This window comes from Dendrobates tinctorius, unplaced genomic scaffold, assembly GCF_039654945.1.
Source record: "Dendrobates tinctorius isolate UK_male_01 unplaced genomic scaffold, ASM3965494v1 ptg000315l, whole genome shotgun sequence".
Lineage (NCBI taxonomy): Eukaryota > Metazoa > Chordata > Amphibia > Anura > Dendrobatidae > Dendrobates > Dendrobates tinctorius.
The window spans coordinates 4,904,463-5,890,359 of record NW_027361982.1 but is presented as its reverse complement, the minus strand read 5'-3'; the positions used below and the strand labels follow the sequence as shown (position 1 = coordinate 5,890,359).

The following is a 985,897-nucleotide window of genomic DNA, read 5'->3' as shown; positions in this document are numbered from 1 at the left end:
AGTATGTATGTAGCATGCATGTAGCATGCAGTATGTATGTAGCATGCATGTAGTATATATGTAGTATGTATGTAGCATGTAGTATGTATGTAGTATGTATGTGGTATGTATGTAGCATGTAGCATGCATGTAGTATGTATGTAGTATATATGTGGTATGTATGTAGCATGTAGTATGTATGTAGCATGCAGTATGTATGTAGCATGCAGTATGTATGTAGCATGCATGTAGTATATATGTAGTATGTATGTAGCATGTAGTATGTATGTAGCATGCAGTATGTATGTAGCATGCATGTAGTATATATGTAGCATATATGTAGTATGTACAGTATGTAGTATGTATGTAGCATGTATGTAGCATGTATGTAGTATGTATGTAGTATGTATGTAGTATATATGTGTTATGTATGTAGTATGTATGTAGTATATATGTGGTATGTATGTAGCATGCAGTATGTATGTAGCATGCATGTAGTATATATGTAGTATGTATGTAGCATGTAGTATGTATGTAGCATGCAGTATGTATGTAGCATGCATGTAGTATATATGTAGCATATATGTAGTATGTACAGTATGTAGCATGTATGTAGCATGTATGTAGCATGTATGTAGCATGTATGTAGTATGTATGTAGTATGTATGTAGTATATATGTGTTATGTATGTAGTATGTATGTAGTATATATGTAGTATGTATGTAGTATGTATGTAGCATGTAGTATGTATGTAGCATGCATGTAGTATGTATGTAGTATTTTTTTTTTTTTTTTAACATTTAACACATTAGCCGGATGATGGGACTACTACTGTCCCATCATTGGCTAATGTGTCAATCACTGTCATGGTAGCAGGCATCGCCAGATGGGACTTGTAGTCCCATCGGACGATGCTTGCACAGACCCCCGGACATCAGCACAGCCCCCCGGCAGGCCGGCACAGCCCCCCGGCAGGCCGGCACAGACCCCCACAGGGTGCACAGACCACCGGCAGGCCGGCACAGCCCCCCGGCAGGCCGGTACAGACCCCCACAGGGTGCACAGACCACCGGCAGGCCGGCACAGCCCCCCGGCAGGCCGGTACAGACCCCCACAGGGTGCACAGACCACCGGCAGGCCGGCACAGCCCCCCGGCAGGCCGGTACAGACCCCGGGCAGTCCACACAGCCCCCCGGCAGGCCGGCAGAGACCCCCGGAAGGCCCGAAATGACGGCGCATCATGATGCGCACACACCGCGCATCATGATGACGTCAGGCTGTCAATCAACTTTGAACTTCCGATTCCGATGCCGACTTCCGATATTGAAAAAATATCGGAAGTCGGTATCGGAATTCCGATACAGCAAGTATCGGCCGATACCCGATACTTGCGGTATCGGAATGCTCAACACTAGTTGCGTGGCAACAAAAGCGGTCTTCCTGCCAGAACGCTGATCAGGTACAAACTGCAAACACTGATAGGGGAGTGACAGGCCATGGCGTGAAGAGAAAGGGTGGCATAGTGAGTGACTCACCAAACCGGCGGGTGCACAGTGGAGCGTGTGACCAACAGAACATCGTAGCTCTGACATCCAGAGAGGCGCACGTTGGGCAGAGCATTGCAGTGAAGCTCTTCACGTGACGGCGGCTGCTCAAGGAGACATGCCCAGTGGAATCCTGCGGCAAGCTCTATTCTTTTCCTCTGCAGATATATGGACTAGGGGCTCAGGGGGCAAAACCAGAGACCGCCCGCTACCGCCAGAAGTAGGACTGTGTGCTAGGTGAGGACACCAGCAGACACCACACCGACCGCCGCCAGCATCCTGCCATCCACGGGACCTTCAGTGAGTGACAGGCTGCGGAGCCACGATAAGTGAACTGTTATCCAGACTGTTAGTTAAACAACGGTTGATTCAGTTTGGTTTTGTACCCTTTTACCCTGCTATGTTCCCTACTATTGATTAATTAAAAATAGTTAACCCCTGCTCAGCAGCATTTGGTTACTGCATCCCAGCAACTGCATATTACAGGGTTAGGGTTGGGGCTAGGGTTCGAGTTGTGGTGTTGGGGTTAGGTTGGTGTTGGCGTTAGAGTGGTGTTGGGGTTGTGATTAGGTTTATTGTTGGGAGTACGGCTAAGGTTGGGAATAGTGTTTAGGGGGTGTTAAGGTTAGAGTTGTGGTTAAGGTTATGGTTTGGGATTAGGGGTTTGTTGTGGTTAGGGTTATTGTTAGGATTGGGGTTAGGGGTGTGTTGGAGTTAGGGTTGTGGTTATGGTTAGGGTTGAAATTAGAATTGTGGGGGTTCCACCATTTAGGTACATCAGGGGGTCTCCAAACGCGACATGGTGCTGCCATTGATTCCAGTCAATTTTGCGTTCAAAAAGTCAAACGGTGCTCCTGCCTTCTGAACCCTGCCATGCGCCCAAACAGTGTCTTTCCCCCACATTTGGGGTATTGGTGTACTCAGGAGAAATTACACAACAAATTTTGTGGTCAATTTTCTCCTGATACCCTTGTGAAAATAAAAAAGTTTGGTTCCAAAGTAAATTTTATGTGAAAAGAAGTAAAATGTTCATTTTTTCCTTCCACATTGCTTTAGTTTTCATGAAGCATCTGAAGGGTTAATAAACTTCTTGAATGTGGTTTTGCGCACCTTGAGGGGTGCCATTTTTAAAATGGTATCATTTTTGGGTATTTTCTGTTATATTGACCCCCCCCCCCCCCAAACTCACTTCAAATGTGAGGTGGTCCCTAAAAAAAATGGTTTTGTAAATTTTGTCGGAAAAATGAGAAATCGCTGGTCAACTCGTAACCCTTATAACGTCCTAACAAAAAAAAATTATGTTACCAAAGTTGTGCTGATGTAAAGTAAACATGTGGGAAATGTTATTAACTATTTTGTATGATATGACTCTCTGATTTAAGGGTACAAAAATTAAAGTTTGAAAATTGCAAAATTTTCTAAATTTTTGCCAAATTTCCGTTTTTTCATGAATAAACGCAAGCTATATCGAAGAAATGTTACCACTAGCATGAAGTACAATATGGCACGAAAAAACTAACTCAGAATCAGTGGGATATGTTGATGCGTTCCAGAGCTATAATTTTATAAAGTGACAGTGGTCAGAATTGTAAAAATTGTCTTGGTCATTAAGTACCAAATTGGCTCTGTCACTAAGGGGTTAATCTTTGCTTGGTGTGCTGTGTTGTTCTCATCTTTATAGAGTAATAAAGGTGTATTTTGGTATGTTGGAGGTGCAGATTTGCTTTTTTGAAATGCTATCATTCAGTACGGCTGGAGCAGCTACCACTAGAGGGAGCTCAGGAGCTTACTGAAGACTGATTTATTACTAAGCTCAATGTAGGCACAGTCTGCAGTGAGCTCCTAAGTGCCCTCTGGTGGTGATTGCGTGACGCAAAGTAGTTTTGTTGATGCAGATTTAGTACATTGTATCAGAAAACTGGAGCTATAATATACCCTTATAAAAATATATTAATATTATTATAAGAGAGATTTAGACTTACCGGTATTTAGATTTTAAAAAAAGGAAACAAATATTGCATCCCAGAACTTCAAATAAAAGTGAAGATCTGATCTTATGTACCCTCTGTTCAGGGCGTGCCCTAATCTTTTGCAGATACAATACATATTTTATTTTATGTGATCGGCTGATATTTGTAGGTTCTTTGTAGTGTTATATGCTTTGATCAGTTGTCGCTTCTCCTCGGGCTACTCCAACTAACATGCCCCCACATTAGAAAAGACTTGAAAACTGCAGTAGGAATGAAATATCACTGTCACATTTATGTCAGCATTTACGCTGGATAGTTTAATAATTTTATGTAAGATTCATGATAAAACATATGGTGCGCAGAGTTCATTGGCCATATGCAGCTTCTGAGTCTTGACAATTTCCTGGATGATTCCTGTAGACAGAAAGAACAGGTTATTATGCTATGCAGTAACCGCGCCACCCGTCAGCACAGGTTGTGTCAGGTATTGCTGCTTAGTTTCACTGAAGTGCATGTAGACGCAGTACCAGACAAAGCCTCTGGACAGGTGTGGTGCTGTATCTATAGACAGTAGCTAAGTTTCTCTAAACAGGGACAATTCCTTTAAATTCTCCTTTAGAGCACCATAGTAAAATGACATTGCTTCAGTTCTCAATCCTCCAGGTCTCTTAATATTTTATATTAATGGACAAAACCTACATAAAGAAAGGTCAAAAATAAGATGCAACAAGCATGATATTTACTCTACGTGTCAGATTCAGGTGCGGCTCATCATTTTACATGGCTCACATGTGACAGCACACAGTATACAGCAAGTATGTCAATATTTGGGAAGGATTTAAATGGTTGAGCACCATGATTGTCTATGGGGCGGCTGTCAATAACCAAGGGCTGTTCTTGGCTATTAAGATCAATCCCATGAACAATGAATGCAGCCGTGGTACAAATAACCAACCAACACTGCATCCAGGCAAAAATCTGCAGAGCCCGCGCTCAGATCGATTACGTGGGACATCCAGCAACCAAAGTTATCATCTATCCCATAGATGGCTGATCACTTATTAACTTAGAACAACCCCGTTAATGTGCACCTGCCATTATAATTTATTCAGATTAATCAGAATTACTTCTATATCTACATATACTGTATCTTATTAAGAAAATAAATCTTTCACCTTCCATTCATCTGCAAAATCTATGTAACTGATAAGAAAACTCCCCTGTGACTGATAAAGTAGCACAATAACCATATATAGGGGATAGGAGAGAGAGGAGGGATACAGCAGTATTATAGTAGTCATATTCTTCTACATAGGAGCATTATTATAGTAGTCACATTCTTGTACATAGGAGGTAGTATCATAGTAGTTATATTCTTGTACATAGGGGCAGTATTATAGTAGTTATATTCTTGTACATGGCGCAGTATTATAGTAGTTATATTCTTGTACATAGGAGCAGTATTATAGTAGTTATATTCTTGTACATAGGAGCAGTATTATAGTAGTTATATTCTTGTACATAGGATCAGTATTATAGTAGTTATATTCATGCACATAGGAACAGTATTATAGTAGCTATATTCTTCAACATAGAGGCAGTATTATAGTAGTTATATTCTAGTACATATGGGCAGTATTATAGTAGTTATATTCTTGTACATAGGGGCAGTATTATAGTAGTTATATTCTTGTACATAGGGGCACTATTATAGTAGTTATATTCTTGTACATAAGGGCACTATTATAGTAGTTATATTCGTATACATAGGGGCAGTATTATAGTTATATTCTTGTACATAAGGGCACTATTATAGTAGTTATATTCGTATACATAGGGGCAGTATTATAGTAGTTATATTATTGTACATAGGATGCAGTATTATAGTAGTTATATTCTTAAACATAGAGGCAGTATTATAGTAGTTAGATTCTTGTACATGGAGGAAGTATTATAGTAGTTATATTATACATAATTTCCATTTAGTTTGTCAGACCATTAGCTTAATGGAGTTGAAAGCTATTAGTTTGTAGGAAAGGTTTCAATTATTTCTGCCCATGCCTCAACAGATCATAGAAAAGAAATTACTTAGTATCTGGCACAAATAAAAACATGTCTCCTCTCACCTTAGAGCTCTAGGTCTTCTTCTCCCTCCTCTTGCATCAGAAGCCAGTCTTTTAGTTCCCAGAGCATTGCTGCCCAGGGCACTATGTGGTACAGTTTGTAAAATACCTCACCCATTAGAATCAGGAAGAAGATGGCAAGAAATGTCAGAAATATTCTGTCGGCCACATGGACAATCTTCATCTTGGTACTGCGCTGGTCCCAGGGGATCGTGTCTGGAGACGGTGTCAGCCTTGCAATGATCTCAAAAGCATTTTCTTCATAATCATCATTGGATGGAGGGGGTGGGGGCAGGAGTGACGTGGAGTGGTCTTCAGAGTCACTGCTATTGCTGTCCATTGAATGTGTCCAGAGAGGATGGAGTAATAATATAGACAAATGGACAGAATTAAAAATGGCAAGCAGAAATGAAATCAGAAGGGAACTGAGCTATTGATAACTTTTATAGCAACAAATCTCAATAGTTGTAACAAGAATGTACAGCCCAAACATGTCAGAAAACGAGACAAGGAACTGGGAGAGAAATAAAGGTCAGGAGTAGATGGCAGGATAAAGAGCAAGATTTGGTCAAGAGTCTCTGAGAAAGAGAATGGAGGGAGGGTGGAAGACCCTGAGATGTCTAATCTGAGGACGAGAGATCCATAGTCAGCAGGCAGCAGATTAGCAGCTCACACTCCATATGTTTCCTATAATGCTTCAGGCCTTATTACTGCCTCATTTGCTGACTCACAAAATGTTATTACAGAGGTTCTAAAAACATTTCCCAAAGTATTTTTATACTAACAGTAAATATTGTCTGTCATTTGTTACTAGTAATTTGTAACCAACCTGACAGCTGTGGGGTCCCAGGTTTTGAATTTTTGCCAGTGTGGTTGCACCCAATATATAACAATGCTTTTACAGCATTCCCACTTTAGGCCTGTTTCACACTTCAGTTTTCTGGTGTCAGTCAAAATTCACCGTTTTGACAGAACGACGGATCCATCAAAAATAGTGAAAAACGGATGCAACTGATCAGTTATTTCGACGGAGTCATCTAGCGGATCTGCCGAAAAAACTGATCAGTTGCATCCATTTGCATCCGTTTTTTCATCCATGTCTTCCGTTTTTTTGATGGATCCGTTTTTTCAGAAGCCAGATGGGAGGCTCCCAAAATGTGACTGGCTACTGGAAATTACTGGAAACATATATCTTGATTGTTTTGACCAACCCATCTTTGAAAGGTTGTAGAGCAAGTGGCAGAGATGGAAGGAGTTCTGGTGAACATTGTGAGGATATATGCTGATTTTGCTTTTGAGGCCAATCGGTTGGCAGTGATTGTTCATGACAAGGAGGAAGCAAGAAAGCGCATCCTGCGGTGGCAGAGACGTCTTTGGATCCATCCGATCAATGCAAGGCGAATGACACGTGGGGTCTCTTCAAAGCTCTATATGGAGTTGAGGCAAAACCCTCAAAAGTTCTTCAAATATTTATGCATGAGACCGGAATACTTTGACATTTTATTGGAATGGGCTGGAGAACGAATCAAGAGAAAGGACACCTATTTGCGCTTTTCCATTTCACCGGCGGAGCATCTGATGGTGACTCTTCTGTAAGCCTTTTTTTTTTGTATTTTATGCTATCCCATTCAGCAGACTTCTAACTGTCATGTTGTTGCTGTTAGTTTTTATTAATTACTAGCTGAAGAGCCCGGCGTTGCCTGGGCATAGTAACCAACTGTCGTTAGTTATAACAAATTATAATGATTATATTGCACATAAAAACATTTCACATCATATATTCAGCACTACAGATTTGCAACACAAATTAACTAAACGATTACCCAAGTACTGATAATATTTTATTTTCAACTCATTCAAGAGCCTTTTGATAAACAACATTTTTGGTTTTTCCTTTCGGTGCAAAGATGAACAGATTTTTGGCAGTTCCAACTCTTGAACAGACCACATAAAGTTGACCATGAGAAAAGCATGGAGATTGCAAATCGATCCCGACTACTTTCAAGGACTGTCCCTGAGCATTGTTAATGCACATTGCAAATAGCAGTAGAACTGGAAACTGGAGGCGTTTAAAATAAAAAAACAAATCAGATGGAATGAGTGGAATTCTTGGAAAGAAAATGTGCTCTCCTTTGGCACATCCTGTTTCTGAGCTGTGTATCTAACCCTATCCTGTGTGATAATGTCTGCTGAGCTGTGTACCTAATCCTCTCCTGTGTGATACTTTCTGCTGAGCTGTGTATCTAATCCTATCCTGTGTGATACTGACTGCTCAGCCGTGTATCTAATCCTATCCTGTGTGATACCGTCTGCTGAGCCGTGTATCTAACCCTATCCTGTGTGATACTGACTGCTGAGCCGTGTACCTAATCCTGTCGTGTGTTACTGACTGCTCAGCCGTGTATCTAATCCTATCCTGTTTGATACTGACTGCTGAGCCGTGTATCTAATCCTATCCTGTGTGATACTGGGCTCCCCCTGCAGTCTGTGTCAGAGGGTGGTCTGGTTGGCACGGTAATAAATTGTGTTATTTCCAGCTTTACAGAAGGACGATAGCACCATAGAAATGATAAGAATAATAGGCAAAATTGTTTGGTGAATTGGAACACGCGGGGTAAAAATTTCACCTCACAACATAGCCTATGATGCTCTCGGGGTCCAGACGTGTGACTGCAAAATTTTGTGGCTGTAGCTGCGACGGTGCACATGCCAATCCCAGACATACACACACACACACACACACACACACACACACACATTCAGCTTTATATATTAGACTAGCTGAAGAGCCCGGCGCTGCCCGGGCATAGTAACTAACTGTGGTTAGTTATAGCAAATTATAATTATCCTCCATCCCATAGTCCCGTGCCCATATACCCATCATACATATCCACGATCCCATAGGCCCGTGCCCATATATACATCATACATATCCTCCATCCCATAGTCAAGTGCCCATATACCCATCACACATCCTCCATCCCATAGTCCCATGCCCATATACCCATCATACATATTCGCCATCCCATAGTCGAGTGCCCATATACCCATCACACATCCTTCATCTCATAGTCCCATGCCCATATACCCATCATACATATCCTCCATCCCATAGTCCCGTGCCCATATACCATCATACATATCCGCCATCCCATAGTCCCGTGCCCATATACCCGTCATACATATCCTCCATCCCATAGTCCAGTGCCCATATACCCATCACACATCCTCCATCCCATAGTCCAGTGCTCATATACCCATCACACATCCTACATCCCATAGTCAACCATTATGACATAGAATCATAGAATCGTAGAGTTGGAAGGGACCTCCTGGGCCATCTGGTCCAACCCCCTGCTCAAAGCAGGATTCGCTAAATCATCCCTGTCAGATGTCTGTCCAGCCTCTGTTTGAAGACTTCCATTGAAGGAGAACTCACCCCTTCTCGTGGCAGCCTGTTCCACTCATTGATCACTCTAACTGTCAAAAAGTTTTTTCTAATATCTAATCTGTGTCTCCTCCCATTCAGTTTCATCCCATTGCTTCTAGTCTTTCCTTGTGCAAATGAGAATAAAGTTGATCCTTCTACAATGTGACAGCCCTTTAGATATTTGTAGACAGCTATTAAGTCTCCTCTCAGTCTTCTCTTTTGCAAACTAAACATTCCCAAATCCTGCAACCTTTCCTCATAAGACAGGGTTTGCAGACCGGTCACCATTCTGGTCGCTCTTTTCTGAACTTGCTCCAGTTTGTTGATGTCTTTTTTAAAATTTGGTGCCCAAAACTGGACACAATATTCCAGATGAGGTCTGACCAAAGAGGAGTAGAGGGAAATAATGACTTCACGTGATCTAGACTGTATGCTTCTGTTAATACATCCTAGAATTGCATTTGCCTTTTTTGCTGCTGCATCACACTGTTGACTCATATTCAGTCTGTGATCTATTAGTATACCCAAGTCTTTTTCACATGTGCTGTCACTTAGCCCTATTCCTCCCATTCTATATATGCTTTTTTCATTTTTATTGCCCAGATGTAGTACTTTGCATTTCTCCCTGTTAAAAACCATTCTGTTAGTTGCTGCCCACTTCTCCAGTTTATTTAAATCTTTTTGAATCCTCTCTCTCTCTTCTCTAGTATTAGCTATCCCTCCTAGCTTTGTGTCATCAGCAAATTTAATCAGTTTACCCTCAATTCCTTCATCTAAATCGTTGATAAAGATGTTGAACAATACAGGGCCCAGGAATATCATCATCATCATCAATATCATCAATATCATAACATCATAATGAGCGGCGGGGCTTGCAACCTATGAGGACATCAGCGTCGGCATAGCAAACATTATGCCATCATAATGAGGGGCGGGGCTTGACACACACACACACTTTTTCCCCATTATGTAGATAGGGGCAAAATTGGTGAATTGGAACGTGCGGGGTTAAAATTTCACTTCACAACATAGCCTAGGACACTCTCGGGGTCCAGACGTACGACTGTGCCAAATTTTGTGGCTGTAGCTGCGACGGTGCGGATGCCAATCCCAGACATATACACACATACAATTCAGCTTTATATATTAGATTGTCTTTGCCTTTTTTAACAGATTCCTTGCAACTAGAGAATCCTTTTCCTCCCTCCATTATCAATTCCGGCTTGGAATTTCAACAATCTCAGGGATAGAAAAACAGACCTGCCGGGCATTGTGGGATTGTTTACAGGTGGAGTACATCCCACATCCAACACAGGAGAGGTGGCTGGAGATTGCCGATAATTTTCAAAAAATATGCCAGTTTCCAAATTGTTTGGGTGCAGTTGATGGGAAGCACATAAGGATTGTTAAACCTGCTGGATCGGGCTCAGAATATTTTAAGTATAAAAAGTATTTCTCAATTGTACTGATGGCCATTGCCGTTTATACGGAGACACATTTGAATTTCCACCTCCAAGACCACTCCCTGGAACCTCTGGGCCACCATTGCCATTTGTGTGTGTCGGAGATGAGGCCTTTCAACTTTCGCCACACCTGCTCAAGCCATATGGAAGTAGTGGATTGATGCAAAGGAAAAGGATATTTAACTATCGGTTAACCCGAGCACGAGAGTGGTTGAGTGTACCTTCGGGATTCTAACAGCAAAATGGTGTGTCCTGCTGACCGCTATCAAACTGAAAACTGAGACTGTGGATGAGGTGCTGAAGGCTTGTGTGGTCCTGCACAATTTTGTAATATCCAAGGAACAGGTATCCATGGGTGTGTCTGAAACCACCCGTGATTATGAAAATATAACTTTTCGGAGTGGTGTTGCAGTTTCAAGAATGAGGGACAAATTTGCTGACTACTGTATGTCACATGAAGGAAGAGTTGATTGGCAGGATGACATGGTATGATATTTTTGTTTTTTGAGATAATGTATGTTGTGAGTACCCAAGATATTGCTTAAGTGACATTTGTGATTATATATACCATGTGTTTTTTACCCAGTTTTTTAACATGCACACTTGTGATTATACCGTGTTTTTTGTACCCAGTTTTTTACCAGGCACACTTGTGATTATACCATGTGTTTTGTACCCAATTTTGTACCAGGCACACTTGTGATTATACCATGGGTTTTTACCCAGTTTTGTACCAGGCACACGTGATTATACCATGTTTTTTTATTAAACCAAGTTTTGTGCCTTCCCCAAAGTTGGTGGCATTTTTTGTAAACTCAATGTTTTTACCTATACAACTTATGTTGTATGTTTAGTACCTTGTTGTAAGTTAAATACAATTGACAGCCAATAAATCTTTTTTTTTAAAACTTGTTTTATTTAACAGAAATGATTAACAATTTACAAATCAGTAAACTGTTGGGTGGAGATAGTGTTGGACCACGTCGATAGGGGGGAAAAAAGCAATCGGGTTGGGGTTGATCATAAGTGGAAGGTGGGGAGAAAACATGAGGTTGCGCAGGGAGGACAGGTTGGGTGGGGGGTTGTTGTGTTGGGGTGGGTGAGAAACGATATGGTACAGGAAGGTTGGCCGGGGAAGGAATATGAAGCTGGGCCGGGGAAGGAAGATGTGACGGGGAAGGCATATGGTACTGGGACTGACTCTGGAATTGAGACGGATTCTGGAATTGGGAAGGATTTTGGTAACAGCAAGGAGTTGGGTACTGGGAAGGATTTGTGTACTGGGAAGAATTGGCAGGAGGGACAGTGGATGGGGGGGAAAGGTGTGGGAGGAACTAATGTGGTAGGTCTAGGGGATTGGGAGATGGCCTGCGCTAGAGCAGCCTGGCAGCCTTGCAATACATGCATCTGCAGGTCAGGAGTTAGATGTTCCATGCTCGCCAGTACCGACTGAAAATATAGGTGATTCAGCTGTCTACTTGCATCTGAATGCATCCTATCCATACGACTGCCGAGTTCAAGGATGCTGGTGTTCAACATGTTGAACCCAGCAGTCACTTGCTTGGCCAAAAGTTTGCGTTCTGGAAGGATGCATTCAGATGCAAGAACTCGGGAGCATAACTCCTTTCCTGACCCCTCAGGCGCCGCCAGCCAGAACTCAAAGGTGTTCTTGAGGTGGCGGCAGTGTCAGAGGGGTGGGGTAAAGGGAAAGCTAACTCGTCACCTGCAGCTTCGTGTAACAAAGTCTGCCCAGATGCTCCTGCGCTGGTAGATGGGGAAGAGGGACCAGAAGTGAGGGAAGAGGCAGACAAAGGGTCAGAGGGGTCGGGTTGCTCCACGTGACCCACAGTTGCGGACTCCTGTGGGATTGCTCCAGAGGGGTCAAACTCTGCTGCAGGCTCCCGAGTGCCACAAAAGGTGCTGTGAAAGGAAATAAAAAAATTATTAATATATTGATCTTGCATTGCCCTGGCTGAAACCCAAAAATAAGGTTAGACATGTAAACATTGTGACTTCATAAATGGGTTGGGGAATATTTGCCTTCTGCTCACCATCGTCGCCCGGAGGAACGACAGGGCTCTTGCATATTTGTATTTGCTACTGCGTCCTACAAATCCACTCGGGGCCCGCATCTCCTTGTTGAAGTCCCTCTTGAAGCGATCCCTAAGTGACCGCCACCGCGTGACTACCTGTGACGGACTCAGCTCCTGCTGAGCCCATTTTTTGAGTGGACCCTCTGGGTCGTGGCACCCACCCACCGAGGGCGAGCTGACCTTGTGAGAATCCACCCCCTATACAGGGAGTGTCAGGGGCAAGACCAAGGGGGTGAGCCACCACGACTGCTGGGACCAGACGGCCGGCTCAGGGGGGACACTATGGGAGTGTCTGACGACCAGGGACAAGCAGGAAGCAAGACAAGACAAAACATAAGTGCAAGGTATCTTCATTAAGATCTTCAGGATTACATTCAGTGCAAACGTGAAAACAAGCAAAACGTGCAAGGTGCGCGCGTGGGCACGCCAAGGTCCATAACATAGTATGTGCCAGGTGGCACGCCTAGGTACAGGTAAAGGCACAATGTCATCGGACTCCGGACAGCTGGCGACGAGCGACATGATCAAGGCATCAGGCTGCGGACATCAGCTCCGGACATCAGGCCGCAGTCATCCAGCTTACGATCTCTGGTAGCGATCGGCAGGTTCCGGGTATCCGGCAGGCAAACCAGGGTTTAGGCAAGGAGGCACGACAGATTAGCAAAAAAACATTAACTGCAAACCACTTCTAAAATTAAAACAAAAAAAAACTTACTCTAGGCTGACTGCCACAGCGATTGCCACGCCTACCCTGGGAGGTGCTGAGAGGACCTCGATGGCGATAGCCAGAATGTGCAGCAGACTAGAAAAAAAAATTATGTTGGATGTAGGCATATGTTTAGTGTGTAATGTGATGAACGAAGATCTGTTTTTAACGTGTTGGGTGCACTGTGATGTCTGTAGGAACTGTTTCAGAGAAACGTACACTCTGCGTGACCGCTGTGTCAGTCTCCTTCTGGGAGGCCCTCTGCTGCTTCAGCTTACTGTGAAAACATGATTAATGCATATAGTTTAACCAAACATTTTAACAATAACAAACCTAAAAAAAACAAAAACAAATGTCATTACCTCAATTCGCCTACGCTGTGAAGGAGGGCTCCCAGAAGAAGACATATTGGCCTGTTGTCTCAAAGTATCTGCAAGTATAAAGACACTTGTTATCTACTATACAAATATATGTAAAGCTTTATATCATTTAATACTTACATCAGGAGTTTACTGGCTGGCCTTGTCCCTGCTGGCTAGCTTTGTCCCTGTTGGCTGGCCTTGTCCCTGCTGACTGGCCTTGTCCCTGCTTGGATCTGCAAGTATAAAGACACTTGTTTAGCAACTATACGAATATATGTAAAGCTTTATGTCCTTTAATACTTACATCAGGAGTTTACTGGCTGGCCTTGTCCCTGCTGGCTAGCTTTGTCCCTGTTGGCTGGCCTTGTCCCTGCTGGCTGGCCTTGTCCCTGCTTGGATCTGCAAGTATAAAGACACTTGTTTAGCAACTATACGAATATATGTAAAGCTTTATGTCCTTTAATACTTACATCAGGAGTTTACTGGCTGGCCTTGTCCTTGCTGGCTGGCCTTGTCCCTGCTTGGATCTGCAAGTATAAAGACACTTGTTTAGCAAATATATGTAAAGCTTTATGTCCTTTAATACTTACATCAGGAGTTTACTGGCTGGCCTTGTCCCTGCTGGCTGGCCTGCGCCCTGCTTGGATCTGCAAGTATAAAGACACTTGTTAAGATTAAGTGTAGGCAGCTGAATTACAAAATAATTAGAAAATAAAAGGTGCTTAAGAGGTAGTAGGATTTAAAACCATTCCCCCATAAAATAATCTCCATATGATCACCACCCCAATTCTAAACCTCCCCGCTCAAATTTTAGATCAGAGCAACGTTCAAGGTAAACCATCACCCTTCTGCAACCCCCAAAAAAACTACCAAGGCCCACAAGTATGAACTTGGTATACTCCTTCCATAATATGCACACTGTGCAAGCTGCCAAACCCACCATCTCCTGTTACCCCCCTAAAAAAGTAACCTAGACCTTGCAACAATACACTCCTTCAAACCCCCCACTTGAAGTTCTAGTTACCACAGATGCTCTTGAAAAATACCCCTTTTAAAAATTACCCAAATTCATGCTCAGCATTGTTAAACACCTTTTATTTAAACAGACCTGCAACTAAGGCCTCTTTCACACATCCGTTGGCGGTGGTCAGCTGAAATCCGCCAAAGGTGAAAAAAACCTGATCCGTCGCCGATCAGTGATGAACGGATGACAGCGGACCATGGATCCGTGGAAGGTGGAAAGCGGCGTCAATTAAAGTGACCGCGGCCTTTATTATTGCGATCTCGCAGGCTACAAACAATCGCCGCGATATCGCGTGCTTCCATGAGATCTTTTCGTGAACGAGAGCGCCGCGATCTCGCGGGCATCCAAGCTCGCCGCGATGTTGCGGGTTTCCATGATTCCGATCGCCGTGACCTCGTGGGTTTACAAGATCGAGATCGCGGGCTTGTATGAGATTGGGCTTACATGATCGTTGCAGTGGAACCAGGTGAGGAGAGAGATATTTTTAGCGGCTCCTGGAACGGCATTTATGGGTTAAAATGCTTCTCGGAGATAAGATTCCGGGCATGCGCGGTTCAAAAAAGCGGCCTTGTCAAAGAATAAAAGCGATGCAGAGTCCGTCTCATCCGCCCAGGAGCCGCTAAAATCTTGGCGGATCTGTAAAAAAAACGGGTGGGACGGACGACCGTCAGTCAAAATCCGCCAATAATGTAAGTCTATGGGGGAAAAAAAAGATCCGCCCCGTTTTTGGAGGATCCGTTTTTTTTTAAATTTGGCGGATTTTGACTGAAGGGAAAAAACCGAAGTGTGAAACAGGCCTAACTCTGGATTGCATGTTTTGCTTTCCTGTTTCTCATAAACCACACTTTCAAAGTTACCTTGGTGAAATGATACTACAGACAGTTTTTGTGTAAATTTTTATTATTTTTTTTTTTTTTTTAACAAGTAGGAGTTACACAGCTCTTTATTTTAAATACGAGTACATGAACATTTTTTATGACCCCCCCCCTAAAAAACAAAAAAAAACAAAAAACAAAAACCAAAATCACACAGGCAAAACACACAAACACAACACGACACACAACGCAGAACTTTTACTTTGACATGCATGTACAGTAAAAACCTGGCTGGACACACACACACAAGCAGCACAAACACACACCACCATCATACACACATGCCACACAGACACACACCGCAGAACTTTTTTTGCAATACATGTACAGTATTAGAAAAATGAAACCTGGCTGGGCACACACACATGTAGCACACACACACCGCCATCATACACACACACCGCAGAACTTTCTTTACAATACATTTACAGTATTAGAAAAATCAAACCTGGCTGGACACACATCCATGCAGTACACACACACGCCCCACAGACACACACACACACACACACACACACCGCACTACTTTGTTGGAAATACATGTACAGTATAAAAAACAAAACAACCACGGCTAAACCCACACACACACACACACAAACTCTCACCACAAATCACGCTGGATGGCAGGACTCTTGGTGGCTGGCAGTCCTCTTGATGGCTGGCAGGTTGCTGGCAGGCTTCTGGCTGGCAGACAGGTTGCTGGCAGGCTTCTGGCTGGCAGGAGTGTGGATGGCAGACTTCTTCCTCTGGATGCTTGCTGGCACATTAGGAATGAAGCCACATGCCAGGTTTATATAGATTTGGGGCTGTCTGGACAATTGGCTACTAAATCCAGAATTGGAGCATGCTCAGTGTAAAAAGACGGAATCTGTCACCGCATTCCGTCATTTGACGGACAGCGATGGATCCGCCGCCCATAGGCTTCCATTCTAGCCAACAACGGACGCCGGCGGATCCGTCGCTGGCTGCCTTTTCAACGCAGGCAAAAAACGTTACAAAGTCCATCCACGCCAGACGGTGGATACACAAATTCTGACGGATCCGTCGCATGGCGGACGAAACGCAAGGCGATCCGTTGTAATCCGCCGCTAATGCAAGTCTATGGGAAAAAAGACGGATCCGCCAGGCAAATCCTTTGGATCCGTTGTTTTGTGAAAACAGTGGATTTTGACTGACGCCAGAAAACGGAAGTGTGAAACAGGCCTAAGCTGCAATCTTTCTTCTATCTCTGAGCGGTTTGCTTGCCCCGAATGCTGCTGCCATCCTGCACCTCCTCGGGCTGTAGACGACCTTCTTGAGCCACCGTTGCTCTCCTCAGCTTTCCTTTGTGCTAGCTTCCTGGTTTCTAGCTTATTGAAGGGCTAATAGTTCCATTCCACAAGGAAATCCCAATCATCTTCTCACCTGGTGCAAAATTCATAGCAACCCTGTGGGTCTTCATCATCTCAGAAAGAAAGTGAAAACTTAATCTACTCAGTCTAAAACTGCACCAAAATTTCCAAAGTGGTTTGATAAATTTGGAGCATCCTTCGACTGTCTAGTTTAGCTATTAAATTGCTTTCTTTATACCAATAATTTGCACCAAATTGTGCAAGATGTTGCATTTTAGGCCTTGTCCTTTCTATTTAAGCCACGCTTCATCAGTGTATCGCTGAGAAATGGTGTGGCCTACAATGCATCTAAAACAAGGCCTGCAAGACCTTTCTTATTTTGTAAATGAAGCCAGAATTCTTACGCATTTATCTTTGTACATCAGCCAAAATGTCACTCATGCGCCCTTGCTCAGGTACCTGCTATTGGTTTCTTCCCCTAGGGAGAATTAATTTTATGCAAATTCATGCACAGTAAAGGGTACTTCACACATAGCGAGATCGTTAGCGAGATCACAGGTTTTGTGACGCAACAGCGACCTCGCCAGCGATCTCATCTCGCTACGTATGACACATAGCGGCGACCGGCCCCCTGCTGCGATATCGCTGATCGTGCTTGAATGTCCTAGGCTATTTTTTGATTTTTGGTGTCCCGCTGGCCAGCATGCATCGCTGTGTTTGACGCCATAACAACGAGTGACCTCGTTGGTGACTCAGAACTCAGGGATGCAGGCGTGAGTCATCAGAATAGCTGCTGTGACAAGGTCCCAACGACCACCAAGGTCGTTATACGGATCACCATATCGTTGCTGCGTCATTGAGTAGATCTGTCTGTTTGACAGCTTACTAGCGACCATGTAGAGACGTACCAGCGATCCTTACCAGGTCGTATTGTTGTCGGGATCATTGGAGCGTCGCTATGTGTAACGAGACCCTTACTATGGTTATCCAGCAACCTCCTTTGAAATCATCACCCAAAGCTTTTTAAAGACGATTCAGACAGTTACGTGCTGTCTGAGTAAACATTAAGCCTTGCATTCAGTTACTGCTGGAGTTTACCTCCTTTTCTCTCAGCTGACAAATCATCTCTTCAGAAAACAGCTGCTTGCTCATCTACCTGCATTTACCTCCTGGCTAAGACATGCAGTTCTTCATTTGTCTGCTGTAAGCATAAGAAAGTCTGGTACTCTTCAGGCTAAGTGCACACGTACCAGAACTCTCGCGGAAATTACCGCGAGAATTCCGGAATTCCAGTCCGCGGGAAAATCGCATTTTAAATTCCCGCGATTTTCCAGCGGAAAAACTAGCATTTGGCAAGCGTATTTAGCTTGCAAAATGCTAGCGTTTTCCAAGCGATCTGTAGCCATCGCTTGGAGAACTGATTGACAGGTTGGTCACACTTGTCAAACATAGTGTTTGACAAGTGTGACCAACTTTTTACTACTGAGGCCGCCAATGCAGCATCAGTAGTAAAAGATAGAATGTAAAAAAAAAATAAAAAATGGTGTTATTCTTACCTTCCGACGTCCCGCGCAGCCGTTCCCAGTAATCCTTTGCGAAAATGCCCGCGATGACGTCCGTTCTCGCGGGATCGCGATGTCTCGCGGTAATTCGCGATGACGTCTCGCGAATGACCGCGAGACTTCGCGATCCCGCGAGAACGGACGCCATTGCGGGCATTTTCGCAAAGGACTACTGGGAACGAGAGCGTGGAGAGAGGCGGGAAGGCTGCGCGGGACATCGGAGGGTGAGAATAACAATATTTTTTATTTTTAAATTCTACTTTTTACAGGGATATGGTACCCACAGCCCCGAGGACAGTCTCCTCTCCTCCGGACCGTGGGTACCATCCGCAATTGTTCTGCTTACTTTCCGCATGGTGTGCACAGCCACATGCGGGAAGTAAGCGGAACAATGCATTCCTATGGGTGCGGGATCGCCGCGATTCCGCAAATTAATGAGCATGCTGCGGTTTTTACCGCGAAGCGATTCCGCAGCATTAGCACAGCATTGCGGAATCCCATAGGAATGCATGGGATGCTTATTTTTTGCGTTTTCGCGGCAAAATCACGCGGTTAAAACCGCCGCGGAAACGCGAAAAAAAGCCACGTGTGAACTCAGCCTCACACTACTAAACAGCTGCAAGCAAGTATCCAGTTTGCCTGTTCATCACTGCAGTCCTGCAGTTATCCATTTATCTGCTGATTGCACAAATCTTTGCTATTAATCATCTGTCTGTTTATATCAAGCAACTATTCCATTAGCTATTTGTTTGCTGCAGGTCCTAGATTGACCTCTTCAGTTTTTGAGTATATCTACACTTCTAGCTCTGCGTCTTTCACTACTTCCTGCACTGCTTGTCTGTCTCTTATTCTGCATACTCCACTGTGCTAATATAAGGAGGTCAACGAGATTGCGTGTACCTGCATGCCGGGTCTGGAACCAAAAAGGCTGCATCCTCTGTTCCTGGGGGGAAGCCTGAGTGGAGCGGACCTTCCCCTGCTGTCTGGGGGAAACCTGAGTGAGACGGAGCTTCCTGCTGTCCCAGGAGGGCGAGGAGAGCTGGAAAAGTGTGAGAAGCGTCGGAGGGATAAGAGGAAAAAGCGCGCAATGCACAGCAGTCTGGCGCCGGCACAGAGCAGTACAGAGGGCAGCGCAGAGAGCAGCATGTAGAGTGGTGAGTAGCGCGCTCTGCTTTCACCACCTGATTGGACTGACTTGGCGACGGGCCATATAGAAGGAGCCCCCGTTGCCTGCAGAGCAGAGCTGTGCCAGCTGCGCAGAGTTGAGCCAGCAGAGAGAGCTGTGCAGAGCTGAGCCGTGTCAGCAGAGCTGTGCCAGCAGAGAACTGTGCAGAGCGGAGTCATGCAGAGCAAAGTCGTGCAGAGCCGTGCATCCAGAGCGGAGCTGGTTGTCGCGGCAGTCACAGAGAGGAGTGCTCCAGCTGGGAATATCAGCGCCAAGCAGACCAGCATCGCCCTCTGACTACAGTGGGGACCGGGGACCAGGGAGAGCGGGATGTGCGGTGTGTGTCCAGTGACAGCCAGAGAGTACCAGGTGCCGTACACGACGTGACTGTACCGCACACGCTGCACAAAAGAGACCACATATAGGACTGACACTCGCACCCTGACATGGACACACAATAGTTGTCCTGAACCTTGTGACCTTACTACATCAGTTAAGACAGTTTATGAGCCACGTTGGGTTCCTACAGGTCTGTGGCCCGTGCCTTTAATAGCCACATCAGTATATTGACAAGGGGCAGTGGAAGATTCCAGAGACCAACCAATGCTGCCAGAAGACGGAACCAGCGACTACAGTACCATCCAGGAGCGGGCGCTGCGCCCACCATTGCCGGCGCTATTGAGTATGCAGCAGGAGCTGCAGTGTTAGAACTTCCGGATACTCTTGGACTTAATTGTTGTGATTTGAACTCTTGTATTGTACTGTGCCTTTAATACTGTTTAACTCTTTACCTCCCTGCGTGGAGTATTTCCCCTGTAAATAAACCTGTTAACCCTTGCTCTGCCTCCTGCGTGTTGCTACATCCCGCGTTCCTGCGATTTCTACATTATGGCCTAGAGAATCCATCTTACCAGGTGAGCCATTAACACCCAATGTATCTAATGAGGTCTCACACACTATGTATTGTTATGTAAAGGGAAGGACTTTGTTGATTTACTATTTTATTGGACCTTAAATTGTAGTTCTTCATTTTGTTTTGTGTTGTTTTTTTAAGAGGGGAGTGTTAATTTTACAAATTGTATACTATTCTATACAGAGGTTTTATCAATCATTTTATAATAGTGGGAGGAAGTGAGTTTTGATATCACTTATTGTAAATTATGGTTTCTTAAAAATCTACTGTATATAGAGGTGATAACAATACATGAAATGGAGCAAGTGAGCTGTGATAACATGATTCGGCAGTGACAATAATGATAGCAGACTTTTGTTTTCAGAATGGAAAACAACTTTAGGCTATGTGCCCATGTAGCGTTTTTCAAGCGTTTTTTTCCTGAGCAGAAACGCATGCCCTTGCCAGGGAAAATGCATGTGCTTTTTGACACGCGTTTTCGACATGCGTTTTCCTATGCGTTTTTGCAATTACAGTGTATGTATGCGGAATCGCATGCGATTCCGCACAATTAATGAGCATGCTGCGTTTTTTTCCGCTAAGTGTTTCCGCAGCGGAAAAAACGCACCATTAGCATAAAATGTGCGTTTTCCATTCTATTACATTAGATGCTTTTCTTAAGCTTTTCCACAGCAGAAACGCTTGTCTAAGGCTGTGTGCCCACGTTGTGTTTCTTAAGCGTTTCCGCAGCGCTTTTAGACGAGCGTCTCTGCTGCGGAAACGTTTATGAAAAGCATCTAATGTAATAGAATGGAAAACGCACATGTTGTGCTAATGGTGCATTTTTTTCTGCTGCGGAAACGCTTAGCAGAATAAAACGCAGCATGTTCATTAATTGTGCGGAATCGCATGCGATTCCGCATACATACACTTTAATTACAAAAACGCATAGGAAAATGCATGACAAAACGCTTGACAATCGCGTCAAAAGCGCGTGTTAAAAAGCGAATGCGTTTTCCCTGGCAAGGGCATGCGTTTCTGCTCAGGAAAAAAACGCTTGAAAAACGCTACGTTGGCACATAGCCTAAAAGCGCTGCGGAAACGCTTAAAAACGCAACGCGGACACACAGCCTTAATGGTCACAGATTTTTTTCAGCTGGAAGGTTAGGTAAAGTTCTGTAAAAAAATAAAAAAAACCCTTAAGCAGCTCTATGACATATATGTATTTTTTATTCCAAAACCTATAGTCTATGTGTAAATAATTTCTGAAATGTTATGCATACATTTGATTTGAAGACATAGTATATGACCTACAAAGGAAACTTACCTTCTAGGTAATACAATTAAAATCCTGTAGGGTAGTGTATGAATTCAAGCCATATCTGTACTAGAGTGTACCATGTGTTGTCTTTTCATGAACTACCCTGTTTTTTTTTTTAATTGTTATATGTAATAAAGATTTTTGTATTGTCATTTAAAAAAAGAGTTCTCCAGTTCTTGATACAATGAGTTAGTAATTAGATAGGAGACACCTTATACTTTTGGCCCAATTATTGGATATTTACTATTCCCATCAGCCTTCATCTGCTGTCACTGTTAATAGAGATGGCAGGAGACGCTGATGGGATACTTAGTTTCTCGTTAGCAGACGCCTGTGCTCAAACTTAAAAAAAAATAACATATAAAATAATTACATACATATTCAAATAAAAATAAAAAAATTACACTCATCTAACACCAAGTCCCTGATGACCTCGTCTCCTAGAAGAAATGTAAAATAAAAAAAACGTAATCCCGAGTGTTTCACAGCGATCTCACGTGTAGAACAGTCACGTTGGGAGATTTGACCGCTCTACCCGGCTGCAGGCGATGAACTGACAGGTGATCGCTCCTGCAGTGTATCACTGAGCTGCCGTGAGAGAGTTCACCAGAGTTCATCAGCTGATCAGCTCCAGTGATCTCAATTGCGGCACCACTGCTGCGTGAGAGAGCCCTCAGACAGGGAATAGCAGTTCACAGGCAGACATTGTGCACACGATGCTCAGTGTCTACTGGATGACAGGCTGCATGGTCGCATCATGCAACCATGCAGTCTGCCATCTAGATGTAGCAGAGCTAGACCCATCATGGGACAAATGGATTGGCAGCACCTCTGCGTAAAGGTGAGGAATATTGTTGATTGTTTTTTTTACCTCTTTTGCAGATGACGAGGGCATTGGGGGAATGGGTGAGATCGTAAGTATGGTTTAATTAAGAATATTAAAGGAATCTGTGTCTTTCTTTCAATTAAAGGACTTTTTTCTGAGTGTCTGTGTTTTCTTACAATATGACTATGGGGTTAGTAATGGGGGCGTCATCTTGACGCCTCTTCATTACTAACCTCAGGGATTGATGTCACCAGACAATACAAAGGTGACATCAAACCCAACTATCACCCCACTTTCCACCCCTAAAGGGCAAGTGAGAAAAGTGAGGCTAAGTGCCAGAATTGGCGCATCTTATGGATGTGCCTTTCCTGGGGTGGCTGTGAGCTGATGATTTTAGCCTGGGGGGGCAGTATCCATGGCCCCTTCCTAGTCTATTAATAGCAGCCTGCAGCTGTCTGCATAGCCTGTTATTATAGGGGGACTCCACATAATTTTTTGGGGGGGTCGGTCCCCCATTTTAATAGCCAGTAAAGGCTAATTATACAGCTGATGAAACCAAAAAAGGAGTGGAACAAAGAGCAATATGTAAAAATTGTATAATTTTATTATATATACCAAAAGATGAATAAAATACAAAATTTAATAATTCATTCAAAAAGTTGAATACAAAAGGGTATCAGCGACACTTAGTATCACCACATGAGCAAGGAAAGCTGAATAATTGGCAATATAGACAAATTGCATGTATAAATGAGCCTGATAGAATGCACAAAACTCAGAAAATTTAATAAAACGTGTATTACAGTCCACCAAAAAAGTGGGACAAATGCAAATAATGACCGTCTAATATAGAAGACACACAAATATCTATTTTAATCAAAAATAAAGTGCATAGTACTGAATTATCACTGTATGACAAAAAATAATTCCTCTTAGAGATCAGAAAAAGTGCAAAAATGCATACCAAATAAAGGTCTATAGAAAATATGTGTATCTGTTTTTCGTTATCTGATATGAATATATGACTGCTGTCACAGATAATGAAGTAATCAAACATGAACCACATATAAACTTCAAGTGAGGGGCCAAGATGTAACTACTGCCAGTAAAAGCAAATATAACCGTTAGTGGTTTGCAAAGAAAATCAGATAACCCAGAAAGAGCCACACATAACTCTCAAGTGTGGGGCCTGAGTATAACTGCTACCAGTGAGCACACTGAATTGTAAATACATGCTATTCAATTAATCCTGAAATTGAGCCAAAAATCAACCTTGCTAACATGTGGAGACTGGGACCCCAATGTGCGTTTCGCTCCTTAGCCTTCTTCGGGGGCGTATTGTCTAATCATAGCTGACAGGCTTTTATACATGGAAGGGCGGAAGTCACTCCAGCGGTGAGAGAGTGGTAAAGAATCGAAGCTTCCGGTCATGCGCGCTGGGTCAGTAGCCGAGAGTTCAGCGTCTGACGTCGCAGACACGCCCCCGCCAGCAGGACGTCACTGCCAGGCAGGGGCTGAGACCGCGACGCTGTGAGACGCGTAGTCACAGCAACGGAACACCAACAACCGGAAGCACTCCCCACATCATGTGATCATTCTGGGATCTGCAAATGCCGGTTTCAGATGTAAAATACACACAACTACCCTAGCGATACACAAATGATATAATGAATGAACTTATAAAAGGTGGACCTTCATGTGAAACATTTTAGAATGAACACCTATTCTTAATCACAGTAATTATAAAAGTCATTATATCAACAAAAAGGGAATAGAGTGAAAAAAATGAATTCTAAGATTCAAGGGTAAAATCTTTGATGCATAGAAATATATGCCCATAAGAATAAAAAAGAGGCCAAATAAATAAATAAAATAAAATAAAAAAGGACAAAAAAAATGCAAGAAAAGATTACAAGTGCAAATGTGAAAAATATAATAAGGAAAAAAATAAAAAAATGTACACACATATGTGCACAGAAACGGCCACATGTGCAGAAATACATACACTTGCACATACATACACATATACATATATACAAGCATGTGCACACATGAACCTAATCACAAGCACACATGCATGTACACACAAATAAAGAAAATTATAAAAAATACATTTTTATAGTGAAATTGTGCACAAAAATATATACACAAGAGTGCATCACATACATGTGACTGAATAATATGTGCATGTAATATGTATAATAAAATTGTGCACAAAAATATATACACAAAGTGTATCACATACATGTGACTGAATAATATGTGCATGTAAGCATAATATAGAGAAAAATACGTGAGTAAAAGTAATAAATTAACGCTTTCATGTAGAGACTTATAAGTGAAATAGATGATGTGAACAGATTCATTGATGAATGGTTCTTGAAGTGACGAAAGTCCTCTTGATTGTTGGCCATCATATAAAAACCAGAATACTAGAATAAAGAAAGTGAAAATTAAAATGCAAAGACAAACACAAAAAGTCACAGAAAAGAAACAAAACTAAGAACCTCATTGAGTCCCTTGGGGCGCACGCAATCTATTTTAACGATCCACAGTAATTCAAGCGATTGACATTTTGCAGCGTTTTGAATGTCTCTCACGTGTTCTCTTACTCTTACACGGAGTTGTAGTGAGGTAAGGCCGACATAAATGAGGCCGCATGGACACATTGCGTAATAAATCACTTTTCCGTAGAGCAAGTTATGTGATGTGTAATGAGGAATTCCTTACACCCATCACTAGATTTAAATGTAGTTGAGTGTTCCAAGTTTTTACAAGCCGCACAATTCATGCATGGAAAGAAACCCCATTTGGAACCTCGTAACCCAAATGGGCATACACGTTCTTGCCCTTTATAATAACTGTGACTCAAGAGGTCCTTAAGATTCTTATTCCTCCGAAAGGTCATAGAGGGTAGCAAACTGATACTTTCAGATAAAATTCAGTCTTGTCTAATCAATGGCCAATACTTCTCCAAAGCTTTTCTCACTGAAAAAGAATTACTGGAAAAAGTAGAGATGAATCTCGCCTCTTGTCTGGATTCTAGCTTGTTCCTACTTTTCAATAGATCTCTCTTAAGATTTTAAGCCCTGTTTCTGCAACCTCTGATGATACGTCTTGAGTAACCTCTTTCCTCAAAGCGCCTCTGAAGATCGTCCGCCTGTATATGGTAAGTATTTTCTTCTGAACATATGCGTTTTGCCCTTAGGAATTGGCCATAAGGTATATTCCTTTTCAGATGTCCAGGATGTGCAGAAGACGCATGGAGTATACTGTTGACCGAAGTCTCTTTTCGAAACAAGACAGTCTGCAGAAGGCCATCTTTACCTTTGAAAATACGTAAATCCAGGAAATCAATATTCACTTGGCTGTAATGGAAAGTAAGCTTGATGTTATAATCATTAGAATTGAGCAGTTCAACATACTTTAAAAGATCGCTTTCAGTGCCCTGCCAGATAGCAAAAACATCATCGATGTATCTAGTCCACATCAAGATGTTAGAGGCCAAGGGGTTGGGTTCCGCTACAAAGATTTTTCTCTCCCACAGCCCCAGGAACAGACACGCATAAGATGGCGCGAAGGCCGCCCCTATGGCTGTTCCCTGGAGCTGTAGGTAGAGTTCCCCTTTAAAAATGAAGTAATTATGTGAAAGTGCGAATTCCAGAATAGACAAAAGAAATCGGATGAATCGATCATCCATCTCAGACGTTTCAAGAAAAAAACTGGCAGCTTCAAGTCCATCAGCGTGCCTGATAGAGGTATAGAGAGACTCGATATCCAGCGTAAGTAACCACCTATCAGGTTCCATGCATATGTTGTTAATTTTGGAGAGTAAATTTCCCATATCCCTAAGACAGGAGGGAAGATCTTCAACTAATGGTTTCAAAAACAAATCCAGCATCTCACCTATGTTCTCAATGAGTCCTCCATTCCCCGAGATGATTGGCCGACCTGATGGACAATTGGGATTTTTATGGATTTTTGGCAAGAGGTATAGACCTGATGTTCTGGGAAATTCAGGTACCAAATTATCACGCTGATCTTTGGGTATAATTCCCTCAAGGAAGGCTTCTTCCAGCATATCAGTTACAGTGGGGCAAAAAAGTATTTAGTCAGTCAGCAATAGTGCAAGTTCCACCACTTAAAAAGATGAGAGGCGTCTGTAATTTATATCATAGGTAGACCTCAACTATGGGAGACAAACTGAGAAAAAAAAATCCAGAAAATCACATTGTCTGTTTTTTTCCTTTTATTTGCATATTATGGTAGAAAATAAGTATTTGGTCAGAAACAAGCAATCAAGATTTCTGGCTCTCACAGACCTGTAACTTCTTCTTTAAGAGTCTCCTCTTTCCTCCACTCATTACCTGTAGTAATGGCACCTGTTTAAACTTGTTATCAGTATAAAAAGACACCTGTGCACACCCTCAAACAGTCTGACTCCAAACTCCACTATGGTGAAAGACCAAAGAGCTGTCAAAGGACACCAGAAACAAAATTGTAGCCCTGCACCAGGCTAGGAAGACTGAATCTGCAATAGCCAACCAGCTTGGAGTGAAGAAATCAACTGTGGGAGCAATAATTAGAAAATGGAAGACATATAAGACCACTGATAATCTCCCACGATCTGGTGCTCCACGCAAAATCCCACCCTGTGGGGTCAGAATGATCACAAGAACGGTGAGCAAAAATCCCAGAACCACGCGGGGGGACCTAGTGAATGAACTGCAGAGAGCTGGGACCAATGTAACAAGGCCTACCATAAGTAACACACTACGCCACCATGGACTCAGATCCTGCAGTGCCAGACGTGTCCCACTGCTTAAGCCTGTACATGTCTGGGCCCGTCTGAAGTTTGCTAGAGAGCATTTGGATGATCCAGAGGAGTTTTGGGAGAATGTCCTATGGTCTGATGAAACCAAACTGGAACTGTTTGGTAGAAACACAACTTGTCGTGTTTGGAGGAAAAAGAATACTGAGTTGCATCCATCAAACACCATACCTACTGTAAAGCATGGTGGTGGAAACATCATGCTTTGGGGCTGTTTCTCTGCAAAGGGGCCAGGACGACTGATCCGGGTACATGAAAGAATGAATGGGGCCATGTATCGTGAGATTTTGAGTGCAAACCTCCTTCCATCAGCAAGGGCATTGATGATGAAACGTGACTGGGTCTTTCAACATGACAATGATCCAAAGCACACCACCAGGGCAACGAAGGAGTGGCTTCGTAAGAAGCATTTCAAGGTCCTGGAGTGGCCTAGCCAGTCTCCAGATCTCAACCCTATAGAAAACCTTTGGAGGGAGTTGAAAGTCCGTGTTGCCAAGCGAAAAGCCAAAAACATCACTGCTCTAGAGGAGATCTGCATGGAGGAATGGGCCAACATACCAACAACAGTGTGTGGCAACCTTGTGAAGACTTACAGAAAACGTTTGACCTCTGTCATTGCCAACAAAGGATATATCACAAAGTATTGAGATGAAATTTTGTTTCTGACCAAATACTTATTTTCCACCATAATATGCAAATAAAAGGAAAAAAAAACAGACAATGTGATTTTCTGGATTTTTTTTTCTCAGTTTGTCTCCCATAGTTGAGGTCTACCTATGATGTAAATTACAGACGCCTCTCATCTTTTTAAGTGGTGGAACTTGCACTATTGCTGACTGACTAAATACTTTTTTGCCCCACTGTAATTCAAACTGAAAAGCAGATGTTGGGTTAAACGTTAGTTTTTTACAATTATTAATATCTCTAAGCTGGCAGAATGCTTTTCATATAGTGTGGTAGGCCAAATCAACACATCCCCCTTTATCCGCGTTTTTTATAACCACATCTTTCATTTTTCGTAGTTCTGATAATGCATTCCTTTGTTTTTTTCGTTAAGTTGTCATGGTGTAAATATCTTGGAATTTTCTTAAATTCCTCAGTCACCATTTTGACAAAAAGCTCAATCTCTGGACTTAAAGATGGAAAGGTTTTCGATTTACCCACTGCAAACTTACCAGTCATAGAGGTGGGATCCGGAGTCATTTCCCCACATAATTCTTCCAGAATAGTTATTGCCTCACGCTCTTGAGCACTCCACTCCATTTGATCAAATGTTTTCTTATGATGCAGTTTTTTAAGAACCAACTTCCTTGCGAATAAATGAAGGACTTTTACTGCAGTAAAGAAATCAAAAGTGGAGGTTGGAGAAAAAAAGACCAAGACTGAGTACCTCAATTTGTACATCAGATAGAGCATGTTGAGATAGGTTTACTATCTTCAATTTATAGGTTACATGGTTCCCATCACTTGTGGATCTAGTGGAATTATTTTTATTACGAGTATAATAACCACTTCTCCGTTTAGTTTTCATTGACACAAAATACCTGTGGTTAGAAGCTGTACCATCATCAGCAGAGGCTATAGATGAAATCGAAGAAGATCGAGCCATCGGTTGTTTTTTATGCCATTTATACACAGAATTCGTTTTGAAATCCTGTACATCACGAGCAAATTTCTTGGCTTTAGTTTCTTGTATCTCTTTTTCCCAGATAGTAAATTGTTTATCCAGATCTTTATTGAAATTTTCCTTTATCAGAGATTCAATTAATTTCTTCTGTAGACCATCAATATCCCTTTCCATACTCTCAATACTTTTCTTGTTCATGCCAATTAAAAGTTCAATAAGCGAACGGGAACAAATATTACATGCTTCTTCCCACCTGGTCTTAAAGAATAAATCTTCAACAGGAAAAGATGGTAGAATTCTAACCCTCAGACATCTCGGAATCATGTTTTATGAAAGATATCCCTCTAAAGATGCCTTATTCCACCACACTCGCATACGTTTCTTGTGGAGAGTTTTTAGGGAATTCTTCATTTTAATAATTGTTCCATTTTCTGTTACACCACTAGGTGTCGCTTCACCCTTAAAAATAGCATCAACATGTGCTAGCCTGGATTGATCCTGATGCTTTTAAATCCATAGCCTATCAAAAAAGTGTTAAACACAAAAATCAGCAATAAACCAAAAGGAAGGCCAATAAAAGCTCATTCACCACAACAAATCATGAAACCAAAAAAGGAGTGGCCCCTTCCTAGTCTATTAATAGCAGCCTGCAGCTGTCTGCATAGCCTGTTATTATAGGGGGATGCCACATAATTTTTTTGGGGGGTCCTCCATTTTAATAGCCAGTGAAGGCTAATTATACAGCTGATGAAACCAAAAAAGGAGTGAAACAAAGAGCAATATGTAAAAATTGTATAATTTTATTATATATACTAAAAGATGAATAAAATACAAAATTTAATAATTCATTCAAAAAGTTGAATACAAAAGGGTATCAGTGACACTTAGTATCACCACATGAGCAAGGAAAGCTGAATAATTGGCAATATAGGCAAAATTGCATGTATAAATGAGCCTGATATCAGCTGTGAGGTGATATTAATAGCCTGGGAATTTCTCCATTCCCAGGCTATAATCATCGGCCCCAAGTGTCGGCTTTCTCGCTTCTGGTTATAAAAATTGCTCGGAAGCACACCCCATTTTCCCCCCAAAAGTAATGTTTTATTAAATACATGTACAGTAATTTGCACACACTGTACTAATTGTATTTGTCACTGACATCTATATATCTACCTATTCTATTTGTATTTACTGTATGTAATCCATCTCTACTGTCCTGTTGGCTCCTGCACTGATTTTACAGTACACGGCACATGAACTGCCGGCTTTTCTTGTATGTATTTATGCAGTATAAATACATATATACTGTATATGTGTGTGTCATTGACATCTATATGATAATACTAATCTTTATTTATATAGCGCCAACATATTCCGCAGCGCTTTACAGTTTGACAGTTTCAAAACACAAGTCATAAGTAACAACGTTAACAATACAATAATTAAAGCAAAATAAGACGACCCTGCTCGTGAGAGCTTACAATCTACAATGAGGTGAGGGAGATACAAAGTACAGGTGTGTATTTACAATTGTATATTTACAATGAGGGTCCAGCCTTCTTGAGGGAGTGAAGGATGGATGGAGATAGTGAATTGGGCTACACACGCACACTTACACAGAGAATGACTTTGTTTAGTGAACGTGATGGGCCGCTCTGAACAAGTGTGTTTTGAGGGAGCGCCTAAAACTATGCAAATTGTGGATAGTCCTAATTTCTTAGGGTAGAGCATTCCAGAGGATAGGAGCAGCACGGGAGAAGTCTTGGAGTTGGGAGTGGGAGGTACGGATTAGTGCAGAGGTTAGTCGAAAGTCGTTTGCAGAGCGCAGCGCTCGGCTAGGCCGATAGACAGAAATGAGGGAAGAGATGTAAGGGGGTGCCGCACTGTGGAGAGCTTTGTGGGTGAGAACAAGTACTTTGAATTGGATCCTATAATGAATGGGCAGCCAATGTAAGGACTGGCGAAGAGTGGACGCGTCCGAGTACCGATTAGCCAGATGGACGATCCTGGCTGCTGCATTAAGTATGGACTGGAGAGGGGATAGTCGAGTGACGGGGAGGCCAATTAATAGAGCGTTGCAGTAATCCAGGCGGGAGTGGATCAATACAACAGTCAGGGTTTTTGCTGTTTCCATAGTGAGAAAAGGGCGGATTCTAGAGATGTTCTTTAGGTGCAAGCGGCAAGAGCGGGCAAGAGATTGTATATGGGATGTGAAGGAGAGATTGGTGTCAAACATAACACCCAGACAGCGCGCCTGCTGCCGGGGTGTTATTGTGGTACCACCCACGGAGAGGGAAATGTCAGATTTAGGGAGGTTAGTAGACGGCGGGAGCAGAAGTTCAGTTTTAGAGAGGTTGAGTTTCAGATAGAGAGTGGACATGATATTGCAGACTGCGGACAAGACAGTCACTGACGTTCTGTAGTACAGCGGGGGTAAGGTCAGGGGAAGACGTGTATAGTTGTGTGTCATCAGCATAAAGATGGTACTGAAAGCCAAATCTGCTGATGGTCTGTCCAATTGGGGCCGTGTAGAGAGAGAAAAGAAGGGGGCCAAGGACTGAGCCCTGAGGTACCCCGACAGCAAGAGGAAGAGGAGATGACATGGAGCCAGAGAACAAAACACTGAAGGAGCGGTCAGAGAGATAGGAAGAGAACCAGGAGAGTGCAGTGTCCTTAATGCCTAGTGACGAGCCTAGAGAGTAGGAGATGGTGGTCAACAGTGTCGAAAGCTGCAGATAGGTCAAGAAGAATGAGCAGAGAGTGGTCACCGTTACGTATATCTATGTATTCTATGTGTATATATGAATTGCCGGCTTTTTAAAGGACACCGGTGTGTAAAAATTGGATAGCACTCGCATGGAGTGCTGTGCGATTTTTTTTTTTTTTCTTTCTTTTCTCAAACCCATAGGCTTGCATTGGAGAGTCTCGGACGATATACGCGTACAATCACATCATGCTGTGATTTTACAAGCACACTGACTACACCCGATAAAATAAACAGGGATGTGCCCTCCCCCATAGATTAACACTGAGCCCGTATTCTACGGTAGTGTGACTTCAGCCTAATCCTAGGGCTAGGTGTCAATGACACCAAGCTCTAATCCCATTACTCTGATGCATCACAATGAAAAAGCTGTTGTTGAACCAAGAAATTACAACAGAAAACTTTTTTTTTTAATATATTTAGCTAAAAAAAGCCTTCATTGCTGTACATGCAAAAAACGCATACAAAACCGCACCAAAAATCGCAGCAAAATGCACATTTTTGTAGCAACGTTTTTGCTGCCAAGAGATGCAGAAACCTTGAGGCCATGTGCACACGTAGTGAAAGGTGCTGCGGATTTTTCCGCATGGATTTGGAAAAATCCACAGGTCAAAAGCCCTGCGGTTTACCTGCGGATTAGCCTGCGGTTTGACACCTGGACAATGGAGCAGGTGTAAAACCTCTGCAGATTCTGCACAAAGAATTGACATGCTGTGGATTTGAAACCGCAGCAAATCCGCGCAGAAAAATCCGCAGCATGTGCACTACGTTTTTTAATTTCCATTGAAAACAATGGTACTGTACAACGCAGCTAAAACTGCTGTGGTTCCGCAGGGCCAAAAACGCTGCGGATACGCAGCAGAATCCGCAACGTGTGCACATGGCCTGAAGAAATTTCTGAAAGCAAATGCTCACTGTGCGCACGCAGCCTTAAAGAGCATTTTAGTATGTAATCATGGAGTCTGCATATGAGCTGTTCACACAAAATTAACAGATTTTCAATCAACACTAATTTCAAAGTTGGTGTCTTTTTATTTTTTGTTATGTCTTTATTAAACAATTTTCATGTTACTCTTCCAGGTGTCTGTTGGTCTGTTGGTTTATTCCAACGTTTAGGTCATGGACTTTAAGGCACGGGAACAATCCTGGCTTTCTAATGTTGATTCAATCTTCAAAGGAGAAGTTGCACCAGGTGGTGTTGTTGAAAGTGGGTCTATTTTGGAGCTCAAAAACTCTTATAAAATTTTACTCAGGAAAAGCCTACGTATTTGGTGGAACAAGGCGTCGCTTGAAAGTTACTTGGCGAAGAACATGATCCCCAGAGGTCTTCGGGTGAGGATTGTACCCTCCTTTCCGGTTGAGGACACTTTTTTTCGCAATAGATGGGAAGAAACGTGTAATACGTGCTCCCGGTCACTAACAGAATTGCTGATTGGGATAAATAAGAAAAGTCTGGAAACTGAAATTGAAATTGTTAAAAAAAAGCTTGTGGAAGATTTGTCTGCTTCCAACATGGATCAGTTCAAAAGTGAGGTGGAGAAACTGTTTCAAAATTGGGAGAAGGAGGTTCAGGAAGGAAAAGCTAAAAAATTCTCCAGAGATTTGTTGGATTATAAGAATAATACTGTTTACAGGTGGCATAAGACCACGGCTACGCATCGTGTATCCTCTATGTCCTCTCTTTCATCGACAGAAGACACCTCCACAAGTAATATACAACATACTTATCCCATTACCAGGGGCAGGTATAAGAGACATAACAACAAAAAGAACTCTGGGAATAAACGGACCCCAACGCAGGTATTAATCGATACTACACCTCAAGTCATTAATCTTTCTGATATTGTTTTGACTGATGCTCAAATTGAGGTTTTGGGGTTGGGTCTCTCTTTCTCTCCCTCATCATCATTTGATGTGTTCACAGCCGTAAAAGATTTTGAAGAAACTGCATGAGAAGAACACAGGTGATGAGTGGACCTCTAGAGAATTGGAAGCTATAAGGGAATTGGAGGATCTGGCTGATGAAAATATGGGGGAAGAGGATGGTTTGGCTCAAGGTAAGTTCACAGTTCCCAAGGTGAAAAAGTTTCCTCCTATTAATATGTATGCCAATATAGAACTATTTGTGAAATTGGTGTCGGAGGAATTCAAGAAAATTCCCACGAGATTAAAATATGATAACCTTACAGGGGCACAAAGACAAGCCCTGGAAGAATTGAGAGCACTTAAGGGAGTACTAATTAAACCAGCGGATAAGGGGGCAATGTGTTGGTATGGCCCACCACGTTGTATGAGAGAGAGGCAATGAGACAACTTAAGGATGGCACATGCTATCGGAGACTTTCCTTCAATCCCACATCTGCCGTTCAGGCGGAGTTGTGTGAAATCTTGGAAGATGCTTTTCAACTTGGTTTGATATCGAAGGAAGTGAAAGAAGGTTTGGTTCCAGCATCCCCACGAACTCCATGCCTCTACCTACTCCCGAAGGTCCATAAGGATTCGATATCTCCTCCTGGTCGTCCGATAGTGTCGGGAAACGGCGGTCTCAATGAAATGACAGGTAAATTTCTGGACTTCCATTTGAGACCAAGTGTTGAGAACCTACCATCATATTTAAAGGACACTGGAGATGTACTTAGAAAATTGGAACATGTAAATTTGGAGGATGACATGTGGCTTGTGACCCTGGATATAGAAGCACTGTATACTTCCATTAGGCATCATGACGGGTTGCAAGCAGTTAACACCTTCCTCTGTATGACAACTATGGATCATGGGTTCATTTCATTTTTATTGACCCTGTTGGAATTTTCACTGACCCATAATTTCTTCATCTTCAAAGATACCCTCTACCTACAGCTCCAGGGCACTGCTATGGGGGCGGCTTTTGCCCCATCATATGCTAATTTGTTCCTGGGGCTGTGGGAGAGGGATATCTTTTGTACCAACCCTACTTCTTTGAGCACTCAGATTATTTTTTGGGCTAGGTACATTGATGATGTTCTTGCCATTTAGCAGGGCAGTGAAGATCTGATATCCTTTGTGCAGGACTTGAATAACAATATCAATCTGAAACTCACGTACCATTATAGTCTTACAACGGTGGACTTCCTAGATGTGCGTATTTCCAAGGATGGGAAAGGAATGTTACACACCCTAGTATATAGGAAGGACACAGCAGTAAATTCTCTTTTGCATGCTTCCTCAGCACATCCCAGAGCTTTGAAGGATAGCATCCCGGTGGGACAATTTCTGCCAGAAGGGTGTGTTCTGATGAAGCATCTTTTACAACACAAGCACAAGATTTGGCGCTGCGCTTTGAGGAACGTGGTTACTCGGGACGTGTGATCCAACATGGCTGGCGGAAGGCATCACGCATGACACGCAAAGATCTTCTACACTCCAAGAAGGAGAGACCCGGCTCTACACAGGTGAGATTTATTTCTACCTTTAATGAGGAACATGCGCAGATGAGAAAGTCTTTGGAGAAATTTTGGCCCATACTTACCCATGACTCCATCTTGGCAAAGTATATGAAAGACTATCCATCTATTACTTACAGACGGGCCAAAAACCTCAAAGACCTACTTGTACATAGTTGCTATAGGAAACCAATTCCTGACAGTTTTGGTACAAGGGGTCCGAAGTGGGGGTTCTTTCCTTGCAGAGATTGCGCAGCATGCGCCAACCTGGAGCGTTGTTCATCTTTTCTCTCTGGCGATGGTTCGAGAGAATTCCAAATCACACAACATATTACCTGTGGCACCAAGGGTGTGATTTATCATGCATCCTGTCTACATTGGATTAACTTCGCGCCAGCTGCGTGTTCGAGTACGTGAACATGTCCGGGACATCATCAAGGCTGGTGATTATTGCGGACATGTCTACTTTGAAACCCATACCTCGGCACTTCAAGGGCATACATGCGTGTGATGCGAAACTCCTGCGAATTAAGGGTATTGATCGTGTTTTCATAGGCGGACGGGGGGGGTAGTTGGAAGAAAAATCTCTCCCAGTTAGAAGCCAAGTGGATAATGAGGGTGGATTGTGTACGACCCAAAGGCCTCAATGAGGTCTTAAGTTTTGCTCCGTTTTTATAGTTATGTTTTGTGTCTGATTTTAATTCTTTTATTTCTTTCTATTTAGATCTTTTTGGCCTAGTCCTCTTTGTTTTCTCTGGCCTCTGGTTATCTGCATAAAGCGATCTATTATGTCTCACATATAACACCATATTGAAGAAGATTGATCTACGACATATACATTGAACACCATCTGCTCAATTATGCATTGAATTTTATATATGTCTTGTCTTTCTCCATTGCTTTATGGGTACTGCCACTAGCGGGTCATATTTAGCTTGAATAGTGAGAAATGGTTATTGTTCTTTTTTATCACCTCCTGGAAAAATATATATGGATGTTGAATGTTTTATGTACACTCTATATTGATATGTTTTTTCTTAAAAACTTTTTGAATATGTCATTATTTCTTCATTGTGCTGTGGATTATGTTGATATATCCTATGTAGATCTCTATATACATTAAATGAGTTATAGTCTATCTTGAGGGGATATAATGGGGATGGTATTGATCTGGCAACTTGGTTTAATATATACCTCTCCATTATTTTGATCCATGTATAAAATGTATAAAATGATATATATGTTTATATCTTTAACTCTCCCTGACATAACGCTACAATGCGACGTATTAGATGCATGTATTGTCTGGGGTATTACTATGGATCTTCCATTTTGGACGCATGTTAGATGTACCTGTATATTCTTCAATTGATTCAGTGAGCATAATATATATGGATTGATAATTTACCATACTTATGCTATCACCTCTTTCATGATCACTTTTTGCGGGGTGCGACTCTGGATGCTCAGCCGTTTGCCTGTTGCCATGGACACACGTCACACAGGCGCCGCGGGTCCCGCCCCTCAGCTGATAAGTCGCTGTCGGGCGTGTTCCTGTGACGTGAGACTTCGAGTCCATGGCTTCCGGTCCGCGGCATGAGCGCCGGAGCCGCCGCTACACCTGCATCATGATGGGGCAGGTCATAGACTATTTAATGGCCATCTATCCTCCACTTTCTTATACCCCCCCAAGGAAGCTGACGCGAAACGCGCGTCGGGGTTGTCTTTTCACCACCAGGTATGCATCCAGCACTTTGCTGATATTTGTTTACATTAATCAGGTGTCTGCATGTTTAGTGGGTATTGTGCAATTTTTCCAGGCTGCTATTTTTCATGTGCCAGCATCTGGGCCACTATTATAACTATATTTGGAATCTTTGGATACACCCTTTGATTGATATATGGTCTGGTTGATTTATGGGCATTGATATAATAGGCGGCACCTCTAGTATGTGCCTACACATATATTTCCACATGGTTTATTAATACATTATGTTTACCTAGTCCCATTATCAGGCTCATAATCATTCCAACACTTTATCCAGCATAGGTTTATTTAACCATAGATACGCACATAGCACTTTATCCTCGTTTGTTTGCTTTGTAGCACTTTTTTTCAGCGCACATGAGCTTATGTGTCATTATTGTTGATGTGCTACATTGTATACATGTACCAATTTTTTACCATGCGACCCTCTTTTATGGATTGATGCATCACTGGTGTGGTGTTCACACCTGTCTGTTTCTTCTCTTGTCTTTATGCCATATGGGCATTAATAAAATTTATTTGCATTTACTCTTCTTGTGATGCGCCTTATTCTTCCATTCTTTTGGGATATCTTCCAGGTGTGTCTCATTATTGCTGTTTGTAAAAATTATCCAAAATTGACAAACTTTTGGGTTTGGTTTATATCCAACCTGTACATTTTTTTTTTTTTTTTTTTTAACTGGGACATGCCCTAATTTGCCTGGATGGTTTTCACACTTTTGGCAACTATGCAATTTTCATTGTGGTTTTCTCTCTTTTATTGTTGAGGGGTAAAATCAGCATAGAATTCTGCTGTAAAACCACTGCACAAGCAGATTTTGCCACATGTACTGTAGATTTGCATTGAAATCCACAGTAAAATTTACTGCAGATTTTTCCATCTATCGTGGATAAACCATAATTCTACTTGCATGAAGACTTAGAACACACAGAGATCTGAAAATGTTTTCATGCCGAATTGCAGATCTGCCCTGTCCCATAATATAACATTGGGACAACTGTTATCTGATAAAACATTGAGCAGCACTTGGCCGTGTTATACGCCAAGTGTGAGTGTAAGCAGGTTGCAGGATGCAGTGACGCAAGAAAGGCAGAGCAAGGGTTAATAATTTAATTTAACAGTCAAGATAGTCCTCGCAGGGAAATAAACAGTTAGAGTGTGTGCACACGTTGCGGATTCTGCTGTGGATTTTCTGCGCAGATTTGTCCAAATCCACAGGTTTATCTGCGGATTTAGTGCGGTTTTCCCCTGCGGTTTGACACCTGTCATGGAGCAGGTGCCAAACCGCTGCGGAATCCGCACAAAGAATTGACATGCTGCGGTTTTGAAACCGCAGCAAATCCACGCGGAAAAATCCTCAACGTGTGCACTGCGTTTTTCTTTTTACATAGACTAAAATGGTACTGTACTACGCAGCAGAAACTGCTGTGGATCTGCAGGGCCAAATCCGCTGCGGATCCGCAGCAGAATCAGCAACGTGTGCACACACCCTTAAAGGGGCAAATGATTGGAAAAAGATAACCACAATGCGACAACAGTCCACGCAATTAACTTATCGTGTTCAGATGATCCAATGAGGGCGGTAGTCCCAGCAACGGTCGGTGCAGTGTCCTCAGGGGAGATTCAACAGCTCACGGTATATCTTCTGGCGGCAACTGGCGGTCTCCGGTTTTTACCCGTTGAGCCAATTAGTCCACAAACTTGTGCAGCCAAAATCAAGGGGGCTGCGTACAGGCTATCAAAAAGGGTCGTCTGCGGTGTGCTGTCTGGCAAAGAGGGCCACAATGAAAAGTCCTGAACATGGTCCCCGTTCCTATGCCCGCGCATGGCACTAGACTTAATGGAGCCCACAGCTCTTCCTCTGCTGCTGGTCTCAGCGATGCACTCATGTACAGCCATCCGCGGTTCATTGCAGGTCTACTGCACATCAAGCGGAGCATGCTGTGGACCTTCCTGCCGTCTTCGTCGGCAGGAATCTGCCCGTCACTTAGCGTGCTTTTCTCTTTGCTGTGTCCCCTGCTTCCGGGTCACAAGGTCTGTTCGGTCCCCTATTCTTTCCCCCGGACACCCTGGGACACAACCTTGACAGTTCCGGACGCGGCACAGTACAGGTGCCCGCAGTCCGGTCTTCCTCCTTACTTGAGCATATGCTCAACCTAAGTTTCTACCATTTTGATGGAATTTTCCAGCAATGTGGTGGCTTTTATCCTTCTTTGAGTAATACAAAAATCTTATTTATGGTGTTCAGCAACTTTTGTGTTGTTGTTATTATTGCTCTGAAGATAATCCATTGGTAGTGAATTTGGTATTTTTAGAGCTGCACATTTGTATGCGTTAGTAAATGCACAGACCTATAGGGTGAGCTCATGACACATCACATGCATTTTACAAATCCTAGCTCTGCTATAATCCTTCCCATCATCTTCACTGTCATCACTTCCTCTTCCTCCGAGAATATCCACCCCCTCTACTATACTCTGAGTGCATTAGTGACAGGGCCTGGAGCATTTCACTGCAGATACAATACAGATCTCTGTCGATCACTGACCTTGCTGAATCTTCCTCTTTTGCAAAGGCTGGCATCTGCACTGCATTTACCTACAGTGATACACACTAGGTGGCGACATACAATCTATTACATTTCTGCGATTCTGAGAGATTTTTGGAGATTCTGGACAATTTATCAATAGTAGAGAAAAAAAATCCAGATCACTGTTTAAATGATTCCTTTGCAGTCCGGAGCACGGATGACGGCTCTTCCGTGAATAAGGAAGGACAGATCCAGCCCGACGGACATGCATCTTCTTTATTTAGGTAGCTACAAATCAGATGATATAAGATAAAGCTTTCATGTTAAAATTTGCATTAGCATCTATGCGTTTCAGGTGCTTATAACACCCTTAGGCTGGGGTCACACTTACCATATGAAAAATCGGTCCGAGTCTCCCTCCCGAGAGTGCCACCGGCACTCAGGACTGAAGCGCTCAGCTGCACAGAAATACATGCAGTCCCGAGTTCCGGCTGCAGTGCAGGGTATTGAGATGCGAGATTCGTGTGAGTTTCTCACAAGTGTGACCCCGGCCTTACATCCAAAAGCAGTGCGATTGCTATCCGATTTCCATGCTATTTTAATATGAGCTTTTACATACAGCAATTCTCTGTCATTTACACATTGTTTTCAAACAAAATACTCTTCAAAACACACACACATATACATATAGATAGATTAAAAGCCGGCAAATGATCTGCTGCGTACAGTATAATCACAGAGTGACAGGTTAGAATAGAATAGATATATACACATAGATATATAGATGTCCAGTGTCGGACTGGCCCACCGAAGAACCGAAGGATTCTCCGGTGGGCCCTGACTCTGACACCTGCTGGCATATTGGCCAGCAGCTGCCCAGGGCCCCCCAGCCAGTGGTGTGTCGCTAATAGCGGCACACCCATCTGCTATGGGGCTCCTGAGTCAAGGGGGGCCCTCCCGCTGCCAGGAGTAGCAGCTGGAGACATGCCCGTCCCCGCTGCTAAAGATAAATGAATATTCACGCCTTACCACGCCCCCATGGGCGTGGAGAGGCGTGAATACCATTTCTCTTTAACTGCCAGCAGTGTTAGCCATCAAGCTGCGGCTAACACTGCCCGCTGGTGCTGCTGAATCGGGGTCCCAGAGGTGGGCCCCCTAAAGGGGGGCGAACCCTAATTGCGATCCCTGCAGCTTTTGACCGGAGCGGAGCTGCAGGGATCCGATCATCCGAGTCATGATCTGACACTGTCCTCTTTCCTGCTGGCCTGCCCGGGACTTCCTGTCTGACTCAGCGAGGCTGGATGACGTCATCATTCAACCTGGCTGTTTCAGAGAGGAAGCTGCCAGGATGTGCTGCGGGGCACCTGCGGAGAGGTGTGTGTGTGGTGCAGTGTTGTGAGTGTGTGTGTGTATGTGTGCGGTGCTGTGTGTGTGTGGTGCTGTGTGTGTGGTGCGGTGCTGTGTGTGTGCGCAGTGCTGTGGGTGTGTGTGCGGTGGTGTGTGTGTTGCTGTGTGTGTGTTGCTGTGTGTGTGTGTGCGGTGTGGTGCTGTGCAATGCTGTGTGTGTGTGGTGTGGTGCTGTGTGTGCGGTGCTGTGTGTGTGGTGTGGTGCTGTGTGTGGTGCGATGCTTTGTGTGTGTGAGAGAGTGGTGCGGTGCTGTCTGTGAGGTGCTGTATGTGTGATGGTGTGGTGTGGGGGAGGCAATGATGATGGTGAGGAGGCGATGATGGTGGTGGGGGAGGCAGTGATGATGGTGAGGAGGCAATGATAATGGTGATGAGGAGGCGATGAAGGTGGTGGGGGGGAAGGCAATGATGATGGTGGTGAGGAGGCAATGGTAATGGTGGTGAGGAAGCGATGATGGTGGGGGAGGCAGTGATGATGGTGAGGAGGCAATGATAATGGTGTTGAGGAAGCGATGATGGTGGTGGGGGAAGGCAATGATGGTGGTGGGGGGAGGCAATGATGGTGGTGAGGAGGCGATGATGATGGTGGAGGGAAGGCAATGATGATGGTGGTGAGGAGGCGATGATGGTGGTGAGGGGAAGCAGTAATGATGGTGAGGAGGCAATGATAATGGTGGTGAGGAGGTGATGGTGGTGGTGGGGAGGCAGTGATTATGGTGAGGAGGCAATGATGATGGTGATGAGGGGAGGCAATGATGGAGGTGTTGGAATGGGCAATGATGGGGGTGTTGGGGGAGAAAGCAATGATGGTTGTGGTGTAAAGGACAATGATGGTAGTGGTGGAAAGGACAATGGTAGTGGGGGAGGAGGCAATGATGGAGGTGGTGATGAGGACAATGGTGGAGGGGTCCTGCATTATACCCATTGAGGGGGGGCTGCATTATACCCTATGAAGGGGGCTACATTATATTCTGTGGGGGGCTACATTATATTCTGTGGGGGCTGCATTATACTATATGAGGTGGGCTGCATTATGCCATATGAGGGTGCTACGTATATTCTATGGGGGGAGGCATTATAACTTATGAGGGGGTTGCATTATATTTTGTGGGGTGCTGAATTATACCCTATGAGGGGGGTGCATTATATTCTATGAGGGGGCTGCATTATATTCCATGAGGGAGGCTACATTATATTCTATGAGGGGGGCTACTTTATATTCTATGAGGGGGCTACCCCAAACCGTGCTACATAATTAAGACGTGTATTACTATATATTATACCCTGATATTAGCGTGTTTTACCACACAATTGGTGGTCTTGTATTTATTTCTATGTGGCTACATAGTGGTCCCCAAGAATGATTTTCTCTGGTGGGCCCAAGGTGCTCCAGTCCAAAGCTGTAGATGTCAGTGACACACACATACTGTATATAGATGTGTTTATATTGAATAGGGAGATAGAAGAAAACCTGGTAATTTACCTGCTAGGTTCTGTAAAATCACTGCAGGAGCCGACAGGATAGAAGAGATGGATTACATACAATAAATACAAATAGAATAGGTAGATATATCGATGTCAGTGATGAATACAATTAGTACAGTGTGTGTCCAGTTTACTGTACATGTATTTAATTAATAATAGATTATTGTTCGGAAAAAAATGGTGAAGGCTCTCACGCAATTTTCGTAACCAGCAGAGGGAAAGGCGATGACTGTGGGCAGATGTTTATAGCCTAGGAATGGGGTAATACCCATGGAACTTCCCAGGCTATTAATATCAGCTCACATCTGTATACTTAGCCTTTACTGGCTATTAAAATGGGGGACCCCAAAAAAATGATGTGGGGTCCCCCTATAATTAATAACCAGTAAAGGCTATGCAGACAGCTGTGGGCTGATATTAATAGCCTAGGAAGGGGCTATGGATACTGCCCCCGGCTAAAAACAAAAGCTCTCAGCCGCTCCAGAAAAGGCACATCTCTAAGATGCGCCAATTCTGGCACTTAGCCTCGCTCTTCCCACTTGCCCTGTATATACATTTATATACAGTGATGTTCACAAATGTTGGCACCCTTGAAATTGTTCCAGAAACTAAAGTATTTCTCCCAGAAAATTATTGCAATTACACGTTTTGTTATACACATGTTTATTTCCTTTGTGTGTATTGGAACAACAGAAAAAAATGATAAAAAAACCAAATAGGACATAATTTCACACCACATCCCCAAAATAGTCCAGATAAAATTGTTGACACCTTTCCAAAATTGTGGGTAAAAAAACTTTGTTTCAAGTATGTGATGCTCTTTCCAATTTACCTTGGGCAAGTAACAGGTGTGGAAAATATGAAAATGCCACCTGAAACCAGATACAAAGGGGAGAAGTTGACTCAGTTTGCATTGTGTGTTTGTGTGTGCCACAGAAAGAGGACAGCATAGAGAACAAAAAGAGGAGAAGAGAAATGTCTGAGGACTTAAGAACCAAAATTGTTGAACAATATGAAAATTATCAAGGTTACAAGTCCATCTCCAGAGATCTTGATGTTGCTTTGTGCACGGTGCACAACATAATGAAGAAGTTTACAACACATGGCACTGTAGCTAATTGTCCTGCAAGAAAAATTGATGAAAGGTTGCAATGCAGGATAATCCGGATGATGGATAAGCAGCCCCAATCAAGGTTCAAAAAAATTCAAGTTGTCCTGCAGGCTCAGAGTGCATCAGTGTCAAAGTGAACTATCCATCCACATGTGAATGAAATTAAACTCTACGGCAGGAGACCCAGGAGAACCCCACTGCTGACACAGACATAAAAAAGCTAGACTGCAGTTTGTGACAATATACGTGAGTTAGCCATAATCTTATGGACAGTTGAGTCTAAGATAAAGCTTTTTGGTAAAGCACATCATTCCACTGTTTACCGAAAATGGAATGAGGCCTACAAAGAAAAGAACACAGTACCTACAGTCAAATATGGTGGAGGTTCAAAGATCCTTTGGGGTTGTTTTGTTGCCTCTGGCACTGAGTGCCTTGTCTGTTTGCAAGACATCATAAAATCTGAAGATTACCCAAGGATTTTGGGTCGCAATGTAATGCCCAGTGTCAGAAAGCTGGGTTTGTGTCCTAAGTCATGGGTCTTCCAGCTGGACCATGACCCCAAACATACTTCAAGAAGCAGCCAGAAATGGATGGAAATAAAGCTCTGGAGAGTTCTGAAGTGGCAGCAATGAGTCATAGAATCATAGAATCGTAGAGTTGGAAGGGACCTCCTGGGCCATCTGGTCCAACCCCCTGCTCAAAGCAGGATTCGCTAAATCATCCCAGTCAGATGTCTGTCCAGCCTCTGTTTGAAGACTTCCATTGAAGGAGAACTCACCACTTCTCGTGGCAGCCTGTTCCACTCATTGATCACTCTAATTGTCAAAAAGTTTTTTCTAATATCTAATCCGTGTCTCCTCCCAATCAGTTTCATCCCATTGCTTCTAGTCTTTCCTTGTGCAAATGAGAATAAAGATGATCCTTCTACAATGTGACAGCCCTTTAGATATTTGTAGACAGCTATTAAGTCTCCTCTCAGTCTTCTCTTTTGCAAACTAAACATTCCCAAATCCTGCAACCTTTCCTCATAAGACAGGGTTTGCAGATCTAGATCCAATCTAGTCTGGATCTAAATCCAATTGAACACCCATGGAGAGATCTTAATATTGCTGTTGGGAGAAGATGCCTTCAAATATGAGAGACCCTGAGCAGTTTGCAAAAGAAGAGTGCTCCATTTTTGGGGTTTTGTGTGAAATTATGTCCAGTTTTCCTTTTTTTCTGTTTGTTTTTATTTAGTTGTTCCAATACACACAAAGGAAATAAATATGTGCATAATAAAATATTTCTAACTGCAATCATACTTCTTTTTCTGAAACAATTTCTCGGGTGCTAACACTTTTGGCCATTACTATACATATTCAAATCACTTCTTTTTCACAGTTTGAAAATAAAGAAATAAAAGTCTGGTATAAAGTGTAAAAGTAATTACTGTAACTCAAATGCTACGAGAAAAAAAAGCCAGAATTACAATTTTTTCAACTGTTAAATAATTTGGCCCAAATGGTATCAATAAAGACACCTCACCATAAAAAAAAATCTGTGGTCCTTATTCCTATCCACATTCCCCAGGCAAGGGCAGCTGTGTATTCTGCTTAAGCTTTTATAGTGGCTGAGTCATCAGTGACTTAACAGCTATAGTTACACCTGATTGGCTGTGAGCTGCCTGCAAGGCATTATAGGGTAGGTCATGTGATCCTTCTTTTTTGTTTTATATAAGATGGCAGTGGCCATTTTTGGCTATTCATCCAAAATGAATCAAGAATTATTTGGATGTGCAAATGTAGAGGATCTTCGAAAAGTTAGTGCAGAATCAGTTTGCTTATTTATACACCGAGCTTCATGACGTGGGGGTGACAAAAAATGTCGACAGGATTTTTTGACACTTTGGGTCTGATTGCTTGTGCATTTTTGCTTATTTTTTTGTCTAGTTTTTGCTTTTTTTAGTCAAATTCTGGTTGTGCCTATTTTCTACTTTTTCGTGTTTTTTTTCTCTCTCTTCACCAATGTGGGCACCTTTTTTTTGTAATCCAGGCGTTTGTGTCCGATTATTTGCAATTTTGTAAAAAGTCTCAAATCTTTTGCGCAAATGAACTTCAGTTTGTCTCCAGAAGTAATTTTTGAACGTCAACCTTTTTTCCTATGTAACATAGTAAGATAGTTTTGAAGGCTGAAGGAAGACCTTATGTCCATCTAGTTCAGCCTATTTTTAGTGCAGCTGTTCTGCATTGTTGATCCTGGGGAAGGCAAAAAACCCACAGAGTAGAAGCCAATTTTCTCCATAGGGAAAAAAATTCCTTCCCCTAAGCTGGGTCAACCATCTACCTATAATATTCTGTTATTCGTAACCTTCTATACTGTTACTCACAAGAAAAGCATCCATTCCTTTCTTAAATTCATTCAGTGAGTTGGCCATTACCACTTCCTCAGGAAGAGAATTCCAGAGCCTCACTGCTCTTACCGTGAAGAACCCTCTTCTATGCTGGTGCAGAAATTGTCTTTCCTCCAAACGAAGAGAATGCCCCCTTTCTTGTCACAGTCCTTGGTACAAACAGTTCATTGGAGAGATCTCTGTATTGCCCTCTGATATACTTGTACATATATATTAGGTCTCCCCTAAGTCTTCTCTTTTCTAGAGTAAATAGACCTAATTTTGATAACCTTTCTGGGTATTGTAGTGAACCAACTCCATTTATCATTTTAGTAGCCCGCCTTTGAACCCTTTCAAGATCAGTAATGTCTTTCTTGAGCACCGGCGTCCAAAATTGCACACAATACTCCAAGTGTGGTCTGACGAGTGATTTGTACAGAGGGAGAATTATGTTTTCATCTCGTGTCCCCAGACCTCTTCTAATGCATGCCATGACCCTATTTGCTTTGGTGGCAGCTGCCTGACACTGGGCACTCCAATTTAGCTTCTTATTGACTAAGATGCCTAAGTCTTTTTCCATGTCTGATTTCCCCAGCAGTTTCCCATTTAGTAAGTAATTGTAGCATCTGTTTCTCCTTCCCATGTGCATAACCTTACACTTATCTGTGTTAAACCTCATTTGCCATTTTTCAGCCCAATTCTCCAATTTTCTCAAATCTGTCTGTAGTTGCAAACTGCCCTCCTTTGTGTTAACTACCTTACATAGTTTTGTATCATCTGCAAATACTGATATTTTACTGTGTAAGCCATCCACTAGATTATTATTAAATATATTAAATAGTAGGGGGCCCAATACAGAACCCTGTGGTACCCCACTAGTAACCCTGGCCCAATCTGAGTATGCACCATTAATAACCACTCTTTGTTTTCTGTCACTAAGCCAGCTACCTACCCAGCTACACACATTTTCCCCTAGCCCAAGCTTTCTCATCTTACTTACCAATCTTTTATGTGGGACAGTGTCAAATGCTTTAGAGAAGTCGAGATAAATGAAATCCAATGATTCTCCTTGGTCCATTTGAGAGCTTACATCCTCATAGAAACTGATCAGGTTAGTTTGACAGGAGCGATCCTTCATAAATCCATGTTGATATGGAGTTAAACATTTATTAACATTGAGATATTCCATAATGGTATCCCTTAGAAACCCTTCAAAAATTTTACCCACAACAGATGTTAAGCTTACCGGCCTATAGTTTCCAGGTTCCCTTTTACACCCCTTTTTGAATATTGGTACCACATTTGCTTGCCGCCAATCAAAAGGAACAGACCCTGTTTCTATAGAGTCTTTAAATATAAGGAATAGAGGCCTGTCTATCACATTACTTAACTCCCTTAATACCTGAGGGTAAATGCCATCAGGGCCTGGTGATTTGTCAATTTTAATCTTACTAAGGTGGTTCTGCACTTCTTCCTGGGTTAGGCAGGTAATACTTAATGGGGAGTTTACATTATCAATCTGCATTTCCCCTGGCAAATTCTTTTCCTGTGTGAACACTGTTGAGATAAAAGTATTTAAAACATTTGCTTTTCCCACATAGCTCTCTATGATTTCACCCTCATTGTTCTTTGAAGGGCCGACACCATCAATTTTAACCCCTTACCTACAATTGACGTAATATTCCGTCCATGTGACCCTGGACCTAATTACCATGGCCGGAATATTACGTCACCACGATCAGCGGCGCCCACTTGGTGAGCGCCGCTGATCGCGGCCGAGTGTCAGCTAATTATCATAGCTGACACCCGGCACAATGTGTCAGGGGCGGTCACGGACCGCCCCCGACACGTTAACCCCTTGCACACCGCGATTAAACACGATCGCGGTGTACCGGGGGTTAAAGGGAAGCATCGGCAGGGAGGGGGCTTCCTCCTTCCTTCCCTGAGCCCCCCACGGCAGCGCAATGTGCAGCACTGCTGCGGGGGACTCCTTTCCTGCAGGTCCCCGGATCCAATATGGCGACGGGGACCTCCGGGGGCCTGCAGGAAGCTGGCTTCCTCAGTGCCTGCAAAGCGCAGGCATGAGGAAGCCTGTGCAGTGCCTGTGACAGATCGCTGATCTGTCACAGTGATCTGTGATGTGACAGATCAGCGATCTGTCACAGGACAGTTATGTCCCCCCTGGGACATTGTAATAAAGTAAAAAAAAAAAAAAGTGTAAGAAAAATTAAAAACAAATCGCTAAATAAATTAAAAAAAGAAAAAAAATATTCCCCAATAAATTCATTTTTTGAAAAAAAAAAAAAAACCACAATAAAAGTACACATATTTGGTATCGCCGCGTCCGTAACGACCCGCCCTATAAAACTGTCCGAATAGTTAACCCCTTAAGCAAACCCCTTAAAAAATAAAAATAAAAAACGAAGCAAAAAATAATGATTTATTATCATACCGCCGAACAAAAAGTGCAATAACCCGCGATCAAAAAGACGCATATAAATATCCATGGTACCGCTGAAAACGTCATCTTGTCCCGCAAAAAACGAGCCGCCATACAGCATCATCAGCGAAAAAATAAAAAAGTTATAGCTCGCAGAATAAAGTGATGCAAAAATAATTATTTTTTATATAAAATTGTTTTCATTGCATAAAAGCGCCAAAACATAAAAAAACTACCTAAATGAGGTATCGCTGTAACCGTACTGACCCAAAGAATAAAACCGCCTTATAAATTTTACCGCACCCGGAACGGCGTAAACGCACCACCCAAAAGAAATTCATGAAACGCTGGTTTTTGTAAATTCTGCGTCCCAAAAAACGAAATAAAAAGCGATCAAAAAATGTCACATGCCCGAACATGATACCAATAAAAGCGTCAACTCGTCCCGCAAAAAATAAGACCTCACATGACTTGGTGGGTCAAAATATGGAAAAATTATAGCTCTCAATATGTGGTGATGCAAAAACTATTTTTACAATAAAAAGCGTCTTTTAGCGTGAGACAGCCGCCAAACATAAAAACCGCCATAAATAGTAAATCAAACCCCCCCGTTATCACCCCCTTAGTTAGGGAAAAATAATAAAATTAAAAAAATGTATTTATTTCCATTTTCCCATTAGGGTTAGGGCTAGGGTTAGGGTTAGAATTGGGGGTTTCCACTATTTGCGCACATCAGGTGCTCTCCAAACGCAACATGGCGTCTGATCTCAATTCCAGCCAATTCTGCGTTGAAAAAGTCAAATGGTGCTCCTTCCCTTCAAAGCTCTGCCATGCACCCAAACAGTGTTTTACCCCCTCATGTGGGGTATCAGCCTACTCAGGACAATTTGCAAAACAACTTTTGGGGTCCTATTTCTCCTGTTGCCCTTAGGAAAATAAAAATTTGGGGGCAAAAATATCATTTTTGTGGAAAAAAAATATTTTTTTATTTTCACGCCTGGGCGTTATAAACTTCTGTGAAGCACTTGGGGGTTCAAAGTTCTCACCACACATCTAGATAAGTTCCTTAGGGGGTCTAGTTTCCAAAATGGTGTCATTTGTGGGAGGTTTCCACTGTTTTGGTACATCAGGGGTTTTCCAATCGCGACATGATGTCCGATCTCAATTCCAGCCAAAAACGTCAAATGGCGCTGCTTCCCTTCCGAGCTCTGCCATGCGCCCAAATAGTGGTTTACCCCCACATGTGGGGTATCAGCGTACTCAGGACAAATTGCACAATAACTTTTAGGGTCCTGTTACCCTTGGGAAAATAAAAATTGGGGTGAAAAGATCATTTTTGTGGAAAAAATATGATTTTTTAATTGTACCGCTGTACGTTATAAACTTCTGTAAAGCCCTTGTGGGTTCAAAGTTCTCACCATATATCTATATAAGTTCCTTGGGGGGTCTAGTTTCCAAAATGGGGTCACTTGTAGGGGGTTTCCACTGTTTAGGTACATCAGGGACTCTCCAAATATGACATGGCGTCCGATCTGAATTCCAGCCAATTTTGCATTGAAAAAGTCAAACGGCGCTCCTTCCATTCTGAGCTCTGCCATGCGCCGAAACAGTCGTCCCCCCCCACATATCAGGTATCAGCGTACTCAGAACAAATTGCACAATAACTTTTGCAGTCCAATTTCTCCTGTTACCCTTGGTAAAATAAAAAAAATTGAACTTGAAGTATTTTTTTTGTGAAAAAAAGTTAGATGTTCATTTTTTTTAAAATATTCAAAAAAATTCCTGTGACGCACCTAAAGGGTTAATAAATTTCTTGAATGTGGTTTTGAGCACCTTAAGGGGTGCAGTTTTTAGAATGGTGTCACTTTTGGGTATTTTCTATCAAATAGACCCCTCAAAGTGGCTTCAAATGTGATGTGGTCCTAAAAATAAAATGGTGTTGTAAAAATGAGAAATCGCTGGTCAACTTTTAACCCTTATAACTTCCTAACAAAAAAAATTTTGGTTCCAAAATTGTGCTGATGTAAAGTAAACATGTGGGAAATGTTAGTTATCAAGTTTTTTGTGTGCCGTATGTCTGTGATTTAAGGGCATAAAAATTCAAAGTTGGAAAATTGCGAAATTTTCAAAATTTTCGCCAAATTTCCGCTTTTCTCACAAATAAACGCAAGTCATTTGAATTAAATTTTACCACTAACATGAAGTACAATATGTCACGAGAAAACAATGTCAGAATCATCGGGATCCATGGAAGCGTTTCAGAGTTATTACCTCATAAAGGGACAGTGGTCAGAATTGTAAAAATTGGCCCGGGAGTTAACGTGCAAACCACCCTTGGTAGTGAAGGGGTTAATAATTTTACTGTTTATATAATGAAAGAATAGTATGGGGTTTGTTTTACTTTCCTTAGCAATGAGTCTCTCAGTTTCCACTTTTGCTAAATGTATTTGTTTTTTACACATTTTATTTTTTCTCTATAACTTTTTAATGTTTCTTCATTGCCTTCTTGTTTTAGCTTCTTAAATGCCTTGTTCTTGTTATTTATTGCCCTTTTTACATCCTTATTTAGCCACATTGGTGTTCTCCTGTTCCTAGCCCTTTTATTTCTGTACGGTATGGCTAGCTCACAGTGGGTGTGTAAAACGGATTTAAATATTTCCCATGTATTTTCTGTGCTCCTATTTTTAAGGACATTGTCCCAATCAATTCGGCGAAGGTCCTCTCTAAGCTGATCAAACTTTGCTTTCCTGAAATTCAGCGTTTTTGTAACCCCCTTCCAGGGCACCTTACTGAAGGACAAGTGGAATTGTATTATATTGTGGTCACTGTTCTCTAGGTGCCCATCGACTCGTACTTCTGTTATTCTATCTGGCCTGTTGCTTAAAATTAAGTCCAGAAGGGCTGTCCCTCTAGTTGGGCCCTGCACAAGTTGTGACAGATAATTATCCTTGGTCACTGACAGAAATTGGTTTCCTTTCTGAGATACGCAGTTTTCAGTTTCCCAGTCTATGTCGGGGTAGTTGAAGTCCCCCATAATAATCACCTCATTGTGATTTTCTGCTTTGTCTATTTGTTTCAATAATACATTTTCAGTGGTTTCTGTTATATTTGGTGGCTTATAACAAACCCCTATGAGGATTTTATTACTTTTCCCTCCTTGTATCTCCACCCATAGAGACTCCACCTCTTCATTTCCCTCTTGTATATCTTCTCTTAGTGTGGGCTTTAAAGTGGACTTTATATATAGACAGACTCCACCCCCTTTCCTTTTTTTACGATCCCTCCTAAACAAATCACATCCTTGCAAGTTAGCCGCCCAGTCATAGCTGTTGTCTAACCATGTCTCAGTTATTCCTACTATGTCGTATTTTTCCTCATACATTACCGACTCCAGATCTTCAATCTTATTGGTCAGGCTTCTTGCGTTGGTCAGCATGCAGGAAAGAAGTTTTGCTTCATTTTTCTTAGCTTCCTTCTGAGAGCCCTGTCTTGGGTCCTCTGTACCACATCTAGTATCCTTGATTAGTTTGTCCTTCTGCTGCATGTTCTTGTCTGCTGTTTTTCCTCCCATCCCCTCTGCTACTAGTTTAAAGCCCTCCTGATGAGTGTGGCAAGTGTGCCAATGTTAGAGTTGTATCTGACATTTTCTACGACTCAGGCAACTTTTTGAGGTAAAAAAGTGCACAAAAAAAAGGTAAATGACAAAAAAAGAGCTTTTTTAATTTTACAATAAAATTCATTAACCTTTATACTTCATTTTTAAGAAATCGGTGAAAAAAGGCAACAAATACCATAATAAGTTATTTAAAAAAACTCATCATGAATTGGCTTTTTTTTTTAGTGACAAATTTTTGTGTATTCTACAAGTGTTTTTCTTTTTTTTTTTTCTTGGTTAGTCATGATATTTTACACTCTGTTTTTAACCTATAGACAGGACTACGGTAAAAACGCACGTAAGTGCCACAGCTACGAATGGCGGCATTTGAACGAAAGACCCAGGACCCCCAAAATATCACAGAAAGTGCAAAACATGACAGAAATTGAAAGAAAAATGTCTGCATTTTTATAAAATGTTTTTTTCTTTGTGAAACCAGCATAAAACATTGAAGATTTTCTCACATTTATCTTACAGGGGTTGCGCCATTGTGATAAATTTGGTGCATTTACTGTCTGACTAGTACAGTTTTCTCTTACTTTTGTGACTCCTTTAATTAGTATTGTTTTTTGATAGGCTATTTCTGTCACGATAACAGATTTTCCTTTTTTTTAAAGCCAATTTGATTCATATTTCTATTCTCCCTCATGATGTCTCTGTCCCTCATAATGGCTTAAATGTGTAAAAAAAATCAAGGAAATTCTAGTTCTAAAAATCTGCTGTCCCCACGGTCACTTCTAATGAATCTTGTGACACCCTGTGTAAAAACACCCAAATCCTTAAAAAAAAGTAAGACATCTATAGTCTCACAAAAATATGTTTTCATTGAGAAATGCTAGTAAATATCTGATTGGCTGCTGATTTTCCCGCCTAGATCCCAAGCGACCCTCTATTTTGTTTCCCTGACGCCTAATTGGCTCTTCTTTACCTCAGGGTTTTCCCGCTTTCTACTCACGCTCGTTGATTGGCTGTCGCTGAACGTGACTGACGTTTACTAAGTTCCGCCCTCTTCTATAGGAAAATTTTGCAGACACCGAGATCTGCCTTTTCTTTTATCAAATGGTTCCGATTGGCTGGCTCCGGGGGTGGGTGTGGTGACGTCGCCGGGGTCGTTGCCTGGCTCCTCCTGCCTTTAGGCTGCTGCGTCACTCGGGCCGAGGTGCGGCCCGAGGATAAGAAGGAGGAGGACGCGCTCCTGCCCGGACCCCCCCGGGAGAGGCGGGGGAGGAAGACACCGAGCCACTGTGAGGGGAAGAAGAAGAGGAGGAGCCGGGGGAGGAATCTGGAAGGGACCCCGGGGTGAGGGGAGCACCGTGTGAGAGGAATAGCAGAGGCCAATTACCAGGACAGGGGGGCGGGAGCAGGAGAGGCCGCGGGAGAATAATTACCTCAGAAGGACGGTCCTGGGCTAATGATCCGCCGCTAATCTCCGCTCATGAATGAAGTCTAGGCGACCGTGAAGGGGTTAAGTCCGACGGGAGGACAGAAGTGACTGCAGCGCCGGCTGTGACAGGACGCTGCACTTTTCTGACAGGACAATATGCAAATGTAGGCAAATGAGGAGGCTATGCTAATTAGTGAGGCTGCTCAATCTGCAGGTAATGGACGGGGCTCACCGGATCCCTGCGGTGTCATGGAGCTGCAGCGTGATCTCTGCGGTACCGGAGGATGATAATACGTAGCGTTACCGTGTAAGGTATGGGGAGACCTATATTATCGCCATATATGGTATGTAAGGAGCCTATAGAATTACCATATATGGAAGGGAAGCTATAGCACTGCCATATACGGCGTGGAGGGAGCAAATTGTGTTCCCATATATGGCACAGAGAGGACCTATAGAATTACCATGTACGGTAGGGAGGGAACCTATAATATTACCATATATGGTTTGGAGAAGACAGCCTTACCATTTACGGTATGGACAGGACCTATAGAATTGACATATGGAGGGAACCCATATTACCATATATGGTATGGAGAAGACCTATATCATTACCATGTATGAGAGGGAACCTATAGCTTTACAATATATGGTATAGAGAAGACTTATAGAATTACCATATACGAGAGGGAACCTATAACTTTACAATATTTGGTATAGAGAAGACCTATAGAATTACCATATACGAGAGCTAGAACCTATAACTTTACAATATATGGTGTGGAGAGGAGCTGTAGAATTGATTTATATGAGAGGAACCTATAGTATTTTCATGTATGATATAGATAGAACCTATATTGTAATATATGGAATGGAGGGAGCATATACTGTCACCATATACAGTATGGAGGGAGCCTATAGTATTATCGTATGCAGTATTGGGAGTCTATAGTATTACCATATATGATACACAGGGAACTTATAGAATTGCTATACCGGTATGGAGGGATGATGTAGTAGTAGTATTATCATATACCGTATGTAAGGAACCTATAGAGTTATATATGGAAGAGTATCAATAGTATTACAATACACTGTATGGAGAGGACCTATAGCGTTACTATATAGGATATAAGAGAGTATATAGTATTACCATCTATGGAGGCAGCTTATAGCGCTGACATGCGGTCTGGAGAGAACCTATAGAAAAATAAAATCTGATGTAGCGTGACCCTATAGTATAATATAAATGGTATGTAGAGAAGTTATAGCATTACCATATATGCTGGAAAGTGCCAATAATTTTACCATATACAGTGTAGAGCGACTCCATGAAATAGAAGTTATCATCGGCCTCCTCTGTGCGTCCAATACGGCTGAGTGTCGTCATGGAATCATAAAGCTTCTCCTTTTCCATGGATCCTGACAGTAGTTCTCATGTGAGTCATCCTGGCCCTGGGGATCATGTTCATTTCTCTGTGCATCCTGTCACATTGTCGCCCATTATTTCTTGGCGCGGTCCAGCCTTTGTTGGTGTGGAGAGAATAATCTACAGTATTATCATGTGAAAGGAAGAAGGAATCTGTAGTGTTGGATAATGTAGAGCGAACCCCATGTATGTCATGGAGAGATTCCATAGATTAGCTATGCTGGGGAACAGGCACTTTAGTATGAACATGTATGTTATCAAGAGGACCTATAGCATTACCATGGCATTAATCTGTACAGTAGGGAGTAAGCCTATAGTGTTACCCTATACGGTATGGTGTTGGTTCCTATAGGGGCGTAGGTGCTAATATCTGTGTGAATTACTTTCTCTGTATTTTCCATCCAACCCATGCTGCTGTGATTACATGGCTAATATTTGTAACCACTTTTTATTTTCCCACCCCTGAGGGTAGGTGCCCACGATCAGGAATAACAGCGTTTTGGACAGCTCACCTGCGCTGCATCCAAAATGCTGCGTTCTACATTAGAAGCACAGTGGATGGGATTTATAGAAATCCAATGCCCACTGTGCTACTATTTAAGGCTGTGTAAACTCAACCACAGTGCGGGTTTACGAGCTGCAGCATGTCAATTTCTGTAGCGGAGACGCTGCATAGTGTCACCTATAGCCATTTATTACATGTGGTAAATCTGCATGGTTCTCTGAACACATGTGGATTTAACTGTGTGATTAGAACGCAGCAAAAATATGATGCTTCCAAAAGGCTGCTATTTCCTGATCATGGGGACATAGCCTTGGTGAAATTGGGAGTGTGGAGGTTAAGTTTTGAAGCATGTTGGCTGTACGGTGAAGAGGGAGGTCACACTATGCGGTTTCTAGCTAAGTGGACTTTTCAGCTGAAAGTCCCCCTCTCGGCTTATATTCGAGTCATATACACCGGGGGGTCGGAGGGGGCGGGGGTGTCAGGTCATACTTACCCGTCCTGACGCTGTCTCTTGAGCCCCCAGCTTCTCCGTGCTCTCTGTTCCTGCCTTCAGCGGTCACGTGGTACCGCTCATTAAAACTCATGAATATGCGCATATTCATGAGTTTTAATGAGCGGTATCACATGACCGCTGAACGCAGGAAGAGAGAGCGCGGAGAAGCTTGGGGCTCAAGCGACAGCGTCAGGACGGGTAAGTATAGCGATACTCACCTGTCCTGCGTCCATGGCTGATTGCTGCTGTCTGTCATCGGTCAGTGACTTGAGACAGCAGAGGGCGCGGTGACGTGATTAGTGCGGGCCGCGCCCCCTGCAGTCTGAACGTCACTGACTGATGACGTGGCAGATAGCGGTGAGCAGCCATGGACGCAGGACAGGTGAGAATCTGACACCCAGCGACGGAGAGGTGAGTATGTCATTTTTTTTATTTTTACATGCAGCAGCAGCGGCAGCACATGGGGGAACAATCTTTAGGAGCTTCTTATGGGGGCAGTATATGGGGGAACAATATGGAGCTTCTTCTGGGGACACCATATGGGGGAATAATCTATGGAGCATTTCCCACCCTAGGCTTAAACTCGAGTCAATAAGTTTTCCCAGTTTTTTTGTGGCAAAATTAGGGGGTCGGCTTATACTCGAGTATATACGGTATATAGCCAAGGAAGTATCATCCGCTCCAACAGGTATGATAACTGATAAAAACTGGGCATGTCACATCGCTCAGAAATATTTTTATTAGACAACAATATACAAGACCTATGACATTAATGATAGGACTATGAGGGGTTGACTGGAAGAATAATGACCAGCAGAAAGATCCACCTTAAGATGTTATTAAATGACAATTAGCCTTTATCATGACACCAAAAGCCAAACATCTGCTCAGTGACGCTCATGTACTTCAGGATGTAGCTCAATGGCTGCGATTTCCAATAACTTCGATGGACGTTGCTGCTGTAAATTTATGGCCGTGTCCGTGACTCGGGAGACAACGTTTAGCGATGACCTAGGAGGACAAGTAGACTTGGCACAAAATTTGGACAGAGACAGAAGCCTGGGGCCTGAGATCGCCACATTGACCAGGAGAAGTGCGGCCTCCGCTATTCCTCTCTTTGATGTATCACTGTTTTGTGACCTCACAAAATCTTATGATCATTGTGTCGTTTGTTTGTTCGTCTGACATTTTTGCATAAAGCTTTTTCATGTCGCCCCTTCAGACTCGACCTGGTGAAATATTAAAGGTGCAATCCTTGTTACGTGGCTGACCATCGATTCTGCTGTCCTGTAGGTCACACGTGGCCGTGGATTGTGGCTGATATGTGCCCTGCAGGTTACACCAAATAAATGCTTGTAATTTGTGGTGTGCTCTGCGTTTCTCTGTGAAGGATGGGTTGCACCTTTAATACCGCTTTCCATGATACGTGGCTGAGGACACATTCATCACTGCATGCGGCTCATTGCATTCTGCATATAGTCACAACATTTCGCTGCATTCAATCGTATATTTTCTGAATTGTAAGAACTGTATCATCTATGTATTGGAATTAGTCAAATCTCATTTGCTAATCGGAAAAAGAAGTCTGAAGTCAGAACACGTAGAAACAGGCAGAGTTTTCTGATCTTTTTGTATGATTTTATTGGGATACATCAGGTTTATCGAGTTACAGAAATGGAAAAATCTGCATCGAGCTACGTGGGGGTTGGCTGTGGATTTTCAACCTTTGTAATGGGTTAAATCAGTGATGCATATGTAACATGCACACCACAGGCCAATATCCACTACAGATTATTTTCCACAGCGTGTTTGAAGAGTAAATGTGACAAATATTATTCTGATAGGATGGAAAATTCGGTCCGTATCAAACCCATTGTTGACGTTCCCTCAGGGTGAATTCAGACACTGCAGATGTGTTGCAGAAATTTCTCTGATTGTCCAATTCATCTCAGTGGTGCTTGCAGAAATCCACGTACTGCATCTGAATCCAGCCCTGTCCAGATGACAGGAACAGATCTTTGGTCTCAGAAAATTTTCCACCTTGATGACTTATCGTGGGGAGCCATATATTTAACTCCTAAAAAACAATCCAATCAAAGCGTTTTCCTGCGAGATGGAATCTGATATGTACATAAGATATTATACTTAATTATTCTACATAATGAAAAGGCAGACACTGGTGGTATATCTAATGAGGTACGTCCATGCAGCGATTGCAAAATCCTCACCAAATGGTGCAGATTTCGCTGCTGAAGTGTTAAAAGCTATGTGCACACGTTGCGTATTTCGATGCTGAGCCGCAGCGTTTTTTGACGTCAGATTCGCAGTGTAGTGCGCAGCCATTGTTAGTCAATGGTAAATTAATAATTGCTGTGCACATGCTGCGAAAAAATCAGCACAGATCTGCAGCGGTTTTTTTTTCCGCAGTATGTCAATTCTTTTTGTGGATTCGCTCTATCTCTCCCCTCCAGAAAGTTCACAGACCAGATCCATTCCCAGTACCACCTAACAAATCCGCACAGCGAAAACGCATTAAAATCCGCAAGCGTTTTGCCCTGCGTTTTCTGCCAAGAGGTGCGGATTCTCTGCAGAAACCCATACCCTTACAGGTTCACCATTGATCTCACCTCATGCATTACAAAGGGTGAAATCTGCAGTGAAAATCTGGATCATAAATCAACAGACTCCAGGTCTCAATTCACACTGCAGATTTTCAGGATCAACTGGATCTAAAGGGCAACATGTGTCTTAAACAGGGATGGGCGGATCGTTGGAAGTTTGGGTTTTGGTACCTGACCAGAACTGTTTAGAAAGTTCAGTTCTGGTACCAGAACAGTACCTGAACTTCCACCAGAACCCGAACCTCATTGAAAATAATAGATAGGCGAACTGCTAAAGAAAACAAAAATGTTCTCTCCTCCACGCCACCACGGACTTACACCGAACACTGCATCGGAGTTCAGCACCAAGTCCGTGTTTTGCATTCAAACCTGAACAGTGACTGTCTAGAACGAACGCCCAGCATTTCTGTTTGGGTTCTCCCATCTCTAGTCCTAAACTTTTTTCACGTGTAAAATTACACCGAAAATGTACGTTTTCCAAAGATTTTATGTATTAACTACTGCAAAAGTGGCATAAAAAACACATGTAAATAGTCTGAACCGCCAACACAGATGTCGGAGGAGAGAAGGATCTGACCTGTTGGAATTTCAACAACGAACCCTCGAGAGAAAAGATACTGCTAGATGCTCCCGAGCTTTCTGTGTAAGGTGTAATTTGGACAGACAGCTGTTGGCCAAGTGATCGTCCATCCCACAGCTATCTAATGTGTATGGGGCATCATGAGTATTCTCTTGTAATGTGTTATGCAGCTTTGTAGGCAGGACATGTTCCAACTAGTGATGAGCAAACGTGCTCGGATAAGAATCTTATGTCTGAGAATCTTGGGCGTGCTCGAATAATATATTCAAGTCCCTGCGGCTGTTAGCCACAACACATGCAGGGAATTACCTGTTTGTTAGGCCGGTTTCACACGTCAGTGTCTCCGGTACATGTAGTGACAGTTGGCATCAATTGAATTGGTCTATGCAGATGTCAGCGGGTTTTCACAGGCCGTGTCCATGTGCAAAACACGGAGACATGTCCGTTTTAACATGGACACACGGCCCGCAACACGTGCTGCACACATGCACACGGAGAACTGTTCACACAGTCCTCTGCTCACGGATGGTCCGCCGGGAAGAAGCGGCTACTGTAAGTGGTGCTGACCGCCGTGTGGCAACTGTGTGCCGCATCAGGACCGCACGGACGGCGCCGGGAAGAAGCGCTACAGTAAGCGTTGTTCCTGGCGGCTGGTGCTGACCACGGCTGTGATTCTGCTCTGCAGGCAGGAGAGGAGAATGAATGAAAACACGACGTGGGGTTCCCCTCATTTTCATAACCAACCAGACGAAACTTACAGCTGGGGGCTGAATCCCTCAGCTGTCAGCCAGGTTGGTTGTGAAGAATAGAGGGGTCCCCACGCTGTTTTTTTAAATTATTTAAATAAATAATTTAAAAAAACGGGTTGCGGTTCCCCCTATTTTTGACAACCAACCTGACTAAAGCCGACAGCTGAGGGCTGATGCGCCTAATCTGGTGCTTTGCCTGGTTCTTCCCACTGCTCTGTAGCGGTGGCAAGTGAGGTAATAAGTAATTAATGGCACCTTTTGATTATAAGGTGCCATTAAGGCCGGATTAGTAATGGAGAGGTGCATCAGGACCGCACGGACGGCGCCGGGAAGAAGCGCTACAGTAAGCGCTGTTCCTGGCGGCTGGTGCTGACCGCGGCAGTGATTCTGCTCTGCCGGCAGGAGAGCAGAATGAATGAAAACCCGACGTGGGGTCCCCCTCATTTTCATAACCAACCAGATGAAACTTGCAGCTGGGGGCTGCATCCCTCCGCTGTCAGCTTCAGCCAAGATGGTTGTAAAGAATAGATGGGTCCCCACGCTGGTTTTTTAAATTATTTAAATAATTTTAAAAAACGGCGTGGGGTCCCCCCTATTTTTGACAACCAACCTGACTAAAGCCGACAGCTGAGGACTGATATTCTCAGGCTGGTAAGGGGCTATTGATCTTGTCCCCCTCAGCCTAAAAACAGCAGCCCCCAGCTGCCCAGAAAAGGCACATCTATTAGATGCGCCTAATCTGGAGCTTTGCCTGGTTCTTCCCACTGCCCTTTAGCGGTGGCAAGTGAGTTGCCGATTATAAGGTGCCATTAAGCCCGGATTAGTAATGGAGAGGTGTGAATAAGACACCGATCCATTACTAATCCTACAGTAAAGAAAGGGTTAAATAAACACTCACAATAAGAATAAATTATTTTAAGAAAAGAATACAACACACACATTTTTATATTTATTACACTGGTAATTCCTTAGCGAAGCCCTCGTTCTGAAAAAAAGTTGAAAATAATAAAACAAATCTATACATTACCTGTCCGGCGCTCTGTCACGTCCCACGGCGTAAATCCATCTCGGGGGTTAATATATTTACAGTTCGAGCGCTGCCAATACAGCCGCTCCCGACTATCTGACTGGGGAATGAATGGGAGCAGCCGGCGCCTGCTCAGTAACTAGCAGTGACGTCACCGCTCATCACTGAGTGCGCTCTGCTCCATTCATTCCCCAGTCAGTTACAGTCGGGAGCGGCTGTATTAGCAGCGCTTGAACTGTAAATATATTAACCCCCTGAGATGGATTTACGCCGTGGGACGTGACAGAGCGCCGAACAGGTAATGTATAGATTTGTTTTATTATTTTAAACTTTTTTTCAGAAGAACCAGGGCTTCGCTAAGGAATTACCAGTGTAATAAATATTATAAAAATGTGTGTTGTATTCTTTCATTAAAATAATTTATTCTTATTGTGAGTGTGTTTTTAACCCTTTCTTTACTGTAGGATTAGTAATGGATCGGTGTATTATTGACACCTCTCCATTACTAATCCGGGCTTAATGGCACCTTATAATCGGCACCTCACTTGCCACCGCTACAGGGCAGTGGGAAGAACCGGGTAAAGCTCCAGATTAGGCGCATCTAATAGATGCGCCTTTTCTGGGCAGCTGGGGGGCTGCTGTTTTTAGGCTGGGGGGGGGCAAGATCAATGGCCCCTTACCAGCTTGAGAATATCAGCTGTCGGCTTTAGTCAGGTTGGTTGTCGAAAATAGGGGGGACCCCACGCCGTTTTTTTAAATTATTTAAATGATTAAAAAAAAACTGGGGACCCCTCTATTCTTCACAACCAACCTGGCTGAAGCTGACAGCAGAGGGTTTCGTCTGGTTGGTTATGAAAATGAGGGGGACCCCACGCCGGGTTTTCATTCATTCTGCTCTCCTGCCGGCAGAGCAGGAGAGCAGAATCACAGCTGCGGTCAGCACCAGCCGCCAGGAACAGCGCTTACTGTAGCGCTTCTTCCCGGCGCCGTCCGTGCGGTCCTGATGTGGCACACGGAGGTACCACGTGTCCTCACGGACAACTCCGGTACCGTTTTTTCCCGGTACCGGAATTATATGGACGTGTGAAACCGCCCTTAGGCAATCTCATGTGTTGCGGCTGTCTACCAGTCACAAAACATGCAGCCACAGGGACTCGGACATATTATTCAAGCATGCCCAAGAAAATCGGATAGCACCCGAGCTCGCTCAGATAACACGTTATCTAAGCACATTCGCTCTTCACTAGTTTCAACATATGGATGTGAACAATAAATGTTTCCATTCACTGCAAGGAATTGTACCATAAAGTATATTATAAAGCCACAGAAAAAACATTGGCTTTCATGCTCCAAAGCCCAAAAAACTATGAAACAATTAACCTGGAAGTTTACGTGATAGTGTCAGCATCCTTTCCATTTATCAGTGCATATTTCATTGCTCCAACAAGTTTATTAATATTTCCCAGTAGATTTCATGAAGAGTAACGGTGCACATTCTGTTAGGTACAAGAACAAGGTAGCGAGTTTTGATATTGGTATTTGATATTAGGGTACATGCAGCTAACCCCCCCCAAATTCCCAAGTCTGATGGGAAAAGTGAATCATGTTAATTGACCTGCTATGGGGCCATTCTACGGTTCAGGTTTGTCCCTTCTTTTCTTTTGTCTAGAGGGAATGATCTACCTCCATGGAGCAGTGAGGGAAAAAGCTGACTCCGGGGACAGGGATCGGGCATTAAAGGGAAAGTAAATCAGACTTTACTGACTTAAGTGGAAAGTCTAGTGTTTGCAAGATCACAGCCAGGGCTGTGAGGTAGGTAAGCCAAACCACCCACTCTGACTCCGACTTCTCATTTTTCCCTGACTTCAGACTCCACAGAACTGGTCACTATTAAGCATGTACATAAAGTGCAGGACAGTCATTTCAACTAAAAGCTGAGATCCTCAGATCAGGAACAGAACAGACAGTTTATAACTTTACCAAGTTATTATGAAAACATTTACATCACATCCTGCACTGAACTACTGAACCCAATGTATTATAAATTTTAGGAGTCAGTCCATTTTATTTCGACCACCAAAATGGACGCAGACTCCACAACTATATAGCCCTGATTCACAGCAGTGATGGGATACTTTGTGGATTTTACCAGTTGGTGGTGTGCGCCCACACACTTTGGCCCTTCCCAGTCAGTGCAGGCAGTTAGATTGTGTCAGGGATTCGCCTCTAACAAGCAAAATGGTGCCCAGTCCGTTGTCGATTTATTAATAAATATTTGGGCCGAATAATATAGGAGCAGAACTATAACGGTACTTGCCCACGATCAGGAATAGCAGCATGTTGACCACTTTCTAGGTTAAAAGCACAGTGGATGGAATTTATAGGAATCTCCGGCCCTTGTGCTTCTATTTGATGCTGCGTAAACTCACCCACTGTGTGGGTTTATGAGCCACAGCCTGTCAATTTCTGTTGCGGAGCGTCTCCGCAACAGAAGTTTCCACAATAGATATGTATTGGATGCAGTAAATCCGCATTGTTCAGTGAACACGTGGATTTACCTGTGTGATTACAATGCTTCGCTTTGGACGCAGTGAAAATACATTGCGTCCAAAGCTCTGCTACTTCCCTTCTTTAGACTAGGGCTTCACTGCAATCTGTAATTACTTTCTTTGGTGTCGCATTGCGACCTCTTAACTCTGTGATACAGAGGTGCAAATATTTCCAATTGCGGGATTGTCTGTTGCAAGTTGCACATGACTCATATGCCATAGAATTTGATGCAAGTCACAAGCCACTGTGACTTACATGCCATTTCTTGGAGATTTGGCTGTTTTATTTATAGTGAAATTGAAGTTCTAAAATAGCTGCGAGACAGAAACTCGCACAGATATTTTAAGTCATACAACTTGCCTGAGAATTGCTTTTGTGTAACACATGTTGTCGTGTAGCCCCAACCTCCAAGCACCACTCTGTTTTTTTTCCTTGCTGGAATAGTGCTACTAATGTAAGGCCCTTGCACTTAGTCTTGTACTAACCAGCCGCTGTCTTCATCTTTTATCCATACCACTTTGGTCGTCTCCTGAAGATTGTAACTTGCTGGCTGGCTCCAGTGTTTGCTGGGCGAGCCGGCGGTCTCTTCTCAATGTAAGTCTATGATAGCCAGAACGAGGATCTCATGGACTTACATTGAGAGCTTGTGACTGTTACCTCTGACTTTCGGTCAGTCAGAAGCTGCCATCACAAGATGGTGGACCGGGACCGTAGTGGCGCCAGGAATAGCAGAAGAAGGCAGCTGATAAGTATATTACTAGGGACAGGGAATAGTTGTACAAAAAAATTTATAGCGTATGCAGATGAGGGATACTCGGCGTGTTTGGCTCCGTGCACCACTCCACCAACTCATTCAGCATGCTGCGCACCTTTTCTTTGCTTGATTGACAGCACTCTCTTCTCCAGAGTGAGTGCTGCCTGAATTAAATCCCTAGGACTGCTCTTCTGTGAGCATGTGCCACAGACAGGAGATGCCCGCGCTGACATGATGTGTGCACACTCACTCCGCTTCTGCAGTGTTAGTGCAGGCTTCCTCTCATCCCCCTCTCCTGTCTGCAGCACCTACTCGCTATAGACAGTTGGATATGATATGCACATCAATGTTACTGGGAAGCTGCCTAACACATGACTAGTCCGGATTAGGGGGACTCAGTGGTGCAGCTCTGACCACTGAGTGACTAAAGTTTATCTTCCTGACGAGAAGAGTGTTTGACAAGAAGCCTGCGGACAGATACTGAAGTATAATACATGGACCTGTGGACCAATACAAGGGTTTACTGATCTATAGAAACAACTAAAAGTGTGTACAGGAGTGAATTCTCGGCAGGATGTTCCCTGCTCCCTCCACATTCGCCCCATTCCCCACACACTGGGGTTACGGATGCTGGAGAAGTAATGAAATATTACATACAGTTTCACTATTTGACAGTAATTTACAATCATTTATATTGGTTTAATTGTGAAGTTTTCAGCAATCTTTAGACTATAGGGCTCTGAGGATAAAAGTTAAAACCCTTCAAAGAATCACAAAAAAAAACTTGCATCACCTTACCACAGCGATAATGTGACGTGGCAGCCACAAGACCCTCATATTAGTGACAGCCAAGGACCCCAATATATCCTTATATTAGTGATAGGCTCCAATATACTACTGTTTCTATGGGGCCTTCAGTAATTGCCTGGTGGAGGTCTATGACTATGGTCGGTGGTTTTTGGTCCTAAACCGCCAGCAAATTCTGGTTATTCTCCCATATGTAATAGGTTTCCAACCTGAGGTACTTCTATTTGTTTTTAAGGGTGTTTGGTTTAGCAAAAATAAAGAATGGAAGTTCAACAAATAAAAAGTCCCACACGTGGCGCCTGTCAGAATATAAAACTACTGGTGAGTGAAGTGGAACAACACTGGTGATAATGGCGCCTGTCAGGAGTGGGATACATTATTCAGTGAATGGACATTCTGTTTGTGATGAACAGGAAGATTAGGGATATCTGTGACGTAGGTAAGGGCCAAATTGTGAGGCCGAGCATCTCAGGAGTTTTAAGTCTTGTGGGGGGGTTCCCGGTTTACTGTAGTTAGGCCTGACCGTTACACAATGTGGTCCTAACCGGTGGCAGGATTGTGAGTGCCCACAACTCATAGATGCCTGATTTATGGGGGATCACTAAGGGTACCGTTACACTTAGCGATGCACCAGCGATCCCGACAACGATATGGATCGCTGGTGCATCGCTAAGTGGTCTCTAGTGAGCTGCCACACAGGCAGATCTCACTGGCGACAGAGCAGGGGTCGGCGGTCGCTACTTACCTGTCAGATCCTGACGTCCTCCTGCCCGCGTCCATGCTTCGCTCGTCGGCGCCACAGGAAGCGCCCGACGAGAAATGGTCCAGGACGTTCTCGCGCGACCAGCGATGAGCAGCGGGGGAGCCGGTCGGAGGTAAGTATCACATGTAGTGATATCGCTGCTACGTCAGAAAATTGGTGACGTTACAGCGATATTGCTAGCGATATCGCTATGTGTAACGGGCCCCTAAGGCTAATTTCACACTAGCGTTCGGCAGAGCTGCGGAGGGCTGTGTAGTTCCTCTGTGAAGCTCCACCCACTGCCGCACCTCCTCCGTTCAGCTCCGCCTATGTCTGCATGTGGCCTGGGTACCTATTTTTAACATTGGGTACACAGGCTGTGCGGATGCCTCAGCATGCGTCGTTTTGAGGTTGCGACGACAGCAACAAAATGCAAAATGTTTCGGTCGCCGCAGCGTGAAAACGACGCATGCGGAGGCATCCACATGCATCCGCACAGCCTGCATACCCAATGTTAAAGAGAGGTACACAGGCTGCATGCAGACGTAGGCGGAGCTGAACGGAGGAGGCAAGGTAGTGGGCGGAGCTTCACAGAGGAACTACGCAGCTCTGCCGAACGCAAATGTGAAGCCGGCCTTACAGGTATGAACCCACCCATACGATGAGTAGTGGCTCAAACATCAGTGATCCATCATACGTCAGGTGATTCATACGATTGATCCAATCATCATCATAGCAGAATAAATCAGCAGAAGGTAAAAATTAAATAACAGTGAAATTACAGATGATGGAAAAAAAATCCAGAATATATTGTCACAGTGGCCTATCGTCTGTTGTAATCGCAGGAGATGGTCAGAATCGGTCCTTTCTATCAGCTTATGTGCAGCTTCTGTGTCTCGTTTCCTGATATCTTGGTGCTGGGAACCACAGGTTTCGTGTCCAAACCTCAGTTGGTCGGAGCAGTTTTGGTGGCACAATATCAGATGGTTTCAGTGTCAGGGATGCAGATATCACATCCATATTTATGACATATTTATTCTTTGATGTGTTATGTTCTTTTCAGGATTTTTTTACGTGTCTTTGTAATTTCAGGTTCTTTTTAAAATGTGATGGAGGGGCGGGAGCCCTCGACACGACCCAGCCGTACGACACCTGTCAGCCCGAGAGTGACTCCTGCACTGGTGAAACGACCTCGCTTCCAGACTCTGGCGCGTTTCTGGGAGGGTCAGGATGTGTTAGCTCGCTGGACAGATGGACTCCTCTATCTAGGCATCATCAAAAAGGTAAATTTTAATTTTAAGGAGGCTTTAGACTCCCGGTAATGGCTCACGTTACTTTTGGGATGGCTCAGTATTAGTGCAGTAGCTACAGCTTGGTTGACCTAATGTTTAAAATGTACGCACTTGCAGATTGTGATAGCGAGCTCTGCACCCAGGTCTCCTGATGCCGCAGTCCCATGCTTGTGATCACAGCACATAGCCATAAGGAGGATTTGCACTTTCAGAAAAGTTGATATGACATAGAGACAGGTGGCCTCCACAATCACTAAAATGAAGAGGCAGAATCGAGCACAAAAGGTGGCCTTCAAAAGAGCTTTACATTTTCGGAAAAAAGATTAGGCAAGGAGAAGAAATGTGATAAAATAATAAAAGATGCAGTAGTTTCCTCCTCATTTCCAGCTCTGCAGCACTGGTGCACCCACCGTTGTATGCTTACTTTGCTGCTGCGAGTGCAGTCAATCATTGGTGTTGTGCCATACATCACTGAAGCCAGTGATTGACTGCAGTGGTCACATGTGTAGGCTGCACGTCATATCGCTGCAGCCAAGTAAACATAGAATGGCAGGTGCACCAGTGCTGCAGAGCTGGGTCGGCAGATGTAAGTACGGTATCTTTCATTATTTTATGCCCGTGAGGGATAAAACCTGTCACTTAATGTGGACCGGGCTCCACTGAACGGGTACCAGCCTAAATATGTATATCCGTCCTGGACTATCTTCCAAATACTCTATCGTTCCTGCCGTTCTCTTCTCTCTGGTTCATGAGCAGGTGGACAGCTCGCAGGAGACGTGCTTAGTTCGCTTTGAAGATAATTCCCAGTTCTCCGTGCTCTGGAAGGACATCTTCCCCCGTAAGAATCAAATTAATTTGTTCCTGAATGATTAATGAGTAATTGCCATGTATCCTGGCAGTTGAGGTAACCTGCTCTTCACTCCCTCAGCTGCTGTGCCTGGAAAGGAGCAGCTGTGCTGTGTGTGCAACTCGCAGGCGTGCACCCCCGACAATAGGCTGGTGCATTGTGGGAAGTGTAAGCACGGTACGTCAGGCCGCGGTGTTCGCCACATACATTTACACTGCTGTGACCCCGGTACTTAGCTCTGCTTATCTCGCAGCTTATCACCAGGAATGTCACGTGCCCAGCGTGCCATGCGATACAGATAGTGCAGGGAGCTCCTGGATGTGCAGACAATGCGTCTTCGCAGTGGCGACCAAGGTACGTGCCATCCCGTATATTCCTACGATTCTCACTATGGGATACCTCTTATAGCTCCTTCATGTGTCATTCTTGCAGAGAGGTGGCGCACTCAAGAAGGGCCCCTTCGCACGCTCCATGCTGCAGATGAAGCTGTCTTTGCCCTATCAGCTGAAGTCTTTAGAGTGGGATCCGCTGCACCTAACTAATAAGCAGCAGTGTTACTGCTACTGCGGGGGGCCTGGAGAGTAAGTATGGCGTAAGTAAAAATGATGGGGGGCGGTATCCATAGGGATAGGGTGGGCAGCTGGAGTGGGTGGGTAAAGCAGAGTAAGTATAAGACGTGTACACGGGGGCGGTGTCATCGGCGGGTACAGCAATATATACACATGGATCTCTGTCCCTACAGATGGAACATGAAGATGCTTCAGTGCTGCCGCTGTCTGCAGTGGTTTCATGAAGCTTGTACACAGTGTCTGAGCAAACCTCTGTTATATGGAGACAGGTGAGTGTGAAACGCCCGAGGGGTGGAAGGGACGGCACGAAGGAGTAGACGGGAGAAATCGTACACTTGTTTTACCTAAAAATAACCATTGCCCGTCAGCCGCTTCTTTGTCACCCTCTATGTCAGGATATCGCAGCACTTTTGGTATTTGGAGAACTGTGGTAAAAAAATAAAAACCTTTCTGGAGAAACCATTACCAATAAAAAAAACAGGTCACAGTAACGCACCAGTGCTGGTGTTATATGTAATTCAGACCCTAAACTGCCACATCATATCATTCTGTTCATTCTGATGCTACACCCACAAATTTATATCCCAGGGCAGACCCCTAACTTAATTCACACCCCTAAGCCAGTCGTCTTAATAAGTTCAGATCCCTAAATTAATCAGACCCCAAATCAATCCCCAAATCACAGGTATTTACCTCTCCTCATTCCGTCTTCTCTTCAGGGCTTGATCTTAGGTTCAGACATCACTCGGCTTTGGGACATCTGGATGCAGGGTGTCTGTCTGGAATCATTCATCGTTGTGCCAAACCCTTGTGGGGTCTCAGGCTGTGTGCACACGTTGCGGATTCTGCTGCGGAATTTTCCACTTGAATTTGTCTAAATACGCAGGTAAAACCGCAGGTCTAAAGACCTGCGGTTTATCTACAGATTTTCTGCGGTTTAAAAAAGAAAAAGAAAAAAAAAACAGCTCACCTTAATAGGCTGTGGAGCGAGGAAGCACGGAAGCCATGGATTCGTCATGGATAATGAAGAGAAAAAAGAAAGATTTTCCAGCTTCCAAAAAAATTCCAATTTATTGTAGATAAAACAACATGAAAAAATAGACAGCAGTTCACATGGTGTGAGATAAGTCTACGCGTTTCGAACAGAACACTGTTCTTTCTCAAAGCTTTGAGAAAGAACAATGTTCTGTTCGAAACACGTAGCCTTATCTCACACCATGTGAACTGCTGTCTATTTTTTCATGTTTTATCTACAATAAATTGGAATTACTCTGTCGCCTTATTGGGGGACACAGAACCGTGTTATGCTGCTGTCCACTAGGAGGCGACACTATGCATAATCTGAAAAAGATTAACTTTGGCTCCTCCTCTGCAGTATACACCCCTGGACGGCGTCAGCCTTCTCCAGTTTTTGCTTAGTGTCGCAAGGAGGCACACCTTTTTTTCTTTTTTTCCTTTCGTCGGAACAGATGAAGAAAAGTGGGTCTCCAGCGAGACTCCCGGCATGGCTCCTTCCTTGGCCCCCTTTTTAGGGGTGCCCAGTTGAAGTAGAGATGGCGGTCCCCCATGTCGCTCCTTCCCCAGTCCCTCGGGTACTGGTCCGAAGTTGAGACCCCCCCCTCCTTCCCCAACCCCCTTCAGGGTCTGGGTTGAGGTTGAGGCAAGGATGAAGACCCCCTGACGGTGACAGACCGCAGGGGGCATTAGGTTGAGACGCTGCAGGTAGGGTCGGAGTACAGACAGCATTCTGCACCAGGGACCCCAGCCCAGCTGTGGGATCCTGCTGGGGCCGGGGGAGGGTGCAGGCAGACGTGGCACAGCAGAGACAGGGCTTTCTGCGCCCCTGCCTCTGCAGCAGCAGTGGCTCCATGGCGCTCCAGGGACCCCCCACACAGGAACCGCTAGCACTGCTGCCCCCACCGCTAGCCAGTCGCCCATTCTGGGGGGGTCCGGTGCAAATCCGACCCCCTCCCGGACTACCGCGCCGCTCTGGAGCCCTCCTGGGCATCAGGCCTCTAATTTAGACCGCGGCTTCGGCCTAGCCGAAGCCGCCGCCTTTTCCCCGCCCCCCCGGCCCGCCCCTGGCACGCCCCCCCGGATGACAAAAATGACACTGCAGTGTCATAGAAGGGGCGGATCGAGGCAGGAAGGGCGCGCTTTTACATGGCCCAGCGCGCCCTTTTCCAGCTCTCCGCCCCCTTCCCTCTCCACCTCAGAATCCGGTGGCCATCTTGCTGCACCTGGAGGAAGGCAGCACAGAGTCTCCGGGGGGCACAGGACATGGGGCTTATCAGCGCTGGACCTAAGGGGAGCACCGGTGGGGTAAGATCACAGCTGGGTCCTTGGTACTCAGCTGTGAATTCCTATAACCTATAGCGCTCTCCTACTCCTTTTTCCTCTGCGTAGATACCCCTGTAGGGTCTCTATTAATCAGCCTAGGTACTATGTCGGGCTCAAAGAAAAGAACCAGGCAAGACTGCTTTTATGCAGTCTGCACAGCCTGCAAGGCCACTCTCCCCAGCGGCAGCACGTATCCGCACTGCCGGGACTGTACCCAAAAAAACGGAGCAGAACCCCAAGAAGTCCCTACCAACGCTTCTGCGACCGCTACTGCGCTGGAATGGGCAACTCAGATGTCGCAGTCTATGACACAGTCTATAGATAACCTGACCTCCACATTACTGCAGGGTCATGTCTCCGCTATGAACGTTACCCAGCAAAGGGACGTCCGGTCTCATGATCAGGGCGCTTCCGACAGTTCGAGGCGTAAGCGGACCCACAGGTCGCGTTCAGCTGTGTCCTCACATAGCAATAGGTCTTACCCCTCCAGGGAAAGACACAGTGGCCTCAGGTCACCGAGGCCGTCCCCTGATAGAGAAGGACAATGCGGATCTCCACAATGATCCCAGACTACGGGAAACCTCCGCTCTAGTTCGCCCGCTAGGGAGCTCCTTAGCGATGCGCAGGACTCAGAGGGCATAAGTGACTCCAATTCAGATAACGAAACAGAGAACGCTTTGCTCCCTAGTCCCCCTAGCAATACTGCGATAGTTGAGGATATCGTCTCTTCCACCTTCGAGTGCTGGACATTTCAGATCCAACCCCGGAAGCACCAGAACACAACATTTCCTTTGAAAGTGTTCAGAAACCATCGAAGGTCTTCCCTAATCACCCGGAATTCCAAAAAATCCTTTCTAAGCATTTTTCGCAGCCTGAGAAAAAATTCGCCAATCGCAAGTATTTGGAAGCAAAATACCCCTTTCCACAGAAAGACACCAAGGATTGGACAGATCCGCCTGAAGTGGACCCTCCAGTCTCTGGGCTGGCAGCACAAACGCTTCTCTTGCTGCCGGACAGATCAACCCTCAAGGACACGGCAGACAGACAAGTCGAACGCATGGCTCGTTCAATCTTTGAAGCGGCAGGTGCCTCTTTGGCTCCCGCATTTGCTTTAGTCTGGGCAGCCAAGGCCATCATGGCTTGGGCTGCTCTATTGCAAAAGGGCCTTCAAGCTTCAAATCCTCAGATGGCGGACCAGGCGGTGCAAATTGCAGTGGTGGAAGATTACATGGTCCTTGCAGCGTTGGACTCTGCAAGAGGAATAGCGGGAATAGCATCAAACGCCATTACAATCCGGCGTATTCTCTGGCTAAGAGAATGGAAAGCGGATGCGGCCTCAAAAAAGTCCCTAGCAAATCTCCCGTACTTCAGTGGCCGTCTTTTCGGTGAAAAGCTGGATACAATGATATCCAATGCTACCGGGGGCAAAAGTACTTCCCTCCCTCAACTAAGACCAAAACGCACGTTTAAAAGGCGTAATCAATCTCGTTTCCGATCGTTTCGGAATTCTTCGGGCTGGTCCGTCTCACGCCCAGCACAAAACCGTAATCGTTCCCCCCGCAGGGACAACACACGGCGGCACAGAGGCCGGACAGGAACTGGCAATCAAAGGCAAGCCAGGCAAAACCTAAAGGAGGAAAACCTCAGACTTTTCCCTCGTCCTGACTCATGCCCTCTCGAAGACACCCCACTTGTTGGCGGACGACTGCTACTCTTTCAGCAGGTCTGGCTGCCTATTACAGAAGACAAGTGGGTCAAGGAAATAGTGTCTTCAGGATACAAAATCGAGTTTACTACCAGCCCACCGCACAGGTTTTTTCCATCTGTCCCTCCAAAATCCCCACTCAAAGCTCAGGCCTTCCGTCAAGCGGTTTCTTCCCTCCTGCGAGCAGGAGTCATAGTGCCAGTCCCAGCAGAAGAGCGCTTCCGAGGGTTCTACTCCAACCTGTTCGTGGTGCCCAAGAAGGGAGGCAGCATCCGACCCATACTAGACCTTAAGCAACTCAACAAGTACGTTCGAGTTCGTCACTTCCGCATGGAATCCCTCCGGTCAATCGTTGCGTCTATGGAAAAAGGAGAATATCTTGCCTCCATAGACATACAGGACGCATACCTGCATATACCAATTGCTCCCGCCCATCAGAGGTTTCTCAGATTCGCAATCAACCAAGACCATTATCAGTTTGTGGCCCTCCCGTTCGGTCTGGCCACGGCCCCCAGAACATTTACAAAGGTCATGGCAGCTACCATGGATGTTCTGCACTCCAGAGGCATAGTAGTCGTTCCATACCTGGACGACCTTCTCATCAAGGCCTCCACCCTCAAGGACTGCGAGGTCAACGTCTCGATCACGATCGACACTCTGACGCGCCTGGGATGGTTAGTCAATTTACAGAAGTCCTCGACTACCCCGAGTCAGTCTCTGACCTTCCTGGGGATGCTATTCGACACCTCCAAGGGTCTGGTGATCCTCCCCAGGGACAAGGCACTGGCTCTCCGTCTGGGAGTTCACACACTCCTCCGCAAGTCCCCCAGATCTCTCCGGTATACCATGAGAGTACTTGGCAGGATGGCAGCAGCAATGGAGGCGGTACCATTTGCCCAGTTTCACCTCAGACCCCTTCAACTGGCCATCCTCAAGTCCTGGGACAGGAATCCGTTCTCCCTCGACAGGGAATTCCGGTTATCAGCAAACACCAGGAGGTCCCTGCACTGGTGGCTCAAGCCAACCTCGCTTGCAAGGGGAAAATCCTTTCCGGTCAATGGAAGGTTTTGACCACCGACGCAAGCCTTATGGGTTGGGGCGCGGTGCACCTACATCACAGAGCGCAAGGCAGGTGGTCACCAAGGGAATCGACCATGCCCATCAACATCCTGGAAATTCGGGCCATCTTCCTGGCGTTGCAAGCCTTCCATCACTTGCTGGCAGACTTTCATATCAGAGTACAGTCGGACAATGCCACGGCAGTGGCATACGTGAACCATCAAGGCGGCACCCGCAGCATCCAGGCGATGACCGAAGTAACGCGTATCCTACAGTGGGCGGAGGATGCAAGGTCGGTACTCTCCGCGGTCCACATTCCGGGCGTGGACAACTGGGAAGCCGACTATCTCAGCCGACAAGGAATGGACTCTGGGGAATGGTCTCTCCATCCCGAAGTCTTCGGTCAGATCTGTCATCGTTGGGGGACCCCGGACGTGGATCTGATGGCATCCCATCTCAATGCCAAGGTTCCCAATTTCATGGCCAGGACGCGCGATTCGCGATCGCTCGGAGAAGATGCCCTGGTTCAGGACTGGACCCAGTTCCAGCTTCTGTACATTTTTCCACCCCTCCCCCTGATCTCCAGAGTCCTGAGGAAGATCAAACAAGAGGGTGTTCCCACCATTCTGATCGCTCCAGACTGGCCCAGGCGTACATGGTACGCCGACGTCGTGCAACTCACAGCAGACGCTCCCTGGCGTCTCCCCACACGTCCCGACCTCCTGTCACAAGGCCCGTTCTTCCACCAGAACTCAGGGGCTCTCAATTTGACGGAGTGGCCATTGAGACCTGGGTTTTGACCCAAGCAGGTTTTTTTCACCGGACGTTGTTAAAACCATGATCAGGGCTCGAAAGCCAACTTCAGCCAGGATTTACTATCGTACCTGGAAGGTTTTTCTTCACATGGTGCGACTCTCGTGGGCAGATTCCACTTCCCTATTCTCTTCCAAAGGCCCTCGGGTTCCTTCAGTCAGGCCTGGACGCCGGGCTATCCCTGGGCTCGCTGAAGAGCCAGGTCTCAGCGCTTTCAGTGCTCTTTCAGAGGCGTATTGCTAACAAGCCGCAAGTGTAGACTTTTCTCCAAGGGGTTTCCCGATTGGTTCCCCCCTACAAACGTCCGTTGGAGACGTGGGACCTCAACCTGGTCTTGACAGCACTACAGTCACCTCCTTTTGAACCCCTTAGGGTGGTCTCACTCCGCTTTCTATCGCAGAAAGTGGTTTTCCTGGTGGCAATCACCTCGCTACGCAGGGTGTCTGAACTTTCAGCTCTTTCCTGCAGACAACCCTTCCTGGTTTTTCATCAGGACAAGGTGGTTCTCCGTACAGTACCATCCTTCCTTCCGAAGGTCGGGTCCAGCTTCCACCTCAATGAGGAAATATCACTACCGTCTCTTTGCCCGGCTCCCGTTCATAGGGTAGAGAAGGCTCTGCATACGCTTGACCTTGTCAGGGCATTGCGTGTTTACGTGTCTAGGACTGCTCCTTTCCGGAAGTCTGATTCACTTTTCCTTCTTCCAGAAGGCGTTCGCAAGGGCCTACCGGCTTCCAAAGCCACCCTTGCTAGGTGGATCAAGTCCACCATTCAAGAGGCTTACCGCCTCAACAATTCTCCTCTTCCGGCCGGTATCACGGCACACTCTACGCGGGCGGTAGGGGCCTCTTGGGCCATTCGGCATCAAGCCTCAGCACATCAAGTGTGTAAGGCAGCCACTTGGACTAACCTGCACACATTTACAAAACACTACAGAGTGCATACCCAGTCCTCAGCGGATGCGAGCCTGGGTAGACGGGTCCTGCAGGCGGCAGTACTCCAAGTCTAGGGGACTGTCGGCACAATATTTGTCCACTGCTTCCCACCCAGTGACTGCTTTAGGACGTCCCACGGTTCTGTGTCCCCCAATAAGGCGACAGAGTAAAGGAGATTTTTGTGTACTCACCGTAAAATCTCTTTCTCTTAGCCTTTAATTGGGGGACACAGCTCCCACCCTGTAGCCCTTGCGGACCGTTGTTACGGTTGGGTTCTCATATTGTTGTTTGAGCCTGTTTATAGTAGCCTTTTTTTTTTTTACAGGCATGGTTATGTTTCTGGTATATTCCTCCTAATGCTTTTGCACAAAACTGGAGAAGGCTGACGCCGTCCAGGGGTGTATACTGCAGAGGAGGAGCCAAAGTTAATCTTTTTCAGATTCTGCATAGTGTCGCCTCCTAGTGGACAGCAGCATAACACGGTTCTGTGTCCCTCAATTAAAGGCTAAGAGAAAGAGATTTTACGGTGAGTACACAAAAATCTCCTTTTTTTGGAAGCTGGAAAATCTTTTTTTTCTGCGGTTTAGCCTGCGGGTTTCCCCTGCGGTTTAACACCTGCCATGGAGCAGGTGCCAAACCGCAGCAGAATCCGCTTAATGAATTGGCATGCTGCGGATTTGAAACTGCAACAAATCATAGTAACATAGTAACATAGTTTTGAAGGCTGAAGGAAGACCTTATGTCCATCTAGTTCAGCCTATTTTTAGTGCAGCTGTTCTGCATTGTTGATCCTGGGGAAGGCAAAAAAACCCACAGATTAGAAGCCAATTTTCTCCATAGGGAAAAAAATTCCTTCCCCTAAGCTGGGTCAACCATCTACCTATAATATTATGTTATTCGTAACCTTCTATACTGTTACTCACAAGAAAAGCATCCATTCCTTTCTTAAATTCATTCAGTGAGTTGGCCATCACCACTTCCTCAGGAAGAGAATTCCAGAGCCTCACTGCTCTTACCGTGAAGAACCCTCTTCTATGCTGGTGCAGAAATTGTCTTTCCTCCAAACGAAGAGAATGCCCCCTTTCTTGTCACAGTCCTTGGTACAAACAGTTCATTGGAGAGATCTCTGTATTGTCCTCTGATATACTTGTACATATATATTAGGTCTCCCCTAAGTCTTCTCTTTTCTAGAGTAAATAGACCTAATTTTGATAACCTTTCTGGGTATTGTAGTGAACCAACTCCATTTATCATTTTACTAGCCCGCCTTTGAACCCTTTCAAGTTCAGTAATGTCTTTCTTGAGCACCGGCGTCCAAAATTGCACACAATACTCCAAGTGTGGTCTGACGAGTGATTTGTACAGAGGGAGAATTATGTTTTCATCTCGTGTCCCTAGACCTCTTCTAATGCATCCCATGACCCTATTTGCTTTGATGGCAGCTGCCTGACACTGGGCACTCCAATTTAGCTTCTTATTGACTAAGATGCCTAATGCCCCAGTTACACACAGCGAGATCGCTAGCGACGCACCAACGATCCGATCTGGCTAAGATCGTTTGTGCATCGCTAGTAAGCAGTCATACAGGCCGATCTTCATAACGACGCATCAGCGATGTTACTAACGACCACTGTGATCGTTGGGACCGTGTCACACTGTCAATAGTAAATGATACAGACTTTGAATAGGCGTCCTTCAGCGCTACCTTTTCCACGCCCATCCGCACCGATTGGTGGCCACAAACTGCGCTCGCATTAATCTCATTGGGCGATATATTTTGCAAAGACAGAGCAAAATCCAGAAAATCGGTGAAAATACATGGAAATTACGCAGTAGCATCACCGACGGGGTCGATGAGAGAAAAACGCAATTGTGACTCGCACGGCAACGCAACAGGTATACCAGCTCAACACAACGCTCAGGATCAATGGACAGGGAACGACGCTACAGAGTCTTTTATAATGTTGCGGCAACCAATTGGAGCTTTGGGGGCGTTGCAAAGACAAAGTTTAATCACGCCTACGTTGTAGAGTTCGGAGTCTCCAACGAGGTCGCCCGTCGTTGATAAAGGGCGTCAAACACAGCGATGCATGCTGGTCAGCGTGACGCCAGCGATCAAAAAATGATCCTGAACGTTCAAGCACGATCAGCGACATCGCAGCAGGGTGCAGGGCCTTGCCGCGTGTCACACTGAGTGAGATCGCTACCGATATCGCTGTTGCATCACAAAATCGTTGTCGCTTTAGCGATATCGCTAGCGATCTCGCTGTGTGTAACTGGGCCTTAAGTCTTTTTCCATGTCTGATTTCCCCAGCAGTTTCCCATTTAGTAAGTAATTGTAGCATCTGTTTCTCCTTCCCATGTGCATAACCTTACACTTATCTGTGTTAAACCTCATTTGCCATTTTTCAGCCCAATTCTCCAATTTACTCAAATCTGTCTGTAGTTGCAAACTGTCCTCCTTTGTGTTAACTACCTTACATAGTTTTGTATCATCTGCAAATACTGATATTTTACTGTGTAAGCCATCCACTAGATCATTAATAAATATATTAAATAGTAGGGGGCCCAATACAGAACCCTGTGGTACCCCACTAGTAACCGTGGCCCAATCTGAGTGTGCCCCATTAATAACCACTCTTTGTTTTCTATCAATAAGCCAGCTACCTACCCATCTACACACATTTTCCCCTAGCCCAAGCTTTCTCTTGTTACTTACCAATCTTTTATGTGGGACAGTGTCAAATGCTTTAGAGAAGTCGAGATAAATGACATCCAATGATTCTCCTTGGTCCATTTGAGAGCTTACATCCTCATAGAAGCTGATCAGGTTACTTTGACAGGAGCGATCCTTCATAAATCCATGTTGATATCGAGTTAAACATTTATTAACATTGAGATATTCCATAATGGTATCCCTTAGAAACCCTTCAAAAATTTTACCCACAACCGATGTTAAGCTTACCGGTCTATAGTTTCCAGGTTCCCTTTTACACCCCTTTTTGAATATTGGTACCACATTTGCTTGCCGCCAATCAAAAGGAACAGACCCTGTTTCTATAGAGTCTTTAAATATAAGGAATCACATTATTTAACTCCCTTAATATCCGAGGGTGAATGCCATCAGGGCCTGGTGACTTGTCAATTTTAATCTTACTAAGGCGGTTCTGCACTTCTTCCTGGGTTAGGCAGGTAATACTTAATGGGGAGTTTACATTATCACTCTGCATTTCCCCTGGCAAATCCTTTTCCTTTGTGAACACTGTTGAGAAAAAAGTATTTAAAACATTTGCTTTTCCCACATCGCGCTCTACGATTTCACCCTCATTGTTCTTTAAAGGGCCGACACCATCAATTTTAATCATTTTACTGATTATATAATTAAAGAATAGTTTGGGGTTTGTTTTACTTTCCTTAGCAATGAGTCTCTCAATTTCCACTTTTGCTAAATGTATTTGTTTTTTACACATTTTATTTTTTTCTCTAACTTTTTAATGCTTCCTCATTGCCTTCTTGTTTTAGCTTCTTAAATGCCTTGTTCTTGTTATTTATTGCCCTTTTTACATCCTTATTTAGCCACATTGGTGTTCTCCTGTTCCTAGCCCTTTTATTTCTGTACGGTATGGCTAGTTCGCAGTGGGTGTGTAAAACTGATTTAAATATTTCCCATTTATTTTCTGTGCTCCTATTTTTGAGGACATTGTCCCAATCAATTCGGTGAAGGTCCTCTCTAAGCTGATCAAACTTTGCTTTCCTGAAATTCAGCGTTTTTGTAACCCCCTTCCAGGGCACCTTACTGAAGGACAAGTGGAATTGTATTATATTGTGGTCACTGTTCCCTAGGTGCCCATCGACTCGTACTTCTGTTATTCTATCTGGCCTGTTGCTTAAAATTAAGTCCTGAAGGGCTGTCCCTCTAGTTGGGCCCTGCACAAGTTGTGACAGATAATTATCCTTGGTCACTGACAGAAATTGGTTTCCTTTCTGAGATACGCAGGTTTCAGTTTCCCAGTCTATGTCGGGGTAGTTGAAGTCCCCCATAATAATCACCTCATTGTGATTTGCTGCTTTGTCTATTTGTTTCAATAATACATTTTCAGTGGCTTCTGTTATATTTGGTGGCTTATAGCAAACCCCTATGAGGATTGTATTACTTTTCCCTCCTTGTATCTCCACCCATAGAGACTCCACCTCTTCGTTTCCCTCTTGTATATCTTCTCTTAGTGTGGGCTTTAAAGTGGACTTTATATATAGACAGACTCCACCCCCTTTCTTTTTTTTTATGATCCCTCCTAAACAAATCATATCCTTGCAAGTTAGCCGCTCAGTCATAGCTGTCGTCTAACCATGTCTCAGTTATTCCTACTATGTCGTATTTTTCCTCATACATTACCGACTCCAGATCTTCAATCTTATTGGTCAGGCTTCTTGCGTTGGTCAGCATGCAGGAAAGAAGTTTTGCTTCCTTTTTCTTAGCTTCCTTCTGAGTACCCTGTCTTGGGTCCTCTTTACCACATCTAGTATCCTTGATTAGTTTGTCCTTCTGCTGCATGTTCTTGTCTGCTGTTTTTCCTCCCATCCCCTCTTCTTCTAGTTTTTCTGCACAGAAAATTCTGCACCGTGTGCACTGCGGATTTAATTTCGCATAGACTTAGGCTATGTGCCCACGTAGCGTTTTTTAAACGCTCAGGAAACGGGTTCTCCTTCCCAGAAAACGCAAGTTTTTGCCGCGATTTTTTTGCTCGTTTTTTTTTGGCGAAAAAAACGCGCGGTTTTGATGCGTTTTTTTCAGTGCGTCTTTTGGACTATAGGAAATAGGCCAAAATGCATTAAAATGAATGGGATGCTTCTGTTAAGCGTTTTTGATGCGGTTTGACCCTGAAAAACGCATCAAAAACGCTTAAAAAAAACACTACGTGAGCACACAGACTAAAAGGGTACTGTACACCGCAGCAGAAACTGCAACCTGCAGCAGAATCCACAACGTGTGCCCACACCCTTATTAACCCCCAGCTGGCCAATACTGCTGTATGCACATTTATGGGGGATTTAGGGAATGCAGCTGTTGATCTGTACGATCTGTCACCAGCTGCTCCTGTACCCCTGCATTATCAGTCTGCTAGAGACAGGAACATTTAGTTTTCTACGGTTGGCAAATTTTTAATACATGACATGTTTTATATCGTCTCACACATTGGGAATAGTTCTCATGATGACTCTATGACTATAAAAATGGCAAATTGAGGTCTATAGATGGGATATTATAGATTTTGGACCATATCCAACTTCCAAATGATTGGTCTCTAACCTTCCAGAAGTTGTGTGGATCAACAGTCCAGAGCACATGACTCTAAATAATGAAAATGTCTTGTTAGATGCTGATTTCTACCTTTGAGATCAGTGAAATCATGAAGAGCTGTGGGAAGAGGGAGATGTGATGTGAGTGACCATGGAATATTTCACTTTCTGTTTGTCAGGTTTTATGTTTTTGAGTGCTCAGTCTGTACGAGAGGTCCAGAAAACGCCTGGAGACTTCCTCTGGGATGGTGAGTGTTGTGGGTTGTACTGATAACGGCATTAATCACACAGATAATAGTAACACACTCAGGATTTTGTACAGTCGCCGTCCCTCCCTTTTGGCCTGTGGTTGATACTCGGGTTCAGTATTCATGTGCATTGTTTGCATGAAAAGTCATTGCCATCTATTATTCCCTGTTATCATCCATTAGGAAGAATTTGATTGCACTGTACTTCAGTGTCCCCATAATCAGTACGTTACATCATACGGTTCCAGTGCTGACCGTCTCTAGAAATATTTGATGTAATTTTTATATTTTTACTTCTATTTTTATAGTTTTATTTTTAGCGACCTTTTTGTGACTTTTTACCTTTCCCTCTTTCATGGTAACAAATATTGCAATGTTTCTATCTATCTCTGGCAGGGTGGATGTGTCGCACCTCGTCCTCTATCACCTCAGTATTTGCTGTAAGAAGAAGTATTTTGATTTTGAGAGGGAAATCTTGTCGTTTGTGAATGAGAACTGGGAGAGTCTGCTACTGGGAGAAGTAAGTTATGTAATCTCCTAATGTGATCTTCATGTTTCTGGGGAGTCTAGTGGAACCGTATGAACGTGCAGCCTCCCAGACCTGTTATACCATTTGTGTAGCACTATGATAACATGATGGCTTGTATTATATAAAGACGCTCCCTGTTTATATGCTCTCTAGGCGGAAAAAAAATGGTGGGTCCCTTGTTTGAGATCTCTTACTGCCCAGATCGGAATCAAGCTGTCTTCTTACTACATGGATGGCCATTCATCTGAATACCCCCCCCATATAATACTACATTGCTGCAGGGGTAATCCCTGGCTGGATGTGTCTTCTCTTTATGCTAGGGGTGTCGAGAAAGGGACATGGCGAATATCACCTGATCAATCTGTAAGGGGTCGTCTCTGATGAAAACATCAACTTTTCCACATTAATGAGGGACACCTGCAATAGATTTCCAAAAATACTAGAAATTCAGTTTCATTATAAACTAATAAATCTGATTTTCCCATGTCCGTGTTTTTTACAGTTCCCCTTTTTATGATATTCCTCATAGTGCTGTAAATTGCAATGACTTTATTCTTGACCTGTGTACAGAGCAGATAATCTGACCATTCATGATCTTCAGCTTACAGATACCCCTCGCTCGGACAGGTACTCCCATCTGCTTCACGCCTTGACAGCTGAGAAAGACAGGTAAGAAGCTGCTGTCTGAGGTCAGTGTTCACACATGGTCGATGTGACGGGCCAATGACTGCGTGACAATATTCTACAAGTGATGTCTGCTAAAGGTACTGTCACACTTAGCGATGCACCAGCGATCCCGACCAGCGATATGACGCGGTCAGGATCGCTGGTGCATCGCTAAGTGGTCGCTAGTGAGCTGCCACACAGGCATATCTCACCAGCGACATAGCAGGGGTCGGGGGTCGCTACTTACCTGTCAGACGAGGCGATCCTGACGTCCTCCCACCCGTGTCCACGCGTCGCTCGTCAGCGCCACAGGAAGCCCGGCAGGAAGCTGACGACGAGAAATGGCCCAGGACGTTCTCGCGCAATCAGCGATAGCCAGCGGGGGAGCCAGTCGGGGGTAAGTATCAGACATAACAATATCGCTGCTACGTCACAAAACCAGTGACGTTACAGCGATATTGCTAGCGATATCGCTTAGTGTGACAAGCCCTTAACTGTCAGAGATCTTTGTATGTAACGAGCTTTGCTATTAGATAAAGTTTCCTTCTTGCTCGTAGATTTATCTCTGGAAAGGAGATTAAGAAGAAGAAGTGTCTTTTTGGACTGCAGAGTCGGGTCCCCCCTCCTGCCCCACAGACAACGGTGACGGAGCTGAGGCTACAGGAGGCAGACGTGAGAGGCTCCACTCCTTGTGTAAGGTGAGGGACCCCTTCCTGCCAGGCGATCTGGTGCTCCATATAATACTCCTATGAAACATTACTGTGTGTATATATATCATGCTGCATTCCGTGTCTTCCTTCACCTCCGCAGCGAGCGGATATAAAGATCTCTTGCAGTTCCCTTTTAGGGAGGATGGGGGTCCTGAGACGTCCCCCACACAAAACAAAAACACCAAACATAGAAAAACGGACTCGGAAGGAGAGGCAGAAGCTGCAGAGAGCTCTTACCCAGGTAATTTGGAGGGGTGTTAAGTGCTCGGCAGGTGGGAGATGCGCTGTGAAATCTACATGACGTCTGTCCTTGTTGTAGGATGTGGTACAAAACCCTTTTAGTTGTAACCAGGAGTACCTGGGATCTCGCAGTAGCGCCTACAACTTCCGCCGTACTGGAGCGCGCTGCCTGCAGAGGTAAGGGTGCATCCAATAAATAACTAAATAGTAAAATCATCTACTTGCATGTTGTCCAACACCATGGATGGACATTGCACCCTTTTAATGATCTTCTTCTTATTCCAGCCCTCCAATTAGGATGTTCGCCTCTTTCCATCCGTCAGCAAACACTTCTGGGACTGTGGCTGCTTCCCTCCAGTCCAGGTGCGTGTGCTCAGTTTCCAGTGACTGGACAGGGAGTTGACGGCTATATATGTAGGATTTCACATGTGACTTTTAAAGCGAGTTTACAATATTTTTTTTAAGTTACCAGAGAATAGGGATACAATAAAAGAAAGAAACACTCGCCCCTGGAATCTGATCTGTTTCCATTAGACCAGAGGTGATGACACCCAGCCACTCATCACTGGACCATACAGACATTCTGTGGCCTCAGCGGTCAGGTCACTTCTGGGCTGGTAGAGACTATCAGAGCGCCAAGTAAGTATAGTTGGTTTCTTTCTTTTATAAGGATCCCTATTCTTTGGTAACTTAAAAAAAAAAACACTTTAGTTACTGCTCATGCTGAGACTGGTCCGCACCAATTAAACATGACCTTTATTAAGAACTTTGGAAGATTTAGAATCTAAAATCAGTAATTTTTTGACTCAAGTTCCCTATGGCGAGGCGATCTCCGGTGAAATCTCAATTTTCTGTCTGCTAACCTTCAAAATAATCAGGGGAGATACTAAACAAAAGGCACCAAAAACTGTCCTGAATAATTCCATAATTCGGAGTACAGGCCATGCACATTGATTATTATACGTGGTATATACCTCACCCGATAGAAAAGGGGACATGGCAATGAAAAGTGGTAAAATGCACTAGATTGGCATGGACCTTTACACCACGGTGCGAACTATTGAAGTAAAATAAGACGTCCAAGAGGTGCCACGAAGAAAAGGGTAAAATAATCAGATATATCAAATCTATTACACAGCGTGCACTTCTGACACATTTGGCATAGATTCTGCAGTCTGAGCTCAGGGCAATGTCAATAAATCTCTCCGGGTTTGTAGGCGGATTCTCAGGTGACTTCTAAAGGACCTGACTAATTTATCTGTGAAATCCAGTGTGAAATTCGATGTTCTCCGTCTATTTCAGTGAGGTGTCTCCTGCAGTCTCAGAAGTGTCTCCGCTTCTCCCCGAGGTGCTGGAGCCACCAATCCCTGTTCCAGAGCCATCCTCTCCTCCCGCACCTCCATCCTCATCCTCCTCCGATGGCTGCGAGTGGTCCGGGTCACCAGAGCAGGGTACCAAGGTGCTCGCCCGGAGGGTCACTGCAGAGGGGGCTATTGAATATTTAGTGGAAAGGGAAGAAGGGGAAATCTTCTGATTCATGGAAATGCACACTGATCACGCGCTCTTCTCTACCATGTGCTACCTGCGAGGATCCCACGATCTTGGCTTATTGTACATACAGCTCTCCAAGGCTGATCCTGGACTTTCTGTACACGCGTGTACATAGCGCTGCTTGTGATTCTCGTCGTGTCACGTGTTTATACTGCGTCAGCTCGCGAGGCTGCATCACATCACACATGGACAGATTGATAATGACATGAAGGAAGTCTGAGCTTTTTATTTTGTATTTCATAATTTACTATGTGGGATTGAAGGTCCGATGTTCTGTCTGCTCTAGGCTCTGGTTTAAGATGGTGTCTGTTTGGTTCTTGTCTATTAGACTCTTCATGGAAAAAACACATACATGTCTGTCTGAGATTATTAAAAAAGAGACACAAGTTTTCCTTCTCTGTTGTAATCTATTGCTGGTTTCACCGTTCACAGGTTATTGGTTTTTCTACATAGTTGAAAAAAATACAGAGATCTATCAGGTCCAACATACAGTCCTAACATGTTGATCCAATGGAAGGTAGAAACCCCATGAGGCAGATGCTAAATCCTTTCCTTCTGGGAGCCACATGACTTCCCTGGTTCAATATCCTATCGTAGAATCTAGTAATAATAACCTGCAATACTACATTTATCAAGAAAAGCATTCAGGCCCTTATAGAAGTGTTCAACAAAGTGAACACCACAAAATTGTGTTCTTGAGGATTAAATAGTCTAACTGGTCTTACAATAAAGAATCCATAGTCTTGCTGCTCTTACAGTAAATAATCTATAGTCTCGCTGCTCTTACAGTAAAGAATCTATAGTCTCAGTGCTCTTACATTAAAGCATCCATAGTCTCACTGCTTGTACAGTAAAGAATCTATAGTCTCACTGCTCTTACAGTAAAGAATCCATAGTCTCACTGCTTGTACAGTAAAGAATTTATAGTCTCACTGCTCTTACATTAAAGAATCCATGGTGTCACTGCTCTTACAGTAAAGACAGTAAAGAATCTATAGTCTGATCTTATAGTAAAGAATCCATTCTCTGTTTAAACCTTAAAAAATCTATAGTTTCACTGCTCTTTTTTAATAAAGTATCTTTATTGAAGTTTTCCAACAATTTTTACACGAACATATTACCCACTTCGGGTAAACACAGAAAATTAAGAACAACTGGGAAGGGGGGGAAATGGGAGATGGAAAGGGAAATACCAAATTAAATTAAAAACAAAAATTCCCATTCTACAAAAAAAAGGGACAAAACATATAGGCATCACCACAGTAATGTCTAGAAAGAAAACATCTCCTTTTGGAGCTTCTAGTCATGTAATCATTATTATTACTCATGGGATAAACATGGATCATATCTCTCATAATCCTCTTTATTAGATCAAGTCCAATCTACACTCACTGGCCACTTTATTAGGTACACCATGCTAGTAAGGGGTTGGACCCCCTTTTGCCTTCAGAACTGCCTCAATTCTTCGTGGCAGAGATTCAACAAGGTGCTGGAAGCATTCCTCAGAGATTTTGGACCATATTGACATGATGGCATCACACAGTTGGCGCAGATTTGTCGGCTGCACATCCCTGATGCGAATCTCCCGTTCCACCTCATCCCAAAGATGCTCTATTGGATTGAGATCTGGTGACTGAGGAGGCCATTTGAGTACAGTAAACTCATTGTCATGTTCAAGAAACCAATCTGAGATGATTCGAGCTTTATGACATGGCGCATTATCCTGCTGAAAGTAGCCATCAGATGTTGGGTACATTGTGGTCATAAAGGGATGGACATGGTCAGCAACAATACTCAGGTAGGCTGTGGCGTTGCAACGATGCTCAATTGGTACCAAGGGGCCCAAAGAGTGCCCAGAAAAAATTCCCCACACCATGACATCACCACCACCAGCCTGAACCGTTGATACAAGGCAGGATGGATCCATGCTTTCATGTTGTTTACGCCAAATTCTGACCCTACCATCCGAATGTCGCAGCAGAAATCGAGACTCATCAGACCAGGCAACGTTTTTCCAATCTTCTACTGTCCAATTTCGATGAGCTTGTGCAAATTGTAGCCTCAGTTTCCTGTTCTTAGCTGAGAGGAGTGGTACCCAGTGTGGTCTTCTGCTGCTGTAGCCCATCTGCCTCAAAGTTCGACGCACTGTGCGTTCAGAGATGCTCTTCTGCCTACCTTGGTTGTAACGGGTGGCAATTTGAGTCACTGTTGCCTTTCTATCAGCTCGAACCAGTCTGCCCATTCTCCTCTGACCTCTGGCATCAACATGGCATTTCCGGCCACAGAACTGCCGCTCACTGGATTTTTTTTCTTTTTCGGACCATTCTCTGTAAACCCTAGAGATGGTTGTGCGTGAAAATCCCAGTAGATCAGCAGTTTCTGAAATTCTCAGACCAGCCCTTCTGGCACCAACAATCATGCCACGTTCAAAGGCACTCAAATCACCTTTCTTCCCCATACTGATGCTCGGTTTGAACTGCAGGAGATTGTCTTGACCATGTCTACATGCCTAAATGCACTGAGTTGCCGCCATGTGATTGGCTGATTAGAAATTAAGTCTTAACACACAGTTGGACAGGTGTACCTAATAAAGTGGCCAGTGAGTGTATATCTCACTAATTCCTTCAACGGGAGCCCTGGTTCGTCCATCTAGGCTTCTTCTTACAGCAAATACTGAGGTAATAGAGGACAAGGTGCGACACATCCACCCTGCCAGAGACCACTTCCAAATGTTCAGTTTGTCTGAATTTTCTCTTTATATGTATATTTTTGAGTAAAATGCAAATTGTTGTTTTAGGCTACAAATTTCTGAATGTCTCCGAATTTCCAAGCAATAAATTATGGGTTTTTTTTTTCTAAAAAGGAGAAATGGTCAAATTTAAAAAAAAAAACAAAACAGTGTTACGTTTCCTGGAATGGACCCACTGGGCCGTGATACCAACCCACCATGGGCGATCCGACCAGGAGAGCGCAGGGCGCGCACTGGGAAGCACGCTGGATACAGGGGAGTGCAGAGCGCGCACTGGGAAGCACGCTGGATACAGGGGAGCGCAGAGCGCGCACTGGGAAGCACACTGGATACAGGAGAGTGTAGAGCGCGCACTGGGAAGCACACTGGATACAGGAGAGCGCAGAATGTGCACTGGTGGGAAGCACACTGGATACAGGAGAGTGCAGAACGCACACTGGGAAGCACGCTGGATAGAGGAGAGCACTGGGAAGCCCGCTGGATACAGGGGAGCGCGGGACGCACACTGGGAAGCACGCTGGATACAGGAGAGTGCAGATCGCTCACTGGGAAGCATGCTGGATACAGGAAAGTGCAGAGTGTGCACTAGGAAGCACGCTGGATACAGGAGAGTGCAGAGCGCTCACTGGGAAGCACGCTGAAAGTAGGAGAGCAGAGTGCACTAGGATGCACACTGGGACCTGAATATATAGGAGCCACCCATGCTGGAACCAAGACTGATCCAGCACAGATGCAGAGGTAATAATCAGACACTTCCTAAAACAGGAAGCAGCCTGATATACCTGTTGCAGCTGCTCGGAGGAGAGTACTTCCGGGTCAGGCTGCATAAGAAGCAGAGGAGGTGCGTGGCCACGGCCTAAGCAGCCGGATGCGCGCTTCCAACGGATGAGACCCTCGACGCGCCTGCCAAGCTGGAAGCGGAGGAGAGTCCCCCAGAGGATCCCGGCCCGCAGCATGCCGAGGAGCTTGGTAAGTATCCTGGGGCTGGGAGGCAGATGGCGGCGTAACAGTACCTCCCCCTTACATTCCCTCCTCTTGAGGCTGGGAAAAACTTTTCTAAGATACAAGGTGCAGTGATGTTCTCCAGAGGTTCCCACGGCCTCTCCTCAGTGCCAAACCCCTTCCAATCAAAAAGAAGGTTTTCCCCGTCACCTTTTTCATGGCGAGTATATCTCTCACCTCAAAAATGTCCTCGTAACTAACAGGACCAGGAGTGCGACAGAGGAGTGATTAAACACCACGGGTTTGAGGAGGGAGACATGGAAGGTGTTGGGAATACAGAGCGAGGCAGGCAACTTCAACTTGTAGGCCACATCATTGATTCGTCCCAAGATCTCAAAAGGACCGATGTATCGAGGACCCAACTTGTAGGAGGGATTCTAAAGCCGGATATACTTGGATGAAAGCCATACTTTGTCACCGGGAAGATACAGAGGTGGGTCCAAACGTCTTTTGTCAGCATGTCTCTTCATCCTGTCACCTGCTTTGACAAGAGCTCCTTTGGTCTCCTCCCAAATCTTAGAGAACTCTAGTGACAAAGAGTCAGCTGCAGGTACATTCGAGACTGACAGAACCGGTATGGGCATATTAGAATGTTGTCTCGAAACAATGAAGAAAGTAGACTTGTTGGAAGCGTCACTAGTATGATTGTTATAGGCAAATTCGCCCCAAGGAAGAAGACAGGCCCAATTTTCCTGGTGAGCATTGGAAAAATGGCGAAGGTAAGATGTCAGGGTCTGGTTGGTACGTTCCACTTGACCGTTGGTCTGTGGGTGATAGGCCGAAGAAAAATCCAAAGCCATGTTCATAAGCTTGCAGAGAGCCCTCCAAAATCTGGAAGTAAACTGAACTCTGTCAGATACAATGCCTTGTGGAAATCCATGAATCCTGAAGATATGAGCATTAAAGGTCCTTGCCAATTCGGAGGCCGAAGGCAAACCTGGCAGAGGGATAAAGTGGGCCATCTTAGAGAAGCGATCCACGACAACCAAGATTACCATGCAACCAGAGGAGCGAGGAAGATTGGTGATGAAATCCATAGCTATATGTTGGCATGGGGCCGAAGGTACCGGGAAAGGCTGCAGCGTACCAGAGGGAAGTTGCCTTGGAATCTTGTTCTTGGCGCAGGAGGGACATGAAGCTATAAAATTCTCGATGTCTTGGCGTAGAGAGGACCACCAATAGTGGCGGGATATGAGAGAGTCTTTATCCCTGCATGACCAGCAAACTTGGATGAATGGCCCCAGAGTAACACCTTTCAGTCATCCTCGGCAAAAAACGTCCTCCCGGGGGTAAATTAGCCAAACCCAGGGGAGTCACAATGATAATCCCTGAGGGATCTATGATGTGGGAAGGATCCTCCTCGGCATCAGCTGGCTGAAAGGACCTGGACAGGGCATCAGCCTTGATGTTCTTATGGCCTGGTCTAAAGTGCAGTTCAAAATGGAAGCGGGCAAAAAACGGACCATCTGGCCTGCCGGGGATTAAGTCTTTGAGCCGACTGAATGTAGGACAGATTCTTGTAGTCGGAGAAAGCTATGAAAGGATGCACTGCCCCCTCAAGAAGGTACCGCCATTCCTCAAGAGCCAATTTGATGGCCAATAGCTCTCTGTCCCCAATGGAATAATTGCGCTCCGCAGAAGAAAACGCTTTGGAGAAAAAAACGCAGGTGACTAAGTGACCGGAAGAGGACTTTTGGAGAAGCACTGCTCCTGCTCCCGTGGAGGAAGCATCCACCTCTAGAATGAACAGCTTGTTAGTCTCAGGACAATGAAGCACAGGAGTGGCTGCAAAGGCTTGCTTCAGAGACAAAAAGGCATCTTTAGCCTCCAGAGACCAGACATGGGAGTTGGCTTCCTTACGGACAAGAGCCGAGATAGGCTTAGATAGCAAGAAAAAATGTGGGATGAACTGTCTGTAATTGTTCGCGAATCCAAGGAACCGTTGGATAGCTTTTACTCCGAGAGGCAGTGGCCAGTTAAGGATGGCTGATGCTTTCTCTGGATCCATCTTCAAGTCGAAGTCCGAGATAATGTATCCCAAAAATGTTAAAGAGGTTTGTTCAAATATGCATTTCTCAAACTTGGTATATAGTAACAGCACTTGGCGAACGTCCCGCCGATGAGAAGATCGGTCCGAAGAGAAGACGAATATTGACTATGTAAACTATAATGCAGGAATATAGGAGGTCTCGAAAAATGTCATTAACAAACTCCTGAAATACCGTGGGTGCGTTGCAGAGGCCGAAGGGCAAGACCAGGTACTCGTAATGTCCGTCCTGCGGATTAAACGCAGTCTTCCACTCGTCCCCGGCGCAGATGCGGATCAGGTTGTAGGCACCACGAAGGTCAAGTTTGGTGAAGATCCTTGCTCCCCTCAAACGATCAAAAAGCTCCGGAATTAGAGGTAGGGGATACCTGTTCTTGATTGTGATGTCATTCAAACCTCTATAGTCAATACAGGGTTGGAGGGAGCCGTCCTTTTTAACAAAGAAGAACCCCGTGCCTGCGGGAGAGGAGGACTTTCGGATATATTCTGACATGGCCGGGGTCTCTGCTGGAGAGAGCAGGTATATTCTATCCCTAGGAGGAGTCGAACCCGGAATGAGCTCAATCGGGCAATCATACGACCGATGCAGAGGAAGACTCTCTGCCTCCTTCTTGTAGAAAACATCCGTGAAAGACCAGTAGGCAGCGGGTAACCTAACAGGAACAGGTGGAGGCTGTGATGTTCCAACCGGTCGAACTGGCAGCAGGCACCTCTCCTGGCAATGCTGACCCCAACGAAGTATGTTACCAAAACGCCAGTCGAGGGTCGGCTCATGCGCCCTTAACCAGGGTAGACCAAGAAGGGCGTGGGACATGTCAGAGAGAACGTAGAAGGCAATCTTCTCCTGATGCAGAGCCCCAACTTGCAACTCCAGTTCTTCGGTAACCTTAGTGACTGCCTCCGGTAAAGGTCTCCGGTCCACAGAAGCAATCTACCGAGGATTTTCCAGGGTCTTAACTAGGATCTGGTACTTATCCACCTCTTCAAGCCTAATGAAGTTCCCTTCTGCGCCCGAATCCACGTATGCCACCTTGGTATAGCGTTTAAGACCTAAAGACAACTAGACAGTCAGGGTTAAGGGTAGAGAAGAATCACATACACCTAGGGAGGCCTCTCTTACCTGACCTAGGCGGAGGAGTTTCCCGGCCGCACTAGGCAGGAACGAAGCAAATGAGAAGCATCTACACAGTATAGGCATAGGCCTTAAGCAAGTCTCACGTCGACGTTTCGCCGCCATTTTGAGTCGATCCACTTGCATCGGTTCAGATGCTGCTGTGAAGAAGACACTACAGAACGTGGGCTAAGTGGCCTGTGGATGGTTGGAGATGGGCGAGTAGGTCTATCTCGAGCCACTTCATGATTACGCTCCTGGAATCGTAGGTCAATATGGATAGCGAGAGAAATCAAATCCTCGAGAGAGATTGGGGTATCTCAACCAGCGAGCTCATCCTTAATTCGACCTGACAACCCACGCCAGAAAGCACCGACCAACGCCTCAATATTCCACCCAACTCCGAGGCCAGAGTGCGAGAACGAACGGCATATTGCCCAACAGTAAGTGAACTTTAGTGGAAGTTAAAGAGGTTAAAGTATTACAGGCCAGGCGACCCGGTTTATCAAAAACTCTACGGAAGGTTTAAAAAAAATTTGCAACTGAGAGACTATGGGGTCATCACGTTCCCACAAAGAATTTACCCACGCCAATGCCTCACCCTCCAGATGTGAAACCACAAACATCACCTTAGCCCAATCAGTGGGATATTGCTGTGGCGACAACTCAAAATGTAGACGACACTGATTTAAAAAACCTCAGCAAAGTTTGGGATCACCATTATACCAAAGCGGTTTACCAAGGTGAGGTGGGGGATGAGGAGTAGAATCGAGAGCCCGGGAAGGCGCCGAGGCAGCAGACTGTAGGGAGAGCAGACGGTCATCCACTGAGACCATATAACTCAATATATCGGCCTGAGTGTCGTGCTGCTGATCAAACTACAGCTGGAGACTGGCATGCTGGGTAGCATTTCCCAGATCAACGGCCTGTAAGGCCGACAAACGAGAATCCATGGATTTCAAGAAGGACATAATGCGACTCTGAGTCTCCTGCAAATATACCAACTCTTTTTGAGCGGTGGCAGAGGCACCAGCGGGATCCATGGCCTGATTATTCTATTATGTCTCCTGGAGTGGACCCTCTGTGCCGTGATACCAACCCACCCTGGGCAAGCTGACCTAATTAGGACCACCCCCTATACAGGGAGCGTCAGGGGCAGACCCAGGGGGGTAAAGTACCACGAATGCTGGTACCAGGAGGCCGGCTCGAAGGAGACTAGGGAAGAAGGCACGCAAGAAACTAAAGTTAGCAGGGCGAGTACGGAGAAGCACACTGGGTTCTGAAGAAAGCACGCGGAGTACAGGAGCGTGCAAAGTGCATACGGGAGAGCGGGGAGCATGCACTAGGAAGCACACTGGATACAGGAGAGTGCAGAGCATGCACTGGGAAGCACGCTGGATACAGGAAAGTGCAGAGCATGCACTGGGAAGCACGCTGGATACAAGAGAATGCAGAGCGCTCACTGGGAGGCATGCTGGATACAGGAAAGTGCAGAGCCTGCACTGGGAAGCACACTGGATACAGGAGAGTGCAGAGCGCTCACTGGGAAGCACGCTGGATACAGGAAAGTGCAGAGCCTGCACTGGGAAGCATGCTGGATACAGGAGAGTGCAGAGCACGCACTGGGAAGCACGCTGAAAGTAGGAGAGCAAAATGCACAAGGATGCACACTGGGACCTGAATGCATAGGAGCACCCGTGCTGGAACCAAGACTGGTCCAGCACGGTTGCAGAGGAAATAATCAGGCACTTCCTAAAACAGGAAGCGGCCTGATATACCTGTTGCAGCCGCTCTTCGGAGAGTACTTCCGGGTCAGGCTGCATAAGAAGCAGAGGAGGCGCATGGCCGCAGCCTAAACAGCCGGGTGTGTGCGCCTGATGGATGGAACCCTCGGTGTGCCTGCCAAGCCGGAAGCGGAGAGACCCCCGGAGGAGCCCGACCTGCGGCACGACGAGGAGCGAGGTAAGTATCCCGGGGCTGGGGGGCAGATTGCGGGTAACACCCAGTGCTTTCAGACCAGAAATAATGCAAAGAAAGCAAATTCATAATCATTTACAAATAACAATACTAATGTTTTAACTCCGGAAGAGTTCAGAATTCAATATTTTGTGGAATAACCATTATTTTTAAAAAGAGCTTTCATGCGTTTTGGCATGCTTGCCACCAGTCTTTCACACTGCTTCTGGCGCAAAAATTTAAGCAGTTCTTCTTTGTTTGATGGTTTGTGACTATCCATCATCCTCTTGACCACATTCCAGAAGTTTTCAATGGGGTTCAGGTCTGGAGAATGGGCTGCCCATGAAAGGGTTTTGATGTGGTGGTCTCTTAATTTTTGCCAGAGCTGTATAAACCAGTTTTATTTTGTTGATATATTCCTTTTTTGTTGTGCTCTCAGTATCCAACCAGTGTTGTGCAATTAGTTTCCTTGCTAAATACAGCATTCGTGCTATAGCTATTTTACCTGGCTCAGTTGTCTGTAGATCTTCCACATACCCCAGCACACAAACTAAGGGCGTAGTTTCCAATATCACCTTAAACACTCGTCTAATTAATCCTAGTACTTTCCTCCAGTATCCCTCCAGTTTAGGACATGACCACATCATATGAAGTAGAGTAGCCGGCTCCACCCCACACCTAGGACAGCATGCGTCTGCTCTGGCCCCAATCTTACACATAAACTCCGGTACTCTGTACATACATCTTATGTATTAGATAAAGTTAAGAAAGTCTATGCGCTTCACTAAGAGAGTACCCTTTCCAATATATCCATTGACCCTCTTCTATTGGGCCAATCTCTGCCTCCCATCTCTTTACTATGAATTGGGTATTTGCTTAGCACTAATGGTAATAAAGATCTATATAGCCGCGATATTATCCCAGATGAACTATTTGATCTACTAATTAACTGTATAACAGTATTTGGTACATAGATTTTCAAGCCACTCTCCGTAAAGTCCGCATTGAACGCGTGACGTAGTTGGAGGTATTTATAAAAGTCCTATGGATTAAGATCAAACTCCTCCTGTAATTGTGCATCCATATCGGTGAATTGTGAAGAAGATACAGTAGCTGGGGCATCCATATCATTTTAATTAAGTTGGCTCTTCCCACAACTGATAAAGGAAGTTTAGACCACGCATCTCTTTTCCGTGTAAACTTAGTAAGGATTGGGGATAAATTTAGTTTTTCATAATCTAGCGGGCTAGGTGAGACCATCACTCCCAAATATTGATACCTATTGCAGTCCAGAGCTATGTGGTTTGACAACCTGATCCCCCCTCATCTAATGTCATCAGCACCGATTTAGACCATTTAACCCCTTTACCCCCAAGGGTGTTTTGCACGTTAATGACCGGGCCAATTTTTACAATTCTGACCACTGTCCCTTTATGAGGTCATAACTCTGGAACGTTTCCATGGATCCCGGTGATTCTGACATTGTTTTCTCATGACATATTGTACTTCATGTTAGTGGTAAAATTTCATTCATATAACTTGCGTTTATTTGTGAAAAAACGGAAATCTGGCGAAAATTTTGAAAATTTTGCAATTTTCCAACTTTGAATTTTTATGCCCTTAAATCACAGAGCTATGGCACCCAAAAAACTTTACAGATAACATTTCCCACATGTTTACTTTTCATCAACACAATTTGGGAACCAAAATTCTTTTGGGTTAGGAAGTTATAAGGGTTAAAAGTTGACCAGCGATTTCTGATTTTTACAACACCATTTTATTTTTAGGGACCACATCTCATTTGAAGTCACTTTGAGGGGTCTATATGTTAGAAAATACCTTAAAGTGACACCATGCTAAAAACTGCACCCCTCAAGGTGCTCAAAACCACATTCAAGAAGTTTATTAACCCTTCAGGTGCTTCACAGGAATTTTTTGAATGTTATAAAAAAAATGAAAATTTAACTTTTTTTCACAAAAAAATTAATTCAGGTCCAATTTTTTTTATTTTACCAAGGGTAACAGGAGAAGTTGGACTGCAAAAGTTATTGTGCAATTTGTCCTGAGTACGCTGATACCTGATATGTGGGGGGTAACCACTGTTTCAGCGCATGGCAGAGCTCAGAAGGGAAGGAGCGCTGTTTGACTTTTTCAACGCAAAATAGGCTGGAATTCAGATGAGACGCCATATCACGTTTGGAGAGCCCCTGATGTGCCTAAACAGTGGAAACCCCACATACTGTAAGTGACCCCATTTTGGAAACTAGACCCCCCAAGGAACTTATCTAGATATGTGGTGAGAACTTTGAACCCCCAAGGGCTTCACAGAAGTTTATAACGTACAGCCGTACAATTACAAAATCATATTTTTTCCACAAAAATGATCTTTTCACCCCCAACTTTTATTTTCCCAAGGGTAACAGGACCCTAAAAGTTATTGTGCAATTTGTCCTGAGTACGCTGATACCCCATATGTGGGGGTAAACGACTATTTGGGCGCATGGCAGAGCTCGGAAGGGAAGCAGCGCCATTTGACTTTTTTGGCTGAAATTGAGATTGGACGCCATGTCGCGTTTGGAAAGCCCCTGATGTGACAAAACAGTGGAAACCCCCCACAAATGACACCATTTTGGAAACTAGACCCCCAAGGAACTTATCTAGATATGTGATGAGAACGAAACGAGCATCGGTGGCGGGCGGCTCGGGTCCTGACATTACCGCTTATGGGTAAGCACATGGCATTTACAATTATGGCCGATTAATAGGTCTGTTCTGACCAGTTCCAAACTTTGGAGGATTGTTATATGATTATACTGGCAGACATTCTTGTACCCTATTTCCATGGCGGTAATTTTACTGTTTTTTGGCAATTTAGCACTTTATGTGTGATTTATCAGTGACCTAGTCTTCATTGCCTGATCCTTTATTGTAACATTGTATGTACTATTTGTATTGGCATATATGTTTAATAAATATATATAATAAATATACTTTTCATATACTATTTGGGCGCTATACACCTTGTAATTTCTAATGTTTTCAACCCCCCAAGGAACTTATCTAGATGTGTGGTGAGCACTTTGAACCCCCAAGTGCTTCACAGAAGTTTATAACGTAGAGCCATAAAAATAAAAAATCATATTTTTTTCCAAAAAATGATATTTTTGCCCCCAATTTTTTATTTTTCCAAGGGTAACAGGAGAAATTTGCCCCCATAATTTGTTGTGCAATTTGTCCTGAGTAGGCTGATACCCCATATGTGGGGGTAAACCGCTGTTTGGGCGCATGGCAGAGCTTGGAACGGAAGGAGCACCGTTTGACTTTTTGAACGCAGAATTGGCTGTAATTGAGATCAGACGCCATGTTGCGTTTGGAGAGCCCATGATGTGCCCAAACAGTGGAAACCCCCCAATTCTAACTTCAACCCTAACCCCAACACAAACCTAACCCTAATCTCAGCCCTAGCCCTAACCCTAAGGATGTGGGCACACGTGGAGTCTGCTGCGGATCCGCAACGGATTTGGCCCTGTGGATCCGCAGCAATTTCTGCTGCATTTTACAGTATCTTTATATCCAATGGCAAATGAAAAACGCAGTGCATATGCTGCGGATTTTTCCTCGCGGATTTTCTGCGGTTTTAAATCCGCAGCATGTCACTTCTTTGTGCGGAATTCGCAGCGGTTTGACACCTGCTCCATTACCAGGTGTCAAAACGCAGGGGAAAACCGCAGGCTAATCTGCACTAAATTCGCAGGTAAAACGCAGGTCATTTGACCTGCACATTTACCAGCGGATTTAGCCAAATCTGCGCAGAAAAATCCGCAGCAGAATCCGCATCGTGTGCACACAGCCTTACCCTAGCCCTAACTCTAACCCTAACCCTAGCCCTAACCCTATCTCTAACCCTAGCCCTAACCCTAAGCCTAATGGGAAAATGGAAATAAATACATTTTTTTTAATTTTATTATTTTTCCCTAACTTAGGGGGTGATAAAGGGGGGTTTGATTTACTATTTATGGCGGGTTTTTATGTTTGGCAGCTATCAGACCCTTTTTATTGTAAAAATAGTTTTGCATCACAACATTTTGAGAGCTATAATTTTTCCATATTTTAACCCACCGAGTCATGTGTGGTCTTATTTTTTGCTGGACCAGTTGATGTTTTTATTGGTACCATTTTCGGGCACATGACATTTTTTGATCGCTTTTTATTCCGATTTTTGGGACGCAGAATGAACAAAAACCAGCATCTCAAGAATTTCTTTTGGGGGGTGCATTTACATCGTTCCGCGTGTGGTAAAATTGATAAAGCGGTTTTATTCTTTGGGTCAGTACGATTATTGCGATACCTCATTTATGTCATTTTTTTATGTTTTGGCTCTTTAATACAATAAAAACAATTTTATATTATACTGCAGGATTTTATAAACATTTCTCTGCCTTATTAAGACCAATATTTCTCAATATGTGCAATTATATTTCATCAGGAGGTTCTTTTCCTCTACACTCCCTGGTTGCTCATATTACTGTTATTCCTAAACCTGGGAAAGACCCGTCTATGTGCAGCAGCTACCGACCAATCTCTCTGATAAACCTAGATATTAAACTACGCAAAAATGATTGCAAAGAGATTGTGTCCACTGTTGCCGAGCCTGATCAATCAGGACCAGGTGGGGTTCGTACCAGGACGAGAAGCCAGGGACAATACCATACAGATTATTTTTCTGCTAGATAGGGCCATTAGGGAGGGGAAACCCATGTGTATACTGTCGATTGACGCCGAAAAGACCTTCGACAGGCTGCACTGGGAGTTCATGTTCTAGACATTAGACTGGGTTTAAGGGAAACATGCTCCGTAGAATCTCTGCCCTGTATACATCTCCAAGTGCACAAGTCAAAGCTAATGGCGCATTGTCAAATATTTTCCCTATTCGGAACGGTACAAGGCAGGGCTGCCCCCTTTTGCCCTTACTCTACATACTAACAATGGAGCATTTAGCAGCCGCAATTAATAATAATCCAGCAATTAAAGGTCCAAAACTGCAGTCAGGTGAACACAAACTGGCACTTTTCGCAGATGATGTTCTCCTATATAGCTCATCCCCGATTACAAGCATTCTAAATATTACTCAACAGCTACATAGATTTGGTCGTCTAAGTAACTTTAAAATCAATTTCCATAAATCCGAGATCCTAAACATATCCCTGAAATCACCTATGATAGAGCAGCTGAGCGCCTCATTTCCTTTTCGCTAGCGCTTTGACTCTCTTACTTACTTGGCAGTCAAGAGCACAGCCAAGACATCGCAATTATATGATGCCAATTTCAGGGTTGCCTTAGACAAAGCTGAGTCAGACCTAGAAAGATGGCATAGATTACAGCTTTCTTGGTGGGGCCGGGTTAATGTTATAAAGATGGACTTATTGCCCTGTCTCCTGTACTATTTCCAAGCAATCCCTATGTACCTACCTACTTCCTTCTTCTCACGCCTTAAAAGAGCCATCACAAGATTCATATGGTCACATAAGGCCACTTTCACACTTCAGGCTTTTTGAATCAGCCGCCCTGCGGCGCCGTGCCGCATCGCCGGATCCGTCATAAAATGTGAAAACCGCATGTACCGGATGCAATAAGCCGGATCCAGCACATGTGGTTTCATCCGGTTTTCCATCCGTTTCGTCCGTTTTTTTACCGGATCCGGTTTTAGAAACGCCCCCAAAACGTTATTGGCTACTGGATAACTACAGGAAACCTATATATACATTGGTTTTACACCCCTTGCTTGATAGGTTGTTGGAGATTATTGGAGAGCAATAGGAAAAATGGAAGCTGTTATTGCAAACATCCTGCAGATATATGTGGATTTCACTTTTGAGGCCAATCGTTTGGCAATGATTGTCATGCAGAAGGAGCGAGAAAGACAGCGTGTCATGCGTCTTCGCCGACGTCGGATTTGGATTCACTCTATAACGGCACTGAGGATGACACGTGGGGTGTTTTCCACTTTATATCTTGAGTTGCGAGCAAATCCAGAGAAGTTTTCTAATTATGTGAGGATGAAAGTGGAAAGCTTTGACTTTCTGGTGGACTGGGTTGGAGAACTGATCCGGAGACATGATACCTACTGCCGCTTCTCCATCTCACCAGCAGAGCGTTTGATGGTGACTCTACGGTAAGCCATTTTCTTTTTTTTCTACTCATAGTAACATAGTTATTAAGGTTGAAGGGAGACTTTAAGTCCATCTAGTTCAACCTATATCCTACCCTAACTTGCCCTAACATGTTGATCCAGAGGAAGGCAAAAAAAACCCATGTGGCAAACAGTAAGCTTCACATTGGGGAAAAAAATTCCTTCCCGACTCCACATACGGCAATCAGACTTATAACTGTTATGTTTCTCCTCCTGTTAAAGCTATTGTTTCTCCTCCTAACTGTAATGTTGTTGCTGGTATTTTGTATTAATTATTGTTTTTGCATTTTTTCACAGATTCCTTGCAACTGGTGAATCCCTTTCCTCACAACATTACCAGTATAGGATTGGGATTTCAACCTTATCAGGTATCGTCAAGCACACCTGCCGCGCATTGTGGGACTGTCTACGGGAAGAGTTTATCCCACAGCCCACAACGGAGAGGTGGCTGGAAATAGCTGACCAATTTTAAAACATCTGTCAGTTTCCTAATTGCCTGGGTGCAGTTGACGGCAAGCAAATCAGGATCACAAAACCAGCTGGTTCGGGATCTGAATTTTTTAACTGTAAGAAATATTTTTCGATAGTCCTGATGGCCATTGCAGACGCCAAGTACAAATTCATTGCGGTAGATATTGGGGCCTATGGCCACTCCAATGACTCCCAAGTTTTGAAACTGTCAGCAATGGGACGTAATTTGTATGGAAACACATTCCAATTTCCACCTCCCAGACCGCTACCTCAAACTTCTGAGCCCACCACTGCCATTTGTATGCGCTGGGGATGAAGCTTTCCAACTGTCGGAACACTTGCTTAAGCCGTACGCAAGCAGAGACTTGACGCCAATCAAAAGAGTGTTCAATTATCGGTTGACACGAGCACGGAGGATGATAGAATGTACATTTGGAATTTTGACCACAAAATGGAGAGTACTGTTGACCGCAATTAACTTGAAAACTGACACTGTGGATGAGGTGGTCAAAGCATGTGTGGTACTACACAATTTTGTTATTACCAAGGAACCGATTGCCATTGAAGACAATGATGTAGAAACCACCTTGAATGATTATCGCACTTTTAATGTTCGAAGTACTGTTGCAGTGTCCAGAATGAGGGACAAATTTGCTGAGTATTTTTTTTTTTTTTTTTAAACACAAATTTTTATTTCAAATTTTCATAGACATTGCTTCATTTCACATAACAAGTCATATTTCCAATAAACAGACAATAACTTAGCCTATCATCCTCCCTTCCAACCCTCCCTTGAACAAACCCTCTTCCTCTTACATTTTCAGTGATCTCCCCTAGCAACTTCGCACACACGTTATGCCTAGACCACTTGTAAAACACAGATTGCAAGCATCACCCCTGTAAAATATCACCACACATTTTTTTTCTTTTTAACTCCTGTCCCAACCAGGACCTTACACCTCATCTTCATTAGCCACCTTCAGTTTCCCCAAATTGTTCTGGATGTCCTCCAATAGGTACCATTCTGTATATTTAAAGGGTCTTACTATTCTCCTTATTTCCTCTTCATCACACTGTATTACTATGAAATGCCTCCATTTTTTAAAAAATTTACCCGTCAAGCCCTCCTTGTTCCTTTCCGCCTCCAACTGTTCGATTCTGAGTAAAGATTTAATCTGTCCCATCACCTCTTCCTCCGATGGCACACTTCCCTCAAGCCATTTGGACAGTAGAGCCCTCTTGCCTATCATAGCCACCCCATGAAACAATTTTGGTAATTTGGGCCTCTGGTCCTCCCCTCCTATTACTACCTGTCCTTTGTTCCTATAATGAAAGATCCACAGCAATGGATCCATTTCAACTTCCACACTCCCCACTTTTTGCATAAATGTTTGCAGTCTCTTCCAGAATTTCTGGCTCTCTGGGCATTGCCAGATCCCATGGAATAGGTCTGTTTTTGGCAATTTACATTTGGGGCACTGGGTCACTCTGTTTATCTGTTGTATATTTGGGATGTTAAAACCATAGATTGCTCTATGCATCAACCTATATTGTGTATCCCTCCAACCTTCATTAATCACCTCCTTCCTCATCTTCATCCACCCCTGTAATATCTTATCCCCTGCTTCAGTGTCACCTAATTGTCTTGCCCATGCTCTCCAGACTTGTTCTGGGCATATTGGAATCAAAACCTCCCTCAAAGCTTTATATAATGCGGAGATAGAGTTCTCATGTCGGTCTTTCATAATAATTCTGTCCATGTCATTCGTCACCTGTTCCATTCTAACATCCCTCAGTTGTGACATTAGCCCCTTTTCTATCTGTTTGTATTGGAGGATTTGGAATGTGGATAGCCCATATTTTGTCACGATTTCCTGGTATGTCAGCCATCTATTCTCCGTCTCATGTATTAGATCCGTCACCCTTTTTATCCCCTTGTTCCTCCATTCTGAAAATAGTTTGTTGTCCCTTCCCGCTGGGAAATCTGGGAACCTCCATATATCAAGATGTTTGGCTATTCTCCAGGACAACTTGAATTTTTTCCTCACTGCTTTCCAGGCCATCACCGTATCTCTACATACCAGTGAGTGTTTAATGTTCCTTGGTATGTTGGCCAATGACGTGTGTAATAGTGCCCCTAAATCCCAGGGTTTACAGAACTCACTCTCTAAACGTATGTCAGAATGCCCATTTGTCTTCCTCAACCAGTCTATGGCGTGCCTCATCAGGCATGCCAAATTATACCCTCTAATATTTGGCAGTTTAATGCCTCCTTGTTCCAAAGATTGCATCAATTTTTCCGTTTTGATTCTCGGTCTTTTCCCCCTCCATAGGAATGTCGAGAATGCTTTATTCAATCTATTTATGTCTGTGTGCTTCAACAACATGGGGATGGTCTGCATTGGGTAGAGTAAGGCTGAGTTCACACGTGGCGTTTTTTTCGCGTTTCCGCGGCGGTTTTAACCGTGCGATTTTGCCGCGAAAACGCGAAAAATAAGCATCCCATGCATTCCTATGGGATTCCGCAATGCTGTGCTAATGCTGCGGTTTTTACCGCGGCGGAATCGCTTCGCGGTAAAAACCGCAGCATGCTCATTAATTTGCGGAATCGCGGCGATCCCGCACCCATAGGAATGCATTGTTCCGCTTATTTCCCGCATGTGGCTGTGCACACCATGCGGAAAGTAAGCAGAACAATTGCGGATGGTACCCACGGTCCGGAGGAGAGGAGACTGTCCTCCCGGCTTTGGGTACCATATCCCTGTAAAAAATAGAATTTTAAAATAAAAAATATTGTTATTCTCACCCTCCGACGTCCCGCGCAGTCTTTCCGCTTCTCTTCACGCTCCCGTTCCCAGTAGTCCTTTGCGAAAATGCCCGCGATGGCGTCCGTTCTCGCAGGATCGCGAGACGTCGCGATCCCGCGAGAACTGACGTCATCGTGGGCATTTTCGCAAAGGATTACTGGGAACGGATGCGCGGGACGTCGGAGGGTAAGAATAACACCATTTTTTATTTTTTTTTACATTCTATCTTTTACTACTGATGCTGCATAGGCGGCCTCAGTAGTAAAAAGTTGGTCACACTGGTCAAACACTATGTTTGACCAGTGTGACCAACCTGTCAATCAGTTCTCCAAGTGATGCTACAGATCGCTTGGAGAACGCTAGCATTCTGCAAGCAAATTACTCTTGCAAAATGCTAGTTTTTCCGCGGGAAAATCGCGGGAATTTAAAATGCGATTTTCCCGCGGACTGGAATTCCGGAATTCTCGCGGGAATTTCCGCGAGAATTCCGGTACGTGTGCACTTAGCCTAACTTTGGAAAGCACATCATTTTCAAGAGATGATTTCTACCTAGCAAAGATAACGGTAGCCCTTCCCACATCTTTAGTTCCCGTTCTATTTTCTGTATCAAAGGTTTGTAGTTCAATTCATATATCGACGCTGACGTACGTCCCATCTGTATTCCTAGATATTTAAGGTGTGACTTTGCTATTGGTATCCCACAGATGTCCACCCTTGTTCCATCTGCTACCATTAGTGGCATCTTTTGCCCATAGAGAAATAGTATTTCACACTTTGCTCTGTTCAGTTTAAAACCTGACAAGCTCCCGAACTCCTCTATCTGTTTTATCACTTTTGGTAGGTCACTCTGAGGGTTGTTCATGAATAATATGATATCATCCGCAAATAGGGCTGAGTGCAGTCGTTCCTTCCCGACACTAATACCTTCGAAACAATCTCCTTCATTTAACAGTCGAGACAATGGTTCAATGGCAAGATTAAACAGGAGGGGTGACAGTGGACATCCCTGTCTAGTCCCTTTGCTCAATGGGAAAGACCGCGACAGGAACCCGGGCGTCGCCACCCTCGCCTGAGGATTCGCATACAATACTCCTATGAATGTACGAAAAGCTCCCCTTATCCCCATATTATCTAGCACCGTCTCCAGCCATGTCCACCCCACGCTGTCGAACGCTTTTTCAGCATCAAGCGTGACCATGGCTGGACACTCCTCCTTTCGAAGATCCCTATGTCTAATGGCATAAATTACCAACATGGCCCTCCGCACATTTGTCACCGCTGCCCTCCCTTTAACAAACCCCGATTGTGCCGGTGAAATTAAATTTGGTATTATCTCCGCCAACCTATTGGCCATCAATTTGGCCAAGATTTTGAGATCCTGATTTATTAATGAAATTGGCCTATAATTTGCTGGATTGTCTAGATTCTTATCACCCTTGGGTATCAATTTTATGTACGCAGTGTTGAGATGTCCCGAAATTCCACACCCTCCCAGTATTTTATTGTACATTCTAGTCAGAACCGGTGCTATCTGCTCTCTCATTTCTTTATAAAATTCCCCATTGAACCCGTCAGGTCCCGGTGCCTTGTGTACGTTCAATTCCCCTATTACCGACTGTACTTCTATTGTTATTTCCGCGTTCAATCTAGACAGCTCTTCCGTATTTATTTGCGAGAGTTTTATTTTTTCCAACAGATCACTTCCCCTGTCAACCGTCTCTTCCCCCTTGCTATATAGTTTCGCATAATAATTCCCCAAAATCTCTGTAATCTCCTGTGGGCTTGAGGATTTGCTCCCGTCTTTTCTAGTCATATTAGTTATCAAGGTCATTGGTCGTCGTCCTTTCGCCAGATTGGCCAATAGTTTCCCCGCTTTATTGCCAAATTTGTGTAGGTCAACTTCCTGTTGTGATCGTATCAGATCCTCTCTTTTCCCCGCCCAAGAGTGAAATTCCTGTCTCGCTGCCTTCCACTCCTCTTTCGCACTTTGTGTCTTGTTTGCTAAGTACCACGTGTATTTCTCTCTGAGGGCCTCACTTGCGTCTTGGTATTGTTTGTGAGTATGTTTTCTAAGTTTAGCTACATGTCCCATCAATCTCCCTCTCAATACTGTTTTTGCTGTTTCCCAGAACAACATTACATCCGCCTCATGTTCACTATTAGTTCTGCTATAATCATCCCACCATTCGGTCAGAGTTTTGGCAAATTCCTTGTCTCTAAGCAAAAACGACGGAAACCTCCACAGATAATCCGCCCCCTCTGTATTATATCAGTGATGTCTAGAAGCACCGGGCTGTGATCCGATATCACCATATCTTCAATAACCACATCTCTAACCCTATGCATCAGAAATTGGTCAACCAAGACGTAGTCAATCCTGGACCACGCTTCATGGGGATGCGAATAGTGAGTGTACTCCCGGTCATTTGGATGATGCAATCTCCAGCTATCTTTCAGATTTGTGTCCTCCAAAAGCTTGGCCATTAAACCTTTTACCTCCCTATTTGGCCTACCATCATCCCTACTATATCTCTTGTCTTCCCCCCTTGAAACCACTGCATTAAAGTCCCCTCCAACTATCCTTTTGAGTTCTGTATCCTTTTCCAGTTCCTCAGTGATGAAGTTAAAAAAAGAAGTTTGTTCGTTGTTGGGGGCATATATGTTATGTATACCAAATTCTCCCTGTGGACTGGAAAGCTTGATGTGGATATACCTCCCTTCTTCGTCATTGGTCTGGGACACTATCGTGTGATTAAAATTTTTGTTGATTAGAATCATCACCCCTGCCTTGCGTCCCAAGGAGCCTGACCCAACTACTTTTCCCACCCATAATTTCTGCATACGAAAGAAATCCCCCTGGGGTAAGTGTGTCTCCTGTAGTAATGCTATATCCACTTTCAATCTTTTGAGTTGCCTCAATATCATCATACGTTTATGTGGTGACTTCAATCCCTTCACATTCCATGTGACTATTTTAACCATTATCCCAATTTCTCAAATATTTCAAGTCGCCATGAGGTCTTTCATATGTGTGGTGTTGTGTTTCCTCCAAGCGTTCGGTGCGCTTATGCCGTTGCTTTCCCTGAACCCATCTACCCTTCCTATATCTATTATCAACTAACAACCCCTCAACTAACCCCCCCTTTACAATCAAACGTCTCTTCACTCCCATTTTTTCTGTGATGCTCCTGGCTCCGCAATTCCCCCTCAGCCACCTAATTAAGAGTTATACATAGCCTATCCCTCGTTATTTTGTTACCCAACTCACCCAAGGCCTTCTTGGTCAATAGTCGTGCCAACATATAACACCCCCTCCCTCCTCTCCCATACATAGTATTTGTTACTTCTGAACCCAGAATCCCTCTTCTTCCCAACGGTGTGGACATCCCAACACCCAAACAGAGAAGTTTATCAAAAAATACAAATGAGAAAGAAGCCCGTTCCCCCCCAGATATTAGTACTCCCCTACCCCTCAGAGTAGGCAAGACCCCAAGATCAATAGAATCTGAAGAGACGAGGGGAACCGAAAAGAAGAGGCCAGAAAGGAAAGGAAAAAAAAAAAAAAACACCTTCGACCTCTACTATCCGCCAATCTCCCTCCCATAAGTCCCTCAGTTCAGTCAAAAAAAAAAAATTTTTTCTTTTTTTTTTTTTCTTTTCTCCCCTCAAATCCTCCCCCCAGAGTCTCTCTCAAGGCACTCCCCTGCCCTGGTTTCCAGACTTGTGTGGCGGCGATCTTCGTGCCTTGGGGTTCTCCATGTGAGGCTCCTTCCCTTCCTCTCTCCTCTCCCTCCATTCGTTCCAGCCCTCCTCCTGAACCTCCCCCTCCCTCTCCCCGTATCGACCACCCCTCCTTTCCGGAGATTCACTTGTCAGGTTTCTGTCCTCCATCTCCTCCATCCATCTCTCCGCCTCTCTCAAGTCCTTTGTCACAAAAAGAGATCCATCTTGTTTTGTCACTCTCAGAAGGGCAGGATAGAGTAGCTGAAACTTTATACCCTTGCGGTACAGTGTAGTGCATATCTTGCTGAAGGACTTCCTTTTCCGGGTGACCTCTGCCGAATAGCCCCCAAAGATCAATACTTTATGTCCTTGTAGAGACAGTGGGGTCCTCCGTCCTCTAAATGCTCGCAACAACTCTTCTTTGTCCTTGTATTCCAAATATTTTATTATGACTTGGCGCGGTCTGGCTGATCCAGTCACCCCTGCATTACCCTCCTTCCCGTTCGCTCCCCATGCGCCTGTGTTCTCTCTTACAGGGCCCACTCTGTGCGCTCTTTCCACTCTGCATTTGTGTGTCAGGCCCAGCACCTTGGGAAGCTCTGCTTCACAAATGCTATCCAGTTGCCGCATGCTTATTGTTTCCGGTAGCCCCACCAGCCTTAAGTTGCTTCTCCTGGAACGGTTTTCTAGATCTTCCAGTTTGTCTTTCATAGCCTGGGAACCCTCCTCCATCTCCTTCATCTTCCCCTTTAACGTTGTCACCTCATCCTCTGTGTTAGATAATCTTTGTTCCAGCTCTGCCACTCTGGCTCCCTGCTGTGTGACCTGTTCTTTAATAGGGGATAGCGCTACCCCCACCATGGCCTCCAGGGATTCCTTTATCTTGTCCGCCAGGTGTGCTGCCACTGCCCCTGCCAGGCGATCATAGTCTATGAGCACGTCCGTTAACTGACTGCTCTGCTGGGCTGCCGGCTGCTCATGCTGCCTCTTCCCCTCCTCCTCCACCAGGCTCTGCTCACCTCCTTGCAGACCGCTGTATCCCGCGTCTGCCGTGCCCGCCGCCATTTTGTGGTCTCGTGCTGTGTGATCTTCCCCAGCAGCTCCTGGCTTTAAGTGCTTGCCGCCGCTCCGGAGAAGGTACCGCTCCATATACCGGCGTCTCCTACTCCTTATCCCTCACTTCCCGCTGTCTCCCGCGGCCGTGGGGTGGTCTGTGTCGGTCTTTGTAGCTGAGGGGTGCGCGGAGCTCTGTCTCCTGCGTCCTCACATCACAGCGCCGGAACCGGAAGTGCTGAGTATTTTATGTCACCTGAAGGTAGAGTAGAATGGCAGGATTACATGGTTTGAGATTGTACTATCAAAGCTGTACCTTGTATGTAAGTATTGTACCTTTTTTATGTTGTGCCTTGTTGGATTTAGGTATTATACCTTGTTTTACCCTGTGTTAAACCAGTATATGCCTTGTTTTTTAAAAGTATTAAACCTTTTAACGAAGTATTTTGCTCCCTGTATTGTCCCGTTTTTAACCAACTCTTAAACCTTTATTTGACCATGTTTGGTTGGTATGTACCTTTTTTAAACCCAGTCATCCACATTTTACACATAATTTCACCTTCTACATTATGAAATAAATCAAATACACTGAAGCTGGTTCAATCAAAAAATAATTTATTTAACACAGTTTATAGAATCCAAAAAAACCTGTTGTTCAGGGCACCAATGCAAACCCATAAACGCAATCTTTATTGCAACCCATGTCCAAACATTTGTTTATTGCAACCCATCATAAATTTATGAAACTTGGGGTGGAAATAGTACTGGAGGGGCTCGCAGGGACCACTTCGACACTGGGATTTTGGAAGGTGGTTGGAATTGGGGAGGGTTCAGACACAAGAGGAGAAGGTACACTGGGCAAAGAAGGTGAAGGGGAGAAAGTATGTGTAGGGGTAGACAAAACAACAGACGGGGCGGAAACAAAACTCTGGGAAGTGGATTGGGAGACAAAAGAGGTGTTGGGGATGGAATTTTGGACTTGAGACATGGAGGTGGAAGTAGACTGTTGGTAGTGGGCAGGGAGTACAGGTTGGGCTGGGGTAGGGAAATGGTACTGGGTAGGAGGCTGGTAAGGAGCAGGAGGTTGGTACTGGGGATGAAACTGGTATGGTACAGTAGGGGAAGGAAGGACAGGTGCAAGTGCAGGAGGAAGTACTGGGGTGGGAGTAGGGGCCTGTGATGTTACCTGAGCTAGAGCAACCTGGCAGGCTTGCATTACATGCATCTGCTGGTCAGGAGATAGCGTGTCCATGCGCTCTACTACTGCTCGAAAAAAAGTATGATGAGGAGATTGTCTTGAATCTAAATGCATCCTATCCAGACGCCTGCTCAAATCGAGCATATCTTTACTAACAACAGTGAAGCCAGAACTAATTTGTTCTGACATAATTTTTAATGCGTTCTGGAATGATGCATTTAGATGGAAGAACTCCTGCGCAAACGTCTTTTTCTGACCCCTCTGACGCTGCCGCCTACAACGCACAGATGTCCTAGAGAAGGCAGCAGTGTCAGAGGGGTGGGGTAAAGGGAAAGCTACCTTGTAACCAGCAGCTTCATGTAACGAAGTCTGCAAAGATGCTCCAGCGCTGGTGGATGGGACTGAGGGATCACACACGAAGGAAGGCTGGGAAGGTGCAGACGGGTCGGTTGTGCCGAAGTGGTTCATGGTGGCGGTCTCCTGCGGAGTCGCTCCAGAAGGGTTCAATTCTTCAGGACCCCGAGTGCTGGTGAAGATGCTGTTGAAAAAAGGAAAACATTTTGGAATTAATATCATGCTAGAAGTTAGCCCTTGCTGAAAAAAAAAGGTTAGACATGTACACAGTTTTACTTAGTAATTGGTGGTCGGAAAATTTACCTTCTACACACCATTGTCGACTTGAGGAACGACAGGGCTCGTGCATATTTGTACTTGCTCCTGCGTCCTCCTGATCCACTCGGGGCCTGCGTCTCCTTATTGAACTCCTTCTTGAAGCGATCTCGGATGGACCGCCACCGCTTCTGAACTTTTTCCCCTGTAAAGTGAAAGCACAAATTGGTTAGTATACAACACATTACATCCTGAAACATAACTTACTGAACTGTGAATACTCACGTGCTAGACTCTGGCCTCGAGGATGGAGATCCTCCCAATTCACCACAACAGACTGGCAAACCTCCTCCCAGAGTTGTCGGGTTAGGCCGGGGTCACACTAACCGACGCAAAATACGGTCCGTAGTTTACATGCGTAATACGGATGAATGACCCCTAAATAGTGCTCCATATGTCATCTGTAAGCAAGGTGTGGTTGCGTATTTTGCGCATGTCAGCATCTGTATGGCATCCGTATGGCGAGATTTTCTCGCCGCCTTGCAAAATGGACATATAATGTAGCCCTATGACAGGGTTTCTAACAGAAACAAAATAATAGATATAGACACATAGAATGCATATATATATATATACTGTGTATATATATATATATATATATATATATATACACACAAGTCATTGAGATAAACATATATATATATATTTCACAGAGTTCTTCATAGCAGAATAGCCGCTAATTAAATTGCCGGCTTCTATCAAATCATTCCCCAACCTGACATGAAATGACACATGGTTTACATTCAGTAAACCATTTCATTTCATGTTTTTTTATATGTCCTTGACTAATAATTAGATGTGGGTTTGTGTGCAAAATTTGAGAGTTGTAGTTGATATTTTAAGGGGTTAATTCGTTGTTAAAAAATGCGTGGGCTTTCCATTGCCCTGTAGTGGTGGCGAATGGGTTAATCTAACAAAGGGTTAATGTCACCTTACAATCGAATGGTGACATTAACCCTTTGTTAGATTAACCCACTCGCCAACAATATAGGGCAATGGGAAGCCCACACATTTTTTAACAACAAATTAACCCCTTAAAATAACAACTACAACTCCCAAATTTTGCACACAAACCCTCATCTAATTATTAGTCAAGGACATATAAAAAAACTTGAAATGAAATGGTTTACTGAATGTAAACCATGTGTCATTTCATGTCGGGTTGGGGAATGATTTGATAGAAGCCGGCAATTTAATTAGCGGCTATTCTGCTATGAAAAACTCTGTGAAATATATATATATATGTTTGTCACAATGACATGTATGTATATATATATGTATTCTATGTGTATATATCTATTCTTTCTTTCTTTCTTTCTTAAACCTGTCAGTGTGAGTTTACTGTATAGCGCACTGAATTGCCGGCTTTTCTAAAAGACACCGGGTGCGTATTTTTCGCAAGTCACATGTGTGGTCTGTGTGTAATCTGTATTTTTTGCGCACCCATAGACTTGCATTGGCGTTTTACGGGCGTAGTACGCTGACAATCGCAGCATGCGATTGCCACGAACCGTAGGATATGCCCGAGAAATATACGGCTGTTGGGAGAAAACCCATAGAGAATTGTTATGAATGAGTCACCGAAGGAGGAAAAAACAAAAATACAAGCTAAGTCCAGAAAACCGAAGAGGTTGGTAGCTATCGGATTGCAGACCCCTGATCCTATCCAACAACTAACAGTAGCCGTGGGGGGTTCCTACGATGCCCTAGACCCCTCGAACACAGCCGGAGAACTAAATAGGCCTAAAGAAAGAAAGGGGAAATCTAAACTGCCCCAGAGCAGACCCCAAAGCAATAGGCAGCCCCCAACATATAATGACGGTGAAGCAAGATGAAAACACTAACACAGATAGAAAGATAGGTTGAGCAAACGATGGGGCCCAAGCTAACTAAAAAGGACAGGATAGAAAAGCTGCTGTCTGCAATCCGTAAAAAACCCTACCAAAAAATGTCCCAACCGTCTGATAGGAAAAACAGGCCCTGAAGTCGCTAGGACTTCAAAAAGGCTATATCAGCACTCAGGTAAATTCTGAAGACAGAGCAAGAGACAAACTGATCAGAGACAAAAATGGAACTCAGCACTCCCCCGACCGGGGATGGCTGAACTCCAAAAAGCAAGGTAAACAAAACAAAACTAATTAGTTCAATAGCAGAGCAAAAACTTATCTTTGGGAAGCAGGAATCAGACTGGTCTCCAAGAATCCAGCAGAGAAATCACCAGCGACTCAGAAGGGCGTCGGCTGCCTTATATCCAGTCAGAATTTCCTGTTACCCAGTCATCATCTACCAGATTAGGTGTTTGGTAATCAGCCTCACTACCTTCCTTCACCAGAAGAGGGAGTTCATCAGACATCGACGGTGAAGGGGAAAATGAACTCACAACAGAGAATAATTTGTCCGTGTGTAATGCGTGCTTTTAACGCCTCTCACTCATCCGTATTCCTCGCCAGTGTGACCCCGGCCTTACGATTAAATCTGCATGGTGGCGGCCACTCATGTTCCAGAGTGGTTCACGCTCTCTGACGTGGTGGATGAGGAGGTCTATATCTATTTCTGCCTCCTCACCATCAGAGTCAGGAGCATGGTGTTACCCCTGTTTTAAAAAAAAACAAAAAACATTAAAATCAAATCCTCACCATGAAATTTAAAACACAAAAAATGTGAGATCAATATCAAAACTTACTCTCTGTCGACCGCGGCCACGATTTCGCCGACAACTCTGGGAGGCCCTTTGAGGACCTGTGGGTCGAGCACCAGAAACGGAAACCTATAATGTAAAAACAAAAAGTAACAATATGTTATTGGTTGTTGGCATATGATTTCGGTGTACTGTGCGGTGTACGATGGTTTGTTTGTGAGATGCATGTAAAGATACTTACACTCTGAGAGCCCGCTTCAGGTATTTCTCCACCCCGTCCGTCTCCTTCTGGAAGCACCTCTTCTGCACCTTCCTGTTCAAACAAAATGCATATAGGGTTATGTTTGCCAAAAAATTAAAAACAAAGAAATAAAATTAAAAAATTTACCTCAATTAGCTGATGATGTGAAGGAGGGCTCCCAGAAGAAGACATCTCTGGCAAAGGATCTGTAAGTAAGAACACTTGCTCCTACCCAAAGCATAGTTAAAGCTTTCAGGCCTTCATACTTACATGATGGGTTGCACTGTCTGGCTCAGCACTCTATGTCCTGGTGTCAGCGGTGGCCCACGTAGCCTGGCAAACCAATCTGCAAGTAAGAACACTTGTTAGCTCCTACCCAAAGCATAGTTAAAGCTTTCAGGCCTTCATACTTACATGATGGGTTGCACTGTCTGGCTCAGCACTCTGTGTCCTGGTGTCAGCGGTGGCCCACGTAGCCTGGCAAACCAATCTGCAAGTAAGAACACTTGTTAGCTCCTACCCAAAGCATAGTTAAAGCTTTCAGGCCTTCATACTTACATGATGGGTTGCACTGTCTGGCTCAGCACTCTGTGTCCTGGTGTCCTAGTGTCAGCGGTGGCCCACGTAGCCTGGCAAACCAATCTGCAAGTAAGAACACTTGTCAGCTCCTACCCAAAGCATAGTTAAAGCTTTCAGGCCTTCATACTTATATTATGAGTTGCACTGTCTGTGTGTTAACAGTTTGTGTAGGTGGTAGTGGTGAACAGGTGGCATGGGCAACTTCATGCAAGAAATCAACAGGCATGAGTATATTTTTGGGGTGTGGGTACTTAGATTTCAACCCTTGCTTCCCCCCCCAAAAGAAATTACACTTATGCCACCCTACAAAATTTGGAGAACACCATTTCGATACTCCACCCCCTTCAATAATTCCTTCTCCCTACAGTATTTATCTCAACAATACCTTCTACCAACGAAATGGTACCTAAAATACCATCATACCCACTTTCAATCCCTACCCACACCAAAATATATATTGGTCACTGATGTTAATATTTAAAAAACACTTTGAAAATGTGCGAACACCAATGTGTGAATTCCCCATTTGGTAACAACATGGATTTTAAAAATTAAACCCCTATCTAGACCACAACACTAATCACCACTGGTGGTTTACGGCGACACACAACACAAATTATTAAAGTTACCTTGCTTAAAACATACAGTGAAAAAACACTACAGATACCAAGGTTTTTGGAAAATTTGTAATATAATTTTTTTTTAAGTATTTTTTTAAAATAAAAAAGGAGCTACACAGCTCTTTATTTAAAATACTATAACAATCTGAAAAACAAAAAAAAAAGGACATTGCATTGAGAAACTCACTCTGAGATTGGAAGGCTGGCAACTCCCGCTGAACGGCTGGCAGGATGGGTGGATGACAATTCCTGCTGGATGGCTGGCGACTGCTGCTGAATGGCTGGCAACTCCTGATGGATGGATGGCTGGCAAATCCAACTGGATAGCTGCGCAGGATGGCTGGCAACTCCCACTGGATAGCTGGCAGGATGGCTGGCAACTCCTGATGGATGGAAGGATGGATGGATTGATTGAAGTCTTGCTGGATGACTCCTCTGGTGTCTTGAAGGACAATTGATGAATGAAGCTCTACCTATCAGGTTTTTATACCTTTTCTGTGGGGTTTGGTTGCCAACTTTTTTGGATGAGTTGATACTTTGTTGAGCATGCTCAGACCAAAAAAACGGATCCGGCCACCGGATCCAGAAAAAAACGGAATACGCTGGATCCGGCGCCTATAGGCTTCCATTATAAAAAAAAAACGGATGATGCCGGATCTGGCATTATCCGGTTTTGCGACGCAAAAAACCTTACATGTAACGTTTTTTCCAGACACCGGAGCGGCAATTTTTGCCGGATCCAGCAAAAGCCGGACGCACCGCGTGCCCATGCGACATAATGCGGCACCAATGCAAGTCAATGGGGGAAATACCGGATCCGGTGATAAACAACGCCGAATCCGGTTTTAAGATTTTTCGCCGCAGGTCGCCGTATTACAAAAGCCTGAAGTGTGAAAGTGGCCTCGCATTTCCTGTTTTCTGTTAAGCCGGCCAAAAACGAGTGGGGGAGTGGGTCTGCCAGATTTTTCTTTATATAGTCACGCATCGACTGGAGCATGTATTTTGGACCTATACCATAGTAAAGGACATAAAAAGTGGGTAGGATTGGAAAATGACCTCAATGGCCGTGACTCCTAAATAATCATTTGGTCCCCAAGAAAGGATGGTGAGAGCAACATACTTCTACCCTTTCTTACCAGGAACACGGCGGCTTTTCTCAATCGAGGAGGCCGAACCCTAAAAATCTCTTCATCTCCTGGCCATTTAACTCCCATCTACGATAATCCGTACTTTCCGGCGGGACTATGTAGGAAAAATTTTTTAAATAAAGATAAAAGCTCTCACCCTATAGTCTATGACTATGTGACTTGATCAGGAATGAAGTCGTTACAGGATATTTTCTCAGATGAGGAACCACCAGCGGATACCTGGTTCTTTTTTGAACAATTGAGAAGTTTTATAATAAAACTGGCTAATCGGACTAATCTTTCTAGAGCATTAACACCCTTTGAGACCCTCTGCCTGTCTAAGAGCCCTCCGGATCATACCGTATCTCTGTTGTATAAACTCTTTCAGGAGGGACAAACCCTCCATGATTTTCCTCCATTCTTCTCTAAATGGGAGACTGACCTGGGAAGATCTTTATCGTCCGAAGACAGATTGAAGATCCTTCTCTTTATGTTTAGATCTTCACTATGTTCTACATCACAGGAGAGGAGCTGCAAGATTCTATAGATAATAATCTTTATTTTTATATAGCGCTAACATATTCCGCAGCGCTTTACAGTTTTGCACACATTTTCATCACTGTCCCCGATGGGGCTCACAATCTAAATTCCCTATCAGTATGTCTTTGGAGTGTGGGAGGAAACCGGAGTGCCCGGAGGAAACCCACGCAAACACGGGGAGAACATACAAACTCCTTGCAGATGTTGTCCTTGGTGGGATTCGACTCCAGCACTGCAAGGCTGCAGCGCTAACCACTGAGCCACCGTGATGCCCTTCAGCTGTCCACTCTATATTCCCGGTAGTCCCTGACACTTGGTGGAGATGCCTAAATGAGGTGGGCACATTTACTCATATATGGTGGCACTGTCCGCCCATCAAAAACTTGTGGTCAGCAATTTTTGACCTACACAATAGATTGTCTATTATCAATATTAGACCCACAATGGAAGCTGCATTATTGTCCTTGAGTGACATCTCAGTTTCCAAATTCAAAAAAGGTCTTCTTAGACATTTCCTTACAGCTGTCAGAAACTTGATCCCCAGATATTGGAAACAGGTAAAGTCACCTTCTCGTTCTGAGTTTGTCGCTGAGCTTAACGATATCTATAGAATGGAGCAAATGATAGGCCAAATAGTTGGCGACACAGACAGAGTCTATAACACTTGGGCTCCCTGGCTTGTTTTTAGAGAGACCCCTGGGTTGGAGGTATGAGTATTGGAACACTGATGATTCTCTTCAATACATGAACACCCCTTTGATTTGACTGGATGGTATTCGGGGCACCCTGGGTTCCTGGATGGTCTTCCTGGATCTTGACTCCCATCGGAGTGATCGGAGGATCTATGGCCTTCCGGGTCTAGGGAATGCCTCAATCCCATTTCTAATTTGTAATTTCTATTTTTTACGATCATTTAATCCCCTCCCCTCTCTTTTCTTTTTTCTTCTTTCCCTCCTTTTTCCTTTCTCCTTTCCTTGTTAAGGTTGTATAAATAACTTTCTTTCACAAACATTCTAAACATGTCAATATCCTTTTATTGACTCCTCTATAAACCCATCAATATATTGATTGTAGTCAGTTTAGCAAGTTTTATTACAATAGAAATGATACAGCTATCATTTATATCCTACAGTTGATAATCTCATGCTGATGTGGATTATATCGTTTCTTATATACCTTACAATAAGCCTGGATTCTGTATTGTATAATTATTTCAATAAACTTGATTTACACAAAAACAATTTTATGTAAAAAATAATTATTTTTGCATCGCTTTATTCTGCGAGCTATAACTTTTATATTTTTTCGCTGATGACGCTGTGTGGTGGCTCATTTTTTGCAGGACAAGATGATGTTTTCAGTGGTTCCATGTTTATTTAAATCTGTCTTTTTGATCACGTGTTATTGCACTTTTTGTTCGGCGGTATGATAATAAAGCTTTGTTTTTTGCTTCGTTTTTTGAAGGGGTTAACTAAAGGGGTTTACTAGTGGGACAGTTTTATAGGGTGGGTCGTTACAGACACGGCGATACTAAATATGTGCATTTTTATTGTTTTTTTTATTTACAAAAAAAAGAATTTATTGGGGAATTTTTTTAAATATATTTGGGGATTTTTTATAAATTATCTTTACACTTTTTTTTTTCTACTTTTGGCCACAACTGTAAACTGTTGCCTCCCCCGTATACTGAGGACTCCCGGCCGTTTCGTATGGTCTCCTGATGCATCTGCACTTACTAGCTCGGATAATGACATGACATCTGCCAGCAGTGACATCTCTGTGGACCGCGAGCAGAAAAGTGACTGAACAGTGACTGAACAGTGACTGAAGTGTTATATTCTCAGAAAATGGCATTTCATTTTCTACATGACTAGAGGCAGAAATCCCTGCCCGGGGCACCAGCTCGTAATCTTCCCTTCATGTCTGTGCCGTGGATGACCGATTTCTATATGCACAATTAGATGGATGGCATCTTGTCCTGCTACACTCAGGTATTTTCAGTACCAGCCTTTATGACACGATCATCTATTAATCTCAAGTCAATCCATGTAGTGTTCAGCTGTTTACCGGGGTGGCCCAACCCTGCAATGTACTGTATACAAAGAAAATACACTCCTTTAAGAACTATCTGTCATCAGATTTCATTAAATAAACTACAGATATTAATAGATTTCAGATCTGATGTGGCCAAAAGTATTGACACCCCTGCAATTCTGTCAGATAATACTCAGTTTCTTCCTGAAAATGATTGCAAACACAAATTCTTTGGTATTATTATCTTCATTTAATTTGTCTTAAATGAAAAAACACTAAAGAGAATGAAGCAAAAAGCAAAACATTGATCATTTCACACAAAACTCCAAAAATGGGCCAGACAAAAGTATTGGCACCCTCAGCCTAATACTTGGTTGCACAACCTTTAGCCAAAATAACTGCGACCAACCGCTTCCGGTAACCATCAATGAGTTTCTTACAATGCTCTGCTGGAATTTTAGACCATTCTTCTTTGGCAAACTGCTCCAGGTCCCTGATATTTGAAGGGTGCCTTCTCCAAACTGCCATTTTTCGATCTCTCCACAGGTGTTCTCTGGGATTCAGGTCTGGATTGCTGGCCACCTTAGAAGTCTCATTGCTGGCCACCTTAGAAGTCTCCAGTGCTTTCTCTCAAACCATTTACTAGTGCTTTTTGAAGTGTGTTTTGGGTCATTGTCCTGCAGGAAGACCGATGACCTCTGAGGGAGACCCAGCTTTCTCACACTGGGAAAACAAAAAACACAAATATCCTGAACTAAAAAGTAAAAAATATACTGCAAATAATGCATAAAGGTAATAATAATAATAAGGGTATTTAGTAAACATAATTTTGATCAAAATAATGTACAAGCCATCCCGCCACGTCACGGCAACCCTTGTGGGACAGTCCCTACTCTAGTATTTAAAACCTTTTCACTTGCCAAGTGGCGTGAATGTGAACAAGGGTCGAGCGGCTGAACCACTAGTAACAACTTAGGCCAGACTGGATGGCTTTCCCAGCTCAGAAAGAGGGCGGTCACACCCATATATGCACTGAATGCACAATGAAATGAATAAAAAACAAATCTGAACTGAGAAAAGTAAGTTAATGTGTATGCACAATGTAAGTGCATATTAACACATGACCATTAACCAGAGAAAACAAAAAACACAAATATCCTGAACTAAAAAGTAAAAAATATACTGCAAATAATGCATAAAGGTAATAATAATAATAAGGGTATTTAGTAAACATAATATTGATCAAAATAATGTACAAGCTATCCCGCCACGTCACGGCAACCCTTGTGGGACAGTCCCTACTCTAGTATTTAAAACCTTTTCACTTGCCAAGTGGCGTGAATGTGAACAAGGGTCGAGCGGCTGAACCACTAGTAACAGCTTAGGCCAGACTGGATGGCTTTCCAGCTCAGAAAGAGGGCGGTCACACCCATATATGCACAATGAAATGAATAAAAAACAAATCTGAACTGAGAAAAGTAAGTTAATGTGTATGCACAATGTAAGTGCATATTAACACATGACCATTAACCAGAGAAAACAAAAAACACAAAGCCATCCAGTCTGGCCTAAGCTGTTACTAGTAGTGTTGAGCATTCCGATACCGCAAGTATCGGGTATCGGCCGATACTTGCTGTATCGGAATTCCGATACCGACTTCCGATATTTTTTCAATATCGGAATTCGGCATCGGAATCGGAAGTTCAGTTGATTGACGGCCTGACGTCATCATGATGCGCGGTGTGTGCGCATCATGATGCGCCGTCATTTCGGGCCTTCCGGGGGTCTCTGCCGGCCTGCCGGGGGGCTGTGCCGGCCTGCCGGGGGGCTGTGTGGACTGCCCGGGGTCTGTACCGGCCTGCCGGGGGGCTGTGCCGGCCTGCCGGTGGTCTGTGCACCCTGTGGGGGTCTGTACCGGCCTGCCGGGGGGCTGTGCCGGCCTGCCGGGGGGCTGTGCTGATGTCCGGGGGTCTGTGCAAGCATCGTCCGATGTGACTACAAGTCCCATCGGGCGATGCCTGCTACCATGACAGTGATTGACACATTAGCCAATGATGGGACAGTAGTAGTCCCATCATCCGGCTAATGTGTTAAATGTTAAAAAAAAAAAAAATACTACATACATACTACATGCATGCTACATACATACTACATGCTACATACATACTACATACATACTACATACATACTACATGCATGCTACATACATACTACATGCTACATACATACTACATACATGCTACATACATACTACATGCATGCTACATACATACTACATGCTACATACATACTACATACATGCTACATACATACTACATACATACTACATGCATGCTACATACATACTACATGCTACATACATACTACATGCATGCTACATACATACTACATATATACTACATACATACTACATACATGCTACATACATACTGCATGCTACATACATACTACATACATACTACATACATACTACATGCATGCTACATACATACTACATACATACTACATGCATGCTACATACATACTACATGCTACATACATACTACATACATGCTACATACATACTACATACATGCTACATACATACTACATGCATGCTACATACATACTACATGCTACATACATACTACATGCATGCTACATACATACTACATATATACTACATACATACTACATACATGCTACATACATACTGCATGCTACATACATACTACATACATACTACATACATACTACATGCATGCTACATACATACTACATACATACTACATGCTACATACATACTACATATATACTACATACATACTACATACATGCTACATACATACTGCATGCTACATACATACTACATACATACTACATACATACTACATGCTACATACATACTACATATATACTACATGCATGCTACATACATACTACATGCTACATACATACCACATACATACTACATACATACTACATACATGCTACATACATACTGCATGCTACATACATACTACATACATACTACATACATACTACATGCATGCTACATACATACTACATACATACTACATGCTACATACATACTACATATATACTACATACATACTACATACATGCTACATACATACTGCATGCTACATACATACTACATACATACTACATACATACTACATACATACTACATGCTACATACATACTACATATATACTACATGCATGCTACATACATACTACATGCTACATACATACCACATACATACTACATACATACTACATACATACTACATGCTACATACATACTACATATATACTACATGCATGCTACATACATACTACATGCTACATACATACCACATACATACTACATACATGCTACATATATACTACATGCATGCTACATACATACTACATATATACTACATGCATGCTACATACATACTACATGCTACATGCATGCTACATACATACTACATACATACTACATGCTACATACATACCACATATATACTACATACATACAATACATTCATACAATACATACATAGACATACAGTACATATAACATAGAGTAACATACTTACCAATACTTGTCACATTGTTCCCCGAAGCCATTGTCTTTTCCGGAATAAATATTAACATAACAAACCGCAAAAATACTCACCCACGATCCGAAGCAGTCCACGAGTGTGTCCCACGACGATCTTGGGTAGAGAACTGCAGCATCAGATGATCCTGCCGTTCTCTACGGGCTGCAGGAATCCAATGACGGAAGGTAGGTATCCTTCCGCACTGTATTCCTCCGCCACTTAAAAAAAAAAAAGTCCCTAGTCTCACTTTATGCCATTGCTGTGTGGGAAATTCCATGTCTATGTATGTATTGTATGAATGTATTGTATGTATGTAGTATATATGTGGTATGTATGTAGCATGTAGTATGTATGTAGTATGTATGTAGCATGCATGTAGCATGCAGTATGTATGTAGCATGCATGTAGTATATATGTAGTATGTATGTGGTATGTATGTAGCATGTAGTATGTATGTAGCATGCATGTAGTATATATGTAGTATGTATGTAGCATGTAGTATGTAGCATGCATGTAGTATATATGTAGTATGTATGTAGCATGTAGTATGTATGTAGCATGCATGTAGTATATATGTGTTATGTATGTGGTATGTATGTAGCATGCATGTAGTATGTATGTAGTATATATGTAGTATGTATGTAGCATGTAGTATGTATGTAGTATGTATGTAGCATGCATGTAGCATGCAGTATGTATGTAGCATGCATGTAGTATATATGTAGTATGTATGTAGCATGTAGTATGTAGCATGCATGTAGTATATATGTAGTATGTAGCATGTAGTATGTATGTAGCATGCATGTAGTATATATGTGTTATGTATGTAGCATGTAGCATGCATGTAGCATGCATGTAGTATGTATGTAGTATATATGTGGTATGTATGTAGCATGCAGTATGTATGTAGCATGCATGTAGTATATATGTAGTATGTATGTTGCATGTAGTATTTATGTAGTATGAATGTAGCATGTATGTAGTATGTAGTATGAATGTAGCATGTATGTAGTATGCATGTTGTATGTATGTAGCATGTAATTTTTTTATTTTATTTTTTTTTACATTTAACACATTAGCCGGATGATGGGACTACTACTGTCCCATCATTGGCTAATGTGTCAATCACTGTCATGGTAGCAGGCATCGCCCGATGGGACTTGTAGTCCCATCGGACGATGCCTGCACAGACCCCCGGAGCCTGCACAGACCACCGGCAGGCCGGCACAGCCCCCCGGCAGGCCGGCACAGCCCCCCGGCAGGCCGGCACAGCCCCCCGGCAGGCCGGCACAGCCCCCCGGAGCCTGCACAGACCACCGGCAGGCCGGCACAGACCACCGGAGCCTGCACAGACCCCCTGGCAGGCCGGCACAGCCCCCCAAAAGGCCCGTACAGACCCCAGAGAGGCTGTACAAGGGCAGGAAAGGGTTTTTCTTATTCCGATACCGGAAGTCCCATACACTTGAATGGGACTTCCGGTATCGGAATCGGCGATACCGATACTTTTTTTAAAGATCGGCCGATACCATCCGATACGATACTTTGAAGTATCGGACGGTATCGCTCAACTCTAGTTACTAGTGGTTCAGCCGCTCGACCCTTGTTCACATTCACGCCACTTGGCAAGTGAAAAGGTTTTAAATACTAGAGTAGGGACTGTCCCACAAGGGTTGCCGTGACGTGGCGGGATGGCTTGTACATTATTTTGATCAAAATTATGTTTACTAAATACCCTTATTATTATTATTATTACCTTTATGCATTATTTGCAGTATATTTTTTACTTTTTAGTTCAGGATATTTGTGTTTTTTGTTTTCTCTGGTTAATGGTCATGTGTTAATATGCACTTACATTGTGCATACACATTAACTTACTTTTCTCAGTTCAGATTTGTTTTTTATTCATTTCATTGTGCATATATGGGTGTGACCGCCCTCTTTCTGAGCTGGGAAAGCGATCCAGTCTGGCCTAAGCTGTTACTAGTGGTTCAGCCGCTCGACCCTTGTTCACATTCATGCCTCTTGGCAAGTGAAAAGGTTTTAAATACTAGAGTAGGGACTGTCCCACAAGGGTTGCCGTGACGTGGCGGGATGGCTTGTACATTATTTTGATCAAAATTATGTTTACTAAATACCCTTATTATTATTATTACCTTTATGCATTATTTGCAGTATATTTTTTACTTTTTAGTTCAGGATATTTGTGTTTTTTGTTTTCTCTGGTTAATGGTCATGTGTTAATATGCACTTACATTGTGCATACACATTAACTTACTTTTCTCAGTTCAGATTTGTTTTTTATTCATTTCTCACACTGGGCCCTACATTATGCTGCAAAATTTGTTGGTAGTCTTCAGACTTCATAATGCCATGCACATGGTCAAGCAGTCCAGTGCCAGAGGCAGCAAAGCAACCCCAAAACATCAGGGAACCTCCGCCATGTTTGACTGTAGGGACCGTGTTCTTTTCTTTGAATGCCTTTTTTCTCCTGTAAACTCTATGTTGATGCCTTTGCCCAAAAAGCTCTACTTTTGTCTCATCTGACCAGAGAACATTCTTCCAAAACGTTTTAGGCTTTTTCAGGTAAGTTTTGGCAAACTCCAGCCTGGATTTTTTATGTCTCGGGGTAAGAAGTGGGGTTTTCCTGGGTCTCCTACCATACAGTCCCTTTTCATTCAGATGCCGACGGATAGTACGGGTTGACTTTGTTGTACCCTCGGACTGCTGGGCAGCTTGAACTTGTTTTGATGTTATTCGAGGTTCTTTAACCAACATCCGCACAATCTTGCGTTGCAATCTCTTGTCAATTTTTCTTTTCCGTCCACATCTAGAAAGCTTAGCCACAGTGCAATGGGCTTTAAACTTCTTGATGACACTGTGCACGGTAGACACAGGAACATTCTGGTCTTTGGAGATGGACTTGTAGCCTTGAGATTGCTCATGCTTCCTCACAATTTGGTTTCTCAAGTCCTCAGACAGTTCTTTGGTCTTCTTTCTTTTCTCCATGCTCAATGTGGTACACACAAAGACACAGGACAGAGGTTGAGTCAACTTTAATCAATGTCAACTGGCTGCAAGTGTGATTTAGTTATTGCCAACACCTGTTAGGTGCCACAGGTAAGTTACAGGTGCTGTTAATTACACAAATTAGAGAAGCATCACATGATTTTACAAACAGTGCCAATACTTTTGTCCACCCTCTTTTTTATGTTTGGTGTGGAATTATATCCAATTTGGCTTTAGGACAATTCTTTTTGTGTTTTTTCATTTAAGACAAATTAAATGAAGATAATAATACCAAAGAATTTGTGTTTGCAATCATTTTCAGGAAGAAACTGAGTATTATCTGACAGAATTGCAGGGGTGTCAATACTTTTGGCCACAACTATATATTGGAGAATGACTGACGATGACTTTATTAGCAGCTTTTAATCTGTTCATCTGCACAGCGCGCGTTTAGAGAGTGGAGCAGACTGCGTCCCATCCAGATGCCACCACAACAAATGTATCCCATGCGGTATAGGACTGTTTTACAATGGGCCATATAGTGCACAGACTCCTGGGCATTGATCCGGACTGTCGACATATACTCCCTGTGCGTGTGCCCCCAACAGTGGCCACAAATGCGGGTGTCCATATTCTAAGTCCTGCCATTGTATTTCCCAATACTTTTTATAACGCATGCAGTGTCTTTAGTGTTTTCTGTCTGTCGCTGCTACATGGTATTTGCTGCGAGTCACTAGAAAAATACATGTTTCTTTTAGCATTTTTTTATTCTAGCTTTTTTCAAACCTGCTGCATGCTCTAAACATGAGGATTTTATAATACTACTTTGTGTCTTTTCCCCATAGACATCCATTGATTTTTTTTTTATTTCTATGAGCAGAATTGACCATAAAATGGCCGAGACTAAAGATTTTATCAATAATGTATGCGCTCTTCAGTGAAGGCTGGGGTCTTGTTATCTGTGAATTATATATTTGGCGTTTTACCACACGCCATTCTGCACTTCTAGTGTTTTTTTTAGGTGCATTTTCCACCAGAGCAAACGTGCGGCTCACAGGTTCTTTGATTCCTTAGAAACATCATCGAGAAATACAAGACATGGTTTTTATAAAAAAATAAATAAATCGCAAAGTGGTAAAGAATAAAAAATGCACAAAAATTAGCCCCTTTTTGGTTTTCATGGCAGCGTGCACAGTGCTATATATATACGTCCGTTACTCCCGCAGCCGCCTACAATGAGCGACTGTGAGCACAATGCACATCATAGAATGCAGCAATAGCCTCTTAACAGGTCTCCATTAAATGGTGAAAATCATCGCTCTCTTGTTTCCGCCGTCACATTGGTTGTTGCTATGCAACTGCTTGCAGTTATTTTAAGTGCATATTCTTGTAAAATAATAATAATGCAGAAAAGGTAAATGTGTGATAAGAAAGAGGATGGTCGTGCGGATACAGAGTAGGCAGGAATGATTATCACGTGAAGGATATCAGCTGTCTGTAGCGATCATCCCGCCATAAATTTATGAGGTCCACAGCGCTTAAGAATGCAGCAACGTCATCGCTACAATCCTCTCTGCTCTCAATGAGGCAGCGATTGGTCGTGTGATTGACAGTCGTAAGATGCTGGTGCCAGGTCTCGCCAATCCTCACGCTAAGAGCAGATCTTTCCTTTGAGCATAAAAATAAAATAAAAATAAACCGTCCTAAAAAAAATTGCAGTTATGCCGCATGCTGCGACCCAATCGCCGTAAGGCTATGTGCACACGTTGAGGATTTTCTCTTGTAAAAATCTGCAGGGATTCTTCCTCTCTTCGCATAAAATGCAGTTGAAAATCCACGCATTTTTTATGCGGATTTGTCTGTGGATTTGCAAGCTTAATAAAGATATATTATTTGATAATAATGTGATGTAATTTCCTTGTCCATCCTCTTCTTTTACATTCTCCATTGAAGACCATAATATTATTACATACCATGTTCAAATATAATGTTTACACACACAAAACAAATTTAAGTGAATGTAATATATATATTGTGATGCAGTGACCCCTGTGACAGCCTTCCCAGGACATGCATGCAGGCGTTTCATTTATTGTGAAGGGGAAATGATGAGCGGCAGGGTTGTGAATGGCCGATATGTATCACAAGGGTGGGTGCCTTGTGGTGGAAGCTTGAATTGTGTGTTGATCAGCAGAGATACTGCTGAGGTTTTGTTACAGTGTATCAGGGAAAACTTCCAGGTGACTGGGTGAGATGGGTGGGACCAGACACCTACAAACCCACCCAGGGGCGTGTGTCTGAACGCCCAGGATAAAGCCTGTGTGTGGGTGGCTGTGTGAAATAGGATCTTTAGTGAGGTCATAACCACGTGATCCATACCTAACCGGTGGGTGTGGTTATGGACCATATAATGTGCCCGAGGTCTGGTCACATGGGGAGAGAGTGTGTACCTGAATGGTTCAGGGTGCAAGATCCTGGAGGGTCAGTGTTGAGATATTCTGGGAGAAGAATCGGATCCCTGGAGCACGTGCTGCGACCTTGGACCTGGTGAGGCGTGAGTGTTGGATGGTCTCAGGAGGAGACGGATGTCCTGAATAGCACCCGCTGAGGCCCTGGACCTGGTGGCCGGTATGTTGGGAGACCTGGGGAGTAGGGTCGGATCCCTGAATAGCACCCGGTGAGGCCTGTGTGTTTGCAAAGTCAGTGACGGCACTGCATTGGGGGAGCTACTGTTCGTCTGTGGATCTGGACTGTCAGGTGGCCTGGTGAGCAAGGCGTTATCCGGGACAGTGATCCCAGTTCGGCAGCTTCCCTGGGAAAGAGAGGACTGACAAAGAAACGGCATCTGGAGCCGGAGCTCCTGCGAGGTAACCCCGGACATGGGGTATAACTGACTTCAGCTCCTCCAGGTCCTGTTTGCCTGAAATGTCTGGCCGTGTCTGACCCCGGGCCCCTCTGCAGTGTGGGTGAGTCCTTGCTCAGCCGTGGCTGCACGCCATCCCCAACAGGACCGTGACATTATAACTGACCATTGTTTTTGGGTTTGTTTTTTTTCTCTGCTGAGAACTATGGATCCCATACAATCTCTGGCTGAACAGATGAATAATCTGAGTCAGATGTTTCAGGGTTTATCTCTGGAGCAGCAAGCTCTTGCTCGTTCTCAGCAGCAGGTTTCTGAGACGGTGCCGGGGGCTGTAGCTGCTGGGTCTCTGGGGCTGGGGCGAGTGACGTTGTTTTGTTGTCTCCAGGACCACCTGTTAAACTGCCTGACTTCTTTTCTGGGAACAAAAGGAGTTCAGGGTCTTCATGGAGGGGTGCAAACTCTTCTTTAGTTCGAGGCCACGTTTCTCTGGGGACGAAAGTCAGAAGGTAGGGGTCATTATGTCTTTATTAAGAGGGTCCCCACAAGCTTGGGCTTTCTCCCTTCCTCCCACTGCCCTTGAGAGAGTGTCTGTGAATGCATTTTTTGAGGCCCTCGGGCACATATATGATGAGCCGGACCGAGTGCGATTGGCAGAGGACATGGTGATGAGTGTCTGTCAGGGGAAACACTCGGCTGAGTGGTTTTATACTGAATTCCGCCACTGGGCCGCAGAAGTCTCTTGGGATGACGCCGCACTCTGAGGACTCTTTCGCAGAGGCTTGTCCGAGCAGCTGCAGGATGCCTTGGCACTACATCCCCCACCTAACTCACTCGAGGACACCATGACCCAGGCCGTCCGGATGGACCGCAGGTTGCGGGCCAGGGGGGTGATGCAGGTGGAAACTGCATTGTTCCCTAGTGGAAAATAGACTGTTTCTGTGCCCATGGACGTAGGGGCTCTCTCCCTGAAGGAAAAGGAGAGACAATGCCGGAGAGAAAAGCAGTTATGCTTCTACTGCGGTAAAATGGGACATTGGAAAAGGGAGTGTCCTGATTGTCCATCCTCGACTCAATTCTCGGGAAACGACTAGGTCTGGATAGTCAGCGGGGAGACTACTCAGACCCTCAGGTACCCTTTTCCTCGTTTTCTAAGGTGTTGCTTCATGTGGAACTGTTAGTGGTCGGTTGTTTTTTTCCCTCTACAGCCTTCGTGGACTGCGGATCATCCATCAATCTTATTGACTCCCAATTGGTCACACACTGTAAGATAGGGACAGTTAGATTCAAGGTTCCGATCAAGGTGGTGGCCATTGACTCCTCCCCCTCACTAAAGAGGGAATTCTCTTTATGTCTGACTTGCTTTCGCTCAGAGTGGGCGCCACCCATGTGGAAAACTTAAGTTGTTTGGTTCTGGACAATCTACCAGCAGGATTGGTGTTGGGCATGCCCTGGTTACAACGCCATAACCCAGTTATTAACTGGAAAACGGGGGAGATTGTTCAATGGGGGTTTAATGATTCAATGTTTTGTGATACATCTGCACTACTGGTTGAACCTATTAAATCTGTATCTGTGTCATCTGTCGAGCTGGAAGGTATTCCGGAGTACCTGAAAGAATTCGAAGATGTATTCTCTGAAAGCGAGGCCGAGACGTTGCCGCCACATAGACCCTTTGACTGCACTATCGAGTTAGTCCCAGGGGCTAAATTGCCTAAAGCCCGTCTGTTTAATTTATCTGGCCCTGAGCGCTTAGCCATGAAAGATTACATTGCTGAGAGTCTTCGCAAAGGACACATACATCCCTCAGTCTCACCTGTGACGGCAGGGTTTTTTTTTGTAAAGAAAAAAGATGGCGGTTTACGTCCCTGCCTTGATTTTCGTGAGCTCAATAAGAATACGGTACGGAATACGTACCCCCTTCCGTTGATTCCCGATTTGTGTAACCAACTTTCAGGGGCAAAATGGTTCTCCAAACTGCATCTTCAGGGGGCATATAATTTGATAAGGGTCCGGGAGGGGGATGAATGGAAAACCGCGTTCCTCACGATCGAGGGACTGTTTGAAAATTTAGTCATGCCGATGCCCCCGCCATATTTCAGAATTTCATCAACGTGGTATTCTCGGATCTCATTGGTCATTTTGTTGTCATTTACTTAGACGATATTCTGATATACTCTCCCGACAGACAGTCTCATCTGAATCATGTACGAACTGTTCTCCAAAGACTGAGGGAAAATCATCTGTATGCCAGATTGGAGAAATGTGTGTTTTTTGTTCAAGAATTGTCTTTTTTGGGATTAATTGTGTCCTGTGAGGGTTTTCGCATGGACCCCAAGAAGGTGCAGGCCGTTGCGGATTGGGTTCAACCCTGAGATCTTAAGGGTCTTCAGCGCTTCTTGGGGTTCACCAATTATTACCGCAAATTTATTCGGGGGTTTTCACAGGTGGTTAAACCACTCACAGATCTTACATGTAAAGGTGCGGATGTGAGAAATTGGTCCTCGCTCGCAAAAGAGGCCTTTGCGACCCTGAAAAGATGCTTTATGTCTGCTCCCGTGTTGGAACAGCCAGATCCAGCCAAACCATTCATTGTGGAAGTGGACGCCTCCGAGGTAGGGGTGGGGGCGGTGTTGTCCCAAGGGCCTGCCACGATAACCAACCTCAGGCCATGTGCTTTCTTTTCCGAGAAGTTCTCTGCTGCGGAAAGAAATTACGATGTGGGCAATAGAGAACTTCTGGCGGTCAAATTGGCGTTTTAAGAATGGAGGCACTTTTTGGAGGGGGCCAGTCACCCGGTTACTGTGATCACCGATCACAAAAATTTGTCATACATTGAGTCTGCTAAAAGACTAACGCCCAGACAGGCCCGTTGGTCACTTTTTTTTTCCCGTTTTCAGTTTACTATTACATTTCGTCCAGGTTCTAAGAATGTCAAGGCTGACGCCTTATCTCGCAGTTTTCAGCTAGTGTCTCCCCCTGAGCCACCGTCCTCCATTCTTCACCCTGGGGTTGTGTTAGCAGGGGTCTCGTCTGAATTGGAACGGGAGATTCAGGGGGCCCAGTCACTGGCTACGGCGGCCAAGCCGGGGGGGGTAAGTTGTTGGTCCCAGAGCAACTTCACCTGAAACTCTTGCAGGAGTTCCATGAATCCAAGCTGACTGCTCACCCTGGTATATCAGCCACGCGTCTGGCGGTGGCTAGGATCTTTTGGTGGCCTACCCTTAGTTAAAAATTAATTTCTGGTTGTGGGGTCTGCGCTCATTCTAAAAGCTCTCATAGCCGGCCGGCAGGGGAGCTGATGCCCTTGGCAGTGCCCGAAAGACCATGGACTCACTTATCCATGGATTTTGTGACCAATCTCCCTCCATCTATGGGTAATACGGTGGTATGGGTAGTGGTGGACAGATTTTCTAAGCAGGCTCATTTTGTAGCCCTGTCCACACTACCGTCAGCTGAGACTTTATCCAAATTGTTTGTGCAGCATGTGATCCGGTTGCATGGGATACCCCTGAATGTGGTGTCTGATTGTGGTGTGCAGTTTGTGGCTAAGTTTTGGCGTGCTTTCTGCAAAAAATTAGGGATGTCTCTGTCCTTTTCGTCTGCATACCATCCTGAGAGCCATGGTCAGATGGAACGCACTAATCAGTCCATGGAACAGATCCTCAGGTGTCTAACTTCTGCTAGACAGAATGACTGGTGCGATGCACTGCCGTTGGCTGAATTTGCCTTCAATAGTTGGGTGAGTCAATCCACGGGTATGACTCCTTTCTTGATCAATTATGGTTCAGTCCTCATTTTGGTGAGTTTTCTCGTCTGGACTCGGGGTGTCCCGGGGCTGAGGGCTCTATTCAGCGATTAAAGAATACGTGGGCGGAAGTCCAGCGGAATATATCAAGGTCTCAGGCAGGTATGTTTTTCGTGGACAGGAAACGAACACCAGGTCCCACGTTTCAGGTTGGAGAGAAGGTTTGTCTCTCCACGCGAAACATTAAGTTGAAGGTTCAGCCAAGTTGGGGCCCAAATTCATGGCCCATACAAGATTGTGGAAAAAATCAATCCAGTGGCGTATAGGCTGTTCTTTCCACCTTCTTTCAAGATCCCTAACGTCTTCCATAAATCTCTACTGAAACCTTTTGAAACAGTCCGGGGAGACTCCGAGTCCGCTGCTCCTCCTGTTTTGGTCGAGGGGCATGTGGAGTACGAGATTGGTCATATCATAGATTCCAGGTTGGTACGGCGGCTGGTACAGTACCTGGTTCATTGGAAGGGGTATGGACCAGAAGACAGGTCCTGGGTGCCGGCCCTTTTGATGCATGCGGATCGCCTGGTGCTGGCTTTCCATGCTAAGTACCCGGGCCAGCCTGGGGGTCGAGGCCCCCCCTGTTGAGAGGGGGGTACTGTCATGATCTCAGTGCAGGTTTGTCTCGTACACTTGGGGTTAATGTCTGGAACCAGTGCTGATGACTAGCACTTCTGGGGTTAAATGTTATGATCCCAGTGCAGGCTCTTACCTGCACACCTGGGGCCTATTATTGTGGCCTCTCCCTGGGTCTGGGAAAGCTTCTTATAGCCTCAGGAAGCTCCCATCCCCATCAGTTATACTTTCGCCCTTGGCAGAGTTGTCTTTGACCCCTGAGTGTGTTTGTGCTGTGTTCTTGTTTGCCTGATACTCAGTGTGTGACTCGGTCTGTTCTCTGGATACTGCTTGTTGGATTCTGCTTGGTACCTTCTATGTCTGTTTGGCTTTGACCACTGCCTGGCCCCGACTCTCCGTTCTGTCTCATCCTTGGTACTTTATTGCTATCTCTGTTTATGACCCAGTTTTGTCTGACTTTGAGTATTCCTGTATTAGTGTTCTGCCATCTCTGGCAGCAGGACGCTAAGCCCCGCCCCCTTGCAGTCAAATGACAGTAGGTCCTTCTCTGCTCATTGACTTCAGCTCCTCCAGGTCCTGTTTGCCTGAACTGTCTGGCCGTGTCTGACCCCGGGCCCCTCTGCAGTGTGGGTGAGTCCTTGCTCAGCGGTGGCTGCACGCCAACCCCAACAGGACCGTGACATCCACTCTTACTCCAGACTCTGGGACCTTGTTTTCCAAGGTCTAATGTGAAGTATCCACAATCAGTGATGGTTTGGGGAGCCAAGTCATCTGCTGGTGTAGGTCCACTGTGTTTTATCAAGACCAGATGTCAGCGCAGCCAATTACCAGGAAATTTTAGAGCACTTCATGCTTCCCTCTGCCAATCTTTTTGGAGATGGAAATTTAATTCTCCAGCAGGACTTGGCACCTGTTCACACTGCTAAAAGTACCAAGCAACCTGGGCTTCCATAACACCTCAGCAGTGCCACAGGCTGATCACCTCTATGCCATGCCACATTGATGCAGCAATTGATGCAAAAAGAGCCCCGACCAAGTATTGAGTGCATTTACTGAACATACATTTCAGTAGCACAGTGAAATTAGTTTAAATTGCCAGAATATACAAATTTTATTAAGCACAATTTGCTACACAAAATATCCTGACGAAGAAGCGAAACGCGCGTTGTGGCGACGGGGAAGCCAGCGTGATACACTAACAAATATGTAAGTGCCCTTTCCGGGAGTTTCCCGTTGTTATATACATTTAATTGGCTGCACTCTATTATACTACCGTCAGGTACAGTATATACAAATAGATAGGTGGCACATTTTTGAGAATAGAGTCTCTATGTATTTAAATTTAGGTTGTGCCTCCTTTAATTTGGGTGTTGTCTGTACCAACTAGTGGCATACTGATTAATTCTTATAATTGTATACAGGCTTAGCCTGCCTTGAATTATATAATCAGTGCATGCTATTTATGGGCAAACGTGCAATATGGCTCCTCGCTTGGAAAGCAGTATCCCTGTTTTATTATTTGTGAACAATTTGTAATGTTTGGATATTTTGTGTAGCAAATTGTGCTTAATAAAATTTGTATATTCTGGCAATTTAAACTAATTTTGCTGTGGTTCATGAATATTGCTTTGAGTTTTTGCCTAAATAATCATTTATTGGGTTTTTTGTATGTTATTATACATTTCAGTAGGCCAACATTTCAGATTTTAAAATAATTTTTCCAAGCTGGTATTAGAATACTTTTTAAGTTACTGAGATAATGACTTTTGGGTTTTCATTGGCTGTAAGCCATAATCATCAACATTAACAGACATAAACACGTGAAATAGATCACTCTGTGTGTAATGACTCTATATAATATATGAGTGTCACTTTTTGTATCGAAGAACTGAAATAAATTAACTTTTTGATGATGTTCTAATTTTGTGAGATGCACCTGTACCTTGAACGTGAAGAGGTTAAAATCACTCAGAAATCCATCATTAGCAGAAGTGAAAATTAAAGTAACTCCGCCATCTAGTGGTGAATACAGGAATGACTGAGTGTCCATTGTTTCCTGGCGCAGATCGTCAATGTCTCAACCTAGGAATGGCGTCATTGACCTTTTATAGCCCGGTGAACATTGTGATCCCTCCATGTCACCAACAGCTTCAGCCAAGTTTTCAGAAAGAAGTTTATTAAATGTGCTATATTCATCTTATTCAGAATTTCAGAATACAGTCATGGACGAAAGTGTTGGCACCTTTGAAATTGTTCCAGAAAACTAAGTATTTCTCCCAGAATATTATCACAATTACATATGTTTTGTTATACACAGTTTATTTCCATCATGTGTATTGGAATAACATGTTTTATCACTGAATAATCAATAATTAATTAAAGAAAAACGTACAAAATCACCGACTTAAGCACTATATACATATAGAATAGCTTGATTAAAACTTCACTTTTAATAAGAATACATTAAAAGATCAAATCACTAATATACAACCAGACAAACATTGAGCATAACAGGCCAACACATCACTGCTACATAGTAACATAGTATTTAAGGTTGAAGGGAGACTTTAAATCCATCTAGTTCAACCCATAACCTAACATGTTGATCCAGAGGAAGGCAAAAAAACCCATGCAGCAAACACCAAGCTCCAGATTGGGGAAAAAAATTCCTTCCTGACTCCACATACGGCAATCAGACTAGTTCCCTGGATCAACGCAATATCAAGGAAACTAGTGTATATAACCTATAATATTATACTTTTCAAGAAAGTCATCCAGTCCCTTCTTAAATTTTAGTAGGGAATCACTCATTACAACATCATATGGCAGAGAGTTCCATAGTCTCACTGCTCTTACAGTAAAGAATCCGCATCTGTGAGTATGCTTAAACCTTCTTTCCTCCAGACGTAGAGGATGCCCCCTTGTCTCCGTCACAGGTCTAAGAGTAAAAAGATCATTAGAAAGGTCTTTGAACTGTCCCCTCATATATTTATACTGTACATTGTAATTAGATCACCCCTAAGCCTTCGTTTTTCCAAACTAAATAACCCCAAGTGTAATAACCTATCTTGGTATTGCAGACCCCCAGTTCCCTAATAACCTTGGTCGCTCTTCTCTGCACCCTTTCTAGTTCAGCTATGTCTTTCTTATACACCGAAGACCAGAACTGTACACAGTAATCTAAATGTGGTCACACTAGTGACTTGTATAGAGGTAAAACTTGTATGTTCTCCTCATGAGCATCTATGCCTCTTTTAATGCATCCCATTATTTTATTTGCCTTTGCAGCAGCTGCCTGACACTGGCCACTAAATGTGAGTTTGTCGTCCACCCATACATCCAGGTCTTTTTCAGTCACAGTTTTGCCCAGTGTTTTACTATTAAGCGCATAATTATAAATCTTATTTCCTCTGCCCAAGTGCATGACTTTACTCTTGTTTAAAGCTCCATTGCCATTTATCAGCCCAAGCTTCTAGTTTACATAAATCATCCTGTAATATAAAATTGTCCTACTTTGTATTGATTACCCTGCAGAGTTTAGTGTCATCTGCAAATATTTAAATTCTACTCTGTATGCCTCCTGCAAGGTCATTAATAAATGTTAAAAAGAAGCGGGCCCAATACTGACCCCTGTGGTACCTCACTGCTAACCATGACCCTGTACGAGTGTGCTTCATTAATAACCACCTTTTGTTTCCTATCCCTGAGCCAGCTCTTAACCCACTTACACATATTTTCCCCTATCCCCATTCTCATTTTATGTATCAACCTTTTGTGTGGCACCGTATCAAAAGCTTTTGAAAAGTCCATATACACCACGTCCACTGCGTTTCCTTGGTCCAGTCCGGAACTTACCTCTTGATAGAAGCTTATCAGATTAGTCTGACAGGAACGGTCCCTCGTAAACCCATGTTGATATGTTGATATTGGGTCATGAGGTTATTCTTCTTCAGATACTCCAGTATAGTATCTCTTAGAAAACCCTCCAGGATTTTACCCACAGTTGAGGTTAAACTTACTGGCCTATAATTTCCAAGTTCACTTTTTGTCCCCTTTTTGAATATTGGCACCACATTTGCTATACGCCAATCCTGTGGTACAGACCCTGTTATTATGGAATCTTTAAAGATTAAAAATAATGGTCTATCTATGACTGTACTTAATTCCTGCAGTACTCGGGGGTGTATCCCATCGGGGCCCAGGGATTTGTCAATTTTAGTGATTTTAAGACGCCGCCGTACTTCCTGCTGGGTTAAGCATATGACATTTAATGGAGAATTGTTATCACTGATCATGTTATCTGTCATGGGATTTTCTTGTGCAAATACTGTTGAAAACACTATCATTTTTAGTTTCTTACTGTTTATGTAGTTAAAGAATATTATGGGATTATTTTTACTCTCTCTAGCAATGAGTCTCTGTCTCGTCTTTGCTGCCTTGATTTGCTTTTTACAGAATTTAATTTTCTGTATTTTTTTAATGCCTCATCACTACCTACTTGCTTTAATTCCCTAAATGCTTTCTTTTTGTCACTTATTGCGCCCCTTACAGCTCTATTTAGCCATAGTGGTTTCCTCCTATTTCTAGCATGTTTATTCCCATCGGGTATAAACTGTGCACAGGTCCTATTCAGGATGCTAATAAACGTCTCCCATTTTCTTTGTGCACTTTTATTTCTCAAAATATTATACCAGTTTATTGCACTAAGATTATCTCTCAACCGTTGGATATTTGCCTTCCTGAAGTTTAGTGCCCTTGCAACCCCTCTACTACACCTCCTATTAAGGTCTCTTTCACACATCCTGATATTTCCAGTACCGGAAAAACTAGTACCGGAAATATCTGTGTCCGTGTGTGTAATATGTGCGGCACATGTGTGTCAACCGTGTGCCGCATCAGTACCACACGAACGGCCGTCGGGGAAGAATCGCTACAAAAACAACGTGGGGAGACTCCTCTATTCTTGATAACCAACCTTGCTGAAGCTGACAGCTGAGGGATGCAGCCCCCAGCTGTGAGTTTTGCCTGGTTGGTTGAAGAAAATAGGGTGGAACCCATGTCGGGTTTTTCATTCATTTATTTGATTAGATCACAGTTGGTGGCTGAGGAAAACACCAATCATCTGCTCCTGCTGTCATTGTTATTAGCGGCAGCAAGTGTCGGATGATGGGAGTAATTGTCCCAAAAGCCCCCACCTGATGTCATCTTTCGGACTTTAAAATAACTCCCTTCATTCTCCTCTGCTCGCGTCATTCGCCGGCAGAGCAGGGGAGAATGATAGCCGTCTTCAGCACCTGCCACCGGGGAACAGCGCTTACTGTAGCGCTTCTTTCCCGGTGCCGATGCATGTCACATGGAGGGCATCAATGTGTACTCTCCGTGTGCACGTGTGCAGGATGTTTTGCCATATGTGCGGACAGTAAAAAATGGACATGTCAGCGTGTTTTGTCCTCAGGCACACGGTCCGTGGAAACACACTGACATATGCACAGACCTATTCATTTGAATGGGTCTAGATGTGTACATGTTTCCGGTATGTGTGACAACTGTCACCACTCGTACTGGAGACACCGACATGTGAAAGAGGCCTAAAGGATACATGAAAACTTATTATTTTGTGATCACTATTATCTAAATGACCCCCAACCTTTACATTTGATATGCGGTCTGGCCTGTTGGATAATATTAGGTCTAGCAGTGCCCCCCTCTTGTTGGGTCCTGAACCAGTTGTGAAAGGTAATTGTCTCTCATAGTAGTCAAAAACCTATTACCTTTGCTGGAACTTCAGGTTTCAGTTCTTTAATGTATTTTAGGGTAGTTGAAGTCCCCCATAATAATGACTTCTCCTTGAGTCGCTGCTTCATATATTTGCTTTACGAGGATATTCTCCATTGCTTCCATTATTTTTGGAGATTTATAACAAACCCCATCAGTAATTTATTATTTTTTCCCCCTCCTCTTATCTCAATCCACAGCGACTCTACATTTTCATTAGATTCACATACAGTCATATGTTAAAGTTTGGGCACCCCTATTAATGTTAACCTTTTTTCTTTATAACAATTTTGGTTTTTGCAACAGCTATTTCAGTTTCATATATCTAATAACTGATGGACTCAGTTATATTTCTGGATTCAAATGAGGTTTATTGTACTAACAGAAAATGTGCAATCTGCATTTAAACAAAATTTGATCGGTGCAAAAGTATGGGCACCTCAACATAAGTGTCTCTCACACAGACAGGCTCTCTGTGTCCTCAGGCTGAGACACTCACACAACCACCTGGCATCCTTTTATATCCGCCTCCCGTTATTCATTAGTAACCAGGTGAGACACTGACCAGACTAGGCCACATAGGAAAGGTATCTGGGTGAGATATACCTGCCCTCATCCACTAATCCCACATGATTCTCACAATATATATATATATATATATATATATATATATATATATATTATATTGTTAGGTCCATATATATTTGGATAGAGACAACATTTTTCTAATTTTGTTTCTAGACATTACCACAATGAATTTTAAACAAAACAATTCAGATGCAGTTGAAGTTCAGACTTTCAGCTTTCATTTGAGTGTATCCACATTAAAATTGGATGAAGGGTTTAGGAGTTTCAGCTCCTTAACATGTGCCACCCTGTTTTTAAAGGGACCAAAAGTAATTAGACAGATTAGATAATTGTAAATAAAATGTTCATTTCTAGTACTTGGTTGAAAACCCTTTGTTAGCAATGACTGCCTGAAGTCTTGAACTCAAGGAAATCACCAGACGCTGTGCTTCCTCCTTTTTGATGCTCTGCCAGGCCTTCACTGCGGTGGTTTTCAGTTGCGGTTTGTTTGTGGGCCTTTCTGTCTGAAGTTTAGTCTTTAACAAGTGAAATGCATGCTCAATTGGGTTGAGATCAGGTGACTGACTTGGCCATTCAATAATATTCCACTTCTTTGCTTTAATAAACTTCTGGGTTGCTTTGGCTTTATGTTTTGGGTCATTGTCCATCTGTAGTATGAAACGACGACCAATCAGTTTGGCTGCATTTGGCTGGATCTGAGCACACAGTATGGCTCTGAATACCTCAGAATTCATTCGGCTGCTTCTGTCCTGTGTCACATCATCAATAAACACTAGTGACCCAGTGCCACTGGCAGCCATGCATGCCCAAGCCATCACACTGCCTCCGCCGTGTTTTACAGATGATGTGGTATGCTTTGGATCATGAGCTGTACCACGCCTTCGCCATACTTTTCTCTTTCCATCATTCTGGTAGAGGTTGATCTTGGTTTCATCTGTCCAAAGAATGTTCTTCCAGAACTGTGCTAGCTTTTTTAGATTTTTTTTAGCAAAGTCCAGTCTAGCCTTTTGATTCTTGATGCTTATGAGTGGCTTGCACCGTGCAGTGAACCCTCTGTATTTACTTTCATGCAGTCTTCTTTTTATGGTAGATTTGGATATTGATACGCCTACCTCCTGGAGATTGTTGTTCACTTGGCTGGCTGTTGTGAAGGGGTTTCTCTTCACCATGGAAATTATTCTGCGATCATCCACCACTGTTGTCTTCCGTGGTGCCCAGGTCTTTTTGCATTGATGAGTTCACCGGTGCTTTCTTTCTTTCTCAGGATGTACCAAACTGTAGATTTTGCCACTCCTAATGTTGTAGCAATTTCTCGGATGGGTTTTTTCTGTTTTTGCAGCTTAAGGATGGCTTGTTTCACCTGCATGGAGAGCTCCTTTGACCGCGTGTTTCCTTCACAGCAAAACCTTCCAAATGCAAGCACCACACCTCAAATCAACTCCAGGCCTTTTATCTGCTTAATTGAGAATGACATAACGAAGGGATTGCCCACACCTGTCCATGAAATAGCCTTGGAGTCAATTGTCCAATTACTTTTGGTCCCTTTAAAAACAGGGTGGCACATGTTAAGGAGCTGAATCTCCTAAACCCTTCATCCAATTTTAATGTGGATACCCTCAAATGAAAGCTGAAAGGGTGGTTTGCACATTCATGACCGGGCCAATTTTTACAATTCTGACCACTGTCCCTTTATGAGGTAATAACTCTGAAACGCTTCCATGGATCCCGGTGATTCTGACATTGTTTTCTCGTGACATATTGTACTTCATGTGAGTGGTAAAATTTCCTTCAAATAACTTGCGTTTATTTGTGAAAAAAATGGAAATTTGGCGAAAATTTTGAAAATTTCTCAATTTTCCAACTTTGAATTTTTATGCCCTTAAATCACAGAGATATGGCACATAAAAAACTCGATAAGTAACATTTCCCACATGTTTAATTTACATCAGCATAATTTTGGAACCAAAATTTTTTTTTGTTAGGAGGTTATAAGGGTTAAAAATTTACCAGCGATTTCTCATTTTTGCAACACCATTTTATTTTTACGGACCACATCACATTTGAAGTCACTTTGCGGGGTATATATGATAGAAAATACCCAAAAGTGACACCATTCTAAAAACTGCACCCCTTAAGGTGCTCAAAACCATATTCAAGAAGTTTATTAACCCTTTAGGTGCGTCACAGGAATTTCTTGAATATTTAAAAAAAAAAAAAAAAAAATTAACATTTAACTTTTTTTCCACAAAAAAAATACTTCAGGTTCAATTTTTTTATTTTACCAAGGGTAACAGGAGAAATTGGACTGCAAAAGTTATTGTGCAATTTGTCCTGAGTACGCTGATACCTGAAATGTGGGGGGGAACCACTGTTTCGGCGCATGGCAGAGCTCAGAAGGGAAGGAGCGCCGTTTGACTTTTTCATTGCAAAATTGGCTGGAATTCAGATCGGACGCCATGTCGCGTTTGGAGAGCCCCTGATGTACCTATACAGTGGAAACCCCCCACAAGTGACCCTATTTTGGAAACTAGACCCCCCAAGGAACTTATCTAGATATGTGGTGAGAACTTTGAACCCACATGGGCTTCACAGAAGTTTATAACGTACAGCGGTACAATTAAAAAAATCATATTTTTTCCACAAAAATGATCTTTTCACCCCCAATTTTTATTTTCCCAAGGGTAACAGGACCCTAGAAGTTATTGTGAAATTTGTCCTGAGCACGCTGATACCCCACATGTGGGGGGTAAACCACTATTTGGGCGCATGGCAGAGCTCGGAAGGGAAGCAGCACCATTTGACGTTTTTGGCTGGAATTGAGATCGGACACCATGTCGCGTTTGGAAAGCCCCTGATGTACCAAAACAGTGGAAACCCCACAAATGACACCATTTTGGAAACTAGACCCCCAAGGAACTTATCTAGATGTGTGGTGAGCACTTTGAACCCCCCAGTGCTTCACAGAAGTTTATAATGCCTGGGCGTGAAAATAAAAAAATCACATTTTTTCCACAAACATGATCTTTTAGTCACCAATTTTTTTATTTTCCCAAGGGTACCAGGAGAAATTGGACCCCAAAAGTTGTTGTACAATTTGTCCTGAGTACGCTGATACCTCATATGTGGGAGAAAACTACTGTATGGGCACACGTCGGGGCTCGGAAGGGAAGTAGTGACGTTTTGGAATGCAGACTTTGATGGAATGGTCTGCGGGTGTCATGTTGCTTTTGGAGAGCCTCTGATGTGCCTAAACAGTGGAAACCCCCCACAAGTGACCCCATTTTGGAAACTAGACCCCCTAAGGAACTTATCTAGATGTGTGGTGAGCACTTTGAACCCCCAAGGGCTTCACAGAAGTTTATAATGCCCGGGCATGAAAATAAAAAAATCATATTTTTTCCACAAACATGATCAATTAGTCCCCAATTTTTTTATTTTCCCAAGGGTAACAAGAGAAATTGGACCCCAAAAGTTGTTGTCCAATTTGTCCTGAGCACGCTGATACCTCATATGTGGGAGAAAACTACTGTATGGGCACACGTCGGGGCTCGGAAGGGAAGTAGTGACGTTTTGGAATGCAGACTTTGATGGAATGGTCTGCGGGTGTCATGTTGCTTTTGGAGAGCCCCTGATGTACCTAAACAATGGAAACGCCCCACAAGTGACCCCATTTGGAAACTAGACCCCCTAAGGAACTTATCTAGATGTGTGGTAAGCACTTTGAACCCCCAAGGGGTTCATAGAAGTTTATAGTGCCCGGGCATGAAAATAAAAAAATCGTATTTTTTCCACAAACATGATCGATTAGTCCCCAATTCTTTATTTTCCCAAAGGTAACAGGAGAAATTGGACCCCAAAAGTTGTTGTCCAATTTGTCCTGAGTATGCTGATACCTCATATTTGGGAGAAAACTACTGTATGGGCACACGTCGGGGCTCGGAAGGGAAGTAGTGACGTTTTGGAATACAGACTTTGATAGAATGGTCTGCGGGTGTCATGTGCGTTTGGAGAGCCCCAGATGTACCTAAACTATTGAAACTCCCCACAAGTGACCCCATTTTGGAAACTAGACCCCCCAAGGAACTTCTCTAGATGTGTGGTAAGCACTTTGAACCCCAAAGTGATTCACAGAAGTTTATAACGCCCGGACGTGAAAATAAAAAAATCATTTTTTTCCACAAAAATGATATTTTTGCCCCCAATTTTTTATTTTCCTAAGGGTATCAGGAGATATTGGACCCCAAAAGTTGTTTTGCAATTTATCCTGAGTAGGCTGATACCCTATATGTGGGGGTAAAACACTGTTTGGGCACATGGCAGAGCTTGGAAGGGAAGGAACACCATTTGACTTTTTCAACGCAGAATTGGCTGGAATTGAGATCCGACGCCATGTTGCATTCGGAGAGCACCTGATGTGCCCAAACAGTGGAAACCCCCAATTCTAACTCAAACCCTAACCCCAACACACCCCTAACCCTAATCTCAGCCCTAAACCTAGCCCTAACCCTAATGGGAAAATGGAAATAAATACATTTTCTTTTAATTTTATTTTTCCCTAACTAAGGGGGTGATAACGGGGGGTTTGATTTACTATTTATAGCGGGTTTTTATGTTTGGCAGCTGTCACACGCTAAAAGACGCTTTTTATTGTAAAAATAATTTTTGCATCACCACATATTGAGAGCTAGAATTTTTCCATATTTTGACCCACCGAGCCATGTGAGGTCTTATTTTTTGCGGGACGAGTTGACATTTTTATTGGTATCATGTTCGGGCACGTGACATTTTTTGATCGCTTTTTATTCCGATTTTTGGGACGCAGAATGAACAAAAAACAGCGTTTCATGAATTTCTTTTGGGGGGTGCGTTTACACCGTTCCGCGTGCGGTAAAATTGATAAAGCGCTTTTATTCTTCGGGTCACTACGGTTACAGCGATACCTCATTTATGTTTTTTTTATGTTTTGGCGGTTTTATGCAATGAAAACTATTTTATATAAAAAATAATTATTTTTGCATCGCTTTATTCTGCGAGCTATAACTTTTTTATTTTTTTGCTGATGACGCTGTATGGCAGCTCGTTTTTTGCAGGACAAGATGACGTTTTCAGCGGTACCATTGATATTTATATGCGTCTTTTTGAGCGTGCGTTATTGCACTTTTTGTTCGGCGGTATGATAATAAAACATTATTTTTTTTGCTTCGTTTTTTATTTTTATTTTTTAAGGGGTTCGCTAAAGGGGTTATCTAATGGGACAGTTTTATAGGGTAGGTTGTTATGGACGCGGCGATACCAATTATGTGTACTTCTTTTGTTTTTTTTCTTTTTTTATTTCCAAAAAATGAATTTATTGGGGAATATTTTTTTTTTTTCTAATTTATTTAGCGATTTTTTAAAAATTATTTTTCCACTTTTTTTTTAACTTTATTAGGTTGTCCCAGGGGGGACATCACTGTCCTGTGACAGATCGCTGATCTGTCACATCACCGATCACTGTGACAGATCAGCGATCTGTCACAGGCATAGACGCAGACTTCCGCATGCCTGCGCTTTCCAGGCACTGAGGAAGTCAGCTCCCTACAAGCCCCCGAAGGTCCCCGTCGCCATCTTGGATCCGGGGACCTGTAGGGAAAGAGACTTCCGCAGCAACGCTGCACATTGCGCTGCTGTGGGGGGCTCAGGGAAGTACGGAGGGAGCCCCCTCCCTGCCGATGCTTCCCTTTAACCCCCGGTACACCGCGATCGTGTTTGATCGTGGTGTGCAAGGGGTTAACGTGTCGGGGGCGGTCCGTGACCACCCCTGACACATTGTGCTGGGTGTCAGCTGTGATAAGCTGACACCCGGCCGCGATTAGCGGCGCTCACCACGTGGGCGCCGCTGATCGCTGTGAAGTACTATCCCGTCCCTGGGAATTAAGTCCCAGGGCACATGGACGGGATAGTACGTCACATGGGATTAAGGGGTTAAAATTCATTGTGGTAATGTCTAGAACCAAAATTAGAAAAATGTTGTCTCTGTCCAAATATATATGTAAAAACGGCGTGGAAGTGCAATGAGGACTGCGCTTGCTTCTGGTGGAGTACAAAAGTTCTTTAGTCAGCCAACGCGTTTCCTGAGCCTACTGGCTCACTTCATGAAGCCAGTAGGCTCAGGAAATGCATTGGCTGAATAAAGAACTTTTGTACTCCACCAGAAGCAAGCGCAGTCCTCATTGCACTTCCACGCCGTTTTTACAAATTTGTCCTAGGACCCTGTGCAGACTTGCTGCTGCTTCTTATGCGTTTATGGGTGTTGTGACTTTCTCACAACCCCAATAGGTGAGCACCTTCCTTTTTCTCTGTTAATGTGTTTTTTGATACGGATTTCACACAGTGGATGCGCCCTGTATTTTTCCTTTCTTTCCAAATATATATGGACCTAACTGTGTGTGTATATATATATATTACAGCTCTGGCAAAAATTGAGACCACCACATCAAAACCCTGTCATGGGCAGCCCATTCTCCAGACCTGAACCCAATTGAAATCCTCTGGAATGGTGGCAAGCATGAAATTACGCATGAAAGCTGTTTTTAAAAATCATGGTTATTCCACAAAATATTGATTTCTGAACTCTTCCCGAGTTAAAACATTAGTATTGTTGTTTCTAAATTATTATGAACTTGTTTTCTTTGCATTATTTGAGGTATGAAAGCACTGTCTTTTTTTATTTTGACCATTTTTCCATTTCAGAAAAAAAAATAAAATTTATTGCTTGGAAATTCAGAGACATGTTGTCAGACGTTTGTAGACTAAAAGAACAATTTACATTTTACTCAAAAATATACCTATAAAGAGAAAAATCAGACAAACTGAACATTTGGAAGTGGTCTCTTAATTTTCCCAGAGCTGTATATGAGAAGCTGGAGAAATACCAGGGCCTCAAAGAAGAACTGGAAAAGATGTGGAAGGTGAAGGCAACAGTGATTCCAGTGGTGATAGGCGTCACTGCTCCAAGTGCTCCTAAGTTGGAAGAATGGCTACAACAGATCCCAGGAGCAACATCTGAGCTCTCTGTCCATAAAAGCAGAATACTGGGAACAACTAAGATCCTGCGCAGAACCCTCAAACTCCCAGGCCTCTGGTAGAGGACCCGAGAATAAGGACAACAAAGACCACCCCCAAATTTCCTGGTATACGGCTGCGCTGACTTTGTTCTTGATAAAACACAGTGGCCTTTTCTTAATAATTTCAAGGCTGCAGTTATCCCGGTTGCTTGTGCACTTTTGTAAGAATTCCGGATGTTACTTGGAGCCTGTATTGCCCTTGTCCAAGAAGGAGTCTGATACTTTGCCCTGTCCTGGAACTTCCTGTCTGTCCTGTTATTTAAGTCCGGGTCGGGAGATCCTCCTTGTCTGAGTATTTTTTTGCTGTTGACTCCTGAGCTTCTGCCTGTTTCTTCTGGACTCCTTGCTGCTTCTCATTACTCGGTGCTCTAACTCTCCACTCTCTGCTGCTTTCAGTCCTCTGGGCTGCTCCTTGATTCTGACCGAGATTACTTATTTTCTGTACTTCTGGTGTGGAGCTACTCACCTCTGCAACTGCCATGGTCAATAAGAAATTCTGACACCATTATTTCTTCCTGGACTGTGTCTGTTGGGCTGCAGTGCTGGACTTGAACGGGACTTTTTAGCCCAAAAGGTACATCTAGAAACCTCCTGCTAACGCTCCACCCGTGTATTGCTGGATTCCCACGTTTAAGTGCTGTGTGCATTCTCACTCATATTACTGCTGGACTTCCATGTTTAAGTACCGGGTGCATTCACACTCATATTATTGCTAGACTTCCATGTTTAAGTGCCGTGTGCACTCCTGCATCATATTACTGCTGGACTGGTTCGTATTAGCGGTCACACCCCGCTATTCAGTTTGTTGAACATTTCTATAATGTGCTGTGCTCTTCGTTACAATTGCAGGAAGATCTCTGTTTTTTTTGTTTCCACTTGTTACTTTGTTAAATACACTTGTTTGCCTCAGTTTTGGTCTCAGATTTGTTTTATCCCACGCAATCAGATTCCATAATACCCACATAATTGTTACAGGATACTCAGGCCCATAATGAATCTGCTGGGATGTCGACTGAGACAAAGTTAGACCAGTTGTTCTCAATGATCAACTCCTTACAAGGGGACATAGAAGCTCTGCAAAAGAAGGTCACTAACTGGGAGGCCCATTTTGGGCAGGCACTTCAAGATTTAAGTAATCAAATAACAGCCCGGGCGCCTTCACCCCCGGGGCAGCCACTGCCAACCAGCCCTTCTAAGTTACCACCGTTTAGGTTTAATGGAGACCGCTACAAATTTTGTCGGTTTATTAATCAGTGCATTTTGTATTTTGATGTACATGCTGCTTACTTCCATACTGATCGATCCATGGTCTTATATATTATCACTTTACTTACCTCCCGAGCTCTCGCATGGGCGAATCCGCTAATTGAGACTCGTGACCCTCGTTTGAATAACCTTGACGATTTTCTTGCTGCCAAGTCTATGATGTTTGATGGTCCTAGTCGTTGCACAACACCTGAAACCGCATTGTTATCATTACGTCAGGGTAAGCATTCTGTCGTTGAATACAATACTGAATTTACATGGCTGGCAGTGGATACGGTTTGGGACTGTTATGCTCAATTATACATTTTTAAGAGGGGACTTTCTAGTGTGATTAAAGACGAGTTAGCCCATGCAGATGCTCCGCAAGAGTTAGAAACATTCATACAGCATTGACATACAAATTACTGAGCGTAGACAGGAGAGATTTGCAGCCTCTAACCGTGTCACAAACTGTCCCCTTTCTCCTAAAAAACCTGCACGCAAATCCTCTTGGGAAGTTGAACCAGTTCCCATGCAAGTGGATGCCTTACAGCGGCAGGAGATTAACGAGTGCAGGGAGCACCGTTTTTGGGAAAGTTTGTGTTTTTACTGCCGTCAGTCAGATCATTTCCTTATCAACTGTCCCAAGTGGCCTCACAAGATACTAGCTGCTGTAGGGGAATATGAAAATCAGAATGTTGAATATGTTGCTTCTGAGTCCAGTTTTTCTGTGAATGCTGTTTATCATTCCCTATCAGTGACTGCCTCTCCTAAAATATGGAAGGATAAAGAGACACATTGTTCCCTTCCCATAAAGAACCAGTTGTCGGGACAATGGATCTCCTGTGCAGCTATGGTGGATTCAGGGGCAGGAGGTAGCTTTATGGACTTAACCTTTGCCAAGGAACATGGCATATAGACTCAGCAGAGAGCCACCCCAGTAACCATGGAAACTGTGGGTGGTTCCCCTCTAGTTTCAGGACCAGTGGATCAGGAAACAGTACCTCTGGAGGTTTTCATTGAACCCAATCATCAGGAAAGGCTATCCTTTATGTTAATTTCTTCACCACAATTCCCATTAATTTTAGGAATTCCCTGGATGCAGTCGCAGAATCCAATTTTCAACTGGGAGACCAAGGAGATCGTTTTTTCACCAAGGGAGACACCAGTAACAAGTCAGGCAAGTTCTCGGGATACGGAATGTACACTGCTCAAAAAAATAAAAGGAACACTTAAACAACAGAATATAACTCCAAGTAAATCAAACATCTGTGAAATCAAACTCTCCACTTAGGAAACAACACTAATTGACAATCAATTTCACATGCTGTTGTGCAAATGGAATAGACAACAGATGGAAATTATTGGCAATTATGAAGACACACTCAATAAAGCAGTGGTTCTGCAGGTGGGGACCACAGACCACAACTCAGTACCAATGCTTTCTGACTGATGTTTTGGTCACTTGAATGTTAGTTGTGCTTTCACACTCGTGGTAGCATGAGACGGACTCTACAACCCACACAAGTGTGTTGTGAGTTCATTTTCCGGTCCACCAGTTGTGAGTTCTCCTTCCAGGCTCCCTCTGGTGGTAACTGGAGGTAGTGAGGCTGATTTAATCAGTAGAAATCTGCCACCTGATAATGAGGATGACGATTGGACCTCAGGAATCTGACTGGATTTAAGACAGCCAACGCCCTAGTCTGGTGCTGGTGATTCCTTCTGGCTTGTCAGGTCTTGGTTTTCAGCTCTGTTCCAGTCATCTAAAGCTAAATTCTTCTGCTAATGTTCACACTTGATGTGGTTGGTCTATTCAGTTTTTTGCGTGGTCAGCCAGCCCCTGCTGGGGCTGCACTAAATTTCCACTCTTATTTATCTGTATTTGCCAATTTGCTTTTTGTCCCTTATTAGATTGGCTTCTTTTTGCTCTGTCTCAGAATATTTCAGAGTGCTGATATAGTGGAAGAAGTCTAGTGACTTCAGGGTTAATTTTGCTATCAGAAGTGTTGGACTTAATTTTTGTAGGGTTTTTTGCAGATTGCAGACAGTGTCTTTCCTTTCCTATCCTTTCTAGTTAGTTTGGGCCCAATCGTTTGCTCAGCCTATTTTCCTGCCTGTGTTTGTGCTTTCATCTTGTTTCACCATCAATACATGCGTGGGGGCTGTTGTTGTGAGTTCATTTTCCCCTTCACTACTGAGGCCCGAGGAACTCCCTCTTCTGGTGAAGAAAGGTAGTGAGCCTGATTGTCAAACACCTGGGGCTGATGATGATGACTGGCTGAGTGGAGTTAATGACTGGATATAAGGCTGCCGACGCCCTTCTGGCCTGTGGGTGATTTCTCTGTGGACTTCTAGGAAACCAGTCTGATTCCTGCTCATCTAAAGCTAAGATTTCTGCTTTGCCTTTTTGCATTAGTGTTTTGTTTTCCTTGCTTTTCTGGATTCTGCCATTCCCTGCTGGGGTGAGCTGAATCTCCTTTTGCCTGTTGCTCTGTCTTCAGAATAGTACTGACATAGCTTTTTTGAAGCCTAGCGTCTTCAGGGCCTTTTTACTGTCAGTTTGTTGGCTCTTATTTTCATAGGGTTTTTCACGGATTGCAGACAGCAGCCTTCCTGTCCTTTCCTATCTAAGCTAGCGTGGGCCCCATCTTTGCTCAGTCTATCTTTCTGTCTGTGTTTTGTTCTTTCTTCTTGCTTCACCGTCATTATATGTGGGGGGCTGCCTTTTGCTTTGGGGTCTGCTCTGGGGCAGTTTAGATTTCCCTTTCTGTCTTTAGGCTATGTAGTCCTCCGGCTGTGATCGAGGGGCCTAGGGCATCGTAGGAGCCCCCCACGGCTACTGCTAGTTGTGTTGATAGGTTCAGGGGTTTGCAATCCGATAGCTGCCAACTTCTCTGGTTTTCTGGACTTAGCTAGCATTTCTATTTTTGCCTGCTACGGTGACTCAATCATAACAGAATCACTAGCCATACCACAGATTCTAGGGTACTCAATAGCAGGAAAGAATTGTATAAAAAAAAAAAAAAAAAGTGTGTATATTTTTTCCTCTATATCTCTGAGGCCGTAGGGGGAATTTTTTTTTTTCTCTCAATGGAGATAAAGCAATTGTCTGATCGTGTGGAGCAGCTCGCTGCGGAAGTGCGGGGAATTTCCGCCTACCTTGTTCATTCACATGCTGCTGAACCAAAGATTCCTACACCTGATGTATTTTTTGGGGATCGGTCTAAATTTTTGAATTTCAAAAATAATTGTAAATTAATTTTTGCCTTGAAGCCTAACTCGTCAGGGAGCTCCGCGCTGCAGGTTAAAATTGTCATCTCTTTGCTGCGTGGCGATCCCCAGGATTGGGCGTTTTCTTTGAAACCAGATGATCCTATTCTGACTAATGTGAACGCATTTTTTCAGGCCTTGGGGTTGTTGTATGACGAACCTAATGCCATTGATCAGGCTGAAAAGACCCTGCTGGCATTGAACCAGGGTCGTGACTCTGCAGAATTGTACTGTCAAAAATTCCGAAAGTGGGCAGTACTTACTACCTGGAATGATAATGCCTTGGCTGCTCTCTTTCGGAAGGTGTTGTCAGAAGCCATAAAAGATACTATGGTGGGATTTCCTGTTCCCTCTGGTCTTGACGATTCTATGTCTTTAGCCATTCAGGTTGATCGGCGTTTACGCGAACGCAGAGCTGCACGAGAGGTGTTGCTACCTGTTGAACAGATGTCTGAACCTATGCAATGTGATAGAGTTTTTTCCAGAGAGCAGCGTCCGGAGTTCAGAAGGCGTAATAAGTTGTGTTTTTTCTGTGGAGATGCCTCGCATATTATTTCTGTCTGTCCTAAACGCGAGAAACGCTTTGCACACACGTTTTCTGTTGGTGGTGTTCAACCTAAGTTTCTTCTGGCTATTACTCTGATCTGCTCCCTGTCCACATTTTCCGCCAAGGCTTTTGTGGATTCGGGAGCAGCTCTAAACCTAATGGACTTGGATTTTGCTAAACGTTGTGGATTTCCGATGACACCTCTGCAGACGCCTATCCCTTTGAGGGGGATTGATGCTACTCCTTTGGCTAAAAATAAACCTCAGTTTTGGACCCAGGTGGTAATGCGGGTCGCCCCAGACCATCAAGAAAATTGCAGGTTTTTGGTGTTACATAATCTGCATGATACTATTGTTCTGGGGTTTCCCTGGTTACAAATTCATAATCCAGTTTTGGATTGGAAATCTGTGTCTGTGGTGAGTTGGGGTTGTCGGTGTGCCTTTAGTGAGGCTCCGGTGTTTTCCACCTCTCCTCAGTCGCATGATGTTCCTGATTATTTGGCGGACTTTTATGATGTATTTAGTGAGAATGAGTCTGCATCTCTGCCTCCTCATAGGAGTTATGACTGTGCTATTGAACTGAGCCCGGGGTGTAAATTTCCCAAGGGTCGGCTCTTCAATTTATCTGTACCCGAGCACGAGGCTATGCGATCCTATATTAAGGAGGCGTTGGAGAAGGGTCATATTAGACCATCCTCGTCACCCTTAGGTGCCGGGTTTTTTTTGTAGCCAAAAAGGATGGATCATTAAGACCTTGTATTGATTATCGTGCTCTCAACAAAATTACTGTTAAATATCAGTATCCGTTACCCCTGATTTCTGATCTATTCTCCAGAGTTAAAGGTGCTTGCTGGTTTGCCAAGCTTGACCTCAGGGGGGCGTATAATCTTATTCGCACTAAGCATGGGGATGAATGGAAGACGGCATTTAATACTCCGGAGGGACATTTTGAGTACCTGGTGATGCCTTTTGGGCTCACTAATGCCCCTTCTGTCTTCCAGTGCTTCATGAACGATATTTTCCGAGATTTTGTCGATAAATTTTTGATTATCTATCTGGATGATATTTTGATCTTCTCCAAGGATTGGGATTCTCATGTGGAACATATTCGGACTGTGTTCCGGATCTTGAGGGAGAATTCCCTGTATGTCAAAGGATCTAAATGCCTTTTTGGAGTACAGAGAATTTCTTTTTTGGGATTTATTTTGTCCCCGTCAACTATTGAAATGGACCCGGCCAAGGTACAGGCCATTTACGATTTGGTTCAGCCCACTTCTTTGAAGGCCCTCCAGAAGTTTTTGGGTTTTGCTAATTTTTATCGGAAATTTATAGCAAAATTTTCTAGTATTGCCAAGCCATTGACTGATTTGACTAAGAAGGGTGCTGATGTGTTAAATTGGTCTCCGGAGGCTGTTTCTTCCTTTCAGGAGCTGAAGCGAAGATTCACCTCCGCCCCGGTTTTGCGGCAACCTGATGTCTCACTTCCGTTCCAGGTAGAGGTGGATGCTTCTGAGATTGGTGCAGGAGCTGTTTTGTCCCAAAAGGATCCTGTAACATCTAAAATGAATCCCTGTGCTTTCTTTTCCCGAAAGTTCTCTCCATCTGAACGTAACTATGATGTGGGGAATCGGGAACTGTTAGCCATGAAATGGGCATTTGAGGAGTGGAGACATTGGTTGGAGGGAGCTAAGCATCAAGTCGTGGTCCTCACTGACCACAAGAATTTGATTTACCTAGAGTCGGCGAAGCGCTTGAACCCTAGACAGGCTAGGTGGGCCTTGTTTTTTACACGTTTTGATTTTGTGGTTTCTTTTCTTCCTGGAACTAAGAATGTCAAGGCTGACGCCCTCTCTAGGAGCTTCTTTGCTGATTCTCCTGTGGTGACCAAGCCTGCTACCATCTTAGGCGAAGGGGTAGTTCTTTCTGCCATCTCGCCCGATTTGAGACGTGCTCTGGAAGAGTTCCAGGAGGACAAACCTGAGCGTTGTCCCAGTGGAAAGTTGTATGTTCCTGACCAGTGGAAGAAGAGAGTGATGTCTGAAGTTCATTGCTCTGCTTTGGCTGGTCATCCAGGTATTTTTGGTACTAGAGATCTGGTGAGTCGGTCTTTTTGGTGGCCCTCCTTGTCTCGTGATGTCAGGAATTTTGTGCAGTCCTGTGGGACGTGCTCCCGGTCTAAATCGTGTTGTCGCTCTAGTGGGTTGTTGATGCCTTTGCCTGTCCCCAAGAGGCCATGGACCCATATTTCAATGGATTTCATCTCTGATATGCCTGTCTCTCAAAGGATGACTGTTATTTGGGTGATTTGTGATAGGTTCTCTAAGATGGTTCATCTTGTACCACTCCCTAAGTTGCCGTCTTCCTCTGAATTGGTGCCCCTGTTTTTACAACAGGTGGTTCGCTTGCACGGGATTCCTGAGAACATTGTATCTGACAGAGGAGTCCAGTTTGTGTCTAGATTTTGGAGAACTTTCTGTTCCAAGCTGGGAATTCAGTTGTCCTTCTCCTCTGCTTTTCACCCTCAGACCAATGGGCAGACAGAGAGAACAAACCAGACCTTGGAGTCATATTTGAGATGTTTTATTTCTGCTGATCAGGATGATTGGGTTTCATTTTTGCCCTTGGCCGAATTTGCTTTAAATAATAGAGCTAGTTCTGCCACTTTGATGTCTCCTTTTTTTTGTAACTTTGGGTTTCATCCTCGATTTTCTTCAGGGCAGGTGGAGCCCTCTGCCTGCCCAGGGGTTGACACTGTGGTGGAGAGAATGCACCAGATCTGGGACCAAGTGGTGGATAAGTTATCTCTCTCCCAGGAAAAGGCCCAGCGGTTTTCCAACCGACATAGGACCATTGGTCCCCAGTTTAAGGTTGGTGATATGGTGTGGTTATCATCAAAAAATATTGCTATGAAGGTGGCTTCTCCTAAGTTTAAGCCTAGATTTATTGGACCTTACAAGATTTTGGAGATTATTAATCCGGTCTCCTTTCGTTTGGCTCTTCCTGTCACATTTAAAATCCATAATGTGTTCCATAAATCTTTGTTGAAGAGGTTTGTTGAACCTGTTGTTCCGGGGGTTGCACCTCCAGACCCTGTATTGGTTGAAGGTAACATGGAATATGAGGTAGAGAAAGTACTGGATTCCCGTCTGGCTAGACGGAGACTCCAGTATTTGGTTAAGTGGAAGGGTTATGGTCAGGAGGATAATTCCTGGGTCTCTGCCTCTGATATTCATGCCAAAAGATTGGTGCGTGCCTTTCATCGGGCTCACCCTGATCGCCCTGGTGGCGTGGTTGAGAGTTCGGTGACCCCTCCTCAAGGGGGAGGTACTGTTGTGAGTTCATTTTCCCCTTCACTACTGAGGCCTGAGGAACTCCCTCTTCTGGTGAAGAAAGGTAGTGAGCCTGATTGTCAAACACCTGGGGCTGATGATGATGACTGGCTGAGTGGAGTTAATGACTGGATATAAGGCTGCCGACGCCCTTCTGGCCTGCGGGTGATTTCTCTGTGGACTTCTAGGAAACCAGTCTGATTCCTGCTCATCTAAAGCTAAGATTTCTGCTTTGCCTTTTTGCATTAGTGTTTTGTTTTCCTTGCTTTTCTGGATTCTGCCATTCCCTGCTGGGGTGAGCTGAATCTCCTTTTGCCTGTTGCTCTGTCTTCAGAATATTCCTTAGTACTGACATAGCTTTTTTGAAGCCTAGCGTCTTCAGGGCCTTTTTACTGTCAGTTTGTTGGCTCTTATTTTCATAGGGTTTTTCACGGATTGCAGACAGCAGACAGCAGCCTTCCTGTCCTTTCCTATCTAAGCTAGCGTGGGCCCCATCTTTGCTCAGTCTATCTTTCTGTCTGTGTTTTGTTCTTTCTTCTTGCTTCACCGTCATTATATGTGGGAGGCTGCCTTTTACTTTGGGGTCTGCTCTGGGGCAGTTTAGATTTCCCTTTCTGTCTTTAGGCTATGTAGTCCTCCGGCTGTGATCGAGGGGCCTAGGGCATCGTAGGAGCCCCCCACGGCTACTGCTAGTTGTGTTGATAGGTTCAGGGGTCTGCAATCCGATAGCTGCCAACTTCTCTGGTTTTCTGGACTTAGCTAGCATTTCTATTTTTGCCTCCTACGGTGACTCAATCATAACAGGCTGTCTTTCCTTTGGGGTCTGCGCTGGGGCAGTTAGTTTTCCCCTTTTCTTACTTCAGGCTTATTTAGCCCTCCGGCTGTGATGAAGCATCTAGGACCATCGTAGGTACGATCCACGGCTGCTGCTAGTTGTGTGGTTAGGATCAGGGATCTGCAATCTGCATAGTTACCAACCTCTCTGGTTTTCTGTGACTTAGCTTGTTTTGATTTTCTCCTCGGTGACCCATTCATAACAGAATCACTAGCCATACCGCAGATTCTAGGGTACTCAAAAGCAGGAAAAAGTTGTTAAAGAAAGAAAAAAATGTCAGAATTTTTTTTTTTTTAAATTTATTTCTTCCTCTTTTTCTTTCTGGGGCCGTAGGAGGATTTTTTTTTTCTCCTAATGGAGATTAAGCAATTGCTGCTGAAGTACAGGGAATTTCCACCTACCTCATTCAGTCACATGCTGCTGAACCTCAGATCCCTACTCCTGATGTGTTTTCTGGGGATCGGTCTAAATTTCTGAATTTTAAGAATAATTGTAAATTATTTCTTGCCTTGAAGCCTAACTCATTGAGGAGCTCTGTGCAGCAGGTTAAAATTGTCATCTCCTTGCTGCGCGGCGATCCCCAGGATTGGGCTTTTTCTCTGACACCTGAAAATCCTGTTCTGACTAATGTGGATGCATTTTTTCAGGCCTTGGGGTTGTTGTATGATGAACCTAATGCTGTTGATCAAGCTGAGAGAACCCTGTTGGCATTAAACCAGGGTCAGGATTCTGCAGAGTTATACTGTCAAAAATTCTGAAAGTGGGCGGTCCTTACTACATGCATTGGCAGCTCTCTTTCAGAAGGGTTTAAACAGAGTCAGCATGGGTTTGTAACTAATAAGTCATGTCAGACTAACTTAATTTCCTTCTATGATGGAATCACTGATTGGGTGGATCAAGGAAATGCTGTAGATATAGTATATCTTGACTTCAGCAAAGCATTTGACAAAGTATCTCATACAATCTTAACTGAAAAAATGACTAAGTATGGAATGGTCAAGGCAACTGTTAGGTGGATTCATAACTGGCTTAGTGATCGGACCCAAAGAGTGGTCGTAAATGGCTGCACATCCAGTTGGAAGAATGTCTCAAGTGGGGTACCACAGGGCTCTGTCCTGTGCCCTGTATTGTTCAACATCTTTATCAACAATTTAGATGAAGGAATTGAGGGTAAACTGATTAAATTTGCTCATGACACAAAGCTAGGAGGGATAGCTAATACTAGAGAAGAGAGAGAGAGAGGATTCAAAAAGATATAAATAAACTGGAGAAGTGGGCAGCAACTAACAGAATGGTTTTTAACAGGGAAAAATGCAAAGTACTACATCTGGGCAATAAAAATGAAAAAAGCATATACAGAATGGGAGGAATAGGGCTAAGCAACAGCACATGTGAAAAAGACTTGGGTATACTAATAGATCACAGACTGAATATGAGTCAACAGTGTGATGCAGCAGCAAAAAAAGCAAATGCAATTCTAGGATGTATTAACAGAAGCATACAGTCTAGATCACGTGAAGTCATTATTTCCCTCTACTCCTCTTTGGTCAGACCTCATCTGAAATATTGTGTCCAGTTTTGGGCACCACATTTTAAAAAAGACATCAACAAACTGGAGCAAGTTCAGAAAAGAGCAACCAGAATGGTGACCGGTCTGCAAACCCTGTCTTATGAGGAAAGGTTGCAGGATTTGGGATTGTTTAGTTTGCAAAAGAGAAGACTGAGAGGAGACTTAATAGCTGTCTACAAATATCTAAAGGGCTGTCACATTGTAGAAGGATCAACTTTATTCTCATTTGCACAAGGAAAGACTAGAAGCAATGGGATGAAACTGAATGGGAGGAGACAGATTAGATATTAGAAAAAACTTTTTGACAGAGTGATCAATGAGTGGAACAAGCTGCCACGAGAAGTGGTGAGTTCTCCTTCAATGGAAGTCTTCAAGCAGAGGCTGGACAGACATCTGACTGGGATGATTTAGCGAATCCTGCTTTGAGCAGGGGGTTGTACCAGATGGCCCAGGAGGTCCCTTCCAACTCTACGATTCTATGATTCTATGATCAGAGACCGTAAAAAATGTTATGGTGGGATTTCCTGTTCCCTCTGGTCTGGATGATTCTATGTCATTAGACATTCAAGTTGATCAGCGTTTACGTGAACGTAAAACTACACGGGAGGCGCTGCCACCTTTTGAACAAACGTCTGAACCTATGCAATGTGATGGGGTTTTGTCTAGGGCGCAACGTCAGGAGTTTAGAAGGCGTAATAAGCTGTGTTTTTTCTGTTGAGACGCCTCTCATACTATTTCTGTCTGCCCTAAATGAGAGAAACGTTTTGCACACACATTTGCTGTGGGCAGTGTACAACCTAAGTTCCTTTTGGCAATTACTCTGATCTGCTCCTTATCCACGTTTTCTACTAAGGCTTTCGTGGATTCAGGAGCAGCGCTGAATCTGATGGATTTGGACTTTGTTAAACGTTGTGGTTTTTCCATGACGCCTCGCTCTGCAGACGCTTATTCCTTTGAGGGGTATTGATGCTACTCCTTTGACGGAGAATAAACCTCAGTTTTGGACCCAGGTGATAATGCGAATTGCCCCAGACCACCAAGAAAATTGTAAATTTTTGGTGCTGCATAATTTGCATGATACTATTGTTCTGGGTTTTCCCTGGTTGCAAACTCATAATCCAGTTTTGGATTGGAAGTCTGTGTCTGTGGGGAGTTGGGGTTGTCAGTGTGTTCTTAGGGACGCTCCTGTTTTCTCCACCTTTCCTCAGTCTCATGATATTCCTGATTATCTAGCCAATTTTTCTGATGTATTTAGTGAGAGTAAGTCTGCATCTTTGCCTCCTCATTGTAGTTATGACTGTGCAATTGAGTTGATGCCTGGGTGTAAATTTCCCAAGGGTCGGCTTTTCAACTTGTCAGTACCCGAGCAAGATGCTATGCGGTCCTATATTAAGGAGTCGTTGGAGAAGGGTCATATTAGACCATCCTCGTCACCTTTAGGTGCTGTTTTTTTTTGTGGCCAAGAAAGATGGTTCATTAAGACCGTGTATTGATTATCGTTCCCTTAACAAGATGACGGTTAAATATCAGTACCCGTTACCTCTGATGTCTGATTTATTCTCCAGAGTTAAGAGTGCCTGCTGGTTTACTAAGCTTGACCTCAGGGGGGCGTATAATCTTATTCGCATCAAGCACGGGGATGAATGGAAGACGGCGTTTAATACTCCGGAGGGACATTTTGAGTACCTGGTGATGCCTTTTGGGCTCACTAATGCCCCTTCTGTCTTCCAGTCCTTTATGAATGATATTTTCCGTGACTTTGTGAATAAGTTTTTGATCATCTATCTGGATGATATTTTGATCTTTTCTAGTGATTGGGATTCTCATGTGGAACACGTCCGGACTGTGTTCCGGATTTTGAGGGAGAATTCCCTGTTTGTTAAGGGATCGAAATGCCTTTTTGGGGTACAGAGGATTTCATTTTTGGGATTTATCTTGTCTCCATCGACTATTGAAATGGACCCGGCCAAGGTACAGGCCATTTTTGATTGGGTTCAGCCTACTTCTATGAAGGCCCTCCAGAAGTTTTTGGGTTTTGCCAATTTCTATCGTAAATTTATTGGTAATGTCAAACCACTGACTGATCTGACCAAGAAGGGCGCTGATGTGCTGAATTGGTCTCCTGAGGCTGTCTCAGCATTTCAGGAGCTTAAGCGGAGATTTACTTCAGATCCAGTTTTACGGCAACCTGATGTCTCACTTCCATTTCAGGTGGAGGTAGATGCTTCTGAGATTGGTGCAGGAGCTGTTTTGTCCCAAAAAGACCCCGTGACTTCTAAGATGAATCCCTGTGCCTTCTTTTCTCGAAAGTTCTCCCCATCTGAACGCAACTATGACGTGGGGAATCGGGAATTGTTGGCCATGAAATGGGCATTTGAGGAGTGGAGACATTGGTTGAAGGGAGCTAGACATCAAGTTGTGGTCCTCACCGATCACAAAAATTTGATTTATCTGGAGTCGGCCAAATGCTTGAATCCTAGGCTAGATGGGCCTTGTTTTTCACGCGTTTTAATTTTGTGGCCTCTTTTCTTCCGGGCACTAAGAATGTTAAGGCAGATGCCCTTTCTAGGAGTTTCTTTGCCGATTCTCTTAATGTGACCGAGCCTACTACCATCCTAGGTGAGGAGGTAGTTCTTTCTGCCATTTCGCCCGATTTGAGACGCGCCCTGGAGGAATTTCAGGAGGATAAACCTGAGCGTTGCCCTATGGAAAAATTGTATGTTCCTGACCAGTGGAGAAAGAGAGTGATGTCTGAAATTCATTGCTTCGCATTGGCTGGTCATCGAGGTATTTTTGGTACCAGAGATTTGGTGAGTCGGTCTTTTTGGTGGCCTGCCTTATCTCGTGACGTTTTGTACAGTCCTGTAGGACTTGTTCTCGGTCTAAACCCTGTTCTAGTTCTAGTGAGTTGCTGATGCCCCTGCCGGTGCCCAAGTGGCCATGGACCCATATCTCAATGGATTTTATTGCTGATCTTCCTGTCTCTCAGAGAATGACTGTTATCTGGGTGATTTGTGATAGATTTTCGAAGATGGTCCATCTTGTACCACTCCCAAAATTGCCATCTTCCGCTGAGTTGGTGCCCTTGTTTTTACAACAGGTGGTTCAGTTACATGGGATTCCTGAGAACATTGTGTCCAACAGAGGAGTCCAGTTTATTTCCAGATTCTGGAAAGCCTTTTGTTCCAATCTGGGAATTCAGTTATCCTTCTCCTCCGCGTTTCATCCCCAGACCAATGGACAGACTGAGAGAACAAACCAGACCTTGGAGTCTTATTTGAGATGTTTTATATCTGCTGATCAGGATGATTGGGTCTCATTTTTGCCCTTGGCCGAATTCGCACTGAACAATAGAGCTAGTTCTGCCACTTTGATGTCACCCTTTTTCAGTAATTTTGGGTTTCATCCTCGATTCTCTTCAGGGCAAGTGGAATCTTCGTCTTGCCCAGGTGTGGACACTGTGGTTGAGAGAATGCAGCAGATATGGGACCAAGTGGTGGATAAGTTGTCACTCTCTCAGGAAAAGGCCCAGCGATTTTCCAACCGGCATAGGACTATTGGTCCCCGGTTTAAAGTGGGTGATATGGTTTGGTTGTCGTCTAAGAATATTCCTATGAAGGTTGCATCTCCAAAATTTAAGCCAAGATTTATTGGACCTTATAAGATTTTGGAGATTCTTAGTCCTGTTTCTTTTCGATTGGCTTTTCCAGTTACGTTCAAGATCCATAACGTATTTCACAAGTTTCTGTTGAAGAGGTTTGTTGAGCCAGTGGTTCCTATGGCAGCACCTCCTGACCCGGTGTTGGTTGAAGGCAATATGGAATATGAGGTAGAGAAAATTTTGGATTCTTGTTTGGTTAAATGGAGACTCCAGTATTTGGTCAAATGGAAGGGTTATGGCCAGGAGGATAATTCTTGGGTCTCTGCCTCTGATATTCATGCCAATAGATCGGTTCGTGCTTTTCACCGGGCCCATCCTGATCGGCCTGGTGGCGTGGCTGAGGGTTCGGTGACCCCTCCTCAAGGGTGGATACTGTTGTGAGTTCATTCTCTGGTTCACCAGTTGTGAGTTCTCCTTCCAGACTACCTCTGGTGGTAACAGGAGGTAGTGAGGCTGATTTGATCGGTGGAGATCTGCCACCTGAGAATGAGGATGACGATTGGACCTCAGGAGTCTCAGATTGGATTTAAGACAGCCTACGCCCTATTCAGTTGCTGGTGATTCCTTCTGGCTTGTCATCTCTTGGTTTTCAGCTCTGTTCCAGTCATCTAAAGCTAAGTTTTTCTGCTAATGTTCACACTTGATTTTGTTGGTCTATTCAGTTTTTTGTGTGGTCAGCCAGCCCCTGCTGGGGCTGCACTAAATTTCCACTCTTATTTATCTGTATTTGCCACTTTGCTTTTTGTCCCTTATTAGATTGGCCTCTTTTTGCTCTGTCTCAGAATATTTCAGAGTGCTGATATAGTGGGAGAAGTCTAGTGACTTCAGGGTTAATTTTGCTATCAGAAGTGTTGGACTTAATTTTTGTAGGGTTTTTTGCAGACTGCAGACAGTGTCTTTCCTTTCCTATCCTTTCTAGTTAGTTTGGGCCCCATCGTTTGCTCAGCCTATTTTCCTGCCTGTGTTTGTGCTTTCATCTTGTTTCACTGTGAATACATGTGTGGGGGCTGTCTTTCCTTCGGGGTCTGCTCTGGGGCAGTTAGTTTTCCCCTTTTCTTGCTTCAGGCTGTGACAAAGCGTCTAGGACCATCGTAGGTACGCTCCACGGCTGCTGCTAGTTGTGTGGTTAGGATCAGGGATCTGCAATCTGCATAGTTACCAACCTCTCTGGTTTTCTGTGACTTAGCTTGTTTTGTTTTTTTCTCCTCGGTGACCCATTCATAACACAAGTGGCTCAGGTAGTGCAGCTCATCCAGGATGGCACATCAATGCGAGCAGTGGCAAGGTTTGCTATGTCTGTCATCGTAATGTCCAGAGGCTGGATGTGCTACGAGGAGACAGGCCAGTACACCAGGAGATGTGGAGGGAGCCATAGGAGGACAGCAACCAAGCAGCAGGACCGCTACCTCAGCCTTTGTGCAAGGAGGAACAGGAGGAGCACTGCCAGAGCCCTGCAAAATGACCTCCAGCAGGCCACAAAAGTGCATGTGTCGGCACAAACAGTTAGAAACCGACTCCATGAGGCTGGTCTGAGGGCCCGACGTCCACAGATGGGGATGGTGCTTACAGCCCAACACCGTGCAGGATGCTTGGCATTTGCCACAGAACACCAGGATTGGCAAATTTGCCACTGGCCTCCATGTGATATTCATTTTGATTTACATTGATAATTGTTATGTTTTATTGTTCTGAACACAATCCACTATGCAATGAATAAAAGTTTGCAACTGGAATATTTCATTCAGAGATATCTAGGATGTGGTATTTAAGTGTTCCCTTTATTTTTTTGAGAAGTGTACCACTGAGGTATTTATGTTACCATCCATTTATAATGAATTCTCTGATATTTCTGAAAAGAAAATGGCAGATCAGCTTCCCCCACAAAGACCTTATGATTGACCTATTGAACTACTTCCGGGGGTGGCTATTCAATTAAAAAATGTCTACCCACTGGCAGCTCCGGAGCTGCAAGCCTTGAAGGAATACATTGAAGAGAATCTGGCTAAGGGTTTCATTCGCCCCTCCTCATCACTGGCTGGAGCACCCATCTTTTTTGAAAAAAAAGAAAGATGGAACTCTTAGACCTTGTATTGATTTTCGGTAGCTCAACAAAGTAACCATCCGGAACAGTTATCCTTTGCTGTTAATTCCTGAAATGTTGGAAAGAGTACGACATGCTAAGATTTTTTTCTAAGTTGGATCTTCCAGGAGCTTATATTGCAATCTGATTTTGGATCCACTCTGGGGATGAATGGAAGACTGCGTTTAAATGCCATTACGGGCGCTTAAAATACCTTGTGATGCCTTTTGGTCTCTGCAATGCTCCGGCAACCTTCCAACCCCTGCAAATGACATTTTTAGAGATCTGTTAGATCATTTTGTCGTAATCTATCTGGACGATATTTTGATTTTTTCTGATTCACTGCAGGAACATCAAGAGCCTGTTAAAACTGTTTTGAGACACCTGAAAGAGAAGCATCTCTACATCAAGCCTGAGAAATGTGAGTTCCATCGCACAGAGATTCAATTTCTAGGTTATGTCATCTTGCCACAGGGGCTTAACATGGAGGCAAGTAAAATCCAGGCCATTTTTGATTGGCCCGCACATAAAAATGTTAAAAGAGGTACAACGTTTCATCGGATTTGCAAACTTTTATAGACAGTTTACTCGTAATTTCTCTGAAATTGTTTGTCCCATTACGCAACTAACCAAGAAGGAAAAGACTTTCTTGTGGTCTACGCAGGCTCAAGAGGCTTTTGATTGTCTTAATATCCATTTTACTTCTGCACCTGTATTAATTCACCCTAACCCAGCACATCTTTTCATCATGGAACTGGACGCTTCGGATTGTGCTCTGGGGGCCATCCTCTCGCAGAGAACAGGAGAGAAGGGACGGTTACATCCATGTGCTTTTTTCTCTCATAGACATTCTGCTGCAGAGAATTATGATGTGGGTGACAAAGAGCTTCTAGCCATTATCGCTGCATTTAGGCTAAGTTCACACGTACCGGAACTCTCGCGGAAATTACAGCGAGAATTCTGGAATTTCATTCCGCGGGAAAATTGCATTTTAAATTCCCGCGATTTTCCCGCGGAAAAACTAGCATTTTGCAAGCGTATTTAGCTTGCAAAATGCTAGCGTTTTCCAAGCGATCTGTAGAATCGCTTGGAGAACTGATTGACAGGTTGGTCACACTCGTCAAACATAGTGTTTGACGAGTGTGACCAACTTTTTACTACTGAGGCCGCCTATGCAGCATCAGTAGTAAACGATAAAATGTAAAAAAAAAAATAAAAATGTTGTTATTCTTACCTTCCGACGTCCCGCGCAGCCGTTCCCAGTAATCCTTTGCGAAAATGCCCGACGTCTGTTCTCGCGGGATCGCGATGACGTCGCGTGAATGACCGCGAGAACGGACGCCATCGCGGGCATTTTCGCAAAGGATTACTGGGAACGAGAGCGTGGAGAGAGGCGGGAAGGCTGCGCGGGACGTCGGAAGGTAAGAATAACAATATTTTTTATTTTAAATTCTATTTTTTACAGGGATATGGTACCCAAAGCCCGGAGGACAGTCTCCTCTCCTCCGGACCGTGGGTACCATCCGCAAATGTTCTGCTTACTTTCCGCATGGTGTGCACAGCCACATGCGGGAAGCGGAACAATGCATTCCTATGGGTGCGGGATCGCCGCGATTCCGCAAAATTAATGAGCATGCTGCGGTTTTTACCGCAAAGCGATTCCGCCGCGGTAAAAACCGCAGCATTAGCACAGCATTGCGGAATCCCATAGGAATGCATGGGATGCTTATTTTTCGCGTTTTCGCGGCAAAATCGAGTGGTTAAAACCGCTGCGGAAACGCGAAAAAAACGCCACGTGTGAACTCAGCCTTAAGGAATGGAGTTTAAATTGGGGAGGCGGAGGGCACCATCATAACTATTATGTTAAATATAAGAGGGATCCACCTGCAGTATGTCTTCAATTGAACAAATAACAACAAAAAACAAAGAGGCATACAGAAAAGCAGGGATCACCATACAAAATGACAAATTTTATTTCATGGGTACACACAAAACCACAAAAAAGATTTTAAAAACATTTAAAATATACAAGTGGTTACAAAAGGTAACCTAAACATATAGGAGCAGTGGTTGGCCTAAAACCATCAATAAAGGGTACAGGAGATCCTCATGTTACCAAATCAGTGCATACACAAATTTATATATAAGAATATTAAAGTGCATAAATCATTTCATGCCTAAATAAAGATTGGCACCAAATACAAAGGGGCTAATGAGAATAAAGTGCAATTGTGTATCCTCAAAGAAATTCATGCTATTATTCATATCTCAATATAAGCACATGGATAGATGTGACTATAAGCCAAAAAGAGAGATAAGAGACAAGCCCCCCTACTTCATAGAGTGGGAAATCAGGTCAGATAAGACCTATCCAAGTTAACCCTAAGCACATTAGTCTATAAGATACATTACCAACCAAGGCTGTAGTTTAACCAGGCATGCTCACAGAACACAAATGCATATGATGCAATCATTAGGTGTAAGGCAAAAAGACCGGCTCCTATGAACGCAACGCGTATCGTCACTGCTGTGATTTCATCAGGGGCAGATTCATTTTATCCCATTCAATCAGATTCCATAGTACCCACATAATTGTTAGAACCTTTTTCTTCCACTCAACTTTACATTAATATGCTTGGATACAGCACTCTATGAAGTGCCAGATTCTTTAGCAATGATCTTTTCTGGCTTACCATCCTTGTGGAGTGTATCAATGACTGACTTCTGGACATCTGTCAAGTCAGCACTCTTCCCCATGATTGTGGAGCCTACTGAAACAGAATAAGGGACCCTTTTAAACGCTTAGCAAGCCTTTGCAGGTGTTTTTTGTTAATTAATCTTAATTTACTGAGATAATGACTTGTGGGTCTTCATTGGTTGTGTGGTGTGGATATAAAAATGGCTATTTTGAGTCCACATTGAAATATACAGAATGCATTTAGACCATTACAGAGCAGCATTTCTGGTCATACTTTTACAGACAGACAATGCTCATAGCAACACAATCTTGAGAACTGTTTATTTGTTGTCTGAAGCCCTTTCAGTTTATAAACGGTTCTATGTTTCTGTTTGTTATTGTAAAACATGAAGGTTTATTTAACCTCTGTGGTGGAGCCATCTAATCCTTGTGGCTTTTATATTCTAAGGCTTTATTGCTCATTGTCTGATGATTCCATGGTATCTCAGTTTCATTCGATCTTGAAAGCTGGCCACTGGAAAGGCAGGGTGAAACTAGAGTTACTACATAATGTAAATCACTATATAAGGCCAGAGAAACATGACTAAGACAGAAGCAAAAACTGGGGTACCTGCATTGTTGTGATACCTGCAGAATTGGGGATGCCCGTGCAGTGTTGTGAATTTCCAAGGGGTTCTCTGTCTTGGTGTTGCTTCTCATTCCAGACGGATGATGTTTTAAAAGCCTCTTGGTGATGGATGATGTGAGTATATGTACTTAATCATTAAATGTATTTAATCTTTATATGTACTTAATTATATGTACTTTAGCTTTGTATCTTAAAATATAGAAAAGTGAACACAATCATACTATTCAATTATACTATTCCTTTAATTTTGTACTTTAAAATAAAATTGTTATATCGCAAGTAGTAGCCTTCTTTAAAGCCGTATCCAAACCTTTGTGTTAAAAACTGGGCAATACAGGCTGTAAGCCATAATCATCAACATTAACAGAAATAAACACTTAAAATAGATCACTCTGTTTGTAATGACTCTATATAATATAGGAGTTTCACTTTTTGTACTGAAGAACTTAAATGAATTAACTTTTTAATGATATTCAAGTTTTGTGAGAAGCACCTGCAGATTTGGACTCATTGCTGCCTATTCTGCCACCGATGAACGTATGTGAGATGTGTCTGAGGGATGTGAGCACGGATCCTGGTGCAAGCAATGACAGATAATGTTACTTGCTAACCCTTTCCTCCTATGATTGACCAGCTGCATATGGCTAATCTGGGAAGGACGATGCAGTGATGAACTTTAACAGGTTTTATTCACAGTACCTTGACAAGACGAGGCAAGATCTCAGGAAAGATGGGATGAACTTGAGGTAAAATATGGAGGATATAGGCTAGAGGTAACAGAAGAAAGGATGTGAGGAAAAAAGACAGGAGAAGTTGCACAGAGAGAGAGAGAAGCATTGTGGGAATTACAGTTTTAGAACATGAAAGCATAAAAACAATGGCCAGTAGATGGCAATAAAGAACAACAAACATTGTAACCATAATATCTATGCTAGATAATGAAGTAAGACATAACATTAGGCAAATGTTCCTGTAATGGCTGAAAGCCTTTGCAGACAAATAGCACACTGCCACTTCAGAACTCTCCAGCACTTTGTTTACATCTATTCCTGGGTGCTTTTTGAAGTATGATTAGGGTCATTGTCCTGTTGGAAGACCCATGACCTAGGAAGCAAACACATCTTTCTGACACTGGGCACTACATTGCGACCCAAAATACTTTATGATGCCTTGCACACAGTCAAGGAACCACGTGCCAGAGGAAGCAAAACAACACTCAACAATATTTGACTGTAGGTACTGTGTTCTTTTCTTTGTGGTACTCATTGCATTTTCAGTAAACAGTGGAATGATGTGACATAGAACTTTTTGGTAAAGCACATCTGTCCACAAGACACTTTTTCAGGATTTTGTCTTAAATACATTTTGGCAAACTGCAGTCTATATTTTTTATGTCTGTGTCAGCAGTGGGTTTCTCCTGTGTCTCCTGCCATAGTGTTTAATTTCATTCATGTGTGGACGGATAGTTCGCGCTGACACGGATGCACCCTGAGCCTGCAGGACAGCTTGCATTTCTTTGGAACTTGATTGGGGATGCTTATCCACCATCTAGCCTATCCTGCGTTGCAACCTTTCATCAATTTTTCTCTGCTGTCCAGGGAGATTAGCTAGAGTGCCATGGGTTGTAAACTTCCTGATTATGGTGCGATTATGAATCTTTTCCTGGGCTCAAGCCTACATTTATAGGGGTAGGTAGGATCCAGCTGCAATTAAAACTGCCAGAGACTGATGGGTGGGGTCAGAGAGCCAATATATAAATAACAAAAGATTCACCGTCACTTCCAAACATAAAACAGGTATGCACCTGTACAAAACAGTTTTCTGTTTGGGAGTGACGGCCAGCCTTTTGATAGTTACACATAGGCTCTCTGACCGAGCACTCCACCCATCAGCCCATGGCGGTTTTAATTACAGAAGGATCCTACCTATCCATACATAGTTGTGCGAAAAAGTGCTTGCCCCTTCCAGATTTGCTATTCTTTTTCATTTTTGTCACACTTAAATGTTTTAGATTACCAAATGTAAATAATAGACAAAGATAACACAAGTAAAGACAAAATGCAGTTTTTAAATGAAGGTCTTTACTTGTTAGGGTTGCGGATCGCACTAAATATGAGAAAGTGCGATCGCAACCCGGGGTCCACCGTGCAGAGATGGTATACTGCTGCTAGGCAATGGTGGAGTACTAATTAAACACCGGCGGGTAACCGCTGACCCGATGTGTACGGGAGCGAACTCTGTTACTTCACAGAGCCGCAGTAACAGATGCCGGAGCCTGTTAACTCCACAGGACTCGGCAGAGAGAGCGCTAGTGTACAGTCTCAGGTCTCAGCCCCAAAGACGCTGGGTTAGAGTCCTTCTAGACCACTAGCACTCTGCGCTGCAACTGCGGTGCCAGGTAGAAACTTAAAGAAAGATATAGCGCACCTAGTGCGCAGAGCACCGCTCTGGCGGGAGCCACTAACCACCCAAACTTAGGGCTAGGAAAGCGCATGTTTTGCGCACGGCGCCGCACTGGCGGTTGCTGCTTGATGCAGTATAGTAGGGCCTTGTGCAGGATGGCACAAGACGCTAAGTGTGGTGCAGAGGAATGGATGCACCGTGGCACATAGACAATGCCACCTGTAGGCGCTGACTTATCTCCTATACACATGTAAAACCAGAGGGAGGGAGTATATGAGTCAGTCACCAGAACGCATACATCCATCCTCACACACACACAACTACAAAATACTGTCTATACTAGCGCATGGCCGAGCGGCCATGCAAACCTTTTATAGCAGCGTACTTCCGGGAACCTTCCTGATGGTTCAATCGGAACAGACACGAGACCTGAGCATGTGAGACCTGAGCATGTGACCCCTGAACTCCAATGGGAGGTTGAGCCATGGGCATGCTCAGTGGAGCGAAAAAGGGACAGTCCCAGGAGCTGCTCGCCGCTGGTTAGTGCAGGCTGCTATAGCTGAACCAGGGATGGCAGCAGCAACCAACCTGACAGCACTAGCCTGAGCAAGACGCCGGGAACAACGTCTTTGCTGAGCAGGCTCCTCTGTGGCCGGGACTGAATGTGACCGCAGAATATAAGGCTCGGGATTCCTCCTGTGCAGAGGGAGAAACCCGACGCCCAACATTCCCCCCCCTTCTAGGGCCCCTTCCCTCCTGCGCCTCGCTACGCTCAAAGGCCACAATGGGCAGATGAGCATGAATATTCTCCACAGGTTCCCAGGTCCTATCCTCTGGGCCATGACCCTTCCAGTCCACTAGGTAATACCTTTTGCCATGTACCACCTTACATCCCACTATGGCGTTCATCTCGTACTCATCCGAGGACAAGCCTGATGTCCCGGTGGATGACTTCAAAAACCGGGACAAGTTAACAGGCTTAAGGAGAGACACGTGAAAGGTGTCAGTGATACCCAGGTGTGGAGAAAGGCCAGAAGGTAGACCACAGGGTTAACCTGCTCAAGGACCTTGAAGGGAACTATAAATCAAGGCGCGAATTTAGTGGACTCAACCCGCAGCCTGATGTTACGAGCGGAGAGCCACACCAAGTCGCCGGGAGCAAAGGTGGGAGGGGGCACAGGTGTGCATCAACGGAGGACCTCATTCTCTCCTTGGAGGCCCGGATGGCATCCTGAGTGCGGTCCCAAATGTTAGGTGTCTCCACCGCCCCGTCTGCCACCTTAGAGGCGGTGGACGACACGGACATGGGCACAGGAACGTGTGGATGCTGGCCGTAATTAAGGAGGAATGGGGTCTGACTGGTGGAGTCGGCCACGGCGTTGTTCAAAGCGAACTCCGCCCACGGCAGCAAGGATGCCCAGTCATCCTGCCTGGCCGAGATAAAATGTCGTAGATATGTAACCAGGGTCTCTACCAACCCGTTCATCTCAGGATGTTAGGCTGAGGAGAGATTTAGCTCAATGCTGAGAAGGCTACAGAGCTCTCTCCAAAACCGAGATGCAAACTGGGGGTCCCGGTCGCTGACAATCTTGTCCGGCATGCTGTGCAGATGAAAAACATGCTTAACGAACAACGCTGCCAGGCCCCGTGCACAATATAACAGGGAGAGAGGTACCAGGTGCACCATTTTGGAGAAATGGTCAGTGACAACCCAAATGACCATGCTGCCACTGGACTTGGGCAGTCCCACCACAAAGTCCATACCGACCATCTCCCAGGGCCTGCCCGCTACCGGCAGGAGGTAAAGTAGCCCAGTGGACTGCTGCCGTGGGGGCCTATTCTGGGCGCAAGAGACGCACGCCCGAATATAGTCCCTGATGTCACGGGCCATATGCAGCCACCAGTACGTCCACGCCAGAAGCTCAGAGGTCTGTTTTGTCCCAAAATGTCCACCCACCCTGGACGAGTGAGCCCAAGAGAGGACCTCCGGTCGCAGACGGGCAGGGACAAATGTCTTGCCCGGAGGCACTGACTCAAGGGCGACCGGAGCCACGGTCCTCAGGCTCTCGGATGGGACGATCAGCCGAGGCTCCTCCGATGACACCACGGAGCGGGAGAGAGCATCCGCTCAGACGATCTTCTCACCGGAGAGAAAATGGAGGGTGAAGTGGAACCGGGAGAAGAACAAGGACCATCTGGCCTGGGGAGAATTTATCTTATGGGCCATCTGCAAATACACCAAGTTCTTGTGGTCGGTGAACACCTGGAAAGGGTGACAAGCCCCCTCCAGGAGGTGTCTCCACTCTGAGTAGGCCAACTTCATCTCTAGCAACTCCCTGTCCCTGATGTAATAATTCCTCTCCGCCAGTGTGAAGGTCTTGGAGAAAAAGAAGCATGGGTGCTTCCGGCCTTGCGTGTCCTTCTGGAACAGGACCGCTCCAGCACCGACGGAAGAGGCATGCACCTCCAGAATGAAGGGTTTATCTACATAGGGGCGATGTAGAATGGGAGCGCTAGCGAAATGAGACTTAATGGAGGTGAAGGCCTTGGAGACAGGTTCCGACCACAACTTGGGATTTGTGCCATTCTTGGTGAGGGCCACCAAGGGGGCTACCAAAGTCGAGAAGTGGGGGATGTATTGGCGATAATAATTTATAAACCCCATAAAGCACTGCACCGCTTTGAGAGAATGGGGCTCCTACCAATCCATCACCGCCTGTAGCTTGGTAGGATCCATGACCAATCCCTGGGCGGAGATGATATAGCCCAGGAAAGGCAAGGACTCCTGCTCAAACACACACTTCTCCAACTCGGCATACAGGGAGTTTGCCCGCAGAAGGTCAAAAACTTTGCAAACATCTCTCCGGTGGGAGTCGATATCTGGAGAGTAGATGAGAATATCATCCAGATAGACTACAACCGAGGTGGTAAGCATATCCCGGAAGATATCATTCACAAAGTCTTGGAAGATGGCCAGGGCATTACAGAGCCCGAAGGGCATCACTAGGTATTCATAGTGCCCACCCCTGGTGTTAAATGCTGTCTTCCATTCGTCCTTCTCACGGATGCGAATCAGGTTGTAAGCCCCCCCGGAGTTCGAGTTTGGTAAACACTCTTGCTCCATGTAGCCTATCAAACAGCTCCGATATCAGGGGCAGAGGGTACTTATTCTTAACGGTAATGGCGTCAAGACCCCTGTAATCGATGCAGGGACTCAGTTCTCTGTTCTTCTGGACAAAGAAGAATCCCGCCCCTGCTGGTGACACAGACTTCCTAATGAATCCCCTTGCCAGATTCTCCTTGATATACTGAGACATGGCCTCTGTCTCTGGAAGAGATAGGGGGTAGACTCGACCCCGAGGAGGCTCAGCACCAGGCAAGAGGTCAATAGGACAGTCGTAGGGGCAACGAAGTGGAAGAGTCTCCGCCGCCCACTTGGAGAACACGTCTGCATACTGTTGATATTGTGTGGGAGAGAGGAAAGATCTGCGAGGACTTAAGTGGAAGTAACTTCAAAGCACTCCCTCTGGCATCTACATGCACAGGCTTTACCCCAACTGAGAATCTTCGCAGCAGACCACTCTTTATGGGGAGAGTGGAACCGTAACCAGGGAACCCCTAAAAGGACCCGATCGATACCCTCGGGCATGACTAGGAGGGATATCATCTCCTGATGAGATGGAGACACCGAGATTATCAACGTGGCGGTCTGGTGGGTAATCTGTGAGGGTAGAGTTGCGACGTTCACCGCCCTGACGGTGATTGGCTTGGCCATCATAACCAGGGGTATTGCGTGCCGCTGAGCGAAGGCAGAAGACATGAAATTGTCCTCCGCTCCGGAGTCCACGCAAACCTCCACCGCCAGAGTGGATGAACCAACCTCAAGCGTTCCCTTAAAGATCAGCTTGGAGGAAAACGTCACTGATTCTAGTGAGCCCTCTCCTATGACCATTAGAGGCGAGTGTTTTACCGACCGCTGTGGGCACTGGTTGGCAAGGTGACTAGACTGCCAGCAAACATGACAGACCACAGGTGTTCGAGCGGACCGGGACCTGAATCCCACTCGAAGAGCCCCAAAGGCACCCTAAGGCTCGGACGCCCGAACGGGAGATTCCAGAGATTTAGTAAAACTAGGTGCCAACCTAAACCTCTCCCTACACTGGGCCCGCTCCAACCCTCGCTCGACGATGCGAAGGTCAATACGGGTAGAGACGGTAATAAGCTCCTCCAGTGTGACAGGAATCTCCCTGGTGGACAGGGCGTCGTTCACGTTGTCAGCCAGACCTCTACAGAACACTGGGATGAGGACCTTGTCTGGCCACTCCAGCTCAGAGACCAGGGTCTGGAACTGGATGGCATAATGGCTGACCAAGGACGAGCTCTGTGACAGTGCCAGCAGCTGGAGCACGGTATCATGGGTGACTCGCAGTCCCAGGAAGACTTGCCTCAGAGAAGCCAAGAACTGAGAGGCACTCTGCACCACATGATCACCACGCTCCCACAGCGGTGTGGCCCACTCCAAAGCCCTGCCTGACAAGAGCATGTCACTAACACTAGGGGTGCCCTATATCGCACTACTACCCGGGATACTTCTGAAGGTGAAGATGCCAGGGCCTCCACCCTTGCCTTATCTCCTGAGTTAGCACTCCGTCTGTTCTCTTCCCCCACCCAGGTGTCACGTGGACCCGTCCTGTGTGACGCGACCAGCAGGCCGGTAAATAAAACAACAAGACGCGGCATGTGATACTGTCCTGTGTGACACGGCTCGCAGGCCGGTAACTAAAACAACAAGACAAGGGGAAGGGAAACAGTTACAATGGTGGGCCCTGCGATAGGGACAGGGGACGTGGAGACCTCCTGCACCCTCCTCCTAACGTTCCCTATGCCGGTTCCGCACCGGGCGCCGATCAGGAACCTGTCACCCTAGCACACCCTACACCTATCCCTTGCTAGGGAGCTGGGTGGTGCAGGCACTGGCCCCACCGCTGTACTAATACACACTAAGGAAAAACACAAACGGGGAAACACAACTTAGCTTTACTCTGTTGCACTTGCTCCTGGCAACAGAGTCCACCACCAGAATGCAGCTTTCCTCCTGAATAGCTGTCACCAAGCTCTGCCAGAGCTGCAAGGAAATCCCCTCTGACTCCTTCCACTCCAGGGCTCTGACTGAGCTGCCAGGACCTCTCTCTAGATCCTTCCTCCACCAAGGATGGTTGAAATGAACACTAACCAACACTGATTGCAACACCTGTGACTTTCTTATAGCAGAGCCAGCAATCACACCTGCATTATAATCATGTGCACTTAACTAAAGAAACTAGAGTGCAATGACGCTCACCACCACCGGGGGCAAACTTAGAACAAAGAACACCACAGTACAATAATCCTAAAGTCCACCGGGGGCAAAAACCAACCTTAAGCACAGCTTAGGAAAAAAAAAAGGTTATCTGTGCTTTTTATATGTCCTGATCCAGCATGGATCATGACAGTACCCTCCCCTTAATGAGGGGTCTCCGGACCCTCAAGACCGCTCCCCATCAGGGAACCACCTACAGCGGGGACGCCCAGACCCAGAGTTCACCCCAGCAACTACCTGCATGTCAGGTTGATGAGAAACGAGCCCGCTGGTATTGGCAACGTATGTTCTGGAGGCAACACACATCTCCGAAGCGCTGACCTGGGGAACGGGTTGTGTATGTGTATGTTTGGTATGAGCTGGTAACACTCCACAACTCACTTCCACTGGATGTTTTTAGGTGGCCACCCATACACACTCGTTCACACACAGGTCCGGACCTGAACATTTATTGCCACTCGTTCGTTTGTCACCACTTGGAGAACTCTTTCTGGGATTGACAACAGAGGCGTCCCCGTGTCACCACACTCACACCCCGGCACCTCACCAAGGGGTACACCACCCTCCAACCCCTTCCACCACGAGGTCTGCGCCTCCCGGGGTTGACCAACGGCGAGGGTTGAGACTTGCCCCTACTCTCCTGCAGCACATCTGCTGCCCTCACCGGAGAGGAAGGGGTCTGTTGAAGAAAGACGGCAGAGACAGTGGTTCCTAGGCAGCAGCCCTCACACGAGTACCCCAGCTGACCACTTCCCTCGCCCGTCAATCTATTACCGGGTTGTGTCTCTTCAGCCAAGGGAGGCCTAAAACAATAGGCACTGGCATCCCCTCCAAGACGTAGCATGACAAGGACTCCTCATAATGTCCGATACGCAGATGGATATTCTCTACGACCTTGGTCGAGCTCCCCTGGCTCAGTGGAACAGAGTTTGCCCGGATGGCAAGGGACATGGCGGCCTCCAGCGACCTGGGGGCGGCGTACTGCTCCAGAGTATCCTGCAACTTTGGAGACAAACCTTGCACAAATTGACTCCTACAGTTGTGGCCAAAATTATTGACACCCCTGCAATTCTGTCAGATAATACTCAGTTTCTTCCTGAAAATGATTGCAAACACAAATTCTTTGGTATTATTATCTTCATTTAATTTGTCTTAAATGAAAAAACACAAAAAGAATTGTCCTAAAGCCAAATTGGATATAATTCCACACCAAACATAAAAAGAGGGTGGACAAAAGTATTGGCACTGTTCGAAAAATCATGTGATGCTTCTCTAATTTGTGTAATTAACAGCACCTGTATCTTAACTGTGGCACCTAACAGGTGTTGGCAATAACTAAATCACACTTGCAGCCAGTTGACATGGATTAAAGTTGACTCAACCTCTGTCCTGTGTCCTTGTGTGTACCACAATGAGCATGGAGAAAAGAAAGAAGGCCAAAGAACTGTCTGAGGACTTGAGAAACCAAATTGTGAGGAAGCATGAGCAATCTCAAGGCTACAAGTCCATCTCCAAAGACCAGAATGTTCCTGTGTCTACCGTGCGCAGTGTCATCAAGAAGTTTAAAGCCCATGGCACTGTGGCTAACCTCCCTAGATGTGGACGGAAAAGAAAAATTGACAAGAGATTTCAACGCAAGATTGTGCGGATGTTGGATAAAGAACCTCGACTAACATCCAAACAAGTTCAAGCTGCCCTGCAGTCCGAGGGTACAACAGTGTCAACCCGTACTATCTGTCAGCGTCTAAATGAAAAGGGACTGTATGGTAAGAGACCCAGGAAGACCCCACTTCTTACCCCGAGACATAAAAAGCCAGGCTGGAGTTTGCCAAAACTTACCTAAAAAAGCCTAAAACGTTTTGGAAGAATGTTCTCTGGTCAGATGAGACAAAAGTAGAGCTTTTTGGGCAAAGGCATCAACATAGAGTTTACAGGAGAAAAAAAGAGGCATTCAAAGAAAAGCACACGGTCCCTACAGTCAAACATGGCGGAGGTTCCCTGATGTTTTGGGGTTGCTTTGCTGCCTCTGGCACTGGACTGCTTGACCGTGTGCATGGCATTATGAAGTCTGAAGATTACCAACAAATTTTGCAGCATAATGTAGGGCCCAGTGTGAGAAAGCTGGGTCTCCCTCAGAGGTCATGGGTCTTCCAGCAGGACAATGACCCAAAACACACTTCAAAAAGCACTAGAAAATGGTTTGAGAGAAAGCACTGGAGACTTCTAAGGTGGCCAGCAATGAGTCCAGACCTGAATCCCATAGAACACCTGTGGAGAGATCTAAAAATGGCAGTTTGGAGAAGGCACCCTTTAAATATCAGGGACCTGGAGCAGTTTGCCAAAGAAGAATTGTCTAAAATTCCAGCAGAGCATTGTAAGAAACTCATTGATGGTTACCGGAAGCGGTTGGTCGCAGTTATTTTGGCTAAAGGTTGTGCAACCAAGTATTAGGCTGAGGGTGCCAATACTTTTGTCTGGCCCATTTTTGGAGTTTTGTGTGAAATGATCAATGTTTTGCTTTTTGCTTCATTCCCTTTTGTGTTTTTTCATTTAAGACAAATTAAATAAAGATAATAATACCAAAGAATTTGTGTTTGTAATCATTTTCAGGAAGAAACTGAGCATTATCTGACAGAATTGCAGGGGTGTCAATACTTTTGGCCACAACTGTAAGTGCAGGGTCATTCCACTGAGTATTAGTGGCCCATCTCCTAAACTCTGAGCAGTACTCCTCAGCGACCCGGGCTCCCTGCTTACACCTACGGATTTGAGATTCCGCCAGGGCGACGCCATCAGGATCCCCATACACAAGCGCCAAAGAACTCGTCCACGGACTCTAAAGATGGAGAATCGTCCGGTAGGGAGAAGGCCCAGGATTGGGGATCCCCTTTAAGAAGGGACATAAAGATTCCCACCCGTTGCTCTTCACTCCCTGATGAATGAGGGCGCAGCCTGAAATACAATTTACAGGCTTGTTGAAACTCCAAGAATTTATCTCTCCCTCCAGAAAATCTGTCAGGGAGGGATATCTTGTGTTCCGGCTGAGCCTGTCTCTGAACCAAGCCCCCAAAGCCCACCAACTGCTGCAGTTGCTGCACCAATTCACTGCGCAGCCCCCTAATCTCATCAGTAAGGGTCTGCAGCATTTGGGCAAAGGTCTGAACTGGGCCCATGGCTCAGCAGAAAAAAAAAAAAGTTGTCGTTGATGATAATGTCACTTGGACCCGTCCTGTGTGACGCAACCAGCAGGCCGGTAACTAAAACAAGACGCGGCACGTGATACAGTCCTGTGTGACACGGCTCGCAGGCCGGTAACTAAAACAGCAAAACAAGGGGAAGGGAAACAGTTACAATGGTGGGCCCTGCGATAGGGACAGGGGACGTGGAGACCTCCTGCACTGCCCTGAGTCAGTGTCCCTAACGCTCCTAATGCCGATTCCGCACCGGGCGCCGATCAGGAACCTGTCGTCCTAGCACACCCTACACCTATCCCTTGCTAGGGAGCTGGGTGGCGCAGGCCTGGCCCCACCGCTGTACTAATGCACACTAAGGAAAAACACAAACGGGGAAACACAACTTAGCTTTACTCTGTTGCACTTGCTCCTCCACCAGAATGCAGCTTTCCTCCTGAATAGCTGCCACCAAGCTCTGCCAGAGCTGCAAGGAAATTCCCTCTGACTCCTTCCACACCAGGGCTCTGATTGAGCTGCCAGGACCTCTCTCTAGATCCTTCCTCCACCAAGGATGGTTGAAATGAACACTATCACCAACACTGATTGCAAACACCTGTGACTCTTTTATAGCAGAGCCAGCAATTACACCTGCATTATAATCATGTGCACTTAACTAAAGAAACTAGAGTGCAATGACGATTCACCACCACCGGGGGGCAAACTTAGAACAAAGGACACCACAGTGCAATAATCCTAATGGCCACCGGGGGCAAAAACCAACCTTAAGCACAGCTTAGGAAAAAAAAAGGTTACCTGTTCTTTTTATATGTCCTGATCCAGCATGGATCATGACACCAGGGAAGAGGAGCGCTACTGTGCACGGTAGCACACCAACCCGACAAGGCAACACAAACAAAGGTTAACAGAAATCTCCAGGCATGCAAAATATTCACCCAAATATAAGAAAGGAATGCATCGGGGTGTGTAGATAGGGGAATAAACCAAAATAGAGGATACGGAATTACCAAACATATGTTTGGGGGCTGTCTATTCCTTTGGGGGATCTGCTTCAGGGCACTTTAGATTTCACCTTTCTGTCTTTAGGCTTAGTTAGTTCTCCGGCTGTGACGAAGCGTCTAGGGCATCATAGGAATGCTCCACGGCTACTGCTAGTTGTGTGGATAGGATCAGGTGTCTGCAATCCGCTTAGATACCAACCTCTCTGGTCTCCTGGTGGCTTAGCCTGTTCCTGCCATCCTCCACGGTGACCCATTCATAACAGAATCACCAGCCTAACCGCAGACTCTAGGGTACTCAAAGGAAGGAAAGAATTGTAAAAAAAAAAAAAAAAGTGTCAGAATTTTTTTTATATATTTTTTCCCCTTTTTCTCTGGGGCCGTAGGGGGATTTTTTCTTTAATGGAGACTAAGCAATTGTCCGATCGTGTTGAGCAGCTCGCTGCTGAAGTGCGGGGAATTTCTGCCTATCTCGCTCAATCATCTGCTGTAGAACCAAAGATCCCTACTCCTGATGTGTTTTCGGGGATTGGTCAAAATTTTTGAATTTCAAGAATAACTGTAAACTATTTCTTGCTTTGAAGCCTAATTCATCTGGGAGCTCCGTGCAGCAGGTTAAAATTGTCATCTTCCTGCTGCACGGCGATCCAGAGAATTGGGCTTTTTCTCTGACACCTGGAGATCTTATTCTGGCTAATGTGGATGCGTTTTTTCAGGCCCTGGGGTTGTTGTATGATTAACCTAATGCTATTGATCAAGCTGAGAAAACCTTATTGGCATTGAACCAGGGTCAGGTTGCTGCGGAGTTATACTGCCAGAAGTTCTGAAAGTGGGCGGTCCTTACTAAATGGAATGATGATGCCCTAGCAGCTCTCTTTCGGAAGGATCTAGCAGAAACCGTAAAAGATGTTATGGTGGGATTTCCTGTCCCCTCTGGTCTTAATGACTCCATGTCATTAGCCATTCAAATTGACTGACGTTTACGTGAACGTAAAAGTACGCGAGAGGCGGTGCTGCCTTTTGAACTAACTTCTGAACCCATGCAATGTGATAAGGTTTTGTCTAGGGCGCAACGTCAAGAGTTCAGAAGGCGTAATAAGTTATGCTTCTTTTGTGGGGACGCCTCATGTTATTTCTGTCTGCTCTAAACGAGAAAAATGTTTTGCTCACGCATTTGTGGTGGGCAGTGTACAGCCTAAGTTCCTGTTGGCAGTTCCCTTGATCTCCTCCTTGTCTACTTTTTCTGCTAAGGCCTTTGTTGATTCAGGAGCAGCTTTGAAACTGATGGATCTTGACTTTGCCAAGCGTTGTGGTTTCCCCATGGTGCCCCTGAGAACCCCCATTCCCTTGAGGGGGATTGATGCTACCCCTTTGGCGGAGAATAAACCCCAGTTTTGGACCCAGGTGGTAATGCGGGTCGCCCCGGACCATCAAGAGAATTGTAAATTTTTGGTGTTGCACAATTTACATGATACTATTGTACTGGGTTTTCCTTGGTTGCAAACCCATAATCCTGTTTTAGCTTGGAAATCTCTGTCTGTGGTGAGTTGTGGTTGTCAGTGTGTTCTTAGTGACACTCCTGTTTTCTCCACCTCTCCCCAGTCTCAAGACGTTGCTATTTGGCTGATTTTCTGATGCGTTTAGTGAGATTAAGTCTGCGTCTTTGCCTCCTCATAGGAGTTATGACTGCGCAATTGAGTTAATGCCCGGTTGTAAATTTCCCACGGGTCGGCTTTTCAACTTATCTGTACCTGAACATGATGCTATGCGATCTTATATCAAGAAATCATTGGAGAAGGGTTATATCAGACCATCCTCTTCGCCTTTGGGTGCTGTTTTTTTCTTTGTGGCCAAAAAAGATGGCTCATTAAGGCCATGTATTAACTATCGTTCCCTTAACAAAATCACTGTTAAATATCAGTACCCGTTACTCATGATTTCTGATTTATTTTCCAGAGTTAAAAGTGCTTGTTGGTTTACCAAACTTGACCTCAGAGGGGCTTATAATCTTATTCGCATCAAGCACGGGGATGAATAGAAGACGGTGTTTAATACTCCGGAGGGACATTTTGAGTACCTGGTGAGGCCTTTTGGGCTCACTAATGCCCCTTTCGTCTTCCAATCTTTTATGAACGATATTTTCCGGGACCTTGTGGATAAGTTTTTGATCATTTATCTGGATGATATTTTGAGTTTTTCCATTGATTGGGATTCTCATGTGGAACATGTCCGGACTGTGTTCCGGATTTTGAGGGTAAATACTCTGTATGTTAAGGGATCGAAATATCTTTTTGGTGTACAGAGGATTTCGTTTTTGGGATTCATTTTGTCCCCGTCTGCTATTGAAATGGACCCGGCCAAGGTACAGGCCATTTATGATTGGGTTCAGCCCACTTCTCTGAAGGCTTTTCAGTTTTTGGGTTTTGCTAATTTCTACCGTAAATTTCTAAGTAATTTTTCTGGTATTGTTAAACCTCTGACGGATTTGACCAAAAAGGTGCTGATGTGGTGAATTGGTCTCCAGAGGCAGTCTCGGCATTTCAGGAGCTTAAGCGGAGATTCACTTCTGCTCCGGTTCTACGGCAACCTGATGTTTCACTCCCATTTCAGGTGGAGATAGATGCTTCTGAGATTGGTGCAGGAGCCGTTTTGTCTCAAAGAGATCCGGTAACCTCTAAGATGAATCCCTGTGCCTTCTTTTCTAGAAAAATTTCTCCATCTAAACGTAACTGTGACGTTTTTAGGTACAAGCTACGTCAGAGAGTGGACCCTCTGGATCGCGGATCCGGAGCCCCTGGGCCGAGCACACCAGGTCAAGACCGACCCCTATACAGGGATCGTTTGGGGCAGGACCACAGAGGACGGAGGCGCGACAGCCGGGACCGAGAGGGACGGCTCAACGGACAAATAAGGACTAGGGAGAAGGAAGGCTCTGAAGAGGGCCAAGGACTGGAGGAGACTGGGGAAGTATGCACAGACAAGGCGTGAGAGAGACACGAAGGACGGCAAGGAACAGAGGCAGGACAGGCTGCGGACAGGGGGAATGTACAACACAGAGGACGGCAGGAGAGCTGAGCCTGGAGAGGCTGAAGACAAGAGAATGTACAACACGAAGGAAAGCAGGAACTACAGGGTATTGTAGCGGCCAGAAGGTGCAAGAGGACTACACGATCATCAGGCGCCCTCCTCATAGCGAGGGCGCCTGAAGTATCCAAGCACCCGGAAGTGCGTCCCCCTGCCCTGCCCCTCAGCGATGCCCACTGCTGGAGGGAGAGAACGGGAGGGAGCGCGCGCGTGACTGAGAGCGGATGCCTGGAGCCGCAGCGGGGAGCAACGCAGAGCGGGCGCGCGCAGGTGAGGAGACGCTGCGGCGTGCGCCGCCGCTGAAGGGGCATCAGCGGGCACAGCCGCCGATGTCACAGTAACTATGACGTGGGGAATCGGGAATTATTGGCCATGAAGTGGGCATTTGAAGAATGCAGACATTGGTTGGAGGGAGCTAAACATCAAGTTGTGGTCCTCAGCGATCACAAGAATTTGATTTATCTTGAATCAGCCAAGCACTTGAATCCTAGACAGGCTAGGTGGGCCTTGTTTTTCACGCGTTTTAATTTTGTGGTCTCCTTTCTTCCAGGCACTAAGAATGTTAAGGCGGACCAGTGGAGGAAAAGAGTAATGTCTGAAATTCATTGCTCCGTGTTGGCTGGTCATCCAGGTATCTTTGATACCAGAGATTTGGCGAATCGGTCTTTTTGGTGGCCTGCATTATCTCGTGATGTCAGGAATTTTGTGGAGTCCTGTGGGACTTGTTCTCGGTCTAGTGGTTTGTTTATGCCCCTGGTTTGTTTATGCCCAGGAGGCCATGGACTCATATCTCAATGGATTTTATCTCTGATCTCCCTGTCTCTCAGAGAATGACTTATCTGGGTGATCTGTGATAGATTTTCTAAGATGGTCCATCTTGTACCACTCCCAAAGTTGCCATCTTCTTCTGAGTTGGTGCCCTTGTTTTTACAACAAGTGATTCGTTTGCACGGGATTCCTGAGAACATTGTGTCGGATAGAGGGGTCCAGTTTGTTTTCAGATTTTGGAGGGCTTTTTGTTCCAAACTGGCAATTCAGTTGTCTTTCATCCTCAGACCAATGGGCAGAGAACAAACCAGACGTTGGAGTCCCATTTGAGATGTTTCATATCTGCTGATCAGGATGATTGGGTCTCATTTTTGCCCTTGGCCAAATTCGCGCTAAACAATAGGGCTAGCTCTGCCACTTTGATGTCTCCTTTCTTTTGTAACTTTGGGTTTCATCCTCGATTTTCTTCGGGGCAGGTAGAAGCTTCTGCCTGCTCAGGTGTGGATTCTGTGGTATAGAGAATGCAGCAGATTTGGGACCAAGCAGTGGATAAGTTGTCCCACTCTCAGGAAAAGGCCCAACGGTTTTCCAACCGGCATAGGACCATTGGTCCCCGGTTTAAAGTAGGTGATATTGTTTGGTTGTCCTCAAAAAATATTCCCATGAAGGTTGCATCTCCAAAACTCAAGCCAAGGTTTATTGGACCTTATAAGATTTTGGAAATCCTTAACCCCGTTTCTTTTCGTTTGGCTCTTCCAGTTATGTTTAAGATTCATAACGTCTTTCATAAATCTTTGTTGAAAAGGTTTGTGGAGCCAATCGTTCCCATGGCAGCGCCCCCTGACCCTGTACTGGTTAAGGGTAATTTGGAGTATGAGGTAGAAAAGATATTGGATTCTCGTCTGGCTAGACGGAGACTTCAGTACTTGGTCAAATGGAAGGGTTATGGCCAGGAGGATAATTCTTGGTTCTCTGCTTCTGACATCCATGCCAAGAGATTGATTCGTGCCTTTCACCAGGCCCATCCTGATCGGCCTGGTGGCGTGGATGAGGGTTCGGTGACCCCTCCTCAAGGGGGGGTACTGTTATGAATTCTCTTGCTTGGAGTTCTGAGCTGAAGCTCCCTCTGCTGGTTACTGAGAGTAGTGGAGCTGGCCAGGTGGATGGAAGTTCCCCACCTGACGATGATAATTGGGAACCTGGGATTACTGGCTGGGAGCATATAATTGAGCTGGCTGCTCTTGGAGGTTGCTGGTGATTTCCTCCTTGTGCATTTGGAGTTCTTTTGTCCCCTGCCTGATCTGCATTGTTCAGCTAAGTGATTCTTTTGCTAATCCTCTGCATCTATTCTGGCTTTGCCTTTTTTTTTGCTTTCTGCTTTGTTGCTAGGGTACAGCGTGCTCCCTGCTGGGCCCTGCTTCATATGTTGCAGCTTGTTCAGTCCCCTGTTATGTTAGTATCTTTTTGCTTTGCTTCCAGTTTATACCAGAGTGCTGATCTAGCGGGGGTGAGGTCGTGTGAGCTCAGGTTTTTTGTATATTAGAATTGTCGGACTTTTTTAGGGTTTTGTGCATGATTGCAGACAGTATCTTTTCTGTCCTGTCCTGTCTAGACAGCTTGGGCCCCACCGTTTGCTCAGTCTGTTCTCTGCTTGTGTTTGTGTCTCATCTTGTCTCACCGACAATATATGTTTGGGGGCTGTCTATTCCTTTGGGGATCTGCTCCAGGGCAGTTTAAATTTCACCTGTCTTTAGGCTTAGTTCTCCGGCTGTGACGAAGTGTCTAGGGCATCGTAGGAACGCTCCACGGCTACTGCTAGTTGTGTGGATAGGATCAGGGGTCTGCAATCCGCTTAGTTACCAACCTCTCTGGTCTTCTGGTGGCTTAGCCGGTTCCTGCCATCCTCCTCGGTGACCCATTCATAACACCCCACTCCCACCTCAGACGCATCGACCTCAAGGATAAAAGGCTGAGAAACGTCAGGCTGTATAAGGATCGTCTCAGAAGAAAAACACCTCTTCAACGCCTGGCAGGACTGGACCACTTGGAGAAGTCCGTCCCCTTCCTGGTCATATCCACACAGACTGGGTATCCACGCTAGCAAACCGGGTACCCAAGCAGTGTATTTGACAATACGCACTCCATTTTACTACTTCCTGAGTCTGACAATCTACTACAGGATTGTGCAGAGTGAGTCAAGGAAGTCCCAGTACCACATGTGAGGGCAGACCCTCTAGCACATAACAGTCTTCAGTGTGCATGGCCCCCCACCTGAAGCTATAAGTCTTGGACGACTTGAATAAAATGCCCGTCTCAAGGGGGTGGAGTCGATGGTGATTATGGGTATAGGTCTGGACAGAGTGCAGTGGGGAAAAAAGTATTTAGCCAGCCACCAATTGTGCAAGTTCTCCCACTTAAAAAGATGAGAGAGACCTGTAATTGACATCATAGATAGACCCCCAACTATTTGAGTCAAAATTAGAAAACAAATCCAGAAAATCACCTTGTCTGACTTCGCAAGATTTATTTTGCAAATGATGGTTGAAAATAAGTATTTGGTCATTAACAAAAGTTCATCTCAATATTTTGTTATATATCCTTTGTTGATAATGACAGAGGTCAAACATTTTCTGTAAGTCTTCACAAGGTTGGCACACACTGTTGGTGGTACATTGGCCCATTCCTCCATGCATGTCTACTCTAGAGCAGTGATGTTTTGGGCCTGTCGCTGGGCAACACAGACTTTCAAATCCATCCAAAGGTTTTCTCTGTGGTTGAGATCTGGAGACTGGCTAGGCCACTCCAGGACCTTCATATGTTTCTTACGAAGCCACTCATTCGTTGCCCTGGAAGTGTTTGGGATCATTATCATGCTGAAAGACCCATCCACGTTTCATCTTCAATGCCCTTGCTAATGGAAGGTTTGCACTCCAAATCTTATGATACATGGCCCCACTCATTCGTTCATGTACACGGATCAGTCGTCCTGGTCCCTAGGCAGAGAACCAGCCCCAAAAGCACGATGTTGCCACCCCCATGATTCACAGTAAATATGGTGTTCTTTGGATGCAACTAGCATTCTGTCTCCTCCAAACACGAAGAGTTTTTTTTTTTACCAAACAGTTCTACTTTGGTTTCATCAGACCATATGACATTCTCCCAATACTCTTGTGAATAATCCAAATGCTTTCTAGCTAACTTCAGATGGGCCCGGATATGTACTGGCTTAATCAGGGGGACACGTCTGGCACTGCAGGATCCGAGTCCGTGGCGGCATAGTGTTACTGATGATAGCCTTTGCTACGATGGTCCCAGCTTTATGCAGGTCATTCACTAGGTCCCTCCGTGTGGTTCTGGGATTTTTGCTCAACGTTCATGTGATCACTTTGACCCTACGGGGGTTGAGATCTTGCGTGGAGCCCCAGATCGAGGGAGATTATCATTGGTCTTGTATGTCTTCCATTTTCTTATTATTGCTCCCATAGTTGATTTAATCACATCAAGCTGCTTGCCTATTGCAGATTCAGTCTTCGCAGCCTGGTGCAGAGCTGCAATTTTTTTTCTGGTGTCCTTCGACAGCTCTTTGGTCTTCACCATAGTGGAGTTTGGAATGTGACTGTTTGAGGTTGTGGGCAGGTGTCTTTTATACTGATAAGTTCAAACAGGTGCCATTACTACAGGTAATGAGTGGAGGACAGAGGAGCCTATTAAAGAAGAAGTTACAGGTCTGTGAGAGCCAGAAATCTTGCATATTTTTAGGTGACCAAATACTTATTTTCCACCTTAATTTACAAATTACATCTTGCAAAATCAGACAAGGTGCTTTTCTGGATTTGTTTTCTCATTTTGATTCTCATAGTTGTGGTCTACCTATGATATCAATTACAGGCCTCTCTCATCTTTTTAAGTGGGTAAACTTGCACAATTGGTGGCTGACTAAATACTTTTTCCCCCACTGTATGCGGGGATGAGGCCTTGGACATGGACAAACCTAGCATCGATCAAATTAAACCCCACCCCACTGTCCAGAAATGCAGACATGTCCACCTTAATTTCACCCAGGTGGACTACAGCTGGTAAGAAAAATTGTGTCCTACCCATGGAGGTGATGAGGACACCCGGATTGCTATCCTCTCCGAAACCCTGACCATAGTTTTCCTGGCAGTTGTTTAATATGTGAAACACACACGCCCCTTACGCCAGACAAAAGGTAGTTTACCCAAGGGAGGTGCTGCCCCCACCTGCATGGGTTCTACAGTAGGCTCAGAGCTGACTTCCCTTGACCCCGGACCACCCGCACACAGAGGTGATTCCTTATATCTCTGGCGAAGATGGTGATCAGCCCGGATCACCAGCGACATGGCTGCCTCAAGGGAGTCAGGAGTCTCATACAGAGCTAAGGCATCCTTTACCCTTACTGCAAGCTCCTCCGCTGGCCGGTCTGCTTGCTGAAGTTGCTAAAGACATACTGATAGGTAATTTAGATTGTGAGCCACATCGGGGACAGCAATGATAATGTCTGTAAAGCGCTGCGGAATATGTTGGCGCTATATAGAGATTATTAAGTTGACGCAGTATGGACTCCGCTAAGGAGATGCGATTGGATCATCATATATAAGGCCCAGTGCCAGAAAAAAATCCCTCCACCCTCTGAAGCGACAGAGTCAATCGGGAGAGAAAATGCCCACGCTTGGGGGTCCCCCTGGAGGAGCGAGATTACTATCCCCACACGTTGCTCCTCTGTACCCGAGGAAACTGGACGTAATCTGATGTACAATTTACAGGCCTCCCAGAACACAGCAAACTTGTCATGTTCCCCCATAGACTCTGTCAGGCAAAGTGATTTTGGGCTCCACTAAGGTTTGCTGGGGAGATGGAAGTCCCACGTCAGATGTATCAGGGTGCTGCAAAACCATCATGTGTAAATCCGCCACCTCCAGACTGAGCTGACGCAGTTGCCCTGTTAGAGCAGCGATTGGATCCATAATGGATAAAAAAAAAATGGTTACGGTCAGAGCAAATGTGACGACACAGCTTTCGGGTGACCCGGGACCAGGGGCTCCTTCCCTGACCCTAACACAAGGCACTGGGGGGCGCACTACTTCCTGGGATACTTCTGAAGGCGAAGATGCCGGGGCCTCCAACCTTGCTTTATCTCCTAAGTTAGCCCTCCGTCTGTTCTCTTCCCCCACCCAGGGAAGAGGGGAGCTACTGTGCACCGTAGTACACCAACCCGACAAGCAAGGCGACACAAACAAGGGTTAAAAGAAATCTCCAGGCATACAAAATATTCACTCACATATAACAGAGGAATGTACCTGGGTGTGTAGTTAGTGGAATAAACCAAAATGGAGAACGATAGGGAATTACCAAACATACAAACCAAACAACAGTCACAGATAACTCCTCCAACTCTGCTTCTCATATGAACTCCTCTTCCTCCATTAGACATACAGCAAATGCTTGCTCTGACAAGGATTTGTAACAGAGCCCAGATTATAAAGGGGAAAGGAGTGGCTAACCGAGCTCAGCTGTGAACACAGGAATTTCCTACATGGCCGATTAACCTGCTTAACCAGAAGAAATAACAAATTTAAAATGAACTAGTGCTTCTTCTCAGCGCTGGAGTAGGTGCAATATTACGCTGCGGTCTTCTGGCTCCACACTGTCTCGGTAACCCCGTGACACTCCAGTACAACATCCAAAGAACTGCAGACCTCACTTCCCTCAGCTAAGGTCAGTGTTCATAACTCCAACATAAGAAAGAGACTGCGCAAAAATGGCCTGCATGGCATAATTCAAAGATGAAAATCACTGCTGAGCAATAACATAATAAAGGCTCATTTCAGTTTGCCAGAAAACATATTGATGATGGGCTGTTTTGCTGCTTCAGGACCTGGAAGATTTGCTGTGGTAAATGGAACCACGAACTCTGTGGTCTACGAAAAAATTCTGAAGGAGAATGTCTGGACATCTGTTTGTGACCTCAAGCTGAAGCACACTTGGGTTATGCAGCAGGGCAATGCAGCAAATCTGAATGGCTTAAGAAAAACAAATTAAGATTTTGGGGTGGCCAAGTCAAAGTCCTGACGTTAATCCAAATGAGATGCTGTGGCATGACCTTAAAAAGGCGGTTCATGCTTGGAAACCCTCCAATGTAGCAGAATTGCAACAATTCTGCAAAATTCCTCCAGAGCGTTATAAAAGACTCATTGCCAGTTGACTGCAGTTGTTGGTGCTGCTAAGGGTGGTCCAACCAGTTATTAGGTTTAGGGGGCAATCACTTTTTCACACAGGGCCCCATAGGTTTGGATTTCATTTTTCCTTAATAAAGACCTTCATCTAACAATTTAAGGACCAAGCCACTTTGTAGGTTAATGAACAGGCCTTAATTTTGAATTCTGACCACTGTCACTTTATATGGTTATAACTCTGGAACACTTCAACGTATCAGGATACAGCAAAAAAGCAGAGAGGTTTACCCGTCCAGGCCTCCAGACAAATGCAGGATGCAGTGGACCCATATACGGTAATTAAGATGGCAACACAGGTGCAAGAATACCGATGATCATCGGTATTCTTGCACCTGTGTTGCCATCTTAATTATATGGGTCCACTCCATCCTGATAGTGCATTTGTCTGGAGGCCTGGACAGGTAAACCTCTCTGCGTTTTTGCTTTTTTCTTGTATTATTGGAGAATTTTTAAGTCTTCTTTTTGTGCTATTTCAGAACACTTCAACGTATCCCACTGATTCTGAGGCTTTTTTTTCATGACATCTTGTACTTTGTGATAGTAGTAAAATTTCTTCAATATTTCTTGTGATTATTTGTGGAAAAAATGTAAATTTGGCAAAAATTTTGAAAATTTCACAATTTTCAAACTTTTAATTTTTATGCCCCTAAATCAGAGCGTTATGTCACACAAAATAGCTAATTAGGTTAATAAATAACATTTCCCACATGTCTACTTTACATCAGCACAATTATTGAGACAATTTTTTTGTTAGGAAGTTATAAGGGTTAACATTTTTCAACAAAATTTACAAAACCATTTTTTTTAGGGACCACCTCACATTTGAAGTCACTTTGGGGAGTCAATATGACAGAAAATACCCAAAAGTGAACCATTAGTATAACTGCACCCCTCAAGGAGCTCAAAACCGCATCAAAAAGTTTATTAACCCATGACGTGCTCCACAAGAATTGAAGCAATGTGGAAGGAAAAAATGAACATTTAACTTTTTTTCACAAAAATGTGGAGGAAGACCACTCTTTAGGCGCACGGCAGGGCTCGGAAGGGAAGGAGCACCATTTGAGGTTTTGAACGTAAAATTGGATGGAATTGAGAGCAGACGCCATGTCGTGTTTGGAGAGCCTCTGATGTACCTAAACAGTGGATACCCCTCACAATGACACCATTTTGGAAACTAGACCCCCCAAGGAGCTTATCAGGCTGTGTGGTGAGCACTTTGAACCCCCAAGTGCTTCACAAAAGTTAACAACATAGAGCCGTGAAAATAAAAAAAATCATATTTTTCCACAAAAATAATATTTTAGCCCCCAATTTTTTATTTTTGCAAGGGTAACAGGAAAAATTGGACCACAAAAGTTGTTGTGCAATTTGTCCTGAGTATGCGGATACCCAATATGTGAGGGTAAACCATTGTTTGGGTGCATGGCAGCGCTCGGAAGGGAAGGAGCGCCGATTTACTTTTTCAACGCAAAATTGGCTGGAATTGAGATCGGACCCCATGTTGCATTTGGAGAGTCACTGATGTGCCTAAACAGTGGAAACCTTCACAAGTGACAACATTTTGGAAACTAGATTCCCCTGAGGAACGTACCTAGATGTGTGGTGAGCACTTTGAACGCCCAAGTGCTTCACAAAAGTTTATAACGTAGAGCAGTGAAAATATAAATATTTTTTCCACAAAAATGATCTTTTTGCTCCCAATTTTTTATTTTTCCCAAAGGTAACAGGAGAAATTGGACCCCAAAAGTTGTTGTGCAATTTGTCCTGAGTCTGCCGATACCCCATATCTGTGGGTAAACCACTTTGATCGCCTTACTGCGATCTTTGGGAGGCAGAATGAACAAATCCACAAAAGGTGAAGAATTGGTTTTATTTTTTACGCCGTTCCTCGTTCAGTATAAGTGATTAGGTGACTTTATTCTTCGGGTCAGTGTGATTACAGCGACAAAGTTTACATCCTTTTTTTATATTTAGCTTCTGTCTCTCACTAAAAGACGCTTTTTTTTTTGCAAGAAGTTTTTGCATCGCCATATTTTGAGAGCTATAATTTTTCCACATTTCGGCTGACAGAGTCACGTGTGGGCTTGTTTCTTGTGGGACAAGCTGACTTTTTTATTGGTACCATTTTCGGGCACATGACATTTTTAATCGCTTTCTATTCCAATTTTTGTGGAGGCATAATGCACAAAAACCAGCAACTCAAGGTTTTTTTTTCTCTGTTTCGCATGTGGTAAAATTGGTAAGGCAGATTTATTCTTCGGGTCACTATTATTACAGCAATACCTCATTTATATTTTTTTTATGTTTTGGCATTTTTACACAAAAACTTTTACAGAAAAAATAATTATTTTAGCATTGCTTTATTATGAGAGCGATAACTTTTTTATTTTTCCGCTGCTGGAGCTGTATGGCGGCTTGTTTTTTGCGGGACAAGATGGTGTGTTCAGTGATACTATTTTTATTTACATCCGACTTTTTGCTCGTTTTATTCCACTTTTTCCAAGCAGTATGATGATAAAGCATAAACTTTTTTTGTTTTTTTTTTACGCCATTCACTTAAGGAGTTAACTAGTGTGACAGTTTTATAGATCGGATTTTTATGGACGTGGAGATATCATTCGAGTACTTTCTTTTTACATAAAATGTGTATTTATTAGTCGATTTTTTTATTATTTATTTTTTTTACATTTTTTTTTTTTTTTTTTAAAGTTTTCCTTTTTGGCTAGTCCCATTATGGGACTTTCACTTTTTTTTTACTTTGATTGCAGGTATAATACATTAAAATGCTCCAGCATTGAAGTGCATTATACCTATATTGAAAGCTTTTCTTTCACTTTGCTTCTCCATCAATAGATCTTAAAGGATACCTGGTACACACAGTGTCATGTCGGTACCGGTTTACTGAATAAAATGATACCCTTGGTTGATGAGTGCACTTATTCCCTTTTGCTTATTTAACTGAGCGAGGGGGGGGGGGGGGGGGAGTAACATTAATCCCAACCCTAACCCTAATCCCAATCGTAACCGTAATCCAAACCCTAATCCTGAATGGTAGGGGTGTGTTAGGGTTATGGATAGGGTTGGGATTAGGGTTAGGGGTGTGTTGGGATTATGGTTAGGGTTGGGATTAGGGCTGGAGTTAGAATTGGGGGGGGTTTCCACTGTTTAGGCACATCAGGGGCTCGCCAAACGCGACATGGCGTTGGATCTCAATTCCAGCCAATTCTGCATTGAAAAAATCAAACGGTGCTCCTTCCCTTCCAAGCTCTGCCGTACGCCCAAACAGTGGTTTACCCCCACATAAGGGGTATTGGCATACTCAGGACAAATTGGACAACAACTTTTGGGGTCCAATTTCTCCTTTTACCCTTGTGAAAAAAAAAAATTGGAGGCCAAAATATCATTTTTGTGGAAAAAAAATGATTTTTTTTTTTTACAGCTCTGCGTTATAAACTTTAGTGAAACACTTTGGGGTTCAAAGTACTCACCACACATTTAGATAAGTTCCTTGGGGGGGGGGTCTAGTGTCCAAAATGGTGTCACTTGTGGGGGTATCCACTGTTTAGGCACATCAGGGGCTCTCCAAACGCGACATGGCTTCCGATCTCAATTCCAGCCAATTCTGCATTGAAAAAGTCAAACGATGCCCCTTCCCTTCCGAGCTCTGCCGAGCACCCAAACAGTGGTTTACCCCCCATATATGGGCTATCGGCGTATTCAGTAGACATTGCACAACAAATTTTGTGGTTCATTTTACCTTTTTCACATTAGTGAAAATAAAACTGGTTCTGAAGTAAAATGTTTGTGAAAAAAAGTTTGTTCCTTTCACATTACTTCCGTTTCTGTGAAGCATGTAAAGGGTTAATTAACTTCTTGAATGTGGTTTTGAGCACCTTGAGGGGTGCAGTTTTTAAAATGGTGTCACTTTTGGGTATTTTCTGTCATGTACACCCTTCAAAGTGACTTCAAATGTGATGTGGTCCCTAAAAAAAATGGTTTTCTAAATTTTGCTGTAAAAATGAGAAATCGCTGGTCAACTTTTAACCCTTATAACTTTTGCTTCCAAAATTGTGCTGGTGTAAAGTAGACATGTGGGAAATGTTATTTATTAGCTATTTTGTGTAACATACAGTACAGACCAAAAGTTTGGACACACCTCATTCAAAGAGTTTTCTTTATTTTCATGACTATGAAAATTGTAGATTCACTCTGAAGGCATCAAAACTATGAATTAACACATGTGGAATTATATAAATAACAAAAAAGTGTGAAACAACTGAAAATATGTCTTATATTCTAGATTCTTCAAAGTAGCCACCTTTTGTTTTGATTACTGCTTTGTACACTCTTGGCATTCTCTTGATGAGCTTCAAGAGTTAGTCACCGGAAATGGTCTTCCTACAGTCTTGAAGGAGTTCCCAGAGATGCTTAGCACTTGTTGGCCCTTTTGCCTTCACTCTGCGGTCCAGCTCACCCCAAACCATCTCGATTGGGTTCAGGTCTGGTGACTGTGGAGGCCTGTCATCTGGCGTAGCACCCCATCACTCTGCTTCTTGGTCAAATAGCCCTTACACAGCCTGGAGGTGTGTTTAGGGTCATTGTCCTGTTGAAAAATAAATGATGGTCCAACTAAAGGCAAACCGGATGGAATAGCATGCCGCTGCAAGATACTGTGGTAGTCATGCTGGTTCAGTATGCCTTCAATTTTGAATAAATCCCCAACAGTGTCACCAGCAAAGCACTGCCACACCATCACACCTCCTCCTCGATGCTTCATGGTGGGAACCAGGCATGCACAGTCCATCCGTTCACCTTTTCTGCGTCGCACAAAGACACGGTGGTTGGAATCAAAAATCTCAAATTTGGACTCATCAGACCAAAGCCCAGATTTCCACTGGTCTACTGTCCATTCCTTGTGTTCTTTAGCCCAAACAAGTCTCTCCTGCTTGTTGCCTGTCCTTAGCAGTGGTTTCCTAGCAGCTATTTTACCATGAAGGCCTGCTGCACAAAGTCTCCTCTTAGAAGTTGTTGTAGAGATGTGGCTGTTGCTAGAACTCTTTGTGGCATTGACCCGGTCTCTAATCTGAGCTGCTGTTATCCTGCGATTTCTGAGGCTGGTGACTCGGATGAACTTATCCTCCGCAGCAGAGGTGACTCTTGGTCTTCCTTTTCTGGGGCGGTCCTCATGTGAGCCAGTTTATTTGTAGCGCTTGATGGTTTTTGCCACTGCACTTGGGGACACTTTCAAAGTTTTCCCAATTTTTCAAACTGACTGACCTTCATTTCTTAAAGTAATGATGGCCACTTGTTTTTCTTTACTTAGCTGCTTTTTTCTTGCCATAATACAAATTCTAACAGTCTATTCAGTAGGACTATCAGCTGTGTATCCACCAGACTTGTGCACAACACAACTGATGGTCCCAACCCCATTTATAAGGCAAGGAATCCCTCTTATTAAACCTGACAGGGCACACCTGTGAAGTGAAAACCATTTCTGGTGAGAACCTCTTGAAGCTCATCAAGAAAATGCCAAGAGTGTGCAAAGCAGTAATCAAAGCAAAAGGTGGCTACTTTGAAGAACATAGAATATAAGACATATTTTCAGCTGTTTCACACTTTTTTGTTAATTATATAATTCCACATGTGTTAATTCATAGTTTTGATGCCTTCAGAGTGAATCTACAATTTTCATAGTCATGAAAATAAAGAAAACTCTGAATGAGGTGTGTCCAAACTTTTGGTCTGTACTGTATCTCTCCGATTTAAGGGGATAAAAATTAAAAGTTTGAAAATTGTGAAATTTTAAAAATTTGCGCCATATCTCCGTTTTTTTCATAAATAAACTCAAGTTATATCAAAGAAATTTTACCACTAACATGATGCACAATATATCACGAAAAAACAATCTCAGAATCAGCGAGATTCGTCAAAGCGTTCCAGAGTTCTGACCACTGTCACTTTATGAGGTTAGAATTGTAAAAATTGGCCTGGTCATTAAGCTGCAAATTGGTTGTCACTAAGGGGTTAAAAAAGAAGCAAAAGATGGATTTCATCAACAAAGGATCATTTTAATTAGTATAGCGGTGCTGACCTGGCACTGTGTGTAGGTTGCTATGCATAATGCTGCTGACAGGTTCCCTTTAACAAGGAACTTGTCATGGGACTTGTGCTTGAACTATTGCAGCTGTGTTCATTTTCATAGTTTTAAGGTTGAAAGTAGACATAAGTCCATCAAGTTCTATAACCTAACATGTTGATCCAGAGGAGGCAAAAACCCCATGAGGCAGATGCTAATTGGCCCAGGTTAAAGGAAAAAATACTTCCCGACTCCACATACAACATTTAGACCCATCCCAGGCGGCCCGCTCCAGTTGACTGACAGGTGTTTCCTGATGTGCATACATGGGGAGAGACCTGTCAGACAACAATATTAGGGCAGGGAAAAGCCAACAACCACCTGATACCTGCCTTGGACTAATCAGCTAAGAAGTTTAATCTGAATGCCGCAGCATTTCAGAATTTAAAAAAAAACAACATGCAGCGGCTGCAGTGATGCAGCCAGTGGCTGATTCATGCTGCTCATGGTTCAGATGACATGCATCCTCTAAAAAAAAAAGTTGTAATCTGAATCTGATCCTTCAGTGACCTGCCAGCCCATCCGTCAGCTGGTCTTGAAAAGGATAGATTTTATTATTTTTGCGGAGTAAATGATGAATTACGGCGGTGGCAGAAGAGGCTCCTAAGTGGAGAGAGAAACTTTTTTTTTAATAAAAAAAAAAAAAAGAAGCTTTTCTAGCATGGAAAGACTGTTTTCATTGTTCTAGTTTTAGGGTACAAACTTTTTATTTCCTTTTATTTATTTTTGGGGAGATGGGATGAACAAAAGCAATTACTGCATTTTTTTAATGTTTTAATTTTGAACTTTTATTCTCATAGTAAGACCTCTTATCATAAAAATAGCAATTTTGGTGTTTTAGAAAAATTATCTGTAAACTCGCAGTGACATAGCTGTATCATTTGGGTGCCTGTGGTGATATAAAGCAGCGAGGAAAACACACAGCGGTCCCGAGGATTTACTGAGTAAAAGATGGAAAACACAAGGATTCAGCCAGAAAAAAAAGATTTATTTGTAATCTGAAATCTTTCCTCTGACCTCCCAGCCGCAGCAGTGTCTCATTCCGGAACGTTGTCTGTAATCCAGGACAGATAAGGAGGGTTCCCCTGCTCTATGGGGACGCTGATCACCTCGCAGACTTCATATGGATGCACGGATCTGAAGGAGTAAGAAAAAAAAAGGCCCAAAAGCAAGTCATGAAGAACAGCAGGAGGCTGAGTGGGGAAAAAATGAGATTTATGGGATTTAAAAAAAACAATATATCTGGCTAAATGAGATTGTAAGTACTGAGGTCCCAATGGTGAGACTCCTACCGATCCCGAAAAAGAAGCTCTGCAGAGTTTAGTATGGAGGGAGTGGAGGTTGTGCAGCACAATGCTCTGCTCCGTCCAGTAATCCCATAAACAATGGATGGAGCGGAGCTGCTCATGCTAGCCTTCATCCGGGGCTCTGCTGTATTGGGATCAGTATTGGGCCCAGCGGTCGGACCTCCAACAATCAGTAATTTGCAATCCTGGTACAAAGCTTGTCTTAGATTAGAAAAATAAATTGGTTTGTTTTCACCTAGCGCCACCTGTGAGTACAAGCTGTGTCTGGTACTGCAGCTCAGCCCCCTTTAGAGAAATATATTAACACTTAGCCTATTAATGTGGCTGGCGCAGTTTCTTGTGAAATCAAATCTTAGACAATCCCATTAACAATTAGGGTAGGAAAGACAGCCATGACTGTGCACAGTCTCATCCTGCCACTCGCTGTTGCAAGAGTGGAGTGTAAATTGGAAAAAGAGAAAAGACCAAGCAATAAATGGTTTGCACACCTGAATGAATATCAAATATATAAATCACAATTATTAGGGAAACACAAAAATGGGTCCACAGAACAATAGGGAACAGGGATGTGGCTCTCCCCACACCCCTGTTCCCTATTGTTTTATGGACCCTCAGCCCATTTCTACTTGCACTTAGCCTTTATTCAAACTGGCTTGGTAAATATCAGAGCTTTGGCCTTTCATTTGGTCCTTAGCCTCTTTTGATTAAGAGGCTCTTATATAGCAATCTCGTTTTTTGCTATAGGCATGGGTTATTCATCCCGGGTTTGGGCATTTATGGCTTTCTAATATACTGTTTTTTTTTAATCAGATCTTTTTTATTAAACATTCAGGAATCAATACAGAAAGAATATGACATCTTATATAGCTAGTAAAAATTACATTGAGAGCAGATATTATTTAAAGGGTAAAACTCTTCCTGTGTAAGAATAAATAAAAAGAAGAAATCTCAAAACACAGATATTTGCATAAAATTGAGCCTATAAACAACATGGCTCCACAAATAAACAAAAATCAAAATTATACATCAGTGCCTTATTTCAGCGGGAAAACCATCCCCGCCAGCCGCGTCACTCCGCATCATATTTCGCCCCCCCCCCGCCCCCCACGGATATCAGGTCCAATCCACCCCAGCCCCCTCCCACCGCGCCACTCAAAATCTACTTCGCCACAAAGGGCACTAGACTTTATTTTCACCCCCCAAGCATCCCCTCATCGCAAGCACAACAGCAACTGGTCCAACATCGCATCCCGTACCAGTGCGCCCGAGGGGAGACCCCGTGACTCCATCCATGGCTGCCAAATTTTGTAAAACTTTCTTAATGCATTTCTTTTTAAATAAGCCCCCCTTTCCAATCTGATGACATTATTTAGTTTATTTTTAAGCTCTGACAATGTTGGTGGCATAGGATCCAACCAATGATATGCAAGTATCTTTCTTGCCTGATACAGGATGCGTGCTATTCCCAGGGCCACTGCAGAGTCCGGGTCAACCCCCTCCTCCCACAAATTCAACAAACATAGACGAGGTGACGGTCGTATTGTGATATGGTATACTTGGGCTATGAGTCCCAGGGTCTGCCTCCAGAAATCCCCAATGTGCCCGCACTCCCACATAACATGCATCAAGTGGGCATCATCCTGCCCACACCTAACACATTGTGTATTGGGCCTAAGTCCCATTTTAAATAATAAGCTGGGTGTTTTATATACCCTGTGAATGAGATATATTTGCGAAAGCCGCTGGCACTCAGAAACCGCCATTTTAGGGACCTGTTCTAGAATATCGGACCACTGGTCCTCCGTCAGGGGGCCAACGTCCCGTTCCCACTTATTCTTAGCAGCAGTCAGTGGATATGTCTCCAGATGGGCAGGCAATAATCTTTTATATAATTCAGAGATAAGTCCCCTAGAAGACTCAGATGTAAGTAGCATATGTAGTGTTTGATTATGTGTCACTATCACCGGATTTGTCCTTCTCTGTTTTTCCAATGCATGTCTTAGCTGTAAGTACTGATAAAAGAAGACGTGCGGGAGGTGAAATTCTGTTCTCAATTGTTCAAAACTCTTAAGAGTATTATTTTGCAAAATTTGTGACACCAGATAAATCCCTTTATCTTCCCATCTTCCGAACCCCACCAGCTTTTTGATCTCTTGCAAATCTGGATTTCGCCACAATGGCCACAATTCCGTAGGCCCATTTATCTTCAAAAGAGACTTACCCCTATCCCACACCTTGAAAATCATAGCCAACGTGGGGTATCGTGCCCCATTTATCTGCCGTCTTCCCACCTCCAACCGGCACCCTGGATATTTCCATACCGATCCTTCCCTCACAATATCACCACCATTGTCACACGCCCCATCTCTACCCCAACCCTTAAGATGTTGCATCTGGGAGGCTATAAAGTATATGAATGGGTTTGGCACCGCCAATCCTCCCTCCTCCTTCCCTCGCTGCAGTATCTCCAAGCGAATCCTAGCCTGTTTTTTCTTCCAAATTAATTCCCGGAATAATGTATTTATTTTTGCAAAAAAGTCCCTACAGATCCACACCGGAGAATTATGTATCAAATATAATAATTGTGGCATCATTACCATTTTGATTAAGTTAGATCTACCAATATTCGACAACGGCAGGCGACACCAAGTATGTACTTTTGCTCTAAATCGCTGCAACAGGGGCTCCAGATTCAGAGCCCGAAAATCCTTCGGGGCAGGACTAACAATTATACCCAGACACTTAAACCTCCGAACTACAGGGACCGGTATCTGCAAATCTGAGAAATCCGCCGGGAGAGGGTCTATCGGCATTAAAGCTGATTTGGACCAATTAATCCGAAGACCAGACCTCAGCCCAAATTCTCGAATGACCTCCATTGCCGGCAAAATCGAGGAATGTACCTTATCTAAATATAGAAGTAAATCATCCGCGTACAATGATATCCTCAACTCCACAGTTCCACATCTGAATCCCATTATTTCTCTGGACTTCCGAATTGCAACTGCCAATGGCTCCACCGCAGTAGCAAATAGCAAGGGCGAGAGCGGGTACCCCTGTCTAGTACCTCTCCCAAGAGGAAAAGACTCAGAGACCCTGCCATTAGCCCCAACCTTCGCCACCGGCGAGCCATACAACAGCCTCACCCAATTTATAAATCTGTGTCCAAAGCCCATTTTCCGAAGTACCGCCCACAAAAAACCCCACTCCAAACTATCGAACGCCTTAGCGGCGTCTAAGGACAAAATTGCTCTTCCCCTCAACTCCCCAGAACTATGTTGAATCCCCAAGTATAGTTTCCTAAGGTTCATAGATGTGGCTCTGCCTGGGATAAATCCCGTCTGATCCTTCTGTATAACAGATGAGATAACTCGGGACATCCTATTGGCGAGTACCTTGGCCAATAATTTAACATCTGTTGATAATAGGGAAATCGGGCGATATGAATCCGGAACCTCTGGATCCTTTCCGGGCTTTAATATTAAAACTATCAAAGCTTCCCTCATAGATGGCGGGAGGACCCTCTGCCTTTCAGCCTCTTCAAATACCTTAAGTAGCTTAGGTAGCAGTAAGGGTGCATAGGTTTTGTAAAACTCGCCAGGCAGGCCATCCATTCCTGGAGCCTTTTCATTTTGCATCTGACCAAGCGCCTCCTCCAACTCCTCCAACAGGATGTCCCGATCCAATGAATCCCTATCGCTATCAGCCAATGCAGGGAGAGAGAGAGCATCCAGGTACTGCTCAATCTCAGTCTCCGTGAGACTGCAATCTGATGTGTATAGTCGCATATAATACCTCCTTATCTCACTCACTATGTCCGCACTGTCTGTCACAGGACCACCCGAGTCCGTTTTTAGCCTATTGATATATGAAGATCCGTCCTGTGCTCTAATGACCGTGGCCAATAAATGTCCTACTCCCTCCCCCTCTATAAAATATTTTTGTTTGAGGAAATAACGTTTATTTGCTGCCGCCGACATGAGGTTTTCCCTGAGCGACCCCTGTGCCTTCTCCAAAGCGTTTTTAGTTTCCTCTGTCGGGTTGAGTATCACCGCAGCCTCCGCAACAGACACCTCCTGGATCAGACTCTGGGTGTAGCGTCTATTTTGGCTTTTCCGTGTGCATATTTCTCTAATATATAAGCCCCTGACATAGGCTTTCATGGAATCCCAGACTATGTGTGATGATGCAGAGTACTCATTAAGTTGAAAATATTCTAGAATGGCATCATGCAAATATCCCCCTATAAGCTGGATCCAGAAGGGATTAAGCTTCCAGATAGGTCTAGATAGGGTGAGGGGGTGTCCCCATGAAAGTGTGACATGTAGCGGCGAGTGATCAGATACACTTCTAGGCAGGTAGGCCACCCCTCGTACATATGGGGACATGAGTGTATTCCCAATGGCCAGGTCTATCCGTGACATAGCGTGGTGGGAGCTAGAGTAGCATGAAAACTGTCTGGCTGTGGGGTTTTGGACACGCCAAAGATCTACCATACCCAGCTCCACTAACGTTCTAGCAAATGAGGTTGAGGCTGCATCTTCTGATATGTTTCCCGAATGCAACTTATCCAAATAGGGATGCAAATATGTATTAAAATCTCCTATTAGAAGAGTCGGCGCAGGGGGAAAGGAACCCAAAATAGACAAGATTCTTTTTACTGGTTCGACTGAATAGGGCGGGGGGATGTATATGGCAACCAAAATAAATTGTATACCGTATAACGTGCAAAGCAAACATACAAATCTGCCCCCAGGGTCAACCACTGATTTAGTACATGAGAAGGGGATGGACCTGTGCACCAGCACACTGACACCCCGCGCATGGGTCGAGTACGTGGAATGATATTCATGTGAAACCCATCCCTTTGTTATCCAATGAATATTATCTTTCACCATGTGGGTCTCAGACATACACAGGATAGCCGGGAGAAATTTCTGCATATTAGTAAATATAGCACATCTCTTATTTGCATCCCCGAGCCCCCTAACATTCCACGCTACAATATTAAGTGATATCGCCATAAGAGCAGACTAAAAAATGAGAAATCGGAACATACTCCACTCCCGAGGGAGAGAGGCAATCTCCACCATCCCTCAGTACAATGAATTGGGTGACATGGCTGACGCACATCACATCCCACAGAACAATTAGGGAATACAACAACAAACGAAAAAAACAAAGGAGGGAGAGGGAGCACTGCACACCAGTGCACAGCGCCCCTACCCCCAAACACAAGTGTAACTTGCACATTTCTCTCAAATAGAGAGAATCAGGGCTAGAAAACTCGCCCAGAGTCAACGCAGGGAGAAGGGTCCACAGCTTGTCACTGTAACGAGTGTCCACAGCAATCCGGTCAGCTCCCGCCCTGAATCCGAAATGGAATGAACAGTAGTAATTATACCAGCATAGCGTCCTAGACAAAAAGGAGTAACAACACCTGGTGGCGAAAAAAGGGAGAACTTCAAGTATTCTTCCTCCTCATGGACCTCTCATTAATATCCAGCCAGGACAGCGCCATTCCCGCCGTATCAAAAAAGTGCGTTTCTCCATTCACATCAATCCGCAGTCTAGCAGGGTACATCATGGAATATGTCACCTGTAAGTCACGTAGGCGTTTTTTAATCTCAATAAATTGCGCCCTTTTATAATATACTGTTTTCTACTCAGCTATATTTGGACATTTGTATACATGTGTATGCTTCCTTCTGTTTTGACTATCATAATTATTGCCTGTTTATTGAACGTGATATATACACATGATCTCATATACCAGTGCAATAGTTCAATAGGAGGTTGTATTATCATTACACATGTATATTGGGCCAGGGGTGTCGTGATTTCATTTTGTATGTGTTTTTAAATGGTTTTAAGATTTATTGTGTGGTTTCCCTAATAAACTGTGAATTATATATTTGATATTCATTCAGGTGTGCAAACCATTTATTGCTTGGTCTTTTCTCTTTTTCAAATATATGGTTCATTTTTCCCATGCATGGTTTTTGCACCCGCATTGACTAATATCTGCTTTTTGGTGCACCCTATAGTGCTTTGTGCAAGAGAGGAGTGCATGCAGCCTGCAGCACATACAAACGTCTGTGAACATCCGGGCCGCATTGCTGCAGACTGTATGTAGAGATCCCTCAGTGTGGGTCATGTCGGGTGTTCTTGAGGGATGTTTCTAATATACGGCAGGTTTTGTGGGGTGTTCTCGGTATATGGCGGGTCTTGTGGGATGTTCCCTGTATATGGCGGGTCTTGTGGAATGTTTCCAAAATACGGCAGGTTTTCTGGGATGTTCCCGGCATACGGCGGGTCTTGTGGGATGTTCCCTGTATATGGAGAGTCTTGTGGAATGTTTCCAATATAAGGCAGGTTTTGTGGGGAGTTCTCAGTATATGGCAGACTTGTGGAGTGTTCTCAGCACATGGTAGAGACAGATATAATATTCTACTAAGAAGAGTACAGTCCAGCCGCCTCCTGTCATGGCAGCTGAATTCCCTACAGGCGATGCCTTTTTCCTCAGGATAATGCCCCTAACACACTGCAAAATATGCACAGGAACATAACAAACGATTCACGGTAACACCTCATCGCAATATTCCTACGATCTCAATGCGATTGATCATCTGTGGGAGGATCTGGAAACGCCAATCCATGGAGGCCGCCCCAAACAGCGCACAGGACATATATGCCGGTCTCCTCTCCCGACATGATGGAACGGTGCCGCAGCATCTTTTCTTATAACTCTACATCGTGTCGTTCCTGTTTTCCTTCCTACAAATTAATAAATTGCCAACTCTATGTCACCATTCCGCTTTTCGAATAGGCGAGTTCGGCATTGGTGTCCGCACTGATTGGACGGCGTATGGGTAAATAGCGGCACACCTCAATTTACTAGGAGGAATAACAGAGGGACGGCACAACACACAGCTCTAAGAAAATATGATCCCCTCTAATGGATCTGCCGCTGTCGACACAAGGCACTCCAGTGGAGTCCAGACCGACACAATATTTGGCAGGTTTTTCAATGTATGAGGCATTATCTCCATGCCAAACAAGTCCAAGTTGTGACCACCTCATTACTTAAGAGTCACGCGCCACGGTCGCCATTCTCACCTGACATAATCTGTTACCGCAGGGACCTTCGAGGATCTGGTCTTAATCATCTGTAATAAGAAGGTAACAATGGCTATTATTATTGATCGGAAGAAGGTGTCACAAAAACAGTAACTGGAAGAACAAGGTGACGGACATGTCCGCTATAACCTGACAGCTAGCTAACAGTATCACTGCCAATAGCCAGGCCACAAATACAGAGTTATGTGTGATATTGAGCCCTCTTCATAAGACACGATTATTATTGGACTCAAAATCTTTAGTGACAAAAAAGAAAAAAAAACAACTATAAATTCTGCGCTAATATTAGTGGGCGCAGGTTGCACCTACTGATCTCCGGACCACCTTTTTCCCGGCCATTTTTCCTATGTACAGTACATGGCCGCTCTACCACAGACTCATCTAGTGGTGTCTTGGACCCTCTTTGCCCTTCACAACTACAGCAACACCTGATGGCACAGATTTCACTGGGTATCGGCCCACATGGACGGGGTGGAGGTAAACATCCTGTTCTACTTTGTCCCAGAGATGCTCTATAGGACTAAGATCTGAGACTGTGAAGACCAGGGAGTGAGGAAAACTCGGCTGTCATGTTGCCAGGACCAAACAATTATTGTCCTTCTGTCATGGGGGGAAATAGCCACAGAGCTCATGTAAGTCCTGCTGTCCAAATGTCCATCCATCAGTATCAGAGGTACAGGATGCACCAAGAAAACTTTTCCCAGTTACTCGGCCAGCCTGACAGGAAGGTGTCATGGATTATTACAGCTTCTACCAAATTCTGATTCTTCCATCAGCAAGGTGCAGCAGAAGTCTGGATTCATCTGACCAGGCACAGCCTCTCCACTAATCAGTGATCCACTGATTGCTCTCTGGAGTCACACCTCAGTCTCCATCATGCAGGAATGGTGATCATCACAGGGCTAAAGAAGGACGACTTGTTTGTTCGGTTTCGTTAGTTGGACGCCAGTGTTATATTAGACTGCAGTTTCCTTGATTATGCATCAGTACAATCCTTCACCTCCGCACACCCCTTTAGTTGACCATTCACAGGATTCCCTCTCTTTGGATGTTTTCCCTTGATCTTGGTGTCAGCACAGATGCCACGCCCAAAGTTTGCTCAGATCATACAATTTGTATTGTGGATTCACATTATAATCTGATCCACAGAAAACAGATCACTGGATCTTCTGTTGCTCTCCGTAGGTCACGTGTCTAATAGCCACCAAAGGGAAGACCCAATTGTGAAAGGGCCGGTGTCACTAATATTGTAGCCATTGAGTGGTGCTTGACCCCGACTCCAGGCCTCTTCTCTATCCATGACTTTGTTACTACAGATCACTACTTTGCGTCATTTGTGAGCATTTTCCTACTCCTGGCTTCCTGCCTGTGATCGTGTCTCGATCCGGACACTCTCCAGTTGGAAGCATTCGTTCCTATTTACGCCATGATGGTCATTCGTAGTCAAGTGTATTGCAGCCTCAGCGCATGTGCCGATATCAACAGAACATCACAGCTGGCTGGGACATCAATAAAGTCACAATGAGCACAATTACCACCCTAAATGACAGACTATTTGGAGAACAGCCCCTCCCAGAGGAGTTGACCTCATCCCACCTTCCTCCTGACCTGTGGATGAAGCCCTGAAGAACAGTTGTGAACAATAAAAGGGCAATCTGCCTCTGTTCCCAGAGAGACTCTACAGAAAAACAGCCAAGGCTCCATCAAGAGGAGTACAGATTTGATACTCTACAAGATGACAGCTTAAGGGACCAGGGTACCAGCTGGAGGGATACAGATCTGCTCCATTGGCCATTACTGAATCCATGGAAACATTCAGAGAAGTTAGCTTGGGAACAGCTGGTCACCTGGCCCCATGGAGACATTCGAAGACTCCAGGTTGGGACCATCCTATCACCTGGCCCCATCGAAACGTTCGGAGAAGCCAGTTTGGGACAATCTGGTCACCTGGCCACATATCTTAATGGGCTTTCAGCTTCCTGAGCATGTTGTTACCTCCTGTATGTGGGTGCCAGTCAAAAAGCTGGGTACCATTGGTGGGGGAAGTTGGCCCTGGAACCCTGAAGTTGCAGCTGCTCTAATCCCGCCGAGTCAGGGGAAGGAGGAGACTCTGTAATTTGCACCATCTTATGTATTTCCTGGGACTGTTCTATAGGTTATTGTCTGTTGGTGGTTCATATTGCCACACTGTTTTACCCTCACCATGTGTTGTCTAAGTAGTGTTCTGCCCAAGGGGAAGAAGTGCAGATGTTCAGTGGGATGAGCCCTAGTCCACTCGGTCTATCTAAAAACAGCTGTGCCAGTGGACGAGGGCACCCACTGACTCTCTTGTCGCCACAAGGGTGTTGGTGATTTAGTGCAGAAAATCAAACTAACTGGTTCCTTTTCTATATTTATTGCATTTTTATAGTGTTTGTAGCTTAGTTTATCTGATGCAAAACTTCAAATTCCCTACACAGAATTAATGTGCTTCTCTAATAAGATAGCAATAAATATCAGCATCTTTTAAAGGTGGAAGTAATCCATTTGGATGGTGTTTGAGGAGGCGAGCACTTGACGGTCACAGTACCTCCTTCCAAAAGTCTGTGTTCTGTGATCTAGACCTCAGAAGTGGTAATTAAAAATCCAATCTCAGCTATAAGGGGTCATTCGTAGCTGCAGTTCGTCCGGTTTTATTGAAAATATAGTCTACTACTCTAAATAACTGTCTGCTGTAGGTCACCAATAGAGGATGCTCTCTACACACTAATATTAATCGGGAGCAGCAATCGCGCCCTGGTGGTGACTACAGGCAGCCAGAACTTTATCATTTATAGGTTTAGACAGAGGAGCAGGGAATTTGGAAGAGTGTCAGAAAAACTGAGGTACAACCACAATATAGAAAAGTAAAATACAAGTACGAACCTGAAAAAAATCAACAAATATAGTGGAAAGCTCAAAGTATAACTGGACTCCTGGAGGAGAACGTCAGCTCTTTAACATATGCACAATTGTATAGAAATCTGAGGGCTCTCACCAGCAATATCTCACTATCCTCCTCAATCTTCCCCTTCCATTCATATCTGATGGAGAGAAAGAAAAAAAAGTGTTAATGAAAAAAGGGTTAATGAGAAAAAAACAGAGCAAACCCAAATTTTAGAATTACAACTCCCAGCAAACAAATATTGGCAAAACAAGACAGAAAAATACTAATAAAATCCCATGGATACTTTAGTGTTAGGCCTGTTTCACACATCAGTTTTTTCCCATCAGTCAAGATCCGCCAATTTTTGTAAAAAACGGATCCGCCAAAAAAGGGACGGATCCGTTTTTTACACCCATAGACTTACATTATTGGCGGATCCTGACTGACTGTCGTCCGTCATGTTATGGAAATATATATGTATATGTATTTCATATAGATCTCACTTGCCTGCTATAGGCTATATACGGCTATATACTCCATATACTCATGTATTATTATATAGCAATACTGCACACAGATACATATTCACAGTTTGAACCTTATAACTAGTTGGTGGAAATAACCTGCTACCCCCCCATGAGAGAGTCTGGGGAGCTGATGTGATCTCATGATAGCATTGTCTTGTGACATGTCTCCAGACACACAGAAGAGGAAGTTAGGCCAGATGGTCCAGCCGATATTGTAGACTTGCTGACATTGGAATACAAAGGGCAGTATATCATCTGATTCTTAAGTCACCTTAGATCGGACGCCCATACATGTTCATGTATTTAAACTGACCAATTAGATAAGAAGTAAAGCCTTTATGCTAATGGTTAACCACTCCTTTCTGTACGAACTGATAAAAGACCATGAATGTGAATAAAGCTTCCAGAGTTCTGCTGGAATGAGTTGTTGCTAACCAAGTGTAGCTTCCTCTTTTCCTTTGAGCGCTCAATAAGACTCTGTCTAATTAGGACAGGCCACAGTACGCACAGGGGTAAATTCACCCAACCGAAAAATCCACAACAGTCACACCCGTTATTGTACGGATCCGCCAAGATTTTAGCGGCTCCCGGGCAGATTAGACGGACCCTGCAACGTTTTTTTGCAGTGACTGTCCGCTAAAATATCTCTCTCTCTCATCGGACGTGATCGCGCCGATATCTTCTCGCGCACATCTCTGCAATGCCGCGAGTTTGCGCCGATGTCCTCTCGCGCCCATCTCTGCAATGCCGCGAGTTCGCGCCAATCTCCTCTCGCGCCCATCTCTGCAATGCCACGAGATCACGCCGATCTCTTCTCGCGCCCATCTCTGCAATCGGGAGCGGGTTCCTTTAAATTCTAGCCTTCCCCGGATCCGTCCATCCGCCACTCCGGTGACAGCCGTTGCTGTCAGTCCGCCAGCGGATCTGTTTTCTGCTATTTTGGCGGATTTCGACTGATCTTAAAAACTGATGTGTGAAACAGGCCTTAATATGTGTTATTACAGTTATATTATAGCCAGTTACTGATCTGCAATTGATGAAAAAAATAGGAACAACATTTTAAAAGTGTCTAGATTACATAGTAACATAGTTAGCAAGACCGAAAACAGACATTTGTCCATCCCGTTCAGCCTACAGTGCCTTGTGAAAGTATTCGGCCCCCTGGAACTTTTCAACCTTTTCCCACATATAATGCTTCAAACAAAAAGATACCAAATGTAAATTTTTGGTGAAGAATCAACAACAAGTTGGACACAATTGTGAAGTTGAATGAAATTTATTGGTTATTTTAAATGTTTGTGGAAATTCAAAATCTGAAAAGTGGGGCATGCAATATTATTCGGCCCCTTTACTTTCAGTGCAGTAAACTCACTCCAGAAGTTCATTGTGGATCTCTGAATGATCCAATGTTGTCCTAAATGACTAATGATGATAAATATAATCCACCTGTGTGAAATCAAGTCTCCGTATAAATGCACCTGCTCTGTGATAGTCTCAGGGTTCTGTTTGATGCACAGAGAGCATCATGAAGACCAAGGAACACAACAGGCAGGTCCGTGATACTGTTGTGGAGAAGTTTAAAGCCAGATTTGGATACAAAATGATTTCCAAAACTTTAAACTTCCCAAGGAGCAATGTGCAAGCGACCATATTGAAATGGAAGGAGTATCATACCACTGCAAATCTACCAAGACCCGGCCGTCCCTCTAAACTTTCATCTCAAACAAGGAGAAGACTGATCAGAGACGCAGCCAAGAGGCCCATGATCACTCTGGATGAACTGAAGAGATCTACAGCTGAGGTGGGACAGTCTGTCCATAGGACAAGAATCAGTCGTACACTGCACAAATCTGGCCTTTATGGAAGAGTGGCAAGAAGAAAGCCATTTCTCAAAGATATCCATAAAAAGTGTCGTTTAAAGTTTGCAACAAGTCACCTGGGAGACGCACCAAACATGTGGAAGAAGGTGCTGTGGTCAGATGAAACCAAAATCGAACTTTTTGGCAACAATGCCAAACGATATGTTTGGCGTAAAGGCAACACAGCTCATCACCCTGAATACACCATCCCCACTGTCAAACATGGTGGTGGCAGCATTATGGTTTGGGCTTGATTTTCTTCAGCAGGGACAGAGAAGATGGTTAAAATTGATGGGAAGATGGATGGAGCCAAATACAGGACCATTCTTGAAGAAAACCTGTTGGAGTCTGCAAAAGACCTGAGAATGGGACATAGATTTATCTTCCAACAAGACAATAATCCCAAACATAAAGCAAAATCTACAATGGAATGGTTCACAAATAAACGTATCCAGGTGTTAGAATTGCCAAGTCAAAGTCCAGACCTGAATCCAAATCGAGAATCTGTGGAAAGAGCTGAAAACTGCTGTTCACAAACGATCTCCATCAAACCTCACTGAGCTCGAGCTGTTTGCCAAGGAAGAATGGGCAAGAATTTCAGTCTCTCAATGTACAAAGTTGATAGAAACATACACTAAGCGACTTGCAGCTGTAATCGCAGCAAAAGGTGGCGCAACAAAGTATTAAGTTAAAGGGGCCAAATAATATTGCACGCCCCACTTTTCAGTTTTTGAATTTCCGCAAAAATTTAAAATAACCAATAAATTTCGTTCAACTTCACAATTGTCTCACTTGTTGATTCTTCACCAAAAATTTACACTTGGTATCTTTACGTTTGAAGCATGATATGTGGGAAAAGGTTGAAAAGTTCCAGGGGGCCGAATACTTTCGCAAGGGACTGTATATTCCATCAGAATAAATCCCCAGATCTACGTCCCTCTAAAGAACCTAATAACTGTAAGATACAATATTGTTACGCTCCAGGTAGACATCCAAGCCTCTCTTGAACCCCTCGACTGAGTTCGCCATCACCACCTCCTCAGGCAAAGAATTCCAGATTCTCACTGCCTTAACAGTAAAGAATCCTCTTCTAGGTTGGTGGAAAAACCTTCTCTCCTCCAGATGCAAAGAATGCCCCCTTGTGACCTCACCTTCCTTGGTATAAACAGATCCTCGGAAAGATATTTGTATTGTCCCCTTATATACTTATACAAGGTTATTATATCGCCCCTCAGTCGTCTTTTTTCTAGACTAAATAATCCTAATTTTGCTAATCTCTCTGGGTATTGTAGATCCCCATCCCCTTTATTAATTTTGTTGCCCTCGCTCTAGTTCCATCATATCCTTCCTGAGCATCGGTGCCCAAAACTGTACACAGTACTCCATGTGCGGTCTAACCAGAGATTTGTACAGAGGCAGTATAATGTTCTCATCATGTGTCGAGACCTCTTTTAATGCACCCCATGATCCTGTTTGCCTTGGTAGCCGCTGCCTGGCACTGGCTGCTCCAGGTAAGTTTATCATTAACTAGGATCCCCAAGTCCTTCTCCATGTCAGATTTACCCAGTGGTTTATCGTTCAGTGTGTAATGGTGATATTGATTCCTTCTTCCCATGTGTATAACCTTACATTTATCATTGTTAAACTGCATCTGCCACCTTTCGGCCCAAGTTTCCAACTTATCCAGATCCATCTGTAGCAGAATACTATCATCTCTTGTATTGACTGCCTTACATAGTTTTGTATCATCTGCAAATATTGAAATTTTATTGTGTAAACCTTCTACCAGATCGGTAATAAATATGTTGAAGAGAATAGGTCCCAACACCGACCCCTGCGGTACTCCACTGGTCACAGCCACCAAGTTAGAGAATATACCATTTATAATCACCCTCTGCTTTCTATCAATAAGCCAGTTACTTACCCATTTACACACATTTTCCCCCAGACCCAGCATTCTCATTTTGTGTACCAACCTCTTGTGTGGCACGGAATCAAACGCTTTGGAAAAATTAAGATATACCACGTCAAATGACTCACCTTGATCCAGTCTATAGCTTACCTCTTCATAAAAACTGATTAGATTGGTTTGACAGGAGCATAAACCCATGCTGATATGGAGTTAAACAGTTATTCTCATTGAGATAATCCAGAATAACATCCCTCAGAAACCCTTCATATATTTTACCAACAATAGAGGTTAGTCTTACTGGCCTAGAATTTCCAGGTTCACTTTTAGAGCCCTTTTTGAATATTGGTAGCACAATTGTTATGTGCCAGTCCTGTGGAACAGCCCCATTGCTATAGAATCCCTAAAATATAAGAAATAATGGCTTGTCTATTACATTACTTAGTTCTCTTAGTACTCATGGGTGTATGCCATTCGGACCCGGAAATTTATATATTTTAATCTTATTTAGCCAATCTCGCACCTCTTCTTAGGTTAGATTGGTGACCCTTAATATAGGGTTTTCTTTGTCTCTTGGCATTTCACCTAGCATTTTATTTTCCACCGTGACTACCATGGAGAAGAAGGTGTTTAATATATTAACTTTTTCTTCGTCATCTACAACCATTGTTTCCTCATAATTTTTTAAGGGGCCTACACTTTCACTTATGATTCTTTTACTATTGATATAGTTGAAGAACAGTTTGGGATTAGTTTTACCCTACTTAGCAATGTGTTTCTCTGTTTCCTTTTTGGCAGCTTAGATAAAGTATTTTTCTTGCTATAGTTTTTTAGAGCGTCAACAATGCCATTCTGCTTTAGTAGTATATACTCGAGTATAAGCCGAGATTTTCAGCCCATTTTATAAGGCTGAAAGTGCCCCTCTTGGCTTATACTCGAGTCATAGACCTGGGGGTCGGCGGGGGAGGGGGAGCGCGGCTGTCAGATCATACTCACCCCCTCCTGGAGCCGTCTCTGCAGCCCCTGCTTCTCAGTCTCCGGCGCCTCAGCTCTTCCTGTGTTCAGCGGTCACATGGTACCGCTCATTAAAGTAATGAATATGCGCATATTCATTACTTTAATGAGCGGTACCACGTGACCGCTGAACACTGGAAGGAGATGCAGGCATAGGAGAAGCAGGAACTGCAGAGACGTGCCAGGAGGGGGTGAGTATGATGGGGGGGACACATGCTATATTCACCTGTCCCCGTTCCACTGCCATGCGATGCTCTGTCCTCCGGCTGTGACGTTCAGATCAGAGGGCGCAATGACGTAGTTAGTGCGTGCCCTCTGCCTGAACAGTCACTGCAGAGACCCAGAAAACCGAACGGCGTGTGCCGGTGGAATGAGGACAGGTGAATACTGCAGGTGTCGGGGCCCTGAGCCAGCGGCGACACCGGCACCTGGCCCCCATAGCGCGCCGGTGTCCCCGCCTGCTCAGGACACCGGCACCTGACCCCCAGCAATGAGAGGTGAGTATGTAATCTTTTTTTTTTATTATTCGCAGCAGCAGCATTATTATATGGGGCATATTCTATGGAGCATCTTATGGGGCCATAACCTTATGGAGCAGCATATGGGGCATATTATTCTATGGAGCATCTTATGGGGCCATAACCTTTATGGAGCAGCATATGGGGCATATGCTATGGAGCATCTTATGGGGCCATGAAGTTATATGGAGCAGCTTATGGGGCATATTCTATGGAGCATCTTGTGGGGTCATAACTAGAGTTGAGCGACATTCATCCACTCAATGCTGACTTTCATTCCCCATTGACTTGCATTGGGGTCGGGTTTCGGACGAAACTCCGACTTTTTTTGCCCTAGTCGCACCAGTGTAATCTGAAACGAATTTTGTTTCATGAAACCCCATCCGACTAAAGTCGCTCAACTCTAGTCATAACCTTTATGGAGCAGCATATGGGGAATATTCTATGGAGCATCTTATGGTGCCATCAAGATTTATGGAGCAGATTATGGGGCATATTTTATGGAGCATCTTATGGGGCCATTGTTATGAATGGGTCACCGAGGAATATAGCAGGCCCAGGCTAAGCCACAGAAAACCAGAGAGGTTGGTAACTAAGCGGATTGCAGACCCCTGATCCTATCCACACAACTAGCAGTAGCCGTGGAGCGTACCTACGATGATCCTAGATGCCTCGGCACAGCCGGAGAGCTAACTAAGCCTAAAGCAAGAAAGGGGAAATCTAAACTGCCCCAGAGCAGACCTCAAAGGAATAGATAGCCCCCAAACATATATTGTCGGTGAGACAAGATGAAAACACAAACGCAGGTAGGAAAATAGACTGAGCAAACGATGGGGCCCACACTGACTAAACAGGACAAGAAAGGAAAGACACTGTCTGCAATCACGCAAAAAACCCTGCAAAAAGTCCAATACGTCTGATGCACAAAAACACTGAAGTCACACAACTTCACTCCCATTATATCAGCACTCTGGTATACTCTGAAATCAAAGCAAAAAGAGACCAATATAACACGGGACAAAACAAACTGGCACAAGCAGTAACATATGGGCGGTGATTCATCACAGCCGGTCGATGAAGGGACGGATTCTGGAAATATTTTTGAGCTGGAGACGGCAGGAAGTAGAGAGAGCTTGGATGTGCGGTTTGAAGGACAGGGCAGAGTCAAGGGTTACTCCGAGGCAGCGGACCTCTGGTACGGGGGAAAGCGTGATGTCGTCAATTGTTATAGATAGGTCAGGTAAGGAAGATCTGTGAGATGGGGGAACGATGATCAGTTCAGATTTGTCAACATTGCGTTTGAGGAAGCGAGAGGAGAAGGAAAATATTATATGGCTGATAGACACTCTGGGACTTTGGAGAGCAGAGGGGTGACATCTGGGCCAGAGAGGTAGATCTGGGTATCATCGGCATAAAGGTGGTACTGGAATCCGTGGGACTTTATGAGTTGCCCCAGGTCAAGTGTATAGATTGAGAAGAGTAGGGGTCCTAGAACAGAGCCTTGGGGGACTCCAACAGAGAGAGGGTGGGATGAGGAGGTAGTGTGGGAGTGGGAGACGCTGAATGTGCGGTTGGAGAGGTATGAGGAGATCCAGGATAGGGCAAGGTCTTTGATGCCAAAGGAAGAGAGGATCTGTAGTAGGAGGTAGTGGTCAACTATGTCGAAGGCAGAGGACAGGTCTAGAAGGAGGAGTATAGAGTATTGTCCGTTTGCTGTGGCTGTAAGTAGGTCGTTAGTAATTTTGGTCAGGGCTGTCTCAGTGGAGTGATGGGGGTGGAAACCAGATTGTAGATTGTCAAAGAGCAGATTAGATGAGAGATGGGAGGAAAGTTCAGCGTGGACATGCTGCTCCAGGAATTTTGAAGCGAATGGGAGCAGCAAATATTGGGCGATAGCTGGACATAGCGGTTGGGTCAAGGGTTGGCTTTTTGAGGATAGGCGTGATTGTAGCATGTTTAAAAGCAGAACAGAAGGTACCAGAAGTTAGTGATAGGTTGAAGAGGTGGGTTAGAGATGGGATAAGAGTGGTGGCGAGGTTGGGGAGGAGGTGGGATGGGGTCAAGTGCACAAGTGGTGAGGTGTGATTTGGAGAGAAGAAGAGCAAGCTCCCCTTCAGTGATGTTGGATAAGGAGGTTATGGGGTTTGGGCATTGGTCTGGTATACAAAGGGGTTGTGGTGGTTGAATAATAAAAATTTGCCGTGTTTGGTCTATCTTGTTTTTGAAGTGCATGGCGAAGTCCTCAGCAGAGATTAGGGAAGTTGGAGGGGGCAGTGGTGGGCGGAGGAGGGAGTTAAAAGTATTGAACAACTGTTTAGGGTTGTGGGATAAGGAAGATACAAGGGATGTAAAGTAGGCCTGTTTAGCAGAGGTGAGAGCTGATTTGAATGCAAGTGTAGCTTGTTTGAGTGAAGTGAAGTCGTCTTGGGAATGCGTTTTCTTCCAGCGCCGTTCAGCAATTTTGGATGCTTGCCGAAGCTTTTTAGTGGTGTTATTGTGCCAGGGTTGTCTATTGATTCATCGCACTCTGTTTTGCATGACAGGGGCAACCGAGTCGATGGCTGATGCAAAAGTGGCTCTGTAAAAACTAGTGAGTGTGTGTCGTGGAGTGAGGATATGGAGGACAGTGATAGGATAGAGTCAGAGAGTGTATGAGTGTCTAGATGTGCAAGGTTTCTGCGGGGTGCACGTGTTGCTGGGCATGGGTGAAAAGTGAGGAGGACAGGGATGAGAACGTGAGTTGATGGTGGTCAGATAGAGGGAGAAGGGAGGTTGTGAAGTTAGAAAGAGAGCAGAGGCAGGTGAAGAACAGGTCTAGTGTGTCCGTCTGTGTGGGTGGCTGAGGAGGATCACTGAGTAAGTCCAAAGGAAGAAGTAAGGGATGTTCTTAAACATTTCTCATTTATTATCTGTATTCTTATTTCTGAGGACATTGTCCCAGATTAAGGGCATCTCTAAGCTGGTCAAACTTTGCCTTCCTAAAGTTCAGTGTTTTTGTGACTCGCTGACAAGTCCCCCTAGCGAAAGACAAGCGAAACTGTACAATATTTTTGTCGCTATTTCCTAGATGCCCGACGACCTGCAGATTTGTTATTCTGTCAGGTCTATTCGATAGTACTAGGTCTAAAAGTGCTGCTCCTCTGGTTGGAGTCTGCAACAATTGTGAAAGATAATTATTCTTGGTTATTAGCAGAAACCTTTTGCCTTTATGGGTTTCGCAGGACTCTGTTTTCCAGCTAATATCCGGGTAAAGTCCCCCATAACAAGGACCTCATTATGGGTTGCAGCTTCATCTATCTGCCTTAGTAGTAGAATTTCCAAGATTTCTGTTATATTTGGGGGTTTGTAACAGACCCCAATGAGAATTTTGTTACCATTTTCCCCTTCATGTATTTTGACCCATATGGCCTCGACATCCTCATTTCCTTCGCTAATATCCTCCCTTGAAGTGGACTTTAGACAAGACTTTACACAAAGACAAACCCCTCCTCCTCTCTGATTTTTACGATCCTTTCTTAACAGACTATAACCCTGTAAGTTAACTGCCCAGTCATAGCTTTCATCTAACCATGTCTCGGTTATTCCCAATATGTCATAGTTACCTGTAACCTGCTTCTAGTTCTTCCATCATGTTTGTCAGGCTTCTGGCATTTGCGAGCATGCAGTTTAGAGGATTTTGTTTTGTTCCAATCTCCTCCCTGTGGATTGTTTTACAAATTTTCTTACCTCCCTTCTGAGTATGTTGTCTTGGGTCTTCTTTGCCGCACAAGGCTTCAGTCTGAGCCTTGCGCAGAAATCCCGGCATCCCCTATCACTGAGGTTATTAATGGTCTTCTAAGGAAGTTTCTGCCACTGAATGCACTTGGGCAAATCATCAAGATCGGCTGCTGGCAGCTCCAGTGTAATCGCCGACCAATGACGTCCAGATGTGCTCAATGGAGACAAGTCCGGAGATGCTGCAGCCATGGGAGCAGGTTTAGGCCACACAGGCGGCTCACAGGAGCACCAGCAACAAGCGGTCTGAGATTGTCATATGAAAAGACGTCTCCTGCACCACTTTGGAGAAATGGTTGCATCACTGGTTGCATTTGCAGATCAGTAGCATCTCCATCCTGTGATTTCCATCATCACATGACTTTTCCTTCTACGTGTTGTAAATCAATCTTGGAGTGTATACAGTTGAAACCACATGTTTACATCCACTATATAAAGAGACACATTTGCATTAAAAATGGATAAGACACATTGGTGCTCCTAGGGTGCAAAATGTGAGCTCAAGCTGCTGGTGTCTAGACAGACTCTGTGCTAATTCTGTCAATGTAAAATCTGACTAAATACTAGGGAAAAAAGACACCGCGCTAGAGCAGTGGAATTAACCCCTTAACGTCCAATGACGGACACAGTTTGTCATTGGACACCTCCCCCTCTTTGGTGCGGGTTCCGACGATGAGCACGCACCTTTTCCGGGACATGACACATGATCTGATCAGCTGACGTTTCCCTAACAGCTGCGGGTGAAATCACGATTCACCCACAGCTGTTAACATGTTAAATGCCACTGTCAAACTCTGACAGCAGCACTTAACATGGACGCGCAGGAAGCGCGTCCTTTCCTGCTCCCATTGGCGCCTGTGTCACATGACCGTGGGTCGCCGACGGGTTGTCATGACAACCCGGGGTCAGGAGAAGACCCCTTGTGGTTGTCATTGATGCATCGCTGTGAGCGCCGCCTGGTGGTCGGCGCTCATAGCAAGTGAGCATTTCTGATACATAGAGAGCAGGGCGATCAGACAAGTTCAGCTTCAATTGAAGTAAAAAAAAAAAAAAAAAAAAGCCGATTTTAAAAATATGAAAAAAATAAATAAAAAATATAAACGTTCAAGTCACCCTTCTTTAGCCCCATTCAAAATAAAATAGAAAAAAAAAAAATACACATATTTGGCATCGCCGCGTTCAGAATTGCCCCATCTATCAATATATAAAAAGAATGAATCGAATCGGTAAACGGTGTAGCGAGAAAAAAAGAAAATCGAAAGCCAGAATTACGTTTGGTTTAGTCACTGCAACATTGCAATAAAATGCAATAACGGGCGATCAAAAGAACGTATATGCACAAAATTGCAGCTCGGCACACAAAAAATAAGCCCTCGCCCGGCCCCAGATCCCGAAAAAATGGAGACGCTACAGGTCTCGGAAAATGGCAACTTTTTTCTTTTTTACAAATTTTGGAATTTTTTTTCACCACTTAGATAAAAAATAACCTAGGTATGTTTAGTGTCTATGAACTCATAATGACCTGGAGAATCATTATAGCAGGTCAGTGTTAGCATTTAGTGAACCAAGTAAAAAAAGCCAAACAAAAAACTAGTGTGGGATTGCACTTTTTTTTGCAATTTCACAGCACTTGGAATTTTTTTTTCCAGTTTTCTGTTACACGACATGGTAAAACCAATGATGTCGTCCAAAAGTACAACCCGTCACGCAAAAGACAAGCCCTCACATGGCTGTTTAGACCAAAAAATAAAAATAGTTATGGCTCTGGGAAGAAGGGGAGCAAAAAATTAAAATGCAAAACCAAAAATACCCCAGGTTGTAAGGGTTAAAGTGAGTGTCAGCAACCGATTGGTGTCATAAAAGTGGCTTCCTTGGCCAGAAAAAAAAAGAGAATGCTCACTGATGGATGAGTATCCCACACATGCAGTCATTGGTGGTGTACAGTGGCGCAAACATTCCACACACCGGATTTTTCGGATTATAAGACGCACTCGTGTTCCCCCAAATTTGGGGGGGAAAGTGGGGGTGCGTCTTATAATCCGAATGTGTGCTGTAGAGGAGGGGGGCGGCTCAGGAGTGGTGTCAGGGCGCTGGCTGCGGGCTGCAGAGACAGCGGGTGGTCAGTGCACCCGCTCATTAGGCTCATGTAATATTCACTGCACCCGCTGTCCATCACCTTGGTGCTGAAGCTGCACCGAGTTGGTGGACAGGGGAGCAGCGCATATTGCATGTGCCTGCACTCTCCCCCCCCCAGCCCCGTCACTATAGTCACCTTCTGATGATGGCTCCATGCTCCCAGCTCTCCCCTGCCTCTTTCTGTGTCTGTGCCAATAGGACCTGCGGTCACGTGACTCCCAGTGAGCAGCACTGCAGTCATGTGATGGAATGTCCTGCAGCTACAATGAAATGCCTGTATGAGCAGCTCCTGGATGTCAGCATAGACACAGGAAGAGCCAAGGGGGAGCTGGGAGCACGGAGCCATCATCGGAAGGTGAGTTAACTGTTTGTTACTTTATCATGTGCGTGCCAGCAGCACAGGGGGGCATATCCAGGATGGGATGTGGGGGCCATGTGCGTGCCAGCAGCACAGGGGGGCATATCCAGGATGGAATGGGGGCATGTGCGTGCCAGCAGCACAGGGGGGCATATCCAGGATGGGCTGGGGGGGCCATGTATGTGCCAGCAGCACAGGGTGCATATCCAGGATGTGATGTGGGGCCATGTGCGTGCCAGCAGCACAGGGAGGGCATATCCAGGATGTGATGTGGGGGCCATGTGCGTGCCAGCAGCACAGGAGGGCATATCCAGAATGGGCTGGGGGGGCCATGTGTGTACCAGCAGCACAGGGGTCATATCCAGGATGTGATGTGGGGGCCATGTGTGTGCCAGCAGCACAGGGGGGCATATCCAGGATGGGGTGGGGGGGGCCATGTGCATGCCAGCAGCACAGGGGGGCATATCCAGGATGGGGTGGGAGGGTCATGTTTGTGCCAGCAGCACAGGGGGGCATATCCAGGATGGGATGGGGGAGCCATGTGCATGCCAGCAGCACAGTGGGGCAATGTGCCAGTGTAGCAACACAAGAGGCCAATGTGCCACCACAAGGGGGCAATGTGCCAGTGTGTAAGCAGCACAGGGGGGCCATGTACCAGGATGGGGGTTTAATAGATACCAGGATGAAGGACATATATATGATTTATAAGACGGACACTGGCATTATAAGACAGACCCCCATTTAACATAAAAAAAAATTCTCTTTTTCTTCAACAAATTTGGGGGTGCGTCTTATAAAGCGAAAAATACGGTAATAAGGGACCAGTGGAAAAGTGCAAAGCTGCAATCAGGAAACTGTTAAGGATAGCAGTAGAAAATAGAATTGCACTTACCGGTAATTGGGTTTCTAAGACCATCCACGACAGCACACAGGAGGCTGCATCCCCATCCTAATTAGGGACAGGAAACAAGAGGTTAAATGGCCCTCCCCTTCCTCTAATCCCCAGTGTTTTCCAAGGACCACAAAGAGTGAATGCTTGATTTATTATTTATTTATACAAGTCAAATGAACAAAATTGTTAGGGGGGAAAATTACCCGTGCTGTCGTGGAGGGTCTTAGAAACCCAATTACCGGTAAGTGTAATTCTATTTTCTCTAATCCCCTCCACGACAGCACACAGGAGGTATACCAAAGAATAATGGTTTAGGGAGGGATCAGAGCTTGCAGGATTTTCCTGCCAAAGGCTAGATCTCGTACTGACATAAGATCTAATCTATAATGCCTAGTGAAGTTATGGACTGAGGACCAGGTCGCAGCTTTGCAGATCTGCTCGATGGACGCATTTGCCTTTTCTGCCCAGGAGACGGAGGCAGCTCTAGTGGAGTGGGCCTTCAAGGATTCAGGAGGAGGTAAATCCTGATTTTTGTAAGCGGCCATGATTGCTTTCTTGATCCAGTTAGCTAGGGAGCTTTTGGACGCTTTTTTCCCTTTGTTTGGTCCGCCAAACTGAACAAAAAGATTGATTTTTCCTTCAGAGTTTTGTTTCTTCCAAATAGAAAAGGACTGCTCGCCGGACGTCCAGAGAATGGAATCCCACTTCTCGCCTGAATTTTGCCCACCCTTCTTGCCGTTGTAAGGGCTACGAGTAGTGCTGTTTTCCAGGATAGTTTATCTGTTACACCCGGTCCCCGTCCTGGCGCTGCGCCCAAGTCTGCCACTGTTACACCTGGTTCCCGTCCTGGCGCTGCGTCCAGGTCTGCCGCTGCTCCCCGTTCTGGGAATTCACCTCCAGCCTCGCACGCTGTCCTTGGCAGCAGCCGGCCTCCTCTGGGTCTCATGCTGCTACTCTGCATTCAGTCCTCCCTCCTGCCTCCACCTCCTGGCGTCCTGTTAGCAGATCTCTAACTAGAGCTATTAGGGCCCGCCCACGTGCTCTCCTGCCTTCTTAAAGGGACAGCGTGCATTTTTCCAATGGCAGCGCACTGGCTGCTATTTCTGGCCTCTCCTCCAGAGGGAGAGCGCCGGAGCAACGAGTATCAATCATTGCTACATCCGGTTCTCATGCTAACCTGTCTGCGCTGCGTCTGCAGTCTCTGTGCATTGACTAATGCTATCTGTCTCCACAGAGTATCAGTATCCTGTGCTTCCTGGTTATATCTGCAACCATCGGGGCGAAAGCCATCCCGTTCCACCAACAGCCATCCGAGTCCAAGGACTATGTGAAGGTCACTGGAACCGACTCCTTATCAACTACCCGGGATCCAGGACCTGTCTCATTACGGACTCTGCTGTAACTACTTTTATCCCTTTCGGTCCTGCTGGGACAGCTGTTATGTGTTCGGGGTCTAACTGGAGGTAGCACCTGTGTCCTCCGGGTATTCCATTCTGGCTCTGTCTGAGGGGCTTTACTACGGGTACCAGGGGCTCACTAGTCACGCTCCCTTCGGAGCCCCCGGACCGTGGTCCCGAGGTTCCACTTAAAAAATAAAAACGAATGTGAACTTCACCATCTCTGCCTCCGCTTCCATTCGTTACATTATCTATCTGGGTCTGGTTGATAGGTTCAAATGGAGAGCTCGTTAGACCCTTTTAGTACTACATTCAAGTCCCAAGCTGGGACCATACTGGATTTGTTTGGACGGATTCTGGAGGCTGCTGACATGAATCTCCTGATCCATCGATGCTCTGCTAAGTTTTGGTCGAAGTAGTAACTCAGGGCTGATACTTGGACCTTGAAGGTACTTGGTTTTAGTCCCTTGGATAAGCCTTCCTGTAGGAAATCTAGGATCTTTGCCAAGTCTGGGTGGAAGGGATCAATGGGAGTGGATCCATACCATGCCAAGAAAGTTTTCCATATTTTGGAGTATATGGCGTTTGTGATTGGTTTCCTACTCTTTTGTAAGGTGGATATCACCGCATCTGAGAGGCCTCTGGCTTTCAGGATTGTGGTTTCAGAAGCCAAGCTGCCAAGCTTAAGCTGTTGGGAGCCGGGTGAAGGATGGGACCTTGATGTAGTAGGTCGTGGTCCAAAGGTAGGATCAGAGGACCCTCTGAGTTCATTAGCTAGCCTTAGGGCTCCGAACCAGCTCCTTTTGGGTCAGAGAGGGGCGATATCAGGATAGTTTTGACCCCGTCTGTCCTGACCTTTTACAGAGTCCTTGGTAATAGGGGAATTGGTGGAAAGGCTTATGCCAGTCCAAAGTTCCACGGGTGAGTGAAGGCATCCACCCTTGAATGTTTTTCATTTGGATCTATGGAGAAGTACTGTTTTGTTTTGGCATTCTCTCGGTTCGCGAATAGGTCTACCTCCAGGAGACCCCATTTTTTTGGTTATGGTGTGGAATACTCTCATATTGAGGCTCCATCCTCCCGGATCTATGTCTATCCTGCTTAGGAAGTCTGCATTGACGTTGTCGGATACTTTCAGGTGGACAGCTGATAGGGACTGGAGATGGCGTTCTGCCAAGCCAAATATTCGTGGTGAAATGTGTTGCAGGCGTCCGTATTTTGTGCTGCCCTGATGACGTAGATGGGCCACAGTGGTCATATTTTCGGAGTAAATCCGGACATGGGTTCCCTGGATTGATGGTTCCGCTGCCTTTAGGGCTTCTTCTACCGCTCCCAGTTCTTTGTAATTGGATGACTGTTTTTCCATGTCTTTGGGTCAGAGTCCCTGAAAGACTCCCTGAGATGATATTGCTCCCCAACCGCGTTTGCTGGCGTTTGTTGTGATTGACATCATGGGATATTGTATGCAGGGTATCCATTTTACTAGGTTTCCCTGGTTGAGCCACCAGTTGAGAGACAGCTTTACGTGTTGGGGTAGGGAGATTCTCGTATTGAGGGTCTCTGAGTCTTTGTTCCAGCGGGATAGTATTCTTGAGTGGGCCTGGGCCCAGGGGACAGCCTGGATGCAAGAAGTCATTGATCCTAATGTTGACATGGTTAACCTTATAGTCACCGATTTTTTACTTTTTAGAGTCCGAACTTTTGATCTTACGCCTACCAGCTTGGTGGGCGGAAGAACCGATATTTGGTTCTGGGAATCTAGGAGGATCCCTAGAAAGACCTTCCTGGTTGAGGGATTCAGTTCTGATTTTTCCCAATTTACCATCCAGCCTAGGGATGTCAAGGTCCGCATGACTGATTGCAGGTGTTATCTTAGGCTAAGTGCACACGTACCGGAACTCTCGTGGAAATTACCGCGAGAATTCCGGAATTCCAGTCCGTGGGAAAATCGCATTTTAAATTCCCGCGGAAAAACTAGCATTTTGCAAGCGTATTTAGCTTGCAAAATGCTAGCGTTCTCCAAGCGATCTGTAGCATCGCTTGGAGAACTGATTGACAGGTTGGTCACACTTGTCAAACATAGTGTTTGACAAGTGTGACCAACTTTTTACTACTGAGGCCGCCTATGCAGCATCAATAGTAAAAGATAGAATGTAAAAAAAAAAAAATAAAAAATGGTGTTATTCTTACCCTCCGACGTCCCGCGCAGGCGTTCCCAGTAATCCTTTGCGAAAATGCCCGCGATGACGTCAGTTCTCGCGGGATCGCGACGTCTCACGGTAATTCGCGATGACGTCGCGCGGATGACCGCGAGACTTCGCGATCCCGCGAGAACGGACGCCATCGCGGGCATTTTCGCAAAGGACTACTGGGAACGAGAGCGTGAAGAGAAGCAGGAAGACTGCGCGGGACGTCGGAGGGTGAGAATAACAATATTTTTTATTTTAAATTCTATTTTTTACAGGGATATGGTACCCAAAGCCCGGAGGACAGTCTCCTCTCCTCCGGACCGTGGGTACCATCCGCAAATGTTCTGCTTACTTTTCGCATGGTGGGCACAGCCACATGCGGAAAGTAAGCGGAACAATGCATTCCTATGGGTGCGGGATCGCCGCGATTCCGCAAATTAATGAGCATGCTGTGGTTCTTACCGGGAAGCGATTCCGCCGCGGTAAAAACCGCAGCATTAGTACAGCATTGCGGAATCCCATAGGAATGCATGGGATGCTTATTTTTCGCGTTTTCGCGGCAAAATCGCGCGGCCGCGGAAACGCGAAAAAAACGCCACGTGTGAACTCAGCCTTAGAGTGGTGTTGGAGGGGGCCATGACCAGAAGGTTGTCTAGGTAAGGAACAACACATATGTCTTTTCCTCTGAAGAATGCTACCACTTCTGCCATTATTTTTGTAAATGTTTGGGGTGCCAATGATATCTGTAGTTATCCTTGCTAGCTCAGGAAGTAGTTTGCAATTCTGCCCTCTATCTGCTTGGCGTCGTTTCCTGTCTCTGTCTGAGAGAGAGTCGTGAAAAATATTTCCGCCTTTTGGGTAGCTCCATCGCCCTGTTTTCCCTTTCCCCCTGTATTGAGGGTCTTGAGCTTGTGGTGGGCGAAAGGGCTTTTTCTTGGGTGGTTTTGGTTCGGGAAGATTTTTCTTCTCGTCGGTCACCTTGTCTAGTAGTTCGTCCAGTGCTGGACCAAATACATATTCGCCCTTGAATGGAATAGAGCATAATTTTGATTTCGATAGAATATCTCCACTCCACATTTTCAGCCATAGGGCCCTTCGGGTGGTGTTGGAAAGTACAGATGTTCTTGCTGCAATACGGACTGACTCTGCCGAGGAGTCCGCTAAAAAGCCTGCTGCCTTCTGTAGAAGTGGTAGAGAGGATAGAAGATATTTCCTCGGAGTTCCACTTCTAATATGGTCCTCTAACTGTTGAAGCCAGGGATACAGGGTTTTAGTTACACAGGCAGATGCGACATTTGTTTCTAAGGATGCTGCTTAAGCTTCCCAGGACTTCCTCAGTAGACTATCCATTTTCCGGTCAAGCGGGTCCTTTTGCTGAGAGAAGTCTTTGAATGGTAGCGTAGTTTTTTTTAGCTACTCTAGCTACCTGGATATCTACTTTAGGAACCTCAGTCCAAGACTTTGCGGTTTCTTCATCCAGGGGAAACCGATCTTTCATCTTGCCTGGGATACTTAACTTCTTTTCCGAGAATTCCCATTCCTCCAAGATTACATTCTGGACATTATCATGTATAGGGAAAACCATTTTCTTCCTAAACTTCAGGCCGCCAAATAGATCATCCTGCATCGAGTGGGGTGGCCTTTCTTCTTCTACTCCCATCGTGTTCCTGACCGCCGAGAGTAGTTCTTCCATATTTTCTGAGGAAAAGAACCATTTCCTATTGTCCTCTGTCTGATTTGGGGTTATTTCACCCTCTTCCCTCCAATCCGCTGAAACCGACGACTCGGGTTCGGAATCTGAGTTGTCCTCAGGGGCATATTTCTTCTTCCTTGAGGTTGAGGCCCCCCTCCACCAATGACTGGGAAAAGGTAGCCGCCAGGGACGACTGAATCTCCTGTCACACCATCCTTCTTACTTCATCTATCAGGGATGGTTGTTCCTCCCGGACGATTTTTCCCATGCATTGCTGGCACAGGGTTTTTTTGTAATTAGAGGGGAGCTTTTTCCTACAGATGGCGCATTTGCAGCTTGTAGTCTTTTCTTCCGTTTTTGGTGCAGGATCCTTGTCTCCCTGAAAGAGAGAAAAGGAGGGGGGCCCTAACAATGGGTCCTGAGCCAAAAACGGTATACCCTTTTCCGAGTGTACTCACTGGGACAGGGTTTGCACTGGGATCTGCAGAAGCAGCTTTCAGGGAAGACACCCAGCATTCCTTTACCTCATCCAATCGGATAAGATCACTCCCCCTCAGTTCCTGGCTCCATCCTGTTTTTTTGTGGTTTTTTTTTGGCATTTTCAAATTTCCCGCCAAGATGGTGGTGCGTTCCACCGTGGAATTCAAGGTGGAAGTGACGTCGCGCCTACAGTCCTGGCGGTGTACGTCACTTCCGGTGCCTGCCGCTCGCCTGTGGCACGCGGGGGGAGTAATTCTTGGGCTGGGGAGCTACGGGAGGCCCCCAGCCCATCTCCCACCATCCAGCATTGCCGAGGCGCCGGAGGATGGTGCGTGTCCCGCCAGTGGCAGCGCCCAGGGAGGAAGGTCGGGGACGATCGACCCTGGCTGCCCGGCTTTCAGGTAAGACTCCGGGATTTGCCGGCCCCATCCACGGAGCACACAAAACCTCTTCATCCCGATTAGGGACAGGAAAACACTGGGGATTAGAGGAAGGGGAGGGCTGTTTAACCTCTTGTTTCCTGTCCCTAATCAGGATGAGGAGGCAACCTCGTGTGTTGTCGTGGAGGGGATTAGAGAAAACTTACTTGGAATATTGTGGAACACAGGACTTGCATATGGAGTGCAGTGGATCTGGCTGCTTGGAGATGGTGTAAAGCGCGCTTGCTAAGCTGATCTGCAGGAATAGTTGCAGAAGCTGCTGCAGAGGATAGGAGGACAGGATCCTGAACAACCTGAAGAGCGTCCTCCCCTGTTAGTGAGTTCCCTTCCGAAACCTCCCTGAGACAATAGCGGGGACCAGCGGTGCACTCCGGCCGAGAGGCGATGCTGTGCAGTTACGGAGTTTGAGGGGGGCGTGGTCTTGGTGCCGTCACCAGAACTGAAGGACGGGTGCGTGAGATGGCCAATTTGCCAATGCTTTTCGAAGGTGCTCGGACCTTCTTTGTCAGGGCTGCTCACCAAAGACTGTATGTGTGGGATACTCATCTATCAGTGAGCATTCTCTTTTTTTCTGGCCCAGGCAGCCACTTTTGTGACACCAATCAGTTGCTGACGCTCACTTTATTTCTATACGATTGCTGTGGCAGTGTGTAGTTATCTGTATATGACATCCACTGCTCTAGCGCGGTGTCTTTTTTTCCCTAGTATTTAGACACAGCTGCATGTTTTTCTCAATATCTGACATGAAATCAGAATAACCCCTTCCTTTTTAGGACAATTAGGATTACCATAATTATTAATATTTGCCAAATGCCAGAATAATGAGAGAGAGAAAGAAGGTTTTAAGGAATTTTTATTACTTACAGCAAAGTCAAAAGTTTACACATCATGCCAAAATGGTAACAAAGTGGCTTAAGAGTAACAAAGTCAATGTTTTGGAGTAGCCATCAAAAAGCCCTGATCTCAATCCTATTGAAAATTTATGGGCAAAGCTGAAAAGGCCGATGCGAGCAAGGTGACCTACAAATCTGGATCAGTTACACCAGTTTTGTCAGGAGGAATGGGCCCAAATACAAACCAACTATTGTGAGAAGCTTATGGAAGGAGATTCCAAACGTGTGATCCAAGTTTAAGGGCAATGGTACCAAATACTAATGAAGTGGTTGGAAACTTCTGACTTTGCAGTAAGTAATAAAAATGCCTTAAAACATACTCTCTCTCATTATTCTGACATTTGGCAAATATTAATAACTATGGTAATCCTAACTTACCTAAGACGGGAAAGGTTTATTCTGATTTCATGTCAGATATTGAGAAAAACATTCAGATGTGTCTTTTTATATAGTGGATCGAAACTTCTGGTTTCCACTGTATCTGTCTATCAATATGCAATACAATGAGTACTGTGCATAAGTTTTAGGCAGGTGTAGAATAAAGGCTGCACTATCAGGAGGTGTCTAATGAAATCCACATTAATTCTGCAGCCAGAAAACAACCCTGAACATCCAGTTAATGTCATTATGAACAAGGATCCCTGGGGAGTGATGATTCTGCATGATAGAGCCCTGATCTCACATCAAACCGTCTGTCCGCGATCACATCAAGAGACAGAAGGATCCGCACAAGCCTCATACACAGAAAATATGGAGTCAGTTATCCAAGATGTTTGGAGCAACCTGCCAAATTCCCTCAGAAACGTTTCTATTTTTTAAAGCATTTTTAATTTGCAGTATTTTTTCCCACTCCTATGTAAAACTTTTTATACACATACAGTAGAGACCAAAAGTTTGGACACACCTTCTCATTCATAGTTTTCTTTATTTTCATGACTATGAAAATTGTAGATTCACTCTGAAGGCATCAAAACTATGAATTAACACTTGTGGAATTATATAATTAACAAAAAAGTGTGAACCAACTGAAAATATGTCTTATATTCTAGGTTCTTCAAAGTAGCCACCTTTTGCTTTGATTACTGCTTTGCACACTCTTGGCATTCTTTTGATGAGCTTCAAGAGGTAGTCACCGGAAATGGTGTTCACTTCACAGGTGGTTTAATAAGTGGGATTTCTTGCCTTATAAATGGGGTTGGGACTATCAGTTGTGTTGTGCAGAAGTCTGACATCACAAAAGGGGCCGGTGTTGTGAGTTCATTTTCTGGTCTACCAGTTGTGCGTTCTCCTTCCAGGCTCCCTCTGATGGTGACAGGAGGTAGTGAGGCTGATTTAATCAGCAGAGATCTGCCACCTGATAATGAGGATGACGATTGGACCTCAGGAATCTCAGACTGGATTTAAGACAGCCAACGCCCTACTCTGGTGCTGGCGATTCCTTCTGGCTTATCAGGTCTTGGTTCTCAGCTCTGTTCCAGTCAGCTCAAGCTAAGTTTTTCTGCTAATGTTCACACTTGATGTTGTTGGTCTATTCAGTTTTTTGTGTGGCCAGCCAGCCCCGGCTGGGGCTGTGCTGAATTTCCACTCTTATTTATCTGTATTTGCCAATTTGCTTTTTGTCCCTTATTAGATTGGCCTCTTTTTGCTCTGTCTCAGAATATTTCAGAGTGCTGATATAGTGGGAGAGGTCTAGTGACTTCAGGGTTAATTTTGTTATCAGAAGTGTTGGACATTACTTTTGTAGGGTTTTGGGCAGATTGCAGACAGTGTCTTTCCTTTACCTATCCTTTCTAGTTAGATTGGGCCCCATCGTTTGCTCAGCCTATTTTCCTGCCTGTGTTTGTGTTTTCACCTTGTTTCACCGTCAATACATGTGTGGGGGCTGTCTATTCCTTTGGGGTCTGCTCTGGGGCAGTTAGTTTTCCCCTTTTCTTGCTTTAGGCTTATTTAGTCCTCCGGCTGTGACGAGACGTCTAGGTTCATCGTAGGTACGCTCCACGGCTGCTGCTAGTTGTGTGGTTAGGATCAGGGATCTGCAATCTGCATAGTTACCAACCGCTCTGGTTTTTCTGAGGCTTAGCTTGTTTAGGTTTTTTACTCCTTGGTGACCCATTCATAACAGAATCACCAGCCATACCTCAGATTCTAGGGTACTCAAAAGCAGGAAAAGGTTGTTAAAAAAGAAAAAAAAAAAAAAAGTGTCAGAATTTTTTTTTATTTTTATGTATTTTTTCCTCTTTTTCTCTGGGGCCGTAGGAGGATTTTTTTTTTTTTTTGCCAAATGGAGATTAAGCAATTGTCTGATCGTGTGGAGCAACTTGCTGCTAAAGTGCAGGGAATTTCCACCTACCTCATTCTGTCACATGCTGCTGAACCTAAGATCCCTACTCCTGTGTTTTCTGGGAATCGGTCTAAATTTCTGAATTTTAAGAATAATTGTAAATTATTTTTTGCCTTGAAGCCTAACTCATCGGGGAGCTCTGCGCAGCAGGTTAAAATTGTCATCTCCTTGCTGCGCGGCGATCCCCAGGGTTGGGCTTTTTCCCTGACACCTGAAAATCCTATTCTGACTAACGTGGATGCATTTTTTCAAGCCTTGGGGTTGTCGTATGATGAACCTAATGCTGTTGATCAAGCTGAGAGAAACCTGTTGGCATTAAATCAGGGTCAGGATTCTGCAGAGTTATACTGTCAAAAATTCTGAAAGTGGGCGGTCCTTACTACATGGAATGATGGTGCCTTGGCAGCTCTCTTTCGGAAGGGTTTATCAGAGACCGTAAAAGATGCTATGGTGGGATTTCCTGTTCCCTCTGGTCTGGATGATTCTATGTCATTAGCCATTCAAGTTGACCGGCGTTTACGTTAACGTAAAACTACACGGGAGGCGTTGCCACCTTTTGAACAAACGTCTGAACCTATGCAATGTGATGGGGTTTTGTCTAGGGCGCAACATCAGGAGTTTCAAAGGCGTAATAAGCTGTGTTTTTTCTAGGGAGATGCCTCTCATACTATTTCTGTCTGCCCTAAACGAGAGAAACGTTTTGCACACATATTTGCTGTGGGCAGTGTACAACCTAAGTTCCTTTTGGCAATTACTCTGATCTGCTCCTTGTCCACGTTTTCCACTAAGGCTTTTGTGGATTCAGGAGCAGCGTTGAATCTGATGGATTTGGACTTTGCTAAATGTTGTGGTTTTTCCATGACGCCTCTGCGGACGCCTATTCCTTTGAGGGGTATTGATGCTACTCCTTTGGCGGAGAATAAACCTCAGTTTTGGACCCAGGTGATATTGCGAGTTACCCCAGACCACCAAGAAAATTGTAAATTTTTGGTGCTGCATAATTTGCATGATACTATTGTTCTGGGTTTTCCCTGGTTGCAAACTCATAATCCAGTTTTGGAATGGAAATCTGGGTCTGTGGTGAGTTGGGGTTGTCAGTGTGTTCTTAGGGACGCTCCTGTTTTCTCCACCTCTCCTCAGTCTCATGATATTCCTGATTATCTGGCCGATTTTTCTGATGTATTTAGTGAGAGTAAGTCTGCATCTTTGCCTCCTCATAGGAGTTCTGACTGTGCAATTGAGTTGATGCCTGGGTGTAAATTTCCCAAGGGTCGACTTTTCAACTTATCAGTACCCAAACATGATGCTATGCGATCCTATATTAAGGAGTCATTGGAGAAGGGTCATATTAGACTATCCTCGTCACCTTTAGCAGCTGTTTTTTTTTGTGGCCAATAAAGATTGCTCATTAAGACTGTGTATTGATTATCGTTCCCTTAACAAGATGACGGTTAAATATCAGTACCCGTTACCGCTGATGTCTGATTTATTCTCCAGAGTTAAGAGTGCCTGCTGGTTTACTAAGCTTGACCTCAGGGGGGCGTATAATCTTATTCGCATCAAGCACGGGGATGAATGGAAGACGGCGTTTAATACTCCGGAGGGACATTTTGAGTACCTGGTAATGCCTTTTGGGCTCACTAATGGCCCTTCTGTCTTCCAGTCCTTTATGAATGATATTTTCCGTGACTTTGTGAATAAGTTTTTGATCATCTATCTGGATGATATTTTGATCTTTTCTAGTGATTGGGATTCTCATGTGGAACACGTCCGGACTGTGTTCCGGATTTTGAGGGAGAATTCCTGTTTGTTAAGGGAGCGAAATGCCTCTTTGGTGTACAGAGGATTTCATTTTTGGGATTTATCTTATCTCCATCGACTATTGAAATGGACCCGGCCAAGGTACAGGCCATTTATGATTGGGTTCAGCCTACTTCTTTGAAGGCCCTCCAGAAGTTTTTGAGTTTTGCTAATTTCTATCGTAAATTTAGAGGTAATTTTTCTGGTATTGTCAAACCACTAACTGATCTGACCAAGAAGGGCACTGATGTGCTGAATTGGTCTCCTGAGGCTGTCTCAGCATTTCAGGAGCTTAAGCGGAGATTTACTTCAGCTCCGGTTTTACGGCAACCTGATGTCTCACTTCCATTTCAGGTGGAGGTAGATGCTTCTGAGATTGGTGCAGGAGCTGTTTTGTCCCAAAAAGACCCTGTGACTTCTAAGATGAATCCCTGTGCCTTCTTTTCTCGAAAGTTCTCCCCATCTGAACGCAACTATGACGTGGGGAATCGGGAATTGTTGGCCATGAAATGGGCATTTGAGGAGTGGAGACATTGGTTGGAGGGAGCTAGACATCAAGTTGTGGTCCTCACCGATCACAAGAATTTGATTTATCTGGAGTCGGCCAAACGCTTGAATCCTAGACAGGCTAGATGGTCCTTGTTTTTCACGCGTTTTAATTTTGTGGCCTCTTTTCTTCCGGGCACTACGAATGTTAAGGCAAACGCCCTTTCTAGGAGTTTCTTTGCCGATTCTCTTAATGTGACCGAGCCTACTACCATCCTAGGTGAGGGGGGAGTTCTTTCTGCCATTTCGCCCGATTTGAGACGCACCCTGGAGGAATTTCAGGAGGATAAACCTGAGCTTTGCCCGATGGGAAAATTGTATGTTCCTGACCAGTGGAGAAAGAGAGTAATGTCTGAAATTCATTGCTCCGCATTGGCTGGTCATCCAGGTACTTTTGGTACCAGAGATTTGGTGAGTCGGTCTTTTTGGTGGCCTGTCTTATCTCGTGATGTCAGGAATTTTGTACAGTCCTGTGGGACTTGTTCTTGGTCTAAACCCTGTTCTCATTCTAGTGGGTTGCTGATGCCCCTGCCGGTGCCCAAGAGGCCATGGACCCATATCTCAATGGATTTTATTTCTGATCTTCCTGCCTCTCAGAGAATGACTTATCTGGGTGATTTGTGATGGATTTTCGAAGATGGTCCATCTTGTACAACTCCCAAAGTTGCCATCTTTCGCCGAGTTGGTGCCCTTGTTTTTACAACAGGTGGTTCGGTTACATGGGATTTCTGAGAACATTGTTTCCAACAGAGGAGTCCAGTTTGTTTCCAGATTCTGGAAAGCCTTTTGTTCCAATCTGGGAATTCAGTTATCCTTCTCCTCCGCGTTTCATCCCCAGACCAATGGACAGACTAAGAGAACAAACCAGACCTTGGAGTCTTATTTAAGGTGTTTTATATCTGTTGATCAGGATGATTGGGTCTCATTTTTGCCCATGACCGAATTCGCGCTGAACAATAGCGCTAGTTCTGCCACTTTGAGGTCACCCTTTTTCTGTTATTTTGGGTTTCATCTTCGATTCTCTGCAGGGCAAGTGGAGTCTTCGTCCTGCCCAGGTGTGGACACTGTGGTTGAGAGAATGCAGCAAATATGGGACCAAGTGGTGGTTAAGTTGTCACTCTCTCAGGAAAAGGCCCAGCGATTTTCCAACCGGCATAGGACTATTGATCCCCGGTTTAAAGTGGGTGATATGGTTTGGATGTCGTCTAAGAATATTCCTATGAAGGTTGCATCTCCAAAATTTAAGCCTAGATTTATTGGACCGCATAAGATTTTGGAGATTCTTAATCCTGTTTCGTTTCGATTGGCTCTTCCAGTTACGTTTAAGATCCATAACGTATTTCACAAATCTCTGTTGAAGAGGTTTGTTGAGCCAGTGGTTCCTATGGCAGCACCTCCTTACCCTGTGTTGGTTGAAGGCAATGTGGAATATGAGGTAGAGAAAATATTGGATTCTCGTTTGGTTAGACGGAACCTCCAGTATTTGGTCAAATGGAAGGGTTATGGCCAGGAGGATAATTCTTGGGTCTCTGCCTCTGATACTCATGCCAATAGATTGGTTTGAGCTTTTCACCGGACCCATCCTGATCGGCCTGGTGGCATGGATGAGGGTTTGGTGACCCCTCCTCAAGGGGGGGGTACTGTTGTGAGTTCTCCTTCCAGGCTCCCTCTGGTGGTGACAGGAGGTAGTGAGGCTGATTTAATCAGTAGAGATCTGCCACCTGATAATGAGGATGACGATTGGACCTCAGGAATCTCAGACTGGATTTAAGACAGCCAACGCCCTATTCCTTTGGGGTCTGCTCTGGGGCAGTTAGTTTTCCCCTTTTCTTGCTTTAGGCTTATTTAGTCCTCCGGCAGTGACGAGACGTCTAGGTTCATCGTAGGTACGCTCCACGGCTGCTGCTAGTTGTGTGGTTAGGATCAGGGATCTGCAATCTGCATAGTTACCAACCTCTCTGGTTTTTCTGGGGCTTAGCTTGTTTAGGTTTTTTCCTCCTCGGTGACCCATTCATAACAGTCCGGCTGGGGAGGTTCCACCCCCCTACTCTCTAGGTTGAAACTTTACTAAAAGCTTATAATAACTAAACGAGAAAAGCTCATATAAACACATATAGGGTACCATTGTTTGTAATTTATCGAATCCGATACGACATCAAACTTGCCATAATTAGGACACTCCATTTGGGAGCAATCCATATCTCAGTTTCTGGAGAGATTAGAATCATGAAAATTAGGGATTAGAAAGTTGGTTTCACTGCCTACGCAGAGATGTGAGTTTTATATCTCAGTCCCATATCGTTTTTGCGATATGCTTCTTTTCATACTACTCATATTGATCCCAGCACATGTCTAGAGAACCAAAAACTTCCTTTCCTGGCTGTTGCTGGGGGGGGGGGGGGACTAGAGAAGCTGCGAGAGGAAATCCCTGGTATCAGGTTTCAGATGCAGGCAGGGAACTGTACACACACACAGACAGCTGCTAAGGGGGAGAAACCAAAAGGAGAGGGGGGGCTGCAGATGTGTGACAAAGGGATTTTCTAGAATGTTCCAGAAACATATCTACGGTACATTACAGATACACAGCTGATAGTCCTACTGAATAGACTGTTAGAATTTGTATTATGGCAAGAAAAAAAACAGCTAAGAAAAACGAATGGCCATCATTATTTTAAGAAATGAAGGTCAGTCAGTCCGAAAAATTGGGAAAACTTTGAAAGTGTCCCCAAGTGCAGTGGCAAAAACCATAAAGCACTACAAAGAAACTGGCACACATGAGGACCGCCCCAGGAAAGGAAGACCAAGAGTCACTTCTGCTGCGGAGAATAAGTTCATCTAAGTCACCAGTGTCATGATCTCAGTGCGGGTTTGACTCGCACACGTGGGGTTAATGTCTGGAACCAGTGCTGATGACTGGCATTTCTGGGGTTAAAGGTTGTGATCCCGGTGCAGGCTTACCTGCACACCTGGGGCTATGATTGTGGCCTCTCCCTGGTTCTGGGAGAGGCTTCTTATAGCCTCAGGACGCTCCCATCCTTGTCAGTTTTACTCTTGCCCTTGGCAGAGTGTGGTGACCCCTGAGTGTGTTTGTGCTGTGTTCTGGTTGCTTGATTATCTGTGTATGACTCGGTCTGTGCTCTGGATATTGTTTGGACTTCTGCTTGGCCCTGACTATCCGTTCTGTCTCATCCCTGGTACGTTACTGCTATCTCTATGTATGAACCCCGTTTTGCCTGAGTAATCCTGTATGGTGTCTTGCCATCTCACTAAGCAGGACGCTAAGCCCCGCCCCTTAGTCACATGATCGTAGGTCCTGTGTCTGCTTGCTAGCTTCAGAGTCCACAGGTCCTGTGTATCGGTACTTTCTGGCTGTACCTGACCCCGGTACCCCTACAGTGCGGGTGAGTCCCTGCTCAGCGAAGGCTGCATGCCGGCGCTGACAGGATCCTGACATTATAACTGACCATTAAGTTTATGGGTTTTTTTTTTCTCTGCTGAGAAATATGGATCCCATACAATCTCTTGCTGAGCAAATGAAAAATCTGAGAGTCGGATGTTTCAGGGTTTATCTCTGGAGCAGCAAGCTCTGGCTCGCTCTCAGCAGCAGGTTTCTGAGACAGTTCGGGGGGCTTTAGCTGCTGGGTCTCTGGGGGCTGGGGCGAGTGATGTTGTTTTGGTGTCCCCAGAACCACCTGTTAAACTGCCTGATTTCTTTTCTGGGAACAAAAAGGAGTTCAGGGTCTTCATGGAGGGGTGCAAACTCTTCTTTAGTTCGAGGCCACATTCCTCTGGGGACGAAAGTCAGAAGGTAGGGGGTCATTATGTCTCTGTTAAGAGGGTCCCCACAAGCTTGGGCTTTCTCCCTTCCTCCCACTTCCCCTGAGAGTGTCTGTGAATGCGTTTTTTGAGGCCCTCGGGCACATATATGATGAGCCGGACCGAGTGCGATTGGCAGAGGACATGGTGATGAGTGTCTGTCAGGGGAAACACTCGGCTGAGTGGTTTTGTACAGAATTCCGCCGCTGGGCCGCAGAGGTCTCTTGGGACGACGCCGCACTCCGAGGACTCTTTCGCAGAGGCTTGACCGAGCGGTTACAGGATGCCTTGGCATTACATCCCCCACCTAACTCTCTCGAGGACGCCATGACCCAGGCCGTCCGGATGGACTGCAGGCTGCGGGCCAGGGGGGGTGATGCAGGCGGAGACTCCATTGTTCCCTAGTGGAAAAGAGACTGTTTCTGTACCCATGGACGTAGGGGATCTCTCCCTGAAGGAAAAGTAGAGACAATGCCGGAGAGAAAAGCAGTTATGCTTCTACTGTGGTAAAACGGGACATTGGAAAAGGGAGTGTCCTGATTGTCCATCCTCAACCCGGTCGACGGGAAACGACTAGGTCTGGGTAGTCAGCGGGGAGACTACTCAGACACTCAGGTACCCTTTTCCTCGCTTTCTAAGGTGTCGCTTCATGTGGAACTGTTAGTGGACGATTGTTGTTTTCCCTCTACAGCTTTCGTGGACTGCGGATCATCCATCAATCTCATTGACTCCCAATTGGTCACACGCTGTAAGATAGGGACAGTTAGACTTAAGGTTCCGATCAAAGTGGTGGCTATTGACTTCTCCCCCCCTCACTAAAGAGGGAATTCTCTTTATGTCTGACTTGTTTTCACTCAAAGTGGGCGCTACCCATGTTGAAAAATTAAGTTGTTTGGTTCTGGACAATCTACCAGAAGGATCGGTGTTGGGCTTGCCCTGGTTACAACGCCATAACCCAGTCATTAACTGGAAAGCGGGGGAGATTGTTCAGTGGGGGTTTAATGATTCGATGTTATGTGATAAGTCTGCACTATTGGTTGAACCTGTTAAATCTGTATCATCTGTCGAGCTGGAAGGTATTCCGGAGTACCTGAAAGAATTCGAAGATGTGTTCTCTGAAAGCGAGGCGGAGACGTTGCCGCCACATAGACCCTTTGACTGCGCTATCGAGTTAGTCCCGGGGCTAAATTGCCTAAAGCCCGTCTGTTTAATTTATCTGGCCCTGAGCGCTTGGCCATGAAAGATTACATTGCTGAGAGTCTTCGCAAAGGACACATACGTCCCTCAGTCTCACCTGTGGCAACAGGGGTTTGTTTTGTTAAGAAAAAGATGGTGGTTTACGTCCCTGCCTCGATTTTCGTGAGCTGAACAAGATTACTGTACGAAATACGTACCCCTTTCCGTTGATTCCCGATTTGTGTAACCAACTTTCAGGGGCAAAATGGTTCTCCAATCTGGATCTTCGGGGGGCACATAATTTGATAAGGGTCCGGGAAGGGGGATGAATGGAAAACCGCGTTCCTCATCACCGAGGGACTGTTTGAAAATTTAGTCATGCCGTTTGGTCTTACCAATGCCCCAGCCATATTTCAGAATTTCATCAACGTGGTATTCTCGTATCTCATTGGTCGTTTTGTTGTCATTTACTTAGACGATATTCTGATATACTCACACGACAGTCAATCTCATCTGAATCATGTACGAACCGTTCTCCAAAGACTGAGGGAAAATCATCTGCATGCCAAATTGGAGAAATGTGTGTTTTTTGTTCAAGAATTGTCTTTTTTGGGATTGTGTCCTGTGAGGGTTTTCGCATGGACCCCAAGAAGGTGCAGGCCATTGCAGATTGAGTGCAACCTGGAGACCTTAAGGGTCTTCAGCGCTTCTTGGGGTTCGCAAATTATTACCGCAAATTTATTCGGGGGTTTTCACAGGTGGTCAAACCACTCACAGATCTTACTTGTAAAGGTGAAGATGTGAGAAACTGGTCCTCGCTCGCAAAAGAGGCCTTTGCGACCCTGAAAAGAAGCTTTATGTCTGCTCCTGTGTTAGTACAGCCAGATCCATCCAAACCATTCGTCGTGGAAGTGGACGCATCAGAGGTGGAGGTGGTGTTGTCCCAAGGGCCTGCCACTCTAACCAACCTCAGGTCATGTGCTTTCTTTTCCAAGAAGTTCTCTGCTGCGGAAAGAAATTACGACGTAGGCAATAGAGAGCTTCTTGCGGTCAAATTGGCGTTTGAAGAATGGAGGCATTTTTTGGAGGGGGCCAGTCACCCGGTTACGGTGATCACGGATCACAAAAATTTGTCATACATTGAGTCTTCTAAAAGACTAACGCCCAGACAGGCCCAATGGTCACTTTTTTTTTCCCTGTTTTCAGTTTACGATTACATTTCGTCCAGGGTCTAAGAATGTCAAGGCTGACGCCTTATCGCGCAGTTTTCAGCCGGTGTCGCCCCCTGAGCCACCGTCCTCCATTCTTCACCCTGGGGTTGTGATAGCAGAGGTCTCATCTGAATTGGAACGGGAGATTCAGGGGGCCCAGTCGCGGGCCCCGGCGGCCAAGCCGGAGGGGAAGTTGTTTGTCCCAGAGCAACTTCGTCTGAAACTCTTGCAGGAGTTCCATGAATCCAAACTGAGTGCTCACCCTGGTAGTTCAGCCACACGTCTGGCGGTGGCTAGGATCTTTTGGTGGCCTACTCTTGGTTCGGACATAAAAAAGTTCATTGCTGGTTGTGGGGTCTGCGCTCGTTCTAAAAGCTCTCATAGCCGGCCGGCAGGGGAGCTGATGCCCTTGGCAGTGCCCGAAAGACCATGGACTCACTTATCCATGGATTTTGTTACCAATCTCCCTCCATCTAAAGGTAAAACAGTGGTATGGGTAGTGGTGGACAGGTTTTCTAAGCAGGCTCATTTTGTATCCCTGACCGCACTACCGTCAGCTGAGACGTTGTCCAGGTTGTTTGTGCAGCATGTGATCCGGTTGCATGGGGTACCCCTGAATGTGGTGTCTGAAAGTGGTGTGCAATTTGTGGCTAAGTTTTGGCGTGCTTTCTGCAAAAAATTAGGGATGTCTCTGTCCTTTTCGTCTGCATACCATCCTGAGAGCAATGGTCAGACGGAGCGCACTAACCAGTCCCTGGAACAGATCCTCATGTGTCTAACTTCTGCTAGACAGAATGACTGGTGCGATGCACTGCCGTTGGCTGAATTTGCCTTCAATAGTCGGGTGAGTCAATCCACGGGTATGACTCCTTTTTTGATCAATTATGGGTTCAGTCCTCATTTTGGAGAGTTTTCTCGTCTGGACTCGGGGTGTCCCGGGGCTGAGGGCTCTGTTCAGCGATTACAGAATACGTGGGCAGAAGTTCAGCGGAGTATATCTAGGTCTCAGGGCAGGTATAAGTTTTTCGCGGACAGGAAACGAACACCAGGGCCCACGTTTCAGGTTGGAGACAAGGTTTGGCTCTCCACGCAAAACATTAAGTTGAAGGTTCCTTCAGCCAAGTTGGGGCCCAAATTCATTGACCCATACAAGATTGTGGAAAAAATCAATCCAGTGGCGTATAGGCTGTGCCTTCCAACCTCTTTCAAGATCCCTAACGTCTTCCACAAATCTCTACTGAAACCTTTTGAAGCAGTCCGGGGAGACTCCGAGTCTGCTGCTCCTCCTGTTTTGGTCGAGGGGCAGGTGGAGTACGAGGTTGGTCATATCGTAGATTCCAGGTTGGTACGGCGGTCGGTACAGTACCTGGTTCATTGGAAGGGGTATGGACTGGAAGACAGGTCCTGGGTACCGGCCCGGTTGATGCATGCTGATCGCCTGGTGCGGGCTTTCCATGCTAAGTACCCAGGCAAGCCTGGGGGTCCAGAGGCCCCCCGTTGAGAGGGGGTACTGTCATGATCTCAGTGCGGGTTTGACTCGCACACGTGGGGTTAATGTCTGGAACCAGTGCTGATGACTGGCATTTCTGGGGTTAAAGGTTGTGATCCCGGTGCAGGCTTACCTGCACACCTGGGGCTATGATTGTGGCCTCTCCCTGGTTCTGGGAGAGGCTTCTTATAGCCTCAGGACGCTCCCATCCCTGTCAGTTATACTCTTGCCCTTGGCATAGTGTGGTGACCCCTGAGTGTGTTTGTGCTGTGTTCTGGTTGCTTGATTATCTGTGCATGACTCGGTCTGTGCTCTGGATATTGTTTTGGATTCTGCTTGGTACCTTCTATGTCCGTTTGGTTTTGACTTCTGCTTGGCCCTGACTATCCGTTCTGTCTCATCCCTGGTACGTTACTGCTATCTCTGTGTATGAACCCCGTTTTGCCTGACTCTGAGTAATCCTGTATGGTATCTTGCCATCTCACAAAGCAGGACGCTAAGTCCCGCCCCCTTAGTCACATGATCGTAGGTCCTGTGTCTGCTTGCTAACTTCAGCGTCCACAGGTCCTGAGTATCGGTAATTTCTGGCTATACTTGACCCCAGTACCCCTACAGTGCGGGTGAGTCCCTGCTCAGCGGAGGCTGCACGCCGGCGCTGACAGGATTCTAACAACCAGTCTCAGAAATCGCAGGTTAACAGCAGCTCAGATTAGAGACCAGGTCAATGCCACACAGAGTTCTAGCAGCAGACACATCTCTACAACAACTGTTAAGAGGAGACTTTGTGCAGCAGGCCTTCATGGTACAATAGCTGCTAGAAAACCACTGCTAAGGACAGGCAACAAGCAGAAGAGACTTGTTTGGGCTAAAGAACACAAGGAATGGACATTAGACCAGTGGAAATCTGTGCTTTGGTCTGATGAGTCCAAATTTGAGATCTTTGGTTCCAACGACCGTGTCTTTGTGTGACGCAGAAAAGGTGAACCGATGGACTCTACATGCCTGGTTCCCACTGTGAAGCATGGAGGAGGAGGTGTGATGGTGTGGGGGTGTTTTGCTGGTGACACTGTTGGGGATTTATTCAAAATTGAAGGCATACTGAACCAGCATGGCTACCACAGCACCTTGCAGCGGCATGCTATTCCATCCGGTTTGCGTTTAGTTGGACCATCATTTATTTTTCAACAGGACAATGACCCCAAACACACCTCCAGGCTGTGTAAGGGCTATTTGACCAAGAAGGAGAGTGATGTGGTGCTACACCAGATGACCTGGCCTCCACAGTCACCAGACCTGAACCCAATCGAGATGGTTTGGGGTGAGCTGGACCGCAGAGTGAAGGCAAAAGGGCCAACAAGTGCTAAGCATCTCTGGGAACACCTTCAAGACTGTTGGAAGACCATTTCCGGTGACTACCTCTTGAAGCTCATCAAGAGAATGCCAAGAGTGTGCAAAGCAGTAAACACAGCAAAAGGTGGCTACTTTGAAGAACCTAGAATATAAGACATATTTTCAGTTGTTTCACACTTTTTTGTTAATTATATAATTCCACATGTGTTAATTCATAGTTTTGATGCCTTCAGAATGAATCTACAATTTTCATAGTCATGAAAATAACGAAAACTCTTTGAATGAGAAGGTGAGTCCAAACTTTTGGTCTGTACTGTATACCTGGTATGTAAGATTAAAGACCAGACTCCAAGCATATAACACACCATAAATGGTTTCATAACTCACATGGAAGTGATCTGTGGTATGATATTCACACAGGCGGCTAGCTTCCTCTCCACCAGACCCCTGTTAGAAAGAAACATCTGTTACTGATATGTACAAGAATATAACTACTATAATACTGCCCCTATCTACAACAATATAACTACTATAATACTGCCCCTATATACAAGAAAATAACTACTACCCTATGTACAAGAATACAACTACTATAATACTGCTCCTATGTACAAAAATATAACTACAATAATACTGCCCCTATGTACAAGAATATAACTACAATACTGCCCCTATGTACAAGAATATAACTACTATATTACTGCCCTCTATGTAGAAGAATATAACTACTATAATACTGCTCCCTATGTACAAGAATATAACTACTATAATACTGCTCCCTATGTACAAGAATATAACTACTATAATACTGCTCCCTATGTACAAGAATATAACTACTATAATACTGCCCCTATGTACAAGAATATAACTACTATAATACTGCCCCTATGTACAAGAATATAACTACAATACTGCCCCTATGTACAAGACTAAAACTACTATAATACTGCTCCCTATGTACAAGAATATAACTACTATAATACTGCTCCCTATGTACAAGAATATAACTACTATAATACTGTTTTCTATGTACAAAAATATAACTACTATAATACTGCTCCCTATGTACAAGAATATAACTACTATAATACTGCTCCCTATGTACAAAAATATAACTACTATAATACTGCTCCTATGTACAAGAATATAACTACTATAATACTGCTCCTATGTACAAGAATATAACTACTATAATACTGCCTCCTATGAACAAGAATATAACTACTATAATACTGCCTTCTATGAACAAGAATATAACTACTATAATACTGCTCCCTATGTACAAGAATATAACTACTATAATACTGCTCCCTATATACAAGAATATAACTACCATTACACTGCCCTCTATGTACAAGTATATGACTACTATAATACTGCTCCTATGTACAAGAATATGACTACTATAACACTGCCCCCTATGTACAAGAATATAACTACTATAATACTGCCCCCTATGTACAAGAATATAACTAGTATAATACTGTCCCTATGTGTAAGAATATAACTACTATAATGCATCCATCAGGACTGTATTGGGTCTGCTCTTACCTGGCGATATCTTTTGCCACCGTTTCATTAGGACAAGTGACATACGCAGCAGAGACAGATCCTGATTTATATACTTCGGTCGCCATTGAGAACGCTCGCAGTCCTATAGTCCTCAGCAGCGGAGGGTTCATGTAAAACACAGCAGCCTGTAAATGGAGGGTTGGTCAGTGGACGCTGCGTCACTGATAACTCCCAGGGTCCTGCGATCGCCTGCAGAATGTGACAGACGTTATTAGGAGATGGGAAATACCCCGGCTGGATGGGATTTGAAGCTCCATCTTTCACACGGCGGGTGCTTCAGCTCACAGATGACTACTGAGGAACATTTTATAATACTGTATCTCGGTGCACAGCAAAGCAGAAACATCTAAAACTTTCCCTGACAACACTTCCTGCCCTGTGTGCTTCCAAATCACCATCAACATTCAATCACAATAAAAGAATAGGGAATAACTTGCTGATTACTGGGGGTCCGACGCCAGGGACCTCGAGAACTGGCCACTGCAGCCCGGTCCTGGCGACTGCTGAGTTGCCCTCTGTTCCATTCATTGTTTATTGGACTGCAAGTGCAGCACTCGACTTCTCCGAGCAGTCACCTAGACAATTACCAGGACAGAGGCCGAGCATCTGCACCTCCACTACTTTCCGCACGGGGCCGAAAGGACCCATTCTCAGGAAAGCCGGGGGGTTGGGTATCTCCAACTGCTGGGACCCATTATAGGGAAAACTTGATTTTTTTTGGAATGGCCCTTTAATTATCATGAGCTACACAAGATCCTAGGAAATGGCTAAAAGACAGAGTAAAGTGCAGTCTAAAGGTGTTGGGTCCAAATCTCCACGTGATCATATTTCACAACAGAAATCATACAAAATACAAAAAATAAATCTACAAATCAAGATTGCATCCGAAAATCAGAGACACCCATCCTAACAAAACGAAGCAAGTGTGAACTGACGCAAACTGCTGTGACTGCACAGAGAGCGCATAGTAGGGACGTCTCATGGCTGAGAGGCAAAAAGGGTTACGGTCCCATCAGAGAAGATCTCCCCGAGGCTGCCATTATATAAGTATGTCCTATACACAGTGATGGCGTCTGGAGATCGCGTTCATTGTCTGAGGCCGCTGAACATCTCATGGACAAGACGAACAAACAGTTTATTTTCCTAATTCCACAGTTTAATTTAAAGTTATAATACCTTCAAGGTTGTGATACTTACAGACACTGCTATCAGCAGAGCCGCAAATCTCAGAGAGGAGGGGAAAGGAAACATACACAAACCTGCAAGACACAAAACACGAATGTTAGGTCTACCAAGGTACGTCATCCATCAGTTTATAGAAAGAAATAGTGTGCACATACATTACTGATCATGAGTTACATCCTGTATTATACTCCAGAGCTGCACTCACTATTCTGCTGGTGCAGTCACTGTGTACATACACTACTGATCCTGAGTTACATCCTGTATTATACTCCAGAGCTGCACTCACTATTCTGCTGGTGCAGTCACTGGATACATACATTACTGATCCTGTACTGATCCTGAGTTATATCCTGTATTATACCCCAGAGCTGCACTCAATGTGTACATACATTACAGTACTGATCCTGAGTTACATCCTGTATTATACCCCAGAGCTGCATTCACTATTCTGCTGGTGCAGTCACTGTGTACATACATTACATTACTGATCCTGAGTTACATCCTGTATTATACTCCAGCGCTGCACTCACTGTTCTGCTGGAGCAGTCACTGTGTACATACATTACAGATCCTGAGTTACACCCTGTATTATACCCCAGAGCTACTCTCACTATTCTGCTGGTGCAGTCACTGTGTACATACATTACATTACTGATCCTGTACTGATCCTGAGTTACACCCTGTATTATACCCCAGAGCTGCACTCACTATTCTGCTGGTGCTGTCACTGTGTACATACATTACTGATCCTGAGTTACATCCTGTATTATACCCCAGAGCTGCACTCACTATTCTGCTGGTGCTATCACTGTGTATATACATTACTGATCCTGAGTTACATCCTGTATTATACCCCAGAGCTGCATTCACTATTCTGCTGGTGCAGTCACTGTGTACATACATTACATTACTGATCCTGAGTTACATCCTGTATTATACTCCAGAGCTGCACAGACTATTCTGCTGATGCAGTCACTGTGTACATACATTACATTACTGATCCTGAGTTACATCCTGTATTATACCCCAGAGCTGCACTCACTATTCTGCTGGTGCAGTCACTGTGTACATACATTACATTACTGATCCTGAGTTACACCCTGTATTATACTCCAGAGCTGCACTTACTATTCTGCTGGTGCAGTCACTGTGCACATACATTACATTACTGATCCTGAGTTATGGCCTGTATTATACCCAAGAGCTGCACTCACTATTCTGCTGGTGCAGTCACTGTGTACATACATTACTGATCCTGAGTTACATCCTGTATTATACCCCAGAGCTGCACTCACTATTCTGCTAGGTGCAGTCACTGTGTACATACATTACATTACTGATCCTGAGTTACATCCTGTATCTCTTTTATTATAAAAATATCAAAAACACAATACATAATACATAAGACAGACAAAAACAACATTCCAGAACTAAAAAACAAGACAAAACCATACAGAAACATACAACGCCTGTGCAAAACTTGCAATGTCCTTTGTGGTCCTCAAGCTTTCCAGCTTGGAAGGCCCCCAGCAGGAACTCTCCAACAACACTATACAATTTAAAAAATAAAAATAAAAAACCCCAGATATAATCCATTCATCCTCATGCATACCCTTTCACACCCCATTCATGTTTCCCACCCATACCTATATACAAATAACTAAAGAAATACTTCCGGCCCATACTGCCTCAAAACTAGCTTTAGCCATTAACTTGGCAAAAAGAACCGCCACCGAGCTTAACACACCTATCCTTTTTTTTCTTTTTTTAATTTTTTTTTATTATATATATATTTTTTTATAATTTTTTTTTTTTTTTTTTAATTTTTTTCCCCCCACCTTTTTTCCTCACCACAGGTCCATATACGTCCATGGCCTATCACTCCACAAGGTCCATAACAGTTTGTGGCCTATCACATCTGCTTGAGGACCACGAAAGTTTTATGCCCCTCAAGAAAAAAACCCTCCACCATTTGCCTCCGATGTGCTCCAGCATGCCTTTTACCTCCATGGTCCATGGTATATCTCCACTTGCCACTTCCCTTGACTTGGGGTCCTTTGATTTTTCCATTCTCACCTCCCCCAACCTCACTATACCCTCCCATGCCCTCTAACTAAAAGAAAATAATAACACATACACAACACATAATAACATACAATACAATACATAATACAATATAACACCAATTAAATATAATTAATTACTAAATACACCATACCCTTCAAAACGTTTCTTACAGGCCCAAGTTCAGTGCCAGCAAGCCCAATATCCATTAATGCTCTATGTTTCCAAAACAAAAGACTAGAGTGGCATGCTTTTAGCCCACCACCAGGAAAAGGAGTTCTCGAGGCACCGTCCCGCACTAACTCTTTCACACTGTCCCTTAACAACTAAGATTGTCCCTGCTTCTGTCCCTAAAGAAACTGTCCCTATCTGTCCCTTCCTGTCCCTACTCCACCTAACTTAACATAACTAACTCTCTATCTGTCCCTCAGTGCCTGTCCCTCCCTGTCCCTACTTCTGTCCCTAACACACCCAGTGAAACTTATGCTATCCCTACCCTCATTCACACGGAGCTAGCTCTCCCTTGAGTGCGTTTTTAAAAGGAGAGGCCTCTCCAAAGCCAAGAGGCCTTCCTCACACCCAACCTTTCGAACTCCAAAGAACGGACCTTCACCAGGTCACCCAAGATGTTTCCTACCACCTAATCCCTTGGGAGGGTTTTTTTCCGCGTCGAAACTAGGCACCGTGCATTCCAAGTGTAGAACCTAACCACTACACTGACTAGGAATAAAGTGCACGGGTCCCGACCACCCAGGGATCTGAACGCTCCATAGGCCCACTCAGCGTAGGAGAGGGACGCCAGCCGCGGTCAACGTATGGAAGCACCCACCCTGTTGTACACCTCTGCATTAAAGGGACACTGAAGCAGGAAGTGCTCCATGCTTTCCAGCACGTCGCCACACTCCTCACGGGGACAACCCCGATCATCGGATTTCCTGCACTTCAAGTTATCCTTTACATACAGCCTCCCGTGGAAGCAACGCCAGGTCAAGTCCCAAAACTTCATGGGGATCCGCTTAGAATTTAAAAGCCCCAGCCCGACCTCCAGATCCCGGCCTGGGCAATCCTTAAGGGCCGGGGGCTTCTGGAAATGGGTCAACAGGACCCTCCTGTCAAGGCATTGCCTCGACATGGTCCTGATTTCCCACATTCCCAGACCCCACCGGCGGATCACCTTCAGAACCGGGGTAGCGTAAGCCGGGAGATGCCCATGAGGTGTGCGTAGGTCCTTCACCTGCCCTCCTGTCTCCCATTCCTGGAAGAAAGGCCAAAGCCAATCCTTGCAGGAGACTACCCACGGAGGAGCCCTCTCTAGCCAGAGGTTGGAGATGTTAGTCTTAAGAAAGGTGTTTACTAGAAACACCACCGGGTTGACCATACCCAACCCGCCTAGTCTCCTCGTACGGTATGTAACCTCCCTCTTGATTAGGTTAAGCCTATTCCCCCATAACAATTGGAAGAACAGGCTATAGACCCGTGTCCAGAGAGGTTCCGGCAAGATGCACACACTGCCCAGGTATATTAATAAAGGTAGCAGAAAGCCTTTAGCCAGGGCAACCCTTTCCCTCAGGGTTAAAGACCAACCCTTCCATTGGTCCACCTTTTGGGCGGCGATCTTAAGTCTGCCCTCCCAATTTTGCTGGGGGTAATCCCCGGGGCAAAATTCGATGCCTAGAATTTTGGCGGTGGCCTGGGGCCCTGGAAGGGTGTCCGGGAGATCAAACCTGGGATCTCCCCCTCCCAGCCAGAGACTTTCACACTTATCCCGGTTGATCATGGACCCGGATGCCTCCGAGTAGCGCACTACCTCTGACATGACCCAATCCGCCTCCCCTCTCGAGGACACGAAAAGGGAAACATCATCAGCATACGCCACCACCCTCAGAGAGGACCCAGAGCCCGCCTGGTCCATCCCGACTCCCGCCAACGGTCCACGATCTACCCTCCTTAGGAAGGGATCGATCGCAAACACGTATAAAAGCGGGCTCAGCGGACAGCCCTGACGGACCCCAGAACCCACCTCAAAAGGGCGACCTGACCAACCGTTCACCAGCGGAAAAGTCTCAGCCCCTTGGTACAAGATCTCTAACCATTTTACAAATCTCCCAGGCAGACCATACCTCAAAAGGACGGACCAGAGGTACTCGTGGTTGACCCGGTCAAAGGCTTTCGCTTGATCTAATGACAGCAAGTACCCCCCCAGTGACCTGTCCTACCCTGCTCCACTGCCTCTCGGACACCGAGCACAGCACTAAAAGTACTGCGGCCTGGAACAGAGCAATGCTGGGCCCCTGAAAGGAGCCGGGGTGCAAACTTCACCAGCCGATTAAACAGCACCTTGGCCAGAACCTTCCGGTCCGTATCGAGAAGCGCTATGGGACGCCAATTCTCGATACAGGACGGATCCTTACCCTTTGACAGAATGAGGGCTGACTTCCTCATTGAGTCGGGAAGAGTGCCCGAGGAGAGACACTCATTAAATACCCCTGTCAAGAGGGGGACCAAGGAGTCCCTAAAAGTCTTATAGAACTCGGATGTTAAGCCATCCGGACCTGGCGATTTCTTGGGCCGAAGCCCATCAATGGCCAGTCTCACTTCCTCTTCCCTGATTTCTTCTGCCAAAACACCAAGAGAGGGATCACCCCATGGCTCAGGGACGGTTTCAGCCAGGAAAGTCGACATCCTGTCCCGATCCAGATCCTTCTTTTCCAAGAGGTGTGAGTAGAAGGATCTGACCACCTCCAGGATCCCTGATTTGGATCTGTTCAGGGACCCCGTACTGTCGATCAGTCCTGTCACCATCTTACAATTCACTGACATCTTACAGTTTCTGTAAGGGTCGGGCGAGAGGTACTTCCCGAAGTCCCTCTCAAAAACTAAAGATGTGTGTCTATCATACTGACACCTCTTGAGCAAAGATTTCACTCTGGAGATTTCCTCACGGTCACCTCCAGTTGAGACAAGCTGCTCGAGTTTCCTCCCCAGGGCCTGGTACAAGCGGTGCCTGTTCAGACTCCTGAGGCTCGAGAGCTGACGGAAGAACCCCGCCGCCCGCTTTTTGAAGATCTCCCACCACTCTGACTTACTACTACAGAGATCCAACAGCGGTACCTGGCTCTGAAGAAAATCCTCGAAGGATTGTCTCACCTCCGCTTCTTCCAGCAGGGACGAATTGAGCTTCCACAGCCCTCTTCCCATCCGATGAGTCTCTGCAACATTCAGAGAAAAGAAAATTAAACAGTGGTCGGAGAACTCCACCTCAACTGCGGACACAGCAGAAAAGATGGCGTCCTCCTTCAAAAAAAACCTGTCTATTCTAGACCTACTGCTACCCCTATGGTAGGTGAAACCCCCGTGACCTGGGGTGTGCCGGATGTGGACATCCACCAGGCGAGCTTCACTGGCTATGCTATTCAACACGACGCTATCATAAGCCAGGCGATCTCCGGGACCCCCCCGGTCACGGGACCTCGTAATGGTGTTGAAGTCCCCACCGAAGACCACCTGCCGGCTCGTAAAAAGAAAGGGCTTGATCCTCAGGAAGAGACATTTGCGGTCCAACTTGGATTGTGGGCCGTAGATGTTGATGAGCCGGAGCTCTTGTCCCCTCATGAAGACATCTAGGATCAGGCACCTCCCCATTTCCAACTCAGTAACCCGTCGGCATTCAACAGCTGCAGTCTTAAAAAGGACTGCCACCCCGCTATACGGCTCGGCCGCAAGAGACCAGTATGAGGGCCCGCACCTCCACTCCCTCCGTGCTTTATAGATGGCCCCCATGTCCGTTAGTCTGGTCTCTTGCAAGAATAAAATTTCTGCCTCAATCCGGGAGAAAAAATCAAAGGCCGTGAAGCGAGCCGCATCTGACTTAATGCTGGCGACATTAATGGACGCCAGCGTCAACGGGGCGAGTTCAGCCATCATGGGTGATCGAGTTGGATGGCCAGTTTCTTCCCTGCCCCGCTATCACCTCCACCTGGGGAGGGGTCAGACACCTTCCTTTTCAGGGAAGCTCCCGACGTGTCCATCCCACCCCCCCCAGTGTCCTCGCCCCTGGGTTCCAGGTCTGTCCCCCCCTCAGGAGGAACAGTGCCCCCTGAGGGACGGACTCCGCCATCACCTGAAGGACCCTCCGGCGTTGCCCTATGATAGAATCATAGAATCGTAGAGTTGGAAGGGACCTCCTGGGCCATCTGGTCCAACCCCCTGCTCAAAGCAGGATTCGCTAAATCATCCCAGTCAGATGTCTGTCCAGCCTCTGTTTGAAGACTTCCATTGAAGGAGAACTCACCACTTCTCGTGGCAGCTTGTTCCACTCATTGATCACTCTAACTGTCAAAAAGTTTTTTCTAATATCTAATCTGTGTCTCCTCCCATTCAGTTTCATCCCATTGCTTCTAGTCTTTCCTTGTGCAAATGAGAATAAAGTTGATCCTTCTACAATGTGACAGCCCTTTAGATATTTGTAGACAGCTATTAAGTCTCCTCTCAGTCTTCTCTTTTGCGAACTAAACATTCCCAAATCCTGCAACCTTTCCTCATAAGACAGGGTTTGCAGACCGGTCACCATTCTGGTCGCTCTTTTCTGAACTTGCTCCAGTTTGTTGATGTCTTTTTTAAAATGTGGTGCCCAAAACTGGACACAATATTCCAGATGAGGTCTGACCAAAGAGGAGTAGAGGGAAATAATGACTTCACGTGATCTAGACTGTATGCTTCTGTTAATACATCCTAGAATTGCATTTGCCTTTTTTGCTGCTGCATCACACTGTTGACTCATATTCAGTCTGTGATCTATTAGTATGCCCAAGTCTTTTTCACATGTGCTGTTGCTTAGCCCTATTCCTCCCATTCTGTATATGCTTTTTTCATTTTTATTGCCCAGGTGTAGTAGTTTGCATTTTTCCCTGTTAAAAACCATTCTGTTTGTTGCTGCCCACTTCGCCAGTTTATTTATATCTTTTTGAATCCTCTCTCTCTCTTCTCTAGTATTAGCTATCCCTCCTAGCTTTGTGTCATCAGCAAATTTAATCAGTTTACCCTCAATTCCTTCATCTAAATCGTTGATAAAGATGTTGAACAATACAGGGCCCAGGACAGAGCCCTGTGGTACCCCACTTGAGACATTCTTCCAACTGGATGTGCAGCCATTTACGACCACTCTTTGGGTCCGATCACTAAGCCAGTTATGAATCCACCTAACAGTTGCCTTGTCCATTCCATACTTAGACATTTTTTCAATAAGGATTGTATGAGATACTTTGTCAAATGCTTTGCTGAAGTCAAGATATACTATATCTACAGCATTTCCTTGATCCACCCAATCAGTGATTCCATCATAGAAGGAAATTAAGTTAGTCTGACATGACTTATTAGTTACAAACCCATGCTGACTCTGTTTAATCACTTCATTCTTATCCAGGTACTGACATACATGTTGTTTAATAATTTGTTCAAAGATCTTTCCTGGTATAGAAGTCAGACTCACCGGCCTATAGTTGCATGGGTCCACCTTCTTCCCCTTTTTGAAGATAGGAACAACATTTGCTCTTCTCCAGTCTTCTGGGACTTCTCCTGTTCTCCAAGAATGTTCAAAGATTATGGAGAGGGGTTCAGAAATTTCTTCTGCTATCTCCTTCAGTACTCTGGGGTGTAATTCATCTGGACCTGGTGACTTGAATTCATTTAGGTTAGCTAAGTGTTTCCTCACTATCTGTTTATAGATATCCTGGATTCTTCTATTCCCTTAATAGGACAGTGAAGAACAGTTGATGTTACATTTCCTTTCTGAGAGAAAACAGATGCAAAATAGGAATTTAAAAGTTCAGCCTTCTCAACATCCTGTCTTACCATTTCATAATTTTCATCCTGTAAAAATCCTATAGCATCTTTGACTTTTCTTTTACTTTTGACATATCCCCAAAATCCTTTATTATTGCTTTTGACATCTCTTGCAAGCCTCAATTCATTGTCAGCTTTAGATAATCTGATTTGTTCCCTGCAGGTTCTGCAGACAGCATTATATTCTTCTTTAGATATGCCTCCCTCTTTCCATTTTATAAACATTTTTTTCTTCCTTTTTAGCATGTGCTTAAGTTCTGTGTTCATCCATCCTGGCTTCCTTAAATGCTTCCTATTCTTCCCTCTTTTTGGAATTGTTAACAATTGTGCTTTGAGAATTTCATTTTTCAAGATTTCCCATCCTTCCTGGACATTTTTGTCTTTAAGGATATCCAGCCATTGGATCCCTCCAATTCTCTTTCTGAATCCCTTAAAATCTGCCTTTCTGAAATCTAACCTTGACGTCTGAGTCTTCACATGTCTTCCTCCTCTAGTTATCCAAAATTCTAAAATAGCATGGTCGCTACCTCCTAGGGTCCCAGCCACTTTTACCTCCTCAACCATTTCCTCCCTGTTTGTAAGGATTAGATCCAAGGTAGCAGTTCCCCTTGTTTTCTCCCTTACCTTTTGGAAGATAAAGTTGTCAGCAAGAGAGGATAAGAATTTCCTTGACCTGTTAGTTTTGCCTGAGAGAGATTCCCAACAAATGTCTGGATAGTTGAAATCTCCCATGACAACTATGTCATATTTTTTGGAGAACTTGGCCATTTGATGCATAAAGAGTTCATCCATATCTTCAGCTTGCACAGGCGGCCTGTAGTAAATGCCTACAATGGTGTCCTTTCCATTGTTCTGTCCTTGTATTCTTACCCAAACAGTTTCCACAGTACTCCCAGTCTCTGAAGCTTCAATCTCTGTGCAGATATACACGTTTCTAACATACAATGCGACACCTCCTCCTCGTTTATCAAGTCTGTTTCTTGAAAATAAGTTGTATCCTTCTAGTCTTGTATTCCAATCATGTGTATCGTCCCACCAAGTTTCAGTGATTCCAATGACATCATATTTCTTTTCCTGTGTTAGTAGTTCCAATTCTCCTTGTTTGTTGCCCATGCTTTGTGCATTAGTATAAAAACATTTTAGTTTGTGATTGGTTTCTCTTTCTCCAATATTTTTATTATTTAGATTCTTTTGTCTTTGTTCTTCCTTTCCACTTCTAATAGCAGAGTTCTCAATAGCATTTGTCAGATGTATGGCTTTTTCTGGTCTTTTGCTTCCCTTCCCATGTTGTTCTAGTTTAAAGCTCTCCTTACAAGTGTAGCAAGGTGACTTCCAAATACATGTTTTCCAGTCTTCGTAAGGTGCACCCCATCTCTAGCAAGTAGTCCATCGTAAAAGGTAATTCACTCCGTGATCCAGAAATCCAAATCGTTGCTGACGGCACCATCGACGTAGCCAGTTGTTCACCTGCAGAATCTTATTCCACCTCCTTGTTCCATGGCCATTCACTGGGAGGATGGAAGAGAAGACCACTTGCGCTCCCAGTTCTTTCACTTTCTTGCCTAAGTCTTCAAAGTCTCTGCAGATGGTTTCCAGGTCGTTTCTTGCAGTGTCATTTGTCCCCACATGTAGTAGCAGGAATGGGTAGTCATCTGTAGGTCTGAAGAGTCCTGATATCCTTTCAGTCACATCTTTAATTTTTGCACCTGGAAGACAACACATTTCTCTTGAAGTTATATCCGGTCTGCAGATAGCGGCCTCTGTTCCTCTCAACAGGGAATCCCCCATGACCACCACTCTCCGTTTCTTCTTCACAACATTTTTCTTTCTCCATCCAGGAGGGCTCTGAAAGCGTACAAGGTTGCTGTTTGTGGGCAAAGTCTTATCCTGATGTATTTCTTCATCGCTCTCCTGTGTAAGAGCCTGGTACTGGTTACTGAGAAGTATGGGTGCTGACTGCCTCCTGATCCTCCCGCTTCTCTGGGTCACATGTCTCCATTCCTCTGTTTCTTCAGGTGCACTTCGAATTTCTTCTCTTTCTGTAACATGAAGAGATAATTCTGCTCTGTCCAAGAACTCTTCACCTTCCTTAATGATCTTCAACGTAGCTAACCTCTCTTCGAGATTTTGCAACTTATCCTCCAACAGGGACACAAGCTTGCATTTGTGGCATGTGAAGTTTGGCTTTTCCACTGGTAACTCTGTGAACATGTAGCAAGAAATGCAGCTCACCAAATGGCTCCTGGCCTCTTCCATATTGAGATTTCTTAAAAACGGGGAAAGATGAGCCAAAATTCCGATGGTTTTCCGATGTCCTCTTTTCAGCTGCAACGGCCAAAGCCCAGTGATCAAGGAGCTCGCGGAGACTCTTCACTTATCCCAGAAGGCACTGGGAATATGCAAATGATCTCCTCAAGACTCTTCCCCTGGTTTTCCGATGTCCTCTTTTCAGCTGCAACGGCCAAAACCCAGTGATCAAGGAGCTCGCGGAGACTCTTCACTTATCCCAGAAGGCACTGGGAATATGCAAATGATCTCCTCAAGACTCTTCCCCTGGTTTTCCGATGTCCTCTTTCCAGCTGCAACGGCCAAAACCCAGTGATCAAGGAGCTCGCGGAGACTCTTCACTTATCCCAGAAGGCACTGGGAATATGCAAATGATCTCCTCAAGACTCTTCCCCCGGCCCAGCACCCTCGTCTGGCGGCTCATCATCTGAACCTCCGAGGGCGCTGAACCGGTTGGAGAGTCTGATCAGAGGGGGGGTCAGCGGGCCCTTCCGTGTGCACCCTGGTGGTCGGGGGCGGGGGAGACTTTGAAGGCTTGTCAGCCTTCTTCCCCCCCGTTTTGCGCTTGGCACGCCTGGTTTTGCCACCTGATGCTGTAGGCTGCTCTCTGACATCCTCGTCGACACTTTCATAACGAGAGGAGTCGTCTGAGTCAGCCGCTTTCTCCTCTCTCTCCATCCTCCTGATCTCCTCACTCACCACTCTCTCCCCCAGGGCCTCAGAGGCTTTGGCCACAGGCCTGGAGGGAGGAGCAGGCATCACCCCGGTTGCCCGAGGCTCCACCTGTCCCCTACCACCCTGGCGCTTTTCCTGCCTCCGCTGGTACGCGGGGCCCCTTGCAGCATTGCCCTTCCTCACTGGCCCCTCAGCCCTTCCTCCTCCGCCACCACCTGTCGCAGCAGAAGAAGCGCCACCGGGGGTTGCCCCCCCACGGTCTCCCCCCACCGGGCCTGCGGCGGCATTAGAGAGAGCGAGGGCAGCGGCTGAGAGGGTGACCTAGGTCACCACACAGGTGGCACCGAATATCCTTACACAAGGCGGCCAGATGACCCACCCCACCACACAAGGCACATTTCTGCACCTTGCAGTTGGCGCTGAAGTGGGTGGGGTCGCCGCACCTGTGGCAGACCTTCGGTTGCCCCTGGTAGAAGACCAGGATCCTGTCCCTTCCCAGGAACGCCTAGGAAGGGATGTGGGTGACCGTGCCGCCGGAAACCTTCAATTTAACCATGAAAGTCCAGCCCCCCGACCAGATGCCGAATTCGTCCCTGTTCTTTTTTGGGACCTCGGTAACCTCCCCGTAACGGGAAAGCCACGTCATGATGTCCACGCCTGCGAGTGACTCGTTACATGTAACCACGGTCACTCGCTTGACGGAATTTTGGCGAGACACCGCTTGAGCCACGAAGTCTCGCCATCCGGGCTCTTCTCGCACCAGCTCGTAATTCGACCAGAAGAGCTCAAGCCCCTCTGGCCGCACGAAGCTGACGTCGAAGAAGCGGGACGCCGAAGGATGTATCAGGGCAAAGATGTCATTCGCCCTGAAGCCCATCTTAAGGAGGAGCTCCACCACCTTGCTCCTAGGTGGACAAGCTTCACTGCCCCCCCACCTAAGACGGACCACATTCCTTCTTGGCGGCCCCTGCCCGGCTGTGGGGAGAGACCAAACAGTCCCTCCCTCCCTTTGATTTTGGAAGGCGGCAAGGCCGTGTCTCTCTATCCAGAAAGACAAGTCCACTGTCCTCCCCTCTACCACTATTGATCTATCTCCCGTTTTGAGAGCCTCCAGGAAACGGCGGTGCGAAACGCCGTCCCTGGAGCCCGGAGGCGAGGAGACCCCCCAGGACCACCCCGACCCCCAGCCGCGGCCCCCGCATAATTGCGTTGAGGTCTCGCGGCCGGAGTGGCAGATGAGCCAGCCCTCCCACCACTACCACCACTTGTGCCAGCACCCTCATTCGTCCTCCCAGTCACTCTCCCATTCACTCTTTTATTATTTGCATTCACCCCAGCACTTTCACCCACATTCCCAGTAGCACTCACTCCCTCATCCATGTCACTCATGTCACCATTCACTTCAGCAAACATCTCCTCAAATATGTCCACTCCGCTTTCGTACTCACTCTCACTATTGGTGTACATAGCAACATTATTTACATTTTTTACATTATTTACATTTCCTGAACCTGTGCAGTTCCTCTCTTTGCCTGCTGGGGGCCCTGAGCTCTCTTGCTGGGAGCTACTCCAGCTCCTGTCCAGGAGCGCCGCTGCCCCTTTAAATGCCTCAGTGCTGATGACATCATGCACTCTGCCCTGGCTGGGCCTAGGAGCAACAGCAGCTCCTGGTTTCAGCTCCATTTTTTTTTCTTTTGCTGAGTTTTCATTACTCTGGGCAGGGACGGCCTCTGGCACCGCTCCCTGCCCTGCACTTTTCTTCACCCCCGCCGCCGGCTTGCCAGGGAGCGCCAGAGTCCCCGCACCCTCAGATGAAGGTAGGTGGGCCGGGGACCCCGACAACTCCCCGCCAGCTTTTGGGGGCAGCACAGCATTACTTGGAAGGGTGGGTGGGACAGAGGGCCCGCCGTGGCCACGCCCCCCCCGCCGGTCGCAGCCATCCCAGGCAGAGCCGCGGCCCCCTGCGAGGTCATGGCCCCCCCGGGTGACGCGAGCACAGTGGGCGGAGCCGCGACCGCTGAGGCCACGCCCCCGGCAGTCACAGCCACCACGGGCAGAGCAGCGACCCCTTGCGAGGCCACACACCCCCGGGCGACGCAGACGCAGCGGATGGGACGACGGCCGAGGAGGACATGCCCCGCCGCAGCCTTTGCAGGCCGGGCAACACTCGGGGAGGCCACGCCCCCCTCACGGACCACCGCCGCCACCCTATGCCCACCACTTGAGACGGGCAAGGCCGGCCACTCCCCCTCGTCGCCCAGCGGCGGCGGAGCCCCCTGCACGGACCCTTTTTTGGGTCGACGTGCCGGAGACCCCGCTCTCACCACAGGCGCCGACATGGGAGCGACCAGCACTTTGCACCGCCTCAGCTGCTGCTTGATGTTCTGTTCGCCCTTCCTAGGCTTCTGGACCCCCACTAGCGATCCAGACTTAGCGGATCCGTACGTGGGGGGTCCAGAAGACCCAGCACTCGCCGCCGGAGGTGCGGCCCTGGCTGTACCAATTTTACCTGGTGCCAGGCCAGCCCCCCCTGCCACCGAGGGCTGAGCCTGGACACCACTACCAACACCACAACCAGCACCGACCTCCATGTCGCTGCCCTGGTCTGAACTGTCACCAGATGCGACAGTCAGGTCACAACAGTCATCTCTCTCCCCGCTCCCTCGCTGCGGACCCACCACAGGGCCCGAGCCGGGGTGGGTAGTGGGTTCCACACAGCGGGACAGAGGGGCCCCGGGAAGAGGAGCAAAAACCAGTTGTTCCTCCACGCCTTCAGAGGCCTTACGCCTGCGCCTCCTGTTTCTCCTCTTCCCGGTTGCCTCATCCTCCGGGCGGACTTCATACCCAAACAACAGCGTGCCAAACCGTGCTGGGGATTCAGTCTGCCGTACTTGTTTAAGGATGAGGCAGCCCCCCTCAGAACTACTCCCGCTCCCTCCATCCTCCCCCTCGCTCCCGCTTTCCTCCGCGTTACTGGAGTCCAGCGGGAGGGCCACCTGCTCGGGGGCTATCCCACTGCATGTTACCTGGCTCACGCTGGTGTCCGCCAGGTCTTCAGGTGGAGGTGGCCCGGATGTGGTGTGGGCGCCATCTTGCTCTTCCTCCTCCTCGCTTTCCTCCACCTGGATGGGGACTCCTGACCCCCCAGGAGACCCACCAGCCATGGCCCTGAACCGGTCCTCGTTCTGCAGCTTCTCCTGGAAAGGGCCGCTGCCGGCCATGATGGTACTTCGCCGGTCCTCCAGGGCCCGAATCTCCCCTTTCAGCCGCTTGACCGTGGCGGTGACCTCCGCTCTCTTTGAGGCAGGGAGCCTGTTTTTACTGATGACCCGGGCTCCCTCCAACTCCGCCCGGAGTCTCCTGAGCTGCTTGCCGGCCTCCTCGTACTCGGAGAGGTGGGCATGAATGCGGGAGGCGTAGGTGGTAGCTGGCTCTCCCGCAACCTTGGAGCCCCAGATGTTAAGGGGGGGCCCCGCCTCACCTCTGCCAGCTGCTGCACCTCCGGGGGAAGGGCCCGCCACAGCCTTCACTTCAGGGGTCCCGGACCCTGGAGCCTTGCGGCCCCCTGGTGTCCGCCGCTTTTTCCCCATCCCTGGGACTGGTTGGCTGTGCCTTGGGCCTCCTGGTGGTGGATGAGGCCCCCCACCCCCAGCTGGCTTGCCGGAGGGTGGGAGCCAGGGGCACAGCCCCGGCGCTCAGTTCCAGGGAGAGTCCTCTTTCCTGGGAAGGGGGCAGATGGAAAGTCCTTGCAGGAAAAACCTCCCTTCCCAGGAGCTTAGAAAAAGCCTAGCCTGCAGAGCTCAGCCCAGACGCTCCTCCTCTTCCAGGGTGTGTCCAGAGCTGCACTCACTATTCTGCTGGAGCAGTCACTGTGTACATACATTACATTACTGATCCTGAGTTACATCCTGTATTATACCCCAGAGCGGCACTCACTATTCTGCTGGTGCAGTCACTGTGCACATACATTACTGATCCTGAGTTATGGCCTGTATTATACCCAAGAGCTGCACTCACTATTCTGCTGGTGCAGTCACTGTGTACATACATTACTGATCCTGAGTTACGTACTGTATTATACCTCAGAGCTGCACTCACTGATCTACTGGTGCAGTCACTGTGTACATACATTACATTACTGATCCTGAGTTACACCCTGTATTATACTCCAGAGCTGCACTTACTATTCTGCTGGTGCAGTCACTGTGTACATACATTACATTACTGATCCTGTATTATACTCCAGAGCTGCACTTACTATTCTGCTGGTGCAGTCACTGTGTACATACATTACTGATCCTGAGTTACGTCCTGTATTATACTCGGAGCTGCACTCACTGGTGCAGTCACTGTGTACATACATTACTGATCCTGAGTTACATCCTGTATTATACTCCAGAGCTGCACTCACTATTCTGCTGGTGCATTCACTGTGTACATACATTACATTACTGATCCTGAGTTACATCCTGTTTTATACCCCAGAGCTGCACTCACTATTCTGCTGGTGCAGTCACTGTGTACATACATTACTGATCCTGAGTTACATCCTGTATTATACTCCAGAGCTGCACTCACTATTCTGCTGGTGCAGTCACTGTGTACATACATTACATTACTGATCCTGAGTTACATCCTGTATTATACCCCAGAGCTACTCTCACTATTCTGCTAGGTGCAGTCACTGTGTACATACATTACATTACTGATCCTGTACTGATCCTGAGTTACATCCTGTATTATACCCCAGAGCTGCACTCACTATTCTGCTGGTGCTGTCACTGTGTACATACATTACTGATCCTGAGTTACATCCTGTATTATACTCCAGAGCTGCACTCACTATTCTGCTGGTGCATTCACTGTGTACATACATTACATTACTGATCCTGAGTTACATCCTGTTTTATATCCCAGAGCTGCACTCACTATTCTGCTGGTGCTATCACTGTGTATATACATTACTGATCCTGAGTTACATCCTGTATTATACTCCAGAGCTGCTCTCACTATTCTGCTGGTGCAGTCACTGTGTACATACATTACTGATCCTGAGTTACATCCTGTATTATACCCCAGAGCTGCAGTCACTATTCTGCTGCTGCAGTCACTGTGTACATACATTACATTACTGATCCTGAGTTACATCCTGTATTATACCCCAGAGCGGCACTCACTATTCTGCTGGTGCAGTCACTGTGTACATACATTACATTACTGATCCTGAGTTACACCCTGTATTATACTCCAGAGCTGCACTTACTATTCTGCTGGTGCAGTCACTGTGCACATACATTACTGATCCTGAGTTACGTCCTGTATTATACCTCAGAGCTGCACTCACTGATCTACTGGTGCAGTCACTGTGTACATACATTACATTACTGATCCTGAGTTACACCCTGTATTATACTCCAGAGCTGCACTTACTATTCTGCTGGTGCAGTCACTGTGTACATACATTACTGATCCTGAGTTACGTCCTGTATTATACTCGGAGCTGCACTCACTGGTGCAGTCACTGTGTACATAGATTACATTACTGATCCTGAGTTACATCCTGTATTATACCCCAGAGCTACTCTCACTATTCTGCTAGGTGCAGTCACTGTGTACATACATTACATTACTGATCCTGTACTGATCCTGAGTTACATCCTGTATTATACCCCAGAGCTGCACTCACTATTCTGCTGGTGCAGTCACTGTGTACATACATTAATGATCCTGAGTTACATCCTGTATTATACTCCAGAGCTGCACTCACTATTCTGCTGGTGCAGTCAATGTGTACATTACATTACTGATCCTGAGTTACATCCTGTTTTATATCCCAGAGCTGCACTCACTATTCTGCTGGTGCTATCACTGTGTACATTACATTACTGATCCTGAGTTACATCCTGTATTATACCCCAGAGCTGCACACGCTATTCTGCTGGAGCAGTCACTGTGTACATACATTACTGATCCTGAGTTACATCCTGTATTATACTCCAGAGCTGCACTCACTATTCTGCTGGTGCATTCACTGTGTACATACATTACATTACTGATCCTGAGTTACATCCTGTTTTATACCCCAGAGCTGCACTCACTATTCTGCTGGTGCAGTCACTGTGTACATACATTACTGATCCTGAGTTAAATCCTGTATTATACTCCAGAGCTGCACTCACTATTCTGCTGGTGCAGTCACTGTGTACATACATTACATTACTGATCCTGTACTGATCCTGAGTTACATCCTGTATTATACTCCAGAGCTGCACTCACTATTCTGCTGGTGCAGTCACTGTGCACATACATTACATTACTGATCCTGAGTTACATCCTGTATTATACTCCAGAGCTGCACTCACTATTCTGCTGGTGCAGTCACTGTGCACATACATTACATTACTGATCCTGAGTTACATCCTGTATTATACTCCAGAGCTGCACTCACTATTCTGCTGGTGCAGTCACTGTGTACATACATTACTGGTCCTGAGATACAGCCTGTATTATATTCCAGAGCTGCACTCACTATTCTGCTGGTGCAGTCACTGTGTACATACATTACTGGTCCTGAGTTACATCCTGTATTATACTCCAGAGCTGCACTCACTATTCTGCTGGTGCAGTCACTGTGTACATACATTACTGGTCCTGAGATACATCCTGTATTATATTCCAGAGCTGCACTCACTATTCTGCTGGTGCAGTCACTGTGTACATACATTACATTACTGATCCTGAGTAACATCCTGTATCTCTTTTATTATAAAAATATCAAAAACACAATACATAATACATAAGACAGACAAAAACAACATTCCAGAAATCAAAAACCACGATACATGAACTAAAATAAACCACACCGACATACAAAAAAAAAAACTTGTGCAAATATGCTAGCTTACGACAGTCCATCTCTGAAGGACATAGTGCAGTGTCTCCAGGCTTTGCAGCCTGAGGGACCCCCAGCAGGAACCAAAAAAAACAAAGAAAACAAACAAAAATCCATTCCTTCACATTCAACCCCATTCACACCTTCACTCATGCTCCCATTCATTCCTATATACTGGATTTAAAACAGGAAAGTAAACACTTTTTCTGGCCCACTGCCTTAAACAGAAAAAACAGCCATCTTGGCAGACCCTCAACTACTTCCCCTCAACACAGCAAGAAACCACCCCCCTTTTTTTTTTTTTTATATATATTTATTTTTTTTATTTTATTTTATTTATTTATTTATTTTTTATTTATTTATTTATTTTTCCCACCACCCACACCACAGGTCCACAAGTTCGTAGCCTTTTCCACACCTAGGTCCATGAAAGTTTATGGCCTCAGAAAAAAAAAAACAGCACCTCAGGGTCCAGGAAAGTTTATGGCCCGCCTCTACATTTCCTTATATATTTCACATGGTCCTTGGTGTAGTTCCCAGGCCATCTTCCTTCTGATCTTCGGCCCTTGATTTCTCAGGGTCCATTCCAGGGTCCAAACTTCCCCCTCCCTCCCGCAAGAAACCCCCACCCAACCTGACTGTACCCCTTCCCCCTTTCCTAACTATAATATATACATTTTTTTAAAAGCACCATCCTAACGACATACATACAATACTGCATACATGTACAGATACACAAAAAGCACATACTACACTTGTTATACACCTAAGATACGACCTGCTATAACCAGTGATAATATTACCCAAACAATAAGTATTAACCACATTTCCAAAAACCTTGCCACAGGCCCAAGTTTGGTGCCTGCAAGCCCAATATCCAGTAAATTTCATGCTTCCAAAACAAAAAGCTAAAGTGACATGCACCAGCCCAACACCAGGAAAGGAGTTCTGGAGGCCCCATCCCTCACTAACACATTCACCCTGTCCCTCAACAACTAAGACTGTCCCTACTTCTGTCCCTAAAGAAACTGTCCCTATCTGTCCCTACCTGCCCCTACTCTACCTAACTTATCATAACTAACTCTCTATCTGTCCCTCAGTGCCTGTCCCTCCCTGTCCCTATCTGCCTCTTCTTCTGTCCCTAACACACCCAGTGAAAATTATGCTATCCCTACCCTCATTCACACGGAGCTAGCTCTCCCTTGAGTGCGTTTTTAAAAGGAGAGGCCTCTCCAAAGCCAAGAGGCCTTCCTCACACCCAACCTTTCAAACTCCAAAGAACGGACCTTCACCAGGTCACCCAAGATGTTTCCTACCACCTCATCCCTCGGGAGGGTTTTTTTCCGCGTCGAAACTAGGCACCGTGCATTCCAAGTGTAGAACCTAACCACTACACTGACTAGGAATAAAGTGCACGGGTCCCGGCCACCCAGGGATCTGAACGCTCCATAGGCCCACTCAGCGTAGGAGAGGGACGCCAGCCGCGGCCAGCGTATGGAAGCACCCACCCTGTTGTACACCTCTGCATTAAAGGGACACTGAAGCAGGAAGTGCTCCATGCTTTCCAGCACGTCGCCACACTCCTCACGGGGACAACCCCGATCATCGGATTTCCTGCACTTCAAGTTATCCTTTACATACAGCCTCCCGTGGAAGCAACGCCAGGTCAAGTCCCAAAACTTCATGGGGATCCGCTTAGAATTTAAAAGCCCCAGCCCGACCTCCAGATCCCGGCCTGGGCAATCCTTAAGGGCCGGGGGCTTCTGGAAATGGGTCAACAGGACCCTCCTGTCAAGGCATTGCCTCGACATGGTCCTGATTTCCCACATTCCCAGACCCCACCGGCGGATCACCTTCAGAACCGGGGTAGCGTAAGCCGGGAGATGCCCATGAGGTGTGCGTAGGTCCTTCACCTGCCCTCCTGTCTCCCATTCCTGGAAGAAAGGCCAAAGCCAACCCTTGCAGGAGACTACCCACGGAGGAGCCCTCTCTAGCCAGAGGTTGGAGATGTTAGTCTTAAGAAAGGTGTTTACTAGAAACACCACCGGGTTGACCATACCCAACCCGCCTAGTCTCCTCGTACGGTATGTAACCTCCCTCTTGATTAGGTTAAGCCTATTCCCCCATAACAATTGGAAGAACAGGCTATAGACCCGTGTCCAGAGAGGTTCCGGCAAGATGCACACACTGCCCAGGTATATTAATAAAGGTAGCAGAAAGCCTTTAGCCAGGGCAACCCTTTCCCTCAGGGTTAAAGACCAACCCTTCCATTGGTCCACCTTTTGGGCGGCGATCTTAAGTCTGCCCTCCCAATTTTGCTGGGGGTAATCCCCGGGGCCAAATTCGATGCCTAGAATTTTGGCGGTGGCCTGGGGCCCTGGAAGGGTGTCCGGGAGATCAAACCTGGGATCTCCCCCTCCCAGCCAGAGACTTTCACACTTATCCCGGTTGATCATGGACCCGGATGCCTCCGAGTAGCGCACTACCTCCGACATGACCCAATCCGCCTCCCTTCTCGAGGACACGAAAAGGGAAACATCATCGGCATACGCCACCACCCTCAGAGAGGACCCAGAGCCCGCCTGGTCCATCCCGACTCCCGCCAACGGTCCACGATCTACCCTCCTTAGGAAGGGATCGATCGCGAACACGTATAAAAGCGGGCTCAGCGGACAGCCCTGACGGACCCCAGAACCCACCTCAAAAGGGCGACCTGACCAACCGTTCACCAGCGGAAAAGTCTCAGCCCCTTGGTACAAGATCTCTAACCATTTTACAAATCTCCCAGGCAGACCATACCTCAAAAGGACGGACCAGAGGTACTCGTGGTTGACCCGGTCAAAGGCTTTCGCTTGATCTAATGACAGCAAGTACCCCCTCCAGTGACCTGCCCTACCCTGCTCCACTGCCTCTCGGACACCGAGCACAGCACTAAAAGTACTGCGGCCCGGAACAGAGCAATGCTGGGCCCCTGAAAGGAGCCGGGGTGCAAACTTCACCAGCCGATTAAACAGCACCTTGGCCAGAACCTTCCGGTCCGTATCGAGAAGCGCTATGGGACGCCAATTCTCGATACGGGACGGATCCTTACCCTTTGACAGAATAATGAGGGCTGACTTCCTCATTGAGTCGGGAAGAGTGCCCGAGGAGAGACACTCATTAAATACCCCTGTCAAGAGGGGGACCAAGGAGTCCCTAAAAGTCTTATAGAACTCGGATGTTAAGCCATCCGGACCTGGCGATTTCTTGGGCCGAAGCCCATCAATGGCCAGTCTCACTTCCTCTTCCCTGATTTCCTCTGCCAAAACACCAAGAGAGGGATCACCCCCTGGCTCAGGGACGGTTTCAGCCAGGAAAGCCGACATCCTGTCCCGATCCAGATCCTTCTTTTCCAAGAGGTGTGAGTAGAAGGATCTGACCACCTCCAGGATCCCTGATTTGGATCTGTTCAGGGACCCCGTACTGTCGATCAGTCATGTCACCATCTTACAATTCACTGACATCTTACAGTTTCGGTAAGGGTCGGGTGAGCGGTACTTCCCGAAGTCCCTCTCAAAAACTAAAGATGTGTGTCTATCATACTGACACCTCTTGAGCAAAGATTTCACTCTGGAGATTTCCTCACGGTCACCTCCAGTCGAGACAAGCTGCTCGAGTTTCCTCCCCAGGGCCTGGTACAAGCGGTGCCTGTTCAGACTCCTGAGGCTCGAGAGCTGACGGAAGAACCCCGCCACCCGCTTTTTGAAGATCTCCCACCACTCTGACTTACTACTACAGAGATCCAACAGCGGTACCTGGCTCTGAAGAAAGTCCTCGAAGGATTGTCTCACCTCCGCTTCTTCCAGCAGGGACGAATTGAGCTTCCACAGCCCTCTTCCCATCCGATGAGTCTCTGCAACATTCAGAGAAAAGAAAATTAGACAGTGATCGGAGAACTCCACCTCAACGGCGGACACAGCAGAAAAGATGGCGTCCTCCTTCAAAAAAAACCTGTCTATTCTAGACCTACAGCTACCCCTATGGTAGGTGAAACCTCCGTGACCTGGGGTGTGCCGGATGTGGACATCCACCAGGCGAGCTTCGCTGGCTATGCTATTCAACGCGACGCTATCATAAGCCAGGCGATCTCCGGGACCCCCCCGGTCACGGGACCTCGTAATGGTGTTGAAGTCCCCACCGAAGACCACCTGCCGGCTCGTAAAAAGAAAGGGCTTGATCCTCAGGAAGAGACATTTGCGGTCCCACTTGGACTGCGGGCCGCAGATGTTGATGAGCCGGAGCTCTTGTCCCCTCATGAAGACATCTAGGATCAGGCACCTCCCCATTTCCAACTCAGTAACCCGTCGGCATTCAACAGCTGCAGTCTTAAAAAGGACTGCCACCCCGCTATACGGCTCGGCCGCAAGAGACCAGTATGAGGGCCCGCACCTCCACTCCCTCCGTGCTTTATAGATGGCCCCCATGTCTGTTAGTCTGGTCTCTTGCAAGAATAAAATTTCTGCCTCAATCCGGGAGAAAAAATCAAAGGCCGTGAAACGAGCCGCATCTGACTTTATGCTGGCAACATTAATAGATGCCAGCGTCAACGGGGCGAGTTCCGCCATCATGGGTGATCAAGTTGGATGGCCAACTTCTTACCACTGCTATCACCTCCACCTGGGGAGGGGTCGGACACCTTCCTTTTCAGGGAAGCTCCCGTTGTGTCCATCCCACCCCCCCCGGTGTCCTCGCCCCCGGGTTCCAGGTCTGTCCCCCCCCCAGGAGGAACACTGCCCCCTGAGGGACGGACCCCACCATCCCCCGAAGGACCCTCCGGTGGTACCCCCGGCCCAGCATCCTCGTCTTGCGGCCCATCATCCGAGCCTCCGAGGACGCTGAACAGGTTGGAGAGATCAATCAGAGGGGGGTCAGCGGGCCCTTCCGTGCGCACCCTGGTGGTCGGGGGCGGGGGAGATTTTGAAGGCTTGCCAGCCTTCTTCCCCCCCGATTTGTTACGATTGGCACGTTTACTTTTGCCACCCGCTGCTGTAGGCTGCTCCTGGACCTCCTCATCAACACTTTCATACTGTGAGGACCCGTCCGAGTCAGCCGCTTTATCCTCCCTCTCCATCCTCCTGATCTCCTCTCTCACCACACTCTCCCTCAGGACCTCAGAGGCTTTTGCCAAGGGCCTGGAGGGAGGAGCAGGCATCGACCCGGTTGCCCGAGACTTCACCTGCCCCCCACCCCCATGGCGTTTTTCTTGCCTCCGCACATACGCGGGGCCCCTCACCTTGGCATTGCCCTTCCTCACCGGTCCCTCAGCCCCTTCCCCTCCGCCACCACCTGCCACAGCTGCAGGAGCGCCGCCAGAGGTTTCTCCCTCACGGACTCCTCCCGCCGGGCCTGCAGCGGCATTAGAAAAGGAGCGAGGGCAGCGGCTGAGAGGGTGACCTAGGTCACCACACAAGTGACACCGAATGTCCTTACACGAGGCGGCCAGATGACCTACCCCACCACACAAGGTACATTTCTGTACCTTGCAGCTAGCGCTGAAGTGAGTGGGGTCGCCGCACTCGTGGCAGACCTTCGGTTGCCCCTGGTAGAAGACCAGGATCCTGTCCCTTCCCAGGAACGCCGAGGAAGGGATGTGGGTGACTGTGCCGCCGGAAACCTTCAGTTTAACCATGAAGGTCCAGCCCCCCGACCAGATGCCGAATTCGTCCCTGTTCTTTTTGGGGACCTCGGTGACTTCCCCGTAACGGGAAAGCCACGTCATAATGTCCACGCCGGCAAGTGACTCGTTACAAGTGACCACGGTCACTCGCTTGACGGAATTTTGGCGAGACACCGCTTGCGCAACGAAGTCTCGCCATCCGGGCTCTTCCCGCACCAGCTCATAGTTAGACCAGAAGAGCTCAAGCCCCTCTGGCCGCACAAAGCTGACGTCGAAGAAGCGGGACGCCGAAGGATGTATCAGGGCAAAGATGTCATTCGCCCCGAAGCCCATCTTAAGGAGGAGCTCCACCACCTTGCTCCTAGGTGGACAAGCTTCACTGCCCCCCCACCTAAGACGGACCACATTCCTCCTTTGCGGCCCCTGCCCGGCTGTGGGGAGAGACCAAACAGTCCCTCCCTCCCTTTGGTTTTGGAAGGCAGCAAGGCCGTGTCTCTCTATCCAGAAAGACAAGTCCACTGTCCTCCCCTCTACCACTATCGACCTTTCTCCTTTTTTGAGGGCCTCCAGGAAACGGTGGTGCAAAGCGCCGTCCCTGGAGCCCGGAGGCGAGGAGACCCCCCCAGGACCACCCCGAGGACCACCCCGACCCCCAGCCGCGGCCCCCGCATAACTATGTTGGGGTCTTGCGGCCAGGGGGGCAGACGGGCCAGCCCTCCCACCACTACCACCACTTGTGCCAGCACCCTCATTCGTCCTCCCACTCACTCTCCCATTCACTCTTTTATTATTTGCATTCACCCCAGCATTCACTCCAGCACACTCACCCACATTCACAGTAGCACTCACTCCTTCATCCATGTCACTCATATCACCATTCACTTCAGCAAACATCTCAAATATGTCCACTCCACTTTCGTACTCACTCTCACTTGCACAATTGGTGAACATAGCAACATTATTTACATTATTTACATTTCCCGAACCAGTGCAGTTCCTCTCTTTGCCTGCTGGGGGCCCTGAGCTCTCTTGCTGGGAGCTACTCCAGCTCCTGTCCAGGAGCGCTGCTGCCCCTTTAAATGCCTCAGTGCAGATGACATCATGCACCCTGCCCTGGCTGGGCCTAGGAGCAACAGCAGCTCCTGGTTTCAGCTCCATTTTTTTTCCTTTTTCTAAGGTTTCCTTGCTCTGGGCAGGGACGGCCACTGGCACCGCTCCCTGCCCTGCACTTTTCTTCACCCCCGCCGCCGGCTTGCCAGGGAGCGCCAGAGTCCCCGCACCCCCAGATGAAGGTAGGTGGGCCGGGGACCCCGACAACTCTCCGCCAGCTTTTGGGGGCAGCACAGCATTACTAAGAAGGGTGGGTGGGACAGAGGGCAGCGGCTTTTTCCCCATCCCTGGGACTGGCTGGCTGTGCCTTGGGCCTCCTGGTGGTGGATGAGGCCCCCCACCCCCAGCTGGCTTGCCGGAGGGTGGGAGCCAGGGGCACAGCCCCGGCGTTCAGTCCCAGGTAGAGTCCTCTTTCCTGGGAAGGGGGCAGATGGAAAGTCCTTGCAGGAAAAAAAACCTCCCTTCCCAGGAGCTTAGCAAAACCCCAGCCTGCAGACGCTCAGCTGCGACGCTCCTCCTCTTCCTGGGCGTGTACAGGGCTGCACTCACTACTCTGCTGCTGCTGCAGCCACTGTGTACATACATTACTGATCCTGAGTAACATCCTGTATTATCCTCCAGAGCTGCACTCACTATTCTGCTGGTGCAGTCACTGTGTACATACATTACATTACTGATCCTGAGTTACATCCTGTATTATACCCCAGAGCTGCACTCACTGATCTACTGGTGCAGCCACTGTGTACATAGGACAGCACTTATCCCCCCGGCCATGTTGAGTATTACCGTGCTACAGCCACACACAGCTCCTGACCTGTCACCCGGATGCTCTTATTTCTTGCCACCACAAACATGGCGTCTCTCCCTGCCTTCTGTGGCTTCTTTCTCTGCACTCACTTCCTGATTGCTTATCAGCCGCATCCGCCCTTGGCAGTATGGCGAGCTCAACGTTTCTATAGGAACGGCTACTGTCTTCTTCGCGCAACTTTATTGAGGTCATTGACGCAGAGACAGAGGCTGCAGCCCAAGACAACGGTGCACCATGGGAGTTGTATCCCGGGGTGACGCTTCATGTGTGTATATTTACATACTATCACCTCATACATGTGTCCCATCATTGTGTCTGTTCATGTCTGCGCGACTGCAAATGCTGCATTACAATGGCGGGGGCTCCGAGCGGCGGCGGCGGTACCGCAACCACCTGTCATCATTCACATGCACGGCACGGGGGCGACTGCATGTGGAAATAATATGTATCAATGCAAATAGCAAATATATGTATATATTTAAACGTACATATACGTCTGTATACTGCACAGTGATCTGTATGTGTACAGTGACATCACCGCATCTGTCATACACAGCTGTGCAGCCGGGAATGTCTGCGTCCACTGTGGGTGTATACAGTGTGTACAGCCAGTATATACAGCGCTATACTGCAGCACTGGGTATATAGTGTGTACAGCCGGTATATATATACAGCTCTATACTGCAGCACTGGGTATATAGTGTGTACAGCCGGTATATATATACAGCGCTATACTGCAGCACTGGGTATATAGTGTGTACAGCCAGTATATATAATATATACAGCGCTATACTGCAGCACTGGGTATATAGTGTGTACAGCCAGTATATATATACAGCGCTATACTGCAGCACTGGGTATATAGTGTGTACAGCCAGTATATATATACAGCGCTATACTGCAGCACTGGGTATATAGTGTGTACAGCCAGTATATATAATATATATACAGCGCTATACTGCAGCACTGGGTATATAGTGTGTACAGCCAGTATATATATACAGCGCTATACTGCAGCACTGGGTATATAGTGTGTACAGCCAGTATATACAGCGCTATACTGCAGCACTGAGTATATAGTGTGTACAGCCAGTATATATAATATATACAGCGCTATACTGCAGCACTGGGTATATAGTGTGTACAGCCAGTATATATAATATATACAGCTCTATACTGCAGCACTGGGTATATAGTGTGTACAGCCAGTATATATACAGCCCTATACTGCAGCACTGGGTATATAGTGTGTACCGCCGGTATATAAAATATATACAGCTCTATACTGCAGCACTGGGTATATAGTGTGTACAGCCAGTATATATACAGCGCTATACTGCAGCACTGAGTATATAGTGTGTACAGCCAGTATATATAATATATACAGCGCTATACTGCAGCACTGGGTATATAGTGTGTACAGCCAGTATATATAATATATACAGCTCTATACTGCAGCACTGGGTATATAGTGTGTACAGCCAGTATATATACAGCCCTATACTGCAGCACTGGGTATATAGTGTGTACCGCCGGTATATAAAATATATACAGCTCTATACTGCAGCACTGGGTATATAGTGTGTACAGCCAGTATATATAATATATATACAGCGCTATACTGCAGCACTGGGTATATAGTGTGTACAGCCAGTATATATAATATATATACAGCGCTATACTGCAGCACTGGGTATATAGTGTGTACAGCCAGTATATATATACAGCGCTATACTGCAGCACTGAGTATATAGTGTGTACAGCCAGTATATATACAGCGCTATACTGCAGCACTGGGTATATAGTGTGTACAGCCGGTATATATATACAGCTCTATACTGCAGCACTGGGTATATAGTGTGTACAGCCGGTATATATATACAGCGCTATACTGCAGCACTGGGTATATAGTGTGTACAGCCAGTATATACAGCGCTATACTGCAGCACTGGGTATATAGTGTGTACAGCCAGTATATATATACAGCGCTATACTGCAGCACTGGGTATATAGTGTGTACAGCCAGTATATATACAGCGCTATACTGCAGCACTGAGTATATAGTGTGTACAGCCAGTATATATAATATATACAGCGCTATACTGCAGCACTGGGTATATAGTGTGTACAGCCAGTATATATATTATATATACAGCGCTATACTGCAGCACTGGGTATATAGTGTGTACAGCCAGTATATATACAGCGCTATACTGCAGCACTGAGTATATAGTGTGTACAGCCAGTATATATAATATATACAGCGCTATACTGCAGCACTGGGTATATAGTGTGTACAGCCAGTATATATAATATATATACAGCGCTATACTGCAGCACTGGGTATATAGTGTGTACAGCCAGTATATATATACAGCTCTATACTGCAGCACTGGGTATATAGTGTGTACAGCCAGTATATATACAGCGCTATACTGCAGCACTGAGTATATAGTGTGTACAGCCAGTATATATAATATATACAGCGCTATACTGCAGCACTGAGTATATAGTGTGTACAGCCAGTATATATAATATATACAGCGCTATACTGCAGCACTGGGTATATAGTGTGTACAGCCAGTATATATAATATATATACAGCGCTATACTGCAGCACTGGGTATATAGTGTGTACAGCCAGTATATATATACAGCGCTATACTGCAGCACTGAGTATATAGTGTGTACAGCCAGTATATATACAGCGCTATACTGCAGCACTGAGTATATAGTGTGTACAGCCAGTATATATAATATATACAGCGCTATACTGCAGCACTGAGTATATAGTGTGTACAGCCAGTATATATATACAGCGCTATACTGCAGCACTGGGTATATAGTGTGTACAGCCAGTATATATATACAGCGCTATACTGCAGCACTGAGTATATAGTGTGTACAGTCAGTATATATAATATATACAGCGCTATACTGCAGCACTGAGTATATAGTGTGTACAGCCAGTATATATAATATATACAGCGCTATACTGCAGCACTGGGTATATAGTGTGTAAAGCCAGTATATATAATATATATACAGCGCTATACTGCAGCACTGGGTATATAGTGTGTACAGCCAGTATATATATACAGCTCTATACTGCAGCACTGGGTATATAGTGTGTACAGCCAGTATATATACAGCGCTATACTGCAGCACTGAGTATATAGTGTGTACAGCCAGTATATATAATATATACAGCGCTATACTGCAGCACTGAGTATATAGTGTGTACAGCCAGTATATATAATATATACAGCGCTATACTGCAGCACTGGGTATATAGTGTGTACAGCCAGTATATATAATATATATACAGCGCTATACTGCAGCACTGGGTATATAGTGTGTACAGCCAGTATATATATACAGCGCTATACTGCAGCACTGAGTATATAGTGTGTACAGCCAGTATATATACAGCGCTATACTGCAGCACTGAGTATATAGTGTGTACAGCCAGTATATATAATATATACAGCGCTATACTGCAGCACTGAGTATATAGTGTGTACAGCCAGTATATATAATATATACAGCGCTATACTGCAGCACTGGGTATATAGTGTGTACAGCCAGTATATATAATATATATACAGCGCTATACTGCAGCACTGGGTATATAGTGTGTACAGCCAGTATATATATACAGCGCTATACTGCAGCACTGGGTATATAGTGTTTACAGCCAGTATATATAATATATACAGCCCTATGCTGCAGCACTGGGTATATAGTGTGTACAGCCAGTATATATAATATATATAGCTCTATACTGCAGCACTGGGTATATAGTGTGTACAGCCAGTATATACAGCGCTATACTGCAGCACTGGGTATATAGTGTTTACAGCCAGTATATATAATATATACAGCCCTATGCTGCAGCACTGGGTATATAGTGTGTACAGCCAGTATATATAATATATATAGCTCTATACTGCAGCACTGGGTATATAGTGTGTACAGCCGGCATATACAGCGCTTTACTGCAGCACTGGATATATAGTGTTTACAGCCAGTATATATAATATATACAGCCCTATACTGCAGCACTGGGTATATAGTGTGTACAGCCAGTATATATAAGACTAGCTGAAGAGCCCGGCGCTGCCAGGGCATAGTAACTAACTGTGGTAAGTTATAGAAAATTATAATTATCCTCCATCCCATAGACCCGTGCCCATATACCCATCATACATATCCACGATCCCATAGGCCCGTGTCTATATACCCATTATAAATATCCTCCATCCCATAGTCGAGTGCCCATATACCCATCACACATCCTCCATCCCATAGTCCCATGCCCATATACCCATCATACATATTCTCCATCCCATAGGCCCGTGCCCATATACCCATCACACATCCTCCATCCCATAGTCCCATGCCCATATACCCATCACACATCCTCCATCCCATAGTCCCATGCCCATATACCCATCATACATATTCTCCGTCCCATGCCCATATACCCATCATACATATTCTCCGTCCCATGCCCATATACCCATCATACATATTCGCCATCCCATAGTCGAGTGCCCATATACCCATCACACATCCTTCATCTCATAGTCCCATCCCCATATACCCATCATACATATCCTCCATCCCATAGTCCCGTGCCCATATACCCATCATACATATCCGCCATCTCATAGTCCCCCATATACCCATCATACATATCCTCCATCCTATAGTCCGGTGCCCATATACCCATCACACATCCTCCATCCCATAGTCCCGTGCCCATATACATATCCGCCATCCCATATACCCGTCAAACATATGCTCCATCCCATAGTCCAGTGCCCATATACCCATCACACATCCTCCTTCCCATAGTCCCGTGCCCATATACATATCCGCCATCCCATAGTCCCGTGCCCATATACCCATCATACATATCCTCCATCCCATAGTCCCGTGCCCATATACATATCCTCCATCCCATAGTCCCGTGCCCATATACCTGTCATACATATCCACCATCCCATAGTCCGGTGCCCATATACCCATCACACATCCTCCATCCCATAGTCAACCATTATGACATCATAATGAGCGGCGGCAGGGCTTGCAACCTATGATGACATCAGCGTCGCCATGGCAACCATTGTGACATCATAATGAGGGGCGGGGCTTGATACGCACACACTGCTTCCCCAGTATGCAAATAGGGGCATTGTGACATCACAATGAGGGGCGGGGCTTGACGCGCACACACTTTTTCACCCAGTATGTAGATAGGGGCAAAATTGTTTGGTGAGTTGGAACGCGCGGGGTTAAAATTTCGCCTCACAACATAGCTTAGGACGCTCTCGGGGTCCAGACGTGTGACTGTGCCAAATTTTGTGGCTGTAGCTGCGACGGTGCGGATGCCTATCCCGGACATACACACACACACACACACACACACACACACACACACACACACACACACACACACACACACACACACACACACACACACACACACACACTTTGAGCTTTATATATTAGATATACAGCTCTATACTGCAGCACTGGGTATATAGTGTGTACAGCCAGTATATATACAGCCCTATACTGCAGCACTGGGTATATAGTGTGTACAGCCGGTATATAAAATATATACAGCTCTATACTGCAACACTGGGTATATAGTGTGTACAGCCGGTATATACACTCACTGGCCACTTTATTAGGTACACCATGCTAGTAACGGGTTGGACCCCCTTTTGCCTTCAGAACTGCCTCAATTCTTCGTGGCAGAGATTCAACAAGGTGCTGGAAGCATTCCTCAGAGATTTTGGACCATATTGACATGATGGCATCACACAGTTGGCGCAGATTTGTCGGCTGCACATCCCTGATGCGAATCTCCCGTTCCACCACATCCCAAAGATGCTCTATTGGATTGAGATCTGGTGACTGAGGAGGCCATTTGAGTACAGTGAACTCATTGTCATGTTCAAGAAACCAATCTGAGATGATTCGAGCTTTATGACATGGCGCATTATCCTGCTGAAAGTAGCCATCATATGTTGGGTACATTGTGGTCATAAAGGGATGGACATGGTCAGCAACAATACTCAGGTAGGCTGTGGCGTTGCAACGATGCTCAATTGGTACCAAGGGGCCCAAAGAGTGCCAAGAAAAAATTCCCCACACCATGACATCACCACCACCAGCCTGAACCGTTGATACAAGGCTGGATGGATCCATGCTTTCATGTTGTTTACGCCAAATTCTGACCCTACCATCCGAATGTCGCAGCAGAAATCGAGACTCATCAGACCAGGCAACGTTTTTCCAATCTTCTACTGTCCAATTTCGATGAGCTTGTGCAAATTGTAGCCTCAGTTTCCTGTTCTTAGCTGAGAGGAGTGGTACCCGGTGTGGTCTTCTGCTGCTGTAGCCCATCTGCCTCAAAGTTCGACGCACTGTGCGTTCAGAGATGCTCTTCTGCCTACCTTGGTTGTAACGGGTGGCAATTTGAGTCACTGTTGCCTTTCTATCAGCTCGAACCAGTCTGCCCATTCTCCTCTGACCTCTGGCATCAACAAGGCATTTCCGGCCACAGAACTGCCGCTCACTGGATTTTTTTTCTTTTTCAGACCATTCTCTGTAAACCCTAGAGATGGTTGTGCGTGAAAATCCCAGTAGATCAGCAGTTTCTGAAATACTCAGACCAGCCCTTCTGGCACCAACAATCATGCCACATTCAAAGGCACTCAAATCACCTTTCTTCCCCATACTGATGCTCGGTTTGAACTGCAGGAGATTGTCTTGACCATGTCTACATGCCTAAATGCACTGAGTTGCCGCCATGTGATTGGCTGATTAGAAATTAAGTCTTAACACACAGTTGGACAGGTGTACCTAATAAAGTGGCCAGTGAGTGTATACAGCTCTATACTGCAGCACTGGGTATATAGTGTGTACAGCCGGTATATATACAGCCCTATACTGCAGCACTGGGTATATAGTGTGTACAGCCAGTATATATACAGCTCTATACTGCAGCACTGAGTATATAGTGTGTACAGCCAGTATATATGATATATATACAGCTCTAATATATATACAGCTCTATACTGCAGCACTGGGTATATAGTGTGTACAGCCAGTATATATAATATATACAGCTCTATACTGCAGCACTGGGTATATAGTGTGTAGAGCCAGTATATATAATACATATACAGCTCTATACTGCAGCACTGGGTATATAGTGTGTACAGCCAGTATATATAATATATACAGCTCTATACTGCAGCACTGGGTATATAGTGTGTACAGCCAGTATATATAATATATACAGCGCTATACTGCAGCACTAGGTATATAGTGTGTACAGCCAGTATATACAGCGCTATACTGCAGCACTGGGTATAGAGTGTGTACAGCCGGTATATACAGCGCGATACTGCAGCACTGGGTATAGAGTGTGTACAGCCGGTATATATACAGCCCTATACTGCAGCACTGGGTATATAGTGTGTACAGCCAGTATATATAATATATACAGCTCTATACTGCAGCACTGGGTATATAGTGTGTACAGCCAGTATATACAGCTCTATACTGCAGCACTGGGTATATAGTGTGTACAGCCGGTATATATACAGCGCTATACTGCAGCACTGGGTATATAGTGTGTACAGCCAGTATATACAGCGCTATACTGCAGCACTGGGTATATAGTGTGTACAGCCAGTATATATAATATATACAGCTCTATACTGCAGCACTGGGTATATAGTGTGTACAGCCAGTATATACAGCGCTATACTGCAGCACTGGGTATATAGTGTGTACAGCCAGTATATATAATATATACAGCTCTATACTGCAGCACTGGGTATATAGTGTGTACAGCCAGTATATACAGCGCTATACTGCAGCACTGGGTATATAGTGTGTACAGCCAGTATATACAGCGCTATACTGCAGCACTGGGTATATAGTGTGTACAGCCGGTATATACAGCGCTATACTGCAGCACTGGGTATATAGTGTTTACAGCCAGTATATATAATATATACAGCCCTATACTGCAGCACTGAGTATATAGTGTGTACAGCCAGTATATATAATATATACAACTCTATACTGCAGCACTGGGTATATAGTGTGTACAGCCAGTATATATAATATATACAGCTCTATACTGCAGCACTGGGTATATAGTGTGTACAGCCAGTATATATATACAGCTCTATACTGCAGCACTGGGTATATAGTGTGTACAGCCAGTATATACAGCTCTATAGTGCAGCACTGGGTATATAGTGTGTACAGCCGGTATATATACAGCGCTATACTGCAGCACTGGGTATATAGTGTGTACAGCCAGTATATACAGCGCTATACTGCAGCACTGGGTATATCGTGTGTACAGCCGGTATATATACAGCGCTATACTGCAGCACTGGGGATATAGTGTTTACAGCCAGTATATATATATATTAGTGCAGTATAGAGCTGTATATATTATATATACTGGCTGTAAACACTATATACCCAGTGCTGCAGTATAGAGCTGCATATATATATATACAGCTCTATACTGCAGCACTGGGTATATAGTGTTTACAGCCAGTGTATATATATATATATATATATATATATATATATATATATATATATATATATATACAGCTCTTTACTGCAGCACTGGGTATACAGTGTGTACAGCCGGTATATATACATACTGACTGCTGAGCTGTGTATCTAATCCTATCCTGTATGATACTGACTGCTGAGCCATGTATCTAATAATATCCTGTGTGATACTGCCTGCTGAGCCGTGTATCTATTCCTATCCTGTGTGATACTGCCTGCTGAGCCCTGTATCTATTCCTATCCTGTGTGATACTGACTGCTGAGCCGTGTATCTAATCCTCTCCTGTGTGATACTGACTGCTGAGCCGTGTACCTAATCCTGTCATGTGTGCTACTGACTGCTGAGCTGTGTATCTAATCCTATCCTGTGTGATACTGACTGCTGAGCTGTGTATCTAATCCTCTCCTGTGTGATACTGACTGCTGAGCCATGTATCTAATACTATCCTGTGTGATACTGACTGCTGAGCTGTGTATCTAATCCTCTCCTGTGTGATACTGACTGCAGAGCTGTGTATCTAATCCTATCCTGTGTGATACTGACTGCTGAGCCGTGTATCTAATCCTATCCTGTGTGATACTGTCTGCTGAGCCGTGTATCTAATCCTCTCCTGTGTGATACTGACTGCTGAGCTGTGTATCTAATCCTCTCCTGTGTGATACTGACTGCTGAGCCGTGTATCTAATCCTATCCTGTGTGATACTGACTGCTGAGCCGTGTATCTAATCCTATCCTGTGTGATACTGACTGCTGAGCCATGTATCTAATACTATCCTGTGTGATACTGCCTGCTGAGCCGTGTATCTATTCCTATCCTGTGTGATACTGTCTGCTGAGCCGTGTAACTAATCCTCTCCTGTGTGATACTGACTGCTGAGCTGTGTATCTAATCCTATCCTGTGTGATACTGACTGCTGAGCCGTGTATCTAATCCTCTCCTGTGTGACACTGACTGCTGAGCCGTGTATCCAATCCTATTCTTTGTGATACTGCCTGCTGAGCCGTGTATCTATTCCTATCCTGTGTGATACCGTCTGCTGAGCCGTGTATCTAATCCTCTCCTGTGTGATACTGACTGCTGAGCCGTGTATCTAATCCTATCCTGTGTGATACTGACTGCTGAGCCGTTTGTCTAATCCTATCCTGTGTGATACTGACTGCTGAGCCATGTATCTAATACTATCCTGTGTGATACTGCCTGCTGAGCCGTGTATCTAATCCTATCCTGTGTGATACTGACTGCTGAGCAGTGTATCTATTCCTATCCTGTGTGATACTGACTGCTGAGCCGTGTGTCTAATCCTCTCCTGTGTGATACTGACTGCTGAGCTGTGTATCTAATCCTCTCCTGTGTGATACTGACTGCTGAGCCATGTATCTAATACTATCCTGTGTGATACTGCCTGCTGAGCCGTGTATCTATTCCTATCCTGTGTGATACTGTCTGCTGAGCCGTGTATCTAATCCTCTCCTGTGTGATACTGACTGCTGAGCTGTGTATCTAATCCTCTCCTCTGTGATACTGACTGCTGAGCCGTGTACCTAATCCTGTCATGTGTGCTACTGACTGCTGAGCTGTGTATCTAATCCTATCCTGTGTGATACTGACTGCTGAGCTGTGTATCTAATCCTGTCATGTGTGCTACTGACTGCTGAGCCATGTACCTAATAGACGATAACACCATAGAAACGATAAGAATAATAGGCCTCAGTTACCACAACTATCTACAAAGAAAACTGTTGCTGATAGCAACCAATCACAGCTCATTTTTCATCTTTTAAACAGCTCTGGGACAGCGTGGCGACTTTTGAGTGGTGACTTTTATGTGGCGAGGTTGGTGTATGTGTGGTGAAATGTGTGCTGAGGGTGGTATGTGTTGAAGCACGTGGTAGTGTGTGGCGCATTTTGTGTGTGTGTTCATATCCCCGTGTGTGGCGAGTATCCCATGTCAGGGCCCCACCTTAGCAACTGTATGGTATATACTCTTTGGTGCCATCGCTCTCATTCTTTCAGTCCCCCTTGTTCACATCTGGCAGCTGTCAATTTGCCTGCAACACTTTTCCTTTTACTTTTTCCCCATTATGTAGATAGGGGCAAGATTGTTTGGTGAATTGGAACGCGCGGGGTTAAAATTTCACCTCACAACATAGCCTAGGACGCTCTCGGGGTCCAGACGTGTGACTGTGCCAAATTTTGTGGCTGTAGCTGCGACAGTGCGGATGCCAATCCCGGACATACACACACACACACACATACATACATACATACACACACATCCACATTGAGCTTTATATATTAGATATTTATCTGATTGCTTTGATCTTGTACGTATATATGGGGATATGTCTACATGTCTGTATACCTCTCTCACTTGTGTATATTGATATAATTGTATCTATTACATACTCCTCTCTGTATACTGTGCACACTGATATATATACTGTATATATATATATATATACGGTATATATATAAATATATATATATATATATATATATACAGTGGGGCAAAAAAGTATTTAGTCAGTCAGCAATAGTGCAAGTTCCACCACTTAAAAAGATGAGAGGCGTCTGTAATTTACATCATAGGTAGACCTCAACTATGGGAGACAAACTGAGAAAAAAAAATCCAGAAAATCACATTGTCTGTTTTTTTTTCATTTTATTTGCATATTATGGTGGAAAATAAGTATTTGGTCAGAAACAAGCAAACAAGATTTCTGGCTCTCACAGACCTGTAACTTCTTCTTTAAGAGTCTCCTCTTTCCTCCACTCATTACCTGTAGTAATGGAACCTGTTTAAACTTGTTATCAGTATAAAAAGACACCTGTGCACACCCTCAAACAGTCTGACTCCAAACTCCACTATGGTGAAGACCAAAGAGCTGTCAAAGAACACCAGAAACAAAATTGTAGCCCTGCACCAGGCTGGGAAGACTGAATCTGCAATAGCCAACCAGCTTGGAGTGAAGAAATCAACTGTGGGAGCAATAATTAGAAAATGGAAGACATACAAGACCACTGATAATCTCCCTCGATCTGGTGCTCCACGCAAAATCCCACCCCGTGGGGTCAGAATGATCACAAGAACGGTGATCAAAAATCCCAGAACCACGCGGGGGGACCTAGTGAATGAACTGCAGAGAGCTGGGACCAATGTAACAAGGCCTACCATAAGTAACACACTACGCCACCATGGACTCAGATCCTGCAGTGCCAGACGTGTCCCACTGCTTAAGCCTGTACATGTCCGGGCCCGTCTGAAGTTTGCTAGAGAGCATTTGGATGATCCAGAGGAGTTTTGGGAGAATGTCCTATGGTCTGATGAAACCAAACTGGAACTGTTTGGTAGAAACACAACTTGTCGTGTTTGGAGGAAAAAGAATACTGAGTTGCATCCATCAAACACCATACCTACTGTAAAGCATGGTGGTGGAAACATCATGCTTTGGGGCTGTTTCTCTGCAAAGGGGCCAGGACTACTGATCCGGGTAAATGAAAGAATGAATGGGGCCATGTATCGTGAGATTTTGAATGCAAACCTCCTTCCATCAGCAAGGGCATTGAAGATGAAACGTGGCTGGGTCTTTCAACATGACAATGATCCAAAGCACACCGCCAGGGCAACGAAGGAGTGGCTTCGTAAGAAGCATTTCAAGGTCCTGGAGTGGCCTAGCCAGTCTCCAGATCTCAACCCTATAGAAAACCTTTGGAGGGAGTTGAAAGTCCGTGTTGCCAAGCGAAAAGCCAAAAACATCACTGCTCTAGAGGAGATCTGCATGGAGGAATGGGCCAACATACCAACAACAGTGTGTGGCAACCTTGTGAAGACTTACAGAAAACGTTTGACCTCTGTCATTGCCAACAAAGGATATATCACAAAGTATTGAGATGAAATTTTGTTTCTGACCAAATACTTATTTTCCACCATAATATGCAAATAAAATGAAAAAAAAACAGACAATGTGATTTTCTGGATTTTTTTTCTCAGTTTGTCTCCCATAGTTGAGGTCTACCTATGATGTAAATTACAGACGCCTCTCATCTTTTTAAGTGGTGGAACTTGCACTATTGCTGACTGACTAAATACTTTTTTGCCCCACTGTATATATATACAGCCCTGGCAAAAATTAAGAAACCACTGCAAAATTTTCAGTTTGTCTGATTTCTCTCTTTATAGGTATATTTTTGAGTAAAATGTAAATTGCTTTTTTAATTCTATAAACTACTGACAACGTCTTCGAATTTCCAAGCAATAAATTTTGTATTCATTTTCAGAAAATGAGAAATGGTCAGCATAACAAAAAAATGCAGTGCTTGCAGACCTCAAATAATGCTAAGGAAACAAGTTCATAGTTATTTAGAAACAACAATACTAATGTTTTAATGCAGGAAGAGTTCAGAAATCAGTATTTTGTGGAATAACCATGATTTTTAATCACAGCTTTCATGTGTCTTGGCATGCTTTACACCAGTCTTTCACATTACTTTTGGGTGACCTTATGCCACTCCTGGTACAAAAATTTAAGCCATTCTTTGTTGGCTTGTGACCATCCATCTTCCTCTTGATTACATTCCAGAGGTTTTCAATGAGGTTCAGGTCTGGAGATTGAGCTGGCCATGACAGGGATTTGATGTGGTGGTTCTTCATCCACACATTGATTGACCTACATTACCGTGTAAAAGTTTAGGGTCACTTAGAAATTTCCTTATTTTTGAAAGAAAAGCACAGTTTTTTCCAATGAAGCTAACATTAAATGATTCAGAAATATACTCTATACATTGTTTATGTGGTAAATGACTATTCTAGCAGCTAACGTCTGGTTTGTAATGCAATATGTTCATAGGTGTATAGAGGCCCATTTCCAACAACCATCACTCCAGTGTTCTTATGGTACTTTGTGTTTGCTAACTGGCTAATGGATGGTTCAAATACCCTTGAAAACCCTTGTGCAAGTATGTTAGCACAGCTGAAAACAGTTTGGCTGATTAGAGAAACTATAAACCTGACTTTCCTTTGAGCTAGTTGAGAATCTGGAGCATTACATTTGTTGGTTCCATTAAACTCTCAAAATAGCCAGAAGAAAAGAACTTTCATGTGAAACTCAACAGTCTATTCTTGTTCTTAGAAATGAAAGCTATTCCATGCGAGAAATTACCAAGAAACGTAAGATTTCCTATAACGGTGTGTACTACTCCCTTCAGAGTAGAGCACAAACAGGCTCTAACCAGAGTAGAACGAGAAGTGGGAGGCACCAATGCACAACTGAGGAACAAGACAAGTACATTAGAGTCTGTAGAAATTGACGCCTCACAGGTCCTCAACTGGCATCTTCATTACATAGTGCAAGCAAAATGCCAGTGTCAACGTCTACAGTGAAGAGGCGACTTCGGGATGCTGGCCTTCAGGGCATAGTGGCAAAAATCCATATCTGAGACTGGCTAATAAAAGGAAAATATTAATATGGGCAAAAGAACACAGACATTGGACAGAGGAAGATTGGAAAAAAGTGTTATGGACAGACGAATTAAAGTTTGAGGTGTTTGGATCACACAGAAGAACATTTGTGAGACGCAGAGCAACTGAAGAGATGCTGGAAGAGTGCCTGACGCCATCTGTCAAGCATGGTGGAGGTAATGTGATGGTCTGGGGTTGCTTTGGTGCTGGTAAAGTGGGAGATTTGCACAAAGTAAAAGGGTTATTGAATAAGGAAGGCTATCACTCCATTTTGCAATGCCATGCCATACCCTGAGGAAAGCGCTTGATTGGAGCCAATTTCATCCTACAACAGGACAATGACCCAAAGCACACCTCCAAATTATGCAAGAACTATTTAGGGAAGAAGCAGGCAGCTGGTATTCTATCTGTAATGGAGTGGCCAGTGCAGTCAACAGATCTCAACCCCATTGAGGTGTTGTGGGAGCAGTTTGACCATATGGTACGCAAAAAGTGCCCATCAAGCCAAACCAACTTGTGGGAGGGGCTTCTAGAAGCATGGGGTGAAATTTCTCCAGATTACCTCAGCAAATTAACTGCTAGAATGCCAAAGGTTTGCAATGCTGCAATTGCTACAAAGGGAGCATTCTTTGACGAAAGCAGAGTTTGAAGTAGAAAATTATTATTTCAAATAAAAACCTTCGTTTCAAACCTTGTCAATGTCTGGACTAGATTTTAAATTCATTTGGCAACTCATTTGATTAATAAAAGTATGAATTTTCATGAAAAACACAAAATTGTCTGAGTGACCCCAAAATTTGGAACGGTAGTGTAGTTATGTGGCATGGCACATTGTCTTGCTGAAAAAACCAGTCCTCAGAGTTGGGGAACATTGCTTGAGCAGAAGGAATCAACTGTTTTTCCAGAATAACCTTGTATGCGGCTTGATTCATACGTCCTTCGCAAAGATTAATGTGCCCAATTCCAGCCTTGCTGAAACATCCCCAGATCATCACCGATCCTCCACCAAATTTCACAGTGGGTGCAAGACACTGTGGCTTGTATGCCTCTCCAGGTCTCCGTCTAACCATTAAACGACCAGGTGTTGGGCAAAGCTGAAAATTAGACTCATCAGAGAAGATTACCTTACTCCAGTCCTCTATGGTCCAATTCTTATGGTCTTTGGCAAACTTCAGCCTGGCTCTCCTTTGCTTCTCATTGATGAAAGGCTTTTTTCTAGCTTTACATAACTTGAGCCCTGCCTCTAGGAGCCTGTTACGAACTGTTCTTGACATGCAATTCACTCCAGCTGCCATTTGCCATTTCTTTTGTAGGTCACTTGACGTCATCCTGCAGGTGCTGAGTGACATTCAAATAAGATAACAGTCATTTCGGTCTGTGAAGAGTCGTTTTCACCCTCTGCCGGTCTGTAGCTTTGTTGTCCCCAATGTCTGCTGCCTGACGTTGTTGTAATAGACAGCCATTTAGGCTGAGTTCACACGTTGCATTTTTTTCGCGTTTCCGCGGCGGTTTTAACCGCGCGATTTTGCCGCGAAAACGCGAAAAATAAGCATCCCATGCATTCCTATGGGATTCCGCAATGCTGTGCTAATGCTGCGGTTTTTACCGCGGCGGAATCGCTTCGCGGTAAAAACCGCAGCATGCTCATTAATTTGCGGAATCGCGGCGATCCCGCACCCATAGGAATGCATTGTTCCGCTTACTTCCCGCATGTGGCTGTGCACACCATGCGGAAAGTAAGCAGAACAATTGCGGATGGTACCCATGGTCCGGAGGAGAGGAGACTGTCCTCCGGGCTGTGGGTACCATATCCCTGTAAAAAATAGAATTTAAAATAAAAAATATTGTTATTCTCACCCTCCGACATCCCGCGCAGCCTTCCCGCTTCTCTTCACGCTCCGGTCCCAGTAGTCCTTTGCGAAAATGCTCGCGATTACGTCCGTTCTCGCGGGATCGCGAAGTCTCGCGGTCATTCGCGCGACGTCATCGCGAATCACCGCGAGACGTCGCGATCCCGCGAGAACTGACGTCATCGCGGGCATTTTCGCAAAGGATTACTGGGAACGGATGCGCGGGACGTCGGAGGGTGAGAATAACACCGTTTTTTGTTTTTTTTTTACATTCTATCTTTTACTACTGATGCTGCATAGGCAGCCTCAGTAGTAAAAAGTTGGTCACACTCGTCAAACTATGTTTGACGAGTGTGACCAACCTGTCAATCAGTTCTCCAAGCGATGCTACAGATCGCTTGGAAAACGCTAGTATTTTGCAAGCTAATTACGCTTGCAAAATGCTAGTTTTCCCGCGGGAAAATCGCGGGAATTTAAAATGCGATTTTCCCGCGGACTGGAATTCCGGAATTCTCGCGGTAATTTCCGCGAGAGTTCCGGTACGTGTGCACTTAGCCTTAAGGATGGCGGCAACATGACGCTCACTGTATCCCTCTTCTAGTAAAGCCAGAATTGAGCCGTTCTTTTCCTCACTCAAGAATTTTCTTTTCAACTCCTTTGACATGGTTAAAAGTTATTTCTTCATTCCTATTACTTTTGGGATATTACTAGCACTTGTTTTGCCATCCAGCTTGTCCTATTGCAAGATTACTGTAAACACCACAGCAGGGTATTTTATACTTTCCTTCTTTAAATAAGATTTGGTTCAGGTGATCACCTAATCAGAAGCACATTAAGTAGAATGAGGTGTACTCTGTTTGGAATTCAACTGACACTGGAATGGAATGGCTGTCAGACATGTAGAGAAGCTGATTTTTATAAAACTGTGGCGTGGTCTCTTAATTTTTGCCAGAGCTGTATATACTGTGTAGCAGTGACTCCTGTTACAGCTAGGGGGCACTATATGTTCTTCTCAGGATACACACGAAGGCGTATTGAGGCCATGGGAGTGCGTGGCAGTCACACGAGTAACTGTGATGGTGAGACAGTGACTGGCGTCATTGTGAATGGCCGGTATGTGTCGCAGAGAAGGAGGATGTCCTCTGCGCTGTAAGCCCGAAATGTTGTTCTGGGAGCTATAGTCCCACAAGTGTTTGTTTAGTTTTAAGGGGGGGCTTACAGGGTTAGTCGGTGAGCTGGGTGGGACTGGCTAACCACACACACCTCCCACCTATGGGGGTGGCTACAGTGATATAATGTGACTGAAGTCTGATCACATGGTCAGAGTTGCGAGGTTCTTAATGGCCTGTGTGTTGGAAAGTCCTGGGAGTAGGACCGGATTCTTGAAGAGCACATGGAGAGGCCATGGACCTGAAGGCCTGTGTGTTGGGCAGTCCTATGAGTGGACAGACGTTCTGAATAGCACATGGAGAGGTCATGGACCTGCAAGGTCGCTGTGTTGGAAGGTCCCACGTGGGGACAAGATTCCTGAAGAGCACATGGTGAGACCAGGTGTGTGCAGAGTCTGTGACGGCATTGCATTGGGGAAGCTACCGACCTTCTGAGGGTCTGAACTTGTCGGGAGAGCCCTTGGTCGCAAGGACGGTGATCCCAGTAAGGCAGTTTCCCTGGGAGAGAGGACTGATGAGGACTCAGTGTGTGGAGCAGGAGCCCCTGTAAGGTAACTCCAGACAAGGGGGTTATGAGCAGACAATTATCTGCCTTTTAAACAGACTGTTAGTGCCTATGATGTTCTATTAATTTTTATGAACTGTGCGTTCACCCATGGTAACTGGACAGAGTAAGGTCCAGCATGTTTAGAGACTGCAACTTAATGTCGTGTGTTGGTGCCTGTTGTTTTCCGTGGACATTAATGGACTGTTCAGCGTGCAGTCGCCCACGTTAACTAGACAAAGAAGTCCGGCGTGTTTAGGGACTGAGAGTTAAGCTATGTACTAGGAAGTGCTATGGACTATGTGTGTGATGTGTAACATGGCGGTTTATGCTGAGTAAAATAAACCTGAATAGACTGTTTAAGTGGAAAAACGTGCCTGTGTGCCTTAATCCCATTGCCAAGCGAGTGTCCCCCAACATATGCAGATAGCACTGTCTTACAATGCAGACGTGGTCAAAATTGTTGGTACCCCTCGTTTAATGACAGAAAAACCCACAACGGTCACAGAAATAGCTTGAATCTGACAAAAGTAATAGATAAAAAATCTATGAAAATGAACAAATGAAAGTCAGACATTGCTTTTAAACCATGCTTCCACAAAATAAAAAAAAATAAAACTCATGAAATAGGGCTGGACAGAAATGATGGTACCCGTGACATAATATTTTGTTGCACAACCTTTTGATGCAATCACTGCAATCAAACAATTCCTGTAACTGTCAATGAGACCTCTGCACCTCTCGACAGGTATTTTGGCCCACTCCTCAAGAGCAAACTGCTAAAGTTGCCTAACGTTTGAAGGTTGCCTATTCCAGATGGCATGTTTCAGTTCTTTCCAAAGATGCTCTATAGGATTTAGGTCAGGGCTCATAGAATGACCCTTCAGAATAGTCCAATGTTTTCCTCTTAGACATTCTTGGGTGTTTTTAGCTGTGTGTTTTGTGTCATTATCCTGTTGCAAGACCCATGACCTGCGACTGAGACCCAGCTTTCTGACTCTGGGCAGCACATTTCTCTCTAGAATCTCTTGATAGTCTTGAGATTTCATTGTACCCTGCACAGATTCTAGACACCCTGTGCCAGATGCATCAAAGCAGCCCCAGAACATAACAGAGCCCCCTCCATGTTTCACAGTAGGGACTGTTCTTTTCTTGAAATGCTTCATTTTTCCATCTATGAACATAGTGCTGATGTGCCTTGCCAAAAAGTTCCATTTTTGTCTCATGTGTCCATAGGACATTCTCCCAGAAGCTTTGTGGCTTGTCAAAATGTAGTTTGGCAAATTCCAGTCTGGCTTTTTTTTATTTTTTTTCAACAATGGCGTCCTCCTTGGTCGTCTCCCGTCAAGTCCACTTTGGCTCATTTGACGGATGGTGCGATCTGACACTAATGTTCCTTGAGCTTGAAGTTCACCTTTAATTTTTTTAGAAGTTTTTCTGGGCTCTTTTGTTATCATTCGTATTGTCCATCTCTTTGATTTGTCATCAGTTTTCCTCCTGCGGCCACGTCCAGGGAGGTTGGCTACAGTCCCATGGAGCTTAAATTTCTGAATAATATGTGCAACTGTAGTCACAGGAACATCAAGCCGCTTGGAGGTCGTCTTATAACTTTTACCTTTAACATGTTTGTCTATAATTTTCTTTCTAATCTCCTGAGACAACTCCTTCGCTTCCTCTGGTCCATGTTGAGTGTGATACACACCATGTCACCAAACAGCACAGTGAGTATCTGTAGCCCTCTATACAGGCCACTCACTGATTCCAAGATTGTAGACACCTGTGATGCTAATTAGTGGACCCCCCGTGATTTAACATGTCCTTTTTGTGACATTATTTACAGGGGTACCAACATTTCTGTCCAGGCATATTTCATTAGTTTTATTTTTTTTTTAAATTCTGTGGAAGCATGGTTGAAAAGCAATGTCTGACTTTCTTTTGTTCATTATCATAGATTTTTGATTTATTGTTACTTTCAAGTTACTTCTGTTACCATTGTGGGGTCTTCTGTCATTAAATGAGGGGTGCCAGCAATTTTGACCACGTGTGTGTGTGTGTGTGTGTGTATATATATATATATATATATATATATATATATATATATATATATATATATATATATGTGTATGTTGATGTCACTATTATATTGTCCTGCTCTTTATATTCTTTTTGCTATAATTTTGCTTTATTTTGCCCACCCTTTCCACTGGGGTTCAGTGTATGGAGGGGTTCGGATTCTGGTGCCTGGCGATGATTATATCCACAGGAGATGTTGGGTCTGATTGTCCTGAGGCTGCGGCTCTTTTTTTCATCCTGTTAGATGGTCAGCTCTTGGGCTCAGTGATGCACAACTAATGGATGCAGATTTAGACGTCCCTCCGTCCCCTGTCGTCTTTCCCTTGTCTCTCCTCCTCCTCTATCTGATGCAGCATCTCATTGCGAGTATCCTCCTCCTCCGCTCTCTCCATCTCTCCCGTTTCCCTCCTCTTCTTCTTCCCCCTCCCTCTCTTTACATTTCCAGCTGCAAAACCTGACGGCCTGGGTTTCTTTTTTTCTTTTTTTTCTTTTTTTTTCTTTTTTTTTTTTTTTTTTATAGACAATATCTCCTCTTCTCCTCCCCTCTTCCCCTTTTCTCTCCCCCGTCTTCTTCCTTTTTTTGGCCCCCTCCCTACCATTAAGACTCCTTCTTTTTCCTCCTTTTAATTGAACACCCTCTTTTTTTCTTAATTTGCCCTCCATCGCCTCCTGTATGTGTAATTAGGATTTCTCTCTCTGGCTCCTGGTGCCTGCTTTTCCCTCCATTGTACGGAGCCCCTCCATCCCATCCTCATCATCTCCCCGTCTCCTTCACTCCATCTTCCCTTCCGTCTCCATTCCTCGCTTTCTCCTGCAGTGAACCCTCCTCTCCTCAATGTGATCAGACTTCTTTCCTCCTCCCGGTGTCTTCTCCGGGGGACTTTCTATGTCCAGATTTCCGTCTTAGCTGTGGAATGATGTTCTATGCTCCCTTCAGAGGTAAACATTGCCACTGTGTCCTCAACCCCCTAAAACCTGACCCTGTGTGACCCCCTACCTCCTTTTTGGCTGTTCCTAAAACTCTGGCTCTTTCGGAACTTGCCTTCTGCGTCAGTTTATTCGTCTATGTTGTTGTGTCTCTCAAACTTTCTCCGGCTGCCCATGTCGCCCGCCTGGCGCTTCCCAGACTCTCCCATTACTTCTGCTCCTCAGTGTCGTGATGATATTGTTTTTTTCCTCGGTTGTGTAGGATGTTGGTAAAGCTGTAATAACGGCAGTGCTAGCGACCATGATCTCAATCCTTTCCAAATGATAGATAATGGAGGAGAATGATGACTGTTTCCTGATCTGATGATTGTCTCCTCTCATTTCAGAACTTATTGCTGCAGTTACCAGTCTCTGAGGCTTGTGCTTTTCTTACTGTAGGAAATTCCAGGTCCACCATCATCTTCATCATCAGGGCTGGACTCATCCCAGAGCCCGGGTAGTCATTGTGGGGTATTTTCTATTTAGTCTTTAAAAGTTTTAATAGAGAGACCCTGAAATAGTGAAACTGGCTCCTAAAGTCCGCTCTGTCATCATCATCTTCCTCATTGTTGCCTTGGAGGCTCCATATCTCTATATGATGCTAATACATTTATACTGTTGGGGGTGATGTGGTGCAGTGAACTTACAGTATGGTAATATGGGCTGGCCAGGCCTAGAGGCATGACATCAGTAATGGCCGACAATGTATCTTTTATGGCTTTATTGTGTAATGTCCATCATGTATGCGCTGGATTATGATGGAACGAAATCTACAGGCCGTTATTACCGAGGAGCCACAATAGCAGAAGTCATTGTCAGGGGCCTATTGCCATGGGACTGCAGGGTCCCACAGCCACAGGACCCTGGTTACATTTATCATTTAGTTCATTTTTAAGGACTTATTATTATTCAGATATGTGCAGAGGTCACCAATGTCTTCCCGTGAATTAGTTTTATGAATATACCGAGAAATAAGAGATATTTCGAGGTAACATACATTTGTTAAGCTCCTATCAGTGGATCTTGTGATTCTTAGCTTATGTGTTGATGATTTGTTACTGTAATAATCTCCATGTATTACAATTCTCTACCTGTAGCTGTGAGAGAATGATGTGAGTTGTCATGTTTCTAAGACTGAGGTCACTCGGCCATCGATTCTCCCATGTGAGAGAATTGGGGTGATTATGCTAATGCCACTCAGATCAAACTTTGTCAGAGATTGATCCGAGCGTCACCTTACTGTGATCCGATTCCGTCGCATGTGAGGGTCATATCACAGGTACGGAGAAGTTAATTTCTCCATTCTCTGGGTCCAAGGATCTCTGACTGCCCTCAGATGACATCACTGATCTGCACTGCCCCATCAGAGTGCACACGGCCGTGTTATACACTAGTGTGAGCAAGCCCTAACAGCTGGAGAACCCTGGGGTCCTGATCTAATGTGTAGTTAACAGGACTGGACTGGCCATTTGGCAATTCTGGAAAATGCCAGAAGAACCTGTCTGGTTGTGGGCTGCTTTTTCTGCTACATTGTTAACAGAATCGGTGTTCTCAAGACATCAATTCTGTTAAGAGTTGTGACGGATCACAGTGTCGTTGGCTCCGTCACTTACCCAAGCAGGCCACGGGTATCATTAGAAACATTGGTCTTGTAGTAAATCTTGCTTTCCTCCATCCATGGTAATATTAGTAATATATCCCATCTGGTGCTTGGGGACGGGGAGAGCATGGGCTTGTGTGATTTCAAATGCCAGGGCTGAATTTCAGCCCCAGTCCGTGCCTGGTAGTAAGGGACAGTCGGACCTCCCTGTGGGGATCGGCCATGTTTGATTATAATCGTCATGTAATAAAAAGTTCTACAACTGTGTTTTTGACCATTTTCACAATCTATGCTTGCTGTCAGTGTTGGTTCCAACAGCATTTGTGGGACCGCAGAGGTTTCTTTTGCTTCAAGCCCTCGGTCTCTGGTGACAGAACCTGCTTAAAGCTAGCATCTGCCATCGATTACAATTTGTGTAAGGCTCCTGATGGGCGGGTGCTCGTGATTTGTGACACTTTGTGGCTGTAGATCTTCTGATTTGCTCATTAGCGTTATTTCTGGTGTATAGAGTCCTGCAGATGATTTGGAAGTTACTTATTTCCAAACTGATGAACTGAAGGGTCCGGGGTCCTGTGGAGCTCACGTCAGTCCCTGCTGCGAATGTCCATGGCTGTGTATCCGACATCGAGCAGCCTCCATGCGTGTTTCGCTGTAGACGGCAATGGAGCCTGGAAATATTTAATTTGTATGTTGTATATAGTGTGTATCCATGGTTCATTCTATATTTACTGAGGCAACGGGGTTGATGTGGGTATAAAAAGACCCGAAAGACTTCCTATAGAAATCACCGCTGACCAAGTTTAGGAATATGGTCAGATCATGTGTATTTTAGTTCTATTTTGTGGTCGAGGCTTTCCGCTGTACTTAATTTAACATGGTGGTCATATTTAAAACTTGCTTTACGCTGATCAGCGGATGTAGACTGCTGTATGTTCAGGACGCGCCTCTGTGTCTACAAGAAAAAATTGTGTTCAATCACAGGTAATATTACAGAGTTATTCTAAAAACTGTTCTGAGTCAAGGTGAAAACAGCTGACAGATGTTGCTTCCTACCTCTCATTGACCTACCCGCCTGCTTCTATCAAGCGTACGTGTTTTCAATGGGGAGAGGGAAGTATGCTGCCATCAGACTCCATTGACAGCTTCTTAACTCCCAGGAGGACAGAAGGATGTAAAACGCAACATCACCTGTTAGGGAGAGGTCCCTAGTTACATCAGGTGGGCCGCCAAACAAACACTGCTGCCAGTTTAGACTACTCATAGGACCTGTTGTGGTCTGCAGCCACGTAGCTGATTTTTCATGTGCAATTGCCTGCAGTAAATTTGCAGTGGATTACTATATTAGTGTTGAGAACAACATTTCAGGAAATCATTAGCATGTGACTTTATACCACAGATTTCATCCATAGTAGCGGTTTCTACTTAAAATACTGCAATTTAATGATATCACATACTGGATATCATGCAACTCCGAAGGCCAGAATTTCTTTATTTTTTGTTATCAGGTCACCTTACTTTTTCACTTTTTCTTTTTTTTGCTTTGTAAAGAAAAGCATTCAAAAATACACATCAACACCAAAATTGTACTAGTAAAAGCTAGAGATCGTCTTACGAAAATCAAACCGTCACACAACTCTGTTGAAGAAAAAAACAAAGTTATGGCTCTTTCAAGATGGCAGCACAAAGAAAAACATTTTTTTCCCAAAAATGTGATTTTAGGATAAACAAAAACCTTAATAAAAATGAAGTAAATTATACAGATTTGTATCTGGGTGTCTATAACAATCCAGATTACAAATACATTTATACCATCTGTTCAGCACAGTGAACAACGAAAAAAAAGTACAAACAAATGAAAATTGCTGTTTTTTGGTTTTTTTATAAATCACTTTGCCTCCCAACAAATGGGATCAAAAGCAATCACAAGTCACATGTACCCTAAATTGGTATTGGTACCAATGAAAACTACTCCCCCTCAAAAAAAAATAATAAAAAAATAAAGACCTCGTGAATCCCTATCGACATAAAAATAAAAAGTTGTAGCTCAACATAGCAACACAAAATATATATTTAAGAAGTCATGTTAATGCACAAAAATGATAGAATATAACTCGCAACCGTAACAACTAAAATTATAACTTAATCATGTTATTTATTCTGCGTGGTGAACACGGGGGGAATAAAACACAATAACAGGATAGATGGTTATAGTTCATCTCGCCTCTCAAAGAATTGTCTGGAACACGATCTGTTCCGGAATAGTTTCATTAACAACTACAACTTGTCCTGCAAAAAATAAGCCCTGACACAGCTCCTTCTAAAAATACAAAGTGAAACATAAAACCGTATACATTTAGTATCTCTGTATTTATACGGACCCGCAGAATAAAGTTATGAAAACAGGACCCTGGGGGCAGCTTAATATGCCACATTTTGGTGTTAATTTCCCTTTAAGGCCCCGTTAAGGCCTTATGTAGGGGGCTGTGAGCACAGGTAAAAAGAGCAGAATGTTGAACTGTCCTTAACAGCAGCAAAAATAATGCACAACATATTGGTCTCTGAAATAACATCCCATAGAATATATTGCAATTCTCACCAAATCCATGTTTGGTGAGACGCAGTATCATAGTGCACACACTGAAAAAGTAAGTATAAAAAAGGCTTTATTGTAACAGAGTGTGAAAACAAGTTAAAGACAATTATAAAAGCACACAGACGAATATACCGTATTTTTTCGGATTATAAGACGCACTTTTTCCCAAATATTTTTTTGGGGGAAATGGGGGTGCGCCTTATAATGCGGATATACCTTACTGGCCGCGGTGGAGCAGGATCCAAGGTCACTGCTGGGTGAAGAAAGAGTGGCGCGTTGCAGGCTGGAATGAGGGGGTGTTCCGATGTGCGCCACTGCGAGTGAAAATGACTGCGGTGCTCTGTGGTGCGGGGGGAGCTCCACCGGCATTTTGTGAAAGCCTGGAGTCCCCCTGCAAATTCATTACTGCAATGCGGTGGCCTCCGGAAAAATGCCCGACGGGTCGGCGCATGCTCAGATTGAGATCTCGATCTCGCACCGGAGCGCCCCGCACATCCATTACTGCGATGTGGTGGCCTCCGGGAAAATGGCCGTTGGGGGCGGTGCATGCTCAGATTGAGATCTCGTTGCCGAGATCTCAATCTGAGCAGGCACCTCCCCGGAAGCCAATGCATCGCAGTAATGGATATGCTGGGGGACTTCGGGCTTTCACAAAAGCCCCACAGAGCACCGCAGCCATTTTCACCGCAGCGGCGCACATCGAAACACTCCCTCATCCCAGCCTGCAGCAACGCGCCACTCTTGCATCCTCCAGCAGCGACCCTGGATCCCACTTCACCGCAGCCACCACCCCCGGTAAGCAATAAGGCGCATGGATTATAAGAGGCACCACCATTTTATTAAAAAAAAAATGTTTTTTTCCTATTTGTCTCCACAAAATTTGGAATGCGTCTTATAATCCGGTGCATCTTATAATCCGCAAAATACGGTACATACAATGAGAATGGGCGGGGAAGGACAAAATAGTCCCATATCAGAATTAATAGATACTATATAGACTGATACAATAATAAGGTTACCACATGTTAAATGCTACAGGTAAGTACAGTATAAGGGTTTGTTCACACTAGGTGTTTTTTCAGCGTTTTGTTTTCTGCAGCAAAGCCTTATCTCTTGGTACGATACCAATACTTGGCATTGTATTCAAGCTGCCATTTCTGGTGTTATACCTAATCTTTTCATGGATGTTCCTCTATTTGCACTTGAATAACCATTGCCTCTGTATTACAGGTGCTTCTCACAAAATTAGAATATCATCAAAAAGTTAAATTATTTCAGTTCTTCAATATAAATAGTGAATCTCATATATATAGTGTCATTACACACAGAGTGATCTATTTCACGTATTTATTTCTGTTAATGTTGATGATTATGGCTTACAGCCAATGAAAACCCAAAAGTCTTTATCTCAGTAATAGAATAATTAGTTAAAAAACACCTACAAAGGCTTCCTAAGGGTTTATAAAGGTCCCTTAGTCTGTTTCAGTAGGCACCACAGTCATGGAGAAGACGGCTGACTTGACAGATGACCACAAGGCAATGATTGACACACTCCACAAGGAGGGTAAGCCACAAAAGCTTATTGCTAAAGAAGTTGAGTGGAAGGAAAAAGTGTGGTAGAAAAAGGTGCACAAGCAGCCGGGATAACCGCAGCCTTGAAAAGATTGTTAAGAAAAGGCCATTCAAAAATTTTGGGAAGCTTTACAAGCAATGGACTGCTGCTGGAGTCATTGCTTCAAGAGCCACCACACACAGCCATATCCAGGACATGGGCTACAAGTGTTACATTCCTTGTGTCAAGCCACTCATGACCAATAGACAACGCCAGAAGCGTCTTACCTGGGCCAAGGAGAAAAAGAACTGGACTGTTGTCAGTGGTCCAAGGTGTTGTTTTTAGATGAAAGTAAATTTTGCATCTCATTTGGAAATCAAGGTCCCAGAGTCTGGAGGAAGAGTGGAGAGGCCACAATCCAAGCTGCTGGAGGTCTAGTGTAAAGTTTCCACAATCACTGTTGGTTTGGTGAGCCATGTCATCTGCTGGTGTAGGTCCACTGTGTTTTATCAAGACCAAAGTCCGTGCAGCCGTCTACCAGGAAATTTTAGAGCACTTCATAATTCCCTCTGCCGACAAGCTTTTTGGAGATGGAAATGTTATTCTCCAGTAGGACTTGGCACCTGTCCATACTGCACCCAACTGGTTCTGTAAACTGTGGCCTCTGTTCACACGGGATGCATTATAGTTAGCACTGAGCAGCCCCCCTATATGGTGTTACTAAGAGGCTGTGAATCATATGCTCTGCATTCCCTGTGTGAACATTGCCACATACGGATTATTTTTTTGCACTGGTGTGCCACACGGCCAATCCCTGATTGTAGGCTGGCTGTTTCATTAGGTATTATTGCACCTGTGCAGTTGCCATTTTACTTGGGTCCGCTGCACCCTGTTAGTGCATTTGTATTGAGGCCTGTTTATACAAGTAAGCATCTCTGCCTGTTTTGTTTTTTTCTCAAATATTGGAGGATTCTTTCCTCTTTCTGTGGTTTTCACACTACCAAAAGTACCAATACCTGGTTTACAAACACTGCTTGATTGGCCAGCAAACTCACCTGACCTTAACCCCATGGAGAATCTATGGGGTATTGTCAAGAGGAAGATGAGAGACACCAGACCCAACAATGTAGACGAGCTGAAGGCTGCTATCAAAGCAACCTGGGCTTCCATAACACCTCAGCAGTGCCACAGGCTTGATCGCCTCCATGCCATGCTGCATTGATGCAGTAATTGATGCAAAAGGAGCCCCGACCAAGTATTGAGTTCGTTTACTGAACATATATTTCAGTAGGCCAACATTTCGGATTTTAAAATCATTTTTTCCAGCTGGTGTTATAAAGTATTCTAATTTACTGAAATAATGACTTTTGGGTTTTTATTGGCTGTAAGCCACAATCATCAACATTAACAGAAATAAACACGTTAAATAGATAACTCTGTTTGTAATGACTCTATATAATATAGGAGTTTCACTTTTTGTATTGAAATGAATTAACTTTTTGATGATATTCTAATTTTGTGAGAAGCACCTGTATATATCTATACATTTTTCTATGAATGGGCAATGTGGATGGTGATTATATAATACTATAATTTTTTATTATATCCTTATACAAAAATTGATAGGTCTATGGATGGGTATGTGAATAGTGATTAATAACATCATGTTCATATTATCCCTATATATCTTTTTTCTATGTGTGCTGCACCATAGTTACCGTATATACTCGCGTATAAGCCGAGATTTTCAGCCCATTTATTAAGGCTGAAAGTCCCCCTCTCGGCTTATACGTGAGTCATATACCGGGGGAGGGGGCGTGGTGGTGTCAGAGACCATACTCACCCCCTCCTGGCATGTCTCTGCAGCCCCTGATTCTCCATAGGTCTCCTGCGCCTGTGTTCAGGGTTACATGGTACCGCTCATTAAAGTCATGAATATGCGCATATTCATGACTTTAATGAGCGGTACCACGTGACCGCTGAACGCAGGAAGAAAACGACCGTGGGAGAAGCAGGGGCTACAGAGAAGACCGTGCACCAGGGGGGGTGAGTATGACGGGGAACAGTGCAATATTCACCTGTCCCCGTTCCACCGCCATGCACCGCTCTGTCTCCGGGTCCTCTGGCTGTGACGTTCAGCAGAGGGCTCGATGACGTAGTCACTGCAGAGACCCGGGAGACAGAGCGGTGCTCAGCGATGGTACAGGGACCGGTAAATTGCAGCAGCAGCAATATATGGGGGGTATTTATGGAGCATCTTCTTGGGCCAGCATTAACCCTTGTGCAGCAGCATATGTTTTTTTTTTTTATCTATGGAGCATCTTGTTGGGCCACCATTAACCCTTGTGCAGCATTTTATGTTTGTTTTTTTTATCTATGGAGCATCTTCTTGGGCCACAATTAACCCTTGTGCAGCATTTTATGGGGGGGTTTTATCTATGGAGCATCTTCCTGGGCCACCATTAACCCTTGTGCAGCATTTTATGAAACTTTTATGAAACTAAGACCGTGGCTAAGTTTCATTGGAGAACATCATTTTCTCTATATGCTGCAATACAATGGTGTGGTATTTCATTGATTAATATAAACAATCAAATAATTGTTGCTTCAAATCCCTATAGGGGGTAAATAATAATGAAAAAAAAAAAAAGCATAAGTATTCTAATCCCAGTTTAAAAATAAAGACCTATAAAAAAATAAACATATTTAATTAATGAATTTGTAAAATAAATTGTGACGACATAACATTTAATCTTAATTATCCAGATGTAAATTCAGTAGGCAAGGAGACATACGTTATTATCTTTATGTTGACTTTTGAATTTTTGTGTTTTTTTTTGGTTGATCAAAAAACACAGACTATTGACTATCAGGGTATGTGCAGACAATCAGTAAACGTTGTTCGTTGGACGCTGTGTACTTTTGCAGAGTCCAACCTGCAGCATCCAGATGTTACAGTATAGTGTATGGGATTTAAAGGAATCCCATGCCCATTATGCTTCCAGAGACGCCCGCGACTCACCCGCGGAGACGGACATGTGGCACCTTTCTACAGACTGCAGCATTTCAATTTCTCTTGTGGAAACGCCTAAAATTTCACCCATACTATGTATTGAGCGCAATGAATTCACACGGTTCAGTGAACACATGTGGATTCACCTGCGTTCAATAGCCAGCGGCGATTTGGACGCAGCGAGCATCCAGCGCTGCATCCAAAGTGCTGCCAGTTCCTGATTGTCTGCACATACCCTAACTCTGGAGTTGCTATTTGCTGCAAGCTCATTGTCTGCTATCTTTGAGGGATAGAGACGTAGGGTAATAGAACAATAGATGTTTGATAATATGTTGATTGTGTGGGATCCTGTGGCTTGTTGACTTGCAAAACAAAGGACTAAAAACTGATTAAATATTAAAAATTGATTAAATACTTAAAAATACGAGTTAATCTCCCCACACTTTCCTCTTGAACTCTGGATGATGGCTTGAAGGACAACAGAGGTGAACTATATAAAGGGGATATGTCTCGGTAACAAGAGATCCAGAGAACCAGAGATTCTTTATAAAACCAAAGCCAGGAACACTCTACTAGACAGCAGCCAAGGGCATCATGTCTCCAAAACGGGGGACACAGATTTCACATTCTACAGGATGCCAGCTTAGAGGACCATGGCCCCGGCTTAAAGAGTACAGATCTGCTCCACTGACCTTCATTGAACCCATAGATACTATTGGGGAAGCCAAGATTGGGGCCCACCGGTCACCTTGCTCCATGAAGATGATCGGAGAAGCTAGGTTGTGACCCTCCAATCACCTGGTTTCATACCTCAATGGACTGTCAGCTTCCTAAGCTTGTCGTTACCTCCTCTCTGTGTGTGTGCAACAGGTGGGGGTAATCGGCCCTGGAAGCTCCAAAGTCGCAGCTGCTCTAATCCCGGCAAGTCAGCAAACAAGTGAAACGCTGTAATTTGCACCATCTTGGGTATTTTGCTGGGACTGTTCTATGTGTTATCATCGGTTTTGTGGCTCAATAAATTATTGCCACACTGTTTAACCCTCACCCTGTGCTGTCTGAGTAATATAATGCCCACAGAAAAAAGTAAAGCAGGCGCTCAGTGGGATGATCCCTGGTCCTTGTCTTGAGCCAGCCGACCAGTGCACCTGCTTACCCCTGTCTCTCCACATAAATGCTGTAAAGCGCAGAGAATATCAAAACAGAACTGTTTGGTTACTGCACTTAAAAAAAAAAAATGCTACAAAAACATTTAATCTACTCCAAAACATCAATATCTGGCCCACTGGAAGGGATGAACTTAAACGTGCTAACTTCACATCCAATTACTGCAGCGCACCAAGTGACCAACCGTTATAAAAACACATGCTAGCCTCTGTCACAACAGGCCTTTTTTAATAGAAGACCTATGACAGTGGTCTCCAGAAATATGGCTTCAGGATTAATTCTCCCATCCGCAATATCACCCACATAACAGGAGAATACTATACTATACCATCACTTAAAAGGTGATTCACCAATTTTGGCCAGAATGTAATTAGGCAGATAAAACATGTCAATGTATTTAATTAGTTGTGCAAAACTGTATAGGACAGGAGAGGACATGTTGCTACCACATCTAACACCGGCAACCACAAGGCTGACATTGGCAACCTACGGAAACGTATGTTGATCCGTCAGCTAAGTTTACCTGTGTGTAGTCTAACCCTGCAGCCACGTTGGTCCAGTCCCATCCTGATTCCTTTTGGCATCTTTTGGGTTGTCACCTCTGTAGGACCATTACTTGGCAGTATAGTTGGGTCTCTAGGTCAGGATGTTAATGCCACGATCATTCTATGTTTCATGAAACACTCAAAGGATATGGACCAGACCCTTAAAGACCTTCTGAATTTTCACACCATGGCCAAGCAGCCAGACACTGTGCTGGTACTGCAACCCATTCAGTTGATTAAGGCTTGGATGTATTTCTTCGCCCAACACCTGGGTATGAGCAGCACTGTGCAGAAAAATGCTCAATAGGGCCCTATGTTCTTGTGGGGTCTTTGCAATCTGACCTCATTGTTCAGCAAGAGACGTTATGTCCTATCCAAGTGCTTCATCTCTTTTCTGAAATACTTAGTTTAAGCTGCCATTTTGCTCAGATCATGAATATAATGCAGGTTTCTTCTCCACACCTAGAATTTCTGGTGAACCCGTTGGATCTGGATGAGCAGTACAATAGAGATCAGCCAGATAGGAGAGCGTTCAGAGAATGTTATTGTAGAAGAAATCTGCTGGGAATCTCTTACTGGAACGATACCACTAATATGATGTATATATGAGATAATGGACCTCCTACGGTGACGTGTGGTATAGGAAGTCACTGCAGCATCCCGCGTCCGTGCTTGCTGCTATAGATGTATATGTACATATATGTCCTAATACTGCGCAGTCGGGAGTCATTATCTGCTCCACTGCACATGTAATCTAATATCATCTGCTTGTCCCCGATAGACCGTCCTTATACTGATGGGGATCATCATCGCCGAGCAGGAAGTCATATATCATTGCGTAAAATGCTTGAGTATGAAATTCCTGATAAATCAGACCTGTAAGGACCAGTATAATAAAAAATAATGCAATATATTCACCACCAAAATTCTGTCCCAGTCCTGTTCCTGTCCGACCCCTTAGTTTGCGATCCTCTTTAGCACCACATTGATGGATACTTTTTATCCAAACTGTGTTTGTGGAATGTTATGTCACATCGACACACACAGTAAGAAGCGTGAAATTCAACTTTTTACTTAATTTTATTATAGATCTGATCTATTTAGGATTTTTGTCTGAATCTGGGAGAGGGTGGCTTTCATTTTTTATCGGTAGTTAGTTTCACACATGTGACATTTCAGTTCTGGTCTTTGCTAAATTTTCCTGTGCAAAAATTACAGCTTAAACTGCAACGAAAATAGTTAATTTTCCATCCAGATTTGCAGGCGGAAAATCTACAGCATACATTGCAGTGAGATTTTAACAAATGTTATCAGTATGCAGTGCAAAAAAAATGAGCAAAACTTTTCTGTGGTGCTGATATTAAATCTGCAACCTGTCAGTTTATGGTCGGCATTTCCCTCTTCGTTGTGCAGAAGATGAAAGCCGAGACAAATTCACCAAAAAATCCTCAAATAAGCATGCACATTTTTAGCACTGATTCTACCCAGGTACACGGCTATGTCACATCTGCATGAAGAGGAGGATTCATTGCATTGTCTGTATCAATATAATACTAATCTGGAAGTAAATGGGGGGGAATTTCCAGATGGGGCAATCTTTAGTTTAACCCCTTCACCCCCAAGGGTGGTTTGCACGTTCATGACCGGGCCAATTTTTACAATTCTGACCACTGTACCTTTATGAGGTCATAACTCTGGAACGCTTCCATGGATCCCGGTGATTCTGACATTGTTTTCTCGTGACATATTGTACTTCATGTTAGTGGTAAAATTTCATTCAAATAACTTGCGTTTATTTGTGAAAAAAATGGAAATTTGGCAAAAATTTTGAAAATTTTGCAATTTTCCAACTTTGAATTTTTATGCCCTTAAATCACAGAGATACGGCACACAAAAAACTTGATAAGTAACATTTCCCACATGTTTACTTTACATCAGCACAATTTTGGAACCAAAATTTTTTTTTGTTAGGAAGTTATAAGGGTTAAAAGTTGACCAGCGATTTCTCATTTTTACAACACCATTTTATTTTTAGGACCACATCACATTTGAAGCCACTTTGAGGGGTCTATATGATAGAAAATACCCAAAAGTGACACCATTCTAAAAACTGAACCCCTTAAGGTGCTCAAAACCACATTCAAGAAGTTTATTAACCCATTAGGTGCGTCACAGGAATTTTTTTGAATATTTAAAAAGAAATGAACATCTAACTTTTTTTCACAAAAAAAATACTTCAGGTTCAATTTTTTTTATTTTACCAAGGGTAACAGGAGAAATTGGACTGCAAAAGTTATTGTGCAATTTGTCCTGAGTACGCTGATACCTGATTTGTGGGGGGGAACGACTGTTTCAGCGCATGGCAGAGCTCATAATGGAAGGAGCGCCGTTTGACTTTTTCAATGCAAAATTGGCTGGAATTCAGATCGGACGCCATGTCACGTTTGGAGAGTCCCTGATGTACCTAAACAGTGGAAACCCCCTACAAGTGACCCCATTTTGGAAACTAGACCCCCCAAGGAACTTATCTAGATATGTGGTGAGAACTTTGAACCCACAAGGGCTTCACAGAAGTTTATAACGTACAGCGGTACAATTAAAAAATCATATTTTTTCCACAAAAATGATCTTTTCACCCTCAATTCTTATTTTTCCAAGGGTAACAGGACCCTAAAAGTTATTGTGCAATTTGTCCTGAGTACGCTGATACCCCACATGTGAAGGTAAACCACTATTTGGGCGCATGGCAGAGCTCGGAAGGGAAGCAATGCCATTTGACGTTTTTGGCTGGAATTGAGATCGGACACCATGTCGCGTTTGGAAAACCCCTGATGTACCAAAACAGTGGAAATCCCCCACAAATGACACCATTTTGGAAACTAGACCCCCTAAGGAACTTATCTAGATGTGTGGTGAGAACTTTGAACCCCCATGGGCTTCACAGAAGTTTATAACATAAAGCCATACAATTAAAAAATCATATTTTTTCCACAAAAATGATCTTTTCACCCTCAATTCTTATTTTTCCAAGGGTAACAGGACCGTAAAAGTTATTGTGCAATTTGTTCTGAGTACGCTGATACCCCACATGTGGGGGTAAATCACTATTTGGGCGCATGGCAGAGCTCGGAAGGGAAGCAGCGCCATTTGACGTTTTTGGCTGGAATTGAGATCGGACACCATGTCGTGTTTGGAAAACTCCTGATGTACCAAAACAGTGGAAACCCCCCACAAATGACACCATTTTGGAAACTAGACCCCCTAAGGAACTTAACTAGATGTGTGGTGAGCACTTTGACCCCCCCAGTGCTTCACAGAAGTTTATAATGCCCGGGCGTGAAAATAAATAATTCGTATTTTTTCCACAAACATGATCTTTTAGTCACCATTTTTTTATTTTCCCAAGGGTACCAGGAGAAATTGGACCCCAAAAGTTGTTGTCCAATTTGTCCTGAGTATGCTGATACCCCATATGTTGGAGAAAACTACTGTATGGGCACACGTCGGGGCTCGGAAGGGAAGTAGTGACTTTTTGGAATGCAGACTTTGATGGAATGGTCTGCGGGTGTCATGTTGCCTTTGGAGAGCCCATAATGTACCTAAACAGTGGAAACCCCCCACAAATGACACCATTTTGTAAACTAGACCCCCCAAGGAACTTATCTAGATGTGTGGTGAGCACTTTGAACGCCCCAGTGCTTCACAGAAGTTTATAACGCCCGGGCGTGAAAATAAAAAATTCGTATTTTTTCCACAAACATGATCTTTTAGTCACCATTTTTTTATTTTCCCAAGGGTACCAGGAGAAATTGGACCCCAAAAGTTGTTGTCCAATTTGGCCTGAGTACGCTGACACCCCATATGTGGGAGAAAACTACTGTATGGACACACGTCGGGGCTCGGAAGGGAAGCTGTGACGTTTTGGATGCAGACTTTGATGGAATGGTCTGCGGGTGTCATGTGCGTTTGGAGAGCCCCTGATGTACCTAAACTATTGAAACTCCCCACAAGTGACCCCATTTTGGACACTAGACCCCCCACGGAACTTATCTAGATGTGTGGTGAGCACTTTGAACCCCCAAGTGCTTCACAGAAGTTTATAACACTCGGACGTGAAAATAAAAAAATCATTTTTTTCCACAAAAATGATATTTTTGCCCCCAATTTTTTATTTTCCTAAGGGTAACAGGAGAAATTGGACCCCAAAAATTGTTTTGCAATTTGTCCTGAGTAGGCTGATACCCTACATGTGGGGGTAAAACACTGTTTGGGCGCATGGCAGAGCTTGGAAGGGAAGGAGCACCATTTGACTTTTTCAACTCAGAATTGGCTGGAATTGAGATCAGACGCCATGTTGCATTTGGAGAGCCCCTGATGTGCCCAAACAGTGGAAACCCCCAATTATAACTCCAACCCTAACCCCAACACACCCCTAACCCTAATCTGAGCCCTAACCCTAGCCCTAACCCTAGCCCTAACCCTAGCCCTAACCCTAGCCCTAACCCTAAGGCTGTGTGCACATGCTGCGGATTTTGCTGCGGTTCCGCAGCGGTTTTGGCTGCTGCGGACCCCAGTACCATGATTCCCTATGGGAATCAAAAACCGCAGTGCAGACGGTGCGGAATTTTCCGCGCGGATTATTTGCGGTTTTCAAACCGCAGAAAGAATTGACATGTCAATTCTTTCTGCGGATTCTCCTGCGGTTTGCCATCTCCTCTAATGAGGACAAAACCGCAGAGCAATCTGCAGGTAAAACCGCAGGTCTTTTGACCTGCGGTTTCACCTGCGGATTTTACAAAATCCGCGCGGATGAATCCGCACCTAATCCGCAGCGTGTGCACACAGCCTTACCCTAACGGGAAAATGGAGATAAATACTTTTTTTTTAGTTTTATTATTTTTCCCTAACTAAGGGGGTGATAACGGGGGGTTTGACTTACTATTTATGGCGGTTTTTATGTTTGGCGGCTGTCACACGCTAAAAGACGCTTTTTATTGTAAAATAGTTTTTGCATCACCACATTTTGAGAGCTAGAATTTTTCCGTATTTTGACCCGCTGAGTCATGTGAGGTCTTATTTTTTGCGGGACGAGTTGACGTTTTTATTGGTACCATTTTCAGGCACGTGACATTTTTTGATCGCTTTTTATTCCTATTTTTGGGACGCAGAATGAACAAAAACCAGCGTTTCATGAATTTCTTTTGGGGGGGTGCGTTTACACCGTTCCGCGTGCGGTAAATCGATAAATCGGTTTTATTCTTCGGGTCAGTACGGTTACAGCGATACCTCATTTACGTCGTTTTTTTATGTTTTTGTCGGTTTTATGCAATGAAAACTATTTTATATAAAAAATAATTATTTTTGCATCGCTTTATTCTGCGAGCTATAACTTTTTTATTTTTTCGCTGATGATGCTGTGTGGCGGCTCGTTTTTTGCGGGACAAGATGACGTTTTCAGCGGTACCATGGATATTTATATGCATCTTTTTGATCGCGCGTTATTACACTTTTTGTTTGGCGGTATGATAATAAATCATTATTTTTTGCTTCGTTTTTTATTTGTATTTTTTAAGGGGTTCGCTAAAAGGGTTAACTAATGAGACAGTTTTATAGGGCGGGTCATTACGGACGCGGCGATACCTAATATGTGTACTTTTATTGTTTGGTTTTTTTTATTATTTTCAAAAAATGAATTTATTGGGGAATATTTTTTTTTTTTTTTTACTAATTTATTTGGCGATTTTTTTTAATTTATTTTTACATTTTTTTTTAATTTTTTTTTTTACTTTATTACATAGTCCCAGGTGGGACATCACTGTCCTGTGACAGATCGCTGATCTGTCACATCACAGATCACTGTGACAGATCAGCAATCTGTCACAGGCATTGAAGCAGACTTCCTCTTGCCTGCGCTTTGCAGGCACTGAGGAAGCCAGCTTCCTCAGGTCCCCGAAGGCCCCCGTCGCCATCTTGGATTCGGGGGCCTGGAGGATAGGAGCCCCCCGCAGCAGCGCTGCACATTGCGCTGCCGTGGGGGGCTCAGGGAAGCACGGAGGGAGCCCCCTCCCTGCCGATGCTTCCCTTTAACTCCCGGTACACCGCGATCATGTTTGATCGCGGTGTGCAAGGGGTTAACGTGTCGGGGGCGGTCCGTGACCGCCCCTGACACACAGTGCCGGGTATCAGCTGTGATAATCAGCTGACACCCGGCCGCGATCAGCGGCGCTCACCACGTGGGCGCCGCTGATCGCGGTAGAAGTACTATCCCGTCCATGGGCATAGGGGCCCGGGCCCCATGGACGGGATAGTACGTCTGATGTCAGGAAGGGGTTAAAGGCCCTGTCTCACATAGCGAGATCGCTAATGCGTCACCGATTTTGTGACGCAACAGCGATCTCGCCTGCGATCTTGCTACATGTGACACGTAGTGGCGACCGGTCCCCCTGCTGGATATCGCTGATCGTGCAAGAATGTCCTGGGCCATTTTTCGTCGTCAGCGTCCCGCTGGCCAGCATGCATTGCTGTGTTTGATAGCTGGATCGTTGCTGCGTCGCTGAAGAGATCTGCCTGTTTGGCAGCTTACTAGCGACCATTTAGCGATGCACCAGCGATCCCTACCAGGTCGTTTCGTTGTCGGGATCGCTGGTGCGTCGCTAAGTGAAACGGGACCCTAAAGGTTGTCTCTTTAAAAAAGCATCAAACTTTTTCCTTATATCTACAGTTCATTGTGAAAAAAATAAACAAACTGTGCTTCACTTGCTCTCCCAGGGTCCAGCGCAATGTTTCTACTGCTCACATAATTTGGTTGCAGTTGTGAAGTCACGTCAACATCACTACAACCAATCAGTGAGGTTAGCGGCTCTGCCCTTGTGATCGGCACAAGCCCCTCAGAGCCACTGAGCTCACTGATACATAGAGTAACAGTGACTAGGGCATCAGCAGAGACTGGTGCTGGACTTGAGGAGACTCCGTCACTGTTTTTTTTTTTTTTTGCAACATACAGTGGCTTGCGAAAGTATTCATTCCCTTTGGCTATTTACCTATTCTGTTACATTATAACCTATGTTTAAATATTTTTGTAATCCGATTTGTGTGTGGCATGAGCACTAAATAGTCGAAGTTGATGAAGTGAGAAAAATGTAGGCATAAATTAAATTTATAGGATCAAATAACTAAAAATTGCATGTGCATATGTATTCACTCCTCTTGCGATGAAACCCGTAAAAAATTTTGGTGCAAGCAATTCCCTTCATAAATCACAAGCTTAGGCTAGCTTCACACTAGCGTTTTGGGCCGCAGCGCACGGCCACCGCTGAGCCCCGCCCCCCTGCCCGCCCCCTCTAGTCATCTCCGCCTAGTATCGCACACGGCTGCATGCGATCTGCACACCCTATCTTTATCATAGGGTGCTCAGACCGTGCTCTGACCGTGCGCTAGTAGAATTTTGCGTGCGCTGCGCCCTTTTGACGGTGCTCCGAGTGCACCAAAACACAACATGGTGCGTTCGGCGCACACCGGCGCACCGTCAAAAGGGCGCAGCGTACGCAAAATTCTACTAGCGCATGGTCAGAGCACGGTCTGAGCACCCTATGATAAAGATAGGGTGTGTAGATCGCATGCAGCCGTGTGCGATACTAGGCGGAGATGACCAGAGGGGGCGGGCAGGGGGTGGGGCTCAGCGGCGGCCGTGCGCTGCGGCCCAAAACGCTAGTGTGAAGCTAGCCTTAGCGAGAAGACGTCCACCTGTGTGTAATGTAAGTGTCACATGTCTGTCAATATATACAATTTACCTCTCCTGAAAGGCCACAGAGGCTGCGGCACAATTAGCAAGAGGCACCACTAACCAAACACCATGAAGACCAAGGCGATCTCCAAACAACACCATGAAAACCAAGGAGATCTACAAACACCCTGAAAACCAAGGAGATCTACAAAGAAACACCATGAAGACCAAGGAGATCGCCAAACAAGTCAGGGACAAAGTTGTTGAGAAGTGCAAGGCAACGTTAAGTTGTAAAAAAATATCCCAAACTCCGATAATCCCCCCATGCACCATCAAATCCATCATCAACTGGAAAGAACATGGTACCACAACAAACCTGCCAAGAGTGGGCGCCCACCAAAACTCTCAACCCAAGGAGGGCATTAATCAGAGAAGCAGCACAGATACCAAAGGTAACTCTTCAGGATCTGCAGAGTTCGTACCTGTCCATACGACCACAATAAGCCGCATACTCAATAGAGGTAGCCTTTACGGAAGAGTTGGCAGAACGAAACCTTTGCTTACACACAAAAGCTGTAAGGCTCATTTTGAGTTTGCCAAAAGACGTGGGAAACTCCCAAAAGTGTACAGGAAGGTGCTGTGGTCAGAAGAGACCAAAATTGAACTTTTTGGCCACCAAGGTAAACCCTACAGTCACGCATACTCTTTTCCATTCATTCTCTACTTTTTTCTGAGTGCACATTTGATATATTTGCAGGAAGTAGTGCTCACACAGAAGACCGTAATGGTGCTGTATTTTATATACATTTTTTTCTGGAGTTTCGAACCTTCAGTCATTGGGAAATTACTCCCTAGAATCTTCCTGACTTTTGGTGGTGCACAATTCTTTTTCTGATGTCTTGGCTGATTTCTTTTGTTTTTCCCATGATGCCATGCCAGGAAACAGGCAGTCCCTATAATCCCGTCACACGTACACCAACAATTTACTCAAACAATGACAATTAGGGTACCGTTACACCTAGCGATGCACCAGCGATCCCGACCAGCGATATGACGCGGTCAGGATCGCTGGTACATCGCTAAGGCCTCTTTCACACATCAGTTTTTCGCCGTCAGGCGCGATCCGACTTTTTTTGTAAAACCGGATCCGGCAAAATGCAATGCCGGATCCAGTTTTTCCCCATTGACTTGCATTAGCACCGGATGGCATTGCGTTTTGTCTGTTTTTTGCCGGATCCGGCTACTTGTCTCATTCCGGCATCTGAAAAAAACGGCTACTGTAACGTTTTTTGTCTCCGTCGAAAAAGCCGGGAGCGCCGGATCCGACGCTTCCGGCTTTTTGCCACAATGAAAGTCTATGGGCACCGGATCTGTTTTTTTAAGTCTGCGCATGCTCAGATCCAATTGGCCAGCCCCCAGGAAACAGATATAACCTGCTAGACGGATCCGGCAGAAAAACGGATCCGTTTCTACAGTTCTCCAAAATTTATGCCGGATCAGTTTTTTCTAAAAATAGCCGGATCCTGCCTGACGGCAAAAAACTGATGTGTGAAAGTAGCCTAAGTGGTCGCTAGTGAGCTGCCACACAGGCAGATCTCACTAGCGACATCGCTGGGGACGGGGATCGCTACTTACCTGTCAGACGCGGTGATCCTGCGTCCTCCCGCCCGGCTCCACGCGTCGCTCGTCGGTGCCACAGGAAGCGCAGCAGGAAGTGGCCGACGAGGAATGATCCAGGAGCTTCTCGTGCGATCAGCGATAACCAGCGAGGGAGCGGGTCGGAGGTAAGTATCACATGCAGCGATATCGCTAGCAATATCGCTGCAACATCACAAAATCGGTGACTTTACAGCGATATTGCTAGCGATATCGCAGTGTGTAACGGGGGCTTAAGTCTCTCAGAAGCATCAATGACTGCTTTCATAATGGGGTTTTTTGTCATGGGAAGAGGCTGTGAGCACAGCCTAAAGCCATGATATCTGTTTCTAGAATTTTCCAAGCCATTTAACCTCATATTGACATTGGATGTACAGGTACGTCCTGTAACAGCTTCCTTTGTAGGGTGCGGGCTCAGGTGCTGGTCTTTCAATGCTTTTGTTAATCACTTAAATGCCACTGTCTTTTGCAGTGGCATTTGAGGCGTGTGGTCCAGGGTGTATGCAATTCCATGTGCCCATTGTCCCCTCCACAACACCGTGGCAGTTGGGGGCTCGCTGAAAGCTCACTTGTCGACTATGTTGATCCTCTTATGAAGAGCAGGTACAGGCTAGGCTTTATAGCAGAGAATGATTTTCTTTATACGCTGCAATACTGTGGTATTGCTGTATATGTAATAAGAAATCAGATGATCCTAGGTTTAAGTCCTGGAAAAAAAAGAAAACGTTTTTCAAATTATTGGAATTTGAACCGCTTCCGGTTTTTTTTCCACCATTGAAAATAAAGAAATAGAAAAAAACAGAAACATATTTGTTATTGCCTCTTCTGTAAAAGTCAGATTTTTAAAAATATAAAAATAATTAATCCATATTGTAAAGGGAAAAAAATCTAAAGACCAGAATTTACGTTTTTCTGTTGTACCAATTAAAAATAAAATTATGTAAGAGTTGATCCAAAAGTTGTATTCACCACAAAGTGGTAAGCACGGAGGCTCAGTGGTTAGCACTGTAGCCTTGCAGTGCTGGCGTCCTGGGTTCAAATCCCACCAAGAACAACATCTGCAAGGAGTTTGTATGTTCTCTCCGTGTTTGCGGGAGTTTCCTCCGGGTTCTCCCGTTTTCTCCCACACTCCAAAGACATACTGATAGGGATTCTAGATTGTGAGCCCCATTGGGGATAGTGCCGATAATGTATGTAAAGCGCTGTGGAATTAATGTCGCTATATAAATGAGTAAAATAAATAAAACTGGTATCAATAAAAACATCATCCTGCCACCCAAAAAAACCTATCGCACAGCTTCATTTACTGGGAAATGAAAACGTTATAAGTCTCAGAAAATGGCCAGAGAAGCAAATTATTATTTTTATTTTTTTTATCAATATCCTAGTTTTTTTTCACCACTTAAATAAACAAAAACTATATGTTTGGTATTGCTGTAATCGTACTGGCATGGAGAATTATGTCAAGTTATATTTCCTTCACAATGAAAACTGTGAAAACAAATTCTGAACAACCATAATCGGAAATTGCATTTTTTCTCCATTTTGCCGCACTAGGAAATATTTTCCATTTTTAGTACAGTTTATAGTAAAGTGTATGGTGTCATTGAAAACTACAACTCGTCCCGGAATAAATTAGCCCTCATACAGGAACCTGAAAGGGTAAAGGCCCCGTCTCACATAACAAGATCGTTAGCGAGATCGCTGAAACATCACAGGTTTTGTGACGCAACAGCGACCTCCCAGCGATCTCGCTACGTGTGACACATAGCTGCGACTGCCCCCCCCCGGATATCGCTGATCGTGCTCAAATGTCCTAGGCCATTTTTGATCATTGGTGTCCCTCTGGCCAGCGTGCATCGCTGTGTTTGACGCCGACGAGCGACCTCGTTGGCGACGCAGAACTCAGGGACGCAGGCGTGAGTCATCAGAATAGCTGCTGTGTGACAAGGTCCCAACGACCGCCGAGGTCGATATACGGATCACCGTATCGTTGCTGCGTCGTTGAATAGATCTGCCTGTTTGACAGCTTACTAGCGACCATGTAGCGACGTACCAGCGATCCTTACAGGTCGTATCGTTGTCGGGATCGCTGGAGCGTCGCTATGTGAAGTGGGACCCTTAGAGTGGAGGCACAGACAACTTGTGTATGTAAACTTCCCTGGATTTTTGACAAAGGAAATTATAAATGAGTTGATCTGTTCGAGAAAATTTGTTGGGAAAAAAAAATCTCTAGTTTCAAGTAAAAAGTAGAAATTTGAAATGACACAGCAACTAAGGAGGGGAGAAATAGGATTTATAGTGATTTCAGCCTGAGTGTACGGAGTATGAATGTATTTAGTCTCGGGGTCCATATCTCGGGTTGTGTAACCTTCTTGTGTCTCTGTATCTCCCTAGACTTTTCTCACGAACGCCATTGTGTAAGATGACCGTGTTGTTATGTTGTCACATGCAGTACTGCTTTGTATGGTTTGTAAACAGTGATTTGAATAGTTGCTATCACTTTGTCATTGTAATATGTATTGTTAGGGAGATGAATGCTCTTCGGTAGCCGCCAGGTCCACACACGAAGCTTCAGCTGCAAGCAGGAAAGTTTATTACAGTTCATAAACTTTCAGCATAAGCGAAAACAAAATGGATTTTCCATCAGCATAAATGCAAACAAAACAGAGAATAGAAAGTCCATGCAGTAGCATGGACTCGCCCGTTTAGTTCTTTCCAACTCTACACACAGACCCTGAATGAGGCAGCTGAACTGTCTTAAATAGGCCAGTCCAAGACCTGGAACTGGAGGTATGGGAACAGCCAGTCCCACCCAGCTGTTCTGGCTGTTACTAAAATCCGGGCCCATAAAAAATAACTCTGCAGTATCCGTGCTGGAGCCTGCTTCTACGGATTGTACGTCACCAGGGCTAGCCAACTTGGGGACATATACCTTCAATCCAAGACTTGTTCGGCTGCAACCTTACAGTATGTAGAGCAAGTAGGCGACTTCCCTGTTGTTCATTCATAACCACAAATTATTATAGTTTCTTACTTGCCAGGCCTTATATGTAATGATGGCCTCACTAGAAATAATCGCCCTCCTGCCCCTAGTAACCAGTCAGCATTTGGCTTATATTCTGTAATTGCCACTGTAAACATAAGAGGTGGGATCTGATTGGTGATTAGAGTCTCCTGTGAGCTTCACAGCAGAGATGTGGCAGTAAGTCCAAAGGAGAGACAGTAACATGAGGTAAGTTTTGGCATCATATTATTTTCTGATCTGTATTTACAACTTCCGCATAACAGTGTCCTCATAGGAATAGCCCGGACTGCTGCCACAGAGAGGCTCAAGGGAGGGCAACATGACTAGGAGGGATGCTAGGCAAGCCAGAGGGTTAAGAAAGAGTTAACTGAAAAGGTATAGTTTAGTTTTACAAGATAAGCTGGGGGATGGAATTAAAGGGGAAGCTAGTGATAAGGGTCAGTTTGAATGGTCAGGGGGTGGAGCTAGAGAGGTTAGTGTATGTATAGATCAGGCTAGGGGTGAGGGTCAGCATTCGGACCTGGACGACGTTGTGAAGCATTCCTCTTACCGGGACGTCGGGAATTTGATCTTGAAGATGGAAGTAAGTGAGGCGTACAGGACTTATGTTGGTATTTCGTGGCTACGATATGACGAGCAGTTTCGTCAGAGAAAAACGGTTAGACCCAGCCTTCGGTGGGATCACAAGGAAATTAGTTTATGGATGCGGCTAATGGCTGCGACAAAGTCGGTTTCTCAGTCCTTTCCAGGGAGTTCTGGCGGAAGGTCATTTGGCGCCTCAACTTCGGGTCCCAAGAAAGGTGTTTGTTGGCAGTTCAACGAAAAGGACTGCCGTTTTGGATCCACCTGCCGTTTTAAGCACGAGTGCTCGGGCTGTGGCGGCAACCACAGTTTCCTCAAATGCTTTAGGAAAGGAAAAGGGAAGGCCTCAGAGTCTTGGTCAAAAAGGGAGAACACCAGTGAAGGTAGACCGGATGGTGCCATTCTTAAATAGATATCCTGATCGGAGTTCGGCAAAGTTATTGTATGAAGGTTTTAGTTTCGGTTTTAAAATACCATCAGTTGTTGAGCCTGGCAAGATTCGTTTAAAGAATTTGCAGTCAACTTGCTTGCATAGGGATACGGTTTCGGAGAAGCTGCAGAAGGAGGTGGAATTTGTCCTATCCTAAAGGTGGGTCAGTGAATGACGGTATTGATCCTGAGCTTGTATCAGTTACGTATGTTCGTTTTGATAAGGCCGTGGAATGGTTGACAAAGTTGGGCCGGGGTTCACTTTTGGCAAAAGCGGACATTCAGGCCGCCTTTCGCCTTTTACCTGTACATCCAGAAAGCTTTAACCTTTTGGGATGTTGGTGGGAGAACAAGTTCTATGTGGATTGTTGTTTACCCATGGGCTGTTCGATTTTGTGTTCTTACTTTGAGAAGGTTAGTTGTTTTTTGGAGTGGGTAATTAAGGAGGAGGCGGGTTTGGATTCAGTGTGGCATTACTTGGATGATTTTTTGTGTATGGGCCCTGCCGGATCTCCACAATGTTCGCTTTTGCTTCGAACAGTGGAGCAAGTTGCTCGTCGCTTTGGAGTCCCATTGGCGCCTGAGAAAACCGAGGGTCCGGTTACGGTTTTGAAATTTTTGGGAATTGAGTTAGATACGGTTGCTATGGAATGCCGGTTGCCAGAGGACAAGTTGTCGGATTTGATGAAGTGTGTTCAAAGGGCTTTGGAAGCTAAGAAAATTTGTTTACGTGATTTGCAGTCCCTCCTGGGAAAGTTGAACTTTTCTTGTAGGATTTTGCCTATGGGAAGAGTATTTTCCCGTCGTTTGGCCCAAGCCACTGCTGGTGTGTCACATCCTTTACATTTTATACGTTTGAAGGTTGAGCACAGGGCGGATCTTAGAGTGTGGTTCAGTTTCTTAAAGTTGTATAATGGGCGGTCACTGTGGATTCGGGAAGTGGTTTCCAATGATGAGTTGGTCCTCTATACGGACGCCGCGGGGTCCAGTGGCTTTGGAGCATAATTTGGGGGGAAATGGTGTTGTGGAAAGTGGCCTGAATCTTGGCAGGTTTCTGGTTTGACTGCGAATTTGGCCCTGTTGGAACTTTTTCCCATTGTGGTGGCTGTAGAGGTTTGGGGGCAAGATTTGAGAGACAGAAAAGTGCGTTTTATGTGTGACAACTTGGGGGTAGTTCAGTGTGTTAATAAGCTAACAGCTGACTCTCCTCCAGTGGTGGATCTTTTGCGGCATATGGTGTTGAAATGTCTAGAGCTTAATTTGTGGATTTGTGCTGTTCATGTGTCGGGGGTTTTGAATTCCGTGGCTGACGCTTTATCTCGCTTCCAGTTGGACCGTTTTCGATTGCTGGCGCCGGATGCGGAGCAGCAGGAGACCGTGTGGCCTGTCTGGTTGTGGGACCTGGTTTGCAGCCAGCCTGGGAATTGATCCAAAAGTCAGTGGCGCCCAGTACTTGGCGAAGTTATACTGCAGCGTGGGAGCATTGGCTCGAATTGAGTGAAGAGGTTGGGGGTGATGTACCTGAAGGTGACAGGGTTTATTTAGTTTTGTTCATGTTGGGCAGAGCAAGGGAAGAAGGTTTGTCATGGTCGGCTATTGCATGTAAGTTGGCTGGTATGGCTTTCTTTTTTAAATTGCTTGGTTGGAAGGACGTTACTAAAGATTTCATGGTGCGTCAGGCATTAAGGGGCTACCGTAAGACAAAGGCGTGTCAGGACCTCAGGCGCCCTGTCTCTTTTAAATTGCTGGGTGATTTGCTTTTGGTATTACCTCAAGTTTGTCGTTCGGAGTATGAATGTTGTTTGTTTGTGACTGCTTTTATGCTTGCCTTCTTTGGTGCTTTTAGAATCAGTGAACTGGTTAGTAGGAACACAAAGAGTCATGGAGGTTTACTGTGGGAGGATGTGGAATGTGGGGTGGATGTAGTACGATGTTGTTTGAAACAGCTAGGTCGAGGTCGCGTGGTGGAACTGTGGGGCGTACCGGGTTTAGTTGAGTGCCCTGTCAGACAGGTGTTGTCCTTTTTAGAGGTGAGGGGACCACTCTCGGGGTCTTTTTTGTGTCATCAAGACGGGTCAGCCTTGTCCAGTTACCAGTTTGTCTGGATCTTCTGGAGGTGCCTGCAATGTTGTGGTCTTAATGAGTCGAAGTTCGCGTCCCATTCATTTCGGATTGGGGCGGCGACTCAGGCGGCTCGTTGGGGCTTGGGCAAGCTGGCTCTCCGCAAGATTGGACGCTGGGAATCAGCCAGGTATAAATCTTATGTTCGGCCGGCACTGTTGTAAGATGTTCAGGGGTGGGGCTATGGTAATTTTGCGTGAACTTCATTGCCTTTCCTTCCCTATGTTTCCTATTTCATTTTGTTTCATAGGTTTACCGTTGTTGGTGTGGGTGCTTGGTCACTCGTATGTCTACTGGAGTGCTTTACGTGCGGGTGTCAGAACTAATGGCCGTCAGTTAGGGGTCCCTACAGAGAAGGCAACGGTGCGGTGGATCGGAGTCAGAGGCATGCTGTGGAGTGAAATGTTGCCTACCTGGCGATATCATTCAGAATTGGATAGACCCCCCGATGTGTTGGTATTGCACGCGGGGGGGAACGACTTGGGCCTTCGGGCGTCTAGGGATCTGATTCAAGACATAAAATGTGACTGTCTTCGGCTCTTGTCAGCTCACCTGGGTTTAGTGATTGTGTGGTCTGACATAGTTGCGCGAACAGTTTGGCGGCGCGCTAGATCGGTGGAGGGAGTAAATAGAGCGCGAGTGAAGGTTAATCGCGAAATTGGCCGCTTTGTTTCTCGCGTGGGGGGTGTAGCGGTTAGGCACCCAGATTTGGAATCTGCATCCGCTGAATTTTTACGTCGGGACGGTGTACATTTGAATCCGGTTGGCATTGATATGTGGGCCTTGGGGATTATGGATGGGGTAGAGAAGGCAATTTTTTTTGTGGGAGGACTCGCACGCCCAAGGAATCATGCGCGCTCGCGGTGGCGGAAAGGAGGGGGGTGTCTGAAGGTGGCGGTTTGCACAGAAGAGAGGAAGAACCCAGTGCAAGAGCGGGTTACCTCTAGTGGTGCAAATGTTTGGTGAAATGGGTCCTTGCTGGGTTGAGTCTCAGCGGGACATGGTGTGGGTAACATCTGGCCAGGGCTCTCGAGTCGGTGTGGTGCGGCTGAGGGCAGGAGGTGGGCCGATGTTGCAATGGACAATTTTTGTTAACTTTCAGTTACCCCCCCCTCCTTTCGGGTGTTTTTCAAGGAAGATTTAAAATGTTGTATTGTTTATGCTTTGTTATTAATAAATTGGGCTGCTGTGGCCTTTTATATCCAATGTCACGCAGTATTGGTGTTTGTCTTAGATAGGATAAGAGTCTTAGTGGGTAGGGGACGTTTGGTTAATGGTTAATGGTAAAGCCTTTAGTCAGACATTCCGGAGTCAAGGAATAGCCCGGACTGCTGCCACAGAGAGGCTCAAGGGAGGGCAACATGACTAGGAGGGATGCTAGGCAAGCCAGAGGGTTAAGAAAGAGTTAAATGAAAAGGTATAGTTTAGTTTTACAAGATAAGCTGGGGGATGGAATTAAAGGGGAAGCTAGTGATAAGGGTCAGTTTGAATGGTCAGGGGGTGGAGCTAGAGAGGTTAATGTATGTATAGATCAGGCTAGGGGTGAGGGTCAGCATTCGGACCTGGACGACGTTGTGAAGCATTCCCGCCCACCCGCCCTGATGGTGAATTCAACATCAACAAAGAAGAAGAGGAAGATCGTGAATTGTCGCAGCGGTGGAAAGGAGGGGGGTGTCTGAAGGTGGCGGTTTGCACAGAAGAGAGGAAGAACCCAGTGCAAGAGCGGGTTACCTCTAGTGGTGCAAATGTTTAGTGAAACGGGTCCTTGCTGGGTTGAGTCTCAGCGGGACATGGTGTGGGTAACATCTGGCCAGGGCTCTCGAGTCGGTGTGGTGCGGCTGAGGGCAGGAGGTGGGCCGATGTTGCAATGGACAATTTTTGTTAACTTTCAGTTACCCCCCCCCCCTTTCGGGTGTTTTTCAAGGAAGATTTAAAATGTATTGTTTATGCTTTGTTATTAATAAATTGGGCTGCTGTGGCCTTTTATATCCAATGTCACGCAGTATTGGTGTTTGTCTTAGATAGGATAAGAGTCTTAGTGGGTAGGGGATGTTTGGTTAATGGTTAATGGTAAAGCCTTTAGTCAGACATTCCAGAGTCAAGGATCCCCATAACAGCAAGATGACCCTGTAAACTGAGGGCCACAGCGATTTAAACTGCCCCTATATCCCCAATGGCCTCTGACAACCACACTAAGGCCAGATTCAGGCAGCCATTGTCTGTGTGCTGGCCTTCACTATACACGCAGCTTTCCAATGCAGCCTCTCTTGTCACCGGCCTGCAGCTCCTTCACTCCGTCGTGTATTTCTCTTATTTCTGGGTAAACTTTGCAGACTCTCAATTGACATGTATAACTATTTGAAGAAAATTAAATTTAGAATCCCCTTTATGAAAGTCGTTATTATATGAATTATTTCTTATAGGGTATCACGAGCGTAATAACACGACTGAGACTATGTGACGTTTCCTAATATAAGTTCTGATCGATTATAGATAAAGCCATCCATGTTTGATCCGTTGGTGTTTGACCTCCAGCACACCCGCACAGTAAAGCGTCCCTTAAGTATTTACATGGCCACGTTGGCTTGTTTGTATGGCGGCTGTGCTCATCCACTTATACAGACATTTTTCCTCAGAGTACACACAGTAGCCCTTACCTGGTCTTCCTTCTAATCAGTGCAATTTATAGGACATTGCACAGTAGAGGTTCCTTGTACAGTTATTTGTATTAGAGCTATATTAGAGCTAAATACCAAAATGCAAAGTGAATGAACAAGAAAAATCTAAATCAAATTAATATTTGATGACCGCCTTAGGCCTTCAAAACAGCATCAATTCTTCTAGGTACACTTGCGCAAAGTCAGGAATTTTGGGGGTTTATAGTCTGGTGTATGAGTAACCAATTGTGCCAAACAGGTGATAATCAGTATTTTTTATATGTATATGGAAACAGACAGAAACAGTTGTGTAGGAGGCTTATACCTGGATGAGGAACTCTGTCGTTCACAACCTCACCTTTTTGTAGCAGTTTCATATTACATATCATACACCATGGCAGGACTGAGCACAGCAATAAATGCAAGGTAGTAATGCTGCATCAGCAAGGTCTCCCAGGCAAAGATTTCGCAGTAAACTAGGTTTTCTAGATGTGATGTTCAAGCTCTTTTGAAGAAGCAACAAGAAATGTCAACATTGAGGACCGTGGGCACAGTATTCGGGCAAAAAAGTAGCAGATGACCAACACATCATCATTCCCTTTGAAATCAGAAGTTGCCCAGCAGTCCCATCAGCTCAAAACTAGAGCAACCAGTTGGAACCCACGTCACCACTCTACTGTTCAGAGAAGACTGGCCAAAAGTGGAAGCCTTCATGGAAGTGTGGTGGCCAGAAAACCATAACTTCGGAAACAAAGCCCATTGACTGAGCTATGCATGAAAACATAGGAACTGAAGTGCAGAAAAATGGCAGCAGTTGCTCTGGGCTGAGGAGTCAAAATGTGAAATATTTTTACCGTAACACAAGGCAGTTTCTTCACGAAGGTCTGGAGAGCGGCAAAATAATGAGGGTCTTTAGGAAGAGTGACACACAGTGGAGGGTCTTCAAGTTTATTGCTGCATTTGGTCAGGAGTAATGGTGTCCTCAATGCTGAGAAATAGAAGCAGACGCTTATCCATCAATGCTATCAGGAGGCATCTGATTGGCTCCAAATTTATTCTGAAACCGGACAACAAACCCAATCATCCATCAAATGTTATTAAAAACAAAGAATCTGGTAAGTGATGATCTGGCCGCACAGCCCTGATCTCACATCATCCAGTCTGTCTGGGATCACATGAAGAGATAGAAGGATCCGCACAAGCCTCATACACAGAAGATCTAGGGGTCAGGGAGCAACCTCCTACTGAGTTTCTCCATAAACTGTGTACAAGTGACCGAGAAGAAATGGTGCAGGCGAAGGGCTGTGGCCAAATATTGCTCTGATTTAGATTTCTCTTTTTTTCATTCTTCACATTTTGTTTATTTTTATCAATTAATTGTTAACACTTGTATTTTTGAAAGCTTCTTACTGTGCAGCATTTTTTCCACACCTGCTTTAAAACTTTACCACAGTTCCGTAGGTTTATAGGTGAAGTGAATAGGAGCTTAGCTGCAGCACTGAAAGCAGCCACCTCACATTGTATGGTGCTGTGCTTGTTCCTGACACTGTGTATTTCCAGTGGCTGCAGCAACAAGTATCAGGTAATCGGTTGGACACCCACCGTGCTGATATTAATGGCCTATCCTAAGGATATGTCGCTTATATATCAGTCCCTTACAAGGTGGCCATACACATACAGTAGACGTAGGTAGAAGGTTTAACAAATCAGTATACACCTCCATTCCTTACATATTTTAGTCCATACTGGCTGTTAATCTTTCAGTCTGGCAATACCCTTGTAATGACAACAGACGAAGGGCACACAATCTTTGTCGGAACCTTTCAGAGAGGAACATGTGTTGACCTGTCTATCACAATTTTTGAACATGGGTGTAATGCTGACTAGAAACTAAGTCAGAGAGTGGACCCTCTGGATCGCGGATCCGGAGCCCCTGGGCCGAGCACGCCAGGTGATGACCGACCCCTATACAGGGATCGTTTGGGGCAGGACCACAGAGGACGGAGGCGCGACAGCCGGAACCAAGAGGGACGGCTCCACGGACAAAAGGCCTGGAGAGGCAGCGGACTGATATACAAGCAGGGACGGGGAGTACAGGAAAAGACACAATATGGAAATGGCAAGGGAAAGGACCAGGGCGAACTGGAGACAGAGGACGAGCACAGGAATGGAAAGGAAGCAGCGCCTGGGCAGACTGAGGAGAGCAAGGGAACGACACTGAGGACGGCAGAGAGATAAGGCAGAGAAAGGTAAGGTACAGGAGAACAGTGGCGGCCAGAGGGTGCAGAGAACTACACAATCATCAGGCGTCCTCCTAACAGCGAGGACGCCTGAAATAGACCAACCCCCGGAAGTGCGTCCCCCAGTCCAGCCCCTCAGCGCCGCCCACCGCTGGAGAGAGAGAGCGGGAGGAGGCGTGCACGAGACGGGGCGGGAGACAGGAGCCGCCGTGAGGGAGAGTGGACGACGGGCGCGCGCCCGGACGGGAGCGTGCAGGTGAGGAAACGCTGCGGCGCGCGCTGCTACAGAAGGGGCATCGGCGGACATAGCCGCCGATGTCACAATGGGCGATGTCTTTCCAGATGATGATGATGGACATCAGTTACTAAAACTATTGACTTGGGTAAAATCCTCAATGTTCTCTGTAAGGGCATCTTTATCTTCATACTCATCAGGAGATAGTGGAAATACAGGATATTGACGGAGGATTTACCTCTCCAGTAGATGAGTGTACATATTTGCCATACCAGGGATTGACAACCGTTTTGGTTGCAGTAGTTTACATTTCTAGTATCATGAGTTCTGGGTGCTGGGATGAAGCTTTTTAGTAGGATGTATGTTTTAATTGAGGATAAACCTGAAATTGTAGTGAATCTACAAACCAAAGGTTAAGAATCTTAATGTGCCTTTAGAAATTTCAATTCACCTTTTTGTGGAAATGATAGTAAAATTATCGTCAACAAATTACAATGTGTAAACAGGATGTTCTCCTGATAATATGATGCTGTATATAGGGACTGGACGATCCTATTAACGATTACTCTTTTCCGATCTGTAATTGTTGGCCTTTATAAACAGTCTGGTAAGTGAGCACCAAAAGACATTTCGAATGGTACATGTTCATATGACAAAATCAGACCTTTAGCTGGGCCAATTTCCATTTATCAACAAGCTCCGATTGTCCTATTTCTGTCCTTTATTACACACACAATGGAACGGATGGGTTAATATGGTCGTTCTGTCTCTACATGACATCATATTGTTTGTAGTGGACGATGTTCTGCCGATAACAGTAATTTTTATGTTGACTTAAACTATTTAATCACGCAATGAACAAACGCTTTATTACTCGCTCTCACTCGGTTGTTTGACAACATGTTTGTAGTAGCCAAAAATTGGGAACAAGCATCCTTCTAACTGAAGTTATAGGCGCCAATTATTGGATCGTCTAAATAATCTGTTGGTAAACCGAATAATGAATCGTTTCCAGCAATTACCAATTGGCATTTTATTAAGACTAGACATTAGCAAAAATATCAGCTGCCTCACTACATACTGACTTTCCCTATTTTACAGATTAAAAATCCTGAAGAAGGACGCAGCTTAAAGAGTCTTGGCTTACGGACACTCATCATTAATTCCTTGTAATTGACGCCTGTCACTTGTCATAAATATATAATTTTTTGTTTGGGTAATTGTTTACTTGCTGGTAATGCCGTTCTCATGGATTTGGCATTGTTTTTGTGTTGTTCCTGCACATCTCCGGGAACATTTCTTTAGCGCATGTTCACATGTATCGGATTGGCAAAGAAGATGGTATGCTTTACCAATGCTGTACTGTATCTCCCAACTGTGAATTCTGGCGGCGTGGAGTCTCCACAGTGCACGCATCCTCCACAGTATGAGCAGTCTCCATGATGCACACAGACTCCATAGTACGAGCTATTTCCACAGTGCACGTAGGCTCCACGGTATGAGCAGCCTCTATTATGCACGCAAGTTCCAGCTCCATGGTGCGCGTAGTTTCTACAATGCGCACGGCTCCACAGTACGAGCCGTTTCCACGGTGCATGCAGGGCCCACAGTACGATCATTCACTGCGGTGAGCGCAAGCTCCACGGTGCGAGCAGACTGGTGCACGCAAGCTCCACGGTGTGCGCAGGCTCCACAGTGCGTGCAGTCACCATGATGCTCGCGGCTCCACAGTGTGCGCAGGCTCCATGGTGCACTGCACTTCCACTGTGTCTGCATCACATTCTTCTGTAGGTCTTTTTTATTATACACTATATAAATACATCACATGACACAACTACTATACATTACAGGATAAAACACGACAGAACAAAACATAAGAACAAAGCTTCAATCAGACAAGATGACAAAATCAGACATAAATCACAAAGAAATAAACCAGAAATGGAAACAAAATGGAGGAAAGTTCTCGACCTACTAAATGCGATTAAAAAAAAGAAAAAATAAAATAAAACAAAACTAAAAGGGAAGAAACAAAATAACCATAACTACATGAATATCCCCCTAAAATAATAAATAGTAAAAAACCATGTAAGACCCCCGGCCCTTTCATACTATTATATACAACCCCAACTACATTCACACCGTCCTATATACAATATTATATACAATATAAACACATTACACTAAATCGGATATTATACAAGACACCGCAAACAGATCAAAAACCTACTGGTCCCACTGCTTTACCTTACAGCCACCCCCTTACATCACCACATTCACACTACAATAAACCTAAATAGAACACAACATGCAAAATTAACATTAACAAATTATACTATATATAAACACACACTAACTATCCCTCCACCCTTAATCCAGCTCTGGCTATTACCGCTATTGATCCCCCAACTCTATTCACCCAACCTAACTAAGACCCTCTATTATGCACAATATATACAGATACATAAGACCAACATTACAGAACACAACCTACGTACTCACCACCCAAGGCTCAAGGTCGATGCCTGCAAGCCTCCTATTTCAGGAGACAGAAATACAAAACAAAAATCTAGGGTGCAAAGACATCAACCCACTACCAGGATATAGGAGTACTAATGGACTTAAGCACCCAGAAGGAGAAGCCTTTCCAGACCCTCTGGGCACCCAGTCTTTTGCACTCCAGAGAGCGTACCTTCACCAGAGCACCTAGGATGCTGCTACAAACTTTATCTACATGGAGGATTTTACACTGCATCAAAACTAAAACTTGTGCATGCCACGTGAAGTACCTGACCGCAGTGCTGACTATGAATAAAGTGGCTCGGTCCCTTCTCCCGAGGTCTCCGAACGCTCCATAGGCCCACACGGCATAGGACAGAGTGGCCAGCCACGGCTAACCAATGGAAGCTCCCACCCTGTTGTACACCTCTGTATTAAAGGAACAATGAAGCAGGAAGTGCGCCATGTTTTCCAGCATGTTAGCATAAGCCTCACGGGGCAACTCCTGTCCTCAGAGCTCCTGTACTTCAAATTGTCTCTCACATATAACTTACATTGGAAGCAGCGCTGTTGTGAGTTCATTTTCCCCTTCATTACTGAGGCCCGAGGAACTCCCTCTTCTGGTAAAGAAAGGTAGTGAGCCTGATTATCAAACACCTGAGGCTGATGATGATGACTGGCTGAGTGGAGTTGCTGACTGGATATAAGGCTGCCGACGCCCTTCTGCCCTGCGGGTGATTTCTCTGTGGGATCCTTGGAGACCAGTCTGAATTCCTGCTCCTCTAAAGCTAAGTTTGCTGCTCGGCCTTTTGCTTTTGTGCTTTGACTTTTTTTGCTTCGTTTTTCTGGATTTCTGCCATTCCCTGCTGGGGTGTGCTGAATTCATTTAGCTCTGTCTTCTGAAAATACCTGAGTGCTGATTTAGTTTTTGAAGCCTAGCTGCTTCAGGGCCTTTTTCATATCAGCTTGTTGGCTTATGTCTTTGATAGGGTTTTGGCAGATTGCAGACAGCAGCCTTCCTGTCCTTTCCTATCTAGGTAGTTTTGGGCCCCGTCTTTGCTCAGTCTATCTTTCTGTCTGTGTTAGTATTTTCATCTTGCTTCACCGTCATTATATGTTGGGGGCTGCCTATTGCTTTGGGGTCTGCTTTGGGGCAGTTTAGATTTCCCCTTTCTTTCTTTAGGCCTATGTAATTCTCCGGCTGTGATCGAGGGGTCTAGGGCATCGTAGGAACCCCCCACGGCTACTGCTAGTTGTGTTGATAGGTTCAGGGGTCTGCAATCTGATAGTTGCCAACTTCTCTGGTTTTCTGGACTTAGCTTGTATTTCTGCTTTTGCCTCCTACGGTGACTCATTTATAACACAGCGCCAAGTCAAGTCCCAGTACTTCTTGGAGATCCTGTTAACAAACAACCCAACCTCTAGATTATGACTTGAGCACCTCCCACATTCCCAGACCCCACCGGCACATCATTTTCATAACCCGGGTAACATAAGCCGGGAGATGCCCGTGCGGTGTGCTAAGAACCTTCAATTTTCCCCCTGTCTCCCATTCCTGGAAGAAAGGCTGAAACCATCCCTTGCAGGAGAATACCCATGGAGGAGCCCTCTCTTTCCAGAAGTTTGCCACGTAAACTTTCAAAAAGGTGTTCACTAGGAACACCACGGAGTTCACCATATTCAAGCCCCCTTAGCGTCTCTTCATGCAGTAAGTGACCTCCCGCTTGACTAGGTTTAGTCTATTCCCCCATAACATCTGGGAGAACAGACTGTAGACCCGTGTCCAGAGAGGCTCTGGCAAGACACAGATGCTGACCAGGTAGATTAGCAAGGGGAACAGGAAAGCTTTGCACAGGCCAACCCTTTCCCTCAGGGTCAAAGACCAACCCTTCGATTGGTCCACTCTTTGGGGGACACCTTTGATTCTGCCTTCCCAGTTTTTCATGGGGTAATCACCCTGACTAAATTCAATGCCTAGGACTTTGGCATGTTCTTGGGGTTGAGGGAGGGTGTCCGGAAGATCAAACCCAGCATCCCCGCCTCCCAGCCAGAGACTCTCACACTTGTCCTGGTTGACCTTGGCCTCTGAGTAGCTCTCCACTTCTGACATCACCACCACCTCCTCTTGCGAAGAAACAAAGACGGTGACATTGTCCGAGTAGGCGACAACCCTCAGGATAGCCTCTGGTGCCACCCCTCCCATCTTCACCCCCGCCAATGGTACACAATCGACCGCCGACTAAGGGATTGATTGCAAACGCATAAAGCAAAGGGCTAAGAGGGCAGCCCTGGCGGACACCAGATCTTACCCGGAAAGGTCCAAACCACCCGCTTTAACATTGAGCACACAGGCACATGCATTGTATGCGGACGCGTCCGCATGTGGTGTTTTGACGTGCCCGCCGAACGCACAGAAATGCAACATGTTGCGTTCCCATGCGGTTGGCGGGCATGTCAAAACGCCGCTTGCGGACGCATCCGCATGTAACGCGTGTCCCTGCGTACTCAATGTTAAATCTAGGTACGCAGGACAACACAGGACGCATGTGGAAGTAGACGGAGCGTAGGCAGAGCTTAAGGGAGGATGTACGCAGCCATCCGCAGACCAACCTTAAGCAAGTGTGAACTTATGTATCATGTGAACATGGCCTATGGGTATGTTGACGTGGAGGATTTTGATTATGCAGTGAAATCCTCATAAGAACATGTTCAAACCTGCGTGCAACATTCTTCATTAGAAGAAAAATTGTGCCATTCGAGGGTAATCCGTTGTAATGAATAAAATTGCTGCAAACAAGGAAATCACGAGTGGTAAAAATCTGATCAAAAACATCACTCATCTTTTTTCACACTTATGAAAACAATTATGTCTTAATGAGGCCTTAGGTTTTCAGATATGGTCATTTCAAACTGATTTTATTGAAATTTTCTTAATTAGAGCTTGTTCACATATTGAGTTTTTGATGCATTTTTGTAATGGAAAAAAAACCTCAGTGTTTTACAATACGGAAATGAAATTGAACATATAATTTGCTTCCTAATATTACATTTAAATAGTGCGTTTTTTATTTTCTGCGCAGCTTTTATGCATCTTGTGAAGAACTTATTCACATGTTCAATTTTTCATGCATTTTTCAAGCCCCTAAAACGAGTGTTCACACGATGCGTTATTGTTGTGTTTTTTCCAAGTCAGAGTTTATTCACGTTGCTTTTTTTGTGCGTTTGTGTCTGGGGTTTTTTCATGCCAAAAAGTGTGAACACATCATGTGTTTTGTGTGGGGAAAAATGCAGTGTTTTACAGCAATAGCAAGATCTCTAAATTCTCATTCCCGGTTTTATGTTTCATTCTTATTTTTTATTTTGGTACATTTAAAAAAAAAAAAATGCAGCATATGAACTTCTCCAGCATTTTTAAGGCAGTTTTCACCTTCAGATACGCATAAAAGCAAAATAGCATCAAAGACTAACATCTCCTCTGCAGTTTTTCAAATTGTATTTCATGCAGAAAGGTGTAATAAAAAACCCCATGTAAATCCTTAGATTTTATGTTTTTTTCTGCATCATAAATACAGACTATGGGCAGAGTCACACTGGTGTATTTCTCGTGCGATAATCGCATTGCACTGAACAGACTGGCCAGCACCTCTCCTGACCTGAGCATGACCGCATGATGGATTACTATGCAGCTGTCAAGCTCAGGTCAGGAGAGCAGACAGCCAGTGCGAGTTTTAGGCTGGAGTCACACACAACCATTAAAAATTCGGTCCGATTTTTACGGTACGAAATCGCACAAAGAATTCTTGGCCAGATATCCGTCTGTCATCCCATTTTGAATGAACCGATTTTATTCGCATCTAAGCATCAAATTGACATCCAATGCCAATGCCTGATGCTCTTTCCTGTTGACCTGGAGAAGTCTTGCGATTTAATCGCAAGTCACACATGTGGTGCGTTTTCAATGCGTTTTTTAATCGCATCCATAGACTTGCATTGGCGAATCCGATCCGAATATCGGTGACAATTGCAGCATGCTGCGATTGTCTCGGTCCGAGGAACGGATCCGATCAAAAAACGCATGATGGGAGCAGCACCATAGAATAACATTGGGACGAATGCAATGCGATTTTTTATCGCATTGCATTCGTCTGATTTTATTGCTAGTGTGACCCCGGCCTTACAATCTGATTCTCAGACGAAAAATACGCCAGTGTGACTCTGCCCTATGGCCAGAAATTGCACAGGAATTTGTGTTCAGTCTTCATTTGATGCATTTTTTGCTTCATTTTTATCTTAAAATTCCAGTAAAAAAGCTGAAAGAACTGACATGCTGCATTTTTAAAAATGCACTGCAGGTCAAATAGTGCAAGGAAAAAAAATGCACTGTGTGAACTAAATGGTTGAAATCTCATTCTATTACTGTAAAATGCTGTTATTTTTCCCGAAGGAAAAAATGCATCAAAATTCAGTGATTGAATGAACAATCCCTTAGTGTATGTTCACATGGAGTCTTTGGTGGGGGGGGGGGGGAAACGTAGATAAATTGTTAATTTGCCGAATTAGAAATTGACATGCTGTGGACTTAAAGATCACAACGCAGGACAATTTCTGTGGCCGTGAGACTTCGGTAAATCGTATCCATCTTGATGCAGTTTTTCTGCATGTAATACACAGCAGAAAAGCCGCAACATTGATCTCCAGTCCCAGATCAGCTTCGGAGTTGATCATGTATGGGAAGATATTTTGGGACACTGCTAGGAATATGGGACTGTCTCACTGAGTGTTGAACCCTTGTTTGTCATGAGCCGCATAAAACATGGCCATGACTGTGGCATGACATGCTGGGAGTAATAGTGTGGATAAAGCTGGAAAGTCGCAGGGTAGAGATGACTGATCTACTGCGCAATGGGTGGTGACATCTGTAAACCACTGTGGAATTAATGGCGCTATATAAGGCCAGTTTCACACGTCAGTGGCTCTGGTACGTGTAGTGACAGTTTCCTCACGTACCGGAGACACTGACACGTGTAGACACATTAAAATGAATGTGTCTCTGCACATGTCAGCGTGTTTTCACGGACACCCAGTCCGTGTGCAAAACACAGAGACATGTCAGTGTTTGTGGGAGCGCACCGTCCGCAAAACGTGCTGAACACGGCACACGGAGAAAAGTTCACACTGTCTTCCATGTACACGGATGTCCGTGGGGGAAGAAGCGCTACTGTAAGCGTTGTTCCCCAGCGGCTGGTGCTGAACATGGCTGTCATTCTTCTCTCCTGCTCTGCCGGCAACAGTGAGCAGGAGAGAAGAATGAATGAAAACCCGACATGGGGTCCCCCCTCTGTTTGTGAACCAACCTGGCAAAACTCACAGCTGGGTGCTACTATTCTCAGGCTGGTAAGGGGCCATTGATCTTGGCCTCCCCCCAGCCTAAAAATAGCAGCCTGCAGCTGCCCAGAAAAGGCACATCTATTAGGAGTATAATAAAGCTTTAAACAATGTGTGTAGTGTAGTCTTTCATTAAAATACTTTGTTCTTATTGTGCATTTGTGCGTGTTTATTTAACCCTTGAATAACTCTAGGATTAGTAATGGAGAGGTGTCTTATTGACACCTCTCCATTACTAATCCGGGCTTAATGTCACCTTACAATAGAAAGGTGACATTAACCCCTTATGACCCCACTTGCCACCTCTACAAAGCAAGTGGGAAGAACCCGACAAAAAAACAGAATAGGCGCATCTAATAGATGTGCCTTTTCTGGGCAGCTGTGGGCTGCTGTATTTAGGCTGGGGGGCAAGATAAATGGCCCCTTAACAGCCTGAAAATAGCAGCCCCCAGCTGTTAGTTTTGCCGGGTTGGTTCACAAACAGAGGAGGGACCCCACATCGGGTTTTCATTCATTTTTCTCTCATGCTCGCTGTTGCCGGCAATGCAGGAGAGAAGAATGAAAGCCACGTTCAGCACCAGCCGCAGGGGAACAGCACTTACTGTAGCGCTTTTTCCCCGGCGGCTGTCCTTCTGGTCCTGATGCGGCACACAGTTGCCACACGTGTGGCACACAGAGGTACCACGTATGCACACGGACAACTCTGCTACCGTTTTTTCGGGTACCAGAATTATCTGGACGTGTGAGACCAGCCTAAGCGAGTACAATAAATACATCTAGTTTTCCAATGCTCAGTGCTGCCCCTGCTGTTAACAGTGGTGACAGGTCGTGAGAAATGTTTCTTCCATGCAGAATAGGAGTGATTGTTCCACAGAGTTGCAGTGTTGTAAGTAATAGTAACATTTCCGGGTTCTCTGTAAAGAGCACAACTGTCCCTGGAAATTAGGGCAAGCGGCAGCGATGCGCTAATAGTAGCTGACACGCTCGCTGATTCAGGTTTACCGCAGTTCTCCGTGTAATGAGGAATATTTCTGGTATCAGGGTGACATCACCAGATTTCTCCTGCCACAAATACATTTCTTCAGCGCGTTCATACAGTGCACTGATATGTAGTGATGTGTGAGTACAAGGAGTTACAGACTGTAACTGGCTTCATGAAATGATCCGTGCACTGCACCAGAGCGTATATCTGTTCCTACAGTATTTGTAGAGAAATATCTGGGTTTTTCTGTATAATGTATATTTATACATATGGTATATATTAGACAGGAAAAATCCTGATATTGATTGCCTATACTGAAGATGTCAGATCTTTGAGACGTGGCTCCCAACACCCCAGAAATCCAAAACTGAAGGGGCTAAAACTGTTTGAATCCCACACTCTCTTATTGGTACTCTTTACGAGGCACAGCATCATCGTTAACTTGGTAGTGACTGAGCATGGTACTGAAGTCACTTGAGTGGGACATAGCTACAGTACCAGCCACTACACAGTGTATGGCATTCAGTGATGGGAGTTCGGCACACAGTAATCATAGAATATTAGAGTTGGAAGGAACCTCCAGGTTCATAGTGTCCAACCCCTTGCTCAATGCAGGATGCATTAACCATCTCAGCCAGATGTCTGTCCGGCCTCTATTTCAAGATTTTTATTGAAGGAGAACTTGCCACCTCTCGTAGCAGCCTGTTCCATGTGAAGGGCGTGCGGCTCTCAGTGATGGGCGTGCGGCGCTCAGTGATGGGCGTGTGGCTCTCAGTGATGGGCAGGCGGCGCTCAGTGATGGGAGTACGACCCCCAGTGATGGGAGTGCAACCCCCAGTGATAGGAGTGCGGCGCTCAATGATGGGAGTGTGCTGCTCAGTGATGGAACTGCGGTTCTCAGTGATGGGATTGATGGACACTAAGGCTATCAATAATATCAAAATTGTAAAAAACTCCACAACATCAAAGGTGTCATGGGTAGGACATGGTTAATGTCCTGTTCTCACAAGGTTAACTTTTGCCGGCCTCTCTTTGGATCTGGGAGGGGTATTTATACTCACTCCAGACTAGCATTCTCTGTCAGCTATGCTGTTATTCTGGCTGTGTGTCTGACCGACCCCCCTGGTGTGCGTGTATTCTGCATTGCTTGTTTGATTCCCGTGTATGACCCGGCCTGTTCCCTCACTCTGTATTCCGTCTCTCGTTTTGGTACTATTGTCTTCTCCGGTTCTGACCTCCTGGCTTGGCTATTGTTACTCCATTGCAGTTTGTCCCTATTGTACCGTCCATTGCCGTTCTGGTTTTCTGATCTATTGCTACTTCCTGACTATTCGCTCTGTCTAAGCCTTTGGTACTGTCCTGCTATCTCATGATTTGACCTGGCTTGATCTGGTTTCTGTCTCTGTCTATGCCCCTTGGTAACATTGTCCTATAGTTACCTTTCTAGGAGTTTCCCTGCAGCTCCTAGCTCTGTGGAGCTTAGGCCATGCCCCCAGCAGTCACGTGCTTGTTGCTGCGGGGATCCGCCGCTCAGGAAACAAGCATAGAAAAAAAAGGTTCAACTTTCCTTATGTGTACACACAGCTTTGGAGCTCCTATGTCCAGGCACACCACACCAGGAACACTGAATTACTCGGAAGGCAGACTTTTTACCTCCTAAACCACACCCTGGGGTGAAAACATAGTGAGCAGCCTCCCACCAACTCTACAGCTATTCACTAACCCTAGCCATTAACCTGTTCTACTAACCCCTCTCAGCACCTAGTGTGCTGGAGCATTTTTCTAGGTCCATATCACTGTAGCTAATAACCTCAGTGATACATAACTCCCATCCAGTACTTTGCCAGTGACTTTATCACATACCCACCCCCCTCTGGCCAAAGCCTGGTGTTTGAGCACCTTCAGTTACCCAACAGGGAAGTCTTGACAGGGCATCTGTGTTATCGTGCAGTTTCCCCGACCTGTGCTCCACATGAATGTTGAAGTCCTGGAGCCCTAAAAACATCTATTTACTGTGGCATAATTGTGGCATAATTCACCTTCCTTTCCTTCATCCATCTCAGGGGCATATGATCTGACACTAGCCTGAAGTTCATGTCTAACAGGTATTACCTTAAGCTGTTAATTACCCATTTGATGGCCAAGTACTCTTTATCTGTAATGGCATAGTTTCTCTCACAGGAGGAGAGTTTCCTTATTAAATACAGGACTCCCAGTTTACTTTCTGGAACAACACGGCACCCAACCCGACCTCTGAGGTGTCTATCTGGACCATGAATTCTCTACTGAAGTCAGGTGTTATAAAGGCCAGATGCTTACACAGGTCGAGTTTCAGCTCTTGGAACGCCATCTCTGCTTCAGGAGACCATTTAGCCATTGATGTCTTTGTGCCCTTAAGGTCGGCAAAATTCGGGATAAGCCGTCGATAGTGTCCCACAATTCCCAGAAACCCCCAAACCTGTTTATTGGAGACCGGTTGCGGCCAATTTTGGATTGCCTCCACCTCATTCACTTGTGGTTTAATTTTGCCTCTTCCGAAGATATAGCCCAAGTATTTTGCCTTCTCTTTCCCCATGGCACACTTGTTTTGGTTTATGTAAAATCCACCTTCCTCATCACAACCAGTACAGCCTGGACCTTTGGCAGATGACATCCCTAATCTGGGCTGAATATTACAGTATCGTCGAGGTAAGCTGCGGCGTATTTTTTATGAGGGGCTAGGATCCGGTCCATGGCCCTCTGGAAGGTAACTGTGGCTCCTTGCAGCCCAAACAGCAATCTGGTATACTGAAAGCACCCATCAGGTATGGAGAAGACCATCATCTCCTTGGGACTTTGGGAGAGGAGGATTTGCCCGTACCCTTTCATTAGGTCCAGGGTGTTGATGTTTCTGGCTGACCCTAGTCTCTCAATTAATTAATTGACGTGGGGCATCTGATATGCGTCAAATTTGAACACCTCAGTTTCCTGTAGTCGTGACACAAACGTCACTCTCCATCAGGTTTAGTGGCCTATACAATGGGACTGGACCAGCCTCTCTTTGACTCCTTGATGACACCCAGGCTCAACATCCCAATCACCTCTTTCGAAATCACCTGGAGGCGGACTTCGGGAATTCTATACAGCTTTTGGCTCAGCCTCACACGTGATTCTGTCAGGATTTCATGCTCCACAACCTGTGTACGTCCTGGCAACTCCAAAAACACGTCTTGGTTCCACTGAATCAGTTCCCAGCACTGTTGTTTCTGGGCCGGTGACAGTCTCTCTGCCACTGTGATACCCTTGACCTTTTCTTCCGGATTGGCCCCTAGGGACGTAGCTTCCACCAGTTCCCTGTCTCGCCATGTCTTTAGCAGGTTAATGTGGTGCACCCGATACGTGTTTTTTCCAAATTCCTTTAATTGATCCATCCTGACAAGTTACATCTTATTTCACTTTACTGGAGAGTGATGACGGATACAGAATTGTGAAGTTTTGCTCAGTTCTCTGCTGACGATGTTATAATTGTCCTGATTATTTGATTAGACAAACGCGGTATCAGAACTTGAATTATTACACCAGTCCCAAAATATACAATATATGCAAACAGGTTTGTCACAAATGTATCTTTCGATCATTGTGTAAAATAGAGGAAAAATTGTATTACACCTATATCTCACATGGGCATCGTATTCAGTGGGCCTCAGAGGCCTCGCCCGTAAATCACTCTGATGGACAGGACAGAATAATTCTCTAGACAGTTTTATTTTTACCGCAGGTTCTCCTTTTTTCGGTTTTGATTGATCCTCTGACAACGACATTTTTTTAAATGTTTCTAGAGCTATTTCTGTTGGGTAACAGATGTGCTTTTTGCCTGCAATTTTTTTCCCTTTTTTGATGTCTAGGAGAAGGTAGGAAAAGATTTACAAAAACTTATACATCAAGTCACCAAATAAGAAATAAGGACTAACATTTGTAATCTACAATTCTTCATTACCGCCATGTCAAGATTGTATCCATATAACATAAGATTTGACTGCTAAAAACAGATCCAAAATTGCTCTGATCTGCGATAGTCCACGTTCACACGTTCATTTTCTTACATCAGTATTTGTAGCCAAAACCAGGAGTGGGTGATACAGTTGTGGCCAAAAGTATTGACACCCCTGCAATTTTGTCAGATAATACTCAGTTTCTTCCTGAAAATGATTGCAAACACAAATTCTTTGTTTTAATTATTTTCATTTAATTTGTCTTAAATGAAAAAACACAAAAAGAATTGTCCTAAAGCCAAATTGGATATAATTCCACACCAAACATAAAGAGGGTGGACAAAAGTATTGGCACTGTTCGAAAAATCATGTGATGCTTCTCTAATTTGTGTAATTTACAGCACCTGTGACTTACCTGTGGCACCTAACAGGTGTTGGCAATAACTAAATCACACTTGCAGCCAGTTGACATGGACTAAAGTTGACTCAACCTCTGTCCTGTGTCCTTGTGTGTACCACATTGAGCATGGAGAAAAGAAAGAAGACCAAAGAACTGTCTGAGGACTTGAGAAACCAAATTGTGAGGAAGCAGGAGCTATCTCAAGGCTACAAGTCCATCTCCAAAGACCTGAATGTTCCTGTGTCTACCGTGCGCAGTGTCATCAAGAAGTTTAAAGCCCATGGCACTGTGGCTAACCTCCCTAGATGTGGACGGAAAAGATAAATTGACAAGAGATTTCAACGCAAGATTGTGTGGATGTTGGATAAAGAACCTCAACTAACATCCAAACAAGTTCAAGCTGCCCTGCAGCCCGAGGGTACAACAGTGTCAACCCGTACTATCCGTCGGCATCTGAATGAAAAGGGACTGTATGGTAGGAGAGCCAGGAAGACCCCACTTCTTACCCCGAGACATAAAAAAGCCAGGCTGGAGTTTGCCAAAACTTACCTGAAAAAGCCGAAAACATTTTGGAAAAATGTTCTCTGGTCAGATGAGACAAAAGTAGAGCTTTTTGGGCAAAGGCATCAACATAGAGTTTACAGGAGAAAAAAGAGGCATTCAAAGAAAAAAACACGGTCCCTACAGTCAAACATGGCGGAGGTTCCCTGATGTTTTGGGGCTGCTTTGCTGCCTCTGGCATTGGACTGCTTGACTGTGTGCATGGCATTATGAAGTCTGAAGACTACCAACAAATTTTGCAGCATAATGTAGGGCCCAGTGTGAGAAATCTGAGTCTCCCTCAGAGGTCATGGGTCTTCCATCAGGACAATGGCCCAAAACACACTTCAAAAAGCACTAGAAAATGGTTTGAGAGAAAGCACTGGAGACTTCTAAGGTGGTCAGCAATGAGTCCAGACCTGAATCCCATAGAACACCTGTGGAGAGATCTAAAAATGGCAGTTTGGAGAAGGCACCCTTCTAATATCAGGGACCTGGAGCAGTTTGCCAAAGAAGAATGGTCTAAAACTCCAGCAGAGCATTGTAAGAAACTCATTGATGGTTACCGGAAGCGGGTGGTCGCAGTAATTTTGGCTAAAGGTTGTGCAACCAAGTATTAGGCTGAGGGTGCCAATACTTTTGCCTGGCCCATTTTTGGAGTTTTGTGTGAAATGATCAATGTTTTGCTTTTTGCTTCATTCTCTTTTGTGTTTTTTCATTTAAGACAAATTAAATGAAGATAATAATACCAAAGAATTTGTGTTTGCAATCATTTTCAGGAAGAAACTGAGTATTATCTGACAAAATTGCAGGGGTGTCAATACTTTTGGCCACAACTGTAAATACAGAAGTGGTGACGTGTGTCTATTAGACGTTTCCTCTGATTGTACAGTACCACTCCTGGTTTTGGCTACAAATACTGATGTAAAATACTGAACGTGTGACCGTGGCCATAATATGCTGGCGCATTTTGTGGTCATGCTGGCAAATCAATGTCTGGTCTTAGGGCTCATTCACACAACAGTTTTTCATGTACGACCTCTATCCGTTTTTTTCACGGATAACACTTGTACCTATGACAGTCTATGGAGCTTTTCACAAGTCAGTGATTTTTTGCGGACCAATTAGTCCATGCAAAATCGTGACGACATGTCCGATTCCGATACTGATCCAAGTGTTGGATGAAACTCAGCAATGAAAGACTATGGGTCTCTCAAAAAATGGACAGTAAAAACTGATGTAAGCCTGACCAAACGCGGATGAAAATCTGATGAAACCCGTTTTTCTCGTATGTCAATAAAACTAACGTCTGAATGATGGGAGGAAGAGAGTAAGGTCAGTTTCACACATCCATTTTTTTGGGGGTACATGTGCTATCTGTTGTATTGCTGGTAAATCATGGACCCATTACAGTGAAGGCGCCTCATTGTTCTCAGAAAGACCCGTTCTCCTGTGATCTATGTTTCTTATCATCATCGTCAACGGCCCAGTGAAAAAAACATAGAACACGGATTTCATACATGTGCCATCCATACTGTGTAATGGTTACAAAAAGCTTTTTTTCATATGTGAAAAGCTGATGCAGCATAAATTTTAAAAATCAATGCATAGACTAAAGATGGGTCCAGCACACTGATGAAAAAAACTACATACGCCATTTTTCACATATGAGTAGAAAAAACAGATGCATGAAGGCGGCCTAAAGAAGAGTCTTTGGGCCTGATTTGTCATTTCCTGTTTTTTTTTATTTGCTCTTTTTTGATTTGTGGTTTTCACTCACTTTTATTGCGCCAAATTCATAAATATGATGTAAACAATTTGTGATTTTTCCACAAAGCCCAAAATTGGCCCTTTTTCCCTGTCTAACTGGCTTTGCGACTTTTTACCGGGAAAAGATGCATGTTTCTCAAATATCACTAAAAATGCTCAAAAATCGCTTGCGTACATAAAATCACTGCGGACTGCAGCAGAGCTGCGCCAAAATTTACCCTTTGTTAAAAAAAGTCACCTACCACGAATATGTGTCAAACATCTGGAAAAGGCATATTGACAAAGAGATAAAAAAGAACTAAATCCCAAAAGGCAACTTTGAAAATGTGGTAATTCATTCATTGTCTCAAATCAAAAAAGTCACTAATTGAGAGGTATTCATGCCAGAAAACTGGCTGAATTGCAATGATGAATTGGGTCCTATGTGTACTTCTAGGAAAGTCAATCTTCGCTCTGAAACTTAATAATGGCCACCTAGCTGAAGTTACCATATGGAGCGCAGGTCTGAAGCACAAAATGCTCCAACAGTTCAAATATTGTGCAGTGGGTTACCATCCATCTTAGGGTAGAGGCTTACTGATTTACTGTTATGATTTCTTTATCTCGGAAGATGAAGGTAACAATATTGTATAGTTTCTTATAAGAAGTCCGGAGAGGGTGCAGAGATTTCACGTCACCTTTCACTCCATCTGCTCTCCTGTTGATGTCTCCACAGTTAGGAGAGGATTATTTCGTGACTGCTTACCCAGCAATGTGGAAGACCCTTCTGCAAACCTTGATGCGTTGCCGGTTAAATTTTCACTTATGACGGGGCCTAGATTGTGATTTCTGGACAAAGCAATATTAGTTGTGTATCATCATTGGATAGGTGGTGCTAGAGCTCTAGTCCTCTTCCTCTCTGAAGAGAGGAGCATGCATGGCTCACTCTGACATGCCAGGCTTGGCATGTCACTCTCCACAAGGAGAAACGTTACCCCTTAGACCCCATCATTGCAACACAAAAAATGCTGTGCTTCCTATGTTTGCACAATAAAACTTTTTTATTAAATAGTTAATTTTTTGTTATTGCATGGGAAGATCCAGAACTTTTTTTTTTCTTTTTTTTGATAAACTACTTCTGGATTAACTTTAGTCCCTTCCTTTATGGTGGGGTTGAACAAAATGTCCGCATTCACACATATTAGGCTACTTTCACACTTGCGGTTTTTTGCTGCGCGTTTTTTGCGCACACAAACGCATGAAAAAAAAACGCATCATGCGTTTGTGTGCTTTTTTTGCGGGTTTTGGTGCATTTTTTTAAAAAACTGCATGCGCACGTATGTGCACCCATAGACTTTAATGGGTGTTTTGCTGTAAAAAAAACGCATTGCGTGCGCATGCGTTTTTTTGGGGCAAGTCAGACGCACAAAAAATGCAACAGGATGCATTTTGTGCGCCTGAGCGCACACCGCAAAAAACCGCATGCGCATACAAACGCGTACGTGCGCATATGTATGCGCACATATGCGCACCCATGTTAAAGTATAGGGGAAAAAACGCATGCGCTTTTTTCGCACTAAAAAGCAGCGCAGAAAACCGCAAGTGTGAAACCAGCTTGAGTTTTGTGGACTGGCCACAGATTTCCTGACCTGAACTCCAGAGCCTCATTTATGCTTATGACACTGTTGAGTTTAAGTCTGGAGAGCTACGTCAAGTGTGAATCCAACCTAGTAGCAATTCTGTCATTGTTTTTTTTAAATATGTGGAATGAATGACACAAATATATGTTTTTTAATAGTCTGTAAAACATTAAGGCTATGTGCACACGCTGCGGATTCACCTGCGGGTTTTTCCGCGCGGATCCGCAGGTAAAACCGCAGGTAAAGTGACCTGAGGTTTTCCTGCGGATTAGCCTGTGGTTTTGCCCTGCGGTTTCACACCTCTATTATGTTAAAGGTGTGAAACCGCTGCGGAATCCGCACAAACAATTGACATGCTGCGGTTTGTAAACCGCAGGAAAACCGCGCGGAAAAAACCGCAGCGTGAGCACAGCGGATTTGAAATGCCATAGGGTGACATGGTACTGTACCATGTCTGCGGAACTGCTGCGTTTCCGCAGGGCCAAAACCACTGCGGAACCGCAGCAGAATCCGCAACGTGTGCACATAGCCTAAGGAACCAGTAATAATAGACTCAAACATGAGCCACACAGCAAGAGAAGTATGCAGATGTTTATACAAAGTATACGGCAGAGCCACCTATCATAGTATAGTCACAAAGTGAAGTGGGCAATCAGTGATGGGGTCCTACCTATCTGATATGTAGTCCAGACTTATATTTATGGGGTGTTCAATAGGTATCGGGATAAGTAGCATCTTCATTTCATTGTACAGGGAGTTGACGATAATAATGTATCTTCCCCCCCCCTATGATACAGGACTCTGTGGGGGAAGAATATGTTTGAGGGATTGATCCTCTGATTGTATGTAAAACATATTGCAATACTTTTTTGTTCAACACAAAAAAAATCACAGGTAATTTTACCTGTTGGTTATCTTTACTGAGATTGGCTTGTTTTGTAGATCATAAAATAAGGGTTCACCCGAATGACTATAGATTCAATCATGCGAAAGAACTGGACTGATAATGTCACTCAGCTCAAATTCTGTTGGAGTTTGATCCGAGTGTGATCCAATTCTGTCGCATAAGAGAATCGTATAATTGGTGCGGAGAAGACGGAGAACTTAATCTCTGCATCTTCTCCATTGTCTCTGTCCGCGTAAATTGGACAATGTTTAACACTGACCCATATACTTGTATTGGTGCGCATTATCCAATTATCGGATTGTCACACTATGACAGTCATCAGTAAAGAAGGGGAGCCTCAAACTTTCCATCAAACCCTAACTATCCCTGTCCCGAGGGTACTCTTGAAGGAAGAGAGGCTCGAGGCTCTGACCTTAATATGGTTCTGTTAAAATTTGATCTGTCCCCTCACCTACCCCATGAGGCATGGGACAAAAATGTAATGTAAACAAGACAAAAAGACAAAACATGGATAACATAAAACCTCTATTATACAAAAACAACCAACAATAGGAAAGAGGATAGGGAGAGGGAGGAATAAACTAAATAGAAACAGGGACCAGGAGATAAACACACGCGTACTACAGCAAACCACAGAACACTACAATAACAACTCTACTTCAACCACTTAGCTTTAGCACACAGCACAGAAAGGCAAATCTTTCAACAGCAGGGACAAGAAGGATAGGAAGAGGCAATGATCAGATCAGAAGCAGCTGAAATCGACCTGCATGTTTCTGACCAGCAAACAACAGTTTGTTAACCTCTTCAGCACTAGAAGAAACTAAATCCATTTAATATGGGACACAAATCACACCATCTCTAAAGAAGACCTGCGATCATTACCTGATGTGACCGTCTAACTCCAGGTCTTTCAGGGGGACGTCACACCCTTGTGACACGGATGCACTGAATCGGCATGAAAAAAAAAATTGCAGATCCACACTGCCCCATGGTATAAAATTGGACCCAGTACTATCCAATAAAACATCAGATAACACGCGGCCACGTTATACGTTCATGTGAGCGAGCCCTCTTACTTATCTATTGTATTTTGCATTAAAGTTTTTTATTTTCTTTAATTGAAAAATACTAAAAGATAAGCTATATTATAATCACTAGGCTATGCGCGCATAAAGGGATTTTTTTGGAGCGGGTGTGCTTCAAATGTCTCCTGAAAAAGTGTTTGCGTATTTTGACTAAGACTGCATTCACATGTGATGGTCATGGTGCGGCTGAAAACCACAATATCCATGAACCGCTGCAAACTTTCCATTGTTTCCGGCACAATCACTTAATCTTGTTGGGAAACAGCTATTTCACCTGCAGGAAGGCGCCGTTGATCTACTTGGTCCCGCAATTTTACACGCTTTTTTCATTTTAAGATAAAGGAATTGTGTAAGAAAATGCAGGAAAGACCGCAGCAGCATAGGGACTGTTGTGGTTGTCAATCATTGTGTGAACGTAGCTTTATTTATTTGACTCAGTTAGGAATTTCTACAACAAAACTGATTTTTGGTACTGGGAAATGCTGAAAATCCAGAGCACAGTAATAGCTGCACATGTGGACATAGTCTGAGGCTGCTTTCACACTGTACGGCCCTGGTGTGTCGCACCGTTATCCTGTGATGTCTAAGGTTACTTTCACACAGTACGGCCCTGGTGCGTCGCACCGTTATTCTGTGATGTCTGAGGGTACTTTCACACTGTACGGCCCTGGTGCGTCGCACCGTTATCCTGTGATGTCTGAGGGTACTTTCACACTGTACGGCCCTGGTGCGTCGCACCGTTATCCTGTGATGTCTGAGGGTACTTTCACACAGTACGGCCCTGGTGCGTCGCACCGTTATCCTGTGATGTCTGAGGTTACTTTCACACAGTACGGCCCTGGTGCGTCGCACCGTTATTCTGTGATGTCTGAGGCTGCTTTCACACTGTACGGCCCTGGTGTGTCGCACCGTTATCCTGTGATGTCTGAGGTTACTTTCACACAGTACGGCCCTGGTGCGTCGCACCGTTATTCTGTGATGTCTGAGGGTACTTTCACACTGTACGGCCCTGGTGCATCGCACCGTTATCCTGTGATGTCTGAGGGTACTTTCACACTGTACGGCCCTGGTGCGTCGCACCGTTATCCTGTGATGTCTGAGGTTACTTTCACACTGTACGGCCCTGATGCGTCGCATCGGTTTCCAGTGATTTTCAAAGATCACAGCAAAACTGTTGAGGCTTGTTCACATGTTGCGTGTTTTTTGTTGTGCTTTGTTATATAGCATCATTATTTGCCTGTGTATTCATGCAGAAAAACCACATTGGTCGGGTGCCAATGCCCTGAGAGCACACGTCCTCTGCAGCATAGGTCGTGGAGGTCTCCAGAAGTGAGTGTAGTTCTTGGATCTGCTCTTTGTGATCATTTTGATTTGCAAAGAGATTTTGATGCATTTTTGTTCTGCATGAAAAACGCAGGTTATGTCCAGAAATCCGCATCCTAAATTCTGTATGTTTTGAAGAATTTTCTTACTTATTAATGCTTTCTATATGTTTGCTGTCCATTTTTGCTGCTAATCAATTTTGATCTCAATGGGAAAAAAATTGCAGTCAAAACGATGAAAGAATTGACCTGCTGCACTTTTTACAAATGCAAAAAAAAATGCACTGGAAAAAAATGCAATGTGTGAATGACATCTCATTCATTCTGTTGTGTTTTTTATCACATGAAAAATGCAAAAAAAATGCATCTAACACGCAGAATGTGAAGAAACCTTTGCTGTGATCTTTCACTGCCCAGTAAGAGTTGATGTTGGGAGTTGTAGTTTCGCACAAGAGTTGCAGGTAGGATTCTTCCAGGTCGTGTACTGTAAGCATCGGAGATCAGATTCCCGCAGGACACTTTTTTGGTGCAGTTGACAACTGCAATCAAAAGTAGATAGCAAAGAAAAGACGCAACGAAAACAGCAAAATGCAACCCTGACTTGAGAGTCCACATCCATTGCAGGCAGGATTTTTTTTCTTGCTGACGTAAGTCACATCTGTGTGTGCAGAAGTCCCACAGGAATATTACACCCATTGTCATGTAATGGGGCTAATCCTTGGCGTTTCCTCCTGAAGTCAGTTATGAGCAGCGGAGTTTTTCTGCTGCAGAGGCAAAAATCTATCTGGAAATTCTCAGTTGCACATTTGATTAACTCCCATAAACTTTGATGGAACAAATTGTGTTCAGCCCCCGTGCGGCATTTTCTGTATGCTGATGGTCACATGGTGAGGGATTCAGATATGGTCCTTTAGGATATGCCATTGATTGGCAAAATCCCTTTAAACGCAAAGAGGAGAAAAATAAATTAGTGTCTGTTCACACCACAATTAAGGGGACTGTATAGTCTGAAAATTAACTATTCTTTAAATCAGGTTTTCATGTTAAATGTCTTTTTGAAAATTTTTGGCAATGTATTTTTTTCATATCCCAATCTTTATTTAGAAAATAAAACATGTAATCTTTTAATTTTACTCAATAGTGGTGTGTCACTTGGACTATTTTAGACTCATACTGCCTGTCCTTTCAGGAAGAGTTTTCAGCAGGCTCACTATCATCAAAGCCAGGGTTTCAATGACTGATAACTCCTCTATATACAGTACATAACACAGGATCCATCATTCACAATAAGTGATTTCACAGCTCACCTCTTCCTCCTGTACAATGACTAATAAGACATCTATATACAGTAGATAATACAGGATACACCATTCACAATAGGTGATGTCACAGCTCACCTCCTCCTGTACAGTGACTCATAACACCTCTATACACAGTAGATAACACAGGATCCCCCATTCATAATAGGTGATGTCACAGCTCACCTCCTCCTGTACAATAACTTATAACACCTTTATATACAGTAGATAATACAGGACAATAGATGATTTCACAGCTCCCCTCCCCCTCCTGTACAATGACTGATAACACCTCTATATAAAGTAGATATAACAGAATCCACCATTCACAATAAGTGATGTCACAGCTCACCTCTTCCTGTACAATGACTGATAACACTCTATATACAGTAGATAACACAGGAACCACATTCACAAAGGTGATGTCACAGCTCACCTCCTCCTGTACAATGACTGATATCACCTCTATATAGAGTAGATAACACAGATTCCACCATTCACAATAAGTGATGTCACAGCTCACCTCCTCCCCCTCCATTCTCAGTGACCATTGCCCAATCTCATTAGATGCTTCAATACAATGGATATGTTCAGAGTCTGTTCATTGCTGTTAATGTAGATGTTAATTTCCTAAAACAACAGGAAAAGTATAAAAAAGCCCCAGAGTTCAGTGTGAAAATTGCAACGTTAGTAACTTTATTTTTTAGCAAACATGATATAAGAAGCAACACAACATTGACAAATAATGTGAAAAATAATTTTACACAAAACCATGTTTCATACAATATGTAATTTCCTCATAACACATTCCCTTTAAGACAGCCTTTTCCGTGCGTTGCTTATGGAGAAAGTATACCACTCAGTTTGAGGTAACTGATGATATAGAAAAGTGCAGCAGACAATGCGTCCTCAACTACAAAAAGTTATATTTTCTCCCTGAGTTCCTTTCTCCGGTCATGCGCAATGGAAATTGCGGATCCAACAACAAAAAAAACGTTGCAAGGTCCGTCCAGGCATGCTGGCGGCCGAAAAATATTTGGCGGATCCTCAAAAAAACGGATCCAATGGATGGCCATCCGTCAAGATCCGCCAGTAATGCAACTCAATGGGCAAAAAAACGGATCCGCAAAAAAAAATGGCGGATCCGTTTTTTTTCAAAACCTGGCGGAGAGTGCCCTCATTATTAGCCACCCTGCAGGGGCCCCCTCCACCTCCAGGCCCCGGTGCAGCCGCACAGGCTGCACATGCGGTCTGTCCGCCCATGGGACAGAGGCCAAAAGGGAAGTCATATGTCATCCATCAGCCACATAGGGATCTATGGAAACGGTCTTCATGCACATCGTTAGCATGTCCTGGGATATACGGCAGACGTACACTGCAATGTGAACAGAGCCTTAGCTGTTTCTTCTGTTCCTGACATCACCAGATCATGTCCTGTAGTATGCAGGTATAATCCTGGCCTTTTTATTTTCCCTCTTGTTCTGACATTTTGTTTTGCCTTTGTCTTCTGTTCTGGGGTTAACTCCTTCTGTAAGTAGTGGGTAGTTCTTTTAAGTTGATGACATTAAGCTATTTGGTCTCCTCCACGAGCTCGCCCGACTCATTTTTATCCTATTATATTTGACGATTTGAGTTGTATTAGACGACTCCTGGTTCTCCTCGATGACAGGTCTCCATGAACCTTGGCAATATATGGGATTCTTATGGACTTGGCAGTTTTGCAGCTCTCATTTTTTTTTCAGACTGGCCGTAAAATGTAATTGGTGATGACACCTGGAGCAAGTAACAGCAAAGGACTGTGTCTGGTTACGTTCTATAGTGGTTTAATTTAGGCTGTGAATATTGAAGGGGATATCCATCTTCTCACTGTGTCATGGAGACTTCTCAAAAAACAAAATGAATGATTTGTAAAAGAAAAGTTCCACCAGGCCAGGACGTTACTGATTTCCAGAATAGTAATCCCTATTGACTGGGGACAGTACTGGTTTCAACAAATAAGGGGCTACCTACTTGGGTTAGTACTGATACCCAGAATGAAAGACCAGTGACCTAGGTCCATCATTGATTCCTAGAAGGAAGGGGCCACTTTACTGGTAGCATTATTGATTCCCTGAAAGAAGGTCCTCCTTGCTGGGAGCATTATTGGTTCCCTGAAAGATGGTCACCTTGCTGGTAACATTATTGGTTCCCTGAAAGAAGGTCCACCTTGCTGGGAACATTAATGGTTCCCTGAAAGAAGGTCACCTTGCTGGTAACATTATTGGTTCCCTGAAAGAAGGTCCACCTTGCTGGTAACATTATTGGTTCCCTGAAAGAAGGTCCTCCTTGCTGGGAGCATTATTGGTTCCCTGAAAGATGGTCACCTTGCTGGTAACATTATTGGTTCCCTGAAAGAAGGTCACCTTGCTGGTAACATTATTGGTTCCCTGAAAGAAGGTCACCTTGCTGGGAGCATTATTGGTTCCCTGAAAGAAGGTCCACCTTGCTGGGAACATTATTGGTTCCCTGAAAGAAGGTCCACCTTGCTGGGAACATTCTTGGTTCCCTGAAAGAAGGTCACCTTGCTGGTAACATTATTGGTTCCCTGAAAGAAGGTCCACCTTGCTGGGACTTTCATTGATTCGTACAAAAAAAAGGGGCCACCTTGCCAGGACCAACACTAGTTCCAATAATGAAGGGTACACTCAATGATTCAATACATGAAGGGTCACCTTCCTGTGATTACCATTAATTCCCACAATGACGAAACCCCCTTTCTGGTTTTGTCATTGATTGAAGTGGCCACCTCTCAAGGACCATCCCTGATTCCCTAAATTAAGGGATCACTTTAACCCCTTCACCCCCAAGGGTGGTTTGCACGTTCATGACCGGGCCAATTTTTACAATTCTGACCACTGTACCTTTATGAGGTCATAACTCTGGAAGGCTTCTATGGATCCCGGTGATTCTGACATTGTTTTCTCGTGACATATTGTACTTCATGTCAGTGGTAAAATTTCATTCAAATAACTTGCGTTTATTTGTGAAACAAATGGAAATTTGGCAAAAATTTTGAAAATTTCGCAATTTTCCAACTTTGAATTTTTATGCCCTTAAATCACAGAGATACGGCACACAAAAAACTTGATAACTAACATTTCCCACATGTTTACTTTACATCAGCACAATTTTGGAACCAAAATTTTTTTTTGTTAGGAAGTTATAAGGGTTAAAAGTTGACCAGCGATTTCTCATTTTTACAACACCATTTTATTTTTAGGAGCACATCACATTTGAAGCCACTTTGAGGGGTCTATATGATAGAAAATACCCAAAAGTGACACCATTCTAAAAACTGCACCCCTTAAGGTGCTCAAAACCACATTCAAGAAGTTTATTAACCCTTTAGGTGCGTCACAGGAATTTTTTGGAATATTTAAAAAAAAAAATGAACATCTAACTTTTTTTCACAAAAAAATACTTCAGGTTCAATTTTTTTTATTTTACCAAGGGTAACAGGAGATATTAGACTGCAAAAGTTATTGTGCAATTTGTCCTGAGTACGCTGATACCTGATTTGTGGGGGGGAACGACTGTTTCGGCGCATGGCAGAGCTCAGAATGGAAGGAGCGCCGTTTGACTTTTTCAATGCAAAATTGGCTGGAATTCAGATCGGACGCCATGTCACGTTTGGAGAGTCCCTGATGTACCTAAACAGTGGAAACCCCCTACAAGTGACCCCATTTTGGAAACTAGACCCCCCAAGGAACTTATCTAGATATGTGGTGAGAACTTTGAACCCACAAGGGCTTTACAGAAGTTTATAACGTACAGCGGTACAATTAAAAAATCATATTTTTTCCACAAAAATGATCTTTTCACCCTCAATTCTTATTTTTCCAAGGGTAACAGCACCCTAAAAGTTATTGTGCAATTTGTCCTGAGTACGCTGATACCCCACATGTGGGGGTAAACCACTATTTGGGCGCATGGCAGAGCTCGGAAGGGAAGCAGCGCCATTTGACGTTTTTGGCTGGAATTGAGATCGGACACCATGTCGCGATTGGAAAACCCCTGATGTACCTAAACAGTGGAAACCCCTCACAAATGACACCATTTTGTAAACTAGACCCCCCCAAGGAACTTATCTAGATGTGTGGTGAGCACTTTGAACCCCCAGTGCTTCACAGAAGCTTATAACGCCCCGGCATGAAAATAAAAAATTCGTATTTTTTTCCACAAACATGATCTTTTAGTCACCATTTTTTTTATTTTCCCAAGGGTAACAGGAGAAATTGGACCCCAAAAGTTGTTGTCCAATTTGTCCTGAGTATGCTGATACCCCATATGTGGGAGAAAACTAGTGTATGGGCACACGTCGGGGATCGGAAGGGAAGTAGTGACGTTTTGGAATGCAGACATTGATGGAATGGTCTGCGGGTGTCATGTTGCCTTTGGAGAGCCCCTAATGTACCTAAACAGTGGAAACCCCCCACAAATGACCCCATTTTGAAAACTAGACCCCCTAAGGAACTTATCTAGATGTGAGGTGAGCACTTTGAACCCCCAAGGGCTTCACAGAAGTTTATAATGCCAGGGCATGAAAATAAAAAAATCGTATTTTTTCCACAAACATGATCAATTAGTCCCCAATTTTTTTACTTTCCCAAGGGTAACAGGAGAAATTGAACCCCAAAAGTTGTTGTCCAATTTGTCCTGAGTACGCTGACACCCCATATGTGGGAGAAAACTACTGTATGGACACACCTCAGGGCTCGGAAGGGAAGCAGTGCCATTTTGGAATGCAGACTTTGATGGAATGGTCTGCGGGTGTCATGTTGCCTTTGGAGAGCCCCTAATGTACCTAAACAGTGGAAACACCCACAAATGCCCCCATTTTGGAAACGAGAACCCCTAAGGAACTTATCTAGATGTGTGGTGAGCACTTTGAACCCCCAAGGGCTTCACAGAAGTTTATAATGCCCGGGCATGAAAATAAAAAAATCTTATTTTTTCCACAAACATGATCAATTAGTCCCCAATTTTTTCATTTTCCCAAGGGTAACAGGAGAAATTGGACCGCAAAAGTTGTTGTCCAATTTGTCATGAGTACGCTGACACCCCATATGTGGGAGAAAACTACTGTATGGACACACGTCGGGGCTCGGAAGGGAAGCAGTGCCATTTTGGAATGCAGACTTTGATGGAATGGTCTGCGGGTGTCATGTGCGTTTGGAGAGCCCCTGATGTACCTAAACTATAGAAAACTCCCAACAAGTGACCCCATTTTGGACACTAGACCCCCCCACGGAACTTATCTAGATGTGTGGTGAGCACTTTGAACCCCCAAGTGCTTCACAGAAGTTTATAACGCTCGGACGTGAAAATAAAAAAATCATTTTTTCCACAAAAATGATATTTTTGCCCCCAATTTTTTATTTTCCTAAGGGTAACAGGAGAAATTGGACCCCAAAAATTGTTTTGCAATTTGTCCTGAGTAGGCTGATACCCTACATGTGGGGGTAAAACACTGTTTGGGCGCATGGCAGAGCTTGGAAGGGAAGGAGCACCATATGACTTTTTCAACTCAGAATTGGCTGGAATTGAGATCAGGCGCAATGTTGCATTTGGAGAGCCCCTGATGTGCCCAAACAGTGGAAACCCCCAATTCTAACTCCAACCCGAACCCCAACACACCCCTAACCCTAATCTCAGCCCTAACCCTAGCCCTAACCCTAGCCCTAACCCAAGCCCTAACCCTAGCCCTAACCCTAACCCTAGCCCTAACCCTAGCCCTAACCCTAATGGGAAAATGGAAATAAATACATTTTTTTAATTTTATTATTTTTCCCTAACTAAGGGGGTGATAACGGGGGGTTTGATTTACTATTTATGGCGGTTTTTATTTTTGGCAGCTGTCGCACGCTAAAAGACGCTTTTTATTGTAAAAATAGTTTTTGCATCACCACATATTGAGAGCTATAATTTTTCCGTATTTTGACCCACCGAGTCATGTGAGGTCTTATTTTTTGCGGGACGAGTTGACGTTTTTATTGGTACCATTTTTGGACACGTGACATTTTTTGATCGCTTTTTATTCCGATTTTTGGGACGCAGAATGAACAAAAACCAGCGTTTCATGAATTTCTTTTGGGGAGTGCGCTTACACCGTTCCGCGTGCGGTAAAATTGATAAAGCGGTTTTATTCTTCGGGTCAGTAGGGTTACAGCGATACCTCATTTAGGTCTTTTTTTATGTTTTGTCGGGTTTATGCAATGAAAACTATTTTATATAAAAAATAATTATTTTTGCATCACTTTATTCTGCGAGCTATAACTTTTTTATTTTTTCGCTGATGATGCTGTGCGGCAGCTCGTTTTTTGCGGGACAAGATGACGTTTTTAGCGGTACCATGGATATTTATATGCGTCTTTTTGATCGCGCGTTATTACACTTTTTGTTTGGCGGTATGATAATAAATCATTATTTTTTGCTTCGTTTTTTATTTTTTTTTTTTAAGGGGTTCGCTAAAGGGGTTAACTAATGGGACAGTTTTATAGGGCGGGTCGTTACGGACGCGGCGATACCTAATATGTGTACTTTTATTGTTTTGGGGTTTTTTTATTTTCAAAAAATGAATTTATTGGGGAATATTTTTTTTTTTTTTTTACTAATTTATTTGGCGATTTTTTTTAAAATTATTTTTACACTTTTTTTAAATTTTTTTTTAACTTTATTACATAGTCCCAGGTGGGACATCACTGTCCTGTGACAGATCGCTGATCTGTCACATCACAGATCACTGTGACAGATCAGCAATCTGTCACAGGCATTGAAGAAGACTTCCTCTTGCCTGCGCTTTGCAGGCACTGAGGAAGCCAGCTTCCTCCAGGCCCCCGAAGGCCCCCGTCGCCATCTTGGATTCGGGGGCCTGGAGGAAAGGAGCCCCCCCGCAGCAGCGCTGCACATTGCGCTGCCGTGGGGGGCTCAGGGAAGCACGGAGGGAGCCCCCTCCCTGCCGATGCTTCCCTTTAACTCCCGGTACACCGCGATCATGTTTGATCGCGGTGTGCAAGGGGTTAACGTGTCGGGGGCGGTCCGTGACCGCCCCTGACACATAGTGCCTGGTGTCAGCTGTGATAATCAGCTGACACCCGGCCGCGATGAGCGGCGCTCACCACGTGGGCGCCGCTGATCGCGGTAGACGTACTATCCCGTCCATGGGCATAGGGGCCCGGGTCCCATGGACGGGATAGTACGTCGGATGTCAGGAAGGGGTTAATATATACAGCGACCTATTTAGTGTTCGTCCTCATACAACACATGTACAGTGGTTGGGATGGGGGAACATAAATAGTTTTGGAAGATGTTCATTAGGTGAATGGAAGAGATTCAGCAGGTGCAGCAGAACTGGCGGTAGGACGTGTACATTAGAACATGTTTCTGCTAATTAAAGCACATAAAAGCCGTGGCCACCAAAACAAGGGCGGTTCTGGTTGGAGTTAGATTTGTAATATACACTAATAGCATTTTACTCAGGGTTCCTCGACAATGAGAATTGGGGAACAGATATTTTTATTTTTTGGGGAGAAGGGAGAATGTGTTTGTATTAATTATAGAGAGGACCGCAAGAGAGATGTAATCATTGGTGCGTAAACGTCAGCCGTGTCCGCAATTTCCAGCGGCAGATATCAAGTTCATTTTCTTAATGGCATATAGTAATTAGTGCAGACCCTCTGCCATGAGGAGATATGGTCATCATACACTGAATAGCCTTTATTCACATAGATCTGCATCAGCCCTTTATTTTGGATTTTCCCCAGCATGATTATACTAGGGATTGCACAACTGGTAATTCCCTAACGTAATGTTGTTATCAGAATCTCTTCACGAGCCAGCCAGTAGTAGTATTGTATCAGCCACGCATATAAGATATTTACTGCCGAAATCATGCTGTGATGCCCCTAAACTCTCGCTGCTGGTTCTTGGCCTTGACAGTGAAGCTGTATGCGTCACTGAAGCCTTGTCTATACTCAGGTCTAATTAACTAAGGTGTGATCGGGGAAAAAAAAGCAGAATTTTAATAGTTAACTGTTTTTCATAATATTCTCATCTTTCTTATTTTTCATTATACAAATATTTGTATTTTTTTTTTCTAATTAGTGGGGTCCCAGTTGTCAAACGTCTAGAAATCTAGAAGTTAACAACAAATCCAAACTTCTTCCACTGAATATTATTTTAATTTCTGAAATCCACTGTCAAGATTTCTGATTTCCACAACAAATTGGGCTTGGGGTTTTCAAAGCCCATCCCAGGGTATTGTCCTGTAAATGGTTGTGCATTTTTAATGGAAAATGTGAAATGAAAATCTTTTTCTATATACACTTGTGTTGTCTTTCAGCTGATCTCCATTACTTTTTGAAATTTTAAAGGGATTGTCTATTAAACTCCAGGCCCAATCCCACAAAGAACAACAAACCCCAGCCACCTCTGATATCCACACCATTACAGCCACCACTGATATCCACAGGCCTACAGAGACCTCCAGAGACACCACTGCCCCCAATGCTTCAGTCCCCTCACCCCAGACCCTCAGAGACTGTTTATCTCAACTAGAAAGAGAATTTGTTCAATTTAAGGAAGACCATCTGAGAAACACTGGTGACAGAAATGCTAATGACCACATAGTTACGGAGATAACAAACTGAAATGTGAATACAGGTCATCCCTGCAGGAAATAAGAGCTGTAATGTGTGAAGGAATATGCCAGGCTGAGACAGGAGATAGAAAAGCTGAAAGCACCAACACCTGGACATCTGAGCCAGGAGGGGACCATGGAAACGAGGAGTGCAGAGGACATGACCTCCACTGGCCAGGAGGCTGAGAGGCCAAACAACCCCAATATGGAGGAACCGGAGTCTAATCAAAGTGAGCCAGAAATAAGACCCATAGAAGAGAGAAGAGAACCTGCTACCAGCATAATCTCCAGCACAGGCCCCCATCAGCAGCCACATCCCCCACCAACAACATCACAAAGTCCTGACACCGTCCTCATAATGGACTCAAATGGGAAATACCTGAATACAAGGCGGCTATTCCCAGGAAAAAGGGTCAACAAAATCCGCTGTGCAACTATTGAGCAGGTGACAGTGGTCATCAATAATCCACGGTTTTCCATTATACACACCGGCACAAACAATCTGCCAGACCAGCACCAGCAGATCTCAGAACAACTGGCCCAACTAGCAAAGACGGCACAACTAAAATTCCCTGACAGCAAAATCATTCTGTCATCTCTGCTCCCAAGAAACGACATATCCAACCACACCATCCAGAACATCAATATGGACCTAACAGCAAGAATGAAATCTGTGCCAGGAGTGATTCTGGCACAACACCCCTCCATAAATCACCATCACCTCTATGACAGTAAGCACCTGAACAAATCAGGGGTCAGCCTTCTGGCCAAAGAGCTGAAGGACATTGTACTATATAGAGACCACCCTAGGCCTGGATCCAACACCAACCAGAATCAGAGATATGGAGGAGATAAAGACTCTGCTCAACACAGTGTGCAGTAAACTAATGTGACTGGACGGAACCAACATCAATAAATCAGTCAGAGATCCGGTGTGTCCTACACAGCCATTCTCATTACAAGGTATATACACCCAAGATATATAGAAAAATGACTTCACTTACAATCAGCAGCTGGAATATTCAAGGTCTCAACACCTCGGCCTTTGGATGTAAAACAAATGACCCTGACTTTATACAAAGACTGAGAAATATAGACATTCAGATCCTCCTGTAAACATGGACCAGAGCCGAAAACGAATCTCTGGTGCCCATCGGATACAGGGAAATCTCTGTCCCTGCCCTGAAAAATAAAAACATCAAACAGGGCTGGAGCTCAGAAGGAATACTGATCTGGTATAAAGAGGAGCTCCACCAGTACATCAAACTGGTGAAGAGAGGAGGCAGCCACATATGGATCAGGATCAGCAGCTCCATCCTCACCTCTCAGTCTGATGTCCACCTCTGCGCCACCTATATACCACCACCAGAGTCACCCGACTTCAATCCAGACTGCTTCAGGATCTTACAAAGAGAAGCCGCCCACTATAAGGGCCTGGGCAAAGTTCTCATCTTTGGAGACCTCAATGCAAGAACAGGGAGAGAAAACGACTTCCTAACCACGGATGGGAACATCTACATATTTGGAGCAGAGAATGACGGCCAAGACTCAGTAGTCACAGAGTGAAACAGCTATGACAGTACAGTCAACAAAAGTGGTAAAAAGCTCCTGAACATACTGAACATATGTAGAAGTTTAGGACTTCATATTCTTAATGGACGAACCAAAGGAGACTCCTTAGGGAGGTGTACACTAAACTCCCATGTAGGGAGAAGTGTAGTAGATTATGCCATTACAGATATGAACCTGGCAAATATCAGCGCCTTCATAGTCTCCCCACAAACGCACCTGTCAGACCACAGCCAACTTCTTCTGTACTTGAAATCTACAGAGAAACCATCCACTCAAAAGCCTCAGCAGAGCGGCCTCTTCACACGGCCTCCATCCTATAAATGGCATAAAATGTCATCATTAAAGTATAAAGATACTCCCAGCAGACCTGAAATACAGTGGATGCTCCACCACTTCTACAACTACGAGTACCAGCCTAACCCAAAGGGAGTGAGTCAAGCTGCAAAAGACCTCAGCAATATATTCTATGCAATGGCCAGACTGTCCGACCTTAAAAATGTCAACTACAAGAGAACAAAAGAAAAACAGATCAACGGATGTTTTGACAGAGAATGTAAAGCCGTACGGAAGACCCTGAGAACAGCCTCAAACAAGAAACACAGAGACCCCAACCACCCGGGTCTAAGGGAAGCCTATGAAACCATACAAAGGCAGTACAAAACCATCCTCAGGAGGAAGAAGCAGAGTTACATCTCCATCAAACCCTAACCAACTCCAAGATGCCCTCCAAGACAACTCCTTCTGGGAACTATGGAACCACATGGGGACAAAAGACAAGAAAAACAACATCCATATCCAAAATGGCAACATCCGCCTCCAGTACTTCAGAGACCTCTATAAAGACATTCCAAAGAAAGAACTAAGCCAAGAACAGGAAAGCATAATGGCAAAACTAAAAGCAATGGAGGAAAAAGTAAAAAACTTCCAAAACCCCGTGGATACACCTATTACATTACAGGAAGTAGCAGAGAGAATCTCTTCCATAAGATGTAGAAAAGCCGGTGGCCTGGATGGAATCCTACCAGAAATGCTGAAGTACAGCCCACCAGAAATACAGGCTACAATGGTCAAACTCTTCAATATTGTGCTAAGTGCTGGCTACTTCCCTCGTACCTGGAACCAAGGCCTCATCACACTCATCCACAAGAATGGGGACAGGTATGACTCTGCCAACTACAGAGGCATATGTGTCAGCAGTAACCAGGGAAAACTGTTCAACAGCATCCTGAACAAGAGGATCCTCAGTTTCCTCACCGAGCACAACGTCCTCAGCAAGAGCCAAGCAGGATTCATGCCAAACCACCGCACTACTGACCACATCTATACCCTGCACAGCCTCATTGATAGACAAGTCCACAATACAAAGAACGAGAAGATATACACCTGTTTCGTGGACTTTAAAAAGGCCTTTGATTCGGTGTGGCACCCAGGCTTATTCCTGAAACTGCTGGAGAGCGGAATAGGAGGAAAGACCTATGATGTTACGGCAGAAGAACGGCCTATTTCCAGCAGAGCCGGGGAGTCAGATAAGGCTGCAGCCTAAGCCCACCGCTCTTCAACATTTACATCAACGAGCTGGCTACCTCTCTGGAATCTTCCACAGCAACAGGTCTCACCCTCCACGATGCGCAGGTGAAATTCCTGCTGTATGCAGATGACCTGCTGCTTCTGTCACCAACCGAGAAAGGCCTCCAAGACAACCTGAAAATCTTAGAGAAATTCAGCTCCACCTGGGCAGTACCGGTCAACCTAAAGAAAACCAACATCATGGTGTTCCAGAAGAAAAAGAGAAAATCAGACCAGCACCCTTCATTTGTCCTCAACAACTGCGCCCTTACAGGAACGGACAAATATACCTACCTGGACCTAGAGATTCACCGGTCAGGGAGCTTCAAACAAGCCATAGAGACCCTGAAAGACAAAGCATGCAAAACCTTCTATGCCATCCGAAGGAAACTCTACCATCTGAAGCCACCAGTGAGGGTCTGGTTAATAATCTTCGACTCTATCATCGCCCCAATCCTCCTGTATGGCAGTGAAGTCTGGGGTCCTCACACCTACTCAGACTGGTCAAGGTGGGATTCCAGCCCAACAGAAATATTCCCCCTAGAATTCTGCAAGCACCTTCTGCAAGTCCATCGGAGCACCTCCAACAGTGCTTGCCTGGCCGAGCTGGGCAGATTCCCTCTACACCTAACGGTTCTAAAGAGGGCACTGTCATTCCGGGCTCACCTACATAGGTGCAATCCAAGCTCCCATCACCATAAAGCCCTGACACATGTAGGTGAAACAGAAAAACCAGGACCCTTGGAACAGTTCACCCAAACCCAACCTGACCAGAACACCAATCAAAACAACCTGACAAAAGCCAGAATCAGGAAGATGGTAGACAAAGGCCAGGAGAGGTACGTAAGTGACTGGAAGAACGACATCATCAGCTCACAGAAACTGACCATGTACCGGAGTCTACAGAGAGACTACAGACTGGCCCCACACCTGGAGAAACTCCCAGACCCCAGAGACCGCAAGATCCTGAGCCGATATAGACTCAGTGCTCACAGTCTGGCCATCGAATCCGGCCGACACAGGCAGAGCTACAAGCCCAGGGAGGAAAGACTGTGCCTACACTATGACCAGGAGGCCCTGGAGGATGAGACCCACTTCCTGCTACACTGCTTCAAATACACAGCAGTGAGGGACACTCACTTCAGGAGACTCACATCTCTTCCCGGATTTCATCACCATGAAGGAGGAAGAGAAAACATATAACCTACTGGGGGAAGAAGAGAGAGCAGTGGAGATAGCAGCGCGGTATGTGAGCGAATGTCATAGTTGCTTGTTACACTCAAGTTCCTCCTTCTTGATGTTACTTAGAACTCTACTTGTACATCAGACAGCTGTAGCCTGCTTCGGGGACTCCTTGCTATCATGTCCCGGCTCACCCACGTTGCTGTTGTGCCCCCAAGTCTTAGATGGGAATAAAGTGGTGACGACTTCTATTCCTCCGGTTTCTGCTGCAGGAACATCAGTATCCATACAACCTCAGACTCCGGCCATGCTCTTCAAACTTAAGGAAGGGCTCTGCTCTGACCCTAGTCCTTAGTTCTCTTCTCCTTATGTTCCGCACTAATCTTTCTTCCTTCTGAAGAATCAGGCTTTCTATTCCTCTATCCCGTGCCAGCAGCTCCAGGTCACAGGAGTCTGCTGCAGCACTTCCTTCACTCCATCCCTCTCAGGAGATCTCCTCTCACCAACTGACCTTTTCCAAATATTCTCCCGCTCTCTTGTGCAGTCTAAGCTCCACCCACCTCCCAGCACTCTTCATGTTCCAAGCAGGGAGCCACCAAGGTTGCTCTGCTACACTACTGGTGTGCGTGTGGGATGTGAGTGTTGGAGTGTGGTCAGGTGTCTCCACCTTACCTGGATAGTGGGGTACCACACCTCAGGAGGAGGTGCAGTACCTCTGTGGTGACTGAACCCTCAGGGGCGCCACATACCCCCCCGTTAAACACAGCACATCCACGGGCTGCAAGTGAAACAAAGGATGTTACATAAGGAACATACAAAATTTTATTTTAACCATACTGCCTGCAGTAAACATTACTTATATTACTAATAAAACATCTCACAGGAGAGGTACTTTTTACTTTTAACGTTACCTAAAATAACTTTGGTTTTACTACTATTATCTGAAGCGCTACCTTGGTGACAACCGCTGACCCTGGCTCGTCACCTGGATTCAAATTTTTATTCAAAACTTCACATTTTTTTATTAAGCATTACTACGAGGCTAAATTCTGCAAAATATTCACTCCTAATCAGATAGCTAAACATTGCTACCAACATTTTTATAAGGTACAATATGAAAGACTTCACGATAAAACAACAGTAATTCTTGCAACGGCTGGACACCGCTCCCAGCCGGGGTTTCTTGCAGTGTCTCTGTAGCTGAAGTAGACCCCGGGTCTGAGGTAGTCCTTGTTGAAGACTGTTCATGTAAAACCAAGAGAGAGCACCTTAAGAGGCGCAAACTATTTACAGAGAAAGTTTTTGGATCACTCCAAGTTCATGATCGCTCAGTTCAATAAAATTGGTGCCAACTGGGCGAACTGGGGAAACACAGAAAATGAGGGCACACCAGTGCCCATACCCTCCTGGGTAACAGTTCAGTTAGAAATGTACTTAGGGGTCTTGTCTCTTGCATGATGAAGTGCGAGGATAGCGAATCTCTGGTAGGGGAAATCCGTGATGCATGGTAACACCCATCAGCTGCTCAGGCTCCTCCGCCGAGATCAGAAGCCACCGAATGGGACGCGTCTGCTCCAGCTTTGCTCTTTTCAGCAGGGACGTTTTCCACTTCTCCTTTGCGGTCAGCTTAGCGTCTTGGAATTGAGAACACAACTTCTCCATTTGTTCTATAAGGAGTACCGGCCTGTTGCATGTGGTAGACGGGAACTCAGGGGTCTCCCCAGCTGCAGGGGCAGCGGTCATACCTGACGCTTCCCAGTGGTGTCTCAGCTCCGGTGCAGGCACTGGACGGCAGCCGGTGGCAGCGGTGGTTGCTGGAGCTGCCTGGTCAGTGGGCGGCGACTGGAGTGGAGCAGGTGCTGGTTCAGGGTCTGCTGAGGCCTCCGGTGGGACCTGCGCGGCCGCGCCAGGTCTAGGCAAAAACACAGTCACTGCCTCACATGCAGATCCCCGGTCCTCGGGTAACTCCTCCTGGCAGGCAGCGCCCAGCAGCGGCAGCAGCGGGGAGGTGGTGACAGGCGCTGTAGATGGCATAGCAGCGGCCACAGGTTTCACAGGTGCTGCCTGGGGTGGAACTGGTGCAGTGGCGGCGGGTACTGGTGGTGGAGGTACCGTTTCTGCAGGCCCCTCATGGGTGCACTGCCGATCCAAGGCCTGCAGAGCCTCCTGCTTCAGCCGCAGACTGCGGTTCAGCATGGCGATTTCTTCCTCCAGCTGCTGGCGGTCCATCACAGAAGCAGGGCCGGAGCCTTCGACTACTGCGCCGGGGAAGGCAAGCTCCTCTTCCTCGCGCTCTTCAGGCCTCTGTCCTTCTTCCATCATGGCGTCCTGGTGTTCTAGCTTCTCTCTGGGCTCCTTTCCCACCACAGGGCTTTACTCCTCCTTCCTGGGGCGGCATCTTCTTCCTCTGCCTCCATACCAAGCCAGTATACGAACCCCTCTGGGGGTGGGCCATGTTGCTGTTGCATAGTAGTTCAGGCAGGGGAGGCCCAGGACAGTTTGCGCTCTTAGGGCCACCCATGTTGTCATGCCCTTTTTCACCGCGCCGGCAGCTATTTTGAGAGTCCATTTTACAGTCTATCATTTTGGTTGTTTTGCACATTTTCAGCAATTTTAAGTCCAATAAATTTTTAGGACACAGGACCCGGTGGTACTGGGCTTCGTCATCCTTTTCGTGACACCAAAATGGATCGCCCGCCAGGGCCGTGGGGTACTCGGTGCTGGGCCCGTTGATGTCAATGGGAGATGTCACAGTAGCGGGGACCCGGTCTGTGGCCCTGGGCGTCCATGTAAAAGGGGGGTTATGCGTGGCTGATTAAAGTTTATTTGTGGATGATTCGTGACACCACCTGTGGTTTCTGGTCAGTTTGACCAGCGCTGCAGGGTTGCTTCTCTGGGACAGATGTTGTGGTGCAGCAATGATGTTGAGCTCCCCACAGGTGGAGCTGTAGTCCCAGGGCAGAGTAGATGAAGGGGGTAAATGGGGAGATGGTCTAAAGACGTAGATGTAGCAGAGCTGGGTGCAAGGTGCAAGAATAAGTGGAGGACACAAGGGCATGTAGTTCCAAAGGCTTTACTCACAGTCTGGCGCGCACAGGTGCCCGCTTCAGTGCCATGTCCTCCAGGTCAGGGGCTCAGCCTACTCCCAGGCAAGGTAAAGTACAGCTTTCCAGCACTCCTCCATCATGTGCCTTCTCTGAACGTCTCCACACTAGCGCTAATCTGAAGCACTTGTAGTTGCGTATTAAACTCAAGTTCCTCCTTCTTGATGTTACTTAGAACTCTACTTGTATGGCAGACAGCTGTAGCCTGCTTCGGGGACTCCTTGCTATCATGTCCTGGCTCGCCCACGTTGCTGTTGTGCCCCCAAGTCTTAGATGGGAATAAAGTGGTGACGACTTCTATTCCTCCGGTTTCTGCTGCAGGAACTTCAGTATCCATACAACCTCGGAGACCGAACTCCGGCCATGCGCTTCAAACTTGAGGAAGGGCTCTGCTCTGACCCTAGTCCTTAGTTCTCTTCTCCTTACGTTCCGCAGTAATCTTTCTTCCTTCTGAAGAATCAGGCTTTCTATTGCTCTTACCCGTGCCAGCAGCTCCAGGTCACAGGAGTCTGCTGCAGCACTTCCTTCACTCCATCCCTCTCAGGGGATCTCCTCTCACCAACTGACCTTTTCCTAATATTCTCCCACTCTCTTGTGCAGTCTAAGCTCCACCCACCTCCCAGCACTCTTCGTGTTCCAAGCAGGGAGCCACCAAGGTTGCTCTGCTACACTACTGGTGTGCGTGTGGGATGTGAGTGTTGGAGTGTGGTCAGGTGTCTCCACCTTACCTGGATAGTGGGGTACCACACCTCAGGAGGAGGTGCAGTACCTCTGTGGTGACTGAACCATCAGGGGCGCCACAAATATATCTGGTGTGTTTCCTGTGTGTGTGGATATACCCGGTGTGTCTCCTGTGTGTGTGGATATATCTGGTGTGTTTCGTGTGTGTGGATATATCTGGTTTGTCTCCTGTCTACAGATATATCTGGTGTGTCTCCTGTCTGTGGATATATCTTATGTGTCTCCTGTGTGTGTGGATAGATCTGTAGTGTCTCCTATGTATGTGGATATACCGTTGTGTCTCTTGTGTGTGTATATATGTGGTGTGTCTCCTGTATGTGGATATACTTGGTGTTTTTCCTGTGTGTTTGGATCTACCGGTGTGTCTCCTGTGTGTGTTTGGATATATGTGGTGTGTCTCCTGTATGTGTGTGGATCTACTGATGTGTCTCCTGTACAGTTGCGCTCAAAAGTTTACATACCTCTGCAGAATTTTTGCTTTCTTGGCTTTTTTTCCCAAGAATATGAATGAGAACATCAAAACTTTTTCTCCACTCATGGTTAGAGGTTTGGTGAAGCAATTTATTGGCAAACTACTGTGTTTTCTCTTTTTAAATCAAAATATCCAAAACATTTAAATGACCCTGATCAAAAGTTAACATACCCTGGTGATTTTGGTCTGATAATATGCACAGAAGTTGACACAAATAGGTTTGAACGGCTACTAAAGGTAACATCCTCACTTGTGACCTGTGACAAATGCCAGGAAAATTGTTCGGGATGCAAAGAAAAACCCAAAAATGACATCAGCTGAAATACATGACTCTCTGAAAACTAGCGGAGTGGCTGTTTCAAGATGTACACTAAAGAGGCACTTGAATTAAAATGGGCTGCATGGTCGAGTCTCCAGAAGAAAACCAAATGACCCTGATCAATAGTTCACATAGCCCATTTCTTAATACCATGTATTGCCCCCTCTAACATCAATGACAGCTTGAAGTATTTTGTGGTAGTTGTGGATGAGATTATTTATTTTCTCCGATGGTAAAGCTGCCCACTTCTTCTTGGCAAAAAGCCTCCAGTTCCTGTAAATTCCTGGGCTGTCTAGCATGAACTGTGCGCTTGAGATCTCCCCAGAGTGGCTGAATGATATTGAAGTCAGGGGACTGAGATGACCACTCCAGAACCTTCACTTTGTTTTGATGTAGACAATGACAGGTGGACTTGGCCTTGTAACATAGTTAGCAAGGCTGAAAAAAGACATTTGTCCATTCAGTTCGGCCTATATTCCGTCAGAATAAATCCTCAGATCTATGTCCTTCTAAAGAACCTAACAACTGTAAGATACAATATTGCTACGCTCCAGGAAGACATCCAGGCATCTCTTGAACCCTTCAACTGAGTTCGCCATCACCACCTCCTCATTCAAGGAATTCCAGATTCTCACTGACCTAACAGTAAAGAATCCTCTATGTTGGTGGAAAACCCTTCTCTCCTCTAGACGCAGAGAATGCCCCCTTGTGACCGTCATATTCTTTGGTATAAACAGATCCTCGGAGAGATATTTGTATTTATTGTCCCCTTATATACTTATACAAGGTTATTAGATTGCCCCTCAGTCGTCTTTCTTCTAGACTAAATAATCCTAATTTTGCTAATCTCTCAGGGTATTGCAGTATTTTGGATCATTGTCATGTTGGAACATTCAAGTACTTCAAATGTGCAGCTTGCGGGCTAATGATTACAAATTTGCCTCCAGTATTTGCCGATAATGTGCTGCGTTCATCTTTCCTTCAACTTTGACCAAGTTTCCTGTGCCTTTGTAGCTCACACATCTCCAAAACAAAAGCGATCCACCTCCGTACTTTACAGTAGGAATGGTGTTCCTTTCATCATAGGCTTTGCTGACCTCTATCCAAATGTAATGTTTATGGTTGTGGCCAAAAAGTTCAATTTTGGTCCCCTCACTCCAATTTACCTTGTTCCAGAAGTTTTGAGACTTACAGTATCTCTGTGCTGTTTTGCATATTGTAAACGAGCTACTTTGTGGTATTTGCGCAGTAATGCCTTTCTTCCGACTCGACCATGCAGCCCATTTTTCTTCAAGTGCCTCCTTATTGTGCATCTTGAAACAGCCACACGGCCGGTTTTCAGAGAGTCCAGCATTCGAGATGATGTTATTTGTGGGTTTTTCTTTGCATCCCAAACAATTTTTCTGGCATTTGTGACAGGTCACAGGTGAGAATGTTACCTTCAGTAGCCATTCAAACCCATTTGTGTCAACTTCTGTGCATGTTATCAGGCCAAAATTACCAAGTTATGTAAACTTTTGATCAGGGTCATTTTGATGTTTTGGGTTGTCATTATGGTTTAAAAAGAGAAAACACAGTAGTATGACAATAAATGGCTTCACCCAACCACTAACCATGAGTGGAGAAAAAGTTTTGTTCTTATCATTCATATTCTCTGAAAAAAAGGCCAAGAAATCAAAAATTCTGCTCTGGTATGTAAACCTTTGAGCAGAACTATTTGTGTGTGGATATATGTGGTGCATCTCCTGTGTGTGTGGATATACCAGGTGTGTCTCCTGTGTATGTTGATATATGTGGTGTGTATCCTGTATGTGGATATACAGGTGTGTGGTGTGTGTGTATGTGTGTGTGTGTGTGTGTGTATACCTGATATGTCTAATGTGTGTGTGCTGTGTGTGAATGTGAATATACCTGTTGTGTCTCCTGTGTGTGTGCTGTGTGTGAGTGTGAATATACCTGGTGTGTCTCCTGTGAGTGTGTGGATATATGTGGTGTGTCTCCTGTGTGTGGATATACTAGTGTGTCTCCTATGTTTGTGGATATGCTAGTGTGTCTCCTGTGTGTAGATATACCTGGTGTGTCTCCTGTGTGTTGATATGTCTGTGTGCCTCCTGTTTGTGAATATACCACTGTGTCTCTTGTGTATGGACATACCGGTGTCTTGTGTCTCCTGTATGTGTGTGGATATATGAGGTGTGTCTCCTGTGTGTGGCTATATCTGGTGTGTCTCCTGTTTGTGTAGATATATCTGGTGTGTCTCCTGTGTGTGTGTATATATCTGGTGTGTCTCCTGTGTGTATTAATATATCAGGTGTCTCCTGTATGTGTGGCTATTTCTGGTGTGTCTCCTGTGAGTGTGGATACACCTGGAGTGTCTGCTGTTTGTGTGGATATATCTGGTGAGTCCTGTGTGTGGATATACCTGGTGTCTCTCCTGTGTGCGTGGATATATCAGGTGTCTCCTGTGTGTGTGGATATATCTGGTGTGTTTCCTGTGTGTGTGGATATATCTGGTGTGTCTGCCGGGTGTGTGGAGATATCTGGTATGTCTCTTGTGTGTGCATGGATATATCTGGTGACTCCTGTGTGAGGATATATGTGGTTTGCCTCCTGTGTGTGTGGATTTATCTGGTATGTCTCCTGTGTGTGTGGATTTATCTGGTATGTCTCCTGTGTGTGTGGAGGTATCTGGTGTGTCTCCTGTGTGTGTGGATATACTTGGTGTGTCTCCTGTGTGTGTGGATATACTTGGTGTGTCTCCTGTGTGTGTGGAGGTATCTGGTGTGTCTCCTGTGTGTGTGGATTTATCTGGTATATCTCCTGTGTGTGTGGAGGTATCTGGTGTGTCTCCTGTGTGTGTGGATATACTTGGTGTGTCTCCTGTGTGTGTGGATATACTTGGTGTGTCTCCTGTGTGTGTGGATTTATCTGGTATGTCTCCTGTGTGTGTGGAGGTATCTGGTGTGTCTCCTGTGTGTGTGGATATACTTGGTGTGTCTCCTGTGTGTGTGGATATACTTGGTGTGTCTCCTGTGTGTGTGGAGGTATCTGGTGTGTCTCCTGTGTGTGTCGATATAACCAGTGTCTTCTGTGTGTGGATAGATCTGGTGTGTCTCCTGTGTGTATGAATATATCTGGTGTCTCCTGTGTGTATGAATATATCTGGTGTGTTTCCTGTAAGTGTGGATATATCTGGTTTCTCCTATGTGTGTTGATATACCTAGTGTGTATCCTGTGAATGTGGATATGGGTCGCCCTCCCAGGGCTGTGGGCTACTCGGTACCGGGCCGGTGTCAGCGGCATGTGTCACAGCAGCGGTGACCCGGTCCGTGGCCCTGGGCGCCCAAGTAATGGGGGAATGGAAATTGAATGAATAGTTCATGACGCCACCTGTGGTGTTCGGCAAGTGAGATGTTAAGCCGACGCTGCATGCAGATCCTCTGGGACTGGTGGTGTGTTGCAGCCAAGATGGGGAAGCTCCCCACAGGTGAAGCTGTAGTCCCAGGGCAGTGTAGATGAAGGGGTAGAGGAGAGGCACAGGCGGTGTAGAAGCTGGTACCCAGATGTAGCGGTACTGAGTGTGTTGGTGCAGGAATGAATGGAGGACACCAGGCCTTGTAGTTCCAAAGCTTTACTCACAGTCTGTAGCACACACAGGTGCCTGCCTCCGTGCTGTGTCCTCCGGGTCAGGGACTCAGTCAACCTCCAGGTCAGATGGAATGCTCCCTTCCAACACTCCGCCAACATGTGCCTTTCTGAACGTCTCCTCATATAGCGCCTTTAGTGTGAAGCACTCTTAGTACTGAGTTACACTGGAGTTCCTCCTGACGGATGTTCCCAAGAACTATACTTGTATGGCAGACAGCTGTAGCCTGCTTCGGGGACTCCTTACTCCTGAGTCCCGGCTCATTATCAATATTGCTGTTGTGCCCCCAAGTCTGAGATGGGAGTAGTGCATTTACAGCCCACTACTCCTCTGGTGTCTGCTGCATTACCATTAGTATCCATACAACCTCGGGGACCGGGCCCCGGCCTTGCGCTTAGAACTTCTAGGCAGGGTTCTCTCCTAAACCACGTCCTCTGTTCCCTTTTACTCCTACGTTCCGTACTAGTCTTTCCTTCTTATGGAAGATCAGGTTTCTGTTCAATGTCTTTCTCCTTCTTTCCTTTCCTGTGCCAGCAGACCCAGGTCACTGAGGCAGCTGCAGCACCTCCTTCCTCCATCCCTCTTCCAGGGATCTTCTCTCCTCACTCACTGACTCACTGACTGACTGACTGACTGAAATTCTAAGCCTTCCCGCTCTTTTATGTATTCTAACTCCACCCGCCTCCCAGCACGTTTCGTGTTCCAAGCAGGGAGCCACCAAAGGTGCTCTGCTACACTCCAAGCAGGGAGCCACAATGTGGCTTTGCTGAACTACTGTGTTGTGTGGGATGCAAGTGTTGGAGCATGGTCAGGAGCCTCCAACTTACCTGGATGGTGGGGCACCACACCTCAGGAGGAGGTGCAGTACCTCTGTGGCGACTGAACCCTCAGGGGCGCCACATATATGCCTGGTGTGTTTCCTGTGAATGTGGATATATCTGGTGTCTCGTGTGTGTGTATATGTGGCTTGCCTCCTGTGAGTGTGGATATACCTGGTGTGTCTCCTGTGGGTGTAGATATATCTGGTGTGTCTCCTGTGAATGTGGATATACCTGATGTATCCCCTGTGATTCTGTATATACCTAGTATGTCTTCTGTGTGTGTGGATGTATCTGGTGTGTCTCCTGTGAGTGTGCATATACCTGGTGTGTCTCCTGTGAGTGTTGATTTACCTGGTATGTCTCCTGTGTGTGTGGAGGTATCTGGTGTGTCTCCTGATAGTGTAGATATACCTGGTATGTCCCCTGTGAGTGTGGATATACCTGGTCTGTGTCCTGTGTGTGTGGATATACCTGCTGTGTCTCCTGTGTGTGTGGATATACCTGGTCTGTGTCCTGTGAGTGTAGATATACCTGGTGTGTCTCCTGTGTGTGTGGATATACTTGGTATGTCTCCTGTGAGTGTAGATATACCTGGTGTGTCTCCTGTGAGTGTGGATATACCTGGTGTGTCTCCTGTGAGTGTGGATATACCTGGTATGTCTCCTGTGAGTGTAGATATACCTGGCGTGTCTCCTGTGTGTGTGGATATACCTGGTGTGTCTCCTGTGAATGTGGATATACCTGGTGTGTCTCCTGTGAGTGTGCATATGCCTGGTATGTCTCCTGTGAGTGTAGATATACCTGGTGTGTCTCCTGTGAGTGTGCATATGCCTTGTGTGTCTCCTGTGAGTGTAGATATACCTGGTGTGTCTCCTGTGAGTGTGGATATGCCTGGTGTGTCTCCTGTGAGTGTAGATATACCTGCTGTGTCTCCTGTGTGTGTGGATATACTTGGTATGTCTCCTGTGAGTGTAGATATACCTGGTGTGTCTCCTGTGAGTGTGGATATACCTGGTGTGTCTCCTGTGAGTGTGGATATACCTGGTATGTCTCCTGTGAGTGTAGATATACCTGGTGTGTCTCCTGTGTGTGTGGATATACCTGGTGTGTCTCCTGTGAATGTGGATATACCTGGTGTGTCTCCTGTGAGTGTAGATAAACCTGGTGTGTCTCCTGTGAATGTGGATATACCTGGTGTGTCTCCTGTGAGTGTGCATATGCCTGGTATGTCTCCTGTGAGTGTAGATATGCCTGGTGTGTCTCCTGTGAGTGTGCATATGCCTGGTGTGTCTCCTGTGAGTGTAGATATACCTGGTGTGTCTCCTGTGAGTGTGGATATGCCTGGTGTGTCTCCTGTGAGTGTGGACATACCTGGTGTGTCTCCTGTGAGTGTAGATATACCTGGCGTGTCTCCTGTGAGTGTGGATATGCCTGGCGTGTCTCATGTGAGTGTGGATATACCTGGTGTGTCTCCTGTGAATGTGGATATACCTGGTCTGTGTCCTGTGAGTGTAGATATACCTGGTGTGTCTCCTGTGAGTGTGGATATACCTGGTGTGTCTCCTGTGAGTGTGGATATACCTGGTCTGTGTCCTGTGAGTGTAGATATACCTGGTGTGTCTCCTGTGAGTGTGGATATACCTGGTGTGTCTCCTGTGAGTGTGGATATACCTGGTCTGTGTCCTGTGAGTGTGGATATACCTGGTGTGTCTCCTGTGAGTGTGGATATACCTGGTGTGTCTCCTGTGAGTGTGGATATACCTGGTCTGTGTCCTGTGAGTGTAGATATACCTGGTGTGTCTCCTGTGAGTGTGGATATACCTGGTGTGTCTCCTGTGAGTGTGGATATACCTGGTCTGTGTCCTGTGAGTGTGGATATACCTGGTGTGTCTCCTGTGAGTGTGGATATACCTGGTCTGTGTCCTGTGAGTGTAGATATACCTGGTGTGTCTCCTGTGAGTGTGGATATACCTGGTCTGTGTCCTGTGAGTGTAGATATACCTGGTGTGTCTCCTGTGAGTGTGGATATACCTAGTCTGTGTCCTGTGAGTGTGGATATACCTGGTCTGTGTCCTGTGAGTGTAAATATACCTGGTGTGTCTCCTGTGAGTGTGGATATACCTGGTCTGTGTCCTGTGAGTGTAGATATACCTGGTGTGTCTCCTGTGAGTGTGGATATACCTGGTCTGTGTCCTGTGAGTGTAGATATACCTGGTGTGTCTCCTGTGAGTGTGGATATACCTGGTCTGTGTCCTGTGAGTGTAGATATACCTGGTGTGTCTCCTGTGAGTGTGGATATACCTGGTCTGTGTCCTGTGAGTGTAGATATACCTGGTGTGTCTCCTGTGAGTGTGGATATACCTGGTCTGTGTCCTGTGAGTGTGGATATACCTGGTGTGTCTCCTGTGAGTGTGGATATACCTGGTCTGTGTCCTGTGAGTGTAGATATACCTGGTGTGTCTCCTGTGAGTGTGGATATACCTGGTCTGTGTCCTGTGAGTGTGGATATACCTGGTGTGTCTCCTGTGAGTGTGGATATACCTGGTGTGTCTCCTGTGAGTGTGGATATACCTGGTCTGTGTCCTGTGAGTGTGGATATACCTGGTGTGTCTCCTGTGAGTGTGGATATACCTGGTCTGTGTCCTGTGAGTGTGGATATACCTGGTGTGTCTCCTGATAGTGTGGATATACCTGGTCTGTGTCCTGTGAGTGTGGATATACCTGGTGTGTCTCCTGTGAGTGTGGATATACCTGGTCTGTGTCCTGTGAGTGTAGATATACCTGGTGTGTCTCCTGTGAGTGTGGATATACCTGGTCTGTGTCCTGTGAGTGTGGATATACCTGGTGTGTCTCCTGTGAGTGTGGATATACCTGGTGTGTCTCCTGTGAGTGTGGATATACCTGGTCTGTGTCCTGTGAGTGTGGATATACCTGGTGTGTCTCCTGTGAGTGTGGATATACCTGGTGTGTCTCCTGTGAGTGTAGATATACCTGGTGTGTCTCCTGTGAGTGTGGATATACCTGGTCTGTGTCCTGTGAGTGTAGATATACCTGGTGTGTCTCCTGTGAGTGTGGATATACCTGGTCTGTGTCCTGTGAGTGTAGATATACCTGGTGTGTCTCCTGTGAGTGTGGATATACCTGGTCTGTGTCCTGTGAGTGTAGATATGCCTGGTGTGTCTCCTGTGAGTGTGGATATACCTGGTCTGTGTCCTGTGAGTGTGGATATACCTGGTGTGTCTCCTGTGAGTGTGGATATACCTGGTCTGTGTCCTGTGAGTGTAGATATACCTGGTGTGTCTCCTGTGAGTGTGGATATACCTGGTCTGTGTCCTGTGAGTGTGGATATACCTGGTCTGTCTCCTGTGAGTGTGGATATACCTGGTGTGTCTCCTGTGAGTGTGGATATACCTGGTCTGTGTCCTGTGAGTGTGGATATACCTGGTCTGTCTCCTGTGAGTGTGGATATACCTGGTCTGTGTCCTGTGAGTGTAGATATACCTGGTGTGTCTCCTGTGAGTGTGGATATACCTGGTCTGTGTCCTGTGAGTGTGGATATACCTGGTCTGTCTCCTGTGAGTGTGGATATACCTGGTCTGTGTCCTGTGAGTGTAGATATACCTGGTGTGTCTCCTGTGAGTGTGGATATACCTGGTCTGTGTCCTGTGAGTGTGGATATACCTGGTCTGTGTCCTGTGAGTGTAGATATACCTGGTGTGTCTCCTGTGAGTGTGGATATACCTGGTCTGTGTCCTGTGAGTGTAGATATACCTGGTGTGTCTCCTGTGAGTGTGGATATACCTGGTCTGTGTCCTGTGAGTGTGGATATACCTGGTGTGTCTCCTGATAGTGTGGATATACCTGGTGTGACTCCTGTGTATCTGATTATACCCGGTATCTCTTGTGTCCCGGTATCATCCACATTGTACGTGTGCGCTACAGGAAGCAGCAGGCCCATACATGGCAGTGTGTGTGTCATTGTGTGTCTGTGTGTGGTTGGTTGTGTCAGTGCTGCTGGTTGCTAGGTAACTGTCGCTGCTTTAATTCCTATATTTAGGGGTTTTCAGAATAAGGTTGAAGTTTTTATCACACGACGGTCTCTTACAATGCAGAATGAGCGCTCTCTCAGGGTGACAAGGGTGAGACGCCCCTGTATGTCTCCGTACATCCTGCTGTCTCTCTCACCCCAGTATGTCTCTGTATTAACTCCAGATGTGTTTATTTTGAGCTCTTTTGTATGATATTTTAACCCCCTGTTTTCCGTTTGTCCCCTTCCATCACCTCCAGCTTCCCTCGCAGTTACCCTCCAGCAGTACTCTCCCCCATTTGTGTTATCATTTATCATCCCTCTTTCTCTTTTCCTCCTCTCTACCCCCTCATATCTCTCCATCTTCCCACACTTTCTCCTTCCTTCTCCCCCTCCTTTCCTTCTTTGCTATCTCGCCTCTGGATTCCTCTTTCCTATTCTGTTTGCTTCTCTCTTCTTATGTACACATAGGCGCACACATATGATATATATGTTCTGCCACATGGAAGCGCAAATGCCTGTGTTAACCCTGTCCTCCCTGTGAGATCCATCCGAGATACTGTACATACATGTCGGTGTCCATGATGCTTATATTATCTATCTATCTATCTATCTATCTATCTATCTATCTATCTATCTATCATCTATCTGTCTATTATCTATCTATCATCTATATGTCTATTATCTATCTATCTATTATCTATCTATCTATCTATCTATCATCTATCTGTCTATTATCTATCTATCATCTATATGTCTATTATCTATCTATCTATCTATCTATCTATCTATCTATCATCTATCTGTCTATTATCTATCTATCATCTATATGTCTATTATCTATCTATCTACAGTATCTATCATCTATTATCTATCTGTCTATCTATCTACTGTATATCTATTCTCTATCTATTTATCATCTATCTACAGTATCTATCATCTATTATCTATCTGTCTATCTACTGTATATCTATTTTCTATCTATTTATCATCTATCTATCTTGCACTTATATTGTAGCTAGGATATTGAGATCTAGATCCACGCTGCTCACATTTCACATTGCGCTCCCTTATGCACTCGTATGTTCCTCCGTCTTATAATAAACTCTTGTTGTGATATAACCATTTCTGGTCTGTGTCCTCCGATTCTCTCCGCTTACTTGTCCGATGTCGAACGCCGTTAGCGGTCCACATATGGTTGGTGTCCTTCTGTATTCTCGTCTTTGGTCACCATGTGTACGGTGTTAGCCTACGTTCCCTTCTGTTGATCAGCATGCTTCTGTGGTTTTCGGCATTGTATTTCCCTGGCAGCCAAAATAAATGTAGATGGGTGCTTGGCTATTTTGGGGGTATTGTGTAGCATGTGACTAAAGTAGTACCAGTGTGTGGCATATGTCATGGTGGGTTCCTGGCTAATGACTGCCTGGTGTCCAGCACCACACTGCATTGACCACGGTCTGGCACACTAGGCCTGTGTCTATAGACAGCTGTAGGGAGGGGTCGCATATGAAAGGTGACATTACCCTAAGATTACACTATATTTCTATATACAGCATGTTACTTCTGCACAGCGATGTGAGAGTGGACAAGGAGGACACCCACAGAGGTCCGGACAACTGTAGAGGGCAATAGATGGAAGTGGATTGCAATATTCTGCTTTACGGCCATCAGAAAATTACCCACTGTTTCAACCATGTTTTTATGTTAACCATAGTTTTGGACATTTTATTTATATATTTTTTTACATTTTACTATCTAGAAGTTTTCAGTCTCTGGTCAGAAAAGCTGAGATAACTGCAGGTTGAACATTCCTTTATCAGACAGCTATCTCTCCCTACCCTCCCATACAAAAGTTCTTGGCTCCTCCGAACGTTTGTGTTTTCATTGGGGAGAGAGGAGAAAACAGACTTCTCTGGCAGCAACTTATCACCCTTGATATCAAATGGATTGGGCTCCAACTGCCCGTTCCTTCTCTACTCCGATATCATCTGTTTCGGGAGAGATTTGGGAGCCCCCCATACACATCAAATGGTCGTCCAGTAACGCTCACATCAGTTTTCATGAAATCACATCTGCCTTGTTTGAACTATTATATGCCGCAGATATTCTGCACAAAAATAGCTGCAGTGGAAAAAAAACACTTAAAGGGAACGTGTCATGTGAAAAACAGCTATTAATTTGCAGATATGCGGTTAATCTGCAGGTTAGTAGCGTTCTGAACCTGCCCAGCACCGGCACTTACACCCCCGCTGCCGGTAGGAAATTAGCTGGATTCCTCCCAGCAGCATTCGGCATTCAGTCACCGCTCTATGTGAGCCAGGGAGGAAAAGGAATACATATATAAAATGCAAATTTTTATTAATGTCATATCTAAAAGGTCATAGCAATAACAATGAAGTGCATGTACAAATGATAAAAGATACAAAAGGATGGACTGATGGAAAAAACCCCAAGGTGCCTTGCTAGCTAAAAAGTAAAGTACCTGGGCAGAGAGCTGCTCCTATATAGGGTAGTTTCAAAGCCACACATAACGGTGATATATCACCACATTAGCATATAGGCAAAATGAAGCAGCACTTACCAATAAGGGGAGCGAGCACGGGACACCGGGTTTGAATCCGACAGAGACGCCCGACGCGCGTTTCGTTTCTAATGTGACTGCTTTCTCAAGGGGATGTATGGAGAGGAGTAGTTGTATCCGCAATCCGGCACTGACTGTCAGCAAATTCTAATGCTGAGCTGCTGTCAGTCAGTGCCGGGGGTGTGCTTACAGCCGCCGCTCTCTATACACAGAGCAGTGACGATGCCACCCCTGTGACTGAAGACCAAATGCTGCCAGGAGGAATAAAGTTAATTTCCTTCTGCTAGCGGGGGTCTAAATGCCAGCGCCGGGCAGGTTGAGAATGCTATTAGCGTGCAGATTAACCCCATATCTGCAGCTTAATAGCATTTTTTTATGTGACAGATGATTCCCTTTAATTTATGGAAACATGGCCTTAACCCCTTTCTGCCATATGATGCACTATCCCGTCCATGTGACCTGGGACTTAATTACCATGAATGTGATAGTACGTCATAGCGATCAGCGGCCGGCTGTCAGCTGATTATCACAGCTGATACCCGGCACTATGTGCCAGGGGCGGTCACGGACCGCCCCCAGCACATTAACCCCCGGGACAAACATGATCGCAGTGTACAGGGGGGCACAGGGAAGAATCACGCAGAGAGGGGGCTCCCTGCGTGCTTCCCTGAGCCCCTCGGAACAGCACAATGTGATCGCGCTGTTCCGAGGGCCTCCTCCCTGCAGGCCCCCGGATCCAAGATGGCCACAGGGGCCTTCGGGGTTCTGCAGAGAAGCGGCTTTTTCAGTGCCTGCTGAGAGCAGGCGCTGAAAAAGCCTCTGCAGCGCCTGTCAGATCACACAATATAATAAAAAAAAATCATATGTAAAAATAATTTTAAAAAATCCTAAATAAATTTAAAAAAAATGCCTAATAAATTCTTTTTTTTGTAAATAAAAAAACAATAAAAATACACATATTTAGTATAGCCGTGTCCTAATGACCCGCCCTATAAAACTGTCCCCTTTAGCCCCTTCAAAAAAAAAAAGGCAAAAAACAAATGCTTTATCATCTTACCGCCGAACAAAAAGTGCAATAACATGCGATCCAAAAGACGTATATAAATAAGCATGGTACTGCTGAAAATGTCATCTTGTCCTGCACAAAAAGGGGCTGCCACACAGGATCAGCAAAATTTAATAAGTTATAGCTCGCAGAATAAAGCGATGCAAAAATAATTATTTGTTTTTATTGTCTAAAAGCGCCAAAACATTAAAATTTATATAAATGAGGTGTCGCTGTAATCGTACTGACCTGAAGAATTAAGCCGCTTTATCAATTTTACCACACGCAGGATGGTGTTAACGCCCCCCCAAAAGAAATTCTTGAAATGCTGGTCTTTGTTCATTCTGCGTCCCAAAAATCGGAATAAAAAGCAATCAAAAAATGTTACGTGCCCGAAAATGGTACCAATACAAATATCAACTCGTCCTGCAAAAAATAAGAGGCCTCACATGACTCTGTGGGTCAAAATATGGAAAAATTATAGCTCTCAAAATGTGGTGATGCGAAAACTATTTTTACAATAAAAAGCATCTTTTAGCGTGTGACAGCTGCCAAACATAAAAACCCGCCATAAATAGTAAATCAAACCCCCCTTTATCACCCCCTTAGGGAAAAATAATCAAATTAAAAAAAATGTATTTATTTCCATTTTCCCATTAGGATTAGGGTTAGGGCTAGGGTTAGGGCTAGGGTTAGGGTTAGGGGGGTGTTGGGGTTAGGGTTGCAGTTAGAATTGGGGGCTTTCCACTGTTTAGGCACATTAGGGGCTCTCCAAACTCAACATGGCGTCTGATCTCAATTTCAGCCAATTCTGCGTTGAAAAAGTCAAACGGTGCTCCTTCCCTTCCAAACTCTGCCATGCGCCCAAGCAGTGGTTTACCCCACATATGGGGTATTAGCCTACTCAGGACAAATTGCACAACAACTTTTGAGGTCCAATTTCTCCTGTTACCCTTGGAATAATAAAAATTGGGGGCAAAAATATCATTTTTGTGGAAAAAAATATGATTTTTCTATTTTTATGGCTCAACGTTATAAACTTCTGTGAAGCACTTGGGGGTTGAAAACATGTGCTCACCACACATCTAGATAAGTTCCTTGGGGGTTGAAAACATTAGAAATTACAAGGAGTATAGCTTCCAAATAAGTTCCTTGGGGCGTCTAGCTTCCAAAATGGGGTCACTTGTGGTGGGTTTCCACAGTTTAGGCACATCAGGGGCTCTCGAAACGCGACATGATACCCGCAGACCATTCCATCAAAGTCTGCATTCCAAAACGTCACTACTTCCCTTCCAAGCCCTGACGTGTGCCCATGCAGTAGTTTTCTCCCACATATGGGGTATCAGCGTACTCAGGGCAAATTGGACAAAAACAACATTTGGGGTCCAATTTCTCCTGTTACCCTTGGGAAAATAAAATTGTGGACTAAAAGATCATGTTTGTGGAAAAATTATGATTTTTTTATTTTCATGCCCGGGCATTATAAACTCTGTGAAGCACTTGGGGGTTCAAAGTGCTCACCACACATCTAGATAAGTTCCTTGGGGGGGTCTAGTTTTCAAAATGGAGCACTTGTGGGGGGTTTCCACAGTTTAGGCACAACAGGGGCTCTCAAAATGCAACATGACAACTGCAGACCATGCCATCAAAGTCTGCATTCCAAAACGTCACTACTTCCCTTCCGAGCCCTGACGTGTGCCCATACAGTAGTTTTCTCCCACGTATCAACGGGGTATCAACGTACTCAGAACAAATTGTACAACAACAATTGGGGTCCAATTTCTCCTGTTACCCTTGGGAAAATAAAAAATTGGGGACTAAAAGATCATGTTTGTGGAAAAAATATGATTTATTTATTTTCACGCCTGTGCGTTATAACCTTCTGTGAAGCACTTGTGGGTTCAAAGTTCTCACCACACATCTAGATAAGTTCTGTAAGGGGCCTAGTTTCCAAAATGGGGTCACTTTGGGGGGTTTCCACTGTTTTGGCACATCAGGGGCTCTCTAAATGCGACATGGCGCTCCATCTCAATTCCAGCTAATTTTCCGTCAAACGGCGCTCCTTCCCTTCTGAGCTCTGCTATGCGCCCAAACAGTGTTTTACCCCCACATATGGGGTATCAGCGTATTCAGGACAAATTGCACAATAACTTTTGGGGTCCTGTTTTCCTTGGGAAAATAAAAATTGGGGGTGAAAAGATCATTTTTGTGGAAAAAATATGTTGTTTTAATTGTACGGCTGTACGTTATAAACTTCTGTGAAGCCCTTGGGGGTTCAAAGTTCTCACCACACATCTAGATAAGTTCCTTGGGGGGGTCTAGTTTCTATAATGGTGTCATTTGTGGGGGTTTTCAACTGTTTAGGCACATCAGGGGTTCTCCAAATGCGATATGGCGTCAAGCCAATTCTGCGTTGAAAAAGTCAAATGGCGCTCATTCCCTTCCGAGCTCTGCCATGCGCCCAAACAGTGGTTTCATATGGAGTATCATCGTACTAAGGACAAATTGAACAATAACTATTGGGGTCCATATTCGCTTGGGAAAATAAAAATTCTGGGGTGGAAAGATCATTTTTTTGGAAAAAATATGATTTTTTTAATTGTACGGCTGTACGTTATAAACTGTGAAGCTCTTGGGCGTTCAAAATTCTCACCACATATCTAGATAAGTTCCTTGGGGTGTCTAGTTTCCAAAATGTGGCCACTTTCTACTGTTTAGGCACATCAGGGGCTCTCCAAACGTGACATGGCGTCCGATCTCAATTCCAGCCAATTTTGCGTCAAACGATGCTCCTTCCCTTCTGAGCTCTGCCATGCGCCTAAACAGTGTTTTACCCCCACATATGGGGTATCAGGGTACTCAGGACAAATTGCACAATAACTTTTATGGTCCAATTTTTCCTGTTACCCTTGGTAAAATAAAAAAAAATTGGACCTGAAGTAATTTTTTTGTGAAAAAAAGTTAAATGTTCATTTTTTTTAAACATTCAAAAACTTAAGGGTTAATAAACTTCTTGAATGTGGTTTTGAGTACCGTCATGGGTGCAGTTTTTAGAATGGTGTCACTTTTGGGTATTTTCTATCATATAGACCCCTCAAAGTGACTTCAAATGTGATGTGGTCCCTAAAAAAAAATTGTGTTGTAAAAATGAGAAATCGCTGGTCAACTTTTAACCCTTATAACTTCCTAACCAATCAAAATTTTGGTTCCAAAATTGTGCTGATGTAAAGTAAACATGTGGGAAATGTTACTTATTAAGTTTTTTGTGTGCTATATCTCTGTGATTTAAGGGCATAAAAATTCAAAGTAGGAAAATTGCGAAATTTTCAAATTTTTTGCCAAATTTCTGTTTTTTTCACAAATAAACGCAAGTTATATGAATGAAGTTTTACCACTAACATGAAGTACAATATGTCACAAGAAAACAATGTCAGAATCATCAGGATCCATGGAAGCGTTCCAGAGTTATTACTTCATAAAGGGACAGTGGTCAGAATTGTAAAAATTGGCCTGGTCATGAACGTGCAAACCACCCTTGGGGTTAAAGGGGAATTCCTACAGTACACATTTGTCACCTATGCACATTTTTGAGACTGACTGTGACGATGGACACCAAAAAGCTTTCTTTGTTAGCGCCACACATGCTCATCCACTGTCCCATGCATTCTAGTGATCAGTGGGCCCCCAATAATCAGGCATGTATCACTTACCCTGTGTGGGGTGGGACATCCTCCTTTAGGTGTGGTCTACCTGATGTGCGGAGTCTAATGCACCAGATACACTTTGTAAATGTAATTTCCAGAGTAGAAATAAAAAGGTAAATTTGTTTCACATCGTTAAAAGCCACAGGAAAAAAGCCCATAATAACATAGAAAAAAAGCTTACGCGTTTCAGTTATGATTTTACACTGAGAACACAGTACCTCTCGGCGATCGCACATTCAATGTGGCAGTCCCAAATTGGTGGAGAAGTCCCGCTGTCCAAGGAGGTCAGGCCTATGTCCCCTTACTACTATATCACACTTGTCTGGCTGCTAAAGGAGATTATATTCCTTTATTTAACTTTTTAGCTCCTTTATTCCTTCTGATGAACATTAAATAGTGCATCCTGACTGGATGACGACATGAAATTTTCATGTTTATTTCCCAGGCAGCATTAGGCACGTTATTACAGTGTATATTTGTGTATCTCCTTCTTTGCACCCAATTTTGTCCCATTTTACTTTTTTTTATTATACTTGCCAGCTTTACTGGAACATTCAAGAAGTACTTTGAAAAATGGTCTAGACCTTCCAGACAACTATAAGAGATGGCAGGTCTAATGGATGGCACACAAATCTACTGCATGGCAGCACTTTCCCGATTTTTCCTGGGATGCTGCGCCTCAGACTGAGCTCTGACGTCTAATCACACTTTATTACATTTCTACTCAGACTTGCCCCAGTGACATCTGCCTCTCCAGCTCGGTGAAGCTGTATACATCGTGTGGTAGATGCTAGTGATAGAGAAGATGTTATACCAATTTTGGGGTCCAACCAGAGATACGAGTGTGGCTGAGACTTGAGGAGCTGCCCAGTCAGGCATAATGGCTATGTGCCTTTTACTAGCTCAGCAGATGTCAACAGTTCCTTGCTGTAGTCGATTGGGCAGCATCACACCTGATTTATACACACAGCATACTGCTGGGAGTTCTTGGTTATTGTTTCTCCTGGTTTACAGATGACACTGTAAGGGGAGGCCAGGACTATTGTCGTGGCCAGAGACACTAAAACATCTGTGTTCCTGTGAAATTGTATTTCACTTTTCAGCGTACCTGCGTCTCCAGGTTCAGGTCCCCCTGGGCACTTCCCAAGCGGCGATGGCCCTTCTCGGAGGCGACTCCCAGTAATTGAGACACAGTCCAGAGTAACTTGAATGTTTTGTTTACTTATAACTTCACATATCCACAGTTGGCACATCATCGGATATACATTCAACTTCACTTGCTTCCTCAGCTCTCCCTACTTTGCTGACGCTTCTATATAGCACATGTCTGGACCGGACCGTCTTATACTGCTTCCCAGTTTCTTCCTGGCCTAACCTCACCATGATGACAATTCCTTCTGCCTGTTTCGCCCCAGAATTGAAATCATCCACCACCCAGTTTGGTTGCCTCTGGAAAAACATCCGACCCGTCTGTACCGTTCCCTGGAAATCTTCAACTTCCTTCTGTTCCTCACTCCAACTGACTCCTGCCCTAATGGCGTCCTCTCAGGTTATGAGTTGCCACATCTTCTCTCTCTACTGTACTAGCCCACTGTATCGATGTCCAGTGGCCATGGATAACATGGGCTGTCGCTGCTTAACGTTGCGTGGCTACTAAGCTGTCCTGGGCCTATAGCCTATGTGGACACTTCGGGCACCCTGGCTCTGTCTGACTAACTCCCGTTCTGCTCTAAACTTAACTCCCGGCAGCCCCTCCTACACTTAACCATATCTTACTTACTACGAGTTCTAAACAATAGAATGCCCCCCCCTCAAGTGTCCCAAAAAGAGCACTACGCTTTCCCTATACTGTACATGACAAACCATGAAATGCAGTAAGACATTATTACAACTATGTGCAAGTAAGTGCAATAATACTGTAAAACATAAGGACAAAACAATGGTAATACCCAGAAGGGGTAGCAGTACTATTCCATAAGTACCAGTAAGCCAAGAGTAATATATCCAAGCAAAAGAGAAAATGAGGATGGCACTCACCATTCATAAAATCCACATTTTATTTCACCATTAAAATCTTCAGTAGGGGAACAATGTGTATGGTTAGAGGACAACGGCCGTTTCGCTCTGCCGCGCTTACACTGTAGGACCCGTGGAAGCGCGGCAGCACAAAACGGCCGTTGTCCTCTAACCATACACATTGCTCCCCTACTGAAGATTTTAATGGTGAAATAAAGAGTGGATTTTATGAACTCAGATATTGTTTTTTTCCTGGATAGAGCACCCGTTCCCAGGGCATTTATGCGTATTCACATGTGTGTTATTGTGGAGTGGTGGAGCAGCGGTGCTGATTTTTTTGTCTCTCTTTATTGACTAACAAGAGAAATATATACAACAAAGAACATTTTTACGTAATCCCCTTTACACTATTTCTGAAGGTCTGATCCTTATTCTGACCTTACTATTGACTTTGACCAGTTTTGTTCTGTAATCCCTCCTGACGGGATAGCCCAATTTCGCTTTGACTGACCACGTAGTATCTGACCCTAGCTGTTACTCTGACAATGTTTTTGTCTCCCAATTCTAACTTTAGTTTAGCCGGATTTCGCTGTGAGCTTTCAGTTTCTGACCTGGATAGTTGCATTACTCTTGCCTCAGGTTCACTCCTCTGATCAGCAGTCACTCCGTGGCAACAATCCAAAGTGCCCCATTGTAAGTCCAGGTTCCTTCATTGGTATTAATGTGTGAAGGCCAGGGTTTCAGCAAAGTAGCATTTTTGGACTGATCGCTTCAGATAGACAAAGCACACTTTTAGGACCTGGAAATGGAGTGCGGAATTTCAATAAGGGGGTAAATTTATACAATTAAAAAGAAACTCTCTTTGCAGGACATAATCCCTTGATATGGAGATCTTAAAAGTTAGCATGTTTTTCATGTTGGTATGTAAGGACCATGTGGAAGAAGTAGTGTGGATTGGAGTTCATGGGAGACATTTATGATGACCAAGTATCAAAATTGTGGCCAAAATTTGTGATTTTTGTTTGCCCTTTTATACACCACTGTACATTGCAGATTGTGGCACCCAGCTAACCAAGATGACCAAATACATTCAGTGTATTTTCCTTTCCTGGGCACAGATTATTGTTTCCCAATATCTGTGGTTGAGGACATGTTCACACATTCAGTATTTGGTCATCATTTTACCTCAGTATTTGTAGTCCAAACTCAGGAGTGGGACGATCAGAGGGAAAGTATAATAGAAACATGTGACGTCACCACTTTTGCATTTATCACCCACCCCTGGTTTTGACTTACAAATGCTATGTAAAATACTGAATGTGGGAACGAGACCTTAGGCCTACAATTTCTTTTTGGGATATTCAATGATCTGCAAGGACGTGAAGACAAAAGTTGGGCTTTAGGTGGTCACTGAAGTAAATTTATGATAAGACAATTGTTGTAGTAAAATGTTATTTGTAGATTTTGTGTAGAAAGGGCAGATAAAGAATATTTTCATTTAAGGTCCCATTACATTTAGCGATGCACCAGCGATCCTGACAACGATACGACCCGGTCGCTAAATGGTCGCTAGTGAGATGCCAAACAGGCAGATCTCACCAGCGATGGAGCAGCGGTCGGCACTTACCCGTCACACGCAGTCGCTCGTCTGCGCCAGCAGGAAGTCGCCGACGAGAAATGGACCATCCCGTTCTCGCGTGATCAGCGATATCCAGCGGGGAGCCGGGTCGGAGGTATGTGTCACATGTAGCGAGATCACTAGCGATATCGTTGTTGTGTCACAAAAACAGTGACGCTTTAGCGATATCGCTAATAATCTCGCTATGTGTGAAGGGGGCTTTAGTCTTTGAGCTGGATGAACACTGGATGGCCAGGATGAAGATTTGGTGGTAATTACAGTGCAGGCTTGTCTCAGCACAATAATGTGTGCGATGAAGTCTTGATGGTCCTGTTATGTAAAGGATGCGGGGTAATATCAGATCAGACTTGAGTTTTCTGCTGCTTTAGTACAATGGAAGCTTGTCAGTTCCCAGCAAAGATCATTACTGATTATGGAAACCTGATTGTCGCTGATTGCATTTTCATTGCTATTGTTGGAGCATGATAAAGCTTTGATTTTATAGGATTGGGGGTATTTTAATGACAAAAGCAGATATACAGTATACTTTAAAGATTAGTTAAGGTGACCACCACACCAAGAAATCAGGGCTTAAATATGTGAAGGGACAAGAAATGGTGCATAATAGTCCAAGGTTGGCCAGTTTTACATAGACCAGCTTTGGATCTTCTGACCGAACTCGGCAGCCTCATAGACATACATGAAGCCATGGATCTTGAGTCTAGAGACTTGAAGCCAGTCCAAAAAACGCATTCCATACTCTAACTGTGAACGCCAGATGTGTTAAACTGGCCTAACGTGCTTCCAGAGTGAAGTGTTCCCAGCTTTATTTCAGAGCACAAAACACAAAGTTTCCACATGTAGACTTTCTGCAAGCAGAGTAAAGGTAGCCATTAGTGATGAGCAAACCCCTGGATGTTCGGGTTCGGGAGGTTCAGCCGAACATTTAAATAATGTTTGGGTACCAGAATAGTACTCGAACCCGAACCCGGACCCCATTCAAATGAATGGGGGGACCGAACATCCATTGTTTGCCACTCTGTCATCTGCATGACAGCGCTGTATTCACTGCCTCTGATCGGCATTACCGCTGGTTATAGTGCTGCGGCTCCCACTCTGTCAGATTCAAGGGTGAGACCGGAGCTGTTGTGGTGGGGACCCGGATTGGGGGGTGGTCCACTGCTTACCATGACCGGACGATGCAAAGACGAGATGGAGGCAGAATTCAGTTGCAACAGATCCGGGTTTATTGGCCGTCCTGCTGACGACCTTAGTCATGCACCACAGTTCCTTTACAGCTCTCCGTTTCCGGGCCGGGCGACGGTTCCCGGTGGGTAGGCCGCAGAGCCCGACAAGCAGGCCGCGGCTGACTCCAGGGCTGACGCAGCTGTGGCCGCGGGGTAGGCCGCAACCTGAGTCGCAGCTGGGACCAGAGTGGTGGCAGGCTGCGGTGGATAGGCCGCCGCAAGATGGAACGTAGCAGGGACGGCCACCGGTGGGTTCCGCACCGGCAACACCGGACATGGCGCCACCGGGCGGGGTGACTCGGGGACATGGACAGAGGCGCCGCTCAGCTCGGCGGAGGCTGCAGAGTCCTCCGCAGCTGGGCCCACAGGAACGCAGGAGGCCGCGCGGGGAGGCCGGGTGGAGGGGGCCGGACGCGGAGCCGCCGGCTGAGCCGGGGGACCTTTCACCTTCCCTGGCGCCACGGCCTCCAACAGGCCACCCCGCGGCTCCTGCAACCTCCGATCTTCACTTCCTGTCACAGGCGTTGGCTCACGGGACTACTACTCCCATTAGCCTACGCCTGCTGTCACTGAAAACAGCGAGAGCAGGCACAGCTGATGGGAGTATTCATCATCCGCCATCTGCGCTATTAATAAATAATTTTTTTAAAATGACGTGGGTTCCCCTGCATGTTTGATAACCAGCCAGGCAAAACTGACAGCTGCGGGCCTCCACCCACACACATCGTTTTACTTTTTTATGTAACAAATAGCAAAGTTATGCTCACCTTCCGCCTAATCCATTGAAGTCATCGTCTCCTTAAAAAAAAAAAAAAAAACAACAATACTCATCTACCGCCCATTCCATTGAAGCCCTGGTTCCCTGTAAAAAAATAAAAAACAACCATATCCCTCATGTGTTCACGTACGGTCTCATGCTGAAATCCACATCTGCAATAAATGGTTTTCAGCCTGGATGGTGCCAAGATGCAACTGTCCAGGCTGAAAACCATGGGAGAATGAGCTGCTGTGAGCGCAGCATCAGTGACTAGAGGTAACTTTATCGAGGTTCCCAGCTCACTTCAGTGCAAGCCTGGCCGGTGTACTGCGTTGACCTCAGTGAGATCACTGCTACCACCATTAGAAAAAGTCTCACGATGCAGTGGTGAACTCAGTAAGTTCATTGCAGTTCACCGTGAGAAAATTATTTGTTTATAGCGCAGGTCGCAGCTAATGAATAATCCCATCACCCAACGCTCTGCTGTTGCTGTTATCAGCAGCAGCAACCGTAGACTGATGGGAGTTGTACTCCCATTAGATGATGCCTCTGTGACCGGAGGTAAAGTTTTTAATGTTCTTACTGCCGATCAAAGCTGCAGGTGTTTCTCGCGCTGTCATGCAGATGACAGCATGGGAAACACCCGATGTTCGGGGTGCCTGTTTGGACTTCTTGGAGTCCACATTTGGCGTCCATGCCTGAACAGTAGGTGTTTGGTACGCACCCCGAACTTTACTGTTCGGGTCCGCCCGTATATAGTTGCCATCTATATTCATCTAACATTGGCTAAACACACTGATTTTGCGAAAACTGGATAACCATCTAATTTGTAATATTTGTTTGGCTGATGTTCATTTAGCAGATGTTGCTGATCTACTTTTCTCAATAATCCGCTGTTCACAGAGCTGTCCGGACTATCCCTCTTTCCCTGTTGAAAATGAATACATTATCGGCAAAGCCCAGCATGCATGTATATGTAAGGGGTTGAAGTGCAGGATGAGCCAAGAGAGAGTTGCCTCCTCTGCTCCATGCCCGGAACCATTGAGCAGGGCAGCAGGTTCCCTGGGGGACACAAAAGCAGCCTGTTCAGCAGCCAGGAACAGGAAGGGAGGAGAGCTGAGAGCGGGAAAAGTGCACGGGTTTTCCTGAGAGCAGCGCAGACAGCAGACAGGGGAGGACGCTGACACAGACCGGGATCTCCGGTACAACAGCCAGAGTCAGAGAGACCGCGCACAAAGACTGCAGACCGTGAGTACGTGAAGCTGGGTACTGCAGTGTCAGGAAGGTTGCACACTCATCCCTGTGATAAGACGTTTCCCTGCAAAGAGACTGCATTCTGTGCTAAGACTTTTCCCTGCAAAGAGACTGCATTCTGTGCTAAGACTTTTCCCTGCACAGAGACTGCGCCCAGTGACAGGGCTGTGACCTGCTTAGTGAGACTGTACCACGTACAAAGTTCTGGTGACCCTTGTGTTAATGCAGAGCCCCTGATTCTGGTGAGAAAGCACCGCTGCGGAGTTGGAAAGAAGGACTTGGAGCATAGGGGATATCGTTTGTCTCATGCCCCTCTGGCTCCTGCAGTAACCACTCATATCTCGGCTGGACATTGTTAAAGGCACAGGATACAGAGTACTATAGACGACAAGCGCTGCTGGTGATTCGGCGCCAACGTTGGAGAAGAGTGACCCTTCAATCAAGATCCCTTCAGACTGATAAGTTCCTCCATAGGAAAACTACCCTTATTACTCTTTAATATTGTTCATGCTATTTGTCTGCTTGCTTAACTCGTTTTCATAATATTCATATTTACACTGTTAATTTTGTCAGTGTTATCCCCTGTAAATAAACCTCTCTTTAACTGTTGGTCCGTCTGTTCCGTGGTGACATACTCATCTCCTGCACTTTATTACACTTGGCGTACTTGGCAGGACTAGCATTTTCCTGGGAGCCATGTTGAATAATCTGCCGAGGTTTACGGGGAACAATGTGATGTTGTGGAACTGGACGGAGAGAATTCAGGGGCTGTTGTGGATGCACCCTCTGGCACCAGCATTAGAGGCAGAGATAGCATTGATGGCTTTAGAGGGGGAGGCACAGGACTCTGTCATGCATAGGTCGCCCCGGGAAAGAAACACTCTGGACAAGGTGCTGCGTATACTGGAGGAGACACATGGGGACCCCACTGACGTAGGGGAACTCCGTATGCGACTGTTCCACGAGGTACAAAGAGAGTGGGAGACCATGACTCAGTTTATGAACGCCCTACAAGAGCTCCATACTGCTATTAAACGGAAGGACGGGGTAGGCTTAGGGTCAGTAGACGTGGTGCTCAGAGATCAGATGGTGATGGGGCTGTGTGACGGAATGATGAAGCAGGCTATGCGAGAGCGCCTGCGAGTAAATCCAGACATGACCTCTGAAGTTGATAGTGAGGCGCACATATGCGAGCAGAAACAGGTCGTGACAGGGCCAGTGGGAAAGGTGCAGAGCGGGGAGGCAACCATCACCGGAGACAAAGTCCCCCGATGGATAGAAGACCTGAGAATGGAGATCAGACAGTACCGTGAAGAAATGGCGGCTTCAAGGACGACCCAGGCAGAGAAGTGCGAGATAGAGCAGCTGTTGCCCAAAGAGAAGTTGCAGCTACCCAGAGGAGACGTCCTCTCACCTGCTATACTTGTGGAGAGCCCGGTCATATTGCCCGGTGGTGTCCCTAGCGGAGCCAACCATCCCCACGGCCTCCGTTAAACTAGGTGGCTCCGAGCACGAGGGACACCGCCCGGAGCGTGAAGAGCAGAGGAGGAGTGATATGAGTCCCACCAGCCTTGTTTCCATGTGCCCCCTGGTCTGTGCCAAAATCAATGGAAGAGCTGTGCGGTGCCTGATAGACACCAGTTCGCAAGTGACCACCATGCCCGAAAAATTTTTTCGCAGGCACTTCACGGAGGCGCTGCGGCCTGAATGGGACCCAGTCACTAAGCTTACGGCGGCCAACCATTTACCCATCCCGGTCGCAGGGGTGGTATGCCTGAACATAGAAGTCTGTGGAAAAGATGTGGGGAGAAAAAGAGTAGTGCTGGTAGATGGAGAAGCCGCTAGGGATCATACCGTAACCCTGGGCATGAACGTGCTTAAAGACCTCAGGAGTATTCTTCTCAATGAGTCCCCAGACCAAGTCCTGCGACAATGGAGCGACCAGACCCCACAGAAGAGGGTCTTTCAGCAGCTGATACGGACAGTCCAGGTCCGGGAAATATGCAGCAGCGGGAAAGAACTAGGCAAGATCATCACCCCTGCTTCTTTGAATCGAGTGTTGCCCCCTGGACAGACCGTGCTCCCTCTGCCTGTCCGAGTGAATATTCCCCTAGAGGGAGTGGAGGTACAAGTGGAACCCAGCAAAGCTGATCAATTACCGTCAGGGATATTGGTCGCACGGACCTTGGCCACTGTACGAAATGGCACCGTTCTGGTGCGCTGTGTGAATTTGGGAGACACTGACGTGACTGCCCCCCAGGGGTGAAGTGACTCACATCCTGGGTGTGCCGGGCGAGCTGGTACCATCTGAAACAGTACAGCTGACTGCAAAGCCAGAAGACCCGTGGCTGGTAACTGTAAAGGCAGAGGCCACCCCAGATCCCAGGTTGCTGCAAGAAGGCCGAAGGATATTAGAGCACATGCGGGCAGAACTCTCAGAACTGCCCTCTCAACAAGTTCCCCTGGTGGAAGCCTTGTTAGGAAAATACCAGGAGGTGTTCGCAAAAGATGAAGATGATTTTGGGCGCACAACGGCTATCACCCACGAGTTACCCACTGGGGATGCGGCACGAATACGGGAACGGTATCGCCAGATACCCCCACAAATGTATTAGGAGGTAAAGGGAATGCTGTCGCAAATGTTGAAGAAGGGAGTGATCCGTGAGAGCCAGAGCCCATGGGCTGCCCCCATCGTTTTAGTGCGAAAGAAGGATGGAACCTTACGCTTCTGTGTGGATTACCGCCGGCTTAACGCCTGTACGGAGCGAGATTCGTATCCACTGCCAAGGATAGAGGAGTCCCTGTCGGCACTGGGAAATGCCCGGTACTTTTCCACGCTAGACCTGGCCAGCGGATACTGGCAAGTACCAATGTCTGAACAAGATCGGGCCAAGACAGCTTTCATCTTTCCGATGGGATTATATGAGTTCGACCGCATGCCTTTTGGGCTAGGCAAAGCCCCGGGAGTTTTTTAACGCGTCATTGAGAGATGTCTGGGAGACTTGAACTTTGAAGCCACTCTGATTTATCTAGACAATATCATTATCTTTGCTCCCACCATTGATGAACATCTACAAAGACTGGAGCAAGTTCTGAGTCGGCTACAAAAGTACAGGCTGAAGGTGAAACCCCAGAAGTGCCACCTCTTCCGGACTCAGATTGACTATCTGGGGCACGTTGTCTCTGCTGAACGAGTAAGGCCCTCTCAGGAGAAAATCGTTGCGGTGCAGGAGTGGCTGAGCCCAAAAACCATGAAGGATGGATGTGCGAGCATTCCTGGGACTCACAGGATACTTCCGGCGCTTTGTAAAATACTTTACTCGCATCGCAAATCCCCTCCTGGAATTGCTGAAAGAAGTACCCTCGTGTGCGAAGAACAGGAACATACACTGGGGAGAGCACCAGGAGAAAGCATTTCAAGCCTTGAAGAAAGCCCTGACAGGCCCCTGTGTTGGCCTATGCTGACTTCACACAGTCGTTTATCTTACATACCGATGGAAGCCTACAGAGTCTCGGGGCATTGCTTTCACAGATGTAGGACGGGAAGGAGCATGTCATAGCATATGCCAGCCGCTCCTTACATGACTCGGAAAGAAATCCAGATAATTACAGCTCATTCAAGCTGGAGTTGTTGGCGCTGGTGTAGGCAATGACTGAGAAGTTTACAGAGTATCTGGCCGGCTCGGAAGTCCACGTGCGTACGGATAACAATCCGTTGGCACACCTCGAAACAGCAAAGCTAGGGGCCCTAGAGCAATGTTGGGTAGCATGAATGGCAAAATTTCAGTACAAGATCTCCTACAAAAGGGGAGTGGAGAATACTCATGCTGATGCCCTTTCTCGAGTGAACTATCGTAAACCAGCGCTCAGTCGGGAGGAAGAGTTGGAAGATGTAGAGGTACCAGAGTTTGGAGGGATTGCCAGGACGATGGCAGCGATGCGGGAAACAGTTCAAGAAAGGACACAGGAGAGTTTGTTGGAGCAGCCCTGTGATGAGTGGGTCCGAATGCAGCACGAAGACTGGGAGATAGCTCAGCTGAGGCGGTGGCTCGTATCCGGACAAGTGCCTAGTCAGAATGAGAGGATATCTATGTCCCCTGAGATGTTACGGATGCTGCATCAGTGGGAACAGCTACAGTTGCAGGATGGTATCCTTTTACAGGAAGGTGTACCTACAATCTGAACTTAATCTCGTTTGGCAGATGATCATCCCCTCATCCTTGGTGGAACAGGTGGCTAAGGAGGCGCATGAGAAAGGAGCACACTTCGGGCCAGAAAAAACATTCCAGTGGCTGCAATGTTTATTCTACCACCTCCACTTAAGGAACATCGTGGAGAGAGTATGCCAGCAGTGCCGGAATTGTGAACTAGTCAAGCCACCGGAGCAGCGAGCTCCCATGGAGACGGTGAGATCCTCTGGCACCATGGAACCACTGGCCATAGACTACTTGACGATTGGCCCAGCGCATCAGGGCTACGAGCATTGCCTAGTGTGTTGTGAACACTTTTGACCTGACTTCTGAGTTTGGGCTCCCTCTGGTGGTTGCTTTGGGTAATGGAGCTGGTTGGGTTGACAGAAGTCAATCACCTGAAGAGGATGATTGGAGGTCAGGTGTTACAGACTGGGAAGATTTACGTCAGCAAGCTTCCCTCAGTTGCTGCTGGTGATTTGGTTTTCTTCCTGTGCATTTTGAAATCCGCTTACCCCCTGCTTGGTCCTGCATCGTTCAGATAAGTTATTTGTTTGCTGGAATCTTTTTGCATTTGATCCAGTTTTTGCCTTTCTCTGCTTTCTGCTTTGCTGTGTGGGTTCAGCATTGTTCCCTACTGGGACCAGTGCTGGACCCCATTCCATATGCCACAGCTTATGTCAGTCTGTTCAGTATTGCTAGTCCCCTGTTATATCAGTATCTTTTGTTTTGCTTCCAGTTCAAACCAGAATTCTGATCTAGTGGGGGAGAGGTCGTGTGGCCTCAGTATTTTTGCATATCAGACGTGTAGGGTTTTTTGCGTGATTGCAGACAGTATCTTTCCTATCCCGTTCTATCTAGACAGTTTGGGCCCCATCATTTGCTTACTCTATTTTCTGCCTGTGTTGGTGCCTCATCTTGTCTCACCGGCAATATATGTTTGGGGGCTATCTATTCCTTTGGGGTTCTACTCCGGGGCAGTTTAACTTTCCCCTTTCTTGCTTTAGGCTTAGTTAACTCTTTGGCTGTGCCGAGGCATCTAGGGCATCATAGGTACGTCCCACGGCTAATTCTAGTTGTGTTGTTAGTTTTAGGGGTCTGCAATCCGCTTAGTTGCCATCCTTTCTGGTTTTCTGGTTGCTTAGCTTAGTCCCCGGCTATCCTCCTCGGTGACCTAATCATAACTCTAGTGATGATCGACCACTTTTCCAAATTTGCCGTAGTAACGCCCACTCGGGACCAGACTGCTGAGTCTGCGGCCTATGCCATCTGCAAACACTTCATCCAGGTGTATGGGTGTCCCAAATGTATCCATTCTGATTAAGGAGCCTGCTTCTTTGGGAAGGTGATGGAAGAGTTGCATCAGCTGTACAAAATCGATAAGTCACGGACCACCCCTTACCATCCACAGGGGAACGGAGCTTGTGAAAGATTTAACCACACCCTGATTCAGATGCTGAAGACACTGGAAGAGGACCAGAAAGTGCGCTGGACTGAGTCTGTCCCCAAATTGGTGTGGACGTACAATAACTGTAAACACAGTACCACAGGCAGGTACGGACTGGGGCTGAAATTCAGCCCTGGCATTTGATGTCACACAGGCCCATGTTGTCCTCGTCCCCAAGATCAAGATGAGATATATTACTAATATTACCCTGAATGGAGGAAAGGAAGATTAAATACAAAACCAAATTTCTAATGATTCCCGTGGCCTGCTGGGGTAAGTGATGGAGTCAGCGATTTTGTGCTCTGTCACAACTCTTAACAGTATGGGTGCCTTGAGAACACATTTCTGTTAACAAAGTAGCAAAGTAGCAGACAAAGCAGCCCATGACCAGACAGGCCCTTCTGGCATTTGCCAGAATTGCCAAATGGCCAGTCCGGCCCAGACCACAGGATTCACGCCCTGTTCACTGTTCTTTGGCCGGCCCGGGAAGGGACTGACAGAATTGGCGCTGGAGCCTGAGGAGGACTACCCGCAGACAGGGGTGTACTCCTGGGTTTGAGAACATCGTTGTCGGCTGTGGACCATTCAACGGCTGGTGCAAAACCCACTCCGTGAATTGGAACACCTTCAGGTCACTCCCCAAGAAGAGACAGCCCTACGACCTGGGGATCGAGTCTTGGTAAGGGAGAAGCATCCCCACAACAAGTTGGAATACCGGTGGGAGAAGAGGCCGTATAGGGTGAAGCGACGGCTCGGTGGCAGGGGTCCCGTCTATGAAATTCAACCAGAAACAGGTGAAGACCTTCCCACCCGTACACTGCATCGGAATATGCTGCGTTCCTGCTTGTCTCGGGACCCTCGAGTGGTACCAACCATCTGCCCCGGTGCCCCCGGCAGCTGAACCAGTGTCCACTGCTGATGACGAAGATAAGGGAGACTCCCAACCCCTCCTGGGGAACCCGGAAGCAAGGCTGGTGCCTGAAGCTACGGAAGTAACAGAGGAGACCTCGACTTCCACGCCTCCAGTGACTGATTACACAGCCTCTACGGATTTAAGACGCTCTGAACAATCAACGGCGGGTGTACCCCCCCATACGCTACAACCAGGACAAATTAATCTGGCAGCAAATTGTACAAGGGCTGGAAGATTGTCAACAGGAAGTCCAGAAACTCTTGCCCGTGGAATGGCGAGCTCACAGAGAGGGGGAATGTAAGTGGGTGAAGTGCAGGAAGAGCCGAGAGAGAGTTGCCTTCTCTGCTCTGTGCCCGGAACCATTGAGCAGGGCAGCAGGTTTCTCGGGGGACACAAAAGCAGCCTGTTCAGCAGCCAGAAACAGGAAGGGAGGACAGCTGAGCGCGGGAAAAGTGCGCGGGTTTTCCTGAGAGCAGCGCAGACAGGGGAGGACGCTGACACAGACCGGGAGAGAGAGAGATCTCCGATGCAACAGCCAGAGTCAGAGAGATCGCGCACAAAGACTACAGATCGTGAGTACGTGAAGCCGGGTACTGCAGTGTCAGGAAGGTTGCACACTCATCCCTGTGATATGACTTTTCCCTGCACAGAGACTGCTCCCAGTGACAGGGCTGTGACCTGCAAAGAGACTGCATTCTGTGCTAAGACTTTTCCCTGCAAAGAGACTGCATTCTGTGCTAAGACTTTTCCCTGCACAGAGACTGCGCCCAGTGACAGGGCTGGAACCTGCTTAGTGAGACTGTACCGGTGACCCTTGTGTTAATGCAGAGCCCCTGATTCCGTTGAGAAAGCACCGCTGCGGAGTTGGAAAGAAGGACCTGGAGCATAGGGGATATCGTTTGTCTCATGCCCCTCTGGCTCCCGCAGTGACCACTCATATCTCAGCTGGACATTGTTAAAGGCACAGGATACAGAGTACTTCAGACGACATGTGCTGCTGGTGATTCGGCGCCAATGTTGGAGAAGAGTGACCCTTCAATTAAGACCCCTTCAGACTGATAAGTTCCTCCATAGGAAAACTACCCTTATTACTGTTTAACCCCTTAAGCCCCAAGGGTGGTTTGCACGTTAATGACCAGGCCAATTTTTACAATTCTGACCACTGTCCCTTTATGAGGTAATAACTCTGAAATGCTTCCATGGATCCCGGTGATTCTGACATTGTTTTCTCGTGACATATTGTACTTCATGTTAGTGGTAAAATTTCATTCAAATAACTTACGTTTATTTGTGAAAAAAACGGAAATTTGGCGAAATTTTTGAAAATTTCGCAATTTTCCAACTTTGAATTTTTATGCCCTTAAATCACAGAGATATAGCACACAAAAAACTGAATGAGTAACATTTCCCACATGTTTACTTTACATCAGCACAATTTTGAAACCAAAATTTTTTTTTGTTAGGAAGTTATAAGGGTTAAAAGTTGACCAGCGATTTCTCATTTTTGCAACACCATTTTATTTTTACGGACCACATCACATTTGAAGCCACTTTGAGGGGTCTATATGATAGAAAATACCCAAAAGTGACACCATTCTAAAAACTGCACCCCTTAAGGTGCTCAAAACCACATTCAAGAAGTTTATTAACCCTTTAGGTGCGTCACAGGAATTTTTTGAATATTTAAAAAAAAAAATGAACATTTAACTTTTTTTCACTAAAAAAATACTTCAGGTTCAATTTTTTTTAATTTACCAAGGGTAACAGGAGAAATTGGACTGCAAAAGTTATTGTGCAATTTGTCCTGAGTACGCCGATACCTGATATGTTGGGGGAACCACTGTTTCGGTGCATGTCAGACCTCAGCATTGAAAGAGCGCCATTTGACTTTTTCAATGCAAAATTGGCTGGAATTCAGATCGGACGCCATGTCGTGTTTGGAGAGCCCCTGATGTACCTAAACAGTGGAAACCCCCCCAAGTGACCCCATTTTGGAAACTAGACCCCCCAAGGAACTTATCTAGATATGTGGTGAGAACTTTGAACCCACAAGGGCTTCACAGAAGTTTATAACGTACAGCGGTACAATTAAAAAATCATATTTTTTCCACAAAAATGATCTTTTCACCCCCAATTTTTATTTTTCCAAGGGTAATAGGTCCCTAAAAGTTATTGTGCAATTTGTCCTGAGTACACTGATACCCCATATGTGGGTGTAAATTACTATTTGGGCGCATGGCAGAGCTCGGAAGGGAAGCAGCGCCATTTGACGTTTTTGGCTGGAATTGAGATCGGACACCATGTCGCGTTTGGAAAGTCCCTGATGTACCAAAACAGTAGAAACCCCCCACAAATGACACCATTTTGGAAACTAGACCCCCCAAGGAACTTATCTAGATGTGTGGTGAGCACTTTGAACCCCCCAGTGCTTCACAGAAGTTTATAACGCCCGTGCGTGAAAATACAAAAATCGTATTTTTTCCACAAACATGATCTTTTAGTCACCAATTTTTTCATTTTCCCAAGGGTACAAGGAGAAATTGGACCCCAAAAGTTGTTGTCTAATTTGTTCTGAGTATGCTGATACCCCATAAGTGGGTGAAAACTACTGTATGGGCACACGTCGGGGCTCGGAAGGGAAGTATTGACGTTTTGGAAAGCAGACATTGATGGAATGGTCTGCAGGTGCAGGTGTCATGTTGCCTTTGGAGAGCCCCTAATGTACCTAAACAGTGGAAACCCCCCACAAATGACCCCATTTTGGAAACTAGACCCCCTAAGGAACTTATCTAGATGTGTGGTGAGAACTTTGAACCCACAAGGGCTTCACAGAAGTTTATAACGTACAGCGGTACAATTAAAAAATCATATTTTTTCTACAAAAATGATCTTTTCACCCCCAATTTTTATTTTTCCAAGGGTAATAGGTCCCTAAAAGTTATTGTGCAATTTATCCTGAGTACACTGATACCCCATATGTGGGTGTAAATTACTATTTGGGCGCATGGCAGAGCTCGGAAGGGAAGCAGCGCCATTTGACGTTTTTGGCTGGAATTGAGATCGGACACCATGTCGCGTTTGGAAAGCCCCTGATGTACCAAAACAGTAGAAACCCCCCACAAATGACACCATTTTGGAAACTAGACCCCCCAAGGAACTTATCTAGATGTGTGGTGAGAACTTTGAACCCACAAGGACTTCACAGAAGTTTATAATATACAGCCGTACAATTAAAAAATCATATTTTTTCCACAAAAATGATCTTTTCACCCTCAATTCTTATTTTTCCAAGGGTAACAGGACCCTAAAAGATATTGTGCAATTTGTCCTGAGTGCGCTGATACCCCACATGTGGGGGTAAACCACTATTTGGCCGCATGGCAGAGCTCGGAAGGGAAGCAGCGCCATTTGACGTTTTTGGCTGGAATTGAGATCGGACACTATGTCGCGTTTGGAAAGCCCCTGATGTACCAAAACAGTAGAAACCCCCCATAAATGACACCATTTTGGAAACTAGACCCCACCAAGGAACTTATCTAGATGTGTGGTGAGCACTTTGAACCCCCCAGTGCTTCACAGAAGTTTATAACGCCCGTGCGTGAAAATACAAAAATCGTATTTTTTCCACAAACATGATCTTTTAGTCACCAATTTTTTCATTTTCCCAAGGGTACAAGGAGAAATTGGACCCCAAAAGTTGTTGTCCAATTTGTTCTGAGTATGCTGATACCCCATAAGTGGGAGAAAACTACTGTATGGGCACACGTCGGGGCTCGGAAGGGAAGTATTGACGTTTTGGAATGCAGACTTTGATGGAATGGTCTGCAGGTGCAGGTGTCATGTTGCCTTTGGAGAGCCCCTAATGTACCTAAACAGTGGAAACCCCCCACAAATGACCCCATTTTGGAAACTAGACCCCCTAAGGAACTTATCTAGATGTGTGGTGAGCACTTTGAACCCCCAAGGGCTTCACAGAAGTTTATAATGCCCGGGCATGAAAATAAAAAAAAAATCGTATTTTTTCCTCAAACATGATCATTTAGTCCCCAATTTTTTTATTTTCCCAAGGGTAACAGGAGAAATTGGACCCCAAAAGTTGTTTTGCAATTTGTCCTGAGTATGCTGATACCCTATATGTGAGGGTAAAACACTGTTTGGGCGCATGGCAGAGCTTGGAAGGGAAGGAGCACCATTTGAGTTTTTCAACGCAGAATTGGCTGGAATTGAGATCAGACACCATGTTGCATTTGGAGAGCACCTGATGTGCCCAAACAGTGGAAACCCCCCAATTATAACTCCAACCCTAACCCCAACACACCCCTAACCCTAATCTGAGCCCTAACCCTAGCCCTAACCCTAACCCCAACCCTAATGGGAAAATGGAAATAAATACTTTTTTTTAATTTTATTATTTTTCCCTAACTAAGGGGGTGATAACGGGGGGTTTGATTTACTATTTATGGCGGTTTTTATGTTTGGCAGCTGTCGCACGCTAAAAGACGCTTTTTATTGTAAAAATAGTTTTTGCATCACCACATATTGAGAGCTATAATTTTTTCGTATTTTGACCCACTGAGTCATGTGAGGTCTTATTCTTTGTGGGACGAGCTGACGTTTTTATCGGTACCATTTTTGGGCACGTGACTTTTTTGATCGCTTTTTATTCCGATTTTTGGGACGCAGAATGAACAAAAACCAGCGTTTCATGAATTTCTTTTGGGGGTGCGTTTACACCGTTCCGTGTGCGGTAAAATTGATAAAGCGGTTTTATTCTCCGGGTCTGTACGGTTACAGCGATACCTCATTTTGGTCATTTTTTTATGTTTTGTCGTTTTTTTGCAATGAAAACCATTTTATATAAAAAATAATTATTTTTGCATCGCTTTATTCTGCGAGCTATAACTTTTTTATTTTTTTGTGGATGATGCTGTATTGCGGCTCGTTTTTTGCGGGACAAGATGACGTTTTCAGCGGTACCATGGATATTTATATGCGTCTTTTTGATCGCGTGTTATTGCACTTTTTGTTCGGTGGTATGATAATAAATCATTTTTTGCTTCGTTTTTTATTTTTATTTTTTAAGGGGTTCGCCAAAGGGGTTAACTAATGGGACAGTTTTATAGGGCGGGTCGCTACGGACGCGGCAATACCAAATATGTGTACTTTTATTGGGTTTTTTTTATTTTCAAAAAATGAATTTATTGGGAATATTTTTTTTTTTTTTTACTAATTTATTTAGCGATTTTTTTAAAATTATTTTTACACTTTTTTTTTTTTTTTTTACTTTATTAAATAGTCCCAGGTGGGACATCACCGTCCTGTGACAGATCGCTGATCTGTCACATCACAGATCACTGTGACAGATCAGCAATCTGTCACAGGCAGTTCTGCAGACTTCCTCATGCCTGCGCTTTGCAGGCAGTGAGGAAGTCAGCTCCCTACAGGCCCCCGAAGGCCCCCGTCGCCATCTTGGATCCGGGGGCCTGTAGGGAAAGAGCCCCCGGCAGCAGCGCTGCACATTGCGCTGCCGTGGGGGGCTCAGGGAAGCACGGAGGGAGCCCCCTCCCTGCCGATTCTTCCCTTTAACTCCCGGTACACCGTGATCGTGTTTGATCGCGGTGTACAAGGGGTTAACGTGTCGGGGGTGGTCCGTGACCGCCCCTGACACATTGTGCCGGGTGTCAGCTGTGATAATCAGCTGACACCCGGCCGCGATCAGCGGCGCTCACCACGTGGGCGCCGCTGATCGCATTAGACGTACAATCCCGTCCTTGGGAATTAAGTCCCAGGGCACATGGACGGGATAGTACGTCTAATGGCAGAAAGGGGTTAATATTGTTCATGCTTTTTATCTGCTTGCTTAACTCGTTTTCATAATATTCATATTTACACTGTTAATTTTGTCAGTGTTATCCCCTGTAAATGAACCTTTCTTTAACTGTTGGTCCGTCTGTTCCGTGGTGACTTACTCATCTCCTGCACTTTATTACATATATGGGTAGGATGGGAGTAATAGCCTTGGAATAAACCTTTGATCAAGAGCTGTTGAGGATTACGCGGCCTTAGGACAAAATACACCACCGCCTAATGACATCACAAGTTCTATTGTTAACCCTCCAGACCTCTCTAGATGATACTGACGATGATGGCCTCTATTATTTGGAGTGGAGGCTTGTATCTTAGTAGGATATGAACTAGTAGAAACAATCCCAGAGACAGTGCATAGGTAAAGGTGTCTTCCCATATTTTATAGTTAAGACATAGTTTTAAGATGTGATATAACATTATAATCGGTGGGGATCCGACTTTTTGCATCTCCTCCCATTACAAGAACCAAGAGACCCTAGTCCCTCCAGCTCATTTCCTGCACAGGACATCTGGACATCCTCACCCACCCACTGTTCAAGGAATTGCAAAACTGTAAATGGGTATGTAAAGGTCCATCATAATGGGTGGCGGGTAGCATCTCTGTGCAGGTAAATACTATGAGGAGCAGAAGTGGTTTACTAGCATTGCCGCTCCTTCAGTTTGGAGATTGTTATGGGTGATTGATGTCATACCTCCACTGATCAGTGAGTGATTCCATATCTAACAATATATATACTTTGTGGTAGATCGGCTCACTGGCTGTACACAGAGGTAGACCAGGGGAGCACTCTCTCTTTAAAAACTTGCTTTGGTTTATTATAGGCAGCATCAATCAAGGTGTAGTAAAACAAATACAGCCCCCTGGGCCAAATAGGAAAACAAAACAAAATGGTAGCACAAAGCACAGTTCTTAGAGTGGGGTTCCTTCCGCTGATCGCTAGCAGAACACACACAGTTCAAGTTGGTTCTAGCACAAACACTTCTCTGGAGTGTTTCTCTCTAGACACTGAACACTGCTGCCTTTGGAGGCCAGCTACTTAAGCTCCAGACCACACCCTGGGGTGGAGATAAGATGGACATCCTACCATGGATGTCCACATAAAACTCAGCACATTATACAGTACAAATTAGTGTTTAATCCCTCTCCGCAATTAGTGTGCTGGAGGAAAATCTCTGGGTTTTATATCACTTGGTGCCATTAAGTGTACTGAAACATATCTCCCCTCCAGCACTTTAGTGACTTTGTTACATACCCCCCCCTCTGCCCCAAAGCCGGAGGTTTGGGCATCTTCTCTCAATAAGCAGGGGAGTCTGGGCAGGGCATCTGGGTTCCCATACACCTTCCCTGGCCTGTGATTGACATGAAAATTAAAGTCCTGGAGCGCTAAAAACCATCTAGCCACCTGGGCATTCTTCCCCTTCCTTTCTCTCATCCATCTCACAATCGCATGATTTGAGACTAGTCTGACCTTCCGGCCTACCAGGTAGTATCTCAGGGTGTTGATTGCCCACTTGATGGCCAAGCACTCTTTTTCTATGATGGCATAGTTCTTTCCACAGGAGGAGAGTTTCCTACTCACGTATAGGACTGGATGTTCTATCTTTTGGGACAGCACAGCTCCCAGCCCGACGTCAGAGGCGTCTGTCTGGAGCACAAACACCTTAACAAAATCTGGTGTTTCCAAGACTGTCTGCGTGCACAGGGCAAGCTTCACCTCCTGGAATGCCACCTAAGCATCAGAGGGCCATTTGACCATCGACAACTTTGTGCCTTTGAGAAGATCAGTCTGCGAGGTAGCTATCATGGCGAAATTCTGGATAAATCGCCGATACTATCCCACAATTCTCAGAAACGCCCTGACCTGCTTTTTTGGAGACCTGTTGTGGCCACTTTTGGATTGCCTCCACCTTGTCTACTTGCGGCTTTACCTCGCCCCTCCCGACGATGTAGCCTTAGCATTTTGCCTCTTCTTTCTCCATGACACACTTCTTTGACTTTACGGTAAACCCTGCCTTCCACAGTGCATCCAGGACCACCTGCACCTTTTGCAGGTAACTTCCCCAGTCTGGACTGAATATCACAATATCGTCCAGAAAAGCTGCGGAGTGCTTTTTGTGAGGGGAACGGATTCGGTACATTCCTCTCTGGAAGGTTGTGTCACTCGGTTACCGCGACAGTGTGGAGCCAGAAGACCGCAGTGTCTGATTGCTCCTACTCCGGTGCTGAGAAGAAACACTTCTTCATTTTAAATGTTTATTTCTTCTGGCAGAACAGGGGTTAATCAGCCATGTTGGAAATCCCTGTGTTCAAAGCTGAGCTCGGTTAGCCACTCCCTTCCCCTTTATAATATGGGCTCTGTTACAAATCCTTGTCTGAGCAAGCATTTGCTGCATGGCTAACGGTGGGAGAGGAGTACATAGGAGAGTTGAAGGAATTATTAGTGACTATTGCTTGGTTTGTATTCGTGGTAATTCCTTATCCTTCTCTGTTTTGATTTATTCCCTACCTTCACACCCCGGTGCATTCCTCTGTTACATATGAGTGAATAGTTTGTATCCCTGGAATTTTCTGTTAACCCTTGTTTGTGTTGCCTTGTTTGTCGGGTTGGTGTACTACGGTGCACAGTAGTGCTCCCTCTTCCCTGGGTGGGGGAAGAGAACCGACGGAGGGCTAACGCAAGGGTGGAGGCCCCGGCTTCTTCTCCATCTGAAGTATCCTGGGGAGCAAGGCGAACTAGGGCGCCTCCTAGTGTTAAGGACATGGAAGGAACCCCTGGTTTGGGGTCACCCGACAGCTATGTTGTGAAAGGTAGCTGGAGGTCCCTGCAGACTGATCAGCATCCTGGTATACTGAAATCAGTCATCAGATGTCTCTGCCACTGTGACATCCTCGACCCTGGTTTCAGGATGGGCCCCTAGGCACATTGGTTCCCTGTCTCCCCATGGTTTCAGCAGGTTAATGTCGTATATCTAGTACAGCTTTCTTCTCCCTGGTTGTTGACTTTGTAGTTGAATCAGTCAACTTTTCGACCACCTCGTATGACCCTTGCCACTTGGCCAGGAACATACTTTCAAATGTGGGGATCAATATCAACACCCGGTCTCCAGGGCTAAACTGTCTCAGTCTTGCCGACCGATTGTAGACTCTTGCTTGGGCTGGTGGGCTTGAAGGAGGCTCTCCCTCAATCGACATCACACTCACGATCCCGTCCTGCATCTGGGCCACATGTTTGATCACGCTTCGGTGGGGTGTTACCTCTCCTTTCCAGGACTCCCATGCGATGTCCAGAAGTCCCCGAGGGTGCCGTTCGTATAATAGCTCGAACGATGAGAACCCCATAGAGGCCTGTGGGACTTCTCTAATGTAGAACAGTAGGTACGGTAACAGGCAATCCCAGTCCCGGCCATCCTTCTCCATGACCTTCTGCAGCTTAAACTTCAAGGTCTTGTTGAATCTTTCCATGAGGCCGTTCGTCTGCGGATGGTAAACAGATGTCCTAAATTGGGTAATCTGGAGGGCTTTACATAACTCTCTCATTACCTTGGATATGAACGGTGTTGCTTGGTCCGTCAGAATCTCCCTGGTCTGGGAGAAAATATGGACTAGCTCTTGTGTGTTATGAGTAACCTAAAAAGTAACTTCCGTGGACAAGAGACTCCATCCACACCATGAGTGGTGGAAAAAGTGATCTCTGTAGTTGACAAAGTCCATCCACACTATGAACAACTTAAAAGGTGACTACTACAGTCAAGAGTAATGTGAAGAATGACACCTTGTAAGAGAGTCCATCCAAACCATACATAACTTATAACTGACCTTTGTAGTTAAAGGGAATCTGTCTACCGGATTTCACCCTCAAACTATTTTATATGTGCATATACTGTAGCTGTTTCTTAGACAAGTCCAACCATATCTTTAAATGGCCACTCATCAGTGTTTGCATTGATATGTAAATGAGGCAAGGACTATTGCAGATATGAATCCTCTGCCATCAGTCAAGCAGGAGGAGGCGGTACTGGGTGGGGAATAGAGCTGGAATGACAGAGGCTTCAGATCTACTATAATACTTCAGGCTCATTTACATCGTAATTCAAACACTGATTTCTCAGGAATGAAGGAACAGAGCGGCCACGTAAAGATGGTGCTGGACTTGTCTATGAAAGAGCTACATGCACATATAAATAGTTTGGGGGGAGGGGCTGAAAACCTGCTGGCAGATTACTTTAAAAGAGTTCATCTTTACATTTTTCTCTAATTTTAATGATGCCTTCTTTTTGGGTTGTATATAAATTTGCAGTCCATTCATCCAAACTTTTCTCTGTGGTGTATAAAGTAGAATATGGTAATAAATATCGCCAGAAACATAGAAAGCGTCCTAGAAATGTTCCTGCAAATTTTGGATGAGAAATTAAAATAAAATATTTTCTGTTTGTTACTTAGATGCTCGAGGACCTCCCATGCATCGGATGCCCTATGTCACCTCTCCGTATGACCGCCCAGCTTGGAACCCACGATACTGTGTCATCTCTGGAAATCAGCTTCTTATGCTTGATGAGGAGGAGGTGAGCGTTCCACAGAATACTTGTCTTTGTAGCATCCACTAATGGGGTGAATCTACACAAGCGCAAACTGATCAGAGGAACCACTATCTGTAATGTCTTGGATGTTGCAGCAAAACACTCAAGGCCCCTATAAGCAATAAATCTATCCAAGGACACCAATTATAAAATGATCAGACCACCATCTATTATATTTGGGGGCCTCTCGACACTTCTCCAACAGATGATGTAGATAAAGATCGAACAAATCCCTGATCCTTTTGTTCTTCCATGATAGAAGCTGCTCACAGAGGAGCAGGGGAGGACACTGACAGCTTGGGACCCCTGTGCAAGAAATGTGTCTGGATCCCCCCCTTTTTATTGTGACAAAGCTACAGATATATGTACACACATACATATAAATATATCATAGAATGGTAGAGTTGGAAGGGACCTCCTGGGTCATCTGTTCCAACCCCCTTCTCAAAGCAGGATTCACTATATCATCCCAGACAGATGTCTGTCCAGCCTGTGTTTGAAGACTTCCATGGAAGGAGAACTCGCCACCTCTCGTGGCAGCCTGTTCCACTCATTGATCACCCTAAAGGTACTGTCACACTAAGCGATATCGCTATAACTTGTGACGTTATAGCGATTTTGCTAGCTAGCGACATCGCTGTGTCTGATACTTACCTACGACCCGCTCCCCCGCTGGTTATCGCTGATCGCGCGAGAACGTCCTGGACCGCTTCTCGTCGTCAGCTTCCTGTGGAGAGACGAGCGACGAGCGTGGAGCCGGGCGGGAAGACGGAGGATCGCCTAGTGTGACAGGTAAGTAGCGACCCCCGTCCCCAGCGATGTCGCTGGTGAGATCTGGCTGTGTGTCAGCTCACTAGCGACCACTTAGCGATGTACCAGCGATCCTGACAGCGTCATATCGCTGGTCGGGATCGCTGGTACATCGCTAAGTGTGACAGTACCTTAACTGTCAAAAAGTTTTTTTGTAATAGCTAATCTGTGTCTCCTCCCATTCAGTTTCATCCCATTGCTTCTAGTCTTTCCTTGTGCAAATGAGTCTAAAGATGATCCTTCTACAATGTGACAGCCCTTGAGATATTTGTAGACAGCTATTAAGTCTCCTCTCAGTTTTCTTTTTTGCAAGTTAAACATTCCCAAATCCTGTAACCGTTCCTCATAGGACATGGGTTGAAGACCGGTCACCATTCTGGTCGCTCTTCTGTGAACTTGCTACAGTTTGTTGATGTCTTTTTTTTTAAATGTGGTTCCCAAAACTGGACACAGTATTCCAGATGAGGTCTGACCAAAGAGGAGTAGAGGGCAATAATAACTTCACGTGATCTAGACTGTATGCTTCTGTTAATACATCCCAGAATTGCATTTGCCTTTTTTGCTGCTGCATCATACTGTTGACTAATGTTCAGTTTATGATCTATTAGTATACCCATCTCTTTTCACATGTGCTGTTGCTTAGCCCTATTCCTCCCATTCTAAATATGCTTTTTTCATTATGTTGTCTCCTTTGTTATGTATATTGCCGTCCCTTATTACACAGTACCTTCTCTTGTTATATACAGCACCGTCCCTTACATATCGGATTATATATCGCTCTGTCTTTATTACATACCGTCCTGTCTTGTTAGACATATAATACAATTACTGCTGATGTTGCATGTGAAACCTTCTTTTCTTATGGAGGAGCTGATGGACTGGTCGTCTCGTCACCGGTTGCTCCATCCACCATCATTTTATATCTAACAAGAGGGGGGGACTATGTAATAAAAGAGATCGCTGTGAATAATAAAAATAACAAGAATGCACTATGTAAGACAGAGTGCTGTATGTAACAGCAGAGGAAGCTGTACGATAAGGGACAGCAGCATACAGTTGTGCTCAAAATTTACACACCCCGGCAGAATTTTTGCTTTCGTGGCCTTTTTTCAGAGAATATGAATGATTGCACCAAAACTTTTTCTCCACTCATGGTTAGTGGTTGGGTGAAGCCATTTATTGTCAAACTACTGTGTTTTCTCTTCTTAAATCATAATGACAACCCAAACATCCAAATGACTCTGATCAAAAGTTTACATGCCTTGGTGATTTTGGCCTGAGAACATGCTCAGAAGTTGACTCAAATGGGTTTGAATGGCTACTAAAGGTAACATCCTCAACTGTGACCTGTTTGCTTGTAATCAGTGTGTGTGCATAAAAGCTGAGTGAGTTCCTGTGATCCAGACAGACACTTGCATCTTTCATCCAGCCACTGACGTTTTTGAATTGTGAGTCATGGGGGAAAAAAAAGAATTGTCAATGGATCTAAGGGGAAAGTTAGTTAAACTGTATAAAACAGGATAGGGATACAAAAAGATATCCAAGGAATTGATAATGCCAGTCAGCAGCCTTCAAACTGCGATTCACAAATGGAAAATCAGGGGCTTTGTAAAAGCAAAATTACGGTCAGGTAGACCAACAAAATTTTTGGCCACAACTGCAAGGAAAATTGTTAGGGATGCGGGCAAAACCCACAAATAACATCAGCTGAAATACTTGACTCTCTCAAAACTAGCGATGTGGCTGTTTCAAGATGCACAATAACGAGGCACTTGAAGAAAAATGGGCTGCATGGTCGAGTCACCAGAAGAAAGCCATTACTACGCAAATGCCACAAAGTATCTCGCCTGCAATACACAAAACAGCACAGAGACAAGCCTCAACTCTCCTGGAACAAGACAATTTGGAGTGATGAGACCAAAATTGAATTTTTTGCCCACAAACCATAAACTTTACATTTGGAGAGAGGTCAACAAGGCCTATGATGAAAGGAACACTATTCCTACTGTAAAGCATGGAGGTGGATCGCTGATGTTTTACTGATGTGTGAGCTACAAAGGCACAGGAAACTTTGTTAAAGTTGAAGGAAAGATGACTGCAGCATGTTATCAGCAAATACTGGAGCCAAATTTGCAATCATCAGCCCAGAAGCTTTGCATGGGACGTACTTGGACGTTCCAACATGACAACGATCCAAAACACAAGGCCAAGTCGAACTGTCATTTTCTACAGCAGAACAAAGTGAAGGTTTTGGAGTGGCCTTCTCAGTCTCCTTACCTCAATATCATTGAGCCACTCTGGGGAGATCTCAAGCGCGCAAATCATGCTAGACAGCCCAGGAATTTACAGGAACTGGAAGCTTTTTGCCAAGAAGAGTGGGCAGCTTTACCATCTGAAAAAATAAAAAACCTCATCCACAACTACCACAAAAGACTTCAAGCTGTCATTGATGTTAGAAGGGGCAATACATGGTATAAGAAATGGGGTATGTAAACTTTTGATCAGGGGCATTTGGATGTTTTGGTTTGTCATTATGATTTAAAAAGAGAAAACACAGTAGTTTGACAATAAATGGCTTCACCCAACCACTTACCATGAGTGGAGAAAAAAGTTTGGTGTTATCATTCATATTCTCTGAAAAAAAGGTCAAGAAAGCAAAAATTCTGCCGGGGTGTGTAAACTTTTGAGCACAACTGTATATAACTAGAGAGGAAGGTACGTAATAAGAGGAAACTATGTAACTAAGGATGGCGCTATATGTAATAAGTGAGTACACTATATACTAAGGGACTTTGCTATACATAATAAGTGAGTCCCCTATATACTAAGGGACTGTTCTATACATAATAAGTGAGTATACTATATACTAAGAGACTGTGCTATACATAATAAGTGAGTACATAAAAAAAACTATCAGTCCGTGTGCCATCTGCTAAAAAAAATCTGGAAGCACACGGACATTTCACACAAATGTCAGAATGTAGAATAAGGGATTTTACAGATAACATTATCACTCCACGTCACACAGTGCAAATACAGATTAATATCTACATCCAATTACTTACTGCTGAAGTCTTGTCTGATTAGAGCCATTTTCTTCTGTTTCTTCTCCATCTGGTCAGATCTTCATTTTAACATCTACCAACCACAACTCGTCTTGTCACAATGAACTTCGCAGCCCTGAAAATACCAAGGTCACATACATTATACACATACATGTGTCTACTCCCTGAATACAGATATGTACCCCACCATTAAAAATATAAAGTGTTAAGCAGCGCTGTGTCCCCCATTAACTAGAATTTCTAAATCCCAATAATATAAATTACGGTATTCAGTCTGTGACTCGTCCCAATTAACTGTAAGGCTATGAGCACACAGAATATATGCAAGGTTTTACAGTACAAGCAAAGTGAATGAGATTCCTGAAGTCTCATGCACATGTTGCTTATTTTTTCCTTGCAGATTTGCAGCAGATTAAAATCTGCATAATGTCATTTCTTGCAGTGTATTTCACCCATACTAATGAGTGGGGGAAAATACGCAACAAAAGCATTTAAAAAAAATAAATGTACCGTATTTCACACAGCTTTCTTCCTGCCAACACATTAGGATATTCAGCAGAGGTTTCTCCTGCAAATCTTGAACGTGTGCACATAGCCTTAGTCCGTGTCCTGTGTCCCCCCATTCATTATAAGTCCTTGATAGCATCATAATGAATTTGGGGGTGGGACATTATCAGGTATTGAGCATCCTCTGCCACTTCCCAATTGATTACAAGTCCCTGACAGCGTCTTCTCACACCTTTCTGTTCATTATAAAGGGTCCTATACACCTTACCCCCTCCTCTCCCAATTCCCAATAAATTTGAAGTCCACGATAGCATCACAATGAATTGTGAGATTTAGGAGGACGCTATCAGTGGCTTAGCACCCTCATCCATCACCCAATTCATTTTGCATCCATATCTAACCTCCTCCTCCCCCTTTGTTCATAAGTCCATTATAAGTCCCCCTTTCTCCCATCTGAATCCCCCAGATCCTTCATTATCCTCCCCCCCACATCACATAATTTTCCTCTCCCCCACCTCCATCAGTGTCCTCTCCACCACCCCATCATTGCCCTCTCCACCACCTCCATCATTGCCCTCTACACCACCGCAATCATTGTTCTCCACCACCACCTCCATCATTGCCCTCTCCAACACCCCCATCATTGTTCTCCCCCACCTCCCCCCAATGTATTGTTAAAAAACAAACACCACCACTCACCTCTTTGCACATTCCCCGCAGCTGCTCTTTCTCTCTGACACAGGTGTGCGCTGAATGCTGACGTCATCCAGCGGCGCGCCTGTGTCAGACAAAGCGCTCGGCAGGAAGCAGAGGACGGATCGCACCCTGGCCGCCACACATGAGGCCAATCTAGCCATGGGCACCTGGAGGCTGGAGAAGCAGGCCAGATTGCCCTCATTATTAGCCACCCTTACTCTGGAACCTTATTCTATAGCACCACTTTTACGGTACTGTGGAATAAGTGTCCTGTGCCTTCCTATGTCTGGAGTCTCCATCGCAGATTCTGTCCTATTTGATGGAAAAGATGGTGTTGCATGCAGTGCCAGTTTCTATCGTTCAGTGGATCAGCACTATGGGTTTCAATATGCTACGTAATTATCACACTGATGTGAAGAGAGACAAAAATCTTCAAGAACATGTTGATTTAGTATAAAATGTATGTGGTGTGCACACTAGAGTGACCGCAAAAAATCGATGTCGGAATTTTGTCCGTCTGGACCCCACAAAACGATTCCCCTTTCCAGATATTGAGATAGCCAAAATTTGAGCTCGATCAAACGACGTTAACCCGTGCCGCTCGTCGCTCAAAGTTTGAAAAAATCCAAATTGAGGTATTTTAAGATTTAGGTATTTTGCATAGTCTGTTAGACTATAAAGAATGTGACAACAACATTGCAGAAATAGCCCTGACCAAATTTTCGAACCATTTGTGGTATTTGAATGCAGAGTTGGTGGGATTATCGTTTTTTGATCCCACCATTACAGACAATGAAAAGTTGTTAATGGCTAATAAATTGCTCAGTAGCACAGATGAACCATAAGAGCACGCTAGGGTTGTAAATCCAAAAGTTAGGAAAGAAAAATTAAAAGAGGTAGGAAGTAACCGACTTTAACGACCTTCTGACAAAAGATGAAGAACAAAAGCAATATGTCCTGCAAGTTGTAAGCAAATACCGAGCATTATATTCTGACGTTTCAAAAACTACTTTAACAAAAGCTCTAGAATAGATTAGATAACTATGTAAAATTATCAACTCATGTAGGTTAGCGTGCTCTGATGGTTCATCTGTGCTACTGAGCAATTTATTAGCCATTAACAACTTTTCATTGTCTGTAATGGTGGGATCAAAAAACGATAATCCCACCAACTCTGCATTCAAATACCACAAATGGTTCGAAAATTTGGTCAGGGCTATTTCTGCAATGTTGTTGTCACATTCTTTATAGTCTAACAGACTATGCAAAATACCTAAATCTTAAAATACCTCAATTTGGATTTTTTCAAACTTTGAGCGACGAGCGGCACGGGTTAACGTCGTTTGATCGAGCTCAAATTTTGGCTATCTCAATATCTGGAAAGGGGAATCGTTTTGTGGGGTCCAGACGAAAAAGATTCCGACATTTTTTCCCCCCCATATGAGATCCGGTCACCCTAGTGCACACGAATGCATAAGATTATTTAGTGTGAAATGAGAACAGCGTGATAGAAGTATTAAAAGCAAAATACATTTTGTATAAATTACTCACACACAATGCATTATTTGTACCCCTCAATGAAGTTATGAATGCAAAAAGTAAAAAAAAAAATGACTGGCTCATTAAGACCTAAGAAGGTGCAGCCGTTACATCTTTAAGTCTATGGCTGGTTTACACTCTGTTCGTGTTAATTTAAGAGCCCTATGCTGGAGGTAATCACCAGGAGGATTTGATGTGTGGCTCCAATTTGTGATGAGCGTTACATTTTCAACTTAATAGGAATTAAGTGGGATCCCTCTGCAATATGCTTTCACTGTAAAAAAAAAAAAAGTATACTGTGCATGTTTTTTATCTGTATCTTTATATAGAATAGTGTGGTCTACTTTGCTATTCTATACCACAAAAAAGGTAAAATAATGTTGTGGAGACACGGGGTTCAGCGTGTGCTCTAGTCCACTAGCCAAAACCACATAGACCAGGGCTCATCCCACCGAACGCCTGCTCTCCTTTTACTGTAGGCATAATACTACTCAGACAACACAGAGTGAGGGTAAAACAGTGGGGCAATATTTTATTGAACCACAAAACAGGCAAATAACACATAGAATAGTCCCAGCAAAATACCCAAGATTGTGCAAAATTACAGAGTCTCATTCTTCCAATGACTCGCCAGGATAAAAGCAGCTGTGACTTCAGAGCTTCCAGGGACTACTACCCCCACCTGTGGCACACACAGAGAGGACGTTACGACAAGCTTAGGAAGATAACAGTCCATTGAGATACAAGGCCAGGTGACCATTGTGTCACAACCTGGCATTCTCCGAACATCTCCATGAAGCCATGTGACCGGTGGGGTCCCAATCCTGACTTTCACAAACGTATCCATGGGTCTCAGGTGACAGCTGGGTTCACATCCTGACTTCCCCAAATGTATCCATGGGTTCAGTGATGTTCAATGGAGCAGAACTGTATTCTTTCATCCAGCACCGTGGTCCCCTAAGCTGGCATCCTGTAGAATGTCAAATAGGTACACCCTGAGGAAGGGGAACCGTGTATTCCCCAAAATGCGTCGGTTTCTTTTTGCTCTTCTAGACACTTCGTAATTTTGTGACATCGCACGTTGCCTCCAAGCATCGTCAGACATTTTTCTTCCTGCCGGAGTGCCCCTGGCTGTGCACGTGCCTATCCCGATCCACACCACAACAGAGTTGAACTCTGCCTTCTCGAATGGCAGCAATAGGCCAGCACTCACAAGGACTTACAAGGTTTCACAGCATCACACCTGAACAGGTTACACTGCATTATAATCATCCACAATCGATATACATGTCATGCAATAGTAAAGAGGGATACAAACTATCTTAACACCAGCGTTCATTCTTAATCTTTGATTTTGATGCCATTTTTTAATTTTATTCTAGTTTCTAGAACGGTGGTTTACTATACAGGACTGCACTCATTATTATTTCCCATTAGGCATCCACTCCTACTAGATATTTAATTCCTGCCAACTACCAGCCCCATTAACGGACTAGCATGCCAAACCATTATTTGCATTTTTAGTTCATGGTATTCAATCCGTCGAAGCTTGTACGGCTCCTGGAGTTGCCATTTCTTGTTGCATTAATATATCCACTCTGGTCCTTTTCTCAAGGCAGGGCTGGTGGGGTTGGACATAGTGGTGTCCGAAACCTGGTGTGTATGACTCGCCTATCGTATGCCTCCCTTCCTAAGAACACCCGTCCCCTGCAGCTACCCCAGATCCACCGGGCTGAGAAGTATTTGTCACAAAATGTAACGACCCAACAGGGGGTTGGTCCAGCGGATGGCACAACACACACAACGGGATGGTAAAATGGAGAGGAAGGCCCTGCCGATAGGGAATGAGGGATGGACACATCCTGAGCTCGAACCTGAGCCTGTCCCTGCACTCCCCTAATGCCCTAAGAGGATCCTCCCCCCCGCCGCTTTCACGAACCTCGTCCCTCACTGTCATCTCACACTGCCATGGTTAGTGCACTGGCTGGCAAGGGCGCTAGCTTTACCACTGCAGATGGTGCAACACAGGGGGGGGATGACAAGCACGAGCAGGGTCGGACTGAGGTGTCTGGGGCCCTCCAGGGGAATGGATTCTAGTGGCCCACCCTACAGTTGACTCCATAACTGGGATATATAATTACAGTAGCTTACATTAATGGGGTTCTTTGGTTAAAACAAGTTATCACCGATCCATGGGATCCACAGGATAGGTGATCACTTAGGTCCGACCATTAGAAACTGCACCGATTGGAAGAATGAGGAAGTTTTATCCCTGATAGGACACTTATCCCCATTTTAAAATGGAGCGGCAGGTGGGATATCTGACCGAAGCTCCATTAATTCTCTTTGGGGCTTCTATAAAAAAACAAGTGCAGGCACTGAGGGAATGAATGGATTAGAGATCAAGTCAGACATGCCACTTCAGTCTAATGGGGATAAAAGCTCCACATTCTGCCGATTGGGTCCACATAGTCCGCCATACAATATTATGGGCAACCACATAGTCCACCATACAATATTATGGGCAACCACATTGTCCGCCATACAGTATTATGGGCACCACATAGTCCGCCATACAGTATTATGGGCAACCACATTGTCTGCCATACAGTATTATGGGCAACCACATTGTTTGCCATACAGTATTATGGGCAACCACATTGTCCGCCATACAGTATTATGGGCAACCACATTGTCCGCCATACAGTATTATGGGCAACCACATTGTCTGCCATACAGTATTATGGGCAACCACATTGTCTGCCATACAGTATTATGGGCAACCACATTGTCCGCCATACAGTATTATGGGCAACCACATAGTCCGCTTTACAGTATTATGAGCACCCACATAGTCCACCATACATTATGGGAAACCACATAGTCCGCAATACAGTATTTTGAGCACCCACATAGTCCGCCATACAGTATTATGAGCACCCACATAGTCAACCATACAGTATTATAGGAAATCACATAGTCCGCAATACAGTATTTTGAGCACCCACATAGTCTGCCATACAGTATTATGAGCACCCACATAGTCCACCATACAGTATTATATGAAACCACATAGTCCGCAATACAGTATTATGGGCAACCACATAGTCCGCAATACAGTATTATGGGCAACCACATAGTTCGCCATACAGTATTATGGGCAACCACATAGTCCGCCATACAGTATTATGGGCAACCACATAGTCCGCCATACAGTATTATGGGCAACCACATAGTCCGCCATACAGTATTATGGGCAACCACATAGTCCGCCATACAGTATTATGGGCAACCACATAGTCCTCCATACAGTATTATGGGCAACCACATAGTCCTCCATACAGTATTATGGGCAACCACATAGTCTGCCATACAATATTATAAGTACCCACATAGTCCGCCATTCAGTATTATGGGCACCACATAGTCCGCCATACAGTATTATAGGCAACCACATAGTCTGCCATACAGTATTATGGGCAACCACATAGTCCGCTATACAGTATTATGAGCACCCACATAGTCCACCGTACATTATTATGGGATACCACATAGTCCGCAATACAGTATTTTGAGCACCCACATAGTCCGCCATACAGTATTATGAGCACCCACATAGTCAACCATACAGTATTATGGGAAATCACATAGTCCGCAATACAGTATTTTGAGCACCCACATAGTCTGCCATACAGTATTATGAGCACCCACATAATCCACTATACAGTATTATGTGAAACCACATAGTCCGCAATACAGTATTTTCAGCACCCACATAGTCCGCCATACAGTATTATGAGCATCCACATAGTCCACCATACAGTATTATTGGCACCACATAGTCCGCAATACAGTATTATGGGCAACCACATAGTCCGCCATACAGGATTATGGGCAACCACATAGTCCGCCATACAGTATTATGGGCAACCACATAGTCCGCAATACAGTATTTTCAGCACCCACATAGTCCGCCATACAGTATTATGAGCATCCACATAGTCCACCATACAGTATTATGGGCACCTCATAGTCCGCCTTACAGTATTATTGGCACCACATAGTCCGCAATACAGTATTATGGGCAACCTCATAGTCCGCCATACAGGATTATGGGAAACCACATAGTCCGCCATACAGTATTATGGGCAACCACATAGTCCGCTATACAGTATTATGAGCACCCACATAGTCCAACATACAGTACTATGAGCACCCACATAGTCCACCATACAGTATTATGGGAAATCACATAGTCCGCAATACAGTATTTTGAGCACCCACATAGTCCGCCATACAGTATTATGAGCATCCACATAGTCCACCATACAGTATTATGGGCACCTCATAGTCCGCCTTACAGTATTATGGGCACCACATAGTCCGCAATACAGTATTATGGGCAACCACATAGTCCTCCATAGAGTATTACGGGCACCATATAATGCTCTTCCATACAGTATTATGGGCCCCCTGTTCCTCAATGCAGCACATTATGGCCCCCCTGCTCCTCCATGCAGCACATTATGGCCCCCCTGCTCCTCCATGCAGCACATTATGGCCTCCCCTGCTCCTCCATGCAGCACATTATGGCCCCGCTGCTCCTCCATGCAGCATACTATGGCCTCCTCTGCTCCTCCATGCAGCACATTATGGCCTCCCCTGCTCCTCCATGCAGCACATTATGGCCCCTCTGCTCCTCCATGCAGCACAATATGGCCTCCACTGCTCCTCCATGCAGCACATTATGGGCCCCTGGCCCCCCTGCAGCATACTATGGCCTCCCCTGCTCCTCCATGCAGCACATTATGGCCTCCTCTGCTCCTCCATGCAGCACATTATGGCCTCCATTGCTCCTCCATGCAACACATTATGGACCCCCAGCCCCCCCTTGCTCCTCCATGCAGCACATTATGGCCCCACTGCACCTCCATGCAGCATATTATGGCCTCCCCTGCTCCTCCATGCAGCACATTATGGCCTCCCCCGCTCCTCCATTTAACACATTATGGCCTCCCCTGCTCCTCCATGCAGCACATTATGGCCTCCCCTGCTACTCCATGCAGCACATTATGGGCCCCCCTACTCCTCCATGCAGCACATTATGGGCCCCTACCCCCCCTGCTCCTCTCTGCAGCACAATATGGGCCCCCCTGCTCCTCCATGCAGCATACTATAGGCCCTCGGCCCCCCTGCTCCTCTATGCAGCATACTATGGCCCCCCTGCTTCTCTATGCAGCACATTATGGCCCCCCTGCTCCTCTATGCAGCATACTATGGGCCCCCCTGCAGCATACTATGCCCCCCTGCTCTATGCAGCACATTATAGGCCCCCAGCTCCCCCTGCTCCTCCATGAAGCATAGTACTATGTCTATGGGCCCCCCTGCAGCATGCTATGGCCCTCCTGCTCCTCTATGCAGCACATTATGGCCCCCAGCCCCCCCTGCTCCTCCATGCTGCATACTATGGGCCCCTTGCAGCATACTATGCCCCCCCTGCAGCATACTATGGGCCCCCCTGCTCCTCCATGCAGCTCATTATGGGGCCCATGTAATGCTGCATACATGAAGGAAAAAAAATCAAGTACTCACCTCTCCCGTTCCCACCGCAGGTCCTGTACACTCAGTGTCTCTCCCAACTCTGCAATGCTCAGAACAGAGAGGCTGAGCACGCAGTGATGACGTCATAGCTCCCTCTGCCCTGAGACATCGCAGAGTCAGAGGGCACTGAAGACAGTACAGCTGCGGGAACGAGGAGAGGTGAGTATTCGATGGGGCCCCGATGCCAGCGCTGCCTGGACCCCATGCTGTTTGTCCCACTCCCCGTTCCCCCAGTGCCTACCTGGGTTCGTCGGGTGATACCGCCGGCCCTGGTCCTAGCGGTGGGTCGGGACAGAGTGCATGTGCCCGCGCGCGCCTCTGCCTCCTTCAGTTTTAAAGGGCCCGCGTCCTTAAATTTTTTTCCCCTTCTTCCTCCTCTCTGGGGTCCAGGGGCCTACCGGGCATTTCACCGGTATCCCGGTGGGCCAGTCTGACTCTGAGCACGAGTCAGACAAGGTAAAAACACAAAACTTAGCTTAACAGCTTTCTCTGCTGCAAAGCACCACACAGCAGAAGAAAGGCACCAGGACCACGAACTCCACAAAACCATCAGATTCACCACTGCATCAGCTGACCTAGCAACTCTGCAGTTGCAGCAAGGGAAACTGACATTAACCCCTGTTGGCCTGAAGGGAAAAAAGCTACATTTAAATCATAGTGGAACCAGAGCTGCCACGCATACAAAAATTGATTGTGACAGTATCCCACCGCTGCCACCAAAATGTGGAGACAGGGGGGTCAGTGGGTGCCTTAGTCAGGTATCCGAAACTGCATCGACCAGGGATCATCCCTCCCACCGAACGTCCGCTCTCTTTTTACTGTTGGCATGATACTACTCAGACAGCACAGGGTGAAGGTAAAACAGTGCGGTAATAATTTATTGAACCACAAACAGCCAAATAACACAGAGCAGTCCCAGCCCAATCTTACCCTTACGTTAACTTGCCTGGATAAGAACAGCTGTGACTTCAAAGCTTCCAGGGCCAAATACCCCACCTGTGACATGCACAGAGAGTAGGTAATGACAGCTTAGGCCTGTTTCACATTTCAGTTTTTAGGTGTCCGCCAAAGTGTGAAAAAACGGATCCATTTCCGTTTTGCCACAAGCGGATGTTACCAGATCCGTTTTTTGGACGGATCTGCTTTAGCCACTAATGCAAGTCTATAGGAAAAAAACGGATCTGCCCAAAAAAATGGCGGATCCGTTTTTTTTTTTGCAAAACGGCGGATATTGACAGACATCAAAAAACGGAAGTATGATCCACCTCATTGGAAGCTGACAGTCAATTGAGGTACAAGGCCAGGTGAACAGTGGATCCTAATCCTGGCTTTCCCAAACGTATCCATGGGGCTCATGTGACTGGTGGCTCCACATTTTGACCTCATTGATTAAATACTGTGTCGTCACATATGTAAACTAACCCTATGGAGGGCCAGTGTACACTCTTTATATTTGGTGTGTCTGCAGTGAGCATGATCACTGGACACACATGCTTAGCCACTGTCCCCACAGTCAGATCTCTGCTCACTGCAAAAGAGTCAATAGAAATAATCTTTTGCCCCGCTTGTAAGGGAGGAGCAGTGACTATGCAGTATATGGCAGTATAGCCGAGAAGTCTCCTGCATGGGGAAATAGGCAGAGACAAGACTGTCAGCTGCCAGACTGATTCTGTCCTGAGGCCACCTCTAGCAGCCCCAATGTTGATAAATACAAACCATTATATATATTGGGAAACACACAAAAAGACCTGCTACTATAACTGTACATAAAACCTGCCATAATCAAGGAACACTGTACAAGTTCTCTCCTTAGCTGACAACTCTCCATAAGACCTGACTAGTAACACAAGACCTTCTGTATACCATAAGCATCCTGCAAGACCTGCCGTATATTGAAAACATCCCACAAAACCTGCTGTGTACTGAGAACAACAAACAAGATCCATCATATACTGAGAACACCCCACAAGACCTGCTGTATATCAGGAACACACCATAAGATTGACCGTATACTGGGAACAATCCACAAGATAGGCCATATAATGGGAACAATCCAAAAGACCCTGCTGTATACTGGGAACATTTCCCTATTGAGGCTTGGAGCTATAGCAGTTGGCTATCTTCCTCTCTGGTGTTTGGATGACGTCCGTGTTTCTCTCTGAGTCTACTCAAGCTAAGTCTTCATCTTGTTTGTGTATCCCATCTGTCTTTAGTGGTAGTTGGGATTGACTAGCGCTATCCTGTCCTATCTGCTGCAAGGCTTATTTCCAGGGTCAGGCAGGGATTAGGTATCCTGCTCGGCGATAGGTGCGGAACCTATATAGGGAAGATAGGGCACTTAGTGACGTTAGATCTGCCTAGGGGGTTACCACTTCCCTAGTGTTGGGTTCCCTTTCCCTTATCCTTCGTGTTGCACTTAGGCTTTCCAACACGTTGCGTGTAATTATTTCACGTTTGCAAAAGAAAAAAAAAAAGCTGACACTTGTTTTTTTTGGTGTGTTTTTTTCTGTGTGGGTTTTTTTTTCTTTTGCTGGGTTCATAGATCCCATTTCTGTGCTGACAGAGAAATTGCAGAAATTGGCACTGGAGATGATTAACCTTCGTTCTACGGTTCAGCAGCAATGGCAGCGGCTGCAGGCTCCTATTGTGGGGGACTCTAAGGATAGGCCGGTCTAGCTTGAACCCAAAATTGCCCTCCCGGACAGGTTTTCTGGGGGTAGGGCCAGGTTTTTTGTGTTTTAGGGGGCATGCACATCGTCCTTACTCCTCTGGAGATGAGTAGCAATGAGTAGTAATTATTAGTGTACTGTTGCAGGGGGAACCTCAGTCCTGCGCTTTTTCTCTGCCACAGGATTCTGTGTGTCTCCAGTCAGTGGAGGAGTTTTTCAGGTCCCTAGCCCTTATCTCTGATGATCCTGGCCATAATTTCTTGGCTGAATTCAAGCTGCATCGCATCCAGCAAGGAAATCGTTCAGTGGAGACTTATAGCTCTGAATTCCGCAGGTGGTCAACTGATACCAAATGGAATGACCCGGCTCTCAGAAGCCAATTCCTTCAGGGCCTCACTGAAAGATTAAAGGATGCATTAGCAGTGTATGAAACTTCTGTGTCATTGGAGACTGCCATGTCCTTGGCTATTGAGGGACAGATGGGTAATTGAGTCGCCCTCCCAGGGCTGTGGAGTACTCGGTACCGGGCCGGTGTCAGGGGGAAAGGTGTCACAGCAGCGGTGACCCGGTCCGTGGCCCTGGGCGCCCAAATCAATGGTGGTTTGTGATATAGATTATGGGATAGTTCGTGACGCCACCTGTGGTGTTTGGCAAGCAAGATGTTAAGCCAACGCTGCATGCAGATCCTCTGGGGCTGATGGTGTGTTACAGCATAGATGGTGTAGCTCCCCACAGGTGAAGCTGTAACCCCAGGGCAGTGTTATGGCAATAGATGAGAATAGGCGCAGGCGGTGTGAGGAATGCTGGTACCCAGATGTAGCGGTGCTGACGGTGTTAGCGCACAAATGAATGGAAGACACCAGGGCTTGCAGTTCCAAAGCTTTACTCACAGTCCGTGGTACACACTGGTGCCTGTCTCCATGCCGTGTCCTTCGGGGCAGAGACTCAATCAACATCCCGGGCAAGTCAGGATTCTCCTCGCCAACACTCCGCCAACATGTACCTCTCCTGAACGACTCCTCTATTGCGCCTTAAGGTGTGAAGAGCTCCAGTACCGTGGTACTCTGGAGTTCCTCCTGTCAGATGTTCCTAACAACTCTACTTGTATGGCAGATAGCTGTAGCCTCTCTCGGAGACTCCCTTCTCCGGAGTCCTGGCTCTCTATTCAGTTGCTGTTGTGCCCCAAGTCTTAGATGGGAGTAGTGCATTTACAGCCAACTACTTCACGGGTGTCTGCTGCAGAACCATAAGCGTCCATACAACCTCGGGGACCTGGCCCTGGCCTTTCGCTGAGAACCTATAGGCAGGGTTCCTCTTCCGACCCACAACTCCTCTCTGTTCTCTCTACTCCTCTTTCCTATGGAAGCTTAGGTTGCAGTTCTACGTCTTTCTCCATCTGTTATTTTCCCGTGCCAGCTGGCTCAGATCACTGAGGCAGCTGCAGCACTCCTTCTTCTCTCCTTCTTCTAGGGATCTCCTTGCTCTCGGACCCGTCCTCAGACTCTCCTGACTGACTGTCCAGACTCCTCTCAGACTGACCTCCAGACTCAACTGTCATTCTAAACCTTCCCAACCTTTTATATGGATCTCAACTCCACCCACCTCCCAGCACATCCAGTGTTCCATGCAGGGAACCACCAAGGCACTCCTAATGTCTAGGAGGAGAGAGACACCTCAATGTGGTTATGCCGAACTACCCTGTTGTGTGGGGTGTGAGTGTTGGAGTGTGGAAAGGAGTTCCCAACTTACCTAGGTGGTGGGGCACCACACCTTAGGAGAAGGTGCAGTACCTCTGTGGAGACTGAGCCTCAGGGGCACCACATTCTCCCCGTTAAACACAGCACGTCCGCGGGCTGCAAGACAACAAAGTTGACAGCACAGGAACATACAAAATTTTATAATGCTGCATAAACAATTCTTATACTAAACTTAGTACAGGAGGTACTCATTCTTGAATGTTACAAACAATTCTTATTTAACTATCTAAATTTCAAGTCAAAAAGTGCAATTTTTCATTCTAAGTGCCATTATCTGTGACTCACTATCACTTCAGTATTATTCAGCTTTTTCTACTTTCACTGTCTCTTCTAGACGCAAGACGCTGACCGCAAATACCTGGTCCGTCACCTGTCTACTTTCAATTCTTTATTCTGCATTCTATATCAAAACATTCTCAATTCTCTATAGAAGCCATTTCTCAGTTACTAATACTCTTATAAAACACATTATCAGCAATAAAACATTTTAAAGATTCTTGTAAGTGCTGGACACCGCTCCCAGCCGGGATTTCCATGCAGTGTCCTTTGAGGTAGACATCATCTTCGAAAAGTGTCCATGCAAAACATCATCTTCGCAAAGATTGACCGTATACTGGGAACAATCCACAAGATAGGCCATATAATGGGAACAATCCAAAAGACCCTGCTGTATACTGGGAACACCCCACAAGATCTGTCATGTACTGGGAACACCCTACAAGATCTGCCATATATTGGGAACACCCAACAAGCTGTCACGGGTGTGTCAGATGAGGTAGACCGTCACTCTGCATCTGACTGCAGAAGGTCTCAGCAGATTGCTTTGCAGACTTCATCCTGGGCCTTCTGACTCTAGGACCCAGTGGCAACCAGCTCTAGTTGACACTCCTGGACCGGAGTGTTTATAACTTCCAGCTTGCTGTTGGAATTTGCCGATGATATTGCTATTTCTATTTCCATGTTGAGGCTTGGAGCTATGGCAGTCGGCTATCTTCCTCTCTGGTGTTTGGATGACGTCCGTGTTTCTCTCTGAGTCTAGTCAAGCTAAGTCTTCATCTTGTTTGTGTATCCCATCTGTCTTTAGTGGTAGTTGGGATTGACTAGCGCTATCCTGTCCTATCTTCTGCAAGGCTTATTTCCAGGGTCAGGCAGGGATTAGGTATCCTGCTCGGCGATAGGTGCGGAACCTATATAGGGAAGATAGGGCACTTAGTGACGTTAGATCTGCCTAGGGGGTCACCACTTCCCTAGTGTTGGGTTCCCTTTCCCTTATCCCTTCGTGTTGCACTTAGCCTTTCCTACACGTTGCGTGACGTTATTTCACATTTGCAAAAGAAAAAAAAAAAAGCTGACACTTGTTTTTTTTTGGTGTGTTTTTTTCTGTGTGGGTTTTTTTTTCTTTTGCTGGGTTCATAGATCCCATTTCTGTGCTGACAGAGAAATTGCAGAAATTGGAACTGGAGATGACTAACCTTCGTTCTACGGTTCAGCAGCAATGGCAGCGGCTGCAGGCTCCTATTGTGGGGGACTCTAAGGATAGGCCGGTCTAGCTTGAACCCAAAATTGCCCTCCCGGACAGGTTTTCTGGGGGTAGGGCCAGGTTTTTTGTGTTTTAGGGGGCATGCAAATCGTCCTTACTCCTCTGGAGATGAGTAGCAATGAGTAGTAATTATTAGTGCACTGTTGCAGGGGGAACCTCAGTCCTGCGCTTTTTCTCTGCCACAGGATTCTGTGTGTCTCCAGTCAGTGGAGGAGTTTTTCAGGTCCCTAGCCCTTATCTCTGATGATCCTGGCCATAATTTCTTGGCTGAATTCAAGCTGCATCGCATCCAGCAAGGAAATCGTTCAGTGGAGACTTATAGCTCTGAATTCCGCAGGTGGTCAACTGATACCAAATGGAATGACCCGGCTCTCAGAAGCCAATTCCTTCAGGGCCTCACTGAAAGATTAAAGGATGCATTAGCAGTGTATGAAACTTCTGTGTCACTGGAGACTGCCATGTCCTTGGCTATTCGGGTGGATAAACACCTGTGGGACAGATGGGTAATTGAGTCGCCCTCCCAGGGCTGTGGAGTACTCGGTACCGGGTCGGTGTCAGGGGGAAAGGTGTCACAGCAGCGGTGACCCGGTCCGTGGCCCTGGGCGTCCAAATCAATGGTGGTTTGTGATATAGATTATGGGATAGTTCGTGACGCCACCTGTGGTGTTTGGCAAGCAAGATGTTAAGCCAACGCTGCGTGCAGATCCTCTGGGGCTGATGGTGTGTTGCAGCATAGATGGTGTAGCTCCCCACAGGTGAAGCTGTAACCCCAGGGCAATGTAATGGCAATAGATGAGAATAGGCGCAGGCGGTGTGAGGAATGCTGGTACCCAGATGTAGCGGTGCTGACGGTGTTAGCGCACAAATGAATGGAAGACACCAGGGCTTGCAGTTCCAAAGCTTTACTCACAGTCCGTGGTACACACTGGTGCCTGCCTCCGTGCCGTGTCCTTCGGGGCAGAGACTCAATCAACATCCCGGGCAAGTCAGGATTCTCCTCGCCAACACTCCGCCAACATGTACCTCTCCTGAACGACTCCTCTATTGCGCCTTAAGGTGTGAAGAGCTCCAGTACCGTGGTACTCTGGAGTTCCTTCTGTCAATTGTTCCTAACAACTCTACTTGTATGGCAGACAGCTGTAGCCTCTCTCGGGGACTCCCTTCTCCGGAGTCCTGGCTCTCTATTCAGTTGCTGTTGTGCCCCAAGTCTTAGATGGGAGTAGTGCATTTACAGCCAACTACTCCACGGGTGTCTGCTGCAGAACTATAAGCGTCCATACAACCTCGGGGACCTGGCCCTGGCCTTGTGCTGAGAACCTATAGGCAGGGTTCCTCTTCCGACCCACAACTCCTCTCTGTTCTCTCTACTCCTCTTTCCTATGGAAGCTTAGGTTGCAGTTCTACGTCTTTCTCCATCTGTTATTTTCCCGTGCCAGCTGGCTCAGATCACTGAGGCAGCTGCAGCACTCCTTCTTCTCTCCTTCTTCTAGGGATCTCCTTGCTCTCGGACCCGTCCTCAGACTCTCCTGACTGACTGTCCAGACTCCTCTCAGACTGACCTCCAGACTCAACTGTCATTCTAAACCTTCCCAACCTTTTATATGTATCTCAACTCCACCCACCTCCCAGCACATCCAGTGTTCCATGCAGGGAACCACCAAGGCACTCCTAATGTCTAGGAGGAGAGAGACACCTCAATGTGGTTATGCCGAACTACCCTGTTGTGTGGGGTGCGAGTGTTGGAGTGTGGAAAGGAGTTCCCAACTTACCTAGGTGGTGGGGCACCACACCTTAGGAGAAGGTGCAGTACCTCTGTGGCGACTGAGCCTCAGGGGCACCACATTCCCCCCGTTAAACACAGCACGTCCGCGGGCTGCAAGACAACAAAGTTGACAGCACAGGAACATACAAAATTTTATAATGCTGCATAAACAATTCTTATACTAAACTTCCTAGTACAGGAGGTACTCATTCTTGAATGTTACAAACAAATCTTATTTAACTATCTAAACTTCAAGTCAAAAAGTGCAATTTTTCATTCTAAGTGCCATTATCTGTGACTCACTATCACTTCAGTATTATTCAGCTTTTTCTACTTTCACTGTCTCTTCTAGACGCAAGACGCTGACCGCAAATACCTGGTCCGTCACCTGTCTACTTTCAATTCTTTATTCTGCATTCTATATCAAAACATTCTCAATTCTCTATAGAAGCCATTTCTCAGTTACTAATACTCTTATAAAACACATTATCAGCAATAAAACATTTCAAAGATTCTTGTAAGTGCTGGACACCGCTTCCAGCCGGGATTTCCATGCAGTGTCCTTTGAGGTAGACATCATCTTCGAAAAGTGTCCATGCAAAACATCATCTTCGCAAAGATTGACCGTATACTGGGAACAATCCACAAGATAGGCCATATAATGGGAACAATCCAAAAGACCCTGCTGTATACTGGGAACACCCCACAAGATCTGTCATGTACTGGGAACACCCTACAAGATCTGCCATATATTGGGAACACCCAACAAGCTGTCACGGGTGTGTCAGATGAGGTAGACCGTCACTCTGCATCTGACTGCAGAAGGTCTCAGCAGATTGCTTTGCAGACTTCATCCTGGGCCTTCTGACTCTAGGACCCAGTGGCAACCAGCTCTAGTTGACACTCCTGGACCGGAGTGTTTATAACTTCCAGCTTGCTGTTGGAATTTGCCGATGATATTGCTATTTCTATTTCCATGTTGAGGCTTGGAGCTATGGCAGTCGGCTATCTTCCTCTCTGGTGTTTGGATGACGTCCGTGTTTCTCTCTGAGTCTAGTCAAGCTAAGTCTTCATCTTGTTTGTGTATCCCATCTGTCTTTAGTGGTAGTTGGGATTGACTAGCGCTATCCTGTACTATCTGCTGCAAGGCTCATTTCCAGGGTCAGGCAGGGATTAGGTATCCTGCTTGGCGATAGGTGCGGAACCTATATAGGGAAGATAGGGCACTTAGTGACGTTAGATCTGCCTAGGGGGTCACCACTTCCCTAGTGTTGGGTTCCCTTTCCCTTATCCCTTCGTGTTGCACTTAGCCTTTCCTATACGTTGCGTGACATTATTTCACGTTTGCAAAAGAAAAAAAAAAAGCTGACACTTGTTTTTTTTTTGGTGTGTTTTTTCTGTGTGGGTTTTTTTTTTCTTTTGCTGGGTTCATAGATCCCATTTCTGTGCTGACAGAGAAATTGCAGAAATTGGAACTGGAGATGACTAACCTTCGTTCTACGGTTCAGCAGCAATGGCAGCGGCTGCAGGCTCCTATTGTGGGGGACTCTAAGGATAGGCCGGTCTAGCTTGAACCCAAAATTGCCCTCCCGGACAGGTTTTCTGGGAGTCGGGCCAGGTTTTTTGTGTTTTAGGGGGCATGCAAATCGTCCTTACTCCTCTGGAGATGAGTAGCAATGAGTAGTAATTATTAGTGCACTGTTGCAGGGGGAACCTCAGTCCTGCGCTTTTTCTCTGCCACAGGATTCTGTGTGTCTCCAGTCAGTGGAGGAGTTTTTCAGGTCCCTAGCCCTTATCTCTGATGATCCTGGCCATAATTTCTTGGCTGAATTCAAGCTGCATCGCATCCAGCAAGGAAATCGTTCAGTGGAGACTTATAGCTCTGAATTCCGCAGGTGGTCAACTGATACCAAATGGAATGACCCGGCTCTCAGAAGCCAATTCCTTCAGGGCCTCACTGAAAGATTAAAGGATGCATTAGCAGTGTATGAAACTTCTGTGTCATTGGAGACTGCCATGTCCTTGGCTATTCGGGTGGATAAACACCTGAGGGACAGATGGGTAATTGAGTCGCCCTCCCAGGGCTGTGGAGTACTCGTTACCGGGTCGGTGTCAGGGGGAAAGGTGTCACAGCAGCGGTGACCCGGTCCGTGGCCCTGGGCGCCCAAATCAATGGTGGTTTGTGATATAGATATAGGATAGTTCGTGACGCCACCTGTGGTGTTTGGCAAGCAAGATGTTAAGCCAACGCTGCGTGCAGATCCTCTGGGGCTGATGGTGTGTTGCAGCATAGATGGTGTAGCTCCCCACAGGTGAAGCTGTAACCCCCGGGCAGTGTAATGGCAATAGATGAGAATAGGCGCAGGCGGTGTGAGGAATGCTGGTACCCAGATGTAGTGGTGCTGACGGTGTTAGCGCACAAATGAATGGAAGACACCAGGGCTTGCAGTTCCAAAGCTTTACTCACAGTCCGTGGTACACACTGGTGCCTGCCTCCGTGCCGTGTCCTTCGGGGCAGAGACTCAATCAACATCCCGGGCAAGTCAGGATTCTCCTCGCCAACACTCCGCCAACATGTACCTCTCCTGAACGACTCCTCTATTGCGCCTTAAGGTGTGAAGAGCTCCAGTACCGTGGTACTCTGGAGTTCCTCCTGTCAGATGTTCCTAACAACTCTACTTGTATGGCAGACAGCTGTAGCCTCTCTCGGGGACTCCCTTCTCCGGAGTCCTGGCTCTCTATTCAGTTGCTATTGTGCCCCAAGTCTTAGATGGGAGTAGTGCATTTACAGCCAACTACTCCACGGGTGTCTGCTGCACAACCATAAGCGTCCATACAACCTCGGGGACCTGGCCCTGGTCTTGCGCTGAGAACCTATAGGCAGGGTTCCTCTTCCGACCCACAACTCCTCTCTGTTCTCTCTACTCCTCTTTCCTATGGAAGCTTAGGTTGCAGTTCTACGTCTTTCTCCATCTGTTATTTTCCCGTGCCAGCTGGCTCAGATCACTGAGGCAGCTGCAGCACTCCTTCTTCTCTCCTTCTTCTAGGGATCTCCTTGCTCTCGGACCCGTCCTCAGACTCTCCTGACTGACTGTCCAGACTCCACTCAGACTGACCTCCAGACTCAACTGTCATTCTAAACCTTCCCAACCTTTTATATGGATCTCAAGTCCACCCACCTCCCAGCACATCCAGTGTTCCATGCAGGGAACCACCAAGGCACTCCTAATGTCTAGGAGGAGAGAGACACCTCAATGTGGTTGTGCCAAACTACCCTGTTGTGTGGGGTGCGAGTGTTGGAGTGTGGAAAGGAGTTCCCAACTTACCTAGGTGATGGGGCACCACACCTTAGGAGAAGGTGCAGTACCTCTGTGGCGACTGAGCCTCAGGGGCGCCACATAAGACCACCTGCTTCTGAGCCCTTTTTCCAGGACAAGATCCCAGTGTTGGAGGGAACGTCCTGGGGTGAACTTATACTTGCGGAGTTAGAGGAACCCATGCAGTTGGGAGGGGGTGTTCACGTCGTATGTTTCCCCCGACATTTGCAAGAAAAAGGGTGTATTCTTTGTGGGAAGAAGGGACATTTTTTTAGGGCATGTCCTTTAATTCCAAAGCAAAAAGAGACTCGATTAACCTATGGGAACTTTGAGCTTGGTAATCAAGGGGTGTGTTCGTCTTCAACCTGCAATTCTCATCATTTTGCACTGACAGCAGAGGTGGTGCTAGAGGCGAGCAGGTCTGAAAACATTTCTGTGTTTGTAGACAGTGGAGCTGGAGTCAATATGGTGGATGCTGAGTTTGCTTGAACTCATGGTTTTGTCTTATCTAATTTGGCTAATCCTATTCCTATTTGCCCCATCGACTCGGCACCACTTGCACAGAGAACACTGACATAAATTGTTCATAACATAAGACTGAAGGTGGGGTCTTCGCATTATGAAATAATCCATTGTTATGTCCTGAAGGGTCTCTACACTCCAATGGTTGTGGGTTTGTCCTAGTTGGTGAAGCATAATCCAACTGTGGATTGGCAATCCAGAGAGATTGTAAAGTGGGGAGATTACTGTCATGGTAACTGCCTAAATGTTTCCCCTTCTGCTATATCTACAGGGACCTTACCGACATTTTTGTCTGGCTTTGATGACCTTGCCCCAATTTTGCAGAAGGGGGTATGCATCTTGGGCCTTGTAAACTGAGCTGGAAGGTGAGGTGTTGGAGGCTCAGGGGGACGTCCCTGCTTCCTGCCCTTCGGGGAGGTTGTTTGTGCCATTTCCTACAATACTTGATGCACTGGAAGGGTTATGGTCCAGAGGAAAGCATGTGGGTTTCTACATCAGAGGTTAATACCCCCAAGTTGGTTCGTTTCTTCCAAACCTGGTCCTGAGTGTCTGTAGGCCACTTGTAGAACGGGGGGTACTGTCACGGGTGTGTAAGACCTGATTTATAACAGGAACATCCCACAAGCATCCCCTGGTGCATATCAGGAGTAACTCATAAGACCTTGCTGTATACCGGGTACGCCCCACAAAATCCACCGTATACTGGGAAAACGCCACTACACCTGCTGTATATTGTAAACATCCAACAAGACTTTCTGTAACTGGGAACATCCAACTAAACCTGATGTAAATCAAAAACACCTCACAAGACCTGATGTATACCGGGTATTCTGAACAAGACTTGCAGTATACCGAGAACACCTCACAAGACATGCTGTATACTGGTAACACCACATAAGACCTGACGTATAACGGGAACGCCGCACAATACCTCCCGTATACTAGGAACACAAAACAAGACCCGCCATATACTAGGAATGCACTACTAGACCTGCCATATACTGAGAACACCGCAAAAGACCAGATGTATACTGGGACCTGTGCCCAATACCTGCCGTATACCGAGAAAACCTCACAAGACCTGCTGTATACTAATAACACTCCTTAAGAGCTGACATATAATAGGAACACCACACAATACCTTCTGTATACCGTAAACATCCCACAAGACCTGCTGTATACTGATAAGACTCCATAAGGACTGACATATAATAGGAACACCGCACAATACCTGCTGTATACCGTGAACATCCCACAAGACCTGCTGTATAGCGCGGACACTGAACAAGACACTGCCATATACTGTGAACACCCCATTAGACCTGCTGTATAGTAGGAACATGCCACAAGGCCTGCCATTTATCAAAAAAAAAAAACAGACCTACAAGAAAAACCCAGACCAACAAGACTTGCCACGTACCGGGAACACCCCACAAGGCCTGCCATATACCTGTAGCACCCCACAAGACCTGCTATGTACTGGAAACACACCACAATACCTGCTGTATACTGAGAACATCCCACTAGTCATGCTATATACTGGAAACACCCCACAAGAACTGCCATATACCTGGAACATCACACAAGACTTGCTGTATGTTGAGAACTCTCCAGAAGACCTACTATATACCGTGAACACCCCAGGCCTGCTGTTTTAGAGATGCCCTGACAGAGTAGTGTAGTTATGTGAACTGACTGGTCACTGGCTGACTTGTATATCCCACTCAACAGGAACCATTGCCACCAAAGATTCATTGTTTTTCTGTTCAGCGCTTCGTAGACTTAAGCTGACCATATATGAGGTAGTTGTCAACCTTCCGATCATTTGCGCAATATCTTGGTTTTCAGTCAAGTGGGTGCTGTGACATGAACAAAGATCACTTGGGGTCTTTGTTATGTGAGATAGGGGTAAGTAGGATAGAGTGTGGTTGTGTAGCAGCCATAGGGCTCCGCAGAGGTTTAGTCTATCGTTTTGTCAGGCTATGGAGGGCAGTAGCGTCATTGAGACCCATAGTGGCACGGTCGGCCTGTGAGATGTCAGTTTTTCTAGTGCAAAAAGACTCATCTGTAAGACGAGTGCAAGTGCTAGCAATCCAGATCCATCGATTTCCTTGTGCTGTAATTACAAAATTGTGCAGTTACCATCATATATCTTCACATGTTGCCCAAGGAACAATGCAGTTTTGTTGTCAGAGGGCCCTCAGGCTCCTAGGCCACCTCTGCAGCTTGTTTTATTAGACCACTCTTATGCCACCCTCAGTCTGGGTCATCTATGCACCTTGACGTGGTTTTGTCTGGATGTCTGATGTGTTCCTTGCATGAGAGGACAAGTGGGGCAAAGGTAGTGGTCAGTCAGTCGGAGGGGAGCCGAGGGGATAGTGTGGTGGGAGTCTCTCTCCTACTCCCCGCACAGAAGCTGAATGAGGCAGCTGATGGACGGGGCTATGTGGGAGGATTACAAGCTGCTCTCCCAGATCCTGTCCTGTCATTGTTACTGCAAGGAACTCTGAGCATTAGAGGGAAAGAGTGGGAGAGAGATAGCGACAGGGAAGGGAAGCAATGGGGGAAAAGAGGGAATGGCATGCAAAATGATGAGCATGGGTGATGGGGATGAATGAGCACCACTGGGCTGCTGCTATGTTATATAATGCGAGGAGGAGATAACCGTATGGAAGTGACCCCCCCATCAGGGTACGCGAGGGGGAGAGTGGGGTCGAGCAGTGGGTACAGAGCAGACACAGAGTGGGTGAAGGAACAGAATAGGAAAGAGGGAGAATTAGAATACAGCAGTAGGGTCTATATTCACAGCCGCTGCTTTTACTTGTACAGGATAATTATTGTAATTAACCCGTCAGCTGAAAGTCCTGATCCGTTCCTACAGTCGGATGCAGAGAACAAAGCCATCGGTATTAACCATTCCTAAGCTGGTGTGACACTGGCGGCAGGGCACCTAGGGACAGTCATTGAAGAGCAGGAGGCATGTGGAGGTCGACAGTGAGAGCTTGGAGAGGAAGCGACAGGTATAAAAGCCCGTGAGAAGGCACACGGAGGCATAGGAGAGCCCCTTATTACCTACTGTGCCAGATGCCACCATAGGAGTTTGTGAATTGTGAGAACTCACGCACTTCTAGCATCAAATCCTGCATATTACAGCATCATTAATGGCAATAATGTCCAGTCATAATGTTTGCTACATCTGTAATAAATCTTATATTCTTAGGCTGGTTTCACATTTGCGTTGGGCAGAGCTGCGGAGGGCAGCGTACTTCCTCCGTTAAGCTCCGCCCACTGCATCACCTCTTCCATTCAGCTCTGCCTACGTCTGCATGCGTCATACGTACCTATCTTTAACATTGGTTACGCAGGCCATGCGGATGTATGCGGATGCATCTGCATGCGTCATTTTGACACTGTGTCGAACGCAACATGTTGCATTGTGTTGCGGGCAGCGGGTGCGTCAAAACGAGAAAGAGGGGAAAGTAAGAGAAAGAAAGAACAGAGCAAAAGAAAACTGAGAGAAAGAGAGAAAGTAAAAAGAAAGAAGAAAGAAAGAACAGAGAGAAAGAGAGAAACAGGGGAAAGAAGGAAACAGAGAGAGAAAGAAAGAACAGAGAGAAGGAAGGGACAGAAAAAAAGACCAGAGAGGAAAAAAAGAAAGTCGGGAAAGAAAGAACAGAGAGGGAGAGAGAAAGAAAGAGGGGAAAGAAAGAACAAAGAGAGAAAGAGAAAGAAAGAAAGAACAGAGAGAGAGAAAGAACAGACAGAGAGAGAAAGAAAGAACAGAGACAAAGAACAGACAGAGAGAAAGAAAGAACAGAGAGAAAGAAAGAGGGGAAAGAAAGAACAGAGAGAGAAAGAAAGAGAAACAGAAAGAGAGAGAAAAAAAGGAAGAACAGAGAGAAAGAGAGGGGATAGAAAAAAGAACAGAGAGAAAAAAGAAAGAAAGAGGGGAAAGAAAGAACAGAGAGGGAGAGAGAAAGAGGGGAAAGAAAAAACAGAGGGAGAGAGAAAGAAAGAAGAAAGAAAGAAAAAGAATAGTGAGAGAAAGAAAGAGTGGACAGAAGAAAAGAACAGAGAGAAAAAAAGAAAGATGAGAAAGAAAGAACAGAGAGAGAGAAAGAAAGAACAGAGAGAGAGTAAGAAAGAACAGAGAGAGAGGAAAGAAAGAACAGAGAGAGAGGAAAGAAAGAACAGAGAGAGAAAGAAAGAGGGGAAAGAAAGAGAACAGAGTGAGAAAGAACAAAGAGACAGAAAGAAAGAACAGAGAAAGAAAGAAAGATTAGAGAGAGAAAGAAAGGGGAAAGAAAGAACAGAGCGAAAGAAAGAACAGAGAGAGAGAAAGGAAGAGGGGAAAGAAAGAAAGAAAGAAAGAAAGAAAAAGGAAATAAAGAAGAGAAAGAAACAGAGAGAGAAAGAAATAAAGATGCTTTACACTATAGCAGCCTGGCTCCCATTGTAGTGCCCACCTGAGCCTCCTGGTGCATAACATATCATGATCCACTCACATGACCAACATCCCTGAGTCCAAGGCGATCCTGCTGTCCACGCTGAAATTACCTCATTTCCAGTCAGCTTCCAGCATGTCACTTCCGGAGGAACGACACGTGTGAATTTTAAAGTGCGTCTCGGGGCTCCGCCATGTACTCCTGTGTCCTCTGGAAAAGCAACCTCCCGGTTGGGGCAGTGGGGCAGACTCAAAATCGGGGCTGTCCTGCTGGATCCGGGACGTTTGGGAAGTATGAATGCTCCCCACCAAACACCTTGTACACGCATGGCTCCGCACACCTCATACACACACGGTTCCGTTTTCTATGCCTCGTACACACATGGCTCCACTCCGTAAACCTCGTACACATGCGGCTCTGCTCCGTACACCTTGTACACATGCGGCCACACTCTGTACACCTTGTACACACATCTCCACTCCGTAAACCTTGTACACATGTGGCTTTGCTCCATACACCTCGTACACATGCGGTTATGCTCCGTACACATTGTACACACGTCGCTCTGCTCCGTACACCCCGTACACACACGGTTCAGCTCCGTACACTTTGTACACACAGGACTCCGTTTCGTACGCCCCGCACATGCGACTCTGCTCCATACAACCCGTACACAAATGGCTCTGCTCCGTACACACGCGGCTCCGCTCCGTGCACCCCGTACACACGCGGCTCCGCTCCGTACACCCCGTACACACGCGGCTCCGCTCCGTACACCCCGTACACACGCGGCTCCGCTCCGTACACCTCGTACACACGCGGCTCCGCTCCGTACACCTCGTACACACGCGGCTCCCCTCCGTACACCTCGTACACACGCGGCTCCCCTCCGTACACCTCGTACACACACGGCTCTCCTCCGTACACACACGGCTCCGCTCCGTATACCTTGTACACACACGGCTCAGCTCCTTCCACCGCATACACACACGCTCTGCTACATCCACCCTGTAAACCCCTCCTGACGAGCACAGCAGAGTCCTGCATATACCGAGGCTCCTGATTATGTGACCCTTGACTCCTCCCCTCCTGTGACCTCAACACAGGTCCTGTTCGCAAAGACGAGAGAACAGCCTAACAAAGTCATTGCAGGCTGTGAGAATTCTCTGGGAGGGCGAGGATGGGGTGCATGGGGCTTATCTCCCTGCAGTGCGGGAAAAATAGACTCCCGGGCGGGACAGCGGGTGGGCGGGGCAAAAATAGGTATTAGACCTACCGGTAAAGATGTTTCCAGGAGTCCATCCTGACAGCACCATGGAGGACGTCCTCTTCCTCCTTACAGGGACAGGAAAAGCACACGAGAGGTTAAAAGGTCCCGTCCCACCCCATTTTCCTCAGTGATTTAACAAGTACCACAGCGTGGATAATGCAAGTAACACTTTAATGATACAATCATATTATAGCATATGACATAACATGAACAGGGAGGGAACTACCCGTGCTGTCAGGATGGACTCCTGGAAACATCATTACCGGTAGGTCTAATACCTATTTTCCAGGACGTCCACCTGACAGCACCATGGAGCGTACCAAAGAAGCTCCTCAGGGTGGTATTACCGCCTGGAGAACCTTTCTCCCAAATGCGGTCAGTTGACCAGCTAGCACATCAAGCTTGTAGTGCTTGCAGAATGTATTAAGTCTGGCCCATGTTGCTGCTCTACAGATTTGATCAACCGAGGCGCCCGCCCGTTCGGCCCACGAGGCCGATAGTGCCCTTGTAAAGTGGGCCTTTAAAGTATCTGGCGGGTTGGCGCCTTCAGCTTGGTAGGTGTCTGAGATTACTGAAGTAATCCATCTTGCGATGGTTGCATTAGAGGCTTTTTTCCCCTTATTTTTACCCCCAAAAAGAACGAACAGATTTGGGTCAATACGCCACCTGTTGGTGGCCTCTAAATAGTCTATAATTGCGCGTCTCACGCCCAGTGAGTGAAGACGCTGTTCCTTTTCATTATGGGGATTGTCACAGAAGGATGGTAACACTATTTCCTGGTTTATATTTTGGCAAGAGGCTACCTTTGGAATAAATGCCGGATCTAATCTTAAGATTATACGATCTTCTCTGACCTGGATATAGGGGTCTATGGTGGACAGGGCCTGGATTTCCCCTATTCTGTTGGCCGTGGTAATGGCTACAAGGAAGGCCGTTTTTCGAGTAAGAGTTGAAATGGTCATCTCTTCCCTGGGGACGTAAAGATCACTACATAGGAATCTGAGTACCAGGCCGAGGTCCCAAGGCGGGGTGAGCTGCCTAATCGTGAGGTGAAGACGCTGCGTGGCCTTTATGAATCATACTATGCAAGGATGAGAAGCTAGTGGGTAATCAAAGAAGGAGCTCAAGGCCGAAACCTGGACCTTTAAAATGCTGGGCTTAAGGCCTTTATTAAACCCTGACTGTAGAAGGTTTAGTATACTAGGGAGGTCAGGGGTACCCGCCACGAGGTCGGACCTGCCACTGTCCAGACAGAATCTCTTCCATATCTTCCGGTATATTGCGGATGTAACCGGTTTCCTGCTGGCCTGTAGGGTAGATATGACCTGATCTGATAAGCCCTTTGCCTTCAGGATGCAAACTGAAAGGTGGAGTCTTGCTGGATTCGGATGGCGGATCGGGCCCTGGTGGATGACGTCTTTCTTCAGAGGTAGCTCGACTGGGTTTTCCACTGCCATGGCCCCCAGTAGGGGAAACCAGCTTCTCCTTGGCCAGTATGGAACAACCATTATCACCTTTGCGCGGTCCTCGCGGATTTTCCTGAGTACGGCCGGTATGAGCGCCAGTGGTGTGAATGCGTAAGAGAGGGGTTCTTCCCAGGCCTGGCTCAGGGCGCCTATACCTTCCGGGTGGTCCGCCGCGTTCAAGGAGTAGAATCTGGCTATCTTTGAGTTTTTTTGGCTTGCGAAAAGGTCTATACTAGGGGTACCCAATGCTGACACAGTTGATGGAAGATCTCTTCCTTCAGTTCACACTCTGTCGGGCAGACCTGCTGTCTGCTTAGGTAGTCCGCTACCATGTTCTGGGAACCCTCTAGGTGGAATGCCGTTACTGAGAGGACTGTTCTCTCTGCCCAGGCGAATATTCTTCCTGCTAGGGCCTGGAGTGGTCGGTGCCTGGGGCCTCCATGGTGTTTCAGGAATGACACTGCTGTTACGTTGTCGGATAATACTGGGACATGTCGATTCTTCAGGACTGACCGGTTCCGCCACAGGGCTTCCCAGACCGCATAGAGTTCCCTGAAGTTGGAGGATCTGCTTCTGATGTCTACTGGCCATCTTCCCTGGAAAATCTTCCCTTTTACGTGGGCTCCGCATCCCCACGTACTGGCGTCTGATGTGAGTACCACGTATGGAGAGTTGTCCATAATACACCCACCTGGAGGTTCTTGGGCTGTGTCCACGACCACAGTGATTTTTTCACTAGTCCTGGCAACCTTATGGGTCTGTCGAGTGAAGCCTGACTCCTGTCCCATATTGCGAGGATCTCCCTCTGTAATGGTCTCAAATGAAACTGGGCCCATCTGACGCATGGAATGCAAGCTGTCATTAAGCCCAGAACCTCCATTGCCCCTCTTATGGAGGAGCGATGCTTCAAGAGGTCTCCGGCTCTGTCTTGAATAATCTTCTGCTTTCCTTTTGGTAGCAGGGATATCCTGTCTTCTGAGTCTAGGAGAACTCCGAAGAAGACCTTTCTGCACTCTGGTATGAGGTCTGACTTCTGCCAGTTGATCACCCAGCCGAGGAACTCCATTACTGTAATTGCTCGGTTCCTGTCTCGAATGAGCGCTTCCTCGGATCCTGCCACCAGGAGGAAATCGTCTAAGTATGTTATAATCATGATACCCTGACCTCTCAGGTAGGCCACTACCTCCGCCACCAGCTTTATGAAGACTCGGGGGGCCGAAGCCAGCCCGAATGGAAGGCATTGGAACTGGAAGTGGCAGGTCCGGGTTGGTAATTTGACTGCGAATCTTAGCAGACTCTGGGATGAAGGATGGATAGGGACCTGATAGTACGCACTCTTCAGGTCAAGGGTGCACATGACAGCGTCCCTGTCTATTAGCTGTATTGCAGACCGAATTGATTCCATCTGGAATCTCTTGTACCCAGAGGCGTATCTAGGCTTTCTGGCACCCGGGGCAAGAATTCGGTTCGGCGCCCCCCCCCCGCCCAAGTACATATGCGACTTGAACACTTAGCCATGTACCTGCGAGCTGCTCCTCCTAATGCTCTCAATGTTCAGTAAAAAACTGAGAGAAGCAGGAAGAGAAGCTCGTTGTCACAGGACCATACCTATGAAAATCGCATATGAGTGAAGTGTCCATGTGATGACCACTGTAACCTGCAGAGCTGAATCCTGACATTGCAGCTTCTGAATTCTCACAACGAATGCACTGCACACTTTTAGGATTCTATCTTGCCGATGTACAGTCATGTCAGCACAAGTATGTGGTTTATATACTTCTGGCCACATTCCGACTAGACGTGCCCGGCCTCGCTCTGTTCATTTTCATTGAGTGAGGCCACACATGTCTAGTCAGCATGTGACCACATGTATGTAAATTACCAGCACGAGAGAATCCTAACAGCGTTCAGTGAGCACTGTGAGAATTCAGAAGTCTGCAGTCACATAGAATGACTGCAGACTCAGCACAAACCTGGACAACCCCTATAATGTTCCTAACAAATAAAAACATGAGAATTAGTCAGAATCACAAATAACATTTACATCCAAGTACCTTATAGATGACGTCGTCTCTGCAGTCAGTCACCTTTTCTTCTAGACCCCATGATGAGTTTTTTCATCCACAGCCGTCTCTGTAGACGTCCATCTTCTCCGGTCTTCTGCAGCAAATCTCCACACGACGCCCTTAAAGATAGAAGTGTCATTATAATGCTCCTAAATAAAAATATCTGCAATATACTGTCACCTCACACTGTTCCCCTCTAGCATCCCACCTGTTCACTATACTGTCTCCTCATATATTTACCCCCTCACTCTCTATACTGTCTGCTCACACATATCCCTGACTCCCCATACTGTGTCCATCCACATACATTAACCCATTCGCTCCCCATACTGTCTGCACCAATCCCCCATACTGTTTCCTCATACATACTCTTTATTTTGTGTCCTCAAATCTCCCCACACATTAAATCCCCCCATCCCCAATCCCCCACACACATTAAGTACCCCCATCCCCATTCCAAGTCCCTCCACACATTAACACAATCCCCACTCATTAACCCCCATCAGCACTCCAAATCCCCCCACCCCCACTCCAAATACCCCCACACATTAACCCCAACCCCACTCATTAACGCCCCCATACATTAACCCCCATCCCCATTCATTAACCCCCGCACACATTAACCCAATCCCCACTCATTAACCCCATCACCACTCCAAATCCCCCCACACATTAAATAACCATCTCCACTCCAAATACCCCCACACATTAACCCCCATACCCATTCATTAACCCCCACACACATTAACCCCCATCCCCACTCATTAATGCCCCCACACATTAACCCCCATCCCTATTCATTAACCCCCGCACACATTAACCCCCATCACATTAAATAACCCCCATCTCCACTCCAAATCCCCCCACACATTAACCCCATGGCATCCCCACTCATTAACCCCCACACACATTAACCCCCATCCCCTCTACAAATCCCCCCATCTCCACTCATTAACTCCCCCTCATCTCCCATCTTCAGTGGTTCTTCAGCTCCACAGAGGAGCACACTTACCACCAGCGTTTGCTTTGGGCGCCGGGGAGTGACGTCAGCAGCGTGATCACATGACCTGATCACGCCGCTGACGTCGCTCTGGCCCGGCGGTCAGAGCTTCAATTGTACTGGCGTCTGTATAGACGCCAGTACAATTGTTCCCTGGGAGCCGGCACGCGCTCCTTCTCTGTGCCGGCTGTCAGCTTGACAGCTGACACAGAGAACCGCCGACTCTCAGGCCGGGGGGGCGGCAGAACGCAGCCGCCAAGGAGGACACTGCGGACCGCTGCATTAGGCGGCCCGACTGCGCCCCCCTGCTGGCTGCGCCCGGGGCAAATGCCCCGGCTGCCCCCCCTAGATACGCCCCTGCTTGTACCTGACCCAGGCATTTAAAGGTTTTAAATTTATAATAGTTCGGGCCTCTCCAGATGGTTTTGCAATGGAGAACAGGGAGGAGTAGTGTCCCTTTCCCCGTCAGAGGAACCGGTACTATAACCTCTGAACTGATCACGTCCTGTATGTCCGTCCACATGGCGGAGTCCGCAGGGACTATGGTGGGGGAAATGTATGTGTCGGGGGAGGGGAGTAAAGTTCTATGTTGTAACCCTCCGCAATGGTTCTGAGGACCCACTGGTTATGGGTAACTCGGGCTCAATTTACTGCAAAGTGGCGCAGTCTTCCCCCGATACCTATGGCGTCATTGCCTCCTAGATCTGGAGATCTGTGGGAGCTCCTATAGGAGCCTCTGTTGGGCCTGGCTTGGCTCGTAAAGTTGGCTTGGCTCCTAGAGAAGGGGCCTCTCCGAAAGGACTGGGGCCGCTTAGGTTTTTCTCCTGGGAACCCTTTATTCTTGTCGGGCACTAGCTCTAAACTGTTATCTAGGGCTGGTCCAAATACACTTAGGCCCGAGAAGGGGATGGAGCATAGCTTCGCCTTCATTGTCCCCCGACCAGCATTTAAGCCAGACCGCTCTCCGAGCTGCATTAGAAAGGGAGCTGTTTCTGGCTGCAAACCTTACTGATTCAGCTGACGTATCCGACAATAACGCCGTGGCCGATTTCATGAGGGGAAGGGATGCTAGGATCTCGGATCTAGGGGTCTTGTTGATTAGGTGTTCCTCCCACTGCCCCATCCACAGAAACATAGACCTGGCCACCAAGGTGGCTGCTATGTTAAAACGTCCGCCTTCCTGTCCATTGGGTCCCGGAGACTTGATGAGTCCTCGAACGGGATGGCGGTCTTCTTGGTGACCTTAGCTACCGGAACATCAATTTTCGGAACTTCCTCCCATGATCGTGTTTCCTCGGGATCAAAAGGCAGTCAACTCTTAAAGTCACAGGATAGCATGAGACGGTGTTCCACCTCCTTCCACTCCTCAAGGACCATTGTTTTGATGTGTTCACTTACAGGGAACACAGTCTGTCTCCGAGCCACCAATCCTCCGAACATCAGGTCCTGTCTAGATTGCGGCTTAGGAACGTCCTCGATCTGCATGGTGTTCCTCACCACCTGGACCAACTCGTCTGTGTCCTCTAGCCTGAACAGGTATTTACTGCCTCGATCCTGTCAGTCCGGCGGGATCTCTCCTTCCTCCTCTGGATCCGAGTCCCGGAAGTCTGACCCTTCGTTAGAGCTTGCCTTGGACACTGGCTCTGCCTCCCACCTCGGACGCTTGCGGCTTGGCCCTGGACTGAGGGACTGCTGCTGTACGAGGCTGACTCTGGAGGCTTGGACTTCCTCCCATATCAAGGATCTCATCTCGGAGAGGAGGGATGGCTGCTCGTCTCTTATGACCCTTGATGTGCAGGGTCCACAGAGGGTTTTGCTATAGGTGTCTGGCAGCTTTACCCTGCATACAGGGCATCTGACCGACTTGGATGTGGCCTTCGCGGGGTCCTTAGTCATTGTCGGGGGGCCTGCTGGGATTCCCTTATCCTATTGATTTAAGGTAGGGTAGTCAGGTCAGTCGTCCTGGGTTGCGGGGATGGCTGTGGGGAGTGTGGTCTGCGCCAGGCGCACTTACCCTTCCATTCGCCGGAGCCTCTGTATCCATCCTTACCGCAGTCTGCGCTTCCAGAGAGACGCTGAGCTCCTGGAGCGCGCGCTGAGATTCAAACCTCACAATAGGCTGGGAATCGCTCCGGCCGCTTCCACTTCCTGCCCAGACGCTAGCCCCTCCTGCACCTCTGACGGCGCTCTCTCCGTGATGCCGGCACCCGCCCAGCCCGCTGCCTGCGGGGGACCGGCCTTCACCTGCCATGGCGGCCACTGATTGGAGCCGAGAGCCTCCCACCGCGAGGAGCGACTCCCTCCAGAAGCGTCGTCCTGCTCCTGGCCTTTGGGCAGAGGGACTTCCCACCGGGAAGTTTCAGCCCCGGGCGTCTTGACAGGGGGAAGGTTTGGACTGGCCGATCAATCCCCCTGGGCCCTCCGGAAAGCTCTGCAGCGTTCCTCTCGCATGTCCCTCCGTGCAGGGACAGGAAAAACACTGAGGGAAATGGGGTAGGACTGGACCTTTTAACCTCTCATGTGCTTTTCCTGTCCCTGTAAGGAGGAGGACGGGAAAACGGGACTGTCCAGCCTAATCCGGGATGGTTGGGAGCTATGTATTGCCGCAGCTTCACCAAGACCCTCCACCCCATTGTCCAGATACCATCCTCATCTCTGACCTTGGTGAGTCCAGAGACAAGGTCACAATGTCTCCGGAGCCACACCATGTCCTGTGGAGGAACTGCCTTATTCCAGAAGGTGATATTTACTGTGACTGTGTCCTGCCTGGAGATAGGAACCAAAATAAACTTATTCCAGCCCTCAGCATCTCAGAACTTGGAGTAATTGTCCCAGAATCTATCCAGGTCAGACATGAGCTTGAAGCTGACCTCGTAGCCCTGCCTGTCCTGAAGATTAGACACCGCCAGTATCTCACTTAATGTAATACAAACAGGGCCGGACTGGGACAAAAAAGCAGCCCTGCCACACAAACCCCACCAGCCTACATACTATAGCACTCATCAGCCCTGATCAGTGAATTTTTGCTATACTTTGTTGTCCCCTCATCACTCTATTAAAGGAGTTATTTGAAGAGCCACATATTAATGGCGTCACAGTGCGTATGATTGACTACAGCTCCATTTACATGGTGCTCTTCAAAGCTACATTTCCCAGGATCATGGGGGTCCCAGTGGTCAGATCCACAACAAACAGAAAGTCATACCCTATCCAAAAGATAGGGGAGAACTTCCAAATTTGGATAACCCTCCATACAGTATTATGGGCACCACATAGTCCTCCAAACAGTATTATGTGCATCACTTAGTCCTCCATACATTGTTATTGGTACGACATAATCCTCTTTACAGTATTATGGGCACCATATAGTCCTCTATACAGTATTATAGGCACCATATAGTCCTCCATACAGTATTATGGGCCCCACATAGTCCTCCATACAGTATTATGGGCAAAACATAGTCCTACATACAGTATTATGGGCACAACATAGTCCTACATACAGTATTATGGGCATCACATAGTCCTCCATACAGTATTATATGCACCACATAGTCCTCCATACACTATTATGGGCAACACATAATGCTATATACAGTATAATGGTCCCATATATTGCTCCATACAGTAAAATGGGCCCCACATATTCTTCCATATAGTACAATGAGCCCACAAAATGCTCCATACAGTATTACGGGCCCCATACATTACTGTATACAGTTTTATGGGTCCCATATAATTCTCCATACAGTATAATGGGCCCTCATACTGTATATTACTTCAAACAGTATAATGGGCCCCATATATTACTTCATACAGTATAATGGACCCCATATAATACTTTTCCCTGTCGCCACTGCTCTGGTCTCCTCAGTGTATTCTGCTTGGCACAGAGGATGCGCTGTAGTGATATCATTGTGCCCCCTGCACTAAGACATCACAGATCTCAGACGCAGAGGGGGAATGATGGGAGAGGGAGCATCAGCAGCTGGCTCCCTCACTCATCATTGTTTTCAACTGTGTTGGCGCTAGCACCGGAGCCCCACTACTTACAAACCCCATAGTATGCCAAGTCCCCGACGGCACTTGCCCGCTTTCGCCAGGTGGTGATGTCAGCCCTGATATGTGTCATAATTGAGCACCACCAAATATTAACCAGTAGGTAAAATGCTTTTAGGACACACACCCTTAAATCAAAGGAATTTATAAAAAGAAAATAATCAGCACACCGATAAAATAAGAGAAAAGTGGAGGACTCTTTATTAGCCCATGTGGTAATAGTTCAATTCCATAGCAGCGAAATGATCTGTTATAGATCCAAACTTTGTCACATGGGCTAATATAGAATCCGCCACTTTGCACAATTCATCGGAGCGCTTTTTATTTTCATAGATACGCACACTTAGAGCAGATACTTATATTTACACCATGTATACAGGACAGGAGGAGTATACACAAAGTACACAGCTTTACACTATATACTGTGGTAAGGAATGGAGCTGTGTACTATATAGTGTAGAGATGGGCCAGTGTATAAAGTGTGGATTCCACACTATATACTATATACACAGCAGCATACTATATGAACAGCTCTACACTATATACACACAACCCTACATTATAATTGACAGTATTATACTATACTTGAGGTGTGCCCGATGCTATCGCATCGGGAGGGAAGTGTGTGTGGTGGGGTGTGTATCCCGCCGCTGCCTGCCCACCCACCTCCGTGCAGTCACAGCCGGCAGGAAAGACGGTGGTTTGCGGCCTGTGTTGGAGATGGGGTCAGCAGGAAAGACTGTGGTTTGCGGCCTGTGCTGGAGATGGGGTCGACAGGAAAGACTGTGGTTTGCGGCCTGTGCTGGAGATGGGGTCAGCAGGAAAGTCTATGGTTTGTGGCCTGTGCTGGAGATGGGGTCGGCAGGAAAGACGGTGGTTTGTGGCCTGTGCTGGAGATGGAATGCGGCGCCACCAGAGGGCACCCGCACCCCATCTCCAGCACAGGCCGCAAGCCGCTGTCTTTCCTGCTGGCTGTGACTGCACGGAGGTGGGTGAGCAGGCAGTGGCAGGATGCAGCGGGTATCCCGGCGGCAGGGGTCCCGGCGGGGGGGGTCCGGCGGCAGGTGTCCTGGTGGCGGGGGTCCGGCGGCGGGGGTACTGGCGATGTCCCACTGGTGGTACTGCGCAAGGGCCTGGTACCACCAGCGGGTGTCATATTGGAATACCCATCACTTGGGTATTCCAATATGGCGGTCGGCTTACTTCCGCTGCGGTGGATTGTGGGATTAGAGGACATCCAGACGGAAGTGGATGACGGACAATTTAAGGCAATTATATATATATAGATTATGTTACATACTGCTGAATATATATCACATTGAGACTACTGTATCTACTGTATATACAGTACATTTGTATATATGGGTGCTGGGGCTGATGTATATACGGGTGCTGGGGCTGATGTATATATGAGTGCTGGGGCTGATGTATATACGGGTGCTGAGGCTGGTGTATATACAGGTGCTGCCGAGGCTGATGTATATACCGGTGCAGTGCTGGGGGCCGATGTATTTTAATTTAAACGTGTTTGGGCTGGGATTACACTCACCCAGACCCAGACTGAATACCGGCAGGAGATTACAGGTGCGGGTAGGAGCTCCGCAATTCCTGTGCTGTGTGTCCCAGTCCTTGAAACTTCAGGCTGCATCCAGGGGCGGGAGAGCAGAGCGCTTTCTGTCCGCTCACATAGAACGTCCTGATGTCAAAGTCAGCATGTTCTTAACCCCTGCAGCAGCGGTCCTGCTACATGCACTGCAAGCAATGACTGCTGCTTGCGTGCACCTGTGTAACCGGGCATACCTCCCAACTTTTGAAGAAGGGAAAGAGGGAAAAAGGGTGCGGCATGCACCGCGGCAAATATTCGGCCATGCTCGACCACACCCATTTCACAACTAGTCACACCCATGTCCATGCCCCAACCACACCCATTTAGCACTGCTGATCACACTGACTGGTACTGAGGGCACAGTGGCTGGTACTGAGGAAAAGAAGGAAAGAACAGAGAGAGAGAGAAAAAACAAAACAGAGAGAGAAAGAAAGAACAGAGAGAGAAAGAAAGAAAGGGGACAGAAAAAAGAACAGAGAGAGAGAGAAAAAAAGAAAGAGGGAAAAGAAAGAACAGAGAGAAAGAAAGAGGGGAAAGAAAGATAGAAAGAGGGGAAGAAAGAAAGAACAGAGAGATAGAGAGAAAGAAATATGGGAAAGAAAGAACAGAGAGAGAGAGAGAGACAAAGAAAGAGACCAGAGAGGGAGAGAACAGAGAGAGAAAGAAAGAACAGAGGGAAAGAAAGAAAGAGGGAAAGAAAGAGAACAGAGAGAGAAAGAAAGATTAGAGAACGAAAGATTAGAGAGCGAAACAAAGAACAGAGTGAAAGAAAGAGGGGAAAGAACAGAGAGAGAAAGAAATAGGGAAAAGAAAGAGGGGAAAGAAAGAACAGAGAGAGAAAGAAAGGGGAAAGAACAGAGAGAAAGAAAGAAAAAGAACAGAGAAAGAAAGAGTGGACGAAAAAAAGAACAGAGAGAGAGAAAGAAAGAGGGGAAAAAAGAACAGAGAGGGAGAGAGAAAGAAAGAGGGGAAAGAAAGAAATAAAGAAAGAACAGAGAGAAGGAAAAAGAACAGAGAGAGAAAGAAAGAGTGGACAAAGAAAGAAAAAGCAGAGAGAAAGAAAGAACAGAGAGAGAGAAAGGAAGAGGGGAATGAAAGAAAGAACAGAGAAAGAAAGAAAGAACAGAGAGAGAGAAAGAAGGAAAGAAAGAACAGAGAGAGAAAGAAATAAAGATTCTATAAAGATACTATAGCAGCCCGGCTCCCATTGTAGTGCCCACCTAGCCTCCTGATGCAGGACATATCATGATCTACTCACATGGCCGACATCCCCGATTCCAAGGCAATCCAGCTGTCCGCGCTGTCGGAGGAGCACAAGGTGATCGATCTGAAGCATTCCCTGAAGTCCCTCCATGGTCCCGTCACAATCTCCTCACGAAATTACCTAATTTCCGGTCAGCTTCTATCACGTCACTTCCGGTAGAACGTCACGTGCGAGTTTTAAAGTACTCCTTGGGGGCTCGGCTGTGTACTCCTATGTCCGCGGAAGAAGTAAGCTCCCGGCTGGGGCAGTCTCTCTCTCAAAATCGGAACTTTCCCGCTGGATCCGGGACGGTTGGGAGGTATGAATGCTCCCCACCCTACACCTCGTACAATGATAAATAAAAATGACAGACCACAAGGCTGAAACAGTATAACATCATATATTACGTGTGGGTGCAGATGAAAAGAAAACCAACACAATCAGCCCATGGAAAATCAGTGTAGGACACACTGTAATCAATAAGAAGCAGCAAAAGGAAATCAGTGCATAGATGTCCAAGGTATGGTAAAATCATAAATCTTTATTACATAACACAGGTAGAAAAGCACAAACAATGACAGACAAAGGGTGACACAAGCAGAAGCAGAGCAAAGGGGTATACAGTGTCAAAAACCTCACTCTGACCCTTATCGTGAGTAAACACCTGGTGGTAAAAATAAATAAGTGTCCAAGTATAAACACCCAATATATAACAGGCAGACCAGTGAAAAGCAGTAAGGGGTAAAATCCCCAGCTGGACAGCCATATGATCAGGGGTGAAATTGCAAAGACACAAAAGCAAAGTAAACATACCAGGAGGGGAGAGGGCAGAGACACTGAATCCCAAGCTCAGCTGACCCCGACGTACCTTTCGGAAATGATCTTCCTTCCTCAGGGGGTGTGTCAATAGGATGTTAATTGCGGTTTAAATAGGGGAAGTAAAAGCAAGCACCAATCATGAGGGGTGATGCTGACCAATCCCCCCACGTCCCCCATCACTGCCTGGACTGGCGCTGATCAGCACGGGGCCCCGTGACGTCAGACGCCAGACCACAGGCAGACGGAGGTGGGACAGGAAGCGCGTCCACCCACACATATACAGGAACAGGAAAGACGGCCGCAGCCATCTTGGATATGGGCAAAAGGCAGGAAATCTGCCAGAACTGTGAAGGGGAATAGTGAGCGTCCCTGAAAGGACCTCACAAGATAGAAGCGGGCTGAATAGCGCTAAAACTAATAATGTACCCTAATATAACAATGTAGTAATGCATCACAAATGATATGCAAATTAATTAATATATAGGGGAGCGCAAATAGGGCATTAACAGGAAATGTAAATGTAAACTAAAAGTATAAATTACACATGGGCAGCAAGAATAATCGGTAAAATGAGAGGTAGAGCACATAATATTACAGAGTTAATAACAGTAACCAGTATTCAGTGCCCATACCTATCATATATAATCGAATACATGATTTTAAATACATAAATCCGCACAAAAGCTGTATACGTGTCGATATATACATCAGTACACACATCCATAATATTGAGCCATAAAATACACCTACATATGGATACAGCAACATCATTAGTCCAGCATTCATAGTAATGAGATGGAGAAAAAATAAGGACTAGGGCACCACCATATTCTCCATGAAAATGTGCCATAAAATAAACTTGCACATAAATACAGAGACATTATTAAACCAACATTCATAGTATTGTGATGAAAAAAAGATGAGGCCTTGAAACCGCCAAATTCTCCATTCAAAATGTGCCATAGAGTAAACTGGCACATAAATACAGAGGCATTATTAGTCCAGCATTCATAGTATTGCGATGAGGGAAAGATGAGGCCTTGAAACCGCCATATTCTCCATACAACAATGGAGAAGTAGATATATCTTCATCTTCCCAAGTAAGATATCCATCCAACCCAACAAGGAAAGCCACAAGAAAACCATCAGACAGGTGCCTGCAATTAAAACTAAAATAAAAACAAATGTTAAAACCAACGACACAAAGAGTCACCCAAATGGCAGCAGCAGAAGAGGGGATAGAGAGGACAATCATAAAAATGGAGCAAATGACAGACACTCAATGAGACCCCTCGGATGAACCGTTTGCAACTTCCAGATCCACCTGGTTTCCAATTGACCCAGCCTTTTAGATAGGCCCCCACCTCTGATATCTATTCTCAAAGCCTCGATGCCACGCACTTTAAATAAAGATGCGTCACATTTATGATGATCTTTGAAGTGCTTGGGAATAGTTCTCAGGGTGGAGTCATCCATGTGGTCCCGTGCCGCCTGGATCCCCAACACATGCTCCCGCACACGGACCTTTAGTTGGCGTGTTGTAAGGCCAACATAAATAAGATCACACGGACAAGTGGCGTAATAAATTACGTATCTTGTCGTGCATGTGATTCGTTGTTTAATGGTGAAAGTTTGATCACCATCCGAGTTGGTGAAATCATTGCATCGCAATATGTTGGGGCAGGCAACACAGTGACCACATGGAGAACAACCACCCCTGAGAGTAAAGGAGTCCAGGAATGAGGGTCTATAACCACCAGAATAGTGACTAGAGACCAAATGGTCTCTTAAATTTTTTGCCTGTCGAAATGCCAAAGACGGTCTTTCGGTGGTAAATTTATTAATGACTGGGTCAATCCGGAGTATAGGCCAGGCCTTTTGTAAAGCCGTCCGAACGGCATTAGATCTGGAGTTGTAAGTGGTAACGAACCTCACAACCTGCCGATCCCTAGACTCAGTAGATGACCCCATTTTATACAGTAAATCTTGTCTAGAAGTATGTTTGGCACGATTAAAGGCTCGCTTCAGTGATCTACGACTGTATCCACGATCTAAGAAGCATTGACGGAGCTCATTTGCACGATAGAAGAAAGTTTCATCCGTCGAACAAATACGACGTAATCGTAAAAATTGCCCAACTGGGACAGATTTAATAATATGTTCTGGATGAGATGACGTAGCGTGAAGTAAGGAGTTGGTAGCCGTAGTCTTTCTGAAGATGTCCGTCTGTAAAAACCCGGCAGAGTCCCTCCTAACAGTAACATCTAGAAAATCCAAAGCCTCTGAACTGTACGTAAATGTTAAATGGATGTTACGGTCATTGCTGTTCAAAATGGTCATCAACCGCTCAAGGTCGACGGGCGTGCCCTGCCAGATGAAGAAAACATCATCAATGTACCGCGTCCAAAAGGGGACGCGGCCCATTGACGAAACCTCATCTGACAGAAAGAGGTCCCTCTCCCACAGCCCCAGGAATAGGTCCGCATAGGAAGGCGCAAAGGCCGCTCCCATTGCGGTACCCTGGAGCTGCAGGTATCAGAACCCCTTAAACACAAAGAAATTGTGTGTGAGAGTGAACTCTAATAGCTCCAGCAGAAGGTCCCTTAGGCCTAATGACAGGCCAGATGTATTCAAGAAAAATCTCACGGCTCTCAATCCGTCAGTATGTTTGATGTTAGTATAAAGGGACTCTACATCTGCTGAAACTAAAAGAGTATCACTCTCAAGGCAAAGCCCGTCGACCCTGCGCAGAAGATCCCCAGTGTCAGGGAGGAAGGAAGGAAGGCTGGACACAAGAGGTTGCAGATGGTAATCTATCCATTTATTAACATTCTCCAGAAAATTGCCCCGTCCAGATACAATCGTTCGTCCGGGTGGTACGGAGGCATTCTTATGTATCTTAGGGAGTAAGTACAATGTAGGGATCGCAGGTTCAGATACCAATAATGCCGAACATAGCGGCTTGGTGATAATGCCGTCCTGCAGAGATCTTTTTAATATGGTTTCCAACTGAGATGAATAGGACGAGAGGGGGTTATACATCAACTTCCTGTAACAGGATTTGTTGTTTAACTGACGAAATGCCTCCCTCTCGTACATCTCAATTGGCCACAGGACGACATTACCACCCTTGTCAGCCAGTTTGATAAGAACACCTGGCAGTTTTTGTAAATACCCCAAACGCTGTCTTCCCTCCCTATTAAGGTTATCTCCAGCAATAAAGCTGGGAATTTTGTACAGTTCATCCGTTACCACCCGGACGAACATATCAATATTGGCACACGAAGATAACGCAGGAAACTTAGTAGATCGTGGGCGAATTGAAGGAGGGATCTTACCTCCATCAGGGCAATTTTCCAAGGAGAGTTCCTCAAGTATCCTTAAAGCCTCCTGTTCCTCCTCTGTGGGAAACAATGTAGAAGCATCATTAGAATCAAAGTACCTTTTGAACAGCAACGACCTAGCAAAAAGATGTACATCATTAATAGTCCCAAAAAGATCAAAGTGAGAGGCTGGACTGAAGGAGAGACCCCTGCCGAGGAGACACAGATCGGCATCAGAGAGACTTAGCTCACTTAAGTTAATCACCTTATTGTCACGCTTGGGATGGATCACATTTCTTCTATATGGATGGAATGCATGATCGCGTAGTCTAGAAGTCTCATTCGTTGCAGTAGTGGATACGGAAGAGAGGTCTGAGTGTCCACTCAAAGATGACACAGAAAGAGAAGAAGATGTCTTACGTAGATTGGAATGTTGAACCACATTCCTTCTCCACATATATACCCTTTTGGACTGATAGTCCTTAATATCCCGGTTAAATTTTGCTATTTGATTATCCTGGATTTTTTTAACCAAAGAGTCCATGGATTTGTCTAGATCTTCTTCAAATTTCTGTAATTTGTCTACTGGACAGCCATTATGGAGCTCATTAAGTGTAGTGTCAATTAACAAATCCAGGCTAGCAATGGTGGAGGTATTATGTTCAATTAAACATAGCATAAGAAACATTGAGCAATTATTGCACGACTCCTCCCACTTGGCTATAAAGGTCTCATCCTCAATAGGGAAAGAGGGAATGACTTTTACCCTGAGACCGATTCCACCATAGTTTAGATCGTTTAGAGAGCAAAATTTTACCCTGTACACGTTTCGAAGTGGAAAACACTTCTTCAGGGGATGACAAATATCATCCCCTGAAGAAGTGTTTTCCACTTCGAAACGCGTTGGGATTAAATGGGAATAAATGATTGATCTTTTAATATAACTGGATTGTGTATTATGTCAAGCAGCGCATGAAAGTCCAAAAAATAAGGTCCATAAGAAGCGATATCTTACACATTATCATGAGCAGCATCATTATCATCAGGGTCACGTCCAGTACAGAATGTGAAACGCCTCCAACCCCCGACCCCATGGGCACAGCATCACCAGCCACAGTCTGTGCCTCAGCCTCATCAGTACAAACAACCTCACATATACTGTCCTGCTCCTGTGTGGGGCACTCTGGGACCTGTGGTGCCGCTGCTGGAGTCTGAAGTGTATGCTCTTGTTTACACTCGGCTGCCTCAGCCTCATCAGCACACTCACATATACTGTCCTGCTCCTGTGTGGGACACTCTGGGACCTCTGGTGCCTCTGCTGGAGTCTGAAGTATATGCTCTTGTTCACACTCGGCTGCCTCAGCCTCATCAGCAGTCTCACATATACTGTCCTGCTCCTGTGTGGGGCACTCTGGAACCTGTGGTGCCTCTGCTGGAGTCTGAATTGTATGGTCTTGTTCACACTCAGCTGCCTGCTGCTGCAGTTTTTTTCCCCCATGGAAGCAGAAGCGGGCAGCCTGCAACACTGGCCGTGTCCGCTGCTGGGGGTCCCGTCCTGAACATCAGGGGTCCTGGTCTCTACAGCACAGTCCTGCTTATAGGAGGCGAACTGCTCCCGATTCCTGTAGGTCTCTGCCAGGGGCCCCATGCTCTCCAGCACAGATTCAATGTCCTGCACAACTTCCATCTCCCCTGTCACCAAATCCGCAAGCGGAAAACCGCAGTGGAAAACCGCACAAAAATCGCAATAAAACCGCAGGAAAAATGGAAGAAATCCGCAGGAAAAATGCAGGTCATTTGAGTTGCGGATTTCTTCCATTCTGCGCGGAAAAATCCGCAGGGCTAAAAAGTCCGTCTGCACTCAGCCTTAGGCTACTTTCACATTAGCGTCTTTTAGCGCTGCGCTTTGTGCGCAATAGAAATGCATGCAAAATATGCATCATGTGTTTTGCCTGCGTTTGCGTTTTTTAGGCGCATGCGTTTTAACCAGTTTCTAGCCATGTTAACTCTTACAAGATGAAATTAAGAATGAGATTGATCCAAAGATAAAACTGATGAAATGTGAGAGCCTGGATGTTTGCAGACGAGAGCTGGACATTCGAAAAGAAAACCTGGACAAAGATGTAAACTCTGTGCCCAGAAAGGAAACTTGGGCTATGGAGAAAAAGAGGGGAGCCAGAGCCCAGAAGGAGAACAGAAAACACTCCATTGGCAATATGGACATTAAATATAAAACTGTGCATGGTGTGGAGCAAGGAAAGTCTGCTAAGCAATGCAGCCCTTATATCAGCCGCACAATGTGAAGGGTCTGAGGCAGCAGACAATGCAGGGAATGCTGCAGAGGAAAGTGTGTCAGCAAATGAGGAGTTAACTGCAGTGCCCTGTGTATGCAGCATTGAAGGGAGCTCAGCTCTTGTGAGGGATAAAGTGAGTGCCCCCTGTACTGACATTGTGTGCAAGACCCCGCTCAGTGCTGTATATGAGACCCCGCTCAGTGCTGTGTGTGAGATCCCGCTCACTGGTGCTAATGAATGTCTGCACCAGATGCAAACATTATAATGGACTCTGAGACTGAGTGCAGACGGACTTTTTAGCCCTGCGGATTTTTCTGCGCAGAATGGAAGAAATCCGCAGGTCAAATGACCTGCATTTTTCCTGCGGATTTCTTCCATTTTTCATGCGGTTTTCTTGCAGTTTTTGTGCGGTTTTCCACTGCGGATTCCCCCCTGCAGATTTGGTGACAGGGGAGATGGAAAACCGCACAAAAGAAGTAACATGCTGCGGATTTTGTACCGCAGGAAAACCGCGCGGAAAAATCCGCAGCGTCTGCACAGCGGTATTTTTTTCATTGATTTTAAGGCTACTGTACATCACAATGCGGATATGCAACGTTTCAGTGCGGTAAAATCCGCTGCAGAACCACTGCAAATCTGCATTGTGTGCACACAGCCTTAACCTTTCATGTCAGTGAATGGAGACAGTGTTATACATCAGTCAGTGGTAATGGAGTCTATGTCATGCATGTCAGTGAATGGAGACCACACTGCAGTAAGGCTACGTTCACACGTAGCGGAAATTACCGCGAGAATTCTGGATTCCATTCCGCGGGAAAATTGCATTTTAAATTCCCACTATTTTCCCGTGGAAAAACTAGCGATTTGCAAGCGGAATTAGCTTGCAGAATGCTAGCGCTTTCCAAGCGATCTGGAGCATTGCTTGGAAAACTGATTGACAGGTTGGTCACACTCATCAAACATAGTGTTTGACGAGTGTGACCAACTTTTTACTACTGATGCTGCTTATGCAGCATCAGTAGTAAAAGATAGGATGATAGTAAAAGATAGGATGTAAAAAAAATAAAAAATATTGTTATGCTTACCTTCCGGGGTCCCGCGCAGCCTTCCCACCTCTTTCTACGCTCCCGCTCCCAGTAATCCTTTGCGAGAATGACCGCGATGGTGTCCGTTCTCGCGGGATCGCGACGTCTCGCGGTCATTCGCGATGACATCGCTTACTGGGAGCGGGAGCGTGGAGAGAGGCGGGAAGGCTGCGCGGGACCCCGGAATGTAAAAATAACAATATTTTTTATTTTAAATTCTATTTTTTACAGGGATATGGTGCCCAGAGCCCGGAGGACCGTCTCCTCTCCTCCGGACTGTGGGTACCATCCTCAAATGTTCTGCTTACTTTTTGCATGGTGTGCACAGCCACATGCGGAAAGTAAGCAGAACAATGCATTCCTATGGGTGCGGGATCTCCGCGATTCCGCTAAATTAATGAGCATGCTGCGTCTTTTACCGCGAAGCGATTCCGCTGCGCAAAAAACCGCAGCATTAGCATAGCATTTCGGAATCCCATAGGATGCTTATTTTTCGAGGGAAAATCGCGCGTTTAAAGCTGTCGCAAAAACGCGAAAAAAACGCTACGTGTGAACTCAGCCTAATAAACGACTCTGAACTGTCAGTGGTAATGGACTCTGAACCCTCCAGTTCAGTGAATGAAGACTACATTGTGCAACACTCAGTAGTGGATCTGGGTGTTTTTGTAGCACACACAGGTGTTAGTGTTCATGGGGCCGGGGTGAGCTCCAGCACTGATTCTACTGCTGACCAACATCAATTCAGGAGACTGTTCTCCAGTGTCACAAGACTAGTGAACCCTCCACCTCAGAGGAGGAACACAGGATAAAGTACACAGGACCAGAGGAGAACATCCCATCCAGAATTTATATTGGAAAAGTTCTTCTGAAAGAGTTTGTGAAGTTTAGGTGTCTGAGGTCTACGCTCTGATCCATGCTCCATCCAGCAGGATCTATGACATCAGCTTTAAGCTCCAGTGTGATCTGGATATGTTCTGGAACATCTATAATGACACTAGAGAAGATGAGATCTGGGATCATCTCCAGTGTATCTAGCTGTCTAAGCCACAGGAAATAATGGCCACTATCCTGTTCCAGTCTGAGGTAGTGGCGCTGGCGGATCTGCAGCACTGGTTGAGCCGGCAGTGCATGGTGAGAAGTCATCCCCAGAAGATCTATGATGAGGAGCAAATATGGAACGGAGGATATTCTGTGAAAATCCAGCTTCTGCAAGTGAATGGTATAATTAGACATCTGCCACACTCCTTCTACCTGAGCTCAGAGAGAGGGATATGCCACGTCTGTCCCATAGATGTGGGGGCAGGCACCTCGCCATAAACTGCTCTTGTATCACGTGCTCATTGTGTGGACATTTCGGGCATACAAAGGGCATATGCACAGGACCCGTCATCTATAACCTATGCTCAGGATCTCTGCATACGTTTCATGATTGCCCTCATGCAGAACATAATAAATATAATGGCCAGACCTTCCTTGGAAATTATGAAAGAAGATGTCACCAGTGGTGCAGATGTTGTCCACGAAGCCGGTACTGATGAGGTTATAAGTCGCAGTAACAGTGAACCTGCTCCAGAGTCTGATATAATATTAATGGATGCTGCACTACTAGGACCACCAGCCACTGAAGAAACACCTAAAGTACCACCAGCCATTGAAGAAATACCTAAAGTACCACCAGCCAGAGCGAAACCACCATCAGCCATTAAAGTAAGATCTTAACAGTGGTCAGCCACTAAAGTAAGGCCTAAAATGCCAGTCACTAAGGTGTCCAGAAAACCTTTTGCTAAACCATCCAAGCTTCAGCCCAGTACATCTGTAGAAGCAGATAATCTCTCCGCAGTGTCCAGTGTGGGAGAGGAAGTTTTGTGACCATTAAAAGAAAAAAAAAACCTTTGTGGATTCCTCCAGAAAAGTCACAATAGTCCAGAAAACCTCTGCGCCTCCTGTGATGGCGATAAGTCCCGGATGTTACAATGTACTGGGAGAAGAGGACAAAGAAGAAGAGGCAAAAATGGAGCAAAGTTCTTCATACATCATAGAAAATGTCTCTGATGAGGTGGATCCTGACACTCCCCTGTCCACGAAGAGATGGGTCACTGCAGGTGACAGCAGTGGAAGGAGGAAGAAGACCAGAAAGTATAAGTGATCAGGATGCGGCTGAAAATAAGCTCCATTAATATGAAAATATGAACAAAGTGAGGACTAGTAGCAAGGTGGCAGGTGATCTGCCAGCGTTTGTCTGATGAGAGATCTGACGTCTTCTTCTTACAGGAGACGTATCTGAAATGCGATACCCATGTGTATGTGGGTCGCCCTCCCAGGCCTGTGGGGTACTCGGTACCGGGCCCGATGAGCTTCAATGGGAGATGTCACGGCAGCTGGGACCCGGCCCGTGGCCCTGGGCGCCCATTTGTAAAAGGGGAATGTTCAGTGTGCTTATGATGATTAGAGTTTATGAATGAATGAGTCGTGACGCCACCTGTGGTGATTGGCAATGAAGATGTTAAGCCGACGCTGCAGACAGATCCTCTGGGACAGATAGTGTGGTGCAGCAATGATGTTATAGCCCTCCACAGGCAGGGCTGTAGTCCCAGGGCAGAGTAGGTGAAGAGACACGTAGATGGTGTAGTGTCGGGCGCAGGGGATGTAGCAGTGCTGGCAGGTTGACGCAGGAATAAGTGGAGGACACCAGGGCATGTAGTTCCAAAGATTTACTCACAGTCTGTTGTGGCACAAGAGCCCGCATCCGTCCCGTGTCCTCCGGGTCAGGAGCTCAGCCAACTTCCAGGCAAGATGAAGTACTCCTTTCCAACACTCCGCCAACATGTGCCTTTTCTGAACGTCTCCCTCTTAGCGCCTTTAGTGAAGTACTCACAGTACAGAGTTACACTGGAGTTCCTCCTGTCAGATGTTCCTATGAAATCTACTTGTACGGTAGACAGCTGTAGCCTGCTTCGGGGACTCCTTACTACCTAGTCCCGGCTCACTCACGTTGCTGTTGTGCCCCCAAGTCTGGTGTGGGAATAAAGTGGTGACAACTTCTATTCCTCCGGTGTCTGCTGCAGGACCATTAGTATCCATACAACCTCGGGGACCGGACCCCGGCCTTGCGCTTAGAACTTGGGAAGGGTTCTCCTCTAACCCTAATCCTTAGTTCTCTTCTTCTCCTCACGTTCCGTATTAATCCTTTCCTTCTTATGGAGAGTCAGGCTTTCTATCAATGTTCCTCTCCTGTGCCAGCGGACCCAGGTCACTGAGGTCGGCTGCAGCACTTCCTTCATCCATCCCACTCAGGGGATCTTCACTCTTCCTCTGACTGTCAGACTGACTAAATTCCAAACTCCACCCGCCTCCCAGCACACTTCGTGTTCCAAGCAGGGAACCACCAAAGGGTGCTTTGCTACACTACTGTGTTGTGTGGGATGCAGGTGTTGGAGTGTAGTCAGGTGTCCCCACCTTACCTGGATGGTGGGGTACCACACCTCAGGAGGAGGTGCAGTACCTCTGTGGCGACTTAGCCCTCAGGGGCGCCACATATGCAGCCAAGAGAGACTGGAGACTTGGTCCATCATTCTGGTCCTTCGGTCTGGAAAGAAATGATGGTGTGGGGATCCTCTTTAACACCATGAATCTCCAGGTGCACAGAGTCCTGGAGATCTGTCTGGGCTGCTATCTGATGCTGGACTTTACATTGGACTCCATCCATTATAGACCAATAACATTTATGCTCCACAGACCAGGAAAGAGCGGAGGGAACTGTTTGATCACATGAAGCCATATTGCTTAAGCTCTAAAGTGTTTATATTGTGTGGGGATTTTAATAATGTATCTTGTAATGTAGACAGATTCAGCAGTCACAAGAAACTGAGATATGATAAGGCGTTTATTAATAATATAGTCCAGCAGGCTCACCTAGTAGACCCCTATGGTTCCCATCATACCAGTAAGATGTACACATACCATAAAGGGGGTAAAGCCAGCAGAATAGACCGGGTGTCTATAAAGAGAGAGGCAAGATGTTCTCAATACAGCATCAGCCCTCAGTTTTCTGACCATTGTATAGTGAGCGTGACGATGCACTTATCTCAAGCTGTGGTCTGTGGAAAGGAGTATTGGAAGGTGAATAGCTCCGTGATCCAAGATCCACGTTTCAGAGAGATTTTCTCCACCTTCTATAATGATCGTAGGACCACCCAATGTATGTGTGATGACAAAGCTGAGTTGTGTTAGACCATGAAAAGTGACGTCAAGCCATTTATTATACGTGCAGCCAGGAGATATAGTAATATGGAGTATATAAGATACTCTGCCCTGAGACTACACCTGAGTCGGCTATATAGCAGGATGAATGGTGGTGAGGAGGTGGATGGACGGAGCGTCAGCCATATAAAGCAGAGAATGAGGGAACGATTGCCTCAAGTCTCTCAAGGTGGAGGGACAGTTTGATAATTGGGGCGTCCATAATCCAGATCCTTTTTTGCCTGTAAAAACAGGGTCAGTAAGATGCTAAACACTGGCTTGTTGGATGAGAATGGGATGGAGCAATCGGAGCAAGAGAAAGTCCACAAGATAATTGGTGATTATTATAGAGATTTGTATAAAGGGGTTCATATTGATAAGGAGGACATTAAAGCCTATTTGAAGGGGGTGTCCCTACCAACGTTAGACCCGGCACAGGCAGATACTATGAACCGTCCCATAACTGAGGAGGAGGTGAAGAAGAGCATTGACTCCTTAAAAGCCAACAACTGCCTGGGGCTAGACGGCCTGACCAGCGAGTTTTATAGAGAGTTCAAGGACTTATTAGCTGTAGACCTGGTGCAGGTCTATATTGATTGCCTTTCTGCAGGGAAGCTCCTACAGTCCCAGTATAAATCTGTTCTGGTTTTCCTGGCAAAGAAAGGAAATGTAAAAGATATAAAGAACTGGTGACCATTGTCTTTGCTGAACACAGATTACAAAATTCTGGCTAAGATCTGGTATTATCGGCTGAGTGAGGTGGCAGGTGAGCTTATCATCGTCAACCAGACGTGTGGTTTGAAGGGTCGGACGATAGAGGACTCATTGTTGGTCAGAGAAGCTGTCACTTAAATTAAGCAGCACCATGTGGGGCGTATATTGTGGGCTTAGACCAGAGCAAAGCCTTTGATAGAGTCCATCATGACTACCTGTATCAGGTGATGTTACAGTATGGCCTCCCGATGCGGTTTGTGCAGTAGATGCAGTTTCTGTGTAAGGGAGCTATAAGCCTGTCGCTGATTAATGGTCACTTGGCCGGAGCCCTTTGCGATCCTGTCAGGGGTGAGGCAGGGCTGTCCTCTCAGCCCATTGTTGTATGTCTTCAGTCTGGATCCTTTCCATAGAAAAGTGCAGGATCATAGAGATTGTACAGGGCTGAGGTGCCACCTGCAGAGTATGGTGGAGGATGTAAAGTTCTGTGCCTATGCGGATGATGTGTCGGTTATGGTGTCTTCTAGAGATGACTGTGCAGCTCTACAGCAGGAGATCACAGCCTTCTCCAATGTATCTATCTCCTCTGTGAACATGGAGAAGAGCGAGGCATTGTGACTGGGGAGCGACCGTGATGTCTTCTCTGTGCCCTTCAGAACAGTTCAGGGTCAGATAAAGATTCTGGGAGTTGTGTTTGGTGCTGTAGATGATGGGAAGGTGAACTGGGAGGAGAAGCTGGTGGTGTGTGAGCGGTAGGTGCAGAGCTGGAAACATTGGAAGCTGACGTATCTGGAGAAGATCCGCCTGCTGAAGACCTTCCTGCTCCTGCTGTTCCTCTATATCAGTGTGGTGTTCGCGGTGCCAGATACGTTGCTCCCCAGACTTACCAATGTCTTCTTTCACTTCTTGTGTGATAACAGGGTGAATGTGGTCAGGGGAAACATTGTTTATCTCCCTCATAAGGATGGTGGTCTCTCCATGCCTTGTCCGGAGATCTTCTTTAATCTTATGTTTCTTATGAAGAATTTTTTGTTTTGTAAGAATTCAAAGAAGGTGCCATGATCTTGTTTGTTTAAGAGCCAGATCCAGCAATTTGTGTCTGTGTGGTCGGTAGGGGACCCCATCAAGAGAATCTCAGGACAACTAAAGAATAATGTTTCTTGGTATGGTGTCCACATAATAATTTAGGTCGATAGATGGAGGATCCTGTATGATGACGTCAAGCAGCTCAGTAGGAAGGAACTGTATAAGAATGTGAGTGCTCCGAGTCTAGATGTAAAGCAGGCTGCGAAAAAAACGTGCTCGTTCCCAGAGTTCCCCCTCATATGAGAGACGTAGCGTGGCTGGTGCTCAATGGTAAAATGTATGTTAGAGATACTGTACATTCCTCACTTTAGATTATCAGACAGATCCTGTCCCAGAGAAGAGTGCCCCCATATACTGGAGACGATGCACCATCTGCTGTTAGGGTGTCCCTTTAGTATCCAGGTATGGGAGTCTGTGTCCTTGTCCCTAAAGTTACCGCACCTGGTGGGACAGTCGTAAGGTCGGCTGCTGTACGGAGACTTCCAACCTGAGCTCAGGGCGTATAACAGAAGCTCTCTGTATATAATAAATGTGGTGACCATCTACCATCTGTGGTGTGCGTGGTGCTGCGTGCTCATCAGTAAGGAAGTCCTGTCCTGTGATACTGTCAGGTATAGGATCCTAGAAAGTCTCAAGGCTGTATATAAGACGGATATAGAGGAATCCAAGTAATGTGGCCGGGAGGAACATCCATGTATCGGGATTTGTCAATGTTTGCTAATGCTATTGTGCAAGTGATGTAACAACACTCTTTATTTCCTTTATTATTTATTGTTTTGAGATTTTAATGTAATATTTCTGTAATATATGGTTGTCAGTTTTTAAATAAAAAGATTATTATAGTAGTTATACAGTATTCTTGTACATTGGAGCAGTATTATAGTAGTTTTATCCTTGTACATATGGAGTAGTTTCTTAGTGTCATGCTTTTCCTCCTCAGGCCTGCACTAGACATAAAACAGTATTTCAGGCATGCTGGCAGTTTCTTTTTAATCCCTGTAGTTTTTCTTTTTTTGTTTTGTAGCTTTAATGCTGTCTAATATCGTAGTATTTTTATACAATCACTTGGGATAATTGGCTCCAGAGTTATGTTTAGCAATTTATATCTTCTATATTATATTTCCTTTATTTTAGGTTCACCCGCTGTTAATACGAGAGAGGAGAAGCGATCCTACCAGAACCAAATTCTTGAGGCGCACGGTCAGTGTCCCCGTGGAGGGGAAGCATCCTGACGAACAAGGTACTAACAACCCTTCGTTATTTGTCCAATCCAATGTGCTAATAGTCCTTAATCTAGGATGATGTATTACATTGAGTATATGTGATACAGTATTAGATGGAGATAATCTGCTTATTGACCCTGCAGTGAAGCACGGAGCCGGCAGAATATCCGCCATGGAGACATTCAGTTGTAATGATCCTATAACGTCAGAAATAGTAAAAGGCTTGTAAATCTCAGGACGATATAGGGGTCTGAACCTCTTTGTGTTCCTCATGGTTGGCCCCATTAAAATGAAAATACTTCTACTTATCCCCGGTTCTGGCGCCATTCCAGCGATGTCGGGATTCATGTGAAGTTATGACACGAGCCCTGCCCCTATCAGCGCTGGCATCACTATCCCTGCCTTCGGACGTATTGAACATCAACAGGAAGCCAGCGCTGCGGCTGCTGTCTGACTTCCTTTTGATGTTCGATTTGTGCGAATGTGGGAACATTGGCACCAGCACTGATTGGGCTCAGATGGCGTAACATCCTCACTTAAGCACTGGAAGCGCAAGTGCCAGCACCACTAGAATTGCGCCAGCATCGCAGATAAGTAGAAGTGTTTTTATTTTAATGGAGCCGAAGGGTTATTCCCATCTTTAGAGTTGGAATAGGTGATAATCTGCAGATATGTGGAAGTCCAATTATTAAGACCCCATTGATCTTGTGAATGGGGCTCTGTTACCCAAGAACGGGGCTTTGCAGAGCTCAGTCTGGCAGGGAAAGCTGAAAATCTGCCACTTTAATTTTCTATGGGACTGCCAGAGCCTGCTTAGATTTTTTTAATGCAGTCCACTAAGAATGACTTTGGGCCTCCCGCCTCTGCAAAGGTCAGTTCTCGGAAATGGTGGGGGCCCGAAGGTTGGACCCTTGCTGATATGACTAATTGATAACTTACAAAGCATGCATAAACCTATAAAGGTGTACTCCCATCTTATAACATGCTAGCATGTCACTAGAAAAGCCCATCATTTTATCATCTGCTGTTGTCCAAGCTTTGAGACCCCGATTAATCCTGAGAATGAAGAGTCGATGCGTTTATCTAGCATTGCATTCCTTTTACTTCTTTTTCCATGCTGTGCTCCATTCCTCTGCTATGCAGGGAATTACGGCACAGCCCCATTCACATCTGATTAGTAGGGAGCACTGCTCTGCAAAGAAAACTTTCAATCGGATATAATGAAGACCCAGCAATGTACCCCCATAGTTTTTAGCATTAGGTTTAACAACTGATCAGAAAATGATCGAATATTCTTTGTAATGTGTCTTCGCCTTTTGTAATAAGAATACAGCTATGAATACTCACATCAACTGGTATATAGCTGATATAAGGATACATGACTCTTCTTATAACACTCGTATAGCAATTTTGCAAAAGTGATGATACAGGACATGGAGATATAAGAAAACAAAGTGATTGAACTAACTGATATCAGAAGACAGATGGACAACAGCAACATCCATGGAGGGAGGATCCGAAGAAGTTGCCTCTCGCAGCTTGTGCATATATAGTTAAGTGATGATACAGGGTACACTGATGATACAGGAGGCACTGATGATACAGGAGGCACTGATGATACAGGATGCACTGATGATACAGGATACACTGATGATACAGAAGGCACTGATGATACAGGATACACTGATGATACAGGAGGCACTGATGATGCAGGATACACTGATGATACAGGAGGCATTGATGATACAGGTGGCACTGATGATACAGAATGCACTGATGATACAGGATGCACTGATGATACAGGATACACTGATGATACAGGATGCACTGATGATACAGGAGGCACTGATGATACAGGATACACTGATGATACATGATACACTGATGATACGGGATACACTGATGACGCAGGATACACTGATGATACAGGATGCACTGATGATACAGGATACACTGATGACGCAGGATACACTGATGATACAGGATGCACTGATGATACAGGATACACTGATGATACAGGAGGCACTGATGATACAGGAGGCACTGATGATACAGGGTACACTGATGATACAGGAGGCATTGATGATACAGGTGGCACTGATGATACAGGATGCACTGATGATACAGGATACACTGATGATACAGGATGCACTGATGATACATGATACACTGATGATACAGGATACACTGATGATACATGATACACTGATGATACAGGATACACTGATGATACAGGATACACTGATGATACAGGAGGCACTGATGATACAGGATGCACTGATGATACAGGAGGCACTGATGATACAGGAGGCACTGATGATACAGGGTACACTGATGATACAGGAGGCATTGATGATACAGGTGGCACTGATGATACAGGATGCACTGATGATACAGGATACACTGATGATACAGGATGCACTGATGATACATGATACACTGATGATACAGGATACACTGATGATACATGATACACTGATGATACAGGATACACTGATGACGCAGGATACACTGATGATACAGGATGCACTGATGATACAGGATGCACTGATGATACAGGATGCTCTGACGATACAGGAGGCACTGATGATACATGATACACTGATGATACAGGATACACTGATGACGCAGGATACACTGATGATACAGGATACACTGATGATAAAGGATACACTGATGATACAGGATGCACTGATGATACAGGATGCTCTGACGATACAGGAGGCACTGATGATACAGGAGGCACTGATGATGCAGGATAGACTGATACAGGAGGCAATGATGATACAGGATGCACTGATGATACAGGATGCACTGATGATACAGGAGGCACTGATGATGCAGGATAGACTTATACAGGAGGCACTGATGATACAGGGTACACTGATGATACAGGATGCACTGATGATACAGGATAGACTGATGATACAGGATACACTGATGATACAGGAGGCACTGATGATACAGGAGGTACTGATGAAACAAAAGGCACTGATGATACTTGCTTAACTGATGATACAGCATATACTGATGATACAGGAGGCACTGATGATGCAGGATAGACTGATACAGGAGGCACTGATGATACAGGGTACACTGATGATACAGGGTACACTGATGATACAGGATGCACTGATGATACAGGATGCACTGATGATACAGGATAGACTGATGATACAGGATACACTGATGATACAGGAGGCACTGATGATACGGGAGGTACTGATGAAACAAAAGGCACTGATGATACTTGCTTCACTGATGATACAGCATACACTGATGATACAGGATGCACTGATGATACAGGATGCACTGATAATACAGGAGGCAGTGATGATACAGGAGGCACTGATGATAGAGGATAGACTGATGATAGAGGATAGACTGATGATAGAGGATGCACTGATGATACAGGAAGCACTGATAATACAGGATACACTGATGATACAGGAGGCACTGATGATACAGGAGGCACTGATGATACAGGATGCACTGGTGATACATGATACACTGATGATACAGGATACACTGATGATACATGATACACTGATGATACAGGATACACTGATGACGCAGGATACACTGATGATACAGGATGCACTGATGATACAGGATACACTGATGATACAGGATACACTGATGATACAGGATGCACTGATGATACAGGATGCTCTGACGATACAGGAGGCACTGATGATACAGGAGGCACTGATGATGCAGGATAGACTGATACAGGAGGCAATGATGATACAGGATGCACTGATGATACAGGATACACTGATGATACAGGATGCACTGATGATACAGGATGCACTGATGATACAGGATACACTGATGATACAGGATGCACTGATGATACAGGAGGCACTGATGATACAGGATACACTGATGATACATGATACACTGATGATACGGGATACACTGATGACGCAGGATACACTGATGATACAGGATGCACTGATGATACAGGATACACTGATGATGCAGGATACACTGATGATACAGGATGCACTGATGATACAGGATACACTGATGATACAGGAGGCACTGATGATACAGGAGGCACTGATGATACAGGGTACACTGATGATCAGGAGGCATTGATGATACAGGTGGCACTGATGATACAGGATGCACTGATGATACAGGATACACTGATGATACAGGATGCACTGATGATACATGATACACTGATGATACAGGATACACTGATGATACATGATACACTGATGATACAGGATACACTGATGATACATGATACACTGATGATACAGGATACACTGATGATACAAGAGGCACTGATGACGCAGGATACACTGATGATACAGGATGCACTGATGATACAGGATCCACTGATGATACAGGATGCACTGATGATACAGGATGCTCTGACGATACAGGAGGCACTGATGATACATGATACACTGATGATACAGGATACACTGATGACGCAGGATACACTGATGATACAGGATACACTGATGATACAGGATACACTGATGATACAGGATGCACTGATGATACAGGATGCTCTGACGATACAGGAGGCACTGATGATACAGGAGGCACTGATGATGCAGGATAGACTGATACAGGAGGCAATGATGATACAGGATGCACTGATGATACAGGATGCACTGATGATACAGGAGGCACTGATGATGCAGGATAGACTGATACAGGAGGCACTGATGATACAGGGTACACTGATGATACAGGATGCACTGATGATACAGGATAGACTGATGATACAGGATACACTGATGATACAGGAGGCACTGATGATACAGGAGGTACTGATGAAACAAAAGGCACTGATGATACTTGCTTCACTGATGATACAGCATATACTGATGATACAGGAGGCACTGATGATGCAGGATAGACTGATACAGGAGGCACTGATGATACAGGGTACACTGATGATACAGGATGCACTGATGATACAGGATGCACTGATGATACAGGATAGACTGATGATACAGGATACACTGATGATACAGGAGGCACTGATGATACGGGAGGTACTGATGAAACAAAAGGCACTGATGATACTTGCTTCACTGATGATACAGCATACACTGATGATACAGGATGCACTGATGATACAGGATGCACTGATAATACAGGAGGCAGTGATGATACAGGAGGCACTGATGATAGAGGATAGACTGATGATAGAGGATAGACTGATGATAGAGGATGCACTGATGATACAGGATGCACTGATGATACAGGATACACTGATGATACAGGAGGCACTGATGATACAGGAGGCACTGATGATACAGGATGCACTGGTGATACATGATACACTGATGATACAGGATACACTGATGATACATGATACACTGATGATACAGGATACACTGATGACGCAGGATACACTGATGATACAGGATGCACTGATGATACAGGATACACTGATGATACAGGATACACTGATGATACAGGATGCTCTGACGATACAGGAGGCACTGATGATACAGGAGGCACTGATGATGCAGGATAGACTGATACAGGAGGCAATGATGATACAGGATGCACTGATGATACAGGATACACTGATGATACAGGATGCACTGATGATACAGGATGCACTGATGATACAGGAGGCACTGATGATGCAGGATAGACTGATACAGGAGGCACTGATGATACAGGGTACACTGATGATACAGGATGCACTGATGATACAGGATGCACTGATGATACAGGATAGACTGATGATACAGGATACACTGATGATACAGGAGGCACTGATGATACAGGAGGTACTGATGAAACAAAAGGCACTGATGATACTTGCTTCACTGATGATACAGCATACACTGATGATACAGGATGCACTGATAATACAGGAGGCAGTGATGATACAGGAGGCACTGATGATAGAGGATAGACTGATGATAGAGGATAGACTGATGATAGAGGATGCACTGATGATACAGGATGCACTGATGATACAGGATACACTGATGATACAGGAGGCACTGATGATACAGGAGGCACTGATGATACAGGATGCACTGGTGATACATGATACACTGATGATACAGGATACACTGATGATACATGATACACTGATGATACAGGATACACTGATGACGCAGGATACACTGATGATACAGGATGCACTGATGATACAGGATACACTGATGATACAGGATACACTGATGATACAGGATGCACTGATGATACAGGATGCTCTGACGATACAGGAGGCACTGATGATACAGGAGGCACTGATGATGCAGGATAGACTGATACAGGAGGCAATGATGATACAGGATGCACTGATGATACAGGATACACTGATGATACAGGATGCACTGATGATACAGGATGCACTGATGATACAGGATACACTGATGATACAGGATGCACTGATGATACAGGAGGCACTGATGATACAGGATACACTGATGATACATGATACACTGATGATACGGGATACACTGATGACGCAGGATACACTGATGATACAGGATGCACTGATGATACAGGATACACTGATGACGCAGGATACACTGATGATACAGGATGCACTGATGATACAGGATACACTGATGATACAGGAGGCACTGATGATACAGGAGGCACTGATGATACAGGGTACACTGATGATACAGGAGGCATTGATGATACAGGTGGCACTGATGATACAGGATGCACTGATGATACAGGATACACTGATGATACAGGATGCACTGATGATACATGATACACTGATGATACAGGATACACTGATGATACATGATACACTGATGATACAGGATACACTGATGACGCAGGATACACTGATGATACAGGATGCACTGATGATACAGGATCCACTGATGATACAGGATGCACTGATGATACAGGATGCTCTGACGATACAGGAGGCACTGATGATACATGATACACTGATGATACAGGATACACTGATGACGCAGGATACACTGATGATACAGGATACACTGATGATACAGGATACACTGATGATACAGGATGCACTGATGATACAGGATGCTCTGACGATACAGGAGGCACTGATGATACAGGAGGCACTGATGATGCAGGATAGACTGATACAGGAGGCAATGATGATACAGGATGCACTGATGATACAGGATGCACTGATGATACAGGAGGCACTGATGATGCAGGATAGACTGATACAGGAGGCACTGATGATACAGGGTACACTGATGATACAGGATGCACTGATGATACAGGATAGACTGATGATACAGGATACACTGATGATACAGGAGGCACTGATGATACAGGAGGTACTGATGAAACAAAAGGCACTGATGATACTTGCTTCACTGATGATACAGCATATACTGATGATACAGGAGGCACTGATGATGCAGGATAGACTGATACAGGAGGCACTGATGATACAGGGTACACTGATGATACAGGATGCACTGATGATACAGGATGCACTGATGATACAGGATAGACTGATGATACAGGATACACTGATGATACAGGAGGCACTGATGATACGGGAGGTACTGATGAAACAAAAGGCACTGATGATACTTGCTTCACTGATGATACAGCATACACTGATGATACAGGATGCACTGATGATACAGGATGCACTGATAATACAGGAGGCAGTGATGATACAGGAGGCACTGATGATAGAGGATAGACTGATGATAGAGGATAGACTGATGATAGAGGATGCACTGATGATACAGGATGCACTGATGATACAGGATACACTGATGATACAGGAGGCACTGATGATACAGGAGGCACTGATGATACAGGATGCACTGGTGATACATGATACACTGATGATACAGGATACACTGATGATACATGATACACTGATGATACAGGATACACTGATGACGCAGGATACACTGATGATACAGGATGCACTGATGATACAGGATACACTGATGATACAGGATACACTGATGATACAGGATGCACTGATGATACAGGATGCTCTGACGATACAGGAGGCACTGATGATACAGGAGGCACTGATGATGCAGGATAGACTGATACAGGAGGCAATGATGATACAGGATGCACTGATGATACAGGATACACTGATGATACAGGATGCACTGATGATACAGGATGCACTGATGATACAGGAGGCACTGATGATGCAGGATAGACTGATACAGGAGGCACTGATGATACAGGGTACACTGATGATACAGGATGCACTGATGATACAGGATGCACTGATGATACAGGATAGACTGATGATACAGGATACACTGATGATACAGGAGGCACTGATGATACAGGAGGTACTGATGAAACAAAAGGCACTGATGATACTTGCTTCACTGATGATACAGCATACACTGATGATACAGGATGCACTGATGATACAGGATGCACTGATAATACAGGAGGCAGTGATGATACAGGAGGCACTGATGATAGAGGATAGACTGATGATAGAGGATAGACTGATGATAGAGGATGCACTGATGATACAGGATGCACTGATGATACAGGATACACTGATGATACAGGAGGCACTGATGATACAGGAGGCACTGATGATACAGGATGCACTGGTGATACATGATACACTGATGATACAGGATACACTGATGATACATGATACACTGATGATACAGGATACACTGATGACGCAGGATACACTGATGATACAGGATGCACTGATGATACAGGATACACTGATGATACAGGATACACTGATGATACAGGATGCACTGATGATACAGGATGCTCTGACGATACAGGAGGCACTGATGATACAGGAGGCACTGATGATGCAGGATAGACTGATACAGGAGGCAATGATGATACAGGATGCACTGATGATACAGGATACACTGATGATACAGGATGCACTGATGATACAGGATGCACTGATGATACAGGAGGCACTGATGATACAGTAGGCACTGATGATGCAGGATAGACTGATACAGGAGGCACTGATGATACAGGGTACACTGATGATACAGGATGCACTGATGATACAGGATGCACTGATGATACAGGATACACTGATGATACAGGAGGCACTGATGATACAGGAGGTACTGATGAAACAAAAGGCACTGATGATACTTGCTTCACTGATGATACAGCATACACTGATGATACAGGAGGCACTGATGATGCAGGATAGACTGATACAGGAGGCACTGATGATACAGGGTACACTGATGATACAGGATGCACTGATGATACAGGATGCACTGATGATACAGGATAGACTGATGATACAGGATACACTGATGATACAGGAGGCACTGATGATACAGGAGGTACTGATGAAACAAAAGGCACTGATGATACTTGCTTCACTGATGATACAGCATACACTGATGATACAGGATGCACTGATGATACAGGATGCACTGATAATACAGGAGGCAGTGATGATACAGGAGGCAGTGATGATACAGGAGGCACTGATGATAGAGGATGCACTGATGATACAGGATGCACTGATGATACAGGATACACTGATGATACAGGAGGCACTGATGATACAGGAGGCACTGATGATACAGGATGCACTGGTGATACATGATACACTGATGATACAGGATACACTGATGATACATGATACACTGATGATACAGGATACACTGATGACGCAGGATACACTGATGATACAGGATGCACTGATGATACAGGATACACTGATGATACAGGATGCTCTGACGATACAGGAGGCACTGATGATACAGGAGGCACTGATGATGCAGGATAGACCGATACAGGAGGCAATGATGATACAGGATACACTGATGATACAGGATACACTGATGATACAGGATACACTGATGATATAGGAGGCACTGATGATACAGGAGGCACTGATGATGCAGGATAGACTGATACAGGAGGCACTGATGATACAGGGTACACTGATGATACAGGATGCACTGATGATACAGGATGCACTGATGATACAGGATACACTGATGATACAGGATACACTGATGATACAGGAGGCACTGATGATACAGGAGGTACTGATGATAGAGGATAGACTGATGATAGAGGATAGACTGATGATAGAGGATACACTGATGATACAGGATGCACTGATGATACAGGAGGCACTGATGATACAGGATACACTGATGATACAGGATACACTGATGATACTGGAGGCACTGATGATACAGGATAGACTGATGATACAGGATAGACTGATGATACAGGATGCACTGATGATACAAGATGGACTGATGATACAGGATATACTGATGATACAGGAGGCACTGATGATACAGGATACACTGATGATACAGGAGGCACTGATGATACAGGAGGTACTGATGAAACAAAAGGCACTGATGATACATGATTCACTGATGATACAGCATACACTGATGATACAGGATGCACTGATGATACAGGATGCACTGATGATACAGGAGGCACTGATGATACAGGAGGCACTGATGATACAGGATACACTGATGATACTGGAGGCACTGATGATACAGGATAGACTGATGATACAGGATAGACTGATGATACAGGATGCACTGATGATACAAGATGGACTGATGATACAGGATATACTGATGATACAGGAGGCACTGATGATACAGGAAACACTGATGATACAGGATGCACTGATGATACAGGATACACTGATGATACAGGATGGACTGATGATACAGGATATACTGATGATACAGGATTCACTGATGATACACTGATGATACAGGAGGCACTGATGATACAGGATGCAATGATGATACAGGATACACTGATGATACAGGATGCACTGATGATACAGGATACACTTATGATGCAGGATAGACTGATACAGGAGGCACTAATGATACAGGATACACTGATGATACAGGAGGCACTGATGATACAGGGTACACTGGTGATACAGGATGCACTGATGATGCAGGATACACTGATGATACAGGATGCACTGATGATACAGGAGGCACTGATGATACAGGAGGCACTGATGATACAGGATATACTGATGATACAGGATGCACTGATGATGCAGGATAGACTGATACAGGAGGCATTGATGATACAGGATACACTGATGATGCATGATAGACTGATACAGGAGGCACTGATGATACAGGATACACTGATGATACAGGATGCACTAATGATACAGGAGGCACTGATAATACAGGAAACACTGATGATACAGCATACACTGATGATACAGGATGCACTGATGATACAGGATGCACTGATGATACAGGATACACTGATGATACAGGAGGCACTGATGATACAGGATGCACTGATGATACAGGATACACTGATGATACAGGAAGCACTGATGATACAAGAGGCACTGATGATACAGGATACACTGATGATACAGGAGGCACTGATGATACAGGATGCACTGATGAAACAGGAGGCACTGATGATAGAGGATAGACTGATGATACAGGATACACTGATGATACAGGATAGACTGATGATACTGGAGACACTGATGATACAGGATACACTGATGATACAGGAGGCAATGATGATACAGGAGGCACTGATGATACAGGATACACTGATGATACAGGAGGCACTGATGATACAGGATACACTGATGATACAGGATACACTGATGATAAAGGATGCACTGATGATACAGGATGTACTGATGATACAGGATACACTGATGATACAGGAGGCACTGATGATACAGGAGGCACTGATGATACAGGATACACTGATGATACAGGATGCACTGATGATACAAGATACACTGATGATACAGCATACACTGATGATGCAGGATAGACTGATACAGGAGGCACTGATGATACAGGACACACTGATGATACAGGATACACTGATGATACAGGATGCACTGATGATACAGGAGGCACGAATGATACAGGAAACACTGATGATACAGGAGGCACTGATGATACAGGATACACTGATGATACAAGAGGCACTGATACAGGAAGCACTGATGATACAGGATACACTGATGATACAGGATGCACTGATGATACAGGATGCACTGATGATACAGGAGGCACTGATGATACAGGATACACTGATGATACAGGAGGCACTGATACAGGAAGCACTGATGATACAGGATACACTGATGATACAGGATGCACTGATGATACAGGAGGCACTGATGATACAGGATGCACTGATGATACAAGATACACTGATGATACAGGATAGACTGATACAGGAGGCACTGATGATACAGGATGCACTAATGATACAGGAGGCACTAATGATACAGGAAACACCGATGATACAGGATGCACCGATGACACACGATACACTGATGATACAGGATGCACTAATGATACAGGAAACATTGATGATACAGGATGCACTGATGATACAGGATGCACTGATGATACAGGATCCACTGATGGTACAGGATCCACTGATGATACAGGAGTCACTAATGATACAGGAGGCACAGATGATACAAGAGGCACTGATGATACAGGATACACTGATGATACAGGATGCAATGATGATACAGGATGCACTGATGATACAGGATGCACTGATGATACAGGAGGCACTGATGATACAGGATGCACTGATGATACAGGATGCACTGATATAGGATACACTGATGATACAGGAGGCACTGATGATACAGGAGGCACTGATGATACAGAATAGACTGATGATACAGGATACACTGATGATACAGGATGCACTGATGATACAGGAGGCACTGATGATACAGGATGCACTGATGATACAGGATGCACTGATATAGGATACACTGATGATACAGGAGGCACTGATGATACAGGAGGCACTGATGATACAGGATGCACTGATGATACAAGATACACTGATGATACAGGATGCACTGATGATGCAGGATAGACTGATACAGGATACACTGATGATACAGGACACACTGATGATACAGGATAGACTGATACAGGAGGCACTGATGATACAGGACACACTGATGATACAGGCTACACTGATGATACAGGATGCACTAATGATACAGGAGGCACTAATGATACAGGAAACACTGATGATACAGGATGCACCGATGACACACGATACACTGATGATACAGGATGCACTAATGATACAGGAAACACTGATGATACAGGATGCACTGATGATACAGGATGCACTGATGATACAGGATCCACTGATGATACAGGATCCACTGATGATACATGAGTCACTAATGATACAGGAGGCACTGATGATACAGGATGCACTGATGATACAGGATGCACTGATGATGCAGGATAGACTGATGATACAGGAGGCACTGATGATACAGGAGGCACTGATGATACAGGAGGCACTGATAGAGGATACACTGATGATACAGGATACACTGATGATACAGGAGGCACTGATGATGCAGGATGGACTGATGATACAGGATAGACTGATGATACAGGATACAGTGATGATACAGGAGGCACTGATGATGCAGGATGGACTGATGATACATGATACACTGATGATACAGGATACACTGATGATACAGGAGGCACTGATGATACAGGATGGACTGATGATACAGAATAGACTGATGATACAGGATACACTGATGATACAGGATGCACTGATGATACAGGATGCACTGATGATACAGGAGGCACTGATGATACAGGATGCACTGATGATACAGGATGCACTGATATAGGATACACTGATGATACAGGAGGCACTGATGATACAGGAGGCACTGATGATACAGGATGCACTGATGATACAAGATACACTGATGATACTGGATAGACTGATACAGGATACACTGATGATACAGGACACACTGATGATACAGGATACACTGATGATACAGGATAGACTGATACAGGAGGCACTGATGATACAGGACACACTGATGATACAGGCTACACTGATGATACAGGATGCACTAATGATACAGGAGGCACTAATGATACAGGAAACACTGATGATACAGGATGCACCGATGACACACGATACACTGATGATACAGGATGCACTAATGATACAGGAAACACTGATGATACAGGATGCACTGATGATACAGGATGCACTGATGATACAGGATCCACTGATGATACAGGATCCACTGATGATACATGAGTCACTAATGATACAGGAGGCACTGATGATACAGGATGCACTGATGATACAGGATGCACTGATGATGCAGGATAGACTGATGATACAGGAGGCACTGATGATACAGGAGGCACTAATGATACAGGAGGCACTGATAGAGGATACACTGATGATACAGGAGGCACTGATGATGCAGGATGGACTGATGATACAGGATAGACTGATGATACAGGATACAGTGATGATACAGGAGGCACTGATGATACAGGATAGACTGTTGATACAGGATACACTGATGATACAGGAGGCACTGATGATACAGGAGGCACTGATGATACAGGATGGACTGATGATACAGGATGGACTGATGATACAGGATAGACTGATGATACAGGGTACACTGATGATACAGGAGGCACTGATGATACAGGATGCACTTATGATACAGGATGCACTGATGATACAGGGTACACTGATGGTACAGGATGCGCTAATGATACAGGATGCGCTGATGATACAGGATAGACTGATGATACAGGATACACTGATGATACAGGATGTGCTGATGATACACATCTATAAATGTTAAGTAGAGCCACCATAGAATAATAAAAAGCTGCAGACATTGCCATAAGATAATGGAGTCAGTGCTTTTAAATGATTGTACACAAGGGGGCAGTGTGGAGGTTGTGATTAAATGATCTTATATGAGGGCCTGCACCTGTGTCACTAGTACATGATATGAAAAGGTTTTTAACCCTTGCTGTAAACTGAGTTTATATTTAACTCAGCTCCTCATAGTCAAAAATATAAAATTGTTTTATGATATAATGTATAATCCTTGAAGAATTAGCCTTATGGCTACAGTTACTATTGTTTATGCACTTGTGTAAGTTAGGCTGGAATACTAGAATGGGCTTTCTGTATATATCACAAATGTGCTGGGTTCTCCCAAAATACACCGTGTGCAGAATTATTAGGCAAGTTGTATTTGAGAGGATTCTTTTTATTATTGAACAACAACTATGTTCTCAATCACCCAAAAGACTCATAAATATCAAAGCTTAATATTTTTGGAAGTTGGAGTGGTTTTTTTTTAGATTTGGCTATCTGAATTAGGAGGATATCTGTTTGTGCAGGTAATTATTACAGTGCTGAATTATTAGGCAACTTAATAAAAACCAAATATATACCCATCTCACGTGTTTATTTTCACCAGATAAACCAATATAACAACTAAAAATTTTGAAATAAACATTTCTGACATTCAAAAAAAAAAATCAGTGACCAATATAGCCACATTTCTTTACGATGACACTCAAAAGCCTTCCATCCATAGATTCTGTCAGTTGCTTGATCTGTTTATGATCAACATTGCGTGCAGCAGCCACCACAGCCTCCCAGACAATGTTCCGAGAGGTGTACTGTTTTCCCTCCCTGTAGATCTCACATTTTATGAGGGACCACAGGTTCTCAGAGTCCGTCAAATTTCTCTTCTGACCCATTTTGCCAAAGGAAAGAAAGTTGCCTAATATTTAAGCACACCTTATATAGGGTGTTGATGTCATTAGACCACACCCCTCCTCATTACAGAGATGCAAATCACCTTATTTACATAATTGCCAGTTGGCTTTCAAGCCTATACAGCTTGGAGTAGGACAACATGTATAAAAAGGATGATGTGATCAAAATACTCATATGCCTAATAATTCTGCACACAGTGTATAGAGGTGCTTTTGATAATCACTTTAAAGTCTGGATTATAGACAAAGGAGACTATTTTTATGAAGTCTGGAAAAGGAAATACATTTTCTAATCCAGTCATCTCCTTTAAGGTCAGACTTTCCTTTCTTCTGTTGTACTGTAGCTTTATAATTACTTGTCAACCTATACAACTATGTTGTATACTTTTTTTTTTGGTGCAAATTTGTGGAAAATTACATCATGGTGCAATATAAAATTGTAATGTGTTGCAGTATAAAGTTTCATTATGGTGATTTAAAATGTTGTACTGTGGTGAGGTAAAATATTTTTGTGGTGCAGTATAAAGTTGTACTTACTTGCAGTATAAAGTTGTATAGTGGCGCAGTATAAAGTTGTAAATTGGTGCAGTATAAAGTTGTATTGTGGCACAGTATAAATGTCATGGAGTGACTGACCCAATGTGACACAACCCTATGGTTGGTCAGTCACAAAACAGCACAACAAACCAGGGAACACCAGGGAAACTATAACAACGGTGGGCCGTGTCGATAGGGAATGGGGGAACGGATACCTCCTGCACTCACCTGACGGTGTGCTCTGATCTCACTATCGTCCCCATATGGGTTCTTTCACCCTGTCGCCGAGCAGGATACCTAATCCCTCACTTGCCCTGCTCTTATCTCTATGTAGGGAAGTGGCAGGTGAGAGCACTGGTCCCACCGCTGCACTAATACAACAAAAGGAATGGAAAGTCAGGCACCAAAAGGGACAACGCAAGAAAAAATACAACACTTAGCTTTCTGCTGCAAGGTACCACAGAACAGGATAAAGACACCAGATCAGCGAACTCAGCAAAGCACCACTGCACCCAGCCAGCTCCTTCCTCCAGTTTGGTCACTGTATAATCCTCTAACACCGACAGTCAGCTGAAGCATCAGGTGACCTCTTGAAGGATGGTGGGAGTGGTCCCCACCTACATCAGCTGAGTCAGCAGCAATGCAATTACATCAGCAGGCCAGTGGGAAAAAACTGACATTAACCCACGATGGCCTGAAAGGAAAAAAGTTATACTCTGAGAAGCCAGACCTGCCACAGATCCAAAAATTAATCGTGTCAAAAAAGTTGTATTGTGACGCAGTATATAGTTGCGTTGTGGCTAAAAAAAAATGCATTGTGGAGCAGGATAAAGTTGTATTGTGCTCCAGTATAAAGTTGCATTGTGCTGCAAAAGTTGTATTATGGTGCAGTATAAAGTTTGTATTGTGGAGCAGTATAAAGTTGTATTGTTGCACAATATAAAGTTGTATTGTGGTGCAGTATAAAGTTTGTATTGTGACGCAGTGTAATGTTGTATTGTGGCACAGTATAAAGTTGTATTGTGGTGTTCTGTAACGTTGTATTGTGCTGCAGTATAAAGTTGCATTGAGCTGCACAATAAAGTTGTATTGTGGCACAGTATAAAGTTGTATTGTACTGCAGTATAAAGTTGTATTGTGGCTCTGTATAACGTTGTATTGTACTGCAGTATAAAGTTGTATTGTGGCTCTGTATAACATTGTTTTGTACTGCAGTATAAAGTTGTATTTTGGCGCAGTATAAAGTTGTGTTGTGGTGTTGTAGAAAGTTGTTTTGTGGCGCAGTATAAAGTTGTATTATGGCGCAGTATAAAGTTGTATTTTAGCGCAGTATAAAGTTTATTGTGGCGCAGTATAAAGTTATATTGTGTTGTATAAAGTTGTATTGCGGTGAGGAATAAAGTTGTATTTTGGCCCAGTATAAAGTTGTATTGTGGCGAAGTATAAAGTTGTATTGTGGTGCAGTATAAAGTTTGTATTGTGACGCAGTGTAATGTTGTATTGTGGCACAGTATAAAGTTGTATTGTGGTGTTCTGTAACGTTGTATTGTGCTGCAGTATAAAGTTGCATTGAGCTGCACAATAAAGTTGTATTGTGGCACAGTATAAAGTTGTATTGTACTGCAGTATAAAGTTGTATTGTGGCTCTGTATAACGTTGTATTGTACTGCAGTATAAAGTTGTATTGTGGCTCTGTATAACATTGTTTTGTACTGCAGTATAAAGTTGTATTTTGGCGCAGTATAAAGTTGTGTTGTGGTGTTGTAGAAAGTTGTTTTGTGGCGCAGTATAAAGTTGTATTATGGCGCAGTATAAAGTTGTATTTTAGCGCAGTATAAAGTTTATTGTGGCGCAGTATAAAGTTATATTGTGTTGTATAAAGTTGTATTGCGGTGAGGAATAAAGTTGTATTTTGGCCCAGTATAAAGTTGTATTGTGGCGAAGTATAAAGTTGTATTGTAGGTCAGTATAAAGTTTACTGCGACGCAGTATAAAGTTATATTGTGTTGTATAAAGTTGTATTTTGGCTCAGTATAAGGATTTATTGTGGCACAGTATAAAGTTGTATTGTGGAGCAGTGTAACGTTGTATTGTGCTGCAGAATAAGGTTGTATTTTGCTGCAGTATAAAGTTGAATTGTGGTGCAGTATAAAGTTGTATTGTGGTGTGAGCAGGTTGCGGGATGCAGTGACAGACAGAAGGCAGAGTAAGGGTTAATAACTTTACTTGATCATGGTACTCCACGCAGGGAGGTAAATGGTTAACAGGGGCGTAAACAGTTCAAAGCATAAACAATATGCAGTTAAAGAACAGCAGAAAGGGTATCACAGTTCTTGTTGAGTCACTTATCCTGTCAGATGTTCCCCAGGATGGGATGAATTACGGAGCAGGAGATGATGTCTACAACGTCCGTGGTATTACTTGTCTGGTGAGGGGTCCTAAAGATAATGCGGATCCGTCTTCTGGCAGCAACGGTCGGCCTCCGGTACCCTCCACTGCCCCTAGTCCATATACTAATGTAGCCAGGAGAGTGTGGGCCACTACGTTGTCTGCGCCCACTGTGGTCCGAAAGATGTACACTGGGGAATCAGGGTGTAAGTTTCTGTTCTGCGACACATGCATTGTACTCACGGGCCCGGATCATCTGCCACCTTGCTTCGTGGTGACCGAGGAGCACAATACACGTATCTCCTCAGTCTCTGCCAGTGGCGAAGGTGGCGGTAGCGGTGCATGAGCGCGGGCCTGTAGGAGGAGAGGCTTCCGCCGAGTACCCGGGCCGGAACCGAGGGGACCGTCTTCCAGGTTCCTGGGGTATCTGTTTTCAGGGAGCAGAACTAGGGGATGGACTGTTGAGACTGACAGGGCAGTTGGGGGAGGAGTCCAGAGAAGAGGGGCGGAGAGGGCCAGACTGGGTGAGTCAGCAGAACAAGAGAGAAGGAGGTGGAGACTTGGGGAGGGCCAGAGTGTGAGAGCCACGAGCAGCTACTGGAGAGGAGAACTGCGACAGGAGGGAGACTCTCGGTGGACCGCAGGGAGACGGCCCCGAGCTTACCAACAAAAAAAAGACTGCTGCCTCACTCCAACTCTCGGCTGCGGCCTACTCGCAGCCGTCCGCGACCGACGCCGCCTCACTCCAGCTCGTGGCTGCGGCCTTCTCGCTGCTGCCCACAGCCATCGCCGCAGCCGCCATCCTCCTTTGTCACCCACAGCTGCCACCGCCCCGCTCCAGCCCGCGGTAGAGACTGGGCCTGTGCCCGCTGCGGATCCTCCAGTGCGGCCGCAGACTGCGCCTGTGGCCTATCAACCGCCACTTATCACCGCCGCTGCCAGTCCCTGTCAGGTAGCCCGCTGCCTCCGCTGGGGGACATCCTGCCAAAGAACTCTCCGCGGGCCTGTTGTGCCCCTGCTCCTCCTGGGCGTCGGAACGCCCGAAGACTACGCCAGATCTTCAGTGGCTGGGCCCAGTGGCTGCGACGCAGACACCCCGTGGAACCGAATGCCGAGGGACATCAGGACGGATAAGTGATACATAGTGACTAAGGACCCGTAGTCGGCCATTCCGCAGCCATATAGTGATCGGTCTTTGCCGGAGTAGTCGTGTTCTCCCAATCCTTGTTTATGTGTATTGGCTCCCTGCGAGGACAACTACTGTTGGTTGCGTAACAATAGCCCTAACGGCATTTAGCTATAAAAGTTAACGTTTAAAGTCATATCTGTCTCGCGTCTCGTCACTGCATCCTGCGTACCTGCTAATACCACAGGCCTACACTGCATGGATGCTCAGGAGCCGGAGCACTCACTACTCCCTGCTGCGTGCTGTCTGTTCCCGCCAAATCTGTCTGTTTCCATGCGCTCTGCAACGGTGTACCCTTAACTACGCCCCCAGCTTCCACATGCAAGGATTGGTCCAGTACCCTAAATTTTCCCCTGGACAACAGAGGAGACAGCCCCGACAGTTCCGGAACCGGTACAGAACAGGGACGGTCCTTCTTACAGTGGCACAGTGGTTGCATTGTGAAGCTGTATAAGTTGTATTGTGCTGCAGTGTAAAGTTGTATTGTGGCGCAGTATAAAGCTGCATTGTGGAGCAGTATAAAATTGTATTCTGGCACAGTATAAAGTTGTATTGTGGCGCAGTATAAAGTTGTATTGTGGGGCAGTATAAAGTTATATTGTGGCACAGTGTAAAGTTGTATTGTGGAGCAGTATAAAGTTGTATTGTGGGGCAGTATAAAGCTGCATTGTGGTGCAGTATAAAGTTATATTGTGGCACAGTGTAAAGTTGTATTGTGGCACAGTGTAAAGTTATATTGTGGCACAGTGTAAAGTTGTATTGTGGCACAGTGTAAAGTTGTATTGTGGAGCAGTATAAAGTTGTATTGTGGCTCAGTGTAAAGTTATATTGTGGCTCAGTGTAAAGTTGTATTGTGGCTCAGTGTAAAGTTATATTGTGGCGCAGTGTAAAGTTGTATTGTGGCTCAGTGTAAAGTTATATTGTGGCGCAGTGTAAAGTTGTATTGTGGCTCAGTGTAAAGATATATTGTGGCGCAGTGTAAAGTTGTATTGTGGCTCAGTGTAAAGTTATATTGTGGCACAGTGTAAAGTTGTATTGTGGCACAGTGTAAAGTTATATTGTGGCACAGTGTAAAGTTGTATTGTGGCACAGTGTAAAGTTGTATTGTGGCGCAATATTAAGTTGCATTGTGACGCTGTATAAAGTTGTATTGTTCTGCGTTATAAAGTTGTATTGTGCTGCAGAATAAAGTTGTATTGTGCTGCATTATAAAGTTGTATTCTGGGGCAGTATATCCTTGTATTTTTGGCTCAGTTTAAAGTTTTATTGTGGCACAGTATAAAGTTGTTTTGTTGCTCAGTGTCAGGAATTCGGGGGGTTTAGTTTACCCCCCATTTGTCAGGAATTTATATCTCTATATATAAAAGTGAATGTATGTATGTATGTGTGTATCACCAACTAATCACGAAGCATCTTTCATTTTACCAGAGCTGTTCAAAAGAAGCTGAGCTGTGATTGGTTGCTATGAGCAACAGTTTTCCTTGCAACCAATCACTAAGCAGCTCTCATTTCACCAGAGCTGGTTAAAAATAGCTGAACTGTGATTGGTTGCTATGAGCAAGTTTTTCCACTTGACAACACCTCAGCAGACGCTGACATGGTGGGAGAAATCTAGCATAACCAGGAACATAAGCTCCAAGCAATTGTCTACCCCCCTGAAAGGAGCAGAGAGCACATGACAGAAATGAATCCCCCCCTCCCTGCCCATATCCCCATCACACATCCTCCATCCTGTAGGCACATCTTCCCTCTTAAAGGGATCATTGGTATGGAAGTCAGAGCAAATCCATCCAGGGCTTTGGTTTTGACCCCAGGCCTCTCTTAAAGGGATCCCTGGTATGGAAGTTAGGACCGTTCCACTCAGCTCTGTGGTTCTGACCCCAGGGTCTCTTAAAGGGATCATTGGTATGGAAGTTATGGCAAATTCACTCCGCGCTTTGATACTGACCCCAGGCCTTTCTTAAAGGGATCTCTGGTATAGAAGTCAGGGCAAATCCATTCAGCGCTTTGGTTCTGACCCCAGGCTCTCTTAAAGGGATCTCCTGTATAGAAGTTAGGGCAAATCCCTCAACGCTCTGATTCTGACCCCAGGGTTCTATTAAAAGGATCATTGGAAGTCACAGCAAATCCACTCAGAGCTCTGGTTCTGATCCCAGTCTCTCTTAAAGGGATCCCCGGTATGGAAGTGAGGGCAAATCCACTCTGCGCTTTGGTACTGACCCCAGGCTCTGCGCTTTGGTACTAACCCCAGGCCTCTCTTAAAGGGATCTCCAGTATGGAAGTTAGGGTAAATCCCTCAGCGCTCTGATTCTCACCCCAGGCTTCTAGTAAAGGGATCATTGGTATGGAAGTCAGGACAAATCCACTCAGCGCTCTGGTTCTGACCCCAGGCCTCTCTTAAAGGGATCCCCGGTATGAAAGGTAGGACCGTTCCACTCAGCGCTCTGGTTCTGACCCCAGGCTGACGGAATGATATGGGATATTAGGGGGAGTAGTCCGGTGGCTTTGACTGACTGGATGATGTGGGATATTAGTGGTAGTAATGGTATTAGTCCGGTGGCTCTGGCTGACAGGATAATGTGGGATATTAAGGTGAGTAGTCTGGCGTCTGTGACGGGATGATGTGGGATATTAGTGGTAGTTGTCTGGTGGCCCTGGCTGACGGGATGATGTGGGATATTAGGGGTAGTAGTCCAGTGGCCTTGACAGGATGATGTGGGATATTAGGGGTAGTAGTCCAGTGGCTCTGTCTGACGGGATGATGTGGGATATTAGGGGTAGTAGTCCGGTAGCTCTGGCTGACGGGATGATGTGGGATATTAGGGGTAGTAGTCCGGTGGCTCTGACGGGATGATGTGGGATATTAGGGGTAGTAAGGTGGCTCTGGCTGACGGGATGATGTGGGATATTAGGGGTAGTAGTCCGGTGGCTCTGGCTGATGGGATAATGTGGGATATTGGTGGTAGTAGGATGGGAGATTATAGTGAATGTGGCTATGCAGAGTGGGCGGGGCTCTACACTCAGCTTTATATATATACTAGCTGAAGAGCCCGGCGCTGCCCGGGCATAGTAACTAACTGTGGTTAGTTATAGCACATTATAATTATCCTCCATCCCATAGTCCCGTGCCCATATACCCATCATACATATCCTTCATCCCATAGTCGAGTGCCCATATACCCATCACACATCCTCCATCCCATAGTCCCATGCCCATATACCCATCACACATCCTCCATCCCATAGTCCCATGCCCATATACCAATCATACATATCCTCCATCCCATAGTCCAGTGCCCATATACCCATCACACATCCTCCATCCCATAGTCAACCATTATGACATCATAATGAGCGGCGGGGCTTGCAACCTATGATGACATCAGCGTCGCCATGGCAACCATTATGACATCATAATGAGGGGCGGGGCTTGACACACACACACTTTTTCCCCATTATGTAGATAGGGGCAAAATTGTTTGGTGAATTGGACTGCGCGGGGTTAAAATTTCACCTCACAACATAGCCTAGGACACTCTCGGGGTCCAGACGTGTGACTGTGCCAAATTTTGTGGCTGTAGCTGCGACGGTGCGGATGCCAATCCCATACATACATACATACACACACTTGAGCTTTATATATTATATATATATATATATAGATAGATAGATAGATATAATTTGATAATAGATACAATTTGTTATAACTAACCGTAGTTAGTTACTATGCCCAGGCAGTGCCGGGCTCTTCAGCTAGTATTATATATATATGGTCGGGTGATATATAAATCCCCACAACTTATATCCACAATTTGTGTTCTGGTTCGGAACTTGCAACTCTCTGGTGGCCCCCTTACCCTCAGGTCAGTCAGGGAACTGCACCTAGGATAAGTAGTCGCCGGAAAGGCTGCCTTGTCGTGTACTGGCGATCGGGCACACTTCAGTGAGGACGGTATGTGTATCACCAGTCCCAGGCAGCGAATGCACCCATAAACTTCTGATCTGTCATTGCCAGGGTTTACCGATACCACCAGGATGCTTTGCTGCCATCAGTTCCTCTTTCGATACTAAAGACTATATCTGGTCAGGAACCAACCCGCAGGTAGTGTATTTTGGGCTTGGAGTACGTGTCGTTTCGTTCATAGAGCAACGAACATGAAACTAGTAATTTTTATTATTTATTATATTACAAAGGGAGACAAAATACAGTATGTACAACAGATGGCAAAAAAAAGGGATTAAAATAAGAGACTTATTCTCTCTCAGTCACAGATATGACGTGTTGATAAAGGGGAGGAGAATCTTCTCAGGGCAAAGGGTCCTTCAGCACCGCTTTGTGTAGCTGATTCTCCTGGCATCTGACAACCCCCCAAATGAGCATCTAAGCTTTATGCTTTTCTCTTGCTGACCTAGATGGGCTGAGCTAGGGGATATGCCCCTTTTTTAAAAGACATTAAAATGTCTACTTGCCAGATCTCTGGCCAGGGAGCTCACAGAGTGATGCCAGGGGTATCATATTTTCTCTTGCAAAATTATCTTTCGTTTGAGACCAAACATTACACGTCTGTCTGCCACAAGGGAGCAGAAACTGTTTTTTCGGTTTCTGATGACCCTAGAAGTTGCAAAATGTTGTGGTGTGTAGCCTAAATTCTACCAGTTCTGAAAATATATATTTCCTGTCCCTAGGCTTATTGTGTGTTATTAAATTTGAGTTTGAACAGACAACATCGGGGGCTTATCTACAGCATTACAGAATGCTGTGACCTCACCCAGGTCCTGTCAGCACACAGTAGTGCTAGCTCTGTAGGGGAAGATGTGGGGGGACACTCTCCCACCCACTCTATTTTATCTATTTATGAATGTCCCAGTAAATAACAGCCCACAACATAGTTTAACATGTTGGTTGTTCTTCCCAGGTTATGGTGACCAGGATCCAAATCTTTTTGTAATTAATACTCGGTGGTACTGCTACGTGTAAAATATGTATTTCTCCGCATAGTCAATGGTACTGCCACACTCTTTTCAGTGTTACTATTTATGTACAATGTTATATATGTGTTATGTTCCTGTAATATAATGCTGTGTAAGATAGGGAAAGTAAAGTGCACTCTTCCGACATTAGAGGGGGGCACCTTAGGATTATAGTTCTCATAATTAAGGGTAAGTGTAGTTCTTTTGGGGGAAACTAGATGGGGGCATACTAGTGTGAACGGTTACAATAGGTTATAACTAGTTTGTAGGGTTTAAAATAGGAGGGGCTGCTGGGTATTAAGACAGGAGTTTTTAGGAAGTTAAGTTAGAATGGGCCAGGGTGCCCGAGGTGTCCACATGGGCTATAGATCCCAGATGGCATGGCAGCCATTCAACATTGAATAGCTGCAGCCCACATTATCAACGGCCACTGGGCATCATATTAGTGGGCCAGTACAGGAGAAGAAAGATGTGGCGACTCATAGCCTGGGCGGACACTTTTAGGGCAGGAGTCGGTTGGAGTGAGGAGTTGAAGGAAGTTGGAGCTTCGTCGGGAATGGTACAGACGGGCCGGATGCTTTTCCAGAGGCAACCAAACCGGGTGGCTGATGTTTTCGAGTCTGGGGCGAAACAGGCAGAAGGAATTGTCATCATGGCGATATTAGGCCAGGAAGGATCTGGGGAGCAGTCTAAGACGGTCCGGTACGGACGTGTGCCGCACAGAAACGTCAGCGAAGTAGGGAAAGATGAGGAAGCAAGTGATTTCCATGATGTGCCAACTGTGGATATAACGTGTGAAGTACTAAGTAAAGAGAATGTTCAAGTTATCCTGGACTGTGTCTCCATTACTGGGGGTCACCTGGAAGAGGGGCCATCGCTGCCTGGGAAGTGCTCGGGGGGACCTGAAACTGGAGACGCAGGTACGCTGAGAAGTGGAATACAGTTTTCTGTGAGGGAAGGTCAGGACTCAGATACTTCAGTGAGTCTGGCCATGGCTACAGCCCTGGCCTCCCCTTACACAACCATTTTGTTTTGTTTTCCTATTTTGCCCAGACGGCTGTATTTTCTTTAGTACACCTTGGTTTATGTTGCCTACAATAAACCAAAGGAAGTTCTTAAAGCCGCAGTATACCTGTGTCTACCTCTGTGTGCAGCCGAGTAAGCCAGTCTACCACATATGTTGCAGTATAAAGTTGTATTGTGGCACAGGAGAAAGTTGTATTGTGCTGCAGTATACAGTTGTATTGTGGCGCAGTGTAAAGTTGTATTGTGGTGCAGTATAATTTTGTATTGTGCTGCTGTATAAAGTTGTATTGTGGCGCAGTATAAAGTTGTATTGTGGTGCAGTATAAAGTTATATTGTGCTGTGGTGTACAGTATTGTGGCACAGTGTAAAGTTGTATTTTGGCTCATTAATAAGTTGTATTGTGCTGCAGTACAAATTTGTATTTTGGTGCAGTATAAAGTTGTATTGTGGTGCAATATAAAGTTATATTGTGGTGCAGTATAAAGGGGGAAAAGAGTGCAGCTGCAAGGGGGATGCAGCATGAGGAGTTCAGTGTTAAATGCACAACCTAATGGGCGATGGGGCAGCATGTCTAATCCAGTAGACATACCTCCCAACTTTTGAAGATGGGAAGGAGGAACAAAGGCTGTGGCGCGCTGGGTGCGCTGTGGCACATTTTAGGCCATGCCCCTGACCACACCCATTTCACAACTAGTCTGTCATGATCTGACAGTTTTAAATTGGACAAAGTGAATTTTTTTTACTTTGTCAAGTGCAAAGTGTGACGTGATTGCCCCCGGTGGCCATTAGAATTATCACACGTGGTGTCTTTCATTCTAAGTTGCCCGGTGGTGGGGAGTGGTATCGCACCTTAGTGTTAGGTTTAATTTGTAATTATAAATCAGGTGTTAGGCTCTATAAATGAGTCTCAGGGTATGCAATCATTGTTGGTGATAGTTGTTCATTTGCAACCAACCTTGGTGGTGGAAGGAGCTGGAGAGATTGCTCAGCTCAATCTGAGTCCTGGTGTGGAAGGAGTCACAGAAGGGAGTTCTTTGCAGCGCTGACTGAACTTGGTGGCAGCTATTCAGGAGGAAGGCTGCAGTCGGTTGCTGGACTCTGTGCTGGGGCATTTGCACAGAGAGAGCTAAGTTTTCTATTTCCCCTGTTTGTGACTTTCCTTATGTGTGATCTAGTGCAGTGGTGGGATTAGTTTCTGCACCGGCCAATGCCCTAGCGAGGGACTAGGTTCAGGGCGAGTCAGGGCATAAGGTTCGCGTGCGGCGACAGGTGCGGAGCCTGTATAGGGAATGTAAGGAGTGCAGGGACGCTGCCTCAGGGGATCTCAGGAGGTCTCCACGTCCCTATTCCCTATTACAGGGCCCACCACTGTAATTGTTCCTGTGTTTCCCCTTATTGTTTAAATTCGCCAGCTGGAGGCGGGGTATCCAGTTTTACGTGTACTTTAAATTCGCCAGCTGGAGGCGGTGTATCCGGCTGCACGTCCCGGTATTATTTAAATTCTCCCCGCTGGAGGCGCTGTATCCAGGGTCACGTGTGTCATAAATTCGCCCTGCTGGAGGCGCTGTGTCCAGTCACACGTTGACCGTTACATTGTCACACCCATATCCACGCCCAAGCACACCCATTTAGCACTGCTGATCACACTGACTGGTACTGAGGGCACAGTGGCTGGCATTATGGGCACAGTGGCTGGTACTGTGGGCACACTGACTGGTACTGAGGAAAAGAAAGAAAAAACAGAGAGCGAGAGAAAGGAGAGCGAGATAGAGAGAAAGAAAGAACAGAGAGAGAAAAAGGGGAAAGAAAGAACAGAGAGAGAACAGATTGAAAGAAAGAACAGAGAGAGAACAGATTGAAAGAAAGAACAGAGAGAAAGAAAGAACATAGAGAAAGAAAGAAGAGAAAGAAAGAACAGAGAGAGAAACAAAGGGGAAAGAAAGAACAGAGAAAGAGGGGAAAGAAAAAAGAAAGAACAGAGAGAGAAAGAAAGAACAGAGAGAAACAAAGAAAGAGGGGAAAGAAAGAAAGAAGGGAGAGAAAGAAAGAACAGGGAAAGAAAGAAAGAGGGGACAGAAAAAAGAACAGAGGGAGAGCGAAAGAAAGGGGAAAGAAAAAAAGAATAGAGAGAGAAAGGAGGGGAAAGAAAGAAAGGAAAGAGGGGAAAGAAAAAAGAACAGAGAGAGAGAAAGAAAGAGGAGAAAGAAAGAAAAAGGGCGGAAACTGAACAGAGAGAGAGAAAGAGAAAGGAAGAAGAGAGAGAGAGAAAGAAAGAACAGAGAACAAGAAAGAAAGAGGGGAAAGAAATAAAGAACAGAGAGAGAAAGAAAGAGGAGAAAGAAAGAAAGAGGGGAAAGAGAACAGAGAGAGAAATAGAAAGGAAGAACAGAGAGATAAAGAAAGGGGGGGAAAAGAACAGAGAAAAAGAAAGAAAGAGGGCAAAGAAATAAAGAACAGAGAGAGAAAGAAAGAGGGGACAGAAAACAGAACGGAGGGTGAGTGAAAGAAAGAGGGGAAAGAAAGAAAGAACAGAGAGAGAAAGAAAGGAAAAAGAAAGAACAGAGAGAGAAAGAAAGAGGGGAAAGAAAAAACAGAGAGAGACAGAGAGAACAGAGAGAGAAAGAAAGAATTAAAGAAAGAAAGAGAAAGAGCAGAGAGAAAGAAAGAGGGGGAAGAAAGAGAAAGAAAGAAAGAGGGTAAAGAAAGAACAGAGATCGAGAAAGAAAGAACTGAGAGAGAGAAAAAAAGGAAAGATTAGAGAGAGAAAGAACGAAGAAATATAGAAATAAAGAGAGGGAAAGAAAGAACAGAGAGAGAAACAAACAGAGAAAGAAACAGAGAGAGAGAAAGAAAGAACAGAGAGAGAAAGAAACAGAGAAAGAACAGAGAAAGAAAGAAACAGAGAGAGAGAAAGAAACAGAGAGAGAAAGAAAGAAAGATTCTATAAATATACTATAGCAGCCTGGTTCCCATTGTAATGCCCACCTTAGCCTCCTGGTGCAGGACATATCATGAACCGCTCACATGGCCAGCATCCCCGATTCTAAGGCGATCCTGCTGTCGGAGGAGGACATGGTGATGGATCTGTAGCATTCCCTGAAGTGCCTCCATGGTTCCGTCACAATCTCCTCATAAAATTACCTCATTTCTGGTCAGCTTCCATCACATCACTTCTGGTGGACCATTATGTGCGAGTTTTAAAGTGTTGCTCAGGGCTCTGCCGTGTACTCCTGTGTCTGCAGGAAAAGTAAGCTCCCGGCCGAGACAGCCTCTCAAAATTGGGACTGTCCCGCTGGATCCGGGACGGTTGGGAGGTATGAATGCTCCCCACCATACACCTTGTACACGAACGGCTCCGCATACCTCATACACACACGGTTCCACTTTGTTTGACTCATACACACTTGGCTCCGCTCCGTACATCCCGTACACGCGGCTCCGCTCCGTACACTCAGTACACACAAGGCTCCGCTCCGCATACCCCATACACACACGACTCCGCTCCACACACCCCATACACACATGGCTCTGTTTCGCATACCCCATACACACGCGTCTGCTCCGTACACCTCGTACACACACGACTCTACTCCGTACACCTCGTACACATGTGCTCCGCTCCGTACACCTTGTACACAGGCGGCTCTGCTCCGTACACCTCGTACACAGGCGGCTCCACTCCGTACACCTCGTACACAGGCAGCTCCGCTCCGTACACCTTGTACACATGCGGCTCCGCTCTGCACACCCTGTACATGTGGCCCCGCTCCGTACACCTCGTGCACACGTGACTCCGCTCCGTACACACGCAGCTCCTCTCCGTACACTCGCGGCTCCGCACCGTACACCTCGTACACACGCGGCTCCGCTCTGTACACCTCACACACGTGACTACGCTCCATACACCTCGTACACCTGCGGCTCCGCTCCGCTCCGTACACCTCGTACACACATGGCTCCGCTCTGTACACCTCGTACACACACGGCTCTGCTCCGTACACCTCGTACACACACGGCTCTGCTCAGTACACCTTGTACACACACGGCTCTGCTCCGTACACCTCGTACACAAACGGCTCCGCTCCGTACACCTCGTACACACGCGGCTCTGCTACATCCACCCTGCAAACCCCTCACATAGACTTCCCCTCATCCAGCACCATGACGACCAGCACAGCAGAGTCCTGCATACACGGAGGCCCCTGATCATGTGACCCCTGACTCCTCCCCTCCTGTGACCTCATCACAGGTCCTGTGCGCACAGCCACAAAACAGCCTAGCGATGTCATTGCAGGCTGCTGTGGGACTCTCTGGGATGGCTAGGATGGGGTCGGTGCATGGGGGTGTGTGGTGGCTGAGTGCAGTGCGGGAAAAATAGAGTCCTGGGCGGGACGCGGGTGGGGGGGCTCAAAAAAGGTACTGTCCCGTGAGAATCGGGAAGATTGGGAGCTATGAGTTGATGCAGTGGAAAGTTCTGGAGGTGTAATCAAAACCATGGAAAATGGTTGATATTTTCCTGACACTGACGCAGTGTAAAGTTGGATTGTGGCTCAGTGTAGCTTTGTATTGTGGTGCAATGTAAAGTTGTATTGTGGTGCAGCATAAAGTTGCATTGTGGCGCAGTATAAAGTTGTATTGTGCTGCAGTATATAGTTGTATTATGGTGCAGTATAAAGTTGTATTGTGGCATTGTATAAAATCGCATTATTTTGCTATATAAAGTTGTATGGTGCCTCAGAATAAAGTTGTATCGTGACACAGTATAAAGTTATATTATGGCGCAGTGTAAAGTTCTATTGTGGTGCATTTTAAGTTGTATTGTGGCGCAGTATATAGTTGTATTATCCTGCAGTGTAAAGTTGTATTGTGGAGCAGTATAAAGTTGTATTATCCTGCAGTGTAAAGATGTATTGTCGCGCAGTATAAAGTTGTATTGTGGCGTAGTATAAAGTTGTATTGTGGCACAGTGTAAAATTGTATTATTCTGCAGTGTAAAGTTGTATTGTGGCGCAGTATAAAGTTGTATTGTGGCACAGTATAAAGCTGTATTGTGGCGCATTATAAAGTTGTATTGTGGCGCATTATAAAGTTGTATTGTGGCATAGTATAGTTCTATTATCCTGCAGTGTAAAGTTGTATTGTGGCGCAGTATAAAGTTGAATTATGGCGTAGTATAAAGTTGTATTGTGGCACAGTGTAAAGTTGTATTATCCTGCAGTGTAAAGTTGGATTGTGGCGCAGTATAAAGTTGTATTGTGGCACAGTATAAAGCTGTATTGTGGCGCAGTATAAAGTTGTTTTGTGGCATAGTGTAAAGTTGTATCATGGCGCAGTGTAAAGTTGTTTTTGTGGCATAGTATAAAGTTGTATCGTGGCGCAGTGTAAAGTTGTATTGTGGCATAGTATAGTTCTATTATCCTGCAGTATAAAGTTGTATTGTGGCGCAGTATAAAGTTGTATTATCCTGCAGTGTAAAGTTGTATTGTGGCGCAGTATAAAGTTGTTTTGTGGCATAGTGTAAAGTTGTATCGTGGTGCAGTGTAAAGTTGTATTGTGGCATAGTATAAACTTCTATTATCTTGAAGTGTAAAGTTGTATTGTGGCGCAGTATAAAGTTGTATTGTGGCATAGTATAGTTCTATTATCCTGCAGTGTAAAGTTGTATTGTGGCTCAGTATAAAGTTTGTATTGTGGCGCAGTATAAAGTTGTTTTGTGGCATAGTATAAAGTTGTATCGTGGCACAGTGTAAAGTTGTATTGTGGCGCTGTATAAAGTTCTATTATCCTGCAGTGTAAAGTTGTATTGTGGCACAGTAAAAAGTTCTATTATCCTGTGTGGCGCCCCTGAGGGTTCAGTCGCCATATAGGTACTGCACCTCCTCCTGCATTCAGGTTAGGTGGAGATACCTGACCACACTCCAATACCTGCATCCCACACAACATAGTAGTGTAGCAAAGCACCTTTAGTGGCTCCCTGCTTGGAACACGAAGAGTGCTGGGAGGTGGGTGGAGCTTAGTTGCACAAGAGAGCGGGAGATGATTAGGACTAGGTCAGTCTGTGAGAGGAGATCCCCTGAGTGGGATGGATGGATGAGGTGCTTCAGCAGTCTCCTGTGACCTGGAGCTGCTGGCACTGGAAAGAGATATAGAAAGCCTGATTCTCCATAAGGAAGAAAGATTTGTACAGAACGTGAGGAGAAGAAGAGAACTAAGGACTAGGGTCAGAGCAGGGCCCTTCCTCAACTTCTAGGCGCATGGCCGGGGTCCGGTCCCTGAGGTTGTATGGATACTAATGGTCCTGCAGCAGACACCGGAGGATTAGAAGTTGTCACCACTTTATTCCCACACAAGACTTGGGGGCACAACAGCAACGTGAGTGAGCCGGGACTTGGTAGCAAGGAGTCCCCGAAGCAGGCTACAGCTGTCTGCCGTACAAGTAGCGTTCAAAGGAACATCATAAAGGAGGAACTTGGGTTTAACACACAACCACAAGTACTTCATTACAAGCGCTAGAAAGGAGACGTTCAGAGAAGGCATATGTTGGCGGAGTGTTGGAACGGAGTACTTCATCTTGCCTGGAGGTTGGCTGAGCCCCTGACCTGGAGGACACAGCACCGAGGTGGGCACCTGTATGCACAACAGACTGTGAGTAAAGCTTTGGAACTACATGCCCTGGTGTCCTCCGCTTATTCCTGCGCCAACCGACTCAGCACTGCTACATCTCTGTGCTTAACACTGCACATTACGCTCTCCTCACTAGCTCTTCATCTACACTGCCCTGGGACTACAGCCCTACCTGTGGACGGCCACAACATCATTGCTGCACCACACCATCTGTCCCAGAAGATCTGTCTGCAGCGTCGGCTTAACACCTTCATTGCCGAACACCACAGGTGGCGTCACGAATCATCCACTTATAAACTTTAATCAGCCACGCTTAACACCATTTCTTTTACATGGGTGCCCAGAGTCACGTACCGGGTCACCGCTACTTTGACATTTCCCTCTGAGATACCGGCCCGGTACCAAGTACCCCACAGCCCTGGCGGGCGATCCACCTGCAGTGTAAAGTTGTATTGTGGCGCAGTAAAAAGTTCTATTATCCTGCAGTGTAAAGTTGTATTGTGGCGCAGTATAAAGCTGTAATGTGGCACAGTATAAAGTTCTATTGTGGTGCATTATAAAATTGTTTTGTTCTGCAGTATAAAGTTGTATTGTTGCTCAGTGTAAAGTTCTAATGTGACACAGTATAAAGTTGTATTGTGGCACAGTGTAAAGTTGTATTGTGGTGCAGTATAAAGCTGCATTGTGGAGCAGTATAAAGTTGTATTGTGGCTCAGTGTAAAGTTATATTGTGGCACAGTGTAAAGTTGTATTGTGGTGTAGAATAAAGTTGTATCGTGGCACAGTATAAAATTGTATTGTGGTGCAGTGTAATGTATTGTGCTACAGAATAAAGTTTTATTGTGGCGCAGTATAAAGTTGTATTGTGGCGCTGTATAAAATTGTATTGTGCTGTAGTGTAAAGGTGTATTGTTGCGCAGTGTAAAGTTCTATTGTGACACAGTAAAAAGTTGTTTTGTGGGGTAGTATAAAGTTGTATTGTGGCGCAGTGTAAAGTTGTATTGTGGCGCAGTGTAAAGTTGTATTGTGGTGCAGTATAAAGCTGTATTGTCGCTCAGTATAACGTATTGTGGCGCAGTATAAAATTGTATTATCCTGCAGTGTAAAGTTTTATTGTGGCACAGTGTAAAGTTTATTGTGACGTACTATAAAGTTGTATTGTGGCGCTGTATAAAGTCATATTGTGGCGCAGTATAAAGTTGCATTGTTACACTGTATAAAGTTGTATTGTGCCTCAGAATAAAGTTGTAATGTGACACAGTGTAAAGTTGTATTGTGGCGCAGTATAAAGCTGTATTGTCACTCAGTATAACGTTTTGTGGCTCAGTATAATGTTGTATTGTGGCGCAGTATAAAGCTGCTCCAGAGCCCTCATGTATCTCCTCCGAACGGGACTCATCCAATGGCAGTATCGGGTGTGAGGTGGTGGCGGCCGCTGCTGAGGATGTATCAGTGGTCGCAGCCTCTGCGTGGGTGGCCTAGGGGCGAGCGACCTCTCCTCCCCCTGTTCTTCTGACTTCCCGTCTTCTTTCATCATGGCGTTCTGGCGTTCTTCTTCCTGCCTTGGCCCCTTTCCCGCCACTGGCTTCTTCTGCCCCTCCTTCCGGGGGCGGCGTCTTCTTCCAGTTCTTCCATACCAAGCCAGTATACGAACCCCTCGGGGGGTGGGCCATGTCGCTGTCACATAGTAATTCAGGCAGGGAAGGCCCAATACTCTTCGCGGTCTTTTCCTAGGACCTCCCATCTCTTCACGCCCTTCTTCTCCGTGCCAGCGGCCATTTCTAATGTCCATTTTACAGTCTATTAAATCAGGTCTTCTGCACATTTTCAAAAGTATAAAGTCTCACAAATTTCAGGCACACAGAACCCGATGGCATCGGGTCTCGTCATCCTGTTCGTGACGCCAAAATTGGGTCACCCACCCACCCTCCCACCCGCCCAAATCAATGGTGGTTTATGATATAGATTATGTGATAGTTCGTGACGCCACCTGTGGTGTTTGGCAAGCAAGATGTTAAGCCAACGCTGCGTGCAGATCGTCTGGGGCTGATGGTGTGTTGCAGCATAGATGGTGTAGCTCCCCACAGGTGAAGCTGTAACCCCAGGGCAGTGTAATGGCAATAGATGAGAATAGGCGCAGGCGGTGTGAGGAATGCTGGTACCCAGATGTAGCGGTGCTGACGGTGTTAGCGCACAAATGAATGGAAGACACCAGGGCTTGCAGTTCCAAAGCTTTACTCACAGTCCGTGGTACACACTGGTGCCTGCCTCCGTGCCGTGTCCTCCGGGGCAGAGACTCAATCAACCTCCCGGGCAAGTCAGGATTCTCCTCTCCAACACTCCGCCAACATGTACCTCTCCTGAACGACTCCTCTATTGCGCCTTAAGGTGTGAAGAGCTCCAGTACCGTGGTACACTGGAGTTCCTCCTGTCAGATGTTCCTAACAACTCTACTTGTATGGCAGACAGCTGTAGCCTCTCTCGGGGACTCCCTTCTCCGGAGTCCTGGCTCTCTATTCAGTTGCTGTTGTGCCCCAAGTCTTAGATCGGAGTAGTGCATTTACAGCCAACTACTCCACCGGTGTCTGCTGCAGAACCATAAGTGTCCATACAACCTCGGGGACCGGGCCCCGGCCTTGCTTTGAGAACCTATAGGCAGGGTTCCTCTTCCAACCCACGTCTCCTCTCTGTTCTCCTACTCCTTCGTTCCGCACTGTTCTTTCTCTCTCTTATGGAAGCTTAGGTTGCAGTTCTACGTCTTTCTCCTTCTGTTCCTCTCCCGTGCCAGCTGGCTCAGATCACTGAGGCAGCTGCAGCACTCCTTCTCCTCAGACCCGTCCTCAGACTCACCTGACTGACTGTCTTTCTCCCGCCTGACCTCCAGACTGATCTCAGACTCATCTCCAGACTGACCTCCAGACTGATCTGTAATTCTAAACCTTCCCAACCTTTTATATAGATCTCAACTCCACCCACCTCCCAGCACATCCAGTGTTCCATGCAGGGAACCACCAAGGCACTCCTAATGTCTAGGAGGAGAGAGACACCTCAATGTGGTTGTGCAGAACTACCCTGTTGTGTGGGGTGTGAGTGTTGGAGTGTGGAAAGGAGTCCCCAACTTACCTAGTTGGTGGGGCACTACACCTTAGGAGAAGGTGCAGTACCTCTGTGGCGACTGAGCCTCAGTGGCGCCACAATATACATACTCCCCGAACACCAAATCCCCGACGCCCGCGTCTCCTGCAATCAATCAAAAATAGTAAACCAACATATACTCCTTGTCCACCATAGTCTATTAAATACTGAGTGTCCCACTTCGTTGTCACCCGGCCGCCGGTGATACACTGACAGGAGGTAATCGCTCCCGCAGTGTATCACTGAGTCGCCGTGAGAGTTCACCAGAGTACATCAGCTGATCAGCTCCAGTGCTCTCACAGCCCCTCTGCGTGAGAAAGTTCTCACACAGTGCCGTAAGTGAGAACACTGGAGTTGATGAACTCTGGTGAACTCTCATGGCAGCTCAGTGTATCGCCGGAGGCTGCGTAGAGCAGTCACAGCTCACAATGTGAGTGTTCTACATATGAGATCGCCGTGGGACACTCGGTATTAAATGGACTACATTGGACAGGATAGTATTATATTTTGGTTTATTATTTGATTTTTGTTGCAGGAGATGAGGGCATTCAGTAAGCATGGTTAATTTAGATTCAATAAAAAAGTCTGTGTGATTATTTCAAATAAAGGACTTTATTCTGGATATGTGTTTATTTACCATATAACTATAGGATTGGTAATGGATAGGTGTCTTATACAGTGGCATGTAAAAGTTTGGGCACCCCTCGTCAAAATTACCAGTTAAGCAAGTTGAAGATGGAATGATCTCTAAAAGGGCTAAAGTTAAAGATGACACATTTTCTCTGTATTTTAGGCTAAAAAAATTATATATTGTCATTTTAAAAATTACAATAAGGAAAATAGGCCAATGCAAAAGTTTGGGCACCCTGCATAGTTAGTACCTAGTAGCACTCCCTTATAAAAATATCACAGCTTGTAAACGCTTTTAGTAGCCAGCCAAGAGTCTTTCAATTCTTGTTTGATGGATTTTCATCCATTCTTCCTTGGAAAATTCTTCCTTTTCTGTGAGATTCCTGGGTCGTCTTGCATGGTCTGCTATTTTGAGGGCTAGCCACAGATTTTCAATGATAATCGAATCGGGGGACTGTGAGGGCCATTGAAAAAACTTTAGCTATCGCCTTTTGAGGTAGTCTATTGTGGATTTTGATGTGTGTGCTCATTATCCATTTGTAGAAGCCATCCTGTTTTCAAATTCAGCTTTTTTACACATGGTGTTATGTTTGCATCAAGAATTTGTTGAAATTTCATTGAATCCATTCTTCCCTCTACCTGTGAAATGTTCCCTGTGCCATTGTCTGCAACACAACTCCAAAGCATGATTGATCCATCCCCATGCTTAATGATTGGAGAGATGTTCTTTTCCTGAAATTCTATGCAATTTTTTCTCTGCACATACCTTTGATCATTGCGACCAAAGAGTTTTATTTTAACTTCAACGATTCACAGGACTTGTTTCTAAAATGCATTGGGCTTGTTTAGATGTTCTTTTGCATACCTCTGATGCTGAATTTTATGGTGAGGGTGCAGGAGAGGTTTTCTTCTGATGACTCTTTCATGAAGGCCATATTTGATAAGGTGTCTCTGAACAGTAGAACAATTACCACAACTCCAGAATCTGCTAAATCTTTCTGAAGGTCTTTTGCAGTCAAGTGGGAGTTCTGATATGCCTTTCTAGCAATCCTACAAGCAGCTCTCTCTGAAATTTTGCTTGGCCTTCCAGACCTTATCTTGACCTCCACTGTTCCTGTAAACTGCTATTTCTGAATTACATATTGAACTGAGGAAAGGACAACTTGAAAACGCTTTGGTATCTTCTTATAGCCTTCTCCTGCTTTGTGGGCCTCCACCATTTTCATTTTCAGAGTGCTAGGCAGCTGCTTAAAAGAACCCATGGTGGCTGTTTTTTCGCACAAGGTTAGAGGAGGTTATGTGTTTCTAAACCTGTGGAATCTGCATCAGCTGGCCTTTCCTAACATTGAGGGTGAACAAGCCATAACGCTTACAGGCTAATTAAGGTCTGAAACCTTGGTCAAAGTTATCTGAGCACATAAATCTCCAAAGGTGCCCAAACTTTAGCATCGGACCATTTTTCTTTTTGTAATTTTTAAAATCTGAAAAAATTACAATGTGTATTACTTTTGAGCCTAAAATACAAAACAAATGTGTCATCTTTAACTTTAGGCCTTTTAGAGATCATTTTATCTTCAACTTGCTTAACTGTTCACAATAACAGTAATTTTGACCAGGGGAGCCTAAACTTTTGCATGCCACTGTAGACACCTCTCCATTACCAACCTGTGGGCTTGATGTCACCAGACAATACAAAGGTGACATCAACCGCACAAATATTAACCCCACTTGCCACCGCTACAGGGCAAGTGGGAAGAGCAAGGCTAAGTGCCAGAATTGGCGCATCTATAAGATGCGCCATTTCTGGGACGGCTGAGAGCTGATGTTTTTAGCCTGGTGGGGTGCCAATAAACATGGCCCATTCCCAGGCTATTAATATCAGCCCGCAGCTGTCCGCCTAGGCTTTGCTGGTTTGATTTTATAGGGGACCCCATTTCAATTTTTTTCTGGGGTTCCCCCCATAAACTAGCCAGTAAAGGCTAAGCAAACATCTGTGAGCTGATATTAATAGCCTGGGAAACTTTATGGCTATTGGCTCCTTCCCAGAAATATAACATCAGCCCTCAGCCGTCTTCTTTCCCTCTGCAGGTTATGAAAATTATGCGGGAGCCCACGCAATTTTTTTTAATTTTTTGACAAATAAACATTGCTTTTCCCGCAGATTTCTGACAGTTGCTGTTTTGTCACTGCATATGTAGGTTAATTACCATATATGCTTGTGTGTAAGCCGACTTTTTGTGCTGAAAACGCCCCCCTCAGCTTATAAACAAGTCATTGTCCAGAAAACCGGCGGGGGAGAGGGAGCGGTGGAGCAGCAGCAGGAGCTGGCGGCTGTGGTTGTAACTGTGCTGCTGCTAAAGAGAAATAAATATTCATTTCTGTTATAGCAGTGACAGCTGCAGCCACCGGCTTTCAGAAGACATCATACTCACCCTCCTCCGCGCCGTCGCTGCATCTCCGTTGGTCCCGACAGCTCTTCCTGTGCTGAGGATCACGTGGCACCACTCATTAAGGTAATGAATATGCACGCGTCTCCACTCGCATAGGCGTGGAGCGCATATTCTTTACCTTAATGAACGAGGCCACGTGATCGCAGGAAGAGCTGCTGGCACCGGAACTAAATCCAGCAACGGCACGCAGGCAGGACATGGACCGAGGGAGCCATGCATATCAGGACAGGTACGGGGGAGCTGTGCATACAATGACAGGGATGGGGGGAGAGTGCAAACAATGCCAGGGACCGGGGGAGCCGTACATACAATGACAGGGACCAGGGGAGCCGTGCATACCATGACGGGTACCGGAGGAGCTGTGCATACAATGACAGGGACCGGGGGAGCTGTGCATACAATGACAGGGACTGGGGGAGCTGTGCATACAATGACAGGGACCGAGGGAGCCATGCATAGAATGACAGGGACCGGGGAAGCCGTGCATACAATGACAGGGAACGCCGGTGCCGTGCATACACTATTAGGGACCGGGGGTTCCAGGCATACCATGACAGGGATGAGTGGATAATGCATACCCGGCTTATACTCGAGTCAATAAGCGTGCCCAGATTTTTGTCGCAAAATTAGGTGCCTCGGCTTATATTCGAGTATATGCGGTATGTTAATGCGCACGTGTGTGTCTTTATTTAACTCTTTATTTACCGTTTTATTAATGAAGGTATCTGGCTGACACCTGTTCATTACTAAACTTCGGGCTTGGTAATATATACAGCTCTGGCAAAAATTAAGAGACCACCACTGCCTGTCATGGCCAGCCCATTCTCCAGACCTGAGCCCCATTGAAAACCTCTGGAATGTAATCAAGAGGATGATGGATAGTCACAAGCCATCAAACAAAGAAGTACTGCTTACATTTTTGCGCCAGAAGCAGTGTGAAAGACTGGTGGCAAGCATGCCAAGCTGTGATTTAAAAATCATGGTTGTTCCACAAAATATTGATCTCTGAACTCTTCCTGAGGTAAAACATTAGTATTGTTGTTTCTAAATGATTATGAACTTGTTTTCTTTGCATTATTTGAGGTCTGAAAGCGCTGTTTCTTTTTTAATTTTAATCATTTCTCCTTTTCAAAAATAAAAACCCCAAAATTTATTGCTTGGAAATTCGGAGACATGTTGTCAGAAGTTTGTAGACTAAAAGAACAATTTATATTTTACTCAAAAACAAACCTCAGAAATCAGGCAAACTGAACGTTTGAAAGTGGTCTCTTAATTTTTGCCAGAGTTGTATATGGTATATATTTACTTATATTTGTTTTGTGTGTGTAAACATTATATATTTAAATATGGTATGTAATGATATTATGGTCTTCAATGGCGAATGAAAAAGAATATGTTGAACAAGGAAATTACATCACAATTCTTTTTTTTTTTTTAAATAATATATCTTTACTTAGCTCTATGGATTTACAAAAACGTATGAAAAACCGCAACAAAAACGCATAAAAATGCGCTGATCTTCCACTGTGTTTTTCTGCCAAGAGATGCAGAAACCAGGAGCAGTAATTTCTGTAAGCAAATCCGCAACGTTCGCACATAACCTTTAGAATTGTATTGTGGTACTGTATAAAACTGTATTGTGACGTAGTATAAAGTTGTATTGTGGGGTAGTTTAAGGCTGTATTGTTCAATGTAAGGCTGAATTGTGGTGCTGTATAAAGTTGATATGTAGTATGCTATGAAGTTTTGGCACTAACACTCTACAATTAATTGTGTTGTGTTTGATGGCAGCCATTACAATGCATATTACCCACTTTTCCATAGACAGTTTGCATTGGTGTGCGAGTTACATCCATCTTGCCATCTCCTCCTGGTCTGCTCTATCTCTGGGTTGGTCTTCACTGCATTTTTGGCAAGCTATTCATGAACCAGTAGGATCAGAATGTAAAATAATAACACACTGGTGCAATATATTGAATATATATAGGTTAGCATTATTCTCTCATCCGGCGCAGTCTGCGTGGCCTTCTACAATATGTGTTTATCGTGCAAAAAGGCTAAATGAAATTTTGATGAGGGTCTTTAGATGAGTAGGGTCTGTGGGGATGGCGGTGGGCACATGTGCTTGGATGCACCTGCTCAGCAGAACACAGTCCCTGGAAGTAATATGAAATCGCTGAAGCAAAGAGGGCAATGTATAAGGCCAGATACCAGGGTTAAAGGGGCCCTGGCAACTTTCTAATAGGTTTTGTGCTTGGATTTCACTATTTTTAAGATGTGTGTTTGCTGTCAGTGAATGAAAACATTCAGAACCTAAAAGCTTGGCTCCATTGTGTCAGAGACATGAACCCTTTGGGTGTAGTCCCCTAACTCGCTCACAGTCCAAGAATGGTGACCCCCAGAACTCTCAGGAACAAAGGATTTTGCATCCATAGCGCAGCATTGCCAGAGGATGCCGACACGTAATAGCACAGTTTGACTGGAGAACAATAATTGTGCCATCCACAGCCGGGCAAGTACGTTTCCAGCCAGATTGTAATGAATGTGCCGCACACTGTCACATGGAGTCAGCATCTCATAATGTAGGCAAAGCGCTGGGGCAAGCCTCACCCGGCCCTAGGCGAAACTTCATATTTGTGCTCCATTATTTCCCATAAACTGCTGAAAACATGATATTATGTGTCAGCACAAACATTTCTGACATTCGCAGCACCCCGGACATGGACTGACTGGCTATTATCTATCTATCTATCAAATATCTACAGTATCTATCTATCTATCTATCTATCTATCTATCTATCAATCATCTGTCTACAGTATCTATCTATTATCTATCTATTATCTATCTTTCTATCATTTACTATCTATTATCTATTTATCTATCTATCTATCTATCTATTATTTATCTATCTAGGGAATTTATATAACAATATGGCTGCAGAATACACAATTCTCGGCAGCGTAAAAATCTGGCAGTTTAGAGAGACCGGCACTCGTGTGAATGGAGGCACTACAACCTCCAGAATGTGCTGAGATGCTTGCAGTGCTGCAGCATGTGTGATTCTGCTCCATGGCGTGCGTGCCTCCAATGACTGGGCCTGTGAGCAGCCTGTGATTTTACTCGAGACAGATGGGATGATACAAGAATGAAGAGCAGATGTACAGACTGAAGATCCCAAAATAAGGGCCCAATGAGCAGATCGATGTGTCTCATCTCTTCGCTCTGTCCTTCTCTTGCTCCCACACACCTCCATCTCTTCCCCTACTGCAGTCTAATTACAGCTAATTATTAAATAGACTGTCAGAGAGGTGGGAGATTCCTGGTCTATCCCAGGGGGCCGGGGGTGGCGATTGCCCCCTGGCACCCTTAGCTCAAAGTCCACCTCTTACTGGTGGCATTCTTGCATGTCTTCATTTAAAAAGAAGCTTCTAATACAAACCGATATGTATTTGTGTGAATGTATGCTGCAATTTTAATGTTGAGGAGATTATATATGCAGTCCTCAATGTTAAATTTGCAATATCAAGTAAGAAAAGTTGGGTAATTATGGAAATCACAGGATGGATAGACAAATTACTGATATGCAAATGGTGAAACAATTGCAACATAATTTTAATGACATGTGAATTTCTTCAATTCGGAGTTTGAGCCTCGTACAGAAATCCTGGCACTTCCAGCCTCGGCTGCGATCTGAGATTAGTAATGGTCGCCTGAGGAAGGTTCTGCCGCTGAATGCACTCAGACAAATCATCAAGATCCGCTGCCGGCAGCTCCTGTGTAACCTCCGACCAGTGATGTCCAGATGTGCTCAATGGGAGACAAGACCGGAGACGCTGCAACCATGGGAGCAGATTTAGGTTACACAGGCTGCTTAAGAGTAGCACCAGCAACATGCGGCCTTGAACTATCATATTGAAAACTGGTACCTGTAACACAGTGGGAAAATGGACTCACCACTGGTTCCACGGTTTAAATCAATATAAGGCCAAGCTGTAGTGTACCGGGAATGAAGACCAGAGGTGTCCAGCTACCATATATAATGTCACTGTCAAGGGGTCCTTCTCCGATACCACACAATCAACAGAGCGAGGGAAGTGTGAACAATCCCAAGACCTTTATTATAGGCAAAACTAAAAGGTCCATATACAATCCACCACACTGAGGATACAATAGTCCAGAACCCAAATGCAGTTCAGTAACAGCAAGAATGTCCAAGGAGATGAGAGTCCAATAATCCAGCAGACGGAGGATAAAATTGGTCCATATACTTCCCCTTCTCTCTGACGTGCTGTCTTCACAAGATCATCACCACACAGGGTCTGACTTGAACAGCTCCTGTCTTCCCCCACCCCCTCCTTATGTCTCGGGGTAGTCAGACAGGTTGGGGAGGTTTTCAGGCCTCCCAGACCTGACAAAGGTGCCTTGGGGATTAAGGCACTACAGGGGGTTCATCAAGAGGCATAGATACAGTCAGGCTGCAGATAGTAAGTGAGCTAATTCAATTATCAGACTTTTGGAAGGTAATTGAGACTCTAGACAATATGGGAATACACGGAATGATACAAGGCAACAAGAGAACACTATGGAAATCTGTAAACTATAAATATACACAAAATGATACCCACATAATATATCACACCATCACAACCTCTCCCCCTCATAATAAGTGAGCACGCCATGAGGTCTACACAAACCTCTGGCCTGCTCACTTTAGTCCACTTTGCTCAATTGTTTATAGTTCCTTGTACAATGGCAGGGGTAGGTCAGCCTGGGGAGCCTATGGTTCTTCTTGTCGAGACAGTCCATCGGCGTTCTGGTGTTGCCTTCCCCGCTTGTATTGGACGGAGAAGCTGTAGGGTTGTAAGGACAAGCTCCACCGCAGCAACCTTCCATTGTCCCCCAATACGTGGTTCAGCCATGTGAAGGGGTTGTGGTCTGTAACAATTGTAAAGTCTCTGCCATACAAGTATGGCTGCAATTGTTTTACCGCCCATACAATGGCAAGGCACTCTTTTTCAATAGTGGCATAGGCAACTTCCCGATCCAGTAGTTTCCGACTGGCAAAAGCAACAGGATGTTCTTCTCCAGCGGTGTTCACTTGGCTAAGTACTGCCCCAATCCCAAAAGTGGATGCATCTGTCTGCACGAGGAACCTGCGCTTATAATCAGGGGTAGCCAAGACAGGAGCAGTGATGAGGGCGGTCTTTAACGTTAAAAAGGCATCCTCGCATGCAGTCGTCCACGTCACATTCCTAGGCATGTTCCTGTGGGTCAGGTCGGTTAGGGGCTTGGCCAAGGTGCTGAAATTAGGAATGAATTTTCGATAGTAACCAGTAGTTCCTAAAAATGCAAGTAGCTGCTTTTTAGTCTGAGGTCTACATCAGTTGCTAATGGCTTCCACCTTGGCAGGCTCAGGCCACAGGGTCCTACCCCCTACTCTATGCCCGAGGTAGTGCACCTCAGCCATTCCTATTTGGCACTTATCAGGGCGAATGGTCAGTCCTGCAGCAAGGATACAGTCTAGCACTATGCCCAAGTGTTTAAGATGTTCCTCCTAGGTTGTGCTAAAAATGGCAATGTCATCCAAGTAAGTACAGGCAAAGTCCTGACATTGTTGTAACAGTCGATCTACCAGTCTCTGGAAAATAGCGGGGTCAGTTTTCATCCCAAAGGGCATTCCCAGGATCTCAAAATGCCCAAATGGAGTAATGAAGGCCGAGCGCTCCCGAGCATCCTCCATTAGGGGTATCTGCCAGTACCCCTTGCTCAAGTCTAACGTGGTCACAAATTGGGCACTGGCCAGACGATCCAATAGATCATCAATCCTGGGCATGGGGTAAGCATCACTCTTGGTGGCATCATTTAATCGTCTGCAATCAACGCAGAATCATGTTGTACCATCCTTGGGGACCAGGATGACAGTAGAGGCCCAAGAACTGTGAGATGGCTGAACAACTCCCAGTCGTTTCATCTCCTCCACTTCGTTCTTTATCATGCCTTGAACAGCCTCGGGAACCCGGTAGGCAGCCTGCTGGATGAGGCATTGTCCAGGGATTTCCACATGGTGGCTGGTGAGAGTAGTGTTGTGAGTTCATTCTCTGGTTCACTAGTTGTGAGTTCTCCTTCCAGACTACCTCTGGTGGTAGCAGGAGGTAGTAAGGCTGATTTGATTGGTGAAGATCTGCCACCTGAGAATGAGGATGATGATTGGACCTCAGGAGTCTCAGATTGGATTTAAGACAGCCTACGCCCTATTCAGTTGCTGGTGATTCCTTCTGGCTTGTCAGCTCTTAGTTTTCAGCTCTGTTCCAGTCATCTAAAGCTAAGTTTTTCTGCTAATGTTCACACTTTATTTTGTTGGTCTATTCAGTTTTTTGGCGTGGTCAGCCAGCCCCGGCTGGGGGCTGTGCTGAATTTCCACTCTTATTTATCAGTATTTTGCCAATTTGCTTTTTGTCCCAGGTCCTGGCATTACCTTCATACCAGGTTTTTTGTCTGGACTGGGCCATTCGCTGATGTTCTTTAGCCAAGGTAGCTAGCTGGGCGAGACGGTCTCTGAACTCTAGAACATAGGGAACGATGGGCATTCCGGTATCTGAGATGTCTCCCTCCAAATGTTCTTTCAGAAGAGTGAGAGGCCCACGGACCTTCCAGCTAAACAGAGCTTGAAGGGAGAGAACCCTGTGGATTCTTGGGGAACCTCCCAATAGGCGAAGAGGAGATGTGGCAGGTATTTTTCCCAGTCTTTTTCAATGTCAGCAAAAGCCCTCAGCATATTTTTTAGGATTCCATTAAAGCGATCACATAGTCCGTTGGTCTGCGGGTGGTATGGGGTGGTGTGAATGGCTCGAACACCACAGGTATGCCATAGGGACTGGACCAGATCTGACATGAACTGAGTGCCTTGATCCGATAATATTTCACTAGGAAACCCTACCCGGGTAAAATGGCAACAAGGGCCTCGGCTACCTTTAGTGCTGTAATACTGGACAGGGCCACAGCTTCAGGATACCGAGTGGCATAGTCCACCACTGTCAGGATTTATTTTTTCCCCGACTGGCTGGGGTGGGCCAGAGGATCTATGATGTCGACAGCTACACGTTGAAATGGTTCTTCAATTATGGGCAGGGATTGCATGGGTACCTTATGTCAAGCTCCTGAATGCCGCATTCGTTGGCACACATCTCAGGTGTGGCAATAATGAGCTACTGATTGCGAGATGCCAGGCCAGTAAAAACTTTGGGTGAGTATTTTTAGTACTTTTCCTCTCTTGTTGTCCAGCCAAGGGGATGTCATGGGCCAGTTGGAGTAGCTGTGCCCTGTACTTCTGAGGGACAATGAGTTGCCTGGTCGTTGCGTCAGGGTTTCCCTTGTCACTGACCTTTGTTACACGGTAATACAGTCCGTTTTCTCGAGTGAAGCCATCCCCATTATCTCCCATATGCCCAGTTTCTGCCTTTCGCTTAAAGGCTGCTACGGTATTGTCACCCTCTATTTCTCTCCTAAACTCCTCTCTGTCCCAAGACTCTCCCAATGTAGTAGCACTGAACGTATTGCTTACCAACTCTGATGCAGTTCGTGGTGGTTGCTCCCCGGAGAGGTCCGGATGACGTAGTGCTTGAAGGGCCTGTCGTCGGGTGACTGCTCCCACAAAGTGGCACTATAACTCCCCAATGTCGTTCCCAAGGAGGATATCTGCAGGAAGTCCTCCCATAACTCCAATCCAACACAGTTTTTCTCCACAACCATAATCCAAACGCACATAAGCTCGCTGTATATATTTGCGGGCACCCCCCACCAGGACAATGGGAATTCCCGGACCCTGGTGAATTGCCTCTGGTCGAGCCACACGGGGGTCAGCGATAGTCAGGAATGCCCCCGTGTCTCTAAATCCTGACACTTTGTATCCATCAATTAAGACATCCTGCAGGTGGCATTGCCGTTGCTCTGGGTAGCTAAAGGATAAAGGCCGGAGTCCATACACTCCAGGAGGGGTATCTATGGCGCCGTGGTCGATGGTCCACTCTGGTGAGGGTGGTGGTAGCTCTTCATCAGGCGGGATGGAGTGCACAGGATGCACTGGATGAGGTGGGGCTGTGTGGGGCTCCCTCCGAATCCTTGAGGGACAGCCAAACTGCAAATGTCCAGGTTGCAATCAGCGACAGGCGCAGTCGGGCGCAGCGCTCAATGTGCGGATGGTACCCAGTGTCCGGAGGAGAGGAGACTCTCCTCCAGGCCCTGGGTAGCATAAACCTGTAAAAAATAGAATTAAAATAAAAATAGTGATATATTCACCTTCCGACGGCCCCCGAACTCTTTCCCTCCTCTCACCATGCGCCCGGCACCTTCCGGTCCCAGTAATGCTTTGCGCGAAACACTGCTGATGACGTCACGCTCTCATGAGAGCGCAACGTCATCAGCGGTGTTTCGCGCAAAGCATTACTGTGACCAGAAGATGCCAGGCACGTGGAGCGTGGAGTGGAGATCGGGGGCCGTTGGAAGGTGAGTATATACAGTAACTATTTCTTATTTTAACAGAGACTCTAGAATACCCGATGCGATAGAATCAGGCCACCATCTAGTTATACATATATACAGATATACACCTCAACATTGATATTTCAGTACACTTATACTGGTATGTATATATAATTTACACAGACGCTAAAGTATATACAGTATGTCCTTGTCAAAACTTTGGAAACCTGTTAATGCAGTGTTTTTTCTTGTTCTTATTGAAATGTACCCATTGTAGATTCAGACTGGTGGCAGCAAAACCACAAAGTAACACATGGAATAAAAAACACATGTGAAACAACCAGAAAGTGTGTTAAATCTTAGATTCCTGAATGTACCCTCCTTTCACTCTGGTAACAACTTTACACCCCCTTTATACCCCCAAGCTTTGTAATAGCTATATGACTGAGATGCCTTCAGTCTGTACTTACAATGTGCACATTCCAGTAAGAACAAGGAAAACCATTGCATAAACAGGTGTGTCCAAACCTTTAATTGGCAATACATATACAAGTGCTTCAAAATAATTAGAACATCATCAAAAAGTTAATTTATTTTAGTTCTTCAATACAAAAAGTGAAACTCATATATTATATAGAGTCATTACAAACAGGGTGATCTATTTCAAGTGTTTATTTCTGTTAATGTTGACGATTATGACTTAAAGCCAATAAAAACCCAAAAGTCATTATCTCAGTAAATTAGAATAATTAACAAAAACATCTGTAAAGGCTTCCTGAGCATTTTAAAAGATCCCTTAGGCTATGTGCACACGCTGCAGATTCACCTGCGGGTTTTTTCCCGAGGAACCGCAGGTAAAGTGACCTGCGGTTTTGCTGCGGTTTGGCCTGCGGTTTTGCCCTGCGGTTTCACACCTCTACTATGTTATAGGTGTGAAACTGTAGCGGAATCCGCAGAAACAATTGGCATGCTGCGGAAAAAAAAACGCAGCAAAACCGCGCGGAAAAAACGCAGCGTGAGCACAGCGGTTTTGAAAACCCATAGGGTTACATGGTACTGTACCATGTCTGTGGAACTACTGCGGTTCCGCACGGCCAAAACCTCAGCGGAACCGCAGCAAAAACCCCAGCGTGTGCACATAGCAATAGTCTGTTTCAGTAGCTCCACAATCATGGGGAAGACTGCTGACTTAGAAGACAGTCATTGACACACTCCACAAGGAGGTTAAGCCACAAAAGTTAACACAGTGCTGTATCCAAGCATATTAATGGAAAGTTGCGTGGAAGGAAAAAGTGTGGTAGAAAAAGGTGTACAAGCAATCGGGATAGAAATAAATTAACTTTTTGATGATATTCTAATTTAGTGAGAAGCACCTGTGTATGTATGTGTGTGTATATATATTATAAGATTTATACATATATTATAAGATTTATGCATGCACAAACATATACATAGAGGTGCTCACAAAATTAGAATTTAATCAAAAAGTTAATTTATTTCAGTTCTTAAATACAAAAAGTGAAGCTCATATAGGGTCATTACAAACAGAGTGATCTATTTCACGTGTTTATTTCTGTTAGTTGATGATTAAGGCTTACAGCCAATAAAAACCCAAAAGTCATTATCTCAGTAAATTAGAATACTTTATAACATCAGTTTGAAAAATGATTTTAAAATCTGAAATGTTGGCCTACTGAAATGCACGTTCAGTAAATGCACTCAAAACTTGGTCGGCTCCTTTTGCATCAATTACTACATCAATTCGGCGTGGCACGAAGGCGATCAGCCTGTGGCACTGCTGAGGTGTTATGGAGGCCCAGGTTGCTTTTATAGCAGCCTTCAGCTCATCTGCATTGTTGGGTCTGGTGTCTCTCATCTTCCTCTTGACAATACCCCATAAATTCTCTGTGGGGTTAAGGTCAGGTGAGTTTGGTGACCAATCAAGCACAGTGATACTGTTGTTTTTAAAGCAGGTATTGGTACTTTTGGCAGTGTGGACAGGTGTTCAAGTTCTGCTGGAGAATTAAATTTCCATCTCCAAAAAGCTTATCGGCAGAGTGAAGCATGAAGTGCTCTAAAATTTCCTGGTAGATGCTGGTGACATGCTCCCCAAACCATCACTGATTGTGGAAACTTCACCCCAGACCTCAAGCAGCTTGGATTGTGTGTCTCCACTCTTCCTGAGGACTCTGGGACCTTGATTTCCAAATAAGATGCAAGATTTACTTTCATTTGAAAACAACACCTTGGACCATGGACCATGAATCAACAGTCCAGTTGCATTGCTCCTTAGCCCAGGTAAGACACTTCTGGCATTGTCTATTGGTCATGAGTGGTTTGAGAAAAGGAATGCAACACTTGAAGCCCATGTCCTGGATATGTCAGTGTGTGGTGGCTCTTGAAGCAATGACTCCAGCGACTCCAGCAGGAGTCCACTCCTTGTTACGCTCCCCCAAATTTTTGAATGGCCTTTTCTTAACAATTCTTTCAAGGCTGCGGTTATCCCGGTTGCTTGTGCACCTTTTTCTACCACACTTTTCCCTTCCACTCAAATTTGCATTAATATGCTTGGATACAGCACTGTGTGAACAGCCAACTTCTTAAGCAATGACCTTTTGTGGCTTACCCTCCTTGAGGAGTGTGTCAGTGACCGCCTTCTGGACATCTGTGAAGTCAGCAGTCTTCCCCATGACTGTGGAGCTACCGAAACAGACCAAGGCACCTTTTTAAACGCTTAGGAAACCTTTGCACTTGTTTTTGTTAATTATTCTAATTTACTTAGATAATGACTTTTGGGTTTTCATTGGCTGTAAGCCACAATCATCAACATTAACAGAAATAAACACTTCAAATAGATCACTCTGTTTGTAATGACTCTATATAATATGTGAGTTTTTACTTTGTGTATTGAAAAATTGAAATAAATTAACTTTTTGATGATATTCTAATTTTGTGAGAAGCACCTGTACATATATATAGATATGCACACACACACGTATACACATGCATATACACTCACTGGCCACTTTATTAGGTACACCATGCTAGTAAGGGGTTGGACCCCCTTTTGCCTTCAGAACAGCCTCAATTCTTCGTGGCAGAGATTCAACAAGGTGCTGGAAGCATTCCTCAGAGATGTTGGACCATATTGACATGATGGCATCACACAGTTGGCGCAGATTTGTCGGCTGCACATCCCTGATGCGAATCTCCCGTTCCACCACATCCCAAAGATGCTCTATTGGATTGAGATCTGGTGACTGAGGAGGCCATTTGAGTACAGTGAACTCATTGTCATGTTCAAGAAACCAATCTGAGATGATTCGAGCTTTATGACATGGCGCATTATCCTGCTGAAAGTAGCCATCAGATGTTGGGTACATTGTGGTCATAAAGGGATGGACATGGTCAGCAACAATACTCAGGTAGGCTGTGGCGTTGCAACGATGCTCAATTGGTACCAAGGGGCCCAAAGAGTGCCAAGAAAAAATTCCCCACACCATGACACCACCACCACCAGCCTGAACCGTTGATACAAGGCAGGATGGATCCATGCTTTCATGTTGTTTACGCCAAATTCTGACCCTACCATCCGAATGTCGCAGCAGAAATCGAGACTCATCAGACCAGGCAACGTTTTTCCAATCTTCTACTGTCCAATTTCGATGAGCTTGTGCAAATTGTAGCCTCAGTTTCCTGTTCTTAGCTGAGAGGAGTGGTACCCAGTGTGGTCTTCTGCTGCTGTAGCCCATCTGCCTCAAAGTTCGACGCACTGTGCGTTCAGAGATGCTCTTCTGCCTACCTTGGTTGTAACGGGTGGCAATTTGAGTCACTGTTGCCTTTCTATCAGCTCGAACCAGTCTGCCCATTCTCCTCTGACCTCTGGCATCAACAAGGCATTTCCGGCCACAGAACTGCCGCTCACTGGATTTTTTTTCTTTTTCGGACCATTCTCTGTAAACCCTAGAGATGGTTGTGCGTGAAAATCCCAGTAGATCAGCAGTTTCTGAAATACTCAGACCAGCCCTTCTGGCACCAACAATCATGCCACGTTCAAAGGCACTCAAATCACCTTTCTTCCCCATACTGATGCTCGGTTTGAACTGCAGGAGATTGTCTTGACCATGTCTACATGCCTAAATGCACTGAGTTGCCGCCATGTGATTGGCTGATTAGAAATTAAGTCTTAACACACAGTTGGACAGGTGTACCTAATAAAGTGGCCAGTGAGTGTATACATAGACATGGATGTACACACAGGGATATTGTCACTGTATGTCTGGCTCTGCGTGACGCGACCCGACGATCGATCGGTCAGTAAACCACAAGACAGACAAGGGGACACCAGGGAAACAATTACAACGGTGGGCCCTATAATAGGGAACGGGGAGGTTGACACCTCCTGCACTCTCCTAAGGAAGAGACTTGACTCTCCTCACGTTCCCTATACAGGTTCTTTCAACATGTCGCCGACCAGGATACCTCAGTCCCTCACTTGCCCTGCACCTATCCCTTACTAGGGAATTGGCAAGTGTGGACACTGGTCCTCAGCGCTGTACTAGTAAAACACCAGGGAAAACAACAGACAGAGAAAAACAAACAACTTAGCTTTCTCTGCTGCCAATGCTCCTAAGGCAGCAGAGTACGGCACCCGAACTCAGCTTTCAGCAGAAACACCACTGCTCCAGCTAGCTCCTCTCTTCACAAAGGTTGGTTAGCAAATGACCAGTATTACCAACAGGGAGCTGCAACAGCTGATGATCTTTTATAGGAAGGAGGGGGGGTCACCACCTGCTGACTAATTAAAACTGTAGTAACACCAGCGGCCACCGGAGGGGGAAAACCCAGCAGCCGACCAACTACATTTGTAGTAACACCAGCGGCCACCGGGGGAAAAATCTCATTAACCCCCGAGGCCTGAAAGGAAAAAAGGTTTATAAAAGAGAGTCCAGACTCTGCCACAGATCCAAGAATGGATCATGACAGATATACATGGGCATACAGTACATACTGTACATGGATGCACACACATATACATACATATATACAGATATATATACATATGAAACGGAGGCCAGGGGGGTAGTCGTGGTTGAGAGTGGCAGCACTTGCACAACCTGGCCCTTCGCTCTTTTAACACACAGTAGTTTACTCACTTGCAAGTCAGGGTACATTCCACATGGCCGGGAGTCCTTTTCCTTTAAAGGGAATCTGTCAGCAATTTTTTTGCCTATCAGCTGCGGCCACCAGCATCAGGGGCTTATCTACAGCCTCCCATCTTGCAGCAATGACGTCCTCTTCATTCCTGGTCGTCGCGGCTCCGGCACAGACGCATTGCTCTGCCCTGTTGAGGGCAGAGCAGAGTCCTGCAGTGCGCAGGACCTCTTCCGGCACCTGCGCACTGCAGGAATCTGCTCTGCCCTCAACAGGGCAGAGCAGTGCTCCTGCGCCTGAGACGTGATGGCCAGGAATGAAGAGGACGTCATTGCTGCAAGATGGGATGCGCCGGACCGGATCGCGGACTCCTTCCGGACCCGAAACGGACCCGGAACGTCCCTGGTGAGTATAATCCAACTCTTTTTTCTTCTCTTTCAGGTAACATCAGGGGCTTATCTACAGCATTAGAGAATGCTGTAGATAAGCCCCTGATGCCAGTGGCCGCAGCCAAAAAATTGATGACAGATTCCCTTTAACATCACTCAATGACAGTCAGAGTCCAGGGTCATCTTCAACAAAACAATTTTACTTAGCTCGTCCAGTTTAGTCACAGAAACAGCACAAGATTCTTCTCAGAATATCAGAATATCATTCCCTGTACTGTCCCTCACTACTCCAGAAATATCCGCTGGATCCGCCGGTCCCGCAGCTTCCTTACTGGTCAAACTAACCCGCTTCAGGAGTTCCCCGCCCGCTTCCCATTCTGAAGGAGAAGTCGAGAAATGGCTCTTCCATTCCTTACCAGGCCCTAAGCCTCGGACGTCTAGGGTTGTTCCCACAAAGTTAGCTGCTACCATTCTGATGCTGCCAAGATATTCCTCACCATGTGTGACTGTCAGCTCTAGGCCCTGGACTAATGGGCTCCTCACTTAAACATTCCCCCCTGGACATGTCTGTCCTGTTCTTGCTCCCCGCTCACACTCTTTCTCCACACTGACTAATTCCAAGAAGACCTCCAACTAGGCTTTCTTCCTAGCCCCTCCTAATTAACCTAATCCTATTGGTCTATCTAATTCCCCATTTTATGCTATACTATTTTGCTCCCCCTACTGGGCTAAATCATATACTATCCCTATATCTATACAATACATGAACATCAGTGCATTTTTAATATATAAGCATAACTACAATGTAATACACAATATATATATATTTATATATATATATATATACTCGTGTATACATTTGACCACAACATTTTATTGGGTCCTGCTGTCTCAATTTAGTTTGATTGATTAACGAGAAGAGAGAGCCCAAAAAAAAAATAAATCTAAGCATTAGCCTCCTATATATTCAGACATAGCTTGGGGAAGGCATTTATGCAGGGGGCATTTATGCACATGTAATCTAAGTACATGTATCAAAGTACTGGCAGTTATAACATGGCAGTTAGACAGGGCAGGAGACAGGTAAGACTTTTATATACATCTTCTCCCTGTACATTTGGAGTACAACAAATATATATCATATGCATTTGTGTAATTTATATCCTGGCCGCTGCATTCACACACATCCACCGCCCTGGCATTAACTCTATACACTCCATCCATATCGACCCCTCGCTCCTTTCCTCTCCTATGTAAAGCACTCATGCTCTTTTCACATTGTTAAATTGCACAGATCCAGTCAGTCCCACCATTCAACATAAGAGACGCTCTCACAAATCACTTAACCATCTGCTCACTCTTTCTATCTTCTTTCTCCTAGTCGCAGGAGACATTGCTCCCAACCCTGGTCCCCCATGTTATAGAAAGTCAAACCCCCCAACTGCTACACTCAGAAACCCCTCTAATCTTATTAATATTCCCTGCATGCCATCTGTCTCTCTTAATTGTGCACTTTGGAATTCTCGCTCAGTGTGTAACAAACTCTCCTTCACGCATGACTTTTTCCTTTCTAATTCTCTTAACCTCCTGGCTCTTACTGAAACCTGGATCCAGCAGTCAGACACTACAGCTGCTGCTGCTCTTTCATACGGGGGACTACATTTCTCTCATACCCCAAGATCAGACAATAGAACAGGTGGAGGCGTTGGTCTGCTCCTATCACCAAAATGTACCTTTCAGGTTATCCCTCAACTACCCTCACTAGTCTTCCCTTCTTTTGAGGTCCATGCCGTCAGACTCTACACCCCCTTCTCCATGCGAGTGGCGGTGGTGTATCGTCCTCCCGGCCCCTCCCATCAGTTCCTGGATCATTTTGCCTCTTGGCTCCCACATTTTCTCTCCTGTGACATCCCTACCCTCATCATGGGAGATTTCAACATCCCCATTGCTCTTCCCCTCTCCCCATCTGCTACTCACCTTTTATCTCTAACCTCCTCGTTTGGCCTTTCGCAGCTTACTAATTCTCCAATGCATGAAGACGGAAACTCCCTCGACTTGGTCTTCTCTCGGTTTTGTACAGTGGATGATTTTGCAAACTCCCCTCTCCCGCTCTCTGACCACAATCTTCTTTCATTCTCTATCAAGAACTGCCAGGCTGCTCAGGTCACCCCCACTGTCCATATTTATAGAAACATATAGGCCATTAACACCCAGAAACTTATGAAGAACTTGCAGTCTTCATTGGCCCCTATCTCCTCCCTCTCATGTCCTGATTCCACATTGAAGCATTACTATCAAACACTTCAAAGTGCCCTGGATGAATTTGCACCCCCTATAAATAGAACACCACAACACAGACGGCGACAACCCTGGCACACCCTGCAAACACGTTTCCTGCAGCGGTGCTCCAGGTGCACCGAACGTCTGTGGAGAAAATCCAATCTACACGAAGATTTCATCCATTATAAGTTTATGCTTAGAACATACAACACTGCCCTTCACCTCTCCAAACAAACCTATTTCAACACCCTCGTCATCTCACTGTTCAAAAACCCAAAACGTCTCTTTGACACTTTTCATTCTCTACTCAACCCAACAGTACAGGCCCCAACCACGGAGCTCCAAGCTGACAATCTGGCCAATTACTTCAAATAAAATATTTACCAGATTCGACAGGAAATTATCTCCCAATCACCTCATACCATGCACTGTCCTCCCTCCCCCACTGCATCTAGCTCACTCTCTGAGTTTGAACCAGTCACAGAAGAAGAAGTAAGCAGGCTCCTTGCATCTTCTCGCCCAACCACTTGCACCAGTAACCCAATTCCGTCACATCTCCTCCAGTCCCTTTCCCCTGCTGTCACCCCTCACCTAACTAAAATATTTAACCTCTCTCTCTCTTCTGGTATCTTTCCCTCCTCATTTAAGCATGCCATCATACATCCACTACTTAAAAAACCATCTCTCGACCAAAACTGTGCCGCTAAGAGCTGTCTCTAATCTTCCCTTCATCTCTAAACTCCTGGAACGCCTGGTCCACTCCCGTCTTATCCGCTATCTCTTTGATAACTCTCTTCTCGACCGTCTCCAATCCGGTTTCCGCTCTTTACACTCTACTGAAACTGCCCTCACTAAAGTCTCTAATGATCTACTAACAGCTAAATCAAATGGTCATTACTCCATGCTAATTCTCTTGGATCTCTCTGCAGCATTCGACACTGTGGATCATCAGCTCCTCCTCCTCACTGTGCTCCGTTCCATTGGCCTCAAGGACACCGTTCTCTCCTGGTTCTCCTCCTATCTCTCCGACCGCTCCTTTATTGTATCTTTTGCCGGTTCCTCCTCCTCTCACCTTCCCCTTACTGTTGGGGTCCCCCAAGGATCGGTTCTAGGCCCCCTCCTCTTCTCCTTGTACACTGCCCCTATTGGTCAAACAATCAGTAGATTTGGTTTCCAGTACCATCTCTATGCTGATGACACCCAATTATACGCTTCTTCTCCTGACATCATGCCAGCCTTTCTAGAAAACACCGTCGATTGTCTAAACGCTGTGTCTAACATCATGTCCTCACTATATCTGAAACTGAACCTGTCAAAGACTGAACTCCTTGTGTTCCCTCCCTCTACAAATGTACCTATACCTGACATTGCCATTTCTGTGTGTGGTTCCACTATTACTCCCTAGCAACATGCCCGCTGTCTTAGGGTCATACTTGACTCCGAGCTTTCCTTTGCCCCCACATTCGATCACTGGCTCACTCTTGTCATCTGCACCTCAAAAACATTTCTAGAATTCGACCTTTTCTTACTTTTGACTCTGCAAAAACTCTTACTGTTTCTCTTATTCATTCTCGTCTCGACTATTGTAACTCTCTTCTAATCAGTCTCCCTCTTACCAAACTCTCCCCTCTCCAATCTGTCTTGAATGCTGCAGCCAGGATCATATTCCCCACCAATCGTTACACCGATGCCTCTACCTTGTGCCAGTCATTACACTGGCTACCCATCCACTCCAGAATTCAGTATAAACTTATTACCCTCACCCACAAAGCCCTCCATGGCTCAGCACCACGCTACCCGTGCCCTCTGTTCTGCTGATGACCTGAGGTTAGCATCCTCAATAATCAGAACCTCCCACTCCCGCCTCCAAGACTTTACACGTGCTGTGCCAATTCTTTGGAATGCACTTCCCAGGTCAATACGATTAGTCCCCAATCCCCACAATTTTAAGCGTGCCCTGAAAACGCATTTATTCAGACTGGCCTATTGCCTCAACACATTAACCTAATCTATCCCTGTGTGGCACAGCCAAAAGTTTTACCATAACCAGGTTCCCCGTATCATGTTCCCACATGCTTTATGCATCCATTAGCCCTGTGTGTCTGTACTGTTACACACTTAACATTATGGCTGGTCCGTACAATCAGGGCAACTGTTACCACCCACCTTTCGTGTCTACCTCTTTCCTCATAGACTGTAAGCTTGCGAGCAGGGCCCTCATTCCTCTTGGTATCTGTTATAATCTATGTGATTATTGTTATGCTGTAATGTCTATTGTCTGTACAAATCCCCTCTGAAATGTAAAGTGCTGCGGAATATGTCGGCGCTATAAAAATAAAATGTATTATTATATTATTATTACATTACACGACACGTGAAATATAATATTTCTGTCAGGAACATATTTACACGCCGGGGACGTATGCAAGGAGTGCAGGGTATAAAACTGGCCCACGTACCCCTTACATATACGTACACAAATGCACATAGACATGGATGTACACACAGATATAAATACACATGCATACATGGACGCACACATATGTGCAAATGTATACTTACACACATAGATACATATATAAAGACTTGCCTCCCATCAAGGACAATAGAAAAAATTGGAGTCCGGCTCAACAAGACTGGATTTTTCTTTTCTTTTTCAAAATGAAATATAGTGCGTACAAAAGAAAATTTTCATGGTCGACATGACCCAGTGGACGCGTTTCAACTGCAGTAAGGAATCTCATGAGTAAGACTGCTTAGTGCAGTCGAAACGCATCGACTGGGTCATGCCGACCATGAAAATTTTCTTTTATGCGCACTATATTTCCTTTTGAAAAAGAAAAAGAAAAGAAAACTCCAGTCCTGTTGAGCCGACTCCAATTTTTTCTATTGTCCATATATGGATATATGCACAGATGCACACATAAATACATACACACAGATGCACATATACATGCACTCGGATATATATACACAGGTGAACACACATATACAAAGATGTACACACATGGATATACATACAGACAATGATGCACACATATACACATACATATGTACACAAATATACATATACACATGTACATACACGTGGATATATACTCGGATGCAGACATATACCCTCACACGTTTCCTGACTCAGTCCCTCCCTCCTCTCTCTTGCTATATCTTGCTTCATTCAGCTCCTCATTTTCGTTCTCTTCCTCCCACTCACTTTTTCCCTCTATTTCTCTTTCTTTTCTCCCTTCCTCCTATTACTCATTTTCTCCTCCTTTATTCCCTAGTTTCTCATTGTCTACCCTTCCATGCACAAAACAGATAGGCCACCGGATCTTTACCCTCCCCGGTCCAGCCTTGTATTTTTACTAAGCCTCAGTCCCCATCACATTTGTAACAAAAAAGAAAAAATTTAAAAAAAATAAATAAATAAAAAAAAAAAAATATATATATATAGTGTGATGTGTCTCCAATAGACTCTCATTGTAAGGCAATATTTACCTCATTTTACGCTATACTGTGTAATCCTGCAGATATAACTATGCTGAGCTCATGGAGGACACTCATCTGGCCACTGTCAGGTTAGTTGAAACCTATGGCTACTTTTGGGGTAGGATCTGGGTCGCGCTCCCAGGGCTGTGGGGTACTCGGTACCGGGCCGGTCTCTCAGATGGGAATGTCACAGCAGCGGTGACCCGGTCCGTGGCCCTGGGTGCCCAAGTAAAAGGGAGATTGAATGGTGAAATGTAGTTGAAATGAATAATTTGTGACGCCACCTGTGGTGTTCGGCAAGGGAGGTGTTAAGCCGACGCTGCATGCAGATCCTCTGGGACTGATGGTATGGTGCAGCAAAGATGTTATAGCTCCCCACAGGTGGAGCTGTAGTCCCAGAGCAGGGTAGATGTATAGGCCAAGGGAAGGCGTGGGTGAGGCAATGTCGAGCACCAAGATGTAGCAGTGTCAGGTGTATTGGCGCAGGAATAAGTGGAGGACACCAGGGCATGTAGTTCTGTTACTCACAGTCTGTTGTGCAAACAGGTGCCTGCTTCCGTGCCGTGTCCTCCGGGTCAGGGACTCAGTCAACATTCAGGGCAGATGGAATACTCCTTTCCAACACTCTGCCAACATGTGCCTTTCTGAACGTCTCCTCTTATAGCGCCTTTAGATGAAGTACTCCTAGTACTGAGTTACACTGGAGTTCCTCCTGTCCGATGTTCTTATGAACTCTACTTGTACGGCAGACAGCTGTAGCCTGCTTTGGGGACTCCTTGCTACTAAGTCCCGGCTCACTATCCAGTTGCTGTTGTGCCCCCAAATCTTGTGTGGGAATAAAGTGGTCACTACTTCTATTCCTCCGGTGTCTGCTGCAGGACCATTAGTATCCATACAACCTCGGGGACCGGGCCCCGGCCTTGCGCTTAGAACTTCTAGGAAGGGTTCTCCTCTAACCCACGTCCTCTGTTCTCTTTTTCTCCTCACGTTCCGTACTAATCCTTTCTTTCTATGGAGAATCAGGCTTTCAGTCTATGTTGCTCTCTCTCTTCCTTTCCCGTGCCAGCAGACCCAGGTCACTGGGATCTGCTGCAGCACTTCCATCCATCTATCCCTCTGTCCGGGGATCTTCTTCTCTCCAGCTCTCCAACCAACTGACCTCTAATCCTAAACTCTTCCCACTTCTTGTATTGCTATCTAACACCACCCACCTCCCAGCACGTTTCGTGTTCCAAGCAGGAAGCCACCAATGGGTGCTTTGCTATACTCCAAACAGGGAGCCGCCGAAGGTGCTTTGCTACACTACTTTGTGGTGTGGAGTGCAGGTGTTGGAGTGTGGTCAGGAGTCTCCACCTAACTTGGATGGTGGGATACCACACCTCAGGAGGAGGTGCAGTACCTCTGTGGCGACTGAGCCTCAGGGGCGCCACAGATCTTTTCCAAAATGTGAACATGGCCCAACTCGCATCTCCTGATATTTTATGTAATCTGCAATTCAGCAGTGAAGGTGATAGAAAGGGTAACGTGGTCCTGAAATTTTGGACCTTGATGCTTTGCAGCCACGCAGCATTGACATCTGACCGTCTCAGGTTCAGTCTGATTCCTGACCTTGGAATCTCAAATTGCTCTTTCAAATCCCTCCCTTGGTCTCATATTTATACCCCAGATCCCGGCTCTTCTATCGCTCTTGGCCAGTCAGTCTCATAATTTTTCCCACCATATATACTGCCTGTTATGTGTAGAACGAAGTCACCCACTGACACCTACACCCCCAGCACCATTTTATCTGAGCTTCCTCTCCTAATGTCAAAACCGCATCCCCATAATAACCCTTTTGTGGATTGGGATTTCTCCCTGAACTCCAAGAGAAGGTGAGGCCGTACCGTGGATGGGAGGCAGCTTGCTTCCCAAGTCTTCCTTCCTTAGAACAAATCTCTGTAGTAATATCTCATCCCCTTAGTTGGTCTCCAGCTGAAATTAGGGTTGGGGCAAAGGGTGTCATTGGGTTTAGCCACCTTCCAGGCTCACACATTATATTGTCCAGTCTCATTAATTGATGAATATATTTAAGGAATAAGCCTGAGTAAAAAGCAGGTCTGCAACTCACAGGTTCACGGCTCGTCATGTACTTTGCCTAATTTCATCCACAGTGATGAATAATTTGCATGCATGCAGTGAAGGGGTTAATGTGATTGCAGCAGATAATAAATTGTATGGGAGCGTTCCTGTTAAAATGTTTCCATGGGAACAATGAGCAAGACACATAAGTAAATAATTCTTATTACAACTCCTTATCCTAATTCCAGTGCCCAGCAGAGGTCCCCGCTCCGCTCCTCCACGACCCGCCTGCAGTGTACTATATTTATCATTGCCCAAAATTACAATCAATTTTCAGAGGCTTTGGATGCTAAGCAGGTGATCAGCAGCATACGGCAGTCTGCATCTTGTAGGACTGCTCTGTATACGGATACAGACCTTGTTATGGCAGCACAATAGTTGTCCCACTGATCGTTTGATGTTTCAGGAGAATTGGAAAATATGAGCAATCCAACCAAAGACTTGTACACTTTTGTGTACTAGTGTATCTGGTGTGTATGCCATGTACTTATGTATCCAGTGTGCACCCCATGTGCTCATGTATCCAGGGTGCGCTCTTGGATTTGGTGTGCACAATGTGTGCCCATGGGCCTGTGGTGTGCTCTATATAGCCATGGATTTGTTGTACGCTCTGTGTACTGGTGTATTAGGTGTGTGCTATATGTACTTGTGGATCTAGTGTGCGCTCTGTATGCTCTTGTATCCAGTGTTCACTTAATTTACTCGTGAGTCTCCTGTGTGAACTCTGTGTACTGGTGTACTATGTGCTCCACCAACCCTATGTACTCGTGTATCTGGTGTGCGCTCTGTGTATGTGTTGTGCGCTCTATGCGCTGAGGTATCTGGCAAGCACTCACTCTGTGTGCTTGGGTATCCGGTACGCTCTCTGTGTGCTTGCGTATCCGGTGCGCTTTCTGTGTGCTTGGGTAGTCTGTGTACGCATTGCTCAGGTGTGCGCTATGTGTGCTCCTGGATCAGTTGTGTTTGTGGATCTTGTATATACTTTGTGCACTCATGGATCCGTTGTATGCTTTGTGTGCTCTTGCTCATGACTCCATTGTGTGCCCTGTGTACTCGTGGATCCATTGAGCTCTCTGTGTGCTCATTTATCTGGTGTTAGCGCTGTGTGCTCACGGATCTGGTGTTTATGCTCATTGTGCTCATTAGGGTGACCGCAAAAAATCGATGTCGGAATTTTGTCCGTCTGGACCCCACAAAACGATTCCCCTTTCCAGATATTGAGATAGCCAAAATTTGAGCTCGATCAAACGACGTTAACCCGTGCCGCTCGTCGCTCAAAGTTTGAAAAAATCCAAATTGAGGTATTTTAAGATTTAGGTATTTTGCATAGTCTGTTAGACTATAAAGAATGTGACAACAACATTGCAGAAATAGCCCTGACCAAATTTTCGAACCATTTGTGGTATTTGAATGCAGAGTTGGTGGGATCATCGTTTTTTGATCCCACCATTACAGACAATGAAAAGTTGTTAATGGCTAATAAATTGCTCAGTAGCACAGATGAACCATCAGAGCACGCTAGGGTTGTAAATCCAAAAGTTAGGAAAGAAAAATTAAAAGAGGTAGGAAGTAACCGACTTTAACGACCTTCTGACAAAAGATGAAGAACAAAAGCAATATGTCCTGCAAGTTGTAAGCAAATGGCGAGCATTATATTCTGACGTTTCAAAAACTACTTTAACAAAAGCTCTAGAATAGATTAGATAACTATGTAAAATTATCAACTCATGTAGGTTAGCGTGCTCTGATGGTTCATCTGTGCTACTGAGCAATTTATTAGCCATTAACAACTTTTCATTGTAATGGTGGGATCAAAAAACGATAATCCCACCAACTCTGCATTCAAATACCACAAATGGTTCGAAAATTTGGTCAGGGCTATTTCTGCAATGTTGTTGTCACATTCTTTATAGTCTAACAGACTATGCAAAATACCTAAATCTTAAAATACCTCAATTTGGATTTTTTCAAACTTTGAGCGACGAGCGGCACGGGTTAACGTCGTTTGATCGAGCTCAAATTTTGGCTCTCTCAATATCTGGAAAGGGGAATCGTTTTGTGGGGTCCAGACGGACAAGATTCTGACATTCTTTCCCCCCCATATGAGATCCGGTCACCCTAGTGCTCATTTATCCACTGTGTGCTCTCTGTGCTTGTGTATCTGCTATACACTATATGTGCTTGTGAAAATGAACATCAGGAGAAACAAAAAGAGCATGCAGTCAAATTTGTATATAAAAATATCAAATTTTATTGAATACAATATGACAGATAAAAATATCCTTATAGCAAAAGTGTGCTCATTATTAGATGTGGACAGTATATCCCATAGAACATCCCCTATACCTTCCACCTAGATGGAAACAACCCGGTAAAACCACCAAAAAAGAAAATCACATATATGGTAACCTATATCTTAATATCCTAGTCACACCAACAGGCTATATCACAAAGGTCAAAGACCAAAAGGCACAGTCGTCAATTAGATTTAGAACATGGTATAGGTACCACGTGGTGGTAAATTATCCAAAAATTGCAGAATAACCCATGGGGGAGCTTACCAGGGAGGGGAGGATGAGGAGAGCCCGGTAGTGAAGCCCCCAAATATGTGCTCGTGTTTGCACTGTGTGCTCTGTGTACACGTGTATCAGCTGTGTGCTCTTTGTGCTCATGTATCCACTTTGCTCTCTGTGTCCGTTGTGTGCTCTGTGTGTTCATTGATCTGGTGTGCGTTTTGTGCACTCATGTATCTGATGTGTGCTTTAGGTGCTTATGTCTACGTGTTACACTTTGATTGCTCATGTATCTGGTTTTTGCACTCTGTATATTCCTGTATCTTGTGCCTATGCCCATTGTGCTCTTGTATCCCCTGTGTACTTTATTTGCTTGTGAATCCACCGTGTGCTCTTTGTGCTTGTGTATCCACTGTTTGCACTGTGTGCTCATGTATCCACTTTGTACTCTGTGTACTTGTGTATCTGGATGGAGCTCTGTGTGCTCATGTATTCTGAGTGTGCTCTGTATGCGTGTGTACTTGTGTGTGTGCTGTATGTGTACTTGTGTATGCGCGTTCTGTGTACTCGTATGTGTGTGCGCTCTGTGTACTCGTGCGTGCCTTCTGTGTACTCGTTCATGTGTGCACGCACTGTGTGCATGTGCACTCGACTGTGCACTCTGTGTACTCGTGTGTGTATCGTCGGACTGGGGTGCCAAGGGCCCACCAGTAACATTGACTTTGAGAGGCCCACTTTTCACCTGCATACAAATATTACCCTCCCCTCATTCACAATATTATCCAAAAACTCTAAATAATAATAAGCTGGGTTGTTTGGTTAATGAATGATGAGATGCTGCTTTTTTTCTGTAAAGAGTTAATCAAGTGAATTATGCTAAGTACTAAGTACTGAGGTTTGGGGCCCAGATCTGCACAGGGGCCCGCCGGGGGATTCCCCTGTTACCCTGTGGGCCAGTCCGAGCCTGCGTGTGTGCTCTGTGTACTTGTATGTGTGCACTCTGTGTACTCGTGTGTGTGCGTACTCGTATGTGTGCGCTCTGTGTACTCGTGTGTGTGTGCGCTCTGTGTACTCGTGTGTGCATGCTCTATGTACTTGTGTGTGTACTCGTGTGTGTGCGCTCTGTGTACTCGTGTGTGCATGCTCTGTGTACTCGTGTGTGTGCGCTCTGTGTACTCGTGTGTGCATGCTCTGTGTACTCGTGTGTGTGCGCTCTGTATACTCGTGTGTGTGTGCGCTCTGTGTACTCGTGTGTGTGTGCGCTCTGTGTACTTGTGTGTGTGTACTCGTGTGTGCGCTCTGTGTACTCGTGTGTGCATGCTCTGTGTACTTGTGTGTGTGTACTCGTGTGTGTGCGCTCTGTGTACTCGTGTGTGTGTGCTATGTGTACTCGTGTGTGCACGCTTTGTGTACTCGTGTGTGTGCTCTATGTGTACTTGTGTATGCGCGTTCTGTGTACTCGTATGTGTGTGCGCTCTGTGTGCTCATGTGTGCGCTCTGTGTACTCGTGCGTGCCCTCTGTGTACTCGTTCATGTGCGCACGCACTGTGTGCATGTGCACTCGACTGTGCACTCTGTGTACTCGTGTGTGTATCGTCGGACTGGGGTGCCAAGGGCCCACCAGTAACATTGACTTTGAGAGGCCCACTTTTCACCTGCATACAAATATTACCCTCCCCTCATTCACAATATTATCCAAAAACTCTAAATAATAATAAGCTGGGTTGTTTGGTTAATGAATGATGAGATGCTGCTCTTTTTCTGTACAGAGTTAATCAAGTGAATTATGCTAAGTACTAAGTACTGAGGTTTGGGGCCCAGATCTGCACAGGGCCCGCCGGGGGATTCCCCTGTTACCCTGTGGGCCAGTCCGAGCCTGCGTGTGTGCTCTGTGTACTTGTATGTGTGCACTCTGTGTACTCGTGTGTGTGTACTCGTATGTGTGCGCTCTGTGTACTCGTGTGTGTGTGCGCTCTGTGTACTCGTGTGTGCATGCTCTGTGTACTTGTGTGTGTACTCGTGTGTGTGCGCTCTGTGTACTCGTGTGTGCATGCTCTGTGTACTTGTGTGTGTGCGCTCTGTGTACTCGTGTGTGCATGCTCTGTGTACTCGTGTGTGTGCGCTCTGTGTACTCGTGTGTGTGTGCGCTCTGTGTACTTGTGTGTGTGTGTGCGCTCTGTGTACTTGTGTGTGTACTCGTGTGTGCGCTCTGTGTACTCGTGTGTGCATGCTCTGTGTACTTGTGTGTGTGTACTCGTGTGTGTGCGCTCTGTGTACTCGTGTGTGTGTGCTATGTGTACTCGTGTGTGCACGCTTTGTGTACTCGTGTGTGTGCTCTATGTGTACTTGTGTATGCGCGTTCTATGTACTCGTATGTGTGTGCGCTCTGTGTGCTCATGTGTGCGCTCTGTGTACTCGTGCGTGCCCTCTGTGTACTCGTTCATGTGCGCACGCACTGTGTGCATGTGCACTCGACTGTGCACTCTGTGTACTCGTGTGTGTATCGTCGGACTGGGGTGCCAAGGGCCCACCAGTAACATTGACTTTGAGAGGCCCACTTTTCACCTGCATACAAATATTACCCTCCCCTCATTCACAATATTATCCAAAAACTCTAAATAATAATAAGCTGGGTTGTTTGGTTAATGAATGATGAGATGCTGCTTTTTTTCTGTACAGAGTTAATCAAGTGAATTATGCTAAGTACTAAGTACTGAGGTTTGGGGCCCAGATCTGCACAGGGGCCCGCCGGGGGATTCCCCTGTTACCCTGTGGGCCAGTCCGAGCCTGCGTGTGTGCTCTGTGTACTTGTATGTGTGCACTCTGTGTACTCGTGTGTGTGTGTACTCGTATGTGTGCGCTCTGTGTACTCGTGTGTGTGTGCGCTCTGTGTACTCGTGTGTGCATGCTCTGTGTACTTGTGTGTGTACTCGTGTGTGTGCGCTCTGTGTACTCGTGTGTGCATGCTCTGTGTACTTGTGTGTGTGCGCTCTGTGTACTCGTGTGTGCATGCTCTGTGTACTCGTGTGTGTGCGCTCTGTGTACTCGTGTGTGTGTGCGCTCTGTGTACTTGTGTGTGTGTGTGCGCTCTGTGTACTTGTGTGTGTGTGCGCTCTGTGTACTCGTGTGTGCATGCTCTGTGTACTTGTGTGTGCGCTCTGTGTACTCGTGTGGGCATGCTCTGTGTACTCGTGTGTGTGCGCTCTGTATACTCGTGTGTGTGTGCGCTCTGTGTACTCGTGTGTGTGTGCGCTCTGTGTACTTGTGTGTGTGTACTCGTGTGTGCGCTCTGTGTACTCGTGTGTGCATGCTCTGTGTACTTGTGTGTGTGTACTCGTGTGTGTGCGCTCTGTGTACTCGTGTGTGTGTGCTATGTGTACTCGTGTGTGCACGCTTTGTGTACTCGTGTGTGTGCTCTATGTGTACTTGTGTATGCGCGTTCTGTGTACTCGTATGTGTGTGCGCTCTGTGTGCTCATGTGTGCGCTCTGTGTACTCGTGCGTGCCCTCTGTGTACTCGTTCATGTGCGCACGCACTGTGTGCATGTGCACTCGACTGTGCACTCTGTGTACTCGTGTGTGTATCGTCGGACTGGGGTGCCAAGGGCCCACCAGTAACATTGACTTTGAGAGGCCCACTTTTCACCTGCATACAAATATTACCCTCCCCTCATTCACAATATTATCCAAAAACTCTAAATAATAATAAGCTGGGTTGTTTGGTTAATGAATGATGAGATGCTGCTCTTTTTCTGTACAGTTAATCAAGTGAATTATGCTAAGTACTAAGTACTGAGGTTTGGGGCCCAGATCTGCACAGGGGCCCGCCGGGGGATTCCCCTGTTACCCTGTGGGCCAGTCCGAGCCTGCGTGTGTGCTCTGTGTACTTGTATGTGTGCACTCTGTGTACTCGTGTGTGTGTACTCGTATGTGTGCGCTCTGTGTACTCGTGTGTGTGTGCGCTCTGTGTACTCGTGTGTGCATGCTCTGTGTACTTGTGTGTGTACTCGTGTGTGTGCGCTCTGTGTACTCGTGTGTGCATGCTCTGTGTACTTGTGTGTGTGCGCTCTGTGTACTCGTGTGTGCATGCTCTGTGTACTCGTGTGTGTGCGCTCTGTGTACTCGTGTGTGTGTGCGCTCTGTGTACTTGTGTGTGTGTGTGCGCTCTGTGTACTTGTGTGTGTACTCGTGTGTGCGCTCTGTGTACTCGTGTGTGCATGCTCTGTGTACTTGTGTGTGTGTACTCGTGTGTGTGCGCTCTGTGTACTCGTGTGTGTGTGCTATGTGTACTCGTGTGTGCACGCTTTGTGTACTCGTGTGTGTGCTCTATGTGTACTTGTGTATGCGCGTTCTATGTACTCGTATGTGTGTGCGCTCTGTGTGCTCATGTGTGCGCTCTGTGTACTCGTGCGTGCCCTCTGTGTACTCGTTCATGTGCGCACGCACTGTGTGCATGTGCACTCGACTGTGCACTCTGTGTACTCGTGTGTGTATCGTCGGACTGGGGTGCCAAGGGCCCACCAGTAACATTGACTTTGAGAGGCCCACTTTTCACCTGCATACAAATATTACCCTCCCCTCATTCACAATATTATCCAAAAACTCTAAATAATAATAAGCTGGGTTGTTTGGTTAATGAATGATGAGATGCTGCTTTTTTTCTGTACAGAGTTAATCAAGTGAATTATGCTAAGTACTAAGTACTGAGGTTTGGGGCCCAGATCTGCACAGGGGCCCGCCGGGGGATTCCCCTGTTACCCTGTGGGCCAGTCCGAGCCTGCGTGTGTGCTCTGTGTACTTGTATGTGTGCACTCTGTGTACTCGTGTGTGTGTACTCGTATGTGTGCGCTCTGTGTACTCGTGTGTGTGTGCGCTCTGTGTACTCGTGTGTGCATGCTCTGTGTACTTGTGTGTGTACTCGTGTGTGTGCGCTCTGTGTACTCGTGTGTGCATGCTCTGTGTACTTGTGTGTGTGCGCTCTGTGTACTCGTGTGTGCATGCTCTGTGTACTCGTGTGTGTGCGCTCTGTGTACTCGTGTGTGTGTGCGCTCTGTGTACTCGTGTGTGTGTGCGCTCTGTGTACTTGTGTGTGTACTCATGTGTGCGCTCTGTGTACTCGTGTGTGCATGCTCTGTGTACTTGTGTGTGTGTACTCGTGTGTGTGCGCTCTGTGTACTCGTGTGTGTGTGCTATGTGTACTCGTGTGTGCACGCTTTGTGTACTCGTGTGTGTGCTCTATGTGTACTTGTGTATGCGCGTTCTGTGTACTCGTATGTGTGTGCGCTCTGTGTGCTCATGTGTGCGCTCTGTGTACTCGTGCGTGCCCTCTGTGTACTCGTTCATGTGCGCACGCACTGTGTGCATGTGCACTCGACTGTGCACTCTGTGTACTCGTGTGTGTATCGTCGGACTGGGGTGCCAAGGGCCCACCAGTAACATTGACTTTGAGAGGCCCACTTTTCACCTGCATACAAATATTACCCTCCCCTCATTCACAATATTATCCAAAAACTCTAAATAATAATAAGCTGGGTTGTTTGGTTAATGAATGATGAGATGCTGCTTTTTTTCTGTACAGAGTTAATCAAGTGAATTATGCTAAGTACTAAGTACTGAGGTTTGGGGCCCAGATCTGCACAGGGGCCCGCCGGGGGATTCCCCTGTTACCCTGTGGGCCAGTCCGAGCCTGAGTGTGTGCTCTGTGTACTTGTATGTGTGCACTCTGTGTACTCGTGTGTGTGTACTCGTATGTGTGCGCTCTGTGTACTCGTGTGTGTGTGCGCTCTGTGTACTCGTGTGTGCATGCTCTGTGTACTTGTGTGTGTACTCGTGTGTGTGCGCTCTGTGTACTCGTGTGTGCATGCTCTGTGTACTTGTGTGTGTGCGCTCTGTGTACTCGTGTGTGCATGCTCTGTGTACTCGTGTGTGTGCGCTCTGTGTACTCGTGTGTGTGTGCGCTCTGTGTACTTGTGTGTGTGTGTGCGCTCTGTGTACTTGTGTGTGTACTCGTGTGTGCGCTCTGTGTACTCGTGTGTGCATGCTCTGTGTACTTGTGTGTGTGTACTCGTGTGTGTGCGCTCTGTGTACGCGTGTGTGTGTGCTATGTGTACTCGTGTGTGCACGCTTTGTGTACTCGTGTGTGTGTGCTCGTGTATCCAGTGTGCATATTGTATGTTCAATTATCTGGTGTGCGCTTTGTGTACTCAAGTATCCGATGTGCTCTCTGTGTTCTCATGTATCCGTTGTGTGCTCGTGTATACTGTGTACTCATGTATCTGGTGTTTGCCCTCTGTGTACTCTTTTGTCCAGTGTGCGCTTGTGTATGTAGTGTGCACTGTTGTATCCCATGTGTGCACTTGTGTAGTAATTCCAAGGCCTGATCTCTACCCTGCCTCTAGTGCTATATATAGAGATTAAGGCTCAGTTCCGCAATTAAATATGACACAAAGAAGTGAATGCGGAGTGAGGAGGGAGAGCGGCAGAAAGGATGGAGGGAATGAGCAATAGGGAGAGGAGGAGAGAGGGCGATGGGGGATTTCAGGTAGGAGGAGGGAGCCACTGACACATTTTCTTAGCTGACGGGGAGAATTCTTTGCATAGATATTAATTAAAATATTTTTAGTCTCCCGACTGCCTCCCTCCTAGAACATCCCCTTGAAATGTCAGGAGACTCCTTTATATATGTGTTACGCACACACACATGCGGCATGGCTATAGATATCCTCCCATCCTTTACTGCGATATAAGTGTGTGCGTATATATATATATACCTCCAGATCTCCAGCTGAAGTCCTGCTACCTGAACTTCGTAGTTATGTCAAAGTTACTGAATTATACATTGAAAGCGCTTATCTTTGTGTCTATCTAGCTGTCTGTTTCGCTATCATATGTATTTATTTATTTACGGTGGTGCTTGAAAGTTTGTGATCCCTTCAGAATTTTCCATATTTTTGCAAAAAGTTTACCTAAAATTACATCAGATTTTCAGACTCAAAAAAGTAAATAAAGAGAACCATGACACTGGTATTGTTCAGGTAGGATAGCTCCAAATTAATTTTACCCCCACTAACTTGCCCCATAACTTCCCCCACTTACTACCCCTTAACCCCCAAGGGTGGTATGCACGTTCATGACCGGGCCAGTTTTTACAATTCTGACCACTGTCCCTTTATGAGGTAATAACTCTGGAACGCTTCCATGGATCCTGGTGATTCTGACACTGTTTTCTCTTTTCATATTGTACTTCATGCTAGTGGTAAAATTTAATTCATATACAGTGCCTACAAGTAGTATTCAACCCCCTGCAGATTTAGCAGGTTTGATAAGATGCAAATAAGTTAGAGCCTTCAAACTTCACACAAGAGCAGGATTTATTAACAGATGCATAAATCTTTCAAACCAAAAAGTTATGTTGCTCAGTTAAATTTTAATAAATTTTAAACATAAAAGTGTGGGTCAATTATTATTCAACCCCTAGGTTTAATATTTTGTGGAATAACCCTTGTTTGCAATTACAGATAATAATTGTCTTTTATAAGACCTGATCAGGCCGGCACAGGTCTCTGGAGTTATCTTGGCCCACTCCTCCATGCAGATCTTCTCCAAGTTATCTAGGTTCTTTGGGTGTCTCATGTGGACTTTAATCTTGAGCTCCTTCCACAAGTTTTCAATTGGGTTAAGGTCAGGAGACTGACTAGGCCACTCCAACACCTTGATTTTTTCCCTCTTGAACCAGGCCTTGGTTTTCTTGGCTGTGTGCTTTGGGTCGTTGTCTTGTTGGAAGATGAAATGACGACCCATCTTAAGATCCTTGATGGAGGAGCGGAGGTTCTTGGCCAAAATCTCCAGGTAGGCCGTGCTATCCATCTTCCCATGGATGCGGACCAGATGGCCAGGCCCCTTGGCTGAGAAACAGCCCCACAGCATGATGCTGCCACCACCATGCTTGACTGTAGGGATGGTATTCTTGGGGTCGTATGCAGTGCCATCCAGTCTCCAAACGTCACATGTGTGGTTGGCACCAAAGATCTCGATCTTGGTCTCCTCAGACCAGAGAACCTTGAACCAGTCTGTCTCAGAGTCCTCCAAGTGATCATGAGCAAACTGTAGACGAGCCTTGACATGACGCTTTGAAAGTAAAGGTACCTTACGGGCTCGTCTGGAACGGAGACCATTGCGGTGGAGTACGTAACTTATGGTATTGACTGAAACCAATGTCCCCACTGCCATGAGATCTTCCCGGAGCTCCTTCCTTGTTGTCCTTGGGTTAGCCTTGACTCTTCGGACAAGCCTGGCCTCGGCACGGGAGGAAACTTTCAAAGGCTGTCCAGGCCGTGGAAGGCTAACAGTAGTTCCATAAGCCTTCCACTTCCGGATGATGCTCCCAACAGTGGAGACAGGTAGGCCCAACTCCTTGGAAAGGGTTTTGTACCCCTTGCCAGCCTTGTGACCCTCCACGATCTTGTCTCTGATGGCCTTGGAATGCTCCTTTGTCTTTCCCATGTTGACCATGTATGAGTGCTGTTCACAAGTTTGGGGAGGGTCTTAAATAGTCAGAAAAGGCTGGAAAAAGAGATAATTAATCCAAACATGTGAAGCTCATTGTTCTTTGTGCCTGAAATACTTCTTAATACTTTAGGGGAACCAAACAGAATTCTGGTGGTTTGAGGGGTTGAATAATAAATGACCCTCTGAATAAACTTTTCACAATTTAAAAAAAAATTAAACAAAGAAATAACATTCTTTTTTGCTGCAGTGCATTTCACACTTCCAGGCTGATCTACAGTCCAAATGTCACAATGCCAAGTTAATTCCGAATGTGTAAACCTGCTAAATCTGCAGGGGGTTGAATACTACTTGTAGGCACTGTAACTTGCGTTTATTTGTGAAAAAAATGGAAATTTGGCGAAAATTTTGAAAATTTCGCAATTTTCCATCTTTGAATTTTTATGCCCTTAAATCACAGAGATACAGCACACAAAAAACTTAATAAGTAACATTTCCCACATGTTTACTTTACATCAGCACAATTTTGGAACCAAAATTTTTTTTTTGTTAGGAAGTTATAAGGGTTAAAAGTTGACCAGCGATTTCTCATTTTTGCAACACCATTTTATTTTTATGGACCACATCACATTTGAAGCCACTTTGAGGGGTCTATATGATAGAAAATACCCAAAAGTGACACCATTCTAAAAACTGCACCCCTTATGGTGCTCAAAACTACATTCAAGAAGTTTATTAACCCTTCAGGTGCTTCACAGGAATTTTTTTAATATTTAAAAAAAATGAACTTTTAACTTTTTTTTCACAAAAAAAAATACTTCAGGTTCAATTTTTTTATTTTACCAAGGGTAACAGGAGAAATTGGACTGCAAAAGTTATTGTGCAGTTTGTCCTTAGTACGCTGATACCTGATATGTGGGGGGGAACCACTGTTTCGGCGCATTGGAAGAGCTCAGAAGGGAAGGAGCGCCAACTTTTTCATTGCAAAACTGGCAGGAATTCAGATCGGACGCCATGTCACGTTTGGAGAGCCCCTGATGAACCTAAACAGTGGAAACCTCCCTCAAGTGACCCCATTTTGGAAACTAGACCCCCCAAGGAACTTATCTAGATATGTGGTGGGAACTTTTAACCCACAAGGGCTTCACAGAAGTTTATAACGTACAGCAGTACAATTAAAAAATCATATTTTTTCCACAAAAATGATCTTTTCACCCTCAATTCTTATTTTTCCAAGGGTAACAGGACCCTAAAAGTTATTGTGCAATTTGTCCTGAGTACGCTGATACCCCACATGTGGGGGTAAACCACTATTTGGGCGCATGGCAGAGCTCGGAAAGGAAGCAGCGCCATTTGACGTTTTTGGCAGGAATTGAGATAGGACACCATGTCGCGTTTGGAAAGCCCCTGATCTACCAAAACAGTGAAAACCCCCCACAAATGACACCATTTTGGAAACTAGACCCCCCAAGGAACTTATCTAGATGGGTGGTGAGCATTTTGAACCCCCCAGTGCTTCACAAAAGTTTATAACGCCCGGGCTTGAAAATAAAAAAATCGTATTTTTTCCACAAACATGATCTTTTAGTCACCAATTTTTTTATTTTCCCAAGGGTACCAGGAGAAATTGGACCCCAAAAGTTGTTGTCCAATTTGTCCTGAGTACGCTGATACCCCATATGTGGGAGAAAACTACTGTATGGGCACACGTCGGGGCTCGGAAGGGAAGTAGTGACGTTTTGGAATGCAGACTTTGATGGAATGGTCTGCGTGCGTCATGTTGCTTTTGGAGAGCCCCTGATGTACCTAAAAAGTGGAAACCCCCCACAAGTGACCCCATTTTGGAAACTAGACCCCCTAAGGAACTTATCTAGATGTGTGGTGAGCACTTTGAACCCCCCAGTGCTTCACAGAAGTTTATAACGACCGAGTGTGAAAATAAAAAAATCGTGCTTTTTCAACAAACGCAATCTTTTAGTCCCCATTTTTTTTTATTTTCCCAAGGGTATCAGGAGAAATTGGACACCAAAAGTTGTTGTACAATTTGTCCTGAGTAGGCTGATACCCCATATGTGGGAGAAAACTACTCTATGGTCACACGTCGGGGCTCGGAAGGGAAGTAGTGACGTTTTGGAATGCAGACTTTGATGGAATGCTATGCGGGTGTCATGTTGCCTTTGGAGAGCCCCTAATGTACCTAAACAGTGGAAACCCCCCACAAATGACACCGTTTTGGAAACTAGACCCCTAAGGAACTTATCTAGATGTGTGGTGAGCACTTTGAACCCCCAAGTGCTTCACAGAAGTTTATAACGCCCGGGCGTGAAAATAAAAAAATCATTTTTTTCCACAAAAATGATATTTTTGCCCCCAATTTTTTATTTTCCTAAGGGTTACAGGAGAAATTGGACCCCAAAAGTTGTTTTGCAATTTGTCCTGAGTAGGCTGATACCCCATATGTGGGGGTAAAACACTGTTTGGGCGCATGGCAGAGCTTGGAAGGGAAGGCGCACCATTTGACTTTTTCAACACAGAACTGGCTGGAATTGAGATCAGACGCCATGTTGCATTTGGAGAGCACCTGATGTGCCCAAACAGTGGAAACCCCCCAAATTATAACTCCAACCCTAACCCGAACACACCCCTAACCCTAGCCCTAGCCCCAACCCTAACCCTAGCCCTAGCCCTAACCCTAACCCTAATGGGAAAATGAAAATACATTTTGTTTTAATTTTATTATTTTTCCCTAACTAAGGGGGTGATAACGGGGGGTTTGATTTACTATTTATGGCGGTTTTTATTTTTGGCAGCTGTCGCACACTAAAAGACGCTTTTTATTGTAAAAATAGTTTTTGCATCACCACATATTGAGAGCTATAATTTTTCCATATTTTGACCCACAGAGTCATGTGAGGTCTTACTTTTTGCGGAACGAGTTGACGTTTTTATTGGTATCATTTTCGGGAACGTGACATCTTTTGATCGCTTTTTATTCCGAATTTTGGGACGCACAATGAACAAAAACCAGAGTTTCAGGAATTTCTTTTGGGGGGGGTGCGTTTACACCGTTCCGCCTGCGGTAAAATTGATAAAGCGCTTTTATTCTTCGGGTCAGTACGGTTACAGCGATACCTCAATTAGGTCTTTTTTTATGTTTTGGCGCTTTTATGCAATGAAAACAATTTTATATAAAAAATAATTATTTTTGCATCGCTTTATTCTGCGAGCTTTAACTTTTTTATTTTTTTGCTGATGATGCTGTATGGCAGCTCATTTTTTGCGGGACAAGATGACGTTTTCAGCGGTACCATGGATATTTATATGCGTCTTTTTTTTATTTCCAAAAATGAATTTATTAGGGAATATATATATATATTTTTTAATTTATTTAAAGATTTTTTTTTTAATTATTTTTACACTTTCTTTTTTTTTTAACTTTATTACATTGTCCCATGGGGGACATAACTGTCATGTGACAGATCGCTGATCTGTCACATCACAGATCACTGTGACAGATCAGCGATCCGTCACAGGCACTGTACAAGGCTTCCTCCTTGCCTGCGCTTTGCAGGCATGAGGAAGCCAGCTCCCTGCAGGCCCCCGAAGGTCCCCGTCGCCATCTTGGATTCGGGGACCTGCAGGGATGGAGCCCCCAGCAGCAGCGCTGCACATTGCGCTGCTGTGGGGGGCTCAGGGAAGCACGGAGGGAGCCCCCTCCCTGCTGATGCTTCCCTTTAACCCCCGGTACACTACGATCGTGTTTGATCGCGGTGTGCAAGGGGTTAACGTGTCGGGGGCGGTCCGTAACCGCCCCTGGCACATTGTGCCGGGTGTCAGCTGTGATAATCAGCTGACACCCGGCCGCGATCAGCGGCACTCACCACGTGGGCGCTGCTGATCGCTGTATGGCAGCTCGTTTTTTGTGGGACAAGATGACATTTTCAGCGATACCATGGATATTTATATGCATCTTTTTGGTCGCGCGTTATTGCACTTTTTGTTCGGCGGTATGATAATTAATCATTATTTTTTTGCTTCGTTTTTTATTTTTATTTATTAAGGGGTTCGCTAAAGGGGTTAACTAATAGTACAGTTTTATAGGGCGGGTCGTTATGGACGCGGTGATACCAAATATGTGTACTTTTGTTTGTTTGTTTTTTTCCAAAAATGAATTTATTAGGGAATATATATATATTTTTTTTAATTTATTTAGAGATTTTTAAAAAAATTATTTTTACACTTTTTTTTTTTTTAACTTTATTACATTGTCCCATGGGGGACATAACTGTCATGTGACAGATCGCTGATCTGTCACATCACAGATCACTGTGACAGATCAGCGATCCGTCACAGGCACTGTACAAGGCTTCCTCCTTGCCTGCGCTTTGCAGGCATGAGGAAGCCAGCTCCCTGCAGGCCCCCGAAGGTCTCCGTCGCCATCTTGGATTCGGGGACCTGCAGGGATGGAGCCCCCCCGCAGCAGCGCTGCACATTGCGCTGCTGTGGGAGGCTCAGGGAAGCACGGAGGGAGCCCCCTCCCTGCTGATGCTTCCCTTTAACCCCCGGTACACTACAATTGTGTTTGATCGCGGTGTGCAAGGGGTTAACGTTTCGGAGGCGGTCCGTGACCGCCCCTGACACATTGTGCCGGGTGTCAGCTGTGATAATCAGCTGACACCCGGCCGCGATCAGCGGCGCTCACCACGTGGGCGCCGCTGATCGCTGTGACGTACTATCCCGTCCCTGGGAATTAAGTCCCAGGGCACATGGACGGGATAGTACGTCACATGACAGAAAGGGGTTAAAATAAAAACAATGACGCCTTAAATTTTGGATAATTATGGCCACAGCAGCCTTTATTTAAACAAATATCTAATATATAAAGCTCAAGTGTGTGTATGTATGTGTGTATGTGTGTATGTCCGGGATTGGCATCCGCACTGTCGCAGCTACAGCCACAAAATTTGGCACAGTCACACGTCTGGACCCCGAGAGTGTCCTAGGCTATGTTGTGAGGCGAAATTTTAACCCCGCGCGTTCCAATTGACCAAACAATTTTTCCCCTATCTACATAATGGGGAAAAAGTGTGTGTATCAAGCCCCGCCCCTCATTATGATGTCATAATGGTTGCCATGGCGACGCTGATGTCATCATAGGTTGCAAGCCCCGCCGCTCATTATGATGTCATAATGGTTGACTATGGGATGGAGGTTGTGTGATGGGTATATGGACACTGGACTATGGGATGGAGGATATGTATGATGGGTATATGGGCATGGGACTATGGGATGGAGGATGTGTGATGGGTATATGGGCACGGGCCTATGGGATCGTGGATATGTATGATGGGCATATGGGCACGGGACCATGGGATGGCGGATATGTATGATGGGTATATGGGCACGGAACTATGGGATGGAGGATATGTATGATGGGTATATGGGCATGGGACTATGAGATGAAGGATGTGTGATGGGTATATGGGCACTAGACTATGGGATGGTGAATATGTATGATGGGTATATGGGCATGGGACTATGGGATGGAGGATGTGTGATGGGTATATGGGCATGGGACTATGGGATGGAGGATGTGTGATGGGTATATGGGCACTCGACTATGGGATGAAGGATATGTATGATGGGTATATGGGCACGGGCCTATGGGATCGTGGATATGTATGATGGGTATATGGGCACGGGACTATGGGATGGAGGATAATTATAATTTGGTATAACTAACCACAGTTAGTTACTTTGCCCGGGCAGCGCCGGGCTCTTCAGCTAGTACAATTGTAAAATACACAAGATAATATAACACACTTGAAGCTCCCAAAATCTGGTGATTACCAAACACAAAATGTGAACATACATAGATAGACCATAATTACTCCTAGCCGTTACCCCACTTGCTCGGGAACACCATAACCACAAGGGTTCCATTGTCCACTTAAACTTCCCGGGGATCCGACAATCCATTGCCGTAACTCCCCCCAAAATTCACCAGTTCAAGACCCATAATTTTTATTTCATTTTTAGACTGGAAAAGACCACAGACTACAAAGTATGGACTCCACCTGTCCAAAGTCAGATAGATTTTGTCCAAAATGGAGGAAGTTCAAGATCATTATTATACTCTCTGAGAGTCGTTGATCAACAAAGATCACTCCAAGAGCAAGTAGTACAATAATCTGTGAGGGCACAAAGGAACCCAAGGTAACCTCTAAGCAACTAAAGGCCTCTTTCAAATTAGCTGTTAATGTTCATGAGTCTACCATCTGGAGAGCACACAACATCAATGGTGTGCATAGCAGTATTGCAAAGATGAGCCCAAAATAGATCTTTTTGGTTTAAATAAGAAGTATTATGTTTGGAGAAAGAAAATACTGCATACAGCATAAATCCTCATTCCTTCTGTGAAACACAGTGATGGTTGTATCGTGGTTTGAGCCTGTTTTGCTGTATTTGGGCAGGGCGGCTGCCATTATTGATGGATCAATGATTTCTGAATTTTATTTGAAACAAAAAAAAGAAATGTCAGAACATCTGTCCATGAAATTAATCTTGGGGAACATGGGTCATGCAGCAAGACAGTGACCCAAAGCATACAAGTCATTCTGCAAAGAACAGTTATCAACAAATAAAGGTAGAGTTTTGGAATGGCCAAGACACAGTCCTTACCTTAATCCTACAGAAATGTCATTAAATGACATAAAGCAGGAAGTTCCTAGGAGAAAACCCACCAATATAGCTGATGTGAAGCTCCAGACTGATGTGCAGAACTAATCAACAATCACTGGAAACATTTAGATGTAGTTATTGTAGCACATGGTCGATCACCCCGATACTGAAAGCAAAGGTTCACTTACTTTTGCTATTCACAGACATGTAACATTGGATCATTTTCCTTATTTAAAAAAATGACAGTATAATATTTTAAAGTCTAATAAACTTTCAAGCACCATTGTATCTATTTATCTATCTATCTATCCGTAGCGCCCGCATCTCTGCCTGCAGTCCCTATCTCTCTGCAGAGACAGCAGCATGCTTACCGCCAAGGCTCCCGTCCTGCTCCTTCCGGGTCTGCTGCTGCCCGGTGTGCATGCACTCGTAGCAGATCTTCAGGCACTGTGCTTAGAGCGCATGCTCTCACACTTTCTCTTAAAGGGGCCGCACCAATAGCTGGATGTCACTTACTATTCAAACCGCCTACTCCAACATGGAGGTGTCTGTGCAATGTTGTGAGTTTTCTCCTAACACGCTAGTCAGTTCTCACTTGTCCCGAGTCTGCTGCACCCACCAGTGCTTACCTCAACAGCAGCAGAGCCCGCTGCACCCACCAGTGCTTACCTCAACGGCAGCAGAGCCAGCTGCAACCATCAGTGCTCACCTCAACAGCAGTCGAGCCGGCTACACCCATCAGTGCTCATCTGTCTGTTAGACTGTCCTGTCTGCACCTGCAGTTCCTGTCATCTTCTCCGCCTGTCTGCATCTGTTTGATATTTCCCCGGGCCATTCCAGCTATCCACTCCTAGGGGTCCGTCTCCATCTGCCCAAGGTCAATCCCGGAGTAGCACCTGGATCACCTCCCTTGTCTCTCCACGGACTATGGTGTCGTTAGCTGCTGCATGTCCGTGGTCGGACTGGGTGAGGCTCCTCGTCACGCCCCTCCAGGTCTTTCTTAGGCTTTGGCACAGTGGTTCCATCACCCAGCCTGTTACAGTTTGCAGAGGCCATGGAATCCGCTGGCTCCCAGGCGTCTTCCATCTCGGACTTATACCATGAGGTCTCCCGCCAGAAGGATCAGTAGGACAAGATTCTTTTCTATCTATGGTCTGTGAACACCCGTCTTGATATGCTGGCAGTACTGGCCGCTTCCACACCCTCGCAGGTGGTAGTTACCACCACAGTGACTCACCAGGAAGCCAGTTATGCACACGGTTCTGGACCTTGTCTGTCAGCTCCTCCACGCTATGGCGGAGATCCTGCCCTGTGTCGGGTGTTCATTAACCACTGCACATTGCACTTCAAACTCTTGGCTCATCAGTTCACCTCGGACCGAGCCAAAGTGGCCTTCATCATGTCACATCTATCTGGTGAGGCCCTAGCATAGATCAATCCTATGTGGGAAGGATCCTTCTTGGAAGCCTTTTGTAAGGTCTTCGATGAGCCCGGCCGCGTTTCTTCTGCAGCCTCTTCTCTGCTCCGGTTACACCAAGGTAACCTCTCCGTGGGCCAGTATGCAGTCTGTTTTCGTACTCTATCTTCGGAACTCGCTTGGAACAATGAGACTCTGGTGGCGACTTTCTGGGAAGGCCTCTCCGGGCGAATTAAGGATGAACTGGCAGGCCGGGAGATACCTACCTCCCTGGATGACCTGGTGTCTCTCACAAACAGAATTGACATTAGGTTCCAGGAACGGACCAAAGAGCTGAACCGTGAGAGAAGATCAGTACGCCTGGCTCCCACCTTCCAACGACCGATCAGTCAGCAAGTTCCTGCTGTGACTTCTTTGCTGGAACACATGCAGATAGACCAGGTGAAGCTATCCAAGCGGTTCATCGGACTGAAGGGACATGCTTATACTGCGGCAGCTCCAAACATCTTATTTGGTCCTGCCTCGAGAGACCGGGAAATGCCAGTGCCTAGGGTCGGTAGGAGGGGCTACTTTGGGCAAGACTTCTACTTCTCCATCGTTGACCCTGACTGTATCTGTCTCCTGCGGCAAAGAGACTTTTGCTGAATTGGCCCACCTGAACTCCGGCTCCATGGGTAACTTTGATCAACAGGCTGTGGTTGAGCGGTATAAGATTTCGGTCCTACGTCTTCCGGATCTGTTGGTAATTTCTTCAGTGGATGGAAAGCCTCTTCCCAAGACCATCCAGTTCATCACGGAGCCCGTGGATCTTCAGGTGGGACATTTGGAGAAGATTTCTCTTCATGTGCTGTCTGGTCTCTTATCCTCTACTTCTAGGTCTCCTGTGGCTGCAAAAACACGAACCAGTTATGGACTGGAGGTCTGGAGAAGTACTCTGTTTGGGCTCAGGATGTCACGAAATGTGCCTTACTCCCGTTCGTCCTGTCCAGTCAGCTACTTCTCCTGCTAATTTGCCGAGCCACGGCATATTGGACTTATGCCGGCGTCTTTGACAAGAAGGAGGCTGAGACCTTGCCACCTCATAGGCCTTATGACTGCCCGATTGACCTCCTTCCGGGTACCTCACTTCCCCAAGGCCGAGTCTCAGGCCGAGACTCGCGCTATGTCCGAGTATATAGAGGAAAATCTCGCTAGTGGGTTTATCCAGAAATCCTCATCTCCGGCAAGAGCTGGGTTTTTCTTTGTGAAGAAGGATGGCTCTATGCGACCCTGCATTTACTACAGGGGCTTTAACCAAACCACAGTAAAGAATAAGTACCCCTGATCTCTGAGCTGTTTGATCGCCTGAAGGTTTCCAGAGTCTTCACAAAGCTTGACCTACGAGGGGCATACAACCTGGTTCGAATTCGCCAGGGAGACGAGTGGAAGACGGCTGTCATGATCCAGGATGGGGTTTGTCTTTGGCCCGTCCTGGTTAGACAGAGGTTAATTGTTTCTGCCTCTCTCTGGCAGAGGGCGGCTATTTAATGCTCACTTGACCTAGGTCCAGTGTCAGTTATACTCCTGCCCTCGGCTGAGTTAGTTGACCTCGTGCGTACGTGTGCCTTGTGCCTGATAACTTGTTGCTTGTTTGGTTTTGATCCGGTTCTGTCCCTGTTACGAGTTCTGCCTGTCCCTCTTGTACTGCGCTACCTCTCTGTGTATGACCCTCTGCCTGTGACTTGACTATTCTCTGCTTGTCCCCCTGGTGCCGCACAGCCATCTCCGTGTACGAACCCTCGCTTGTCTGACCTGCGTTTTCCTCTACTACAGTTTCCCTGCAGTAGGTACATTACATAATCTGCAGCTATAGGACGCTAAGCCCCTCCCCCTACAGTCACATGATCGTAGGTCCTGGGACTCCTTACTATTTTCAGTGCCGCAGGTCCTGTCTGCTTGAACCATCACTACAGTGTTGGACCCCGCGTTCTCCCATAGTGTGGGTAAGTCATCCTGCTCTGCGTGGCAGTTTGCCGATGCTGACAGGGTCCTGACATTAGAGTCCTGACAACTGCTTTCAACACCCGCGATGGCCATTACAAGTATCTCTTATGCCGTTTCGACTTTGTAGTGTTCCAGCCGTCTTCCATGAACTGGTGAACGACATCTTCCAAGACCTGCTCTATATGTGTGTGCTAGTATACCTGGACGACATCTTGTTATTCTCTCCTGATCTGCCAGCACTCAGGAGGGAAGTTCGTCAGGTTCTACTAAGGTTAAGAACTAACCGTCTCCACGCCAAATATGAAAAGTGCATCTTCGAAGAGTCCTCCCTTCCGTTTCTGGGGTACTTCATTTCTGAGACTGGTCTGAAAATGGATCCCGAGAAGGTATCTGCCATCATGAAGTGGCCCCGTCCAGACGGTCTTAAGGCTATCCATCAGTTTCTCGGATTTGCAAATTATTATCGCCAATTTATTTTGCATTTTTCTTCCCGGATGTTCCTATTTCTGCCCTGGCCCGCAAAGGAGCCAATCTTAATGAATGAGAAAATGGAAACGGTCTTAGGAGCGCAGGAAAGAGACTCAGACAAGAGATGGGGTTAAACCACAATGCGTTTCGATGGAGAATCCGTCTTCCACCTGATGAAGACGGATTCTCCGTCGAAACGCGTTGTGGCTTAACCCCATCTCTTGTCTGAGTCTCTTTCCTGCGCTCCTAAGACCGTTTCCATTTTCTCATTGCTCCTATCCTCCATTGGAGGTTTTCGGCTGGAGCTGCGGTGGAGACCTGACATTTTTGTCTGCCCCTGGGTTGCTTCCTAAGCGCTCCTCTATGACTGCTTATCACTGACTCTTAATCTTAAGGAATGGACCCTGAAGCAGAAGAGGCCTTTGTATCTCTCAAGCAAGCGTTCTCCTCGGCTCTGGTGCTGCATTGCCCAAACCATAACAAACAGTTCTTCCTGGAGGTGGATGCATCTTCCACAGGGGCCGGAGCCGTCCTCACTCAGAAGTTTTCATCCGGTCGCATGGTGTCCTGTGGCTTTTTCTCTAAACTCATCTCGGCACCAGAACGTATTTACTCTATTGGCAATAGAGAACTGCTCGCGATCAAGCTGGCTCTTTAGGAGTGGCGGTACTTGCTGGAAGGAGCGTTGCACCCTGTGGTGATTTACCCTGACCACAAGAATCTGGCTTATCTGCAGTCTGCTCGCGGCTTAAGCCCCGTCAAGCCAGATGGTCTTTGTTCTTCCCTCGCTTCAACTTCACACTCCACTTTCGTCCAGCTGATAAACACGTTAAGGCGGGCGCGCTCTCCAGGTCCTTCCAGGCCTCCGACCAGAAGGAGGAGCCTAAACATATCATCGAGACCTCCAAAATAATCACAGTCGCTCTGCTAGACTTATCTCATCTACCCTCTCGTAGGACTTACGTGGCTAAACCTGACAGGAAGCGGGTTCTTCCCTGGGGACATTCTTCTAAGATGGTGGGCCATGCTGGACAGAAGAAGACTACTCTCCTTATCTCTTGACATTATTGATGGCCGACTCTGCGCAAAGATGTTGCAAATTTCATCTTTGCTTGTCCTTCTTGTGCCCAAAATATGACTCCCAAACAGCTGCCGACCAGTTGGTTGTTAACCTTGCCTGTTCCACCTGCTCCCTGGCAGCATATCTCCATGGATTTCATCACGGATCTGCTAGTGTCGGCTGGATGTACCGTTATCTGGGTGGTGGTGGATCGTTTTTCCAAGATGGCTCATTTTATCCTGCTATCCGGTCTTCCATCTACGCCAGTACAGGCAAAAGAATTCATTCCTCAGATTTTTCATCTCCATGGTCTACAGCTTCACATAGTCTCTGATAAAGGTGTTCAGTTTACCTCTCATTTCTGGAGGGCCATCTGTAAGCTGCTAGATGTTACTTTGGATTTCTCATCTTCTTACCATCCTCAGTCCAATGGCCAAGTGGAACGAGTCAATCAGATGCTGATTAATTTTCTCCAGCATTTTGTTATTGGTCATCACAGTGACTGGGCTGAACTCCTGCCTTGGGCCGAATTCTCTTACAATAACCATGTGAGTGAGTCTTCGGCCAAATCTCCGTTTTTTGTGGTCTACGGTCAACAACCCAAAGTGTCATTCCCGGTGTCTGTCACCTCCGATATTCCAGCTGCCGATTCCCTTGTCAGGAACTTTTCCAAGATCTTGGAGGACACCAAAGCGTCTTTGGTAAAATCCTCCGAACGGATGAAAAGACACGCGGATAAGAGACGTCTAGATTCACCTCTGTTTCATTCTAGAGATAAGGTCTGGCTGTCATCTAAGCAGATCCGCCTCAATATACCATTCTATAAATTGGGTCCTTTCTTCATTCGTCCATTCGAGGTGTTGAAACAAATCAATCCAGTAGCCTACAAACTGAAACTCCCAGCCTCCTTGTAAATTCCCAATTCCTTCCAAGTCTCTCTTCTCAAACCTGCTGTCCTCAGTTCTTTCTTGAAGGTTCCTGGAGCCACTCCCAACTCCTGTCAGCTCTGAGGATGTTTTCGAGGTAGAGAACATTTTGGCCACCAAGAAGATAAGAGGAAAGATCTTCTTTCTTGTGGACTGGAAGAGATTTGGTCCTGAGGGAAGGTCCTGGGAGCCCAGGGAGAACATGCATGCCCCTCACCTCCTGGAGAAATTTCTGACAGGCTTGAAAAAGAGGAGGCATAAGGGATGGAGTACTGTAGCACCCATATCTCTGACTGCAGTCCCTCTCTCTCTGCAGAGACATCAGCGTGCTCACCGCCAAGGCTCCCGTCCTGCTGCTTCTGGGACTGCTGCTGCCTGGGGTGCATGCATTTGTAGCAGATCTTCAGGCATTGTGCTTAGAGCGCGCATGTGCACACTTCCTCTTTCTTAAAGGGGTGGACGCTTGGCATTTTCCACAGAACACCAGGATTGGCAAATTCGCCACTGGTGCCCTGTCACACATGAAAGCAGGTTCACACTGAGCATATGTGACAGACGTGACAGAGGGGAGCAAACTTACCACCAGCGTTCGCTCTGGGCGCCGGCGAGTGACAGCAGCGTGATCACATGACCTGATCACGCTATTGACATCGCTCTGACCCGGCGGTCAGAGCTTCAATTGTACTGGCGTCTGTATAGACGCCAGTACAATTGCTCCCTGGGAGCCGGCGCGCAGCTTCTCTGCACCTGCTGTCAGCTTGACAGCGGACACAGAGAACGGCCGACTCCCTGACCGGGGGGCGGCAGAATGCAGCCGCCTGGGGAGACAGTGCGGCAGTGCGGACCGCCGCATTAGGCGGCCTGACTGCGCCCCCCTGCCGGCTGCGCCCGGGGCACATGCCGCGGCTGCTCCCCTCCGGATACGCCTCTGGTTAGTTCTAATATATATTAGCTGGGTCACTGGCATCCAGGTTCAGGTGTTGAGATGTGATTCTCCGCCTTGTACATTCGCTGGATCAGACAGTCATTGGGTGTGTAAGCAGGTTCGGAAATGCAGTAACGCAGGCATTGCAGAACAATGTTGTATAACAATATTATTTAATTTCTAACAAAAGGATGAAAATGATCTCACAGGGACTTAATAAAACAGTAAACAGAAATCAAGGGAAGTAAATAGTTAACGCAACAGTCTGATAGTTAAATGGCACTTATCGTCTTCTTTGATCCTCATCCACCTAGTCTGATGGGAGTTGGAATACCGGCAACGACCGGCGGCGTGGTGTCTTGAGATGGATCCCAAAGAATCACGGTCCAGCTTCTGGCAGCAGCGGGCGGTCGCTGGTTTTGCCCGCCGAGTCCCTAGTCCATAAATCTGTGCAGCCAAAGTGGGAAGTGCTACAGTAGTCTCTGTCTCACACGTGCGCTGCGGCTGCTGCTGTGCATATAGCAGCAATGGGGAACACACCTCAGGGTCCTGCCACTGGCACACGCTCCTCCGTGTGAGCACTGCTCTCTGCTTGGTCAGGCGCGCGGCGCTCTGAACACTCACTGGCTCACTGGAGTGTTCACCTAAGGCCTGCTGGGGCACATCTCTGCTCTGCCCCGTACCTGCAGAGCGCGCCGCACACTTCCTTCTGAGCTCAGTGCTGGCGGGAAACCGAGGGCTCTTTCCCGCACTTCCTGCTCACTGCACTGCTTAGCCACGCCCACTCTCCCCTGGTCATGGGACCTGTCACCTGTGCAGTTCCCCATTCCTTACCCTCAGCAACACTGGAAGCAGCCTCAACAGTTCCGGACCAGGCACACGCAGGTAACCGCAGCCCGGTCTTCCTCCTTACAGGTGGACCGAAGATCTTCTTGTATTATTGTATAGGTAGATGGTTGACCCAGCTTAGGGGAAGGAATTTTTTTTCCCTATGGAGAAAATTGGCTTCTACTCTGTGGGTTTTTTGCCTTCCCCAGGATCAACAATGCAGAACAGCTGCACTAAAAATAGGCTGAACTAGATGGACATAAGGTCTTCCTTCAGCCTTCAAAACTATGTTACTATGCTACTATGTATTGTGGTGAGGTCACCATAGAGCCGCATAGTGGTAATTCCCTCCATGTGATATAACTTGTGATCCGGTGCCCCAGATTTACATCCGTGATGTGCAATTTATAATCACAGTCCTGCTATAAAATGGAAATTTAAGTGACATTCACGTGGAAATACGTTGTCACCTGTGAATCCAGGTCAGCGAGTGCCCGGGGTGCGGTAATGAGGCTTCCATTGCGACAAGGTCTAATACACACAACAGCCAAACCAGCGGTGCAGCCCATCACTCCCATCATCTCATAGTATACAAGTGACTTTTGTATTCTCTCTCATTCACTGCTCAGTGATGGCCATAGGATTGGCTGCAATTTAGAAGGAAGAAGTCAGAAGGAGCGCTGTCACACATAAGTTCTTACTAAGGCCTCTCACACTTCATTTTTTTGGCGTCAGTCAAAATCCGCCAGTTTCAGAGGAAAACCCCATAGACTTGCATTAGCGGCGGATTTTGACTGATGTTCGTCTGTTGCATCCGTTTTTTGACAGATCCGTTAGAATTGTAGCGTCTCCCGGGCGGAGCAGACGGACTATATAACGTTTTTTTGTAACGGCGGACCGCTATTTTCAAGTGCGCATGCCCAGAAGATTTGCTTTGACAAGCATTTTAACCCTCAATAGCGTTCTGGAAGTGGTGTAAATCTCTCTCTCTCTCTCCGGCTGCAGCAGCTCCGACCAAAAACTGGATCCGCTGCATCCGTTTATGGTCAAACGGAAACGGATCCGTTTTTTCAATCTTTGGCGGATTTCAACTGACGCCAAAAAACTGAAGTGTGAAAAAGGCCTAACTTGAAAAAGGTTTGTCATAGTGAGACATGGATGGAATTACTATCAAGATACAGAGTGTGGTTGCCGATACATAATCAGAGTTAATTGAGTTATCATAATCAGGCTCCTAATGGGGGCGAGAAATCCGGAATGAAAAATTGACACAATTTGCATCAAATGTGGTCTGCTGGATATTGCCTAGGAAAATTAGCATCTGAAAAAATAACATCTGCACCAGTGGCTCCCTACTTATTCAGTACTGAGATACTTCAGAGGTGCATTCACAAATCAGCTGGTGCAGAAGCTGATGGAGTCGCCATGTACATAACGAGTACAGCTCTGGAGTATAATACAGGTTATAACCAAAGATCAGTACATGATGAGTAATGTAATAAATGTACACAGCGATTCCTCCAGCAGAATAGTGAGTGCAGCTCTAGGGTATAATACGGGATGTAACTCAGGATCAGTATAGGATCAGTAATGTAATGATTGTACACAGTGACTGCACCAGCAGAATAGTGAGTTGAGCTCTGGGGTATAATACAGGATGTAACTCAGGATCAGTAATGTAATGTATGTACACAGTGACTGCACCAGCAGAATAGTGAGTGCAGCTCTGGAGTATAATACAGGATGTAACTCAGGATCAGTACAGGATCAGTAATGTAATGTTTGTACACAGTGACTGTACTAGCAGAATAGTGAGTGCAGCTCTGGAGTATAATACAGGATGTAACTCAGGATCAGTAATGTGATGTATGTACACAGTGACTGCATCAGCAGAATAGTGAGTGCAGCTCTGGAGTATAATACAGGATGTAACTCAGGATCAGTAATGTATGTACACAGTGAATGCATCAGCAGAATAGTGAGTGCAGCTCTGGAGTATAATACAGGATTTAACTCAGGATCAGTACAGAATCAGTAATGTATGTACACAGTGACTGCACCAGCAGAATAGTGAGTGCAGCTCTGGAGTATAATACAGGATGTAACTCAGGATCAGTAATTAATATATGTACACAGTGACTGCACCAGCAGAGTATTGAGTGCAGCTCTGGAGTATAATACAGAATGTAACTCAGGAACAGTATTGTAGGCACACAGTGACTGCACCAGAGAAAACAAAAAGCAAAAAGCACAAATATCCTGAAATAAAAAGTAAAAAATAAACTGAAAATAATGCATAAAGATAATAATAATAATAATAATAATAATAATAATAATAAGGGTATTTAGTAAACATAATTTTGATCAAAATAATGTACAAGCCATCCCGCCACGTCACGGCAACCCTTGTGGGACAGTCCTACTCTAGTATTTAAAACTTTTTCACTTGCCAAGTGACATGAATGTGAACAAGGATTGAGGGACTGACCCATTAGTAAAAGCATAGACCAGACTGGAAGGCTTTCCCAGCTCAGGAAGAGGGCGGTCACACCCTTATATGCACCGAATGCATAATGAAAACAACTGCACCAGCAGAATAGTGAGTGCAGCTCTGGGGTATAATACAGGACGTAACTCAGGATCAGTAGTGTAATTTATGTACACAGTGACTGCATCAGCAGAATAGTGAGTGCAGCTCTGGAGTATAATATTGGATATAACTCAGGATCAGTAATGTATGTACACAGTGACTGCACCAGCAGAATAGTGAGTACAGCTCTGGAGTATAATACAGGCTGTAACTCAGGATCATTAATGTATGTACACAGTGACTGCACCAGCAGAATAGTGAGTGCAGCTCTGGGGTATAATACAGGATGTAACTCAGGATCAGTAATGTAATGTATGTAAACAGTGACTGCACCAGCAGAATAGTGAGTGCAGCTCTGGAGTATAATACAGGATGTAACTCAGGATCAGTAATGTAATGTACACAGTGACTGCACCAGCAGAATAGTGAGTGTAGCTCTGGGGTATAATACAGGATGTAACTCAGAATCAGTAATGTATGTACACAGTGACTGCACAAGCAGAATAGTGAGTGCAGCTCTGGAGTATAATTATGGATGGATTATGGATAATTACTCGGGATCAGTACAAGCTAACTGAAGGCCCCCCAGCAAGATCGCGGTGTGTGACAGCGATCAGCGACCGGCCCCCCTGCCGGTATCGCTGATCGCTCTGGGAAACCTCTGGACATTTCTTTCGTCGCTGATCTCCCGCTGGCCAGCACGCATCGCTGTGTGTGACAGGCGGGAGACCAGCGATCAGCGATAAAATAAAAAAAAAAATATTGTTCTCACCTTCCGACGTCCCGCGCAGCCTTCCCGCCTCTCTCCACGCTCCGGTCCCAGTAATTCTTTGCAAGAATGACCGCGAGACTTCGCGATCCAGCGAGAACGGACGTCATCGCGGTAATTCTCGCAAAGGATTACTGGGACCGGAGCGTGGAGAGAGGCGGGAAGGCTGCGCGGGACGTTGGAAGGTGAGAATAAAAATATTTTTTATTTTAATTCTATTTTTGACATGAATCAGCGCTGAACACAGCGATGCTGCACGCGCGGCGTCGCTGTGCTAATCGCTGGTGAAGCTGTCTGACAGCTCACCAGCGATCACATAGCGACTCACCAGCGATCCTGACACGTTGATATCGTTGTTGGGATCGCTGGTAAGTCGCTATGTGTGACGGGGCCTTGACTCATCTACAACTTCTATTGAACTTCTTTAGATTGCTTTGTTATGGAATGATGATGCTCACTGCTGGTCCCTATTGTCATACTGGCACTGTATGGCACTTCATGCATTAAATAACAGCTGTGACATTTCTTTCATTTAAGCTTTCAAGAGAAATCTCTTTGGTAGGCACATTATTTTGGGAAAATCTGTGGCAAATTGCTATGGGAGAACTGGAAGGGGATGGCAATATTATATTGACCTTTTCAGCTGGCATACTATTTTGGGCAGATTCATGATGCCTTTTCATAGAGACAGAAGTGGAAGACAATTCTTGGGGTCTTCTGTGGGGGTGCATAGTTTTGGAGGGATAAGTGGCACAATACTATGGAGACAGCTTTGGGTGGCAGTGTTATGGTGCCTTTGTGTCGGGAACATTATTTTGGTCAGGTCTATAACACCTTTTTATGGCGACGGCTGTGGTTGGCAATGTTATGGGGCGTCTGGGGGGGGGGGGGGCGCACATTATTTTAGGGAAAATATGTGGCACTTTCCTGTCTCTTTCTTTCATTAATATATGACATTGAGTGTAATGGCTGAAAGCATTCCTTGTAGAATATCTATCAGACCATACAACAGGGGGGATCAGGAGTGATCAACGCTGACATTTTTCCTCCCAGCCTCATCCCAGTCATATGTTCTCGATTCAACAGTTAAGACACATCCAGATTAGGGGACTCTGTCCTTATGGGTGCCATTAAGGAAGATGTGTTGCAGTGGTGGTCAGCTCTCAGTCGTGGTCTGCTCTCAGTGGTGGTCTGCTCTCAGAGGTGGTCTGCTCCCAGAGGTGGTCTGCTCCCAGAGGTGGTCTGCTCTCAGTGGTGGTCTGCTCCCAGAGGTGATCTGCTCTCAGTGGTGGTCGGCTCCCAGAGGTGGTCTGCTCCCAAAGGTGGTCATCTCTCAGAGGTGGTCTGCTCTCAGAGGAGGTCTGCTCCCAGAGGTGGTCTGCTCCCAGAGGTGGTCTGCTCCCAGTGGTGGTCTGCTCCCAGTGGTGGTCTGCTCTCAGAAGAGGTCTGCTCCCAGTGGTGGTCTGCTCTCCTATGTATATGTACAGTTTTCCCAGCCTCATCCCTTGCCGTTATGTTTGGAGCAGGCTGGTAGCACAGGCGTCTTTTCTGCTTAGCTGAATCTTCCGCCTTCCCTTCCATCATTGCTGATTGCACATTTCCCATTCAACCTGTTCTTTCTCCTCCATCAATTAATTTAGGTTCAGTGAGATGGAGCCGAGGATTTCCATAAAGTGGAGCCCTATTGAAACCCCTTCTCATGACTGCTTGTTACTCTGTGGCCATGGTCATGTAGCGAGCCGTATAGTATAAACATTTCTATATGATAGGAAGCAACTTTGTCCCTACTTTTCTGATTCTGAGTGCTGCTCCGTGTGAGCGCCATTCTTGTGAACCTCATGTATCCCCTGCTGGTTCAGTGTCTGCACACAGCCCATCCAGCCTTTTGCTAACTGTTGAGAGTTAAACGCTTCTTCTGCCGCCTGTATATTTATCTGTCACCTTTCTTTCACTTGTGTTAATCAATGGAGTCCAGCGTTTCGGTTGCTAGGTAACTGCATCTGTGTCTTCCTGGAGCGCCACACAGCTCAGTCACTGTAAGCTGCAGGGCAAAGCTGCTGCGCGCGGTGCTGCAATTCTTATAGGGCTAGTTATGTGTCCTGTGGGATCTTACGGCCAAAGAACCAAACAGTAACCACATTATGACTGTTATTTGGTCGCATTCACACGTTGCGGTCAGTTGCGGCAGTTTTGCTGTTACTGTGAAGTTTGAAGCATAAAGCAGGATGACTGCGTGACTGCAGACTTATTATTCCACCAGTGCTTGCTGGTTTCTGAGCCGGGAACGGAGGTAATGTATGCATTCTGCGTACTCCAGGGCAGAACCCGTCTAGTGGGCACAGCCTCGCTCTGTACAACTGTATGGCGCGAGGCCGGGCCCACTAGTCAGGCTCTGGCTGGCAGTACGCATATTGCATACATCACCGCCGTAACCGGTAAATTCTCGAAGCCAACAGTGAAGGAGCTGGGGGGATTCTTAAGTCTGCAGTCACACAGAGTAACTGCAGACTTTTTATTTTAGATGGGACAACCCCTTTAAATGTTCCAGCATTTCAGCGAAAATATACTTTAAAGATCTGTTTGGGACCAAAGCCAGAGACGTGACAAGTCCCTGCCGGCTTCTCCCCACATTGCTGTAGGTAGTTGACAGCCTTTTCTAGTAGCAAGAGGCCTGTCAATCACCACCAGCGGCGTTGACAGAAGCCTGCAAGGGGCAGTGCTGGACTAGTCTTGTCTCTAGCATTACTTCTTGGATAGATCTGTATAGTTTAATATACCTGGCTGCTAGCGTGCAGCCAGGCTCTGATTTGTGCCGTTTGCAGTTTAAACAGCATAAATCAAGTAATAGGTTCCTTTTAAAAATTGCATTTGACACAGAAGAGCCTTTCCTGTGTCAATACGTCATCTGTGTTGTATGAGAAGCGGAATGGTTGATTTCAATATCTTCACCAGCCTCCTATGGGCAGTCTGGCTTAGCTATTGAAGCTGTAAGTTAGCCCTCTCTACACAGCATTGTCCAAGTGCTGACACATTGAATTTTCACCTGTGTGGAACACAACCTGGAAGTGAAGCTGCTGGGACCAGCACTGAGATCTGGAGAGATCAGAGCATGCTTGATAATTGAAGTATATGAGTAAGTTGCATTTCCTGTTTTTATTAAACATATTAACCCCTTCACCCCCAAGGGTGGTTTGCACGTTCATGACCGGGCCAATTTTTACAATTCTGACCACTGTACCTTTATGAGGTCATAACTCTGGAACGCTTCCATGGATCCCAGTGATTCTGACATTGTTTTCTCGTGACATATTGTACTTCATGTTAGTGGTAAAATTTCATTCAAATAACTTGCGTTTATTTGTGAGAAAAACGGAAATTTGGCGAAAATTTTGTAAATTTTGCAATTTTCCAACTTTGAATTTTTATGCCCTTAAATCACAGAGATACAGCACACAAAAAACTTGATAACTAACATTTCCCACATGTTTACTTTACATCAGCACAATTTTGAAACCAAATTTTTTTTTTGTTAGGAAGTTATAAGGGTTAAAAGTTGACCAGCGATTTCTCATTTTTACAACACCATTTTATTTTTAGGACCACATCACATTTGAGATCACTTTGAGGGGTCTATATGATAGAAAATACCCAAAAGTGACACCATTCTAAAAACTGCACCCCTCAAGGTGCTCAAAACCACATTCAAGAAGTTTATTAACCCTTTAGGTGCGTCACAGGAATTTTTTTGAATATTTAAAAAAAAATGAACATCTAACTTTTTTTCACAAAAAAAATACTTCAGGTTCAATTTTTTTTATTTTACCAAGGGTAAGAGGAGAAATTGGACTGCAAAAGATATTGTGCAATTTGTCCTGAGTACGCTGATACCTGATATGTGGGGGGAACGACTGTTTCGGCGCATGGCAGAGCTCAGAATGGAAGGAGCGCCGTTTGACTTTTTCAATGCAAAATTGGCTGGAATTCAGATCGGACGCCATGTCACGTTTGGAGAGTCCCTGATGTACCTAAACAGTGGAAACCCCCTACAAGTGACCCCATTTTGGAAACTAGACCCCCCAAGGAACTTATCTAGATATGTGGTGAGAACTTTGAACCCACAAGGGCTTTACAGAAGTTTATAACGTACAGCGGTACAATTAAAAAATCATATTTTTTCCACAAAAATGATCTTTTCACCCCAATTTTTATTTTCCCAAGGGTAACAGGACCCTAAAAGTTATTGTGCAATTTGTCCTGAGTACGCTGATACCCCAAATGTGGGGGTAAACCACTATTTGGGTGCATGGCAGAGCTCGGAAGGGAAGCAGCGCCATTTGACGTTTTTGGCTGGAATTGAGATCGGACATCATGTCGCGATTGGAAAACCCCTGATGTACCAAAACAGTGGAAACCCCCCACAAATGACACCATTTTGGAAACTAGACCCCCTAAGGAACTTATCTAGATGTGTGGTGAGCACTTTGAACCCCCCAGTGCTTCACAGAAGTTTATAACGCCCGGGCGTGAAAATAAAAAATTTGTATTTTTTCCACAAACATGATCTTTTAGTCACCATTTTTTTATTTTCCCAAGGGTACCAGGAGAAATTGGACCCCAAAAGTTGTTGTCCAATTTGTCCTGAGTATGCTGATACCCCATATGTGGGAGAAAACTACTGTATGGGCACACGTCTGGGCTCGGAAGGGAAGTAGTGACGTTTTGGAATGCAGACTTTGATGGAATAGTCTGCGGGTGTCATGTTGCCTTTGGAGAGCCCCTAATGTACCTAAACAGTGGAAACCCCCACAAATGACCCCATTTTGGAAATGAGACCCCCTAGATGTGTTGTGAGCACTTTGAACCCCCAAGGGCTTCACAGAAGTTTATAATGCCCGGGCATGAAAATAAAAAAATCGTATTTTTTCCACAAACATGATCAATTAGTCCCCAATTTTTTTTATTTTCCCAAGGGTAACAGGAGAAATTGGACCCCAAAAGTTGTTGTCCAATTTGTCCTGAGTACGCTGATACCCCATATGTGGGAGAAAACTACTGTATGGACACACGTCGGGGCTCGGAAGGGAAGCAGTGACATTTTGGAATGCAGACTTTGATGGAATGGTCTGCGGGTGTCATGTGCGTTTGGAGAGCCCCTGATGTACCTAAACTATTGAAACTCCCCACAAGTGACCCCATTTTCGACACTAGGCCCCCCACGGAACTTATCTAGATGTGTGGTGAGCACTTTGAACCCCCAAGTGCTTCACAGAAGTTTATAACACTCGGGCGTGAAAATAAAAAAATCATTTTTTTCCACAAAAATGATATTTTTGCCCCCAATTTTTTATTTTCCTAAGGGTAACAGGAGAAATTAGACCCCAAAAATTGTTTTGAAGTTTGACCTGAGTAGGCTGATACCCTACATGTGGGGGTAAAACACTGTTTGGGCGCATGGCAGAGCTTGGAAGGGAAGGAGCACCATTTGACTTTTTCAACTCAGAATTGGCTGGAATTGAGATCAGACGCCATGTTGCATTTGGAGAGCCCCTGATGTGCCCAAACAGTGGAAACCCCCAATTCTAACTCCAACCCGAACCCCAACAAACCCCTAACCCTAATCTCAGCCCTAACCCTAGCCCTAACCCTAACCCTAGCCCTAACCCTACCCTAACCCTAGCCCTAACCCTACCCTAACCCTAGCCCTAACCCTAACCCTAATGGAAAAATGGAAATAAATACATTTTTTTTATTTTATTATTTTTCCCTAACTAAGGGGGTGATAACGGGGGGTTTGATTTACTATTTATGGCGGTTTTTATGTTTGGCGGCTGTCACACGCTAAAAGACGCTTTTTATTGTAAAAATAGTTTTTGCATCACCACATATTGAGAGCTCTAATTTTTCCGTATTTTGACCCACCGAGTCATGTGAGGTCTTATTTTTTGCGGGACGAGTTGATGTTTTTATTGGTACCATTTTCGGGCACGTGACATTTTTTGATCGTTTTTTATTCCGATTTTTGGGACGCAGAATGAACAAAAACCAGCATTTCATGAATTTCTTTTGGGGGGGTGCGTTTACACCGTTCCGCGTGCGATAAAATTGATAAAGCGGTTTTATTCTTCGAGTCAGTACGCTTACAGAGATACCTTATTTAGGTAGTTTTTTTATGTTTTGTCGGTTTTATGCAATGAAAACTATTTTATATAAAAAATAATTATTTTTGCATCGCTTTATTCTGCGAGCTATAACTTTTTTATTTTTTTGTGGATGATGCTGTGTGGTGGCTCGTTTTTTGCGGGACAAGATGACGTTTTCAGCGGTATCATGGATATTTATATGCGTCTTTTTGATCGCGCATTATTACACTTTTTGTTTGGCAGTATGATAATAAATCATTATTTTTTGCTTCGTTTTTTATTTTTATTTTTTAAGGGGTTCGCTAAAGGGGTTAACTAATGGGACAGTTTTATAGGGCGGGTCGTTACGGACACGGCGATACCTAATATGTGTACTTTTATTGTTTTTTTTTTTATTTCTAAAAAATGGATTTATTTGGGGGAATATTTTTTTTTTTTCTAATTTATTTGGCGATTTTTTTAAATTTATTTTAACACTTTTTTTAATTTTTTTTTTTACTTTATTAAATAGTCCCAGGTGGGACATCACTGTCCTGTGACAGATCGCTGATCTGTGACAGATCGCTGATCTGTCACATCACAGATCACTGTGACAGATCAGCAATCTGTCACAGGCACTGCAGAAGGCTTCCTCATGCCTGCGCTTTGCAGGCACTGAGGAAGCCAGCTTCCTGCAGGCCCCCGTCGCCATCTTGGATTCGGGGGCCTGCAGGAAAGGAGCCCCCGGCAGCAGCGCTGCACATTGCGCTGCCGTGGGGGGCTCAGGGAAGCACGGAGGGAGCCCCCTCCCTGCCGATGCTTCCCTTTAACCCCCGGTACACCGCGATCATGTTTGATCGCGGTGTGCAAGGGGTTAACGTGTCGGGGGCGGTCCGTGACCGCCCCTGACACATTGTGCCAGGTGTCAGCTGTGGTAATCAGCTGACACCCGGCCGCGATCAGCGGCGCTCACCACGTGGGCGCCGCTGATCGCGGTAGACGTACTATCCCGTCCATGGGCATAGGGGCCCGGGTCCCATGGACGGGATAGTACGTCTCATGTCAGGAAGGGGTTAAAAGACTTTTTTTCCAAATGGAAGACATTTGCACATCAGTTGTGGAACAGCAAAGGGACTGTAATGGGGTCTAAAATGATCCCATATTGGATAAAATGTTGCTCATTACAAGGTATAGAGGGTTATAAACCTATTATTGACCCAAAGGTGTCAGTGAGATGATCAAAGTAGTGTTAATAATGTGATGGTGTAGAAGAATAACATCTTGGTTCTAATAAGTATCCATGGGCAATAACCTTTTGTGTACATTAGTTTTCAAACTGTACACTACAGACCAAACGTTTGGACACACCTTCTCATTCAAAGAGTTTTTGTTATTTTCATGACTATGAAAATTGTAGATTCACTCTGAAGGCATCACAACTATGAATTAACACATGTGGAATTATATAATTAACAAAAAAGTGTGAAACAACTGAAAATGTCTTATATTCTAGGTTCTTCAAAGTAGCCACCCTTTGCTTTGACTACTGCTTTGCACACTCTAGGCCTTCTCTTGATGAGCTTCAAGAGGTAGTCACCAGAAATGGTCTTCCAACAGTCTTGAAGGAGTTCCCAGAGATGCTTAGCACTTGTTGGCCCTTTTGCCTTCACTCCAGCTCACCCCAAACCATCTCGATTGGGTTCAGGTCTGGTGACTGTGGAGGCCAAGTCATCTGGCGTAGCACCCCATCACTCTCCTTCTTGGTCAAATAGCCCTTACACAGCCTGGAGGTGTGTTTGGGGTCATTGTCCTGTTGAAAAATGATGGTCCAACTAAACGCAAACCGGATGGAATAGCATGCCGCAGCAAGATGCTGTGGTAGCCATGCTGGTTCAGTATGCCTTCAATTTTGAATAAATCCCCAACAGTGTCACCAGCAAAGCACCCCCACACCATCACACCTCCACCTCCATGCTTCACGGTGGGAACCAGGCATGTAGAGACCATCCGTTCACCTTTTCTGCGTCACACAAAGCCATGGTGGTTGGAACCAAAGATCTCAAATTTGGACTCATCAGACCAAAGCACAGATTTCCACTGGTCTAATGTCCATTCCTTGTGTTCTTTAGCCCAAACAAGTCTCTCCTGCTTGTTGCCTGTCCTTAGCAGTGGTTTCCTAGCAGCTATTTTACCATGAAGGCCTGCTGCACAAAGTCTCCTCTTAACAGTTGTTGTAGAGATATGTCTGCTGCTAGAACTCTGTGTGGCATTGACCTGGTCTCTATTCTGAGCTGCTGGTAACCTGCGATTTCTGAGGCTGGTGACTCGGATGAACTTATACTCCGCAGCAGAGGTGACTCTTGGTCTTCCTTTCCTGGGGCGGTCCTCATGTGAGCCAGTTTCTTTGTAGCGCTTGATGGTTTTTGCCAATGCACTTGGGGACACTTTCAAAGTTTTCCCAATTGTTCGGACTGACTGACCTTCATTTCTTAAAGTAATGATGGCCACTCGTTTTTCTTTACTTAGCTGCTTTTTTCTTGCCATAATACAAATTCTAACAGTCTATTCAGTAGGACTATCAGCTGTGTATCCACGAGACCTGCACAACACAACTGATGGTCCCAACCCCATTTATAAGGCAAGAAATCCCACTTATTAAACCTGACAGGGCACACCTGTGAAGTGAAAACCATTTCCGGTGACTACCTCTTGAAGCTCATCAAGAGAATGCCAAGAGTGTGCAAAGCAGTAATCAAAGCAAAAGGCGGCTACTTTGAAGAACCTAGAATATAAGACATACAGTATTTTCAGTTGTTTCACACTTTTTTGCTAATTATATAATTCCACATGTGTTAATTCATAGTTTTGATGCCTTCAGAGTGAATCTACAATTTTCATAGTCATGAAAATAAAGAAAACTCTTTGAATGAGAAGGTGTGTCCAAACTTTTGGTCTGTACTGTACATGAGGCCTCTTTTCTGCGGAAGACTTGCTACAGCCATGGACCTGTAGATTACATCATCACCCATTGATTTAATTTAGTTTTGTGTAATATTATATTACAGTAAATTGGGGCCTTACTCTTATTTCTTTAGATGTTTCAACAACTATGTTGGCTCTCTTGTGTGCAGACTTTACTTAGATCATTTGCTCATCATCTAATGTGCATTAGCTATTTTCCATAGCTCGTTTTGGATATGATGTACTTTATCATGCCTGATGCTTTATTCTTAAGGGATATAGTCCTCTGCTTGTGGTGTCTGGATGCTGCCTGTTCTCCTCCTCTCCCTATTGAGAACACATGCACACTTAGTAGAAATGAGTGTGCATGTATATGGGGGGGTGGAAGGAATAGATGTGAACTGAATGAGCTTGTCGGCCGTCAGATATGTGAAATTAATGGCCATCTTTAAACCTTTTCCTAATCTCAATACATGTCAAGATGGCACTTTCTATGCGTCACTGGTTAGGGAGTGCCTGTTCACCTATAAGGGTGCAGTGGCATCCACACTTGCCCTCTCTATAAGGAGCTGCAACTTTACATGTCACGCATAATGAAGCAGAAACTGGTTTGGTTGTTGCGGACAGTGCCGATAGTTTCTACCTTCTACACAGGTTTTTGTAATCAAGAGAGCAATTCTAGGCAGTGAGGAGGCAGCAGAAATACCCGTCCCTGGTGCTTCTGATTGTAATTTTCCATGATAAAAGTGTAGTAGTTAAACATAGCACCTTACTATACATAGTATAGTAATAATGCCTTCTGATGCATTGTACTCATGCCGCAGCCGTATTAATAGTAACCAGATTTCAATGGCAGAATGGAACGACAGAGCGAGAATGAGCAGGAAGTGAATGGATTATGCTCTGTCCAAACCGTCTGTCTCTTGTGTCATTTAACCCATTATGAAAGCGCTCCACGAGCGAGCGTGCGGCAGCTCCCCCTCCAATACCAGCTCCGACGAGAGCGCATCTGCGTGTGAACGCTCTCGCCAAATCATATTGTTTAATGTAATTCATCCATTTTACATGAAAGCAGGAGCCCAACGAAAAGAGATCAAAGCGGGACGATGTGAATAGTCTCTGAAGAGACGCGTTTCCAGCTCCGGTAGACTCATCTCTCCTAGGGATGATGATATGTATATTTTTTTTACTTTTTTCTTTTTGCCCATAGCACTTTAAGAATTAATGAAATTAAATAGCATTTTATGTCTGCCGTTCTTAGTTTCAAATATATTCCTAGTTCTTGGAGTCAAGATCCCAGTGTATCGGAGGTGTACGGTCTGTCTTTCATCGTTTGTTGCCGTCAGGTCGAGTTTTTTGTCTTTTAATTCACTCTTTTACAATAAAATTGACTATTCCCTTAAACTAAAAGAGATAATAAAGTAAACACAAGCCTTCCCCTCCCTTATCTCAGCTGTATCTTTTTATTGGAAAGTTGGGTGACAACCAATATGGCTGTCCTTACCGCTAAAGTCTCTGCAGCAATACACCCCCCTCTTATATAGATAAATATACCTTACACAAGAGGGGGAAATCTGGGTCATAACCCTCTGGGCCATCTATGATGGCAGTCACATTAGTACTATTCAGCTTTCCAAGAAATAAAAATAGAATTAGTGGCTGTATGATATCATGAGAAATGATAGGTTAAGTACAGAGTGGCGCTAGTAATTCATGACCACATGGTATCATTGATTGACTGGCAGACTTGTACTAGGGAGAATGGAGCCAGCATAAGCCCGTGAGTAAATGAACAGTTTTTGGGGTCATGCCAGGCCCTCCCCCAATCCCACAACCTCCTGCTGGGTAACTTTGCTGGTAGTGACTTTCCTCTCTTTATTAAGTAGCGTGGAAAATAGAAGTTTTGCTAAATTACTTTTGAAAGATAACCACAAAGTTAATTGTTCTGACTTTTCTACTACTAACTTGAGCCTCCAAAGGCACTGTATTCTTGCAGGCTAATTACAGACCCCTACAAGAAAGCATACCTCTCATTTCAGGCATTTAGAATAAGCAGTCATGTGTGTACATGAGGAATAGCCTGATTTATGGCCAATATGACTTATTTTTCACCTCTGTAGGCTTTCTCTTATTTTAAGTTGACTCTGAACTAGTGGGTGGAGATTAGCTGTCATGATGTCTCCGATACATAGAACACATGTTGAGAAGCATCAGAGGCACGTTATACAAGAGTACTGCGCAATGTAGCTGTGAACACAGCACTGGAGTGAGCTAAAACACTTACTAGAATGCAGTATAGAAGACAATACAGGAGAAATGAGCAGTGTAGCTGCAAATCAAGCACTGGCATGAGGTAAAGCACTTACTGGAAAGTAGCAGGGAATACATTATACACAAGAAATGAGTAGTGAAGCTATGAATCCAGCACGGGGGGGGGGAATAAAACATTTACTAGAAAGCAGCATGGAATACATTAAACAGAAATACTAAGCAGTGTAGCTGTGAATCTAGCACTCGTGTGAGATAAAACACTTGAAAGCAGCAGAAGCATGTGGAACATTGTACAGCAGTACTGAGAAGTGTAGCCATGAATCTATCACTGGGGTAAGCTAAAACACTTACTAGAAAGCAGCTTCTATATAGAGAAGGGTAGAGAACGTATTTCTCTATTAAGATATATTACACCGGTGCCTCATATTGCCTTGTACAATTGATTTGTGTAAAAATTTTGAACTGATAATGACCATTTCCATACAAATAATAAATGGCCTCCCAAGTGACTTGGTCTATACTTGGAGTTATTGACATAACTGAGCACTCCGCCCACACTCCATCCTCCTGGTCTAGTCCACCCTTGTTTTTTCATAATCCATTCTGTTTTATATTTTATTATACAGTTCATTAAAACTAGAAATAATCAATGAGGATTTCACTCAAGTCCGCAGTAATTGGCTGATGGGCGCCAATATTTATGCATTTCACTTGTGACTCTTGAGCGGCGTATGGTCCGGTAAGACTCTTTGTGCCCATGCAATGCATCCATTAATACCACTCTCATGTTTTGGGCGTAGATCTTGAGTGTATCGTTCTATTTTCTTCTCCGTGTGATTTCTGCTAGGATTTCTACAAAGGAATCCTCCAAAGGGGACAAGACCTTTAATATTTGGATGCTAACATTTTATAGATTGTGTATTGACAGATTCAGTATTTGGAAGGTTATATGTTACATATTATATTACGGTGCATTATGGAACTTGAGTCTATGATGTCCTGTAACCTCCATCAATCCCATACATAAGTGGCTGTTCCGGGAGGGTGGCTATGACACCACCAGGCTGATTGGTTAAGTGCAATCCAGCAGTTTGAGTGCTGCTCTGGATAGATTATAATACATAATGTGGCAGATGATTTTCACTAACTCTAAGATTTGGACTGTAAAATGATGTAGGATATTGTTGCTTTTGATTTTCCTTGTTTTTTTTCCTGTAAGACTACAAGTCCCAGTATAGAGAGTATTGGAGAGGTACACCCTGCTTATTATACCCGCAGAGATGTGTAAGATTCTTCATGTCTGTGCTCTCCCCTATGATGCAGGAAGCAGACCAGCAACTCTAAAGGGAAAGGCCGGTGACTTTGTGCTGGCCATAAATAATGCACACTGCCATTGTCTTTCTATAGGATCACATCATTAAAATGTAATTACCCCGGGAAGGTAAATAGGATTTCATTTAACTCATTTGATTCTGGAGCAGTTTACAGAACGATAAGCATTACTTACTGATGAGAACTTACTGTCAATTCACCCTGTGTCACAATACCAGCGACAGGGTCGTCACCAGTGAAATTACAAATCTTCTGTGCAGACCACCAACTGCACAGATTACTGCCCATGTCATTATGTGTATAACCTGAGGCTTGTGTCTGGAGAGTGCAACTCTGGAGTATAATACAGGATGGAACTCGGGATCAGCATGTGATAAGCAATGTAGGTACACAGTGACTGCACCAGCAGAATAGTGAGTGCAGCTCTGGAGTATAATACAGGATGTAACTCAGGATCAGTAATGTAATGTATGTACACAGTGACTGCACCAGCAGAATAGTGAGTGCAGCTCTGGAGTATAATACAGGATGTAACTCAGGATCAGTAATGTATGTACACAGTGACTGCACCAGCAGAATAGTGAGTGCAGCTCTGGAGTATAATACAGGATGTAACTCAGGATCAGTAATGTAATGTATGTACACAGTGACTGCACCAGCAGAATAGTGAGTGCAGCTCTGGGGTATAATACAGGATGTAACTCAGGATCAGTAATGTAAGTACACAGTGACTGCACCAGCAGAATAGTGAGTGCAGCTCTGGAGTATAATACATGATGTAACTCAGGATCAGTAATGTAATGTATGTACACAGTGACTGCACCAGCAGAATAGTGTGTGCAGCTCTGGAGTATAATACAGGATGTAACTCAGGCTAAGTAATGTAATGTATGTACACAGTGACTGCACCAACAGAATAGTGATTGCAGCTCTGGAGTATAATACATGATGTAACTCAGGATCAGTAATGTAATGTATGTACACAGTGACTGCACCAGCAGAATAGTGAGTGCAGCTCTGGAGTATAATACAGGATGTAACTCAGGATCAGTAATGTAATGTATGTACACAGTGACTGCACCAGCAGAATAGTGTGTGCAGCTCTGGAGTATAATACAGGATGTAACTCAGGATCAGTAATGTAATGTATGTACACAGTGACTGCACCAACAGAATAGTGAGTGCAGCTCTGGAGTATAATACAGGATGTAACTCAGGATCAGTAATGTAATCTATGTACACAGTGACTGCACCAGCAGAATAGTGTGTGCAGCTCTGGAGTATAATACAGGATGTAACTCAGGATCAGTAATGTAATGTATGTACACAGTGACTGCACCAACAGAATAGTGAGTGCAGCTCTGGAGTATAATACAGGATGTAACTCAGGATCAGTAATGTAATCTATGTACACAGTGACTGCACCAGCAGAATAGTGTGTGCAGCTCTGGAGTATAATACAGGATGTAACTCAGGATCAGTAATGTAATGTATGTACACAGTGACTGCACCAGCAGAATAGTGAGTGCAGCTCTGGAGTATAATACAGGATGTAACTCAGGAACAGTAATGTTATGTATGTACACAGTGACTGCACCAGCAGAATAGTGAGTGCAGCTCTGGAGTATAATACAGGATGTAACTCAGGATCAATAATGTTATGTATGTACACAGTGACTGCACCAGCAGAATAGTGAGTGCAGCTCTGGGGTATAATACAGGATGTAACTCAGGATCAGTAATGTATGTACACAGTGACTGCACCAGCAGAATAGTGAGTGCAGCTCTGGAGTAAAATACAGGATGTAACGTAGGATCAGTAATGTAATGTATGTACACAGTGACAGCACCAGCAGAATAGAGAGTGCAGCTCTGGAGTATAATACAGGATGTAATTCAGGATCAGTAATGTAATGTATGTACACAGTGACTGCACCAGCAGAATAATGAGCACAGCTCTGGAGTATAATACAGGATGTAACTCAGGATCAGTAATGTAATGTATGTACACAGTGACTGCACCAGCAGAATAGTGAGCGCAGCTCTGGAGTATAATACAGGATGTAACTCAGGATCAGTACAGGATCAGTAATGTAATGTATGTACACAGTGACTGCACCAACAGAATAGTGAGTGCAGCTCTGGAGTATAATACGGGATGTAACTCCGGATGAGTAATGTAATGCATGTACACAGTGACTGCACCAGTGGAAAAGTGAGTGCAGCTCTGGGGTATAATACAGGACGTAACTCAGGATCAGTAATGTTAAATATGTACACAGTGACTGCACCAGCAGAATAGTGAGTGCAGCTCTGGGGTATAATACAGGACGTAACTCAGGATCAGTAATGTAATGCATGTACACAGTGACTGCAGCAGCAGAATAGTGAGTGCAGCTCTGGGGTATAATACAGGATGTAGCTCAGGATCAGTAATGTAATGTATGTACACAGTGACTGCAGCAGCAGAATAGTGAGTGCAGCTCTGGAGTATAATACAGGAGGTAACGCAGGATCTGTAATGTAATGTATGTACACAGTGACTTCATGAGCAGTATAGTGAGTGCAGCTCTAGGGTATAATACAGGATGTAACTCAGGATCAGTAATGTAATGTATGTACACAGTGACTGCACCTGCAGAATAGTGATTGCAGCTCTGGAGTATAATACAGGATGTAAGGCTAGTTTCACACTAGCGTTCTCGGACGCAGCGCAGGGCCACCACTAATCCCCGCTGCCGGCCGTGCCCCATCCGGTCAGTTCCTCCTCTGATCGCATGACGCTGCATGCGATCAGTGTACCCTATATTTAGCGTTGGGTATGCTGACCGTGCACTGGTATGATTTTGCTGGCGCTGCGCACAAAAACGCGCTGTGTTGCATTTTTGTGCGCTGGGCGCAGCGCCAGCAAAATCATACCAGTGCACGGTCAGCGTACCCAACGCTAAATATAGGGTACACTGATCTCATGCAGTATCATGCGATCAGAGGAGGAACTTACCGGAGGGGGCGTGGCAGAGGGCGGGGCTTAGCGGCAGCGGCGGCCCTGCGCTCAAGAACGCTAGTGTGAAACTAGCCTAACTCAGGATAAGAAATTTAATATATATACACAGTGATTGCACCAGCAGAATAGTGAGTGCAGCTCTGGAATATACAGTAATACAGGCAGGGCCAGTTTTAGGCAAAATGGGGCCCTGGGCAAAAGTTTAAAATGGGCCCCAAATGCTGGCATATTGCACATCACACAAAAACATTTTGGTTGTATTTACAGTACATGCGCTGAGCTCAGGCCGCTAAACGAGTGTGAACGACAATATTAAAGTCTTCGACGCTTGTTTCCCGGCCTCTTTACACCGGCTGAGGAAGAATAATGGGGACAGAACAATCACTATTAGATCAATCTGTCCCCATGTAAGGAGAAGTACCAGAGCCGGGGTGCCTTTTACACGCCAGTGCTGGAACTTTCGGAACTGTCACTCGCGTTGCGGGGGGGGGAGACTAAAAGTGCAGGACAGACCGGGTCATGTGACTGACTTGGGGAAGGCGAGCATATATAGCGTGTTATGCAGGAAAAGAGCCAGAGCCCGTGTGGGGGAGCTGAGTGGCGGTTCCAGTGCTGCCACTGCTGAGAAGGCAGAGTATCTTGTGGGTGCCGAGCACCCTAATCGACCCGCTGGAGCGGTACTCCCGGCCGATAGGTGATCCGCAGACAGACCTCCACCATCCTCCCTGACAGTTTCTGAACCGATGTCACAGACGGGACCGTTGACAGAACGCCAGGAGAAGTGCCAGGCTGTGCCAGGTATCAATAGGCCAGAACTGTCATATGACGCAGAGCAAAGGCTCACACTGCTGCTGCTTGCAAAGACAGAGTAGGTGTAGGCACCATAGACACAGTGTTGCGGGACCAGTTGGTGAAAGGACTGCGTGACATACTATTAAAGCAAGCATTGTGCGAGCGCCTAAGAGTCAAACCCAGTATGACCTTTTCAGAGGTAGGAAGTGAGGCGCGCACGTGCGAGCAGGGGGTGATGGTTCCAGTAGGGAAGGTCCGGAGTGGAGAGGTGTCTGCCACTGCAGTTGCTGTGCCGCAATGGGCAAAAGATTTGCGCAAAGAGATACAACAGATATGTTAAGAACTAGCTGAAACGAAGAAAACCCCTGCTGCACCTGTCAGCCTACCTGAAAACCAAACCGATCCCGCTCCTAGGAGAGAGATGAGAATGGGCCGCAGAGAAGGACTCTCTGTGTGTTTCAATTGCGGGGAATTAGGACATGTATCTCAGTGGAGTACGCTGAGGGGAAGAACCCTTCAGCGCCCTCCGTTAAACTAGCTGGCTTCGAGCTTAGGGGACGCCGACCGGAGCCCGTTTTGTCTAGAAGGAGTACTAGAAGTCCCACCAGCATGGTGTCCGCTTGCCCCCTGGTCTGGGCAGAGATGGATGGATGAGCAGTACGTTATTTAGTCAATTTTGGCTCCCAAGTGACCACGGTGCCCGAAGTATACTTCCGCCACCACTTTTCTGAGGCCTTGTGGCTTGAAAGGAGGCCAGTAATTAGGCTCATGGCAGCCAATCAGTTGCCCATCCCGGTTGCCGGGGTGGTATGAATATTGTGATCTGCGGTAAGGACTTGGGACGAAAAGGGGTAGTGCTGGCAGCTGGAGAAGTACTGTACATAACGAGAACACCGTCACGTTGGGCATGAATGTTCTGAAGGACTTTGGAAACCTTCTTAATGATGAGCCCCCCGAAAGATTTTTGAGACAATGGAGTGCCTAAACGCTGCAAAGGCAGATTTTTCAACAGCTGATAAGAGCTACCCAAGCTCAGGAAACTTCCAGCAGAGGAAAGGCCCTAGGAAAAATAATTGCCCCTTCTGCTACCAACAGAATCTTACCACCGTTTCAAACAGTGCTGACTCTCCCCGTTCGGGCCTGCATCCCTCTGGACGGAGTTGAGGTCCAGATTGAGCCGAACAATCCCAATCAGCTGCCAGTAGGGATGCTGGTGGCTAGAACTTTGTCTACAGTGCGGGATGGAACAGTGCTAGTATGCTGTGTAAATCTGGGGGAGAAGGACGTCACTTTACTGCCCAGGATTCAGGTGGCTCAGGTCATGGGCATGCCAGAAGAGTTGGTGCCGCCTCAGGCCATACAGCTTTCCATCAAGCAACGGGATCCCTGGATGGTGACCATGGAAACAACATTATCACCCGATCCACGTCATTTACAGGAGGGATGTCATATTTTGGATCAAATGAGAGCCGATCTGACTGACCTTGCGCCTCAGCAGATTCAATAAGTGGAGGCACTGCTAGATGGTGATTCCTGAAAAGATATTGTCCCAGGTGGCTACAGAGGTACATGTGCAAGGAGGCTGGAGAAAATCAGTGGCTGCGGTGCCTGTTTTATCACCCCCAGCTAAAGTCGCCCATGAAAGAGGCTTGTCGACGTTGTAGAGTCTGTGAATTGGCTAAGCCACCTAAGCAGAGGGCTCCTACACAAGCCATAGTGACATCTTCTCAGTCGGAACTTCTGATGATAGACTATCTCACCATTGACCCCGCACATCAAGGGTATGAACACTGCTTAATGATAGATCATTTCTCAACGTTTGCTGTTGTGACTCCTATTTGAGACCAAACCGCCGAATCTGCTGCTTATGCCGTATGTAAGAACTTCATTCAGATGTACGTGTGCCCAGAACGCATACATTCAGCTCAGGGAGCCTGCTTCCTTGGGAAAGTGATGGAAGAACTTCACAGTCTATACCGGATCAGAAAGTCCCGGATTACACCTTATCATCCCCAAGGGAATGGAGCTTGTGAGCGATTTAACCGCACCCTCATACAGATTTTAAGAACTTTGGAAGAGAACAGGAAGGCCCGGTGTCCCAAATATGTAGCTGAGTTGGTATGGGTCTATAATAACATAAGACCTAGTACCACCGATTATACCCCTTACTCTCTCCTGTTTGGTTGTACATGGAAAGAGATCACTGAATTGGAGCTGGAGCCTGAGGAGGACTACCCACAGACGGGGGTGTCTTCTTGGGTTCGTGAACACAGCCATTGGTTACAGACCCTGCAGTGTCTGGTGCAGACCAAGCTGCAGGAGCTGGAACATCCTCGAACTGCACCACTGCGAGGGACAGCTCTGCGTGCCAGAGATCGTGTTCTGGTAAGGAAAAAACGCCCTCAAAACAAATTGGCGGCCCGGTGGGAGAAATACCCCTGTCGGGTGAAACGAGGAGTAGATGCCAAAGGGCCAGTGTATGAAATCCAGCCTGAAGGGAGAGGAGTTCCCACTCGCATTGTGCACAGGAACATGCTACGACCCTGCGAGTCAAGGGATTCTAACCCAGCGCAAGAGTTATCGGATAACTCAAGCGAAGCTCCAGCCGTCCTTGTAACAGTTGAGGAAGAGACTGACGTTGAACGCCTGGCCGGAGAAAACGCGTCCACCAGTCCTTGAGAACAAACTAAACCAGCTGTACCCAGAGGTTCTACTGCTCCTTCTACTTTACGGTGCTTCGAACGTTCCACTGCAGGTGTACCGCCTATTCGCTATAATCAAAATCAGTTTGTTTGGCAACAGATAGTCCAAGGTTTGGAAGAATGCCAGCGTGAAATAGAGAAACTCTCGCCCATGGAATGGCGAGCTAAAAGAGGAATGTAAGGAGGAGTACCAGAGCCGGGGTGCCTTTTACACGCCGGTGCTGGAACTGTCACCCGCGCAGCAGGGGGGGAGACTAAAAGTGCAGGACAGACTGGGCCATGTGACAGACTTGGGGAAGGTGGGCATATACAGTATAGCGCGTTGCATGGGAAAAGTGCCAGAGCCCACGCGGGGGAGCTGAGTGGCGGTTCCAGTGCTGCCACTGCTGAGAAGGCAGGTTATCTCGTGCGTGCAGAGCACCCTGACCGACCCGCTGCAGCGGTACTCCCGGCCGATAGGCGATCCGCAGACAGACCTGTGAACGACAATATTAAAGTCTTCGACGCTTGTTTCCCGGCCTCTTTACACCGGCTGAGGAAGAATAATGGGGACCGAACAATCACTATTAGATCAATCTGTCCCCATGTAAGGAGAAGTACCAGAGCCGGGGTGCCTTTTACACGCCAGTGCTGGAACTTTCGGAACTGTCACTCGCGTTGCGGGGGGGAGACTAAAAGTGCAGGACGGGGTCATGTGACTGACTTGGGGAAGGCGAGCATATATAGCGTGTTATGCAGGAAAGGAGCCAGAGCCCGTGTGGGGGAGCTGAGTGGCGGTTCCAGTGCTGCCACTGCTGAGAAGGCAGGTTATCTCGTGCGTGCAGAGCACCCTGACCGACCCGCTGCAGCGGTACTCCCGGCCGATAGGCAATGCGCAGACAGACCTCTGCCATCCTCCCTGACCGTTTCTGAACCGAAGTAACAGACCAGACCGTTGACAGAATGACAGGAGAAGTGCCAGGCGGTGCCAGGTATCAATAGGCCAGAACTATCATATGCTGCGGAGCAAAGGCTCGCTCTAGCGGCATTTCACATCGAACCCAGTACCGTGCCAGATATCGTAAGGCGCGGGAGAACTGCTCATTACTCAGAGACTGCAATGCGACGATCTGCGACAATGTTGTTGGCGCCACCGTTGGATTCCCGCCAAGTAGAGACTTCGTTGAGACGACCTACACTGCTGTTGCCGGTGCCACCGTTGGAACCCCAAACCCTCCTACGTCTGAAGACTACATTCCGATAAGTTTAAGCTTTTTCTTTCTGAACTCTCATTCGTCTCTTCGCAACCTTGTCATACTCCCAGTTCTACCCTGTCCAAACTCCCTTAGGCGTCCTTTGTCCTATTTCTTCCTGCAGTCTCTTTCCTCTCATCCATGCAATGTTTCCTGCAGTCTCTCCTCTCATCCATGCAAATTCCTGCAGTTTCTCTCCTCTCATCCCATCCATGCAGTCTGCTTCCTGCAGCCTCTCTTCTCTCATCCCATCCATGAAGTCTGCTTCCTGCAGTCGCCCTCCTCTCATCCCATCCATGCAGTCTGCTTCCTGCAGTCTCTCTCTTTTCATCCCATCCATGCAGTCTGCTTCCTGCAGCCTCTCTTCTCTCATCCCAACCATGCAGGCTGCTTCCTGCAGTCTCTCTCCTCTCATCCCATCCATGCAGTCTGCTTCCTGCAGTCTCTTTCCTCTCATCCCATCCATGCAGTCTGCTTCCTGCAGCCTCTCTCCTCTCATCCCATTCATGCAGTCTGCTTCCTGCAGTCTCTCTCCTCTCAACTCTTCCATGCAGTCTGCTTCCCGCAGCCTCTCTCCTCTCATCCATGCAGTCTGCTTCCTGCAGTCTCTCTCCTCTCATCCCATCTATGCAGTCGGCTTCCTGCAATCACTCTCCTCTCATCCCATCCATGTAGTCTGCTTTCTGCAGACTCTTCTTTCATCCCATCCATGCAGTCTGCTTCCTGCAGTCTCTCTCTTCCTATCCCATCCATGCAGTCTGCTTCCTGCAGTCTCTCGTCTCATCCATGCAGTCTGCTTCCTGCAGTCTCTGTCCTCTCATCCCATCCATGCAGTCTGCTTCCTGCAGTCTCTCTCCTCTCATCCCATCCATGCAGTCTCTCTCCTCTTATCCATACAGTCTGCTTCCTGCAGTCTCTCCTCTCATCCATGGAGTCTGCTTCCTGCAGTCTCTCTCATCTTATCCATGCAGTCTGCTTCCTGCAGTCTCTCCTCACATCCATGCAGTCTGCTTCCTGCAGTCTCTCCTCTCATCCATGCAGTCTGCTTCCTGCAGTCTCTCCTCTCATCCCATCTATGCAGTCTGCTTCCTGCAGTCTCTCCTCTCATCCATGCAGTCTGCTTCCTGCAGTCTCTCTCCTCTCATCCCATCCATGCAGTCTACTTCCTGCAGTCTCTCTCCTCATCCAATCCATGCAGTCTCTTTCCTCTCATCCCATCTATGCAGTCTGCTTCCTGCAGTCTCTCTCCTCTCATCCCATCTATGCAGCCTCTCTCCTCTCATCCATGCAGTCTGCTTCCTGCAGTCTCTCTCTTCCTATCCCATCCATGCAGTCTGCTTCCTGCAGTCTCTGTCCTCTCATTCCATCCATGCAGTCTACTTCCTGCCGTCTCTCCTGTCATCCATGCAGTCTGCTTCCTTCAGCCTCTCTTCTCTCATCCCATCCATGCAGTCTGCTTCCTGCAATCTCTGTCCTCTCATCCCATCCATGCAGTCTGCTTCCTGCAGTCTCTCGTCTCATCCATGCAGTCTGCTTCCTGCAGTCTCTCTCCTCTCATCCCATCCCTGCAGTCTGCTTCCTGCAGTCTCTCTCCTCTCATCCCATCCAGTCTGCTTCCTGCAGTCTCTCTCCTCTCATCCCATCATAGTCTGCTTCCTGCAGTCTCTCCTCTCATCCCATCCATGCAGTCTGCTTCCTGCAGTCTCTCCTCTCATCCCATCCATGCAGTCTACTTCCTGCAGTCTCTCCTCTCATCCCATCCATGCAGTCTGCTTCCTGCAGTCTCTCCTCTCATCCATGCAGTCTGCTTCCTGCAGTCTCTTTCCTCTCATCCCATCTATGCAGTCTGCTTCCTGCAGTCTCTCCTCTCATCCATGCAGTCTGCTTCCTGCAGTCTCTCCTCTCATCCCATCTATGCAGTCTGCTTCCTGCAGTCTCTCTCCTCTCATCCCATCCATGCAGTCTGCTTCCTGCAGTCTCTCCTCTCATCCCATCCATGCAGTCTGCTTCCTGCAGTCTCTCCTCTCATCCCATCCATGCAGTCTACTTCCTGCAGTCTCTCCTCTCATCCCATCCATGCAGTCTGCTTCCTGCAGTCTCTCCTCTCATCCATGCAGTCTGCTTCCTGCAGTCTCTTTCCTCTCATCCCATCTATGCAGTCTGCTTCCTGCAGTCTCTCCTCTCATCCATGCAGTCTGCTTCCTGCAGTCTCTCTCCTCTCATCCCATCCATGCAGTCTACTTCCTGCAGTCTCTCTCCTCTCATGCAATCCATGCAGTCTCTTTCCTCTCATCCCATCTATGCAGTCTGCTTCCTGCAGTCTCTCTCCTCTCATCCCATCTATGCAGCCTCTCTCCCATGCAGTCTGCTTCCTGCAGTCTCTCTCCTCTCATCCATGCAGTCTGCTTCCTGCAGTCACTCTCCTCTCATACCATCCATGCAGTCTCTCTCCTCTCATCCATGCAGTCTACTTCCTGCAGTCTCTCCTCTCATCCATGCAGTCTGCTTCCTGCAGTCTCTCTCCTCTCATCCATGCAGTCTGCTTCCTGCAGTCACTCTCCTCTCATACCATCCATGCAGTCTCTCTCCTCTCATCCATGCAGTCTACTTCCTGCAGTCTCTCCTCTCATCCATGCAGTCTGCTTCCTGCAGTCTCTCTCCTCTCATCCCATGCAGTCTGCTTCCTGCAGTCTCTCGTCTCATCCATGCAGTCTGCTTCCTGCAGTCTCTCTCCTCTCATCCCATCCATACAGTCTGCTTCCTGCAGTCTCTCTCCTCTCATCCCATCATAGTCTGCTTCCTGCAGTCTCTCCTCTCATCCCATCCATGCAGTCTGCTTCCTGCAGTCTCTCCTCTCATCCCATCCATGCAGTCTACTTCCTGCAGTCTCTCCTCTCATCCCATCCATGCAGTCTGCTTCCTGCAGTCTCTCCTCTCATCCATGCAGTCGGCTTCCTGCAGTCTCTTTCCTCTCATCCCATCTATGCAGTCTGCTTCCTGCAGTCTCTCCTCTCATCCATGCAGTCTGCTTCCTGCAGTCTCTCCTCTCATCCCATCTATGCAGTCTGCTTCCTGCAGTCTCTCTCCTCTCATCCCATCCATGCAGTCTGCTTCCTGCAGTCTCTCCTCTCATCCCATCCATGCAGTCTGCTTCCTGCAGTCTCTCCTCTCATCCCATCCATGCAGTCTACTTCCTGCAGTCTCTCCTCTCATCCCATCCATGCAGTCTGCTTCCTGCAGTCTCTCCTCTCATCCATGCAGTCTGCTTCCTGCAGTCTCTTTCCTCTCATCCCATCTATGCAGTCTGCTTCCTGCAGTCTCTCCTCTCATCCATGCAGTCTGCTTCCTGCAGTCTCTCTCCTCTCATCCCATCCATGCAGTCTACTTCCTGCAGTCTCTCTCCTCTCATGCAATCCATGCAGTCTCTTTCCTCTCATCCCATCTATGCAGTCTGCTTCCTGCAGTCTCTCTCCTCTCATCCCATCTATGCAGCCTCTCTCCTCTCATCCATGCAGTCTGCTTCCTGCAGTCTCTCTCCTCTCATCCATGCAGTCTGCTTCCTGCAGTCACTCTCCTCTCATACCATCCATGCAGTCTCTCTCCTCTCATCCATGCAGTCTACTTCCTGCAGTCTCTCCTCTCATCCATGCAGTCTGCTTCCTGCAGTCTCTCTCCTCTCATCCATGCAGTCTGCTTCCTGCAGTCACTCTCCTCTCATACCATCCATGCAGTCTCTCTCCTCTCATCCATGCAGTCTACTTCCTGCAGTCTCTCCTCTCATCCATGCAGTCTGCTTCCTGCAGTCTCTCTCCTCTCATCCCATGCAGTCTGCCATCCCATGCAGTCTGCTTCCTGCAGTCTCTCATCCCATGCAGTCTGCTTCCTGCAGTCTCTCCTCTCATCCATGCAGTCTGCTTCCTGCAGTCTCTCCTCTCATCCCATCCATGCAGTCTCTCATCCATGCAGTCTGCTTCCTGCAGTCTCTCCTCTCATCCCATCCATGCAGTCTCTCCTCTCATCCATGCAGTCTCTCATCCATGCAGTCTCTCCTCTCATCCATGCAGTCTGCTTCCTGCAGTCTCTCCTCTCATCCATGCAGTCTGCTTCCTGCAGTCTCTCTCCTCTCATCCCATGCAGTCTGCCATCCCATGCAGTCTGCTTCCTGCAGTCTCTCATCCCATGCAGTCTGCTTCCTGCAGTCTCTCCTCTCATCCATGCAGTCTGCTTCCTGCAGTCTCTCCTCTCATCCATGCAGTCTGCTTCCTGCAGTCTCTCCTCTCATCCCATCCATGCAGTCTCTCATCCATGCAGTCTGCTTCCTGCAGTCTCTCCTCTCATCCCATCCATGCAGTCTCTCCTCTCATCCATGCAGTCTCTCATCCATGCAGTCTCTCCTCTCATCCATGCAGTCTACTTCCTGCAGTCTCTCCTCTCATCCATGCAGTCTGCTTCCTGCAGTCTCTCTCCTCTCATCCCATGCAGTCTGCCATCCCATGCAGTCTGCTTCCTGCAGTCTCTCATCCCATGCAGTCTGCTTCCTGCAGTCTCTCCTCTCATCCATGCAGTCTGCTTCCTGCAGTCTCTCCTCTCATCCATGCAGTCTGCTTCCTGCAGTCTCTCCTCTCATCCCATCCATGCAGTCTCTCCTCTCATCCATGCAGTCTCTCATCCATGCAGTCTCTCCTCTCATCCATGCAGTCTGCTTCCTGCAGTCTCTCCTCTCATCCATGCAGTCTGCTTCCTGCAGTCTCTCCTCTCATCCCATCCATGCAGTCTCTCCTCTCATCCATGCAGTCTCTCATCCATGCAGTCTCTCCTCTCATCCATGCAGTCTGCTTCCTGCAGTCTCTCCTCTCATCCATGCAGTCTGCTTCCTGCAGTCTCCTCTGGCTGTGTGGAAGGAGTTAAGAGGTCTCCCTGTGATAGGACAGGGTACGCGCACAGTTGCTTAGGAACAGAGACGTAGCTCGCTCGGCTCAACTCTCTTCTCTCTCCAAATCTCTCATTTTTCCCTTCTTTCTTTTCCTCCCTCTCTTCCGCTGTACCTGTCCATCCCGCCGCCACCTCCTGCGCTTCTTCCCCATCTCCACCGCCCCTTGCCCCCTAACTTCTCCCCTCGCTCCGCTTTTCCCGCCTGCCCCATGCCATATTGCGTTTCCCCATTTTCTCCCTGCGGTGAAGTAGTTAAGCGGCGGTCCCCCGTGCGTGTCCCTGTGATAGGAGGGGGCGTGCGCACAGTTGCCTGGTTACCACGCTCACAGTGACATCCCTGTGAATACGGAAGGATGCAGCGCTCGCTGGTCCTGGGAGCTGGGTAACGTGGAGGCCTCTCACCTGCACACACCCTGCACCCCCTGCACACGCTGTCCTGCATGCCTTCACTCCCCTGCCTGCCTTTACACTGCACTTCATCACCCCCTGCTCATGTTGGACTGTCCAACCTGGAGTCGACACTCGGCAACTCTGCCCACTGCTCTGCATGCTTTGCCCTGCACCTTGCACCCACCCCCCCATTACTCTGCACCCCCCATCCCCTCATCAGTCACCCCATCCCTCCTGCACGTCCTCATTGTGTTTGGGGTTCATCATCCACAGCTTTGGCCTAGTCAAGGTCTTGAACATGAAATTTGATGGCAACTGAACGAGTCGCTGAGTCCTGAGGTGAGAGAGAAGCCTGGTGTAGTGTGCCCACATGTGTGTCTCTGCCGGCAGCACCCTCTGGCAGAAGAAGTGTGTGTTTCCGTCTGTACGTCTCATGTCCACGGATAGGCTGATTGCGGCAGGGTCTGGTAACTTCTTGGGTAATTGTGCCCTCTGGGGCTGGGTGTACCTGTGCGTGACCGGGGATGCTTCTGGACAGGCCGGTATTACAGCATGCAGAGAGATTCCCATTTATTCTGTGGCATATGGTGCCGAACAGCTTGATCCATAAATTAGTAAGGAGGGCAGCGAGTCTATTTACCGTGGGTGCGCCCTATAGGTGTGCTGTGTGCATACCCGGCCTGTATACCGTACCTGGATGTTCTGCAGGCTGCATGACTGTGTGTGGGTGGATTATATACTTGTATAGAATGATTTCACTGCTGTGAGCCGGCGCATTTCAATGTGTCTGTGTGGGCGTCTGCACAGAGCTCTGTGTGTTTTCTATACAGCTTTGTGTGTGTTTCTGTGTGTTACCGTGTGTCTTGTGCTGGGAATGTGTGCCATTTCGTGCTGAGATTCCACCTTTTTCTCCGATTTTCTCACACGGTGTGCATGCCGGTCTCTGATCACCGATGTGCATGGATGTCAGCATCCTGGTATACTAATGCTATGGGGACGTGCATTTTATTTCTTTTGCTAGGCTCTTTGCATTGCTCTTCCCTCTGCTATGAATCAGTATGCACCAAGGCTTTGAGCGTACAGGCCGGTGCTTGCTGGAGTGCAGCCACGTTTAGAAAAGCAGCATAGTAAATTACTTTGGAAAAGACATATGTTCAGCAATCTTCAACCTTCCTTAAAATGTGATGCATAAACTCGGCACATTTCCATTCGTTTGCATTTCTAGAATATGGTGAAGTAGGACCTGCGGGAACTTTTGCTACTCCACTGGGTTACTCCAGTTCCTAGAGCAGCACCTGATCATTATAAGTTATACCGGACAGGTGAATCATAAGTCAGGAGCCACGCAAATCTCTTAGATTGATCCCCTCACCTGCGCTGTACCCTGTGCTCTGCCATTCTGTACAATATCACCCGATGCATTCTGCCTCTTACCTTACACTCGGTGTTTTAGACCTTGATGTATTTTATAGTTCGGTAACTCTTGTTAGCTCCACCAGTACATGTCCAGCTTTGGATGGAAGTTTTAGTTGTCAGTCCTCCAATGATTGGTGATGATGGTGTGTGTTCCACTCGGAGATTTCTTTGTTGGCCACTGAGGCTGGTTGGAAGTCATTAGTGGACATGTTATTCTAAATAGCTATCTGCAAAAATATTGTGGATCTAGCTGATCCGGTTATGGTTAGTGATGTTAGACAGTCACCTATGGCTTTCTCAGAGGGCTGCTTGAAGAAGAAAACACTTGTGTTCATTTTCCCACCAGATGACTACAACTGACAAGGGCGATGATGGCTCATAACCCCAACAAGATGAACTTTTTTCTATTGAGGAGGCAATTATTTGTGAAGGTTATTCTATAATGCATTAAACCATTATGGAGCATTCACACTGAGCAAGTAGATTCTCTTTTGCCACTGGATCGAAGCTCTGAGAGCTGCTTCCTACCTGACAGAATCCCCAATGCATTTTCTGATTAGGAGGCACCATGCCACAATGTGCTAGACTTACAAGTCAGAGGAAGCATTGAGGATTCCGGCAGGTTGCAGGGCTCCTGTCCAGCGGTCATGGACTACTGATGTGGCTGCAGGACATTGGTACTGGGAATCAGTTTTCTATTCGTCAAGTTGACATATGTTTCAGCTTTGGATTTTTTCACTGCTGTACTATAATCCACATGAAGTAGTCCTGTTCCATGCCAGGAATGGCTGCTCCACTGTCTTTTATGACAGCCTAGCACCTTCTGGGATCAGAGTGACCTCCATTCTCAGTTGCTTTAGTCATTATGGTCTATAGTGACTTCTTCATGATCAAGGGACTTTTTCCATTTAAGGCCAGGATCATACATGCGAGGAATACGGCCGATTCTCGCATGTTAATACCCGATACTGCCGCCGGCACTCAGGAACAGAGCATGCGGCCACATAGCAATACATGGAGCTGAATGCTCCGCTCCTGAGTGCCGGCGGCAGTGCCGGGAATTAACATGCGAGACTTGGCCGTATTCCTCGAATGTGTGATCCAGACTAAGGGTTATAATTTGTCAACTATCTAAAAGAGAGCAGAGATCTGAAATACTAGTTGGAATGGAGCAATAGCTTCTCATGCGTGCCACTGCTTCATTCCTTCTCTATGGGAGTGCCAGATAAAGCTAAATGCTGTACCCAACTTTCTCCAACTGTCCAATAGAGAATGAATGGATTGGTGGCCTGCATGCATTCTTGTGACCAATTAGCTGTGTGACCGCCAATGATGAACAAATTATCACTAATCCTTTAATCTAGTCACTGCCTTTCCCAGTAACATGACGGTAGACTGTGGGACCTAGATGATGACATAGATAATATATACAGTAGTATATGCACAATATAAGTGAAAAACAATAAACCATTAATGGGACTAAAAAAACAGTTATCAAAGTAATGTAATAAAATCCCCAAATACTTAGTAGACATCCACACAAACGTAATAATCTGAAAAATTGATCACAGTTAGGTGCATTCTGAATTGCCCCCAAAATGCAAATTCACTGTCATAAAATATGCGCACATACAACCATGGCAATGAAAGAGTGAAAAAAAATAGTTTGGGCTGCCAAAGTGCAGAGAGTCAAAAATGAAAAAAATGTATCTCGTCATTAATCTTCTATTTTGTCTTGAAAATATGGCTTTGGAACCCAGAATCCTCTACAGCAGTGATCCACAACCTTTCTTAGGCTGGGGTCACACTTGCGAGAAACTCGCACGAGTCTCGCGTCTCAATACCTGGCACTGCATGTACTTCTGTGCAGCTGAGCACTTCGGTCCGAGTGCCGGCGGCAGTGCTGGGAATTGAGACGCGAGACTCATGCGAGTTTCTCGCAAGTGTGACCCCGGCCTTACTCTGAGGGTATGTGCACACGGTCAGGAAGGGCTCAATAGTTGCTCAGGATTTGACGCAGGTGAAATCTGCTCCAAATCTGCATCTGAGTTCACTGGCAGGTCACCTGAATTTTTTATGCTTTTTTTTTAAATGTGTTTGCATTTTTTCCACATGCATTTTTTTGTCTCTTGAAATAAAGCTAATTGAAAGTTGGCTTCTGGAAAAAAAAGTGATTTCCTGTTTGCAGATATATTGGAGTATGTTCCCATGGTCAGTAAACGCCGCGGGTAGAATGCTGCGTACATCTGAAGCGTCAAACCCGCAGCGTCCAGCTGTTACAGCATAGTGGATGGGATTTCAAGAAATTCCATCTTCACTGTGTGCACTGATGCCCGCTGCTCACCCGCAGAGACGGACATGCGGTGCACCTTTCCAGACCGTAGCATGTCAATTTATGTAGCTGATACGCTCCATCTGTGCTGCGTAAAATACCCATACACTTTCATTAGATGGGGTAAAACTGCATCATCTTCCAAGTCACATGCATATTAAGTGTGGGAACGCAGCTTGCTACGCATGTGTACTAATTTAAATAATGATGAATCTTGTGTACATAACACCGGAAGTGGAGGAAAGCACAGAGAGGTCCCCTCCTTTTTAAGGCTGCGTTCAGGCAGTCCGTTTAATGGATTGCATTACATCGCGTCATAACGCAATGTAGCGCAATCCGTTAACGCTGCCATTAATCCCCATTATCGGGCACATCGCCAACACATGCCATAATCGGCATGCGCTAGCGATGTGCCGTCATTCTGTGACGGACCCTCGGACGCGGGCTGCAGCGTCCGAGGGTCAGTAACCACTAGTGCAGATGAAGCATCTGCGCTAGCGGTATAGCATAACGCGATCCCGTTATGCTATAGCGTTAACGCAGTCTGTCAACGCAGTATGAATTTGGCCTAATAAATAATTTAAAAAAAATGGTGTGGGGTCCCCCTATATTTGTTAACCATCCAGAGTAAAGCAGACTACTGGGACTGGTATTTCAGTCTGGTAAGGATCCAATATCCATGAACCTTACCAGCCTGATAATATCAGGCCGCAGCAGTCTACTTACATTGGATGGTTAGCAAAAATAGTGGGATCCCCTCCAAAAAAAATAGCATGGGGTTCCACTATTTTTGTTAACCAGCCAAGGAAAAAGCAGACAGCTGCTGCCTGGTATTTCAGGCTGGTGAGGCCCATGGATTTTGGCCCTCACCAGCCTAAAAATAGCAGCCCGCAGCCGCTCCACAGTTGGCGCATCCAAAGATGTACCAATTGTTGCACTTTACCCGGCACTTCCCACTTGCTCTCTAGCGGTGGCAAGTCGGGTAATATTTATGGGGTTGATGTCACCTTTGTATTTTCAGGTGACATCAAGCCCACGGCTTAGAAATGGAGAATCGTCTATAAGATACCTATCCATTACTAATCCTTTATATACATGGTAAATAAAGACACAGCCAGAATAAAGTCCTTTAATTGAAATAATGACACAGACTCCTTTAACCCCTTCACCCCCAAGGGTGGTTTGCACGTTCATGACCGGGCCAATTTTTACAATTCTGACCACTGTACCTTTATGAGGTCATAACTCTGGAACGCTTCCATGGATCCCGGTGATTCTGACATTGTTTTCTCGTGACATATTGTACTTCATGTTAGTGGTAAAATTTCATTCAAATAACTTGCGTTTATTTGTGAGAAAAACGGAAATTTGGCGAAAATTTTGAAAATTTCGCGATTTTCCAACTTTGAATTTTTATGCCCTTAAATCACAGAGATACGGCACACAAAAAACTTGATAACTAACATTTCCCACATGTTTACTTTACATCAGCACAATTTTGGAACCAAAATTTTTTTTTGTTAGGAAGTTATAAGGGTTAAAAGTTGACCAGCGATTTCTCATTTTTACAACACCATTTTATTTTTAGGACCACATCACATTTGAAGCCACTTTGAGGGGTCTATATGATAGAAAATACCCAAAAGTGACACCATTCTAAAAACCACCCCTTAAGGTGCTCAAAACCACATTCAAGAAGTTTATTAACCCTTTAGGTGCGTCACAGGAATTTTTTTGAATATTTAAAAAAAAATGAACATCTAACTTTTTTTCATAAAAAAAATACTTCAGGTTCAATTTTTTTTATTTTACCAAGGGTAACAGGAGAAATTGAACTGCAAAAGTTATTGTGCAATTTGTCCTGAGTACGCAGATACCTGATATGTGGGGGGGAACGACTGTTTCGGCGCATGGCAGAGCTCAGAATGGAAGGAGCGCCGTTTGACTTTTTCAATGCAAAATTGGCTGGAATTCAGATTGGACGCCATGTCACGTTTGGAGAGTCCCTGATGTACCTAAACAGTGGAAACCCCCTACAAGTGACCCCATTTTGGAAACTAGACCCCCCAAGGAACTTATCTAGATATGTGGTGAGAACTTTGAACCCACAAGGGCTTTACAGAAGTTTATAACGTACAGCGGTACAATTAAAAAATCATATTTTTTCCACAAAAATGATCTTTTCACCCCAATTTTTATTTTCCCAAGGGTAACAGGACCCTAAAAGTTATTGTGCAATTTGTCCTGAGTACGCTGATACCCCACATGTGGGGGTAAACCACTATTTGGGCGCATGGCAGAGCTCGGAAGGGAAGCAGCGCCATTTGACGTTTTGGGCTGGAATTGAGATCGGACACGATGTCGCGTTTGGAAAACTCCTGATGTACCAAAACAGTGGAAACCCCCCACAAATGACACCATTTTGGAAACTAGACCCCCTAAGGAACTTATCTAGATGTGTGGTGAGCACTTTGAACCCCCCCAGTGCTTCACAGAAGTTTATAACACCCGGGCGTGAAAATAAAAAATTCGTATTTTTTCCACAAACATGATCTTTTAATCACCATTTTTTTATTTTCCCAAGGGTACCAGGAGAAATTGGACCCCAAAAGTTGTTGTCCAATTTGTCCTGAGTATGCTGATACCCCATATGTGGGAGAAAACTACTGTATGGGCACACGTCGGGGCTCGGAAGGGAAGTAGTGACGTTTTGGAATGCAGACTTTGATGGAATGGTCTGCGGGTGTCATGTTGCCTTTGGAGAGCCCCTAATGTACCTAAACAGTGGAAACCCCCCACAAATGACCCCATTTTGAAAACTAGACCCACTAAGGAACGTATCTAGATGTGAGGTGAGCACTTTGAACCCCCAAGGGCTTCACAGAAGTTTATGATGCCAGGGCATGAAAATAAAAAAATCGTATTTTTTCCACAAACATGATCAATTAGTCCCCAATTTTTTCAGTTTCCCAAGGGTAACAGGAGAAATTGGACCCCAAAAGTTGTTGTCCAATTTGTCCTGAGTACGCTGACACCCCATATGTGGGAGAAAACTACTGTATGGACACACGTCGGGGCTCGGAAGGGAAGCAGTGACGTTTTGGAATGCAGACTTTGATGGAATGGTCTGCGGGTGTCATGTGCGTTTGGAGAGCCCCTGATGTACCTAAACTATTGAAACTCCCCACAAGTGACCCCATTTTGGACACTAGACCCCCCACGGAACTTATCTAGATGTGTTGTGAGCACTTTGAACCCCCAAGTGCTTCACAGAAGTTTATAACACTCGGACGTGAAAATAAAAAAATCATTTTTTTCCACAAAAATGATATTTTTGCCCCCAATTTTTTATTTTCCTAAGGGTAACAGGAGAAATTGGACCCCAAAAATTGTTTTGCAATTTGTCCTGAGTAGGCTGATACCCTACATGTGGGGGTAAAACACTGTTTGGGCGCATAGCAGAGCTTGGAAGGGAAGGAGCACCATTTGACTTTTTCAACTCAGAATTGGCTGGAATTGAGATCAGACGCCATGTTGCATTTGGAGAGCCCCTGATGTGCCCAAACAGTGGAAACCCCCAATTCTAACTCCAACCCGAACCCCAACACGCCCCTAGCCCTAACCCTAGCCCTAACCCTAGCCCTAACCCTAACCCTACCCCAACACACCCCTAGCCCTAACCCTAGCCCTAACCCTAATGGAAAAATGGAAATAAATACATTTTTTTAATTTTATTATTTTTCCCTAACTAAGGGGGTGATAACGGGGGGTTTGATTTACTATTTATGGCGGTTTTTAAGTTTGGCGGCTGTCGCACGCTAAAAGACGCTTTTTATTGTAAAAATAGTTTTTGCATCACCACATATTGAGAGCTATAATTTTTCCGTATTTTGACCCACCGAGTCATGTGAGGTCTTATTTTTTGCGGGACAAGTTGACGTTTTTATTGGTACCATTTTCGGGCACGTGAAATTTTTTGATCGCTTTTTATTCCGATTTTTGGGACGCAGAATGAACAAAAACCAGCGTTTCATGAATTTCTTTTGGGGGGGGTGCGTTTACACCGTTCCGCGTGCGATAAAATTGATAAAGCGGTTTTATTCTTCGGGTCAGTACGGTTACAGCGATACCTCATTTAGGTCGTTTTTTATGTTTTTGTCGGTTTTATGCAATGAAAACTACTTTATATAAAAAATAATTATTTTTGCATCGCTTTATTCAGCGAGCTATAACTTTTTTACTTTTTCGCTGATTATGCTGTGTGGCTGCTCGTTTTTTGCGGGACAAGATGACGTTTTCAGCGGTACCATGGCTATTTATATGCGTCTTTTTGATCGCGCGTTATTACACTTTTTGTTCGGCGGTATGATAATAAATCATTATTTTTTGCTTCGTTTTTTATTTTTATTTTTTAAGGGGTTCGCTAAAGGGGTTAACTAATGGGACAGTTTTATAGGGCGGGTCGTTACGGACGCGGCGATACCTAATATGTGTACTTTTATTGTTTTGTTTTTTTTATTATTTCCAAAAAATGGATTTATTGGGGGAATATTTTTTTTTTTTTTTTCTAATTTATTTGGCGATTTTTTTTAAAATTATTTTTACACTTTTTTTTATTTTTTTTTTTACTTTATTAAATAGTCCCAGGTGGGACATCACTGTCCTGTGACAGATCGCTGATCTGTCACATCACAGATCACTGTGACAGATCAGCGATCTGACACAGGCACTGCAGAAGGCTTCCTCATGCCTGTGCTTTGCAGGCACTGAGGAAGCCAGCTTCCGCAGGCCCCCGAAGGCCCCCGTCGCCATCTTGGATTCGGGGGCCTGGAGGAAGGGAGTCCCCCGCAGCAGCGCTGCACATTGCGCTGCCGTGGGGGGCTCAGGGAAGCACGGAGGGAGCCCCCTCCCTGCCGATGCTTCCCTTTAACCCCCGGTACACCGCGATCGTGTTTGATCGCGGTGTGCAAGGGGTTAACGTGTCGGGGGCGGTCCGTGACCGCCCCTGACACATTGTGCCGGGTGTCAGCTGTGATAATCAGCTGACAGCCGGCCGCGATTAGCGGCGCTCACCACGTGGGCGCCGCTGATCGCGCCGACGTACTATCCCGTCCCCGGTCATACGGGCCCGGGTACCGTGGACGGGATAGTACGTCGGATGGCAGGAAGGGGTTAATAGATCTTAATTAAACCATACTTACTGCATCACCTATTCCACCGAAGCCCTCAATCTCTTGTAAGAGAAATAAAATAAAAAAGCAACAGTGTATCATACCTGTCCGCCAAGATGATACTGTCCCACGACGAGTCCAGCTCTGCTACATCTGGATGTCATACTGAAAGGTGGCATTATGCCACCATCCAGTCTGACATCCAGACACAGCGGAGATTGTAGATGACCACCGGAGATAACTCGTTCCCCGGCGGTCACCTGCACTGCAGTTCTCACGATCAACTGATCCTGAGAACTTGGAAGTGACCAGAGGTAACCCCGTCCCCAGCAATTACGTTCACGGCAGTTCTCGCGGTCAGCTCGGCTCATCACGACAACTGCAATGGACGTGATCGTCTGGCTGTGGCACAAGGTACACCTTCATTTAAATTAGTTCACATGCGTAGTAAGCTGCGTTCTCGCACTTACTACGCATGTGACTATAAAGATAATGCGGTTTTACCGCATCTAATTAAATCATATGGGTAATTTACGCTGCGGAGACGCCCAGTAAATATAAATAGACATGCTTCGGTCTGGAAAGACGCGCCGCATGTCCGTTTACTCAGGGATGCCATGGGCGTCTTTGAATGCAAAGTGGAGATGGGATTTCTTGAAATCCACTATGCTGTAGCAACTGGCCGCTGCGGGTTTGAAGCTGCTTATGTACACAGCATCAAACACGCAGCGTTTACTGACCGTGGGAACATACCCTAAGAGCCACATTTCATCTCTGATAGAGGGTTGCGAGCGACATCCAGAGCCCCCTGAGTAGTGACATCAAGCCTCTCCTTTCCCCCTTCTTCCATAGTAGTGACATCCATAGTCCTTATACCGGTGTAAAGGCAACCAATGTTTGCCGAAAGACATCACATATAGGCAGTATACTTACATCCAGAGGGTTCCCACTATACCCACCTTTGGTATTCTTGCATCAAGCACTACCATCATACTATGCCACAGGGAGTATATGCAGTATATGCTCATCCAGTTCTGCTCTTCTGTGTTGGGCTACTCACAAAAGTCACCATCTGGACTTCATAACTGTTTGCAAGACCTGTTGCTAATGTACCAAATTGGCATACAGTTGTGAGCCACACATCATGGGCCCGTGATCCACATGTGGCTCCTGAGTCACAGGTTGGGAGCCCTTGATCTACAGGGTGAAGCAGAGGTGCACATACTTGACCTCCACTGCGTTTAATGTCCATGGGACTGCTGGAAAAAAATTGTTGAGCAATCTTGTGCTTTTGAAAAGTCCCATAGACAATCATTGATGGTGAGGTCAAGGATTTGCACCTCTGCTTCATTCAGAAAAGTCTCTTATTCTCCAGGATGCTGGATGTCCTTTCTGTCAGACCCCAGCGATCAGTAAATTATTCCGTATACTATGTATGGACAATAATTTTAGATTCTGAGAATAACCCTTTAACCAAACTGATCTTGAAATATGACCCATGAGAGCACTGAATGACATGATGAGGAGCTCACTGATTACTACTTTATAGATTAGTTATAGGGAATGCAGCTATCCACAGACTGTATGCGTTTAGTGGCAAATGCTGGAGCTCTATGATGGTTGTGATGTTTTCTGCCTGATCTAATCTCTTTCCCTGTATGCATCTTTCCTATCCTTTGTAGATTATCACATTGCCCGTTCCCGGAGGAAAAGCGTCCCAGGGGGAAAACAGTACAGCATGGACGCCCCTCCCGCTGCCCCGTTCCGACCGTCGGTAAGTGATTTATAGACAATTTACACAGATCATTACATTGATTGAGTTGTGATCTTGTTTTCCATTTCATTATACCAGTTTTTTAGTAATCCAATCAGAAATCAAACTTTGTAGCCACATGTTAATTGTTGTGTCTATGAGTTCAATGACATGCCCTAATATACTTAAAGACTAATTTTTTTGTGGCTGGAAGGCATGATTTAAAAGTGTTTCTGATTACTACAAGTCAGAGATAATTTTTATTGTACTGGGATCTCTTTCACCAGAACACTAGTTTCAGTAGTAAAACTGTCCTGAAAGGTTCCCTTTAAAGAGGTATTCCCATCTAGTATCTGTCTGTATGTGATGGGCATGAAGACGGCCAAAAACACTGTTCTGTGCTGTTTTTCTAACTTCAAATTACCTTTGGTCTGTACATTTTAGACAAACAAGCCCAACTTCTCCATAAATGTCTGAGGTGGGAGCTTCCCCTTTATAATTTCAGCCTAAACCTACTACTATTATCAAAAAATTCCCAAAGGAAAATTATGGATGTAACCAAATCACTTCTATAACTCTAGATACAATACTATAGTACAAAATTCTTCTAGCTAATTAATAGCAGAAAAAAACAACGAGTGTTTAGAAAAATTTTTTTTAAGAGAATTTTATTTTGAAATACAAAAATACATATTAGACAGAGTTTCCCACTATGCAGAATGTCAAGGGGTTAATCCTGAATTAAACGATACAGACAATGAAGAGCTGGCTGAAAAAAATATATCAGCTGCAAGCATCCTCTTTTATTTTCAATACTGGTATATTATGAAGTACAGATTCTCCACTATACAAAAGTTTTTTTATACAAAATAGGGCTTTATAAAAAGTGCCTTAAGTGCTAGTGCAAAAAGTGAAGCTAATCACTATATTAATAAAGGCATCTCAAACCGTCCTCCAGTGCTGGCAAAAAAACCCCCATACAAACTGGATAATACGATTTAAACACGCCCATCTAAACGTAAACAGCGATAAACCACTGCCAGTACCAAGACTGTGGCCCAAGTCCTGAGGAAGAAGCGGTGAAACGCGCGTTGGGGCAGCAGGTCTGGGGAATCCTCCATTATATATTACTTGTAAGTACAGTGCATCCGTATATATTTTTATGCATTTTTACTTGGGCCACAGTCTTGGTACTGGCAGTGGTTTATCTCTGTTTACGTTTAGATGGGCGTGTTTAAATCGTATTATCCAGTTTGTATGGGGGTTTTTTTGCCAGCACTGGAGGACGGTTTGAGATGCCTTTATTAATATAGTGATTAGCTTCACTTTTTGCACTAGCACTTAAGGCACTTTTTATAAAGCCCTATTTTGTATAAAAAAAACTTTTGTATAGTGGAGAATCTGTACTTCATAATATACCAGTATTGAAAATAAAAGAGGATGCTTGCAGCTGATATATTTTTTTCAGCCAGCTCTTCATTGTCTGTATCGTTTAATTCAGGATTAACCCCTTGACATTCTGCATAGTGGGAAACTCTGTCTAATATGTATTTTTGTATTTCAATAAAATTCTCTTAAAATTTTTTTTTCTAAACACTCGTTGTTTTTTTCTGCTATTAGCTAGAAGAATTTTGTACTATAGTAAACCTACTACTATGCTGAGGTTCTCATGATAAGGCTTTCTGCTCTGTGCACTGCCTTGTTGGAGTTGTCATATTATTTTAGTATTCATCAGTCTAAATATATATATTGTAGGGATTCTACTCGCTTAGGTGCGACGGGAGACAGTCAGGAGGCAGGTTCCCTTGAAGTTCGTGCGGTTTATTACGTCATAAACCAAACAGCATGTCACCAAAATAAACAGCCTTCAGTTCAGGCGACAAAATAACATCAAAATGTCCTTTCCTTCAGGCTAAGTCCGCGAGCCTCAGCGCACACAGGAGGTGTATACCCCTCCTCACATACAGCTGCCTTGTTCATGAGCAGGCCACATTATAAGGGTGTAGCCGCACCCACAAACCTAGCAGCTGACTGGTCACATGACTGTGACCTCACCACAGGTCTTTCAAAATAATAATAATACAGCAATATTTGTTATGCCTTACATTATGGAGACAAGCCTTTTATGAGACACATATCTCCCATCGATTACACGACCCTTAGCCCTGCCAAAATATATATATACTGTGTATATATATATATATATATATATATATATATATATATATATATATATATATATATATATATACACTACCGGTATATAATAGAGTATAAACCGACCCGAGTATAAGCCGAGGCACTGGGTAAGCTTATTGACTTGAGTATAAGCTGGGTATGCATTGTTCCCTCATCCCTGTCCTGGTATGTGTGGCTCCCCCATCCTGTCCTGCTATGTGTGGCTTCCCCATCCTGTTCTCTGTGTGGTTCCCCCGTCCTGTGTTGCTATGAGTGGCTCCCCCCTCCTGTCCTGGTATGTGTGGTTCCCCCGTCCTGTCCTGCTATGTGTGTCTCCCCTTGTCCTGAAAAATAATAATACAGCAATACTTGTTATGCCTTACATTATGGAGACAAGCCTTTTATGAGACACACATCTCCCATTGATTACACGACCCTTAGCCCTGCCAAAATATATATATATATATATACTGTATATATATATATATATATATATATATACACAACCGGTATATAATAGAGTATAAGCCCACCCGAGTATAAGCCGAGGCACTGGGTAAGCTTATTGACTCGAGTATAAGCTGGGTATGCATTGTTCCCTCATCCCTGTCTGGTGGTTCCCCCCGTCCTGTCTTGCTATGAGTGGCTCCCCCCTCCTGTCCTGGTATGTGTGGTTCCCCCGTCCTGTCCTGCTATGTGTGTCTCCCCTTGTCCTGTCCTATTATGTGTGGCTCCCCCTGTTGTATGCATGGCTCCCCTGATCCCGTCGTTGCATGCATGGCTCACCCCCTGTCCCATTGTTGTATGCATGGCTCACCCTCCCCCGTCCTACTCACCCTCCTCGCGCCATCGCTGCAACTCCGTTGTCCCGGCGCAGCAGCTCTCCTGTGCTGAGCAGTCACGTGGTACCGCTCATTAAGGTAATGAATATGCGCTCCACGCCTATGGGAGTGGAGACGCGTGCATAATTCATTACCTTAATGAGCGGTACCACATGACCGCTCAGCACAAGAAGAGCTGCCAGCGCTGGGACAGAGATGCAGTGACGGCGCGAGAACGGTGAGTATGATGTCTTCTGGAAGCAGCATCTGTCACTATATATAATCTTTAGAGTAGCTGATAAATATAAACTAATCAAACAGAACACAGACCCAGAAGTTTTGTCATGAGGACCATGGTGTGGTAGTTTTGTCTATCATTGATCGAAACTAAGAGGAATATTAGGAGGCAGAAAGAAATTAAGATTAGCTCCAAGGGATTTCTCAGAGGACATTCTTCTGTTATCCCACTGACCGCATTTGTCACTGAGCGGGCAGAGCTGCTCAACGTTCATGTGTGTGGCCCGACTTGTGGCACAGTCCATCAACCACATCTGTTGTACAAAGGACGACTTTGCCAAACCAATTAACCCAGTATCTATAATTACTATCCTGCAATTACATCTATAAATCTGGTCCCACATGATGTGTCACTATGTGAAACAGATGAATGGGGTCTACTTAATCCACATTAAACACCTCATCAGGGAGCAGCATGCACCCAGAACCACGGTCCAGCCTGGACTGAGCACACAAAGTGTTTCAGGAATTCTGACGAGGCCTAAAGTAGCTCTTCAGTGACACTCAAATCACAATTTTCATTATCTCTGCTTACTGTCAATTTATAAAAGCAGTGTTCTAGAGGCAGAGAATGCCTGCTCTCAGGTTCCACAGTTTGTTGCAGTGTATCAGTTTAGGTATTTTCTCTCAGTATGATTTCCAGGATTTAAAGGGAACCTGTCAGCTGATACAGGCGGCTTAAACTCTGTGGCGTTTCAGAGAAAAAGATATTGTTAATTATATGCTCGTGCTCCGGGGTGAGTCTGTGGGGAGGTCTTCATGTGATGCTCTGATTAGGTATTTATAATGCAGCCTGCTGCAGCTTAATCACATGTTTAATGTGCGGTTAATAACTATGCTTGATGTTTTCATAAGGAGTATAAAAAAAAAAATCCATTTTAAAATGGCGCCCTCAGTGTGCAGTGTCCCATCTAAGAGGACAGTTGTACCGTGCTGAGACGTGATGCATGGGGGTGCAGTGTGCCATCTAAGAGGACAGTTGTACTGTGCTGAGACATGTGATGTATGGATGCAGTGTCCCATCTAATAGGACAGTCATACTGTGCTGAGACTTTTGATGAACCATTGCAGTATCCTATCTAAGAGGACAGTCGTACTGTGCTGAGACTTTTGATGGATGGGTGTAGTGTCCAATATTAGAGGACAGTTTTACTGTGCTGAGACATGTAATGAATGAGTGCAGTATCCCATCTAAGAGGACAGTTGTACTGTGCTGAGACATGTGATGGATGAATGCAGTGTCCAATCTAAGGACAGTCATACCGTGATGAGACGTGATGGATCAGTGCAGTGTCCCATCTAAGAGGACAGTTGTACTGTGCTGAGAAATATGATGGATGGGTGCAGTGTCACATCTAAGAGGACAGTTGTATTGTGCTGAGACATGTGATGGATGAATGCAGTGTCACATCTAAGAGGACAGTTGTACTGTGCTGAGACATGTGATGGATGAATGCAGTGTCCAATCTAAGGACAGTCATACCGTGATGAGACGTGATGGATCAGTGCAGTGTCCCATCTAAGAGGACAGTTGTACTGTGCTGAGAAATATGATGGATGGGTGCAGTGTCACATCTAAGAGGACAGTTGTATTGTGCTGAGACATGTGATGGATGAATGCAGTGTCACATCTAAGAGGACAGTTGTACTGTGCTGAGACATGTGATGGATGAATGCAGTGTCGCATCAAAGAGGACAGTTGTACTGTGCTGAGACGTGATGGATGGGTACAGTGTCCCATCTAAGAGGACAGTCTTACTGTGCTGAGACTTTTCATGGGTGGGTGCAGTATCCTATCACAGAGGATAGTCATACTGTGCTGAGACTTTTGATGTTTGGGTCCAGTGTCCCATCTAAGAGGACAGTAGTACTGTGCTGAGACATGTGATAGATGGATGCAGTGTCCCATCAAAGTGGACATTCATACTGTGCTGAGACTTTTAATGGATAGGTGCAGTGTCCCATCTAATAGGACAGTCATACTGTGCTGAGACTTTTGATGGATGGGTGCAGTGTCCCATCTAAGAGGACAGTAGTACTGTGCTGAGACATGTGATGGATGGATGCAGTGTCTCACCTAAGAGGACAGTCATACTGTGCTGAGACTTTTGATGGGTGGGTGCAGTGTCCCATCTAAGAGGACAGTAATACTGAGACATGTGATGGATGGATGCAGTGTCCCACCTAAGAGGACAGGCATACTGTGCTGAGACATGTGATGGATGAGTGCAGTGTCCCATCTAATAGGACAGTAGTACTGTGCTGAGACATGTGATGGATGGATGCAGTGTCCCACCTAAGAGAACAGTCATACTGTGCTGAGACGTTTGATGGGTGGGTGCCGTGTCCCATCAAAGAGGACAGTAGTACTGTGCTGAGACATGTGATGGATGGATGCAGTGTCCCATCAAAGAGGACAGTAGTACTGTGCTGAGACATGTGATGGGTGGGTGCCGTGTCCCATCAAAGAGGACAGTAGTACTGTGCTGAGACATGTGATGGATGGATGCAGTGTCCCATCTAATAGGACAGTCGTACCGTGCTGAGACATATGATGGATGCAGTGTCCCATTTAAGAGGACAGTCGTAGTGTACTGAGACTTTTGATGGATGGGTGCAGTGTCCCATCAAAGAGGAGAGTAGTACTGTGCTGAGACATGTGATGGATGGCTTGTAAGCTTGTGAGCAGGGCCCTCATTCCTCTTGGTATCTGTTATGATCTATGTGATTATTGTTATGCTGTAATGTTTATCGTCTGTACAAGTCCCCTCTGAAATGTAAAGTGCTGCGGAATATGTCGGCGCTATAGAAATAACATTTATTATTATTATTATGGATGCAGTGTCCCATTTAAGAGGACAGTCGTAGTGTACTGAGACGGATGGGTGCAGTGTCCTATCTAATAGGACAGTCATACTCTTCTGAGACTTTTGATAGGTGGTTGCAATGTAATATCAAAGAGGACAGTCATACTGTACTGAGACATGTGATGGATGCAGTGTCCCATCTAAGAGGACAGTCTTACTGTGCTGAGAATTTTGATGGGTGTGTGTAGTATCCTATTTAAGAGGACAGTCCTACCATGCAGAGACTTGTGATGAGTAGGTACAGAGTTTGAATGGACTGCCCAAGTTGTAGCAGTAGTTGGGTCTGAGCAGCCATGATGTGTGACATAGAGTAATGGAGAACCTATCAGTGTGACATTACTTGTCCATCTCTCCACCAGCAGGGATTCCTGAGTCGTCGTCTGAAGAGCTCTATAAAGAGGACAAAGAGTCAGCCCAAGCTCGACCGAACCAGCAGCTTCCGGCAGATCCTTCCACGGTTCCGGAGCGCTGACCATGATAGGTAATATGTCATATATTTCTCCGCTGCTGCAAACTGATTCCTGCAGTACCCAAAAGGTGGGATTTATGACATTCATACATAAAATTATGATAATTAGTTATGTGTGACCTTTATCGACTTCCTCATCATCCACCTGATGCCCCCCATGGTTATTTTTGCCTCTTTGTGCCTCATCTATGATTACCTCATTCACTGAGTTGTAGCTTCTATGTACTCGTCCTCCACCTTACCAGTGACCTAACATACCAACATATGCAATAATTACATATACAATATAAAGCCCATATACACCATAAAATAAATATTTTTGGATAAAATATTTACCTGCCCAAATATTGAGAACCCACTGTGATTATTACCTCTGCATCACTTACATCTATGGGGCTGTCCATTCATTAATATATCCAAGGGAACGAAGGATCAAGCATGTTGATTTTCAGCATGGCCAGTACTTTATTCTGAAGAAAGGCATTGATTTACTCCCAGCTCCCCATTGAGTACGTGCGCGTGCATTGCCAAACATATATGGGGAGGTTGGTTCAACCATAGTTGTGAGCGGGCAGAGGTCTCTGGATGGAACAAAGGGGTCTGTTGGATTTGGGAGAGAAGTGTTGACTAAAATAACTTAAGGTAATCAAATCATTTTATTTATAAGGTGCCAGAATATTCTGCAACACTACAATGCATATGATACATGTACAAAATATTAAATATTACAGAGTAACACATAATTCAACAGTTTAAATGAGAGGAGGGTCTACTCACAAGAGCTTACAATTCATGAGAAATGTGTGTGGGCATTGTAACACTTCTGGTAGGTATTGTTATTGTTATCTCCTCATCTTTCCAGTCTTTTTCTCCTTTTCCTGATCATCTTTTTCTTTTGAAATAATGTTCCCATGCTAGGAGTGCTGTTTTATTTACCTATGTCCCCATACATGTTTCCTTGCTTAGTCCTACCTCCTAAATCATACTCTTTCATCCCTCATCCTACCTAATGACTACAATCATAGTCTTTCATAAGACCTTTTTATCAAAGTAATTTTGCAAGAATTCTGGTGCAAATGGCTTTGAAAGCTGGCAAAATTGTGACACAACTTGGAGTTGCAAAAATGTTTTGCAACTTTAGGAATTTTCACGCTAGTTTCTCCCAGCTCTTTCAAAATGTGTGGAGCTTAGGCTACTTTCACACTTGCGTTTTTTTGCGCTGCGCACCGTGCACAGTACAAACGAACATAAAAACGCATCATGCGTTTGTGTGCTTTTTTTGCGGTTTTGAATGCGTTTTTTTGCGCTGATGTGTGCATTACCATGCTCACGTCAGCGCACCCATAGACTATAATGGGTGTTTGGGTGAAAAAAACCTTTGCGTGCACATGCGCTTTTTTGGGACAAGTCGGACGCACAAAAAATGCAACAGGGTGCATTTTGTGTGCCCGAGCGCACACTACAAAAAAACGCATGCGCATACAAACGCGTATAAACGCATGTGTATGCGCACCCATGTAAAGTATAGGAAAAAAAACGCATGCGTTTTTTTGCGCAAAAAAACGCAAGTGTGAAACCAGCCTTAGGCGGGATGAGGGCGTGACTGGGCTGTGGTGATACAGGTTCTCTAATAACAAATTGTGGTGTTCCTTAGGCCAGAAAGCTTATTCCTGTCAGGCAATGGAATAAAATTTATTCTGAGGCTCATGGGGGTGCACACTACTCATCAGAGGCTCCAGATTTATTAAGAGGCATGCACCTCTTTATGAATCAGGATTTCCTGACTCCGCCATGACCCCTCATCAAGACCAGTGATTTATTGAATAGGAACTATGTCTTATCTTTTGGCCATTCCATCACATGTTCTTTTCTCCTTGTATTGCTTGGCTCTTTGCAGTCCATTTAGTTTTATTTTTTATATCACATTCTTAGACTTTTGTTCATTCTTGATAATTTTAAAAATTCTTTTTTTAGCAGTTTAGTTATGAAGATTTCAGATGTTCCTTCTCATCTAGACATGGAACATAAATGCTCAGCAGAAAAAACACTTCTGCTCACAGCTCATTGACCGGCTTGTGTGATGCCCATCTAAAAAAAAAATACACTAACACTAGTGACTGTCTTGGTTGCTCCTGAATGTCTCAATGATTACTCACTAGGATGCAAATATGCCAGTTGTGTATAATAATAATAATAATAATCTTTATATAGCTTGTGTATGATTCGATTCTGACATTTGTGCTTTATTTTGTACCATAGTCTTAAGATTATAGTTTGGGCTGATCATTACTTATTTGGTCCACGTTTGGACCTATTACATTGTGTGATCCACAGGGCACGTCTCATGCAGGCTTTTAAAGAGTCACACTCCCACGAGTCCTTGCTCAGTCCCAGCAGCGCGGCGGAGGCTTTGGATTTGAACCTGGATGAAGACTCCGTGGTGAAACCTGTGCACAGCAGCATCCTAGGGCAGGAGTTTTGCTTTGAGGTGAGAGATGCACCCAGGCACCTTCTAAATCCAGATGTGATCATTACTCCTGTAGTATTTGAGAGACCCATCGCATACCCTTATATCTGCCTACAGCACTTATCTTGCAATTGTCTCACTCTGGAGGGCACATGTACTGATACAAGGTGGTCTACATCTGCATATGACATGGCTAAGACACATTTTTATTCTCCTGTGGTGGTCCCATTTAACCCCTTGACATCATTTGCTGCATATGTATGGCCCTGTCTACCTTGCAAAAAGGTAATAAATGTTCCGTACTTTGCTGGGATGAAGCATGCACATGAGTTGTGCCTGCACCACATGCATTGGCTACCAGCTGTACATTACGAACCCTTGGCTCAATTGACGACAATCCAAGAGGTTTCCAAATGATAGATTACATAGTCAGTGGTGATTGCTGCATTTGAGCAGATGATAGAGGAAATAGCCAATGTTTGGGGTTGCAATGTATTTTCATGCCATTCAGTATCCTAATGATAGTCCTCAAGTGTGTCAACTTTGTGCTCATATGGAGCCTATTGGGCCCTTATGTTAGTTGTACACCGACCTCCATAATAAACTGCATTTATAGAGATTGTCTCTGGACTAAAACATTTTCACAAAATTCCCACATACCTTAAGAAAAAAAAAAAAAATCAAAATAAGCACCAGTCACCTCACTGATACCCAGCTGAGCCCATTCCAGTGATGCCACCATGCTCTATCTCCTGTTGCATTAATGATGCTGGAGCAAAAAGTAGAGACCTCGTGTGTACCGGACAGCATTGTAACGGGCACTGCGTGCAATCTGCGAGATAAATATTGGTCCTTTTATTTTCTTAAAGGAACTTGATCATTTTATGACCATTTTTTATTCCACAGACAACCCCTCTAAGGCTACGTTCAGATTTGCGTTCGAAGGCGCAGCGCAGGGCTGCCTCTAAGCTCCGCCCCGGCCGCGGCTCCTCCTCTGATCGCATGACGCTGCATGCGATCAGCGTACCCTATAGTTAGCGTTGGGTACGCTGGTCGTGTGCTGGTACACTTTTACTGGCGCTTGCGCCCTTTTGGCGCTGCACCGAGCGCACAAAAGCGCGCCATGTTGCATTTTTGTGCGCTCGGCCGGAGGAGGCACGGCCGGGGGCGGAGGATAGCGGCGGCCCTGCGCTGCGCCTCCCAACATAAATCTGAAAGTAGCCTAAGTGTTGCAGTATATCAACATTCAAGCGACTGCAGGGTCAACTAAGAGAAATTGTAAGAAAAAACTACAATGTTTTTGCTATCTTTTTAGGTGACCACCGCATCGGGTACTAAGTGCTTTGCCTGCCGCTCGGCTGCTGAAAGGGACAAATGGATAGAGAACCTCCAGAGAGCGGTGAAGCCCAACAAGGTATGGACTCGGATAATGGTGGTCATGACGTCAAGACTCATAGTGCGCCTTATTATACTGAAGTATCCATTATATAGAGACGTTTACCAGTATGCACCAGAGCATTAGGGATGAGTTGTGAGAGGACAGTAGAACTAAAAGTTTCATGGCACCATTATCCTGGTAGTGTTTTACACCTCTTCTGACTGCATCCTAGCCACTAGACCACCACACATAAGATGTGCTCTAATTGGTGCCCACATGGTAGAACTAAACATCTCACCATACCTGTTATCCTGATACTCCAATGTTTTACACTTCTTATAACCAAATCCTAGCCATTAGACCACCAGGGAGAAGAGTTGCTCTAATTGGTGCCCAGTCGGTAAAGCTAAACCTCTCGCCGTATTCATTATTCTGATACTTTAGTGTTTCACACCTTTTTTTGACTGAATCCTAGCCATTATGCCACCAGGTATACGTTTTGCTGTAATTGATGTCCTATTGGTAGAATTAAACATCTCACCATGTGCGTTTTCCTGATATTCCAGTGTTTTAAACCTCTTAGGATCAAATCCTGACCATCATTAAAAAAATGTGCTCTAATTGGTATCCATTTGGAAGAATTAAACTTCTTACGATACCAATTAGCCTTGCACTCTATTGTTTTACACCTATTATGACTGAATCCTAGCTACAGGATCACAAAGGAGAAGATGTACTCTAGTTGGTGGCCAGGTGACCCGTTTGTTATAAATCTATTGTGACCCAATTCTAGCCACTAGATCACCAGGGAGATGTTTTGTAATAAGTGTCCTGTTGGTAGAGCTGAACATCTAAGCATATCCATTATCCTGACACTCCAGTGTTTTACATTTCTTATAAATAAATCCAAGCTACTACACCACCAGGAAGAAAATGTGCTCTAGTTGGTAACCAAATAGTACAACTAAACCTCTCACATACCCATTATTCTCGTACTTCAGTGTTTTGCACCTCTGGTAACTGAATTCTGACCACTAGATCACCAGGGATTACGTATGCTCTAATTGTTGGCCATTTGTTAGAAATATACTGTATTTTTCGGACTATAAGACACACTTTTTCCCCAAAAAAATGGGGGGTGCGTCTTATAGTTGGAATGCAGGCTTATCGGGGGGGGGATTTGTGGCAGTGGTGTAACAGTGTCCCTTCCTTAAAGAATCAATGGTGGCAGGTGTGGCGATGCTAAAGCTCGGTGGCAGCGGTGAGCAGTGTGGAGTGCATCATTGGTTTCTCTGCGGCCATCTTCCTGAAGCCATGGGCCGCCGGAGGCAGGGCGTGTGCAGATTGACATATCGACTGGGCCTCTCGCGCTCCATTTTCCTGAGGCTGTGGACTTCAGGAAAATAGCCTCCGGAGGGCGTGCGTGCGCCTCGGCGGCCCTTGGCTTCAGGAAAATGGCCGCCGGAGGCCGCATGTGCGCAGATTGAGATCTTGGCTTCAGGAAAATGACTGCCGAGAAACCATTGATGAACTCTGCTCTGCTTACTGTGGACACTGGGCCGCAGCATCATCACATTTCTGCTGCTGGCATCCAGAGGAAGGGACCCTGCTCTATGCAACGCACTCTGCTCTGCCTCACCGCTGACACCGGACCTGCAGCATCGCACTGCTGGGATACCCCGGAACTGCAGCATTGCCCCAATTCTGCCTCCTGTGACCCTGCTCTACCACTGCCAGCCCTCAGATAAGACACCTTAAATTCGGATGAGATTGACCCCCCATCTTTATAAAATCTTTTTTTTTCTATATTCCACCCCAAAATTTGGGGTGTCTTATGGACTGGTGTGTCCGAAAAATACGGTTTGTCTTATTGTACCCATCATTCTGATACATTTTTACATCTCTAATAACTGAATCCTAGCCATTGGACCACCAGGGAGAAAATGTGCTCTAATTGATTCACAGTTTGTAGAACTAAACATTTTACTGTACCCGTTATCATGGCACTCTCGAATGCTAGCTACTAGACCACCAGGGAGAAGATGTTCTCTAATTAATGTTCAGTTGATGCTATGGCTCCTTTACTGTGTTTACTTGAATGGTACCATACTCCAGTTCCCCTGCACAGTGAGTGACTGGATGCTGCTGTGTTACAGTATTCTGATTTGTTCTAATTTCTTATTTGAGGCTGGTTGGCAGATCACGGCACAAGAGGATTCTTATCTATTAATTAATAATCTGACTGTTAATTACAAATATGCTGACATTTTTGCAAAAATAGTGGACTGTGGTGGACACTACAGTACAGTTTTCATCATGTTTCAAGATGTAAATTATACCTATATGCATATAAAGTATGTGCAGAACATGTTCATATCTCAAATATTTCATTTTGAGAGTCTTCAGTTGTTAATACCTATTAATGGCTAAATGAAAAGATGGTAATAAATTGCAAGCTTTTATTTTCTATCTACTTTCAAACATGGTACAAAGATATATATATCTTTCCTTTATCAAATCCAAAATGTAATTTTCATGCTATTTGGGCAACAATGAAGGGTGCAAGTAGAATGTGACACAGATCTAAGGCTTGCGTCACACTGGTGAGGAATACGGCCGAGAGAGGCGTTAAAAGCACGCATTAGACACGGACAAATGATTCTCTAAGGGTTTGCTCCCAACATCCGTATATTTCTCGGGCGTATTCTACGGTCCGTGCCAATCGCAGCATGCTGCAATTGTCAGCGTACTATGCCCGTAGCACGCCAATGCAAGTCTATGGGTGCGCAAAAAATAAGGATTACACACGGACCACACATGTGACCTGCGAGAAATACGCACCCGGTGTCTTTTAGAAAAGCCGGCAATTCAGTGCACTATACAGTAAACTCACACTGACAGGTTTAATAAAGAAATAAAAGAATAGATATAGACACATAGAATACATATATATATATATATATATATATATATATATATATATATATGTATATATATATATATATACATGTCATTGTGACAAACATATATATATTTATATTTCACAGAGTTCTTCATAGCAGAATAGCCGCTAATTAAATTGCCGGCTTCTATCAAATCCTTCCCCAACCCGACATGAAATGACACATGGTTTACATTCAGTAAAGCATTTCATTTCATGTTTTTTTATATGTCCCTGACTAATAATTAGATGAGGGTTTGTGTACAAAATTTGGGAGTTGTAGTTGTTATTTTAAGGGGTTAATTCGTTGTTACAAAATGCGTGGGATTCCCATTGCCCTATAGTGGTGGCGAATGGGTTAATCTAACAAAGGGTTAATGTCACCATTTGATTGTAAGGTGACATTTCACGTCGGGTTGGGGAAGGATTTGAAGCCAGCAATTTAGCGGCTATTCTGCTATGAAGAACTCTGTGAAATATAAATATATATATATGTTTGTCTCAATGACTTGTGTGTGTATGTATATATATATATATATATATATATATATATATATATATATATATATATATATATATATATATATATATACATACAGTATATGTGTGTCTATATCTATTATTTCGTTTCTGTTAGAAACCCTGTTATAGGGCTCCATTATATGTCCATTTTGCAAGGCGGCGAGAAAATCTCGCTATACGGATGCTTACATGCGCAAAATACGCGATGACACCTTGCTTACGGATGACATACGGATCACTATTTAGGGGTCATTCATCCGTATTACGCCTGTAAACTACGGACCTTATTTTGCGTCGGTTAGTGTGACCCCGGCCTAATAAGGAAATCTGCACCTAAGGCAGAACCCCATGTCATTGACTTAAAACAAGAAAAAATTGTGAATATAGACCACCAAAGGGATTGTCTCATTATCTTCCGCAGGAGTGCATGGATTGCCAGCTTAAAGGCATTCTGGTTGCTGAGGGCGGAGTGAGGGCAAGGGTACTCCTTGATTGACAGCTTGGACATCTTAGGCTACTTTCACACTTGCGTTTTTTTGCGCTGCACACCGTGCGCAGTGCAAACACGCATAAAAACGCATCATGCGTTTGTGTGCGTTTTTTGCGGGTTTAGGTGCGTTTTTTTGTGCATACGTGCGCATTTCCATGCGCATGTATGCGCACCCATAGACTATAATGGGTGTTTGGGTGTAAAAAAACGCATTGCGTGCGCATGCATTTTTGGGGGGCAAGTCGGACGCACAAAAAATGCAACGATGCATTTTGTGCGCCCGAGCGCACACTACAAAGCGCATGCGTATACAAACGCGTACAAATGCATGTTTATGCGCACCCATGTAAAAGATAGGGAAAAAAAACGCATGCTTTTTTTGCGCAAAAAAACGCAAGTGTGAAACCAGCCTTATAGTCTGTTTTAATAGCTTACTGGGAATGGCGGCGATAGAGCGTGGTCGCTGCTTTAGGAGGCCAGCGGTGGATTATAGTCACAGGAGGCAGGGTTGCTGCTTCAGGAGGCCGGCGGTGGCAGTAGTGGGGCAATGCGGTTCCTGTGCTCTCCGAAGATGTCAGCACTGGTGAGTGGAGTCCCTTTTTCTCATTGGTTTACCTTCTGTGTGCTTCGGGAAAATGGCGGCCCGTGAGCAGATTGAGGTCTTGTGAGACGAGATCTCGTCTCCCAAGAGCTAGTCACTAAAGATCTCAATCTGTGCATGCGCCGCTTCCAGCAGCCATTTTCCCAAAGCCCACCTCAGGGAAACCAATGAAAAAAGGGGCTCCGCTGACCAAAGCTGACATTTTCTGAGAGCACATGCACCACAGCATCTTCCCACTCCTGTTGTCGCAGGCGGCCTCCTGAAGCAGCAACCCTGCCTCCTATGACCCCACTCCACCGTTGCTGCTACCCAGTAAGCTACCTTCGGATTATAGGACGCACCCCCATTTTCCTTCCAAATTTGGAGGAAAAATAGTGCGTCTTATAATTCGGAAAATACGTTAATCTGCAAAGGTTTTAAAAGCATTTACCCATATGAGTGCCAGAATAACCTTATTATAAATATTTTGAGGATCAAAAGAATTATTTAGTTCCATTAAGTATTTTTTCCATGTACTAGTGCTGTCAAAAATGCAATGTAGACTAGAGTAACCAGTGCCCATCAGAGTTGGTCTGAGAGATTCCTCTCAAGGGACTTGCTCCAAATAGCAGCAAAGTGGCAAACTGTCTGTGATTTTTATTAAAAGTATTTTTTTTACATCGAATATTTTCAGCAGCATATTTATCAGTGTGAGAGTCATGTAGAAAGGAGGGCATTTGGGCTCCATGGCATTTACAGACCAGGACGTCAAAGTTATTTGAAGGTGACCAACTTATATTTAATTGATGCAGGAATTAAATTCTTTATTTTTTTTCTTTAGAAAGGAAATTCCTTCTGGACTGCTTATTTGTAATGAAAAGTCCCATTAAGGGCTCTTTATATGGAGGTGAAATATAATTGTAATCTAATTATACAAATTAACAATGTGGACTATAGACCATTACTATTTCTGTACTGTCAAATGTTCTCTTGTATTAGAATTATGTGCAAAAGATATTTGCACTTTGCTTTAGTGGTTAACTGTAGATTGGGACTCTCTGGCAACTGCTTGGTTAGCAGGTGAAAAATACGGAGTCTTGTCTGCTATCTTCTCTGTCCATATTGGTTATCTGAAGTTGTAGCTTGTCGGATGAATCTGTTGTCACTGAGGAGTAGCCCGAACATGTACATAAAAGTCTATTTGCTAAAGGTTTTTTATACTCTAGACAGTTGTTTTGCTGACTTCTTACCATCCACTCCCCATATATATCCACCATCATTATGGCCAAACTTGCATGTTTTCAGCGGGAAGAGGAGAATTGCCGTTTTTTTGGACTATAAGACGCACCTGACCATGAGATGCACCCCAAATTTTCAGGAGGAAATAGGGGAAAAAAACGTAATGTGTCAAATGGGGGTCCATCTTGCAGTCCAAGTTCAGCTTACTGGCGGGGAGGTGGTGGCAGTGGTGGAGCGGGGGTCACAGGAGGTGAAAACACAGCAGGGTGATGTTGCGAGTCCTATCTCAGGCTAGTTGGGAGTGTTCGGCGGTGTGATAGCTCCGCTGACATTTTTTTGAAAGCCTGGAGCTCCCGCACTTGCACTGTTTCAGTACGGTGGACTTCGGTAAAATGAAACACACCCCTGCTTCCAACCTGGGACTTGCAGCATCGCCCCAACTCCAGCTGCCACCCCCCTGATAAGCTACATTTAGACTATAAGACTCATTCTCATTTCCCCCAAAGATTTGGGAAAATGGCCGCTGGGGGCCAGATCTCAATATGCGCATGCGCAACCTTTGGCAGGCATTTTCCCAGAGTCTATTACATTGAAACCATGGAATTGGGTGGGGTTTGGGTTTTCAAAAAATGAAGATGCAGCCCCTGCACCACCTAACACACCCCTCCTTCCAGCCTGGGATTCACAGCATCACCCTTCAGCGTCGTACCTCCGAACACCCCCTCCTCCCAGCCCAGGACCTAAACATTGCCCACAGTTTTCCCCAACTTCTGCCACCGTTCCCCCGGTAAGCTATTTTCAGACTATAAGACGCACCCCCATTTCCCCCCAAAATTTAGGGGTACAAAGTGGGTCTAAGAATAATGTTACATTTAGTGATGCACCAGCGATTCTGACCACGATACGACCCGATCTCGCTGTGTAACGGGCTTTATAGTCTAAAATAATATAGTAGCTGCTGTCAGACATATCCAGTGGTGGCTTATCTCTTAAGAAAACAAAGCCAGTTTCACTTCATTGTAATTCCAGATACAAACTATAAACCTTGCAACACATAGTACATGAACTTGAATGGTACAGTTAAAGCAGCACTCCAGTTATTTTTATTAGTTAACAATATAGATGATAATTAAACAATAATGCAGATGTTTTGGGGGTATGTCTTTACTGGTTTTAATTTATGTGCCATATCTGGGTTTCTGCAATCTTGATTCCTTTGTCCCCTCTGATATTGTTCTCTTATTGAACACAACATTTTCCATTATGCCAGGGTCTTATTATAATGCTCTTCTCTATAATAGCAGCCAGTGATAGAACCATGATATAAAGAGTATTAGTGTATCCTATATGATGTATACAGTGGAGAACCAGTATATCTTGTATGATGTATCAGCAGTCTCACTGTATCCTATGATGTATACAGCGGTTTCAGTTTTTCCTATGTAATGTATATACAGCAGTCTCAGTGCATTCTATGGGATGTGTGCAACAGAGTCTTAATGTATCCTATGTGATGTATATACCGCATAGACTCTGTATATTCTACAGTTGGTATGGAAAGTATTCAGACCCCTTTAAATTTTTCACTCTTTGTTTCATTTCAGCCATTTGGTAAATTCAAAAAAGTTCATTTTTTTCTCTATAATGTACACTCTGCTGTGGAGTCGGTAAGCCAAACCTGCGACTCCGACTCCTCAATTTCCCTTACACCGACTCCGACTCCCACATATATTGCTTATTTTTAAGTGAAAAATGTATTGTAGTACAATGTGAACATCAGACATTTAATCATTTCTATGATACAATAATCAAGATATTTAGATAGAACATAATATATATTTATCGGAATACAACTTTAGAACACAAAAAACTGTAATAAATTGTAAATGTGTAATACACTGTATAATATCGATTACATACATACGGTACAGACCAAAGTTTGGACACACCTTCTCATTCAAAGAGTTTTCTTTATTTTCATGACTATGAAAATTGTAGATTCACTCTGAAGGCATCAAAACTATGAATTAACACATGTGGAATTATATAATTAACAAAAAAGTGTGAAACAACTGAAAATATGTCTTATATTCTAGGTTCTTCAAAGTAGCCACCTTTTGCGTTGATTACTGCTTTGCACACTTGGCATTCTCTTGATGAGCTTCAAGAGGTAGTCACTGGAAATGGTCTTCCAACAGTCTTGAAGGAGTTCCCAGAGATGCTTAGCACTTGTTGGCCCTTTTGCCTTCACTCTGCGGTCCAGCTCACCCCAAACCATCTCGATTGGGTTCAGGTCTGGTGTGGAGGCCAGGTCATCTGGCGTAGCTCCCCATCACTCTCCTTCTTGGTCAAATAGCCCTTACACAGCCTGGAGGTGTGTTTGAGGCCATTGTCCTGTTGAAAAATAAATGATGGTCCAACTAAACACAAACCGGATGGAATAGCATGCCGCTGCAAGATACTGTGGTAGCCATGCTGGTTCAGTATGCCTTCAATTTTGAATAAATCCCCAACAGTGTCACCAGCAAAGCACCCCCCACACCATCACACCTCCTCCATGCTTCACGGTGGGAACCAGGAATCCGTTCACCTTTTCTGCGTCGCATAAAGACGTGGTTGGAACCAAAGATCTCAAATTTGGACTCATCAGACTAAAGCACAGATTTCCACTGGTCTAATGTCCATTCCTTGTGTTCTTTAGCCCAAACAAGTCTCTTCTGCTTGTTGCCTGTCCTTAGCAGTGGTTTCCTAGCAGCTATTTTACCATGAAGGCCTGCTGCACAAAGTCTCCTCTTAACAGTTGTTGTAGAGATGTGTCTGCTGCTAGAACTCTGTGTGGCATTGACCTGGTCTCTAATCTGAGCTGCTGTTAACCTGTGATTTCTGAGGCTGGTGACTAGGATGAACTTATCCTCCGCAGCAGAGGTGACTCTTGGTCTTCCTTTCCTGGGGCGGTCCTCATGTGAGCCAGTTTCTTTGTAGCGCTTGATGGTTTTTGCCAATGCACTTGGGGACACTTTCAAAGTTTTCCCAATTTTTCGGACTGACTGACCTTCATTTCTTAAAGTAATGATGGCCACTCGTTTTTCTTAACTGCTTTTTTCTTGCCATAATATAAATTCTAACAGTCTATTCAGTAGGACTATCACCTGTGTATCCACCAGACTTCTGCACAACACAACTGATGGTCCCAACCTCATTTATATGGCAAGAAATCCCTCTTATTAAACTTGACAGGGCACACCTGTGAAGTGAAAACCATTTCCGGTGACTACCTCTTGAAGCCAAACAAGAGAATGCCAAGAGTGTGCAAAGCAGAAATCAAAGCAAAAGGTGGCTACTTTGAAGAACTAGAATATAAGACATATTTTCCGTTTCACACTTTTTTGTTAATTATATAATTCCACATGTGCTAATTCATAGTTTTGATGCCTTCAGAGTGAATCTACAATTTTCATAGTCATGAAAATAAAGAAAACGCTTTGATTGAGAAGATGTAGGTGTGTGCAAACAAACAAACTTTTGGTCTGTGTATATATATATATATATATATATATATATATATATATATATATATACTGTATGTGTGTGTGTGTGTGTGTGTGTGTGTGTGTGTATATATATACACACACACATACACACACACACACACTATGACTTATCTCGGCCTAGATCCTCAGGCTACATTCACACTATGGGCGTAGCCAGGATCAAACCTAGGAGGGGGCAGAACCTCATACTGTTCCGCAGAATTTCATACTGCACACCTCAGCTGCTGCAGAACCTCATACTTCACACCCCTACACTTGAAAATAAAGCCTGCACCTTAAGATGTGATGAATGCAGTCTATTTATTCCAACTATCAATTGATGTGTTAGTGAAGACAAGCAATGCCTGTCCTGGGCGTCCTTTTGGGCAGCTATGAGGTGTACCTGACTGGTGCTAAAAAAAAAGGAGTGTTAGTCTGTGTGCTATCCGGCTTTCATTCTTTTTGGTACAGATATGATATGGATAGACAGATATGGATAAATGGATATATAGAGCAGATTTCTAATCTGCTTCTGCTATTGAAAACATTATGAGCTCAAAAACCTTTCAGGTGATGCGGTTTTTTAAAAAGCTGATCTGCTTTTGCAACTGAAAAACGTATCCTCAAAAAACGCTGTGTGTGAATGTAGCCTTAGATCAGGAATAGAACAGTCATTTATAGGACATTTCATAACTTTCCCAAATTCCTATGAAAAAATATTCAGCACATTCTGCACTGAACTACTGTACCCAATTTATTATATATTTTAGGAGTCGGAGTCGGTCAATTTTATACCGACTCCACCAAAATGAGCACCGACTCCACGACTCCGACTCCACAGCCCTGCTCTACACCCCATCTTGACTGAAAAAAAACAAATGTAGAATTTTTTGTTAATTTATTAAAAAAGAACTGAAACATCACATGGTCATAAGTAATCAGACCCTTTGTTCAGCATTGAGTAGAAGCACTCTTTTGAACTAGTACAGCCATGAGTCTTCTTGGGAATGATGCAACAAGTTTTTCACACCTGGATTTGGGAATCTTCTGCCATTTTTCCTTGCAGATCCTCTCCAGTTCCGTCAGGTTGGAGGGTGAACGTTGGAGAACAGCCATTTTCAGGTCTCTCCAGAGATTCTGAATTGGGTTTATGTCAGGGCTCTGGCTGGGCCAGTCAAGAATGGTCACAGAGTTCTGAAGCCACTACTTTTGTTATTTTAGCTGTGTGCTTAGGGTCATTGTCATTGGAAGGTGAACCTTCGGTGAAGTCTGAGGTCCAGAGCACTCTGAAAGAGGTTTTCATCCAGGATATCTCTGTAATTGGCTGCATTCATGTTTCCTTCAATTGCAATCAGTCATCCTGTCCCTGCAGCTGAAAAACACCCCCATAGCATGATGCTGCCAGCACCGTGTTTCACTGTTGGAATTGTATTGGGCAGGTGATGAGCAGTGCTTGGTTTTCTCCACGTATTCTGCTTAGAATTATCACCAAAAAGGTCTATCTTCATCTCATCGGTCCAGAGAATCTTATTCCTCATAATCTGGGAGACCTCCATGTGTGTTACCAAACTCTATGTGGGCTTTCATATGTCTTGCACTGAGGAGAGGCTCCGTCATACCACTCTGCCATAAAGACCCGACTGGTGGAGGTCTGCAGTGATAGTTAACTTTGTGAAACTCTCCCATCTCCCTACTGCATCTGTGGAGCTCAGTCACAGTGATCTTGGGGCTCTTCTCCCACGATTGCTCAGTTTGGCTGGATGTTCAGGTCTAGGAACACTTCTGGTGGTCCCAATCTTCTTCCATTTAAGGAATATGGAGGTCACTATTAGGAACCTTGAGTACTGCAGAAATTTTTTTGTAATCTTGGCCAGATGTGTGCCTTGCCACAATTCTGTCTCTAAGCTCTTTGGCCATTTCCTTTGACCCTGTGATTCTCATTTGGTCTGACATGCACTGTGAGCTGTGAGGTCTTATATAGACAGATGTGTGCCTTTACAAATCAAATCCTATCAGTTTAACCACAGCTGAACTTCAATGAAGGAGAAGAACCATCTCAAGGAGGATCACAAGGAAATGGAGAGCATGTGACTTAAATATGAAGGTCTGAGCAAAGTGTCTGAATACATATGACCATGTGATATTTCAGTTTCTTTTTTAATAAATTTGCAAAAATTTCTACATTTCTGTTTTTTTTCAGTCAAGATGGGGTGTAGAGTGTACATTAATGAGAAAAAAATGAACTTTTTTGAATTTACCAAATGGATCCAATGAAACAAAGAATGAAAAATTTAAATGGGTCGGAATACTTTCCGTATCCATTGTATGTGATGTAAACACCAGTCTCAGTGCATCCTGTTTGATGCATACAGCAAGGTCTATATACAGCTGAGACTTGGTATATCCTATGTTACTGTTTTTATACAGCAGAGTCTGTGTCCTATATGATCTATACAACAAAGTGACAGTGTATTTTATGTGATGTATCAGCAGATTCTCAGTATATTTTATGTTATGTATACAGCAGAGTAAATCCTATGTGTAAACAGCAGAGTATTGGGAGATCCTGTGTGATGTATACACCAAAACCAAACTTTGTGTATCATTTGTGATGTTTGCAGTAGTCTGTGTATCTTGTGTGATATATACAACAGTCACAATGTATCATATGTGATGTATATACCAATCCTTGTGTTAAGGACTGTCCTGAGTTGGAGAAATGATATTGCAACCACCAGGGGCAGAGTTGTCAGGATATAGCCAGAGATCGGTACACGGAGCAGCAGTGTAGTCAGGATAAGTCATAATCAGGCATTCAAAATGTCCATACCTAGTTCTTAAAGCGGTTTTCCATTCATCTCCTGGGCAAATTCTTATGAGATTATAAGCCCCTCTTAGATCGAGTTTGGTAAAAATCTTGGCAAAACACAGTCTTTCCAGCAACTTAGGAATTAAGGAGAGTGGGTAGCGATTTTTAATGGTAATGTTATTTCCCTGTAATCAATACATAGCTGCAGGGTTGAGTACTTTTCTACAAAAAACAAGGGTCCTCCAACTGACGAAGTAGGTTGAATGAAGCTTTTTCAAAATTTTCATCTAGGTATTCCTTGAGTACTTTCAATTCCGGTTCAGAAAGAATATAAATTTGTCAAAACGGAATGGACGCTTCAGGAAGCAATTCAATGGGACAGTCGTAAAGATGATGAGGTAGTTGTTCGGCTTTTTACTGCAGTCCTCACTGAACTGCTGGTACTGAGGTGGTAGTTTATCATCATTCTGATAAGAAATCTCAGATACTTGAATTTGAGAACAGATAAATTAGCATGGCAATTGTTCTTACAGTACTCAGAGGGAAAAGTAATGGTTCTCGATGCCGAGTTGATAGATGAATTATGGACTGAAAACCAGGGAATCCATAGAATAACTAGAAATTTTGGAGAGGAAATAAGATGGAAACTAACAACTTCATGATGATTCGATTCAATTCAGATTTCAAGTTCAATTGTCTTGTGAGTAACAGGTCTAGAAGGTAAAGGTGATCCATCCAAAGTTTCCATATTGATTGCCTTGGATTTAGTCCTACTTGCTATGTTATTATCAAGTGTAAATTGTAAATCCATAAAATGTTATCCTGCTCCAGAATCAACCATGGCAGAGAATTGTATTTTTTAGCTCCCAATTATGCCCTGTATGGGAACAACAAAATGAGACGATGGTGATTACTCTTTGCCTTTATCCTGCATTACAGATTAGATGGTCTGCATAACCGGATTTGTCAATTCAAAAAAGGTCTAAATCGTTTTCAGTTATGGCATTTGTGAAAGCTATGGTCCTTTTATTAGGACAGGTGATTGCAAAATGTCAAGTGCCCCAACAATAGAGGCATACATTTTCTGTACGTTACCTCTCCTTTTCTACTGCAGAGAGGTTTAAGGATTACATCAATTTGCATAGGTCCAGGAACATTTCAAAATCCTGTGGGTGTTTTAAAGGGAATCTGTCACCTATAGTTAGTGATATCATGTAAAGAAAGCACTAAATTGTGCGTCCCATAAGGATTCTAGTTGGGCCTTTGACTCCCCCCGACCCCGCACCTATGAGGCATAAATACCTTTTTTAGCTTGTGGATGCATGCAAATTGTCGCAGTCTTATGGGCGTGGCTTAGGAGTCTTCCCCCACCTCCTCGTCTTGCTTCACGTAATCTTTGTCTGTGAATACCACAGACACCGTTGGTTTCCGCGCTTGTGCAATGTAAAGGTCCCCGGCACCTCCGCAGTATGCTTTGCCCGACTGGGTGAAGCATATAATCGCTACTGCTCAAGCGCCGGTATTTTCCAGCGCGGTCTATGCCCCGGAAGTGTGTCCTGCATGTGAAGACTTTCGGGGCATAGGCCGCCCTGGAAAATACCGGCGCTTGCGCAGTAGTGATTATATGCTTCGCCCACAGTCGGGCAAAGCATACTGCGCAGGCGCCGGGGGCCTTTGCATTGCGCAAGCGCGGAAACCAATGGTGTCTGTGATATTCACACACGAAAATTACGTGAAGCAAGCTGAGGAGGTGGGGTGGAGAAGACTCCTAAACCACGCCCATCGGACCGGACTACGGCGATTTGCATGCATCCACAACAAGCTAAAAAAGGTATTTATGCCTCAAAGGTGCGGGGTCGGGGGGAGTCAAAGGCCCGACTAGAATCCTTATGGGACGCACAATTTAGTGATATCTTTACATGATATCACTAAATATAGGTGACAGATTCCGTTTAAGGCTTAATAGAATAAAGGAGTAGTTAGGGGTGTTTCCAAAACTCGCAGTCTTTCCTTTCTTCGTTCAGTGAGTCTCTGATCAATTTGGATGCATAGTTCATAGAATAATAGAATAGTAGAGTTGGAAAGGACCTCCTGGATCATCTGGTCCAACCCCCTGCTCAAAGCAGGACTCACTAAATCACCTCAGACAGATGCCTGTCCAGCCTCTGAAGGCTTCCATTGAAGGAGAAATCACCTCTCGTGGCAGCCTGTTCCACTCATTGATCACTGTCAAAAAGTTTTTTCTAATCTAATCTGTCTCCTACCATTCATTTTCATCCTATTGCTTCTAGTCTTTCCTTGTGCAAATGAGAATAAAGATGATCCTTCTACAATGTGACAGCCTTTGAGATATTTGTAGACAACTATTATGTCTCCTCTCAGTCTTTTTTGCAAGCTAAACATACCCAAATCCTTTAACCGTTCCTTATAGTACATGGTTTACGGACCGGTCACCATTCTGGTCGCTCTTCTCTGAACCTGCTCTAGTTGATTTTTTTTTAAAATGTGGTGTTCAAAACTGGACATAGTATTCCAGATGAGGTCTGACCAAAGAGGAGTAGAGGTCAATAATGACTTTGTGTGATCTAGACTGTATGCTTCTGTTAATATATCCTAGAATTGTATTTGCCTTTTTGCTGTTGCATCACACTGTTGACTCATGTTCAGTCTGTGATCTATTAGTATACCCAAGTCTTTTTCACATTTTCGCCGTTGATAAGCCCTATTACTCCTATACTTTATATGCTTTTTTCATTTTTATTGTCCAGATGTAGTGCTTTGCATTTTTCCTTGTTAAAAAACATTTTGTTAGTTGCTACCCACTGCTCCAGTTTATTTATATATTTTTGAATCCTCTCTTCTCTAGTATTAGCTATCCCTCCTAGCTTTGTGTTATTAGCAAATGTAATCAGTTTACCCTCAATTCCTACATCTAAATCATTGATAAAGATGCTGAACAATACATGGCCCAGGACAGAGCCCCGTGGTACCCCACGTTAGACCTTCTTCCAGCTGGATGTGCAGCCATTTATGACCACTCTTTGGGTCCGATCACTAAGCTAGTTATGAATCCACCTAACTGTTGCCTTGTCCATTCCATTCTTAGTCATTTTTTCAATAAGGATAATATGAGATACTTTGTCAAATGCTTTGCTGAAGTCAGCATATACTATACCGCATTTCTCTGATCCACCCAGTCAGTGAATCTGTCACAGAAAAAAAATTAAGCTAGTCTGACATGACTTACTAATTACAAACCTATGCTGACTCTGGTTAATCACTTCATTCTTAACCAGGTATTTACATACTTGTTGTTTAATAGTTTGATCAAAGATCTTTCCTGGTATAGAAGTCAGACACACCGGCCTATAGATCCCTGGGTCCACCTTCTTCCCCTTTTTGAAGATAGGGACAACATTTGCTCTTCTCCAGCCTTCAGTGACTTTTCTCCAAGAATTTTCAAAGATTATGGAGAGTGGTTCAAAAATTTCCTTGCTATCTCCAGTACTCTAGGGTGTAATTAATCTGGACCTGGAGACTTGAATTCATTTATGTTAGCTAAGTATTCTCTCACCATATCTCTGTTTATGGATAGTGTATTCCTTTAATAAAACAGTGAAGATCAGTTGATGTTACATTTCCTTTCTGAGAGAAAACATGCAAAATAGGAATCTAAAAGTTCGGCCTTCTCACCATTTCATCATTTTCATCCTGTAAAAATCCTATAGCATCTTTGACTTTTACTTTTGACATATCCCCAAAGTCATTTTTTATTGTCTCTTGCAAGCCTTAATTCATTGTCAACTTCAGATAATCTGATTCATGCCCTGCAGGTTCTGCAGACAGCATTATATTCCTCTTAAAAATTCCTCCCTCTTTCCATTTAATAAACATTTCTTTCTTCCTTTTTAGCACATGTTTAAGTTCTGTGTTCATCCATCCTGGTTGCCTTAAATGCTTCCTATTCACTCTTTTCAGAATTGTTAATGATTGTGCTTTGAGAATCTCATTTTTAAAGATTTCCCATCCTTCCTTGATATTTTTGTCCTTAAGGATATCCAGCCATTGGATCCCTCCGATTCTCTTCCTGAGTCTGTTAAAATCTGCCTTTCTGAAATCTAACCTTGAAGTCTGAGTCTTCATGGGTCTTCCTCCTCTAGTTATCCAAAATTCTAAAATCACATGGTCGCTACTTCCTAGGGTCTCAGCCATTCTTACCTCCTCAACCATTTCCTCCCTGGTTATAAGGATTAGATCCAAGGTAGCAGATCCCCTTGTTTCCCCCCTACCTTTTGGATTATAAAGTCAGCAAGAGAGGATAAGAATTTGCTTAACCTGTTAGTGTTTCCTGAGAGAGATTCCCAACAAATGTCTGGATAGTTGAAATCTCCCATGACCACTATGTCATATTTTTTGGAGAACTTGGCCATTTGATGCATAAAGAGTTCATCCATACCTTCAGCTTGCACAGGCAGCCTTGCAGTTTGCTTGCTTACCATATTACTATCCCCTGGACAGTTATTTTCAGGATCTGTAATGTGTGTTTTTCAGTGCCTGTTTTCAGTGGTTCCGGGTGTCATTTTTGTCTCCTTTAACTAACTACTTCATCTACTTCATCTGTAATTACTGTGATTATTGTGTTTTTCTATGGTCATCAATAAAAGGTATATTTTAATATATTCTTTTGGACTTTGGTTATGTTGGTCTTGGAAGCTCTGAATTTGTGTAGGTTTTGATCCTGTAGTGAATGCCTACAATGGTGTCCTTTCTGTTCTCTCCTTGTATTCCTTGTACCCAGTTTCCACAGAACTCCCAGTCCCTGAAGTTTCAACCTCTGTGCAGATATACACTTTTCTAACATACCTAACATACAATGTGATACCTCCTTGTTTATCAAGTTTGTTTCTTGCAAACAAGTTGTATCCTAGCCTTGTATTCCAATCATGTGTATCGTCCCAAGTTTCAATGATTCCAATGACATTTATTTTTTTCCTGTGTTAGTAGTTCCAATTCTCCTTGTTTGTTGCCCATGCGTTGTGCATTTGTATAGAAATATTTTAGTTTGTGATTGGTTTCTCTTCAATATTTTTATTAGATTTTGTTGTCTTTGTTCTTTCCACTACTAATAGCAGAATTCTCAATAGTATTTTTCATATGAATAGCCTTTTCTGGCCTTTTGCCTACCTCCCACATTGTTCTAGTTTAAAGCTTTCCTGATGAGCGTAGTAAGACAACTTCCAAATACATGTTTTCCAGTCTTCGATAGGTGCACCAGATCTCCAGCAAGTAGTCCATCATATAGGTAATTCATTCCTTGATACAGAAATCCAAATCCTTGCTGACGGCACCATCGATGTAGCCAGTTGTTCACCTGTAGAATCTTATTCCACCTCCTTGTTGCATGGCCATCCAGTGGGAGGATGGAAGAGAAGACTACCTGCGCTCCCAGTTCTTTCATTGTCTTACCTAAGTTTTCAAAGTCACTGCAGATGGTTTCCAGGTCCTTTATTGCTGTGTCATTTGTCCCCACATATATTAGCAGGAATGGGTAGTCATCTGTAGGTCTGAAGAGTTCTGATATCCCGTGTAAGGAGGCTAATAGCCGCATAGTCATTGGGAGGTACAGTATGTGTCACAAGAGATGGCTGCTCTCTGATGTAACCTGGAGTATTTTCTTTAGTGCACGTAAGCACTAAGATGTCGTTTGGTTCACCTGGGTCTAGGTTATGAGTAGCTATGAAAGATGGGTGGGTCTGGTTGCTTGGTGTGGTTACAGCCTATATAATGGAGGCTGTTTGGCATATGGTCTGTGTGTTGGGAGGGAGAATGCCTCCTGTGTGTGTGTGACTCCAAATTTAACCTGCATGCTGGACATTACCCAACCTGTGTACCCACAAGCCTGGCGGAGCAGAGCCCTGCAATGGACATTGATGCTTTGTTTTGCCTGCTCTAAAGGCTGTTTACCTTTTGCTGGGGCTTCTGGGTTTATGAAGCAAATAAACCCACATGAACCTTGAAAGGAACGTGCCTTCTGTTTTCCTCCTGTCACACCTGAGTAGAACCCTTACACATGTCAGGCACATCTTGAATTTTTGCACCTAGAAGACCACATTTCTCTTGAAGTTACATCCGGTCTGCAGATAGTGGCCTCTGTTTCTCTCAACAGGGAATCCCCCATAACCATAACTCCGTTTCTTCACAACATTTTTCTTTCTCCATCCAGGAGGACTCTGAGGGGGTACAAGGTTGTTCTTTGTGGGCAAAGTCTTATCTTGATGTAATTCATCGATCTCCTGCGTGAGAGCCTGGTACTGGTTCCTGAGCAGTATGGGTGCTGACTGCCTCCCGATCCTCCTGCTTCTCTGGGTCACATGCTTCCATTCCTCTATTTCTTCAGGTCCAATTCAAATTTCTCTTTCTGTAACATGAAGAGATAATAATGCATTGTCTAAGAACTCTTCACCTTCCTTAATGATTTTCAATGTAGCAAACCTCTCTTCCAGATTTTGCAACTTTTCCTCCAATAGGGACAGAAGCTTGCATTTCTGGCATGTGAAGCTCGGCTTTTCCACTGGTAAGTCTGTGAACATGTAGCAAGAAATGCAGCTCACCAAATGGCTCCTGGCCTCTTCCATGTTCTTACTGTTAATGAGGTGAAATCGGTGAAAAGCGTGCCATAATTTACCGATTTCCTTTCAGCTGCAACGGCCAAAATCCAGTGTTCTTTGAGCTCAAGGAGACTCTTCCCTTATCCCAGAATGCACTGGGAATATGCAAATTATCTCCTCGGGACGCCTGAATAAAGTCACCTAAATTTTCAGGGGTCTCAACCCTTGCAAGTTCATCCTTAATTGGCTCTGATAATCCTCGTCGAAATTGACTCCTCTTGGCAGCTAAATTCCATGAGGTGTCTGCCACCTAGCAGCTGAATTCGGAGGTATATTCAGCTACAGAGTGCCACCCTTGACATAGGCTATGCAATTTGCTTTCAGCTGTAGCACAACGATTTGAGTCATCAAACACTTGATCCATAGCAGTGATGAAGGAAACTAAATAACTAAGGAGGTAAGAATTCTTTTTCACATAAAGTGAGGCCCAGGCAAGAGCCTGTGGACTATGGGGAATGCATTATGCTGTATTTAGGATTAGGCGGAGTGCATTTTACTGTATGGAGGACTATGATTAGTGCATTATACTGTATGGACAACTATAGGGAGTGCATTATACTATATGGACTATGAGGAGTGCAATATTCTGTATGGAGAACTATGGGGAATGCATTATACAAAGTGGAGAACTTTGGGAAGTGTATTATGCTATATGGAGGCTTATAGGAAGAATATTACACTATATGGAGGACTATCGGAATTGCAATGTATTGTATGGACTATGGAGGACTATAAGGAGTGCGTTATACTGTATGGATTATGGAGGACTATGAGGTGCATTATTCTGTATGGAAGACTACGGAGAGTGCATTATACTATATGAACCATGGGAAGTGCATCATACTATATGGACAACTATGGAGAGCACATTTTACTATATGGACTATGAGGAGTGCATTATTCTGTATGGAGCACTATGAGAAGTGCATTTTACTATATGAACTCTGGAGGACTAGGATGAGTGCATTATACTATATGGATGACTATGGGAAGTGTATTATACTATATGGAGGACTATGCGGAGTGCATTTTACTGCATTGAGCACTATGATGAGTGCATTATATTGTAAGGAGGGCTATGGGGAGTGCATTATACTATATAGAGAACTATGGGAAGTGTATTATACTTTATGGAAGACTATGGGGAGTGCGTTGTACTGTATGGACTATGGGGAATGCATTAAACTGTATTGAGGACTATGGAGTGCAATATACTGTATGGACTATGGAGAACTATAGGGAGTGCATTATACTGTATGGATTATGGAGGACTAGAGAGATAGCTAAAGTGCATGTATAATGCCAGAAGCCTCACCAACAAAATGGAGGAATTGGAGTTAATGTTGTTAGAACATAATTATGACATGTTGGGGATATCTGAGACATGGCTGGATGAGCGCCATGACTGGGCGGTTAATTTACAGGTCTATAGTCTGTTCAGAAATGACCGCACAAATAAGCGAGGGGGAGGCATGTGTTTATATGTAAAATCATCCTTAAAACCCATCCTGCGTGATAATATATATGAATCTAACGAAAATGTAGTCCCTGTGGGTGGAGAAAAGGGGAGGGGGAAAAATAATAAATTACTGATAGGGGTTTGTTATAAGTCTCCAAAAATAATGGAAGCAACAGAAAATATCCTCATCAAGCAAATAGATGAAGCAGCTACTCAAGGAGAAGTCATTATTATGGGGGACTTCAACTACCCTGAAATACATTGGGGAACCGAAACCTGCAGTTCCAGCAAAGGTAATAGGTTTTTGACAACTATGAGAGACAATTACCTTTCACAACTGCTTCAGGACCCAACAAGGGGGGGGCACTGCTAGACCTAATATTAACCAACAGGCCAGACCGCATGTCAAATATAGGGGTTGAGGGTCACTTAGGTAATAGTGATCACAAAATAATAAGTTTTCAGGTGTCCTTTAATAAGATGTGTAGTAGAGGGGTTAAAAGGACACAACTTCAGGAAGGCAAATTTCCAACGGATGAGAGATCTTTGTGCAATTAACTGGGATGATATCCTGAGACAAAAATACACAAAGAAAATGGGAGACTGTTGTGACTTCATTTTTCCCTTCACCATTGAGGTCTGATGAACTCCCTCCTCTGGTGAAGGAAGGTAGTGAGACTGATTACCAAACACCTGGGCAGCTAGATGATAACTGGGTGGCTGGAATTGAGGACTGGATATAAGGCTGCCGACGCCCTTCCTGGCTGGTGATTTTCCTGCTGGATTCTTGGAGACCAGTCTGATTCCTGCGTCTCAAAGCTAAGTTTTTCTGCTCTGCTTTGTACTCTTCAGTTTTGTTTTTGTTTTGCCTTGTTTTTTGGGAGTTCTGCCATCCCCGGCCGGGGGTGAGCTGAATTCTATTTTTGTCTCTGATCTGTTGATCTTTTGCTCTGTCTTCACAATATACCTGAGTGCTGATATAGTCTTTTGAAGCCTAGCGACTTCAGGGCCTGTTTTTCCTATCAGTCGGTTGGCTCATTTTGATAGGGTTTTTGCGGATGGCAGACAGCAGCTTTCCTATCCTGTCCTATGTAGTTAGCTTGGGCCCCATCATTTGCTCAACCTATCTTTCTATCTGTGTTAGTGTTTTCATCTTGCTTCACTGTCATTATATGTTGGGGGCTGCCTATTGCTTTGGGGTCTGCCCTGGGGCAGTTTAGTTTTTCCCCTTTCTGTATTTAGGCTATGTAGCTCTCCGGCTGTGATCGAGGGGTCTAGGGCACCGTAGGAACCCCCCACGGCTACTGCTAGTTGTGGATAGGTTCAGGGGTCTGCAATCCGATAGCTGCCAACCTCTCTGGTTTTTCTGGACTTAGCTGGTATTTTGTTTTTTCCTCCTTCGGTGACTCATCATAACAGAATCACCAGCCATACCGCAGATCCTAGGGTACCCAATAGCAGGAGAGAATTGTAAAAAAAAGAAAAAAAGTCAGAATTTTTTTTTTTGTGTGCATATTTTTTCCTCTATATCTCTGAGGCCGTAGGGGGGATTTTTCTCTCAATGGAGATGAAGCAATTGTCTGATCGTGTGGAGCAGCTCGCTGCTGAAGTGCGGGGAATTTCCGCCTATCTTGCTCATTCACATGCTGCTGAACCAAAGATTCCTACTCCTGATGTGTTTTTTGGGGATCGGTCTAAATTCTTGAATTTCAAGAATAATTGTAAATTATTTTTTGCCTTGAAGCCTAACTCGTCGGGGAACTCCGCGCAGCAGGTTAAAATTGTCATCTCTTTGCTGCGCGGCGATCCCCAGGATTGGGCGTTTTCTTTGAAACCTGATGATCCTATTCTGAATAATGTGAACGCATTCTTTCAAGCCTTGGGGTTGTATGATGAACCTAATGCTATTGATCAGGCTGAAAAGACCCTGTTGGCATTAAGCCAGGGTCGGGATTCGGCAGAGTTGTACTGTCAAAAATTCCGAAAGTGGGCGGTCCTTACTACCTGGAATGATGGTGCCTTGGCAGCCCTCTTTCAGAAGGGTTTGTCAGAAACTGTAAAAGATACTATGGTGGGATTTCCTGTTCCCTCTGGTCTTGACGATTCTATGTCATTAGCCATTCAGGTGGATCGGCGTTTACGTGAACGTAAAACTACACGAGAGATGTTGCCACCTGTTGAACAAATGTCTGAACCTATGCAATGTGATAGAGTTTTGTCTAGGGTGCAACGTCAGGAGTTCAGAAGGCGTAATAAGCTGTGTTTTTTTTGTGGAGATGCCTCGCATATTATTTCTGTCTGCCCTAAACGAGAGAAACATGCACACACGTTTTCTGTGGGTGGTGTTCAACCTAAGTTTCTTCTGGCAATTACTCTGATCTGCTCCCTGTCCATATTTTCCGCCAAGGCTTTTGTGGATTCAGGAGCAGATCTGAACCTGATGGACTTGGATTTTTCTAAACGTTGTGGATTTCCTATGACACCTCTGCGGACGCCTATCCCTTTGAGGGGTATTGAGGCTACTCCTTTGGCGAAGAATAAACCTCAGTTTTGGACCCAGGTGGTAATGCGGGTCGCCCCAGACCATCAAGAAAATTGCAGATTTTTGGTGTTGCATAATTTGCATGATACCATTGTTCTGGGGTTTCCCTGGTTGCAAATCCATAATCCAGTTCTGGATTGGAAATCTTCGTCTGTGGTGAGTTGGGGTTTTCGGTGTGCCCTTAGTGATGCTCCTGTTTTCTCCACCTCTCCCCAGTCGCATGATGTTCCTGACTATTTGGCTGACTTTTATGATGTATTTAGTGATAATGAGTCTGCGTCTTTGCCTCCTCATAGGAGTTATGACTGTGCAATTGAGCTGAACCCGGGGTATAAATTCCCCAAGGGTCGGCTTTTCAATTTATCTGTACCCGAGCACGAGGCTATGTGATCCTATATTAAGGAGGAATTGGAAAAGGGTCATATTAGACCATCCTCTTCACCCTTAGGTGCTGGTTTTTTTTTCGTGGCTAAAAAGGATGGTTCATTAAGGCCTTGTATTGACTATCGTGCCCTCAACAAAATTACTGTTAAATATCAGTATCCGTTACCCCTGATTTCTGATCTATTCTCCAGAGTTAAAGGTGCTTGCTGGTTTACCAAGCTTGACCTCAGGGGGCGTATAATCTTATTCGCATTAAGCATGGGGATGAATGGAAGATGACCTTTAATACTCCGGAGGGACATTTTGAGTACCTGGTGATGCCTTTTGGGCTCACTAATGCCCCTTCTGTCTTCTAGTGCTTCATGAACGATATATTCCGAGACTTTGTGGATAAATTTTTGATTATCTATCTGGATGATATTTTGATCTTCTCCAAGAATTAGGACTCTCATGTGGAACATGTTCGGACTGTGTTCCGGATTTTGAGGGAGAATTCCCTGTATGTCAAGGGATCGAAATGCCTTTTTGGGGTACAGAGGGTTTCATTTTTGGGATTTATTTTGTCTCCGTCAACTATTGAAATGGACCCGGCCAAGGTACAGGCCATTTATGATTGGGTTCAGCCCACTTCTTTGAAGGCCCTCCAGAAGTTTTTGGGTTTTGCTAATTTTTATCGGAAATTTATAGCTAATTTTTCTGGTATTGCCAAGCCATTGACGGATTTGACTAGGAAGGGTGCTGATGTGCTGAATTGGTCTCCGGAAGCTGTTTCTTCCTTTCAGGAGCTGAAGCGAAGATTCACTTCTGCTCCGGTTTTGTGGCAACCTGATGTCTCACTCCTGTTTCAGGTGGAGGTGGATGCTTCTGAGATTGGTGCAGGAGCGGTGTTGTCCCAAAAAGATCCTGTGACATCTAAAATGAATCCTTGTGCTTTCTTTTCCCGAAAGTTCTCCCCATCCGAACGTAACTATGATGTGGGGAATCGGGAACTGTTGGCCATGAAATGGGCATTTGAGGAGTGGAGACATTGGTTGGAGGGAGCCAAACACCAAGTCGTGGTCCTTACTGACCACAAGAATTTGATTTACCTGGAGTCGGCCAAGCGCTTGAATCCTAGACAGGCTAGGTGGGCCTTGTTTTTCACACGTTTTGATTTTGTGGTCTCTTTTCTTCCGGGCACTAAGAATGTCAAGGCAGACGCCCTCTCTAGGAGTTTCCTTGCTGATTCTCCTGTTGTGACTAAGCCTGCTACCATCTTAGGCGAGGGGGTAGTTCTTTCTGCCATCTCGCCCGATTTGAGACGTGCTCTGGAAGAGTTTCAGGAGGACAAACCTGAGCGTTGTCCCAGTGGAAAGTATGTTCCTGACCAGTGGAGGAAGAGAGTGATGTCTGAAGTTCATTGCTCCGCATTGGCTGGTCATCCAGGTATTTTTGGTACTAGAGATTTGGTGAGTCGGTCTTTTTGGTGGCCCGCCTTGTCTCGTGATGTCAGGAATTTTGTGCAGTCCTGTGGGACTTGCTCCCGGTCTAAACCTTGTTCTCGCTCTAGTGGCTTGTTGATGCCTTTGCCGGTGCCCAGGAGGCCATGGACCCATATTTCAATGGATTTTATCTCTGATATGCCTGTCTCTCAGAGAATGACTTATTTGGGTGATTTGTGATATATTCTCTAAGATGGTCCATCTTGTACCACTCCCTAAGTTGCCATCTTCCTCTGAGTTGGTGCCCTTGTTTTTGCAACAGGTGGTTCGCTTGCACGGGATTCCTGAGAACATTGTATCTGACAGAGGAGTTCAGTTTGTGTCTAGATTTTGGAGGACTTTCTGTTCCAAGCTGGGAATTCAGTTGTCCTTCTCTTCTGCGTTTCACCCTCAGACCAATGGGCAGACGGAGAGAACAAACCAGACTTTGGAGTCGTATTTGAGATGTTTTATTTCTGCCGATCAGGATGATTGGGTTTAATTTTTGCCCTTGGCCGAATTTGCTTTAAATAATAGAGCTAGTTCTGCCACTTTGATGTCACCTTTTTTTTGTAACTTTGGTTTTCACCCTCGATTTTCTTCAGGGCAGGTGGAGCCTTCTGCCTGCCCAGGTGTTGACACTGTGGTGGAGAGAATGCACCAGATCTGGGACCAAGTGGTGGATAAGTTGTCTCTCTCCCAGGAAAAGGCCCAGCGGTTTTCCAACCGGCGTAGGACCGTTGGTCCCCAGTTTAAGATGGGTGATATGGTTTGGTTGTCATCAAAAATATTGCTATGAAGGTGGCTTCTAAGTTTAAGCCTAGATTTATTGGACCTTACAAGATTTTGGAGATTATTAATCCGGTCTCTTTTCGGTTGGCTCTTCCTGTCACATTTAAAATTCATAATGTGTTTCATAAGTCCTTGTTGAAGAGGTTTGTTGAACCAGTAGTTCCTGTGGTGGCACCTCCTGACCCTATATTGGTTGAAGGTAACATGGAATATGAGGTAGAGAAGATACTGGATTCCCGTCTGGCTAGACGGAGAGTCCAGTATTTGGTTAAGTGGAAGGGTTATGGTCAGGAGGATAATTCCTGGGTCTCTGCCTCTGATATTCATTCCGAAAGATTGGTGCGTGCCTTTCATCGGGCTCACCCACATCACCCTGGTGGCATGGATGAGGGTTCGGTGACCCCTCCTCAAGGGGGAGGTACTGTTGTGAGTTCATTTTTCCCTTCACCATTGAGGTCTGATGAACTCCCTCTGGTGAAGGAAGGTAGTGAGACTGCTTACCAAACACCTGGGCAGCTAGATGATAACTGGGTGGCTGGAATTGAGGACTGGATATAAGGCTGCCGACGCCCTTCTTCCTGGCTGGTGATTTTCCTGCTGGATTCTTGGAGACCAGTCTGATTCCTGCGTCTCAAAGCTAAGTTTTTCTGCTCTGCTTTGTACTCTTCAGTTTTGTTTTTGTTTTGCCTTGTTTTTTGGGAGTTCTGCCATCCCCGGCCGGGGGTGAGCTGAATTCCATTTTTGTCTCTGATCTGTTGATCTTTTGCTCTGTCTTCAGAATATACCTGAGTGCTGATATAGTCTTTTGAAGCCTAGCGACTTCAGGGCCTGTTTTTCCTATCAGTCGGTTGGCTCATTTTGATAGGGTTTTTGCGGATGGCAGACAGCAGCTTTCCTATCCTGTCCTATGTAGTTAGCTTGGGCCCCATCATTTGCTCAACCTATCTTTCTATCTGTGTTAGTGTTTTCATCTTGCTTCACCGTCATTATATGTTGGGGGCTGCCTATTGCTTTGGGGTCTGCTCTGGGGCAGTTTAGTTTTTCCCCTTTCTGTCTTTAGGCTATGTAGCTCTCCGGCTGTGATCGAGGGGTCTAGGGCACCGTAGGAACCCCCCACGGCTACTGCTAGTTGTTGTGGATAGGTTCAGGGGTCTGCAATCCGATAGCTGCCAACCTCTCTGGTTTTTCTGGACTTAGCTGGTATTTTGTTTTTTCCTCCTTCGGTGACTCATCATAACAGGAGACGTTTGTTAGCATCCTGAATAGGACCTGTGCACAATATATACCGTATGGGAATAAACATGTTAGAAATAGGAGGAAACCACTATGGTTAAATAGGGCTGTAAGGGGAGCAATAAGTGACAAAAATAAAGCATTTAGAGAATTAATGCAAGTAGGTAGTAGTGAGGCATTAAATAAGTACAGAAAATTAAATTCTGTAAAAAGCAAATCAAGATAGCAAAGATTGAGACAAAGAGACTCATTGCCAGAGAAAGTAAAAATCCCCAAATATTTTTTAACTACGTAAATAGTAAGAAGATAAAAAATGATAGTGTTGGCCCCCTTAAAAATAGTCTGGTGAAATGGTGGATGAGGATGAGGAAAAATCCAATATGCTAAATGACTTTTTCAACAGTATTTACACAAGAAAATCCCATGACAGATAACATGATCAGGGATAACAATTCTCCATTAAATGTCACCTGCTTAACCCAGCAGGAAGTACGGCGTCATCTAAAAATCACTAAAATTGACAAATCCCCGGGCCCGGATGGGATACACCCCTGAGTACTGCAGGAATTAAGTACAGTCATAGATAGACCATTATTTTTAATATTTAAAGATTCCATAATAATAGGGTCTGTACCACAGGACTGTCGTATAGCAAATGTGCCAGTATTCAAAAAGGGGACAAAAACTGAACTTGGAAATTATAGGTCAGTAAGTTTAACCTCAACTGTGGGTAAAATCCTGGAGGGTTTTCTAAAAGATACCATACTGGAGTATCTGAAGAAGAATAACCTCATGACCCAATATCAACATGGGTTAACAAGGGACCGTTCCTGTCAGACTAATCTGATAAGCTTTTATGAAGAGGTAAGTTCTGGACTGGACCAAGGGAATGCAGTGGATGTGGTGTACATGGACTTTTCAAAAGCTTTTGATACGGTGCCACACAAAAGGTTGATACATAAAATGAGAACAATGGGGATAGGGGAAAATATGTGTAAGTGGGTTAAGAGCTGGCTCAGGGATAGGAAACAAAGGGTGGTTATTAATGGAGCACACTCAGACTGTATCACGGTTAGCAGTGGGGTACCACAGGGGTCAGTTTTGGGCCTGTTTCTTTTTAACATTTATTAATGACCTTGTAGGGGGCATAGAGAGTAGAATTTCAATATTTGCAGATGACACTAAACTCTGCAGGGTAATCAATACAGAGGAGGACAATTTTATATTACAGGAGGATTTATGTAACCTAGAAGCTTGGGCTGATAAATGGCAAATGAACTTTAATGGGGATAAATGTAAGGTCATGCACTTGGGTAGAATGAACAAGATGTATAATTATGTGCTTAATTGTAAAACACTGGACAAAACTCACTGAAAAAGACCTGAGTGTATGGGTGGATGACAAACTCACATTTAGTGGCCAGTGTCAGGCAGCTGCTGCGAAGGCAAATAAAATAATGGGATGCATTAAAAGAGGCATAGATGCTCATGAGGAGAACATAATTTTACCTCTATATAAGTCACTCGTGCGACCATACTTTGAATACTGTGTACAGTTCTGGTCTGCGGTGTATAAGAAAAAGATAGCTGAACTGGAGCAGGTGCAGAGAAGAGCGACCAAGGTTATTAGGGAACTGGAGGGTCTGCAATACCAAGAGAGGTTATTACCCTTGGGGTTATTTAATTTGGAAAATCGAAGGCTTAGGGGAGATCTTATTACAATGTATAAATATATGCGGGAACAGTACAAAGACCTTTCTAATGATCTTTTTACTCTTAGACCTGTGATGGGGACAAGGGGACATCCTCTACGTCTGGAGGAAAGAAGGTTTAAGCATACTCACAGACGCGGATTCTTTACTGTAAGAGGCAGTGAGACTATGGAACTCTCTGCCATATGATGTTGTAATGAGTGATTCCCTACTAAAATTTACGAAGGGACTGGATGCTTTTCTTGAAAAGTATAATATTACAGGGTATATACACTAGTTTCCTTAACATTGCGTTGATCCAGGGAGCTAGTCTGATTGCCTTATGTGGAGTTGGGAAGGAATTTTTTCCCAATTGTGAAGCTTACTGTTTGCCACATGGGTTTTTTTTGCCTTCCTCTGGATCAACATGTTAGGGCAAGTTAGGATATGGGTTGAACTAGATGGACTTAAAGTCTTCCTTCAACCTTAATAACTATGTTACTATGACTATGAGGAGTGCATTATTCTGTATTGATGACTGTAGGGAGTGCATTTTACTGTATGGACTATGAAGGACTATTGGGAGTGCATTATACTGTATAGAGGACTATGAGGAGTATATTATACTGTATTAGTGTATCTGATGTAATTTATACAGCAGTCTCAGTGTTTTCTATATAATATATGTACTGGTCTCATTGTATCGTATGTGGATGTGTTCAGCATTATCTCCATAATTTGATATATACAGCAATCTTAGTATATACAGGTGAACAACTGGCTATGTTCATGGTGCCATGAGCAGCATTTTGGGTTTCTTGATCATAAAGTGAATAACCTATATGATGGACTCCTTGCTAGAGATGGATTGCGTCTTATGACAACAGGAAACCTATATTTGGTAGATGCCTTGCTACACTCATCAGGAGAGATTTAATCGAGAGCAATGCGAAATGGGAAATATACGGGCAAGAAAAAGTATGCAGCTCATGAAGTTTTTTGAGAAGCCTGCTATTAGAAGTGGAAATAAAGAAAAGCAACACATTTTGAATGAAAATAGAGGAACAAGAGAAACCAGCTACAATTTAAAATGTGTCTATACAAATGCACAAAGCATGGGAAACAAGGAGAATTGGAGCTGCTAACACAGGAAGAGATATTTCATAGGCATCATTAAAACTTGGGATGATACACATGATTGGAATACAAACCTTGAAGGCTACAGTTTATTTATTAGACAGGATTAACAAGAGGGGAGGAGGTGTTGCATTGTATGTTAGGAAAACGTATATCACCACAGAGATCTAAGCTTCAGAGACTGGTACCTCTAGAAACGGTAAGAATACAAAGAGAACAGAATGGACACTATTGTAGGTGTTTGTTGGGAATGTAAGGAAAAATTAATGGGTCCAGAAAAGTCTTACTTTCTCTAGTTGGCAACTTATCTTTCAAAAGGTAGAAGAGAGAATAAGAGGATGGGGGTATGTATGAAGCAAAAGAAATGTCAAAGATGTTATAGAATTTTTACAGGATGAAAAGGGTGAAGTGGTAAAAAATGATGTTGAGAAGGGCAAACATTTAAATTCCTATTTTGCACCTATGTTCTCTAAGAAAGCAATTGTAACATCAACTAATCTTGACTGTGCCATCGAAGGAATAAAAGAATCCACACTATAAACAAAGAGATGGAGAGGGAACACTTAGCTAATTTAAATCTCCTTGTCCATATAAATTACATCCTAGGGTACTGAAAGAGTTAGCAAAGGACATTGTAGGACCACTAGCCAGAATCTTTGAAAAATCCTGTAGAACAGGAGAAGTCCCAAAAGCTTAGAGAAGGGTAAATTTTGTCCCTATCTTCAAAACAGGAAAGAAGATGGAGCCAGGAAATTACAAGCCAGTGAACCTTAATTCTATGCCAGGAAAGATCTTTGATCAAATTATTACACTGCATGTATGTAAGTACTTGGATAAAAATACAGTAGCCAGATATAACCAGAGCCAGCATGGGGTTGTAGCAAACAAGTCATGCCAGGCTAACCTAATTTCCTTTTTTGATGGAATCACTGACTGGGTGGATCAGAGAAATGCGGTAGACATAGTATATCTCAACTTTAGCAAAGCATTTGGTAAAGTCTCTCTTACTATCCTTATTGAAAAAATAACAAAGTATGGATTGACAAGGCTATGGTTTGGCAGATTGACAACTGACTCAGTGATCATAGTCAAAACGTGGTAATAAATGATTGCACATCCAATTGAAAGTGTGTCTCAAGTGGGGTACCACAAATATCTGTCCTAGCCCCAGTGTTCAACATTTTTGTAAGTGATCTAGATAAGGGAACTAAAGGTAAGCTAATCAAAATTTGCAGACCATGCAAAGCTAGGAGGGATAGCTAACACTAAAGAAGATGGAGACAGGTTTCAGAAGGATCTAGATAAGCTTGAACAATGGGCAGCAACTAATAGAATGGTATTTAACGGAGAAATGCAAGATTCTACATCTGGGCAAGAAAAACAAAAATTACACCTACAGAATAGGAGGAATATAAGCAGCAGCATATGTGAAAAAGTCCTAGGTATACTAATAGATCACAGAATGCACATGAGTAAGCAGTGTGTTGCAGCAGCAGAAACGGCAAAGAGTTCTAGGATGTAATAAGAGAAGCATAGTCTAAATCATGTGAATTATCCCCCTCAACTCCTCCTTGGTCATGTCTCATCTGGAATACTATGTACAGTTCTGGGAACTACATAAAAAAGACATTGAACAATTGGAGCAAGTGTAAAGAAGAGCTACCAGTATGGTGAGTAGACTGCAAAGTATGTCCTACGAGGACCAGTTAAAGGATCTGGAGATATTTAGCTTGCAAAAAAGAAGGCTAAGAAACTTAATAGTTGTCTATAAATATCTGAAGTTATGTGACAGTGTAGAGGGATCATCCTTATTCTCATTTACAAATAGAAACACAAGAAGCATTGGAATGAAACGGAAAGGGAGAAGATACAGATTAGATATTAGTAAAACCTTTTTGACAGTGAGGGTGATCAATGAGTCCAACAGGCTGCCATGAGAGGTGGTGAGTTCTTCTATGGAAGTCTTCCAACAGAAACTGGATGGTCATCTGCCTGATATGGTTTAGTGAGTCCTGCATTGAGCAGGGAGTTGGACACGATGACCCTGGAGGTCCCTTCCAACTCTAACATTCTATGATTCTATGATATCATATGTGATGTCTATACAGCAAACTATCAGTGGATTTTATGTAATGCATAGATCAGAATCTCAGTATATCCCATGTGATTTATATGCAGCAATCTTATTGTGTCATATGTGATGTATAATTTCTCAGTATATCTTGTGATGTAAATAGTACAATATCACTGTAATCTATGTGATGTAAATACAGCAGTCTCATTGTATCCTATGTGATGTATATAGAGCAGGACATCTATATTATATGTGATGTTTACAGCAATCTCGGTATATCCTGTGTGATATATACAGTAAGGTCTATATACAGCAGAGACTTGGTGCATGCATGTTTCTGTATTCTGAACACAGGACTCCTTATATTGATTAAGAATTACCTAAATATGTTTCACACCTTTACGACCTTGGAAGTATAGGTATGTCCAAGGTCATTTCCCTTCATCTCATGCGGGCTCCATCGCCCGAGCCCACATCTCTCCCTTTTTAGGGTTTTGTGTGAAATGATGTCCAATTTGTCTTTTTTTTCCACTGTTTTTTTTCATGTTCCAATATATACAAAGGAAATGAACATGTGTATAAAATGTGTAATTGCAATAATTTTCAGGGAAAAAGACTTCATTTTCTGGAACAATTTCAAGGGTGCCAACACTTTTGGCCATGACTATATATACACCAATAATTGTGTATCCTTTGTGATGTATGCATCAGTCTCATTGTATCCTATGTGATGTATTTAGTAGTCTCAGTGTATCTTATGGGATATACAGTGGGTATGGAAAGTATTTAGACCCCTTTACATTTTTCATTCTTTGTTTCATTGCAGCCATTTGTTAAAGTCAAAAAAGTTCTTTTTTTCTCATTAATGTACACTCTGCACCCCATCTTGACTGGAAAAAAAGTAGAAAATGTATTTAAAAAGAAAAACTGATATATCACATGGTCATAAGTATTCAGACCCTTTGCTCAGACACTCATATTTAAGTCACATGCTGTCCATTTCCTTTTGATCCTCCTTGAGATGGTTTTGCTCCTTCATTGGAATCCAGCTATGTTTAATTAAACTGATAGGACTTGGTTTGGAAAGGCACACGCCTGTCTATATAAGACCTCACAGCTCACAGTGCATGTCAGACCAAATGAGAATCATGAGGTCAAAGGAACTGGCCAAGGAGCTCAGAGACAGAATTGTGGCAAGGCATAGATCTGACCAAGGTTACAAAAGAATTTCTGCAGTACTCAAGGTTCCTAAGAGCACAGTGGCCTCCATAATCCTTAAATGGAAGAAATTTGGGACCACCAGAAGTCTTCCTAGACTTAGCATCCAGCCAAACTGAGCAATCATCGGAGAAGGGCCTTGGTGAGAGGTAACGAAGAACCCCAAGATCACTGTGGCTGAGCTCCACAGATGCAGTAGGGAGATGGGAGAAAGTTTAACAAAGTCATTTATCACTGTAGCCCTTAACCAATTGGGTCTTTATGGCAGAGTGGCCCAACGGAAGCCTCTCCTCAGTGCAAGACATATGAAAGCCCACATAGACTTTGCTAAAAAAAATCACATGAAGTACTCCCAGACTATGAGAAATAAGATTCTCTGGTCTGATGAGATGAAGATAGACCTTTTTGGTGATAATTCTAAGTGATATGTGTGGAGAAAACCAGGCACTGCTCATCACCTTCCCAATGCAATCCCAACAGTGAAACGCGGTGGCAACATCATGCTATGGGGGTGTTCTACAGCTGCAGGGACAGGTGTGATGGAGTCAGCTTACGCTGAGTCGTTTTCTTTAGTGGACCCTCTGGGTCGTGGCATCCACCCACCTAGGGCGAGCTGACCTTGTGAGGAACCACCCCCTTTACAGGGAGTGTCGGGCAAGACCAAGGGGGTGAGCCACCATGACTGCTGGAACCAGATGGCCGGCTCAGGTAGACGCTGTGAGTGTCAAACGACAAGGGAAGTGCTGGAGACAAGACATGTGTTCAAGGTATCTTCATTAAGGCAAACTCAGGGTAACATCAAGTGCAAGACATGATAACACAGGGAAAGCAGCAAGGTGCATGCGAGGGCACGCCAAAGTCCATGGCATGATATGTGCTAGGTGGCATGCCTGGGTACAGGCATGGGCACGATAACGTCGGACTCCGGACAGCAGGCAACGATCAAGAGGGTCATCAGGTTCCGGAGCTCTGATGGCGATCGGCAGGATCCGGGCATCCGGCAAGCAAACCAGGGTTCAGGCAAGGAGGCACGACTGTTCAAAACATGGTGCATGTTAGGAAACACGCCAGGGTCTAAGGCAAAGTTCAAGGCAGGGTGCGTGCTGGGGACATGCCAGGGTCCAAGGCAAGGTGCAACGCAGGGTTCAACACACTAGGCATGGTGCGTGTATAAGGGACACGCCAGGGTTCAAGGTCCTGGGCGCGCTAAGGAAGCCGCCAGGAATCAAGATTCAAGGTCCTGCGCATGCCAGGGGCATGGTACAAAGAATGGTCCTGGCCGTGCTAGGAGGCACGCCAGGGTACAAGGGTAGCGGCAGGTCCCACACGTACTAGAGAACACGTTGGGCTTTGAAGTATGGGACAGATGTCCTGCGCGTGCAGAGTGGCACACCAGGATCAGGGTTCAAGACAAAGAGCAGAGCACAGAGCAAGGTACAAGCAAGACAAAGATTCAAGACAGGTCATGGAACTCAGAACACGACAGAGACTAGGTTCAGGACAACAAGGAAAGCGAAAGACTTGTGCAAGAGTAGTATGAAAACGCACAGTGCGAGAACCAGCGTGAGTGCAAGGGAGCACGGAAAACACGACTGGGGCACCGGCAGGTGGTACGGGCTGGAGGCGCAGGCAGGCATGACTAGAGGTGGCATGGCTGAGGCATAAACAGGCGGAAACCACACGAGCACGGCTGAGGCACAGACAGGCGGGCACGACTAGAGCGGCAGGGCTGAGGCACAAACAGGTGGGCACGGGGTGACCAGGCACGAGCAAGAGGGCATGCAGCTACAAGGCAGGGCTAGGCAAAGGTACAGGACAGACGCGTGCGAAACAGCACTGCAAAGCCTGGTACGAGAGGTGCAGGAGTGCACAAAAAACGGAGACTAGACACAGAGTTCAAGACATGGGCCTGCACATGCAGAGGGCATGCCAGGGACAAAGTTCAAGGCAAGGTCTTGCGCGTGCAGAGGGCACGTCAGGGTTCAGGACAGAGCGGAACATAGGCAGTAGCACAGAAGCCGGGTACAAGAGAAGAGAAGTGGAGCGTATGCTAGAGCCCAGAGCCGGGTACAGAGACAGAACTAGCAGCGGAGCGTAGGCCGAAGCCCAGAGCCGGGTCAAGGCAGAGCCTTGACACTAGTTAGGGAGTGTGCTAGAGAGCACCATATCAGAGACATACAGCAGAGTACAGAGCTAGCAGTGGAACATAGGCCGAAGCCCAGAGCCGGGTCAAGGCGGAGCCTTGATACTAGACGGAGTGTGCTAGAGAGCACCATAGCAGAGACATAGTGTCACGATCCATGCTGGATTGTGACAGATAAAAGCACATGTAACCTTTTTTTTCCTTTTAAGCTGTTTGCTTAAAGTTAGTTTTGCCCCCAGTGGCCATTAGGGTCATTACACTGTGGTGTCTTTAGTTCTAGTTTTGCCCCGGTGGTGTCTAGTATTATTACACGGGAATCACTAGCAGGTGTGATTGCTCTGGCTCTTGCTTATAAAGGAGAGTCAGGTGGTCTCACTCACTGTTGGTGACATTGGTCATTTCCAACTTCCTTGGTGGAGGAAGGAGCTAGAGAAGAGTTCCCTGCAGCTCAGAGTCCTGGTGTGGAAGGAGCTACAGTGAGGAGTTCCTTGCAGCTCTGACAAAGCTTTGGTGAAGTAGCAGCTATTCCAGAGGAAAGCTGCACTCAGGTGCTGGACTCTGTTGCTGGGAGCAATAGCAACAGAGCAAAGCTAAGTGGTTTTTCCCTGTTTGTAACTTTCCTTATGTGTGTTTTAGTGCAGTGGTGGGATTAGTTTCTGCAACGTCCAGTTCATTAGAAAGTGATAGGTGCAGGGCGAGCTAGGGTTTTTAGGTATCCTGCTCTGTTATGAGCTCAATTTCTGCTCCACCAGTTGAGAGTTCTTCCGTTCTCCCTCTGGTGGTGACAGGAGGTAGTGAGGTTGGTTTAATTGGTAGTGATCTGCCACCTGATGAGGAAGATAACGATTGGATCTCTGGAGTATCAGACTGGATATAAGACAGCCGACGCCCTATCCTGTTGCTGGTGTTTTAGTCTGCTTCTCAGGTCTTGGACTCAGCTCTGTTCCAAGCTTCTCAAGTTAAGTCTGTTTTTGCTAATGTTCACACTTGCTCTTGTTGGTCAATTCAGTATTTTGTGTGGTCAGCCAGCCCGGCTGGGCTGTGCTGAATTTCCACTCTTATTTATCTGTGTTTGCCAATTTGCCTTTTTTTGTCCCTTATTAGATTGGCCTCTTTTTGCTCTGTCTCAGAATATTTCAGAGTGTTGATATAGTGGGAGAAGTCTAGTGACTTCAGGGTTAATTTTGCTATCAGTTGTGTTGGACATTATTTTTGGTAGGGTTTTTGGCCGATTGCAGACAGTGTCTTTCCTTTCTTGTCCTTTCTAGTTAGTCGGGCCCCATCGTTTGCTCAGCCTATTTTCCTGCCTTCGTGTGTGTTTTCATCTTGTTTCACAGTCAATACATGTGGGGGGCTGTCTTTCCTTTGGGGTCTGCTCTGGGGCAGTTAGTTTTCCTCTTTTCCTGCTTTAGGCTTATGTAGCTCTCCGGTTGTGACAAGGCGTCTAGGACCAATGTAGGAACGCTCCACGACTGCTGCTAGTTGCGTGGTTAGAATCAGGGATTTGCAGTCTGCATAGTTACCAACCTCTCTGGTTTTCTGAGACTTAGCTTGTGTTGTTTTTTTTCTTCCTCGGCGACCCATTCATAAATGCTCGTCGCCAGGTGCGGAACTTGCCTAGGGACCGTTAGGAGTGTAGAGACACTGACTCAGGGGAGTGCAGGAGGTCTCCACGTCCCCGTTCCCTATTGCACGGTCCTTCATTGTATCGGTTTCCCTGGTGTTTCCCTTTTCTCTGTAAATTCACCCTGCTGGAGGCGGTGTATCCAGATACACGTGTAACTGTTGAAATTTGCCTGCTGGAGGCGGTGTATCCGGCTGCATGTTTAATTGTTTAAATTCACCCTGCTGGAGGCGGTGTATCCAGGGTCACAGGTGTCAGAAATTTGCGCTGCTGGAGGTGGAGTATCCAGTCACCCGTGTCATCACACATAGAGCAGAGTACAGAGCTAGCAGTGGAATGTAGGCCGAAGCCCAGAGCCGGGTCAAGGCTGAGCCTTGAGACTAGACACGGAACATAGGTCGAACAACAAGGCAAAGAAGAGCTTAGGCAAGACATAGCGAAACAGGCAAAGGCAGAGAACATAGTAAGTACTACAAGTCAAAGAATAGCACAGACAAAACATGGCAGGAATGACAACACAAGACATGGCACAGGACAAGAGGCAGAATACAAGCACAGAGCATGTGCAGAGAGGCAGAACAGGGCAGAGTGCAGGGGCACAGAATACAGGGAGCGACCCAGCAGACCAAGCAGCCATGCAGGGAAGCAACACGATACTCAAGCCCCAACCATAGGAAGGGACGGTCTGATATAGGGCATTAGCACCTGCACTTCCAGGGCAGGACCAGGAGAGGACTTCCAGTTCAGATCCTCCAGGATCATAGAGAGGCTAGCTAGATCAGATTCTGCTGGACCATAGAGAGGGTCAAATGATCAGGGCCTCCAGGACCATAGAGAGGATTGCTGGATCAGATACTGCTGGACATAGGGTCACATGATCAGGGACTCCAGGAGCATAGGGAGGATTGCTGGATCAGATTCTGCTGGACCATAGTGATGATCACAGCAGGCAGAGCAGAGGTGGGTGCGCACACAGCAACGGCATGCAGCCATGAGGTGCGCATGTGCACTGGCAATGACGGGCAGCCATGAGATGAGGTGCGCGTGCACACTGCTCCAGGCATCTTGCAGCACAACATTCACGAGGTGCATGTGGACACCGCTCCAGTGATCCTGCAGCATAAGACATAACGGGCATGATAGTTCGGTGCACGTGCACACTACTCCAGGGGTCATGCGGCATAACAGACATAGCGGGCATGACAACAGGATAACTGGTTGCAGTTGAAGGAAACATGAATGCGGCCAAGTACAGAGATATCCTAGGTGAAAACCACTTCCAGAGTACTCTGGACCTCAGACTTGGCCGAAGGTTCACCTTCCAACAAGACAATGACCTTAAGCACACAGCAGCTAAAATAACAAAGGAGTGGCTTGATTGGCCCAGCCAGAGCCCTGACCTAAACCCAATTGAGCATCTCTGGAGAGACCTGAAAATGGCTGTCCACCAATGTTCACCATCCAACCTAATGGAACTGGAGAGGATCTGCAAGGAAGAATGGCAGAGGATCCCCAAATCCAGGTGTGAAATCCCTGTTGCATCATTCCCAAGAAGATTCGTGGCTGTACTAGCTCAAAAGAGTGCTTCTACTCAATACCGAGTAAAGGGTCTGAATACTTATGACCACGTGATATTTCAGTTTTTCTTTTTTAATAATAATAATAATAATAATAATAAATTTTATTTCTATAGCGCCGACATATTCCGTAGCACTTTACATTTCAGAAGGGACTTAATAAATTTGCAAAAATTTCTACATTTGTTTTTTTCAGTCAAGATTATGGGCAGAGTGTACATTAATGAGAAAAAAATGAACTTTTTTGAATTTACCAAATGGCTACAATGAAACAGTGAAAAATTTAAAGGAGTCTGAATGCTTTCCATACCCACAATATACTGCAGAGCCTTAATGTATCCTATGAAAAGTGTATGGCAAAGTCTCAGTCTATGCTATGTGACGTATACTGTAGATCAGTGTTAGTGTATCTTATGTGATGTAGCAGTGTGATGTACACAACAGTCATGATATGTGCAGCAAAGTCTCAGAATATACTTTGATGTTTACAGCACAGTCAGAGTTTATCTCTGTGACATAAAGTACAGTCACAGTGTATCTTAGATGATGTATACAATATAGTCTCAGTTTATTCTATATGATGTATTCACAGCAGACTCTATATCTTATATGATGTGTATATACAGCAATCTTGGTTTATACTATGTGATATATAAAGCAGTCTCCTTGTATCCTATGTGATGAATACAGCAGTCACAGTGTATCCTATATAATGTATATCGTTGTCTCAGTTTAGTCTGTGATATAAAGCAAAGTCTGTATATCCTATGTGATGTATGAAGCAGAATCAGTATATCCCATGTGTTGTATACAACAGTCACAATGTATACAACAGAATCTCAGTTTATTCTATGTAATTTATACAGTAACATCTACATGTACAATATCCTTATGATTTATATGCAATAGAGTCTCAATGTGTCGTATGGTGTTTACAATAGTATCAACATATTCTTTGGGATGTATAATGGCAGGGTTTCAGCATGTCCTAAGTGATGTATACTGCAGAGTCCTGCTGTATCCTATGTTATGTATTCAGCAGTCTCAGTATATTATGATGTATTCAGCAGAGTCTTAGTATATTATGATGTATACAGCAGAGTCTGAGTGTATCGTGATGTATGAAGCAGAGACTTCCTGTGTTATGTATAAGGCCAGGGTCACACTTGTGAGAAACTCGCAGGAGTCTCGCTTCTCAATACCTGGCACTGCCACCGGCACTCGGACCGGAGCACTCAGCTGCATAGAAATACATGCAACCGGACACTCCGGTCCCGAGTGCCTGCAGCAGTGCCGGGTATTGAGATGTGAGACTTGTGTTTCTCGCAAGTGTGACCCGGCCTAAAGCAGAGTCTAGGCATCTATTCTGAGATTTATAATGCAGAGTTTCCATGTATCCTGTATATCAGAACCTATTTTAAGCAGCCGGCTTTTTGTATATCCTGTGTGATGTATACACAGAGTCAGTGTTTCCTATATTATGTAGTTTCAGCCTGTCTCCCTACAATATCATTGCTCTCTTTTATAAAGAAGGAATATTAACCCCTTCACGACCTTTGAGTTTTCCGTTTTTTGCTTTGCCGTTTCTTTGCTCTGTCTTCCCAGAGCCATAACTTTTTTATGTTTCTGTCAATATGGCTGTGTGAGCGCTTGTTTTTTTTGGGACGAGTTGTGCTATTGAATTACACCACTGGTTTTACCATATTTTTTACCGGAAAACGGGACAAAAATCAAACTGCGGTGAAATCGCAAAAAAAAGTGCAATTCCACAATTTTGAGTGTTGGTTCTTTAACCATGTTCACTATATGCTAAAATTGATCTCCAATTATACAACCTATAAACAAAAAGGAAGCCTTCATGCCAGGTATATAAGAAATATACAAATCTTTATTAAGAAATATACATACATTTTATTAAAAAATATTTCTAGGGGTAAATCCAAATGCAAAAATTACTGCAATCAAGGAGAGTACATTTTATTAATCAAAAATAATTCCATACGTTTTATAATTAACCCCCAATAATGTCTAATCAATATGAGCGCAGTTATAAGGTCGGCATCACACTTGCCGTATGAAAAATCAGTCTGATTTTCTCGGCCGAGAATCGCAGGAGTGTTCTCCGTATGGTGATCCGTATGTAATCCGTTTGCAATGTGATGTGATTTTCTCGCATCTAGTATCCGTATGCGATCCACATGCAATGCGATCTGCCGCATACAGTGTAATTACAGAGTGACAGGATAGAATAGATATATACACATAGAATAGGTGTGTGTATATATATATAAAATATTTATATGTAAGTGACACACATATATGTCTTTATATTTCATAGATAGAAGAATAGCCTGTAATTCATTTGTCGGCTTCTGTAAAATCACTGCAGGAGCTAACAGGATAGGAGAGATGGATTACATACAGTAAATCCATATAAAATAGGTAGATATATACATGTCAGTGACCAATACAATTAGTATAGTGTGTGTGAAAATTCTGGACATATATTTAATGAATAAAAGATTATTTTTACAGAAAAATGGCGTGGGGTCCCCATATAATTAATAGCCAGCAATGGCTATGCAGACAGTTGAGGGCTGATATTAATAGCCTAGAAAGGGGCCATGGATCCTGGGCCCCTGCGGCTAAAAAGTCAGCTCAGCCACCCCAGAAAAGGCACATCTCTAAGATGCGCCAATTCTGGCACATAGCCTTGCTCTTCTCACTGCCCTGTAGCAGTGGCATATGGGGTAATAGATGGGGGGGTTGATGTCACCGTCCAGGTTGAAAAATTTATACCATTTTGGTGTATATACAATGTTTTGATTGCCTGTTTTTGCATTTTATTGCAATGTTGCAGAGAAACATTCTGGCCTTTTGATTTTTTTTCTTATTACGATGTTTACCAATTGGATTAATTAATTTTATATTTTGATAGATCAGGCGTTTCTGAACTCGGCGATACAAAATATGGTCATTTTGAATTTTTTATTTCATTTTGCATGTGGAAAATGGAGGCGATTTGAACATTTATATTTTTTAACTTTGAAAATATTTTTAAACTTTTTTTTACTTTTCACTGGCTTCAATAGGCCCCATGGGAGACTAGAAGCTGCAAAGCAAGGCTTCAGCATGTTAATAGTCGTGGGTGAATCACGATTCCATCCATGGCTGATGGGGGCATATTTGCTGATGAAAACATGCGGGCTCAGCACCGGAGCCTGCATGGAGTGCGGGTACACAATCTATGACGTGTATATATACGTCATAGGTTGTGAAGGGGTTAAGCCAGATTTTTTCAAACTGCCTAACCTTTTACGGCATACTTTTCATTTTACCTGAGTGGAATAAAAAAATTAAAGCTGCTCTGTGATTGGTTGGTATGAACTGTAAAGATTTTTTTCTATTTACACAGTTTCACATATCTTCCTCCATATCTTTTGCTGCTTTGGAGGACATAGAGAAAGACAGGTGGAATTGGTGAAGGAATAGAAGTTTGTCAGGAATGATTTGATGATTATTTCATCTTGTTGTTCATAGGAAATCAAATTTAAGTACCATAAATACGGAACTGCTTTTCAGACTAAAGACCACATAATTAATTACCGTATATACTCGAGTATAAGCCGACCCGAGTATAAGCCGACCCCCCTAATTTTGCCACAAAAAAACTGGGAAAACGTATTGACTCAAGTATAAGCCTAGGGTGGGAAATGCTCCATAGATTATTCCCGCATATGGTGTCCCCAGAAGAAGCTCCATAGATTATTCCCCCATATGCTGCCCCCATAAGAAGCTCCATAGATTGTTCCCCCATATGCTGACCCCATAAGAAGCTCCATAGATTGTTCCCTCATATGCTGACCCCAGAAGAAGCTCCAGATTATTCCCCCATATGCTGCCCCCATAAGAAGCTCCATAGATTCTTCCCCCATATGCTGACCCCAGAAGAAGCTACAGATTATTCCCCCATATGCTGCCCCCATAAGAAGCTCCATAGATTGTTCCCCCATATGCTGACCCAGAAGAAGCTCCATAGATTATTCCCCCTTATGCTGCCCCCATGCTGCTGCATGTAAAAATAAAAGAAATGACATACCTCTCCGTCGCTGGGTGTCAGGTGCCGGTGTCACTGCTGGCACCTGAGATACTCACATGTCCTGCGTCCATGGCTGCTCACCGCTATCTGCCATGTCATCAGTCAGTGACATTCAGACTGCAGGGGGCGCGGCGCGCACTAACCACGTCACCGCGCCCTCTGCTGTCTGAAGTCACTGACCGATAACAGACAGCAGCAAGCAGCCATGGACACAGGACAGGTGAATATCGCTATACTTACCCGTCCTGACGCTGTCTTGAGCCCCCAGCTTCTCCCCGTGCTCTCTCTTCCTGCCTTCAGCGGTCATGTGGTACCGCTCATTAAAACTCATGAATATGCGCATATTCATGAGTTTTAATGAGCGGCACCACGTGACCGCTGAAGGCAGGAAGAGAGAGCATGGGGAGAAGCTGGGGGTCAAGACACAGCATCAGGACGGGTATGACCTGACACCCCCGCCCCCCTCCCCCTCCGACCCCCTTTGTATATGACCCGAATATAAGACGAGAGGGGGACTTTCAGCCCAATTTTTTGGGCTGAAAATCTTGGCTTATATTCGAGTATATACGGTAAACTTCCTTGCGTCTCCACAAGAGAAATTGATATGCTGTGGTCTGTAAAGATGCACCACATGTCTGTGTTCATGCCTGAGTCGCAGGCATCTGTGGACACACAGTGGACATGGTATTTTTTTGAAATTCCATCCACTATTTTAATATCTGGCCACTGCTCATTGGACGCTGCACAAGTACGCAGTTTCCAACCCACAGCGTTTACTGATTGTGTGCACATGCTCTTGAAATCGCGTAGTAACCTAAGCCGAAATCTAAATTGTCAAAACATCACCATTCTATATGTATTTTCTGAAACTGCAACTCTACTCTCATTACAGTATACAAATCAAAATGTATCATTTCTTCCCATCCATCATATCTGCTTAGTTTTGGGCTTAGATTTACCAGGGGGCACCACAGAATCTGTTCTAACCACTAGTAATCATTCAGTCAGTGACATTCTCAGGGCTACTACATAATTGGCGCTAAAGAGCAGCTTAAATATAAATCAGCTTTCAGCGAGCACTGCTCCGCATTCCTTGATGTTTCATATGTACTATAAATTTAATGAAATGTGACAGCACTCATTAATTACATCTACATGTTGTCTTCATTACTACATAACATATACAGTGCCTTGTGAAAGTATTCGGCCCCCTGGAACTTTTCAACCTTTTCCCATATTATGCTTCAAACATAAAGATATCAAATGTAAATTTTTGGTGAAGAATCAACAAGTGGGACACGATTGTGAATTTGAACTAAATTTATTGGTTATTATACATTTTTGTGGAAATTCAAAAACTGAAAAGTGTGTTATGCAATATTATTTGGCCCCTTTACTTTCAGTGCAGCAAACTCCAGAAGTTCATTATGGATCTCTGAATGATCCAATGTCCTAAATGACTAATGATGATAAATATAATCCACCTGTGTGTAATCAAGTGTCCGTATAAATGCACCTGCTCTGTGATAGTCTCAGGGTTCTGTTTGATGCACAGAGAGCATCATGAAGACCAAGGAACACAACAGGCAAGTCCGTGATACTGTTGTGGAGAAGTTTAAAGCCGGATTTGGATACAAAATGATTTCCAAAAGTTTAAACATCCCCAGGAGCACTGTGCAAGAGATCATATTGAAATGGAAGGAGTATCATACCACTGCAAATCTAGCAAGACCCGGCCGTCCCTCTAAACATTCATCTCAAACAAGGAGAAGACTGATCAGAGATGCAGCCAAGAGGCCTATGATCACTCTGGATGAACTGCAGAGATCTACAGCTGAGGTGGGACAGTCTGTCCATGGGACAAAAATCAGTCGTACACTGCACAAATCTGGCCTATATGGAAGAGTGGCAAGAAGAAAGCCATTTATCATAGATATCCATAAAAAGTGTCATTTAAAGTTTGCAACAAGCCACCTGGGAGACGCATCAAACGTGAAAGAAGGTGCTCTGGTCAGATGAAACCAAAATCAAACATTTTGGCAATAGTGCCAAACGATATGGTTGGCGTAAAGGCAACACAGCTCATCACCCTGAACACGCCATCCCCACTGTCAAACGTGGTGGTAGCATTATGGTTTGGGCCTGCTTTTCTTCAGCAGGGACAGGGAAGATGGTTAAAATTGATGGGAAGATGGACGGAGCCAAATACAGGACCATTCTTGAAGAAAACCTGTTGTAGTCTGCAAAAGACCTGAGACTGGGACGGAGATTTGTCTTCCAACAAGACAATAATCCCAAACATAAAGCAAAATGTACAGTGGAATGGTTCACAAATAAACGTATCCAGGTGTTAGAATGGCCAAGTCAAAGTCCAGACCTGAATCCAATCAAGAATCTGTGGAAAGAGCTGAAAAGTGCTGTTCACAAACGATCTCCATCAAACCTCACTGAGCTCGAGCTGTTTGCCAAGGAAGAATGGGCAAGAATTTCAATCTCTCGATGTACAAAACTGATAAAGACATACCCCAAGCGATTTGCTGCTGTAATCACAGCAAAAGGTGGCACAACAAAGTATTAAGTTAAAGGGTCCGAACAATATTGCACGCCCCACTTTTCAGTTTTTGAATTTCCACAAAAATTTAAAATAACCAATAAATTTCGTTCAACTTCACAATTGTGTCCCACCTGTTGTTGATTCTTCACCAAAAATTTACATTTGGTATCTCTATGTTTGAAGCATATGTGGGAAAAGGTTGAAAAGTTCCAGTGGGCCGAATACTTTCGCAGGGCACTGTATGTATCCTTCAGTTATGGCTGTTAGCCCTAATGTCCACAGTGCATTAGATGATCAGAATGTAGAGATGCTGCATATGATCATGTACAGAGTTGTTGTATGTGATTAGATTTTATGGATGCTGTATAAGGTCATGTGTTTTAGAGATACTGTATAAGGTCTGGTTGTAAAGTGAAGCTATACTGTATAATAATACTGTAAAAGGTCATGGTGCAGTAATACTGTAAGGAGGTTCATCGTTAGGTGGTGAGACTGGGCAATTGCATCTATAGTAGGAGCTATATGACTAAATGACTAAACTTAATCTTTTCATGACACATTTACATCATATGTTGTGTCCCTGCTTTTGATGGTGGCTCATATGCCAAGCCTGCATCTTTCCCCCGTACACAAATGCTGACATAATCAGCCATCATGTGTCTCTATTAGCCATGGTTGCTGACAGTAACATTTAACACCCGCTAGCTGGGAAGGGGGAGGCACGTTAATTCACCTGCCTATTGGCGTGTCCATGATGTGATCATGGGGCACCGATGGGTTGCCATGACATTGGGCGGTATGCTGATGACCCCCGTTCCTGTCATGAACGTCCGGCCAGTGTTCATAGGAGATTGTGATTTTTTTCCAAACATAGCTATGTATAGCACAAGCAATCGGATGATCACAGCTTCAAGTGCCCTAAGGGGAATATTAAAGTAAAAAAAAATTAAATATGAGAAAAAAATAAGCAAACATTCAAATCACCTTTTGCTGCATTAAAAATAAAACAAAAAAACACATTTGGTATCGCTGTATTTGGAAAAGTCCGATCCATCAAAATATAAAGTAAATTCAATCGATAATTGGCTTAATGAGAAAAAAAATCAAAATATCGGAATTATGTTTTTTTGGCCATCACAACATTGCAATAAAATGCAACAAGGGGCGATCAAAATATTGTATCTAACCCAAAATGGCATGTGTAAAAATGTCATCTCAGGGTGTCAAAAAGTCTGCACCCAGCCCCATATCCTGAAAATGTAAAACATTTTTGGATCTTTGAAAATAGCAATATATATATATATATATATATATATATATATATATATATACATATATATATATTTACCACTTGAAAAACAAAAAAAATCTATACATCTTTGGTATATGCGTAGTCATACTGAGCTGGAGAATCATATTGCCCAGTAGTTTTACCATATAATGAACATGGTAAATAAAAAAAAAATTCAATCAATTGTGACATTTTACTTTTTTGCATTGTCAAGACACTTGGAATTTTTTTTCCCAATTTTCCAGTACACTTGGTAGATATTCAAAAGTACAATTTGTTTTGCAAAAAAACCAACCCTCTTACGGACGGCTATGTGGATGGAAATATAAAGTTATGGCTCTTGGACAGAGGGGAGGAAAAAGCAATGAAAAAATGGAAGATAGTTTGGGTTTGAAGTGGTTAAAATCCTTGTAATAGCCATATAATAGCAGCATCAGCACACCCTGCAGGCCAAGATACTCGAATAACACCCGAGCATGCTCAAATAGCACGTTATACAAACACGGTCGCTCATCACTAGTAGACAGTTATCAGGCAGAACTTACAAGGCATTACAGTCAGATTTCCATTAGTGACCCCATAACATCACAAGGCAGGAAATGTTTTCATAGGGATTTTGGAACACCGGGATAGTACTTAATATTTCAAATTTAACTTTTTTTTGTAAAATAGACTTTAGTGTGAAGTATATAGGAGCTCTTTGTTAAAAGTTACATTTAGGCTAAGTGCCCACGTTGCAGAAATGAAATGCTGCAACTTCCTGCCTCGGGTAAAACGCATGCGGAATTCACATGTGTTTTCCCACAAAAGCGTTTTGCAAGCGTTTTTAGCTTGCAGAATGCTTGCACTTTTCCAAGCGATTTGCAGCATCGCTTGGAAAAGTGATTGACAGGTTGGTCACACTTGTCAAGCATAGTGCTTGACAAGTGTGACCAACTTTTACTATTGATGCTGCCTATGCAGCATCAATAGTAAAAGAATGTTAAAAATAATAAGAAAAAATAAAAAATATGGTTATTCTCACCTTCTGAGGCCCCCGATGTCCTTAGCGGCGCTCCCGGTACGTTCCGCTCGCAGGGATGCATTGCGTGAAGGACTTTTGTGATGTCACGCTCACGAGACCGCTATGTCATCTCAGGTGATTCGCGCAATGCATCCCTGGGAACGGAAGTTGCCGCCAGCACCGCTGAGAGCCGGGAGGACTCCGGGGGCCGAGAGAGGGTAAGTATAAGTATATCACTACTTTTTCTTTTAATTCTACTTTTTACAGGAATATGGTACCCAGGGCATGGAGGAGAGTCTCCTCTCCTCCAGACCCTGGGTACCATCCGCACATGAAGCGCTCACTTTACGCATGGTGGGCATAGCCACATGCGTAAAGTGAGCGTTTCAATGCAATCCTATGGTGGCGGAATCACCGTGATTCCGCAGAAATAATGGACATACTGCGGATTTTACTGCTATGCGATTCCGCAGCGGTAAAATCCGCAGCATTGACACAGCAACTGCGGAATCCCATAGGATTGCATGTTGATGCATTTTTTTTAAGTGTTTCTGCTGCAGGAAAAACAGTGGAATCGCTTAAAAAAATGCAATGTAGGCACACAGCCTTAAGTAGATGATCCTATGAAAGCGTTCTTACTGACTCCAGTTTGTAAAACCTATTTTATTAACCCCTTCACCACCTTGTGATTTTCCATTTTGTGGTTTCATTTTTTGCTTCCCTTCCCTGGCCATAACTTTTTTATTTTTCTATCAATTTAGCTATATGAGGGCTTGTTTTTTTTGTGGACAAATTGTACTTTTGAATGACACCATGATTTTACTATAGAGGGTACTGGAAAACTGGAAAAAAATTCCAAGTGCAGTGAAATTGCAAAAAAAGGGCAAAAAAATTTCACTATTTTTTGGGGGGATTTTTTTATTTACCATGTTCAATATATGATTCCCCAGGTCAGTACGAGTACACAAATACCAAATGTGTATAGGTTTTTTTTTATTTAAAGAGAACCTGTCAGTAGGATTTTGCTAAGTAAACTACAGGCATGGTCATGATGGCACTGTTACACTGATTAAAATGATACTTGCGGTGAAGAAATCCATGTTGTGGTCAATGTGTAATGTTTGTGTGAACTTTTCAGTTAATGGTATGCTTGTGCTTTGGGGTGGGCCTGTGGGCAGGTCTTTTCTTGGTGCTCTAGGCCAGAGAAACCAAGAAAAGACCTGCCCACCTACCCACCCTGAAGCACAAGCATGTTCCTCATAGAGACATACTCTGTGCTGCTTGGCGGTCACTGACATACTGTTCCACACGCCTATAGTCCCGACGTGGGGAGCAGTGAGTATTCCGGCAGCTGTCCTCTGCTTGTAGGTAGCACATGATGTCACTGCCATACGCTGCTTACAAGCATAAATCAGCTGCTGGCATCGGAACAAGATGCTGCGAGGGAGAGCAGGAAGGCAAGTAGAATGATTTATTTTTTTATGCTTTTCTGATTGGGGCCCTGCATACCAGGATAGGGATGAGGGGACCATGCCTACCTGGATAGTGATGAGGGGGCAATGCCTACCAGGATAGGAATGAGGAGGCCATGCCTACCAGGATGGGGATGAGGAGGCCATGCATACCAAGATAGGGATGAGGGGGTCATGCATACCAGGATGGGGACGACCGCTAGCGCTCGGCGCCGCATCTGCGGTGCCAGGAAAAACTAACCTTAAGATATAGCGCACCTAGTGCGCACTGCACCGCTCTGGCGGACGCCACTAACCACCCAAACAGGGATAGGAAAACGCACGTATTGTGCACGGCGCTGCACTGGTGGTTGCTGCTACTTGATGCAGTACAGTAGGGCCTTGTGCTGGATGGCACAATTAGGCGCTAAGTGTGGTGCAGAGGACTGGATGCACCATGGCACATAGACAATGCCACCTGTAGGCACTGACTTAACTCCAATACAACCAGAGGGAGGGAGTATATAATGAGTCAGTCACCAGAACGCATACATCCATCTTCACACACAACTACAAAATACTGTCTATACTAGCGCATAGCCGAGCGGCCATGTGAACCTTTTATAGCAGCGTCCATCCGGGACCTTCCTGATGGTCCAATTGGAACAGGAACGGGACCTGAGCATGTGACCCCCGAACTCCAAAGGGAGGTTGAGCCATGGGCATGCTCAGTGGAGCAAAAATGGGACTTAGCCCCAGGCTAGTGCACGCTGCAATAGCTGAACCAGGAATGGCAGCAGCAACCAACCTGACAGCATCGGGAACGACGTCTTTGCTGAGCAGGCTCCTTGGCCCAATGATCGGGATTCCTCCTGTGCAGAAGGAGAAACCCAACGCCTATCACCATGTATACCTGGATTGGGGAGATATATATACTAGGATAGGTGATATTAGTAGAGAACCACATTTTTTGCTTCAATTCTTTTACTAATTTTCTCTAAAAACTAGGTGAAGAATATGGTAAATTGTTACAAAGAGAGTCTCTGGAGGAGCCCTCCTGTATGACAGATGGTCCAGTGATATGAATGGAACTGTGTATGTGTGTCTGTGTGTCTCTGTGTGTGGTTGAGTCTAGAATGTATGGACTCAAGGTGATATATATATACACAGTCATAACTGAAAGTGTTGGCACTTTTTGAAAGTCTCCCAAAAAATAATTTCAATTCCACATACTTTGTTATACATATCCTGAGTGTTTATTGGAGCAACACACAAAAAAAGGCAAATTGGACAAAATTTCTCGCAAAACCCCGAAAATGGGCCCGACAAAATTTTTGACACCCTCAACTTAATATTTGGTTGCACACCCCTTTGATTAAATAACTGCAAGCAATTGCTTCCTGTAACCATCAAAGCTTCTTTCAACTGGAAATTTGCACCACCCTTATTTTGGAAACTGCTGCCGATCTCATATTTGAAGGGTGCCTTCTGCCAACAGCAATTTTAAATTTTCCTGAACCACCATATTTGACTTTAGGTACTGTGTTCTTTTCTCATTCCATTTTAGGTAAACAGTAGAATGATGTGCTTTAACAAAAAGCTCTATCTTGGTCTCATCTGACCACAAGATGCTGTCATAGGATTTTGTTTTACGTACATTTTGGCAAACTGCAATCAAGCTTTTTTATGTCTGTATGTCAGCATTTAATTAAAATCTCAGCAGATAGTTTGCACTGACACTGATGCACCCTGAGTCTGAAGGATGGCTCGAATTTCTTTGAAACTTGATTGGGACTGCTTAAGCACCATCTGGGCTATCCAACATTGCAAACTTTCATCAATTTTTCTCTGCCTTCCAGGTAGATTAGCTGCAGTGCCATGGGTTGTAAAATTCTTGATTATGTAGAGCACCGTGGACAAAAGAACATCAGGATCAAACAGTTCTGGGTCTCAAGTCCTCAGACAGTTTTCTTCTCATCTTTTCTCCTTACTGTGGCACACACAGACACACAATGAAAAGATTCAGTTAACTTCTCCCCTTTTTATCTGGTTTCACATGTGATTTTCATATTGCCCACACCGATTACTTGCCACAAGTGACTTTGAATGAGCATCACATGCTTCAAACAAGGTTGTTTACCCACAATTTTGGAAAGGTTTCAACAATTTTGGGGGTTTGTGTGAAATTTAGTGATGAGCGAGTATACTTGTTGCTCAGGTTGTCTCAGAGTATTTGGAAGTGCTCGGAGATTTAGTTTCTGTCGCCACAGCTGCATGATTTGCAGCTACTTGACAGCCTGAATACATGTGGGGATTGCCTGTTTATTAGGGAATTCCCACATGTATTCAGGCTGTCAAGTAACCGTAAATCATGCAGCTGTGGCAAGAGAAACTAAATCTCTGAGCACTTCCAAATACTCAGAGACCACTCAATCATGCTTGGGAAAACCCGAGCAACGAGCATACTCTCTCAACACTAGTGAAATTATGTCCAATTTGTATTTTTATCTCTTTTTTTGTGTTCCAGTATACACAAAAGATATAAACAGGTTTATAACAAAATATGCATAATTTAAATAATTTTCTGGGAGAAATACTTCATTTTCTGGAACAATTTAAAGGGTGCCGACACTTTTGGCCATGACTGTATGTGAAGACATGTGTATGTGCTTTGTAATAATAATTTGATTTTTATATAGCGCTAACATATTCTGCAGCGCTTTATAGTTTTCACACCCCCATAGGGCTCACAATCTAAATTCCCTATCAGTATGTCTTTGAAATGTGGGAGAAAACCAGAATACCTGGAGGAAACCCACACAAACACAGGGAGAACATACAAACTCCTTGCAAGTTGTCCTTGGTGGGATACGAACCCAGGACTCCAGCGCTGCGAGGCTGCAGTGCTATCCACTGAGCCACCGTGCTGTATATGTGTGTATGTGCTCGGTGTATATACAGATATGTGTGTGTAACAGTGTGGGTGTCACATATGGTGTATATATGTAACATCCCCATGTATAAATATCGCCAATGCAGACTAGATTTCATAGGTGTAAACATTTTAGTAATCATCCCCGCGTACTAACAAAATGCTGCTCATTCATCAGGTGATTGCAAGTGCTGTACGGGGCCATGTGATAAAGGTGTATAGCAGAGCTGGGCAAACTGTGGGCCGCAGGCTACATCCAGGCCTCTGGCTGTTCCAGTTTGACCTGCAGGCTGAGACAGCTGAAGGGTTGAAAGAGTGGCCCACGGGCCACACCTTTGCTGTCTGTCCTCCGCCACCTGCTGTCACCACTATCTGCACTCAGGATGCAAACTGGTGAATACATTGGTTGTGGATGGAGCCACCGGCTCCTTCCACCAATAAGTGTGTCTGATTGAGCTAGCAGACACAATGACTTCATCACATGTGCTATGCAAATAGTGCAAAGGAGACCAGAACAGAGCCCCTGAGGAACAAGAGCAAGGTGACTACAGCTCTGGCAAAAATTAAGAGACCACTGCAACATTTTCAGTTTGTCTGGTTTTTCTCTTTATAGTTATATTTTGAGTAAAATGTAAATTGCTCTTTTATTCTATAAACTACTGACATGTCTTCGAATTTCCAAGCACTAAATTTTGTATTTATTTTCAGAAAATGAGAAATAGTCAAAATAAAAAAATGCAGTGCTTGCAGACCTCAAATAATGCTAAGAAAACAAGTTCATAATCATTTAGAAACAAGAATCTAATGTTTTAACTCAGGAAGAGTTCAGAAATCAATATTTTGTGGAATAACCATGATTTTTAATCACAGCTTTCATGCATCTTGGCATGCTTTCCACCAGTCTTTCACACTGCTTTTGGGTGACCTTATGCCACTCATGGTACAAAAATTTAAGGAGTTCTTTGATGGCTTGTGACTATCCATCTTCCTCTTGATTACATTCCAGAGGTTTTCAATGAGGTTGAGGTCTGGAGGTCCATGACAGGGAATTGATGTGGTGGTCCTTCATCCACACATTGATTGACCTAGCTGTGTGGCATGGCGCATTGTCCTGCTGGAAAAAACAGTCCCTAGAGTTGGGGAACATTGCCTGAGCAGAAGGAATCAACTGTTTTTCCAGGATAACCTTGTATGCAGCTCAATTAATACGTCCTTTGCAAAGATTAACCTGCCCAATTCCAGCCTTGCTGAAGCATCCCCAGATCATCACCGATCCTCCACTAAATTTCACAGTGGGTGCAAGACACTGTGGCTTGTACGCTTCTCCAGGTCTCCGTTTATCCAATAGACGACCAGGTTTTAGGCAAAGCTGAAAATTAGACTCATCAGAGAAGATTACCTTACTCCAGTCCTCTATGGTCCAATCCTTATTGTATAAAATTGGTGTATAAGGTCAATTTGGAGAGTCATGTAAGGATGTTGTATGGGTTCTATTTGCACAGGGTTTTGTAGGTCAGGTTGTATATAGATGTTGCATAGGGTCAGGTTGTAAAGATGTATATGCGGTCAGGTTATAGAAATACTCTATAGGTTTGTAGGGAGATGTTACAGTGGTTATGGAAAGTATTCAGACCCATTTAAATTTTTCACTCTTTCATTGCAGCCATTTGATAAATTCAAAAAAGTTCATTTATTTCTCATTAAATATGCACACTGCACCCCATCTTGACTGAAAAAAAAGAAATGTAGAAATTTTTGAAAATTTTTTAAAAAAGAAATATTGAAATATCACATGGTCATACGTATTCAGACCCTTTGCTCAGTATTGAGTAGAAGCACCCTTTTGAGCTAGTACAGCCATCAGTCTTGCTGGGAATGATGCAACAAGTTTTTCACATCTAGATATGGGGATCTGCCATTCTTCCTTGCAGATCCTCTCCAGTTCCATCAGGTTGGATGGTGGACATTGGAGGACAGATTTTCAGGTCTCCAGAGATGCTCAATTGGGTTTAGGAATGGTCACATAGTTGTTCTGAAGCCACTCCTTTGTTATTTTAGCTGTGTGCTTAGAGTTATTGATTCATTGGAAGGTAAACCTTTGGCTAAGTCTGAGGTCCAGAGCACTCTGGAAGAGGTTTTCATCCAGGACATCTCTGTACTTGGCCACATTCATGTTTCCTTCAATTGCAACCAGTCTTCCTGCTACACCAGCTGAAAAACACCCCCATAGCATGATGCTGCTACCACGTTTCACTGATGGGATTGTATTGGGCAGATGATGAGCAGTGCTTGGTCTTCTCACACACTGCTCAGAATTATCACCAAAAAGTTCTATCTTTGTCTCATCAGACCAGAGAATCTTATTTCTCATAGTCTGGTAGTCCTTCATGAGTTTTTTTTATTAAACTATGGCTTTCATATGTCTGGCACTGAGGAGAGGCTTCCGTCGTGCCACTCTGCCATAAATGCCCGACTGGTGGAGGGCTGCAGTGATAGTTCACTTTGTGGAACTTTCTCCCGTCTCCCTACTGCATCTGTGCAGCGCAGCCACAATGATCTTGGGGTTCTTTACCCCTCTCACCAAGGCTCTTCTCTCACGATTGCTCAGTTTGGCTGGACGGCCAGGTCTAGGAAGACTTCTGGTGGTCCCAAACTTCTTCCATTTAAGGATTATGGGCGCCACTGTGCACTTAGGAACCTTGAGTACTGCCAAAATTCTTTTGTAACCTTGGCCAGATCTGTCTCTGAGCTTCTTAGCCAGTTCCTTTGACCTCATGATTCTCATTTGGTCGGACATGCACTGTGAGCTGTGAGGTCTTATATAGACAGGTATGTGCCTTTACAAATCAAGTCCTATCAGTTTAATTAAACAGCTGGACTCCAATGAAGGAGTAGAACCATATCAAGGAGAATCACAAGGAAATGGACAGCATGTGACTTAAATGAGTGTCTGAGCAAAGAGCCTGAATACTTATGACTATTTGATATTTCAGTTTTTCTTTTTTAATAAATTTGCAAAAATTTCTACATTTCTGGTTTTGTCAGTCAAGATGGGGTGCAGAGTGTACATTAAAGAGAAAAAATGACCTTTTTTGAATTTACCAAATGACTGCAATGAAACAAGGAGAGAAGAATTTAAAGGGGTCTGAATACTTTCCGTACCCACTGTATATAGGGCCAGGTTGTTTAGAGATGCTTTATACTGTCTGGTTGTAGAGAGAAGTATAGGATCAGGTTGTAGAGGGTGCTGTATAGGGTCAAGTTGTAGCGATGTTATATAAGGTAAGATTGTAGATATATGCTTTATTTGTTCAGGTTTTAGAGATGCTGTATGTATAGGGTCAGATTTTAGATAGATCCTGTATAAGATCAGATTGTAGAGATGCTGTATAGGGTTAGGTTTTAATGCTGTATAAGGTCAGGTTGTAGAGATGCTATATGAGGTGAGGTTTTATAGGTACTATATAAGGTCAGGCTGTGGAGAAATATTTTATAGGGTCAGGTTGTTTAATGATTCTGTTTAGTGTCAGGTTGTTTAAAGATCCTATATAGGGTCAGTTTGTGTAGAAATATTTTAGGAGTCATTCCATTTTATATCAACTCCTCCAAAATGGTCATAGACTCCGACTCCATGACTCCATAGACTCCGACTCCATGACTCCTCAGCCCTGGTTTGTTGAGAGATGTGTATGGTCAGATTGTAGAGAGATGCCTAGCGATGTTCTATAGGATCCAGTTTTGGAAATGCGGGTTAGGGTAAGGCTTTAGAGATGCTGTATAGGTGTAGGTTGTGGAAAGATGTTATATTGGGTTAAGTCGTAGAGATGCTGTATGGGATCAAGCTGTAGATAGGTGGTGTATAGGGTTAGGTTGTAGACAGATGCTGAATTAGGCCCAGTTGTAGTGACATGTTGTATAGGGTCAGATTGTGTAGAGGTCTTGTATATAGTCAGGTTTTATAGAGATGCTATTTAGGATCAGGTTATATAGAGATGATATAGGAAGAAGTGTACAGATGTGCCGTTAAGGATCAGGTTGTACAAAGATGCAGTATGGGGTCAGGTTACATAGGTGGCCGGTATAGGATCAGGTTGTACAAAGGTGCTGTATAAGGTTAGTTACTAGAGTTGCATCAGGTCAGGTTGTAGCAAGATGCTATTTTGGTTCAGGTTTTAGAAAGATGATACATTGGGTCAGGTAGTAGAAATGTGGAATAAGGTTAGATTGTAGAAATATGCTGTATGGGGTCAGGGTGTACAGAGATCCTGTATAGGATCAGGTAGAGATGTTTAATATGATCAGGTTTTATACAGATCATGTATTGGATCAAATTGTGTAGAGGTGCTGTGTAGGATAAGGTTGTAGAGATGCTGTATAGATTCATGTTGTGCAGATATACTGTATAGGATCAGGTTATAGAGTGATGATGTATAAGATTGTAGAGATACTGTGTAGGGTGAGGTTGTAAATATACTGTCTAAGGTCAGGTTGTGAATAGATGTATAGAATTAGGTTGTAGGGTCAGGTTGGAGTCCAACTTATAGGGTCAGGTTGTATAGATATGTTAAATATGGTCAGATTGAATAAAAATGCTATATAGGATCAGGTTGTAGAGAGGTGCAGCATATGATCATGTGTTTTAGATGCTGTATAAGGTCAAGTTATAGAGAGATGCTATATAGGGTCAGATTGTAGAGAGATTGTACGTGGTCATGTTGTATAGACATGCTATACGCAGTCAGGTTGTAGAGATATTGTACAGGTTCAGGTAGTAGAGATACTTTATTGGGTCATGTTTTAATCATTCTGTATATGGTCATGTTTAAAAAAAAGATGCTGTATAGGGTTATATTGTAAGGATGCTATACTTGATCAGGCTGTATAGAGTTGGTGCTTAGAGTCAAGTTGTACAGTGATGTATTACAAGGTCAGGTTGTTGGTATGTTGGGAAGGGTTAGGTTGTAGAAAAATGCTATAATTGGATCAGGTTATATAGAGATGTTGTATATGGTCAGATTCAATATAGATGCTGTACAGGATCAAATTGATAGAGGTGCTATATATGGTAAGATATTTTAAATGCTGTTTAATGTCATTTATAGAGAGATGCTATATAGGGTCAGATTGTAGAGAACCTGTACAGGGTCAGGTTGTATAAAGATGCTATTATAGGGTCAGGCTGTTGAGATATTGTATAGTGTTAGGCTGTATAGAATCAGGCTGTAGAGATGCTCTATAGGGTCAGTTGATGGGTTGCATTCCTTGTGTGACAAGATAATGTTTTCAGTGATACCATTTTTTTCTACATGACTTTTTGATCATATTTAATTCCATTTTTTGTGTTTCAGTATATTGAAAATTTTTTGGCTTTTTTCTTGTTTACGGTGTTCATTGTTTGGGTTATGGTACAGATTTAGAGCTTGGATTATTCCACACACGGTTATACCAAACTTACTTTTTTATTTTGTTTATACTTTTTGCAGTTTTATTTACTTTTTTTAACTTAGTTTTTTTAGCTTTTAGGCTGGAGTCACACACAACAAATAAAAAATCGGTCCGATTTTAACGGTCCAAAATCGCACAAATGTTTCTTGACCAGTGATCCGTTTTTGATGCTATTTTTCTTTATTCATCCGATTTTAATCGCATGTAACCATCCGTTTGACATCCGTCTGGCAAGATTTTCTCTCAGACTTGCAAAATGGACATCTAATGGAGCCCTATGACATGTTTTCAAACACAAAGGAAAGAATAGATATAGACACATAGAATATATACATATATATATATATAAATATACACTCACTGGCCACTTTATTAGGTACACCATGCTAGTAACGGGTTGGACCCCCTTTTGCCTTCAGAACTGCCTCAATTCTTCGTGGCAGAGATTCAACAAGGTGCTGGAAGCATTCCTCAGAGATTTTGGACCATATTGACATGATGGCATCACACAGTTGGCGCAGATTTGTCGGCTGCACATCCCTGATGCGAATCTCCCGTTCCACCACATCCCAAAGATGCTCTATTGGATTGAGATCTGGTGACTGAGGAGGCCATTTGAGTACAGTGAACTCATTGTCATGTTCAAGAAACCAATCTGAGATGATTCGAGCTTTATGACATGGCGCATTATCCTGCTGAAAGTAGCCATCAGATGTTGGGTACATTGTGGTCATAAAGGGATGGACATGGTCAGCAACAATACTCAGGTAGGCTGTGGCGTTGCAACGATGCTCAATTGGTACCAAGGGGCAAAAAGAGTGCCAAGAAAAAACTCCCCACACCATGACACCACCACCACCAGCCTGAACCGTTGATACAAGGCTGGATGGATCCATGCTTTCATGTTGTTTACGCCAAATTCTGACCCTACCATCTGAATGTCGCAGCAGAAATCGAGACTCATCAGACCAGGCAACGTTTTTCCAATCTTCTACTGTCCAATTTCGATGAGCTTGTGCAAATTGTAGCCTCAGTTTCCTGTTCTTAGCTGAGAGGAGTGGTACCCAGTGTGGTCTTCTGCTGCTGTAGCCCATCTGCCTCAAAGTTCGACGCACTGTGCGTTCAGAGATGCTCTTCTGCCTACCTTGGTTGTAACGGGTGGCAATTTGAGTCACTGTTGCCTTTCTATCAGCTCGAACCAGTATGCCCATTCTCCTCTGACCTCTGGCATCAACAAGGCAGTTCCGGCCACAGAACTGCCGCTCACTGGATTTTTTTTCTTTTTCGGACCATTCTCTGTAAACCCTAGAGATGGTTGTGCGTGAAAATCCCAGTAGATCAGCAGTTTCTGAAATACTCAGACCAGCCCTTCTGGCACCAACAATCATGCCACGTTCAAAGGCACTCAAATCACCTTTCTTCCCCATACTGATGCTCGGTTTGAACTGCAGGAGATTGTCTTGACCATGTCTACATGCCTAAATGCACTGAGTTGCCGCCATGTGATTGGCTGATTAGAAATTAAGTCTTAACACACAGTTGGACAGGTGTACCTAATAAAGTGGCCAGTGAGTGTATATATATAATTCATGCAGTTCTTCATAGCAGAATAGCCACTGTAACATTTGCCAGCTTCTGTAAATTCATTCCCCTACCCGACATGAAATGACACATGGTTTACATATAGTTAACCATTTCATTTCATGTTTTTTTATGTCTATCACTAGTAATTAGATGAGGTTTTTTTGTGTAAAATTTTGGAGTTGTAGGTGTTAATTTAAGGGGTTAATTCATTGTACAAAATTGCGGGGACTCCCTGCAGCCTCAGTGACGTCAGCGGAATTCCCCGCAATTTTGTACAATGAATTAACCACTTAAATTAACATCTACAACTCCAAAATTTTACACAAAAACCCTCATCTAATTACTAGTGATAGACATACAAAAAAAAACATGAAATGAAATGGTTAACTATATGTAAACCATGTGTCATTTCATGTTGGGTAGGGGAATGAATTTACAGAAGCCGGCAAATGTTACAGTGGCTATTCTGCTATGAAGAACTGCATGAATTATATATATACACTCACTGGCCACTTTATTAGGTACACCTGTCCAACTGTGTGTTAAGACTTAATTTCTAATCAGCCAATCACATGGCGGCAACTCAGTGCATTTAGGCATGTAGACATGGTCAAGACAATCTCCTGCAGTTCAAACCGAGCATCAGTATGGGGAAGAAAGGTGATTTGAGTGCCTTTGAACGTGGCATGATTGTTGGTGCCAGAAGGGCTGGTCTGAGTATTTCAGAAACTGCTGATCTACTGGGATTTTCACGCACAACCATCTCTAGGGTTTACAGAGAATGGTCCGAAAAAGAAAAAAAATCCAGTGAGCGGCAGTTCTGTGGCCGGAAATGCCTTGTTGATGCCAGAGGTCAGAGGAGAATGGGCAGACTGGTTCGAGCTGATAGAAAGGCAACAGTGACTCAAATTGCCACCCGTTACAACCAAGGTAGGCAGAAGAGCATCTCTGAACGCACAGTGCGTCGAACTTTGAGGCAGATGGGCTACAGCAGCAGAAGACCACACTGGGTACCACTCCTCTCAGCTAAGAACAGGAAACTGAGGCTACAATTTGCACAAGCTCATCGAAATTGGACAGTAGAAGATTGGAAAAACTTTGCCTGGTCTGATGAGTCTCGATTTCTGCTGCGACATTCGGATGGTAGGGTCAGAATTTGGCGTAAACAACATGAAAGCATGGATCCATCCTGCCTTGTATCAACGGTTCAGGCTGGTGGTGGTGGTGTCATGGTGTGGGGAATTTTTTCTTGGCACTCTTTGGGCCCCTTGGTACCAATTGAGCATCGTTGCAACGCCACAGCCTACCTGAGTATTGTTGCTGACCATGTCCATCCCTTTATGACCACAATGTACCCAACATCTGATGGCTACTTTCAGCAGGATAATGCGCCATGTCATAAAGCTCGAATCATCTCAGATTGGTTTCTTGAACATGACAATGAGTTCACTGTACTCAAATGGCCTCCTCAGTCACCAGATCTCAATCCAATAGAGCATCTTTGGGATGTGGTGGAACGGGAGATTCGCATCAGGGATGTGCAGCCGACAAATCTGCGCCAACTGTGTGATGCCATCATGTCAATATGGTCCAAAATCTCAGGAATGCTTCCAGCACCTTGTTGAATCTCTGCCACGAAGAATTGAGGCAGTTCTGAAGGCAAAAGGGGGTCCAACCCGTTACTAGCATGGTGTACCTAATAAAGTGGCCAGTGAGTGTATATATATATATATATATATATATATATAGTATATGTGTCAATATCTATTCTTTCGTTTCTTTATTTAACCTGTCAGTGTGATTTTACTGTATTGCTAAATGAATTGCCGGCTTTTTGTAAGGGACACCGGGTGCGATTTTATCGCAACTTACATATCTGGTCCATTTGTAATCCGATTTTTTATCGCCCCATAGACTTGCATTGGCGAGTCCGATCCGAAAATCGGTGACAATCGCAGCATGCTGCGATTGTCTCGGTCCGAGGAAACGTTCAGAAAAAAAATTGGTTTATGGGAGCTGCCCCATAGAATAACATTGGGACGAATGCAATGCGATTTTTTATCGCATTGCATTCGTCCGATTTAATCGCTAGTGTGACTCTGGCCTTACCTGAATAATCACTGATCCAGTATCTTGCAATACTTATGTAGAACATTCAAGCTGTTAAACTTGCATTGACACTTCGCCTATTAGCCCATGCTTATTGCAGGGCCTCACAGGCCACAATAGCTGACTAATTTAAAAGCCATACTTGGCATCAGGCTGTTATTGCTATCTCGGGGTGTCAATAGGCTTAAAGAGAAAGCACCTCCCACAAATAACCATCTAGGTAATGATATCAAAATTGACAGTGCTATCTAATTAGTTATTGGATATATTGCCTATCGCGGCTGGGTGTCTGCCTGATGTTAGTGATAGCTCTGCTTGGGGGCTGGCACCATCATCATGCTATACATCAATGGTGGTTTGTGGGAAGTCAATTCCTGCAGCGCCAGTGCACATACAGTGGGTACAGAAAGTATTCAGACCCCTATAAATTTTTCACTCTTGCAAATCCTGGAGAGGATTTGCAAGGAAGAATGGCAGAGAATCCCCAAATCCACGTGTGTAAAACTTATTGTATCATTCCCAAGAAGATTCATGACTGTACTAGCTCAAAAGGGTGCTTCTACTCAATACTGAGCAAAGGGTTTGAATGCTTATGTCAATGTGATATTTCAGTTTTTCTTTTTTTAACAAATTTGCAAAAAATTCTACATTTGTTTTTTTTTCTGTCAAGATGAGGTGCAGAGTGTACATTAATGAGAAAAAAATGAACTTTTTTTAAAATTTACCAAATGGCTGCAATGAAATCAAATTTAAAGGGGTCTGAATACTTTCCATATCTACAGTACCTCCAGTGATCCAGCAGTCCGGGAAAGGAATACTGTATTTTTCAGACTGTAAGATGCATAAAGGACGCACCTAGGTTTTAGAGGAGGAAATTAGGAAAAAAAATTGAAGCAAAAAATGTGGTCAATTCTGTACTTAATATCCCCTGTCCTGGTATATATGGTCACCACATCCCCATCCTGATACACATGGCCCCCTCATCCCTACTTTGGTATGCATTGCTTACTCATCCCTACCCTGTTATACATGGCTCCTCATCCCTACCCTGGTATGCATGGCCCTCTCATCCCTATCCTGGTATGTATGCCCTCATCGATATCCTGGTGTGCATGGCCCCCTTATTCCTATTCTGGTGTGCATGGCCCTCATCCCCATCCTGGTAGGATGCCCCCCTCATCCCTATCCTGGCAGAAATGATCACCCTCATCCCTATCCTGGTATGCATGGCCCCCATCTCGTCCTAGTATGCATGGCCCCATCCCTCTCCTGGTATGCAGGACCCCATCTGTATCCTGGTATGATTGGCCCCCACCCCCATCCTGGTATGCATGACCCCATCAGAAAACATTAAAAAAACAACATTACACTTACCTTCCCGGCACTCCCTAGCAGCGTCCTGTTCCAATACCAGCAACTGCTTTATGCTTGTAAGCAGTGCATGGCAGGGATGTCAGGCGCTGCTTGCAAGCCGAAAGGCAGCTGCCAGAATACTCAGTGCTATGCTCGCCGGGACTGTGAGCGCAAAGCAGTGAGTATTCATTGCTCTCTAGCGAGCACAGTGTCATCCGAAGCCTTCCTGCAGCTGCCAGCGGTCACGTGTGCCGATACTTAAGACAAAGGAATATTCATGGAATGGGGAGAATAATCATTTCTCTTAAGTATCGGCACACATGAATGCCGGCAGCTGCAGGAAGTCTCCGGCTGACTCTGCTCGCTAAAGAACAACAAATACAGTCCCAGCGAACACAGTCCCGGCGTGCCGAGAGTTGAGTATTCCGGCAGCTGCCCTTTGGCTTTCAAGCAGCGCATTACATCCCTGCCATGCACTGCTGACAAGCATTAAGCAGCTTCTGGCATTGGAGCAGGACGCTGCGAGGGAGCGCAGGGAAGGTAAGTGTAATGGTTTGGTTTTTTAATGTTTTCTGATGAGGCCATGCATACCAGGACCGGGATGGGGGTCAATCATACCAGTAAAAGGAAAGGATGGGACCAATCATACCAGGACCAGGATGGGGGCCAATCATACCAGGATACCATTAACCCCTTCCCAACCTGTGACACCACGTAGGTGTCATGAAAGTCGGTGCCAATCCGACCTGTGACACCTATGTGGCGTCATGGGGAGATCGCGTTCCTGCGGGTCGGGTGACCGGGGTCACTCATTAAATTGTCACCCGACCTGCAGGTACATGGGGACTTGAACTTCACCCCAGGGGGTGGCTTTGCCCCCCCGTGACTGCAATTTCTCTGATTGGCTGTTGAAAGTGAAACAGCCAATCAGACAAATTGTAATTTTTCACCAATGAAACTTGGTGACATATTACAATCAAGCCATGGCCGATGCTGCAATGTCATCGGCCATGGCTGGAGACCGTGATCTGCCACTGCCACCAACTGATGGCGGTGATCTGCCACCGACTCACAACGGCAGTCTGCCGCCGCCATCAGTATTTGCTCCGCTCTCCCTCGGTACTTCCCGAGTCCCGGTGTCCCTTCATCTTTAGGCCTTCCCCCATGGGCGCCACCATCTTCTAAAATGGTGGGCGCATTCGCAATGTGCCCGCCGAGATCTGCTGGCCGGCACCTGGCAGATTCATTTTGATCACTGATCCTATCACAGTGATCAAAATAAAAAAGTAAATAAACCCCTCTATCACTCCCATAGGTGGGGAGAAATAATGAAATGAAGATATTTTTATTTTTCCGTTGGGGTTGAAATTAGAGTTAGGGTGTGGATTAGGGTTAGGGGTGTGTTGGGGTTAGGGTTGAGATTAGGGTTATGGTTAGGGTTGTGATTAGGGTTAGGGGTCTGTTGGGGTTAGGGTTGAGATTAGAGTTAGGGATGTGTTTGGGTTATGGTTGGAGTTAGAATTGAGGGGTTTCCACTGTTCAGGCACATCAGGGGCTCTCCAAAAGTGACATGGCGCCACTTGATTCCAGCCAATTTTGCGTTCAAAAAGTCAAATGTGCTCCCTCCCTTCCGAGCCCCGACGTGTGCCCAAACAGCATATGAGGCATCAGCGTACTCAGGAAAAATTGCACAACAACTTCGGGGGTCTAATTTCTGTTGCCCTTGGGAAAATAAAAAAAAATGGGGGGCTAAAAAATTATTTTTGTGAAAAAAAAAAGGATTTTTTTATTTTCACTGCTCTGCGTTCTAAACTTCTTTGATACTCTTGGGGGTTCGAAGTTCTCACCACACATCTAGATAAGTTGCGTGGGGGGTCTAGTATCCAAAATGGGGCCACGTGTGGGGCGCTTCTACTGTTTCGGCACATCAGGGGCTCTGCAAACGTAGCATGATGCCCTCAGACCATTCCATCAAAGTCTGCATTTGAAAACATTACTACTTCCCTTCTGAGCCCTGACGTGTGCCCAAACAGTGGTCCCCCCACACATATGGGGTATCAGCATACTCAGGACAAACTGAAAAACAACTTTTGGGGTCCAATTTCTCCTGTTACCCTTGTGAAAATAAAAAATTGCGAGCTAAAAAATCATTTTTTGAGGGAAAAAATGATTATTTTCATGGCTCTGCGTTATAAAGTTCTGTGAAGCACTTGGGGGTTCAAAGTACTCACCACACATCTAGATAAGTTCCTGGGGGGTCTAGTTTACAAAATGGCGTCACTTGTGGGGGAGCTCCAATGTTTAGGCACACATGGCCTTTCCATACGCGACATGGTGTCCGCCAACGATTGGAGCTAATTTTTAATTCAAAAAGTCAAATGGCGCTCCTTCCCTTTTGAGCCCTGCCGTGCGCCCAAACAGTGGTTCCCCCCACATATGGGGTTTCAGCATACTCAGGACAAATTGGAGTCCTTTTGTTGCTAAAAGATCATTTTTGTGACTAAAAAGTTAAATGTTCATTTTTTCCATCCATGTTGCTTCTGCTGCTGTGAAACACCTGAAGGGTTAATAAACTTCTTGAATGTAGTTTTGATCAGCTTGAGGGGTGCAGATTTTAGAATGGTGTCACTTTTGGGTATTTTCAGCCATATAGACCCCTTCAAACTGACTTCAAATGTGAGGTGGTCCCTAAAAAAATGGTTTTGTAAATTTTGTTGTAAAAATGAGAAATTGCTGGTCAACTTTTAACCCTTATAACTTCCTAACAAAAAAAAATTGTTTCCAAAATTGTGCTGATATAAAGTAGACATGTGGAAAATGTTATTTATTAACTATTTTGGGTCACATAACTCTGGTTTAACAGAATAAAAATTCAAAATTGCAACATTTTCACCAAATTTCTGATTTTTTTCACAAATAAACGCAAAAATCATTGACCTAAATTTACTACTAACATGAAGCCCAGTATATCACGAAAAAACAAACTCAGAATTGCTAGGATCCATTGAAGCGTTCCTGAGTTATTACCTCATAAAGGGACACTGGTCAGAATTGCAAAAAAAGGCCAGGTCATTAAGGTCAGAATAGGCTTGGTCATGAAGGGGTTAAATAGAAATGAATATTCATTGCTTATGGGCTAGGAATGCATTGAATATTCATTTCTCTTTAGCAGCAGGCCCAGGAGTTAACCGCAGCCACCGACTCCTGCCTCTGTGACCCGCTGTTCCACCGAAACTGCTCCCTCACATCCCCACCACATCTAGAGCAGGTGCATCGGACTATAAGATGCACCTCCCATTTTTCTCCACATTTTTGGAGGAAAAAAGTGCCCCTTATAGTCCGAAAAATACGTTACCTCAACTCTAATACTGCGCACTCTGACACTAGGCACCAGAGTGATGTCATTAAGGGGTGCCAGGGCATGTTTCCTTCAGCTTGCTTTGTGCTGTTAAGACGATGTCTCAGTAGCTTTGCTGCCCCACGGTCAAAAGGTGTCTGTCTCATGGGCCACATATTTAAGATATCTGGTGTATAGGATCAAGCTGTATAGAGATGCTGTATAGAGTCAGATTGTATCAATGTTGCATAGGGTCAGGTTGTTGTGCTCTTTGAGGTGGGGCTTTTGGGATGACAGTATGGTATCAAGTGCAAATGACTTTCTCATGCCACAAATCTTCATATGAGCAGCTTAGTGAATTCTCTTATTTCTTTTCACAAATGGTGACTGAGTACATGAGATCTGGTATTAGCACAAAGCTCTGTGGAGTTGCTAAGTAACAGTATATAACTCTAATTATGCAGCAGATACAAAGATCAGCTCTGGTAAATGTATGGCAGGAGGTGTGTGCAAGATATACAATGCCAGTATACCTGGTGCTTACACATGTACGAGGTAATGAGATCATTAATGTGTGAAGCACTTCATATCAAATTGTGACGCTAGTCACAACCCATGGCTAGACCATGAATCAGCACAAGCAGATGTTCCGGGGTCAGTACCAAAAGATCATGTAAACCAAGGGCAAATACAAAGTCGCAAGTAAGGTTTCATGCCAGGGTCAGAATGCCAGAGAAATAGTGGATAAGGGGCAATAACAATCGGGTAATCTGAACACAGTCCAAAGGTCAGCAGCAGAATATCACATGCAAAGGGGCAATAAAAAATGGGTAGTCTGAACACGGTCCAAAGGTCAGCAACGGAATATCAGATGCAAAGGGGCAATAACAAATGGGTAGTCTGAACATGGTTGAAAGGTCAGCAACAGAATATCAGATGCAAAGGGGCAATAACAAACGAGTAGTCTGAACACAGTCAAAAGGTCACCTGCGGAATATCAGATGCAAAGGGGCAATAAACAGGTAGCCTGAACACGGTCTAAAGGTCAGCAGCAGAAGATCTGAATTTACAGCACAGGCTACAGGTGAACACACCAGACAGCACAAGCTTAGAACAGGCTTTACCAAGAACATGGAGCACCTGTGGAAATCTCTGCACCTTTCAGTCAGATAGGTCAACCGAGCTGTCAATCAAAGCACTGACAACTCAGCATGCCCCAGCACTGGATAGGATGATAGAGCTGTCCATCAGAGTCCCAGACACTCTGAGCAGAGGAATCATGACACAAACTATACGCTCATAGATTCCTTAAAAATAGGCCTATATTTATAGAGCACTAATACATGTGGCTCTATGTTCATGGAGCCCCTGAATAATACAACAGAGACTTTCTAGCATCTTGGGTTATGGATCACTGATATTTGTGATATTAGTATTATGGAATTTTAACACTCAGGATTATGAAAGATTGAAATATACTGGTTCATATCAATGTCACGATGATATGGAAACACTCCAGTGACTATAGAAAACTGCATTACAGTAAACATCATAAAGCATAACAAGAAAAGGCTAAGCAACATCCAACTTTTCACTTGGCATCCCCATTCCATTCAAATGTAATTATATACCTGCTCCAAGTTAAGGTAAAAATATACTTTGTTGCCAAGACACATTAAAAAAGATACAACTAGGATACATGCCCAACTAATTTTAGTCCCTCTTTATAGACAGATCAAACCACTAACTTAAAACACCACTACATTGTTGTTTTTTTTATTTCAGTGCTGGAGTGATACGACTAATCTACATTCCTTGACGCTAGTATTATATTATACCAGCAGCTCTGTCTTCAGCTCTTCCCGGCGCCACTCAGGTCCAGTGCCACCGTCTTGTAACCGCAACTTCTGATCAGAAGACGGTGGTAGCGGTCACAAGCTGTTAATGTAAGTCTGAGAGCCACATTCCAACTCTCATAAAATTACATTGAGTTGTGACTTCCAGATTGATCAAGAAAACTGCAGCAATCCAACAGGTCACAAATTGCTGGAGACTGACCACAGCAGCGCCAAAAAAGAAGATGAAGATGGTGGCTGGTAAGTATAAGACTAGAGCAGGGAACTTAGATTAATAGCATCACTCCAGCACTGAAATTAAAAAAAGCTGATCTGGTGCTTTAATTCAGACCCCAGACAAGACACCTAAATGTATTTAGACTCCAGACAAGATCACAAAATTCATTCAGATCATAAATTCTTTCTGGTTCCTTAATTCATCCAAACCCTAAAATTAAAATCTCAAAATCAAAACGCAGCTTAAATCCCCAAATTATCCAACGTCAGACCAGATCCTTAAATGTCTGCAAGTTCTTAAATTTAACCTGACCCCAAATCTGATCGCTTAGATAACACCCTTAAATTACTCAGTCCCCAAAATTGTCAGACCTCATGCCTTTGAAGAGACTAGAAAATAGGTCAGACTTAAGGCCCTGTCACACACAGCGATCTCGCTAGCGAGATAGCTGATTTTGTGACACCACAGCGATTTCGCCAGCAAGATCGCTGTGTGTGACGGGTATCCGTGACCGGCCCCCCTGCTGGGTATCGCTGATCACGCTCGATCGGCCTAGGCCATTTTTTGATCGCTGGTCTCCCGCTGGCCAGCGCGCATCGCTGCGTGTGGCAGTGAGAGACCAGCGATCAGCGACGCTGGTTTCTAATGTAAACATGGGGTATCCAGGAGCCGCGACTCTTGGATACCCGCTGTTTACCTTGAAAACCGGCGTACACACTGGTTTCCAAGGTAAACAGCGGGTATCCAGGAACTGCGCGGCTCTTAGATACCCGATGTTTACCTTGGAAACCAGCGTGTACGTCGGTTTCCAAGGTAAACAGCGGGTATCCAAGAGCCTCGGCTCCTGGATACCCCATGTTTACATTAGAAACCAGCTTGCTCACTGGTGCTGATCAATGGAGGGGCTGTCTATGTGACAGATCACCAGCGATCAGCTTAACGATGTCCCAGCGATCCCATCCATGTCGGATCGTTGGTGGGACAGCTGGGACATCGTTATGTGTAACGGGGCCTTTATATATGATTTCAGACTCCAGGCCAGTCCCCTAAATTATTATATATTAGACACCTAAATTATCATATCTCCAGCCCAGATCACAATTCAATATGCTTACCATCCTCAGGTCTTGGTCTTCTTTACTCTAAAGCACCATGTAGGTGATTATTCTGACATTGGACAGTATCTGGAGGGTGTGTTCCTTAAGGCCTGTATTTTTTTTAAATCAGATTTTCATCATCTTTTGGTCAGTGTGTCAATTTTTACCATGAGTGTTTCATTGTTTTTTCTCATCTTCAACCAAAAACGATGGAGGTTTCTCAAGCTTCTCCTATCAAACAAACATGAAAAAACGACAGCAGTAAGATGTCATCCGTGTGCTGTCCGAGCTTCTCACAAAGCTATAAATTTAAATGGGGAGTTTGATCCATGACTAGGATAAAAAAAAGGTCATGTCTTTGATTTAGTTTTTTTGTGGATCTCTCCATTTTACACCCCCCATAACAAAAGATATGTGACCAGCCACATAAACAATAATGGGTATATGTGCTATCCATGAATAAAACAGATGGAACCTGTAGATGAAAAACTTATGTCTGAATGAGGCTTAAATTTATAAGATATTTGTAATGGATCCTGTATATTATGATCTATACTGTTATGATATGGTTATCACATTGATGTCATGACCTCGTGGTATTGTTCACGTCATATAGCATCTTCTGTGGAGCCCTCAAGTTCTGATATAAATACATTTAAGTTTATTGCAGACTTTGTCAACTTATTAAAACAATTATGGTTCGTTCTCAAAACCCAAAATACAAGTTAATGTAAACCTATATGGATTATTTTTGTGATGTGTTCTCAGTGTTTACCCAGTGGAGGTCTTCTCCACTCTAAACCCTTGTGTTACACTCAACAAAGGCAAATATTCAGAATTGAGAGTCCTCAGTGGTTGATACCTTTTAATGGCTAACTGAAAAGATGGTAACACATTGCAAGCTTTCGAGACTACTCAGGTCTCTTCATCAGGCTAGACTAATACAAAATTTGAAGAGTCACATGTTACCATCTTTTCAGTTAGCCATTAAAAGGTATCAACCACTGAGGACTCACAATTCTGAATATTTTTCTATCTACTGGCTAACACGGTACAAAGATATACATCTTTCCTGACTCAACAAAGGCAAAACTGAACCATATACAGATATGTTTTTTGTTAGGTGGACTGAGACTGGTATGATGTTTAGATATGATTAGTGTAATATATGCATAATTGTGGTTGTGGGTCACCGCTTATCAAATGCTCATGTAGAGTATGTTGGGTTTTTTTGTAGGAGGGGAGGGTTAAATCCCTACTTGGATCTTATCTCAAAACCTCTTTTTGATTGGCCAGTGTTTCTTATTTCTTTGCTCAGATTTTCAGATTTTTGTTCTGTCCTCTTTGTAGGATAACAGTCGAAGAGTGGATAATGTCCTCAAGTTGTGGATAATTGAAGCTCGTGACCTTCCCCCCAAGAAGCGCTATTACTGCGAGCTCTGCCTGGATGACATTTTGTATGCCCGTACCACCAGCAAAGCCCGGGGTGAGACCGTTTTCTGGGGGGAGCATTTTGAGTTTAACAACCTGCCGGCTGTTCGGAACCTTCGCCTCCACCTGTATAAGGACACAGATAAAAAGAGGCGCAAAGAGAAGAGCAACTATGTAGGCATGGTGAACGTGCCCATCGCCAGCATCAGCGGACGCCATTTTGTGGAGCAGTGGTACCCAGTCTCCCAGCCCACTTCCTACAAAGGAAAGAGCAGCTGTCCCTCCATCCGCCTAAAGTCACGATACCAAACTATGAGCATTCTCCCCATGGAGCTGTATAAGGAATTTGCAGAATATGTGACCAACAACTACCGGATGTTGTGTGCTGTGCTGGAGCCAGTGCTGAGCGTGAAGAGCAAAGAGGAGGTGGCCTGTGCGTTGGTACATATATTACAGAGCACGGGGAAGGCTAAGGTATACAGACTTACACATGTTTGCATGTACTTATGTGTCAGAACTGGGAATAGGAGTTGCATGATAGATGGTAAGTTGGTTACATGGTATTAAGATAAGTCTGGCCCAAGTGGTGTCTTAATTAGTGACACATAAAGGAGATTGAGGAGTCCTATAGAAAGGATCCAAGTAGGTCCTCGTTATATTGATGAGTCTTGCCATCCAGAGCAGAAGAACCTGGTGTCCTCTCCACATCCCCAAACCATTTTAATAATTCTTGGGACAATTCACCCCAAGCTTGTTTGATAATAATGCTTTATCAATGCTGCACAATAGCAATAGGACCCATACCATGATAGGCATCCTTACTGCAAGAGCCCTACTGTAGGTGCATGGTCTGCCTTTATAGTACATTCCTATAGTGTTCCTTTAAATTATGTAGGTCACCAGCAAAGCACTTATATATATATGTACATACATACAGCTCTGGCAAAAATTAAGAGACCACTTTCAAATGTTCAGTTTGTCTGATTTTTCTCTTTATAGGTATATTTTTGAGTAAAATATAAATTGTTCTTTTAACTTCTGACAACATGTCTCTGAATTTCCAAGCAATAAATTTTGTATTTTTTTTCTGACATCAAATAATGCAAAGAGAACAAGTTCATAATCATTTAGAAACAACAATACTAATGTTTTAACTCAGGAAGAGTTCTGAAATCAGTATTTCGTGGAATAATCATGATTTTTAAAAACAGCTTTCATGTGTCTTGGCATGCTTTCCACTAGTCTTTCACACTGCTTCTGGCTCAAAAATTTAAGCAGTTCTTTGATGGCTTGTGACTATCCATTATCCTCTTGATTACATTCCAGATGTTTTCAATGGGGTTCAGGTCTGGAGAATGGGCTGCCCATGACAGGGTTTTGATGTGGCGGTCTCTTAATTTTTTCCAGAGCTATATACCGTATATACTCGTGTATAAGCCGAGTTTTTCAGCCCCTTTTTTGGGCTGAAAAACCCTCAGCTTATACATGAGTCATACAGCTGAAAGCCAGCGAGGGAGGGGGAGTAGGAGACATGATGGTCACCCTCCTGGCGACTGCATATCCGGCTCTACTACATCTCAATCCCGGCGTCTGTATCTCCCTTCCTGTCTTCCTGTGCGGTCACATGGTACCGCTCATTAAAGTCATGAATATGGACGTGTCTCCACTCTCACTATTAATGACTTTAATGAGCGGTACCATTTGACCGCACAGGAAGAAGACAGGAAGGGAGATACAGATTCTGGGACTAAGATGTAGCAGAGCTGGATATGCAAACGCCAGGATGTTGAGTAGCAGTGGGGGAGGGTGAGCCAGCCATGACATAAAGATGCCATAAGGAGAGGTGAGTATGTCATTTTTTTTTTAAATCGCAGCAGCAGCATTATTATATGGGGCATATATGGAGCATGTTATGGGCCACCAATAACCTTTGTGCAGCATTATATGGGGCATATGTATTAATATGGAGCATGTTATAGGCCACCGATATCCTTTGTGCAGCATTATTATATGGGGCATATATTAATATGGAGCATGTTATTGGCCACCATTATCCTTTGTGCAGCATTATATGGGGCATATATTAATATGGAGAATGTTATGGGCCACCATTAACCTTTGTGCAGCATTATATGTGGCATATATTAATATGGAGCATGTTGCATTTCCCACCCTCGGCTTATACTTGAGTCAATAAGTTTTCCCAGTTTTTGTTGCAAAATTGGGGGGTTGGCTTATACTCTGGTCAGCTTATACATGAGTATATACGGTATATATATTATTCACCATTTTAACAGATTCTTAGCAAAAAGGTGCAGGAACCATGGCAAATGACTATAATGCCAAAGTAAAGTAGTACTGGTGGGGTTGAAGTGAATTTTTTTTTATTTTTATTTTATTTCTTGAATCTGAGTCTGAGATTTAGGTTTTTAGTCTGCAGAGTGGAACATACAGTAAGCACTTTTTATAAAATGTATTTGTGAAATAGATTGATGTGTAGTTTTGTGGAAGAAGATTTAGTATATTATGTAATGAAAACCCTTGCTCATTTTGGGCTTAGGAGTCTAGTAGGGGATCCTCCTGTAGACTCTCAGCCACTGATTAGGACCATCCACTGGACTCTTCTCCCAGAATCAGCAGGGATCTAAATTTAAAAAAATATAGGTTATACTAAATATTTTCTCACAAGCCCCTATATTAGTCTAATTAGCTCCTGCTTTAGAACATGATTCCCACAGATAGGATAGCACATGACAGGGTACCTTTGCAGTTCATTAATTTCGTTGTCCCACCTTGCTAAGGCTAAGAAAAGTAGCAATGTTGCATGTTGCCAAGATTATCCTACAGAAAGAAATGATGGCTGTAATCTAATTATTTACTAAAGGGAATACGTCAGTAGGATCAACCCCCTTAACTGTCTACATGGGCATGCAGGTCATAGAAAGTTGTATAAAATGATACATTGATATCTGCAAAAGACTAAGGGCTTGCTCATACAAGCATATAAATAAGATGAGTGCAATCCGATAAAAAAAGGATTTCACTCTGGCCAATGTTATTTAATGAGGCAGTGCATATTTTTTCTCAGCTGTATTCGGCATGAAAAAAATGACAGCATTCTGTGGTTTAACACCAAAATCGTATGAGTGCGAAAAAAAAAATTGGATACCATACAGTAAGGCATCCGATTTTTATGGATACATTGCAATTCTGTAAGATAGGAAACTATAAAGGTTCCTGTAAAAGATTAATAGCTGCTGAGTTAAAAAAAGGATTGCACACTGATAGCACACGTATGACAAGTGAGAAAAAATTGACCCACTTTTCTGGATGAGAAAATGGGACCGATTGTTATGCGCTTGTGTGGCCCCACTGTAAGGGGGTGAAGTGCAGGAAGAGCCAGAGGAGGGTTGCCTCCTCTGCTCCATGCCCGGAACCATTGAGCAGGACAGCAGAAAAGGAGCCGGGTGCAGGAAGAGAGCCGAGCAGAGAGCGGGAAAAGCGCGCATTTTCCTCAGAGCAGCCTGGGCAGCAGTCAGAAGAGGATGCGGACTCGACTGGGAGAGAGACAGAGCTCCCGTTCACAAGGCAAAGACGGGTACCATGCACAGAGACTGCAGACCATGAGTACGTGAGACCAGGTACTGCAGTGACAGCAAAGGTGCGTCCTGATCCCTGTGGAAAGACTGAGACCCGTGCAGAGGTGGAGGCCTGTATTGGGACTGTGGCTTGTATAGAAACAGGCCAGTGCAGAGACCGTGGCCTGTGACGAGACTGTGCCCTGTGTTGAGACGGTAACCTGTCTAGAGATACTGACCCTCGTGAGAAGTCCCGGTAACCGCAGCATCAGTGCAGCGCCCCTGATTGCTGTGAAAAGGCTTCACTGTAGAGTTGGATAGAAGGACTCAGAGCAGAGGGGACCTCGTTTGTCTTGTACCCCTCTGGCTCCCGCAGTAGCCCCTCAGACCCAGGCTGGGGACTGTTAAAGACCACAGAATACAGAGACTTCAGAAAACAAGCGCTGCTGGTGATTCGGCGCCAAAGTGGGAGAAGCTCGACCCTTCAATCAAGACCCCCCTTCAGACTGATAAGTTCCTTCATAGGAAAACTCAGTCTAATATTGTTTAATACTATTTATACCTTTTGACTATTTTCAGAACTTGTTCTCACATTTCCAATACTTGCACTGTTATTTTGCCAGTATTATTCCCTGTAAATAAACCTTCCTTTAACTGTTGGTCTGTCTGTTCCGTGGTGACATACGCAGCACCTGCACCTTATTACACCACCTAATCCACATTTTTCTTAAAGGAATTGTCCAGGTTTCTAATGAAAGTCTGAATTCACTCTATGTGACTAGACTTTTCAATTCTCACAGCATTCATACAAGTAAATTGCGCGAAGACGTGCTCATCTAGTCAGAATGTGGCTGAAAGTATGGATAATGCCAAAACTGGAGAATTCTGATAGAGTGTGGTTCATGTTCTGTAAGGATTCAAAAGTCTGCAGTCACAAAAAGTGACAGCAGACTCTTGTCACAAACCTGAACAATTACTTTAAATTAGCTGTTAAGCTCTATGGGCTGGACTGAAATCTCTCCAGAGCTTACTTTAAATGAAAGGGGCATTAACAGTGTATGACTGACAGTCTGCCCTCCTGCTCCACATATCTCACCTATAACTCCACCTTTCTGTCAAAATAAACCCTGGAGGCAGATTTACAGGGAGATCTGTATCCAGACCATAGATCTCAATGGCTCATTTACATAGTAACAAAAATATGGATTTCTCTGGAATAAGACATTGAATCGCAATTATTATAGTGTTATTTTATTAAATTTTCAATGACCTGCATGCCCATACAGATGGCTTAAGAGGGTTGATCGTACTGACAGAATCCCTTTAGGTGACTATGTAGAAAGGAAGTGGAAGTAGAAAACAACAAATGAAGTCATTAGAGCAATTTGCTTGGCCACCATATTATATTTTTTGTTCTGGTTTTCATAAATCTCTTCCAAGCATCTGTGTTTTACCTATGATGGGAGCTAACTATATTCTTCTCATCAGAATACCACTTTGTATAACTTGAGCTTTGATATTTGGTTCTCATTCAGAAATGTTTCTGTAAAAGTAGAGGTATTCATTAATTATTACTGAGTGTAATTGGACATCTAAAGGGTTGCCATCATTTATTTCTCCTTATTCTGATCTCAGATTTTCATCTCTTTTTACTCCAAACATTTTCCAGAAGTATAGAGAATCCTGCCATTGAATGCTGTCATAGTCCTTCATCAATGATCTTGAGCTGCTAGTCTTTCTTCTCCCATCCATTTTGTATAATACAATCCTCCCCCACAGATCCCATACATTAAAGATTGATAATGGCCTTGTTCTTATGAGCAGTTTTAATTTTTATGAATGGAAGGTGATATCTTCACATCTGTGGTTAAGAGAGCAAAACCATTTATTCTAGTTTTCTCTTTTGTGAATATATTGAAGCCATATGAATGGAGTATGAATGATACACCGTTCCTCTGAAGCCAGGCTAAGATTCCTGGGATTGCTATATGGACTGTGGAGGCAGAAAGCTGAAGTTCACTTTATCTCTATGCTGGGTTTCTCTTTTTAATATTAGTTTCTTGGGCTGAGTAGAATGAAGTTTCAAAATACCTTAATGAATATGGGCGAACTTATGGAGATTTTATTGAATCTAACCTATTAATATGGGCATACAGATTATAGAGTGCTGAAAATAGTCATACCTGTGTGCCTCATATCAGATGCCTTCTTGTTGAAAAATAATCTTTTATCTGTTTATATAAATGAGCTCTTCCAGGCTTTGGGGCGGACATTGCGTGGAAGATAACGCTGCCTCCTCAGTTCATAGGTTAGATAAGTCAAAGGGGGTGACAAATTCCCTTTAAATGCATTTATTTGGGGCTGAAAATTTTTTTCTTGCAATTGAGTTTCATTAAAAATGTACTATTTTGGATTTTTTTCAAACTTTCTTGCCCTGCACATTGCTGATGGCAGAATGAGAATATATCATTGAACTGACTTTTTCTTAGTTCCTTTTAGCTTTTTTACATACAGCTCAACTTTTTGATGCTGTCTGTTGTCCTACATCAGCTGATAGGGGGTCAAAAAGACAGATCAGGCTAGCTTCAGACTAGCGTTTTGTCCCACAGCAAATGGCCGCCGCTAAGCCCACCCCCTGCCGCGCCCCCTCCAGTCATCTAGTGTCGCACATCGCTGCATGCGATCTGCACACCCTATCTTTAGCATAGGGTGCGCTGGCCGTGCGCTAGTAGGATTTTGCGTGCGCTCCGCCCTTTTGACAGTGCGCCGACGTGCGCCGAAAGCACCATGTTGCATTTTGGCACCCTCAGAGCACCGTCAAAAGGGCGCAGCACACGCAAAATCCTACTAGCGCACGGCCAGCGCACGGTCTGCGCACCCTATGCTAAAGATAGGGTGTGTAGATCACATGCAGCGATGTGCGACACTAGGAGATGACCGGAGGGGGCGCGGCAGCGGGTGGGGCTTAGTGGCAGCTGTGCGCTGCGGGCCAAAACGCTAGTCTGAAGCTAGCCTAAGAGGTACACACTCAGAAACGGCTCACTAGCCGATTCTTCTGTTATTTATATTATTATAGCCAAAAAAAAATTCACATGTTCAAAAACAATCAATCTTTATTGGAATATACAAATGAACAACAGTATACTTAAAAATTTTTTTTAAAGGAGTTAACTGCAGAGATAACAGATAAGTAAAATTTTCTATGTTAGTCCTAGTTAGTGTAAATCAATGAGACATAAATATTACAACAAAAGATGACCCATATGGAGAAAAATCAATCAGAAAAAACCCAGATTATATTATCTGGAATAGACAGTATATTATCTCAACCAAGAGATCACATGTACATGACAACTCGTGGTTATACAAACTTTCTTGCCCTGCACATTGCTGATGACAGAATGAGAATATATCATTGAACTGACTTTCTTAGTTCCTTTTAGCTTTTTTACATGCAGCTCAAATTTTTGATGCGGTCTGTAGTCCTACGTCAGCTGACAGGAAGTCAAAAAGACAGATAAGAGTTACACACAGAACCGGCTCACTAGCCAATTCTTCTGTTATTTATAGTATTATAGCCAACAAAAGAATTCACATGTTAAAAAAAAAACAATCAATTTTTATTGGAATATACAGGAAAGATGTATATCTTTGTACCGTGTTAGCCAGAAGATAGAAGAATATTCAGAATTGAGAGTCCTTAGTGGTTCATACCTTTTAATGGCTAACTGAAAAGATGGTAACAATTTGCAAGCTTTCAAGACTACTCAGGTCTCTTCATCAGGCATTGACTAATACAAAATCTGAAGAATCACATATTTATGCACAACACAGCACAGAAAAAATGCAATAGATAAGACAAGTGACGTGAAGCAGAACTGTATTTATGGGAGAGGGATAAATATTGGACCAGTTCATAGATAAAGACTGAATGTTTTATTATCCTCTGATTGGGGTCTTCTAATGTGTTGTGATGCCCCCACAAGGTCTTAGGAACAAATTCCTTAATTGATGTAAAAAGACATAAATCCATGTGAAACATTTATTCCTGCATTGAGAGTGTCAAGGGTCGTAATGAGCTTGTACTCCCAGACTTTTCTTTCTCTCTGAGATGTGAAGTAACCTTTCAATACCAGTAATTTCATATCAATGGTGCTGTGATCAGGCATGCAAAAATGTTTTGCCACAGGTAGATCCATTCTTTTTTCTCTTATTGTGTGGCGATGAGAATTCATCCTTGTTCTCAGTTTTTGCCCTGTCTCCCCCACATACAGACCCCCAGTTGGACATTTAGTACAAATAATTAGGTACACCACATTAGATGTGATGCAGCTGAAAGTACCTGGGATCTTGTAGTCCTGATGTGAATTGGGTTTCTTTATCTTGTCCGTAGTCATTATAAATGGACAGGTTTTACATTTTTTCTGGTTGCAAGGAAAGGTTCCTGCAGCTGTTGGAGAGGACAGGGAGCTTCTGACAATGATGCTTCTTAGATTTGGGGGCTGCCTAAAACAGTAGTGGGGGGTCTGGAAAAATGGATTGTAATCGGGCATCTTTTTGTGGTAAGGGTTGTAATTTCCGCGCAGCTCCTCTTAGCACTTCCAGATTTAGATTGTAGGTGACTACTAGAGGCACCCGGTTATTTTCATCTTTAGCTTTGTAATGAAGCAGGTGATTCCTTGACATTCTGGAGGCTCTTTTAATTTGGTTTTGAATTGTTCTTGGATGGTAGCCCAGATTCAAAAAGGTCTTTTTGAGGCGACCAAGGTGTTCATCTCTATCCATGGGGTTGGAACATATATGATTGTAGCTGTTGGTTTAGCTGTAGATAATAGAGTTCTTTATGTGTTTTGGATGGAAACTGTCCCATTTAAGGTATCTTGGACGGTCAATTGGCTTCTGATACAGGGATGTCTCTATTTCATTGTTCTTTAGCTTAATGATGGTGTCCAAAAAGTTAATCTCAGTGCTGGAGTAGTTGAGTGTTAAATTGATGGTGGGATGAAATTGATTAAACTGTTTGTGGAACGTCTTTAGCTGTGGCTCAGACTCTGTCCAGATGATTAAAATATCATCAATGTAGCGGTAGTAGGCCAGAGGCCTGATGGGACATGAGGACAAAAAGTTGCTTTCAAGCTTGGCCATGAAAAGATTTGCATACTGTGGAGCCATTTTACTTCCCAAAGCTGTAACAGTCTCCTGTAGATATATCTTGTCAAATTCAAAGTAATTGTGAGTGAGGATGAATTTTATAAGTTTCACCACAGCACTTTCAATTACTGGTATTGAAAGAATACTTCACATCTCATAGAGACAGAAAAGTCTTGGAGTAGAAGCTCATGACAATCCTTGACACTCTTGATTTATGTCTTTTTACATCAATTAAGGAATTTGCTCCTAAAGCGCCTGTCACACATAGCGATCTCGCTAGCGAGATCACTGCTGAATCACAAGTTTTGTGACGCAACAGCGATCTCACCAGCGAGATCGCTGTGTGTGACACTTACCAGCGACCGCCCCCCCTGCTGGGTATCGCTGAACGTCCTGGAATGGCCAGGACATTTTTTTGATCACTGGTCTCCCGCTGGCCAGCACGCATCGCGTGTGGCAGGCGGGAGACCAGCATTCAACGAGCTGGCAACTAAGGTACACATCGGCTTTCTAAGCGGCGCGCAGCGCTTAGAAACCCGAAGTGTACCTTAGTTACCAGTGCGCTGGTGCAGGAAGCTGGTAACCAAGGTACACCTCGGGTTTCTAAGTGCCGCGCACCACTTAGAAACCCGATGTGTACCTTGATTACCAGCTCCCTGTACCAGCGCGCTGGTAACTAAGGTACACAGTGGGTAACTAAGCGACGTGCATCACTTGTTACCCGCGTGTCGCTGGTGCTGAGCGCTGGTGAAGCTGCCTGTTTGGCAGCTCACCAGCGATCATGTAGCGACACACCAGCGATCCTGACAAGGTCATATCGTCGGGATCGCTGGTGCGTCGCTATGTGTGACGGGGCCCTAAGACCTTGTGGGGGCATCACAACACATTAGGAGACCCCAATCAGAGGACAATAAAACATTCACTCCTTATCTATGAATTGGTCCAATATTTGTTTATCCCTCTCCCATAATGATAGTTCTGCTTCACGTCATTTGTCTTATCTATTGCATTTTTTCTGTGCTGTGTTATGCATAAATATGAGATTCTTCAGATTTTGTATTAGTCAATGCCTGATGAAGAGACCTGAGTAGTCTCAAAAGCTTGCAATTTGTTACCATCTTTTCAGTTAGCCATTAAAAGGTATGAACCACTGAGGACTCTCAATTCTGAATATTCTTCTATTGGAATATACAAATAAACAACAGTATACGTAAAAAAAAAATTAAAGGAGTTAAACTGCAGAGATAACAGATAAGTAAAATTTTTTATGTTAGTCCTAGGAAGTGTAAATCAATGAGACATAAATATTTTTACAAAAGATGACCCATATGGAGTAAAATCAATCAGAAAAAGCCCAAATGATATTACCTGGAATAGATAGTATATTATCTCAACCAAGAGATCACATGTACATGACAACTCCTGGTTATACAATATTTCAGTCTAAAAAAAATCAATATAGTTGCTCCGAAGTTTTAAGACTATTTAGTTACAAAATTTATAATAAGAATATTCATACAGAGTAAATGATAAAGTGCACATGCTGATAATTAAGGCCCCACCTCACATAGCGAGATCGCTGATGCGTCACCGATTTTGTGACACAACAGCGATCTCACCAGCGATCTCGCTACATGTGACACACAGCAGTGACCGGCCCCCCGCTGGATATCGCTGATCGTGCTTGAATGCCCTGGGCCATTTTTTCATTGTCGGCGTCCCGCTGGCCAGCATGCATCGCTCAGGGATGCAGGCTGGAACCGTTCAGAATAGCTGCTGTGTGACAACGCAACAGCGATCCTTACCAGTTCGTATCGTCGGGATCGCTGGTGCGTCGTTGAAGAGATCTGCCTGTTTGGCAGCTTACTAGCAACCATGTAGCGACGCACCAGCGATCCCTACCAGGTCGTATCGTCGGGATTGCTGGTGCGTCGCTATGTGAAATGGGACCCTTAGGAGCATCGTCCTGTTCATGTTAGTAAATACAGGACCAGACCAAAACTGGCAAGATAGTCATAGATCTGGGAGTGCCTGAAGGTCAAGGAGATAACAAAAGTAAAAGTGAGGGTATGTTCCCATGGTCAGTAAACACTGCGGGTTGAACGCCGTGTACATCCGCAGCATCAAACCCACAGCGGCCAGATGTTACAGCATAGTGGATGGGATTTCATGAAATCGTATCTCCACTATGCGTCCTGAGACACCTCCAGCTTCCCTGCGGAGATGCGCATGGGGCGCGTCTTTCCAAACCACAGCCTGTCTATTTATGTAGCAGAGATGCTCAGTCTCCGTTGCATAAATTACCCATAGACTTTCATTAGATGCTGTAAAACCGCATTATTTTCTTAGTCACATGCGTATTAAGTGCGGGAACGCAGCTTGCTACACATATGTACTAATTTAAATAATGTCGTACCTTGTGCAACAGCCGGAAGTTCGTGTCCACTGCAGTTCTCGCGATGAGCTGAGCTGATCGCGAGAACTGCCGTGCATGTGACTGCCGGGGACTGAGTTATCTCAAGTCATCAGCGGTCCTCTTCAAGCTCCGCTGTGTGCGAAAGACATCCAGATGTAGCAAAGCTGGATTCGTCGGACAAGATGTATACCTTCTCGGCAGACAGGTATGGAATACTGTTGATTTTTTATTTCTGTTACAGGAGAATGAGGGCTTTAGTGGAATAGGCGATGCAGTAAGTATGGTTTACTTTAATTAAGATCTATTAAAGGAGTCTGTCATTATTTCAATTAAAGGACTTTATTCTGGCTGTGTCTTTATTTACCATGTAACTATAGGATTAGTAATGGATAGGTGTCTTATAGACGCTTCTCCATTACTAAGCCGTGAGCTTGATGTCACCGGACATTACAAAGGTGACATCAACCCCACAAATATTACCCCACTTGCCACCTCTACAGGACAAGTGGGAAGAGTCGGGTAATGTGTCACAATTGGAGGATCTTTGGATGTGCCAATTGTGGGTTGGTAGCGGGCTTCTATTTTTAGGCTGGTGAGGGCCAAAATCCATGGGCCTCATTAGCCTGAGAATACCAGGCCGCAGCTGTCTGCTTTTTCCTTGGCTGGTTAACAAAAATAGGGGGACCCCACTCTTTGTTTTTTGGAGGGTTCCCACTATTTTTGCTAAACATCCAAGGTAAGCAGACTGCTGCAGCCTGGTATTATCTGGCTGGTAAGGTTCATGGACTTTGGATCCTTACCAGCCTGAAATACCATTCCCAGAAGTCTGCTTCGCTCTTAGGGGTGGTTCACATTGTGTTAGGGGCCATGCGTTGAGCGCATCCGTTACATAGCGGCACTAATGCTATGTAAAGGATGCGTTAAAGCACCCATTGGCTGCAATTATAGTAACGCATCCTAACGCATGCGTTACTTTATGACGCACCCTCGAACGTGGTCTGCAGCATTTTCGGGTGTGTCGGGTCTAGTGCACAGCGAACGGACGCGTAGCGAAATGCTACCATGCATTAGCGCATACTGTTAGCGCTAGGGCACAAAAGATGTCAAAAATTACATCAGCGTTAGCGCATCCGTTTAACGGATCCATTAAATGGATGCCCCTGATGCAATGTGAACCTAGCCTTAACAAATAAAGAGGGACCCCATGCCTGCATAACACACTGCGGGGTGGGATCTGGGGCTTCCACAATGTGCAGGTGCAATAGCCTGATGTCAGTTCTTGGGCAGCGCGCACTGCGCATTCCTGAGAACACTTGTTACAGCGCAGGCGCCGGGATTCAAATCAAGAGGAGGCAGCGACACACGGGGCATCATAATGGACAGATCGTGGGCGGCGCCGAGGCCTCGGACAGGCATGATTGATGGATGGTAAGCGACTGATAGTGGGGTACACAGCATACCTGTGGGACACATTACAGGTATGAGGCGCTAATTATAAAAGTCAATATTTTGGCATTACTAGGGGTCAGAAAAAGAAGAGCCACCTTCACAGAATGCAGCCTTAGTGCTGCTGTAGGTGGCTCTTTAACTGAAAAACTCCCTGGGGGGTGACAGGTTCCCCTTTAAGTCACATGCTGTCCATTTCCTTGTGATCCTCCTTGAGATGGTTTTACTCCTTCAATGGAGTCCAGCTGTGCTTAAACTGATAGGACTTGATTTGGTAAGGCACACACCTGTCTATATAAGACCTCACAGCTCACAGTGCATGTCAGACCAAATGAGAATCATGAGGTCAAAGGAACTGGCTGAGGAGCTCAGAGACAGAATTGTGGCAAGGCACATATCTAGCCAAGGTTACAAAAGAATGCAGTACTCAAGGTTCCTAGGAGCACAGTGGCCTCTATAATCCTTAAATGGAAGACATTTGGAACCACCAGAAGTCTTCCTAGACCTGGTCGTCCAGCCAAACTGAGCAATTGTGGGAGAAGAGCCTTGGTGAGAGAGGTAAAGAAGAACTCCAAGATCACTGTGACTGAGCTCCAGAGATGCAGTAGGGAGATGGGAGAAAGTTCCACAAGGTCAACTATCAATGCAGCCCTCCTCCACTCAGGTTTTTTATGGCAGAGTGGCACTAGGGAAGCCTCTCCTCAGTGCAAGATGAATGAAAGCCTGCATGGAGTTTGCTATAAAACACATGAAGAACTCCCAGACTATGAGAAAGAAGATTCTCTGGTCTGATGAGATGACAATAGACTTTTTTGGTGATAATTCGGTACGTGTGGAGAAAACCAGGCACTGCTCTTCACCTCATCACCCATCTTGCCCAAACACATTGCACAAAAAAACTTACAATTCCAAAAACTACTTGTTCTTTATCTTCCTATTGATTTCAGGGGACATCTCCCCCAACCCTGGTCCACCATCCCCCGACCTCAACCTCTACCCTACCTCATATCGAAACCTTACTAACCTTATTAACATTTGTTGCACTCCATCTTTTAATTGTGCCCCCTGGAATCCATGGTCTGTATGTAACAAACTTCCTTTCCTGCACAACTACTTTATGACCAACTTTCTTAATCTGTTGGCCCTCACTGAAACCTGGATTCATGATTATGACACTGTCTCCCCTGCTGCCATTTCCCATGGTGGCTTACAATTTCTCATTCCCCGAAACCCATAAACAGACATGGTGGTGGAGTCGGCATACTCCTGTCCCCACAATGCACCTTCCAGGTCTCCCCCCCCAATTCCATCACTCATTCCTTTCTTTTGAGGTCCACACTATCAGGCACTTCCGTCCCCTCTCATAGTAGTGGTCATATATCGCCCCACAGGCTCACCCACCCAATTCCTTGACCATTTCTCGGCCTGGCTGCCGCACTTCATGGCCTCAGAACTACCAACCCTTATTCTAAGAGACTTCAACATCCCCATTAACAGCCCCACTTCCACATCTGCATCCCAGCTTATATCACTAACCACTTCTCTAGGCCTCTCACAGCTCTCAACCTCTGAGATACACAAGGATGGTAACACCCTTGACCTGGTCTTTGTCTGGCTATGTTCAATCTTCTACCTAGATAGCTCACCGCTTCTCCTCTCTGACCACAACATTCACTCCTTCACGCCCACAATTCCTCGCTCACCCCAGCACACGCCTACCTATCACACATTCAAAAATCTACATGCCATTAACACTCATACACTTTCAGACTCCCTACGCTCATCACTGTCCCCAATCTCTTTTTCCTGTCCTGATCTGGCTGTACACCACTACAATGACACTCAGAAGCACCCTTGACCAAGTAGCTCCCCTCACCCTTAGAACCTCCAAGCACAGAGTAAAACAGCCCTGGTTCACATCGCAAACTCTATTTCTCCAGTGATGCTCTAGGAGTGCTGAACACTTATGGAGGAAAACTCACAGACTTCACCCACTTCAAATTTATGGTAAGAACCTATACCTCAAACAGACCTACTACCCCACCCTGATCTCACTATCCAGCAACCCCAAGAAACTTTTTGACACTTTTCACTCCCTCCTCAGGCTGAAAGCACAAGCCCCTATCACAGACATTTGTGCTGATGACCTGGCCTCCCACTTTATAGAGAAAATAGTATCCATCAGGAAATCCTCTCCCAGCCACCAAGTGCAGTGACTCCCATCCCTGCTTGCATTTCCCCTGGCTCACTCTCCACATTTGATCCCATCACAGAATAAGAAGTCTCCAGGCTCCTCTCTTCTCGTCCGACTACATGCACTACTGACACTATTCCCTCACATCTCCAGTCTCTCTCCAGTCGTCACAACTCACCTAACTACAATCTTTAATCTCTCCCTCTCCACTGTCATTTTCCCTTCCTCCTGCAAACACTCTATCATTGCTCCATTATTAAAGAAACCTGCCCTTGACCCATCCTGCACAAACAACTACAGACCAGTCTCCAATCTCTCCTTCATCTCTAAACTCTTGGAGCGCCTTGTCTGCTCCCGCCTTACCCGTTACCTCTCTACTCATTCCCTCCTAGACCCTTCACAGTCCGGCTTCTGCCCCCTACATTCGACAGAACCTGCACTCATCAAAGTGACCAATGACTTTCTGACAGCAAAATGGAATGGTGACCACTCTCTGCTCATTCTTATTGACCTTTCTGCAGCTTTTGACACTGTTGACCACTGTCTTCTACTCTCTAGGCTCCAGTCACTAGGCATTAAGGACACTGCCCTCTCCTGGTTTTCTTCCTATCCTTCTGACCACTCCTTCAGTGTTTTGTTCACTGGCTCCACTTCATCTCCTCTTCCTCTCACTGTTGGGGTACCTTAGGGCTCAGTCCTTTGCCCCCTTCTCTCTCTACATGGTCCCAATTGGACAGCCCATCAGCAGATTTGGCTTTCAGTACCATCTTTATGCTGATGACACACAACTATACATGTTATCCCCAGTCATTACCCCCATTGTACTACAGAACGCCAGTGACTGTCTGCTGTCTCCAACATCATGTCCGCTCTCTATCTGAAACTCACCCTCTCAAAAACCGAATTTATTCTGCTCCCGCAGTCTACTAATCTCCCCAAGTCTGATATTTCCCTATCCATGGGTGGCACCATAATAACACCCCAGCAGGAGATACACAATCTCTTGCCGCTTACACCTAAAGAACATCTCTAGAATCCGCCCTTTTCTCACCAAGGAAACAATAAAAAACCCTCACTGTCGCCTTGATCCACTCCCGCCTGGACTACTGTAATGCTGTAATTATTGGCCTCCCTCTAACTCAACTTTCCCCTCTTCAGTCCGTCCTTAATGCAGCAGCCAAGGTCATCCATCTGGCTAATCGGTACTCAGACTTATCTGCTCTTCACCAGTCATTACACTGGCTGCCCATTCACTACAGGTTCCAATTCAAAGTACTTGTTCTCACCCACAAAGCTCTCCACAGTGCGGCACCCCCTTACATCTCATTTCTGTCTACCGGTCTAGCCAATCGCTGTGCTCTGCAAATGACTTTCGACTAACCTCTGCACTAATCCGTACCTCCCACTCCTGACTACAAGACTTCTGTGCTGCGTCAATCCTCTGGAATGCTCTACCCAAAGAAATTAGGACCATCCACAACTTGCACAGCTTTAGGCACTCCCTCAAAACACATTTGTTCAGAGAGGCCTATCACGTTCCCTAATCAAAGTTATTATTTTGCTTTAATTATTGTATTGCTAACGTTTTTACTTATGACTTTTGTGTTTGAAAACGTGGTGGCAGCATCATGCTATGGGGGTGTTTTTCAGCTGCAGGGACAGGATGACTGGTTGCCATTGAAGGAAACATGAAAACTTCTTCCAGAGTGCTTTGGACATCAAACTTGGCTGAAGGTTCACCTTCCAACAAGGCAATGACCCTAAGCACACAGCTAAAATAACAATGGCATGGCTTCGGAACTCTGTCACCATTCTTGACTGGCCCAGCCAGAGCCCTGACCTAAACCCAATTGAGCATCTCTGGAGAGACCTCAAAATGGCTGTCCACCAACATTCACCATCCAACCTGATGGAACTTGAGAGGAAGAATGGCAGAGGATCCCCAAATCCAGGTGTGAAAAACTTCATTATTGCATCATTCCCAAGAAGACTCATGGTTGTACTAGCTCAAAAGGATCCTTCTATTCAATACTGAGCAAAGGGTCTGAATACTTATGACCATGTAATATTTCAGTTTTTATTTTTTAATAAATTTTCAAAAATGTCTGTTTTTTTTTTAGTCAAGATGGGGTGCAGAGTGTACATTAATGAGAAAAAAATGAACTTTTTTGAATTTACCAAATGGCTGCAATGAAACAATGAGTGAAAAATTTAAAGGGGTCTGAATACTTTCTGTACCCATTGTAGATCTCCTCACAGTGGGAAATTCATTACTGCTCATGTTACATTTATAGTCAAGCGGTGAGAGGTCTGCAGTATACATGACATAGGAGACACCAAAACTGCTTCATATACATCATATTGGAGACACTGGAGCTGGAGTATATAAATTATAGGAGACACTGGTTTTGCATCATATACATAACATAGGAGGCGCTGGAGCATATGCATTACGAAATAGACATTACGACTGGAGCATATACATGACAGGATACATTGGAGGTGAGGCATATAAATCTCATGAGACATTTGGGTCTTATGCATCACAAGAGTCTAGAGCATATACATCACAGGAGAAGCTGTGGCATATACATCACAGGAGATGCTGGGGAATATATATCACTGGAGATACTTAGGATATATATCACTGGAGATATTGGGATATACATCACTGGAAATACTGGGGGATATACATCACTGGAGACAGGGCCGGTTTTAGACAAAGTGGGACCCAGGGTGAAAGTTTAAAGTGGGGCCCCAAATGCTCACATATTGCACCCTCACACAGAAACATTTTGGTTGTATTTACATGTGCTGAGTCCAGACCATTAAACGAGAAAGATCAACAATATTGAAAACGTTTGACGCTTGGTTGAGAAAGAATGATGGGCACAGAACGATAACTAGTAGATCAATCTGTCCCCACACACAGATCACAGCTGGGGAATATACATCAAATGAGGTTCTGGGGCATATACATCACAGGAGACGCTAATACATATACATCAGAGAAGACAATGGGGGCCTGCTGTCATAGTTTTAGGTGGGACTGGAGCACAAAGCGTGCTGACTCTACATACAAAGTACATTATGGCACCGCAGTGAGTCCCCAACAAAATAACAAATACAAAAAATTTTTTGTCACAAAATACATGCATATAAGTAATAAAAATTGCTCCATAGGTGTCCATATTCTTTAAAGGTACTGTCAATAAAAAATACCAAAAGATCCATCTGATTCAAGCAACATGTCTGACCACCACCCTATTCACACTCTATGGTCATCATACATGCTCACTAATGTTCCCATAGACCCTCCAGAAGTGAATGGAGTGGTGGTCATGCATACCCAATACTGCTCCATTCTCAGAGCATGGTGTTGTAAGTTTGTTTGTCAGTGCAGCGCTGGACTGTTTGTAAAGCATAGGAATGCTCCTGCATTCCTTTGCTTTACAAGCCATCAGACTGCAAAAAGTAAAAGTCCCATAGTGGGACAAAATTAAAACAATTAAAAAATATATATATAATAAAATCACATAATATTTAAAAAATAAATGTATACTCTATACACTGTACCCATAAATAAATATTTTTATGAAAGAAATAAAAAAAAGAACACATGTTTGGTATCTCCACATCCAGAATTACCCTGACATATAAAACTGTCCTATTAGTTAATCCATTCAGTGAACACTGCAAAAAAACCAAATAAAAAAACAAGGCAAAAAACAATGCTTTATCATCATACCGCCGAACAAAAAGCGGAATAAAATCTGATCAAAAAGATGAATGTAAATAAAAATGGTATAGCTGAAAATGTCATCTTGTCCTGCAAAAAAAAGCCACCATACAGCTCCATCAGCAGAAAAATAAAAAAATTATAGCTCTCAGAATAAAGCAAAAATTATTTTTTCTATAAAAGTTTTTATTGTTTTGAAGTGCCAAAACATAAAAAAAATAACTGCGGTACTGCTGTAATCGTACTGAAGAATAAAGTTGCCTTATCACTTTTACCACACACAGAACGGCATAAAAAATGCAGCAAAAAAGCAATTCATGAATTGCTGGATTTTGTTTTTTCTGCCTCCCAAAAATTGGAATAAAAAGCAATTAAAAAATGTCGTGTCTAAAAATGGTACCAATAAAAATGTCATCTCGTCCTGCATAAAACAAGCCATCACATGACTGTGTTGACCAAAATATGGAAAAATTATAGCTCTCAAAATATGGCAATGCAAAATCTAGTTTTTGCAAAAAAAGTGTTTTTTAGTGTCTGACAGCAGCCAAATAGAAAAATCCAATATAAATCTGGTATCGCTGTAATCACACTGACCCAAAGAATAAAGTCATCTAATCATGTATACCGCACGAGGAACAGCATAAAAAATAAATTTAAACCAATTCTTCACCTGCTGTTGATTTGTTCATTCTGTTTCCCAAAAATCACAATAAGGTTCGGCTCACATTTATCCTGCTCCCTACACTGAGCGCTTCCACCTAGGTTTCTGTGTAAATCTCTGAAGTTGGAAGATTTCATATAATGAGGCAGATGGAGACACTGTGAATGCCATCTGGCATATGATCCAGCGGTGTCTGTCTTTTTCGGCGTGCATAAAAACGTGTTCTGCCACAGTTTTGTGCACTTCTGAAAAAAGGACATCGCTGAACAGAGGTAACTCCACTGCCTCATTATAGCGAATGTATCCTTCGGGGGTTTCATTTGACTCACGTAACTCAGAGATTTAGATGGAAACCCCAAAGTAAGTGCTCATCGTATAGCACAGGATAAATGTGATCCCAAATGTTATGTAAAATGTTCCCAATAAAAGGTTCAACTCAATCCACAAAAAAAGTCCCCACTCAGGTCCATCATCTGTCAGTGGAAATATAGGGGGCGCCCACGTTACTGGTAGCACAAAGGCTCTGAAAAAGTAAAATGTCTCCTCGCCTCCCAGAAGAAATTCAACAAATTCTGAACCCTAGTGTGCCTAAACCACATTTAGCATCCACATGTTTGGCATTTCTGTAGCGATTAAACCCCCCTAATTAGGGGTGCGTATCTCTAGATGCATGAGTTGGGCATAACGTGCAACAATAGTTTGCAATTTTCACTCAGCAACATCCACTGTTGCTTGTTTCTGAAAAAATCTTGAGTCAAAATCGTTACTACACCTGTAGATAAACTCACAAAGGGGTATGATTTCCAAAATGGGGTCACTTGAGGGGGGATTCTACTTTTCTAGCACTTAGGGGCTCTGTATATGGAGTCCACAAACTAGTCTAGGAAAATCTGTGCCCCAGGAGACAAATAGCGCCCTGTCCCTACCGAGTCTCGCCATGTGGCTAAACAGTACTGTACATTTATGGGAAAAATGTGATTTTTTTTTTTTTTTTACGGCTATACGTAATAAAATTCTGTGAATCACCTGGAGGTTCAAGGTGATCACCACACATCAAAATACATGACTTCAGTGGTCAAGTTTCCAAAACGGGGTGGCCAGTGAAGGATGACAGGCAAACTGCCAGAGAGACTGAGCCCACCCAGGAACGCGAGGGGCCCGCTGTTACAGAGCTACCATTCCTGACAGGCAGGGAGTTTAATCATACATAGATGAATGCTACTGGGTTGAAGGACGTGAGGGACCTGACAGGTTACCCTTATGAAAATGCAATATTTGGGGCTACAAAACTTTTTTTTTATTTTCACTCCTCAGTGTTATAAACTGAAACATCTGGGCATTCAAGGTGCTCACCACACATATAGATAAGTTCCCTCAGAGCTAGTTTCCAAAATGGTGTCACTTGTAGGGGTTTTCCACTGTTTAGGCACATCAGGGGCTCTCCAAATGCAACATAGTGTCAGTTAATTATTCCAGCAAATTTTGCATTCAAAAAGTCAAATGGTGCTCCTTCCCTTCCAAGCCCTTCCATGCTCCCAAACAGTTTTTTCCACCTACACATGAGCTATCGGCATGCTAAGGGGTTCTTTTTTTCATGTTACCCTTGTGAAAATAAAATTTGGGCCTAAAGCAAAATTTTTGTGAAAAAAAGTTAAATGTTAATTTTTTCCTTCTGCATTATAAAAATTCCTGTGAAGCACATGAAGGGTAAATAAACTTCTTGAATGTAGTTTTGGGCACCTTGAGGGGTACAGTTTTTAAAATGGTGTCACGTTTGGGTATTCTCTGTCATATAGACCTTCTCAAAGTTACTTTAAGTATGATGTGGTCCCTAAAAAAAATTATTTTGCCAATTTTGTTGAAAAAAATGAAAAATCACTGGTCAACTTTTAACCTTTCTAACAAAGCAATTATGCTTCAAGAATTGCACTGATGTAAAGTAGACATGTGAGAAATGTTGTTTTATTAACTATTTTGTGTGACATAACTCGCTGATTTAAGGGCATAAAAATTATAGGTTAAAAAAAATGGTTTGCAAATGTAATTTTTTTTCACAAATAAATGCAAGTTATATTAAAGAAATGTTACCACTACCATGAAGTACACTATCTCATGAGAAAACAGTCTCAGAAACAGCGGGATCCGTTTATTACCACATAAAGTGACACTGGACAGAATTGTAAAATTTGGCCTGGTCAGGAAAGTGAAAACAGCCTTGGGGGTAAAGGGGTTAAACTCCTTTTATCACATAGCCACTACTTTTAGACACAAATCTGATTGGTAGAGATTGTACAGCTGGCACACTAAAATATTTTTGAGATAAGGCAAGATATTTTGTCACATTAAAGCATTACTGAATTATTGAATACTTTTTAGAACGTGGAGGCTGAACTTTTAGCTGACACAAAGGTGAAGTTTTCTAGATATTGACTGAAGTATTGACTCCTCCAGCTTTGTATCTGGCTGGTTACTGCAGAGATCTCACCTGCTTCCAGTTAGCTCAAAGTACTGAACTTTTTGTGATGTCAGGTTTGATATTCCACCTTCATGATGATTCTAAAAGGTCTTTTAGTTCATCAAGTTACTAGTAAATTTTGTTTGGGTGATTAAAAAAAAAATTGGAGTAGGCAATGTCTGATGTTACATACAAGGACGTATGTCAAAAACAGTTGATAGGGTTGTTCTGGATTTGAAAAACATGTCAGCTTTCTTTCAAAAACAATGTCACGTATGTGATCAAATTGTGTCTGGTATTGCAACTTCACTCTATAGCAGTGTTCCCCAAGTCCAGTCCTCAAGAGCCACCAACAGGTCATTTTCAGGAATTCCCTTAAAATTCCACAGGTGAGATCTGCTCACCTGCACAGGCAATAATTGCACCACCTGTTGATACTAAGGAAATCCTTAGGGTGTGTGCACACGCTGTGGATTCTGCTACGGTTCCGCAGCGGATTTGGCCGCTGCGGGTCCGCAGCAGGTTTTGCTGCGGTGTACAGTACCATTATTCCCTATGGGAATAAAAAACCGCAGTGCAGATGGTGCGGATTTTTCCGCGCGGTTTTCCTGCGGTTTTGAAACCGCAGAAATAATTGACATGTCAATTCTTTCTGCGGATTCCGCTGCGGTTTGCCATCTCCTCCATTGTGGAGATGAAAAACCGCAGGGCAAAACCGCAGAGCAATCCGCAGGTAAAACCGCAGGTCTTTTGACCTGCGGATTTTACAAAATCCGTGCGGCCAAATCCGCACCCCATTCTGCAGTGTGTGCACGTAGCCAAAGGGTATGTGCACACGCTGCGGATTCTGCTGCGGATCCGCAGCGGTTTTGGCTCTGTGGGTCCGCAGCAGATTCTGCTGCGTTCTACAGTACCTTTATTTCCTATGGAAAAAAAAAAACGCTGTGCACATGCTGCGGATTTTTCCGCGGGTTACAATCTGCAGCATGTCAATTCTTTGTGTGGTTTCCGCTGCAGTTTCACACCTTATCATTATGAGGTGTGAAACCGCGGGGCAAAACCGCGGGCTAATCCGCAGATTAACCGCAGGACTTTTGTCCTGCGGATTTTTAAACAAAATCCGCACAACCTAAAAACTGCGTGTGCACTTACCCTAAGACCTGACCTGTTTGTAGCTCTTGAGGACTGGAGTTGGGGACCACTGCTCTATAGCATGATCAAAAATTCATATGATCCATAATTACCTTGTGTTAGTAACTTAGCAAGAAATCCCCATCTGTGTCACTACATACTCTTCTCAGAGAGAGAAGTGGCCAGAAATGCACAGGACAATAAATCTAATAAAAAATAACAATTTTATTAAATATAAACACAAAATTAGACATTCAGTAATGCGTGAAATAAAATTAATTCCTCTAATGTGAGGAACGCTACTGGCTAAGGACACTATTAATCACACAACTTGTAATAGTAAGTACACATTAACATGCCAAAGAGTATCCTACTCTTTAGGCTATGTGCCCACGTTGCAGAAGCAGATTTTTCAGCAAATCAGCACCCCCTGCCAGGAAAAACGCATGCGGATTTTGACGCGTTTATCATGCTTTTTTTTCCTAAGCGTTTTGTAAGCACTTTTTAAGCGTTTATGAGCACAAATAAAGTTGGGTAAAAAAAAGCTCATATGAGGTCATTTCCTAGTTCAACCCCTCTTCTCCATTTTTTTTTGTATTCAGGATGCCACAAGTGCAGCCCCAGCGGCGTCTCAGCCAAGAAAATATGCAGATTGTGCATCAAGGACCCCCATTTTTATGATCCCATTGACAGTACACAAACTGCATGTGACAGCAGCCAAACATAAAAGCCTGCTATAAATAGTAAATCAAACCCCCTTTATCACCCCCTTAGTTAGGGAAAAATAATAAAATTTAAAAAAAGTATTTATTTCCATTTTCCCATTAGGACTAGAGTTAGGGTTAGGGGTGTGTTGGGGTTGGAGTTAGAATTGGGGGGTTTCAACTGTTCAGGCACATCAGGGACCCCCCAAAAAATGACGTGGAGTCCCCCTACAAATTGAAGCCAGCAAAGGCTAGCCGCTTTGCCTTTTCTGACTACTATACAGGGAGACCCCACGCCATAAATTGTAGCCAGCAAAGGCTAAGCAGACAGCTGCGACCTGATATTAATAGCCTAGAGGGGCCATGGTTATAGGCCCCCCCAGGCTATAATATCAACCCCCAGCCGCCCTAGATTTGGCGCATCATATTTGTGTGCAAAATCTGGTGCTTAGCCCCACTCTTCCACACTGTCCTGGTGCGGTGGCAGGGGGTAATGGTGGCGCCAGCCGCCTTGAAGCCCAGGTTAGTAAAGAGGGGCGTCTATTTTAGACACCCCCATTACTAACCTACACAGAGTTACAAAAAATACACAACACCCAGATGAAAAGATTTTATTTGAAATAAAAGACACCATTTTACTTGATTCTTAATTGACTAAAAAAAAATATATACCTGTCCACGTTCCTGCGATGATCTCCCATGACAGCTGTCACATCTGCAGATGTGGCACAATGTCATGGCTGCTGCATGCTCACACTGACAGGAACACGTCCGCTCCCGGCAGCGTGAGCCTCCGAATGAGGTCACCGGACTGCATTGAACTCGCGCTGCTCCGTTGACCTCATTTATGGCCCTGCTGTACCATGAGAATTTTTCACGGTCTTCGGGTCTGTAACGAGTTCACCCAAGCAGTGCGAGCTACATTCGGGTTGAACTCGTTATACTATGAACGGGGTCGCTTTACGATCCTATTCATTGTATCGGCGGTGGCGGTTTAGAGCAGCCACATATTATGTGGCAGCTCTAAGCTTTAGATCATCGTGGGACACTCAATTAAAATGGATTCTACGGAGGGTAGGTATCTTTTGTGGTTTGTTATTTGACATTTTTCAGGTGAACGAGGGCTTCATGGTCTTGGTGAGTATGCTATTTTTTTTTTATTTTAGGTGGCGATTGGCCGGGACAGGTAAGTATAATTTATTTCTACAGGTAACCACTGGCCACCAATGAAGTTTATTTTTGGGGACAACTAATATAAATAAATAAATAAAAAAGGGGACCAAAAAACCCTCAAAATAATAATATTAAGCCATGCAAAAAAAAAACAAATATAGGGGAAAAAATATTTTTAAAAAATAAGGGGGCAGGCGCTAAAAAATATAGTGGAAAAAAATCTATGGATATATACAGTATATTGTGTTTTTTACAGCAGGAACAGTTTGATGGGAAACACTGCTCCCATCGAGCTGCTCCTGCTGCCACCAGTGAAGGGGGAACAGACATAGGCCGATAGGAATTTTAGTTGTTATGAATGAGTCACCGGAGGAGGAAAAAACAAAAATGCAAGCTAAGTCCAGAAAACCGGAGAGGTTGGTAGCTAGCGGATTGCAGACCCCTGATCCTATTCACAACAACTAACAGTAGCCGTGGAGCGTTCCTACGGTGGTCCTAGACGCCTCTTCACAGCCGGAGAACTAAATAAGCTTAAAGAAAGAAAGGGGAAATCTAAACTGCCCCAGAGCAGACCCCAAAGCAATAGACAGCCGCCAACATGTATTGTCGGTGAAAACAGATGAAAACACAAACACAGACAGAAAGACAGGCAGAGCAAACGATGGGGCCCAACTAACTAGATAGGAAAGGACAGAAAAGATGCTGGCTGCAATAAGCAAAAACCCTTTCAAAAATGTCCCAACACGTCTGATAGGAAAAACGGCCCTGAAGTCACTAGACTTCAAAATCCCTATATCAGAACTCCGATATATTCTGAAGACAAAGCAAAAGAGATTTAACCGATCAGGGACAAAAATGGAAATTCAGCAGAGCCCCAGCTGGGGCTGGCAGAACACAAAACTAAGCAAATCAGACAAAATCTCATGGAACAATAACAGAGCAAAACTTAGCTTTAGAAGACAGGAACTGAACTGGAGGCCAGAGCACAGAGCAGAGAAATCACCAGCAACCCTACAGGGCGTCGGCTGCCTTATATCCACTCAGAGATTCCGGATGTCCAATCGCAATCCACCTGTTCAGGTGACAGGTTTCTCCCATCCAAATCAGTTTCACCACCTCCTTTCACCAGCAGAGGGCGTTCATCGGACATCAAAGGTGAACGAGAAAATGAGCTCACTACAGTATCTCCCCCTTGAGGAGGAGTCACCGAACCCTCATCTACGCCACCAGGCCGATCAGGATGGGCCCGATGAAAAGCACAAACCAATCTTTCGGCATGAATATCAGATGCAGAGACCCAAAAATTATCCTCCTGGCCATAAGCCTTCCACTTAACCAAATACTGGAGTCTCCGTCTAGCCAGACGAGAATCCAGTATCTTCTCAACCTCATATTCCACATTACCTTCAACCAATACAGGGTCAGGAGGTGCCACCACAGGAACTACTGGCTCAACAAACCTCTTCAACAGAGACTTATGAAACACGTTATGGATCTTAAATGTAACAGTAAGAGCCAATCGAAAAGAGACCGGATTAAGAATCTCCAAAATCTTGTAAGGTCCAATAAATCTAGGTTTAAACTTTGGAGAAGCCACCTTCATAGAGATATTTGATGACAGCCAAACCATATCACCCACCTTAAACCGGGGACCAATGGTCCTATGCCAGTTAGAAAACCGCTGGGCCTTTTCCTGGGAGAGAGACAACTTATCCACCACTTGGTTCCAAATCTGGTGCATTCTCTCCACCACAGTGTCAACACCTGGGCAGGCAGAAGACTCCACCTGCCCTGAAGAGAATCGAGGATGAAACCCAAAGTTACAAAAAAAAGTGACATCAAAGTGGCAGAACTAGCTCTATTATTTAAAGCAAATTCGGCCAAGGGCAAAAATGAGACCCAATCATCCTGATCAGCAGAGATAAAACATCTCAAATAAGACTCCAAAGTTGGTTTGTTCTCTCCGTCTGCCCATGGGTCTGAGGGTGAAACACAGAGGAGAAGGACAACTGAATTCCCAGCTTGGAACAAAAAGTCCTCCAAAATCTAGAGACAAACTGAACTCCTCTGTCAGATACTATGTTCTCAGGAATCCCATGCAAGCGAACCACCTGTTGCAAAAACAAGGGCACCAACTCTGAGGAAGATGGCAACTTAGACAGTGGTACAAGATGGACCATCTTAGAGAATCTATCACAAATCACCCAGATAACAGTCATTATCTGAGAGACAGGCAGATCAGAAATAAAATCCATTGAAATATGGGTCCATGGCCTTCTGGGCACCGGCAAAGGCATCAACAACCCACTAGAGCGAGAACAAGGTTTAGACCGGGAGCAAGTCCCACAGGACTGCACAAAATTCCTGACATCACGAGATAAGGCGGGCCACCAAAAAGACCGACTCACCAAATCTCTAGTACCAAAAATACCTGGATGACCAGCCAATGTGGAGCAATGAACTTCAGACATTACTCTCTTCATGCACTGGTCAGGAACATACAATTTTCCAATGGGACAACGCTCAGGTGTGTCCTCCTGAAACTCTTCCAGAGCACGTCTCAAATCGGGCGAGATGGCAGAAAGAACTACCCCCTTGCCTAAGATGGTAGCAGGCTTGGTCACAATAGGAGAATCAGAAAAGAAACTCCTATAGAGGGCGTCTGCCTTGACATTCTTAGTGCCTGGAAGAAAAGAGACCACAAAATCAAAACGTGTGAAAAACAAGGCCCACCTAGCCTGTCTAGGATTCAAGCGTTTGGCCGACTCAAGGTAAATCAAATTCTTGTGGTCAGTGAGGACCACGACTTGATGTCTAGCTCCCTCCAACCAATGTCTCCACTCCTCAAATGCCCATTTCATGGCTAACAGTTCCCGATTCCCCACATCATAGTTGAGTTCAGATGGGGAGAACTTTCGGGAAAAGAAAGCACAGGGATTCATTTTAGAAGTTACCGGATCTTTTTGGGACAAAACAGCTCCTGCACCAATCTCAGAAGTGTCCACCTCTACCTGAAACGGGAGTGAGACATCAGGTTGCCGCAAAACCGGAGCAGAAGTGAACCTCCGCTTCAGCTCCTGCAAGGAAAAAACAGTCTCTGGAGACCAATTCAGCACATCAGCACCCTTCTTAGTCAAATCAGTCAATGGTTTGGCAATACCAGAAAAATTAGCTATACATTTACGATAAACAATAGCAAAACCCAAAAACTTCTGGAGGGCCTTCAAAGAAGTGGGCTGAACCCAATCATAAATGGCCTGTACCTAGGCCGGGTCCATTTCAATAGTTGTCGGAGACAACATAAATCCCAAAAATGAAATCCTCTGTACACCAAAAAGGCATTTCGACCCCTTAACATACAGGGAATTCTCCCTCAAAATCCGGAACACAGTCCGAACATGTTCCACATGAGAGTCCCAATCCCTGGAAAAGATCAAAATATCATCCAGATAGATGATCAAAAATTTATCCACAAAGTCCCGGAAAATATTCATGAAGCACTGGAAGACAGAAGGGGCATTAGTGAGCCCAAAAGGCATCACCAGGTACTCAAAATGTCCCTCCGGAGTATTAAACGCCGTCTTCCATTCATCCCCATGCTTAATGCGAATAAGATTATACACCCCCCTGAGGTCAAGCTTGGTAAACCAGCAAGCACCTTTAACTCTGGAGAATAGATCAGAAATCACAGGTATCGGATACTGATATTTAACAGTAATTTTGTTGAGGGAACGATAGTCAATACAAGGTCTTAATGAACCATCTTTCTTGGCAACGAAAAAAAACCCAGCACCCAAGGGTGAAGAGGATGGTCTAATATGACCCTTCTCCAATGACTCCTTAATATAAGATCGCATAGCCTCATGCTCGGGTACAGATAAATTGAAAAGTCGTCCCTTGGGAAATTTACACCCAAGTCTCAGCTCAATTGCACAGTCATAACTCCTATGAAGAGGTAAAGACGCTGACTTATTCTCACTAAATACATCATAAAAATCAGCCAAATAGTCATTAACATCATGCGACTGGGGAGAGGTGGAGAAAACAGGATTGTCACTAAGAGCACACTGACAACCCCAACTCACCACAGACACAGATTTCCAATCCAAAACTGGATTTGCAACCAGGGAAACCCCAGAACAATGGTATTATGCAAATTATGCAACACCAAAAATCTGCAATTTTCTTGATGGTCTGGGGCGACCCGCATTACCACCTGGGTCCAAAACTGAGGTTTATTCTTCGCCAAAGGAGTAGCATCAATACCCCTCAAAGGGATAGGCGTCCGCAGAGGTGTCATAGGAAACCCACAACGTTTAGCAAAATCCAAGTCCATCAGGTTCATAGCCGCTCCTGAATCCACAAAAGCCTTGGCGGAAAATGTGGACAGGGAGCAGATCAGAGTAATTGCCAGAAGAAACTTAGGTTGTACACCACCCACAGCAAATGTGTGTGCAAAACGTTTCTCTCGTTTAGGGCAGACAGAAATATTATGAGAGGCATCTCCACAGAAAAAACACAGCTTATTACGCCTTCTGAACTCCTGACGTTGCGCCCTAGACAAAACTCTATCATATTGCATAGGTTCAGACATTTGTTCAACAGGTGGCAACATTTCTCGTGTAATTTTACATTCACGTAAACGCCGATCAACCTGAATGGCTAATGACATAGAATCGTCAAGACCAGAGGGAACAGGAAATCCCACCATAGTATCTTTTACAGTTTCTGACAAACCCTTCCGAAAGAGAGCTGCCAAGGCACCATCATTCCAGGTAGTAAGGACCGCCCACTTTCAGAATTTTTGACAGTACAACTCTGCAGAATCCTGACCCTGGCTCAATGCCAACAGGGCTTTTCAGCTTGATCAATAGCATTAGGTTCATCATACAACAACCCCAAGGCTTGAAAAAATGCGTCCACATTAGTTAGAATAGGATCATCAGGTGTCAAAGAAAACGCCCAATCCTGGGGATCGCCACGCAGCAAAGAGATGACAATTTTAACCTGCTGCGCAGAGCTCCCCGGTGAGCTAGGCTTCAAGGCAAGAAATAATTTACAATTATTCTTAAAATTCAAAAATTTAGACCAATCCCCAAAAAACACATCAGGAGTAGGGATCTTTGGTTCAGCAGCATGTGAATGAGCAAGATAGACGGAAATTCCCCGCATTTCAGCAGCGAGCTGCTCCACACGATCAGACAAATGCTTAATCTCCATTAAGAAAAAATTCCTCCTACGGCCCTAGAGAAAAAAAGGAAAAAATATACTTTAAAAAAAAAAAAAAAAATTCTGACACTTTTTTCTTTTTTTTTTTTACAATTCTTTCCTGCTATTGAGTACCCTAGAATCTGCGGTACGACTGGTGATTCTGTTATGAATGAGTCACCGGAGGAGGAAAAACAAAAATGCAAGCTAAGTCCAGAAAACCGGAGAGGTTGGTAGCTAGCGGATTGCAGACCCCTGATCCTATTCATAACTAACAGTAGCCGTGGAGCGTTCCTACGGTGGTCTTAGACGCCTCTTCACAGCCGGAGAACTAAATAAGCTTAAAGAAAGAAAGGGGAAATCTAAACTGCCCCAGAGCAGACCCCAAAGCAATAGACAGCCCCCAACATGTATTGTCGGTGAAAACAGATGAAAACACAAACACAGACAGAAAGACAGGCAGAACAAACGATGGGGCCCAACTAACTAGATAGGAAAGGACAGAAAAGATGCTGGCTGCAATCCGCAAAAACCCTACCAAAAATGTCCCAACACGTCTGATAGGAAAAACGGCCCTGATGTCACTAGACTTCAAAATCTCTATATCAGCACTCCGATATATTCTGAAGACAGAGCAAAAGAGATTTAACCGATCAGGGACAAAAATGGAAATTCAGCAGAGCCCCAGCCTGGCAGAACACAAAACTAAGCAAATCAGACAAAATCTCATGGAACAATAACAGAGCAAAACTTAGCTTTAGAAGACAGGAACTGAACTGGAGGCCAGAGCTCAGAGCAGAGAAATCACCAGCAACCCTACAGGGCGTCAGCTGCCTTATATTCACTCACAGATTCCGGATGTCCAATCGCAATCCACCTGTTCAGGTGACAGGTTTAACCCATCCAAATCAGTTTCACCACCTCCTTTCACCAGCAGAGGGAGTTCATCGGACATCAAAGGTGAACGAGAAAATGAGCTCACAACATTTAGTCTCATCGGTCTTTGTCTGCAAGTTACACACATACACCACACACAGACACACACATAGACACACACATACATACACTTATCATGAACGGCACATCCAGCATCATGCGGTCATACCATTCCATGCTAGCAGCCATCATCCAGGAAGACAGGAATGATCTGGGATTCTCGTCTTCCTGGTTTATGGGATGCTCATGGGATGGCAGGAACGCTTCCCATTATGTCACTTCCCATTTGCTGCGGTTATGATTTACAAAACATCTGCAAATGCGCTTGAAATCCGCAAACATTTTTCATATTTGCAGATTCCAAGCGTTCCAATGCAAGTCTACGGCGGTGGAATCGCCGCGATTCCGCAAAATTAATGAACATGCTGCGTATTTTTCCACAATGCGATTCCGCTACAGAAAAATACACAGCATGGGCACAGCAATTGCGGAATGTAAGTAAAAGAAATGGGATGCGTTTTTTCAGCGTTTCGGCAGTGACAAGACCGCTGCGGAAACGCTTAGAAGACGCAGTGTGGGCACACAGCCTAAGTGTATTAGATGCAGCTTGCCTATCATGGCCAGTATAAAAACCCAAAATGAAAAAGTGATGCAACATTTTTCTAATTTTGGTTCTAGACATTACCACAATGAATTTTAAACAAAACAATTCAGATGCAGTTGAAGGTCAGACTTTCAGCTTTCATTTGAGGGTATCCACATTAAAATTGGATGAAGGGTTTAGGAGTTTCAGCTCCTTAACATGTGCCACCCTGTTTTTAAAGGGACCAAAAGTAATTGGACAAATTAAATAATTGTAAATAAAATGTTCATTTCTAGTACTTGGTTGAAAACCCTTTGTTGGCAATGACTGCCAGAAGTCTTGAACTCATGGACATCACCAGACGCTGTGTTTCCTCCTTTTTGATGCACTGCCAGGCCTTCACTGCGGTGGTTTTCAGTTGCTGTTTGTTTGTTGGCCTTTCTGTCTGAAGTTTAGTCTTTAACAAGTGAAATGCAGGCTCAATTAGGTTGAGATCAGGTGACTGACTTGGCCATTCAAGAATATTTGACTTCTTTGCTTTAATAAACTCCTAGGTTGCTTTGGCTTTATGTTTTGGGTCATTGTCCATCTGTAGTATGAAACGACGACCAATCAGTTTGGCTGCATTTGGCTGGATCTGAGCACACAGTATGGCTCTGAATACCTCAGAATTCATTCGGCTGCTTCTGTCCTGTGTCACATCATCAATAAACACTAGTGACCCAGTGCCACTGGCAGCCATGCGTGCCCATGCCATCACACTGCCTCCGCTGTGTTTTACAGATTATGTGGTATGCTTTGGATCATGAGCTGTACCACGCCTTCGAAATACTTTTCTCTTTCCATCATTCTGGTAGAGTTTGATCTTGGTTTCATCTGTTCAAAGAATGTTCTTCCAGAACTGTGCTGGCTTTTTTAGATGTTTTTTAGCATCCAGTCTAGCCTTTTGATTCTTGATGCTTATGAGTGGCTTGCACCGTGCAGTGAACCCTCTGTATTTACTTTCATGCAGTCTTCTCTTTATGGTAGATTTGGATATTGATACGCCTACCTCCTGGAGAGTGTTGTTCATTTGGTTGGCTGTTGTGAAGGGGTTTCTCTTCACCATGAAGATTATTCTGCGATCATCCACCACTGTTGTCTTCCGTGGGCGCCCAGATCTTTTTGCATTGATGTGTTCACCAGTGCTTTCCTTCTTTCTCAGGATGTACCAAACTGTAGATTTTGCCACTCCTAATGTAGCAATTTCTCGGATGGTTTTTTTTCTGTTTTTGCAGCTTAAGGATGGCTTGTTTCACCTGCATGGAGAGCTCCTTTGACCGCTTGTTTCCTTCACAGAAAAACTTTCCAAATGCAAGCACCACACCTCAATCAACTCCAGGCCTTTTACCTGCTTAATTAAGAATGACATAACGAAGGGATTACCCACACCTGTTCATGAAATAGCCTTGGAGTCAATTGTCCAATTACTTTTGGTCCCTTTAAAAACAGGGTGGCACATGTTAAGGAGCTCAAACTCCTAAACCCTTCATCCAATTTTAATATGGATACCCTCAAATGAAAGCTGAAAGTCTGAACTTCAACTGCATCTGAATTGCTTTGTTTGAAATTCTTTGTGATAATGTCTAGAACCAAAATTAGAAAAATGTTGTCTCTGTCCAAATATATATGGACCTAACTGTATATAATGGTTAGTGGCATATATTTGTATGCATGCAGATGTATCAAGGCAACAAACTCAATGACCTGAGACTCTGCTAATTGCTAAAACACCGTGCCACCATTACAAGCCCAAATAAGTCAATATGCCTGGATAACAGGCTGCTCAACATATGAAAAAGAGCTAAAAGTCTTTGAATATTACCTTTAGTGTGTGCGGTGTCCAAGCCGCGTCCCTCCACACCGACGTGCGTTTCGGCCACACTTCAGGCGGCGTGTTAATAGGGTTGTTCTGAATATGAAAAACATGCCAGCCTTATTTAAAAAATAATGCCATATATGTGTTAAGACTGTGTCTGCAGTCCCTAGCAGTATAGTGGTAAGCAAACGTGCTTGGACGTTTGTTAGGCTATCCCTGCATGTGTTGCGGCTGTGGAACAGCCGTAGAATATGCAGCTGTGGGACTCAAAACATATTTTTCGAGCACACCGAAGATACTCTGTTAGCACACAAGCATGCTCGGATAACACCTTATCCAAGCACGTTTGCTCATCACTAGTAAATAATGACGAGCTGCAATACCACACACAGCCTATGGAGAAGTGTGGTGCTGTTTTTGTCTAATCCTCGACAAATCTTTTGACTGATAAGATTAAAGAGGTAGTGGCAGAAGTAGTTTCTATAGGATGATACTTAATTTACTTCAGTCTCTTCACCCACCTGGGACTGTGGCCGACAGCATTACTGGGGTAATCGCAGTATCTGCAGTGGAAAGAAGACCTTAGGCATGGCTCTACATTGTACATGTTGGACTTTTCCAGGGTTATACAGTTGTGGCCAAAAGTATTGACGCCCCTGCAATTCTGTCAGATAATACTCAGTTTCTTCCTGAAAATGATTGCAAACACAAAATCTTTGGTATTATTATCTTCATTTAATTTGTCTTAAGTGAAAAAACACAAAAGAGTGAAGCAAAAGCAAAACATTGATCATTTCACACAAAACTCCAAAAATGGACCAGACAAAAGTATTGGCACCCTCAGCCTAATACTTGGTTGCACAACCTTTAGCCAAAATGACTGCGACCAACCGCTACCGGTAACCATCAATGAGTTTCTTACAATGCTCTGCTGGAATTTTAGACCATTCTTCTTTGGCAAACTGCTCCAGGTCCCTGATATTTGAAGGGTGCCTTCTCCAAACTGCCATTTTTAGATCTCTCCACAGGTGTTCTATGGGATTCCGGTCTGGACTCATTGCTGGCCACCTTAAAAGTCTCCAGTGCTTTCTCTCAAACCATTTTCTAGTGCTTTTTGAAGTGTGTTTTGGGTCATTGTCCTGCTGGAAGACCCATGACCTCTGAGGGAGACCCAGCTTTCTCACACTGGGCCCTACATTATGCTGCAAAATTTGCTGGTAGTCACTTCATAATGCCATGCACACGGTCAAGCAGTCCAGTGCCAGAGGCAGCAAAGCAACCCCAAAACATCAGGGAACCTCCGCCATGTTTGACTGTAGGGACCGTGTTCTTTTCTTTGAATGCCTCTTCTTTCCTCCTGTAAACTCTATGTTGATGCCTTTGCCCAAAAAGCTCTACTTTTGTCTCATCTGACCAGAGAACATTCTTCCAAAGCGTTTTAGGCTTTTTCAGGTAAGTTTTGGCAAACTCCAGCCTGGCTTTTTTATGTCTCGGGGTACGAAGTGGGGTCTTCTGGGGCTCCTACCATACAGTCCCTTTTCATTCAGACACCGACGGATAGTACGGGTTGACACTGTTGTACCCTCGGACTGCAGGGCAGCTTGAACTTGTTTGGATGTTAGTCGAGGTTCTTTATCCAACATCCGCACAATCTTGCGTTGAAATCTCTTGTCAATTTTTCTTTTCCGTCCACATCTAGGGAGGTTAGCCACAGTGCCATGGGCTTTAAACTTCTTGATGACACTCCGCAAGATAGACACAGGAACATTCTAGTCTTTGGAGATGGACTAGTAGCCTAGAGATTGCTCATGCTTCCTCACAAGTTGGTTTCTCAAGTCCTCAGACAGTTCTTTGGTCTTCTTTCTTTTCTCCATGCTCAATGTGGTACACACAAGGACACAGGACAGAGGTTGAGTCAACTTTAATCCATGTCATCTGGCTGCAAGTGTGATTTAGTTATTGCCAACACCTGTTAGGTGCCACAGGTAAGTTACAGGTGCTGTTAATTACACAAATTAGAGAAGCATCACATGATTTAGGACAATTTTTTTTTGTGTTTTTTCATTTAAGACAAATTAAATGAAGATAATAATACCAAAGAATTTGTGTTTGCAATCATTTTCATTAAGAAACTGAGTATTATCTGACAGAATTGCAGGGGTGTCAATACTTTTGGCCACAACTGTATGAGGTAACTCTGTTCATGCTGAAGAGGTGAACAACTGGTTGAGGCTCCACAACAAAGACCCCTGACCTATTCATCCTCTGGGCTGAAAAATACCAAAAGATTAAATGTTCATACCATGCAAGCAGTTGTGGTTATGTGAATTCATAAATAAATCAAGTTTATCTGTTACCTACAGCCAAGAGTGCAAGATGCTCCTCCATTTTATTTAGTAGGAAAACAACAATTTAATATTATTACCCACTGGGACCATTAGTGATTTTGAGAATCCTAATTACATTTATAGAGGACATTTATGACTGGGGTTATAGTCTTAATCATCATTATTATGTCGGAATAAACTTTTTCTGATTTTAATGAGTAAAATAACCTTAGCAACACTGGCCAACACACTTTTACAGAGACAATATCAATGCCCTCCATTTCCAGTCTAGAATGTGATTGAGCAGATTGTTTTTTTTTTCCTTTGATTCCTCCATGATGTGAGACTTATCTGAATTCCTTCTTATATGATGTCCATCTAGCCCAGCTGAATATGAAACAGCCATGTGATCCTTCAGCTGTCAGTTGTCTTATGTATATGGGCAGGTTTTGACACAGGAGTGAGGCCATGTTGGATAGATTTATCCTTTTAGTTCATTTCACTTGTTATTTAGGTCATTTCCCATCAGGACTCAGTATTAGATTTTACTAAATAACTCTTTGCTTGCTATGAGACGTGTTGGCAGCATATCCTCCAGCCAGCAAAGTCTGTGTTTATTCTCAGGACTTCCTCTCGGATATGGCTATGACAGAGGTCGATCGCTTCCTTGATAGAGAGCACCTTATTCTCCGTGAGAACACACTTGCAACTAAAGCCATAGAGGAATATCTGAAACTGATAGGACAGAGATACCTCAAGGAAGCCATTGGTAAATCTGTTCTTTCTTCGAATATGTGCAGAAATCATCTTTACATATTCCCAATGTTTCTTAATGTTGTTAATTCTCATTCGGTAGGTGAGTTTATTCGGGCTCTGTATGAATCAGAGGAGGACTGCGAGGTTGACCCCATGCGTTGTCCACCTTCTGCCCTGCCCGATCACCAGGCCAATCTCAGGATGTGCTGCGAACTTGCGCTTTGCAAAGTCTTCAACTCCCATTGGTCAGTGTCTGGTCATGTGATGTCATTTCCAGGAACAGAATAAGTCATTATATGTTAGTCATTATCCATTACATTTGACTTCTCTCCTGTCCCACTTTGTGCTGTTACGATATCCTTTCCCCTCTGTATTTCCCATCCTTGTACTTCTACTGTTCTCGCCTTCACAACTATTTTCCTTCTCTTTGTTAGTCTGTATTTCTGCTTCCTTTTTTTTTTTACATTTAAAGTGTACCTAGCACCTATAATGAAGTCTGCCATTAACTAAAACCAAATTTGGCATGGACATGGCCTTCATGTAGATGAGAGGTGCACTTTAATTATTTTTTAAGTTGTGTTTTCTTACTTGCTTACATTATATCTTCTTAGTGTGTTTCCCCGGGAGTTGAAAGAAGTCTTTGCTTCATGGAGGATGCGCTGTGCTGAGCGCGGCCGTGAAGACATAGCAGATCGACTCATCAGTGCCTCTCTTTTCCTTCGCTTCCTGTGTCCGGCCATTATGTCCCCCAGCCTCTTCAGCCTGATGCAGGAATATCCTGATGAGCAAACATCTAGGACCCTTACACTCATCGCGAAGGTCATCCAGAACCTGGCCAACTTCAACTTCAAGTGAGAGTGGGGCCAGGGGTTGGGAATGGCACAGGGAGAGAGAGTGGAACATAGACTGGCCTTTTTATTTGGGTGAGATACTGGCAACCTCATAGTAACCTAGAAACCCTAATGACAACTTAGAACATTAGAGAAAAAAATAAGTCCTGACTACTTACACACCTGCATAATAATTAGCTCACACTGAATGATGGGTGACTGCTTTAGTAACTTGGCCCTTCAAGTTTTGTCATATAGATTAATACTGAGTTTTGGCTGTAATCAGATTCAGCAGTAAGGAAGAGCACATGTCCTTCATGAATGAGTTTCTGGAGACGGAGTTGGCCAATATGCAGAATTTCCTATACGAGATCTCCAACCTTGATGCGCTGACCAACAGCAGCAACTTTGAGGGCTACATCGACCTGGGGCGGGAGCTGAGCACTTTACATGCCCTGTTATGGGAAGTGATTCCCCAGCTCAGTAAAGTAAGTATAAGGATATTTATGGCAGAAGAAGCAGGACTGGATGTGTGTTTTTATTTTGATTCCTTATATTGAACTGCATGTTCTATGTTACATAATGTACAATACTATTATATGTAATTTGCTGGACATCTAGTTTCATTAGAGTATAGTAGTGTTGGTATCTGAAAGCCTCATGTCATTGATATCTGTTTTACCCTTTTACAACTATTGGAGCAGGATGCTCTTATAAAGTTGGGGCCCCTCCCTCGCCTTCTCAATGACATCAGCCTAGCGCTCAGGAACCCCCACATCCAGCGTCAACCAAGTCATCAAGAAAGGCTCCCACCTCCCAAACCTGTCGTCCTGAGGGGGCCATCAGCAGAGCTTCAGAGCTATCTGGTGCGAGACCTCAACAGGTGTGTGCAGAAGGCCATCATATTTTATACTTTCTCATTAATAAAACTCCCCCGCACAAAAACAGCTGGTGGTTATATCATTCTCTACCAGGTTGTGATTGAACATGCCCATATGTGATAAAAGTCCATTGCATTAGCTTATTTTATAAGATTTCTATCCCACAGGAAGAATACTCTTGACCTCTTGTCTCATTGCATTTTATGAATCAATTTCTCATCCTGTCATATTATTTTACTAGTTATCCTCATTTTCACTTTTCTCTTTCCTTAGTTCCATTGACATGACTCGTCTACCTTCACCGACCAAGGACAAGTCCTCCAAGGATATGTTCTTTGTGTCACGCCGCCCTCTCACCCGTTCTTCACCTGCATATTGCACCAGCAGCTCAGACATCACCGAGCCGGACCAGAAGATGCTGAGCGTGAACAAAAGTGTTTCCATGTTAGACTTGCAGGATAGCCGCATGAACAGTGTGTCCAACTTGCAAGCTGTAGGGGACCTGCTCAACTCCAGCCAGGCCTCTATATCCGGGGGACTTCGCCCAGGGGGCCGGCTCTCCCAGGGCAGTGGGTCTAGTATTGCGGCTGGTCTGCGGCTCAGTCAGATGGGAGTTACTACCGATGGGCTTTCAGCTCAGCAGCTGCGCATTCCCTTGTCCTTCCAGAACCCGCTCTTCCACATGGCCCCCGATGGCCCAGCTGCACCACCCTCACACCCGGCTCCTCATCGGCCGGACCCAGGCGCTGATGCCTTTGCCCCATTCCATGGCTACAGCAAGAGTGAGGATTTAAGCTCCGGAAAGCACATGCTGCACAGTCACAGCTACAGCGACGAGTTCAGCCGGCAGGGGTCAGAGTTCAGGTACCAGCCCCGCTAGGGGGCGCAAGATTGGGGTCCAGGTGGGAAGAGTAGAGAGGTGGTATAACACATCACTATATACATATATAATTATATATGTATATATCACTATATATTTATATATAGTTATTCCATGTTTTTGTCACACGTCAGTGTTCAACACTTATTCCATAATATAATGTAGACGGAGGTGTTATTCTTGTATGAAAACATCTTCATTAGTTGGTTTCAGCCCTTTTCTGCTTCTCAGTTTTAGGTGCTAAAATGAAGGGTGGGTGGTGAGGTATTTGGGATTGATGATGCAGGTCAATGTAACAAGGCCATCGCTTGCATTGTAAGTTAAGAGCCCTTAACCAGCATCTTAAATATGACACATCATGGGGCTGAATGAAATAAATATCAAGGTTCCCTTGAAAATAACCGCATTGCTGTGAACTTAATAGGACACTCAATATAGATAAATATATTTGTATGTGTAAAGGCAGAAACCAGTTGTCTTTGATTAAAGAGATGGAGAAAAAAGCAATTTTAATAAATTCCATCATCACTGCCTTATTTTATTCTTTTAATATAAAAATCAGTTATGAAAATTTTGTTGATTCCTGACTAGTAAAGAACATCTCATTTTACAACAGCTGCAAAGAGTTGTTATTTGTGATATTTCAATATCACTGATATAAGAGTCACATATGGACAGTCCTGTAAAGCAGAAAGCAGGATAATGGTCCTGAGTTAAAAAAAAAAACAAAATAAAATTTAGTTACATTTTAATTTTTGCTCTTTCAGAAGTTGCTTTGAACTGCTGCTCTAGCACCAATCTGTGCGCAAACGCTAATTACAAACACTCTTCCTGTGTGAATCTTTTTGCTTTTCTCCCCCATGCAGAGTTTGAGAGTGTTTGAAAATTGAGTAACTGAATAAGGCCGGGGCGGGTAATCTTTTCTTCTGCCAGGGGCCATTTATACCATCCTTCGGGGGCTGAACAAATTGCACACTAACTCTGCCCACAAAGTACGTCCTGACGCTGGCAGAGGTGTCATGATGTAATCTTTCACTGCACTCTCCTCAGCGCTCAGTAGTGAACACTGGGCGTTTGCTCACAGAGCAAGACAAAATTAATGGGTCAGGAGCAGTCAAAATACAGCTGCCGTCCCAAACATTGTGGTTCCCAGGAATCTGCCAGGGGCCTGAGAAAAGGTCATTTAGGGCCTTCTCAGGTGTGAGGTTCCTCACCCCTGGGGTAAGAATTCATGCTACAGCACCAGTACAAAGCAGATCCTTAAGAAGCATGAACTACACAAATAAAACAGCACTTTTAGCATGGTGTTTGGGAGAGAAGGAAGCAAAATAAAATAATGCATACTACAAAAATTAATAACTTTGCAAATACTGATCAATAATTAAATAATAAAAATTTAGTTTATCTTTAAAGCAACTGTATGCAAAATAGCTTTTCTCCATAAGGAAGTAATATGTACAACTAGCATCCACTGTAAAACGCTAAAAACTTAACATCATTAAAACACAACTCGGATATAAGTCATATTGGTGGATATCTCATATTTTGCCTTGGAGACTAGCTAGTTTGTACTGAGCTGCTTCCTTCTTGCCTTAGACAACCTGTAGTTCCCTTTGGCCTGCCTGCAAAATGTTCCCCAGTAACCAAATAACTAGTGTAATAAATCGGAGATAGTTGAGGGAGAAGGGGGCTGCAGCTGCAGTTTTGCAATGTTTTAGTGAAATGGCGTAAAATGGGTACAGGAGGTGGAGGTTAGAGTTGGGGCTAGACATCTGGTTGGTTTAAGACAGATAGCAAAGTTATGACGTCACACCACGAAGAACCCGCACACTCAACAGACATGGAGCAAATTATGCAGGGGAAGCAGAGAAGGACCTAAAACCTTCATTTACATCTACACCTGCTTAAAGAGAGATGACATTTAACTATAATGTAAAAATAAAAATGCCCTTACATGGGGCACGAATGTCGGGCCTTCAGGGGGTAATAACTGAAGCAGACCTCATTTCTACGTCCTGTAATCAGAGATGGCTCGTTTATGCTAGTGTCTACTGCTTCGGTCTTGTATTGTGTGTTTGTCACGTGGAATATTTAGACAGCAGTTATATATCCTCTGCATCAGATTTATTTTAATTAGTCATTTTTCTTTACATTGCAGCAAGAGACAGCTATCCCTCCAAGACAATCTGCAACACATGCTGTCACCTCCACAAATCACCATCGGCCCTGGAGTGCAGCGGAGGCAAGACTCACAGCCTCCTCCCCTACACAGGGGCAAATCCCAACAACTGACGGTGCAGGCCGCCCACAAGCCCCGACCAAGCAGTGGTAACCTCCTGCAGAGCCCAGAACCAATGTATGGAGCAGCGAGAATAAGGCAGCAATCAGTGGAGAAAGATGCAGGAGGACTTAAACCCAGCATAACCAAGCAGGTATGTCTCTGAGCCACATTCAAGTTCTGTAATTTTACATTATGACCATTTTTTTTAATAACGTGGACCTGCTTCTCTTCAGCACTCACATGCACAGGCCACATTGAACCCGGTCACTCCAGCCTCGGAACGCACAGTTGCCTGGGTGTCAAACATGCCTCACCTGTCCGCTGACATTGAAAGCGCACATATAGAACGAGAAGAATACAAATTGAAAGAATACTCAAAATCCATGGACGAGAGTCGTCTGGAGAGGGTAAGAACATATCTCCTGCAGATCTGGACATCACACCTGTTCTCTCTTCACCTTTTGCTGTCCTTTCTGCTGTTGAATGTCTTCCTCCATAGTCTCTCCTTCTCTGTGTGCACCATTGTTCTTCCGGGCTGTATTCTATCCTTTCATTGTGTCTTTTTCCCTCTATCTTTCCTCCACTCTGTTCTTCTTCCCATCCCACCAATCCTTTTAGGTGAAGGAATATGAGGAGGAGATTTACTCCTTGAAAGAGCGACTCCTGATGTCCAACCGGAAGCTGGAAGAATATGAGCGCCGTCTCCTCTCCCAGGAAGAGCAAACAAGCAAAATGCTGCAGCAATATCAGTCCCGCCTGGAGCAGAGTGAGAAGAGGCTGCGGCAGCAGCAGATGGAGAAGGACACGCAAATCAAGAGCATCATAAACAGGTTAGAAATGGTAAATACTCTATTATTTACTTCTGGGGATTGGGGGGAGGTGGGAGAGAGGATCCTCTGGAACTGGGATCCCCTCTAACTGCAATATCCAGAGAAAACATATATCTATTGTCACATATTATACATCAGACAACACTCAAACTTCAGGGCAAAAATTTATTTCTTTCTCAGTGCCCAGTTATAACCTGTCCATCTCTGGCTTTGTCGAAAGGAAATTTTGAGAATACCTGGTAACTCTTTGGGGTTATTGTTAACAGCAGGGGTCTTCACAAGAACTGACAGACCAGCTTGACTTTCAGCTATTTATTCTAAGGGTATCCAGTGTTATATTGAGAGTAAGGGCTTGTTCACACAAGCGTATTGTCTGTCCAAGTGCTCAGGGTTGAGGAGTCATTGTCCATTTTGGCAGAGTCAGTATAAAATGGGCCAACTTTGACTCCTAAAATATATAATAAATTGGGTTCAGTACTACAATGCAAGATGTGATGTAAATGTTTTCATAGTAATTTTGGAAAGTTATGAAAGGTCCTATAGATGTCTGTCCTGTTCCTGATCTGAGGATTCTCGATATTAGTTGAGATGAATCTGTGCTGCACTTTATGTACATGTTCAGTAGTGACCATTGCTGTGGAGTTGGAGGTGAGATGAATCTGTGCTGCACTTTATGTACATGCTCAGTAGTGACCAGTGCTGGGGAGTTGTAGATGAGATGAATCTGTGCTGCACTTTATGTACATGCTCAGTAGTGACCAGTGCTGTGGGGTCATAGATGAGATGAATCTGTGCTGCACTTTATGCACATGCTCAGTAGTGACCAGTGCTGTAAAGTCGTAGATGAGATGAATCTGTGCTGCACTTTATGCACATGTTCAGTAGTGACCAGTGCTGTGGAGTTGGAGGTGAGATGAATCTGTGCTGCACTTTATGTACTTGCTCAGTAGTGACCAGTGCTGGGGAGTTGTAGATGAGATGAATCTGTGCTTCACTTTATGTACATGCTCAGTAGTGACCAGTGCTGTGGGGTCATAGATGAGATGAATCTGTGCTGCACTTTATGCACATGCTCAGTAGTGACTAGTGCTGTAAAGTCGTAGATGAGATGAATCTGTGCTGCACTTTATGCACATGTTCAGTAGTGACCAGTGCTGTGGAGTTGGAGGTGAGATGAATATGTGCTGCACTTTATGTACATGCTCAGTAGTGACCAGTGCTGGGGAGTTGTAGATGAGATGAATCTGTGCTGCACTTTATGCAGATGTTCAGTAGCGACCAGTGCTGTGGAGTTGGAGGTGAGATGAATCTGTGCTGCACTTTATGTATATGCTCAGTAGTGATCAGTGCTGGGGAGTTGTAGATGAGATGAATCTGTGCTGCACTTTATGCACATGCTCAGTAGTGACCAGTGCTGTGGAGTTGGAGGTGAGATGGATGTGTGCTGCACTTTATGTACATGCTCAGTAGTGACCAGTGCTGGGGAGTCATAGATGAGATGAATCTGTGCTGCACTTTATGTATATGCTCAGTAGTGAGGCAGGGCTGTGGAGTCATAGATGAGAGGAATCTGTGCTGCACTTTATGTATATGCTCAGTAGTGAGGCAGTGCTGTGGAGTCATAGATGAGAGGAATCTGTGCTGCACTTTATGCACATGTTCAGTAGTGACCAGTGCTGTGGAGTTGGAGGTGAGATGAATGTGTGCTGCACTTTATGTACATGCTCAGTAGTGACCGGTGCTGTGGGGTCATAGATGAGATGAATCTGTGCTGCACTTTTTGTACATGCTCAGTAGTGACCAGTGCTTGGGAGTTGTAGATGAGATGAATCTGTGCTGCACTTTATGCACATGTTCAGTAGTGACCAGTGCTGTGGAGTCGGAGGTGAGATGAATCTGTGCTGCACTTTATGTATATGCTCAGTAGTGACCAGTGCTGGGGAGTTGTAGATGAGATGAATCTGTGCTGCACTTTATGTACATGTCAGTAGTGACCAGTGCTGTGGAGTTGTAGATGAGATGAATCTGTGCTGCACTTTATGTACATGTCAGTAGTGACCAGTGCTGTGGAGCTGTAGATGAGATGAATCTGTGCTGCACTTTATGTATATGCTCAGTAGTGACCAGTGCTGGGGAGTTGTAGATGAGATGAATCTGTGCTGCCCTTTATGTACATGCTCAGTAGTGACCAGTGCTGTGGAGTCGTAGATGAGATGAATCTGTGCTGCACTTTATGTATATGCTCAGTAGTGACCAGTGCTGGGGAGTTGTAGATGAGATGAATCTGTGCTGCACTTTATGTACATGCTCAGTAGTGACCAGTGCTGTGGAGTCGTAGATGAGATGAATCTGTGCTGCACTTTATGTACATGCTCAGTAGTGACCAGTGCTGTGGAGCTGTAGATGAGATGAATCTGTGCTGCACTTTATGTATATGCTCAGTAGTGACCAGTGCTGGGGAGTTGTAGATGAGATGAATCTGTGCTGCCCTTTATGTACATGCTCAGTAGTGACCAGTGCTGTGGAGTCGTAGATGAGATGAATCTGTGCTGCACTTTATGCACATGCTCAGTAGTGACCAGTGCTGGGGAGTTGTAGATGAGATGAATCTGTGCTGCACTTTATGTACATGCTCAGTAGTGACAAGTGCTGTGAAGTCGTAGATGAGATGAATCTGTGCTGCACTTTATGCACATTCTCAGTAGTGACCAGTGCTGTGGAGTCGGAGTCATGGAGTCAGGTAAGTTGAGGAGTCGGAGGTTTGGCTTACTGACTCCACAGCCCTGCATATGCTATCTGTGAAAAAAACGGACCGCACTCTGGCAAATATTAGTCAGTGGGGCAGTGCAGTTCATCTCACTTTTCTCACTGACCGAATTTGCATGTGAAAACAAATCGAAACATGCACTAGTTGCTTCCGAAAATTGGATGAAACTCACCCATTTCAGCCTATGTGTGCGTAAAAACATCGGCTACCATACAGCGACACAGTATAGCATCCAACTTGGACAGACACATTGCAAATCTGTAACATAGGAAATCACTTGGGAAGCCTGACTAAAAGATGTAGGCTATGTTCACACATGACGTTTTTGCAGCACATATATATATATTTTTTGCCGTGTTTATTTCTGCAGAAATGAAGCTGTGTTGCACAGTATCAGCAAAAACTATGAGATTTCAAAAATCTCATGCGCACACAGCATTTTTATAGCTGAATTTGAGCATAGAAACACTTTTGAAAATGTGCAGCATGTCAATTCTCAGCTTTTTTGCAGCGTTTTTTCACCCTTCTAAAGCAATGAGAAAGTGCAAAAATGCTACAAAAAGACAGTTGTACTGCATTTTTATGAATAAAACTAGCTTTAACATGTACTGTAGAGAAATCACACATGTAATTCACCTAAAAACGCAGCATTTTTACTGCAAAGAGTGAAAAAACACTGTAAAACCACCATGTGAAATAAGGACAGGACAAGCACAATAGGATCGTCTTCACTGATAAACCAGTGAAGTATTAAAGTATGCGGTAATATTGTGATTCTGATCTGATGAAGTGTGCTAGCTTCGAAACGTGTTGAGATTAAAACCACAGAGATGATGTGAAACCGCATCGTTAATGTGAATACACAACCAGCAGCGCAAATGGACCAACTTGTTTTCTTCTACTTCATCTGATCTTTCTGGTGCAGTAACTCTCCCTTCTCCATCTCTCCATGACTGTGCACAATATGGCACTTTTCAGGGAATTCTTATTCCTGGAATCAGAAGGAGAGTTCAACGTACGTTGTGTTCCAGCCTGGATAATAACATCTCTCTTGACGCTTCCCAGCCGCCTAATCTCTTTGCTGGGTAATTTGCTGTATGTCTTTTATTAGACAAGAGATAAAGCGGCTTTAACAGCAAATTGTTGCAATCAAAGACCTCACATTTCATTACAGATTTCAGACAAGACGCGGCCGCTAGGGATAGATTGGGAATGACATGGCTGTTAAGAGTGTACACAATATACTCATATGCAATTATATATACAGTTGCAATCAAAATTATTCACCCCACCGCACCCCCCCAACAGATTATTCTAATTAGCAAAATTTACAAACTTTATGATGTTTGTTCTCATTTCATTGGTTTATTACAATGTAAATACCTGAACACCGCTAATATAAAAAGTGGTTTCTCCAATATCGCCACAAAATGCCACTTTTACTGACTACTGCAGTCTCAGATTATTCACCCCTTCATTACCAGCTTCTTTAGTACTTAGATCCCTTCTGGCTGGTGTGACCAGTTGTAAGCATGACATATAGCCAGACAGCAGCTTTTGGCAATGATCCTGAGGAATATTAGCCCATTCTTCTTGGGCAATGTCCTCCAGGTCACTAGTATTTTTGGAATGTCATGAAAGTGGTCCAGTTAACAGACAATATCATTGCCTTCTACAAACATGGAAAAGGAGGCAAAAAGATAGAAAGGCATTGGATGTTCCTAGAGATGCATCTGGAAACAGCGTTTATGTAAGAAAGAATCTGCACTGCATGGATGTGGCAGAATGAAAAAGTTGTCACTTGCTGCCACTAAAAGCCTTCCAGTGACTGCACAAGATCTGACAGCAGGCACTGAGAATTCAGTTTGTACAGTAAGGCATATGCTAAACACTGAAGGTCGCCATGCCTGGGCTCCAGACGTCACTTCTACTGTCCCTAAAATAATTTGCTTAAATATGCTTCAAATCGTATAAATAAATCACAAAAATTTATGAGGTTCTGAGTACTGGAGCGATGGAATAAAACTAAAACTTTTTGAGCCTGTGGATGAGCATTATGTCAGGAAGATGTGAAAATTGTGAAGCCTTCACTGAAAAGATGATGCCTACAGTGAAGCATGGCAATGGCTCCGTGCTGCCAAAAATGAAACATGGTGGAGGTTCAGCGTTGCCTTCAGTGAAGCATGACAAGGCTCTGCTATGCCTACAGTGAAGCATGATGGGGGATCGGTGATGCTTATAGTGAAGCATGATAGGGGCTCTGTGATGCCTACAGTGAAGCATGGCAGGGGCTCAGTGATGCTCCAGATTTGTTTCCTTTGGCACTGTAAACCGGCATTATATGGTGAGCAACATAGATTTACTCAAGTGTCTGAAAATCTTAGGGGAAAACATCATGCCTTCTGTGCAGAATAAGTCTTAAGCATACCTCACAGTCCTCACAGATTTTGGTATATTTTTTACCAGAATAGCCAATCAGACCTCAGCTTTCATTTTAATAGAACAGACAATTAGAGCCCAGCTTCCATTTTTCCTAAGAAGTGTTAGGCCTCCTTCACATATCAGTGTTTCCAGTACGTGTGGTATACATTTTTTTTAACAGATATCTGACATACCAGTTTTAAATTTATGTTGCTGTCCATGCAAAATACAAGACATGTCCAATTTTTTTTCCGGGGAGAAGAACGGAGGTATCACTTATGCGCTGCTGAAATGGAATAATCCTTAAAATTATCCTTAAAATTAAAACATTTATTTGAACAGGTTTAAAAGTCAACACGTTTCGAGGTCACACAGGACCTCTTCATCAGGACAATCCTGAGGTTTGTTCTAATGAAGCGGTCCCGCGTGACCGCAAAATGTGTTGACTTTTAAACCTATTCAAATGTTTTAATTTTAAGGGTTATTCCATTTCAGCAGCGCATAAGTGATACCTCTGTTATTCTCCTCTGTATCTATGGTCGTCTTCTCGACCGGTGTCTGTGCAGCAGCTGTTATATGCCTGTTATGTGTTGCCATTTAACAACTTAGCAAGGTGAGTGTACAGTGGGTAAAGAAAGTATTCAGATCCCTTTAAAATTTTCACTCATTGTTTCATTGCAGCCAGTTAGTAAATTCAAGAGAGTTCTTTTTTTCTCATTAATGTACACTCTGCACCCCATCTTGACTGAAAAAAACAGAAATGTATTAAAAAGGAAACACTGAAAGCCAGGAAGTCATGAGAGAGGCCAGGCAGCGGTCACTGCGCAAACCCCAGAATACATACTACAGCGCAGGCGCCAGGATTTGAAAAGAAAAATGAAGAGGCGGAGCAAACAACGCAGGAAGACATGAGTGATGGATGTGAGGCGTCTCGGTCAGATGGGGAAAGACCTGCCCCCCTGTCAAATATCAGGTATGTCTGACCAATTTTAAAAAGATTATTTCTGTGGTGGAAGGTACCCTAAATAAAAGAGCCACCTTGACAGAATGCAGCATTAGTGCTGTACAAGGTAGCTCTTTTACTTAAAATCGCCTGGAGGGGGGGTGACAGGTTCTCTTTAAATGGAAGAAGTTTTGGACCACCAGAAGTCTTCCTAGATCTGGCCGTCCAGCCAAACTGAGAAATCATGGGAAAAGAGCCTTGGTTATAGAGGTAAAGAAGAACCCCCAAGATCACTGTGGCTGAGCTCCACAGATGCAGTAGGGAGATGGGAGATTGTTTCACAAGGTCAACTATCACTGCAGCCCTCCACCAGTTGGGTCTTTATGGCAGAGTGGCCCGACGAAATCCTCTCCTCAGTGCCAGACATATGAAAGCCCGCAAAAAATTTGCTAAAAAACACATGATGGACTTCCAGACTACGAGAAATAAGATTCTCTGGTCTGATGAGCCGAAGGTAGAACTTTTTGGTGTTAATTCTAAGCGGTATGTGTGGAGAAAACCAGGCTTTGCTGATCACCAGCCCAATACAATCCCAACAGTGAAACATGGTGGTGGCAGCATTATGCTATGGGGGTGTTTTTCAGCTGCAGGGACAGAACGACTAGTTGCAATTGAAGGAAACATGAATGCGGCCAAGTACAGAGATATCCTGGATGAAAACCACTTCCAGAGTGCTCTGGATATCAGACTTGGCTGAAGGTTCATCTTCCAACAAGACAATGACCCTAAGCACACAGCTAAAATAACAAAGGAGTGGCTTCAGAACAACTCTGTGACCATTCTTGACTGGCCCAGCCAGAGCCCTGACATAAACCCAATTGAGCATCTCTGGAGAGACCTGAAAAATGACTGTCCATCAACGTTCACCATCCAACCTGACAGAACTGGAGAGTATCTGCAAAGAAGAATGGCAGAGGATCCCCAAATCCAGGTGTGAAAAACTGGTTGCATCTTTCCCAAGAAGACTCATGGCTGTACTAGCTCAAAAGGGTGCTTCTACTCAATACTGAGCAAAGGGTGTGAATACTTATGATCATGTGATATTTCAGTTTTTCTTTTTTAATAAATTTGCAAAAATGTCTATATTTCTCTTTTTTCAGTTAGAGATGGAGTGCAGAGTGTACAATAATGAGAACAAAAATGAACTTTTTCGAATTTACCAAATGGCTGCAATTACACAAAGAGTGAAAAATTTAAAGGGCCTGAATACTTTCCGTACCCACTGCATCTCCCCTTTTCCTGACTCCCATTTATCATTGGATAAGACCCTATTGCACTTTCTTTCTTCCCAGTCTCTTTTCAATTTTTTTTTCGGTAGCAAGGATGACAAGGGTCAATACAAGTCTATTGGTCTGTGAAAAACATGTACAGCACACGGATGGCTTCAGTGCACAGTCCATGTGCTGTCCGTGTTTAACATTGCAAAGTATAGGGGAAGCTTTGTCATTTATTTCTTTATCCATACTGGAAAAACAGTGATGACCACACGGATGACAGGCTGAGCGAAAACGCTGATGACACCGGTACCGGTTTTATACGGACTTGTGAAGGAGACCTAAGAGATGATTGAGGCCATCATAACTTTCCTGCCAGTGGAGTGGATCTCTGCGGAGGGCAGCAGTGATGTACAGTTATGTAAAAAAGTGCCTCATTTCTGATTTCCAATCCTTTTGCATGTTTGTCACACTTAAGTGTTTCAGATCACCAAATGTAAATATTAGACAAAGATATACAAGGAATCACAAAATGCAGTTTCTAAATGAAGGTCTTTATTATTAAGGGAAAAGAAATCCAAACGCACAGGGCCCTGTGTGAAAAAAGTGATTCCCCCCTCTTAAAACATAAATTAATTGTGGTTTATCACATCTTTGGGAAGTGTAGTTCAAACTCCCTAGCCACACCTAGGCCTGGTTACTGCCCACCTGTTCTCAGTCAAGAAATCACTTAAATAGGACCTGCCTGAAAAGTGAAATAGACCAAAAGATCCTCCAAAACTAAACATCATGGTGTGATCCAAAGAAAATCTGGAACAAATGAGAAACAAAGTAATTCTAATCTACCAGTCTGGAAAAGGTTATAAAGCCATTTCTAAAGCTTTGGAATTTGTGCGAACCACAGAGAGAGCCATCATCCGCAAATGGAGAAAACATGGAACAATACTGAACCTTTCCAGGAGTAGCCAGCTGACCAAAACTACCCCAAGAGCCCAGAGACAACTCATCCAAGAGGTCAAAAAAGATCCCACAACATCTAAAGAACTGCAGGCCTCACTTGCCTCAGTTAGGGTCAGTGTTCATAACTCCACCATAAGAAAGAAACTGGACAACAGTGGCCTGCACGGCAGAGTTCCAAGACCAAAAGTACTGCTGAACAATAAGAACAAAGGCCAGAAAACATCTCAATAATGCCCAAGACTTTTGTGAGAATACACTGTGGATTGACGAGACAAAGGTTGAACTTTTTGGAAGGTCTATGTCCCATTAGATGTGATGTAGAAGTAACACAGCATTTCAGAAAAGGAACATCATAGCAACAGAAAAATATGGTGATATTAGAGTGATGGTCTGGGGCTGTTTTGGCTTTTGGTACATGGAACCGTGAATTCTGCTGTCTACCAAAAATCCTGAAGGAGGAAAATATCCTTCCATCTGCTCGTGATCTGAAGCTGAAACGCAGTAGGGTTATGCAGCAGGACAATGATCCAAAACACACCAGCAAATCCACCTCTGAATGGCTTAAAAATAACAAAACTAAGACTTTGGAGTGGCCTAGTCAAAGTCTTGACCTTAATCCGACTAAGATGCTGTGGCATGACCGTAAAAATGCGGTTCATGCTCGGAAACCTCCAGTGTGGATCAATTACAACAATTCTACAAAGATGAGTGGCCAAAATTCCTCCAGAGCATTGTAAAAGATTCATTGCCTGTCATCGCAAACTCTTGAGTGCAGTTGTTGCTGCTAAGGGCGGCCCAACCAATTATTAGGTTTAGGGGCAATCACTTTTTTAGACAGGGCCCTGTAGGTTTGGATTTATTTTTTCTTTAATAATAAAGACCTTCATTTATAAACTGCATTCTCTGCTTACTTGTGTTATCTTTGTCTAATATTTACATTTGTTTGGTGATCTGAAACATTTAAGTGTGACAAACATGGAAAAGAATAGGAAATAAGGAAGGGAGCAGACACTTTTTCACACAATGGTATGTGAGATATATAGATATAATATATTGCACATTAATAACGGGGTACACAAGAATGAGAATTACAGACACCTGTAGTGAAGTGGTGCTCCGCCTTATAAATTCAGCAAATTATTGTAGAATTATATCACGGGATATAAAAGAATCCGGAATGTGGTCGACCTCAGTTACTCTGTATCATGGGATTTGGGAATGGCCACAGTTATCGTGTCATGGAAGGAAATTTCAACATTTTTTGTGGTTTCACTTTTATAGAATTCACTGTGTATTGAAAATAACTCTCTTAATCAGAACGATTATGGCGATAGCAAACTTGTTTTTTAATATCTTAGTAGTTACAAAAAATATGAAATTTGTTAAAAAAAAAGTTTTGTTTGCACTTATTTTCCTTGCAACGAAACTGTGAAAGGACTTTTTATTTTTTCGCCGGGTGATTCAAAATTTTATGTATTTTTTTTCTTCATTTTTACTTTATTTTTTAGATCTTTTGGAGGACTTTAACCTGAAATACCATAGTATTGCACTGCATATGTGACATGGGAGTACTTTGAGGCATGTTTTTTTATAAACCTTTTTATGGTCTTCACCATTTTCTTCTCCATCCCCTATTTTCCCCCTTTTTAGCTCGATTTTCACAGCTCTACAGTAATGTAGTTATTTTTACATTTTCCTCTTGTTTGGTATGATTCTGATGAAATTCTATTACATTCATGATCCCTGCAGCAGTTTTATCTGACTCCAGAGAAAATATTGTGTTTTCTTTTCTTCCTTTGTATGGACAGAATCCACTATAAATTGTGCTCCGTTCTTCCGCCTGCTCCTCGCTTCTCCTCCCATCATGGAGATGGACACAATTTTCTGATCTTAATTTAAAAGGGAAATGTTGGTGGTTCCTGCTTGACTGCACACGCTTATGTCCACCGCGCGCTTCTCAGAAGTGGCTGTAACAGGAGAGGCTGGCGCTGACAATGGATTCATTTTCCTGCTCTGGTTTCATAGATTATATAAACTAACCTTTCCTGTCCTCTGCACATGGTGGATTACTCAATAGTAACCAGAGACCGTTATCAGGATCTGTGGAGGCTGCATCACATCCAACCAGGGTATATGAACGCCACAGTTGGGTCCCAAAGTGGTCCTGGAAGACCTGAGGCATCCATGCATCACATATATAGTTACATTCATGGGGGAATCATGAATGCCTATGCCTAGAGGTAGAGAAGTCCTGTGAAGACCAAAAAATGTAAATGTGGCTTTGTGTACTGGGAAAAATGCCATACAGAATAGTGCATAGGTACCATACAGCACCATAGGACCACTCATCTTGGTGATACTCATTAGCATACTAGTACTAAACCTTCACATTAGTACATTATTATATTAGTACCACACCAGTCCTGGATCATCATGTGAAGACCAAACCATAATACCAATACCATATAGTAATACCAAGCCAACATACTTGTACAACACCATAGTTCCGCACTAGCACAATACTACAGCAACACCCAGCATCACACCATTGCCTCAACACCACAATAGTATCACATCACTACCACATCATACTAGTAACATCAGTACCATATTATTAGCATACTATGGCACCATACCAGTACAATACTACATCACTACACAATGGTGTTAGAATTATACTATCACATTGCGCCAGTACAACACCCCGCTGCACTACATTTACACCACAATTTCACCCCATCACACTACACAAGTACGATACCGGAACCAGACCCACTTTGTCACATCACACAACACGTTTGCACCTTGCAACTACCACACATCAACTCCACGCTCTCACACCAGATTAGTACTTCACTATACAAACCTCATCTTTACAGCACAACAGTACAACTTTGTGGTCACCCTCGCTCCTTACCTGCACCAGCAAAGTAGCACAGTGTCACATCGCATTAGTAACATACATTTGTACCGCACTATGGTGCTTTATAAGAAGTTCATAAAATCCACTTGTATTAGATGTAATATCTGCCTGCACATCTAGAGTGGATAGAGATTGTGGAGATGTATACCTTTATAATATACAGATTCTTTGTTCTATGAAATTTGGAGTGCCCCTGTAAAAACTCTACTAGGGGCCTGGTGTATCTGACGGAGACCACCCACATGAAGCTGTCTACTGATCCGACTGAAATCCATTTTATTAGGCAATAATCTTAAGTCTATAGGGACCTGAAGGTTGAGACTGTGCAGCGGCTCCCGTTATACAAACTGTAATGTCATAAATAGTGGACTTATGTCGGCCACCAGTGGTGGTCATGTAGCTCCAGACTGTAGGCGCCATATAGCTCGTGACTGTAGGCTCCATGTAGCTCCTGACTGTAGGTTCCATGTTCTTGATTGTAGGATCCATGTAGATCCTTGTCCAAAATAAAAAGAAGAGGGTCGTACTCACCGTCCCAATAATATGTCCTGTATTCAGATTCACATTAAAAGACAGAGGCAGTAGAGTTCTGAGTGGAGACCCATCGGAAGACGGTGGTTTTGTGCTGGTATGTGCTTCAATGGGTCCTCCTTTCCTGCCTCTGTCTTTTAATGTGAATCTGAATAAAGGACATTTTATTGGGACGGTGATTGCCACCTTCTTCTTTTTCTTTTGGACACAGACATTGTCTCTGTTATTTTCATATGGGTTGGTACCCAAGATCCCTGGGAAGGTACACCACAAAATTCCCGTGAAATTGCGGCTATGCCAATCACCTGTCTCCATGCCAATCACCTGTCTCCACTCCAATCACTTATTCATGTAGCTCCTGACTGTAGGCTTCATGTAGCTCCTGACTGTAGGCTTCATGTAGTTCCTGACTGTAGGGTTTATGTAGCTCCTGACTGTAGGCTCCATGCAGCCCCTGACTGTATGCTACATGTAGCTCCTGACTGTAGGCTTCATGTAGCTCCTGACTGTAAGCTACATGTAGCTCCTGACTGTAGGCTACAGAGAGGCTGATGATCAGTGCCTATATTTACAGATATTTACTATTCCCTAATTATATCACGTCACATATTACACACATGTTCCTCTGGGTATTCGGTGATCTTCTCAAGGTGGTGTCACTCGGGGATGACTTTTGGGTTCTATCTTGACCCATAGTGATTACTGAAGAAAGAAAAGTAACACTCGACTGCTCTCCATAGAAATGAATGTTCACATTTCTTATTATATGACTTCACTATATTTATTTAAGGCTCAGAAATCTCCTTGTGTGACACCAGCCTTAGGCTACTGGGAAGGTTCCAAGTATCTTGTGCATGTGGATTTGGTGCTTTCAGCGGCCATATTTATTCCCCCCACAGGTTGATGCTGGTGGAGGAGGAGATCCGGAAGGACCACACGCAAGAACCAATCGATATGAAGAGGAGACTTATCGAGGCTCAGGTGGAAATTACAATGTCATTGTGCCTTTGTGTGTGACATCACCATCACACCCTGTCCTGTCTGTCATCTGGGGAAAGAGAAGGGCAGGCAACAAAAAGCTGAGGGAAGGTGAAGCAAGAGTTGGAGAGTTATGGTGTGCAATGACCAAATCTTCAGCTTTAAAGGAAAAGTATAAGAACCTTAGAACGGATACCAATAATATAATATTAACGGGGACCTCATATAATGGGATTGGCTCATCGTCCCCAGGTGACAGTATATTAGAGTGTTAAGCCGGCCATACATGCTGGTTGGAAGTGCTCGATATCACACACACAGATTCTCTGACATGCTGGAAAATCTCTGTGCGATGACCCTATCCTCTGCTTTACTTCTAGAGAAGGGAGGATTGGGTCCACATGCGCTAGAGGTGCCCATGAGGCCTGAAAACTGGTAGAAGCCTACCTGGCCATGTGTGCCCACCTTCATTATATATCTTTCTTCTGATGGAAATATATTGAAGATGTTTTTTATATTTTTACTGAAAAATGATGTGAAAATGTATCAAGAGTAATAGGAAGAAGAGAGGAACTTGTCCTGTGGCAGGAAAGACAGGCACAAGTCATTGTTTCTGCCTGTGTTGTCTTTTGTAGCTAAGCTTCAGGTGCGGTTTGGACAAACCCTTCCTGTATCAGAGACCTCCTGATGGCAGGACCTACCTGCGATTGGCTGGAGTCGCTGGGGGAGGCCGTGGTGAGTCTTCAGTTGTGCAGGGCTGAAGAAATGAAATGGAGGCGTTCCAAACTAGTACATTTATGGCATGCCAATAGTGTGCCACAAATGATGGATAGGTATCGGACCCTCACCGAGTGTAAGGGCTGGTGTCCTGTCATCCTCAATTTTGGATGAATCCGCCTTGCTTGACTCTATAACTCCCACAGACAAGTGTGGCCAATGCTTCATTAATTGTAATGAGAACACTGACCACTGCCAGCTGCCTTAGACCACTAAAAGAAAGTCCCCGTTTTCCCCAAAGGAGCAGATCCCGGAAGTGGGACTGGCACTAAGGCCATAAACAGCCAAAATGGGAATACAGCTTTAAGATTTACATAAATCTAGAAAAGCCCACATAATGCAAAGAAAGAGAAGTGGAAGAGAGAGGAGAGGAGGATTGCCAATATGAAGAATTATTACCATTATTATCCTTTATTTATATAGCGCCAACATATCCCACAGCGCAATAATGCCTCACGCTGGGAAGGGAAAGTGCGCAGGTTTAAGATTAATGAAGAAGACAGTAAGGGATGGTAAGAAGGGCGAATTTCATTATATCACCTGTCTCCTGTCTGAATCACCTCATGATCACCCCGTCCGATAGCGGAAATGACACATGAACACCCATAGATAGGAATTCATAGCTTGTTCAGCCACAAGCTGCCGGAACCATGTAAAGAAATAATCATCTATAATATCAACGTCTTATCGAGAGCAACTCCACTTATTGCTGGAAACCTCAGTACAGCCTGTGCCCCAATCATGACTACATAGATTTACAAAGTGACAACCAGTCTTCTCTTTGACACTGATAAGGGTTGTCACACTCCCACACCGAAGAAAGGGTAATAGAAGCCTTTTAGTCCCGGATGAATTGCTGTGCCAAAAAATTTAAGTAAGGCATTTTCCTTGCCTTCTATTATATATATCAATTGTAACAGTGACTAGTCGACCTATTGGTGGATCTGCTTTTTGCCGGGTTGATACTATAAGATTGCATGGTTTGGGCAGCATAAAGGGTAACTCCACCCTGATATTCACTGTAAGTATATAGTAAATGAGTTTATAAAGCCACGACACATAGAGCGGCCTCAGAAGGCAGTAACTAAACACTCGTTATCCACTGAGTGGGTAAATTAGTAATGAATGGATCGCACACGTGGCATGGAGAAGCTTCGTCTCCTGCTGTTCTCCAGGATCCAGACTCGATCACAAACCTGAGCACTTCTGCTCATCAGACCCTTGTGAATATTACTGCTTGGATGGAGTTATCGTTTAACATTTGGACATTAACCAGTAATTGCATATTTGCTTTTTAACATGTGAAACAAGATCCCAGGGCTAAAAAGTCAAGCAGTTGTGTTTGTACTTCCCAATGAAACGTGGAATAAGCTGCACTGGGGGCTAAATTTTGAGTAAAGATCTCCTAAAAGGCCTGAAAAACATGGCAGAAAGAACGAGATATAGCTCCATCTCAAAAGTGAACTCAATACTTGTATGACACCTCCCAGGTATGGATGGGCCATGACAAGGTTGGACTCTTTCGAGGATCTGAGAAGCTGGCCATATTGTGATTTGGCTTCAAGACTAAAACTTTTTTTATGCATAAGATACAGGGGAGCCATTAAAGGAAACCTGTCTGGAGATATGGGAAGTCACAAATTCAATCACAGCGCTGAGTATGGGAGAAATAGACTATTTCAGACATACATTCCTGGCAGCGAGGGTGGTCTGATTCTCTGACATGCACAGATTCCCCATCTAGTGGCTCCTCCAATGCCCAGATGGATGTCTATACAGCTCTGATCCATCACTGCTGTGGTAGAGAAGTATAGCCCATGCCCCATGCTTCTCTGCTCATGCACAGCACTTTTGTATGATGTATGGCATGTGCACAGTAGATCAGCGATGCCTCTGCGTACAGAAGGTTGGAACAAGGAGACACACAACATTAGCACAGGATTTCAATGCCAGTGGAGTAGTGGAACTAATCAGACAATAATCAAGCCCATAGTGGTGCAATTAGGTGGTGAATAATGCAGAGAATTGGGGCACTTCCCAGAACTTGTCAGACCACCCTCCGTGCACTGGAGGCATCATGTGCATGAGGCTTTAAGATTGATTTCCTCAGCGATACCATCTATTTGTGGCCAGGAAGCTGCAGTCTGATACCACCATGCTCACTGTTGTGATTGGTTTTGTGGCCCTGAACTCCTGACAGTTTCCCTTTTAAGATGAACTGTTCACATGTAGTTTATGCACAATAGGCACCTATAAAATGCGTGTATGCCGGGGAGACACTTGACATCATGTCACGGTGACTGCCATTCAATCTACAGGAAATTCTGTCTAATGCTGTTTACAGGAAGTATAATGACATGACGCAGGAGATGTATGATGTTACGGTATTATTCATGCTCTGTGTGTATTCAACATAGAAATGGCGACTTAATCACATGTTCTAGTTTTCAGGGCTGCAAGGACCATCCAAAGCCACACCTATCAGTGGTCTCTGATTTCTGGATCTCCAGTAGTTGCAAAACTATAACTACCAGCATGCCCTGGAAGCCTGCTAAACTACAACTCCTAGCTGCAGGCTGTCACAGCATGATAGAGGTTGTAGTTTGGTAACCGTCTGAGAACCACAGGTTGTAAACAAGAGAACGAATAGTCCTTATAGAGATTAGTAGGTGAACAGATTGAGGAACTGGAGAAATCTGGTAAAGTGTTTTCTCGTACGTCTGATTTTAGATTTTTAGGTAATGTTAGCTCTATATTACCGTCTTCCTCATCTGGGAACTGATATGAATGAACAGCATGTATTTTCCAATATGAGGTAAAAGGTATAGCCCAATGCCAGGAGGACTCCATAATTTACAATTCCGGCTTCCTTAAAGGGGTTGTCCACAATGAATCGACTTTTCCTATATTATGTCTCCCCCTAATAGCAACTATTAGTATTTCTGAGCACTGATGGGTCATTAAGGTAATGGGGAGAAGAGGAGCCAAGCCTTGGATCCCCACTGGGCCCAATATACAGGGTTCTTATCCCTATACTACACCCATATATCCTAATTGGACATATATAGGGCAGACAGCCCCTTTAAAGCACACCTTCACCCAAAAACCTACAAATTGGTATTAAATTAACCAGTTGTAAGCTCAACTTCCCAATATCGCCTCCAAGTCATATTAACAAAGTAATGGCTCTACAGGACGAAGGAGCGGAAAATTGATGTGTGTGTTTTATCCCTGCAAAGTCATTATTTTGTTAGGGAAAGACATTGATTAGTGACAACCTGCCTCCCTCATATCAGTTCTGCAGGCACCAGGACAGTTTAAGGAGCTCTCGAGTGTGATGACCCTGCAAACAGCTGCCAATACCTCTGCCTCCTCGACTCCTGTGAGTATGACTTGGGGGAAGGTGTTGGGATTGACATCTGAACTGTCAGGTTTGTCTGGAGGTGTGCTTTAAACTGCAAAGTTCAATCCCTTCCTTGCCAACGAAGAGTTCAGGTCAGGTAAGCTGCCCATGAATATGTCCACATGTCTACCGACTCTGCCTTAGTTAGGGGGTGATCAAGGACTGGGAGATGGAGAAACCACAGAATCCTATCCTGCTTCTCTCTTATTGAGCAATGCTACTATAGAAGATGATAGCTAGTTGAGCAGCTCTGAAATGATGGGATATGTGGAATACAAGTATACAGACCTACATTTGTCCATACAGAGTGGTCTGATCCAGAAAGGCATGCAAAATAGCTCCCCTCCAGAAGGAAGAAAACGGTGACATTAGCCAAGCCAGACGCCCATCTATAGACAGTGCTGTTTCGGGGGTCCTGCCTCTAAAAGGTATCTCATGGATAGATGTCTTTGAGGCTTCCGACCAGTAAAGTCCTCTGTAGTAATGATGGGCAAGAACCTCCGAAACAACAGTCTACAGAAGGATGTCTGATGTGAGTTTTCTTCTTTTTAAGGTGGAGCTAATTTGCATATACTTTTCTCATGGAGCATTGCCTGGAAATATGTCTCCATACATTGGAAGGGCGGGTCTCTTAAATGAGAACCAGTACTAATATTTTCCTGCACACCCCTCAACCACCACCCACAAGATCAGACCTCTAAACAGGCCTAGTCCCTGCACCCCCACTGTATATACATGTATTGTAGTCTGCAAGGAACATCCCTGTATGTTATTTCTCTGTGTCACGTGCAATGCTTTTCTGGTTGGTCACATTTCTTCCAGGATTCAATAGATAAGGGACATAAGGTCGCGGAGTTTATTGCTGCGATAATGTCGTAATGATAAAACGTTGCTCATCGTTCGCTGCTGTATAGTGCAGGACATCTTCTGCTTGTATGTGCGTGGTTGTTGGTGATCGCCATGTGTCTATATGTGACATCTACATGTGTACATTGTCAGTAGTGAATTTCTGTTACATCTATAAGTAAGCTCTGTCTCCCCCTCTACCCCAACAGGAGAAGAAGTTTCCCTCCGTGGGTTCAGCAGACCCGCGTCTGAGGCTGGCGACTCCATGGAATGGGGCCCTTCCACCTCTGCCTCCTCGACTCCAAATCACAGAAAATGGAGACTTTCTAAACTCAAGTGACCATCACTAACTGGAGCTGAGGGGTCCATCCAGGAGCCTGGAGGGAGGAAGGGGGACTGGGATTCCCCCACTGAGGCATCTGTCCAGAGGCCTGAGGGGGAGGGGGCAGGGAACCCCCTTTCCTCCCTGACTCGGAAACCCTCCCTCTGTGCCGTCCAGACCTGCAGCAGACAATCTGTGTGACCCCGGACACACGTGGGAAGTGGAGAGGAGAGAAGGGGAAATCGCACTGAACTTATCCTGACACTGACCATGTGAACCTGTCCTAAATCTTTGTTCTCCTTGGACTCCTAAACCTATCAGTTTCTCTGACCCTCCACTAAACTTGTCCACTTTCATTAATCCTTTAAGTGCTCCCTTATCCACCTCCCCCCCACCCAAAGCTCTCCGTCTCAGGTCTGAGGCCCTGGGATTCGCACTGACAGATCTGCACTGTAGGGGATACTTCCCCAACCATTACTCCAGTCTACATACCCCTGCCCTGAGTCCCTCACATACCTCTGCTCATCCCTCATCTACCCATCACCATTTGTGTCCTTCACCCCCAAATCCCTGTTCTGTGCGAAACAACCTAAAACTCCCTCAGTCTACCAGCGGAGGTAACTCCTGTTATGTGGGAACGCAGTGTCAGATCAGGGGACCATAGTGAGGGCCACACAACCATGTCCAATAAAGGCCGTGTGGATGGAGTTCATGATGGAGGATTCAGGGTTGGCATAGGGAGGTGAAGGATCAGAGGTCGGGAGAATTGAGGATTGGAGAAAGCCAAAAAAATTACCGAAAATAGAATAGCTAGAAACAAGAGACTGTCCCGGGGGATGGACTCTTGTAGCTGGTTCCACGAGGACATAGTGCATTTACCTCCTATTTTGGGCAGCTGTTCTGGGAGACTAGAGATCATTTATTATTATGAATATTATTATTGAACTTTATTTATTGCTCGAAATCTGTCAGTCTGCGCGGAGCCAAAACCAGTGACCCGAGTCTCCAGCCCCAAAGAGCTTATAATCCTAACTCCACTTCCTGTGACACAGGGAGTTTATAAATAACTTGGCCTCAAAGGTCGCATGGAACTTGCGTTTGGAAGGGGAGGGAGGTGGGAAGGGCGTTAGTTTCACCCATATCAGAGGTTGGTGCCATAAAACTTGCAGGGCCCCTCTTCACCTTGGTGACAGGAGCAGCTGGGCCTGAAATGAATGTGTCAGTAAAGATAATTTTGATTGTACTTGGTTCTTTTTGACGTTCTGTGTAAATATAAAACATTTAAAGATAAAAAAAAGAGAATTCAGAGTCGTTCTGTGAGTCCAGAGCTCAGACAGCCACTGATTTCTGTTATTTATTATATTTATATAATTACCGAACAAGACAACAGGTGCTGATGTCCATTGTCTGCTCAATAATGTCACTATCGCCCATCGGACAGTCACATCTCACCACAAGGATCTCCAGAGGCGACCACCACTAATGGTCATTGTTTTCATGAAAGAAGCCAGGAACGCACTTGTGTGGATGAATGCAGAATCCTCTATTAACCAAAGTGATTCATACTGACGTTCTGTGTATCGGAGATTGGACAAGGTCTTAGAAAGGAAGTAGAATGTTCCTCTTCATAGTATAAATAACTGGCAGCACGAAGGCTTCAACTGGAGGACCCCAACTATATGACCTCACATTTTTACCTCTAGTTTATTCCTTTCCCCAATATTAATAAGAAGCCTTCGTGACTCTTGGTTCTTCCATCCATCTCTTGGAATCTTGTAGACTTTCAAATATTGTGGACAAGTCCCAAACCAAAAGTGCGGAGTTACCTAACGGATTGAAAACCAATATTGCCTAAGATCATATATGAGACCGTTGGAGCCACCCACCTCCTTTTATTATAATTTAACACAAATAACTACGAGATCGATAGTCTGAGTGCTTCTCCATATCGTACATTATTAGGACGCTAATGATGGTCATGTACATTAGTCTAAAAAGTCAATCAAAACATTCATTTTAGATGTTGAGTGACGCGCCACCATCATCTACAATGAAGGTGGCCATGTTTATAATTTTCAAACAATGGTTATTAGCTCACAAAAAAAGCCTTCCGTAAAAGAACATTCCCCGGAATGATTGTTCATCCTTCACCCGGTGTCATTGAATGTTTGGCCAGTATGAACACCTGTAACTGCAAGTACGGACTAAACCCTGCATAGCTGCATCAGTGCAATGCTTGATCACCAGGCAATGGGTCCTTCAGTTTGTCCATCCTTCATTATGTCTCATGTGTATAGCCAGTGTAAGGCAAATCGCACTCCAGTGTAAGGCAAATCGCACTGTCCACATGTAATGCTTCATTATCAAAAACCTTTGCTTTACAATTTGTTCCAAGCTCAGCTCATGTCCAAAACTTTGAGTATATAGCAAGACTGTCCACCTTCTACTTTGCCAATTTTTATTATGTAAAGGTATTTAGCCCCCTTTAGTTGTATTTGGTCCCAGATAAACTGTCCTGTCTTTGGCCCATCTTAGGCAACTAGATCTGAGGCTGAGACTCTGAAAGTTCTTCTGGTCACTGCAGAGGCTTCATTCTACTTCCCTTCTCTGATCAGAACTTATATGCAGTTGGTTGTTATTTAGTGCCTGTTTGTGATTGATATTTTGATCTCGGTCGATTGCGCCTTGATCTTATGTAATAATCCTGTTATGCGGCCAAGCAGGATCTGATTGCCAACTTCTAGATACTTCTATTTAAAGATGGTTCCTCTTTGCAATGTGTCTTCTAAACTCTGATATCAATTATTTTCCTCGAGCGACACACTGCTACAGTAGGTCCCTCTGTCGAGATCCGAGGTCAAGCACAATGACTGCTCCCTGCAGGAACTATGCTTGACCACAAATAAACATATATCCAGGTGGCTGCATATCAAAGTCCAATGGTGACAGGAGTAACTACACATTATCTGAAGGTGACTAAGCCGAACTTATTTTTGGGTGTATACTTTTTAAAACAATAAACTAAAAAGTTAAATATGTAAATGAATTGTGAAATTATTTTCCCCTCCATGAGGATGGGGTCTGACTTGCTTCCAAACTCTATATAACACCGCAATCTCCGCACAGCGCAGACATCCTGAGAGTTGTAGTTGCAGCACAGCTGGAGCTAAGGGTTGAAGACCACACATGTACAGTATATCTGTTAGGAATCGCATGATCTTTACTTGACTTGTGCTAATTACATGACGGTTTCTTCTCCTTTCACATCTAAAGTTAAATTCGTCAGTTTCCCGGTAACAGAGAGCAGTGCATTGCTGATCCACGTGGCCATAATGTGCTGAAATCCACCGGCCTCACTACCACCCAGATGTGGAAGTCAATATTATGGGGTGTATGTATATATATATATATAGTCACCATATAATGAGAAAATCTGCAACCTTCTATTCCCTAGATCTGGTAAGATCTCTGCCTGATGCAAGTGAATGGAAACATCCATCTGTGGAGACACGAGGGTCAGCGGGTGCCTTAGTCCGCTAGACGAAACTGCATTGGGCCAGGGATCGTCCTGCCGAATACCCGCTTTCCTTTTACTGTGGGCATAACACTACTCAGACAACACAGGGCGATGGCAAAACCATTTGGCAATACTTTATTGAACCACAAAATAGGAAATTAACACATAGAACATTCCCAGCAAAATACTCCAAGATGATGCACATTAGAGTCTCACCCTTCCGCTGACTCGTCGGGATAAGAGGAGCTGTGACTTCAGAGCTTTCAGGGCCGACCACCCCACCTGCGGCACACACAGAGAGGAGGTAATGACAGTCCATTTAGATACAAGGCCAGCTGACCAGAAGGTCACAAACTGGCTTCTTTGAACATCTTTATGGAGCCAGGTGACCGGTGGTTCAAAATCCTGACTACCCAAACGTATCCATGGGTTCAGTGGTGGTCAATGGAGCAGATCTGTATCCTTTCAACAAGGCCTGTGGTCCGCTAAGCTGGCATCCTGTAGAATGTCAAAACTGTGTCCCTCATGATTGAGCCATGATGTTCTGTCAGATATCCTGTAGTGTTCCTGGCTGTAGGTTTGTAAAGAGTCTGCTTTTTTGAATAGTCAACATAAAGATAACAGTCTGAATCTTGGCTTACTGAAACTAGACGTCTTGATAATTCAAGTTAAATGTCACAACAAATATATACAAGAAAGCTGCAGAGTTTTTCATTACCGTAATGAGGCCACAAAAACAGTAATTGGAAAACCCATTTCATATAAATAACTTGAAAATTTCTAGAAGCCCACTTCTGTGAGACCACCCCTGAATACAGACAAGATTCTGAGTGACAGATTCGGCTCTGCCGTATAATATACAGAGGCCATCTTCTTTTGAAAGACCACCACCTCGAAGACCATATTTCAGTGTAATTTTCATCAGTTGTCGTTCCAATGAGGTTTTACTGTATAATGATGTTGAGTAAAACTTGGAAAAAGGACGGCGTGTGATCCAGTAATCATATATGATTCCAAACATCATTGTGGTGCTGCACAGATACCACGGAAGGGATCAGGACACCAAGCAGCACAGTCCCTCTATCCTCTGCAGCTTAATTTTTCTGTAGCAGCACACTTTCTGCACTTTACCATCTGGCCAGCAGGTGGAGACATTACTCTGAAGTGAAGATCTATAGGGAGAAGAGCAGTGTATTGTGTGGGGGACATGAACAGAAATAATCTACAAGGATTACACTGTTAAAGCAAGAAATGTGCCAAATACCTTAGTAGGAAGACATGGCGGACGTATATAAAAATGTACTAAACATTCCAATCAAATAGAACAAAAATGGAGTATCAGATTCAAATAGTTAAAAAGTTAATCATCAGTTTATTAAGCAACAATCATATATAGATAAAGTACAAATAAAGCATTGTAGCACAAAGCACATGACATGAAAAAAGATGGGGGTCAGTAACCCATGCAAAAAATGCCCATACCTATAACATGTATAAAAAGTACAAGCCACACAATGTGCAGCCCTTCAAAAGTGTATGAATAGGTCAGGCGCGCAACCGTCATACAAGTGTTCCCAAATGGGGAAGGCTGCACTGCCAGCATGAGGTGCTTACCTTGAGAAAGCGATCAGGTGTGGACGCGAAACGTGCGTCAGGGACCTTTATCCTCCTTGTGGGTGCCCGTGCATTACCCATCTGGTAAGCGCCTCATGCTGGCAGTGCAACCTTCCCCATTTATCTATATATGATTGTTACTTAATAAACTGATGATTATTTGAATCTGATACTCCATTTTTGTTCTCCTATTTGATGATGATTACACTGTGCCCGGGTGACAAGCATCAGGTCAGAGGGGGTGCTGATTCCAGCTGAATTACATTCTGTTCCAGGACTGGACCCCTAGATGACACTTCAAGAACTTTATTGCCAGTTACCACATTGGGGGCCACAGTGAAAACAAATATCTATTACCTCCACATTCCCAGAACTCGCCTTAAGAATCCGCAGTGTAACACAATGACACGACGTTAACACCTCCATGGAGAGCACCATCGGAGTGCCTGCAATCCTGACATGTACAGTACCAGTACAATGCGCCCCTATATACAGCCATAATGGTAAATGACAGCAGTCTGCAACCACCACCAGGGGAGCTCACTGTATACCCCCTCTGGCATGCAGAGCTAGCTCCCACTAGTGGCAGCTGCCAGCATATGTGGAGACAATTCTGAGCCCAGAGCCCCAGTCTTGCAGAGCGCCTGCTATATAATGAGTCATTATCATCCTGGCTTGTAGAGGGCATTGTATATATTATCGAAGAGATCAGAACATCCGTGGGCTCATGAGCTCTGGACGATGCGGGGCCACAGATAGCCATTCTATACTGATATCCTTCAGTCCCCCACAAGTCTGTGTGTCCTGCTACACATCAAGGGCGATGCTCACAGATGGGGTGGTACACATGTATCTACTCATAACACATAGGCTCAGATACATGGCTCAGCAGGCAGCGTAACAGGGTCAGCTCTTTGGCGTTACAGGGTCAGCCCCGCGGCATCACTCTTCACAAGGTTGGCGTAACCTGTCACAGGGTCGGCCCCGAGGCATCAAACGTCACAGGGCCAGCGCCGCAGTCATCGCTCGTCACAGGGTCGGCTCCGCTGTCGTCACTCGTCACAGGGTCGGTCCCGCTGTCGTCACTCGTCACAGGGTCGGCCCCGCTGTCGTCACTCCGTCACAGGGTCGGCCCCGCTGTCGTCACTCCGTCACAGGGTCGGCCCCGCTGTCATCACTCCGTCACAGGGTCGGCCCCGCTGTCATCACTCCGTCACAGGGTCGGCCCCGCTGTCATCACTCCGTCACAGGGTCGGCCCCGCTGTCATCACTCCGTCACAGGGTCGGCCCCGCTGTCATCACTCCGTCACAGGGTCGGCCCCGCTGTCATCACTCCGTCACAGGGTCGGCCCCGCTGTCATCACTCCGTCACAGGGTCGGCCCCGCTGTCATCACTCCGTCACAGGGTCGGCCCCGCTGTCATCACTCCGTCACAGGGTCGGCCCCGCTGTCATCACTCCGTCACAGGGTCGGCCCCGCTGTCATCACTCCGTCACAGGGTCGGCCCCGCTGTCATCACTCCGTCACAGGGTCGGCCCCGCTGTCATCACTCCGTCACAGGGTCGGCCCCGCTGTCATCACTCCGTCACAGGGTCGGCCCCGCTGTCATCACTCCGTCACAGGGTCGGCCCCGCTGTCATCACTCCGTCACAGGGTCGGCCCCGCTGTCATCACTCCGTCACAGGGTCGGCCCCGCTGTCATCACTCCGTCACAGGGTCGGCCCCGCTGTCATCACTCCGTCACAGGGTCGGCCCCGCTGTCATCACTCCGTCACAGGGTCGGCCCCGCTGTCATCACTCCGTCACAGGGTCGGCCCCGCTGTCATCACTCCGTCACAGGGTCGGCCCCGCTGTCATCACTCCGTCACAGGGTCGGCCCCGCTGTCATCACTCCGTCACAGGGTCGGCCCCGCTGTCATCACTCCGTCACAGGGTCGGCCCCGCTGTCATCACTCCGTCACAGGGTCGGCCCCGCTGTCATCACTCCGTCACAGGGTCGGCCCCGCTGTCATCACTCCGTCACAGGGTCGGCCCCGCTGTCATCACTCCGTCACAGGGTCGGCCCCGCTGTCATCACTCCGTCACAGGGTCGGCCCCGCTGTCATCACTCCGTCACAGGGTCGGCCCCGCTGTCATCACTCCGTCACAGGGTCGGCCCCGCTGTCATCACTCCGTCACAGGGTCGGCCCCGCTGTCATCACTCCGTCACAGGGTCGGCCCCGCTGTCATCACTCCGTCACAGGGTCGGCCCCGCTGTCATCACTCCGTCACAGGGATGGCCCCGCTGTCATCACTCGTCACAGGGTCGGTCCCGCTGTCATCACTCGTCACAGGGTCGGTCCCGCTGTCGTCACTCGTCACAGGGTCGGTCCCGCTGTCGTCACTCGTCACAGGGTCGGTCCCGCTGTCGTCACTCGTCACAGGGTCGGTCCCGCTGTCGTCACTCCGTCACAGGGTCGGTCCCGCTGTCATCACTCATCACAGGGTCGGTCCCGCTGTCATCACTCCGTCACAGGGATGGTCCCGCTGTCATCACTCGTCACAGGGTCGGTCCCGCTGTCATCACTCGTCACAGGGTCGGTCCCGCTGTCGTCACTCGTCACAGGGTCGATCCCGCTGTCGTCACTCGTCACAGGGTCGATCCCGCTGTCGTCACTCGTCACAGGGTCGGCCCCGCTGTCGTCACTCCGTCACAGGGATGACCCCGCGGTCGTCACTCCGTCACAGGGTCGGCCCCGCTGTCATCACTCGTCACAGGGTCGGTCCCGCTGTCATCACTCGTCACAGGGTCGGTACCGCTGTCGTCACTCGTCACAGGGTCGGTCCCGCTGTCGTCACTCGTCACAGGGATGGCCCCGCTGTCATCACTCCATCACAGGGTCGGCCCCGCTGTCATCACTCCGTCACAGGGATGGCCCCGCTGTCATCACTCGTCACAGGGTCGGTCCCGCTGTCATCACTCGTCACAGGGTCGGCCCCGCTGTCATCACTCCATCACAGGGTCGGCCCCGCTGTCATCACTCCGTCACAGGGATGGCCCCGCTGTCATCACTCGTCACAGGGTCGGTCCCGCTGTCATCACTCGTCACAGGGTCGGTCCCGCTGTCGTCACTCGTCACAGGGTCGGTCCCGCTGTCGTCACTCGTCACAGGGATGGCCCCGCGGTCGTCACTCGTCACCAATTTGGCTGCATGGCTCGCAGTACACAATTACGTTGATGACCTGGCAGTTGCAGGTCATGGATTTTCAGCACTATAGGTAGGTGGCGACCTCTGTGGTCACGTGTTGTGCTTCACAGACAATGTCATGATGAGTAAGCTGCTCTGGAGCCTCCCATGGTGCCGTCCGTCTCTTCGTACCACAGTGTAGGTCAGGACTTCTCTCTCGGTGCCGGAAACTTGCTGTAGTCTGCTCGCCACATTGATATATGTACATCACACGGGACGGGAGTCATGTGACAGGAAGAAGCGGGTCATGTGACTTGCGTGTAACCCAGGGTGAGTTACGTTCGTCCCCACACTTAGTGTCTGCCGCTGGGGAGGGGCCGGACTGTTCACTCAGCGTCGCAGGGTTAGCGCATGTTCGTCCTTTTGACCCTTTCCCGGGGCGGCCGCAGTGTAGAGCCAAGCAGTGCGGAGAGGCAGGTAACCGAGGCCGGGGCGCGATACTGGGCCCCATTGTATAGGAACGGCGGGCGGTAACGTGTATGTGCTGTGTGTTCGGTGGTGTATGGGAAGCCGGGTGGAAACAGAGGGCTTTAATGTCTGTGTACAATAGATAGACACATTATATGTGTGTATATATGTAGGTATGTGCGCTCCTTCACAATGACAGCACCAGGCGGTGAATGATGGACGGAGACGTCCCTGATCTGTAAGGGCCCGTTCACATTGCACTCCGGCCTCCGTTTGTGGGTTGGACCGTCTGTGGGGCCATAGACCATAATGGTGTCGGCAGAGTGAAGGCGCCTCATTTTCAGGAGTATACTGGAGGCGCACAGATGTAGTAGACCGTATCGGGGTGTGCTTCAGTAGGCGTATACGGCACAGCAGAGCGCACGTTGCTCTGCTGGCACCATTATAGTCTATGGCCCTGTCGGCGCATACGTTCATATCCCCTTTTATGGTGGGGGCGCGGACGCAAACCTCAGCAGGATCCATGAACAAAGCATGATGTGAAAGCCCCCAAGCAATGGTAACAACATGTGCAAAATCTGGATTACCAGCCTTGGCTGCTGTCACTGAAGTTGTTTATGGTCATCCGAGGAAGGAAATCATCAAGATCTGCTGCCAGCAGCTCTTGTGTAATCTCCTACCAATGATGTCCAGATGTGCCCAATAGAGACAAGTCCGGAGACGCTGCAGCCACGAGAGCAGGTTTAGGCCATGCAGGCTGCGTGGAACAAACGGCCAAGAGTTGTAGTCATGAAGAATGTTTCTTGGGCCATGTTCACGTTCCCTTATGAAGGCTTCTCCATTGCATTGCCCAAGTGGCCTTCAGAGGATAGAATCGAGGTCTCTCTTTTTCAGCGATGATTCCCACTTTTGTCTTGGACACAATAACAGCCAGAGAGTGGTCTGGAGACCTCGTGAACGATGCCATGAAAAGGCCTTCACGAGGGAACATCACACCCATCCTACTCTTGGGACTATGGTGTTAGGTAGCATAGAGTCCGGTACCTGGACTCCTTTAGTTTTCATTCCATGGTGCACTAACAGCTTGGCATTATATCAGTTTGGTGGAACCAGTGGCCATTTCTCCAGACTGACCCAGGAGCCATTTTTCAACGGCAAAGCTCAAGCCGGCATGTTACTGGTCCTCTTATAGATTAAAGGGAATCTGTCACCTATTTTTGGTTATATAAGATGCGGCCACCGCCGTTAGGGGCTTATCTACAGCATTCTGATAATTCTGTAGATAAGCCACCGATGTAACCTGAAAGATAAGAAAAATGAGTTATATTATACTCACCCAAGGCCGGTCTGGTTGGGGTCCGGAGGGTGTCACGGTCCGGTACCTCCCATCTTCTAGCGATGACGTCCTCTTCTTTGCTTCCTGTCGCGGCACAGGCGCACTGCTCTGCCCTTTTGAGGGCAGAGCAGAGTAATGCAGTGCGCAGGCGCTGGACCTCTTCCGGCGCCTGCACATTGCAGTACTGTGCTCTGCCCTCAATAGGGCAGAGCAGGGCGCCAGAGCCGCAACTGGAAGGTAAGAAGATGACGTCATCGCTAGAAGATGGGAGGCGCCGGACCGTAACACCCTCCGGACCCCAACCGGACTGCACCTGTATGAGTATAATATAACTCGTTTTTCTTCTCTTTCAGGTTACATCGATGGCTTATCTACAGAATTACCAGAATGCTGTAGATATGCCACTGATGGCAGTGGCCGTATCTTATATACCAAAAAATAGGTGACAGATTCCCTTTAAGCCTGAAATGGCAGGGCCCCCAACTCTCTGTGTCAGCCTGCCATTGTTAGTTTGTTCACTGTGCAACAGTGGTGAACTAAAAATAGTAGTAATAATATTGTGAGCCTCCTTCGTGGCCTAAACCTGCTCCCATGGCTGCAGCATCTCTGGACCTGTCTCCATTGAGCACATCTGGACGTCATTGGTCGGTGGTTACACAGGAGCTGCCAGCAGAGGATCTTGATTTGCTAAAGAGCATTCAGCAGAAGAACCTTCCCCAGATCACCATTAATATCTTCAGTGATAGCGGCCAAGGCTGGAGGTCCCGGGATTTCTGCATGAGGCTCAGACTCCAGGGTGGAGGAATCTAGATGTCTTGAACATTATGGGAACGATTCACAAAGAATGACGATGTTTACATCAGTCTGGATGAGGTGATGGCCTGGAGTCAGATGATCCTGACAGCAAGAGCCTCTTCATGAATTGTGAGCTTCAGACCAGTGACGTCCATCTCTGTGCATCTCGCCACAAATCCTACTGTAGTCTCTGCTGGAGTGAGATTTCTGGTGTAGCGAATGCTGCAGTTTGTCATGAATTTGACGAGCGGCGGTCGTCCTGCCTCAGTCCCATCTCAACGCCGCCCACTATATCAGACCTGAGCGAAAATGATGCGAGAATGCCAAAAGTCTCAACATTTTAGCGCAGCCTCGTGTTGACTTTTCCGAGCTTTTTACAGCAGAATATTGCTAGAAGCTTCCATGAATCGGACCCTTTGTTTCCATTTTTATTATAATTTGCAGATCAGTAACGTGTCTATTGTCCTTTTGAGATATATATATATATATATATATATATATATATATTTACATAGTGATTACAGGGGTATTTCTATTACTATGTAGGTTTATATGAGGGTGAGTCAAAATTTATTTGCACTGTGACTATAACTTTTTTAATCACAGTTCAGTGAAGACAAATCCATCATTTTTCGACATAAACTTTTGCTTTCCAATACACTTTGTCCATCTGTCAGCAAAGCTGCGGTATTTTATCATTGAAAAATATTTCAATCTGAGATGCGAGCCAGGCATGCACTGCTGTCGCTACCTTTTCATTAGACATAAATCTTCGTCTTTGTTCCTTGCCACATGAGCCGGTGTCGCTCGTTTAGCCATCAGATTCCGTGCACGCAACTCAATGCTCAGTCGTGGACGAGTGTCTGACTCCTACTTTGGCACTTGCCCTTCTCCATCAATTTATACACACTTCTTTGTGACAAAACACTTTATCTTGTGCACAAAGTTTTTGATTAGTATCGGAACCAGATACACCCTCACACCCACAGCAAAACGAATCCCTGCATGCTGCTCTTTCCTGCAAGCTACCAGTGTATCGACCATTGTTTCTCACATTAGTCACAAACGAGCCAATGTGCCACATTCACACCTGCAGAGCTGTAAGCTGTGAACTATATGCAATAGCGGAGACACAGAGACACAGGCGAAACAACAATCTACTTTTATTAACTTAACAGAATTGTATGAATAAAAGATTGTTATTAGAGACTGACACAGTATTCAGAGAATTAATGACAAAACAGTTATATAGACAGGAATATATTGGTTAATGTACAATGCAGGCTATCAGGATAAACTTGGGGCTTACAGTCCAACCTAATCCTAGTTGGAAGGGAGGCAAACAGTGTACTTGGCGAGAACAGTCTCTAAGAATTTTCACGGCTTTCTGGACCTGACAAGGGCCGCTACTCCACCTAACTAGCCTCACTTTTCCTAACAAAGTCTATCAGTTTTCTCTGGGCTGCTCTAACATCAGTCAGACCCTGTCTGGTCCACAGCCCTCTATCAGCCCATGCCCGGTACCTTAAGTCTCTGCTGAAAGTGACGGCCCGTCCCAGATATCTCCTCTGATCAGGCTCAGGTCCCTGGCCAGGTATTTTCAGGGCTTCTTCGGTACGTGACGGCTGACGAGTGTCTCCTTGGTCCGTACGGTTGCTAGACAGCCTGAATACACGTGTGAAATTCCTAACAAACAAACAGGCAATCCCCACATGTATTCAGCCTGTCTAGCAGCCGCCAATCATGCAGCTGCGTCGACAAACACTAAATCATGCTCTGGAAAACCTGAGAAACGAGTATACTCGCTAGTCCCGATCATCAGGTAATCTACCATCAATACTTCTCACCGGGGCCAGAACGGGGCTCTCTGTCTGGGGGCTTGGGAAATTCACACTGGTATCACTTTCAGCAGGCTTCTTCTAGTGTCTGGTGCAGCTGTGGACAGTACACCAACCGTTGTAGCCATCGAAAAGTCTTCTCCGTACCAAAGTGGGCACCCCATTCATGAGCTTCCTTGGCCAGACTGGCCACTGGGATCACCCATTGCCAGGTGACATCCAGTTCTCGTGGCAGTTGAACCTTCTGGTACAGCAAGCCATTCATTCTCCATGATGAGCCTTTCCCACTGGCCCAATATCTGTAAGGTGCTCGCTGTCAGGGACCCTATTAACTGCTGGTCAGGCCTCTGTCCCAAGACGACCCATTTTCTTATCTCTGCAAGCTCGGGATCTGACTGCTTCAGATGAACCCACTCATCTCTTGGGTGCCCCAGGAACTGAGTAGGCTTGTGCTCTCCTTCCGCTTCTTGGGCAGCCGCTATGGCTGCTGCAAACCGCTTAAAATCTGCAGTTTTGTTACCCTCGAGATCTTCATCTGTGTTTCCCTTCGGACTTGTTTGGGTGATCGCGCATCCTTGTGTGTTTTGGGCTTTTGACCGGTAATAATTTCTATAGCACCATCATATTCCGCAGCTCTTTACATTTTAGAGGGGGCTTGTACAGACAGTGAAAGACTTAACAGCATAACAATAATCACATAAATCCACAGATGCCAAGAGGAGTAAGGGCCCTGCTCGCAAGCTTACAATCTATGAGGAAATAGGGGAGACACGAAAGGTGAATGGTAACATTTGCTTTCATTGTACCTTCTGGCCATCAATGTAATAAATAGGGTTTTCATGTAAGTCGTTGACGAGCATCTGACTCCTACTTTGGCACTTGCCCTTCTCCATCCATTTATTATTATTATGCATTTATATAGCACCATTTATTCCATGGCGTTTTACATGTGAAAAGGGGACATATAGACAAGTATAATAAACGTGTGTAAGACAAGGGGCACACAAGTACATAAGGAGAGGGGACCCTGCCTGCGAGGGCTCACAGTCTACAGGGATGGGTGAGGATACAGTAGGAGAGGGTATAGCAGGTTGTGTGGTGGTTCAGTAGACCGAGGATCATTGCAGACTGTAGGCTTGTCGGAACAGGTGGGTCTTCGGGTTCTTCTTGAAGGTTTCCGTTGATGGTGAGAGTCTGATGTGTTGCAGCAGAGAGTTCCAGAGTATGGGGGAAGCACGGGAGATGTCTTGTATGCGGTTGTGGGAAGAAGAGATAAGGGGGGAGTAGAGAAGGAGATCTTGAGATGATCGAAGGTTGCGTTTTGGTAGGTACCTAGAGACCATGTCACAGATGTATGGAGGAGACAGGTTATGGATGGCTTTGTATGTCATGGTTAGGGTTTTGAATTGGAGCCTCTGGGCAATAGGAAGCCAGTGAAGGGCCTGGCATAGGGGCGAGGCTGGGGAATAGCGGGGAGACAAGTGGATTAGTCGGGCAGCAGAGTGTAGGATGGACTGAAGCGGAGCCAGAGTGCTAGAGGGGAGACCTTTGTTCAGGCCTGGAAGTCGCACGTCATTGCAACGTTTTATCGCCTGTGCTCCGTCCTCCTACAGAGCAGTGACCGTTAAGGCTGGTTTCACATTAGCGTTGAAACATGTTGCATTTCGGCGCACCGTCAAAAGTGCGCAGCACGCTACTTTCACACTGGCAGCGCATGATCTGCGCACCCTATGCTAAAGATAGGGTGCGCCGATCGCATGCGTGCAAATGCGATAGTAGGAGGTGATCCCGGATGGGGCGGGCAGGGAGCCGGATCGGGGCGGGGCTTACCGACGCAGTGCGCAGCGTTGTTTCAACGCTAATGTGAAACCAGCCTAAGACAGTGACCTCATATGGAAAGCGCCGATAAAACAGTGCGACCAGCAGAAGCTTTTATATAGCTGGAGTGCAGATATTTTTTGACTTGCCCTCATGTATGGAAGTTTACAGACCTGTTTCTCTAGCACTGCTTATTTCTGTGTACCAGATTCCCCACAGGGTGTGGAAATCTGTACATCATGGTCACATTTTGACTTCCTTGTGTGTAGAGAGCATGGCATCCTCTCCATGTGCTGATGTAGGGCCACCCTTGACTCTGCAGCAGATCTGGCAAAAGGGTTTTTGCCAAAAACATAGGTCGTCCCCGTGCTATCGATCACCGGGTGTCCACTCCATTCATTCTCTATGGGAGATAGCAGAGTAGAGGACTTGCCTATTCCTGGCGCTCAAGTAAAGTGAATGAAGCAGAAATGTTTATACTTGACATTGCTCTGCGTAGATTGGGTTCTTCAGAGCCCTGTACTCAGGCCCAGTGGGGTCTCAGCAGTCAGAGCCTCAGAAATCAATACATTATTCCCAATGTTAGAATATGGGATAACGTATCAATTACATCCTCTTTAAATGAAAGGTGCCACAATTTTATATTATTTGCAAAAAAAAAAGTAAGTAACAAAACATGTTTTAGCAAATGTTGTACTAGTTAGGGTTTACGTTTTTTTAAATAATGTTTTAATGTAGCCACTGGGTGCTGCCATTTTGCATGGCAGGTCTGTAATGGTCGCTGCACGACACATAGTCTGCAAATATGTCTGCCCTGGACATAGGGTCGGCATCCGACCACTGTCTCCTATCTCTAACATTGCAACCGCATTAGCAGTGATACAGTCTGCTGAGTTGTGTATCTAATCCTCTCCTGTGTGATACTGCCTGCTGAGCCCTGCAGGAGGCACATGGGTCTGGGGTAATAGAGGGGGCAGCATCACCTCCTGTTAGGTGCAGTCAGGGGAGGGCTGGTGAGGCAGCTGAAGAGAGGGGTCTCATCTTTATCGTTACTATATGGCTACATGTCACCCCGGACTGTGCCTGTTGCCTTGCTTTCACACATGGCCAGGACAGGATGGAGAAGACAGGAGCTGAGGAGGGGAATGGGGTCTTTTCATGCAAAGTCTGGATCAGAACAGGCCATCAATCAGCAGAAATGTTTCCTGGATTTCTGTCGAGCAGACAAGCAGACGGTCCATCCATATGTATAAAACACAGCGCTCTATGTACAATTCCTGGCCCCCCCATGGACCAGCACACTGCTCTCCTGAAATACTCTGTGCTGCTGTCACCCTGCTCCCTCCATCATATATCTCACAGGTTCCTTTCCACCTGCCATCCTCGGTGACCGTCTACTTGTCAGTATAACTTTGCAGTCAACAACAAAATGGCTGCTCACTGTGTCCCTAGATATTCTTTCTTATCCCTTAGCAAACACCCAGGAGGGAAGGGGATGAGTGACATCACACCCATGTCAGCAGACTCAGCTCATACAGGGCAGTAATGTGAGCTAGTTGTACACTAGGTTTTTGTCAGATTTCAGTACCCTAGTGTTAAAATGTGGAAATACCAAACCTTTTAAAATTTAATTTTCATATTTTACTAAAATTGTAAACAAAAGAAGGAGGGGTGCAGGGACGCTGTAGAGGGGGGTTGATGGACAGCTGGGAGGCGTTGACACTCCATACCTCTGTGACAGAATGCAGGTATGAGGAGTTATTTATAAAAGTCTATATTTTGGCGTTAATGGGGGTCAAAAACAGAAGAGCCACCTTCACAGAATGCAGCCTTAGTGCTGCTAAAGGTGGCTCTTTTAGTTAAAAACGCCCGGGGAGGTGACAGGTTCCCTTTACAGGGTTATTCCCACCTTCCTAGATGGATACATTGGATCATTCTTATAAGTACAGGCCATTTTGCAATTTACTGCTTATTAAAATTTTCCGCAGTTCTTGAGATTTTTAACAGTTCTGGTTACTGTTTGTTGCCTTGGACACCGGCCATCGCTGCTAGACAGCAGAACATGCTCAGAGCTTGTAAGTTCTCTTCTGTTGAAGATGTAAGCACTGATTTGAAGCTGGACAGGATTTTTGGATCACACTGTTGCTTCTTAAATCCTGCCAGCTTCAGTGCAGTGCTAACAAGCTAAACACAGCTGTGGTTGGTCTCCTAGGCAACAAACTAAACAAAAGTGTTAATGTCTCAAGAATGGCTGCATATTTTTATAAACGATCATATCCAGAATTTCTTGTTTTTACCAGCTCAATCTGACCAACTATGAAGATGAGAATATCCTTTTAGGTTTTTAGTCTAGAAAAATCTGTAAAGTTGTCCGATAACTGTGGTCATTGTCGCCCATTACTGATGTGCATAAGGGTTTGTATGATTTTGCAGGACGGGTCCTTCTCCCATTAGACTGGGGTTGAGCTTCAGTAGCCGTCACAGACACAAGTGGTGCTGTTTCTGGGAGATAATCAGGGCTGTGGAGTTGGTAAGCCAAACCTCCGTCTCCTCAACTCAGACTCTTGACTCCACAGCACTGGTCACTACTGAGCATGTACATAAAGTGCAGCACAGATTCAGTTCACCTAAAAGCCAAGTTCCTTAGATCAGGAAAAGAACAGAAATTTATAGGACGTTTCATAACTTTCCCAAATTATGAAAACATTTACATCACATCTTGCACTGAACTACTGAACCCAATTTATTATATATTTTAGGAGTCAGTCGGTCCATTGTATATCGACTCCTATTCCGCCAAAATGGACACCGACTCCACAGCCCTGGAGAAAATATCTTTTTTTTTTTTTTTTAATCTGAAGAAAATGTACAGACTCCCCATTATATTCTATAGGAAATTATGGGAATGGTGTGAATATATTATGGTGTATATATAAAGTGCTCTCAGTGAGAGAAACAAAATAGGAATCTTGTGGGTGTGATACCTTTTAATGGCTAACAAAATATAGTGAATGATGTTACAAAGCAAGCTTTCTGGACTGCTTACGTCCCTTCATCAGGCTGATATGACAAAATATTTGAAGAAACCTAATTATATACAGTAAAGAGTACAGGCATGGTGTGATACATGGCTCAGTGTTTGTTTATTGAAATGTCCATGTATTACACCATACCTATACTCTTTCCTGTATATAATTAGGTTTCTTCAAATATTGTCATATTATCATATTAGCCTGACGAAGGGATGTAAGCCGTCCCGAAAGCTTGCTTTGTAACATCATTCACTATATTTTGTTAGCTATTAAAAGGTATCACACCCACAAGATTCCTATTTTGTTTCTCTCACTGAGAGCACTATATATATATATATATATATATATATATATATATATATATATATATATATATATATATATATATAATTTTTTTTTTTTTTTTCTACTGGCTAACACGTTGCCAAACTACTTTTTTTCGTTCAACTATTGTGAACATATACATGATTAAGCAGGGGGTGCTGATCATCTTCTTACAGTGGAGCGCCTTGGGAATGAGAGGATAAACGCCTCTTGGCCATATTCTGATACATGGGGCCCCAGCTTCTATAATATCCAGATGCTTTAATCGCACATGGAGGTGGTGTCTTGTCAACTGCACACATTGCAGAAAATCTTCATAATTTTCTGTGGCATAGCTGCACGTGTTACATGCAGATTTGCTTCAGATTTTGGCTTTTCTGGTAAAATCTGTGATAAAGCCATTGATTGTTCATCTGATGTGTGGGATCCATTACATAATCTTAATATAATGGACCCTGCAGAACCTATCACACCAGTGTAATCTGAATAACACTTAGCATACACTGACACAACAATGCAGCCGTGTGTGGCCTGTCTTGTATTATATCTCACTGTCTCTTCTCATGCCTTGTAGATCATCACCATGTCGGGGACTGAGAGTGTCCAGCTTGACTTCCCACATTACAGCTCTGTACTCCTGGACACACTGAACAAGCAGCGACTGGAGGGGAAGTTTTGTGATCTCTCTGTCCAGGTCCAGGATCGTGTTTTCCAGGCTCATAAAACGGTCTTGGCTGCGTCTTCCCCTTACTTCCACGACAAGCTGCTCTTGAACGACACCAGCTGTCTGGTTCTGCCCAGTGTCATTCAGCCTGATGCTTTTGAGAACCTTTTGCAACTTATTTACTCTGGGAGACTTTGCCTTGAAATGGAGGCACTGCCATCACATCTGCTGGTGGCCAGTGGTCTACAGATGTGGCAAGTAGTTGACCGATGTTCTGAGATCCTCAAGGAGCGGAAATCATATGTCCCGCAGACTTGGTCAAGCCGTGCCAGTGAGAGTCAGTCTCCGAGCAGCAGCTTCCAATTGCCGCGAGACGACCTGCCGCCACTACCGCCAACGATTAGGTTGGGTTGCTCTGATGAAGTAATCAAGGTTCGTGTTTCTGAGGAAGAGGAGGACGAAGAAGAAGAGGACGACGATGACGGCAAGAGTGATCTACATGTTTTGGATGATTCTCTAGCCACTAATTGCTCATATGCTCTCCCTTCATCCTCGTCATCGCCTGAAAGCCCCAAGGTCATCTACATCAAGCAGGAGCGGACTGATGAGGATGGGGGTTATTTGAAGGCTTTTGAAATCACTGAGATGCCAGCCGAGTATCAGTCAGAGCTGAGCTACGTCATTCCTTCCACGTTATCACCGTCATCTACAGATGTGTCTCTCTGTATCCCTCATAAACTTTACGGTGTCTCAGAACCAACTTCCCTCAATATTTCCAAACCTGTGGACCTTCATGGAAATGAGATCGTATCCCAAGCTCTTCAGGCTCAAACTATTCACGCTCCTGTAAAGCTTGTGGCTACGCCAGATGGGAAAAGGTTTGGCTGCTTGTGTGGAAAGCGGTTTGCCGTAAAGCCTAAACGTGACCGCCATATCATGCTGACCTTCAGTCTACGCCCATTTGGCTGTTCTGTCTGCCACAAGAAGTTCAAGCTGAAGCATCATCTCACCGAACACATGAAGACGCACGGAGGAAACCTCTTCTCTTGTGAAGACTGCGGACGGAAATTCAGGGTTGAAAGTTGCTTCCTAAAGCACAAGGAAGTTTGCAAAGGACAGAGGTGGGCCGGAGCCTGCTGGACTTACAAATAAACCTCAAACCCTGCAAACGGAGGTAAGCCGGGGCCTTCCGTTCTAGAGACTGATAATAGATTTGTTTTCTGGACCTTCCCAGAACATCCCCTAATACCAGGAGATAGTCCTTGATTTGTACTATTGTAGCCTGGAGACTGCCGAGCATTGAGTGCTGCCCTCTTCTGGACTGTGGTTACTGGAGGTCTACCTGAATGTTCGTTTTTGTGGTATATTCTTATATATCATCATTTTTTTTGTCTTTATACTGTTTTACATGGGACTTCGGAAATTCAGATCTGGCTTGTTAGATTAGCATCCCGAAAAGCATGGTGGATGAAGACCTCCTGACGATCCATAGTTGGTCTTGTCACTGAATTACTCATTACGACAGGAAAGAGGTGACCCCATAAATAATGGCCCAAATATTTCACTTAATTCGTGTCAGTGGGTCTAATCCGCCCAGAAACTATATCACGAGCATCCGTCTTTGAGCAGCAGATACGTCTCCCAGTCTTTATGTACATATATACCTGTCGCCATCATGTATGTCATTGTCTATGTCTGCAGGATCGGAGAATAGCTTATTGCAGGTACCACATTACCCCAAAAAGATAAACCTTCATGGAGAGATGGTGTTGAGGGAGGTAATTCAAGTCTTACATTTAGGCTGTAAATATGGAAAAAACGCTCTGTGTAAAGTCAGGTAAAGATATAAGCTTGGAACATCCCCTTCCCAATCTTAGATATAACTGGGGCAGATTCCACCATTTCATCACGTCCTACCATCACTGAGAGTGGAGAGGTGGTTACACATGCTCGGATATCTCCACGTCTATGGGAGTTCAGAGCTGTTTATGTAACTTTGATGGAAGTTAATAGAGAGTAGCAGAATCAGAATCCTAGGACTTAACACAGATGTAAGTGCCAGGGATGGGACCGACATTTTTAAGACTTTTATGGGAAAACCCCCTTTAATTTAATTTTTTTTTTATGAATCTTATCCTCTCGCCTCAGGATAGAGCGCAGATTCTAGATTCTCAGCCCAATGTGAAATCTGGTGTCTCCAGTGGTCAGTGTTGCCCCCTGCTGAGCTACAAAAAAAAAAATCAGGGGATGGGAAGTGATAATGGCTACGACCACATCTGTGTTACAAAGATAGTCTTACAACCCATGAAGACAATTCCACCCAGAATCAAACAATTGATCTCCTCATTCCCTTCACCTTTTGTGCTTTATTGTAGCATTTTATGTAGATTGTAGCAATTGTTTTATGTAATATATGTGCCATATAATGTACACACGGGAGCACGTCCTGTAATAATGTCCGGTACATGGTGGTCAGTTCCTCCACTGATTGGCAGCACCATAACTCTCGGGGCTGTCTGGACTATTCACACGGTTGCAGAAATATTTTATGTTCCCCCTTTACTTTGAGCTTGCGTAAATCTTCCCTTACAGGTGCATGGGCCGAATAGTCCCAGAAATGTCTGGATAACCTGCTACATATTAATTTACGTATACGGGGTCCTAAGGTGGTGAAGGAGGCTGAACGACAAGAGAGGAAATGTATGACTGGAACAGAAGGATTCAGACATTATTCCCATCCATGGGGTCGGCGCACTCAAAAGGCTTGTGTTGATACGTGTCTTGTGTGCTCAGATACATTGGATACTTGTTCAGTACTGTAAAGCAGATTATGGATCGAGCAGCAGCCATTATATCTGGGGACAACATCCAGATGGGATGCTTGAAATAAAGGGTCATTTTTCTTGGAAAAAAAATCCAATGTTATTACCCTTTTAGGATCGGCCATAAAATACAGAACATAAAACAGTCTGGATGGATTTTCTCCAGTTGTGTCCAAGGCCCCCTAGTCCTTTATTTCCACCTTAGTGGTCTACATTGCAAAAAAAATATTGAAAAATCATTTTTTAATCATGTTCTTGGAAACTACCAGAATGATCTATGTGAAAAGCCCAGCACTGTATAGAATCAAGGAGTTAAATTTACCCTCCTACAGTGAAAAACAAAATGTCCCCATGACAACACTTCTGGACCTCAGTGTTATTACAGGGCCTGGTATATTATTGGTATCCAACAAATAACAGCTTGATTTTGGATTATATGACACTTTCATCCCTATAATAATACTGGATTTTCAGAACAGGAAATGTTATCATGGGCGCGTAAACCACTGATGACTCGGCACATAAATACTATGGTTTTAGTTTAGATCTCCCTGTAGCTCCTGGGTGACGTCACCCTCTTTTAGCAATGAGAACGCTCGCGGTCCAATGACGCCACAACACTAATGTATGAATGCTGTATTAATGAGTTTAACAATATGCATTGTACGTTTTTACTACATGTCCCTTGTATCCTACACTCTGAGCTTGTATGTAACATAGAATCGTTGCTAGTTCTGGTGTCTGAAATAAAAAAAATAAAACCAGATTTCCTCACATACGTGACCAACGATGAGACGCTAAACAATAGGATTCAGGGGTGAAAGCTTCTGATCACAAGGGAGGTTCTGGGCATTTCACATAGCTGTAAAAGGTGCTCATAATTAGAGATGAGCAAGCTAGTTCAGAAAATGTTCGCCAATCTCAAATTCAGCACTAATGTAGCACATTCGGATTCGTGCTTGGTTTCCCAAGCATTTTCCCTCAAGGTCGGCAAAATTCGGTCACAGATTGGTAAATTTCCACTGTTTTTGTTTTGACTTTGTCCAGGATAGTGGTGCTGTAAGATGAGCGGGAGGGACATGTTTGACGAGGGGAGGTGGTGTATCTAGGTCAGAGGAGTGGCGGAGTGTATTTTTTTTCCCCCTGTTCTGTAATAACTTAATGTGTGTACATCCCGGCAGCCAATCCGAAACCATCCATAACGTCATGACACAGGTCTTATGTGATTGGCTGCCGAAGTCACATGTCCCTGGCCATATAAAAAGTGGACATCTTGTTTTTCTCATTGTAACAGCGCAGAGAGGCTGCTGCTGAAAGTGAACTTGTCAGTTAGCTAGATAGGATCCTATCCCGTGTGAAATCGATCTTCCAGCATCTTACCAGATTGTTCTAAAACTGTGGTCATCTCCAGAGGCCCCATTTACTAGTCCAAATCGTTTATAATAAAACAGTGTTGCAGTGAGGAATCGGAAGGCCATTATGTATGCCCCTCGTCACATGTAAAGTGCCATGGAATAAATGACGCTATAGTAATAAATAATAATATTGGGGTTCAGTCAGGAGGTCGTATCTGCTAATCCAAATGGTTTGGGATAAAACGGTGTTGCAGTGAGGAATCAGAAGGCCACATTTGCTCATCAAAATTATTAGATAATGTGCCTGAACAACACTCTTATACCTAAGAAAATAAATAGTGATTGTTCATTTAGTGATAGGTGTGGGCCTAAGGTTGTGAAACAACAGGTTAAAAGGGGAAGGGTACAAACAACATGAGTGGGGAAAAAGCGAGGTCATGGTGGAAGGGGCAATAGGCTTGGTGTTCGACGTGTACGTGGGTTAGGTGTTATTGAAAGCTCAACTGAACAAACACTGTCTCATCCTATCCAAAGACGAACAATAACATCTGTTCCTGGACGGGCAACTCGACTCCTTTTCTTTGGCAAGCGCACAGCAGTACGCCTTGTAGATGAGGATCAGAAAGAGCATGAGCTCCAGTGGAAAACAAGCACTGCATCAAGTGGCCTCTCCTCTTCCCCACCTTAACATCACACACAGTACAATCCTCAGAGGTGTCACGCCAATCACCCTTGTGTCCCCCCGTGTCACAAATTTCCAAACTCCCAACTGACTGTGGGAAACCACAGATGGGCCATTCTGCAGAGCTGTTCATACATTCTATGGTCATAAGAGGTCTGCTCCAAAGATTCACAGAAACCAGAGGAGGAAAGAAAGCATCTGCCCTGATGGCCAAAATGTTTTCCTGTTGCATCCAGGGCTGAACAAAGAAGGGTCTGTGCAGACTCCAGACCCTCATCACTAGATGTTAACCCCGAGGGTGGAGGTGATACTGATGAGACTCAGATACAAGAGGCAAACGTGGCCTGTACTGTTGTGTCAGGGTAGGAAGAGGAGGTGGGTGACACTCAGGGCGAGGAGTGGGAGAATAGAGAGGATGACAATGAAGTTGTAGATCCCACTTGGTGTGAACCCAGAGGCACACAGCTCAGTAACTCAGCAGAGGAGGAGGAAGATGAGATGCTTACATTGCGGATTGCTGCACAGACACGGAATGATACAACCACGACAAGCACTGCATCCTCAGCCACAACTCTGGCCAGCACCAGTCGTGAGTCTGCAGTTTGAAAGGGTTGCCAGCCTGGTCCTTTTTTGCGACCACAAAGGTTGACCCAACTCATGTTCTCTGCCAAATTTGCAAAAAAAAACTCAGAGGCAAATATTTCAATAACAACTACATTCATGAATTGGCACATGTACGATTAACATGCATTAGTCTGAGAATCTCGCGCTAAAATGCGGACTAGCGGGCCTCACCAACCTCCGGGCCTCCCATCAACCACATCTGCTTCTTCCTCTGTCACTGTGCTGTGTTCTCACACAGGTCTCTGTCCACAGAAACTCCACTTGTTTACCCCCAACAGTCGGGGTGAGTGAGAGCCCATCAGCTGTTACGGAAGTGGAGATGGCTGCTGTTTTTGTTTCACTGAGCACAACACATCTTTCTCAACCCACCATAACATCTAAGCCTGCACCTCACTCACAGTCCAGCAGTTTGTTCTGTTCACCCTACTCCTACTTCTCAGCACATCTGTTAGCCCTCGGTCCCGCCGTTGTGGTCACATAAAAGATTGTTTCTTTCTACACATGCCAAAGCTAAGAGCTTGAACTCCACCATCTGCAATCTGCCACGCAAATGCCTTTTTGCCTGGTGGATAGATGGTTTCTGAAATTTGATACCCATCACATTTCCCCAGTACCACTTGGCCATTCACCAATCAGCAGGAGCGCTCAAGGTATCCGGGTTTCCGCTGCAGCTTATTCAGTAAGCGGTATGTCCTGCCAACTAAGGAGGGAGACGAAGATATTCGCTAATTTTTAATTAAAATGAACAAGTCATGGATATCCAATGACTTCTGCAACGACTGGGCAGACTAGGCGATGGTGTCGTTTTTAGTGTCATTCATTGATCTCGCGTTATTGCAGTCTGTGACACCTTTGTCGTGACTTCTGTGCCTGCTGTTGCTACTGCTGCTGATGTTACAAACAATTTTCTGAAATATGGAGACTCCAAGTTGGGTCTCCATCAGGTGGGTTGCCTGTAGTAGAAGGTGTGTCGGATGCCTATTATACTGTTTCTACTCTGGAAATTGATGCCACTTTAGTGGTGTGTGACTATTTTTTTTTTTGAAATGTGGAGAATCCAGGTTGGGTCTCATTCATGTGTTTTGCCTGTAGCAATAATGCTCCCAGACTGGCAGCACCTACTTTCACTCAACTACCTGTGTTACTTTCCTTACATTTTTCTACTAATGGTACTCTATGGAACTGTTTGTGCCATCTGAGTGTGGCTGGGAAAAAAAATAATGCTGCATGAGGTATCAGGGCTCCCTGATAAGAAGGCTTACACAGCTCCCTTATCCACGAGGTCTTAATTTAAACTTCAGTTCCAAGCTCTAAGGCTATGTGCACATGTTGCGGATTTTATGTGTTTTGCCGCGAAAACGCATACAATAAGCAACCCATTGTATTCAATGGCACTCTGCACATGCTGTGCTAATGCTGCAGATTTTTCCGTGGTGGAATCGCATCGCGGAAAAATACGCAGCATGCTCTTTGTTTTTGCAGAATCACAGGGATTCCGCACACATAGGAATGCATTGTTCCGCTTACTTTCCGCATGTGGCTACACCCACCATGTGCAAAGTAAGTGGAAAATGTGCGGATGGTACCCATGTTCTGAAGTAGAGGAGAATCTCCTCCAGGCCCTGGGTACCATATCCCTGTTAAAAAAAGAATTAAAATAAAAAAACGTGCTATTCTCACCTTCCGGCATCCCCCGCAGTGTTCCCAGGCCTCAGCGATGCTCCCGCCAACTCCCATTCCCAGTGATGCCTTGCGACAATGACCTGTGATGACGTAGCGGTCTTGTGAGATGCTACGTCATCACAGGTCATTGTTGCAAGGCATCGCTGGGAACGGGACTTGCCGGGAGCATAGCTGAGGCCGGGGGACGCCAGAAGATGAAAATAACACAATTTTTTTAATTATTATTTATAACATTAGATCTTTTTACTACTGATGCATAGGCAGCCTCATAGTAAAAAGTTGGTCACACTTGTCAAACACTATGTTTGACGAGTGTGACCAACCTGTCAATCAGTTTTCCAAGCGATGCTACCGATCGCTTGGAAAACGCTAGCATTCTGCAAGATAATTACGCTTGCAAGACGCTAGTTTTTTGCGGGAATTCTGCATGCGGATTTCCCGCGGCAGGGAGTTGCGGAATTGTCACGGAAATTTCCGTGGCAGTTCCGCACATGTGCACATAGCCTAAATGCTGGCCCAAACCCTGATACCTCATGCATGACCAATGGCTGACTGCTGCTGTGCCATTAGCAAATTTGTACTGTGGGTCAATTGAAGCCACTTTTCATGGTGTCTGCCGCTAATTTCAGCTGTTTGGGAAACTTTGTCACCCCTTAAGGTCTCCCATTGAATATAATGGGGTTCGGGTACGTTTGTCAAACTGGTGAACATTGGGATGTTCGGCGATCTGAACCTTTGTCGCTCATCTCTACTCACAATGGCCGTAACCAGCAACTGTATGTTATATATGTACCTACTGTATATAAGTCTGATTCTAAAAGTTAAATTACAGATTACGACTGGCCAAAACTGATACAATCATAAACAGATCAGTTATTGGTCCTCTGTATCTTTGGCTACATTGTTTCTGCATAGTACTAGAATACCGCCTCTATGTATAAGAATATAACAACTATAATACTGTTCCTATGTACAGGAATATTAACTACTATAATACTGCCCGTTATGTACAGGAATATTAACTACGATAATACTGCCCCTTATGTACAAGAATATAACTACTATAATACTGCACCTATGTACAAGAATATAACTACTATAATACTGCACCTATGTACAAGAATATAACTACTATAATACTGCTATGTACAAGAACATAACTACTATAATACTGCCCCTTATGTACAAGAATATAACTACTATAATCCTGCCCCCTTTGTACAAGAATGTAACTATAATACTGCTCCCTATGTACAAGAACATAACTACTATAATACTACCTCCTATGTACAAGAATATAACTATAATACTGCCTCCTATGTACAAGAATATAACTACTACAATACTGCTCCTATGTACAAGAATATAACTACTATATTACTGCTCCTATGTACAAGAATATAACTACTATAATACTGCCTCCTATGTACAAGAATATAACTACTATAATACTGCTCCTATGTACAAGAATAAAACTACTATAATACTGCACCTATGTACAAGATTATAACTACTATAATACTGCCCCCTTTGTACAAGAATGTAACTATAATACTGCTCCTATGTACAAGAATATAACTACTATAATACTGCCTCCTATGTACAAGAATATAACTACTATAACACTGCTCCTATGTACATGAATATATCTACTATAATACTTCCCCTATGTACAAGAATATACGTAACTTACGGTATACTGCCCCTATGTACAAAAATATAACTACTATAATACTGCACCTATGTACAAGAATATAACTATAATAGTGCTCCCTATGTACAAGAATATAACTACTATAATACTGCTCCTATGTACACAAATATAACTACTATAATACTGCCTTCTGTGTACAAGAATATAACTACTTGTCACATATACCATGGGGGGGGGGTAGCTCAGATCCCACGGCTGCCACCAGTTTGTCAGAGGACACAACATCAGTGCCTCCAATCGTCTGGACTATTATGCAATCGAGTGACTGAAGAGGCCACTGCTGCTTACACTACTAGGCTGGTTATTGGGGAACTCACAGTGAGCTCATGGTATGTACAACTCTGAGTTCAACATATGGAATATATATATATATATATACACTCACTGGCCACTTTATTAGGTACACCATGCTAGTAAGGGGTTGGACCCCCTTTTGCCTTCAGAACTGCCTCAATTCTTCGTGGCAGAGATTCAACAAGGTGCTGGAAGCATTCCTCAGAGATTTTGGACCATATTGACATGATGGCATCACACAGTTGGCGCAGATTTGTCGGCTGCACATCCCTGATGCGAATCTCCCGTTCCACCACATCCCAAAGATGCTCTATTGGATTGAGATCTGGTGACTGAGGAGGCCATTTGAGTACAGTGAACTCATTGTCATGTTCAAGAAACCAATCTGAGATGATTCGAGCTTTATGACATGGCGCATTATCCTGCTGAAAGTAGCCATCAGATGTTGGGTACATTGTGGTCATAAAGGGATGGACATGGTCAGCAACAATACTCAGGTAGGCTGTGGCGTTGCAACGATGCTCAATTGGTACCAAGGGGCCCAAAGAGTGCCAAGAAAAAATTCCCCACACCATGACACCACCACCACCAGCCTGAACCGTTGATACAAGGCAGGATGGATCCATGCTTTCATGTTGTTTACGCCAAATTCTGACCCTACCATCCGAATGTCGCAGCAGAAATCGAGACTCATCAGACCAGGCAACGTTTTTCCAATCTTCTACTGTCCAATTTCGATGAGCTTGTGCAAATTGTAGCCTCAGTTTCCTGTTCTTAGCTGAGAGGAGTGGTACCCAGTGTGGTCTTCTGCTGCTGTAGCCCATCTGCCTCAAAGTTCGACGCACTGTGCGTTCAGAGATGCTCTTCTGCCTACCTTGGTTGTAACGGGTGGCAATTTGAGTCACTGTTGCCTTTCTATCAGCTCGAACCAGTCTGCCCATTCTCCTCTGACCTCTGGCATCAACAAGGCATTTCCGGCCACAGAACTGCCGCTCACTGGATTTTTTTACTTTTTCGGACCATTCTCTGTAAACCCTAGAGATGGTTGTGCGTGAAAATCCCAGTAGATCAGCAGTTTCTGAAATACTCAGACCAGCCCTTCTGGCACCAACAATCATGACACGTTCAAAGGCACTCAAATCACCTTTCTTCCCCATACTGATGCTCGGTTTGAACTGCAGGAGATTGTCTTGACCATGTCTACATGCCTAAATGCACTGAGTTGCCGCCATGTGATTGGCTGATTAGAAATTAAGTCTTAACACACAGTTGGACAGGTGTACCTAATAAAGTGGCCAGTGAGTGTATATACATACCCCTGTTCGGTCATTGCCAGCTCCACAATAACAAAATGAACTACTAGCTGCAACCAACAATCGTTTATACAGGCCATGTGGACACCAGTTACAGGTAGCGTATGACTTCAGGGTTGTGGTTTACAGAGCAAGATTAACAGAGCAAATACATTTTATATATTTAATCCAGAAAGGTAGGCAGTGTTTATAAAAAAGAATATATAAAGATGATACAAAATGGTAGCAAAACAATACTGTTTATTAGTGTTGAGCGATACCGTTCGATACCCAAAAATATCGTATCGGATGGTATCGCCCGATACGAAAAAAATATCGGGTATCGCCGATACCGGAAGTCCCATTCAAGTCAATGGGACTTCCGGTATCGGAATTAAAAAAAGGCCTTTATTTCCTTGTTGGCTAATTCTACATAATTGAAAACAAATAAGAATCATGTAGATTGTATTGTGGGAGGTGGAGGAGACATTAAAAGCATAGTGGTTTATTCAAATCACATGGCATAGCATTAATTCCAATTTTTTTTTTCAAGACGTTCAGAGTTAAAAAGATATTGACACTGTTAACTTTTTTATATTTAGTCAGATATGTATGTTTCACAACTTCCATGCTCTTCACCTTCTTTTGTACTTCTCCCACACTTTCTCCTTCATGATCCGCAGCAGTAGCATTTTTTTCACCAACTTTTTCTTCACCTTATTCATCTTCTTCTTCTTCACCTTCTTCCCATTAATTTTTTTTTCCATTCTTCATATTCTTCTTATTCAGCTATTATTAATTTTCATATGCTATTTCTTCATCTTCTTCCTATTCTTCTTTTTCTTCATTTTCTTATGGTGACAGGCATTCCTGTAGTACTTATCTATAAAAGTTATAAGATTACACCTTACGTTCTGCCTGTCACAAAAGATTTACAACAGGATTTGTCCGCGTTCAGTTTGGCCTGCAGCAGCAGGCATTTTCCAGGGGCACCACGAGGAGGAACAGACTCACCCCCATTTACTGCTTAGTCTTCTTCTGCTTATAATTTTGATTTCTTCTATGCTGATTTTTTGTCTTATGCTTAATGTTCTTCTGCTTTCTGTTCTGCTTTTGCTTCTTCTGCTTCTTGTTCTTCTGTCTTTTGTTCTGTATCTTGGTGGTTGTCTTCATGTTCTTTGTCCTCTTGGTCTTATTATTTAGGGTCATATTTCTGGTCTTCTTTGGTGTGATCTTCAGGGTCGTCATCATCAGGGTCATCGTCATGGAGATCAATAAGGATTACCAAAGACAATTTCAAAAAGCTTGATCTTGGAAATGTAGCAGAAGGTACAAGAAGGCTGAGAAACTGGCGAGAACCAGCAGACAGTGCTGGCACCCGGATGGGTAGCAGAAGGAACAAGAGCCAATGGCACTACCGAGGACCAACTGACGGTGCTGGACCACGGTTACTAAGCAGAAGGTACCTGTGCTAAAAAGCACTACCAAGGACCAGCTGATGGTGCTGGACCTCGGATACCGAGATGGAGGCACCTAGGCCAAAGGCTGTGGCGAGAACCAGCAGACAGTGCTGGCACCCGGATGGGTAGCAGAAGGAACAAGAGCCAATGGCACTACCGAGGACCAACTGACGGTGCTGGACCACGGTTACTAAGCAGAAGGTACCTGTGCTAAAAAGCACTACCAAGGACCAGCTGACGGTGCTGGACCTCGGATACCGAGATGGAGGCACCTAGGCCAAAGGCTGTGGCGAGAACCAGCAGACAGTGCTGGCACCCGGATGGGTAACAGAAGGAACAAGAGCCAATGGCACTACCGAGGACCAACTGACGGTGCTGGACCACGGTTACTAAGCAGAAGGTACCTGTGCTAAAAAGCACTACCAAGGACCAGCTGACGGTGCTGGACCTCGGATACCGAGATGGAGGCACCTAGGCCAAAGGCTGTGGCGAGAACCAGCAGACAGTGCTGGCACCCGGATGGGTAGCAGAAGGAACAAGAGCCAATGGCACTACCGAGGACCAACTGATGGTGCTGGACCACGGTTACTAAGCAGAAGGTACCTGTGCTAAAAAGCACTACCAAGGACCAGCTGACGGTGCTGGACCTCGGATACCGAGATGGAGGCACCTAGGCCAAAGGCTGTGGTGAGAACCAGCAGACAGTGCTGGCACCCGGATGGGTAGCAGAAGGAACAAGAGCCAATGGCACTACCGAGGACCAACTGACGGTGCTGGACCACGGTTACTAAGCAGAAGGTACCTGTGCTAAAAAGCACTACCAAGGACCAGCTGACGGTGCTGGACCTCGGATACCGAGATGGAGGCACCTAGGCCAAAGGCTGTGGCGAGAACCAGCAGACAGTGCTGGCACCCGGATGGGTAGCAGAAGGAACAAGAGCCAATGGCACTACCGAGGACCAACTGATGGTGCTGGACCACGGTTACTAAGCAGAAGGTACCTGTGCTAAAAAGCACTACCAAGGACCAGCTGACGGTGCTGGACCTCGGATACCGAGATGGAGGCACCTAGGCCAAAGGCTGTGGTGAGAACCAGCAGACAGTGCTGGCACCCGGATGGGTAGCAGAAGGAACAAGAGCCAATGGCACTACCGAGGACCAACTGATGGTGCTGGACCACGGTTACTAGGCAGGAGGTACCTGTGCTAGAAAGCACTACCAAGGACCAGCTGACGGTGCTGGACCTCGGATACCGAGATGGAGGCACCTAGGCCAAAGGCTCTGGCGAGAACCAGCAGACAGTGCTGGAACCCGGGTGGGTAGCAGAAGGTACCCATTCAAAGCAAAGTAGCCAGGCCGCAAGCCGGCCGCAGTTACCGAAACCCACAGTCCTACAGGGGGTCCATGTCCCATTGGCACTACGGATCCAGCCTTCAGTGCCAGTTCCTGCAGCCCACATAGGAGTCACCTAAACTGCAGGCACCGTAGAGTCGGCTAACCCGGCCGCAAGACGACAGGACAACGGATTGGTGGCATAGTGACCTTGACACTACCCGGAAACAGCAGGCGTGCTGGAACCAGGCTGGGCAACAGGGAGTCCCCGTGCCAAAGACACTGCCGAGAACGAGCTGACGGTGCTGGAACCCAGATGGGTAGCAAAAGCTACAAGAGCCAATGGCACTACCGAGGAACAGCTGACGGTGCTGGACCACGGTTACTAGGCAGGAGGTACCTGTGCTAGAAAGCACTACCAAGGACCAGCTGACGGTGCTGGACCTCGGATACCGAGATGGAGGCACCTAGGCCAAAGGCTCTGGTGAGAACCAGCAGACAGTGCTGGAACCCGGGTGGGTAGCAGAAGGTACCCATTCAAAGCAAAGTAGCCAGGCCGCAAGCCGGCCGCAGTTACCGAAACCCACAGTCCTACAGGGGGTCCATGTCCCATTGGCACTACGGATCCAGCCTTCAGTGCCAGTTCCCGCAGCCCACATCCTTCAGTGCCAGTTCCCGCAGCCCACATAGGAGTCACCTAAACTGCAGGCACCGTAGAGTCGGCTAACCTGGCCGCAAGACGACAGGACAACGGATTGGTGGCATAGTGACCTTGACACTACCCGGAAACAGCAGGCGTGCTGGAACCAGGCTGGGCAACGGAGTCCCCGTGCCAAAGACACTGCCGAGCACCAACTGGAGCCCAGGGACAATCATGGTGTAGGCCGAGGCCTACTTGGTGGTAGTTTTAGATTGTTTGTAGGCTACAACAGACTGTCAACGTGCTCCAATTAGGCATCTGTCTCCACTCTTTCCAGGATTTCACGTGACTACCAACACCGCCAGTTTATGCGTACAGTAGCCGTCTGCCCAATCCACACGTGTTCCTGTGTTACTGGTGTTCTGTAATGTCAGCAGATCCCCTGATGTTTGTCTGCCAATGTCTCCTGCTCTGTCCACATTCCCACCACTTGCAGTGGGAAGGTGGACAGCGCAGGAGACAGTGCCGGACACACATTGGGGGATCAGCTCACGTTACAGAACACCAGGAACAAGTGTGGAATGCGTGGACGGCAACTGTGAGCAGGAACTGGCGGTGTTGGAGGTCAGGGGAAATACTAGAGACAGAGTGGAGACAGAGGCCAAATGAGAGAATGTTTAAATCTGAAGTAGTTACAATTTGGAGGCAGCAGCAGTTTGCCCTCCACACAGCAGGGGATCAGCTGACGTTACCGAACCCCACTTTCACATGAACGAGTGTGTTTTTCTGTGTGGACAGCACTTCCGAGCACCAACTAGCGTTGTTGGAACCCAGGGACAATCATGGTGCAGGCCGAGGCCTACTAGGAGCCAGGTGTAAAGCTGAGGTATTTTGACTTTGGAAGGAGCAGGACACTTTGCCCTCCACACAGCAGGGGATCAGCTGACGTTACCGAACCCCACTTTCACATGAACGAGTGTGTTTTTCTGTGTGGACAGCACTTCCGAGCACCAACTAGTGTTGTTGGAACCCAGGGACAATCATGGTGCAGGCCGAGGCCTACTAGGAGCCAGGTGTAAAGCTGAGGTATTTTGACTTTGGAGGGAGCAGGACACTTTGCCCTCCACACAGCAGGGGATCAGCTGACGTTACTGACCCCCACTTTCACATGAACGAGTGTGTTTTTCTGTGTGGACAGCACTTCTGAGCACCAACTAGCGTTGTTGGAGCCCAGGGAGAACCAGGGTGCAGGCCGAGGCCTACTTGGTGGCAGTTTTAGATTGTTTGTAGGCTACAACAGACTGTCAACGTGCTCCAATTAGGCATCTGTCTCCACTCTGTTTCCAGGATTTCACGTGACTACCAACACCGCCAGTTTATGCGTACAGTAGCCGTCTGCCCAATCCACACGTGTTCCTGTGTTACTGGGATTCTGTAATGTCAGCAGATCCCCTGATGTATGTCTGCCAATGTCTCCTGCTCTGTCCACATTCCCACCACTTGCAGTGGGAAGGTGGACAGCGCAGGAGAGAGTGCCGGACACACATTGGGGGATTAGCTCACGATACAGAACACCAGGAACACAGGAACAAGTGTGGAATGCATGGACGGCAACTGTGAGCAGGAACTGGCGGTGTTGGAGGTCAGGGGAAATACTAGAGACAGAGTGGAGACAGAGGCCAAATCAGAGAATGTTTAAATCTGAAGTAGTTACAATTTGGAGGCAGCAGCAGTTTGCCCTCCACACAGCAGGGGATCAGCTGACGTTACTGAACCCCACTTTCACATGAACGAGTGTGTTTTTCTGTGTGGACAGCACTTCCGAGCACCAACTGGCGGTGTTGGAGCCCAGGGACAATCATGGTGCAGGCTGAGGCCTACTAGGAGCCAGGTGTAAAGCTGACGTATTTTGACTTTGGAGGGAGCAGGACACTTTGCCCTCCACACAGCAGGGGATCAGCCGACGTTACCGAACCCCACTTTCACATGAACGAGTGTGTTTTTCTGTGTGGACGGCACTTCCGAGCAACAACTGACGATGTTGGAGCCCAGGGATAGTCATTTTGTAGGCTGAGGCCTACTTGGAGGCAGTTTAAGATAAGACGTTGTTTGAATTTGGAGGCAGCAGCAGTTTGCCCTCCACACAGCAGGGGATCAGCTGACATTACTGACCCCCACTTTCACATGAACAAGTGTGTTTTTCTGTGTGGACAGCACTTCCGAGCACCAACTAGCATTGTTGGAGCCCAGGGAGAACCAGGGTGCAGGCTGAGGCCTACTTGGTGGCAGTTTTAGATTGTTTGTAGGCTACAACAGGCTGTCAACGTGCTCCAATTAGGCATCTGTCTCCACTCTGTTTCCAGGATTTCACGTGACCACCAACACTGCCAGTTTATGCGTACATTAGCCATCTGCCCAATCCACACGTGTTCCTGTGTTACTGGGATTCTGTAATGTCAGCAGATCCCCTGATGTGTGTCTGCCACTGTCTCCTGCTCTGTCCACATTCCCACCGCTTGCAGTGGGAAGGTGGACAGCGCAGGAGACAGTGGCGGACACACATTGGGGGATCTGCTGACGTAACAGAACCCCAGGAACACGTGTGGAATGCGTGGACGGCAACTGTGAGCAGGAACTGGCAGTGTTGGAGGTCAGGGGAAATACTAGAGACAGAGTGGAGACAGAGGCCAAATCAGAGAATGTTTAAATCTGAAGTAGCTAAAATTTGGAGGCAGCAGCAGTTTACCCGCCACACAGCAGGGGATCAGCTGACGTTACTGAACCCCACTTTCACATGAACGAGTGTGTTTTTCTGTGTGGACAGCACTTCCGAGCACCAACTGGCGGTGTCGGAGCCCAGGGAAAATCAGGTAGTAGGCCGAGGCCTACTTGGTGGCAGTTTGCGATTGTTTCTAGACTACTACTAACTGTCAACGTACTCCAATTAGGCCTCTGTCTTCAGTCTGTTTCGAGTATTTCCTCTGGCTTCCAACCACGCCAGTTGCTGCTCTGAAATGCCGTCTGCACAACCCACACTTGTTCCTGTGTTACTGGGGTTCTGTAACAGCAGCTTCTCCCTAGAGGTGAGTCAGGCAACGTCTCCTGCTCTGTCCACATTTCCACTACAAGTAGTGGGAATGTAGACAAAGCAGGAGACATTGCCGTGCTCAACTCTGGAGATGAGCAGATGTTACAGGACCCAGGTACCACAGGAACAAGTGTGGATTGTGCAGACAGCACTTGAGAGCAGAAACAGGCGGTGTTGTAGGCCAGAGGAAATACTCAAAACAGAGTGGAGACAGAGGGCAAATCAGAGAACATATTAAATCAGAGGTAGTCAGAAGTTGTAGGCAGCAGGAGAGTTTGCCGTACACACAGCAGGGGATCAGCTGACGTTACCGAACCCCACTTACACATGAGCGAGTGTTTTGTCTGTGCGGACAGCACTTCTGAGCAACAACGGGCGTTGCTGTAGCCCAGGAAATAAAGTTCAGGTCATAGAAACATGAACACAACAGGAGACCTGGATCCTGTTGCCAGCCAATTATTTATTCTGGAAGAGGACTGGCAAATTCAGGTGAGATCCAGGCCTTGTTCATTTTCACAAAAGTAAGCCGGTCAACATTATCGGCGGATAGTCGCGTGCGACGGTCTGTTACCACACCACCTGCAGCACTAAAGACACGTTCCGATAATACACTGGCAGCAGGGCAAGCCAGCACCTCCAATGCATACTGGCTAAGCTCTGGCCATGTATCCAGCTTAGAGACCCAATACTTGAATGGGGAAGAGCCGTCTGGGAGAACACTAACAGGGCACGACAAGTAGTCTGTCACCATCTGACGGAAACGTTGCCTCCTGCTGACTGGAGCCGTCTGTGATGGTGTAGCCGTTTGTGGCGGTCCCACAAAACTTTTCCACATTTGGGCCATACTGGCCTTGCCTTGTCCTGCGGCACTGCCTCTGCTACCTCTTTGTGCAGAGCTTCCTCCACTGCCTCTACCCACATGGCTGCTTTGAAAAGCACTACCAGCAACACTTGTGGGGGGAATGGAGAACATGATGGCCTGAACAAGTGTTTCTTGGTACTCCCGCATTTTTCGCTCCCGGTTCAACTGTGGTATGAGGCTTTGTAAGTTGTCCCGGTAGCGAGGATCTAGGAAGGTGTACACCCAATAATCAGCCGTGTGGAGAATGTTGGCGATGCGGCGGTCATTTAACAAGCACTGCAGCATGAAATCAACCATGTGCTGCAGACTGCCAACTGGACCGGAAACGCTGTCCCCAGCTTGAGGCAGCATCTCTGCCTGCTCAGCATCACCCCACCCTCGCTGTACACACTGACTACTTGTGTACCTCCCTCCTCTGGAGAGATGTGTTCCTCCTCCATTGACTCCTCATCATCCTCCTCACTAAGTGTCCCCTGCCTGGGCCTTTGTGTGGAAGCACGTTGCGCAGACTTGCCAGAAGCAGATGGCATTTCTGACTGCTCATCCTCGACCTCTTCAAAAACCTCCTCACTTAGTGCTTGTAAGGTTTTTTGAAGCAGACAGATGAGGGGGACAGTCATGCTGATTAGTGCATCATCTGCACTGGCCATCCGCGTGGAGTCATCGAAGGCACGCAAAACTTGGCAGATGTCCCTCATAGTGGCCCACTCAGTGGTGGTGAAGTGTGTCCGGCGCACAGTGCGACTTGTTTGCGCCTGATGCAGCTGGTACTCCATTACTGCTGCCTGCTGCTCACACAACCGCTCCAACATATGTAACGTTGAATTCCACCTGGTGGGGAGGTCACATATGATGCGATGTTCTGGCAGGCGGAATCGGCGTTGCAGAGATGCAATGCGCGATCTTGCCATGCTGGAACGCCGCAAGTGAGCACACTCTAGGCGAACCTTGTGCAGCAGTGCATCAAGATCCGGATAGTCCCTCAGAAAGCTCTGCACGACCAAATTGAGCACGTGTGCCAGACATGGTATGTGAGTGAGGTTGCCTAGGCCCAGAGCTGCCACTAGATTTTGGCCATTGTCACTCACTACCAAACCTGGCTGGAGATTTGCTGGCACAAACCACACATCGCTCTCCTGCTTGATGGCATTCCAGAGCTCCTGTGCTGTGTGGCTCCGATTCCCCAAAGAAATTAATTTAAGGACGGCCTGTTGACGTTTGGCCACACCTGTGCTCATATCTGGCCTAACAGGCTCACGCAGTGCTGATTCCGAGGAACTAGAGTAGGAGGAGGACTCAATATGTACAGACTGCATTCCTGCAATCCTTGGAGTTGGCAGAATACGTACAGAGCCACTCTCCAGATCTGTACCCGGCTCCACAACATTGACCCAATGGGCAGTGAGGGAAAGGTATCGTCCCTGTCCATGGCTACTGGTCCACGCATCGGTGGTCAGGTGGACCTTGCTACTGACGGCATTTAGTAGCGCATTTTTAATTTTTCCCTCCACATGCTTTTGCAGGGCAGGGACAGCTTGCCTGCTGAAATAAAAGCGGCTGGGCACATTGTATTGTGGAACTGCCAATGACATAAAGTTCCGGAAGGTGTCAGTCTCCACCAGCCTGAATGACAGCATCTCAAGGGCCAGTAGTTTGGCAATGCCGGCATTCAGAGCCAGTGCTCGGGGATGGTTTGCCGAGTATGGCCGCTTTTTCTCCCATGCCTGTGCTACCGATTGCTGGTGAGTGGCCTGGGAGTGTGCTGATGACTGCGAACGTGGTTCAGTGGGTGGAATTTCACTGGGTCTCTGGACAACAGTGGCAGTGGTTCTTCCATGGCGTTCCAGTGAGGAAGCCGAGCCAGCTGTGGGTGAGCTGGAGGAAGAGGCCCCAACACGAGCTGAAGAGGTGGTAGGTGCTGCTGAAGGTTGGCCTACATCTTCAGTGTGTCTGTGTAACTCCACCTCGTGCTTGGTACGCACATGTTTCCACATATTTGTGGTATTGAGGTTGGTCACATTTTTCCCTCGTTTCATTTTCTGATGACACAGCTTGCATTTGACAAAGCAAATGTCATCTGCAACTGTGTCAAAAAAAGACCACGCACTGCAAGTCCTGGGAGCGCCCGTTTTGTGTTTTGGAAGAGGATTGCTCCTCACGGGTGCCAAAGTGGAGGCTACAGGCAACCAAGTCTGCCCCCGCCCTCTCCCTCCTCTTTTGGCCGTTCGGGGAATCTCTTCCTCAGAGCTGCTCCCACCACCTTCCTGTGGCTGACGCCATGATGGGTCAAGGACCTCATCATCTCCACTCCCCTCTTCAAGCACCGGCTGGTCCTGGGTTGTCTCGCCAGCACCGTACGCACCAGAAATTGGCAACTGAGTCTCATCATCATCTGATGCATACTGAGGTGTGCTGACCATAGGCACTGGCCCACCCGCCTCTTCAGATTCAGAGGGATAAAGCAGTTGCGCATCACTGCATACTCCCTCTTCTTCACGCTCTAGAATGCTGCTTGGCTGGCCACCTCTTTCCAAGCCAACAGATTCTGAGAACAGAAGTAAAGATTGAGATGGCTCCTGTCCAGGGCTCTCAGACTGCCTGGGCAATTTGGCAGGTGGTGAAGAGACAGATGGTTGCTCTTCAGTGCTCTGGCCTTGGGAGGATGCGGAAGTCATTGAAGTGGATGCGTTAGCTGCCATCCATCCGACAACGGCTTCAATTTGTTCGTCACGCAGCAGTGGGGTACGGCGAGGTCCTACAAAGCTGCGCATGAAGGACTGCTGCCTGGTAAAAGTGGGGGATGCCGGGTCACTGGTGGCCACAGTAGATACCGAATCCCCACGTCCTCTCCCTGCTGAATCCCCCGTCCTCTCCCTGCTGAAACTCCACGGCCACGACCACGTGCCTTACTCCCTGCCTTCTTCATCTTGGTAGACTGATAAAGATAGGCAGAAAAGTAAAAAAGGGGTGGCTTAGTGTTCTTATTCCTGAACACCTGCTAACCAGTATAAGAAACACTAATTTGGCTAAGAGTGTGTGTACTACACTTTAATATGATCTAATGTGGCCTAGACAACTGTAAAGTGGAGTGTTTGGTGAACTTTATTTCCTTTTTTTTGGGTGGGGGGAAAGGAAAGGATGTGACCAAAGTTTGAAAGCTATAGTATCACAAACTTTTTGGAGCGATTACAATGCAGGAAGCTAACCTACAATGCAATTGATGAGGCTCCAAAAAATAGGGTGATACTAGCCTGGCTGGCCCTGAAGGGCACAAGCCAGCAAAAAGGCTCCTCTATCTAATCCTATATAGTGTTTGCAACCAACCAATGACAATGGATGCGGTTGGAAGCACACTAATATAGGAGCAAAAATCTGGCTAAATTAGCTGCAAAAAAAGCACTATGTATGAGGCAGTGACGCACGCTGAGCGGACTACAGCTAGCGGTGGCTGTAGAACACACTGCAACGTGAGCTGCACTCACACACAGAGAGACCTATCAGACAGCCAAAAACAGTGCAGAGAAATGGGCTATAGCACTGAAAGGCTGCTGAAAGGCTCCGCTGTCCACTCCTTTAGTGTTTGCAACCAACGTATATGGATACGTATGGAAGCACACTATACAGGAGAAAAAAAAGCAGCAATAAAAGAAAAATGTGTATGAGGCAGAGACACACGCTGGCCGGCCTACAAGCAGACGTGCCTGCAGGACACACTACACAGCGTGGGTCTGCACTCACACAGCCCTTGCAGACAGCTGTGAAAACAGCGCTGCTAGGGAAAAGCAAGCTACAGTGGTGGTTTATGTAGCCTGGGTTAAGCACTATATGTTTTGTGGAATCGCTATTTCTAACTGTCCCTCACAGTCTTCAACAGCAGCCTGTCCCTAACTGAATTCACAGCAGAGTGACCAGAAATGTCGGCTGCAGCGCTTTTTATAGTGCATCATGACATCATTTCAGCAGCCAATCACAGCCATGCCAGTAGTTAACATGCCTACATGCCTAACAGGATATGCCCACACTTCTGAGGATCCCCATTGGCTGAATCAAATCGAGCGGGCTCCTAGCATTATGGGAACTTCCGATTCCGGTATTCGATATGAAAAAAGTATCGGAACTAAGTATCGGAATTCCGATACAGCTAATATCGGCCGATACCCGATACTTGCGGTATCGGAATGCTCAACACTACTGTTTATACAATTACATAAAATAAAAATAACGAAAGAGAAGTACTAAACCTGATGTTGCAGGAATGGCTCTAATCTTTATGGAAGGAAGAGCTACAATTAGAAAAATGATACAGGAAAGATATAAATTTTCTTACCGTGTTAACTAGTAGATGCAAAAATATTAAGATTTGAGAGCCATCAGTGGTTTCATACCTTTTAATGGCGAAAAGATGTTAACAGATTGCAAGCTGTTGAGACTACTCAGGTCTCTTCATCAGGCAAGAAAATGGACACTCACAGAGGACTATGTTTTCCAGAACAAAGAATGACAGACATTCAAACTCATTTTTATTAGATCAAGGTTACAACCACATACCTTCACTTGATGAGCTCATATGGGGGCTGGTTGTGGGATGTGCTAGTTCTGTCAAAAATGTATGAGATTCCCAACTTTCAGGATATGTTTGCCCCTATAGAGATGCTTGTCCCTTTGCTACGACACCAAAAATTTATCTCCCAATAATATTAGATTGAAGCAAACCCCTACATTCATCACTGACCTCTGGTTCCAAAAAGTCTTAGAACAGTGCTTTAAGTAGAGGAAGCTTTTGCCTGGAAAGTGCATTTTCATGCCTCTGCGTAAAGAATCCATGTCCTGGTGGCTGGTTACCAGAGCCAATCTCCTCTGGTAATTACTTGGTCACTGCAGAATGTCCCTACTTCAATGGAGGTTGAAGTGTCATGTTCCTCTCACGTCCCCAGTTATAATAATTAGTTTCTCTCTTCCCCAGTTAAAATTAATCCAATATGTTCAGTGTGAAATCCTACTTCAATGGAGGTTGAAGTGTAAGTCCTTTCTCACTTCACCAGTTATACTTAATCTCAAATGTTTAATGTGGGGGATATGTCCCCTCAGTGGAGATGTCTGTATGGATTTTAATTTTTCTCTATAGAATGTATCCTGAGTATGGGCATCTCTGCACCATTCAAAATGAAGATTTGCAGATTTATTCTTAGGACCGCTGAAGGTCCCAGAAGGAAGATACCTAGCGATCTGCATGTTAGTCACTATTATTTGGATTGCAAGATATCGCAAGTTATCACCAAACTCCTTTTAATAAATAGAATCCCTGAGTCTATATTCTCTGAGAATGTAAAACATCTTTTATTGGGTTTATCTCATGATTCATTATACAGCGGATGTTTGTAATTTACAAGGGTGGAACGAGCTATTGGAGAACCTTCCTTATGACTTTCTTCATGGCGTTATTTCTCAGACCATATATAATGGGATTCATCATGGGGGTGAGTAGCGTGTATCCAATAGTGGCTGCTCTTTCTCTAAGACCTACAGAGTTGGCTGAAGGACGAAAATAGACAGAGGCAATTGTCCCATAAAAGAGGCAGACGGTGGTCAGGTGAGAGGAACAGGTGGAGAAAGTCTTCTGCATTCTTTCCTTAGAACGAAGATGAATCAGAGCCATCAGAATAAATGTGTATGACAGCATGATACAGAGAAATGGGACACCAACAGAGACAGCCCCCTCCGTGAGGATGAGGAAGAAGTTAGAAGTAGTGTCAGAATCCGATACAGTCAAGATCTGGGTGATCTCACAGAAGAAATGATTCACTTGCTTAATTCCTGAGTATTGGAGAGTGGTCACCATGAGAGTATGAAGAAGAGAGTGAGCTCCCGCAGTCACCCATGACATGGCCACTAGTACAATGCACAAACTGCTCCTCATCCTGGACCTGTACCTCAGCGGGCTGCAGATAGCAACATATCTGTCATAAGCCATGATGGCCAAAATGTTGTTTTCCAAGTTTCCAAAGGAGATGAAGGAAAACATTTGGGAGATACAAGATAGAAAACTGAGAGACCTAGCATCGGACAGCAGGGTGGAGAGAAGGGTCGGGATGGTGCTGGACACGAAACAAATGTCCACGACAGAGAGGTTACTGAGGAAGAAAAACATGGGGGAATGTAGAGCTCGGTCACACACGATGCAGGAGATGATGACCACGTTCCCTAGAATTGTAACCAAATACATGATGAAGATGATGAAGAGCAGGTAGAACCGAACCTGAGGAACATCTGAGAACCCCAGGAGGACAAACCGGACACTTGATGAATTGTAAATGGTGATTGCAGAAGGGACCAAGGGAAAAAGGATGACACCTGGACCTGTCTATAAGGAGGAGAACATAAATGGCTGATATAATCACTGACATTCTTTAATAACCATTTTAAAGACTTTTGGTTATTGATCAAAGGACGCAACCCTACTAAAGCTCATCCCACGCCCCCATCCATCCTGAGCTGATCATTACCCAGTCCAGCGTGTTTGTTACAGTATTTGTAATTTTTACATACAGTACAGACCAAGAGTTTGGACACACCTCATTCAAAGAGTTTTCTTTATTTTCATGACTATGAAAATTGTAGATTCACTCTGAAGGCATCAAAACTATGAATTAACACATGTGGAATTATATAATTAACAAAAAAGTGTGAAACAACTGAAAATATGTCTTATATTCTAGGTTCTTCAAAGTAGTCACCTTTTGCTTTGATTGCTGCTTTTCACACTCTTGGCATTCTCTTGATGAGCTTCAAGAGGTAGTCACCGGAAATAGTTTTCACTTCACAGGTGTGCCCTGTCAGGTTTAATAAGTGGGATTTCTTGCCTTATAAATGAGGTTTGGACCATCAGTTGTGTTGTGCAGAAGTCTGGTGGATACACAGCTGATAGTCCTACTGAATAGACTGTTAGCTGCTTTTTTCTTGCCATAATACAAATTCTAAGTAAAGAAAAATGAGTGGCCGTCATTACTTTGAGAAATGAAGGTCAGTCAGTCCGAAAAATTGGGAAAACTTTGAAAGTGTCCCCAAGTGCAGTGGCAAAAACCATCAAGCGCTACAAAGAAACTGGCTCACATGAGGACCGCCCCAGGAAAGGAAGACCAGGAGTCACCTCTGCTGCGGATGATAAGTTCATCTGAGTCACCAGCCTCAGAAAACTGCAGGTTAACAGCAGCTCAGATTAGAGACCAGGTCAATGCCACACAGAGTTCTAGCAGCAGACACATCTCTACAACAGCTGTTAAGAGGAGACTTTGTGCAGCAGGCCTTCATGGTAAAATAGCTGCTAGGAAATCACTGCTAAGGACAGGCAACAAGCAGAAGAGACTTGTTTGGGCTAAAGAACACAAGGAATAGACATTAGACCAGTGGAAATCTGTGCTTTGGTCTGATGAGTCCAAATTTGAGATCTTTGGTTCCAACCACCGTGTCTTTGTGCGACGCAGAAAAGGTGAACTGATGGACGCTACATGCCTGGTTCCCACCGTGAAGCATGGAGGAGGAGGTGTGATGGTGTGGGGGTGCTTTGCTGGTGACACTGTTGGGGATTTATTCAAAACTGAAGGCATACTGAACCAGCATGGCTACCACAGCATCTTGCAGCGGCATGCTATTCCATCCGATTTGCGTTTAGTTGGACCATCATTTATTTTTAAACAGGACAATGACCCCAAACACACCTCCAGGCTGTGTAAGGGCTATTTGACCAAGAAGGAGAGTGATGGGGTGCTACGCCAGATGACCTGGCCTCCACAGTCACCAGACCTGAACCTAATCGAGATGGTTTGGGGTGAGCTGGACCGCAGAGTGAAGGCAAAAGGGCCAACAAGTGCTAAGCATCTCTGGGAACTCCTTCAAGACTGTTGGAAGACCATTTCCTGTGACTACCTCTTGAAGCTCATCAAGAGAATGCCAAGAGTGTGCAAAGCAGTAATCAAAGCAAAAGGTGGCTACTTTGAAGAACCTAGAATATGACATATTTTCAGTTGTTTCACACTTTTTTGTTAATTATATAATTCCACATGTGTTAATTCATAGTTTTGATGCCTTCAGAGTGAATCTACAATTTTCATAGTCATGAAAATAAAGAAAACTCTTTGAATGAGAAGGTGTGTCCAAACTTTTGGTCTGTACTGTATGTAATTTTCCTCTTCAGAAAGGAAGAGGACTTGGACTCTAGTGCCTCTTATTGTATGATAAATCCTAAAAGTCAGTATCGAGCTTTACCACATGACTTCAGATAAAAGCTAAACCAGAATCTCTATTTGCAGACGTGTTTTGGGGTGTTTGCCCTCATCAGTACAAAGCAAGAGATCTGGTTTGGCTGTATAAGAGGCCTTAGAACCCAGTGATGTTTAGACTCGTGAGTCAAGCACGTCTGCAGCACAAATCTGTCTTGTCCTCATAGTTTGCTATATTTTATCTACATGAATCCAGTGTATCTTGGGTGCAGACTGTTTAGCTCGCAAAGAATTGTCTAGAAAAGACTGGACATGATTGTAGCTCAGTTCTGTGAGCAGGACTAAGTCGGGATGGGTTTACAGCCTTATGAGAGAAGATATGCTGCTGCTCATTCAATGATAGCAAGCATTAAGCAAGGAACTGACATGCAAAGTACATTACAAAGTTGCAGAGCATTTTGCATAAACTTCAATTGTCCCACCTTTGGGTTTATTTTTAGGCTGCGGCTGCCTCTAATAAGTTTGGACTATTTTCCTACTCCTTGGGAAGGTGGACATATTTTTATAATTCGTTTCTATAGTGGAGGGGGGGATGGTACTTCACGTTGTCCTCCCATAGGGGGTCTGGCACAATCACCCCCCATCATGTGTTGCTGGAGACCCTTCTCTTGCCTCCATGCAGCTTACAACAGTTGTTCTCATACAGCCTATAGTCTCATAGACATAAGATCCTTTTAAACAGAGCAATAATAGATTTAAAGATCATTCACAATCACATTCTAGTGTAAACATGTAGCGATCAAATAATAATTTGCTCAGAAATTTCATCTTTTAGGCCGACATGAAGATAATGGTTTGTAGTCAGCACATCCCCTGGTGTAATCAGCCATCTGCTGATCTCTCAATAGAATCTGTACAGTGGGGACTTCGAATGATCATCTGAGCGCAGAATGTCTAACTACTGTATAATACGAAAACATGTTATGATCCACTTGCTATGTGTTCGATCACTGGTCATTAAGCGTAATTAATCTGTTTAAAAGGTCCCCAAGCTAATGAGAGCTGACAACTAAAAAAAATAAAAATTACAACTGTCTCTGGATAGTTAGTGATGGCTAGTGTTGAGCTTTCCGATACCGCAAGTATAGGGTATCGGCTGATATTCACTGTATCGGAATTCCGATAATGAGTTCCGATACTTTTAGCATATCGAATACCGGAATTGGAAGTTCCCATAATGCTATGAGCCAGTTTGATTTGATTCAGCCAATGACAATCCTCAGAAGTGTGGGCACATCCTGTTAGGCATGTAGGCATGTTAACTAATGGCATGGCTGTGATTGGCTGCTGAAATGATGTCATGATGCACTATAAAAGCCGCTGCCGCCATTTCGGGTTCACTCTGCTGTGAATTCAGTTAGGGACAGGCTGCTGTTCAAGACTCTGAGGGACAGTTAGAGATAGCGATTTTCAAAATCATATTGTGCTTTACCCAGGCTACATAAAAAACCACTGTAGCTTTCTTTTGCCTTGCAGCAGTGTTCACAGCTGTCTGCAAGGTCTGTGTGAGTGCAGCTCACGCTGAGTAGTGTGTCCTGCAGCCACGTCTGGTTGTAGGCCGCTCAGCATGTGTCACTGCCTCATACATATTTTTCTTTTTTTGCTGCTCATTTTTCATTCTCCTATTAGTGTGCATCCATCCGTATCCATCTACATTGGTTGGTAGCAAACACTATAGGAGTAGACAGCGGAGCCTCTCTGCAGCCTTTCAGTGCTAGTGCCCAGATTTCTGCACTGTTCACGGCTGTCTGAGAGGTCTCTGTGTGTGAGTGCAGCTCACGCTGTTGTGTGTCCTGTAGCTACATCTGGTTGTAGGCCACTCAGCGTGCATCACTGCCTCACACATATTTTTCTTTTATTGCAGCTCATTTTTCATTCTATTAGTATGCATCCATCCGTATCCATTTACGCTGGTTGCAAACACTATAGGAGAAGACAACGGAGCCTCTCTGCAGCCTTTCAGTGCTAGTGCCCACTTATCTGCACTGTTCACGGCTGTCTGAGAGGTCTCTGTGTGTGAGTGCAGCTCACGCTGTAGTGTGTCCTACAGCTACGTCTGGTTGTAGGCCGCTCAGCGTGCCTCACTGCCTCACACATATTTTTCTTTTATTGCAGCTCATTTTTCATTCTCCTATTAGTGTGCATCCATCCGTATCCATCTACATTGGTTGGTTGCAAACACTATATAGGAGTAGATAGAGGAGCCTTTTTTCTGGCTTGTGCCCTTCAGCTGCAGCCAGATTAGTATTACCCTATTTTTTGGAGCCTCATCTTTTGCATTGTAGGTTACCTTCCTGCATTGTAATAGCTCCAAAAAGTTTGTGATACTATCGCTTTCAAATCTTTGGTCAAATCCTTTTTGTTTTTTTTTGAAAAAAAAAGCCCAAAATAAAGTTCACCAAACACTCCATTTGACAGTTGTGTAGGCCACATTAGCTCATATTAAAGTGTAGTCCACACACACACTTTATAAAATTAGTGTTTCTTATACCTGTTAGCAGCTGTTAAGGAATAAGCACACTAAGCCCCCCTTTGTACTTTTCTGCCTATCTTTATCAGTCTACCAAGATGAAGAAGGCAGGGAGTAAGGCACGTGGGCGTGGAGTTTTAGCAGGGAGAGGACGTGGGGATTCTGTGCCTGCTGCAGGCACCAGTGAGTCAGCATCCCCCAGTTTTACCAGGCAACAGTCCTTTATGCGCAGCTTTGTAGGACCTCGCCGTACCCCACTGCTGCTGGAGGAACAAATTGAAGCCGTTGTCGGATGGATGGCAGCTAACGCATCGACTTTAATGACTTCCACATCCTCTCAGGGCCAGAGCACTGAAGAGCAACCATCTGTCTCTTCACCACCTGCCAAAGTGCCCAGGCAGTCAGTGTGCCCTGGACAGGAGCCATCACAGTCTCTACTTCTGTTCTCTGAATCTGTTGGCTTGGAAAGAGGGGGCCAGCCAAGCAGTATTCAAGAATGTGAAGAAGAGGGAGTATGCAGTGATGCGCAACTTCTTTGTCCCTCTGAATCTGAAGAGGCGGGTGGGCCAGTGCCTATGGTCAGCACACCTCAGTACACATCAAATAATGACGAGACTCAGGTGCCACTTTCTGGTGCGTACGGTGCTGGCGAGACTGCCCAGGAGAAGCAGGTGTTTGAAGAGGGGAGTGTAGATGATGAGGTCCTTGACCCATCATGGCGTGAAGAACATGGAGGTGGTGGGAGCAGCTCTGAGGAAGAGATTCCCCGAACGGCCAAAACAGGAGGGAGGGGGCAGACTTGGTTGCCTGTAGCCTCCACTTCGGCACCCGTTAGGAGCATTCCTCTTCCAAAAGCCAAAACGGGCACTCCCAAGACTTGCAGTGTGTGGTCCTTTTTTGACACAGTTGCAGATGACATTTGCTTTGTCAAATGCAAGCTGTGTCATCAGAAAGTCAAAAGAGGGAAAAATGTCAGCAACCTCAATACCACAAATATGTGGAAACGTGCGGACCAAGCACGAGCTGGAGTTACACAGACACACTGAAGACGTGTAGGCCAACATACAGTACCACCTACCTCTTCTTCAGCTCGTGTTGGGGCCTCTTCCTCCAGCTCACACACAGCTGGTTCAGCTTCCTCACAGGATCGCCAAGGAAGAACCTCTGGCACTGTTGTCCAGAGACCCAGTGGCATTCCACCCACAGTACCACATTCCCAGTCATCCTCACACTCCCAGGCCACTCTACAGCCATCGGTAGCACAGGCATGGGATAAAAGGCGGCCATACTCGGCAAACCATCCCCGAGCACAGGCTCTGAATGCTGGCATTGCCAAACTACTGGCCCTTGAAATGCTCTCATTCAGGCTGGTGGAGACTGACACTTTCCGGAACTTCATGGCATTGGCAGTCCCACAATATACCTTGCCCAGCAGCTTTTACTTCAGCAGGCAAGCTGTCCCTGCCCTGCAAAAGCATGTGGAGGGAAAAATAAAACATGTGCTACTAAACGCCGTCAGTAGCAAGGTCCACCTGACCACCAGTAACAATGGACAGGGACGATACCTTTCCCTCACTGCCCATTGGGTCAATGTTGTGGAGCCGGGTACAGATCTGGAGAGTGGCGCTGTACGTGTTCTGCCAACTCCACAGATTGCAGGAATCCAGTCTGTACACATTGACTCCTCCTTACTCAAGTTCCTCAGAATCAGCGCTGCAGGAGCCTGTTACGACCGATATGAGCATAGCCGTGGCCAAACGTCAACAGGCCGTACTGAAATTAATTTTTTGGGGGGAATCGAAGCCACACAGCGCAGGAGCTCTGGAATGCCATCAAGCAGGAGAGCGACGTGTGGTTTCTGCCAGCGAATCTGAAGCCAGGCTTGGTAGTGAGTGACAATGGCCGAAATCTGGTGGCAGCTCTGGGCCTAGACAACCTCACTCACATCCCATGTCTGGCACACGTGCTGAACTTGGTCGTGCAGAGCTTTCTGAGGGACTATCCGGATTTTGATGCGCTGCTGCACAAGGTCCGCATAGAGTGCACTCACTTGCGGCGTTCCAGCACGGCAAGATCGCGCCTTGCAGCTCTGCAGCGCCGATTACGCCTTCCGGAACATCGCATCATATGTGACCTACCCACCAGGTCGAATTCAGCGTTACATATGTTGGAGCGGTTGTGTGAGCAGCAGGCAGCAGTAATGGAGTACAAGCTGCATCAGGCGCAAACAAGTCGCACTGCGCCGGTCACACTTCAGCACCACTGAGTGGGCCGGACATCTGCCTCGTTTTGCGTGCCTTCGATGATTCCACACGGATGGCGAGTGCAGATGATGCACTAGTGAGCATGACTGTCCCCCTTATCTGCCTGCTTCAAAAAACACTGCAAGAACTAAGGGAGGAGGTTTTGGAAGAGGTGGAGGATGAGGAGTCACAAATGCCATCTGCTTCTGGACAGTCTACGCTAAGTGGTTCCTCAAAAAGGCCTAGGCAGGGGACACTTTGTGAGGAGGATGAGGAGGAGTCAATGGAGGAGGAAGACCTCTCTCCAGAGGAGGGAGGTACACAATGCTCTAGTCAGTATGTACAGTGAGGGTGGGGTGATGCAGAGCAAGCAGAGATGAAGCCTCAAGCAGGGGACAGCGTTTCTTGGGCAGTTGGGAGTCTGCAGCACATGGTTGATTTCATGCTGCAGTGCCTGAGAAACGACCGCCGCATCGCCCACATTCTCAACACGGCTGATTATTGGGTGTACACCCTCATAGATCCTCGCTAGCGGGACAACTTACAAAGCCTCATAACACCGTTGAATCGGGAGCGTAAAATGTGGGGGTACCAAGACACACTGGTGCAGTCCATCATGTTCTCCATTCCACCCGAGAGCAGTGCTGCTAGTGATTTACAAAGCAGCTCTGTGCGTCGAGGCAGTGGAGGAAGCTCTGCACAAAGAGGGAGCAGAGGCAGCGCCTCAGCACAAGGCAAGACCAGTATGGCCCAAATGTGGCAAGTTTTGTGTGCCCGCCACAAATGTCTACACCATCACAGACGGCTCCAGTCAGCAGGAGGCAACGTTTCCGGCAGATGGTGACAGACTACATGTCTTGCCCTGTCAGTGTACTCCCAGATGGCTCTTCCCCATTCAAGTTTTGGGTCTCTAAGCTGGATACATGGCCAGAGCTTAGCCAGTATGCATTGGAGGTGCTGGCTTGCCTTGCTGCCAGTGTATTATCGGAACGCGTCTTTAGTGCCGCAGGTGGAGTACTAACAGACTGTTGCACGCGACTATCCTCCGATAACGTTGACCGGCTTACTTTTCTGAAAATGAACAAGGCCTAGATCTCGCCAGAATTTGCCAGTCCTCTTATAGAATAAATAATTGGTTGGCAACAGTATCCAGGTCTCCTGTTGTGTTCATGTTTCTACCACCTGAACTGTAATCCCTGGGCTTCAACACAGCCAGTTGCTCAGAAGTGCAGTCTGCACAGAGAAAAACACTAGCTCCTGTGTTAGTGGGGTTCAGTAACGCCAGCTGCTCCCCTGCTGTGTGGACGGCAAAGTCTCCTGCTCCCTCCACATTCAAACTACTACTGATTTTTAACCGTGCTCCACTTAGGCCTCTGGCTCCACTGTCTCTAGTATTTCCCCTGGCCTCCAACCCCGCCAGTTGCTGCTCTGAAGTGGTGTCTGCACAATCCACACTTGTTCCTGGGGCTCAGTCACGTCAGTTGATCCCCTGATGTGTGTCCGGCAATGTCTCCTGCTCTGTCCACATTCCCATTACTAGTAGTGGGAATCAGCTGGTTCTCGGCAGTGCCTTTGGCCTAGGTGCCTCCTCGGTATCCGAGTTCCAGCAACGTCTGCTGGTCCTTGGTAGTGCTTTGTAGCACAGTTAGCTGGTCCACAGTTGTGCCATTGGCTCTTGTTCCTTCAGCTGCCACTCTGGGTTCCAGCACCGTCAGCTGGTTCTCGGCAGTGTCTTTGGCACGGGTAATCCCTCCTGCCCAGCCTGGTTCCAGCATGCCTGCTGTTTCCGGGTAGTGTCAACGTCACTTTGCCACCGACTCGTTGTCCGGTCGTGCTGCGGTCGAGTTAGCCGAGTCTATGGTGCCTGCAGTTTAGGTGCTTCCTATGTGGGCTGCGGGTTCTCGTAATAAAGGCTGGTTCCGTAGTGCCAATAGGACAAGCACCCCCTGTAGGACTGTGGGTTTCGGTAACTGTGGCCGTCTCGCGGCCTTGCAACTTTGTCTTTTTCATGGGTACCTTCTGCTACCCATACGGGTTCCAGTACCGTCAGCTGGTTCTCGGCAGTGCCTTTGGCCTAGGTGCCTCCTTCTCGGTATCCGAGCTCCAGCAACGTCTGCTGGTCCTTGGTAGTGCTTTGTAGCACAGGTACATCCTGTTTAGTAACCGTGTTCCAGCACTGTCAGCTGGTCCATGGTTGTGCCATTGGCTCTTGTTCCTTCAGCTGCCACTCTGGGTTCCAGCACCATCAGCTGGTTCTCGGTAGTTCCATTGACTCTTGTAGCTTCTGCTACCCATCCGGGTTCCAGCACCGCCAGCTGGTTCTCGGCAGTGTCTTTGGCACGGGTACTCCCTCCTGCCCAGCCTGGTTCCAGCACGCCTGCTGTTTCTGGGTAGTGTCAACGTCACTTTGCCACCGACTCGTTGTCCGGTCATGCTGCGGTCGGGTTAGCCGAGCCTATGGTGCCTGCAGTTTAGGTGCTTCCTATGTGGGCTGTGGGTTCTGGTAATAAAGGCTGGTTCCGTAGTGCCAATAGGACAAGCACCCCCTGTAGGACTGTGGGTTTCGGTAACTGCGGCCTGCTCACGGCCTTGCAACTTTGTTTATCATGGGTACCTTCTGCTACCCATCCGGGTTCCAGCACCGTCAGCTGGTTCTCGGCAGTGCCTTTGGCCGAGGTGCCTCCTTCTCCGTATCCGAGTTCCAGCAACGTCTGCTGGTCCTTGGTAGTGCTTTGTAGCACAGGTACCTTCTGCTTAGTAACCGTGTTCCAGCACCATCAGCTGGTCCACGGTTGTGCCATTGGCTCTTGTTCCTTCAGCTGCCACTCTGTGTTCCAGCGCCATCAGCTGGTTCTCGGCAGTGCCTTTGGCCGAGGTGCCTCCTTCTCGGTATCCGAGTTCCAGCAACGTCTGCTGGTCCTTGGTAGTGCTTTGTAGCACATCGACCTCCTGCTTAGTAACCGTGTTCCAGCACCGTCAGCTGGTCCACGGTTGTGCCATTGGCTCTTGTTCCTTCTGCTGCCCTTCCGGGTTCCAGCACCATCAGCTGGTCCTCGCCAGTTCCATTGGCTCTTGCAGCTTCTGCTACCCATCTGGGTTCCAGCACCGTCAGCTGGTTTTTGGCAGTGCCTTTGGCCAAGGTGCCTCCTTCTCGGTATCCGAGTTCCAGCAATGTCTGCTGGTCCTTGGTAGTGCTTTGTAGCACAGGTACCTCCTGCTTAGTAACCGTGTTCCAGCACTGTCAGCTGGTCCACGGTTGTGCCATTGGCTCTTGTTTCTTCTGCTGCTCCTCCGGGTTCCAGCACCGTCAGCTGGTCCTCGCTAGTTCCATTGGCTCTTGCAGCTTCTGCTAGCCATCCGGGTTCCAGCACCGTCAGCTGGTTCTCGGCAGTGCTTTTGGCCTAGGTGCCTCCTTCTCGGTATCCGAGTTCCAGCAACGTCTGCTGGTCCTTGGTACTGCTTTGTAGCACAGGTACCTCCTGCTTAGCAACCGTGTTCCAGCACCGTCAGCTGGTCCATGGTTGTGCCATTGGCTCTTGTTCCTTCTGCTGCCCCTCTGGGTTCCAGCACCATCAGCTGGTCCTCGCTAGTTCCATTGGCTCTTGCAGCTTCTGCTACCCATCCGGGTTCCAGCACCGTCAGCTGGTTCTCAGCAGTGCCTTTGGCCTAGGGCCACATTCTCGGTATCCGAGTTCCAGCAATGTCTGCTGGTCCTTGGTAGTGCTTTGTAGCACAGGTACCTCCTGCTTAATAACCGTGTTCCAGCACCATCAGCTGGTCCACGGTTGTGCCATTGGCTCTTGTTCCTTCAGCTGCCACTCTGTGTTCCAGTGCCATCAGCTGGTTCTCGGCAGTGCCTTTGGCCGAGGTGCCTCCTTCTCGGTATCCGAGTTCCAGCAACGTCTGCTGGTCCTTGGTAGTGCTTTGAAGCACATCGACCTCCTGCTTAGTAACCGTGTTCCAGCACCATCAGCTGGTCCACGGTTGTGCCATTGGCTCTTGTTCCTTCTGCTGCGCCTCCGGGTTCCAGCACCATCAGCTGGTCCTCACCAGTTCCATTGGCTCTTGCAGCTTCTGCTACCCATCTGGGTTCCAGCACCGTCAGCTGGTTTTTGGCAGTGCCTTTGGCCAAGGTGCCTCCTTCTCGGTATCCGAGTTCCAGCAATGTCTGCTGGTCCTTGGTAGTGCTTTGTAGCACAGGTACCTCCTGCTTAATAACCGTGTTCCAGCACCATCAGCTGGTCCACGGTTGTGCCATTGGCTCTTGTTCCTTCTGCTGCCCCTCCGGGTTCCAGCACCGTCAGCTGGCCCTCGCTAGTTCCATTTGCTCTTGTTCCTTCTTCTAACCATCCGGGTTCCAGTACCGTTCGCTGGTTCTCAGCAGTTCCTCAGCCTTCTTGTACCTTCTGCTACTTTTCCAAGTTCGAGCTAGTGGAAATGGTTTTTGGTTCTCACTCTGGATCTCCCTGACGACGACCCTGAAGACGACGACCCTGAAGACCACACCGAAGAAGACCAAAAAGATGACCCTGAAGAAGATGACCAAGAGGACAAAGAACATGAAGACAACCACCAAGATGCAGAACAACAAGAGACAGAAGACCAAGAAGCAGAAAAACCAAAAGCAGAAGAACATTAAGCATAAGACTAAAAATCAGAGCAAATGATATTATCTAAATTATAAGAAGACTAAGCAGTGTATGGGGGTGAGTCCGTTCCTCCTCGTGGTGCCCCTGGAAAATGCCTGCTGCTGCAGGCCAAACTGAACTCGGTCAAATCCTGTTGTAAATCTTTTGTGACAGGCAGAACGGAAGGTGTAATCTTCAAACTTTTATACATAACAACTACAGGAATGCCTGTCACAAATAAGAATATGATGAAGAAGAAGAATAGGAAGAAGATGAAGAAGTAGAATATGAAGAAGAATAATAGTTGAATAAGAAGAATATGAGGAATGTAAAAAAAAAAGAATAATAGGAAGAAGGTGAAGAAGAAGAAGATGAATAAGGTGAAGAAGAAGTTGATGAAAAAGATGCTGCTGCTGCTGAGGATCATGAAGGAGAAAGTGAGGGAGAAGTAAAAAAGAATGTGAAGAGCATGGAAGTAGTGAAACATACATATCTGACAAAATATAAAAGAGGTTAACATAGTCAATATCTTTGTAACTCCGAACGTCTTTAAAAAAAAATAATTAATTCCTGCTATTCCATTTGATTGGGCTAAACCTCTATGGCTTTAATGTCTCCTCCACCTCCCCCAATACATTCTACATTATTATTAGTTGTTTTTCTTCATGTAGAATTAACCTACAAGGAAAGAAAGGGATTTTTTTAATTCTCATATTTCTGTCCCATTGACTTGAATGGGACTTCCGGGATCGGAATCGGCGATGCCCGATACTTTTTGGATATCGGCCGATCCAATCCGATCCGATATTTTTCAATATCGGATGGTATCGCTCAACACTAGTGATGGCAGCAAGGAAACAATTCAAGAGCCCAAAACAGTATGTACATATCGTATCATGGGGATCCATCTTCTCACTGGGTCTTGGGTTTAGGCCTCTTACACAACCCATGGGCAGGTATGGCACTTTTACTAGAAGAAAAGTGTTCTTTGCAATCCCCATGCCACCCATTTACAGTCATGGCCAAAAGTGTTGGCACCTTTGAAATTGTTCCAGTATTTTTCCCAGAACATTATCATAATTACACATTATATTCTGCACAAGTTTATTTTGTGTGTATTAGAACAACACAAAATATAAAAGGCAAATTAGATATAATTTCACAGAAAAAAACAAAAATGAGCTGGGCCAAAATCTTGGCTTCCTCATCTTAATATTTGGTTGAACCCTTTGGAATAAATAACTGCAATCACTTCCTATAACTTGCACAAGCTTATTACACCTCTAAGCTGGAATTTTGAACCACTCTTCTTCTGTAAACTGCGCCAGGTCTCATATGTGAAGGCACCTTCTCCCAACAGCAATTTTAATATCTCTAGATCCAGACTCATTGCTGCCACTTCAGTAGTGTCCAGCGCTTTGTGTCCATTCATTTCTGGGGACATCTTGATGTATGTTTGGGGTCGTTGTCCTGCTGGAAGACCCATGACCTAGGATGCAAACCCATCTTTCAGACACTGGGCACTACATAGAGACCCAAAATCCTTTGATAATTTACTTCACAGTCCATGATTCCTTGCACACAGTCAAGGCACCCAGTGCCAGAAGCAGGAAAACAGTCCGCACTGTCACTGATGCACACTGAGCCTGCAGGACAGCTTGAATTTCTTTGGACCTTGATTGGGGCTTATCCACCATCCAGACGGTCCTGCGTAGCAACCTTTCATCAATTTATCTCTGCTGTCCACATCCAGGGAGATTAGCTACAGTGCTATGGGTTGTACACTTCTTGATAGTGTTGCACACTGTGGTGAAATGAACATCAAGACCTTTGGAGATGGATTTGTAACCTTGAGATTGTTCATATTTTTCAACAATTTTGGTTCTCAATTCCTCAGACAGTTCTCTTTCTGTTCTCCATGCTTAGTATGGCACACAGACACACAATGCAAAGATTGAGTCAACTTCTCTTTTTATCTGATTTCAGGTGTGATTTTCATATTGCCCACACCTGTTACTTGCCACGGGTGAGTTTGAACGAACATCACATGCTTGAAACAAAGTTGTTTACCCACAATTTTTAAAAGGTGCCAACAATTTTGTCCAGCGCATTTTTGGGGTTTTGTGTGACATTATGTCCAATTTGTCTTTTTTTCTCTATTTCTTTTTGTGTTGTTCAAATACACACAAAGGAAAAAAAAATATGTGTATAAAACATGGGGAATTACAATAATTTTCTGAGAGAAATACTTAATTTTCTGGAACAATTTCAAGGGTGCAAACACGTTTGGTCATGACTGTATATGGTTACTCCTGTCTCTGACTTTCAAACCCGAGAATCACCACTTCTCAGTGCCGGCCTCCAGAGGTGGTGTATGAATGCAGCCAAGCACATTATGTTGCTTTCTTAACTCCCATAAAATGTAATGGAAATTAATGAATAAACTTCAGTTATATAATCTTGAATAGATTTACTGTCAGTAACATCAGGACACTCTGCCGCCTCTAAAAAGTCTGGAGAGTAATACACTGAGATTCACTGCTTTCTATAACTTGGGATTTATGACAGCAGAGTCGCTCGCTTTGCTACTCTGTTCCTGTAACTCCCATTCATTTCTATGGTGGCCAATATTCTCATCTCTAGCCATTAACGGCAGAGAAGAAAATAATCCTTTCAGTCCTCCAGTCCAGGTGCTTCCGGGAAATTGCCAGAAATCTTAATAAATACGAATAGATATCACATCCCCGGATCCTGTGCGGACAAGGTAGTGTCAGAAAGGGAGCGATATGGGATTAATGAGCCAATTGACTTTTTTCCACCCATTTGAACATTTTGCAAGAAAAAACAATTAATTGCCAGACTACTTTTTTTTAAAGTGCCTCACATGTAGAACTACTCAAAATCTGCATTGACTTGACAGTGGAAATGAGCGTGCATGCCTTTTCAGTGCTGGATAGAGAGAATAATCAATTGTTCTTAGAAACAAGGCATAGACAGTGTTGAGGTCTCCATATACATCAGATAACAACTGGATCCTGCCAAAAGTTGCAGTCTGATTTAGAGCCAATAATGTGAGAGCCCGTCCTGAAGCCCTCTATGGTGATGGCACTTGAGATCACACATGACTGGCTCTAGTTTCGTGCTTGGCTCTAAATGCATGGCTGATGCATGGTGGCACAATACGCTTGTGTGTAGAGTTTGTGGTCTCCTCTTTCCTACCTGAGTCTTGTTTGCCATTTTGCTTTGTTAAATGTTCTTGAAAACAATTAAAAAATTACACTTCAGATACGTAGATGATTATGGCTATGTTGAAAAGGTGAAGAATATGACAAGAAATGAGAACGCTGCAGATATATAGTAGACTGCATTGCCTCTGGGGAGCTGCATTTCAAAAACTAATTATAGAGTAAAATTCAGAATGTGCAAATAGCTAATTCCTCGTACACGTCACTGCAAGGAATTACATGAAATGTGAGGAAACATTTGTAAAGTCCGGATGGACAATGTGGACGATTGGTGGCTGCAGTGTGAAACTGGCTTGGATTTTCATTCTTTATTGTTAAAATATATCGACGGACGTTTGAAGAGAATAACCTGAGTGTTCCAGGGACAGGGACTAATCTTATTATTATTTATTTATAAAGCACCATTGGTTCCATGGTGCTGTACATGAGTAGGGGTTACATACAAATTACAGATATCACTTACAGTAAACAAACTAACAATCACAGACTGATATAGAGGGCAGAGAGAACCCTGGCCTTTCGGGCTTACATGCTACAGGATGGTGGGGAAGGAGACAGTAGTTTGAGGGGGTTGCAGCAGCTCCAGTGATGGTGAGGCGGTAGCTCTAGTAGTGGTGAGGAGGCAGCGAGGATCATTGCAGGCTGTAGGCTTTCCAGAAGAGGTGGGTTTTCAGGTTCTGTCTGAAGGATCCGAGTGTGGTTGATAGCCAGACGTGTTGGGGCAGGGAATTCCAGAGGATGGGGGCTATTCGGGAGAAGTCTTGGAGGCAGTTGGGTGAGGAGCGAATAAGTGTGGAGAGAAGGAGGTCTTGGGAGGACTGGAGATTACGTGAGGGATGGTATCGGAAGATTAGTTCAGAGATGTATGGAGGAGACAGGTTGTAGATGGCCTTGTAGGTCAGTATTAGTAATTTGAACTGGATAAGCTGAGGGAATGAGAGCCAGTGAAGAGATTTGCAGAGGGGAGAAGAGGAGGAGTAGCGAGGAGAGAGATGAATTAGTCGGGCGGCAGAGTTGAGGATGGACTGGAGAGGTGCAAGGGTGTTAGCAGGGACGCCGTAGAAAAGGATGTTGCAATAGTCGAGGCAGGAGATGATGAGGGCATGCACAAGTAGTTAGTAGTTTGAGGGTTGGGGAAGGGACAGATTCTGGAAATATTTTTGAGCTGGAGGCGACAGGAGGTGGAAAGCGCTTGGATGTGCAGTTTGAAGGACAGGGCAGAGTCAAGGGTTACTCCGAGGCAGCGGACCTCAGGTATGGGGGAAAGCGTGATGTCGTCAATTGTTATAGAAAAGTCGGGTAAGGAAGATCTGTGAGATGGGGGAAAGATGATTAGTTCAGATTTGTCCACAATGATTTTGAGGAAGCGAGAGGAGAAGAAGGAGGATATGGCTGATAGACACTTTGGAATTCTGGACAGCAGAGAGGTGACGTCTGGGCCAGAGAGGTAGATCTGAATATCATTGGCATAAAGGTGGTACTGGAATCCGTGGGACTTTATGAGTTGCCCCAGACCAAGTGTGTAGATTGAGAAGAGTAGGGGTCCTAGAACAGAGCCTTGGGGGACTCCAACAGAGAGAGGGTGGGATGAGGAGGTAGTGTGGGAGTGGGAGATGCTGAATGTGCGGTTGGAAAGGTATGAGGAGATCCAGGATAGGGTAAGGTCTTTGATGCCAAAGGAGGAGAGGATCTGTAGTAGGAGGCAGTGGTCAACTGTGTCGAAAGCAGAGGACAGGTCTAGAAGGAGGAGTATAGAGTATTGTCCGTTAGCTTTGGCTGTAAGTAGATCGTTGGTAATTTTGGTCAGGGCCTTCTCAGTGGAATGATGGGGGCGGAAGCCAGATTGTCAAAGAGCAAGTTAGATGAGAGGTGGGAGGAAAGTACAGTGTGGACATGCTGCTCCAGGAGTTTAGAAGCAAATGGAAGCAGCGATATTGGGCGATAGCTGGACGTGGCTGTTGGATCGAGGGTTGGCTTTTAAGGATAGGTGTGATTGTGGCATGTTTGAAAGCAGAAGGGAAGGTACCAGAAGTTAGTGATAGGTAGGGATGGGTGAATCCTGAAATACTCGGAATCGCTAGACTGTAACGAGTCCGAGTCGAAAACTCGCTATTCGTTGCAAGTCTAGCGAGTCCAATGTTAATGAATGGGGATGCGAGTATTCCAGCGATTCCTGTGCTGGGGGGAGAGAGAGAGAGAGAGAGAGACTCCTATTTTTTTTTCCAGAGTTTAACACAAGCAATTCTAGTTTCTTAGTGATTTTGTGTCAGCAGGGGGACACAAAATCGCTAAGAACCTAGGATTGCTTGTATTGAACTCTGAAAAAACTAGGATTGCCCTTGATTTGTATTGGACTCGTTACTGTGCGAGTAATCGCTTGGAAACTCGCAGAGTACTGACTCCTGCGAGTCCCCTGCTACTCGCAGAGTAACGAGTCCTAACGAGTAGATTCGCCCATCCCTAGTGATAGGTTGAAGAGGTGGGTTAGGGATGGGATAAGAGTGGTGGTTATGTTGGAGAGGAGGTGGGATGGGATAGGGTAAAGTGCACAAGTGGTGAGGTGTGATTTGGAGAGAAGATGAGCAAGCTCCCCTTCAGTGATGTTAGATAAGGAGGTTATGGGGTTTGGTCATTGGTCGGGCATGCAAAGGGGTTGTGGTGGTTGAGCAATAAAGACTTGCCGTGTTTGGTCTATCTTGTTTTTGAAGTGTGCTTCAAAGTCCTCGGCAGAGATTAGGGAGGTCAGAGGGGGCAGTGGTGGGCAGAGGAGGGAGTTAAAAGTATTGAACAACTGTTTGGGGTTGTGGGTTAAGGAAGATACAAGGGATGTAAAGTACGCCTCTTTAGCATACGTGAGAGCTGATTTGAATGCAAGTGTTGCTTGTTTGAGTGCAGTGAAGTCATCTTGCGAATGCGTTTTCTTCCAGCGCTGTTCTGCAATTCTGGATGCTTGCCAAAGCTTTTTAGTGATGTTATTGTGCCAGGGTTGTCTATTGATTCGTCGCACTCTGTTATGCATGACAGGGTCAACCGAGTCGATGGCTGATGCAAGAGTGGCATTGTGGAAAGCAGTGGCAGTGTCTGTGTCGCGGAGTGAGGATATGGAGGACAGTGGTAGAATAGAGTCAGAGAGTGTGTGGGTGTCTAGGTGTGCGAGGTTTCTACAGGGGTGTGCATGTTGCTGGACATGAGTGACAGGTGGGGAGGGCAGGGATGGGAAAGTGAGTAGATGGTGGTCAGATAGAGGGAGAGGAGAGGTGGTGAAGTTAGATAGAGAGCAGAGGCGGGTGAAGACCACGTCTAATGTGTGTCCATCTGTGTGGGTGGCTGAGAAGGACCACTGAGTAAGTCCAAAAGATGAAGTAAGGGACAGGAGTTTGGAGACTGCTGACTGGTGGGTGTCAATGGGGATGTTGAAGTCATGCATGATGATGGTGGGAATGTCAGCAGAGAGAAAGTGAAGAAGCCAGGTAGAGAATTGGTCAATAAAGGCAGTGGTTGGGCCCGGAGGTCGGTATATGATGGCCACTTGGAGGGAGAGTAGATGTGGTCAGAGTGGACTTCAAAAGTGGGGAGGATAAGGGAGGGGAGAGGTGGGATTGGGTTGAAGGTGCAGTTGGAAGAAAGGAGAAGGCCCACTCCTCCACCATGTCTGTTGCCAGGGCGAGGAGTGTGGGTGAAGTGGAGGCCGCCGTAACTAAGCGCGGCAGGAGATGCGGTGTCGGAGGGTGTCAGCCATGTTTCGGTGAGGCCAAGGAAGGAGAAATTAGGAGAGGTAAAGACGTCGTGAATCACATGGAGTTTATTGCAGACGGAGCGGGCATTCCAGAGTGATCCAGAGAGTGGGAGCAGGGTGGTGGTTGTCATGGGCACAGATTTGAGGTGTGAAAGATTTCTGGTGTTTGTATTGGTTTGGGAATGATAGAAGGGGGTAGTGATGGGAGGTATGGGCTGTGGGGGTCCAGGGTTGGGAGATATGTCGCCAGCAGTGAGGAGAAGCAGAGAGAGGGAGAGCATGTGGGAGAAGGAGGGTGGGTGGCTTGGTTTGTATTTTATTAGGAGAGCTCTGAGGTTGAGGAGCAGTTCAGCAGAGGAGGTCAGGTGGGGAGGCAAGAGGGAAGGAGAGATTATTATTTGGTTAGCGGGTGCTGGGGTTTGCGGATAACGAAGGAATGTGAGGATTAAAGGAGCTAAAACAGTTACAGCGTATGTCAGCATGGTGAGAGTAATTTAGAAGGCAAAAGAAATTTAGTACATTTATATGCAGCGTTTAGTCGTACCTTCTGGTCACTTCAGGCATAATCTTTGGCAATGTTCACATCTGTCCTTGGTTTTCTGTTTCATGGCAAAAAGAGAGAATATAATTCAGGCCAAAGATAGACGTATTTCATGATGAACACAGGGTGGATTGGTGGACCTCCAAGAAAACTACTTTCAGCATGTCCCCATGGCAACTCTGCCATCTATTTGGCCCCTAAATATTGATCAAGTGCTCTCTTTAGTGCTCTCAATCCAGAAATTGGCTATCAGGATAGCCATATCTACAGTGGCTTGCAAAATTATTCACTCCCTTGGTTTATTACCTACTTTGTTACATTACAACCTGTGTTTAACCCCTTAATGACAGCCAATGCGTCTTTTTACTGACCTGAGATAAGAGACTAGCATCCACATACAGGTGACAATCCAGCAGCTGTTGGCTGTACACTGTAGCTGACAGCTTGCTGCATCAGCAACGATCAGTGTTGGCACCGTCCATATCTGTTTAACCCCTTAGATGCTGCTGTCAATAGTGACTATATCATATAAATGTTTAACAGAGTGTGGGGGCTTCCTCTTTTACCCCATTGGCATCCTGAGATCATGATTGTGTGATCCTGATGTTTGCCATGGCAGTTCACAGCCAAATAGCGGCATTAGAGTCTCCCAGCTACAGTTGCTTGTTCAGAAGTCAACATTTAAGTGGTAAAAATACATTTTTTCATTCCTGTCATACCACTTTGCATTCATTCCTTAACATCACCTGAAGGGTTAATAAAATACCTGACAGCAGTTTTCAATATGTCGAGGGGTGCTGCTTTTAAAATGGTATCACTTTTGGAGGTTTTCCAATATCTAGGACCCCAAAAGTCACTTGAAACCTGAATAGGTCCTTCAAAAAATAAGTTTTGTAAATTTCCTTGAAAAAATGAAAAAATACTGCTAGATTTTTAAACCTCCTAAAAGGCTGGCAAAATAAAATAACATTTTACAAATGGTGCTTATTTAAAGCCGACATGTGGGAAATGTTGTTTATGAATGTTTTTGTGTGGTATGTCTATCTGGATTAAAGGGATAATCATTCAAAGTTTGAAAATTGCAATTTTTTTTACATTTTTGTAAAATTTCTGATTTTTTTATAAACACAAAAAATATAGAAATAAATTTACCATTAACATAAAGTACAACATGTCACAAAAACAATCTCAAAATCATTGGGATCTGTTGAAGCATTCCAGAGTTATTACCACATAAAGGGACACTTTCAAAAATTTGGCCCCTTCACTAAGGAGATAAATATTGTTGTAATCCAATTTGTGTGTGACACATCAGCACTAAATAGTCTAAAGGGCCTGTCACACTAAGCGATATCGCTAGCAACATCGCTATAACGTCACAGGTTTTGTGACGTTATAGCGATATTGCTAGCGACATCGCTATGTCTGATACTTACCTCCGACCCGCTCCCCCGCTGGTTATCGCTGATCGCACGAGAACGTCCTGGACTGTTTCTCGTCATCTGCTTCCTGCTGGGCTTCCTGTGGAGAGACGAGCGACGAGCGTGGACGCGGGCGGGAGGATGTCAGGATCGCCTAGTGTGACAGGTAAGTAGCGACCCCCGTCCTCTGCGATGTCACTGGTGAGATCTGCCTGTGTGGCAGCTCACTAGCGACCACTTAGCGATGCGCCAGCGATCCTGACCGTGTCATATCGCTGGTCGGGATCGCTGGTGCATCGCTATGTGTGACAGTACCTTTATACTTCTCAACAACTTTGTCCCTGACTTGTTTGGAGATTTCCTTGGTCTTCAGGGTTTTTTTTGGTTAGTGTTAATCTTGTTAATGGTGTTGCAGCCTCTGTGGCATTTTAGATAAATGACAGCCACTTAGATTGCTCACAGGTGGACGTCCTGTCAGTAAACATGGGACTTATGAAGGGAACTGCTTGCAACAGAAATTTTTAGGGTCTTCTCAATTCTTTAGAAAACCGTTCTTTAGGTATTTCAGAAGAATGACTCCCATTAAATGAGCTGAACTTAGGATGAAACACATACTCCCCGAAGAACGGAGACTTACCAATAGACTCATGACAACGATTATTTACTACAAATTTGGCTAGTGGTAAGTAGGTAACCCAATCCTCATGATTCTCAGACACAAAACTCCTAAGATAAGTCTCCAGATTCTGGTTGACTCATTCAGTTTGCCCATTTTACTGCGGGTGAAAAATGCAGAAGAGAATGACAGATGGATCTCCAGATGAGTGCAAATTGCACTCAAAAACTTGGAAACAAACTGTAACCCCCTCGATGAGAAACAATATTGGTCAGGATACCATGTAATTTTACAATGTCCCTGACAGAAATTTGCACCAAGAACTTGGCGTTCGGTAAAGCTAGTAATGCAGTAAAATGAGACATCTTACTGAATCGATCTACCACCATCAAAATTACAGTATTCCCCACCAACATGGGTAGATCCATGATAACATCGGCTGACAAGAGAGTCCAAGGTCTACTGGGAATCTCCAAAGGTTGGAGAGACTCCGATGGACAAGTACGAGAGGTCTTAAGGCCCCGTCTCACTAAGCAATCTCGGTAGCGAGATCGCTGCTGAGTCACAACTTTTGTGACGTAACAGCGATCTCACCAGCGAGATTGCTGTGTGTGACAGCGATCAGCGAGCGGCCCCCCTGCCGGTATCGCTGATCGCTGCAAGAAATCTCTGGACATTTCTTTGGTCGCTGGTCTCCCGCTGGCCAGCACGCATCGCTGTGTGTGACAGGCGGGAGACCAGCGATCAGGTGTAAAAAATAATAAAAAAAATAAAAAATATAGTTATTCTCACCTTCCGATGTCCCGTTCAGCCATCCCGCCTCTCTCCACGCTCCGGTCCCAGTGATCCTTTGCACGAATGACCGCGAGACTTTGTTATCCCGCGAGACCGTGACATCTCGCTGTCATTCATGCAAAGGATCACTGGGACCGGAGCGTGGAGAGAGGCCGGAAGACTGCGCGGGACATCGGATGGTGAGAATAACTATATTTTTTATTTTGATTCTATTTTTTACAGGATGGCCAGCGATGCCGGGCGCTCGGCATCGCTGTGCTGATAGCTGGTGAAGCTGTCTGTGTGACAGCTCACCAGCGATCACATAGCGACTTACTAGCGATCCTGACACCTTCATATCGGTGTCGGGATCGCTGGTAAGTCGCTTAGTGAGACAGGGCCTTTAGAATGTGCACAGACACTGCAGGTGGCCACAGACTCCCAGACATCCTGATTTACCACTGGTCATCAAAAACGCTGAGTAAGAAGATCAGTGGTGGCTTTATTACCAGGATGTCCGGCGAAGACTGAATCATGATGTTCACTAAGGACTGTTAGACAAAGATTCACAGGTACAAACAGTTTCCCTAACGGACAGGCAGCAGGGGCTTCCCCCTGAGTGTCAACAACCTCTTTTTCAAGATTGGAGCATATAGAATTAATAACCACTCCTTTTTGTAGACTAGGTACCGGTTCACATTTATTTACTTCCACAGGAAAACAATGGGATAAGGCATCCGCCTTAATGTTTTTGTTCCCCGGCCTATAAGTGACAAAAAGTTAAACCTGGTGAAGAACAATGCCCATCTAACCTGTTGAGGTGTTAAGACATTTTGTGTATTCTAAATATACAAGATTCTTATGATCCGTGATCACCATAACCAGATGAAATGCTCCCTCCAAAAAATGATGCCGCTCTTCAATACCCCACTCTTGAGTGCCAAGAGTTCAGGGTACCTATGTCATAAATTTTTCTCTGCAGATGACAGGGCTTTTTATAAAAAAAAAAAAAATGCACATCGATTCCATTTACCAGGAGACACACCCTGCGACAATACAGCCCCCACTCCCACCTCAGACGCATCAACTACGACAATAAAAGGTTGAGTTACGTCAGGCTGTATGAGGATTGTTGCAGATGCAAAACACGTCCTCAAGGTATCGAATGCCTCCCTGGCCGGACTGGACCACTTGGAAAAGTCTGTCCCCTTCCTAGTTGTATCTGTCAGAGGTTTGGCTACTACTGAAAAGTTTTTGATGAACTTACGGTAGTAGTTGGCAAAAACCTAAGAACCTTGTAACACCTTCAAATCCTCAGGACGATCCCAATCCAATACCGCTCGGACTTTTGCCGTATCCATGCGAAAACCCATGGACGATAACACATATCCTAGAAAAGGGATCTCCTCAACTGAGAACATACATTTCTCTGGTTTGACAAATAATTATTGTCTCTGAGTATTTGTCAGACCTGCCTGACATGTACCTTATGTGACTCAAGGTGAGGTGAATAAATTAATATGTCAAGATAAATCACCACAAATCTACATACCAGGTGACTTAAGATGTAATTTACAAAGTGCTTAAATACGGCGGGCGCGTTTGTCAACCCAAATGGCATCACCAGGTTCTCATAGTGTCCCTCAGGCGTATTAAAAGCTGTTTTCCATTCATCCCCCTATTTAATGCAAATGAGATTATACGCCCCTCTGTGGTCCAGTTTTGAAAACCATTTTGCCTCTACAATCTGATAAAAGAGGTCTGGGATGAGACGGAGTGGTTATGGATCCCGGATCGTGATCAGAGTTCACAAAAATCTAGGAAAGACCCACTGTTACGGATCGCATAGGGGAGGGGAGTGTATCAACTTCACTCACATCTGGCGAGGGGAGAGAAGGACCCAGCAGGGATTGGCTCTCTGATGCCACAACTTGCCCCAGGTCAGTCAGGGAACTGCACTGAGGGCAAATAAATTGCCGGAAAGGCTTCCCTTATAGGTACGAGTTATTGAGGCACTCCCATTGAGGGGGGAAATACATCACCAGTCCAAGCTGGGGATGTATGTAAACCTCTCAGCCGTCACTATCAGGGCTCCTCACTAACACAGTACGGTATGCTGCCACCAGTTTCTCATTCGATATAAGCCCTGTCCGAAAGCAGGCTTATATCAGGTCAGACACCAACCCCGGGGTAGCGTATAATACAGTCATATGTAAAAGTTTGGGCACCCCTATTAATATTAACCTTTTTTCTTTATAACAATTTTGGTTTTTGCAACAGGTATTTCAGTTTCATATATCTAATAACTGATGGACTCAGTTATATTTCTGGATTCAAATGAGGTTTATTGTACTAACAGAAAATGTGCAATCTGCATTTAAACAAAATTTGACCGGTGCAAAAGTATGGGCACCCTTATCATTTTCTTGATTTGAACACTCCTAACTACTTTTTACTGACTTCCTGAAGCACTAAATTGGTTTTGTAACCTCATTGAGCTTTGAACTTCATAGCCAGGTGTATCAAATCATGAGAAAAGGTATTTAAGGTGGCCACTTGCAAGTAGTTCTCCTATTTGATTCTCCTATGAAGAGTGGCATCATGGGCTCCTCAAAACAACTCTCAAATGATCTGAAAACAAAGATTATTCAACATAGCTTTTCAGGGGAAGGATACAAAAAGTTGTCTCAGAGATTTAACCAGTCAGTTTCCACTGTGAGGAACATAGTAAGGAAATGGAAGAACACAGGTACAGTTCTTGTTAAGCCCAGAAGTGGCAGGCCAAGAAAAATATCAGAAAGGCAGAGAAGAAGAATGGTGAGAACAGTCAAGGACAATCCACAGACCACCTCCAAAGACCTGCAGCATCATCTTGCTGCAGATGGTGTCACTGTGCATCGGTCAACAATACAGCGCATGCATAACGCCTTTTTGTATGACCAAACAACTCAATCTTTGTTTCATCAGTCCACAGGACCTTCTTCCAAAATGTAACTGGCTTGTCCAAATGTGCTTTTGCATACCTCAGGCGACTCTGTTTGTGGCGTGCTTGCAGAAACGGCTTCTTTCGCATCACTCTCCCATACAGCTTCTCCTTGTGCAAAGTGCGCTGTATTGTTGACCGATGCACAGTGACACCATCTGCAGCAAGATGATGCTGCAGGTCTTTGGAGGTGGTCTGTGGATTGTCCTTGACTGTTCTCACCGTTCTTCCTCTCTGCCTTTCTGATATTTTTCTTGGCCTGCCACTTCTGGGCTTAACAAGAACTGTACCTGTGTTCTTCCATTTCCTTACTATGTTCCTCACAGTGGAAACTGACAGGCTAAATCTCTGAGACAACTTTTTGTATCCTTCCCCTGAAAAGCTATGTTGAATAATCTTTGTTTTCAGATCATTTGAGAGTTGTTTTGAGGAGCCCATGATGCCACTCTTCATAGGAGAATCAAATAGGAGAACTACTTGCAAGTGGCCACTTTAAATACCTTTTCTCATGATTTGATACACCTGGCTATGAAGTTCAAAGCTCAATGAGGTTACAAAACCAATTTAGTGCTTCAGGAAGTCAGTAAAAAGTAGTTAGGAGTGTTCAAATCAAGAAAATGATAAGGGTGCCCATACTTTTGCACCGGTCAAATTTTGTTTAAATGCAGATTGCACATTTTCTGTTAGCACAATAAACCTCATTTGAATCCAGAAATATAACTGAGTCCATCAGTTATTAGATATATGAAACTGAAATACCTGTTGCAAAAACCAGAATTGTTATAAAGAAAAAAGGTTAATATTAATAGGGGTGCCCAAACTTTTACATATGACTGTATAATCAACCAAGTGTGCAGACATGGGGATTCGTGAATCGAGATAAAAGAGCAGTCCAAGATTAATTTTAATTTTATATTTAATCACAAATATACAGGCATGCAGTTGGTGAAGTACTATACAAGGGTGGGGTACAGATAGATTGCAATTACCGTGTTATGTAGCATGTGACCACAGGGAGGCGCTGATGGATCTCACAGGTCCAAATCTCTGTTACGTGATTCTCCGGCCACGTCAGCTAATGGACCTCCTGCCAGTAGAAAGACTAAGTCCAAAAGGAGGAGCTACCTATTATCCCCAAGGCTGCTCCTTCCCACATGCTGAACCAGCCCCTGGGCTGGGCAGCATCCCTCCTCCCATATCTGAGAGTATGGTTTTCCAGACCAAAACTGTGGAGGTCCATAACTTTCCGCCTGAAGCACTAAATGGAATGGCAGTGGCGCCAGTGGATTCTGCTGGATTTTATCTGTGCTGGGAGACCAAATATGCCTGCTGTGACGAATTGTACAGGGGAAGGGGTTGTTGACTTCGCTCACCTCTGGGGCGGGAAGAGAAGACCCCAGCAAGGATCAGTTTTCTGGTGCCACCACTTGCCCCAGGTCAGTCAGGGAACTGCACCGAGGGCAAATAGTCGCCAAAAAGGCTTTCCTTATAGGTGTGAGTTAATGAGGCACTCCCAGTGAGGGGGATATATATCACCAGTCCAGGCTGGGGATAAAGACTGCTCAAAAAATTAAAGGGAAAACTCAAATAACACATCCTAGATCTGAATGAATGAAATATTCTCATTGAATACTTTGTTCTGTACAAAGTTGAATGTGCTGACAACAAAATCACAAAAATCATCAATGGAAATCAAATTTATTAACCAATGAAGGCCTGGATTTGGAGTCACACACAAAATTAAAGTGTAATGTAATGTACTTAAAACAAGTCAAAATGAAGCTCAGTATTATGTGTTGCCTCCACGTGCCTGTATGACCTCTCTACTGTACAATGCCTGGGCATGGATCTCCTCCCAGACCTGGACTAAAGCATCCGCCAACTCGTGGACAGTCTGGTGCAATGTGACGTTGGTGGATGGCGCAAGACATGATGTCCCAGATGTGCTCAATCGGATTCAGGTCTGGGGAACGGGCGGGCCAGTCCATAGCATCAATGCCTTCATCTTGCAGGAACTGCTGACACACTCCAGCCACATGAGGTCTGGCATTGTCCTGCATTAGGAGGAACCCAGGGCCAACCACACCAGCATATGGTCTCACAAGGGGTCTGAGGATCTCATTTCGGTACCTAATGGCAGTCAGGCTACCTCTAGTGAGCACATGGAGGGCTGTGCGGCCCTCCAAAGAAATGCCACCCCGCACCATTACTGACTCACTGTCAAACCTTTCATGTCTGTCACATGTGCTCAGTGTGAACCTGCTTTCATCTGTGAAGAGCACAGGGTGCCAGTGGCGAATTTGCCAATCCTGGTGTTTTGTGGCATATGCCAAGCATCCTGCACGGTGTAGGGCTGTGAGCACAACCCCCATCTGTGGATGTCGGGCCCTCAGACCATACTCATGGAGACGGTTTCTAACCGTTTGTGCAGACACATGCACATTTGTGACCTGCTGGAGGTTATTTTGTAGGGCTCTGGCTGTGCTCCTCCTGTTCCTCCTTGCACAACGACAGAGGTAGCGGTCCTGCTGCTGAGATGTTGCCCTCCTACAGCCCCCTCCATGTCTCCTGGTGTACTGGCCTGTCTCCTGGTAGTGCCTCCAGCCTCTGGACACTATGCTGACAGACACAGCAAACCTTCTTGCCACAGCTCGCATTGATGTGCCATCCTGGATGAGCTGCACTACCTGAGCTACTTGTGTGGGTTGTAGAGTCCGTCTCATGCTACCACGAGTGTGAAAGCATGACCAACATTCAAAAGTGACCAAAACATCAGCCAGAAAGCATTGGTACTGAGATGTGGTCTGTGGTCCCCACCTGCAGAACCACTCCTTTATTGAGTCTGTCTTGATAATTGCCAATAATATCCATCTGTAGTCTATTCCATTTGCACAACAGCATGTGAAATTGATTGTCAATTAGTGTTGCTTCCTAAGTGGACAGTTTATTTCACAGAAGTCTGATTTACTTTTAGTTATAATCTGTTGTTTAAGTGTTCCCTTTATTTTTTTGAGCAGTGTATGTATAAATCTCCCGGCCATCACTACCAGAGTTCCTCCCTAAAACAGTATGGTTTGCTGCCACCAGTTTGTCATTTGAAATAAGCCACGTCAGACAGGAGGCTTATATCAGGTCAGAAACCACCTCGGGTAGCATATAATAACCAACGGAGCGTGCGGACATGGGGATTTGTGTACTGAGATAAAAGAGCAGTCCAAGATTAATTTTATATTTAATCGCTGAAAAGTGCACTAGAAATATACAGACATATATTTACAGAACAATATACAGGTATACAGTCAAGAGTGTAGTATAAGGATAGTCTATAGATAGGTTGCAATTACCTTGTTAAGTAGCATATGACCAGACGGAGACGCTGATGGATCACAGGTCCAAATCTTAGTTACAGGCTTTCCTTGGCCACATCAGATAACGGATCCTCCTGCCAGGAGAAAATTAAGCTCAAAATGAGGAGTGTCTCTTATCTCCTAGGCTGTTCCCTCCCACACTCTGTGCCCACTCCTGGGCTTGTGCAGCCTTTCTCCTCCCATCTCTGAGAGTATTATTTTCCAGGCAGAACTGTGGATGGCCCATAACTTTCTGCCCGTAGCTCCAAATGGGTCGGCGGTGGCACCGCCACTGGGTTCTGCTGGATTTTATCTGTGCAGGGAGACCAAATATGCCTACCGTATGTAATCCCTGTTAGTTACGCTTTATAACACCATAAGGCAAAGTGCTACAGGTGGCTTCCGGGCACAGGTATGTGGGGGAAGGAATGCCGGTTGCGAGAATGTACTTGGCTAGGCTCAGAGATATTGCATTCTGTTATTATAGGTCATTTTCCAAATTCAATACCTTAGAGCCTTGCTGTGACATGTAGTGCCATGATGTCTCCATGTGTTCGAGTCAGACAAACGAATCCAGTTTGTCTTGTGCTAATTGCTAGTCACCGAGCTTCAAAGGGCTTATTCTTGGAGTTAATTAAAGAAAAACAATGATCCTGTGGAATCCCAAGGGTGGGGGGCACATTTTAGGAGTGGAGTGAGATGTCCTGAACCTATAATCCAAAATGGAGTCTCCCTCGTCCCTCACATCTCCCCGCTTTAGAGGGCGCTAGAGGGTATCACATTCCTGTGTTCCACTGTGTGCCCTTCCGCAACCTCCCCTTGCCTGGATAACCCATCAGCATTCCCGTGGTCACGCCCCCTTTTGTGGTGAATGGTGAAGTGGTATTGCTGGAGCACGAGGCTCCAGCATAGCATCCTCCCATTCGTCCCAGAGACCATGTGCAACCAGCTGAGGGGATTGTGGCTCATCTCCACGATGAAGGGGTGCCCGTACAAGTAGTGCTGAAGACGCTGCAGTGCCCCTACCTTTTCCATAGTGGAGTAGGCCACCTCTCTCGGCAATACCTTCCTGCTCAGGTACAGGACGGGATGCTCATGGCGCGCAGTGTTGACCTGGCTGAGCACGGCACAGAGGCCAAAGTCGCAGCTTGTAATACTGCGGAGTTGGAAATAGCAGTGTAAGGTTCTCAGTCTCTTTTGACATGTTTTTTGAAACTCAGTTTTTCCGTCGGCCATTCTGCTTTCTGTCTTGCTGCAGCTATCTTGCCCTCAGTATAGAGTTTCCAGCTTTCATATTCCCGCCCTGATTCTCTCCCTCTTGCCTCTTAAGCAGCCTCAGCTGAGCAATCAGTGCTTCAGAATCAAGTCTGCAGTTAGCCTGTGACCTGGCCCCTGGAAGCCATGGACTTGGTACTCCAGCCATCTGCTGCTGATGAACTTGTGGACACTGGAAACCTGTTGCCTGCTAAATCCACAGTTGCAAGGGAAGTAACAGAGAGACCATGAACCTGGTGTGGAAGTTCTGCTGTGCTTAAAGTTTATTCTTGCCTGCTGTGTCTCCTGCCTTTGTATCTGCAAAACTGTGTGAACCATTTTGCTTACTTGCAAGAAGTAATACAAGTCCTTCCTAATCAAACCTGTGTCTCCTGTATTTTCCTCACACAAGACGTTATATGAATCGTACACAGTACATCACAAGATTCTGAAGCCAACGTTGGTGTCTGCTGGGTCTGGGAAAGCCGTGTCTGCTGTGACCGTGGATGTCAGATATCCGTTTATATCTTCTGTGATGACAGTGGTTGTGACTTCTCACAACCATTCCAGGTGAGCCCATTCCCTTCTTTTTACTCTGGAGTGTTACCACAGGTAAACACTATTGTGTGCTTTTTTTTTTTCTCTCCTTCCAGTACTTCTGCCTTAAAGGATCTGGAAGATGAAGGCTTGCATCAAGGATTTGTGCGGAGTGACTGATACAATCTTTGCAGATATACAGATTTTAAAAACCCGCTTTGCAAACCTGCACAAACTTACTAATCGCAATTTTCAGGTTTTTGGACAAACTACTCAGGATTTACGAGTCAGGATTGAGGCTTTAGAGGAACGAGTCCAGGCTCTGGCCATAACCCCGAGTTCTGGGATCCCCAAGTTACCCCCTTTTCATTTTGGCTGTGAACGTGAAAAATTCAGGGGATTTATTAACCAATGCAACCTGTTTTTCTCTGCACATGCTTCACAATTTCCCACTGAACGATCCAAAGTACTGACTATAATCATGCTGCTTACCAACAAGGCTCTGATGTGGGCAAACCCTCTGATTGAAACTGAGGATGAATGTTTGAATTATCTTGATGCTTTCATTTCAGCCATGGGGCAGGTGTTTGATGTCCCCAACCGAGGTGCAACAGCTGAAGCAGCCATGTTAACTTTGTGCCAAGGTAAGCGCTCAGTAGCCGAATATGCCTTGGATTTCAGGAGATGGGCTCTCGATACCACTTGGGACACTTCTGCCAAAAAATCTATTTTTCGGAAAGGGTTGTCTCTTCTGATAAAGGATGAACTTGCTCGTGCAGACCCTCTGTTAGGGCTGGCGGAGCGCACCAAATAATAAAGATGGTAATAAGGTGCGTTCGCAGCCCAAGGTCCACCGTACAGGGATGGTAACCTGCTGCTCAGTAATGGCGGATGCTATATGGCGGTATATTATAAAGACACATGCTGGTTATCGTCACCTGGTGTGTACGGGGGCAGACTCTGTTGCTTCACAGAGCCGCACTACCACTGAACATAAACGCAGGAGCCTGTTTGTGCTCACAGAGCTCGGATAAAAGAGCGCATAGCGTACGGCCACAGTACGCTACCCCAAGGACACGGGGTTAGAGTCCCTCTAGGCCCACTGAGCGCGCGGCGTCACTGCCACGATTGCCGCTAAAGATGCTGGCAGTGGAGTGTGGAGCACGTGCACTGATGTGTGCTGGATCACTGGTGAGGACCAATGTCTGACTCAAACCCTGACCTACCTACACCTAAGCCTGGGCGCTAGCAGGCTAGGCTGCACAACACATGCGTACCAAGGGTAGGGGTTTCATAATGAGTCAGTCACCAGATACATTCATACGTGCATACATCTCTCACACCTTATAGTCTGCAAATACAGTCTATCCTAGTGCATGGGCGAGCGGCCATGTGAACCTTTTCTAGCCACGGGCGTCCGGGACCTTCCTGGCTTCTCGGATGGGCCAATCCAAACACGAGCAGGACCTGAGCACGTGACCCTCGATCTCCAATGGGAGATCACTCCACGGGCATGCTCAGTGGCCCGACATATGGACTTAGTCCCTGGAGAATATCGCTGCTGAGCAGCATGCATTGTCATAGCTGTGCCAGAGGTGGCAGCAGCAAGCAAACCCATGGAGTTGGCCTGGGCAGAGCGTCGGGACCAACGAATCTGCTGAGCAGGCTCCACTGTGGCCGAAGAAGAATGGGAGACAGCTGGGTGCAAGGCTCTGGATTCCTGCTGTGCAGTGGCAGGAATCCAACCCCTAACATTATCCCCCCTCCCCTCAGAGCCTCGCTATGCCGCAATGAGGAGCGGAGCATGGATGTTCTCCACTGGCTCCCAGGTCCGAGCCTCTGGACCATGACCCTTCCAATCCACCAAATAAAACTTTTTGCCCCGCATCACCTTGCATCCCACGATGGCATTGACCTCAAACTCGTCCAAGGACAAGTCTGATGTCCCGGCAGATGACTCGGAGAACCGGGACAAGTGAACAGGCTTAAGGAGGGACACGTGGAATGTATCAGAGATAGCCAAGTGTGGTGGAAGGCCCAAATGGTAGACCACAGAGCTGACCTGCTCGAGGACCTTGAAGGGGCCAATGTAGCGCGGTGCGAACTTAGCGGACTCTACCCGCAGCCTGATGTTTCGGGCGGAGAGCCACACCAAGTCGCCAGGGGCAAAAGTCGGAGCAGGGCGCCGGTGTGCATCAGCGGAGGCCCTCATTCTCTCCTTGGAAGCCCGGATAGCATCCTGGGTGCGATCCCAAATGTCGCGTGCCTCCATCACCCAGTCTGCCACCCTGGAGTCGGTGGATGACACGGGCATGGGCACAGGGACGCGCGGATGCTGGCCGTAATTTAGGAGGAATGGGGTCTGACCGGTGGAGCCGGCCACAGCATTGTTCAAAGTGAACTCTGCCCACGGCAGGAAGGATACCCAGTCGTCCTGCCTGGCCGAGACAAAATGTCGAAGATATGTGATCAGGGTCTGGTTTGCTCTCTCTACCAACCCGTTTGTCTCGGGATGATAGGCCGAGGAGAGATTCAGCTCAATGCTGAGCAGGGAGCAAAGCTGTCTCCAAAACTGGGACGCAAACTGAGACCCCAATCACTGACAATCTTGTCCGGCATGCCATGCAGGCGGAAAACGTGCTTAATGAACAACACTGCCAGGCCTCGCGCAGAAGGTAACCGGGAGAGAGGTACCAGGTGCACCATCTTAGAGAAATGATCGGTGACAGCCCAAATGACTGTGCTGCCACTGGACTTGGGTAGCCCCACCACAAAGTCCATACCGACCATCTCCCAGGGCCTGTCCGCTACCGGCAGAGGATAAAGAAGCCCAGCGGGCCGCTGCTGAGAGGACCTACTCTGGGCGCAAGAGACGCACGCCTGAATATAGTCCCTGACGTCACGGGCCATATGCAGCCACCAGTACGTCCTTGCCAGAAGCTCAGAGGTCTGTTTTGTCCCGAAATGTCCACCCACCCTGGACGAATGAGCCCAAGAGAGGACCTCCGGTCGCAGATCGGCAGGGACAAATGTCTTGCCCGGAGGTACTGACTCAAGGGCAACCGGAGCCACAGTCCTCAGGCTCTCGGATGGGACGATCAGCCGAGGCGCCGCCTCCTCTTCCTCTGATGACACCACGGAGCGGGAGAGAGCATCGGCCCGAATGTTCTCCCCGTAGAGAAAATGGAGGGTGAAGTGGAACCTGGAAAAGAACAAAGACCATCTGGCCTGGCGAGAATTTAGCCGCTGGGCTGTTTGCAGATACACCAAGTTTTTGTGGTCGGTGAACACCTGGAAAGGGTGGCGAGCCCCCTGCAGGAGGTGTCTCCATGCCGAGAAGGCCAACTTCATAGCTAGCAACTCCCTGTCACCGATGGCATAATTCCTCTCCGCCGATGTGAAGGTCTTGGAGAAAAAGAAGCATGGGTGCTTCCGACCTTGCGTGTCCTTCTGAAACAGGACCACTCCAGCACCGACGGAAGAGGCATCCACTTCCAGAATTAAGGGCTTATCTACATCGGGGCAATGTAGAATGGGAGCGCTAGCGAAATGGGACTTAATGGAGGAGAAGGCCTTGGAGACCGGTTCCGACCACAACTTGGGATTTGCACCCTTCTTGGTGAGGGCTACCAAGGGTGCTACCAAAGTCGAGAAGTGGGGGATGAATTGCCGATAGTAATTTATGAACCCCATAAAGTGCTGCACCGCTTTGAGACAATGAGGTTCCTGCCAATCCATCACCGCCTGTGGCTTGGCAGGATCCATGGCCAATCCCCGGGCGGAGATGATATAGCCCAGGAAAGGCAAGGACTCCTGCTCAAATACACACTTCTCCAACTTGGCATAGAGGGAGTTTGCCCACAAGCGATCGAAAACTTTGCAAACATCTCTCCGGTGGGAGTCAATATCTGGAGAGTAGATGAGAATATCATCCAGATAGACTGCAACCGTGGTGGTAAGCATATCCCAGAAGATATCATTCACAAAGTCATGGATGACGGCCGGGGCATTACAGTGGCCGAAGGGCATCACCAGGTATTCATAGTGCCCATCCCTGGTATTAAATGCCGTCTTCCATTCGTCCCCATCATGGATGCGAATCAGGTTATAAGCCCCCGCAGATCAAGTTTGGAAAACACCCTCGCTCCCCGTAGCCTAGCAAGCAGCTCTGATATCAGGGGCAGAGGATACTTATTCTTAACGGTGATGGCGTTAAGACCTCTGTAATCAATGCAAGGACGTAGTTCCTCACTCTCGTTCTGGATGAAGAAGAATCCCGCCCCCGCTGGTGACACTGACTTCCTAATGAATCCTCTTGCCAGATTCTCCCTGATGTATTGAGACATGGACTCTGTCTCCAGGAGAGATAGGGGATAGACTCGACCCCGGGGAGGCTCAGCACCAGGCAAGAGGTCAATAGGACAGTCATAGGGGTGATGCGGTGGGTCTCCACCGCCTTTTTGGAGAACACGTCCGCATACTGTCAATAGTGTTTGGGGAGCGAGGAGAGGTCTGCGGGAACCTTGGTGGAGGCAACCTGAACACACTCCCTCAGACATCTGCCCTCACATGATTTACTCCACCCAATAATCCTCCCTGAGGACCACTCTATATGGGGGGAATTATACTGCAATCAGGGGACCCCTAGAAGTACCTGGTCAATACCCTCGGGCATGACGAGGAGGGATATCATCTGATGAGATGGAGCCAGTGAGAGTAACAAGGGGGCGGTCTGGTGGGTTATCTATGAGGGTAGAGTGGCGCCGTTCACCACTCTGACGGTGACTGGTGTAGACATCATAACCAGGGGTATAGCGTGCCGTTGAGCGAAGGCTGACGACATAAAATTGCCCTCTGCCCCGGAATCCACGCAAACCTCCACTGCCAGAGTGGATGAATCAAACTCAAGTGTCCCCTTAAAGGACAGCTTGGAGGAAAACGCCGCTGATTCTAGTGCGCCGCCTCCTACGGCCACTAGGCACGAGCGTTCTCCCAGCTGCTGTGGGCACCGGTTGGTAAGGTGGCCGAACTGCCAGCAAACATGACAGCTCACAGGAACTCGAGCGGACCGGGGCCTGGATCCCTCACGGGAAGCCCCCTGATGCTCGGACGCCCGATCGAAAGATTCCAGAGGTTTAGCAAAACTAGGTGCTAACCTAAACCTCTGCCTACACTGGGCCCGCTCCAACCTTTGCTCGGCGAAGCGAAGATCAATATGGGTGGAGACAGTGATAAGCTCCTCCAGTGTAGCGGGAATCTCCCTGGTGGCCAGAGCGTCCTTCACATGGCCAGCCAAACCTCTCCAGAATGCCGGAATGAGGACCTTATCTGGCCACTCTAACTCTGAGGCCAGCATCCGGAACTGGATGGCAAAGTGGCTGACCATGGACGAGCCCTGTAACAATGCCAGCAGCCGGAGCGTGGTGTCATGGGTGTCTCGTGGTCCCAGGAAGACCTGCTTCAGAGTGTCAAAGAACCGCAAGACACTCTGCACCACATGATCACCACGCTCCCACAGCGGTGCCATGCCCGACAAGAGGGAAATAATAAATCCCACTTTAGCCCGCTCAGAGGGGAATCATGCGGCCAACAGCTCCAGCTGTATAGAGCACTGGCTTACGAAACCCCTACAAGAAGCACTATCACCCGAGAACTTCTTGGGCAGCGGGAGGCGGGACAAAGTCGGGGCAGGGATGGCTGTGGTCACACGGGAGACAGCCTCTGTGGCTGTCTGGACAGCGATCGCAGTAACATCCGCAGCTGAGGCTGAACGCTCGAGAGCCACCAACCTGCCCTGCAGCTGCCGGATGTACTGCAGCAGTCGCTGTTCATCCGCCATTAAGAGCCAGACCCTGGCGCTAGGATAATGTTAGGGCTGGCGGAACGCACCAAATAATAAAGATGGTAATAAGGTGCGTTCGCAGCCCGAGGTCCACCGTGCAGGGGTGGTAACCTGCTGCTCAGTAATGGCGGATGCTATATGGCGGTATACTATAAAGACACACGCGGGTTATCGTCACCCGGTGTGTACGGGGGCGGACTCTGTTGCTTCACAGAGCCGCACTACCACTGAACATAAACGCCGGAGCCTGTTTGTGCTCACAGAGCTCGGCTAAAAGAGCGCACAGCGTACGGCCACAGTACGCTACCCCAAGGACACGGGGTTAGAGTCCCTCTACGCCCACTGAGCGCGCAGCGTCGCTGCCACAAGCGCCGCTAAAGATGCTGGCAGTGGAGTGTGGAGCATGTGCACTGAGGCGTGCTGGATCACTGGTGAGGACCAATGTCTGACTCAAACCCTGACCTACCTACACCTAAGCCTGGGCGCTAGCAGGCTAGGCTGCACAACACATGCGTACCAAGGGTAGGGTTTTCATAATGAGTCAGTCACCAGATGCATACATCTCTCACATTAAAGTCTGTAAATACAGTCTATCCTAGCTCATGGGCGAGCGGCCATGCAAACCTTTTATAGCCACGGGAGTCTGGGACCTTCCTGGCTTCTCGGATGGGCCAATCCGAACACGAGCACGACCTGAGCACGTGACCCTCGATCTCCAATGGGAGATCACTCCACGGGCATGCTCAGTGGCCTGACATGAGGACTTAGTCCCTGGAGAATCTCGCTGCTGAGCAGCATGCATTGTCATAGCTGTGCCAGAGGTGGCAGCAGCAAGCAAACCCACAGAGTTGGCCTGGACAGAGCACCGGGACCAACTAATCTGCTGAGCAGGCTCCACTGCGGCCGAAGAAGAATGGGAGACCGCTGGGTGCAAGGCTCTGGATTCCTGCTGTGCAGTGGCAGGACCCCGATGCCCAACACCCTCCCACTGTGTTGGTGACTTTATTAACATCTGTATCGATGCTCGTCTTACTGAATGCCGACAGGAGAGATGGTTCAAAAGTAGTCGCGGTAACTTTTTCCTACCTTCCTCCCCAGCTAAGGGACCTTTGAGTAGGATCACATGGGAACCAGAACCTGAACCCATGCAGGTGGACACGGTACAGAGACGGGTTAGTGATGCACGCAAAGAACATCGCCTAAAAGAAAATTTATGTTTCTACTGCAGTAAGTCAGGGCACTTCATTATAAACTGCCCCAGCCGGCAGTCATTCACTGTGAGTATTGCGAGAGGAGGTCTGTTGTGTCTGAGCCTCAGGCTGCAGAGAGATCTGCAGCCATAGATATTGATGTCTCAGACTTAAACTCCGTTAGTTCTGAGGCTGATGACTGTGTCAACGCTGCAATTTTTCAAGTTTCCTCAGCGGTGTCCCAGCTGAGCTGTAAGAAGAGCAATTCTCATTGCTTCCTTTCCATCAAACTCTGGGTTGACTCTGTCTGGGTGTCTAGCTCTGCTATGATCAACTCAGGGGCAAGTGGCAATTTTATGGATATCTCCTTTGCTCTGAAACATGGGATACGCTACAGATGGAGACCGTGGATGGCTCCCTGCTGACCTCTGGACCAGTGGATCAGGAAACGGAGCCTTTGAACGTCTTTATGGGTAAAGATCATCAGTAAAAAACTATCTTTTAAGCTTATTTCTTCTCCCCACTTTCCCATTTTTCTAGGGCTACCATGGCTGCAGGCTCAGAACCCTACAATTAACTGGGAGACCAAGGAACTACACTTTCTGGAGAAACAGATGAGTCCAGAAGTTTCAGCTTGCTCTGTTCCTAAAGGAACCATGTCAGTCCCGGAACTACCAGCTGTATACCAGGAATATGCGGATGTGTGTGACAAGAAGAACGCTGACCAGCTTCCCCCTCACCGTCCATATGATTGTCCAATTGAATTATTGCCTGGAGCAGAGATACCTTTTGGTAAGATCTACCCCCTGGCGGGGCCCGAGCTAAAAGCTTTGAAGCACTATATAGATGAAAATCTAGCCAAGGGCTTCATACGCCACTCTTCATCTCCTGCAGGTGCACCCATCTTCTTTGTGAAGAAGAAGGATGGTTCTCTGAGACCCTGCATAGACTATCGGGAACTCAATAAGGTTACTGTTAGAAACCGTTATCCATTGCCTTTGATCCCGGAGTCATTTGAGAGAGGGAGGCATGCCAAAATTTTCTCTAAACTAGATTTCCATGGGGCCTATAACTTGGTCTGTATTAGACCTGGGGATGAATGGAAGACTGCGTTCAGGTCACGCTACGGACACTTTGAATATCTAGTCATGCCATTTGGTCTGTGTAACGCCCCAGCTACGTTCCAACACTTGGTGAATAACATCTTCAGGGATCTCCTAGATACATTTGTCGTGATTTATCTGGATGATATTTTAATTTCTTCTAACTCCACAGAGGAACATCATGGACATGAGAGAATGGTCTTAGAACGCCTAAGACAGAACCATCTTTACATCAAGCTTGAAAAGTGTGAATTCCATAGGACCGAAATTCAATTTCTGGGGTATGTAATGTCTAGACAAGGAATTAGTATGGATGGAAGCAAGACTCAAGCCATAAAAGATTGGCCAGTTCCTAGGAATGTGAAGGAGGTGCAGCGCTTCATCGGGTTTGCCAATTTCTATAGACGTTTTATTAGGAATTTCTCTGAGGTGGTGTCACCTATCACACAACTTACCTGGAAAGAGTCTAGGTTCTCCTGGACCCCTCAAGCCCAAGAAGCATTCTCTGGTCTAAAGGATAATTTTACCATGGCACCTATCCTAGTGCATCCCAACCCCGAACTTGCCTTCGTAATAGAGGTGGATGCTTCAGACTGTGCCGTCAGAGCTATACTCTCTCAAAGAACAGGTGAGAAGAAGGTCTTGCATCCTTGTGCTTTCTTTTCCCAGCGGTTGTCTTTGGCTGAGAGGAACTACGATGTGGGCAATAGAGAATTGCTGGCCATTATTGCTGCCTTCAAGGAATGGAGACACCTTCTGCAGGGAGCTGCACAGCAAATAGTCGTCTTGACAGACCATCGCAACCTTGAATTTATCAGGTCAGCTAAGTGCCTGACTCCTCGCCAGGCTCAGTGGAATCTCTTCCTAAAGCAATTTAATTTTGTAATTTCTTATAGGCCAGGATCGCGCAATGGAAAGGCTGATGCACTCTCTAGGATTCATTCAACAGCGACCCGTCCACTAACTCCTCCTAAGACTATTCTTCCTAACTCTAGATTCCTGGGAGTGATTCATAATCAAAACTGACTTAAGGACATCAAGGAAGCATACCATTCGGATTCTTTGTTGGCACAACCTCCAGGGGACGTAAGGCTTGTCTTTGAGAGTGTGTGGATACAGGGACAACGCTTGTATATACCCGAAACGGTCAGATTGAGAGTATTTAAACTCATCCACGATTCTAAGATAGCTGGGCATAGAGGAGTTCTAAAGACACAAGAATTTCTTTCTCGTTTCTTTTGGTGACATTTCTCCCAACCCTGGTCCCCCATATTATAGAAAGGCAAACCCCCCAACTGCTACACTCATAAACCCCTCTAATCTTATTAATATTCCCTGCATGCCATCTGTCTCTCTTAATTGTGCACTTTGGAATTCTCACTCAGTGTGTAACAAACTCTCCTTCATTCATGACTTTTTCCTTTCTAATTCTCTTAACCTCCTGGCTCTTACTGAAACCTGGATCCAGCAGTCAGACACGACCGATGCTGCTGCTCTTTCATACGGGGGACTACATTTCTCTCATACCCCAAGATCAGACAATAGAGCAGGTGGAGGCGTTGGTCTGCTCCTATCACCAAAATGTACCTTTCAGGTTATCCCTCAACTACCCTCACTAGTCTTCCCTCCTTTTGAGGTCCATGCCGTCAGACTCTACACCCCCTTCTCCATGCGAGTGGCGGTGGTGTATTGTCCTCCCGGCCCCTCCCATCAGTTCCTGGATCATTTTGCCACTTGGCTTCCACATTTTCTCTCCTGTGACATCCCTACCCTCATCATGGGAGATTTCAACATCCCCATTGCTCTTCCCCTCTCCCCATCTGCTACTCACCTTTTATCTCTAACCTCCTTGTTTGGCCTTTCACAGCTTACAAATTCTCCAACGCATGAAGACGGAAACTACCTCGACTTGGTCTTCTCTCGGCTTTGTGCAGTGGATGATTTTGCAAACTCCCCTCTCCCGCTCTCTGACCACAATCTTCATTCATTCTCTATCAAAAACTGCCACGCTGCTCAGGTCACCCCCACTGTCCATACTTATAGAAACGCGCACCCTGCAAACACGTTTCCTGCAGTGGTGCTCCAGGTGCGCCGAACATCTGTGGAGAAAATCCAACCTACCCGAAGATTTCATCCATTATAAGTTTATGCTTAGAACATACAACACATTCCCTTCACCTCTCCAAACAAACCTATTTCAAGACCCTCATCACCTCACTGTCCAATAACCCGAAACGTCTCTTTGACACTTTTCATTCTCCACTCAACCCAAGAGTACAGGCCCCAACCACGGAGCTCCGAGCTGACGATCTGGCCAATTACTTCAAAGAAAAAATTGACCAGATCCGACAGGAAATTATCTCCCAATCACTTCATACCATGCTCTGTCCTCCCTCCCCCACTGCATCTAGCTCACTCTCTGATTTTGAACCAGTCACAGAAGAAGAAGTAAGCAGGCTCCTTGCATCTTCTCGCCCAACCACGTGCACTAGTGACCCATTTCCATCACATCTCCTCCACTCCCTTTCCCCTGCTGTCACCCCTCACCTAACTAAAATATTTAACCTCTCTCTTCTGGTATCTTTCCCTCCTCATTTAAGCATGCCATCATACATCCACTGCTTAAAAAACCATCCCTCAACCAAAACTGTGCCGCTAACTATAGACCTGTCTCTAATCTTCCCTTCATCTCTAAACTCCTGGAACACCTGGTTCACTCCCGTCTTATCCGCTATCTCTTTGATAACTCTCTTCTCGACCCTCTCCAATCCGGTTTCCGCTCTTTACACTCTACTGAAACTGCCCTCACTAAAGTCTCTAATGATCTACTAACAGCTAAATCAAATAGTCATTACTCCATGCTAATTCTCTTGGATCTCTCTGCAGCATTCGACACTGTGGATCATCAGCTCCTCCTCCTCACTGTGTTCCGTTCCATTGGCCTCAAGGACAACGTTCTCTCCTGGTTCTCCTCCTATCTCTCTGACCGCTCCTTTACTGTATCTTTTGCCGGTTCCTCCTCCTCTCGCCTTCCCCTTACTGTTGGGGTTCCTCAAGGATCGGTTCTAGGCTCCCTACTCTTCTCCTTGTACACTGCCCCTATTGGTCAAACAATCAGTAGATTTGGTTTCCAGTACCATCTCTATGCTGATGACACCCAATTATACACTTCTTCTCCTGACATCACGCCAGCCTTTCTAGAAAACACCGGCGATTGTCTAAATGCTGTGTCTAGCATCATGTCCTCACTATATCTGAAACTGAACCTGAAAAAAGACTGAACTCCTTGTGTTTCCTCCCTCTACTAATATACCTATACCCGACATTGCCATTTCTGTGTGTGGTTCCACTATTACTCCCCAGCAACATGCCCGCTGTCTTGGGGTCATACTTGACTCCAAGCTTTCATTCACCCCCCACATCCATTCACTGGCTCACTCTTGTTATCTGCATCTCAAAAACATTTCTAGAATTTGACCTTTTCTTACTTTTGACTCCGCAAAAACTCTTACTGTTTCTCTTATTCATTCTCGTCTCGACTATTGTAACTCTCTTCTAATCGGTCTCCCTCTTACCAAACTCTCCTCTCTCCAATCTGTCTTGAATGCTGCAGCCAGGATCATATTCCTCGCCAATCGTTACACCAATGCCTCTACCTTGTGCCAGTCATTACACTGGCTACCCATCCACTCCAGAATCCAGTACAAACTTATTACCCTCACCCACAAAGCTCTCCATGGCTCAGCACCACCCTACATCTCCTCCCTTGTTTCAGTATACCACCCTACCCGCGCCCTCCGTTCTGCTGATGACCTGAGGTTAGCGTCCTCAATAATCAGAACCTCCCACTCCCGTCTCCAAGACTTTACACGTGCTGTGCCAATTCTTTGGAATGCACTTCCCAGGTCAATACAATTAGTCCCCAATCCCCACAAGTTTAAACGTGCCCTGAAAACGCATTTATTCAGACTGGCCTACTGCCTCAACATATTAACCTAATCTATCCCTGGGTGGCACAGTCAAAAATTTTACCATAACCAGGTTCCCCGCATCATGTTCCCACATGCTTTATGCATCCATTAGCCCTCTGTGTCTGTAATGTTACACACTTAACATTATGGCTGGTCCAAAAAATCAGGGCAATTGTTACCACCCACCTTTTGTGTCTCCCCGTTTTCCTCATAGATTGTAAGCTTGCGAGCAGGGCCCTCAGTCCTCTTGGTATTTGTTATAATCTATGTGATTATTGTTATGCTGTAATGTATATTGTCTGTACAAATCCCCTCTGAAATGTAAAGTGCTGCGGAATATGTCGGCGCTATAGAAATAAAATTTATTATTATTATTATTATTTGGTGGCCCACTAACAGAAAGGATGTTTTAAACTATGTCACTTCATGTGAAGTCTGTGCAAGATGCAAAACACCACGCTTCTCGCCAACGGGTCTATTGCAACCGCTTCACGCCCGTGGGGATCCATTTCTATGGATTTCATTGTGGAGTTATCAACCTCTCAAGGGAAGAACACCATTCTAGTGGTGGTGCATCGGTTAACAAAGGCAGCTCATTTTATTCCCTGTGTCGGCTTACCCACTGCAAAACAGACATCAGATTTGATGATTCAGAATGTGTTTCGCTTGCATGGAGTACCAGATGAGGTTATTTCAGGTCAAGGGGTGCAATTCACTTGAAGGTTTTGGCGGAATTTCTGTGCTGTATTGGACATTAAAGTAAACCTTTCTTCTGGTTTTCATCCCCAGACTAATGGACAGACAGAACGGACCAATCAGACCCTGGAGCAGTATCTCCGCTGCTTTATCTGCCACCTACAGGATGGCTGGGTGGATCTACTTCCACTAGCTGAGTTCTCCTATTACAACTCACAGAGCGCCTCCACTAAGCAGTCTCCTTTTTACGCCAATCTAGGTGACCATCCTAACATTCTTCCTCGATTTCCCATAGATACGCCTTTTCCGGCAGTGGCTGAAAGAATCACGTCTTTACAAAAGAATATTGATCTTCTAAAGGAAAATCTGGAATTGGCTCAAACAAGGTATAAGAAAGCAGCAGATACATTTCGTAAACCTGCACCAGCTTTCAAGATAGGAGACTTGGTTTGACTGTCAACCAGAAATCTTAACTTAAAAATTCCATCTAAATTGAGACATTAGTACATTGGACTCTATAAGATCAGTAAAATTATAAGTGCCATTGCTTGTCATCTTCAACTGCCCAGAACTGAGAATCCACCCTGTCTTTCATGTTTCCCTACTAAAGGCTGCAATCCCCAATACGTTTCCTGGACGTTCTTCTCCTCGCCCTGACCCAGTGCTGGTCGATGGTCAGGAAGAATTTGTGGTGGAAAAGATTCTAGATTAGAGGTTGTACAGAGATCGGTTACAATACTTGATTAAATGGCAGGGCTACCCAGTGGTGGACAAATCATGGGAACCAGTCAGTAACATTAATGCTCCTCACTTACTCTGCCATGTACTTCATCAGCGGTACCCAGACAAGCCTGGTCTGAGGGCATCCGGAGGCTGTCCCTAAGGGGGAGTAATGTAAGGTTCTCAGTCTCTTTTGACATGTTTTTTGAAACTCAGTTTTTCCGTCGGCCATTTTGCTTTCTGTCTTGCGCAGCTATCTTGCCCTCAGTTAGTATGGAGTTTCAAGCTTTCATGTTCCCGCCCTGATTCTCTCCCTCTTGCCTCTTAAGCAGCCTCAGCTGAGCAATCAGTGCTTCAGAATCAAGTCTGCAGTTAGTCTGTGACCTGGCCCCTGGAAGCCTTGGATTTGGTACTCCAGCCATCTGCTGCTGATGAACTTGGGAACACTTGTGGACAGTGGAAACCTGTTGCCTGCTAAATCCACATTTGCAAGGGAAGTAACAGAGACCATGAACCTGTTGTGGAAGTTCTGCTGTGCTTAAAGTTTACTCTTGCCTGCTGTGTCTCCTTCCTTTGTATCTGTAAAACTGTGTGAACCCTTTTGCTTACTTGTATGAAGTAATACAAGTCCTTCCTAATCAAACCTGTGTCTCCTGTGTTTTCCTCACACCCAAGCACAAGATGCTATATGAATCGTACACAGTACATCACAAGCAGTCTGGAGTGCCTGAAAACCTCCTATAGTACCTAGCAGTGCGAGGAAGGACGTCACCTGTTTCTTGGTGCAGGGGTGGGCCAGGATGCGATGGCATCCACTTTCTCAGGCTCTGGCTTCAGAACCCCCCCTGCCTACCCAGTGACCCATCACCATGGGTCAGATATTCTAGGTGGTTCTCCCAGATGGGACTGAAGATGGCTATATCGTCCAGGTACTCCAGGTACGCAGCCGCGTACCCTTCAAGTCCCTGGAGCAGCATGTTGACCATCCATTAAAAAGTGACAGGGGCATCACGGTGGACTCATAGTCCAAACGGGGTGAAAAAGGCAGAGCACTCTCGGTCCTCGCAGGTCAGAGGGATCTGCAAATATCCCCAGATCAGATCCATGATGATCAGGTGCTTAGTCCCGGAAAACTGATCAAGCAGGTCATCGATGCGTGGCATATGGAATGCATGTGTGACTGTGACAGCATTGAGCCCCCGGTAGTCCATGCAGAAACGGGTTGTTCGGTCCTTTTTGGGGACTAGGACTACAGACGTTACACTGTTGGGCTGGATCACCCCTATTTTCATCTCGTCAATCTCCTAGCGCATCTGCTGCTGCACCTCGAGAGAGACCCGATATGCTGACCACCGGATTGGGGGGAGATCCCCAGTGTCCACGTGATGGACAGCCAACTGGGTCCTTCCGGGAAGGCTGCTGAACAGCTTCTGGAAGGAGCGTAGAGTATTCACCAGCTAGGACCATTGGTCCCTGGTAAGCTGATGGCCATCCTCTACGTCCACAATGGATCCACCTGCCGTGGCTTGCGTGTGCAGATCCAGGAGGGTTTCGGCCTCTCCTTCCTTGAGAAGGTTGCACAGAAAGAGTGCGCAGGTCTCCCGCTCATGACGGGCTTTGATCATGTTCACATGGAAGGCCTTCCTCCTTCCACAGGCATGGTTTAGGGTGACCAGGTACGTGACGTCATTGAGCCGCTGGTGCAAGAGGTACAGGCCCTCCCAGGCTGCCTGAAGCTTGTCCTGTGGTACGGGGACCAGTACTCACACTTTTTGACCCACCTGATAGGTCTTTTCACAAGCATTCTGGTCATACCATCGCTTCTGGTCAACCTGAGCCTGGGCCATATTGTCTTCCACCATCCGCGGCAAGGCCGTCATTTTATCCTGGAAGCGCACAACGTACTCAACAGCCGACACTTCAGAGGTGGCCAAGTCTCCTTCCCATGCTTCTTTCACCAGAGCAAGGGGCCCTCGTACACGCCGCCCATACCGGAGGTGGAAGAGGGCGACCCCCGTTGAGACCTGTGGAGCCTCCCGGTAGGCAAATAGTAGGTGTGGGAGGTACCGCTCCCAGTTGCTCCTGTAGGAGTCAACCAACATCTTAAGCATCTGCTTGAGGGTGCCATTGAACCACTTGCACAGACCTTTAGTCTGTGGATGGTATGGACTAGCCACCAGATGTTGCACCTGTATTTGTTTACAAAGGGACTCCATCAGCTGAGACATGAACTGTGTCCCTCGGTCAGTGAGCATTTCCTGGGGAAATCCCACTCTGGAGAAAATCTCCAGTAAAGCTGTGGCCACCTTGTCGGCCCGAGTGGAGGAGAAGGCTAGCGCTTCCGGGTGGCATAATCCACTACCCTTAATATGTAGCATTTCCCGGAGCAGCTGGGAACGGACAGCGGTCTGATGAGATCCACAGCCACCCTCCAGAAAGGCTCATCAATGATGGGCAATGGCACAAGTGGGGCTTTGGGGCGCCGCCCCGCCTTCCCCACTCTGACAGGTTTCATTTTAGGCCAGTACAAATGCTCGGCTAGCCTGGCCTTGGTCTTAGCGATCCCTAAGTGTCCGGCCATCGGAACCTCATGTGCGATCTGCAACAACTCCGCCCAGAAGGATAGGGTACCACTAACTGTTGGTCCCTAGGCCATTCCTCTAGTAACTCTTGCTGAAACGACACCCGCTACAGCCGTCCCTGGTCCCAGACCACCTGCTCAATGTCTGAGTCCTTGAAAGGCTGTGACGCCTGCTCCTTAAGGGCCTTCAGGCTGTCGTCAGATTCCAAGGCAGCCTAAAACCCATGACTACAAAAATGCAGTCACAAGGACAAACAGTCGCACTCCCCCCTGGAGTCTTTGACTTTTCTTCAATTGCGGTGAAGCATTATTTTGGTGATTGAAAAATTAATAAAAATTTCTATGCAATGAATATGCATCTATAAGTGCGACTGTTTGTCCTTGTGACTGCATTTTTGTGGAATAAAAATCCACGTTCAGTCTGCAACAACATAACGTCTTTTTCTCTTTTGCTGAAACCCCTGACTAGACGTGGCCAGAACGGACGAAACTGCCACGTCTTCTGTCAGTTCCCCAGGACCCATCTCCAGGCCTCCCTCTGGCTCAGCCGCCACTTGGTCGGAAGGGGAAAGGCCGTCAGACCTCCGTGAGACTCCTTGGGCTCCAGCACTCCCACTTTTGTTGACAGCGGCCACGACCGCTGTAACCCTGGGTAGTGCCTGCCTCCCCTCGGCTCCCACACAAGTCGCCGAGTCAGGTGGACCAACCTAGTCTGCTGGCATCTTGGGTGTGGGAACCTCCTGCCCCAGGGCCTTACCTTGAAGCTCCTCCTCTCCTTAGCCCCAACCCCACTGGCACGTTCCCCTTCCTGCAGCTGTGCAGAACCCAGCAGTTTGGACTCATCTAGAGGCCCTACAATCCCTGCAGCAGCCACTCTCACCAACTCTGGTTCTAGCCTTGCAGCTACCTGCTCCCTACTTCTCCCTTCTGAGCACATTGTCTCATCACACCGACCCATGTCTTCTGGCCCCATCTCATCTGCGCATGCTGCATGTGTCCTGTCAGCGCAGGAGTGACTCTCAGCTCCCACCTCCCCCCTTGACGCAGAAGAACAGGCAACACACAACATTACTAGCATTGAACAAATCAAGACACAGTGGGGGACCAGGACTTGGGGTCTCAGTAGCCACATACTGTGACACTATCCACCCCAAATCTGTCCCAAGTAAAACATTTGCGGGAATATTCGCTGACACTCCCACCTCCCTCATTCCTCTCCCGGCGCCCCAGTCTAGATGAACCCTGGCGATGGGCAGCACCGGTTTGACGTCTCCAATCCCGGATATGGCGAGGGTTTTTCCAGGTATCAAGTCCTGGGGGGACACCATCTCAGGCTGCACGAGGGTCATCTCAGCGCCGGTGTCCCGCAGTCCCATAGCAAAGACGTGGTTTACGGTGATGGCCTGGTAATTGTCACGGGACCATCTTTATTGTACTCCTAATTCCTGTGACGCCCTCGATCACATGTAAAAAAAAATAAAATAATAAACCTAGACAAATACTCCTTATTTCGAAGTAATCCATTTAATAACGAGTGTCCCACAACAATCTCCAGTGTAGAGCTGTCACATCAGGAGATAACACACTGACAGGAGATAATGGCTCCTGCAGTGTTATTACTGAGGGTTCCCTGGAGTTCATGCTCTCACTTTACGGCACTGCTGCGTGAGAATTTTCCCATGCAGCGGGGCCGCAAGTAACAGCATGAACTCAGGTGACCTCTGACGGCGGAGTGATCCACTGCGGGAGGATACCTTCCGTCATTGTATCACCGGAGGCCCCTGGAGAGCGGTCACAAATGCCTCAGATCCACAAAAAGAATTGACATGCTGCAGAAAATAAAATGCTGCAAATCTGCGTGTATTTTTCCGCAGCATGTGCACACCAATTCTGAGTTTCCCATTGACTTACATTGGTTGTGCACTACACTGCGGATTTGATGCAATTCCGTGCGTCCAAAAATGCTGGGGATCCGCATCAAAATCAACAACGTGTGCATATAGCCTTAGAATTAGAAGATAATTTGAACTGGAGTCTGATGTTTGCAATCATGGGGATGACAATCAGGTGTGACTGCGCGACCTGTTTTATTTAACCCCTTCACCCCTGACCAGGCCAATTTTTTAGAGTTCTGACCACTGTCAATTTATGAGGTCATAACTCTAGAACGCTTCAGCGTATCACGGTGATTCTGAGACTGTTTTTGAGTGACATATTGCACTTTATGATAGTGGTAAAGTTTCTTTGATATGACGTTTATTTGTTGAAAAAATAGAAATTTAGTGAAAATTTTGAAAATTTTGCAGTTTTCAAACTTTTAATTTATATGCCATGAAATCAGAAAGTCATATCGCGCAAATAGTTAATAAATAATATTTCCCACATGTCTACTTTACATCAGCACAATTTTGGTAACATATTTTTTTGTTAGGAAGTTATAAAGGTTAAAAGTTGACCAGCAATTTCTCATTTTTATAACAAAATTTTCAAAACCATTATTTAGGGTCCACCTCACATTTGAAGTGACTTTGAGGGGCCTATATGATGGAAAATACCCAAAAATGACACCATTCTAAAAATGGCACCCCTCAAGGTACTCAAAACCACATTCAAGAAGTGTATTAACCCTTCAGGTGCTTCATAGGAATTTTTGAAATGTGGAAGAAAAAAAAATAAACATTTACCGTACTTTTCTTTCACAAAAAATTTCCTTTAGACCTAATTCTTTTTTTACTTTTGCAAGGGTAGCAGGAGAAAATGGACCATACAATTTGAGGTGCAATTTCTCCTGAGAGCGCAGATACCCCATATGTGGGGGAAATCTACTCGAAAGGAAAGGAGCGCCATTTCACTTTTTGTAAAATATGCTGGAAGAATTAGTGGTTGCCATGTCACATTTGGCGAGCCCCTGATGTGCCTAAACAGTGGAAACCCCCCCACAAGTGACACCATTCTAGAAACTAGACCCCTTATGGAACTTATCTAGATGCATTGAGCACCTTGAACCCACAGGTGTTGCACAGAAGTTTATAACGTAGAGCCATGGAAATAAAAAAAAAATCATATTTTTCTCACAAAAATCTATTTTAGCTGCAGATTTTGAATTTTCACAAGGGCAAAAGGAGAAAATGTACCCCAAAGCTTGTTGTGCAATTTCTCATGAGTTCACCGATAACTCATATGTCATCGAAAACTACTTTTGAGGCACAGGGCAATGATCAGAAGAGAAGTAGCGCCATATTACAGTGCGGATTTTGCTGCACTGGTTTGGTGGTGCCATGTTACATTGGCAGAGCCCTTGAGGTGCCAGAACAGCAGAACCCCCAATAAAATGACCCCACTTACCCCATTAAACCTCTCAATAAATTAATCTAGGGGTGCAGTGATTATATTGATGTAAGGGAGGTCCAAGACTGTGGTAATGGCCAAGCCCTCCGGTGTATCTGAGCCGCCTCCTCTCACATGAAAACAGCATTCTTTAACCAACATACCTGTGTCTTCTGTCACTGCGCCATCAAGGATACCACTGTGGTGCTGAAGTTATTCTACCATTGGTTTTGCAAGAATTGAGACACAGTCAGGTTCAAGTGCAGCAAATCAAATGTTACTTGAACATCTTGACAGCACATTCTTGTCAGGAACAACATCAACAACAAGTTCCATGCAGTTCTCATCCTGTTCTTTCCCTATGCTTAGTTCCATATCCTCCAGTATATTACGGGGTAATAGCACCTTAGGCGGTACAGCAGCATTCTCTCTGCATTGAGGGTCTTGTTGCAGCAGCTCCCCAGGCAAGCATGTAGGCTGGGCTGAGTGCAGTAACTTATACCTCTGGGCTTGTGACATCACTAAAGGGGCTGGTTTACGTGCACCCTTCCCTATCTCAGAGTTACAGATTTGGTTCTGAAAACTTATAACGATCATAACTGGGCTTGAGACCCTAGCAGAATATCGGCAGAACCATCATTCATCTTATATTAAAATTAGCTTCCTAATGAGCCCAAACTCCGGCGGTCTATTCACCTCTGTTCACGAGAAATCCATTTCTCTGGTTCTGTTGGCACTGGAACCGGGAAAAACACGGGCTGCGAAGCTCGTTGATGCATGTCCAAGATATGTAATTTTTATATTTCTATCATAAACTCATGTCGCTTTATGACCAAATGATTAGATTCTAAGGGCCTTCCTTTGGGAGGAGGGAAATCACTCACTGGTATCTCAGGCTACAAAGAGTGTGTGTGAAGAGGGCTGAGGGGGGAGGAGGGAGTGATACAGGCTGCAGGTCCGACAGGCAGGGCGGAGGAAAGGGGGGTCAAACCCTCACCACTGGTATGGCAGAGTTCAGTATGTGAATAGAAGTTTCTGGAATGTTCCAGAAGGTGTGATACTAGGAAAATCATAGATCATATTTCACATTATCGTGACACCTCCCCCTTCTAGAGTGCGCTAAGGAGGCAGAACTCGTCGGTACTCATCCATGCACACTTCAGCGGGTTCGCCCCGGTGGGACAACCCATCGGCATTTCCATGCTTGCTGCCCATTTTGTGTTGTACGGTAACGTACTGCTGGAGGGCAAAGCTCCAGCATAGCAACCTTCCATTGGTTCCAGACACGGTGTGCAGCCAGCTCGGGGGTTGTGGTCGGTTACCACCTTGAAGGCGTGCCCGTACAGGTAGGGCTGCAAACGTTGCTGTGCCCAGACCATGGCCAGGCACTCCTTCTCGATGGTGGAGTATGCCACTTCCCTTGTCAGAAGTTTCCGGCTCAGGTACAACACGGGGTGCTCTTGGTTCCCCGAGTCGACCTGGCTGAACACAGCACCGAGGCCAAACTCGCTGGCGTCAGTCTGCACTAGGAATGGGTGACTGCTGTTAACTGCTTTCAACACTGGAGAGTTGCACAGGGCTGTTTTCAAGGCTCGGAAGGCTGCCTCTCAGCCATCTGTCCAATCGACTGTTTGGGGTACCTTCCACTTGGTGTGGTCCGTCAAGGGTCTTGCAAGGGTGCTATAGTCCTGTACGAACCACCTATTGTACCCTGCAGTGCCCAAGAAGGACATCACCTGTTTGTTGGTCCTGGGGGTGGGCCAGGACATGATTGTGTCCACTTTCTCCATCTCTGGACTCATGGAACCCCCGCCTACCTGATGTCCCAGGTAGTGGATCTGGCTCATGCCCATTTGGCACTTTCCCGGCTTGATGGTCAGACCTGCCTGGTGAATATGCTTGAGCACCTCCTGGAGATGCTGAAGGTCTTCCTCCCAGGTGGAACTTAAGACGGCAATGTCGTCCAGGTATGCCCCAGCATTCTTCTCAAGTCCCCGAAGCAGGTGGTTGACTATCCGCTGGAAAGTGGCAGGGGCATTTTTCATGCTGAATGGCATGACCATGGACTCGTGCAGTCCAAAGGGGGTGATAAAGGTGGATATTTCCTGTGCTGCAGGGCTCAGGGGAATCTTCCAGTATCCCCGACTCAAATCCATGATGGATATGTATTTTGTGCTCGCCAACCGCTCAAGCAGATCCTCAATGTGCGGGATCGGGTGTGCATCAGAGGTTGTGATGGCATTGAGCCCCCTGTAGTCCACGCAGAACCGGGTTGTCCAATCTTTTTTAGGCATGAGGACTACAGGTGAGGCACACGTGCTCTTGGACCGTTGAATCACCCCCAGCTGTAACATCTCATCCATCTCTTGGCGCATAACCTGCTGTACCTCCTCAGAGGTCCACCTCGTGGACCGCTAATTCAGTCCGTCCTGGTCGGTTTGAGATCACAGCCCGGAAGAGTTCCAGTGTGGTCAACAACTGCGACCACTGGGGTACGGTTAACAAGTCGCTTACGTCCATGTCCTCAATGGACCCACCGGCCTTGGCTTGGGCCAGCATGTCCAGTAGGGGGTCTTCCTCCCTGGGGATTTCTACAGACCCATCAGCCAACGCTGGCTATGGGCACTACCTCCCCATCCACCCCCAACATTTCAGGAGCAGTGCTACTTATGGGCCAGTTACCTTCCTCGGTGGCACTGATCAATGGCATTGCATCATCTTCCTCAGGGTTCCCATGCACTTCCCCATTTCCTGTAGCACCGGTATTTACCCCTGCTAGGGGTTCCTCAGCCATCTCACTCCGCAGAGCGACGTGCCTGAGCACTCCTGTACCTGTGACACATCAACCTTTGCAGAAAAATGGTTATCAGGTTCAGTTGACACATTTACATTATCATCAGCATCTTTCCTCGGGAAAAAAGAGTTATCAGATACATCATTACTTGATAAATCATTGTCAGGTGACACATTAAGTTTCCCATCATCAATATCATCAGGGTTAGCATTACCCGAATTATCAGATTGGGGAGGGGTGCCAGGGACGTAGTATGCAACCATCCTCCCCAAATCAGTCCCCAACAAAACATCAGTGGGCAGGTTTTCGGACACCCCCACTTCCTTCACCCCGCACCCAGCACCACATGCAATGAAAATCCGGGCCATCGGCAAGGGGCAGCGGACACCCCCAATCCCGGCGCGGTTAGGGCTTTCCCATCAATCATCTCTTCATGGGTCACCAGTCCGGGTTGAATGAGGGTTCGTTCGGCCCCAGTGTCCTTGCAGCCTCTAGCGAGACTGGCCCCCACACGGATGTGCTGCACGTTGTCATCCATCCTCCCAACCACCCCACCCACCAAAAGAACAGATGCGTTGGGCCCAGGAGCCTTGGCTGGGGGGTTCTTCTGCCTCTCCGGACAGGTGGGGAATCTAGAATATATCCAGCACTGAGATGACTAGTCCGATTGCAGGCAAAACACTTGCGAATGTCTTAAGTAGGCCTAGTGTTGGCAAAAGAGACAGGGCCTCCGGAGGGTTGGCTGGCACAGACACTGGGGTTGGTTGCAGGCTTACCCCCTCTCCAGCTGGTGGTGACTGGCTTCCGTGTCTCCGGTTTCTGGTTGGCCTCATAGGTGTCGGCGATCTGCGCTGCTTTGTCCGCATTCGTTGGCTCTCAGTCCAGTATGAACTGTCGGACCTCAGGTGGCCAAAGATTTAAGAACTGGTCTTTGATCATCAGGTCTTTCAGCAGTTCAAAGGTGGTCACTGACAGTCCGTGGATCCACTGGTCAAAGTGGGTCCTGAATCCTTGCACCACATCGGTACAACTGTCGTGTGGGCCATATAGGAGGTTCCGGAACTTCTTGCGGTATACCTAAGGGGTTTGCTGGTATTTGGCAATCAGGGCCTGCTTGATGCCTCTATTTTCGCTAGTAGCTTAGACACATCCCCCCCTCTAGATCCAAGATCTACAATATCAATCCTTTTGATGGTAAGTAGCCTAGAGTTACATTGATGGTGCCGTCTGAAATGCCTAGGAAGGGTCTTCAATGTAGAGGTATCTGTCACAGTTTTGGCTTTCTCTATATCTAGGCAATGCTCACGGACCCTAACTTTTAGCTCCCGACTTGTCATTCCTATGTAAATTTTCCCACATGGGCATTCTGCATAGTACACGACCCCCTTAGATGAGCATGTAATGTGGGCCCTAATGTCGAACTTCCTAGACTGATCAAAATTGAAGAAAACCAACCCGTTTCTCATGTTAGCACAACCCTTACAAAGGCCACAAGGGAAAAACCCTTTACGTTCAGGATTTTTCTTGCTCCTCTCCTTTCCTTTGGAATCATATGAACTGTGTACCAAAATGTCCCGTAGGTTGGGGGCCCGTTTTGCCACAAAAGAAGGGATAGCAGGTAGACATTGTTTGAAAATGGAGTCAACCAAGTATTTTCCAGTGTTTTTCAACAATTTTTTTTAAGGTCAGACCACCTACTGTTATAGTTTGTAATAAATCTTACCTGCTTGTTGCTCTCATCCTGCAGTATGATGGGCTGATTTTTATACAAAAGTTGGTCTCTTGGTGTATTCTTGGCTCTCCTGTAACCCCTTTGAATAGCCCGATGGCTATATCCACGATCTTGAAAACGCCTTCTCAAGATTCTAGATTGTTCTTCAAATTGTGACTCTTCGGAACAGATCCTTTTGACATGCAAAAATTGTCCAATTGGTATACCCTGAATTGCTGATTTTGGGTGGGCTGATGCGGCATGTAACAGTGAATTGGTTGATGTAGGTTTCCGATAGATAGTGGTAGATAAGCACCCATTTGGGAGTGCTGAAATGGATAAATCCAAGAAGTCGATATTATGTCCAAATTTGTATGTTAATCGGATGTTCTGGTCATTACTATTAAGTTGGTTCATAAATGACTCCAGGTCCACAATTGGTTCTTCCCAGATGAACAGATGGCACACTATTGGTGTTTTTTATTGCTAGCACCTTATGACTAGAAATTTATTATTCTGTAAATAGACATTTGAACATGTTATACTTATGGTTAGGATAGCTTTAATACATGACATAAGTATATGTTTTAGTCAAGCGATAGTTCACAATAATATGTGTACACAGTTTCACATAGTATTTCCTTCACATTTTTTATATTTAGTCTTCCCTTTTATGTGGTTGTGCGCATGCAGGGTATTCAGAGCCGCTGGTATGCATGAAGCGGTCAGTAGTGATTCAGGAGCGCACGGATTCCTTTGAGGACCTGGTGTTCCAGATCACATGACCGCCGACTTGCATTCCAATTGGATGACAGGACTCATGTGATCCCGCGCATACGCCATGAGTGCCACTTACTTCAATCAGGAATAGGACCTTCCATTTGCACCGCGCAGGCGCTGACACCATCTGGATTCAGCCGGTAACATTCACACAGGTTTAAGCAATCATTTAGTAATCACATTAGCGAGACCTCTATTTAAACCGGATAGCCCCCTGCAGTATAGTGCAGCAGACACAGACACACACAGCACAATATAGTGCAGTTCTCAAATACACAGACACACACACAACACAGTATAGTGCAGTTCCCCCATCCACAGTATAGTGCAGCAGACACAGACACACATAACATATTATAGTGCAGTTCCCCAATACACTGTATAGTGCAGCAGACACACACAACACAGTATAGTGCAGTTCCCCACACACAGTATAGTGCAGCAGACACACACAACACAGTACTTTATAGTGCAGCCCCCCCCACACACACACACTATAATGCATACATACATACACACACTGACAATACTTACCTCTCCTCCTCATTCTCCTCACTGCTCTCAGTACTCTGGCTTCTGCAGAGAATCTCATCAGCTCAAACGCTGAGTCACAGGCAGAAGGGGAGTGATGGGAGAGGGAGCGTCATCTGACGCTCTCGCCTCCATCATTGCTTTCAACAGTGTCGGTGTCTATGATGCTGGTAAGTTGAATACGGGGGCAGCGCAGGGTCCCTCTTACTCAGGGGCCTTATAACGGCACTATTAGCGGCACACCACTGACTAGGGGCCCCTGGAGGAGCCAGGGCCCTAGGCAGCTACCTGGTCTGCCTGCCCCTAATGCTGGCCCTGCCTAAGTGTAGAAATCTCATTATACAGATCTCTCTACCATCTCCTCATATAATTGTTATAAAGTCGCTCCTGAGCTCTTCCAAACCGAATAACTCCAACTCTGATAAGCCAATTTCTGCAGTCACCCATTCCTTTAATAAAATTGGTCGGTCTCCTCTGCTGCCGCTCTAGTTTAGCTCCGTTCTTTTTATACACTGGAGACCAAAATGTACCCAGTATATAAATGCGGAAATCCCTCCCTACTATTAATCATTTAAATAGCACTAATATATTCTGCAGCCCTCTACAACTCAGAGGTTACATGTACAGACAATATCAGACATCACTGTATAAGTCCAGATACAAAGTGCTACTGAGTGCATGGAGGGTGCGGGAACAGGGGATAGGGAAAGGAGATTTAAGGAAGGAGTTAGGATGGTAGAACAGAGAACAAGTCTAAGATATGGGAGTGAGAGATTGGGTTTATGGAAGATGTCAGTCAGTGGGTGAGCGTGATAAATGTATGCTGCACTCTGTAGTGAATGGGTAGCCAGTGCAATGACTGGCACAGGGTGGGGGCATAGGTGCAGCAGCTGGATAGATTTGTATTGAGAAATTCCCTATTAGCATCTCTTACAAACCCTTCAATATTTTGTCTCATCCTTTCCCTCATTTTTTTTTTATATTTTGATTTCTAACACTACCATTTTTGAGTCTCTTACTATTTATGTAGTTGAAGAATATTTTTGGATTATTCTTACTTTCTTTGGTTATGAGTCTTTCTGTCTCAATCTTTGCTGTACTGATTAGTTTTTGCATTTTTACACAATTTATTATTTTTCTGTATTTCATCTCTTATCACCTCCCACTTGTATTTCCTCATCTCCTCCATTTTGTGTTATTTCCTCATCATTACCTTCTTGCTTTAATTCCCCAAACACTTTCTTTTTGTCATTCATTGCACTAATTACAGCTCCGTCCTTACGGCCCCTTTACGATACATCTTATAACAAGAAACATGAAAACTTATTATTTTCAGACCACTATTACTCCATAACATTAGACATTCTGTATGGTCTGTTTGTTAATAATAGATCGATAAATGCCCCTGCTTTGTAGGTTCCTGCACCAGTTGTGAAAAAAATGAATTTCAGTGTAGGGAATTGCAAGGCAATGAGGATCCCTGACGGGGGTTGCGATCTTGCGTATTTTGGCCAAGTTTGGTGCTTTGTAGGATGCAGCCAGGCTCTGTAGTATTGGTGGGAGGATTTAAGGTGTCTGTTCCTGGTGGGAAGAATTAGGGTGTCTGTTCTTGGTGGGAGGATTTAGGGTGTCATTTCCTGGTGGGAGGGATTAGGGCGTCAGTTCCTGGGGGAGCATTTAGGGTGCCTGTTACTGGTGGAAGGACTTAGGGTGTCTGTATCTGGTAGGAGGATTTAGGGTTTCTGTTCCTGGTGGGAGGAATTAGGGTGTCTGTTCCTGGTCGGAGGAATTAGGGTGTCAGTTCCTGGTGGGAGGAATTAGGTTATCAGTTCCTGGTGGGAGGAATTAGGACTTCTGTTCCTGGTGGGAGGAATTAGGGTGTCAGTTCCTGGTGGGAGGAATTAGGGTTTCTGTTCCTGTTGGGAGGAATTAGAGCGTCTGTTCCTGGTGGGCTGAATTAGCACGTCAGTTAATGGTGGGATGAATTAGGGTGTCAGTTCCTGGTGGGAGGAATTAGGGTGTCAGTTACCGGTGGAAGAAATTAGGGTGTCAGTTCCTGGTGGGACGTATTGGGGTGTCAGTTCCTGGTGGGAAGAACTAGGGTGTCAGTTCCTGACTTACACAGTGCTGGGCAACACAACTGATCTAACAGTATTGGCGTGACCCACGAGCTGTGCATGGGGCATCACTCGTTTCTGTGTAACTGGGGCCTTATACAAGTCTTATCCATGTACATTTACTCCATGAATGTTCGCTGTGTGAGCAGAACTTTGTTTCATCAGTAATTTGCACCTGTGCTGCCTCCACCTTCATCATAGGGTTGCTGCATCCCATAGTGCATTAGTATTGTGACCTGGTGTTTGGTACGGCAGGGCTTGTAATGTACACCATGCACACATCCAGCACAACAGTGTACACCCCAAAACAGGTGGTCAACGATTACAGACAAGCAAAAAGATAAGCACTGTGCGGCATGGTGAATAACTATAGTAAGTTCATTTTCCTCCAAAAGTCATAGAGGTAGAGAATTGAGCCCCAATAATGACAGTGACGATAAATAAAGTGGGGAGGAATTAATATCAGTCTCTCCCTTTCAAAGTCAGTGAATCCAAAGTCAAAAACTTTAGACAAAATAGCTTGGAACAAAACACTCACCGTCTCACGCAATCACTTAAAATAAAACACTCACAAAACACTCTCAAGCACGCTCACTCGCTTAAAACAAAACACTCTCAAGCACGCTCACGCTTAAAACAAAACTCTCTCAACCATGTTCACTCATGTCTTCAGATCCTTTACAGATGCTTTATCCTTAGTTTGTAAAGGTTGTGGTTCCCGAGCTGCTATGTCACTGCTTAATGATCAATGATGTACATTTTCATCTTAGCTTGCTAAGCAAGGTATGAAGTTTGCTCAGGAGCTGAGGCGGCTTTATATCGGGCAGATGCCGGCTGTAATACGTAGCTGCTGAAGGCCCATGTCTGAAGAATATGGAGGCTATAATTTCTTGCCAATTAGCTATCATATCCGGTTCAAGATTATAGTCCTCTTACAAAGTGTGAAGCTAAGACAGGAAACCATTTTCAGTAGGTGGCCGGCCAAGCTAAATTCATGTCTCCAGCAGATATCTGGGACCAAGCTACACATAGCAGGATGGATACCTATTGAGAGTGTAAGTTGATGCAAGTGAGGAGACGGTACCGCATGATCCCTCTGATGTAATGCAGATGTCAGGTGAGGTGTGGATTCATCACACCAGGTAACAGCCATGTTAGTCCTCCTATGATGCCCATCCACTGGCGATTTTGCAATATACTAAAAAAGTGTGGTAGTGCAGTGTATTATATCAGCGATCAAACGGTCACAGGTTCCAGTTTTCGAATTAAAAAAAGTTTAATAAAAAGAAATTAAAGATTTACAAAAACTTAAATTATCCTGTCTTCGCCTTTCGAATGTGAAAAATATATATATATATAATTAATTGGTATAGTCATGTCCAAAAAGCTATCAAACTATCAAATTATTTAAACTGTACGTTAAACGCTGAAAAGAAACAAAAAATAAAACCGAATTCTTATTTTCCAGTTGCCACATTTCTGCCCAAAAAATGTTGTATGCGCCTCAAAATAGTATTAATGACAACATCAGGCGGGGTGCAAAAAAACCAAGCCCTCAAACATCACCAAAATATAGATCTGAAAAAAGTTTTTCAAATTTCAGATTTTTTCTTTTACCACTAAAATAATTAAAAAAAAAATTGTACTAATTTGATATTGACAGAACCATATTAACCTAGAGAATCATATCACCGGGTCATTATTACCACATAATGAAAACCGTATAAACAGAATCTAAAAAAAAACAATGGTGGAATTGCAGGGTTCTTCTTTTTTTTTTTTTATTGTAATTTCACCATGCTTGGATTTTTTCTTATGCATTGGAGCTGTAAAGGAGGACGTATTGGACCTTCCCATGGCTGAATGAGGGAGAGGATGACTCTGGGACTTCTATTTACTGGAGATTTTATTTAAGGTGGAATTCTTATACCGATTTATTATGATATTTATGTGATACCGTATTTTTTGTATCCCAAGTCTTGTCCTTGTATGAAGGTGCAACCAAAACCTTGAGAACAGATCGTATCATTTCCTAATGTGTAATGTCCCGAAGAGAGATGAGTGAAGAAATAAATATGAAGACCCGATTCATCATTTGCATTTATTTTTTAAAGTCACTTATTTGTCCTGTAGAATTTTGTGGCAATTTTTGGGGTTTAATTCTTTAAAACGGCACATGAATATTGCACAAAGTAAAAATCTCTTCATTTTTGTGCAAAAAGTCACACAAAAAATTATGAATTTTTGGAAATGTAAAAAATGTTTATTTTTATCTTTAAACTTTTTTGTGATTGTTTAGTGTAAAGAATTTTTTTGTGCAAACTACCGCAATAATTCCTGTTTCACACTTCCTGATATTTCCGGTTATCAGAAAAAAATGGTACCAGAGATATCTGTGTCCGTATGTGTAATACTTGTGGCATAAGTGTGGCAACTGTGTGCCGCATCAATACCACACACACCGGCGCCAGGGAAGCAGTGGTACAGTTAGCGCTGTTCCTGGTGCCGGGTGCTGAAGACAGCTCTCATCAATCTCCCCTGCGCTGCCAGCGATCAGTGCGAGCAGGGGAAGAATGATGAGAGTTATATTCAAGTTATAGCAATGAGAACAGGCGATGGCTGATGGGACTATTACTCCCATTAGCCTATGCCTGCTGCCGCTAATAACAGTGAGAGCAGGCAGCAGCTGATGTGAGTATTCATCAGCCTCCGCCTGCGCTTTAAATTAATTAATTATTTAACCAGCGTGGGTTCCCCTGTATTTTTGATAACCAGCAAGGCAAAACTGACAGCTGTGTGCTGCAACCCACAGCTGTCAGCTTCAGCAAGGCTGGTTATCAAGAATCGAGGGGTCCCCATGCTTTTTTTTTAAGTATTTAAATAAATAATATAAAAAACAGACGTGAGGTCCCCCCCATTTTTGACAACCAGCCTTGCTAAAGCAGACAGCTGGGGGCTATTATTCTCAGCGTGGTAAGGAGCCATGGGTATTGCCCCCCAGCCTAAAAATAACAGCCCGCAGCCGCCCAGAAAAGGCGCATCTATTAGATGTGCCAATTCTGGTGCTTTGCCCAGCTATTCCCACTTGCCCTGTAGCAGTGGCAAGTGGGTTTCATATTTGTGGGGTTGATGTCACCTTTGTATTGTCAGGTGACATCAAGCCCACGGCTTAGTAATAGAGAGACATCTATGAGACACCTATCCATTACTAATCCTATAGTTACATGGTAAATAAAGACACAGCCAGAATAAAGTATCACTCCGAGAATACTTTTGTGATCGTTGGGCATAAAAATATTTATATCGATTTTTCTGGCTAACACGCTGCCACAATATAATTTGTTATTGTACACAACATATAAGAAAGTGACTTTAAAAAAATTAAAATGAAAAATATACATAAAACACCAAAAACTAGAAGAAAAAAAAGGTGCAAATTCAATGATGTATCGGGTCCCAGATCCTAGGATGAGATAAGATTGAAGAGCTGGAGGAGTGTGTGGTTACCTGTAAGTGATCCTTAGTCGATGTCCACCATGGTAGCTTCTGTGTTGCTTGAGTATATATTATATATTCTGATTTTCTATTGCCCGTGATACGAGGCTGAGTATGTTATCAATAGTCTACGGTAATCACTGAGCTTCTCTGAAGAATCTCAGAGGAGCAGAACGTCTCCCTCAACACCTATCTGCGTCCACCTGTGAGAACCCTGGAGAATCCCAACATTTCCCTCAGAAACCAATTACAGATCCAAACATCAAGGGACCGGAGATGAAGGAAGATAAAAAATTTAAATTAAATGAAAGCAACAGACCCAAATGTGAAATTTCAAGAAGGTCTTGGGGACTTTGAGAAGAAAAGTAATAAAAAATAAAATGTTAGTTAAAAAGGTAAAAATAATTTAACAAAACACCAGTGTACGTGAAAAAAGAAAACATGGTGAAAAGGACAGAAACGTGAAGGTTCCCGAAATACAAATTTTATGAGAATAAAATTGAAAATGATTATCCCCGCTCTTATTACTCATGAAGGGTAGCGGTTTGGTGGATCTGTGGAGGATGCGTCATCCTGAGGTTAGAGAATATACCTGACACTCATCCATTAGACGCACTTTATCCCGTTTAGACTATATATTTGGTTCCAGTAACCTAGCGATGTGGGTGGGGGATGTGGAGCATGGGAACAGGGGTATTTCAGACCCTAGTCCAATAATACTTAAACTAAGTTTCGGCCAGGCAAGTCACGGTATATTTTGGAAGCTAAACCCATTTTGGCTGGAATTGATAGGCCCCAATGACAGGACTCTAGACCAGTTGGACTGTTTCATTTCGTCTCACCCTGAACCACAAAATATTAATTTGTTCTGGGATGCCCTTAAAGCATATTTAAGGGGATGTTTGTCCTCTACAATTTCTTACATTAAGCGGACGACATCAAGGGAGGATGATGAAATGGAGAGGCGCCTGAGGGATTTGGAGGCAACTTATATAACCAGACAAATGAAAATAGAATTGAGTGTTTGAACACCTATAGGTTATATACTCAATATATGGACACCAAATCTCAAAAGCTATTCTTTACACGTCAGTCATATTTTGAGCTGGGGAATCAATCCAGCAAACTACTGGCATTTATATTGCACCAGCACAACACATCTAATACCATACTTCAAATTCGAAAACCTGATAATTCGATAGTAACCACAACTGATGACATACTCCAATATTTCCATGATTATTATAAAACATTATATAGCGCCAAAGGTAGTTTCAGCACTTTGGAATGTCTTGAATACTTATCAGATGCAGAGTTTCCCACGTTAGGCTCTACTCAACAAGCCTTTCTGGATGTAGACTTTCCTATAGAAGAAATAAATGGAGCTATTGCGGATCTAGCCTCTGGGAAAACACCTGGGCCGGATGGGTTTCCCATAGAAATGTACAGAAAGTATCGGGATGTTTTGGCACCACTCCTAAAGGTGTTTCGGGAAACTTGGGAGAGAGGCTCTCTACCGGACTCCTTTTATGAGGCAAATATAATAATTCTTAAGAAAGAGGGGAAAGACCCCCTTGACTGTGGATCATATTGCCCCATATCGCTGGTAAATTTGGACTATAAGATCTTCACTAACATCCTGGCCACTAGACTGAATTCCGTGATACTTGAAATAATATATCCAGACCAGACAGGTTTTATGCCCGGGAAGAATACGTCTATTAATATTAGGAGAGTTCAGTCAGTGGTTCAGTACAGCTCCCTGGTGCCAGATAATAAATGGGCCTTGTCCTCGTTAGATGCAGCTAAGGCCTTTGACTCCCTTGAGTGGTCCTTCTTATCTGCATATTTACAAATATATGGTTTTGGCTCTAAATTTCGGAAGTGGATTGATGCAATGTATATGAAACCAAAAGCCCGAATAATAATAAATAACTCTATATCTGAATCATTCTTTTTGGCAAGGGGAACACGTCAGGGGTGTCCCATCTCCCCGGCCCTCTTTGCTCTTGCGATCGAAGCATTGGCGATACATATAAGATCCTCTCCGGTCATTAAGGGTATAGAAATAGTGGGCCGTTTGGACACCATTGGCTTATATGCTGATGACATGGTGATATTCATGGATAACAGAGAAGAAATGTTACCACATGTCATTGCCACAATAGACAAATTTAGTAATTATTCTGGATTATATAGGTCCAATAGATCACCTTGAAACGTTATCTCCACTGCTGTTGTAACTAATTTTAAATACCTGGGAATAAATATCCCAAAAAACAGTAAACTTGATTTACAACTCAATATTCTTCCACTGTTGGAACTTGCCAAGCTCAAATTCGCTATTTGGAGCAAATTACCATTATCTGTCTCTGGACGTATTAACTTAATTAAAATGATCCTACTCCCAATGCTTAATTATTCCCTCCAACAGTGCAGTATTGATCCCTAAATCCTTTTTCTCAGGTCTAAATTCATTGACCTCATCCTTTATATGGGGAAAGATCAGACCCAAACTCAAACTGTCCACCTTACATAGGTCTAGACAGAGGGGGGGGGAGCGGCGCTGCCGGATTTATTTTTATATTATTTGGCTGGGCAGATCAGAGCCTTGAGTAAATGGATGCCCAATAATTATCTACCTAACTCGGAGAGCCATTTGGCCCATGCTTGTTGGGCTTTTTAGAAATAGATAAACCTAATGTCTCTGGATTATTACTCCTGCTTCGTTTGGCTAGGTCGATCTGGAGACAATTTAAACAAGTGGTTCGTTTTGATGGCATCATAGCTGAAATGCCATTATGGAATAATACTTATTTTCCAATGTTATTAAATCACCCATCTACTCAATTCTGGGTCTCACATAACGTCTCCTCAGTCAATGATCTATACGAATACAATGTCCTAATGTCCTTTGAACAAATACAAACCAAATATAGTATCCCGAAGGTCCCAATTTTTTCGCTATCTACAGCTTAGATCAGCAATTCAGTCAAACTTACGCAATATAAATTTGACCCAAGTACTATCGTCCTTCCCTTTAATAGGGATTTTTAAGTCACAGGGCCCCCAGGGTCTTATTTCTGCTTTATATACACATTTGTAGTCCATGGGTACTGATTTAGGTTCACTGACAATAAGAGGGAAATGGAAATCTCTCATCTCTGACATTCAAGATGAGGATTGGGAAGAGATTCTTGAATCTCCAACCATGGTGTCTCCATCGGCTAATAACAGGATGACTCAACTATATATAGTACACCCGTCTTATCTGACTCCGTTGCGATTATTTAGAATGGGATCGTCTCAATCTTCAGAATGCCCAAGATGTCATAAAATTGATGCGGATTTTATACATATGATATGAGGGTGCCCAACTATCCTACCCTTCTGGAAAGAGGTAACTTCGTTGTTGACCTTCCTTATATGCACTCCTGTTCCTCTTAACTCGTTGATGTGTTTGTTTGGTGTGCTAGAGGAAGAGATTTGGGGGCACCATGTTAAAATTTTCCTATGTGAGACAATTTTCTTAGCCAGGAAAATATTGGCCTTGCGTTGGATGGGTAAGGCACATCCATCTCTTAGAGCTTGGATTGAGTTGGTGAATGTATCAAAATAGGGGTTGCCTGGGAAAGTTTAATAAGATTTGGGACGTGTGGAATACTTCTCATCTTACTATATCACCATGTAGACAATAGTTTAATGCCATCATAATAGTTGTTGTGAAGAATACATTGATTCACACTTTATAGTTTCATAATGTCATTAGCATTGTGGAGGTTGTTTATGGTGGCAGGATAGTAGTAGTTTTAGTTTTATGATCGATATGTTGAATGTAATGTATAACTTTGAGCTATGCATAGCCAAACATATAGAAAAAGGATTTCAGAGGGGATTTGTACAGACAATAGACATTACAGCATAACAATAATCACATACAGTAGATTATAACAAATACCAAGAGGAAAGAGGGCCCTGCTCGCAAGCTTACAGTCTAAATGTTTCAGATCACCAAACAAATGTAAATATTAGACAAAGATAACACAGGTAAACACAAAATGCAGTTATTAAATGAAGTTCTTTTTTATTAAGGGAAAAAGAAATCCAAATCTACAAGGCCCTGTGTGAAAAAAGTGATTGCACCCTAAACCTAAGCACTGATTGGGCCACCCTTAGCAGCAACAACTGCAAAGAGGGTTTGCGATAACTGGCAATGAGTCTTCTTCTTCTTTGCAGAATTGTTGTAATTCAGCCACATTTGAGGGTTTCCTGGCATGAGCTGCCTTTTTAAGGTCATGCCACAGCATCTCAATTGGATTAAGGTCAGGACTTTGACTAGGCAACTCCAAAGTCTTCATTTTGTTGTTTTTAAGACATTCAAAGGTGGAGTTGCTGGTGTGTTATGGATCATTATCCTGCAGCGTAACCCAAGTGCGCTTCAGCTTGAGGTCACAAACAAATGGCCTAACATTCTCCTTCAGAATTTTTTGGTACACAGCAGAATTTATGGTTCCTTGTGCCACAGCAATTCTTCCAGCTTCTGAAACAGCAAAACAGCCTCAGACCATCACACTGCCACCACCATATTTTATCCTTCACACAGCCATATCAGTGACACAATAAATAAAGGAAAACATGACTGCTGCATAGAGGAGAGACAAAAAAAACAATAGTCGGTCATTAACGGGGTCAGACAGCTTGGAGAACAAAATAAATGGGTTACTACTATGACAATTAAGGTGATTAATGAGTGGAACAGGCTGCCACGAGAGGTGGTGAGTTCTTCAATGGAAGTCTTCAAACAGAGGCTGAACAGACATCTGTCTGGGATGATTTAGTGAATCCTGCTTTGAGCAGGGGCTTGGACCAGATGACCCCGGAGGTCCCTTCCAACTCTATCATTCTATGATTTTGTTTCACCCATAAAAATTGGGTGAAACACAGAGGAAAGACCACAAAGCAAATTTCTACAAAGAAATGTTTACCTAATTTGAAGCTTGTTTGGAATGGTATGGTAACCTGTGTGATCCAGGAGTGGTTTTCCCTGATGACCCAACATTAATCACTTTTGGAGAGCTTTGCCAAAATCCATAAGGATTGTAGAGAGAGAAAAGGACTTTGTTAGAACAGGGTAATTCAGATAGCGTGGAGACGGTCAAGATATAGGAGCGCTAGCCGTGCGTTATTTAAAAAATGCAGCTCCAGTCACGTACCTCATGAGAGGAAGGGGTGACAGTTCTGGATTGTATCCTGGTCACAAACGGAGAGCAAGGAAGGGAGAGAGTGAATTAAAATCTTCTTTTTATTAGTGCATTTGTTAGAACAGGACATCCTAGCAATAAGATAAAATGTGACTTTACAACAGAGATCCATTGCTAGGACCGGGTAAAATTTTTATTACGGCATCTTTGAGTCTTTACATTTGCCAGAATAACAAAGACAATCCAAGGCTTCAAGTATGAAAAAGAGGTTTACTTGGAGGCATCGTAGCCATCAATATCCGATTAACAAAGGTCTGGCTGCTGTCACATTTCCCTATCGGTAGCCTACAGAATGATAGCTGCTGCCTTATTCTGTCGAATGGCTTTCTATTGGACATAGAATCCGGAAGTACCAGGAGCAGAGATGCCAACACTACAGTGGATACTACAAAGACTACTTTCACTTTTAGTTTGACACATCCCCATGGTGGTTTTAGACATTTATAACTGATACTGATTTGTCAAATCATTAATTTCACTGACATAAATGCTAAAAATACTTTGGATTAAATTTTTAAGTCAATAGTAAAATTAGTTGGTCAAAACAAACCAATATTCCTAGTCCTCATCTTCCACTTCTTTCACCCATTTCTGACCATACTTACAGCCACATTGTATGACCTTCTTCACAGCATTTTTCACCTCCTTGTTCCTCAAGCTATATATAAATGGGTTGAGCATTGGAGTTATGATGCTGTAAACCACACTTATTACTCGATCATAGGTTGCGGAGTAGAGGGAACTTGGGCGAAAGTACATGAAGATAACGGAGCTGTAGAAGAAGATGACGACAGTTAGGTGTGAGGAACACGTGGAGAAGGTTCGTTGGCGGCCTTTGGAAGTGCGCAATTTTAGTACAGCTCTAATAATGAGAATGTAGGAACCTAAGATAAATAACATGGGTACCATGACTATTAGTGAGCCTTCTAGAAAGACAACCATTTGCTGAGCAGATGTGTCTGTGCAGGAGAGTAACAGCATGGCTGGGACATCGCAGAAGTAATGGTGGATGACCCAATTGCAGTAGGAAAGAGTAGATGTCATGGCAGTGAACAGAGTTGAGTGAAGGCTGACTATAACCCATGAGGACGTCACCAGGCTCAAGCACGTCCTCCTACTCATGACAGTTGTGTAATGCAAAGGCTGGCAGACTGCAGCATATCTGTCTAAGGCCATTATGGCCAGCAAAAAACTGTCCATGTTGCCCACCATGTGGAACAGGAAGAGCTGAGCAAAACAACCATGAAACGAGATGGACAATTCCTGGAAGAGGAGGCTGAAAATTGCTCGGGGAACAGTGATGGATGTCAAGCAAACATCTACAATTGAAAGGTTCCCCAATAAGAAGTACATTGGGGTGTGGAGTTGAGAATGCGTTGCGATGAGAACAACGATTAGCACATTACTCATAATACAGAGAATGTAGGCTCCCCAAAAAAAATAGAAAAGAGGCAGTCGGAGATGCTGCTTCTCCGAGAGGCCCAGTAGAGTAAAGCTAATGAAGGTTTGATTCTTCAGATCCATAGCTTCAGATTGAAGAGCTCAAGACCGAACCAACAGATGAGATCTTGTGTCTTCAAGGTACAGGAAGACAGTGCCCTTTCTGATAGTCCATTGTTGCGGATAGCCAGTGAAGACCATATAATAAAGGCTTCAGAGGCAATAAGACAACAACATAGTCTTCAAGTTCTAACTATCATGAGTGTGAGACATCTAGATACTAATCGGTCATGGAAGGTTAAGTGAAATGGAAAAACTTATAACAAGAACAAGACTAAAAAAGTATTGTCTGTATGGAGCAGCTCTGAGGGGCTTCATGATCTACAGATCGTAGAATTGGTTGCTGAATGTTTCCTGAGATGAATGGCTATGTTGTCCTTGTAGAACCAGATCTATGTTATTCTTTTCTTCCATTAAACTGGGAACATTTCATGAATTATCCACTTAGCCTAAAAAAATTCAGAAGAAAATTTATGATGGAAAAAAAAAAACACTACAGAAAATAGATGAAAGCAATATAGGCTCCATAGACTAAAACTACAGATACAGCCCATTTTACTTGTGACACTTATCAAGGGCTTAAACAGGCTGTGCATATGAGGTGGCCGTCGGGTGAACATTCAGCTGACAACCACCTCTCTTTCATCCCCGATACACAAGTGCTGAGCTGAGAGTTCATATATTTTCAGCAGTGATAGAGCAGAAAATCAATGCCCGACACTTCTGGGGGTGGTTAATCTCCACTGAATAATTAAAATTACAACATCCCGGATCAACACACATCAGATGACTGGCAGTTTGGTTGACTTTCTTCTAATGTGTATGGGGTCCTTTAATCTTTTATTATGTTCTCGCACAACCCATTGAGCCAATGGTTTTCAACATGAGGCTTTCTAGTTAGGGGTGAATTAGTATTTAGTTTCAAAATGTTATTTATTAGCTGGGAAGATTGGGATGAACTCTGATGAAGGTACTAACGAAATATTAGAAAGTATGAAACTACAGTGTAAAGCTGTGGTCTTTAATTTGTAGCTCTCCAGCTGTTGAGAAACTCTCACTCCCGGCATGTCCCGACAGCCTGCTGCCATCAAGGCATGCCGGCAGTGGTAGTTTACCAGCAATTGGAGAGCCATAGATTGTAGACCACTGCTTTGGTCCTTGAGTAGTGTTCATGAAGATATTCAGCCTTCATGAACAGACTATTAAACCTAAAATGCATAACTACATTGTGTTATACAGGGAACTTAATTATGACCCTAAATTTCTCTTGACCACCATATAGTGCTATTACAGGGACATCTCCTGCTCACTGTGTTTCGTACAATCCTGATGCTCGTATTAATAGCCTGTGGCATTATGGCACCAGGGACCAATACATTTCTGGCTATAAGGCTGACCAGCAATGATGATTTGGAAAAATAATGTGCTACATATGTTCACGTGATCACGCTGCCAAGTCACCAAGTTTAAAAAAATGACACTAGGCTATTATAAATATACAATATATGATCCTTGTCTACTAGGAGAAGGAATATGAGAAGCTGGAGAAATACCAGGGCCTCAAAGGAGAACTGGAGAAGATGTGGCAGGTGAAGGCAACAATGATTCCAGCAGTGATAGGAGCACTTGGAGCAGTGACCCCTAAGTTGGAAGAATGGCTACAACAGATTCCAGGAGCAACATATGAACTCCCTGTTCAGAAAAGCGCAATGTTGGAAACAACTAAGATCCTGCGCAGAACCCTCAAACTCCCAGGCAGAGGAGAGAACTCAAGAATAAGAAAGGACAACAAAGACCACCCCCAGTGGGGGGGTGATAGGAAGTTTTATATATATACAGGGTGGGCCATGTATATGGATACACCTAAATAAAATGGGAATGGTTGGTGATATCAACCTCCTGTTTGTGGGACATTAGTATATGGGAGGGGGAAAGCTTTTCAAGATGGGTGATGACCATGTCAGCCATTTTGAAGTCAGCCATTTTGGATCCAACTTTATTTTTTCCATTGGGAAGAGGGTCATGTGACACATCAAACTTATTGAGAATTTCTCAAGAAAAACAGTGGTGTGCTTGGTTTTAACGTAACTTTATTCTTTCATGAGTTATTTACAAGTTTCTCTTTGTTTACAGCCATTGACATGTCGCAGAGGTTAGCACGTGAGGAGTGGATACAAATTGTGTTGATGTCTGGTGAAAGCAGTACCCGGGTCATTGTAGCAGATTTCAATGCAAGACACAATAAGCAAGAAAACTATCACCATTCCCATTTTATTTAGGTGTATCCATATAAATGACCCACCCAAAAAAGTTTGCCTCATCACTGAACATAATGTTCTGTGTAAACTGAGGGTCCTGTTCCAATTTTTGTTTGCCCATTCTACAAATTCAGAACGCCGATCTGGGTCATCCTCGTTGAGATGCTGCAGCAGCTGGATTTTGTAAAGGTGCCATTTATGAGTAGCTAATATCCGCCAAAGGGATGTTCGACTGATGCCAGATCAGCATAGACCGGACTTGGACCTGCGACACCCATCAGACCGGATCACCCCGAAGGTGAGTATGATAAAAGTTACTTTTCTTATCTTTCAGATCGGATCGGGTGCTTATCTACAGCATTATAGAATGATGTAGATAAGCCCTGAATGGCGGTGGTCGTATCTTATATCGGCCAATTCTGATGACAGGTTTGCTTTAAATGATACGGATCATCCAAGTTCCCCACAATTTGTGAACCTAGGTACTTAATTGCGTCTGTCTGCCATGTAAACGGAAAGTTAGAAATTAGTTGTGTCAGTTTAGTGTTAAAAGTTGTGTTTTATGGCTTCAGTTTTAGTAGTTGACTTTAAAATTTCTTACATGGTCAAATTCTTTCAATTCCTTTATTATAGAGGAAAATGAGATGTTGGGTTTGAAACATAGAGCAAATCATCTGAGTATAGAGCTAGTTTATAGAGATGTGAGCCTATAGTAACCCCACTAATATCTGTATTTTTACATAATGCTATTGCTAAACGTTCCATCACCAATGTGTATAGGAGAGCTGATAAGGGACACCTTTGCCTTGTCCCTTTTTTAATAGAAAATGTGTCAAATAGAAGGCCGTTTACCTCAACACTCGCGATAGGGCTATAAGAATAGAATTTTAGATAGCAAGAAAGGGTCCATCCCAATTTTTCGTAGGGTGCTCTTCAAGAAAGTCCAATGCACTCTGTTAAATGCTTTTTCAGCATCGACAGAAACAAGGCGCATTGGGATCGTCTGTATTTTTTGCATGCTAAATTAACATTTTCTTTGTATTATCACGAGTTTCTCCACCCTTAACAAGACAAACGTGATCATTGCTAACAATTGAGGGTAGTGAGTTGGAGAGCGGTGTCTCAAATATTTTTGAGAATCCTGACATTTGGTTCTTTTCCAGACTTTGATAAAACATTTATGTGAGCCTCAAATAATTGGGGAAAAAGAGGGAGTCTTCTGAGATATTGAATACTTTTGCTAAAAATGATAATAACCGGGGAGCAAATATCTTATGAAATCTATCAATGAATCCATCTGGCCCACGGCTCTTTGCTGTTAGGAAGGATTTTATGGCCTCTCCTATCTCTTGTTCAGTGAAGCTGTAAAACATAATTAATTAAAAGAAATAAAAGAAACTCAAAAATAAAAATGTAAGACTTTTGGAATGACCCAATGAAAAGAAAAAAGTAAGTGGCATAAAGGGGTTAAAATGGCTCAAAACGCAGCTACTGTAGATTGATTAGTTTTCAAATGCAACTTTTTTTAATGTACCGTAACGTAAAGTATCTCTACGTCTACGGAAGAAAAGGAAAAGAAAGCGAAGGGTAATCTCACATCTACACAGAATAAACCTAAGGTCGTTGTCTTGTGCACAAACCTGAGCGTCATTATAGCCACGGGCGGCACAAGTCACACACGTTCTCTGCTCATCGCATTTTCTCATGGATTCCTTCCTCTCTACGTCTCAGCCATATTTATCAGCAATGATCTTCCCTAGAGGATACGACGGCTCCCACACAAACCAATTACCAGTCAGTGACTTTGGGAATAGAGCAAATAAACCATCAAGTAAAAAGTTCTGCTGTGACTAACGGGGTGATTTACTGAGGGGAAATAAAAGTTTCATCCACAGAATGTGGTTTATGAATTAATTTGTTTTGCACAATGTGATTCATCACGTCTTGGGGCCAAGTAAGCGCAAGAGGCGCCGAGGATTCCGGCTTCAGAAGTGAAGTCTTTATGCGCAACTCTTCCAACATATGGATACAAAATATCCATTATCCACTCACAAGGAAAATATAAAATCAATCACTTTTAATATAACATATTTAAAAAGACATACATCATACAAAAGATAGACACATGTATGAGGATTCGATAAAGAGGGTAATTCAAGTAAAGAAAAAAAGGTGATGGTAAACCAGGTGTGATTTAAGACATAAGTTCCAAGTCTACTCAGCTTATGATATAGTAAAATGGCTGGCAAAAAACAATGTATATGTATGACCTCTTTTTAGTCTGGCTAATCCATTAGAATAAAGCTAAGTTAAATCATTGCTTATCAATAGTGTAATCACAAAATCATGGAGACCATCACGACCACCCCGGCGTGTGTTTCACACTGATGCTTTTTCAAGGGAAGTGTCAACTGTTACTTAGCAGAAATCTGCTATTATGGCAGCAGTATATGGAGTATAGGGTTCCTTCCATCTATAAGAGCTATTGGTCGAATACTTGTTTGAATGACCCCTATGCCACCCAAGTTCTCTTCACACATGCATGCTCAGTTCAAATGAGCATACGCATGACTTCAATGGGGTGAGGGGAGTACCAGAAATTTGTAGTGGAGGCTTATGTCCCATTAAAGCAAAATATTTTTTTTTTATCCACCAAAATATGAGGACTTGGCCAAAGCGATGTGTAGTCTTAAAAGGACATGAATGACAGAGATGGGAATGACAGTTACCAAGGGTCAGTTACTGGAGATGGCGATATGAAAATACCCAGGCATAGCTGAGCTACACCCTTTGTGCATGAGTCCAGAAAAAGAGTGAGAGATCCTGTATGTACTGACCCAGCCTAAAAGATGCAGCTTGTACTGGACTGTGTGAGATCTCAGCTGCAGACAGGAGGGACACAGAGGAGCTATCAATTTGGCTACATGGGTGGAAATTGAATTTCCAGTCAGTTTTCAAATTTCAAAAAAGATTATACAACCATCCAAACATAGATTTTCAAAGTTAGCACACCATCCTCGCCAAGCTTAAGAGATCTATTTTAAGGGGTTGGCCACTACTGCCACCCATAGTTTAATCCATTCAGGATCCCAATTAAAATGAATACAATCCATACTCACCTCCTGCGGCGGCGCTGTTCTAGTGATGTCCAGTAAAACTGGTGCTGCTGTTTCTGAAGAGTGACGTGAGTTGTTGTGTCAGGTGCCGGCTGCAGTCAAAGAGCGGCCATTCGCTAGCTGCAGTTCATCAAGAATCTGTTGAGATGGACATCCACATTGATGAAATAGCAAAGGTTGCAACTGAAAAGTGGCCACTCATTGGCTGCAGCAGGCACCTGACATAAGTCTCAACAATGCTGGAAATAGCGTCACATACATCACTGGAAAGATATCACTGAAGAAGGTGAACGTACAATGTTTTTATTTTACAGGGAACCTGTCACCAGGTTTGGCAGACATGACATACAGCCAACACCTCTCAGGACTGATATACAGCATTCTATAAAGCTGTATCTCTGCCACCAAACCGACCTGAAAAATAAGAAATAGAGATTATATTATACTCACCTGCAGGGCGGTCTGGTCTGAGGGATATTGCTCTTCTTGGTCCAACGCCTCCCATCTTTATACCTACGTCATCCACACAGTCTTGCATCCCTACGTCATCCACACAGTCTCCCCGGCATTGCACTCCTGCGCAAGCACACGTCTTTCCGCTGTGGAGGGCAGAGTAAAGTAGTGCAGTGTGCAGGAGCTGGGAAAGGTCAAAGAGGTCCCAGCGCATGTGCACTGCAGTGCTTTACTCTGCCCTAGTCAGGGCAGAGAAGTACGCCTGCGCAAGAAGTGCGCATTGCTGGGAAGACTGTGTGGATGACGTAGGGACACATCATCCACATGAAGTAAGAAGGAGGACGGCATTGCAATAAGACAATAAGAAGGGAGGCAGAGGACCAAGAATATCGACATCCTTGGATTGCCCCGCTGGTGAGTATAGTATAAGCTCTTTTTCTTATCTTTCAGGTCGGGTTGGGGGAAGATATACAGCATTATAGAATGCTGTATATCAGGCCTGAAAAGTGGTGGTTGTATCTCATAGCCGTCAAACCTGATGACAGGTTCGCTTTAAAGGTGGTTCTAAGTTAATTAAACTGGGGTCATGCGGTAGTGGACATATCCTTTAATAATATGTGCAGCATGTATTGTGAAGTATGGTGCCAGTTGAATCTCTTAGTACCATCCATTATTATTTTCTACATGTGTGAATATTATATATATATTCACACATACACATACTGTATACATACATATACAGATCCATCAAGAGCCAATATGTGATCTAAGTTGAAACTAAGTATAGAAACTGGGAATTTCATTGAGAACAAAACAGAAGACTGGATTCCAAAATCACTCAAAAAGAAGTCTGCATGGCAGTCACTTGTCGATTTGCATGGATGTGTTATGGGGATCTCCTTCCAGACCCAAATCGGGGCATCAGTGGCTCCTGCATTGTCAGTGCATCTGATGACACCAATACATAATGGCAGAGAGGCTTTCAGTTGAATTCATGTTTGGGGAAAGCAAAGAACTGACAAAGCCATCACTGTCTTTATCACCCAGGAAGTGACTACACCTTCTGAGTACATGAGGCCAGGCATTGTCCTTTATCAATATGCAAATAAAGTTTGTGGAGCCTCATTTAAGAGTCTCAAACACGGGACTAGCCAGATCTTCCGCCAGGGAAAGACCCAGCCAAGGAGTGGCTCCTTTCGGAAACCACCATTACCACCATATTAAGTGGCCCTTTAAGTCAATATCCAGCTCTTTACGAGTTTACAGATATGACAAGGGAAATACCAAGGCCAGGTATCCATCCACAGACAGCCGTTTCGGGGTGTTGCCCCTCATCAGTGTGGAGTAGGATTCTGGCTAGGTGGGAGCAATGCCTAGTAGACCAACAGCATGAAACAATCACTGACCTCAGGGAGACCAGTCAAAGAAAACACTGCGGCAGCCGGCAAAGGCACTCAATCAGTGAAATCCTAGGTGCATTGCTCCCTGGGAAATACGAATATGCAAATAAAGTCCTTGGAGCCTCATTTAAGAGTCTCAAACACGGGACTAGCCAGATCTTCCTCCAGGGAAGGACCCATCCAAGGAGTGGCTCCTTTCGGAAACCACCATTACCACCATATTAAGTGGCCCTTTAAGTCAATATCCAGCTCTTTTCGAGTTTACAGATATGACAAGGGAAATACCAAGGAAAGGTATCCATCCACAGACAGCTGTTTCGGGGTGTTGTTGTCCTGTATCAGGAGGTGTCCAGGGTCACTGAACTAATGTAAGGTTTGTTGGAATCACGTGGAGGTTTATGCGATTATTAGGGATGGGCGAAACTGAACGGTAAAGTTCTGGGCCCACACTGGACACCAAATGTACGTGCATGGACCCCAAATATGGACTTCTCCCAGAAGTCCGTGTTACTGTTTGGTTCAGCAGCCCAAACAAAGTTTGTTGAAAAGCTGCAGTGCATAAATCAACAAGGTTTTCGGGTGTGGGCACTTCTTGCTAAGTCACAGCCATGACAAGTATTGGCATGGCTCTGATTGGTTGGCGCACTGTGTAAAAAAATAATAATAATAAAAAAAAGTGCGGTCCTCTCTTTTTGATAACCAGCACAGGTAAAGCTGATAGCTAAGGTCTCAGCCCTCAGCTGTCAGCTTTATATTCACTGGTTATCAAAAATAGAGGTTTCAGCAAAGCTAAAACATACAGCTGGGGCCTGGTATTCTCAGACTTTGAATTGGCCCCAAGCCTAAAAATAGCAGCCCGCTGCCTCCCCAGAAATGGCACATCTATTAGATGCATCAATTTTGGCACTTAGCCTCACTCTTCCCATGTGCCCTGATGTGGTGGCAAGTGTGGTAATAGTTTTGGGGTTGATGTCAGCTGTTTTATGTTTGCTGACACCAAGCCCAGGGGTTAGTAACGGAGAAGCATCTAGCAGACACCCCCATTGCTAATCTCACAATGAAAAGTAAGAAAGACACACACAGAGCAAAGTCCTTTAATTGAAAAAATAACCCTCTTTTACCCATTTATTAATGTAAAAATAAAAATCAAATTGCAGCCAACCACAAAGCTTTATGACTGAGCACTTCCTGCTCCATCACTGCCATAAGTATTGGCATGGTTGTGATTGGGCGGCGCAGCAAGTGCGACAGCCTGTATGAAGGAAGGATTACAGATTGAGCCGCCATTATCAGCGTTGAACACACGTGGTCAAAATTGTTGGTACCCTTCGTTTAATGACAGAAAAACACACAATGATCACAGAAAAAACTCGAATCTGACAAAAGCAATAATAAATAAAAAATCTATGAAAATGAACAAATGAAAGTCAGACATTGCTTACCAACCATGCTTTCATAGAATTTTTAAAAAAATAAAACACATGAAATAGGACTGGACAAAAATGATGGTACCCCTGAAAATAATGTGACAAAAGGGACATGTTAAATCAATGTGTGTCCACTAATTAGTATCACAGGTGTCTACAATCTTGGAATCAGTGAGTGGGCCTGTAAAGAGGGCTACAGATACTCACTGTGCTGTTTGGTGACATGGTGTGTATCACACTCAACATGGACCAGAGGAAATGAAGGAAAGAGTTGTCTTAGGAGATTAGAAAGAAAATTATAGACAAACATGTTAAATGTAAAAGTTATAAGACCATCTCCAAGCAGCTTGATGTTCCTGTGACTACAGTGGCACATATTATTCAGAAATTTAAGCTCATTGGGACTATAGCCAGCCTCCCTGGACAGGAGGAAAATTGATGACAAATCAAAGAGACGGATAATACGAATGGTAAGAAATGAGCCCAGAAAAACTTTGAAACAAATTAAAAGTGAACTTCAAGCTCAAGGAACATCAGCGTCAGAATGCACCATCAATTGTTGCATGAGCCAAAGTGGACTTCACGGTAGACGACCAAGGAGGACACCATTGTTGGAAAAAAATCATAAAAAAGCCAGACTGGAATTTGCCACATTACATGTTGACCAGCCACAAAGCTTCTGGGAGAATGTCCTATGGACATATGGGACAAAAATGGAACTTTATGGCAAGGCACATCAGCTCTTTGTTCTAAGGCTACTTTCACACATCAGTTTTTTGCCATCAGGCAGGATCCGGCTATTTTTAGAAAAAACGGATCCGGCATAAATTTTGGAGAACTGTAGAAACGGATCCGTTTTTTTGCTGGATCCGTCTAGCAGGTTATATCTGTTCCTGGGGGCTGGCCAATTGGATCTGAGCATGCGCAGACTTAAAAAAACTGGATCCGGTGGCTGGATCCGTCTTTTTCTGGATCCGGCGCATTCCGGCGCCCATAGACTTTCATTGTAGCAAAAAGCTGGAAGCGCCGGATCCGGCGCTTCCGGCTTTTTCGCCGGAGACAAAAAACGTTACAGTAGCCGTTTTTTCCAGACGCCGGAATGAGACAAGTTGCCGGATCCAGCAAAAAACGGATGAAACGCAATGCCATCCGGCACGATCCGGCGCTAATGCAAGTCAATGGGGAAAAACTGGATCCGGCATTGCATTTTGCCGGATCCGGTTTTACAAAAAAAAGCCGGATCGCGCCTGAAGGCAAAAAACTGATGTGTGAAAGAGGCCATAGGCGGAAAAATGAAGCATATCAAGAAAAGAACACTGTCCCCACTGTGAAACATGGAGGAGGGTCTGTTATGTTCTGGGGCTGCTTTGCTGCATCTGGCACAGGGTGTCTAGAATCTGTGCGGGGTACAATGAAATCTCAAGACTATCAATGGATTCTAGAGAGAAATTTGCTGCCCAGTGTCAGAAAGCTTGGTCTCAGTCACAGATCATTGGTCTTACAACAGGACAATGATCCAAAACACACTGCTAAAAACACCCAAGAATGGCTAAGAAGAAAACATTGGACTATTCTGAAGTGGCCTTCTATGAGCCCTGACCTAAATCCTATTGAGCATATTTGGAAAGAGCTGAAACATGCCGTCTGGAAAGGGCAACCTTCAAACTCAAGACGATTGGAGCAGTTTGCTCTAGAGGAGTGGGCCAAAATACCTGTCGAGAGGTGCAGAAGTCTCATTGACAGTTACAGGAATCGTTTGATTGCAGTGATTGCCTCAAAAGATTGTGCAACAAAATATTAAGTTAAGGGTACCATCATTCCTGTCCAGGCCTATTTCATGAATTTTTTTTTTAATTCTATGGAAGCATGGTTGAAAAGCAATGTCTGACTTTCATTTGTTCATTTTCATAGATTTTTTATTTATAATTAGTTTTGCCAGATTCAAGTTATTTCTGTCACCATTGTGGGTTTTTCTGTCATTAAACAAAGGGTACCAACAATTTTGACCACGTGTGTATGACAGGATAAAAGGGTGCAGTACAGCCTAGTGCATATAGTCATTATATTCTGTCTTTACAGCCTGATTACAGTCTAGTACACAATAAATATCCAGCCTTGTGTATAGTTTCCATACAGCCTAGTACACAGTGCACTTCCAGTGCGGTGTATAGTGTGCCCTCCAGCCTAGTGCACAGTGCATTTCCAGAGTGGTGTATAGTGTCAGTTCAACCTGGTACACAGTGCACTTCAAGCTTTGTATATACTGTAGTGCCTGTTCAATGTAGTGCACACACAGTTCACTTCCAGCGTTGTGTATAGTGCCTGTCCAGCCTAGTGCACAGTACACTTGCAGAGTTGTGTATAGTGCCCATCCAGCTTGGTGCACAGTCCACTTTCAGCATGGTGTATAGTGCCTTTAAATATGAGGATAGCATCAGATAAGTGACGTGGTCGTGGTGCAGCTGGTGATGATGGTGGAGCTGCTGCAGGGAGAGGACGTGGTCATTCTGTACCTGCTACGTGCCCAAATGCAAGGGCATGCAGGATCCAGGACAGTCGGCATTTTTTTATAGGCCCGATTAATGCTGGCAGAATGGTTAAGTCAGAAGATATTGAAAAGGTGGTAGATTGGATGGTTGACAGTGGCTCCGGTTCCTTGGCATTTTCTTCCACCCGCTCACCTGCAGAAAGCGCAGATTTGGCACCTGAGGACTATGGGCATCATTCTTCCATCACACCCCCGTACATAACAGCCAAGCTGTCTGATCCCCAAGTCAGTCAACAGTCTCTTCTGCTGTTTGATGACTCCACTGGCTGTGGTTCAGTGGTCCATCCACCTGCAGCTGCTCGCAAGTGGAAGAGACTGAGTGCACTGATGCCCAAGCACTTGTTATGTCGTACAATGAGTATGTGGGAGGGGTAGTTCATACGGTCGGCGGACAGTACATCTCTGAGGATGAAGAAACACAGGTGCCAACTATTGCATCTTTCTGCAGTGTGCTGAGCGTCAAGGAGTGCACGGGTGTCGGGGTGTGGAATAGGAGGAAGATGAGGAGGGGAATGATGAGGTTATAGACCTCACATGGAGCGAAGGCCATCATAGTGACATGCTCAGTTCGGAGGAAGAGGAGGTGGTCACGCTGCCCCAGCCGCACAGCAAAAGAGTGAGCAGGGTGGAAAAGCACAGCGAACAGTCCCTAGACAGTACGTCGGCTGCAACTGCCTACCATGCCAAGGAAATGTCAGTCACCAAAGCCAGCTCAAAGGAGCTTCGTGACTTGGGATTTCTTCACGCAATGTCCTGATGACAAGAGACAGATGGATTGCACAATATGCCGTCAGAGTGTAGGGAGGAGGACCCGCACACAGTGTCCGGGTCGGAACCAAGGGGACCGCCATCTGAGTTCCTAAGGAAACAGTACCCGGGGAACAGAGTAGGAGAGTGGACTGTTGAGAGTGACAGGACAGCAAGGGGAGGGGCGAGTATAAAAGGGACAGGGAGCGCGTAGAGGAGTCAGTTGGTGATACGTCAGACACGGAGCAGGAGACGGAGGGGGCGTGAGAGAACGGGAAGGACACTGAGAGTTGAGAGAAGAGACCAGCAGCAGAGGGTAGATACGCAGTGGCCCTCAGGAAAGAGGCGCCGAGCTTACCGACAGGGGACTGTCTCTTCACCTCAATCCCGGGTTACGATCTGCCCTCGGCCATCCTCGGCCGCTACCGCTGAGCTCGAGCCCTCCGCGGCCTGTCCACTCCCTCTCCCGGCTGCTGCCATCCCCCTTCAGCCCACGGTTACGGCCTGCCCGCTGCCACCCGCGGATGCTGCCGTTTCACTTCAGTCCGTGGTTGCAGCCTGTCTATGACCGCTCACAGCTGCCTTCACCCCGCTGCAGTCGGCAGTTGGGGCCTGTTCCTCATCAACAGAGACACTCTGCATACAGCCCCAGGCTGTGCGTATGGCCAGTAAACTGCCACTCTTGAGCACTGTGACACAACCCTGCTTGGGGACAGGAGTCCCATTGATCTCGCTAACAAGCGCAACCCCGCTGTTACAACAGGGGGTTACTTCATCTCAGGACTCCATCAGGGCCTGTTGTGCCCCAACTCCTCCTGGGTGCTGGAACGCCCGAAGACTACCCCAAATCTTCAACAGCTGGGCCGAGCGGCTGCGACGCCAAGGCAGCCTCATCAAAGATGCCAAAGCAGCCTTATCAAAGACGCCAAAGCAACTTCATCAGCAACGCAGCTTCCACAGAGACTCCAAGGGACGTCAGGACGGATAAGTGACATTATAGAGTATAAGGACCCGTAGACGGCCATACCGTAGCCCCATAGTAACCGGCCTCGGCCGGATTAGTCGTGTTCTTTTCAAATAGTGTTTGGTTGTACTGAGTCCCTGCGAGGACAATTGTTGTTATCCCTTTTTGGTTGCTTAGTATAGCCCTAGCGGCTTTAAATGATAAAAGTTTGCTTTTCAAAGTTCAACCAGTCTTGCGTCTCGTCACTGCATCCTGCAAACCTGCTGTTACCTACAAGAGCCTGAGGGAGGCATCAATCTTCTGAACTTGAACACCACCTGTGTAGTGGTCCGGGCTGAACGAGAGCGTGATCTAGTGTTGTTGATGCTGATAGGCGGGGAAGGTGTGCTGATCCAACAGAAATGGTGGGTGACCCACTTCTTAGCACAAACAGACTGGAGACTGAGACAGTACTGTAGTTCAACAGGTCTGGTTTTATTCACCAACTTTGCCGATGTCCACACTTTAATACAGGACTGTTCACTTTTCCTCCTCACACAGACCTGGGTACCTTGGATGCCTCGGTGTCACTGTAGTGGTGTCCTCTGCGGTTCTCCTCACTTTGGCTGCCCTAGGCACTTCTACCACAGCGCTTCCCCGTTCAAAGTACACCGGTACCTATTCCGTTCAGACTGTCTCCATCTGATGCACCTGTGTTCCTGGGTCACCACCCGTGACCGTCTCTACTGTCTGGTGCTGTCATGATCCATGCTGGATCATGACAGATAAAAAGCACTAGTAACCTTTTTTTTTCCTTAAGCTGTGTGCTTAATGATAGTTTTGCCCCGGTGGCCATTAGGGTCATTGCACTGTGGTGGTTTCAGTTCTAGTTTTGCCCCCGGTGGCTGTTAGGGTCATTGCACTTGATGTTTTCTTTGCTTTGCCTTTTGCCCCCGGTGGTCAGTGGGGTTATAGCAGCTTTTGGCCCCTGATCATTTGACCATTCCCTTTTCCTATATAGGGTCACATGGTCTATGAGCAGATGTTGGTGATATTGCTCTTTTCCAACCAAGTCTGGTGGAGAAAGGAACTACAGAGTAGAGTTGCTAGCAGCTCAGGGAAGCTCTGGTGTATAGCTTCTGGTGGAAGCTGAACTCAGGTGTCGCGCTTCAGGGGAAAGCTGCATTCTGGTGGTGGACTCTGTTGCTGGGAGCAAGAGCAACAGAGCAAAGCTAAGTGGTGTTTCCCTGTTTGTATTTTTCCCTGGTGTGTATTAGTACAGTGGTGGGGCCAGTGCCTACACCACCCAGCTCCCTAGCAAGGGATAGGTGTAGGGTGTGCTAGGGTGACAGGTATCCTGATCGGCGCCCGGTGCGGAACCGGTATAGGGAACGTTAGGTATTGTGAGTTCATTCTCTGGTCCACCATTTGTGAGTTCTCCTTCCAGACTCCCTCTGGTGGTAACAGGAGGTAGTGAGGCTGATTTAATCAGTAGAGATCTGCCACCTGACAATGAGGATGACGATTGGACCTCAGGAATCTGAGACTGGATTTAATACAGCCGACGCCTTATTCTGGTGCTGGTGATTCCTTCTGGCTTGTCAGGTCTTGGTTTTCAGCTCTGTTCAAGTCATCTAAAGCTAAGTTTTTCTGCTAATGTTCACACTTGATTTTGTTGGTCTATTCAGTTTTTTGTGTGGTCAGCCAGCCCCGGCTGGGCCTGCACTGAATTTCCACTCTTACTTATCTGTATTTGACAATTTGCTTTTTGTCCCTTACTAGATTGGCCTCTTTTTGCTCTGTCTCAGAATATTTCAGAGTGCTGATATAGTGGGAGAAGTCTAGTGACTTCAGGGTTAATTTTGCTATCAGAAGCGTTGGACATTATTTTTGTAGGGTTTTTTGCAGATTGCAGACAGTGTCTTTCCTTTCCTGTCCTTTCTAGTTAGTTTGGGCCCCATCGTTTGCTCAGCCTATTTCCCTACCTGTGTTTGTGCTTTCATCTTGTTTCACCGTCAATACATGTGTGGGGGCTGTCTTTCCTTTGGGGTCTGCTCTGGGGCAGTTAGTTTTCCCCTTTTCATGCTTCAGGCTTATTTAGTCTTCCGGCTGTGACGAAGCATCTAGGAACATCGTAGGTACGCTCCACGGCTGCTGCTAGTTGCGTGGTTAGGATCAGGGATCTGCAATCTGCATAGTTACCAACCTCTCTGGCTTTCTGTGACTTAGCTTGTTTTGCTTTTTTCTCCTCGGTGACCCATTCATAACAGAATCACCAGCCATACCGCAGATTCTAGGGTACTCAAAAGCAGGAAAAAGTTGTTAAAAAAGAAAAAAAGAAAAAAAAAGTGTCAGAATTTTTTTTTATATATATTTTTTCCTCTTTTTCTCTGGGGCCGTAGGAGGATTTTTTTTTCCTTTTCCTAATGGAGATTAAGCAATTGTCTGATCGTGTGGAGCAGCTTGCTGCTGAAGTGCAGGGAATTTCCACCTACCTCATTCAGTCACATGCTGCTGAACCTAAGATCCCTACTCCTGATGTGTGTTCTGGAGATCAGTCTAAATTTCTGAATTTTAAGAATAATTGTAAATTATTTCTGGCCTTGAAGCCTAACTCATCGGGGAGCTCTGTGCAGCAGGTTAAAATTGTCATCTCCTTGCTGCGCGGCGATCCCCAGGATTGGGCTTTTTCTCTGACACCTGAAAATCCTATTCTGACTAATGTGGATGCATTTTTTCAAGCCTTGGGGTTGTTGTATGATGAATCTAATGCTGTTGATCAAGCTGAGAGAACCCTGTTGGCATTAAACCAGGGTCAGGATTCTGCAGAGTTATACTGTCAAAAATTCAGAAAGTGGGCAGTCCTTACTACATGGAATGATAGCGCACTGGCAGCTCTCTTTAGGAAGGGTTTATCAGAGACCGTAAAAGATGTTATGGTGGGATTTCCTGTTCCCTCTGGTCTGGATGATTCTATGTCATTAGCCATTCAAGTTGATCGGTGTTTACGTGAACGTAAAACTACACGGGAGGCGCTACCACCTTTTGAACAAACGTCTGAACCTATGCAATGTGATGGGGTTTTGTCTAGGGCGCAATGTCAGGAGTTTAGAAGGCGTAATAAGCTGTGTTTTTTCTGTGGAGACGTCTCTCATACTATTTCTGTCTGCCCTAAATGAGAGAAACGTTTTGCACACACATTTGCTGTGGGCAGTGTACAACCTAAGTTTCTTTTGGCAATTACTCTGATCTGCTCCTTATCCACGTTTTCCACGAAGGCTTTTGTGGATTCAGGAGCAGCGTTGAATCTGATGGATTTGGACTTTGCCAAACGTTGTGGTTTTTCCATGACGCCTCTGCGGACACCTATTCCTTTGAGGGGTATTGATGCTACTCCTTTGGTGGGGAATAAACCTCAGTTTTGGACCCAGGTGACAATGCGAGTTGCCCCAGACCACCAAGAAAATTGTAAATTTTTGGTGCTGCATAATTTGCATGATACTATTGTTCTGGGTTTTCCTTGGTTGCAAACTCATAATCCAGTTTTAGATTGGAAATCTGGGTCTGTGGTGAGTTGGAGTTGTCAGTGTGTTCTTAGGGACGCTCCTGTTTTCTCCACCTCTCCTCGGTCTCATGATATTCCTGATTATCTAGCTGATTTTTCTGATGTATTTAGGGAGAGCAAGTCTGCGTCTTTGCCTCCTCATAGGAGTTATGACTGTGCAATTGAGTTGATGCCTGGGTGTAAATTTCCCAAGGATCGGCTTTTCAACTTATCAGTACCCGAACATGATGCTATGCGATCCTATATTAAGGAGTCGTTGGAGAAGGGTCATATTAGACCATCCTCGTCACCTTTAGGTGCTGGGGTTTTTTTTGTGGCCAAGAAAGATGGTTCATTAAGACCGTGTATTGATTATCGTTCTCTTAACAAGATGACGGTTAAATATCAGTACCCGTTATCTCTGATGTCTGATTTATTCTCCAGAGCTAAGAGTGCCTGCTGGTTTACTAAGCTTGACCTCGGGGGGGCGTATAATCTTATTCGCATCAAGCACGGGGATGAATGGAAGACGGCGTTTAATACTCCGGAGGGACATTTTGAGTACCTGGTGATCCCTTTTGGGCTCACTAATGCCCCTTCTGTCTTCCAGTCATTTATGAATGATATTTTCCGTGACTTGGTGGATAAGTTTTTGATCATCTATCTGGATGATATTTTGATCTTTTCTAGTGATTGGGATTCTCATGTGGATCACGTCCGGACTGTGTTCCGGATTTCGAGGGAGAATTCCCTGTTTGTTAAGGGATCGAAATGCCTCTTTGGTGTATAAAGGATTTCATTTTTGGGATTTATCTTATCTCCATCAACTATTGAAATGGACCCGGCCAAGGTACAGGCCATTTATGATTGGGTTCAGCCTACTTCTTTGAAGACCCTCCAGAAGTTTTTGGGTTTTGCTAATTTCTATCGTAAATTTATATGTAATTTTTCTGGTATTGTCAAACCACTGACTGATCTGACCAAGAAGGGCGCTGATGTGCTGAATTGGTCTCCTGAGGCTGTCTCAGCATTTCAGGAGCTTAAGCAGAGATTTACTTCAGCTCCAGTTTTACGGCAACCTGATGTCTCACTTCCATTTCAGGTGGAGGTAGATGCTTCTGAGATTAGTGCAGGAGCTGTTTTGTCCCAAAAAGACCCTGTGACTTCTAAGATGAATCCCTGTGCCTTCTTTTCTCAAAAGTTCTCCCCATCTAAATGCAACTATGACGTGGGGAATCGGGAATTGTTGGCCATGAAATGGGCATTTGAGGAGTGGAGACATTGGTTTGAGGGAGCTAGACATCAAGTTGTGGTCCACACCGATCACAAGAATTTGATTTATCTGGAGTCGGCCAAATGCTTGAATCCTAGACAGGCTAGATGGGCCTTGTTTTTCACGCGTTTTAATTTTGTGGTCTCTTTTCTTCCGGGCACTAAGAATGTTAAGGCAGATGCCCTTTCTAGGAGTTTCTTTGCCGATTCCCTTAATGTGACCGAGCCTACTACCATCCTAGGTGAGGGGGTAGTTCTTTCTGCCATTTCGCCCGATTTGAGACGCGCCCTGGAGGAATTTCAGGAGGATAAACCTGAGCGTTGCCCTATGGGAAAATTGTATGTTCCTGACCAGTTTAGAAAGAGATTGATGTCTGAAATTCATTGCTCCGCATTGGCTGGTCATCCAGGTATTTTTGGTACCAGAGATTTGGTGAGTCTGTCTTTTTGGTGGCCTGCCTTATGGCAGGGGGGAGTGTAGTTCAGGGCTTTACATCAGCCTATGGCTATAGAAACTGCTTAGTCATGGGGGGCGGGGAGATAGTAACCCAGGAGAGAAATTCCCAGTGAGAGAGGGGATAAATAGGACAGGACAGGGTTCCAGGTCAGGTTAGTCCCGGGAGGAGCTCAGGTGGAGAGACTCACTACAGAAGACTGATGACGGTGGAGAGCTCAACCAAGGGACTGACAGAAAAAGACAGTCAGGGGGGTGGCACTGACACGACATACCGCAGGACAGACGAGGCCCCGGGGGTACCGATTGGACGACGTCCTCGGGCAGGTGAAGCGCTGGCGGTAGATTGGTCTAGGACAGCCCCAGCGAAAGATCTGTGAGGAACGTCACCACGACTGAAGGAAAGGTGAAGGTACCCGGGCCTGGATACGGAGAGCTGTAAAGGTGCTGCGGTGTGTGGCTATGGTCGTCAGGAGGACGGCCAATAAACTCGGAATCTTCATCCGTCTCGTCTTTGCAACGTCTGGTCGCGGTAAGCAGTGGACCACCCCCCAATCCGGCCCCCTACCACACCTGTACACTGAAACTATATACAGAGCTCCTGTGTATAATGTCACTGGTGAGACAGTGTGTTACCTGTACACTGACACTATATACAGAGCTCCTGTGTATGTCACTGGTGATCATTGCATTACCTGTACACTACTCTATATATTATGAACAGAGCTCCAGTGTATAATGTCACTTGTGATCCCTGTATTACCTGTACACTGACACTGTACACTATACACAGAGCTACTGTGTATAATGTCATCGATGATCACTGTATTAACTACGCTGACACTATACATGGTATACTATGTACAGCGCTCCTGTGTATATTGGCACTTACGGTAATATTAGTATTGTGTTTTTTTTATTAATGATCAGTATTGTATTAATTGTAGTATTTAGTCACTATGTAGTGGTAATATGTGGTTTAGTCATGGTGTGTTGGTATTTGTTCCTTGCATGTGGTATTATTTGGTCACTATATGGTGGTAATATATGATCTGGTCTTGGTGTGATGGTATTTGTTCCTTGTATGTGGTATTATTCAATCACTGTGTGGTGATAACATGTGGTTTGGCCATGGTGTGGTGGTATTTGCACCTTTTGTATGTGGTATTGTTCAGTCACTATATGGTGGTAACATGTGGTCCGACCATGGTATGCCGGTATGTGTCCCTTGTATATGGTATTATTCAGTCACAATGTGGTGGTTATAACTGGTGCAGTCATGTGGTGACAGTATTTGTTTCTTGTATGTAGTATTATTGTTCATTTAAAAAAATGTATGTGACACATTCCCTTACAGAACAATAAAGACAAATACACCTAAAAAGAGTATTGGGTATTTTAACAAATGTTTAATTGATTATAGTAGAGTAGGGGCTGGCTAAAAGAATCTCCTTTTCATGGTGGTGGCTTAAAAATCTTTTGGCTAAAAGAAAAGCTTCTGGCTATGTATGTGATATGGTGTTCGATGGGAATTGTTAATGTGTGATTGGAGAGGACATGGTGCAGAAGTGGAGGTCTTGCAAGAGTGGACGGTGGAATTGTGGATTGTTTGAAGGGTGGAGTGTAAAATAATGCTTATCCTGTAAAATACTCAGGACTAGTTACCAGATAAAAATATAGTGGTTTATTTGGATTCTTCCATCAAAGAAAGGTTATTACAGAAAAACAGGTGAATAAAAATAGGTGAAAGAGAGATTGTCCATCAGTTCATAGCAAAAGCTTTTCATCTTCATTCTCTGAGATCCCACATGGCAAATGGCCTCTGTCTCTCTTAGGCTTCTTCGTAGTAAAGTAACATACCAGCTGTTATGTCATGTCATGGCCCAGCACAGATGACATCTTCGTGTCTGTCTCTCATGATGGTGAGGGAAGAAGACAGCGACCTCTACAGTTAGCCATGAATTATATACGTCTCTTGAAGCACGTGGTCTCTACATATATGGAGCTGTCTTTCTACCATGAGCCAAGCTTAAAAATAGCCTATGTCGTGTAAGCTAAAGCAATGTACAGAACTGAGTCTTATAAGAAATTAACGGATTATTAATATTTAACAATTCCCCCTTTTGAGGGAGACAGACATTAATTGGAACCCTCAAAATATAATGAGATCTTTTTTTCTTCTTTTCTTCTTCTTTGACAAAATAATTTAATATCAATAATAATAATAATAATAATAATAATATCAGATTACCGTTATAAGTACTCAATGACATAATTGATGTGAATTCATGTTATGGTAAGCCGTGAACAATATTCATATAAAATATGTATAATTATACTTCCCTAAATCTAAATTGAAGCATTTCAGGTCCAGTCATCATCTGGTGTCATCTGGTCTTCATTTTGATGTCTTTTGTCTTCTTCTTGGTTTTTTTAAAAATACAGTTTTCCTATAGCATATAGATGTTGTAGAAATTGTGTTCTGTATCAAATCAAAGTCCATAAATTCAAATGTTAATACGAAAACAAAGTCTATGCAGCTTTAATATCTGTGCAGTGTCACCTTTAAAAACCTGGGCTTACATTGGCTCGCCTTGGATATTCTGGAATCCTCCATCGGCACTGATCTTTGAACAGGTGTGACGTCTTTGGTCAGCAAAGCAAGGGTTAAAATGACTCTTCCTTGCTAAACATAGCACCATAACCAGTCCTTGTCCTAATGCACATGACACATGTCAGGGTTGTAGCTTCCTGATAATTACCTTCATTGTTCACCAGCTTTACATTGAAGCTTTACAGGTGATTAGAAACCTCTGGAACTTGGTAAGAACGTGATAACACAGTTCATCTCAGCATCATAGGATCATCGTCCTCTGGTTGTCAGGTTAGACACTTTAATTGTGACTGTCAGTGGTGGATACTGCACTTGTGGCTGTCAGTGGTGGATACTGCACTTGTGACTGTCAGTGGTGGATACTGCACTTGTGACTGTCAGTGGTGGATACTGCACTTGTAAGTAACACAGTCTTACTGAGAAATCATAGCTTTGTTACCTTCTGGGACTTCTGGATAGCGACATTCTTCTTCTTGCAACTGATAAGAATCAATAAAGTTTAGAAATATGAAAAGTCTTTATTAACATAATTTCAGTATCTTGCTTGAAGTCTTCATTCCCTATTCTATACCAAATCTGGTAATTTTCCTATCCTATAATATCACAGCGTACCATAGCAATCAGTAATATCCATATTATTATTATCAGAATTTGTACCGTATATGGATTTCAATATTTGAAATAATAAACCAATAATAAGTGATAATACATTATTATCCATATTTTTTTTCATGTGATAGAACATTTTTTATGTCATAGGTGTAATTACCTTTTTCAACCCATAGGTGTCACTGTGTTTTATGTAACCAGTGTTTTCATCTTTATTAATAAGGAATCTATTTATTATACAAATAATATGTAGGAATGTAAAGCCATGAACCAAAATAAGAATATATGAGTGAGCGAATGAATGAATAAAAGAATTGCTGCATATAACTCAGAAGTGAAACATTTTTCTTTGTAATGAAACCGTATCATTGTTATATTTAATGAAGCAAAATTCTATAGTAGATATTACTTTACTATTGATGAAAGAAAAAATAAAAATGTAAGAATTAAAATTAAAAATAGAATAAAAAATTGAAAATTAAAAATAAGAATAAGAATAAAAATAAAAATAAAAATAAGGCCTTTATGTTGATGCAGAGTAGTTATGTCTTCAGTAACATATACCCTTAATATTTCCATGATCTGGATTATTTCATAATTGTCATAAACTTGTGTTACCAAAATATTCAAATTATGCAACTTTGCATATAATATTCCTCTTACTGTAAAAAAATGACTCTTTATAATACTTAATGTTATTATACCCAATACTTATATCATTGTACCTTATTTCTATTTGTTCTTTATTAAAATGTGTGAAGAAGAGGTATTAATCAAATGTGATGATGTAGTCAGGATCAAAAACATATTTTCCCCCTTAATACCAAAAAATATTGTTTCATGAAATAATTCATTTATCAAAACCAAAATTAAAAATAATTAATGTATAAATTATGTGAATTTATACTTGCTTATACCATTATTTGTCTGAAGATGTGTAACCATCAAAATTAATTTGAATATCATAAAATTATCCTTTGGAAAAATTAATTTGCATAAACCATTTTGATGTGCGATTGCACTTTGCACTTATCCACAATTAACTAAATCAAGAAATAATAATTACTATAGAAATATAGAAATATATGTTGTGTAGATAATATTTCATTATATATCCTAATATTCTAATAATTTAACTGATCTGCATATTTCTCCTAAAGACAGTTTTTTTTTTCTTGCATTCAGAATCCTGAGGCTTCACACATACAACAAACGTATCACATTACTCACTCAGCAGCTGCTCATACACTCAGTCACTGTCACTCAGACTGTGTCACATATTAAGTTTAAACCAAATACCTCACATACGAAGGTGTGATGAATACACATATTTTAACCCAAATTATCCTAATTATCAATGCATTGTAAACTATTGAAATTTAGTCTCTTAATGTTTCTTAGAATATTCCCCAAATACACATGACATAAATATATGTATATGTATAGCTATACTTGACATTTAGGCCTGGAAAAAAAATTCCATTGGTTTGCAAAAGTTGAGACCCCCTTAAAAATTCTTTTACTTATTATTAGAACAAGGTTCAAATTTCACATGCTGTGGTTGTCATTCAAGCCATGCAGGAAAAGCACACACACACACATTTTAAAATGCAATTAGTTATTTCCTTTTAAGGGTTAGATATATAAAATCATGCAATTATTGCAACTTCCTGTGTAAATAAAGGCATAAATCCTTGGAAGATAATTTTTCCCGATTAAGTCCTGCTTTGAAATGAAAATTCTAAGGAAACATAAAAGATAAGGTTAATATCATATTCATAATTCTAAATTTTATTACTGGAGTAGATTTTAATTTTCACTAAAAAATACAGTTCTACTATTTCTACTTCTACAAACACTCTATATATACTGTATGAATATGTATATACAAACTATAGAACTACAGGATTATACTCTATAAAATAATTACATATAACTCACTAATTGTATAACACTTTTACACAATATATATAATTACTTTTTCTAGCCAATTCCTAAACCCATACTTATTTCTCTGCAAAAAATATCCTGAAAAGTTCTTGCCATTTTAAAGCTGATAGATTCTTGGAGCAGAGTATTCAGTTTACAGGCCATGATGTCACTCACCACCTGCTTCTGTCTGTCAAATTCGGCCATCTTTGTTACAGAAAGAAGATCAAAACTCATCATTTTTCTTAACTCAATTTGTGTCTTTTCGGTGATCCTTTGCATCATTCCATAGGGCTTATAACAAATATGTGATTTTCTTCGTTCTTCATAGATTTGATTTTGGGGAAAACTCATTTTAGAAGGTTTTGCTAATGCAGGCTTCTGATAAGATTTTACTCTGCCTGTCTTCACAAAATTAGCACAATTTACTTTCCTTTCACGATTCTCGTGTTTTCTGGCAAAATCAAGGGATTGCGCACATTCAAATAAAGAATCTTTTTGTGACGCAATAACACGAGATGCAGGATTTAGAAACCAAAATTTGCTTACAAAACTCCTTATGAGGGACGGTGTTTTGACATTTTCCATGACCGTTCTATACAAGCGGTGAAATATAGACATGAATGTGTAGGTACATTCCTTCCGACCAATCCTTAATTTTTGAAGAATATCAATATCTGGATGATTTTCATTTGATGAACAAAAAATAAGAATCTTTAATCTGTCCTTATCATTTAAATTCTCATGTGTTTCACCAGATAACTTTAAAGTCAATCTCCTAGCAAAATTTACAGGGATCCACATTTTGAACAACTGATTCTTCTCCTCGTTAGATAAATCAAATTTATCAACACAACTTTCAAAAACCTCAGAGTTTCTACAAACATGGATTGTATTGTCATATGCAGGAATTATTTTGCATATCTTTAGCAAACTTTTCCTTACTTTACTTCGGATTTCGGCCTGTGAGTCGTCTATTTTTAGTGGTCTGTCTTTCCCTTGTACGTCCTCTACGTCAGTTCTGAAGTCTCCTCCTACTTCTCCATCTTGTTCCACGTCTGCAAGGTCACCTTCAATGACTGCTGCTACTTGTAACTGTTTCTCCACATTACAGTGAATCTCGGGAACATCACTATTTTCCTTCACACAATCATTTTTGGATTTCTCTGACACAGATCTATGAAATATATCTACCATCAGTAAAATATTTTTTAATCTCTCTCTTTCTCTATTGAAAAACTTAGAATCTAACCTCTGATTCGCCAGTTCGCACTCAGCATATAATCTAAGCCATAATACTTCTGGATTAGACTTGTCTACAGACTTAAATTTCAATCTACTCTGCTTAGCATAAGAATTAATTACATCCATTTCTCTTACCTTGAAATTTCTCAGCTTGTTCCTTTGATGGACAACGCTGGACTCCTGTTTTCACACGTCTGGCACTTTGGCACTTGTAGTACTTCTCAATCCATCTGGCAATTCTTAGTCCTCACGTCTAGGTTCTGTCTGATTCTTGTGAATAGTGGAATTCCCGATAACTTGCACATATGATTTGACGTTAGCAAAGTCCAATCCCCCTTTTGGGCAAGTTGAGGGAAATCCGCAAAAAAAATACAAAAATTCAGATCTGGCTGGCTCTCCAATGTAAAATAATGCTTATCCTGTAAAATACTCAGGACTAGTTAACAGATAAAAATATAGTGGTTTATTTGGATTCTTCCATCAAAGAAAGGTTATTACAGAAAAACAGGTGAATAAAAATAGGTGAAAGAGAGATTGTCCATCAGTTCATAGCAAAAGCTTTTCATCTTCATTCTCTGAGATCCCACATGGCAAATGGCCTCTGTCTCTCTTAGGCTTCTTCGTAGTAAAGTAACATACCAGCTGTTATGTCATGTCATGGCCCAGCACAGATGACATCTTCGTGTCTGTCTCTCGTGATGGTGAGGGAAGAAGACAGCGACCTCTACAGTTAGCCATGAATTATATACGTCTCTTGAAGCACGTGGTCTCTACATATATGGAGCTGTCTTTCTACCATGAGCCAAGCTTAAAAATAGCCTATGTCGTGTAAGCTAAAGCAATGTACAGAACTGAGTCTTATAAGAAATTAACGGATTATTAATATTTAACATGGAGGCAGAGCTGGGGTGGAGCCTGGGCGGAATCTCAAGGGGGCCCAAAAGTTTTGCCAGTATGGGGCCCTGAAATTCCTGGTGGCAGTCCTGGATAGAGGGCATGTTGTAGGGCTCTGGCTGTGCTCCTCCGGTTCCATCTTGTAGAAAGGGGCAGACAATGTGCTATCCTGGAGGACAACCTGGGCAACCAGATTGGGTCTCATATATGGCCTCATGGTATATGGTGGCATGATCCATTGTGTAGGCTTTTGAAGAACACTATGACCCGCCAGCAGCTGGTAAGGTAAATCAGCTTTTTGCCATTTTTATGTTGGATGAGCAACCTGCTCAGCTGTTTCCATACTCCTGACTAGTGTTGAGCATTCCGATACCGCAAGTATCGGGTATCGGCCGATACTTGCTGTATCGGAATTCCGATACCGACTTCCGATATTTTTTCAATATCGGAATTCGGCATCGGAATCGGAAGTTCAGTTGATTGACGGCCTGACGTCATCATGATGCGCGGTGTGTGCGCATCATGATGCGCAGTCATTTCGGGCCTTCCGGGGGTCTCTGCCGGCCTGCCGGGGGGCTGTGCCGGCCTGCCGGGGGGCTGTGTGGACTGCCCGGGGTCTGTACCGGCCTGCCGGGGGGCTGTGCCGGCCTGCCGGTGGTCTGTGCACCCTGTGGGGGTCTGTACCGGCCTGCCGGGGGGCTGTGCTGATGTCCGGGGGTCTGTGCAAGCATCGTCCGATGGGACTACAAGTCCCATCGGGCGATGCCTGCTACCATGACAGTGATTGACACATTAGCCAATGATGGGACAGTAGTAGTCCCATCATCCGGCTAATGTGTTAAATGTTAAAAAAAAAAAAAAAAAATACTACATACATACTACATGCTACATACATACTACATATATACTACATACATACTACATACATGCTACATACATACTACATACATACTACATGCATGCTACATACATACTACATACATACTACATGCATGCTACATACATACTACATATATACTACATGCATGCTACATACATACTACATGCTACATACATACTACATATATACTACATACATACTACATATATACTACATACATACTACATACATACCACATATATACTACATACATACTACATGCATGCTACATACATACTACATGCTACATACATACCACATACATACTACATACATGCTACATATATACTACATGCATGCTACATACATACTACATATATACTACATGCATGCTACATACATACTACATATATACTACATGCATGCTACATACATACTGCATGCTACATGCATGCTACATACATACTACATACATACTACATGCTACATACATACCACATATATACTACATACATACAATACATTCATACAATACATACATAGACATACAGTACATATAACATAGAGTAACATACTTACCAATACTTGTCACATTGTTCCCCGAAGCCATTGTCGTCTACGGAATAAATATTAACATAACAAACCACAAAAATACTCACCCACGATCCGAAGCAGTCCACGAGTGTGTCCCACGACGATCTTGGGTAGAGAACGGCAGCATCAGATGATGCTGCCGTTCTCTACGGGCTGCAGGAATCCAATGACGGAAGGTAGGTATCCTTCCGCACTGTATTCCTCCGCCACTTAAAAAAAAAAAAGTCCCTAGTCTCACTTTATGCCATTGCTGTGTGGGAATTTCCCACGCAGCAATGGCATAAAGTGAGACTAGGGACTTTTTTTTTTTTTAAGTGGCGGAGGAATACAGTGCGGAAGGATACCTACCTTCCGTCATTGGATTCCTGCAGCCCGTAGAGAACGGCAGCAACAGCTGATGCTGCAGTTCTCTACCCAAGATCGTCGTGGGACACACTCGTGGACTGCTTCGGATCGTGGGTGAGTATTTTTGTGGTTTGTTATGTTAATATTTATTCCGTAGACGACAATGGCTTCGGGGAACAATGTGACAAGTATTGGTAAGTATGTTACTCTATGTTATATGTACTGTATGTCTATGTATGTATTGTATGAATGTATTGTATGTATGTAGTATATATGTGGTATGTATGTAGCATGTAGTATGTATGTAGTATGTATGTAGCATGCATGTAGCATGCAGTATGTATGTAGCATGCATGTAGTATATATGTAGTATGTATGTAGCATGCATGTAGTATATATGTAGCATGTATGTGGTATGTATGTAGCATGTAGTATGTATGTAGCATGCATGTAGTATGTATGTAGCATGTATGTAGTATATATGTAGTATGTATGTAGCATGCATGTAGCATGTAGTATGTATGTAGCATGCATGTAGTATATATGTAGTATGTATGTAGCATGCATGTAGTATATATGTAGTATGTATGTGGTATGTATGTAGCATGTAGTATGTATGTAGCATGCATGTAGTATATATGTAGTATGTATGTAGCATGTAGTATGCAGTATGTATGTAGCATGCATGTAGTATATATGTAGTATGTATGTAGCATGCATGTAGTATATATGTAGCATGTATGTGGTATGTATGTAGCATGTAGTATGTATGTAGTATGCATGTTGTATGTATGTAGCATGTAATTTTTTTTTTTTTTTTTACATTTAACACATTAGCCGGATGATGGGACTACTACTGTCCCATCATTGGCTAATGTGTCAATCACTGTCATGGTAGCAGGCATCGCCCGATGGGACTTGTAGTCCCATCGGACGATGCCTGCACAGACCCCCGGAGCCTGCACAGACCACCGGCAGGCCGGCACAGCCCCCCGGCAGGCCGGCACAGCCCCCCGGAGCCTGCACAGTCCCCCGGCAGGCCGGCACAGCCCCCCGGCAGGCCGGCACAGCCCCCCGGAGCCTGCACAGACCACCGGCAGGCCGGCACAGACCACCGGAGCCTGCACAGACCCCCTGGCAGGCCGGCACAGCCCCCCGAAAGGCCCGTACAGACCCCAGAGAGGCTGTACAAGGGCAGGAAAGGGTTTTTCTTATTCCGATACCGGAAGTCCCATACACTTGAATGGGACTTCCGGTATCGGAATCGGCGATACCGATACTTTTTTTAAAGATCGGCCGATACCATCCGATACGATACTTTGAAGTATCGGATGGTATCGCTCAACTCTACTCCTGACCTATTATGGCTAATGAAATGAGACAGATATTGTGATTTCAGCCATGAATAACCAAGACGTAAATATACCTATAAAGAACAACTAGTGAGACAAGGCACAGATGATGGAAAATAAGTGTTCTGAAATCTACGGGGATGTACACACCTATATACTGAATGCATGTAAAAAAAAAATCAGAGAACAGCCTTAACCAATCATTTTCTTTGCTGACAGTAATAGTCGTTCTGTCTATGGACTAAATAAAGGTACAGACTTACAATATTGTGATTCAAGTTTTCCCAGAAAACTTAAAATCACAAACCAAAGGCAGAGTGCAATCTGGATTTCCAGACTACGAAACCAAGTAATGAGGAGGGAAGATCCAGATTCCACAAAAGTATCAAATGTAATGTTTAATAAGACATAGTTAAAACCTCCTGCAGTCCTACGAGTTTTGGATCACATTCACTATGAATAAGGCTCCTTATGTGATCTGAAATGTGTAACACCGCAGATGTTTTTGCCCATGCACATAGTCCCCATTTTTACTATGACTTATTAAGGGTTATATTTTATACTGTTTGGATGCTGGAATGTCTCTCCTCTTCGATCTATTTCTATACACCTGAGCACCGTCTCGGTGTCTTCTTTTTTTACATGCACCACAGATGAGACTACTCAATGTATTTGCAGGAGGTTACTATTGAACTAACCCTTGGGATGGGGAGCTGATGCTTAATATGTTTTTTTCTATGCGAAAGATTACAGCGATTATTTGAAGGTGGTGGACACTAGAGTAGAAATCCATTACGTGTAACGTCCGTTGAGAATGAGTGGAGCAGCTGAGGTCCTTGCTCAAACTCTATTCAAACAGTGAACAGAAGTAACCCATTCTGGCGATCGATAGTGGCCTGGAAGGTCACACTCTTTTTTTTGTTTATCCAGCGTAAAAGTCCCGATTTAGAATCTTTTGCTTTTTATTCCCCAATGTTGATAAAAATCCTCCTCAATATGAGTATTTGTTATGCTGTAGCAGTGGAAATAAATGTTTGATAATGATGAAATTTTTTATATTTTTAAAGGAAATCTTTCACCAGGTTTTTGCTATGTAATCTGAGAGCAGCATAATTTATGGACAGTAAGCCTGATTCCAGGGATGTATCACTTGCTCAGCACTTTGCTGTAGTTTCAGAGTTGGCAGAGGCACAGTTCCATCAGGTATTTTCTTGTGCTATTACTTTTATTACAATATGCTGTACTTGGACATTACAGTATATTTATCTGTGTGTGACTGCCGATGTTATACATGTGTATACGGACACTATGTCCTCATTATTTCTATATCCTGTTGTCACCTGCATTTTGCACTTTGCATTTTGTCTGGGCACCTTATTATAATATACGGTGCATTTGCCCTATTGTACTTTTTACCTGATGGGTGTCCGCTAATCTGCCTGTCAGTTCACCACTGCCATCCTTGTAATTTTAACCCTGTGTGTTCATTTCAATACATTTTGTAACATTTTGTAATTATAATGAGTTTTGCATATTCTTATTTGATTGTTATATTGCTGATAAAGTATGGTGAACATGGAAAACTGTCAATCAGGGTGTGGGCGGGGGTTATACACAGCACAGCAATCAGAGCACTGCTACCGCTATGTCAGGGAACATGGAGAGAACATGTCAAAAAGGATCTACCCATGAAGAAAAGGCACCATGGATGCTCCACCCATGAAGAAGCATGATTTCATTGGGGCTAAATCCCCTAAATATCTGTTCAATAACTGCTTAATTTGTTTAATTTGCATTTTGGTGGCGATAATCTCACTTTAAAAACCACGTAAACTACAAATAGAGAAGACACTGTGTAAGGGGAAGGAACTAACTAGGCATGTCCTCCATGAAGGGTCCGGAACCGTCGGGGCTGTCACTTATATTGCGGGGTAGAACACTTAAGACTCATGACCGTACTCTGTGTTTGAGAAAAAGGGGGCATGGCTAAGCGGACAGAACTGCAGCGCGTGAGTGGCCAGACAGTTTGGGTGGGAACTTCGGGCGCACGGGACACCTGTGAGGTAAAATCAGCTGAGAGGCGTCTGGGCAGAACAGAGCAGAGCCTGGGACGGCAGAGTGCTTTGACAGGAGACCGTCGACTGAGTACCGCTCAGACACTGCTGTCCCAGCCGACATCACTGCTCTCGCTGAGACAGCTGCCACAGCCGACAATGCTGACAGTACTGACTGTGAGAGACACTATCTCTGAACCGCACTTAGGCGTGTGTCGACTCGGCACAGCGAACCGGGCTGCCCATTGTAAACTGTATTTGGGCAGTGCTGCAAATCTCCATAGTGTTGGGAGACTCACCGCTGAGGATAAGGACGTATCCCTCTTTATCACCTCATCTGCTGGACCCAAGACCCGCATCAGGATCCCGAGGATTCGCCGCCATTGTCAGGACCACGGGAGGACACCGCTAACATCAAATGATACTACATAATTTACCTCAGGATTATGACAGACCCTCACTGCGACGCAATCTAGGCAGCACCAGTCACAGACAGAAGTTCAACATGAATGGCATCTGAGTGATAAGTAATATTTTATTGTATTGTCGGCTTTACTTGTCCCTGTTCCTTAAGTTATCCCCATTAGCCTTTTGCTGTATTAGGGAATATTATCCCTCCGTTTTCTCCCTGCGTGGAGCTTCTACTGTATAATAAACCCCTTTCACCCTTGGTCTGTGTACAGTCCGTTACTGCATCCTACGTGCCTGCAGTCTCCTCACAACTGCATGGAACAAATCGTACATCTAATTAATTCACTCAATTTTATCACTCTCTTCATTACATGATTTATCTGTCGGCATATTTACAACAATGGAATTGACAATGACACCACTTTTCTCTGAAAACAGAATCTCTGATATTTCAAGCCCTTCGATTTTCAATATACAAGGTCATTTAATTTTTATTTGTCGAGTTGTAATTTGCAAAACTAATGTTTTATGAGGTAGTTTCCAATCACTTTGATTTGTTGTTATTTTTGGAGGATAACCACTTCTTGAGGGCAGTCTTCACTTCGCTGTTTCTCAGACAATATATGTATGGGTTGAACATTGGTGTCAATGCAGTATACATGAGAGTGACAAATTTACCCTTCTCAGGTGACGAAACAGACGAAGGTCTAAAATACATGGAGACGGCCGAAGCGGAGAAAAGAAAAAAGACCATAAGGTGTGACGCACAAGTGGAGAAAGCCTTCTGTCTTCCCGTGGATGAGTGTATACGAAGAATAGAGATAGCAATACGAACATAGGAAAGCACAGTGAGTGAGGAAGGGACCAGGGCCACCAGAGAGCCCTCTGTGAAGATCAGAAGTTGGTTGAACCTTGTGTTGGAGGTAGCGATCTCTAGGAGTGGTGGGATGTCACAGAAGAAGTGAGGAATAGGGGCCAGGTGATGAAAGTGCAGCAGAGATGTAACCATCGAGTGGAGCAGAGCATGCAGAGATGCACAAGCACAGCATACACTACACAAGGCTACACACGTGTTTCTAGTCATGATTGCGGAATATCTCAACGGGTGGCAAATGGCCACATATCGGTCATAAGCCATCAAAGACAGTAACAAGTTTTCACTATTCCCAAAAGCATGGAAGAAGTAGATCTGGGTAATGCATAATGGGAGAGAGATGATGGTTTTCTGGCATAGCATCATGGCCAACATGCTGGGGACAGTGGTGGAAGAAAATGAGAAATCCATGAGGGAGAAGCCCCACAAGAGCTGGTACATGGGAGAATGAAGACGGGGGTTAAGCGCTATCACACTTAACATCATGACATTTCCAGAAAGAGTGATCAGATAAATGAGTAAAAAGAATATGAAGAGCAGAAGACGAAGCAACGGAGCATCCGAGAGGCTGAAGAGGAGGAATTCAGTAGGAGGTGTGACGTTCATGAGGTATGACAATGGAGATCCTGTGAAGGAAGCAGACATGCAGATACAGGAAATGACAAGTTGTGCTGAAGCATACAATGTCATATAACATTATGTCTTCTAGTCTATACACATACAAAGCTGCCCTGGTAATTCAATTGTCCGCTAACTGGAATTCATCACAACACTAGAAGTTTACAAAGAAACAAAACTGAACAGAATTCACCTAACAGAATGAAGTTAAAGTGAACAGGTTTAAGCTGCTGAAAAAATACTGGAGCCGCTGTGTGCTAAGTCATGCAAACATTAAATATGGAGAATGCAACCTGCCATATAGATTATACATTTAGTGAGTTGAAAAAGTATTCATGTCTCGTGTACTTTTCCCATTTTTTCCACTTTACACCCACAACTTTAAATGTTTTTTATTAGAATTTTATGTGATGACAACACAACGTAGCAAGTATTTGTGAAGTATAAAGGAAATGATACAAGGTATTCAAAATATTTAAAAATATAAATCTGAAAATTGTCCCGTGCAATTGTATTCAGCCCCCCTATAGTATTATACCCCTAAATAAAATTCTGAGTGACCAATTGCCTCCCCTCCAGATGTCACATAATTAGTACATTGAGTCCACCTGTGTGTAATTTCTTCTTAGTATAACTACAGATATGAAGACCTCACAGGTTTGTGTGAGAATATTAGAGATCAAACAGCATCATGAAAACCAAGGAACCCACCAGACAGGTCAGGGATAAAGTTGTGGAGAAGAATAAAGCAGGGTTAGGTTATACACAATAGACCAAACTCTGAACATCTCAAGAAGCACTGTACAATCCAAAAATGGAAGGCGTATGACAACTGCAAACCTACCAAGACATTTCCATTTACCTAAACTGACATCACAAGCAAGGAGAACATTAATTAGAGAAGCAGCCAAGATGTCCATGGTCATTCTGGAAAAGCTGCAGAGATCCACAGCTCAGGTGGAAGAATCAGTCTCAGGACGACTATTAGCAGTTTACTCCACAAATCTGTCCTTTATAGAAGAGTGGCAAGAAGAAATCCATCTTTGAAAGTGAGCCATGAAAAGTCTTGTTTGCATTGTACAAAAAACCATGTAGGGAACACAGCGAACATGTGGAAGAAGGTGCTCTGGCCAGATGAGACCAGAACAAAGGGTACCGTCACACTTGGCGATGCATCAGCGATCCCGACAACGATATGACCTAGTAGGGATCGCTGGTGCATCGCTGCGTGGTCGCTGGTGAGATGTCAAACAGTCAGATCTCACCAGCGACGCAGCAAAGATATTTAACGATACGACGGTCGTTGGGACCCTGTCTCTCAGACCTATAGTATTGAGGTCGTTCGTCCTTGTCCCTGTCAAACACAGCGATGCATGCTGGCCAGCGGGACACCAGCAATCAAAAAATGGCCCAGGACATTCAAGCAAGATCAGCGACATCGCAGCAGGGGCCCAAATAGAGGGTTTAGACCAAATCATAGTCATGTGTGTGAACGGCCCAGACACAGTTCAGACCCAAATCCCAGTGAGAATCTGTGCCAAAACGTGAACATTTCTGCTCAGAGATGTCGCCATCCAATCTTACTGAGCGAGAACAAGTGTACAAAGAAAAAGCAGGAAAAATTTCAGCCTCTAGATGTGCAAAGCTGGTAGAGACAGACCCCAAAAGACTGCAGCGGAAGTGCAGAGAAAGGTGGTCCTATAAAGTATTGACTTTGGAGGGGTTGAATTCAAATAAACCTCACAATTTTCAGAATAATATTTTTTAAAATATTTAGAAAACCTTTTATCATTTCCTTTACACTTCACAAATACTTGGGTCGCCCTCCCAGGGCCGTGGGGTACTCGTTACCGATCCGTGGCCCTGGACGCCCAAGTAATAGGGTGGTTTGTGGTAGTTAATGGAATAGTTCGTGACACCACCTGTGGTGTTCGGCAAGGGAGGTGTTAAGCCGACGCTGCATGCAGATCCGCTGGGAATGATGGTGTGGTGCAGCGAAGATGGTGTAGCTCCCCACAGGTGGAGCTGTAGTCCCAGGGCAGTGTAGGTGCGATGGATGAGGAGAGGCGCAGGATGGTATAGATGTTGGTACCCAGATGTAGCGGTGCTGAAGGTGTTAGCGCACAAATGAATGGAGGACACCAGAGCTGCAGTTTCAAAGCTTTACTCACAGTTCGTGGTACACACTGGTGCCCGCCTCCGTGCCGTGTCCTCCGGGGTAAAGACTCAACCAACCTCCCGGGCAAGTCAGGGCTCTCCTCTCCAACACTCCGCCAACATGTACCTTCCTGAACGACTCCTCCAATGCGCCTTGTGGTGTGAAGCACTCCAGTACTTAGTAACCCTGGAATGCCTCCTAAGAGATGTTCCCAGAACTCTACTTGCACGGCAGACAGCTGTAGCCTGCTTTGGGGACGCCTCACTCCCGGCTCTCTATCTGTGTTGCTGTTGTGCCTCAAGTCTTAGATGGGAGTAATGCATTTACAGTCAACTACTCCACCGGTGTCTGCTGCAGAGCCATAAGTGTCCATACCACCTCGGGGACCGGGCCCCGGCCTTGCACTGAGAACCTATAGGCAGGGTTCCTCTTCCAACCCATTTCTCCTCTCTGTTCTCTACTCCATTCCGTACTTGACTCTCTTTCTTATGGAAACTTAGGTTACAGTTCAGTGTCCTTCTTTCTTCCTTCCTTTCCCGTGCCAGCTGGCTCAGGTCACTGAGGCAGCTGCAGCACTCCTTCCTCCATCCCTTCTTCCAGGGATCCCCACTCCTCTCCGAGTGGCTCTCCTCCTCAGACTCCCCGTCTGACTGACCTCCCATCAGACTGAACTGAGACTGACCTGTAATTCTAAACCTTCCCAATCTTTTTTATGGATCTAAACTCCACCCACCTCCCAACACATCCAGTGTTCCAAGCAGGGAACCACCAGAGGTGCTCTGCTACTCTCTAAGCACTGAGCCGCAATGTGGTTGTGCAGAACTACTCAGTTGTGAGGGGTGCGAGTGTTGGAGTGTGGAAAGGAGCTCCCAACTTACCCAGACGTGGGACACCACACCTTAGGAAAAGGTGCAGTACCTCTGTGGCGACTGAGCCTCAGGGGCAGCACATACCCCCCCCCCGTTAAACACAGCACGTCCGCGGGCTGCAAGGTAAACAAAGTTGACAGCAGAGAAACATACAAAAGTTTTTGTAATGCAGTACAAACTTTTCATATTCTAAGCTTCCTAATATAGGAGGTACTCATTCTTGAACGTTACCAACAATTCTATCTAAAATTCTAAGTAAACAGTGCAAATCTTTCTCAATTCAAAAGTGTTGTACTCTGTAACACATTTCTTTATCATCTTTCTCTCTTCTAGACGTAAGACGCTGACCGCAAATACCTGGTCCGTCACCTGTCACTTTCAATTCTTTATTCAAATTGCTCATCTCTATATCAGTCATTCCTAATTCTTCTAGTAAAAGGCATTTCTCAGTTACTAATACTCTTATAAAACACATTATCAAATACTCTTCAATAAAACAGTTCAAAGATTCTTGTAACTGCTGGACACTGCTCCCAGCCGGGATTTGTTGCAGTGTCCTTAGAGGTAGACATCATCTTCGAAAAGTGTCCATGCAGAACATTATCTTCGCAAAGTGTCTATGTGTAAAACCAAGAAAGGGCAGGTAAAGAGGTGCAAATATTTACATGGAAGTTTGTGATACACTCCAAGTTCATGATCACTGTAGTTTAAATGAAGAAACGCTGCCAACAAAACAGGGCAACCAAAGTGCTACCAGCAACAAAAACAACATGGTAATAAAGAAAAAAATGAGGCACAACTGGTGCAAAATACCCTCCTGGGTAACGAGATTTGTATACTAATTCTCTAGTGCTGATCCCCTCCTGGGGTTCTGGAAGCTGGTGAACCGCTACCAGATGAAATATTTGCAGTGTCTTCATCCTGTTGTTGGTTTCCTACCAAGGGATCATGGAGCAGTGGCAAAGGGCACCCATGATGCATCTCAATGCCCATCAACTGTTCCTCTTCAATAGGTGGTTCCGCTGTTCTAGTATGAGGCCTAGCACCGAGGGATTCCACAGCCTGTCGGCGCTGGTAGGCAACTACATGGGAACTTGGCAGCCATCTTTTATATGGATCTAAACTCCACCCACCTCCCAACACATCCAGTGTTCCAAGCAGGGAACCACCAGAGGTGCACTGCTACTCTCTAAGCACTGAGCCGCAATGTGGTTGTGCAGAACTACCCTGTTGTGTGGGGTGCGGGTGTTGGAGTGTGGAAAAGAGCTCCGAACTTACCCAGACAGTGGGACACCACACCTTAGGAGAAGGTGCAGTACCTCTGTGGTGACTGAGCCTCAGGGGTGCCACATACTTGCTACTTTATGTTGGTATCACATACAATCCTAATAATTTCTAATTTAAACATTTAAGTTAGTGAGTATAACATGGAAAAATTCATGAGGTATGAAGACTTTTACAAGACATTGTATATTCTGCTGCTGCATTACTGCCACATAGAATATACATAGAAAATGAAGACACAAATTGTTCAATTCAGGAGAGCCCACCAGCCACGACAATGCAACATTTCTCTAGTAACTTAGATGCAGTGCACCAAAGCTTATTTTTCCAGCACCGAGTTGAAACACTACTTGTCTCACAATGCAGAAAAGCAGGACATCGCCTGTACAGACAGTGATAGAGCTGGAGTTGGTAGTAGGATAAGAGGTTAGAACATTGGTCCATACAGAACCAACACATTTCTAATGTAGCTTCTGAATTCCACGTTCAGGGACACTATATATTACAAAGGCAGAAGTTATTTTCCTCATTTCCTATATTTACTGCAGTTTTCCCAATCTTAAGTAAGTACAATGTTGTTGAAATATAATCCAGCCTCAGTGTCATTGTCGCCTATCCACCCGCATCTTACACTGGGAAAAAGGGCTGCGGGTGTAAGAGGAGACAGCAAAGGCAGATGGTGCCATCATCAGGGTGCACACTGACTCCGCTGCAGGTCTACTCCCCCCCGATTCCTCGCCAATAAGTGATGAAACACATGTTGGGTGATGTGATTCACAGAAGAGTTACGATAGTTTAATTAGGCAGGATAATCAATAATGAGGCTGCAAACATAGGATTTCTGCTCCTGCTGTTCTCAGAGCTGCTGTCTACCCTCCAGCCATTATTTAGGGTATATCCACCTCTCCGTGATACTCCCATTTCTGCCTCCACAGCTTCTTAGGAAGTTGGGAAAATCAGATCCAAGGGTTCTGTACCGCAGCTCCCCTCTTATTGCCATTTTCTCTTGAGCTTCCTCTCATCTCTGGAATACTCTTCCTAGTTAAATCATTTTCAGTCATCCAAGTTCCCATGTAAACTGTGCCCACCACAAATTGTGTTGCAAACGTAAGGCCGTCTTCAAGACTCCTATCCAGCTTTCATTCATCTCTGGAATTTAATTCCTAGCCAAAACTTTCCAACCCTCAAACATCTGCAAATGTACCCTGAAAACTCGTAAGAAAGGGACATTTTTCTTTAATTTCCGCCTGCTTCTTCTGTCACCTCGCGTACTTATTAGCCCCTACTGCTTACAGGTGATAAGGTGCAGATCGTAGTCACATTATACGTAGATTTTACTACAATCTCACTTGTCCTCCTGTGATTTCTGATCTATTCACATTGTATCGCTATCACGTGTAGAAAATACTAATGAATGACTGATGTCAATAGTATCCTGTATGCACGACACCTCTGCACTTACTAATGAACCAGGTTTGCTGGGTCTTGTAGTTACATTAAGGTTTGTCCAGTCCTAACGTTCAATGCATTATACATAAATCCCTATAAAATGACATTTTGCAGATACTAACCTTCTTCCACAGACGTGATAGTAGTGCTAATAGCGTAAAGGCAGAGTCACTGTGAACGAGGATCCTGCGGAGAAACTAATCTACAATCCCCGGCTATTGTGCCAATAATCCCCTCTTATAAGGCTCATTCACAGCTCAGCATCCCCAGGATCAGAAATAATGAGGTCCTCGGTGATCCCGGTGCACATGGGACAATCATACACGAGTGTACACCGCATTACTCCCATCATCTCTCTATTAGCACCCTATGCTGAAACCTCTCAAATAGCCCACGTTTCTAAGGTCCATTTCACACCACGGTTTTGTGCTGCGCTCGAAAAATCCATCTCTAATGTAAAAAAAAAACTTATTTGAATGTTTGTATTATGAAGAATAAGAAAATCCTGTGTTTTTCCTATTCAATCAGTTTAACTTATGTTTGTGTACAAAGCGGCTTTGATCCACAGAAGAAAATACGGTAATCAGATTTTATAACGTTGCAGTCTATGGAAAATGCATGTGTGGCGCCCCTGAGGCTCAGTTGCCACAGAGGTACTGCACCTTCTCCTAAGGTGTGGTGCCCCACCATCCAGGTAAGGTGGGAACTCCTGACCACACTCCAACACTCGCACCCCACACAATAGAGTAGTTCAGCAAAACCACATTGCAGCTCCTTGCTTAGAGAGAAGCAGAGCACCTTTGGTGGTTCCCTGCTCGGAACACTAAACGCGCTGGGAGGTGGGTGGAGTTGAGAATACATAAAAGAGTGGGAAGGTTTAGGATTACAGGTCAGTCAGTCAGTAGGAGAGTCAGAGAGAGGAAGCCACTCGGCGAGGAGTGGGGATCCCTGGAAGAGGGATGGAAGAAGGAGTGCTGCAGCAGGCCTGAGTGACCCGGGTCTGCTGGCACGGGAAAGGAAAGAAAGAGAAAGACGTTGAACTGAAGCCTGAGCTTCCATAAGAGAGAAAGACAAGTACGGAACGTAGGAGAAAAGGGAACACAGAGGACGTGGGTTAGGAGAGAACCCTGCCTAGAAGTTCTAAGCGCAAGGACGGGGCCCGGTCCCCGAGGTTGTATGGACACTAATGGTTCTGCAGCAGACACCGGTGGAGTAGTGGGCTGTAAATGCACTACTCCCATCTAAGACTTGGGGGCACAACAGCAACACGGATAGAGAGCTGGGACTCAGTAGAAGGGAGTCCCCGAAGCAGGCTACAGCTGTCTGCCGTACGAGTAGAGTTCTTGGGAACATCTGATAGGAGGAACTCCAGTGTAACTCAGTACTAGGAGGTCTTCACACTTAAAGGCACTACAGAGGAGACGTTCAGAAAAGGTACATAAGTTGGCGGAGTGTTGGAAGGGAGCATTCCATCTTGCCTGGAGGTTGACTGAGTCCCTGACCCGGAGGACACGGCACAGAAGCGGGCACTACAGACTGTGAGTAAAGCTTTGGAACTACATGCCCTGGTGTCCTCCATTCCTTCCTGCGTCCGCCAGCCTGGCCCTGACACTGCTGCATCCCCTGCACTGGACACTACACCATCCAAGTGTCACTTCACCTATTCTGCCCTGGGACAACAGCCCTGCCTGTGGAGGGCTATAACATCCCTGCTGCACCACACCATCTGTCCCAGAGGATCTGTCTGCAGCGTCGGCCTAACATCCCACTTACCGAACACCACAGGTGGCGTCACGAACTATTCCGTTAACTACATTCCACCATAAGCATTATCCTGCCATTACTTGGGCGCCCAGGGCCACGGACTGGGTCACCGCTGCTGTGACACACCACTCGCTGAGACCGGCCTGGTACCGAGTAACCCCGCAGCCCTGGGAGGGCAACCCACATGCAAATATATTGTCATAAGTTTTCATCTGTTTTTCCATGTTTTTTTTCTTCCAGAAACCAAGTCAAATTATCTCTTGAAACTCAAGCATTTTATTTTTTTTAAAAAGTTTTTTCTTCTTTTTTCTTTAACCCCTTACCTACAATTGACGTAATATTCCGTCCATGTGACCATGGACCTAATTACCATGGACGGAATATTACGTCATCGCGATCAGCGGCGCCCACGTGGTGAGCGCCGCTGATCGCGGCCGAGTGTCAGCTAATTATCATAGCTGACACCCGGCACAATGTGTCAGGGGCGGTCATGGACCGCCCCCGACACGTTAACCCCTTGCACACCGCGATCAAACGCGATCGCGGTGTACCGGGGGTTAAAGGGAAGCATCGGCAGGGAGGGGGCTCCCTCCGTGCTTCCCTGAGCCCCCCACGGCAGCGCAATGTGCAGCGCTGCTGCGGGGGGCTCTTTCCCTACAGGCCCCCGGATCCAAGATGGCGACGGGGGCCTGCAGGGAGCTGACTTCCTCACTGCCTGCAAAGCGCAGGCATGAGGAAGTCTGCAGCAGTGCCTGTGACAGATCGCTGATCTGTCACAGTGATCTGTGATGTGACAGATCAGCGATCTGTCACAGGACAGTGATGTCCCACCTGGGACAAGGTAATAAAGTAAAAAAAAAAAAAAAAAAGTGTTAAAAATAATTAAAAAAAAAATCGCTAAATAAATCAGTAAAAAAAAAAAAAATATTCCCCAATAAATCCATTTTTTCAAAATAAAAAAAAACAAAAACAATAAAAGTACACATATTTGGTATCGCCGCGTCCGTAATGACCTGCCCTATAAAACTGTCCCATTAGTTAACCCCTTTAGCGAACCCCTTAAAAAATAAAAATAAAAAACGAAGCAAAAAATAATGATTTATTATCATACCACCGAACAAAAAGTGCAATAACGCGCGATCAAAAAGACGCATATAAATATGCATGGTACCGCTGAAAACATCATCTTGTCCCGCAAAAAACGATCCACCATACAGCATCATCCGCAAAAAAATAAAAAAGTTATAGCTCGCAGAATAAAGCGATACAAAAATAATTATTTTTTATATAAAATAGTTTTCATTGCAAAAAACCGACAAAACATAAAAAAAGACCTAAATGAGGTATCGCTGTAACCGTACTGACCCGAAGAATAAAAACGCGTTATCAATTTTACCGCACGCGGAACGGTGTAAACGCACCCCCCAAAAGAAATTCATGAAACGCTGGTTTTTGTTCATTCTGCGTCCCAAAAATCGGAATAAAAAGCGATTAAAAAATGTCACGTGCCCGAAAATGGTACCAATAAAAACGTCAACTCGTCCCGCAAAAAATAAGACCTCACATGACTCGGTGGGTCAAAATACGGAAAAATTATAGCTCACAATATGTGGTGATGCAAAAACTATTTTTACAATAAAAAGCGTCTTTTAGCGTGCGACAGCCGCCAAACATAAAAACCGCCATAAATCGTAAATCAAACCCCCCGTTATCACCCCCTTAGTTAGGGAAAAATAATAAAACTAAAAGAAAATGTATTTATTTCCATTTTCCCGCTAGGGTTAGGGTTAGGGTTAGGGCTAGGGTTAGGGCTAGGGTTAGGGCTAGGGTTAGGGCTAGGGCTCAGATTAGGGTTAGGGGTGTGTTGAGGTTCGGGTTGGAGTTATAATTGGGGGTTTCCACTGTTTGGGCACATCAGGTGCTCTCCAAAGGCAACATGGCGTCTGATCTCAATTCCAGCCAATTCTGCGTTGAAAAAGTCAAATGGTGCTCCTTCCCTTCCAAGCTCTGCCATGTGCCCAAACAGTGTTTTACCCCCACATGTAGGGTATCAGCCTACTCAGGACAAATTACAAAACAACTTTTGGGGTCCAATTTCTCCTGTTACCCTTAGGAAAATAAAAAATTGGGGGCAAAAATATAATTTTGCAGAAAAAAATGTTTTCTTTATTTTCACGCCCAGGCGTTATAAACTTCTGTGAAGCACTTGGGGGTTCAAAGTGCTCTCCACACATCTAGATAAGCTCCGTGGGGGGTCTAGTTTCCAAAATGGGGTCACTTGTGGGGAGTTTCAATAGTTTAGGTACATCAGGGGCTCTCCAAACGCATATGACACCCGCATACCAATCCATCAAAGTCTGCATTCCAAAACGTCACTACTTCCCTTCCGAGCCCCGACGTGTGCCCATACAGTAGTTTTCTCCCACATATGAGGTATCAGCGTACTCAGGACAAATTGGACAACAACTTTTGGGGTCCAATTTCTCCTGTTACCCTTGGGAAAATAAAAAAATGGTGACTAAAAGATGATGTTTGTTGAAAAAATACGATATTTTTATTTTCACGCCCGGTCGTTATAAACTTCTGTGAAGCACTGGGGGGTTCAAAGTGCTCACCACACATCTAGATAAGTTCATTAGGGGGTCTAGTTTCCAAAATGGGGTCACTTGTGGGGGGTTTCCACTGTTTAGGTACATCAGGGGCTCTCCAAACGCAACATGACACCCGCAGACCATTCCATCAAAGTCTGCATTCCAAAACGTCACTACTTCCCTTCCGAGCCCCGACGTGTGCCCATACAGTAGTTTTCTCCCACATATGAGGTATCAGCGTACTCAGGACAAATTGGACAACAACTTTTGGGGTCCAATTTCTCCTGTTACCCTTGGGAAAATAAAAAAATGGGGACTAAAAGATCATGTTTGTGGAAAAAATACGATTTTTCTATTTTCACGCCCGGACGTTATAAACTTCAGTGAAGCACTGGGGGGTTCAAAGTGCTCACCACACATCTAGATAAGTTCCTTGGGGGGTCTAGTTTCCAAAATGGTGTCATTTGTGGGGGGTTTCTACTATTTTGGTACATCAGGGGCTTTCCTAACGCGACATGGTGTCCGATCTCAATTCCAGCCAAAAACGTCAAATGGCGCTGCTTCCCTTCCGAGCTCTGCCATACGCCCAAATAGTGGTTTACCCCCACATGTGGGGTATCAGCGTACTCAGGATAAATTGCACAATATCTTTTAGGGTCCTGTTACTTTTGGAAAAATAAGAATTGAGGGTGAAAAGATCATTTTTGTGGAAAAAATATGATTTTTTAATTGTACTGCTGTACGTTATAAACTTCTGTGAAGCCCTTGTGGGTTCAAAGTTCTCACCACATATCTAGATAAGTTCCTTGGGGGGTCTAGTTTCCAAAATGGGGTCACTTGGGGGGGTTTCCACTGTTTAGGTACATCAGGGGCTCGCCAAACGTGACATGGCGTCCGATCTGAATTCCAGCCAATTTTGCATTGAAAAAGTCAAACGGCGCTCCTTCCATTCTGAGCTCTGCCATGCGCCGAAGCAGTGGTTCCCCCCCACATATCAGGTATCAGCGTACTCAGGACAAATTGCACAATAAGTCTTGCAGTCCAATTTCTCCTGTTACCCTTGGTAAAATAAAGAAAATTGAACCTGAAGTATTTTTTTTGTGAAAAAAAGTTAGCTGTTCATTTTTTTTTTAATATTCAAAAAATTCCTGTGACGCACCTAAAGGGTTAATAAACTTCTTGAATGTGGTTTTAAGCACCTTAAGGGGTGCAGTTTTTAGAATGGTGTCACTTTTGGGTATTTTCTATCATATAGACCCCTCAAAGTGGCTTCAAATGTGAAGTGGCCCCTAAAAATAAAATGGTGTTGCAAAAATGAGAAATCGCTGGTCAATTTTTAACCCTTATAACTTCCTAACAAAAAAAAATTTTGGTTCCAAAACTGTGCTGATGTAAAGTAAACATGTGGGAAATGTTATGTATTAAGTTTTTTGTGTGCCGTATCGCTGTGATTTAAGGGCATAAAAATTCAAAGTTGGAAAATTGCGAAATTTTCAAAATTTTCGCCAAATTTCCGTTTTTTTCACAAATAAATGCAAGTTATTTGAATGCAATTTTACCACTAACATGAAGTACAATATGTCACGAGAAAACAATGTCAGAATCACCGGGATCCATGAAAGCGTTCCAGAGTTATGACCTCATAAAGGTACAGTGGTCAGAATTGTAAAAATTGGCCTGGTAGTTAACGTGCAAACCACCCTTGGTAGTGAAGGGGTTAATGGATCCAATGTATATTTAAACACAGACATTATTGGTACAGGGAAGGAAATATTTACAGGTGCATCTCACTAAATTAGAATATCCTCAATAAGTTAATTTATTTCAGGTCTTCAAAACAAAAAGTGAAACTCATATATTAGAGTCATTACAAACAGAGTGATCTATTTCACGTGTTTATATCTGTTACTGTTGATGATTATGGCTTACAGCCAATGAAAACCCAAAACTCATTATCTCAGTAAATTAGAATACTCTATAACACCAGCTTGAAAAAATGATTTTAAAATCCAACATGTTGGCCTACTGAAATGTATGTTCAGTAAATGCACTAATTGATTGGTCGGGGCTCCTTTGGCATCAATTACTGCATCAGTGCCGCATGGCATGGTGGCGATCAGCCTGTGACACTGCTGAGGTGTTATGGAGGCTCAGGTTGCTTTGATAGCAGCCTTCAGCTCGTCTGCATTGTTGGGTCTGGTGTCTCTCATCTTGCTCTTGACAATACCCCATAGATTCTCTATGTGGTTAAGGTCAGGTGAGTTTGCTGACCAATCAAGCACAGTGATACTGTTGTTTTTAAACCTGGTATAGGTACTTTTGGCAGTGTGGACATGTGACAAGTCCTACTGGAGAATGACATTTCCATCTCCAATAAGCTTTTCGGAAGAGGGAAGCATGAAGTGCTCTAAAATTTAGTGGTAGACGGCTGCACTGACTTTGGTCTTGATAAAACACAGTGGACCTACACCAGCAGATGACTTGACCCCTGAAACCATCATTGATTGTGGAAACTTCACACTAGACCTTGGAAAACAAGGTCCCAGAGTCTGGAGGAAGAGTGGAGAGACAGACAATCTAAGCTGCTTAAGGTCTAGTGTTTCCACAATCAGTGATGATTTGACCTCGTCTCTCGGTACTTACCTGCATGCAACCTCTGATCCTCACAAGATCTCCTTCTATACTCCCCTCTTCTCTCCTTTTCCCACAATCGCATACAAGATTTCTCCCGGGCATCACCCCTACTCTGGAACTCTCTACCACAACATATTAGACTCTCGCCTACCATGGAAACCTTCAAAAAGAACCTGAAGACCTACCTCTTCTGACAAGCCTACAACCTCCAGTAACAAACCACTGCATGACCAGCTTTACCCTCACCTACTGTATCCTCACCCATCCCTTGTAGATTGTGAGCCCTTGCGGGCAGGGTTCTCTCTCCTCCTGTACCAGTTGTGACATGTAAAGCACCTTGGAATAAATGTCACTATAATAATAAATAATAATAATAATAGTTTGGGGAGCCATGTCATCTGCTGAAATAGGTCCACTGTGCTTTATCAAGACCAAAGTCAGCGCAGCCGTCTACCAGGAAATTTTAGAGCACTTCATGCTTCCCTCTGCTGACAAGCTTTTTGGAGTTGGGAATTTCATTCTCCAGCAGGATTTGGCACCGGTCCACACTGCCAAAAGTACCAACACCTGGTTTACAAGCAACAGTATCACTGTGCTTGATTGACCAGCAAACGCGCCTGACCTTAATCCCAAACAGAGTGATCTATTTCACGTGTTTATTTCTGTTTGTTGATGATTATGGCTTACAGCCAATGAAAACCCAAAAGTCATTATCTCAGTAATTTAGAATACTCTATAACACCAGCTTGAAAAAAAATATTTTAAAATCCAAAATGTTGGCCTACTGAAATGTATGTTCAGTAAATGCAGTCAATTCTTGGTCGGGGCCACTTTGAAATCAATTACTACATCATTTTGCGTGGCATGGTGTCGATCAGTCTGTGGCACTGCTAAAGTGTTATGAAAGCCCAGGTTGCTTTGATAGCAGCCTTCAGCTCATCTGCGTTATTGGACCTGGTGTCTCTCATCTTCCTCTTGACAATACCACATAGATTCTCTATGTAATGACTCTATATAATATATGAGTTTCACTTTTTGTATTGAATAACTGAAATTAATTAACTTTTTGATGATAATCTTATTTTGTGAGATGCACCTGTATTTGGACACTTGCTGATTTTGTAAGTTTGCCCACTGACAATGACAGTCTATAACTTTAAGGGTAGGTTCATTTTAAAATTGAGAGATAGAATATCAAAAATAAAATCCAGAAAATCACATCGTATAAATTACATAAATTTATTTGCATTTTGCAGTAAAAATAAGTATTCGATCCCCTACCAACCGTTAAGAGTTCTGGCCCCTACAGACCAGTTAGACGCTCCTAATCAGCTTGTTACCTGCATTAAAGACAGCTGTCTTATATAGTCACCTATATAAAAGACTCCTGTCCACAGACTCAATTAATCAGTCAGACTCTAACCTCTACAACATGGGCAAAGAGCTTTATAAGGATGTCAGGGACAAGATCATAGACCTGCACACAGCTGGAATGGGCTACAAAAACATACGTAAGGTGATGGGTGAGAAGGAGACAACTGTTGGTGCAATAGTAAGAAAATGGAAGAAATACAAAATGACTATCAATCAACATCGATCTGGGGCACCATGCAAAATCTCACCTCGTGGGGTATCCTTGATCATGAGGAAGGTGAGAGATCAGCCTAAAACTACACGGGGGAAACTGGTTAATGATCTCAAGGCAGCTGGGACCACAGTCACCAAGAAAACCATTGCTAACACATTATGCTGTAAAGGTTTGAAATCCTGCAGTGCCCGCAAGGTCCCCCTGCTCAAAAATGCACATGTGGAGGCCCATCTGAACTTTTCCAATGAACACCTGGATGTTTCTGTGAGTGATTGGGAGAAGTTGCTGTGGTCAGATGAGACAAAAATTGAGCTCTCTGGCATTAACTGAACTCGCCGTGTTTGGAGGAAGAGAAATGCTGCCTATGACCCAAAGAACACCGTCCCCACTGTCAAGCATGGAGGTGGAAACATGTTTTGGGGATGTTTCTCTGCTAAGAGCACAGGACTACTTCACCGCATCAATGGGAGAATGGCTGGAGCCATGTACCGTAAAATCCTGAATGACAACCTCCGTCCCTCCGCTAGGGCATTAACCCCATTACTACCAAGGGTGGTTTGCACATTAACTCCCAGGCCAATTTTTACAATTCTGACCACTGTCCCTTTATGAGATAATAACTCAGGAACGCTTCAACGGATCTAGGCGATTTTGAGAATGTTTTCTCGTGACATATTTAACTTCACTTTAGTGGTAACATTTCTTCGCTATAACTTGCGTTTATTTATGAAAAAAACGGAAATATTGTGAAAATTCTGAAAATTTTGCAATTTTCAAACTTTTAATTTTTATGCCCTTAAACCAGAGAGTTATGTGACACAAAATAGTTAATAAATAACATTTCCCACATGTCTACTTTACTGTACATCAGCACAATTTTGGAAACAATTTTTCTTTTATTTGGAAGTTATAAGGGTTAAAAGTTGACCAGCGATTTCTCATTTTTACAACACTATTTTATTTTTAGGGACCACATCACATTTGAAGTCACTTTGAGGGGTTTATAAGATATAAAATACCCAAAAGTGACACCATTCTAAAAACTCCACCCCTCAAGGTGCTCAAAACCACATTCAAAAAGTTTATTAACCCTTCAGGTGCTTCACAGGAATTTTTTTAATGTTTAAAAAAAAATGAACATTTAACTTTTTTCACAAAAAAAATTACTTCAGGTTCAATTTTTTTATTTTACCAAGGGTAACAGGAGAAATTGGACTGCAAAAGTTATTGTGCAATTTGTCCTGAGTACGCCGATACCTGATATGTGGGGGGGAACCACTGTTTGAGCGCATGGCAGAGCTCAGAAGGGAAGGAGCACCGTTTGACTTTTTCACTGCAAAATTGGCTGGAATTCAGATCGGATGCCATGTCAAGTTTGGAGAGCTCCTGATGTGCCTAAATAGTGGAAACCCCTCACAAGTGACCCCATTTTGGAAACTAGACCCCCCAAGGAACTTATCTAGATATGTGGTAAGCACTTTGAACCCCCAAGGGCTTCACAGAAGTTTATAACGTACAGCCGTACAATTAAAAAATCATATTTTTCCACAAAAATGATCTTTTCACCCCCAATTGTTATTTTCCCAAGAGTAACAGGACCCCAAAAGTTATTGTGCAATTTGTCCTGAGTACGCTGATACCCCATATGTGGGGGTAAACCACTTTGCAATAAAAAGAGAGAAGAGCCAGCACTGCCAGTGGTCAGAACGCATAACATGAGGTGCATATGCACATATCTTACTGCATTCAAAATGAGACATTTAGCAAAATATTGATCAATATATTGAGCCACCCCGCCACGCCAAGGCAATCTCATATGGGGGGTCCTACTCTACATTTTTATTTATTCACTGTGCCATTGCGGCCTCCTAAATGTTTTAAAAGCAAGACCATATCAAATGCAATCCATACCTGAGATTTGGACCCCCCATATGAGATTGCCTTGGCGCGGCGGGGTGGCTCAATTGAATTGATCAATTTTTTTGCTAAATATCTCATTTTTGAATACAGCTAGACATTATGTGCATATGCACTCCAATTTATGCGTTCTAACCTTAAGCAGTGCTGGCTTCCCCCCCTATTTTCGTGGGGGTAAACCACTATTTGGGCGCCTGGCAGAGCTCGGAAGGGAAGCGGCACCATTTGCCTTTTTTGGCTGGAATTGAGATCGGACGCCATGTCACGTTTGGAAAGCCCCTGATGTGCCAAAACAGTGGAAACCCCCCAATTCTAACTCCAACCCTAACCCCAACACACCCCTAGCCCTAACCCTAGACCTAACCCTAGCCCTAACCCTAACCCTAGCCCTAACCATAACCCTAGCCCTAATGGGAAAATGGAAATAAATACTTTTTTTTTATTTTATTATTTTTCCCTAACTAAGGGGGTGATAACAGGGGGTTTGATTTACTATTTATGGCGGGTTTTTATTTTTGGCAGCTGTCGCACGCTAAAAGACGCTTTTTATTGTAAAAATAGTTTTTGCATCACCACATTTTGAGAGCTATCATTTTTCCACACTTTAACCCACCGAGTCATGTGAGATCTTATTTTTTGCCGGACGAGTTGACATTTTTATTGTTACCATTTTCGGGCACGTGACATTTTTTGATCGCTTTTTATTCTGATTTTTGGGACGCAGAATAAACAAAAACCAGCGTTTCATGAATTTCTTTTGGGGGGTGCGTTTACACCATTCCGCGTGCGGTAAAATTGATAAAGCAGTTTTATTCTTCGGGTCAGTATGGTTACAGCGATACCTCATTTATGTTTTTTTTTATGTTTTGGCGCTTTTATGCAATGAAAACAATTTTATATAAAAAATAATTATTTTTGCATCGCTTTATTCTGCGAGCTATAACTTTTTTAATTTTTTGCTGATGATGCTGTGTGGTGGCTCGATTTCTTGCGGGACAAGATGACGTTTTCAGCGGTACCATGGTTATTTATATCTGTCTTTTTGATTGCGCGTTATTGCACTTTTTGTTTGGCGGTATGATGATAAAGCTTTATTTTTTTGCTTCGTTTTATTGTTTAAGGGGTTCAATAAAGGGGTTAACTAGTGGGACAGTTTTATAGGGCGGGTCGTTACGGACGCGGTGATAACAAATATGTGTACTTTTATTGTTTTTTTTTTATTATTTTCAAAAAATGAATTTATTAGGAAATTTTTTTTTTTTTTTATTTATTTAGCGATTTTTTATAAATTATTTTTACACTTTTTTTTAAACTTTGTTACAATGTCCCAGGGGGGACATAACTGTCATGTGACAGATCGCTGATCTGTTACATCACAGATCGCTGTGACAGATCAGCGATCTGTCACATGCAGTACTGCAGGCTTCCTCATGCCGGCGCTTTGCAGGCATGAGGAAGTCACCTCCCTGCAGGCCCCCGAAGGTCCCCGCCGTCATTTTGGATTCGGGGACCTGCAGGGAAGGAGACCCCCACAGCAGCGCTGCTGTGGGGGTCTCAGGGAAGCACGGAGGGAGCCCCCTCCCTCCCGATACTTCCCTAAACCCCCGGTACGCTGAGATCGTGTTTTATCGCAGTGTGCCAGGGGTTAGCGTGTCGGGGGCAGTCCGTGACCGCCCCTGACACATAGTGCCGGGTGTCAGCTGTGATAATCAGCTGACACCCGGTCGCAATCAGCCGCGCTCCCCCCGTGAGCGCAGCTGATCGCGCTAGACGCACTATTCCATCCTTGGGACTTAGATCCCAGGTCACATGGACGGAATAGTACGTCTAATGTAGGAAAGGGGTTTAAAATGGGTCATGGCTGGGTCTTCTAACAAGACAGTGACCCAAAACATACAGCCAAGGCAACAAAGGAGTGGCTCAAAAAGAAGCACATTAAGGTCATGGAGTGGCCTAGCCAGTCTCCATACCTTAATCCCATAGAAAACTTATGGACGGAGTTGAAGCTATGAGTTGCCAAGCAACAGCCTCAAAATCTGAATGATATAGAGATGATCTGCAAAGAGGAGTGGACCAAAATTCCTCCTGACATGTGTGCAATCCTTGTCATCAACTACAAAATACGCCTGACTGCTGTACTTGCCAACAAGCGTTTTGCCACCAAGTATAAAGTCTTGTTTGCCAGAGGGATCAAATAATTATTTCCTTCACTGTATGTACGGTACATTATACATACATATGTAAAATAGATAACATTTCTGGATGGGTTGGCATGTTTGGCTTTGACAAAGACCGTCTGGTCGAAACGCGTAGCCTGTCATCTCTGTCGTGGTGTGGTTATATGGAGAGTCTTCACCATTGTATGTTTTAATGGTTTTTCATTAAAGAAGATTTTAATAGCAGCTGGAGCAGAACTTTCCTTCTATTATCCCAGGTCTACATCATTTAGAACGATTCTCAGTGACTCAGCACATGCATCATTTTTAAAGGATTCCTTCATTAATTTGCAATTGAGAAAAGCAAACAGAGCTTCATGGCCGAGCAGCTGCATGCAGCCGTACATCACCAAGCACAATGTCGAACATCGAATGGAGTGGTGTAAAGCCGCCACCACTGACTCTGGAGGAGACGTGTTCTGTGCAGTGACGGATTGCACTTCTCTATCCGGCGTCTGATGGAGGAGCCTGGGTCTGGTGATTCCGAGAGAACATTACCCCCTGACTGCATTGTGCCCTTATCTGTTCGTCATGAGGTCCATACAGACATGGAGGGGAAGAACATGAGCGGCCGCTCAAAGTGCGGACCTCAGCCCCATCCAACACCTATAATGGAGATTGTGAGCCTTCCTCAACATCAGGGTCTGACCCTACAAATGCTCTTCTGGCTGAAGGGGGAAAAGGTGGAGCATTTGTGGGGTCAGACCCTGATGTTATGGTGAAGTTACAATATTTTTGCCATATAGTGTAAATATGAGTAGGAAATTCACTGCAAACAATTTTTCCAAAATTGCAGATATTTTTTATTAATTTTAAGTGAAAAAAGCCGAGATGCAAATATCTACAATGATGCCAGGAGATGAACGACAGAGACTTTTGACATTTCGTCTCTTCCTCAGTCTTTGTCACAATGGTCACTAGAAGAGAGGGAGAAAACATAACCATAGTGCCAAGGAATATGGATAAATACAATGTGCATACTATGATACATACAGTCATGGCAGAGGAAGGATCGAAACACCAAAAGTCTATGTCGCCCACCTCCCAGCACCACTGTAGATATTTGCAGCTCTGTTTTCTTCACTTGAAATTAAAAAAAAAACTGCAACTTTCGAAAAAGAGTGCTGTGAATTTCCTGCTTATACCGTTCTGATGTTATAAACCCTGTTCCACCGGCACCTCTTCTTTTTGGAATTGGTCTCTCTTTGCTCCATGTAACGCTACATTGAAGAGTGGCCATGGATGGCATTGCTGGCGATATCAACCAAGCTCAAGGGCTTGGAGAATCAAGACATATAACAATCATTTTGTTTGAAAAAGGGAGAAATATAGTTTCTCGTTTTACATGATTCCACATGTAACCTATAAAAAACACATATACACCAACAGGTCAGGCATTTAATTGTGTGATGTAAATTAATATTTGTACAAACTTTAAAAAGTAAAGAAAAATATTGATGACTTCTGAGAAAGTGAGAAATTCTACATGGGGTCTTAAGGAATGAAAGCAAACTTCCAAATTGTTGTTATTGGCATTAATAAGACTGTAGTCCATCACGCATTGATCATCTTCATCTCACAACTGATGTCACGGTGTAAATGATGAGGTCACATTCACACATCATGTATGTACAGTGTGGACTAACGTTGGAAGCCATTTTTATTTCCTGGGAAGATGATGGCTTTGATCACACGGACTCAATAAAATGTCATTTTCACTTTTTGCCAACATATGTAAAGTTTTGATCACCGCACCCTTCACCTCCTGGTTCCGCAGACAGTATATGATGGGATTCATTAAAGGAGTTACTACACAATAGAAGATGGATATCACCTTATCCATGGAAAACCTAATATGAGAGGTGGGCCGAATGTACATGAATATGACAGTCCCATAAAAAATAGACACCACGGCCAGGTGGGAAGCACAAGTGCTGAATGCTTTCCTCTGACCATTAGTTGATGGGATTTTTAGTACAGCAAAAATAATGAGGCTATACGACACCATGATTAGGAAAAAGCAGCCCAAAATAACACTCCAGGACATGACCATAAAAGCAAACTCTCCTGCTGATGTGTCCTCACACGAGAGCTTTAGGAGAGGGGCGTAATCACAGAAGAAATGGTCTATAAAATTGGGAAAGCAGAATTTCAAAGTGGAAATCCACATAGCTGGAGGGGAAGCAGCCAAGAGGCCTCCAACCCAAGCTCCAAGAGCCAAATTAATGCTGGTTCGACTAGTCATCATTGTGGCATAATGAAGGGGCCTGCATATGGCTAGATATCGGTCATAGGCCATCACTGCAAGAAGACAGTTCTCGGCTGCGCCAAAACCAAACAGAAAGTAGAACTGAGCCAGGCAGAATGGGGAGGAAATAATTTTTTGTTGAGTCAGTAAGGTATCGAGCATTTTTGGAACAGTCACCGTGGTGTAGAGCACCTCCAGCATGGAGAAGTTGGCTAGGAGTAGGTACATGGGTTTATGTAAACGCTTGTCCACTGCCACCAATGTAACAATGAGGAAATGGGCTCCAATAGTGAGGATGTACATACCCGTGAAGAGTGCAAACAACACAACCTCAAGCTCCCGTAAGGTTTCAAACCCAACGATAATGAAGGAAGAGGCAATACTGCGGTTCCCATTGTCTGCTTTTGGCATTCTACCTAGAACACAATAGTCATACAGTCAGAGAAGATCGAGATGTGTCAAAGAATTACATGCATAAAACAGGCCAAGAGGTAAATAAAAGTATCACACCCACTATGAGGAACCGATATTGTGTCCAAGCTCAAAAAGAGTGCAAGAGTGTATCATCGGGTAACCTCAGAAGTGTGACACAAACATATACAGGTGCTTCTCACAAAGTTATAATATCATCAAAAACTTAATTTATTTCAGTTCTTCAATACAAAAAGTTAAACTTATATATGATATAGAGTCATTACACACAGAGTGATCTATTTCACGTGTTTATTTCTGTTAACGTTGATGATTATGGCTTACCGCCAATGAAAACCCAAGTCATTATCTCAGTAAATTAGAATACTTTATAACACCAGCTTGAAAAATTATTTTAAAATCCGAAATGTTGGCCTACATGAATGTATGTTCAGTAAATGCACTCAATACTTGGTCGGAGCTCCTTTTGCATCAATTACTGCATCAATGCGGTGTGGCATGGAGGCAATCAGACTGTGGCACTGCTGAGGTGTTATGGAAGTCAAGATTGCATTCATAGTAGCCTTCAGCTCATCTGCATTGGTGGGTCTCGTGTCTCAGCTTCCTCTTGACAGTACCCCATAGATTCTCTATGGGGTTAAGGTCAGGCGAGATTGTTGGCCAATCAAGCACAGTGATACTGTTGTTTGTAAACCATGTACTGGTACTTTTGGCAGTGTGGACAGGTGCCAAGTCCTGCTGGAGAATGACATTTCCATCTCCAAAAAGCTTGTCGGCAGAGGGAAGCATGAGGTGCTCTAAAATTTCCTGGTAGATGGCTGCGCTGACTTTGGTCTTGATAAAACACAGTGGACCTACACCAGCAGATGACATGGCTCACCAAACTATCACTGATTGTGGAAACTTCACACTAGACCTCAAACCTCAAGCAGCTTGGATTGTGGCCTCTCCACTCTTCCTCTAGACTCTGGGACCTTGATTTCCAAATGAAATGCAAAATCTACTTTCATCTGGAAACAACACCTCAGACCACTGAGCAACAGTCCAGTTCTTTTTCTCCTTGGCCCTGGTAAGACGCTTCTGGTGTTGTCTATTGGTCATAAGTGGCTTGACACAAGGAATGCGACACTTGTAGCCCATGTCCTGGATACGTCTGTGTGTGGTGGCTCTTGAAGCAATGACTCCAGCAGCAGTCCACTCCTTGTGAATCTTCCCATCCTTTTTGAATGGCCTTTTCATAACAATCCTTTCAAGGCTATGGTTATCACGGTTGCTTGTGCACCTTTTTCTACCACACTTTTTCCTTCCACTCACCTTTCCATTAATATGCTTAGATACATCCAATAGAATGTAAGCTCACAAGGGCAGGGTCATTTCCCCTCTGCATCAGTCTGTTATTGTAGTTTCTTTACTGTAAGTGATACCTGTAATTTGTATTTAACCCCTTCTCATGTACAGCACCATGCAATCAATGGTGCTATATAAATAAATAATAATAATACAGCACTCTGTGAACAGCCAGCTTCTTTAGAATGACCTTTTGTGGCTTACCCTCCTTGTGGAGTGTGTCAATGACTGCCTTCTGGACATCTGTCAAGTCAGCAGTCTTTCCCATGATTGTGGAGCTACTCAAACATACTATAGGACCTTATTAAATGCTTAGGAAGCCTTTGCAGGTGTTTTTTGTTAATTATTCCTATTTGCTGAGATAATGACTTTTGGGTTTTCATTGGCTGTAATAATCACCAACATTAGCAGAAATAAACACGTGAAATAGATCACTCTGTGTGTAATAACTCTATATAATATATGAGTTTCACTGTTAGTATTGAAGAACTGAAATAAATTAACTTTTTGATAATATTCTAATTTTGTGAGAAGCACTTGTATATGTATACCATACAGCTCTTCTTCCTATGCACAATTCAGAAGCCATTTCAGATTCTTAATTGGTTCGGAGTCCTAGATTACTATTTCTATCCAACATGAACGATGCCAGATGTCCTACTTAAGAAAAAAAAATCTTTTGCAGTGCTCTTTTGTGATGTAATGTTTTTTTTTTTCATCAAAGCTGAAAATCTTGTGAAACTTATCTCAGGATATCTTAAATAAAAGAAGAAAAGAAGAAAGGCATAGAAAAAAGGATATGTCTCTAGATCCAAACATGTTTGCAGATTGCAGTAGCTCGAAGTCCTGGTCTATGTCAAACATCTTTACAAGGCTCTAATTTCAGAGAATATGATCTGCGGATCGCACCAAACGCCTATTCAGTTTATTTTATTCATGAATAGCAGACATATGGAAACATAGTATTCCAGAAGCGACCTGCAGCTGTTTCGCATGTGAATGCTTTTTCAAGGCCTCGAGAAAGCGTATTCACATGCAAAGCGCCCGTACGTTGATTTTGAGCTATAATGCTTCCATGTTCCTGCTATCCATGAATAAAAGAAACTGATTGGACATTTGATGAGTGTCGCAGATCAAATTCTCTGAAACTGGATTATTCTGTGGTTCTGCTTTGTATCACTAAGCGTTCCTGACCAAGCCACAACTAAGGATCCCTACATGGACCTTTAATGTTTGCCTGAATGTGTTTGCTGCCGGTGGAGAGCACCAATTCTTTGCTTAGTTTCTTTAGAAGGCTTTTGTTATAAAGTGGCATGCAGCTCTGCATTTATTATGGCGGCACTTTACTCTGATCAGAAGAAAGGTTCACAGTGATCGCACTTAGCAGGGCGCCTAATACTTCTGCATGTGACGTCTGTGGTCACTGCAATTCGAAATTTGAACCTCAGAGACTTTAGGTGATATTAAATACATTTACCAAGTTCTGCGTGGCAATTCTGAGAATATCTTAAAGTCTTTAAACACTTGGACAATTTTCAAAGACGAAAACAAAATGCAAATTGTTGCCTTTGCTGCTGTTCTAAAATGCAGGATCCTACACCCCGACCACAAACAGAATATAATCCCGACAATGCAGATGAAGATGGAAAAAGAAAAGTGAAATGTAAAATATCAATATATTCTGGGAACAGTTATTAATAATGGAATAGGAATCAGCCCCAATATTGGGGGGGCTGGCGTAATCCCGGCAGGTGACACAGATGGGGTCTTTCTTTGTATGCAGTGACTTATTGATTCATGGTGGTGTTTGGTCTAATGAAATGTTCTTCTATTACAGTATTCAATAACTTTCATTATTTATTCTCGATTTGTCCAAAAAATTTTTCACAACTATTTATTATTCATGTATGACTTTAGGACTTTTTTTGACCTAACTATTTTCCATTGCATCTTGAATTTGTAGATTATTTGATACCTTTCGTTATTTATTCTGCATTTGTCTAATGAATTGCTTACACTGATTTATTACCTATATTAATCATTCACTAATTCAGAATAGCTTTTGCACCATTAATTATTTCTCATTGAGTCTGCAATTTTTGGCTTTATCTTGTGAACATATATATGTTCTTACCAAATCTTTAGTGACAATTTTGTAACTGCTATACATGTTAGTCCTTAGTTAGATACACTAAAGTCGCACTCCCATATCAAAATATTTTAAACACACCCTCCATAAAAGAAGGAGAAAGGGATGCATAGACTAAACAATATTTTTATCAAATTCAAAAATCCATACATTAATAACAATACTCATAAAAGGATGCCTCAGGTCAAAATAGAGACAGGTATAATTCAGTCTTTACCTTGATGGAGGGTAGAACTGCCCTGTCCCCACCAAGGTAAAGACAAATATATGCACTTCTTTTCATGCGTTTTTCATACCCATTTACTTTTACTTTTTGCAACATTAGTTATATGCACTAAGGCACTTTATAGGGTTTCTTAGTCTTGTGGCCATTGAGTATATTTGTTTGAATCCCACGTGGGGATATATTTACCTGTACTTGCAATTTGCAATTTTGCTTACATGCTCTGAGACACCTTCAGAGTCTTTTTGTCGGGCATTATTTATATGTGTTCTCGCTTGTGGTATACCTTGTTTGTACTATGGCACTTTATTAAGCACCTGCATTTTTGACATGTACTGGCAGCTTAGGTATACCCAAGTGCTGTTGCAAAAAATCTATGGGAAAATCTTTTATATTTGAAAACCGTTTGTGCTGCGCTTTAATGAATCAATTATTGGTGGGTAGCAGGATTTTACCGGTCTCTTTTTTGACCTGAGGCATCCTTTTATGACTATTGTTATTAATATTTGGATTTTGGAATTTAATAAAAATATTGTTTAGTCTATACATTCCTTTTTCCTTCTTTTATGAAGGGTGTGTTTAAAATTTTGTAACTGCGCAGTTTTGGTGGTTTTTTTTTTGCATTTTTCAGGCGTTTTCCTTGTTTTTGAACCTATATATTATTATGAATAAATATATATTTCTTACTTTACCTGGCTATTTATCATTTTTTTTTAAGGGTTTCTTTCTGTTTTTGGTCATTGTATTTGTTATGGTTTGGTGCATATTTTTCTATATTAGATATTTTAGCACATTACAGCAGGATTCTTCAGTTCCAGAAATGGACAACCCCCCCCGGGACACGTTCTGATGAGGTTTATCATCTTTCTGATCATAGTGTGCATGTACTGTTATCATAGAGCCAATAAGGTAATCCCTCATAGCTGGAACCACAGCTGCTGCACGATACAGACCTGTACGATACATAAAATCATATCCAGCCCGACCCCCTAATGAACACACAATGCAGGTATTTATGGACTCCAGACACAGCATTATATCTGGGGAAAAGATCCCAAGAGATTCCACTGAATATTTGAATCTTACAATTTTTAACCAGCATGTAACCAGAGAAGAAGGAACAATGTCTACTGTCTGTCTTCACTGAAGCTGATAATCCACTTTTCTTATTTTACACACACAAGGGTTCATTTCATGCAAAAACAATTGTTCTACAAAATCGGATCTCACAAGAAGAAAAGATTGGGCAGGTTGGTCCAACATGTGTTGACCATTCTGCCTTCTTCTGAGCCTCACTGTGACTAGATCTTGGGCTCTAATAATTTAGAAAGCTTTAAAGGCATTGTCCAGAAATAGATAAAAGGATGTACTCAATTTCCCAAAAATGTGTTACTCTTATCCATGGTTTTGTAAAGTATATCCGCTAATGACCTAAGACTGTCATCCTTATATTTCAAACCTCCCACTCCTGTCTCCAGGACTTCTTTCGTGCTGCACCAGTTTCTGGAATCCATTACCCCAGACAATCCGTGCAATTCCCAGTATCCACAGTTTCAAGCATGCCCTAAAAACACATTTCTTTAGATTTATCAGCTCACTAATTTAACTATCGCCTGTTCTCTCTTTCATGCACTGGGTAGCACTTTATATCTGAACTTGCACACATAATGAGTGGTGACTGGTTTATGCAGTGTTATTTGAATGCTCCTATTGTATTGATGGTTGTACCTTATATGACAAGTATTTTGCTTTTACCTTTTGTGTCCCCCTATTTCCTTATAGAATGTTGCTTATGAGCAGGGCCTTCCTCTACGTATCTGTTGAATTATGTGTTTACTCGGTTACATCTTTATTGACTGTACAAGTTCCCCCTGAATTGTAAAGTTCTGCAGAATATGTTGGCTCTATAGAAATATAACTTTTATCATTTATTATCAATACGATGTTCTCGTTAACCAAAGTATGGTCCCACAAAGTAAAAGAGTCATCCTTGTTCACCTTGGCCGTATCAGCACAATCATGGTTCATAATGAGCTACAAGCTTGTAGAATTAATGCTTCAGTTGTGTTCAGCAAGGTTCATCCTCAAAAGTATCTGTAGAATTTCTGGCCACTGTGCATACCGCCCGACTTTTGAAGAAGGGAAAGAGGGACAAAGGCTACGGCGCGCACAGCCGCAAATTTTAGGCCACGCCCCGACCACACCCATGTCATGACTAGCCACACCTATGTCCATGCCCAGCCGCACCCATTTAGCACTGCTGATCACACTGACTGGGTACAGTGGCTGGTACTGTGGGCACACTGACTGGTACTAAGGAAAAGAAAGAAAGAAAACAGATAGAGACAAAAAAGAAAATAGAGAGAAAGAAAGAAAGAGAGGAGAGAGAGAGAAAGAACAGAGAGAGAAAGAAAGAGTGGAAAGGAAGAACAGAGAGCAAAAGAAAGAACAGAGAGAGAGAGGAAGAAAGGGGAAAGAAAGAACAGAAAGAGACAGAGAAAGAACAGAGAGAGAGAAAGAAAGAAAGAAAGAAAGAGGGGAAAGAAAGAACAGAGAGAGAAAGAAAGAAGAGAGAGAGAAAGAAAAAAGAAAGATTAGAGAGAGAAAGAAAAAGAGAAGGAAAGACAGAACAGAGAATGAGAAAGAAACAGAGATAAAGAAAGAACAGAGAAAGAAAGAAACAGAGAGAGAGAAAGAAAGAAAAATTCTATAAAGATACTATAGCAGCCCGGCTCCCATTGTAATGCCCACCTGAGCCTCCCGATGCAGGACATATCATGATCCGCTCACATGGCCGGCATCTCTGATTCCAAGGCGATCCTGCTGTCCGTGCTGTCGGAGGAGGACATGGTGATGGATCTGAAGCATTCCTGGTTCCGTTACAATCTCCTCTTGAAATTACCTTATTTCCGGTCAGCTTCCAGCGCATCACTTCCGGTGGAACGTCATGTGCAAGTTTTAAAGTGCTCCTCGGGCTCCGCCGTGTACTCCTGTGTCCGTGGGGAAAGTCAACTTTGTATGCCTCGTACACACTTGGCTTCGCTCCGTACATCCAGTACACATATGGCTCCACTCCGTACACACACGGCTTCTCATACCCCCCATACACACGTGGCTCTGCTCTGTACACCAAGTACACAGGACTCCGCTCCATACACCTCGTACACACGCGGCTCCGCTCCGTACACACGCGACTCTGCTCTGTACGCCCCGTACACAAGCGGCTCCGCTCCGTACACCTCATACATGCGCGGCTCCGCTCCATACACACGCTGCTTCGCTCCGTACAAATGCAACTCCGCTCCGTACATGCGCGGCTCCGCTCTGTACACCTCATACACATGCAGCTTCACTCTGTACACCTCGCACACATGCAGCTCCACTCCGTACACCTCGTACACATGCGGCTCCACTCCGTACACCTCGTACACACGTGGCACCTCTCCCCACACCTCGTACACACGCGATTCCGCTCCATACACCTGATACACATGTGGCTCCGTACACCTTGTACACGTGCAGCTCCGCTCTGTACACCTCATACACACAGGGCTCCGCTCTGTACACCTCTCACACACGGCTCTGCTCCGTACACCTCGTACACACACAGCTCCACTCCGTACACCTTGTACACGTGCGGCTCCGCTCTGTACACCTCATACACACGCAGCTCTGCTCCGTACACCTCGTACACACACGGCTCTGCTCCGTACACCTCAAACACACACAGCTCTGCTACATCCACACTGTAAAACCCTCCTGACCCCACACAGAAACAAACTTTACCTCATCCAGCACCATGACAACCAGCACAGCAGAGTCCTGCCGAGTACAGACAGACATGGAGGCGGACACGGCCCTGATCATGTGACCCCTGACTCCTCCCCTCTCACAGGTCCTGTGCGCAAAGAATACACACAGCCCAGCCACATAGACACAGAGGCACCTGATCCTGTGACCCCTGACTCCTCCTCTCACAGGTCCTCTGCGCACAGAACACACACAGCCCAGCCACATCATTGCAGGCTGTGGTGCATCTATCTGGGATGGCGAGCATGGCGTCGGTGGATGGGGGGGCGTGGCGGCTCAGTGCAATGCGGGAAAAATAGCGTCCCGGGCGGGACGCGGGAGGGGGGTGTCAAAAACAGGACTGGAATCGGGACAGTTGGGAGCCATGCCACTGTATTCTATGACTGTGTGGACTCTTTGTCCAAGACCCAAGTAATAAGAGATTAAACTAGGTCCAAACACGAGTTCTCAATGTAATCCAGTCACCGTATGTTTTGTCACCATCAAGAAACCCTGATTTTATGTGAATGTGGACATCCTTGGCTGTATCAGCACAATCATGGTAATCATGACGAGCTACAATCTTGTAGAATTACTGCTTCAGTTGTGGGTGACAAGGTCCATCTTTGAAAGTATCTAGAACTTCCATCCACTTTGTCTATGGACCCTTTTTTCAAAACCTGTGTGATAAAATACTACACCAGAATCAAAGGATACCACAATGGACTCCAATCACAGCAGATATTGACCACTATCAAGAAATATGATGCCTGAATTCAGATTTTATCTGCCCCCATTACATGTAATTTTTCTATAGCAGAACTGTTAAGCTAAGTTTTCAGTGCTGTCATGGCATTGATTGAAAATCCTGGAAAATGCACAGTCTATTCCAGGTATTAAAATTTTCTTGGTTGTTAAAAATTCTTAAAGAAAATTTCCCCCTTTTTTGGAATAATCATTATGCTGGAGGTTTCCATATTAAACTATAACTATTCCCAAAATTCGATGAGCAAGTGTTTATCCTATTCATACCATCACTCGCCTTTTAAATACTTTTCTCGAAACGTTCTTCATCTCTTTGTTCCTCAGACAATATATCATAGGGTTCATTAGTGAAGTCACCAAGCAGTAGAAGATGGACACCACTTCTGGCCACTTAGAGTGGCATGTAAACGTTTGGGCACCCCTTGTCAAAATTACTGTTATCCTGAACAGTTAATCAAGTTGAAGAGCTAAAATAGCTAAAGTTAAAGATGACACATTTCCTTTGTGTTTTGGGTAAAAAAAATATATGTTTTAATTTTTTACATTTTAAAAGTTACAAAAAGGAAAATGCGCTGATACGAAAGTTTGGGCACCCTGCAAGGTTAGTGTATAGTAACACCCCTTTTGAAAGGATCACAGCTTGTAAACGCTTTTTGTAGCCAGACAAGAGTCTTTAAATTCTTGCTTGAGGGATTTTCATCCATTCTTCCTTGTACAATTCTTCCAGTTCTGTGAGATTCCTGGAGTGTCTTCCATCCTCTGCTATTTTGAGGTCTAGCCACAGATTTTCAATGATGTTCAGATCAGGGGACTTGCTCATTTTGAGGTTGTCTATTGCGAATTTTGACATGTGTTTAGGATCATTATTTATTTGTAGAAGCCATCCACTTCCTCTTTTCAACTTCAGATTTTTTACAGATGGCGTTATATTTGCATCAAGAATTTGTTGAAATTTCATTAAATCCACTTTTTCCTCTACCCATGAAATGTACCCCGTGCCATTGGTTTCAACACAACCTCAAAGCATAATTGATCCACTCCCATGCCTAATGGTTGGCGAAATATTATTTTCCTGAATTTCTGTGCCATTTTTTCTCCACACATGCCTTTGTTCATTGTTGCCACAGACTTCTATTTTAACCTCATCGGTCCACAGGGCTTGTTTCCAAAATGCATCAGGCCTGTTGAGATGTTCTTTTGAATACTTCTGACTCTAAATTTTATGATTCGGATTCAGGAGAGGTTTTTTTCTGATGACTCTTCCATGAAGGCCATATTTGTGTAGGTGTCTCTGAACAGTAGAACAATGTATCACAACTCCAGAGTCTGCTAAATCCTTCTGAAGGTCTTTTGCAGTCAAGCAGGGGTTCTGATTTGCCATTCTAGCAATCCTACAAGCAGCTCTCACTGAAACTTTGCTTGGTCTTCCAGACCTTATCTTGACCTCTACTGTTCCTGTTAACTGCCATTTCTTAATGACATTTCAAACGGAGGAAAGGGCAACTTGAAAACCCTTTGCTATCTTCGTATAGCTTTCTCCGGCTTTGTGGGCCTCCACCATTTTCATATTCAGAGTGCTAGGCAGATGCTTAGATTAGAGGAGGCTGGGTTTTCATAAAGCTGGGAAGTTTGCATCACCTGACCTTTTGTAACGATGATAGTGAACAAGCCATAACCTTAACAAACTAATTAAGGTCTGAAAGGTGGGTAAAAATAAACTGAGTGCACAAATCTCCAAGGGTTCCCAAACTTTTGTATGAGCACATTTTCATTTTTGTAATTTTTAATATGGAAAAAATGGCATTTTTTTTTGCCTAAGATACAAAGGAAATGTGTCATCTTTAACTTTATGCCTTTTAGAGATCATTTCATCTTCAACTTGATTAAAGAGGGTATCTGAGACTTTAGAAAAAAAGGCATGTAGCTGCTAACAGAGGTAACTACCTGTCTGTCGCACCCTTTGCTGGTCATTGACTGATCCTTCCAGAGATTCACCTACTTCCTTGCCAACAGAGCAGCAGTTTCTCTTTCTGTTGACAGGACGGGTCTATTACTGGTGACATGCTGACTGACAGTCGGCTTCCGCTGCCTAATTTGGGGAAGCCGGCTGTCAATCACCATGACACCAGTAGTCCTGCCCTGTCAACAGGAAGAGGAACTGCTGCTCTGTTGCCAGGGTTGAGCTGAATCTCTGGCAAGAGCAGTCAATGACCGACGCCTCTGTTAGCAACTTCATGCCTTTTTTTCTAAAGTCTCGGATATCTTCTTTAACTATTCACAATAACAGTAATTTTGACCAGGGCTGCCCAAACTTTTACATGCCACTGTATTCTATGACAGTGTGAACCCTTTGTCCAAGTCCAGAGTGACAGGAGATTAAACCAGGTCCAAACACAAGATCTCAATGCACTCCAGTCACAGTATTTTTTTTATACCATCAATAAAACCTGATTTTATGTGAATTTGGACACCTTGGTCATATCAACAGAATCATGGTAACCATTATGAGCTACAAGCTTGTAGAATTACTGCTTCAGTTGTGGATACAAGGTCCATCCTCAAAAGTATCTGTAGAACTTCTGTCTGCTTTGTCTATGGCAGTATGGACCCTCTGTTCAAAACCTATGTGACAAATTACTACACCAGAATCAAAGGAGTCCTCAATGGACTCCAATCACATCAGGTATTGGCCACCATCAAGAAAACTGATGCCGGACTTTCAGGATGCATCCATAAGATACTGAGTTCCCATATCTCTAGTTAGCAAAAATCCTTAGACTCTACAAATTCCCAAGTTCTCAGTATGAAATTAAGGGCAACCCCACTCTATGACATCGCAATGCTCTAAGGGTATTTGGAGACTTGTTTCCAAAACCAGACAACCCCATTAATTTATCTAGAATGACATGATCCAACGCGCAATGGTTTTTCATCCTGTACCTGATCTAGTACAAAAGTGGTTTTATACTTGCAGACAGAATATTCCTCATATGATAAAAATAATAAAAAACAAATAGGTATTGACATTTTATTGTTATATTATGTTTTAAGAAAACAACCACCTATTAGAGCCCACAATAGGAATTGTTTTTCTTCCTTTTATTTTTTACTTTACAAAGATAAAAGAAGAAACAACGCATAGGGACACATGGGTGCAAGTACAGAAAACAATAAAAAAAGTACAATATTATATAATTAACTTCTTTCCAAAAAAGCTTCTTTTTCATAAAATTCCTTCACAGTTTTCACGCAGATTTGCTATTTGCGATAGAGACTTCCTATTTTTATATTTGCTAATAATCAGAATTTTATTAAAGATATTCAGGCTTTTATTACATCACCAGTTCTTCACAATAGTCTAGAAAGTAGTGGTATAATGCAATCTATATAACAGGACGCTTTATGTGACACGTTCATCAGCTATTTACAGTATTATAATATGTGAATATACCGATGTGGCGCTAAATATTGCTATATTACCATGTCTCTATCCCATATAATGCTACTATTAGGAATAATACAAACTTTGACTCGTTGACATTTTTTTAACAATGACTGACATCAGTCTTCCTATCCCCTTTACCTTTTAATACATTCAAAATATAATTATTTTTTTTTACACATCTTTATTTTTTACGGTTTTGGTGACACTTTGAATACCAAAGATTAAAACCTCTTATATCTGTGAGCTCCTTATACAGATTTTCCTATGAGTTAAAGGGGTTGTCCACTACTACAATTCTGCTAACTTATCTTAAAGGATAGGTCATCAGAATCAGATCAGTGGGGGTTCAACAATCAGCAGCCGCACTGGTCAGCTTTATTGGTGACCCAATGTAAACAATGTATGGAGCAAGAACAGCACAACTCAATACACCATGTAGTGGTCATTTCAGGGTAATGCAGCTCTACTCCTAGTCATCACAAAAGGGGCCGTGTTGCAGTATTTTGGAATGGCCACGACATTGTGCTGTTTTGGTTCCCTTCGCTGTTTACATCTGACCACTGATGGACCTAATAAAAGCTAATCGGTGGGAGTGCCAGTTGTCAGACCCCAACCGGCCCAATATTAATGCCTTATCCTGGGGATAGCTTAGCAATATACTGGAAAAACCTCTTCAAGCTCACCTTCCAAAAACAGCTGTGTGCTGTCAAGTCCTGAAAGATTTCATAATTTATGACGTGTTTTAACCAAAGTGTTCCCCAGTCTGATTTCTCCATAAGTTGATGCAATTTTATCAGTGCAGAATTGTTGAGCTTTTACTTTTTAAAGTAAGGCTCTAAGAAAATCTCAGTTCTCCCATTTCAGGATATAAGCCGAATGTGCTGCCAATCTTATGGTTGTCAGGCACCCCAGATCACAAGGGAAAAGATATATATGGTAAGTAAATGTCACCCTAATCTTTATTTTTCTGCAGACCATTTAGTAAAAAACCTTTAATCATTGTTATAAGATTTTATCTACCCCCATTACATGTAATTTTTCTATAGCCGAACTCTGAAGCTAATTTTTCAGTACTGTCATAGTATTAGTTGCGGATCCTGTAAAACACAAAGTATATTCCAGGTATTAAAAATTATCTTATTTGTTGAAAATTATTTTTTCCCCCTTTTGTTTGGGATAATCAATATGATGTTGCTTTCGATATTAAACTGTAACTGTTCCTCATCTGCTACGACCAAGTGTTTTTCCTATTCATACGATTACTCGCCTTTGAAATGCTTTTCTCAGGACGTTCTTCACCTCTTTGTTCCTCAGACAATATATCATGGGGTTCATTACTGGGGTCACCACACAGTAGAAGATCGACACCACCTTATCGAGAGTGAATCTGACGTGGGAGTTCGGACGAATGTACATAAAGATTATCGTACCATTAAAGATTAATACGACGGTGAGGTGGGACGCGCAGGTGTTGAAAGCTTTATTCTGCCCCTCTATGGATGGAATCTTAAGAACAGACAAAATGATGAAGGTGTAAGAGATTAAAATAAGAAAGAAGCAGCTGAGGGTCAAACTCCAGGAGATGACAGAGAAGGTGAACTCACCGCTGGATGTATCTTCACATGAAAGCTTCAAAAGAGGAGAATAGTCACAAAAGAAATGGTCGATCTCATTCGGGAAGCAGAATGTGAGAGTGGAGATCCACAGGGCAGGGCAAGCAGCAGTTATGAAGCCCACAACCCATGGTACACAGGCTAGCCCTACAGCCATCCTCTTAGACATCACCGTAGAGTAGTGCAGTGGCCGACAGATGGCCACATACCGGTCATAGCCCATGACTACAAGAAAGCAGTTCTCAGCTGCCCCAAAGGCGAAGAAAAAGTAAAACTGGACAAGACAAGCTGATGCGGAAATTGCTTTGTTTCTCGTCAGTAGGGCATCGAGCATTTTCGGTACAGTCACCGTGGTATACAGGACTTCCACCAAGGAGAAATTGGCCAAGAAAAGATACATTGGCTTGTGAAGCTGTTCTTCCAGAAGGACAAGAGTCACAATAAGAAAGTGAGCCACCAGTGTTAACATGTACATACTGAAGAAAAGGGAGAAGAGTAAAATCTCCACACTGCGCATGGAATTGAAGCCCATAATAATAAAGATGGTGGTTATGGTTTGGTTTACGTTGTCTGTCGATGTCATATTTCCTAATACAAAGGAAAGACAATTGGATCACTCTAAAACCTCATCCAAAATATACATTTTACCTGTTTCTTTTTTTTAAACTTCTTTATTAGATGATTTGACATACTTACAGTATATGAAATCAAATATACATTAGAAACTATACATGATATGCATATATCTTGACAATACAATGTTGCTCTCATCCACTTTCAATTTAACCTTTTGAATATTGCAACAATACTTCATTCGAACCATATACAGAACTATCGATGAAACTATAAACAAATATGATGACCTCAAGATCCCCAAGTTACCAGCTACATCCTCAAGATTGTACCATATTGTACCTTTAAATGTTACCATTAATTAACTGATCTCTGCTTGTGAATAACTACATTCAATAAAAGTCCTCCAGTTTTTGAAAAAATTTTCAGTATTCTTTTCTTTTTGGGATTCTGTATATATTTTGTCCATCAGCATTAGGGATTTTATAGTATCTATCAGTTCTGAAACACTCGGTGGTTTCTTCACCAACCAGTGTCTCAAGATACATTTCTTAGCTGCCAGCAGAACAATATGTACAGTATCGGGAGCACCATATATTTTATTATTTGATTCACTTATCAGGCTAATGAAATGAAAAACACACGCCTGTACAATTTTGGGTATCTCAACCTTCCAGATTCTCTGTATGTATTTAAGTACCTTGGCCCAGAGTCTTTGACTAATTGGGCATTCCCACAAACCATGTAATAAATTGGCCCTGTGTAGACTACATTTTGGACAAGTAGTAAGATAGTGAGCAGGTGCACCATTGTAGGTTAAAAGCGTATATCGCTTGGTGTATCAGTTTATAATGCATCTCTCTGCTCATTAATCATTATCTTTCTTATTTTTTTCCACCCGATCAGTATTTTGTTACCTAAGTCTTCATCTGGAATAGATTTATACCAGGTTTTAAATATTTTTGAGCACCATGGTGACTGAATCTGGACACGAATATAGTCATAGATGCTGGAAAGCTATTCCAGGTCTGTACTCTGCCCCATCATGGAATCAAAATAGTTTATTCTTTCTACCTTCCCCAGGTTTTTCACCAAATGTGTGTAATGTGTCGTGATTTGTAGAAATTGTAAATATTGATTATTTTGTAATCCAAATTTGCCCAAAAATTCCGACCAACTCAATAATCTGCCCTCTGCCGGTTGTAAGATATCCCCCAGAACCCAAATTCCGTTTTTCCTTCCATTCCTTAAAAAGTTTATTCTGTGTTCCTTGTGAAAAGTTTGGGTCTTTCCAAATCATCAAATATTTGGAGACACAGAAAGGGAGATTGAACAGTTTCCTAATAGCTTTCCACGCTCCCATTGTGTCTCTGAGCAAACTGCTTTATTTTACATAGTTCGGTAGATGATCAAATTTTGTATGTAAGATTGTGTTGAGGTGCAAAGGACTGGCTAGTTTCTTCTCCAGCACTAGATTGCAAAAATATGATGTGTCCTGTAGCCAGTCTCTAATGTGTCTCATCAAAGCTGCCAAATTATATATTCTAATCAAGGGCATCTGCAATCCCCCATCACCTTTTTTCAAAGCCAGTTTACTGTAAGCAATCCTTGGCCTTTTGCCTTGCCAAATAAACTTAATGAAGGCCGATTGTAATTTTTTCGTGTCAGAGTGCTTTAATAGTAATGGAATGGTCTGCATTGGGTATAAAAGACGTGCAAAGCTAACCATTTTTAGCAAGTGCATTCTCCCAAACAACGAGAGGTTTAGATTTCTCCATCTTTCCAATTCTTAATTTTTTTCAATTAAACTAGAATAATTTAATCTATATAGAGATCTAGCATCTCTACCTATTTTCACCCCCTAAGTAGGTTATATGTTTCTGTGCTACTGAGTAGTGTTGAGCATTCCGATACCGCAAGTATCGGGTATCGGCCGATACTTGCTGTATCGGAATTCCGATACCGACTTCCGATATTTTTTCAATATCGGAATTCGGCATCGGAATCGGAAGTTCAGTTGATTGACGGCCTGACGTCATCATGATGCGCAGTGTGTGCGCATCATGATGCGCCGTCATTTCGGGCCTTCCGGGGGTCTCTGCCGGCCTGCCGGGGGGCTGTGCCGGCCTGCCGGGGGGCTGTGTGGACTGCCCGGGGTCTGTACCGGCCTGCCGGGGGGCTGTGCCGGCCTGCCGGTGGTCTGTGCACCCTGTGGGGGTCTGTACCGGCCTGCCGGGGGGCTGTGCCGGCCTGCCGGGGGGCTGTGCTGATGTCCGGGGGTCTGTGCAAGCATCGTCCGATGGGACTACAAGTCCCATCGGGCGATGCCTGCTACCATGACAGTGATTGACACATTAGCCAATGATGGGACAGTAGTAGTCCCATCATCCGGCTATTGTGTTAAATGTTAAAAAAAAAAAAAAAAAAATACTACATACATACTACATGCATGCTACATACATACTACATGCTACATACATACTACATATATACTACATACATACTACATACATGCTACATACATACTACATGCATGCTACATACATACTACATGCTACATACATACTACATGCATGCTACATACATACTACATATATACTACATACATACTGCATGCTACATACATACTACATACATACTACATACATACTACATGCATGCTACATACATACTACATATATACTACATGCATGCTACATACATACTACATGCTACATACATACTACATATATACTACATACATACTACATACATACTACATACATACTGCATGCTACATACATACTACATACATACTACATGCATGCTACATACATACTACATGCATGCTACATACATACTACATGCATGCTACATGCATGCTACATACATACTACATGCTACATACATACCACATACATACTACATACATACTACATATATACTACATGCATGCTACATACATACTACATGCTACATACATACCACATACATACTACATACATACTACATGCTACATACATACTACATATATACTACATGCATGCTACATACATACTACATGCTACATACATACCACATACATACCACATACATACTACATACATACTACATGCTACATACATACTACATATATACTACATGCATGCTACATACATACTACATGCTACATACATACTACATACATGCTACATATATACTACATGCATGCTACATACATACTACATATATACTACATGCATGCTACATACATACTACATGCTACATGCATGCTACATACATACTACATACATACTACATGCTACATACATACCACATATATACTACATACATACAATACATTCATACAATACATACATAGACATACAGTACATATAACATAGAGTAACATACTTACCAATACTTGTCACATTGTTCCCCGAAGCCATTGTCTTTTCCGGAATAAATATTAACATAACAAACCACAAAAATACTCACCCACGATCCGAAGCAGTCCACGAGTGTGTCCCACGACGATCTTGGGTAGAGAACTGCAGCATCAGATGATGCTGCCGTTCTCTACGGGCTGCAGGAATCCAATGACGGAAGGTAGGTATCCTTCCGCACTGTATTCCTCCGCCACTTAAAAAAAAAAAAGTCCCTAGTCTCACTTTATGCCATTGCTGCGTGGGAATTTCCCACACAGCAATGGCATAAAGTGAGACTAGGGACTTTTTTTTTTTTTAAGTGGCGGAGGAATACAGTGTGGAAGGATACCTACCTTCCGTCATTGGATTCCTGCAGCCCGTAGAGAACGGCAGCAACAGCTGATGCTGCAGTTCTCTACCCAAGATCGTCGTGGGACACACTCGTGGACTGCTTCGGATCGTGGGTGAGTATTTTTGTGGTTTGTTATGTTAATATTTATTCCGGAAAAGACAATGGCTTCGGGGAACAATGTGACAAGTATTGGTAAGTATGTTACTCTATGTTATATGTACTGTATGTCTATGTATGTATTGTATGAATGTATTGTATGTATGTAGTATATATGTGGTATGTATGTAGCATGTAGTATGTATGTAGCATGCATGTAGCATGCAGTATGTATGTAGCATGCATGTAGTATATATGTAGTATGTATGTAGCATGTAGTATGTAGCATGCATGTAGTATATATGTAGTATGTAGCATGTAGTATGTATGTAGCATGCATGTAGTATATATGTGTTATGTATGTAGCATGTAGCATGCATGTAGCATGCATGTAGTATGTATGTAGTATATATGTGGTATGTATGTAGCATGCAGTATGTATGTAGCATGCATGTAGTATATATGTAGTATGTATGTTGCATGTAGTATTTATGTAGTATGAATGTAGCATGTATGTAGTATGTAGTATGAATGTAGAATGTATGTAGTATGCATGTTGTATGTATGTAGCATGTAATTTTTTTTTTTTTTTTTACATTTAACACATTAGCCGGATGATGGGACTACTACTGTCCCATCATTGGCTAATGTGTCAATCACTGTCATGGTAGCAGGCATCGCCCGATGGGACTTGTAGTCCCATCGGACGATGCCTGCACAGACCCCCGGAGCCTGCACAGCCCCCCGGCAGGCCGGCACAGCCCCCCGGAGCCTGCACAGCCCCCCAGCAGGCCGGCACAGCCCCCCGGCAGGCCGGCACAGCCCCCCGGCAGGCCGGCACAGCCCCCCGGAGCCTGCACAGACCACCGGCAGGCCGGCACAGACCACCGGAGCCTGCACAGACCCCCTGGCAGGCCGGCACAGCCCCCCGAAAGGCCCGTACAGACCCCAGAGAGGCTGTACAAGGGCAGGAAAGGGTTTTTCTTATTCCGATACCGGAAGTCCCATAGACTTGAATGGGACTTCCGGTATCGGAATCGGCGATACCGATACTTTTTTTAAAGATCGGCCGATACCATCCGATACGATACTTTGAAGTATCGGACGGTATCGCTCAACTCTACTACTGAGACTAGAGCAGTTATCTCAGGATCAACTATTTTTTTTCAGATATAAGAGCTGGCATTTACTTACATTTATTTTGTATCTTGAAAATGAGCCAAAATATGTCAATTTATCGAGTAATCCCTGCAAGTGTCTCCCTGGGTCTGCCATAAACAACAGCATATCATCTGCAAAACATGTTAGTTTAACTTCCACATTGCCCATCTTTATGCCTTCGAAACACTCTGAATTAATCAAAAATCGGGCAAGAGGTTCTATGGCTAAGTTGAACAATAACGGTGATAGTGGGCACCCCTGCTTTGTTCCCTTTTTCAGGTGAATTGTCTCAGATAGAAAACCTGGGGTGTAAATCTAAGCCTGCGGTGCAGTATACAAAGCAGTAAGATAATTTCTAAAAGTCCCTGTTATTCCAAACTTATCCAGTACATTATATAACCATCCCCATTGTATGTTATCAAAAGCTTTCTCAGCATCTAGTGCCAAGAGAGTTAAATTTTCCTTCCCTTTCCCTTCCCGATAGAGACTATCTTGGACCCCTAATACTGTTCTAATATTAAATACTGCTGCCCGCTTTTTTATGAAACCTACTTGATGTGAGCCGATCAAGTCTGGTAATAATTCATCAAGTGTATCCGCCAATATTTTTTATAGAATTTTTATATCCTGGTTTATCAGCGAAATCGGTCTATATGACCCTGGCTTGTCACCTGTATCTTTTTATGTTATAAGCAGATGACCACTGTAAACTCTATCTGGTATTACAGATCTCCGTTCTGAGGAGTCTTGTTGGAAGCCCCTATTATCTACATTTAGTCCCCACTAGAGTTGAGCGACTTTGGTCGGATCAGGTTTCATGAAACAAAATTTGTTTCAGATGAAACTGGTCCGACTGAGGCAAAAAAACCCGGAGTCTCGTCCGAAAACTGACCCCAATGCAAGTCAATGGGAAATAAAAGTCGGCATTGAGCGGATGACATTCATCCACTCAATGCCGACTTATATTCCCCATTGACTTGCATTGGGGTCGGGTTTCGGACGAAACTCCGACTTTTTTTGCCCTAGTCGGACCAGTTTCATCTGAAACAAATTTTGTTTCATGAAACCCGATCCGACCAAAGTCGCTCAACTCTAGTCCCCACTATGACAATTGTATTAACTGGTTGCAAAAGTTGATGATCTATCAACAATTCTGTAAGGGTACCGTTACACTTAGCGATGCACCAGCGATCCTGACAATGATATGGATCACTGGTGCATCGCTAAGTGGTCGCTAGTGAGCTGCCAAACAGGCAGATCTCACCAGCGACATAGCAGCGGTCGGGGGTCGCTACTTACCTGTCAGTGAAAAATGAGGATGAATGAACTCATGGAGATTAACATCCAACACTGCGGAGACACCATCACGTTTCTCAACGCAGTGATTCTAGAGCAATGCCCCCATCCCTTATGGGAAATATGTAAAAACATGTAAATCACAAGCCGCGGAGACACCATCACATGTTTCTCAGCGCAAGCAATGACTAGCCAGGTCTTTCCCCGGGAAGGAACAACCACGGGAAGGGCAGTCTCCAATGAAGGAAACCACCTATGCCAAACATGGTATCCATCCACAGACAGCTGTTTCGGGGTATTGCCCCTCATCAGTGTGGAGTAGGAAACTGGCCAGTAGGAGCAATGCCTAGTAGAAGACTGTGAAAATGAGGATGAATGAACTCATGGAGATCAACATCCAACACTGCGGAGACACCATCACATGTTTCTCAACGCAAGCAATGACTAGCCAGGTCTTTCCCCGGGAAGGAACAACCACGGGAAGGGCAGTCTCCAATGAAGGAAACCACCTATGCCAAAACATGGTATCCATCCACAGACAGCTGTTTCGGGGTATTGCCCCTCATCAGTGTGGAGTAGGACGTCAGACGCGGCGATCCTGACATCCTCCCGCCCGCGTCCACGCGTCGCTCGTCGGCGCCACAGGAAGCCCAGCAGAAAGCGCCCGACAAGAAATGGTCCAGGACGTTCTCGCTCGATCAGCGATAATCAGCGGGGGAGCCGGTCGGAGGTAAGTATCACATGTAGCGATATCGCTAGCAATATCGCTGCTGCGTCACAAAATCAGTGACGTTACAGCGATATTGCTAGCGATATTGCTATGTGTAACGGGCCCTTAAGTCTGTGTTGGTTCCTCACTACAGTCAATGCATTAAGACACCAGACATGATGGAGGCACTGGTGTTGTGTGGCCTGTCCTTTTCACATTTAGTGTAGAGATCTCCACAGACTATCACGATGCCAGGGCAGTCATGTGTCTACATTTATAGAATTTACAAACTTGCAGACACATGCTAACATACCTCTACTGCGCTAAAAAATGACTGCCCAGCACACCTGGAATTTAGAGTGAGGAGTCATGATTTGCACACTGTCACGACTCAGCAGTCTGCAGTTGCTCTTCCTTGCAGCAGCTCGACACCTGTCAGATTGTGGGGGCAGCTCCTGTGTATAGCACCCTCTTCTGATTACCATAGATTGTCACTTGGATTCAGGTCTTGGCTCTGGCTAGGCTCCCCCAAAACCTTGATTGTCTTCTGGAGAAGCCAGTCTTTTGGTGTTTTGGAGATCTGTTTAGAGTACACTGTTTGCAGAATTATTAGACAAGTTGTATTTGAGAGGATTCTTTTTATTATTGAACAACAACTATGTTCTCAACCAACCCAAAAGACTCATAAATATCAAAGCTTAATATTTTTGGAAGTTGGAGTGGGTTTTTTTTTAGATTTGGCTATCTTAGGAGAATATCTGTTTGTGCAGGTAACTATTACTGTGCAGAATTATTAGGCAACTTAATAAAAACTAAATATATACCCATCTCACTTGTTTATTTTCACCAGGTAAACCAATATAACAACACAAAAATTATAAATAAACATTTCTGACGTTCAAAAACAAAAAAAATCAGTGACCATTGACCAATATAGCCACCTTTCTTTACGATGACACTCAAAAGCCTTCCATCCATAGATTCTGTTGCTTGATCTGTTTGCGATCAACATTGCGTGCAGCAGCCACCACAGCCTCCCTGACACTGTTCTGAGAGGTGTACTGTTTTCCCTCCCTGTAGATCTCACATTTTATGAGGGACCACAGGTTCTCTATGGGGTTCAGATCAGGTGAACAAGGGGGCCATGTCATTATTTTTTCTACTTTTAGATCTTTACTGCCCAGCCACGCTGTGGAGTATTTGGATGCATGTGATGGAGCATTGTCCTGCATGAAAATCATGTTTTTCTTGAACGATACCGACTTCTTCCTGTACCACTGCTTGAAGAAGGTGTCTTCCAGAAACTGGCAGTAGGTCTGGGAGTTGAGCTTCACTCCATCCTCAACCCGAAAAGGTCCCACAAGTTCATCTTTGATAATACCAGCCCATACCAGTACCCCACCTCCACCTTGCTGGCGTCTGAGTTGGAGTGGAGCTCTCTGCCCTTTACTGATCCAGCCTCGGGCCCATCCATCTGTCCCATCAAGAGTCACTCTCATTTCATCAGTCCATAAAGCCTTAGAAAAATCAGTCTTAAGATATTTCTTGGCCCAGTCTTGACGTTTTATCTTATGTTTCTTGTTCAAAGGTGGTCATTTTTCAACCTTCCTTACCTTGGCCATGTCCCTGAGTGTGGCACACCTTGTGCTTTTTGATACTCCAGTAACGTTGCAGCTCTGAAATATGGCAAAAGTGGTGGCAAATGGCATCTTGGCAGCTTGACGCTTGATTTTCCTCAATTCATGGGCAGTTATTTTGCGCCTTTTTTTTATCAACACGCTTCTTGCAACCCTGTTGACTATTTGCCATGAAACGCTTGATTGTTCGGTGACCACACTTCAAAAGTTTGGCAATTTCAAGACTGCTGCATCCCTCTGCAAGACATCTCAGAATTTTTGACTTTTCAGAGTCTGTCAAATCTTTCTTCTGACCCATTTTGCCAAAGGAAAGGAAGTTGCCTAATAATTAAGCACTCCTTATATAGGGTGTTGATGTCATTAGCCCACACCCCTCCTCATTACAGAGATGCAAATCACCTGATTTACATAATTGGCAGTTGGCTTTCAAGCCTATACAGCTTGCATTAGGACATGTGTAAAAACGATGATGTGATCAAAATACTCATTTGCCTAATAAATCTGCACACAGTGTATTTGCCATGCTGAAAGTTGAAATTCCTCTCTATCTCCAGCTTTCTAACGGCGGCCTGAAGATTTTGACTGAAACTGAGTGATATTTCGAACTGATCATAATTCCCCCCAACTTAACTAAAGCCTCATTTCCAGCTGCCGAAAAACAGCCCCAAAGCATAATACTGTCTCCACCATGCATCACTGGGGTCTTTTGGTGATGCACAGTGTTGACTTTGCTACAAACAGACTTTATATAATTATGGCCAAATAGTACTGTACATATAGAGATATATTATAAACAAATATATAAAATGAAAAGTTTTGCAACTTAATAAAGATAACCATTTTATGATCTATGAATGTCGTCAGTGAACAGAAACAAATTTGATAGATCCAGAGGGTTTGCTACAATTGCATCTAGTCTATAAAATCAACCTTCACGTGTATTCTTAACTACTTGGGGGGCTCAATGTACGAGGATTAGTAACGACAACATCGTGGTTTAGAAACAAAAGATAATGGAAAAATCGCCGATGCCAACTCAGAACTTCTTATAAATATATGAAAATACTAACAAGAAAATGGGAACTATTACACTATCATATCATGTCCAGTTGAGATGCTCCGATGACTTGTCGGCTGTACACTCTTCTACGAAATGATGTCATTGACTGGAATATCAAAAAGCAGAAATTATTATATATAATGTGCAGTAAAATAATAGAAATGCAGAACTGGAGGAAAATTGGGATCCAGACGTGTCGAATTTGATACACAGAGATTTATAGCATTAACCTGGTATATCTCTGAGGAACATTAGCCACCATAGTGTAACCTGCCTGTCCTCTGCCGAAACAACTGCAATAACATCTCTTCCCTGGAGACACTAAAGAGACCTTAGACATTTTCACTGTATAGTAAAATGTTTAACCTATGAGTGATCGCCTAATCCTATAACTGTCAGACACATTATTAGCAGGTGTCCATCCATGATGCTTGATCTCGGTGCAGAAAAAGCCCGACAGTCATGTACATGTCTATATGCCACGCGGATCAGGTATAACTTCAGCCCTAATCTGCTCACATATGTCCAACACATTAATGAAGGTGCCAAACCAGTTTTCATAATTAATGGCAAAAGTACAAACACCATAAATCTCTTCCAAGGCAGAAGAGATGGTCAATATGGCAGCTTTTGATGCTCCCTTTCCCTAAATAAATACTCCCGAACATCTTGGAAGAATTAAAGTAGCCCCCTCCAGGATACAATATATACTGTGTGCAAAGTCTTAATGCTGAAGACACCATGCCACCTCACCTGTGCAACATCTCTCCCAAATAAATATGCAAATATTGACTCCAGTGCCATCTATTGGAGATAGCAATCCAAAAAATCAATATCAACATTTAAAGAGCCTGGCCACATGATAGGATAGGAAGCCAAACCAGAAACTCCATTTAAAAATATATGTTTAGGGGGTTTTGCCCCTCATCAGTGCAAAGAAAGAGAAATAGTTTGATGTATGAAAGGTTTGGCTTCCTATTTTAAGTTGTGATAAGGACTTTAAATCGTCAATTTTTAATTTTAGGCTTTCTACCTCCAATAGTTGACACTAGAGTCCTGGTCCCTATCTGTAGATTTAAATTGCATGAGGGGTATAGCATGGCCTACATGTTTCCAATGCTAATTTCGAGCTCTCCACAATTAGAAACTTTATCTCTTAGACTCCCAATTAGATGAAACACATGCTTGATAAGCTACTTAGGTGTTGAGTTCACAAGATCACCTGAAAGAATTTAAGCTGGAGTCACACATTGCGACTTACCAGCGATCCCGACAATGATATCAACGTGTCAGGATCGCTGGTAAGTCGCTATGTGATCGCTGGTGAGCTGTCACAAAGACAGCTTCACCAGCGATCAGCATGCCGACGCCGAGGTGAGGAGCGAGCCCGGGAGCAGCGGACAAGTGTGCCTGCTGTTCCAGTCCTCCACCAGCAGAGGGCACGCCTGCATCCCCGGCCTCTCCTGGCGGCGTCCTGCTGCCTCCTGGTCCCCAGCGTGAGGCGGTGGCGGCACCGGTAACTCGCTGGTAACTAACGTACACATCGGGTATCTAAGGGACGCGTGTCCCTTGGATACCCGATGTGTACGTTAGTTACCAGCTGATCGCTGGTCTCCCGCCTGTCACACGCAGCGATGCGTGCTGGCCAGCGGGAGATCAGCGACGAAAAAATGTTCAGAGGTTTCTTGCAGCGATCAGCGATACCGGTAGGGGGGCCGGTCGCTGATCGCTGTCACACACAGCGATCTCACTGGTGAGATCGCTGTTGTGTCACAAAACTTGTGACACAGCAGCGATCTCGCTAGCGAGATCGCTATGTGTGATGGGGCCCTTACAGTCACGGCCAAACATTTTGTTACCGACACAATTGTGGGTTTTCACAAAGTTTGCTGCATCAGTAATTTCTGATCTTCTAGTTGGATGTTTCTATAGTTACTGAAATACAGCATTTCATAAGTTTTTACATTTTTATTGATAATACATGGCAGTTTCTGTAAAGCCTTAACATTGGACATTGGTTTCTGGGCAGATCATGACTGATCACTCCCTATTCGTCTCTGACCAAGGATCAGAGTTGATCACCAGTAGTATTTTTGTTTGTCCTCCGCTTTTTGAGGATTGACCGCAGGTTATCAATGGGACTGAGATCTGGAAAGTTTACCGGACATGGCCCTAAAATTTCAATAATTTTTGAATAAGCATCATTACCAAATTGTCCTGGATGGTTTGGAGAAGTTGTTCTCGGAGAAGGTTTGGTAGCGATCACCTTCTCTTCTCTGGACAAGCATGCTTCCTGATGTCCCAAAGAGTCTGACAGGGACTTAATTGGAGAAAATTACTTTACCTCTGTCATCTGCAGTCCGATCCCTGTACTTCCAACATAATTTCAGTCTGTGATTGATGTTTTTCTTGGGGCGAAGTGGCTTGCAGCCTCCAAAAGCCTTGCCTTACTGTGCATGCAAATGCACAGACACCTGCTTGCTGCCATTCCAAAGCACGCTCTGTACTAGTGTTGAACCAATCCCATAGCTGAAGTGTTGTGATCCCACATTACAATTCACAGGACACGACTTACAATAAAGATTTGGAGGAAAATGTATTTGTCATGTAAGTAAAATTTGAAGTCAGCCCCAGTTTTCTCACCTGTATTCCTTCCTGTTACTACCTATTATTTTCTCACTGTTCTGCCCCTTATTGTAAAGAGACACAATACTCTCCCAGACATGCATATGCCACCAACCATGTCATTTAGGCTCGGCTGCTCCCTGGATAAAGTCTTATCTTCATCAGGGTGGTTACATGGACCACCTTATAGTATTTATAAGGCATACTAGCGCACTTGGCATATCCAACGTTGGTGCAAGGGCATTTATGGACCCAGTGGGCCATAGGGATGAGTCTGCCTACTCAGGGCATAGCAAGGCAGCTATTAGGTATTCACTGGAGCTCCTGATGTTTGAGACAGACTGGCCTGCAGGTATCCGCCAGGTACCACTCCTAGGCAGATCCCGATACTGCAGATGCTGACCCTAGGAGTCAGGTTGCTGACACTGATTTGGGCTATGTTCAGACACACTGGTCTAGGATACTAGATCAGGGATTGGCTGCACATGGACTGAGGGACAATATTCAGGCACTGGCCGCACAGCGACCAGGGGATGAGGTTCAGGTACTGGCCGTTCAGGGACCAGGGGATGAGGTTCAGGCACTGGCCGCTCAGGAACCGAGTTGGAGGCGCTGGATGCTCTGGGACCAGGGAACTTCATTAAACAGGACTGGCCACTCTGAGACCAGGGGCTACGGATGCAGGACTGGCCACACCGGGACCAAGTGACTACAGAAATAGGACTAACTACATGAGGATCAGGGAACCTCGGATACAAAACTGGCCACACTGGCACCAAGGGACTACGGAGACAGGACTGGCCACACCGGGACCACGGGTACATGTTCAGCACAATGGTCGTACATGGACCCGGGGACCTCACAACTCATTAGTAGAGTTGAGCGACTTTTGGTTTTTAGGGTCGAGTTTCGTTTCGTGAAACCCGACTTTTCCGAAAGTCGGGTCGAGCAAGATCGGCCGATTATAGGGAAAAGTCGGGGTCGTCCCGAAACACGAAACCCAATGTAAGTCAATGGGGAATAAAAGTTGGCAGTGAGAGGAGGACAGGAAACAATTCTTCTTACTTAAGCTTGTCAACCTTAATTAACTTCATAATACAAGTTACGCACTGAAAAATGGGGGTTATTTGGCTAAAGTTGTGGGGGGGTAGGGCTGGCTCCAGGTTTTCATGTGCCCTGGGCGAAAGAGCGCCCCTTTAACACATACCACAACTCATCATGCTCCGATACGGCAGAGAAATAGCGGTATAGTACAATGAAAAATACTTCACTTTTTACATCTCATGACGAGGCCCATCTATTTCTCCATACAGAATCATTGGTCCCATATAATGTTTGAAACAGTATATGATGAGCTCCACATAATGCTACAGTATATGTTGGTCCCCATGGATGAAGCTCCACTGTCTTATGGGCCCAAATAATGCTCCAAACATAATGGGCCCCATTTCTAATGCTCTAGTGTATAATGGGCCTGTAAATGCTGCTCCAGTGTCTGATGTCCACCTTTGGAATGTTCCAGTGTATGGTGGGCCCCATCTATCATTCTCCAGAGTATAGTGCTCCCCAAAAATTGCTGTCCCAACATTGAAAACAATCAAATAAGTCTCCTCGCTAGGGAATCCCTGTACTAGTCTGGACTCCTCCTCGTCCCCATCTTCCATCTCACTGCACAGTATTTCAACCTTGCAAGTGCTGTGATCCTGAGCAAGCGGGGGGGCCCACTCGTTGGCGACGGCACTGGCACAGGGCCCCTGATAGTACGGTGGTGTGTCTGATGGCGGGTGGGCCGAACCTGCACTTTCAACTGCAGCTTCCTCTTTGTCACCGTGTAAGATGGAACTGTATATGGGAAGGGTAACCTGAGTTTCATCAGGGTCAGATTCAGGCCGTGTAGCGTGCGAGGGGAATGTAGTGGTCTGGGTCAATGTACCAGCAGATTCATCGAGCAGTGGCTGGGCATCAGTGCACTTGTGTCGCCCCCAGGAGTACGGTCGCCACAGTGGCATTACCTTCCTCCTAGGGAGTGTGATGTCATGCTTGGGAGCAACGAAGGATCTCTCTAGCAGGTTAACTGATTGGGCGGCGTTATTCCCACGAGTTATGACCCTCCAAACAGCGTTCATGAAGGCAAAGTGTTTGTTTTACGTGGGCAGTATGGTTGCAAAGCTGAACCTTAAAGGAATGTCCAGAAGGGCACCACCAGGAGTGGAGCCTACGGTTAAATTCGACTCCACCTGGGAAACCTCAACCATGCCAGCTACAGAAAAGATGCACACATTGCAAGCTTAATTCCGTTAACGAACGAGACTCCGTCATGCCCCGCGGTCCGAGTCCGGCTTACTAGAGGGACACGTGAGGCTCTGGCACATGAGATTGGCCAATAACTGGTGTGTCATGCCCTTACATGTCCGTGGCTGCATGTGCGCTACACTGAAAAGGCCAGCGTTTGTCGCTTACAGGTGCAGATAACCCGCTGAACAACGTTAGTGATGGGGATCACTGATTACAATTATTACCCACGAACGATGATTTCCCAGTAAGGGAAGGTCAACCGCAGTTCCAGAATTAGGACTAACCGTCATTCCTGAAAAAATGAAAAACTTACGTGTGCAAACCACAGGTGCTGTAGCTTGCTTAACAGCTCGCCAGCCATTCTCACGCCCAGTATGGATTACACGTGATTGCACAAAGGTGAAAGGCTACCGTATCCCCGGATAACATGTATGGATAGTGTACACATTCAAAATATATGTCAATACATCAGGAGGCAGGCTCAGACGGTGTTAGGCCCAGTATGGCTTGCACGTGATTGCACAAAGGTGAGAAAGGGTACCGTATCCCCGGATAACATGTATGGATAGCGTACACATTCAAAATATATGTCTATACATCAGGAGGCAGGCTCAGACGGTGTTAGGCCCAGTATGGCTTGCACGTGATTGCACAAATTTGAGAAAGGGTACCGTATCCCCGGATAACATGTATGGATAGCGTACACATTCAAAATATATGTCTATACATCAGGAGGCAGGCTCAGACGGTGTTAGGCCCAATATGGATTGCACGTGATTGCGCAAAGGTGAGAAAGGGTACCGTATCCCCGGATAACATGTATGGATAGCGTACACATTCAAAATATATGTCTATACATCAGGAGGCAGGCTCAGACGGTGTCAGGCACAGTATGGATTTGACGGCCCAGACTACACAGCGGAGGAGCAGGGAGAGGTAAAGATTGCAAATGCTGGGGCCCTGCCCAAGCAAGGGGGGCCCACTCGTGAGCGTCGGTACTGGCACTGGGCCCCTCATAGTACGGCGGTGTGTCTGACGGCGGGTGTGCACCACCACCGTCAGAAACACTTGATTGCACTATGAGGGACCCTGTGCCAGTGCCCGCGCCCAAGAGTCGGCCTACCCACCTGTCCAGGGCAACGGCACTCGCACGTTGTCGTGCGCTAGGTGGTGACTCCGGCCAATGGGGGGGGAGGCAGCACAGTTAGGCCTCTTTCACACATCAGGTTTTCGCCGTCAGGCGCGATCCGGCGCTTTTGACAGAAACCGGATCCGGCGAAATGCAATGCCGGATCCGGTTTCCCCCCCATTGACTTGCATTTGCGCCGGATCGCGCCGAATGGCCATGCGTTTCATCCGGTTTTCGCCGGATCCGGCAATGTGTCGCGATCCGGCGTCTGTAAAAAACGTCTACTGTAACGTTTTTTGTCTCCGGCGAAAAAGCCGGACACGCCGGATCCGGCGCGTCCGGCTTTTTCACACAATGAAAGCCTATGAGCGCCGCAATGCGCCAGATCCGTTTTTTTGGTCTGAGCATGCTCAGTAGCTCTGCCCACAGGAGATATATAAAAGCAAGACAATGGGACCCTCAGCCACACCCAACATGCCACCCAAGCCAAGAACCAGGAGCAGGAGAAGGCAGCAGACATCTGCAGCAGCAGCACCATCAGCACCACCCCAAATGGAGCAGCAAATGGAACATGCTGAGGAGGGGAGTCCAGCAGCAGATGAGAGACGGTAATTATCAAATCCCCCATTCCTCCAAACTAGGGCCATGGAATATCAAGATATTCATTGGCCCTTTGTTTCTCTTTATTCAACAGCTGCCAAAGAGATGCAGCAGCAGCAGCAGAAATGGCATCACTGGCAGCAGCAACAGCAGCAGCAATACCCACAGCCATGGAGTCTGGCCATCAACAGGACAGCACATCTTCTTCTGGGAGCCCTCCCTCGCATCGTCAGCGTTTGACGGTAAGTTTTTATTTCCAAAATCCATCATCTCTGTAATATATGTCTATTCATTGACTTTTATTTCAAAACAGGAATCACAAGATGAAGAGGAGCTCCCAGAAGAAGAAGGAAGGGGTGGACAGACACCTGGAGTGGGCTCACAATTGGTAAGTTTTTTGCATCAAACGCAGAAACACAACATCACACTACACACAACACATAGAAAACAATGTTCTGCAGACCACACACAGCAAACAAATGCCTACATCCAAAGACATAACATTTTTTGTTTTCTTCTCTAGTCTTCCCAATATGGTGCTCGGCCAAGAGGTCCTCGCAGTGCCTCCCAGGGTCGTCGGCGACAGCAACGCGGCGGTCACCAGCGTGTAAGTATAAATATTTTTGCTTTGTTTTTTTGCACTTTTTATTTCATTTCTTTTGTGGAGGCTAATTATGTTATTTTTGTCTTTTTCTTTAACAGCCTTCACAGCGTGCTCCCGACTCTGACGGTGAGGATGGAGGGATTGATGTGGACCGCCTCATCGATCTCGTCAGAGAAAGGGAGCCGCTCTGGAATATGGCTGACCGCCGCCACGCTGACCTGATCGTTACCCGACGACTCTGGGAGGAAATCTGTTCTCTCCTTGTGGGCCGCTGGGAGGACCTCGAAGCTCGGGCCCAGATTAAAGAGCGTAAGTATATACAGTACCGGTTGCTTGATGTAAACCAGTGTTTCCCGAACTCCAGTCCTCGTGGTCCCCACGGATCATGTGTTCAGGATTTCTATTTACTATGGAAATCCTGAAAACATGACCCCTGGGGACCATGAGGACTGGAGTTTGTGAAACACTGATGTTGTATACTAACCACTCCTTTCTCGTTTCAGGGAACAGAATTGTGAATCGGTGGCGGTCTGTGAGGGATCGTTTCAAGAAGGAGTTCAATAAAGAGATGTGGGCCCCGAGTGGATCTGGAGGACGCAGGAGCAAGTACAAGTACGCACAAGCCCTGTCGTTCCTCCGGGAAACAATGCTCACCAGAAGGTAAATATTACACACCACATGTGAAAAAAATGTTAGATGTAACTTTTTTTTTTCAGCCAGGGCCATACCATGTCAGTATTTTAATTGTTTTTTTTTCTCTTTATTACACAGCACGGTGAGCAGCACTCGGGAGCCTGCACGATTGGACCCTTCTGAGGCGATCCCTGAGGAGACCGGCACCGAGGGACACTTCGACCGCCCCGGTACATCTGCACCTTCCCAGCCTTCCCACACATTCGACCCATCTGTCCCATCCACCAGCACAGGAGCATCGTGGCCGCCTACATTACATGAAGCTGCTGGTGAGGAGATCGCTTTCCCTTTACCCCACCCTTCTGCCCCTGCCACCTCTAGTACACCTGCAGGTACTGGGCGGCAGCGGCAGAGGGGTCAGGAAAAGAGTTATGCGCAAGAGTTCTTGCATCTGAATGCATCTTTCCAGAACTGTCTCAAAGTCTTGTCAGAGCAAATCTCCGCAGGCTTTCAGCAGATCAACTCCAGCATTCTGGAGGTGAAGACACTTCTGCAAACCATGCATTCAGAAGCAAGATCTTCGCCAAACCACACCTTTTTCAGGTCTGTTGTGGAGCGCATGGCAACACTATCTCCTACCCAGCAGATGCATGTAATGCATTCGTGCCACGGTGCTCTACAGCAGGTTACCTCCCAACCTCCACCTCCCACCACTGTAGTTCCTCCACCTGCACCCCCTCCAGCCACTTTCCATCCTCCCCCTCCTATTACATCTGCACCCCCTCCAGCCACTTTCCATCCTCCCCCTCCTATTACATCTGCACCCCCTCCAGCCACTTTCCATCCTCCCCCTCCTATTACATACCAGCAACCTCACCAGTACCAGCAACCTCCCCAGTACCAGACATCTCCCCACTTCCAGCAACCTGCCCCGTACCAAACTCCTTCCCCGTACCAAACTCCTTCCCCGTACCAAACTCCTTCCCCATACAACTTTCCATCAACATCATCTGCTCCTACAGTCCCTGCCCAACCCTCCACTCCACCGCCCACCACCTCTTCTGCCTCCCACATGTCCACCCATTCTGTAGCTTTTTCCACACCTTCACCTCTAACTGTTCCTTCCCCACCACGATCCCAGTCCTCTCTCCACACACCCAGTGTCGAAGTGTCCCGCAGCCCCTCCAGCAGTATTTCCACCCCACAGTACACAGATTTGTAATGTGTGTTTTTTGTAATAAAAATGCCCATTGGGTTTAAAACCTTTATTAAAAAAGTTTTTTGCACTTTAAAAACATTTTACAAAAAAAAAATGTAAATAAAAGTTAAATTATCGTTTCACAATGGTTGTCTGTCATTTCTTTCTGCGGCGAACTATGTTTTAAAAAAAGGTTAAATACAGGGTATTTCAAAGGTAAAAAGGTATTCAAAACCAGGTATATAACTGTGGGTAAATTTTAGCTTTTTGCCACAGTTGTGTTCCTGGTTGTGTTTGAAGCAAAGTATTTCACCTAAAAAGTTGTGTTTATTGTTGGTGATTTCCTACCAATGTACACAACTTTTGTTAAAAGGTGAAATACTTTGCATAAAACACAACCAGGTACACACCTGTGGCCTAAAGGTAAAAATAGTAAGACCATGACAAGATAGCCAACTTTGGTTGGCAAAGGTATATACTGTTGGTCCAGAAGGTACACAAGTTTAGGGCACAAATCTTTCACACTCTGTCATCCCAGTGTACTCTGCCTTGAGGTGACATAAAGTATAGTGGAAAATTGTCCCTGAAACCGTCACAGAACTTCTAGTGGTAATATTTCCAATGACAACATCCATCTTCGCCAGTAACTTGCTCTTCTCTCCAACCTGCACTTTCTTCTCTACAACCTGTCAAAGAAGGGCTGTAGGAACATGCTATATCTAGTTTTCCAGTAGCCAATCCCGTTCGGAAGGCCACAAGGGTCAATTTTAAAAACCGGATCCGGCGTAATCCGTCGAAAAACGGATAGAAAAACAGATAGAAAAACGGATGAACCGGATGAGACGGATCCGGTTTTGTCTGTCAAGAACAAGACGGATCCGGCAGAAAACCGGATCCGGCACTTCAGGTTTTACAAAACATTTGCCGGATCCGGCATTCCGGCACGACGCCGGATCGCGCCTGACGCCGAAAACCTAATGTGTGAAAGTAGCCTTAGGGAGTTTTAGAAAGTGGCATATGTTGATGTTGGACATTCAGCTGATGCAAAAGGCGAAATAGGTCAAGTCCCAGGAAGAGGTGGACCAAAGCAAGCCATTTTTCTGTCACCCTATGTGTCATCAGGGGAAGGTGGGACAAAATCCTTGGAAACCCATGCATGGTTCATTTTAATGAAGGTTAGATCATCCACATTTTGGGTTGACAGACGGGTCCTTTTTTCTGTCAGGATTGATCCAGCTGCACTGAAGACTCTTTCCGATAGCACACTTGCAGCTGGGCAAGCGAGCTCCTGTAAGGCATATTGTGCCAATTCAGGCCAGGTGTCCAGTTTAGCGGCCCAATAGTCAAAGGGGAATGACCTGTGTGGGAGAACATCGATATGGGAGGAAAAGTAGTTTGTAACCATAGTTGACAACTGCTGTCTCCTGTCACTTTCCATCGATGCAGTATTACCAGTTGTGTGAGCGGTACTTGAAAAATCAGTCCACAACATTGTCATGAAACCCCTGTCTCCAACGCCACTTCTGCTGTGTGCACCACGAACACCTCTGCCAAGCTGCCCCCGGCCCGTACGGCTCGTGTGAGAACCATCACCGCTGCTGTGTGCTGGGAATGCCTCAAGCAACCGATTTACCAGAGTTGCTTGTTTATTAGCCAATATTAGGTCAAGGTTCTCCTGTGGCATGATGTTTTGTAATTTGCCTTTATAGCGTGGATCCAGGATGCTGGCCAACCAGTAGTCGTCATCGTTCATCATTTTGGCAATGCGGGGGTCCCTTTTTAGGATCTGCAAGGCATAATCTGACATGTGGGCCAATGTTCCCGGTGTCAATGATGCACTGCGAGTGCTGGTTGGAGGAGCACTTTCTGGCAAATCCACATCCCTCCAGTCACGCACAAACCCTGAACCAGACCTTGCCATGCCAACATTTTCACTTGCCCCACGAGATGCATCCTCCTCCCCTAAGTAATCATCCCCATCATCATCCTCCTCTTCTTCCTCCACCTCGTCCAGGAGAGGTCCCTGAGCAGACAATGGCTGAATGTCATCAAGGATTCCCTCCTCCTCTTCCTCCTCATCAACATTGGCTGCAGACGCCTGCTCCTTAAGGTGCGTCAAAGTTTGCATGAGCAGACACATAAGTGGGATGCTCATGCTTAGGATGGCGTCGTCTGCGCTTACCAGCCGTGTGCATTCCTCAAAACACTGAAGGACTTTACAGAGGTCTTTCAGCTTCGACCACTGCACACCAGTCAACTCCATGTCTGCTCTCAAAGTGCCTGGCCGTGTATCCTCCCACAAATGCATTATGGCCTGCCTCTGCTCGCACAGCCGCTCCACCATGTGCAGGGTGGAGTTCCACCTTGTTGCAATATCGATAATGAGGCGGTGGTTGGGAAGGTGGAGCAATCGCTGCAGCTTCTGCATACGAACGGAGTGTACAGGCGACCGGCGGATGTGCGCGCACAGTCTTCGCACCTTCTGGAGCAGGGCTGTTAACTCCGGATAATTTTTGAGGAAGCACTGCACCACCAGGTTCAAGGTGTGAGCCAAGCAAGGTATGTGGCTGAGTTTTGAAAGGGCTATGGCTGCCACAAAATTACGGCCGTTATCACTAACTACCTTGCCTGCCTCAAGATGTACACTGCCCAGCCATGACTCAGTTTGTCGCTTCAAGTACTCGGCCAGCACCTCGGGCGGTGTGTCTGTCGCCCAGACACATCATCTGCAACACAGCCTGCTGACGCTTTCCACTAGCTGCTCGATAGGGGGACACCTCGTGTGCAACAGTGGCAGCTGCAGATGGAGTGCTCGTACGACTGCGCTCTGTGGACGAGCTTTCGCTTCTGGAGGAGGAGGAGGAGGGTCGAACGCCTACAGCCAACTGTTTCCTATACCGTGGGCTAGGCAGCACTGTCCCACCACCGCTGTCCCCTGTGGACCCTGCATCCACCACATTAACCCAGTGCGCAGTGATGGACACGTAACGGCCCTGGCCATGCCGACTGGACCATGCATCAGTTGTAAGGTGCACCTTTCCACTCACTGACTGCTTGAGTGCATGGACAATGCGGTCTTTTACATGATGGTGGAGGGCTGGGATGGCTTTGCGAGAGAAGAAGTGGCGACTGGGTAGGTCATAGCGTGGTACTGCATAGGCCATGAGTTCGCGGAAAGCTGCGCTTTCCACCAACCGATAGGGCATCATCTCAAACGAGATTAGTTTGGCAATGTGGGCGTTCAAACCCAGTGTACGCGGATGAGAGACTGAGTACTTTCTTGACCTACTCATAGTGTCTGGGAGGGTGAGCTGGACTTGAGAGCTGCATATGGTGGAAGTAGTGGTGGACAGGGCGGACTGAGAGAGGGTTGATGATGGTGATGGAGTTGGTGTTCTTTCTGATGGCCTAGATTCAGTATTTAGTTGATATAACAGTGGGATTCCCTGACTGCTGTGGCCTTGCAACGACACCTCAACATTTGCTGCTGTGCTAACCGGTGGGCTTACAGTGGGGGAAACAATGTAGCGTTGCTGACTACCTTCTTTGTGATCAGTTGCACATGTGGCACTTGAGGTTTGGTGTTGTGTCCACGCTTGCAAGTGCATGGTGGTTAAATGTCTAAGCATGCAACTGGTATTCAAATTTTTCAGATTTTTCCCTCGGCTAAAGGTCTTTGCGCATTTCTTACAGATAACCTTGGCCTGATCATGAGGATTTTGTTCAAAAAAGTGCCACACTGCACTCTTCCTACTTTGGCAGACATTTTGCGGCCTAGCACGCTGTGATCTTTTGACCCTCTGGACAAGCTGTCCAGCAACTCTTTTGATTTTTGGAACCTGTCTTTGGAGTGCTCCGGGCCTGCCAGATAACAGCTGTTGCGATGTCGATGTCTGCTGTGGATGCTCCTCATCTGAGCTGTTGGAAGCAGCACCCTCTTCCCCCAATGGATGCCAATCTGGGTCAACAACTGCGTCATCCATCACCTCCTCTTCAATGTCATGTGCACCTTCCTCTATGTCACCGTGTATGGTGGTATAGTGTGCGGGAAGGGGCACCTGAGTCTCATCAGGGTCAGAATCTGGCTCTGTACACTGCGAGGACAATGTAGTGCTCTGAGTGAATGTACCAGCAGAATCATCTATCAGCGGCTGTGCATCAGTGCACCCCATGTCAGATTCATCTTGGCCTGGGTAATTCACCATTTCACTTGATAATCTAGGCATGGTATGTGAAAACAGCTCCATGGAGTAATCAGTAGTATGGCCTGCGTCATCCTTCAATCTTGGTTGGGGTGAAGGACACAAGGAAAGGTGTGGTTCATGAACATGAGCCTCCAATGACGACTCAGTGCTTTTACTTTTTACAACTTCAGAAGAGGAGGCGATAGAGCTGGAGGCTGAGTCAGCAATGTAAGACAAAACTTTTTCATGATGCCCTGGCTTTAAAAGTGGTTTGCCAACTCCTAGAAAACTAAGCCTTCGAAGCCTTATGGAGCCAGACGATGACGCAGGCTCAACACCTCCTGCATTCGGTCCTATTTTGCTCTTGCCACTACCATCAGATCCACCACAACACCATCATTACCAGCTGCCAACCCCCGCCCAATTCCACGGCCTCTTCCACCAGCCTTCCTCATTTTTGGTAGAAATGTAGACAAATTCCAAAAAACTATATAGTAATGTAAAACAAGGTACAAGGTGTCTATAGGACAGGGGAGATTTTGAATTTCTGCACACACTTGTGGACACTGGACACTTATGGATTGTGTGAGGCCCACTGAATATCACAGCGCTATGTCACAGGCTCGATGGCACAGGTGTGAAAAAAGTGACTACAGCATAAGGGAGATTTTGAATTTATGCACACACTAGTGGACACTGGACACTTTTGGATTGTGTGAGGCCCACTGAATATCAGAGCGCTATGTCACAGGCTCGATGGCACAGGTGTGAAAAAAGTGACTACAGGATAAGGGAGATTTTGAATTCCTGCACACACTAGTGGACACTGGACACTTTTGGATTGTGTGAGGCCCACTGAATATCAGAGCGCTATGTCACAGGCTCGATGGCACAGGTGTGAAAAAAGTGACTACAGGATAAGGGAGATTTTGAATTTCTGCACACACTAGTGGACACTGGACACTTTTGGATTGTGTGAGGCCCACTGAATATCAGAGCGCTATGTCACAGGCTCGATGGCACAGGTGTGAAAAAAGTGACTACAGGATAAGGGAGATTTTGAATTTCTGCACACACTAGTGGACACTGGACACTTTTGGATTGTGTGAGGCCCACTGAATATCAGAGCGCTATGTCACAGGCTCGATGGCACAGGTGTGAAAAAAGTGACTACAGGATAAGGGAGCTTTTGAATTTCTGCACACACTAGTGGACACTGGACACTTTTGGATTGTGTGAGGCCCACTGAATATCAGAGCGCTATGTCACAGGCTCGAAGGCACAGGTGTGAAAAAAGTGACTACAGGATCACAGAGATTTTGAATTTCTGCACACACTTGTGGACACTGGACACTTATGGATTGTGTGAGGCCCACTGAATATCACAGCACTATGTCACAGGCTCGATGGCACAGGTGTGAAAAAAGTGACTACAGGATAAGGGAGATTTTGAATTTCTGCACACACTAGTGGACACTGGACACTTTTGGATTGTGTGAGGCCCACTGAATATCAGAGCGCTATGTCACAGGCAGAAATTGGCTAGTGTATCACAAACTACAAGGTGTATGTAGAATTGGGCAGAATAGGAATCTCCCTAGAGTGTAGGTCTGTAAGAATGGAACAAGTCCTCCACTTATCCTTCCACAGTGACACACAGATAGCTTCACTGTGGCCGTGATAACAGCCGTTACACGGTACTGAGAGGAGCGTGCACGTACATGGCTGTCCGGTGTACGTAAAATTGTCAAGCTCCGTGTTTTTTAAGTATACGGACTGACACACGCTGTCTCTCTATAGTTTTGAATATGATCAAACAGCAAATATATTTAACTGTTTGAAAGCTAGACAAAACTAGTAGGTGCAGGTCTGTAAGAACGGAACATGTCCTCGACTTATTCTCACAGAGTGACACACAGATAGCTTCACTGTGGCCGTGATAACAGCCGTTACACGGTACTGAGAGGAGCGTGCACGTACACGGCTGTCCGGTGTACGTAAAATTGTCAAGCTCCGTGTTTTTAAGTATACGGACTGACACACGCTGTCTCTCTATAGTTTTGAATGTGATCAAACAGCAAATATATTTAACTGTTTGAAAGCTAGACAAAACTAGTAGGTGCAGGTCTGTAAGAACGGAACATGTCCTCGACTTATTCTCACAGAGTGACACACAGATAGCTTCACTGTGGCTGTGATAACAGCCGCTACACGGTACTGTGTGAGGAGCGTACACCGCTGTATGGTGTGAAAAAATGCACGCTCAGTACCTCAGCAGGACAAAAAAAAAAAATTGGGATTGCTTTTAAAAAAGCAGTTTGCAGAGCAGTGTGTAACAGCAATGCAGCTGTCAGGAAGCCTTAGAAGGCAGCCTAACAACCAACACCGCTGATCCACCACAATATAGCCTCCCCTTGCACTGCACACACAGTGACTGGTGTGTTGTACTGGCAAAATCGCTAGCAGCAGAAGCAGTTTTTTTTTCATCTTCCCTGCCTAACGCTCTCCCTACAGAATCAGCAGCAGCAACCTCTCCCTATGCTAAGATCGGCAGAAGTAAGATGGCGGTCGGCGTGCACGCCCTTTTATAACCCCTGTGACGCCCACCAAAGCAAGCCAATCACTTGAATGCCCTTCTGAAAGATGGTGGTGACCCCTGCCTATGTCATCACGTTGCCCACAGTGTCCGTGGATCCTGATTGGCTGAAAAAGAGCGCAAAACAAACTTTTGAAACACGACTTTGGCGCGTAAGTCGCCGACCTCGTGGCCAACCTCATCCTAGGGTCGGGTTTCGTTTCATGAATCCCGACTTTGCCAAAAGTCGGTGACTTTTGAAATTTTTCGACCCGTTTCGCTCAACTCTACTCATTAGTAGACCTTACTAATGATTCTACACATTGCTTGGCACCTTCCTTTGGGAGAGGGAATCTTTTATACAAGATGCCTCCAACCTATTGGCTGGGAGCCATATTGCAAGTGCAGTAAATTATACTAAATGCCTCTCTGTTACAAGTTGCTCCTTTACAAGCAGGTGAGTGCAAGCCTCCAGAACTGTGGCGCGCAAACAGGAAGCACGAGTACACTGGGGCCTGCGTTGATGGCCGGGGCAGTAAATAAAAACAAAACAATATCAGATAATGTGAAGAGAGAAGGATGTTAATCAATAGTACAAAATTTGAATGTGAAGAGTTGGCCACTTACTAAAGATTATAGAACGACTTGACGTAGAGCGACAGCTATATGGGTTAGGCTGGTTTCACATTTGCGTTTTTTAGCGCTGGAAAAAAACGCATATGTGCGCATGCGTTTTTTCCCCTATATTTAACATGGGTGCGCATACCTGCGCGCTTGTAAGCGCATGTATGCGATTTTCATGCGCTGCGTTTTTTTGGGGTGTGCGTTTGTATTTTCCAGACGCAGCATGTTGCATTTTTTGGCCCTGCAAAAAAGCGCATGCGCACATATGCGCACGTTTTGCGCTAAAAATGGCCATTATAGCCTATGGATGCGCATATGTGCGCACTGGCATGCTCATGTATGCGTTTTTTTGCATATGCGTTTTTTTTTTAACCATGGAATTTAGGGGTTTGGGTTAGAGTTAGGGTTAGTTAAGGGGGTTTAGGGTTAGGGTTAGGGTCAGGGTTAGGGTTGGGGTTTGGGTCAGGGTTAGGGTTAAGTATGGTTTGGTTAAGGGTTAGGGTCAGGGTTAGGGTCAGGATTAGGGTTAAGTATGGTTTTGTTAAGGGTTAGGGTCAGGGTTAGGGTTAGGGTCAGGGTTAGGGTTAGGGTCAGGGTTAGGGTTAGGGTCAGGGTTAGGGTTAAGTATGGTTTTGTTAAGGATTAGGGTCAGGGTTAGGGTCAGGATTAGGGTTAAGTATGGTTTGGTTAAGGGTTAGGGTCAGGGTTAGGGTTAGGGTTAGGGTCAGGGTTAGGGTTAGGGTTAGGGTCAGGGTTAGGGTTAAGTATGGTTTTGTTAAGGGTTAGGGTCAGGGTTAGGGTCAGGATTAGGGTTAAGTATGGTTTTGTTAAGGGTTAGGGTCAGGGTTAGGGTCAGGGTTAGGGTCAGGATTAGGGTTAAGTATGGTTTGGTTAAGGGTTAGGGTCAGGGTTAGGGTTAGGGTTAGGGTCAGGGTTAGGGTTAGGGTCAGGGTTAGGGTTAAGTATGGTTTTGTTAAGGGTTAGGGTCAGGGTTAGGGTCAGGATTAGGGTTAAGTATGGTTTTGTTAAGGGTTAGGGTCAGGGTTAGGGTTAGGGTTAGGGTCAGGGTTAGGGTCAGGATTAGGGTTAAGTATGGTTTGGTTAAGGGTTAGGGTCAGGGTTAGGGTTAGGGTCAGGGTTAGGGTTAAGTATGGTTTTGTTAAGGGTTAGGGTCAGGGTTAGGGTTAGGGTCAGGGTTAGGGTCAGGGTTAGGGTTAGGGTTAGGGTTAGTTAGGGTTTAGGGTTTGGGTTAGGGTTAAGTATGATTTGGTTAAGGGTTAGGGTCAGGGTTAGGGTTAGGGTTAGGGTCAGGGTTAGGGTTAGGGTCAGGGTTAGGGTTAGTAAAGTCATGGTTTGGGTAGTGTGAGGGGCCACCTAAAAATGATGGAAAAAAACGCAAACGCGGTAAAAACGCACTAAAAACGCATACAAACGCATAAAAACGCTGCGTTTTTTTCATGCATGCTCATAAAAATGCTTGAAAAAAACGCAGCAGTTGTATGCTTTTGTATGCGTTTTTTCAATGCGTTTTTTTGCGGGAAAAACGCGCTGCAAAAAAAAGCAAGTGTGAAACTAGCCTTACAGACTTTTTCCCAGCACAAAGCACCGGTTGCGTCAATATTATTGTATTTTATTACAGATTTTATTACAGATTTGCTTGCTGTGCTTTATTAGTGATTTGCTTGCTGTCAGTTTAGCCTCAGTAATCAATGTTTCCAATCAGTGATAATAAGCAAAGGAAGACATGCAGGCCAGATCTTATGCATACATAAGGCCAAACCCAAGAGTAGTAATCAAGGAATGCTATCATTCCATTGTTCTTATAGCCAGCCACTTATCCCATTGTGTGGATGGGGATAGTAGACCCAGGGGAGCCAACACCACAGGAGTTCTCACATGCAATCCCAGGTGAGGGGCTCATGCTGAGTGAGACAACCCCACCAATGCACAGTTAGATTTGGGAGGGGAGTGTTTCCCAAGGGTCAAGCTCAATTCCGGGGGCAGCTTGGAATATTGAGGACTAACAAGGAATGTTGTTGTTGGAGTGACGTTGAGGGGAGAGGAAACAGGCTGAGTTGGATGGATAGCCTATGAAGTTTTCGAGATCGGTTGTGGGCTGGGCTGGATCCCCATGTTACGGTTGAGGGATCAGTCATCTAGATTTCACAAACCTTCTTAAGGATTGTTGGTCCTGGATAGTTGTGTTATTTGTCATCTGTAGGAGCCTGGACTGTAACTACAGACTATATTGGCATGTAATCCAAAATCTTTGGGCCAACCAAAATTTGGGAGACAGTGAGTATTGCCTGGTACAGGGGCAGTGGGACTACTGGCCCCAGGGAGGGGATCTTGTGGACTGGGGACATTGCATTTTGGCAATCTACCTGGATTTGTTGTAAACCAATATTTGCATTGTTAACCTGCCTAGGTGATTATTACCACCCACAACCTCAGATCTTCAAAGATGGAACCCCATGTAATTTCACGATCACTTTAATAAAGTTTTGCTCCAAAAGTCTTGGCATTCGGTAAAGCAGGTAGCGCAATAAAATGAACCATGTTGTTGAACCTATCCACTACCACTAATACTATAGTGCTATCTACTGATATGGGTAGATCAGTAATTAAATCTACAGACAAATGAGTACATGGTGTACAGGGAATTGCCAAAGGGTGAAGAGCCCCGAAAGGATGAATATGTGGGGTCTTAGAACGTGAGCAAGTAATACAGGCAGCCACATATTCCCGAACATCCTGGTGCACCGTAGACCACCAAAAAGGAAGAGTAAGAAGATCTGTGTTGGCTTTACTACCAGGACAGCCAAGACCAAATCATGATGTTCACTCAAAACTTTAAGTAGGTTTACAGGGACAAACAGTTTACCTTAAGGACAGGCAGCAGGGTTTTCCCCCTGAGCCTCTATGACCTCTTTCTTGAGATCAGAACATATAGCAGCAGTAACTACCCCTTCCTGTAATAGAGGAACCAGTTCGCAATTACTTCCTCCCCCTGGATAACAAGATAAAGCATCCACCTTAATGTTCTTATCCCCGGCCTATAAGTCATAACAAGTTGAATCTGGTAAAAAAAATGTAGGAAGATGGACCGAACTAGTGTCGTCTCTCGCGTGTCTGGGCCATAACTGTCGGGGCTGTCACCATTGTTGCCAGGGGAAGGACTTTCTGACCGGAGCAGACCTTTGCACCTGACTTAAGGGGGCGGGTCTGATATAAATGAGACTGTGCGTGGGAAAACGGGGCTTTTGGCAGGTATCCAGCGTGTGCTTCAGCAGAAGGTTGACTCCCTCTCTGCTGACCGATGCCAACCTTCAGACCTATGTCGCAGCTTGCCATCCCCCGAGCAGACAGACCAGGTACCTCCAGAGACTGTTTCCTCACTGACCTCTGACTCGAACAGCACCAACTGGTCCGTACCACTGACAACTGCTGACCCACTGCACAGTGTTAATCCTCTGACGCGCGTTGTCTGTAACAGTGAGAATGCGGTCTACACGCCGGGATTTTGTACACCCATTGCGGAGCTTCAGCCCTCTTCCCTACCAGCAGATTGTTCCATGACCCCAAGACCACGGGTGCGGGAGCAAGGTCACTTCATCGTTCCTCAGTGACTGTGCAACTCTATCCTCCGGGATCGTTTCAAAGACTCCTCGCGCCACCTGCGGCGCCATCGTGGGATCTTCCAGCCTCCGCCGACCAGGAACCAGAGACTGATAAGTTAACTCGTTATTTGACCCTCTGCAGTTTCTCTGTCCCCGATTACCCTGTGGGTTGCTAGATTCCTTTTCCCCCTCTCACTCCCTATGTGGAGTATTCACTGCTTTTATATTTCTGCATAAAATACCCGTTAACTCTTGCTCTGCCTCCTGATCGTCACTGCATCCCACATTCCTGATAGTACCTTACAGAACAATAACCATCTTGCCTGTTTAGGTGTTAGATGTTTGGCAGACTTCAAATGCAAAACATCAGTAATTACCATAATGGGATGAACTGCCCCTTCCAAAAAATGACGCCACTCCTCAATGACCCTCTTTATTGCCAAGAGTTCCCTATTACCAATGTCATAGTTTCTCTCTGCTGGCGACAGCTTCTTGGAGAAGTATGCACACGGACGCCATCTACTTGGGGATGAACCATGTGACAAAACAGCCCCAACCCCCACCTGAGCGACGTCAGGCTGTATAAGAGAATCGATGCAGAAATAAAACATCTTTTTAAAGTAGCAAAAGACTCACTGGCCGGACTGAACCCTTTAGAAAAGTCTATCCCTTTCCGTCAGTGGTTTGGCCACTGCTGAAAAAGTTCTTGATGAACTTATGGTGAAAACTGGCAACTCCTAAAAATCTTTCCAAAGCTTATAAGTCTTCAGGACGACCCCAATCAGTACCATCAGGACTTTCGCCAGATCCATGTGAAAACCGGTGGATGATAATTACCCCAGAAAAGGGATCACCTGAAGCGGGAACATTAATTTATATGGCTTGAGATATACCATAATTTATTGTCCCTAAGTATTTGTAAGACGTGCCTGACATGTATCTGATGTGAGTCGAGGTCCAGCAAATATAAATCAATACATCATCCAGATAGAGTACCACAAATCTACCTGCCAGGTGAAGGAAGATGTAATTTACAAAGGGTTGAAAAACAGCAGGAGCATTAGTCAACCCAAAAAGTATAACAATATTTTCATAGTGTTCTTCTGGCTTTTTAAAAATCATCCCCCTGCTTAATATAGATAAGATTATAGGCCCCTCTAAAGTCCAGATTGGAATACCACTTAGCCCTGATGATCTGAGTAAACAAATATGGAATAAGAGTGAGTGGATATGGAACCCAAACAGTGATCCGATTTAACTCCCTGAAATAAAAACACCCCATCTTTTTTCTTAAACAAAAACCCTGCTGCCACTGGAGATGATGAGGGTCTGACATGTCCCTTAGCCAGGCTCTCTGTAATATAATCTTTCATGGACTGTGTGACAGATCGCACAGGGGAAGAGGGTGTCGACTTCACTCAACTCGGGGGAGGGGAGAGAAGGACCCAGCAGGGATTAGCTCTCTGGCACCAGCAATTGCCCCAGGTCAGTCAGGGAATTGCACTAAGGGCAAATAGTCACCGGAATGGCTTCCTTTATAGGTACGAGTTATTGAGGCGCTCCCAGTGAGGGGTGATATATAGCACTGGCAAAAATTAAGAGACCGCTGCACAGTTTTATAAAAATCAGTTTCTCTACATGTCTGACAGCCATTCTATTCCAGTGTCAGTTGAATTCCAACCAGAGTACACCTCATTCTACTTAATGTGCTTCTGATTAAGTGATCACCTGAACAAAATCTTATTTAATGAAGGAAAGTATAAAAAACCCTGCTGTGGTGTTCACAATCCTCTTGCAATAGGACAAGTTGGATGGCAAAACAAGTGCTAGTAATGTCCCAAAAGTAATAGGAATGAAAAAATAACTTTTAACCATGCCAAAGGAGTTGAAAAGAAAAGTCTTGAGTGAGGAACGGAAGGGCTCAATTCTGGCTTTACTAGAAGAGGGATACAGTGAGCGTCATGTTGCCTCCACCCTTAAAATTTCTAAGATGGCAGTCCATTACAACAAGGTCAAGCAGCAGATATTGGGGACAACAAAGCTACAGACCGGCAGAGGGCGAAAACGACTCTCCACTGACCAGAATGACTGTCATCTTATTCAAATGTCGCTCAGCAACCACAGGGTGACATCAAGTGACCTGCAAAAGGAATGACAAATGGCATCTAGGGTGAAGTGCACGGAAAGAACAGTTCATAAGAGGCTCCTAGAGGCAGGGCTCAAGTCATGTAAAGCTAGAAAAAAGCTTTTCACCAATGAAAAGCAAAGGAGAGCCAGGCTGAAGTTTGCCAAAGACCATAAGGATTGGACCATAGAGGACTGGAGTAAGGTAATCTTCTCTGATGAGTGTAATTTTCAGCTTTGCCTAACACCTGGTCACCTGGCCATCTAATGGTTAGACGGAGACCTGGAGAGGCATACAAGCCACAGTGTCTTGCACCCACTGTGAAATTTGGTGAAGGATCGGTGATGATCTGGGGATGCTTCAGCAAGACTGGAATTGGGCAGGTTAGTCTTTGCGAAGGACGTATGAATCAAGCCGCATACAAGGTTATCCTGGAAAAACAGTTGATTCCTTCTGCTTAAGTAATGTTCCCCAACTCTGGGGACTGGTTTCTCCAGCAGAACAATGTGCCATGCCACACAGCTAGGTCAATCAATGTGTGGATGAAGGACCACCACATCAAAATCCCTGTTCATGGCCAGCCCAGTCTCCAGACCTGAAGCCCATTCAAAACCTCTATAATGTAATCAAGAGGAAGATGGATAGTCACAAGACAACAAACAAAGAAGAACTGCTTAAATGTTTGTACCAGGAGTGGCCTAAGGTCACCCAAAAGCAGTGTGAAAGACTGGTGGAAAGCATGCCAAGACGCATGAATGCTGTGATTAAAAATCATGGTTATTCCACAAAATATTGATTTCAGAACTATTCCTGAGTAGAGTTGAGCAAAACAGGTCGGACAGATTAAAAAATGGCCGACTTTCGCCAAAGTCGGGTTTCGCCGATCGAAACCCGACCCTAGTGTGAGGTCGGCCATGAGGTCGCCGATCAGCACGCCAAAGTCGCGTTTCAAATTATGCTTTCAGCGCCTTTTCTCACCCAATGATGGAGGACGCACACTGTGGGCAACGGGATGACATGCGCAGCGGCCAGCACCATCTTAGAGAAGGGCATTGAAGTGATTGTCTGGCTTTGTGTGGCGTCACAGTGGGTATAAAAGGCTGTGAACGCCAACCGCCATCTTACTTCTGCCGATCTTGCAATAGGGAGAGGTGCTGCTGCTGATTCTGAACAGGGAGAGCGTTAGGCAGGGAAGAAGAAAAAAAAATCTGCTTCTGCTAATATCGGTTTTCACTGTACAGTTAGTGTGCAGTGAAAGGGGAGGATTTTTGTTGTGTGCAGCAGCGCTGGTGGTGATTAGGCTGCCTTTTAAGGCTACCTGCTAGCTGCATTGCTGTGTGCACACTGCTGTTCAAACTGCTTTTTTCAAAGCACTCCAATTTTTATTATTTTGTCCTGGTGAGTCACTGAGCGTTCATTTTTTCACACACCGTCTAGCGGTGTACGCTCCTCACACACTACCGTGTACTGGCTGGTATCATGGACAAATAGAAGCTATCTGGGTGTGATTCTGGAAGAAAAAGCCGAGGAGTTTGTCCGTTTTTCCAGACCTACACCTTAGAGTTGTGTCCGTTTTTCAAACAGTTTCGTATATCTGCTGTTTGATTACAGTCAAAACTAGACAGAGACAGCGTGTGTCAGTCCATATACAAATACACGGAGCTTGACAATTTTACATACACACACTGTCTAGCGGTGTATGCTCCTCACACACTACCGTGTACCGCCTTCTAGCACGGACAAATAGAAGCTACCTGTGTGTGACTCTGGAAATAAAAACGAGGAGTTTGTCCGTTTTTCCAGACCTACACCTTAGAGTCATGTCCGTTTTTCAAACAGTTTCGTATATCTGCTGTTTGATACGGTCTAAACTAGACAGAGACAGCGTGTGTCAGTCCATATACAAATACACGGAGCTTGACAATTTTCCTTACACACATCGTATAGAGCTGTCCGATCTCCAACAGTATTGTATATCTGCCGTTCGCATTACAGTCACTTTTATACCTAGTCAGCGAGTGTGTGACACTCCGTAAATACATATACGGAGATTGTTAGTTGCACAAAAATCGTATACAGCTGTACACTTCTGATACAGTTCTGTATATCTGCTTTTTGGATTACGGTCCAATACATACTGTGAGAGCGTCTGTGACTAACATAATATATACGTTGATTTAATTTGTTTAATACACTTACACAGCTGGACGCTCCTCATACAGTACCATCTCTCTGCTGGTATTTTTGGTACATATTCCCAAACATGAGGAAGTATGGTGGAAGAGGCGGCGGACGTGGGCAGGGGGGCGCAGCTGGTACCGATGGTGGTGGTGCATCGGCTGGTTCTGGCAAAAGCACAATAGCAGCGAAGGCAGGAGGTGTTGAGCCTCGTCATCCTCTGGCCCAAGAATGCCTGTAAGGTTGCCTTTTCTTGGAGTAGGAAAACCGGTTTTAAAGCCGGAGCATCAGGAACAGGTTTTGGCGTAAATTGCCGAAACAGCCACCAGCTCTATTGCCTCCTCTTCTGAATGGTTGAAACCTGCAAGCACGGAATCGTCAGTGCAGGATTCTGGTCATAAAAAACCTCTTTCCTTGTGTCCTTCACCCTCACCAAAAGTTAAGGATGCGGCAGCCCACACTTCAGATTACTCTATGGAGCTCTTTTCACATACCATGCCTGGGTTATCCCGTCAAATTCTGAATTCCCCAGTCCAAGATGAATCTTATATGGAGTGCACTGATGCACAGCCACTGCTAGATGATTCTGCTGGTACATTGACCCACAGCACTACATTGCCCATGCAGTCTATTGAGCCAGAATCTGACCCTGATGAAACCCAGGTGCCCCTTCCCGCATACTATATCACCTTACACGGTGACACAGAGGAAGGTAAAGAGGAAGGTGCAGATGACTATGAAGAGGAGGTGATGGATGATCCAGTTCTGGACCCAGATTGGCATCCATTGGGGGAGGAGGGTGGCACTGGCAATAGTTCAGATAAGGAGAAGGATCCGCAGCAGGCATTGACATCGCAGCAGCGGTTATCTAGCAGGCCCGTAGCTGTCCTAAAACGTGGAACAAAAACTAAAAGAGTTGCAGGACACCTTGACCAGACGGTCAACTTAGCACAGTGTGCAAGGCCAGAAAATGCTTACCATAGTAGGAATTGTGCAAAATCCTACTGATGAGGCAAAGGTTACCTGTAAGAAGTGCGGAAGGACCTTTAGCCGAGGTAAACAACTCAGCAATTTGAATACCAGTTGCATGCTTAGACATTTAATCAACATGCACTTGCAAGCGTGGACGGACTACAAAACCTCAGGTAGCACATGTGCACCTGCTCTGACAGAAGGTAGCCAACAACGCTCCATCGCTACCCCCACTGTAAGACCACCACCACCATTAAGCACACCACCAGCACTAAATGTGGAGGTGTCGTCTCAAGGCCAAAGCACTCACGGAATCACAATGGTTTTGCAACACAACACTGAATCTAGGCCATCACCACCAATACCATCACCAACCCCCTCTCACTCCATCCGGTCCACCGCTACTTCCCCCATATGCAGCTCTCCAGTCCAGCTCACCCTACCAGACACTCTGAGTAGGACAAGAAAGTACTCATCCTCTCATCCGCGTACACTGTGTTTGAATGCCTACATTGCCAAACTAATCTCATTAGAGATGATGCCCTACCGTTTGGTTGAAAGCAAAGCTTTCCGCGACCTCATGGCCTACTCCATGCTATGACCTAGCAAGTCGGCATTTCTTTTCTCGAAATGCCATCCCTGCCCTCCACCGGCATGTAAAAGACCGCATTTCCCATGCACTAATACAGTCAGTGAGTGGAAAGGTGCACCTCACAACGGATGCATGGACCAGTAGGCATGGCCAGGGCCATTACATGTCCATCACTGCGCACTGGGTTAATGTGGTGGATGCAGGCTCCACTGGGGACAGCGGCGGTGGAACAGTGCTGCCTAGCCCACGGTATAGGAAACAGTTGGCTGTAGGCTTTCACTCCTCCTCCTCGTCTATCAGCGAAAGCTCGTCCACAGAGCGCAGTCGCACGAGCACTACATCCGCAGCTTGCAGTGTTGCACACAAGGTGTCCCACTATCGAACAGCTAGTGGTAAGCGTCAGCAGGCTGTGTTAAAGATGATGTCTTTGGGCGACAACAGACACACCGCTGAGGTACTGGCCGACTACTTGCAGCGACAAACAGTAACATGGCTGGGCAGTCTACATCTTGAGGCAGGCAAGGTAGTCAGTGATAACGGCCGTAATTTTGTGGCAGCCATAGCCCGTGCAAAACTCACACACATACCTTGCCTGGCTCACACTTTGAGCCTGGTGGTGCAGTGCTTCCTTAATAATTATCTGGAGTTAACATCCCTGCTCCATAAGGTGCGAAGTCTGTGCTCGCACATCCGTCGCTCGGCCGTACACTCCAGTCGTATGCAGAAGCTGCAGCGATTGCTCCACCTGCCCAAGCACCGCCTAATCATAGATGTTGCAACAAGGTGGAACTCCACCCCGCACATGGTTGAGAGGCTGTGCGAACAGAGGCAGGCTGTAATGCATTTGTGGGAGGATACACGGGCAGGCAGTTTGAGGGAAGACATGGAATTGTCGGGTGTGCAGTGGTCAAAGCTGAAAGACCTCTGTAAAGTCCTTCAGTGTTTTGAGGAATGCACATGACTGGTAAGTGCAGACAGGCGCCATCATAAGCATGAGCATCCCACTTATGCGTCTGCCCATGCAAAGTTTGACGCACATTAAGGATCAGGCGTCTGCAGCGGAGGAGGAGGGAAGCCTTGATGACAGTCAGCCATTGTCTGGCCAGGGAACTGACCTGGACGAGGTGGAGGAAGAAGAGGAAGAGGAGGAGGATGAGGGGGATGATTATTTTGGGCAGGAGGATGGTTCTCGGGGGCAAGAGAAAATGTTGGCATTCCAAGGTCAGGGACAGTGTTTGTGCGTGACTGTAGGGATGTGGATTTGCCAGAAACTGGTCCTCCACCCACCACGGGCAGTGCATCATTGACACCTGGAACATTGGCCCACATGTGCGATTATGCCTTGCGCATCCTAAAAAGGGACCCCCGCATTGCCAAAATGATGAGGGATGACGACTACTGGCTGTCCAGCATCCTCGATCCACGCTACAAAGGCAAATTACACAACATCATGCCACAGGAGAACCAAGAGATAATATTGGCAAACAAACAAGCAACTCTGGCAAACTGTTTGTTTGAGGCTTTCCCAGCACACAGCAGCGGTGCTGGTTCTCCCACAAGCCGCAGTGGGCACAATGGAAGAGGTGTTCGTGGTGCACACAGCAGAAGTGGTGTTGGAGACAGGGGTTTAATGACCATGTTGTGGAATGATTTCTCAAGTACCGCTCACACGACTGCTAATATTGCATCGATTAAAAGTGACAGGAGGCAGCAGTTGTCAACTATGGTTACAAACTACTTTTCCTCCCATATTGATGTTCTCCCTCACAGGTCATTCCCCTTTGACTATTGGGCCTCTAAACTGGACGCCTGGCCTGAATTGGCACAATATGCCTTACAGGAGCTCGCTTGCCCTGCTGCTAGTGTGTTATCTGAAAGAGTCTTCAGTGCTGCTGGATCAATCCTGACAGAAAAAAGGACCCGTCTGTCGACCCAAAATGTTGATGATCTAACCTTCATTAAAATTAACCATGCATGGGTTTCAAAGGATTTTGTCCCACCTTCCCCTGATGACACATAGGTTAACAGAAAAGTGCCTCGGTTTTTTCGTCGTCTTCCTCGGACTTGCCCAATTACGCCCTTTGCAGCAGCTGAATGTCCAGCCAACACATCCACATATGCCAATTTTTAAACCTCCCTAACTGGGCTGCCCACCCCTCCCCCAACGGCTGGGTTCAAGACCCGGCGCACCCGGGCAAGTGCCGTTGCTCTGAACAGGTGGATGGGTCCACTGATGGCCGACAGCAATGGCACAGGGCCCCTCATAGTACAATACAGTGTCTCCGACGGTGGGAGGGCCCACTGTATTTTCAGACTATGAGGAGTGAGTGGTGTATGCACGTATGAATGTCTCTGGTGACTGACTCATTATGAAACCCCTACCCTTGGTACGCATGTGTTGTGCAGCTTAGCCTGCTAGCACCCAGGCTTAGGTGTAGGTAGGGCAAAGTCAGAGTCAGGCATTAGTCCCCATCAGTGACTCAGCACGCCTCAGTGCACGTGCTCCACACTCTGTAGCCAGCGTCTATAGCGGCGTTCGTGGCAGCGACGCCGTGCGCTCAGAGTGCCTAGAGGAACTTTAACCCCATGTCCTTGGGGTAGAGTTCTGTGGCCGCTTTCTGTGCGCTTTTTGGCCGGGCTCTGTGAGCTAAACAGGCTCCGGTATTTGCGTCCAGCGGTTGTGCGGCTCTGTGAGTCAAAAGAGTTCGCTCCTATTCACACTGAGTGACGTAACCCACGTGTGACCGTTTTCATGCCGCTCTATTCTTCAGCCATTACCTAGCAGCAGTGTACCACCTCTGCACGGTGGACCCCGGGCTGCGAACGCACCTACTATTATTTATAATTTGGTGCGTTCCGCCAGCCCTAACACGGAGTATCAGGAACTGTTTGTGGCTTACGTTGCTGAAACAGCCTACAGCTCTATCGCCTCCTCTTCTGAAGTTGTAAAAAATGCAAGGTCTGAGTCGTAACTGCAGGCTTCTGGTCAGGAACAACCCCTTTCCTTGTGTCCTTCACCCACACCAAAAGTGAAGGATGTGGAAGCACATACCTCATATTACTCCTTGGAGCTCTTTTCACATACCATGCTGGGGATAATTAAAAATAGGGCCCATCATGTACTGGAGCAATGTAAATGGGGCATATCAGACACTGGAGCAGCATCTAAGGGGCCCATTTTACACTGGAGCATTACAAATGGGGCCCATTATATATGGAGCATTATTGGAGCCCATCATACACTGGAGCATCATCCATGAGGCCCATCATGTACTGGAGCAATGTAAATGGGGCAGATCAGACACTGGAGCAGCATCTAAGGGGCACATTATACACTGGAGCATTACAAATGGGGCCCATTATATATGGAGCATTATTAGGGCCCATGATACACTGGAGCATCATCCATGAGGCCCATCATGTACTGGAGCATTGTAAATGGGGCAGATCAGACACTGGAGCAGCTTCTAAGGGGCACATTATACACTGGAGCATTACAAATGGGGCCCATTATATATGGAGCATTATTGGAGCCCATCATACACTGGAGCATCATCCATGAGGCCCATCATGTACTGGAGCAATGTAAATGGGTCAGATCAGACACTGGAGCAGCATCTAAGGGGCCCATTATACACTAGAGCATTACAAATGGGGCCCATTATATATCGAGCATTATTGGAGCCCATCATACACTGGAGCATCATCCATGAGGCCCATCATGTACTGGAGCAATGTAAATGGGACAGATCAGACACTGGAGCAGCATCTAAGGGGCCCATTATACACTGGAGCATCACAAATGGGGCCCATTATACATGGAGCATTATTGGAGCCCATCATACACTGGAGCATCATCCATGAGGCCCATCATATACTGGAGCAATGTAAATGGGGCAGATCAGACACTGGAGCAGCATCTAAGGGGCCCATTATACACTGGAGCATTACAAATGGGGCCCATTATATATCGAGCATTATTGGAGCCCATCATACACTGGAGCATCATCCATGAGGCCCATCATGTACTGGAGCATTGTAAATGGGACAGATCAGACACTGGAGCAGCATCTAAGGGGCCCATTATACACTGGAGCATTACAAATGGGGTCCATTATATATGGAGCATTATTGGAGCCCATCATACACTGGACCACCATCCATGAGGCCCATCATGTACTGGAGCAATGTAAATGGGTCAGATCAGACACTGGAGCAGCATCTAAGGGGCCCATTATACACTGGAGCATTACAAATGGGGTCCATTATATATGGAGCATTATTGGAGCCCATCAAACACTGGAGCACCATCCATGAGGCCCATCATGTACTGGAGCAATGTAAATGGGTCAGATCAGACACTGGAGCAGGATCTAAGGGGCCCATTATACACTGGAGCATTACAAATGGGGTCCATTATATATGGAGCATTATTGGAGCCCATCATACACTGGAGCACCATCCATTTTCAAATAACTTTATTAAAGTTTTTTTAAAATAACAGTAATGTTCTGCCATGACATATAAGTGCAGATGTTACAATATACAAGCATATGACGAGGGGAGGGAAGGATGAGGGGTTCGGAATAGGTTTAAGTTGTTTTTTTAAGACATACAAAGGGTAATACGAGAGGAAGGGAAGGGAGGGAAATAAAGTATATAACAGTAAAGTTACATTTGGAATAAGTAGAGATAAATATAAAATCTATAAACTTAACAGTAAGATATTACTTTATTACAGTGCGGTAAAAGAGTACTCGTCACATGGGATTACACAGAAAAAGTATGAAGATGAAGCCCTCGGATCCCAAACTGGAACTCCTAAATTTGGAGCACCATCCATGAGGCCCATCATGTACTGGAGCAATGTAAATGGGTCAGATCAGACACTGGAGCAGCATCTAAGGGGCCCATTTTACACTGGAGCATTACAAATGGGGCCCATTATATATGGAGCATTATTGGAGCCCATCATACACTGGAGCATCATCCATGAGGCCCATCATGTACTGGAGCAATGTAAATGGGGCAGATCAGACACTGGAGCAGCATCTAAGGGGCACATTATACACTGGAGCATTACAAATGGGGCCCATTATATATGGAGCATTATTAGGGCCCATGATACACTGGAGCATCATCCATGAGGCCCATCATGTACTGGAGCATTGTAAATGGGGCAGATCAGACACTGGAGCAGCTTCTAAGGGGCACATTATACACTGGAGCATTACAAATGGGGCCCATTATATATGGAGCATTATTGGAGCCCATCATACACTGGAGCATCATCCATGAGGCCCATCATGTACTGGAGCAATGTAAATGGGTCAGATCAGACACTGGAGCAGCATCTAAGGGGCCCATTATACACTAGAGCATTACAAATGGGGCCCATTATATATCGAGCATTATTGGAGCCCATCATACACTGGAGCATCATCCATGAGGCCCATCATGTACTGGAGCAATGTAAATGGGACAGATCAGACACTGGAGCAGCATCTAAGGGGCCCATTATACACTGGAGCATCACAAATGGGGCCCATTATACATGGAGCATTATTGGAGCCCATCATACACTGGAGCATCATCCATGAGGCCCATCATGTACTGGAGCAATGTAAATGGGTCAGATCAGACACTGGAGCAGCATCTAAGGGGCCCATTATACACTAGAGCATTACAAATGGGGCCCATTATATATCGAGCATTATTGGAGCCCATCATACACTGGAGAATCATCCATGAGGCCCATCATGTACTGGAGCAATGTAAATGGGTCAGATCAGACACTGGAGCAGCATCTAAGGGGCCCATTATACACTGGAGCATTACAAATGGGGCCCATTATATATCGAGCATTATTGGAGCCCATCATACACTGGAGCATCATCCATGAGGCCCATCATGTACTGGAGCATTGTAAATGGGACAGATCAGACACTGGAGCAGCATCTAAGGGGCCCATTATACACTGGAGCATTACAAATGGGGTCCATTATATATGGAGCATTATTGGAGCCCATCATACACTGGACCACCATCCACGAGGCCCATCATGTACTGGAGCAATGTAAATGGGTCAGATCAGACACTGGAGCAGCATCTAAGGGGCCCATTATACACTGGAGCATTACAAATGGGGTCCATTATATATGGAGCATTATTGGAGCCCATCATACACTGGAGCACCATCCATGAGGCCCATCATGTACTGGAGCATTGTAAATGGGACAGATCAGACACTGGAGCAGCATCTAAGGGGCCCATTATACACTGGAGCATTACAAATGGGGTCCATTATATATGGAGCATTATTGGAGCCCATCATACACTGGAGCACCATCCATGAGGCCCATCATGTACTGGAGCATTGTAAATGGGACAGATCAGACACTGGAGCAGCATCTAAGGGGCCCATTATACACTGGAGCATTACAAATGGGGTCCATTATATATGGAGCATTATTGGAGCCCATCATACACTGGACCACCATCCACGAGGCCCATCATGTACTGGAGCAATGTAAATGGGTCAGATCAGACACTGGAGCAGCATCTAAGGGGCCCATTATACACTGGAGCATTACAAATGGGGTCCATTATATATGGAGCATTATTGGAGCCCATCATACACTGGAGCACCATCCATTTTCAAATAACTTTATTAAAGTTTTTTTAAAATAACAGTAATGTTCTGCCATGACATATAAGTGCAGATGTTACAATATACAAGCATATGATGAGGGGAGGGAAGGGTGAGGGGTTCGAAATAGGTTTAAGTTGTTTTATTAAGACATACAAAGGGTAATACGAGAGGAAGGGAAGGGAGGGAAATAAAGTATATAACAGTAAAGTTACATTTGGAATAAGTAGAGATAAATATAAAATCTATAAACTTAACAGTAAGATATTACTTTATTACAGTGCGGTAAAAGAGTACTCGTCACATGGGATTACACAGAAAAAGTATGAAGATGAAGCCCTCGGATCCCAAACTGGAACTCCTAAATTTGGAGCACCATCCATGAGGCCCATCATGTACTGGAGCAATGTAAATGGGTCAGATCAGACACTGGAGCAGCATCTAAGGGGCCCATTATACACTGGAGCATTACAAATGGGGCCCATTATATATGGAGCATTATTGGAGCCCATCATACACTGGAGCATCATCCATGAATCCATGAGGCCCATCATGTACTGGAGCAATGTAAATGGGGCAGATCAGACTCTGGAGCAGCATCTAAGGGGCACATTATACACTGGAGCATTACAAACGGGGCCCATTATATATGGAGCATTATGTGGAGCTCATCAGATACTGTATGGAACATTATATGTGACTAATTATTTGGTATGAAGAAATATATAGGGCTCATTATTCTGTATGGCGCACAATGTGGTGGCCATAACACTGTATGGAGTAATATACTGTCCTGTTTTTGAGCTATTGTACAATTTAAAATAGATCAGTCATGTCATGTAAGCAGTGAAGTATGTGTCATTGTACTATACCTATATTTCTGGGGCAGCACGGTGGCTCAGTGGTTAGCGCTGCAGCCTTGCAGTGCTGGGGTCCTGGGTTCGTATCCCACCAAGGACAACATCTGCAAGGAGTTTGTATGTGTTTGTTAACCCGTGTTTGCGTGGGTTTCCTCCGGGCACTCCGGTTTCCTCCCACATTCTAATGACATACTAATAGGGAATTTAGATTGTGAGCCCCATCGGGGACAGTGATGATGATGTGTGCAAAATGTAAAGCGCTGCGGAATATGTTAGCGCTATATAAAAATAAAGATTATTATTATTATTATTTCTGTGGCGTATCGGAGCATCATGAGTTGTGGTATGTGTTAAAGGGGCGCACTGACACTCTTTGGCCCAGGGCACATGAAAACCTGGAGCCAGCCCAACCCCCCCACAACTTTAGCCAAATAACCCCTAGTTTTCAATGCGTAACTATTATTAGGAAGTAAATTAAGGTTGACAAGCTTCAGTTCTAAGAATTGATGTTTTTGGCATTGAAATGGGCACTGTAGGTGTGTTTACTGTCTTCCACTCCCTGCCGACTTTGCTTCCCCATTGACTTGCATTGGGTTTCGTGTTTCAGTCGGCCTCCGACTTTTCCCTATAGTCGGCCGATTTTGTTCGACCCGACTTTTGCGAAAGTCGGGTTTCATGAAACCCGACTCGACCAGAAAAAGGCAAAGTCGCTCATCTCTATTCCTGAGTTAAAACATTAGTATTGTTGTTTCTAAATGATTATGAACTTGTTTTCTTAGCATTATTTGAGGTCTGCACGCACTGCATTATTTGTTATTTTGACCATTTCTCATTTTCTGAAAATAAATACAAAAAGTAGTGCTTGCAAATTCGAAGACATGTTGTCAGTAGTTTATAGAATAAAAGAGCAATTTACATTTTACTCAAAAATATACCTATAAAGAGAAAAATCTGAAAAAAATGAAAATTTTGAAGGTCTCTTAATTTTTGAAAGAGCTGTAGATCACCAGTCCAGGCTGGTCACTTCCAGAGTTCCTCACTAAAACTGTATGGTCTGCTGCCATTAGTTCCTCGTTCGAAATAAGCCCTGTCCGTCAGCAGGATTATATCAGGTCAGAAACCAAGTCGGGTAGCGTATAAAAACCAATGGAGCATGCGGACATTGGGATTCGTGTATCGAGATAAAATAGCAGCCCAAGATTAATTTTATATTTAATCGCTGAAAGGTGCACTTGAAATATACAGGCATATATTACAGAACAATATACACACGTAGTCAAAATTGTTGGTACCCCTCATTTAATGACAGAAAAACCCACAATGGTTACAGAAATAACTTGAATCTGACAAAAATAAAAAAAAATCAAAAATCTATGAAAATGAACCAATGAGAGTCAGACATTGTGTTTCAACCATGCTTCCACAGGATTTAAAAAAAAAACAACTCTTGAAATAGGCCTGGACAGAAATGATGGTACCCTCAACTTAGTATTTTGTTGCACAACCTTTTGAGGCAATCACTGCAATGAAACAATTCATATGCATCATAATGCCATAACACAGGGGTCTACAGTTGGCTGCCGGGCACTGGCATGTGAGGGAAGGAATGCCGGTTCTGAGAATGTGCTTGGCTAGGCCCAGAGATGTTACATTATGTTATTATGGGCCCGTTTCTAGATTCCATATCTCAGAGCCTTGCTGTGATCTGCAGTGCTTGAGTTAGACAAAGGAATCCAGTTTGTCTGTAGCTGCACTAGAGCTCACACCCTTGTGCTAATTTGGTAGTCACAGAGCTTCAAAGGGCTTGTTCCTGAAGTTTAATTAAAGGAAAACAATGATCCTGTGGAATCCCTAGGGTGGGGACACATTTTAGGAGTGGAGGGACATTTCCGTCATTCCTCACAGCCTGTCTTTTAGGACCAGGAATATTATACAACCTATGCTTGGGCAACTTAGCCCCAGGAATCAAATCCAGTGAGCAATCATAAGGACGGTGAGGTGGTAGTTCTTGACATCCTTGTTATGAAAACGCATTCTTGTAATCAGACTAATACTCTAGTAGAGACCTGGTTGCTATCATGGAAGAAAAAAGTGCGCATGCAGTTATTTTGTTAATAATTGCTCCATCTCCCATGCCTGCCAGTCCACTACCGGATAATGTAACGTCAGACAAGGTAGGCCTAGATCCACAAGCCCTCTAACACATAACATTTGATGGATTCAGTGAGCAAGGCCCCTACCCGAAGATGTATGTGAGCAGGTTGCGGGATGCAGTGACGGACAGGAGGCAAGGGTTAATAGATTTATTAACAGAGGTATACACCACGCAGGGAGATAAAGGGTTAAGCAGGGGGGTGAGGGAGGTGATATTAGCACGGTATGTCTGCAAGAAGAGGTATGAGGTAAAACAACTGTTCATGAAAGGGTTAACTTATCAGTCCACCAACTTCCTGGCTGCAAAGCTGTAGGTTCCAATGATGGCACCCATGCAAGTGACGCGTGATGTCTCCGGTGTCATCCTGAAGAAGCTGGAGGTCCGGTTCCCGGTGATGGCGGTGAGTCCTCGTTGCCCTAAGCGGGGTCCTTGACCCAAGGTTTGTCGTACAGGATGCAGAGCAGTCTGTGTTACTGCTGGAGAGTGACTCAGCTCGGCCGTAGTATGCAGGTGAGGAATTACACAGTTCTGAGTTACCTGGTCTGTGTTAGGCGGCACGCGCGCAGCAACCACTGGGCCGGAGAGTCTGCAACATTCGGTCACGGGAGGTAACGGGCACACGGCAGTTCGCTGTCCACGGTCAGTGTCCCTGGGCGCAGGGAATCTACAGCTCAGGCCTGCGCTATCATGAAGCTCGAGAGACGGAGCACCAACCTTCCCCTGCTGTGCGCTCTATCTTCCCGCCAAGTCTCCTCACCCCTTTCCTGCGCACAGCGCCTTTTATTAAAGACACGCCCCCTGCTGTAGAGTGCAAAGGTCGGTCCAGGTCAGAAACCTTTCCCCCAGGCAACAATGGTGACAGCCCTGACAATTCTGGAACGGCGCAAGAGAGGTACCCCCGGTCCGGTTCATCTTCTTACATGTGTATCCTGAAAGACCTGAGTGAAATGCCCCTAACTAAAGGGCATATGGATGGGCAGGTACCAACAAAATTACGCATCCTCCCAAAAAAAGACACACTCCCCTTTGCATCGAGCTGCTGGAGGACTGGAGTAAAGCGTTTCTCACCATCAACTGCATGGGTTCCTCAGTGGACTCAAGCCTAGGTGTTGTGAGCTCATTTTCTCGTTCACCTTTGATGTCCGATGAACTCCTTCTGCTGGTGAAAGGAGGTGGTGAAACTGATTTGGATGGGAGAAACCTGTCACCTGAACAGGTGGATTGCGATTGGACATCCGGAATCTGAGTGGATATAAGGCAGCCGACGCCCTGTAGGGTTCCTGGTGATTTCTCTGCTCTGAGCTCTGGCCTCCAGTTCAGTTCCTGTCTTCTAAAGCTAAGTTTTGTTCTGTTATTGTTCCATGAGATTTTGTCTGATTTGCTTAGTTTTGTGTTCTGCCAGCCCCGGCTGGGGCTCTGCTGAATTTCCATTTTTTGTCCCTGATCGGTTAAATCTCTTGTGCTCTGTCTTCAGAATATATCGGAGTGCTGATATAGGGATTTTGAAGTCTAGTGACTTCAGGACCGTTTTTCCTATCAGACGTGTTGGGACATTTTTGGTAGGGTTTTTGCGGATTGCAGCCAGCATCTTTTCTGTCCTTTCCTATCTAGTTAGTTGGGCCCCATCATTTGCTCTGCCTGTCTTTCTGTCTGTGTTTGTGTTTTCATCGACAATACATGTTGGGGGCTGTCTATTGCTTTGGGGTCTGCTCTGGGGCAGTTTAGATTTCCCCTTTCTTTCTTTAGGCTTATTTAGTTCTCCGGCTGTGAAGAGGCGTCTAGGACCACCGTAGGAACATTCCACGGCTACTGTTAGTTGTTGTGAATAGGATCAGGGGTCTGCAATCCGCTAGCTACCAACCTCTCCGGTTTTCTGGACTTAGCTTGCATTTTTGTTTTTTCCTCCTCCGGTGACTCATTCATAACACCAAGGTATATCAGACACAACTCCCTGAAAATTGAGGTGTCATCTTTTGTCTCTCTCTGAATCGGTGGTTTACACGGATTGCTAAAGACATAGCAGCCTTTTTGGAAAATCAGGGTCTCATACAAAAGAAAGGCATCTTTTATCTTTTCAGACAGCCCCTAACAAAATTGACATATTCCACCTAGTGTCCATGGACCACCTACAGAACTTGGAGTAAAACTACCCCGCTGGCCGATATTCCTGCTGAAGCAGATGTAATTTAGATGCAGCCAGAGAAACTCGGTTGGGATTGTCGAGAGAAAATGCCCAGACTTGAGGGTCACCCTGGAACAGTGAGATTACAATCCCCACCCATTGCTCCTTGGAACCCAAGGAGTGGGGTCATAACCTAAAATAAAGTTTGCAGGCCTCCCTGAATACCACAAACTTGTACAGTCCCCTGGAGAACTTATCCAGAAAGTGATCTTGAGCATCATCAGGAGTTGCCCAGGAGCCGTGGGCCCAAAGCCTGGCGTTAATGGACGCTGCAAAGCTGCAGAGCATAAGTTTGCTTCCTGCATGCTGAGCTGCTGTAGCTGCCCTGCCAGAGCATCCACAGGATCCATCATGGATTCAAAAAGGTACAGCCAGTGATAATGTTACGTAGTGTCTAGGGACGGTGGGTGCCTACCCGATCCCTCAAACTAGGGTCCCCCGGATTACTCATTAAATTATTGACGTGCCTTACTATGCTCCTGTATTAAACCTTGTGTGAGGCCAAAGTGTATAGGTTAAAACCAACCAGACAAACAAGGGAAGATGGATAGGGATAAACGAAAACTACAATCACACAAAATACTCTCATCAAACAACAGAGTGAAATACAGGGGAGGTATAGGAAGGTGAAATCAAATGGGAGATGATAAGGATGTACACACAAACAAACTCCATGCAACTATCTCCTGAACAACTCTCCAAATGCCTACTCAAACACGATCTTCACCTCCAAGTCCTGACCAGGCAGTAAGAAACATCACTAGCAATTTCCAAGTGGTGAGCACATATAGCAGAGTGGAGTGACCAACACAGAACAACTGAGACAATCCAGGTAAGAAAGCTCCAGGGACCAACTGAACTGATTAACACTTGCACTGCCAGCAAAGCAAAAACCTGTACTGTTTAATAAGATGGTGAAGCAGTTGTAATAAGTGCAGAAGTTCGTGAAACCAGTCGCCGAGATCTAATGGCCCCTCTCACGGTATCCGGTGACACACACCCCATCGGTGGCAGAGAATGGAAATGAATTTGTTTTCATAGTCATATTATGTTGGATATACTAAGCTCCACAGCGCCAGGATATCTTGTATATGGCTTTTTTAACATCCTTATTCCTCAGACAGTGTATAACAGGATTTATGAGTGGAATCAACACACCACCTTGTCGAGAGTTAACCAGATGGTGGAGGTGGGATGTATGTACATGAAGATAATGGTTCCACTGAATATGGACACTACTGGTGGGAGGCACAAGTATTGAAGGCCCTCTTCTGTCCTTCAATTGAAGGAATTGTTAGAAAAGAGTGTATAATGAAGGCACAAGACAATAAAGTTATAAAAAAAAATCCAAAACTATAGTCCAAGATATGACGATAAATGTAAATTCACCTTTGGAGGCGAGTTCACAAAAGAGCTTTAGTCTAAGAAGAAGTGGTTGTTTAGATTGGGATAACAAAAAGTTAAGGAAGCAACCCAGAGAGCAGGAGTCATGACTGCCACCAACCCACTTGTCCAGGCGCCAATTCCAAACTCAAACTTGTTCGTTTTGGCCATCAGGGTAGTTTAGTGCAGCGACTGACATATGGCTACGTAGTGGTCATATCCCATTACAACAATGAAACAGTTTTCAGTGGCTCCAAATGGAAATAAGCAGTAAAACTGAACAAGACAAGCAGAATATGAAATCTCTTTGTCCCGTCAGTAGACACTCAAGCATCTTCGGTACAGTTGCTGAGACATAACCAATCTCTACCACTGAGAAGTTGGCCAAAAACAAGTACATTGGCTTGTGAAGATGCTTATCTATAGCTACAGTACAAGTCCAAAAATGAGTAAATGAGCTGTGATAGTGATGAGATGCATAATAAGGAAAAAGCAGAAAAGAAAGAGCTTGGCCTCTCGAAATGACTCAAACTCCACAATGATGAAGGTGGAGGCTAAACTCCGGTTTCCAATGTACAACATAACTCCTAAAATCGGCAAAAATATTTTACTATGTATACAGAAAAAAAACACAAAAAGCCAGCCAAATACCTGAGAAAGTTTCTTTCCCCAACTTCTCTATCAACACAGGTGCACAACAGATGGACAAAAAGAAGTAAAGATCTGGCATACGGAGTCCAAATTTTCCAATCTCTTTCTCCTGACATTGGCTAGCAGGGACATTTGGGAGGCTGATTCCACTGAAATCATCAGGTTTTGATATGTTTTATCTAACATTTATCGAAGATGACAAAAGATAAAAGTGCATTGTGATTCTAGAAAGCCTTACCATGTCAAGTATTACAAACCATTTAGAGCTTAAATAGAAGAATATTAAACGTCTATTTAGGGCATTTTTGACGCTCCAGAAGGAAAAGGACTAGTGAACCGTGTTACGCTGCCATACAAATTAGATAAAAGCCATCCAAACCCATATTAGCCAACCATCTAATGGAAATGGTGGCCTCTCAACTTGCCCCTAACAGATGATGTCAGGAAAGATAAGGATTTGGCAGCTGAATTAAAATTGCTCGTTCCATAGAGAACACTTAGACAAGACAAGTCTTCGTATCTATGGGGGAAATGGGAGAGAAATTGATTGGCCAAGCTAATGTTCTGCTGAAAGTTATCGCAGTCACATGGGCAGTTTTACTCACACAGAGCCCAGGTCCAGAACTCAGAACACTAGAAGAAAACCACAGCAGATAGAAAAAGGCATAATCAAAACCTAACATAAAAGAAAATGTACTAAAACCATGGAAAAGTATCTGAGGGGTCTTGGGAATTACCCAAAACATTGAGCTTCAAGGTCAATCCTTTAGCAACACAATGTATTGTAGATGAAAGTTCCATGGGAGGATAAAACTCAGGTCAAATCCATAATTATTTTTATTTTGTTTTAGCAATTTAGCCTCTACTGTGAAACAGAACAACAACCTGAGTCGTGCGTGGGGATCCAGATGGTTTTGGCCCACAACAAAAAGACGTGTGTTTTATAGGCAGTTCATTAGTCTACACTCGGGTGAGCTTAACTCTGGAGATCTGAAAATGGCGCTGAACTGAAGTATATTTCATAATTTTTTACTTTGCAGGTTAGCCCAACCACGTGTATATGGGCAGTGCTCAATGACCACAATCATTTGGTAGATTTTGAAAACATGGCCAAGTCATTTCATCCTCATCTCGATCTTCGGGTCTAGGTAGATTGAGTTACTTTATGACAAACTAACACAAAAAAATATTTTCCACTTGGGTCCAGCATGATAATCAGTTGATTGTTGTGGGTCTGGTTTTCTAAAACCCACTGTAATTCATGAAGGGTCTGGAACCATCAGAGCAATTTCATGTTTTGGTTCACAGGGGAAAGATCTGAGGAAGGGAATCTTCTCTCTTATGTTAATATGCAATGGGCTGGAAACTTTGAGAGTACACCCCAATAGATCCTTAAGGACCATTCATCACACATATGAGATAAACCTTTCATACTCCAAAGGACAAAATCAGAGACTGTTGCTACATAGTTTTTGGAAAGATCAATCCCATCTACTATTTGCAAAGAAAAAACATATTTTACAGTCTGTACTCAACAGGATCCTCCCTGCCGTTTGCCTTTTTTGGGATTCCATGTGTAAGTCTCAGATGTCTGTAGCACACATCCATGTTAATTAATAAGGGAGCAACAATTGCTATCAGAATTTTCCACCCCCTACTGCACATTCAGTTTATTAGCAACATTTCCAAATGTTATGCTCTTTGCAAAAATACAATAAAACAGGAACAATTTAAATAGCTCCACTCAGCTAACATACGGTAAGTATTTTCTCCACATTAAGAACAAAATTACATTTTTCTCAATTACTACAGTGTCAAAATTGTTCATGCCTTCCTGACCAGCATCTTTCATACTTAGTGAAGCCTGACTGACTGTTATAACCTGCTGCAAACAAAATATAGAGTCTGACAGCAGCTTATGGCAGTGTTTCTGAGGAATCTAATAGGTGATGTCTACAGTAAAGGTACTGTCACACTTAGCGATGTACCAGCGATCCCGACCAGCGATATGACGCGGTCAGGATCGCTGGTGCATCGCTAAGTGGTCGCTAGTGAGCTGCCACACAGGCAGATCTCACCAGCGACATCGCTGGGGACGGGGGTCGCTACTTACCTGTCACTCTAGGCGATCCTGCGTCCTCCCGCCCGGCTCCACGCGTCGCTCGTGTCTCCACAGGAAGCACCGCAGGAAGCTGACGACGAGAAACAGTCCAGGACGTTCTCGCGCGATCAGCGATAACCAGTGGGGGAGCCGGTCAAAGGTAAGTATCAGACACAGCGATATCGCTAGCAATATCGCTATAACGTCACAAGTTATAGCGATATTGCTGGCGATATCGCTTAGTGTGACAGGCCCTTAAAGCATGTAGGCTCGGTGAGGTCTACAGCAAAGCATGGTGGGGACTCAGAGATGCTTACAGCTTGGGGGGAGTTGAGTTATTCCTACAGTGAAGCACAGCGGAGGCTCATTGAAGACTACAGTGAGCATGGCAGTGGCTCGGTGAGATCTACAGTGAAGCATGGTGGGGTTTCTGTGATGCCTACAGTGAAGTATAGCAGGGCCTGAGTGATTCCTACAATGATGCATGGTGAGGGCTCAGTGCTGCCTACAGTGAGTCATGGTAGTGGCTCAGTGATACCTACAGTCATACATGGCAGTGACTTGGGTAATGTCAAGAGTGTTATCATGGAGTTAAATCGGTGATGCTCTGAAAGTGCTTTGCAGCATGTGGAAGGCAAGATGAATTCAGTCAGTTGTCAGGAAATAAGCCAGAGGTGCTCTACTGAGTACTAAAGATGCTGGTCAAGACAGAGTGAACAAATCGGAGACTGCAGTAAACTCACAATTTGTGTTGAAACTTCTTGTTATATTAGTGGTGTTGTGCTCATTACATCCTTCTTATTTGACTGGTTCAATGCAAATAGCAGAAAGTTTCTAAATTTTACTAAAAATAAATAATTTGTAATGGGGGTGAATAATTTTAAATGCAAACGTAGATGAAGACAATCTAACATTCATCTTAGACCTTCTGTCACCTACTTATTTTATGTCCTATTTAGATTTTGTCTTGTAACTTGAAATGGGTCCATATTGTGCTTTGTGGTACTTCGTGTAACGGGGGTATTGTCACCTACATGTTATACCCTAAAGGCGGTGTATAGTGATACACAGAGTGGTGATGGGTCAGTAGTACCCTCAGGGACTACTTTTATCAATGTAACCATACCATACACAAAACTATAAAAGCAATTAACGTTTTCAGTATCTGTCAGGTTGATACAAATGATTTCCACTAGGAAAACATCCTTTGTGCCTCTGTATCCCCCACATAATTAGCTTACATTTCCAATTTCATTTATGATTGTGATTTCATAGCAATAATCGCTTCCCAATTAGCAAGTTCCATCGAGGGGCAATTAATGAGATGTTTACAGATTGCGAGCACTTGCATGTTGATTCTTATTTCCCCTATTTAGTGAAATGTTGCTAATTATTACAACACAGGACACAATATCAGAGGCTTCCAGATCGTAATCGTATTGGGCCTGATCCACTATTCTGTATGAGCAATTTTTTTTAATTACTTTCATAATTTTATTATTTTTAGTCCATTTTTGATTGTTGCCTATTTTATTTTTTTACCTTCTACCTTTTCTGTGTTCGCTACATATACAGTGGAGAAAATAAGTATTTGATGCACTGCAGATTTTGCAAGGTTTCCCACCTACAAAGAATGGGGAGGTCTGTAATTTTTATTGTAGGTACACTTCATCTGTGAGAGACAGAATCTAAAAATAAAAACCACAACGTCAAATTGTATGATTTTTACATACTTCATTTGCATTTTATTGCATGTTAGGACGTTATAAGGGTTAAAAGTTGACCAGTGATTTCTCATTTTTACAACAAAATTTGCAAAACCTTTCTTTTTAGGGACCACCTCACATTTGAAGTGACTTTGAGGGGCCTATATGATATAAAATACCCAAAAATGACACCATTCTAAAAAACTGCACCCCTCAAGGTGCTCAAAACCACTTTCAAAGAAGTTATTAACCCTTCAGGTGCGTCACAGGAATTTTTACAATGTGGAAGGAAAAAAATAAACATTTACTTTTCTTACTTTCTTTTCCTTCAGACCTATTTTTTTTTAACTTTCGCAAGGGTAACAGGAGAAAATAGGTCATACATTTTGTTGTGTAATTTTTCCTGAACATGCCGATACCCCATATGTGGGGGAAATCTATTGTTTGGGCACACAGCAGGGCTTGGAAGGAAAGGAGAGCCATTTCACTTTTTGAATGTAAAATTTGCTGGAATAATTAGCGGATGCCATGTAGTGTTTGGAGAGCCACTGATGGGCCTAAACAGTGGAAACCTTCGACAAGTGACACCATTTTGGAAACTGGACCCCTTAGGGAACTTATCTAGATGTGTATTGAGCACCTTGAACCCACAGGTGATTCACATAAGTTTAAAACGTAGAGCCGTGAAAATAAAAAAAAAAATATATATATAAAATCACATTTTTCCCAGATAAATCTTTTTTAGCTCCAAATTTTGCATTTTCATAAGGGTAACAGGAGAAATTGCTCCATACAATTTGTTGTGCATTTTCTCCTGAGCGCGCAGATACCCCACATGTGGGGGAATACCGTACTACTACTTGGGAGCACGTCAGGGCTTGGAAGGGAAGGAGCACCATTTGACTTTTAGAATGCAAAATTTGATGGAATAATTAGCGGATGCCATGTCGCATTTGAAGAGCCCCTGATGTGCCTAAATAGTGGAAACTCACCATAAATGACACCAATTTGGAAACTAGTTCCATTTGGGACCTTATTTAAAAGTGTATTGAGGACCTTGAACCCCCCAGGTGCTTCACAAAAGTTTATAACGTTAAGCCGGGAAAATAAAAAAAAATCAAATTTTTCCCACAAAAATCTTTTTTAGCTACAAATTTTGTATTTTCAAAAGGGCAAAAGGAGAAAATGGACCCCAAAGTTTGTTGTGCAATTTCTCCTGAGTTCATTGATACCCCATTTGTGGTCGAAAACTACTTTTGATACACAGTGCAAAGCTCAGAAGGGAAGCAGCGCCATATTATAGTGCAGATTTTGCTTCACTTGTTTGAGGGTGCCATGTTGCATTGGCAGAGTCCCTGAGGTGCCAGAACAGTAGAACCCCCCCATAAGTGACTTCATTTTACCAATTAAACTTCTCAATGAATTCATCTAAGGGTGCAGTGATCATAGAATCATAGAATCATAGAATCGTAGCTCCTGGGCCATCTGGTCCAATCCCCTGCTTAAAGCAGGATTCGCTAAATCATCCCAATACTGATAATATTGACACCACAGGTGTGTCACAGACTTTTATACCATTGGGTAGTGAAGAAAAAATAACTTACATTTTTACCACCAAGATTGTGTGTTAGCCCCAAGCGTTACATTTTCACACTGGGAAATGGGTAAAAATGGCACCAAGGGGCGTGGCATGGCTGGCGAGGAGTGAGGATGCGTCCTGGAGAGCTCCTGCTCCAGCACCGGGAACCAACGCAACAAGGGACATAGCCTGATGTCCAACACCCCAAAGTCCACAAGGAGAAGCCGGGGAGTGTGCCTACAGGCCCCGCAGCACCCGAAAAGGCCCCCCTTTGTGGGAGCAGGGAAGAAGGCTGCAGGTGCAGGCGCCATGTTGGAGGCGGCGCACAGAGGACAATCAGCCCCGCCGTCCGCGGGGAGTAAGGTACCGGAGGTGGGGGAGCAACGTGGAGGGAGAGAAAACAGTGAGGGGACCTCCCCGGGATCTAGTGGGGTGAGCTTGATAGATATGAGGAAAGCGGGGCAGTCGTCTTCTGATAGCGGTAACAGCACCGCTGAGCCCCTGGAGTCATGCGCCTTACAGGGAGACCCCGCTGACCGCAGACCTCACACCGTTGTAACTGATACAGGCCCAGGGAGGGCCACCCTGACACACCCTGCGCCATTCTCCCAGGGAGATAATACTAATCCTCCTGACAGCAACCTTCCCACCACAGGAGAAGATATAATACAGGAGGGAGCAGACCCCAAGCTGAGAGGGCAGCTTAATCAACCCACCATAGTAATAAATGCTCATCAAGATGACTTGCCGTCTGGCATACCTCCCCCACCTACTCCTCAATTAGTCACGTCCATAACATCACAACGCGGGCCTGTGACCCCTCTCCTGGCAGGACAACATGTAACACCCGTGGGAGTTGATTTCACGTTATTGTATAATAAGATAAAAGACATCCCGATGAAACAAGACATGGAACAATATATCGTTCGCTTGGAATCTTCTTACAAAGCGGAACTTTCTATACTTGAAGATGATATTCAACAATGCGGAGAGAAGGTTGAATCTCATGATCAACTCCTGACATCCCTGAATGACAGAATAGAGGCTCAAGAAACTGCCGTGGCTGCCCAGGCTAGGCAGCTGCAGACCCTGGCAGAGATGCTGGACGATTCTGAAAATAGGGGATGCAGGAATAACATAAGAGTACGGGGATTACCTGAAACTATCCCTCCTCAGGAGTTAAAGACCACCTTGAGAGGCATCTTCAATTCGGTATTGGATAAACCCCAAGATACCCCACTGGAATTAGATCATGCTCATAGGGCTCTGGGCCCACGCCCTAGTGATCAAGACCCACCGAGAGATGTGATCTGTCGGGTCCATAAGTACCAGCTTAAGGATGCGGTCATGGGAGTGGCCAGGAGAGCGGGATCCATTAAACACTTGGATACGCACATACAGCTCTTACCAGATCTATCCAGATGGACTTTGCAGAGGCGTAGAGCCCTTCGCCCACTCTTGGAGGAGCTGCGACAAAAAGATCTTCCCTATACCTGGGGGTTTCCGTTCTGCCTCAGGGTTCAGAAGAGGGGCAGAGTACATCGCCTGAGCCACCCCAGAGGAATCCCAGCATTTTCAGCTGCCCTGGATCTACACGAGGTGGACGTCCTCAACTGGCCACCCCTACCGTCCTTTTACAGACTCGGGGGGAGACTTTGATCTGACTCTTAACCCGACACTGGACTCGACTGCGGCAAGGTCTTACCTCTCTCCTCGACAGATGAACTCTTTAAAAAGAGACCTTCATGACTTACACCTCGCCGATGTCTGGAGGCTCCTTAACCCCAACAAGAGGGATTATACGTTCTTCTCCACGCCACATAACTCATATGGAAGAATAGATTTCTTTCTTCTTAGCCACTGCGCGTTGGCCTGGAATCCGAAACAGTCTATTGGAAGTTTTCTGTGGTCGGATCATGCTCCAGTCTTTTTGGACATCAGTCCCCCTGATTCGGCAACGCGGCAGTGGACGTAGAGACTGAATGATAATCTTTTAAAAGACCCTACATGTGTAGCCGACTTTAAAACTACCATAGTGACATTTTTACAAGATCACGCACATGATGACACCGCTATGCCTACCAAATGGGAAACTCTTAAATGTGTCCTTAGAGGGGTACTTATTAAACACGGTTCCCGCTTGAAGCAATTGAAAAACAAGGAAATTAGGGATCTTACGGAAAAAATATTAATTCTGGAGACGAACCATAAGAATGACTTAAGTGTGGAGACGCAGACTGAATTGATCAAATGTAGAGACGACCTGAAATCCCTGTTAAACGAGAAGTCCCGTATTCATAGAATTTGTTTTAAAAGTCTTCTATATGGACAAACTAATAAATGTGGACGTATGCTAGCTAGATTTCTACACCCACGTTGTCAGACCACATATATACCGTCCCTTCAGAAACCTCACAGTCAGGTGATGTCAAACCCAACCGAAATCCTTGATGTAATGCGGCGCTACTACCATGCATTATACAATATTAAGGGAGGTGATCCCTCTCAGCCGCCTCTGGACCCCCAACCACTAATTGAGGCATACATACATGATACCGCCCTCCCGACATTGACTACAGATCTAACAGAATCACTAGAAACTGATTTTACAACTGAGGAGATTGATGAGGTCATTCGGAACACTCCAGCTGGTAAGAGCCCGGGACCGGAAGGCTTTTCCCCTCATTTCTACAAGACATTTCGAGAGCAACTTAACCCCATTATGACACATGTCTTTAACTCCATCGCAGGCGATGCCCCATTTGTCCCACAATCCTTAGAGGCTTTCATCACAGTGATACCGAAACCGGGAAAGGATACTACAATAGTAACTAATTACCGTCTAATATCACTCATTAATATAGATGTGAAACTTTACGCAAAAATTTTGGCTAACCGATTAGCTCCCCTTCTGCCTTTGGTTGTGCACTCGGATCAGGTGGGGTTTGTACGAGGGAGGGAGGCGAGGGACGGGATAAACAAAACCCTCATTCTGACTGCACATGCTAAATCAAAACATAAACCGATGGCGCTGCTGTCGATCGACGCGGAGAAAGCCTTTGACCGGGTACACTGGGGATTCATGTTCTCGGCCCTACGGCAAATAGGCCTGGGGAGCCACTTCTTACAAAAGATTGCAGCTCTATATTCCAGCCCTTCGGCAAGAGTTAGGGTCAATGGCGCATTGTAAGATCCTATAGCTATCGGGAATGGCACACGACTGGGATGCCCTCTGTCGCCCCTTTTATACACGGTGGTCATGGAACATTTGGCGGTAGCAATTAGGGGGAATCTCAGTGTGCACGGCCTATGGGTGGATCGAGTTCATTATAAGGTCTCTCTTTACGCGGATGACCTTCTACTGTATGTATTTCAGCCACACATTTCCCTGCCGTCGCTGATGATGGAATTCAAAAAATATGATGCAGTCAGTAATTTTAAAATTAATTTTCAGAAAACCGAAGCCCTTAATATATCCTTGGGACCAGAAGAACTTATGAGAATAATGCTCTAAACAATGGGTTCAATTGGAACAGACATCCTTTGACATCCCCTTGCGACACCTTCCTTGGATCCGATGCTATGAGTTTACTACAGGCGGCTTTGAGGGATCCACGGGCTTTTTGGCACAAGAGAAATTACGACTCTGGAAACGTATAAAAATTAAGAAGAAATTAATTAGTGCCCTGAATCCGTTGACACCAATTTTTGGCAACCAGGACTTTCCTCCGGGTCGCCTCAGGGATCGTTTTTTAGGCTGGCACATTAGCTCTGACTTACGCCTGGGCCAGGTACTGGTGGGAGGAGATATTCCACCTTTGGAGAGTCTAAAAGAACAGTCTCCCAGTGGGAAGCTCTCCTGGATGGAATATAATCAGCTGAGGTCGTTTGTCCAAAGACATATGGTGGGCCGCACCTCTCTCTCCCCTATGTCAAGAATGGAAAGCTTATTGCAGCTACAGGACCCTCCTTCTCATCTGATTTCTCTCCTATATAAGGAGTTTCAGGACTCGGAGGAGATTCCGAGTTACATTCGGGCATGGGAGGAGGAGATGGACTGTAGATTCTCGGAGGATCTTAGCAAAGCTTACCTATTCACACACAAAAATGTCCCGGCCGGGGGTGCACAGGAGAAAAATTTTAAGATACAAACCAGATGGTATTTGTCCCCCGTTAGATTGAAGTCTATTTTTCTGTCAGTTGAGGACACTTGTTGGCGGTGTGGAACCGAGAGAGGCACACTATACCACATATGGTGGCAGTGCTCCGCTATACAACCCTTTTGGAAGAAGGTGTTCTCGAATTTATCTACAGATGTAGTGACGATTTTAACTCCATGGGTGTTTTCCAGAAACAGGTAGCAGTGGATGTTGCTGAGTGAAAATTGCAAACTGCCGTTGTAGTGACCAGTACACTGTAGTGACCAGTTTGCTGCAGTCACCAGTACATTATGCCCAGCTCATGCTTCTGGAGACATGCATCTGTAAATTAGGTGGGCTCTCATCAATACAGAAATGCCAAACATGTGGGCACTAAATGCTGCTTAAGCACACTGGGGATCAGAAGGGAGGGGGGGGGATTTGGATTTGGGAGCGGAGAATTTGCTGAATTTCTTTTGGGGAGTGAGGAGTCATTTAGCTTTTCCAGAGCCATTTTGCTACCAGTAAGGTGGAAACCAACTATATTTCTGTTAACAGATGACAGACACTAGTGGGGACTTGCTTTTTTCGTAGATTGAGTTGATCCTTTATTTGGGAACATATTACATAACGTTTTGGATCACAGTTATCCGTCGCTCTACGCTGGGCACTTACTTTGGGGTTTCCATCTAAATCTCTGGGTGACGTGATTCAGATGAAACCCCAGATGGATCCATTCACTAAAGCAAGGCAGCGGATTTACTCTGGATTCCGTCTGCCTCTGTTCAGTGGTGCCCTTTTCAGAAGTGCACAAAATAGTGGCCAACCGCACTTTTATGCAATCCTAAAAAGACGGACACCACCAGATCACAGGTCCTCTGGTGTCACAGTGTTATCGGGAATTTTCCGCCAGGGGTTCTGTCTGAATCACATGTTTCAGAGATTTACATGGAAACCCCGGTGAAAGCACTCAGCGCAGAGCGCAGGATAATTGTGTGCCAAGCCTTACAGCGATCTTTGGGAGGCAGAATGAAAAAATCAACATCATGAGAATGAGTAGGTTTTATTTATTTTTTTACGCCGCTCCTAATGCAGTATAAGTGATTAGGCGACTTTATTCTTTGGATCAGTGCGATAACGGCGATACCAGATTTGTATCGGGTTTTTATGTTTGGCTGCTGTCACACACTAAAATATGCTTTTTATTGCGAAAACTAGTTTTTGCATCACCATATTTAGAAAGCTATAATTTTTTCATATTTCAGGCTGACAGAGTCATGTAAAGGCTTGTTTTTTGTGGAACAAGCTGACGTTTTTATTGGTACCATTTTCGGGCACATGACATTTTTTGATCGCTTTCTATTCTGATTTTTGGGAGACAAATGAACAAAAACCAGCAATTCAGGAATTGCTTTTTGTTTTTTTTGTATTTTATATATACTGTTCTGCGTGTGGAAAAATTAATAAGACAGCTTTATTCTTCAGGTCAGTATGATTACAGCGATACCTCATTTATATTTTTTTATGTTTTGGTGCTTTTACACAATAAAAACTATTTTATAAAAAAAAATATTTTTGCATCACTTTATTCTGAAAGCTATAACTTTTTTATTTTTTTGCCGATGGAGCTGTATGGTGGCTTGTTTTTTGCGAGTCAAGATGACGTTTTCAGTTGTTCCATTTTTATTTACATCCGTCTTTTTGCTTGCATTTTATTGCAATTTTTGTTTGGCGATATGATGATAAAGCAATGTTTTTTGCCTCTTTTACCTAATATGTCTACTTTTATTGTTTTTTATCATTATTTACATAAATAAATGTTTTATGCAGAAATTAAAAAAAAAAAAAAATTTGCACTTTATAATATTTTTTAAAAAACTTTATTACATTGTCCCAGAATGGGACATTTGATCACTGAACTACAGAGTATCAGATCAAGATCTGACAGGCAGGCAAGGAGGCATTCCAGTGCCTGCTCTCAGCAGGCGCTTACAAGCCACCTTCTCTGCAGGACCCAGAAGGATCCTGCGGCCATCTGGGACTGGAGGTCTCCATGGAGAGCATAAGGACAATGCGATCGCATCGCTTTGTCCTGATGGAAGAACACTGGGAGCCCCCTCCCTACACGATGCTCCTCTATACCGCTGTCACTACTGACAGCAGCATAAGAGGGGTTAAATGCCCGTAATTGGTGCTAGCATACAGCTGACACCCGCACGCGATCGCTGTGGCGCTCAGCGTGAGGCAGTGCTATCGCTGCGCCGTACTGGTACTGCTGTTTGCAGGAACGCATCTTCCACAGAGCAGTAATAGTATGGCGCATGTCAGGAAGGGGTTAATGGTTGGTCGATCAAATACTTATTTCATGCAACAAAATGCAAATTAGTTATGTAAATTTCATACAATGCAATTTTATGGATTGTTTTTTTCTGATTTTGTCTCTCACAGTTGAAGTGTATCTGTGATAAAAATTACAGACTTCTCCATTCTTTGTAGATGGGAAAACTTGCAAAATCAACAGTGTATCAAATACTTATTTTCCCCACAGAATATATACAGCTCTGGCAAAAATTAAGAGACCACTGTAAAATTTTCATTTTGTCTGATTTTTCTCTTTATAGGTATATTTTTGAGAAAAATGTAAATTGCTTTTATTCTATAAATTACTGACAACTAGAGTTGAGCAAAACAGGTCGGTCAGATTCAAAAGTTGCCGACTTTCGCCAAAGTCGGGTTTCATGAAACGAAACCCGACCACAGTGTGAAGTTGGCCATGCGGTCGGCGGCCCAAGCGTCAAAGTCGGGTTTTGCCGAATGCTTGCACGTGACTTTTTTCAGCCAATGAGAGAAGCGTAGCGGGAGCGTAGCTGGAGTGGGAGAGAGAGAGAGACAGATTTCACCGCCTCTAGGGTTAAAATTCATGCCAGGTGTGTTTACAGTCCTCCACTCACTGTCGACTTTTCTCCCCATTGACTTGCATTGGGTTTCGTGTTTCACGACTTTTCCCTATAGTCGGCCAATTTTGTTCGACTCGACTTTTGAGAAAGTCGGGTTTCATGAAACCCGACTCAACTCTAAAAAAGGCAAAGTCGCTCATCTCTACTGACAACATGTCTTCGAATTTCCCAGCACTAAATTTTGTATTTATTTTCAGAAAATGAGAAATGGTCAAAAGAACAAAAAAAAATCATAATCATTTAGAAACAATACTCAGGAAGAGTTCAGAAATCAATATTGTGTGGAATAACCATGATTTTTAATCACAGCTGTCATGCGTCTTGGCATGCTTTCCACCAGTCTGTCACACTGCTTTTGGGTGACCTTATGCCACTCCTGGTACAAAAATTTAAGCAGTTCTTCTTTGTTTGATGGCTTGTGACTATCCATCTTCCTCTTGATTACATTCAAGAGGTTTTCAATGGGGTTCAGGTCTGGAAATTGGGATGGCCATGACAGGGATTTGATGTGGTGGACCTTCATCCACACATTGATTGACCTAGCTGTGTGACATGGCGCATTGTCCTGCTGGAAAAACCAGTCCTCAGAGTTGGGGAACATTGCCTGAGCAGAAGGAATCAACTGTTTTTCCAGGATAACCTTGTATGCAGCTTGATTCATACGGCCTTCACAAAAATTAACCTGACCATTTCCAGCTTTGCTGAAGCATCCCAAGATCATCACTGATCCTCCACCAAATTTCACAGTGGATGCAAGACACTGTGGCTTGTATGCCTCTCCAGGTGTCCATCTAACCATTAGACAACCAGGTGTTGGGCAAAGCTGAAAATTACACTCTTCAGAAAAGATTACCTTACTCCAGTCCTCTATGGTCCAATCCTTATGGTCTTTGGCAAACTTCAGCCTGGCTCTCCTTTGCTTCTCATTGATGAAAGGCTTTTTTCCAGCTTTATATGACTTGAGCCCTGCCTCTAGGAGCCTGTTATGAACTGTTCTTGCCATGCACTTCACCCCAGCTTCCATTTGCCATTCTTTTTATAGGTCACATGATGTCATCCAGCTCCTACGCACAGGCCCAGGTACCTTTCACCTTGTTCTCTGTCCTTTACAGTGACGTCCCTCAAGGCTCTTTCACTGTGGTTGCCTTAGGCCCACCACCACAGTGCTTCACCTGTCCGAGTCCATCCATCTGGTAACCCTGGGCTTCCTCTGTCCCGCGGCTCTCCTGTCAGGGCCACCCCCCTGACCGTTTCTCCTTCTAGTCTCTCCCGGAGTTCTTCCTCTCTGTCTCTTCCCTCTTCAGTCTCCTGCTCTCTTGGACTGGCTGGCTTCTGGAACTCTCTCTGCCTATTTATTCCCCTCCCTGGGAATTCCCCTTCTCGAATCCCCGTAACTCCACCCACCATGACTATGCAGTTTCCTAGCCTTAAGCTGCCGTTAAACCCTTTTCTCACTGCTCTCTGTCTCCATCTTGTAGCCAAACTTTAGTACTGCACCGTGTCCTTTTCCTGCTGTTCTTGTTCTCCCCCCTAGTGGTCAAAGCCCAGTACTCTACCATCTTTCACTGTCTCTAGCTGTCTCCCCACATACATATTCACCAGTTCACGTCAAGCACATTTACGGCACATTAATAATAATAATAATAATAATAATAAATAGATGGGCATTTCCTGAAGGAAATACATGGTACTTGAACAGCGCTGCCAGCTTTACAGCAGTGTATCAGGTGTCGACTGTAAGAAAGTAAAGTTAGAATATGAATGTTGTGTATAGCCACTTTGGCACATTCGGCACCTCAGTAGCCACTTTTGCCACTTTGGCACATTCGGCACCTCTGGAGCCACTTTGGTCACTTGGTAGCCACTTTGGCCACTTGGTAGCCACTTTGGCACATTCGGCATCTCGGTAGCCACTTTGGCCACTTGGTAGCCACTTTGGCACATTCGGCACCTCAGTAGCCACTTTGGCGACTTGGTAGCCGCTTTGGCACATTCGGCCCCTTGGTGGCCACTTTGGCACATTTGGCACCTCTGTAGCCACTTTGGCCACTTGGTAGCCACTTTGGCACATTCGGCACCTCTGTAGTCACTTTGGCCACTTGGTAGGCACTTTGGCCACTTGGTAGCCACTTTAGCACATTTGCCACCTCGGTAGCCACTTTGGCCACTTTGTAGCCACTTTGGCACATTCAGCACCTCTGTAGTCACTTTGGCCACTTGGTAGGCACTTTGGCCACTTGGTAGCCACTTTAGCACATTTGGCACCTCGGTAGGCACTTTGGCCACTTGGTAGCCACTTTGGCACATTCAGCACCTCTGTAGCCACTTTGGCCACTTGGCAGCCACTTTGGCACATTCGGCACCTCTGTAGCCACTTTGGCCACTTGATAGCCACTTTGACACATTCGGCCCCTCGGTAGCCACTTTGGCACATTCGGCACCTCTGTAGCCACTTTGGCCACTTGGTAGCCACTTTGGCACATTCGGCACCTCTGTAGTCACTTTGGCCACTTGGTAGCCACTTTGGCACATTCGGCACCTCGGTAGCCACTTTGGCCACTTGGTAGCCACTTTAGCACATTTGGCATCTCTGTAGCCACTTTGGCCACTTGGTAGCCACTTTAGCACATTCGGCACCTTGGTAGCCACATTGGCTACTTGGTAGCCACTTTGGCACATTCGGCACCTCGGTAGCCACTTTGGCCACTTGGTAGCTACTTTGGCACATTCAGCACCTCGGTAGCCACTTTGGCCACTTGGTAGCCACTTTGGCACATTCGGCACCTTGGTAGCCACCTTGGCCACTTGGTAGCCACTTTGGCACATTCGGCACCTCGGTAGCCACTTTGGCCACTTGGTAGCCACTTTAGCCATGTTGACACATGCTGCCACTTTGCCTTGGGGGCCACTTTAGCACACTGGGCTTCAAAAGCCACTTTGGAGTCCGACTGCAGTGATGGCGAACCTTGGCACTCCAGCTGTTGGAGAACTACAACTCCCAGCATGTCTCAACTGCTGCCTTGCAGGTTGCAAGGGCATGCTGGGAGTTGTTGTTTTACAACAGCTGGAGTGGCAAGGTTAGCCATTACTGGGTGGGGCTTTTCAGAAGCCATTGTGTGCTGCGCCTTTAAGACCTTGAATCAGCGATCTGTCAGCTTCTATTAGCTAATATGTGTCATGTGTGGAAGCTGCATTTGCATAGCTGCCATCTTTGTAAGGTCACTGCACCTGCGCTGTGGCTTCAATCCATGTCAGTTGGGGGTCATGGAAAGGTCGCCATTAATTCCGATGGGAAAATTTTTGCTTAAAATAAGATTTTTATAAAAACTACAAATCGGATCAACTCCAAAAATACATAGCACACCAGTCCCCACCGAGGGCTTTGAAACGCCGCCTGAACGAGGTCTCTGCGCTGAGCGGTTTGGGCCACATTAATTGCAGAAAATGCGGAGAAGAAGAAGTAGAATAACTAGATGTGTATTTCCTGAAGGAAGTACAGATAGTGCTTTGAAATGGTGCCCGGGCTGCCCCTTTAAGAGAGACTTGCCTGCTGCCCCTGCAAGACTTTCAACTCAGGATCCGTTTTAACTGTGGCTGCCTCTCAGGGGCCTCTTTGGCCTCAGGGTCTGATTTGGTGGGTGGGGTCCCTCAGGATCCGATTCGGTGGCCTGGGCTCCTCAGGGTTTGAATTGGTGGCCGGGAACCCTCAGGGTCCGATTTTGTGGGTGTGGCCCCTCAGGGTCCGATTTTGTAGGTGGGGCCCCTCAGGGTCTGATTTTGTGGCCGGGGCCCCTCAGGGTCTGATTTTGTGGGTGGGGCCCCTCAGGGTCTGATTTTGTGGTTGGGGCCCCTCAGGGTCCGATTTTGTGGGTGGGGCCCCTCAGGGTCTGATTTTGTGGCCGGGGCCCCTCAGGGTCCGATTTTGTGGGTGGGGCCCCTCAGGGTCCGATTTTGTGGGTGGGGCCCCTCAGGGTCCGATTTTGTGGCTGGGCGCCTCAGGGTCCGATTTTGTGGTTGGGGACCCTCTGGGTCCGATTTTGTTGCCGGGGACCCTCAGGGTCTGATTTTGTGGGTGGGGCCCCTTAGGGTCTGATTTTGTGGGCGGAGCCCCTCTGGGTCCAATTTAGTGGGCGGGGCCCCTCTGGGTCCGATTTGGTGGATGGGGCCCCTCTGGGTCCGATTTGGTGGGCGGGGCCCCTCAGGGTCCGATTTGGTGGGCGGGGCCCCTCTGGGTCCGATTTGGTGGACGGGGCCCCTCAGGGTCCGATTTGGTGGGCGGGGCCCCTCAGGGTCCAATTTGGTGGGCGTGGCCCCTCAGGGTCCGATTTGGTGGGCGGGGCCCCTTAGGGTCCGATTTTGGGAGTGGGGCCCCTTAGGGTCCGATTTGGTGGGCGGGGCCCCTCGGGGTCCGATTGGTGGGCGGGGCCACTCTGGGTCTGATTTTGTGGGTGGGGCCCCTTAGGGTCCGATTTGGTGTGCGGGCCACTCTGGGTCTAATTTGGTGGGCGGGGCCACTCTGGGTCCGATTTGGTGGGCGGAGCCCCTCAGGGTCCGATTTGGTGTATGGGCCACTCTGGGTCCGATTTGGTGGGCGGGGCCACTCTGGGTCTGATTTGGTGGGCGGGGCCCCTCAGGGTCCGATTTGGTGGGCGGGGCCCCTCAGGGTCCGATTTGGTGGGCGGAGCCCCTCATGGTCCGATTTGGTGGGCGGGGCCACTCATGGTCCGATTTGGTGGGCGGGGCCACTCTGGGTCCGATTGGGTGGGGCCCCTCAGGGTCCGATTTGGTTGGCGGGGCCACTCTGGGTCCGATTTGGTGGGCGGGGCCACTCTGGGTCCGATTTGGTGGGCGGGGCCACTCTGGGTCCGATTTTGAGGCCAGGGTGGCTCAGCCTCCGATTTGTAAGCCAGGGTCGATCAGCCTCCGATTTGGAGGCCGGGGTGACTCAGCCTCCGATTTGGAGCCTGGGGTCACTCAGCTTTCGATTTGGCGCGCCGGCCCTTTAAGACTCATTTCGGTGCGCCGACCCTTTAATAATCACTTTGGCGCGTCGGCCCTTTGAGAGCACTGGACTTCTAAATCCACTTTGGCACACATTCTCTCTGAGGGGCATGCGTCATGTGATGAAGCTAGATTTGCATTTGTGCTGTGGGTTTCGCTTTAAGCTAATATTATGTGGCAGAAGCTCTGTCCTGGAGGTGTCATGTGAAGTTCGCAGGCGTTGGCATAGTAACTGGGTGTGCCTGCGCATATCAATGAGCTTAACTGCCATTTGAATCGCCTCAGGGCATGTTTTCTCTGTGGCAAAATTTTCCCATTGAAAAGCATTGAGACAATACATTCCAATGACGGGAAAATGTTTTTTCAAACGCAAATTGCGCAAAAACTACAAATCCAATCGACACGAAAAATACTTAGCACACCACTCGTGGACGCTGGCTTCGAAACGACACCTCAACGGAGTCTGTGCGTGTTGCGGTTCGGGCAGCATTAATTGCAGAAATCAACTGAATAACTAGATGTGTTTTTTCTGAAGGAAGTACAGATAGTTATTATTATTATTATTATTATTATTATTATTATTATTATGCATTTATATAGCGCCATTTATTCCATGTCAAAAAGGGAATTATAGACAAGTGTAATATATACAAGAATAATAAACAAGTGTAAGACAAGGGACGCACAAGTACATAAGGAGAGGGCACCCTGCCCGCGAGGGCTCACAGTCTACAGGGATGGGTGAGGATACAGTAGGAGGGGGTAGAGCAGGTCGTGCAGTGGTTCAGTAGACCGAGGATCATTGCAGGCTGTAGGCTTGTCGGAACAGGTGGGTCTTCAGGTTCTTCTTGAAGGTTTCCGTTGATGGTGAGAGTCTGATGTGATGCGGCAGGGAGTTCCAGAGTGTGGGGGAAGCACGGGAGAAGTCTTGTATGCGGTTGTGGGAAGAAGAGATAAGGGGGAGTAGAGAAGGAGATCTTGAGATGATTGAAGGTTGCGTGCGGGTAGGTACCTAGAGACCATGTCACAGATGTATGGAGGAGACAGGTTGTGGATGGCTTTGTATGTCATGGTTAGGGTTTTGAATTGGATCCTCTGGGCGATAGGAAGCCAGTGAAGGGCCTGGCATAGGGGGGAGGCTGGGGAGTAGCGGGGAGACAGGTGGATTAGTCGGGCTGCAGAGTGTAGGATGGACTGGAGCGGTGCCAGAGTGCTAGAGGGGAGGCCAGAGAGTAGGAGGTTGCAGTAGTCGAGGCGGGAGATAAGAGCGTGCACTAGTGTTTTTGTCGTTTCGTGGTTGAGGAATGAGCGGATCCGGGAAATATTTTTGAGTTTGAGGCGGCAGGAGGAGGCGAGGGCTTGGATATGTGGTTTGAAAGAGAGCGCACAGTCGAAGATTACCCCAAGGCACCGAACGTGCGGGACTGGGGAAAGAGAGCAGCCATTGACATTGATGGATAGGTCTGGTGGAGGGGTAGAGTAAGATGGGGGAAAGATGATAAATTCTGTTTTGTCCATGTTCAGTTTGAGAAAGCGAGCAGAGAAGAAGGCTGAGATAGCAGACAGACATTGTAGGATTTCAGTCAGTAAGGAGGCGAGGTCGGGTCCAGATAGGTAGATCTGCGTGTCATCGGCGTAGAGGTGATACTGCAAACCGTGGGATTCTATGAGCTGTCCCAAGCCGAAGGTATAGATGGAAAATAGTAGGGGTCCTAGGACAGAGCCTTGGGGAATACCGACAGACAGGGGGTGAGGTGAGGAGGTGGTGTTTGAGAGGGAGACAGTGAATGCTCGGTCCGTTAGGTATGATGAGATCCAGGATAGGGCCAAGTCTGTGATGCCAAGCGATGAGAGAATCTGTAGCAGGAGGGAATGGTCTACGGTGTCGAAGGCAGAGGACAGGTCCAGGAGAAGGAGGACAGAGTAGTGTCGCTTGCTCTTGGCGGTTAGTAAGCCGTTAGTGACTTTAGTTAGGGCAGATAGTGCTTTGAAATGGTGCCCAGGCTGTCCCTTTAAGGCCGGTTTCACATTCGCGCTTTTGAGCGCAGCGACGGCCTGCGCACGGCCGCCGCTAAGCCACGCCCCCTGCCCCGCCTCCACCAGTATCTCCGCCTCCGGGCGCATGACGTTGCATGCGTCATGCGTCCCCTATCTTCATCACAGAGGGCGCAGGCCGTGCGCAGTCTGCGCACAGTCTGCGTTTGGCGGCGCATGCGTCCTTTTGACGGTGCGCCGAGCAGTGCCAAACGCAACCTGTTGCATTTTGGTTGTGCTCGGCGCACCGTCAAAAGGACGCATGTGCCGCCAAACGCAGACTGTGCGCAGACTGCGCACGGCCTGCGCCCTCTGTGATGAAGATAGGGGACGCATGACGCATGCAACGTCATGCGCCCGGAGGCGGAGATACTGGTGGAGGCGGGGCAGGGGGCGGGGCTTAGCGGCGGCCGTGCGCAGGCCGTCGCTGCGCTCAAAAGCGCGAATGTGAAACCGGCCTAAGAGAGACTTGCCTGCTGCCCCTGCAAGACTTTCAACTCAGGATCCGATTTAACTGTGGGTGCCTCTTAGGGGCCACTTTGGCCTCAGGGTCAGATTCGGTGGGTGTGGCCCCTCAGGGTCCGATTTTGTGGGTGTGGCCCCTCAGGGTCCGATTTTGTGGGTGGGGCCCCTCAGGCTCCCATTTTGTGGGTGGGGCCCCTCAGGCTCCCATTTTGTGGGTGGGGCCCCTCAGGCTCCCATTTTGTGGGTGGGGCCCCCTTAGGGTCCGATTTTGTGGCCGGGGCCCCTCAAGGTCCGATTTTCTGGGTGGGGCCCCTCAGGGTCTGATTTTGTGGCCGGGGCCCCTCGGGGTCAGATTTTGTGGTTGGGGCCCCTCAGGGTCCGATTTTGTGGGTGGGGCCCCTCAGGGTCCAATTTTGTGCGTGGGGCCCCTCAGGGTCCGATTTTGTGGTTGGGGCCCCTCAGGGTTCGATTTTGTGGCCAGGGCCCGATTTTGTGGGTGGGGCCACTCTGGGTCCGATTTGGAGGCCAGGGTGGCTCAGCCACTGATTTGTAGGCCAGGGTCGATCAGCCTCCGATTTGGAGGCCGGGTTGGCTCAGCCTCCGATTTGGAGCCTGGGGTCACTCAGCTTTCGATTTGGCGCGCCGGCCCTTTAAGACTCATTTCGGTGCGCCGGCCCTTTAAGAGCCAGTTTGGCTCGCTGGGCTTCTAAATCCACTTTCGCGCATATTCTCTCTCTGGGGCATGCGTCATGTGATGAAGCTAGATTTGCATTTGTGCTGTGGGTTTCGCTTTAAGAGCTGAAATTATCTGCCAGAAACTCTGTCCTGGTGGGGTCTTGTAAAGTTCGTAGGCGTTGGCATAGTAACAGGGTGTGCCTGTGCATATCAATGAGCTTAGCCATTTGAATCGCCTCAGGGCATGTTTTCCCTGTGACAACATTTTCCCATTGAAATGCATTGAGGAAAATGTTTTTTCAAACGCCAATTGCGCAAAAACTACAAATCCGATCGACACGAAAAATACTTAGCACACCACTCGTGGACGCTGGCTTCGAAACGACACCTCAACGGAGTCTGTGCATGTAGCGGTTCTGGCCGCATTAATTGCAGAAAATCAACTGAATAATAATAATAAGGCTGAGTTCACACGTTGCATTTTTTTCGTGTTTCCGCGGCGGTTTTAACCGCGCGATTTTGCCGCGAAAACGCGAAAAATAAGCATCCCATGCATTCCTATGGCATTCCGCAATGCTGTGCTAATGCTGCGGTTTTTACCGCGGCGGAATCAATTTGCAGTAAAAAACGCAGCATGCTCATTAATTTGCGGAATCGCGGCGATCCCGCACCCATAGGAATGCATTGTTCCGCTTACTTCCCGCATGTGGCTGTGCACACCATGCGGAAAGTAAGCAGAACATTTGCAGATGGTACCCACGGTCTGGAGGAGAGGAGACTGTCCTCCGGGCTGTGGGCACCATATCCCTGTAAAAAATAGAATTTAAAATAAAAAATATTGTTATTCTCACCCTCCGACGTCCCGCGCAGCCTTCCCGCTTCTCTTCACGCTCCGGTCCCAGTAGTCCTTTGCGAAAATGCTCGCGATGACGTCCGTTCTCGCTGGATCGCGAAGTCTCGCGGTCATTCGCGCGACGTCATCGCGAATTACCGCGAGACATCGCGATCCCGCGAGAACTGACGTCATCGCGGGCATTTTCGCAAAGGATTACTGGGAACGGATGCGCGGGACGTCGGAGGGTGAGAATAACACTATTTTTTATTTTTTTTTACATTCTATCTTTTACTACTGATGCCGCATAGGCAGCCTCAGTAGTAAAAAGTTGGTCACACTCGTCAAACACTATGTTTGACGAGTGTGACCAACCTGTCAATCAGTTCTCCAAGCGATGCTACAGATCGCTTGGAGAACGCTAGCATTTTGCAAGCTAATTACGCTTGCAAAATGCTAGTTTTTCCACGGGAAAATCGCGGGAATTTAAAATGCGATTTTCCCGTGGACTGGAATTCCGGAATTCTCGCGGTAATTTCCGCGAGAGTTCCGGTACGTGTGCACTTAGCCTAAGAAGCAGAATAAGTTAGCAGCGTTCGGATTACAAGATAGTGCTTTCTTCAAAGCACTATAATTAAAGCAAAATAAGACGACCCCTGCTCGTGAGAGCTTACAATCTACAATAAGGTGGGGGAGATACAAAGTACAGGTGTGTATTTACAATGGTGTATTTACAATGATGGTCCAGCCATCTTGAGGGAGGGATGGATGGAGATAGTGAATGGGCTGCACGTGCACACTTACACATAGAATGACTTTGATTAGTAAACGTGATAGGCCGCTCTGAACAAATGTGTTTTGAGGGAGCGCCTGAAACTATGCATATTGTGGATAGTCCTAATTTCTTGGGGTAGAGCATTCCAGAGGATTGGCGCAGCGCGGGAGAAGTCTTGGAGTCGGGAGTAGGAGGTACGGATTAGTGCAGAGTTTAGTTGAAAGTCGTTTGCAGAGCACAGCAGTCGGTTAGGCCGATAGACAGAAATGAGGGAGGAGATGTAGGGGGGTGCCGCACTGTGGAGAGCTTTGTGGGTGAGAACAAGTACTTTGAATTGGATCCTATGATGAATGGGCAGCCAGTGTAATGACTGACGAAAAGCGGACGTGTCCAAGTACCGATTAGCCAGGTAGATGACCCCGGCTGCTGCATTAAGTATGGACTGGAGAGGGGATAGTCGAGTAACGGGGAGGCCAATTAATAGAGCATTGCAGTAATCCAGGCAGGAGTGGATCAATGCTACAGTGAGGGTTTTTGTTGTTTCCATGGTGAAAAAAGGGCGGATTTTAGAGATGTTCTTTAGGTTTAAGAGCGGGCATGAAATTGTATTTGGGATGTGAAGGAGAGATTGGTGTCAAACATAACACCCAGACAGCGTGCCTGCTGCCAGGGTGTTATTGCGGTGCCACCCAAGGAGAGGGAAATGTCAGATTTAGGGAGGTTAGTAAACGGCAGGAGCAGAAGTTCAGTTTTGGAGAGGTTGAGTTTCAGATAGAGAGCGGACATGATGTTGGAGACTGTGGACAGACAGTCACTGGCATTTTGTAGTACAGCAGAGGTAAGGTCGGGGAATGACATATATAGTTGTGTGTCATCAGCATAAAGATGATACTGAAAGCCAAATCTGCTGATGGTCTGTCCAATTGGGGCTGTGTAGAGAGAGAAGAGAAGGGGGCCAAGGACTGTGCCCTGAGGTACCCCGACAGCGAGAGGAAGAGGAGATGACGTGGAACCAGATAACAGAACACTGAAGGAGCAGTCAGAAAGATAGGAAGAGAACCATGAGAGAGCAGTGTCCTTAATGCCTAGTGACTGGAGCCTAGAGAGTAGGAGATGGTGGTCAACAGTGACGAAAGCTGCAGATAGGTCGAGAGGAATGAGCAGAGAGTGGTCACCGTTACGTTTTGCTGTCAGAAGGTCATTGGTCACTTTGATGAGTGCAATTTCAGTCGAATGTAGGGGTCAGAAGCCAGGCTGTGAAGGGTCTAGAAGGGAGAGAAGTAACGTGTAAGGCGGGAGTAAACTAGGCGCTCCAAAAGCTTAGAGATGTAGGGGAGATTGGAGACTGGTCTGTAGTTGTTTGTGCAGGATGGGTCAAGAGCAGGTTTCTTTAGTAATGGAGGAACAATGGCGTGTTTGAAGGAGGATGGGAAAATGCCCGAGGAGAGGGAGAGATTAAAGATTGCAGATAGGTGAGTTGTGACGACTGGAGAGAGACTGGAGGAGATGTGAGGGAATGAGGTCGGTAGAGCATGTGGTCGGACGAGAGGAAAAGAGGAGTCTGGAGACTTCTTCTGTGATGGAATCAAATGTGGAAAGTGAGCCAGGGGAGATGCAAGAAGGGATAGGAGTCACAGTACTTGGTGGTTGGGAGCATATTTCCTGACAGATAGTATCTATTTTTTCTGTAAAGTGGGAGGCCAGGTCATCAGCACAAATGTCTGTGATAGGGGCTTGTGCTTTTGGCCTGAGGAGGGAGTGAAAGATGTCAAAAAGTTTCTTGGGGTTGTTGGCTAGTGAGGAAATCAGGGTGGTGAAGTAGGTCTGTTTGGCGAGGTGAAGGGCAGCGTTATAGGTTCTTAACATAAATTTGAAGTGGATGAAGTCTTCTGGTGTGGGGACTTTTCTCCATAGGCGTTTTGCATGCACCTTCCTCCTGCACACAGGTCCATAGGTCAGTCCACTTCCCTACACTGACTGTATCCCTCTTCTAGTAAAGCCAGTATTGGGCCCTTCCTTTCCTCACTCAAGACTTTTCTTTTCAACTCCTTTGGCATGGTTAAAAGTTATTTTTTCATTCCTATTACTTTTGGGATATTACTAGCACTTGTTTTGCCATCGAGCTTGTCATATTGCTAGAGGGTTGTAAACACCACAGCAGGGTTTTTATAGTTTCTTTCATTAAATAAGATTTGGTTCAGGTGATCACCTAACCAGAAGCACATTAAGTAACTCTGGTTGGAATTCAATTGACACTGGAATGGAATGGCTGTCAGACATGTAGAGAAGGTGATTTTTATAAAACTGTGCAGTGGTCTCTTAATTTTTGCCAGAGCTGTATACTGGGTCAGGGTCACTGGCAATGTAACTAAGGGGAGATATGTATCATGAAGACTGCTATCTTCCATGATCTGAAAACCTAGAAGTTTTGCTCCAGCATGTTATGTGCTGATAGGGGTTAATCAGCCATGACAGTGTTGGGCTATTTTGTGAGTGGCTGTATGAGATGGGTGGGATGGCCACTCACCATATCTCCTCCCCAATGGTGTGGTTTGGCAAGTTAAATGTCTGACCACTGAGTTTTTTTCTGTCTGTGGATCTGGGGAAAGGAAGTTCCAGAGAAGTGTTTATGTGCAACTGTGCTGGACTCTTGATTTTTGACCCTGAGCAGCCGGATTCCTGCAGGCATATGGACTGTCTTGTTCGTTATCTTTTGTTTTCCTATTTTGCAAGAAAAGGCCACTTTTGTGTTATTGAATCCTGCCCTGGTTTATGGCATGTTTGAATAAACCAGCAGAAGAAACATTCCTGTGTCTACCTCTGTGAGAAGATGAGTGAGTCGCATTACCACAGTTGGTGTCTCACATGCGAGCAACATTCCAGGAACATCTGCAGCTGCTATAGAAAACTGCATGTCCTGGGTAAAGGAGACTATCGGGATGGAACAGCGGTCAGACAAAATGGGGGAGTTGATCAAGCACCTTATCCTAAGCCAGCAACAGCTCCAGTAGCACCCAGAGCAGCAGCAGCAGCAGCAGTGCCAAGAACAGCACCAAGAACAGCAGCACAGAGCAACACCAGCGCCAAGAAAAGCAGCACCGAGAACAGCTGCAGCAGCAAAAGCACCGAGAGCAGTAGCAGGCCCAGCAGGAGACAAATATACTGCTGATGCAGCAGATGGAACTCCTGGCAGGGAATGTCCGCAGCGGAGGAACCGCCTCTCCCCCAAGTTCAGGTGATGCCACTGACGTCCGGAAGGTGGTAAGATGGGACATGCAGAAGATGAACCTGGGGGATGATGTGGAAGCGTTTCTCATGGATTTTGAGAGGGTGGCAGACCGGGAGAGACTTCAGCCAGAGCAGTGGGCTAAGGTGCTGGTGCCATATTTGACAGGCAACATCCAAAAGGCATATTATGATTTAGCAATGCAGGACGCCAAGGAATATGCCAAGTTAAAGGCTAAAATCTTGACACGCCTGGAAGTGACTATATCGGTTAGAGCCCGAGTACACCAATGGAGCAGAAAATATAAAAATAATGTAACCAGTGGCGTAGCAACAAAGTTATGGGCCCCGGTGTGAACTTTCAAATGGGGGCCCCCATGCCAAAATACATACGTTGCTCTGCTCCGTCCACACACGCCTCCACTCCGTCCACTTCGTACACTCGCGGCTCCACTCCGTCCACCTCGTACATTCGCGGCTCCGCTCCATCCACCTCGTACACACACGGCTCCGCTCCGTACACACGCAGCTTCTCTCCGTCCACCTCGTACACACACGGCTTCTCTCCATCCACCTCGTACATGCAGCTCCGCTCCGTACACTTCATACACTCGCGGCTCCACTCCATCCACCTTGAATACTCGCGGCTCTGTCCACCTTGTACACTCGCGGCTGTGCTCCGTCCACCACATGGACATGTGGCTCCGCTCCATCCACTTCATATACACGCGGCTCCACTCTGTCCGCTTCGTACACGCGCGGCTTCTCTCTGTCCACCTCATACATGTGGGTGGGGCCCCTCAGGGTCCGATTTTGTGGCCGAGGCCCCTCAGGGTCTGATTTTGTGGGTGGGGCCCCTCAGGGTCCGATTTTGTGGGTGGGGCCCCTCAGGGTCTGATTTTGTGGCCGGGGCCCCTCAGGGTCCAATTTTGTGGGTGGGGCCCTCAGGGTCCAATTTTGTGGGTGGGGCCCCTCAGGGTCCAATTTTGTGGCCGGGGCCCCTCAGGGTCCGATTTTGTGGGTGGGGCCCCTCAGGGTCCGATTTTGTGGCCGGAGCCCCTCAGGGTCCGATTTTGTGGGTGGGGCCCCTTAGGGTCTGATTTTGTGGGCGGAGCCACTCTGGGTCCAATTTGGTGGGTGGGGCCACTCTGGGTCCAATTTGGTGGGCGGGCCCCTCAGGGTCCGATTTGGTGGGTGGGGCCACTCTGAGTCTGATTTGGTGGGCGGAGCCCCTCTGTGTCCGATTTGGTGGGCGGGGCCCCTCTGGGTCCGATTTGGAGGCCAGGGTGGCTGAGCCTCCGATTTGTAGGTCCTCGTACACACACGGCTCCGCTCCGTACACACACAGCTTCTCTCCATCCACCTCGTACACACGCGGCTCCGCTCCATACACACGTGGCTTCTCTCCATCCACCTCGTACACGCGTCTCCACTCCGTACACTTCATACACTCGCGGCTCCGCTCCGTCCACCTCGTACACTCGCGGCTCTGCTCCGTCCACCTCGTACACTCGCGGCTCTGCTCCGTCCACCTCGTACACTCGCGGCTCTGCTCCGTCCACCTCGTACACTCGCGGCTCCGCTCCATCCACTTTGTACACACGCGGCTCCACTCTGTCCACTTCGTACACACATGGTTCCGCTCCGTACACACGCGGCTTCTCTCCGTCCACCTCATACATGTGGGTGGGGCCCCTCAGGGTCTGATTTTGTGGCCGGGGCCCCTCAGGGTCCGATTTTGTGGCTGAGGCCCCTCAGGGTCCGATTTTGTGGGTGGGGCCCCTCAGGGTCCGATTTTGTGGGTGGGGCCCCTCAGGGTCCGATTTTGTGGCCGGGGCCCCTCAGGGTCCGATTTTGTGGCCGGGGCCCCTCAGGGTCCGATTTTGTGGCCGGGGCCCCTTAGGGTCCGATTTTGTGGCCGGGGCCCCTCAGGGTCCGATTTTGTGGGTGGGGCTCCTCAGGGTCCGATTTTGTGGCCGGAGCCCCTCAGGGTCCGATTTTGTGGGTGGGGCCCCTTAGGGTCTGATTTTGTGGGTGGAGCCCCTCTGGGTCCAATTTGGTGGGTGGGGCCACTCTGTGTCCAATTTGGTGGGCGGGGCCCCTCAGGGTCCGATTTGGTGGGCGGGGCCACTCTGAGTCTGATTTGGTGGGCGGAGCCCCTCTGGGTCCGATTTGGAGGCCAGGGTGGCTGAGCCTCCGATTTGTAGGTCCTCGTACACACACGGCTCCGCTCCGTACACACGTGGCTTCTCTCCATCCACCTCCATCCTCCATCTCCGCTCTGTACACTTCATACACTTGCGGCTCCGCTCCGTCCACCTCGTACACTCGCGGCTCTGCTCCGTCCACCTCGTGCACATGTGGCTCCGCTCCATCCACTTTGTACACACGCGGCTCCACTCTGTCTACTTCGTACACACATGGCTCCGCTCCGTACACACGCGGCTTCTCTCCGTCCACCTCATACATGTGGGTGGGGCATCTCGGTCTGATTTTGTGGCCAGGGCCCCTCAGGGTCTGATTTTGTGGCCGGGGCCCCTCAGGGTCCGATTTTGTGGGTGGGGCCCCTCAGGGTCCAATTTTGTGGGTGGGGCCCCTCAGGGTCCAATTTTGTGGCCGGGGCCCCTCAGGGTCCAATTTTGTGGCTGGGGCCCCTCAGGGTCCGATTTGGTGGGCGGGGCCACTCTGAGTCTGATTTGGTGGGCGGAGCCCCTCTGGGTCCGATTTGGAGGCCAGGGTGGCTGAGCCTCCGATTTGTAGGTCCTCGTACACACACGGCTCCGCTCCGTACACACGTGGCTTCTCTCCATCCACCTCCATCCTCCATCTCCGCTCTGTACACTTCATACACTTGCGGCTCCGCTCCGTCCACCTCGTACACTCGCGGCTCTGCTCCGTCCACCTCGTGCACATGTGGCTCCGCTCCATCCACTTTGTACACACGCGGCTCCACTCTGTCTACTTCGTACACACATGGCTCCGCTCCGTACACACGCGGCTTCTCTCCGTCCACCTCATACATGTGGGTGGGGCCCCTCGGTCTGATTTTGTGGCCAGGGCCCCTCAGGGTCTGATTTTGTGGCCGGGGCCCCTCAGGGTCCGATTTTGTGGGTGGGGCCCCTCAGGGTCCAATTTTGTGGGTGGGGCCCCTCAGGGTCCAATTTTGTGGCCGGGGCCCCTCAGGGTCCAATTTTGTGGCCGGGGCCCCTCAGGGTCCAATTTGGTGGGCGGGGCCACTCTGAGTCTGATTTGGTGGGCGGAGCCCCTCTGGGTCCGATTTGGAGGCCAGGGTGGCTGAGCCTCCGATTTGTAGGTCCTCGTACACACACGGCTCCGCTCCGTACACACGTGGCTTCTCTCCATCCACCTCCATCCTCCATCTCCGCTCTGTACACTTCATACACTTGCGGCTCCGCTCCGTCCACCTCGTACACTCGCGGCTCTGCTCCGTCCACCTCGTGCACATGTGGCTCCGCTCCATCCACTTTGTACACACGCGGCTCCACTCTGTCTACTTCGTACACACATGGCTCCGCTCCGTACACACGCGGCTTCTCTCCGTCCACCTCATACATGTGGGTGGGGCCCCTCGGTCTGATTTTGTGGCCAGGGCCCCTCAGGGTCTGATTTTGTGGCCGGGGCCCCTCAGGGTCCGATTTTGTGGGTGGGGCCCCTCAGGGTCCAATTTTGTGGGTGGGGCCCCTCAGGGTCCAATTTTGTGGCCGGGGCCCCTCAGGGTCCAATTTTGTGGCCGGGGCCCCTCAGGGTCCGATTTGGTGGGCGGGGCCACTCTGAGTCTGATTTGGTGGGCGGAGCCCCTCTGGGTCCGATTTGGAGGCCAGGGTGGCTGAGCCTCCGATTTGTAGGTCCTCGTACACACACGGCTCCGCTCCGTACACACGTGGCTTCTCTCCATCCACCTCCATCCTCCATCTCCGCTCTGTACACTTCATACACTTGCGGCTCCGCTCCGTCCACCTCCGTCCACCTGAGTCTGATTTGGTGGGCGGAGCCCCTCTGGGTCCGATTTGGAGGCCAGGGTGGCTGAGCCTCCGATTTGTAGGTCCTCGTACACACACGGTTGGGTCCCCTCAGGGTCCGATTTTGTGGCCGCGGCCCCTCAGGGTCCGATTTTGTGGCCGGGGCCCCTCTGGGTCCGATTTTGTGGCAGGGGCCCCTCTGGGTCCGATTTTGTGGGTGGGGCCCCTCTGGGTCCAATTTCGTGGGCGGGACCACTCTGGGTCCAATTTGGTGGGCGGGGCCTCTCAGGGTCCGATTTTGTGGTTGGGGCCCCTCAGGGTCCGATTTTGTGGTTGGGGCCCCTCAGGATCCGATTTTGTGGCCGGGGCCTATCAGGGTCCAATTTTGTGACTGGGGCCCATCAGGGTCCGATTTTGTGGCAGGGGCCCCTCAGGGTCTGATTTTGTGGCAGGGGCCCCTCTGGGTCTGATTTTGTGGGCGGAGCCCCTCTGGGTCCAATTTGGTGGGCGGGACCACTCTGGGTCCAATTTGGTGGGCGGGACCACTCTGGGTCCGATTTGGTGGGCGGGGCCTCTCAGGGTCCGATTTGGTGGGCGGGGCAACTCTGGGTAAGATTTGGAGGCTGGGGTCGCTCAGCCTCCAATTTGGAGGCCGGGGTCGTTGAGCTTCCGATTTGGAGGCCGAGGTCAAAGAGCCTCTGATTTGGAAGCCGGGGTCGATGAACTTCCGATTTGGAGGCCGGGGTCGATAAGCCTCCGATTTGGAGGCCGGGGTGGCTCAGCCTCCGATTTGGAGGCCGGGGTGGCTCAGCCTCCGATTTGGAGGCCGGGGTGGATCAGCCTCCGATTTGGAGGCCGGGGTGGATCAGCCTCCGATTTGGAGGCCGGGGTGGCTCAGCCTCCGATTTGGAGGCCGGGGTGGCTCAGCCTCCGATTTGGTGTGTCGGCCCTTTAAGACTCATTTGGGTGTGCTGGCCCTTTAACAATCACTTTGGCGCGTTGGCCCTTTAAGAGCTAGTTTGGCTCACTGGGCTTCTTTTAAATCCACTTTGGCGCACACATTCTCTCTCAGGGGCATGTGTCATGTGATAAAGCTAGATTTGCATTTGTGCTGTGGGTTTCACTTTAAGAGCTGATATTATGTGGCAGAGGCTCTGTGCTGGGGTTCAAGTGAAGTTCGTAGGCGTTGGCATAGTAACTGGGTCTGCCTGCGCATATCAATGAGCTCAACTGTCATTTCAATCGCCTCAGGGCATGTTTTGCCATTTCCTATTGAAATGCATTGGAGACAGTGCATTCCAATGACGGGAAAAAAAATTTTCAAACGCAAATTGCGCAAAAACTACAAATCCGATCGACACAAAAAATACTTAGCACACCTCTCATGGACGCTGGCTTCGAAACGACACCTCAACGGAGTCTGTGCGTGTAGCGGTTCGGGCCGCATTATTTGCGGAAATCAACTTAATAATAATAAGAAGAAGAACTAGATATGTATTTCCTGAAGGAAGTACAGATAGTGGTTTGAAATGGTGCCCGGGCTGCCCCTTTAAGAGAGACTTGCCTGCTGCCCCTGCAAGACTTTCAACTCAGGATACGTTTTAACTGTGGGTGCCTCTCAGGGGACACTTTGGCCTCAGTGTCTGATTTTGTGGGTGGGGCCTCTCTGAGTCCGATTTGGTGGTTGGGGCCCCTCAGGGTTCGATTTTGTGGACGGGGCCCATCAGGGTCCGATTTTGTGGCCGGAACCCCTCAGGGCCCGATTTTGTGGGTGGGGCCTCTCAGGGTCCGATTTGGTGGCCGGGGCCCCTCAGGGTCTGATTTGGTGGGAGGGATCTCTGAGTATGATTTGGTGGGTGGGGCCCCTCAGGGTCCGATTTGGCGGGCGGGGCCCCTCAGGGTCCGATTTGGCGGGCGGGGCCCCTCAGGGTCCGATTTGGCGGGCGGGATCACTCAGGGTACTATTTGGTGGGCGGGGCCCATCAGGGTCCAATTTGGTGGGCGGGGCACCTCAGGGTCCGATTTGGTGGGTGGGGCCCCTCAGGGTCCGATTTGGTGGGCGGGGGGCACACTTTGGCACACATTCTCTCTCAGGGGCATGCTTCATGTGATGAATCTAGATTTGCATTTGTGCTGTGGGTTTTGCTTTAAGAGCTGATATTATGTGGCAGAAGCTCTGTCCTGGGGGCGTCATGTGACGTTCATAGGCGTTGGCATAGTAACTGGGTGTGCCTGCGCATATCAATGAGCTTTACTGCCATTTCAATCGCCTCAGGGCACGTTTTAAGTTTCCCATTGAAAAGCATTGAGACAGTGCATTCCAATGACGGGAAAAAAAATTTTCAAACGCAAATTGCGCAAAAACTACAAATCCGATCGACACAAAAAATACTTAGCACACCTCTCATGGACGCTGGCTTCGAAACGACACCTCAACGGAGTCTGTGCGTGTAGCGGTTCGGGCCGCATTATTTGCGGAAATCAACTTAATAATAATAAGAAGAAGAACTAGATATGTATTTCCTGAAGGAAGTACAGATAGTGGTTTGAAATGGTGCCCGGGCTGCCCCTTTAAGAGAGACTTGCCTGCTGCCCCTGCAAGATTTTCAACTCAGGATACGATTTAACTGTGGGTGCCTCTCAGGGGCCACTTTGGCCTCAGGGCCCGATTTTGTGGGTGGGGCCCCTCAGGGCCCGATTTTGTGGGTGGGGCCCCTCAGGGTCCGATTTTGTGGGTGGGGCCCCTCAGGGTCCGATTTGGTGGCCGAGGCCCCTCAGGGTCCAATTTGGTGGGCAGGGCCCCTCAGGGTAAGATTTGGAGGCTGGGGTTGCTCAGCCTCCGATTTGGAGGCCGGGGTGGCTCAGCCTCCGATTTGGAGGCCGGGGTGGCTCAGCCTCCGATTTGGAGGCCGGGGTGGCTCAGCCTCCGATTTGGAGGCCGGGGTGGCTCAGCCTCCGATTTGGAGGCCGGGGTGGCTCAGCCTCCGATTTGGAGGCCGGGGTGGCTCAGCCTCCGATTTGGAGGCCGGGGTGGCTCAGCCTCCGATTTGGAGGCCGGGGTGGCTCAGCCTCCGATTTGGAGGCCGGGGTGGCTCAGCCTCCGATTTGGAGGCCGGGGTGGCTCAGCCTCCGATTTGGAGGCCGGGGTGGCTCAGCCTCCGATTTGGAGGCCGGGGTGGCTCAGCCTCCGATTTGGAGGCCGGGGTGGGGCTCAGCCTCCGATTTGGAGGCCGGGGTGGCTCAGCCTCCGATTTGGAGGCCGGGGTGGCTCAGCCTCCGATTTGGAGGCCGGGGTGGCTCAGCCTCCGATTTGGAGGCCGGGGTGGCTCAGCCTCCGATTTGGAGGCCGGGGTCGCTCAGCCTCCGATTTGGAGGCCGGGGTCGCTCAGCCTCCGATTTGGAGGCCGGTGTCGCTCAGCCTCCGATTTGGAGGCCGGGGTGGCTCAGCCTCCGATTTGGAGGCCGGGGTGGCTCAGCCTCCGATTTGGAGGCCGGGGTGGCTCAGCCTCCGTTTTGGAGGCCGGGGTGGCTCAGCCTCCGATTTGGAGGCCGGGGTGGCTCAGCCTCCGATTTGGAGGCCGGGGTGGCTCAGCCTCCGATTTGGAGGCCGGGGTGGCTCAGCCTCCGATTTGGTGTGTCGGCCCTTTAACACTCATTTGGGTGCGCTGGCCCTTTAACAATCACTTTGGCGCGTTGGCCCTTTAAGAGCTAGTTTGGCTCACTCGGCTTCTTTTAAATCCACTTTGGCGCACACATTCTCTCTCAGGGGCATGTGTCATGTGATGAAGCTAGATTTGCATTTGTGCTGTGAGTTTCACTTTAAGAGCTGATATTATGTGGCAGAGGCTCTGTGCTGGGGTTCAAGTGAAGTTCGTAGGCGTTGGCATAGTAACTGGGTCTGCCTGCGCATATCAATGATCTCAACTGCCATTTCAATCGCCTCAGGGCACGTTTTGCCATTTCCTATTGAAAAGCATAGGAGACAGTGCATTCCAATGACGTGAAAAAAAATTTTCAAACGCAAATTGCGCAAAAACTACAAATCCGATCGACAAGAAAAATACTTAGCACACCTCTCATGGACGCTGGCTTCGAAACGACACCTCAACGGAGTCTGTGCGTGTAGCGGTTCGGGCCGCATTAATTGCGGAAATCAACTTAATAATAATAATAATAAGAAGAAGAAGAACTAGATGTGTATTTCCTGAAGGAAGTACAGATAGTGGTTTGAAATGCTGCCCAGGCTGCCCCTTTAAGAGAGACTTGCCTGCTGCACCTGCAAGACTTTCAACTCAGGATCCGTTTTAACTGTGGGTGCCTCTCAGGGGCCACTTTGGCCTCAGGGTCCGATTTTGTGGGTGGGGCCCTCAGGGCCCGATTTTGTGGGTGGGGCACCTCAGGGTCCGATTTGGTGGGTGGGGCCCCTCAGGGTCCGAATTGGTGGCCGGGTCCCCTCAGGGGCTGATTTGGTGGGTGGGGCCCCTAAGGGTCCGATTTTGTGGCCGGGTCCCCTCAGGGGCTGATTTGGTGGGTGGGGCCCCTCAGGGTCCGATTTTGTGGCCGGGGCCCCTCAGGGTCCGATTTGGTGGGTGGGGCCCCTCAGGGTCCGATTTGGTGAGCGGGGCTCCTCAGGGTCCGATTTGGTGAGCGGGGCCCCTCGGGGTCCGATTTGGTGGGTGGGATCTATCAGAGTCCGATTTGGTGGGCGGGGCCCCTCAGGGTCCAATTAGGTGGGCGGGGACCCTCGGGGTCCGATTTGGTGGGCGGGATCCCTCGGGGTCCGATTTGGTGGGCGGGCCCCTCGGAGTCCGATTTGGTGGGCGGGGACCCTCAGGGTCCGGTTTGGTGGGTGGGGCCCCTCAGGGTCCGATTTGGTGAGCGGGGCCACTCTAGGTCTGATTTGGTAGGCGGGCCACTCTAGGTCCGATTTGGTAGGCGGGGCCCCTCAGAGTTCAATTTGGTCAGCGGGGCCCCTCAGGGTCCGATTTTGTGGTTGGGGCCTTTCAGAATCCGATTTAGTGGGCGGGGCCCCTCAGGGTCTGATTTGGTGGACAGGGCCCCTCAGGGTCCAATTTTGTGGCCGGGTCCCCTCAGGGTCTGGATTTGTGGGTGGGGCCCCTCAGGGTCCGATTTTGTGGGTGGGGCCCTTCAGAGTCCGATTTTGTGGCTGGGGCCCCTCAGGGTCCGATTTTGAGGGTGGGGCCCCTCAGGGTCTAATTTGGTGGGCGGGGCCCATCAGGGTCTGATTTTGTGGGTTGGGCCCCTCAGGGTCCGATTTTGTGGCCAGGGCCCCTCAGGGTCCGATTTTGTGTCCGGGGCCTCTCAGGGTCCGATTTTGTGGCCGGTGCCTCTCAGGGTCCGATTTTGTGGTTGGGGCCCCTCAGGGTCCGATTTTGCGGCCGGAGCCTCTCGGTCCGATTTTGTGGTTGGGGCCCCTCAGGATCTGATTTTGTGGCCGGGGTCCCTCAGGGTCTGATTTTGTGGCCGGGGCCCCTGAGGGTCCAATTTTGTGGGTGGGGCCCCTCAGGGTCCGATTTTGTGGGTGGGGCCCCTCAGGGTCCGATTTTGTGGTTGGGGCCCCTCAGGGTTCAATTTTGTAGGTGGGGTCCCTCAGGGTCCGATTTTGTGGCCGGGGCCCCTCAGGGTCCGATTTTGTGGCCGGGGCCTGTCAGGGTCCGATTTTGTGGCCGGGCCCGTCAGGGTCCGATTTTGTGGTTGGGGCCCCTCAGGGTCCGATTTTGTGGGTAGGGCCCCTCAGGGTCCGATTTTGTGAGTGGGGCCACTCAGGGTCCGATGTTGTGGCCGGATCTCCTCAGGGTCCGATTTTGTGGGTGGGGCCCCTCAGGGTCCAATTTTGTGACCGGGGCCCCTCAGGGTCCAATTTTGTGGGTGGGGCCCCTGAGGGTACAATTTGGTGGGCGGGGCCACTCTGGGTCTGATTTGGTGGGCGGGGCCAATCTGGGTCCGATTTGGTGGGCGGGGCCACTCTGGGTCCGATTTGGTGAGCTGGGCCCCTCAGGGTCTGATTTGGTGGGCGGGATCTATCAGAGTCCGATTTGGTGGGCGGGGCCCCTCAGGGTCCAATTTGGTTGACAAGGACCCTCGGGGTCCGATTTGGTGGGCGGGATCCCTCGGGGTCCGATTTGGTGGGCGGGGCTCCTCAGGGTCCGATTTGGTGGGCGGGGCCACTCTCGATCCGATTTTGTGGTTGGGACCCCTCAGGGTCCGATTTTGTGGCCGGGGCCCCTCAGGGTCCGATTTTGTGGCCGGGGCCGCTCAGGTTCCGATCTTTTGGCCGGGTCCCCTCAGGGTACGATTTTGTGGGTGGAGCCCCTCAGGGTCTGATTTTGTGGTTGGGGCCCCTCAGGATCCGATTTGGTGGGCGGGGCTCCTCAGGGTCCAATTTGGTGGGTGGGGCCACTCTCGATCCGATTTAGTGGGCGGGGCCCCTCAGGGTCGGATTTGGTGGGCGGGGCCACTCTCGGTCCGATTTAGTGGACGGTGCCCCTCAGGGTCCGATTTGGTGGGCGGGGCCCCTCAGTGTCCGATTTTTTGAGCTGGGCCACGCTGGGTCGGATTTGTTGGCCAGGGTCGATCAGCCACCGATTTGGAGCGTGGGGTCACTCAGCTTTCGATTTGGCGTGCCAGCCCTTTAAGACTAACTTTGGTGCGCCGGCTCCTTAAGAATCACTTTGGCGCGTCAGCCCTTTAAGAGCCAGTTTGTCTCACTGGGCTTCTAAATCCACTTTGGCGCACATTCTCTCTCAGGGGCATGCATCATGTGATGAAGCTAGATTTGCATTTGTGCTGTGGGTTTCGCTTTAAGAGCTATTATCTGCCAGAAACTCTGTCCTGGAGAGGTCATGTATAGTTCGTAGGCGTTGGCATAGTAACTGGGTCTGCAGCTGCGCATATCAATGCGCTTAACTGCCCTTTGAATCGCTTCAGGGCATGTTTTCTCTGTGGCAACATTTTCCCATTGAAATGCATTGATGAAAAGGATTTTTTCAAACGCAAATTGCGCAAAAAGTACAAATCCGATCGACATGAAAATTACTTAGCACACCACTCGTGGATGCTGGCTTCGAAATGACACCTCAACGGAGTCTGTGCGTGTAGCGGTTCGGGCCGCATTAAATGCGGAAAATCAACTGAATAATAATAATAATACTAGATGTGTATTTCCTGAAGGAAGTACAGATAGTGGTTTGAAATGGTGCCCGGGCTGCCCCTTTAAGAGAGACTTGCCTGCTGCCCCTGCAAGACTTTCAACTCAGGATACGATTTAACTGTGGGTGCCTCTCAGGGGCCACTTTGGCCTCATGGTCTGATTTTGTGGGTGGGGCCCCTCAGGGCCTGATTTTGTGGGTGGGGCCCCTCAGGGTCCGATTTTTTGGGTGGGGCCCCTCAGGGTCCGATTTTGTGGCGGGGCCACTCAGGGTCCGATTTGGTGGCCGGGGCCCCTCAGGGTCCGATTTGGTGGCCGGGGCCCCTCAGGGTCTGATTTGGTGGGTGGGGCCCCTCAAGGTCCGATTTTGTGGCTGGGGCCCCTCAGGGTCCGATTTTGTGGCCGGGGCAAATCAGGATCCGATTTTTGCGGCCGGAACCCCTCAGGGTCCAATTTTGCAGGTGGGGCCCCTCAGGGTCCGATTTTGTGGCCGGGGCCCGTCAGGGTCCGATTTTGTGGGTGGGACCTCTCAGGGTCTGATTTGGTGGGCGGGGCCCCTCAGGGTCCAATTTGGTGGGCAGGGCCCCTCAGGGTCCGATTTTGTGGCCGGGGCCCCTCAGGGTCCGATTTTGTGTCAGGGGCCCCTCAGGGTCCGATTTTGTGGTTGGGTCCCCTCAGGGTCTGATTTTGTGGTTGGGGCCACTCAGGGTCCGATTTTGTGGCCGCGGCCCCTCAGGGTCTGATTTTGTGGCCGCGGCCCCTCAGGGTCCGATTTTGTGGCAGGGGCCCCTCTGGGTCCGATTTTGTGGGTGGGGCCCCTCTGGGTCCAATTTGGTGGGCGGGACCACTCTGGGTCCAATTTGGTGGGCGGGGCCTCTCAGGGTCCGATTTTGTGGTTGGGTCCCCTCAGGGTCCGATTTTGTGGTTGGGGCCCCTCAGGGTCCGATTTTGTGGCCAGGGCCTATCAGGGTCCAATTTTGTGACTGGCGCCCATCAGGGTCCGATTTTGTGGCCGCGGCCCCTCAGGGTCTGATTTTGTGGCAGGGGCCCCTCTGGGTCTGATTTTGTGGGCGGAGCCCCTCTGGGTCCAATTTGGTGGGCGGGACCACTCTGGGTCCAATTTGGTGGGCGGGACCATTCTGGGTCCGATTTGGTGGGCGGGGCCTCTCAGGGTCCGATTTGGTGGGCGGGGCCCCACAGGGTCCGATTTGGTGGGCGGGGCCACTCTGGGTAAGATTTGGAGGCTGGGGTCGCTCAGCCTCCAATTTGGAGGCCGGGGTCGTTGAGCTTCCGATTTGGAGGCCGAGGTCAAAAAGCCTCTGATTTGGAGGCCGGGGTCGATGAGCCTCCGATTTGGAGGCCGGGGTGGCTCAGCCTCCGATTTGGAGGCAGGGGTGGCTCAGCCTCTGATTTGGAGGCCGGGGTGGCTCAGCCTCCGATTTGGAGGCCGGGGTGGATCAGCCTCCGATTTGGAGGCCGGGGTAGATCAGCCTCCGATTTGGAGGCCGGGGTGGATCAGCCTCCGATTTGGAGGCCGGGGTCGCTCAGCCTCCGATTTGGAGGCCGGGGTGGCTCAGCCTCCGATTTGGAGGCCGGGGTGGCTCAGCCTCCGATTTGGAGGCCGGGGTGGATCAGCCTCCGATTTGGAGGCCGGGGTGGATCAGCCTCCGATTTGGAGGCCGGGGTGGCTCAGCCTCCGTTTTGGAGGCCGGGGTCGATCAGCCTCCGATTTGGAGGCCGGGGTGGCTCAGCCTCCGATTTGGAGGCCGGGGTGGCTCAGCCTCCGATTTGGAGGCCGGGGTGGCTCAGCCTCTTATTTGGAGGCCGGGGTGGCTCAGCCTCCTATTTGGAGGCCGGGGTGGCTCAGCCTCCGATTTGGAGGCCGGGGTGGCTCAGCCTCCGATTTGGAGGCCGGGGTGGCTCAGCCTCCGATTTGGAGGCCGGGGTGGCTCAGCCTCCGATTTGGAGGCCGGGGTGGCTCAGCCTCCGATTTGGAGGCCGGGGTGGCTCAGCCTCCGATTTGGAGGCCGGGGTGGCTCAGCCTCCGATTTGGAGGCCGGGGTTAATCAGCCTCCGATTTGAAGGCCGGGGTCAATCACCCTCCGATTTGGAGGCCGGGGTGGCTCAGCCTCCAATGTGGAGGCCGGGGTGGCTCAGCCTTCGATCTGGAGGCCGGGGTGGCTCAGCCTCCGATTTGGAGGCCGGGGTGGCTCAACCTCTAATTTGGAGGCCGGGGTGGCTCAGCCTCCGATTTGGAGGCCGGGGGGTCGATCAGCCTCCCATTTGGAGCCTGTGGTCACTCAGCTTTCGATTTGGCGTGTTGGCCCTTTAAGACTCATTTCGGTGCGCCGGCCCTTTAACAGTCACTTTTGCACTTCGTCCCTTTAAGAGCCAGTTTGGCTCACTGGGCTTCTAAATACACTTTGGCGCACATTCTCTCTCAGGGGCATGTGTCATGTGATGAAGCTAGATTTGCATTTGTGCTGTGGGTTTCGCTTTAAGAGGTGATATTATGTGGCAGAAGCCCTGTTCTGGAGATGTCATGTGACGTTCGTAGGCGTTGGCATAGTAACTGGGTCTGCCTGCGCATATCAATGAGCTCAACTGCCATTTCAATCGCCTCAGGGCATGTTTTGCCATTTCCCCATTCAAATGCATTGGAGACAGTGCATTCCAATGACGTGAAAAAAAATTTTCGAACACAAATTGCGCAAAAACTACAAATCTGATCGACACGAAAAATACTTAGCACACCTCTCATGGGCGCTGGCTTCGAAACGACACCTCAACGGAGTCTGTGCGTGTAGCGGTTCGGGCTGTATTAATTGCGGAAATCAACTTAATAATAAGAAGAAGAAGAAGAAGAAGAATAAGTTAGCAGCGTTCGGATTACAATATAGTGGTTTTTTCAAACCACTATAATAAGTTAGCAGCGTTCGGATTACAATATAGTGGTTTTTTCAAACCACTATAATAAGTTAGCAGCGTTCGGATTACAATATAGTGGTTTTTTCAAACCACTATAACTAGATGTGTATTTCCTGAAGGAAGTACAGATAGTGGTTTGAAATGGTGCCCGGGCTGCCCCTTTAAGAGAGACTTGCCTGCTGCCCCTGCAAGACTTTCAACTCAGGATCCGTTTTAACTGTGGGTGCCTCTCAGGGGCCATTTTGGCCTCAGGGTCCGATTTTGTGGGTGGGACCCCTCAGGGCCCAATTTTGTGGGTGGGGCCCCTCGGGGTCCGATTTTGTGGCCGGGGCACCTCAGGGTCCGATTTTGTGGGTGGGGCCCCTTAGGGTCCGATTTGGTGGACGGGGCCACTCAGGGTCCGATTTGGTGGGCGGGGCCACTCAGGGTCCAATTTGGTGGGCGGGGCCACTCAGGGTCCAATTTGGTGGGCGGGGCCACTCAGGGTCCAATTTGGTGGGCGGGGCCACTCAGGGTCCAATTTGGTGGGCGGGGCCACTCAGGG

At 45.2% G+C, this 985,897-nt stretch overlaps 8 protein-coding genes and 1 long non-coding RNA gene across 36 annotated transcripts; 3 read left to right on the top strand and 6 right to left on the bottom strand.

The window, feature by feature from the left end:
• The first annotated feature begins 53,194 nt into the window (after positions 1–53,194).
• PHF1 (PHD finger protein 1) lies at positions 53,195–84,904 on the top strand. Of its 7 annotated transcripts, none has more exons than XM_073561338.1 (15): positions 53,196–53,374; positions 66,809–66,999; positions 67,762–67,846; positions 67,937–68,032; positions 68,109–68,209; positions 68,288–68,436; positions 68,598–68,693; positions 80,754–80,822; positions 81,219–81,342; positions 81,953–82,020; positions 82,575–82,715; positions 82,854–82,968; positions 83,047–83,144; positions 83,253–83,330; positions 84,270–84,904. In XM_073561338.1, exons 2-15 carry the CDS (start codon positions 66,826–66,828, stop codon positions 84,499–84,501), a joined length of 1,626 nt encoding a protein of 541 aa, XP_073417439.1. In that variant the 5' UTR covers positions 53,196–53,374; positions 66,809–66,825; the 3' UTR covers positions 84,502–84,904. The 7 variants fall into 7 exon arrangements, with proteins under 7 accessions (XP_073417441.1, XP_073417439.1, XP_073417435.1 ...); XM_073561334.1 differs by having other exon boundaries at positions 66,809–67,001; positions 67,755–67,846; XM_073561339.1 differs by having other exon boundaries at positions 53,197–53,374; positions 67,765–67,846.
• Positions 84,905–193,582: 108,678 nt separating this feature from the next.
• On the bottom strand, positions 193,583–265,997 carry CUTA (cutA divalent cation tolerance homolog). Of its 7 annotated transcripts, none has more exons than XM_073561326.1 (8): positions 265,843–265,915; positions 262,085–262,182; positions 240,545–240,606; positions 239,327–239,472; positions 238,163–238,222; positions 204,079–204,124; positions 201,042–201,091; positions 193,583–193,752 (listed from the first exon to the last, which is right to left on the bottom strand). In XM_073561326.1, the coding sequence occupies exons 1-8, from the start codon at positions 265,908–265,910 to the stop codon at positions 193,653–193,655; spliced, it is 630 nt and encodes a 209-aa protein (XP_073417427.1). In that variant the 5' UTR covers positions 265,911–265,915; the 3' UTR covers positions 193,583–193,652. The 7 variants fall into 7 exon arrangements, with proteins under 7 accessions (XP_073417427.1, XP_073417428.1, XP_073417429.1 ...); XM_073561327.1 differs by having other exon boundaries at positions 262,121–262,182; XM_073561328.1 differs by lacking the exon at positions 265,843–265,915 and adding an exon at positions 265,776–265,819.
• SYNGAP1 (synaptic Ras GTPase activating protein 1) lies at positions 264,865–721,574 on the top strand. 12 transcript variants are annotated; one of them, XM_073561320.1, is made up of 21 exons: positions 286,082–286,524; positions 286,899–287,008; positions 396,679–396,800; positions 452,447–452,552; positions 577,950–578,041; positions 584,543–584,664; positions 586,987–587,140; positions 588,435–588,533; positions 658,289–658,843; positions 694,554–694,698; positions 694,786–694,930; positions 695,297–695,536; positions 695,802–696,004; positions 696,215–696,398; positions 696,670–697,260; positions 699,435–699,708; positions 699,791–699,964; positions 700,176–700,397; positions 713,106–713,187; positions 717,258–717,343; positions 718,420–721,574. In XM_073561320.1, the coding sequence occupies exons 3-21, from the start codon at positions 396,696–396,698 to the stop codon at positions 718,558–718,560; spliced, it is 3,720 nt and encodes a 1,239-aa protein (XP_073417421.1). In that variant the 5' UTR covers positions 286,082–286,524; positions 286,899–287,008; positions 396,679–396,695; the 3' UTR covers positions 718,561–721,574. The 12 variants fall into 12 exon arrangements, with proteins under 12 accessions (XP_073417414.1, XP_073417415.1, XP_073417416.1 ...); XM_073561319.1 differs by having other exon boundaries at positions 286,899–287,022; XM_073561313.1 differs by lacking the exons at positions 286,082–286,524; positions 286,899–287,008 and adding an exon at positions 264,865–265,238 and having other exon boundaries at positions 695,802–696,003; positions 696,217–696,398.
• Positions 721,575–722,159: 585 nt separating this feature from the next.
• On the bottom strand, positions 722,160–727,148 carry LOC141073840 (uncharacterized). Its single transcript, XR_012227071.1, has 2 exons — positions 727,023–727,148; positions 722,160–723,221 (listed from the first exon to the last, which is right to left on the bottom strand). It is a non-coding gene; the product is annotated as an uncharacterized lncRNA (long non-coding RNA).
• On the top strand, positions 726,959–740,693 carry ZBTB9 (zinc finger and BTB domain containing 9). Of its 5 annotated transcripts, none has more exons than XM_073561309.1 (2): positions 726,959–727,028; positions 737,016–740,693. In XM_073561309.1, exons 1-2 carry the CDS (start codon positions 726,999–727,001, stop codon positions 738,255–738,257), a joined length of 1,272 nt encoding a protein of 423 aa, XP_073417410.1. In that variant the 5' UTR covers positions 726,959–726,998; the 3' UTR covers positions 738,258–740,693. The 5 variants fall into 5 exon arrangements, with proteins under 5 accessions (XP_073417410.1, XP_073417411.1, XP_073417409.1 ...); XM_073561310.1 differs by having other exon boundaries at positions 727,027–727,160; XM_073561308.1 differs by lacking the exon at positions 726,959–727,028 and adding an exon at positions 727,170–727,307.
• Positions 740,694–760,354: 19,661 nt separating this feature from the next.
• Positions 760,355–806,648, bottom strand: LOC141073761 (olfactory receptor 1f45-like). The gene is made up of 2 exons (XM_073561162.1): positions 806,328–806,648; positions 760,355–761,314 (listed from the first exon to the last, which is right to left on the bottom strand). Exons 1-2 carry the CDS (start codon positions 806,646–806,648, stop codon positions 760,355–760,357), a joined length of 1,281 nt encoding a protein of 426 aa, XP_073417263.1.
• A 21,053-nt stretch (positions 806,649–827,701) lies between these two features.
• Positions 827,702–828,667, bottom strand: LOC141073759 (olfactory receptor 1L4-like). Its single transcript, XM_073561161.1, has one exon. The coding sequence runs from the start codon at positions 828,665–828,667 to the stop codon at positions 827,702–827,704; it is 966 nt and encodes a 321-aa protein (XP_073417262.1).
• A 52,666-nt stretch (positions 828,668–881,333) lies between these two features.
• On the bottom strand, positions 881,334–882,356 carry LOC141073758 (olfactory receptor 10C1-like; the record flags this gene model as incomplete). Its single annotated transcript, XM_073561160.1, has 1 exon — positions 881,334–882,356. A coding segment is annotated over one exon (1,023 nt), but the record flags the coding sequence as incomplete, so codon positions are not given.
• Positions 882,357–895,322: 12,966 nt separating this feature from the next.
• Positions 895,323–896,282, bottom strand: LOC141073757 (olfactory receptor 6B1-like; the record flags this gene model as incomplete). Its single annotated transcript, XM_073561159.1, has 1 exon — positions 895,323–896,282. A coding segment is annotated over one exon (960 nt), but the record flags the coding sequence as incomplete, so codon positions are not given.
• Positions 896,283–985,897: the final 89,615 nt, after the last annotated feature.

Excerpts from the sequence above, each read along its gene's own strand:
- PHF1 (XM_073561334.1), top strand. The coding sequence starts at position 66,826 with ATGGAGGGGCGGGAGCCCTCGACACGACCCAGCCGTACGACACCTGTC. Across the intron at positions 68,033-68,108 it reads TTGTGGGAAGTGTAAGCACG|CTTATCACCAGGAATGTCAC; the intron begins GTACGTCAGGCC and ends CTTATCTCGCAG. Across the intron at positions 82,021-82,574 it reads TTGACAGCTGAGAAAGACAG|ATTTATCTCTGGAAAGGAGA; the intron begins GTAAGAAGCTGC and ends TCTTGCTCGTAG.
- SYNGAP1 (XM_073561313.1), top strand. The coding sequence starts at position 265,040 with ATGACATCATGCACCCTGCCCTGGCTGGGCCTAGGAGCAACAGCAGCT. Across the intron at positions 695,537-695,801 it reads CTGGCCAACTTCAACTTCAA|ATTCAGCAGTAAGGAAGAGC; the intron begins GTGAGAGTGGGG and ends GGCTGTAATCAG. Across the intron at positions 717,344-718,419 it reads CCTCTGCCTCCTCGACTCCT|GAGAAGAAGTTTCCCTCCGT; the intron begins GTGAGTATGACT and ends CTACCCCAACAG.
- CUTA (XM_073561326.1), bottom strand. The coding sequence starts at position 265,910 with ATGTTTGTGGTGGCAAGAAATAAGAGCATCCGGGTGACAGGTCAGGAG. Across the intron at positions 240,607-262,084 it reads AGGACTTTCTTCAGAGCCAG|GTTTGTGTATGTTTCCTTTC; the intron begins GTACCGCTGTTG and ends TGTGTCTTGCAG. Across the intron at positions 193,753-201,041 it reads GCGGTAACAGATTATGTCAG|ATCCGTGCATCCATATGAAG; the intron begins GTGAGAATGGCG and ends TTACTCCTTCAG.
- ZBTB9 (XM_073561308.1), top strand. The coding sequence starts at position 727,242 with ATGTTCGTCCTTTTGACCCTTTCCCGGGGCGGCCGCAGTGTAGAGCCA. Across the intron at positions 727,308-737,015 it reads CAAGCAGTGCGGAGAGGCAG|ATCATCACCATGTCGGGGAC; the intron begins GTAACCGAGGCC and ends CATGCCTTGTAG.
- LOC141073761 (XM_073561162.1), bottom strand. The coding sequence starts at position 806,648 with ATGTTGGTTGACTCCTACAGGAGCAACTGGGAGCGGTACCTCCCACAC. Across the intron at positions 761,315-806,327 it reads CTTGTGAAAAGACCTATCAG|ACAGGTCCAGGTGTCATCCT; the intron begins GTGGGTCAAAAA and ends TCCTCCTTATAG.
- LOC141073759 (XM_073561161.1), bottom strand. The coding sequence starts at position 828,667 with ATGGATCTGAAGAATCAAACCTTCATTAGCTTTACTCTACTGGGCCTC.